The following is an 890,592-nucleotide window of genomic DNA, read 5'->3' as shown; positions in this document are numbered from 1 at the left end:
TAACCCTAACCCTTGACCCCGACAGCGCTTGACCCCGACAGCGCTTGACCCCCCGCCCTTCACCTCGACCCAAACCTCAGCCGTTAGCCTTTACTACTCCTCCCTACCCTACTTCCTGCTTCCCCTTCAATAAAGCTTTGCCTTACCCTAGCCCCTACCCTTAACCCCGACAGCGCTTACCTCCCGCCCTGTTTAGCCCCTGACCTCAGTAGCGCTTACTCTTGTCTTACTTACCTAACTAACCACTTATACTAGCGGTTTACCTCCGCCTGCTTTATACCACCCCTTACGTCAGTGGTTAGCCCCTTCCCTCTCTTATAACACTTTTGTCTTTACTCCTTAACTCCTTTTTTACCCTATACCTTGCCTTACTTCTCTCTTACCTATTAGCGGTTAGTTTTACCTTCTTACCTCTTACCTTATACCCTCTATCCTTTTCTCTCCTCACCTACTTAACTAGAACTTACTAGCACTTAGCTTTACTTCTCTAACTCTTCTCTCCTAGATAATAGCGATTACCTTTACTTTCCTAACTCTCTTCTCTTAGACCGTAGTAGTTACCTTTACTTTTCTAACTCTTCTCCCCCGGGTACCAGTAGTTAGCTTTACTTTCTAACTCTTCTCCCCCGGATACTAGTGGTTAGCTTTACTTTTCTAATTCTTCCCTCCCGGATACTAGCGGTTAGCTTTACCCTTTTCTAACTCCTAACCCTAGAGGCTATTGCTCCCTAACTGCCCCTATCCTTATTCCCCCTTCTTCTTTACCTTTATAAACTAATAAGCCTTACTCTCTAGTAACCTTTATAACCTCCCGCTTACCTCTTAACTTTCTGGGTTAAACGAAAACCTAGGGTTAAGGTTAGGGTTATAGGTAAATACCACTACCTCTACCCCCCTCTACAACCTCTTATAAATACCCGTTTCTCTCTCTACCCCTTTCCGCTCTTAACCCTTTACTTAAACATAACCCTAACCCGATATTAGGTTAGGCTTAGGCTTAGGCTTAGGGTTAGACTTAGGGTAAGACTTAGGGTTAGGGTTAGGCTCTAACTTACTCTTTGGTTCATACTTATACTTACGCCCTGCCCTTACTCCCCGCCTCCCCACCAACCCTAATACTTATACTCACTACTACTAGCTACCCTCTTAACTTTCCTAATTAATCCAAAAATTTACCTTTTAGCTTAGGGTTAGGGTTAGGGTTATAAGTAAACTCTACTTCCTTTATACCTCTCTTGCCTTAATCTAGTTGATCTAGGGCTAATAGTAAGTAGAGGAATAATCTAGCTAAAAGTAATAGCTATTACTAAAAAAAAAAAAAAAAAAAAAAAAAAAATATTAACTACTTAGCTAGCTATCTCTAGAGCCTAACTCTTATTAAGAACCCTAGAGTTAAGCTTATTTTTTCTTTATTTAGCTAAGTTAACTATAGTTAAAGCTTTTTAATTATTATTATTATTATTATTAATTAATTAAGTTTTTTTTTTATAATAAAATATATTATATTTATCCTATATTCTATTACTTAAATCTTTTTTTTGTCTTTATTTTTTTCTTCTTATTTATATTTATATTTTACTAATATAGATATATTCTTATACCTTATCTACTTTATCTTTGCCTTCCCTAGGTAAGCTTCTAGTTCCCTGCCTTTTATATCTTACCTAGACGCCCCGTTGTGGTCTTCTAGATAGCCTTATCTTCCAGTGCGATCTTAAGCTTAATAACTTTAAAAGCCAAAGGCGCTTTAGCTTAGTGGCTAGAGTGATCCCTCTAACTAAGGGATAAACCTGGCTTTGAGTCTCGGAAGCGTCTAGCCAGCCTCAATAAGCTTCTTTTTTGCCTATTATAATATTAATGCTTTTGCCTACCCTAGACCACTATATCCTTCTCCTTTTCTTCTTTCTTTTATTTCTTTTATATTTATTTCCTCTTTATCCTATTTATGCTATCTCCTATAAGCCTTCTAATTATATAGTTAAAGCTAGTAATTATTATTAAGTCTTATTTATATCTATAGTTAGGTACCCTTGGTTGACTATTGCGTGGGTAATATGCCCGCTATAAGAGCCAGCTCCCATAGGCTAATAATGCCCTCTTCTTATTTATCTGCTGCCCTCTCTCTCTCGTACCTTTTTTTTCTTTTTTTCTTTTTCTTTTTTTTTTTTTTCTTTTTTTTTTTTTTCCTTTTCTATTACTATCATAATATTATATATTAATCATATATAGCCAGTCAAACATATTATACTATGCTAGCATAAAACCTTATATATGCTTAGGCGAGAACATATTATGCGGGGAACATAATAGTTAAGTAAGTCCTTAGGTTTATCTCCACTTGAGCACTAGATTGAAGACGGCTATAGCATTAGTTATCTCTCGCCTGCATACTAGCTTGCTATGCTTATGGCCTAGCTAGTCCGCATAGTTATCCCTACCCTTAAAATCGCGATTAGTAGTATCCCGGACTTATGATCATATATCTGCCTTCGTTATAGCGGCTAACGCCATAGGGATCATAGTATGCTTCTACTGATATGATGCTCCTTTGGTCTCATAACTGTCTCGATAGAGCTCCTATGATACATAATAATAGAAGTAGCTTAAGAAGCATACCTGTGGATCCTTCTTATAGTTAACTAGGCCCTAAAAGTCCATATAGCTAGAGAAGGATAGATCCTTCTCTATCGTAGTACTATAGGTACCCTACTAATGCCTAGCTTCCTTGACGCCATCGAATATCTAGTAAATGCGGTAGCCTATCTTACTAAGCTTCTCTATCTCCCCTAGGGCGGCCTTAAATCTTTCTAGAGCAAGGGCATTATGCCTCCCATAGGCATATAATACTATGATACCCTACGAGGGTAGCTTACTCTTTCATAATAGCTCATCGCGACGGTAGTTATTGCATCGGACAGTATCGAGATCTTTATAGTCCCATAGGTCATTATCTAAGCATTAGCCTAGGAGGCGGCGGCGGTAACCTTATGTCTAGATTAGCCTATATACCTTACGCGTGCTTAAGTCTAGGTAGCTATCACGGAAGTAATCCTCAACCAGCTAGTCCTTCTCCTCGATAATTATCTCTATGGTAATAGGCTCCCTGGCTCGCCTGCCTTGCCCTGCCTCCTAAGCGTAGTTAATAATGCTAAATAGGGCCTCAAGATGGATGACATAGATAATGCCTATAATATCAATGCCTGTGCCTAGAGCCGCGGTAGCCATGATATAGGGGGTTTCGCTGTTGACCTATGCCTAGAAGCCCTGCTCGCGCCGGGCAATAAACTGCGTATAACTATTATCGCGCTGAGCGTGATAGTAATAGCAGCCAAGCTGCCAGGTAAGCGCCCTATATTTCACGTGGCTGGTATAGTATATGACCCCCTTCTCCCCCGGTGATAGACGCGGGAGCCAGGTATCTACTAGCTTCTTCACCTCTATAATGCCCCGTCCGTTATGGACGCGAAGGACGGAGTACTATACGTTTAGCTGATGGCTCGAAGCCTATATATAGAGTGGAGCCTAGAGCTGTATGGCGTCTTTGAAGTTGCGTTGATGGAGCGGCGGCAGGGTCCCGGTGAGGAATATAAAGGGATACCCTAAGCTCCGCAAGAGAATAAGGCATTGGAGCTTCGTATGGTAGGTTTTGGTAGCTATGAATGATAGATAGCACTCGTTAATGACCACTCGGTCTAGCCTTCCCCTGACACTTAGATCAGCGGCCCACTGCAAGAAGTCATCAATAATAGCCGCCTCGGCCGAGACTAGCGTAACCCTAGGCTAAGATTTACGCGCCTTAGGCCAGGACTTGTAGTCTAGACCGGCGTCGACGTAGCGTATAACTAGCTGCCTCTTCAACTCGGCGAACAAAGCCACTATAATAGTTATGCCTATACCTGCCAGCATAGCCGGGATCATAAAGACTAAGCTCTTCTCGCTACCCATTGGCAGCATAGCAACCAGCGGGCTTTGCTTTGCCGCGGCTAGCCTAATGGCCTCTTCTTACTAGGGCGACCGGAACTAGGCAGCGTTATCACGTAAGATAGCTTAGAGTGCCCATAAGATTATATTATCCTTCTCCTTATCCTCTACTGCTATTATGCCTGCCCTTAGCTTCTTGAGCGAGGCGATCTTAGCCCGCTTTCGGGGAGGGTAGTACTTCTCTTCTCTGCTAGGCTTAACCGTACCCTTCCGCTTCGAGGATAAAGCTAGTAGTAGCGGCTCTAAGGCCGATAGCTACTGCGCGTTATAGCTGAGAAACTTATGCCAATAATAACTTACTTGCCTGAATATCTCCAGAGACTTAGCCATTAAACGCTTTAGCATATTAATCATAACGCCATAGTTGGTGGCTATCTGGCCGGTGTGATAGGCAGCTAGATTGTCTGGCGCCTCGTACTGCTCTGACTTGTTATTATTATCGCCGTCATTAAAGTCTACCCGCGTGGCCCCCTGGTTATAGGCGTGTTTCTTATTAATAGCAATAGTGATATAGCGCTAATCTTAGAGCATAATCCTATGGCCAATATAGTAAGAGGTCTACTTCTTTATAGCCCCGGATATATGATTACTCTCTTATGGCCCCGTCTCGTTATATTAGATAAAGTCGCTTAGTGGTGCTATCTTACTATATAGCTCCTATCTATCTGCCTCCCAGCGATCTATTAGCGGTCGGATATAGACTATATATATCACGAGTAGCTGCCTAATCCTCTCTGGTAGGAAGCGGGGGATTACCTTCGGCGAGTTAAAGTGGGCTAGAGATTTATAGTACTAAGTGATAAGCATAATATCGCTATTAATAATAAAGATATTGCGGTCCCTATTAATACTGTTGACTAGGCATAGGCCTATGATCTCTTCCCCTCGGCTAGGCTAGCTGCTAGTGATATAAGAGAGGAGTAGTAGAAACTCCTTAAACTTTTTCACTAGCTTCAAGTACTTCCTAATACCTGCCTATTTCTACTTGCCCGCTTGGTCTAAGAACTCTGCCTTCTATGAGCCCATAATGAGGTCCTTAAGCATCTCGACCTCCTTGCCTATGAGGTCGTTAATATAGATAAAGGACTAGCCTCGTCTTATCTAGGTGAGATTATCCTTAATGCTAGCTAGAGAAATAATAAAGCGCTTATTATTGCCCTCCTTAAATATTAACTAACCCCATAGTAGGTCCTCGGCGTCTTTTATCATCCTAGCCACTATATAATAAATCTTCTCTATTAGGATCGGCTTACCTATAAAGTACATTATCTCGCCGTGCTTACTCTAGGATACTATTAGCCGGCTACTAGTCTCCTACGTGATCTTCCTTCTATATAACAGCAAGCTAAGCATATAGCCCATAGGAGAGTATATCGCCTTGCAAAGCTAGGCGTCTTAAACCTAGGCGAACTATTACGCGAGGTCTATCATCCCGGCCCGCTCCCGGGTGGGTATAGCCCACTCTCCTAGCAGCGCCCGCCCCGTGAAAACGAGACCTATAAGTATATAGGTAAATAGATAGGTAGGTCAGAGCTGCCCTATCTCGCCGTTGATTCCCAACACGCCGATGAAATGCCATAGTGGGCTCGCAAAAGGGTCCCTGTCGAGCCGCTACATCTAGAAGTCCGCCAGAATCTACAATATCTCTTCCTATAGCCCCTCGCCTGACTATTCCTCATCCTGCAGATACGCCTAGAGCAGCTCGAGGCTGGCCCTCTATGCTTGTATGAAGCAAAAGCCATATTCGGCAAATAGCATATCCTCCTCTAGCGATAGCATATTGAGGCAATAGCATAAGAACCGCTTCATATAGACTAGGTAGCGATCTATACTGGTCTTCTCCTATAGCGGCCCAAACGGTCGGCTATAGGCATCGTGAGGGTAGGGGCTAGCTAGGAGCAGGCGGGTTATTAGGGGCATACTCTTTAACCCGCCGATGCAGCGGTCAAAGAATAGACGATCTAGAGCCGTGGCTATCCGTCGCAGCTCGTCGTCATCATAGCCGGGCATCCTACTATAGGCTTAGATATCCACCAGATTCCTCCCGGCGAAGTGGGCTAACTAGCCGGTCCTCTTCAGCCAGTTTATCGTCTCGTGCCTAAGGATCCCTTCCTCCATGACCTTCTGCATCTTCTCCTACTCCTCCTGCTACAGTGACCACCCTTAGGTGATATCGGCGATCATTATCTGATCTTCCGGGTGCGTCTACTGCCTATCGGCCATCATCGCTCTTCTCCCCCTGCCCACTAGCGTCAGAGGATCTCCTACTGCCGAGATAGCATTATTATTACCACTAGTTGAGATGCTAACGCAGAAGTAGTAAATTGCCCTTTTTGGTCCTATAAAGAAGGTCTATAGATAGACGCTAGTCTAGAGGCCCGCCTGCGCCTTAGCTCCCTTTATGTTGTGCTCCTTATTGAGGTAAACCTATAGGCACTTCCAGCTCAGCGTGAGGTGCCTATAACCTAGCTAGGTGTAAGCGAAGCCCCGGTGAATAATAAGACCCTTGACGGCCTGGGTCGGGTTTAACGCACCGTGCTAGACGAGCTGCTCTAATGCTAGTCCTTATAGCTGTAGACCCTTATGGCGGTGGATAATATCGCTGCGGGCCCGATAGTCGATATCTAGGTGATGGTCCCTCAAGTGACCCTCGAGGCTACAGACCGCATAGCCATAAAAGGCGTAGATCAACGACCGGTATTCGCCATTATATATAAGCCACCCTTCTCCCGGTTTAGTGGCTTCTACATAAACATAGCTAGCGGACTCTCCTGTATCTCCTTGCCGCTCCGGTCTGTTGCCGCCGGGCGAGTCTATAGGACGCCCTCGGGCCATTAGCTGCGATCTAGACTATATCGAGCCCTTCCCTACCTCTCCCTCTGGTTCCTCCTCCTAGGATACTATACATACTATCTTTGTTTCCCTTCTTTCCCTCTTTTCCTAATAGTCTCTCTCTCGAATAATTGCCGCTAGCTGGGAAACTACTTGGTCGTCCTTAGTTACGCTCATTTTATGGACTCATCATAGTCTATGTGAAAAGAATATCGCTTGTTTACCCGGTCGGTCGCGAAAAGGCTGGCCTTAGAGACGCATTCCGTTATATTTCCCTCCTTTGCTTGCTTTTTCCTTAACCCTGAAGTTGCCCTTCCCTTATCCTAATTGGCTGCAGCATGAAATGGTAGTTTAGGACTGGTAGTTTGGCCCCCCTGTCCGCGTCCCAGACCTACCCCCGCGTGCATCCCTGCATGGCCATTGGTCCGTGCCCCTGACCCCGAAATGGTAGTTTGGCCCAAACTACCACTGGCCTCCCGGTTAGGCTTAATTTAATTATTTTAGTATTTCTTAGAGCTTTATCTTAAATTTAATTTTTATTATATTAAGAAAAATATTAATAGCTAAGATATAGCTTTATCTTTTTTTATTATTAAATAGCCTTTATTATTATATTAATATATTACCTCTAAGGAATTTCTAGGTATTTTCCTTAATAGATATAACTTATTAAATATTACTTTTTTTTATATAAAACTAAACTAAGTTAATTTATAGATAAGTATTAATAAAAATAATAATAGTCTTATTATAAAAGATTTTTACTAAGGGGTTTTTAAATTTATTTTTTAAAAGTATATTTAGCTAAAATAGGCTAATATTTATTAGCTTAAAGCTAATATTATTATTTCTTTTATTTACCTAAGTTTCTTACTTTAATTATATAATTTTTAATAGATTTAGTTTAATTATAAATAAAGTAAATTATTTTTAGGGTAATTTTATTATTTAGTATTATCTTATTAGGTTTAGCTATAATAAAAGATAATTCTTTTATAGTAGTATTTAATAAGAGGGTATAATAGCTATTATAATATATAAAAGGTATTATTACTTAGTAAGATATATTATTAGGAAGGCTAAATATAATATTTATAGATATAATCTATTTTACCTTTAGTATTACCCTCTTATATAAGATTATAATAATATTCTTAATAGGGGTATTAAAAATTATTTTTTTTTAATAAGTTTAATTACTATAATTAGGGCTATAGGCCTTATATTAGTTAGAGAGGTACTAGTTTTAATAGTCTTAGAGCTATATTTACCTATACCCTAATAAGTTCTAAGTCCTTAAGCTTAAATCTATACCCCTTTTTAATAAGTTCTAATATCTATTAAGCAATTAGGAAGTATTAATATATATCCTTTATTTCTTATTTTATTTTATTTAAAATTAGTATTTACCTTATTATATTATAAGACCTTTATAACCTTATTCTAGCTTAATTAATTACCCCTAGCTAAGATTAAAGTATATAACTACTAATAGCTAAATTTAATAGGTTTATAGCTAAATCTTAATATTATTATATCTCTAGTTACTTATATAGTTAATAGATTATAAGATAGTTTTATTTTCTTAGCGTTAGGTTAGGCGAAAGCTAATAAATAATAATACCCTTAGTAATAAGGTATTTAATATTAGGAATATTAGGATTAAAGCTTTATATAGGGTTTAATAGCACTAGTTATTTTAGGGTCTTTTATTTCCTTAATATTAATATTAATAATATTAATTCCCTAAGTTTTTTTAGTTATTAGAAAAGAGCTACCTTTAGCGATTTAGCTATTATATTTATTAACTTAAGGGTTATATTTATTAATAAGTTATAAATTAAGAGTTTATTATCTAATAATAATACTCCCTCTTATCTAGCCCTCTTAATAATCTTTTTAATAATTCCTTAGGCTTTTTTAATAAAATAGAAATCTATTATATTTTAGTAATATAATAATAATTTTATAATTAAGGCTATTTCTCTATAAAAGGTATTAGATTTATTAGTTTTTTAATAAGAAAGCTCTATAAGGTCTCTAAGTATTATTAATTTAGCGAGAATATATTTTTTATATTAGAAAATTAAGTTTTATAAGAAAAAAATCTAAATTTATTATAAGTAATTAAAATTTACCTCTATAAGCTTTACTTTTATTAATAATCTTATAATTATTTTATATAATAATTACTTAAATAAGTCTTATCTTAATAAGCTTAGGGTTATTATAAGGCTAATTAGTTTTATTTAGCCTAATACTAGGGATATATATATAATAGGTATTATTAAAAGAAAGGATTAAGGCTTTCTTTTAATGCTTTACTTATTTTTAACTTTAGGTCTATTAAATATAGTATAAATTAAGTTAAAAGAAGTATTAACTATTATTAATTATTATAGATCCCTTAGCTCTAATAAGAGGTTAAAGTACTACTAAAAGCAGAGGGTAGATAGCTAACTCTAGTAGCTATTTTATTAAAAGAAATATAAGTTATATTATAAAAGAGGTATATAAAGGTAATTTAAAGTCTAAGTTACTAATTCTATCTAATAGCTATTAGATCTAATTATTTAAGAGCTAGACTTATTACATAGGGTACCCTTATAGCTAGATTATATAATAATAATATTAGAAATAAGAATTATAAAAAAAACATAGGAGGTTAGATTTATAAGATAATATAATATAAGTATTATTATAAGACTTTTTATTATAGATATACTTATTATAATAAATAAAATCTATAAATATTAGGTATTTTTTACCTAAATAAAAGTAATAAATATAAGGTATATTAGCCTCTTTATTAGTAAACTTAATAGAAAGAATAAATATATTAATTTCTTTATTCTTATAGAAAGACTATTTAAAAATATAATTAGATATTATATAATATAATAATAAAAAGTCTAAGTTAAGATATACTAAGAATAAAACTAAGAAAATAAAGGTATATAGGTCTTAAAGATAAGACTTAATAGAAGGGAGATATTATATTATAACCCTCGCGGTTATATTATATATTCCTTATAAGTCCTAAGTTCTAAACCGCTAATTATAATAAGACTAATATACTAAGGATTAATATTATTCCTAGACCGCATTAGTCTTAGAATAATATCGCGCCTACTCGCGATTAGCTTTACCTAAGAAAGCCTAAGTATATAAAATATATTTATTATATTTTCTTATATATTAGCTACCTTAGCTATTAATATAACTTAGTTATACTTAATACCTTTAAGCATATTACTAGATATAATACCCTTATTATTTAAGTATAGCGCGATTAGTCTTTCTACTAATATAAACCTAGCACGACTGGTTTATCCCTTAGGAATACATATAATTGTTATACTTAGAAACTTAGCCTAATATTATATTAATAAGAAATAAAATTTTTATAAATTAAAGTTATTTATTAATAATACTTAGTTATTAGAATTAGTCTTAAAGATAAGATTAATAAAGAGGAGACCTTATATTATAGCTATAATATAGGCTAGGCAAGGAAGCCTAGTTAAATAATCTAACTAAGTAAAGAGTAAAGGGATTAAACTTTATTCTTAATAGTCTTAGGACTAAGTAATAGAAATATTAATTTTATCTTAGATTAAACCTTAGGATAATTAATCTAAATAAACTATATAAATATATAAAATATATTTATTATATTTTCTTATATAAACATTACCGTAGCTATTAATATAACTTAGTTATACTTAATATTATTAAGTATATTACTAGACATAACTTATACCCTTATTACTTAAACTACGCCTAATACTCTCTACGTATATAAACCCAGCATGACCGGTTTATCCCTTGGGAAAACACGACCGTCACAACAGGTATCTTTTAATTGACGCATTTTAATTAGCTATACCTCCTTGCCGCGACCTAGCGGGAGGTTCAACACAACTCAAGGGATAATAATACTCTTATTTAAATAACGTGACTAACCTCTCTATTAATATAAACCTACCAACGATTCAGCAACGACTCTGCCGTGCAAAGTCGTAGAAAACACCATACAAATTGAAATCGCGCTATTGAAGCCCAGGGGACAAAGTCGTTGGGTAAGGAGGAGGGGCAAGGTCAAAGGAATATCAGGGGGTAAAATAGGTTAATTTAACATGCATCAAAAAGTCAACTTAGGGAGAGTATTTGCCAATAGTTTCAATTGAATTAAACCCGAGTTACGGCATTGCGACGGTTTGAAGTTTGGTTGATTTTTTTGATGTGGTGAAACTGGCCAGGGGGCAGTAAAAACGAGACCGATGATTGGTGAGTTTTGATGGTTAGAATTAGTCGGTACATCCATCCTGTATTTCTCCCCGACTGCCCTGACGTAGCGCGTGTTTGCGACCTTTGGGGCTATCCTCCACTGTCTCTCCATCGGATTGATCTTCATTGCTCATCACTAGTAACGCCACTACATGTCAACTTCACCAAATGTCGGTTCATCCTTGGTCTCACCCCACGCTGAAGTTGTGCAATATGTCTCATGCTTATCAATGGCTGGCGTGTATCATGTGTACCGGTATGGGCCCTAACGGCGGTTTCATGTGCGGCTTGTGCTTGAAACCGCATCCCTATCGCATCGTGTTTTCGCATGAATCGACAAATGTCGAATGCGACGTCTCTCACCGTTTCCAATCTCCGTCCCTGAACCCTTCACCCATATTCACCTAACCCCAGAGATTCCGCATCATCTCCCGTTCAACTTCACCATCACTCCAGAGGTCGCGTCATCGCTGACCGCTCTCATCCTCGTCGCCTTTACTGTCACGCGACCATATCTTTTCTAACATCCTCCTCTCCATCTCGTAGAAACCAGTTAATTCACCACTTAATACAACAAGGGATCCATGCGCAAGCGGTTTCTCTCCTCAAATTTTTCTGGGTCTAAGTCACATTCTGTTCAGCTTACGTGTTTTAACTTATCTACCTAGCACCTCCCTCTCGCCTACAATTCCTTGTTGACCCATTCCCATAATGCCGGTAGATTCTGGGATCTCCATCCGTCGGTCCATGCGGGGGATTTCATCCATCAATTTTCTACCCTCTCCTCTCGGCATCAAGATACTTCCTCTGCCTAAGCTGTTTCGCCGTGAGGTTCCGTCTTTCAGACTCTCCTCCAGTTCCGCAGCCACGGAAAAACACCCGTGTCAAAGACGTTTTTCCCAGGACACTTCCTCAAGAGGCTCTCTTTTCCTGGCCAACCTCCTCGTCCTGGCTGGCGCTGGACATTTCGTAGTAGTGTCCAAAGACGCGTGTCTCAAGGTCGACCACGCCACCAGTCGCCTTGCGAGCCTGGCGACGGAAGTAGAAGCGCTTCATCCACTTCCAGGTCTCGATGCCCAGGAAGAAGATGATAGCCTCAACAAAGACAATACCCCACTCCCAAGATATAGGAGCGTGCTTGAAGACGACAGTGTTCAGGGTAGGGATGTAGATCAACGGGAACATAGTAATAAAGCCTGCCACGATGGCCCAGAAGAGGAACTGGTTGCCCTAGACGTCGTGCATCCACTGAGTGAAGTACTTCTTGCTCTTAGGCTGCATTCGGAATAGGGAGCGGCGCATATTAACCATTTCCCAAGCTAGGAAGAGCGCAAACCAGGTCAGGCAAGCAAACGTCGTCGCGCGAGCACGGAAGATGACCTTGCAATCCTCGCTATACTCGTTGTTGCAGTTCTCACCAATATCAGCCTTACCGTTGCCAAATCCATAAAGGACAAGGACGAACGAAGCCAGACAAAGAGCAGACATCCAGAGGCCATAAACAACCATATCGATAAGCAGCTCCGGAGTGAAGACACCTTGTTTCAACTATAGATAGGTTATGACAAGGTTTCAGCAGCATGAGAAAGGGTAAGCTTACGTTTTGGGGAGGTCGCTGCATAATATCGGGCGCGGCAATCTCAAAGCCCAGTCCCATATCAGGCATACCCGAGGTAATCATAATTATCCAGAGAATCTCAACGGGAGCAAGAGGGAATATAGATAATCCATTCTTATCCTTAAAGGCAAGGCCAATGAGCAAGGTGCAAGCCTGAGCAATGTTCTCGGCCAAGACGTGGAGGATGAACTTCTGGATGTTATCAAACATACGTCGGCCCTCCTCAACGGCGTTGAGGATAGATGCAAAGTTATCGTCTGTCAGGACAATATCAGAAGCCTCCTTAGCGACATCAGAACCGGCGAGACCCATAGCAATACCAACATCAGACTGCTTCAAGCTGGGGGAGTCATTGACGCCGTCACCAGTCATGGCAACGAAGCACTTGCGGCGATGGAGGGCGTTGATCATGCGGACCTTGGTCTGGGGAGCACACCGGGCCACGACGAGGGGAAGCAGAGGGAGCTGATCGATTTCATCATCTGAGAGCTTGTCAAAGTCCGAGGCAGCCATTACAATTGTGTTGGCAACATCGGCAGGGATCTGGGACATCTTAGTAGGCAGGATGCCCACCTCAAGAGCGATAGCACGGGCAGTCTCAGGGTGGTCACCAGTGAGCATGTGAACGCTGACGCCGGCCTCATGGCACTGGCGGACAGAAGGCGCAGACTCGGGGCGAGGGGGATCGTACAGACCGATAAGACCACGGAAGACAAGGTCAGTCTCGAAAAGGCCTCGGTCCAGTTCAGCTTCGTTGTCGACAACGTGGCGAATATCAGTTCGGCTGGCGAGGGCGAGAACTCGGAGTCCAAGTCGGGCAAAAGCTTCCATGTTTCTGAGAATATCTTGCTCAACATCGGGAGTGAGCTGCTTGATCTCATCACTGACAGCATAGCGGAGGCAAGAGGAAATAACTCGCTCAACAGCGCCCTTGGTGAAAACCCATTGCTTCTGCGACTGGTTATTTTCGAAAATGACAGACATCTTCTTCACGTCAGAGTCGAACGGAAACTCGGCAACCTCGTGCCATTGAGGCGTCTCTCCAATAGCGAGGCGGAGACGGTTCCAGTTAAATCGCGAGGCAAAGACCTGAATGGCAATCTCAGTCGGGTCACCACGGCCTTGCCATTCGCCTTCAACCTGATGGACAGTGGCGAGGTTAGCCAGAGAAGCAACATTCAAGTATTCCTGGAGTGTGGGATCCCTGGCGACGACCTCCTCAGGGTTGATGGGGGTGCCTTCGGCGCCACTATGCTGGAAGTCGATGTCCTTAGGCTGAGCACCCTGGAGGCCGAGTTGCCCCTGGGTCGGGTTGAATGGCTCACTAGTAGCGCCGACTGAATATGTGCCACGGCCAGGAATCCATGCCTTCTTGACGATCATGGTGCCCTGGGTAAGGGTACCGGTCTTGTCCGAGCAGATGTCTAATACAGGTGTTAGTAACAGGTTCGACTCGGGATGGAGGAACTTGACGGGACATACTAGTGACTCCACCAAGGGCCTCGAGACTCTTGAGGTTGCGGACAATGACGTTCCTCTGGACCATGCGTTTCGTGCCAGCGGCCATGGTAATAGTAAGAACGACAATCAGAGAAGCCGGGATCATGGACAAGCCAGTGGCTACAGCGTAGATGATGACCTCCTGCTTAGTGTTGAACTCGTTGGCACCGAGGACAAGAATGGCACAGACAATAGCAGTTCCCAAAAGAAGAAGGGCCAGCTTCGACAGTTTGCGCTGGAGGGGGGTTCCAACGTTGACGCCGAGGAAACGGCCAACAGCATCAGAAAAGGTCAAGGTCCAAGCCTGCGCCCAGCGACCAGTCGAGGCAGTTCCATCTTCGCGGCGCTTGGGCTCACGACGATGAGAGGACTTGCCACGGAGAGCAACAGCGATCTGGCCGATTTCAGTGTAGATACCAGTAGCGAAGACGATACCACGAGCACGACCCTTGGTGACAGTCGACGAGCTGTAGGCGACGTTGAGGCGGTCACCAGGGCCGGTATCATCGGGAAAGATGGACGCCGTCTCCTTTCGGACAGGGAGAGACTCTCCAGTGAGGAGAGCTTCGTTGGTCTCGAAGTTGACAGCTTCAATAAGGCGGATATCCGCAGGGACGGTATCGCCCGTCTTGAGCTCGACCAAGTCACCAGGAACAATCTCAGCAGTCACGATAACCTGATTATTCCCGTCGCGCACGGCATGAGCTGTGGGGGAGCTTAGCGAGCGGAGGGAGTCCATGGTCTTGGCAGCTTGGAACTCCTGGAAGAAGCCCACGACGATGTTGAGCATGATGACTGCAGCAACGACGCCGCCTTCAATCCAAGACTGGATTCCAAAGGAAGCCGCCATGGCGAGGATGAGCACCTACAAATCAGCGAATCAGTATATCTCCCTCCGAGGCTCACAACCAAGGACAACGACGGCAAAGTCGCTCTGAGATTCCTTGAAGGTCCATGAAATGGTGGATATCTCACTAGAGTTAAGGCATTGGCAATCTGGCCGATGAGGATCTTGATGGGCTGGACACCCTGCTGCTCGCCGAACTCGTTGCGGCCGCACTCCTTAAGACGCCTCTCGGCTTCGGCCGTCCTCAAGCCGTCGACGGTATGACCCTGAAGCTGCTCGGCGACCTGTTCGAAGGTGAGGGTGTGGGCGGGCGCCGTCATGGGCGTGTTGGATTGCCCGGAGACATGAGGCGCCTCCTTGATCAACTGCTGGCTCATGGCGACGGGAATATTTCATCCGGTGCGGGACGAGGACCATTAGGTGGGACAAGACCTTGTCTTTTTGAGGGCTCAAGTTCTGTGCTGTTCTTGCTTGGGTGGGTGGCAAGATAGCCAAGAGGAAATACATGGACAGAAGAGTAGGCTGAGAAAGTGACTGCGCCGAAGGTTTTTTGACTAGTGAAGCAATTTGAAGGAGCTGGAAGGACGACAGACGATCATGTCCCTTTTATCATGGACCCAGCACAAGGACACACAGCGGAGTTAGTCCCGTACCCGTAACTCTCCCTTCCAACCTATCCTGAAGTGCGTGCCCTTCGCCTCCCGATCCAACCCCACACACCCCACTCCGCCAAGGAGGTAGCGCACATGAAAAAATAGCGTCTAGGGAATCAGGATGGAGAATTGGGTGGGGAAAGGGTGACCATCCAAAACTGTGTAGCAAACCGGTCAGTCAGAGCAAAAGGGAGGAGAGAAGATAACCGAGTCGGTGGAACTCGATCAACTAGGGCTGTTTTGGACACAATGGCGCGACCGTGATGGTATTGGCAGTCGTAGATCAGTGGTTTTAGCTATATATATATATTGTCTCGTCGATGGCATGAGGCTGGGAATGTTGAAAATGTAAGGACTTGGGGAGTACATGTAGTGTAACAGGGATCAACACTGGGTCGCCACCGATATTCGACCATGTTTGGTTCCATGCAAAACCCTCGTTTCCATTGTCCCGTCTCCATTAATGATCGCTCCTCCAGGTTTGGACTTGTTTTTTTTATGGAGTTTTCCTCCCTGTCTTTTTTGCATCTAATGTCTGACGTGGCACATGGTGCACTTCTCCTTCCCCAACCGTCACATCTAAAATTGGCTCTTCTCTTTGAGGTTCCCAAAATTCGTTGGCTTTCTCCATTGCTTTTCCCCCTTTCCTTTGCACAAGATAATGATGCTACCATCAATAGTCGCTATACAGTCACCGCCTGCTGAGCAACCAGTCCGAAAGCCCAGCTGGGTTGCACTGGTTATACAGTGCATCTGCGCTCCAAACTGTACACTCGCCAAGTCTCAAACTTCTGGTAGTGGCAATCCACGATGGTGGTAAGCCGATTACGGCCAGCCGTATCCATGCCAGGGTTGCGTCAAGGCGTTGAGTTAGTCTCGGCCAGTGGTTATTTCTTGACAGACTTCGCATTCCTTGGCGACTCGATGTTTTTGGACAACCTTGCCAATCGATCAAATCCTGCACAACTTTGTTAAGTCCGCCGTTTACGGGCTCGTCATCCTGACTCATTCGATCGCGAGAAAACTCGCATAGAGTAATCTTGCGTCAGAGTCGATCTCGGTCCAATACTGATGGGCTTGATCTGTATCGAGCGGAAGAGTCCCAACCCGGAGGGGCACGCTGTTTGAAGGCGAGATGAAGCAATGAAACGAAAGAACCTCCCCGCCTTCCCCCCCGGATGGAGGAACGCTTTTTACCCACATTTATATTTAGGAGTTTTTGAGGCTCCTTGTGCGGTGCCCCCGCAATGGAAGAAGAAGTGCAGATCTGCCGGGCTCTATCGTTTTCACGCAACCCCTGTGTTTGACATGAGTTGCAGCCCCGACGTCAAAGCGCGGTGATATTCTGCTGACGTATCATGTTTCAGATCTGGGCGAGCCCGGGGATATTCCCTCGCCAGGGAAGTAGCGCGGAGACAGTAAAAACAATGGCCGCCGGAGAAGTCTTTTTTTCTTAATCCTGCGGTAATTATTATGCTTAAAAAATATTATAGATTCCGGATCTGAGACTTGGAGTGATCCGGTTGGTCCTCAAAGTCCCGGCCTCCACACAACTTGACCCTGGACAAGTCGACAAAGATCTGTGTTTCTCTTGTCCATTCAAGCGTCTGAATGCAGCCTCGGCCCTACAACTCGAGACATGGACGGAATCTGTCTCGGGGCTATTCGCAGCCGCGGCAACACGCGCCAAAACAGACGGCCCAAGATTGGCCATGTGTGTCTTAGCGGGCCAGACTCAACGCCGCTTTATTGTTTGCAGGGCCCAACAGATAACCTTTGATCACGCCGCGCGTCTTGGGGCGGATCGGCGGCTCCTTAACGTCCATCCCGTCCATGATTCATAACGCTGTTCTTTCTGATACCATGGCTAGTAAGTGATATGGTTGCGAGATTGAGAGGCTATGAAAGCACCATGCGGCACGCCTTTTTATGCTTATTTTAAACGCCCGAAAACGGCCAATTGTGTACTCCAAACGAGGCTCCCACCGGATAGATACGCGACCAATTTCCATTTCCATAACCCTCCAGCAGAATTCCAAATAGCGTCTCCCTGCCTCGAGAGTCTCCACCTCCAATTGTGATCGCCAAGATAACTCCTCGCCAACCCCCGACGCCAAGATAACCGCCGCCAGCGATAGCGCCCTTGCCAAGAGTTTCACCCACCTCGACCAGCCACCGACTCTGCTCTACATCCCCCTTATCGAGGACCAAGAGACTCGACAGGAGTGCGAGCGAGACGTATTGTCATCGCCTGAATCGCCAGCAGAATCACCGAGCGTGTCATAGACGTGAATCTTTTTCTAGCCTCTCCCTCTTTTTGTTCTATATCCTTTTTTTAGGCCTTGCCTTCTAGACTAACATTGCTTGCCGTTTCAGAGCCATTAGCTTTTCCCCGATTCGTCTAGCGCTGGCTAAAATATTCCTCATCTCGGTTGATCCAGATATCTTAAAAGGTGAATAGATAGCCTCCGGAGAGTGACTTGACTCCATCAGAAATTTCCTTTCCATCTCTTTTTGTTTTCATAGGCGGGACCTCTATTATATTTCTTTCTCTTTTCTTTTCCTTTTTCCTTTTCTATTTTTTCCCCTTTTCTCCCTTTTCCTTTGTCCATCTTGTTGTTTTCACGCACTCCGTGACATCGCCAAGATGCCCGTCCTGAACCTTAGCGAGCTCAACATCGTGCTCAGCGTCTTAGGTCCGTACCTTGGCACCCATCCATCTCTTGGCTCTTACCACTCAGGCCTCTGCTTACATATTTGTATCTAGGCGCCTTCACGGTTCTCTATGGCATCATCTCGGTTAAGATCAAGCAGGCTTGGTATCTTGGTGAAGCCCGTCAGTACTCCTCATACCCGCAGCCTCAAAAACACCATCTAACTTTCGCAAGTCCCTGCCGTCTTCTTTGGAATCATCCTCGGGCCTCTGGTGGCCAAGTTCATCGAGAGCGAGAAATGGGGCTCCGCCACCCCAGGCCAGACCAACGCCATCACTCTGGTTTGTCCCTCTTCCCCTCCAGGCGTCGACTGAGGCTACTGATGCTGATATTGAAGGGTTAGGGCGTCGCCCGGGTCATGATCGGCGTCCAGCTCGTCATCGCAGGCTACCAGCTCCCGGCCAAGTACAACCTTACGCGGTGGAAGGAGATGGCCCTCTGCCTCCTCCCCATCATGACCGTCATGTGGCTCTGCACGACGGCCTGCATCATGCTCACTATCCCTAAGGTGACCTTACTCGCCGCCCTCGTCATCGGCTCCTGCGTGACCTGCACCGATCCTATCCTCTCGCAGGCCATCGCCAAGGGCCCCTTTGCCGATAAGTACGTCGCTCGTCCGCTGCGCGAGATCATCTCCTCCGAGGCCGGCGCCAACGACGGGTTCGGCTTCCCGTTCCTGATGCTCGCCACGTACCTCATCCAACATGCCGATATCGCTGGCGCTGGCGCTGGCGCCGGCGCCGGAGCCGAGGCTGGTCACTCTACTGCCCATGCTCTGATGGCTCGGGCCGGTGAGGTCGGACGCCTCGGCGGTGGGCCTATGGAGGCCCTCAAGCAGTGGCTCGTCGAAACCTGGCTGTACACGATCGTCTTGTCCATCGCCTACGGGGCCATTGTTGGATATGGATCCTGCAAGGGGATTCGCCTTGCTCTCAAATGGTGAGTGCGCTCTGCAACGACATCACATCAAACTTGCCAGCACTCGACACCTGGAGGATCCAGTGCTCCCTGCTTTCAGCGGCCAGATCTAATCTCCATCTAGGAAGTGGATCGACAACGAGTCCTACGTCCTCTTCCCGACCGCCCTGGGCCTTTTCATCGTCGGAACCTGCGGAGCCCTCGGCACCGACGACCTCCTGGCCTGCTTCGTCGCCGGCAGCGCCCTGAACTGGGACGGCCACTACCTCCGCGAGACCGAGATCCGCCACGACGAAGTCAACTCGTGCGTCGACGTCCTGCTCAACTTTGGCGGATTCATGTACATCGGCGCTATCCTACCCTGGTCCGACTTCAACGACCCCACCGGCACCGGCATCACCTGGAGCCGCCTCCTAGCGCTGGGCCTCCTGGTCCTTATCTTCCGCCGGCTGCCCGCCATCTTTGCCTTTTATAAGCTCATGCCGGACGTCTGTGCTAGCTGGAAGGAAGCCCTCTTCATGGGTTACTTCGGCCCCATCGGCGCCGGTGCCGTCTTCTATGTTGAGCACGCCCGACATCTGTTCCCGCACGACGGCGAAGGCGATGAGGAGGAGACGAACCTCGTCCGGGCCATGGGTCCGACCGTCTACTGGCTCGTGCTATTCTCCATTATCGTCCACGGGCTGTCGATCCCGGCCCTCAACATCTTCTACCACTACACCGGCAAGACGCCCATCAAGGACGATGCTGTCGAGCTGCGGCGCATTTCTATGCGCATCACGCCGCCTGCCAACGCGGTCGCGGGCGACCAGGATACCTTTATCGCGTACAACCGCTTTAGCCGTCACCTGGGCGGCAATGTCGCCAACTTGCCGATTGCTAGGTCCGCTACTGAGGACCAGGGGTTCTCGGACGACGAGGACCTTGGCAAGGGACGGCCATCTCAGGGAAAGAAGGGCGGTTTGGCATGGGTTTAAAGATGGGACGGTGTTGGCGATCACTTTATTCAATCCTTTTTTTTTTTTTTTTTCCTCCTCCTGTCCTCTCTTTTTTTGGTTCCAAGGTGGTGCTTTTCCCGTCGTTTTGTATATCATGTCACTCGTTTATGAAGTATGTCTTTATTCATTTACTCGTGATGAAAAGTTCCAGTTGAAATGAGAGAATAGATGATACATTTGGCGTTGGGGATAAAACCCGTTGCAAAAGAGCCGATACACCCTCGCTGATCAAAATTATTCAGCTCCGAATAGCTAGTGTCGACAAACCCTGAAGCAGCAGGATCCATTTCCAGCCCCCCATAACGGCAGATCACTAGGGCAGTGTGTTTCTGCTGTAGACGGCTTTTTGATCGTTGATCTCGCTATAAAAGTCAGCTCTAGCAAACAGTAACGCTCAAATGGTCCGGGAACCGAACATCGACGGCTACCCCGTACCTGCATCTCATCAGAATGTCATGCTTGTCTGGAAGCCGGTCATAACGTGTTGTGTGAAAAGGCCTTCACTGTCAACACAGAGCAGACTAGAAAGCGGATTGCCAAGGTAGGAGAGAAGGTGAGAATGCTAGCTGTCGTAAGTCGCTGGTTTTCGACTGACGATGTTGGAACTCGTTCCTGATGGAAGCCGTGTGGACTCGGTATTTTCCTCTTTCCAAGTACTTGAAGAGCGTCATATTGGCGAAAAGATTGGCGTTGTCAAACGGTATGCTCCACGATACGGGTTCAATTGGTCACTGTTGACTTATGTAGCGTCATTGCTGACCTGTCGGTGCTACTTGACCCCAAGGTAGCCGCCTCGGAGAGCCTCTCTCGGACTCTCGCATGTAATATTCCAAGACATCTGGGGCGCATTGCTGGAGCTTGGCATATACCCTAACCGGGAGGCCAGTAGTAGTTTAGGCAAAATTACTATTCGGGGTTAGGGGCATGGACTAATGGCTAGGTAAGGGATACACGCGGGGGTAGGCCCTAGACGCGGATAGGGGGGCTAAACTACTAGTCGTAAATTACTATTTTATATTATAGCTAATTAAGATAAAAGAAGGGTAATTTAAAGGTTAAGGAAAAAGTAAATAAAGGAGAAATATAATAAAATATATCTCTAAGGCTAGCTTTTTTATGATTAACTAGGTAAATAAGTAATATTCTTTTTATATAAATTTAAGTCTATAATAATAAGTGTAATTAAGGATAATTAAGTTGTTTCTTAGTAAGTAGTAATTATTTAAGAGAGAGAGATTATTAAGAAAAGAGGGTAAAAAGGGAAATAAAGATAGTATATATAATATCCTAGGAGGAGGAACTAGAGGGAAGTAAAGAAGGGCTTAATATAGTCTAGATTATAGCTATAACCCGAGGGTGTTTTATAGACTCGCCTAGTAATAATAAACTAAAGTAGTAAGAAGATATAAGAGAGTCTATTAGCTATATTTATATAGTAAGTTAGGGGAAATAGGTGCAAAGCCGTTTTGGGCTATTAGGTAATTTCTTATATATAGAAAAGGAGTTAAAGGCTATAGACCTTTAATTATTCTTATTTTTAGAGGCTAATTTAGGAATAAGAGAGCTTTAGGCTTTTTTCCTAGTAATAACCTTTATTACTATTAATTAATTAATTACTCTTATTATTTTATATAATATTTAATTTATAAAGAAATTTATAAAATTCCTTTTTTAAAAACTATATAAAAAAAGTATATTCTAAGTTTATGCTATAGATTATATATTATACTTCTCTAATAAATCTAATACCCTAGCTACTATAGCAGGTGACTTTTTTAGTAAAAATGCTAGCCTTTTTATTAATAAGAGTATTATATTTTAGGAAGTTAGGGTTAATAAAGAGAAAATAAATTTAATAAATAAAAGAGAGAGAGAAAAAAAGAGGAAAAAAAGAGAAAAATTAAAGAGTAAAATAAGATTAATAAAATTAATTTTAAGGGTAGCTATTATAATAATAATAAGGTAAGCTAGCTAGAATAGCTACATAGAGTAATACTAAGGGGAAGAAATAAGATAAGAAATATATTTTAATAAGGGGGGTTTTTCTTAGTAATATATATATAATAATAATAAAGAGGTAAGTAAAATAAATAATAATAAAAAAAAATAAAAATAAAAAGAGAGGAAAAAAATAAAGTAATATAAAATTTAAATAATAGGTTAATACTTTCTTATTTTCTTTCCCTTTTTATTTTAATTTTAATTTATTCCCTTATATTAGATTTATAATTTATTAAGGTATTATTTAATTTATCTTTTATTGCTTTTTGTTTTTATTATTACTTAAGAGCTTTAATTAAGTAAAATAACCTTAAATATATAATAACTAAAAATAGGGATTTATATATTATTTTATTATAACCTAGACTACTAAATTATTACTTACTTATTATATAAGACTTACCTAATATTAAAGATAAAGAGCTAATAGAGGTATTTATAGTCTAAGCTATATTAATTAATTAGAAATATATTAAAGTTAACTATATAGCTTTTTATAATATATAAACTATAGCTAGTTAATAAACTAAAAAAAAAATATTAGAAATTATAATATTAACTCCTTATATAAGCTAATTAATAGTTTAGTTATCTTAAATAGCTATAAATATATTACTAATAATAGATATAACTTTTATATAAGATAGCTAAATAAGATAAAAGATTATATATTAATATATAAGAAAAAGTTATTAAATTATCTATAGAGAGCCTATAAGCTATAGATATATTTTATAATAAAGGGGCTTATTAATTATTTTATAATATAAGGTCTACCCTTATTATTATTAAAAATAATTATAATAAAATAAAAAATAATAAAGAGGGTATTATTATTCTTTAGGCTAATATTATTAAAGGATAAAAAAAAGTTATTTATTAATATATAAGTAAATTATATCTAGGCATTATAGGATATAAAAGAGAAGGGTAATATTATAGATAGGGGTTTAATTATATAAGTAAAATAAGTATTATAGCTTATTTATATAGGTTTCTTAAATTATTTATAAGGTCTTTAAGACCTAGAGATATAATTATCTTATATATTATTACTGCTGCTAAGGAAATTTACCGCTAGGAGCTTAGATAGTAATAATAAATATAAGAGAAAAAATAATAAAGAAGGGGCTACCTTATAAGGTTTAGAGGTTAATCTTTATTATATTATAGCTGCCGCTAAGGCTTATCTCTAAGATATTTATATTCTTATTAATACTAAATTAAGTAAATAAAAGTAAATAAAGTAGCGGGCTAAGAGATTAAGCTAGTTTAATAAAGCTATAATCTTAAGGATTAAAAGCCCTTTAATTAACTTTTATAGCTATAAGAACTAATTAATATAAATATAAACCTTTAAAAGAATAAAATAGCTCTTAGTCTTTTATTATTATAGTATTTTATATAAAGATAATTATTTTATTAAAGAAGGTAATAATTAAATACTTATAATAAATATTATTAAGTTAATAAATTACTAAGTTAGCGCTATAGAGGAGATTATTATTTATTTATAAGCATAAGATAAAAAGAGGGTATAAAAGAGGTAAAAAAATAAAAAAAAGGATAATAAAGGTAAAAAAAAGAAAAAAGAAAAATAACCCTATTTTAAAATATAATATCTATAAGTTTTATATCGCCTTAGTCTATTAAATACTCTTTAATTAGCTATTTAAGTCTCTTATTCTAAGCTTTTATATTATGCTTAGCTAAAAAAATATATACCTAATTAGCTAATATATTAATAAGAAGTAATTCTTAGTAATAATAAGGACTATGCTATAATATATCTAATAAGAGCTAGGTAACTTTAATAATAACTTATTTACTCTTACCTAAATAGCCTAGCTCCTCTTATTTAAGTTTATTTAATTTATAAAATAAGGTAAAGAGACTAAGATTATAAACTTATTAAATAAGTTATATAAGTAATACTTTTATTAAATAGCTAAGATATCTTTTAATTATATCTTATAGTAATATATTTATCTCTTTAAGGCTACTTATAATACCTAGGTAAAAGAATAAATTTATTAATTACTTAATAATAAGATAATTATATATTAAAAAACTTTATTATAAATAAACTAAATCTTATAATTAGCTATATCTGAGTTTTATAAGGTATATAAGCTCTTATATAATAAGCTACTTTTTAGCTATTAGGATATTAGCGTAATTAAGGCCTAAATAGTATAAAATAACTTAAATAGCAATAAGTATAGTGACTTATAAGTTAGGTACCTAAGGAATATAAAGATACTTAAGTTAATAAAGGATATATTATTACTATAAATTAAGATTAAGGAGGCACTATAATAGGCCTTTATATAAAATAAGAGGGGTCTTCTTATCTCTAGATATAATAGCATTAGCGCTAAGTCTTAATTCTATCTTAAAGCTATAGCCCTATATAAATCCTAGGTATAAGAGTTCTTAAGATATATAATTATACTTATTTATATATTAATAGCCCCTCCTTTATTAGTACTAAAGCTACTTTTTATTATATATATTAATATTAATACCTAGTATTAATCTATATTAATATAAGAGAAAATAATTATAATTTATTTATAATATTATAAGAGCTAAAAGAAAATAAAAGCTTAAATAAATAATATTTATTTCTTCCCTAAGGTAATTAAGGAGTTATTCCTAATATACCTAGCTATTATATAGCTACTATAATAGGCCTTCCTTAGGTAGGCTAAGCTTAATATTTTATTATTACTATACCTATAATTAATACTTAATAATAAGGTATAAAGGGACTTAGTAATATTATATTACCTTAGAGTAGCCTATTTATAGGCTAAGGTATTAATATTCTAGGTTACTTAATAATAATAAGTAAATTAATTTATTATTAAAAAGAAATTTAATTTAATTAAAAGGGCTAATTTTAATATATTTAATTAGGTATTTATTAAAAAGATTAAAAATAGAAAAGAGATTATTAACTATATTAGGATAAATAATTATATCTTTATAACCTTTAATAATATTTATACTAGTAATATAACCCTTGCCCTATTATTTATAAAAAACATTAGCTAAGCTATTAATATTTTTTTTATATAAGGGAAATTTTTTATACTAATAGACTATAGGGTAGTTAATTTTTTTTTCTTAATTAGTTAATATTTTCTAAAAAATAGGGTTTTAATATAATTAGGGTTTAAAAAACGAGATATATATAACTTTATACTATAAGGACTTTAGAAATAAAGTCCTTTTTCTTATATTTATTTTTTTATTTTTTTTTAAAATTCTTTAAAAATAAAAAAAAAAAGAATTTTAATAAGGTACTTAATATAATTAGTATTATATTAAAAATCCCTAATTATTACTATAACCTAATTACTTAGTTATATTAATTACTATATTTACTATAATTAAGGTAATTTCTTAGCTACTAAGCTTTAGCTTTTATTTTTTTTATTTTTTTTTTATAAAGACTTTATTTTTTCTTAGCTATATATTTTTAACTTTTATTTCTACCTCTATTTTAATTACTTATAAGCCTTATAATTATAAATTTTTTTACTTATATTTTTATTTTTTGCCTTTTTATTTATAAGATTTATAAAATTATAATTCTTTTTAATTATATTTAATAATACCTTTATTAATAGCCTTATTAGCTTTCCCTTAAAGAGATTAAGCCTGCCTTAAAGTAAACTATTAAGCTTAATTTTCTTTAAGGCTAAAAAGACCTTATAAAATTACTTAAGCTTATTCCCCTAGGCTTTCTTATCTTATAATTTAAAAAGCCTATTATTATAGCGCTAACCCAGGTTATATGCGCCTCTATAAAAAACAGCTAATTAGGATTAGTAACTTATAGTATATACTATAAGTCTAACCTAGGCTTATAAAAGGACTTATAACTTATTATAAGCTATGACTTATAATTATAAGTTATACCTTAGTATATAAGATATACTTATTAGTACTTTCTAATATAATAGCTACCTTAGCTATTAATATAACTTAGTTATACTTAATACCCTTAAGTATATTATTAGATATAATTTATATCTCTTATTTAAAATAATACTAATAACCCCTTGCTAATATAAACTTAGTATAACTAGTTTATCCCTTAAGAAGAAATATAATTATTATACCTATATAATAGGGTTTTTATTATACTTTTAAGCCTAATTATTTTTATATTAATTCTTAGCTATATTAAATTAATATATACCTATAAGTCTTTTCTAAGGTTTAATAAAAAGGTTAAAAAAGCTAGCTTTCTAAGGTAATAATTTTATAGCTTTTTATAGCTACTAAAAGCTATTAATAAGCTAATATAGCTTACTAATAATTCTTTAAGTAAAGGCCTTATAATAAATATTTTAAGGTCTTATTAAAAGGTAATAATTTTAAAGCTTTTTTTTAAAAGAAATTAAAGCTATCTTTAAGGCCTATGCCTTAATTATTAAAAATAAAGAGGCTAAGATTATAAAGTAATTAAATAATTTTATTATTTTTAATTCTTAGCTTTAAAAGCTAAGATTAATAAGATATTTAATTAATTTTAATAAAAAAAAATTTCTTAAAAGATTTATTTTTTTTTAATCTTATCTTAATTAAAGAATTATTAAAAAAAACCTTTAAGTTAGCTTACTTTTCTTTCTTATAGGTCTATGTATTATTTATAAACAATTTTAGTATAATTAGCTATATAAATTATATTTTAATATCTATGTATTTCTATAATATTACCTATTACTAAAATAAGTTATTAATTAGTTAAAGCTTAAGGTTAGGGTAACTTAGGGTTAGGGTTATAAGGGTTAGAAGAAAAAGAAGTAAGGTTTATATATAAGAAGGAAGAATAATAGTATTAATTATTTAATTTTATTTTATTATTATTATTTTAACTTAATATTTAAGTATTATAAGTATATATTATAAATAAGTATATATAACTAGATAAGAAGTATTATATACTTATTTACTATAAATATAAAACTAGACTATAGCTAAATACTTTTAAGAAGCATTTCTAATAGGTATATTAATTAATAGGCAATATATTAAGAGAGATTAATAATTATTATATTAGCATAGATTTAGCTAACTTAGAAAAGAATCTACTCTTAGAAGATAATAATATAGCTATTAAATTACTCCCTATGCAGAAGGGATATAAGTATACTATGTATTAATATTTAATAGTAATATAAGATAATATTATTTATTACTAAAAAGAAACATAGTATATTAAATTAGAGGTTTAATAAATAAAGGCCTAACTATAGATATAAATAAGGGGAAAATATATATAGTATTAAATAATTTAAGTAAGTAATAGTAATTATAATAATAATAATAATAATAATAATAATAATATAATTATATTTAATAGTAATAGTATTAGTGCTATAAAAAAGATAATTATTAATAATAAAGCTTAGCTAAGGGTAAAGAATATTATAAGACTTTAATTAAATAACTTAGAAGAGAATATTAATTATAATTTATTATAAATTAAGAGGCTTAGTATAAAAGAATAATAATAATAATACTTATTTATCCCTTACTAGGCCTCTTAGAAGTCATAGGTCCTTAGAGAAGGCATAGATTTCCAAAAGGGATAATAATAAGGTAAGAATTTAATAGCAAATTATCTAGTCTACTTAGGGGTTTTTATAGGAGATTTCCCTAGGAATTCCCGGGGATTTCTCTAGGAAATCTCTAGGAAAATAGGTCTAAATTCCGGGGAATTCCTAGGGATTTCCTAGGGATTTCTTAGTTATATAGCTCCTAGGGATTTCCCTAATAAGTCCCCTTAACTAAGATAAGCGCTATCCTTAGTATTTACCCTCTGCCTAGCTATATCTTATATAGCGGTTTTATTATTATAATACTAAGGGAATATTAATAAAATTTAAAATAAATAAAAGAAATTATTATATTAATATAATAATTATATCTTATAAATATATATTTTTTTTATTTTTATATTTCTTATAATTATTAATATTATATATATAATTCTTTTTTTATTATATATTATAGTTTTTCTAAGTATTATTTTATTTTATTAATATATCTTTTTAAGTATTATTACTTTTATTATTTATTATATTTTTATTATTATTATTTTTATTATTATTTTAAATAAGCTTAATATTATAAATATCTTAGTTATATTAGTCTTAATAATTAATCTCTAAGGTCTATATAAACTTATTATTATTTATATTATAGTAAGGGTATTAAAACTAGTTATTATAGCTAGCTGCGATTAATATAGGTCTTCTTAAGGTAAATATATTATTATTTTTAATTAATCCTTATAGGATTAAATTACTTATAATAATAGGGATATAATAATTAGTAATTTAAGTATTTTTTATAACTTAAAAGAAATAAATAAGCTTATTATTAAGGTTATTAAAGATAGATTAATCTAAGATATTAGGGATTAATTTATTTATACTTAGGTAAATAAGCTATAGCTTATATAATAAGAGGTCTATTATTAGCATGAAATAATTATTAATCTTAAGGCAGTATATAGCCTTAAAAAGAAAAAAATTCTTCTTAGCTTTATTTTATATTATCTTAAGGGCAATATTAAAGCCCTTAATATATATATTATTAAAAAAAAGGATAACCTAATTAATAGAAATAACCTAAAAATAAGCTATTAATTAGTTATTTATATTATACTAGTCTTTAATAATAATATATCCCGCGGGGAACTTTCTTTTATTACTTATAGCTATGCCTTAGTTCTACTTAGCCTAATACTTAATAAATCACGCTAAGGTATTATTATTATTATTCTCTATCTTATTAAGGTAGCCTCTCTTAGATAATTTTACTTATAAATAGCTAATACTAAAGGAAATAAATATATTATTATAGTTTCTAGAGATATAATTAGTTTACTTAGTTAATTAGAGGTAAAACTTAAAGATAAGGGTAAAAGGCTAGGTATTATTAATATTATATTACTTTTAGACCTAGTTATAAAAATTAGTAATACCCTTAGCCCCTCTAAGCTCTTTTAATTAGTCTTTTATAGCTATAATAAGGTTATTAGAAACTTAAGGCTAAGTAAGCTAATTAATAGCCTTAAAAAGAATATAAGTTATTTTAGCTAACCTTAATATATTACTAATAATATTCCCTTTCTTAGGCTTATAATTACCTTAGAGCTAATTATTTTTCTTTTTAAATTATTTATTTAAGCTATAAGGCTATTTTTATATTATTATAAATATAGAGGTAGGGATAATATTTAGCTTATTATTATTATTATTTATCTTAGAGAAATCCCTAAAAAACTATATACTTAAGATATATATAATAATCTTTTATTTATATAGAGTAAATAAAATTAATATAGAGGGCTAATTATAGGTAATAAGGTTATTTTCTTTTACTTCTAGGTACTTAAGGTAATTATAATAAAGGTTTTTAAATAAAAAATAAAGTCCTTATTATAGGTCTAAGGTACTTATAATAAGGTTATAGCTATCTTAGATAATTTAAGCTTAAAATAAAGTATAAATAATAAGATTATAATTAATCTAATAGCTAAAATAATTAGCCTTTTAAGTATTAATAATATAAGCTTCTTAACTATAAATCTAGATAGCTTAGATATACCTATTATATAATAGATTACTTATTAATTTAGTAATAATATAAGAGAATAAGGCATAATAAGTTAAGTCTTTAACTAAGTAGGCTTAAGTATTATAAGGGGAAAAGCACTTAATAGGCTATGGTTTATTTATTATAATTTAGCTATATTAATAAAAAAGAAAAAAAGGTAGGTTTAAAAGAGCTAAGAAAGAAAAAAAAATAAAAGTTTAAGGACTAAGTATATTAGTTTATTATTATTATAAAAATATATTATTAGTACCTAGGTAATACTTAATTATTAGATTAATAATATTAATTATATATTAGCGGGGAAATTATAAAGAAATCCCTTAGATTTCCCTAGGAATTTCCCTATATATATTTATATAACTAATCTAGCCTTTTTTTTATTAGTTTTTTTATTCCTAATATAATTAATTCCTTTATTATATATTCTTATAATAAGCGCTTTTAATTTAATATAAAAGGTATTTTTTTATTCTTAGCTTATATTTCTTATATATATACCTTAGATTTATTAATAAGTATTTAATTTTAATTTTTTTAATTTTAATTTTTTTTTATTTAAATTTAATTATTACCTTTAGTATATTAATAATATTCTTATTAATCTAGTTATTAAAGTTATTTAAGTACCTCTTTTAGACTATAAGGTATTTTATCTTAGGCTTATTATATTTAAATTTTCTTTGCCTTATATTAATAATTTATTCTACTTTAAAGTATTAATAATTATCTCTTTATTTTCTTATATCTTTCTTAATTATTATAAGGCCTAATTATTCCCTTAGATCCCTAATAAATAAGAAATAAATAATAGAAATTATTAGGTAAATAAAAAGGTTATTTTTTATATTAAGGTAATATATTAGCTTTTTTACTTACTTAATAATATAATAAAAACTAATTTATTTTTTTTTAAGCTTTTTTATTTTATTATTTATTACCTTATAATTTTTTCTTAGTTATAATAATACCTAGTCTCTTAGTTTAAATTAAAAAAAGTAATACTTTTTATTATAAGTATACTTTATAGTAGCTTAAATAAAAGTAATTAATAGCTATATATATTCCTAGAGTATAGCCCTATTAAGCTAATTTATTATATCTCTTATATACTAGAGGTTATTATTTATCTTTTACTTAATAATAAGTTTATTAAGAGAGGTCTAAATTATATTAATATAAGTATTATTTATAATAAATTATAATAATATAACTATTATTATTTATAAGGCTATTAAGTTATTACTTATCTAGTATTATAAGGTAATCTTAATAGCCTAATTATATTATTTTATAGCCTTATTAAACTATAGGTATTATATTATAGATATATATAGCTTAGTTTTTATAGTAGCCTAGAGTATTTACTAAAAGGCACTAAGAAACTTTAAATCTTAGTCTAATATAATTACTTATAATAAGCCTTAGTTATACCTCCTTAGCTTATTTATTAGGGATAAGGCTTATTATTTTATTATAAATTCTATATAGCTTAGAATAGCTAAGGATATATAACTAAACTTATATATAACTATAAAGAAGGTATTAAATATATTAAAGCTATAATTTATTTATAATTACCCTTTACTAAGGATATTTAATAACCTTATAATAAAATCTATTATAATAATATAAAATAAGATTAATAAAGTTTAAATAGGTATTAGTTTACTAAATAATATATCTTTATTAGTCTTTTTTTATTTATAGATATTATATTATTTTTATATATCTTTAACTTTATAATTAAGGTAATTAATTATAAAGGATTTTTAAAAGTTTTTTTTTATTATCTTAGGGCCTAGATAAAACTTCTAGTTATATATATCTTATATTAGGTTTATTATAATTTAATTAAAAATATAAAGTTAATAATAGTTATTATATTTAACTAGGTATAATAAGCTATATTAATAAATAAAAGCAAGGCTATCCTACTTATCTTAGTCTTTTAATTATTTAAAAATACTTTTTTATTATATATTAGTTTTATATTACTATAAAATAATATTTTTAATAATAAGGCTTATTAATACTTTTAAATAATAATAAATAATATTATATAATCCCCTAGTATTTTATTCTTAGTTAAGCTCTTTCTTATTATTATTTAGTAATAATTAAGCCCTTAGTAGCTATAAGAAGGTATTCTTAATTAAGTTAATAATCCCTAGTATATATTAAATTATAATAAGGTATTAACTAAGGTATTAAGATACTTAGATTAATTAGTTATTTACTTATAAGCTTAATAAAAATACTATAAGCTAGTTTATAATATTATAAATAATAATATAATTAGTAAGGATTTATATTTTACTAAATTAACTAGAAAAGAATATTATATATAACTTCTTATATATTTATATTAAGTATATAATCTCTAGTTTTATAGGCTAATATTATATCTTAGCGCTCCTTAGGGCATAACTTAGGTATAATACTAGCTTAATTATTATACCTAGGATATAATTTATCTTATTTTAAATATAAGAGGGATCTAAATAGAAGATTATAGCTCCTAGCCCTTATTTAGATATATCTAATATAGCTAAAAGCTCTTCGTCTAGGTTAAAGTATTATATAGCGCTAACATTAGCTAGCCTATTAATTATATTAATAAAGGCCTTTTTTTCCTCTTTAATACTCTCTTATATTATTAAGAAAATATATCTTTTATATTATTAATTAGACTTTAATTCTATTAAATTATATCCCTTAGAAAATAGCTTTACTTTTTATCTTTATAATAATTTAATCTAATTAAAAAACTAGGCAATAAGGCTTTAAAGCTATTTAATTATATTAATCTAAGTTTCTAGATTAGCTAGGGTTTTAAGAAATTCTAGGTTATATAAGGCTTAGACTTATTTATTAATATTTAATAGTCTTAGATTATTTACCTTAAACCTAAGTAGCTATATTAATAAGTATATTATAAAAGATTTATTTATTATTAAAGTTATATTTTAATCCCTAAAGAAGGTAAAAAAGGCATAAAAGTATTAAAGGTATTTTTTTATAATCCCTAAGAAAATTATAATATTATTAATAAAAGCTATAATATATTCTTAATATAATCTTAGGATATTATTTATAAACTTTTATATATATACTAGTAAGTTTTTAAAACCTATAAGAGTAACCTTAGATTATTCTAACCCTTAGTAACTAATAATTATAAAATAGTCTTAATATTTTATATAAATAAAAAACTAATAAAATAAGGATTTAATATTTATTAGATTAATATATTATTTCCCCTTAAGTTTATTTATTACTTTGCTTTATAGGGGTATTAAGTATATATTAATAAATATAACCTTATTTAATACTTAGAGGTTTATTATAAGTCTTTTTTTTATTAATTACCTATTAGACTATAAATATAGGGCTTATAAATAGTATAAGTTCTTATTAAAACTCTATTTAGTCTTAATTATAAAAGGCTTTAAAGGTTTTATCTAAGAATTCCTTAGCCTTTAGGCTAAGTAAATATAGTTAAGACCTAAGCTTTTATTAATATTAGTTATTAATAAATAAGATTTTTATATATTTATTCTTATTAATAATAATTAGTCTTATATTCTCTTATAAGGTTAAGAATTTTATAAGTAATATAAAGATTATATTAATAATTAATTTACCCTAATTATAAATTTATATTCTTAGGTTAATAATAATCTCTAAGAGGTTTTTTAATTAAGTAATTCTTAGCTTAAATCTTAGATCTAACTTAGATTATTAAAGCTAGTTATTATATAAGGGGCTATTTAGTCCCTAGGGAACTATAGTTTTATAAGCTAGCTTATACTTAACTATATATCTAATAGAGCCTTCTACAAAGAGCATAATAAGTCCCTTGCTAGGTTTAGGTATTATTACTTATAAGAATATCTACTTATCTAGTATAATATCTTTATATACTACTAAAAGTTATACTTAGTATTTTTCTTTAAAGCGCTTATTAATATTAGCTAGCCTTAGGATACCTATCTTTTAGCCTTAATAAATAATCTAGGCTTTTAAGGACTTATTATAAAAGAAGATATTATTAGTTTTTTATATTATTATTAATATATTACCTTTAATATATAGTTTAAAAACAATAACTATTTCTTTTTGCCTTATATATTTTTATAGGGATATATATTTTACTATAAGCTAATATATTAATAACTACTTAGGCTTTAATTTATTAGGCATAGAATTATTTAGATTAGCCCGGGGTTATTAGGATTAAAATCCCTCTAGTTAATTTAATATAAATATAATTCTTATTATTAAGGATATTTAATTTATATAGGGTATTAAATTCTTATCCTAGGAGTAATCTTATACTAAGTTTATTATATAATCTAGCCACAAGGGTACCTTATATAATAAGTCTAGCTCTTAAATAGTTAGATCTAGTAGCTATTAGATAAAATTAGTAATTTAGACTTTAGATTATCTTTATATGCCTTTTTTATATTATAACTTATGTTTCTTTTAATAAGATAGCTATTAGAGTTAGCTATTTACTCTCTGCTTTTAGTAATACTTTAACCCCTTACTAGAGCTAAGAGATCTATAATAATTAGTAGTAATTAATACTTTTTTTAACTTAATTTATACTTTATTTAATAAACCTAAAATTAAAAATAAATAAAATACTAAAAGAAAGCCTTAACTCTTTCTTTTAATAATACTTATTATATATATATCCCTAGTATTAGGCTAAATAAAACTAACTAGCCTTATAATAACCCTAAGTTTATTAAGGTAAGACTTATTTAAGTAATTATTATATAAAATAATTATAAGATTATTAGTAAAAGTAAAGCTTATAGAAGTAGATTTTAATTATTTATAATAAATTTAAACTTTTTTTTTATAAAACCTGATTTTTTAATATAAAAAATATACTTTTATTAAATTAATAATACTTAAAGACCTTATAGAGCTTTTTTATTAAAAAACTAATAAATCTAATACCTTTTATAAAGAAATAGCCCTAATTATAGAATTATTATTATATTATTAAAATATAATAGATTTTTATTTTATTAAAGAAGCCTAGGGAATTATTAAAAAGATTATTAAGAGGGCTAAATAAGAGGGAATATTATTATTAGATAATAAACTCTTAATTTATAACTTATTAGTAAATATAACCCTTAAGTTAATAGATATAATAGCTAGATCGCTAAAAGTAGCCTTTTTCTAATAATTAAAAAAACCTAGGGAACTAATACTATTAGTATTAGCACTAGGGAAGCAAAAGACCCTAAAATAACTAGTGCTATTAGACCCTATATAAAGCTTTAGCCTTAATATTCTTAATACTAAATACTTTACTACTAAGGGTATTATTATTTATTAGCTTTTACTTAACCTAATACTAAGAAGATAAAACTATCTTATAATCTATTAACTATATAAATAACTAGAGATATAATAGCGCTAAGATTTAGCTATAAACTTATTAGATTTAGCTACTAATAGTTATATATTTTAACCTTAGCTAGGGGTAATTAATTAAGCTATAATAAGGTTATAAGGGTCTTATAATATAATAAGGTAAATGCCGATTTTAAATAAAATAAGATAAGAAATAAAAGATATATACTAATACTCCTTAATTACCTAATAGATATTAGAACTTATTAAAAAGGGATATAGACTTAAGCTTAAGGACTTAGAACCTACTAGGTTATAGGTAAATATAGCTCTAAGACTATTAAAACTAGTACCTCCCTAACTAATATAAGGCCTATAGCCCTAATTATAGTAATTAAACTTACTAGAAAGAGGATAATTCTTAATACCCCCGCTAAGAATATTATTATAATTTTATATAAGAGGGTAATACTAAAGGTAAAATAGATTATATCTATATATACTATATTTAGCCTTCCTAATAATATATCTTACTAAGTAATAATACTTTTTATATATTATAATAATTATAATACCCCTTTATTAAATATTACTATAAGAGAGTTATCCTTTATTATAGTTAAACCTAATAAGATAATATTAAATAATAAAATTACTATAAGAATAGCTTACTTTATTTATAATTAGATTAAATCTATTAGAAACTATATAATTAAAGTAAGAAATTTAGGTAAATAAAAGAAATAATAATATTAGCTTTAAGTTAATAGATATTAACTTATTCTAACTAGATATGCCCTTAAAAAGTAAATCTAGAAACCTCTTAGTAAAAGTCTTTTATAATAAGACTACTATTATTTTTATTAATACCTATCTATAAGTTAACTTAGTTTAGTCTTATATAAAAGGAAATAATACTTAGTAAGTTATATTTATTAAAAAGAATACTTAGAGACTTCTTAAAAGTAATATATTAATATAATAATAAAGGCTACTTAATAATAAGGAAAAATAAGGTTATATCTTAGCTATTAATACTTTCCTTAATATAATAAAAAATATATTTAGGATAAAGCTTTAAGAAGTATTAAAATAATTAGACTAGGCTTATTTTAACCTTAATAATATTAAAAGTAATAAGCTATTATAAGACTTCTCTATAAGGATATTTAATATATCTAAAGTAGTAAGAAAAGTAATTAATTTTAAGATATTTATTTATTTTTATATTAAGTTATATCTTAAATTATATTAATTTTATAAGGTATTAATAATAATTAATAAATAATTAAAATATATTAATATAATAAATAAAAAAAAAAAACTTTATATAAAAGACTAAAGGTATTATATATTAATAAAAGTAAAACTAAGGGAAAAAAGCTTTAAAGTAATAAAAGATATACCTATATTATTAAAGAAAAAATAAAAAAAAAATTAAATTAAAAAGACTTAGCGCTATAAGGTAATAACTACCTATAGAATTAGAGCTATAAGGACTAAAATTACTTATTATATAGCTAGAGGCTATATAAAATTAGTAATAATATTTATAATAATTAACTCTACTCTTAATAGCTAAATAATATAACTTAGTAACTAAGAGTATAGAATTAATAAAAAGATAAAAGGCAAAGAGATAATTAAGGATTCCTAAGGAAATATAATAAAGAATTTATTAAGATAAAGTTAAAATAATAAAAAGAAACTTTATTATAAGAGAGGTAAAACTAAGAGTAAAAAGAAACTAATAAAAGGGAATACCCTATAAACTACTAATAGCCCTAAAGCATTAGCTGAGATAAGTAATATTAAAACCGCGAAGTATAGAATTAAAATAGGCCTAAGAGGGTATATTATATAGAGAAAAATACCTTAAGTAAGAAAGAATTTAGAAAAAGTAATAAAAGTATAATATATTATATTACCTATTAGCTTATATAGGTCTAGTAACCTAGGCAAGCCAACCTAGTAAGCTAGGCTAGCTATAAAATTATAAAATAGCTATAAAATTATAAAATAAGACTTATACTTAATAATATCCTTATTTTTATATAATTACTACCTATTTAGCTATATTTTATAGTAATATATAATAAAAACTACCTCTCTTTTATTTATCTTTATTATACTAAGTAAAGTAAATCTTAGGGCCACCTAGGAAGTCATAGCATTATATACCTAGTATACCTAGGGCCTCTATTAAACCTCTTCCTCTAGCATAACTTAACCTCTCTTACTTCGTGCTACTAGCTTATGCTACCCTAGGTCCTTTATTGCCTTTATTTAGAGGATTATAATAAGGCTAGAGACCAGATTTATGCCTTAGTAAGTTAATAGACCGCGGGTCTTAATAAATAAAGAAAATAAAGCTATTATAGCCTTTATTATCTAGATAGAGAGGTCTAGATTTCTTACCTTTAAGCCTAAAATAAAAAATACTATTATAACCTTTTATTAGTATAAGAACCTTAATGCTAATCCTATTAGTAAGATATAATATACTTGCTTTTATAATAATTATTCTAAGCTTAAATAGGTATTCTTTAAAGCTATAGAATAATCTTATAAGTCCTAAGAAGCTAGTAGTCTTAATAATCTTAAATAGTAATTTAAGAACCTTACTAAGATTATTTAGAGTTATAATATTAGTACTTCTAAGTATTAGAATATTAATTAGGCTAGTATTAAGATTAATATCCTTAGGGAAAGTATTAAAGTTTTTATTATATAAATAAGGCAAAGAATAAAAAAATAAGTTTTTTTCCTTTTTAACTAGGAGATTTATACCCTTATTAGTAGAAATAGCGCGGTAGGTAATATATTACTATTATAGCTTATTTTTAAGACTTAGCTTATATTAAATTAGGTATATATAAATATTAATCCTAATATTTACTTTGCCTAATTTAATATAGCTTTCTTTAACAATAAAATTACTTTTAAATAAATAATATATTTTAATTAATATTCTTAGGCTAAGTTTACTAAGGCATAGTATATAGGATAAATATTTAAGGAGTAATTTAGGTATAATAAGTTCCTTAGAGATCCTATATAAAAGTATATTTAATATAATATTCCCCCTATCTCTTAGGCTATTAATATAACTATCTAGAGATTTATTATCTTTAATAGCTTTATAAGATATAAAATCTTTATTATTAAAGAGTATTATATAAAGTTTTATATTATTATAGCTCTCTTGCCTTCTTACTCTATATATATATTATAGCTAATAGATATTAGGGTTTTTTAGCTATTAAAAAATACCTATTAAAAGCTTCTTAGTAAGTAGCTTTAAAAGGGCAATATCTCCTTCTCCTGCGCTAACTTTATTTATAGCTTTTAGGTAAATTATACTTCTTTTTTTATATTAATAAACTTACTAAGTTAAAATAAGAAGTCTTTAAGGAAGGATTTATAGTATATAATATTATCTTAGGCTTTAAGAAGTTAGGCATTTATCTATTAAATCCTAAGCTAGTAATAATATATCTAGCTAAGAAGTAACTTTAGGCAAAGTAAGCTATTAACCTGGCCTTTGCTTCCCTTTTTCCTTAGGAATCTTACTTCTAGGCCGCTATAGATACTACTAAATAACTCTTAGACTACTATAGTAATACCTTTAGCTCCCCTATGTATACTAGACTTTATTAGATATATAATATTATCACGGAAGTTATAGTTCTTAAATCTATAATTATTACTTATATTAATAACTACTAGGCTTAGATTAAAAAGAGATATAATGCTATAAAAAGAGGGAAAAAAGTAAAGCTAATAAGAGATTTTAGTTATAATATTAGTCTATAAGAGATTTAAGACTAATAAGAAGAGGTTATTACTAAAGCCTAATAGAAAGAAGAGAAGGCATAGATCTAGACTACTTATAGCCTTATTATTTAAGAGATAAAAAAGATTAAGGACTAATAGTAATAAGAAAAAGAGATTATTATTAATAATATAAAGAAAAAAATATTATAGGCTTAATAATTAAAGTATATAAAAAAGGATATTAAGTATTATTTTATAAAGATATAATACTTAATTATATATAAGATATTTACCTAAAAGCTTAACCTTTTTATAATAGATATATAACTACTATAAGAAATCTATAAAGCTATTTATAATACTAGTTTTACCCTAAAACCCCTTAGCGCGATAGACTAGACTACTCTCGCAAGAAATAATTATAATATTACTTTCTAGCTTAAATTAGCTCCTACTAAGGAAAAAAAAGAAAAAAAAAAAAATAAAAATAATAAGAAACTCTCTCTATTTAAGCCTCTACTACGGATGCCCTTATCGCCGCTGGTTATACCCTTACCGCCGCGGCTACTATCTTTACTACCTAGACCCCCCTCTATGCTATGCCTAATATGGCCTTAATACTATATATCAGGGATATAAAGGATCATAGTTATTATTACATAAGTAAGGGCCGCATAAAAAGCTAGCCTAGAGGGCTAAAAAGACGCTCTTATAGCTAAATTTATATAAAGAATCATCTAAGAAGGCAGCGGCCTTAGAGGCTTAGGCGGCGGCTTTTATTATAGCTATTATTAATATCATTAATATTATTATATTAGGCATCGCTAATAGCTTTAACTTACTCTTTTATATTTTTATAAATTACTCTAGATGGCTTCTAAAACTAAGAGACTAAAAAAAGAGGCTTTTTAAGGGGGAAAATAAAGCCCCATAGTATCTCATAATTTTATAGCTATCTTATAATTTTATAGCTAACCTAGCTTGCTAGGTTAGCTCGCCTGGGTCGCTAGACCCATATGAGCCAATGGGTAAGATTATTAACTATAAAGAGAAATCCTATATTATAATAAATATAAAATAAATAAGTTATATTAATCTTATAATTAATAATAATTAAGTTATTAATATAATAAGTAAATCTAATATTAATTATTAATTTAAATAAAAGGTATTAACTTATCTTTAGATCTCTTTTATTTTTAAAGAAATTAAAAATACTAAAATCTACTAGATATATTATAATATTAAAATATTAATAACTATAATTAATAAAAAATAGCTCGCAAAGTATAAGAAAAAAGTAATCTAAAAAGATTAAGAGCTAAAAATACTTAGTAGGATAAATAAGGTTATAAATATTATAAAATTAGCTACTTTTAACTTTTATTTCCCTAGGATTATATAAGAGATAGAGGCTAAAGCCTATTTTATAGTTATAGCTAATATAATTAATTAATTTTATCCCTCTATATTACTAAGAATAAAGTTCTTATATAAGTATAGGGCAAAAATTAATTTTATTAACCCTAGTATTACTTTTAGAGCTACTTATAGTATTATTATCTAAGGCGAGATTTTAAAAAAAAGGACCTTATTATTTAATAAGGTAATAAAAAGTGCCTATATAGTAATAATAAAGAAAGGTAAAACTGCCTTTATCTTAGTTACTTATAAAAACTTATTAGATATATATAGCCCTAGAGAGAGAAATAAAGCCTTTTACTTTAAAAAAAAAAATAAAGGCTTTTTTAATATAATAATTAATAAAAATACCCTTAGGATAATTATTTTTTATAACTTTAGTAAAAAGGATATCTAGATCCCCCAGAGGAAATATATTAGTTATATCTATAATTATAAGGGTAATAAGACTATAAATTTTATTACTAATTACTTTAAATTAATAGACTTTCTTAATATAATTAGCTAAGATCTCTAGCTAAGACTAGAGGTAGAAAACCTACTAGTAATTAAAATATTATTAAGGAAATTAATTAAAGAACTAGGGGAAGCTAATAGAGATAACCCTATATAGGTTAATATTAGACTCTTAAACTATAATATTAGTCGCCTTAAAGGTATATTCTTAGTAAAAAATAAATTTAATATTAAAGTAATTAACCTTAATAATAAGTAAATAATAAAGCTTTTTAAGTTAATAAATAAATATAATATTTATAAAAATAAAAGTATTATTTTTATACCTAAAGAAAAAAAGATAAGAATTAACTTAATAAATAGCTAATAAAACTAAAAAAGAATTATTAAAGCTTACCTAATAGGGATTAAAGACTAATAATTTCTAAATAAAGTCTATAAAAAACTATATACCGCTAGAAAGATATATTACCTAGATAAGCTAATATTAATTATATGCCTTATATTTATTATTTAGAGGACTATAGATAATAAGAAAAAGGGTAGAGTTATAATTAACTTATAACCCTTAAATAATATTATAATCCCTAATATATATCTTTTATTAAATTAAGAGGATATTATAATAAATATAAGAGGAAAAAAGTATTTTTTAATATTTAATAATATAAGGTTTTTTTATTAACTACTTATTTATAATATATATTATAATTAAATAGTAGTTATATTTCATTATAGCCTAGAAGTCTCTAATATAGCCTTAATAAGATTTAAGAATTTCTTTGCCTTTAGTTAGTAATTTATAGATAATATATTCTTAGAATATTCTATATTTATATATATTTATATTAATAATATAATTATCTTTTTTAATATCTTTAAGAAATATCTTAAGTACCTAGAGGTAATATTAAAGCTATTTAATAAAAACTAATTAAAGATTACTACTAATAAATCCTTTATAAGGTATAATATAATAAAGCTACTTAGATATATAGTTAATAGTAATAGTCTCTATAAGATATAAGATTAATTTAATATTTTTACTAAAATAATATACCTAATTAACCTTATTGCCCTTAAAACTTATATTAAAATAGCTAGATACCTATAAAAAGGGATACTATAGTATAATCTATAAATATATTCTCTCCTTAAATATAAAATATAGCTTTTATAAGATATTAAAGCTACTTTTAAATTATTAATTAAAGTATTAAAACTAATTAAGAGCCTAAAGGCCTTAGTAATAGCTTTTATACTTATAAAAAAAGAAAGAAATACCTTTAGTGAGATATAATAATTTCTTATTAAATAATTTATATTATAATATTATAACCCTAAGAAGCTATTATTTTTTAAAATTAATACTTATAAGAATAGATTTAGGCTTTTTATCTTTTAAATTAAAAGAAAATAAAATAAAAAAATAATCCCTAGGAAAAATATATTAAATAAAAAATTAAAGCTTATTAGCTTTTTTTCTTACTTAACCTTAGGGGTAGAAGCTAGATATAGATCTATAAAAGCTAAAGTTACTATATTAGCCTAGGCGATTTAGAAGATAAGAAAGCTAATATAATCTAGCTAATACTTAGTTAATATTATTATAGATTATATAGTAATTAAGGGTATTATTACTTATACCTTACTAAAAATAATAAACTTGAATAAAGCTAACCTAAAACTAGTTAAAGCTATTAATTACTTATCTTAGTTTAACTTATAAATCTTTTATATATTAGGTATATTTAATATTATCTTAGATATACTTTTTATGACGATTATATGTTTCCCTAGGGATAAACTAGTTATGCTAGGTTTATATTAGCAAGGAGTACTAGGCGTAATCTAAGTAATAATAAGTATAAGTTATATCTAGTAATATACTTAAAGATATTAAGTATAACTAAGTTATATTAAAAGCTAAGGTAGCTATTATATAAGAGAATATAATAAGTATATCTTATATACTTTATATAGTAAGGCGGATTATAATAAATTATAGCCTATAGGGCCTAAGCTATTATAATCCTACTTACTAGATTAGAGGGGATTATAGACTATAGGGCATAATCTATTCTAATCTATTCTTAATTAGTATAATAATATAGGTCCCTTTGGTTATATAGCTAGGAGGTTTCTTAGGCTATAATATAATATCTCCCCTCTATTAGTCTTATCCTTAAGGCTATATCTATGACCTTAGTTATTTCGCATATATATATTAATCTTTAACCTATAAAAATCTTTTACTAATATATTTAGTTATTTTATTTTTTCTAAGAAATAATTAGCTACTATTAAACTAAGTAATATTATTAATTATTTTAGATTTAAGATTATATCTTACTTATTTTATTATTTCTATAGCCTTTATTATATAGCCTTACCTAAGAAGTTAGATTACTATAGAGAATATACTTATTATAGCCTTTTATATAATATATTAGTAAATATCTCTAATGCCTATTTATATATTTTTACTTTATGGGGTTTTTATTATTAATAATTTTCTAAGTAAATTATATCTACTAGGAGTCTAATTATCTAGATTTTAAAAAAAAGTATACTAAAGAGGACTTTCTATATTTATAGTAAGAGACATAGGAGGCTTAAGTAAGAGTAAATAAAGTTTTAGCTCATTTAACCTAGCTTTATTACTAAAAATGCTAATTATATACTAAGGGTATTAAGATAGCTATCTAAGGACTTTACTCCTTAGATAAGTTAGAGGTAACTAAGAAGGCAGAGTTAGAGGCTATTATTACTATATAGTCTATAGGTGCTATAGATATTATTAACTAGAGTGCTATTAGCCTTAAGTTTATTTCTCTTTTTAATATTATTAATAGAAGTCCTTTAAAAGGCATTATATATTAATAAGGTATTCTAGGGGTTTTTATATATTTTTAAAATTAGGGTAATCTTTTTATTTAATAAAATATATTATTTTATTATTAATTTTATTTATATTAAGAATAGCTTTTATAATATATTCTTTTAGTTTATTAACTTTAGTTTTTAATTTATTTTTAGTTTTAACTTAAATAGTTTTTTTTATTAATTTAAGTAATAAAATATAAAAGATTAAGTAGAGCTTAACCTTAGGTAATAAGTTTAATTTATAATTATATTTTAAGATTTTTTACTTAATTTTATAAGGCCTAATATACTTATAGTTAAGTTTTTTATTTTATTATTTTATTTTAATATTTTTTATTATAAGGTAAACTATATCTCTCTCTAAGAAGATTAATCCCTTAATTCTTTTCTTATTAATATATTTTATTATTTTATTTTTAATAAATTTAAGTTTTATTTATATTTCTTTATATAGGTTCTTTAGTTAATTACTAATAAGGATTACTTTAAGGTTAATAATTATATCTCTTATTTATTAATAGGTATCTAGTATAAACCTAAAGTTAGTATAAGCTAGTATAATCTTTATGCTTTTATTTATTACTATATTATAGGCTAATTATATAGCTAATAGCTTCTTAACCTAGTTAGTTTATTTATAGTTAATATAATATTAAAAGTATTATTCTAGTATTTAATTTATATATTTAGTCTACTTATTTATCTCCTTATAGTAAGCTATAAAGAGTTTATAATTAATTCCTAAGTATCCTATAAGGCTTTATTAGAATTTAGAAGTAAATAATAATCCTTAATTTATAATAATTTTAAGTAATATATTATATATTTTAATAATATAAAAATAAAAAAAATATATAAATTCTTTAGCTATTATTAATTCTTTATAAAATATAAAGTAAGAAAATTTTATAAGTCTATTTATAATAATAAGAATATTATTATAAAAGTTTCTAATAATTAGTTCTTTTAATAGGGGTAGTTTAATAATAAAATCTATAGTAATTAAGTCCTATAGTTATTATATAACTAGAAGTAATTATAGTTTTCTATAAGGTTTATAGCATTATGCCTTGGTTTTTACGCAGAGGTTATATTATTTAATAACTATTATAATTATTTTCTTTATATTAAGGAAGATAAATATTATCTTAACTTATTCTAGGGTTTTATTAATTCCTTAATATCTATATAATAGGTAATTATATATTTCATATATAAGTTTATAATATAGTTTATTTAAGACTTATTATTTATTAGTTTTTTTATTATCTAGGAATTATATATTATATTCTTAGATTTATTTTAAGAGTTAATTTCCTTATTTTATTATATAAGTACTTCTAATAATAATATAAGATATCCTTATAACTTAGTTATATTTATATAATTTTAGTAAGTCCTTATCTCCTAGCTATATATTATTATAATATATTTTATAATTAAAGTAGCTTTTAGGTTTTATATTAAGGTTTTTTTAATAAAAATATTAATATATTATTTCCTAGAAATCTCTATTATTAAGTTTTTTATTATATTTTATTATTTAATAATAATATTTAATAAATTTTTTTATATATTTCTAAGGTATAAAGATATATTTTTAATATATAATTATTCCTTATTAGCTTCCTACTTAGTCTACTTATCTAATTATAAGTCTCTTAAGTTCTCTAGAAGTATTATTAGTAATAATCTTATCTTTTTATTTATCTATTAAGTAATATAATAGTATTTATTACTTAATATAAGTAATTATTTATTACTTTAGGTATCTTTCTTATATAAACTATAAGAGCTATTTTTTTATTTTAATCTTTTTAATATCTAGGTTAGGTTATTAATTAATAATATTTACCTTATTATTTTTTATTTATTTAATATAAATAATAATATAATTAAATTCTAAAAAATATTTAATATATTATAATTATTATTTACTAAGTTCTTAGGTTTTTATAAAATAAGTAATATTTTTATAATTTATATATACCTTAATCTAATATTTACTTCTAAAGAAATAATATTAAAATTCCTTAAAGGTATTAATTATTATAAAGAATTCCTTATTATAGATAAAATAATTAAGTTTTACTCTATATAACTTATAAGAGTAGAATATAATAAGGTATAAAAGTCCTTTATTATCTTATTATTTAATCTAGGCGCCTAATATAAAGTCTAAGGTATCTATTTTAAGTTTAATCTATTAAGATAGATTAAATATCCTAAGTATTAATTTACTTAGGATAAGTTCTTTAATTATATTAAAGGCTTTTCTTACTTTATCCTTAAATATAAATATTTTATCTTTTTTTATAAGGTTAATTAATAATATAATAATCTTCTTAAATTATTAAAGGAATCTATAATAATAATTAATAAAGCTAAGAAAGGCTTATACTTTCTTAATATTTATTAATTTCTTTTAATCCCTAATTACTAAGACCTTCTTAGGGTTTATATATATCTTATTATATAAGATAATATATCTAAGGAATTTTACTTCTAAGGCATAGAATTTACTTTTCTTAGGTTTTATTAATAACTTAATATCTTATAATATTTATAATATCTTATAGATATATTTTATATATTTTTCTTTTATTTTAAAGAAAATAAAGATATTATTTAAGTAATATATAATAAATATATCTAGATATTTTTATAGTATATTATTAATTATTTATTAAAATATAATAGGTATATTAATAAGTCTAAAAGGTATAACTAGGTATTTAAATAGTCTATACTTAGTATAAAAAGTAGTTTTTTATTTATATCTTTTTTTAATTTAGATAAAATTATAAGCTCCTTTAAGGTTAAGTATTATAAAATACTTTATCCTAAAAAGTTAATCCTTTAACTTATTAATAAGGGGTAATAATATATAATCTCTAATTATAATAATATTAAGTATTTTAAAATTAATATAAAATTAAAGCTTTTTATTCTTTTTTAGGATAAATATAATAAGGTATTTAATAAATAATTTACTTTCCCTAATATATCCTTTTTATAATATATCTTTAATATATTCTTTTAATACTAATAGTTATATTTTATTAAGTAAGTAAAGTTTATTAAAACTAAGTTACTTTTTATTAATAAACTTAATTTTAAGGTTATAATATATATATTTAAGTAGATTTATTTTAAGTTCTTTTATAAAGAGTTTTTTATAGATATAATATTATAATAAAATATTTTTAAATTATTTTTTTTTTAATATCTTCTTAGCTTATTTAAGGTTTTCTTTTAACCTATAGAATTATTATATAATATATATAATTATTTATTAGTTTTATTATTTCTATTTATTATAATATTTATATTATATCCCTTTAGGTAAAAAGGTATTTTATATTTATTTCTACTTAACTTCTCTAGTATCTCTAATAAAAGTTTAAGATCTTATATCTAAGTTATTATTTAATATAAAGGGTATCTTATTAGTAAAAGAGAGTACTTAGCTAATTTTTTAATTAAAACATAGGTTAAATTAATATAACTATAAGTACCTAAGTATAAGATTATATTACCTATTTAGTATAATATTAAATAATATCTCTTAGTTTTTTCTTTTAATAAAAACTTTAACGTAATTAATTTTATTATTTATAATATTATTATTATAATTAAAAGGGGTTCCTTCTAGGTTAATAACTAAGTAAGGCATTTATTTATACCTTTATAATAGCTTAAGCCTATTTACTATTATTAGGTTAAAGTAATTCTACTTAGCTCTATTATTTACTAAAGTATTTAATTATTCTCTCTTAACTTATACTTTTAATTCTAAGTAATATTACTTATATACCTTATTTATAAAATAAAGGGCCTTCTAAGGTAATTCCTATTCTTATTTATTTATTTATTACCTTATATTAAATAGGCTATTTAGTTTTTTAATATTATATAATTAAAATAATTAAACTTATATTTATTATTTATATAAGCTTTATAATTATAGTTATCTACTTAGCTATTAATCTATTCCTAATAACTTTATTTTATAGTCTTATTATTATTATAGTTATAATTTAGTTATTAGGTTTCTAAGTAAACCTTATTAGGGTCTTTATATTAGATATATTTAGTATATTCTTATAAGACCTTATTTATAAGTCTATAATCTTTTCTAAGGTATAATTAAATACTTTTATATTATTCCTTATTAATAATATTTCCTTAGTAGGTTAAGAAATTAAATTCTTTTTTTATTATATATTTTAGCTAATTATATATAGCTAGTACTTATTATTTATATTATAGGTATATTTCTTTATAGTAAAAAATTACTTCTATATTAAGATAACTCTTATTTAATACTTCTTTTTATTTTATTATAGTTTGCTATATAGTAATAATAATTTATTACTCTAGGCTAATAGCTCCTTCCTTTAAGAAGTAAAAGCATAGCATAGTAATACTAAGTCCTTTATATTATTCCTTTACCTTATACTAAAAGGTTTTATAGGCTAAGTAAGGTTTAATATTAGGTTAAGGTAGTTAGACTAGAAAATAATTATTTTATTACTTATTTATAATATATATACTATAATAGTAGTTTTTATATAATACCTAAGAGATTTTTTTATATTATAAGTATATAAATATTATATATAGGTTATCTTATAGGTTATAATAGGGTTTAGGCTATCTTAGGTTTAGTATTATTTCCTCGTGATATACTTATATATAGATATCTTTTATATTATTTATATTTTATTATTCTCTAGCTAATTAGATATATTAGGTAGCTATACTAAGCTAATAGTATTTACTAGTCTCTTTATAAATTAATACCTTATAATTATTTTCTTAAAGCGCTATATATTAGCTATGCTATTATTTATAGATTTATATAGTATTTTATTCCCGCTATATTTATACTCCCGCGAAATATTAATTATAATTAATAGGTTTATAATATCTATTTAGCTAAATAATAGTAATTATTTATTATTTATTAATAGGGTTTTCTTTTTTATTATCTAATTCTAATAGAGGGTTTTATATATCTAGGTTAATAAGGTATAACTAATAAACCTTTAGGGGCTTAATTAATTTATAGAGTTATTTTTTTATAATATTATTAACTATATAGTTATTAATAGCTTATTTCTTTATTAGGTAGATAACTTAGTAAGGCATAGTAACTTCTCTAAGTTAAAGTCTTATTTTATTATATCCTTTCTGCGCTATTCCTAGTATTTTAGCGATATAAATAGCTATCTAGGGGTTATTATCTTAGTTAATTATATTTAAGTATTTCTTACCTTCTAAGAGGTTTTATTATAGCTTTAATTAATAATATCCTTCTTTAATATCTTATTATTTTTTTTAATATTTATTAGCCTTATAGCCCTTCTTATAGTAATAATAATATTTAATATCTTTATTATCCTTTTAGGCTACTCTAAGTTCTATAGGTCCTATATAAGTCCTATAAGATATATTACCCTTAGCTTATTTCCTTTTTTAGGATTAATTAATATTATTCTTATTATCTTAGATTTATTTCTTATTAGATTTCTCTATATATTATTTAAATTATTAATTATTAATCTTAATAGCTATATTAATATAATCCTAAAGGTTATTAGGTTTTTCTATTTTATAGAGTTTATTCTTAATCTTATCCTTAAATCCTTTATAGAATATAATCTAAAGGGCGCTTATTCCCTAGTTAAGGAATAAAGTAATTTATATAAACTTAACTATATAGGTTAAAGTAGCCTTTATTTATTATAAGTTCTTAAGTTTCTATATAGCTTATTATTCTTTATTAATAATCCTAAAGTTATACCTAATTATATTTTTAAAGTTCTTATATTTAGTAAAAAAAAGTTATATTTCTTTAATAGGTTTATTTCTAAGAAAATCAGATAGCTTAGGCTTAAACTAAGTAAATATATTACCTATAAGGCATTTATTAGTATATAAGACCTTATTTTCTATATTAGCTATCTTAATAAAGAAATACTATTAATATGCCCTAAGGGATATAAAAAATATCCTAATATAAATAGCTTATCTATTAAATAGCTTTAGGTCCTTAGGCTTAATAATCTCGCTAATATCTTTATAGGTAATACTAGTAGTATTATATTTAAATATTAGGTTACTAAGATTATAAACCTGCTATTATACTAGGTTATTTTACTAGGCTTAGAGCATAATAAGTTAATTAATCTAGTTTTATTACTTATTAATTATTTACTAATATTATTACTATTATTATTCTATAGCTTAGTAAAAGCATTTTTATATATTATTTATAGATACTTTTATACTTATAAGTTACTCTTAAGTAATTCTAGTATTATTTTATATATTATCTAAGAGGTTATTATACTAAGTAGTTAAGTAGTTATACTTATTCCTAAGTTTATAGACTTTATCCTTATATAAGGCTAGGATAATATATTTCTTATCATTATTATTTATATCTATTAGAATATTAGGTTCCTCTAGCTTAATTACGGGCTATCTTTATTAAGGGGTAATAAGTAGCTTACTATAAGAGGTAAAAGGGGATCTAGTATTAAGCGCTATAGTAATAATATTACTTAGAGTATATAATATATTACTAAATAAGAGCTATTAATATATAATAATTATATATTTCCCTAGGGATAAATTAGTCGTGCTAGGTTTATATTAGCAGGGAGTACTAGGCATAATCTAAGTAATAGTAGGTATAAGTTATATCTAGTAATATACTTAAAGGTATTAAGTATAACTAAGTTATATTAATAACTAAGGTAGCTATTATATAAGAGAATATAATAAATATATCCTATATACTTTATATAATAAGGCAGATCATAATAGATCATGGCCTATAGGGCCTAAGCCGTTATAATCCTACTTGCTAGATTAAAGGGGATTATAGACTATAAGGCGTAATCCATTCTAATCCATTCCTAATTAGTATAATGATATAGGTCCCTCTAGTTATATAGCCGGGAGGTTTCCTAGGCTATAATACTTTTAAGATTACTAGTTAAAGACCGCCTAGTATAAAAAGTAATTAAAAGTAGTTTTAATAAATTAGACTTTATAGTAATATTAATAAAAGTAAGGTTAATATAAATTAGATTTACCCCTAAGTTCTGCTAATAGATTATAAAAGGGTATAATAAGGATATAAAGCTAGGCTATATATAGGACTATATTAGGGATATCTAGAGCCTAGGGTATTAAAACTAATAACTAAAGATAATCCCTTTCTAACCATAGGAGCTCTTAGGAGATCTATTATATTATATAGGATATAAAGGGAAATAAAGGCTATATATCTTATAGCTACTTATTAAACCTATCCTTAAGCTAATCTATAATAATAAGTATTATTTTAGAATTAATTATATAATATAAGAATTAAATCTTATTTATTTTTATTAAATATTAAAAATAATTTATAGCTATATTACTTATTATTTAATATATTATAAGAATTTAATAAATAAAAAACTAACCTAGGGGGAACTATAATTAATTATAGTAATATTATAGCCTTTTTATATAATTACTCTTAATTTTATTATAAATTTACTAAAAGTAGCTATAGCTAAGATAATTTAGGCTATTATTAGTTATAATAAGCTTAACTACTTAGCCCCTATTAATTATATATTTTTAAAAAAGATAATATTATTAATAAGGCATATATTATATATAATAAAAAACTAGGTAATTATATTTATTTAAATGCTATTATTATTAGATTAAGGTATCTTAATATAAATTATTAATAACTAAGATTTAAAATTTATATCTTAGATCTAAAGAGCTATTTTTAATTTTCTAAGAATTAATTTCTTTATATTAGTAATATATTATTTATAAACTAATAAGATTTTAAAAAAAAAAAAACTAAATAATTAAAATAATAATTAGATATTATATAGTAATAAATCTAGATATATTATAGCTAATATTATTACTATTATTATAATATAACCTTAATAATATAATATTAAATATAATTAAGAAAATATTAAATAACTTAATTTATAGCTTTTATCCTTAAGGACTTATTAACCTCGCGGCTAGCTTTAAAATTAAGGAAAAAAAGATTAATATATAAGCACTAAAAGCATTATATAAGATCTACTATAAAGAGATAGAATTTTTTATTAATATTTTAATATTACTTATTAAAATCTAATATAATATAAAATATAAGAAAATTAATATTAACGAAGGTAATATTATTTATTTATAATTATATAAGGGATATTACTTACCTAGGAAGCTAAAGAAAAAATAGTCTCTTATAAGAGCTAAACCCTATAAGGTTATATATAAAATTAAATAATAAGCCTTTAAACTTAATTTCTTAGAATATTAAAAGGCTTATCTAGTTATTTTAATTGCCTATTTATAAAAACTAGCTTAAAAAGATAACCCTTATTAATATATTATTTCCCTATTAGCTCTTATTATAATTAATAATAATAAGGTTATAGATTACTAGGAGGTAAAAAGGATTATATAATAATAAATTTAATAGAGGAATAAAAAGTGTTTTTAAGATTTATTAATTAAATAAATAGGCTTTATTATAAAAGATAATAATTAGATTATTAAACTTAAATTATAAAATATTATAAGAAGCTTAATTAAAGTATAAAATAAGGTAAATCTAATAAACTAAGAAAATAAATTTAAGAGAAAAAAGAAAAGTATACTTAAATCTTTTAATCTAGAGGGAAAATAATAAGTAAATTATATTATATATAATAATAAAAGAGATAATATAAAACTATAAACCTTAGATACTTTTTCTTTATTTATAACTTTTTTACTTCTAATTATATTTTTTTTATACTAATTTTAATAATTAATATTACTTTATAAAAATAAAATTAAGGTAAAACTTTTATTAGAAGTAAATATATAAGATCTAGCGCTTATATAAGAAGAATAAACCTTAAATATATAATATAATAGGTAAGTAAACTTAGCATTAAAAATAAATAAAAATAAAATAAAAATAACTAATAAATATAATTAAATTTATTATAATAAAATAAATATATAAAACTTATTAGCCCTATATAAGTTTTTTTAATTTTCTACCTTATATTATATTAATAAAACCTTAATTATATTAATAAGGTTAAATTTAATTAATTATTAATAAACCTATATATTTATTACTAAAATTAATAATATTAATAATTAGCTTTTATAAAATTAATTAGCTACTATTAGATCTAATATAAGTTATAATAATAACTCTAATACCTAATATTAAAATTACTTACCCTAAGGGTAAAATTAATAACCCTATAACTAATATAAGTAAAAGTAATACTAAATAAAATAAAATTATATAAGATAATATTAATTAAAGTAGCGCTATTATTATAACTAAATATAATATAATTAATTTTAGTAATATTTTTAGTAATTATAATAATAATCTTAATTAAGAAAACCTTAATATTATTATAAGTAACTCTAAGTTTAACTATAAGTCTAACCTTAAAGAAATTAAGGCCCCTTGCCTTATTAAAAAGGGTAGCTAATATATATTTCTTAATATGCCCTAAGATAATATTAAAGATATATCTTATTAATAATATTAATAGCAAATTAATAAGCTAATAAATAGCTATATTATTAATAATAATAATAAAGAGGATAAATTTAGCTAGATAAGAAGTTATATTAATTTTAGAATTAATAGGCCTATTAAAGGATCTAATATAAAAAAGGTTTAGACTAAGTAAAATACTTTTTAATACCTTAATATTAAATTCTAGTTAAATTACTTAAACTACTAGGCAAAAAAGAAGCCTAGTTTTAATTACCCTAAGGCTAATAATATTTACTTATATTATAAATAATACTTTTATCTTAAGAACTTTATTTATAAATATTATAATAATAATAAGCCTAATAATAAAAATAAGCTTATTAGAGCTAAGTATAAAAGAACTAAGAGAGAATTTAACTTAATATATAAAACTAAGAACTATATATAAGATATTATAAAGGCCTACCTTATAAGTAAATATAACTTTAGCTAAAGTAATAAGAAATAATATATTAAATTCCTTTTTAATTAAGCTAACCTTATATTTATTTATTTTATTAATCCCTATAATATAACTAATAAAATTATCTTAAGATATCTCTAAATTATATATTATTCCTAGATAGCTAAGATTAAAGGATATCTTAAAATTAGAATTAATAGTAATTAGACTAAAATTAATAATAATATATTTATACTTATTATTAATATTATTACTAAGTTAATTATTATATTAAAAGAAATTAATAAGTTAAAAAAAATATAATTAATTTCTATAATTAATTAATTAAAAAAATATATTAAATAAATAATAAATAAAAATAAATAATAAAAAAGATTAATAAGTTAAGTAATAAATTTATTTATTATTATTAAGAAATTAATAACTAAGTAGCTTAAATTATTATATATAAAGGTATAAAAAAAGTAATTAATAACTTTAATAAGACTATTAATAGATTTAAGGCTAAGCTTTAAAAGATTATTATTATTAAAATTAAAAAATAACTTATAGCTAAGTAATAAGTAATACCTATTTATAAGCTAAAGCTAACCTTAGTTCTAGAGGATCTAATTAATAAGCATAAAACTCTAGCGCTATAATACCTAGCTACTTATAGTAATATTAGGGCCTATAGAGGTATTATTAAGGCCTTTTTTTTTAATTAATTACTTATTAAAATTAATAAAAAGCATATTATTAGACCTATTAAGCTAGCTAATAAAACTAAGGGACCTAAGGATAATAAGATTAATTAAGATTAGGATTTTTTTAATAAGAAATAAAATAAATATTAAATTAGCCTTAGAGATTAAGAGAAAAAAATAAAAGGGTTAAGAAATTAGGTATTTATAAAAAAGGGATAAAAGGAATTATAGAGTTTAAGGAATACTTAGAATATTATTATAAAATATATCGCTATTAGATCTAAGAGAGAAAAATAAAGAGAATAAGGACTTAGAGTCTATTAGGATAATAGAGCTTTTAGGGCCCCTAGTAATTATTATATAATCTAGCTATAAGGGTACCCTATATAATAAGTCTAGCTCTTAAATAGTTAGATCTAATAGCTATTAGATAGAATTAGTAACTTAGACTTTAGATTACTTTTATATGCCTCTTTTATAGTATAACTTATGTTTTTTTTAATAAGATAGCTACTAGAGTTAGCTATTTACCCTCTGCTTTTAGTAATACTTTAACCCCTTGCTAGAGCTAAGGGATCTATAATAATTATCTTATAATTACTAGCTTAATAAAATAAGAAAAGAAATTAGAGATTAATAAGGGTAAGGCTAGTAATAATTTATTAAAGCTTTATAAGAAAATAGCTATGCTATAGTCTCGCTTAGTAGCTACTATAGGCTATTTATTGCGTATTTATAAGATCTAGGCCTAAGTAAAAGAAAAGTATTTAGAGGCTATTTATTAGGGTCTCTAAGAGGTAAAATAATAAGATAGTATTTTATTTATATTAGATATATATAAAGATATTATTATTTATAATCTCTAAGTTAATTATATCCTTAATAATATTAACTAGGCGTCTCTTAGCCTAGGTAATAACTTTTTTAATACTTTACTTTTATTTAATCCTAGTATTATTAATAAAAGTTTTTTAAAAAGTATTATATATTAATAAGATATTTTAGTAATTCTTATATAATTTTAGAGTCTAAGTAATCTTTTTATTTAATAAAATATATTATTTTATTATTAATTTTATTTATATTAAGGATAGCTTTTATAATATATTCTTCTAATCTATTAACTTTAGCTTTTAATTTATTGTTAGTTTTAATAATAATAATATCTATAGATTTAAGTAAAGAAATATAAAAGATTAAATAAAGCTTAACCTTTAGTAATAAGTCTAATTTATAATTATATTTTAAGATTTTTTACTTAATTTTATTAGGTTTAATATATTTATAATTAAGTGTTTTATTTTATTATTTTATTTTAATATTTTTTATTATAAATAAGACTATATTTCCCTCTAAGATTAATCTCTTAATTCCTTTTTTATTAATATAATTTATTATCTTATTTTTAATAAATTTAAGTTTTTTTTTAATTTCTTTATATAGGTTTTATTGCTAATTATTAATAAAAATTACTTTAAGGTTAATAATTATATCTTTAGTTATTAATAAATATCTAAAATAAATTTAAAGTTAATATAAACTAATATAGTTTTTATATTTTTATTTATTATTATATTATATACTAGTTATATAATTAATAGCTTCTTAATTAATTTATTTATTTATAATTAATATAGTATAAAAGGTATTATTTTAGTATTTAATTTATATATTTTATTTATTTATTTATCTCTTTATAATATATAATAAAGAATTTATAATTAATTCTTAAGTATCTTATAAGGCTTTATTAGAATTTTAAAGTAAATAATAATACTTAATTTATAATAATTTTAAGTAATATATTATATATTTTAATAATATAAAAATTAAAAAATATATTAATTCTTTAGCTATTATTAACTCTTAATAAGGTATAAAATAAGAAAATTTTATAAGTCTATTTATAATAATAAAAATATTAATATAGAAGTTTTTAATAGCTAATTCTTTTAATAAAAGTAGCTTAGTAATAAAATCTATAATAATTAAGTCCTATAGTTATTATATAATTAGAAATAGTTATAGTTTCCTATAGGGTTTATAGTATTATACCTTAGTTTTTATATAAAGGTTATATTAATTAATAACTATTAAGAAAGTCTTTTTTATTCTAGGAAATATAAATATTATCTTAACTTATTCTAAGATTTTATTAATTCCTTAGTATCTATATAGCTAGTAATTAAATATTTTATATACTAAGTTATATTATAGTTTATCTAAGACTTATTATTTATTTATTTTTTTATTATTTAGAAGTTATATATTATACTCTTAGATTTTCCTTAGGACTAGATATTTTATTTTATTTTATATATAATTATATTAATTTAATAAGATATTCTTATAATTTTATTTTATTTATAGATTAATAGTTTCTCTTATTTTTAGATATACTTATAAATAATATCATTCTAGGCTTATCTATAATATTCTTCTAAGAAATCTCCCTAGAAGTACTTATTAATATATCTTATTAGTTTTTCTAAGTATTTATAACTTATATTATAAAATTATTTAATAATTTATTCCTTATATTCTTTTTCTAAGAGGTAAATCTATTTCTAGGCTATTTATTTAATTACTTTATAATATTTCTTATATTAAAATATTCTTTCTTATACCTTATATAAGAGTTTATAGTTAATATAATACTATTATATAGCTTAGGTTATTTCTTCTAGGTTTTAATAATATATTACTTAGTAATAATAATAATTAAAAATACTTTAAAATACTATATTAAGAATAAAAAGTTTTTTTTATAGGTCTATAATTTATTTTTCTTTTATTAATATCCTTATCTATAATTAATAAAATCTATAACTTATTACTTATATTTCTTAATAAATATAAGGTACTTTAATAAGGTTATTAGCTTTTATATTTACTTAATAAACTTTTATTTAAGATATCCTTTTAGGGTAAAATATAATAATTATTTTTTAGCCTTAATCTTTTTAATATCTAGGTTAAGTTATTAGCTAATAATATTAGCTTAATTATTTTTTATTTCTTTAACATATATAATAATATAATTAAATTCTAAGAGATATTTAATATATTATAATTATTATTTATTAAGTTTTTAAGTTTTTATAAAATAAGTAATATTCTTATAATTTATATATATCTTAATTTAATTAATATTTTTAAGAAAATAATATTAAAATTCTTTAAAAGTATTAATAATTATATAAAATCTCTTATTATAAATAAAGTAATTAAGTTTTATTATATATAGCTTATAAGAGTAAAATATAATAAGGTATAAAAGTTTTTTATTATTTTATTATTTAATCTAAGGTCTTAATATAGAATCTAAGGTATTTATTTTAAATTCTATTAATTAAGATAAATTAAATATCTTAAGTATTAATTTACTTAAAATAAGTTTTTTAATTATATAAAAGGATTTTTATGCTTTATTTTTAAATATAAATATCTTATCTTTTTTTATAAAATTAATTAATACTATTATGATTTTTTTAAATTATTTAAGAAATTTATAATAATAATTAATAAAACTAAAAAAGGCTTATATTTCTTTAATATTAATAAGTTCTTTTTAGTCCTTAATTACTAAGACTTTCTTAGGGTTTATATATATCTTATTATAAGAGATAATATATTTAAGAAATTCTACCTTTAAGGCATAAAATTTATTCTTCTTAGGTTATATTAATAAATTAATATCTTATAGTATTTATAATATCTTATAGATATATTTTATATATTTCTTTTTTATTTTAAAGGAAATTAAGATATTATATAAGTAATATATAATAAATATATTTAGATATTCTTATAATATATTATTAATTATTTATTAAAATATAATAAATATATTTATAAGTCTAAAAGGCATAATAAGGTATTTAAATAGTTTATACTTAATATAAAAAGCGGTTTTTTATTTATATCTTTTTTTAATCTAAATAAGATTATAAGCTCCTTTAAGGTTAAATATTATAAAATACTTTATTTTAAAAAGTTAATCTTTTAACTTATTAATAAGAGATAATAATATATAATTCTTAATTATAATAATATTAAATATTTTAAAATTAAGATAAAAGTAAAGTTTTTTATTTTTATTAAAATAAATATAATAAAATATTTAATAAATAACTTATTTTTCTTAATATATTTTTTTTATAATATTTTTTTACTATATTCCTTTAATATTAATAATTATATTATATTAAGTAAATAAAGTTTATTAAAGCTAAGCTATTTTATATTAATAAATTTAATTTCTAGGTTATAGTATATATATTTAAATAAATTTATTTTAAGTTTTTTTATAAAAAGCTTCTTATAAATATAATATTATAATATAATATTCTTAAATTATTTTTCTTTTAATATCTTCTTAACCTATATAAGGTTTTCTTTTAATTAATAAAACTATTATATAATATATATAATTATTTATTAATTTTATTATCATATTTATTATAATATTTATATTATATCTCTTTAAGTAAAGAGATATCTTATATTTACCTCTTTTTAATTTCTTTAATATCTTTAATAAAACTTTAATATTATATATTATATCTTTAATATGTATTTATTATAAAGAGTACCTTATTATTTAAAAAAAGTATTTAATTAATTTTATAATTAAAATATAAATTAAATTACGATAATTATAAATACCTAAGTATAAAATTATATTACTTATGTAATATAATATTACAAAATATTACTTTCTTTTATTTTTTAATAAAAACTTTAAGATAATTAATCTTATTATTAATAATACTATTATTATAATTAAAAGGGGTTCTTTTTAGGTTAATAACTAAATAAGGTATATATTTATATTTTTATAATAACTTAAGCTTATTTATTATTATTAAATTAAAGTAATTCTACTTAGCTTTATTATTTATTAAAGTATTTAATTATTCTCTCTTAACTTATATATTTAGTTCTAAGTAATATTACTTATATATTCTATTTATAAATATAAGCCTTTTTATAATAATTATTGATATTCTTTTACTTACAGCCTTATAATATATAAGTTTCTTAGTTTTTTAATAAGGTATAAGTAATATAATTATATCTGTATTTACTATTATTTTATACCTTATAGTTATATATAGTATCTTAGCTATATAATGAATTTTAAAACTATTATTCTTTTAGCTTTAAGGTTATCTTACTTGTATTAATTTATTACCTTATATTAATCTTTACTTTTATATATAACCCTCTTTTATTCTTAGATTATATAATATAATTTATTATAATATTATATATAAATAATACTAATAAAGTTATATTAATAAAAAACCTTATATATTTTTATTTTATGCTATAAGTAAGGTCTATTATTTAGCTAATATAATAATATAATAAAAAAGTAATCTTATTTTTCTTCTTCTTTTTAATATTTCTTATATTAATAATCTTAATATAATATCTAAGAGATACTTAGGTATTCTTAATATATAAGGTATATTAATATATTATTATATAAGTTAAATAATACCTCTAAGTATAAGGGTTTTTAGTTATTTATTTATAATAAGCTTAAATATAGACTTTCTATTTATTTATAGTATTTATATATTTATATATAATCTAGATATACCTTTTTCTAAGGTTATTTTAGTATTAATTATTATTTTTATTATATAATTTAAGGTAATTTTCTTCTTTTTATAGTTCTTTCTTACTCTTTTTATTCTTGTCTTATTAATAAGAGTATTCTTTATATAATTCTTTTTATAATTTCTAAGTATCCTACTTAAACTTAGTTTAGTTTATATTATTACTACTTCTCTTAGTATTTAAATTATTATATAATAGTCTATTATATTAGTTTACTTTTCGCTATTTATAGATCTTATTGTATTCTTTTAATGCCTTAACTTAATATTAGGGGCATAAAATATAATTATATTATATAAGGTTATCTTATTTATAATCCCTATAATAAATCATAATAAGTATTAAAAATTACTTATATTTATTTTATTTTATAATCTATTTCTTATAATTATAGCCTCTTATAATAGCTTCTTAGCAATTAATTTATTTTTTTATTATTAATAAGACCTATTAGGCTAAGACCTTAAGTACCTCTCTATTAAGTCTTACCTTTCTAAATATAATAAGGGTTTAGTATCTATATTAATTATATTTTTTATTATTTTAGTTAGGTTCTAGGAGTAATTTCTAGGTTACTTATTTTATAATATATAATTAAGTAGCCTTTAGGGGCCTTATTGCCTTATAAAGCTAGCCTTAGTAGCTTTTTCTTATATTAATATTATATATAGCTTCTTTCTTAGTAATGTATACCTATTAATATAATATAATAATTTCTCTATATTAGGTATTAATCTTATTATATCTGTTTTATCTTAATATATATAATAAGCGAGTAAGCTAATTAACTAAATAAGCTACTTTTCTTAATCTCTCTTTTAGAAATTATAATAAAAATATTATAACTTATTTAATTAATTAAAACTACTTATTATATTCTTTCTTAGATATCTTAATTATTACTTAATAAATCCTTATATTATAGCTAACCTTACTATAAATATTATAATATTAAATCCCTAGTCGCGCTAGCTCTTTTACCTTTTTATATATTTATTTTTTTATTATTATTTTTATATTTTTTTCTCTTTTTAGCTTACCTTTATATCCCTAAATAAAATCTCTAAGTCTTTTTATTATAATATAATCTTAATCTTATTTAAGTAAGATTATAGCCTTAAAATTTCAATTAGGCCTAATTTATATTATATTATATAAAGTTAGCCTTACTTTATATATAGCCCTTAAGGCTATTAAAATTATTTAATTTATTAAAATTATTTATTATATTTTTCTTTAGATATCTTAATTAATAACTAATAGGTCCTTATATTATAGCTAATCTTATTATAAATATTATACTATTAAATCCTTAGTTATTATTAGGGAAATCCCCGGGAACCACGTGACCGGGAAATCCCTGGGAAATCCCCGGGAATTCCCCGGAATTTGGACCCACTTTCCCAGAGACTTCCCAGAGAAATCCCCGGGAATTCCTAGGGAAATCTCTTATAAGAACCCCTAAGTAGACTAGATAATTTGCCATCGAATTCTTACCTCATCATTATCCCTTTTAGAAATCCGTGCTTTCTCTAAGGACCCGTGACTTCTAAGAGGCCTAGTGAGGGATAAATAAGTATTACTAATATTATTCCCTTATAGTTATATTAACCCCCCTTAATTATTATTTCTTAATACTTTAGCTCTTACTTATATATTAATATTTATTTAATTAATTACTTATTTTTTTTATTATTATTACCTCTTTATTTTATAGCTAAGTCTTTTTTACCTTTTAATATTAATTAAATATTTTATTTATTTCTTAAAAGTCTTTATTTTTAAGAATTAATTAAATAGCCTAATATATAATTATTTTTATCTTTTCCTTAAGAGACCTTAAGGCTTTAAAAAATAACTCTAAGTAGCTATTTTAATACTTTTTAATTTATCTCTTAAGGTATTTAAATTAAGATTAGGCCTTAAATATAATCTTTAAGGTCCTTAATACCTAAGAGGTTAATTAATTAAATACCTCTTTAATTAATATTAATACTTATAGCTCTATATTAAGCTTTAAGACTATATGTTTTAAATTAAAAAAAATAAGCCTAGCCCCTTTAAATAATACCTTAATATTTTTATTTATTATAATAGCTTTATATATTATAAAAAAGATTAAAAAGAATTTAGTTTTTAAAATATAAGTTATAAAATATTTAGTTAAATATTTTATTTCTTAATTATAAGCCTTTTTAAATAACTTAAAATACTTAATATTAAGAAGCTAAAATAAATAAAGTAATATATAAAGCTAAATAATCTTATTATTATTATATTATCTCTTAAATTTAATAAAATAATAACTTTTATAGCTATTAAGGATTAAAAGGTAATATAATTTAATTAATTAATTATTTATTAATTAAAGTATTTAAGCTACTTAAGATTAATCTTATTATTAATTTAATTATTTTAAGTTATTATAATAGCTTAATTACTTTAGAGCTTATTTTCTTAATATTAATTAATAAAATAATATTAGCTTATATTAATAATAAATAATAAGATTAATTAGTCTTTTATATTAATTACTTAGATTATTATAATTTATTCTTAGTTTTTAAGCTATATTAATTTTAGCTTTATATATTTTTTTAAGATTATATTAATTCTTTTACCTATAATTATACCTATAAAAACGCTAATCTTATTAAAATTATAAATATCTTTTATATTAATATTATGCTTTATAATTATATTTATTATAAATTAAAAATAATTTTAAATAATAATTAGATTTTTATATTTAGCTCTTTAGTAATTATATTTTTAAAAAAAATATATCTTAAGCTCTAAGTATTACTTAATTAAATTATAAGCTTAATATATATTAATTAATAATATATTATAATTTATAAGTAACTAATTAGTTATTTCTTTAATATTATAAAGCTAAGAGAAAAATCCTTATAAATCTAAGTAAAAAATAAAATAAATAAAAATCTATTTCTTTAGATTAAATAAGTAATTTAATTTCCTAAGTATATTATATTAAGATTAAATATTTGCTTATTAGTAATATAAAGTATAATAAGTAATTATATAAACTTCTATAGCGCGCTAAATATTTAGTCTTAGGTTATTTTAAAAGGCCTAAAAGGTAAGAAGTATTTTAGCCTTATAATTAAATTACAATATACTAGGTAATTAAGAATTAATTAATTAAATAGAAATAATATAGGTTAAGGGATTTTTAGCTTTCTTAGCTAACTAGCTTACTCGCTTAGTATATATTATATTAAAATATAAAATAAGTATTACTATTTATAAAACTTAAAATTATATAATATATATAATAAGTAAGATTTATAGTTATATAAGTATTATAAAAATCTCTTAACTCATATCTTTGTTATTTAATTAATTATTTCTTAATTATTTAATATCTTATTATAAAAGACTTTATTATATAAAGGTCTTTTATAAATAAAATTTTATAAATATAAGCTTATTAGATATAAGCCTAGGAACCTATTACTATTACGGCCTAAGAAACCTCTAGGCTATGTAACTAGAAGGACCTATATTATTATACTAATTAGAAATGGATTAAAATAAATTATGCCCTATAGGCTATAATCCCCTCTGATCTAGTAAGTAAGATTATAATAGCTTAGGCCCTATGAGTTATAATCTATTATAATCCGCCTTATTATATAAGGTATATAAAATATATTTATTATACTTTCTTATATAATAACTACCTTAGCTATTAATATAACTTAGTTATACTTAATACCCTTAAGTATATTACTAGATATAATACCCTTATTATTTAAGTATAATATAATTACTTTATTTATTAATATAAACCTAATATAATTAGTTTATCCCTTAGGAATATATATAATTATTATATATTAATAGCTCTTATTTAGTAGATTACTTATATTACCTTAAATAATATTAAATATAATAATTACCTAAGTAACCCCCGCAAATAATTAATAATAAGTTCTACTTACTAACTATTTACTTATACCTATTTAGGCTACCTTAACTAATAAGGAAATATAAAATAATAATAATAATAATAAAGATATTAAATAACTCTATATATAGATTATTACTATAAGTATTAAAATAAATAAGCTCTATAATCTTATTAAGAGAATAGGCGAGATATAATAAGTATAAAATACCTAATATATAAATAATATCTAGGAAATTAATAATATAATAATTATTACTATAAGGGGTAAAAATATAAGAAAAATCTTAAAGCTAGACCCCCTAGAGAAATTTAATAAGACTACTTATAAACTACTTATATTTCTTATATAGCTATATGCTTTTATAACCTATTACTTAACGCAATTTAACCTAATATCTACTAAGGTCTAATATACTATAAAATAACTTACTAAGTATATTATAGCTTAGTTTAAACTTATTATAAAAAAATATCTTATTACCTTATTTACTAAACTTTTACCTAAAACTATTAATCTTTATTTTAGCTTTAAGACCTTTAAGGCTATACTTTAATAAATATTTAAAATAATTAATAAAAAGGTATAAGCTAAAAGAGAGATTAAGGTACTTAGATAAACTTATTTAGCCTTAGAATATAAAATAAAGTATTTTTAATTTACCTTAAAGCTTAATTAAAACTAAAAACCCCTAATATTATTTTTCTTTAATAAACTTAAAAAAAAAGTCTAAGGAAAACTTTATAAAGAAAATTAATTTAATAACCTTATTAATTATATTAATAAGGTAATTAGGATTAATAATTAATAGTTTTTATAAAAGAAATTATAAAACCCTAAGTTTAATAATAATAAGGCTAATAACCCTTAGTTTAATATTAATTAAAGTAAAAAAAAAAATAATAATACCTCTTATAGTATTAAAGCTAGCCTTATAATACTTAGAGCTATATAAAAAGGCAAATACGATTACTATAGCTTAAAATATTAATATTATTATAAAATAAATTATATTAAAAAGGTCTATTATAAGAAATAATAAGATATTAAGAAAAGATATTATTAGCTAAATTAATAATAATTTCTTTTAAAAGGTAAGAAATATATAAATATAATATAATAAGTTTAATAAAAAGGTAAGGAACCTTAAACTATGATTTAGATAATTAAACTTATTAAAATATTGCGAAGTAGATATAATATATTAATAAGAAAAAATAAAAATAAATATAAATAAAAACTAGATATTAAAGTAGCTTATAGTTAAGTAAAATAAATAAAAAAATAACTAAAAGAAACCTAAGATATATAATAATAATTACTCTTAGAATTAATAAAATAAAAAAACCCTATACTAGATATAATAAATAGTAAAAAGGTTATTATTATAATAATTAAGAAACTTAAATAAAAAAAAAATAATATTAATAAGGTAAAAGTAATAAATACCCCTAATAATAAATAAATAAGCTAATTTCTAAGAAGTTATTATAAAAGGCTTCCCCTATAAGAAATAAATTATAAGATATAAAAGAAAAAAATAAGTTTTAATACCTATTATAATCTACTAAAGAGACTATAAATAAAATAATTCTATATAATATAATTATACCTTATGCCCCTAATACTAAGTTAAGGTATCCTAAGAGTATAATAAGATCTATAAATAATAAAAAATAGATTAATAAAGTAAATTATTAAATAATAATTAGATTATTAAAATAAATAGTAATAATATTAATTAAACTAAGTTTAAATATAATATTAAGAAATTATAAAAAGAACTATATAAGAAATACTCTTAATAATAAAAATACTAAAAAAGTAATAAAGAGCTATAAATAAAAGAAAACTACCTATAGTTATATAATAAAAATAATAACTAATATTAAAATAGCTTATAAGAAAGGTATATCTAAATAGCATAAGAATATATAAATACTATATATAAATAAGAAATCTATATTAAAGCCTACTATAAGGAATTAGCTAAAACCTATAATACTAAGAAGCACCCTTTAACCTATAAGATAATATATAGATATACTTAATATATAGAAAATATCTTAGTATTTTATAGATATCCTATTAATATTATTAGTATATAAAATATTAAAAAGAAAAATAGGAATAAAAGTATTTTCTTATTATCTTATTAGCTTAACTAAATAATAAACCTTATATATAATATAAGATAAAAGGCTACTAAGTATTTTATTAATATAATATTATTAGTATTATATATATATAATATTATAAGGAACTATACTAAGCTATCTAGAAGTATAAATAGATTATTTATAAAATTAAAGACTAATAGAAATAAGTTAGCTAGGAAAAATAAGAAAAACTAAAAGACTAATAACTAGTAACCTAGTTAAATAATAAGAAAGACCTAAGATAAGAATAAAAATAATAATACTAAGATTAGCTATATAGCTAGGATAATATATATAATTATAAAGTATATAATAATAATAAATATAAATATAATTATATTAGCTATATATTATTAAAAAACTAAGAAACTTACCTATAAAAGGGCTATAGGTAGAAGAATAGTAAATAATACTATAAAAGGCCTTATATATTATAAAAAAACGTATTAACTTAAGATATTTTAAAATACTAGTATAAGTTAAGAAAGAATAGCTATGCGCTTTAATAGATAATAGAGCTAAATAAAATCTTTTTAACCTAAAGATAATAAATAAGCTTAAGCTATTATAAAGGTATAAGGCAAAGTCTTATATAATAATTAACCTTAAAGGGAAATAATTTAATTATAATAATAGAGTTATTAATAGCGAGATTAATTACCTTAAAGTTTTTATTAAAAGAAAAAACTAAAGAATCTTATTTAATATTATACCTATAAAAGGCTATAACTATCACGGCCTAGTACTTATTAAACCGAAGCTATTATATATATATGAGTATATATAGAGGGTTCTACACTGCGTCTTAGCAGAATAAACTGCGGAATTAGTTAAGGTAAGGTCACATAATATAGTACCTTCTAAATAAGAATAATATAAGGCATTAACCTAAGAGAGGGGCAAGAGTTATATAAATAGGTTTAATTAAGTAATTTAACTTAATATAGGCTTAATAATTAAGAGTCTTAGAGTTACTTTTCTTTAAGGTAATTATAATTATTAAAATAAATATTAAATTAATAAAATTAACCTTAATATTAATATTTTAACCGTAATATTATATCTTTTATTATAAATATAAAGACCTACCTTTTAAATAGACTAAATAACTAGGATTTCTTTAAATAATCTTATATTATAAAGATAACTATAAAATAAATATATAAGCTAGGTTAACTTAATAACTTAAGCTAATTTAATATTTTTTATAAAAAGAAACTAAAGAGACCTAAAATAAGTAATTACTTAATAAAAGAAAATAATATAATTAAGATATATAATATAAGACTTATTTAAAGTAATTACTTTATAACCTTATTTATTAAAATAATTTTAAAGGATTAAGAGGTATATAAGATAAAGTTAACTCTTTATTAAAGTAATCTTAAGTAATATAATAAATAAGTAAATAATATTTATAATATATTTAACTAGATAATTAAAAAGATTAATTTATATTATATTAAGATATACTTATTAGCTATAAATAAGATAACTAGGTATAATAATATTATAAGCTTTTTTTTTAATATAAAAATAACTTATAGTATTAATAATAGCTTATAAAGAAAATAAGCTTAGAAAGGGTATTTTAAGGTACTAAAGGTAACCTTAAATAATAAAGTAAATTAAGAAAAATAGATTATTAATTAAGAGAAGTTAATATAAATTATAAAGCTTAGATAAATAGCTAAAATATAATACCCTAATACCTAGTTTAATAACCTAAAAGAAGCTCTAAAATATTACTTTAAGATATTTTTTTAAATTAAATAAGGTTAAAATAAGAAAAAAATTAAAAATAAAACCTATTTATTATTAACCTTTTTTATATAATTTTAATAAGAGATTTAAGATAAAAAAAGGAAAATTAATAAGCCTATAATTAATTAAGTAGTAAAAAAGAGCTTTAGATTAGTATTTTAAGCCTTATCCTCTTAGGATAAAAAGCAAAGCTAATCTTTAATATAGGAATTAAAAGAGGACTCTTTAAATTACTTATTTATATAAGAGTTAAAGAAAAACTCTATTAAGCGCCTATATTAATCTCTAAAAATACTAAAGTAATATATATTATATAAAAAAAAATATAAGCGCCTAAATATATCTTTATACTAGGTAATATTTCTAGAGAATACCTTAAAGAAATTCTAATTATTAAAGAGATAACTAAATTTATAAGAGTAATATCTTAAGTAAAGTAAAGAGATTTAAGAACTTTATAAGAGGTTATAAAATAAAAGTAAGAACTTATTAAAGAAATTAAATTAATTACTAGGCTTAAGATATTATATCTTAAAGGAAGTAATTATTTTCTTAGCTTTAAGCAATAAATACTTATTCTATAACTTATTAATCCTAGACTTAGGGATTATTATTTATATCTTTAATAATACTAAGAGATTTATTTTATTAAGAAATACTTAATATAAAAAAGGTATATTTATATTTATATACTAAGGTATAAGCTATATAATAAACTTTAATTATTATTACTTTTATTATATTTATTTTAAGAGATTAATCTTAACTTTATAACTAGCTTATTAAAAAATATATATAATAATAATAAAAGGTATAATATTATACTAATTATTATATATTATATAATAAAATATATAATATTTATTTTAATTATAAAAAAGCTTAAGGCTATAGGCCTAGCGGTATTACTATATAAGTATATAGAAAGCTACTTTAGTATACCTAAAGGTATTATAAGTAATAAAAATAAACTTATTATTAGTAAATTCTAAGTAGACTTAATAGAAAAAAAAGTAATACTTTATTAATTATTAATTACTTATTACCTATAGATAAATAAGTAAATAAAGTAAATATATTAAACCTTAAAGAAATACCTAAGAGTATATATAAAAGATAAGCCTACCTATTAGGCAATATAACTCTTAGAGGCTGCCTTTATATATACTAATAGCTAATATTTAATAATTAGGGTCTCTCTTAATAAGGTATTATATAGGTATTACTTAAGGTATATTAAGTATATCCCCTTAGAGGCAAAGATAAATATCTAGGGTATTACTAAGCGCTTAGAAATACTTAGCTAAATATATAAGCTAGTAAGGGACTATTAGTATTATACTTTAAAATCTTAATCTAAATACTATAATATAAGGTATAAGCTATAGGTATATTATTAGGGATAATATATTAAAGTATCTATAAAAAACTAAAAGTTTAAATACCTTAAATTAGCCCTAAGATTTATTAAAGTAAAAATCCTTATAAGGCATAGTAAGTAAGCTTATATTATAGAGCTATTAGAAATTTATTAATATATATATAATATATTTTATATATTACTCCTTAAACTATAAAATAATTAGCTAAATAATATTATAATATTAAAAGCTTTATTAAAGCTTAAGGCTAAGCCTAATAAGTAAGAAATAAAAAAAGTAATAAATTATAAGCTTATTAATAAAGTATTATTTTACCTTATTAAATAAAAGGGCTAGCTAATAAAGTATAATACTTAGGAGCTTAATTATTATTTAGAAAATATAAAAGTAATAATTAAGAAGTATTATAAGGTTATAAAGAAAAGTTATAAGAAATAAGATAATAATTAATTAATACCTAGCTAAAATATCTATAAGAAAATAAAAATATTAATTATAAAAAAGACTTAAATAAGAAAAATAAATAATAAAAATTATAACTTAATAAGACTATAAGAAGATAATTATTATTAAGCTATTATTAAGTATAAGCTAAAACCTATAAAGTATAAATTATAAAAAATAAAAACTATAACTATAAATAACTATTTAAGGGTTAAAAGAACTAATATTAGACTTATTATTATTAATAGGCCTAGGGTTTATTAGGCTCTTACTCTTAGTCTTAGCCTTATTATAAGTAGAAATATAAGTAATATAAGCTCTCTTAGGAATAAGGAGAATAAGTAATAAGTTACCGCTAGAGCTATTATTATTATTATTACTATTATTATTACTATTACTACTATTATTATTACTAATATTACTATTATTAATAAAGCGCTTTATATTATAGGGAATAAAAAAAGTACTAATATATACTATAGTATAAGTAATAATAAAAATACTAGCTAAAGTACTAGCGAGAATATATATAATAAATAGCTAGGGTAGATCGCAATAGAAAAAATAAGCTTTACCTTTATTAGGAATATACTAGGGAAATCCCTGGGAACTATATGACTAAGAAATCCCTAAGAAATCCCTAGGAATTCCCTAGAATTTAGACTTACTTTCCTAGAGACTTCTTAGAGAAATCCCTAGGAATTCCCTAGGAATTCCCTAAAGAATCCTTAGGGGAAACCTAAGGGAATTCCTAGGGAAATCTCCTATAAAAACCCCTAAGTAAATTAGATAATTTATTATTAAATTCTTACCTTATTATTATTTCTTTTAAAAATCTATATTTTCTCTAAGGACTTATAATTTCTAAGAGGCTTAGTAAAAGATAAATAAGTATTATTATTATTATTCTTTTATAAATAATAATAATTAATAATATTATTACTTATTATTAAATTTTTATTTTTTTTTATTTATACTTAGAGAAATTACTTAAAAGGTATTTTTACTTAATATATAAAATTAATAAATATTAATAAAGCTTTTTAAATCTTATTATTAAAAAGCTTAAGAAATATAAAAACCTATAAGTAATAAATTCTATTTATCTTAAAAATTAATTTTCTTAAGGTATTTCTTTATTTATAATTAAATAATAATACCTTAAGGCTATAAAATAAATAATCTTATTTATTTCTTAAGAAAAATAGCCTATAGTTATAACTAAGAATATAAAATAATAATAAATATATTATTAATATATATATATTTAAGAAGACTTATAGAAGTAAATAAATAAAAATATAACTTATTAATTAAAATAATTACTTATATTTCTTAGGTATTTCTTATTATTAAGACTAGCCTTTTTAAAAATAAGATCTTATTATAAGTCTTAAAAAACTAATAATTCCCTTATTAATTAATTTATATAACTCTCTTTAAATTAAAATTACTTAGCTTTAATTTAATTTAATTAATTTATTAAACTTTATTTACCTTTATAGATACTTAGACTTAAAACTTAATTTAAATAAATTAATAAGCGCGAAAACTTATTAATATTCTTATTACTTTTAAAAGGTATTTCTTAGATTATTTCTTAGTATTAATTTTAAAACTAATTATTATAGATTAAATTAAAAGAGCTAAACTCCTTAGGCTTACTTATAATAATTACTTAAGTTATAACCTTTAAAATAATAAAAAATCTAAAAATAAGATTTTTTAATAATTATAATAAAATAATAATTACCTAATTATAAAGGTAAAATATAGCTTCTTAGTAAGCTTTAATTATTAATAAAAGTAATTAAAATAATATAAAAATATAATTATTATTATAACTAAGGAATATATTAATAAATAATAATAATAATTAGCTACTTATTAATTTTATTTTCTTAGATTAAATCTATTAAAGCCTAAGCCTAAATAATAATAATAATAATAATAGCTAGCTATAGCCCTTATTAGTATTATATACCCTTAGTTTAAATTAAATAAAATAATTAGTAAGTATTATATAAAAATCCTATTAACCCTAAGTTTATTTTTATATTAAAAATATAAGAAAATTTTAATTAATTAATAATTATAATTAAACTTATAATAAGTTAATTATTTAAGGTATTTATATAATTTTTTAAAATATAATATAATTTATTAATACCTTTAATTAATATTATATTTAAAGTTCAAAATATATTAAGGCCTTTATACTTAATATTTTATTTTTATTTCTTAAAATAATATTAAAATAATATATTAATAATATTAATATAAATAAAAGATATATATTATAAGATATATAAAGCTTTTAGAGATAAAAAAACCTTTTTTATAAATAATTTTACTTATAATTAAATATAATATTTTAGGCCTTATTTAAAAAAAGATTTATTATTAATAATATCTATAAGAAATAAGACTTTTATAGCTAAGTGATTTCCTTAAAGTATATAAAAATAAAGGCTAAGTAGCTTAACTTATAATTAATTATATAAACTTATATCTAGCTTAATAATTACTTAAAAGAAAGCTTTTCTTAATTATAACTAATAAACTCTTTTAATAATTAAATAAAAAATTATAAATAAAAAATTCTAAATATCTATATCTAAGTAATAATAAGAAATTAAGCTAATTAAAAAAGCGCCTTAACTTATTAACTTATAGCCCTAGTAATTATATAAATTCCTTGCTTTCCTAATTTAAAAAGAGCTAATAGGGATACTAAGTAGGTCTATATATCTAAGGCCTAAATAGGCCTAGGTAATTACTATAACCTAGTAAGCCTAGCTAGGGGCTATTAACTCCTAGATTATATAGGGAATATATATAATATTATACCTTTTTAAAATAATACTTAGTAAAATATTTCTTAAGCCCTTATATTAATAACTTAAGTATTTATTATTATTAAAAAAATATAAGAGAATATAAAAAATAAATATTTCTTTATTAAGAAATAATAAATTACCCTATAAGCTATTATTAAGAGTAAAGAAACTTATATATATTTTACCTAGGTAATATATAATTATAATATTATTAATAAACTAAATAAAAAAATAATTAACCTAGTAATAAAAGCCCTATTAATAGCTAAGATCTTAGAAATTATAAATTTTATATTTAATAAATAATAAATAAAATTTATAATAAAAGTATATAATAAGCTAATCTCTATTATTATAGTAAAATATAAGCCTATATATATTATATTAGGACTTAGCTAATTAACTATTTATATATTTATATAGATATAAATTATAAACTCCCTAGGTAATAAAACCTAGAGAGAAATCTATATTAATAATATTTAATTATTAAATAGGATTTTTTCCCTTTTTTAATAAATATATAATAAGACCTTACTTAAATTATTACTCTTTATAAAATAAGGTAATTTTATATTATTAAATAGGCTAAGTTTACCTTATATATTTTTAAAATAAAGTATAAATAGCCTATTATAGCTAAAGCTAGAATAAATACCTAGATTATAGACTAACTTAATATAAGATTACTCTTAAGATAAGAATTTAATACCTTATATAAATTAAATATCCTTAATAATAAAAATTATATCTATATTAAATTAGCTAAAAAGATTTTAATCCTAATAACCTTAGGCTAATTTAAATAATTCTATATTTAATAAATTAAAGCCTAGGTAGTTATTAATATATTAGCTTATAGCAGGGCATATATCTCTATACAAGTATATAAAGTAAAAAAAAGTAATAACTTTTTCTTTAAATTATATATTAAAGGTAATATATTAATAATAATATAAAAAACTAATAATATCTTTTTTTATAATAAGTCCTTAAAAGCCTAGATTATTTATTAAGGCTAAAAAATAAATATCCTAAGGCTAGCTAATATTAATAAGTACTTTAAAAAAAAATACTAGGTATAACTTCTAGTAATATATAGAGATATTATATTAAATAAGTAAATATTCTTATAAGTAATAATACCTAAACTTAGCGAGAGATTTATTATATTCCTCGTAAAAGGCTTTATTAAATATATAATTAAATATAAGTTAGCTTATAAAACTATAATTCCCTAGGGACTAAATAGCCCTCTATATAATAATTAGCTTTAATAATTTAAGCTAGATCTAAGACTTAAGCTAAGAATTACTTAATTAAAAAACCTCTTAGAGATTATTATTAACCTAGGAATATAAATTTATAACTAAGATAAACTAATTATTAATATAATTTTTATATTACTTATAAAATTCTTACCTTTATAAAAAGATATAAAATTAATTATTATTAATAAGAATAAATAAATAAAAATCTTATTTATTAATAATTAGTATTAATAAAAGCTTAAGTCTTAATTATATTTACTTAGCCTAAAGGCTAAGAAATTATTAAATAAAACCTTTAGAGCCCTTTATAACTAAGACTAAATAAAGTTTTAATAAGAACTTATATTATTTGCGAGCCTTATATTTATAGTTTAATAAGTAATTAATAAAAAGGAAAAAAAAAAAAGTTATAATAAACCTCTAAGTATTAAATAAGGCTATACTTATTAATATATATTTAATACCCCTATAAAATAAAATAATAAATAAACTTAAGGGGAAATAATATATTAATATAATAAATATTAGATTTTCTTTTATTAATTTCTTATTTATATAAAATATTAAGACTATTTTATAATTATTAGCTACTAAGAGCTAAAATAATCTAAGGTTATTTTTATAGGTTTTAAAAACTTATTAATATATATATAAAGGTTTATAAATAATATCCTAAGATTATACTAAGAGTATATTATTACTTTTATTAATAATATTATAATTTTTTTAGATATTATAAAAAAAATATTTTTAATACTTTTATACCTTTTTTATTTTTTTTAAAAATTAGAATATAATTTTATTAATAAATAAATCTTTTATAATATATCTATTAATATAATTACTTAGGTTTAAGGTAAATAATCTAAGACTATTAAATACTAATAAATAAGTCTAGGCTCTATATAACTTAGAATTCCCTAAAACCCTAGCTAATTTAAAAACCTAGATTAATATAATTAGATAGCTTTAAAGCCTTATTTCTTAGTTCTCTAATTAAATTAAATTATTATAAAAATAAAAAGTAAAGCTATTCTCTAAGAGATATAATTTAAGGGAATTAAAATCTAGTTAATAGCGCAAGGGGTATATTTCCTTAATAATATAAAAAGATATTAAAAAAAAAAAAGGCCTTTATTAATATAACTAGTAGGCTAACTAATATTAGCGCTATATAGCACTTTAACCTAAATTAAGAGCTTCTAGCTATATTAAATATATTTAAATAAAGGCTAGGAGCTATAATTTTTTATTTAGATCCCTCTTATATTTAAAATAAAATAAATTATATCTTAGGCATAATAATTAGGCTAATATTATATCTAAGCTATGCCCTAAGGAGCGCTAAGATATAATATTAGCTTATAGAACTAAAGACTATATGCCTAATATAGGTATATATAAAATTATATATAATATTTTTTTTTAATTAATTTAATAAAATATAAATCCTTATTAATTATATTATTATTTATAATATTATAAACTAGCTTATAATATTTTTATTAAGCCTATAAGTAAATAACTAATTAATCTAAGTATTTTAATACCTTAGTTAATACCTTATTATAATCTAATATATACTAAGAATTACTAACCTAATTAGGGATACCTTCTTATAGCTACTAGGGGCCTAATTATTACTAAATAATAATAAGAAAAAACTTAATTAAGAATAAAATATTAAGGGATTATATAATATTATTTATTATTACTTAGAAGTATTAATAAGCCTTATTATTAAAAATGCTATTTTATAATAATATAAGATTAATATATAATAAAAAAGTATTCTTAAATAACTAGACTAGGATAAGTAAAATAGCTTTACTTTTATTTATTAATATAGCTTATTATACCTAGTTAAATATAATAACTACTATTAACTTTATATTCCTAATTAAACTATAATAAACCTAATATAAAATATATATAACTAAAAGTTTTACTTAAGCCCTAAGATAATAAGAGAAAAACTTTAAAAATCTTTTATAATTAATTACCTTAACTATAAAGTTAAAGATATATAAAAATAATATAATATTTATAAATAAAATAAAACTAATAAAGGTATATTATTTAATAAATTAATACCTATTTAAACCTTATTAGTTTTATTTTATATTATTATAATAGATTTTATTATAAGGTTATTAAATATCCCTAGTAAAAAATAATTATAAATAAATCATAGCTTTAATATATTTAATACCTTCTTTATAGTTATATATAAGTTTAGCTATATATCCTTAATTATTTTAAGCTATATAGAGTTTATAATAAAATAATAAGCCCTATCCTTAATAAATAAGCTAAGAAAGTATAATTAAGGCTTATTATAAGTAATTATATTAAATTAAGATTTAAAATTCCTTAGTGCTTTCTAGTAAATACTCTAGGCTATTATAAGAACTAAGCTATATATATCTATAGCATAGTACCTATAATCTAATAAGGCTATAAAATAATATAACTAGGTTATTAAGATTACCTTATAATACTAAATAAATAATAACTTAATAGCCCTATAAATAATAATAATTATATTATTATAATTTATTATAAATAATACTTATATTAATATAATTTAAACCTCTCTTAGTAAACTTATTATTAGGTAAAAAATAAATAATAACCTCTAATATATAAGGGATATAATAAATTAGCTTAATAGAGCTATACTCTAGGAATATATATAGCTATTAATTGCTTTTGCCTAAGCTATTATAAAGTATATTTATAATAAAAAGTATTACTTTTTTTAATTTAAATTAAAGGACTAAGTATTATTATAACTAAGAAAAGGTTATAAGGTAATAAATAATAAGGTAAAAAAGCTTAAGGAAAAATAAACTAGCCCTTATTATATTATTAAGTAAATAAAAAAACTAATATATTACCTTAATATAAAAAATAAGTTTTTTATTTACTTAGTAATCTTTATTATTTATCTCTTATTTATTAAGGATCTAAGAGAATAACTTAGCCTTATAATAATTAAAAAAAATATAAGAAAATAAAAAAATAATTATTAATACTTTAAAATAAAAAAATTTATTAATATAAAATAAAAAAAATTTAAATATAATAAGCTTAGAATAAAATACCTTATAGTCTAAAAGGGATACCTAAGTAACTTTAATAATTAGATTAATAAGGATATTATTAATATATTAAAGGTAATAGCTAAATTTAAATAAAAAAAAAATAAAAATTAAGCGCTTATTAATAAATCTAAGGTATATATATAAGAAATATAAGCTAAAAATAAAAAAATACCTTTTATATTAAATTAAAGGTACTTATTATAAGGATATATAATAAAGGAATTAATTATATTAAAAATATAAAAATTAATAAAAAAAGAGCTAGGTTAATTATATATATATATATAGGGGAATTCCTAGGGAAATCTAAGGGATTTCTTTATAATTTCCCTACTAATATATAAGTAATATTATTAATTTAATAATTAGGTATTACCTAGGTATTAATAATATATTTTTATAATAATAATAAACTAATATACTTAATCCTTAAACTTTTATTTTTCTTTTTTCTTTAGCTCTTTTAAACTTATTTTTTCTTCTTTTTTATTAATATAATTAGATTATAATAAATAAACTATAGCCTATTAAGCGCTTTTCCCCCTATAATACCTAAGCCTACCTAGCTAAAGACTTAACTTATTATATCTTATTTTCTTATATTATTATTAAACTAATAAGTAATTTATTATATAATAAGTATATCTAAGCTATTTAGATCTATAGTTAAGAAGCTTATATTATTAATACCTAGAAGGCTAATTATTTTAGCTATTAAATTAGCTATAACCCTATTATTTATACTTTATTTTAAGCTTAGGCTATCTAAGATAGCTATAACCTAGTTATAGGCGCCTTAGACCTATAGTAAGGACTTTATTTCTTATCTAGAAACCTTTATTATAATTACCTTAAGTACTTAGAAGTAAAAGAAAATAACCTTATTACCTATAATTAGCCCTCTATATTAATCTTATCTATTTTATATAAATAGAGGATTATTATATATATTCTAAGTATATGGTTTTTTAGGGATTTCCCTAAGATAAATAATAATAATAATAAGCTAAAAGTTATCCCTACCTCTATATTTATAATAATATAAAAATAGCCTTATAGCCTAGGTAAATAATTTAAAAAGAAAAATAACTAGCTCTAAGGTAACTATAAGCTTAAAGAAAGGGAATATTATTAGTAATATATTAAGGTTAGCTAAGATAGCTTATATTTTTTCTAAGGCTATTAATTAGCTTATTTAGCCCTAGGTCTTTAATAACCTTATTATAGCCGCAAAGGACTAACTAAAGGAGCTTAGAGGGGCTAAGGGTATTACTAATTTTTATAATTAGGTCTAGAAGTAATATAATATTAATAATACCTAGCTTTTTACCCTTATCTTTAGGTCTTACCTCTAATTAACTAAGTAAACTAATTATACCTCTAGAAATTATAATAATATACTTATTCCTTTTAATATTAGCTATTTATAAGTAAAATTATCTAAGAGAGGCTACCCTAATAAGATAAAAAATAATAATAATAATACCTTAGCGCGATTTATTAAGTATTAGGCTAAGTAAAATTAAGGCATAGCTATAAGTAATAAAAAAAAATTCTCTGCGGGGTATATTATTATTAAAAACTAGTATAGCATAAATAACTAACTAATAGCCTACTTCTAGGTTATTTTTATTAATTAGGTTATTTTTTTTTTAATAATATATATACTAAGGGCTTTAATATTATCCTTAAGATAATATAAGATAAAACTAAAAAGAACTTTTCTTTTTCTAAGGCTATATACCTCCTTAAGATTAATAATTATTTTATATTAATAATAAACCTCTTATTATATAAGCTATAGCTTATTTACCTAAGTATAAATAAATTAATCCCTAATATCTTAGACTAATTTATTTTTAATAACCTTAATAATAAACTTATTTATTTCTTTTAAGTTATATAAAATACCTAGATTATTAATTATTATATCTTTATTATTATAAGTAGTTTAATCTTATAGTAATTAATTAAAAATAATAATATATTTACCCTAAGAAGACTTATATTAATTATAGCTAGCTATAATAACTAGTTTTAATATACTTATTATATTATAAATAATAATAAGTTTATATAAACCCTAGAGATTAATTATTAGGACTAATATAACTAAGATACTTATAGTATTAAGCCTACTTAAAATAATAATAAAAATAATAATAATAAAAATATAATAAGTAATAAAGGCAATAATACCTAAAAAAGTATATTAATAAGATAAAATAATACCTAGAGAAGCTATAATATATAATAAGAGAAAAACTATATATATAATACTAATAATTATAAGGAATATAAGGATAAAAGAAAAATATATTTATGGGATATAATTATTATATTAAGATAGTAATTTCTTTTATTTATTTTAGCTCTTATTAATATTTCCTTAGTATTATAATAATAAAACTACCGCATAAGATATAACTAGGCAGAGAATAAATACTAGGGATAGCGCCTATCTTAGTTAGGGGGACTTATTAGGGAAATCCCTAGGAACTATATAACTAGGAAATCCCTAGGAATTCCCTAGAATTTAAACCTATTTTCCTAAAGACTTCCTAGAGAAATCCCTAGGAATTTCCTAGGAATTCCCTAAAGGATCCTTAAGGGAAACCTAAGGGAATTCCTAGGGAAATCTCCTATAAGAACCCCTAAGTAAACTAGATAATTGATTATTAAATTCTTACCTTATTATTATCCCTTTTAGAAATCTATGCCTTCTCTAAGGACCTATAACTTCTAAGAGGCCTAATAAGGGATAAATAAGTATTACTATTATTATTTCCTTATAGAATAGCTATAATCTTAGTAAACTAAAAGTAAACTAATATATAATAAAGAGAATAAGACTTAGTATTATTATAGGCATAGATAGGCTAGGTAATATTAATAAGACCATAGATCTTAGTCTTATTTATATAAACCTAGGCCTATATGCTAAGTTAGTAAGAAATATAAGGTAAAAAGAAAAATAACCTATAGTTATAAGAATATAAATAAACTAAAGCTTATAAGAAAAAGTAAGCTTAGTAAGCTAATAGCTAATTATTATTTAATTATTTATATTCTTAGCGGGATTAATATATTAATCCTTAATATTATTCTAAGTAATATTATAGTTATTAAGGGTAATAATATAATATTAGATAATAATATAAGAAGTTATTAAGTTAATATTTATTAAAGGATTAATAATAATTAGGTAGCGCTCTTAGAGGGTAATATAAAAGTTCTAATATTACTAGGTAGTACTAAGGAGTTTATTAGGAATCTAGGCTAAAGGTTAATAATATAAAGCTAATAAATTAACTAAGAGAACTTATAATATTATATCTCTAGGTATAATAATTATAATAAATATAAATAATATTATTAGTATTAATAATATATATTAAGTAAATATCTTTATAAATATAAGTAAAATAATTAAAATATAAGTAATTATTAGCTTATTAATTAATAAAACTAATATTATTATTAAAGATATAATAAGGCCTAAGGATATAAGTAATAATATTAAAAATAAATATTATAAAAAAGAAGCTAATATATTATTAAAGGGAAATAAGATATATAAAGAAACCTTAATTAAAAAATAAGATATTATTATAATAAAGGAAATTAAATTAAAATATATTAGGTAATAAATATTATTTATTTAATAAGTATTAATAAGCTAAAGCGAGGATAAGGCTTTAATAAAATTAGTAATATTAAAGGACTAATAAAGTATTTTAATTATTTATATTATAATAAAAAGGAAATAAAAATTAATTTTAAATATTTAAAATAATATAATAAAAAGCTTTTATTAAGGCTTTATCTATAAATTAAGAAACTTAAAGAAATTATTTAAAGCTTTTTTATTTACTTAAAGATCTTAGGGACTAAGATCTCTAGAGGAGAAGTAATTATAAGAATATAGGGTAGCTATTAAATCTGCTAATTAATTAGGGTAACCCCGGCTAGTTATTATATACGCAGAGACCTCCTAAAAGCTCTATAGCTAAGCCACTATAGAAGGCTTAGTAAATTAAAATCTTATATATAATAAAGACCTACCTTTAATCTATGATTTTACCCTAATCAAGCCATTAAGGCCTACTATCTTATATTTAAGTATAGCGCAACTATTCTATCTACTAATATAAACCCAGCATGACTAGTTTATCCCTTGGGAATATATATAATTATTACAATTACCCTATAATATATCTTAGGCGCTTTTCTATAGCTTACTTACCTAAGCTATATATGCTTAGATAAGTAAGATATTAAGGAGTTATAATATTACCCTTTTAGGCTTTATTTCCCTTTTAATAAGCATTACATAACTTTGGACTTAGGGCTTTTTTAAAAGCCTAATAAAGCTATTAAAGTTATCTCTTTCTATAAAGTATTTTCTATCTAGTTTTATATATCCTAGTTTTAAACCCTTAGGGTTTTAAGTTTTCTATGCTATATCTCGGCTTGTAGTTATTTATTTTTAGCAAAGCTAATAGGGATTTAAAGCCCGGAATTAGGGCTATCTAACTGTATAACCTTTATCCGAATTAGGGTAATAGATTCCGATTTATTAGCTATATAAGCTATAAACCCTTTCTTAGAAATAGCTCTTTAGATCTTTAACTAATTTAGGCAATAAAAACATAAATCAGAAGCTAGTCTTCTTTATTTTAACCTTATCTATTTATTTCCCTACTTTTATTACTCTATAATATCTTATTTAGCTAATCAGCTTTTTATAAGGACTAATTCTACTATTTATTTACCTCCTATCTTAATTACCTACCCTGTAGTCTTTAAAGACTATATATTCTCTATTCTTTAGTCTTTTATAATAAGCATACTCTATTTAAGGCTAGTTATCCTTAAGGCAGGCACTATCGAGGGGCATAAATATTAGTACTACTTTTACCGCCTAATTAAGCATTTATTACAAGGACTTGCTTCTAGCTATCTCAACGATCCAACCATCCTTGCTTCATTGCTCCTGAGCCCAGCAAACCCGGAGATTGGCGCACCATGGATACCATCACTGCTCCCTCCGACATTCTCTCCACTCCGATTTCACAGCCTATACCCTCGTCCTCTCTTCGTGCTCACCTGTCCGCGTTTCCATGGCATCAGGTATCTGGCACGTTCAATTTTCGCAACACTTCTTGCCCACCTCTTGTGAAGGAGCATTTGATATATAGGTCTGGAATGTTGACCTCGTTTTCCGATCAAGGCAAGCTGAAGTGCGCGAGCTTCTTTCGACATGGGCGGGTGCATCTGATCTAGCATGGCCGGCTCCGGAGACGCTTGTGGCGACGAATAGTGAGGCGGAGCATCGGATGAGGCAGGAATTCGACCGTCTGTTGTCCCTCGAGCCATGAAATTGATAGAGGCGAAAGGCGGTAGAAAGCATTGAAAGTCGAGGTAGTTGGCATCGTCGACGGCGGCGGGATTCGTGGGCCAGGGTTACTAAGGGAGATAGCAAGATCGACGATACCGTGACGCTTAACCACGCCTTTAAGGCAGCGGCTAACATATCGGCCATCGTGTATATCCCGTACGGCGTTTATGTGATTAAGGATTCCATCACTATTCCCATTGGATCCCGTGTTATTAGCTAGGCCTAGCCTCAGCTGATAGGGACCGGTACTAAGTTTAAAGATATATCCAAGCCTCGACCTATTATCCGCGTGGGAGTCCCCGGAAATCAAGGTGTGGCCGAGATTTAGTCCGTCATGTTTATAGTCCGAGGTCCAATAGCGGGTACTATTCTAATCGAGTGGAACGTCCACGAGTCATTCCAAGGCTCTGCTGGTCTATGGGGTGCGTCAAACTTTTCCAGCTGCCATTTACTTCTTTGCTAACATCAAGTGTTCTCCAGATTCTCACTTCAGAGTTGGGGGTGCTGAGGGCAGCCAGCTTCAGGCTGCCGACTGCCCCAAGCTTCCAGACGAGACCAGCCCTGCTTGCATTGCGGCATCCCTTATGCTTCACATCACACCCAAGGCTTCGGCGTACCTTAAGAACATCTGGGTGTGGGCAGCGGACAATGATATCGACGACAAGAAGCAGGCCAGTATCAACATATACGCAGCACGGGGTATTCTCATTGAGAGCACAGGCCCTACCTGGCTGTGGGGGACTTCGGTTCAGCACTGCGCTATCTACCGGTACCAGCTTTCAGGTGCTGAGAACGTCTTTCTGGGTCTTATCCAGACCGAATCTCCCTACTACCAGCCTCATCCTGCTAGCCCAGGGCCGTTTAGTGAGCAGCTGGGCGCCTTTGCCGATGATCCGATATTTGGCGACTGCCGACAAGATTCCCGCTCTTGCCGGCTTTCGTGGGCGGCCCGCGTGATAGATTCCAAGACCATCTACATTCTGGGTACCGGCATGTACTCCTGGTTCCAGGAGTATGACGGCAAGTGCATCGACAATGGCAAAGGCGACTGCCAGGACAAGGTCTTTTACACGGAACAGACGTCGGACATCTGGATCTACAGCCTCGTCACCGCCGGTGCGGTTGAGATGATCAGTCCTTTCAACGGTCAGCCGGTCAACGCGACAGACAACCGCAACGGCTTCGCATCCTCTCTACTCGCCTGGCGAGGGGGCATCAACGGCACAACGGGCTGGCGAGACTTTGACGGCTACACTCTGTACAATCCCGATGCGGCTGGCATCGAGAACTTTACAAGGGCTTGCCAGAAGGCGCTGACGGCCAAGATCAAGTGCCATCCGCTAACCCGGGACTTTACCGACGCCCGAGTCCACGGTCCGTTAGGCGGAGCACCTTCCCGGATGACCTGGGCTTGTGCAGACGGATGCAAGAAGTCGATTGAGTATTGGGTCGAGTCAGTCGAGAAGCTTTGCAAGGGCCAGACTTGGTCCAACGGCACGGTGGCCGAGTACCAGGGAGGTTACATTCAGTATGGGCTGATGGAGCAGTGTCAGAAGGACGACCAGTCGGGCAGATGGTGCAGCGGTAAGACCATCCCATGCTTCCACAAAAGTTACAGACTAACCCCTTCTTCGCAGATGTCATGGCTGAGTTCAAGGATTTCGGAACTTCTGTCAGTTGGGATGATATGCACAAAGAGGAGCTATGCTCGGACTGCTACGTCGGACGGCTGCGGATGATGCAGGCCAGTCCCTACTCAGTCTACGGATTGGTTTCCGAGTATCAAGACGCCCTGCAACACGTAACGGCGCGATGCGGTCTCAAGGGCCAGGATCTCAAGCCTCAGCCGTCGGTATTCCCCACCAAACCCAAGGCCGAGACGTGGTGCCTCTCTGAGAAGACATATGACACCCGCAAGGGAGACACCTGTGATTCGGTTGCACAGAACTTCAGGATCTCTTCGGCATCTATTGTTATCGGTAACTCGAACATAGGTAGGTGCTCTAATCTTGACGCCGGTACCAAGCACTGCCTATCGCTGGAGTGCAAGACGTATACTCGTCAGAAGGATGAGAGCTGCGTCGACATCTACATCAAGACAGGCGTCAGCCTCTCCTCCATCAAGCAGTACAATCCCTGGCTCACGAGGGGCTGCAGCAACATTGAGTCGGCGAGCAAGAAATACGGCAACATTCTTTGTATTTCCCCCGTCGGCGGCGAGTTTGAGAGCAATGTGAACAAGCCGAGGGGAGCCGGCGGCTTCGGCTCTACCTCCCAGTACACGGACAAGGCGACCGCTCCTCCAGGAAATTCGAATCTGGCCGAGGGCACCACGGACAAGTGCGGTCGTTGGCACGTTGTTAAGCAGGGAGAAAGCTGTGCGAGCGTCACGCAAAGCTTCATCACAGCCTCGGTCTTCCGGATGGTTAACCCTTCTCTCCTAGGCAGAGATTGTAGTGAGAAGCTGATACCTGGCCGAGCGTACTGCACAGGGCCAGTCCGTGGCTGGGCTAAGACTGGGAAGAAGAACTAAGGGCGTTATTTATAGTTAAGTTCTGCTATTCATGGTTATATAGTCCACTGGGTTACTAGTACGCTTACAATTGCTTATCTTATTTAATAACATATGCGTGCTAATCCGAGCCCGAACTGGACGACTAATCTTATCTGTCTAAGCTACAGGCTCGCCTTGGTGGCATGGGGGGACATCAGCTCGTTCTTAACTTCAAACGCAGCCCTGGTTCCCTCCTCAATGGCACCGTCGATAAACCCACGCCAACCCAATGCCCAATCTGCACTGGCAAACAGAACGTTGCCGGCTCTCCTCCTCAATGCGTCCTGATATCGGAAGGCAAAGTCAGGACGATACATGCACCAACCGCCTTTGGCCAATTCGTCACGGCTCCAATCGTGCCAGAGCTAATCCCACCTGTTAGCCCATATCTTATGCAGCGACGGGTGAAGATGCTAGAGGTTTGCTCACCACTTTTTCAACTGGCATATCGGGGTAGACCTCGCGTGCGTCGTCATAGAATGACTTGGCATCGTCTTCTGTGCTCAACGAAGCATCGTTTCTCCCAAATGCAACCATGTGACGGCTGCCGTTACTTTTGGTGCGACCGTCACCCAGTGTGGTCACCATTCTAGCCTTTGGATAGCGCAAGACAGACAAGGGACGAGTCTCTAAGGCGCCAATCTTGAAGTGAATCTTAGCTCCGTTGTGAACCTGGCCAATGCGTGCTACTTCATCTCTAGTAGCGCTCAGGGGAGGGTCAAACTTGACTTCTCGGAGAACGTTGAGGGGGACTATCGATATGAGGAGGCGGCCGCGGAATTAGCGTCCATCCCTCAATGTCACCGTCACGGAACCGTTCTTATCAGATACTAACTCGACGCGTGTCTTAAAGATATAAGAGAGTCTCCGTGACAGGACAGCCTCCTTAAAGAACTGCAGGGCGAAGTGCATCTAGCCCTCTTTGATCTTATATACTTCTGTGAACTCGTACAGGCCTAAGGTTAAGTAGCCGCTCAGAGCCCACCATCGAAGCACATCAAAGAAGCCTACATTATCGAAGTCCTCATTGCCGACGATTCCCTCAATCAAACCCTTAAGAATGCAGATCTAGGTTTTAGTGAGTAACCCGCGTACTTAGTTCAATCTATCGTTGACGGACAAAGACTCATAAGCTCTTACGTCAAGGTTACGCAGGGAATCATAGGGGAACGGGATTACCATTTTGCCTTCTTCACCATCGACATTGCAATATATTTTAAAAGCATAATCGGCCAGTTTGTCCTTTTGATTTTTTTCTCAGTTGAAGCTCTTAGATACCGGTCATGGTATACTTACAAATGTCTCCAGTGACAGGTATTGCTTCTCGCCATCATCATCCACCAAGACGGAGCGTGGCTAATTGGGCACATCACCGGTAACAACAAAGTCCCAGTAAAGGTTATAGCGAGCCATTTCACGGTAAACATGAGGTTACTCCCAGTAAATCCAGGTTCCTCCCATCTCGTAGAGATAGCCATCAACATTTAATATCCATGTCCTGCCTCCGATACGATCACGTCCCTCGAGTAGCAGAACATAATGGCCTATTCTCGGAGATTAATATAGGCCTAATAAGGGATAGACTCTATGACAGAGCTTGCCTAATAAAGTGAGGTCGCGGGCAGCTATCAAACCAGCGAATCCAGCACCAATAATAATGGTATCAAACGTCTTGGATATATCCTACGCCGAGTTGCTCGCTAGTGTAATAGCTCCGTTACATGGCAAGCCATTGGAGATACCACTACCAACCTTATACTCATGGCCCTCGGCAGTCTTCTTCTCAGACATTATGATATACTCTGGTGCACGGCTCTTTGTGTACTCAAGATGGTTCGGATAAGTGATGGCTGGAGTAAGTGGTAGAAGAGCGAGGTCAGAGAGAGGTGTGCCAATGGTCGTAGGTGATTCTCAGTGATCGGGACTGTTCTTTATCAATCCGTAGGGCAAAGGGCCAAATGTTATCAAGGTTGACGACAATGGCGGTGCAAGGGTATCACCTGATTGAGAGGTTGAATTCACGACGACGAGCGACCGGGTTGCGAGCGTTCAACCTGATTTGGAAAATGAGAGACAGGATCACTGGCCCCGTCACGCAACACCGTTGAACCCCATAATCACAGGAGTCGCATCATGTCCCAGCCGGATTGCCTCCTGTTCTCCAGGATGCGGGGAAGCAAACGCTTGAAGTGCAAGTCATGAATGCAGCTGGACTCCCGCTGGCCGCTGCTGGTCTCATTCGAGTCGCCCGTTTAGGGTAAGCGCGATATGCATTACAATTCTCGAATCTCACCGACCTGAGTGGAAAGGTTATACGTGTATGTTACTGGTTCCTGGTCTCATTTTAGCTGTCTTCTCCGGATACATGTTGAGCACGGTCTCCTCCACATTGAGTGTCCAGCCACTGCTGGTCTCATTCAAGTCGCCTGTTCGGGACAAGCGCGACATGGCTGGCCTCTGCCTCGACTAGGCGAGGGTTGCCCTTCGTTTCCCCATCTCAATGAACTCCAAGATAGTGGGTCGGAAGTTTCCCTCGCCTCACGAGATCGATCGTTGGGTCCGGGCCAGCCTTAAAGACTCTTTGGGTCGAGCTGGCTTTATGAGAACTTGTCGGTCTTTCACGATAATAAGATTGAATGTCAGCCAGCCATTCATCACGGCTTCTCAAAGTTGCATGACTAGAGACTCCTTCGAATCATATACTTCTCTTCTCATCCTATCGTTGCTCCCTCACGGCCCTCCAAAGTCACTTTATCAGTAAGGCAGTGCAATGTCTGGTGCTTTGGAAGGTATCTATGAGCCCGGCGTGGTCGACCCCGGCTATCCCTCAACTAAGGGAACTACCCCTTTCTGGCATTCTCAACCACATCCTCGCGCAAACCATCAATCAGAATGGCCCCAGGGTGTTATCGACGTTGTTATTATTAGTGCCGGCCTTACCGGGATAAGCCTAGTACGAAACTTGCTAAAGAAGAAGCCAGGAATTCGCATCGTCCTAGTTAATACTCGATCACTCTATTCCGGCGCTACAGGCCATAACGGTAGTCACTGCAAGACTATGACATTTGCTATATGGGAGGAGCGAAAGCACTCATTTAGTATTAAAGAGGCCGTGCGTATTTCGGCATTTAAGCATACACATCTAGAAGCCATAGCCACTGCAATCCGTGAGGATAGCATTAATTGCGATCTAGTCCTCACGCAGGGCATCGAGGCCTATTACGACCAAAGGGACTTTGAGAAGGCTATTGCCGGCCTCAAAGACATACGTGCCCACGCACCTCACCTAGCAGAGAAGCACCAAGTCCACACAGATCACTCATACCTCCGAGACGTTCTCAAGTTATCATCCCGTGCTATAGGCGCCATCTCGATTCCAGCAGCCTCTATATGGCCTTATAAATAGGTCACGGGCGTCCTTGGGCCTTTAATTGACGAGGGCAAGATCAATATCCAGACACACACGCCCGTCACAAGTATCGTTAACGCTAAGGAGGACGGGTATGCGACTATCAAGACCAATCGGGGCGAAATTCGCGCAAAGAATATCGTCCACGCCACAAACGCCTAGCTTGGCCACCTGCTCCCGGAGCTTCGACCATTTATCTCTCCCATCAGGGGCAATATCGTGGCATACGCTCCAACAGCAGATAGAAAGTCGCCATTAGGTCTCGGAAGCGACTATTCGCTCTAGTTGCGATACGGTATCAAGGACTACGACTACCTTATTCAGCGCAAGGATAGCCGTGCCATTGTCGGACAGGCCAACACTAGCCGCAAGGCAATGGGCGATAATAGCGAGATAGATCTGAGCCCAATAGCACATCTACGAGGTTTTGCTCATAAAGCACTCGCCAGTCCTGACCGAGACGCTGCCACCAAAATTTCTCACAAGTAGGCTAGCATCTTAGCTTTCTCTCAAGACGCGGTTCCTTTTGCTAGTCGTTTGCCTTTCCCTAGACGCACGCATCAATAGGTCTATGGAGGATATCATGCCACGGGTATAATCAAGGCATTCCTTACTTCCCGGATGGTCGCTGGCCTTATCCTTAGAGAGAAGCCAGACGGTGACTTTCCCAGGTCTATCTTTACTACCAATAACCGAATTCGACAGTTAAGGATTTCTTTAGAGAGGGGAGTGCCAGTAGAGATCAAGGCACGGCTCTAGATTAGCAACTGAAGCTTAGTAATATTTATTTCTTAGTGACTCAAATGTCAAAGTGCGACTTGAGCGAACATCCCCAAGTTTCTCATCTTTGTAGGTGTGCTTGACAACGTATTATTTAATATTGTTGAAGCCCGGCCCTTGTGGGATAACTGGGCCAGATGACCGAATATAAGCCTCGACCTTGTCGGCTACCCGAGTGTGCAGCGAGGGGCCATGTGTGACATCCCTATGACAAGCCAAGCCGACCTTGAACTTCACAGTATTCACGGAACTTGGCAGCGGCTGCTCCAGCCACTTTTCCAGACATTGACAACCCCCAAAGAAGATGAATGGGGAGTTACAACCTAGCTCCATTGACAGCTTCCTGAAACTGAGTGCAGCAGACTGTTTCGCCAAAGCACTGCCATCCACAGTTTTTGTAGTGAATAAAATTTTCTTGACACACGCGTCTATACTTATTAGCGTACCGATGATACGGTACTGGCCATGGCACAACGTTTGATGACGCGTGGAGGGATTTCTGCCCTTCGGTACAGCTCTGTAACAGTCTTTTCCGGCCCGCACGCTATCAAACCCTAGACTCAACGAGTGTGGCAAAGCTGGCCGAAAAGCCGTCCGACCCGTTAGCCTGGCACGTGCCTGGTTCTAGTACTACTATAAAGTACCGTACAGGGGTGTCTCATTCCACATTCCCCTTTTGAACAGTTTGCCTCCACCCGCACTCCAATCTCAACCACGTATGCTATCATCGCGTCACATCATCTCTTAAGTCTCGGATCGGCCGTGGATATAGATATATATAAAAAAAAAAAAAAAAAAAAAAAAAAAAAAAAGTACACTGCAGTGAGACCATCTTGCCATACACAGGCAAAGCCAGTGTACCCCCAAGTCTCTGAGGGCATGACGCGACCTTATCGTGCAAAGGCCAAAGGTGAGCCAAGCAGAAACAACACCTAGGTCGAGGCTTAACGTCCATCATCAAGGGTGCTATGAGTGCTCTCAGCGTCGGATCAACTGCGATAGAGGTAGTCCCGAGTGTCGTAAATGCATCGCAAAGGGCTTGAAGTGCAGCGGCCTCGGCGTTCGACACCGCTTCAGCAATGGCGTCGCTACTAGAGGTCATTGCATCGGCAAGACTATGGATACTGCTTATCCTTAGTAAGCTCTCTCCATGACTCTTTGGCGTTGAGGGCAGGGCATGATTGTGCTGACATGGAACCCAAGCATGAGACGAAAGGCGAAGCCCAACGTGGCCAAAACTACCACACTACCTGAGCCATCACACAGCCCTACCCCTGAGCAGGATGTGACCGCTACCACACAAGAATCACCTTCACTTCACTTCACCCACGAGAGTATTGATACCGACATAATACCAAGCGACGCGGTAGATGTTGCGCAAATTTCTGACAAAGCGCTCGAGCTTTATTATGAGCTGCCAATCTCGTGGGAGCTCTTGCTAGGAGGAAATGACGTACTTCCTCTGATCAACATCGAGAATCAAGACGACAACGGTGACAACGACGACAACGACGACTGGCCAAAAGCTGCCAAGAGTGGTCCTCCCTGGGAGGCAGAACTATTCACGTCCAACGATGAATTGATCATTCCTCCATCTAACCCCGATCATGTTCCAGCATGGAAGAGGTGCCTGTTGCTCAACTGTGAGACACGCCTTTGTATTTCTACAAGTGTTCACAGCTAACCTGGTGATAGACTCAGATAACATCGCTAATGAAATAATCGCCGTGGATGGCCCTCACAATGGATGGCGCCACCTCATGCTACCAATAGCAGAGACCGACGAACTTGTCATGGACGCAGTCCTTGCAGTCTCACTCTTTCATAGCTCCCGAATTCTACAAAACGACCGCGCCATCGACCAAGTCAAGCACGACCACTATGGCCGAGCCATTCAAGGGCTGCAAAGGCGCAGTCAGCTGAGAGACTGCGATCGACCAAACCAGCAGTCTATTCTTATCACGATATTGTTGCTTCTGACTGCTGTTATGGTTAATGGATCATCCGACTTTCCAATCCTCTTTGGCATGCTGCAGTCTGCAATCGATGTCCTCGGTGGAGAGGCGGAACTTGGGTCGGGGGACATTGCCGAGTTCGTAGTCCGCCAGGTTCGCAAGTAAGACTACACTACCCTGATGAATGTTATGACCACACCGCTAGTGTCGAGGCTAACAAACGGCTGAATCAAGGTTTAAAGTATATGCGGCACCGCTGCTTAGTGAAGACGCTGGTATCAACATCATTTCCTCCGAAACCGAGATTACCCCGATGTTCGACTGCCTGAATCATTGTCTGCAAAACAACCCACGACATGCCGGCTCTCTCGCCCTCGTACCCAACCTGGTACATCAAGCATGCGAGATATACATGAATCAAGCTGTGCTTGACACTCAAACTCGAGCGACACCACAGATAAGGGCGAGGCATGTGATAGAGTCTATTGGCCGCGTGCAGCGCTTTATTGATACCTTGGAGGAATTCCCTGATGATGCTCCGGGCAAGCAAGTCCTTACGTGGGCTTGCTTTGTCGCAGCCTCTGATTGTCGGCTTGCAGAGCACAAGGAGTTCTTTTCCAACTTCTTCTTGAACAGATATGCGAGAAGTGGATTTATGAATTTGACCATGGGGCTGGATGCTTTGGGGAAGATATGGACGCGAAAGCCTGATGAGCGATGGACTGTGCTACTGCCTCATTCAAAGCTCTTCATGATGTGATAGAATACCTAGTGTTTACGCCGCATGTATGTGTGTGATTTGATACCAATCGCTGCGTAAATACGCTTAGAAACAGTGTGGGCCTGGTGACGCTTCCCACAGAAGCCATCCAAGACAATAAAAAAGATCTCAGTTATTAACGTATGCCGATCTAAAAACTAATGCCCAAAAACACGATAACAGCTGAAATCATGCCATTTGTCATATGGAAAAGTCGGCATGAGTAAAACAGCATTGAGCGCGAACTGAACGAAGTTAATTAGTACTGTAAGTCGTATCAACTTACAGGCGAATCTCACTTAAAGCAATTACTTGACAAGAGGCTTTATTAGATCAAACCTTGAAACTCATCATATATTGCATTACCAGTCATGCGTCTGTAACGACGTTTACCTCTAAACACCCAATCAAGGATGATAATTACTACCAATCCCGTAAAAAGAACCACAGCCCAATTCATATAAACTACAATATATGATTAGTATCATCCCTGAACTTCAGGGAATTATTGGACTTACGAAGGTTATTGGCAGTTATGGGCACGTAAAGAGGGAAGCTTATTGAGGTAGACGTTAGAAGTAACCCTTTCTACCAACGCTATAGAATAAGAACTTACAATAAGATGATGATAACGAGTGATGACCAACAGACAGCCGCAATACTAACGGCAAGGCCGAACGGGATTTTAAATTTTCGGTCAGCAGGGAGCACACTGCGGCCCCGAACAAGAAGCTTCAAACACGTGAGCGCAGGCCTCGACATCTCGGGGGTATAGATCAGAACACTCACCATCAAGATTGGGATCAGGTATCCAAACTGAATTGCAACTCCACCTAGACTGACGACAATCTGGAAAGCATAATCGCTTCCGAAAAGGACAAGGCCTAGCACCAGTCAATAGTGATTCCCAATACGACATTGATGAACTGTGTCGTACCATTAACCAACTCTGTAACAACGAGAAGAAGAAGTGTGTTGAGCGGTGTCTGGACTGTTTGGTTGACTTTTTGAAAAGTACTGGAAAAGGGCAAAGCATGATCATGTGCCATACTCCATGCTAGCCGCGACCCAGCAGTGTTAATGCCAACGGCGATAAGGAAGCTATAGTTGGGTTAGCCAAGACTGAACAGTTGAAGTTGCTTAAGAGGGACGAACTTGAGCAAAACGATAACCACGATCACCAGCGCGCTGCCACCTGCAGAGCTGTCAAGGATATCAACGAACCAGTCTACAAATGGAAAGCTGAGGAACTACGTCAGCTTTGTTCAACCGATTCAATTGGGCTGGGTCATACTCTGACTCCATATATGTCTCCCAATCTCCAGCACAAAAAGCCATGACAAGGGCGCCCATGACAGAAGTGATGCCACTGAAGACCATGGAGTATACCATGGCTCGCTGTGTCACAGATGTTGTCAGAGGTCAGTAACTTCAGTGTGGACATTGCACTTACCGGTGCGCTCTTTGGGGCATCTCGCATCTCCTCGGCAATATGTAGGACGCCATCCGTTCCGTACAGCGCGTAAATTGGCGTGTAGAAGCTCATGATGCCCACCCATGCGCTGCTGGTATATCCGGAGTTGTTGATAAAATGGGTAAAGACGAAGCTGGTCGTGTGCTTGGGTGCGAGGGCGAGGAATGAGATGGCCCATGCAAGACCGCCACCAAGAGTGATGATACCGCCGAGAACGGCAATGGCGGGGAGATGCTTCTGGGAGAAACAGAAGAGGAGTGACAGGAGCGTCATGGTCACGAAGATGAGATAGGTACTCCAGGTCTAGCCATCAATATCCAGTCAGCAGATGAAGGATGCAGTCGCTCCCGAGATTCAACTTACCTCGGCCACGAAGGTGGGGTGGTGGATAGAAACAACAGACGCAATGATTTGTGCGCTGTTCATGGAACATCCGCAAACAGTGGCAATTTCTCCCAGGAGAACGACCCAGCCAACAAGATATGATAGGAACCGTCGAATTCTGTGTTCATAGAGTCAGAAAAGCCTTGTGGCGAAAAGGGGCTCGGTTCGTGGGATGGTCGTACCTCTGAGGGGCAAGATATTTCGTGAATGCTCTGTTCAAGAGGCAAACATTAGTTGGGTGTTATCTAGCTGACAAGGGAATATTTACTTACTGCTGACCACCTGCATATGGCCACACGGAACATAGCTCAGCCAGCGAACTCATTATTAAGCACTGTCCGGCCGTAACGATGATTCTAAGATAGAAATTAGATCAGCTCAGCACACACTGCCAGACAGGTCCAAAGAATGTTACGTTGAGTATATCAGCATCATGGGACCGCCAACGTCGAACACGGTCGAATATAGTACAACATTACAAGTCCAGCTTGCCATCATCAGAACCTGGTAGGCACTGGCTGTAGAGGTGAAGCCAAAGTGGGTCAGCACGAATGTGTCGAAAGCCACCACCAAACGTACCTGTCCATGTGTTGTACACACGATGGAGCGTCTCGTGGGATTGGCCAACATGGAAGTTCTTGGCGTCTTCGCCCTCGTGATGTGAGTCGCCCATCTCTTTGGGTATGGTTTTCGAGTTGAATTAGAATAGAGGAGAGAACGCTCGATGGGTGAGTGTAAAGAATCGTAATGAAAAGCAAATCTAGGCGACCTTTTATTAGATTCCAGGCCCAGGGGTTTGCCGGGAATCCGGGTTGGTAAAGTATGCGGGGGTGGGTCTGAGTCGCACGGGGTAAAACAATGTGGGAGAAACGGATGGGCGGGGAGAGATTAGCGGAGAGCTGGGGCCTCAACGCCCATCAAGAATAGCCTGCTTGGGCAAGTGTTATCTGGGGTGCAGGGCTTCAACTCTGACTTGCGATATCACGATCTCGCAGAGGTACTCATTGGAACTTCCCTATCAGGTAAGGTGTGCGTACTGTGGGTCTTCCCCCACTTGGTTCTCAAAAAGACCATAGCCCATTACTCGGAGGGAGACCAGTAGATAGATAACATTCGAAAACAGGCCAACTGAGCTCCCGAGAGGTTGACGCAGGTAAAAAGTACACATGCGTATCGTACTCTTACCTTGTTCTTGGAAAGTGCAGGCCGCAAGATCCGGGTGCCGTGACTCTGTCCGACGCGAACGTCAGGTCCTAGACTAGGCCGTCCCCGAGCTAGCCACCAAGCTGCCAACTATGCCAAGCGTGAGCAATTCCCGAGAGAAGAGTCATATTCGATGCTTGTGGTAATATCAAGATACAAATCACATGTTCAGAAGCGGGCAGCAGTAGAGCTGTATCTAAGGAGCTTGAGGTTAAGAGGCACCTATGGATTCTTAACTCATGTCCTGTCTCTTGTAATTAAACTTGATGTTAATTGACTTTAGAATAGCATAGGCACTATTCCATCTTTTAGAAGACCAACGATCTCATGTTTAATAAAAGCGCACTTGAGCTACCCTCTAGATATAAAAGGTTTTTAAGAGGGGTCCAGGGACCCCGATCCCGGGCCAGGTCTTTGCGCTCCGTGCAAAGCAGCCACCTACCCTATAGACTGACATATAGGTTGCACTATTTCGTTCTTGATGGCTACCGCCGTTGAGCACAGATGATGCCTACATTTTCTGGGTAGCTATGATACTCCATAGCCTTGGATTTAAATTGAGTTATGTAGTCTTTATTGTGGTCACTCAACAGTTGTGTCTTTTGGAGTTATGGCTGATGGCCTTTTTTGGAGTCGTCATTGATAAATACGATTTGTTGTTAAATCACTACGGCAAAAGTGAAAGACCCTGGTCAACAAGTATCGCGACTATTATACTTCGTATCCCTTGCCAAAATATTGAAGTAAGTTTCTCACCGCGATCCCAAGTTGTTTGCTTATTTATCAGCTGCGCTGGAGCTGCGCTGAGACATTGGGATCCACTCTACGGCTCGGGGAAAGGGGTGTCGCAACGTGTAGGCCAGCAAACAAAAGCCAGGGTCCAGACCGTGACTATTGGTGTGGCCAGACGCCATGGCTTGCGAACTCGTTCAATAGCTCAGCGCTATTTTGCTGATTGTCAAGATTTAGCTGCGATCCTTAATTTCCCGTCATCTGCTTGTCGTTGAAAAGAAGTCTCACCTCCCGTTTCCACCTTCTCGGTAGCCTGAATCTTTATCTAAACTAACCTCAGTCGTTCTTTTTGCTCTGTCGTGTTGAGATCATGCATGCAAAGTCTCTCTTGTCTTTGGCCCTTGGGCTTCTTGCGGCTGATGCTGTGGTCGCCGGTCTGTGTCGGCCGCAATCCTCAGGTACGTTAATATGGCGTTGTAGTTTCTGCGGTACTCTGACTGACGCCCTTTCTGCTCAGACACGTCGTCAGCTGTCTCGTCGACAGCGTCATCTATTTCGGCTTCTTCAACGATCTAGTCCCTCTCCTCAACCATGTCCCATTCGACCACAGAGACTACCTCTACTACGGAGCCCCTCACTTTGACGACGTCTTCCTCTTCTGATCTATCCTCTACGTCAACAACTTTCTTCACCACAATTATGTCCTCCGACTCCACAGCGGTCGAGACCTCAACATCCGCACCTACGACCACGAGTTCAACAGCCCCGTACGATCCCATTCCCACCTTCAAAATTATGGCTGTTGGTGGCCCCGTGCCCGGCGCAGTACTCAGGTCAACCGGCCAGCAGGGGAGTATTCTCACTTTTAACCCCACCTATAGCGGTACCCGTGTCCTCTCCTTCTCCTTTGAGCATAGCACCAGCCATGTTCGCGAGAGTAATGGCATGTACATGTGCCTCGACTTTGGCGGTGGCCTGTCCACCGTCACTGTGTGTGGCTCTGAGTCGGACAGCATCAAGTATCTTACCTGCACAGTCATGCCTGATCTCACCCTTTTGTGCAGTGGACCAGATGGACACCGGTACTTTGACGACGAAGGCGAGCAACACTCTTATGAGACTGGCGCCACAGTTGATCACTTATATGTCAGATGGGAAGGCCAGGGATATTACACCTACATTGGAGGCGCCAATGTTGTTGGTGGGGGTTTGGTCGCGGTCAAATATGGGTTGGAACAGGTGAATTAGCCTTGATGTAGGCGAGACACTGCTCTGATCGGACTTCGAGATAAGGTCATGTTGCCTAGAATTCTGCCTAGTACATCTATCTCTCTTTCTCTGAAGTCTGAGCTTCTAGTAATGGTATCTAAAGTGCGCGTTTTTCTCATGGAGGGTTAGTTATGAAAGTCAATTCATTTCAGGCCGCAGGACTTACATTGTCGGCGATATCCTCGAAAGCATGAGCAAAGTCAACATCGTCAACAACCTCGCCGCTGGCGACCATAGCGTCTCGTTTCTTGTTCATAAAGACATAGTATGTTCGAAGGGTAATCAAGACCAACTCAAGGAACACAAAGCATCCGAGAATGATGGCCAGAGCAAGGAAATAACGTGGCGCATCCTTGTCTCTAAAACACTGAGGGCCAATGGCATTACCCAAAGCCCAAAAGACGAAGTTGCTGGCAATGACAACTGACTTCTTGGTCTGGCCCGCAACATTTCGGGATACAAGAGATAGTGCTAGGCCAGAGCAGGTCCAAAATGAGTAAATGATGTAGTATGCAATCAGGAGCCCGACTCTTTTGTCGTGGTGGAACGGCTGGGAGATGAGCACCACAACGCCAGCAATGGTGGGCAAAAGACCAAGCATCATAATGAGAATGGTCTGCCTGAACTTCCGGTCAGCCCATGCCGAGGTCAGCATGACAGTGAGCATAACGATGCCGATTGGCATTTGCAGAAGCTGAGTCTCCCAGGTAGAAAAGCCGAAAGACTTGACGAGGATGTTGGCGTAGGCCCCAATACCACCGGCAGGCAGAGTTGTGCAGATCTGAATCAAAGCGAACGCATAAACTTTCGAAATATTAGTACGTGAGTTAAAATCTTCGGGGGAGCACTCACCTTGAGGATCCGAGATAGCGTGGAAGATCTGTTCCTTGCGAAACACACGATTCTGAACTCCAGTTCTGTTTTCTCGCACCCGCTCAACCATGAGCTTCTTGTCTTCTTCTGACCAGCACTTCGCCTTCATGGGCGAGTCGGGCATCCAAAAGAGAACAAAGACGCCCCAGAACACAGTCGCTATTCCATATGTCATAAAAAGGGCCTGCCATGACTTGATCGGGGAGGTCGAGGGAACGAAGGAGAAGGCAAATGCAAGAAGCCCGCCTAGAATCTGTTGGATACCGTTCATCATGTACCTAGAGAGCAGAGATATTAGTATCCAGAGAAGCATGAGGTAAACGGCTGACTTACCAATACACAATAGTGCTCGCCTGTTCCTCCTTCTTGTACCTATGAGATCCAAGATTAGTGGGAAATTCTGGCAAGATAAAACTGCACTCACCATGTAGAGGAAAGAAGCACAAAAGCAGGCTGACAGACTGCCTCAAAGCCACCAAGGAAAGCACGGAGGACAACGAGTCCGACAAAGTTGGGAGCAGCAGCATGCAAAGCCAATGTGGTCCCCCAGAGAATGATGTTAATCGACAGCCACTTTGCAATGGGTAGGCGTTGGAGGAGGTAATTTTCCTAAATCACATTAGCACGATCAAATCCACTGTTGTTGTCGAGGTTGATGGATGGCCTACAGGATACTCAACCACAAGAACGACGAGATACATGATGGTTGTGAACCACGAATACTACAACCAGTCAGATGTGCTTGCTTGAACCAAATCTCGACGTTTGTTTGACGAACCTGGTTCGGGGCAAGGTTCGCGTCCTGGATGATGCCCATGATCGAGGCAAACGACATGGTGCCTCTATCAAGTGACTGGGTAAAGTAGGTGACGACCATGATAACCAAAATGCGCTTGTCTATCATCCTCTTGAGTCGCTTGTTCGTGTCCTCGTCGATCCGGACTCGTGACTCGGCGACATATTGTGCAACTTCGTTATCGACGAGATCGAGTTTCGCTTGGTTCTTGCCGACCTCGCCATCTTCAGCGTGGATCGGCGTGTTGACTTCGTGGTCTGGCTTCATGATGATTGAGAGGAATGGCGAAAGAAGATGATAACTTAATCAGGTTGGCCGATACAATGGGCACAGTAATGGACGGGGGGTTGACCTTATATGAGTCGATGAGTCTCGATACCAGCTCGAACGACACCCTCTTCTTTCCCCAGAAGGAGCCCCACGGGGAAGAACAAGGTCAGAGTCATTGGGAAGAGGGTCGTGGGGAATTGGAGCAGGGTCAAACAAAGTCGTCCTCAACCAGGGGCAACAATCATGACTACGCCAGGAGAGGAATGGCCCAACAACCCGCCCGACACCATCAGTCACCCATCGGTTCTCATTGGCTGTCGTCCACAGGGATAAACCCCTCAGTCCTCGGAGCCCGCACGAATGTCACCACGCCAATTGCCCGAACCCGAGTCAACTCCATCTTTTGCCGTGGACGGACACTTGAGCAAAAGCCCTCGAGTCGGCTTCTGCGTTGCAATTGGCCGGCTCCTTATCCGCATCATGATGCAACAGCTACTCCATCTCAATGATCATCCGAGATGCCATCAACTCCACCCACGGTGGGATACGAGTGGAGAAACATGACTGGAGCTGTATCCCCGATGATATAAGACTTCTGCGAGGGGTCGAGCAAGGGCCCGAGGTACTGTCTTCAGCTCGAATCATCTCAAACACAACGTCTTACCATGCTTGAAGAACAATTCATCCAGTTCAGCCCCGGTGGCACCGATCTCGTTGACGCTACCATTCTTGTGGACGAGTCCGACTTTGCTGGTGTGAAGATAGCTGCTCGCAGCTTGTCCCAGGATTTTGCCAGGGTAACAAAGAAAGATCCTCCCCCCGTCGACATAGTCGAAAACTCGAAAGACATCACAACAGGAGGCTCGAGAGTAGCCATTATTGTCGGTTCCGTTGAGTCGAGTCCGTTATTGCAACGTCTTGAAAGGGAGAATGGCGTTCAGTATAGCGCCATCAGAGGGAAGTGGGAGTCTTTCCTCACAGCCTTGGTCGATAAGCCCCTCGGAGGCTGGTTTGATAAGGCACTTGTGATTGCTGGTAGCGACAAGAGGGGCGCCATTTTTGGTATCTACACACTGTCTGAGCAGATCGGAGTATCCCCGTAAGTGAGCCGGCTAAGAATATCATAGCCAAGTGAGGACTGACACGGACTAGGTGGTACTGGTGGGCCGATGTACCATCAAAATATCACCCGACCATCTGTGCAAGCCCCAAGTCAACGACACATGGCGAGCCCTCGATCAAGTATCGAGGGATCTTCCTCAATGATGAGGCTCCAGCTATGACAGGTTGGGTCCTGGAGAAATTTGGCAAGTACAATTCGGAGTTCTACAAGAAGGTCTTCGAACTTCTACTTCGTCTCAAGGTGAGCAAGCATTCTTTTGGATCCATTCGGGAAACTAATGAGTGCCGCCAGGCAAACTTCATGTGGCCTGCCATGTGGCCTGGATACCCGAACCCGGGGGCAAACTTCTTTCTGGATGACCCAGACAACCAGCGAGTAGCTGATGAATATGGCATTGTCATGTCAACATCTCACCATGAGCCAATGCAACGTCTCACAAACGAATGGGTTCTAGAGAACGGAGAAGGAACTTGGGACTGGGACAACAACAAGGAGAAGATGACGCAGTTTTTTGAGCATGGAGCCCAAAGAGCCAAAGGTTACGAGTCATACTTCACCATTGGCATGAGAGGAGAATATGACCGCAGGATCAAGGCGTGTGACCCAGCTGCAGCCATCTCGGATGCCATCAAGACTCAGCGCGAGGTAATCAGTCATGTTTATGGCAGCAGCGACAAAGTTCCACGTAAGTGTTTGACCCTGGGTGAAACTGAGGCGATCTGACATCTTGCAGAACTCCTTCCTCTATACAGAGACATTGAGCAGCTCTATGACACTGGCCGGATCCATGTTCCCGACGACGTGACATTGCTGTTCCAAGATGACAATAATGGCACCATCCGCCGTCTCCCCACCAAGATAGAACGTGCTCGAAAGGGTGGTTCTGGTGTGCGTCTCCAGCTTGCTCCCTTGAGGATACCGCTGCTAACAGCGTCCAGCTCTACTACCATTTCGAGTACGTCGGTCTGCCACGGAGCTACAAGTGGATAAACAGTGTCTCGCTGGTAGGTTTAGCTATTACATGAAATAATTCACTGCTAAGAAACCTCTAGGGAAAAGCATGGCACCAGCTTCGACATGCGTACAACCGCAATGTTCGAGAGATCTGGATCTTCAATGTGGGCGATCTGAAGCCACTGGAGACTCCAATCACATGGGCTATGAGTCTAGCATGGGATATCAACCGGATTACATCAGAAAACCTGGGTCACTTCCTCCAAGAGACGGCAGAAAATACCTTTGGCTCTGAGCTGAGCTGCGAGATTGGCCGTGTCTATCATGAATACGATCGTCTGGTCTCTTTGCGCAAGCATGAGCTTATCGAGCCCACTACCTTTTCCCTACTGCACTACAATGAAGCCGAGACTGTTCTTGGCCGATGGGAGAAGCTATTAGAGGATGCCAAATTGGTATATGACCGCCTCACGGAGGAGCAGAAACCCGCCGGATACCAGCTTATCCTTCACCCTGTCAAGTCGAGTCACATTTTTGTCGCCCTACGCGTAATGCAGGCACGCAACCAACTCTACGCACGACAGAGGCGCAACACCGCCAATACCACGGCCCAGAGTACTCTTGACCTATTCGATGCGGACTTTGATGTGCAGCTCGAGTACCACTCGCTGCTCGGCGGCAAATGGAACCAGATGCTGAGGCAGACACATCTTGGATATGAAGACACCTGGCACGCGCCCTCTCGAGATATGATCACGGGTTTGGGATATGTGCAACGGCGTCAAGACTCCAATCCTATAGTCGGACAGATGGGCGTCTGTGTTGAGGGTCATCTGGGCGTCCGTCCAGGTCTCATTAACGAGGAGTCTGAACGGACGCATCCCAGTCGCCGTGACCTTGTACCGGGCTTGACACTGGGAACCATGAGCCAATACGGCCCTATTTCTAGGTGGTTCGAGATCTGGACCCGTGGCACTCCGACGATTAACTGGACGGCATCGACATCCTACGCTTGGCTACAACTGTCCAGCTCCTCGGGGTTCTTGGTGCCTGGCAGGGATGATGTGAGAGTCCATGTCACTGTCGACTGGAACCAAGTCCCTGATAACTTTGATCAAGAAGTTTTGATCGATGTTAAATCCGGTATCGGCGATTTTGAGCAGATCCATGTGCCAATTGTGGGACGGCGTGCCCCTGATACCTTTCAGCAAGGCTTCATTGAGGGTCCTGGTTATGTCTCTATGCCTGCTACGAGGGGCATCTTCGGCCACGACTATATAGTCATGCCAGACTGTGGTAGGTCTGAAGATGGATCTGTTGGACTGGACCTTACACGCAATGTGAACGGCACAGCCGGCTTCCTAGCATATCACCTGTACCAGTTCTCAGACACCCGCACAGCAAAAGTTCTCCTTGAATTCGGCATCACACTCACCACATCGGCTGAAGACGTCCTATCGTACGACTTGCAGTTGAATGAAGGGCCTGTCACACACCACAACATTGAACAATATACTGAGGCCAGCAACCGCTTTGGCTTGAAGTTGGGAGTTCCGCGTGCTGAGGGTTGGATGAAGGCGGCAAGCGATCTAGTCTGGAATGTGTCGCATGAAGTGGATAGTCTCAAGCCCGGGCCCCAGGTTGTCAAGATTAGGCTTTGTCATCAGAATGTATTGCTCGAGAAGGTGGTAGTGGACTTTGGGGGTGTTCGAGAGAGTTATTTGGGGCCACCACCGAGTTACAAAATCGAGGATGCTTGCAGGTGTTGAAGTTATTCGGGAGACATAGACGCGAAGGAATCTTCTGTGCCATCTCTTAGGTATTATTAGCAAAAACAGACAATGCGGCAGAAGCTATGGCGAGTTCATGACTCAAGAACCGAGAACCCCTGGCCACGCACAGTATGGGATCAACCAGGCCAACTTTACCTACTTCAAAGCCCCGCAATTTCTTGTTTACCCCGCGGGGACTATTTAAAGGCCCTCGGAGCCCGCATTAATTCCACATGTTCTTTTCTCCGCTCCCCGAATCTCCACCATCCGCATTACATGCAACGACATGACTCCTTCTCCAGCCAACACAACGGAATCGGAAATACCTTCATGTCACGGGTGTCGCCGTCGAAAGCTCAAATGCTCCAGAGAGCAGCCATCCTGCGCCAATTGCCAACGGTCAAGTGAGCCTAGTCACGACCTCTTTCATGATGCTTGCGCTAAGTTGACAGATGAGCCCTGTGTGTACGATGCAAAGAAAAATAAACCAGGCGTCAAAGTTGGAGCTGTTGAAGGTCTGAGTAGACGTTTGGGTATGTTTTCGGAAACAAGGTCTCACTGCAGGATATATTTGCTCAGTCATTCCAGAGACGCTTGAGCAAGCTTTTCACGATCAAGCAATACAACAGAACATCACAGCGAGCTTCGACTCAAGCAACGTTACCTCAAGTATTGCTCATCTCACAGGGGCTATCACGTCGTTGGCCTCAGAGATTCAGAAACTTTCTTCAAGACCCTCCCCTTCACATGCATCAGCTCTCAACGGCGACAGGGATGATCCCGATGAAGGGATCCGCTCTCACAAGAGGAGACGGGTTCAGGGTCACAAATCGGGATCTCGCACCCAAGAGACGCCATCGCCAAACGAAACAATCCAGTCCCTGCCACTAGGTCTCGTCGAAGAGCTCGTGCAACTTTACTTTGACAGAGTCTTTTACTGGATTCCCGTCATACACTACCCTCGTTTTAGGGAAGAGATCAAACAGGTATCTGGCCGGCAAAGGCTACGTGTGGTGCTTGATGCAATGTTAGTTGCAACATTGCGGTTTGTTGACGGAAGAAGATATGGTTTATCGGATGATGATATCCAGCGCCTTGTCGAAGAAAGACGCAATTCGGTACTGATATCTGTCATGAGGTCATTGTCTATCGAGAACCTACAGTCACTAGTTATCTTGGCCTTTACGACTGTAAGTTGTTTCAGCCCGTCACTCAAGACTCGGCCCCGGTACTGTTCCCTCTTCATTAGTTGACATCATTTTCCTAGATTAGAAACGGAGAGCCATCCGAGACATGGTCCATTATCGCTTCGATGACTAGGACTGTTGATTTCTTGCAGTTAACGACGGAAGGAGAACACGCCAAGACTCGGCACTTAGTCCCTGCAATGCCCTTGTCAACTCCGATAGATTGGGTTCAAGAAGAGGAAAGACGACGAGTATTCTGGAACGTCTTCAACCTTGACAGGTAAGCTACCTACTCAAAGTGTGTAGTAATATGCTAACACTCAAAGAAAGATATTGCTCCATCACAACAGGGCAAGCTATCTCATACCCAAGTTGTACGATAAGAATACTGATTGAGTTGAGACAGATGGAGCACCGGCATCGCCAGTGACAAGATAAACCGTAGGTTACCAGCGAATGGGTCGTATTGGTATGCAGAAACGCCCGTGGTGTGCCCATACTTTACAATATCTGTTCCACCAGACGCTGCAATCGGCAGCCCGTACGCACTCGCTCACACACAGTGTTCAACTTGCGGGCAGGTCTCGACAGCGGAGACTTGCAATTCGAATATTACAGTTGCAACCGGTGCCGGAAATCCAAGCCTCGCAGATGAACCCTCAAGTGCCTCGTCGATGGGTGGGTTCTCATATGCTGTTCAGGCAACTGAGTACTTGAATCGAATTGCCACCTGCTTTCTGTATCCCGAGATCGATTTCGATGATCAACAGCAGGTCATAGCTTGGTTGACCCGGTTCAAAGAACTGGACCTTCAACTCGTCCAGTAAGTCTCAATTTTCCCTGGTATCTCTTCACCTCGCTGACTCGCTAATCTAGCTGGAAGATGTTTCTACCAAAGAAATGGAGAGATCCGAACCGAGCTCCAGATACGTCCACAGGCCCTCATGACCTGGACCATAGTATGACTCTTGCACATGTTACGCACAATACCTCTATGATCCTTCTACATCATCGCATCGCCTATCCTCCAAGTAGACAGCGCCAGGTCGTTCCGCTGCCGAGTTCATGCAGTGCCGAGACCTGTCGACTAGCGGCCACCAAAACAAGCAACATTGCCGAGACATGGCTCAGAGTGTGCCCTGAGAAGATTGTCGTCGCACCACAGATAGCGTTCTGTACGTTCATTAGCGCTAGGCTCTTACTGGGTGAGTCCTGATACAGCACAAGCCGTCATAATGATTGCTGATGGGGATTTAGTTCACTCTCGTCATTATAGCGAAGCTCTGATGCCCGAATTCTGGGTGCTTGTCCGTAGCCTTGAGAACATGTCCAGACGCTGGGCGGGTGTGACTCGTGGTGACTCGGGCCCTTTTCCCAACCTGGCTGGGAAATACGCATTGCATCTCAGAAAAGCATACGAGATATGTCAACAAGATGTGACATATAATCCCACAGTACTCGACTACGCTGAGAACATAGAACAGGCGATGAGTTATCACGACCGCGATCAGTCTCGGTCTCAACATCCACGGACAGGAGATGACAACGATGACCCAAGAGCTAAGTCAACTTCTATTTCCGGTCAAAAGCTCGGATCGATGCCTTCTCATCCTATGGCCCCCCAAGAATACGTCCCACCCGCGCGGCCACAGAACATCTCAACGGGAACCAGCCCACCAGTTAGGGTAACAGGTACGATTGATCAGCCAGAACACGTGGACAGTATGTCGTTCACCGCGGCAAATCCAGAGGTTCAGGAGCTACCTGAAGATTTGCTAGCCATATCGCAAGCTCTGATGGATCAGAGGTTCGCCGAGATGGATCGCATCATTACTTTGGATGACTCCTGGTTTGAAGCCACCGCGCAGGTGGCAGATGTGTCTTCACTACATGTTCCTGGGTGGAGCACTGCGGAAATGAGGTTCACGGACTTGCAGGGCGATAGAAGTAGTGATACAGGCAGAGACTGGCAAGGAATGCAGTAGATCCACAACCGCTGAACGGCAATCATGGCTGTCGCTTTGCGAGAGAACAACAAGCTAATCCAATAACAATATCAACCAGACTTCTCAATTGAGACTGGCTAATGTGGCTACTTGAGAGAAACATGATGGAGGAAATATCTCTGAGCTCAATCAGCCAAAGGCGGCTTCCGACCCCATACTACCCTCTGCCTATAGTAGGGATGATACTTGCCGGAGTTGATCTCCTTACGGAAATGGGCAATGTAGACTTGGACTTCGGCCTCAGTCCAGCCCAACGTGTTGGCCATAAACAACACGACACCCTCAGTATCTGATAGCGCAACATGTCGGCCAAAGTGACCCAACTCTTTCAAGTGAGTGTCCTTGGGCCAGCCTCCTACTGGTGTCTGGGCGTTTCGCTCAGGTTAGATTCTAAACTCGTCAAGAAGAGGAGATTCTTACCTTGTACTCAAACGTCTGGATGTCCACAAAGCCCGCCGCTTCCATGGCTTTCACCTGGACGTCATCTTCGACAATAGTAAAGTTCATCCCGAACTTTTTACCACCCTCAATGAAGAACTTGCCCCACTGACCAAGTGCAGATTCCTCTTTGACAGTTCCACCATCGCTAGTGAAGAAGGGTGATGGCTCAAAGCTCTCAACCCAACCGTCCGGTCGGCAGCATCGATAGGCTTGAGAGAAAAGTTTGTCCCAGTCAGGAATGCTGCCGACAAGCCAGCGCATGTGGATGTAATCGGCGTGATCGGCAGGGAACGTCCATTCCTGAGTGCAGTCTTCAATTTCACTGAGACGGAAAACACAAGTTAGCAGACATCGCCAGCGGTTCCCAGTGTTGGCACGGTTTCAGTTCTTTTGGAACGCACAATTTCAGGTTCGGTGGAACCCATGAAGGCTGGATTGGCGAGATATCTGTCCCGATGACCTCTGAGCCGGGGTACTCATCGGCAAAATCCCTACCTTCAGTGTCAGTTATCAACAAGCTGGGTGTGGTATATTTGGGGGTTTACATGGCCCAAATGCCTTTTCGATGCGGACAGTGTCAGTCAACTCCAAGTCAAATAGGAAAACATTTCAGTCCTTTGGTCCTTTACTTACCAGTGCCGGTTCCAATGTCAATCACTTTCTGAGCAAGGGATGAATGTTAGCCCCCACAAGATTGTCTGTGGGCGTGGCAAATATGCTTACTTGGACCTTCTCCTTCTCCAGTGGTGCAAGATGAAGCTTGCCGTTAATGCCAAGAGTCAAAGCATGATGGCTAGGGCTAGATCAGTGACTGAACGATGCCATATTTCCAGCAAGAAATGGCCATGACCCACTTGATGTCTAGAAACTCGCTCTGCTTTTCGTCGTTGGCTCCCCTTCCTGGGTCAGCATTTGTTGATAAGAAAAGACATCGGAAAATCATTACCAGTACTGCGCATTTCCCATCTCACGGTGATATGTTCGGCCATGGACCTTTCGATACTCAAAAATGCTTGATGAAATCGAGCTTGTTGAAGATGCCGTACTCAAGCCGGTTGTGGAATCGGCATCCGAATTGTCGCCCACATCGTCGTCCTATAGCTCCGTCAGCGTCCATTTCGCGCTTGGACAGAGTGGATAGTCTTCGGTCGCCATGAACTCAAATCCACGCACCTGAGAAGCTTGTTGCCAGTGAGAAGCTGGGAGAATACCAACGCCGGTGGAACCCTCGGCAGCGTTGGATCCGGTGCTCTTGGGGCTCTCTGGGTCCTTGGAGCTCCTCGGACTCTTGCCGGTTTCTGGAGGCGATGACATGGCTTTGTCCGGGAGAGATTAGGCGTGTGGGCACTGAGCACTAGGAGGACTGGAGAAGTCAAAAGGATAGATAGAAGTCAAAGAAATCTCTCATTGCGGGGTTCCCCCGGTCACCTAAAAAGGCCATGACGAAGAGAGTAGCCAACCACAGTCACATCAGTATCCTTGTTGTATGGATGGTAATTGGTGGATTGAGACATGCATTCGGGCAATACGAGATAAGGTTACAAAGCAGCCAATCTCATGGTTAGTGTCCAATCGGAAGGAATACGCCTATTTGTCATGAACCTAAGCGAGTGGTAGTCTAGCCAGGTCTTGAAATGTTGTGGCTGCTTCAAACAGCTTGGTCTACCATTAACGACCCGCACTACACAAGACGATGTGGGTAACTATAGAAGGCTATGAATAACCATAAAGGCTAAATCGCAAATCTAATCTGATAAAAATTTTCAAATGGTACAGCGGGGCTAAGGAGCATGGCAGGATCAGATAACTACCTATTTAAACCTCCCAAGATCCGATAAACTTGTGCATGGCCAAGTGTCTACCTTTTCCCCTCTCACACGTCCCAGGGATTTAACGACTTGATATTCTCTTATTCCACCTACATTCGCGTGGAAGGCTGTTCAAGATGGACACTGTTGCGAAGAACGAGTCAATCGGGTCCAGAGTTAGGAGTAAGATCGTCACATATCACGCCGCTGCAGCCCCATCTTTCCACAACCACTGATCCTAATAGCATTCTTCCTTGGCGCTGCGGCCAGCACGAAAGAAGAGAGGAGGCTGGTCAGGAAGCTTGGTAAGAAAAACGCTGCAATTAGAATTTCCGTTCCAGATGACTTACTACCTACTGTTGATAGACTTCTTCATCATGGTGAGAGGATCGATCTCAGCTTGCTTGAGCTCAAGTTCACATCTAATAGGTTTACTGCTGCCTCAGTTACTTTTTCAACTTTCTCGGTATGGATGACTTTACGGAAATGGATTGACAGAGTCAAGAAGATGAGCTTACATCGAATTAGATCGCGCAGCATTCGCCAATGCCTACGTATGATGATTCTGTACAGCAAAATGCCCCAAAGCTAACCCTCTTCTTTAGGTTGCAGGCCTCCGTGAAGATTTGAACATGACTGGTGGAGATTACAGCAACGTCCTTGCAGTCACGACTGCCGGGTATGATTATCGCAGACCCCTGATACCCCAGTTCAATGTTCTGATAGACGTAACAGTATGGCCATTGGTCAGCTCCCCCACGGCATTGTCATTCAAAAAGTTGCCCCAAGGATTTGGTTCCCATCCATGGTTGTCATTTGGGCCGGATTGACCGTATTGAGCTGCCCCTCCCACCACGATATACCCTCGCTAACTGCTTCAGATGGTGAGCGCGGCTGCCAAGACTGTGACACAGTTATGTGTCATTCGCTTCTTTCTGGGCCTGGCTGAAGCCAGTACTTATGCTGGCGCAATCTACATCATCAGCTCATGGTACAAGCCGGACGAAATCTCCAAACGCACCGCACTCTTCACTGCATCCGGCCAAGTCGGAACCATGTTTGCTGGTGTCATGATGGCCGCCATCCACAAGGGCATGAACGGCATGAGCGGTTTGCAAGGCTGGCAATGGGTTTTCCTCATTGGTAAATGATTGAAAATCGCTTAACATGACCTGCGCTAACTAGGGTCACTTTAGATGGCATCATCACGCTCCCCATCGCGGTTTTCGGGTTCCTCTATTTTCCTGATACACCAGATCGTACCCAGGCCGAGTATCTCTCCGCTGATGAGAAAAAGCTGGCACGTTCTCGGCTTCCTCCCATTTGTGAAGATGGACATAACATCATGCCACTCTCCCTTGTCAAGCGAGTCTTGATGGCACCGATCTTGTAGGTTTGGCCATCTAGTTTATGGACTTTGTCATGCAACTAACATTGAGACTAGTTGGGTTCTTTTCTTCTGGTCCCCAGTCTGCGCCGCCATTGAAGCCTTCCCCTTCCAGAACAACTTTCTTCTCTGGCTCAAGTATCATTCCGACCATTTCACTCAGAGCCAGATCAATACCTATCCTCTCGGTATCCAGGCCGTCGGCATTGTAGCAAATATGCTCGCAGCTTGGCATATGGACGCCACTGGCCAACGGATTCCGGCGGCCATTGTAGCCATCCTCTTCCAAGTTGTGGCTGGGTCTATGCTTCTCGTCCGTGATATTCCTTTCGCAGGGACATTCTTCGCATTTTATCTCAGTGGAACAGCGTATGCTGTGAACCCTTTGATCTTCGGATGGGCAGGCCTCATTCTGCAGCGTAGTGGTGATGATGCTGTGCGGAGCGTCACCCTATACTCCATGAACATTGGTTCAATGGTGCTGTGGACATTCTGGGGCATCCTATTCTACTCGGGAGCTGACACACCATACTGGAAAAAGGGCTGCATTGTTCTCCTCGTTTGCTGTTTCGTCATGTTCTGTTACATGTGGCTGGTGTACAAGGTATGAACTATGCCTGCTCTCCTACTTCTACATACTTACTGACATTTGCAGGTCGACAAGCACACTGCAAAGAAATATCGCGACCGCATGCCTGGAGCCATTGATCCAGAAATCAAGCTTTCAGAGCCCGTTGAGCTGGCAGAGCAAGAGGTGCCTACTGTTGCGGGGAAGGATGACAAGACCACCGCCCAGAAGGAAGTAAATAGCCCGCAATAACTCTAGAGGCATCCTTTGTATCTCAATCTGTCGGGCTTCCTTTCATAGATATTGAATAAATAGTCTTGTGAAGATAATGAAGATATCTCTTGCTCAGCGTTCTCTCGTTTGCGCTTTAAGCGGACTATAGTGTTGTTGCCAACAATGTGCCCCAACAAAGCCATTAGCCACAGTAATAAAGAATTTACTAAGTAAGACACCAATACTACCTAGGATTGAGTAGTAGTTGCTTCCTCTGGTTTCCTTCCGTAAACCAAAGTCCTGTGTCTGGTTAGTAAAACATTTCAATACTCTGGAGTCTAGATTACTTACACCTCATAATAAGGGTTCAGCTTCTTATTCCTCAAAGCCTGCCTCATCTCGGCAATAAACACCTGACATTTATCATACTGCCATCCCATAACCTGCGTCAACAGGTATAGCCCAAAGCCCTCCAACCCCCCGTCAACGAACATCTGCACAAATGACCCAATCTCTTTCAACTTTGGATCAGACGCCCACGCACTCATCGGAAGCCTAAACTTGCGCTCCGAGACGTCCACGAAGCCGGCCTCGTCCATGAGATCTCTCATTCGTGAGCCGATGGCAATCTTGAACGTTTTGCCCATCTTTTCACCTGCCTCTTGGAAGACGGCATTCCAGCGGTGATAAATGTGCTGAGGGTCTGTCACTACATCCGAATGGGCACGGATGTCGAGTTCAAGGTCCTCAAACCAGCCTCCTGGCTTGAGGTGGCGGAAAGCTTTGGCATAGAGAGCGGACCAGTCATCGATGCTACCGTAGAGGTCGCGGATGTGGATGTAGTCAAAGTGATCGGTTGGCCAAGTCCAATCAAGCTGGGCATCGTCGATGTGGAACTCGCAGTTTGGGGGGATCCAAGAGGGTTGAATAGGGGAGATGTCGGTGCCGATCACTTGGGCTGAGGGGAACTGGTCGGCAAAGTCACTGTAGAAATGTTAACCAAGGTTGGTCAATGAAGACCTGTGGGAGCCTAACATAGCCCATATACCGGTACCGGTCCCTACATCCAACACGCGCTAAGAAACTATTATTCTAGGTTCTAAATGCCAAAGATAGTAGTCACGTGCCTGTGGATGGCTGCCAATTGGCGCTTGGTGAAGCTTATTGTCGAAATAGAGAAGTATATAGTGGTGTCTGTAAGACCGTTGAGCGAAAATGGCACACTGAGGCATCGTACAGAGCATGCTGCCAGGACATTCGTTGACTCACGTAATGTCTAGACCTTCATTTTGCCGCTCGTCGTTGGGTGCCCTGCCGATTCATGTCAGCTCCGCTCGCGATATCATGCCAGCCGTCGCATTTTGCGATTACGGATATCTCACCAGTACTCAGTTGTCTTGGAGTTCCCGTAGGTGCGACCGTGGATATTTCGGAAGTCTCGGATGCTGTCTGTTAGAGAAGCTGTCGACTCAATTTCCTGACTAGAACACGTCAACGCGCACGGTCACTGTTCAGATGAGAGAGGTTGCTACCTCAACACCGAAGGTGCATCGTCGTGGTCGCCTCCCTCGAACTCCGGGTCCTGCAATCGCGCAAAGGTTAGTGGGAATGCAACCGAGGGGGCATAAAACGTACTGCTACAATTGGAGCTGACGTGGCAGCCCCCGTTGCAGACTTGGGGCTGGAGGCTGGAGAGGCGGGAGAGGCTGTCTTGGACTTGGGGCTAGACATGGTGCCGTACAAGACTCAAACTTGAGCTGAAACTTTTGAATGATGGGAAAGAGTTGTCGAAAAGAGACAATGAGTTCTGGAAAGAAGAGAGATACCCCTCAGACTTCAAGACAGGTGATCGGCCAAGGTAACCAGGCCCCCACGCTTGACCCTTGCTCTCCATGCGGGGAGAAATGACCTCCTTCATGACAGCCAGTGAGAGGAGCATAAAGATGCAATGTGTGGACCTTGTGTCGGTTCAAGGATCAAATTGCAACCATACCTCCCGCGTTTCAAAACAACAAATTCACTGCCATGAGGGGGCGGCCACAATTCGCTCATTGCTGGGGTGGAAGGGTTTGGATTATTATGGCTGTGTTCACCTGCGCACTAGTACCTTAATAAGAGATATTGAATTTCTAATCAGGAATAAGGATCCGATATTAGAAGACTATCCGATTTAGACGATGGTGGTGGAGTGTGCGCGCCAGAGATGTGTACATACCTGTAAGTGTCTGCACTATTCATTGTTGCTACGAAATTAGCTACCTACGTGATCTTCAAGGCATGCAATCATGGCCCAAGGAGGGGTTAAGAGGGGGGGGTTGTCTAAGTTCTTTCTCCTAAAGACGGGGTAGGTTTTCGAATTAATATCTCAACCTCCTCTAGGGTATGGTCTTCTAGACTTCAGGTAAGCCAGCAAGAGCACGAGTTTTGGCTCATGGTACATTAGAAATATGATTATCAATCTCATCTAGGTTTGATGCTTCGATGTATCGCCATGTGTTATCGAGTACTAGATAGGAACTGTATTTCTTTTGCTGGGGTTGTCTTAATCTGCTCTCTAGGTATGTGGTGAGGTTCAACCACGTTGATAAGATCCTTGGTGAAATTAAAACGAATAACGTGCTTCCTGACCTGTTCAAATGATGGCGGGATCAAAAAGATCAGCCAATTCTTTTACCACCGTAGCACACGTGGGGTACAGTGATAGCATGTAGTAACGGCAGGTTAGGCATGTATCTTGGGAATAAATTAGCCGATTTAAGAACGAATAGAGATTGAATAGCGTGAGATTAATCCTTAGACCAAAAATTGGAAACCCCATCCTCTTCAGTCTCTTCAGGTCCACCCAAACGCCTGCCCTCAAGATGCTCCTGGACAGTCTGGTAAATGGCATCAATAACTCTCTTCTCTTCGTCGCTCCAATAACTCAGCCCAGGTACTTCCCGTGTTCCTTCGTTCCTCCAACTGGACACCACATCCGCTACCTCCAGAAAGATGCGCTCTACCCGCCCCCATAAACGAACCCGGACCTCTCTATCCCCCTCGCGCAGTGCAACGTCCTCCATTGACCAGGCCTGTAAGTCCAAGGCGTACATTTCACGCAGTAGGGCCATGCAACGTTCTATCTGCCGACCCTTCTGCCGCGTTTCTTCGGCCCAGTGCCGTTGGCCGTCGCGTGAGGAAGACCCTGACCTCCTGTACGGCTTTGCTGCTAACTCCCAGCTAATTTCGACGGGTCGCTGGGTCGGTTGCCGCTCCGGCGTCTTGTAGTACTTGTTGATGGAGCTGTCGTTCTTGAGGGCTGAGGGCCGGGGATGTCGCAGCGGCTGGCGTGGCAGTCGTGACTCCAACCCGATGGCCTCTTCGGCTGGTCGGGGGCGGTCATCCTCAGTGTTATGCCGGTGAGCATTACGGCTAGACGGTCGGCTGGGGACCGAGTGATGGCAGCCCATGACCAGATACGTGGTGATGAGAAGAATGAATAAGACAATGAGACCGTGGGTGAGGCCGACGATGTTTGAGTGTGCTGGCCCAACTTTGGTGGCACCGATACCTTCAATGGTGCTGGCACATGAGAAGTTTTCGCAGGGCTGGGTCCATTCACAGAGAGAGCCACCACAGGGGTAGACTATCGTGTCATTAGGCCAGTCTTTGGTAGCGTTCCCGCGGTCCCAGGATCCCTTGATGCCTACGAGATTGGCCGGGAATGGCTGTAGCCGCCACCTCTTAGTCGTGACGTTGAGCGCTGCGACGGGGTATGCGAGGAGGTCGTCAGGCGTTGACTTCAAGTGCCAGGCTTCCATGAGTATCGAGAAAGGAAAGCTTGAAGGAACAGATACGGGTTTCCCGCCATGAATGGGGCTCAAGCAGGCAGTAGAAACTGGCTCTGCTGTTCTGAGATGGGTAGTCCAGCCTGCATACTCGCCGGGACGTTATCAGACCGAATGATGGTGTGGCTTGCATACAAGGCTGCAAACATGCAGGACTTGCCAACGTTGCCAGGATACTTTGAAGTCATGTACTTAATTTTCTATTTACTAAAGCGATATGCGCTTGTAGTTACAAGAGGGATGGCCTGGTTTGGCGAGGCATCAGTCATGCCGGGGGCCTCAGGCAAGATGGACATGCAGCTGGAGGCTTGAAAGCGGGATTTATTGGCAATCATGAAAGGTTTCACACTATCAAACCAGGCGATATCATCCGTCTTCCCTCGGAGCCCCATTGTCTCATAGGTTGGTCCGGTACTCCGCCTTTTCCCGGCCATCGCAGAGCACCCTGACTTGTACCCCCTTGCCGTTGTTGTATCCAACGCGAATCTCTATGTCCATCAATGCCTTGGTGTAGCCTGACCTTTTCTACAAACATGATGAGGGCAAATCATCCAGTTTCACTTCTAGCACGGGAAGCTCATTGCTGGCTAAACAGTTGTCAGCCGCCTTCGTTCGGAGTATGGACTCATGAGGTTGCGGTTTACCTTCTGGAAGCTGGTGCAGTGTAGTCGGAGCCTCAGTCATTGTAGTCGCACAGAATGTGATTCTTGCGGCGCTGCTGCTCCCAGAATAATCATCCTTGAAGGCGCAAGTGACGGGCTGTGTCATCTTGATGGATTTGTCTGGGAGGATCACGTCTCCCTTTCGTATCAGCCAGGTGATCTGGCCGACGGCCATTCTGTGGCCATGGACTTGATCCTTTACGGGACTCTTCTGACCTTTACCCCCGTGCCGCCACTGACTCCACACCTCAGATGCTGCGATGCCGTAGTGTCGTGGACACTCTTTGACTGCCGTTGGCTGGCTTGCCCCGAGGCCCATTACACGAAGAACAGAGCCTTTCGTTACAGCCGTCCAACTGTGTCTGCCTGTCAGCTTGTTCAGGGATCAATTTGAACAGCTAAATGGACATACCACTCCTCAGGTCGCGTCACTTCCATTTCGTTGGGGTTATTTCGTGCCCACTCTTGTACCCTCCTGAAGAGATATTCACTTTGCGACAGACCGCCAGACATGAAGACTTTCTGCAGAAACATGGTTGTCAGCGTTATCCTCCACGTGTTCACTCAAGAATTCCTAACCGTGACAATCTCCCCCTTCACTGTGGCTCCCTCAACTTGCTTTGCGATGAGTCTGAGAGTTCCGTTTAAGGACTCGTCAAAGAATCCTTTCATTCTATCACTGCTCTAATAAGTCTCAGCGCGTTGAGTCAACGAATAAGCCATGGCCTACGGATCAATGGTAAGGAGGCCATTCTTGAAGCCCGGCGTTTCAGGCTTCACTTGGATCCCACTTGCCAGTGTGAGGATATTGGTTTCGCTCCCAGTGAACTGGTGTTTGAAGGGATCGAATCTGTTGAGAAGTGTCTTTCTCTCAGGAGTGAGTAGAAAGTGGCCCCCGGTGCCAATCTCGTCATCAAGAATGTCGAGGTTTGTTGTGATGGACTTGAGCCAACGGATAAAAGCTCTGTCGATGAGAGTAGCTCCGCAGTATGCTCCTGTAACAAGAAACGGGGTTTCAACTTTTGAAGTATGATATGGATTGGAATGGGACTGAGGCAGCTGACGTACCTGTGCCAGGAGCAACTCTTGATATCTCAAGGGGGTTGATCTTGTCGATTCGGTATGTGGCTAGATCCACGGTGCCACCTCCGGCGTCGCAGATCACGAAGCACTCCCCCTAGAAGGGGACGTTAGCCGTAGAGTGCCGCTTGGAAACAGATCAACTTACAGGAATGAGGCTGTCCTCTTTATTGCGGATGAGCTGTTGCACCGTAAATAAGGCACAAGCCTCTGGTTCTGGAACAAAGTAAACGTTTCCAAGAGTCGGGTACATCTGCTTGTGAAAGGCGCCCATTGCAGCACGATACAGCTTGTTCAGTGGCTCGTAGCCCCATTCCTGTAAAAGTTCACGGATTAGTTGAGTCCGGCAGCATAGACATGGGACAATGTAGATATGTCTGGAGTGGAAAGGAGGTGACTGACAGCGGGATGGGTTAGAGCAACGTCGAGTGGAATTTGGCCCCCAATCAAAGCAGATGAATGTCCCTTCATGTGAAGGTAGTACTGTCGGGCAATCTTGAGCAAGAAATCCTTGACAATATCCGACGGACTCTTAGTCAAGTGTGTCGGCGCTTCATGGTTGATATCGGCATCTGCGACCTCGCGCAGGCGCTTGACGAGACTCAGACCCTGCACAGCCTCCAGAAGTGCCTCCAACTCAGTGGCGGGACGTCGAGTCTCGAGCTCCAGCTTGGTCCAGTGGAGCACGAGTTTATGCCGCTCGGCGTCTTTGCCTTGCTGGTGGCTCCGGTTCGTCGCCTTGGAGTAGGATATTTCAGAAGGGACCTTAGGATTACCGCTTCCGCCGCTCCATCCCGTGAAGACCTCGAGGTCGTTGAAGTCAAGCTCACTTATAGTCTTCTGTTGCATGTATGACAGGCCTTTGTAGTGCTCAGCGACTGAACAAATGAAGGCGCAGGATAGCCTAGTTTACCGGTGCTTGTAGTACCATAATCGAGCCCAAGCACGACGCGATTCTCTAGTCCATTGTCCTGCTTTGAACTAGACACGAACTCATGGGGATTGCTTCTGGGGGCCGCCATGAATATTTCATCTTCGTAGTCGATCATACGCTCCCCAGCTTCTTGCTGGAATGACGGCGAGACGGGTAATTGCCATCGATTGGCCATTCTGTATGCGAAGCGGTCCACAAGGTGAACCCCAAAGAATGGCAGGCTGTGTACTCTCAACCGTGATCTGGAAGCAGTGGTCTATTGTTGCGTTGGCGCAGGTATTGGCGGGCTTAAATCCATGTGGCAGAAGGCCCAAAGGGTGTGTGGTTATGCACACGGCTCTCGCGCGCTTACCTTCACGCCACACTTCATCAGGGCCAAAGATCTGCTTCATCAGAGCCTGAGAGCATGAGGGGAGCCGACAGCGTGCTCACCCATGTCCGCCCTGTGTTGCCTGGTTTTCTCTCCAATACAACGTTAAAAGTGAAGCCCGATACATCATCTGTTTCTACCTTGTTCTCATCGTACTCACATCCGTTACAGTCATTGTGCCAACTCCTTCACGACCCGACCTTTCGTCCCAAAATGAACTGGCTGCAATCGCTCGCGGGACACAGCTCAAACAAGACCGAGGAGACTGCTAAGTCGGTCAAGAAAGCGTACCGCGGTCGCATTCGGCATTTCCTGGATTTAGCAGCCCGTGACGAATTACTAAGGTCCAAACTTCAAAGATCGGGCATCGTTGGTGAGGATGAACTTGGAGAGCTGTTCGAATGGGGGAAACAGGCCGCCACTGAAATCGCCCACCTCAGGGACTCGCTGAACGAGACGATTAATGAGAGGAACTATCGTGTTGGCGAGCTTGAGAAAGAGAAAGCGACTCTCTACCAGCAGATTACAGGTCTCTCGGATCAACTTGACAGAAGGAATGCGGAGTTGGAGCAGACTACAAGAAGGCTAGAGGCCAAACAGGCAGAGATGGATCAAGCTGTGCGGAAGCATTACGAACAAATCGATAAACTCGTTCTCGACCACTCTCGCGACCTTGGGATTCTCGAGACCAGGCTGAACAATGAGAAGCGGCATCTGCAGGCACAGCTGCTGGTCTCGGGCGACAAGAGCCAGGCCTGGCCCGACGAGAAGCTGCGAATGCAGTTCCGCGAGCTTTGTCGCATTGTTGACAATGCCACGGCGACTATTGCGACAACAATCGATATCTCCTCGCAAGTGCTGAGCCATCATCTTGACCCGGACGACTCGCTGAGCCTGGTGAAGGGGAGGCCGCATTTCTGGCTCAGGTGGCGAGTCTGGTCAGTCCTCCAAGCGGGATTCTTTTCTCTTCCATTCGGATTTGGCGCTTTTGGGCCCGACAGAGGGGCAGCTGAGATTACAGCGTTATACCGCGCATGGAGGAGCAGACTTGATGAATCGAAAGACCCTGGTGAGAAGCCTTTGATGCGTGCATCTCTGGCAAAGTGAGCTAACTACTGCTTAGACCTAGATATCTTCCACAGCAACGAGGTGGCGAATCGCTGGCGCTCCATTACCTTTCAGACGCTGGCTGTTGCTGCTACCGATGGAGGCTCTGGAAGTCTCATCCAGCTGGGCCACAACAACGTTACCCATGTGACGGAGCAGGTCATATCTCTGCTCGCGGTCATCGCAGGCACTCAGCTACAGGGCGGACTGCAGGGCGAAATGCGGACAGCAGCAGGCCTGGCCTATGAGCTGGCGCTGCAGTTTGGCGTCAACCCTGCTAGACTGGTGCTACTGACTGCGCAACGCAGCCAGGCGGTGGTGATCGGCGGGAGCAATGGCTTCATCGACTGCGAGGACGGAGAGGAGAGGAGGGGTCAGAAAGTACAGGTGGTAATGGTGGCGTCTCCAGGGCTACAGCGGATTGGTGATGGGCGGTCAGAGACAACGCAGAAGCACACAGTTGTGCCGTGTGAGGTATTTACTGGGATGTAATGCGTAGTGACAGTGTATTTTCAACACTCTTGATTGCACTTTTCAACCTAGTTACCCCTCCGTGGCACCTCTGAGTGAGATTGAGGCTTTCTATTTCATGGCCGAGACACAATGTGCACTTTGCGGCTGAGCTGCAACGAGGCTATGTTGCATAATCTGCGCGGGGATTCCAAGGCTAAGCAGCCGGTCAGGATAGAGCCTAGCAGAAAAAGCAAAGACCACCTGGCAAAGTAGTCGGAAGTACTGAGAAATGTACTTGGGCAGGCGGTACCGCTGGATGTGTGCTGATTCAAAGCAGATGCAGTAATCGAGGGACTCAGAGAGAAGGCAGACAGTCTCCTTGCTCTGTCTGAGAGGTGTAGGAGCGTTGGTCCTCAGAATCCCGCCATCTTTACAGCACGTTCAAGAGACATGAAAGGTCTCTGGTATGTCCCCACTCGAGGCATCAAGCCGGGTATTGGGGTCGTTGTCTGGCTCTGGCTGGCTACGACTGTGATTACTATTGTCACTGCCTGCTCCATTGGGAGTGTACCCTCTTCTTGGAGAATTACGCGGTTGCTTCACGCAGGAATGGCGTTGCTTTGCCTGTAAGTCTGCCAGTGAATATGAACGTTGGACGCATGTGTGATATGTCATTAGACAATGGCTGACCCCCCTCAAGATACTTGCTCCTCCACTGCCTTGACCTCACCGTACAGCAAGCAGGGACTGCGGTGACATATAACTACATCGTCTTTCAGAGTTTGAACACTGTCTGGAGAACACTATCTGATGTTTTCATGTTGTGCGGTTGCTGGTTGAACCTCCTACGACATCAAACACCCAAGGTCGCCGTTTGGAGGAGTGACTTAGTCATTGCTGGCATGCTCTGGGCTTTGGGCCTGTACAAGCTGGGTCTTCAGTTCGCCCTAGTCTTCGCATGGCTCGACTTCGTCGACATCAAAATAATAGATTCCATAGCGGCAGCCCGAAGCGGGTTTGATGTTGCTTTTGCAGCTCTCTCCTTTGCCACCATGCTCCTTATCATGGTGGAATTGGTGCCAGAGCAGGGCAAGAAATTTCTCTCGCCTCAAGAACCTTTCAAACACGGGGATAACGCAGACATGCAACGGTGCTTGGAACAATTCAGAGAGGTATTTTATTTGCCTGTTTTCCCTGGCGGATCTAGATCACCAGCTAACTCCAGCTATCCAGGAAACTCATATGGCTGGCTGGGCCACTTACTGCCTTTTGGTACGAGCATTCTGCGAAGTCGTTATTGTCGGTCAACTTGATCGGGCGCCAAAAGGAATTCTAAACATCTACAGAGCTCAAGACGTTTGCTATAGTCTGTTCAGTCTTCTTCTTGTGATTTTCATTGCGTGCTCTATCCCGAGTGGCTCCGCAAATGATCCGGATCCATGGGAGTTGGAAAGAAAGATTTCTGCGCACTTGGCAGAGGAGCAGAGAAGATTGGATGAAGCCCTCCAAATCACTCTGCAGAGCTCTCTAGATGGCTGGCCTGAAGAAGCAGACAGACTGTTCAAAGAGAGACTCGCAACTGTGACCGAGTCTGGGACGAGATCAGCCCCTGTGGTCACAGCTGTTCTTGACGCTCTCCGTGACCAGGTTCGACAAGAAGGGTCGGACGAGAGGCTGCTACAGGGAAAGCTGGACCACTTGACAAGAATGGGACAAGATCTCGAGGATTGGGTTCCTGTGTACAAATGGGACGGGCACTCCAGCGACGATCACGTTGCTGGAGAAGAAAAGACTTGAGTCGTGCACAAGATTGCGATGGAGCTGCTTTCAAGAGAATGCGATGTAATACTCGAAGATAACAGGTACAGGCTTGAGTTTAATGTCATTTCATCCCTCGTAGACTCTCAAGCGGCCCTTTGACCCTCTGGACGGCTATGGGGTTATCTAATTACCACGGCATCTAGGTTGCCCTCCCCGACCTAAGCATAGCGAACGCAGTGCTCATAGCGGGGACAACGTGCCGGCGGGGCGGAGTGTGATAGTTTGCCGGGAGCAGAAACACATACCGCACCAGAACTCTTGTCTCATCCTGGACGACATGCGTTGGCGTATTTGCTGTCGGATACTTGGCGAGCTCACAGCCCAGCATCACACGCATCTGCTGGTCGATGGCGCTGTTGCTCCAGCTGTTCCCTATGGCCTGAGAATACCCCAAAGAGGTGGCCTGTTCGTCCCCGCAGTATATCCCCGGGCCAGAAGCCGCACCGTGACGCATCAGCGGCGTGTTGCTCACGTTCTTCAGGCCCGCTGATAGAATGAGGTACAGCCGGCTAATACTCGTGCCGTGGAAGACAGGTCCACTGCCAGCAGAGGCGGTGGCACCCAGATGGGTTTCAAATGCTTTCTCTCGCTCGTGGTGTGAGTTCATGAGGAGGAACTGCTGCGTCTGCGGCATGCTCGGGATCGCAAACCCGCTCGGAACACTCCGTAGAAAGCCTCTGAAGCCCAGGCATAGCCACGAGAGTAGTCTCTCCTGATCCACCGCATAACGGCTATTCTGTAGGGATCGTGAAAGGCTGGGGGCTTTCGCAAGGGTTTCCATCGAGGGCAGAGAGTTGATGACAGTAGGCAACGAGGCTTTGGCTACAGGGCAGCCTGGAATCAAGTCCAAAGCGGATCCGTCCAGAGCGGCAGCATACACACTTGAGATCAGGAGGTCTATCGACAGAGGGTCAACCAGCAGGTTGTGAAGACGAACTTCCAAGGGCGCCAGGCGAAACCGTATCGAACAGGGCTGCGAGCACGCGGCGGTTTTCCACAGTTTTACGCTGATGAGAGCGCCACAGACACCGCACGTTGTCGGCGACGCAGTAACCCATTTTTCGATGCTGCTGTGTATTGCTGAAACAGTCTGGGGGCTCATCAGCAGTCGATGAAGATTTCTAGAAAGACAGTACGTGAACAGTGATGGCTTCGCTCCACAGATGGGCCGGTCAGGATCGTTGGAACTCTTCTTCCAATACCGATGCCGATTTGCCGTAGCTTCATCGTTCGGGGCGTAGTGAACACAGAATCCGGTAGGGGATGTCAGACAAACTCGAACGACGAGCAGTCGAGCACCATCTGGAACGCCTCGCGCCTGGCGTTGAAGCTCATTGAGTCCCGTCCGTGGGAATGACAGCTCGTACTCGTTTGGTGCGACCTCCTCGACTGCGTCAGCCAGCTCACCAGGAACACCTTGCCCCACAGCTCGGGCAGGCGTATCACGGATGCCTGCCTCGCGTAACAGCTTTGAATGCCCTCTTGCATTTGTTCTCTTGAGATTCCACCGCGACGTCTCCAGCTGAGCCGCACGTTCGACAAGGGAGTCGTGCTGGCCTACCAACTGACCCAGCAGAGACAATGCGGCCTTGCGAGTGAAGGGTGGAATTGGTTTGAGGTTCTCCCTCATCATTCTGAAGACTGTTTTGTCGAAATTTGTCGGGAGCGGGCTGTTCAGCCAGGCTTTGCACACCGCCGTCAGTGATAGGTTTGTCCAATGTGGCTGTTCCACCGCTCTCGTCAACATCATTTGCAAGATGGCCGCACCGTGTTGAGAGAGTTCTGTCAGTGAGTGCAGCATATTTGAAACAAGCTCGAGATTGCTTCCATCTGATTTGAGTTGGCAGATGACTAGCCGACTGATATTGGGCATGCCTTGTCCGTTCTGAGCATGCTTGATCAAGGTGAGAAGTGCTGCCTCCTCGCCAGTAAGAAAGATCCATTCGACATCGTCAAATCCTTTGACTAAGGTTTCGATTGACTTCAGTGCCTTAGCATGCCCAGAAAGAGTCTGCCACCAGGTGAGTCGCCGCCGGGTGATGCCATCTCCAGAATCTCGTAGCTGCGCTTGCGCAGCCGGCACAGTCAATTTGATGAAGTCCTGGATAAAACTGAGCCATTGATCCATGGTTTTCATGTGCGCTTTCCCCTGACTTGAGAAGTAGCCATGCTCTTCAACGAATGCAAAAACTAGCATCGTCCAGCAGTCGGCCGAGAACTGGCCAAGGCTTCGGCGAAGAGAGACGTAGGATATGAGTTTGGCGCATGCTCCCCAATGTTTTTCCATGAGCGTCACACGCAGCTCCTTGACGAACTGATCTTTCTCAAGCATCACAGACGCAAGACAGGTCACATATGTCTTGTAGTCTAGACGCTTGACACTGGCCAGAATCGTCGCCAAGTCCCGCCTGTGGGAATCTGGACAGCTCTTCCAGAACTTGACTTCGAGCTGTATGTCGGAGAGATCAACATCAGCCGCAGCAAACTCGGTGCAACCGCCGAGGCTAGACACCAGATATGATTTTAGCGCCGAACGATCCCCAGACTTGCTCAGGGCAGTATCCTCAAGCCGCTCGAATATGGACTCCGCCACATCACGTTCAGGGAACCTGCGCACCATTGCCAGAAGATCCGGTGGCAAGTTTGGATGCACCGCTTCCGCAGCCAAAATTGCCTTGCCAAAGGCCAGAATGCTCATGCCGACATAGTCGCCCGGGCCATTGTCGAGCTGAGCCACGAATTCGCGCTGGGCTGCCGGCATGACTTGTGCGATCCTAGTAGCTGGGTTCCCGATACTATCAGGAAGCATTGTTGAGGTGAGCAGGGGAAGAAGGCTCGAAAGTCCAATCATCTGAGTGCAAATGTCTAGGCTGTCATTATGCTGTGACCGCAGGAAGTTGAGGACAGTCCGGTGAGACTCGTCAGAGCCGCCTTGATCGAGGGCATGTTTAAGGAAATCGAATGAAGACTGAGTTGCTGGGTTCTCAATCAAGAGATAAATGAACAGGTCAACAGTGTTGGTCCCAATACGTTCTGAGCCTGACAGAAGAGCCAACATCTGTTCAAGACGGGTAGTCGTCTGCGGCCCAACCTGTATTCGTGAGAAGCAGGCGGGGTCTGATAGCCGCAAGCATGATTCTCGACACGTTGCAGTGTCGGGTCCATCAAGGTTGATGAGTGTTGATAGCTGACGTTTTTGTGCGTCTGAGAGACAACCTGACTCCCACTGGAGGAGTCGCTCTGTGTTTGGAGCCCAGCATAGGCAAGCCTGCCAGAAGGATCCGTTCCAGCCGTTGCGTAGGTCTGGGCCACAGGGCAAGCTACAGATGATTGCTATGCATTGTACAAGTCGGAAAGCGCTGTGTAGTCTTTGTTGTTCCCAGTGGGCGACGGCTTGGGAGTTCAGGCGGTCTATGATGCCGTTCTTGCTTAGCCAGTCTAGAACCAGTTCATCCGGGAGGAATATGGACGGACGACAAGTGCTGAAGGCACTCAGGAAGCTTTCGATATGCTCAATGTCGAGGCCAGACTGGGGTTGCAACCGCCGGATTTGTTGAATGGCCTTCCCTTCATCTTCGCAGATGAGGCCTGCCCTCAATTTACCAGCAACAGCGAGACACCGTAAATACATCACAGGATCAAGATGGATGAGAGATACCAACTGGTTTGGAGCTTCTGATGCAGACAAGAAGCCAATACAAGCCAGCGTTGCCATGGCGTTGTCCGAATCTCGGCCCCAGTCAGCCATGAGATCCAACAGAAGACTATCTCGGTCGCTGCCTTGTCCGGCATGGTAGCTCTCCCAGCTGGTCAGATATCCCCTTGTCGCACTGGAAAGCTGATCAACGTCACGCTGCCGCAGGAGCCCCTGCTCCTTGGTGACGAAGCTGGTCAGCGGCGAGGCGATGATTTGGTCCCGCCAGCATCGTCGATCAGCAGTAGGTGTGAGCGGTCTGAGCGGTACTTCGGGGACGTCGCAAGGGGTTCGAGCTCGTGGCAGCTCTGGCTCTACAATTTGCGGTGCTTCAGGGAGTTCGTGATAGAGTGGTATTCGCGGCAGCTCTGGCTCTCCGGTCCCGGTTAGCGGTGCCGCAGAAAGCTCGCAATAGGCTTGAATTGGCGGTGCTTCAATGGCAGAGTCAAGTTCGAGCTGTTGCTGAGGGCTTGGTGCACGTTTGGACCTGCGAAGAGACTTGATCATCCGTCGCATCTTGGGTATCATGTATAGACAGATCTCGGTCGATTGAAGAGGTCGGAGCCAGGCGAGCCATAGCAGAACGATAAGAATGAATGCAAGGCCTCGACGGCCACTAGAGCCAAGCTCAGCGGGACCTAGTAATGCGCTGCTAATGATCGGATTGTAATTTTCATTCCCTGTTCGCCCATACTTCTCGTTTAATCGTTATTCCTATATCCCGCAGCAGTGCAGTGTAGATCGAGGCTCCAGGCCTAGGTACTGGTACTCGCCAGTGACCGCCACACATGCAAGTCCTACACCCCTCAATCAGCCCAGCAAAGCCGGGCGTATGGCGTTCTGCATTAGTCCAGAGAGAAGAAAGAGGCAGTGCCTGCACTTCCAGGTGTTCCTCTTTCCTTGGCCTTATCAGTCGCCACCGCAGTCGTCGAAATGTCCACCGAGTCAAGCATCATTGACCTCCTGTATGACATGCTGGATCAACAACCTGGGAATGTCTATATTCTCGAAAGAATTATCGAAGCATGGGAGTCCAAGAATGAAAGAGGTATGATAAACTGAACATCAGGGGGGAACGAGATTAACTCGTCTCTGCCCGCCTTGGTACATCCATATTAAGTCGTGGGCCAACGCAGGTCCTGCCCGTGAAACAGCTAGCCAGCTCCTCCAACTAGATCCTGGCAATGCCGTGGCCCGCCTCTGCCTTCAAGAGAGACGAGATACAATCAGAGCCGCATCCAGCAGTAGCAGTAGTAATGGCGTTAAAGGACGCAAACAAGCACAGCCTCGAAAAACATCGACACCAGCCAGTACTAGCAGAAGCACGGATCTTCTAGGCGACTATAAGCAGCTGATGCTTGAGGCGGAACATCTCAAGCACGAACTCTCTGGCATCATGCAACTTTCTGGGCTGCAGGGCATCGAGGAATGCCAAGAGGCCATGGCCAATCTCGGGTATATAAGCCGTGGTGAGTTCAGCAAGGCCATCCATTCTCTGCAACCTGTTTCAGTGAGAGAGTCAGCAAGAAATGTTGCGGCAAATCGAGACAAGGCCCAGGAACTTTTGGTCCAAGATTTTGAGGCCGTGATTGCATGGGCCTCCTCACAGGAGACACCAGTCAGCCTTGAATCCATTCGGGACAGACTGGTAAAGCGCAGAACTCTCTTGGATGCAGCTCTACCCAAAAACATGGCAAGATACACCACCGATGCCCTCGCCTTGGTGGAGCGGAAGCACCTGAAGAAGAAGTACGTCAACTCGGAAACTATGCTTGGGGACAAGGTTGAAGAAATTCCCACCAAGAACTTCTTCGTATCCGAGGACAATTACGCCTGGGACATGGAAGAACTGGTGCAAGCGCTAGCAGTCAACGATGGGGTCATGAGGAACCCGCTGAGTAAGGAAATGTTTACTGAAGCCGACATTCGCAACATTCTCTCGCATCCGCTCGGAGTTCGACTCAAGCCCATACAGCTGGCCCAAAATCAACTGAAGCAGGGAGTACGAGCTGAAACGATCCGTCGAGTCGAAGCTCTTGGGAGCATACTCTTGGCTGATCAGACCGAGAACGCTGCGCCGAGTCGGTCGGCAACAGATGAGTTCTTGGTCTACATGGCCACGCTCCCAGACAATGAGCAAAACACCATCAATTCCCTCAAGATCCCAGCGAAGGATAAGCTCAATGGCCAGCCATATGACTACACCATAGGACAGTCAGTTAAGGATGCCAAGTCCAACCTTACCTGTTTTCATAAGGTATTCTGCTCGTTAACAATTGTGGCATCTTGCGCTAATACCCTGGTTTAGGTCGGAGACTTTCTTTCCCAAGCGGCACAGGCTTTGAAGGATTAGCAGTGATAGATACTTGGAAGATTACTAGTCTGTGTACTGTCTACCTATTTCTATCTGCTTGCTAGTACAATCTCAGTATTTCCGGCTGAATACATCCCGAACTAACCTTCTTCCCATCCATAATACCTGATATAAAACACTCTCCGACAAGCTGATACATACGGTGAAATTCTGCAAGATGTCCTGGGGATCAGTAGCTGGTGTGACTCCGGCCGCCTTCTGCACCAGCTCAGCGAGGGTGAGGCCGCCAGTAACCAAGAGACATTGAAAGAGACTGCTGCTTCGAGGATACTGAGCTGCAAGGTCGATCTTTAACCTCCTACATGTTTCAATGTTCACCCAGCGACGGCGATTCGAGTCGCTCTCCGGGGACTTTGACTCGACATATATGTAGTTACTCTCGCCGAAGTGGCGCCTAGAAAGATATCTCATGACTAATGCTTTGGAAGTCAAGGAGTGGAGGTACCGACTCTACAATCTCTTCATTCTCGTCATAGCGAGACTGTATCTGCTCGTAAATGTAGGCGACCGTCTTAGTGTCCGGGGAAGATTGCCGTCTTAGGTAGGTCAAGCATCCAAGGTAGAAGCAGATTGTGTCGGCGGTGATTACCTCAAACAAACCTAACCTCTGAACGGCGGCGCAGCAAACGCCACATCGGTGGGGTTCTAGGGGGCATAATAATTCTAGACATAAGGCTACCTTATTAAAAAGAAAAAGAATAATAATAATAATAACTTGAAAGCTAAGGAACTTTCTATGTTAAACTAGTCCAGGGAATTCATTACCCAAACTAGAAGACTTGTCAGCAGAGACGCCGTTGAGCTCAGGTCTTGGACCGTGGTTGATAACCGCGGGTATGTCAACATCATCAAGATACTGAGTCGTCTTCTCACTCTTCTCCTGTGCAACAGTGAGGCCATTTCCAAACCAATTGAACCTGTTCTGCTCCACCTCTGGCATACGGACATAACGGAAGTCCTCAAAGCGTGGGTTCTCCATTGCCTGTTGGGCGTGGACAGACGATCCCGGCCAGATGCCAACAATTCGCCCGGTTTCGCTGTTTCTCTTGAACCAAGACTTGCACTGCTCAAAAACCCTTGTTAGCAAGAGTCAATCTTGACGTGTGAACTCAAATGGCCAGACTTGCCGGGTAGGTGAAAATGGTTTTCTCAAAGTACTTGTCGGCTTGCTTGCAAAAGTCGACATGGGCTTCCATACTGCCGGGATTAGCAACAAGCTTAAAGGGTCGATTCTTGGACTCACGTAGGCTCGAGTGACGATATGTACTCTCTCTGCAGCTTCTTGATACATTTGATGATGTATTCAACCACAAACTCAAGCATGGTGATGAAGCTTCCAGAGCCGGGTGCACCAGCTGGCCCAAGATAGATAAAGAAGTTGGGGATGTTGGGCACCGTCACTCCCATGTATGCTTCGGGGCATGGATCCCACATATTCTCAAGGGTGATTCCGCCACGACCTGTGATGGGTGTGTCTTCGGTGCTCCAGGAACTGCTCACGGTCAGTTACTGCAAGACATGTCACGCACACAAACTCACTAATCGAAACCAGTCGCGCAGATGATAGCGTTGACCTCGTGGAATCCACCGTTGGTATCGAAAAGACCATTCTCTGTCACTTTCTCAATACCGGCTCCTATAAAAGTGACGTTGTCTTCGACCAAAGCCTCCAGATATCCGGGGCCTGGAGTCAATCTGCGGCATCCTGGAGGGAAATTGGGGATGAGGGACTTGTAGATCTCGGGCTTCTTCTCCAGCTTTCGTCGCATAAAGGCGTCTGATTCCTCCCAGAACTGTTTTTGGACGTCAGAGCCGAGAAATGTAGACAGTTGGCCCTTGTTCATGACACCCTCAACCATATGTCGATACTCCATGTATGTCTGCGGGTTGTTGGCAAAGTCCATTCGTTCCGCAGCGGTGTAATCTGTTTCGCGTCGGATTAGACGACACATTCCCGCAGGGAAATGTCATAGACATACCTCTGTTGACGCCTCCGCCGACTTCCGCCGCGTACCCAACCGGGCTGATCCAGGTCTTGCCTCGCATGTAGTGAAATATGTGCTTCGCCTTGGACTGAATGTGAGGTAGCACTTGGATTCCGCTCGACCCAGCACCAATCAATGCCACTCTCTTGTCGGTCCAGTCAAACTTAGGGTCCCAACCTGCTGTGTGCATGAGGGACCCTTTGAAGGATTGCAAGCCCTTGATCTCAGGCCACTTCCATTTATTGAGGATACCAGTTCCTTTGATAAGGATATCTGCGGTGTCTGTCACAGTCTGCTAGTTCGTTAGATAAATTGATCAGTTCGATGGTGGGATGGCACTCTGACGGTGTTGTTCCTGAGATCCTTGACCGTGACAGTCCACTTCTGTGTCGTTTCATCCCAATCGGCCTTCTCGAAGTGGTGCTGCAGACGTACATACTTCTCAATATCGTAACGCCAGGCAACATCTTTCAGATACTGTTGAATCTCTGCACCACCGGCATAGAACTTTGACCAGTTTGGGTTGCCGGCAAATGAGTACTGGTAGACATGAGATGGAACATCTGGATCACGAGGTCAGCAGAGAACTGCGGTCATCCATCGCGCGATTTCGTACCGCAACCAACACCGGCATATCTTCAAACAGTTAGTTGGTTAAACAAATGGCGATGAAACGGGATACGCACGTGTTCTCATACCAGGTCCCCCCGATATCGTCGTTCTTTTCGTAAAGGGTTAACTGGAGGTTAGGAATTCGTTGCGGGAACCTGATTGCTGTCAAAATTCCCGAGAAGCCAGCACCAATACATATGACTTTGATTGGTCGTGGCTGATCAATGGCCTGATCCTGTAGGGGGTTGCGATGGGACATGGTTGCCGTCGTGATGAAGATGAGCTTGTATTGACCGAGTTGAATGCAAGATGGTCTCCATCCTCAAGTCCAGCTTTTATAAAATTTTTGAGGCTCTCAGCATGTCATATTAGCCTTGGTCTGGTCCTCGCCTGTGATAGTCCCATCTTGGGCCGTTACCAAAATGGAACACTTCGCGGTACCATAAGGCAAGAGTGCGCCGGCAAGACGGAAAGGAGGACGCACCGAATCACATCAGGACCTGGCAAAAGGAACATTCTAGGCCAATACATGTGGGGTTCGTCTCCGATTGACCAAGAAAGGCAAGTCTCGCTGCCTTATCTTACTACGCGGCAACCGTTCAGCGTAGAAATGGGAGTCACATGCACGCGCCATCTTAGGTCAAGAATCCCTTTCCCTTCCCGGCTCATTCGAGGCGATCCTACTCATTTATCATGGTTCAGCGCAGTAATGTTTACGAGCTGATTGGCTGGTACCGTGCAGTTGGTTGAAAACACTGCCACAATACACAGGACTAGCAGTCACTGGAATCGAACCCCAGGTTAGAAAGAACTAAGAGAAACCCGAGTTTGATCTACTGGCGCATTCGTAATTATTGTGACAAATTCTTCGCTAGAACTCAACCAATACGCAGTTTCATATTATCCTGAATCAGAAGTTCCGGCCAAGTTACACTACCCCCGTCCATCCTGAGTTGCCAAAGCCTATCCAACAAATTCGCAGCTACTAGATTTGCCGGGATCCTGCTGCAGCTATACAGAGCGAGCAGCCTAGACTTGCTCTCGCTTCGGAGATGACTGTCCTCTACCGTCAACTCTGCTCCGGCCGTCAACAGGGGTATGGGTTGAAGAGCCAGGTACGTTGAGGTGAGAGGTATGGCAGAAAGGGAAGCCATGATGTCAACTGCGTATTGTTGGGTCAATTGGTCGATCTTTCGATCTACACATTGTTCTTCGGTATTGGTCCAGGCTTCCCATGGGGCCAAGCCTTGCGGATAGCAGAAGTGGCAAAGCATGATCAAGCCATGTTTACGAAAAGCTTCAGCTGTTTGAACCCACATAGTGGGAGGGTCAGGGTCGGGAAATTCCCAGGCTAGGAGCTTCACCTCGAGGATGACCTCCAGGTCAGAATCTCGAATACCACCCGATATGACATGGCGAATGTATCTCCCCAACGTGCAGAGAATATAGAACAGTCCAGTGCAGGGCCCGGTGGTGGGGTGTAAGAACCCAGCCATCTCCTCGGCAATGAAGGTGTAGAGAGGCCCCTCAAAATTGTGTATAGGATTGCTGGAGGTCTGGCTCAAGAACGCGCAAGACATATCCCAGTACACAAAGGTGCCGACGACTAGACGCGTCAATGGATGCTTGCGAGACGCTTCCTCGGCCAGTATGAGATTTATGACTGTTCTTGCCGCCTCTAAGTGTTCATGACCAAAGTCTTGCAACTTATGGTCGAGGAAGGATGACGATATGCCGAGTAGGTAGATGGAGAGGAAAAGAGTGTGAAGTTGTTGAGAGCCCATGCTCAGCTCTCCTCGGAGAGCCTCGATGGCCTTTATCCTTTGCTCGAGACTATCGTGGACCTGTCCTGGATGGAAAAAGTGCTGGTGCGCCGAGCTGATGCTCTTGATGATGTGCAACATGGACTGGCTGGTGGACAGATGCTCGACGATGGGATAAGCAAACGGGTTCTCATCATCGCAGGCCACCAATATTCGGCTCGTCTTTTCCAGCCAGTACTGCAACAATTGATTGTCGCTTTGGCTGTGCAAGAGGGATGAGACATGGCGGCCGGAAGTGAGAGTAAGAGCAGGGAGATGGATCTGCCACTGCTGTTCCCTCGCGGCAGCGTGACACACGATGCCTTTGCGCGAGCAACGGAGACAGACTGGGTACGTCTCGTCGCATCTCGAACGACTCTGCCTACACTCGCGGCATGGGTACCGACATCTGTAGAACCGTCGCGATGGTGCCTGTTTCCTCGGCTTGAGTGCCTCCTGGGGAAGTTGTTTGGGAGTGAATCTGTCAGGGGCAAAGCGGACCCGGAACCTAGCCATTGTCGTTCGATGACTTCTAATTCTGGGAAGAGATGGTCTGAGGGCGTAGAAACAGAGCAATGTCGCAATAAGGCTTGGTCATCGATGCCTGTAAAATGCCATGGATGAACCCCTCCATGCTGAACCCCGATGCCGGCCGGGGTCAATCAGCGCTATCCACGACCCCGCATCTGCACGACTCAAAGAAGCGGACACTTGCCTATTCAGGCCTCTACGCGACGGCTTCTTATCAGTCTAGCCAGGTGATTCATGTGTATGACCAACCTTGCGGTCCATCAATACCCCGCATTTGAAGCTGTTGCTGCACGTCATAGTATATCAGATAAAAGGGGCTAGCTGCGAAGGAACCCTTTCAGGCAGCTTTCTCAAAGACACGATATCCAGAGAATGGCAATACGGTCTCACATGGACGTTGAACGGGAGTATTTCAAGGGTTGAGGCACCTGTAGAGCATCATGATAATCGCAAGCCGTGATTGAGAACGGATAGACAAGCCATCACAGTCCGCCATGACCTCTACAGGAATATCCGCCATTGCTCCACCAGAGCAGTACGTCTTACCAGCTACCAAGTACTGTCCTAACAACGAGATGCCGGTGCTGATTTACAGGAACGTGCTTCCCAGCCCGCGGACGGAGAAATCCGTGCAGGAATGGATTGAGAAGAACGGCTGGCTGAGAGCTGTAAGTGTAGATTGACTGGCAGTTTGGGTGACAGACTGTTTCTAATCCTCCCTTCAGGGCATTGTGTGGCCAGCCGTGTACAGACGTCACTTCCACCCCAACGTACATGAGTGCTACGGTATGTAACCACCCAAGGGGAGGTGTGTGTTGGCCGCGACTTGATGTCTTCTCATAGCTGTCCTATCTGGGTCATCTGAAGTGCTCATGGGGGTCGGAAAGCTCGATGAGGCGGCGACGCCTGAGTCAGAGGCGTCGAGTCAATTGGGGCTCCTCTTGACGCTCAGAGAAGGCGATGTTATCGTTCACCCCGCCGGGACGGGTCATTCCAACGTCTCCGACCAGGGTCGCTACAGATACTTGTCCTTCTTTCCCGAGGTTTGTGCTCTATCATTCATGCCCGTAGCTGAAGCTGACGGCGAGAAAGGGCTCACCAAAGTGGATATCCGAGAACGGAGATAAGCCTCTGGGGGATAATGAAGACATGTGGCAGCTGATCAAAAACGTCCCCATGCCCCAAGACCCAGTAACTGGAGGCGAAGGACACCTGACACGGGCATGGAAGGCTGGTTCGGTTAAGAACGCCGTAGTTTAGTTGCTTGCGTCAGGATGCATACAATCTGGGGTAGCCAGACAACCTGGAACTAATAGGTTCATCAAATCCTTCAAGCAAAGCAAGGTATGGCACGAATGAGAGAGAACGGCAAGTGCCATTCCTAACCCAGCAATGTACTCGCAAAGATGGGCTGTGCTGGATCGAGATCACCAGTGGCTTGCAGCCCCCGGCCAAGCAGAACCAAGTCTAATCTGTCGCGTGATGATGTTTCTTCTCCAAATATTCTTAGTATCCAATATGGCCTGTCGTTTATGTGTGCTTCGCGATCTGATTCGCGCTTTGGTGTCCCCCCTCAGTGACCCGATTCAGCGCCGAAACGAGGGGCCGGTCGGCCGTGACCACGCATCGACTTTGACAAGGCAGAGCTCGGTATTGCATGGACAAGAATTGGTGTCCCAGCCAGTACGTGCATAACCCCCCACCCTCGGCTCGCAAGACAGCCAGAATTGAATAAACGTAGTGTATGACATGCGTGTTTCTCCATTTGTACAGCACGCGAGGTGCCAGGCGTACAACCTCGTCGGGTCAGATAATTCGGCAAAGGCGTTTCTCTTCACCAGCCTCAGTCAAACTTAGCAACATCATGATCGGTCGGTTTCCATTCTATCCCTTTCGTTCGCCTTGGCCGAACCAGCGAAAGGATCAGCCCTTGAGCAAACCGGTCGATACATCCTCCAAACTTGCCGCCGAAACCATGAGTTCAATGTCTGGGGTCCTTCAAGTCGATGCGCTTATGGTAGGTGTGGGCGTGGCCAACATTTATTCAATCTACCAACTCTCTCGCCTCGGTCTTCAAGTCCAATGCACTGATATCACCAGCGACGTCGGCGAGACGTGGTACTAGATCACCTACCCGGGCGCCAGAAGCGATCTGGAGGTTGAGGCCGAACAGAAGTGGAGCAACCTTTGTGATCAGCTCATCGAAGGTTCTCTATCCAAAGGAGCAGCGAGTTAGATTTTGGGATCCAAAGTAGACGATCGAAAGTCAAGCACCAGGTTCTACTTGGGAGGTCTCAGAGTCATGCTTTCACAGCTCCTACCACGTGTATGGTCACATGAGATTAGATAGGCTCTCTAAAGGCAATTATAAGCATCCTAACCTCCGCACTCTCAAGCTCGCACAGCTGAAAGACCATCTCGTGATAGCCTCATTAACGCGCGCCACTTCCGGCACCAATTATAGCGCCAATCGCGGTGCAAACCAAGCCTAAGCTACGCAATAATAAATGCCTATTTCAGAGAAAATAAGACATATTATCATGGCATTAATAAGTGCCTTTAATACGCCGCACTTAGCGCTATAATTGGCAACTCAATTGATGCTGTGATGAGGCCGGCCTCCGTGTGATAGAAAAGGGAGAAAGTCAATGGCAGGCTATTTTTAGAATTGTGAGATGGCTGGCACGTGACCTTCACGTGATGAGCTGTGCGTGTAGCAACAAAACACCATCCAAAATGGCTTGCTTCTAAGTCAACATTTGGAGTAGGCGCAACACGAGTTAGAAACAGGGTTCCCTGGCTTTGAGGCTGCTTAGGAATACAAGATCCAAACTCGTCTCTACTTAGCCAATACCCCATAAAAGATAAACGGAGGAAGAATTATATCATTGTGGCATGTGGCATCACTATTTCGGCTTACTTAACTTGAAATCGGGCCTTGCTGCTGGAACTCTAGGGTAGTGCTTGCACTGTGTGAGACCCAGACGAGCTGACGAGGCACTGGACAGCTGCGTGAGCAAAATGTGGGTCTGATGCGATCAACCCCACCGCTTGAAACCGATTGGCTGATCTCGGGGAAACAGGACAACGAATCAATTCCTCCGATTGAATCCTAGTAGTTGAGATTAGACCCATTTTGTGGGTCTTCCATTGTTGACAAATTTGGGGTATTCTGACCCGGGCTCTTTCAATCCCATTTCCGACTCTTGCTACTATGAGACGCGCTCTGTTTAACGATATCGCGGGACCACAGAAAATATGAAGTGAGTCATGGCAGTTTAGATTCAACAAGGTGACATAGTCTTTCAGCCGATGTGACAAGGCATCGTGATTGGGCCCAGGCGGATCTAGAGACCGAGCCGAGTTGCATTAGCGCTGGTTGCCGAATGCGGAGGATACGCGAAACCAAAGCCTACCTAACGCGAGGGAGCTTCCAACCCTGCACACCGGCAAACTTGAATTGGGGAAAAGATGGCAGTCTTCAGCTGCAGCAGACACTTTGCCGAATTCAGCTTATTGGCGAAGTCATGAAAGACCGCTCCCGAGCTCGCTGTTTATGCCCTCATGCTGTTCCTGTACCTTTATCTAGCCTTGAGTGAAGCTGTCTTCATATGAACCCTCGACAACAACCTCAGTCCGTCCATTGAACCCAAAGATCTTTCCTTTTTGTCGCAAAACTCGCATTACATTTCAGCAAACATCGCCATCTATTGCCATGCCTCCCTCTGTACCCAACAACCAAGGCTCCGATTCTCCAGCGGATGTCCCCTACGGCACATGGAACTCATTCCCCTGGGAGCCCTTCCCCGAATATGCCGGTTCCAAGTCAGTTCTGTATCGTTCAGCAGACGGCAAGATTGTCGCGGGCGCTGCCAAAGAAACAGGGACAGCAACGCTCACCTACCCGTGTGACGAATTCTTCTACGTAACCGAGGGGTGGATCAAGCTGGCAATCCACGGGGGGGAGACATTCACCTTGACCAAAGGGCAATTTATATATCTGAAGAAGGGAACTACGGTTGACTTTGAGTTTGGACCGGATTTCGCAAATGTGGCTGTCTTTATTGATAGCAACCCGGTGACGCTTATCTGAGGGCGCACTCATTGTGACGGGAGGATGGTCTGGGCAGGACGAGCGCTCTATCGTATATAGGAGCCAGTGGAAGATGAATCAACGCGCCTTATTATGATTTGATCATTCCGGTGTTTTACAGTATTGGGTTCTGATGTCGTCATGTATTGATAACTGTGTCTTTTGCTATTGTGGCTGACGGTCTCCTGCGGACTCGTCATTGAAGACAAGAATTGTGGCTAACGGTCTCGTCATTAGAAGCAATAATTGAGTTGGCCGTATTGAACCTATTCGAACAAGCCGCAGTGAAGATGGGAGTGCCATGTAGAGTTCTGTCTCACTGTTGTGCGCCCCATTCAGCTCAGCCAAGATACGTTTGCTATTTGTTCAGCGTTGTAGCACCAAGATGCAGCAGTCAAGAACCGAAACTTTCCATTCAACTGGTAGTTCTATTTACAATACAGCCTTAATATGCCTTCATTTCGCATACTTGATAAAGAATTCCTCTATGGTCATGGGTCGAGCCTTCACCCCATCGGATCGACGAGCTTTGGAGGCATTCTCCTTGAGAACGCGAGCATCCTCTGGCTTTGTCGGGATGCCATTGAAGAAGTTTCCCTTGATTTCTTGCATCAAGTCAAAAAGTCCATTCACTTCAGTCGTCTTGGAAGCCGTTGTCGCAGTCAACCCTCCTTTGGGAATCTCCACATGTCGGGCTGGCTTGCCAGTCACTGTTGAAGGAAACAATTAGCAACTCACGGCCATCAACTTTGTATGCAGGTAATGGCAGATACTCACGCTTTTGGAACTTGGCCGTCAGCTCGGCGAAAGACGCAGACTCCGAAACTCCGTGAATGTATTGACGGTTCCATCTCTCGGGATCTAGAAATACGCCATGGACAAAGTCGCCGTAGTCGTCGGCTACTGCCAGCCACGGAACAGACTCAGGGTCGTTGCCCATTGCAGGCACGCGATATGTCAGAAATCTTTCGGCATCTGGTATCGTTGCAAACCCTCCAAATGCGGCCGTGTACTTGGGGTCAAAGGCATTCTCCAAAAACCAGCCTGCGCTGAGTATCGAGGCGGTCTGAAACCTGCCTGGTTCAAGAAGGTACTCTGAGATGGCTGCTTTATCTATTGGAAATGTTTTGTTAACTGGACACGTCGATGCATTTAAAACAGTCACTTACCATCAAAGGCGAGAACAGGAACCTTGCCGTTTGTCAGCTTAGACGCCGCTGGGAGCGACGCGTGCACTGCATGCTTGACACCAGACTTGACCGCCGCATCTATGATGATCTTTCCCATTTCAAACTCGGAGGGGCCGATCCTGTTCTTGAAGTTCTATTCTCATGTTGGCAGTCTCGTTCAACATTGGCATGGGCTGCTTGGGGACTATACCGGAGCATCCGAATCGATGTTGATGAAGACCCCCCAGCAGCCAGTAAAGGCTCGCTGCAAGTCACCTGCCTTCCAATTGTCGCACTTGACGACTTCAATGCCGTTCTTGGCCAGAACCTGTGCCTTTGCAGCGGTGGGATCACGAGACAAGACTCTGACATGGAAGTCGGGGTTATCGTGAAGCGATCGCGCCACCGAGCTTCCTAGGTTACCTGTCCCGCCCGCGATGGCGATGATTTTGCGAGTGCTAGTAGCCATGACTGTTCTGCCCGAAATGGCGACTGTCGTTGTTTTCCTTTTTAGGAGCGTTGGCGATGAGTGCAATAGGTGTGCCCTGGAGGGAGCTGGTGAGGCGTGTTTTATGTCTGGATGGGGCGCGTGGGAGGATGCTTTCTTCTGTCAGTGAAACCGGGACTAAGTCGCCTACTTCTAGAATTTCCTGACAAGGAAAAAGAAGCCGATTTTCCCTTCCAGACTCGAACCGACTTACTTGAAATAATGCTATGGATGTAGGTAACCTGTCCGAGCAAGAAGGAATTCTTGCGAAGCCAGCATCAATATCTTCTCCGCACACCCCACTTGCCCCTTTGGGCTCTTAGGCGAAGACTGCAGCTCATCTACTCATTGGGAGTTAAAGAGCTTGGGAGTTGCTATACAGATGTCGTCCTCGATTATTACTCTCTCAGCCTCCTTTACATCTCGGTACTTGACCTTGGCTTCATCCCAAACAACGTTGGAACGAGTCTGGGCGCTTCAACGACTCGAGACTGGCACCACCGATGACTTCACTCAACATACCGGCCGTGGCCGCAGCCTTGGTCCTGCTGGTCATTGTGTACGAAAGAATCATCAAGCCCGCGTTTCTGTCACCACTTGCCAAGATACCAGCACCGCATTGGAGTTGTCATGTTGCGCCCTTCTGGCTCTGGTGGGCGAAGCTCACCCATCGGGAAAACGGACTCGTCTACAAGAACCATATGGCCAAGGGCAAGGCCCTGCGACTTTCACCAGGCCTGGTCAGTCTCAATTGCTTCGAGGGCGGCTTGAAGCAGATTTACCTAGGAGGATTCCCCAAGACTGAGTTCTACTGGCGGGGCTTCGCCAACTACGGGTATGATCCCTCTTGACTACGCTCAAGTTCCTGCGCTAACCTTGATCCTTCTCAGTACTCACAATATCTTTACCTTTGAAGACAATGCCACGCACTCGGCCCGCAAACGAATCATTTCCGGTACCTTTTCCAAGTCCTTCATCCTTGCCGATGCCACAAGCCAAGCTTCGATGAAGAAGATCCTGTTCGGCAGGCTGTTGCCCAAAATCGACGCTGCGGCAAAGCGAAACGAGGCTCTTGAAGTGCTCGAGCTCTTCTACTCGTACTCGATGGACTCATTTGTCACTTGGCAGTTTGGAAGCAAGCTGAGCAGTAACTTGATTGAGGACGAAAAGGAAAGACGGTTATACCTGGACGGATTCTTCGCTGCAGCTCCATACACCTTCTGGCAGTACGAGTTCCCACGACTCAACAGTTGGCTGAAGTTGCTTGGCATCATCCCCAAAAAGGTCGACAGTGGCTTTCACGACATCGAACAATGGAATCTTGAAAAGTGTGACAAGGCGCAAGAGCTCTTGGCTCAAGGAGAAGACAAGCTGAAGGATGAGGACAAGCCCGTCGTCATGTCCCTCGCCCTTAAAGCCATGAGCAACACCCATGCCGAATCTCGCCAATACCCACAGCGACTGGACATTGCCAGCGACATGTTTGCGCACAACTCGGCAGCACATGAGACCAGTGGAAACACTTTGACATACTGTTTCTACGAGCTGTCCCAGCGGCCCCAACTACAAGCGAAACTTCGGCAAGAGCTCCTCACGCTTGACCCTCCGCTGTATTTCCCTCCTCCCGATGGCAAGGAACTGGTGCTCCCTGAGCCCAAAGCCCTCGACAAGTTACCGCTGCTTGAAGCCGTAATTCTGGAATCTCTGCGTCTGTACCCGTCTGTCCCAGGCGGCCAGCCCCGTCGTGTACCAAAACCTTGCTCCCTTGGGGGCTACGATGGTATCCCGGTCGGCACTACAGTCCAATGCTACGCGTACTCGCTTCACCGCACACCCGAGATCTTCCCAGAGCCCGACAAGTGGAAGCCTGAGAGGTGGATTGACTCGTCTCCTGAGCAGCTGAGCCAAATGCGTCGTTGGTTTTGGGCGTTTGGGAGTGGCGGCAGAATGTGCATCGGAAGCAATTTCGCATACTTTTGTGAGTGAATCATCAGAGGCCCGGCCCTCATGAACCCTTTGCGGATGCTAACGTCGAGTCAAAGCTATGAAAAATGTTGTTGGAAGTGTATACACCAACTATACGACCTCGCTGCATGACCATGGAAGCATGGAGCTTGAAGACGCGTACCTCGCGGGTCCCGTCGGCCACCGCCTGGAGATCAAGTTCACTCATGTTAAGGGATAAACGGAAGGGCATAAAACTGAAAGGCTGCTTGGGGTTTTCATGCACACATATGCTGGTTCGTATCGGCAACGGAAGCAGGATCGACAAACGGCTGTTTGATACGGTGCAACTCCAGGCATAGTGTCATTTTGGATAGATATGTAAAACTTTTTTTTTTCATCTATTTTATACTCGACACACATGCGTGTTTCGTCTTTCAGGCCATGGTGTCTGGCTGCTGTAGGTTGAACAACGGGCATCTCCAACCGAGACAGTCCAATCTATCAGGGCACTTTTCCCAACCCACACTGTACATCAATCCATCATGCTATGCGATAGGTAATAGGCAATGGCCACACCCTAGCTCTGTTCACGCATAAAGTTCTAGGCCCATCACTTGACTTCCAACAACCTGAATATCCAAACGACCGAGCATGTTGCGTATCTCCGACGAAATCTGGGGCGCAAAGAGTGGAATGGGATGTACCGAGCTTGAATCAAGTCTACGAGGGGCGACTTGGGCAAATAGTCTATCTCGGACCCGGAATCATGCCTGCCTTGGCCTTACGTAGTTAACGTGCCCAGACCTGGTAGCTCACGGGGTGTTTCGGGCTATTGTCCCGATTAGGAAATTTTGTGACATTCAGCTAATCGAGGCGAGACGGTGGAGCGTAGACCGACCCAGTGTTTACGTATCGCACTCTCGCCACTCACTCAAGATAAGAGCACGGTTCAGGTAACAGGGGAACTGAGCGTGGTTGCTGATAAAGAACATGTACGGTCAGTACCAGGCAGTGTATACAGCACTGGTGCAGCGTCAGAGCACAGGGTTGATATTTCATGGTCCTATTTTTTTTTCCTTTCCTTTTTTTTTGGGGCGGGGGACAGTGTTTTGTATCCCCGGTAGGCGGTCTTCCAAGTTGTTAAGCCAAGATGCTCCGCGAGCTCAGCCTCCGGTCATGGTGCGTCACATCCTGGGGGACAGGGCTTCCCCAGCATCTTTACTTTGTCGTGCATGAGCCAATTCAACAAATCCTGGGGTAACCTGCATATTCCTTGAGGCTGGGACGAGTCTCGGCCGCACACTAGTCCACAAATCATGCTTTAAGGGCTGGTTGCCATCATCCAGGCTAACGGAGCTCTCATGATGCCTAACCAGCTCACCATCATCAAAGGTGGGGCTACCACAGCAAGGGACCGTGATTTAGGAGACCGTTTTTTCCTTTTTGAGACGAGAGGCGAGTATCTCGAACACGCGGGCGTGGATAAGCTTGATTTAGTAGCACTACTTTACAACAGAAGGCTATTTGCTACCACTGGCGATATCCCTCAATGATATCTTGGCGAGCTTGCAAACAAGATATATATGATCTTACTTAGTCAATGGCTCTTCATGTAGCTCATCGCTCTCTCCCACCACCTCTTACCCTTCTCGATTCCTCCACCCAGACATGTCATCATGAGTACCTCGGATCCCGAGAAGAAGGTCACCATCGTCGACAATGAAGATGTCCAGTCCGGTCAGGTGCAAGAAGACAACGCTGGCTTGCACCGCCGCGTCGGAAACCGCCAGATCCAACTGTTTGCCATCGGTGGTTCTATCGGCACTGGCCTCTTCGTCAGTATTGGTGGAGCTTTGTTCAAAGCCGGTCCAGTTGGCCTCCTTCTCGCCTTTACCTTTTATTCTTGCATCATAGGCCTCGTCAACAATTCCATGGCCGAGATGTGTACCCTTATGCCCGTCAGCGGTGGCTTCGTCCGTATGGCCGGCAAATGGGTGGACGACGCCCTCGGCTTCTCGGCTGGTTTCAACTTTTTCTGCTATCAGGCCATATCCATCCCGTTCGAGGTTACTGCCGTCAACGTTGTGCTGGGGTACTGGAGGGATGATATTCCGGTCGCAGCGGTTTGTGCTGCTTGCATTGCCGCTTATGCGTAAGTATTATTGGCACACCCACTGAAAAGACGCGGCTGAAGATACTGACCCTCGAGCAGTATCATCAACGTTACTGCAGTCCGCTACTATGGAGAGGCAGAATTTTGGCTCTCTAGCGGAAAGGTCCTCCTCATTGCGATTCTATACTGCTTCACCTTCGTTACCATGGTCGGAGGAAATCCCCAGCACGATGCTTACGGGTTCCGATATTGGAGCAAGCCCGGCCCTTTTGCCGAATGGATCATGACTGGCGACCTTGGCCGCTTCGAAGGATTCCTAGCTGCCATCTGGCTGGGCATGCTGGTGATTGTTGGCCCCGAGTATATTTCTATGATCGCCGCCGAGGCTGAGCGACCCCGGGTCTACATCAAGAACGCTTTCAAAACGGTCTACTGGCGGTTCGCCGCCTTTTTCATCGGCGGAGCTCTCTGTGTCGGCATCATTCTCCCTTCCAATGATCCCCAGTTGACTGCCTTTGTCGAAGGAACCGCCTCGGGCGCCGGGACCGCATCGGGCGCCGGGACCGCATCGGCTTCGCCCTATGTCATCGCTATGACCAACCTGAATATCGACGTTCTGCCTCATATCATCAACGCCCTGCTACTTACGAGCATCTTTTCCGCCGGAAATACCTACGTATTCTGTGCGACCCGAAACCTCTATAGCATGGCACTGGAGGGTCAAGCCCCAAAGTTCCTCACCCGCTGTGACAGCCGCGGTGTTCCTTATTATTGCCTTGGCGTCACGCTTCTCTTTTCGCTGCTCTCGTTCCTTCAAGTCTCAAACTCGGGCTCCAAGGTTCTCGATTGGCTTATCAATTTGCTGAGCAGCGGCGGACTCATCAACTTCATCATCATTTCCATCACGTACATCCGCTTTCACAGCGCTTGCAAGGCACAGGGCATTGAGCGCAAGACTCTTCCTTACTGTGGCTGGTTCCAACCATATTCCGCCTGGATTGCATTGATCGCACTCGTTATCATTGCTCTTTGTCAGGGCTACACGGTCTTTCTTCCTGGAAATTTTGCGGCAGATTCGTTCTTGACCAAGTACACCATGATCATTCTTGCACCCATCATGTATCTTGGGTGGAAGGCCTGTTTTCGATCAAAGGTTATCAAGGCGAACGAGGTGGATCTGGTATGGCTACGCCCTGGGATCGACGCCTATGAGGCGAGTCTCCCTGACCTTCCAAAGTCGCTTTTTGTGGAGTTGCGCGAGAAGATGGGACGGATTAGAAATAGGGAGGTTGAGTCACAGTAGTTGGACGGGCTGACAGATATCCAGCACTGTACAATTGGTACAGTCTCTCAAAGGTGGTTGATTGTCAAATGAGAAGAATGTGGCCAGCCTATCCTACCAGCTGAGGCCCAGGAGTCCGAACTGTGGACATATTTCAGTAGGTAGATAGAGCGTGCTATCCCATAAGCTATCATGACTTCTCAGATTTTATTCTGTCTGAATATTATAATAAGTGATTGAATCAAGGTAGACTTTGATCTAGCACAACTTGCCTCGTTCTAATTGCAGCCTTCTAGAGCAAGGCTGCCTAATTACATTAACCTAAGCCTGACCTTCCATCCTTCTTTAGCAGCTTCTAGAGCAAGTCGCTAACCTTCCTTCCTTTCTTCCTTCTAGACCGATGCCTTTATCTTTAGTAGCCCAGAAGATAGGTACGGCATAGCCGGCTACGGTCCCGACGAGCCTCCACGAGGAGCTTCAAGCAGCCCAAGCCTACAAAAGAGGCTGCCAAGTTCGGATGTGTGGCATTTGCGAGACCCTCTTTCCCTCGCGGAATCGTCTCTTTAAGCATCTTTAAAGACCCTATATTGGCAGGGAAATATAGCTTGAAAAGGGGAAGCTTCAGAAGATCCTTCGTCTCCAAGAGGCCTAAATTCAAGCCTCTGTAGCCCCTCGAGACCTTCCGTCAGAGCCCGAAGAGCCCAAAGAGCCCCTTTACGAGCCCCGTCAAGAGCCGTGGCAAGCCTTTCCATACGAGACCTTCGAGACCCGACGCAAAGACCTACAAGTTCAGCAGCCATTGCGTCGAGACCTTCCGAACGAGCTTAGCTGGCTGTGTCGCGAGCTTCGATATCCACAAGGCCGTCAACTGGCTGCCCAATTCAGCAGCCAAAGCACCTACGGCTCATGACCAATTGGGCATTCTTCGGCTAGTCACGTGACCTTGACCTTTGGTCGGCAGTTTACGACTAGGTAGCCTTGCAATAGAGATAACTTCAACCTGACATAACCTTCCGCTGATACCTTCCTATCACGGAAATACCGTAACACCTTTGGACAGACTCTCAATAGCTAACCAATTGATCTACCGTTGGAACCCCCCTCGGACAAACTCTCAAAAAGCGTTTAGTTCCATGAGCTGTAGCCTGGGACATGATTCATGACTCTGCGCAGCCAAGCAATCCCCCACATCAATTAAACTTTATTCTTCGTCAGGAACATCTGCCGAACCGCGCTAACATTACGCATACTCGGGTGTTATACTGTATTAAGCCAGAGCTGCTGCAGTGATTAGACTTTTCGCCTGGTTCCTGGCATAAGAACCTTTTACTCTCCTCGTTTCAAGTCCACTCTTAAGCTTTATCCTTCTATACCCGGGCTCACATATGCCATGGTCAATAAATCCTGCATCTAGTTGGGCATCATAGCTTGAAGATTTCGCAAGACCGTAAATCTAGGTTCCTCCCTAACGACTCATTTATCGGCAGCGAAACTTTATTCAGATGACGCCGTCTGCTGCCTTATCCTGCCGGCTATCTTGCCGGTCGGAAGTGAAAACCTCAACCCTGACGCCTTGGCACTATGCATGGTGCGACGCCAGTAGCCTGTTATCCAACTAACAAGGATTTGGGAATGTCATCCAGCCTGCGATAATGTCGATCATCCAGGGTTTTCCCAGTGATCGGCACGATCACTCAGGGTTCTCCAGACGCGGACTGTGCGATCTGCATTTTGAATACGACAATCTTCTGTATTTGGTCTATCCTGCTATCACGGGCCTCAATTAGTAGAGGCCTAAGCTTTTTTCACGAGTCATACCCCTTTTCTCATTTTGTCTTCCACGTCTTTAGGGAATTAAAGACCCTGTATCTTCCCTTCTCTCCCATTCGAGGCAGGGTCTTATCTGCTTCTCAAATACTATCAACAGATATATTACCCCGCAGTGATTCTTGCTCTGTTATTGCCTTTCACTTTGCTTCAGGGACCAGCTGCTTCCAAGCCTTATTTATGGGCTTCGCTCTCACAACCGCCTCTCATCCGCCCATCTCGTTCTCGACCATCTTCGATACGACACCAATCGCCGATAATACCTGCCGCCATGGGTTACACACCGGACGCTGGCGTAATGAGCTCTTCGCTCATTACGTTTTCTATCGCTACAACGCTTGTAATCTGTCGCCTTGTATCTCGAAAGATCACTAATGTATCATTGTGGTGGGACGATTATTTTTGTTTGACTTCTTGGGTGAGTTACATGGTCCTACAAATTCACGACCACGCTTTTCTCGCCTCCCTCTTTCTCTCTTGCTCTTATTTAGCCCGCTAATCATCATAATAAGCTCGCCGCTGCTCTCTACTTCGGTTTCACAATATACTGTAAGTATACCATCACTTGGGGACTCAAAAGTCCCTCTCGGGGCGGCTGGTTATTAATATACTGACCACTTCTCTGCAGGGGCTACTGTGATGGGTTTAGGCCATCTGAAGAAGGATGTTCCTAAGCCAGCCGAGAGGGTTGAGGAGTATGCTCGGTTCGGGCTTTTTATGGCCGAGTTCCTATACGCAATGTCGCTGGGATTCTCCAAGCTGGCTATCCTCGGCTTCTATTGGCGCCTGTTCAGTGTCTCCAACATCCGACTAGGAATCTACATCCTCCAGGGAAGCACTGTGATCTGGCTCACCATCCGAACCTTCATGACCATCTTCCACTGTATTCCAGTCCAGGCGTACTGGAATCACAACATCAAGGACGCTGTGTGCAACATCGACCCCGCCAAATTTATGTTTGGCACAACACTTGTCCATCTATTCCTTGAGATAGCTGTCTTATCGCTGCCTGTGTTTCAGGTCAAGGCCCTCAATCTTCGCCTGGGTCAGAAGATTGCTGTCGTCGCCATGTTTATGTTCGGTATCTTGTAAGTCTTGGTTCACTTATATCCCTGTTGCTTTTTCCTTGTGATGCTGGGTGAGTGGATGACTGACTGAGTCTTGTAGTGTTTGTGCCGCTTCAATTATCGTACTTGTCGAGGCAATCACACTGAATCCCAAGACGACGGAGATGGCAAAGGATATCAAAGGAGTTATTATCTGGGCAGGCACAGAAGCTTACCTGGCTATCATCTCTTGTGAGTAATTCCTGACACTGGTCTAAGCAGCATATTGGTTTTGACGCTAATTTCCCCCGACAAAGCCTGTCTCCCTATCATCAGGCCTGTCTTCCGCAGGCTCATATCCAACTCGATACTCAGCTCCAAGTCTAACTCAACTGGTCCCAACGCCATCAGCGGCTTGACCAGCAGCAAGGGCATCAAACTTAGCAACATTGTACGGACAAAGGAAATGAACGATAACAGTTCACAGCGACAGCTGGCCGACCTTGAGGACGGGTCATCTGGCGACATGGACTTCCATTCCTATCCGGAGCGTGGTGGCCATAACAATACTATTGTTACAACCTGCGCTGATGAGGGGCCCAACAACAACAACATAAATAGGGCATATGGCATCCAAGTCAAGAATGAGACCAAAGTATATTATGAATCGTCTTAGAAGAAAGAGATGGAAGGGAGACCATTAGTGCATTTAGGTATTAGCTATATGACTTCAATTATTTATTCCTTGTTATATGGAACGGGCTAGTTGAGCTTGTCTCACATTCCATTAGCTGTATTAAGGGTTAATCTTGAACCAATTCACCAACTACTTGCTGACTTTATACGTGCTGACGAAACCGCCTTTTCCCGCTTCACTGTTCCCTGCTTGTGATTCTAGTGGTATCGTGTGTTGGCCTGACCCGAGTTTACTGTGATGACGTTTGACCATGCATGCTGCAACTGATCCGTGGATAGCGTCTTGGCTACCTTGATTCTTCGCCCATTTGGACGAGTAATTCTTGAAACGGCAGCATATATCTATTCTTCGTGTCATTAACGACGTCTCTCAAAGAGCACATCAACCGCAACAGCAAAAGACATAGTTAACCGGATATGCATACTACCCGGAGCTTGCACCAAACTACCGAAAGGTAATAAAACATCTGCTTCAAATCCTTCTCATGTACAAAATGTTGTCAGGCTTTTAACTACAAATGACTAGAAACAGGAAGCTCGTACGCGTACTGCGCAACGAGTTCACTGGCAGCCCTTGCCATACCGAAGCTATATGTGAACCCTCCCGCCTCCTGGCCGTATGCATGCACAACCTTTTGGCCATTGATCACTTCTCTCTCGACCCTCGCACCTCCATGCTCCTGCCGTCTTAACATATATGATGTGGCAATGTCGTATAGGATCTTGTAGTCTTCAGGTCGATCTGATTTCATGACATCTGGCAATACAGTGTGGCCACGAGTTAAAATCTAAAACAGAGAAATCAGCGGTGGTATTCATTGTAATTAGTAGTCGATGTCCTACCGTTTGTCTCTGTTCGTCGTAGACGGTTCGATCGTCAACCCCAAAATCCTTGAAGCCACCGACGTAGCAGGTACCGTCTGGTCGACCAAAGATGTTGAAGTAGTATCCATCACGGCCACGGTAGATGAATCCTTTATCCCAATCCTTTTCCATCACAATTGATTGAAGTCGGCACGGAATAAGGGTTTTATCGGCAACGCCCGGCAATTGCTTTGAGCTTGCACCAGAAGCATTGATGAGAATATCGTGACCCAAGCTCCTGAGCTCATCCAAATTCTCGATCGACATGCGTTTGAACTCGACGCCTCTGGCCTCAAGCCGTGCTCTCAGCCATTTCAGAAAAACCGGCGGAGAAATAATGATGGATTTGTAGGTCATACCCCAAGTCGCGCGGGTAGGCAACTCGTCGGGCTTCAAGAATCGGAATCCGCGGATCTTGTCATGGAACCAGATGGTATCGGGGGAGCTGGTCTCCATGATCTCTGTGACTTGAGAGATCCGGAGGCCGGAGTCAGGGTGCTCGGAAGCGATCTTCCAGAGCCCGGCGTATGAGTCCAGTTGTAGCTTCCGGTCTCGAGGGCTCGAATCGGGCACGCCAACCCAACATGCGCCCGCCCAGTTACTGGCGAAGTTGAAATCCTCTGGGTCCCCTGGGAGGTGCTTGCCAATAATGGTGATCTTGTAATCGATTGGCAGCTGGCTGGCAATTGTCATGCCGGTGACACTGAGATGTGTTGTTAGTTCTGCTGCGCACACAAGGCCATGGCTTGGTTGGAGACATACCCAGCACCCAGGATGGTGATTTTGACCATGATTCGTACTTTGGAGGATGTAAACTACAGCCCTTCAAACTCACTTTGACATCCTGTGTTCTGCCCATCTTCTACCTATTAATAATGACGGCAGCGCCCTCAACCGGGGCCCAAGCCGATGTCACAACTCCAATTTCCCCGCAAAAATGGAGAACTTTGTAAACTTTCCTATTTCGGACATTAAGCGAAGTTGGAGATGACACCCAAGCTAATGCAAGGCCTGGAGCTTGGATCTTGATCATGTGGACAGGGTGGATCAGTCTCATCCTTTGAGTCCATTGGCTTCTCTAACTACCTAGTCAGGGTCTCTCGCGGTGGCTCAAGGCTTTGCGTCCGTAATCGGCGCGAATCATGACCCAAGCCGGACCATGATGAGAAAGAAGCAGACGTCGCTAAGGTTTCCAATGAGGTAACTGGGGCTTGAACCTGATTCGCCTACTCATGATGAATACAAGCGAGAAAATGAAGGGCATGGTGGATGGCCCATTTCCGGTGTTGAGGCCGGCCTGATGCCCGATACTCTCAGAGTTCTCTTCACCACATAAGGGGGCCTGGGACTGTTTCGCGTCTTCGCTCTTCTCCTTCAATGGTGGTTTACTTGCATCTTTGACTGTTCATTCTCCATCTTCCCACACGACTCATCATGACGGCCAATGTTACAATCTTGGGTGCCGGGTAAGTCCACTCTCCAATTCACAATCTCAACGTTTCTCTGACAGAGTTGGCTTGATGACAGCGTCACTGGAATGGTGATAGCAGCCAGCCTCCCCAAAGAGTACGATGTCACGATTGTTGCCGAACATATGCCGGGCGACTACGATACCAAAGACTGGGCCAGCCCTTGGGCTGGAGCGATTTGGGTCGGTGTTCACGACTCTCGACCCCTCGAACAGAAGATGCAACTAGAGGGTTTCGCGGGTCTGTGGAAACTAGCCGAGAAGCATCCCGAATCAAGTGCCCGTCAAATTGAAATGACCGAGATCATGGACAGGGGATCCAAGAGCGACGTCTGGTATGCCGATAAACTCCCTGGCTTCCGGTTTCTCTCCAAAGACGAACTTCCCGCCGGCGCGATATACGGCATGAAGTACTGGACCGTGGTTCTGACGCCCCAGAAATTCCTCCTGTGGCTGTATCAGAGACTTCAAGCCAGAGGAGTCAAATTCCTCCGAACAAAGGTCATGTCGCTCTCAGACCTCAAGGGCCTTGGCCACGACATCCTAATCAACGCTTCTGGGTTCGGGGCCCAAACTCTGTCCGACGTGCGTGAACAAAACATGAAGTCGTGGAGGTTGCAGTGTGTAGTAGCCAAAAACGAGACATACGACCGGCTTTTCATCCGCCGCGGCCTGAACGGCTACTACTCGACTGCTTTTTCGCGCATGGATGGCACCGTTTACGTTGGCGGAGTGCTCACTGAGGGCTCGCAAGACGTGAACATCTCGGAAGAGCACAGAGCGACGGTAAGATAACGGCCCGATCTTGATAATCAGCAAGTCTAACAGATTTAGATCTGCCGAAGAGCGCACGAAAACAACCCCGACTTGTTCCCGTCCCCTGACCCTCAAGATTGGCCAATTTTATACGATCACGTTGGAATTTACCCGACCATGGATAACGAAATTGCTGGTGTAAGGTGTGAGAGGGAAAAAGTTGGAAGACAAAATGTCATCCATGCCTATGGCCAGAACGCTGGTGGTTATGTGTATAGCTTCGGTCTCGCAAGATCGGTTGTCAACCTCGTGAACGAGACGATCCTGGAAGTTCCTAGCGGCTCCAAGCTGTAAGCTATCACTTCTAGCAAGAGCCTTTCTGCAGTATCCAATACCCATGAAATCTTGCTGCTGTCCTTTTGGTGCGCATTCGTGGTCTGGGCGACAGCACTGACTTCTCCCCTGCCTGCATAGAGGCCCATCAGTGGAGGAAACACAGGTTATAACTGCCTGAGCAGATGAGAATCCTGTGCTCGTTCCTCGTCAAGAATGCGGAGCAGGGTAGGGCATCCCCAGATACCCAGGTTAACTCATAATGCGATCAGTGGGGCCAAGAACAGGCGCAAAGCATGTGTGCATGACTTGCCATGGAGTTTTTCATCAGCTGGTGTAGGATAATACGATAAGAAACAGTCCAAGGGGCGGCCAAGGCTCTCTTGACTGCTTTACCCCGGAATCCTGAAGCACAGATCCTCGCCTAAAGGCTGGATTGGGAAATGCTTGGCATCCGGTCATGATGTCCTTGGTATATCAGTCATGGCAGGGTTTGTTCTTGCCATGAGGGCCTCATTTGACATGAACCAAACTTATTTTCTCTCTTCGATTACCGTCTCCCTTGTTCCTTTCCCAATGACTTTGGACAATCGCTCAGGCATCGACAAGAATCCCATTTTCGACGTCCGTCTTCATCATCGCGGTTCGTATTTCAGCGATTTACCTCATATCTGTCACCTTTTATCGCCCTGCTGGTGTCATCTGACGGCAACCGCCTGTTCAACGGAGCCGGTGTTGCCGCATCATCATTTTTCATCAACACCAAGGATTCGGGTATCAGGGGTCTTCGTGAATTTTTGAGAACTGCCATCATTCTTGCGATGGCATCCATCGTGACCGACAGTGTCTTTATTGCGCCTCGTATTCTCCGATGCCTGTTTTGAGATCATACCGTGAGTCGCTGAGACTCCCGAACAGGCTCGTGATTCCCGCCATGAGCCCCGACTTATGGCAGCAAGTTATAAAATGTATATAAAACACGTTTATTTTACTTTCTCAATGTGTCTCTTACTTGCTTGTCTTGATCTAGACTTCCAAGTCTCTACACATCGGCACACATAGGCCAATCGGTGAGTCGGAGACGGAGTTGACCCTAGAGTATTCGGGGTAGATAACGCTAGACGTAAAAGAGGCAAAGACGCGGGGAACCCTGGTTCAATGTGGCGCTCGAGTCATGGATAAGCCGGCATCCCCAACTGATAACTGAAGGGGTGGGTGGGTGTTCTGGGATCTCAGGTGTCCATTGTCTTCTCCTCAATCAGTCGCAAACATTCACAAACTTTCATCAACACTCACCCAACAAGTATTACCGACTCTCTAGAGGAAAGCTATAAATCGAAATGAAGACCAGACAGATCAGGTTCCGCCTTTGGAACCAGCCTCGACCGACTCCCCATGATGAGTTAGCCAACCCAGCCGACCGCGACACACATCCCAAAGGCCGAGAAGCACGAAGAAGTCGATCGGGCTGCACAGAATGCCGACGTAGGCGCGTCAAATGCGACGAGACATTTCCCGTGTGCGTCCGCTGCCAGAAACGCGGCTCCTTCTGCCAATCTCCCCCCAGGTTGACAAAGTGGCAGCACGAGGCGCCCTGGATCAAGCTTGGCTCCTCCCCAGCTCCCACCGAGCAGCTCGTTATCAAGTCAAAGCCCGATGACAAGGCTCTGCTACGATATTGGCTTGAGAGAGCCAGCCAAATCATGGTCATCGACCCTGACGAGAATCCGCTCTCGTTCCCCATCCTTGAATATGTCGAGCAATGTCCCAGCCTCAAGCATGCCCTGCAGAGCGTTGGTGCCGGGCACAGGCATTACTTTGATCCTGACAAGCTCTCTAAATGCCTGGAGGAGCGAAGTTCAGCCCTTCGTTTGATCATACAGGATCTATCTTGCCCTGGCGATAACCTGTTCCCTCTCTTCTTGAGTGTGCTGCTGGTCGGCCTCTCCACGGCCTGGACCAACGCCCCCACGGCCGAGTTTGGCCAGCAGCATCTCCGTGGAGCGCGAGCTCTCACCGACATTCTGTTATCCGACGCATCGAATCGAGAAACGCGACCGCCGTACTTCAACTTCGTCGTCGGGGCTTATCTGTACTGGGATATGGCCACGGCCTTCCTCATCCCAGCCGACGAGCAGGTGTGTCTCAACACTGATGAGATGTACACTGCTCTGCTGGATGTCGGCCAAGAATACCATCCTTTCGGGGGCTACTCGACCGAGATTTTCTACTTATTGGGCAATGTAGGGCGCTATTGTCGGTCGGTCGTCGAGAAGGGTGTTCGCGATGAACCGGTCGAGGTTGCGCTGCAGGAGGAGATGGAGAAATGGGAGCCGAACCGAGATAATCCCCAGCTCGGTCTCATAAGCGATGCCTTCAGGTCTCATGGGTTGATCAACCTAGAAGCCATCTGCTATCGGCGTCGTCGGGATGACAGTGTAGACGACTCTCTGATGGCCGAACTCCTCAACCTGACATGCGAAGAGGATGCGGAACTGTGGCACAGCCTATCATCAAGCTCAATCGATGAAGATCTCGAGGTTAGAATCAGGAATCGGGCGCTGGAGGTGGTGCGCAACCTTATCTCGATCCCCTCTAGCCACGGTTGTACCAACCTTCAGGCCATCCCGCTCTTTACGGCAGGCTCTGAACTGACCAAGGAGGATACACGGGAGAGAGAATTGGTGTTGCAGAGGTTCAGGGAGGTGTACTCGCTGAATCATCTGCGGGCGAATTTGACAGCGCTGGAGATGCTCCCAGAGATTTGGAAACGCAAGGATGCGGGCGAAACCATCACCTGGTTGGAAGTTATGATTGAGAAGGGTTGGAACATCATGTTGGGGTAAGGTTGTTGCTCTCAAGCCATCACTGCTTGTCTTTCTCAGGCTATAAGAATGTTGTCAATTATTTGTATAACAAGTACACCTTCTATCCCGACCAGGGTATCTATATTGCACAATGTGACGCTCGTAGCAGGGGCCTGTCGGGCATGGGATGCTCAGGCACGTGTGTAGCAATCTCACGACTTCTTATTGAAATGGCATGAGCTGTCAAAAGGAGTTCCCCGCGACCGAGGCCTCGCTGAGAGAACAGTTCCCATATCTGGACTTCATGCGAGGGAGTGGGGGCAATGGCTGGTGGGCCCTGGAAAGATCCGGTACGCATATCCTTGCATATCTAGGCAGGTTAATTACGTAGTAGTGTCCGAATTCGGACGGTAAGCGAGTGGCGGTTATCACCGCTCAATCGGCTGTGTCATTCGGGACAGGGACAGTAAGAGGGATCTAAATACTTCGACCCAAGGCCTTGCTTGCATCCCCCACTCAGGTCAGACTTAGCTCTCCTAAGCTGATGATTCAACACAAACCGACGTCAACATGTCTTCTTCCGCCTTCCCTCCGCCCAATGGTATGAGTTCCTTCTGGAGGAGCCAGACTGGGGATCTCGACAATCATCAATCAACGAGCGCGCTCCCGGGCGAATGCGATATTGTTGTGGTCGGAGCTGGGTACTCAGGAGCAGCGCTCGTTACGCACATTCTATCAAAATGTGTTGACCGAGTACCGTCAATCCTAGTTTTGGAGGCAAGGCAGCTGTGCTCTGGAGCGACTGGGCGAAATGGTATGGCTCTATTAGATGCTGATGCTAAATGGCTACGACTAACGTGTTGTTAGGCGGCCACCTCAAGCCAGATTCTTACTACGCCATCTCGAGATTGGCGAACGAGTATGGCATTGAGGCTGCTGCTGAAGTCGCCAACTTCGAAAGCGCCAACGTCGAGGCGGTTGCAGACTTTATACGAGAGGAAGAGGTCGAGTGCGATTTCGTAATGACGCGAGCCATCGATGTTCAATTCTCGATGCAGCATCAAAACAGCCTTGAAGCAGGCTACAAGTCGTTGCTGGTCAAGGGAGTTGAGGCAACGAAACATACATATTGTGCGCCGCAAGAATTTGCTGAGAAAGTAAGTTGGCGACCTTTAATCACTGAGACTTAGCTGACAAGAGTAAAGCTCTCGGGTGTCAAGGGAGCAAAGGGATGTTTCAGCTACACTGCTGGTCACTTGTGGCCCTACAAGCTCATTCATCACATGTTTCGCAAGGCCATCGCCAACGGCGTCAACCTACAAACGAACACATCAGTGCGAACGATATCTCCGACCCGAGACGAGAATGGCTTCTGGACCATCACAACAGAACGCGGTGTAGTCAAGACAAGGAAACTTGTCATGGCAACCAATGCGTATACGGCAGCTCTACTGCCAGAGTACGAAGGCAAGATTGTCCCTTACCGAGCCATTTGTAGTCGAATTACCGCCCCTGGGACAGCGCCCTTGTTGACAAACTCGTATGCACTGCGATTTAACAACTGGGACTTTGACTACTTGATTCCGCGACCCGACGGGAGTATTGTTGTTGGAGGCGCCCGGCAGGCCTATATCAGACACTTGGAGGACTGGTATGGTAACGCAGACGACACCAAGGTAATCGAGAGGGCTCGCCGTTACTTTGATGGTTACATGCAACGACATTTCAGTGGATGGGAGAACAGTGGCGCTCAGGTCAGTGATGTATGGACAGGAAGTGAGTAGCTCCCGATCATCTCTCTCGTAATCCTTTGCTAACCCGCTTATTGTTATGGGATACTCCTCTGATAGGCTCCCGCGCGTCGGTGAGATTCCAGGCCGCCCCGGTATGTTCATTATGGGCGGGTTTACCGGTCATGGTATGCCCCAGGTATTTCTGTGCGCCAGTGGGATGGCAGACGTTGTTCTCGGCAACAAAGGGTTCAACGAAACTGGAATACCGCGATTGTTCCAGGAGTCCAAAGAGAGGCTCGATGACAGTACAAACAGGATATTAGAGTTGTACCAAGAGCCACTGAAGGAGTTCCAGTCAAAGCTCTGAATGTAGCAATCAGATAGCCCCCGCCATATTAGCAAGAGCGATGTTTCCTTACTTTCTCTATATGCTGGTTTCATGTCACATAGGAAAATAACGTTTCAGTAAACCTTTGAATGACTTGGTATCTTTGCTTCCCCTCGTTGATGGTTTCTGAACCCATGGGATGCGATATATCTACAAGTTTCTTTGATCAAACCGTTGGCAGCAAACCATTGGGACAAGATGGGGCGTGGAGGCTGAAGATGACGCAGTGTGAGGCTCTCGATTGCCGTACAAGTGTCTATCGCCGTCCACACAAATGCCACCCTAGAATTTCGTCGCGAAACGCGGTCGAGGCCCCCAGGCAGAAATTGTCTTCTGGCTCAGTTATTCCATCAAGGGCCTGGCTTCAACTATAACAAAGAACACGATATCAAGACTTCATAGCATCAGATACCAATGATAACACAGCGGCTGCTTGTTCTTCTTGTTGATCAGATAGCCATTAAAATGTGTGCCTCAACTGTGCCTTGGTAATTTCCCAAGTCATCATAGCAAAAAGTAAAATTAATGCACAACGGCACTGGAATCCGTGGCCGTGAAACATGTGGCCGAAGGTAGATATCATCCACATTCTGCATGGAGCACAGAGATACAAAGCTTCAATCAAGTGCATGCTGCACACGAAATAACTAAATTTTATCAACTATAAAGTAGGTTTCATCCTCTCCAACTGGTGAGTCAAGACATGATGCTGCTATCGAGTAGAACACCACAGGCGTGTATCAAGGCCTGACGGGGTAGCCTCCAGGGGAGTAATGTCTTTGACCCGCAAACTAAATGAACTGGTGCGAGCTGTCAAAGATCTAGTGGCATCGGTTCACCCAAGCAACCATCCTCCCAAAAACTTTCTATACCCCGAGGGTGGCTCTAGGGAAATTTCATTCAACATGAAATCACTAGTCTTCCAGCAGACAGAGTGGTATAGGTTCCGCTCATTGTCCACTTTTCCCGGTTGAGGTCACCGCCCCGACCATCCGACCATCCGATAACCCGGCCCCGAGAAGCGCGATGCTCCGGTCCCGAAGGTGACAATGGCCCGACGCTTCGGCCTTCCGCTCTCCCAAGCAGGTGTCATAGAAACTCAAATCACAGACCGCCATTTACGAGTTAAGAAGGCCAGTTCGGCTTACTATGCAGATTCATCGCTTCATACGGATGCAAGAAGCTCCCGAGTCCTCAGTCAGAAATTTCAACATTTTACATACAAGACGACCCCCTCCGCTCGCGATGCCAACCTCAACGAGGGAGCTTTATCTCGACTATGTAAAGCTATTCAGGACGGCATCGACAATGGGCGAATTTTTGGTGCTTCCATCATCGTGGCGAGAGGAGGCAAAATTGGCCTACAAAAGGTGTTCGGTACGGTGACCCTGATGGCCGAGCTGCTCGCGACGATGACATCTACCTCGTAATGTCGGTTTCAAAGTCTTTTACTGCGGCGCTCGTTCTCCGAGCCATTGACCAAGGCCGCTTCACCCTGGACACAAAGGTCGCCGAGATTCTTTCCGACTTTGGCGTTGGTGGCAAGCAGAATGTCACTATTCGCCAACTTCTCAACCATACGGCTGGCACATTCCGTGGTTTTCTACCACCAGGAATCTCAGCGGAAAACCTAGGCAATCTATATCAATATTATGCCTCTGTTGCTAGTATCCCGATTGAGTACGTCCCGGGTACTTAATGTGTCTACAATCCGTTTGCTAGCTACGCCGTCTTGGGAAAGATTCTTGTGGTCACAGATCCAAAGGAACGCGACTTCCGCACTATTTCCAAGGAAGAACTGTTTGACCCGCTGGGGATGGAACATCCATGCTTTGGCCTGGCTGAGGATCACGCAAACAGGGTACCAGTATGCCATACCTCTAAACAGACCAATACTTCCACGCCTTCGACCCAGCATATGCTCACTAAAGGGTGTACCAATGGAAACGAGATGCCTGCTGCGTCCGCTTTCTGCACCATTCACGATCTCTTCCGGTTTGTCGAGACAATGAGACAAAGGGGCACCAATGGAGATTACCGACTCATGTCCAAGGCGTTATTCGATTACGCTTGCAAGAACCATACGGGGTCACTGTCAAACGGTACACTTGTCCCTGAGAAGGAGGCCAGGAACATACCTGACTCTCTGGCCCTGTACTCACTGCTTAGCGGCTACGTTCGAGGTGAGGGCCATTATCTGGCCGGCGCTGGATATACACCTTCTCCTCGAGCCTTCTATGGTGTTGGTGGAGGCTCGACCATGTGGATGGTCGATCCAGACCGCGATCTCAGCGTGTGTTTCCTCAGTGCTGGCTTCATCGAGGGACTTCACCACCTTGAGCGCCTGTCCAAGATCAATGACCTTGCCCTAGCGTCTTGTGATTAGTAGAGTAGCATATGCATACAGATATATCTCATGGTTTGATGTGTTAGTATGCTCAAAATTAGAATCTCCACTTGTTTAAGGGTTTCTTATACAGTCCTCGTCTGGAGACATTGTTGCGTGAATCTCAAGTGTTCTTATATATCGTTTGAGCATATGCACTCTACAGAATTTACAGCAGACTCGTTGTTTCTTGTCTCGTCCACATTTAATGATATGGCCAAATTCATCAGCCCTATACCCTCTACCGACCTGCCTTGTATTTTCACTGCATGATTCCGTACAGTAAGATTGCTAATCTCGTAGAGGCCATCGTACGACATGGCGCTATTGGGCACCCAGTTCCCACTCTTCGCTCCATATGGCACTAAAAATTTGCATGATGATTCTCGCGCTTCGCGTTTAGAACTCTCGATTACCCCGAATCCTGGAGGCGCACTGTTGATGAGCCCGACCCTCCGCGGCGGGTCTTGGCTAGGCTCTGCCAATTGCGGAATTTCAGTAATAAGGGGCTTCACTTGACTGGAGCCCAATAGACTCTTAAAGCTCTTAGGCTGCTGGCCCTGGGGTCACCAAATCATTACAGCCGTATATCTAGAGCTTCCCTAGCCTCTTTCAACACAAAAGAGAAGGCAAAGAATTAGCCAGTCGTCACGGCTACGCGCCTGCCACCGTCTTCGCCGCATAGCTCGCTCAGCAACTCCCACCATGTCTTCGACTGGTCAGAACCAGGCCAACGTGCCACAAGCTCAGATAAATGTAGGCTCTTCTCAGCCGAGTCTTGTTTTGCTGAAGATCTCACACTAATATTCGTCATTCAGGGACGGCCTTATCTAGTTACAACAGTTGCAACCCTCGGCGGCTATCCAACTCCCTCCGTCGATGATCCAATTTGCGGCGTCTTTATTGCCTTCTTCCTCGCCAGCGCCATCTTCAACATGACCATCTACATACGGAATCGACGACGTGGCCACAAGTTCCTGTTCTCAGCTGTCCTATTCGGCTTTTCTATCGCCCGTATCGTTGCCTGTTCACTACGCATCGTCGTCGGCTCCAAGCCACATCAAGTCAACACCGTCATCGCTTCCCAGGTCTTCAACAGTGCAGGTGTTGTAATGATCTTTGTCATCAACCTCTTCTTCGCCCAACGCATCCTCCGAGCCTACCACCCGCGGCTGGGTTGGGGAAAACCTGCAACATTGGTAGCGCGGTTTCTACTATTCAGCCTTATTGGGACACTCATCATGACCATAATCGCCGTTGTGTATTCATTCTATACCCTCGACGTTGGGGTGCGGAAGACGATTCGCCATATCCAGCTCTTTTCTGCTACCTATATCGCAGTATTGGCTTTCTTGCCATTACCCATCACCATCGTCAGCGTCTTGCTTTCTAGCCCGGAGAAAGTTGAACCCTTCGGCCGAGGAAGGATGGAAACGAAAGTCTACCTTCTCACCGGGACATCGACGCTCTTAGCTTTCGGTGCAGGTTTCAGAGCTGGCACTAGCTATGTGACACGTCCCATCACCGATCCGGCGTGGTTCCACCATAAAGCCTGCTTTTACATCGTCAACTTTGCCATCGAGATCATCGTGGTCTACTCATACGCCTTATCTCGCTTCGACCGTCGCTTCTTCATCCCAAATGGCAGCAGTGGCCCAGGCGACTACTCTCGGATAGAGGTTCCAATTCCGTTGGGTGATCAAAGTGCTGATTTCAGTCTTGGGTCACAGGACAGACTTAGCATTAGAGACGTGCAGCTGCAGAAAGTGAGGAATGTTGGGGCATAAAGGATGGAGGAGGTGTGCGTTTCAAGATTTACGTTCCCTGCCTACCCAGTTAAAACATAGAAGTATGTTTCTTAGATTAGACAAAAGTCGTAATTCTCTAGTTTCTTCCTACCTACATAGCACGCGAGCTTCTTTTCCTTTAGCCCTCTGCTTATGAATACAACTCTGCACTGCTTGCTATGTAGAGCCGCAACTTCTATGTACCTGGGTAACGAGATACTTAGCAGCTCAGCGTTGAACTACAGGATGTCGAGTACAACCACAGTCGTGCTTAATTGCCCAACTCGCAACTCAGAATGAGACCAAATCTGCCGTGCCAAGTTGCTTTGACTTGGGAAAATCTTTTATTCGCAGAACCCACGGCGTAGCGTACAAAAAGCGCTAGCTATTGAGCTTGGTAAACGCAAGTAACAAGGAGATCAGATCCTACAGGGGGTGTTGAAAACCTTGAGGCATTGCATGCCAACTTCCAGTGCGCACCATAATTCCTCTTCCGCACGACACCCTCCCAAGAGTCCAGAATGACACTCTTGATCGGGGAAAGGCCTTCGAGCAGGCCCGCTCCTCCTGCCGAGGTCATGATATGGACCTAAGATTGATGTCTTAGAGGACCCAGAATGTCGGCAGGGGTCCAGAACGGGAACCATTGTGCGCTGAAACAACATTGAAGCTATTGAGAATGGGCCAGGGAAGGCCGTAATGTGGCCAATAATTCCCCAAGCTGTATCAAGACGCCCCAGTTGAGGCGCGCTTGATACGAGGACTCTTCTTTTAAATGGGAGTCTATGGCACGTCTTGGATTGGGGCTTTTAATCCCTCAGAGAAAAAGAAGCATCCGACGCTTCAAAATCAGCAGCGATGACTTCCAACAGAGCCCAGGAAATGAAAGAGCGAGCCCGCGAATTGGGTCTCGTTCAAACCTCTCAACACGATCAAGACCTTTCCTCCATCAAAGTTGAGAACTTTGTAGGCTTTACCAAAGTGACCCTCGGTCTAGCCGGCCCTTTACGGATTGTCGGCCTCGGCGTTGACAGAAAGTTGTACGCACCGCTCGGAACGTACGAAGTGACGCTCGTTGTCAATTTCTCCCGCGGCAGAAAAGCCTTTGATGCCTCTGGCGGAGTGCTGTTTAAGTGTTTAGAGACGGCATGCCCTAAGGTCCCGTCTTCATCTTCAAAGATCCTAGCGCTACGATAGGCTTTTACAGGGCGGTTCCGACATTGCAACACGAGTTTACGGAGTGGGCAAAGTCGACGGGCCGTTTCGTCAACTTGAAGGAGTTAAAATCATCAGGCATCGGGTTCATGTTCATCTTTTTTGCAGTTATTCTTGCGGGGACGCTGCCGGACAGAACATGACAACCAAGGCCACCTCTTATGCATGTGGCATGCTCCGAAAGAAGTATGCAGACAAGTACGCGATCAAGGACTTCTTTATCGAGGGCCAGATGGAATCAGACAAGAAACCATCCTGCGGAAAAGTCTCAGGCACCCAGGTCGTCGAGGCCATCGCCTAGGGAACGCTAACAGCAGCCTCCTATGAGAAGATACTAGGCCTTGACACTGAAAGATTGCACAATGTCTTGAAAATTGGTGAAGAAGGAGAAGGCCGTAACGGGCAGTTCGGATCCAATATTAACACGGCAAACATCCTCGCCGCAATGTTCATAGCCCTGGGTCAGGATACCGCCAGTGTCGCAAAGACCTCATGGAGCCAACTGGTGTCAGGACTGGAGAAATTTACCTGACAATATCTCTCTACTTTCCGTCCCTTCCCGTCGGCAATTTTGGTGGTAGGGCGGGGTACTCAGTCCAAAGGGAGGCTTTGGATATGATCGGATGCCTTGGACCGGGCAAGAAATACGCCCCTGTAGGAATTATTGCGTCTTTTGCCCTTGTGTTGGATGTCAGTATACTTACCGCCGTTTCAAACAATATGTTTACCGGTACCCATGTGTGATTCGCTCGCGGTGAGACTGAAGAAAAGCTGTGACAAGCACAGGCTGCCAAACAGCAAACTGGTAATTAACATTGAGGACTTGATCGTTTTGTTTGACTAGTTTTAACAAATTCGATTCATGGGAACACAAGTTGCCCAACTATAACGGTGCATCATATTTGCGATTGGAAATTAGAGACCCTCAGTACCTAAGAATATAGGTCTTAAGGAGGGTAGAGTCTTTCCAAGCTTTGCAATAAACGAGAACACAACTTGTCCATCCGAGACATCCAGCTACATAGGGTTGGGCATGTGCCTCGATATGAGTTGACCCATCGAGTTTTAGCGCTTAATATCCGCACTCACTGGCCACAGCTAAATCACGCTCGTAATATGTAGCTCTATTCATAGTAGAGGTATGCTTGAAATCGTTGACCATCTAGGATCGGGCTTGTTAAGAGGCCTTGCCGACAACAGCAGAGACTAGAGGAATAAAAAAGGCTAATTAACAAGGTCCTTCCAGTCCGGATAGACATACTGGGAGGGATGCCCTTCTGGAAGATAAGGAGTAACGAGGTCGTATAAAAGTTTATACGCTACTGCGCTCAAGTGCAGCCCATCAGTAAAAAGGCCGTCAAAGTTGGCAGCGGGCAATTCTGCTGCCAGATTTGACGTGATGTCCTGGGCTGTCGTATGTGTCGCCTTTTCCACCACAGCTTGCCATAGGTCAATAAGAATTATGTCCGAATTTTCTTTGGCGACTTCCCGAACTGCCTCAGCATATAATCTCGTGTGAGCCAAAGTTCGAGGTTCATGACCCAGGCTATTAAGCTTGTCCTCATCCACCGGGGTTGGTGTGACCAGAAGAATTTTCGGTCTATGAGATGTAATGTGGGCATGGTTGATAAGGCGGATCAAGTTGAGCTTATAATCATCGAGCGACACATCCCTCGTTGAAGCGGGATGAGGGACAATGGCATCATTCGCACCAAACAAGACAATCTATCTCCATTAGTTCAAGGTATCTGGCTTGGAGTTTTCGTCTGGCTTACAAGATAATCCAGTTTCGGTGACTGATCGTTGAGTGCTGGAAATATCTTGGGAAGATATTCGAGGGCGTTCTTGGAATTCCAGCCTGCGAACCCGCGATTCACAACATCAAGACGTCGTATCAAACCTGCGGCAATACTTAGTCAAGTACAAAAAGGTTAAAGGCATACATACGGGTTTGAAGTGCGGCTTGGAAGGAAAAGCCGTCTTGAATATCTATGGACCCTTGCAACAAAGAGTCGCCGAACAATACGAGTTGAGGATAAGTTGTCTACAATTGGTCAACACCACATCGTACAACACCACGATGAATAAACTTACAGCCATGGCTGAGAAATATCGAGATGCCTCATCATGTAGCGCATTTCGTGGTTTCTCGCGTTTAATTTATATGCCACTTGTAACAAATATATGGGGAACATGATGAATGGTGTTATTTGAAACTTGGATGAGGCGATGCTCCTAATGCACATTCCATGAGTCATAGGGCAACTGGACTCTAGAGCCAAGTGTGGCTATGCCATAGACCCGCATATCAAGAGTCATAGGGCGGTATTATTCCGCACCTGGACTGAGACAAGATAACGACGACGGCCCATGACTCCCAATCCTCACTTGCTGTTGGTTTGACAATTCATCCCCTCACTACATGGAATAGCTCTTCCTTCGAGACGATTGCGCCTTACCTCTCGCACATCGGCCAGAGACCGAAAAGCCAATCGTATCTGGGAGCTGTTCTTGGCTGAGAACGCTCTACTCCATGGTCGTTCGATCCCAAACGGAGAGCAACGTTACGTGAGTATCAGCCCTGGCCTTGCGAAGAATGTGCCCAGGTTTGGCGATGTATCAGGGATGGATGATGTTGAACACAAGTTTACCAGGTATCTGAAGCGAAATAGAGAAGCAGATCCCAGTCGAATCAAGGAGAACAGAAGCGGATTTTGGCGCCAGGGTTTGTTGTCCCCGTCCAAAAAAACGTTCTGTTGCTTGCATATGACTACAAGCCGCCTTCTTTGCAGGTTTGTCAACCATTCTGATGACTTGAAGGCTCTCGAGAGTTTCCTTCGACGTTTCGTCAGTGGGGACTTTGCTTCCTACTTCATCGTTTAGGAACATGGCTATCTCTCTGAAGAAATCACAGTTTTGCTTTCAGAAAACATCTTCAACATGACGTGTGTGAGGGGAACCTTTGAACTGGGGGTCATCGAGTTTCACATACACAAGGAAAACTCTCTCATCCACATCTCCCCTTGTCTCCAGGATAATTCCTCATTCAGTTCAAATAATCAATTCTTCCCGATCAGTGGCTTTCCGCGGGAGCTGGTGGTGGAATACAAACAGCCAGGTACGTGTTGCTAGTCAAAGAAGTTAACAAAGCTGATACACGATGCACCACGACGCGACAACCGATTGTTCTGCGTGTGTGTTCGAGTTACCGGGGACTCATTCTGCAGCGATTTGATGAACTCTTGTCACTAACAGAATCCATCGTGATTTCAGCCCCAGGAGAAGGTTTTGAAACGCTGGAGGGGGCTACTCGAAAGGTGACTTTAATGAACAACACGCCTTGAACTCCCTCCGCGACTTGACACTAAGCTCTACCGCTTCAAGGATTGCTGATGTGAAGAAGGCAGCGACATGTTTAACACGAGTTTATTCGAGGCGGATTTGGTTTATGAGCTTAAAGACTGAAATATTGGGAAGTGGTTTGTGCTAGATTTATATGTAATTTGTCTTCTTCTCCTCATAGTACCTCGCTTATGCTGCAATAAGCTTGAAATTGGTTGCGAAGAAGTTCTGAATGTCTCTCCGTGGGGCAGTCCTTTATCGTCTAGGGTAGAGCAACGACAGAACCAGGGATGAGTTGTGTATTGACCACGTCTAATGCTCTATGGACTCTCAGTGAAAAGATATACTCTATTGGCCCGGTAAGTGCCTCTCATAAGCTCAATGTGTTGTCCGCTCGGAAGTTAAAGACTCCGATCAGTTGTGTACATAAGGGATCGGCATGTTGTACAGACAAGGATCCAATGGAGCCCTTGCTTTAAGTAACACGGAGTTGATTGTGCACTGAGAACAACCAATCAGTCTGTAATCACGCCTTAAATACTATCATTTTATATACCGCTCGATACGTCGTAGTTATCCCAGAAAGAGGAAGTATCCCCGCTAGCATATATGAAAAGCGTCAAAATATTTATCCTCGGAGTTGCAGCAACTCTGACAACTCAGCGCCAAGGCTAGGCAACAACTTTTGTCAGACATCAACAGCGCCGATCTTTCCTTAGTCATGCAACTAGCTTCTTTCACGTTGCGTTCCAGGCCGTCTTGCTAATTTAGCGCTCCCCAAGATACGAGAACAATCTCATTAGCGAGATGGAATCGCTTATCTAAGCGAGCCTTATCATCCCGAGCTTTTCACAAGATCCACCCTTCTAAGGGATTATTAATCCGACCCCGTCACTTGCGCTCTGCATCCGCCGCATGGTGCTGCACACTCACGGCACTGCCAACGCCTTCTAAGCCCCTCTTGACGCTCAAGTTCGACATACTTGAGCTGGTGACAGTCACTTGAACCGCCAAGACTGCCACCATCGCCGAGTGTGGACGGAACACGCTGGACGTGATGTACGGCGGAAAAATCGCGCGTCGAGATACCACCTTGGAGAAGCGCCACGTCTAGGATCAGTGAGTAACGGATTGGTTGGCATACGTCATGCTTACCGGCCAACGGCTGACAGGACGCTGACTGACAAGAGGGAGCAGACTACTGTACCCAAAGCGAGCAATGCGATGCGATGCGCTCGCGGGACAAGACTTTCGTTACTATACCCTTTCCCAACGATGTACCCCCTCACGTTGTGCTGGATTATATCCAGACATATGAGCCTGTCTTGCAGCATAACCCAGGCGTAGTCTCATATGACCCTGTCGATATTGATCCTGCTCAGTTTGCAACCGATCCTTGGTTGGATCTCTGCGAGTTTGATCCATCCCTGCGTCTCTTTCAAGCCCACGAGGTCGTCTGGCTTGCCCCAGGCATTCAAAAGAACTTGAGCTGGCTCATCCTTTTTCAGCGCGTCCCCGACGGCATTGTGTGCCGCTGCAAGGCGGGCGTTGGTGTTGTCAGCTGGACTGAATGGTCTGTACGACCACGTCAACGGGAGGAAAGCTCCAGTGGCTCGCCAAGCACTCCCAGCACAGCAACTCCCTCTAGCCAAGATGGGGACGACGGCTGGGAGCTGCAAGGGATTGTGACGGTTGAGGCTAACCGGTTGATTTTGCCTTCTTGCATGTGGATCGCCAAATGGTTACAGAGGCAAATTGGACAGTCGATGGTCAACGAAGCATGTGTAAAGCATGTTACGGCAATCAAATCATGACATGAATACGAGGGTCATAACAAAGATATTAATGCAATTTCAAACAAGTCAATTCTCCCATCCATTATTTACACTGCACCACGAGGCAATGTTGTGCCATCCTTCGTGAATGGAGACCAGGTCTCGAGATCCACTGAGAAGGATGTCACCAGCCTCAGAAGGATTTTAGTTCCTACTGTCCGCATCGTGGCTGCATTCGAACACGCAGAGACCCACTGGTCACTCCCCGGAAGAGCTAGGAAGTTTACCAACCATGCCAGCGTAGGATTGAGGGATTCAGGGAGCGGGAACCTTGTGGGCGGAAACGTGCCGCTGTTGTAGGTTCCACGCAGTGTGCCCGTTCCCGTCTTTACCGGAAAGCTATTAGTATGTCTATAGCAAACTCCTCTATTGGCTTCAGAGTCTGGGGAACCGGTTAGACGGCACAACAGCAGTGTAACCACATGGTACGGAGACGCGGAAGCCAAGGCGTGTCACAAACATCCGCTGCATTCACCCGCTGACCAAGCGGGGCAAGGCACCCCTTAGTTCGTCAAATATGAAAACAATGCATAGTTATTTGTTGAATTGGAAATTGACAGCCATAACCCAGGTCTTTGGGTCTTTTCTTTATGACCTCAGTTGACAGCCGAAACAAGAACGCAGGGAAGGTGAAAATCCAGCGTGCCATAGGGCCTATGAAGTGTAAACTACTAATTCAACATTACTGAGCTAAAATATTACATAAAGGTCTAAACTTGTGACTAATTCTCCTTCCACAGCCCTCTCACTGCTTGCGGCTAGTACTAGGCTTAGCTGGCGGCAACAGTTACACCTACGAAATTAACAGATAGACAATATGTTATTTTACAAGCTTAAAAAACATGACGACAAGGTCACTCTGAGTTTCAAGCAGGAGCAAAGAAAACGCGGCGGATCTTCTGAATTGGGGCGCTCTCATCATCACTTTGGGGCATTTAGGGCTTGATACACATGGACACTGGCTGAATGAATTAAAGCTCAAATTGGGCGAGACATGAGTCATGCTATTTCTAAAGTGAATCAACATCGAGTTCGATTGCGAGAGACACATTAGTTAATAATTTATGGATTCCAACGTTAAGAGTGCTGCGGCCGACATCCCCCGAAGTCTTTGTACAGGAAGCATTTGACGACCAGCTTACTTGGCCTTGCACATCTTTCCATCAGAAGCAACAGACCACTGCTCACTTCCAACCGCATTCAAAGCATAGAAGAATCCGTTCTTATCCCACTTCTTCTTGATAGAGAGCAACTTGGCATAGTTGCTTCCAAAGAACTCTTGTTGGAACCGGGGCTGACGGAAGTCGGCCTCGTTCATGTAGGCACCGCTGCCAGGTGTCACGGCTTCGATCTCAGGCATGATCTTTTCCGTCATGAGGTTCTGCAGGCTGAGCATGTCAGACCAAGGAGCAGTAAAGCTCCAGGGAGTGGTCAGAGTGGCATGCACCAGAGTGTTCTTCCAGGCAGGGAGGACGGCCTGAGTGCCGGGGTTGCTGAAGGGGGCAACGTTGGTACCAACGCCAATCCAGGTAACACCCTGCTCAACTATGCTCTTGGCAGTCTCCATAAGGGCAGAGTTGTTGTTCACAATGGTGTCGCGGGGAATGAGGCGGCCACCGTACTGGGCAATGCCGACTTGAATGTTGCCGACAGGCAGGGGGCCAAAGTACTTGTCGTAGTGGTCATAGTAAGAGTCGGCTTGGTCGTAACCCACGGTATAGTTGATTCCGAGATCGTTCAGCGCCAGAACAAACGGCTTCATGATGGCCTGAACCTCCTCCTTGGTCTTGTTGTAGGCTGTCAAGGGAGCGATCTGGAAGAAGGTGTTGGTGAAGTAGTAGACAACCATAGAACCAGCATCGACCATAGCAGGGAGCTTAGAGTGGAAAGCCTCAATACCCTCGTAAAAGGTCGCCTGATCGTTGTTGGTGGTGAAGAAACCCAGGGTTCCACCACCGATCTTGGTATCGGGGAAGGCCTTGACGGTCATGGAGACGACGACACCCCAATTGCCGCCACCACCACCGTTCAGAGCCCAGAAGAGATCCGAGTTCTGCTCTCGTGAAGCAGTGACAAGTCCAGAGTCAGCAGTGACGACTTGGTATTCGAGCGTGTTCTGAGCCGAGAGACCGAAGCTCGAGCTGAGAGCAGAGTGGCCACCGCCCTGGGTATATCCACCAGCAAGACCAACTGTAGGGCACTCGCCTCCGACGACAACGTATCCGGCCTTGTGGCCAGCAGCGAGGATGTCAAAGCCCTGGACGCCGGCACCGATGGTGACAGCCTTGCCCTTGTAACCGTTGGCATCGTAATCCTTGAACGTGATGTCCTTCAGATGGTGAGTCCAGATGGAGAGGGCACCAGCACCGGTCGAGCGGCCGTTGTAGTCATGTCCAGTGTTGCGGATAACGAGGCGGATGTTGTTGTTACGAGCAAAGTTGATGGTGTTGACGATGTCACTTGTGGTTCGGACATCGACAGCGTAACGAACGTAGTTGCCAAGAGTGCAAGGACGGGACTGAGGCTGAAAAGGATCGCATGATTGGTTGGCGAACCATGGGGCCATGATGGACGAGGAGGAGTCCATGCTAGAAACCGTATTAGATTGATGCACCATCAGGACGGATCAGGTAGGGGATTTGCATGGTGGTGCCACAAGTGGCTACACACCCACACATGCAGGTGCTGCAGGTAGCGTGCATCAGAACATGCAAGATATCACTTACTGGATTCCAGGTGACTGCCACTGGCTCTGCAGGTACTGACACTCCTCTCCATCGTAAGTGGGATCGTGGCAGGGCGATCCCAGGGGCACAGTCTTGATGAGCCGGCCATTCACAGAAGAGTTGAGGCTCTTCCACTCATTGTCAGAGGGCCAGCACTTGTCGCCGGGGAAGCACTTGCAGCTAGAGCTTCCCACAGCTGCTCCGAGGACCGTGGCCGCAAAAGACCCGATCAAGAGAGTTTCGATGCGCATCTTTAGTGTCTCAGGACCTTGCAGAGGTTGTAACAAGGGAGGGGGGATAAGAGCAGGGACGGGACAAGACTAGGGAGTGGGCAGAAAGCAAAGGAGGAAGGCCAAAAGAAATAGGCCCTTTTTGAAGTGATGCCTCCTGCGATATTAATTTCAATCTGCATGAACGGGTCGGCCGGGTCATTCTTGACTGACGGGTATTATGGTCAGTTCGAACAGGGAGCCGTAGTCTAGGCTCACCCGTATCTCCGTCTGCAAGAGAGCGCATTAGGAAATTCCATGTGTTAGCGTCGCTCTATTGTGTTGACGCGGAAGTTAGAGATGTCACTAACACGACGGGGTCCAGTTTCTTGGCTAACGATATTCGGGCCTGTCACCGACCCGAGACTAGAAAAGACCCCTGGCCAAGAACCTTGGGACCCATCGTCATTGGCCTCTTTTGACGTCTGGAATAGGGATTCCTACCCGGTCTGTCGGGTCTCCCTTTTCACATGCAGCAACTACCGGAGATTGGATCTTTCTTGGGGGCCACGAGGAGGGGACCATGCCTAGAACCACACGACGTTTGCTTTGTGATAGACTCGGGTGGCTTATCAAATGCCGAGTAGTGGCGAACAGTTCTAGAATGGTTTCATTCACCGAGGGGTACTTTGCAGTCTGGATGGAACTCTTGCGGCAGCTGCCCTGAATTGCGTTACTTTGTGGCTTCTCGCCGCACCATTGATGCACCCCTTTGGTGAGTGACAGGAACACGAAGACGCCCTTCTGCGCTCGTTTATTTCCCTCGGCGTAACCCATTCCTTCCAGACCTTTTTTCATTTTCTTCATTCTTTTCGTCGAGTGCCTCTTTCTTTCACACGGCAGCCATGGCTGGGTGGACATACAATGCGCCAGAGGATGCTCCCACCTCTGGCCCCCAGATCTCATCCTTGGCCATTGTGTTTACGGCCGTTGCACTTCTTGTGGTTCTTATGCGCGTTTACGTCAGAGGCTTCATGGTAAAAGCTTTCGGATCAGGTATGCAGCAAATCCCGTCTTACACGTGGGAGAGACCCTGGGCTGACGCTGATCCTTCGGGGAACCAGATGACTGGATCATTATTGCAACATGGGTAAGAACCGTGATCTTGGGTCGTTGGAATCCCTGCTGACTGAGGCTCTTTGTCGATCAGTTTGCCAGCTGTGGGTTCGCGGTTGTGACGATTATCCGTAAGATGCCCGCATTTGATGGTTTACCAAGAGCAGCATGGCTAAAGAGAAACAGAAACGAAGTACGGTCTCGGACTCAAGAACCTTGAAGACATGCCTCAGGAAAACTACTACAACTTTCTTCTGGTAAGTCGCTTGTCTCTATCACGGTGTTACGGGACAGATACTCACCACTCGCGCAGTTACAATTCATCGGTGCACCTTTGTAAGATGCCACGTCTCGTCGTCGATCGAAATACTCATCCCGCGATAGCTACATTTCGAGCATTCTTGGATTCAAGCTCAGCCTTCTCTTGAGCTACCTGCGCTTCATGGCTGCAGGCTTTTGGTACAAGGTAACTGTGATTGTCGCAGTCGCCTGTACCATGTTTCATTTTTCCTTCTTGATGGCCCAGGTCAATCTGTGCACGCCCGTGAGTGCATTTTGTTGCTGACAGGTCTGTTCACATTGCTAAAGACGATGCCCATTTAGGTCCGCAAGCAGTGGGATGCCAGCGTTACCGGAGGATCTTGTATCGACGGAGTGCCCATGTATACCGCGATGGCCTCCATCACCATGGTCTTTGACGTGGTAGTGTAAGATTTCTCGACCTCTGCCTTGAGCTCCCGTGCTTACAATATCTTAGCATGCTCGTTCCCTTCCCAACGCTTATGAAGCTACAAATTCCGAATCGAAAGAAGACAGTCCTCCTCGGTCTTTTCGCTATGGGTACATTCATCTCCGTCATCCAGATCGTCCGTATACAAACCATCAAATCTCTCTCCAACCTCATCGACTCAGGGCCCCTCATCATGTGGTCTACGGTAGAAAACAACCTCGGCATCATCGTGGCCTCGGTCCCCACACTCGCTCCGCTAGTGAGGTACTTCAATGAGCAATCCAGAGTGGGAAGTCGAAGCCGGAGCAGGTCCAAGGGAGGAGATTCGGGGTACGCTCTGCAATCGAACTGGCGCAAGAATCTGTCGCGTCGCAGTGGTATTCAGGCCCTGGGGAGTGGTGTTGACCAGAGAGATGGAGACAGTTCTGATGGTGTGTTGGGCTCGGCAGAGGATGTGCCGGGCATTATGCGTAAAACTGATATTCACGTCACGAGTAGCAAGCATGAGACATCTGATGATGGGAATTCTGCTCATGCCGTGTTCAGCGCCTCACAGCGCAACATGATGCGGTAGCCACACAAATAATTCTTCTTCGCTTTTGTCAATCTCGTCTGTGCATCAAAATTCTCCTCCTTTTTCCTTTCCTTTCTCCGCTGGTTCTGCTCTGCCGAAGGAACCGATCGATTCCACCGCGTCCCGTTGTCCAAGCTCTCGGTCCGTACATACGGTGGGTTTCAGTACTACGCCGCATGTAGAAGGTGTCCGTGGTCAGGTGGGGAATCCATGGAACAATTGCCGATTCGAGAGACCGTCGCGAAGGCGGAACCAAGAGCTTCCCGACTCCCCGCGAGTCGAGGCCTCGGCTATTGTCTCAACTCCCTGTCTTTGCAGTTGTGGCTGACCGGGAGCTACACGTAGCCTGGATTAAGACACTCGGGGGGGAAAACAAGAGTTGAGAGACTATTGAACTCTAAGGTCATGGGCCAGTGTTATATGCGTATTTCACCGGCTCCGCAGAATGATAACGGTAATTATTTTCTCCATGGCGGATAAATACGCCACACCCGTTGAATGTGCCGTGCCGTGCTGGAGGCTGAATCATGAGCCGGGCGTTTCTCCATTCGCCTATTGGTTGGGTCTCAGTCACGTCCCACATTCCGAAGGTTCCGTCTGTGCAATAGGGTAGTTCGGCGTATCGTTCAACATTTGTATTCCCTTCTGCTTTGCCGAACATAGTTATTGTCGCTTACGCATATGAATAACCGTATGATACTGAATGGATTAGTAGGGCTCTATAATAATGACTAGATATATTACAAGTGCCGCTACGCGATGAGTATTGTCGGCGGTAGACCGATTGCGTTTGGTGGCTGTACCGTCACAGTGAACATGCAAAATGTTGGGGGAGGAAACCGTTCAGCTCACGACATGCTCTATCATACAAGTGAAATACGCTTCCCCCAGGTGATCTGGTCATCATTACGTAGAATCAACCTCTACGTGGAGGAGGAATTTTTATCGAGGCGGGTCATGGTGTCGGCAGTTATGAGGCTGAGATTAAGTCAACGCCATTGAGCGGGCCGTAATTGCTAAGACTGACGCCTCCATCTGGGAACATGCTTATCGCGGTAGAAAGTGTGGAGCTTGAGATAAGGATGGGCTTGAGTGTATCATATTGTTATAGCAAGTGATGATCTACTCGAAGGCTACCTAATGCGTCCTTGATTTCCACTAGGCCACTCGGACTCAACCTACACGTCTCAAGGTTCATCAATACCAGTTGCGGGAAACTCTATTGATTAGCTGGCCAATACGAGCGGCGATTTCGTTGTTCAGGTTCGACGACGAGTGAACACATGTAGCCAATCGAAGGTAAAAAGTCGCCATGTCAACATCTAATGGCAAACTATACATCTCATTCCAAAACGGCATGTACATACATGTCTTGGTGGCTTTGCGGGCATAGACTATTGGATTTTGTTTGAACAACTGCATCTTTCCATCCACAATGCATGATTCCGAAAAAGAGCGAACGAGTTCGAAAGCAAGAGATCACAGCCCAAGTCACAGTTCCGGTCACTTTTGTCTCGGATACTTATGCTCATATAGCATGAATTCTCTTAGATTCGACGCGTTCAAACCATGGCTCGAGGAACCTTGGCGACCCATTTCCCTCAGACAAAGAGCCGTCACTAGGGCTAACAAGCTCAATAAATTCCTTCTCCGACTTGGAAAACTTTATCTGAAAAATTTTTACAACTCTAAAACCAGTCTTTTATATCTAGCCAAGACACAGATCCCTTCTGGTTGGTCGCTGGAGCTGACGACGTCAAGGACTTTGGTGGCCCCCGCTTCATCCCCACAGCGGTGAGACCTTGACTCGTAGTCTATCTCGCAAACGGAACACCAGTTCAAGGGGAAAAACATGCCATTCTTTTCAGCTATTGGCTCGGAACGTGTCAGATTATTCCCGGTTGCGGCTTGGAAGTAAGAACTGTATGCCCCGTAACACACATGGTTACACCCGAGTCCGCAATGTCAGGTTGACAGCTTGCAAAGAAAAAGGGAGAGGTTCCATTCTTTGCGGAGCTTTCGGTGGAACCCTTTGCCAAAACAGTTGGCTTGCAGAGCTTGGACTGGGTCATACGGACGACCGGCTCGCATTCCAACTGGTCTTGGTAAAAGACGTGCAGAGAGTTGAGCCCATTAAACGCGTGACGCGCAGAGCGGGGAAAAAGATGCAACGTATAAGAACATTCCAGTCATCTGGACGATAAATATTGTTCCTATTCCCGCATACTGGAAATTGCTTCAGACGACGCGAATTACGTGAATCATGGCTAGTCAACAAACTCAAGAGCCGGCGGTCGCTTCAGCCGCCCAGGAGGAGCCACAGCATGAGGCCCATTTGGAAGTAGATGTGAGTTATATGGATGATACCTCGAAAATGTCTCTAACACACTAGCAGGATACTTTAGAAGAGGCCGACTCCGTTATTGATGGCTCGTGAGTTTCATGAGCTTCATTTTTCTCAACTTTTTGACTTATCTCTCCAATAGAGAGGGATCCTCTAGCTATCTCTCCTCCCTGAAATCGAGCATTTACAACTACAGGTGAGTATTCTATCAGCATTCACCTGTGAACAATCGGATTTCTGACTTGGAATGGTATTACTTAGATACGAGGTATGGATAATGAAAAGGACTGTCTGCTGCATGCTGACCACGCCATAGAATGGACGCCGCTATCATGCGTTCCGTGAAGGCACTTATATCTTGGTAAATCTTCTAGTAATTATTTGAGGACCAAAGCTGACATTTTGCAACAGCCAAACGATGAGGAGGAACAGGACCGAATGGACCTGGTTCACCACATTTACAGTCTCCTTCTTGACGGGAAGCTCTACCTTGCTCCCATTAGCAAGAGCCCTCAGCGCATTCTCGATTTGGGAACCGGCACAGGTATCTGGGCCATGGATGCCGCAGAGTAAGCTCTGGATATTGGATTAGTTAAGGGGTATCCAGCTAACCCGTGTCACTCAGTGAACACCAATCAGCAGAAGTGATTGGAACCGATCTCAGCCCCATCCAGCCCCAATGGTACGTGCTGTACCCATAAATATCCACTGGTCTGTATCCTACTAATACCTTGGCTAGGACACCCCCAAACTGTGTCTTTGAAGTTGACGACTTTGAAGATGACTGGGTTTACAAGAAGCAATTCGACTTCATCCATGGTCGCGAGCTGGAGGGATGCATATCTGACGACCTCCTCCTTTTCCAAAGGGTCTTCAAATCTCTAGTACCCAACGGATACATCGAATTCCAGGGCGTCGAGGCTCGCTTTGTGTCTGACGACGGCACGCTTGAGAAGGCCACCAACGCACAGCAATGGATGCAGACCCTGAGGGACGCCAGTGTGAAGTTTGGCAAGCCATTGAACAGTGCACCTAGCTGGAAGGACAAGGTGATTGAGGCTGGATTTGTCGACGTCAAGCACGAAGTGCGCAAGGTACGTGTTAACTCCTCAGGAAATGCATTGATTCAAGTTACCTTGCTAACCTACCTAGCTGCCTATTGGCGCGTGGCCCAAGGACCCGAAGCTCAAGGAGATCGGAAGATACCAGTCGATTCAAGAGCTGCAAGTTGTCGACTCATACACACCCCAGCTCTTCAGCCAGGTCCTCGGCTGGAACATCGAAGAGATTCGAGTGTTTATGGCCAAGGTCAAGAAGGAGCTTCAAGACCCATCTATTCACCTCTACCTCCCGGTGCACTTTGTTTGGGGCAGGAAGCCCGAGTAGTAGAGTGTGCAAAGTTTTTCATGTCTAGAAAAAGCAATATGATTCAGTTGCGATGAATTTGCTACCTAGATACCATCGGCGAGGCAACCCATATCCACCACAGCGCTCAAGCATTGACTTGCTTCTTGGGGTGCTCCTTGGGCGCATCAAGTGGTGCGTCGACATTCATATTGAAATCGTGCTTGGGATCAATAATGAAGAAAGATGCTATTCAGTCGGTTAGTCTTGCCACGTCGTTTCAGGTACATAATATTGTCAGGTGCTTACCGATGACAGCGATTGCAGATAATGCCAGGCCGAAGCCATGGAGAGGACGAAGTGATGTGATGTAGGCCTGTTGGAGACCATGAGCTCCGGCTTGGATGATTTGCGGGGTGACACCCTCAATGGTAGCAAAGGCGCTGTCGTTGTGATCAGCCAAGGCTTGAATGAACGGCCCGAGAGACTGAGGAGGAAGGCCAAGAGGAAGAACAGCTTTGGCAATGTCCTTGGGGAGGTTCTTTGTGATCTGTGAGTTGAAGATGGCGTTGCAGATAGCAAAGCAGATTGAGGCACCGGCGGACCTGGCAGTGATAAGAGCACCGCTGCTGATGGAGAGGAGCTCGGGCGGAGCACTGAACTGCGCTGCGACGACGATACAAGTCAAGCAGCCGCCGAAACCGAGACCGAGGAAGATGTTGAAGCCCCAGATATTCTTTCCATCGCCAAATCCGACAGACATCATTGTTGCTGTATGTCCTTAGTATGTGGATATCTGGTACCAGGGAGCTCTCTTACCGTAGAAGATGACGAATCCAATGTAGGAGACAACCAAGGGCCACCTCAACTGCCTGCTCCATGAGCAATAGATAGAAGCAATGATGCTACCAACAACAGCTCCGATGAAGACGATGGAGAAGTTGAGGCAGACCAAGACCGGATTTGTCTCAAACAGAACCGACATTTCCAGGGGCACATAGGAGTTGGCCACGAAGAACGCCATTCCCTCAACAAAGATCAAGAACAATGCGATGGAAGCATTTCGGTCGTGGTTGAAGAGTTTATGGTGGAAGAGCCCATCCTTCTTCACGAAGACTTCGTACAGAGCAAGGATAATGACGAGAACAATGCCAATGGCGAAGGGGGCGACGACGTGAGCGTTGCTCCACGGGAAGGGGTTCTCAGACCAGGTAAGCCCAATGCAAAGGACAGTAACGGCGACAGGAAGCATGATGATGCCGACCCAATCGAGTTTCCTGAGCTTCTCCCTCAGTGTAAAGTTGACCTGCTCTGGTCGTGGAGGCGGATTATACAGAAACATGACGACGAGGGCCGTGAAGAGAAACAGGCCAGTGTTGAAGTACCATACGATACGCCACCCGGAGGGATTGTCCTTTGTCACGGCGCTACCCATCATGAGAGCGACGATGGCAGCAACGGCAAAGATACCAGTGATACCGCCTTGAGCAGCGGGACGATATCGTCGAGGCAGGATCTCGGAGGCGACGGCGAAGAGGAGGGGCTGAGCGGACGTGGAGATGCTGGCAAGAGCGTTGCCGGCCAATGCCATGTCGATGTTGGTGGCTCGAGAGACGATGACGCTGCCAACAACGGCAAAGGCGCAGGAAATGACGAGGAACCATTTTCGGCCCCTGTGATTTGACAAGTCAGCTTGTTGTCAAGGACTAAGCCAAGATATCTCCTACCAGTAATCAGCGGCTTGGGCAACTGGAGCACCCAAGGCGAGGTTGACGATAGGAACAGACTGTGATATCCACTGTGTTTTATCGCTGCCGCCAATATCGGCAACCATGCTTCGTGCGAGCTATGCCACTGAATGTTAGTAAACATCTATAGAAGTGTTCGTTCTGGGTGTCGTACGTTGCCTGAAGAAACAATGACCATCATCTCGGCAAAACCAACCGCAAGAATGGCCTGTTGTGTCAGTACTCTACAAGCTGCCGTGATTGAGGTGACTTACAAGATAGACAATGACACATGTTGCCGTGAGTCCCTCATAGTTGTCTCCATCTTCTGATGGGACTCTGTCGAGATGCATGGTCTGTCCCTCGCTGTCGGGCTTCTCGCTCGCCACAGGGTTCTTTTCGGAATTTATTCCGTCGGGAGCCATGTTGTAGACCAAGGACAGACGTTGATGCACAAGATAAATTGGAATGATCAGACCTCCTTAGTGGCTGGATGCTGGCCGTATTGATGAAAAGAAGCTTGCAGATCTCATCTCAAGGATGGGGACTGACAAGGCTTCATATAGCCAGGCAGTCAGGGAGCTGAGAGCTTGGAGCCTCGCCTGAACTGCCGGTGGGGTATCAGATAAGTCAATGCGGGGGATGCCTTCCAAGGCTTCCCATTAGACAATGGACTCGCTCTATTGAGCTCTGCCGAGCCAGCCATCACAGGGTCCCTTGTAAAGTGTCAAATGTCAGCCGTCCAGTCATCAGATGAGATGGAATGGGGGCCGATGACATGTCCTGTAGCGACATTTGAACAGACTTGAAAGACCCAGAAGAGCCAACAGCCAAGAGAAAATGCCAGTTTTTGACCCGAGTGGGCGAGTCCCTTCATTTGTTCTCGACCTTTGTCAGTCCAGCCCTTTCGGGACCACAGTTGAAAGGGAGCTTGGCCCCGCATTTTAGCCAAAGAGTTACCCATAAAAAGTGCAGTTGGCTATTCTTGTTCAAGAAAGGACGAATATCAAGACTCTCACTAGCCAATTGTGGCTGGGTCTAGGCCTGAGACTGCTGGCGCAGGCCACATTAAGCTGAGAACCTCTCAGCTCGGCCAGGACATGATAAAGCCTCAGACCCCTTTTGCCAGTGCCATTGTCATTGTACTCAAATTAACTGAACTGGTTCGCTTGCTATACTCCAAATCCTTGTTAGGGGTCCTCTTCCACTGACTTGAGTGAGGGAGCTGGGCCAACCTAGAGCTTCGGAGACCACGTCACCACATTGGCAACACTTGGCACCAACATCGACCTCCCGCCCAGCTGCATCTTGTCAATACTTGCCAAATTCCGCAGCTTCATATTGCAGGGACCAGCTGTTTTGTCTTTTTTGGCACGAAGTCATGCAAGACTCCAATAGTTGTAGGTAGACTTCACCTCCACCACAGACAGGGTCCGATCAGGTCCTGCTTCGTCCAGCAGGGTGGTCACAGCAACATGGCAAGGTGGCGATGATGAGAGTGATGTCTCTAGATCCATCAGACTCCAAGATTTAGATATAGATTCAAATCACCTCATCTCGGTTAAAGCAAAGGGCAACGACGCAGGCCCGGCTCCACAATCTCCGGATCTGGGGCCGACCGGAGGCCATGAACCGAAACGCGGGGTTGGAGCTTGGAGCACTAACTCAAGATGAGCATCCTTGTATTCTGTCCAGTTCTGAAGATGGATCATCTTGACGGTCCAGGTCACCGGATATTAGATTCATTTAGCCTTCAGGCCGTTCTTTGAGTCATGGAGGCTGAGTGGATGATGAATGACGACTATTGACCCTAAAGTAGATTTAGGACGCAAAAATCATCAAGGAGTTAAAAACAGGAGAGCACAGGAGAGAGTGTCTAAGTCTTGATATTCTGGATAGGGAAAGGACGTGCTTGAAATAGAGAATCTCGTTGTGAGTGACCAGTGTGGTACCCGAAAGTGATGGCATTCGGCTGCAACGTTGAGACACCGAATAGGATGATTGCCACAAAAGAACGAGGGAGGTATCCCATTTATTGCTCTACGACCCTAGAAAATCTCGCTCTTGAAGTTAAATCAATTTGATACTGAGAAGAACTTTTTCCAATGCCTCTTGGTTCCAACGCCATGCCGTCCGTCGTCGAGGTCGTCACCCAACTCGGCAAGGAGGCAACCCTGTACACCATTTCTACACTGATCATCTCCGCCTTACTAGTAATCGCGGTGCTTAAAGTACGATGCAATTACAACTCTGGGCTTAGATGCCTTGAAGCCATAGGCTCGACTGACTATTTCTCAAGTGCACCTACCGAGTCTTGCTTCATCCTCTTCGTGGTGTCCCCGGTCCCTTTCTCGCCAGGATTACTTCCTTGTATTTCCTCCCATCCACCTTCAAAAGCGACCGAGTCTACGTGAGTCATAGGTGCGCAGTACATTTCGCGTTACTAATAGCCGATGCCTTGTAGGTCTTGCGACAACTGCACGAGAAATATGGTCCTATCGTTCGTGTTGGGCCCAACGAGGTCTCATTATCCGACTGGAGAATGTATCGACGAATATACACAAACAAGCAAGCCCTAAAGGATCCCAAGTTCTACTCGCCCTTTTCTTTCCTTGGGCATGGGAATGTCTTTTCCGTTACGTATGTACATTGTCCACATCGGCTCGTCACCTCTGCTAACTAGTTCAAGCAACGCTGCAGACCATTCATCACGCCGAAAGCTTCAAGCAAAGACCTATTCTCAACAAGAAATCGCTTCACACGCTTCCAGCATCTTGCAGAGGACGGATGTTCTCATCAATCGCCTCCTCAAGTCTGCCTCAGACTCCCCAACAAATACCGCCAATGTCTACGACCTGTTTGGAGCATGGGGCCTCGAGATTATATGCAAGCTTCTTGTAGATGCTGATATCCCCGATGATCCGAGCCAGACAATACACATGCTTGAAGCGCTCGAGTCAAGCCCTCCTACGTTCTTTGCCAACATCCTCTTCCCTTGGCTTCCGACATTGGGGTTCAAGACCAAGCTACCTGGTATTCTTGGACATGCATATCGGGCATTTGATGAATGGGAGAGGCTTACTATTGGAATGTTGAAGGACTACCAGAACCAAGAACGAGACTCTAGCGACAGAAGGCAGTTTGGTGTGGCTCCTCTTCTTGAATCAAACAATAAACACCTCGGGCGAAGTTACCACTTCCGCGAAGCGCTGGAAGAAGCCATGGGTATCGTTCTGGCAGGCAGCGGGGTCAGTGGGCACACCTTTATCTACTTGACCTACGCTCTGGCGCTTCCTCAGGGAAGACGAGTTCAAGAGACACTACGGGCAGAGCTCAGGGGAGCGGGAGACTCCCTGTCAGAGCTCATGGGCTTGCCTTACCTTTCAGCGGTTATCAAGGAGACGTACCGGGTGTATCCAGCCATCATGTCAACTCTCCCACGAATTCTGGGCGAGCCACTTGAGGTTGCCGACACCGACCTCACGCTTCCTCCTGGAACCATCGTCGGCATGCAGAACTATGTTCACCACCGCGATCCAGTACTCTTCCCCAGGGAGGATGAATTCATCCCAGAGCGTTGGCTTGAGGGCCATGAAATGAGCCGGGGCATCAATCTTGATGATGCCAACGCCGCCTTGACACCCTACAGCGTAGGGTCGAGGAACTGTATGGGGCAGACACTTGCAAAGACGGAGCTTTACCTTGCGGTTCCTCGCTTGGTGAGGCGGCTCGATTTCAGGTTGAGTAGTGAAATGAAGCCGGATGACATGCACATGAAGGATTTATGGGCAGTTCAGCCCAAGGGACGACGCCTTTTCTTGGACATCAAGCCTGTGGATGAGTAAGAAGCTGTTGTGGGTATTCTGTGAAGCGACACGCTACCTTGAAATAAGTACTGCTTTGACTCGCAGCCCAATCAGACCAATGGCGAGCATTCCTCCCCGTATCGTGAAAGTGCATGGTGGTCAGAATCAGCAAGATGCGACTGAAACGCAAGTAGGCAGTGCAATGCAACTTAACTGTAAATGCCTTGGTAAATACCACATCGCTTCAAAAAAGCGCCTTGCATTGCCTCCCGGCTTGCTCGGCACTTCTGACACAGCTGTGATCCCCTGACTCGGGGACTTCAACTGACGCGATAAGCCGGCGACGTGAGATCTTCTTGTACGTAGACGACGCCAAGCCAGATTTCTTGGCTGCATCTTCATCTTGGTAACTCGAGACCGCTTACAAAGGAGTTGATACCTGAAACAGGTAGAAACTGTGAGGCTGAAACATGACCGAGGCCGGTTCACGACCATCCCGCCTTAAGAGGTCGTGATCACGGTCGGGTCGGCCTTTTGCCGACCCCTGCCAAGCCAACTTGAAACAACCCATCAAGTTTCCACTCACAAGCCCCATATTGACTTAAGCTTGATTGAAGCTTAATAACAACGCCCTACCGGACGAAAGGGTTACATTTTACGGGATCAGACAATGGGGCTGCCAGGTTACGAGAGCCAAGAGGCACAACCGAGTTGAGAATCAGATCTGCCAAACACTACCATTGTCTCAGTGCGTTGCGGCACAGCTAGTTCCGAGCTAAGAGTCACTGCGATGGATCAGGACGAAGAAAAAACATGGCGCGGATCGCCTTTACCGAGCTAAGAGGCGTCTCATCATTGTTCTAGCATCAGGAAGAGCCGCTCCTCGTGTCGTCTGGCACATGTCACTTGGAGAGTAAAACCTGGCACTTCCCGCCAGTTCCAAGTCTGATCTTCATCCCCTCTCTCATCAAGTTGTGTGTCTCATTCCTTTCTACCGCAGTAATCTTTTTTTTCTTAATCCTTCGTTCTTTTCTCTGGCGATCTGGTATCGCCCATTATTTCCTAATCTACATCGCGATCCAACCGCATTCCCTTTACGATCCTTCCCATTGACGACCTAGTCGCCAGCTAGACATGATCTTCTCGAAAGTCGGCAGCCTGGTGCTCTTTGCTGGCCTTGCCACAGCCTCTCCTTCATTCTTCACGCCAAATACAACAGAAGGCCACGAAGCTCCTGCTCACGAACCCGCACAGCCAGTTCATGAACCTGCTCAACCAGTCCATGAACCAGTGCAACCAGAGCATGAGCCAGCGCCACCGGCCCATGAACCAGCTGCTGGCTGTGAGCCAATACAGGTCACTGTTCACGAGATCGTGACTGTTCACGTCACACTCCCTCCTGAGATCCAGCACGTGACAGAGACGGTCCACGTCACATTACACCCAGAGACCATCCACGTGACAGAAACCGAGGTCAAGCACCAGATTGAGACCAAGGTGGAAGAGGTGGTCGTCGAGAAGCCTATCGAGAAGTTGGTCACCATCATCCACACTTCCGTTGTCAACAATGAAGTGGAAAAGCCCGTCACTGTCATCCACACGTCAGTGGTGAACCACGAAGTCGAGAAGCTTGTGACAGTCATTCACACTTCTGTGGTTGAGAAAGAGAAGGAGGTCAAGGTCACTGAAACTTCAATCGTCCACAAAGAAGTCGAAAAACCCGTCACTGTGGTTGAGACGTCGATTGTTCACCAAGAGGTCGAGAAGCCAGTCACTGTGATCCACACATCCGTGGTGGAAGTCGAGAAGCCTGTTCAGGTCGTCCACACAGTCGAAGTTGAAAAGCCTGTCGAGGTGCCAGTGACAGTTATCCACACCTCTGTCGTGGAGAAGCCTGTACAGGTTGTTCATACAGTCGAAGTCGAGAAGCCGGTTGAAGTGGAAAAGCCAGTGACCGTCATCCACACGTCCGTGGTCGAGGTCGAGAAACCTGTCCAAGTCGTCCACACTGTCGAGGTTGAGAAGCCTGTCGAGGTACCAGTGACAGTTATCCACACATCTGTCGTGGAGAAGCCTGTACAGGTTGTTCATACTGTCGAAGTAGAGAAGCCAGTCGAGGTGGTTCATACTGTCGAGGTTGAAAAGCCCGTTCATGTTACCGTGGTTCACACCGTCACGGAGCACGGAGCCGCAGAGACGGTACACGTCACGGCTATTCACACAGAGACAGTCCCTGCTGCTGAACATGAAATGCCGGCTGAGGAGGAACCGGTCCATGAACCGGTGGTCGAGCATCCTGGCCAGGCTGAACCTGCTCCTGAACATGTCCCTGAGGCTATGCCCGAACATGAGCCCGAACCTATGCCTGAGCACGAGCCTGAGCCCATGCCTGAGCATGAACCCCAACCCATGCCCGAGCATGAACCTGAGCCTGAAGCTATGCCTGAGCATGAACCCGCTCCTGTGCCGGAGCATAAGATGCAGCAGGAGGAGAGTCATGAAAAGGCTGAACCTGAGCCCATCCCAATCGTGATTGTCCCAGGGGGAGGATGGAAGGCCAACGAGACCCTAGCACACATCCCAGGTCGTCGTGCCGTTTTTAAGAGGTGGTGAGGACTGATCGATGCTTCGATTCTTTTAATTTGTCAACATTTAGATAATGATATCCCAACAAGAATGTATTTCAATTATATCTACCCTTGAATCCTATTATCTCTGTGCTCATTGGTTCCTATCGATAGACACAATCTGATGCTTTGGCTCTGTGAATGACATGACCTCAGGCTTTGTAAATTAATTGACCATCAGCTATCACTCCCTCAAGGTGTAGGATAATCAAATCATGGAACCCATCTTGCCTCTTGTCACACTGTAACTGACCTGGTCTGGCCTAATATTATCCATTGGTCTGTCTACCACCGTCATTATTCTATTCTTTTTTATAATATGCCTCGATGAATCAGTAGCCGGCTGTAACAAACTTCTTACTCTCCCTGTCCACTTCATGGCGTTCCGACTCCTGATGCTCGACATTCCACTGCGTTGTCACTACAATTTCCTCGCCACCCTTACCATCATTCTTTCGATATGACTCCGAGTCTGGGTTTGTCGCGCTTTTCGGATTCTGACCTCCTTCGACAATCTCTTCCTCAGAGCCATATCGTTCGTAAAAAGTTTCCCCGGGCAACGACAGAGGATGCTTAAAGGCGGCCTTCTTTCTTCCCTTGCCACCTATAGTCGTAAGCTGGAAACGACTACTGCCCTTACTGACGCCTGGAGTCCCAGCCGATCCAGATCCGTTATACCCCGAATATCCTATGCGTGCACGTCTCACACCACGCTGGATCAAAGGAGTGAGAACAGGCAGGTTAGTCACAACCATAGCCACGAAAGACTCTCGGCAGGACCACTCTCCAGCTCGTTGGGGACCTTCTACGCCACCCTGGAGAACGTAACCGCATCGAAGGCCTCCAAAGACTGCTGTGATGAGACCACCACAGAAGATGACGATGAGAGCAATCTTCTTTGCTCTGGGAATGTTGGCGTTCCAGACCATCTACAGAAAGAGCTGCATTAGCACTGGGAGGTACTTATCCAGAGAGACGGGTCAAAGGCTTTTACCGGTAGAGGGATAGACATGATGTACAGGTCAGTGCTCAAGTTTGTCCAGATCAAGGTCCAAGCCTGGACGTGCGAGACGGCAGGATAGCAAGTATCTAACATGGTGTATATGTCAGCAAAAGTCTTATCGGTGCCCCAAGGCTCTGAATGCACGCACTTCCAGGATCAGGGTAGATCTGCCACTTCTTGTAAATGGGCCAGCATGAACACAGAATGGTGAAAAAAGTTCCAAAGAACGTCACCCCGACAATTGCAAAGCCAATGTTGATCTTGAGCGTCATGTTGTCGACGCCATCTCCGAGGCGCTTGAAGAAGAACAGCCAGCATAGCTTGAGGCACCAGAGCAGCACGGTATACACCAGCCAACCGAATAGCTGCGTCTGCGATCCATGGACTCGTCGGTAATATTCGTCGCTGTCGGGGTCGAGGCCTGCACGTTGCTCGTCCGTCATGCTGTCTCCAGTCAAGATGAGTCAGCCTCCCAATATGTTTATGTCCTCCGCTGAGGGTGTCGCGAATCGAATGCTGCTTTGGGGCAAGGGCTTACGCATTGTTGGCCAGTCCTTGCCAGTAAGCTCCAACGAAATGTGCCGTTGCAGTTTCTGCCGTAAACAGAAGCTGGCCAAGGCCGTTAGTGCTGAGAATATCACCCACGTGGTCGAAGGTTAACGACTCACTCCAGCTAAAACCATGAGGTAGTCATCGGGAGCCAAGCCTCCAAGGCCCATCCAACGCCATCGAGCACCGAAGCGAATGGCCACGACAATGAGGCTAAGCCCCAAATACGTCCAAGCCTCGACCGTAAAGGCTGTCAAAGGGTCCAGGGCCATGCTGACCGTCGAGCGGCTGCACCTTACGAAACAAAGGAAAGGACAGAATGACAGGAAATGACGGCGTTGTCAGTCATCACAAACTTTGTCTACGAGACTGGCCGGGCGTGGGACATGGCATCCTTCTTTAAAGTTGCCTGGGCAGCAACGACAAGATTTCCGGGGACAAGGATTAAATCCGGTAGATGAACTCGCCTACCATTGACAGTGGAGAGACTGCACTGCCGCTACCCGCGCCGCATTGATATCCCCCCAACTGCCATCACTAAGTAACTCAAGGTCCATGACCTGTCACAGATGAAACTAAGGGCAAAGTTACCTGAGCGGGAGCATCCACGTCTGGGTGGGTGACTAGAACAGCTTGACAAACGAGCTAACGAGGTGACCGTTATCTGCCTGCGCTATTCCTGTCCCCCTAATCCTTCAACACTCGCACCAGACCCGTTTTGAGAAGCAAAGCGGAAAACAGCATCCAAATAGAGTAGCAGAAGAAGAAGATCAAGACAATCGCCTCCATCAGCATGTCGACGGCGGAATTAGAGTTTAGGTGGTGAAAACGGGGAACAGGGGTGCAGTGGTGATCGACAACCAACACATGTCTTGGGCTGTTTTTTTTTTTTTTTTTTTTTTTTGCAAGGTTAGGGGAAAATGTTCATGGCCTTTGAATCGTCCTACAAAGGGCAAGTGGTATTCGCCTTTCCCCGCTTCAAGAAATCAGGAGAGATTGGAAAAGTGACGTCGTCATGTCGACCGAGGCTTGAAGATTTCCCCTCTTCAGCCATGCTCCATCTGTGGATCTGTCGGGTCGTATCGTTGATGATGGTGCGACGTCACCCTGGCTTCACTCCAACGCGGGTGTCACTCCGCAGTTGAGCACCAACAGTTCCAGAGCTCCGCATCCCGCCAAGCTGTCCCGATCCAGGTTCCGCGGGGGCTGTCTTCACGGTCCAGGAGTCTTTGGATTGGATGCGATTGGGCCGTACGTTCGGAGAATGCAAGGACCAATTGACCCCCCATGTCAGCGAGCTGCAGGAGCATAGCCCATAAGATCAGCTCATGAGGTCCCCTCGACGGAGCTCCCGAGACGTAAATACAGTGCCTGGTAGCTTGTGCAGCCGACGATCCGTTTGCTCAACAAAGTTTGCGCAGATTAAGCAAAGAGACAACATGGCCGTCAAAATCGACATTTGCGTCTGTCATACCCTTGTCCACTGTACTAAACCCTGCTAACTCTTTTAGACCTACCCTGGTAACATCGTTAATGGCGAGTTCGTCGCCACCCCAGAGACCCGGCACTCGATCGATCCGTCCACAGAGCAGGCTCTGTACGAGGTCCCTGTCGCTACCGAGGAGCAGCTAGATCTCGCAGTCAAGCATGCCCGTGCCGCATTTAACAAGTGGTCCAAGACCACGCACGAGGAGCGAAGCAAGCTAATGCTCGCTTTTGCCGATGCCGTTGAGGCCAACCGCCATGAACTCGAGAAGCTGCAGTCCATGGAGCAAGGCAAGCCTTTGGGCTTGGCTGGACAGGAGATGGACATGACCTTGACTTGGCTACGGGCCTTTGCTACCATGGAGGTCAAGGATGAGATTATTGAAGACACAGAGGAGAGAAGAATTACCTCGACATTTCCCCCACTGGGCGTTTGCGGCGCCATCGTCCCTTGGAACTGGCCTATGCTCCTGGGAATGGGCAAAGTCGGTCCCGCGATCATGACCGGCAATGCCGTCATCATGAAGCCCTCTCCCTTTACTCCGTACTGCGACCTCAAGTTCGGTGAGATTGGAATGTCAATCTTCCCCCCAGGCGTGTTCCAGGTCCTCAGCGGCGACGACAACCTGGGTCCTTGGATGACGGCCCACCCTGGCATCGACATGATCAGTTTCACAGGATCAATTGCCACCGGTAAGAAGATTGCTGCAAGCTGCTCTAAGACGTTGAAGCGAGTCGTTCTCGAGCTGGGCGGAAACGATGCTGCCATTGTCTGCGAGGACGTTGATATCGAAAAGTGTCTCCCCAAAATTACAATGCTGTCATTCTTGAACTCGGGTCAGATTTGCATGTTGACCAAGCGAGTCTACGTGCACGAGAAGATTTATGACCAGTTCAGAGATGCCATGGTTGAATTTACAAAGAATCACGTCAAGACCGGCGGTGCCTTTGAGGAGGGTGTGGTTGTCGGGCCAGTGCAGAACAGCATGCAGTAAGTTGTCTCCAATTGCTCTTGGCCAAATATGCTAACACACAAACCAGATATGAGCTTGTCAAGAACATGTACTCAGAGATTGAGAAGCAAGGATGGAACGTCGCCCTTGAAGGCAAGATCCGAGAGACATCCAAGGGCTACCTCATCGAACCCGCCATCATCGACAACCCTCCCGAAGACTCCCGCATCGTCGTGGAAGAGCCCTTTGGCCCCATTGTTCCGCTCCTCAAGTGGTCCGACGAGCAAGACGTCATCGACCGCGCCAACGCCCTCGAGACAGGTCTCGGCGCCTCAGTCTGGAGCAAGGATCTGGACCGGGCCGAGAGAATGGGTCGCCAGTTGAGCGCGGGAAGCGTGTGGATCAACTCTCACTTTGATGTCGCGCCCAACGTGCCGTTCGGTGGACACAAGGAGAGTGGCATCGGCATGGAGTGGGGCATTGAGGGATTCAAGCATTATACCAATAGCAGGAGTCTTTGGGTGTGGAAGAAGATCTTTGCCTGAAGTTGTTAGCAGGCGGTTATCGCTCAGGAATACGAGGTGAAGCTAGGGTTTGGGCAAGGATTGGATGAAACCGAAACAGTCAAAGAGCCGAGAAGTTGTAAAGCTATAAGTTCTTGCCCGTAGATTGTTCCTTCTGTCGGATAGGCCCCTTTCAAATCCTAGTCCAACTCGCAAGATTTTAATGTCTTGTCGTATCATGGCTCTTTGTGCCCCCAGCCATGGGCTAGCCCATCAGCCACAGCGGGATGATACCTAGCAAATAGGGCGTTGAGTGGCCGCACAGCTCATCCAAATCAAGGAGGCTTGGAGTAAAATACCCGTTGGCTCATGTGGGCCAAGGCCCAGGCGAGCTAACCTAGCAAGCTAGGTTGGCCACAAAATTGTGATATAGCTACAAAATTGTAATATAGACCCCGCACTTGGTAATATCCTCATTTTTATGTAATTACTACCTATTTTAGCTGTATTTTATGATACTAACTAGTAAAAAATACCTCTCTTATGTCTATCTTTATTATGCCGAGTAAGGCGAATCTTAAGGCCGCCCGGGAAGTTATGGTATTACGTGCGCGGTATGCCCGGGGCCTCTATCGCAGCACCTCCGCCGGCATAACTTAACCTCTCTTACTTTGTGCCGCCAATGCATGCCACCCCGGGTTCTCTTTTGCCTCTATTTAGAGGATTATAAGAAGGCTAGAGACTAGATTTATCCCTGCCTAAGTCAATAGACTGCGAGTCCTTATAGATAAAGAAGATAAAGCTATTATTATTTTTGTTATATAAATAAAAAGGTCTAGATTTTTTACCTCTAAAGCTAAAATTAAAAATACTGCTATAACCCTTTATTAATATAAGAATCCTAATATTAATCTAGTTAATAAAATATAATATTCTTATTTTTATATTAATTATTCTAAGCTTAAGTAAGTATTTCTTAAGGCTATAAAATAATCTTATAAGTCCTAGGAAGCTAGTAGTCTTTATAACCTTTAATAGTAGTTTAAAAGCCTAACTAAGATTATTTAGAGTTATAAAATTAGCGCCTCTAAGTATTAAAATATTAATTAGGCTAATATTAAGATTAAGATTTTTAAGGAAAATATTAAAGTCTTTATTATATAAATAAAATAAAAAATATGTAAAAGTCCTTATTATAAAGGTCTTTTATAAATATAATTCTAGAAAAATAGGCTTATAAGATATAAGCCTAGCATTCTATTACCCTATAGTATAGCTTTTGCGCTATCTTACAGCTTGCTTACCTAAGCTTTATATGCTTAGATAAGCAAGATATTAAGGAGTTACAATAATGCCCCTTTTAGGCAATATTACCCTTTTAGGAAGGGTCACGTGACTTCGGACTTAGGGCTCTTATAGAGCCCGATAAAGCCGGTAAAACCGTGCTTTTCTATAGGGTATTTCCTATCTGGTTTTAAATCTCTTAGTTTAAAACCTTTAAGGGTTTCAGCTTCTTCTAACTATAGCTCGGCTTCTAGTTATCCGTTTCTAGCAAAACTAATAGGGTTTTAAAGCCCGGAATTAGAGCTATCCGACGGTATAACTTTTATCCGAATCGGGCTAATAGATTCCGATCAATTAGCTATATAAGCTATAAACCCTCTCTTAGAAATAGCTTCTTTAATCTTCAACCAATTCAACCAATGAGACTACCTATAAGAAGCTGGCCTTCTCCTTTATAACCTTATCTATTATTTTCCCCACTCTTATTACTCTATGATACCTTATCTAGCCAATCAGCTATTTATAAGGACTGATTCCACTGCCTATTCTCCTCCTATTTTAGTTACCTACCCTATACTATTTTCAGACTTTATAGTCTCTATTTTTCAGTCTTTTACAAAATAAGAAAGTAAGTTTTTTCTCTTTCTAACTATAAGACTTATATCCTTATTAATATAAATAGTACTATAGGTAATATAATACTACTATAGCTTATTTTTAAGATATTTCTAACCTTAGATTAAGTATATATAAAGGCTAATCCTAATATTTACTTTGCCTAGTCTAATATAGCTTTTTCTAATAGCTAGATAATTCTTAAGTAAATAATATATTTTAATTAATATTCTTAGGTAAAATCCTCTATAATAAGAAATTATAAAGTAACTTTTAAGGAATAATTTAATTATAATAAGTTCCTTAGAGATCTTATATATAAGTATATTTAATATAATATTTCTCTTATCTCTTATGCCCCTAATATAATAATTTAATACCTTATTATCTTTAATAGGTTTATAAGATATAAAGTCTTTAATATTAGAAAATATTATATAAAATTCTATATTATTATAGCTCTTTTATTATTTTATTTTATATATATATTATAGCTAATAGATATTAAAGTCTTTTAGTTATTAAAGAATATATATTAAAAGTATTTTATTAAGTAGTTTTAAAAAAGAAATATTTTTTTCTCTTATACTAACTTTATTTATAGCTTTTAAGTAAATTATAAGTCTCTTTTAATATTAATATAATTATTAAGTTAAACTATAAAATAATAAGTCTTTAAGAAAGAATTTACTATATATAATATTATCTTAGGCTTTAAAAAATTAAATATCTATCTACTAAATCCTAAGTTAATAATAATATATCTTACTAAAAAGTAGCTTTAGGCAAAGTAAGCTATTAACCTAGCCTTTTTTTTATTCTTTTTTTATAACTCTTACTTCTAGACTATTATAAATATTATAAAATACCTCTTAGAGCGCTATAATAATACCTTTAGCTCTCTAATATATATTAGACTTTATTAGATATATAAGGTCATTATAGAGGCTATAATCCTTAAATCTATAATTATTACTTATATTAATAATTACTAGGCTTAAATTAAGAAGAAATATAATATTAAAAAAAGAGAGAAAAAAGTAAAGCTAATTAGTAATTTTAGTTATAATATTAATCTATAAGAGATTTAAGAGTAATAAAAAGAGATTATTACTAAAACCTAGTAAAAAGAGGAAAAAATATAAATCTAATTTATTTATAGTCTTATTATATAAAAGATAAAAAAAATAAAAGATCTTTAATAATAAGATAAAGAGATTATAATTAATAATATAAAAAGGAAGATATTATAGGCTTAGTAGCTAAAGTATATAAAGAAAGATATTAAGTATTATTTTATAAAAATATAATACTTAATTATATATTAAATCCTCTCTTAAAAGCCTAATAGTTTTATAATAAATATATAATTACTATAAGAAATTAATAAAGCTATTTATAATACTAGTTTTACCTTAAAACCCCTTAGCGCAATAAACTAGACCGCTCTTATAAGAAGTAATAATAATATTACTTTTTACCTTAATCTAGCTCTTACTAATAAAGAAAAAAAAAAAGAAAAAAAGGAAAATAATAAAGAACTCTCTCTATTTAAACCTCCTCTATATCTACTTAAGATACCCTTATTACCACTAGTTATAGCCTTATCGCCGCGGCTACTATCTTTACCATCTAAACCCCCCTCTACGCTATGCCTAATATAGCCTCAACGCTATATATTAGGAATATAAAGAATTAAGAGTATTATTATAAAAGTAAGAGCCATACGAGAAGCTAGCCCAGGGGGCTAAAGAGATAATCTTATAGCCAAATTTATATAGCAAAGCATCCAGAAAGGCGGCGGCCTTAGAGGCTTAGGCAGTGGCTTCTATTATAGATATTATCAATATCATTAATATCATCACATTAGGCATCGCTAATTACTTCAATTTGCTCCTTTTTACCTTCAAAAATCACTCTCGATAGCTTCTAAAACTCAGAGGATAAAAAAGGCGGCTTTTCAAGGGGGAAATCAGGGCCCCACAATGTATCACAATTTTGTGGCTGTATTACAATTTTGTGGCCAACCTAGCTTGCTAGGTTGGCTCGCCTGGGCCTTGGCCCACATGAGCCAACGGGTAGATAGCTGTGATGTCATTTTTTAACCGAACGGAGCAAAGATTGTATGCATGGAATATATATTCAATCCAACCATAGCTCCCGACTTTCTAATCGGCAGCTCGTAGGCTAAGGAAGACTCCCTAGTGTTCATCCAAAACTTGCATTTTCCCGTCGCTCAATTGCAATTGGCCGTTCAGAAAGGACTGGAAATGAAGAAATAACTATGTGGCGGACAACGAACAATGACCCATGGTCACATACTTCAAAGGCAGTGAATTATCGGCTTCATTAAGAAGGCCGAACATGAAGCATTATCCATCAATTCGCAAAAGGTTTTGGATTGACATCAGGTCTAATGTCGGAGAGAGTACCAAGTGCTGCCTTGCGCTGTCGAAGGGATCATGGCACCCAGTCGGGTCATAGTCACCATCCATGGATAACAAATGACTTTTGCCTAGTTCGGAACCTAGGTTTATATAAAGATGTTGAATATTTATCTAGAGAGCATCCTGGCTGGCTTCCAATGCCACCAACCCAGTCATCAACCCTAGGTGGGTAGATGAGGTTCCCTGTGCTCGATGCTAGAGACTTTAGGGCGCCGTCTTTATTACTGGCAATATACTACATGGCTACCGTTACGTGACCGATAACGGGGATGGAACCCACGACACCAAGGATACCCTTCCAGAAGCCCATGGTGGAGGTTGTTAGAGGAGGTTTTGGGAGAAGGGAGAAGGGCACTTCTGCGTAGCGCCAATGGTCCAAGAACCGGTAGGAAGAACAAAGGGCGAGGCAAGGCGTCTGAATTGAGGGCCCAAGTAGATTATGTACCTCTGGACGGACAGGGTCAGTCCACGCCTGTGTCTCCATCAAGGCGTTTCCGAGACATAACTAGGTACTATACAAGGCCAAATAGGAATTCAATCGTCTCGAATCCCTTGCTTACATAGCTCAGTTAGGGCCCAGATTGGTCTGGACCCGGGAACAGCCCGCCACTTATCCAAGACATGCATCAAATGGGAACTCAATGATTTTTCATGGTTGATCACGATGCAGTCTAATGGCTGTAATTACAGATAGTTCTAAATGGGTTATATAGTTAGAATCTAGCTCACCACAGTTATTTGCATCTTGTCACAGCTAAGCTAGCAACGCGATCTAGGAATTAATATCCAATGGCCGCGTGCGCTCATATATTAGAGTGGCGAGCTGCCCTGAGACATCTGTCTCAAGTCTCCGGACCGAGAGGTTTGCCATTCCAGTGTTTATAGCCACCTGGAGAGACTGACCATCAGGATCGTATCTTGGAGGGATTTCGACAGTGGCAGCATGAAAGCATATCCGAAGGGCTGTGAATCAAGGTATATAGTTGGCATTACCGCTAACAGTATGAAGTAGTGGAATGAACTAAAAGTAATAAATAAAAGGAAACAGGGCCCATCCTCAGTTCCAACCACGAAGCTTGGGTAACACAACGCACCTCCATCCAGTCAGTTGCGATCTACCAAAGCTCTCGTATCTCTCCTCTCAGCCTTGTCCGTCTCCCATCAGCTCAAGAAAGTTCAATATTCCTGTGATCTCTAGAGGGTTCCCTGCTCCGGTTGCCAGCTTGGTCAAAACTCCTGCCTTCCGGGCTCCCAGCAAGGGCTTGTTGATCCCTCCGATACTCTTTGCAACCGTCATGCCATCACCAAAGATTTTGTAGTTCTCCAGGACAAGCGACTGCAACCGCTTGACCTCGGCAGGCTCCAACGCCAAACGAGTCTTGTCGATCATGGAGATGAATTCAGGGATGCCCCAGACAACAAATTGGAATGTTTCAGTGGACGTGGTTACGTCGATCCTCTTGGTCAAGAATTTGGACGTGTCCTCGACAGCGCTGATTGTAGGAAGCGCAATACTGAATTTTCCAGTGACTCGGTTGATAGAGTGTGACTTGAACAGCATTCGGTGGTTGGTGAGATACAGCTTTCCGCCGATCGCCTCGAGATTCTCCTTGCCAAAGAGGCGGGCAAGGCCGTCGGCGAAGAATCTACTCAGTTTATAATCATCGATGCTGATCATGGCATTGGCCGCGTTTTTCATGAAGACTTTTTCGCCTGGCAGGAGATCATCGCTTTGTAGATCCATGGCTTGTGACGGATGGGAGTGAGATGGCCACAACACGTTCGAGGAGAGACGACCGTCAGCCTTATCAGGCAAGCCATGGGTTCAGGCAGGTGATTAGTATGACTCACTAAAAAGTCGACTCGTTGGTCCTACAATGGAACACTACTAGTCCTCTGAACAATGGTCTGACTAAGTCAGTTGTGGTGGCACCATGTCAACGCCTCCAGCGCCATGATAGCCTGATAGCCCAATAATTGTCACAATCCGCCTCAGCTGGAAACAGACTATTATTAATCCGATTATCCACGCCCCGTTTGACCACTCTGGTGGTCTCATGCTATCCCTTCTACCCCACTTTTCGACATAAGATAGGGCTTGAAGCTTTACGTGGGATTGAAAAGAAGAACGCAGAGTCCAAGGAGAAGACAGTTGTAGAAGTGAAAGAGCATTACAAGTCTCGTCTCACGGAGAGCCGTCTTGTCTCATCTTGGCTGCCATTTTATCCTCCTTTAGTGTCCATGGCCGGCTGCCTTTTGTCGTTCTTGTGGAAATAGATACTGGCTACGACGCGCTCTGGTGAACAACCAAAGTTTGACCCGAGGACTTCGAGATTTCAAGAATTGTGTGCATAGGTGGTTGAGCTTGCGTGACCCATGATATATGGGAGTCTCCCTTTAACATGCTTACTCCGCAGCCCTACTTCTAAGTCTAAGTAGCCCTTCAAGACCAAACGTTAATCTTAGATCATCTCATATGAGCTACTCGTATCCTCATACTCACATACGCATCAGGGCCACCTCTTCCCCTCTGCTCAACGCCGTCGTCACTCGTCCATCTCACGGAACCCCTTCCCTCCCTCGTAATGCCGCTCCAATCCTACAGGCTCATCTTAGCGAGCGCTCCGTCAGCTCGTCAAATCGCACGGGCAATCTGTGTGATTTGAAATTCGTTTTAGGCAATGGCGAGAAGCAGTGGTCACCTGTGATTTACCACAACCCCCGGACATGAGTGTCGAGGTGTTACCAGTTCTGTCATGACCGTAGCCTACACAAGAGTCAGCTCCGTTTTTTCCAGACCGTCAAAGGCTTCTTTCTTTGCCACCCAGAAGACACCAAGCCTTTGATATGCTTCATCTCTGTCTTCGGTTCTCGTTCGCACCAATATCAACCCATCCACGCGCTCACTAGTAATGATGAACATTGACGGTTTACCACTGCTGTCGATCACGGGCAAGCAGAACACTAAGACCGGGTCGCGAGGTCCTTTCTCGTCGTCAAGGCCGACGAGTTTATGTCTTGCCGTCCTTCCGCGACGAGCCATTGCTTCCTGTATGCTTGCCACCGGTGTGAAGTACTCGCAGTCGTGTCGGGCAATTGCCTCATCCAGACCACAAGTCCCTACGCCGTCTTCGCTCTTCCCACCTGGTTCGCCCCCCTTTTTTCCGTGAGCCGAAGCAGAGACGGGAAGAAAGAAGACCCTGCAAGGGCAGTCCGACTCGCCGAACCACGCCATTCTCACCACACCGCGCAGCCTTAGTTGTGCGAAGCGCGGCTCTCCAAAGGGATTCGACGTCGACATCGGCGCAGCCAGATAGCCCGCGACCTCGACGTGCACTTGGACCGCTGTAGGTGCGACGCCCCTCAGTTCACACCAAAACTGGACCCATCTGCCATCCACGCTCGCCCACGACCAGGAGGTCGCGCCAAAGTCCCCGTCTCTGTATCGCAGATGGTTCACATCGAAGCCGGACGGGATGTTGCTAGTCGATCGGTACCACGTGAGCTGGCGTGCAAGGTTATACTCCCAGAGTCCGGCGTAGTAGGTTTCCAGCGCGGAGCGGAAGGAGGCAAGAGATGCGAGGTTCGCTATGGCGTTTAGCGTATCGCGCTTGACTGTACATGTGCGAAGGCTATAAGAGCCGACCAGTTCAAGCCAGAAGTTGAGGATATCGTCTCTCTTGCGAGGAGGGCCGTTGTCGATTTCGTGCTGAGAGGAAGCAGGGGTAGGGAGGAGAGAGTAGAGGTACGGAGCGTCCTTGCTAAAGTCGACAGTGCACCTGTTATGACGAGTATGGGGGAAGTAGAGCGAGTCTCTGGCATTTCGCGCTCTGTTGTTGCATCGCTAGATGATGGTGTGTGTGGCGAAGGTGAGGGTGCAACGCGCTAGTTGCTGTTCCTGCATAGTCCACGCTCGTTTCGCCAGCGGCTCAAGACGCTCCTCGTATATCCTCTCCTCTACGTGGCCAAGAGACATTATGCCAAAATCACCCTCTCCGAGTCATACCGGAATCTTGAGGTGAGTGGTCTTAGAGCGAAGAGTAGTAGGGTGCAGGAGACCCTCGAAAGCTGTCGTCGCGCGTGCGACGACGATGGTGACGGCCGACGAGGCGTATATATCCCCCATTCGCCCGATCTGATCCATTTTATCCTCTTGGCTGTCTTGCTCGATGCAAAGGGCATCGGCCCAGAGGTAAGGAATCGACAGGCTGCGAGTGACAATGATGGCATCTCGGATCGTGGAAGGGAGCGTGTCCATGTCCATTTGCTGAAAGGTTTTGTGAGTGGACGTGCTCAGTGTGACGAAGGGTTGGGTTCCCCGGCAGTACGATAGTGTCGCGTAGGTTCCTAACTTTCCGCGAGATTCGAGCAAGCAGGAATGTGCAGCCCCCTGAGGGCTGAACTCAATAACCCGTTTCGGTAGGGGAGCAGGTTTCCAAGCATCGCCACAGCTCTGGTGTCCCTTGCACTCTTTGGCCCAGGTCTCTATCTGCTGCTTGGAACTTGGGCCGTGGACATCGGCACGCAAGGAACGCACCGTCACGCACCCCGCCGCCTTGTCGTCCGGCCCCGTGAAGGCATGGAGGTAGAGTTTGCGCGTACAGCCGGAGTCTTGGCAGCCTCTTTGCTTTACCCAAAACCTGAATACGTTCTTGCCAACAGGTGTACATGGCTTGAGTGGAAAATAGCAGGGGGTGAGATTGATAGAAACACGTATTGTTTCGGAATCTGACGGTACTAGGTCCCCATAAAGGAACGAGCAGAGACTACGCCCTGCCAGAGCGCTCTCCGCAACCTCGGCGGCGCTGCCAACCTCAAGCTCGTTTTGTGGTGGTGAATCGGCCTCTAAACCTGCTGCTTCGGTAATGAGGAATTCACGGCCCGTGAGAATTCTCTCGTAGACTTCCGTGTCGAAGACGTTCTGCCAGCATCTGGCGCAAACCGAATGGCGGGAGCTTCATCCGTATCACTGCCATGGGCGTTCAGATATCGAGCCGCGAGGTCTCCCATGTCGCTAGCAGTAGTGCCACGCGTCTGGATAGGTTGCTATAGTGTAATTTTGGTCGAGATTATTCTGGGGTGGAGGCTTCTAGGCTCTTGCAAGACGCTGCTCGTGAGGCTCACGGCTGGGCATCCACGCATTGCGACCTCACGCTAAACCCGACCTAGAGTCCGAAACCCTCCGCTAAACATCAATGGCTGGACTGTGTTGACAACGGGTCTTCTGCTGCAGGCCGCAGAAAGACTAAAGAAAAAAACAAGGCCACTGTGTTAGCATTGCGTTATGATGCTATGAAGTGTTGATAATCTGTTCTTTGTTATAGTTGAAGCCCGGCCCATGATGGGATAACTGCGCCACAAGATAGTTGTTGACAACGGCCTACAAGCCAACAACCCCGTTGGCTGGTGCGTACTCTTTTATTCCTCCTCCTTTCAAGCTTGGAACAACGCCCATCAACTCTTTGGCCCAGTCCGCACCACGCATTGTTTCCCAAGTAGAGGCGCCGGCATCCCCTTAAGCAAGACCCTGTTGGCCCCCACCTCCATAAAGGCTCCGTTAGACATCGCAGCCAACAGCGACGCCATCAACATCTTGTTCCACCCGCTCATTAACGTGTTTGCTCCTCGCAGCATGGCCTCATCCTCGTACCCAAGCCATTCGCACTTTTTTGTAAAGTCATCTTAAAATGCGAGTCCACTGCCATCTTCCTTCTCATTCGCCAAGGTCAAAACTTGTCATCTCGTCCCCGCACTTGTTTCCCCAACTCACAGCTTATCACGGTAATCTCACGCGTGAACAACTTGCAGCAAAGGTCACGTTCTACTCTGCCTTTTGGGATTAGCTTCGGGAACGTGGTGTTACTTTTTGGCTGGTGAACCTCGTCGCGGTGCAACGACATTGACCAATGGCCGCCGAGGCAGTGCTACGTTGCAAATTGAATGTCTGTTTCATTTAGATGGCAGGGTTACACCCAGGGCTGACGGTGACTGGGGAATTGATCCTGTCTGACAGTAAGTCGGGTGCCCTACGGCAACTAAATGGGATCGGCGCTGCGTTAACCCACTCTTGATTGACTTATTAGACCTGTACAGAGCCGAGCAAAACGTTTCCCCAGACTGTCAAGTCAAAGCCATCATCATGCGTTCTCTGGCTATTGTTGCACTCACCACCATCGCCAGTCTGGCCAACGCCGTCAGGGTCCCCTCTGTCAACGTTCCAGCATGCCCCAGGGTCGGCACCATCAGCTACTCCAAGTCTGTCCCTGACCAGGCCGACTTCCCCCTCACCAAGGTCGATCTCTGCTACACGCGAACCTCGCTCTCGTTGACCTTTACCGCCCACAACGAGACCAACTTCTACTTCGATCCCAAGCAGGGCACCAACGATGACATCTGGGAGTACGAGGTCATGGAAGCCTTCATCTACAAGGGCACCGATGACCCGAAGACCTACCTAGAGTTCGAAGTCAACCCCAACAATGTGACGTATCAAGCGTTCGTTTACAACCCGTCCAAGGATAGGGCCGAGGGCGCGCCGTTCGATCACTTTTTCGTCTCCAACCCAGCAGCTGATGGCTTCTCTGCCACGACGAAGCTTGACAAGGCTGCCGAGTGCTGGGTCAGCAAGGTCAAGATCCCCTTGGGTCTTTTCAACGTCGACGATGGTGCTGCCAAGGGTACCAGGTGGAGGATGAACTTTTTCCGCACAGTCACCAGTCCATCCACATTCCCTGACCAGGAGCTTGGTGCTTGGAGCTCACCAAACAAGGCCAGCTTCCACATCACCAAGTACTTTGGAAATGTCAAGTTTGTCTGAGTCAAGGTTGGAGCAAGAGTGTGTGTAGGATGGTTGTGAATGTGTGGTAACTTTCACTGTTCGCTCGGCTACCTACTTGAAGCGTTGAAGAATGCTCAACTCACAAGATCAGTCTGAAACGAGTTCTCATAGTCAATCCAAGCAACTCAATTTATTATACCGAAACATGCTTATCCTGTGATCTCTCCCTTCAATAACAGCAAACCCATCATCACATGACGCCTCGCCATGAACTAACAATCGCTCACCAGAACTCATGCCTCGACTCTCTTCTCAGGGTGGCCCGCAGGCAAAACATCCGCAAGGGTCTCGTCTGTTCCCTTCAGGTCATCCTCCGTGTCAACATGGTCGCGGATCTTGAGAAGAATGACAGGAGCAGCCACCACAAGAGAAACGGAGAGCAGAACCCAGTTGCTGATGAACTCTGTCCTGAAGGGGGTCTTGCGCGCGTCAAGATGGTTCATGATTGCCGAGCCAGCAGACTGAATGCCTTTGTAGAAACCAACGTAGTTGGCAGATCGACGACCAGAGTTGGAGAGGGCGCCGATGAACCTGAACTGCCTGTTAGTATCAAGATGATAAGGAACACAACAAGACCAACATACCAATAAACACTGGCTTGCCAGCAAGCATCGTAGAAGCCATAAAACATGTACAAGAACATGGGCCCAACATAGCCCGAGTCCTCCCAGTCGGCGCCAGTGTAGCCCGCCTTTGGATCAACGCTGGCACGAGTGTACGTCTTTTCAAAGGCATATCCGCCTCCCCAGATGGCAAAGGTAAGAACAAAGAGGACAACAAGAGCAGCCTTTGCACGAATAGTACGCCTCACGCTCTCGATATCGAGGAGATAGCCCCAGATACCGGCGGCGATAATCTGGAACAACCAGTACAACAGACTGTTGAGGGCCTTGGTTCGGGTGTTGAAGTAGGCACCGTTCACCGCGTTCTGCTGGTAGACGTAGAACCAGTTGGAAGAGAAGAACATGGGGAAGAGGAGAATGACAAAAGGCTCAAACTTGAGTGTCTCGTAGAGACCAAGGAGTTCACTTTGCCAGGTCGGATTCTTCATCAGGATGACGCGGGAGCCATCCTTGCGGACAATGTCACCGGCGTTGCAAAGAGTGAGAGCCAGGCAAGCGCCAAAGAACATGAGAACGATGAAGCCGATATAAGTGCCGTCGCTGACTGTCTTGTTCACCTTGACGTTGATGTTCTCACCGAGAGGGATCTAGGAGGGGGTTAGTTGGATCTGGCACATGGAGCTGCAGAATTCAATGCAGCCCAGATCCCAGGTTGGAGTGACTTACCAAGCTGCCAATGACAGCGCCCATGTTAAAGATTCCCCAGAACCAGGCAAAGTACTGTCCCTTCTGGCTCTCGTGCGGGTACGAGATCATGATGGTGCCCTGCGCCGTCCACAGAAGAGCAGCACAGATACCCAGCCAGACTCCAGCAAAGATGTTGAAGCCCGGGACATGTTTATGCTCCGAGACAAGCAGACTGATGGCGTAGAGACCATAGCCAACACCTCCAAAAGCCAGCGTCCACCTTACTCCGAGCTTATTGACAAAGGTGCCTCCGAAGAAGCCAAAGACGGCGAATGTCGCGTACAGGGCCGTGTTCTGTCGCGAACATGAGCATTTACCAATGAACCATCAATCTCAATTACTAACCATGTTATCGGCCAGCGTCGCGTCCGTCTTTCCACCTCCTCCCATGCCGCCCAAGGCATTGAACATGCCAGGACACATGAAGCACACAAAGGCAACCATGCCCAGCTGGATCCGAGGAGACGCATACCAGGGGAGGATCTTTCCAAAGAGGTGAATTCGTCGATACTTCCATCCACGAGGCAGGTCGACCGTGTCTGCCGTGTCGTTCGGCATGTGTGGCGTGGTGTCGACGTCGGCAGTCGGAGACGCGTCGGTACCAGCTGGGTTCTTGGACGACATGGTTGCAGAAGCTATCAATGCCTCGAATTGAGATGAATAAATCGTCTCTGGGCGGACCGAGCCGTTGAATGTGGAGCTGCGTGAAACTTTATACCCAGTGTTGAAGGATCGCGGTTCAAACCCCGTCGCAACACCATCGCGAGGCTGCCAGAAACACGAGCTCCCTCATGCGACGTTACATATCAGCTGGCCTTCCATGGAACGTGCTGATAGGGCAGAGTGGTGCGGGGTGAGAAATACGCCGAAGGATCAACTGCTCAGATTGGGTAGTCCAAAGTGCCGATCAAGCGCGTTATCCTTAGCGTCAGACAGGGGACAGCATTTCTTATCGGCCTCGTGAGGGCAGTATCTTGTGAAACATGGATGGCATGTAACCATGAGATAGGTACTGTATCTGGTCGGTAAGAATAGCAAGGCAATTCGGCTTGGTCTTTATCGAGCATTCGACTGGTTGCAACAGTTGCAGTTTCTATAAACAGCCGACGCAAGATTGTCGATCAGTAAGCATGATAGGCATGTCAGATTCCGCTCAGAGGCTTCAGAGGCCGGTAACTGGCCACGTACGATGGATTGGTTACGTACATGGGTGAGATTTGTGCCGCTCCAGCTGCTTGAATGGGGGCCATGTGACCTTTTCAACCCTAGTTTCCTATTAAGATCAACTCATACGTGTCTTGGGATACGAGGATCTCCTCAACATCAGATACTTTGTTAGAAACACATGCCGGAACCCGAGCTGAAGGTGCGCAAAAGACTCAAGTCCCCGAGGCTTCTCTGGACCAAGACATGGCTATCTAATAAGCCCTATGCCCCGCATCACTGAATAGAAGCTTTGCTGCGATTTCTTTTGACAACGGTGAGTGCAGTCTCTGGAGAGTGCTGGACTGGGGGTCGCGTGACCACACGGGAACCGAGCTAGGGGAGCAGTACTCAAGCTGCAATAGCAGAGAAAGGATGAATTTTCCCTTGGTAGATACCTCCAACTCTAACTCTCTAATTTCAACCAACTGGGTCTCTTACCAGACTCGCACAACCCATGCTTTGGCTCAACCAGCAAAAACATAGAGGCCCACAGTGGAACCGCACAACTCTCAACGCCCACAAGCAAAAAGGAAGCTGATCATGATGGGGATCGAACCCACAATCTTCTGATTCGTAGTCAGACGCCTTGCTGGAGGAATTGTTAGTGCCATTAGATTAAGGAGGAACTGTTTTTGAGGTTTCGTACCCATTGGGCCACACGACCGTGGTTGCTTGCTGTGGTTTTCGAGCCGCAGAAACACGCGTCAAGAGAACAGCCACAAACCATGCCAAGCACGTAACTCTCGTTTCTGGGAGGGTCGCCCCGAAATGGAAGCTCCTTTCAAGGACAGTTCGAGACTTGTATCACTCCGGAGCCATGCTGAATTTGATCACAGAGAAGGCATAGATTGGCGCCTTGTCCGTCATCAAGATGGAGAATGCCCCTCAACCTGTCTTGTTTAGGGATAAACGAAGCTTTCTGTCCATGTTACTGGCTACTCACGCCGGGAGTGTCCAGACATTCGGGACAAGATATACGCCATGCTTAGCGAACCAACTCAAGAAGGGCATCGACAGCTTCGGGCCCGACTATCTCCTAAGTCCCAAGGAGGCGATCATGATATTTACGGGGTGCAGAATTGCGAGAGGATTTGCGCATCCTCTCTTACACAACCAGTGCAGACTCTCCGACCATTCAAGGTCTTGATGGGCTTCCACCCTGCGTAAAGGAGTAGGCGAGAATCGACAACGACACGCCATTTGCTCGGTACCAGGACACCATTCCCTTCGACGCGGGCTCCCGCTTACGCGCACTGGTTGGCGATAGTCCCAGGGTCACCGATGATGGTTCAGATCATAGCTTGTGAAGAAGGGACGATGCCATGTCTTGGACATTGTGGATGAGAACTTACCTGAAACACATAGTGGCAAGCACTTGACCAACTTGAATACGGAAGCCGCTAGCCTTGTTACTGAGGAAGCAAGCTTCAACAACCATTAATGACTTTCTGTCATTGTTCGGGTTGCAAGATAGATAGTGCCTGCATTAGGTCACACGAAGTGGTAACATCGCCGTACTCATGACTCACTGTATGTGATCTTTTATTGTAGGCAAGGGTCCTCCTGGTGGCTAGATTGTCCTTGAAGGTGAATAAATCTCCATCTTGTAATACAGCCTCCCGATACCTGTCGTATCACCAACCTAGCCCCGAAATATCACCCAAGGACAACCCCCCTTGTAGATTTTTGTTTGCATAAACGCTAGAAGAGAACTACCCGACGAAAGTCACCCGCATAGGACAAGCTTACATAGAAAGCAATGCCACAGCTGGTTCGCAATAATGTTGTAATCAGAAATATCATCATTCCTGGCATGGAGAATTGAATGCCGAGCCCATGAGTTGAGTTGATAAGATGACGAATTACTGCCACTATTGTTTATAACCATGGCGATGTGCATGTTTAAACCCGTAGCATCTGAATCTCGGTTCATGGAACGGAAGGATGCACGGTAACATGATGCTCTGGTTTGAGTGGCAGAATCGGCTGCAAAAAGAAGCTGAGGTCGATGGTTCAAGGAATCTGCCGTCTCAAGATCCAATACTGTAAGTGTTTTGCCTTGACATCGAATGGCTCAAGTCGAATGTTCAAGTCATGATTGGCTCTAGAAACTAGCCGCCACCATTACCCCGTAGCGCGGCCTACAAAAGGCCACTTCACTCAACCACAGACAGTTCACTTGGAGCATCCATCGACCAGTCTTGATTGATCCTGTTTCTTTTCTTGAAACCAAGCTACGTCCCTTCCCGCTCACGGGGTATCAAACCAGGACTCAATGTCCTGCCGTCACCATGTCTTCCGATGCCAACCTCCTCGCCCTCCCTTACGAGGTACGCGAGCAAATCTTCCAACAGTACTTCAAACTCGACCGCGGCTACTTCTATGATGGAGATTCTGAGAAGCTTGTCACTGCTGACGGCCAACCCATTGACCTCTCGCTGATGTATACCTGCCACTCGATCGCAGACGATACGAAGCATATCCCCCTGAGCGTAAATATCATCACCTTCTCGACGGTATACCGGGAGGACTGGAGAGAACGCGCTGGTGGCCTTGGGTATATCTTGGAATTTCACCGCCGACTCCAGTTCGACATGATACTCCACTTGGTCAGATTCGTGACTCCTGAGATGTATTCTCAGATTGGCCTCAAGTTCCCACAGAGCATGCCAAACATCAGGAAGTACTTGACGCCTCATTTACGGTTTCTTGAGGAAAACAATTGGCAATATTCGAGATGGTTCGACAAGTCCAGAGCGATCAGCGGCAGTCTGATTGGTTGGTATGGGGGCATTCTGGGCTACACCAGATTTGAGATATTTCAGTGGAAATGGGGGGCAACCAGGTCTTCAATCTCGGGCGCAATTGCCTACACTTTACGGCTCCTCGCGGAAAAGCACCCTGCTGAGTTCGCCGAACGAATCGATAAAGCACTTCCAGGCTGGTCCGATTCGCATTCGCCTGATGAGTTCTTGGATCTTCCTTTTGACCCGTGGGCAATTCCCTCTCTATCCGAGGTCGTCGCAGCAGCGGACCAGCTACAGGCCCACCAGCTTTGGGAGTATTTGGAATCGTGGCACCATGTTGAAGAGGATAAAACTGTCGGAAACCGCTATCGACAAAAGCTCTACTTTTCAGCGGCAGCTGTCGCTATACGATTCCTTAACCAGTTGCCCAAGCCCCGACGCCTCCAAATACGGAACATCATAATCAACGAGGATCGGCTTGCCGTTGGAAGCTCTGAGGGCCATGTCCTTGGGCTGATACCATTTTGCAAAGAAAACTCAAAACTTCATGTTGAACAGCGCGTCAATCTCTGGCGTAATCTCCTATTAAGGATGGAAATACCTCACATCGAGGGAGCTATTAAGCTAGCTGAACTTGGGCGTGATGACGAGTACGACCATAAACTCAGCCTCTACAGGGCTAGTTCTGCTTTGGCTTCCTGGGGATTTCATGCCATGGAGGTCATGGGCGAGGGCATGCCTGCTGGGACCTTTTCCTTCGTTTTAGATGGAGATCCTGACCTGAATCTCTCGTCCGACCTATTCGACACGCTAGTTCATCCAACCGTTGCCTGGCTGAAGGCATACAACGAATGCTCTTCTCGAGGCCTTTTTCCGCAGCCATGCCAAGATATCTTTTATTTCACGACGGCGACCTATCTGCAAGGCATCAAGCCCTTGCTTGGTGGAACCTCCTTCCTCCAGACCAACTTCAATGTTGGTCAACCCTGGGATTATAAGAAGCTGGCTGAGACGCGCCAAGACTTGCCGTTCTCTGCATGGAAAGGAAAATACTATCAAACAGGCCCCATGCTCGACGTTTCTAGTCCTGCCCTGGATTTGGTCAAAGTCAAGCTCGAGTTTGTTGAGCAGAAGAGGGAATCCGACTATCTTCACTCATCACTCAACCTTTGCAAGCGTGAGAAGAAGCGCTTGAGAAGGGTGCGACGCAGGTGGGCGTGCATCGAGACCGAGGCCGAGGATGACACTGAGGAGGGACAGAGGATGCGGACCCTCTTTGGGGATGTGCACAAGGTGCCGCCCTGTATGACCAGATTTGAGAAAAGGAGGTATCGGAAGGAGAGGCGTGCGCAAAAGGCGGCTGCGGGTGCATCGCATCAGACACAAGAGGACCTGACAGACATTGAAGACATGGAAACATCGATTTTTGGGGACTTCTTTGAGCCACGGACGGGCCTGTGGTGGTGGTAGGGACATATGATCTGTGAGAGTCTGGTAATGATGAGAAAGATTGCTTTTGAAACTTGGTGGGTGGGTTTCAGGAAAAGTTGAACTTTTACAAATTGATCATTGTTTTGACTGTTTTCGTGGTCCAGCTGGCCTAGGTATTCTCCAAAGCTCATGTCTCCTTTTGTGCGTGTATCGGGCAATTTGTTTCGCTTCGTTGTCGTTAGACCCGGTCCTCTCGGCTCTCAGTCTCCGCTGGCCGCTTTGGTCCGCCGGTGTTCGATATGCCCGCTGCAGTGGTTGCAACGGCTTGCTCGTTTAAAGTCCTTGTTCTAAGAAACTCTGACTGTGCAAACAGGGTCTCCAAACAGGCCGCACCAGTTGGCCGCGGTCTCCTCTGCGCACCAACCTTTGAGCTCGAGAAGCGAAAAGAGCAGGTCAAGAAATCACACACAGGGTCTAGTCTGGAGTCAGTCCGTGTACTACAGATGTCGAACTTCTTACCTCTCTGGGTCCCGGCACGCTCTGATATCCGATACAGCGCGGACCTGTATTTGGAGTGAAAGTGGGCTCGCGATTGTTCTTGATCAGGAGCATCATTTCTCCACGGGTTCCCTTGCTTCCCATAAGACCATGGTAGTCTGCCAAAGAGGACCCTGAAGAAACTGACGCCCAACGCCCAAATGTCGGTCCTGCCGTCGTACTCTGAGCTTTCATGTTCTGGTGAGTGAAACCCCACTGTACCGTTCGTTCCTGGGCGGGAAACAATAGTAGTTCTACCTTGCGGAATGCTCTCTATAGAGTCGATATCGAGGATGACGGCGTGGAGATGGCGGGGAGAGAACGGTGGAGAAGACGGAGCCTCTTTGTGGCATTTGTTCAGTTGAAGGTTCCGGAGGCCAATATTGGTGGGCTTGATATCCGTGTGTACAAAGCGGTGTGCGTGGAGAAACGCAAGGCCCTGAAGACAGTCACGTAGAATTATTTCGAGCTTGGTACGACTAGCAAATACACGTCAACACTAGGTAGAGGCACTGCAAAGGGTCTTCTTACTGAGTTCCCTGCGGCATCTTCTCGAAGGTGATTTCGACAAATGGCTCTAATATCACGTGGAACTCATCGATTCGAGTCCCCGGCACATGAATGGTCTCGATGACCCTCAGGATGTTTGTTTGCTTCTCTGCATTGGCGAGCCTCGAGAGATTGTCCATCAGGTCAAGTTTACGACGAATAGCCTGGGCATTGTTGGCCCTGACCTCAATCGTCTTGATAGCCACCAATCGGTCACTTTGTGGATCGGTCGCAGGGCGGACACGACCAAACGAACCCATGCCAATCAAGCCCGTGACAGAATACCTTCCTATCGTTTGAGAGTTAAGCGTCGGTGTAGGAGTTGCAAGGAGAGCTTCCTTAGTCGGCTGGTCATCGCCGTGAAGAGCGTTGACATATTCTTCAAGGCCAGCTTGGCCTTCGGGTCGATAGCAGTGTGGCGTGTACTCGAGAGTGTACCGGAGATCCTCAAACGACACCGAGTTCTGTGCGTTGACGCAGCTTACATTGCTGCCGCGGGACGTCAAGGAATGGTTATTGACCGTGGTCGAACTCCCAGACTCTAGAGAAACTCGGGCTAGACGTGTTTCAGTAGAGAAAGAAATAAAAGCGTGTCTACGAGCAACTTGGCTGCTCCGGCTGGTAGTGAGCAGCAAGTCGACATTTGCTCTTCCCAAGGCCAAATTCTTCTGACTAAGACGTCCTACAGACCAGCCCAAGCGTTGAAGGAGGGGTGGGATGTTTGGATCGAGAAAGAAGAAGCCAGTCCAGATCCTGACGTCCTGCGAGAAGTGGTCGCTTGAGGCACCAGAGGACGGCGACGACGAGCCATCGAGCGACAATTTGAGCTGATGGTTCACGAGCCGATTAACTGCAGGGTCATAGACTTGTTCGTCGGAAAACCACACGTATCGAGAGAAGCGAGACCGGAGACCGTGCCCATCATCATCATCATTGTCATCATCGTCTTGCTCCTTGATAAAGTCAACAACGTCGGAAAAGGCCAGTTTTGCAGCTGCATTTTCGGGGCGTAACACAACAAGAGCGTTTCCTGCAGGGGCATTCGGGCCAAGAGGATCCCATTCTGTTGCATCGCTAGCTGGAGTGGCCATAGAAGTAGACTTGTGAGGCCTGAAGGGCTCTTAAAGTGAAGAGTGTTGAGATGTTTTCACGGTTGGCGTTGAGACGCGTGGTGGGGCTTGCAGCCTAAACCCACCAAAGGGTTGTGTACACTAATGTAGAGATGGAGATGAGGTTTGAAAAGGATAAGTGGAGTTTATAAAATTTAGAAGAAAACTCTTTAGAGCCTAGGGTTTAATTAGAGTCCTTTTCTTCTAATTTTATACCATCTTGAGGTGTTAATATGATGTGATATTTCCATGATGCTCTCAGCATTAAGGGTAGCACGGGCCGTACGGGACTACCGGGACGGAACAAGTTAAGCGCCGACTGACTCACGTGACTTCGCGATGTTCTTCCCCATTCCCGTGGCAGGCACTCGGGAAGATACTCACATCAAATGATTCACCAGTCGCGCATATAACCACCTTCATAGCCCCTAGCAGCAACCATCCTCCATGTTTCGAAGTATAGCATCATATTCCGACATTCCAGCCATCTTGCTGCCAGGGACTTGATCGTCGCCATCGCGACGGGCGTCGCCGACAATGGCGACACCGCCAACGTTATCGACACCCCGTCTCAGCTACCCATGGATATTCTCATTAGCCAAGGCTCTTGAGAATAGCGTCGGCGTATGTCATCCCCACCATCGCCCCGACGCATTCTGCTGACGGTCTCAACAGCCGCTCCCGTGCCCTGTAGCGACCCAAGGGGCTGAGCTTGTTCCGCCACCGGAAACTCCAGCCCTGCGATACCCTCCCCCAGATCCCGCCTTCGTCGAAACCCTCACCGAGCGACTCGAAAAACTCGCCTGGCGACAAAGAATACGCATCAACATATATGGTGTGGACTTTGCAGAGGAATGGCCCATCTCAAGGACACCCCGGCTCCTGGCAAAGGAGGCTGCGGCTCGACGGATCGCATTCTTGGAAAAGGATTTGCATCTCGACTCGAGCTCCACCTCCGAGTCTGAGGGCGAGAATGAGAGAAGGATACTGCGATTGAAGAAGATGCTGCGGCGATCCAGGAAACAAACCCGGCCACATGATGCTCAACTCCCTTCGCCCCAGTCGACGACGGAAGAAGAGGCAGGAGAGCAGGCTTCTGCGACGAAGCCGTCTCTGAAGCGCAAACGGTCTGAAGCACCGTTCGCACCGAAGAAAGCCGCGAGGACATGGATGGAATTGCCTGCCGTTTCCAAGATCAATCTTCCATCGACAGAACGGGGCGGAGGCTCCGACGCCGTAGTACGAGGATGGACGGACTGAACGTCGTAAGAGACGTAATGCCGATTTGACAGAATTGTTGCCGACCCTGTGATCGCATCGAATTTCGCTTGGATGGATTGGACTTGGGCAGACAGGAGGGTCGGGTAATTAGCTACATCTGGAATAGACTTGTGTGTATTTCGTTGCTATCAAAAGCTCATGCCTCATGCACGACATGGCCTCTAAATACCAGTTGCGGGAGCGCCGCTGTCGTAATGCAGTTAGCAGCCTGAGGGTTTTGAATTGGCCCCGTCTTATGTTTGCAGGACATTGGGATATATAGGGATGCACCAGGTGAGTAAAGCAATCGGTCACCAGCATTTGAATGGCACTTGATTCCTCTATCGACGCATACTCTAACCGACCAACAACTCTGTAGGCTCTGATGAACTCACCCAACCCTTAATATTGTGCTGCCTCTGAACAGAACTCCTTCGACTCTGCCTCACACCAAGCCCAGAACTTGGCTGACACGCCATTCTCGCATCCCTTCTCGATGTCATCTCGTAGGTGGCCTAAGCGACCCCATGGAATGACCCAAGCTCCAGTCTTCTCCAAGGTGATATCCTTGGACCAGCCTGCGTAGAGCTCGGTATAGGCTCCGTAGACTGCCGGATGGCTCATGATATGCTACCCGGACTCTGTTAGGAGGACTATAGATGAATTGTGAATGTAGACAGGCTTACCACGAGTACCTTGCGCATCGTACTTCCATGTCGCTGCATTTCTGATCTGAGATTGCCAGGGTTGAAGGCCTATTCTGTTAGCTCCATTGCCCCCACTGCCTTGAGTCAACTTAGGAGGACAAACCACGCTGACAACGCCATCATCCTTGAGTCTCTTGGAGAATTCTCGCGCGAGATAAAAGTTTCCAGCCTTGGATTGTCCGTAATTGACACCTTGACTGGTCTGGTTTCTCGGCGAGCCATCGCCGTCAAACTGGATGCCGTCTGGCGGTGACTGCAAGTGAGCTCCAAGGGAGCCAGCCCATGTAACGCGCACTCCTGTAGGCGCAGTGGAGGCCGTCTTTTGGAGAATGGGAAGCAACAGTTTTGTGAAGAGGAACGGCCCCAGACAGTTGGTCCCCATCTGCAGTTCATGGCCCTATAGTCTGTGAGAAGAGTGAACTGGTGGGAGGCGAGAAAGGTTCAGCACTTGGCTCAACTTACTTGACATGTTCTGGAACCCACAGGTGGCTCGCATACACCGGCATTGTTAGTCAAGACATCGAGACGATCCTCGCGGGACATGAAATCACTGGCAGCCTTTGCGACGCTTGCCAGGTCGGCCAAGTCGAGCTCAAGAAACTCAAGACAGGCCTGAGACGATGGATTTTCCTTCTTGATTGCTGAAATGGCCGCATCAGCTTTCTGCTTGCTTCTGCCAGCGATGTACACGGTGCCGTGTCTCTGATGGAGTATGCGACTGAGTTGGTAGCCGACGCCAACGTAGCCCCCAGTGGCAATGAAGACCTGGACTGAAATTAACCCTCATTCAATGGAATCCTGAAAATATTTGCACCTTTCCCTTTTGATCATCGAGATTCTTCTCGGTCAAGGTTGGAGCTGGGATCCAGAAGGACTGGTCAAAAGCGGGAGACGGCATGACAGAGAACAGGAATCTAGAGAAGAGACTTGGAGATGATCTGAGTAACGATAAACGGCTTGGATTAGTATGTTAGAATCTGGGTTCCAACTTTCCACTATTTATAGACCTGTGCCATTACGACGATGGGCCACATTGACGGTATTCACAGCGAGCGTGCCGAGGCTTGGATCATCTTGACCCTCATAGTCCAACCTCTCCTTTCCAAATTAAGAAGTAAAATTCATCACCTTGCCATCATAACCTGATCTGCTCAAGACCCAGCGTTATCTCCGATTCAAGATCTCCACGAAGCTGGTGATTGTGAGTCTGCGACGCTTATGCAGAGTGGACATAGCGTCGAGAATTATCTCCGCAATGCCGGCAAACATGCATTAGTGCGACGCGTGTCATTAACGGGCCAGCTCCTTGCTGAACAGAGCTGTAAGCACAGATAAAGGACTCGGATTAGATACACCCGGCATACGCGCCTTCATCGCCCATTCCCTTGATTCCCTTGAGAACCCTTCTCTTGATGACATGGCCATGGCCTGTTGGCACTGTACCACCTGACCTGTAATAACCTGGTTCACCAAGCCAAGCTGACCTAGCATTCAAGTAAGTGGCTGCCATGACGCGCGTTGATTGACTGATGGATTGGACAAGGTTAGCTGAAAGCCTCTTCACCCCCCACACTTCCTGCTCAGCTCGGACACTAGGTCTACAATGCAACACTATCACAGTACAATTACTCTTCTTGCCCCTCCGAAAGAACCTGTCTTTCACCTTTTCTTTTCTTGGCATGCTGGTCATGTTGATACGATTGCTCAACTGTCGCCCACCCATCAACCATGTCGGGCTTCGAAATATTCGGCGCCATCACCGGCGCTATAGCCCTGACCGAAACTCTCCTCAAACTCTACAACGCCATTGAAACCCGCAACGACCTGCCCGAGGCTTTCCTCGAAGTGGGAAAACGTCTTCCACTGGCCAAGGAGACATTGGAACTGGCCAAGGGGCTGACCGATGGCCTCGAAGACGAGAATCAGGAGACGCAGGCTCTCAAACAAAATCTCGACGACTGTCGTTCGAAATTGTCTCAGCTACAGGAGATTTTCCAGCAAATATCCAAAGGGGACACCAAAGAAAATTCCCTCGTCGACGTCTACCAGAAGGTGATCCGCAGGCTCAAACTCGATAACAAGTCTGGTCGAGTTGAGGCATTGATGAAGGGTGCCTTGGACTCTCTGCAACTCCTCACCATGCACAGAGCCTTCAAAGATGCGATGAAGACACAAGCAGCGGATGTTTCCCAGGCGAAGGAGGAACTGGAGAAGGTGGCCACAGAGACGCCCTCGCTCCCAGACTTGCCGGAGGGGACTCGGGGGGACAATGTCAACTATGGAGAAATCAACCGACAGTTTGCCAACTGGGGGGAACAGACTAATATCGAAGGAGGACAGTGGACTATAGCGGGATCCTATATCCATGGTGATCAGGTCCTTGGTAGGACTCCCCGGGAAAGGAGGGGAAATGGCCCTTGAAGAGTTCCTAGAGCGCAGAATGACAGGACGATGTCGTCGATCATGGCTAACTACTACGCGCCAGGTGACATGAACATCAACACATACAATCAGTCAAGTTAGTTTCAGAATATCCAATTGAGCTTCCGTATTTAACATGCCCTTAATAGCCTACGTCTACTCAGAACGACAGTCCTACTATGGACTTCCCCATATCTCCGTTTCGCATGTGGTGGAAAGAGTCCAAGTTCAAACAACCATCGAGGCCAAGTTTAACAGGGCCGTACCAGACTCAAACAAGCCCGCCGTCCTAGTGCTACATGGAATAGGAGGTCTGGGAAAGAGCCTGATCGCTCTGAATTACTGCCGATCCAAGCATGCCCTGATGAATTATCAAGATGTTTTCTGGGTCGACGCTTCATCAAAGAAGACAACGGTGCAGGGTTTCAAGAAGATGGCGTCGATGTTGTCAGGCACAGACAAGGTGGCTCATATGGGGCACATCACGCACGAAATGATCACTTCGGTGATTGGTGAGTGGAGTTCTCGATGGCTTCTGGTCTTTGACAACTATAACCCCGATGGTTTTGACAACGGCAATCTCAATGGCTCTGGAATTGAGTCTTTCTTCCCTGAGAGTATGGACGCGCCCGGGATGCTGCTCAAGAGACTCAGGCTTACTATGCTACAGGTAAAGAGGGACGCATCTTGATCACAACTAGGGATAGTCAGCTCGGGTGTTTCGGGTGGGACTCCATTGAAATTCCATCCATGACAGAAGAAGAAGCCCTGGACCTGTTCCTTCACTGGCGGCGTCGGACCATGGACAATTTCTCCCCAAAAGCCTCGTCGGCGTGTTCGAACCTATTCAAGATGCTAGGAAATCTTCCTCTCGCAATTGATCACGTCGCTCAAGCCCTTCCGGGCCAAGACTTGGCGTCAGAGATCGATGAGTATATGAAAATGTTCAATGAACGCAAGGGCATGGTGAGGGAGACAATGAATATTAAGGAGGGGCTGATGCTTAACTGGTATACAACTTACGAATGCTCCATCCTTGAGCTCCCTCGAGCCATAGCCAAAGCTTCTGTTCAGATCCTTACCTTGTCTGCGTTCTTGGGGGGAACCACCATCCATGGCAACTTCTTCCAACGGTACGCCTCAGTTATAGACGACAACTCGTGGCTATGGATTCGGCTCCTTCGTACCACTGAAGGGGCCAAGAGATTTCGAGAAATGGTCCTCGCTCTCAGCAAGAAAACCCTGCTTTTGTTACACACAGGAGGCCAGGGCTTACCGGGAGGCATGTCTTTTTCGCTTCACCCAGCCATCCGCGAATGGCTTCAAAGGAGGACGGATGCGAATAGAACAGTGTACCTGGATCAAGCTACCAAAATGATGTCGGCATTCTGCCGTGAAATTTCAGACACTATGATCCCTTTTACGACCCAACTCGATATTCTGGTCCATCTCGATACTTGTCTGTCGAGTAAACTGAGCTCGGACAAAACAATGGAAGATTCCCTGGTGCTTGAAGGTCGAAAGCTAGGTATGGACAGACCGATCATTCTCGACTTTGCATCTTTCTACAGGAGATGCAGCCGCCTGGAGGATGCGAAAAGAATTCAATGGAACCTGCTCTTAGAGGGGCGCAAGGCAGGCATCCGGGATGATGACCCAGCTATCATCAACTTACAATTGGAGCTAGGACAGTCGCTGCGAGACAATTCAGAGATTCAAGCGGCGATAGAGTGTTATGAGGCGTTGCGGGAAAACGAGGACAAATTTGACTCGGTTCAGTACTGCCAGATGCTAATCGGACTCGCGGATGCCAACGACTTACTCATGCGTCACAAAGAAGCCAGGAGGCAGCTGGCCATGGCTATAAGACTTTTCGAAGAGGGAGAGCTGCCCTTGGTGAGGCTAGAGCCCGGACACATAGTTGCGGAAAAGCAACGGAACCTGGTGAGAATGATGTTAAAATGGACAGATTCCGGTGCAACAAGCCAACGGGACAGCTTTCCACCACTCTCTGCGTCGCAAAAGCAATGCCATTGGCGACTCCTGGTGAAGGCACTGATCATCAGGGGCAGGGTTGAGAGTAACACGGGCCATCCACTCCTGGCGCATGAATTCTTGGTAGCAGCAAGAGAAATAGGGGAAAGGTTCTGCGAGAACGACAACCTGACTTTGGAAGCAACAATGTCACTGGCAAGCAGCATATTAATGTACCAGCGGCAACCGAGCAAGGCCATGGAATTGGCAATGGAGGTGATGGGGAAGACCGAGGAATGGAATGGCCCAGACCATCGCATAACGTTGGGCGCTCTGACGTATATCGGAATGATCTGGGGTAAAACAGGCCACTATTCTCTAGCGAGGAGCTGTTTCCAGACAGTCAAGGAGCATGCAAAGAACCTATTTGGCGAGACAGCCGGAGACGTGATGAACGAACTAGTCATCGGGGACACATACGCAGCGGAAGAAGACTACATCTCGGCCGAGAAGCAGTATCTCTTTGCAAAGAAGAAGAGCGATAAGCTGTCGGAGCCGATTATGGAACGGGCAGTTTGTATAAGCCTGTTCCGGGTCTACATGGCGCAACGCAGGTTTGACGATGCTTGGCCGTTGACTTTCAAAGTTCTTGGGACATTTCCTCTTGTGGCTGTGTTGAGAGTGAACAAGGTGTTTGTGACCCTGGCGGTGTTGGTGTTGCTGAATATGACCTTGTCTAGCATGAGTAGCGGGTTTTATATTGCGATTGGAGTCTCTGGTGCTATTGTGTTGGTTGCACGGTGGTTGTAAGACTTTCATCTCATGTCAGTATTATTTGGTCTTTTCATGTCTATCACGATCATTACATCAGTAGTTAATGATACTATGTTTTGTCCAAGTTGGTAATAGCGTGGGTTGGTGTTCGGTGCGCTGACGGGATTGGGTGTGAGAGAGGCAATTAGACCAACTAAAGCAAACTCGGCAATGATCTGTATACAAGGAGAATATTGGCTTCAATGAAAATAATGCCTAAATAAACTACAAGGATGAGAATGAGTCACTGTCGATTGCTTGTGAGCGTCTGAATTGGCAGTCCGTGCTTAGTGCTGACGGCGGACTTTGAATCGGGCTAATTCATCACGGACTTTAATAAATATGCCGACCAAGGAAGGATTGGTGGCTTACTACCAAGTATTTAAATCATGAGCGACCCTCGCAGTATGAGGATAAACCATCAAGCTTCTACTTTGTATTCAAATCTCATCTCAAGAATTCCAAAGCTTGCCTCCAAAAACAATTACTTCACCCAACGCCAAAATGCCTACAGCAACCATCCCCCCCTTCTACAACTTCTTCTTCAAATATGTCGACCCTCTCATCGCCCTTGGAGGAGCATACCTCAACTTCTTCGACCCAGTCAGCGCTGTAACCGGCATGGCTCCCAACTCGAAATACGACCCAGACCAAGTCTTTCTCTTCCATCAGAGTGGTGGCCTCGCATTGGCCGTTGCCTTTATCTCAGCCGTCCTCCCTCGACACACGACGAATGTCACGACTTGGAGAATCATTCAGTTTGGCTTGTTCCTCTCTGACCTGGCTGGTCTGAGTGGAATTGGATGTGCTCTATGGCGCCAGGGGAGGTTTGCGCCAGCGAATTGGACATCTGATGATATTGGTTGTGGAGGAGGCTATGTCTTTTTGACCCTGGTGCGGCTGCACTTTCTTTTGTATGCGAGCGGAGGTGTCCAAGAAGGAGTCAAGCAAAATTAAGCTAGTGAAATGCCTGGGGGAATGTTGTCTCGGACAAGGGACGGATGGGCCATGCCAGGGTTCTTATCTCAACTGATAGCAATCCGGTTCCTGGCAATAAGTGTACCATGCCTCGAGACCAAGTTGATGATCTATGAAACAAGTAAAAACTATACGTCCTCATACACTCAAATCGCATAATGGCCACTTATAGGCGCAACTATAAAACACTAGGAAATCCTTAGACTCGACGTGAACGACCGCTCCTAAACACAAAACCCGAACATCATAGCCCCCGAACTTGCCGTGCTATTGAACACGATAAGAAAAGAAAAGGAGACAAGAATAAGAAAAAAGAGAAAAGATCAAAAAAATTCTCTCATCCAGCTAGTGAGACACTTTGGTCCGCCAGCTCCTCAACCAAAGGCTTGAGAACCGTCTTCTCCAAGTCATCAAGAACCTTTCCAATACCCGTAAGAGCGGTAATGTCCGAAGTCGAGACATTGATGACATCACGCTTCTTGACAACGGCCAAAAACTCCTTGACTACAAACTGAATCGCCTCCTCGTCACTTGTCCCGGTATATTCAGGAAAAGAGTCAACCAAGGGATGAATAGTCAACTGCGCCTTGAAAGCCGTGATATTCGACAGAACCAGATGTAAAGGCTTTTTCGACAACCGTTCCGAGTTTGCTATGCTTTCAAAAGTGAGAATGGTGCCCTTCAAGAGATCGTAGTTCTCGTAGTCCATGACGTCCTCGACGCGTATCCAATAGCGGGAAATATCGGCGACAAAGAGCATGCAGGCACAGTCATCGTAGAGATGCAGCCATCTGCTTCTTCGACAGGAATTCATCAAGACGTCCGTGATTGCTAGTGAGTAGTCGGTCATGTTGACTTGAGTCTCGCGGACCATGGATGGGAACCGATGGTCAAAGTGAAACCAGTCATGCTCGGTGGCTTGGTAGTTGGGAGAAAAGACCCTTTGCAACTGGCTGAGAGTGAAGCTGTCTGCGCCGCAGGTGCAAGTCGAAATCTTGGGTTGTTCGATACCTAGTAATTCTCCGTCTTTCTCCTCTAGAATGTTTCTTTCCTGCTGAAAGGCCTCTTGGAAGTCTGAGTCCTGGCACATGGATATCAATCTTTCAGCTTGAGCTGTATCGCTTTCTCCATCCTGGGTCTCCAAAGTTTGTTGCAGAATCTCCAGCAAGTTACTTGTTGGCTCATCAGCTTCCGAATTTTGCCGCTTCTTTTCAAGCCGGTCGATTCGCTCAGTGAGATGGTTCCAGAACTGTTCCAGAAAGACTCGTCTGACCTCACTCCGAAGCGATTGTTGCTCCTCCTCCGATAGCGGTTCAGACAAAAGGCGTGATTGTTTCCAAAAGGTTTGCGTCTGATCCCTGTCACCCAGCAAGATAGCCCTGAAGCATCTTTGCGACCGGATACCTTCTGCCTCGAGCCACCTGTCAATGTCATCGGATCGCTGCTTTCCTTCGGTAGAATACCACGAGGTCAAACTTGACGCCTTTGGAATCGGAATGTATGATGAGACAGTCTCAAGAGCTGGGAAGAGCCAACCCCTGTTGTTGCCTGAGTCATTGTTGGGTAAAGTGTCTGACGGTCCCTTGCCGCTGCTCCCGGCGGTCCCATCCGTGGGCGTCCGATCGAGGCCTTTTTCATCAACGAGTGCAACCGTGCTCGCCATGGCATATGATGGAAACCCAAAGATTGCGGTAGTGATTGTGTCAACGCATTGAAAGAGGTTGCTGATGTGAAGTGAGGTTGCTCCCAACAGTCCTACGTTCCTAGTTAGTCTGCGGGGAAAAGGAACATGTGAAGGATTACGTAAGAACTCTATTTCTTATCTTCTCTTGTCTTTGGAATGATGGAAAAGATTCTGGCCGGAATCGTAAATAGTCTCGCTAGGTATTTGGCATTTGTCGTAACTTTTATTTCTCAGGGACTGTTCTCTCTCTGTGCTCGATCCAAGTATCAAATACCACCGACGATAGCTAAACAAAGGCCTCAGTTTGGCCTGCTCGCTATGCCACTATCCAATTTAGCGTGCGCTCATGGATGGGGTTGGCAACTTGTTGGTGTTGAAGGGAAGCGAGCTTGCTCTAACCGCTAAGCGCTGGCCGCCACTGTTTAGGCCTGTTGTGCCCCAGCTCATCTTCAGCTTGGTTGTCCACCAACCCCTTCACCCTGTAGCTGGATATCAGGCCAGCATCATTTCTTTTTTCTGTTTCTACCTTTTAAAGAACTGAATTCCTATTGGAAGTTGCGCCGTCGACTCTCGCAGCCTGTCAAACACACATAGCTTAGTCAGAAGGGTACGGATCCTCAAGTGCAAGGGGAAATGGCAAATGCAGATGACGAGGGCTTCAAAAATGGCACTTGACCACCGAGTTTGAGATAAAAGTATGATGATATTCCTAGTGACTCGACATTATCGGCGGCGGTCTGGAATATGCATGCACTGAGGCGCATGGTCCTCGACACGAGACAAGTTGCCGTTGCTATCAAAACTGAGTGCAAGTGGGAACACGCCGTGTAAGGAATGTCGTTGGTAGAAGAAGATGTCTTGTTGATTGTGAAAGTAGGTCCAGTTGCTAGCTTTGACATGTGTGTAATAAATCTGCGCAGCCTAAAACTTCGTACCCAGAGAAAGGTTGCGATGAGTGTGACATATCTAGATAATAAGATGCATTAGAACAGTGCTTGACTAATAGATTCTTCTAATGAGCTAGCGCTCGTGTCTAGCAACTGAGCCTAACTCCCACAGTTGGGCTGACTTGGAAGTCCCTCGCCAGCTCAACCAACTCACCACCTCCTGGCTTGCTCCTGTGGCTTCCCCCTGCAGGTGGCAAAGAACACTTGTTTTAGCTGCACTGTGTGTGCCCAGTCATTACCTGTATGCGTTACTTGCCATCCTTGCCCTGATTACTGGCATCAAGAGTCACCAAGTTGAAGATAACGTTGAGACTATTAAGAAGGAATTCAAGGAGTCTCATGAGAGATTCAGATTTATTCAAGAAGGCTAATGAAGACATTAAGTATCCATTATCATTGTCTCATTTCCTAGTTTTAAAGCTGCCGAGTATGCACCCAACCCCCTTAACCGTCGAATCTTGATCCCAGCCCTTCATTCAACAACCACTTAATAAGGGACGGGAGTGATAGGAGCAGCAGTGCAGTCCAGCTGGTAGTGCATATACGGGCTGTCAGACCTGGCCTTGACTTTGCCAGCCAGCGAGACATCGTACAGCTGGCAGTTGCCACCGCTCTTGAAGCCGAAGCCCTTGCAGGTAGGCTCAGAAATGCAAAGAGCACGGCAGTCCTTGTAGTTGCCCTTGGTCTTGCTAGTATCAGCCTTGTAGTGCTGGGCCACGTTCTCGGGAACCCAGCCGACTATGCCATCGGGGAGGTTGTAGTAGTAGGTGTTGGATGTCTCGGTGCCCTCGGGGGCGCGGAACGGCAGGGTGTAGTCCCAGAGGTAGCAGGCTCCGTTGCTTCCGGATGACTTCCTCACGGCAAAGGCCTTGCAGCTTGGGAATGCGGAGCTGTAGCATCGGGCTCGACAGACCTCGGGGTCGCTGGCGCCGGTGCCGGTGAAGACGTCGATCCTGTTGCCCGAGTGGGCCGAAGACAGCATGCCGAGGGAGCCGGGGATCGTGCAGCCTCCAGGGGCGGTGGAACACCCAGCCGGAGCGGCGATGGGAGATGCGGCGGCGAGACCGACGAGGGCAGAGAGGGAGAGGAACTTCATTTTGGAGATGTGGATGATAGGTATCTGGACACTACCGCGTACGAAAAAGGACATCTACATGAGCGACTTCCGGGATTCTTATACCTCTGTCGATCTTTTCAGCTGGCGGTCGAGATGCCATCCGCCAAGCTGCCAAGCATGCAAAGGTGATGCCAAGATACATTCAAATGGTGATCTGATGCCAGCATCCTGGACCACCCACGCACATGGACAACAAATTCTCCCTCGAAAGCATCAAAGAGAAGTGCACGGAGCCCTCGGAGCCTCTGGTGAGGCTTTCCTTCAGCTGCCAAGAAACCCCCTTAAAGCTATTGACAGATAGCGCCTGTGCAGCCCCAATAGTGTCTTCCACCACCCAATCGAGACACACGTGCCCAGAATTTAAACGTGATTGTCGTGGTGTGGCGTCCCCCAGGCCGTTGGGCTGGAAGGCCTCGCTTATGCATAATCGTTAGACCAGATAATGGGGACAGACGCGATTGGAGGGTGGGAAGCGAGAGGTCGCCGATTGCATGGGATCGAAGGTGGTTACTCCGGGAAATCGAGAGTGCAACCCTGGGATGGTGAAGTGTGGCATTGGCAGACAAGCACGTTGCTTTTTTCATTTCTTTTCTTTTCTTCCCCTTGGTTTGCCACTGACTGACCCATACCTCCCAGATGAACTCTGCTCATCACCAGTCTTTATCGTGAACCTTTCATCTAGATTATGGGTTTTCCGGCGTTGAATTTTACACGCCAAAACGTGTTATTAATTGTATTATTTATGAAAACGACCAATGGATCCTTCTGAGAGCGTCACCAAGTTCGCACAGTGAGCCTTCAACTCTGACTTTCAGTGGTGAGTTAATCGCCGTCTACTTGATCTCAATGACCTCAATCTTTCCCCGCCCTTGCTCGACCATATCAATAACCTCCCCATTCATCAAACCCAACATAAAACAACAACCCACAAACTAGTAGTGATCGCTTTCCGGTCGAATAATAGCGGTTTGGTTCAAGTGCACAATCACACACACAACATCTCCTTCCTGTACATCTGCTCCAGCCAGGCCGATGTATCCCTCCTCGGTACAAATGAACTTCTGTCCATCAAAAATCCCCCTTTTGCAGCCCATTCTACAAAGTGTCTCTCGATAGCCTCATAGGGCAAGCGTTTGAGACCATTCTGTATCATCCATCTGCTTAGATAACCTCGGTGTTACCAGGTTGTGCATCAGCAATATATGGTAAAGCATTTCGAGGCTACTTTCGGTGTCCTCTTGGCCAAACAAGGTAGAGCTGAGAACCGTCAAGAGGGGTTGGCCACTGACATAGGTCGGTCCGTGGGTCGCTAGAAAGGACTCGAACTGAGTTGCAACTGTACTGGCAAAGACGTCGAAGGGATCGAGATTCAGCGGTTCCTTCTCACAAGTTGAAACTGTCTGCACTTTGACTGCGGTAACCCACAGGCTGTTGTCTACAACGCGAGGATCTGGGCAACTCTGTAATTCCAGAAGCCCCATGTATACTTTGCTGCTGCCTTTGCAGATCGGAAATCTGTGTTGTCTCCTTCGAAGGGGAGTCAACACAGGCGCCCAGGTAGGAAGATTCTGATCCCGCCTAAGGCCCGCACCGCAAATTTGGATAAAGTGTAGGATTCCGTGTGGCCCAAGAAACTCTCTGGCGGGACACATGCCATTTGGTTCGGGCCTCTCGGCCTGGAATATCTCGAGATACTTGGTCGCCAGCTCTAGCCAGACATCTGGCGCGGCCCTGGAGTAGTCTGGGACCATGTCAAGGCCACTAAGACTAAGCAGCCCGTAAACATAGTCGACCGGACGCGTGGCCTCCAACTCTCCACCAAAGGTATCAATTAGAACCTTTAGTCTTGCAAGGACTTTGGAGTGCTGAGGCGGCATATGCGCTATGAACTGGATCAAAAGGCGGCCATAGACACGGTTCAATGCGCTGGCCAGATTATGGACTATTGGTTCAAGAAGCGATGCCTCCTTGACATAACGTCGCTCTGTCAACATGACATAAATTGAGTCGATTGTAAAGTCGAGCTTTCCGTGTGAAATAGCCTTTGTTGGACAAACGTAGTATACGTTGGGAGCAAGGGTAATCTCCTGCTAGGAGTCCAGAACGGACACTGCGCAAACGTCTCGAGCCTATTGGTTATAAAGGTGTGATCTCCTTGATTGAAATGAGAAGCATCGTGGGGAGTTGTCAAGACCTTTTTCATCTCAATAACATCGCCAGCCCATTCTGGCCCGTCGAGATCGGGAACATGGTGGCCACTGATAGTTTCGTAGCCAGTTCCCAGAGCGTCAAACAGACGGTGAAACGTGGAAAGGGCGTCAGCAATCCCTTCGTCTGTTGACGAGAGCCAACCAAGTGCAAATTCTGCCGATGAATATAGATTCGTCATCAGCTGAACTTGTGCCGTCATCTCCAAGAGGTCATCCTGGTTGATGCAGATTGCATCGGCCCGGATCCGGAAGTCTAATGAGCTGAAGGAATTTCCGGTCTCCCTTTTTATGTTGATCCAGTGTTTCTTTGCATGCTTGAGGGCAGTCGCAAGGTTGACTATGACTTGAGTTGGGATGCCATCGATGATAACCTCTTCTGCGACTGAGGGGTCACCCCAGACGTAAGAGAGACAGATATAGTAGGGCTTTGCATCGAGAGATACGGTATGTAGTTTGCAGCTGACCTTTTCGTCAGAGGATTGTCAAGGAATTTCGATTAGTCGAATTTGGCTGCTGGGATTATCCAATGGTTGATAGAGTCTTTGCCGTGTTGTGGCCATGGTTGTCTCAACGGGAGTGAAAACGGCGAGACTGTTCAGATTCAATTACAGGTGGGGCAAGGCATCATTTATGGGTTCTGAATCCGATACAGACACATGTGATGCTAAGTTCCAGTGAGCGCTGCTGCACTGCCTGGCCTCTCTGTCTCTGTTAGCTTCATGCACCCTCTGTGGTTGTGCAAGAGTGCCTCGCGCCAGAGCCACCAACAGGCACTCCGTTCCTGCAGACCAAACGTCCATGGATTTTACAAGGCAGACGACTTGACAATTCCTCCATTGCCGAGTAAACGTAGCGCTCAATGGTAATGGGATCATCAAAAAGAGAACACCCGGGACGAAGTCACCAAGTGGTGAGAGACTGGCAACAAACAGCAAGGTTGCAGGGACTGCAAGATAAGGGATTAGAAATGATGCTAAAGAATTCTTTTATCATACTGAGGTTATTGTGATATTATTTCTTGCTACCTGGTCTAGTCTGTCTGTGCCGACGCGATGATTCCGTCTATGCCCACCTTGCGGTCTCCTAGCTGAAACCCTTCCCTCTCTGCTTCCTTCCACTCTCTCACAATGGTCTCTGCAACCTGGGCATTTCTAGGACTAAAGATGCACCGATAAGGCTTCGCCACAGTGACTGCCCCCAAGACGAATGCATCATCCGAGAGATCAACTGGCAATAGTTTGCCCCCATCGTCTTTAGGCGCACTAATTGTGTACGCCCACAGTATCTTGGCAAAGACAATGTGCAAGCTGTTCTCGGCCACGTGCATCCCAGAGCAGATTCTTCGTCCTGTTCCATATGTCCAGTGATCTCTCTTGTAAGGATCCGCTATTCCTACATAGTCTCCTGCTTTGAGTGGATGGTCGAGGAAGCGGTCTGGATTGAACTTTTCAGGCTCCGGATAAAGTTCTGGGTCCATTTGGATACCGTTTTGATGAAGCATAAGACCGGTTCCCTTGGGGATAATGTACCCGTTGTACTCAATGTCTTGGTCAGCTGCATGAGGCCCGCCCATGGTCGTAGCTGGTCGGATCCGAAGCGTTTCTTTAACGATTGCCCGAACGTATGGGAGGTCATCGTCAAAGGTCGGAGACCGACTACTACCCACCACACGCTTAATCTCTTCATGAGCTCTGGCAACCACGTCTGGATAAGCGCTGAGGTATAGAAGTCCATTGTTTACCGACGCAGCGGTGGTATCTGATCCGGCCTCGATCATTGCTTTGAAAAATCAGTTACGTAGTTCAACAAGATGGGATAAGCAACTTACTTCCGCAGACATACGCAGCTTGCAACTCACTGATGCCTTTCTGTCGATAGCCTGCCTCCACGAACTGACGACCAAAGCAATCAGGAGCTTCGCCCTTGTTGATCTTGTCCTTCATCTGATTCCAATAGTGGAGCCAGGCCTCACTCTGGCGTTCTTCAATTCTTTTGAGGTCACTGTTCCACCAATGCATCCACTTTGGCAAGTTCAAGAGCCAGGGGAAGATATCTATGGCACCGTACACTAGACATGTTGAGTTAGAGTACTTTCTTCGAGGAGAGAAACTGCGTGATCTTACTAGGATTGGCGACCCTACCAAAGTCATTCATAACCTTGTAGATCTGGGTGATGGCGTTAGACTCCTATCCAGGTGTTACACCGTCAGTTGTGATTCTGTTAGACCATTTCTAGATGTGAACTTACCCATGTTGGTGCCCTCAACCCGTAAACCATGAGCAGGATGACTGATGCTGAGTATCTCTGAACATGGGTATAAAATCCCATCTCCCGATCGTCTTTGGCTTCCTGGGTCTGGCCAGTATTGTTAATGCTGTTGAAAATATCCCAGACCAACTGCTTTCCCTCAAAGTTCTGAGCAGGCTGCAATACATTGGCTGCCTTTGGAGTCAAAGAAGCATGAATAATCGACCGAAGGGTCCGCCAGTGATTCCCATACGGCATGAGGACCATCCGTCTCCCACCCGAGACCATGTTTGCCGACAAAAAGCTCGGACGAGTAGATGTAGCAGCCGACTTTTTCTCAAGAAGCTCCTTGACAATTTTGGGGCTGTTCAAAAATACCCAGTTTTGAGCGGGGCCAAGGCGTACTTGGTAGATCTCACCATACTGACGCGCCCATGTCTTGAGAATGCTGGGAGACTTGAACTGAAGAAGATTTCCGACAAGAGGAAGTGCGGGAGGCCCAGGAATAGGTTTGGTTGCCTGTTTGGAAAAGCCAACAAACTTGACTAAGAGAAACACTAGGCCAAGAATAACGGGCAAGAGGATTTCTTGTGACATTTTGGCTTGAGCGGTACAAAGAGATAATATCTCGACATTTGAAGGTTAGTAGATAAAGGACCTAAGAAACCTCCAAACAGTCGTCTTGTCTTTGTCTGTCTTATATTCCCCATCTAAGATCCAGGATCGTGTGGGGCCGAAGTGCCGGACCGATACCCCACGATCCAGCCCCGTAAGCGGAGATTAGCATGGGGCAAAATGCGAGGGAAATAACCGAACTAAAAATGGGTGGATAGTATTGTGCTCAGTAGAAGGTGTTCGAGTTATGGGTAGTTAGACACCACCATGTCGAGGTGCTCGATAGCATGTTTGGTAGGTTTACAGGGAGCAGTCACACCCAGAAACATTGACAGCTCAGCGGAGTGACTTGATCGCTGATCACAGGTTCGCTTGCTCCAGACCCTCCAGTTGTTTGACACCGACGATCACTCTCGGGTGCCTCAAGATGATGCAACCTTCTCGTAGAGATAGCGGATCCTGCACATCGTGGAGCCGACACTGGAGTATCCGTGAGAGTTATATAATAGAACAATTACGCTAAATAGCAGACGACCTTTGTACCAATACTTTCATCTTTATTGAAGCTTTTTGAAAGCTCAGTATCAGTCGATATGGTTGCAGCAGTTGATAGTCTGAGAGAGGCCGGCTTCAAAGGCGACATCATTGATGTCAACTCTTCAGAGTTCACCACCGCCTCGAAGCGCTTCTCTGCCATTTTCAATTCCCCAGCTAAGCTAATCGCGTTTCCCGGAACTCCTGAGGACGTCTCTATTGCAGTGCTTTTCACCAGCCGGTAGGTGCCTAAAAAGCCCAGTCAAAGAGCTCTAGCTAACGCGACCATGTAGCACCAATCTTCCGCTTGCAGTCAAGTGTGGTGGTCACCATGCAGGCGGCGCCAGTACAGTAAATGATGGTCTAGTAATCGACCTTTCCCACTTGAAAGGTGTCAAGATCAACAAAGAGCAGTCCGAAGTGACGGTTTCTGGGGGGTGTCTTTGGGGAGAGGTATATACCGCTCTTCGCGATGAGGGTTTAGCCTGTGTTGGGGGAGGAGTACACAACGTTGGCATTGGCGGTCACTTGCTGGGTGGTAAGTAAACCCTTTCGGCTCAGATGGATCCCCTGCTAACTACGGGTTTCCTAGGTGGTTATGGTCCGTTGACTCAAAGATACGGCATGGGCAAGTTCTCCATGGATAGTGTGGCGACAAACCTGCTGATCTTCCTTTTTGTAGCTTGTGACAACATTGTCTCTGCTACCGTCGTTTTGGCCAACGGCAAAATTGTCCAAGCAAGCGATGAGCAGAACCCAGATCTCTTCTGGGGCATCAAAGGTTAGAATTAAACCGTTAAGCATTCAGATGGTAGGCATAGAGTTGAGCTCACATGTCCCAGGTGCCTCGTCAAACTTTGGTATCGCCGTGGAACTTGTCCTCAAGACCTTCCCAGACCCTGTGAGTAAAAGTTGACAGAAAGCTGCACAAATTCATAGGTTTCTACCCTAGATACTAACACTGTTTTATCTAGGGACAATGGGTATTTCGATCACTCGCATTCTCTTCCGACGACATGCAGACCTTGGTCCCTCGATTTGTGGTAGGTGAAGGGTTGGTTAAATTGAGCAGTTCCCTGACAGTTTTCAGCAACATGTCAATGCCTATCAATTGAACGGCGATGTCATTATTGTGTTCCTCAACTTTGTCCGAGGGCCTGGAAACAAGGTCCGTGGCTATATTTGAAAGTTCTGAAACTGCTCTAACGCACTCCATCCTAGCCACTCGTACTTCTCAACTTTACACTACAGGGAACTGTCGACCAGTTCTCAAATGTCTTCAAGTTCTTCCTAGACGGGATGAAGCCGCTTAATGACTCTTTAACAACTTTCCCCTCTTTGGTAGAGCTCAGCCACTGCCTCGATGACCTGTTGCTTGATGGGCCGCCCAGAATAGCGACTGGGGCACTCCCTGTGATGAACATCACACCCACGCTTGTGTACAAACTATGGGGGCGATGGTTGGAGTACACGGACAGAAACCCAGATGCTGCCTCCACCAAGGTCGTGTTCGAGATGCACAAAGCAAAGCGTGTTCGCCCGGTATGTTCATCTCACCTGTTGAAATTTTCTATCCGCCGGTGATTTTTTCTAATTCTAGCTGTTCTCAGGGAGCTAGTTGCATCCGTGCCACAGAGCAAGGCCATAGCATGATTCTCATTAGCGAAGAGTAAATAACCCAGCAGGCCAACTCAAGTGTTGGAATACTGACACATTTGTTAGACACAATGACCCAAGTCACGATGCGACCGCACTCGAGTGGGTCCATGAGGGCAACCAGCTCGTTCGACAACAGCAGATCCAAGACTGGGGCAAAGACCTTGGCGTGTGGGCCAATGGGTCCATGCCCAACGAAACTGCCGAGGATTGCTGGGGGCAGAATTATCCTCGCCTTCAGAAGCTCAAGGTACTGTGGTCTTCCTATTTAATGGGGGGCCATCACTGATGAATAATATCAACAGGCAAAGTACGATCCCAGATGCCTTTTCGATAAGTACTGGCACATTGAGCCAAGCTATGTACACATTTAGGGGTTTCGGATGACTAGAGCATCTAGAGATAGTACAAATAGCCTAGGGTTATGAAATCTTTCTTGAAGACTGTTCTTCATCGATCAGTATTTTTTAGAATTATTCTGAACAAAAACTATGGTCTGATATGGTGACAATAGTGGGAGGTTCGAGACGTAGCCGGTGGAGAACATGAGAACCTATAGCCCCGCCGAGACAATGATACGAGCCAAGTTCGGACTTAATAGTCAGCATAGCCGGAGTTAAGACGATTCGTGACAGGAAAGGAACCCTCACTTTGGCTCATTGGAACTCATATAAGGCGTGGGAGAGGACTAGCACATCTTTGCCTTTGCACCTGCTCCCTAAGCTCCCAGTTTTCATTTTGCTCTTCGAATCCTCTGCATCAACCTTTAAGGGAGACCATCATGGTGAATATCGCTGTAGCTGGAGGAACGGGCAAGGTGGGCAGAACCATTCTAGAGGTTTTGAAATCCCAGACCCGCCACAAGCCATTCCTTCTCACCAGAAAGGTCAGCTTCGCCTTTCAAATCAGCTCATCTCATTTCGGGCCAAGCTTGCTAACCGCGCTAAACATCAGAATGCGCCAAGCAACGATGATAGTGTCACGTCTGTGACGGTCGACTATTCCGATGCTGCCTCCCTGACGGAGGCTCTTGAGCGCCATGAGATTCATACTGTCATTTGCTGCTTGCCGTATGAAGGCAATGCTCTCGAGGTTGGACAAGGTAATTTGATCATGGCTTCCGACGCATCTGTCCATACCAAGCGGTTTGTGCCTAGTGCATTTGGGATCAACTATCCCAAGGAGTGAGTGGAACCCTGAGCATCCATGTTGGAGTTTCGGTAATATGCTGATGATTCGCAGAGCCGTTGAAGAGCTTCCAGTCCTAAAGCATTACTTCCAAGCCATTGAAACTCTGCGACAGTCTTCCCTCGAGTGGACAATCTTCCAGAACGGGTGTTTTCTAGACTACTGGGGCCACCCGCATATCAAGTCTTACCTCCGCCCGTCTCCTTTCGGCATTGATATCGCGGGCAAGGTAGCAGCCATCCCAGGCGATGGAGATACTCGCTTCACGGTGACATACTCGTTTGACGTTGCCAAATACGTGGTGGCAGCTCTGGACCTTGATGAATGGCCCGAAACCACGAGAATTGCGGGCGACATCATAACCTGGAAGGAATTTGTCGACTTGGCTGAAAATATAACGGGTAAGGGGTGTGTACCATACGTTCCAACTTTGTCTGATTTCAAATTATAGGGTCTAAGTTCGAGGTTTTCTACGATCCTATCGAGAAACTCGAGAGGGGCGAATTAACCGAATTGCCTTCGCAGGTTCCGTGTTACGCTACATTCCCCAAGCCTCGGTTTCAGTGGTTCATGGCTATTTTCTCCAGGTGGACGGCTGATGAAGAAATCTGTTACATTCCAGCAGAGCTCAACGCCAAGTTTCCTGACATACAGCCAATGACTGTCAAGGCCATGTTGGAGACATACTGGAGGGCGTGACAGGTAGACTTGAGCGCCCTCTGGGGTGGGCAAATTGTGTGCACATATATTTGGTCAAGAGCTTGAGCAATACTGAGGATTTCAAATTTGGTAACTAGGAGTTACGCTTTATGATTCAACCTGAAAAATCAAAGAATCATCAACTGCAGAGATCAAGGCAGAATACATCTCCTCGGCCTCCTTGTCCCCAGATTTTGGTCCCGGGGAGAACACAATGTCTCGCAACCTATAAGCCAGGCCCTCTAGAGCCCGAAACTGGGGCGTAAACTCGGCCACTATACCAGGAAAATTCCCATCCTCCATATCCTCCGTCTTCTTTTGGGCCAATTCACTCCAGTCTCCGACCAGCCAGCGTTGAAGCCGACTATCAGCGGGCAACTTCCGATCACCGCCGCAGATAGCAATCCACAGAAACACGTAGAGGAAGGATTCTAGATCCTGGCGGTATGTGCGTGGTACACGCCTGAGCACATCGATGGCCATGAATGCCTTGGTTCCGATGATCTCATTTGGTCGAGCTGGACCCACGGCAAGTTCCATGCTCAGATCGAGGTCGATAAGAAATCCCCATGGTTCCCCTTCCTTCTTGTCCTCAGCAAGCATGATGTTACCCGGTGATATATCTCGATGAAGAATCTTGCCATCCAGGTGCAACGACTGATACCCAGCGATGGCATCACGGAAACCTCGAAGGAACTCTTCGACCGTTCGAAAACGGGCAATGGGACGACCGAGCGGATAAACGACCATACATTCCAAATTTGAGTCCCGGACTGTGAATGTATTGTCGTCGAGTAACCCTTTCGATGCTGGAACCTTCATTCCTCCCCCGCGAAGACCCCACCTGTCGTCGACCTTTTGGTGGCTAAACATTTGCATCACGCCGCTGACTTTGCGCTTCTTGACAAGTCGCAGCATTAATTCCTCGGAACGACGAGCTCCTGTTCCCCAGTTTTCTGATTCCCAATCTCCTAGCATCCAGGCTGCTACTCTCCAAATGAACTTGACGACGAATTCGGGTCTTGTCGAAGTCGATAACCTCGCTCGGTAACACGTGGGTCTGGTGCTCACAATGTCTTTAGGAGATGAGATAGGTTCGCCTTCTAGATAAAACTGAGAAAGCCCCGCTTCGGATTGATTCTCGCCCTTGGCCAAGATGTATGTCCCTGTCGTGTCGGAGTGGAGGATCGGATTGATGCCAAGGTCAAGATCATCCAAGCGTAAGTAGCTTGAAAGTATGGCTGCAACTCCCTCTGGATGGTCTCGCAGGCTCAAAGGGGGGGAATGATATATCCCAGCTCGGTCAAACACCCAGAGTTCCGCCACTAGCCCGAGAATGTATATTCCGTGCAGAAAGCGACGGGCTGGCTGGCTTCTGAAGACCTTTCGGGCATACTTGTAGAGCTTCACCAAGCCAGAGTCGTGGTCATAATACTCATCATCAAGTTTAAGCCCGATAACTTGGACCTTGGCCCAGGTATACTCTGTAGTACTTGAAAAGAGGAAGTGATACGAGGTGCCGGGAAGGTCGAGCTCCTCCTCCGATTCTGGTAGGCGAGAGATGAAAGGGCGTCGTAGGGGGTCGATGGCTTTTTTGCCTGAGTTGTCCAAAGGCGATCTTCCGAAGAACCTTTCGAAAAAGCCCTCGGCTACCCCATCGTTATGGCGACTGATTTCATCGAGCATTTCCTGGTCGATTATGGCTTGGGGGTCTTGTTCGAGCTTGGGGGCGCCATTGGCGATGGGGTGAGTCGCAGTCATGGTTTCAGCGTGTCTGAAACTGCTATTTGGTTTGGGGGAGATTGTTTCGACACTGTCTTTTTAGCCAGCGTGAGAAGTGTTGTCGAGAATGAGTTGTAGACAAGGTCAGACGGTGGAAGGAGAAGTTTTAGTCTTTAGGCAGCCCGAGGACAGAAGATTTTTTATAGCTTGGTTATTGGGTTTGTTGAACAGCAACGTTTTGTTGTGTGGAACTTTGTTATGCATAACAACGTGACTTTTAGGCTGCTACATGAGGTTCTTCCCTCAAGGCATGGTGTTCTTCGTGCATACAGGAACGCTGGTATGACTGCCGTACTAATCATACCGACTTTGAAGAGCATTAGCCATGGATACTAGAGTGATCCTCTCTATCCCAGTGCACTTAGCTATTGTGTCGTTTGCACCATGAGTTGAATATCTCTAACCACGAGGAACTCAAAATTGAGCACATCTAGCATCGATAGGCCAACAAGACCGGGGCTCGATACAGCCAAAGACATGCTCAATGCTTAGCGAGTTGGGAATCGCGGAATAGCATCCACGTCTATCAAGGTGCAACAGATCCCTTCCCTACAATGCATGCGCATCCAGGTTAATAGTTCCTTACAAGACCGGGGATGATCCTTCCGGAGTCTTTATGTCTTGGCGCGTGAATTCTCTCAATTAGATGATCGCTTCCTTCGGAAACTTTTTTGCGGCAAGTTTTCGGACACTTCTGCTCTTGCTGGCGAACCGTGTGTATATAAAGCGATGGTGTGTTTTAAAACTCAAGCAGAACAATTAAGCAATCGTGGCAAAGATGAAGTCGATCACGGCTCTTCTCGTTTTCCTGGCCATCCCCTGCATTGGTGGTCAAGCACCATGGGGTCAGCTTCCTCCTGGCGTCACCCTCCCCGTCCAACCAACACAACTCAGCATTCCCCACAACGTGGTTAAAAGCTTCGAGAAGGAAATTTCTCAGCGCAAAGGCTTTCAAGTCACTTGGGAAAACTCCCAGACCGACCGTCGATTTGGGGTGGACCACGACTGGATGAGCACAGCTCTTCAGCATTGGCGTGACCAGTTTTCATGGAGAGACGTTGAAGCGGGCATCAACCGGCACCCTCATTTCATGACGAATCTCACTGTCGACACTACAGAACTACGAGTTCACTTCATGGCTCTCTTCTCCAAAAAGACCGACGCCATCCCGATCGCCTTCTTCCACGGCTGGCCAGGCAGCTTCCTTGAGTTCATGGACATATTCGACATTGTCAGGTCACGGTACGATCCAGAGTCGAGTCCCTATCACTTGATAGTCCCATCACTCCCAGGATTCACCTTTTCAAGTGGTCCGCCCATCTACTCAAACTGGGGCATCGCCAATACATCTGCTGTGATGGACAGCTTGCTACAAGGCCTGGGGTTCGGCAATGGTTATGTAGCGCAGGGAGGTGACATTGGATCCTTTGTTGCTCAAACACTCGCGCTATCATCATCTAGTTGCAAGGGTAAGCAAGACATTCTAGTATACGAGTATGTTGACTGACAACCCCAGCCGTGCATTTAAACTTTATCCCCAGCGTTCAACCTCCAGGTGTGCCAGACCCTCAGAATGACACCTCGCTCACACCCCAAGATCTTAAAGTCCTAGCTCGGTCACAAGAATTCGTCAACACAAAGCAAGCTTACGCCCTAGAGCAAGGCACTAGGCCAGCAACACTTGGCTTCGTGCTGAGTCACAGCCCGGTCGGCCTCTTGGCTTGGATCGGAGAGAAATTCCTCGCATGGACTGACCCATCAAGAACCCTGTCACTGGACCAGATCCTCACGCACATTTCTACTTATCATCTCACTCAAACCATCTCACGAAGCTTCTACGCCTACCGCGAGACTTCTTACTCGCTCTATCCTGAACCGGCCACAGCTCCTCGAATTGAGAAACCGATGGGATACAGCCGGTTCCCCTATGACAACTCTGGAGTGCCAGAGTCTTGGGCCAAGGAGGTTGGAAACCTGGTCTTTTACAAGGCGCATGAGCGCGGTGGACACTTTCCGGCTTTGGAGTACCCCGGGGTTCTCTGGGAGGATGTTGAATCGTTTGTCCAGCAGACGTTCCTAGACTCGACTATGTAACTAGTAACCGTTTTTTGTACAGGCTTAGGATATTCTTTGGCTTCTTAAAGATATGTTGACTTTAACCACAAAAGTATCAACGTCCATGTCTTCTGCAAGTTCGGACCCATCCCAAGCTGCCACCTGCTCTGCTGCAGACAGCACACTTTGAACTGTCGTGAAAGAACGCCAAGATCCATAGATGCCTTCAAGTGGCGTCTGTCCTTGGTAATGTCCACAGTAACAATAGCTACCGGTGTGGCAAATCTCTAATAGGCGAGCACTCAGAACAGAATCAGATATGACTTCACTGACAATTGGTACAGGGGTAATTTAACATATATCCACATTCGCCACGTCATCTCGAGTTATTATAATTCGATCTAGCAATTAATATCATTTTGTTTGAAAGCTGAGCGGCCATAGTTCAAAACTGCTGTGGGACCTGACTTTGGAACAACCCCTCTTTGGGGAACCTTCAGAAACCAAGCCATGGGGATACATGTTCTTTGGGCACAATCTCTATCCCAGTGTATTCGTTTTCAAACTAATAGATCATCAATACAAGTGTAGACAAAGACATTTAGGTCTTTGAAGCGAAAGAACAACTTGGGCTATAGGGTATGCTCCATCATATCACAACAACGACAGGAGGCTCAAACATGTTTTACAATACGGGACCCAGCAATGCCTGAGAGCCGCTGGGACACAGTTGATGAAGTAAGCACAGGTATGTCTTGCGGTATTCTCCTTGGCTAACATTGACGCTGTTCCAGAGCTCATCGGCGAAGTGTCGCTCGCATACGTAATACCTGATAGTGATATACTCATTTCGCGGTCGAGCCCCGTCAGCTTTCTCCAACCATCTTGCACCCCTTCTTACTTGCACCACCCCCAGGTTGAGATCAGTGGAGTTGCCGATCCTTTTCTCACCTCAGATTGGCCTGTCCAGAATTAGAGATCGAATCATATTCCTCTTGGCCCTGGCACCCGCCACTGATCGTGATCCATATTAAACGATCCGCCAACTAGGCAAAGCCACCGAGGCCTTAATCTCATTCCCTGTCAGATCGGCAAGGATCCCCAAATTTTGGCGCATGATCAAACCTGTTTAAGCGTGCGCTATGTCAATGCTCCCCTCATGAAACGCTGGCCCGTGAGATGACATGATGGGATCCACGGCTCAGCCCTGTCAATCGCAACGTTGATCGTGCCTTGCCCAATCAGATTCTCTCCGCGCTTCATGCCCCCGAATAGAGGTCTCGCTTGTTTGCTGACTGCATCGGCTTGGTTCCTGGGCGCTAAGCCACGTAGGATTGCAGATGGATGAGGCTATGGGAGAACGTCATGGTATATAATCCTGAGGGTCGTAGACTATGTGGGACATTTTGTTTCATTCTTGTCAAGAGCTCGTTTCCATCAAACACAAAAATGGCGTCTCGAGCGATTTTTTGGACCTTTCTTGGTGTTGCCGTGAATTCGGCACTTGGAGCAGCATGCCTCCCTCGAACACCCTTCAAGTTGATCGTCGAGCACGAAGGAAATCTTGCGCCTAGCGTCAACCTCGATTTTCCCGATCCATCCATTATTCAGATTGAAGATGGCTCTTGGGTCGCCGTTGCCACCGAGGGTAACGGTAGACATCTTCAGGTCGCAACAACCAGCGATCTCCTAGACGGAGAGTGGTCAGTAAAGGACTACGATCTTCTGCCAGAAAACGGCTGGACAAATGGCGAGAACTTTTGGGCACCCGATATTCGACGCCTCAACGACAAAGAATACATAGTTTACTTCTCTGGCAGACGCCAGAGCGATGGCCAGTTTTGCATTGGCGTTGCCCGCTCGGAAGACCCCGTCGGCCCATATAAGCACGATGAAAAGCCATTGATCTGCGCTCCCGAAGGATACCACGGCGTCATTGATGCATCCGGCTTCAAGGACCCCGACTCTGGCAAGAACTATGTCATCTTCAAGTACGAGGGAGATGCGAGCGGCCCCAAGGGCGGTACACCCATTCTTATTCAGGAGATTCAAGACGACGCCAAGACGCTCATCGGCGAACCCACACAAATCCTCGATCGCATCGGAGAATTGGATGGTCCTCTCGTCGAGGCGCCCAACATTGTCAAGCTCAAGAACGGCGTCTACGTCCTCTTCTTCAGCACACACCTGTTCACAGATCCCGAGTACGATGTCAACTATGCCTTCTCCAAGAGCCTGACCGGCCCGTACACGCGAGCAGAGGAGTCTCTGATTGAGGCACCCGACTTTGGTCTCAAGGCTCCTGGAGGCATGACGAGCAACGAGGCTGGAGATATTCTCGTCTTCCATGGATGGTGCAGAGAAAGGGCACGGTGCACGTATGCTGTTCCTTACAAGTTTGAGGGAAGCGTTTGAGTGGGGGGTATCGACTAGAATAAATTGGCTAGAGAATTTTGTTTCTCACAAGGCTATTAGAAGAGGATATATGAAGGCCTGACCAGCCCATCAGTTGTCAAGTTTTCGATCTATTGCTCAATTGAAAAGAACTTCGTCGGTCAACTCATGTTCACTCTGTATTAGCCCGTCCAGCTCAGTGCCAAGATCACCGGTGGCGCCCTCATTCTCAGCTGAACTAATTCGGCAGACCACTTGACTACATTTCAACCCGCCTTTATTCGTCATTGGCCACACCTACACCGTGCTTGATCGGGGACCCATCGGATCGAACCACGCGCCTAGTCCTAGCGACCGAGGTCAGGGGCGGTGTATCGGAGGCAGCAACGGATCTGGTGCCAGGAGGATTGATCCCAATGAGTCTTTGTACCTGTGGCGTTTACTAGAAGGGTCCTAGAAGCTAGTCTCTCAAACTATCTTAAATAGAACGGAATCCAGGCTCTTCTGCCGATCACTTCCATTCCCTTTTCACCGAAATGAGGCCAGGAAACCCCCAGTACGGTTCTCAGCATAGTGCTATATCGGAGCTTGACTATTCCGGTTCCAGTGATGTTGACCTCGCTAATATCCTCTACATCCACAACATCCCCATCGTACCGGCCAAAATGAAGCCTGAGCTCGATGCCCGCATCAAGAGCATCAACTCCTGGCTGGCTTGGGAGCTGGCCAGAGTTGAAGACAAGGTCCAGAACAAGATCAACGACGGGGAGTTGCCAAAGGATGATTCTATGGTCTCAAAGCTCAAGAGAAGGCCGGATGTACCTTAAGAAGTACTTGAATTGTCGGAAATAGGGCCTGACCTTAATGGTCACTTTCAATATGTGTATTATCTCCGCTCTTCAGCAGTGTTTTATAGGTAAGCAGAATACGAATATAGCGCATGGGAAGAAAGATACGGATTAGGCCTCTATGACGTGGTAGGCAACGACTGCTCCTCCCCGAGCGTGCTGGCTCGACTCATCAACGAGCTCTTCAACACAAAGGCCAAAGACTGAGTGTAAATCGTTGCATCTGGGCCTTGCAATAGCTATAATTCACCTAGGCACGGATTGCTGATCCCCGTTACTTTTCTCTAATCACCACCACCTTGTTGAGAGGAATAGCAAAAAAAAACAAAAAACAAGAATAATGTCTGGTCTTGCACGGCTTGGTCCCATTGAAATCAATTCTGTTGTAGGTACATGGCCCGCAGTTTGCCCATCAGGCTAAAATCTCAAGTCTGTCTCAGCTGCTGTCTTTGAACCAGTCGAGTACGAGCTCTCTAGCTTCCTCAGCCCGTGATGGGCTTCATGAGAATGTCAAACAGCTGGGAGTAACAGTGGTTAGCTTCTGGGTCTTGCAGACACGGCCAGGTTTGCCGTCTTACCCATCTTTCGAGAAGCGCCTCGTTGTTCCGTAGATCTGCATACTTCTCATGCAAACGCTCTGTTTAAACAGGCCAGTCAGTTTTAGCCCTTCAGGTATGAGCACGGATAAAACGGACCTGAAGTACGATAGAGAACGCGATCGATGGCCGCATCACCGCTGAGCGAGTCGAGGAACTTGTCAGCCGCGTGGTCGTCGCCAACTTGGCTGATGAGGAACATGACAGCTGGGCGTTGCCGTGATATTAGCATCTCTGGTAACAGGGACGAACTATGCATCGCTTCACTCACACTCCTGGGGATAATCGTGGTTGTCCAGCCGCCTACCACACCCTTCGATGGTCTTCTTGAACGTGTCTATGGCCTCAGGGTTCGGTTCTCCATCTGTGACTGTAAGAATCAAGTGCGGCCTCTCAAGGATACCATTCTTGTCCAGCTGATTGTAGACCAAAGGCTGCAAGACCTTATGATCCAGGTTGGTGCCGAGATTTGTGCCGCCGGATGGCTCAAATTGAATCTGTGCGTCGATCTGGTCAGCTTTGAGGTCGTTGCCATGGTAATCGCGGTTGATGAAGCGCAGGTGAGCGCCTTTGCCGTCTGGAACGAGGCGGGTTGCGATGCTGGACATGCGTTGGACCAATTGCCTCATGGCCTGCATTCTTGTTCCAACCACGTTGCCTTGGTTGTCGTGGATTTCATCGCCCATGGAACCGCTGTCGTCTGCAGCAGGCTCAGTCATTGTCAGCTGACTGGTATCATGGGAGAACGTACCGCAGTAGAAGACGGGCTGATACAGGGCCATCCTGACGAGTCCTTTGATCTGTTCTGGCTCCTTTAAGTGGTTTCTTGGGTCGTCTTTGAGCTCGACGGCCTTTTCGGCCACCTTTTGCAGATAGTCACTACCAGGGGGGAAGAACTGGCCGAGGTCGCTGTCTCTAACGTAGTCCTCGACTCCTTTTTTAAAGTCATCGACTGTCTGGGGGTTGCCAATCTCCTAGTCTCGCGTGTCAGTCGAGTCGTCACAGCGGTGGAAGCCAGACACTTACTTGAGCGAGCTGCTGATCTGGCTGAGCCGAGCCGATGTGGTACAGGTTGGACACGACGCCTTTGACGACGCCCTCGATGAGGCCGCTGTTCACGTATGCCAGGACAAACAGGACAAAGTTCACCAGCAAGTTGATGAGTTCGGGGAGGCCTGGCTGCTGCTGACCGGGTGGCAGAGCATACTTCTGGATGGCTGGGACTCCGGACATCTGGGCCAGCGACTTGGCCGTCTCTCCTCTGCTGTTCTTAGCCTGCAGAGAGGCCCCGGCGTCTATGAGCATGCCAACAACAGCAGGGTCCCGGGCTTGGGTGATGGCCACCATGAGAGGGGTCATGTTGTCCACCTCAGGGTTGGTTGCATCCACCTTGGCGCCATTGTCGAGCAGCAAGCGCACAATCCCGACTCTGTTATTGTTCGCATTAGCAGCGACATAGAGCGGGGTGGTGCCGTTACTGCTCTTGAGGTTGGGAGCGGCGCCTCTTCTAAGTAGAAGCTCAACGACGGCCTGTTGGCCGGTCTTGGCTGCGAGAATGAGAGGTGTGAAGCCTCCAGGGCCTTCGTCATCGATCTTAACACTGGCCAGATACTTGTCTAGCTTGTCCGAGGTGAGCAAGCCCTTGCGAGCATCAGTGTAGATGGGGTTGACCATGTCAGCTGTTTAAGAGGAGGGCTTTATGAACAGTGATGAGGAGTAATGAGGGTAGCGAGGAACAATGAGAAGGAGCTGGTGAGTAGGTCTATCGTTACCAGCAGCATTGGTATATATATACATACATCCAAACAGAAATAGGAAACTTGATAAACCCAGACTTCGCGTCCATCTCAGGCCGTTGGGTCGGTGTATGCGTAACAGGTCGGAACGGTCTGTAGCGAGAGCCTATACGAGGCAGCTCTTGGTATCTGCGGCCGAGGTCTCATCACATCATGCGTCTTGTTGTTGTCAGAGTTTGTGTGTCACTTTCGCTCTCAGAAAGTCAGCCAGCCACTATCACATAAAACGTATTTTCCAAGACAATATTGGAACGCAACGCCGTATGATACCCCTCATGCATTTCAAAAGGGCTGGCCGAGGTGTTTTGCAGGTGTGGCAGGCTCGCCGTGGGCTGAAATGCAACCTGGTCTTGGGTTGCATCCGCTCAGCTGCTTACATGCTGCTTAACATTTCCACATCCGTACAGCCTGAATGCAAGTCAGAGACTCATAAGGTTGTTTTCTAAATGCAGGTGATATGTGAGGAACGGCTTCGGCTGTACAGTCGTTACGCGTCACTTGTCCCATTTGCTCCCCAGGCTCCTCCTTGGATAGCCGTTCATCACATGGTTGATTTCCGAGGCATCACCAGGAAGTACCTGATGGTCAGGAGCTATGGCCATCGTATCAGTGCGTGTGATGGGTGTAGCCTCGCTTCATACCTCTCATTGCCGGACAATCCAGCATGGCCTGGTGGAACGCTCCCTGGCGGACGATCGACCAACCCTCCAATTTATGCGACATTGAATTCATTTACATACAAATTGAGTTAAGGATTGTCTTCTTTGAGATTATGAGGAGCTCTCTGGAAAGAAAAGTCATTATTGTTGTGATCAATAACGTCTCCGTCGACCACAAGATCAAGGAACACAATAATAAACGTATGACAGCATTTAAATGTAATGCTAAGAAGCACCGTGAAGAAAAGTCATCACGCAGATACCCAGAGTCATTATTAAGTAGCTATATCACCACCTTTAGCCACGAACTATTTGCAAGTAGGACACGACTATGTATAAACAAAGCATGCGTGTATTGAGTAGAAAACTATAGACTATTGACGTAACTGCACTAAACAATCACTTCAAGTATACGGCTACCGCACTTCGCCCTCGCCAGCAAAGCTGGACCCAGGCTACAAAACTGAAACTCTCCAGCCATGTAGATCTATCAGCACCAGCGGGGTCGGCAACCCCCGTAGACGGGAGGAGACATGTATACATAGTTTCCGCCACCGTAGCCGCCGCCGTAGTTCCAGTAGTTCTGGATGATGCCGTAGTTATTACCATATACATCCCCCGCCTCGGCCTTGGTGGCAGGGACAAAATCACCATTCTGGATGGAACCCAGGGCGGCGCGAGTGCCGTCCTTTTTGACGTGGTCGACGGTGGTGCCTACCAGGGCAAAGGCTTCAAAGGTACCGGTCTCCACATCCTGGGAGACGATGATGCTAGTCACGGAGTCGTCCCAAGTGCCCGGCAGGGTAGATTCTAGTTAAGAATCTATCAGTTTCGTCTCGGCGTGCCGTATCTGGGGTTCACTTACCACTCCACTCTCCGGACTCAAAGTCCCGGCTGTGGACATGCACGCTCTTGTCTTGGTCGATAAAGCTCACAGCCAGAGCCTTGTCAGTCGAATAGGCCGAGATGGGCGTGCCGGCAGCGGCGGAACCGGGAACTGGGAAACCCTCAGTCCACTGGTTACCCTCTTGGTCGTGGTTGATGCTCTTGATGACACCGTCAGCTCCCTGATAGAAGACCAGACTGGCACCGTGGATGTGTGCGATGGCGAGATGACTGTCGGGGTGCACAGTCACGGCGAGGTCACCGAGATCGGCATCATCCCACTCCTCAGAGTCGGAGTCGAACTCGCAGGCCTTGATCTTGTTGTCCTGGTCTACGTACAGAACGAAAACCTGCTGCGAGTTAGGGCGAATCACTTATGCACCATGAATACGCTACTCACGTTCTTCTCCGATGCGGCATACACAGCCGAGGAACCGTCTTTGACGCTATCGGCAATCAAGCGCTGGTCCTTAAGGTCATCTCCATCGTAGATCTTCTCGACAAGACGGCCTGCCTCGATGCTCAGGAGGACGAGGTTGCCGTTGCCGAGGGTGATGGAGCCTGCGGAACGCAGGACACGGACGATGGTCTTGACTTGGCTGCTCATGGTGACTGACGTTGATGCTGAGATTGATGAAAGTTCTGTTGAAAGTGTGGTAGAGGGTTTTAGTGGTTGCCCAGCTTTGAAGTGACTTCTTGTTCCTTTAAATCAATGGAAGATACCCCTCTGATATCCCCAGATACATTCCCTCCACTTCCACATGCTTCGGGAGGACTGCGAAAAGGATAATGTGTATCTATGTGGCGTGGCAAACCCAGCTTTACCAGTAGGGAGTTGCGCTGACCACCTGTGATTCCATACCCATGTGCTTCAGCCGCCGAGAATGGAGGGAGGACTTCTCAGCCAAGCCTCGTAAATGATGATGCCATTTCTTTCTCGCCCTGGAGTACATGCCGCTCGCAGGACGAGGTTACAACCCGAGGGTGCTCCTGGCAAGAGTATGGCTGGCTGAACTGCTGGGTTGACGAACTACTTAGGCTGCAGTTGTCAGAAGATGTCCTTATTGGCTCACAAGAGACTATAGTCTGTGAGCAAAAGGCAACATGCCTTCCGATAGTATTGATACGTATCATATCGGAAGCTCACCGGTTGCCATGGGGTCCGGTAGCCCATTGCCAAGCCTGTACACTGCTGGATCGGGGCTGTCTGCATTGCCAAAACCGGCATGGGACCGGCCTAGAAATGTGACATCCATGTGTGTCTGAGCGGGATGGATGGTGCCTCTCAGCTCGTTGCCAAGCTGCCGGCTGACGTGGAAACAAGGTGGTGTCTGGCGATGGTTGGTGGACCGGCCCGTGCCTAGGGTCGCATTTCGTTCCGCATGTTTCCTGCTGCATTCCAATAACGGCATATTAACCATCATATGATCGACCTACAGCACCTGTCAGCTCCCCTCGTGCGGTAGATCTTTTCCAGTACCGAGTCTAAGAGGAGAGTTGCAACAAGACATGCATGCATATTATTGATCTCAAACTCCTACCTCTCTTCTCAATATGGGTCTCTCAGCCCACTTCACACCCTGACCCTGAACTTCCGTGTCGTATTCAACCGCCAAGGCCATCATATTGCAATATTTGGTGAGGCCGGCGCGGGGTTCACCGTTTTCCTACAGCTCAATGACACCTTGATCATACAATGATACAGAATCTGGAAGTTGGCGGCAGACCCAAGGCAGCTGAATAGGCCCGTGACCGATTCATGTCGCAGTGAGCTTTTGGGGTTGCATTGTCGACTACCTAGGGGTTGCAGCCCAAATGCCAAAGACGAAGAAAAGCGAGCTTGCAATCCGCAAAGACAGGAAGTGGTCTTTATCTGCCTCAAGATTCTTGTCACACTAAATCAAGACGAGCTTCATCTTTGAATTCCCACCACTGCCATACCGCACAACTCGCCATGGTCGGATCGCTTGTCCCCAAGAATCTATGGCACCCGGATCGCCAGGGAGGAGGAAGTCCTGGGCGAGAGCGGGACAAAGATCCTGTTCGGTATGGCCTCAACTCGTTGGACGACTCTGTCATTGGACAGGCTGTCGTGATGCTGAGGTTCATCAAGACCGGAGCAGGTATGCCACCAGCTTGATCACCGTGGACCATGTACGTGCTAACACCAGACCTCTGAAGAAAAGGGCGGTAATGGCTTCTTCGTCAATATTCCAGGCCAGGATAAAGCCGTCATCTTCACGGCTGGCCATAACCTGATAGACGAAAACGGCCATCGAACCACACAGCTTAGAGCCTGGTGGAAGGGCGTCGGGACCGGTTGGGTTGACATAGCCGAGAAGGACACACATATCAGCAAAGTCTTCTCGAGCAAACCCACCGAGGCGTCCGCAATAGACGACTTTGGCATCATCCTGATCCCCAAGAATAGCAACCCTCCCCCACCCAAGACTGCCTTTGGCTTTGCCCTCCGCCTTGCTGAGGAGGAGAGGATTGAGGGTGTTTGCAACATCTCAAGCTACTTGACGACGGCCAGGAAGGACGATCCCGCAACCCGCAGTACAGGACAGTTTGTGAATCCCATCCTGAAGCAGCACCAGCTTGAGTACCTGACAACGACTGAGGCGGGCGTGAGTGGCTCAGTCGTCTGGACGGGCTACAACGGCAAGCCAGTAGCTGTGGCCATACAGTAAGAACCCCTGAAGCTTGCTGTCTTCCCCTCTCATAGCTGACCGTTAACTCCGCACACAGTAACTACGGGCCGAAGCGCAAGAGCCCCAAATATGGGAGCCGTGGCTCTCGCATCGATATGAAGATGATGCGGGAGATCATGGAGTGGACTGGTGTGTACAAGCGAGCCGTCGCAATCCTGGCTCAGCCAACGAAGAAGAGTCAGCCTAGTCCCACGTACCCGCTCTGCTTGAGCTGGTCCGAGACTGACAAGATTCTCCGTGTCCACGTGCAAGACGACACTGAGCCCATCCCGACCGAGGCCGTCTTCGAGGCTCTGCCGGTCTATTCTTCGGCCATGCTACTCGGCGATGACCCCAAGGTAGAGTACGGGTTCGCACAGCCAGACAAGAGGCCCAGTGCTAGCAAGGATGCCCTCCGATGGATCTCGTGGAACGTGGAAAGGGACTCGGCCAGCTTCGCCAGCTCCCTCGGCAGAGCACGCCTCGCGCGGTGGGAGGTCAAGGGTAAGACGGCACTTATTGCGCTCAACTGGCAGGACTCCATCGCTGAGGTTGTCGTCCGCACCGACGACGGCATCGTCAAGCCGTGGGAGCTTGAGTTCCCTGACAGCGATTACTCGGGTGTCGCGTACCAGAAGCGTGCGTTTGGTACCTTCAAGGTATGCAGTCCTTGACATAGCTATTCCATATCTCGATCCGTTGGCTGATCTGAGCCGTTGACTCGGTTGTTTGCAGAATTCTTACAACAGGTTCATCCTGCAGGGTGTGTGATTTGTGAAACGCATTAGAGTGATGGGATAGTTTGGATAGTACTTGAGCACACGCGGACAGTCTGAATGAGGCCGTTCAATTTAGAATTACAGCCATTGAAGTGGTAAACTTGCAACGTCTTCCGCGCAGGTCCGACTGAGGTCAAATTCGATGTTTTATTTACAGGGGTTATTTGCTCTTGATGCCATGGCACCATTGGCTGTCAATTTCACCGTGACAAGATGGCTCTCACAACTAAAAACTAACACCGTCCTTGTATTTCAAACCAAGACTATATCTTAGTCTATATCTAATACTGTCAAATCCTCTAGCTGTAGATAACAGAGCCTAAAAGATAGAGAAGTTAGAGAAGTTGAGAAGAATAACTACAAGGATAATAACTCCAGCAACATACCAGTTACTGGGTCCTAGCACCCGATCGTGAGCGAGGCACGCAATTGGTCTCTCAGACTCAACTGATTGCTGAATGGGAGTTACAGCGTGGGACATCTGGCTGGTGCATTCCGTAGATTCACCCGCGGTTTCCGCCCTGCAATCTCCCTGTTGTCGGCGATTGGCGCGTCTCAAGCGTCGAGCACGCAGCTGCTCATCAGCTGGAGTCAAGAGGCGTCGAGGCATTCTCGCGCTTAAGAGTGACTAATTTGCAATGGAGAAAATACTGATGTTGCTCAGGCTTGAGGGAGAGTATGAGTAGACCGATGTCTGAAAGCGAGAGCCAAAACCATGTCTTGGCCCGGCTTACTGTATTTATAAGTCAAGAAGGTCCACTGGTGCCTCTGGATGTTGACTGAACGAGGCGGGCGGGACAAAGAGTTATCAATAGATCAGCGGGATCAGAACAGCTCACTTTCATGGTCACTTAATACAGGGAGAACAGGTGCCTTGAACAGAAATCAAAGTATAACTTGCACGGAATTGCATTTGAACAACTGCTATAAGCATGCATTACTACTGTACAATTAAGCGCAGGAAAATGGATAAATGCCAAGAGCATGGCAGTGGTTGACCTTCGGCCGCTCCTAGCCTACTTTCTTACTTGTTGAAGAATACGCTGTGGGTGGATGATCTCTGCACCTAGTGAACCTGCTGTTCAACTCTCTGATGACGTGCAGGCAGCCACCACATGCTGGACGGTGATTTAAGCCACTCAATGGGTGCTCTGTGTTTGCCATAAGAGACAGACAGACTTCTGCTAACTTCTCAACGAGCTGAGATAGTGACCTAGTACTGGGTCGACTGCTGACATCATTCAGATCGCAGGCAGGACATACCATTCAAAAATTCTATTGGCCGAGCTGGAAGTAGCAGGGATACCGAATTTTGTAGATTACGACTCGGCCGCCGCTGAAAAGAACGAAGGGGTGGTCACGTGTTCTCGTTCTCTTGGTCTTTGGTCTTGCATGAAACACTGCGAGGCTCTCTCTACGAGAGGAGGGTTAAATAAGATGAACAGGCCAGTGAGGATGTATATAGGTATTAGGGAGTGATCAACATACATGATAGATGTATGTGCTTCAACAAGCGTGCTGTTTAGTTTTCGCGCCTTTGCAATTCTCCGCCCCTGAGGAGTCAACTGCAGTTCTCTAAATCCAGTTACTTTACAATTCCATTTTTCCTCTTATCACTAATGCTTATCTCCGTCTCGACTGAATCCACATTTATTGGGCCTCGAGTTTGTCACGCATCTCGCCTCAATTAAGCAAACTTCAGGCAAACTGGATCGATAGACTCCTACTATCTATCTACCTAGCCACCGGCGCTTCCTACCATTGAGGGGTTTTAAGGCGTCCATTCTCATGAAGACTTTTGCTTTTTTTCTCTTGGTACACAGTTTTCTTTTTAATCTCGCTGTTTCTGATGATCATCAGATCAGCGGATGACAACAGGAGGTGGAGTTACCCTGCAGGGGGGGTTAAAGAGAAGGCCTGAGGTATTGGGCAGATCAAAGTCCCTTTTGACCAGGTGATATCGTAGCAGATAAATTCGAAAAATAGGGACCTATATGGATATGTAAAAACTATTTCCATATCGTCATTGGTGGAAAACTTGATACATTGGGCCTATAAGTAAGCATTTGGTGGGATTCTTCAGTCGTGAAGACTGAAAGGATTCGATGGAGCCGGCCACTTCCTTAAATGGACGCTTACGGCCACTATCACAGATTAAACTGTTGCAACCGAGTGCACGGAGGCTGCGCAAGGGCTCTTTTGTGGCGTTTCTTTACGCCTGCTGACGTCAGATGTCAATGCGAGATATCAGCCCTCCGCTATGATTCGGAGAACTTTGGTGTTGTGATACAGTGTAGGACGTGTGTCAAAGACAATATCCCCGTCTGGTGACGGCGGGATGGGTGATTCTTAGTAGCACTCAGTGTTCATACACTCCGATGCTGCTGAATCCTCCCAGCACATGATATGGTCGTCTCATGTCCCTCGGTTCTCGCTTGTCGTGTGATCATCCTTGTAGATAACGACATGGGAGTTTATAAATCAGTCAATTCTCCGTGCTTATCCCCTCCTTATTTTCGCCACCACGACCCCGTAATCAAAGCCAAGCGTTGATCCTTGCGTCCGGAAACGAGGTAGGGCTGACTCTTGGCAGCTGAGGTTGCAATCGGTTAGTCCTTGTAACAAGAGAAGTCCAAGGGAGGAGTCCGAGGCCTGTGATGGTGAAGTTCAACACAACCACAACAGTAACCTTTTTGTTTTTATCTTTTTTGTTATTGAGTTGAGCTGTCTTACACCTGAACTCTCATCATGATAAGATCCTCCTTTCCCAAAGAGACCGTTTTCATCGCTATTGTTAGGGCCATCGCCAGCTCGCTGGATCATGGGATCCCAGGGTCCGTCTCCGCGCTAATGCAGGGGGCCCGGGATCCAAGTCAAGCGAGCCCCAGCCGTTGGTTCATCAAAGTACAAAACTGGGGGTCACAAGGATCTCTGGTGGCTCTACGCCTTCCGCTACTGCCAATAGTCGACTGTTTGAACCAAAGTCCCATGGCATGTAGATCAAGCGTTGGAAGGACATGCTTGCTAGCTGTGGCGTTTAAATGCCAATAAGCAACTGTGAATGCCTCAAAGCCAGGAAGCATGCTTAATTGCTTAATTGGCCCGTCGTGTTCCCATGAACCATGGATGACCGTTCTCAGTTAGAGCGCCCGGCCTCCTTTCGATCCATTGGATCAAGCGCCATGCTAGCCGCCCCCCTTAAAATGCCTCAGCCTGCCACTCGGAAGAGTTTATCTTGAGAATGGTTTGACCCTCTCTTCTTTCTCCCTTGCACGATCTTTTCGTCAGTCGCTCTTTTGTCTCAGTAATTACCTAGTCATTCTTTTGTTGTTTGTTCAAGATGTTGGCCATGTCCAAAATGTCCAACCCTGCTCTGCGGATGTCCGTCCTTGCAGCAGCAGCGGTTACTCTTCTCGTCATTCTTTTCACCTGTTTCCAAGAGCCCTTGAAGGCCCCTCTAGACTATGCTCACCAAAAGGCGCAACAATACTGCGACCAGTCCTTCAAGTACGCGCCCGCATCTGAGACTTGACATTCCAATATTAACTTTTAACTAAAGAGATCATTCCGCTCCGGGTACCAAAGCCGAAGAATTAGCTTCGGATGACCCTGTCCCAGCAGAGGCCCGCAACTGTGTCGATCCCTACCGTCGCCCCGGCTATCTCTACATCCCGCAAGACGCAAAGCAGTACCACGAGACGAGATACATTCCATACACCGAAGAATATCTCAACGCCGATGCCCCCGAGTACGCGCAATATCCTGCCGCCGAGGGTGAGCTCATCTTCAACGCGACCGAAGTCGAAACCGAGTTTCTCGAGTCCCCCGCCAACCCGCAGCCATGGATGCAAAAGGCCGTGGCCGAACACCGACGCCGAACCGAGGCCGCTCAACAGTCCAAGGAAGGAAATCTTACGGTCGAAGACTTTGTTAGCATGAAGAACGATGCCGAGCTTGGTTGGCTATGGGGACGTCGCGTCGTCATGTTCAGTGACTCTGTCGATCGCTACATGACCCAGTTCTTCTGCGAAGAGTTTGACGGCGAGATCACTTTCCCCGTGCAAGACGAGTCCGGACGATTCTCCAAGGGAATCTGCGATGTGCCCGCCTTCAACCTCACCCTCGTATACCTCCACTCGACCGGATCCTTCACCTACAAGCCCAAGTGGTGGTGGAAGCCCAAGATCAAGTATGTCGCCTGGGAGGAGCGCTGGGAGAAGCTGTGGAAGCCTCACGAGTCGCCCATCCAGGGAGAAAAGGGCCGACCGGATCTTATCCTTTGGCAGAACGGCCTCTGGGACCAGCGTGCTTTCTGGGAGGGTGGTTCCGCTATGCATAACCCTGAAGAGCTGCGCATCGCTGAAAAGGGCAGACAGATGGTGTGGCAGGAGGTGCGGTTTGTGACGGCGCGCATCAGAAAGATTGCGCAGCGTCTGAACGACGAGTTTGGCGCAGATGCTCCCATTATGTTCAGGTCCCTGACTCTTCACCGAGAGACTGGCATGGGAGATGCCATCATGTTTGATCTCGACCGTCTCGGAAGAGCCGTGGCCGAGCAAGCAGGACACGAGGTATTCGAATGGGGTCGTCTCATCACCCTCCTCGGAACCTTGTATAGAGACCAAATGCACCCGGGCAAGGGACCTGGAAGCTGGCTCTGGGGCAACATGCTCCTCGAGTACCTCGCTCGATCCGTTGGATCCAAGGTCGGCGGTGAGACAAGGTCACCGTACTTTGACGGATGGGATGCCTGCCACAAGGACCTGTCAGGCTGGGGAGGACGGTGATATATCCATATCGGATTTTCATGTTTGTGTTTATACCTTGAGTTCTAATTGGCCTTCCAGAGCGGTCGCATCCGCCGGACGGGCGAACTGAATTGAATGTACGACCTTTGCTATGACAATGTCAGTGGACTGTTCATGATATTTTCGTGAGGGGTGTCGCTGAACTCATGTTATTCTTGTGAGAGACTGAATCTGGCTATGAGCTGAAAGACGCATCTCCACGGATGCCCCTCCCGCTCTCGATCTTGACGCGTGAAGTTAAGCTGAGATGTAGCGGGGAGCCGACTGGGGCCGAGCACAGTAGGTGCCGCGAGGGCTGATGCATAGCGTGCAGAAAAAGCTGGTTGGGGGCCGCTAGCTTAGGTGCACAGCTTGAGTTGGTGAGCTCGAGTTAGTGAGAATCCATGGCCAGAGGCCTCTGGGGAGGTGTTGAGCTTTGGGACTCAGAGTCGGTGCCTGGGGTGGCTATGGAATTTCTGACGCTGCTTGCCCTTATCGCTGCAAGGGACACTCCCAGAAGGCTGATGTTGGTCAGCAAAGACTAAGGTCTAAAGATGTAGAGTAGGACTGTCGATCTTGGGATGCCGAGGCTCTTAAACTTGGCTGAACTGTGGATGTCGTTGCTCATATCGGTTCCTCCAATACCCCGGCAAGGCTACACACGAATAGCCCTACCAGGGTAGACAAAATCGTACCAGTTCTCGGCCGAGCGGCACTTGAAGGGTAAAAGCCTTTTGTAAACGGTCGCCAAAGGTCGAGACCATCCGGGTAACCTGACCGGGGGATACGTATACATATTTCTCCAAACTCTGCATTGCGCACGGTCATTGTCAATGCGCAGAAGCGTATGATTGGCGATGTGTTTTCTTCAACACCACGCTATTTGTCCGGCCTGCCCCGCATTGCGATTGGCGATGGCTTCATGCGATGCAGCGCCTTGCGGACACGAGCAACGCCACACATAATTGTTTCGTCCCAATTTCCACTGAAAATGAGGCGCTTTAGAAGAAGATTTCGCCGCATTCTGTGCTATCGGAGGTGAACGGGATGAATTATCGCAGAGCCGGACTGTACCTTCTTGTGGAGGGAAGAGGATCGCATGTGACTGCTTCGCTTAGCAAGTGAAAGATTAGAAAACACGGAAGTGTAGAAGAATATTTCCGGTCGCTGTTCACTAATTACCTAGCTGATAAGAATAGTTTGAGGCTTGCCGGTGGAGGTGAACAAAACAAGTGCCGATATGCCGTCCCAACCAAGGTTCACAAGCGTTGAATTATGCCACGGAACCCCATCTTCCGGGCTGAATTATACGCATTGCATAATTCCAGGAGATGAACATCCGCCTCGTGATTAAACATTTCAGCTTAGGGCTGCAGATTTCTCCAAAGCCACAGGGGGGCTTGCCCACCACCGATTCCCATGAGGCCTTGGCGTTCCTCGGTGAGGAAAGCCTTTGTTTCAGTGTCAGAAATACCGCAGCTAAGAAGAATTCTGGAAGGATTGACACGTTTGGAGGCGACTTTTGAATTCAGCCTTTCACGGCAGTGGATGAGAAGTATGGGATGGATCAATATCTACAACTGTCTCTCTGTCTCTGATCGTAATGGCAACAAGGGGCTCACAAGACACTCAGAACGCATTCCAACTTCCAGTGACCGAGACGACCAACTTCATCGCCGCTATCATGGTCAGGCCGCTGCACGTCGATCGGGTATTCAGATCGGCACAGTCGGCACACTTCCCCGGTGCCTAGCACCTATACACTTGACCGACGCCAATCTCTATCAGCAACACATAATCCCGAGAGCCAGATAATGGCCTGTGATCCTCTCCCACTCGTTCATCGTCAAACGTCAGCTTCTCTCGCTCTTCGGGCTAATCTCCCCCGTGCGAGGTTACTTCGCCCTCACTCGACAACCAGAACCGCCGAGCGGCGGATATTAGCGCTCTTGAATCCCCCGACTATCCCTCTCAAGTACTTGCTGCCGACGAGGCTTGAAGACGGTGTATCCCCCACAATTGGGTAGGAATCGACCGGACCTGCCACTCCTTCGTTGCTCCTGTAGATCGACAAGCTCCGATGACGCGATGAGACGGGGCCCCGAGACGCCTCTTTTCCCCACAGTTGAAGTGCCATGTGGAATGTCTGTGATCTGAATGGCTGGACCTGAAGGCGTCAGGGAAGACCCTTGAAATGGAATCTTGATGTTGGCTCTTAGCGTGTGCTGACTCGCCTTCTCCGGCCGTGTGCTTTGACCTTCTCTCTGAGCCCGGTGTGCTACCTCGGCGTTTCCAATGTCCAACACGAGTATCAATCTGCCAGTCTCGGCAGGGCCTGGACATTGCAGTCTAAAGCCACATCAGGAGACAGGGCTGGGCTAAAGGCTTAACCGACGCGGGGCTAAAACGAGGCCCTCCTCTCCTCCCACCTCCCGTAAGCCATGACTCGTACAAGCGCGGCAGTTGATGTTTGCCCTCTGTTTGACACGTCCCTTGACATCCACCTACGTACATGACGAGGCTAGGTTACCTTTCTGAGATGGAGAGATCGCCATTGAGCGCACCTCTGTCGCCCAGAAAGGCAAGTTGAACCTGACTAGAAGAGAGCTGAAATGGACCTTCATCTTCACCCACCTCTCCTTAGCCGCTACTGCAGGACAACAAAGACGATCATCCAGGGCATAAAGTGATAATCAAACAATAGCCGTATCGGCCGATCGCCAGCTCTAGACCTGGTCCCTGGAAGATGGCGCCTCTCACCGGGCGAAACACGATAGCGTCAAGCTGAACAAAGTTTACCGCCCTTCCATCGCGCAACCCCATTAGCTGGTGCAAGACAGAAGCACCCCTGGACGCAGGTACGTGTGCCCCTGGTTACTGCAGAATCTCGGCAGGTGTGAAACCGTTGATCGGCTGTGCATCTGAGGAGTTCATAATTTATGACAGTCACATATCAACATGCCGAGTCCCCACGATCCCATCCGTCTGGGTTCGCTAATCTATTCTTTTCTTTTTCTTGTTTCTTTTTCCTGACAATAGTTCAGCCCTGTAGCTTCGAGTGTCAAGATGCAGTCGAGGCAACCTGACCTATTATGCGCCGAGTTCATCACCTTTCCGGCGGCCACTGTGTTTCTACTGCTCCGTGTCATCAGTCGTAGGATCACCCGAGTTGGATTTTGGTGGGATGATTGGTTTGCTATCCTCTGCTATGTATGCTATGTTTGTATTTTTGAAGAACTGTTTTTGCTGACTCTGATATCAGATAACTGCCGTGGCATGGGCTATCATGATCCCTTTGTGTACGCCTTGAAACATCAGAGCTCAATTTCAAAGCTGACTGAGCATCAGGGGTGGAGAGAGGATTCGGCTTACACGCAACCGACGTCAAGGGCATGTCTTTTGAAGATGCAAACGCGACAACTAAGAAATTCCTCTTCTTCATCGAGCACATCTACGCCTTCACCCTCTTTTTCGCCAAGATCTCCATCTTGACATTTTACTGGCGCATGTTTCGAGTTACCAACATCAAGATTGCCATCAAAATTTTGCTTGGGTGCTCTGTTATCTGGATCCTGGCTCGAGTATGTGATTTCGGTTGACAAAAGGAGATCAAGGCTAACTCGGTGTTGCAGACATTCTTGACAACCTTTCACTGTCTTCCTGTTGAGGCCTTTTGGGATTACACAATCAAGAATAAGACATGTGCTATTGAAAGTTCCAAGTTCTTCTTTGGAACCGTTCTGGCCCACGTTATTATCGACGTCGCTATCTTGGTCTTGCCTGTCGTCCAGATTCAGAAACTTCAGCTGCCTGGCATGCAGAAGTTGGGAATCATTCTCATGTTCATGTTTGGTATTCTGTACGTGTTTCTATCTTTTCAAGTTTCTTGTGCTAACAGCCTCAGGGTCTGCATCGCTGGCCTTGTCATTGTCGGCGTGTCCACAACCTTTGACAACACATCGCCTGACATGACTTGGAACTTAGCCCCTATCATTATCTGGGCCACGGTGGAGGTCAACTTGGTTACAATATCTAGTAGGTTTCCTCCATTGTACTTTGAGAGTACTTCTCTTACAACGTTTAGCCTGCCTCCCCACGATCCGACCAGCTTGCATTTACATCTTCACCTGCACCAACCCTACCTCATCTCTCGGTTCTGCCTCCAACAGCTACGGACAATCCTACGGTCGAAGTCAAGCCAAGAAATCGATCCGACTTTCCACCCTTCCCAAGGACGAATCAAGCTCCACGCACCAGCTTGCCGGTGACGAAGAAGGCGGAAGCGGTTCCATCTCATCCGATTTCGAGAGCCATGCCCTCGATAGACACCATGGCAACGTTGCTACTGTCACTGTTCCGAATAATAATCGCACTTCGGGGGATCATCATAACTCTGGCTCATTTGGAGGAGGAATCATGGTCAAGAACGAGACGGTGGTTCGCGTGTCGACGGCGAAGCCACGTTGATCAAAGTTACCATGAGGTTAATGTACGATTAGTTATGGATACCCTGTTACATAGTTCGGAGTCAGAGTCGATAGTATGCTACGCAATAATTAATATTATATCCATCTGACTCATCCTTGAGATGCTGTTCTCGAGTATGTGATCCCTTAACTTGGCTATCGACTCGTCGACAGCTGGCCACATTGAAATACGAGCACTTGGAACCTCAAATCAAGACCCAATGATGCTATCAATGCCTCCCTATTCTGCGATATGGCAGGCAAGGCCGTGCATAGGGTCAGTTCGGCCGTGGAGGGTTGCCAAGGGGCTTCTCGATGTGGTTGGACGGAGTAGCCTCCACTCTGCCATCCTTGTTCGCAATTTGCACACCAACCGAACAATAACCGGGCGAATGGTTTAGTGGTATAATACTCCCTTAGCATAATTCGTCCGAATCATCTGGGAGTGGTCCAGGGTTCGATTCCCTGTTCGTCCATCATCGGTGGTTTAAATCCACCAAAAATCCGTTTTTTTTGGCAATTATTTTTTGCGACTTCCTACTTCCTTCCATGATGTTATCAGATTTCATGCCGTCTGTCAGCTCCTGCTTGTTTTTGATGTTTTGTACTTCTCTCCTCTTTTTGGGTTCCGAATGTCGGCTCCGCGAGTAATATCCCAACTTACCTTTAGACGAATGTTCTGCTGTACCTTATCTCGCAGATTGAGTGTGCATCGTCAAAAGCCGTCAGCGAGAGATAAGAACAATCTGCCTGACCAGGCGAACCACTTCAGCCTTTGTACACTTTTCCCCGGGCCGGCTCCGGTCAGTCTTGGCAACTCGATTCTATCCTATCAAACATCCTCTTTCAAATTGGATGATGGCTGCAGGGTGATGACCAGTCAACGTGGCTGATTTTCGGCGTGCCGATGTCGTGGTGGCTGATCAGCGACTGGCTGAGTTGTGTACAGCCTGCTCAGCGCCTTGTTTTACTTGCAGACCCCTCCTTTGAGTCACCTTGGCAGCCTGATTCTCTTCAGCCCCAGCCCGTCTCACTTCGACCTGATTAACCCTTGGCTCTTGAAGCGTGATCCTTCGGCGTTTCCCCATCTCTGAGAGGACGACAACATGACAGCCATGACTCTTGGCTACACAGCGACGAATGCTTTTCGAAAGGTATGGTTTAATGCCGCTGCTCCTCAATGCCCCGGTCTTGGCGATTGTCTGGCTGGGCTCTTCCCTCCGCACAGGGCTGACTGCAAGCTGTAGATTGAGTGACAAGGCACTTCTCGACACGCTTCGCAACAATGGAGTACTATCTACGCTATATCGAAGCTTCTGATGACGGAAATTGCACCTGTCGGTCCCCTCAGCCCCCCTGCGCAACACGCTGTGAGAGTCGAAAACATATCCTGCCTCTCCTCGAATGTGCCTTACCTGTCCTTGCTGAAAATTCCGACACTCCCTTCGCAGACCATGAGGCAAGACGAGACAAGATGTTCTTCTCCAGAAAGAAGATTCAAACGTACTTTGGAAAGCCTGCCGTCATCAACAACCTTCTGAGCTGCCAATGCCACCCCTGCAAACAAGCCCGAGAAACGACGTCAAAGCTTGATGAAAGGGAACGACTTAGGATCATCGAGAGCTCCAAAGATGGCCGAATTCTCTTTGCTCTTATGGTTTATCTTAGAAAGCTACACTTTGTTTACGCCTGGTTTGACTCGAGCGAAAGAGAAAGGGATCTCGACCACGCGATATCTCATCTCCATCGCCATGGTACTTTTAACTCACTCATGAAGAACGATATGGAGAAACGACTCTTCAAAGAGGCCTGTGACCAGGCTTTGGAGATGCTCAACCCAGTCCGACTTTCCTTCTCCGTTTCCGAACCGCCCAAGAAATATGCTCACTCTCAGAGGTTTCCATTCCGCGCCGTGAAACCAATCCAGGGGGGAAACTTTGGGACTATCTCAAAGTTTGAGATTTTTGAAGAGTACTGTGACCCCCCAGTAGAGGCACGCATGAAAGAGTATGGCAGATCCGTAATTGGCCATGGCAATGAGAGAACGGTAAGCACACGATTAGACAAGTCTCGTCGCTCGCTGATATGTTTTTTTTTTTTCTAATGTAGCTTCTATTCGCCATGAAGTCTGTCAAGATCCCAGACAGAGATCATCTCGTCCTCGCCGAACAGGAGGTGCTACGTATGGTGTCGAACATCGAAAGCTCCGCTGCCGAGAACATCATCACCTTGCTCACCTGCTATACCTGGCACAATGAGATGCACTTTGTGTTTCCTTACATTGAGACTGATCTTTTCAAGCTACTCAGGCAGGAACCGATCAATGATGTGTCTCCATGGCTTAATGATCAGGCTCTGCCTGAGAATGAGCTTTGGAAGGAAATGGTTGGCGTCGCCTCCGCCCTGAGCGTCATCCATACGGGCTTGATAAATCCGTTCGAAGGAGTACACGGTAGAGTCTTTGCATGCCACTTCGACTTGAAGCCCGCCAACATTCTCGTCACCGCGGATGGGAAGCTCAAGATTGGGGACTTTGGACATTCTAACATCCAGATTGTTGCCCCGCAAGGCAAGCCTAAAGTCATGTATAGAGGAGGCGACCCGAAGTATGCTGCTCCGGAATCACGGCTGCCGTTGGAGCAGACTGAGACGTGGTTTCAGCCGCATGGGGACGAGACTGCCCCAGCTCTCAAGTATGATGTTTGGTCACTGGCCTGCATCATGACCGAGGTGCTGATTTATCTTCTGAACCGCCAAACCCCCGGGGAAGTCCCCACAGAGAACCCCTTGGTCAGATTTGACAGGAGCCTTGACCAGCGCACCCAAAGTGAATTCAATGGCAGATTCTTCGACCAGAGAGGTGTCAAAGAGTGTGTCACGACAACCATCGAGGCATTTAGAGACAGGTTCTCTCCTGAATCTCCTGCCAGCCGGTACATGTCAACAATCATCGACCTTCTCTCCGGCATGTTTCAGTACCATAATCACGAGAGGATCTCTTCTCAGGATGTTGTGGACAAGCTATATGAAGCTGAAACCACATATCAAGATAGTCGGGACACGGATAATCTCGCCTTTGAGATAAGGCAACATAGCGCCCCAGCCGATGATGACTTTAAGGAGATTGGGTGGGTGCCGGCCCTGCCAGGGAACCGTAGCGAGGAGCCCGTTTCTTTTGATAAGATGTGAGTCTGAAGAGTACCCGCTTACTTTTTGCCCTTGATGTATGCTTACAGGGCCTTCGAATGAATAGGAACGGCATCACAGTTGAAGTAGTTTGTCAACACAAGCAGAAACGGTACTGCCGGGACGAGCCTTGCCGCATCAGACTGTTTCGCAAACGACTGAGGGGGGAATCAATGCCTACGTTTATCATGTACTGGGCCGTGAAAGAAAAGGGGGCCCCGGAAGTAAAGAAGAAAACAAGTATGTACGAAGGCGCGCGATGTGAGGTCCTTGACCAACTGACATGTATCAATATAGTCAGCTTTCCAGAGTGGGCATTCAAGCCCACCTACCTATTTCAGGAACAGTCTGGAGATGAGCAACAGTTCGAATGCATCTTGTTTCCTGTGAAGGAAAAGATCAGAGACCGTGCATTTATATTCCTATTTCAAAGCATCACTGGCAAGTACACTCCCAGCATCTCAGCACTGCCACTAATGCTTGCTCAATTAGACGTACGTGCCTTTCAAGGAGCACTATTGCAGAAGAGAGTATCAAGTTTCGAGTAAGAGTGTCGAACAAATGCTGGTATTTTCTTCTTTTGACAAGCCTCTAGGTTCTCTGGAGCAAAGGTCGAAGTCAAAGCGTGTCGTTCAAAGGTTTCTGAGCCGTTCAACTCAGCCTCTGTGCAGTTCTGGACGGGCGAAAATCCCATACTTCTACCCGATAACAGAGACAGAAGAGCAAGCGGATCTATTCATAGTCTTCCAAGGACTCCAGAGCCCTCGAGGGAAACCATGGTCATCCTCTCGCCTGGAAAGGCGCTCCTGCAACTTGATTGTAAACCAGATCCTCCAGCTAGGCGACAGCAGATAACTAATCATATTATAGTGAGCGACAGATCGAGGAAATTTGATGTTGATGAGAACGAAAATGTAATCATCTTGCCCAGAGATCGTAGGCACTTTGTGGCCGTCAAGTCAGAGCCCTGCCACCCCTGGCAGCCTGGACAGCAAAATGCTACGTGGCGGATGTTTACCACACCAGCAATACGAATGGATGAAGAAAACAAGGTGAAGATTGAAAAGATTTCAGTGATCATGAGGCCCGAAGAAGGTAAGAAAACCGAAAATATTGCAAATTTCCCCATGTTCACGAACCATCCGCTCACGTCATGATAGCTCAAGATCAACTCAACAAGCTTTGGAGCGCAACAAGCTCAACGCCGGGGAACTGGGATGATCTAGAAGAGTGATATTGAGACGAAAGAAGGGGGAATTATAATAAAGCCTCTTGACAGACTGAGGCTTCATCCTTTTGCTGATGTTCGTTGCATCATCTCCACGCATCCATAGATAAGCATAGTAACCCCGATCAACGGAAGAGCCAAGATGGCGTAGATCTTCAAGTCGGCAGCAGCACTCCATCTCATAGGACTCTCCTCTGTTATTGTGATAAACCCCATCTGTAGGAAATCCTTGGTACGGTTAGTATCCCGCTAGCGACGTGGGGCACTGGTTACTTACTGCGACAAAAGAAGCGGGTACGAAGATTAGCGCAAGAACTGTGAGGGTCTTGACGATGTGAGTCTCGCGGCTAGACTGCTCTGCCAACCTGGCAATTGCCAGAGTGTTTAGGTTCGCCATTTCCGAGCTCATCTTGCTGATTTCACTGTTCCTCAAAGAGGCAGTGTCTCGGAGCTGTACAAATTAGTGGTTGTTAGGTTAGTTGAAGCTTCAAGACCCCTTACCTGCTCCGATGTAGCTCTCGCACGATCCAGCACAGCTGATGCGTTCTTGAGGCTGAACCTGTGCTCCTGCTGCGTCTTCTCCAAAAGGTTAAAGAGCATTTCGACTGGAGCGCAATGCGGCGAGTCGAGTGAGAGCACTCTCAAGCCATTTATCTCTTTCAGCATGCATTTGATGGTTTCGATGTTTAGATCAATGGTGTTCATAAGCCTTCTTGCCTGATCAGAGAGGCTCTGAAGTGTCTTCAGGTCTTTGCTCGTTTGTTGAACGGAGTCAAACTCGTTGAGTTTGGTAGGCTCCATGTTAGACATGATAACTCGATCGAACTGAAAACAAGCGTGAGAACCATTGTGAATGGATTAAAAGGCATTTTAACTTACAACTTTTGTGATTTCTTGGTCTAGGTAGTTGATGAACTGGCGCAAATCATTGTCCACGCTGCTGAAGCAAGCTGCATGAAGCCAGGTCCAATCTCGAGCGAACTCAGCCATGCCGTTGTCTTTGACTATAGTGCTCAATTGTTCCTTGACCTTCTCAGGAAGCCTCACTAGGATGTTTGAGACACGGTTTGACGCGAGGTCGATCTTCTGATGAATGAGAGCATGACGTATGGACCACGGATTCGCCTTTGAGGAGGCATTCTCTCGTCGAGATACGTACTTGAGAAGGTAGCAGAACTCTAATAAAAGGATGTTAAACACGACAGTTCGGAATGCAGGTGTTGAGCACGGGGGCTTACCAAGCGATGCTAACCCCCCTGACGGCTCTGAGGTGACTTCCAAGTCGAAGCCAGCAAAACCCTCATCTATGGGGGAAGATTTCCTTCCAAAAGCGGTGAGGTATCGATAGATACTCGGGGAAACGTCCAGCGCGGATAGAAGGCTTAGCATTCCATCGCGAGTAATTTTCAGATTGCCCCAGCCATACGTTGGCTTTATGAGACTGAGGGCAGATGAGTATTGATTTCCAAGGTATGGAAAGGTGCGAAGACCTACAATATGGAAGCCTTGATTTCTTCGTTCTGAATATCATAGCCGCCGTCGCTTGGGGAATCCACATCCGCATGATGGTGGTAAATGTAGAGATGCTCCCGAAGAGCGCCTTCGCTCTCTAGAGAAAAGGGTTCCGTCCCTATCAACGATGAATATTTTAGCGACAGTGAAATGAACGACTATTTAGTATTCTCTAACCTCGTGAAGACAGCTCTGCTCCTTGGATTTCCACTTGGATTTCCAGCGGGCCGTACGGAGGTGCAAAGAGGCCCCGATTATTCGCAGCCAGGTCTTGGGCGATTTCAGCCGCACGAACGCCCTGCCCCGCGGTTTTCCGCGGCCAGGGAAGGTCTTTCAGCATCTGGGGGGTTGGAAAGTAGGGAGAAAGAAGTGACTGCCGAAACAATCAGAGACATGCATTGTATTATGTTGTATTATGTTGAATAGGCGCGTGATGACAGCTGAAGAGAGACGGCTCGCAGCTTCTTGAATGAGTCTAGTGGGTCTCTTTGCATTTGAGTTTGTGTTCAAAGTACAATTGTCTGCACAAAACCCGTACAACCAAGGCAGATCAGGCTCTCGTTCCACCGCCCTTGCCACACACCACAACCGGCCTCCGAAAGACAGCACCGGCGCCCGTTGTTTTAGCCATTCCACCTTACCGTCCAAACGAGGATGTGCTCTTTGGCTGAGAGCGTTCTATCAATACGTGTTGTTCATCCTGGCATGTGATCAGTGATTAGCCCGACAGCCTAAGCCCACTCTACCTCGCAAGGCACACATACGCTGGTGATTTCCCTTGGCGCCGAGACCTGCCAAATGTTGCTATGGCCCTCACCGATGAGCTGAGAGAGGCAGTGTTTATTAGTCTCGGGTCTGCCTAGGCAGTGCTGTTTCATACCGTGCAAGACCAGATGGGGCCGGATCGGCCCTGGCTGGGGCCGAATTGTTCCAGTAACCAGGCTCTCAGGACGTGCTCCAGCACATCGTACTTAACGGCTGTTGTGTAAAGCATTGCACCTTTTGAGCTGTCAAGTTGTGGTATTTGTTATCCTTTGCTTCATGCCTCCTGGAAGAAATTGAACTGACGCTGATATATGTAGCGCGAACCTCCTGAACTCACGAGGCTCTCGAGTTCGGCCCGTATGAATAATGAAATTACAAATCCAAGCCGCAAAAAGTGACTGATCAGTAATTATTCATTTCAGGCTGGCGCTTGTACTCAAAATGCAAGTGATTGCCTTGCCACACCATTACAACTCGGGTGACCCGAGCTTCCCCTCAACAAGCCACAACCAGGTTTGCCAGGCTGTGGGAGCAGCCATGTCTTAATCCTCACAGCTCGGTTGGATACACATTTTCAGAGTCTTTTACGCGAGCCCTTGGCATAAGCATATCAATATTGCCTGGCAAGGCAGCGGCATATGATGGCATGACGTGGCAGAACCTTGCGCGGTAAAAGGGCAGGCGATACGCCCGGTTTTGCTCGAGTTCCCAAGACATGGCTTGAAAATTGGAGGTGAAGGCAATCAGGCTGTGAAACCAGGCTTGAGGCTGTCCGCATTGGTTGCGTAACACCAGCTTTTCAAGACAAGAGTGATACAGCCCTCAATGGCCACCTTTTGTTTTCTTGTGACATCCCGCATCTGTAACTCGTCAAGCTCTGCATATCGATACTCCAAAAACCACAACCAACAGGAACAAGACAAGTATGAGTGGCGATCGCCCATCCCGATTGCCCCAGGGGTTCATCGTCCGACAGAAGCAGCCTTACAAGCGTCAAGCCGGGTTGGATGAGCCCAGGCACGACGTTAGCGGACACGGTCCTTTGCGGACTTTTGATGTCTTTGCACTCATCGTCAACAAGATGGTTGGAACAGGCATCTATACTGCGCCCGCTTCCGTCTTTCTGATGACGGGCAACAAGAGTCTGACGCTGGGTCTATTTGGCATCGGTTTCCTGTACTCCCTAGTCAGGTATGTGTCCTTGCGTGCTCGCAGAAACCATTTGGATCCTCACCTGACGGTCAAAAGCATGATTATATATCTCGACTTCGCTAAAGTGCTACCATTCAATGGCGGTGAACTCATCTATGTTGGTTGCACACCATCTTGAGTTTGCTTTCCCGCTAACACCAATTACAGATTGACGAGATGACCTCACATGTGTCCAAGCCAACGACCACGCCGATACTTCGTGCCTCAACGACCGGATCCTTCCAGAGGCCAGAGCTAAACGGAGGAACGAATACCGAGCTGCGGACCCTCGATTCGCGAGGCACTGAGCTTCCCGTACAATCATCCACATCCCCAGCGACCGAGCCGAACACCCCCAAAGCGAATACACCTCCAGCAATAACAAGATTTCTAGGTGATGGACTCTTTGCGTACATCACTTATTCCATTGCCTTCATCGCCTTCTTCAACTCTGGGACCAACAGCATGCAAATTGGACGCTTCCTACTTCTCTGTATCCAAGACGACAAAGATATAACCTCGAGCAGTACAGAGCAAGAAAACAAAGTCCAGCAGGAAGTCTCGAATGACATCAACCAGGACCTCATGCGGTTCATTGGCGTCGTCGCTCTCTCCATCATCTGTCTTCTGCAATACTTCAGCCCAGGGTTTGGCCGCGGCATGAACAAGACGCTTGCAGTTATAAAACTTGCGTTTATGGTGGCCCTGTTCATCGTTGGTATCGCCGCCACGGGCCGCAAAATCGAGGACAGGTCCGGCGACTGGTTTGTCTGGCATCCCACCAAAGACGAACAAGAGAATGATTCAGACATTGGCGAGCGGAGTGACTTGATATTTGCAAAGGCCTTGTTGTTGGTTCTCTTCAGCTTCCAAGGTTGGGAAAACGCGACATTTGTTAGTCCCTTGCTGCTCCCTCCGCGCGATGTTGTATCACTGACATGCTCTACCCCTAGGTCGCCGGTGAGATTCCTGCCACTAGACACCATGTCTTGCGCCAAGGCTTTATTGCCGCCGTTTGCACTGTTGGCTGCTTATATCTCCTCATTGTAGCTGTCTTTGTAAGCGCTGTCGTTGAGCTTGAGCTAGGCGTGTGCTGATATAGCAAGCTTCACTCTATTACGTGGAATAACCTCACAAAAGGGAGCACAAATATTAATTACCCTCCCATGGTATGTCAAGTCGTACACAACCTTTCATGAAGATCCAAAGCTGACATGCGCTTCTAGCTCACTGGCGACAGCATGGGCGCTAGACGGACCTGGGCCATAATAGCTGCCATTTCTTCCTTTGGAAGCCTCAATGCTATCATTTACACGTTTTCGAGAGGTAATTCAAGATCTCAGTATCGGTCATCGATGATACTGACATGGTTGCCAGTTAAACAGGCCATTGGCCAAGCCGAGATCCTTCCATGGTCTCGATACTTGAAGCAGGATGATATGCTTCAACGAAGCCGTTCCGGGCCTGAAGAGGACGCGTTTCTTAATAAATCACCACAGGGCGGACTAATTGCCCATTGGATAATGAGCGTCGTCGTCATATCGGCGACGGCTGGCACTCATGGCGTAATGGAGGCAGTTTTTATCCCAGGCTATATCCATACATACATTCAGTGTTTCTTTCTAAGTTTGTTGAATTCTTCTTCATTTTTCTTAGTCTTGACCAAGTCGACAACTGACGCCTACTAGGTGTCCTCGGTCTGGGTTTCTTCAACCTCAAGTCTCGCGAGGAAGCGCTCTGGCCAAAGGGCGCTCCTACTCGGCGTAAGAGAAGGGGCTTCGTCGCCCAAGCCTTGCTAGTCCCAACTATTCTCTTGTATGCCGCTGTCAACATGGCCATCCTTGTCATCAACGCCATCCCTCCGTACTTGGCGAGTGATGGCGAAGATAGTGACTTCGCCGGTTACATATTTCCTGCGTTACTAGGTGGGTTGCTATTTGTCAGCTCGGCCTACTATTTACTCTTCTTTGGGGCTGCTCCTCGAAGTTACGAGCTGGTACAGAACGACGTGGATTCATCAAACCCCAACCCGCCCGAGCCCGTAAGACAGGGTGGCATTATAAACGCCCAAAGCCGATGGAATCTCATGAGATGGGCCAATGTTCAGTGTGAGATTAGAAAAGACTATACTTACGACAGGGAGCTTGAGCGGGTCTACAGGTTTGGGAGGCGATGGAGGATTATCTATTCTGTCCCTGGCGACCCTGTCTACCAGGTAAGCGCATCACTGGATACAAGTGTGAAAACCTAATGGCTAACCGCCCATGTAGTCTCCAGCTGGTGAAGATGGTCCCCCCACTACCCCAAAGACCGTGACGTTCCCCATGTTCTTATATTGGGTTTTTGGTGGTACCCGCCTCAACCCGAAATGGAATCCCTACAATATCACGAGCAATTGGTGGAAAGGAGTCAAGAAGAGATTCCACGATTTGACAGGGAAGTTGAAGCCAAGGCCATCCGATGGCTCGGAGAGGTCAGAGAGTCGGGGGTGATGACGGAGACATAGAGTGACCACGCGCAGACCTAGTTAGGCTCCCTGTACGAGGGCAACATAGGAGTATAATAAATTACAATATAAGACATTGTAGACAAAGTTGTAAATAACGTATATATTTATAAGCACATTCTAGAAAACATCAAGTTTAGGGTTGAAGCCACATGTCTCACATCCGCCGCGTCTTGACTCCAAAACCTTAATGTCTGAATAGCATACCATGTAACCCTTGTCTCTAGTTGCTTACCATATTGATCTCTGTTTCTCCAACTCATGGTACTGGCGGACGAGCTGGGAAGGGTTGCTTAACCAAGCCTCCTCTCCACCTTCGGCGAGGTGCTGCAATGTATCATCAATAGTTCGTCTCAAGGAGATCTCGGCCAGGTAATAACGCCAGCCTCTCTCTTCCAACTGCGAGTCATAGTTGGTAGGTGGTAAGTCCCTTGTCTCGATGTCGGCACGAAAGGTCGTAAACGTCAGTGGAGGTTCTGGGAGGGGATTAGGATATGACAATCTCCCAAGCCACTGGGTGTGGTTGGTGTTGAAACTGATGTGTAATGAGAGCAACAGCCGTTCCCTGCAATTTCAACTAGAGTCGAATAATACTAGATCTTGACAATTAAAACTTAAGGTAGTTCAAGTCATGAGATTTAAACTCAGACAAAACTCGAGCTTGAGATGGGTATAGGTTGTGGGGTTGGGACAGCATGTTCTCCAAGTGCGCCCACGATGAAGCAAAAACGTAGACGAGTGACATGTAATAGTGTGATTTTCAGGGTATCACCAGCTCGGTCGTCATCTTGGGGTTTCTTGCCTCATCGCTACCTTGAAAGCTGGGGATGTCACGAGGACTCATCCTCTCTTGCCGAGGTGGGTATCCGCATTTCCCCATGCAATATGACTAGCCGTCGAAACGGGGAACAATAACCTTCCTCGTCCTCATTTCTCCTGAGAAGCTCTCCCTCGATGTCTTCAATTCTTCTTCCCTGACCCGAGGTCCAACCTGACATGATCCAACTTGTTCACACACTCAACCCGACCCATGCTTTTCTCTGGCACGGATAATCTCATTGCCGAACTCGGCTGCATGTGGGAGCATATGCAGATGCGCAAGGACTACTTCAAGGGTCAACCTGGCTACGAAGGATATCTAAACCACCGTGTTGCAGCCTTGCCCGAGATCCTGTCCGATGGTGGATACTTCACCGTTCTATCGGGCAAGTGGCACCTTGGATTAACCAAAGAGTTCGCCCCTTGTTCTCGTGGCTTTAAGAAGAATTTTACCTTCTTACCAGGCTCGGGTAATCACCATGCCTATGAACCGCAGCTAGATGATGCTGATAATTGGTTCTGTGCTTTGTGTACTGATGGGCATTGGATGGAGGGTGACGAGTTGCTCAATCGCAGGACAGACTTGCCTGAGAGTTTCTTTTCCACCGCCAGTTTCACAGACAAACTGTTGGACTTTTTCGCCAATCGATCAGAAGAAGAAAGGGAACAGACCTTCTTCACTTGCTTGCCCTTTACAGCCCCTCATTGGCCGCTTCAAGCCTCCAAAGAGAGGATCGCCAAGTATGGTACGTCGACTCCGTGGATCCCTAGCTTTATAGGAAAATGCTGAAAGTTTTGTGTGACAGCTGGCATGTACGATGACGGCCCCGATGCGCTCACCCAGAGACGTCTTACCCGACTAAAAGATCTCGGACTTGCTCACAAAGACGCCAAGGCACCTCCTCCTGTTGCGAGCGCCATGACTCCAGAGGGGAATGATCTCTCGCCTGATGACAAGAAACGATCTGCCAAGACTATGGAGATTTACGCCGCCATGGTTGAACAGATCGACGAGAATATTGGGCGAGTGGTGGAGTACCTCAAGGAGAGCCAAGAGTTGGATAACACTTTTATCCTCTTCGTGTCGGATAACGGCGCTAAGGATGCAGCCATGGAGGCTCTGCCGGTGAGTTCTGATACCCAATCTAAGCTTATTTGCCAGTCTGATGATTGTGTAGCAGATCATGGGCGGCCCGAGCACGATGGCAACTATCATCGAACAGTACTACAACAACAGCACAGAGAACCTCGGTAACAAAGATTCGTTCATCTGGTATGGCCCTAGCTGGGCAAATACTGGAACTGCTCCGAGCAGGGGCGTCAAAGGTACGACTGTCGAGGGCGGAATCAAATGTCCCTGTATTGTGCGTTATCCTCCCTTGCAACCACAACCAGGGAGCATCAGTAACTCGTTTGTCACCGTCATGTATATTTTACGCACAATCCTCGAGCTAGCGGGACTTGAGCATCCTGGCAAGACATATCGTGGCCGTGAAGTTGCGCACCCTCGTGGCAAGTCCTGGGTACCACGCCTCGCTTCAAAGAAGTCAGATGATGAATCCATACACGGAGATGACACGCGCATCCATGGCTGGGAACTCTTTGGGCACAGAGCAATTCGCCAAGGGAACTGGAAGGCTGTGTGGGATCCAAAGTTGGAAAACGAGAGATGGCAGTTGTTCAATCTGGCAAAAGACCCAAGTGAGCAGAGTGACATGGCCGACAAAAACGCGGAGGTTTTGGACAAGTTGGTGTTGTTCCGGGATCAATATGTGGCCGATACGGGCATGATTCCATCACCAGCCTTTTAAAATAGGTAGGTCGAAATGCGGTATCAAATACAACTGCTTGTGACCTCGGCCACCGACGTCGAACTGAATAGCCATCTCAGCTGCCCTCCAGACTAAGAATAGAATTACATCTTGCATCAGGTTCCAAAAATATTGATGCCCGCTTGACGTTCATAATGTTTTATAGTCGCACCAAGTGGCTACAAGGGCCTGTAACCTGGGTCCCAAGTCCTGCGCACGCACTCGATAACAAATCTTGTTACAGCACAAGAGGCCGCCAAGAATTGCCTCCGCTTCAATCTTCTGTTGGCTATAAGTAGAACAGCATTATCAATCAGGCCGTTTATAACTTCCGCTTAGTCATTCTTCATCACGACAATGGGGCAGGATACGATGAAGCGAATGGTTTGAGGTGTTGTCCAATTTAAGTGACGCACTTACAAAGAATTCACGCTCACCTCTATTTCAGTCCCTGAGTAAGCATCTATTCTTCCCTTCCATCTAAAAACAAGACGAACCGTGTACTCTTTATACAAACACCCATGCTATCAGCCTCTTGATTTTCAGGGGAAATGGTTCCACCCAACACGCGTCAACTCCACTATCTTCTCCAGTTGAATGACGCAACCATCCACGTACTCTCGCCGATTTGCCGTTATCAGGTCCCATTTTATTCAGATCGACGCGAGGGAGGATGAAAAAGTTTACTTTCAGCTTGGATCCGTTTTGTCTCCCACTTTCCGGTCACTTTTCTCTCTTTAATCTCGTCGTGGAAGTGGTTTCCCTGCTAATACACTCCTTTGTTAATTTCTTAAAACACTCTTTAGCACAATTATTACTATCTATACTTCTTTCAGTTGCTTTTCCGTTCACTAACCATGCATTTGGGGCGATCTGCAGTTGCCCTCGCAGCGGGCCTCATCGCCTCGGCCACTGCTCAGACTTACAGCGATTGCAATCCCATGAAGAAGAGTATTTATTTTCACGGGTCAACCCCGAAAAACACTTTACTAATTGTTTCCAGGCTCGTGTTCCGCGGACGAAGCCCTCTCTTCCTCAACCTACTCTGTCGACTTCACCAAGGGCGCCGACGATGACAACTGGGAATCCATTGGCTCCGGAGACGTCGAATACACCTCGAAAGGTGCCGAGTTTACCATCAACAAAAAGGGCGATGCTCCTACCATCCAGACCAATTGGTACATATTCTTTGGTCGTCTTGAGGTTCACTTGAAGGCGGCTTCTGGCACTGGCATTGTTTCATCTGCTGTTCTCCTCTCGGATGTTCTTGATGAAGTGTAAGTGTTATCTCTGAAGCACTTATCTTCTTGTATTAACAGGACAAAAAGCGACTGGGAATGGCTTGGTGGCAGCTCCGAAGAAGTTCAAACCAACTACTACGGCAAAGGCAACAGCACCTCCGACACCCGCAGTGAAACCTTCGCAGCCGCTGGCTCCCAATCTGCTTCTCACAACTACACCATCTACTGGACGAAAGAAACCTGCGTCTGGTACATCGATGGCACCGCAGTCCGAACTCTCAACTACGCCGATGCCCTCGGCGGCGAAAACTATCCCCAGACGCCCATGCGCATCAAGCTCGGCATCTGGGCTGGCGGTGACTCTGACAATGCTGAGGGAACTATTACTTGGGCTGGTGGAGAGACGGATTATAGTGATGCGCCTTTCACCATGACTGTTGAGAGCGTCAAGATTGAGAACTTTAACCCGGCTGGGAGTTATACTTATGGAGATCAGACGGGAGATTACGGCAGTATTGAACTTGACGAGACGGACAAGTCTGAGACCAAGTCAAAGACTTCGATCAAGACGACGACTTCAACTGACACATCGACTGGCACATCAACTGGCACATCAACTGGAACGACCTCTTCGACTGAAACTGCTGGTTTCCAGAACAAACAGCAGGTCGACTCAACAGCTTCCTCTGATGTCTCTTCAGCCACCACCCCAACAGCAAGCATCACCACGGTAGAAGGATTCGCCGCAATCAACCGACCAGATATTTGGGTTCTTCTAGGAGCGCTGGCAGCTGTATATATCTAGCTCACACAAACACCTCCAAGCGAGATGTCCCCACGAGGCCTCACCTCTTGTTAAGCTTATTCATCTCCTTGGCATGCTTGTACACCAGCTGCTTCGCTTCCTTGTCTTCAAGATAAATCGTGAATCCATCGTTGTGGTTCTTTCCGTATGAAAAGCCACCATAGCCGAATTGCCAGTACATATCCGGCATCTTCGTTTCCACTTGGATCTTTTGCCACTTTCCGATAACTTCTAATCTCGTCTCTGGTCGTGTAGTATTGAGATACTCCTTGCGGGCCTCGGGTGTCAACCAGCCGTATTCTTCGTGGACGACGGGCTTGCCAACTTTGGCGCCGGATTTGGCGTGGTCGATGATCCATTGGTTAGACCAGCTGACAGTCTTTGACCACCAGTCAGGATAAGTGTGGAACACGCCAAAGTCGATATTGGGAAGAGCGATTTCGTGATCAAAGTCACCGCCGTCACTACCGTTATAAGCCCAATCATCTGACTCGCGGTTAAAGCCACCTTCACCACCCCAAGTGACGAGATGATCTGGGTCGAGACTCTTGACGTAGGCGCTCATCTCGTCGACCCAGTCGGAAAGAAGCTTGGGTGTGCAGTTGTCGCTCCGTGGAAGGTTGCGGACTCCATCAGCGCCGCAGCGAGGTTCGTTGGCCAATTCCCAGGCCATGATTGCAGGCGAGTTCTTGTATCGGTTCACCATGGCCTTGACGTAGCGCTTGTAAGCGTTCTTGATCTTGGGCACTCGGTAGAACTATAACCTCATTAGCATGGCTTCAATGTTAAAACAGCAGTACTCACATCATCATGATACTTTCCCCCAAGGTTAACAGTATAAACATCCATACCACCATAATCAGCCCAATTATTCGTCAAAGCCACAATAAGCTTGACTCCAGCCTTGGACGCAGCATTGACCACCCTGTCAAACCGCTCGATATTGATCTTGGACTTGCCATTCTCCCAAGTCTGAAAGTAGACGCTTGTGTCGCCTGCGCCCTCTCCTCCGTACTTGGGAAGACCGTTTGGATCAGTCGTGGCATTTCTGTCGTTGAAGCCCCAGGTACGCATGACGTTGAGGCCTGCCTTTTTGGCAGCTGTAAGACCGCGCAACGCATCCTTTTCGTCCTATGGCTTGTTAGAAAGATGCATCAATTGGAGTAGTCAACTTACATCCTGGAAGGGGAGGTAGTAAGCGTTGCTCCCAGCAAAGTAAAAGTCCTTGCCATTCAGCTGAAACTTGCCACCCTTGACAGTAACAAAGTCCTTCTTAGGACCCTTCGGACGGGCCTCAGCGCCTAAAAGGCCCGCTGAAAGGGTAAGAAACAAGGCAATATTCAGTTTCATTTCTGCGACTGTACAGATCCAGCGACTTGGTTCCTGCAGTAAATGCTTCCCTGAGGCATTTATACCCCATCTTGTTATAGCAAGGATTGGAGTCTCGTCCCTAGTTCCGTTTAGACCTTGCCTAGCTCGGGGTGCATTTCCCTGATCGACATGGAGAAGCACGTTCCGCAACAAATTGGGATTTGCCGGTCTCTGCTTAATTAAAGTTGCATCGGGTGTTCGGGCCGCCAAGGGAGGGGTATCGTGACGGGATATATCAGCCGATGATGCTTAAAACGACGGAACCTGTTCATCCATGGCTTCATTGGGTCGATCCGTCATGATATATCGTCAGTTGAATAACGGCGGAAAAACTAGATTGAGCAGCTGTCGGTCTTGGGATCTGTTTTTGACCTTTACCCCATTTCTTGGCGCATCAACATTGAGTTTATGTTTATCCGGACTCTGGGAAACATCCCCGCCCAGAACGTTTTAGTCAAAAGATGGTCACAGCTCGGGACAACATTGGTGGATAGATTTGCATCGTTGCAATGGCCTTGTCTGAGTGTCTCGGCAGTTTTAAATAGAGGCCTGTAGCTATTATATATCTCATCGGTCAGGCTCATAGTGGAATCGATCAACCAGGTTCATTCTATCGGTTCATTCTATCCCACAAAATGGCTACCAAAGTGTTCCTCGCCGCTTCGGCTCTTATCCTAGCCAGCCCTGCCTTGGCTGCCTCACCTAAATATCTGATCACCTTGTCCGTCTCCAAAAGCCATATTTCTTCAGTAGACTGACTATTTCCAGCGGTGATTCATATTCTCAAACCGGCTTTGACATCAGCGGTGAAAAGCCATCATCTTCAAACCCCCTAGGCAACCCTCCCTTCCCAGGATGGACAGCATCAGGCGGCGTCAACTGGGTCGGCAGCATGGCAGCTGAAGTAAACAGCTCCCTCGTCCTGGCATACAACTTTGCATATGGCGGAGCGACTGTTGATGCTGACATCGTCACGCCTTATCAGCCGACGGTCCACAGCATGGAGGATCAGGTAGATCTGTTCGTTAACAACTTGGCTAAGCGACCAGACTATGCGCCTTGGAAGGCTTCGAATACCCTCGCCGGCGTGTGGATGGGAGTCAATGACGTAGGAAACAGCCATTGGGCACCCAACGTGACTGATATCATGGAAGCTTCAGTGACGAGGTACTTTGAGCTGCTTCAAGTGCTCTACGACTCTGGATTACGCAGATTCGTCTTGCTGAGCGTTCCACGTAAGTCATCAACTTGGAGTAAAGTCTGCTCGTCTAACCCCCTGATAAGCAACCAACTTGACGCCGACCATGTTTAACCAAGGAGAGGAAAACACCTCTCGTCTCATCTCTGCCATCGGGCTCTTTAACGGGCACATAACTTCCAAGCTTCGCGCGTTCAAGAAGACCAACCGTCAAGCAAAAATCACACTTGTCGACACATCACGCGCATTCAACAAGGCAGTCAAGAACCCTACGGCCTATGGTGCGCCTGATGCACTCTGCATTAACCCAGACGGAGTGTCTTGTGTAAGTCACAGCAATCACATTAAGCGAGAGAATGCTGACGATGAACTAGCTGTGGATGGATGGTTACCATCCCGGTGTCGCCATTGAGAGGCTTGTGGCCAAGGACGTGGTCAAGGACCTCAAAGCAGATGGGTTCAACTGGTAATGGCGAGACACGACAAGGTACTTGGCAATGAGTGCCAGTTGACGAGGCAACAAACCACACTCCGTTGACATTGACGAGGGAACAAGACATATCTTGAGAGGTTGGTAGATACCTCTGGAACATATTCATTACTGCATACTAGTCCGTTCCATTCACTCCGTTTCCTCTATGTGGAATACAAAATGTCATGTAGATGGTCGTGCCGTATCCCGGTCCGTATTCTAGATCGACGGTCGGTCAGTGGTGCCACAGCGTAGCTCCGCTTCGGGCCACATACTTTATAGCGTAGTTGGTGAAAAGAAGTCAGACTCTGCTGACAATGATGCTTCTCTCAAACCTGCTTGAGAGGCTTCGACGGGCTCTCCGATCGCATGGAAGAAGTCGAAGGTATGTCATCAGCGGGGAATCGAGGAGGTGTCAAGTCCTCTGACGAACGCATGGGCACCCTATCAAGGCGAGCCGTGGCAGCGAGGGCATCCAGCTCGGTAAGAGTGTCAACCTGAGTCTGAGACTTCATGAACGATGCTCGGTCATCAGCCATGAAGGGGAATCGGGAGTCTGGGTTCTTCTGCCAGAAGACGACGGCACTCGAGATGATGGTTATGAGCAGCAGGATCAACGAGAAAGCAGCATTGAACAAGACCAGAATAACACCAGTGACAGAGGGGCCCATAGCCGGCATTCCAAAAACGTTGGTGAGGAGGACGAGACAGATGGCGTTGAGGAAGTTGAGGACGTAGATGGCAATGTTAAGCGAGTTGGTGCTCTTGTCCATGTAGGGCAGCATAACAGTGCTCGTGATCATAGGAGCCGCCTCAATGACGACGAGGGCGATGGCCTGCAGATCGCCATTGTGCTGGCCGAGAGCGATGAAGAAGCCCTTGACCAAGATGTAGGCGATGAGAGGGACGATGAAGTAGTAGCCCGAGGCACGGAACTGAATGTAGAGGAATCCCCACTTGTTCAAGACACTGGAGTCGGCAAAGAGGCTATAGGTTGGGTTCTTGAACGCAGCGAGACGGATGATGGTGAAGGCAGCCGTGACAAGGATGAGAAGCATGCCGAGGAAGTAGAACACGGCGAGGAGAACAAGGGCAGGAGAATCAGCCTGAGTAAACTCCCAGACAGAAAGGATAGTAATTCCAGGGAAGCCCATGTAAATGAGACGGAGAAGGATGCCCTTGAGGATGGTTCGCCATTCGGTTCGGAACTCGAGGAAGCGATCGCGCTTGACCCAGGCCTGCTTGACACATAAGTCAAGCGCAAACTTGCAGAGGACGACAATGATGGTCGCAAAGATAAGAGTCAAAATGAAGAAGACGAGGCTGGTCAGGAAGAGATTGGTCGTCTCAATCTTGGAGCGGAAAGCAACGCGCTGCATGCCATACACAATGTAGGATCCGCTGGCGAGTTCAATGTTGCCCCTCTTGACAAGACCATCGATACCGCGAGCCGCATGGTGCATGACGCTTCGAGGCACGACGGCGTCAAGAGAACGCTTTGCAACCTGGACAGAGGCCGATCCAAGGAAGTGAAAGATGCTGGCGGGGGCACCTCCAGTGGCTCGCTGATACCACGTAAAAATATCTTGCATCCAGCTCATTTTGATGATGCCCATGGTCCACTGGAAGTTCTGCGTCCAAGCCTCCACGATCGGAGGCATATGGATGCCGGTCAAGCCCACAATGGCCTGCGCCTGGAAGTAGCTAAACAGAGAGAGCGTGTTGGCAGCCAAATGCGCGGCCGCATTGCCATAGCCGAGGAGAGAGGTGACGGCAGACGAAACAAGGCCAAGTCCAATGATGATGGCAGTAACCCACTTGACCGAGATCTGCTCAACCGTCTTGCCCGTACCGAAGTCAGCCTCTACACAAGCAACACTCTCGCCAGTATCAGTCAAGTTGATAAAGGCGCGAATGGTAGCGTCCAGGTCAGGAATCCCATAGGCGATTCCTGGGATACGGTCCAGGGCGCTGCCAAGATCAAAATTGAACTTCGAGTCGATGTTTCCCGGCGTCATGGGGCACATCTGGGACAGCTTGAGTTCGCCGTTGCAAGGATCGAACTTGTCGTGGAAGAATCGGTAACCGTAAACATCGAGAGAAACGTCAAAGATGACATATCCTTCTACGGAGGCGGAGGCGGAAAGGTCGACGGTGGCCATAGAGTTGTTGGGTGTAATGGTGACTTTGAAGAGACTCGCGGTAAAGAGTGATTGGCGCTGACAGCTGTTCAACGAATTGGAGGACAGGATCCTCTCGGCTGTCACCTCTGTAACGGCCGAGAGGAGCAGGGCCAGCAATGTCATAAACGGTTTCATCTTGGCGGTCGTTCGTCTTGAAGGAAGGGAGTTGCTCGATAGTCGGTCGCAAGCGAGTGTCGGGAGCAGGATCGTGATCGGCGTCGGCGTTGTTTGCTCGAGTTGGTGATGCTCGCTCTAAGCGCGCGCTTCAGCAACGGGGCTCATCAGCTCGAATCGATGGTCGGATACAGCGGAACGAGCGTGGGCGTGTCGAACCTTGTGCCTATCGATGAAGCGCAAGGCGAAAACGACAAGAAGAGTCTTGGGCCCTCCAACGTTCGATTGATGGTGATAAGATCGAGAGCGAGGGGAATGTAAAGTCAGGATGAATACGAGAGCGGATGAATAGATTAACCGGAACCGTGACAGCTCATTTCCCGTATTGTCTCCACATTTAGCTCGGTTAGCCCCGATCTACGTCACCAACTAAGCCATAAGCGGAAATAAGGCTCGTATCCGTCAGCTGAAGTCGGAATTAGCAAGCAAGCGAGAGAGTCGTGTTGTTGCAGGGTAGGGGACGTTTGCGTCCATGGAAGCTGGAGAATGAGATTAATGAGATAAAGAAAAAAGACTCTCTGCTAACGAAGTTGAATAGGAATGTAGATACTAATAATTAATAATCTAGGAAGCTTTACCTTTCTCTCTTCTCTGACAGCCCGGCTATGTTTAAGGCTCTGGTCTAGACACGGGAGCTAAACAAGACTTTTTTAATCCCCGAAGGCGAAAAACATGGCACCAGCTTGAAAGAGAACACAGTGCAAAACCAAGAGGTCACTGGATTATAAAAAAAAAGGAGACCATGTTCTATTTTTTTCTTCTTAGTTTCTTCTTCTATTTTACAGTGGTTAGAATGATTTGCCTACTAACCACCCTCTTTCTCCTTATCACGTCCCCTTTATCCCCGACCTACCTAGGTAGCTTTACTCAATGACATCCTCCTCATCGACTCAATGATAGCCTCCTCATCCGCCTCCTCTTTGGCCTTGAGCAGAACCCCATAAATGGCATAGATGAGTTTTTGGACGTGCTGTTTCTCCTTCGTAAGCTTCTCTGTCAGCTCCACCGCAGACTTGCTCTCAGTTGAAAAGGTAGCATTTTCCTGGGCCAAATGATCGAGCAATGCGTTGATATTTCGGCGATACTTCTCCAGCTTATTGACTGCTATCTCGTACTTCTCAATGAGATAATCGTACGAGATTGGACCTTCCAGTTTAGCCGGCCAGGTGATGTCCTCGAGGTTCATGGACATCTCGGCTTCTGGGAAGTCTATGTAGAAGGACGCTAGCTCTACGACTCCGGAGCCAATGTTGTCTTCGGGCTCGGGGCCCATAATGGAGTTGATGGCATTCATGAGGTTGATGTAGTCTTGTTCATTCATGATGATGGAAGGGTCTGCTGATGAATGTTCGACATGAGGTGAGGATAATTGGGCTTTCGTGTAGATGAAGACAAGTCTTATATACTTGAATTAGTGAGAGAAATTAGGCGGAATTTAATCGTTAATTTATGTCAAGTTAACACTGTGCGTTACTATTCAACATGAACATGCCCTTCGTTCTCAATTAGGAGAGCTTGTCGGGTGATATGTTCCCTCAGAACAAAGAGATTTAGCCATGAATTTTAGTGGACAGGCTCTGGAGAAAGAGGGCATAGCTAGGTGTTTCGCAGGTACCACACGAAAAAAATACAGAATTGGGCCGTCGAGAGGTCTGTGATATAGTCCTGCCACGGAACGGGTTTATTCTCTCCTGGTACGAAGGATCAACCCTGACGATTTCTTGCGCAATTAAGTTCTCTACCACAACTTGTTTACATCAACACAGCCCTCTTTGGTCAAACGAGTGGTACTTCTAAACTTGATCTTGTCGCGAAAGCGGTACTTGAGCTCCTTCGTGGGAGCCGTGGCCTTTGGAGAAGGGGCGGGTGTTTGTGGAAATAAACCTTTGCAGTAAAATGGCTCTTTGACACTCACTGTGGCAACGTCGAGACCAGCATGTTGAACGAGTTGATAGATCTTGCAGGCGGGCAACATTTGATGGATCAAGAAGCGGCCACCCTGCGCATGGTTGTTAATTGCCATTGCTCAAGGAGGGGCATCAAAGGGCCAACAAGCGGCCTCACTGACCAAAGCTTCAAAGAAAAAGTTGCTTTCATGTAGCGAGGAGTCTGATACCAGCGCTTTCGAGATGTGGGTGCGTCCTGTGATCCTGGCGATTTGGTCGGACTGTGCGGGAGGCAACCATAGGTCAACATCGTCGCAGACTAGCTCTGCAGGGCCGATGGATTCGAGATAACGGGCTGAAACATCTTTACGTTGTCGGCCCTCAGCTGGTCTCGAAATATAAAGAGCTGGGCGACGACTAGGATGTTTTGATCCTTGGGCGTCTGTCTCTTGAGGCTTCTCTTGTTAGCACTTGAAAGAAAAAGAAAGTCGGTATGCACACATGGTAACCATTGAAATGGCAATGCCGACAAGATCAGCAACGCGTTGCAGTCTAGGCCGACGGTTATGCAGGTTCTCCGTCTTGTCCGAGTCCCAGCTTCCAGCGCTGCCCTCATTCAGCTCTTTGATGTACTCCTTCATCTTGCCCAAAGCCTGCGAGTTTGTCGACTTCCCAGGCCAGTTCAATACCATAATTAGCGATTGCGACCTCCATGATGAACAAAGGCGAGCTAAAAGAGGAAGATCGAAGATGAGGATGACACTCTACGTCAACTCAGGCGCAGCATGAATTAATACATCAACTGAAATGGAAGATATACCCTGTTGGCGCTAAATCTGCCTTGCGACTCACTCCAAGCTTCAACTGAGCTCTTCTGCAGCATTTCATCTCGCATGCAGCCTGGGCGAGCTTGGTAGCTGACGTTAGTGGCTATAGCGGCGATCCGAAATAAAAGTATAGCACGTGGCTCCTGCTGGTTTCCAATTCTTGCTCTGTTGGACATGAGGAACTATGATGAGGCTATCTACTTGGCGATGACAGTGCGCAAGGTTGACAATTGCCCTCTTTTGTCTAAGAGTGAGCCTCTGATTCTGTCACAGATGGCCATAAGAGCATTTAGAGGCAAAGATATAAAAGACCAGCCACAAAAGACGGCCGAAGTTTTTCGTTTTGTATCATTGTCCGAACTCGAAACACTCTTCAAGCTGATATTAATTGACTGCGACTATAAGATGGGTTGAAAGAACGAGGAGACATGCACACAGCATTAGCAGCAAGGACGTAAAAGAAAAACGAAGGATTCATCAAAATTGTGAGGGCACATATAAAGCTTTAGTATTTTTTCTAGAGAAGTTCTTCATGGTTAGGAAATGGCGGGTTTACGAGTCTGACGCTTTGTGGGCACCTCTGATGAACAGCATGATGAGTCCAAAATAGGCGCTGTTTGTACTCTCAGTAGGAGACGAAGGCCGCATGCGAAAATGATTGCATTGTTTTTTTGTTCTCCCTTTGAAAAAATGGATGAAATGCTCATCGCTGAATCTGGATGAGATGCCTGTGCTGCGTTGGGCGTTGTGGTAAGCCAGTTCTGGTCCCTCTCTCGCGCTCATCCCTTGCGTTTCGTATACCGCTGAGGCCATTTAATTATTGGATCATATACGAGATGATTATTCACAAGATCCAGAATGGTAAATAATGTGGATTGGCGCGCACAGGCTTGAACGATCACGGTGACAGGTGCGCAGTCTACGACATTCCCTCTTGACACATTCCAGCCTCATAGGGTAGACGGTACACACAAAAAAGACGTCATTAGTGGCTGTGCTCACCTACCGTAATAAACTGACTAGAAGTAACTAGCCCGTGTCTAGCACTGTCAGTATCTGGGGAAGAGAAACGACTCATCTGACTCGACAAGTACTGAGACCCTGCATAACGGGAGAGAACCCGATCGGAGATGGCAATCCTCAAGCGAGAAGGGAACCAATCTTGGCCCTCCCTGGCAAGGCTTAAGCCACAATAATCTACTCCAAGCGATCCTAATTCTCGAACTCAGCCCTGAATATCTCCCGTCAAGCCACCGGCCCCCACGTTGTTGCATCTGAGACAAGAGCCGGAAAGACACAAGGTAGACCGCCAGACGCAGAATTTCACGTGGATATGTTCCGTGACGTTCTAGGCCGATGCTACTGCTTCCATGAGCCCGGATGGTGAAACAGGGTTTGCTTGTTGGTCTGCGCATATCCTCGGTAGTAGATGCAAGAAGGGTCGGCGAAGACATTTGGCTGCATTGTAGATTTTACGGATGTGGTTAATAATCGAACAGGTATTTTGAGTCACTGGATGGTTGCCACCGGGAAAGACTTTCTGCATCTGGGGCGTCATTCTCCCTGCTTTCCTTTTTGATGGTGCAATATCTTACCTCGTATTTTCTATGGCAATATCTAAGATGACCTTTTCGGATACAACCGGTCTAGGAGAGAAGAGAGAGCGCCAAGTTACATTGCTCCAATCACATACCTTGGAATCAGCGATCTCGATACGCATTGGGAGGTGTTTTAGATGACGTGGAGTTCAAGGGAGAAGCTATTCCAACCTCATTGTCAATTATATGATGTCAAAATGCTGACTCATAAAGTATCGCACGTACATGTTCCATTGGTGTCTTTGAACTATGCATGCCAATTTGTGCCTTCTTACAACGCTGAACCCGTGCTACCTGAACTATCGACAAGAATACCCCCTAAGAAACTTCTACACTCCTTCGCACAGTAACAAGAAGACTCCCTGCTAGGGAAAATGACCAGGAATATGCCAAGTTATGCATATCCCTGGCATGAATCGAACCACCTCGGTTATTCATACCGCGTAGAAAGACAAAGAAAATCAAATGATTACAGTCCAACCACCAAGCCGACGAATTAGTGTGCCTCAAGAATGACCCTGAATATGCCGAGGAACATATAGTTCCTCTAGATACCTCTCCTCATCCTCACTAAGCTCCTTACCCACAGCGGCTAAAGCTTCCTCTATGCGCTGAACAGTGCTGAAGCCAATAATAGGAGCCGTGACCCTCTTGTTCAGCCAAGCGAGGGCGACATGGCTCATTGGCCAGTTTCGCTTGACGGCAATCTCTTCCACCCTTGAAACGATCTTGTCTGTGTTGCAGTCATCCGCTTCGTAGATGGAGCCGTTTCTACTGTTGGATGCACGTATTGACACAGACTGTTGGCTTGGTCTGCGTGCCAGTCTTCCAGATGCAAGAGGGGCCCACTGACCCATTAGAATGATTATCATGAAGGAGGTGGGAGGTGACTCACGGGAATAAGACCAACACCTATATCGTTGCAATACCGAATCATCTCTCGCTCTTCTTCACGGTAGATGAGGTTATAGTGGTTTTGCATCGAGACAAACTTGGTCCACCCTTTGGCATGGGCTAGATTCTGCATGGCTGCGAATTGATACGTCCACATGGAGCTTGCACCGAGATACCGCACCATGCCCGCTTTGACCAGATCGTTCAGAGCACTCATGGTCTCAGCTATGGGCACAGTGGGATCAAAGCGGTGGATCTGAAAGATGTCGATGTAATGTGTCCCAAGACGCTCAAGTGAGGCTTCCACAGCGTTGAAGATGGCTGCCCGTGATAAACCTGAAGCTGGTCAGTGAACAAGTCCAAAGTTCGTCGCGAGTCACGTACCCCACTGGTTAACGTAGTCTTTGCTCTTGTCCGCGAGCTCATGATGCATCGTGACTCCCGAGCCAGGGTCAAAGTTCTCCGAGTCACACACAACCCGATAGCACTTGGTCATGAGGGTGACCTTGCTGCGTGGGATGTTGTATTTCCTCAGAGCCTTGGCAATGACCTTTTCAGACTCTCCATTGGAGTAGACATTGGCCGTATCCCACTATCACCAGTCAGCAAACACCCAACAAGCAAAAGTCCCAACTTACCGTGTTTATCCCACGGTCGTACGCTGCCTTGAGTATCGGCATAGCCTATCATGCACCCCTCCATCAGCCACACGCATCCTTTCCAACACCACGGACCCGGGTAAAACTCACCTCTTCCTCGTTGAGCACCCACGGAAGCCAACGAGAGTTTCCAATGTGCAACCCTCCCAGGATGGGATTGGACACCCTGAGCCCACAGTTACCGAGATGACGATAGTCCACCCTGGTGCGCGAGATGGAGTCTCGCAGAGACTGGGGGATCCTCAGGAGCTTGTCGACGGATGTTTTGGACATGGTTGCATTGACCGACTGAACTGAGGCAAGGAGAAGGATGGACTGAATCTCTCTCTGACAGATGGAGAGGTAATACGCTCGAGTTGAATGGCTGGGCGAGGCAGACAAACTCGGCTGCTCACCCTTTAAAAGTGCCGATCGTCTTTGCCGCGGCAATTGCTTCCAAGGTATCCGTCTGTCTTGCCGCTCCCAGTTCCCGCATCACAGAGTTTTTTCTCTCTCATCACTGTTGGGTCCCTCACGATTGGCTTGCGGAGTATTTCCTCATTGTGATAGTTTCCTCCTTTCTCTCAAGAATAAACACGCTCTCAACGACGTTGTCCCATTGGCCCTCTCTTGAGCTGGCTGCGTGTCTCAAACTGGCTGCTTACGGCAGTTCGTTGTATGTTCTATGGAGGGTCTCGGGCCAAGTCGCAGTCTGACCAATCGAAAGACACGCTTCCTCGTATAGTTGCCAGATTGGGACAGTATTCGAAGTTTCCAGCCTTTTCTTGGCAAAATCAGCCATTTACGCAAAGGGGGCGTCAGGTAGTTACACCAGAATCATCAACAGCCACCACATTCCAGCGCGGTCTAGAATAGAGTTTGCACAAGGAGAGAGCCAAGGTCATGATATTACCTATTATTGATGCATCCCTGATGATCATCAGGGCGGTTATGCATATCTTGTAGTCTCCTTGTTTAGCTGTGCTAAGCAAGACCAGTGGAGAGAAGTAAAAGCAGGTTTGAGAAAGGAACTGAAGGGACTGCATTGTAAATAAGCCCTGCTCAGCTCGCCATGGTTCGTCGTACCACAACAACGCAACCTCTACACCATCGTACGCTTTGCCCTCTTTCAGCGGTCAACACGTCGTCAACGCTGCAGGCTAAGCCACTAGCTACGGATAGACGGGACGGGGCGACGGGAGGGCTTGAACGTACGATGTCTTAGCTAAATAGCGCGGCATCTGTTGCTTCGTGGCCACTTAAACAACTCTCCGAAGGTGCCATTTGTCCTTCCCCAAGGGTCCCGCTGTAGGGAGGACAACCTGCCGTCAAGTTGTCTCTGAGCGTTGACTCGGGAAATAAGCGCAAGTGTGGGGAGGATCGCCGCAAGGGGGTCATGTCACAGTCTAGCCACATCTGGGCTGCCGATCACCTTCTATACATAGACGTTTCTACAGCTCAACAGATGTGGATGCTGATGTTTGGCTGGACTTTTGAGAGATTGGGCCCCATACAGAGGCTTGCGGACCCAATGAAGCTCTCGTGGGGGTTTGTGTTACAATACCCGGATCGAGGCTCTGATGTCGGTCTTACCTGTCATGTTGTTGACCTGTCACCTGTCACGATCTCGTATGCATTCTAGAAGTAGAAAAACCGGAGGATTTCGGTAACTGGGATCTAGTAATCTCAGTCAAAGCACGCCCAGTTTGGTCAAGCTATCAGCCATATTTCGTCACACGGTCCACTGCATGCATTCCCGCCTGGGCAGGGTGATCTAGAACACGCGGTATTTGATGCAGCCGTCTGTATACGGCGTTTCAATTCCCGAGATGCCTTCAGCTGGAAGCAGGGCAGCCATGAGGGTGATGACGGACTCCGTAGAGTCCGCTGCATAATCAAAGAGTGAGATCAGGGCACCATTCAGAGGTCTGATCTGCACACGCCTTGCTGGATTTGTCGAGTCTTTCAGCTGGTGATGCTGCAGGTCTTCATGTAGGCAGTCGGAAGCAGGTTTGACAGTGATCTGGTGCGTATAAGTATTCCAATACTACCCTACTGGGTAGATCCCTACTTCTACAAGATCAACAGCATCTGCCTTGGTTACAGTCAAGGTGGAGTAATTCGATCTGAGAGAAAACGACCTTATACGACGAGTTCGTGCCATTATATATTCTTTTCTGCCTTATACCGGGTCCAGACCAGACGACACATTTCCGTCTCTGTTCTTCAAGGTATGTTCTAGTCCATCGAGGCTGTGGCTATGGCAACCAACAAACTGACCCGTCAACCAGATGCATCAATTCCAAGAGAATGATGCCGTGAAGGCGTATTCCGGTGGGGGGATTGAGAAACTCGCAGACATCCGCACAACCATACAGCCTGTCTCGAGCGGTTCCAGTGACACCTCGTGCTCTGATGACTCCCAGCAACTGCAACAAGCAGTCGCGTACTGGAAGGACATTTTGGCCGATGGTCAATATGTCTCTTACCCTTCACCACCGACTTCGACCCAGCAGCAAACCTCGTTGTTTGGGTTGGCACCTCATGGAGTTGGTGCCACGCAGCACTTACAGCTACCTGTCCCCAAACACTCCAATATCCCCTCTACCACTCTCATGCGAGCGGCATGGGCGCTCGTCGCTGGCCGAATGACAGACTCGGAGTCTGTGGTGTTCGGTACCAACATCCTCGATGAGCCTATCATCTCAGTCGTGCCCTTTCGCGCACGCATTCACGGCCACACTGTCTCGACCTTGATCGAGTCGGTACAGAAGCAGGAAGAAGAGGTGATAGCCTCACCTCATCAAATGACTCTTCTGTTTTCCGGCATGGAACAGGCTTCTTCTCTGTTCCAAACTCTCCTATTGACACCGATGGGTGACGACGAGTACTCCAGCAGTCCTCATGACAGCGGCTGTCGAACCCCAGAACCTTGCGGATTTGGCCTTGTTCTTGAGATTGCACACACTCAAGACAGGGCAGCTCTTAAAGCGACGGCTCGTTACAGCTCTGATACTCTTCGAGCTTTTGAGGTCAAGAGGTTACTTCACAGGTTTGCATCTGTCATGACACAACTCGACATCGCAAAGCCCAACCAAAGTGTCGACGGCATCAACTTCATGACAGAGCAAGACCTTCTAGACATCTGGACCTGGAACTCCAAGGCCCCCACTGCCATTGATGGCTTCATTCACGACATTGTCAAGGAAATGGCCTTGATCCAGCCGTCTTCTACTGCCGTCTATGCTTGGGACGGCGAGTTCACCTACGCCGAGATCGACAAGCTTTCTAACCGCTTGGCTGTGACTCTTATCACTGGCTACGGTGTTCAGCCAGGGACACCCATTGCGCTGTGCTTTGAAAAGTCCAAGTGGATGGCTGTTTCGATGCTGGGAGTTCTCAAAGCTGGAGCGTACTTTGTCATGCTCGATGCTGCGTCTGCACCTGAACAGCGGTTACGGACCATGGTGAAACAGGTACAGGCGAAGCTGGTTATCAGCTCTTCTCTGAACCAAACCCTGAGCTCTCGACTCTGTGCCGCTGTGGTTACTCTTGATTCCCAAACCCTTCGAGGATTCAAATACAATGATGATGAGATCGACCAACTTTTGCATCAGCAACTTCTTACATCTTCTTCCAACGCGCTTGCTCATGTGATATTCACCTCCGGCAGCACAGGCACCCCAAAGGCCATCCCAACTACCCACCAGAGCATCCGTTCAGCCCTCCACCACCAAGTGGCAGCCATCCATCTCAACACCAAATCACGAGTATACGACTTTTCCTCGTACAGTTTCGACGCTGCCATATTCAACATATGGACCACCTTCTACGCTGGAGGATGTCTCTGCGTTCCAAGCGAGGCAGACCGCAAGGATGACCTTGTTGGCAGCTTTCAGAGACTGGGTGCCAACTACGTGACCATGACACCTTCTGCTGCCCAGCTGCTTGCGTCGGCACCAAATAAGATTCCTCAGTTGGAGACCATCATGCTAGTTGGAGAGCGTCTTACAATTCAAGATGTGTTGCCTTGGTGGGATCGTGTTCGCCTCATCAACTCGTATGGTCCTTGCGAGTGTACTCCTCTGGGCACTTCCAACTTGAACCCATCAAGTCCTGCCGATCTTCTCGATATTGGAGTGGGATTGGGTCAAGTCACCTGGATTGTCGATCCTGATGATCATAACCGCCTTGTCCCTCCTGGCTTGGTTGGTGAGCTTGTTCTCGAGGGTCCGTCCGTGAGCCAGGGTTATCTCAACGACCCAGAGAGAACAGCAGCTGTTTTCGTCAAGGACCCTGCCTGGCTGGTTGAGAGAGGCCGTCATGGAAGAGTCTACAAGACAGGAGACTTGGTCCAATACTCCGACGAAGAAGGCCGCTTGAAGTACATCGGCCGAAAGGACGCTCAAGTCAAGATCCGCGGACAGCGTGTCGAGCTTGGCGAAGTCGAGCATCGAGTACAGCAGTGTATGCCAGACATGAGTCAGGCAGTCGTCGAGATGATCACACCCAAGGGCGCGAACAAATATTCGAGTGCCATGCTTGCGGCGTTTCTGGTTCACTCTCGTGGTAGCGGAAAGGAGGTTTTTGAACCTCGCGTGGCCCAGTCCATGCCCCAGATTTACGCTGTCTCCGAGGAGGTACAAGCTGCCTTGAGCAAGGCTCTTCCAAGTTACATGGTGCCTAGTGTCTTCTTCTCTGTGCGGGAACTTCCAAAGGCTGCTTCGTCAGCAAAGCTAGACCGAAAGGAGATACGAAAGATGGGTTCCTCGTTTTCTGTCAAGCAACTTGCTGACCTGAGAACGAGCTCCCAAGGGCCCAAGAGACAGCCCAAGCCGTATTCAGTCGAGTACAACTTGCAAGGCATCTGGGCCGGCGTGCTGAACATGTCAAGATCCGATATTGGCTTGGACGATAGCTTCTTCCAACTGGGAGGTGACTCCATCTCTGCCATGAAAGTCGTGCGGGATGCTCGTGAGCAGCTAGAGGTGGAGTTGAGCGTCACAGAAATCTTGCAGCATCCTCGATTGAGCGAGGCTGCTGGTATTGTTGCTCAGGGTAACACGGCCTTCAAGACCGACACAGAAGCTCCTGAAGCTTTTTCTTTGCTTCCAGGAAATAGCAAGCGTGAAGCCATCGCCTCAGCTTTGAGGGCCCACGGCGTCCAGCCCTCCTCTGTGGAAGATGCTTTCCCCTGCACGTCGCTCCAAGAGGGCCTCGTCTTCCTATCCCTCAAGAGCCCCGGAGACTACATCATGCAGACAACTCTGGATCTCTCCGCTTCCCCTTACTCAAACGTCCACAAGTTCCGTCAGGCTTGGGAGCATGTGGTGGCGGAGCATCCTGCCTTGCGAACTCGCTTCGTACACAACGACGGCGACACTGGACTTGCTCAGGTTGTCCTTCGACCCGAGGCTTTTACCTGGAACGAGGTCGTCGACTCGTCTGTGAACGAATATCTTGAGGCAGACCGACGGCAGCCAATGAACTTGGGACAGGCCTTCGCCCGCTTTGCTCTTGTTCACGACAAGGGCTATCCTCGATGGTTCGTCTGGACGATGCACCACGCTCTCTACGATGGTTGGAGCATTCGGCTTATTATGGACGCATTCCAACGGGCCTACCGGACTCTGGAAGCGGGAAGCAGTTTGGTGAGAAGAACGACAAAGGCGTCGTATCCCGCCTTCATCAAGTATATCCTCGACCAAAGCGTCTCTGTAGATGGTGCCATGGCCAAGTACTGGCAAAAGACGCTCTCCGATTGTGAAACTGCCCAGTTCCCGGCAGTTCCTCTTCATGTCCAGAACCAAGCGGCCGACCATTCCAAGATCAACACGCTCTTTCAGGATCTGCCATCCATGACGGGAAACCAAGACTTGAGAAACGCAACTCCTTCCACCCTCATCCGCGCTGCTTGGGCCCTTGTAGTAGGGAGCATGACCAACTCGGACGATGTGGTCTTTGGAGTCACTGTCTCAGGCAGAAATGCTCCTGTTGCCGCCATCGATGAGGCCCCTGGTCCTACCATGGCTACTGTTCCTTTCAGATCGAGGCTGGGAAAGAACATGCTGGTCGGAGACTATCTACGGTTTGTTCAGCAGCAAGCTATAGACATGATACCCTTCGAGCAGATGGGCTTACCGCGTATTGCCAAGCTGTCTACCGACTGTGAACACGCCTGTCGCTTCCAGACACTACTGGTAGTTCAGCCAGAGGAGACAGCCGGCATTCTCTCCGAATTTGACGACGAGCACGGAGGTCCTGAGAGATGGTTCAACAGCACCTACGCCCTCCTCCTCGAAGTTCAACTTGGCAATAAAAAGGCAAACACCAGCGGCACCGTCAAGGCTCGCTTCGACTCGAGGATCATCCAGGCAAACACCGTCAAGAGCCTCCTGGAGCGCCTTGTCTTTGTCATCCATCAGCTCAGCAGCGCTGATAACATGGCTAGCGTCCTCTCCGACATCGACGTTGTGACGCCAGCCGACCTTGAGCAGATCTGGCAGTGGAACAAGAGCGTCCCTGCGGCCATTGATCGAAACGTGCACGACATGGTCCTTGAGCGTGCTCTGTCTCAGCCAAACAGACCAGCCGTGCATGCTTGGGATGGCGAGTTTACATACAGAGAGCTTACTCGCCTCTCGTCGACCCTGGCTAGACGGCTCATCAACCAGTACGGAGTCTCACCTGGCGACATTGTTGGCCTTTGCTTCGAAAAGTCAAAGTGGACGTCTGCCGCTATTCTGGCCGTGCTTCAAACTGGAGCCGGATTCGCCATGTTGGATCCTTTCCTCCCCGAGACGCGTCTCCAGGCCATCGTTGACCAGGTCAATGCTCGCGTGGTGGTGTCTTCGCAGAAGCAGAGAGACTTGAGTCTTCAGCTAGGCTGTGATAAAGTCCTTCATCTCACTCCCGATCTGTTCAGCAAGCCTGAGAAGACCTTGGTAAATGTCAAGACCGATCCTTCATCACCCGTCTATATCATCTTTACGTCCGGCAGCACAGGAACCCCCAAGGGTTCGGTCATCAGCCACCGCAGCCTTGCCTCGTCGCTTGTCCACCAACGCGAAGGTTGTGGCTTCAACAAAACGTCAAGAGTTTACGACTTCTCCTCTTATGGCTTCGACGCTCCGCTATTCTTGGCATTTCAGACATTCTCTGCGGGTGGCTGCCTCTGTGTACCCAGTGACGAGGACCGCAAGAGCCGTCTTGCCGAAAGCTTGCGAGAACTCAAGGCCACTTTTGCGCTCATCCCGCCGTCGGCTTCTCAGCTCGTGTCTCCGGAGCAGGTACCGGATCTGAAGACACTCATGGTGGGAGGAGAGGCTTCAACGGTCAAGGACCTTGAGCGATGGTCATCGAGCAATGTCTTGCTCATCAACGCCTACGGACCGTGTGAGTGTACGGCGGTCAGCATGATCAACCCTACCCATACGTCCAAAATGAACGTCAGAAAGGCCCTTGGCATTGGAAAGGGGTTTGGTCAGGTGACGTGGGTGGTTGATCCTCAAGATCACAACCGTCTTGCCTCCCCCGGTGCTGTGGGAGAGCTCTTGCTTGAGGGTCCTTACATCAGTCAAGGGTACTTGAACAACGAGCAAAAGACCAGGGAAGCCTATATTGAAGACCCTACCTGGCTGCTGCAGGGCACAATTGCGGTACCTGGTCGACGTGGCAGGCTCTACAAGACAGGTGATCTGGTCCAGTACTCTGAAGATGGAGACGGCAGCTTGATGTTTGTTGGTCGAAAGGCTGATGACGCTCAAGTCAAGATCCGAGGTCAGAGAGCTGAACTTGGAGAGATCGAACTGCGTGTTCAGCAAGCGCTCAAGCATGACAAGACTGTTCAAGAAGTCGTTGTCGATGTCATTGTTCCTCATGGCGAAGGTTCGCGCCCCATGCTTGTCGCGTTTCTCAAGACGACAGATGCGGAGGACTCTTCTGCACCGGGCCTCTATCGTGTCTCTCCTTCTTTTGAAGATGAGCTTGCACAATCTCTGCCAAGCTACATGATCCCCGAGGCCTTCTTCAAACTCGACCAGATTCCCCAAACCGCCACCGGAAAGTTGCACAGAATGAGACTGCGCGCCATGGGAGCGTCCTACTCCCTTCGACAGTTGGCCGATCTCAGAACCGAGGCCACGCAAGGCCCCAAGCCGCAGCCGACTTCTGAGCTTGAGGCTGAGATGCAGCAGATCTGGGCTCGCGTTCTTTCTTTTGAGCCGCAGCACATTGGACTTGACGATAGCTTCTTCCGATTGGGAGGCGACTCTATCGCGGCTATGAAGGCTGTAGGAGAAGCGACCAAGGCGTCCATTAGAGTCACTGTTGCCGACTTCTTCGAGCATCGCACGCTTCGAAACATTTGCAGTCGCAGCTATTACTGCTCTGAGATGGCTGCTGAGTCTCTGTCTACTGCTGCCGAGCCGTTCTTTCTTCTCGCCCAGAACAGCACCGACACTCGTGAGATGCTCGTTCACGGTCTGGCTGCCCAGCTCGGAACAACCGCATCCAGGATCCAGGACGCCTATCCTTGCACCCCGCTACAAGAAGGACTTGTCTCCCTGGCTTCCAAGAGAACAGGGGACTACATCATGCAGCAGGTGTTGAGACTATCGCCTGACATGCTCAACAACATCGATACCTTCAAGGACGCCTGGTATAAGGCTGTTCGCGCTGTGCCCGTCCTCCGCACGCGAATTGTCCAGCACGAAAAGCTTGGTCTTCTTCAAGTCCTTCTCGACGATGGAGAGGAACGGATTGAGTGGATAGAGGCCATGGGTCTCGACTGGTACCTCAAGTCCGACAGGCAAAAGCCCATGGGTCTTGGTCAGCCTCTTGCTCGATATGCTCTTGTTAGAGATAGGACTGGAAGACCCAAGTGGTTTGTCTGGACCGTTCATCACGCTCTCTACGATGGCCTGTCGCTTCCCATGTTTCTCGAAGAAGTCGATCGCGCCATTCAGGGCCTGTCGGTGGGAGAGACACGTCCTCAGGCTCAGAGCTTCATTAAGTACATCCAACAGCATGACTCGACTGAAATGAAATCATACTGGCAAGCCGCGCTCAAGGACAGCGAGGAGTGTGTCTCCTATCCCAGCCTTCCTTCAGGTCTCGAGCAGCCAATCGTGTCCAACAACCTCATCGAGCACCAAATCTCACGCGCTTGGGGATCTTCTTCGAGCAACGAGACAACCGTATCGACGATGCTTCGTGCGGCATGGGGTCTTGTGACAAGCCAGATGACGGGCTCAGATGATGTTGTATTCGGTGCCACTGTATCTGGACGAAACGCTCCTGTGGTCGGTATTGACTCAATGGCCTTCCCGACGATTGCAACTGTGCCATTGAGGCTGAAGCTCAATCGCAAGGATCAACGTGTCGTTGATTATCTCGACCAAGTTCAACGACAAGCCACGGAGATGATTCCGTACGAGCAAGCTGGGCTGCAGCGAATCGCGCAGCTTGTATCTCCCGATGCCCGACAAGCATGCGCCTTCCAGACTCTCCTCGTTGTCCAGCCCAAGTCCAAGATCGAGAGCACCAAGACGTCTCAACTTGGAGAGTGGACGACTCCCGACCAGACTGTGTGGTTTACTACATATCCTCTGACGATCGAGGCTACCGTGTCACCCAGTCAGATTGGCATTGACGCCCGGTTTGACTCTCGTGTCGTTGAGCCTTGGGTGGCCAAGGGCCTGCTTGAGAGACTGGACTTTGTCATGCAGCAGCTTGGTCAGGCAGGACCAGATACTGGCATGTCGGATATCGGAATCATGACACCCGGGGACCTGCAACAGATCTGGCAATGGAATAAGAAGGTTCCCGACTCTGTTGAGAGGTCAATCCACTCTGTCATCGAGGAACAGGCACGGCTCCGACCAGAAGCTGCTGCCATCTGCGCCTGGGATGGAAATCTCACTTATGCTGAGCTCGACAGGCTTTCCAACCTTCTTGCCTCCCGCCTGCTCTCTCTGACTGGAGGCAAGAGTCTGAAGGAGATGTTTGTGCCCCTGTGCTTCGACAAGTCCATGTGGACTCCTGTTGCCATGCTGGGAGTACTCAAGACAGGCGCAGGCTTTGTCCTGCTCGACTCAGCACTTCCAGAGCAGCGCCTAAAGCACATTGTCGAAAAGATCGGCGCAGGCCAGCTGATGCTTTCATCTGACTCTTGTTCTTCCTTGAGCGGTCGCATATCCCAGGGAGTTATCACCATAAACTCGGACTTCTTCAAGTCGGCAACCCAAACCATCGCACGGATCCCTGTTGTTTCTGATGATTCAGCTGCCTATGTCATCTTTACTTCTGGCAGCACGGGAACACCCAAGGGCGTCGTCATCACTCATCGAAACCTTGCCTCGGCTCTGCCCTGCCACGTCAAGCGTCTAGGATACACTCCTGACTCTCGGGTCTACGAGTTTGCATCCTACAGTTTCGGAGCATCGCTCAACAATACGTTTGCAGCTCTGACGACGGGTTCTTGTCTGTGTATCCCCAGCGATCATGAGAGGAGGAGTCAGTTGGACCGTAGCTTGGTCTCGATGAAGGCTACGCACGTCCTTCTCACTCCTTCGGTAGCCGAGTCTCTTTCTCCTCGCAGCGTCTCTGGTATCAAGTCCATCATTTTTGGCGGCGAAGCCGTTAGGGGTCAGGATGTCGGACCTTGGTGGGAGGCTGGCGTCAAGGTGTGCACTGCCTATGGCTCTAGCGAGTGCACAACCATCAGCACCATCAACGACACTGCTTCGACTCCGGATGAAGCTACTCGCATTGGTTGGGGCGTGGGACTTGTTCCTTGGGTCGTGGATCCTTCTGATCATGAGAAGCTTCTCCCGCCGGGATGCATTGGAGAACTTTTGCTGGAGGGCCCTGCCGTCGGGCGCGGATACCTCGCAGACCCTGAGAAGACGGCCGACGCCTTTATCCAGAGTCCTTCCTGGTTGATCCAGGGTACCTCTACTGCTAAAAATGACAGCCACTTGGAGAAAGGTAGGTCTGGTCGCCTCTACAAGACAGGCGATCTCGTCCGCTACAACGAGGATGGAAGTCTCTCATTCTTCGGTCGCAAGGACTCCCAAGTCAAGATCCGCGGGCAGAGAGTCGAACTCGGAGAGGTTGAGCACAGAGTCAGGGAGTGTGTCTCTGAAGCCGCTCAAGTCGTCGTCGAGGCCATCATCCCGACTGAAAGTGACAGCACGCATCAAACACTGGCTGCGTTCCTTGTGATGAAGGAAGAGAACCAGAAGCCAGAGAACTACGATGACAAGCCGATGATTATCCCAGTCTCCGCCAAGGTTGAAGACATGTTGAGCCAGAATCTTCCCGTTTACATGGTCCCCACCGTCTTCTTCTCCATGAAGAAACTTCCCATGACAGCGACCGGCAAGATGAACCGCAGGATCCTCCGTCAGATTGGCAGTTCCTTTTCGGCGAAGCAACTTGCCGCAGCACGAAAGGCTCGAGAACAAGGGACATCGTCACAAGAGCAGCCGTCGACAAACGCTCAACGCGAGCTTCAACAAATTTGGTCCAGGATCCTCGACTTGCCGATTGATCTCATTGGCCCTGATGACGGCTTCTTTAGCCTTGGCGGTGACTCTGTTTCTGCGATGAAGGTGGTCGGCGAGGCTCGAAAGGCTGGTATTGAGCTGGCCGTTGCCGACATTTTTACTCATCGCACGCTGAGATTGATCACCGACAACTCCAAGTCAATCAAGCGTGAGGGAGAGGAGACAATTGACAACATAATCCCTCCTTTCTCTCTTGTTGGCAACGAAATCGACATTGAGGCTCTCCGCCAGAATATCTCAATCCAATGTAAGATTGACACCTCAAAGGTCCAAGACGCCTACCCTTGCACGCCACTTCAAGAAGGTCTCATTTCTCTCGCCTCGAAGCGACCCGGAGACTACGTCATGCAAGCTGTTCTTGAGCTGTCTTCCGAGGTGTCCATCGCCAAGTTCCAAGCAGCTTGGGAGGAGACCGTCAAGACTATTGGCGTGCTGCGTACACGGATTGTTCACTGCCAAGGCTACGAGACGCTTGGACTCTTGCAAGTCATTTTGGACAGCTCAATCAACTGGGTCAAGGCAACCGGACTCGAGTCATACCTTCAGGCCGATCGCAAACAGGTCATGGGCCTGAACGACCCTCTCGCCAGGTATGCTGTTGTACACAATGGCCAGACAGACAGGCCCAGGTGGTTTGTTTGGACCGTTCATCACGCCCTCTACGATGGATGGTCGCTGCCTCTAGTCCTGGACACAGTCGCAAAGGCCTACAAGGGCAAGACAGGCGCCGACTCCCAACCTTTGACTGCGGCGCCTGGCTTTCAGCCGTTCATCAAGTACCTTGAAGAGCAACAGCGAAATTCGGAAGGAGTCAAGAAGACCGAAGACTATTGGAAGCGATACTTTGACTCTTGCGAAGCCACTCAATTCCCTACCCTTCCTTCGCCCAGCTACGAGCCGACCTCCAACAAGACAACTCTTTACCGAATGAAGATCAACCCTCCTTCGCCCTCGATATCCCTGGATCTCACCCCATCAACGCTCATCCGAGCAGCTTGGGCCTTGGTCGTCGGACAAATGACAAATACGTCCGACGTCATCTTTGGCATGACTGTCTCCGGACGAAACGCGCCTGTTCAAAACATTGAGGCTATGCCGGCTCCGACTATGGCTACGATTCCACTGCGAGTCAAGTGGACTTCTGGCCAGACAGTCTCGGGTTACTTGGAGACGGTGCAGCGTGAGGCCACCGAGATGATCGCCTTTGAACAGACGGGTCTGCACCGCATCGCCAAGATGTCGTCCGATGCTCGACAGGCTTGCCAGTTCCAGACCCTTCTCGTCATTCAGTCCCAGAGTCACGATGAAGATAGTACCGAAAGCCTCGTGCAGAGCGAGCTCGGTCCCTCTCCGTTTGGCGAGTGGGTGAACCAGGACCAGAACGAATGGTTTAACCCCTATGCTCTCATGATTGAGGTTCAGCCAGGAGCTCAAGGCGACAGCTTCACACTCACTGCCAACTATGATGAAAAGATGATCCAAGAGTGGATTATCGTGAAGCTTCTTAAGCGACTTGAGTTGGTGATCCAGGCCTTCATGGCCGAGTCTGCCAGACAGGGTCAGATGGTGTCCAAGACCATTGATGAACTCAGAAGCTCCATCATGACTGAGGACGACCTGGAGCAGATTTGGACCTGGAATCAATCCACCCCAGAAGCAGTCGACAAGTACGTCCACGAAATCGTCGAAGAACGAGTCCGCGAGCAACCCAACGCTCCTGCCGTCCACGCCTGGGACGGTCAGCTCACCTACAAGGAGCTCGATGAACTCGCAGAGAAGATGGCCGTGCAGCTTCTCAGCAGTATCAACTTGGGAGCTCAACAGTCAAGCCCCAAGGTGATCCCACTCTGCTTCACCAAGTCCATGTGGACTTCGGTTGCCATGTATGGTGTTCTGAAAGCCGGAGGTGCCTTTGTTCTCCTTGATCCGATGGTTCCCGAGCAGAGACTCAAGACCATCGTCAAACAAGTTGGAGCTGACGTCGTTCTCTCATCCGAGTCTGAAGCAGAGTTAGCCAAGAGACTCTGCCCTCGCGTCATCCAAGTTGGGCCCAGCCTGCCTACTCGCCCATCTCCCACTACCCAACGACTCAAGGGATGCCAGCGACACCCCTCCCCTCACACCCCCATGTTCGCCGTCTTCACCTCCGGAAGTACCGGTGTTCCCAAGGGCGTATTGCTCTCACACAGGAACTTCGCCTCAGAGATCCAGCACCACTCTCACCTTCTCGGCTTCCAAAAGAACTCGCGAGTCTTTGACTTTGCCTCTCACGCTTTTGACGCCGCTGTTCACAACGTTTTTGCCACCTTTGCCAATGGAGCTTGTCTCTGTGTCCCATCTGAGCAGGATCGCAAGAACAACATTGGTGGAATCATGGCGTCTATGAGAGTCACAGTCGCTGACTTGACGCCTACGGTCGCGCGTCTGTTGGACCCAACTACTCTGCCTGACATTGAGACCATGATTCTGGCTGGAGAGGCTGTGTCGGCTGAAGACGCTGCAAGATGGTGGAGAGACTCGACTAGAGTCGTCAACGGATACGGCCCGTCTGAATGCACAGTCATGAGCACCATCAACGCCTACCCGACAAGCCCAGAGGATGCCTCTAGCATTGGTCCAGGCGCCGGCCACACCACTTGGGTCGTCGACCCCAACAACCACAACATCCTCGTGGCACCTGGGTGCATCGGCGAACTTCTCCTCGAAGGCCCTCTCGTTGGTCAAGGCTACCTCAATGACCCCGCCAAGACTGCTGCTTCCTTCATCGAAGATCCCACTTGGCTACTAAAGGGATGCTCCACCCGCCCTGGACGCCGAGGAAGACTGTACAAGTCTGGTGATCTGGTCAAGTACAGAGAAGACGGCAGCTTCTGGTTCATGGGCCGAAAAGACTCACAGGTCAAGATCCGTGGTCAACGAATCGAGCTGGAAGAAGTTGAGCGCCAGGTTCAGGCTTCGTGGCCCGGTGGCGACATTTCGCAGATTGCGGCCGAAGTCATCAAGCCTCAAGGACAAGGATCGAAGCCGATGTTGGCTGCATTCATCGTATCCAAGGATCATCAGGCAAGTGATGGCAGTCCGCCTGAGAAGGCCGTCAAACCTGTTCCTGTTGCTCCAGAGATTGAAGCGAGACTGGCTGAGCGTCTACCTGCGGCCATGGTGCCAACCGTCTTTTTCTTCTACATGCGCAGTCATCTCCCTCAGACGGCGACTGGGAAGACTCATCGCAAGCTTTTGAGAGAGATCGGATCTTCTTTCTCCTTCCAGCATCTCGCTGAGGTTGCCAACCAAGTCCAAGACGATGAGAGCGAGACCAAGGCCCGACGTCCACCAACAACACCACTTGAGTGCCAGATGCAAGCAATCTGGGCTCGAATTCTGGGCATCAACCCTGACCGCGTGGGTCTTGATGACAGCTTCATACGTCTTGGAGGTGATTCGATCGCTGCTATGAAGGTTGTGGGAGAGGCGCGAAAGCACAGTGGTCTCGATCTCAGCGTGGCTGATCTCCTCCGTCGCCCGAAGCTTTGCGACGTCATTGCAACCATCACCAAAAACAAGACTACCGGAGCCGGCGGAAAGCTTCCTCGCGACGACGACGAACCGATCCCTCACACCAAGTACGCAGGACCTGTCGACCAGTCCTACGCCCAAGGCCGTCTCTGGTTCCTCGATCGCTTGTACCCAGGTCTTACCTGGTACCTGATGCCTTTCACTGCTCGACTCAGAGGTGTTCTTCGTCTAGACGCCCTACACATTGCACTCCAGGCCATTGAGAACCGACATGAAGCTCTTCGCACGACGTTCATGTCTCGAGACAATGTTGATCTGCAAGAGGTCCATCCTTTCGTTCCTCAAGACCTCAAATTGGTTGAGCTGCCAAGGGGGGCCCAGGGTAAAGAGAGTCTTGAGCGCGCTCTACTCAAGGAACGCACCACGCCTCTTGATCTATCCACAGAGACCGGCTGGAGAGTCACGGTCTATCGCCTAGGCCCAGAAGAGGACAACCACCACGTCCTGTCAATCCTCATGCACCACATCATCTCCGATGGTTGGTCTCTTAACGTTCTCCGTCGAGAACTGGCCATCTTCTACGCCGCCGCTGTCAATGGTCTCGATCCACTGAGCCAGGTCGACCCCCTCCCCATTCAGTACCGTGACTACGCCTCTTGGCAGAAGCAGCGCTTCCATCAAGATGAGTACCAGCACCAACTTGACTACTGGGTCTCTCAGCTTCAGACCAGCCGTCCCGCGGAGTTCCTCTGTGACAAGCCCAGACCTTCTACTCTGTCTGGAGGTGCCGGTATCCACGAGTTCACAATCGCGAATACCATGTACGATCGCCTGCAGAAGTTTTGCACTCAAGCTGAAGTTACACCCTTTGTAGTTTTGTTGGCAGCTTTTAGAGCGACGCATTTCCGCCTCACGGGAGTGGACGACGCAACCATCGGCACAGCAAACGCCAACAGAGACCGATGGGAGCTTAAGGAACTCATCGGTTTCTTTGTCAACCTTCAATGTCTTCGGATCAAGATGGAACAAGGTAGCTCCTTTGAAGATCTCGTGCAGCAAGTTCAAGAAACTGCAGCCGCGTCATTCGACAACCAGCACGTACCCTTCGAGAAGATTGTCTCTCAGCTCAACACCCCTAGAGACTTGTCTCGCCACCCACTCGTGCAAGTCATCTTTGCGCTTCACTCTCGAGGAACTTCGGGGCCGCTCAAGCTGGGTGATGGTCTTGAGTCGGAGATGCTGGATCCCATCCCGACCTCGCGATTCGACCTAGAGTTCCACATCTTTGACGATGGAGACTGCTTGACCGCCAACGTCGTCTATTCCCAAGATCTCTTCGAGACAGAGACCATCAACTCTATAGTGTCTGTCTTTAACAACCTCCTTGACCGGGCACTCAGCGAGCCTGAGACAGCCATCGCGTCCTTGCCGTTGCTCACGGAAATAGATCGTCTCAAGCTGGAGTCCTGGGGTCTCACCAAGATTGACAAGACCAAGTACCCTCGTGACTCAAGCATCGTCGATCTTTTCAAGGACCAAGTCGCTCGTCACCCCAACCGCGTGGCCGTCAAAGGCAACTCGTCTTCCCAGCTCACCTACACCGAGCTCGATCGCAAATCCGACACCCTTGCCCGCTGGCTCTTCAAACAACAACCCGCATTTGCCCCAGAGTCAATGATTGGAGTCATGGCTCATCGATCTTGCGAGGAGATCATCGCTCTCTTTGGCATTCTCAAAGCCAACATGGCCCATCTTCCTCTCAACCATAACACACCAACCGGTCGTGTCGAGACAATCCTCTCAGCCATTCAGGGTCCAAAGCGACTCCTTCTTCTCGGACAAGAGGTGATACCCCCCGCCGTCAACTTGTACAACATCGAAATGGTTCGCATCGCAGACACTCTTGAGGAAGAAGCACCGCGCTCTTGGTGGAAGCGAGCAGTCGTTCCAGCACTACCGAAGCCAACTCCAACAAGTCTCGCATACGTCCTTTTTACCTCTGGCTCTACCGGCAAGCCCAAGGGCGTCATGGTTGAGCATCGCGGTGTATCGCGACTCTGCAGGGACAACAATATCATCCGTCACCTGCCATCTTCTGGAGGATTTGGTCACTTCCTCAATATTTCCTTCGACGGTTCCTCATTGGAGGTCTACTTTGCCATTCTCAACGGTCTCACCTTGGTCTGTGTCGACGAAATCACCATCCTCGATGCGGTTGCGCTGCAAAATGTTTTTGAGCGAGAGAACGTCAGAGCCGTCTTGTTCACCCCTGCCCTTCTGAAGCAGATCCTCCGCGTGAAGCCTACGACACTCAGAACGCTGGACCTGCTATGTGTCGGAGGAGATCGTCTTGACCCTGCCGACTGTATCAAGGCATATAAGCACGCTGCTCAAGGTGCCAAGGTTCTAAATCTCTACGGCCCAACTGAGAACTCGGTTGTCAGTACCATGTTCTGCTACGAGGGACAGGACGAGGGCTTTGCTACTGGAACTGCCCCCATTGGTGAGCCTATCAGCAACTCGGGCGCTCTGGTCATGGACTCTCAGCAGCGCTTAGTGCCACTCGGAGTCATGGGAGAGATTGTTGTCACGGGAGACGGAGTGGCGAGAGGATATACTGATCCCTCGAGAGATGTCGATCGCTTCATCAGGTTGGATGGAGGCAAGGGAGAGAGAGCGTACAGAACTGGAGACTATGCCCGCTGGAGGCCAGTGGATGGAAAGATCGAGTTCATGGGACGCATGGATGTACAAGTCAAGATCCGAGGTCATCGCGTGGAGCTCGGGGAGATTGAACACGCAATTCGTGGACATGAAGCTGTCAACGATGTCGTGGTTCTGGCCCACAGGGACGAGAAGAATGGTGGTGAGCCTCGACTGGTGGGCTTCGTCACTCTTCATGACGAGGTCCCTCCTTCGAAGGAGGATGGAGAAGTGAAAGAGGTTGAGCACAAGGGCGGAGAAGAAGGAGAGACAAAGCAGCACGTGGATGAGTGGAAAGAGTTCTTTGACGGAGACAAGTACTTGGCTATGGAGAACGTGGATCCAGCCAAGATTGGACGAGACTTTATCTCATGGACTTCGATGTACGACGGCACCGACATCGACCAGGTCGAGATGAACGAGTGGCTAGACGACACCATCGCCACTATCCGCAACGGAAACCCTCTCGGCCACGTGCTCGAGGTGGGAACTGGATCTGGCATGATCTTCTTCAACATTCTTGACGGACTCGAAAGTTACGTCGGGCTTGATCCCTCGAGTCGAGCTGTTGAATACGTCACCAAGGCAGCCAAGTCGATCCCGTCGCTGGCCAACACCAATGTCCGCATCCACCAGGGCACAGCAGCTGATGTCAAGAAGCTACCTCGACCTCTCCAACCTGATATGGTAGTCATCAACTCTGTGGCACAGTACTTCCCCAGCGAAGAGTACCTCAAAGAGCTAGTCGAAGACCTCCTCGACATCGAAACAGTCGAGACCATTTACTTTGGAGACATGCGATCGTGGGCGTTGTACCAGCAATTCGGCGTCAGCAAGGCACTTCATCAACGCCGGGGCAAGATCACCAAGGATGATCTCAGACGAAGCCTGCGTGACATGGAAGATGGAGAAATGGAGTTCCTCGTCGATCCTGGTTTCTTCACCGGACTGCAAGATCGACTGCCTCATCTCGTCGAGCACGTTGAGATTGTACCAAAGAGGATGAAGGCCACCAACGAGCTGAGCTGTTACCGATACGCAGCAGTGATCCACACCAAAAAGGCGCGACAAGTTGGTCAGCCTCAGACGATTCACATGATTGAGGAGAACAAGTGGGTCGACTTTAAGGAACATGGTCTCGACTCTTCTTCACTCCGTCAGCTGCTTCATGACGCTTCCTCTTCGCGGGACCCGGTTGTAGCTGTCACCAGCATCCCCTACGACAAGGTCTACTTGGAGAGTCTTGCAGTGCAGTCGCTCTCCAACGACGAAAACGATGACAGCGACGACGTTGGCATCAAATGGCTCGAGCCGTTGCGTCGTGAGGCTCAGGCCTGTCCCTCACTGTCGCCCCTCGAACTGGCCCAACTCGCCGAGGCTGCTGGCTACAGAGTCGAAGTCAGCTGGGCCCGACAATTCTCTCAACATGGCGGCTTAGATGCTGTATTCCACCGACGAGACCAGCATGACAAGCGTAGGGTTCTTTTCAGATTCCCGACCGACCACCAAGGCCGACTTCCTCACAACCCACTCACGAGCAAACCTCTGCTCCAACAGGCAAAGCAGAACGTCCATCAAGAGCTCGAGGCGAGACTACGAGCCAACCTTCCCACATACATGATCCCCCAGACCATCACCATTCTTGAACGGATGCCTCTCAACGCAAGCGGCAAAGTCGATCGGGCTGCCTTGTCACTCAGCATCACCTCCAAGACAAAGGCCCGCGCAGCCGGGGCAGCCCTTCGAAAGCCAACCACCGAGATGGAGGTAACCATGCGAAAGATCTGGGCCCAAGTTCTGGACCTTGATCCGGAGACGATCGGCCTGGATGACAATTTCTTTGACATTGGGGGTCACTCCATCCTGGCTATGAGAGCAGTCAGTGAGGCGAGAAAGGTCGACATCGAGTTGACTGTGGCGGATATCTTCCGTAGCAGGTGTCTTGAAGACCTTGCTCGACGACAGGAGGAACTTGCTGATGGACCGAAGACAGAGAAGGAGGAGGAGGAAGTCGAGCTTGTCGACGCAAACAACAAGTCCGCTCTTTTGAAGGAACTTGACTCTCTCAAAGCAAACCTCCACTCTACTGAAGTGGAGGAGATCCTGCCTCTCACGAGCATGCAAGAGCACTACGTCACAACCGGAGTCGCCTCTGGAGAATACGCTCACTACTTCTACCTCGATCTCGGAACAAACCCCGACGTCGCTCGCATTGAGAAGGCTTGTCGTCTGACGCTTGAGAAGATCCCCATCCTTCGAGCCAGCTTCATGCAGCTTCTTGGACAGCATTGGCAGGTCATCCCTCACGATGTGCCATCTCATCTACAGACTGTCAATGTCATCCATGTCAATGGAGACTTGGATCGAACCGCTGATGATTTCTGTCTGCGCAACTGGGACAGCATCTCGGCAGCCGAGCCTCCTGCTCTATTTACCCTCCTCAAACACCGAACTCAAGGCACGCGACTCGTTATCCGTCTCTCTCACGCTCAGTACGATGGTGTCTGCTTCCCTCCAATTGTTCGGGCCCTCATCGAGGGCTACACCACTGGAGACGTGACGCCTCCTCCCAGCTTCACCAAGTTCCTCTCCGGTGCAGCTCGTCAACGACCTCAGTCTTTGGAGTACTGGAGCCATCTCCTCCGAGGATCATCTCTCACCACCATTCTGCCGAGGCTGAAGCTCTCCAACTCGAGCCGTGCTCTTACGCCACCTCGACCCATCGCAGCTGAGCTTGACGTTGCCTTGCCCAAGCGTCTCCCAAGCTCCGTCACTCCCGCCATCGTGGCGAGTGCGGCTTGGTCAATCCTTCTGTCTCAAATCTCAGGCAAGCAGGACGTTGTCTTCGGCCACGTCGTCGCCGGTCGCAACTCAAGCATCTCTCGAATCGACGAGATTGTCGGACCCTGTCTCAACCTTGTGCCGATCCGAGCCACTCTCTCCAAGTCCCTCACAGCCATCGAACTCCTCCAGTCCCTCCAAACTCAATTCTTCTCTATGGGAAGCGCGGACTCCGTGGGCTTCAAAGACATCATGCACGAGTCAACCAACTGGCCAGCAAACTCGGATTTCGAATCAGTGCTACATCACGCCAACGTCGACGAGCATCCCGAGTTTGACTTTGACGGAACAAAGACGAAGCTTCACTTCTTTACCAACCCGTGTCTGAACGTGTCGCGATTGGCGTTGGCTTCATACCCGACCAAGGGCGGCGAGTGTCTGCAGTTCCGACTTACAGGTAGCACGGACAAATTGAGCGATGTTCAGGCCAAGATTTTGCTTGATGCTCTTTGCAAGATTATTCGTGGATTTGGGGAGAATGCAAATGTTCCTGTTTTGTCGTGGATTGGCCAAGTCGGCCTCAAGTTCTAATCACCATGAGATTAGCACCAAGAAATCGGCGTGGGCTTGATGGTTGGCGTTTCTTCTTCGCTTGATTACTCATTTGACTAGTTTTACTATTTAGACACTTGGATCTCTCATTTTACCATTCTTATTGCTAGATATACAGTTTATTTAGTTCCATGGGCTATCCTTCTTTTCCACTCCAACGAGTGTGGTATCGCAATCGTGAAACGGTTGTGTTTGATCGTTCACCTACCTACCCTGTAGCAAACTGCTGATTAATCTCAACGCCAACTGCCAGATCGCGCCAGCTTACCTCTCATCATCAATCAAGAAGCGCCATCTTCATCCGAAAGCTCATCGGCTTTCTTTTTCATGTATCATCAGTGATTTTTCTCTATGTGGTCGCCATGACTGCCCACAGCAGCATCGATGTCAGGGCGACGGCCGCCCGCGATGCGACTTCCGCCGGCCAGCGTGGCGACACAAATGACGGTGATACGACAAGTCAAGTCGTCGGAACATCCCTGAACGACGCGCATCGGGCAGGCAAGGAAGCCTCGCCCAGATTGCAATCTTCAAGATTGGAGGCTCTCCCTCCTGAGCTGAGATTAAGACTCCTCTTGTCCATGCCAGATCTACAAACTCTCCGATCCCTCGTCCACGCTTCTCCAACGCTACATGCTCAGTACTGGCATAGCCGAGATAGGATTCTGCGAGCTTTTATAGGCCGTGAACTCGATGGATTTCTTATCGACGCGTACGTCACTCAAATGTCTCGGTCACATGAGCTAGGTTCACCACGGACCAACGAGAAGATTGCTGAGTTTACCGACACCTATGGCGATTGGCTATCTGCCCCAGAGTCATCTCCAGACTTGAACTCGATAGAACCCGAAAGACTCCGTTCCATGTCGACGTTCTACTTGTCGGTCGCCCAGCCCTTGGCTCATCAATACTGTGAATGGGCACTTGGAAACTTCATACCGGCTATCTTGGACTTTGTAGCCCTGACAAACCCTAAACCAACAGCAGAAGCCCTTGGTATTAATGACCTGAACCCCCAACGAAGCGAACTGATTCGCGTTTTCCGTGCCATCTATCGATACGAGACGTATTACAACCTCTTTGGATGCAACGAGGGCAAACGTGAAGGTGCGCCGTTCACCATGGACTGGACGAACCACCTATTGTTGTATCGTTTCGAGCCTTGGGAGGCCGAGGCCGTGGCATGCATTCACACTTTCATCTATGATAAATATGAGGAAATTTTAGAGCGGTTTGAGGATAATTTGCGCCCTCCGAATGTCAGGTTTACGTTGGAGAATGGAGTTTACTGCTACGACGAACCCTTTCGTCTCCTAGCCGAGGTCAACGGTAGGCACTGACTCAAACACTCAGGTTTAATCTCGAGGTGAGCATCTACTAATTCGAGACATTAGACTATTTGGAGGGCATGCTCTCGCGCGGACTACGTACAGCAGTACAGCTATTGGAGACCCATGACGACGAGGAGCTTGTTGTCAAGGTGCGGCAATGTCTTCGTCGCAGTAGAAACCAAGACAGCACTCTAGAAGGTGCCCTGAGCGAAGCCGCCCAGAGTAGCAGAAGATACGAACTGGATGTCCCCCCGGACCCCAGAGACGAGATCGCGAGGGATAGGCGTTTTATGGATTTTACTGGTGATGCCGTGCCACCGACCGGGCCGCCGTTTGGGTGGGTGCAGCTCTGGGGTGAGGGATATGCCAATATCTACGGAGAATATGTTCCAAAATCTGTACAGCGATGGGGCTATGTCATGTGGAACAAGGAGCGCTGGGACTTTCCGATAGGACATAGGCTTCTAGAGCGGTGGTGTCGATGGCCCTCCGATGATATTCAGGTGGGCTCCATGCACTACTCCTGGAGACCATGATAAAGAAAAAAAAAAACAATAGCACCTATTACAGGTCATTCAAAGCACTTGGCTAGGTGACGACTAATAGCACAGCTGTTGCACCAGGTGTCAAGTAGTGGAGAAAGACAAATACCATCTGTTAGCAACATTCCTACCGACAGACAAAGCTTACATCCAAGTTCAAGTCTGCCTTGTTGCCAATGCTCCATCACAACCTTCCGCCAGGCGTTGCCGTGTGGAGTCGGTTGAAGCTGTGGGAATGCCCTCGGGAACCACTCTGTGGAGTGCCGATGAAGTTGGACTTCAAGCTGGCGTTGGCCTCAGTGATTTAAAAATTAGGCACCAGACATTTTTAGAGATCTATATCTGCTACAATTATTGCCATGTCTTCTCAAAGTCTAGTCAACAGGGTTGCTATAGTCACGGGTGCCTCTCGGGGCATCGGTGCGGCCATCGCCCGTGAGCTCTCTAGCAGAGGTGCTCGTGTAATCATCAATTACCCTACCCCAGCCGAAAAAGAGGAGGCCGAAACCGTGAGACAGGGCCTCGCCTCACCTGAGAATGCCACTATCGCCGAGGCAGACCTGTCAACCCTTGAGGGACCAGCATTGCTCGCTGCAGCTGCTGCCAAAGCACATGGAAATCGTATCGATATCCTCGTCAACAACGCAGCAATTGGCCCTATGATTCCATTCGACTCCCCCGATGATTCTGCCTTGAATGCAGCGTGGGACAAGACAATCAACCTCAACTGCCGCGGAACCTATTTCCTCACCCGCGCCGTCCTGCCGTATCTCACCGAGACAAATTCACGCATCATCAACATCACATCCGATAATGCCCGAGATCCCCAGCACAACTCAAGTATTTACGCCGGCACAAAAGGGATGATCGAAACCTTCACGCGCTCCTGGGCTCGAGACCTGCCACGCAAGTATGGATGTACCGTCAACAGCGTCGCTCCGGGGCCAACGTCTACAGAGGCAATGAAGAGCTTTCCAAGAGAGTTTCATGAGAAGCTGCAGCCGGTTCTTGATAGGATGCCAATCGCTTCGCGGATGGGCACACCTGAAGAAGTGGCTTGGGTGGTTGCCATGCTGGCCGAGGAGGGCGCATCATGGGTGAATGGGCAGATTGTGTCTGTTAGTGGGGGCTCTGTTTTATCATGAGCGGTGATGACAGATGATTTTCAACTTTGATAAGGGCACTGATGTTATCAAAGACCGAATCACTTTATCCAATCACGAGATGGTTCCCAGCAGCTCCATGGACGATGCCACACGGAGGTTGACGCGTGAATGGAAGACGGAATTGTTCCATAAGGCTTCTTTTTGGCTCGGAAGGATTAAGCGATCTAGATTGAGCTTCACAGGGATCGAATGCCACACCCATCCGTCCGATTTGTTCAAGAGGTGTACCTTGACGTGTCAAGTCTCACGCTGCATAGCAGTCCATCGCCTATACAGATCGGGCAGCTGCTCAATTCACCAGCAGCGTGGAATGCCTAGAATCTTTCCACCATGGCAACACAAAAGATCCTTCTCTTCTTCCTCCAATAGACATTGCAGATTCCAAAGTCATCATATCTCGTCCAATGACGTGCCAGCCTAACCGCTGGATCATCAGATGTTGATAGTGCATGAAATACTAGTGGACGCTTATCTGCAGTGCCAAGTCTACCAAGACACCACTCGTGTTCATGCGGGGTAATATCAAGACACTCTATTCCAGTTAAGAATGGCACCATGAACCCTGCAAGCTTAGAACCAAGATATGTATCAACGGACGACTCGGAGACGACTAACTAAACTTGACCAAGGACCGACGCGCCGTGTCTCAAACGGGAAGGTCAGCCCGTTTCACATATACGCCGACACGGGGCAAACTCACCTTCTGAAAGCAGTCCGTACTTTTGTTACATAGGCTCGCTGATCGGCGACGGATGTCACCTAACTAGTCGGGCAGGTGTTTCCAGCAACGCGAGGCTGTAGCATGTGCCGAGAGACTGTTCTGGAATGCCAAGATGGTAATGCCGTGGTGGGACAGAATCGTGAGGTGTACTATATAAGAGGCAACACCCGCCTATGTCTGCAATACTCGAGCACTCGTTGTCCTCTCGAGCATCATGAAGTTCCTTTATACCCTCGGGCTCTTGGCGCCCCTGGCCGCCGCCAAGGTTTCGTACGATGGCTACAAGGCTTTCAGTATTGATGCTGGAAAAGACCACGATGCTGTGGACACTATCCTGAAGGATCTCAAGTTTGTCTCTCTGAGCTGTGAGAGCAACCACAAGACTCTCGAGGTGGCTATTGCTCCTGAGAGTCTTAACGCCTTTGAGGCTCTTGACCTCAATGTCACTGTGATCAGCGAAGATCTGGGTGCTGAGTTTGCTGTTGAGGGAGAGTTTGAGGAATACGATCGTGAGTCACAGCGGAAGAATAAACACACACTTAACTAATGACACTCGCAGCCCCCATGAGGCTCTCGGCCGCCCTTGCCGCGCTGCCTGACATTTCATACTTCAACTCGTATCACACGTTTGATCAGCATCTCCAGTTCCTCACTGATCTGCGAGCTTCCTTCCCCAGCAACTCTGAGGTCTTTACTGCGGGAACCTCTGTTGAGAACAGAGCTATCCGGGGTATTCACCTCTGGGGTTCTAGCGGCAAGGGAAAGAAGCCTGCCATTGTCTGGCACGGAACTGTTCATGCTCGCGAGTGGATTAGTGCTCCTGTAAGTAGTCTTGTCTTTGGAAGGGGTTTATTGCTGACCTTTTAGACTGTTGAATACTTGACCTACAAGATCATCGATGGTTACCAGAAGAACGATGCCACTATCCGCAAGACGCTTGACAACTACGATATCTATGTCCTCCCCATCGTGAACCCCGACGGTAAGAAACCCTAAACACACCGAAGAGCTTCGCTAACTTCCCCAGGCTTCGTCTACACCACCACCAACGACCGTCTCTGGCGCAAGAACCGTCAGAGACGTTCCGGCCAATCCTGTGTCGGCACCGACGTCAACCGCAACTGGCCCTACCAGTGGAACGTCCCCGGCGGTTCATCCACCAACCCCTGTGACGAGACCTACCGCGGTCTCGCAGCGGGCGACACCCCCGAGAACCGAGTGCTCGTCAACCACACCAGGACCATCGCCGAGAGCACGGGTATCAAGTTCTTTGTTGACTGGCACTCATACAGCCAGCTTATTCTTCTGCCGTATGGATACAGCTGTTCCGCTAGTGCTAGCAACTTGAACAAGCAGATGAGCCTCGCTGGTGGCGTTGCCAGCGCCATCCGGGGCGTCAACGGTCTCTCATTCCGATACGGCCCTACCTGCTCGACCATCTACCAGACCGCAGGAGGCAGCAATGACTGGGCGCAAGACGTTGCCAAGGCAGAGCTTGCCTGGGCTTTTGAGCTGCGACCGGCGAGTGCCAGCGCCGGTGGCTTCACTGTTCCGCCTAGCAACATTGTGCCTTCTGGTGAGGAGATTTGGGCGGGCATGAAATATCTGTTTGCGAATTTCTAGGTGGAATGTTTGATGAAGTAACTTTACATGTCTTTCTTTTGTACTTCACAAGGCTCTCGCGGCCACAACATAGTTTCCTAGATATAATCTGAATAAACGACCTTAAGACCTCAGCCTCAACAAGTGCTTCCAGGTCATTCCGGTTGAGTAAAGCTTTATGTTGTGTAAAGAGACAGTCTTTGAGTGGATGTGACTGGTTATTAAGAACCCGTAGTGCTGCATCCTGCTGAGATCTCTATTAAAACCTCAAAGCCATCAACTGCGCGACGGACCGACAGCTGTCGCATAGACCTTTGAACCTGCATCCTTGCCAGAGTCTGTATCGTCCGAAGCCTCTTCATTCTGCACTGGGGTGTTCTCTCTAGTTTCCTCCTCGTCTCTGGTTCCAATCTTATTCTTTGCCCTACTAAGATTGGCATTAGCATCGAAACTCTGGAAGAGTAGGAGGGATACACATACTCTTTGCGTTTGATATACTGGTTCAAAACATGAGTTGAGGCAATAAGTGCCAACGCACAGCCAAGACAGAACGAAAAGCCCTTTGGATATGAAGGTGCTTCGACAGTCGGAAAGGTGAGCAATGGAGTCCACGCTGTCGAAGACTGCGCAATAATAGTGATCAAAACGAGAGTAAAGGACCGTTCTTCTGGAGAGTCGCGCAGCAAGGTATTCACCCATCCATGGAAAACGCTGGATAAAGCGTTAGACCAGTACATGGTTGAAAAGGCAAACCACTTGGCTGCCTCGGGGATGTTCCAAACGACCAACATGATCAATCCGATGGCGTTGATTGTCGAGGCCACGGTCATTGCCCAGGCTGGTCCGAGGATGAGATCGGAGGCGAAGCAGGCGACTAGGTTATACAGAATACCCAAGGCTGGCGCGATGGTACCTAGCTCGTTAACCTTGGCTGGGCTGTACTTGTTAAGACTCTTAATCCAGAGGAGAAAGCTTCCTGTACTCTTGTGGATTCCAGCATTCCAAAAGAGAACATCAACGAGAATGACAGTCCAGAACTGAGGACTCAAAAAGATCTTTTTAAGATGTCCAACCTTGAAAGTGCCGTGCGTAACATGGCCGCTACTCTCAAGTCGTCGCTTCGCAATCTCAATATCCTTGTCGTTGAGAATCCAACGGTTCGGCTGGTCGATGGTGCCAGGAAGGAGAAAGTAGCCAAGTATTCCAACGGGAAAGGTAATTAGGGCACAGATGATGTACATCCATCGCCAGCCGGCTAAGCCGTTGACGCCCTCGAGTCGGTGGGAGGCTCCGGATGCGACTAGACCGGCGGTTAGAGTACCGAGGTTGAGGCCGACATAGAAGATGCCGCCACGTCGTGCGATTTCGTGGCCGCGATACCAAGAACCTAGGGAAAGGGTCAGTATGTACAACATTATGGCCATTTCAGCGAAGCTGCATACCGAAAACGTAGTGCATGGCCGGGAAGAAGGCAGCCTGTAGCGTGTCTTGTTAGCATCAGAAGCAAGACCTCAATGGTGAAAGGCGTACCTCGAAGAAGCCAACCATGAATCTATACGCAGCAGCCTCGGCAAATGAGTGTGTGCGATACTGCAGAAGCGTGAAAACTCCCCACATGATATCCATGAAGGGAATGGTCCAATACATGGGGATGTATGTGAAGAGGAACATAAACGGCAGCATGCCAACGACTGCTCCCACGGTGTACATGGTCTGCAGCTGGACCAGCTCGTTACCGTAAAAGTCCAGGTCCTCCTTCATACCGGCGACGTAGGCATTGTCTATAAAGGTCAGCAGCAGTTCAATAGTAATGTCGGTAGTAGTGGAATGCATACTCAGGTTTGCCTGGTCAATGTACTTGACCCAGTAGGCGAGAACAGCATAGGGCACCACGATAAGGTCAAGTTTGATGATGAACTTTCGCTCCTCAGGCGTGTCATCGTCAGCATACCACTGAATCTTCCACCACTGCTTCCTAGGCACCGTAGAGTCCAACATCTTGACAAAAGCACAGTCCTGGTTGGGTCAAAATCCCAAGACAGATGAAGCCCACTCAACAGAGGACAGCCAGCCCGTATAATAGTGCCTCGAAACAGCCGATATCGCTTTATATCTCGACCCTCCCATATCCAGAGCACGTCAAAACACTTGGGCCTCCCGCCATCTCTAACCAGAGTTTTTCCGCGGCGATGAAACGGTAGACAAGGTATTTGACTCTTCCCCGGCGAGATAGTGGAACTAGAGGCATCGGCGTCGTGCCGACAGCGGGGAAAAGATCGAAACGGGAGATTTTCACAAGCACGTAATTAATCCCAGTAATGGTGGATCGCCGTTACTGGGCAGGTAGAAGGTCGAAGATTCGACACATCCTCTTTTTTCGGTGAATAGAATCGGACCCTGAAGATAGAAAGAGACGGATAATAACGCTTTGGTATCAAAATGGCCCTATCCGTGACAAAGCCCGTCCGGCTGGTGGTGTCGGCATTCAGTTTTGCTGCCGTAGTTGTTCGCACGACAGGTATGGGGCATCTCGCGTCATCTAGATATAGCCCGAGTTTGACTATTGGGGTAATTTTCATCCAAGGGTCCCATCTCTCCCTGTAATAATCGGTGACTTATCATCTTTATACTCGGATGTTTGTTTCCAGAAGGAAACCACAGGATCCTTCTAAGGGTCTTGTGGAATGGAAAGCACAGTTTTTACGACCCTTCAGGCACTCGTGATGTCAAGTGGAGTTTCTAGGTGTCATTGATGAACACCAAACTGCTACCAAACGGCAAACGGGCAAGGATCGACTGAGCCTGGGACAGATTACAGTATTCCTGAGGATTTAAGCATAGTTAATAAGGATTCACGCTAAAATTTCGCCTGGAATCTATTAGTCAAGCTTAAAATCACGTTTGCATGAGTCGTTGTCTGAACCTAGATGATGCCATGCAGGCTGCAGGGTATGTTGTTGTAGCACTGTTCTGAAAGTCGTGGACCACGTTCTGAACCTAGACTCAGATGAAAAGGTCGTCGGTAAAGTTTAAGATAGTATAAAGCATCTTATCTAGATATTAAAAGGATTCAATGCACAATCGCAACATTTACAGCGTGAGGTAGGAGAAGAGAGTTGCAAAGGGCGAGAAAAGCTGACAGGACACATGTGGAAAATGAACATGTTCACCATGAATAGCTCTATTGAGTTTCCATATGCATAACTAAAAGAAAAAATCACAGAAAATTAAACTAAGCATATACAATCAATAGATAGTCAGTCTTCATGCTCCAACAAGTCCTGGTCGACTACAACACTGGCCCTGTGCCAAGAGAATAGCCCCAAGCTTGAGGCGCAGTGAGACAGGGCGTCAGTTCATCAACCAATCACTCAGTTTCGCCAAGTTGGACGCTCCTAGAGCCCAATAGGCCCTTCAGAATGTACAAGGTAAGGGTTGAGATATTCTCATCTTTTACCACACATTCAATACGGTCTCGATCCATCAGGTGTGACTGGAATGCTCATGTGAGATTAGTCATCGGTCAGAACCCTCCTGCCCGCATCATGAGCCAATGAAACACGTGCACCCCGCGCAAACATTATTCCAGGGTTCTGCTCGATGGATCACGGTTCCATCGCTTGACACTAATATCTGACCTGTTCAACTTCCGAAGCCGCTTCTTCCGAAGAATTGAATCTTTTACCCCTCAAGCATCGCCTCTCCTCGCGTCTAGAACAATGGCAACTCCCGAACTCACCCCCGAGCTATCGGAGCTCTTCTCCAAGATCGAGAACAACTTCAAGACAACCAACCTCGGAGAGCATCGCTGGTATCTCCTCGTCATCGCTTGCCTCTCTGCAAGCCCGGATCCGGAAGCGTCAGCAGCTCTGTACCTCTACCTCACGCGTCAAGAAGCCTACCAGACGAGCGAATCCAGACAAGCCCTTGTGAGACGACTTCGCGAGGCTCTGGTCAAGACCATCTGCCTCGTAGGCGTGTGCAAGCCCATCGAGGCCATTCTCGCAGTCGCAAAGGTCGAGAAGCCCGAGGATCGAGATTTCAGTCGAACTCGACAAGACTGGCAAGCTGATGACGCGAACCATGAGCGGGCCGTGAATTGGTTCAAGCAGTTGTACGCGCGTAATGCCACCGACACGATCGGTCTGTTTGACGCGCACAAGGATTTCTCGTGGATTTCCACCGAGATTACGTACGGGCTGTATCTTTCGGATCGCCAGATTCTCGATGATACGGACACGCAGATGGTTGTTTTGCCCGCCATCATGAGTCAGAACCTCCGCCTTGAGACGCATTGGCATATCCGGGGGACGCGACGGATTGGCGTGAGCAAGGAGGATGCTGAGATTGTTTGCGACAGTGTGAAGGCTGTGTCGGAGTTTTTTGGGATCAAGTTGAACAGGGTGCCTACGGTGGATGAGGTTGAGCCTGATGTCTAAAAGTTGCATCTGAACTTGGTCGGGCGAAGGACATGAGGACCAGATAGTGAGGTCTATCGTGACGTATTGGTAAAAGGGAGTGAAACTAGACTTGTCAAGGCCAAATAAAGTCATCCATTGACCGCCACAAGCAGCTAGAGCACTTGGTAGATCCCCCCCCCGCCACAATATGATGAGAAGCGTATTCACATTCAAGAGGTGAACTCGACCGCACAGCAGTGTGATCAGAGAGGTGAATGAACACAATCAGCTTTTATTGTTCAATCTAGATTAACCCAATAGCCAAGGTCCAATTTCCCATAAATGCTCCAATCTTCAGTCTACCAATTATCCTTGCCATCTTACCCTTGCACCGCCAACGCCCAGAGGATACATGATTACTCCACTTCCAACGCCATTAGCTTTGGTTCTGAGGTGAGGGTGTCATTGTTTGGCTTTCGAAACTCGCAGTGGTGAAACTCTCGTCAAAGCATCCTTGCTCAGATGCCTGGGTCTGAGGCTGGAAACGAGTCGATCGAAGCACGGGCTGAGCCTGTAACTGAGGATATTGGGCAAGACCGGAATTTAGATACTGAAGGTTGCCAAACCCCATGCCTCTAGGCATACCGTACGAGTGAAGGCCTGATACCGAGGTTGCCATGGGTTGAGATGCAGAGGCTTGATAATTGGCATGCCAAAAGTTCTGTTGTTGAGGCTGAGTCGGTAGCATTGAGTATGGCACCAACATCTGTATTCCGTACTGATCCTGGAACAAATATCCCAATCCTGGAACAGGGGCCATTCTTGCTGCAGTCAAGAGAATGGGGGTTCCCGACTGCTGCAAAGGTGAAAAGTTGAAGCCTTGGCCGCTAGCCCCAGCAATGGGTTCAGGGCCGGAAGAAAATTGGGTTTCTTGTTGCTGGGACGACTTGCGCTTGGACTTGGTGGCCTTTGTGGCTCGTCCTCTCTTGCCGGGGATGTTTTGCGCCATTTCTGGGTTGGCCATGTCAGTGATGGGGTTTGCCATAACCCTTTTGGGGGCAGGACCAACATCGGCATCGCCGTGTTGAGCGTCGTCCTGCTCGCTTTCACCCTAAGCAGGTTAGCATGTCGTAGATGGCTAACACAGGGCAGGTTCTTACCTCATGATCCTGGCTTGGTCGGGCAGCCAATGGAGCCATGATTGCGACTGGGATCCTGCGCGGTGTCACGCCTGGCGAAGAACGTCGATGACGCTTGATGGTAACAACACCGCGACGAATATCAGCCATTCTGATTAATCGTCCTATGTCGCTTCAAAGAAACATGACAGACTAAAGTCAAGGGACGACAAGAATAGGGGCAACGTCGAGTAATAGACAACTCCAATTGTGCAAACGAAACTCAACCATTGTTTGGTTCGAATCTAGCGGTCAAGATTTTGGTCATTTTCTCCGGCTTTCAAACGCTGCGTTTGATGCTTCGACGGTCGAGGATGCGTTTGGACTTGACTCCACCGCGGGAGGCTGCGCTGGTTAAGATGGGGCACGGATGTAAGCTTCAGGGATGCCAAGACGTCGAGGCGGCTGACCGAGGGAAACGCAAGGCTTGAAAGGCATTCTTGTTTCCTTTCATGTCAGAATAGCCAACCTACTGTTTAATACTCTTGGTGCTGCATGATGAGTGTTTATGTAGACCATCTAGTCTCAACAGGACGGGTAATGCTTGTAGGGTATATCTTCCAAGTCTACCACTCATTTATTACTTTCATCTATTATATTGTGACAATGAATGCGTATTATCTATATCTGGGCATAATCTTTCCTCTCTTATTTTGCATTACCCGCAACCTTTCCGCAGCACCTTGTCCCCGGGATTGGGTACGACAAGGGTTGGGTTGACCCGGCTCAGCGCCACATGTCGCAAGCCCATGTGCGTCTATCCGTTCAATAGTAACGTGGCCTTATCTCAGTACTTGGATCTCAGCCAAATGTCATCTGCCAGATGCAAAGAGGCGCCGTGGCAGCCGGACGCTAGCGGATGCGTGGGGCCGAGCCCGGTTTCGCCAGCTCCACCTCCGGATGCCGTGGTCTCGGGCCGTGGCATCGGCTTGTCCAAGTTTCAGGAGATTACAAAGTGTTTGATTGAGTGTCAGCTGCAAGGCCTGGAACGAGGCCCCAGCCACATATGGTGAGATTAGCGGTTGATGAGTGGAAATGAATACCCCTAATCCCATATGAGCCAGCGTGCGGTGTCCAATGAACAATCCTGGCAGTGGTCGAGCAAAACCAAGACCCTATGTGACCAACACTTTAATCCATTGCGATCAAGGCCTTTGATCACAGTCGCGACTAAATTGCGGGCAATGGACCTCACTAAGGGAATGGTTTGAAAAGGGATGCTGCTTTGTCGCGTTGTCTACCGCTGCTTGACTAGCCCTCACCGTGAAGATGGACGCGACGGTATTGGGACGTTTTCTCTATGCTTCCACACCGACAGCCTGCCAGCAAACACTCTCGACTGCGATGCCGTATACGTACCTAAGGAGATGCAGGTACCTCAACAACTCGCTTAACATTGCCATTCTTGAATGCCCCCTGCAGCAACCCGTGCGACCGAGGACGCCACAGCGCAGCTATGCCTCAGTGTACGGAAGTCATTTGACATAGCAAACAATTTGGTCTTCGGTAGTCAAGGGCATTTACTAGTTATTCTAGCCTAGTTTTCCTCTCCTTCGCTCTAGAATAATATTATATTTAAGGCTTTAAATATAATACAATTATTATAATTATAATTATCAGGATTTTTAAATTATAATTTAATTAAGGATTAAGCTTTTTAAAACATTAATTAGATTTTTATTTTTCAAAACTTAATTTTGTAAGGATTATTAGTCTTAGCGATCCACTCTAGCACTAATATATACCTGGAACCCTACTGGTTTAACAAACCAGTAATTTTTAGTAACCCATGGTTTATTCCCTCGAAGCTTGAAGTCGAACTCATGCAGCAACCGTGGAACCATCTTGGAGATCTCTAACGTGGAGATGTGTCTTCCGATACATGTTCGGGACCCCAAGCCAAACTGGAAACTGGTCAGAAGCCGCAGCAACTTTCAATCAATCTTTGATACTCACGGGCATCCAGTGTCGGCTCATTTTCGATAGCTGATCCGCATCCGCAGTCAGCCAGCGTTCTGGTCTGAACGAGTTGGCGTCTTTGCCAAAGATTGCTGGGTTGTAATGCTCAACCCAACTGTTGATACCTACGATGGTCTGTTTCGGTGATTAGCGTCATGCCTTAGCGGAAAGCAGATACTTTCTCACCCCGTCTGGGAAGAATTTCCCGCTGATTATAGCTCCTCCCTCAGGCACAACTCTCTCGATCGGTAAGCCGGTTGCCGGATGCATCCTGAGGGCTTCTTTAATAACTGCCTGAAGGTACGGAAGGCCAAGACTGTCTTGGAAGTTGATACTCGTCGCAGGACCAGTCTTCTTGGAAAAGAATCCGTCAATCTCCTCTCGGAGAATTCGCAACTTGTCTGGGTTGCGGAGAAGGTGATAGAGAATGGCGCTAAGGCTTATCGCCGTAGTATCCGAGCCTGCGACCATGTTCGCCACGCAGCCGGCAAGGACGTGATACTGCGTAAATGAGGAGTTGTCCGCTGTGTTCTTGGCAATGAACTTGGAAAGAAAATCCATGGTACCATGATGTTCAGAGGCACTATCGAGGTCATCAGTGACTATCGCCTTTGGATTAGACTGATGATCTGCCAGACACTGCTTGGTGAACTCGACGATATATTGCCGACCTGTGCCGCGTTTCCCGAGCCGGTTCCTGATGGGTGCGAGGTACTGATGCAGAGACGAGTATACACCGACCTCGGTCGCGTAGTACAGATGATTTTCAAGGTTTTTGATGATATCTCCGACATCTTGACCGTGATCAAGGAAGCCAAGTCTCTTTGAGTAAGTGATCATTCCAATCACGTCAAAGGCGTAGCATTGGAACCAATGTCCCATGTCAACAGGTTCAGCAGTGCCCTGCCGACTACTCATCTCCGACATTCTCTGCAGAAACAGACTTGTGCACTCGTCGACATAGTGCTCGTAGTTGACTAGTGAAGACATGCTATACATGTTCTGGTAGAGCCGCCTGTTGGCGCTGTGACGTTTCTCATCGCGGTCCGAGAAGATGGACCATTTGTGCGGATTCGGATCGCCCCAGGAATCATACCAGGACGACTTGAGGAAAGCGCAGCCATGTCCGTAGATGACCTTGGCAGCGAGGGGATCGCAAATGCTATATCTCTTTGCACCATAACGGACGATTGGGCCTGTTGCTCGGCGTCAGTTGTGAAACATCCAACCCAGCAAAGCGGCTTACCGTGTTTCTGGTGGAGAGCGATGTTGTCACGCTCGAATTGACCTCTGTCGATTCGCCAAGCGTACCAAAGATCCGTGAATCGTGCTAGCCAAGGCCCAGGGACTGACGCCAATGGGGATGCCCAGATTTGATAAAGCCTGATCAGCAGCTGGACTGCGAGAAGAAGGGCAGGGGCCAAGAGGAGAAGATAAGGATGCATTGCAATCTCTATCAATGGCCTAGATACGGCCCGCGATTGTGAAGTATCTCGAGATATCTGGGTATCCAATGCTTATCTGGGTGGGATGATATGAAGAATTCCTGAATCAGCCTAAGACGCTAGCAAGAGGTCAGAATTTGCTATGACAGATTTCGGCTGGTTAGCGGATCCAGAATCGGAACTGCGTCATCTCTACAGATACTGGAGTTTAAGATTATGTAGCTGGAATCCGAGGCATTCGCCGCTTCACCCCGCATCTCAAAAGCTCACGGACGACCTCGGCCGCGAAGCCGAACCAATAGTATGAACCCCTGCAATCCTTATCCGAGATGCTACGAAGCCAGCTCAGGGCATGACGGATCATGTGTCTCATGGCCGGTCCTGGTTATAGCAGTATCCGGAAGTCTGTTGTTGCTTGCAGCCGCCGACGGGCGTTTTTTCCATCTTCAGCCTTCACGGAGTTCTCGGCCGGTACCATCCAAAGTGTCGAGGCGGGAGCTAAAACTTAAACACGCAATATTCATGCAATTGTCTTACCACGCAATGCTATCATCGCTTCAGCCTAGAATTGCAGAGAACAGCAAACCAAACCATCATGCAGAGCACTCTCCCAGCATCATGGTACCGCGAGCCAGGCTTCTACGAGCTTGAGCGACGGGCCATATTCAGCAAATCATGGATACTGATCTCCCATTCCTGCCAGTTCAACGAGCCTGGAAAGTACGCTCGTTATGAAATGGCCGGCTACCCCTTCTTCATCATCCGGGACCGAACCGGCAGCATCAACGCGTTTCTCAACGTGTGTCGCCATAGGGCGTTCCCGATTGTGCATGAAGACGCGGGGAAGGTCATGGTGCTGTCATGCAAATACCACGGTATGAGTGGGCCTGAAGTTTCTGGAGCCTCAACTGACTTTGGCAGGATGGTCATACAGTATGAACGGAAACCTGGCCAAGGCCCCCCGGTTTGACCAGGTTGAAGGCTTCAAGAAGGATGACTACAAACTGTACAAGGTGCACACCCACATCGATGATCTTGGGTTCCTCTGGGTCAATCTAGATGCTGCTGAGAAGCCAACTCTGAGCTGGGAAGAGCAGTTCGGCGGCGTGGACAAGCAGCCAAGGCTGAGCAACTTTGACATGAGCAACTACGAGTACGATCACACTTGGTCGATGGAGGGCAAGTTTAACTGGAAGACTCTGATTGAGAACTACAACGAGGCTTGTGCACCGGTTGGACCTTCAGTCGTTCAATCTACTAATAGGAATCAATAGTGCTACCATTGCCCTACCGCTCATCCCGGCCTTGCACCATTCTTTCGGGGTAACAGGCAGATGGTGTACGGTTGCCACAAGTACTGGGTTGAGCACCTCGGCGGAAAGGGCGAAGAGCGTTCAAGTTCAGTTAGCCCTACCTACATGTTCCCAAATGCCTCAGTCACATTGACGTAAGACTCTGAGCTCCCTGACAATATTCCAACTAACACTCTTCAGACCCATCTTCTTCTACATGATGTCCATTGTACCAACCTCAGCTACAACCAGCTTGATGCGCTACGAGGTCTACCGTGCCAAGAACGCAACGCAGGAGCAGCTGCAGGAAAAGCTCGACTTCTTCGCCCAGGTCGAGGGAGAGGACAAGTGGCTTGCTAACGGATCCCAGGCCAACCTGAACAGCGACACGTACACCACCGGGCCGTTCCATCCTGATGTCGAGCAGGGGGTCACGTATGTCACGGGGCTGGTGAAGAAGATGTTGCATGATCATTTTGACGAGGAGAAGAAGCGCGGTCAGGAGTGGTGGCCTGCTCGCAGGGCTCTTGTTCAGTCATCTTCTGAGGAGGATGAGGCGTTTTGCCGTGGTGTTTGTGGGCACTCTGTCCTGAACGGAAATAATGCTCCGGAAGGGTTATCGTGGTGATTGATTCATTCCATGATGAAGTTTTTCTCGAGTCGCTTTAAATTTCATTGCTTGACATAAGAGCTTTGTTATTCTTTCTTTCTCTATCATGCTATAATACAAGCATTCTAGATCTGTACGATAATGCCCCTAAGGGCATTCAACCGCACCAGTGTCGTCACGAGTTGCTCTCTGTGTTCGAGATACTCAATCTGCTTCAAAACTTAGTGAGATATGTCATGCAGTCAATTATTTAGTGGTGTTCTCAGCAATACTCAGGAGGTCTTGAAGGTCGACCCCATTACATTTTTTCCTCATGCGGTTTTGGAGTAACCTTACTACCCTTCAGACCAAGCCAAGACACCTCTCAATGTAAAGAAGCAGCCTAGGTTTATACCAGTTGAGAATTGAATTCAGTGCTAAGTGTTTCATCCTCATTTACCAAATATCAGACAAGCCTTGCTTGTTTCAAACCAGCGATACCTCCTTACCCTTACCGCGCTATCCGCCTTGTTCTTGCCATCACGAAAAACCCGTCCTTCCATCACACGAATTCCCAATGGTCTAACTCTTTGAGTGTGAGATGGGCATGTCAAGAGACACCGACTGAGCGCTCTCAAAAGTGACCTTGGTCTCGGCGTCGAACGCTCGAAGCTCCGAGCGCGCATTCTCAGCCCCTTCTTTGACAAGGCTGGCAATCTTCTCGGATCTTGGCAAAAAGCGCACTTTGAAAGGCACCGGGCGATTGACTTGCGAGACGGTGTACGCGTCTGGATCGAGAGTGACCTCCACTCCCTGTTCATTTGTTAGCCGGTAATCCGCGGATTATTACAATATGCTCACATTTTCATCCAGCCCGGGGCGGATGTGGAACGCCCACAGCAAAGAGACAATGGTAAAGTATAGACTCTGCTGCGCCAATGCCTCTCCGCTGCACACTCGCCTGCCCCAGCCAAACGCGTTATGCCCTCTCTTGTTCGGGTAAGCTGGCCGGTCGAATCCATCAAGAAACCTTTCCGGCCAGAACTTCTGAGGCTGGGGATACTCGCGTGGGTTGCGTGAGATGGCGTAGAGATTGCCGATGACAGCTGTTCCCTTTGGAATGAGGAATCCGTTGTAGACATCATCCTCAGTCGGGGCGTGGGGAGGACCGCCGAGGGCAAAGGCAGGCCGCCACCGCAGTGTTTCGTTGATGATGGCCGCCAGATAGGGGAGATTCTCCTGATCGGACCAATCTGGATAGCGGTCGTGGCCAATCACGCCATCTATCTCCTCCTGTGCCTTGCGTTGAACGTCCGGGTTGAGACACATGGCCAGGACAAACGTCAACATTGTACTCGTCGTGGTATCAACTCCAGCACCAATGAAGTTGCCAGTCAGATTTGAAATCTCGACCTTGCTGAGACCATGTTCTTCTTTCTCCCTCAGCAGCCTCTTTGCAAAGTTATCCTGTGCAGCCTCAGCGCCCTCGACGGACAAGGCGTAGAAGTATTTGTTGGAGGTATCGGCAAGCTTCCTCAGCTGGTTCGGAAGCGCGTTGAGCCATGGAGGCATCAAGGCAAGGATGGGAATGGCCTCGGTGTAAGTCTTTCCCGGGAAGCCAAGATTGGCACTTCCGACAAATGCCTGGGCCACTTTGAGGACAGTGTCAGATTCACTGCTGATCCGACGGCCCCAGGCGATGACGGATACGATGGACACGGTGAACCGCAGGGCACCCTCGACGAATCTTCCGGGATCGTTGAGACATTCGTTGATGAGAAGCTTGGACTCGTTTGCTTGAACAGATCGGTATGTTTGGACGATCTGGGCATTCGCAGCGGAGTGCTAATGGTCGGATTAGTATCACCTTGCTAGCTAGTGCTGATAAGGACCGCAGCTCACAGTGAGCCTCCGGTGCAGTCGCCACTGCTCCCCGTAGGCCAGGCCAGCTTGATTGAACTTGTTCAACCCAAAGATCTTGCCAGTGAGTGTCTTGACTGCTCGTGATGAGTAAATGTTTGCCAGCTTGTCGCACAGATTCGACATGGACCAAGCATCGTTGCAAATGGTGACAGGGGTATGTCCATCCCAGATAGTGATGATGGGACTCTGGTACTTGAACGACCACTCTTCGAACTTCTTCCACTGTCTGCTGCTGGGGATGTGAAAGATGTTGCCAAACAAGGGCAGCGGGAATGGGCCTGGTGCCATGCGCCGTCTGAGCCGGAGGACGCGTACGTAGTCGACGAGAACCCAGATCACACCGTAGGCAATGACGGCCGCAGCCACTACAACAAGGAAGATAAATATCAACATGATTGCCTCTTTGGTCAGTGCAGTAAGCTAATTAAAGGTGTGATAGCTCTGAGGGTGGAAGCAACAAAGCGAAGCGTCCCACTATATGTTGAGCTTCGTTTACGACTAAGGAGCGAATGTCACCAGAGGCATCAATTGACTACTACTGTAACTAATCGGCCAGAGTAAGCCTATCTCCAGCCGGCCGGATTGGTCAGGCCTACTGATACGGAGGCAGCAATGAGGGGGGGGTTGCCCTCGGGAAATCGGACGGGGTGGGACTCTCTCGGGTTTTGGGGTTTGTCGGCAACCTACCCCGCCGGCCGAGGATCCGACCCCGGGTTCGTCTTGAGATAAGGAAGATATGGGAGATTTCTAAGGAGATGATACCCTTCCAATATAGAATTTTGGGATGATCCAAGGTCACATTTGACAAGACAGTTTGGCGAAAGGAGGACAGATATTTTCCAGGAACAAATATTAGCAACTCTTCAGTCTTTCGGATTGATGAAATCTAGCTAGGCCTATTCCATAACTAATATCACGCATTCCATCTATCCGTGAGAGCGGCTAACTACTTGTCCTTCTTCTCGAGATACTTCTTCGGCACTCGAAGCGTGGCATAGTTCGACATGGCATCCAAGTGCTCCTTGTCCGAAATGGGCCTGCCCTCCTGCACATACGTGCCCAAAAGCTTGAAGTAGTTGATGTAGTACGCCGGAGTATACGTGTTGAAGAACTTGACCTCCTGGTCCGTTGGGTTGCTGAAGGTGTGGGGAGCCCGGGTTGGGACAGTCACGTAGTCCCCCTCGTGGGCGTCTATGATGTCCTCGGTGCCGTCCGCCTTGGGAAGATGGTAGCGAATTGTGCCCTTGGTTGTCAGAAAGGTCTCATCGTGCATCTCGTGCCAGTGGGCCGGTGGGCCCTTGAGTCTGGGGGGGAGAGTGAACTCGGCCGCTCCGATGCGGTTGTCTTTACCCGACGAGTCACGGATCAGCTTCTTCCTGTTGAGGGCTGGCCGCACTCACCTGTGCGAGACCCATCTTCCAGCACACGGCAGGTGATGAGCCCCAGCTTGATGATGTCGCCGGCTTTGGCTGGCACGAAGTTTACCGGGGTGTTATCGGTGGGGATCTCGCGGCCGGGGCCAAGTTCGACATCATCATCAATGGGCTCAATGGTAGAAGTCTGTGGCGACATGATAAGATGTCTGGGTAGCTAGCAAGAAATAAGTTTGTATTTACAAGATACAGAATTACAGGTGCATCAAGGTTACCATAAAAGAGGCCTTCTTTTCAATCCTAGTATCGCTTTCAGTCAGCAGCAGGGTGGAGACTCGACCCCGGACTCGTCCCCCGAGTTTTGCGGGAGAACGTGGCTTCACGATCCTCGGCCGCGTCTTCCACTGAATGCGGAATGTCCGAGGCTCTCCGTTGAACATGAGCCGCGGGCCACGCTCGTACTTTCGTGTCAAGGCGCTAGACAGCTCCGGGACAACAGATGACAACACGTCGTGCTCCTTATGAACCCCTGTGTCTATGAGATCCATGATTGACAATCTTGAATAAGATCCGCAATTTGAAGTCTTAGAATTCCTTTCAGTTCTCAAGAAATACTCTCACAGAACCGTACAATGTATTACGAACCTGGAAACATCCCCCACGGCCTCCCCCGTGACCCCTTCAAGGCATGCGTCGTCCCCCGCCCCATCGGCTGGATCTCCACCATCTCCGGCACAGACCCGGACACGCACAACATCGCGCCCTACTCGCAGTTCAACAACCTCACCTTCGACCCGCCATACGTCATGTTCGCGGCCAACCAGAAGCCCGACTCGCAGCGCAAGGACACGGTCCGCAACGCCGAGCTCACGGGCAAGTTCTGCTGGAACCTGGCCACCTGGGACCTCCGTGAGGCCGTCAACATCTCAGCGCAGCAGGTCGACTACGGCGTGGACGAGTTTGAGCGCGCGGGGCTCGAGAAGGAGTACAGCCGCGCGCTGCCGGGTGATCCTGTGCCGATGGTCAAGAACAGTCCCGTCAAGTTTGAGTGTGTCTACCACACAACTCTGCGGCTGCCTGCTAGGCCGCCGATGGGGACGGTTGACGTCGTCATTGGTAGGGTGATTGCGGTGCATATCCGGGACGATGTCTTGACCGATGGCAAGTTGGATGTTTCCAAGACGCACCCTATTGCTCGGTGCGGGTATTTTCAGTATGCGGTGATTCGGGAGACGTTTGAGATGATTATTCCGGGTATGGATGAGGCAACGCACGCGGGGTTGGAGGGGAGCAGTAAGATACATCAGAAGATTCAAGATGTTCACCTATGAGAGAGTCATTAGTTAAGAGAATTAGACATCATTTGAATGTTTAAATGATTCTTTGCTTGATTTTGGTGTGATTGGCAAGCTCTCCAGTACATGAATAAGCCCCCTGAACCCCTTCAACCCTATTTACTACTACATGGCTATTCACTTATCTGCAGTCTTGAGAAGGTGGAAAGGGATAATTCTCTTGTTTCTCGTACGGAGGTTAGAGCAGTTAAATACCCCATGAGAGGTTTCACCTTTCATGACGATGCAGCTAGGTATGAGTCTTCTGCTGCAGGCGGCAGAAGGTTAAAAAGAATAAGAAAAAGGCCACTATGTTAGCATTGGGATATAATACTATGATGTGTTGACAATTTGTTCTTTATTAGAGTTGAAGCCCGGTCCTTGATGCGTTAACTGAGCCACAAGATCGGCTATTCATTTACAGTTATTCGGTGATCCCAGTAGTGCACCAAGATGCAGAAAACCACTTGATACATGATCAATTTCAACCACCCTCCGCCATTCATCAGAAAACATCGTCGAGGAACGAAAAGTCCTGCACGCCTCCAAAGTCATCAACAGAGAACTGGCCATCTATCATCATCTGATCCGGGTCTGGGAGTGGATCTGGTATACCACCCATGGAGAAATCCGGCATCGTGTGAGTATACGCCTGACGCCATGGACTCTGTACCATATCAGAGAGTTGCAGAGCCAATGACGAGACATCTGTGGTAGCCGGTGGAGGGATAGCCGCATTTGGTTCAACTGATCTGATAGGGGGCTGCTGTGGTTTTGTTTCCTGCCTGGGATAACTTGCGGTAGCCGATGAAGTTTGTATCACTGGCACAGCCGATGAGGATGATGCCACGGAGCCTCTGAAGGATGCCCGCCTCAAGTCATTCGCATTCCGCGAGCCTCGTCTAGCCCGCTTGCTCAAAGCCTCCCGCCGTGCCGAGCGTGCCTTTTCCAGCAACCTAATGATGGACCGCCACTGCTGGGGTTTCCTGCCATTCAGCAGCGAAGCGGGATGCTCCCACCGCAGCACGATGGCCTTTTCAACCGCTTCCCACGCTCGACGCGAGTGTCTGCAGAACGGATCCATCTGCAGCCAGACGAGGACGAGCGAGAATGCATGCCATTGCGTGTAGGAGCTGAAAAGCCAGAGCCACGGGCGCGTACGCGGATCGGTCCTCAGTTTGTAGTTGAGTTCCATGACCTCGACTGCGACGAGGAAGAGCCTCTCACGGGTGGCTTCTGGCATGGTTCTCACATCGTGTAGCGGGTTGCATCCGTGCAGTCTGACTTTGTGGAAGAGCATTCTGGTAAGGATGACAGTAGTCTGAACCTCGCATCTCAGCACGTTTCGTTTACAGTACCGCGACCTAAGAACTCACCCAGTGAAATGCGTTTGTCGGAGAACATTCTCGAAGAAAGCGCTCTGAGAAATTCGACTCGCAAGCCTCGATCCAATCAGCCCGCTCCTGCGGTGTAAGTTCCGCATACGCTTTCCCTGTAGCTCCGCACAGTCTTCTCGAATCAGCCATACAGCGATACATGCTGGTGATCTGGCAGCGTGCTAGCGTGAAGGTCATCTCTGTGATGCGTCTTGCTTCAGGCGGGTACTCTGCCATCGCGGGATATATCTGTGCGTCGTCTAGGTTTCGGGGTGGGTTGGTGTCAGAGCTGCTCATCTCAAGCCTGTGCCAACAAGTTAGAATGAGGCACCGGAAAACTCAACCTGGGACGTGCCGTGCTTACAGGTTGTATTCTCCAGAGTAAGCCTCCGCAGACGGTGCATCCAAAATAGCAATCTGCCACCAAAGCCTGCGTCGCATCTCCACCTCATAGATCGACAGCCCAACGAAACTATCCTCTCTGTGCAGCCCAAAGGTCTGGGCCAGCCGAACAGCCAGGCCTGACAGCTTCCAAGACAATCGGGGTTCGTGATGCTGGAGGAACACGAGGTACAGAGCCAGGGCCTGCAGCGGGCGGATGTCGCCAGTGTGGATGAGCAAGGCGCTGGCAAATAGTCCCTCAAGTTCCTCCCTCAAGCGGGATAGGACCTGTGCCTGCCCGTTGCCAAAGATCACGACGCATTCTTCCTCGCTAAGGCTAGTCACCGCTCCGTAGTAGGCCGCCAAAAGGTTGCACTGCATACCGTCGGCCGAGCTCGGTGAATGCCATCCCAGAACAGCCTGCTCCAGCGACGGAAGATGCAACAACTTGGTCAACGGCTCCACCCTTTCTTTGTATATGCCCCAAAGATGCATTTTCTGGGCAACCAAAATCTGCATAACTCGTTCTTTGGAGTTGGCCAGTGTCCCTGGACAGCGACCTGTCGACGTTCTCTGCATGTCGCTCTGGTCTTGATGGGCGTTGTTGTCGTCTGTATCTGACTGGGAGCCACTACTGATCTGTAGACCATTAGACATGTTTCAAGAAGGGGTTTTGCGAGCTCTTACCTCGGTGCTTCCGTCGTCCCAGAACCACCGCCTCACGTATATGTCTTTGCCGTGGTCGCGGACAATCTTGCCCGGGCTCTCGCTGTGGCTCGACACTGCACTAGGGGTTTTACCAGTTGCTTCCTGTGCCTCGCCCTGATTCTCAGCTCCAGCTGAGCTCTCTTGGATGTAAGGCTCAGGCTGAATCTCAGTCGCTGCTCCTTCCTGAGCAGCAGTGGGAACCACAGACTGCAGAGGTTCCGTTTGGTCGTCCCCATCAGAGAACTGATTGGAAGGCAAAGAAGCCTCAGCCGTCTCGGACTCCTTGGGCTCCAGTGTCTGCACAGCCTTCTCAAGTCTCTGCAGCATCTCAAAAAGCTCCGGTGCCATCCCGGCCTGAGCCCGGTTCGCGATGCTGACGGGGAACACGCACTCGTTTCCAGCCTTGACGCAACTGGTGCATGGCTTCTGCTTGTCGCACTTGACCTTTCGCTTGCTACACATCAAGCATGAGCGCCGTTTTCTGCCGGCATTGCTTGTGTGTGTTGGAGCTATGTTGGTGACAGGGGCGCTCGCTGTCGAGGGCATCTGCTTGTCCGCCATGTTGCTTTGATTCGTGTCGTGACCTAGCCCTGGTTCCACGAGACTGAGGATGGTAGTGTATGAAGCCCGATCTAGGCAGTCGCACTACTGATTAGACTTCCGGGACCCCGGCCGAGGGGTTTACAGGCGCTATTCGAGATCGAGGAGACCAAATTTACAGGGATTGGCCCGTCGGCCGAGGCCGCCGAGCAGCATTGTGGTGATCGAGACTAGACTCCACTATCTATCACATCACCAAGAAGGTGAACAGCTGGGAAAATAATCGGAAATAAATATGACGTCGTGCTATATCATGTCTCATGATGGCAGTAATTCCAATACGCCCTCTGCTAATTGCTAATTCCTGACTAGGAGCACGTTATCATCTCGATTACCTGTACGAGCTTGCCATCATGAAACTCAAATGCGAAGAAACACTCGATTCTCTGACACAGGGCCTCTCATCTGGGCTTCCGGGAGTAGTGCTTGCTGCTTTCAGTAAAGACGGTACGGCCACCGTAAACTACGATTAAGCCTCAACTCACATATCTATCTAGAGACTTTCTACACCGTAGCTAAGGGCCAGCTCAAAGAAGAAAAGGGTCAGCAAATCACCCTCGACAGCACCTTCTGGGGCTTCTCCTGCACGAAGCTGCTCACCACGATCGCCGTGCTACAATGCGTTGAGAAGGGCTTGATTGGTCTGGACGACCCGGTTGGCAGCGTGCTGCCAGAACTCGAGAATCCGGATGTCATCAAGGCCAAGCCCGACGGACTTTTTGAGCTCGTGCCGGCCAAAAACAAAATCACCCTGCGCCATCTGGTAACTCACACAAGCGGCCTCTCCTACGACGCCATGCACCCGATACTGGTAGCATGGAGAAAGTCCAGAGGGGAATGTCCTTTGGTGATGAGCGGCAAGATGGTCGAGGCCTTTACCCTGCCTCTTCTCTTCGAGCCTGGGAGCAGCTGGGTTTACGGTTCAGGTCTCGACTGGGTTGGGGTGCTGGTGGAGAGACTCAACGGTAACACGAAACTGGCCGCCTACATGCAAGACAACCTATTCAAGTCTCTTGGATTACGAAGCTCGACCTTCCATCCATCCACGAGACCAGACATCCTGACAAGGCCCAGATGTGGCATCGGGCCGATACGGGAGAGCTGTCACCGATTCCGTCCCCGTATCCGCTAGATGCACAAGATGATAGCGGCGGTATGGGGCTCATAACGTCAACTTCGGATTTCATCGCCATTCTGCAAGATCTTTTGAAAGAGAAGCCCGTCCTCCTCAAGCCGGACTCTGTGGCGGCCATGTTTACCACTCAGTTTGAGACCGGAACACGCCAATACGAGGGACTTGTGGGACAAGAGGTACGCTCCGTATCCACCTGTGATGGTCCGCTTCGCTAACGACTGCCGACAGTCCCTGCACAAGCAATTAACTGGAGACGACACGGGTCATCCCGAGGTGGCATTTGGCCTGGGTGGTTTGGTTGTTCAGGGGAATGTGCCCAATCTCCCGTCCAAGACGCTCACCTGGAATGGAATGCCCAATATTGGCTGGTTTGTGAACCGGGATAGAGATCTGGGCGCCGTTTACGTGAGCCAAGTGCTTCCTACGGGTGATGCAAAGAGCGTGGGGCTTCTAGGGGAGTTCTGGAGAGAGATCTGGAGCAAACATGGGCAGTCTTGAGTATGCGACTGCAGTGAAACCGGCATGTATTGATATCAAATCAAGATATATGTTTAGATGGCACTGATAGCACACACATTTGACTTCTATCCTCTTGGCCCCATATCCGGGAAATCCATCAAATAGCACTTCGCTTAGGTCGGAAGAAAGGATGGATCTGCGCATTCTCGAGGTCCCAAACCCGCTCCTTAACCAGGGGATCATCCTTGAGGCGGGCCACGACGTCGTCCCGTGTGGGGGCAAAGACCAGCATGGCGCTGCCGGTTATGTGTGGGGGCTGTCCCGGGCTCGCACGGTCCTTCAAAGTGGCTCCTTCAGGGCATTGCATTAGAGAGAGTCATTGTGCAGCGAAACAGTCTCACCTCCAAACACCCAAAAGTCCTGAGGGTCCGATTTCATCCTTTGGATGTGCTGACTGATGGAGGTCAGTCGTCATGCAAATGTTATTTGACACATGGAATGTGTTTTGTGGCGATGATCTGAAATACTCACGGAAACACGGCGGCTCTCCTTTCTTTGGCATCGGGGAGGTCTGGGATGTGGATGAGCCACTCCGACTTTTCCACTGCAGAGGTTGCCGAGGTCATGCTGGATAAAACTTTTGATGCAAATATGAGGCTCTTTAATTTACTTCCAACAGTCATCAGCGTGGTGTCGACCCAAGTCTTTTAAGTCCTTCATGCCAACTTCGCTATATGGAGGACCGGACGGGTCTCCGGATGTCGGACGCCCGGGGGCCCCGGCCGCTGTCTGCCGAGCATGGGTGCCGGTCCCATCCAGATTACCAGATTACCAAGGTCCAGGCTGCTTATCTCTTCCCTTCCTGGTCACCTTACCCGGCCCTCGCGTACCCAGCCGAGACAGCAGACATGCCATGCTTGCGTGGTACTTGGTAGTGAGTGTTCTTTTCTTAGATTCTAAACTCCTCAGGATTGATAATGGACCAGGCTCCCCGCTGAAATCTGGCTGAGCAAATACCCTTCCCCTGATTCGTGCTTCCCCGCACTTTTGCAACCCGCTTGATACCGTCTTGCGCTAAGGAATCTGGTGGCGTACCCTACCCTCCAGCGTGGGTGTCTGGTGATAATGGATGGAAATGCGATGCCCGTTCTATCTCACCCCCTCCTTGTGCTCGCCTACCGTGGACGACGACTTCCCCTCTTCACAATCATTCAGTGTCACACGTAATGCCCAAGCTCTGGCTCGTTACTATTGCACACATTGGACGGCAATCGCTTCCACCGGCGACGTAGGCGACCTTTCCTTGGCGCGGCCTTGACAATTGGGGCACAAGCCTTGGTACACGGACAATCCGCCATCGGATCCGGAACATCGCCATTGCCAACACCAGCACGAGATGGAGTCCCGGGACAAACCGCAGTCTCAAGTTCCGCCGGGCGACCAAGCCATGTCTGAAGGCGACACCATCATCTCAGCATGGAATCCCACTGGAGACGGCCAGGAGCAGCAAGAACAGCAACAGACACAGCAACAGACACAGCAGCAGACACAGCCTCGCATGCCCCGGAGAGTCTGCGCAGCATGCCGCCGCCGCAAGGTCGGCTGCGACAAGAAGCAGCCGTGCCAGCACTGCAGCAAGTCCGGCACCGAGTGCGTCTACCCGCCGGACAACAACCCGGACGCGCAGCAGATGCTCCGGGACACGCGACTGCTGGAGCAGCTCCACCGCCTCGAGCCCATGTTCAAGACGCTGGTCAGCTGCATGGAGCAGGGCACGCTGCCGCCCTCCGTGTTGAGCTCCATCCTGCCGCAGAGCCTGGCGGACCCCAAGAATGCGCCGCCGTCGCCGACGCCGCCGATGCCTCCTCACTCGGCCGGGTCCGGCGGCACGGGCAATCAGGCGGGGTACCGTCTCGTCGGCAATGAATCGCATGCGACGCAGCAGACTCCGAGTCCTCTCCAGCAGTCGCACTCGCCGTTGCAGGACACAGACTCGACTGCTGGCTTGCAGTCCAACCCTACCAATACTGCAAGTGCAGCTGGCGAAAGCTCTCGAGAAGCCTCAGGCTCGGCTTGGTCACCGTACGGGACATCGATGGGGAAGCTGGTAAGGGATAACGGTCGGCAGAGATACGTGAGCGGTTCATTCTGGGAGGCTCTGCATACTGAGGTGGGCAAACTTCCAGTAGGCCACTTCCATGTTGCTGATACCCCTTCTCTCTAGCACGACATGGACGAAGCTGTAGTGAGCGACGAAGACGACTCTGAATGCGACGAGAGTCCCCCTCCATCCGGCCTCGAGTCACTACAATACGCCCTGATCTTCAACACCTGCGCCCAGAAAACCGGCCCCGACTCTCCCCACCCGCCCCAGCACCAAAGACTCAAAGCATGGGAACTGTTCAAGGCGAATGTCCACCCGGTTGCGACCATCCTGCACATACCCTCAGTCGAGCCAATGGTTCTCGAAGCAATGCAGAACCCGCGGGACCTCCAGCCACCACTCGAGGCTCTCCTGTTCGTGATATACTTTGGCGCCGTCAACAGCCTCTCCTCGGACGACTGCGAGCTGCAATTCGGCGCGCAGCAGTCTGCCCTGCTAGCCAAGTTGCGCCGAGGCGCAGACAGCGCTCTTTCGCGCTCGAGGCTGATGGAGACGGACGACATGCTCACGCTGCAAACTTTTGTGGTGTATCTGGTGCTTCTGCGCTCTCGCGATCCTACCTACTCCTGGAACATGACCGGGCTAGCTGTTCGGCTTGCACAGTCTCTCGGGATGCACCGCGACGGAAGCGCACTCAACCTCAGTCCCTTTGATGCCGAGATGCGTCGCCGACTGTGGTGGGGTATATGTATCCTCGACACGCCTGCCTCCGAGGACTACTCGTGCTCTCCAGGCCTGTAAGTCATCCGCGTCTCTGTGCAATGAGCCGAACTAACCCATGTCCAGCATGGAGCTAAGCAGCTTCGACTCCAGACCGCCCCTCAACGTGAACGACGCAGATCTGCACCCGGACATGACCGAGTATCCGAGCGAGTCTCGCGGCATGACCGACATGTCCTTTACGGCCGCCCGTTGCTGGGCCTCCAGCATCTGGCGGACCATGATTGACACGCGCAGGATTGACCCGGATACCGGGAGGAGCTTCAAGCCCATGACGATAGCGGAGAAGCAGGCGTGGGTCGACAAGCAGCGGGAGAAGATTGTCGGCCGATTCTCCGGGGACAAGACATCCCGGGAGTCGCTCCGCTGTGTAAGCCTCCGTCTGTCTGCAAATGCGTGTTGTTCTAACATCCTGTAGTTGATCAGCGCTTTTATCGGCACCATCATCTCCAACCTCCATCTCATGGCCCTCAACCCGCTCGGTTCAGAGACCTCGCTGAACGAAGACCAGCGAAGACGCGTCTTCCAGGACGCGATAGAATGCATGACGCACTCATACCGCCTGCGCACCGACCCCCTGGTAGCACACTGGTCATGGCTGACAAAATGCTACAACGAGTGGCACGCCTTCGCCGTCATCCTGTACGAGCTCTCCAGTCGGCCCCTGGTGCGGGACGCCGACAAGGCCTGGCGGGTGGTGGAGCAGAGCGCCGTGCTGCGCTGGGACTCGCCGACGCGGCACCGGAGGGTGCACCAGTGGCGGTCGGTCATGCGGAGCATCGACAAGGCGAGGAGGCGGAGGAAGAAGGAGCTGGGGCGGCGCAAGTCTGCCCTGTCGGCAAGGTCTTCGTCTATCGCGCCGCAGAACACGAGTCCGGCTGCCCAGCAGCTATGGTCAACGGTAGACAATTCACAGGGCGGTCAAATTGACCTCGCACGTGCGTATCAAGGGGATGACAAGATGGGGCCTCTACTGGGGGAGGACATGTGTACTTTTGCTGGTGATGATGGTCAACTGTACTTTGTCTGTGAATACTAAACCAAGTTCAACTAGTCTAAATTTCTATTGCATTCGTGTACATGCTGTCAAGTATCACACCAGCCGCTCCTTCAATAAGCCCTCAAATTCATCCCTGGTCATCTCTGTGAGGCCCAATCGATCCATGTCAGCATCATAAGTGCTCGCAAACCCAGGCGCAAAGGTCGCCCTCGTTGCAAAGGCGGCAAAGGCCCTTGGACTGAATATTCCGGAAGCCAAGTCGTCCTCTGCCTTCTTGACCAGGACCTCGGTGTCGACGGCAACGGGTGTCCAGTCGTGTCCCGCGTCGAGCCTCTGAAGCGTCTGGAGCAAGTCGCGTGGCGTGGTTGACAAGTCTTGGATGCGGATAGCTCTGTTCCTCGTCGCTTCAAAGTTGCTCAAGACAGCCACTACTGCTCGCGCAACGGTACTGATGCTTGTGGTAGAAAATGCAGTATCTCCGCCGTCGTAAATATTGACTGTCCAGGCGGTAAAGTCCGCGAACACGTTCAAATCAAGTCCATCGTCGAGCAGCAGACTGTTGTATATGTACGTATAAGTAAGCTCGTTCTCTTTGGCTAGTTTCTCCAGGTACTCCTCGGCCTGGACCTTGGTGCGGTACGTGGGAAACGCCCGAATCTTGGGATTCTGCAGATCAGCCCCGAACTCGGAGGGTATGAAACGCTTCACCCCGGCAGCTACCGCAGCGTCGATGAGTTTAAGCTGGCATTCCAGGCCGGTCTTTTTGCCGAGGGCAGACACGACGGCGCCGACCCCCCGGAGTGCGTCTCGGAGTGACTCGGGCGATTCGTAGTCCACCAGCGCGACTCTGGCCCCTGAAGGATAGTCGATTGGCTTGCGTCCGCGACTTGCCAGGACGGTAACGTCGAAAGACTGTTCTTTGAGGAGTGCTTCGAGCACCTGCCGGCCGAGGTGTCCTCCGGCCTGGAAACTGATCAGCGAGTAGTTCTTTAACGAAGGAAGATGCTATTGCACCCACCCCGGCCAAGGCGACGGACTTGACCACTGCACTGTCAGCGGAAGGCATTGTCGATAGGTGTTTGTAAAGTGTCACTGAAAGTTCTGCGAGGCACCAAGCTTGATTCGAGAGTGAGATGGAGAAGAAGGTAAACATAGATATCCATCATACAGCAACACTAGCACGTACGTAACTAAACCAGGGGAATATCCATACATGCATCAGTCCTCGGGCCCCTTCCCCGGACTCCCCGCCTTGACCCGCAGCAGCCTCTCCGCATTCCGGTAGGCAATCATCTCAAGCTCCTCCGGGGTAACCAGCCCACTGTCCTGAAGCTCCCGGATCCACCTCAGGCCATTCTCGTTCTTCTCAAACGGGTAGTCCACGCTGTAGAGGATGTGATCGACCCGCGTGTTCCTCAGGATGCACGCCATCGGGGCCACACTCCACACCCCGCTCGTCGTGATCCAGATGTTCTCGTCCCACACCTGGCGCCAGGGTCTCTGCCGTTCTCCCCACCGCACCGAGAGCTTCTCTACCCGCTCTAGCATAAAGGGGAGCATCTCGCCAAAGTGGCCGACCACGATCTTGAGCGTCGGTAATTCGTCAAACAGCCCGGCTGCGAACAGCTTCAGCACCCCGAGCCCAGTGTCCTGATGCCAGCCAAACCCGCTAGACCCGAGGCTCCGAGCCGCACCGGCTACATAGTTACCCTCGTAAGCCGAGCGCTGGGTTTCCGCCGGGTACGTGGGATGTAGATAGATGGGTACATCAAGCTCAGCCGCTGCGACAAACACGGGCCAGAAGCGCCGGTCGTCGTAGTGAGCCCCGTCCACATGGGCGTCCACCAGCGCCCCGACGAACCCGAGCTCCCGGACACAGCGCCGGAGCTCGGCTGCTGCCGCCTCGGGCTCGGCCATGGGCAGCACTGCGAGGCCGGCAAGGCGGTGCGGGTTAGCTCGCACCTCTTGGGCCAGCTCGTCGTTTGCCAGGCTGCTGAGGCGTAGGGGTCTGGGACCCAAGCCCGGCGCGTGCGACACGACCTGGAGAGATATGCGGTTGGTGTCCATGTCCTGTATCCGCAAGGTTGCGAGGTCTGTGAGGCTGGCTGACACGTCTGGCAGGTGCTTGAGCTGCTCCTCGTAGATGTCGGAGAGCTCGGGGAGTAGCTTGGCCGAGACGAAGTGCTCTTCAAGCGTGATGAGGGGAGGCAGTGGCTTGGGCATTTTGTCGACTTGTCCTGGGCTAAGAATTATGCTGGTGACCAAGATCAAGTTTGCCAACTTTACTGTTGAGCTGTGTTATATCTTTTATCTTGATCCAATCGTCATTGATGCCCCCGCGTCGGCCAAGCGCCCGCATCATTTATCCGAGGTGCAGGTTCACAGCTGTGTAGGCTATCTGATGCCCGAGTCAATATCCTCGGGTCTGTTGGCGTCAATCCAAGGCAAAGTATGATAGGTATCTAATCTCAATCCCGTGGCTTTTCAATCAGCTTGCTCTTGTCAATGTAAAACATGGCAACAAGCGCCTCCTTCGCCATGTCCAGGTTCAGACCCTTCTGCCTCTCCTGGATATCGCGCTGGCTCTTGAGCAGCTCATCCCTAATCTGCGACCACTCCAGCGTGTCTCCTGTCTCCTTGACAGTCACCGGGCGGATCTTGCCGTTCTTCTTCCTCCATACTCCGTCGACAATGACGCCCTCGACATCTCGCACGTCGCTGTGTCGTACGACAGCTGACAATGGGTCTGACTCGGAGACGCAGCTCATTGCCAGGCTACTAGGCGCATCGAATATGACTAAATCTGCTAGTTTGCCCTCCTTGATTGAGCCAATCTGGTCTCCTAGAAGAACTGCGCGTGCTCCGTTGATCGTGGCCGCGTTAAACGCCTCCTGGGTGCTGCCCCTCGGGTTAAGATGCATCCGGCGAGGAGCGCCAGTGCCATTTTCCGTCTCCGCCACAGCATCCTGCTGGCGTGCCATGTGCGACGCAGACCTGGCGAGAGCGAGAATGGAGCTTGTGCTGCTGGTATGGCAGTCTACGCCAAACGTGGTGCTGATGCCCGACGTGAAAGCAACTGGCCAGCCAAATCCCATCTGGGCTTCCGTATCCGGAGTGCTCGATACTGGAACCTTAGTCTCGACCAACTTGGCCACCTCTCTAGCGTCGAGGCCAGTCGCGTGCGACAAGAGAATATCGCTGGGCGACTTTATGAGGCCGTATGACTCGAGGGTAGAGATCAACGGGTTGTTCCCTTTTTCTTGTCAGAAACGTCACGTAAAATGATTCGAGGCCGAACTTACCCAGAGCCGGGTTCTTAGCATAGTGAGACGTAAACAGCTTGATTCCCGCCTGGCGCAGCCCGGAAAAGATGCCCACGACAGCCTCTTTGGGCAGAAACCAGTAGTCAAACCCGAAACCGATGTGGACCCTGCCGTTCCCGTACGGCTGGGACCTAGCGAGCTCGAAGATGTGCGCCATGCTGGAATCTGGCATGATGTCGCGCGACGGCTCACATGTTTTTGAGTCCCATTTGGTAAAGTAGGGAGCGTGAGAGTAAGCAAAGATTGACCGGATGCCGGATGCTATGGTCGCGGATAGAGCTTGGGTTGCTATTCATGCATTAGCATTGTCCTCGACAGAATTGGTCATGAGACTTACCGTGTTCATTGGTCTGGTTGCCGTGGGCATGGTCCAGTACAAACGTAGTCCCAGCATCAATCGCCTCCAAAGCTCCTCCAAGCTGTCCCCAGAACATATCCCGCGGCTTGTACGCATAACTCTGCCAGAAGCCCGTCACCAGGTAGTCGAAAACAGACTGCTCGGCATGACACCCCTTGAGCTGCGTCTGCCACAGGTGATGATGCGTGTCGACAAAGCCAGGGCTGATGATCTTGCCGCTGCAGTTGACGAGCTCGGTGCCGGCCGGCGCGACGAGACCCTTGCCGATCTTGGCGATGCGGTTGGCCTGGATCAGGATGTCTGTGTTGCGGAGGGGTTTCACGTGATCCTTGTCGTCGTGGAAGAGGAGGGTGCCGCCTCGGAGGAGGATGGAGGATGATGCCGCTACTGACGCCATGTCTGCTGGTCTGAGACTGTGATATGTTGTGGCTGTGTCAAAGGTTGTCTCCGACACTGTCTTTATCAACGTGGGCTTGTTGGATGTCACCAATCACAACCCTGATATCAGTCGGGTTTCTCGGCCGAGAATTCCGCAGTGAGACAGGGAAGAGGTTGTGCTCGGAACAACGTCCGCCTGGCTCCTCTTGACTTACCCTACACAGGTCAATTTTGTTCTCAAGGCAAGTCTGGACAGCTGTATTACGACTCGTTTGGCGGCTGTGGGAAGATATGGTGATTTTTCGATTTTGTATGACTTTTCTTCCTTGGGAAAAATGATGTGGAAGATTTGCGTCAAGGTGCGGAAACAAACGTCAACGTGAACAAACTCATTGGCTCTTTATAAAATCTCCGTCAATCAACTTAGAGGGCCTATTTTCAGATTTTGGGAAGTCACTTACGACTAAGGCAGCTTGTTGAATGATGTCAGGCATAAACTCCCTCTATCAGTATGAAAACAAACAACCCTTGACAGTATAGAAACGCGACGCAAATAGAAACAAAATCTCTAAAATCGATCTTCTAGGTAGGAACAACTTCCATGTATGAGACTCAAGCACCTCCATGGAATACCATCTTGTTCCTAATGAAACCAAGCCCTCCAATGCTGACCTCAACCACATCCCCATCCTTGAGACACCCATTCGTATGCCATCCAACGCCCTCCGGGGTTCCCGTCATGATCACTGTCCCACGGCGCAAGGTCCGGCCTCGAGAGGCAAACGCGATGAGCTGCCGACACGACCATATCATCTGCGCCGTGCTCGTCGTCTGTCGCACGTCGCCGTTGACCGTTGTCTTCAGGTCCAGAGCCTGCGGGTTCGGCACCAGCTTCGGCGAGACCAGGTAAGGTCCCGTCGGGCCAAAGTCGTCAAAGGACTTGGCGTAGCCCATCTGGTACCCGGATACGTCGATGGCGTGAAGGTTGCGCGCCGAGACGTCGTTGCTGATTGTGTAGCCGAGCACGTAGTCCAGTGCGTCGTCCTCACTGATGTCGTATCCATCCTTGCCAATCACGATGCTCAACTCTCCCTCGTAATCCAGCAGCTCCTGCGCGTCTGGGTGGATCTTGATGTCGTCCAGTGGTCCAGCCAGACGATCGGGAGGAGTAGCAAAGATGACGGGCTTCTTAGGCGGCGGAAACTATCATGCCTGTCAGCATTGCCTTCTGGCAGTCTGGAGGGTGTGCTTACCTTTGTCTCCTTGGCATGAGACTTGTAATTGACTCCCGCGCAGATGATGATGGGTGTGCTGGGTAATGGACACAGTAGCTGAACAGAAGTAAGTAACGTGTAGGGCATGGTAACTGGGCGGTAACTCACCTTGACTAGCTCGGCCTTTTCGTCCAAGACCTTGAATCCAGATTCAAGGCTGCCAGTAACGAGCTGCACTGTCTTGCCCTCTAGTTCCGAGGCTGGAATCTCGCCTTCAACATTACCATATCTCTCGATGCCTTCCTTATCTAGGAATCGGATAAGCCGATCAAACGACATCTTGAGATGAAAGGCGAAAGTGGTGAGCTCTCGGGTTTGTTGGCGGCGTTCAAGGATAGCTATAGCTGGAGAACAAATTTGCAGAAACCTCAAGACTTTGCAACCTCCAGTTGAGGGTATCAATCAGTTCAGAGAATTTTCCAATACTCTAATATCTTTACTCAACACAGCCAAGTAAGCCGACCCGAGAATAGCTTCGGAGTTAGCATGGCATCATCGCAACCGCAATAGCCCGTTGCAATAACCCGAGTGAAACCCACCGGGCAAAGTCCCGGTTTCTCGGCTTCCGGCCTGGGGTTATGGGCTTCTTGCCGCATTCCCACACTCCCTAACCCGCAGCTCGGATCCGGGGCCCCGGCTGTACCGAGTAAGCATATAATGGTAGCAACTGGGGATAAGCCACCGTGAAATCGCCATGCTATCAGACATTCTCCTTGAAACCACATCCAATCTTTACAATGTCTCAATCATCTACTGACAGTCGCATCCTCCTCGATCGGCTTTCATATTGCCGCTACGGACATCCAGACCTGGAAAAGGCAAAAGAGTTCTTCACAGACTTCGGCCTGATCCCGGTCCTGGAGAAAGATGACAAGGTCTACTTCCGCGGCTTCGGCATAGACCAGTTCTGCTACGTGGCGGAGAAGACAAACGACGGCAAGCGAAAGTTCAGGGGCGGCGCTTGGATCGTGCAGTCCATGGCCGAGCTGGAGAAGGCAGCCAAGTTGCCGGGCTCAACGCCGATCCATGACTTTGACGCGCCGGGCGGAGGAAAGGTAGTCATTATCAAAGACCTGCTGGGGGAGGAGGTGACTCTGATCTACGGGCAGGAAGATCGAGTTCCAGAGCCCAGGGAGGTTCCTAAGCCGGTCATGTGGAACACCTGGGAGGACAAGAAGCGGCTGGGCGAGTTCCAGCGCCCAGACAGAGATTTGCCGTCCAAGGTTCACAAGCTGGGTCACTACGGATTTGAGGTCAATGTGGACAAGATCCACGAGGTCTTTGACTGGTACAGCGAGACGTTCAACATGAAGAAGACGGATACCTTGTTCCAGCCGCAGAGCAACAAGACGGTCATGATCTTCATTCACCTGGACAAGGGCAAGGAATACGTCGACCACCATGTAAGTTGCGCCAGGCTGTTTCTAGCATATGGTTTACTGATAATCGGGCAGAACATCTTCATCGCCGGCTCACCCGAACTCAAAGAGGGCATCAAAGCGCACCACACCAGCTTTGAAGTCGACGACGTGGACAGCCAGGTCGTCGGCCATCATTACCTGCGCCGCAAGGGCTACATCAACGTCTTCGGAGTGGGAAGACACGTGCTCGGCAGCCAGATCTTTGACTACTGGTAAGCAAATGAAATGACGTCCGAGAAAGAGCTCCCATTCTAATGGTGATGGAGGTTTGACTCGTCCGGATTCATCGTCGAGCACTACGTTGACGGCGATCTGGTCAACGAAGACTCGCCGCATGCGGATGAACCTGCCGTCGCTGCTACGGTGTCAAGCTGGGGTCCGGAAATTCCGCGTGCCTTCTTTACCAAGAAATTTGAAGACTTACCTGGCATTACAGATATTCCGGTTGTTCCTATCGAGGCTTGAGATGTACGCAAGAAAGAGCTCAGGAGTGGAGTGTAACTGAATATTTCTGGCATTATCTTTGCAAAGCAATACTAAGAAAGCAACATCTTGAGAGCGCTGCATGTGAACAATTGGCTTCATCAAAATCCATTATGAGCGTCATTTCTCCCAATCCAAACCCTCATGAGGGAGCTCGGTAGCATCGGCCTGTATTCCCCGAGCTCGGATCTGCCAAGTGACTTTAAATCGATACGCTGCCGGCGCTTGATGGGATGGCGTCGCCAACAAATGATAACATGCCGGTCGAGCTGAATCAAAGAGCCCTCACAGGTTATTGAAGCTCTATCCATCCATGGTATTGCACTCCAACCCTCAATCATGATCATGTCTTCCTCAACGCAACACCAAAAGACCATGGCTGGCAGAACAGCCGTCATCTCGGGCTCCTCCAAAGGCATCGGCGCCGGCATCGCCCTGGAACTGTCAAATCGCGGTGCAAACATTGTTCTCAATTACCCCTTCCCGTCCTTGGAAGCCGAGTGCCAGACCGTGGGAAAAACCCTGAAAACAGACTGGATCGCCGTGTGCGCAGACCTGGCATCCGTCGACGGCCCATCAGAGCTCGTCCGACAGGCCGTAGCCAGGTTCGGCCATATCGACATCCTCGTCAGCAACGCCGGCTACGTTCCCATCGCGCCTCTCTGGGACGCCAGCCTGAGCATGTGGGACCGGGCGATGAACCTGAATGCCCGTGGCGCTTTTGCACTGGTGAAGGCGTCGCTGCCGCACCTGACGCCGTACAAGCCAGCCGATCCCCCGAGCATGTCTGGCGCGGTTGGCGGGTCGCGCATCATCATAGTCGGCTCGGCTGCTTCGCGAGTGCCCAAGGCGAACCAAGGCGTTTATGCGGCCACAAAAGGCGCTCTCGATTCCATCTTGCGGGTTTGGGCCAAGGAGCTGCCGCCAAAGTACGGCTGTACGGTCAACCTGGTGGCTCCGGGGCCGGTGTTGACCGAGACCTTTCTTGAACACTTTACTCCTGAAGAGTGGGAGAAGATCAAAGGAATGCTGATTGCTGAGACACCGGTGGAGGGTGGAGCTGCGTCTGTGGAGGATGTGGCTTGGGCGGTCGCCTTTCTTGCGGAAGAGCGGTCTCGTTTTATCAACGGCGAGTTTATGCTATTGTCCGGAGGAGTCTCAATGAAATAGTTGCAGAATACACTACATACTTTCTTTGGAAACTTGGATCATTCGAGCATGTTATGTATTTAATCACATGGTTCTATCAATCCCTCTCTCCTTGTTCAACACGGTTGCCAACCTAGCGCCTATCCGATCTCCCTCGTATGCTCACTCACCCCACTGAGTTTAAGCAAGGATCCTCTGATTCTGGGCAACATCATCGACTCTTCATCGTCAATTCCCACTCGGGATCTGGGATAATCTGACCAAGTTAGTACACCGAGCAACTCATGGTCAAGGATAAAAGCAGCATACCAAGCCCTCAAACTCAATATTCTTCGGCCTCTCCTTCACATTCTCCGGCAGCCGAATGTCATAGCGCATGAGAAACTCAATCACGAGCAGCTTCATGGTCACCTCGGCGATGTACCGACCGGGGCAGGCATGTTTGCCATAGCCCCACGTCAAGTCCTTCTTGCCGACAGTGACCATCTGGTTTGTGTTCCGGGCCTCCCCATTTGCAGTTCGGATCCTGTAGTATCGGAAGCCATCAAAGGTCTGGGGGTCTTCGAAAAACTCCCGGTCCATGTTGATCGCTCCCGTTGGAAGGACAATGCGGGCGCCTTTAGGGATGCGGAGGCCGTTGGACAAGGTCATGTCTGAGAGAGCCTTTCGCTGAAAGCTAGCTGCAGGATTTTAGTTACCGTTTCTTTCTGTGTGGTCGTGCTTGGAAGGTAACTCACTCAGGTCGGGAGGGTTCAACCGTTGAGTCTCCTTGATGAAGCTGTCCAGCTTCCACACCTCAGTCAGTACCCGCTTATCCACCACACCATTGTTCTTCTCAATCACTGTCTTTATCTCCTCAATGAGCTCTGGCGCATACTCGGGATGCGTAGCAAGATCCATGAGACACTGAGTCACCGTCGCAGCCATGGACTGAATGGCAGCCACGCACAGGTTAATCTGGGCAATGGTATGCGCCTCGACATTATCAGGGCCCAGCTCGCTCTCGTAGAGATAATCTAGAAGCGACTGAGGGTCACTCAGAGGCTTGCCCCCATTTGCCTTCTTGTTTTCCAGCGTCTGAGCCACCAAGGCCTTGCCTTCTTCGAAGCGCTGCATCATGTACCCTCTACCCTTGACGAATCGGTAAACTAGGGGACGGAGTATGGCGGGCCACTTCTTCAGGTTCTCGGTCCATACGACGGCGGAGTGTACATGTTCACTGGCGATGTCTAGCCAGTGGTCGTTGTCGGCCGAGGCGGCGCTGTGGAAGACTCGGGCCGAGATGCGGGAGACGAGGCGCATGACGTGCGGCCAGGGCTTTGTGACGGTAGGTTCTGTACGTGGGATGATTAGTGGTAGTTCAAGTGGCCAAGACAGGGAGATTGGTAAAGCGATGGATGTTTCGGACGGCACACTTACTGTCAAAACTCTCCAGTGGCCAGTGTCTGCGGATCAACTCTTGAATGACAGGGACATATTGCGCTAGAAGTATTAGAACAAACATTCAATGTGAAGGATATGGGCCTGCACTTACGAAGGGTTGGATTCAGCTTTCTGTTCACAATGTTGATCTGCTTTTCGTCTAGATTGCCCACTTTGGTGTACTTTTTCATACTAAACTGCCATTTAGAGAGAGAAACTATTAGTAATGCTTTAGAGCTTATGACTGCATGGGATATATACCTCCTCTTCCAAGAATGCTGAGAAACTTAACGACTTTTGACTGCCAAGGCCATGGAGAAGGTCGAGAGGGATAATGATATTAGTTCCTGGACAGGAATGAGTCAATGACCTTGAACATTTTTGTAACTTGGAACAGGGTCTTGAGTATCCTCACCTTCTGTGGTCGTGATTCCAAAGACTTGATCTTGAAACTGGAAGATGCCAAGTCAGCACCCAACAGCTCGGAGAAACAGCACCATACCTTATTGTAGCTATCAATGAGCAGTCTCCGAGTATCTTTGATGAAAATGTCAATTCGCTTCTTCTTGTTTGGCACCTCTTCCTGCATGGCAATAGGCAGCTTCGGCATCCTGGCGTCAACCGCAAAGGACCAGACAAACAAGGCTCCGAAGAGCACAGCGCCGAGCATTCCCCATCCCGCCACCGCAAGAGCATTCTGCTCGAGCTTGGATGCTAGCATGGGATAGTAAATTTCGAATTTGGCCGACATGGTGATTCAGCAAGAGTGTGTATGGTGATGGTGGACTTAGGTGAGAGAACGGGCGAGACGAGGAATAAAGAATAACTCCGCCAGCTGGGCGATATCCCTCCCACGCAATCTAGACGTTGGCTGCAGCCATATCGCATTGAGTCAAGCATTCGGAGCCACACCCGGGTGTATGTGCATAAGTGACGGTCCTCACGGAGTCCTCGGCCGACCAGCTGAGACCCCGATGGTCCTCTGGTATGCCGTCGGGTCAGGACTCGGAGCTTTACTTGGGCCGAAACAAGACTTGCTGTCGCCTGACGGAGTCGAAATCTCAAATTCCTCTTGGCGAAATGACCGTCCGTGATGGGATCCGTTGGCTCACTTCTACTAGAAAAGTGACACTCTTACGTATGTCTCAGAAATAGCTTCAAGAAATAGAACATCTATATCTTCACTTCATGGGATCCAATAGATCAACATATCTATCCTACCTCGCAACCCGCCTATCAACATTCCCCCCCAAGCCCCCAAGTATGACTGCACCAGACTTCAACCTCGCCATCGTCGGCGGCGGCATCGGCGGCCTCTGCCTCGCCGTATCCATCACAAAGTACACCTCCATTCCCGTAATGGTGTACGAGAACGCGCCAAAGTTTGGCGAGATTGGCGCAGGCGTCGCGTTTGGACCCAATGTCATCAAGGCCATGAATAACATCTCAGAGCCTCTTGCGGCTGCCGTGGGTGATCGTGCGAATGGAAACACGTTCCCGGAGAAGAAGGGCACGTGGTTTGATTTTCGAGTTGGCATGGACGGTGTCAACGAGGCTGCGAGGGCAAGAGGTGTCGTCGCCGGGGCGTTTCTTGGCGCCGTCAACCACCCTGAGCCTGGGAGCTGGATGGTGAATCGCACGTATCTCATTGACGAGCTGGTCAAGCATCTTCCATCGGGCATTGCTCGCTTTGGCAAGAATCTTGTCGACATCCAGGATCTTGGCGCCGAAGGCGTGGTGTTGTCATTCGAGGATGGATCAACGGCACGCCATAGCGCAGTCATTGGCTGCGATGGCATCAAGAGCCGCACACGACGTGTCATGCTAGGTGAAGGCAACCCCGCCGCCAACCCAGTATACACTGGCAAATACTGCTATCGTGGTTTGGTCCCCATGGACAAGGCGGTCGAGCTGCTCGGCGAGGAAAAGGCCATGAACTGCCAGGCCTACCTCGGCTACCACGGCCACATGCTCACATTCCCTGTGGCTGGAGGCCGGATGATGAACGTGGTGGCATTCCAGTCAGCCAAGGACTGGCCGCACGAGAGGATGGTCATCCCAGCCACGAAGGAGCAGATGGTCGACAGCTTCAAGGGCTGGGGCTCCGATGTGCGCCACATCGTCCAGCTGATGGGCCAGTCCGACATCTGGGCCCTTTTTGACTCCCCGCCGACAGACGCCTTCCACAAGGGAAATCTGTGCCTGCTGGGAGATTCGGCGCACGGCTCAACGCCCTTCCAGGGAGCTGGCGCCGGCATGGCCGTGGAGGATGCATACGTGCTTGGGCGACTTCTGCAGCATGCTAAGAAGGCAACCGATCTGCCTTCTGTCTTTGAAGCGTTTAGCAGGGCTCGGGTCGAGCGCACGAATAAGCTTGTCAAGACGAGCAGGGAGGCGGGACATGTTTGGCACTTTGAGACGGAGGGAGATGATATTGATAAGATTCGAGAGAACTTGAAGGATAGGATGAGGTGGATTTGGGAGAACGACATTGAGAAGGACATCAAGGAGGCTGAGGCATGGTTGAAGGGCAGGAAGTGAAATGGACTTGGAACTCTGGAAATGAATGTGGAAGAAAACCGCCTTGTTATCATACCAAGCTCATTTAGAATGTCAACAGTGTTCAAAGAAGGCACTCGTGCTTTCGAAAGGCCAGTTATGGCAAGTTGAATTGCAGGTATTGGCTGGGCTTTTTCAATCAAGTTTGATGTCCAGAGCATGCTCATTGGCAATATTGACCAAGTTTGACGACAAGCCTTTATTCTAGATGCTTATTTCCCACCTGGCACAGCCGGGCTCACGCACATGCTCTGCTCAATATCATGTATGATATCCTTGATGTGCTCAATACCAATAGAGACCCTCACCATCTCTGGTGCAACACCGAGGTCGATCTTCTCCTGCGGCAACATTACCTTGTGCGTGGTAGACCAGGGATGGATAGCAGTTGTCTTAGCATCGCCATATCTGAAGTTGTTAGCTAAAAGGTCAGACTCAGTTCAGGAGTGTCTTACCCAGGGTTGTTCGAGATCATCTTGAAGTTGTCAACCAACTGCTCGCCCGCATCAGCCCCGCCCTTGATGCCAAACATGAGCACCGCTCCGGCGCCCCGAGGGAGATACTTGAGCGCGAGCTCGTAATGCGGGTGGCTTGGAAGGCCCGGGTACGAAACCCACTCGACGTTCTCATGCTTCTGCAGCCACGTGGCAAGGGCAATCGTATTCTGAGCGTGCCTCTCGCACCGCAAGCTTAGCGTTTCAATCCCGAGGATGAACTGCTGGCTGTTGAACGGAGACAGACACGAGCCAACGTCGCGTAGTATCTGGCCTCGGATGCGCATGATGAAGGCTTCCCGTCCAAACTTGTCACTGAAGTTGAGGCCGTGGAAGCCGGGGCAGGGCTTGTTGAACTGCGGGAACCGCGTTGAGTCCTTCCAGTTGAAGTTGCCCGAGTCTACGATGATGCCACCTGTGGCGCTGCCGTGGCCGCCGATCCACTTGCTCATGCTCTCCACGACGATGTCGGCGCCGTGCTTGATGGGCTGGCAGAAGTACGCGCAGCCCACCGTGTTCTCAACCACGAGCGGAACGCCAGCTTCGTGCGCGACCTCGGCGATGGCTTTAATGTCGGGCACGTTGAAGTTGGGATGCCCGACCGTCTCGATGTAGACAGCTTTGGTGCGCTCATCGATGGCCTTCCGCACCGCCTCGGCAGACTCCTCCACCACGCGGCACTCGACGCCAAACTCGGGCAGCAGGAAGGAGAACTGGTTGTACGCCCCGTGGTAATAGTGCTTGCTGGCGACGATGTTCTCGCCGTGCCCAGCCAGGGCGACCATGGTCATGAAGACGGCAGCCTGGCCGGAAGCCACTGCCACGGCCGCCACGCCGCCTTCAAGCGCTGCGATGCGGCGCTCGACGACCGTCGTGGTCGGGTTGCCCGTGCGGGTGGCAATCTCGCCCTCCTCCTCGAGGTTGAAGAGGCGGGCGGCGTGGGCCGAGCTGCGGAAGTTGAAGACGTAGGTCTGGTAGATTGGCACGCCGCGGGCCAGGGTCGCTGAGTCGGGCGTCTGGCCTGCGTGGACCTGCAGGGTCTCGAACTCTGGGACGCGCTCTGGCTCTGCGGTTGTCGTCATGGTGATTGTTTGGTTGACTTGAGGTTGAGTGTTGCAGAGTTGTGACAAGGAGGCAATACAAGTATTGTGATTGGTGGTGGAAAGCCGCCAGCGAGGGAGGAGTAGCCAAGGTTTGTGAACCGAGAGTGGCAATGCTAAGGGATTCCTGGAACGAACAGTCACTTTCCTGTGCTTTTCACACTAAAGATAGGCCGATGGATGGATGTCTTGAGCTCGGTTCCGACAAGCCTCGCCAATGCAATGTTGCGTGGCACGGATCCTCGGGCGTGTCGGGATTTTCGGACGGGATCCCGAGGCGAGGCTGGTCGAGATAGCTTCGTTCGGGATTATCTAGGCTCGGCTTGGGTCAGTAATAGGTCCATCCACATGATGGATGATACTTTTATATCCGTATGTTGAGACGTGGGATGTGTTGGAGTATCTCTCGAATCACAGCAGCATTGCCATCATCCTAAACATCTAGAACTACATGAAAGATGACGGTCAAGAAGCTCAAGGTCATCATCGTCGGTGCCGGCTTCGGCGGCTTGGGGGCAGCTATTGAATGCGCTGACCGTGGCATGGATGTGACTGTCATTGAAAAGCACACCGACTCAAACAACCAAGGTGGTAAGTCATAATCTCCCAAGTGTCCATCACCTCTGTCTTCCGGAACAAGCTAACTCATCCATGTGTCTTTACAGACATTCTTGACTTCTTCCCCAACGCTGGCCGTATCATCCATCGATGGGACAATGGCAAGGTCGGCCAGCAGATTCACGACACCGGGTGCAGCCGCATCCGGACGATGGAGCTCTGCAAGTACGATGGAAAGTTCCTCACCAACGTGCCCTGGGCGAGAGACGGCAAAGAACACAACATTACGTACGCCGGCCACCGAGGTCAAGTCCACTCCATTTTCCTCGCCCAAGCAAAGAAACTGGTCAAGGACATTAGGATTGGAATAGCTGTTACCGAGTACCTCGAAGAAGATGGCGGAGCGGGCGTCTTGCTCTCCTCCGGCGAAACTCTCTGGGGTGACTGTGTCATTGCCGCAGATGGACCGCGGTCCATCGCTCGCGAGAAGGTCCTCGGCCTTGATAATGATAGCAAGGACGGGAAGAACAGCGGCTGGGCAGTGTTCAGAAGCTTCTTCAAGACCGACGAAGAAATGTTGAAGCATCCTGGGCTGAAGGATCTGTATCATACCGACAGGGACACTGTCAGGTTTTGGATGTACGACAACTTGAGCCTCATGGCTTTTGTCTGGAACCAAGGCAAGGACATTGCTTGGGTTTTGATTCATCCGGTAAGCTAGCAAGCCTTGACACAACAAACGGGCGCCTGATACTCGACATCATAGGACGACAAAGAATCCAGCGAGTCTTGGTCAAATATCGCGGAGCGAGAGCACCTGGCCAAGTGGATGAAGTACTTCACCGCCGAGGACGCCCAGGCACTGTACGAAGTAACCCCCGTGGGCAAGACCATCGACTTCAAGCTCGTCTACCGCCCCACGATAGACAACTGGGTGAGCAAGGGCGGCCGCACCATCCTAATCGGCGACGCAGCCCACGCAAACCTGCCAACCGCCGGCCAGGGCGCGTCCCAGGCGCTGGAGGACGCCGTCACGGTGGCCCAGTGCCTGACCATGTCCGAGGGAGACGTCAAGCTTGCTCTGGAGGCCGCGCAGCGGATCCGCTACCACCGGTCCAACGCCGTGCACAAGAGCGGGCAGACGAATCGGGATGCGTTCTACAAGATTCCCTGGGACGACATCGAGGCGGCGCCTGAGGAGTGGGCGAAGAAGAGGTTTCCGAAGCTGAAGCCGTGGGACTCGCTGCAGTTTGCCACGGAGCAGTTTCCCAAGGTGGCTGAGGATATTAAGAAGGGAGTCGTGGGTCATCTTGACGATGTGGCTGTTCCTCCGCCTGAGGGTGGATATTGGTAAAGGGTGCTTTGCTACATGGTCCCATGGATGCTTGTTTGTCCTTGCCAAGTTTATTCCTTACATGTTTGTAACAGGTAGATATTTGCACAATAGAAATATTTGCGTCAGGTCTTGCAGTGTATCATTGTAACACTTGGGTGTACCCTGTGCCCAGGTCCATCCTGGCTACTCAAATTCTTACTTCACGGCCCCCTTGCTAGCTTTGTCGTTAATGGCGGCTGATATGATGGTCTGAGTCTTGAAAGCACTCGGTGGCAAAGGTAGGTATTGCATTCTGGAGGTACCCGTCCAGATAGCCAAGACACGGTAGTTTGAAATACGAGCGTGATTTAGTGGTACACGTAACTATGCAACATGATGTGATGTCAAAACGACATGTCGACTCTAGAAAAATTAACCTAGGTGCTCGCTTCGACGACTGATGGCCAACTCGGCTCCATGAGGGTAATGGGCACGAGAGTAGCTTAGAATTGCCCGACATGCGACTGGTCGACTGCCAATATCCTCCGTCCATCTGACCTGACCATTGCCTTCTTCCTTGACTTGGCTCAAAAGTCCGGCAAATGATACCAATTTGCGATCGGGTTAACAGTGAATTTTCCGACATCAACATGCCCGTATCTCGTAGTTGTTTACCGACACAGCACACCACAACCTATCAGCGCCCCCCCCCGTCTCTGTTGTTGACAAGGAAATGCCAGCTATCGATAATTGGCAGCTGTTCGAGAGCGGGAAGCGGGGTTATTGAGCGCCACGCGTAGACGGTGATGCTCGGCCGAAGTTTTACTGGTCTCGGGATACTCGGGGAAATACACCGGCGGGCTGGGATGGACTGGCTGGTCATTTTCTCTTCGGCAGAGGCTGGGCCTGGATTTTATCTCTGGCTGAAGGGGGGCTGACGCAGACAGAGTTTGGCAGAGGAGGGGTCACTCTGTAGTAGACCAGGGTAAAGATACGTTATCTCACAGGTAGAGGTTAGGAGAGATAGAGTAAGAGGAGGCTGTTTTTGATGAGCCTGGAGAACATGGATGAAGTAATGATCAGTAGCAGTATTTTGCAGTGAAAAATCACCAAAAATAGATAAAACACGCAATAAAGCAACACGAATAACCAACAGTTGGATGATATTCCAATGTGCCCAGGTACAAGCTAGATACCATGTGAGCCGGCATTCAAGCCATGATAGCTTCATCGGGCTAGCTCGACCCCAGGTTTCTCTGCATGAACCAAGACCAAGCCGGGCCCTGGCTTGCGTCTGCTCTGGCCCACAATTGAAACGGGGATTCAGATCGACTCCCGGGTTTCAATTCTTTCCATACTTGGACAGCCTCGGGGGAGGGGGCTCGAGACACATCCATCCCTGTGCTGTGTGTTATCGACGCCGCCTCGAGCTTGGAGGTACGGGCTACGCGGTATGTCTACAAATACACGTCGGCCCTTCCAAGTTATGGCATTGAGGCTACCAACACGTTGTCGGATCACATCGACATCAATCAGAACCTAAAACCATCTTGCTCCAATATTCTTCTCACCATGGCTTTGTTGTCTCTGGGGCCAGTCGTTTCTCATGTGCTCATCTTAGTGGTGGCCATGTCCAACATCTGCATCCTGTCCTACGACGCCGGCATGATCAACAACCTGAACGCGGTCCAGCCGTACTTTGAACGTTGGTCAACCACGCTCAGCCAAGGCTTTCCGCTAACAGCTCGGCAGACTTCAACCTCGACAGTGATCTCATCGGTCTCAACGTCGCCATCATCAGCGCCGGATGCATCTTTGGCTCTCCGGTAGTTGGCCCCGTTGTGGATCGCTGGGGACGCAAGACCGGCCTTGGCATGGGCTCAGTCTGCATCATCCTCGGAGTGGTGCTGCAGGCGTCGGCGGGCAAGGGTAAGTGATCACTACCAACATGTAATCCAGACTCACGCTCACACATGGTTTGCAGTCGCCCAGCTCATCGCCGGTCGCTTCATCATCGGCTTCGCCACCATCATAAACGGCTCCATCGCCCCCATGTGGGTAATGGAGCTAGCCTCGCCCAAGTACAGGTCCATGCTCTCGAGCTCAGTCCTCGTCTCGGTGCCGTTTACCTCGTTTTTGGTCACTTGCATCATTCTGGGGATATATGACAAGCAGTCAGACTGGGCATGGAGGGGGATCATGCTGGTGAGTGCCCAAGAATCGGTTCTTGCAATTTCTGACACACATCAAGGGAGAGGCAGTGCCCTCTATTCTCTCACTCTGTCTCTTGCCGTTTGTCGAGGAAAGCCCAAGATGGCTCTTCTACAAGGGACGCGGCGAAGAAGTAAGAGGTTTTGCTTCACTCTTGGTCCAACCCCTGCTGAAATTAGTCTAGGCTACTAATATCCTCGCTCGCTTGCACGCAGACGGTGATATCGAGCATCCAATGATCGTCGCTGAAAGCCAGGAGATTCTTGGCGCCCTGGAGCATGAGAAGGAGAACAACGGAGGCTGGAAGGACCTTGTATCCCCTGGTATGATTGACTTTTCCCTTGCAGCTCGACGACATCTGATGAAGAGTGCAGCCCCCAACCTGAAGCGGTTCAGTATTGCTGTCCTTATGAACATCTTCTACCAAATCCTGGGAGGAAACATGATTCTGTAAGTTCATGGTTCTCCAATGATTAACCCTTGTCCCTGACGCGTTCATCGCAGCTACTTCTCATCCTTCCTCATTGCCAAGCTCGGAATCGAAAGCAGGAGAACTGTAATCCTTATCAACATTGGTCTGCTACTCTGGAAGGCCTTTTGCAGTGTTGGAGGCGTCTTCCTCATCGACAGAATTGGCGCTCGCAAGCCTCTTAGTAAGTCTGACCGCTCCGACCCATCATCTTGGTTGAAATTGACACCTCCCTCAGTCGCCGGAACCTCTGCCACTGTGGCTCTGTTCGGCATGCTTTCTGGTCTTTCGTACCTTTCGGATGAACGTCCCAACGAAACAGGATATGCTATTGGTGCCGTCGTTGTCGTTGGTCTGTTCCTCCTTGCGGTATCCACCAGCTGGTATGTCGTCCCACCCTTTCTTTCAATCCAGACTCCACTGACAACGACAAAGGATGATTCTTGCCTATACATACCCCCCCGAAGTCCTCCGCTACTCCCAGCGAGCCAAGGGCGTGGTAGTCGCCCAAGCCATCGGCTACGCCTTCAGCTTCCTGAACCTCTACACCGCCCCGCTCGCCCTCGAGAAGATCGGCTGGAAGTACTACGCCATCAACGGCAGCTGGAACTTTGGCATCCTGATCGTCGTGTACTGCCTTTTTGTGGAGACCAAGGGCAGGACGCTCGAGGAGATAGACGAGCTCTTTGACGGCATGGTCTACACGGGCGGCGTCATCATCGGGCACCGTGCTGCGCGGGCGCTAGAGGAGGAGGAGACGGGGGATGCGGGAAGCATTGCGAAGAGACGGCTTACAGCGACCTCGGCGAATAAGGAGTAATAGGATGATATAATATTAAGAAAAGAATATAAGTTTAAGTTTAAGTTTAAGTTTAAGTTTATTTTAATTATCAAAATTATATTAAAATTATTATTAAACGTATTATTTATATTCAGAAGGGTCTTTGACACCCGCTGCGCCTCACCTTGGTGAGCGTCGCAAAGGTGGAAATGTCTAGGCCAAGGCATCAGGGTCCATTTGCTAGGTCCCAATTCCGCCGATCCACGATGATTAGTTGCAAGACTCCACGAATTGCAGAAAGCAGGGTTTGCCTCTGGGCTGCCGTGTCTACTATGAAGGATGCACTCACAGGTAGCTTTGTGTGGTTTGGTTTCAGTGTTCACGTTTGCCTTCCCCTAGTAACCCAGAAACAAAGGCCCTAGGTGATCTAGCTTGTTATCGTCGCGTCAAGATGAGTATCTCCGGTAATGCCACACATGCTGCATATAGGTTTCCAAAGGCCTCTAATCTGGTTCCCGACACGTTCGACCGGATGTCGGGCCAGTCAAGGCAGCAAAGCAGACTTTTGAGAAGACGAGATGATCTTATCCCAAAGAGAAACCTCAAGAATGCCTTGACTAAATGAGAGGGGAAAGATAGCGCCAAGGCTCGCGATGCACAGCCCCCTGCGAACAATGACCCCTGTCCATTGGTTCAGCCCGTTGAGGGCTTTCTCACAGCGCTTAAACCGCCTCACATAGCCACTGCGGCTGAGATTACGAAGCAGCATGGCATGATTGTACTCTTTCAACCTCTGCATCAAATGCCGACGCTCACCATATCAAGTATCAACATCTTGAACTGACACATTCGACTCAATGCGCACTTTTGCCCCCGTGTAACCATGGAAGCCATCGGCGCAGGCGCCAGCACTCTGGCATTTGTGCTGCTGGCCCTCAAATCGGCCAAGGTCATCCACGAATCGCTCTCCGCAATCAAGGATGCACCGAGGATAGTGCGTGAACTGTCACTAGACATTCAACTTCTACAGTCAGTCCTCGGACGCTTGACGCACTGCCCTTTGAGCCATGCTCCGAGCAGCACAGTCACTTCTTTCCAGGACATGCTCCAGGTCTGTACGGCTGAACTTTCCAGCATTGAGAATCGGTTGGGGCAGTTTAAGAAGAAGCCAGACAGTAGCCACTCCAGCCGGGTGTACAAGGATATTCTTGGGTATGTGAATAAAGAGGAGCTCGAGGAGGCACGAAGCAGGGTGAGAGATAAGACGACACAGGCCAATCTGTATCTTGGCTTGCTTCAGGCGCAGGCGATTTCGGACACAACCTCCAAGATTGACAACCAAGCGACGACAACAACTGGAATCCTGGAACAAATCCTGGGCGAAGTCGCAAGACTACATTCTCGCCTCGATAATAGTGACGCAGCCTCCGCAACCCAACACGATGATGCCTCCGAAGACGTTTCAGCTTCCATCACCCAGAACTTGGAGACAATGACTCTATGCTCAGAACTCGAAGAGAGCATCTCGCGTCTTTCGAGTCTCGTTGATCACGATGGGTTGACCTTGGATGCCGACGATGCAGAGCAAATCATCGACGACCTGAGAAAGTTCATTCTGATAGCCAGAGACAAAGTGTCGATCAAGCAGACAGGAAAGGGCAAGGCAACTACGAATCCATATGCAGTAGAAGATGTTGGCGGCCAAGTACGACGAGACTTGAAACTGATTGAGGGCTTGATGTTATCGGCTCCGATTGTTGCCATAAACCAACCAGGTACCATCTTGTGCTTCGTATTCACTATCGATGAGAACCAGGCTAACGTGTCAGTTCCCAACTTTGCTCATCTCCGTGCTCATCTCCCGACTGGCGCCATAATCAAGCAGAAACGAGCCAGAGAAGAAATCGATGTCGAACACGGTTTCCTCACAGTATCCGTAAACAAACGAAGAAGAGTCTCCCGGGGATCCAACTCCCCCGAGAACGCAAGTACTCACCGGGACGTCGTCGCAAACATCATGTTCCGTCCCTCAGCCTCGCCGTGGATGTTTTCCGTCTCAGTCTCTCAAGGACAGTTGTTCGATCGTAGTATCCAGAGCATACCGCGCATTTCAGTTTGTCCGATTATTCCCAATGGATCATCTGTGTTTCGGTTAGTGCAAGAGGGTAAACTCAGAGAGTTTCGCATTTTGCTAGATGAGGGCAAAGCAAGCCTCAGAGATCATGATGAGCAAGGCATGCCTCTATTACACGTGAGAGCAAGGGAACTCCCCCTCCATAGTCCTTGAAGCTGATCTTTCTCTAGTATGCAGCTGCAGGAAGCGTCGACATGTGCAAGTTCCTTATTGAGTCGGGTGCAGATGTCGACGAGATGGGAGAGAATAGTGGAACTGCTCTCAGTCACATCACAGGGTTTAGTCGTCACGATACTACACTAGTGTTGCTTGAGAATATGGCAGACCCAACACTATCTTACCCAGGATGGGACAATCCCCTGTCTGCTGCCTGCAGCTCAGACATTGTAAGTAGCCCACCTCTTGCCACAACTTGATGCTCATGTTGCACAGCCATCCGTGGAGCTCTTTCTGAAGCATGGCGGTCACTTTGCCCTACACGACTTTGAGAGCTCAGATATGAACGGCAGAACAAGATTGCATCAGATTTGTATGGCCGACTCGAGATCAACGAGCAAACGAAAAGCAGTTGGTATGCTTGTTGCTGCTGGGGCCGACATGAATGCTCGGATAGCCCAATCCTGGTCTCCGGACGATCATCAAACGCTCGGTTTCACGTGCCTGCATAGTCTCGTATACACCGCTCATCGAACAGAAGATAGGGATGAACTTGAGACTCTTGTCTACTTGATTCGGCAGGGCGCAGACCCCTCTGCAGTCGACCATCACGACAACACAGTTGCAATGAGAGCATATCTACCCAATGAGAACGACAACCGGTATTCATCCAAGGGCTCATACAGGGGCGATCTCTGGGACGCGGCTGTCGCCATCTGTGGCTACGACCTTGAACAGTTCCGAGCCTCTTACCCAAGAGTTCCAAGGTACAACAAAAGTTACAGCAGACAAGACTTTGAGAGACTATGGCTTGGACACGAATCCCTCTGTCCGTATTGGGATGACAAGAGATATCCAGAGGCCGGCGGGGATGAAGGCTATTGGAAACAGCCGTCGCAGCGCTGCAGGCATACCTCATGTTCAGAATGCGATCAAGACAGCAAGAACCTCGCCGAAGCAGAGCCAGATCCCGTCAGCGATGACGCCCCAATGTACGACTTGTACTACTACAACAGGTATCCACGGAGTCCTTCAGTGGATCATCTGGGGTACATTCACCGAGAGTCTGAATTCTTGAGACGAAGGCATTATTCCCCAGAGCAGTACCCGACCAGTGACATGGATCCAGTTGAGAACTACATGGACGACATGGATTTGGATGACGTTGATGAGGTGGATTTGGAGGCCCAATACCTGTTGGAAAACTCGCTCGAGGCATACCAAGACCCCCAGATCGACGAAGAAGACAACTTGCTTCATGCTCTCGAGCCCGAAGATGGTCCTGGACCTCCATTTGAAGAAGATAGCGAGGATGGTGAAGAAGCATTCCGGAGGTTAACATGCCCGGCGGAGAATGAGGCAGATAACTTTATTGACTACTGGATTGATAACGACTCTCCTCATCAAGAAGAGCCAGAGGGGTCCCATGAGGATTGCGATGGCATCTCGCCTCCGTCGAGTGAGGATGGTGAGGGTGTATATGAAAGACTGACGGGAAGATTCACGGGACGAGGCCAAGGCATGAATGAAAGGATCTGGGTGACACCGAGAATGGGTCCCGGGGACATTAGGACGGGCAGTAATGAACGTCCAACAGATAGAACTTGACAATTTATTCAGTTGGATAAGTATAGAGTCTTTGATCCTGCCGTGCCATTTCATGTTCATACCCGCATCAGTCGTCTTCTTCTGATTCCCACTTATGCTGCAAATACATCTAATAGTCGCCAAGGGGGAATTCGGAATCCAAATCGATGCGATGAATCTCTTGCCACGTCATCCCTGGAGCGTTCCTACGGATGTCATTCTCCAGGAGCGGCGATCCCTCCTTCTCCTCGTAGTCAACACCAAAGCCTCTCTTGAAAACCACCATCGTCTCTTTCCCGCGCTCGCCTTCCTTAGTTAGGGCTTCATCTTCTTCAGTACCAGGGGGAAGTCCATCTATCCAGTCGTCAGGCATGTCCTGTTCGAACATAACCCGGGTGTTATGGTCCAGGACTGAGCCAGGCACGTCGCATAGAGTGGAACGATAGATGGTGACAGAGGGTTTGGTGTCAACACCATCCCTGGCATTCATAGCGCGCTGCTAGTGCGCTGGTTGTGAATGGCGTACAACCTTCAAGATCGGAAATCCAAGGAGTGCCGATTCGGAGCTGATATAGTTAAGTTCCTTCCACCCACAGCTTTTCGAGATATGCTTGTCCGGAATTTCGTAGTTTTCTTGCATGAACATGGCGGCGGTGTCCTGTACCGCAAGTGTATCAAGGCGGAGACCTGGGAGTAGTTTGAACATGGCATCTATAGAATAGAAGCTAACCCCCACCCCTCCAGGTAGAGGCACGGTCATGAGATCCTCCGTGGTGACCCGTACATGCCGGAATTTTGAGAGAGTCGTGACGGGCAATGCCGTCAACACGTCGAACATAGCCTCGGGTGTCTTGAAGGTGAAGTGAATCTGGCCAATCTAGCTATCACCAATCCCGTCTCTGACTCGGTGGTAAGTTCGGACGAGAGCGAGAGTCTGCCGAGGCCTTGTTCTTGGATAGGAAGCCTTGTTGCACCTTCTGACGCCCCATTGAAGTCTTTTCGAGAAGAAGAGATGTGCGTAGATCTTGAGACGAAGCTCCTGGGGAAGAAGTCGGAACAGCATGCTCTCCTTCTGCTGATAGAGACTGGTCTTGTTGGATAGGCGGAAGGGGTTCCAGCGTTGCCCGCTGTCTCTTGTTTTCACTTTCCATGGTAGAAGACGGTTCGTGGTCGATCAAGGTGAAAGGTGAAAGAGAACAAAGGATGAGATTTGAACTGCTGCGAGTGAGGGCGAGCAAATGGTCCATATAGAGACATTCACTGTCATCGAAATGGGTCTCAGACACTGTGCCAAATAATGCAGTTCCTGACACAAGATTGGCGTGAAACTTGATGCTGCATGACGCCGCAGAGGCGAGGCGAGGACTGCCTGGAGGGGATGTTTGCGTGATGATGATGAATCTTGGAGATTCTCGAGCTGGGTGGGCCGTACCGTGTGTCCAGAGATGAGGCCGTAAACAGCGATGATGTTGATGGTGCGTACATTTGAGAGGAGTGTTAGGTGATGACTTGCGGCATCGTGCTGCCTGCCGAGACGTGTCGCGCGACGACAAAAAGGCAAGTGTAGGCCATTTTAGAAACGCGAAGCAAAAAAAGAAAACCTGCTTGAAGCCAGATTCGAACTGACGATCCCTCACGGGAGTGGTGCTTAAGACCACCGCCTTAACCACTCGGCCATTCAAGCTTGAGGTTTATTTTTTCCGCGTTTCTGTCACTATGTACACTCCGATTGACCTGCTCCTCTGACGACAACCAGTAAACTGCGTAGGCCTCAGGGGCAAACAAGACGTTTCTGTAGTGAATTTCTATCGATTGCTCGCTGGCTCGAATTCTTTGGTCGCTGCTTGTGCTTCGTGATAAGTGCTCGGACATCAGCTGTTCCTCCTCCATCGAGGTCCACTTTATTATGACATTAAGATTCCATTGCTGATAAGCATGTTGCTCGAGAGTCTCAGTCCCAGTTATGACCAGTTGGATGGTTTGGCTTCGAGGTTCTGGGTCTTGTTCTTCTGTCGACTGACCTCATTCAGAATCTCGCGAGTGCCACAGAGCCACAAGATAGCCCACGGTCTGATTCTAGAGGCTCTTCAACATCCCATTAAACTACTCACACTCAACTGTGTAATCCCATCCTTCACCTGGCCATCTTTTGGCCTAACAACATACCCGAGTCTGGAAGCAAGTTTTAAGTGGCTGAAAGTTTAAACTCGGATCTGTGACTCAACAAAACAGCCAAAATTTTGCTCTTGCTAGGTTAGATGAGATGCAATATGAATAAGTTGCCTCCCCAGACGCCTCGACGACTCATCTTTTTCTTGTTACCAACAATCCACCACTCTGTCCCAGCGTTGCACAATATCTATCAAATACCTCAAGAGAAGTGCCAAATCACAGAAAAATGCTCTCACTGCCCTGGGAAATCATTTTTATGATACTAGAGCATCTCCTTCCCCGCTCTTGCGTCGCTCTCACTCTTACAACAAGTCCCTTTTTACTGTTCTCTTCCCAACCGGCAGAGTCCCGGGCCTTGGATTCTATCCCGGCCAGAGCCCCTCCGACCCTTCAAGAGAGTTCGAGCTTTCAGAAAGGGATGAACTCCTTTTACTGCTTGAGAAGGATGATCCCACAGTGGCCTTCTGCTTTGACTCCCGCAAACTTTGCGCCATCGATTCGGGCCGGGGCCACTTGAGTTGCGCCAAACCTGCTGTCTACCGATGGGTTTCCTTTTTTGATAGCAGGCCGCTCTGGTCAAGTCCGTTCTTCTCTGAAGGTGCGTTTGTGTGGTCGTGTGTCGTGCCTGGGCGGCCGCCTCTGGACTCGGTAAATTACCACCCGTTGGCTTGGATCCCGAAAATGCAATGGCCCGCGGTTAACTTTGCCGAGGCGCACTTGACCATGAATCGACAGGTGTATGGCGAGCCATATGGATTGCCACTTGAGTGCCTCGAGTACAGGTACGAATTCGAACGGTTCATCAACCTCAGCACCGACTTCATCGACTCTCACTTCCCTCTGAGCCGACACCCCCAAGGCCGCCAATACCTCACAAGGCATCTCCAAAGCCCAGTCTTGACCTCCCGCGCACCCGGTTCGGATGTTTTCACACAACCCTGGACCTTCAAACACATCTCTGAAGCACAAATTATTGACAATGGGCTCTATATTGCACGGTTTCACTCCATTAAAGGCCCCCCCGGTGGAGATGGGCTTCTTCTTCGACCTGATGCAGAATCCCGATGTGCCGATATGCCAACACCAAGGTTGTCATATTTCCACCTTCTTGCCGATTTCATGGTGGTCATGTGATGAATGCTTTAGAGATTTCTTGATATCTCTTTGGAAGGACGACCTTACGGGATGGAATTGCGAAGTGGCGACCTGTCATCGTCTCGGGAGCTGTCGAAGCCCATCCGACCCCATCTGGCGGCTAGCCAACGACAAGAGAACTGATCTCAGGCATCGGAAATGGCGCTTGCAAACTCCACCAGATGAGGTGGAGAGGCTGGACCGGATAGTTCGTATATCGTCCTTCAGAGGGGAAAACCCTACGGATGAAGAGTTGGAATTGGCCCAGAAAGCGGATAGGGATAGACCGGGTGGGATTGAAGGCTGTTGGGCCCATTTGCGGGAGCGCCAGCGTGACTGGAAGAAATGGGAAGTGCGTGACAACATTCTGAGACCCGTCGAGTGGGATACAAGAAGTCGAAATTCACCAAGATCAGTGTGGAATATGCTTAGACGTAGGAGGGGCATCAACAGCTCATAAGAGTCAGCTTGGGATGACATCTGCAACATCTTGTAAAGGGCGGATTCGGGTTGCATGCTAAGAGCAGCTTATCCGCGGCTCAATTGCCTGCCGTGGCGGAGCAGAGCTACCACGTGTTCTTTTTAGCGGTGATCACGACATATTCCTGCAATCTTACGGCTGCCTATACTCTTCATTTCTCACCTCCCAGATACCACATACTCAAAATGACGGTTGAAGATGCTCGTTTCTCTCTTCCTGAAACCCTCTGGGATCAAGCACTCACACGTTTCGATGACCTCCAGTCAACCGGCAAACTCTTCCACGGTCCATATGAAACCACATTGTACCAGAAAGATGACTTGAAAGTCGCTTTTCAACTGGCACCACAGCTCGACAAGAAACCGATTCTCCCGGCCGACGCTCCAGAGCGCAAGTCAAACCATGTCAAGCGTAACCCGTTTGCCAATCCCGATCCAGAGTTTACGCTATGTCACGTTGGATCTTCGCATACACTTATGCTCAATATGTACTGCGTCTACCGTCCAAGTCTCATTCTTGTTACTCGTCAATACGCACCTCAGTCTGACTTGCTTGACGCTTCTGATCTTGGAGCATCGTGGGCCGTACTGCAACATCTTTCGAGAACCGAGGCGGAATCGCGCTTGATGATGTTTTACAACTGCGGCGCCGAATCAGGTTCCAGTCAAGGACACAAGCATATGCAGATTATGCCATATCCACAGCCTGAGGAGATAGGGTTTCAGATCTTCCCAGCGCGGGCAGAGTTAACGGACCAGGTAACGAGTGGTCTGTCAGGTGTGCCATACGCACACTTTATGTTGAAGTTGCCCGACAACAGCACCATCGATGATGTTGCCAAAGCCCACGGAATCTTACAATCGGCTTATCAAGAGTTTTTAAAGGGTCGAGGGCACGAAGTCTCGCCTTCGCCGCCGCACAATCTCTTGCTGACATCTTCTTGGATCTGCCTTGTCCCTCGTCGACACTCTGGGGCTGAGCAAGATGCTCTCACGAATGCCATGGGCATGGTTGGAATAGTCTGGGTGGCCAATGAAAGCGAGATAGCCGAATGGTCTAATGCCTCGGGATCTGTCGAGGGTCACTTTGAGTATCTGGGGTATCCTGTCCCGGGCTAAGAAATAATTCTCTGAGGCTGGTTAGGGGAACGACATGATGATCTCATATGGTTCAGAGAATCCTGATCTGTTAAGACCCAATCCGGGGGGCTTGAATTCGATTAAGATTTGAATTGGGTTCGAATTACAGCCAAATTAGACTCGAATTTGATAGAATTTTAGTTCGTCTTTGATCCAATTAAGAAGAGGGTCTTCTGAGCTTAAGACCAAGAGCGTAGAAAGGGTGTCAAATCTCAGACTTCAACTCAGTTTATCAACTCCGAAGAGAACGGGTTCCATTCATCTCGTTATTCTTGAGCTTTAGTTTTGTCTTAATTCAACTCTCTTATCCACCGTGATCGGCGGTATGCAAACAAGAAACAGTAGAGCTAACCAATAAAAGGCCCTCATCCTACTGCGCCTCATGCGGCTGACCTGTATGTCCAGCTGGAGCCTAGAACCCATCTCCTCTGTTCCCCGCCTTGATCAGCCATTCTGGATCCTCAACCTCCCTCGCCAACATGACGAACAAGGAAGAGCCCGTCCATACTGTTGAGTGGAGGTGTCACAAGTGTCGTGACATCTGGTGGGAGTGTAACAAGTCGAACCCAAACGAACAAAAAGGAATCCTCACATTCAACCATCATGAGTCTTTTGCCGCCCTCGAAAAGTCGGCCGCTACAGGCTGTTCTCTCTGCGCCAGCTTCCGAGCCTCAACTATCTACCACGACTCATACCCAAAAGATCGAAATTCGGGCCCAATCGTACTTGAGGTGTTGAAATCAACTTTAAGCCCGCACGTCACTTTCAAGATTGGCAAATCTGAACATTATGAAAGCTTCGAGTTTGCAAAGCTTCAAGATGGACTCCTCGGTGGGATCAAAGGGAGAAGGCTCCCTGCCAAACGTAATTCTCTACACATGTATGTCATAATACCTCGAGGCTGATGATACGCAGGGCTTGCTCCAGGCTCTCTCGATCATGATCTCGATCACCTCGTTGAAAAGCTAATAAAGCCATGGATCCATAACTGCACGACCGGCAAGGGCCTTCATAAGGATTGCGATCGCCGAAAGAGAGAACAGGGCGACACCCAGTCCGTTCCAACGCGGCTGATCGATGTTGGCCATGACCAGTCCAGTACTGTCCGACTAGTTGTCCCTGCAGAAGAATTCCCGACCGAAAAGCCCAGTTATTTGGCCCTCAGTTACTGCTGGGGCCTTGGGAATGACCCTGCTAAGACGACCCGCGACAACATCAAGAACCGACGACAAGCCATCGACACGACCCAGCTCCCAAAGACGATTCAAGATGCAATCAAGTTAAGCCAACTTGTGGGTGTTCGTTATCTATGGGTAGATGCCCTCTGCATCATTCAATCTCACGAGAAGGATAAATATTTTGAAGACTGGAAAGCCGAGGCTCCAAAGATGGGCTCCTACTATTCCAACGCCTACTGTCTCATCGCAGCATCCGGAGCATCAGACAGCAGCGAAGGACTCTTCACCGAGCGGGTCGCCCAAAAGTATCCAGCAAAGGCCTGTGTTATCTCTTTTGATCCCGAAAGCAGCGAGTACATGTACTTCCCATGTCCATCCCCAAACATCCTGGACTGGCTCCCACGAGAGCCTCTGATGACACGAGGCTGGTGCCTCCAGGAAACGGCACTGTCCGTTCGGACTCTCCACTGGTCAAGTCTCGGTTTGTTCTGGGAGTGTCCGGGCGTGTCTTCAGCCTCAGAATTCCAACCCGAGGGCTGGGAGGTGTGGAAGACTGGTCCTGAAGACATGTATCGCATCTTTCATTTGAAAGCAGAGAAGGCCCTGGGACCGGTATGGACTCAGCTTGCTGGAAACTACCTTTCCAGAGGTTTCACCTTTAAGACGGACCGTCTCATTGCCGTTCAGGGCCTGGGGAGACGGCTTGCTGCTATGCACGACACGGAATACTTTGCAGGCATCTTTACCTCCAATCTCGCGGATGGATTACTATGGGCTGCCTATGACGAGATCAAAAATCGCGAGAAACTCGAGTACTTTCCAACGTGGTCTTGGGCTTCCTGCGGCTCCAGGGCCTATTTCACCGGACCCTTGGCTTACAAATACGCCAAACCCTCCAAGTCCGACATCTTTCCCGCGGTACGAGATGGGATGGACTTTAGCGACGGTTCAAAGAGGATGCTGCGTTTGGAAGCCCCGCTAATGACGATCGACTTTGGAGACGAGACCAATCAGGATGGCATGAAGGTCACACTTAAACAGGGACAGTACGCAGTTGACCTACAGTTCGATACACTGGATCTTACGCCTTCGCCTCTAGGAAAGATTCTCATTCTTCTATTAGGATGTCCGGAAAGCCGCGACCTTCCGTACAAGGGCTTAATTCTTCGACCTAAGGGTAATATGTATGAACGGATTGGACTGGGTACTTTGAATGTCTGTGGAAATGCAGAACCACTGGATAACTGTCTTGGCGCCTGGGAAAGGGAAGTTGCTTTAATCTAGATGAGGATAGCATCAATTGATTTGAATTAAAGGAACTTCCAGACATACTGGGAATCTGCTTGTCGCCGTGCTTTCGCCCATGTTGAAATCCGACGGCCTGTGCCTTTCCTCAAAAATTGTGATAATCAGCACTGGATTACTGTAGAGCCATGTGGTCAAGTCGTTAGCCATTAAGATTGTTCATGAACAATACCAGGTTGTCTATAGGTAGTGGCAGTGCCATTGACTCGGAAGCGTTTGGGTAGGCACACAATGAAATAGACGAATACCTGTCACCAGCACAACTAAAAGGTCAGAGGCTGATGCAGCTTGCGGCTGAAAGTATCTGGATGCTCTCAGGTGTCGTCTGTAAGTCGTGTCGCCGTCATAGTGACTTATTTCGTCCACCGCCGCCATCAGATATCCGGCTTGGTGGTCTAGTGGTATGATTCTCGCTTTGGGTAGTCAACAACGACTTAAGCTTGCGAGAGGTCCCGGGTTCAATCCCCGGCCAAGCCCTCACTTTTGCCTAATGCTTCGGCGACTGTGTGTGTCCAATTTGTTATTTCACTTTTTGGTACTCGTGTTTTATTTTTCTCATGAAATGCGAAGGGGGTTGCTCTGAATGCTGAGCTAGTTTGCTTGGTGAGATGGGTATCTTTGAGCCCTGTAAAGGAAGTGTCCTGGGTGGAGCTTTGAGAGCATGGTGTTCGGCACTTACTTACACTATCGCCGTCCCTAATTCTACGAGCGAAGCCCAAGCATCTCTTGTTGTCGAGATACCAGAATCTCACTCAGAAGCATAACGCCATGTTAGAGTCACGTGTAACCAGCTGAAAAGGTACCCCGCTGAATAGCGCAGCCTCACCGCATCAACTACATCCCACGCATACCACTCTATACATGCATCTTCAACAATGGATCCCTTTGATACCTTCACATTCGCTTTTTCTGTCATCACACTGGGAGTCGTGTTTGGTCGCTCTTTACATAGGGCAGGACCTCTCGACTACGCCGAGTGGAAGAAGTGCGTTCGTCTCGGCAAGGACAAGACATTCCATGGCGTCTGGGATATTCCACTCACCCGAGATGGAGAGTGGGATTCTCATACGTATGAACTCATCGGGGGACGCAATGACAATCCTCCTGTCCTACCTCCACAAGATGCAGACAGCATTCGCCTCACGATACACGAGGGACGTGAGGATGGCCTAGTCGCCTCTGACATCGAGGATGCTTCAGGCTTTACGGCACTCTCATTTCAGTGGAGAAAAGACGGTCATAATCCGTGGTATCACATCAAGACGTACGAAACATCTTCATCCGCACGTGTACATAGGTACATCCGTGTCTTTGAGGGCCAGAACCAGAGACGCCAAGGTAGGAAGTACCTCACCCGGTTTGAAACGTTTCTGACCCATCTTGTCCTACAGTCGAAATAGAATGCCGCACTTTTGTGATTCCTAGACTTGCTGAGGAACTTGGCCGTAAACCCTCCGCCCACCAGTTCCTTCTGACAACGAGGCTATCCACGGGACTCAAAGCACTTGACGCACATTATCGCCCCATCAGAGCAGATGAGAACTGGAAGCAAGCCTTTCTCTTACAATTCCACCACGCATGCCTACGTTCCTTTGCCAGTTTCCTCGCAAATCTAGTCCTTCAAGATAGGAGAGGAAGAGATGGCGATATTGATCCGGCGTGGGCCGAGTTGCGACGCTGGAATCTCAGAGAGATCACCAAATATTCGTACGAGTGCCGAAGGTTGCGAGAGATAAGCCAGGAACTTATCTCAACCACCGAATCGTTGATCGACGTCGTCAAAGGCTCACCCACCGTGGCTGGAGCACTCCAAACGGCGATCAAATTCATGGCCATTGAGGCAGAGTTACGTGGCTATTGTCGAGAAGTCAAGGAGCGGCTACAGAAGCTCTCAGACGGTCTTGAGCACGACCTCAAGTTCCTCGAGCTAGCCAGAAACGTAAACCAGACTCGGGGCGTTCAGCAACTTACCCTTCTCGCCACCATCTTTCTGCCACTATCACTCGCCGCTGGGGTCCTCAGCATGCAGACCCGATTCAAGGATCTGGGCAGTCTACTCTACGACTTCTTTGGTGTTGTGATGTTGCTTGGGGCCATTGTCGTCATCATTTTCATAATCATGACAGCCATTACCGTCATCAAGGAAGCAGAGAGCAGGCTCACGCAGTATTCCTTCTACAGGGAAGATGTTCGACACAAAGTTATCAAGTCGCTGCTACTAGGCCTCTTCTCATACGGCAGCCTGGTTCTCTCCTCATTTCTCGTCGGCATGTTCAAAGATGTTGCTCTCGGCGCCAAGGTTCTAGGCTATGGGAGCGCAGCAGCAGTTGGGCTGGTACTACTACTTATTCTTCCCGCTCTTCTTGTGCTTTTATTCTTCTGGATTTCTTCTCGTGATTCACCCAGGCTGAGGAACAAAAAGGGAAATAAGACGAGCGTGGATGCCCCAGAAGGTACAGTCGAAGACATTCAGCTAGAGGTGATGGCTCCTCCAGGACACCAGAGCTTGGAAGGCATTGCCATAGTAGGTAGCGAGACGAGATGAAGGCGAAGTTGTGGCATTTGTTTTACTGGCCAACGCAGTAACGAGGCTGCAACAATGTCAAAAAGGCATTGGCGACGATGAAGTATGGTCACCAGGCATAGGTAGTAAACAATCAAGGTCATATTAAACATATTCCAAGCCTTCCATCAACACCATAAATATCCATGTATGCATCCCAAATCCAACTGCGCCTTATTACACATAGAAAACATCAAAAAGTAATAAATCAGTAAAAGTCTCGACAAATACTTCCGCTCAGCAGCGTGGTGCAAAGTGGTAGTTGATAGCCATGCTCAGCGCCGCAAAGTCCCTGTTGCTAGGATACGCATCAACATTGATGATGTTGGGATAAGTCGACGACGACATGGCAGGCCAGAGCTTCTCGATGAGGACGCGATTGGCTCCTTTACCGTTCGCAATGACGTCGAGACCAGACTGGGTCAAGGTCCATGACAGAAGAAACATGGGGGATGCTGGGGATGTGCGCTCGTTTCTCATCTTGTCCAGTTGGTCTGCAATCATCTTGTCCTGGTTGTTCTCGTTGGCATATTTGTCGAACAGAGGGAGCTGGTTTCGTCGGAAGAAGCCCTTGTCTGCAAAGGCAGAAAGATCAACTCTGTCCTGGGTCTTGTAGAGTTGGGCATCCACAATGATGATGACGGCAGCACGGTCTTGGATAAAGTCTGAGACACGAAGATGAGAGAGATCCTCTTCACCGCTTCGGTTCTCAACACGATGGTCGATCCTCTCCAGCTTCCTCATGACGTCTTCCCATTCTTCTTGGCTGATTCTCGCATCTTTATCGCCCTTGAAGTTGTCCGAGTTGAGACCCTGTGCAACATTCAAAATGATGAACTCCTTGTTATTCTCGGTAAACCTGTTGATGCCATCGATGATGTCGTCGAGATACTCGCCATTTCCGCCGTGCCAGTTGCCAGCCGCAAACGAGTAGTGACTGGTTGCCCACTTGCCACCAGTCTTGGAAGGGCGGATGTCAAACCAGCGAGCACCATATTCCAGCTGGCCCGCCACGCTGAGCTCTTGGGTCTTGGAGTTTAGAGGCGCGCCGAAGCCTGATCCTCCATTAAACTGGGACATTCCTGAATCGTGCGTTCCCGGAATGGCGAGTTCTCGGAGCTTGAGACACGAGATTCTTGGGTAGGTAGCATGCATCCAATCTTGAGGCGGGTTGGTCGACACAAGCCAAGGGTGAATGGAGGGGTTCGCGGGGTCCTCCTCAGAGCTAGCGATGATGAAGGGCATGTTGTTGTCCTTGCGCCACTCCAACTTGTGGAACGCGCCGGGCTTGTTGTTGACCGTCTCAAGTGAACCGAATCCGATGCCAGCACCAGGGACTCTGTTTTCTCCCAGCTTGCCCGAGTATCGGAACTCAAAGTCAGGGTGACCGAGGAGGTCTTGGAAGCGGTAGCTCACTTCGCCACCATCATCGATATGGCCCTTGCCCTCGATGTAGATCCTGTTGGAGGTGCCTTGATGCCTTGTTAGTTTACATGAAACATTATTTGGTCTAGGAAATTTTTCACCAGGTTCAATAGTCTCAGGAAACTCCCAGACGTTCATCTGGTAGCTCGAGCGACCAGACAAAGTCATCTTCCAAGGCGTCGCATTGACAAGAAGGAAGTAAGATCCCTTCTTGCCACGGCGCTCAAGTCCTCCCGATTCATCCTCTTCCCAAACTTCAACACCAGAACCCTCGCTGTCGGAACGAATCTCGACAGCGTGAGTGACTGGTTCGATGGCTGGGGCAGCGGTGACGAAACTAGCCAGAGCAACGGCACCAAAAAGAAGACGAGACAGCATTGTGAAGCGAATGCGTGAGGAACAAATGAAAAGTGTCGAAGTCAAAGACGAAGGAAAGGTAATCAGGAACTATGAGTTAAGACAGAAGTGGTTTGTTTGTTGAATGTTAAAAACATCACCGGCCATCATCGCGACTTTATGTTACTACAAAAACTGCACCTTTCTCTCAGCTGGGCCAAAAACACGGCCTCAATGTCGCACCAAAACCACCACTGCATTCAAAAAGGCACAGATCCAGAGCCTGTTTGGAGGATTCGAGGCTTGGACCGTGTTTTTAGGGCCTGACAGTCGGAATTCTGCAAGCGACGAAAGTTCTTGACGCTGAATGCTGTTGGTAGGGGCAGAGCTAAGCGAGTGAGGCGCTTCGTAAGCGCCGTAAATATCTCAAGGGATGCTGATTTGGTGGAAGAGGCTGCAATCGGAATGAGGCGGAGTAAACGCCAAGACTCAGCCGCTGGTTCCTCGGAACAGCAGTCAGCATGTTGAAGTTTGATGGGAATGAAGACTTGATGCTTTGAGTTTAAAAAATCTGTTTACAACAGCTTAGATTAGATATTAACAACTCATGCGAGGATTGGAATCTCAATGATCTTCATTAAGCGCGCATGAACATGAAGGCAAACTCACCTCGATAGAGATGGGCAACCAGGCTCTGAGTGCCGAGCCTCTAATGCAAGCTGACGTGAGAACCTACCACCCCAAGGCCGTCTTTTAGACCTTTCAAGCTGTCAGTTCTCCCCTGCAATCTTAACTGCCCGTCTTTGCCGTGGCATGTCGTGAGTGGTAACCAGAAAGAAGCAACTCTATTGCAGGAGTTGCCAAGAGGTTACATGTTCAGCTAAAACGCCACAACGGAAGTTTAAGGCTGAGAAGGCCGCAGCCTGCATAGGAGTGAGGGGAAACTAAACAAAATGCAAGGGTCAACTCTCATTCGGCCTGATGGATTGTGACCCTAGGCGTTTGGTGGCAGTCATACCAGCGGCGTTCCGCCCTGCTTGCTTGAGAGGTAACACGATGACAAGACAACTACAGGCCACGCGAACACTCGATCAAACGCTCTGCAGCAACCGCTGAGCCGTTCTATCCGATAACGCGTATGTCCTGGGTCCATGGGGTACTTTTGGCTTGTACTTGGAGCCTGCCGGTGTTAGTGTCGGCCATGAAGACTTCATTCAGCCTGGTTGAGTCTTGTACCCTCAAGTGCTGGACTGCGGAATCACCACACAGCCTGCCTCTTGTCTAATAGACTAATCATTGCAATCTCACTCATTTGACTACTTTCTAGGTTTGCGGTTTCCGAGAACTAACTGCCACCCAGCCTCGTCGAACATGGGCTGCAAACCTCGGTCACTCAAACACATACGACCATACCTACTGGAAAATACGGGATCCCGTCCGCTCTCCCATAGTCAAGCCAGTAAGGGGCGGATTAGTAGTTGGGTCGGTGACGACCAGCGAATCCCCGCTGTTGTATGTTTTTTGCTGTATCTTTTTGCTTCTGGCCTTCCGGTGATATCGCCGGATGTTGGTGGCAGTCCTCCACACCTATGCTGCTTTGACCTTATTTTTGGTCTCCGATATATCTGTTGGCAACTTGAAAAGCTCGACGACGTAGAAACAGCTCTCGTTGCCTCAATTTGTTATCATATCGGTTAATATCCCCAAAAGTTAGCCGACAAATAGAACCCTCCTTTATCGTGAGTAGGACTCAGGCAAGACAACAAACCTTGGTGCAAGGTCTTTTGGAAAAGTCAGGTTTCAGGTAAAAACTGGCATGCAATCAAGTTTTGACACAAAAAGCAGAGACACAATGCGGTCTCTCAGAGTGTTTGACAGATGGAACTAAAAGTCCATTGGCTGACGGTTGAGCCCACACACTGAGGGTTCCAATTGCCCTGTGGACCACGCCAAGCCTGTCTCCACACAAAATGGAGACGAAGCTAACAAAAATATGGCGACCAAGGTCAAAAAGAAAACTTTGCGGTTTGTGTGGATCGAACACACGACCTTCAGATATCGGATGATTGAAGTTTGACTTCAGTCTGACGCTCTCCCAACTGAGCTAAACCCGCTTGTTGAGAGACGACTTTCAAAATGGCTACAGGATGTTTGCGTCGGCGATGCGACGGGAAGAGCAAGGCAGACCGTAGAGGAGAGGGGAGATGATGCAACCGGATGGGAGAAACGGATATTGAGAGGAGAGTTTTCTTGAGGGTCCTACCCTTCACTCTGTCAAAGAAGTATTTCAAGTGGTGATGCCACAATGGTGCTTGGCGGGTGAAACTGGTGCAATGGTTGTAGTTTGGACTTGGCTGTGCATTCTCTTCTATCGCATAAAATATAACTCCTTCATGAGCTAGGTCAGATTTATCCTCGATTGTGACCCTTTTTTATATTCCTCTCATTTCATTGATTGACAAAGTGAAGGAATCGTAAACAACATCTACTTGATGACTTGATTCTCTTGATCGTTTTGCTGTCCCACGATTCTTGCTGCGTTTGGCCATTGAAGTGAGTGCAGACCAGCTTTCATGAACCACAGTTCCGCCAAACAATACCTTACCCTCTTCCATCCACACGCTGTCCCCCTATCTATCAAATCAATATCGTCGAAAATATTACCAGACAAATATTTCCAATGCTAAGAGTCATTAAATGCTAGCTCTGTCGCGCTTATCACAAAATTTTCTTATCCCTTGTTCAAGCTCTAGGGTAAGTAGTTCGTCGGCACGTGAAACCCTGCATCGAGACCCAGATAATAAAGTTAGACTCGAGACACTATCCGTAATTGGTATCCATTGTCTTGGTTTAGAGCCATCAACAATTGATGATCAAATTGGATATATGACATAAAAGACGTTAAGGCCGACATCCTCAGTATTGTTGTCTCCATTGTTATCGCCCTCACACCATGCTAAGCCCATGTCACCATCAATCTCTGCGTTCTCGACTGAATCCTTCGACATGTCTTAGCTCTCATTCGTCAGCATAGAGTTTTCTGTCTCTCGCTTGTTAGATGAGCCCGGCTTATCTTTATTCCATCCATTCAGCCCCTTGCTGACGACCATCTCGCCGGATCCAGTCACTCAACTCAGGGGCTCGGATGAACTCTCTTCCGGCTTTTGGGTCCCACTTCATGTGCGACATTGGACTATCTAATTGTCTCTATCCCGTGTTTGCGCATTCCCCGTCGCATTTTTTGCCGTCGTCACCGTTCAGTCATTGATGAGAGAAAGCTCACAATCCTCACGCGCGCGTACTCGCTGACACGAAAAACGCCTTCTATGCTGTTCTCCCGAGGCTGGTGCTCAGAATGGACCCGCTATGGCCCGACTATGGTGCCCCCACTGAGTACTTCTTGAGTCAAGATAACCCGCTCTTGGTCTCTGCCGCTCCGAATTCGCAGCTGCCTCCTGGTTTTGAGGGCCCTGCGCCTGTTACGCTGCCGTCTACGGGGCCTAGGATGGCGGTTGCTACTCGCGAGATTGCTACTCGCGCCAACCTACCTTCGGTCCCTTCTGCCTGTCTTGCTTGCGTGAGTTCCTTTATTTCTCTAGACCTGTTTTCTCTTTTTGACAGTGTTTCTGTGACAATAGTGTGTTAAATGTTTGAAAGTAGTTGCATGCTAACTTGATTCTCGCTCCTAGCGCAGCAAGCACCTCAAATGTGATGGCAAGCGTCCTTGTTCCCGCTGCAGCACATCCAGCCTAGACTGCGTCTATGTCGCGTCACGTCGCGGGTACAAAGGCCGTAAACGCACAGCTACACAAGTTGCCAGCCGTCTTGCAGCGACTGCTAATCCCGTACCTATTGCTGCTCTCACAAAACCCATAATCGGACCTGCTCCCCCAGCACCGTCACTGGAATTCCCTGCCATTTTCGATCCCTCCATGTTCTCGGGGATTGACCCAATTTATCCAGGTATCAACACAAGCTTTCCAACTACGACCTTTGCTCAAACTACTGCGTCAGCTGGTTTGCCTGCTTTCGCATTTCAGAGTCCTTTTGGTGGTGTAGACGAACTGGACGTGGGCTTTGGCTTTGAAGTACCACGGATGCTCCCTCTGAGAGAGAGGTACCTCGACTCGTTCTATCAGAATTTCCATGCAGCTCATCCATTTGTACCGCCTAAGGAGCCTCTTCTCGTCTTGGTACAGGATAATTCACTGGAACCTCTTCTCGCAGCTATGCGCTGGGTTGGCTCTCTATATATCGAGCAAGACACCTCTCACAGCCTCTTCAAGGACGCGTTCCGCCTAGTAGACGGCAACCCCCTCAAAGATGGCTTCTTGGTGCAGGCCAGGTTACTTCTCGTCATCGGACTTGACGGCAACCGGCAAAGAAAAAAGGTCAGAAAGCTCATGGCAGAGGCGCGGGATATTTCTGTCCAAATCGGCATGAACACGCATCTATTTGCGACTGCCAACGGACGAGGAATGCCGATTCTAGAAGAAAGCTGGCGGAGGACATGGTGGGAGCTCTACGTGGTGGATGCTCTCATGTCGGGTGTACATCAGACAAACAGCTTTGCTCTGTATGATGTCCCTACGGATGTTGCTCTGCCTTGCGAAGAGTACCAATATCTCACAGGAGTAAGTCGCTTCATAAAGCCCTGCCTTGACCGTATGCTCACAAAATCTAGCAAATACCCCCTCCAATGCATCCACAAGACATGGAAAACATTGGCTTGTTTGATGGCACGCCGTTCTCATCGTACACCTACCGCATCCAATGTGCCTGCTTCTTGGGCACGCTCCAGAGAATGCCAACACAAGTTGACCACATCGACAAGCTCCTCGCTAACTGGAAGCTTCGTCTGCCAGCTTCGAAGCACGATGCTCACTTTAATGGTGAACTGGATGAGATGATGTTCCAGGCTCTCATGATGTGGCACGCCATCAATATTCTTCTGCACCAGCCTCACTCGCAACTGGATCCGTCCTCGACATATTACATCAAGGCATGCCAACCCAACACGCCGGCTCTGTCTAGCGATGTTTTCAACCTACACACAATACGCACGATTCGAGCTGCGAGGGAGCTCAGCAAGTTGATCACCTACCGTGTTTCTCTGCTTACACACACCCACTTTTTTGCCTACATGGTGACGCTCTCCTCAACAATCCATCTTAGCAAATGGTCACTGGCCTTTGTAGCCCAAGACGACGAGGATCTACGTCAAAACATCCGTCTCAACATTGGAGCCCTTGTCAAGTACGCCGAAATGTGGTCCGTGGCGCAACATTTGGGATCTCAAGTAAAACACATTGCAAAGGAAGTCTACATGATGAAGAAGCGACAACAACAGCCTCCAGAATGGGCAGGCTTACTCCCACAGGAACAAATGACTGCCAATCTTGGCTTTTAGGTGCGAAAGGATGACTTGATAATTCACCTAGCTCTACCAAAGCGATAATTGAATAGGTATTTCCCTGACCAGCCTCGAGCTCACTTCACGGGTTGCTTTTTCTTGTGTAGTTTTGCTTCGCATTTGTGACATTGCTGTGGGTCGACGCTCTTTTGCTTGATTTTGATGGCCAGTTTGCACTCCTGTGGAGTTTTGCTGTTGACATATTCGCACTCTTCTTCGTCTTGTTCGAATGAGACGAGATAGCTGCATACGATGCAGTAGAATCTTGTGATTGTTGTGGTGCACATGTTGTCGATTCGTCGCGTCTGAAGGTGGGAGGTGCAGTGCCGTAGCAGTGGTTGATCGTCCTTTGGGCAGAGGAGGATAGCATGGACCTGCGAGAGTTGAAGATGAAGAGGCTGCGGTGTCAGCGAGAATATATGCTCGAATTTGTCCGTTACTCACGGTGATAGATTCAACGCACAATCATGCACCTTGACCGCAAGAAGGGTTCTCCACGAATAATGAGACTTGATAAATGAGCAGAGAATAAGTAAAGACGCTGTCTCACAGGAAAATGTGTGATGTTTTGATGATGATCATGTGCTCCTGCCCACATTCTGTGGTTGTACAAGCCGACTTGACTCGTGATACCGCAATGAGAAGGATCGACCTATCATTTGTCTGCCGATGATTTGACGAGAGGCATCGTTTCACATCTTTTTACTTTGGACGACATGATTACGTGTCAAATGTCCACTAACTCAAGGCTGACATCCATCCGTTTGTCAAATTGATTGTGACAAGGACTGAGTCCCTTGGCAGCAAGGAGGATAGTCCTAGGCCCTTGACAATCAGTAGGACCAGAGCCGAAAGATACCTTGGCACGATGGACTTACAGCACCTTGATTACCTCCCCAGATGAACGACTGTCGGGAGGTCTGCCAACGTCCCGACTCACGGACTTGGCGAGCTGCCTTTTGTTAGTGTAGGCGGATCTGCAAAGAGGCAAGACTGAAGCTCTTCCGTTCTATAAAATGAGATACCATTTCACTGCTAGCGGATTAATAGAATCAAAGCAAATGTTAAATGTCTTATAGATGGCTGAGTGAATGCTGGAATACGTACTCCGAGACAACACTCAAGCATATGGAAATCTATTCCTATTCCTACAGTTACCTAAGCCCTTGCCGGTTTAAGCTGAGTTAGTGCCAAGCTCAGGCTGAGAAGTTCTGAGTCCAGGCTGGGGTGGGCTGAGCTCGAGCTAAGCTTTGGCTGAGGTGTCCGCGCGAGCCATTTTTGGGATCGCTGCCTGGCTCAAGGCCATGAACCTCCTCGGTCCGAGCCCGATTTGATGCCAGTTCCAAGACGTGTAAAAGGCAATTTCTCCCATTGGATGTGCCGCATTGACCCTAAATAACCCTAAAGGTCACGCACTTGGTTTGAGCAACTAAATCTCGCACTTCATGCTGTCTCTACGTCATGCATGCATTTCTGCGACATTTTGTCAAAGCCATCTGATAGCCTTTTATCATCATAAACCGTCTCCATGAACCAAAATGAAGGTGGGATGACAGGGAGCACTCTTTATCGCTTGCTGATTGCCAAGGTTTAGGGCACGGAGCTCTGGGGGTTCGCTTGTCATTGGCACAAACAGACCGGGAGCCCCGGGTTATTCAGATCGCCCGTTGTCGTGCCACATGGTGATATTACCTTCGCGTGTCATGCAGATTGTTGACATTTCTACAACAAGATGTCCTAAACTTGAGTGAGAAGGCCGATATGTGAACCAGAGCAGGGCGTCGGTGCGGTTCACGACGAAATTAATAATACGGTCCGCTCCCGATATGTTCGCCAACAACATCCTGATTTGGTATGGTCAAGTCTGGCTTTGCATCCTGAGATTGACATTCTTTGGCTTCATTTCGCTGCCTCAGACCACGCCGACGAGCTAAGAGAAGATTATGGCCGGCAGCTTGACCATTTTAAAAACATCATTGTTGAAGAGATGGGGATTTGGACTGACTTGGATGAAGCTCTAGAGATCATGGAACCTTTCCGGAACATTCAGATTATCCATATATGGCTCGAAACTAATCGGTACAACGAGGGTGATTTCCGACTGCGCACAAGGGAAGAATTAGAAGAACGAGCAAGAGAAGTTCAAGAGAGGGATCAACCAGCACTCTCAGGACGAAACTGGGTTGTTAATTAGATAGATGACGAGGGGAACATCTGTAGTGGATTTCGAGCAAAGACTGACCTGCCCTAGAGGTATAGATCACAAGGGAAGCGAAAGAGGTAATATAAGAGTTTTGACATTAGGAATGCTTGAGGTTGATGACGCAGTTAAGCAGTGGCGGACGAAAGCTGAGGGCCAAGTCAGTATGAAGTTACCTAGAGCAAGGGAAGCAGAACACAGTGCTACGGAGGGTGTAGTTATGTATAGACTCGTCGTTCTAGCTCTGCCCTTATGTCTCGGCTTTTCCTATCAAAAGCCACCATCAGTCCTGCCGGTAACAGTAAGACCCCCATTTGCCTTCATGTTGAATGGTCGTGCAGGGCGGAAGCGCGGAAACGTGGGTCTCATCGTTTCCAACCCTTCGTGACAACTAGCCAGTCTGGGCCTTCTTGTGGGATAACTGAGCCAAGTGATAGATGGTGGACACTGGCCATCTCATATCTTTTCGATTAGCCGATGGCGCTTGATGACTCCTGGTTGATTGCCTAGTTAAGAAGGGAGCGACGGATTCTATGATATCATCACCTGCATTAGGCTTGAAGTGGTCCTTACGTTCACAAAACGCACTATTTTATACTGGATCGGTTGCGTTGGAGAACCTTGACCTCAACTTTTAGTCGACGCGGATTGATATGTGATACACAAAGAAGAGAGAATCCTCGGCAAGACTATGGAAGCAAAGGTGTTGGGCGGTTAGTATCGGAAAAACACACCACTCATATTGCCACCATAACTTTACAAACGGCTGCATTGGGATCCACCTATTACGTCGACATCTGGGGTAACATGACTCGGAAACAAAGCCCAAGCCATTGCTTGGTTTGAGAAATATTGTCTTTATTGTGAAGTTATAAGGTATGGTTGAGAGGGTGTATTGTCACACTGCTATAGCGGACCTTACAATGCTGGTGGAAGATAAGTGCTGAAACGGGGAGAAATGCCTCCTGAAGAAAAAAGCTTTGCTGATGGGAAGGCAGTCGAGCTTAACTGTTGAGGGGTAAGGGAAGTGGCCACAAAGGTGAATTGTAGGCTGATACCAGTTTGATGCTTGTTGTCACTTCTGGTAAAAGGTTCTAAGAGCCAGCGCATTCGACGCTGTTGAGTAACCTTCGCAAGGAATTAAGCAAGTGGCCGACCTGTAGATAAAGGCGGCATTATTGTGCCTTGTGACTCCTCTTGGAGACGTCATTGATGTCAATAATAAAGGCGGCATTTCTGAGGTGCCCAACTCTTGTAAACGTGCGGAGTAAACCACGAACTTTGCGTATGCTGCCCTTTGTTGCAGTTACCAAACAAACCATTGGTAGATGGAGTTGGGGAACCCGCTGCCTCTTCAATACAGCTCTCTATGTACCTGCGCGTCACTCACCAAAAGTCGTGAACTGCGTCGGTGCCTGGGGCGATGGTGTCTCTAACTGAAGATGCAGCTGATTACTGGTTAGTGATTACTTGGCTTCTGACGAACCCGTGGCAAGAGGTGATTGCTCAATATTTATTCAGAGTCATCAAAGTGAGCGCGCGGTCAATCCTTGCAAGGTTAAACTTGACTACTCCGAGCCCAGCCGGCTGTTCCGAGGCTTCATGGCTGGCGATACCCCATTCAGCCGAGCTGATAAGATCTCCAACAGTGAGTCTGGATGCTATTCCTCCACGGTTGAGCGGGGAATCAGTCTTCTGGAGAGATATATAGTAATTTCCGGAATCTGAGAAATCACAAATGACGACGCTGTAATACCTGTGACCGCGTCTCAATGACCTGCAGTGGCGCACGGCTGATTGCAGGAGGGGGCGCAAGGCGTATCAAAGCATTCCCGTAGTGAAGCTGAGAGAGATTAGACAAGAGATTTGGCGGCCGGGTTCTCAAGCCAAGTTTCGCTAAAGCAGACTAGTGAGAGAGCATGGCGAAGAAGCCGAGACAATAACCAAGGGAGAGTTGGGATGTTCCATTTCGCAAGATGAAAGGCGTCAAGGTGAGATTATTTGTAGCAGAGAGCACCGAGAGTATTCGCCGGTCGCACTGCTCGGAACTGGTCAGCAAATACGAGCATCGTGGCTGGTTCTCGTCCTTTCGCTTTGACGCTTGGCAGACCTACCTTGCAGGGGCTGCGCTGGCCCCTCTTTCGGGGCGTGGCATGTCTACTCTCTGAGCTGAATTGTCACATCACATCATTCACCGTCAATCTTGGGGCTAGTCATGTGGAAGTCCTAGTTGAGAAGGTGGTTTGTTTTCTGGGCCAAGGTTGAGTGTGAGTGTGTGTACAGCGCCTGTGATTGAGAATACGTTCTTGATCTCTCTCAATAGAATAGTCTACACAATAGACAAGGACAGTAAATTACAGCTTATGTGATATAATGACTAACGCGCAATATACGACTCTTTTTTTCCTTGGTTGCATCCGTCCGCCGAGAGCCGGCTAATATCGTCTCGTCTCGCCGCGGGCATCTACGGAATAATTATGATCCACTTTTTGGCAGCACCTGGGGCTTGCCTTGGGTCTTTCTTGTGCTTCCCTCCCCAAAGGCAGCTCAAAGTCAAGAAATTGAGGCTTGAAGTTTTTGACTGACGTTATCTTTCCTTGCCCTTTTGTCTGCCGTAGACGCAGTCGCCTCTTCTTTCTCCTAGAGTATCAGTGAGTCTTCTTCTCTGTCGGTATGTATGTGTTGTCTTCCCCCTTGACTCGTCCCCTGATGCGTTCTGTCGTTCGTTGCTGGGACATGAACGTTTGAGTGACGACGCGTTGATGAAGCCAAATGTTCCCCTCTCAAGGCAGCGACTGCGCATTGCAAACACTTTGTCTGTTTTGTTTGACGCTGCCTCAGGCATGATAGCAATCTCTTCTGATGCTTTTCATCATATGCCGGGCTTCCGACCGTCTTGTCATCATCACACACATGGCAGAGGCAATTGATCACGCATCAGACGCTGCTTTGAGGATGCAACTTGCATGATCTTTACTGACTCTCATCCAGATCAACTTGACTCTAGTCATTAATCACACTCGCAAAATGCGTCTGACGAGATCTCGCAAGTGTCGTATAGACACCTCGCTGGCAAAAACCAGTCAAGAAGCATCCACGCCAGACCCAAGCGATAGCACCGACGCCTCATCACCCGTCATCGTCGTGCTGCCCAAGTCCCAAGAAGAATCTCCCACTCATGGTCCCGCGGATTCCGCGCTTGCCAAGCAGCCCATCATCAACGGCAATCCCAAGCTCCGGCGGCGTACCCGCGGCAGCGGCGGAACAAAGTCTGACAAAGATTCTTCCTCACTCAGCAGAGACCCCCTCTCCAAGAGACCACGTTCCATTCCCGCCAAGAGACGAGTTCCTGGACTTTTGCAGCGCATCAAGGATCGCGCTGATATTGAGATTTCCCGTGCAGAGGATGCGCAGGAGCGCGCTGATTTGCAGATCAAATGGAAGAGGACCACGCCTACGCCCACGCCCAGTATAGGCGGCGAGGCGCACGACAAGATGGCTCAAGACACGCAGACCTGGCCTGATCAGGTTGCCCTGCAGATAAGACCGAGGGAGGATGCGGCGTACAACGGAGACGTGGTGTATCAGCGGAAATCACATGGCCCGCTGCTCGGAAAGCTGGCATCACAGGGTTCAGTCATAACGATTGACGGAGAGGATTACGTCGAGTATCGGGTCCTGGCGAAGCTGCGAGCTGTTTAAGAAGAGTGAAGAGGGGAGTCGGGGTGTTTATGTCTACGATCGCTTTTGCCAGCAGCACTGCTTTTACATCTGTTTTAGAGGCTAGCAAGAATATTACCTAGTCAAAAGATTGATTTCATTCTTCTACAGTGTAGAGTCTGGATGTGACACCATGAGCTATTACTAGCAAAGTTATTCTCTCAAGCGCTGATTTCTCAACCATTGTGGTCGCTAGGTTTCAAGCCCCGTTCACCGCCACTCTGGAGCGCCCGAGGACATGTGCTTAGGCAGACTCGGCTTTAGTTTTCAAAGACGGCTGACTTTGACTTGGGAGGGCTATCTATCATACTAGTTCATTCTTCTATTATCTTTGTACTGTCAACGGTGCAAAGTCTTGTATTAGACGCTAATAAGTTGTCCTTTGTCAAGATACAAGATGTCTGGGTTCGCATGAATGCATTTCAGTAGGTAGGTGGCAGAGGCGACATGGTATCTTGAACTGTTGCCTGTAACTCAGTTAATATCGGCGGCCACTCCATAAATTGTTATGTTTTCTTTGTCTCGTTAACCTTGACCCCCACACTCTCCGTGGTTGCCTGGCTTTGTGGCTCAGCTCAGGTTTGTTACCCATTTCATAGTCACCAGGGCAACAATAACTGTGACAATATTGCTGCCTGTCTATTCCGCGTGGAAGCACACTCTCTCAAAGCCGGATGAATTGACTTGAGCTATTTGCAGACCTGTCCAGAAAACATTGTTGTTGCCTTGATTCGATGCGTAGAATATCCCTCAAAGACACGCAACTCATCCGCCTCGATTCTGGCACCAGAGAAACTGCCATGCCATCCTTTCTCCGGGAAACATCTGATCAACCGACAACGCCGGCCCCACATCTGAGTTTAACCTCACTAGTTCAAGTCGGTGATTTCCAACTACAACTGCGAAGTGGTACGCGTGGACCATATTCATCGTCGCTGTCATAAGCATACCCTCGAGAGCACTGACAAATCAAAAAAGGCCAGTCGTCATCCCAGAGCGGCATGAAAGCACGCCTGCCGTGCCATGCCTCGAAAACTGCTCTTGGTCCTGCGTAGCTGACTCCCCTCTGCTTCTCTTCTCTTGCCACCTGCAGGCATCCAGCCACTCAAGCACAATCCCCCTTTTAGGAAGCGGAGCTCCGATATTTGACCACTTAATGTAGTTGTTTTCATTTTGTTGAATCCGTTTTGGACCGAGATGCGTGTGAACAAGGGCTCGGAGCCGAGGCTCCAGTGGTGGTGCCAGGCCAAGACCGAGGGCTTTTCTTGTCCCTCCAGGGTGTGTTGGAACCGGGTAATGGATCTCAAGTCGCCGAAATCGGGGACCTCAATCTTCGATTCGCATTAAGTCCACGGTCCTAACCAGTTGCTCGCGTCTCTGACAAACCCGTCATCGTATCCTCCATCGGCGTGTCGAACCTTGGGCAAGCTCTCTTCGCTGTTTGCGTCGATGAAGAAAGCAACGGACTGGAGGCGGTGAATTGTGTAGATGCTTCACATCTCATATACGATCAAAGTTTGTTTCTCATCCGTGCCACGAATCTCATTGTTGATGGTCGTATCCGCCATGAAGTGGAAGGGATCGGTGTACCTATGCCGTACGTCGGGCGGCGGGTAAAGTCTAGACATGGTGAGAAATGCTTTGCGTCTTGGCTTTGGTTGAGCCTCGATGATGATCAAGGAGTGCCATGGGGGGCCTTCAAAGAAAGAGTGAGGGTGACGATGGCAAAGTTGAGTGAGTCCTGGAACATGCACACGATTAGGTGGAAATAGAAACATGAATGCAAACATGAATTATTTAAACAATACTCTACTGTATTGTTAGTGGGCCAGCGGTGGCAAAGAATGGGTGTTTTCATACCGGCTTGAGAACAAGACTAAACACTCAATGAGCAGGGAGATATACTCATTAAAAATAGCATCAGCGGTCAAACTGGGTCAACAAGAGAACCTTCCTGAAATATAGCAGCCTCACATCCCCGCTTGGCCAAGAGGGTGTGCTTCCTGCTAGCGACCAACAGATTAAACAACTTGTTTGCCTTCGAGTTGAAAACCTTCCAATACCTGAACACTAGTAATGATATCCTGGAAAGCCTTCTCCCCTATGATAAACGTAGACAGCGCCGGCACAGCACCAGGCTGAACAGGGAAAGTAGATCCATCCACAACTCGCAGATTGCGAACACCCCTGACTCGGAACTTGGAGTCCAAAACAGCCATGGGATCGTCGTCTGCTCCAATCGCGCAGCTTCCAACGGCATGATGAGAGTGAGCCTGACTGCGGAGGTAATTCTTTTGCCAATCATTAGTACATTCGATGCCAGCAGCGCAAGGTCGAAGTTCAGTAAAGGTGTTGTCGGTCAGGTTGTTGAACAAGGGTCTGACAAAGTTTATACCCTCAACCATTGACTCCAAATCAAAGTCATTTCCTTCTTGGAAGAAACCGAGGTGGACTTCAGGAACGTCTCTGGGGTTTGCGGATCGAAGCTTGACGGTGCCGTTGACGTTGCGTGGGTGAAGCTGCATCAGGCCACACTCGAATTCGTTCTTGTTCCAACCTGGCATGCCAGGCCAGAAGCCGATAAAGTTCATGCTTCCACAGTAGAATTGGAGATCACGGCCGCGAAGTGCCAGGGCTGTTTTGTAGAAGAAGTCAAAAAAGCCAGTAACGGGTTTGGCAAAGGTTCCATACAGAACGGCCTCGTAGTTGTCTTTGATGTTGGTGCCAACGCCCGGAAGATGCTTCACGACGGGGATGCCAAACTTTTTCAACTCGGCTGACGGCCCAATACCGCTCAGCTTGAGGATTTGAGGTGAGTTAAAGACACCTCCAGCGATGATGACTTCCCGAGTAGCAAAGACTTGACCTTTTACGCCCTTGGACTGTGGCTTTTGGCGTGGGTCGGCTGCGTAGAGACTCTGGCCTTGAAGATACTCGACGCCAATGGCCTTTGGCTCCTTGTTCTTGGAATTCGCGTCCGAGAAGAGGACTTTGGTAACGAGGGTGTGTGTCTGAACGGTGAGGGGATATCGCCTAGCATCTGCCAGGGTGTCACGGATGTAGTTCAGTGGGCTAGACCGCACGCCGTTTCTGGAATGAGTATGTGGTGTAATGACACCCACAAACTCATCTCTGTTGGGATCGTTGGCATTTATATCTCGACCAAGCAGCTCGTACAGTGGCTTTCCCGTCTCAAGCCCTCCAAGGGAGTTGGAAAAGTAGGAAGCAAGAGTTGTGAGGTCCGATCGGTTGAGGGCCCAGTCGTGATGTGCTTGAGAAGTGTCGAGATACCCAGTGAATCCGTGAGATGGGTCGCTTCCATTTTGGATATAGTTGCATCGTTCAAGACGGATGAAGTGCTTCCGCATATTTTCGACAGACCAGTCTGCATCGCCAGTAATAGCAACAATATCTCTCCAATCTGCATCAGCGGGCAGTGCAAGAGAGGCGGCATTGTGCATGGCGCAACCACCAATGGTTCCAGCGCGAGGGTAGTAGACGCCCAGACGCTTTGCACCTCGAGGGGGATCCAAGCCCACGTAAAATTCGCCGTTAGTCTGTCGCCAGGTTGTGAATTCGTACCCAGCGTCGATCTCGGGTGTGTCGCGGGAAACAAAAAAGTCCCACCTGGTGAGGGGGTCGTTGATGGCGGGCGTATTGTTGTACACCATGTGAGAATTCTCATTGCCAAATTGGTCGTCGCCAGCATCGATGAGAAGGACAGAATGACCGCTGCGTGCGAGGTTGGCGGCAAGAGGACCGCCACCAGGCCCAGATCCTACGACAATGTATTCGTACGACTTTGGCTTGTCCTGGGAGGCTTGGGCCAGAGCAGTGAGGCCCAGAAAAGCAGTGAAAAGGCGCATGTTGTGAGTTTTGTAACTCGAGGACGTGGTAGATGTTGCCTTGTAAATGAGCATGTAAGAACAGACTTTGGCAGGACTCACAGAACTGGCTGCTGGTCGCAGCATATATACTGCTCCTCCCTTCCCCTGACACGGAACTTTCGGAGTTAAATCTTCTACTGCGTATATAAAAAGACCGAGGATCGAGTATTGACATGCTTTTAGACGCGTTTGCTGGCGTCATCTGTCCGCGCAAGTCGTTCTCGATACTTGATCTTGACCATACAAGGATTGACTCCTCAGTCTCTCGTAGTACTACGTCACCCTGGTAATTACCATAGGGTGCATTGCCAAAGTTTTAAACCCTGAGCAAGGCCTTGGTCCTCGTTGGTTAGGTTCGACTCGAGCGGCGGATGACAATATCCCGCATCCCACATTCCACATCCCACATCGCTCGGCCAAGTATAATTAGGTACGGTTGGGAGCACATTCGACTGGATGATCGCATGAATGATATTAATGTAACTAACCGGATAAAGGCAATGATCTATTCCGGACTTAGAGGGGCCCTAACTCCATCACCAGCATCTAGTCTATCTAGCTTTTCCGCAGTTCGAGTGTTCGCACCATTGTTCCCCTTCCTCAATGACGTCTTCAAAAGAGGCCATCAGCAACAACAGGAAAAGACATAGCTCGACTGATCCCACCATGCACGATGCCTTAGCTCATTAGTACAAGGCATCAGGCCTCAAATCTCCGACGTGCTCTTCCAGGCCAAGAGCTAACTTGGGTCTCTCTCCGCCCTGGGACTGCAACTCATATCCACCCTCTGACCCGATCAACTGCATCCCTTCCTGCGAGCTGAAATATCCATATTTCTGCTGGGTTACATCATTTATATCCGCCTGAACCTGGCCTGCCGCAGATTTGATCTCGCCATAACGGAGCCTGTGGTTGCGTAACGGCGACAGCGCCTTGTGAATGTGGCTATTCGAGCTGCCGCCCTGGAGCAAGGGTGCTCCGAGGGCTCTCGCGACTTCGAACGCGTCTAGCGATACTTCTCGACCGAGATGACGCCACCCAAGCAGCAGAAAAGCAATGATTAGTGCTTGTAGAACCATGCAGGCCAGAGTGATTGCCAAGTATATGTAGTCGCTCTTGTAGGCACTCAATACCTCCGTCCTCTGTACCGTGAGCTCCTGCGGCATCACAGCCGTGCGGTTGAAGTCCGAGTAGGCGATGGCGCTGCGAAGCATCAGCTCACGGGCCGTGTTGACAATGTCGGCGGTGGGATCCTCCCACGTCATGGTCCAGTTGGTGTAGGTCGATCTATCCGAGTTTAGGTAGTTGCTGGCTGCTTGTCCAGTCGCATTGAGGATATAAGGTACGTTCGTGTTCCCCCCTTGACGGAGCACGGCGTATGAAGTGTAGAGGGAATTCAAGATATAGAAGAAACCTCCGAGCATGGTCTGCAAATTGTCGGAACTTCCAGTCTGGTAGAGAGAGTCCTGGCGGCCGGATGAAGGTTGTGCAAGTTCGAGAGTCTCATTCTGGTTCAATTGCCAGCTCTTCAACGAAACAACACCATCCCTGACGGTGATGGGATATGCGACTGTAGCTAGACGCAGCACACATTCTCGATGGGTCACATTTCCGTCTTTTGACGCCTCTGGCTTGTACATGACAGTTGTATTTATCGTGTCGCTGTCTTCCCCCAACCTGACTGAGACATTGAAAAGGGTGATCTGGTTATTGATACCAGAACGGGAGGGGTTGCTGACTTCATTGCCAGAACCAGCAGAAGCGAGTTTGGAAAAGTTGTAGGGCCGAAGGATTTCGATGCAGCTCACGTCGAAGCCAGGGGCTGGCAAGGTAAACGCGCATGTAGAGTTCGTCTTGCACCCGTCGATGGGTATACAATGTCGTCTCGGTTGGAATAAGCACGGCTGATGTTGCTAAAGAGCGGCGTGAGGATCTGAGGTCCGGTGGTTATAAGGCCAACGGAGCTAAAGTCGGATGGGAACGAGGCATTTGAGACGTCGACCTTGGCAGGAATAGATGAGGGCCCGAATTCCTTCATCGTAGCAGAAGAGGCTCTCTGGATCAGTGGTCCATCGAGGATGCTGACTGCAAGCGAAACAATGGCAGCAATGGCGAATTTATCGAAGTAGGGGTTCGGCCAAAAGATGGCAGAGATGCGGCGCTGGACATCCAAATCGAACTGAAGTTTCCGGAGCTCAGCCCCTTTTAGAGCTTGATTCCACCATGAGATCTCGTAGCCAGTGTGAAGTGCAACAGCGAGGCAAAGGTTGGCGAGGCTGACTGCAAGCGAGAGGAGGACGGACACGGGGATCGTTCGAGATGGATAGGGCCAGGCTGTGATGTCTTCTCCGTCGGACTTGAAGAGGATGGCGGCCAGTCCTACGCAGCATACTGCGAAACCGAGTATGCTGGCAAATGCAAGCCAGGGGGTATGTTTCCAAGAGCCTGGCTTCCACGCAACGCCGCGATGTTTGGCCTGGGGCTGCATTGCAGGAGGGCAAGAATAATAGACAAAGATGATGTGAGGTTAGGGAGAAGGATAGAATCGCTTGAGGAGTACTGGCAAAACATTATATTGCCAGCCTTATTTCTCATGAGCCGCACCAACGCATCAAACGTTGACATGCCAAGTATGTTTAAACCCGAAAGAGAAATTAGTCCCGATGCACTTTTCAGCTTCCTCCAAGCCACCATCCTCAACTAACCAATAATGGATAAAGCGAGCAGGCAGCGACTCCAACGATACATAACCGAGGTGAGAATCCTTCGACTCACAGCCTTATCACCGTTAGGTTTCCGAATAAGTTAGCTGAAGCGTTCTAGAGCATCTTGGCGGGCTCGTCGGGCTTATTTATGGATTTAGCGAGCTGTCACGCCTCTTAATGGCCAAGTTTATTGCTTTGTTGTTGAGAATCAGGCTGAGCATCTATGTGTTGTGATTGGTCAGTAAAATGTTTAAATGCATGTCCACGTCAAGGCCCCTGGACCCTGATTTCACCGCCAAGTCAATGCGAGTGAGGCTTTATTGTTGGAAACCAGGCTGAGGAGTTATGTCCTGTAATTGGCTAGGGAAATCTTTTGAGATCAGTCCACTCCGGTCCCTTCAGCCTAATTACGGACTCTTGAGTCCGCGCCGCAAGCCCACTTAGACTGAGCCTCAAACAAAAGGATTTTTGGGCATTGGACACATTCCTCGCGTCAAAAACAGCGGCTACAAGTTCATAGCTCAGGTTCAGAGACGCGGAACTACTCATCAAGTTCCATGACTCGATGGCAGACAAATCTGCTGTAGCACGCTGTGTTTCGATTCGGTAGTACGGGACTGACTGTACCTGGCTACTGCTATATCTTGATGATATTGTTGATAGTAGAATTAGGCATCGTTAGGCTTCCTAGGGACTAAGATCTAAGGTTTAGCATAGGAGGTAGTAAGATCTACGACTCCTATTGGAGACGTCATTAATACCAACAACCAACGATAGCAAGACAAGTCAGCTTTATAGGTATTAAAAACGTCACTTTCGTCCGATTATCGAGGACGAAGATGGCGTTTCGAGTAAGAAGTACCTTGAAGCTGGTATACTCTATCAAGCTAAAGAATAAGCTCTCAATGACGGAATCGGAAACTTGATAGCCAAAACATATTCCATACCATCAGATCTTAGGACAGAGTTACTTATGAGTGAATGATAGACTAAAGCAATTTTACCTCATAGCATATCCAAAGGGCAGATCAAGGCAACCCAGCCAGAGAAACACGGTTTTACACATAATCAAGCCACTATGCCCAATGCCTTAGTGAATGATATATGTCACAATACATATAATATAACTACCTTCCAAGATCGTGCCGGGGTCCAATCGCCTGCCCTTTCACTTCAACAGGTAACCACCCTCAACATGGACAACCTGCCCAGTGATGTAATCGCTCTTCATAATCCCCAAAAACATTTCAGCAACATCCTCCGGGCTACCAATCCGATCAAGCAACGTCTTCTTCGCAAAGATATCCTCGCCCTCCGCACCCCATGCGCTTCGGACCATATTCTGCAATAGCTCTGTCCGTATCGCTCCGGGAGACATCATGTTCACTCTGATGGGCTTCAGATCCACAGCAAGCCCCAGGGCCATGGTGCCCATGCCCCCTGCGGTAGCTGCTGTTACGCTGTGCCCTTCCATGGGCCGGTAGTAGGCTACGCCGCCGGTAAACGTGATGGATGAGGTGTGAGCCTTGTTCATGTAGCCTTGTGCTATCTTGCAAAGCAACAATGTCCCGGCGATCCTCATCTTGCCGGCATCAATTACGTTTCCCTCGGTCGCGTTTTCCAACGTAATACTAACTGTTCCTTCACCGGCAGTGCTCACAATGTGATCAAGCTTTTCCTGACCGCCCACCGTCGCAAATTCGAAAAGCTTGGTGACACTGGCCTCGATGTCGTTTTTCAGATCAACAACATGTCCGCGGACACTATCCTTGGCTTCTGGGTATGTCGATACAAGGCGGCCGAGAGCATCTTCAAGCTTGGACTGGCTTCGGCCGGCGATTACAACTTTAGCACCGTATTCAAGACAAGCCTCGGCGACGGCGAAACCAATGCCGGATGTACCGCCGACGATGAGGATTGACTTGTTTTGCAGTTTGGATAGGTACTTGGAGACTGATACCATTGTGAAGGATAATCCGGAGTTTTCAAGTGGTATGAGAGAATGGTTATGAGGGGGAAAACGGAGAATCGAACCCAAATATTGAACAGTACTCAACTTGGGTGTAGTGAGAAGATGAATGAGCACAAGGGATCTGGTTTATCTGACATTTATACTGAAACCATTTGGAGCAAGTCCACCTCGAGACCCCCAAGGGCCTTCCCAAAGTCCGCGTTAAGTCCGCTCTAGGTCTGTCATGGCCTGATGAAATGGCAATTGCTTGGAACAATTTGCCAGCATGAAGAGCCATCCCCAGAGTTGTAGAACATCAAGTTTCGCTACAGACTAATCATCGAGCCATCGGGTTCTTGTACGTTTCCTCGAGGGTTTCCTGATCACCGAGTGTACGTTTGTTGTCGTGGAACTTGTGATGCCGTCCTTTTTGGAGTTGATGTTAGGGTCGGGTTCCTCTAAACCCCCGAAGGACCGAGACCCAAGCACAAGCTTGGACGGAGATAACGAGTCTTAATGCCGGAATGTGTCGAGAGCCGTCTTCTTTGTTATTGTGGCTGATGACTTCTTTTAGAAGCATAATCAAGTTCAAAATTGGACGGAGATAAGGAAGGGCAGTTTCGCTGAGGTTGACACAATCCCACTGACGGGTATTTACACTCTGGAGTAGAGATTCTGTGATGCTGGACACAGGATGAGCTGTAGATGGATGGTATATGCCCCTCATTTTCTCATTATAAGAGCCTCCATTTCTGCTTTCACCAACCTCGTATCTGACAGATGCCGTTCAGAAGATTCCATTTTGTGTTAGCTAAATCTCGATTATTCATGGTAGAGGAATTTCGATCGCTCCGATCTGCACCATCAACCCAAACATATCAGGCAAGCCGTGTTCCTCAATAATTTTCCCATCAATAATCTTATACAGATTCATTGCCGTCATCTGAATCGCCTTTCCAGAAGGAGGCGTGCCCAGGAAAGGGCCAGTATGTGTCTCACGCGTTACAAATTGAGCACACAGTAGGGTGTGCAGATGCTGATCTCACAGGGCGCTATTCCCCCTTACTCCATCTTCAAATACCCAGGAATTGTGGCAATCGAGTTAGTGCGTAGGGTGTAACGCGTAAACTTTCTACATGCTATGGTTGATGTCGTCCTTCGCCTCTAGGCTGCCTGGCAGCCAGCTGACAGTGTGTGGTCTCAGTCATTCCATCCTTCGTTTTCACTGTATTTGTAACACTAGCTGAGATACTATAGGTGAATCCCGCACACTGATGTTTCTGCGCCAATATCTGTTTCTAATGGTGTCTTGATTTGCAACATGTACTCCGCTGTAGGTCGGAGTGGCGGTCAGTGTACGACCGTAGAGTGGAGAGTAATTTCACTGCAATTTTAACCCAAGCTGGGACGCTGAAATATAAACGCACACGGATCCCATTCGCTGATGTTTCTGCGCCAAGACTTGCGTCCAACCATATCCTGGACAATCATCGGGCCCCACCGAGTTGAGATGCAAGGGTCTAGCTCACCCAAACACGGTTTCTATGGCAAAGGATATAGGCAGCTAAGCTGCGGTACCTGTTGAAAGGTATCTTTCACTTTTGCCACAGTTGGCTGTCGACAGTTTCCTATTTCACCTATCACTGCAGTTTTAACCCAACACGAGTCATCAGTCTCACTGACGGGTCGGCCCATTACTCGAGGGCTGTGCAGGGCAAGGTCTTACCACAGCTTCTGGTGTGAGGACCACAATCATTGACAGTGGACGGCAACATCATTTCACTGGACCAAAAGAATATAAACAAATGTGTAATTTTTGAAAGAATGTTTTATTCTCTACGTCACCTCCATTCTGGATTCATGTGGAAGAACTCCGTGACCCAGTGTCTAGTTCTCCTTGTCAATCAACAATCACCAATACTAAACCCTCTTAATGCATCTCACCCTTCTCAACGAGCCCGTTGGTCATGGCCGCTAGAATGTCACAAAATACCCAGTGCTGGGCGCGTCGCTCAATCTCTAGCAGTCGCTCAGCCTCCAACAGCTGTTTCTCAAGTCTGAACCAGGCATGCCAGCCGCAGTCAGTGTTGACATCTGGGATCTTCTGAAAGGGGTCATTGATCACAAAGACATTGTCCCCAATGTTTTCAGCCCAGAGCTCAAACTCCTTTGAAACGGCGTTGTGCTGGCGGGTCATGCCCACCTCAAGCTCCCTGATGCGCGTCTCGGCGAGCTTAATCCCGTCGCGAGTCTTCTTTTCGCACTCAAGGAACCACTTGTAGCGATCTTCAGTAATCAACCTTGTCAGCTCCTGAAGCTCACTAGCTGCAATTGATACATGATCCTGCTGGGCCTTAGGACCGAGGACGGCGCCAGGTGCTACTTGATGATGAAAGCTGAAGTTGGGAGGATAGGGGGCAAAGGTACCGATGTGCAAGAACGCCCATCTTTTCCCAAGCCTTTCAGCGAGTCCCAGCTGACAGGGGGCACGGCAGCTCAAGTCGAGCTTCTCAGTCTCGTTCAAGTACTTGAGCTCATCTTTGATCATATAGATAGTCTCAGTCAGCTCATCGTCATGTGCTTGCTTCGGATGCTTTGGCGGGCGGCCCCGTTGCGGGAGCAGGACCATGGGGAGGTGCTTGCCTGCTTGCGCTTGTACAAACTGCCACCTAAGGGATAACTCTCGGTCGAAGTCTTGCTCAAACACATCCGTGTTTTGTGCTCGATCGAAAACGAACTCGCCGTTGTGGGTTGCCATGATGGTTGAGTGTTAACAATCTTGGTTTAAGAAAAAAAGGTAGGTGCGGCAACAACAGATCAAAAAACGACTGATGGTTGGTTCTTCCAAATGTAGAGTGATGTGTGGAAAAGTTAACATGGTGTCAAGAATCTGGCCTTTTATAGATGAGAAGGTTGTCAGAGATTGGTTGGCAGCGCGGCTACTCTCATCGATTAACAGTGATCGTTCGTATGTTCAGTGATGTAGTATTCAACCACTCACCATTCGAACATTCCTCTTACTTTTGGATTAGAATTGATCAACTTGAGAAAAGTGTGACAAGATGTGGGTTCGTGAGCGTGCAGCTTTTGCACACGGCCGAACAAAGGAACAATGACGTGGCGCCTAACAACCCATGGTCACTCATTTCAAAGCCAGCCAAGTGCTTTGTTCGTGAATAAGGTCGAACGTGATGCACAATAGTTCAATTCACCAAATATCCTAAATGAATCAGAACATCACATCTTTCCTTAAAGGGGAACCTCATTATCGGTGAAGCATCCAGGATACTCGCGCGCCGCTACAAGTTCCTTGTCGTCCATGGCGGGTAATTCACACCTCATCCAGTAAGTTTGGATGGTTTTGAGATGAGGACTCGTTGCGACGTGAAAGTTGGATGCCCCCGAAAGGGATTTTCAACTATGGATGCCCAATTTCAATCCTGTCAGCACAGGGCTCAAACACATGATGTGATTGGAACCGTTCAGTGGGTTGGCGTTCTGCATATCGGCAACCAGCCGAGATGTTCCGATGGGGGATTTATTCGTAGAACAGCGAAAGCATAAGCCAGATCCCGGGTAACCCAATCAACCCGTTTATCCTAGTGCGGGATAATAAGGGGCTGTCAATTCTTAACATAGAGTACGGGCATATGATCAGTGCCTAGGCCAGAGGAAATGCTATCGCTTGATCCTGGAATGAGTCGATCCAAAAGTAGCATCACCTCGAAGATTCCGATGGACGCCGCCGACGCAAAGGTTTGAATCGCAATGGCCGTCGGAGAGTTTAAGAGGCCGAGAACGGTCAATTAATCTGAGCCTTATCAAGTGTTTGTTCTCAATACAGGGAAGTGAGACATGGACAGATACTCTGAACTTGGGGCTCATTTCTACAACCTGGTTCCTCAACCCCAGCCTCAAGACAGGAAGGTATAGATGATTCATCCAACCAGGAGATAAGTTGAGAAGATAACACTTGTATCACCCTCAAACAGACACGTGCATTTAATCTATCGAAGTAGAGAGTAAGAAAAAAGTTGTGACGCAACAAAGCAAGGAGCGAAATCTAGGGTAGGTCATTAAAGGATGCTGACTTTACAGCATTGGCAAAAGTTTAAGCGGCCTGAAACCTCTCGTCATCCCCAAGTCACTTTGGGTGACATGAGGCCGCGGAATCGTGATTAAAGCCAAAAAGAAATGATGAGACTGGGACTCGAACCCAGGAGGATTGCTCCATCAGGAATCTTAGGTTGTTAAGGTGACCTTAACCTGACGCCATAACCAACTCGGCCATCTCACCTGTGGTCCTTGGAAGGGGACCCGCTTGTTGATATCCGGCGGTGGAGATTTTTGTCTAGATGAAGGCCGTAGCGTTGGATCCAGTGGATTACCCAAAAAATGAATGACGGTATCCTGTGATGAGGTCTTGTGGCCTTGAGCTGAAGTTGAAAGCAATATGTGGCTCAAGTTGCGAGGCTTAGAGAACAATTATATTTGAGCGGTGTTTTGTACTTTTACTCTCTTAGCCACAGATCTTGAAGCAATTCCTTCGCCGTTGGTCTCTCCTCGGGAACCCACGTCAATACCCTCTGAAGAAGTGCAATGAAACGTGAGGGATCTTTGAGTTGTGTTTCGAGCTCCTCCAACGTCCGACCCGGGGGAATAGGTGCCAGGCCCAGCCATACCCCTAAATATATCCAATCAGCTCGACTCAAAGACCAGTTATTAAATACCGAAATATACCATTCTCATTCCAGAAATCAGCTGCTCTCTCGGGGTTACGTCGTAGAAATTCCAAGGGAGGCGGTCCCAGGGCTGCAATTAGTTGAGCTAGGTGTGCAGCATCATACATATCGCCATCCTCGTCTTGCGCAGTAAAAAGCCGCTTTGGCCCAAGCAAATCCCAAGCCTAGTTGAATAGTTAAAGCAAGGGGCATTAATAAAAGAACGATACTAAGATGAAGGGTATTTGCCGCAAGTTCAACACTCCAGAGAGGGGTTGCGTACATCAACTACCTAACCCCCTGGGTATAGCCTCCCTTTGCACTCTACTCATTCAACAAACAAAGACAAGCCGTCATCGTATAGGGGTTAGTACATCAGTTTGTGGTCTACAGAGACACTGAAAACGCAAGTTCGAGTCTTGCTGACGGCAAACCTCTTTTTTTGCCAGTTGAATTGTTCCAGCTTGAGATCATTTTTTGGTGTTTTCAGACACATCAGCTGAGCAGATACAACGCACCCTTTCTTCATGCACCAGAAAAATTGAAAATCGTTTAAGGCTACTAAGTAATCTGTTAATGTCAGGACGGTGCAGCTATGTCTTGAGTTTGTGGTGTGCGTAATGCTGAAGGCGTGGCGTCTCATTCGTGGCTATTTGAGGAGCAGCCTACAGGCCGAAGAGGACCACCATAATTAGAGAGTCATCACCATGCAGGCTTCTAGCCACAGTGTAATTGGTTGGTCTACAGCCTGTGAGAGTGTTCGTACTGGGTCTGAACTAAGGCTTTGAAATGGTAGAGCCATCAGAGCCTTTGCATGTCGCTATCAGAAACACGATTCCAACTGCTCGGTTCTGAGCCTTAAGGGTTGATATCTCTCTTACGAATGACTATAAATGGCTTATAATGGATTGAGATGTATATCACGCCTCGCGATTTTGGCTATAGTAAAGAAGTTGAGCCAGCTGTTGGTCTAAAATGCAAGAGTTTACAAACACCAACCATACACTAAAACGGGTTTGCTTGAACAAGAAATATATACGTGTGAAGGTCTTACAACTTTGCCCCCTTAGCAACTCGTTCTTGTTTCTCCTTCTCCCTCAGCTTTCTCCTCAAAATCTTCCCAGTTGGGCTCTTTGGAATGGCGTCGATGAACTCGACTCCTCCCTTAAGCCACTTGTACCTGGCTTTGTGCTCCTCGACATGTCTATGGATGTCTTTTGTGACATTATCTTCAGACTTCTGCTTTGCACCAGATGACTTGACAACGTAAGCCTTGGGGGCCTCTCCAGCTCGTGGATCGGGGACTTGAATGACTGCACAGTCGTCGACGTGAGGGTGGGTGAGGAGGTGTGCTTCCAGCTCTGCAGGTGCAACTTGATGACCCTATCGTCAAGTTAGAGGCAGCAAAATTTTTGAGCTGGGGCTTCCGTACTTTGACTTTGATGAGCTCCTTGACTCTATCGACAACAACAAAGTGCTCGTTCCCAGAAGGTGCCTTTCGTATGAGCACCTCATCGCCAGTCCGAATCCAGCGGCCATCTTTGTCGGTGAAAAACGTTTCTGAGGTTGCCTTTGGATTATTGAAGTAGCCCAAGGAAACAGAGTGGCTTTGGATCAGGAGTTCCCCGGGAGTTTCATAGTCGGTGATTTCATTGCCGTCGACATCGACGATCCTGGCTTTGGCGCCTGGGACTAATGAGCCAGTCGATCCCACAAAAGTATCATGCTCACTAGACTGGATGAAGACAGTGGCAGTCTCGGTCATACCTTGTGATGATTAGTGGTGCATCGCGTTTGGGGCCGTTCTTCTCACCGAATCCTTGACCGAGCCGCCATTTGGGATAGATCCTCAACAAGTCGTCAACTGTCTCTTTTCCAAGTGGTGCTGCGCCGGTGTATAGAAACTCGACACTTTCCAGGTCATACTGTCGACATACATCCTGCTTGCTTAGCATTTCGATGACAATCGGCGGCACGATGCTCAGCTGACGAATCCTGTACTGGCTTACTGCCTTCAGGAATGTCAAGAACGTGTACCGTGGTAGTACAATGATCTCGTCGCCGCGAAATGTGCCTAAGTGGGTAATGAGCATGAGGCCAAACACATGGCTGAAAGGCAACAAGCCAAGCATGGCTTGATTCTCAACGCCGAAGGCCTTGCGTGAAACAGAGTCAAAGGTGTGAGTTTGAAGAACACCGGCAATGATGTTGTAATGCGAGATCATGACTGGTTTCTAGTCCCTGTCAGCGCTATTTCAGCGACGGCGTGGGAGTTAACTTACTGGGAGGCCAGAAGTGCCACTGGAATAGCACAGATACGCAGCTTGTCGAGCACCCTGTCCTTGAGCCCAATTCACAGATAGTAGCTCCGGTAGTTTTCTACCCTCCTCAATTAGGTCTTCGACTGTCCGAAAAGGTGAGTTCGTCTCCAAGTCCGGCATTGGAAGAAGGAAGACGTGGTCGTTTGGGATCCCGACAGAAGCCGTTGCCTTGAGAGCCGCCTCTAATAAGGGCTGGCAAGTAAAGATGGCTTTGGCTTTTGATAATCGGAGTTGATCTTCAAGCTCTGAGGAGGACAATGCAGCACTGGAGAGGCTGACCACACCATTGAGCCGATGGATCGAGTGGGTGAGAGGGATATAGTCAATCTGAAGGAAAACGTCAGTGAGACAATACATCGATTTTGAGATAATTGCACCGACCGTATTGAATGAATACACGCCAACTACTTTGTCCCATTCCGACCCGCGTTGAGGATCGAACTTGAGTGCTTGACCGATGCCTCGAGCGAGGTAATCTTCACGCGCGATTACTTCAGAGGCATCGCGTGTTTTACCGGTAAGCCCACAAGTATACGGGTTTCGTGACTTTGCAATGGCGCAGCGTCCATACTCTTCCGTGCTCATGAACTCGGCGACGGAGATGGAGTCTGGCGGGTCTGGCTTTTGGTTAGTAAAGTGCTTGCAATGAGGGCATAGGAATAAATACGTATGGGTAACTCCGGAACCCATGGCGGTGGTGTAAAGACCATCGTGAAGTGCCTAGACGAACGATTGACACAGACTGACTATAGGGCAAAGATAAGATCAAAGTGGGTGTGGAGGTTTCAGGATGCAGACTTCGTTATCAATCTATGATCTTGCGGCCTTTTCTCGTCCCGAGCCGACCCCGCAATTCAACCGATGCAATGAGACAGCTGAGACGATGCAATGAGACAGCTGAGACTTGGCGATCCGTGGGGGTCATGGTTAATAGCGTGCACAATTTCTATCTCACCGTTTCCTAGGCATCGATTGCGGGGTTTCTAGCCTCCGTTTGGCCTCCGACTGGTTCGCGTCGATGCATAAGTGCTGATCGAATAGAGATTTGGTCACGAGATCATGAATATGCATTATTGTTACCTTGGATTGATGGAATGGAGATTCGTCATTGAATAGGCGCTGCTACCCTAGAGATGAGAGACTCAAAGGATCGTGAGGAATATCTCTCTTGCCTAAGGTGGATGGAATTAGTCGAAATTTCTCACGGGGCTCACCACTACTAAATGTTGCAACGTCATCTCATAATTAATCGAAGAATTTCTAATATAATACAATCACGTCTTTTAGGGCTATCGATATTTATTTGTTCAGATTCTCCCGTTGTGCACGCAGACAGCGGGTATTATCACGTAATTTCGCCAAATTGCATACACATGACTCTTATGATTCGTGGAAAATAGTCAACGCTGATAGCAGCGATGAACAAACATCAAGCATTACTATTCTATGAGCTTGCAGCAACAATCTTGCTGACCAGACCCAAAATACCAGCCGCAGTGACGGGCTCCTCCGACCTCTTGAACCCTTCCTCAAAAGGCAAACGCTCTTGTTCTAAGTCATGTTAGTGGGTGCTTCACAGAGGAATTATATGACTTACCGAACAACACCTTGACCCAATCAGTGACGGCATTTCCCTCCTTGATGTCCCCGAAAATGGACAAGTAGAGGGCAGTCTCGATGAAGCTGAACTGGGTGCCATCGGCGGTGAGAGTAAACTCAGGGTTGGCTGCGGCGGCGGCTTGAAGACGCTGCTTCCTGGCAGTCGCGGCTGTTTGAATGGAGATGGTGGACTCAGTGAAGTGAGATGCCACAGAGTCCCATATGGTCTGGTTGAAGCTGTGGTTATCGCCAAAGAAAATGTCGTTGCGGCTCAGGCTGCCGTCGTGCTCGATGACTGGTATGATCAGCGTCGCAATTGATGGACAATATCGCATTCCACTCACCGCCATGCTTGTTCAGGTTGTCCAAGTCAAAAGTGACGTTGTCTCCGGTGGTCAGTGCCTTCTGTCCCACCAGTGTAGTTGCAGCAGGGTCCAGGTTGACGGCATCGGTGAAGGCGACAATCAAGTCGGCCAAAGAGATGTTCAATCCGTCGTGAGGAAGATATCCATGGTTTGCCACCGCGTTGACCATAGGGCAAGGGCTTCTACCTGTTTCGGTGTTAGTAGACATCTCCATCTCTTAGAGGTGGACACGTACGGTCATAAGGGCCGGGGGCCTTCCACTCATTGCTGGCGCTCACAGCAGCAGCAGCTGACAAGAGAAGTGGGACGTGATACAACATGATGACTTGGCTGAAGAACATAGACTGTGACGAACGCATTCATTCAGCACTAGGGACTGTGGACTGACTTTATCTATTTCTCACGACACACAAGCCTCGGCATGACAAACTCCTTATTGCCTAATAATAGCAAAACCGTTACAACTTCCGCATAAGGCGAACGTCCGTACCATGAACTCACATATTCTCCCACAAAATATGGTTTTTTTTAGCGTGAAATGCCGAGGCACACGGACGAGTTCCAGAAAAGTCGGCCGAGCCGTAGATCGTCGGAGATTATTGCTCCTAAGAGACTCGACCGGCCGTTGCCGACACGGATACAGGGGTAGCCCAGGGGCCTCGGACAAATGATGAGGCAGGTGATTACGACTTTCTAATGCTGACAAGAGCCAGGCATGATGAGTGCGACTCTGCCGGACTTTTGTACGCCGGGGTGTGTTTCAAGGGCAAAGTGCAGTGAGATTCTCCCCTTTTCGCCCACAGAAACTGGAATTTGCTAAGCGGTGACTTGGCCAGCTAGGCCAGACCTGTATTTTTCTCCGTGACATCATAGGAAGCGTTAACAACCAGGTCAATTGGGTTTGTCGGCAGTGTCTAGATTTCACAAGTCTAGTCAGAACAATAGTGGAAAGTAGCATTTAAAAATCCACTTTGACTATCGACATGAATCTCGAAATATCAACACAAAGTCAAGAAAAAGGTTTCATAGTCCGAAAAGTCTAGGCATCTACCTTGACAGTCGGGACGTTCGGATAAATATCAGGAATTTGCTGAATCTCAACAGGCTCCGTCTCGGGGATCCGCTCAGCATCGACCCAATTCCCATGAACAGCAGACCGGAGTCCTACGTTGGCTTAGTACAGATAATAAATTTTATCTCGATGATTCACTTACGAAATGGCAGGACAATCTTTGCAACGACCGACTGAAAGTCCTTCGTGTCTTGGATGATCTGCAACAGACGAGGAGTGAATAAGATGGAACACACAAGGAAGTTTGTTAGCACAACGTACCACCTCATTTCGGTTCAGCCGCTGATTATCAATCATAGTGATAAGAAAGCCATCGCCCTCCTCGGCGTCGGGATGACGCGGGCTGAAGCAAGGTTCTTGGACGAGGCAGCTCGGCCCTGGAGAGAAGTACTCGACGTTTCCAGTCTTGTAGTCGAGACGCGCCAAGGTGTTGAGGCCTTGATACAACTGTGCTGTGTTGTCACCGTCGGGCTTGAAGCAGTCCATGTAGGTGTATCGAGCTGTGGTTGGTGCCATTTTAGTTGAAGAAATGGACCAAGTGGGAGCATAGAAACTTACTCTTCTGGCCGAGGAATCTCTCGTCAATTCTGGGAAACTCACACGGATCGCTTAGAAGAACCTCTATGGGAATCATTAGTCTGCATTGGAGGGCGTGGGAGACTGCACCCAGTTCTCACCTGGGTCCGGCATGATATCGGATTCACTCAAAGGATCGATGCACCATTTGATATAATTGACGGCCACATCGCTCGGCTTCGGGTTCTCTCCATGGCGCGAAGCTGCGCCTTGTTAGCACGATGCCAAACAGTTGGGGGATTCTAGTCTCACGAAGGAACGAAAAGGCATTGTGAGAAGCCACAGAGGAATCAAAGTAGCTAGACGCAGATACGGGGTCAACATCGGCGCACGACGGGAGTTGGGGGCTGGTATATACATCTTCCCATCTTCCTCCCAGCTGGCGCCCGTGTGGATAGACATGCAGTTCTTGTACTTGAACCATCGAACGGGGGCGCTCTCGTCGCGTGGAATGACACCAAACCACGCCGGGCACTCTTCGTCGTAGTACCTTGTGGAACGTTAGCATAGAAATATCGTGCGTGATGGCCCACAAACCACTGATGTTTCCCAGGCTTCTCGTGGTCCTTGTAGTCAACCATGAACGGCATGCGCATGAGAACGACATGGTTTTCAGTCTAAATAGTACGTCCTCAGTGAAACCTGTATATGTGAAGCACGATAGAACACTTACCACGGCGCAGTCGTGAATGATGCCGCCACCTGGAAACTCAAAGTCACGCTTCAGGGTTGTCTTGCCGTGTTTGTTGATAACATAGACGGAAATCTGGGCCACGGAGAGATCAGAAATATTCAAACAATACGAAGGTTCGTCTGATTCTCACCTGAGGACTGCCAAGGCCATTCAGCTGGTAGCCAAACGCAACGAGATCGCCAGTCTTGGGATCAACCTGCCTCGAGTCAGTTTGGAACCATCTATGGTCGACTCTCAGTATCACTCACATGCGGATGGGCAGTGAACGGCTTCCTGGGGTCCACACCCTCAAAAGCATCGTGGCCAACAGTGCGAAGAGAGTCTAACGTGGTCAGCAGCGCAAGATGAGGGACAACTGGGACACTCACTAGGGTCAAGCTCGTAAGCAGGCCCGAACTCGGAAAGCGCCAGAAGCTTGTTGGCATGCAGGATAACGTTTGTGTTGGCGGTAGAGTCCAGGACTGCGCGGACGCAAGGATGATGCGAGAAGGGACTGGAGAACATGCCGAAGAGAGCTCGTCCAGCCTTTCGCTCGGCCACAAGACGTTCCGTCATGACGTACTTTTGCTGGAACGAGACTTTTCCGTCCTTGATTCGAAAGGCACTGATGTTGCCGTCTCCATCAAAAGCAACGGTCTTGGAGCCGCCCAGGTAGTAATCCCTCTCGTAGTAGGGGTCCTGCATAACCTGGTCATTCAAGTCAGAAAGTGACGTCTTGGGCAAGGGGAGATTGGACAAACACGATAGAAGGTGCCGTTGAGCTCCTTCGGTATGGTGCCCTCGACCTCGACATCCTCGATACCTACCTCAGCTCTGAATGGGCGAGAGGCGGCGGCAAAGTCGTTGTAGATGGCGTGGGCCTTGACCATTGTGGCGATTGGTGACTCGACTGACAGGAGAGGAGGTAAGGATCGATGGATGATGGTGGTGATTCTACTCTCCGTCTTCGAGGACACATGCCGATTTATATAGCTATCTACACGGACATTCAAGGTTTCTTTGCGTCATGTTTAACGTCCCGAGCGAAGTACCTTTGGGAGTGTATGTGGGTTAAGTGCCTGCCATGTGGGGTAGCGGCGATGGGATCGGATCCTTTATGTGGGGGAGGTGTCAAAGGAGGCTAAGCTCAAGGGGCGAGGAAGGGACATTGTGTTTCTATTGCTTGTGATATTTGTATATAAGTATTGTAACTTGAGCATTTTTATCGGCAGTTCTTACGCCGTCTAATCGTCGTTATCCTTCTTCTTATTCTCACCTATTTAATGCTTGATATTTACATCAAATCTTCTTTCATCTGCCGATGCACACCTTGGAACTCCTCTTTCTCCCCCGCATTTTAGTCAATGCTATTCCCTTAAGCCCGATTGGCCAATTTCTCCAGTCAAACATGTCAAGATACAACCCACATCCCCTTTCATCTTCCAGCTCGCCATTGTCCTCCGCATTCTCGATCATCCGATGCCAATGCCTCTCCCACATGCACAATCCGACGAGGGCCCGCATCTGCATGCTGTTGGCCCTCGCTCATCTATGAAGCGGTACCAATGCGCCGTCCAGGGCTGCCGCCGAGCGTACCGTCGCAATGAGCATCTTCTGCGCCATATGCGATCTCACGATTCTCAGAAGCCCTACGAATGTCCCAAATGCCACAAACGCTACAGCCGACAGTGAGTCTCTTGGTGCGCCTTGTGCATGAGATGGTAGCTGACGACTTGCAACACCAGAGACGTCCTGAAACGCCATGTCGCCCAACAACATAAGACCCTCCAGCGGCAAGCAGACTCTTCTAGACAAAAAGGTAGTTTTTCTTTCAGAATAACTGCTAGTTGCTTGCAATTAACGTCCTGGCCCCTCGCCTAGGAAACCCGGACCGTCCCCAGCCTTACCTTGTGGCGTTGTCCCCGTCCACAACCCAAAACGAGGCATCTATTGGCTGGCAACGGGATGAGGATGAGACCCGGGACGTACGAGAGAGCTCATCATTACACAGCAGCATTAGGGATCTGAGAAGCCAATCGCAAGCGTCCACCAGCCAAGGCATCTCTGACGCCGCACACGAACCTGGGCCACATCCCGCAATGTTGAGCCCGGGTACGGCTCTGCAGTTGGTGTTGGACTCGTGTGATCCTTGGATAGCGCAACCGGCCACTCCGGACTCATCTCTGATGACCGGATATCACACCACACATCCAGGCGCTCCAGAAACCATAGAAAGTGATTCTTCCCGGCTACCCTCAATAGCCAGATCGTCGGGGCCCGTCGAGCTGCAAGCCCCACAAACCAACATCCTGAGAAACGGAATCTTGGAGGAACTAGATGCTTTGGAAGCACCCGACTTCAGTGTCCGCCATCCTCTTGGTAATTCGGGCTACCGCGGCAAGCAACCATTTGAGGCCGATCAACCACAACCAATCCCTATGCCCTTCGCAGAAGACTTCGCCGCTCGGCCGTGGCTGGACTATTACTTTGAGAGATTCCACCCGCGGTGGCCCATTATCCACCAGAGCACATTTGACCCAGCTGCCGCAATTCCCGATCTAGTCTCCATGATGTCAATGATAGGGGCATGGGAGTATGGCGTTACTCCCTCACTGGAAGTCTCCGAGCGCTGGAGTGAATCTCTTGTCCTTAGACTGAGCAACGTTCTGGTGCGTATATACTTCCTAGTTGACTGCATGCGGCTAACGCGATCTAGTCTCAAGTCTCGACATGGCCTGCAACTGTGTCCGAGAGCGCGATACAAGCATACCAAGCGTTGCTCCTCAATGTGATCTTTACGCTTGAATATCTAGTAAGACTATACCACATAAGTCTAATGCTAGGTAATGCTGACAGGGACAGGATGATATGAGATTTAAGAAGGCATACCCTCGTTACTGCATGATGATTGCCATCTTTCGTGGTGCAAACCTGTTCCAAGAGCAACAAATCCTCGTCCAGGATGAAACTCAAGACATGATTCCGACAAGTTGGTTAATCAGAGAAAAGTTTAAGAGGTAGGGATGTCTATTGCGCAGAACGGTTTGGCTGGCTAATGACCTCTTTTCAGGTTGGCCTTTTACACCTTCCGACTGGATAATTACTTTTATTTCCTACAAGGACATTATCCCGTCTTGAGGTATGAAGAGTTGTGCCTGGCGACACCCTGTTCTGAGAGGCTCTGGGAAGCCACAGCGGTCGAAGAGTGGCACGAGATCAAAGAGATTGAGTCCAAAAAGCGAGCAGCCATGCTCTTCATGACGCTGATGGATACCGCCATGGACTGTGAAGGGCGGGACACGCTGCCTCCTCTCCTCGAGGACGACTTTGTCTACGGTATCTGCGCTATGCAGACATGGCTCTGGAGAGACATCAAGAGGCACAGGCCTCGTCTGCAAGTATTGCAATCTTCTGAGGGGCCCGGTATCATTTCTGCCCCAGCATCATCACGGCCTATAGAGTATTGGTCGGCCATGTTGACAACCTGGAGCGAATGTCTGAGAGACCGTTCAATTGGATCACCCCTATCATCTCAGAAGCATAGGGAGTTGTTGGAAAACTGTACCCCGGCACTATATCACTTTTCCCAGATGTCTCTTCGAGCAAACCTTGAAGCTATACAAGACCTCGCTATGGATCGATACCACAAGCAGTACTCAGGTCCCTACAGGAGACAACTCGAATCTCGCATCTTGGAGTGGGTGAGAACTTCGGATGGCCGGTTAGCCCTGTGGCATGCAGCACAAGTCCTCAAGCTACTCCAAGAGACATCGGACAGCATGGAGACGAGAGGAAGTTCTCTGACCTCTTGGCGCATCGACTTCATCGCCCCTCTGGCGCTGTACAAAGCCGGGCTCATAGTCTGGGCGTACGCGCGCTCCGTCCAGGTCTGCGACTCGTGTTCTATGGGATCAATCATGCAACCGGTGGTATCGACACGTACCGAGCCGTTGGACCTATTTAAACCTCAGCGAGGAGAGGAGTGTCGTGAGTGGTTGCATTATGGAGGAAGGGGAATGATACAGGGGACTATGGTGTGTGCGTGTAGGTTGGATGAGCTCCTCAGCGCCTATGAAGCGTGGCTACTCAGGTATTATTACAAAAGTCGTAGTGTGTTGGAAATGGCAGGATTACTGTTACTCCTGAAGGACAAAGATTGATCATTACATCGAATCAAGATAGGACAACTTGGAGAGACTATTGCCTGCACATCTTTACGCGATGGTAGATTCTCAAGTACCGGTTAGCTGGGCTAACTGCGCCTCTATACTCTGGGTGTCAAGTAGACGTTCACTGGCCCCTTCTGCCAAAGAAAATACGATTCGCACCGACTTTCCCAGTCAAAGCTGTCAGCTGCAAGCCGAATGTCAAAGTTCCACGCCAACCGGGCTAGGATGAGCCGCATCTCAGCGTGCGCGAGACTATTAGCAAAGTTAGAGAGTCTATGAAGCCAGCAGAAAGAGGATACATACTTCTTTCCGATGCAATCTCGCGGGCCGATGGAGAAAGGCTGCAATGCTTGCTTGGCATCATTATTGAAGCGAGTATCCCCGAGCCAACGCTCTGGGATAAAGTCGTTTGGTTGTGCAAAGTGATCGGGGTTACGATAGACAGCCCAGTGCCAGATGTCCACCGTTGTCTGGGATTTAACGTCAGCGCAAGATGAAAACTTTCAATCCCCGATGGAAGCAGTATTACCCCCTCGTGAATGTATTGACCGATGATTGTGTCTCCTCCTGGGCCAATGAGGCGCGGGACACCGTTGACGACGGGCGGGAACATCCGAAGGCTCTCGTTGAGAATCGCCAACATATACGGTAGCTTTGAAACACTTATCATATCGATTTCATCCTCGGTCGTAAATGCAGATCGGACCTCGTCATTGAGCTTGGTCAAGATGTCAGGGTGTGTAGTCAGGTAATACGTTGCGGCTGATAGCAACGTAGCTGTTGTCTCTGAGCCGGCGAGAACGATGAGTTGAGCATTTGAAGCCAACTCGTCAAATGTGATGTCCTGGTGAAGTTCCATTAGCATCCCTCAACCCGTTCGCCTCTGGGGGCTTGAGCTCACCGCGCCAGCTGACTTGGTCTTCTTGACCATGGAGTCAACGAAATCAGGTCGATTATACTCCATGGCCAATCTCTTGCGAACCTTTTCCGAAGATATCTCCCTGTGTTCAGCCCACTTGTTGGACACGCTCTTTGGGGTGAAGAGCTTAAGGATCCTTGCGAGCCATGGGATACGGCCAAAATTGGTCATGTAAGCGATGTCCTTGATACCCTTGAAAATGTGGCGGACCCAAGGGTTATACTTCTTCTCTACGAGACAACCAAATGACTCGCCAAAGGCCAGGTCACCAACAATGTCGAATGTGAGGAAGTTGAGCCACTGCTCGACATTGACAGGCTCTTTACCATCTGCGCACTCCTCGTGCAGCACCTGGATGAAAGAGTCGACATAACTCTTTATTATGGGTTCCTGCTCTTGCATGGTTCGGGCAGAGAAGCCGTTCGCCAAAGCACGACGAAAACGCTGATGATCAGGGCGATTGGCGCCGATGATGTTGTCCGCATTTGGTGTTGCGGCGAGTGGCTCCTTCGAATTCTCGCCAGTGCCCGTCTTGCGGTGACCGCGTATTTCTTTCATTGCATCTGGGTGGTTAAAAGATAGAAAATTGGGTCCAATTCTTACGATGGGACCGTATTTCTGGTGAAGCTTCAGAATCCTTTGGTGGCTTTGACCCTGGAGATGCATTCGAACGTAGGGGATGATCGACACGGCCCAGAGTTTGGGACCGGGGAACTTGCGCAGCGGGTTGAAGAAGAGCTGATAGAGGACCGTGTAGAGAAAGTGCACGGAGACCTTCAGATAAAAGTAAGTTATTCCTGTCAGCCAAGACAACATAACATAAGGTGGACTCACCAGGCCTACGATGCATGCCGGCAGAAGAACAGCGAGAGAAATTGTCGCGGCCTTGTCGAATATGAACTTGGTAAGTATCGCCATGATCACTGGAACCTTGAACTGTTGTCAGTTGAAGCAAACCTGCGTGCCTAGACAGCCGTGGTGAAGCAGGAATTGAGGAGACCATCCACTCCCATATAGGAGGAGTAATTCGAATAAGTGAGGGGAAGAGCATCATCGCCGAGCGTTAATTAAGCCCAGTTGCGCAAGCGTTTTGTCCGAATTTCCATTGGCCAGGATATCTTGCGCTGATGGCGGGAAGAGGCCTTTAAGCAGGAATGTCTCAGATGCACAGTGTTTGACTGAAGCTCAAGCAATAAGACTGCTCACAACTGCCGAAAATCACAGTAGTCGGGAGGGGTCATGCATTCTTAGATAGGGCGCGGGAAAGATTAAACGGCATGGCATGCAATAGGGTGGAGCATTCAGCGCAGAATTATCCCTTTCCAGCCACTCTTTTATGCTCGTGTGTGAGATTGGCCGCGGTGAATGTGATTAAGACTGCACGCATCTGCACTTATCACTGGATTTCGGGGGAGGGGAAAGATCTGACGCAACTGGCGCGGTTAAGGGGATTCTCCTGTGCCGCAACATGGAGCATGTGCCAAGATAACCCAAGCAATATCACAGTGGTACAGGCAAAAGATCGTCACTTAAAGTCTAGGTCCAGCAAGATATAGGCTGGGCATCCTTGGCATGCGGCAACCAATCTATCTAGACTGAAGGTGGGCTTGTACATCTCTAGTGATAAGCCCTGATAGCATCGCTGAGAGGTCGCATGAATGAGACGATTTTATGACGGAGTATAGCATGCAGGCCACAGCTCATAGGCCCATTTCCTGGCCACCATAAGTACATACGGCCATACCTACTGGAAAATACGGGATCCCGTCCGCTCTCCCAGAGTCAAGCCGGTAAGGGGCGGATTAGTAGTTGGGTTCGGTGACGACCAGCGAATACCCGCTGTTGTATGTTTTTTGATCTCTTGAGGATTTTTTTTACCGCTTTGCAGCCTGCTTCTACATTCGTCTTTGTATACTGGGGTCGCAGGAAAGACAGTCAACCTTGTCATTGATGTTGAGCTTATGGAGCTGTGATCAAAATATGCAGGACTTGAGCAGCTGACACGAGTGAGATGGTGGAGATATACATAACGCTACTTCCTGCCCTCATTACAAAACCCCAATACAAGGAGAAAAAAGACTAGCATTAATCCAAACAGCCGTTAGCCGACCATTTCTACCCCTTCAGCGCGATGAGCTAGTCAATAACCGCCGAGACGAGGATCCCAGTTATTTGACACTATGTACTCAAAGTAAGTACCTTCCGTTTAACAAGGTCTATCTATCAGTAGTGGCACCAACTAGCCGGAGCATCCACAATAACATTTTCCTGAGGTACAGCTATTGCAGTAGCAATCCGTACACCCACAAACACTGCACCCCATAGTGTATAATCTTTGCACGTAGTAAAGAGGAGGGGTGAGTGGATGGGCTTGAATATCGAGAAAGAGGAATAATCCCACAGTATAAGTTTGGAGTTTGGACTTGGACGGAAAGAGAAGCGGAGGTTTACATAGAAATTGGTGTACTCGTGAAAGCTCATAGCCCGCTTGTCTTCGGCCTATTAGTCTTGCATCTGCTCAGCTGGATGTTGGTTTGCTGCATCTTCATCCCATTACCACCCAAGGTGCATGCACGCTCTTTGCACATTGGCCTCAACATTTACTCGCATTTGCTGCAGGGAATGCCAAGCGCCTTGGAATGACATGATATGTGCCGAGAATATCCGTAACACACTCTCATTAGAGCAGCGCGGATTGGCACATTCGAGTTAAGGGTGTTTAGCTCGACACTAGGTGTGGGTGGCTCTATTCAGCTGAAATTCAAGGCGCAAAAAAGCCTTAGCCGTCATGCCTACCTGTGAAACCCACAACATATGAGGCAGAGCCGTCTCTATTTGGAAGCTGACTGCACCCAGCCCAACCGCTCGAGAATATCCCTCGCCTTCTGTCTTTGATGCGGGCACGGGCTGTACCAAGAGACCATCTCCAGTGGGAAAACCAACTGAACACAGGAGCCAGTATTAAGTTGGTCATGGAGCTTACGCATGAAAAGGGTATCTGCAAAGGCTAAGAGCGACGCGCATCTCGCGATGGACTCGGCCATCATATCAGTGCTGGGTCTTCTCTTCGATATCAAATAATAGATTATGATTCGGACAGCATGAAATGCTGCTGGCAGTGTCGTTGAACAGAAGTCTCCTCCGCTGAGCCAGAGTTCATCTTGCATGAGTTCCCCGTGGTCGAGCTGGAACGGAAAGTAATGCCAAGACGCCATTCGCGATTCTTCTGCGTATAACTGCTCGCTATAGGCCACGGCGTTGAGGAGTGCCTCGAGGCTCGGTATTAAACGTTCCGTTTCCGCATCCTGGGCAGAAGAGGTGGCCTCAAGATTGGATATGTCGTAAATAACGTCGACTAACATGTCCTTTGCCGCCTTTGTCGACCTTGCGAACGGCACAGTGTACCAGTCTTTGGTGTTGAAACATGCGTTAGAAGCAGTCCTGGTCAACACTTGAGCCTGCAGCAAATGTTAATCTCTATCATCGCAAACCAATCCGGAAAACTCACCATCATCAACCTCAATGATCGAAATATGACATGGCATGGTCCATCTTGGCAATTCTCTGGCCCTCTCAAAACCAACAGTTGACAGCACGCTTTGAAATGCATCATCCAACTTCCGATGAAGCTCGGACTCAAGAGCTCGTAGTACATCAGCATTAATGATGCACTGATATCCTGCTCCGATGGCAGTTCCGTAGGCGTGTCCTCAGTTTCTGTGGACCTCTTAATGTGTCGTCTGATGCGCCCTCGTTGGATTTCAAGTGCGCGAGCGTAACATTTATCTGCTTCTTGACAAAGCCTCTCCTGCTTTGCCTTTTGACCATAAAATAGCAAGGTGACTGCACGGACAGACCAAGCAGTACTCGAGCGGTTGATCCAAGAGGACAAGTACTGTGTCCATGACTGAGTATTCACACGCCCCGGTTTTAATGATGCTGAGAAGCTAGTGATAAAGGTGGCAATTATTGACTGCTCAAACAACGGCTGCTCAGATGGATTAGTTGGAAGTTTTCCCTCTTTATTGTTGTATGTAATTTCTGTGTGGTTCGCGACGTGGTTGGATCCTCGAGTAGCATGCACAAAGAACATCCCCTTGTGCACGCCTGGACACGACTTCTTAAGCCTGCCGCATGGGGAGCACACCGGCTGCCGTTCATCGCACTTGGATCGTCAATGATATGATTCCAGAAAAAGATCCACGGTAAGTAGTTCACCTTCACTTTACGCTGTAGACATCTACTGCACCCCCGGCTTCGACTGACAGATCGCACCATGGCAAATGTCTGCTGGGTTAATGGTACTGACACTGGTAGATTGTAGACCAAAGATGAGGTGAGATGCCTCGAAATCAAAGATGAGAATATCGGAGCATCGTTGATCCGATTGTACTTGTCGAGTTCACCCTGTGGTCACCGACACCCGCCGCCATTTTGGATACATCAGCATTCGGCGAAGGGGTAGACACCGAGGTCTATTTTTAGAAAGTTCGCCGAACCATATTGAAGTGACAAATTCCAAATTCAAATAATCGAGTAAGCAATCTCCTGCTTAATAGCTAGCCTAAAAGTCTTTCCTCTGGGCCGCATTCTCAATGGGTGCTAGGAAGGATGCCCTCTCTGGAGCATAAAGTTCCGCATCGATCGTGGTATCTAACTTCTTGGCATCATTCAGTGTTCCCGCCTGAACCAGTTTCACCCCCTTGAACTGCTCAGCGGTCGCCTCCTTCCACAAAGTATTTCCGCAATCCGGGCAGAAGAATATGGTCAGAGTCATTCCATACTCGTGCTCTGATGGATAAGACTTGGTCTGGCCCTTTGTGACGGTGAAGTTGCCGCTGGGAACGACAAAGTTGACCGTGTTGGTGCCTCCGGAAACTCTGCGGCAAGGACCGCAGTAGCAGAGAGCCTTGTGAGGATTAGCAACCTTTGGGGGTTGTAAACGGGAATCTGGGTCAAGTTTTACTTTCATGGCTGGCTCGCCAGTGTAGGAGTAAGTGCAGGCGCCGCAAAGGCAGGAACCAGTAGTTTCAGATGCCATCGTGAGAGCGGTCGAAAGTGATGAAGTGATCAAAGGTTGGTGTCTGAGGCGAGATTGCAGTGATAGGATTGGAACTGATGGTCTCCCAGGGAGATTATATATATTGTTTCGTCAAACACGTTATAGCAGGTCACATTCACTCTTCAAAAACAGATATGCGCTCAAGCGCACAACCGGAATCACCGGTTGGGTAAGCATCATAAGCTTTCCAATTCTCGACTAGTTCCTCCGTCTTCCGGCGGAGTTATATAAAAACCCCGCGTGCTCGAATGGCCGGCACTGCCATATTACGTGATACACCCGAGTTCACCGTCTGAGAACCTGTTCCCCGTGTCTAGAATCTTTATTGCGATGTTGTCTTTGATGGAAGAAGGAATTGCGGGGTGACATGACTTGCAGCGGATGTCAGCACGACTGATGCTATCTCTTTGAGTGCGCGAAGGCTCCCAACGCGTACCGGACCCACTTTTTCTCACGTAATGACGAGGGTATGGGCGGGGTACGGGAAGGTCTCTCAGAAAGGAATTACAGCTAAAACACTATAGAAATCATTTTGAAGAGACCTATGACTTCTTAATTAATTCCCGGCGAGGCACTTAACGCCTCTGATTTAAGTAGCTATATCACAGAGGAAAATAGCCGCCGCGAGTAGCCTAATGATATTACATGCCGGCCGGTCTTCAGCCCGGCCATAACCTGCGGGGCTTACTTTCTTTTAATAGAGATGCCTTTACGTGACTTTAAGGTTAAGCTATTGCCCTATATGCCCCTATAGCTCTTTTAGCTCTTCCTACCTTATTCCTTAGTTAAAAGATAGGTCTAATATACTAATAGCTAGGTTATAAGCCTACTCCGAGATTATTAGTTACGTCCGGTAGCCCGGCTTAGAGGCTAGTATAACACCTCTATCGCCGAGGTATACATATAGCTTATTATCCTAATTTATATAGGAATTCATAAGGAACTAAGGCTCCGCGCCTATTAGGAGACTTCTTATTAGGGGCATTAAGGCCCTAACTACTTAATTATTTGATATATAACGTTCGATAGGTTCTAGCTTCTTTAATAGCACCTATAAGTCTTTAACCTATTTAACCTCGCTGATATAGGCCTTCTAAAGGTCTTTAAGGCTATAGATAATTAGTCTAAGCACCTATAAGCGGCGTCTCTTAAGCTATAGAGCCCGGGTATGAATATCGCTGTGGATAAGTATATGACCTGCTTTATAGGGAGGTTATATAAGATAACGAAGGTCCTAAATAAACCTATGCCCCTTGGCTTTAAGACCTGGGTTGTGGCCTAGAAGGGCTTTTTCTTACGGTAGATTTAGCATTAGCCGAAGAAGAGATATAGACCTATTGGTCTCCCTAAGAAGCCGCGCTGGTAGCTAAGGAAAAAGAGTTAGTTTTCTCGTTAACTATATATTTAAAGACAAAAGGACCTATATATACCTCTTAATCTGACTTAAAGTATGGTCGTTGCCCTAGTTAATAAGCTACTAAAAGCTAGATATTATATCTTTATTAATAACCTCTTTTTATTAGCGAATCTCTTTATATATCTTTAACGGCTAGGTTATAAGGCCATAAGTATAGCCCGCTATAACTATAATATCTTTAAGCCCTTTATATAGCTTAAAGTTAATAATACTACCGGCTATAACCTTCTTTAGTTTAGTAAGCTTTAAATAGCCCTAATAGTTAATTATAAGGTAAGGAATTTAGATAGATTTAGTTATATTTCCTTTATTAATTTATCCCTTGGCCTAGTAGGTTAATTAAATCGCATAGAAGAATAATGCCCTTATGCTCTTCCTAACTTCTATATTTAAGGGCAATAAATATATTAACTAGAAGAGGAAGAAATTAAATATAATAAAAGCCTAGGCATAGCTAATATAGGGTTTTTTTAATAAGGAAGCTATAAAGCAATTTAAGATTCCTTCTATTACTACTACTTATAATAACGAAATGAATTATATAGACTAAGGAGATTAACTAAGGGCATCGCTAGGCTATGATCACCGCGTTTATTAGGGCCCTTAGTAGGCTCTAGCCTAGACCTTCTTATTTAATATTGCCCTCATTAATAGCTATCTTCTTTAACTTCACGGCAGCCTAAGTTAGAAGAGATATAAGTCGCAAGAGGCATAGCGAGGCTGCCTTATAGATGCCCTCATCGCGACCTTTAGTCCCGATTTTTATAGAAGGAAGAGATACAGGGCCGGCAACGAAGACCTTAATCACCCGGGCCATAAGCTCAGCTATCGAGGCCGCACCAAGCGCTCTGCCTATCACGCCTATCAGGGCCATCGCTATAGTATTGTGAGGTCACAAGCAAAAGAGAAGGCATTGGGGGAGATTGATGGGAACAGGGGGAAAAGGAAGGTACCTAAATCAAGGTATGGCTATGAGCTTTATAATATTGCACTATATAACTCATCGTACTGCTTTGACTTATATCACTATAGAATTTAGGTGGGAAAAGAAGTACCTCTCGTAAGCTCCATTTTGATTGGATCAAACCCCTGTCCGGTACGCGTTGGGAGCCTTCGCGCACTCAAAGAGATTGTGGGGGCTGCGGCTCGGTAAACTAACTCGATACAGACTAGCTGCCCTGATACAGATGTCTCTTGTCATGTCAAGTCTCTTGCCGACACGGCCTTGTTCCTACATAAGATAAATGGTACCTATAACAGGGAATATTGCCCTTCTCAAAGCTAAATTCTTACCACCTTTGCATTTCACCCACAGCTTGACGCATCATGGCGCCACCCGTTGTTAACAATGTGCTCGACGCTATCGGCAATACCCTTTGTGTACGTCTCAAGAATGTCATCCCCGAAGGATGCGCAGAAGTATATCTCAAGCTCGAGTACTTCAACCCAACCGGGTCATATAAAGATCGAATGGCCAAGTCCATCATCGAAGAAGCTGAGAAGAGGGGCGGGCTCAGACCAGGCATGACAGTGGTTGAAGCGAGCGGCGGTAGCACAGGTTCTTCACTGGCTCTTGTCTGTGCAGCTAAGGGATACAACTGCCACATTGTTACCTCAAATGTCTTTGCTGTCGAGAAGCTTCGGACTATGGGTGCTTTTGGGACACATGTGGAAATCATACTTAGTCCGTCCGGCAAAATCCACGCCGATCTCATTCCCTCTATGATCCGCCGGGTCATCGAGCATTCGCAAGATCCTCAGATGTATTGGACTGATCAGTTCAACAACCGAGACGCTTTCGAGGGATACAAGGTCCTCGGTTCAGAGCTGGTTGACCAATTCCCGAATGGAGTGGATGCTTTTTGCAGTGCTGTTGGAACTGCTGGTATGGCAATTGGAGTCTCTTCTGTACTGAAGGGTCAGTGGCCGGAATGCCGAGTGGCCGTTCTCGAACCTGCATCCTCTCCATGCATTTCCAGGGGAGAGGCCGGGACTCACCATATCGAGGGCATTGGGATCGGCATTATTCCGCCATTGTTGGATGAGAAACTGTATGACCATGCCTGGGCTATTGAAGAGGAAGAAGCTAGGGCTATGTGTCGACGACTTGCTAAGGAGGAAGGTCTATTGCTGGGAACTTCGACGGGACTGAATGTTGTTGGAGCTATTCGGCTTGCGCAAGACCTGGGACCTGGCAAGATTGTGGTTACAGTTGCATGTGACACTGGGCTCAAGTACATGAATGGCCACTTGTTTACGGCTTCATGATGCCCACTCGGTTTCTAAGCCCAAGGCATTGGAGGGAGAACCAATCCATCAAACAAAAAGACTTAGCCCATAGTCCATAGAAAACCCCATCGAGGAAAAATGGATCGAGGTGGAGCGGAAGCTGAATCGTTTGCTGCCCCCTGACTTTATCTTAGCCGTTCTATATAGCCGCCTTACTTACAAGCCCCATCCTTCTTAGATCTTCTTCTTTTTCAATAAAGTCTTAGTCATACACAAGATCAAAGAACGCACTTATAAACACATGACGGCATCAAGGCCCAATGCTGTTAAACACCGGAGTTCTTAGATCTTGACAGTCTAGGTTGATAGGGATGTAAGGTAGCACATAACTGTGTATTTTCCGTCGTCGCTGGTGGACTTTTTTGGAGACGCGATCGAGTAAAATAGAAAGAAGGAAGGCAACAATTATAATGTGGTGTTTAGAGTAAAACTGTTTGAAAGCATTCTTTCTATTTTCAACCTCACTCGAGCAAGCGCACTGAGTGTGATCCGGGTGCCCTTCCGTTTGTCTAGAGGGTGGTGCTCTTCAGAGACCTCGGATAAACGTTTGGCCCAGACCTTGGTGGCTCAGCTGAAATGATTAATATGTGGCCGATATTCTCTTTTAAAGACGTCACAATGATCAACAACGAGCCCTGTGGCTTTTGGGCGTCTTTTCTAACCATTTTGGTGTGTGGCGGTTCTCATATGCACTCGTCTACCTAAAACTCCGTCTTCAGACGGATTGATGTAACATTTCTCCCCTCACGCAACTCTTTTTCAGGAACTGCCTCATTCAACATGAAACGAGTTTGCGCACTGGGTTTTATCTTCCTGGATGTCGTTGGCCAAGGGGCAGGAGCCGCCATGCCAGGATGTGTGGTAAGCATCTCAATAGGACAGAACTACGCTCTTGACAACCCAGCTCATACTCCGCTTAGGTTGACTGCCCTAGAAGCATGGCGTTGGGATGCGGTTCTGAAGATATTTATTGTTTATGCTCAGCTTCCAAGCGCAAAGAGCTTATCGCTGAACTCTCATCCTGCATCAAGAAAGGATGTAAACCGGACGAAGTCGTTTCAGCTGAAGATTCATATGGTCCTCTGTATGTTAGAGCCGAGGGACCTAAGATCGGTCCGGAAGGGCCGAGTTCTACAACCGCGGGTGCCAATGCACCTGCCAACGCCGCTGGCCAAGGAGCGCCGGCAGTAGAATCATCAGCCACGGCAAAAGAAGTGATGGAGGCTTCGTCAATCGAGGCGTTTATATCGACCGCGGAGGTTATGTCGACCAAGGAGGTTATATCAACCGAGGAGGTTATATCGACCGAGGTTATATCGACCGAGGAGGTTATGTCGACCGAGGAGGTTATACCGACCGAGGAGGTTGTTTCGACCGAGGAGGTTAAAACGACCAAGGAGGTTAAAACGACCAAGGAGGTTGTAACGACCGAGGAGGTTATGTCTACGGAGGAGGTTATGCCGACCGAAGTGTATTCGCAGGACGTAGGAACTACGTCGACTGACGACACCGCCACATCGACCTCAACCGACCCTGTGAAAGCTGGGGTAGTGGCTTCAGCATCAACGGCGAGAGCTGTGTCAGAAACGACTGCTTCAACGAGCACCGAAAGCTCAACAGCCTCAAGTACATCAACGGAGGGAGAACAAGCCACTGACACGGTACTACCTGCTAGTGATAAATACTACCCCAGAGGAGGATTAAGTGCTGGGGCCAAGGCAGGTATTGGAGTGGGTGTAGCCTTGGGTGTTATAGGGCTCGGCTGTCTTGTCGCGGCGATCTGGCTTAATAGACGGAAGAGGGCCGCTACCGGTGCATCAGGAATGGGTGCGACACATGCCCAATCAGTGAAGTCGCCAAATCCTTTCAGTTGGCAGGTCGAGGTGGCAGAGATTGACGGACGACCAGCTCCCCAAGAGATGCCTGCTTGATCCCTTGGCGTGGCAAGTTTGAGAGTTGAGTGGGATTGAAATGCATAACGAGTGGTAATAGGGCTCATGAATATGTATTGACGGCTGTTATAAAATCAGGATCGATGTTATCTTGAGACTTGGTCCAGAGTGAACTGGTGATGTTAGTTGTCTTGAACCCCGGCCGGCTTGCTTTTCACAGTCTTAAGATGACCCCTCTCCTGCTGGCATCTAGAATAACTTTTTATTATTGAATTTTTATTGAAGTTTGTGGATAATTATTATGAATGCAGGCTATAGCAAACTAGTATTCGCATGTCGAAGTCACCTCTTCCACTGAACCAAAGCCAACCAACACACAATATGATCTGAGGACTCTATTTCCAGAACATGCAATCAGTCAATTCCATGAACCCTGTACCGTATTGTTGCATGATGTAACACGACCAACAGCTCATTCTCATTGCTCTGCATGCTTGCTGCGACATTAACAGGGGGTTCATTGTGGAACCCCGCCTCTCCTCGGATATGCAAAAAGAGGCGTAAAGAGGTCTGTGTTGTCATTTTTCTTTTCCCCTCCGTTCTCCGCTTTGTTCCTCTCAATCTGCCAGATTCTTGATCCAGGGAAAGATCCTTCAACTCTACCCAAAGAGACCTTGAGAAGCCATGTCGTCCCCAAAGTCTCGCCAATCCCAGTCGCCAACGGGGCGTTCTCCCACCACGAGCGAGCCCCTTGGAGACGCGTTGGTTCAGGGAACCGAAGGCCAGCCGAATAATGGCGCTATCGAAGTCGTACGGTTTCTCCATCACGCCGACCCCTTCCTATGTCTTGACTGCTCACTGCGGGAATGTCATATCTAGGATAACGATTCCGACTCTTCGTACTCGCTGGCGTAAGTTGAGGCTATCTGATATAAAACGCGGTGGCCGGAAAATGCTGAAATTTCGCAGGACTACAGTCACTGATACCCAGTCCCTAAGATCCTCCATCTTGAACTACAAGTGGGAAAATGGACGGCGTTATCACGCTTACCAAGAAGGATCTTACTGGTGAGCGTCTGAAGCCCGCAAATTTGAGTGCTAGGACACTGATGTGAGGCGCAGGGCTCCCAACGATGATCGCCAGCAAGAAGCTGAAGACCTTATGTAAGATTCACTCACAAACAGTTACCCTTGAGTGCTAGGTAGCTGATGGCGTTGCTTAGGCATGAGGTGTACCGGATCATCATGAACGACAAGCTATATGAGGCCCCTATCGGAGAGCAGCCACAGGTTCGTCGTCTAAGCGTTGAACAGGGCTGTCGATGGATATTCGCTTACAAGAGCTTAGAATGTTTTGGACCTTGGCTGCGGGACTGGAATCTGGGCCATGTGGGTTGCTAAAGTTCGCCTACATCTCGAAGTGCTAATTGGAGCCAGTGAATTCGCCGACATGCACCCTTCCGCAGATGTTCTTGGTGTTGACCTTTCCCCAATTCAGCCCAATTTCGTACCTCCCAACTGCAGGTTCGAAGTCGATGATATCAACCAGGACTGGACTTATCCCGAGAACAAGTTCGATTTCGTTCATCTCCGCGGCCTGACGGGCTGTATTCCCGACTGGACCAAATTCTACGAGGGAGCTATCAAGTTCGTGCTTCTTCATCAGTCATCTAATTTTCTAACCTTGAACAGGCACGTCAAGCCCGGTGGCTGGATTGAACACGTCGAACTATGGGGTACAGCAAAGTCAGATGACGACACCCTCAGAGCTGACTCACCACTGAAGACATGGGTCGAGATCTTCACGAAATTGGGCGAGATGACCGGTAAGACCTTCTTCTGGGACCACAAAGCAGCCGAGTCAGTCAGAGAAGGCGGCTTCATCAACGTCACAGAGCGTCGAATCAAGGTCCCGATCGGAACGTGGCCCAAAGACAAGCAGCTCAAACAATGGGGAGCCTGGAACCGTCAATTCTTGCTACAAGCTCTTGAAGGGTTTTCGATCCGCGGTCTTACCGAGATGCTAGGGGTAGGTTTGCTTTCTGCCACTCGGTGAAGAGGAGATCTAACAGGTGAAACTTTAGTGGAAGTACGAAGATGCTCAGTTGTATCTGTCGGATATGCGCAAGGAGTTGACTAATCCGAAACTTCACTCCTATCTTGAAGTGTAGGTTTGCAAACTCCTTTGGTTCCTAGTCAGCTAGTCCAGTCGCTAACGTAGACTGTTGTGAAGTACCGTCGTTTATGGCCAAAGGCCCGAGGCTACAGATGAAGAGGTCTAGATGTTCCGCGTCGCCATCCGCAAGGGAGTACGAGGTAAATAAAAACCAGTGTGTTTATTGATAACCTCTAACTAGTCAGCCTTCCGAGAGTGAACCTGCGTATTTCTAATTGAACAAGGAGTTGTTGTGTTACTGATGTGAGGGCCCTTGTGGAAGCCCCGGGTTCTTGTCTAGGAACTCTTCAACGTGGCGGAGCGTAAACATTAATATGGATAGAAAGAATCAAACTATATTATTCTGTGGCACAGATAAGGTTACTCCAAGCAAGTAGGACACCCCTCCCTAATGGTCCTAGTCCACCATTTAATTCCGATGTCTTGTTCTTTGGATTCTATCGGAATATCAGTACTCTCACATCTTTATTCGATTTTCTCCAATGAAGCCTGTGTTTGCAAGCGCTTTAGGGGCGTTGAACGTAAAGGGAACTAAAATACTCACATGTGGCCCCAAAAACACTGTTGCGTCATCTCCGCTGGAATCTCTCGTTTTACAGTGGTCGAGGGGACGGCCAAGACCCGAACGGCCAAGACTCATCTTCAAGATCATCGTCATCACCCCGCACGGAGTTAAACGGTGCGTCTGTCCTGGGAGTGTGGTGAGAAGAGGAGCCGTCGTACTCGGTAGGAGATGGAAGGCGCGTGACGTCAATGGGATATTCCGATGTGCCCAAGATGGGTCCATTAGGAAAGAGGTTATCCATGGCAAAAGCGCCCAAAGAGTCTTGGTTGGCGCAGGGAGAAGATGGCGTGCGCTCCCTAGTGTGAGAGGTTGTCCTGAGTCCAGGAGCAGCTGGAAGACTCGGTGGCTCGGTTGATAAGGATCTGTGATCACTTTGCTGCCATTGATCCGAATCATCTGCCCGCTGACTACTCCCTGCAGGCAGTTTCTGTCTCACCTGTGTCTCATGCTCACGGGGGGCCGACTCTTGGGGGGCTGTAGGAAAGTCATGCCCTCGCGGATGGGAAGTGTCATGATCGGATTCATAGGATATTTCCCGGTCAACATCCGGGTCTCGATTCCGATCACGAGCACTTCCGAGCGACCTTTGCGCGGGGGAAGTAGGTATGTCATTCAAGAGGCCATCTTTGGAGGTGCCTGATTGATCGGAACCTTGGCCATCGGCTGCACCCGCACGCCTCTCAAGGTCCTCCAGGCGTCTCTTCAGCTTCTCGCCTACGTAACATTACGTCAGTGACATCCAAAATGTGAATCTTTACAACGACTTACGATAGGCACGCTGAGCCATTCGGTTCGCCCTCCTTCTCTGCTCGGCTAGGTCTGTGATCAGAGACCAATCCCTGTCAGCGTCACGAAAGCCATCCACTAGGCCAGTATCCTCGTTGAGGCTTGGTATTGTAGTATGAATGCCTTTGGCATTGCCTAGCTGAATAGGAGGAAGCACTGGAGGATCGTTGGAGTCGAGACCGGATAAGGGATGATTGGCTGCAGTATTCAAACGAATGGGGTTTAGCTTTTTCTTCCATACGGCAGTGTGGTTATCAATCCCAATGTGAGGTTCCATCAAGTCCAGTTCACGCGGAATATACCCAGGGTAGTTATGTTTTTCGATATAGTTGAAGCCTGGCCCTGGATGGGATAACTGAGGTAGAAAGTCGCTACTATGCTCAGGGCCGTTGATGGGTGCGTTTCTGTCGTTATTGGTGGTTGTGTCTGGTATGCTCTGGCCTGCATGTTTGGAGCTGTATTGATGCGCGGCTTGTGGCGCTCTCTCCAGAGATGTGAAAGTGGGCTGATGTTTCGGTGAACCTTGATGCTGCTTTTGAAATTGCTCCTCCGTCACGACCTCATCTTCCCGAGGTTGGCGTTGTTCAGGCACAGAGGCTTCAAACCCATCACCATCACCAACAAGGTACGAGCAATTGCTGCAGACTGGTCCCTTTCGGCGATCCTGGTCTTCTGAACCACAGGAAGGGCAAATCCAACGCCAATGTCGCGTCTGCCAATCCTCGAGACGTTGGTCATGTTCAACACCAGCGTTTCTGTCTGAGACCTCTTGTCTAGGGCTGTCGGAGACCACTTTATCCTCGACATGTTCTCGGGCTCGTTCCTCGCTGGTGGCCATAACCGTGTCGTCGAGCTTGAGCCAGGCCTCTACTTCAACCTTATCGCGACCCTCCTTCTCGGCCTGAGTAGCTACTGCCTCGCGTTGTTGCTCAGAAATCCTAGCAGCACGCGCGAGTAAATTTTGCGGGGCCTGCTGTTTTGGGCTCTGAGCGCTCAGGTTAAACTCTTCACCAGGAAACAGGAACTCCTCCTCGCCTTCCAACAACGACATATCTGTTGTTCTCTCAGCGTAGTATTTCTTTTGAGCCTCCTTGGATTGAGTGATGGCCTCAGCTTCAGCCTCGCGGTGATCCTTACCAGCCTTGACAGCAGCTTCCAACTTGAGCATAGCCTCCTCGTCAGCCCTATCACGAGCCTCGGCTTCAACCTGTTGACGGGATTCAGCAGCCTTGAGCTCAGCTTCAAACCTAAGCCTCGCGTTCTCCTCAACAGCTGCCATGGCCTCGGCGTATTTTCGACTTCGCTCCTCCTCGGCCTTTCTTTCAGCCACCAATCTCTCGCGGGCAGCCTTTTCAGCCTCGACTTTGGCCTTTTCGATCTCTCTTTTAGCCTCTGCTTGGGCAGCTTTCATGTCCTTCATTTGACGACGGTGGGCCTCCTCGATTTCGAGCATCTTAGCCCTCGCCTCTGTTTCAACCCTGTCCCGAATCTCGGCCTCGGATTGTCGGCGAGCTTCCATGACCTTCAGCTCAGCCCTGAGTCGATCTTCTTCAGCGCGTTCAGCCTTGATTCTCTTATAGGCAGCTTCCTCGGCTGCCGCTATAGCTTGAGCGTAGAGTCGAGCTCGCTCCTCCTCCTCAGCTTTCTGTTCGGCCTTCAACCTCTGATAGGCAGCCTCTTCCGCCTCGATCCTGGACTTTTCGATCTCCCTCTTTGCCTCTTCCTGAGCAGTCTTCATCTCCCCCATTCGGCGATGGAAGGCTGCTTCCTTAACATTGTGGATCTGAACCTCAGGCTCATGAGATAGTTCAACTGTCTCCTTTCGCTTCTCCTGCTGCATGGCAATGTCTCTCTGCAACTGCCTTTCCAACGGCCGAGCTTGCAGATATTTCACAAGCGCTTCGTCACCGGCTGCAGGCCTGACAGAGGGCGAAGCGAGATAGTCCGACAATATAGGAGGTTGATCTCCAGTAGCACCTCCAGCAGCTTCTCTATTAGTAGCGTCAATGAGATCTTCCCATGACTTCCAAGACTGTACAGAAAGGATGTTGCTGGTCTGATCAGATAGTTCTCCTTCACTTCCAAATACGGCTAACCCGAGATCTTGGGGTTCCTCCTCGTCGTCTTGATTCACCCGGTAGCTGTTGTCTATATCTGACTCCGAGGCTTCGGAGTTCGTCTCGGAGTCCGGAGCTACAGGCAATGCCGAAAGGGATATTTCTTCGAGATGCCGACCCAGATGTGTGGTTATTGTAATCTTCCCAGGTCCGGCTTCGTCTCCGCACAGAGGGCACTCGATCTGTTCCCAACTCGGTTCCATGCCATGGTCGAGAGCCAGGTGTTGCAGCCAGTTGGCGCGGTTGGAGAAGGTAGAATCGCTGCGTTGGCATGATGTGTCGAGACACACATACGGCTGCAGATCAATGTAGAGATGGCGTCTATCGATGTTAGCGGTGGCTTCCGACTGTTGGCTCCGTTGACTTACTTCCATTGGGAATTAGTAGTTATGATGACCGAACGTCCACATGCAACACACGGGAACGCCTCTCCTCTTTTCGCTTCCTCTGGCAATGGGGGAATCCGGATGGATCGATTGCCATCCCTGTAGCTCATAATAGTCTCTGCATATGAGCTTTCCGGATTTAGAGATGAGCCAAGGCCAGAGTCGTGGAATTTTGAGCCCGCGGTGACTTCAACAATTTGTTCAGGCTGTTCAGCATGGACTTGGTTGCGGTCTCGTTCGATCTGACACCTTAGGTAACGTTGATAATTGACCATACCAAGCGAAGAAAACAACTTAGCATCAGCTGCCGGGAACCGATGCTCAACCTTGTTGGCAAAAACTTGATGAGGTGCCCAAGAAGACAGAGAGACGTTAGCTTCGGTCATCTCCGGCTCTGGGTCCGTGGCTGGGTCTCGAATCATCTGGTCTAGTTCGATGAGACAATCGACATCGGTCTTGAGATCCTCTGCGAGTTCATGAACGTCCGCAGTGCTGTATTCAGATGTTGAGTCGCTAGACGAGTCGTCGGCCACGTGGGAAAAGTTGACTTCTTCCAAAATGTTGCTCACTTGGTCGCACAGCCCTTTGGTCTTGGGATTTGAGATGTGTGCCGCAGGGACAAGACCTGAAAATAGTTAGAGACTGTTAGTGGGCAAGAGATCATATCACTCACGATCGATAAGGGTAGATGAAAGATGGGAAAGCGTCTTCATCGTGGCTTGTCTCAACTTCCGAGATCGCTGGAACTTGTCGTCCAGGCTCCCGCTGGCCACTCCATGGCCGTCGGACCAAAGCGAGAAGCAGCTGCGACTTCGATCGAGGCTAATGAAGATATCCCTGGGAAACTTTCCCTTGTCGGAGAGTATCACCACAATCTCGCGAAATAGGGTATCGAGGGCTGCAGTGAGGCGCGCCGCAGCGCTCTTCTCATCAGGCTCCTGGGCTAGGCCGCCATGCTGGTGTTCGTTCTGTCGGGACTGCCACTCGCGAATAGCAGTCTCTAGGTCGAGAGCATCCTGTGATCGTAGTAACGCCGCCATTGAGTCTCAAACTGGGATCTCAACAGCTTGAACGCGAGAGTGAACAAGTCGAAAAGAATGAGCCGTGAGAGTGCTGCTTTCGCTGACCACCCACTGCAGCTGAAGCTGCACAGCCCTCACAGCCTGCATACAAATCACAACGCATCGCCCCAGCCGCACCCAAGCAGCCAATCTCATGGCTTGAAACAGCACAACCTCCACCTCGCCAAGCGGTTGTACGTCGCATATATGCCTCGTGCAGTCTGCCTCGGCCTCCCAGCTGCGCCTCTGTCTGCTTTTCGACGTGGGTTGAAACTGGAACAACTGTCCAAGAGGCAAACTTGCTTCTCTGGCTTCTTTCGCGAGAGCTCTCTGCCTTCTCCGAATGAATTGACCCGACACTTTGACCTGACATCTCGGCCTTTTTCCTTAATCGGCGACATGGAGCCCGTCTCACTGGCGTTGGGCATCCTCCCGGTAATCGGCGGCTCAATTGGCGCCTACAAAGCGACCGTCTCAAAACTCAAGATCTTTTGCCATTACTCCCGGGAGGTGAAACGACTGCGACAACGCTTCGATCTCCAGCGGGTTGTTTTTCTCAACGAGGCCGAACTGCTTCTTTCCGATGTCTTGAGAGACAAGGCACTCGCAAAGAGTATGGTCGATGGAGAAGGTCAATCACGATGGGATGACTCCAGCCTTGAGGCCAGCGTTCGAGATCACATGGGCCGGAGCTTGGACTCGTTTAAGGATGTCATGGAAGAAATCGACACCACCATGACAGAATTCCAAGAGGGGTTAGATTGTTTCAAGCAGTTAGAGGCCGAGAAACAAGAGGTATGGTTAAGTGCGGTCTGACTGTGATAGCCCTACTAACAATAACAGGACGAAAATGTCAAAGACGCCGTCAAGAGACTACGCAAGAGGGTCAAAATCACCTTCAGCAAAGACAAGTTCGACGACCTGACAAGCAAGCTCAAGCGATCCAACAAAGACCTCGAACGCATCCGCAAACAAGCTCACGACATCAACGCCAAAGACAGTACCAAGTGCGTGACCAAAACTTGCTGCAAGGTGGAAAAGCAGCCTCCCCGCCACTTTCCGTCGTTTGGTTCCATACGAAGAGCTTCTCGGGCTCTTCACGAGGCTTTGCTAACCGCTTGGTCCAATGCCTCGGAAAGACAACTTCGGCACTCCCTCAGGCTGTTTCTGGATGCTGAGGGAGCGGAGGAGGTGCGAATGAACTTGGCCATTCTATGCTACGGGCATCAGATGACACATGAGTAAGAAATCCCCGGTGGACTTCTCTTCAGACCATTAACTCAGTTACAGCGTGGCCACCACCGAAGCCAACTTGATCCGCCTCCACGTACAGTCACGCACCCTCGAATCGTTATCATGGGCTCGTCCAACTGGCCTGTTGACGCCAGCCGACTCGACAACTTCAATCGAATCCCAACACTCCGAGGAAGGTAGTAGGCGGAAGCGACAAAAGGTACGATTTGCACCATCTCCATCCGACACCGCCAGGGACGCCCAAAACGATTTCCCTGATCACTCCTCCCTATTGCCCAAATGCCCAGTGTCCGACTGTCGGGTTACTCCAGACTCGGATGTGCTTGAGCTCTCGGGCGATATCTGCATGGAAATCAAGCGCCGGGTTACTCAGCACTTGATCTCACAGACCGAGAGCTATGTCCCTCCATGCCTGGGCCACATTGACTGCTCGGTGGAAGAGAGCTTTCGGCATTCTTTTTATCCATCACTGGGTGATGAATCGGATCACACAGAGTGTCAGGCCAGCCTAAGTCCAGAAGATGTCATGAGGATGGACGCCATCCTCGCGAAACCAGTTGACAAGAGACTAACCATTGTCCACCAACTCCGCCTGGCCCTCCAAATCGCGTCGGCTGTTCTCAAGTTCAGCTCGACGCCGTGGTTAAGAGAGTACTGGAGTGTCCGTGATCTGTACCTCTTCCACGGAAGCCAAGCCGATGAGTTATCTGCATCTATTCAGACGATGCACTTTAAAGTCGACGTTGTCAATTCGCAGAATCTAGACTATGAGTCCTTCATGGATGTGGACATGTCCTTGCCCAATACTCCCATGTCAGCCCTCATGGACCAGGCAACACGAAAGTACGGTATCCGAAACATGACGCTATACAGTCTCGGTGTCGTGCTGTTGGCTATCGGGCAATGGGCGCCAGTCGATCTCAACGACGTGGAGGAAGTGCGTCGGCTGGCTGCTGAGCCGTGTCGTTTGGGGCCGAGGTATCAGGAGCTCACACAAAAGGTGTTAGACTGCGATTTTGGCTATGGAAAAGATTTGACTAAGCCGAGGCTTCAGGAGGCTGTGTACGAGAATGTGCTGCTGGAATTGGAAACGATGATTGAGCGGTTAAACCTGAGCAAGTAGTCGCCTAGTTTTCAAGTTGACCAGGAGGTGAGAGTGTCATTGTCATATAGCGCCCTGGTACATAATCAGTAATCATTCCAGTTCCATGTCTACAAGTCTGGCCCAAACCATGCCGTTCTCCCTCAAGATCTGGTCGCGTCGTACAATGCCTCATATTGAGTGCCAAGTCGGGGAACTCACTCAGGATGAGTCAACAGTTCAGTCACGTGTTATGAATACCCAGCCTTATTTAAAACAGCAGGCCCCCCATTTCGACTTAGGCATCTCTCAAGTCAGCTTGAGCTGCATGAATTTCAGCCGGTTTTAACAAGCTCGCCTACTTCACCTACCATATCCAAATCGACACCAGAAAAATCGCTGTCACATCCCATTTTTCACTCAATGTCACGATGAATCTCCTTCAACTCCCTACGGAGATCCTGCTGCTAATTCTTCGCCTGCTGGGACCCGCGTTCTTCCGCCGTGATACTCGACGACTTATGGTGTCCAAATGGTGGTATGAGCTCGCCAGGCTGGTCCTCCTTCGAGACCTCCAGTTCTCTGCCAAGTCACTTCCAATGTTTTTCAGGGCGGACATGAGTTCTTTGGTTCATCAACACACAAGAACCGTCAACATCGCCTTCGATGGGGTCCAGGATCGCAAGGCAGTGCTCTCAGCATCGCCGGATGTCAGGGAAAGAATGGTTTCAGACTGGACAACAAATGTGGCCAATGACTTGACCTCACTTGCCGCCATTTTACAAGATTGCAGAAATCTGCGCAGTCTCAAATTGAAACCGAGACCAAAGTGGCGTTCCCGGAGCGTGTTCTTGCGGACTTATTTCTCGTCAGACGCGCTGGTCCCTCTCCTATCTGTCGGCCACCTAACCTGCCTCGAAGTCGACACTGTTTGCACAGGGATCGGTGGTGCATTTAGCCGCCCCGGGTCTCACATTTGCGAAGACATCAGCGCGCTGCTCCCCACGCTTCGACGATTGCGGTGTCGAATGAGAACGATCTGCCCCAGGATCCTGAATCCTCCTGGAGAGGGCACAATTTCCAGCCTCGAGGAGGTCATCATCAACTTGAATTTAGGGGATCTTTCCCACCATGCCCCGCTTCAGCACTCTTACCTGTGCGGAATCTTCGTACCCGGCTTATCTTCAACGTGGAAAGCAGACATGGAGTTAGGAGCAAAGGAGTTGGTGAATAGAATGGCAACGCCGCGGGTTGTAAGGGTCTTGTCACGCGCTGTTCCTGGCCCCCAAATGGAATGTTTTGATGCCATTGCACAGCGTCGGATGATGCTCGCGCCTGGTGCGGCATGGGAGGCAGACGCCGAGGAGGTGGTGGAGACGACGGCAGATGAAGGGTCCTGATCAATTCTACATCTAAACGGTTTTGGCTTACACACTCAAGTGAAGTGTATATATTTGTGATTGCTTTATAGGAACCCGGAAAAGGAAGATATCATTGCACCAACTTGGCAGCAGGACGAATACGATTATATCATTGAAAGCGAGAAACTGATTACTTGGAATTGATACGACGGGGGAAATTATGACGCCTCTATAGCAGCCACATTGTCTCGTCCATTAGGTTAGGACATGATACATACCATCCCGAGGGCTTGTCTATCCGTTCAATGCCCGACACGGTGCCTTGGTCCCCGGCCCGACCAAAGCCGGAGATGAGAAGGAGCGCCAAATTGTCCCACATTTCCGTGCCCGCATCTCCCAGTGGGGCCGATATCCACGGATCCCAGTTGTCATGATTCAAGCCGGCAACAAAACAGCACTTTGATGCGAGAAACACTCTGTCTCAGCGAAAAGAGTTAATAGATGCTTTGATGGTGGATGATAGGCATCACAGCTTTCAGAATGACACACGACTTGATATGGTAAGAGATGCTAAATGAAGTACTATCATTATCAACGATGGGGATCAAGCTTGCCTAGGTAGTGTGCGTTTGAATATCACGGGCAAACACCACCATTCACATTTTCGCCGAGTTGGTCGAGTTCAAAGCTTCAATTGCGGCAATCGAGGTGTAGAATACATGACAACAGAGCCCGTTCCTCACCCCGAGGACCCCAGTCCTATGCCGACTAAGCTAGCATCGAGATTGACTATTCGTCGATATCCTGGAGGACCTCAACGCTGGCTCCATTTCCAAGCTTCTCACGGAGCTTCGTTGCGAGCTCCTCAGGGCCCCTATAAAACTATTCACAACGACAACCATAAACAACTGGACCATTAACTTACTTGAGCATGTAGATGGGAGGGAAGATGAGAGGGGAAGGTAGGAAGGAGTATTCGGAGTTGCTGTCGATAATCCTGGCTCGGTGTTAATATGGGCAGGATCCGATCTGTCTTTGCTAATGAACTCACTCTCGGATGGTTCTCTCGTCGATGATGTCGCCACCATTGGATCGGACTTGGATCAACTTCTGGAAAGGGGACTTTTGTTAGTCCTGGTGGGGTTTGTCGCGTAGCTCTTGAACTTACAGCCATGGCGGAGGTTGGGTGGTTTGGATGCCTTGTGTTTGATGTAGGTGTTTGTTGTTAGAGAAATGGTTATGCTGGCGGAGATTATGCTCTTGGACGACGGAAGAGCTCGATATTTATAGACAGAAGGATAGCGGCTAGTGTGACTGCAGACACCGAGAAAACTCTCAGTTTGGCTACTCCCAATGTCGAAGACTACGTCATCAGTATACTCGCCAGGCAAGTCTCATCGTGGAGTGCGAGCTCCAGGACCTCCACTTTGCCAACGAATGCAGAATTACGAATGAGGCAAACACGGCACGGCCCGTGGCGGAGCATCACCAATGGGCTCAGCATGAGGCTGAAACCTTTCACGCAAAGGGTGCACGGAAAGATCTAGCGATGAAGATCATCTACACTGATGGAATGCTACATGTTAAAGGTTGGCCCAGACGACGCTACCAAGTTCCTCTGCCAGGAATTTCGCGCATGTGTGTTCCAGATGAGTGACACAAGAGATGCGCCCATGAGTCGATATCTTGGCCAATGTGTGGTTGAGGAGATTCACCGGTGGAGCGCATGTCTCACTCGATCTGGCGCCAAGAGGGCCCTGATATCGTGGCGAGCGGGGAGCTGATTCAATCCGAAATGACTGGTCGCCTCTTGTCTGCCGACAGCCAGATCTACACTCGACAGAGCAATCACAAGGAAATGAGTGAGCACAGTTTGCCCTGATGCATGCCCAGGTGTGGCCTCTTGCTTGTGGCCAAGACATGGGAGAAAGAGACATTGTTGACGCGACATCGGGAAGGCTCAATTGATCCCGTTACGGGTCAACGATCATCAACATTGTCTTTCAACTTCGTCATCAAGTAGTAATCTGAGACTGACTCTCCGTGCCAAAATAGAGTCTTTTCCCGATTTTCTCCGTAGCTAGTCAACAATACAGCGCCCCCAGAGGGGAGGAGAACAAGGTACTTGATGGTTCCGTTTTCGTTGTCACTCCCGGGGAGGACCATGAATCTGCCCAAAGTACAGAATGTAGTTGACGTGAATCAACTCCCGCCACTGGAAGTCAACAGCTGTCACATCACCACAGAGTAACCCGAACGGGAACACGCGAGGCGGAGTTCTCTAAAAGGGAAGTTTCACTTGTGCCATAACTAGTGAATCCTTGGTGAGGCACAAAACTGACTAAGTTCAGGAGTTTCGTTCTGGATCCAAGAGCTTTAAACACCACCTGCTCCCCTGTGAATTCTCCATCAGCAACCAATGATACATCAAACCTCCAATCCTGTCACTTAATTTGCTATCCCTCTTGAGTAAATCCGAGAAGGTGATCTAGAGGAAAAGTTGACCATAGCCGTTGCCGTCCCCAGCCTGAACATCTACAGGTTCAGGGTCCCGAAGTCTAGCGCCTGTCGAGAAGAGTTCCTCCCTCTCCGGATAGGGGATCTTTCGCCAATCATCCTGTGCCCGCTTGGCAGCCTTCAGGAAACGCGCCTTGGTCTTTTCCAAGTTTCCAGCAACAATCTTGTTATGACGCTTAACAAACTTGCCGTCGACTAGGGCGTGTTCGACATCGCCGGCACTGGAATGCAGCATAACTGCAGCCACAGGGTCGACCCAGCCGAGCATGCCGAGGCCGGTGCCGTCCCAGACGACAACATCAGCCTTGGCACCAACACTCAACACGCCCAGGTCCGGGCGGCGCAGAGCAAGACCGCCGTTTCGCGTGGCGAGGAGGAAGGATTGGGCAACGCTCATAGGGGACGTTGCCGGGATCTGCCAGTTCTGTAGAATCTTGTCATTGATCTTCTCGCGTGTGCTTTGCAGCCACAGGCGAGCTTGAATCATCAAGTCGGTCGAACCGTACGCATGAGTGTCAACACCCAGAGCAGCTTGGTCCATGATTAGCGCACTGTACGAGTGTCCAATTCCCATTCCCATTTCAGTCTCTGGGGTAATTGCTATGTGCTGATTGGTGCTACGCAACAGCATGGCGCTTTCGTGGGTGAGGGCTGTAACGTGAGAGAAGACAACAGGGATGCTTATGTTCAGCATATCGAGAGCGTTCAGGTTCACTGGGGAGTTATCGGCTGCGGATGATTAGTTGCACAAGTTAAGCACAAAAATTGGACAACACTTACCCCCATATGGACCGCCGCTGCTATGCGTAGTGATGACAGCAACGTCAAGCTCTCTGGAAGGCGATACTGTTAAACACACTTCTTTCTTCCCGGACACGGATGTGAACTTACCTGGCAAGGCTGAAGACCTCATCTACCGATTTGGAGTTGGCAGTAGCAGGGGTGAAGCCGTCAAAAGCCACGCCAATGCTAACAGGCGTATCCTTCACCGAAGCCGATTCTACAATGTCGCGAAAGTTGACGAGCTGCTGCGAGATGGTGTAGTTGGCAACCTCATGGAAAGCGTATGACCAAAACACTCGCGCTCCACTGTCGATGCTGGCATTCAAACCTGCCCAAGCTGTATCGTCTGACCAGGTATGATGAGCGTGGTCCAGCGATGTGGTGGTGCCCGCATTGAGCGCCTCATAGAGGCCAGAAAGCTGACTGATGTAAACTTGTTCAGCGTCGAGGCGACCGGCAGCGGCATACTCGGAAAAGCGGCCAAAGTACTCGACGAGAGTGATGTTTGACATCATGGTCTTAAAGAGAGTCTGCCAGCCGTGTCTGTGGGTGTCGATGAATCCCGGCGTGAGGATTCTGCCAGAAATGTCTATAACCTCTGTGTCTGATGGCACAGAAACAGGGGCCTCCTTGTCGGCCGACCATATAGCGGTGATACGGTCGCGTTCAACTAGAAGATTGCCATTTCTAATAACATTGAGATCGTTGACCTCATTGTCATAGGCAATGATAGTGCCAGAAGAGAATAAGATAGACGATGCATAGACCGGGCATGTTGCCTTTACCAATGCAAAAATGGCGATCGAGAAACCAGTCGAGACCATTATAATGTCGAATATGGTATCAAAAAGATGTTGTGCTGTACACGACATACGTTCTTTTTTTCAAGTCCACGGGGCTGGCCAAGCTTTTAAAGAATTAGGAAGTCCTATCGCAACTTGTAGGCTCCCCAGCATTTCGAATTAACAGAATTGCCTTGGAAACAACAAGTTCCAATAAGGGAGCAACACCGAGATTCTTGTTAGGTCATGCTTTGCAACTCACCAACCGGCATGGCCAAAAGTGCGGAGCCTGTACAGATCTCGGGGTTTCCGGATTGCCGAACCTCTGATGCTTGAAGATCGCGGACTAGCGTCGGACTAGCGTCTAAACCCTGCGAGCGGAGTAGCGTCGGGTTGGCGTCTTCTGATCAACTTCTACACTCCCTCCGGATGGATTTGTCTGGACGTACCATTTGGTAAACATTCTGCCTGGTCTGATCCTCATGAGGCAACTCGCCCCCAACGCATGCCTCTCCTGTTTCACTCAGAAGCGCGGGTGCGACCGCTTCGTGCCTGCTTGCGGTCGATGCGCAAGGTATCAAGGATCTTTGAACCACGCGTGATGCTGTAAACTCACTACTTGACCTTCTAGAAATAACACGCCTTGTCGCTATGAACAGCCTCTGGAGCCTCCACGGCAATTGGATGGATTCGCCTTGGATCAGGACGGGGGCCTCGACCAATTGCTGACATCACGCCTCTTCGACACCCTGGGCATTCTTAACACCAACTTGGAGCAACTCGCCGATGTCTATCTCCTATCTGTTCACCAATGGGTACCCTTGATACAACCTTCGACTTTCAGAGACAAGCTGGCAACGCTGAGAAGCGCTCCACTTGCCGAGCTTGCAACCTTCATGCTCCAGGTGGTACTCGTTGTTCCGCCTGCCTCGTTCTCGCGCTCTCGGGTCCCCATCTTCGATCCCCACCTGTCACGTCTTTTATACAGGAGGTGTAGAGACTCCTTTTCATTGCTTCAAGCAAACCGTCGAGACCGTCTGCTCACGATTCAATCTGGCATCTTGCTCAGCATTCACGAGCAAAGCCAAAGGCTTTATTCCGATGCTTACATTTCCTTGTCGGCCTGTGCTAGCCTCGGCTATGTAATGGGCCTAGACACTAACGCTGACTTTAGTGACCCTTTTTCTCTTGAGAAAAAGCTTGCCTGGCACGCCATCTATTTCGGCGACGTTGTAAACAAGCTATCGTTGGAGCGATGCAGCCGACCTATGCTGGTCCCAGCTTATGCCACATTTACAAAACGCAGTACCCTCTGGAATCCTTCTCCCGAACTTCTTGATTCGCCGGCCACATTTGAATCGTCTTGGTCAAGCAATTTCGTCAAGTTTGATCATATCGACCGGCAAGCTGAGGCAGTGAAAGTTCTACATCATGTACTGCAGTTAACCAGGCACCAAGCTGTCTGCCTGGAGATGCTTATGGACCAGGAGGTCTGGAAGCTTGATTTCATGATTCAAGAGGGGATTCGTAATGCAATCAGCACACCTGCGAATCGCCTGGAGCACCAATACAGTCTTGTGGTAATCTTCTTGTTGTGAGTACCTAAGCTATTAGCTCATAGCATATGAACCATTGCTCACCACTTTTAGGTCTACCTTCGAGCTACACAAGAAAAGGTTGGCGTGCATCAGAGACCAGCGAGGCTCGGTTGAGATCAGAAAGATATCAGTTGCAGCGTTAGAATCATCCCTGAAGGTGGCCTATGACCTGTTCCATATGGACGAAGAGGCCAGAGCCATTGATGCCAGAATCTTTGACGAGTGGATGATGCCAATCACTGTCATTATTCTCATGCAGGCAGTAGCATCTACAGCCACTCTCCTGGAGTAAGAACATCATCTTGACACCGGCCCCATATTTCAGCTGGCTATACGGTCGTTAAAGGCTGCAAGCCATCGATGGATGATATCAGGTTTGAATATAATCGCAAAGTTACATGCCACTGCTAATATCAAATAGATATAATTGCCACAGAGCTAGGGAATTCCCGAGCTTTAATCTGTTAGATTAGATCCTATATTTACCTAGCTTCAAAGGTATTTATATACAACTACCCAGTAGGTCTATGAGGCCCTAAAATCCAGCAAAGTTTCTCGAAAAGGTAGAAATAAAGAAATGCAAGCAACTCAGAGATGAGGCAGCTCGTCTAGAACAAGGCATGCGTTCTGCCACCAAGGAATGAACAGCAGCGATCAAGGTGACGATTCCTCAGATAGAACTGTGGCTTACGACAGAGTCCAGAATGCGCTTACCGGCCTCCAAATGCTTATGAAGGAGATGGTCACATAACAAAAAGGCTCTCTGACCAGTCTGGGGACCAACAGCAATACTGTTGACCCTAGCTTGGAGGATCCTAAGCCCGCGCCCCCCGTTCCTCATCCTAAGACAGTCTGCGCACCTAGGGCCCGGACCGTAGACAGAGGCGTCGGCATCGACACAGCCCGTGAAGGCACTGTCAGTAAGAATCAGAGCCATAACAACCGCCCGGTAACCCATGCCACCACGGCACATACGCAAACAAAAGATTCTCCTAGTTTAGATGGCGAGCAGCAACAAGACTCGAGTGACGGCGTGCAGTTCCGGGAAGACGGCGTGTCGGATGCTGTCTAGCGCGGACTCCGCCAGGTACAAAAGGAGGAAAGCGCCAGACGTAAACAGCTCAAGTCAGAGGAACAGCTTCTACAGAGAAACTTGCGTTCTGCCGAGGCAGTGACGGAAAGCTGTAGTGATCGATACGACGAGTACTCTAACAAGATGGCGGCATGCGACGCGATCCGGGAACAGCTATCGGGCATCCAGAGACGCTTGGAGGGTCAGGAAAGAACTCATCAGACCCTTCGGAAGATGAATCATTGTGTGAATGGGTTCTTCTGGACCAGAGAGGACGGGGGGTACCGGTGCGAAGGGGGGATGCACTTTGTAGCTGATGTGGAGGTCCAGACAAGGTTGACATAGTCGTGGCTAGGGAGCATGCTTCGTCTATGCCGTCCACTTTCGAGGGGCACTTTAGATAAAATCTGGTGCCTTGTTTGATTGGTTGCGAAGAGACCGAATTTGATTCTAAAGTATGGCAAAGTAGGCTTGGTTTGTGATAGGTTGGCGGTTTCCCTTGGAAGAACAAAGAGAAATGATAGCAGCCTCATAGCGAAAACTTCCCGTGATTTGACCCATATTTTACTCCAACATGTCCGACTAGTCAGCATACAATAAATTTATTACGATCACATAATAGGCGATAGCGATGAGACACTTAGTTACGGGCTTAGATCAAAGTGCGGTTGTTTTTAGCTTTTACATACCAGTCAAATCTTGTCGTGGAAATGAAATATACGGACTGACACACGTACGTATGCAAGGCCCACTCATCAATGGAATCTTTAAGGCTTGGTGACACCTCGGAGGCTTGAACTGTCGACGTCAGATGAGGCATTTTCTGGCTGATTCTCTGAGACATTTCCCAATCTTCGTCAGCCATGCATCATCAGTTTTGCCCGGACACCGAATCACACAGCTCTCCTGGTATGGTGTCTTACTGAGCTTGCAAGTCGAGGTCCTGGTCGCTTGTTTGCTTACTTTTAAGTTAAATCACAGCCCGGGGTTGACAGGACCGGAAGCACCGGAGTCAATCAATACCCTGGTAGATACAACATGCACTTGGCCCGTTCCACGCGTCTTTTATAGACTCGAAAGCATGCCAAGATTACTTGGAAAGTCTAAGACACATTGTTCTCCTTCGACGGCAGTTGCCGTTGTTCCGAGATGGCATCATGCAGCCATTTCGCCCATATACGAACACACTAACGTTAGTAAACTCTCAAGCCAAATTATGTCAATCCCTCTATGCCCAGTCAACACTAGCTTGTTATGCAATGGATGTAGATTTACCTTGAAGGAATACAAACTCGATGCCGGCGCTGTAATCCCGGTCGCCTTTCTCAGTAGTGTGCGTTTCTGGGAGTGTCAGATTGCTCACTTAACTCTTCTTCGGCCTGAGCAGAGGATGTCTCCAATTTCAATCCCACCGCCTGAACACCCTCCCGCTCTGCCAAGATGTTAGTCTTCCCCGCAAGTCCAGCATTCGTCATGACCTCGGCAGTTGGTGCCAACTAATCAGACCCTTGCCATCACGAAACGGCGGCCTTGACCAACTCGGAAATGGCCCCGCAGGTCGAAAGCTTGCTTCACAACAAAAACCCTTGCTGGAATGATGGCTAAGAACACTAATAAATAGAGGCAAACTCAATCATTCCGACACTTCCAAATTACCCAGGCTACCGTCCGCAAACCTGTAATATGCGGCCTGACTTGGGAAATGAGTAAGGTTACTTGCCGTGTGATGTCTTATTGCCCAAGATGAGAGAACCCGACTCCGCCCCGCGACATCCTTGAGCACCTTGAGGTACCTATATCATGCGTCCCTCGCAGCGGTTTTGGTGACACAGCTCCCTTGGCAAGCTATCTTCCCTTTACACATTTGACGTTCAAGCTGCTGTGCACTGCTGTCAGATCGCCATGCGTCTGTCCAACGCCCGTCTAGCCGTCTGGGTCTCATTGGTCCCTCACGTCATATCTTTCGCCTACAAGCCTCCCTCCAGCACATATGATTATGATGTGGCCATCATCGGTGGAGGCTCCGGCGGTATCCATGCAGCAATTCAGCTGAAGGACGCCGGCGCCAAGGTCGTCGTTATTGAGAAGAAGGACCAGATTGGAGGTCACGCTGAGACATACACCGACCCTTCCTCAGGCATACCCGCAAACATTGGCGTCATCATATTCGAGGATACGGAAGTCGTGAACAGTTACCTTGATCGCCTCAAGGTTGAAAAGGTCAAGGGAAACCCGGCTGCTGAAGCTGGAACGCCTAAGCTTTACGACTTTTCGCTAGGCATTCCCATCCCGCCGCAGACTCCAGAGGAACAGGCTACTTCACAAAAGGCCATTGCGGACGCACTCAAGGTCTACTCCGAGCAGGTCATTCCAAAGTATCCCTGGATTGATCAGGGATTTCTTCTCCCTAATCCCATTCCAAAAGAGCTTTCTCAGCCTTTTGGAGAATTCGCCCAACAGCACGGCTTTAGTGCTTTTCTGCCCAGCATCGTCCAGTTCAACTGGTACCCGGGAAACATCACCACCATCCCGACTCTGTACGGCCTCAAGAGCCTCGGCCCTGGCCTGCTGAAGAGTCTTGCTGGTGGATTTGTTTTTCCCGCGTCCGGCGACACACGAACCATTTACAAAGCCGCCGCTGCCGAGCTTGGTAGCAGTGTCCTGCTCAACTCAACAGTTGTTCATGTTCAACGTAACAAGAAGGATGGTGTCATCCTCATCGTGCAACAACCCAATCACGCTCCCAGGACTATCCGAGCCCGCAAGCTCGTCGTTGCAGCACCCCCAACTCTCGAAAACCTTGACCCTTTCGACCTTGACAAGAATGAGTACAAGCTCTTCTCCAAGTTCTCCGGCCTTGGCTATTTCGCTGGCATTGCCGATATCCCTGGCATCAATGGGAGTATCCAAAACGTCGGGATTCAGACACCTTTCAACACTCCTGTCATTCCTGGCAGCATCGGCTACTTCCCTTCAGGCACACCCAATCAGGTCACTCTTGGTGTGGCTTTCGACACCACCGAGTATACCGACAGTGAGGCTGAGGACATTGTACGCAAGGAACTCGCCACACTTGCGGCTGCAGGTGCACTGCCGGCCGACGCCGCGGAGAAGGTCACGTTCCCCTACGTCTCGAACCACGCCCCTTACAACCTCCGTGTTTCTGGCAAGGAGATTCGTAATGGCTACTACCGTAAGCTTCTCAAGCTTCAAGGTTCGCGCAACACTTACTGGACTGGGGCTGCCTTTGCAGGACACAACAGTGGTTTGATTTGGACCTGGAATGAGGGTACCGTGCTGCCTGCCCTGAAGAAGGATCTTGGTCTGTGAGATCCTGGTTCAAGGCGATTCTTAGTTAACGAGCAGCGGCCGTTTTTGCGTACTGTTCTTCTATTCTTCTATACACATAGCGATGCGTTGTGTGCCTTTCCACATTAGTCTTCATAATGTATATTAGCTAGCTGCATATTGCAATCTGAGTACTCGATCATCGGTAAAAGTGATCTCGCTTAATACCGGGAGTTGTCTAGGTATAATGATATCCAGGAGATAGATGGCATTTGAGACTACTCGCCCAAATTTCTATGAACTGATCACCTTCGCCTCCGGCATCCTCTGGCCTAAATGCCTTCTCATCCCACGTTAATTCCTCTAAAGACATAGATTGCTATCATATAACAAGTCGCACTGACAAAGTACGGCATCCCAAATGCCATGCCACCGATTCCAATTCCACGAACCCAGAGTGCAGCCATCAAAGGTGCTCCGAGAAGAGAGCCAACTGTCTTGACGAGCATGACGATGGAGAATATGTGACTCTCTGGGTTGGAGGGGTCTGTCGCATCACCAGTGTATGGAGGACATATAGCAGGTGACTTGAGCAGTGAAAGAGTAAAGATGGGCAACGCAGACCCGAGGGCATAAACAAATAAGGAGGGAATCAGTATCCAAATCTCAGCAGCCACAGCAATGCCGAGCGCTCCAAGAACAGACACTATGAGACATACGCTAGCGTATCGAACATTTGTCTTGTCAACACTTGAAGATGTTTCTTGTCCAGGCTCAGCGCGTGAACGCAGAAACTTGGGAATGATCCAGGTGAGTAGTGTAAAGTTCACAACCGCCTTTCCGGAGAGTAGATATCCGGCGGCAGCAAAAGTCCAATGGTAGCGTCCTGAGATGTACTGCACCAGAAGCTTTGTGTCGGAGCTGGCCAGTGATGTGAGCATGAAGCTGATCAGTAAAAGCGTAAAGTTCCATGGATGGCTGGTGACGATGACGTAAATAGTCTGTAGGCGGTCTGTCGTAGAGTGGAAGAGTGATTTCCGGTCGTCTTGAGCCTTGAGTAGTGGTGATGAAAGGAGCGGTTCCCTCTGCTCTTCATCAGGGGATTGCCTACCCTCAGCGGAATCGCCGTGAGAGGGAAGGAGATATATGGTAGGAATAGCCAGCAACAGGAGAAAGATGCCCAGCCAAAACGGCAGCCATAGAGACAAGGTCATGGTGGAAGAGGCTAGTGCTGGGCCCAGGAGGGCCACCACATAAGATACAGAGCTCATGTATCCAAAGTAGATGGCCCGCTTGACATGGTCATCAGTAAGGTTCGAAGCAAGGGCATACGTGAGAGAGTTGAAGACGCAATCTCCCCCGAAAACTGATAGTGTCGGGCCGACGATGATTGCTCTCGTGGGAAGTAGGTGCTCGAAGTGGCCCACTATAACAGCCCATAACAACATCAAGACTCTTGGGACGAGGTTGAGTCCCAAGATAGCTCGGCGACCCCATGTCTCGGCCAAGAAACTCAGGGGAATCGTCATGATGAAGTCTGTAGGCCGTCAGCCAAGGGAGCGATTTTAGTTCGGAATCGTGATTTTCTCACCTCCAGATACCCAAAGGGTCTCCATTATTCCCTGTATCCGGCCTAGGCTCTTTCCAATCTCATCGACCTTGCACAGTTTCTCATCTATGCTTCCATCTGGTTGGATAAGGGATGGATCTGTACTCCAGTAGTAGTCACTGCAGAGTCTTCCCTCGATGAGTCTGTTCAGTGGAAGCTGGTATAGACTCATGGACAGGTTGACAAGCAGAACTAGGGCCAAAACTGGAGCGATAGGTCGAGCGTGTCGACGGTCCTGAAGACGCCGGTTGACGTCTTCATCCGGCGAGGCTGGCGCATCGGCCATCTTATCACGGGCAATGACTGGTAGACTAGTATTAAAGAACCATCGGAAGTAGTTGCTTCGCTACACGCTCTTGAGACTAGTTTCAAGTATCGCACTTCTCAGTGAGACTTTGTAGTCGACGCGTGATGTTGTTGAATTAAAGTGAAGCTTATCAGCACGAGGCTTATCTCGCGTTGAGCACGTGAAAATGGCACGTGTTGGTCCGTGGCTTGGCGAGGCCAAAAGCGGTTGGTCAATAATATAAGCGAGCTCATAGATGGAGCGAAAAGAATCAGATGTGGAGTACTTTGTGCTGCATGGTGCTTACACTTCCTTTAAGGTACTTCTTAGCAGATGCCATTGAGGTCTGTGCCACCCAGTGCCACCCAGCGGAACACCAGAAGAATGAATCCCCGACAAACCGGTTGAGTTCCCATAGAAACATTCCAGAATTACCGTATTTATAAGGCATGTAGTGTAACACGCCCTATGCTACTTATGTTTATCCTTATTCCATTTTTTAAGTAGTTTAACTAGCGCATATCTCGTCTTTCTATCTGCTTCAGCTCTTTTTTTCGTTCGTCTATCTTATTGTCTAGGGTAGGCTACCCTTAGTACCGGATGAAGCATTCAGGTATGTTTTCGCCTGTGGAGAGGTTAGTGCCTGAGGCATCACCCACCATAACATCATCCGCCGGACCCACACACGTAGCTAGGTTCAACACCATCATTCCTCACCCTGAGAGGCGCAGCATCAGCCATGAATTTGAGTGAAGAACAGAGATGATTTATCGTCGCTTCGTATTCAACTGATTCAATGGCAATAGCCTTTTCCAAACGGTTGAAGATAATTCCAAAAGGGTTTCACTTGAATGTAAAATCCTGGAGCACAAACTCACCCTCCTCTTGCTTCTTGACCATCTCACCGCGCATCATACCCTCGAAGCAGCAGTACCCTACGAGGAGATATTCGCCCTCATCAGGACGAATAACCAGAGGCGAAGGACAGCCGTAGAGAATGCACACCCTGTCGCCCACACGCGTCCCCGGCCGTACAAACCCCATGTACCCTCCCTCGATGATCGCAAAGGCCCTTGAAGCCCAGAGGTAATGCGTGTGATCCAGGAATGTTTTTGCCAATGTCAACGCGTAGCTGCTGTCGGCAGTTTCGTGGAAGGGAATTAAGTAGGCCTCGCCAGTATCGCTGCCCTCTTCGTGTTCTCTATTTGAAGTAGCCTGATTTCCTGGGATGGGTTGTCTAGAGGTCGGTAGATGGATGGATTGAGGGCGTGGCTGCTCATCTTGGATAGAAGCGGGCCGCTTGAGGATCGCACATGGGAGGAAGGGGAAGTAGATGTCTATGGTCCTTTGCAGAGTTCAAATGGGGAAAGTTCGTGGCGGTATGTCGACTTGCTTTGTTCTCAAGAGAAGCATCACCGGTATCAACAATGTCGTAGTTGGAAGAGGCGGGGCTCAAAGACGGCAAGTTATCTGGAGTGAGGCTGAACTGAGCCAGTGCCTGTCACGTGTGCTAAGGCTATTTCAACCTAACAAATTGGAAGAATGAGGCTGTGCATGAGTGAATTCCACATAGCGAGACTTGGCATGATAGGCTAGCAAGCACAATACGTTGTGACCTTGGTTCAAAGTACCTATCCATATAAGCTAAGGTGAAGTGAAGGATAACCAGCCCAATTCACTACAACACTCTAAAGACAGATTCCTCCACAGTCAGATCCGCCGTTTTCAGGATCACAGTCATCAGTCGGGTCGTCATAGCACCAGAGCCCATCCGGACACTCCAATCCGGCGATGCCCCCGCACTGGTGTAGCTTCTTGGGCGCGCAGATGCCCGTCATATCGCAGGCCATCCCGCACGAGTTCGGGATACGCGAGTCGTCGATGCAGCTTGTGCCCTTCTTGCACGGCGGCGGGGGCTTGGGCGTGAAACCGCCGCAGGTCTGGTATTGATTCTTGAAGTAGCACCTTCCAGGGCAGCGGTTCAGGTCCTTGCAGTCAGGAGAGTTGGGAATGCATTCCGTGTCTTCGGGGCAGGGGGCAATCTTGAGGCCACATGGGCGGTCAATGCCCTGCTTTGCAGCTACGAAGCTGGTGAGGCCGAGGGCGGCGGCGACGAGGAGGTTCTTGACAAGCATTGTATTTTTGTTGAGTATGTTGGAAGAGACAGGGTGGAGTGAGTTGTAAAGAGGATTGAGTGGATGCCTCTACTGACGGGACGATCAGCCTATCTTATACATGCTCTAAAGTAGTAAGCTTAATCAATTCCAGCCGTGATTCATTTCTCTGAAACACGCAGGTAAGATAAAGGTCTTTTGATCTGCAGTCAGCTGCCGTAAGGCCTCCGACTGTCCAAGACTGTGATTCCACGATGGGCAAATGAAAGGGTCAGCCACTTCGTATCACCGCGCCATATGCCTTTATTCGCATGGAATGATGACGCTCGATCTCAACGTTGCACGGAGCTGACAGGGAAACAGTTGTAGCTGTCAGAAGTCGGCATAATTTACCCCGGCGGCGATCATCCGTGCTGATGGAGCCACAATTTTAGAGGCTGGGCCCATTCCAGATGCTGCAATCGGCCGGTAGATCATCCCAGGCCCATTGTTACTCGTTGCGATGGGCCGAAAAGGGGGGAAGGAATGCAACGTTCAGGTGTTGTGAAACTCTGAAATCGGCCATATCCTAGGTATGGTAATGGGTCAAGCATAGTGACAAAGGGATTGCAAAGAAAGCTATTGGCTGCCTAGAGAATGAATCCCAATCACCCACACTAGATCCGCCCATTCTCAGTATGGACAGCCTGCCACGGCCCATTGTAATCAACCTCTCCGTACGTGGGGGGCAACACCCGAACCATCCTACCCGTGGACCAGTCGACAAACCATCTCTTACCATTAGAAATGACATAAGGGCTCCTCCGGGGGCTCTTGAATAGGAGGTTGGAGTAGCATAGCTTGGCGTATAGCATGTCGTGTGCACTCCCCCATTCGTGCCGTGGTAACCATTTCTCATCCACTGGATCAATCGAGTCTTGTGGGAATGAGTCAGCTGACAATCGGGGGTCAGAAGAGTCCCAGCGCCGTGATAAGTCACCCTCAACGCTAGGTGAGTTCGGACCAGAGCCAACAGGTACGTCGTCGTTTGTATCGGCTGTGCTTGATCGCGGCAAATTGGGTCTACTCGACAGGTCAAGACCCAGGTCTGGTGTTGTCGCTTGACCACGAAAACGCTGTATACGCTCTATCCGTGGAACACTATAGTCGAAAGGAAAGTCCCTGTCTTCGAGGGGTGCCGCAACTTTGATTGCCGCATTTAACCAGTCGAGCCACCTGACAAAGGTGGAGAGTTCAACACAAGAGATCAAGAACTGGTCTGACTCTACTCGTAGTCGGATCACATAACGTCGCCTAGATGAACGCGTCAGTCGAGTTTTGAGATCGCCGTGAAGCGGTGTGGCTTCTTGTAATCGGCTGCGATTCCAGCCTCAGCATGCTGTAAGCCATAGCTCTTCACCAGCTTCCCCTGATCTATCCATGGCGGATTGTCAGGGTCAACGCTGGGACCATCGTCCCTGGTGCGCCCCCACTGCCAACTTTTCTTGACACCGTAGATGTTCAGGGCTGTACCGTGGAGGGTGATGTAGACCATTCGCCACTGTCGGTCCTCGGCACGCTGAATCGTGTTCGTGATTTCCATCTTACGCATGAAGACACCTTCCACATCGATGTCACAACAGTACCCTGGTAGCGTTTCAGGTGGAAAGGTGACTGTTTCCTCGTAACTAGGCGGCTGGCGTGGTCGTGATGTCATGAGGTGTTGATAAACCAGATCGTCTTCGATGGACAGCCGTTGCCAAGCAGGATAAGCATGGCCGGACCGTATTCTTTGTTGTGATGATCCGCTGGGATCCTCAACGATGCCTGCATCCTCATCGAAGCGGTCCACCCGGTGATATCCATCTGGAGAGCGCAGGTCGTCTGCGAATTGGACAGAGCGTTGGCCACTAAGTTTTTCGTTTGCCCTACTCTGTTCACTGTCAAATCCATGGTGTGAGACTCCAGGTGTGGCGCTTGAATCACGGCCATCCCCATCAATGCTATTTCTCGGCGTACGCTCAGGCTCCTTCGGGGTGAGGGCGCCATCAAACTCGTAATCGGAATCATCTGTATCCTCCATGAAGATGGTCGATGTTCCGGTCTTTATTGTCGTTGATAAGGCGGTCGATTCCGCCACGAACATCAAGTCCAAACCCAAGATTTTCTCTGAATGATCGGGCGAGAACTTTTGTAATATCCGAACCTTTCCAGAAGACCAGTCAGTGGAAGAGTCCTCGCTACCTTTTGTCGTCGCCCTTACCTTTTCCAGATCTTTCGCCACCCGTAAGATATCCCTTACAGTCTCCAAGAGCTCAAGTCGCTGATAGCACAAAGCCCATGATTCTAGTGACGACCAATCTGATGTCTGCTGGCTTGTTTGTATGAGGCCATCCAGGCAGTTCAAAAGCTCAAAAGCATAATCATCCCCTTTCCGGAGGTTACAAATGGCGAGGCCACTCAATAGTGGGAGTGGCTCTGGAAGAGAGACATGTGTCGTCTCCAACAATCCCATGATTTGATTCATAGTGGCTTCGAGCGGACTTACATAGACTTCGCCGACAGGGTTTGATCCCACCACGTGCCCAAAGACAAAATTTGGACTGTCGGCCCCTATGACAACAGAGCCAGAGTCCCCTGTGTACAACGCTATGTCTCGCATTAGTTCGATTCAGCGCCAAAAGCAACTGCCGTAACTCACCTCCTCCCTTTGACAAGACGACTGTCCAGTACTCAGCCTGCCCCTTGCGCGTGATGCCTCCCAAAAAAGAAGGCACCGGCTGCAGCATCCCACACAGTACTCTTTGCTTTGAAGCAACAATGAGCACAGGGGTTTCCTCCTCAGGCAAGCTGCCCGGCGTGCTTGAGAAAAACGTTGGCTTGCACGTCTGACTGGCGTCGAAAAAGGCGTTGGGTAGCTGAGGTTCTGCTACGCTCATGGCGACCAAGGCCCAATCATTGTCCGGAATTCTGCTGTATTCGCAGAATTCAGAGCAACTGGAAGGAGCAAAGGTTGCGGGATGGAGTGTCTGGAAGGTCTCAAACGGAAGGGGTTGTGACTCAGGGCCTTCAGCTACCCTTGGTGCTTCTTGATCATTTTCTTCTAGGTCCTGGTACTCGACATCATCCACGAAATCATCATCGTCATCGCTGATCTGATTATACAAGACCGAGTCAGGAATGGAAGTGTGTGCGGTGTAAGTCGATTCGACCATGCCATAAACTGAAGTCGTGCTAGATCCATCGTCCGATGGGCTGGCCATTGATTGCGTGGCAAATGAGATTGAATCTGGTTCTTGTGCCTTCAGACAACGCAAGTGGCGATGGGGAGGGCTTCTCAGTTTGTGCCGCCGTGAGATCTCCATTTCTCGATCAAGCAGGTGTGCGGCTGTTAGTCCGTAGAATCTTGAATCAACTTGAAGAATGCAACCAATTGTCGAAGTAACGATCCCTCCTCCTGATAGGTGCGGGACGGCGACGACGCGGCCTGACGCGGTGAGCCTGGCATGCGGACTGTTTGGTGGCTCAATGGAAACTGAGATAGACTCCATAGGGTGCTGGTGCGAATACAGCTTACAGTCGTTTCGAAGATTCTCACCTTGCTGTGAGATTCTTGAACTTCTTTGGGACGTGTAGCAACCTCCTTGATTCGAGCAAGGAGATATTCTCATTCACCGTCATATCGGCATTAAAAGCACGAAAAAAAAAAAGGGCGGAATATGAGTTAGCCAGGCATCAATTTCGAGGACGGCACCGTTGTTGATAGAGCGGGGGAAAGACGTTGATGGAGGGAAAATCAGCCAAGGCTCGATACAGAACTGAGCGGCAGGTTGAAAATCAGTAGCTGGTCTTATCAGGAAAGGTGAGGCCGCCGTGTCAACCTATCGCATCGCATCTTCCTGCATACTGCCACACTATTCACGCGGCTGATCAGGTTGGCGGTGGCTGTGCTTCCCAAGGCTGATTTTTGGTCCGCGTCCCTGTCCCTCTTCACGTACTTCTTTCAACAGTAGCCTTGAAGACAATTGCTGAATCTGGCCTGAAAATACATTTCGAAATGCGCTCCTGCAACGAGGCAGAAGCACATATGCTGGCAGGCGAGCTTCTCGGTGCTCCCTCCTACAGTAACTCGACGAACCCGCATTTCAGCGCGTTCTTCAAGCACTACAATGGAGTTCTCAGCCCTTCAACATTCGGCGACGCCATCACCGAGATTGAAAGCCCCGTGTTGAAGTCCCACAAAGACGTTATATCGTGTGTGCAAATACTCAGTGGCAACCCGACGTTAACCTTCGACAAGTTTCTAGATTTGGCCTTTCTGGACGAGACGCTAGGCCCGCCGAGAAGGAGTATGCAGCCAGAGCAGTCGTCAGCGCCGCGTTCATGGTTAACTGCGCATCCAAGGACTACTACTCCGAAGGATTTCAGTCCAGTACCGCCATGCGAGTAAAATGGGAACCAAATCAAGGGTTTGCCGACTTCTTGGAGAAAGCCTTCACCCCGAACCTGGTCTCAACCCTTGCCCATGATTCCAAGACAGCAGTGCCATACAGAGGCTCTTTGAAGGCATGGAAGCTTGTCAAGAGGAACAAAATAAAAATCCGGCCCACCAACAACTTGATAGACCACCTGCGCTACGATGCAAAGGACCGGGTACTCCATGTGTTCCACCAGACCATGTTCCTCCAAAGCCAAATCAAACGCTGCAAAACCGTTGATTTCAATATGGATTTTGAGGAAAGTTTGAAGCTGTAAGACATCCCGAACACGACATGAGACGAGACTGATTGAAGATAGGGGAATTTTACCACCGCGGCTACTGTTCGAAACACTCGTTACCATCCATTGCATCCTTTTCCCTGTAGCGAGCATCGGAAACAAAAGATCTATGAGGCTATTGAAGAAGTTGATCAAAAAAGAAGGGTTTGACCCCGAGGCAACGTGGGTGGAGTTCGTGAGACCGATTCCAGATGACCTTTCCTTCACATACTGGGGCCCGCGGTTGGCTGAGCTTTATGACGTGGTGAAGCGACCGAGACCTACAAACTCTCTTGTTTCATGGTTTGAGAGGCACACCTCAGAGAGAAATGCGTTGACTGTGGCTATTATAGGGCTATTCCTGTCGGTTTTGCTGGGTCTCCTGTCACTGGTGGTTGGTATCTTGCAACTAATTGTGGCCTGGTTGGCTTGGAAAGATGATCAGAAAAGGAACGACTAGTGATAAATCAAAAGGGGTATACACGGAGCGGCGTTTAATCGTTTACGCCTTGAATAGAAGTTGGAAGCTCGCCATAGGTAGTCTTTGGTTTGGTAAACAATACTAAGCAACCAATCTCTTGAGAATAGATTTGGCCCGTGACTTTTTTACCCTAGCGTCTTGCTTGCGGACCGAGTGTAAAAGAAATAACAGTGAGGATGTAATAGTAATGTCTAAGACAGGGTCTTCTGCACCCTGAAGTAATACAACCCCTTCACTAAAGGTTACGTGTAGGCCTTTCTCGAATCCGCAGTGATGGTATATTGCCACTGTAGAGCCATTCTCACCATTCGGAGATTTCCGGCTCTGGTCTATCAAGTCGTAACGCAACGATCCAGGGTTGTTCATGTGCAGTTGCCATTCGAAGGAACGAGGTGGCGTGGCATTCTTAGAGCCTGGGGCACTTAGTTTGAGTTCCAAACTTGGACACCTGGTTAATCCGTCCGTAGTTGGTTCAACGGGTGCGGCATATGCCAATCTTGCTCCAATGCAGGGCCGAGGCGTAGCTGACTGGATGGCCAGTGAGAACTCCTTTGCTCCCTGGGAAGATCTAGGACAATCAGCAATTTTTGTCTCGCATTCTATAGTTTGAACTTGCATTGCAACTTCCAAAGCGTCCCGTCCAATGCATCGCTCTCGAATAGTCGCAGGCAAACCGCTTGAATCCATGTCCACAAGATATCTGACGTCGTCTTCAGGATGGTCACCACAGGGTTTAAGGAGAAGACAAAACTCTATTTTGTACTTCCTTTCACCAAGTGGAAAGGGTCCAAGTGTTTCGAAGTACCGCTCGGAGATGTCGTATATAGGCAGATGGGACGTATTATGGGTGTGCATTGGAAGATAGAGGGCTCGTGTGAGATATGTGGGAGCACCTGCCTGCACTTGAGTCTGCTGCACCTTTTTTTTATGTTCAAATTCGTGGGGTGAGGACAGAGAGGCTTGGCACCCGCTCGTTGAGAAACAATGTGAGATTGCCATTGTTGATTTGCGCAACTGATGGAATGAGAGAACTAACGAACTTGGATTGAAGGATTATTTGCCTCGGCTTACATTCTAGGTTGATTATATGCTCTTCTTCCTCTCAATTATATATCGTATCAGCACTTTATGCAGAGAGTGGCACCAGAGTTCTAATGAAGCAGGGCCTCGGAGATGGCTATTTGCAATGCAGGGATTATCTTGCCTCTTTTGAATGTCGACTAAAAGATTTCCACAAATTGGCGAGGTTGTTGGCCGCGTCGAGTGCCTCGGATAGGGTCATCTCCGAAGATCTGTCAACTCCGATCAGCACACATCTCCGACAATTGCCATGTCATGTCCGAGAGCGCTTTTCTCCGAATGCGGGCAGCTACGGACAAGTTCCGAGCCTCAATTTCCTAGTAATACCGTAGGCGAGCACTTCAACGAGGCTCAAAGGGCCAAAAACATCTCGTATACAGTACCAAGGCTTGGTAATTCCTCAGACACGCCACAGCAGCTTTCAATATCTGAGACACGGCGTGTCGGCTGCAGAACAGTACGGCCTCAAAGGATGCTTAATGTAGCAATTTAAGCTTAAATCTAATCTAGCGCAAGGGTTGTCGTACTGGCTTTGTCACTAGCGAAAGTCGTGGGTCCCTTGAAGTTTATTGTCTGCTCCTCTTGAGTGTGACAATGTTCGCAGGCCAAAATCTGTTTTTGGTATATCATACAAACTATCTAGCTAGCTACGCAATCCGCAACATTTATCATTACTCGGGATCCCCCACCAACAGACCATCATGATGGCCAACAGCGTCAGGATGACTGGGTGTAACACCGTCGTCCCGACAAGTTGAGCAAGGAGGCCTATAATAAAAGAGGCAATGGCGCCTCCCAAGCTTCCAATCGCGGTGATGGTGATCATCTCCTTGGATGACTCCCTCCCCGTCATAGGGCGCATGAAGATTGCTGCCACATGCAGAGAGATAGTGCCGAGCATGGCACCAACAGCAACGGCCGCAATAGTGATGTTGTTGGCATGAGGCATGAACCAGACTAACAGTTGAAAGGCAGATGTGAGAATAATGAATCCGTAGACCAAAGACCTTTGGCCGGACCTTTTTTCGACGTCGGATGAGTCAAACCTGCCAACGGCGATGCCAGCCCAGAAACCAGCCAAGACGTACCCGAGCAATTGAGGATTCCCCATGCGGGTGTCGATGAGGAAAGCAATGGTCCAGCCTGATATGGAAGCCTCCACGCCCCTAAGGGCTAATATGAATATGGCTGTAAGGAGAACTGTCCGTGTGCAAAGTGACTGGGGGATCTCTCCTGCGGTCATGCCTGGTGCCGACACCTCTAGGTCTCGGGAATATGTGTTCGGGTCCTTTTTGCAACGTTGAAACGACCATGAAGACATCGCAAGAACTGAAACAGCTAGACCAATGTTGATGATATAGAATCGACTCCATGGCATCTCTCCAGCTGTCACCATGGCTGTTGCAACAAGAGGGCTGGCTATCGCACCAATACCATAGCACCCGTAGATAATTTCGGGCAGAATAGACTCGCTTGGAGAGTAGGAGCAAAGAATCTTCCCCACAATCTTGTTGATCGCTTTGCCGAAACCAACGAAGGAAAACGCGATAGGGATCAGGGGAAATGGTGCTGCTGCCACCATCAGGATATAGCCCAGAAGAACAGCCATATTTGCTGTCCTGAAAACGTTGGCTGGGCCGAGGCTCGGGTAAAGGTCGTCAAGGAATATCGCTGCGAATAGGCATCCGATGCCTTGTCCGATAAAGATGAGTGAAACAACGGCATACCCGACGCTGTAGTCTCTTGAGGAATATTAGCTCCCGTAAAGCTGTAGCAAAAAAGCGAAGAGAAGACACCTTTCCATGTATGGGAGTATTGCGCCCAAACTCCCGTCGTTGAAGCCATTTAGCAGGCTTGCAAGGCAAAGGGTCGCCAGCTGAAGCCTATTCATCGGGTCCTGAACACTCGTAACCTCCTCCACAGGCTTCATGATTCTCGTCTCAGGAGTTTGTAAGGCCTTGTATCGATCGGCTCGGTCGTGGGGACATGGCGTGGGTCAGCTCGAAATTCGTGTTCACCCACGGCTTGGGTGTGTTTAAGCAGTTGGCGTAGATATCGTGGGAGAGGTTGAGTACTTAGTAATAGAGCACGACAAATAGTGGATTGATGAGATGGTGGGTAAAGTAACACCAGTGGTCTTTTCCGCGACCACCCCGTGACCAGACAACGCACCGTGTCAGCTTGCAATGGATGTCCGATAGGATCACATCTCCGATCCGAGCGAGCCCCACACATCTCCGACTCCGACAGTTTTGTCACGGCCCCACCCCAATCGGAGACTCACGGAGATCATCAGACGGTGAAGAATTGAGCCACGACGAGTTGAGTTGACCGTTATCCACTCTTCGGTGAAGAGACTCAAATAAATAGTTTAGGCCGCAAGATGTTTTTTAAATACTGGAATCAACACATCAAACTTTCACCTGACCGAGAACACAAGTCAACCACCTGAGTAGATGCTACGCTTGAGGACACTGAGCACCAGACCAAGCACGTTTCCGATTACAGCGTCACGTCAGAGCTCATTACGGTTTCATTCTCTGCCAGACATCGTACCTACGTCACATTTCTCGTATAAAGTCCTTTCATGCGCTCTCTTTTGGCTCGGATAACTGGGACACCCCCAGTCCGCGTCAAAATAAGGTAGCACCCAAGCTTGAAATGTCGGACCAAGTGCTAAACCTTTCAAGGCCAGAATGCGACTATGTTTTTCTCCGTGGGTACGGTGAAGAAGCTGTTGGGCAGTATCTCCGAGGCAAAGTCACTCTTTCTGTCCGCGAAGGTGAAAGTGTCAAGGGAGTTCAACTAAGACTGTCTCGCCAAATTTCGCTTTGGTATGTTCCGACAAAATATGTTACCCTGTGGGTAAAAGCTAACATGCTGTAGGGATCATAAAACAGGGCTAGGTAATGAAAAGAAAGTGGAAGCATCAGTCGTGCACGAATGGGATTCTTTCCTAATTGAAGGCCAACCCAGCGAAATATCCAGGACTGGAAGGGTCTACGAATGGCCCTTCGAGGTGTTCATCCAAGGTCACCAGGACGAGTCCTTCAGAGGCTGCATCCGCTGCTCCAACACGTATCGACTCGAGGCTTCCACCATATACGAAGACGCTTCACAAACGCTAAACGATATCCTTCCTATTCGCATCATTCGTTTGCCTTCGCTCTCTGCCTACGAGTTGATGGATCCTGTCACGGAACAGGGAAAGTGGCTCGGAAAAATCCAGCACAGCGTCTCCTTGGGTCACAAGGCTATTGCTCTGGGGGGTCTCATCCCCATCCATGCAGAGCTGGCGAAAATTGAGGATGGGGTCCAAGTGATAAAGGCAAAGTTTTGTCTCTACGAACACCACAAGACACTGGATGATGGGGTGCTATCCTATGAAGGACGAAGGCTCGTGCAGGAATGGCTGCTCGATTTGAACAACACCAGCGAGCGGATTCAGACCTGGGAACAGTGCCTGAAGCTTCCAAAGGTGGTCAGGAGGTGCTCCCCAGACCTAGATGTCTGCGGCGTCACCATCAGCCACACACTGCACTTTGCTGTGACCCTGAAGGAGGGCGACAATGAAGCAGAGGTACGTCATTACACCATTCTCTAAGGCTCTTAGCTGACAGAAGTTACAGTACGAAACTTCACTGCCCATAACGCTGTTTGTCTCCCCAGAGCTACCAATCAACGGCTGGGGCGCTTTCGTACAGGAGGGTGATCAGGCCACTAAGGGTGCTCTTGAGGCCCTGTCGGAAGGCATTCAAGCCCCGCCGAGGTATTGCAAGATTGACGAGGGTGAACGACAGTTCGAGATTTTTGTGGATGCCCCTCCAGCTTACAGCAGGCTATGAGCACGAACTTGAGTTTGGGGTGGCTGGATTAGACGGCGAATGGATCATAGACATTTGGATACCAAAATGGCCAAAAGGCCAATGCATTCTTGGAAATAGACTAAAAGGGCAGATAATAGCATATCAATTGTTTCTTCAAACACGGTTATGAGACGTGTGAGTGAGGACCAACTCCGGGCTTATTCTAAGTGGTGGCTGTGAGATCATCATCGGCTTGGGGAGTAGAAAAGTCTCCATCCCAAAAGTCCTATCTGAGTCAGCGTCCAGGTTTGAAGAGAAGAGATGACCATGTACGTACCCAATCTATTGCATCTGGTCTGAACCAATCAACGTTGCTAACCCAATCTTCAAATCTGCTTTCGGCCAGCTCCCTGGCCGGAGATGGTGGTGAGGCTCGTGACAAGCGCAATCTAGAATCATCAGCTCCTGCTAGCCAATGCGGGTTGTGTGTGACTTACTGTAGGCAGCGCAAGATGGGGTAAATATGTGAACAAGCTGGACTCTTTCTTTTCAGACATTCCAAGCGAACCACTGCAGCATCAATCACCGCCAAGTGCTCGGTAAAGTCGGCGTCATTGGGCATGTCCACTAGACATGATGTGAGAGCGACAGCTCCGTGAAGGGCATTACAGCTGATTGTTCCATTGACGAGCCAGCGATAGCACTTCAACCTCGGCAGCTGGAAGAACTGGCGATGGATGTCTAGCAACGCCAAACCGGATTGAGCGCATCTGTCTCTAGACTCAGGTCGGAACCGGCTTGATCGAGAGTGATGAAATGGTCGATGGAGAAGCAGGTAGAGCTGATGTGCATAGGTCTGCAGAATGCACCAATGCGCATAACCCGCAGTATCCAGGATACTTCTCGCGCCATTGACAAGATACAGAGAGTCCCACTGCTGTTGCTGCGCTGATATTTCGGCGTCAAACGGACCTAGTGCCGCTTCGTTCAGCTGATTAGGGCCAGACACATGACTATGAACTCGCGTTGAGAGTTGAAAAAGCTGAAAGTGGAACCTGATCAGCGACATGTGCGTAACTCGACGGGATGAAGCCTGAGCCGGTGGTGTCAAAATGGCATGCTCTTGTATCTCATCGTCATTGGCGTCGGCTGGCATCGTGGCTTTCATGTTGGCGAGAGATGATAAGTCGATGTCTCGATAGAGAAGTGTCTGGTCGGTGTGAAGAATCAGGATGCCTGCCCAGCAGCGCCGACGACGCTCTCTTTCAATGAAGTTAGACGCATCACCATTGCTATGGCAGCGGAGAGCGATGGCGATGTGTAACGCGTTTCCAAGCAGAACCCAGCCATACTCAGCACCTTCGGTATTCGCAATGGTGTGAATCAGGATCAACAGTGCTTCAAGAGTGTTGAGATTGTGCCGGACTAGGAATTGATCTTGCGAAAGACACATCATGGCTGCCTCTCGACACCGAAGTGATAGGCCGGAAAGATCCCGGGGTGTAGATGAGTCTTCCCATAGCTCTGAGAGACCGGGGTCGGTAGGGGGAACAGTTTTTAGAGTCAATCCACAAATGGCATACAGTAATGCTAGCCATGAGAGATCCGCTTGTTGAGGAGTTTGTAAGAACGCCCAGTACTGCTTCTGGAATGTCGGACCATGCAGGATGTGGAACAGTGGGGATAGTGTCGCAAAGTAACGAGTGACAAGATACTCGCACACGGGGTCGGGCGGTAGCGCTGCAAGGAGTTCGGTGACTGGCTTGCTCGGGCCAAAGGACAAGGTGAAGGGGACATCCGTGGGAGCTGGGGGAGTCGGCTCAGCCGGTGGCCGACATAACACGGCATCCCATCGGCTTTGGATCGCCTCCGGACTTTGACTTCGGGGCAAGACCGACTCCGGCTCCGGCTCCGATATCTCGGAAGGCTGATGTAAAGGTTGAGATGAAGGCCGATCAACGGCAGGTAGATTCCGGCGCCGTTGAGTGGCGCGCCGACAGCTCGTAGTGGCGTATGAGCAAGAAAGTTGCCAGCCCCTTCGCAAACACGTCGAGCATGGCAACTGACGGTCGCATCGGAGTTTGGAGTGTCTGCAGGACTCACAGCTTAGTGGCTTCCTCGGACGGCGCTTCAGCTGTCGATCTTCTGTATGAGAACTAGGAGTTCTTAGGGTTGAATCGTGCGTCATGGCGACCGGAGTTGATAGATAGTGCGAGGTAGTCGGAGCAAGAGTTTGATGTGGTGAAGCGAGGGTCTCGGACATTTGTGTGGATCGGATCGGACATGTGACTCGGAGTTGAGTGGAGAGTTTGCTCCGAGTCGTCGTTACGTCATCTCCGACTGGCGTGATCACGTGAGTTAATTCCATATCGACTTCATGGTCACTCAGCCAGAAAAAAAATATCGGTGAAATGAAACGATTTAGTTCTATCTTCATAAGGACTTTCGGAGTTGTTCAATAGGTAACTCAGGCCATTAACTCCAGCAGATATCGCCGAGCCATCTCAGCAAATGTCTCCACAGGAGGTCAAAGAGATCCATCCACAGTTCTCCGACCATCACCCCAATGATCAAGATAATCTATCAAGATATTTTCTGTCAAGTTGATTTATCATAGATCTTAGGCATTTACACTTGAGATCGATCTTTAGCTAATGACAAATGTGTGTTTAATCCCTGTAGAACCCCTCTGCACAACCCCCCCTCGCTTCAGCACAACCCGATAAAAGCCCCCCGACTTGTCGATTAGGCATCGCCGAGGCAGCGGACGCGGAAGTTACCCGTAGAAGTCTCAGAGTCGAGGGGAACCCAGATGGATCCAGAGTCACCGCTGGGCTGGAACTTGCCCGCGTAATAGTCGAACAGGGGGAACCAAATGACAACACCAGACTGATTGCCTTCGCACTCGATGGGGATCTCGATGCTTGTGCCGCTGGTAACAGAGTAGCTGGAAGAAACTTCGAGACCAATTTCAGCCGTCATGACATCAAAGAGCGAGCCTCCGAGGCTGACAGAGGCGGTGATGCCAACAGTTTCAGTCTTGCTCTTGGAGGCGACCCATTTGCCGCCGTTGGGGAGACGGTCGGTCATCTCAATCTGAGCTCCAGGTCTCTCGACACTCTTTCGGCGGTTTGTGATTTCGAAGCTGTCGTCATCCTGTAGGCGTATTAGTTTAATTCGGGTATAGGCCAGCGTACTGACTTACTCGAGCGTGCAAAGCATGTTTAGCTTTCTGCTCCTCCTCAATCTGCTTAACCTCTGCCTCATTCTCCTCAAGAGTCATGACCTCCTCAGCCACACCTGCAGGTTCACTCGCAGCCGCCTTCATGGCAGCCTTCCAATCTGTGTTAGCCCGAATGGCAACCTCGGTCCAGGGCTTAGGCTCAGCGGGAGACTCGTAACCACCGCCATCGTCGGGCTCGCAGTAGGAGATGATGGCTTTGGTGCGTCGTCCCCATTCCTTGCTGGAGTCGCAAACTTCCTTGTCTTCGTTGTTGCAAAACGAGATGCGGCAGTTACCTTCGCGGAAGATGCGACAGGCGCGTTGATTGACGCAGACGTCACGTTCGTCACCGTTGCCAAAGTAGACATTGCCGTCAATGATGCTTCGGCCTTTGGGCGAGTCAGTAATCACGCTCCATACTTTGAGGACAAGGTGTCCTACAGTCTTTGTAGGACGGCTGAATCAGTCCGTCGCATTCGATGCCGGGCTTTGGGCGAGTTCCATCAAACTCGCCGTCAGATTGGGGCATTGGAGTTCCTGCGACAAGACCATGGGTCATGGCGAGGAAGGCGAGAGAGGTCTTGGAAAGAAACATGATGAATAATCTGTGTTTCTCTTGGGCAAAGAAAGGGGTAAAAGGTGATGGTGTGCCGCTGTTGTTTCGCTCAAGTGGTTCTGTATACTGGAGATGTCCTGCTGCTTGTTGAATCAAACTCTTCTCACGGAGAGCGAGTCATCTTTATCCTCAATAAAGGTCGCCCCCGAATGCCATCGATCGCATCGTTTCTCCCAAAGCAGCCCATGCTTCGACTTCGACTGTTTCAAACGTCATCCGCCACAGACGTCAAAGAGGCATCCCGAGATTAACGATGCCTTGGTTGCTGAAGGATGAAGATGCATTCACGAGTATAGCCCACTATGACGATCTTGTTGGTCGTTGTTCGGACGGTCGGGGACTCGGGCAAGCCGGATGCCAAGGGGTGAGATATTCCTTCAGAATCCATTATAGACAGAATCTCGAGAATCTTTTGCGAGGATTCCTCTTGGCGAGTGTCTGCATAAGATGTGATAGGACAGTGACATTGAAAGTCTCCGCAAGTTACAACGATACTGCCTCGTTAAACTGAGACATGCAACTCGGCTGTGAAGGGGAGAAGCTATGCGAGAGAAGAGGGATTTGAGGCAGCCAAGACCTTGTGCTGACTTGTTTCGAGTAAAAACTTGTTGTTTTCTGGGTATTGTCAAAAGTTCTCGGACAGTTTCGAAAAGGGCTTCCCGAAAATGAAAAGAATCCCGATGGTCCGATGATTTCGATGGCCTGCATCGACACTCAGGCCAACACGACACCACGTGGGCTAGCTGGAACGTGAGAAGCTGACAGTGAAGATCCTTTGTTGTACCTTTCCCTTAATCTCTCACTTCTACTATGATGTCACATGCTACTGAATTTGAATGATCATATGGGGTGAAGAGTTCTAAACGGGAATATTCATCGCCGATTGTTCTTGTTTGAGAAGTAAGCCGCAGGCAGCTGAGACAGGAGAGGGTATAAGCACGACACTTGTCAAGAACCCTTGTCAATGATATTGACGGGGAATTAAGTGATCGGCACGGGCAGTCTTGGAGGCTTATCAACACTGGCTAGATTTCCAGAAGGATGCTAATCTAGCGCCTCAAACAGGGCCTAGATGATAGCTTCTACCAGACTTATTTAGGCTCACTATGAAAGAAGAGACTATGAAACACACAATTAAGCTCTTTGTTTTAAGTTCCGACATTCCTACTCAGTCACAAACAGCCTCCATGTCGTCAGCCAAGATAACCCAGCCCCAGATGATCAGTCTTTGAGAACCTTGATGGCCATTTCCAAGACATCACAGTGGGACGATCACCAACACGCATTTCATGCGAGGATTTGTCTCTTCCATAGAAATGACGGCAATAGCTGTGCCAAGAGCAAACAGGAGCTGTGTTGGTAGGATCATCGCTGCTGTGACAAGTTGGGAGAAAAGTGTTGGTCGCAGGGGAGGCTGGGGCCCTACATAAGCTGAACCAGAAGGGAGAGACTGCACCTTCATCCTTCAACGCAATTCCATCTTCTCTCTTGACACTTCTGCATTCATGATTCCCTCACCACGCTCCCTTCTCGCCGGAGCGGCATCTGTCTACGTGGTGTTGCCTGCGGCAGCTCAATGCCCTGCTTCAGTTAGGAAAATCAACGATGGCAATGTCACATTCAACGCAACCAGAGACACCTCAGTCACGTTTGTCGAGAAGGATCCTTGGCATCTTTCATTGACCATCGAAGACTCTCGTCGAGAAAACACGCGTTACGGCTCAGAATGGAACACGCTGCAAGACTTGGGTGTTTTTCTTAGCGTCCCAGAGTCATTCATCGGCACAAGGGATGGCAATCGGACCCAAGTCTGCACGTATCGAATGGAAGGCCAGAATGCGACTTCTGATGCCGAAGACAACAGTGCAAAGCTGTCTTGCAACGGCATACTGAGTGAAGATTGCCAAAAGGTGTTGCGAAGTGTTTCAGCCCCAAAAGATGGAGAATGCCCATCAGCACCATCAAACGTGGCTGGGGCCTGTGGAGAATCGATCAACATCTGGACCTGTAAGTTGTCTCCTCTTCATTGCTGTCAGCTGAGTAGATGCTAATAATCACTTACTAGCCGTTCCTCTGAATTTTTCAAGTTCCAACTGCTCAGTTGATGAGCTTCCAGGTGTTAGTCTGCCTGATGACTACGAAACCTTTCAACTTTCCAGAGGTGGCCTTGTCCCTCCTGATGCAGAGAGGGACTCATTCGAGGTTTATGACTTGCGCGTTCAACAACCCATCCCGATCCTCCTGTCAGTCCGGCTCCCTGACGGCAAGGCTACTGCTGAAGTCATATGCCTGGCTCCAAGCAACATTACCCAGAGCAGTCGTAAGCCAGAGGCAGAGTTTCCACCTAATGCTGCCGGTAGCTTGGACCCAAGGGGGGCTTTCGTGTTTGCGGTGGCGGCTGTGTGTGTTGTGAGAATGGTTCTAGCGCCTTGATAGAGACCCAGACAATAATGCTGTGTTCTTGTATAGCTCTTCAGTCTTGCCTGTTCCTGATGGACTTTTCGGGTTCTTATTATGTCTTTCTGAGCCTTTCCACGCCATACCTTTCTCGTCAAGTCCAGAACTTGATTTGCCAATGAGGCCTGGAGTGAGATCAGAAAATGGATTCGCACCAATCTTGCCAAGCCATTATAGGAAGGTCAATCTGCTAGAACTTAGCCCCAGCCGCTGTCAACATGGATATACGAGAGCCTCAATGGCCCGAAATCGATGCCAACGTTACACGACGAAGATCATCTCCATATAAAGACAGGATCCTTTGCAACGTTGGCTCCGAAATTAACGTGCAACCAAGAATTGTGGTTCGTATTGCAAATCGATTCCCAACCGGCTGGTTCCTTTGTATTAAAATCCCCGTCAAATTGCCGTCGTTGCCGGGTATCGGGCTACTATGTCAAACCGCATTTTAGCCTATTGGACCGGGTCGGAACTTCTGTAGACTTCGACATGCCCCAGTTATATTGCGCCATTTGCCTCTTTAACCAGCGTCGCACTTGAGGCTCGATGTCGCATGTTGGTTCGCTCCTACGCAGAAGTTCCTGTTGATATTAATCAGGAAAGTTGTGATCAGGTCAAGATCCTCTAAAGCACGTTGTTCCTGGCTGCACATCCTTTGGAGCATGCGCCGTTCGATTGGTTCGTGGATCACGCCATTTCGATCACGAACTCAACGGTTGTACAAGTTCGGTCCTTTTGATGGGTCCGATGTTTGCCATGTTGGAAGGAAATTTAGATTTGTCGATCGTATTTATAGAGTTACCATGTACCATTCGCGTCCTTTCGCTTTTCTAGATCTACAACTGTAACCAACACAGACCACTGAATCCCATGCCTTTCTGAACGCCTATCTATTTACCTTGACAAACAGGTAACATCATGTCGAACAACGTCAGCCCTGATGGGGGCATAAAGCCCGCTGCAATTGCAACTACGAAGGGCGCCTATGCGCCCGAGGAGCCGTCCTCGCCGGACCTTTCCTCCAAGAGCAAGGATGACCAGGACCACGAGGTCCATCAACTCCACGACGAACACGATGAAGATACAGTTTATGTCAAAGGACATCCTGTCATTCGGAATGGTGCTTATCTGTGTAATCTTCCATTAATCCTGCTGCTGACATGCATGAACAGGCATGGATGTATCCAAGTACTTGATTTCGGACCGTGATGATGGGGATCCCTCCTTGACCTTTCGCGCTATCGTCCTGGGTTCCCTGTTCACGGCCCTTTCCAGCGTCATTACGATGCTCTACGTTTTTAAACCAACTCAAATGCAGGTCTCTGCAGTTTTTCTACAGCGTGCGTTATCTATCATCATATGCCCTCGCAGTCTAACACGGATATCCCTATAGTTCTCGTTTATATCTTTGGCCAAGCCTGGGCCCTTGGAACTCCTCGCCCCGATCGATTCAAATCTCCATGGGTCCAGCGTATCCTCCGATTCCTCAACTTTGGTCAACCCTTCAAAATCAAGGAACATGTCGTCGCTGCGCTTATCGCCTCATCTGGAAACAACGGTCTATCCGGAGTCGAGGTCTATGGTGTTGAACGACTCTTCTATAATCGCAGCGTTACTGCTCTTACCGCAGTTCTAGCAACATTCTCCATTTCCCTCTGCGGCTTCGTCCTAGCTGGAGTTTTACGGCCATTGATCGTCTACCCCGCCGAAATGGTATACTGGTCTACCCTTCCGCAGGTGGTTCTCTATCAGAACCTCCACTTCGATCAAAAGGCCAACCGAGACCGCCTCATCAAGTTCGGCTGGGCTCTCGGTATCGCTGCTGTTTGGGAAATCTTCCCAGCCTACGTCATGCCCTGGCTTGGCGGCATCTCCGTCTTTTGCCTTGCATCGATGAATGCACCCGAACACACACGCACCATCTTCACCACCATCTTTGGAGGCGCCTCTGGCAACGAGGGCATGGGTCTTTTCAACATCTCTCTGGATTGGCAGTACATCCAGAGTCAGTTCCTCTCGCTCCCTCTGAAGCAGCAGCTCAATACTTGGATCGGATATTTCTTCTGGTACATTGCAATGCTTGCTCTGTACTATGGAAATGCCTGGAGCGCAAAGAAATTCCCCTTCATGTCGACATCTCTCTTCCACGAAAACGGAACCAGATTCGATAGTACCACTATTCTCAATAATCACGGCACCATCGACTTTGACAAGCTTGAGCAGATCGGCCTGCCCTATATGACGTCAAGCACGGTCTGGGGATACTTCACAATGAACCTGGCCATTGGTGCACTGATTACTCATGTCATTCTCTTTTACGGCAAGGACATGCTTCTGGCATGGAAGCAGGCTCGCAGCAGGACTCAGCCTGATCCTCATTATCAAGGCATGCTCAAGTACAAGGAAGTTCCCATGTGGTGGTACATCGCACTCTTCGTTCTTTGCTTCATCGCTGGAATCGTGGTCACAACTAAAGGCGAGACAACTCTTCCGGTTTGGGGGTTCATTGTTGCTCTTCTTCTGGGAGGCTTCATTGCCCCCTTCTCCTGTATCCTATATGGACTCTACGGAACGGGAGTTGGAACCAACGCATTATCAAAGATGATAGGCGGTGTTGTCCATCCTGGTCGGCCTCTGGCAAACTTGTACTTTGCCAGTTGGTCCCACCAAGTCATTCTGTTGGCCGTCAACCTTTCGAATTGGCTCAAGGTCGGACAGTACACCAAAGTTCCGCATAGAGTCATGTTTGCCACGCAGATCTACGGAACTCTTCTGGGCGCAGCGCTCAACTATGTCGTCATGACCACGATTGTCAGCAACCAGAAGGAGATTCTCCTAGACCCGGTTGGCAACAACGTTTGGAGCGGTTCAACGATGCAGAGTCTCAACTCACAGGCTGTTACATGGGCAATGGCGAAGCAGATCTATGGCGAGAATGGGCGTTATCTGATTGTTCCTCTTGGCCTGGTAATTGGTCTCGCATTGCCCTTTGCGCATTGGGGTATCATCAAGGTGTTCCCACGCGCCAAAGACTGGCCCATCAACACGGCCATTATTGCTTCATACTCCGGCGCCACAACCTACTTTGGTATCACCTCCTGGATCTGGTCGTCGATTGCGGTGGGTATCTTCTCGCAGGTTTATCTCCGACGACGGCTTCCCAACATTTACAATAAGTATAACTACCTCATCGGTGCTGCGTTGGATGGTGGATCTCAGATCATCATCTTTATTCTGTCTTTTGCAGTCTTTGGTGCAAGCGGAAAGGAGAGGCCGTTTCCTACTTGGTGGGGAAGACCAGATGGAAACCCAGACCACTGTCTGTAGATTAGCAATCTTCTGGCTGGGAATCTGAATAGATGTAGTGGATGTTGATCCCATGGACCTCAACAATCATGGATGATGGACTTGTCGATATCTGAGCTGGGCAAATTATCGTTTATGACTTATTGGGGTATCTATGAGGCAATGGCTCCTAAGCAAAATCGACTTCTATGCTAAGTTTACCATATGGATTCCGGAACGGAGCATAACTTCCTCAAGCTGAAAAGAGTGATATAATACATACTGTGGCACAAGTGGACAGATGCTCGCAGTCTTGGCAGCCAGGGTCTGACTGGCCAGGCTAGAAGACGCCACACAGTCGAGTAACTCGCCGAGTTATACCTGCCGGTTTATATAAGATGATTGGCTACTATTTACTCGGTATGCAGTAGGTTACGCATAGTTAAAGCACATATTCATACAGTGCTCCTATAACTGTTTCTTTTATCTAGACTGCCAATTGGAACTCGAGACAGGTAATCAGAAATGGTCTGGGCCATTTACTCCCTCTACACGACATCTTTTTACCATCCTAGGCTTTCTTAGCAGACTTTGTCGGCCCGGTAACAAGCCTGGCTGCGAAAGGGATAGGCCATGCAAAGCTATCTATAGGGTCCTCCGTTACCTCGCCTGAAGTTATCAGATCAACTATCGCAACGCCGATGTAACCCCCAATAGCTGTAAGAACATGCCACCTACTTCCCGTTAGCCACCAATAGCAAAACACAAGAGCAGGAGACTAGAATATACCATCCGTGCAGCTCCAGGAGAAACGCAACGGGTATGCCGACTGAGCGTCTCGCGTCGATCAGGTGATGACAGGCCCAATCATCTATCAGCCACACAATGTATCCAAGGAGGAAGAATCCTATACTGACGTCAGTTGTATTCGCGGATTTTTTTTACGAGACAAGATAGCTTACCGCCTCCAAGTAAGGCAACATTCCGAACTGCCCTCCTGACTTCTGGGTTTGGTACTTGCTGAGGAATCAACTTCAGGTTTTGAGACGCAATGATGTAGACTCCCAGGCCAAATGTCGTGGCATGTAGTAGGAATTCATCCATAACCATGTGAGTGACCATGACGATGGTAAAAAGCGAGCCAAGAATTATTCCTATCCACTTGGTCTTCTGTGGGCTTGCCTTGAAGGTGAGGAGACGGTATATAAGCGGCGTCGTGAGGAGGTGCATCGACAGCTCATCGGCTATTGGAGAGTCAGAAAAGTCAAGGATGAGCAGGCAATGTGAACCTACACATCTGAGTATGGTACTTCATGGTCATATGATATCCGGCTGAGCATATGCCCACGCCGATTAGACCACAGTACGAAATCCATCGTGGTACCGTAGGGGAATTTGAGGATCGAGACAAGCCATAAATGCCGTAGGCGACTACACGGTGTGAGCGAGTTGTCTACGGATTTCGGATGGGGCCGACAGACCGAAGGTGAGACTGCTCAGGGTATTTACGAATTCAGCGATATACCGAGTCACGACATAATCCTGGGAGCGTGGGAAGACACGTTAGAGCTCTATCTTGATGATGAACCGGGTAATGCCTGAATAAAGTACCTCCTCGCAGAAGCTGCGTGTTGCAGTTAGCAAAGCCACAATCAGAGTGGAGACAAATACCTACTTCAGATATGAAGTCTGAGGTCCCCAAAATGGTGTCGCCATGGCCGTCTCAGCTCCCGATGAACCGTCGCGATGGGTTGTTTTTGCCACTTTTCCCCAAGGGCTACGTAAACCGTTTTATACGCGCCCCCCCGGACCAGCCGGCACCTACGACACAGTTATGACGTTGGGCGGTGGCTTGCAGCAGAAAACCTACAAGACCTCGGGAGGAATGGACCAATGGGAGACTAGGGAATTAGACACATATCTCAGGCTACGAGAAAAAGTGCCGAGTGTTCCGGTGCAAAGCTTGTCTGCGGTATTTTGGCCGTGGTCTTGTCTACGACGTGTCCTTTGCTGGATTACACAATTCTTAGAGATGGAGTTATCTTGACGAGTCAACATACCGTTTTCAAGTTGCCTACCATCGTTGACCTCTCATAAAGGTCATCGTTATCTCCCCCGGAAAACTATTACCTCGCTTCGTCCAATTGAGATAAGTGCCAAGAGTCTAGACGAGTCACATCCTTGCACATTCACGTGAAGCCGAGCTGAGGATGCATTAGTAATGCTATGCACTCTGTGCAAGGGTAGATAAGGTTGCATAAACTTAAATGGGTTCTCCAGGGTAAGTGCCAACCTCAACAACACCAACCTACAGATGCTATTAAGGCGTGCTCCAAAGAGTAACTTTATGTCCCTGTGTCCCTATAGTTGCTTAAACGATCGTTTTCGCCCATTACTATGGATAGACTTATTGTTGATTGCAGGAAGGGAGGAAAGCAAAAGAATTCCTCCACCTTCTAGATTTACTACAAGTTTCATCTTAGTGACCTTTCTCTTCACCCATAATAATTTTTGCACTGAGCTCTCTGGTGATTGATCAAATCATTCATGTAATTGAAAACTCGTCATTGGTGAGCCAATTGCGTACATAAAAGACTTGTTCAAGTGTAGAACTGTGTCGCTGAATGAGCTGCAAAATGTCCTGGACAAAACGACATATGATCACATAATCTCTATATCAACCTGGAACCCATCCCAGAAGCTTAGTTCCTTGAAACCCTTTAGTCCGCCCATATAAAAAAGTGACGTATAGCCGACACGCCCATACATACTCCCTTTGGCGCGAAGCAAAATGCCCTTCTGAACCCTCCCGAGGAGATCAAAAAAGAACATGGCAAGGTGTCACCCTGTCCATTCAAGATGGCATAGCCGGGGACGTTGAGAGTCAAGTCCTCTCGACGCTCAGAGATGAAAATGGGGCTCTTAGCCAGTGGGACCCAGATCAGCTCGATATGATTGCCAAGTCACTCGTTGAGGACTGTCGTGCTGACTGTAGGCAGCTTTCCATGGGTTGCCTGCCAACTGCAAGCGTTGGAGGAATGCCACACTGCTCTGGAGCTTGATGAGGCACTGGAATCACTTCCGGCAACTTTGGAAGAGACCTACGAGCGGCCTCTACTGGCTATCGAGGAAAAGAGAAGAGAAGGATTCCGCCACATCCTGCGATGGCTTTCGTTCTCTGCTCGGCCAATGCATCTTGACGAGATCACGGAAGTGCTAGCCATTGACTTCTCCACGAAGCCCCGGCCCCAATACGACCCTCGAAAGCAACTCGTTAACTCGGCAAAATTGTTTCACAAGCATAGCAACTTGGTTTCGGTATCGACCGTCAAGGACAGTACCGGGCAACATCAGGAGCTGCGCCTCGACCATCTATCCGTGCAGGATTATCTTCTGTCAAACAAGATTGTGGGATCGCCAGCTTCCTACTTTACCATCAACATCCTATCTGCACACCGCAGCATTGCCGAGGCGTGCATAGTATCCCTCCAGCAGTTCATTTCATCCGACGGAGAGCTTGAGAAGTTACCCAAGACCCACTCCCTGGCTCCCTATGCCGCTCGCTTCTGGCCCTGTTATGTACAAGCAGCGATTACTGCGGCCGGTAAAGAGCGCTCGTCGACATCCAGAGCACTTCTTGAGACTTCCAATCCAGAGGCTGTACCATTGATAATCCTGATAATCGAGCTTCTTGCCCAGATACTCAGGGTATTTGGATATTTGGATTCCCCGTTCCAACTACTGAGAGGAAGCTGCAAACATATTTGAACAGTCTCTGTGTAGAGCTTCTTAGTGCTCAGCTCGAGGGCCAGATCAGATTCTTTGACCCAGACACGCCGTGGATTGACAAGCCCGACGTTTCTAGGCGAATAAACGCTCTGCCCTCTGGCCTCTATTACGCGGCTCACTCTGGCCTCACTGACTCTGTCAGGCTATTGCTAGCAAAAGGAATGGATGTCAACACTATCGGTGGTCGATATGGCACGGCTCTGCAGGCTGCGTCCTGCAGAGGATACAAGGACATAGTGCAACTGCTTCTTGAAAGTTGTACAGAAGTAAATCAGCTTGCGGGAGATTATGGTTATGCCTTGCAAGGTGCTGCCTGCTATGGTCATGAGGAGTGTGTGATGCTGCTTCTCGACTGGAAAGCGGATGTGAACGCAAAAGGCGGAGAACATCACACAGCCTTACGCGCCGCAGCGTTCAACGGCCATGAAAAGGTCGTCGAGATCTCAGTTGAGCGAAGTGCAGCTATCGATGACACAGGGTCAGAAGACCGAGGCCAGAGCCCTCTGATAGAGGCGGCCGCTGAGGGACACACGGCTACCGTGAAACTTCTCCTCAAGCTTGGTGCAAATAGCTTGCTGAGAGACCAAGGAGGGTGGACCGCCCTGGGCGAGTCTGCTCCGCCTGAATATGACACCGTGGTCCGATTCTTATTAACCATGATCCTGCCATTCTCCAGTCCAGGGACAAGCGTGGCAAGTCGGCACTGCACCACACAGTAGGACTGGGACACGTTTCAACCGTCTCCTTGCCTTTAGAGCGAGGCGCGGATGTGAACGCAACAGATATCGACGGACGCAGCGCCCTATTTGGGGCCGTGAGGTCAGGGAACAAGGCTATCGTCGAGATTCTACTCAAACACAAGGCAGACGTATCGATTCAAGACGAAGAACGCTGGTCTGTCCTCCACATAGCTGCTTTCCACGGGCACGTGGAAGTGGGTGAAGCGTTGATCGAGGCTGGGACACCGATCAGCGAAGGCCCGGAAGGGATATTGTCGCTTCACATAGCCGCATTGAGGAGGCACATCCGTTTCATTGAGTTCCTTCTTGACCATGGGGCCAATGCCCTTGCCGAGACCGAGTCTGGTGCAAATGCCTTGCACTTCCTGGAACTCAATGAGACATACCAGGCTGAGGCACTTGCTCACAGACTCAACATTGACATAAATAATCTGACGGTTACGGGGTTGCGGAACGTCGCCTCCAAAGGCCGCGATGCTCGCATCCGAGAGCTCTTGGAGCGTGGCGCCAATATCAATGCGAGAGACGAGGGTGGTCATATAGCTCTGACGTGGGCAGCCATGAAGGGCCATACATCGACCATGCGTTTTTTGATCGAAAACGGGGGCGATGTGAACTCTTGCACCGATAATGGTAGGATAGTGATGGATTGCTTTAACGGAATGGATGAGGATATTGTCAACTTGCTGTGGGAACATGGGTATAAAGACGAGAAGCAATCTCTTGATCCTGACGGAGGAGCGCCCCTGGACATCGCGGAATGAGATGTTTTGAACGATAACAGACAGCTTTTGTCACGCTAGTTAGTCTTTACCATGTCATTTTGCATTGTTCACCTTGTAATTCTGACACAATGAGCAAGATAGTGAAGATGAAACGCCGTCTACAGGAGGATGGAGCATAGGAACTCACGCTAATTACACCGGTAGAGACTAAATACCACCTCTAAAGCCGGGTTGACTCTCCTACTACTCTGGCTTTCGACCGACAACAATGTTTTGCCGATAGTACGGATGAAACTTGGTCGAAGCCAGCTCACGCCTGAGATGAGCAGCGTACAACAAAATCTCTTCCTTCTTCCAGCCCAGCAAGTCGGCCATAAAGATGACGGCGCCCTCAATGTCCTGACCAAGGGCCAGCTTCATGTACCTGCCCACCTCCTTGAGTTTCTCGTCCTTCGGCCATCCGCCGATGGGACACTCGATGTGCGTGAGTTATGGTGAGGCTTCCTGGAGAAGGGAGTGCTTACCTTGAGTGTCGTAACCTTGATGTCAATAAAGCCTGCGGCCTCCATTGCCTTCTTCTGTAAATCGTCCTCGACAACTGTAAAAGGTCTCCCGATCTTACGACCGCCTTCGATAAAAATCTTACCCCATTGCCCCAGCGCTGAGTCGTCATGGACAGACCCATCATCGCTTAGAACCCTCGCCGAAGCCTCGTGACTCTCGAGATAGGCGCCGGGCTTGAGACAGCGATAGGCCTGCTTGAACAGAGCTGTCCAGTCCGGGATACTACCAACTAGCCAGCGCACATGCACAAAGTCGGCCGAGTTCTCCTTGAATGTCCATTCCTGGGTACAGTCATCGATCTGGCTGTTGGACATGTCAGTTGATTGTCCAGAAGACGGAGAGTTGCCTGACAATTGCAAATTAGGCGGTACCCAACTGGGTTGGATTGGTGAGACGTCGGTGCCGATGACGCTTGCGTTTGGGTATTCGTCTGCAAAATCACTTGTTCCTGGTCAGCAAATGTGATGGGTGGAGCTGGAATCTTACAGAGCCCAGATGCCTGTTCAAGTGGCTAGCCGTTAGTAACTGTGTAAATCTACTGATATTAAATTAAGGCTCGTACCTGTTCCCGTGCCGATATCAATGACTGTCTGCACATACTGTTAGGGCCGCCTGTTTCCATTAACAGAGGAGTGACAAACGTTAATGTCCTTTGATAGAGGAGCCAGATGAAGCTTTCCATCTAGTAGAAGGTATTGTACGTGATGACTGTCGATGGGTTGAGCCTGGTCCCGTTGTGCGTTCCATGTGTTGATCCTCACTTGATATCCATCGCATTATTCTGTTCCTCGTCATTTGACCCCCTGTCACCCGTCAGCTTTCGTTTTACCATCAACGGGAGGCTTGCCTTACCAATATTGAGCGTTTCCACGTTCACTATGAAACGACCTGCCGAGTATTGTCCTGTATTCAAGAATGGAGGATGTCAAGCTGGCGGTGGAGGTTTGGTTGTCGCTGTAAGTCGAGTCTTGATCGCTCGTATCGGGATCCTGTTTCATTAGTGTCCAACTTGTGGAATGCACTTTGGTAAGGAATCGTACTTCTTCTAATTCTACCCAGTGCTCTGCCGGGAGTAGATTGCCACTCGCCGTCTCGGGAGCTGCTTGGCTCGGAGACGAGGTCGGTTGTCCCTGGGAAGGGTTCTCCTGCGGAGGCGACGTACGATCATTCATGTTGTGAATAAAGACCAGAGGAGCCAACGTCTGTGGGAACCAAGACTTGCTGGATAGACAACGGGACACCGCTCCTTAAGTACGGCCCAGTCCTACTACAACCTAAATGGCGTGGTCCGACCAACACGACTCCGAATGTTCTGACGACCCCGCACGCAGTTTAACCATTTGAGTCAATTTACGAGATTTGCGATGCAGGGCCGCGGGGGTTAATCCCGTAATTCCCCCTTGGCAGATCATCGTTGCTTGACTGGCCGTTGGCTATTGGTTGAATGTGCCTGTTGTTGGTTGCCCCTGGCCTCAGAGGCATCTGGATGGGTCAACTGCTTGCTGCGACCTATCAACAGGCCCCGGCTTACCGTTGCTCGTTTCCGTTGCAGCGGCCTTGTCAAGCGAATGGAACCCTTCCTGGGTTTAGTAAAGCTGTGATGGGCAATCTTTGAGAGGGCATCAATAGCAACGTATAAGAATACCACTCGCCGCCTAATGATATGTGCTATCACTTACACCATTGAAAGCACAGAGTAAGCGGGAAAGCATCCCCGAGTGATCGCCCAAGGGCATCCAAGGTCAGAACCCGATTATAAATCATCAACCGTTCTCGCTTACAAATTATAGTAAAATGTTACGCCAAAAGTCTGACAACACCAGACCCACATCACCACCCCCCCGTCTTCACACATTATCTTCATCCTTTAATTACGCAATAATAAGAAGTCCAATGAAGCCAAAAAGTATATCAATTTAAAGCCCTTGATCCATAGATTAATATTTTGTATACCAACCCCCTGCCCGACGCACGGCTTGAAGCCGGCGCCCCATTAACTGCGTCAGCTTCTCGACGAGGCCTAGATCTAATACATCCCACGCTTCCTTGATCCACGACACCATTTTTGCTGTATCAGCCTGACTTTTGCCTAGTCTAGTAAATTCAGGGTATAATCTTCGTAATTTGGACTTCAAAGCTTTCCAAAGGTGCTCTATGGGGTTGAGATCAGGCGAGTGAGTCGGCCAATGTATGGGCCTAATCCCATGGAGCAGTAGCCAGTCTTTGGACTTCTCTGAAGTATGAATCCGGGCGTTATCGTGCTGAAAAAGCTCAAATTCGTCGATGAAAGGAAGAAGACCTTCTGATAGTGCCTTGATATAGCTCCAGCTTGTGTAACCGTTCCTCTTGGCCTCAGGATCCCTCGTCATGACGATGAGAATAGTCTTCTTCTTTCCAGCTATGCCAGCCCACACCATAATAGACTGACGAGCTTTTCCGTGTTGTTGAACATTGACTAAGTCCTTACGAAGCTTCTCATCAGGCCGGCGAAAGACCCAGCCGTCTGGGTTATTCGGAGCGTTTTGAACTGTGCACTCGTCTGTGAAGCAGGCCTGCGGGAAAGTCAGTGGTAGAACCCTCTGTCTTTCAGGGCCAATTTACTAGCAAAAGCTCGTCAATCCGAGGGATCCAATACTCGGCAAATTCAAGCCGCTCTTTTGCACCGTCTTCTGATAGTGCGATACGTCTTTTAGACCGCCATTTGCGGCGCCAATGGCTCTGAAGCCGTCGCTGGAGGGTCCTCTTGCTTATATTCAGATCGAGCTCTAGAATCAGGTCGTTCCACGTCAGGTGCCGATGCCGGTTAATAAAAGAATTCATCCTCATAATCTGTATAGCCGTGAGTTTCTTTGGCCGCCCTCCACGAGGTCTCGAGTGGTTATAATGGTGTTGTTCCCAGCGCCGCTTTGTGCGATAGACGGTACCCGGATCCGTGCCGTAGTCATCCGCGACATCCCGATATGATTTGCCGGCATATATCTCAGCCACCATCGCAGATCTTTGCTCGGGAGTAAATTCATGATTTCTTTGGCGATTTCCGCTTATTTCAGTGCCAAAGTTGCGTGTCTCAGGTGCCATTTTGGGTGGTTATTCTCGTGTTGAAATTGAAGCCTGTGTCGCGAAAGTCGCATCGTGAAGCGGGGTCGGGGCGGGGTGTTGTCAGACTTTTGGCACGTGATTTTTAGTAGTTAATGATCTGCAACTCGGGTTTTGTTACCTCTTTCGTTTATCAACCACTGTATAAAATTTCATATTTTCTCACGACTTCGTCTGATCTCTCTTAGTATAACTCCCCGCCTCGCATTACAGGTATCTCTGTCAATATCAACACCTTTCAGAGCTTCCATTATCTCACATAATTTCTTTTTTTACTTCTCGCACATATATCATGGCGGACAATCTGTCTTACTGGGTTGAGTCTGAGGACTGGCATACAGCTGGAGAACCATTTCGCATCATCCAGCACCTGCCATCAGGCTTCCTACCCGATGTTCAGACTGTTTCGGAGCGTTATCTCCAGATCGCCAAGACCAAAGACCATCCGCTAGATCGGCTCCGCATATTCCTTAGCCACGAACCTCGAGGACACGCCGATATGTACGGTGGCTTTATTTCCCCGCCGAACGACTCCGGGAGTTCCTTCGGTGTCCTGTTCTGGCATAAAGATGGCTTTGCGACGGCCTGTGGTCATGGAACTATCGCCTTAGGCTATTGGGCCGTCCACAAGGGTCTTGTTAAAGCCCCTGAGAATGGAGTAGTGGATGTCGTCATTGATGTCCCGTCAGGCCGCGTGGTGGCGTCGGTCACGAGAAAGGATGGCAAGTCCATACATGCCGACTTTGTCAACGTCTCTACCTATCAGATAGCAAAGGGGTTATCCGTGACAATTCCTTCTCGCGATTCCGATGTCCTCGTTGACCTGGCGTTTGCTGGCGCTGTGATAGCATCGGTAGACACTGCCCAGCTGGGCCTCGAGGTTAAGCCAAGCAATGTAAACGAATTCATCAGACTTCAACGAGAGATCAAGGCATCTCTTGGAGATAGGGCAAAGTATGGCGCCAACGAGCTGTATGCGATGATATTTTTCGAACAAGAGGAAAACACCAAGGGCCCGGGGTGGATCGTCCAGAAGAGCGTCAACATCTACGGCGACGGGCAGGTCGACCGGTCTCCCTGTGGATCTGGAACTTGCGGAAGGATGGCTATTCTCCTTTCTCAAGGTCTACTTGAAGAGAACTCAAGGCTCTTGCACCACTCTATCATTGGGACAGAGTTTGAGGCCGAGGTAGTGTCCAAGGGTCAGAGTCCAGTCGAGGGGTTTCCTGCCTGCGTTGTGCGCGTGAGGGGAGAGGCGTATCTGGTTGCGGAAACGCGGTTCTTTATCAACGACGAAGATCCAGTGTCTCCAGGCTTTGTCTTGCGTTAGGATTCACGCTGATTCCAATAAGGAAAGAACGAAAAATGCTACATTTTGTCACTTTATCAGTCTTTACGGAATGCCTATTTAGTGCAACTTCTTTCTCAGCCCTTGACACTCATATCTGAACTAAGTCAGTCAATCCACCCTAACGGAACCCCGTTACTCTAGCGTATTTCCTATCCTATGCGACATATCTTATTACTCTCCATATAGGCGTTTTTATAGTACTAAATGTAGACATGTAGAGGCCTATTCTCTGCTCCGAGTAACTAACGACCGTGGACCTTGGCGCGGTCATCCGGCTCAGCTATCCCATTGAGGGCCTCAACTATAACAAACAACACATTATCAACACATCATAACATCATATCATAATGCTAACACAGTGGGCTGGACCTTGACGCGACGACCTCTGAGTCTGAGGGCTAGGGAGAAGAAGCCCCCGAGTTGCAACCACACGACGTGAGATGCCAACCCAGTGCCCTTTCAACATTCCTCAGCTTCGGTGGCAATTCCTTCCCTTCTTCCCTATTCATCATTACCAACAGCGGCAACGCAAGCTGAGAACTCGGATCAAACTTCAACAACATCTCTTGGATCTCTTGCCGTATAGAGGCATCGCGGCATTTAAACATGACAAAGATGAGTGGCCGAGCGACCGCGTTGTCCAAGACCGCGATGCCTCGTGCCTGGTTCCAGTTTTGCTGCATCTCCCGTGCCGCTCGGACGATTTCGAGATAAACTGATCGGTTGTCGGGGAAAACATTCGAGTCGGGGCGGAATTTTAGATGCAGATTTGTCAGGGCTTCAAGATATAGCGCTTCCAGAATGCAAGTACTCATATAAGTGTAAAGGTCCTGGGTTTTGTTTTGTCGGGCGTATTGAAGAAGTGGTAAAAAGCCGTTGTGCCATTGCTGAAGAATGTCGAAAGATTGCTCCCATGGCGTCCTCTTATCAGGAGTCTGATGTCCTTGGTGCTTGGCAAAGTCGTGTTGATACAGGTAATGCTGGACCACATCCCACCACGTCAATGCATGTGGTAGATCACGAAACCAGGCCGGTAAGTCCTCCAGGCGATATCTGTGGTCGCTTCTCTCACAATACATGTGAGCTTTGTGATCCGTCCTAGAACTGGTGAAGCCCAATTCGAGAGCCCAAGGGTAGGTGGTAAGTCGCTGCACCATCTCATAGAGGGCTGCCTCAAGTGTAGACATCGGCAAGGAGTCTAGTGTGACGCCTCGCTCTTTGCATCGTCTGTCAAAGTAGCTGTCGGCCACTCTCCGGCCGTGATTAAAATGAACAAACGCACTCGATGTGTTACCGCGCAACATGTCGTACGTAACAAAGAGTATGGACGCCACAGCCACCGTGAGAAGAGTGTCGCTCGTAGTTTTGGCTTCAGTGATGGTGCTGACTGCGCGGTTATAATGCACGAGCGAGGTTCTTGACAGTTTTTCATCAGCCGAGGCATCAGAGTTCGGGTCCGTGAATGCGCCCGCGGCGGCCCCGATTGCGACGCAAATCTCACGTATGACAGTGTCACCATGGGCAATCTGTGGGGTGAGAGCTGCCAACGTATTGATGGGAACAGTTCCAGTTTGTTGGCTAGTAAAGACGAATGTGGAGAAGAAGTTCCACTGTTGCTGGTTCCCAAATATGGACAGTATGTGGTTGGGCTTAGTTAGAATGCGATAGTCGGATATTTCTGCATTTTCATTCGTCGTGGTAGAAGAGGCGCTGGACATGTGACTATTCTCTCGGGGCCTAATGGCTCGGTTTCTCGTTGGAACCTGTGTAAAAGAAATGTCGCAGGTCAGGCCAGCTATTACACATCTTCTACAAGCCGGTTTGCCTTCGTCACATTTAATGTGACGTCGTCTGTCCGTCGGCGTTAACTAGGCCAGCGTGCATAAGACAGGGGGCGACATACTTGCACTCCTTGCATCCAGTCCGAGTGTTTGGGCCTCTCTTTTTGGTGAGCTTGGGCCTATTGGGGAGGTCCAGGACCAACACATTGGTGCCAGGGAGCTTAGCCTAAACTCGCCGATTTGGGTCAGTTACGAGCTCAAACTCCATCGGAAAGGATCCTAGATAGCATGGGCACATACCATTGGTTTCGCAGGGGGTGGCAGTTGATCCTTTGGGGCGGTCAAATCGTGGCTGAGCTCTTAGAAGATCTGTCTCTTCTCCGGATGGTCCGGCAGCCGGGAGGTTGGTTGACGTATTAGAAGACAGGCCTGAAGTACCGCTTGTCTGGGATAAAAAGCATGCACTGCAAGGTGCTATGTTCTGCCGGTCGTTGATTCGACAGTGTCAGACAAGGAGTGAGGTTGGGTCGTTGGGCTTGCGAGCTCGGAATTTGCCGTTCCACCCAAAATTTGGCCAATTAGACGATGAGAAGTCCGAATTACCTGTTGCAGTTAGAACCATTGGGGCTGAGATGAGCGCTATTCCAGTTATCGTCAAGTGGAGGATCGTGTCTAAGCGAGTGGTGTAGGGTTGCAACGGGCTAAGGACGATTATAAAGCCAAAGGATTGTCTTTTGGTTATGATGGGAATTCATTTCGTTGTTATGCTCCTGTAGAAGTTATCATCATTTCTTTTACTTCTTGGCTTTGTAAACAGGTTTCAGAAAGCCCAGTCGATTTGTGTCAGCGATAACTCGACTAATATGGAATCATCATACTACACAGTGGTCCGGCCGACACGTGAGAACAAGAGAAATCATCTAACGTACCAACTGCTAATTACTTCAAGATTGCCTGGACCGCATGTTCTATATCCAACACCGGATAGGTGCCCAGTCCAATGTTCTACTTTCGGCACACTATGCTCCAACAACTACCCCGAACGGTCGTCTCTCTAAGGAATCTGTCTACTCTGCTCTCCGTTCCGTCATTGAGGCATATCCAGAGCTTTCCCTAATCGGAGTTCCAAAAGCATCCGACAATGGGAAGAAGCATCTACTTCTTCTCGCGGCACTGCATGAAATTGACTTGGAGACCTGTGTCGAGTTCCTCGATGATCAGGAGCCGACTTCTGGACCAGAAATCCTTGAAAGGCTTCACAATGAGTGGCTTTGGACCGACGAGACTTTCAATCCTCGAAACCCTTGGTGGAAGATAGTTGTCCTTGGACGACAGGAGGTGGTATTTGTGTTTCATCACATTGTTTGTGACGGTCGTTTCGGTCACTTCTTCCACCGCAAATTCCTTGAGGCGATCAACTCTTTTGATCAAGACCAGAAATCAGTTGACCGTGTCGTCAAGATCGACCCTGATCGAGTGAGATTGAGTAAAGAGACGGAAAAATTTTGGGTCAGCAGTCTATCTGCCCTCCGCATGGCTCACATATTTCTCATGTTCCTGTTGATTCGTCTCTTCTTTGGCAGCAGACTTTTCTTCAGCGACCTGCCAAAGGCAAAACCGTACGCCAATTCCTTCCTGATCGAGGCTGATCCTCACCAACGGACAAAGACCCGCGTCGCTAGCGTTCGCATCCCCGCTGCCAAGATGCGGCAGATCATCGCGGCCTGTCGAGAGCAGAAAGCGAGCTTCACGCCACTCCTCCTCGTTATGATCTGTTGCACCCTTGCCATCGACCACTATCCCGAAGCCAAGATTGGGATCAGCAACTGCGCACTTGATGTGCGATCTCTCTATCCAGAGAACACTGATTCTTCTGGAAAGCTTCTTCAATGTGCAGCCGGCGTCAGGAAGGTCACATGGTTGAGCAAATACCGCCGCGTATTTGGCCCGAGACCGTTGAAGCCAGGCAAGACGCATGTGGACGTGGAAGGGGCTTGGGATCTCGTTCGAGAATATCGAGAATCCTTACAAAAGCCATTCCAGGGAGCTCAACCACAGCTTCTCACGGTATTCAAAGCATCTAACGGTGTATCTGATGACCTGGAGGGGCTACTGAAGTCGACTCTCCCGGCCGTGGGCCTTCACCTCAACAATGCCTTCCAAATCTCCAATCTTGGGAGCTTTTCGACGAGCGGGGAAAAAGAAGGGCCATGGAAGATTGATGGTATGAACTTTTCGGCTTCTACGGTGAATGGGACCATTAGCTACAACATCAGCATCAACGTTGCCGGCGTGGAAGGGGGAGACACTGTTATTAATGCGTCGTATGAGGATGGAATAATTGCGGAGGACATGGTTTATGACATTTTAGAAGGGGCGCTGGAGAGGATGGAGGCTATCATGTAAACTGGGAGTCACAGGTGCGTTCCTAAGAGGGTAATCCAGGGTTGGGATGGGAGCGTAGGATAGCCAAGCTAGTGGTCTAGGAAAAAAATTGGCATACTTCGCAAGTACTCTGCCTATTCAAATCATTAAGCCACAGAATAAAAGGCTTATGAATATAAATCTAAGAATATATATAGACTTTAGAGTATAGTTTATTTTATATTTTCATTTATTTATTTTCCTCTAAGTTGCATCTCTATATCCCAGCAAAGGTCTCATTGCTGACCTACAGCATGCCATTTTCTTCTTGGTCCGGGTGCCATGACAGAGTCGGTAGATGAATGGACATTACTGGATGCAAGATTTAAACAGAAAGGAATAAGCTAAAAGGGTGAGGATCGATTGATGCCGAATATCCAGCTACGTCATCAGCGCATCATAGATTCCATCGCTACACTAGACCACATCGGCTCAAAGGGCCAAATGCGTATCTATAAAATAGAAACAGCTACAGTTGGCACGGTTTTGTCTTTAATCATAAAATACCAAGCCTCTTTGAAAACGCCCTGTACCGCAATAGCAACAATGACGAGCCAACAATCTACGCGGAGTCAAGACAAAGTCTTGAACCAAAACGACAACGTCGAAGCCGAACAGCTAGCTACACTTTCGGAGGGAAAGGTTGCCGATGCTGTGAAAAAAACAAGTGGTAGAGACAAGCCGCGGAAGGATGACATCCAGATCGAAGACTACACCTTGGACCTTGAAAGGTTAGGTCGCTACACCGCGACATGAGAACGCGAGCTGACCTGCGATATTAGAAAGAAGGCCGAGCAGGCTGAAGCCCGGGAACAGATCAAGGCACAGAGAAGAGCTGGAGTTGATGTTAATGGAAGCCTTGGACAGGGACGCCTGCACAACGAAGACAACAGCGATGTTTGATGTCCTTAGGCTAGGCTTTATGGACATAGTATTTCATGTGTGGCCCGAAAGCTATGTCTTTTGAAATTAGATTCGTGACTCAACAACTTTGACTTTGATGGGACGGATCGGATTCTACGCATAAATAACTTACCTCCCCCAGATGCTTCGGCGATCCATCTTTTCCTGGTCGCCAATACTCCGCCACCACCCTCCAGCATGACACGGTATACCTCAAGAGAAATAACTTGCAGCAAAATGTTATCTCTACCGTGGGAGATCATGTCGATGATCCTAGACCAGCTCCCCTCCTACTCACGCGTCGCCCTCGCTCTTACGGCAAAACCTCTTTTCATTGGCCTTTACCCAACTGGTAGAGTGCCAATACTCGGATACTACCCCGGCCGAACCGTCTTCCCTCTTCCAACACAGTCCGAGCCCTCGGAAAGGGATAAATTGCTCCTGCTTCTCGAGAGGGACAATCCTGACCTGGGCGTCTGCTTTGACTGCCGTCTTCTTTGTACCCTCGAGTCAGGCCGAGGCCACTTGAGCTGCGCACAACCAACTATGATCAAGTGGCGTTGGCGGGGAGGAGACAACCGCCCGCCTCTTCTCGAGGGGGCAATTTGATGGGCTTTTGAGAGAGAAATGCCTGTCCACCCTTTAGCATGGATGCCCGAGATCAAATGGCCTGTTATCAACTTTGCAGAGGCCCGCCTCGTCATGAATCGGCATCTCTACGGCGAGCCGTATGGTTTGCCACTGAGCTCCCTTGAGTACAGGTACGAGTTTCAAAGGTTGATAAATTTCAAAGAGGCTTTGGGTTCCCATTTCCCCCTGGATCGGAACCCTCAAGGCCGTCAATATCTTACAAGAGAACGTCGAAAGACAGTTTGGGGCTCTCACACACCACACGAACCAGATACCTCTACAAGCCCCTGGAGTTTCAAACACACCTCTGAAGCAAAGATCATGAATAATGAGCTCTATATCGCTCGTTTTCACAGTATCGATGGTCCGCGCGTTGGACGGCGCGATTTCTCAAAGCTTCTCCAGAGCCTTGACCTTCCGATATGTCGCCACGCAGGTTTCTATCAACCTGCCAATGCTTGTCCGTATAGGAGCATGTACCGACCATCCGCTGAGTTGACGTGTCTTCTTGGGTGCAAGAACTCGGCCATAAGGCGATCATGGTCCTGTATTGATTGCTTTACGGATTATTCGGTAGCTATCTGGGGAGACGAGCTGATGGGCTGGAATTGCAAACTGGCAACTTATCATTGACTCGGGAACTGTCGAAGCCCTTTTGACCCCATCTGGAAACTGATTGTCTGGCCCACCTGTGACGAGCCTTTGAGGATGCGATTGCGTGGGCCACAACCCAGGTTCATCGAGACCAACTACCAAGAGATGTTGCAACTACCTCCAGAGGAAAGACTTGATGGGTACTTCTCTAACTATACCTTCCCTATCTTTACGCTTGTACCAGAGGATGGGGATCGGAAATTGGGTCGGGTTATGCATCAATGGAAACTGAGCCATGGAGAGGACGCTGAGGACCAGGAATCGACATGGATTAGTAACCGTGGCAAGAGTTGTGGGATCAGAGGCTGTGAAGACCGTCTCCACCTGACCCGTCTGATTTGGTCGAGATGGAGAGGTAGGCGACCATGAATGTGCAAATGTCAGGACAAGCCCAGAGGAATTGAAATTAGGGCAATTACAAGCGATGGATAATGCGAGTTTACGCATTGAAACGTTTGATGGAAGCGGGTGGATTCGTTAAAGTGTTGCGGTGGAGGGCGGCTCGGTTGTGGCTCCATGTGAAGCATTTATTATGCGATACGACGCAACAGCCAACATGCCATTGCTGATGTCTACATTTACTATTTTACTTATTGAGGCTACCGAATGCAGTTGCTAGCAGCTTTTTATAGCCGGACTTGGAACAATGGGATTTGACAATAAAGGCCCTCCCTGCCAGTGCCTGCCAGATGTCCCTCAACAATGCGCTTTCTCTGTTTTGATATGAGCCTCCGCCCCTGGGCTGAAAGTTGCGTCATCTTCAGTTATTCCCTATTTTGTCTAGAAGGCAGATGAAGGTGGCCGTCTCATGGCAACTGAAATCAGCTCCAAGTATGTCGAAAAGTTCATTGAGTGCAGTAAGGCTTCCCAGACCCATCTTGGCAAGTAGGATGCTGACACTGGACACATAGTTCACCGATTCCACTCTCGGATTACTCCCGATGAACCGCAAGTACCTGAAGAAGAGCAGCGTGGCGAAGAAGGAACTGGAGAGCCAAGACATGATGGCACTCAGAGCTCCGGCGGAGTAGAGGAAGCGATGGTTTCTTGGTTGTGTGCTTACCTACCATAGAGAGTGACGCATTATGCGCCTATAAACTTGGACTGGATGAGGGCATTCGCACGATGAACACCTGGCACTTAGCCATGCCTTGAATATGTTGATGTGAACAGATTGTGATACCCCTCATCTCATCCTACTGAACTAGGGTTGAGCATGTCGAACCCAACTCCAAGTATGATCGCTCTTTTGTGCTTGTTTTTGCTTCGCGGCTGTAGAGTGGCCTCACGTATTTGCTCTTGTTTAGATGTTCAGTGTTGATCATCTCCAAGTGGATGTCATTCCGTATGATGTGTTGACAATGTATTCTTTATTATAGTTGAAGCCCGTCCTTCGATAGGTTAAGTGAGCTAGAAGATCGTAGCTTAACTACCATGTCGAAAGTTTCACAGGCATAATATAGAGCCAAGTTGGCTGGTTCTGGTTTTGAGTCGACAACATGGGCTGTGTGTCTATTATAAGAAAGGGTTTTTTTTCTGGATGTAGAGTGTTGAAGTTTGGAAAATAGATAGGATGGTCGAGATGTTGATTTATGATAATAAGAGGACACTCAGAAAGTTAAGCCACTGAAACCTTTCATCATTGCGTCTACTGATATACATCATGATGTCACAACATGCCGAACTGTGGTCGTGGGAAGCTGAGAGAGCTTGACAAACCATCTTAAATGCATCTTCGTTAATTTTCAACGACGTTGTAAGAGTTGTATGAGCTAGATAGACACAAGAAAATACCTAAAGCTGGAAACAATGGCCGTCCATGGACTAGCATGTTGTGGAAACGAAAAGACTAGTATTTGAGCTGCGCTATCATCTCAGGCGAGTTGATAAAAGCACACCTCTTCCTCAACCACTGACTCTTCACAGCCAGATGCGCCTTGTCTCCTCCAAAGTCCGAAAGCCCTTCATTAGGACCACCAATGACAAACACATACATCTCCTTGTCAACAGGGTTTGTATCGTTGACCTTTTTCCTCCATGCGCTTTTTAACCCCTCATATACATGCGTCTCGTTTTCTTTGGACTGCTGTTCAAGGAATTTTGGGAGCAGAACTCGTCGTGCGCCTTTGCCTCCCGTGGAGAGAATGACGTATTCTTCATCGTCAGGATCGACCTCGTACGGTATGGGAGCAATTGGATATGAGACGTTGAAGCCTTGAAACGTTTTGCGTCCGGGTGCGCCTGGCTTTCCTGTGGAGGCAAATGTCGACCATGACCTCGATCCACGTTGTCTCAGGGAGTAGTCTGATGATGTTGGATGGAAAGGATAGCCGCTGACGTTGTAGTGAGACAGGTTTCCGAAGATGTATGCAAACTCGGACGTGTGTATCGTGCCAAATCCCGTTTTTCCCTTGACCTCGGCTATGATAGGCTCCAGTATCGTCTGGTTCCAGTCGTAGAGGAACACCTCGTTTCTCTTGGAAGCAAGACGTTCGCCGTACCAGGCTGGTTGACAAACCATGAGGATATCTCGAAAGATGCGCGCTGAACGGTAAAACTCTGCTGATAATCCTTGCTCTTCGTTGTCCAAAAATTCGAAGGATGGGTAGAGAAGAAGGAGTTTGTCGATGTTGGACTCAGTGACATCGGGGACGTATGACGATATGAACTTGCGGGTATCTTCGGGTGTCTTGATGGCCGTGTCTGTAAAGAAAGTCACATCATCTTCACACCAACCGATCATGGTTGTCACGTTGGAAAATCTGCCCTCAGCTAAGAGCTGCGAGGGGGGAGCAGGTAAGAAGTCGCCGTCAACGACTGGAAGCCAGATGTCACCGATATTGTGTGCGATGTCGCTCTCGTAGGTTGCCAAGGAGGCGTTTAAGAGTGTGTCCATGTCCAAGTTCCTCAGGCATTCGACGGTCTGATTCGTGTGTAAATCAGCAAGATTGCACCCAACATGGTCGACCACAGCCTTCATCGCGTTGATGGTAAAGTTGCCAGTAATGCCCGGCTCGAGCGCTTGGCTCTGGCAGATACCTTGGTTGAAGGGAGCAGGTTTGGTGCCACCATATGCCAGCGTTTGCATTCCAACTGCAAGGCCTGGTCGTTGTGAGCCAAGATCTAGTACTTCAGAGCAGTACTTACCTCCAGATGACTGCCCGAAGATGGTAATATTATTGGGATTCCCCCCAAAATAGATGATCTTGTTGCGAACCCACTCAATGGCGAGTCTCTGGTCCCGAAGGCCGGCATTCGTTGAGCCTTCTGCCATGAGCCCTTCCGACTGTGCAAAGCCAAAGACTGCCTCATGTTAGGAACCGATCATCTATTGGGGATCAGCCACCTACCACCCAGGCGATAGTTCATGGCAACATGAATAATGGGCATCCCATTGTAAACAGATTCGAGGACCATGCTGTCTGGTTGAATCGTCGCCTCCTGGTTTTGGCCCGTCCAAAAGCTGCCACCATGGATATAAACCATGACAGGAAGCGTGTCTAGTTCGCACGTTCCTATAGGTCGCGCAACGTTGAGATTCAGGCAATCTTCCGAGATATTCGTGACATTACTGAGGGCGATGGGTATGTTCGGTGCTCCGAGTTGCTGTGGACAAGCTGGTCCATATTCTTGCGTCAGAATAGTACTTCCAGCCTCTGGGAAAAAGCGACGAGGCGGCTTGAACCGATTTTCTCCCCCAGTGTCTTCCCCATAGCGAATATTGAGAAACACTTCGATGCCATTGCGTTCGGATCCTTGAAAGGTGACCCTTTGTTCCCCGTCAACCACAATCGGGTCTACAGCGACACAGTAGGCGACAAGCCACGACAGGAGCCCAAGGCGGATCACGTAGAAGGCCATGACGCCAATGAAGGGAAATTTAGTCGTGATCAATCTGTTCAGCAAAGAGCCTGGGTCGTTCTCTCGCGAGTGACACTCTGGCTTTAGGTAGATGTAGACATAAAGAAAAAATTGATGGCGGCACCTCGGTCTTTTGAGAGATTAATCTTGTTTAGTAATCTGATGCATCTTGCGGGGTGGTGAGACATGATCGACCACCGCGATGCGGGCCTTTTGGGTTTGAGCGGCCTTTATCAATGCAACGCAACATAAGCAAATCTCTTTCATTGACCGATCCCTGTCCGAGCCTTGCTCATGGCAAATCAGACATGATTGATCACATTAATTAGACATACGGACCGTCCCTCGCGGTAAAGCAAGCTTCTCCCATCCAATTAAATCCTCACTAATACTCACAAATTTCACCCAGGCCGATTACGTTGCTCAATGCCGACTTGCCTACTCCTTCAATGCCTTTCTCAAGTTGGAAAACAAACTCGGCCATTTCCGCTTTAGCAGCAGCTCCAAGTACTCTCTCTCATCCGGTTCAGACACTTCCCTCAAGACTCAATATCCTTGTACACAGGATACTCGATGCCCCTTGCCCTGCCTACGGTAGGCCTTGCGTCCGTAAACCTAATCACACACTCAATCTTGGGGTCGGCATCATGCTCTAGGAACATTCGAATGATAGAGATGTGTGTCTGAGCTTTGCGTTGTCCCTCAGCTCCACCTGGGCTCCGTAGATCCTTGTCATGTATTGGCTCCAGAGCGTCGCCTTCCTGTCTTTTGAGAGCTCTGGGAGGTAGTTGTCTCTTTTGGTAGTGTAAACGGCTCTGTGGGCCATTCAAGCATTCTATTAACATTTCTTTGCTAAAATTAAGCGCATCGAAGCCAACGAGTATCTTTCCCCGAAGGAAACGTTGACAATGCTTGACTCTACACTAGGCTTACCCTTTACTAAGTCATGTAGCCACCAAAAATCATAGATCCAACAATAACTAACTCCTCTCATTAGAAGAGAGCTCCAGTGTCTCAAATGCGACCGATCGGCCATGCCACCATTTCGCCTTGATTGATGGAAACGAGCTCTCGGGGCCTTGGAGAACCATGCCGGGGTGCACCACGTTGAGTATAACCACTGCAATGAGCATCGGCAGCGCATCCAGGTATAACTGGAACTCTTCGTGGCGCAATATGACATTGGAAGATGAGGCACCCTGGCTGAACTCGACGAGACGGAAAATGATGCGGACCTGAAGCCTTATTAGTTTCTGGGACATGAGCATTGGATAACTGGGGGGGACACTAACCACAATGAGAGCAAGAACCACGTAGATAACCCACAGCAGCCACATGGTCCATAGGCTTCGAACTCTGGGCTTCCCAGCGTGCCGGTTCCGAGAAATCTCTCGATAGAAAAGAGTGTGAATGGTCAGGAAGATAAGAACACAGCCCAGTTGAACACCAACGCCGGCCATGTACACCTTTCTCCCCAGATCTGCAGTGTCTGAATTGTTCTGATCTGCGAGCATCGCGCCGCCTGCCGCTCGGATAATGAAGCATAGAACATCGACGGTAACGAAGCATTTTGCCAGCCACTGCGCAGAAAGGCCAGCCAGACGGCGACGTGGATGGAGGAAGTGAACGAGACGAGCGACGGTCATGTAGGCGAAGGCGTTGATCCCTAGATGTTTCATTAATAAGAATTGTAGTAAACACTGTATTTGGACATACAGAGTGGTGCCAACAAGAACAAAAGGGTTGACACGATCATGTACGATGATTCTTGCTGGTCCCTTGCACCCAAGGCCCGCAGGACGAAGCAGACGCACTCCCACAAGGCGCCCATGACAATGACCCAGCAGAAGGACTGCATTCAAATATTAGCTAAGCTCATGCTAGTAACAGGGGAAACAGACCTTTTTGAGAATGATGGCTTGAACGAGGTGAGCTACGGTGGACAAGCCGAACGCAACTGCAAAGGCGGTGTTGTCCTCCCACTGAGGGTAGAACCCGTAGTTGGCATTGCACGAGTCGGGTGGGACATATCCGTACTTGTCTGGGATTGCGGTCGTGCAGGTTGGGCTCGCCGATGAGGAGGTTGTGGTCGCTTGGAAGACAGTTTGGGTCGGCATGGTGGCGGATTCGTAGTTGAACTTGATAGCTTTGGGGAGGATGTCAAAAATGAAGACGATGATGATAATGGGCAACAGAATGAAGACCGTTGTTTACAATATATATAGATGTAGGTCTGGTGGGCGTCGTCATCAGTCTTTTGAGGACATCTAAAATTGACCCTTTCTGAACACTCTCAGCCCAGCCAGGCTCGTTTTCGTCGCAAGTGACGCGTCTCAACTGATGAGAACAGCTCGTAAATTATAACGAGCGACTTTTCCAAGCCATCAAATAACGAGCCACGCAAGTAATGTTGACAGTCGTGAAAGTGTCCTCTCATTGGTCGGTTCGTCGCTTTCATCGTTTTTTGAGATGCTTACCCTGGGCCTGGACGCCAAAAGCCCCCACTCAATTTTTGGCATGCAGCCTCTTTGCCCCTGGCAACTTGAGGCTGAGGGTACCGTGCTCAGGCGGTTGGAACAATCCCCAAAAATTTTATCCGCTTACTGTGGATTTCCTGAGAATCGCAGGAAATGCGATGGTTTTCGAAGCACGGGGTTCTATGACCATTTGTAAATAGGCATCTAAACTAGCATGGAGACTCTCCAAAACCCCTTGCCAAACCTAACGGCCACATCATGTACTTCTGGAAGCTCTTGGGAAGAGCACTTGCAATATTGTTGATCCAAGCCTGCGTAATGCCCTTGCTGAAAGCGAAATGACGTGTGGTGGTCTCGGAGAAACAAGTCTCCAAGATGTGGTCTAGCATGAGGAAATGGGCGAGGAGCACTTGGGCCACGTGATTAGAAGCGTCTGTGAAGCCGGTGTACTCGTCGTCCGTCATCTTGTTTGTCAAGGCATAGCAAGGCACCATCTCAAGAAATGCTGCCAACTACATTAATGTCAAAGCCGATGATAGGGTGGGATAACTGACCGTTACGTGGAGATACGGTGCTCAGGTGCGCGAGCCTCTCCAACATAGACCAATAGCGTCGTTCTGCATTACCTCGACATAGAGGTTCAACAGTCTTCAGTGAAGCAAGGCAGTCTTGGATGAGTGTATCATTGCCAGCATCTTCATGTTGTTCAATATGTCTCTCCATACTTCCCACGAAAGATTCACGAGTGAAAGTGCAGAACATGGACTTTGTATGATCTGCAACCAGAGTGGTCTGGATGAGCATCCAGCCACGCATCATGGCCAGAAAGTCCATCATTCCATCCGGCATGTACGACGACTGAAACGTGAGGGCAATCACGGCAGCGTACCGAGCGTCGGCTTCAGCTGCCGTGCGACAGGGCCGTGATAGAGCGTGGTTCAGGCCATTAATGGCAGAGACTCTGAGGTCGAGAGCCTGCACTGAGTAGTCGGCTTGGTTGAAGAGGGTCAGGTGCTGAGCAGCGAGAGCTAGCAGAGACGATGCCAGGAAGTCATACTACGGGGCTTTGCTTAGCATACACAGTGAAACGGGGCCTTTCAGGAGAACGTACCTCGTGCGACAGTGCAGCGACGTCCTGCCATACAGCTGACGAAGCATGCGGATGTGGTGGGTATGCTTCGATAAGAAAATGATGGAAGAACCTCAGATGGTCAAGAGATAGATTGACTCTTGACGTTGTAGATGTTATCGAGTGGCGAACTTGAGGCAGGGTGGTTGCTGGATAGACACAGTGCATGCCCAGCCGTCGACAACCCTGACACTCGGGGCGACACTCGGAACATTTTACTCGGCGCCGCTTGCAGTTAAAACAGCCTCTTCTCGTCTTCGCGAATCCCTTACCAGGGACCGGTTTGCGTTTCGGCGCCTTTTGTGGTTGGTGTTGCCCACAAAGCGCTGCCTCGGCCATGGCCACAGTTGACTTGGGTGCATCGGTTCCCATTTTGGAGAGACACAATAAATTATTGAATCAAGATATGGCCCCTACCGAAAAGCGTTTTATTGAGGTTAATGGTTGCCTTGGAGGTTAGCTGATCTCGAGATGCTTACGTGTTCCGTGGCTTGCCAAGCAAATGGGTTCGGGTCAACTTTTACACCGATAATCACAGCATGTTGAAAAGAGAAATTTCTACCCTTGGGTTAGATAGAGGTATAAGTCGTGACAGAAAAGGTAGGATATCAGGCTCAAGGTCACGCAACGGGACTGGCATGGGAAGTTGTACATTTCCAATTGTTCCGTCGAGATGGGGACTCATCAAGTAGGATCCAGATGCTTTGATTGGCCTCTGGAACCCGCGCTCAAAAATTGGGTCAAAAGCTCCTACGGTTTGTACGAGCGGTCATTCATTCCACTGCCCTCCTGCTGGGGTCACCCTGATGCATGTGGTGGCACGGCATGGTTTGATGGCGGCATTGCAGATGCTGTTAAGTCGACAAGAGCAAGTCGATATCAATCCAAGCGATTGCTATGGCCGAAAACCATTGCTATATGCCGCCGAGAGAGGCCAGGAAGGCGTAGTGCAAGCTCTTCTCATAGCAGGGGCGAAGGCCGACTTGCAGGACTTGTCTGGAGCAGCACCGCTACACTGGGCCGCATTTAGAGGTCAGAATACGATCACCAAAATGCTCCTGGAGAAAGGAGCCAATGCCGACCTGAAAGACAAGGGAGGCAGCACACCACTGGTCTGGGCAATAGAAGGGGGAAACAAGGCAAGCATTGAGATGATACTTAAGAAAGCCCCAAACACCAACTGCAACTATGCACTCCCGAAGGTCAGGTTTGGAGTCTCCTCCGACGGCATAGATTACGATGAATTTGAGCGCATTTTTGGGGTGGATAGCGGGTGGAGGCTTCGCACCGATCAAGCTCCAGACCTAGAGCATTATCCAACTATTCCCTGGATGCCCCGAGAAGGGCGCGAGGAATGGAAGCACACCCAAAGACAGGACACCATTGTTGCGTGCAGTGGAGTGTGGGGATCTGTCTATTGTCAAGATCCTGCTTGCCAATGGAGCAGATCCATATTTTAAATGCAGGAATGGATGGTCACCTAGTTTGCTAGCGGAGCGTAGGGGAAGTAGCTCGGACAAAGCACTTGTCAAGTTCCTAGAGGCACATCGTCATGGTGGTACGACTTGATTCAGTGGGAGGAGCAATCGTGGACGGTGACAAGTAATGAGCAAGGACGCGTGTAGATACCGATAGTCAGCTGAACTTCTGTTCCTGTACGAGCAGTAACATGACCAAGAAGAATCCATGAATGTAGGCTCAAACGACTGGAACAGAGCGAAACAAGGATGATAAAAGCTAAGAATACGACCGGGTTATTTGTGAAGGAGAGACAACATGTGACGCGTGGCCCAAATTCGCATTCGATTCACGTCCTGTCGCTTCCTGGATTACGAAGGTAATATCTACAATCAACCGCTATTCACGGTACTATTTGACTATAAATCCTAGCGATCGCCGCGCTCTCTCCTGGATACAGCTTCAACCACAACAACCTTCGCACCTCCCAACAAAGAAACCTCTCAAACCAAAGCAACGTCTTCTGCTAAAAGTTCACCATGAAGTCTAGTCTCCCGGTCACCATCCAGTTCCGGCAGGATTCCATTCTCAACGAGGGGAAGCTCAAAGAGACCCTCTCCGCGATCTTTGGATCAACCTACTGGACCTTGAGCGAAGGTCCTGACACCTTCTATGTCGAAGCGGCCCACGAAACGAGTGTTTGCGTAGTGTCGGCGCTCGAAGCAGCTGGAGCAATCAAGAGGGGCAGCGTGGATGAGCCGTCGGCCGTCAGAGACGAGGCCAGAACAAAGTCGAAGCAGACTAACACGGACGTGGAGGAGAAGCCTGCCACAAAGGCAAAGAAGAAGAAGAGGGCTGATGTCAAGTCGAGGGAAAAGTCTGTAAGAAAGCCGTACGATGTGGCTAACGAAAAGAGCATGGAAGAGCCTGTAAGAGCGATTTGTAACGTAACCAAGCCACGAAGGCCGGATGAAGGAGATGGAATGGGAATGACGATGCCTCCTAACTAGGGTTCGTGAGGATGGCACTTAAACAGGGCGGTCCGTAGCTATTAAGCTAGAGCAACGCAGTGTTTGATTTCATCATATCATGTCTACCGTAGGATTAACACCTAGTATCGCCATCTGACAAAAGCAGGCACCTCGTAGCGGAACATCATTCCTGTCGATGCTTTATTGAGGCGCTGAACGATGGAAGAGATATTTAGTTTCAAGACATCAAACTCCGAGCGAAATTGGAAGATTTAAAACAGTCATTATTTTTGCTTGGCCAGAGGTTCTACCCCTTCCAAGTGCCCATGGTTCTCACTTCTGGCAGACCGCAACAATAGCCGTCATGGGAAGACCCACGCCCTGACTCCCATCATTCATAGTATAGGAACACGATGCCTCGTCGATCTTCTCACGAGCCACTTGACGAAATTTGTTCTGGTCCTCTTCCGACCAGTCCTTCCAAAGCATCTTGAACGAGTTCAGGATCAGGCCCAGCAAGTCCTCCTCAGATGGTGCGCCGTAGTGAACAATACTTTCAGAAACGGTGATATTTTCAAACCCGCCGTCTTTCAGGCACTTTTCAACAAAAGCCGAATCAAACCATGTCTCTGGAATGGGTAGCTTGAATGGTGGATTGCCTGGCCGCACAGCACTCTGGGCTGGGCGAATGACCTCTAGATAGCCGAGAACAGCCCAAGAAGTAACCACAGCAACACCACCAGGCCTCAGAGTGCAATATATCTCCTTGGCCCCAGCGTCTCCATCTGTGAAGAAGAGGATGCCCAGGTTTGTGATGCTGTGGGTAAACGTCTCATCCTGGAACTCCAGCTTTTCGCTGGGCATCACAGCGGCGCTTGAAGCTGCAGATACTCCAAGGGCATCAAGCTTCTTGCGAGAGATATCGACCATATTGGGAGCAGGATCGACGGCGTAAATCTTGGGCACATTTGCGTTTGATCGGCGAGCACGCAGCATGATTTCCTCAGCCACGATGCCGGTTCCACATGCATTGTCAAGCACGATTGCGCTTGGCTGGTAGATACTCCCCAGCTGCGGAATGTCGAGAAGCGACCGAGCTAGTTCTCAAGTGCATCCCCCAGTAGAGGCGTCATACTGAGCGGCTGCTGAGTCGAAGTGTCCAATAGGGGTAGGCGCGGGCTTTTGCGACATGGTGCACAGAGTCAAGGAAGAAAGGTTATCAACAAGTCAAACTCAACGAAAATTCAGAAAATGAAGACAACCTGCCAGGGATACCTCGAGGTTAACTAAATGCCTCACGTTGAGAACCTTGATGAGTCATGTCGCCAAGACAAAAGCAAGCCGCCGTCAGCTACGGCACGTCCAAGCACATGGCTGTACACAGATATCGAAGGAAGATCAATGCGGTACAGTAGCCATTGAAGTATTAGACAAAATCCCCAAAACTCTGCCCTTCAGCTACATCCGTCGACCAGGCTGGCCATACTCTCGACCCTGATCGTGGAATTCCCCCCGAGACATGGGCCGATCTCCTCCTAGACCTACAGGATACGCTCCAGGAGACAAGAATGGCTCTTGTCTCTGTGGCGTCGGAGAATCAGGGTCTTGTCTCGCGTACTCAGCATCTCGGCCAGCAAATGCCCTGGCACTTGAGGGGGAGGCCGGATAGGATGGGCGCTGATGGTGGAACGCCCGAGGCCTCGAATAGTCTGAGTATATAGGCCCGTGACGTGGACTCTCTCGTCGCCCGGCGCTGTCACCACCGACTCGTAGGTAGCGTTCCTCACGGTCTGCAGCCAGGTCGTCGTCTGTCTTGTGCAACAGGTCCTGGCGATACTGAGTGTATTCCTCCATGGCCTGGAGGACCTGCTCAAAATGCTCTCGTCCAAGATACTTCTTCTCATCATCCTTTTGGTCTCTCGCGTCGGCATACGCAAGCGACGTGGCGATCTGGAAGGCATTGCGGATCTGACGTCCATTCCACCACGTACCCAGCCCGCCCGGTGCTTCGGCGTTTTTGTAAAAGTTTTCGAGAGCGAACTCTTTGATGTCCTCTGCCATGATACGCAGCGGGGGCTCCTTGGTACTCGTAGCCCTCTGTTCTGCAATCATCTCTGAGCGCTTTAGGTTCATCTTGAACAGGGCCATGGTCTGTTGGCGGTCGAGGTGACGGAAGTAGATGCTCACGTGCACACGTGAATTGAGGGCTTCATCTAGTACGCGACCCGATTTGTGGTGAGAAATAATATTCCTGGATAGTACTCAAGGGTCCTGAGGAAGACTGCGGTATGTAGTTAGTGGGCATGAAAGCATCATGAGGTTCTGCTGGATACTTACTCGAGACAAGGGCGTTTCTCTGAAGGTTATCATCCTTCTTCTCCCTACGGGATAGAAAGATCTCAGCTTCATCAAGAAAAAGAATGCAATCCCACAGATTCGCCAGGCGGAATATTTCCGACAGGGTGGACTCAACTTGCCGAGGATCAACACCTAGATCACCACAAGTGATGGGAAACAGAGGCTTCCGGTGCGCCGAGGCGACTGCTTCCGCTGTAGCAGTCTTTCCCACCCCAGGGGCACCATGGAGTAAGATCACAAGCCCCTTACCCTTGCCACGGATAAAGTCCTGCTCTAGTGGCTCAATGTCCCGTGCTCGCAGCTGCCGCTGCATCAACTTCTTGTCAAAGTGGTCCTGTACGACGGATCTGATCAATCGCTTATGAGACTCCTCGATCTTGAGGTCGCTGAAAGGATCTGACATGACTTCGCTGGGCTTCAGGTTCTGAATATCGGCATTGATAAACTTGCGGTTCCTCAACGAGTAGACAAACATTCTCGAGGGCAAGAGTGCGAGGTCTTCACCAGTCAACTGATGCTTGGCGTCACGACTCTCTGGGGGCTTGATATCGGGGTCAACGATGAAATTGTCGGAGTCGGCAAATTTGTTCCATCTCAATGAGCCCGCATCATCGAATGAGACGACAACTTCTGTAAGCTTTGAGGATATTCTGGAACGGTCTGGCCCAGACCACCGTATGATTGCGAATTCATCATAAGTCGTATCTGGATCAAACGGGGATTTGGAATAGGATATAAATGCCGGCTTCCACATCGGATTCTTTTGGTAGGTTTCCTGGAAGTCGATGATGACATCGCTCTCAATGTATTCGGCCGTCAACGGGCGACCGAGAAGGTTGGCCAATCGCGTGCCGGCGGGGTCGTGCGTAAGTGTCCAACCCTCGTGTTGAATAGACGGTTCTTTCGAGAGCAATAGCTTTTGGAACCTCTCTCCTGATTCCACTAGCTTGGACAAAGTGTTTTCAAAGTCCTTCTCAAACCTCACCGGGAAAAGGTCAAGCTTGGTGACTTCTTTTTCACCATCGAAGCGTAAGATGTTCCATTGGCGCGAAACGGCCGCGTACGAGACGCCGTCATAGTCCAGGTAGTAGGCTCTGAGTATGAGTTGATCATCCTTTTGTAGCGTGTTACGGCGAAAGTCCCCGTTCTCGGCGTCGAGGTTACCGACAGTCCAGTCCACCGTGTCTGTATCAACAAAGTGTAGTCTCCCCAACCTCCGGCCCTTCTGCCGCCCGGGGGGTGAACGATGCTTCTCGGCATCAGTGGTGGAGGAGTTGGTTTTGGAGTCTTCGCGTGTAAAGACGAGGTCTCCTGGGCGGAACAGCGACCAGAGATCATCGAAGCGTACTCTGACACGCTGGCTGTGATCCTTTCCCTCGAACTTGCGATAGTTTGGGAGAATCCTGGACCTGGCGAACTCCATATAGCACTTGATCTCCTTGTACCCAGATTCAGTCACCTCCTCCACAGGGAGGGGAGCTGGTTTGCTCTGCAAGCTACCACGTTCCATCAGTGGCTCCCCTGTAGTTGACTCGGCAGGAAGTTTCGGAAACTTGGCCGAAACAGCTAGCCCTTCGCTTGACAAGTCGTCCTTTTCCAAACCTGGGCGCAATTCTTTTCGGAGTGATGTCGATGGGACCTCTGCTGGCCTTGTTTGAGCCGCTTCAACGCCACCTTCTGTCGGCTCTAGTTCAGGCTGACCAACGACTTCGAATTTTACCTTGAGCTTGTCAAACTCATCTTCAAGTCGGTCATGAAAGTGAATCAAGATCTTGAAAGGTCTCAAGAATGTGTGAGGCTTTTCAGCCCAAGAGGTCTCCCCAGTTACCCCACCGAGAAAAGACAAGATGGCTGGTGAGTTAATGCGAACACGCTCCAGGCGTTGACTATCGGGTCTCTTATCTGCTTGAAGCCTTCTGGCTGGCTTCTTTCGATTCGATTCAATGATCTTCTTCCTCTTTTCCGTTGGCAACCGTCTCAGCTGCTCTTCCTCCATTTCGCCATCCAGGTCAACTCCAGCAAGGAGAACCTCAATGGCATAGGTACATTCCTCGGAAGAGTAGCGATTCTTGAACTGTTCCCAGTTACAATCTCTCACCTTGGGCTCGGTTTTCATCAATTCGGTCATTTCCATCTCGTCTTTCGTATGTTCTATCTTGCGCTCATCTTTTGGCTGACTGTGCTCCAGTGTGGTCAACCGAGACGTCACATCTTTCAACCATTCGTAGGTGACGCCTCCCGTCAGATCGGTCGACGACACACGATGATGCCATGGGGCTTCTTGTGGTGACTCTGAGTTGGGTTGTTAAGAAGTCATTTCTTTCTCAGAATTGATGGGCGGTACTCACCGATCACAACATGTTGACCATGGGATTGCTCGTTGGACAACACAGTATCTTCCAATACGCCTCCAAGGGTTCCAGCGAGTACCTTGATATTGCCAGGGATCTCAGACATAGGATCTGGCTGTCTTTCTGAAGGCGGAGTTTCCAATGGTAGGAGATTGGCAGTTTCGGATGGGGCTTTTGAGGGCTCTGCCCCATGATTGCTGTAGCCCTCCATAACAAAGGAACACCTTCTGGGGTACAATTACGAGTTGGGAGCCCGCGATAAAAGATGACGATACAGAGAAATTGATAATCGAGATGAACAATTGAATTGATAGTGGCCTGTGCGTGGACATTAAAAGGTCCAAGAGGCGGCAAAATGCACAGCAACTCAAAGCCCCTCGACCGTCCCGCCTTTGCTGGCTCTACTGGAAGTAACATTCTGGGATCAGACCACACACTCATATTCCTAGTTGCATCCTCAGCTTGCAAGGGCTGCCACCAATACCGTGCGAGATGAGTAGAGGGTTGCAGCCACTATCTCACTCATGTGATAGAGCCAAGGTCCTGTACGTTTCAGCTAGACGCACCTTGGTGCAGAGCGCTTCAGCCTGCTTGGTGGATGGGAGGCTGAGCCTGCAGTCAGAGTCAACGCCCCAATCAACAAGCGTGTATGTCTCCAAGAGGCTGTAGATATGGCCCCCATCCTACACATCCGCCCGGCAATTTCCCCGAGCCTGATCGACCAGGTATACAGTGGCGGTTGCTGGCTTGACAATGCAGCCATCTTGGCGCAAGAAATGCCTCACAAAAGGTCTCCGCATCCTGCATTCACCAACCTAATCTTTCTGGAGCCATCAACAGAGGATCTTTAGACCAACTATGACACGGCTTTCAGGCCCTGCTGCTAATGGTCGGAGCTCACATTGCTCCCTGTATTCATCGGCCAGGTTGGTCGAGAACCTCAACCACAAGGTGCCACCCTCCCCTTCTATGTTTTCTTTCTTTTCTCCCCTGTCTCTTTTTACCCCACATTTCTCATCTACTTCCTGGTTTCTCACCCTACATCATCAAGATTCTACAGACGCGTGTGTGCAACAGGCTTCATTCCAACTGTCGTGATAGGATATGGCGGAACGAAACTTGCCTATCACTTTACGGGAGCGAATGAATGATGACGAGGAAATTTTCATCTTCCATGAGTGGTTTCGGGACTACTCGAGTAAAATGGGAACCACTTCAGTCGCGCTCCGACTCTATGATAAGAGCACTTCTCGTTTTGTACCAACCCTCGAAAACCCGTGAGTCACCCATAAAACCCAACTCTCACACTTTCACCTATGTACTCATTTGTCCAGCGCCTTAAGGGCCGCAATCCAGAGGTACCTCGAGGCCGATCCTGTAGGAGACTTTTGGGACACTTTTAACCCCGATTCCTGTTCATGGGATCAAGTTTTTGCCGAGCTCGAAGATACAAAAAAGGTTTATTGGAGCAAAGGAGACGGAAACCCTATCAGGCGCTGTTTTCGTCATGGTCAAGGGTTCTCAAGAAATATGATACCTCTCTTGGAAAGCATCCCCCAGGACGATGGCCTGGGACTGCTTAAGGGAGGGTTGCAGATCATATTCAACGTGAGTATCCCTTTTTGACTGTGATGAATGGTGATTCATGTGTCTCATGTGTCATTTAGGCCGTCAAGAGAAGGACAGACACCTGCGAAAGAATTTTTGCAAGCTTCGAACATATACCCAGCTGCATCGTTAACGCCGAGAAACTGCGTCAAAGCCATCCCCAAGACCAACCTTTGTTCTCAGCGATTAATAATCTCCATGATCAACTAGTCAAGTCCATCCCTCTGCTCATCGAAGTTCTGCTCCGCAGAAGCAACAGTTCCAGTAAGTAATCGCGGCCCACTTTCACAAAACTTGCCGCTGACCTAGGAAAAGCAATCAAGAAGTTTGGCAAGTCTGTCTTCGGGGACTCTGTGGCTGAAGTGGACGGGATCTTGAAGCCAGTAAAGAGCGCCGAGAACAGGCTGGAGCAATGCCGCTTGGATCTGAACACAAGGGGTATTGCCGAGAACTCTCAATACCTACGGACGATAGATGTCAAGCTTGATTCCCTCAACGAAAAGGTTGTCGCTAGGGACGAAAGATTTGAGACCTGGAAAACTGAGAATGAAGAGAGGCATCGAGCCCTCATCGACGAGAACCGCCAATTAGTAGAAATGTTGATGAATTCGATGTACCAAACAAATCAGGATAAACTACGAGTCGAATGGTTGTCCCAAGGTTCGTCTACTCTTCCTATCACATACGTTGCCGTGTCTAACTGTGAATGATTAGAAGTATTGAATCGAGCAGTTGTTCCGTTACGACGACTGTCAAGAGGAAACGTGATGGGAGCCATCTGCACCGAAGCAGAGAGGTTCGTCCCTCTCCAAGACCTTGCACTAGTCCTACGAAAGCACCATGAGTTCAGCTCCAGGGCACTTTCTCGGGCCAATTATCTCATGGCGACTCCCAAGTTCCAGTTATGGCTAACCGGCCCCGAGTCCGGAATGCTACTCGTTGATGGTCACTGTGGGGATCAAAGTATCGGCAAGATAGCTCCCACCTCCGTCTTTTGCTCGGGTCTTGTAGAGGCTCTTGCAGGGCCGCTTCACGATCCGTCACTCTTCTCTTTGCCTCAACAGCCCCGAGTTGTCTTGCATTTCATTGCCGGGCAGCATACCAATCCCAGTGCCGGACTATGCGGGCCCCATGGCCTGATGCGCAGTCTTATCGATCAACTCTTACTGCAGTGGCCAGATCACGAACCTCTTGATCTCAGGTTTCTGGAGCAAGAGTTGTTAGGAAGGACGACTCCGGACGATTTTGAGACACGCTTTCTCTGTTTCATCTTCGAACAACTCATTTGCCAGTTGGGCCGAGAATCACCACTTTGTTGCGTTATCGATGGCCTATCACACTTTGAGACCAGCTTATGGGGTTGGGCTGACGACTTGATGATGATCATTGACAGCTTCTTCGCTTGTATGCGTGATGGCGCAGGCACGGTCAAATTCTTACTTGTCAGTCCAGAGAGGAGTACAATAGCGCGACACAGAATCCCTGAAGAGTTCCACGTCGACTTGAGGGCAGGGAATTTTCATGCACGGTCACCTGGGCAGAGCTTGGTGGTTGACATCACAGAGATGGAATCTTCTTGGCGTACTAGTTGATGGATCTCAATGGCATGTTTTATGTGTAACTGATAGCGACTCTAAAACTTTCTATCGTCAAAGGGCTCAAACTTGTCACTAATGACCTTTCTTGTCAGCTCCATCAGATCCTCTGCCAATTTCACCTCTTGAGAGAGGTTGGTTCCATGCTCGGGCACGGCAGGACAGCAGAGGTATTGTCCTGTAAGGTGTGTCACCGTGGCAGCGTAAGCGGCACTTGTAGCACCCTCGAACTGGTCCTTCTTGAAAGGTTCCATGACTGTGGACATCATGTATCCGGCTAGAGGGTAGCTATCGGGATGTCAGATGACTCAAGGCAAGGGAGGAGGATATACATACGGTTCATGGATGTGTTCCGTGCTTTGTCTCGTACTCACGAACCCCGGATGAGTAGCATTGACGATCAGGTCAGGAAATCCCTTCCTTGTGACATTTCGATCAAAGTACCGAGTGTACAGAAGATTTGCAAGTTTGCTTCTGCCGTACTGAGCGTTGGGACCGAGATCCTGGTTGAGGTCATCTAAACTGTCAAATTTGGTGTCTTTCGGTGCCGCCTGGTGAGTGTTTGAAGACTGGTTCACAATCCGGGTTAAACCGTGCTTCTTGGAGGTCTCTTTAAGAAGTGGGAGAAGGTAGGTGGTGAGGATGACATGGCCAAAGTGGTTCACCGCCATGTGGCGATCGACACCGTAGTCTGTGAGCTGATAGGTCATGATGCCCCGGCCGGCGTTGTTGACGAGGATATCCAGACGATCGGTCGAGTTCTTGATCTGCTCGGCAGACTTCTTCGTCTCAGGCCAGTCACTCAAGTCACACTTAATCCAGACAATGCGATCGGCTTTTTCCTGGCCAAGTTCCTGAGCGAAAGACTTCTTGGCGTCGCTGACGATGTCCTCGGACAAGGAGAGGATGTACAGCTTCTCGATGTCGTGACTGAGTAGAATGTGGGTGATGCCGTAACCGATACCCTCGCTGCCACCAGTCACAACCCCGACCTTGCCTTCCAGGCTTGGGACATCTTCAAGCGTGAACCCTCTTGTACTGAGCTTTTCGGCTGGGCCACCGAAGTTTTCGGCAATGGTGTTCTGCTCAAGGGTAAGCCACTGTGGAGGGCCAAAGGTGAAATGTCAATATCTTACCTTGACATTATCGACGATTGAAGACATGTTGATGCCGTGCGTCCCTATGACAGGGGGTTTGTTGCCTAGGATGTGGAGAGGCCGGTTCAGTGTACGTGGCGAGCTTATGTGTGTGGCTGCTGCAAGTCGGCGAGGAATCCCAAAACGGACAATACGTTTGCTTCCTTGAACCGTAGAAGCCCTCATCAAGCTTCTTCAAGGGGAAAAGGTGCAGCTTGATGATTCTAGGGGCCCTGTCCGTTTTGTTGTATTTATCTCCATCGGCGAGCGATGCCAAGTCATCGCATCACCACTGGCGCCACCTACATCCATCGACATCAATGACATCAATGACGCGTAGAATATGTTGGTAGAAACGATCTTGTCTCTCATTTCCGTCCTGTCTCATATCATGATCTTCGATTCACATAAGAATCTAGTCGTCATAGTATTTAGTCATGACACTGTTATGGCCGTTCCTGTCCAAAGCTGCAGACGGGCAGACCGAGCTAAGATTGATCTTCCTATCTCGAAGCCATTTCTCTCACCTTTGGAATAGTTCATATGGACAGCCGTAAAAATTGAGTTTTTATATACATAAGAAGGCAAATACGAGGTCTAAATTTTGGACATTAAATAAGGTTAAATGATTATAAGGCTGAAGCTCTTTATTGGTTATCCACTTCCATCCCAGGCTTTACCAACCTATGGCTCCAATGCGGGCATAGTCTTAAGCTCATCGAGTTGATAGAAGTATTTACGCTTGCCAGTAAACAAATGATATCCTATTAACTATTAATGAAAGCTTGCCAAGTCTAGGATCCATATCAGACTGCATCCCATGTGGTCTTCCTCTCCCTCCCATCATCAACCCCATCCTCAACCTTGACTATCACATCAGTCGTCATCCGGATACCCCTACCAACATTATCGATATTCCCCATCGGCATAATCTCCGTCGTCGAATCACCAGCACCTGACACGGTGCCCCTCCTACCCGCGCCGTCACTTTCCTGCTCTTGATCGATAGCACTCTGTTGCTTGATATACCCGCTTGAACGCCAGTTGTGACTACTTGGAGCGCCTGTCCCCATGTTCCGTGTTGTTCTTTTGTAGGTGCTCTCCAGATGGCTTCGGAGGCCGAGTTTGAAGGAGATGATGCGAAGGAGGGGCTGAAGAGCTGGGAAGCACCCGCACCAGAGGCCTACATGGACTTCAAGAACGGTCCAAGGGGCCACTCGATACATCTTGTAGGTCCTATGTCGATGTTAGCAAGAGCTCTGAGCAGGATGAGACAATCATGTGACGAACGTGTTGACGCTAAAGTCAGTGGTGACGATAAAACTGAGTCGAATGATTCCCGTCATGATAGCGAACAAGCCGACACAAAAGACGAGAATGACTTTGACGGCTTTCGCGCCAGCGGCCATCTTATTTCGAATTACCCAGATCGGAAGAGCGAATAGAGCGGCGTCGATGAAGATGCCAACAATGGCATGTGCCCACATCATGTAAGCCTCTTTTTGTTTACTGATGCACTTTTTGTTGGGTTTTGCAGCGTGGAAAAGGTCACTGAGAGAGTTAGAAAGCAACACTCTTGTACTCAGGCCATCAACATACACGATAGGATCGCACTCTGTGAGAACAAAGAAGAATGCCGTCAGAGTGATAGTGACAATGACAGCTCCAGTTGCCCAGATGTATCTCATGAAAATACCTGATCACGAAATTAATTCCTGATTATTAGCATGAGCCAAGTCACTTACGGTCTCTGCTCAGGCGAGGAAGAAAGGCCAAGATGGAAAGGCGGACGAAGCCGCAAGCCAGGAAGAAGATTAGTTGATTAATTGGCAGTTGCTTGAACAAGTCTAAGTTAGCATCACTCTCACCAACTCAATCAGATCTTGACTTACGGAGAAAAAGGCATTGATCTGCTCTGGGGAGAGGGTGCTCATCGGGGCTCCGGCACCCTTCCCAACCGCCGTGATCTCAAGGATGGACAAAGTAATAGCGAGACACTAGTCAAATAAGAGTGAGTCGACATGACAGAACACAGTCAGTTGGGTGCTCTTACGAATGCAAATATCGCTATCACATCATCCAATCCAAGGGCCTTAGTCACGATGCCGCGCGCGTACAACCGTGTTGCCATGACAGTCGTCGTCAAAACAATCAGGGCGATGTTCAGATCTAGGAGGATAGGACCCTTGGATTCGGTCTCCCCAACCCCGTCTGGTGGTGGTCCATTGGCCATATTGAAATGTCGTGGTGGTCGTGAATGAAGTCTAAGAAGAAACAACCGAGGTGACTTGGAAAACGCGTAATTGTTGGCAAATCTCTTGATCGACAGATGTCATCATCCTCCCAAGAGGAATGATCAAAACGTTCAACATCCAGCAAAAGAAACAAGAATCTTTCCAGAACTTTGGGGGGCACACACAACTATTAAGAAGACACGGAATGGCATTCCGACCCTTCCCCGCTACAAGAGGTCTCGGGCCTCGACACCAACAGCCACGTTCTGGTCAAGACAACTGTCTCTGGCTAGACGGTGCAGGGGCTGATAGCCACGCTTAGCGCTGTGGAAATCCGTCGTCGAACTTGGCACTCGCCTTGGTTTGCATCTGATCCCCTGAATGCCGAGTCCATGGACCCTGGAATTGGAGCTATAACCAGGTTCCCATCAGTACCCATCTTGAAGATCACTTTGAGCAGTGGCCGCCACCTTGTCAAGATAATTAAGCGAGACGCTCAATTGCGAGATGACATCGGGTACTGAAAAGCTGATCGCCGACATCGCGTCCTGGCTGGAATGGCGTTTGACCTTTTGGCGCCGAATGCGGTGTTTGGACCAAAGCTAATCGTCAACATCCTTTTCCGGCTGAAACTTGGTGATGGGCCAACTGAGACAATATCAGCGCGAAATTCGCAGTAGGCAATTTGATTCTACGCGCGCGGTGTCTGTGATGCAGTTGGATTATGGTGGCTTGGAGGATGCAGTGACCTGACTCGTAGTCAGGAATCCCCTGCATTAAGACGGAACACGGAATTTTCGCAACCATAAGAGCCCAGAGTCTCACCACTTAATGAACAAAGAGCAAAGCTTATAAACATCGAGACCGCGTGGCATTCAAACCGGCCAAACGGATGACCTAGATATCAGTCGATATCAGAGTTCAAATATCGATCGATCCCGGGAATGGAAGCCTTCCGCCCAGGCTCGACCCGCAGCAGCCTGTCAGCCCAAGCGCTATGGCAATGCACAGCCCGAGCGGATCCGTAGGACCATGTTTAGCGCACGCCATGTCAAGTTGTCGGGCAGAACTTTAAGCTTGCCAAGTCCAGGGGTCTACGTCTTTGTTCACCTCGTGAGGCTTGGCGAGGCTTGGGACGGTGGCAGCTTGGCAGGCCTCGAGTGAACCATGGGGGAAGTTGGTTGGCTCGCGGATCAAGACCACCATCTCCGTTCCTGGCTAGGAAGCTTGGCCTTTGATTGACGCCTGTGAACTATCAACTTGGCATAAACTTGGTCAAATGGGGGCTGTGCAATGGATATGAGCGAGTCACGTTGGTCTTCTGCCCCTGCCTGTGCCGATAAAGGTCATTCCAGGGCAGACTCGGAGAGATGTGCAAGCTTCCGCGATAGAGAGATTCTAACAGCCTTTATTCACCATCCGATAACGGCTGCAAAACGAATGAGGGTACATAACTCAACACACTTCAGTTGGATGATCTACAAAAGGCTACATGACACCTTGTACTAATCATTACAGAAGGTTAGATAACCTCGCGAAGCACTGGTGCCTGACAGGTGGCCCCATACCCAACTCTACTCAGAAGATGCCCTTGCCACTGTTGAAAGCCAAAAGACACAAATCCATGACACGAACGAGACATGTCGTTCGATCAAAGGGCGCCGAAATGCTTTGGCCTCGCGTTCAAAAAAATCAGTCCTTCTCATCGGCATCAAACCCGAGCTTGGAGATCCAAGCATCTTCTAAAACGAACACATTAGCTTTCCATCCAAGCAACGGCAAGGCAAAGTTGCACTTACCCCCGATGCCCCATCTCGAGCCTCTCGCCACAGTCTTCTGCACCTGCGGCATCGCACTGACAAACTTGTTCAGTATGACACAGGCCTCATCAGGGCTGAGTGAAGAGAAAAGGGGCTCTTCATCAGGTGTTGTCACGATGGTTCGTGCACGCGTAGCCTGCACAAGAGTATCTTCGAGGTTGGAAACGTGGTAGGCAAGTTTGCTCGTGTCGGCTTCAGGTGTAGTCTTGTGAAGGAATTCCTTCATGTCCACCACTTCGAGCTCGGCAGGCTGGATATCAGAACCCCTCCAGTGCTTCTGATCGACCTGGATGGTCGCATTGGAGCGGACGAACGCGTACTTGAACCGCATGCGAGTGGTGCTAGGGCTGTCGACACCCGCGAACTCAGTGTCGCTCTTCTTAGATACAACAGCCATCCAGCCATCGCGGGTGAGATCCCGCAGCTTAGACTGTACGCCTTTGTAGGCACTGGAGTGGTACGATCCCTTTGCGATGGCATATGCCTCAGCCGGGAGTGCTGTAATCTCTGAAGATTTGTCTTCTCCAAGGGCCGAAGGTCCGCACGAGAAGCAGTGTGCACACTGGAGGCCAGTTCCGTTGTAGCTGAGCAAACACAGCACCTGGGATGCGATATATTGGAAAAGGCCGTTGATGAATCTGGTCGGGGGCAGGGGGGCATCGCCAAGGTAGAACGACTCGAGTTGTAATTCAGAAGAGGCGACAAAGCCGCTATCCTTTCCCTCATGGCTGACAAGCAGTTGCACCACTGGGAACGCCGGCAGTGTCTTGGGATGGTCTCGGTAGGGGCGCCAGATGTTCTGACGGATTCCGTTTGCATACAGGCCAGTGAGCGTCAGCTTCTTGAGGGCCAGATGATGGTCTGACTCGGCGAGAGCATCAAACAGTCGGTTGCTGGCGCCTTCATCTTCGCGGTCTGGCCGATCCAAGGCCTGCAGGGTATGGAGGCGGTCGAGAGAGGACAGGGCTGCCAAGAGCTCTGCAGGCTCACTGTTCTGCAAGGCCGTAAGGCTGATCCCTGTGGCACCCTTCAACGCGTCGGATGTGAGGGCGGCTTTGATCGTCTTGGGGTCGAGTTTCGTGAAGAGATTCCACTCCAGACATTCCTCACCAGCGTAGGCTAGCTGAAGAAGATGGGCCGAGGCCTGCGTTGGGCCAACCTTTTCAGGGTGGCAGATAAGGTATTCCTTGACCATCCGCTGAAAGCCGGGGAAATTTCGGACTTCATCCAGAAGGGAAGGGTCGAAATCATCATTTATCGAGGTGAGAAGACGGTCGAACAGTTTGGCAGCAGCCATATCTCGGAGTGACTTGGTCGTGTTCACATCCTGGGCGTTGTGCAGCGGCTCGGCAGCCTTGAGTTTAGCTTCATCTTTCCAGCCACCCCACGGCCAGGCTCCTGCAAAGGTTAGTATAGTGCCGTAACAGCTTTGAACGCAGAGATCGTCCGTACTTGCAAGTGCCACCTCCTCGACAAGAGGCGTATTATCGAGCGCCTCGATAACCTCCGTGTTCCTTTGCACCATCTCATCTGACTCGCTGTAGTAGCCTCTCAGGTATTCTCGTCCGGTCAAGGGGGTTTCGGTAGCGGGGTTGTCGGAATGGGGAGCGTCTATTCACTTGTTAGACAATCCGACTTAGCTTAGCTAGATACGAGGGACATGTGCGAACTGGAAGTCTTGTTAGCAAGGTGAATTCGAAAGAGGAAAGACATAGTGACGACAACGACGCAAAATGGCCCTTGCCCATTCAGATGCGTGTTCAAGAGTCGGTTGCGTCAGCTGGTCTCTCTATTTATACCTACCTCACTCTGAGGGTCCGCATCATCTTCATCTGCCGCATAGATATCACCGCCTAAAATACAGCTGTCAGTCAAGGCCACTCGACGTCAACACAAGAGACGACTCACTGCCAAAGTTCACAAAGCAATAGCGCACATGGTCCAGGTCAGTAACGTCAATCACGGTTATACCGTCATTGTTGTCGCCTTGGTCATAACCCATGTCGTATCGAAGCTCGTGAATGGCCTGGACTTGGCCCGTCTTGGAGTCATAGCTAGCACCGATGGCCAGACAAGTCGTGATGAAGGGGAAAGGGCAGGTGGTGCTTTCGGCATCTTGGTATTCTTCTGGCTCAGAGGGAGGAGGCTTGTCCTTGAAGAAAGAAACAGCGAGGTCCAGCTCGTGTTTGAGGGCCAAACGGTTGCCCGGGTCTGAAAAGATGCGGAGGAGTCGAAGGCATGAACGTAGGGCCGATACGCCGTAGAGCCATTGGTGATGGACGGCAGCGAGGGAGCGATAGTGCTTACCCACGCGGGCGATGACGAACAGCTGGTGTCGCTGGCCCATAATGAAGATGGCGACGAGAAGAATCAAATCGCTCTGCTCTTCAAATGAAGCCTGAAAGAGCGTGAATGTGAAGTGCCCGTGGAGCAACACAAGGTGAAGCTCAAAGGCGGCTAGCCCCACTTGGGCGAGCTAGGCATCCAAGCTGTGAAGCCACAAGTAAAGCCACAGGCCCACAGGTGAAGAAAGCCACATATTTACCTCCGTGCACAGCCGCCAAACTGCCTGCCATCCTCAGAAGTGAGCCTTCTAGAACGCCCAGCACTACGAGACTGACTGCGCCATAACCGTACCTTCGGATGTCTCAGATCTAGGCTAACAACATTGCCTATACTGCCTATGGAGACTATGACAACAAGGTCTCGTGTGGCGTCTCGAGAAATCAGGGGGGGCTGTGCTACGACAACAACTCGAATCAGCTGCCAAGGCGAGGCCGCCAAAGACAAGACATCATGATTCAATATTAAATTGGTACCAATCATCTATTTTCCTGGCGACGGAAACTCAAACTAACACGCAAACATAAACAAAACTCTCGCGCATTTCTATATCATTCATCATCAGCCAGCATTCAGCATTCTGTCACATCAACTACCTACCCTATACAACACAATGGACGACACCGGGTCGTCAGGATTTCCCTACGACAACAACATGTTCCCGGCGCCTTTTCTTTCCACGTCTTACTCCGACTTTGATACATCTCCTGGTCAAAGCCGCCAGTCGCAATTCTCGTTCAACACTCTGACCTTGCCGGACCCAAGCACCGACCCTTTGCTAGCCGCCATGCAGCCTGCGACTCCTAGGCCCGCTCCCGAAATAGACATGGCGTCCATGTACGCCATGGGCACCAGGTATGCTCATGGCAGGTCTTTCACCGACCCCGACGGTCGGAACAACAACTGCGTCGCAACCGCTCTCGCTCGTATGGAGGGCTACGAGAACGCCGACCATAGAGGACTTACAACGGAGTAACTTTGGTGACCGGATGGAGCAGCATGTGCAGCATGCGACCAAGATCGACATTTGGTCTCCGCTGCCTGAAACGACGGTAGAGGAGCTGGAGTTGGCGAGAGAGAGAAGGATTATAAAGGATCAACTGTGTCGTGAGGGCAAAGAGAGTGTTAGCGAATGGAGTGCTGAAAAGGGCGATGCTTTGCCGGGGTTTGAGCCGCTTTATCATCCTGTACACAGTGGGCGGCGATGGTAGGAGGTGAAGAGGATTCGAGGTGTTTAGATATTTGATTAGACGACACTATTACGGTGACCATGGGTTGTGTTCTACCATGCCTTGTATGGTAAAAACTATCTTTGTTACTCTTGCAAGTCATCAAAAGACATTACACCGGATATTCTCCTTTGCCCTCAAATCGATACTAGCCCGTAGTCGTTCGATATCCTATCACAAAAAAGAGCTACGTCAGTTGCAACTGTTGATCCCTTCCCTAAACAGACGAGCACGAGTCAGGGTTGTCCATGCTCCCGCAACAACAGTGGAGCATACCAGGATCATCAACCCGCTATGATCAGCGGATAACGATGGTCATAGCTGGGGAAACATATTGATTGCGGGGAACCATGAAGTCTTTATCCGACACCTACGATCATAGGACCATCTCGGACCTACATCTGGTCCCTCCTCCGCTCAGATTGCCTCGGAAGTGTTTGCGGGGTATGCGTGATGTTGCATTCCATGCCGATCCCAGCGTCTACTGAAGTTGGTGGTTGGTCTATCACTTGAGTTCTCCTCTGCCGATGGTATGTTTCCGTCAAGCGAGCGGATACGCTCTGAAGATCTTGTGGTCGGACAGTTATATCTAGGTAGCACAGCCCCTCATTAACGTGAGCTGGCGTATTCTCAATCCTGTTCGTCTCAACTGTTTACATCTTGTCACATTATGGACGCCAAAGCATCTATTGAGCTGGAAGAAGCCAAGAGTGCTGGTGCCATCAAATCCCCTGCCAACCACGAGACAAGCATCGAAGTGTGGACGGAGTGGTTTAATAACCAGAGCACAGAGTGGCAGAATGAACTTGACAAAAGAACGCTTCGAAAAGTCGACATGCGGCTCATGCCCACGCTCGTCATCATGTACTTGCTCAACTTCCTGGACCGCTCGAATCTTGCCCAAGCCCGGCAGGGTACCCTTGAGGTGGATCTGGAAATGTCTGGCACCGACTTTAACTTGGCCACATCGATCTTCTTCGTCGGCTATCTGCTGATGCAGCTGCCGTCCAACTTGCTTCTCACTCGCGTACGACCCTCTTTGTACCTCAGTGCCTCTTGTTGCCTATGGGGAGTTGTGTCGACGTGTAATGCCGCTGCGCACTCCTTCACGCACCTTGTGGTCATTCGATTCTTCCTTGGTTTTGTTGAGGCCCCCTTCTTCCCCGGCGCCATCTTTCTCATGAGTTCCTGGTACACTCGTGCTGAGCTTATTCGCCGCGTGGCCTGGCTTTATGCTGGAAATGCCCTGGCGAACATGTTTGGTGGCCTGCTAGGCGCGGCCATTCTTGGTGGGCTTGAAGGGTCTAAGGGAATCGAAGGATGGAGATGGTTGTTCATCATCGTAAGCCTTCCTCCTCTATAGAAACGACACCTCTACTCACACAGCTTGAATCCATCAGGAGGGCGTGGCAGCCATCGCTTTCGCCATGCTTGCCGCCTTCATTCTTCCCGACTACCCCCATACCACCAAATGGTTGACCCAAGAGGAACGTGCCTTTGCTGCCTGGAGACTCGCCCAGGACATCAGCGAGGCCGATACATACGGGGAACAAACCGTATGGGATGGAGTCAAGATGGCCGTCCGTGACTACCGGGTATACGTCTTCGTCCTCATCCAACATGTTAGCTTGCTGTCGCAGACTTTCCAATACTTCTTCCCCACAATCGTTGGAACGCTCGGTTATGGCCGTATTGTTACCCTATGGCTTACGGCTCCAGCTTGGGTATGTGTTTGATCTGTTTCCTTTATGGGTCGCCTGTTTTCGTGTTTGTTTGCTAACAGCCGAATAGTTTACCACTTTCCTTCTCTCCATCTGTGTAACCTTGAGCTCCGCAAAGACAAACGACAGATCCTTGCACATTGTTTGTCTCATGCTGCTGGCAGCCGTCGGAAACGCGATTGCCGCCGGGACCACTGTTGTTGGAGCTCGCTTCTTTGCCATGTTTCTCATGCCGATGGGCGCTGTGTCCTCCTGTAGGTTCGCTTGTGCAACCTCGCCTCGACCATTCACTAATTTCCCCCCAGACCAAATCATTGTATCGTGGGTAGCAAATTCCTTCCCCCGTCCGCTTGTCAAACGTTCAGCCGCAATTGCCATCTGCAACATGATTGGCAATACCGCAACCATCTACGGATCGTATCTTTACCCCAGCAGCGATAGCCCTCAATATCGACCCGGAGGTAGTGCCAACGCTGCCATTTGTGTTGTCGTCGCTCTGCTCGCCCTTTTGCTACGCTACATCCACAAGTGGGAAAATAAGAAGCTTGAGCGAGCTGAAGGTGGGCAGGATAAGGAGACTGGGACCGGCGGCAAAACCAACGCCGGGTCAAACCGTCAGCTTCCCCAACCGGGGTTTCGATACATCTATTAAGCTATGCGGGAGGGCCAATATACATCCACCACGGTTATTACCTTTCAAACAAACTCCGTGTTTTGTTATTAGCTCTCCTATTGGAAAATGGCAGTGGGAACGCAGTGAATAACAGGACCAAACAGACAACGGCCTCTCCCGCCAATGTAGTCATGGTGACGCGGAGTCGCGGTCGGCCTCCCTGTGTCACCTAAGAGTTTTTAAAGGCAGTCCACATCTCCAATCCCTCCGTGCTTTTCTCACATTATCCTCTTTCTTCTCCCAATGCCCAAGAGGTGCGGCAAGAATGACAATGGCACCCAGTATTCCCACCTCGCGCCCGAGGGCACCTCTCACCCTTCTATCCATGCCACTGGAGATCCGTCTGCACATCTTTCACTTCTGCATCCCCCAGAACCTCTGCTTCGACTGCTCCTGGCCTCTTCGCCCGCAAAACCGCCCTAGCGATTGGCGTGATGTGGTCGCGTTTGACGACGAGGATATAATCGAATCGTGGGACTCCTCCTCCTCCGCATCTTTGGACCCCGAAGAGGATACCGACGACGAACCGCCCTATGAACCGTGTGGGCTCGATGATTATTGCCGCCAGTCTCGCCGTCATCGTCCACAAAACCTCACATCTGGCCCCAGCGCTTTTCCTGGGCTACTTCTCGTTTGCCGCCAGATTACTGATGAGGTGACGCCATTGCTGTACGGAGGTAACACTTTCATATTTAGCGATCAACATGATGCTCGGTTCAATATTTTGTTCGAATTCAACTCGGGTGCAGAGAAGCTTATCCGCAAAATGATTCTGATCCTGCGGCCCAGCGGAAGTGCCCAAGGTTTTCCACTGGACACGAGTATCTGGGATAGCGTCCTCAGCAACATTCTCATACTGGGCGTCATTATCCCGAAGTGGGGGCCTGACTATTGTGATGAGTTTGGCGGAATATACCCACGCGAAGGCATGGGTAAATGGACGGCCTGGTTGACATCGATCCTCCAATACTTGGACCGGGCTCTTCCGAAGACGACCAAAGTCGTGATGGATACGAACGAGGAAGAAACCACGGATCAGGTGGTGAACAAGGAGATGTCTGGGCGCTGTGTCTTCCAGCGACTGCACGCTGGCGATGGCATCTTCAGACGGGGGGAGTTCGCCATCAGGACAAAGCAATTAGATGAGTCGGACTATGACGACTATGACTACGACGACTATCCGACTAGTTGTAGGGACATCATTGGTGATCGTGACTACTACCTGTACTATTCCGACTGAAGGTGGAAAGGTTGATGATTCAGGGTAGACTGACGGCGGGCTCTTCAAGGATTGTGGTGGAGGAGATGAAATAACAGTCGATAGTGAGCCGACCAGGGTAATGAGAAAGTCTACCCTAGCGGGCGACTGATGGGGGACAGATTGAAGGGGGAAAGGCGTGCTGATTTCGGCTTGATCTTCACAGTTGTTCATTTCTGAGGAGGCTTGATTAAATATAAATCACTTGAAGACCAACGTATCTTACACATCCTTGCCATCCGTCAACTCTGCCTATTTTGTAAGTTCTGAACATGCAAGACCGACTATCATGATTGTTATCTCAAGTCTCTGATACACTTTTTCTCCAACAAGGTTTTGTTTTGCAGGCGTTCATCTTTCAGCCCTGACGTTTCTCCCAGGTGCAAGTTATATTCCTCACGGCCGTCCCATATCATCTCAGTATCACCAGCAGATGCAAAAGTTCAGTATAAAGATTTGTAGAAAGGGTACAGCGGGTCCCGTTGTTTAGGATTCTAGCGAAGGATCCATCAGATTCTCAAGGATCACCTAACCACGCCGCCCTGGCCACTCTGTTTAAGCTCAATATACTTCCCCAGCATAGACCCAACCCCGAGCCGCGTAAATACCTTTTGACTCGAAGACACAATCTCCGGCGTGCCGCTGACCAGGAGGACGTAATATCTCTTCTCTTCGACCGGCTTCTTCCCCTTCTCTTTGGCCACCACAACGCACATAGGTCGCTGGCCGTCTGAGCTCGCCTTGCGCTCCGGTGTGTCATAGACGAGATCGACCTCACCGGGTTGGCGTCTTGCAACATTGAAGCGTCGTGCTACCACTCTAAGATGACGCGGGTTGCGAGAGTTGTCGCTACCCCCTGGTGTTACTGACCATGGCGGCTCAACTTCACTCTTTTCCCACTCAACCTGTTGGAATGGAGGATTAATGTAATCAATGGCCCCTTTGAAGGCCATCCATGACCATGTGGGCGGTGCGCGCTCGAGGTGCTCGGAGAAGTCGATAGGCTCCATGCTATCTTCCATAGTCTCCTCGTCTGTGCTCCTCTGCCAAAGAAGACTCCGATGCAGCAGTCCATGGCCAGGCCCATCATCAAAGATGCCGAAACCTCCCTGCTTGCAATACGCCCGGCGCAGTCGGCTTTCTAGTCCAGCAATGGCAACTGGACGGTCTTGAATATGGCTGAATTCGAGCCGCGAGTATCTCCGATACAAGTCTTGAAAGTAACGGATCTTGAGACCCCTAGAAGTCGTCCTCAACGCCTTGTCAGGAAATCTGGCGTCACCGAGGAGATCTTCCATGTTGCTGAGGACGCAGAGTTAGTGGCCAGGTCCAAGATGAAGTGAGGTGAGGGTAGTAACTACAAAAAGACAACATACTTTTGGGTTCTTGCCAGAGTCTCGCATCTTACCCCCTGTCCACATTCGAAGTACGTCTGCGTATCGGCAAAGTAGACGGTCCGTCGTGCCAAAGCACGCTCCTGGAGTACCCAGCCGCGACGATTCAGGGCACCGTCCAGCACCTGGCGGCCGAAGTCGTCGATAGCCTCGCAAAAGTAGATGGTATCTCCATGTCCTCCAGCCAAGCCAGTCTGGTGGACGGCCAGAAACCTCCGTTGCGGACGTTCCCTGAGGAACCCTTCGCGTTGATTGGAAGCCCGGCTGGCTGCGATGACGCAGTATGCGCAGCTAAAGACATCCTCCATCCGCTTAGCTTCGGTGCCAAAGTCGCCATCGTCGCCCTGAATGATGCAGAGCGAGTCGATCCAGAGATATCGGACCCCCAGTCGGCGGGTGGTTTGGATGGCGTCTCTGAATGTCTGAGGCACTTGATCGAAGGGAATAGACGTCTTGAAAGATTCTAGATCGTGTTCCATGCCGCTCGCATCCGTCATCCGGGTACAGAATGGGCGATGTTTGTTTGTGTCGCCCCAGCGGTGGGAGAGAGCAATATATTTGCTGTTGTGTGCTACCTCGCCATCGCGTGTCTCAATTAAGCGCAAGATTGGGTACTCCAGACTTCCAATATCGATTAGTCTTGTTGGAAGTTTGGGATCATGTGCCAGTTGGCAGTGTCCATGGTCCTTGTCGCAGTCTTGAAGCCACTGTCGAATGATCTGAAAGAACTTATCGGAACCAGGCTGGGGCAGTTCTGGGAGCCCAATCTGGAATCCTGAGGCCGCATTTAGGTCACCTGAGAGATCAAAGTGTTCAGTATATTCCTCATCCCACAGTATTGCCAAGAAGAGCGCGCTTAAGCAACTTACGTGGGAGCGTGAGAATCGAAAGAATAGGCACAGCTCGAGGCCCAATTGCCTTAATAACCGAGTCAGTCCGCTCAAGTCGGACGATAGTTCCGCGCTTTTCGGCCTCAAAAGCACGATACCAAGTATCATAGAACAGCTCGCAGAGTTCACATGACTTTGAACTGTCTTTCAGCTTGTCTAAGCTCTCCTCGAGATAGAAGCTGGGATTGGCGAAGTCAAGGTCCCTGCATCCATTGCAGAGCTTGGCCGAGGTTGAAGAACGGGGTATCAGGTTATCAAGACCGACTGAACGCACAAGCCGCTGTGCAAATGTGTTGTCGACGGGAAATTCCCAACCTTCGAGCTATTTATGGCAAATAGTGAGCAAATTCCCTTCTCTCAACCACTAGGTAGGGAAGGGGCGCTAACCGGCTAACGAAAACGATATCAGTATTGCTTTACTGATATTGACAATGCTGGGAAGGGCTTACAGGCTAGTAGCCAGGTATGTCAACATCACAGTCCGTCTGCTGAACCTTCAATTGATACGTACCAGCTACAACTCGTCATCCAAGATTAGCTAGCGGAACGGAATAGGGTAGCAACATACTTGGAGACTTACCGACTGCTGAAGTCAATAAACCATCCAAACCAACGCACTGGGCGGTCTAGTATCTTACGTACTATAGAGAAGTCAGCAAGTTAACAGAAGATCGGACAAGGCAGGGATTGACAGACGTCCTATGTACATCGCTGAGTTACTTGAGCTGTTCAGAGTGCAGTTCTATTTCCCTGCCATGGTATTTGAGAACCTACATTCTGTGTTGCTGTCAGAACCATCACTGCTGGGTCTGGAATCTATCCCCTTGACTTACTCTCGCGCTTGACATTGGGGGTACCAGATCTCCCTGCTGACCTCTCGTTGCCCCGTGATGCAGCGCGCCAGGTTGAAGACCAGGCTTGAAGTCTGGTACATTGGGAGTCGGTTCGAGGTCTCTATTCGTCAGCAAATACTCACCAGCCCTATGTACCTTGTTCAAGATGTTCTGGATGGCCTTCTCCAAATCCCTGGAGGTAGCTCTGTATGCAACTGCCCCATCCGGCCTCATGCTCGGCAGATCAGACTGGATCCCCCGAGCTCTGTGGCTTTGCAGAGTCGTTGGTCGATGAGGTGGTAGGTGAACCACAAGGAGCCTCTCTTTCACCAGCTTGAGCAGGTCGTTGATGGCCGAGTCGCGCTGGCATATCGGATGCGTGTCCCGGATGAATGTTATCCAATGGTCAACAGCTTGGTGAAGTGTAGGACCCTGGCCAGAATCACTCAAGGTGTAGTAAGGGCCATAGTCACGGCCGCTCCCCTTCAGATTCTCGTAGAATCTCTTCAGCTCTTCATTTCCGTAGAGGATCCAAATAATCCATTCCAAGGCTATGCATCCCATAGACCAGATGTCGTATTGACGCGAGCGAGGCTGGTTTCCTAGCGCTGTCTGTGCTTCCGGGGCCTCGTAGAGAATGGTTCCATACCTTGTCGAGGTAGCTTTGGATCGGTCTTGGGTGGCGATGACATGACGCTTTGCAAGACCTAGGTCGGCGATTTTGAGGCATCCACTTCCTTTGTCGTCCAAGAACCACAGCAAGTTCTCGGGTTTGAGATCACCGTGCCTTATGGAACCATCCTGAGTCATGTGGCCGTACTCGCTCATGATGCCGTTCATGTCCGAGTCGGAGGAATCCACCATTATCGAGTCGAAGGGATCGTCTCCATCACGAGCGTGACTGAAATAATGCAACTGACAGAGAGCACCAGCAAGACCTTTCAGCTGGATGAGAGCATCCATGATATTGGCTCTTTCAAGGCCTTCACGGGGTTTCTTTTCCCAGTGCTCCTTGAGATTTCCCCCTTGGGCCCAAGGGAAAAGAAGATAACGGCTCTTATCTCTCTCGATGGCAGCGATGCAGTGGATAAGGTGCGCATTCTGACGCTCTTTGATGATTTTCAAGGCTCGTACCTCATTGGGCCATGCGTCTTTGATCGCCTTCTGCGCCTCTTTACTCCCATCAATGGTGATCTCCTTGACAGCGATCTAAGACGAGCATTCAGAAGTCAGCAAAGGGTGTCATGACAAACCGCCGCAGCAGTGATTTTGAAAACGGCTCTTACCTCTCCAATGTCATGGTCGATATGTGAGGGATGTATCTTGACTCGGTAAACACGGCCGAATGCACCTCCTTTGACGACATCATCAACCACAGTGAAGGGAAGAATCTGCCCCGGTTGAAGACTGTACGTGAACTTGGTTGAAGAAATGACGGGAACCACAAATTTCCATTGGGATGGCTTGAAGTAGAATTCCATCCCTTCGTTCCAGATGTTTCGGCAGTTTCTCTCTTCATCATCCGTCGACGGGGTACACAGGAAGTCGACTGTATGAGTCAGAGGGAGGCGGTCATCGCTGAGGTCATGCTTCCGAAACAACTTCATGGACATGCATTTTCGGGAGCAGGAATCTATGTCAGGTGTTCGACTGTAGATCATGGTGAGAAAGAGTTGGGGAGCATCATTCTGGATCCACTGCACTAGATTCTTGTCGTCGTCTGTCAGGTCCTTGCCGGGTTCCCACAGCTCCCGGATGATGGCATCTCGGTCGACAAGTTCCGAAATGGCGCTTTGGGGTAGAAACTCGTCTGGGCGGGTGTCGAATTTGGTGCTCTTGAAGCTTTTGGAGATCCGTGTCAGCAGAGACATGGCTGGGTTGCAGTTCTGTCTATGTCTTAGGCTCTATCCTCTCGTCTTGCCTGTGGGTCGGCTATAAAAGTGATAGAACTTGTGCAGAACTGAAGATCTGGGGCAAGGGAGGCGTGTCACACTTCGGCAGGGAAGAGACGAGGACAGTTACTGAATAGCTTCTTGAGAAACTGGACGCGGCCCAGTGAGACTTCTTGTACAATTTAAACCTCTTATAACCCAAAAACATTACCCCGCATCTCAATATGACAGGCGATGCCGGCCCGGTGTGATGTGATGGTGGCTTGCCAGCTCCTCCAATCGTCAGTAAGTGTTCAACGACCAGCCTCAGCCCTCCAGGCTGCAATCCCCGCAATTAAGGCAATGATATCAGGCTCTGGCTAGATAAGGCAAAGATTAGATGCGAAGGTAGTCAGCTGAAAGCAAAGTGCAACCACACAGCATGCCGCTGATGTCTCGGTTAGGGCCCGGAGCCGGGCATCTGCTACGATGTTCGACGGCATTGGGCAATTTCGCTCTGTCACTTGAGTCAGTGGAACTTGTTTGGTAAAGACTGAGTGTACCAACAAAAGAGAGTCGTCTTGGCGCCTGGATCGAGTAGGAGTTGTGCATCATCTAACAAGCCTTATCAGTATTCGTTCAACCTCAATCAAGGAGGTGGCCAAGATGGTCCATTACCTGCACTTGGTATTCGCTGGCGAACTTGACCCGAAGCATAGTGATGAGCTTGATGTGATCCATGTTTCTCCCCTCGATGTTTTGCCTGGCAGGCATGGGGGGTGCCGAGAAGCAGAGCTCCTCAGAGCCATCCTTGAGGCCTTCAACCATCTGCAGACTCATAATGTCACAAGTGTTTGGATAGAACGACGACTTTTGTGATTTATCGCTGCGGCTCCGTTTAGCCCGCTGGGATCGTCCACGTTGAGGGGTTGATGGAAGATGATGAGTTTGCTGGTGTCACTCCAGAGCGATGGAGGCGGCAGCCCTTTATAAAACCTATGCGATACTACACGAGGCAAGATAGGACTTTACTTAGTCGAGGCAATCGGAATTCAAAACACAAGGACCTTTTTCGTTCTGGCCACTACGCCGTCAGATCGCCTCGTTTGTTTTCGTCAAGTTCAGAGCCTGATTTGCCAAGATGATGGCTGTTTTTCCAGTTTCCAACCGACATGAGACAATGGCTTGAAACCAGCTGCCTAACTGGTGGATGAGCATTAACCGAGGCGGCCACCGGGGTCAGCAGAGCCTGATCTGCCTCGAGGCTCGGAGACACGGAGGCGGTCAGATGGTCCGGCCTGTGGCAGGCGGCCAGCGGCCTGGTGACAGCCCGGATACCTTGGCAGTGTTGGCAGGCATTCAGTGGGCTGTGTTCATTGCACTTCTTGCACTTTCAGTGCTGCGCCAGGAGCTGAAAACTTCAATGTGCAAGCGGTTAGCAAACGATGGGTTCCCTCCGGCCCGCACTCACACCAACACGAACATTGCAAGTTGATGGCGCTCAGAAGGCTAGGGGCTTTGCACTGGTTTGATTTTGACTTCCTGGCTATATAGGTGCCCATAATTCTTCATTCCTTGGTCTGCCTTTTCTATCTTAACTGCAGCAGTAACTGACCAGCATTCGATCACATCCACTTCGTATTTGTTTTCCCACATTTCTTCGCCTCACTCTTTCTCTGTCGAGTCATGCACTAGCAATGAAGTCGACTAGGTCAGCGTCGAGGCCTCAATCCTCAAGAAGGGGCCTCAGAGAGCCAAAAACAGAACATGCCACCTCGCCAAGCTATGCGTTGACTCCTCCTTCGACGCACCGAAGCCAATCTCCTTATCCAACTCCGGAACAGGCCCCTCAGTCTCTTGGCCTCCCTTCTCCGCAAACATGGCCAATGGACTACCGGACTCCGCCTTCCGAGACGCGTAAACGACGGATCGAGGAGCCCAATGACTCTTTGAAGACAGAGGTAAGTTGAGATGAACCAGCCCCGTGGTTACGTGCACCAACTAATTTTCTCTTTCATAGACGGAGTGTGTTGGTGAGGACTCACACTCTTGTAAGGAATCTGTTTTTCTGAGCGTGAGGACCGCCAGCATCGCCAATGACTTTTCCCAGCCGGGCGAGCCTCCTCGTCTACCGTCGACCCCAACTCTGAGTGTGATCTCGGATGCAGGATATCAGCAGCAAAAAGACCTAAAGGTCAATCAAGAGCAGGAAAGTCCCTCAAAGTATGCGGAGGACATTATCATCACCCCTTCGACGCCCACTAGTCCACCGCCAGGCCGAACCAGTCCACATCAAGAATTATCTCACACCCAGGTTAAGCTCCAAGTCCAGCTTATGAGGTCATCTCAAAAGATCAAGAATCCTATGCATGTGGGGCACCAAGGTGACTTCCTGCCGAAAACAAAGCTGGACGAGCTTATCAATGAACCATCGGTATTCCGCGAGTTGGCTGCCCGATCACCCAGCGAGAGTCCTAGTGAGCTAAAGAGCGATGCAGAGGCCGTATGCGCTGAAGAAAAGGTGATCCTTGGCAATGGCAAAGTCAAGACCCGATCCTTTCGCCAGATTTTTTCCATCTTGGTCTTGATCGGCGAGTCTAGAAGCATTCGACTATTCATGAAGGAGGCCGTCAGCGACCTTGACCTGCCGCTGATAGAGCATTCCGACGACGTCGACCCTAACTATAACAAGTTGTTTCGGGGTGACTGGGATGGCAATACCCAAAAAGAGCCACTGCAGTGCACTCAAGACTGGGAACCAGGGAAGAGGAGGCAGTTTTGCGACTGTCAGTGGAGGGTTCTGGCCCCTTTCTTCTCTCTTGGGGTCTACAATCACGTCATGCACTACAGCCTAAAGGACCAGCATCTTCTGCCTTTTATCGGCGGAAAGCAGGTTCACAGCCCAGGGTCGATGAGGAGCCAGTCTACCGAGATTGTCAGCGGGTTCTCGCAAGTCTTCCGAGTTTGGATTCACCCCAATCATCACGGTTTCCACAAATGCGGCCCAGACGCCCAGCGCGGCTTCGCAATCAAGCTACTGCAAAATATGGACGAACACGTTTTCAGGAAGGAGGTCAACATGCTCAAGAAATTCAGTGGTGAGGGGTCCCATCCCCATGTCGTCTCTGTCCTTGCGACCTACGAGCAATCGGGCAGATATCACTTGATATTTCACTGGGCCGATGGAGACTTACTCCGTTACTGGAGAAAGATATGTCCAAACCCCACCTTCAACTATGGCACGGTGCTCTGGGTGGCCAAGCAGCTCTCGGGCTTGGCTTGTGGCCTGTCCCGCTTCCATAGGCACTACACAAACGACGACCATGATGCCAGCAACCGAATGGAGGATGGGGATCACGATGGAAAAGAGCGACCCCAGAAGCGCACTCGATTGAACGACACACATCCTCCTCCCGTGCAAGTTGCTAGAAGCTCTGAGTCAAGTCCCAAAAACAAGAAGGAGCAGTTTGGCCGTCATGGGGACCTCAAACCACAAAACATCCTCTTTTTCCCATCTTCAGAGGACAAGCGAGGAATTCTCAAAATCTCTGATCTGAGCCAGGCGGAACTTCATTCGGCGTGCAGTAAGACACGCCGGAACACCAAGGACATCTACACGCTGACCTACCGCCCTCCAGAGACTGATGTCGAGCCCCTAGTCATCCGCCAGTCTGGGGATATATGGTCCTTGGGCTGTATCTTTCTCGAGTTCGTGTCGTGGATGCTGGGCGGCATGGTGCTGGTGGAGGAGTTTCAGAAGCGACGCATGTCTTGGGACGAGAGACTGCAAATGGATTCTGACACATTCTACGAACGCGAGAAAGTTGAGCCCCTTCAACATGTTGGCGCAAGATTGAAGGGCTCTGTGACCGAGGTAGATTCTAGACTCTCAGGCGGCTTACCTGGCATCAAAGCTAACACCAACCTACTTCTCAGCACATCAAACTATTGCGTTCGCTCCCGAATTGCACCGACTACTTCAAAGACGTTCTCGATCTGATCAGTGAAGGTATGCTTGTTATTGACGACTCCTCTTACAGCCGAAGAGATGAATGTGGAAAGATACGCAGTCGTCTCCAAGAGGCCTATAAGAAGTGTCAACATCAGAGGTTATACGCCGTCGGGGCTCAAAGAGTGATGGATATCGGATAGATAGAGTTGTTGTTTGCTATGGTCGCCAACCACCTCTTTTTGGGCCACTATTGAGACCAGCAATGGGATCGTTGTACAATACCTAGTTATTAGTTGCATTCATTATCCAGACAGTGGATTCCGCGGAATGCTGCCGACAGCCCTCGTCATGTGAGAATTGAATCCTTTGGCCCCAAAGCAAGCTCGTTTGAATTGATCGGTGCTCTGTATCATTTGTAGATAGAAGCTTTTACACGAAACTGTCTCTCATGTGTTCCAGAGATCAGTTATAGCTGGCCGAAATTTCCGCTTCGAAGAAGCATGATCTATTAGGAATTCCCATATTTCTCTTAGAATATCTACCTCATTCGCCAATGTATCAAGTTAGGTTTAAGGTTATTTGATCTGCTTCTGAAGTAACAAAATCCGCCTATAGGATTATAATCCGTCTCTGGGGTTGCAATATCCGCTCCGGATGGAGGCTCATAAAAGTGCAGATCCCCTCACATTCACCGGACCTGGCCAAATGGTTCAAGACCAGTAAATTCTCCCATTTACCTCATGAAACTCTTTAAGAAAATTGAACTATGGAAGGCCGTGGTCTACCTTTCATATCTTCCCAAGGCACTAGGACAGAACGACAAGAGTGACTTTTCGTCATGGTTCAACATCACTGAGTTCCCCAACCCCCAGCTCGCCAACGTCGCACGTCTTCAGGCAGAGGCCCAAGATCTCGCCGAGGGGAGACTCTGGTATGACTACGTACATCGGTGCATCAACGCCCAGAAGTACCCGACAATCTCCAACAACGCCCAGACTCCTGGCTGGGTCACCCCTGCGCAGGCTTTCGACTCCCTCTTTTTTGTTGGGTACTCATTTGTGTCATCCTGGGCTATCGACACGGGCGATGGAATTATCTTGATTGACGCGCTCAACAACGCTGAGGAGGCCGAAAAGGTCATCATCCCGGGACTAATGGCCTTTGGGTATACTACCCGTGACATCAAAGCTCTGGTCATCACTCACGAGCATTTCGACCACTACGGCGGAGCTGCTTGGTTCCAGGATGCGTTCAATACTTCTATCTACGCGTCCAGCGCGGCATGGATTGGCATGAAGAAACTTGAAGGCACCCCAAGCGTTGACAAGACTCTTGACGAGGGTGACGTCTTGGAGATCGGCAACACCACGGTGCGCGTCTTTTCGACTCCAGGTCACACACCTGGCACCATCTCTCTGATATTCCCCGTCTATGACCGCGGCCAAAAGCACATTGCAGGATTGTACGGCGGCGGAGGCATCCCCAGCAAGGCGGAGGACAAGTCCACCCAGGTCGAGTCGTTTCAGAGGTTCAGCCGCCTGGCTAAGGAAGCGGGTGTGGATGTCCTGCTAAGCAATCACCAGACGCAGGACCACACTCTACAAAATCTGGATGTTCTGGCAAACCGACAGTGCTTGGGCAAGAAATGCAGCTTGCCAAACCCGTTTGTTGTTGGGAATAAGCAATATGTGCGGTACTTGGAGTTGATGGCCAAGTGTGTCGAGTTGCAGGCGGCGAGACAGGGCCAGAGTCTCGATCTTTGATCGGCAAACTGGCTCATGTTCGCGGTCAGGCAGCAGTTGATGCATGATTGCTGGCCACCACTGTCATGAGAGGGATAGGGTTCTTCAAGCTAACACTTTTACACCTTTCGAGTGAGAGACATCTGATGTAATGAGTGTACAACGATCAGGCATCCAGCTCAATCACGATTCCGACTCTGATAGGATTTCACCCATTAACTATCTCTTCCATTCTGAGCGCTTTTTTAAATCAAACTTGCCTTTTCCCTCTCACAGTCATATCTAAAGCTTTCCCCACCAATTTTAGTGTCGCTAGCAAATAGCCATGCCTCACAACCCTACATGCCATCGTAAGAAGGGTATGGTGGATGCTCATCCCAGTTACCTTCGTCCCCTCCAGATGAATCAAAGGTTGTTTTCAATGCCATCCTCCCATTGTCAGTGTACTTTGGAACCCCGACGATTATCGCACAGAGTGAGTAGGCAAGATCCGTGCTGGGCTCGTTTCCGTACTGCCTTGAGTTAGAAATACTACTTGCAGTGCAGGTGGTCACCAAACTCTTGAGTCTAGGTGTGGAATTAAACTCACAGTCATGTAAGTAAACGCTGCTTGCGCAGTGCGTTTGTCGGCTTCGTTCAGCCAGACTACATCTTCCATAGAAAGATTCTCAAGGCCCCAGCGTCCATTGAGAAGGTCTTTCCAATCCTTCTCCCGGTCGATAGTCCAGTCGTAATTTTCTAGGGGAAACTTGGTGCCAATATGACTGGGCTTGCCATGTCTTTCGAAAGGATGGGTGATCAAGACTGGCCGCAGGCATACACCACACCCGAGGCGTTGAAAGGCTTGCCAAACGTTCATGTCAACACCTTTCAAGGTGTCGGTCAAACAGGCCTTTGAAAAGGTGTGAGGATAGGTGTGGGTGGTGTAGAAGCCAAGATAGCCGCCTGGAAAGAGTCAGAACGCATAGCTACGATGTGAAGACGGCGGCAAGGGTAGATATTTACCATCTGGCAAGAACTCCCTATCGCTTATAAGTTCTTCAAGGTGCCCGAAGAGAGGTGTGTGGCCAATATCAAGGGCATTGGGGTGGTTTGACAGCTGGCCATCGCCTCGAGTAACGTACAGGTTGTACGTGAGGGTGATGCGGTGACCAGAGGATACCTCACACACCTCATGCTCGCAGTCGCTGTAGAAAGCAGCCCATTGAATCCGAGGTCCTTCGAAATCCATATTGTCCCAGTCAAAGTGCATGAGTTGATCTTCCTGACGGACTTTCAAGGCACCTCCCTTGTGTTGGGCAGGCAAACAAACCACCAGCGATCCGATTTGAGAACGGGAGCGAGGAGTGTCGACATGGGAGCTGAAGTGACCAGATGGCCCAGTATACACCTTGGCTAAAGTTAGCTGAGTTATCGCAGAAGTTAGCTAGCGGAGACAGACATTGAGCTTGTATAATTCAGCCTTGAGGGTCCTCTGTTTCTCCGAAAGCGGGTTTGGGAGGAGGAGCTGAGACACGACACTGATTATGCCTGAGGTATAGGGACAGAAGTTGGTGGTGAAGCGAGAAGGGTCCATCTTGGAAGCTTTGCGGTAGCTCTCGTCGTACACATGTTCTCCTCCGCGGCCAAAGGATGCGGGCTCCATATCAGCAAGCAGGCGATCGAGATTGTCCGCACTAGACTCCTCGATAGGAAAATCCAGCTTGCAATGAGCGGCGGGAGTCTTAGGATCTCGAGGGTCCCATCGCAGAGTGACGGGTGGGTGAGGGGATGCCGACGGAGCAGTGCTTAAGCTTGAGCTTGAGCTTGAGCTTGAGCTTGAGGCACGGTCGGAGGCTGAACTCGATGGGGGGTTTTCGTCTACGGATGGCTCTCCCTTTGGTGCATTGACCTCGATAGTGTCAGTAATGATTGGTATTGCTCCGCCACAGGCGAAGAGAGCGTCTTTGCAGTGTGACTTGAGCCACTGCTGAAGCTGACCGAGGGAATCGCCATCTTCATGGTCGCTGCTAGTCCCGTCGTGGGAGGCACTCTGGCTATAATCTTGACTCCCGCTCCCGCTCTCGCTCTCGTATTCTTCATCGTTAAGAGACCATCCGACAGGATACTTGCGTTGTCGGCGGATTGGCGAGCGGGGTGCGCTTTCACGGTCTTGGTCCGGTCCTGGAGATTGTGAAGCTGCGTCAGGCACATCCGCCTCGGGAGTCTGCTGCTCAAGGCCAATTAGGTTAGAGGGAGAATCAGACGCCATGATAGAACGATCTCTCCGGGGTCTCAACGGATGAAGAAGGGGTAGAAAGAAAGGGTAGAGTGGAAGGGAGCAAGATGCAGTAATCTGATCGTGAAGTTGTTGATGCAAGTACCTCAGGCAGAGAGGCACCTCATGCTGTGCGACGACACAGATGCCATCAATTGGACGTTCGGTGGAGCCAGTCCAGGCACCAGTCCAGGCTGTCGGTCACCCCTGCCCGCAATTCGCTTGCTTTGGCGCTCTAGGCGGTTATCACTGGGCATTAAGTCCGTGAAAACAGCATTCACCAACAACACCTGTGTTCGCGATAGCCATGGTATTTTTTAGATAATTCAAGGTTTATATACATTCTGCTACAATATTAAAGGCGTTGTTTGTTTTCTTGGGCGAAATGTTGACCGGGTCATCTTTAACATCTTCATCCAGGGCGAGTTTCACCAAATATGAGACTTACGGCCGTTAGAGGCAAGTACCGATTCCATAGAACCGGGATAGAGAAAATCAAACTACTAACGGTCTGCGTTAGCCTCAAGCTATCTACGCCATAGTTCGCGGCTCTCTATCGGATAGTGGAAGGGGTCTCTGTGTCCACTCCGATCCACTAACGATTACAAGCCAGGTTGGGAAGACGACGACCGGTAACATTGTAAGGTGGCTGTCGGACGTGTTGAAATCGCCGTCGATGCCACATTGATGAGGTAACTGTCACCAGAACTCCGGCACATACGACCATAGCTCGTAGAGAATACGGGGTCCCGTCCGCTCCCCCAAAGTCAAGCTGCGAAGCGCCGGATTAGTAGTTGGGTCGGTGACGACCAGCGAATCCCTGGTGTTGTATGTAATTTTTGATGTCTAATATTTTTGGCATTGATAGCTTTTGCCCTTTGTTTTGGTGTTGATGTTGAAATACAAGTCTTGGTGACTTTGTATGACACTTATCAGAATCGCTTCAACAAGATATTTTTCCGCATTGATATAGGCCTCTTAACTTCTCGTTCTCAGTAAAAATCCTGGTACCAATATGAGGAGACCCATCAGTTGTAAAGTGGCTGTCTTCAAGGGCGCGGAGTTCCTTAGCGACTATCCCTGGGGAAGGAAAAGGTTTGCCTGATCGAACGCCTGGACCGTCTGTGCAAGCCCTTATCTCCCAGTAGATCCCCCAATTCAACCCTTTTCGCCCCTCAGTTCTTCGGCACGCCCAACCAGCAGAACGTTTTCAAGCCCCAAGTGATTAAGGGATGTAGTAACACGTGCCGCTTTCGCAGATACAAGAGCCCGTCCAGCAAGTATTATAATCCCAGCAATCGTTGTCTGTAGTGCAAGGCATTTCCTGACCAGGGTCCGTGACCGAGGAAGTAGAAGAGATGGCAGAGGTTTTAGAAGGCTGAGAAGTTGTTGTGGTGAACAAGGCCGTAGACACGAAAGCAGAGAGTGATGTCTCGGTGGAGACCGAGGTGATCAAGGTGGTGGATGAGGTGGGTGGGTTTGGGTAACAGTCTTTGACATTGGCATGGACAGTGCCAATGGCGACAAAGGCAAGGACGCCTTGGAGCAGCTTGGAGGTAACCATTTTAACGAGCGACAGTGAGTGGTGGTGAGTGTATATAACGCTGGGAAGTGTGGAGAGCCATCCGTCGAGATCTGCGGTCTCTTTAAGAATCTCTCCTCCCCCCTGACCTTTCTTTTTTGGCCGTATTAGCGGTGGACCAACACGAGCCCATGCAAGATTCAGTCCATTACACACATGAAAAGAGCCAACAAGATGTCTTGGCTCAACATGTTGGCTTCGCCTTGGCACTACGCTGACCAGTCCTGGCTACGTGCGGATATCACATCCTGAATACCCCTGGTCCTGTCAGGGCAAGCGAGTGGAAAGACGCTCATTCAGAGGCCTGCCTCCTCATGCCACGACACCCGACGCACGCTATCTTTCAATAGTCTCAACTGAAATTCTCAGTTGGGCCCGTAAAGTGGCGAGAAGCCGGAGTCCCTGGCCTGATGTTCAATGCTAAGTCTGTTGGTGGGGAAACTTTGATGCCCCCAGGGTCAATGGCCAGCCGGGTGTTAGACCTGGACCAGGCCCGTCATATCCAGATCACACATGCTGAGAGCACGCAATTTTCATAGGCTGCAAGAGAATAGTTTAAAGCAGGAGGTGTGTTCTGTGTGCTCCGTAAAGCTCGTTAGACAAGAACAATTGTCTTCGCGCTCTGGGCCGCAAAATGGCCACCGACTTCTTGACCATTGTCAACCACCCCCATGCCTACTCGAGAATACTCATTCTTCTTGGCGGTTTGGCACAAGACAAGAAAGTAGTCCTTGGATTCACTCACCACCGCGGAATTCCAGGTCCGTCGGACACGGTGGCTGACTTGACCGACAGCGAGGAGAAACAGGTTTTCATCGGGCCGGCTTGGCGAGTCCCACCAGATATCCTCGACGGTTGTTGAAGCTGGGTTGAATGGAATCAATCTCCCAGAGACTCTGAGGTATGTTTGCGTGACCTCTGAAGTTAGCTCTTCACCTTTCCATCTAACGAACGCCTCGTCGACTTTCATCTCCGTTGTGAATATCCATGAACTCAGAACAGATCTCCGGCGCCCAGTGTTGAACCTAACAGGTCCATCAAGTATCATCCAAGACCAAGAGGGGATCGACTTGAGCTCAACAGCTTTGACACGGCCCCTAGGCTCGGTAGCTCTCCAGAGCAACCCGGCGGGAAGATCCCCCCTCCATAATCCCACTAGGGGTTCATCACGGAGAAGATGAATGAATTGTGTCGTCGCACCAGCCAGGGCAAGCGTTTTGTCCCTGGCCTTGGACAGCAGCCTGCCGGAGTAGCCTTGGACGACAGCAGCCCATTCTTCATAGCGACTTTCCAGAGGCACCCATAGTGTTGGTAGCGCGAATGGCCGTCTGATCTTATCTTTCTTCAGGTCTACTAGGCCGTCCTCACTGGCGACCTTTGTCTTGCATTCCCAGATCAACTGCTTCTTGGAAAAGTGGACCATCCTTCGAGACAAGATGCCTTCCTGAAGTGCCCACCCTCGTTGATTCAGCGGCGCCGAGTTGATCTCGCTTTCAAGATCAGTCTGTATAGAATCCAGAAATGCGTAAGCTGCCTTATCCCGGTGTCTGAACCGACTGGTGTTGAACTTCTGACGAAGATTACTTGGATAGAGCATGCCCCCTTCGCAGTCGATCGAGTCTGTTGCTGCAAGAGTAAGCTCGGCATTTTTATAGTAAGCGGCCATCTTTCCAGCTTCGGATTCAAACTCGCCGCCGTCACCTTGCACGATGCAGAGGGCGTCGATCCATAAGTAGGGTATCCCAAGTCCCCTTGTGATGGCGATCGCATCTGCGAATGTCTTGTGCATGGTTTCCCCCTGGAGACAGAGAGATTTCTTTCGATCCTCAAGGGTATTTTTAGTTGTTTTGGCGGTTAGAATGTCCTTGCCTGAAGAATCTTTTCCCCAACAATAGCTCAGGGCAGCATAACGTCCTGTTTCGTTCTCACTTGATTCATCCAGAGCCATTGAACACACATCGATAACTCTTTTGGGCAAGTCCGATCCAATGCGCTTACAATCTTCGTGTTTATTGCATTCCTTTAACCAACCTCGGATGATGTCGAGACTTTCATCGAGTGGACAGTCACGCTGTGACCAGATGCTCCGAGTCTGCATTTTTCGGAAGTCTGTAGGAACCATGTCAGAGTTCCTCGTAAAGCCAACTACCATATTTGTTCCAATACTCACGAGACGCGTTTTCATAAAGAATTCCCACAGCTCTTCCCTGTCGGCGATTTCTAATGCCACCGGTGCTTGGTCGCAGAAACCGGAAGGGCACTTGATCTGAGAAATGAGGGTGAAGGAACACGGGCTCGATGGTGATGGCGCTTCCACTCTGCGCTTCCAAAAAATCCTGGATCCAGTCCATACGACTCGAGTTTGGTCGAGGATTCTGAATCAGTGATATAGCTCCTTCCATGGCGCTGCAAAACAGTCGACATAGCGGGCATCTGGTGGAGTTTGTGAGCTCTTCGATCGATTTATGATGAGCCCGCTTCTCCAAGCCTTCATTCAACAACAAGTCGTTGCACCATTTGCATAGGTCTCCACCAACTGGGTCGCCCATAACGTTGTCGACCATGGGACCTGATCGCTAATGGTGCTTGTGCCTGGGGGAATGAAGGTTTGATGTGCTTGGCGAATAAACCCTAAGGTACCGAGGTAGAAGAAACGCAAGGAGCATCTAATAATGCCCGACAAGTGCAGAAAGGAGAAAGACTAACGTTGGAAGCAGCCAAATGAATGATGTGGGGATTTTATCTCTGTAAAAATTCCTTATGTCAGAAGTCTAACAAATAGAAGCTGGCCACATCCTCAAGCCCACACAGATCACCAATGATCTGACCAATTCTTGGCGCGAAACCCAGCTCAACGGTGATTCGATAACGCATAAGATTACATCAAACAGCAGGTACTGTTTAATTTTGAATCCATTTATCAGTATATTTGATCATGGAAAACAAAGAGTCGTGGGTGATGCCATCGTCGCCCCTTGCCGCAGCGCAGAAGCAGGGCCCGGGAACAGGGTCTGTTCTTACACACGCCAACACCATGTGCTGGGCACACAAATACGGTATTGCCCAGTCTCCAAGAGTCTAAGGTTGCAGTGAAGGTTTTATCATCCAATTGCATGGGAGAATTCATGCGCTTTGTCAAGTCTGCCTCATCGGTGGCGAACCACTCTTCAACTCCACAATAGGCAACTCGTGACGAGAGAGAGCTGAAAAGTCTTGGAAAATCATGACTCACGGCATAAGCTGCAGTTGGCTGCACTTTTTTGTGATACGTGGTGATATTCAGTGCACGCATGGGTATGGCTCTTCGGCCTGATTTAGCGACGCTTAGAAGGGCATCCAGCACAAATGCCAACCAGGCTAAAGGCCGAGAATACAGGTCCGAAGCTGAGAGAAATGACACGCGAATGGAAAATTAACTGTTTCTTCAATGTCTCAAACTAATATTAAAAGAAAGGAAACAGGATGGGGTGGAAGATTCTTATGTCAGAACTCCAACACAGTTCACTGATGATCGAGTCATTCTTGCCATCAAACCAATCTCAATAGCGGGTGGATAGCACACAAAATGAACTGATTCAAGCACTATATCAACCAGGCACTATTCAATTTTGCATCCAACTATTTGCACATGTAATCATCGAAAAGCAAACCAAGCGTCCAATCTTCAGTTGACCACAAGATAATGGTTTCCTTGCACCGAATCCTTGGGCATCGTCCACTCCTTGTACACCTTGTCAAGTCGGCTCTTGAACATCTCTTCAACTTGCTTCCTCCTGATATTGCCCTTCGTTGCCGTTCGTGGCAGTGTTCCTCGAGGAACGATCAAGATAAATCGTGCGTCATCGATGCGCTCATGCATGTACCTCCGTTTGTGAAAGGGATTGATCCTGAACAGAATCTCGTTCTTGATCCTCCAGAGTCCTATTTCCTCGTCGTGCTCTTCAGGTCCGATCGATGCACCTTCTCGAAGTTCCACGATCATCGAGGGAGAGGGTCGTCCAGCACCGACAACGACGACAGCATCAATGAGGTCATGTCCACATGTTTCCATGGCGTTCGCCTCGATTAAGCCTGTATCGCATCGAAGAGCCATGGCCATCTTGATCCAGTCATCGTTGCGTCCTTTGGCCACGAACTGACCAGGCTTCACCTCCACAAAGAAATCACCCGTATGGAACTTCCCGTCCTCGGAGCTCCGCAAGGAGACGTCTGGACAATCAGCCGATTCAGGAACTACTACGAGTTCAAGCAGCTGCTCATCCATATGTGTGTCCTCCTCCAACGGCACATACTCATAGGTGGAGCCGGGGAGAGTCGTCAGATAAGATGGGTTTGTAGTGTCCTCAGAAATCATCATGACGCCTACTTCAGTGGAACCAAAGACGTTGACCAGATGGAGGCCTTGACTGCAGGCCCATGCTTCATCTGTGGGGTCCAGAGCTGAACCACCGTACATGATGTACTCCAATCCCTGAAGAGCTTTGAGCAAGGAGGCGTCTCGGCGGGCTTCGTGAAGGACGTTGGACAAGAAGGCGGGAAACATGTTCAATCTAGTCAGTCCACATTGGTTGATTATCTGTCGGAGCTCGTCATTCGAGTATGGTATCTCGGTCGGGAGGACATAGCAGCCTCCACGGCAAATAGCGTCGATGAGGAGCATGGTGCTTCCAATGTGGCTGAAGCTTCCACTACAGACATGTTAAAAAAGTGAATTCTTTGGACCTTGACTTGGACTTACATGGAAACCTGAACCCTCTGTGGCCTTGTCGAAGGAAGTATCTCGTCGAAGCATGCCGTCTTGCTGGTGACACAGTCGAACCATTTCGCTGTCAACGGCACAAGCTTCGGGATACCGGACGTCGAACCCGATGTATGATAGATCATGATGATGTCCTTGGCTTCCGGTGACATCTTCAAGTGAGGCAGTGGCAAGTGGTCATGCTTGGAGGTGAGAATGTCCTCAGCAGGGTAGGCCTTCACAGGGCTGTCGGCGACAACTGATTGGAAGCTGGCATCATGGATCAGAACTGCGGCCTGTGACTTCTTGAGGAGATTGTAGACGACAGATGGATCCGTCATCTTTAGAGAGACGAGCTGTGGGATGAAGCCAGCTCGGTAGATGCCCCATATGTGTACGAGATCCGTGTAAGACGAGCCTTTCAGCCTGATACAACAAACAGTTAGACAGCCTAAAGCGGTGGTCTGCTGTTCTTACCATAGTCCAATGACAGATCGCTCCTTGATACCTCTCTCCAGAAACTCATTGGCCCAGTACCTGGCACAAGCCTCAATGTCCTTGGTGAAGTTAGTGAAGGTGATATCCTTCCAAGACAGTTCTGCCACCCCTTCTTTAGGGATTCTCAGTGCTGTCACGGATGGATAGTCCCTTGTGCTAGTGTAGAGAGCAGCAAGAGGTGTTTGATAGGTAGTCATTTTGGTATAGTCAATTGAGAAGAAGATGCTTGCTTTCACAGTTCAGATCAGAGAAGAACATCGATGTGCAACGTCGTGACGAGCAAGAGTTTATATGTTTATGCAACCCGTAGCGCCAGGATGGGACCTACAGGTCGCCCCAGTTCTCCATACCTATACAACGGCCATACTGGAGGGCCACTCACTTTCTCGTGTCTGACGTGTCTGGCCTAGGAAATTGGTCGAGGTCCAGACTCCATCGAATACTGGTGATGGCTGTGTAAGCTCACGCAACCCTCCATCTTGAGGAAATAACACGGCCTCAAACTCGATAATCCCTGAAAAACTCAAATATCTACCGAATCATCCGCATCAAGAACGGACTAAACAAGGTTTACTCGGGATAACGGATAAAACGGCGTCCGTGGGGAACAGGGCTGACGGCGGTTTAAACCTTGCTCACGTAATTGTGTGGAAGGAAACTCTCGCGCTTGTCATCGAAGGAGGTGATGATAGGGCAGCAGGCTAGGGAGTCTCGGGAGGGGTTGCTAAGCTTAGAAGAGGGGATTTGTTTAGTTCCGTTGAGGAGCGGTGAGTTTCATATGTATTTGTGTTGATCGACGAGTTATTCACGTGGGTGGTATTACGTATGGTTTCATGAGTCAGAGACCCTTGCAATAGCCTCGACAAAAGTCCTGGGAGATCATATGAAATAAGGCACCTTGCACTGTGTTAACCACTGGATTGAGATCACGCAGCCGTCTTATCCATGTCCATCATCGGTTTGGAATCATTTGTTCGAAGAAGTTCGATCTGTTCCGTCACTCCCACGTAAAGATACACTGGTGAGAGTCTTGGTGTAAGTATCAGGAGGGTGGCGGGCTAGAACTCCAACAAACGCGTGAACACGATTACACCACATTGCTTACTTACACGACAGAATAAATTAAGCCAACTCCTAGTGGTAGAATAGACGTTCACGTGCAGACTCATGTTACCGATATTATTGGCGGGAGAGGGATGATGTATGTGTGGCTGACGTGAACACGAGTGAACCCGTAACACACAGCTGCTCCGCCTCAACTGGACATCAAATGAAGGCCCTCTAAGAGTTTAATGGGAGCCAATATCAGTACTGCGTGGTCTAATAATACCACAACGGGCGCAGACATACCACCGCAACCCCAGTCACCAGAGTTCGCTCGGAAGGGCTTCGAACGACAGTTCCACGATTCATAAGGCCGGCTGGGGCACATCAAACTCAACAATACTCAAGAATCGCTATAAGCAAGGGTGAGGATTAATGTTTCATCGCTTTCATTTCGACTCTGGGTCGGGAAATCAACAATCTACCCAGCAGTGTACAATATCCATTTTATCAACCCCGGCTCATCGGACTTCTTGGGTTTCTTATGCTTGTGTCTTCCAGACTTCTTCTTCACTGGCTTATACTCCATTTCCCACTCTGGAATCCACCTTGGGCTCTCGCGCAGCATGGGCATATATGGATCGGGGTATAGTGACATGAGGAACCTTCTGTCGCCCTCAGATAATACCCAGGCGTGGGGGACAAACATCATGCCGTCTCGGGTGTCTTCAGGGGCGATAGGGTAATGCATGATGGACTCTGGGTCATAAGGGAGGGGCTTGGTACCTCGAACAAAGCTTCGGTCGTAGTTCTTGTAGATCTGCGCACACTTCCACCCCGTCTTTCTTTGGATTTCGCGGTAGTTCCAGACAGCTGGACAATCAGGATGTTGATGTTCATGCACCATGCCCAATGAGTGTCCAACTTCGTGCAAGATATCAGCTTGCCTCAGGCGGCGTCGCGTAGGGCCCGGTAGACCGGCAATGTGTCGGTACATGTTGAGCCACAAGGTTGGCCCATTTGGATTCTTCTCGGCTTCCGTCCCAAGACAAGAGCTTGACTGGGTGCCGAATGATATTCGAATATCAGAAGGCCCAAGGTCGTCCGGCTTGAGAAACTCGAATTTTATCCGCATCGGAATAGTATTGTAGTGTGTATTCACCAGATTTGTGACGATTTCCCGGTCGGAAGCGCTCCCATTGAGAAAGCGTACCCTCAGGCGACGTTTCTCGGCAGGCCAGACGAAAGAGCTCGGTGTTACCCCATTCAATATGTCGTTGGACACTGCGCCTTGTAACGTGTCGGTAAATTCGCTATCGTTGCCGGAAGCACCCTGTGTACAGCCCCAGCCGACGCCGTAGTGGTTGCTAGTTGAACCCGCCCCCTCAACTTGGAGGTGTGCGGGATCGTTGTGCTGTGCCGCCCCATGTTCAAACCCGTCGACTAGGTAATCCATAACATTCGCATTGTGTTGATAATGTTTATGGTTCCGCGGGGCATGGTACATGGCGATCAGGGTTGCTGGTGGCAATGTAATGTGGCGGGTTGAAATTGTGCTATCGTACTGTATGCGATGGAGCAGAGTTTGAAGGGAACAGGGAACAAGCAGCTGTCGGATAACACCCTCTCTTGTCATTTACGGATCGATTACGGGGCGAAAACTCCCTTGGCTCAAGATGCATCTCACATCTCGAGAGCCTTATTCACAGGTGTGGTAGTATTGCATTCTTGACAGCCAATAAGTGCCCTCAGTCTAAAACCAGGCTTCAAAAGACACCAAACAGGCGTCGGCACAGCCTCCGACCAAGCTCCTTTTGTCCGCACACGTCGACCTGCATAAGCAAATGATAATCACGAGTGCTGCTGGTCAGCCCACCAGTCGTTCGTCCCGTGCCGCCGGCTTCCGCTTCCGCCCAGTTACAGTGGTCGGTTGGAGTTGTCAGCAACTCATTACCTATCATTTTCCTAGCCTTGATGTGACAAAGAGTGCATGCTTATTCTCCATGTGCGCCTGGGTCTGAGCGTCTTACCTCTGGTGATGAAATGTCTCAACTGTGGCCGCCCGCGTACAGTGAAAAGGTCTCAATTTTCGCCCGGCAGATTAATATGCAGATGACCACCCACATTATTCCAGCGGTCGCCTCGGGCGCGTACCTCGCCAAGTCTATGACCGTCATGGACTGAATTACGGTCCGTATCTTCGTAGCCATCATTTTGATGAGGCTCCCGCAAGCGCCAGCCTAATCCAGGCACCAGAATATTCACGAACCAACAGCCTTTCCAAACAGTTGATTTCTCACTGACAAGCGAGCACAGCCCTGCCAACACCCCAAAAGCTCAGCCTCGGCGTCTTGTCTTATAACTTGGTGAATGATTTTGTTGAAAAGGTGACAAACAGGGCTTGTTGAGCTCACACTGCTCAATGAGATGACCGCATATAACGGCCAGTCCCCCAGCTTCATCGACTACTGCCAATACGCGACGACTAACAGACAATACGAGCCTGGTCAGTGAGCTCAGAGGCAATAGTAAGAGTAGAAGTCTGTGTGTGCTTAATATTAAATGATAATTTTGCAGGCGACCATTGAAGAGCAGCTACCAGATAGCTATGCCAGAATCAAGAGTAAGGCAGGGATGGTCCTCCTGTTTGATAAAAACCCCAGCTCTGACAGACGTGATTGGTCATTTTGTTAATAATTCAAATTCTCCTACCTTTCGGAGAGTAGTAAGTCATCCAGCCTGGGGAACTCGACTGTTGGTTCCGTACTTCGGGCGACGCAGCCCAGCGAAGACCAAGGTCCACAGAGATTCCGCACCCCACGAACATATTTAACCTTCTCGATATCTCGTATTCGTCTCGGTAAAAGTTGTCGACTCTAACCAGCTTGGGCCAAGTTTTCATTCCCACTCACCGGGGGGGAGACATACCAAGCCAGCGCCAGGTATTGTGGAGATGAGCTCATGCCATCGTTTGCCGGGAAAAGCGGAAGCTCTCTTGGCATCTGATTCGATAGTGAATCGTTTTATATTCGGTTCTCAAGTCTGTCCGTCTGGACAGTGTCTCTGATTTTGGCCTGAGCAGAAAATGCTCCTCGATGTCGTGGGAGTTGGTCGTGTCACAGGAAGGCGGGCATGGGCGAATGACCAGCCATCAGTCACCTGGTTATCCAGGACAGCAGAATAGTATGTATGAATGACGAATTCGGATAGGAATCATTGAAATTCACATAATCCGCTTATTCTGCCATGCTGCACAGGAGAGAAAATGACAGGTCTGTGAGAGAGGTGTGCTTGATGCGATGATATGAACTGAGCCCACACCCTTCGCCACCAAGTATCTCGTGGGCCAAGAGTGTCTATACATTATCAAAGTGGCCCATCGAACCTTGTCCATGATTAAGATGATGATAATTTTGATGGAGACCCCATTGCGAGCCATCCGTGTCCCATTTGTTGCGGTCTAGGCCGCAGATCTTGGCACCCCAGCTCTCCACGTTTCCCGTCCTGCTGTCTATGTATCAGCACGGGCCAATGTCTCCCGTGGCATCTTCATCTCAAATATTCAACCAGTGTTGATAGAGAGTGTCATATCGGCATCAGTGGGCCGAGTTGATGTGATGGATTACAGACACATTCTCAACTTAGAGGAGGTATACGTGTCTCTTGACCCGAGGCCTCGTGATCTTGTCATCTTAAACAGTCTCTTCATGACTAGGAAAGCCCTCCAAGTGGACTGGATATATTTCCGTTCAATTCTTTTCGAGGCTTGGACCAGGTTCAAGCCTCCGAGGTCCGGTGAAAATCAACTTCTACCCAAGCTCACTACCCGCTCCACACTGGCAATTATTGCACTCTCGACAAGAATTAAGAAATTATATCACTAGAAAAAGAGCATTTCTTTTCCCATTCTGCTCGCTATGTCGGTCTACATGCACCCTACTTGGCGATCAGAGGTGACCTCCCGGGAGTCCAGGGTAACACAGACATGCAGCCAAGAAGAGCCTCATCTGCCACACTAGTCAATAATATGGCGCCTACAGCTCTAAGACGCCCCCTTTCATTGTTCTCCGTGCAAAGAACTGCTCTCTTGAATCGCGTGGGGCCATCTTTCTCGTCACCTCGTGAATGTGCCCGAATACTAGAGCTCAACTTCTGGATGGAGGCGGCTGGAGCACCTGATGAATCCTGCTGCTGAGCACATCTCCTGCGACAAGATGTGATCATCAAACCGTTGGACCAAAGGGTTGGTGCCGGCTGCGTCTAGTATTGCCAGCCTTCAAAGGAATGGGACAAGACATCAATACTGGGCAACTCACTGAGACTTGACGGTGTGCAAATATAATCAAAACTCACTATCCCAGAAAGCATGGCATGATTCTATCGTTCTAACAAATGCTCAACAAACTGTTTTACAATCCCAAGATGCAAAAACTCCAGGTTCCTGTCTCCCAAGCGGTATTCAGACAACCATTTCAACTCCGGCGACCCGTATGAGCTTATTTTGCGGCCTTGGCCTTCTCCCTCAACATGACCGCCGAGTAACTGCTTTGTTAGCGATGGGATTGATCGGGAGGATGGAAAGATACTCACGCAAAGATTCCAACAAGGGCCATGATCAGGCCAATGACACACTTGTCGGCCACGGTTCGGCCCGAGGACATCCAGCCGAGGGCAACAATGATGCATGTCTTGCTGTGGGCGACAACTGTGCTAGTGACAGGTCCCATCTCAGCAACGATGAAGAATTGAGAAACGTTGATCAAGACGGCAAAGAAGCCAGACTGGGGTGTAATGTTAGCAGTACTCCTTCACCCGGTAGACTCTGTGCACTCACCAGAAGAATCAGAACCCAGCGGTTCAGTGAAACATCACCCCAGACGGGGAAGGTGTCGACAAAGGGAATGACGTAGAGGAGCATGAAAGCAGAGATGGGGGCTTGGTTGAAGAGCAGCTGCATGCTGGTCATGTTCAGGCGTCGTCGGAAGGCCGAGATCCAGACGGTGTAAAGAGACGAGAAGAAGACGCCGAGGAAGGCAAACATGACGCCCAGCTGGGAAGTCGTCTTGATGGTGGTGTTGCTGGTAGGCCTCGAGTCATAGTAAGAGACCATACCGACACCGATACAGGCGGGGATCAAGGTCAGGCAGGCCTTGAGAGGCAGAGTGACCTTGTACATGACGTAGTCCATGGCGGCGACTGAGGGTGTCATGAGGATACGCGCAATCTGGTAGAATGCGACGGATGAGTAGGCAAGAGAGAGGTTAGGGAAGACGACGTTGAGGGCCATGGCGATGGACAGGGGCGCCGTGTGGCCAAAAGAAGCCTTCTGAGGCGTGAAGAAGCCGAAGCGCTCTCGTGAGAGGACATAGAGGGCCAGCCAGGTGATGGTGAAGTGAAATGTGGCGAAGGAGAGCTGCACATGCTTAAGTGATTTATCTGAGAAGATGGCTTTGTTTGTGAAGACCTGGCTGAGGTTAGCATGGTGATGTTGAGATGGGAGGTGAAGTGACGTACGATCAGGACGGTAGCCAAGACGTTGACCAATGTCCATACTACCGACTTGAGTGTTTTGGACTTCTTGACGGGCTCTGGCTCTGGCTTCTCTGGCTTATCGGCCTTTTCTTGGTCACCAGCAAGGAGGGCATCATCCTCCTCATCATGGTAGAGCTCATCGAGCTCAAACTCACTGGGCGACCTCGTCATGTCGCGGTCATGTTCACTGTGATCAAACAGCGTCGTCTCCCTGGGCGAGGTAGACGAGGATGACGACGACGAGGACGATGAGTCCGCGTACGGCTTGTGGTCGGCTTCCTTGGACATGGTGAATTAGATGCGCGCTGATGAAGACAAGGAACGACTGTAGTTAGGGAACAGCAGATTTCAAGCAGCCAGATGAAAGAACAGTGAAACAGACACAGCAAGCAAGCGTTCTGTCTGGTAAGGCAGAGAGAGAGAGGGGATGCTGGAAGGACCGGAGAAGTGGGATGAAGCAGCCTGACTGGGGGGAGAGAAAGACGCCAGCTGGTCAAGCACCCCTGCCCCTGGAGAAGCAGGTATTCGTATTGCGTACTGGTTCCGCACAAGGAATGGGCGTGGAGTATCGACGACAATCCCAGAGATGAAAGTACCGGTACATGGGCGCAAGAGAATCTTTGTAGCGGCGCCAGGAATGCCTCTCTTTACGCCGCCACCAACAAACCACCCCTGCAGTAGCAACCAACTCTGCTCGTTCCCCTTTTTTCTTCTTCCTTCTCCGTCTTTTTTCCTTCCTTCTGGCGCAGCCGACAGTTAGTCTCATACGTGCGGGCTGTAAATAGCCAGTCCAGCCCCAAGCCATGGTGGGCCAAGGGAGAGCCGACCTCCGAGACTATCGAAGGGGCCATTTGCAGATCTATTTGACGCTAGGCTATCAGCCGGGCATGCGATAGACGAGCTGAAATACGAATGGAGACTAACCCGATGCAAGGGCAAAAAAGTTTGTGTTTCTCTGCCCCTCTTGAGGTCACTGTCTTTAAAGGGGTTGATAGTTCAGGGCTGAGACGAGGTTGGTAGTTGAGGCTCCGGAGAGTTTGACCTTGTCATCATCCTGTCAGCGGGACAAGGAAGGAATGGGACATGCGTGGCTGCGTGTACAGTACAGTACGCGCGTGTGCGTGGGTGGCCAATGGGCCCAATGGGACCATTGCGCATCGTGATCAACCAATGCAATCGTGCCGATCGGCCGGGAGGGACAGGGCGGTAAAAGGACTGAGTGTTTGAGGGGTCGGGAGGATGAAGTAAACAGCGCAAATCCTTCGGGATGTGGTGGTGTTTGTTTCATCAAGACGAGGCAGACACAGCCTCGTAACAAAAAGGATTCATGTCATTATTTTTTTGACTGGGGATATCTAGGTAATACACAGTCTATCCGTACCGGTTACACTTGCTGCTGCTGCTCAAAATAAAACTTACACGAGGGCTGCAGAATGGCTCTACCCCTGCTCACATTCCATGCCCCTCACCCGCATCACCAAAGCTTGTCTCTGTTGACAGCGACAGGGCCCAATCAACCCTGCGTGTCAGGGGGACACCTCTCCTTCTCGAGCTTCATGTCGAGAATCATGTGCATCTCGGGACAGTACTCGAGTGCCGCCTTTCGTGTCTCGACGTTGCCCCAGACTTCCTTATCGAGACCCCTGCCACGGCCAAGGGCGTGGTAGCCCATGGGCTTTTCTGTGACGTTGTTCTGCACCGAAAAGACCTCGTTGGTCAGGTTGGCGAGCTTGGCGTCGGGGAGGATGTAGAGACGCTTTCCGAACCAAATGTCTTCTTGATCCGTGTTGTTGTAGCGCTTCTGGAAGCCGAGGACTTGCTGGATGGCAGAGACGCGTCGCAGCGAGAGCTTTCCGTAGCCAGCAAAGGCCTTGACGTCGGCTCTTTGAGATTGTTAGCAGGGGTGTCGCTGAAGCGATGGGATTCATCTTACCTGGCAGCACCAGCCCATGTGTAGTCCAACCAGTCGTTCAAGCTTGACTGCGCATTGGCGCAAAGAATGCTCTCCGAGTCAAAGGTCAAGAGCCACTCGACTCCGGGCAAAAACTCGTTGTAGAATCGCGAATCCGTGTACAGACGGTTCAGGTCCTCTTCAGTCTTGATGGACCAAGGGCTAGGCAGCCTCATGAGGTCAATCTTGCCCAGACCCTGCTGCAGCTGGATGCCATACTCGCGACCGACGGTGTAGACGCTCTTCTTGGAACCGATAAAGACGAATCGCCAATCCGGAGGCACGACGGCGATCATGTGCAAGATCAAGGGGACCAGCAGAGGGAGAGGCTCGGGCTCGATGATGAGAGCGACCTTGGATGTGTTGTAGTTCTTGCGAGGGTCGTCATTCGGCGCCCAGTCGATACTGACTGAGGGCAGTCTTTGTCGGGCTTCATCGATCTGTGATGTGATGGTAGGCTTGACCTGAGGGACGAGCACGGTCGCAAAGATCCATCTGGAGACTGTTAGTTGGTTCTCGCGATGCCTTCATTTGAGGATCTACTCACGTTGAGATGAGGGAAACCACAATGAGAATGGTAGATCTCGAAATCGTCGTGGGGAGCCTCGACTTGAGGCTCTTGGTTGCCATGACTGGCAAATCGGCCCATTGCGACAAGTCAACCTGCGGCGCCATGATTGCTTGCTTCACTTGACTTGTTCTGAAGATGGAGGAAGTTTGGGATGGAGTTTACAGGTCGCAAAGACCCAAGTTACGCTCCCATCAACCACAATTGAGACCCCCTGCGCCTGGGGTGTGTTATCGGCTCTATATGATGCGATGCCTCAGTGAGCGACAGCCCCCCTCAGGTACAGTACCTAGGCCCGTTCCGTTGGGTCCTCCCTCTGTCGACGTGTAAAAGGGCCCGTAATTTTGCGTTCCAGGCTCTTGTCTCTCCCTCGTCTTCAGGCGGCTAGAGGGCGGCGCCACTCCACTCCCCCCAGGCTCTCAAAACGATAGCGCCCACCCCTAGCATGCCATGTGGAGAGGCGGCCTAGAGCTACTGCGGCAGAGGCAAAACCCTCCGGTTCAGCCGAGCACACAGAGGGAGTGCAAGGATGAACGGGATAGTGGGTTGTCTAGAAGCAGGCTATCAAAAGATGTCAATGTACCGTACAATCTACATGATGGAAGAGAAGCCCCCCTTATGTTGGACAGGAGCCCCTGTCGTTTGGAGTGTCCCCCTCTCTCGTCGTCTCCTCTTGGCCGGGTTCTCTCTCTTTGCCGCTTACACCCCAGCTTCGACGAGGGAAGCTGGGCGACGATTCTGAACTGACCTGACTCTTTTACTTCTTTCAAGCTGAAGACCGAATTAATTGACAGACGGCAGCTTCTTCTTTTTTGTCTCGTTTTTGTTGTATTGCTCTTCCCGTCACTCCTTCACCACTGCTAGCAGCCATGAACTTCCTCTCAAATCAGCGACTGATGTCGCCCAAATTTATGCGCATCTCGATCGGATTGGGGGTTACTTTTGCGTGAGTCTCTTCCCAAAGAATTGAAGGCATCTAGACTGACCCAATCGCCTCAGAATCATCATCTTTCTCTCAGTCATGGCGGCCGTCGTCCCTCATCCGGCGCTCCCCAAAATCACCCTCACATACGCTAACCAGTCTATCTACAACGAATCCAAGGTCGCTCTCCTCATTGAGAACCGACCACAGCCCATCATCGTGCCTCTGATGCTCAAGTTCATGTATCAGATGCCTCCCGACTGGCGATTCCGCTTCATGGGCTCCCCCGAGTCGGTGGCCTTTGTCAACCAGTCTGCCGCCATGCGCGAGCACGTCAAGTCTGGCAAGGTCGACTTGACCTATATCCCCGCCAACATGAGCACCGCTGGTCAGGAGATGATCAGTCGTTTCTTGACGACGCTGTGGCTATACGATACTGTGCTGCAGCCTGCCGAGATCCTCCTCGTATTCCAGACCGACTCGATGGTCTGCGCCAATAACAAGCGCTCCATGGATGACTTTATTGGCTACGACTGGGTCGGTGCGCCTTGGAGTGTCGGAGGACGTTATGGTGGAAATGGAGGACTCTCGATCCGTCGCGTGAGCCGTATCATCGATATCCTGCGCAACCAGCGTCGCATTGAGGGCAGCCAGCCTGAAGACGTCTGGCTGTCTGAGCGTCTTGGACATCACAATGCCGGCAGCGTCGCCAACGGATCTATATCATCAACCTTCTCTGGAGAGATGAATGGAGGCCCGGTCGAGATTGTGCCTGAGCCTGAATGCGACGCCGACCTCGATGATGATCAGGAGGAGTGCGAGTGGGAGAACCTGCGAAACAAGTTGAGCGAACAAGGTCGGCCAGGTGATTGGGTCAAGGGCCTTGACGACTGGAGGAACGGATTCTACGAGCCCATGGGCTATCACATTGGCGGTGCCGGCCAGCTTCACGGCGCAGTCTGGGGACGAAAGGAGAAGCGCGATCACATCTACTCGTACTGCCCCGAGGCAAAGATGGTGTTGAAGATGGACTGGGCAGAGTATATACCAGGCAACTGCGGAGAGTCCTGGTAAAAAGATGCGATTATAGTATGTAATATAGATGGTTTATGCGATTCATTTCAAGCTGAGCGACGTTGGTTATTGAGAAGACGGCTGGCACAAAATGGAGGCTCTTAGAATGGGTCTTAAAGCGGTGGCTTGGATGGATTGATCTATGACGAAACGGCGTTGGCACTAAATTAATTCACATTATTTTATCTAGACTTGACAGCTGTTCTTTTATAGCCAGTGATGAAGAAAAACACAAAGAGGCCACGTCCTCACAGAGCGCTGATGCTCTATTGAACGCCAGCAGCCTTCATACGCTCAAAGCACTGCCTGTAGGCATCATGGACCTCGGGAATCTCGTAGTTGTACTCCTTGAGCTTGCTGACCAGCTTGTCTGTGTCGAGCTTGCAGTTGCTGCGACCAGCCTTGATGACCTTGGACTGCTCCTCGAGGCTAAAGTTCTTCCAGGTGTAGTTGGGGCGGACAATCTCCTTGAACAGGGCGAGCACCTCGTTGTGGGAGATGGCGCCGGGGTTGGTGAAGTTGTAGACTCCGGTGTTGTTATGCTCAGCGAGGAGAATGGAGCCGGGGAGGAGGTCGTGGAGGATGGTGTTGCTGTTGGGAATGTCGACGACGCGGTCGTACTTGGAGATCTTGGTGACAAAATTCCGGGGGTGAAGATCGTCGCTCACAGGCATGCGAAGACGGAGAATGAGGACATTGTTGTAGCTGGCCAGGATCTGTTGCACGTCAGAGGCGCATTCACGTATGCTTCAGTAGAGATACTCACAGGCTCAACGTGGCCCTTGGTCATGGAGTAAAAGCTACCGACAAAGTTGGGAGCATCCTCCTCCTTGAAGCCAGCACCGCCCATGGGGTGCTTCTCGTCATACTGGTAGATGCATCCGGTCGCAAAGATGGTGCAGTGAATACCTCGCTGGGCGCACTGATCGGCCAACGTCAGAGTACCAATGACGTTGGAGCGAACCGTCTGCTCCTTGTTGTCCTCGCACCAGTCAACGTTGGGTCGGCCAGTGCAGCCAGCGGCATTGAGGACGTGTGTGGGCTTGATCTCGTCGAGCACCTTGGCGACACCGGCGACATCTTCCATGCGGACAGTGGTGCTGGAAACCTCCTTGCCCTGCTTCTCGAGGAGCTCCTTGAGGTGGCCAGCCACCCAGCCCTTGCCGCCCCAGATGAGGAAGCGGTTGGCAGACGTACCGTTGGAAGCAGACATGGCGATGGTGTTGGTGTTTGGGTATGAGGTTTGTAACGATTAGCTATGAAGAGCAAGCAACTGCCGATCGAGATGAGGCCAGGAAGAAATACAGACGAGGAGGAAGCTCCAGGAGCTCCGAGACAGCTGCATGTACGTACTACGTTGCAGACTACCGGCCTGCAAGCCTCCCTCCCTCCGTCCCTCCTTGTCCGTCATGTCACCTCTGTTTGGGAAGTCAGGGGTCTGTCACTGTTAGCCACATCGAGACACAGGACGAAGAAACGAAAGAAGGGCCTGGCACGCCGTTCCTTGCACCCATCGCATCGACACGCCCCCAGCCTCAACTTCTCCACGCTTCCAATAGTACATCCAGTAGCTCGGTTTTACGAGCGGCTGGTCTGTGTTGGCTAATGCAGGGGCGAATCAAATTGATCGCCTGTTTTACGTTGCAATGCCGATCTGTTTAGTTAGATCGAGCCTTTCGCGTGGCAAAAAAGGGTGAGACGCCGGTCGAGTTCTGGCTTCTTTTTTTTTTTTTTTTCTTTTCTTGCCCCCTTTCTTGAGAGTGACAGAGAATCAGAGCCTGATCATCTGCAAGAGTGAATGTGCACTCAATACGAAAATGCAGTTGGTTCGTAACGTGCTGACGAAAAATGATCCTGTTTGTTTCGTACCCTTGTTATCTCCGTCGATCTCAGCCGCTGGAAAGTGACCGCATTAGCACACAATCACCCCTGTTTATACGGGTCCCTGTCACCTCACCGGGCAGCAAGCTTCGTGAATGTACTGTACCACTGCAGCACTCCCCCCTGGCCCTGTCAGAAGCCAAGTGCGGGACTATCGGACCCTCCTTTGCTTGGCACACGTACTATCGAACGCCTCGGCCCAAAGCCTCAATTGACAAAAGATTGCCATGATTAATGAGCTGAACTTTCCCTTGACGGCAGAATCGTGCGGCAAAGCAAGGAAGCGATCAGTTCAAGGAACACGACACATGCAGCAAGGGGTTTGTACTGTTACAAGACGGAAATGGGCTGAGGTATTTGGTCTCGCCCTTGGGAATGTCTAATCTCACACCCCATTCCGACCATGATGGCCCCCCTGATTCTTCACGCTCTCATCACTTTTTTTTCTCTCACTCTTCACTCTGGTGTGGGTAGACCGTGTAGACAGACTGGCCGTTAGCCGTTGAAATGGGTCGTTTGGCGTGATGTTGGGTACAGTAATAGGGGAGAATGCCACTCGGTTGCTCACGTAAAAAAGATGTCTCTCTCTTCGGGGCTTTCTCTCCAGTTTTTAAGTACTCGCTAGACTGAGACTGCCTGTTCACTACCCGTCTGGTCTTGAAGATTGCATTGCATTACTCTGTCCACTTTGTCTTTTCTGTCTCAATTCTCCGGTAAACGGTGTCTTTCTTGTTGCCACTACTCCATCCAGCTTTAATAACCTCCAGCCAAGGTCCTCTCTGGTCGCATCGTCAGTGACAAACATGGCTCCTCACTTCGACTACTCTGCTAACATGGGCTCCAGCAACAACAACACCAACAACAACATGCACTACAACTTCCTCCAGGACGCCGATGTCTGGCAGGGTGCGCCCATCTTGACGGGCAGCACCAAGTTTGAGCCTCACCCCGATGTCAAGAACATCATGATCACCGGTGGCGCCGGCTTCATGTGAGCACAAGACCACACCTCAACCCCCATGCGCCAATGCTAACACCAAGCTTCACAGCGCTTCTTGGCTTGTGCGACACCTCACCCTCACGTATCCCCACGCCTACAACATCGTCTCTTTCGACAAGCTCGACTACTGCGCCTCGCTCAACAACACGCGCGCCCTCAACGAGAAGCGCAACTTTAGCTTCTACCAGGGCGACATCACCAACCCCGTCGAGGTGGTCGACTGCCTCGAGCGCTACAACATCGACACCATCTTCCACTTTGCCGCCCAGTCGCACGTCGACCTGAGCTTTGGCAACTCGTATGGCTTTACCCACACCAACGTCTACGGCACCCACGTGCTGCTCGAGAGTGCTAAGAAGGTTGGCATCAAGCGCCTCATTCACATCTCGACCGACGAGGTCTATGGAGAGGTCAAGGACGACGACGATGATCTCCTCGAGGCAAGCATTCTTGCTCCTACCAACCCTTATGCCGCGAGCAAGGCTGCCGCTGAGATGCTTGTGAATTCTTATATGCGAAGCTTCAAGCTCCCCGTCATTATCGTCCGGAGTAACAACGTCTACGGACCTCACCAATTCCCAGAGAGTAAGCATTTCCAGCTCGACAGAACACCAGACACAATCACTGACGCTCGCCCTACACAGAGATCATCCCCAAGTTCTCCTCCTTGCTACACCGCGGCCAGCCCGTGGTCCTCCACGGAGATGGCAGCCCAACACGTCGCTATCTCTATGCCGGAGACGCCGCCGACGCCTTCGACACCATCCTCCACAAGGGCGAGATGGGTCAGATCTACAACGTCGGCTCGTACGACGAAATCTCCAACATCACACTCTGTCACAAGCTCCTCGCCGAGATGGGCATCGACGACCAGAACACGACCGAGTTCAAGAAGTGGGTCAAGTACACCCACGACCGCCCCTTCAACGACCACAGATACGCCGTCGATGCTACCAAGCTCAAGCAGCTCGGCTGGACACAGAAGACACCCTTCGAGAAGGGTCTCAAGATCACCATGGACTGGTACCAGCGCTACGGTGACAGGTGGTGGGGCGACATCTCTGCCGTCCTCAGCCCGTTCCCCCTGGTTGTCAACAAGAATGTGAAACCGGATAACGAACCTATCATGGACTCTCCATGAGTGAAGGAAGCTGCTGCGGGGCGTAGGGAGGAGGGGTTTGTATGTAATACTAGACGAGCATTGATATCCGTTGGTTGTATGTATGTTTAATATGAGACAGCGTGCCGCGTGGCCCTTGCAACTGGTTCCTCTCGACTCGAAGGTTTCGGTACTTGAAGCTCCCCTCTAGCACAGGGATCGCGCCCGCATTCCCGAAAACCGCGCAAGCCAGTGACGTTGGTGGGCTGATTGATCACCAAGTGCTCAGTGCGTTCTGGAGGATCTTGGTACACTGACGGGCAAGGGTTGATGGAGGGGCTACCCTTGAACGGCGTCTGACATGCTCTGGTGCGTTTTGGGTTTATTGCCTGAGCTGGATAGGATCACGAAGGCTGAATTATACGGACGCTGCAGTGCAGTTGTCTCTTTTCAGTGCTCTTTGCGAGTCCTGGGTTGTCAGGCCCATCTTGTCGACCCATCTTACCCCTTTGAAGCAACCAATCTGGAGAGGGGTGTAACGCGCTTCCATGGTTGTCAGATGTTTCATCAGATGGCAAATACGGGTTTAGAGAAAATGGCGTTCTTGGCTCAGCTCGCTACGGCAATACGAGAATGGAATCGATTTTTTCAGGACAATTTATTCGCATGTCCCTCCCTAATATAGACACGAGCCATATTGGCAGTGAGTTTGTCGTGGCACCGTAACATTGTCTTCTCGCGCATTGGAGCGTCAGCAACCAGACGAGGGCGTCACGACGCAGGAGTCTGTTCCTTGCCTCGTTTACGCGCTTACTCGTATACCTAAAAATCATCAGAGCCATGATCAGTTCTCGTATCCGAATCAAGCTAAACAAATGTGGTGGTACAGAATTAATATCGTTGACGGATCAGTGAACATGCCGGCACCGTACATGGAGAGGACTTGTAAACTAGCAACAAATTTGAAGGGAAAAGAGAGAAAGAAAGAAAACTCCAAAACAACATCAGTAGAGAATTAGATTCAAGTTATCTTGGCTATGATATATGTAGTGCGGTACTTAGCCTTGTCTCTTTGGTGGATAAACACCATGGTCTTGCTCTGTGGAGGCCATTCAAGCAGCAGTCTGGGAATCTCAAGTCGTTTTGATGCGCAAGGTCCTCTCCTTAAAGCTTTCCAATGCCGTCATGCTGCTCAATTTTCGTATCTGAATCAAACCAAACAAATGCGGCGGTGTCGAATTTCTGTCTCTGAGCGAACAGTCAACGTGATGCCACATGGAGGGAGGGCTTGCAGACCAAGAACGAAAGTGAAATACCAACAAGGCAGCACAATAGGGAATGAGATTCGGGTTACCTTCATCGTTGCCTGTGTAGTGCGGGAATTGCATTGGTATGTCTTGTTGATAAACACCATTACCTTGCTTCGTGGAGGGCATTTATGTGATCTCCGCGAGTCTTAAATCGTTTTGATGTGCAACCCCCCTCCTAAAAGCTTTTTGATGCTGTAATGCTGTTTGCCAAGCTGTTTCTTTTACAGCATCATGATACCAAGAGGTCGACAAATCATACCAGTATTCGCCGATTATAACAGTGGATTGCTCTTACATCGTTTTCTGGCCATCCAATTCCCTTATCATGACCCTAATCAAAAATTTGAAATCTTTACGAGCCTGCAGATACAACTTAACCTTTTGGCAATCGGCTTGACATGTAGCCGAATGCTTGATATCAAGTTTGATGCATGAGAGAGGATCATTTGAGTGTGATGTTCTGACAGGTGGCGTCAACTCTTAACCTGGAAGCAAGGTTCAGGCCAAATTCACTCTACGTCTTACCCATAATCAGTTATCGTCCTTCTCGGAATAAAGATATGCTGGAATTGGCCAAGAGTCCTTTGTATCGGGCAGCAGAGACAGATTAGGGTCACTACTGCATGAGAGCCATAAAGAGAGAGAGGGGAATTCGCAGTCCTTAGATTTCTCGGATACGCCATTCCATGTAGCTTTCTTATTTAATTGAAATAGCTGAAAGATGTTGAACTTGCAAGGCTATCTGGTATGCCAGAATGACTACAAGCCTTTACCATCCCCAGTTTGAAGAAGAAAAATCCCTGAAATTTGACAACTATAATGATCTTGAATCCAGGCTTCCAGATGGCTCGCGACTCTCCGCTAGCTAAGACTGACTTTATCATAGACACACCAGCTACCCTTTAGCCATGCATGGAATGTAGCGGGTATCAAGCAGCGATCAGAATTCAACACTCGACCTGCTCCTAGCAAGCTAAGCAGCATCAACACCCGCTTTCCTTTGAATCCGGAAGACAAAAGCCAGCCCACTGACGGCCTTTTATATGTTGGAAGCCGAGAAGCGACTTAGCTGCTCCAAGTGCATGGGTGGATAGCAAGCTGCTGTGATACGGCATCCACTGGGCCATCAGACCCTGGGAACTCAGTTGCTTGGTGATGGAACTCGTAACATGCATGACTAAAACTAAAAGAGAGTTAAAATCTTTCATTAAAAGGAGCATGTACCAGGGAGAAGTTTGGGCTGATCTGATGGCAGGGTTTATCAGCCTGAAAGTCTGGGCTTCGACGACAGGTTAGACAAGTGAGGCGAATTTAGAGAATTGAGATGGAATTATTACTCTACCTATACGGGCTAAGATATTTTTGTTATATTCCAGCGTTTCTCATGGAGCCTAGGCAAAAGAGCCGTCCACAGGTCGCGAGCATATGCTCAGAGCTCACCCTTCCCTCCCGGCGGATGGCCCATTTCTCTGCCATGAACCAACAACCTTTTCAAAATTCACAGCATCTGAACTTATCATGGCTGATGCGAGGCCAATGCCACCATCTTGTGGCAACGATTTTGCAACCAGGGCCATGCCTCAGCTTTGCATAGAGAAAGGATGCTCCAGTTACTCTCCTGGAACGGTTATATTAGCATTAGGCAAGGGAATTACCTACACGATGCTCAAAAGCTGCAGTACTACTGTGAACTACATGTATATACTCGGTGGGGGTCTGCAGCCCATGTATGACCTCGCTTGAGATACCCCAACTGATCCAAAACCGTGGAAATGGAGTGCCAGCTAAGGTTCAAACCCGGGAAGACAAGTCGCTTTCCTGAACAATACGGCCACTCACATGCATGTACTGAGCTCAGATACCCCAAATACCACATTGAATGTCGACCATGTCCTAAAATCACGATATATAACCCATGATATTGTGACTATGCCTCTACGCACAGTTTCAACGGAAGATACTCTCCCAGAACGTGTCTGGTCCGCGGAGGGTTCGCTTAGATGATCAGGCACCAACCGTAGTACATTACATCTAGTGAGATTCTCTGCTTTTATCATGTGTTTATACGCTATTAAATTTGGAAAATGATTATGGGGGGATTCGCGTCGATGTCAGCGTGGCGCCAAGTTGACAAGACTGACCGTCCATGAAGGTAGATTCCAGAAAATTGACAAATAATTGGAATCTTTGCGCTAATATATTATTTCCTTGGTTCCTTCTTCTTCTTCTTCTTTTGCTTCTTCAGTGACTCAAGAACAGAGATACTGCGGTTGCCAGATTTCTAGTGCAACCAGGCCTGAGACAACTTGCGGATTTCTCCGGACTAGATTCCTCACGATTGCCCTTACAAGCTTTCTGGAGCAATTTCGTGCCTTTCTATGAACTCGTAAAACATGCAGAGCACTGAATACCCTGTTTTCTGTTTCCTTACATTCTCCAAGGCAGCCAGATGTTGCAGTCAGAGAGCACGGACAACGGGAATGTGCACAAAGCCGGCCTGCCAGAATGTTTCGGTCGACAGATGGCTTAGTGCCTCGCTTTCAAAGTTATACCTACTATATATACATACGAGTAAAGTGATATAATTTTGTTTCTGCCTTTTACGGCCTCGGTGTAGCTCTGATAAGGACGTGTAGGTGGCACGCGTTTTAAGATTTACTGTCAAGTCTACGGTTTCAGAGCGAGGAATCTACTGAGATCAATACTAACCTTTAGACCCAACTCGTAATAATTCGAATCCAATGCTGGGATTTTACTGTGACTTGTCTGCGTTAGGTACAAGTCTCAAAATGGGCCATCGAGGGCCAGATGAAGGAGTAGTTCTCGAACTTTCGAGTTTGAGGGAGGGTTAGATTGAATCGTGAAAGCCACCTTGATTGAGACATTGGCATATAATTAGGCATTTGGACGCACCGAGGCCACTGGGGTTGATACCTATCTCTTGCTATCATGCTTGCTAGGGGTGTTAGTTCATCGATCTTCTAGCTCAGTTAACGCATCAAGGGCCGGGCTTCAACTATAACAAAGAATACATTGTCAACACATCATAGCATCATATCCCAATGCTAACACAGTGGCCTCTTTTTTTTTTTTTTTTTTTTAACTTTCTGCTGCCTGCAGTAGAAGAGTCAGTGTTAGTTCATCGAGCATGACCAGCACAGCTAAGATGCGTATTCATCTGCTTTGTTCTAGACCAAATCCCAATGATTTTAACATTTTTTCACATTCGGAGACTTCCCTCTCGTGTCTTGTAGACAATGCTTCCTGTTTGTCAAATCATGTCCACGTATTCAACATGAACGGGATGCTGGTCATATTTTGATAGCTTTCAACCGGGCGTGAGTACCATGTTCAATCCAAGGCTATATCTACTTGACGTCGCATTATATTTCTCCACGAATGATGAAAAATTTTGACGGCATTGTTTTAGTGTCTCCTGTCAGCGGGGAAGTCTTGATGTCAGACAACCAGGGCCATCAGCACCGACCGGCCACCCTACGATGTTCAGTTTAGCTCTTGTCTGATAGCAGAAGCGGGAGACTGTCAGCTTACGGTGTGAGGGGCTCTATACTACTACATATGGTCTATCTTCCGCTGTGATCCTGACATTGAGATTGGGATTGGTTATGTAGTGACTCGCCAAGTTGGTAGGATTCACGCGCTCGGGACACTCGGGTTTGATGTCAAAGAGAACTCTAGAAGCTGACAACTGATTTATCATAATTTTATTCCCTTCTCCATGTTCTACAATGGCTGTAACCAGTGCCAAGACCTTTAATGTCCTTTTGCCAACCGCCCAATTTTCTTCAACTTGAGCCAGCCTTGCCCTCAAAGTCGACCAGCGGGATCTATGCAGCCACCGTCTACTCTCATTGGAAAGACAACAAGCCATGAAACACGCATAGTTTCCGTGAAGCGCCTCTCGGATAGTCGCCTTGGCACTCTGTTGATCGACGGAAAGATCAACAATGCATCTTCTCGCAGGATGCACCAAACATCATTCAATCCGTCTCTCAGTGGTTGCCACAACTGCATCAACCCGCCACGTTGCGTTGGTTGTGACACCGCCATTCTCACACCGACCCGTCGGCATAATTAGGTAAATCATGCATTCCTAATTTCTGCCTCGTCTGTCACCAACCAACACATGTTATGGGCTTTGCTATTACCTTTTGTTAGCGAGTCTTGGCTTTGTAGGGTTGTTCTGAACGTGCACGTCGGTCATTGGCTGGCAGGGTTGCAGATTCTTCCCACAGCCACCATTTTGTTGCCCGGCTGCATGCATCTTTCTGTCGCAGAGTGCAACCTGTAACAGAAAGTTGTATAATCTCGCTTGATGCGCAGTCTTGAGGGGGGATGGGGCTGTTTGGGGCGCGTGCCTCGGCTTATTCTATTCGCCTCTGACCACCTGAAGTGTTGGTCATGAAAATGTCTCGCCATTCGGGCTTATTATGCGTTAAATATGTTGTAGCGAGTGGGTGTTGGTTGCTGGATGACCAGGGTGCAAAGACCCTTGCAGGCATTTCCACTCCAGATCCCAAACATGGCCAATTATGTCGGATGGCAGTAATTTAGCCCACCTTTAAGCTTTGAGATCAGGCAGGTGATAATTTATCGCTGTTTGAGATAGAGTGCGAATACGAGATTGTTATTTCTCAGTCTGAGACCAACATCTCCAGCCTTGATTGGCAGCTTAATCATACTATCTAGTTGTAAATGTAATGTCTCGACACAAGTTATTCTCAGAATCATATGGCAGGCAGAGAGAAAGGCAGGTGGACCCTCAGATGGTCCCAATGATTCATGTATTCTATGATGAAATATGGCTTCTATGCTAGAAAAGACAAGTGGTATTATCAACTGTATCAGGCCACGTCAAGTTACCAAACACCAAACTCCAACAGTAAGAGAGATTACCCATGCTTGACACACGGGAATATTCAAGACGTGGCCTAAAGAGTTAAAACCTGCTTGTCTGCGTTGAGACGCGCCGTGAGCTTGGCACGGTCGACGTCTTGGATGCTGACGCCCTGCTCGATAGCGAGGACGGCGGCTGTAGCTGCGCTCTGGCCCATCACCATGTAGCAGGGCTCCATGCGGATGGCCGAGTAGGCAATGTGCGTGGCACTCATGGTGACGGGGTTAAGGAAGTTTGTGGCGATGCTCGAGTTGGTAATGATAGAGTTTAAGGGGATAGGGAAAGGTCTGCTGGTTGTAATGTGAACCCAGCCCTCGTCGTAGATCTTGCCGTCGACGAGGACACGCTCGACCGTGTGCACGTCGAGGAAGTAGGAGCCCATGCCGATGATGGAATCCTTCTCAAAGGCAACGGGCTTCTGAACGTTGGATTGGGCCATTGTGTAGGCGCCGAACATGCGTCGAGCCTCGCGGATATACATCTCGTAAGGCCAGTTGCCATTCTTGACAAACTCGTCCTTGGCCAAGCCCCAGGCACTATAATCGTTGCGGACGCTCTCGGGAATGCGAGGGTGGTTCGCCAGGGTCCAGAGGAAACCCTGGGTCCAGAGCTTGTGCTTCTTGACGGTGGCGGCTCGCTGCGCGTAAGAGTCCAGCGCGTAGTTGGAATCGTCGTCGAAGTTGCCGCCGATCAAATCCGTGCTGACCTGACCCTGGGCGTTGGAGTCGGTCTTGAGGTTGGGCATGAGCTGGCTGGTAAAGAAGGGGCCCCTGTAGCCTCCCTCAACGTAGCGGAAGAGGATTTCGTAGTCGGTCTCATTGTATCCAGCGGGCTTGACAAAGGGCACCTTGTTGTCGGGCATCTTGGTGAGGGCTAGACGGTAGTTGTAGGACTGCAGGCGATAAGGGTCGCCCTGGCCGCTGACGGCAACGGGGTCCTTGATGACTCGCTGGATACCCCCGATCAAACCACTGCTAGGGTCACCCTTCTTGTTGTAGGGGTCAATGTTGGTAAGTCTGTTCTTGGAGTTGACGTAGACACCAGCAGCGCCCTCATTGTAGTCGGTTCGGCTCTCGCGTCCAGTACGGAAGGGAATACCAGCAGACTCCATCAGATCGCCCTCGTAGCCGGCGTCGATGAACATCTTGCCAGCAAAGGTGGTGCCGTCAAGGGTCTTGAAGGACTGGATATTGGTGCCGCTGTACTTGACGCTGTTGGGAGAACGATCAATCTGCTGGTTGCGGTAGATGAGAATCTTTCCATCCTTGACCCATTGCTCCCAGACGTACTCCGCGACCTTGGGCTCAAAGGTCCACTGAACCTTCTTGCCGACATCAATCGCAGGTCCGGGCTGGGCTCCGATCCTTCGTCCAATGTAGTTATCTCTTGTCTCGTACTTCCAGGCGCCTGTCTTGAGGTAGTGGTTGTAGACCTTGCTGTAGAACTCGCGAGCAATGCCACCAATGGATCGGCCATCCTTGGCATCCGTCCAGCCAAGACCAGAAGCTGTGAGACCACCAATGGTGCTTCCAGGGCAGACAATGGCTACCGTCTTCTTCATACGCAGGGTCTGGATGGCGGCAGCCAATGCGGCGACTGTGTTGCCATAGATGACGACATCGTAAGAATAAGTCTTGGGGGTGTTGGCGGCAGGCTTGGCGGCAGGCTTGGGAGCGGGTTCGGGGGCAGGCTCAGGCTCGGGCGAGGGTTCCGGCTCGGGAGCAGCCTCCGGAGATGGAATGGGCTCCGGGGCTGGAATGGGGTTCGGAACAGGCTCTGGGGCAGCCTCTGGAGCGGCCTCTGGAGCCGGTACCGGGGCCGGAGCAGGCGCTCTTCGCTCAGCAGGAGCAGAAGAGACGATGATGATGAATGAAGAGACCACGCAGAGGGTGAAGAGGAAGTTGAATATCGTGTTCCGCGACGAGGTCCACATGGCTGCGGCTGCTGTGTGAGAGAGAAACGCTCTCTGCTTCACCCAAGACAAGAAGCGAGAGTGGCGTCAATGGACCGATAACATGGACGGGACGGGTTCTTGCAGAAACGTCGCAGAAGACAAGAGACAAGAAGACGCAAGAATGGACGGACAAGACCAAAAAAAGTGGTGATGGAGGCTTGGAGGTATATGGCTTAATTAAACGTGCCGACAGCATTCGGCCATTGCCTAGAACGGGACCTGCAGAGGCGAGCACACACACACAGATGCACAGTGAGCTTAGCCTCTCGCCCATGGAGAAAGGAAGAATGAGTGATGAGTGACATGGCATGATGATCTGACAGATTGGTCTAGCCTATAAAGTGGACATTGTGTTGGTTGTGGTCTCCCCCGGCCCCTCCGCCCCCTGCCCCTGGTCGCTCTCGCACACCCTCTCCAGGGCCCCGTGGGTCTCGATGGCGCCTTGGTCAGGGATCTATACGAGCCGTGCCGAGCTCCGTTTGGCAGACCAGAGAGCTCTCTCCCAGAGGGGTCAGTCGAGGCGCTTAAGCGAAGGGGACTATTGACCCACGCCCTGGAACTCCGTTCTGTTCTGGCCCTGAGTGCTATCGAACTCAGCGAGCATCTGGGCCCTGTGCCTGGTCTTGGCATTGTTGGGTCCACGTGGTAGGGCTGCCAGAACTGGGTTCCTGCGCAAAGGGCCGTTTGTAAATTGTGCGCTGGGTTGCTCTGTTTTGAGAGTTTGCAAGCCTCTTTTTGCTCTCATCTTCTCCACTAGGGTCTCGATTACCCCTCCAGACCAGGATCTTGCAGAGCGGAGCAAGGAAACGCTGTAACAGATTGTCTAGAGCCCTCACTCTCACTCTCACTCAGCCCGGTGCACCCGTGAGCTGCAGAGCCTGCAGGTCGCTATGGTACACAGCCTCGCAGGGCCATCAATCCCTCAGCCAACACAACACTGCCATTAGTGGGATGATGTTCCTCAGCTGCGCCGTCGTTGCATTGTCCAGAGGCTTACGCCAAGCCTGCAAAACAACCCGTCACCAACACACGTCTGGATTAATAGCTCAAGCCTCATCCGGTCAGATCCCCGTCCCCCGTTTTAGAAGGTGTTCTCACGGAGCAAAAAGAAGGCAAGACACAAATTTAAGCTTAGTATCTGCTGTGTGTGTGTGGGTGTCGTATCCGATCCTGGGGTTCTTGTTCAACGTTTTGAATGGCTTCATGCTGCGATTAAAGTTATCCTGGCTTTTTTGTGGCTACAGCCATGATGCGCAATATTTCAAGATGCCGCATTCCAAGTTTTTTTTTGCAACGGGCATGTCATGATGCATTGGAATTCTGCAATGTTGATCATTTGTCATTCAACTCCAATAGTCTTTATTTCGCACAGCTATCCTCATGTTGATCCTTCCGCATCGAAATCCTCTGTGCTGATCCTGACGTATCTCTCATTGTGGCATCGCATCATCGCATCGCATCGCATCGCATCGCATCGCATCTTCCGCCTTATCATCTCGCAATGGCATCTCTTCTCACGTCGCACTGGTGTCCTCAATATGGGCTAGCTGGACCTGCTATCGTCGCTAAAAATACTGACCCCTGCTCTGCTAGAGTCGGTCGGTGCTTGTCCTGTTTAAAGCCGAAGCCCCAAAGCTTGCCAAAGCTTGGTGCTGGTGCTGGTGCTGGTGCCCGAGGACTTTACCTAATGCGATGTGACCCTTGGAGCTTCAAAAAAGCATGTGTCTGCCTGCTCTGTCCCCTCGCTGAGGAGCAGTGACAAAAGGGTTCCAGTGCATGAGGCAACAGGCAGAGTTTGCTTGGCTCTTACTTGAGATCCAAGGCAATTGGCACAGCAATTCCTTATCCAGCATTGATCGACAGAGCAAGATGGTGGAGTCTCTTGATTGTCTCTCCAGGCTCTGGATTGGTCGGGTCGTAGGTCGCAGATCTCGCCCTGGCTGCCAGTGCCAGGGGTGCTGATTGTTAAGCCGTACCTCCGTCCCCAGCTTCGATCGAGGCTTTCACGGGTCCACCGGCAGTGCGGCAGTGGGAAATCCACCGAGACAAACTCTACTCAATAGTCAGGGGAAGAGACGCTGCACGAAATGCATCCTGTCGGACATTTACCCTTCTTAATAGGGGGCGGAACACGGCACTTGAAAGGGGCTGGCTGAGACAGCCGCTGCAACAACCATAACCATCCATGCCCACAAAAACAGGTCGACGACCGGCTCACGGCATTATCGATTTCCTCTGGGCGCTATCGAATGCTGGTGTCTTTGGCTGCTGGTTTCGATAGCCAAAGCCAACATCGATAGCGTCGTCGCGGACGTGCCGCATCCGTGACTCCTCGGACGTGGCGTTCAGCTGTTGGATGTTCTGGCTTGTTTTTTTCTTCTTAACCAAGACGCCACCAACTCATCGAGCATTTCCCATTGGTTGTCCTGATCTAGTGGCTCATGACACGGTTCGAGATGGCAGCTGTGACGTGAAAAGTCGGTAATTGGGTACCTGCTGAGGAAGAGCCCCTTACAGCGGCGTCATCCCTCCTTGGTTTGATTAGTGGCAGCTTCAGGTGAGGACTCACAGTTGAGGCCCGTGAGAGAGTCCAGGGATTGAAATATTCACCGTTGTCCGTTGATTGCGAATTTGCGGACCCTTTGCTGTGGCTCTCTGCCACATTGTCACATGTGAGGAGCACGTCTTGCTACCCTGTAGCTAGCTAAACAACTTCTCCGGCATCGCCGGCAACAGGTGATAACAGAGACTGGATCGATGAAGCTTTATAGATGAATCAAATGTCAAGTGCTGTGCAACGTATCCTTTGTTTCTCAAATCACCTTCATAGTTTACTACGAGATGCACCGTGATTCTTTGACGACACGCACACAAGTTTGCTCATCCAGACTTGAACCTGGTGCCTATCCCTCCTCTTGGGTTTTCAAACGCATGCAACTGTTAACGCACACATCTACAATGTTTCAGACTCTATCAAGTTATCAAGTTATCAAGTGACAATATCTCTTATCTGTTGAAAATGTATCTAAACTACCGTGAATAGCATACTCACCACCCCTATATGTACGGAGCTTTCCGGCCTCCCATCCTTCAACACCCTCAGCAAGACCATTGCACCCCTCAGAACCTTGGGAGCCTTCAGCTGAACATCACTCAACTAACAGTAGTATTGCAACCATGCCCAAGTATGCACCCACTACAACGATCCGTGATGACCACAAGTACTGGAAGTGCAAACAATCCTTCATCTGCGGCACTACCTGCAACACAATGAACAGGCTGTCGGACAAGCAATGCCCCGCGTGCGGGAGCAAGCGAGATGCCCTAGATGAGGCGCTTGATGCCTATCTGAGGAAAATCGGAACTCTTTTCAGGACAGATTCCGATGGAAAAGAGTGGTGGGAGTATAACTCGTGATGTATCTGATATGGTCTATCTGTTCCCATAAACTGGCATCTCAAGCTGGTCTTGTACATCTATGGGCACACTCTGGCAGTCATGGCCCAAATCCCCTGAAAGACTTCTCGGTCATATAATAGTAATTGAGTTTCGATACCACCTGAAGATTACCAGCCACAACTGAGATGGCGCTGTCACATTGAAAATTGGGAAAGGTTTCGCCGGGTTATTTTGAGTTCCCAAGCTCAATGGAGGTGCGAAAACTCGTATTGTGTGGTGCTGTCCTCGGAGCTGTTGTCAGTCGCCTTTGGACTATTATAATGGGTGCCTCAACATGATGTCGCTCGCTTCTAATGATACATATTGGGGTCTAAAAATGATGACCTGATGAAACTATTGTCAAGATCTGCACACTCTTTGGGTTTGTTTGGCTGTTTCATTTGGTACGGTAGTCATTCGCTCGCAGGAGCAGCTCACCGAACCCAGATCGACACTGGGCTGCCTAAGATGCTAGAAATAGTAACCCTAAGGAGCCACGGAAGGTAGGGTGCGGAGTAGATTGTAGCAACTTTTGGGACAAGGCGGCAGTTGAATCGAGCCAAGTAAGTGACGAATCAAGAGGAACGATATACAGTTCGATGATGGTTTCTGGCAATCCGGTATTTGGTACAAGCGCAACGCACAAGACCGGGTAAAGGGATATTTGGCGGAACTTGGATGCATATTAATTCTCCTATGAAAGTATAGCTCCAGAACAAAAGCGATTTGGCGGCTGGAAGGGATTCTTTAATGCGCAACCGCAAGCGGATAATGGTCAATATTCAGCACTAAGAACTGCGAAAAACTGCGTCAAGATACGATAATTCGTCATGAAGGTACAATTTCACTCAGGAAATAGTGTTGCAGCTAAAACACAATTCGTTTCAATGATACCCAATGATACCCAATGATACCCAATGATACATCTTGCGATAGCATGTGTAAACTTTGACCGTGGTGACACGTGCAACCCTTCCGTAGTGCTGACATCGATTGAGACCGTCTCGCCAGTCAGCAGTTATAAGTCGCCACATATTGCTTGAAACGTTGAAGGGCGTGTTTTAGTGCACGCAACAAGTGCGCCCTCCAGAGTGGAAGCCCAAACAGCCGAGCCAAGTCAAGGCTGTGGCCCGCCTACCTAGAGTACAGTATGTGCAAGCGCTTCATAATGATGGGAAACTGGAAATGCCAAGACTCGATACCCGTCGGGAGATCTTCATGTTTCATTCATTTTATAGGAAGGCAACATCGTGGTCTTGAAACGGTATGGATGATCGGTCCTGGCAAGGGTTCTAGTGTCAGACATGGGGGTTCTCCACTTCAGCCGCATCTCGGGAGCAACCGATCTCGGGGAGATCTACGCTCGGAATGTAAGCATTAATCAAGGCGAAACTAGATATGTTTGGCGAGATTGAAGCTCTATAGTTCTTGATGATACTGATGCTAAGGCTCTGGGGTGTCCTTTGATAGACCCTTTTGATGAAGGATCGACATGCTTTCCTTGCTTGTTTATCTGGGTAGATATCATTGTATCGAGGACGTCGTGTCAAGGTTTCTTTAGCTCATAGGAATAGTTGAAAAACCCTTTTCTTTGATAAAGCGTTTTATATCAGTCAATGTTTTGGGCTGCTTAGAGGTTGCTGTGTATGTAATCTGATCAACTCCGTCCAGGAGCAATGGCGCCCGGTACCCAATGAGCACCCAACAAGAGACTAGCACATGCAAAAAGCGTGCGTAGGTTTCAAATGAGGCCATATTTGCCATCGCAACATCGAGGCTGGAGCCTTATAGATCGCTGTAGGCTCGAGCCAAGGACCAAAAAGACAACTGCCCGTCTACAGGAACAGCAAAAACATACAACAGCGGGGATTCGCTGGTCGTCACCGACCCAACTACTAATCCGCCCCTCACTGGCTTATCTATGGGAGAGCGGACGGGATCCCGAGTTCTCCAGTGGGTATGGTCGTATGTGGTGGTGAAGCGAGGAAAATTCGGTTATCAGGAACCCGCTTGGCCCACCTTCACCATGCCACCCTCATCAAACTCCCTTACAATATTTGTCACGTAGGTAGAGTACCTTGTAGATCCATGACTATGGGAAGAAATTTCTGTATTTAGTAGGCTGTTGAAGAGCTGGGTGGGTTGATAAACCCCATTTGCTCATGCCGTGGTAAGCGGGCAGCCTCAAGTCCAATACCTCAAACGTGCCTCACAATACAATCACAGTTAGGTACTATAAGTCAATCACAATATGCATTGAGGCATAGACCGTCACAATAGATACCGAGGCCGAGGCTTGGCGTAGTCAAAAGTACTGCAAGTCACGGAGGCCGCACCCCTTAGCCTCACGTTCTTTGTCCAGCTATATGGGCTGTGATATATAGCTTGCTACTGACAATGAAGCAATTAAACAAAGGATGATAGGTCTCAAAAGCTGTTTCGTGTGAAGTTTACTGAACAAAGGGCAAATCAAGTACCTAGCTAACTTCGAACATAATATTTCTAGAGCCGCTGAGGAGAACAGAGCCTGAACACGCGGCTCAGCCATGTCTATAAAACCATTTAAGACTTGAATGGACACCATCAATAGTGAAGTGATATCTAAATCTACTCAAAAGGCTTCTTGATACCACAAATAGCACTACTCCGAGCCCCTGTAACAAGCGACCCCGGACCGCCATGGATTCTGACAAGAACCAGACCCAGCTCAACCAGACTGTCAGTGAACAGACTGGCAACACGACGGACAATGACAAGCCGAATGCCAGGAATGAGGCCGACGGTAAGCGTAATGACCACCAGATTCCTGGAAATTACGCTCAAGTCATGTCAGTGGCAAAACTCGGCTTGAAGAACCGGCGATCTGGGGCTGAGCTTCAAAGGCGCCGAGCTACCATTTCGAGAGAACTCGAAGAGACCAGGAAGCTTCTTGTTGAGCTTCGAAGCAGGCTGGAAGTAGCCCCAGAGTTTGACGAAGACGACCTGTCTGAATATAGACAGATCTTGGAAGCTAGGGAGAGGGATTTGGAGGCGAAATCGACCCTGTCTGAGGCAGAGGAAGATAAAGATCAGGGATATGAAGAGCTTATCTACGAGGATTTCGATGGTGAAGACTCTGGAGATGATGAAGACGAAGGAGTACCACTCGGACTGGAGGTGCCTTCCGAGAGCCTGCACGAAGATCGCTGCAGTAGTGTCAATGACATCGGGGCAAGCGAGGAAACCAACTCAAACTTGAATGCTAACTCGGATGAGGGCAGTGACTCGGACACTGGGGCTAACCTGGTCAAGGGAAAGGGTGTCGAAGTTGGCCTTTCTCTGAACGGGGAATGTTTCTAAAGCGAGTCGGGCTGTCGAGCACGAGGCGTTGAGTGGAGTCTTAGACAGGAGGTGAAGGATAATGGTAGTATTAGTAGTCTAGCCTCAAATTAAACTGTCATTGAGTTTACGTAGCTTTGATAATCTGATTCCCGATAACTGCTTCCCTCGTGAATCATTGTGAACATGGGAATCCATAGAGACAGGGTGTCACTGGCCAGGCATGGTGGTGAAAAGCACATTGTAATACATAATATTGGCACAGAAACACAACTAGCGGAGCGTTTTGAGACTGATGAAAGGCTGCTTACTTTTGTAGCTCAAATCCGCATCACCTGCGCCGCCCTACCTTTCTTAATCCCTGAATGCTCTGATCAAGTAGCCACAAGCTATGGTCTGAATGATCTACTTGCCCGCGACACCAACTCATCCATGTAGTCACGTTCAAGCCTCCCCGAAGACTGATTAGTATCTCGATACAACCGCGGGCACACCAAAAGCTCGTAGAAAGCGTCAAAATAAGCAGGGCTTTCTCGACCAGGTTGACGCAGATCCTGTCGCGCAACTACACGGCCTGACTGACGCTAGTGTCCTCTGGGAAGTGGTCCAAGAGTTAGGTCTCTTCCTAATTCGGCATTGGGGCTTTGTTCAATCATAAACGAGCCACGTCACGGTTCATAGATGCTTTGTAGCTATGTCATGTTCAAAGAACTCTACCGAGTTTCTTACTTTTGTTCACGAACAAGGAGCCACCCAGAAAAGAACAAGAGGAGAACATCACGGCCAAAGACTATCCCATGCAGATTCACGAGGAGCGGATGATAAAGCTGAGGTCCTCTCTCTTTCTGTTCCGCCCTCTCTCTGTGCTAAAAATTGTATTCATCTGTTTTACCCGTTGCAGCGACACACGAGGCACTTCGCCAACACGAACCACTGAGAAACTAACAAAAAGGTGGCCATGGAACAGGAGCATATCCAAACCAGTCACGTGGACGAGCATGGGGAAGCAGGTGATGGACACAGTGGCAAGCAACAGGAGGTCTTTGCAAAGGAGGAGCTGATCCCTCCCACCATACGCTACAAGCAATCCTTTGATTCTTCTGGAAACTGTTCAACCATTGCAGTGTATTCTCCCAAGTTGGCATCTGCCACTTCGTCAGTTGAGTCCTTCCACAGCGCATTCACTTCGTCTCCGAAAGAGGACGAGGATGAGGATGGGAGATCCGAGGATTCGTCGATATGTGAAGGCCAATATGCGAACCAACCTATGGAGGATACCCATGATGCCAGCCAGATCGTCGAGGATGATCCCCTGCCACGCCCAGGCCTAGACCTGCCGCCCACTCGGGCACAGGCTCTAGAAACCTGCACTAAGTCTCCCATGTCCGACCCGGACAAGGAAGCAGAGCCTTTGGACCGCATCCGTCGAATTCACAAGCGCATCGCCAAAAACATCTCTAGGAAGCTTACAAAGCGCAAGGAGCACTAGCGCGCTGCCTCCAGGCCAACACTGGCCCCAAACTGACAGACTTCTTTGTGCTCAGATAGACTTGGTCTTGAAGATTTTATCTCGTCAAAGTAGCCCTAACAGCCAATTTATACCCTTTCAATTATCCCTCTGTGTCATGATTTTGCTTTGTTGCGTGATGTCCGGATTTGTCAGACGCTGGTCAACGGCACCGGCATTCCGATCCCCGATGATTATCCCCACTTTAACGATCCTCCGCGCCGATGCTCCGATCTTCCGACCATCCTGTTGACCATCCGATGAATTTTTTTTCAATGGTTGATAATCCTCCACAATTAAATAACAGTCCAATAAGATGTAGTAGGTATTCCGTGATTTCTAACAATATGCCGGACCCTTCTCTCCCGACTGAAGAGTCTCATGCAGCATCTAGCTTATCACGGTATTTGATGTCGGAGACGGCTTTCCTTCCCAGTTAATGTTTGTCAGATCTTTGCGATAGAGGCAAGGCGTATAGAGTAAGACAGGTAGGGATGCCGTTGAGACACCATGCATGCTCGTTGGTACCGGAGATGCGGCCACAAACGGTAGCCACACATGCACCGACGGACGGTTAAAGAACGTCAACATCGGGAGTATCGGCTTATAAGATCGTGACATAGCTACTGCTCATTCATTCAACAAGAACACCACGTACTTTGCCACCGAGGCTGATAAGAACGCTCTGGTGAGCGATGCTGCTTCTCGACTTGGAGGCGTCGGAGGATCGGATGGTCGGACTCGCGCACGCCCGGTACCCCTGCTATAAGACTGACACACCACCCTGGCTTCAAGGGGAATTACGCATCCCAATTCCAGCACCCAGTTGCATTTAAATCTAGATCTCCCATTTATCTTTTCGTTCCTTCTTGGCATCTGTGCTCTGATCTGACAAGCAAGCACCACCTACCGAGCCACACCAAGCTGCTTCCCTCCCATCACAGACCGACCACCATGGTGAGACCAGGCTTTCCATCCTCAGATGGGGAAGATGCTGGAAGCATAAGGTCTCAGTCTACTTTAACACGAACCGACGTCGAGGGGGCTGCAAATTACTCGGCAAATGCAGAAGCGGAAAAGGTGTCGGATGAACCAGACGCAAACCCCAACATTGTTGACTGGGACGGCCTAGATGATCCCCATAATCCCCTTAACTGGCCTAGCAGGAGTAAGGTTGTTCAAGTGGTGATTGTGAGTCTGTTCACGCTCAATGCGTAAGTGTTTCTCCCTTCTTTTTCCACTGACAGCATCACTGACTGGTGATGGCTCTAGAAACCTCGCCGCTACCATGTACGCACCTGGTGCACACGAACTGGCCGCCGAATTCAACATTACAAACTCCACAGTCGTCGCACTGACCGTTAGTCTCTACGTACTGGGTTTCGCCATCGGCCCTCTCTTCCTCGCGCCTCTCTCCGAATTATACGGCCGTCTCATCATTTACTATGTCTGCCATGTCTTGTTCATCGGTTTCACCTTTGGATGCGCTTTCAGCAAAAATACTGGCATGTTTCTTGCCTTCCGCTTGCTTGGAGGCTGCGCCGCCTCTGGTCCCATGAGTGTTGGAGGCGGTTCCATCGCTGATATGTATCCTGTCCACGAGCGCGGGAAGGCTATGGCTCTGTTCAGCATGGGACCTCTTATTGGGCCCGTATGTGCTCCTTGAATGAATTGAAGTTGAACCCAATGCTAACCATGTCGCAGGTCATTGGCCCCATCATCGGCGGATTCGTTTCTCAGAATATTGGCTGGCGGTGGACCTTTCGACTCATCCTGATTGTGGTAAGTTATTACTGAGTTCCATCCTTCAGCATGGCCGCGCTAACGTGATGCCCCAGGCCGGTGTCATTCTTGTTGCCACAGTTGTCTTTGTCGGCGAGACCAACGCTGCCGTTCTCATACGCCGCAAGACTGAACGCCTTCGCAAGGAAACAGGAAATGACAAGCTTGTTCCCAAGTTTGATAGGGCCGAGACACCAAAGCAGATGCTCCTCCGCGCCATCGTCCGCCCCCTCAAGATGCTCATCTTTTCGCCCATTGTCTTGCTCATGTCGCTCTACACGGGTATCATCTTTGGCATGATCTTTTTGCTCTTCACGACTTTTACGTCAGTTTTTTCTGGCACCTATGGGTTCAGTGTCGGCATTTCGGGACTGGTCTACCTTGGCCTTGGTATTGGAATGATGCTTGGCTTATTTACCTTTTCCAAGACCAGCGACAAGCTGATGAAGATGAAGGCAGACCAAGGAGGCTCGAAGCCAGAGGATAGACTCATTCTCATGAAATGGCTTGGAATCACCACCCCAGGGGGCTTCTTCTGGTATGGCTGGTCCGCCTACTACCACACCCACTGGATCGTTCCCATTCTCGGCACGCTCTTTATCGGTGTCGGAGCTCTCTTTGTCATTGTCCCCGGACAGCTCTACCTAGTGGACTGCTTCGGAGCCGAAGCAGCTGCTTCAGCCCTTGCGGCCAACTTGCTCATTCGTTGTCCCTTTGGTGCTTTCTTGGATCTGGCTGCCCCATCATTGTACGACAAGCTCGATCTTGGATGGGGCAACACGGTGCTGGGATTCATCGTCTTGGCATTTACGCCTGTCCCTTTTCTTTTCCATGCCTACGGAGAGACTCTGAGGAAGAAGTTTCCGGTTGATCTGTAGCGTGGAAGCACTGCAATTGTCTTTCGGCCCATCTAATATTTGACACAATCTGCAACATCTGCTGGGTGAGCAGGATCCTTCTACAAGACCATCATCGATTGTTTCATTCATCCCTTTAAATCTCTCTTCTCCGTCTTATACAAATTTTCTCTTTCCTTTTTCTTGTCAGTTATATCAGATCTGCGGTATGTCGGCCGCACCACACAGGATCTCGAGGATATACAACACGGCTCGCAATTGCAGGCGTTTCACAATGACCATGTGCCAGAGAAAGTCTGCTTTCACACTGGTTCACGAGGAGTATAATAGACCCATAGAATAGGTAGCGACTCTCGACTTCTTGACCTCACAAGTGGTTGAAGCTAGTGAGGTCATAACCGTCTTCTACAAGCGATTGATGATGGATGGGTGCAGGTCGAGCTGGAACAACCTGGAAGCTCTTGGCTATAAATAGAAATAGAGATTGACCTTGAAATTGCCGATATCGAAAACATTGAGAATCTGGAGGTAACTTTAACCAATAATAACCCTTATCCATTGGCCAAGGGCGCGTCAAAGGGGGTCTAGGGTCGGGTTGACAAGACATTCAGCTGGGTCGTCGGATTTGCCGCGATGGCCGCATTCGAAAGGAATGCTTGGTTAGTCAATCTGATCCAAGACTCAATAACTCGTTCTTTTTGGCAGGCGGTGAAGATGACAAGGGCGATAATGGGTCTCGGGTATGCGAATGCTCCAAAAAAAAGGACATTTGAGTCGTGAGCCACATTCAACGAGTGGAGAAGTCCGGTTGCAGAAGTCTCGGAGATGCAAACGGTGGAATGGCCTTTGATTGACGTCACATTTGGCAGGCAGTAAGCGAGAGACAGTTAATGCAATGCAATTGAGCTGAAAAATCCCCTTGATATGGCCTATTGCTGTGGCTTGTGGACAACCAACAATGGCTTCAAGTCTCATCTACCTAGTGCTTATGTTCAGCTCCTCATGTAGGGCGAACTATTGATCCGTGCAGATCGATCAAGGATAGGGATATCGAGAGGCTAGACCGCAGGAAAAAACAAAAAACTTCCATCTATCGATGTGTGGCTTCAATACAGGCTGAGACAAAGAAACTGGACCATGCCATGGACGGATCCGAGCATTCCAGATGACTGAGATGGATCATGGGGCAAAAAAGAAGGGGCCCCTTTTAGGAGCAACAAGGGCGAAGATGGCAAACTTGAACCTCTGGTGAATCAAATCTCTGATCATCAAGAATTGCACTTCCTTTCGATTACCCTTCCTTTCAATCGCCCAGCTGGACACGATACTCTCACTCATGACGACAGAGCCAGAGGCAGAGCAGCCGCCTCAATCGGTCGCAACACCACCATGCGCCAAGCCCGTTCAAAAAGACAAGGTGGCTACATGGAGCGAGGCATCAGCGCCCTGATTGTCGACTCGGCCACTCTATCCAGGCTGGAGGGGGAGCCTCCAAAGACGCCAGAGCTGAGGGTGGAATCCGACTCTACCGAGACTGACGACGATTCATTTGTGACGACGTCTCATCCCTGGACGGGTAAATGACCCTCTTTCAGCGCTAATCGCGACGCTAAGATTGATCTGCAGAAACGTGGAATGGCCAGGATCTCAACATCAGGTTCGGCCATGGTACCAAGGTGCCATTTGAGAGGCCTTTTGTGGCGACAGGCGATGAAGACCATGAACTCATCGCCGACAAAGATGATGAGAATTTATTCCGGGACTCGATCAGCAAAAGTCGCCTTTTCTTGGACCCCAATCGGTCCATCTCACAGCGTTCACTTGGTCGCATTGAAGAAAACACCAAGCCCCCACCACTGGAACCGACCGTAAACAATGACCTCTTCCACTCTTCTCTCCCGGACCGCGGCAAGATCATGACGGCAGCTCAGTTTGAAAGTTACCGAGAGGTCAAGGGACGCCAAGACTCGAGTCAGGCTGATGAGGAATCTCATGGTGATGGTCGTGATGATGACAGCGACAACGAGGATGAAGCCGCGATCTCAAAGCGACACCGGAATGAGAGGAGGAAACAAGAAGCTCACATCATCAACTACCGAAAGAACATGATCAAGACCACCGGCGACCCGAATTTACTTCTAACCAGGTCAGCGCTGTCAACACCACCATCACCGCCTCAAGACGACGACGTTCCTCTTGCCTTGCTTCAGGTCCGCAGACGTCCAAGTGGGAGTAGCCGTCCCCCAACTCGTCTGGACAATCCCAAGCCCAACCCCAGCTTGCGAAGTACTATTCAACAGCCCGTGAGGAGACCAAGCACAGCGCGAAGTATTGCGTCTCAGCAACCTACCAGACGACCCAGTACGGCGCGGAGTGTTGCATCCCAGCATGGACCATCTAGAGGGCCTAGTACAGGGCAGAGCAAGGCATCTCAGAACCCGAACTCTCCATTACCAGTCTTTGCACGTGGACTCCCTCACGATCCCTTTGGCGCCAACAACAGAAACGTCCCTTCTGGAGCCGTGTATCCTCCGCAAGCTCAGCAGTCTCTCTACCCCGGTGGCTTGGTCAGTGTCATTGCCATCGAGCAACGTGATCGAGCCATGCGTCGACGAGCTCAATCTCGTGCTCCAAAGATGAACCCACAGCAGAATCATATGCACTGGGGAGGAGGAGCTCCAGCTTATCCATACGGCCAGGCATCATCTATGTACGGAGCGCCTGGTATGCAACAGCCCCAAATGCGAATGTCTCACGCTCAACCAGCTCCGAGCCTACGATCCGACATGCAATCTCAGATTATGCAACAGACGGCGCAAAACTTGAACTCGCAGTTGTGGCTCATGCAGATGATGAACTGTATGAATCAGCAGGGAAACCCCAGCTTTGCCCCGATGCCTCAACAGCCCTGGCAAGGCTACAATCCGATGCCGCAAGTCAATGGCTTCCCTGTACCTCCGCCAGCTCCGGTCGAGTCTTTTTCGACCTTGCCGGGGTATGCGAATGCTGGCATGGGTCCTGCGGGAATGGATTATGCTGCGTTTCAAGCAGCGCAGCAGTTCAGGGTCAACATGTCAACCCACCGACCTGGAACCATGTACACGCCTTCGATCGCGCCATCAGAACGAAGCAATGTTGGACTCCCAAGTCGATATCGACCTGGCACCGTGTACACTCCCTCTATAGCTCCGTCGGAACGAAGCACAGTCGGTCTTCCGAGCCGATATCGACCAGTATCGAAAGCTGCCAGTCAGAGAGGAATCGACACAAACACACCAACCAAGGAGACAAGCAGTATTAACAGTTACCTGGGCGCAACTGGGGGTGATACTACGTCTGTTACCCAGAGTGGTAGCAGTGGCTTTGGCTCAGGGCAATCAGAGCAAGGGACGAGAGTGAAGAAGGAGAAGAAGGACAAGAGAAGAGCTATGTGGATGGGTAAGAGGGAGACAAGTGATACGAGTTGCGCCACGTTGGGATGTTTCTCCTCACAATCTCCCTCTCAGTCTCCCGAGGAAAGTCGATACCATAATAGGCAATGGGGTCGATGAGGCCCTGGAGGAGAACGGAGCATTCCTTGACTTTTCTTTTGTTGTTGCGTCATTCTGTTCCATTGTACGGATTTAAACGATATCCCTATAGTAATATTAGACTTGACGCATAGACTAGAGGCATTTTCATCAAGTGGTAGAGCAGGTTGCATTTGGTAGTTTAGACACTCGACGCGACGTAATCAACCTAATAGCAGTACTGCTGAGTATCTTGTTGATTATCAATCTGCGTGATTATAAGCACAAGTGAGCTTGACCGAGACGCATTAATTAGTTTCTTTACCTTGTTCCGTTCACATGCGTGCCCAACATGGGATTGTTGGTATCAATGACGTCTTCAACAGGAGGTAACGGATTTAACATGGGATGGATCAGCCAAACACGGAGACTCACCTCAACCTCCAAGACTCGATGACTCTTACGCCGTGTTGCCAACTAGTCTCATGGCTGCCACATATGCCTCATTGATGCCTACTCCTCCTTTTGCCGTCATAAACCCAGATATTTGCCGGAGCAAGGATCCGAATACGGCCAAGGTCAGTTACCGCCTTTCTAGACTATTCCACCTTTGTGTTGCCGGAGTCGTTTATCCACATCGACCCACAAACAACATTAATAATGCAAAAGCCTCCAATAATTGCCTCGCCCAGTCCGGACTTAACACCGCTTCTTAGAGCCGATTGGACAGGCTCTGAAAGTCTATCACGGTCAGTCGAGGTATCACGTCGTGTTGAAACCAGCTGTCGTCATACCCCTCACTTGAAGGATCTCCACCTCGGATCAGGGCGGTCTGCTGGAGTTGTATATAAACAGCTCAGCCCGGTACCTCTGTTTGTTTCTCGTTTAGCAAATAAACGAAAATCTCCATTATCCTTCAAAATGTCGGTTGTCAAGTCCTCGTACGACCCCAAGGACATGCAGTTCCGCCACCTGGGCCCCACTGGCCTCAAGGTGAGCGTGCTCTCCTTGGGAGGATGGTTGACCTACGGAGGCACCCAGAAGGGCAACATCGTCAAGGAATGCCTGCAAACCGCCTGGGACCACGGCATCAACACCTTTGACACCGCCGAGGTCTACTCCAACGGAGCTTGCGAGGTTGAGATGGGACAGGCCCTGAAGGAGCTCGACTGGCCCAGAGACGAGTATGTCCTCACCACAAAGGTCTTCTTTGGCACTGGTCGCAAGGAGCCCAACACCCGAGGTCTGAGCCGCAAGCACATCGTCGAGGGTCTCAAGAGCTCTCTGGAGCGTCTCCAGCAGCCTTATGTCGACATCGTCTTCGCCCACCGACCTGACTACGCCACCCCTCTCAAGGAGATTGTTGAGGGTTTCACTCAGGTCATCCGAAACCTCAACCTTGCCTACTACTGGGGAACTTCTGAGTGGAGCGCCCAACAAATCGCCGAGGCCACTCAGATCGCCGAGCGATACAACCTCATCGCTCCTGTTGTCGAGCAGCCCCAGTACAACGCCTTCCACCGTGAGCGCTTCGAGGTCGAGTATGAACCCCTCTTCAAGCAGTTCAACTACGGAACCACCATCTGGTCTCCCCTGGCCTCCGGTCTCCTGACTGGAAAGTACAACGACGGCATCCCCGAGGGCTCCCGCTTCGCCACAAACAAGGAGTTCTTCAGCAAGACCATCGAGGCCCTGCAGACCGAGGAAGGAAAGGCCAAGATTGAAAAGGTCAAGAAGCTCACTGCCATTGCTGAGCGCCTGGGTGGAAACACATCTCAGCTCGCCCTGGCCTGGTGCCTCAAGAACCCCAACGTCAGCACTGTGATCCTGGGAGCCACCAAGGTTGAGCAGATTGAGGACAATGTCAAGTCTGTGAAGCTTTCCGAGAAGATCACAGATGAGATTTACCAGGAGATTGAGGCGATTCTCGATAACGCGCCTACCAAGCCCTTTACCTATGGACGGGACAGGTAGATGATTATAGACAACAAAGAGTAAATATTTAATAAAATACACGTCCTGGACTATCATGAGAGGGACTTGCATCAATGTTTAATCTCATTCAACGGGATTCATCGTAATATCTTCAGCGGACAAAGTGACGGAAGAGAAAGGCCATTAAGATGACCCCAACTGGAGAAGACTGAGGCCAAAGTGTCTAATAATAGGACTGGATATCCAACATACTAGCCTTACTATTTCGTATAGTATCACAAGGCAAGACTCGAAGACATGGCCCCGTGAGTCGGGACAAATACTGCCGCTGCTGTTCACCAAGTTGACTAACAGCATCCAGCCATCGAAGGTCGTTGTATATACACGACCCATAAACCACTTCGGGTTTGCCCCACAACAGGAAATCTAGCATGAGCGTGAGTGCATTGTAGACGAGTTCACGGCTGGCGAGTTGATCTCCTAGTCGAAACCGGGGTGGGTGACACTACGTCGGGGGTTGAAAAGCCGCTACCGTGGATCTTGCCCCTGGCCATGACGATGAAACTAGTAATGTATGCTACTAGAGTTTGTTATAGTCTCCCTCGCTGTTCGCGCTTACTATTGGCCTTCACCAGTGGCTCTAGTTACCGCGTTGGAGGAATGGGAGTCTACCATACAGCCCATACTGGAAGCGCTTGTGTCGACTCTTGGGCTACTATTGACAACAGCGACAATTCCTTCCCATGCCTCGTAGGTAGCATAGGTGGTTGAGTGGAATACTGGCTTGTGTTGATGCGCCAATTATGAATCGCCATGAGGCTTGTATGAGTAGATATGTATTACCCTACTCGGGTGTACTCCACTCTTACTTTGGGTTTGCCTCACAAGTGAAAGCTCTCTTCACTCTAAGCCAAATATACTCCAGCAGGCTCATGAAGACCCCAATAGTTCCTAGGTAGCAAAGAAGGAAAATAGGCGAATTATTCGAGTCTTGCAAGAGCATGGGTGTTCTCGGGCCGTTCCCGAAAACACTGACCCCTGATCACGACTCGGTCCATCAGAGAGCCAGCTTTCCGAGGAAGCGAAGAGATACAGACTTGCACCGTCTCCGAGTCTTGGTTGCCAGACTGTGTACCAGACTGAACAAGATTGACCCCTGTAGAAGAAACGCGGCAAACGCGAGAAGGGGGCATCAATCCCCGGGTATCTTCACCCACCCAGCCCCCGAGGATGTTTCACCCGGTGTGGGGCGTTTGTGTAACCTCGCCTGCAACCCTCTGCCTACCACAGCGCGAGTTTGCAATTCGTTATGCTGGAGCCTGCCTCTGTGCATCGGCAATGCCTGGTCTTGCCAGCTGAAAAGCATGTCGGAAGCCACTCGTGGTCACCGGTCAAAGTGATGAGTCCTTTCAGTGTGTTGAAGCACAGCTGGGCAAGCCGACATTTGTCTCACCGAAGGCGGGCGCGGGATGTGCACATGCAGCCGGGTCACATCACATCCCAACAGTGGCTTCCGGCTCGTACTCCGCTAGGTCGGGGTAGAGGCCACCTCGGAAACCGGGGCAGAGCCGTGAGGGAGGGGATGGGGGATCACCCGTTGTGAACGATCACGGCGGGTGATGGAGATAGGATGGCACACAGGTCAAATGCAGCGTAAGCAGCCCAGGTCTTCAAGCGACATTATTGTACAGGGATCTTGTGTAATTTGGTTCTCGGCATCAGTAGTTACTGTACACGCTGGAGTTCCAGGTGATTGAACCTGGCACCAGGGCCTGAATGCTAGGCTTATCTACCTAGGTACCTACTGAACTTGTGACGCGTCGCTGAAGCCTACTGGTCGGCCTTTGCAACATCTCCCTTGACCGGTTGATCCCCATACTTACCCAAGGGTATCTAACTCAAAGCCGGCTTCCATGGCCAAGCTTATCTGCCCCAAGCCGGAGGCATCTGAGCCTCTGAGGCACTGTGTGGTAGAATGCCAACCTACCCACTCACCTTGACTCCCCGCGGTTCCCGGTTTTTTTTGCAATCTCAAGTGTAATCAGGCTCCAGAAAGACGAGGAACACGGCCAGCTTATGCTGGAATTGTTATCTGGGGCATCTATGCACGCTCAAACGCAGCGCCTGCAACATCCATTTGTCCAAAAGTCAAGAGTCAAGAGTCAGTGACCACCACAAAGAAACAATCTGCATCATCCCCCTCGTCAGCCAACTCTCGGGCCTCAATACTCCGGGGACGGCCAATACGACATGAGAGTCCTGGGCTGCTTCTGCGTCGTCTGCTTGTACCGCCTCTCCCACGTTTCAGAGTCCGTCAGAAGGGAATAGTGAAGCCAGTCAAAAACCTTGGACAGCGGCAGCCGAATCTCCCCGGAAAACCCCTCCAGATCCTGCACCGTGATTGAGGTCTCTTGAGCGTCGTAGCTGGCCTCCATAGTGCCAAGGGGCGCCTCTGGGTCGAAGTCGGGGTTCACCGCGCGAACCGTCAGCCACTCCGTCTCAGCCAGGAGCTTGTCCTGAACCAGAAAACAGTCCCGTCGTATCCCCTCCGGAAGACCCTCTCGCATGCTCTTGAATCTTTCCCTGAGCGCATCTGCCGATGCCCCGTCCAAGGCAGCGTCAGATACGAAGACAGTCTCAAGTGTCAACCAAAGTTCGGCCTTTGGCGGGCGACCACTCCAGCTCTGCATGATCAGTTTGCCCACAGTGTCATAGCGCTCCTGGAACTTTTTCCAGGCTTCATCACTGCGGGGATCACTGTATTCAGTACGCATCACAACAAAGCCCCATCGCGGCAGATCCCTGTCCACCATAGCTTGCACCCACGCAGCACGATGGCCCTGCCGGGCAATCTTGAGTTGATCACTCTTTCGACGTGCCTCTGCGGCCCTTAATTTAGTGTACTGCTTTCGCTTTTCGGCGGCTCGCAAGATTGCTGGTCCTTTGATGGCCTCGCGGCCCTTGAGAACAAGCTCGCGGTCCTCTCCCGACAGTTTCATGATCCTCTCGAGGTCGGTTGCCTTGTTTGAGATATTTCTCCAGTCATAGTCGCAGCCACGGATGATCATGTCGCACTCCAACATGCTCAAGTCTTCGACTTGGGTCAGAGCCTTTTCGTAGAGTTGCTCCTTTGTACAACCAAGGCGTTCCTGGCAAAGTCGTTCCTCATCTTCGGGTGGGATTCTGCCAAAAACGCGGTTTTTCTCGGCCGGCGAGAGAGACCCGGGGTCATCGTTGGCCCGTCGATAGAGATCTCTCATCTCATCATCAAGCATGAAGGGAATGATACGACCATTGACGTGATTGTTCAAGGTCTCATGGGTCAGGCCAAGCTCTTGAAGCGATAGCTTGAAGCCGTCCAAATAGACAACCCCCTGCTCAGGCATGACGGGCTGGGCAAGTCGATGGATGATGACACTGACAAAAGGATAAAGAAGAAGTAAATGTTTGTTTATCAGAAGAAACGATTGCGAGAATCTCGCGGGGTTGTTCTTCTTTTGTAGGCCACAACCGGGCACATATGGGTGAGACATTGTGGCCTGAGGCATACACAGTCCCACGTTGTGCAACATCCGCACTAGCGGCTCCGTTTTGAGACGAATAGCCGGCCCACAGTGAGGGCTAGGCTGTTTCAGGAAGCTTTCTAGCCCCATGGGGAAGCACTTAATTAAAAGCTTAAACTCGGGGAGAATCCATGAGCTTGGTCGAGAGCTTGATCATGAGAACTTGACATTACTATTAGAGATGTTCCCTATAAGAGTGAGGCGAGTTTGCGGTGTAGTCCCAAGTCTTGAATCATTCTATGAGCGACTGTCTAGCAACAGCTAGAGGGATATTTATGCTCAAGTAATGATCATTCACTTGATGTTATGTGGGTTCACCTGAGTGGGCTCACCCTAGGCCATCCTCGCGTCTTGTCAGGCAGTGAAATCACAGATAGTACGCATTTCTCACCATTATCTTTTCATAAGTAGACAATATCTACTGGAGCTCAAAGCTTTAGGTTACATCTATTTACATTTTGAGTTGGCTTCAATTCTGGCTGCCTCTGTCATTGCCACCAGGCCATCCATGGCTCGTCACCCACTCAAAGCCGAGCCCTTTTGAAGCATCAATGGGTGGTCAATGAATCTCACTATGCCAAAGTTCTTCTTGAAATCTCGCGAGTTTAGGCAGTAAAATGTAGGGAGAGATCACCAGCTCCGTGGTTGGCAGTGTTCCTGCCTTGACCGAAGCCTTGGTGGGCACTCCACCGAATTACACCAAGGTTGATACAACTATCGGTTGGTGCTGAGGCGTGGCTTTCGTATATCGTGGAGAAGTCTGACGGCGACTCATGAGTACTGGCATTAGTTTACGGTTTCTGAAGAATACCAGGGCACCTTGATGGTCGAGATTCCAAGCATCGTCAAGGATGATGATAGCACTATCCATGGACTCTCTCATGTGCAAGTCAATAAGCGCCTCCAGTCACAATTACTATGGAACCATGTAACAACTGCTGTATTGAAAGAATTATTTCAGCTTGTCCCGAAGTGGAATGGTCCAACTGCGCCGTATTTCATTGGCGAATGGTCTGGCTTGGTGAACCCGGGAACCAGCTTGGTGAAGTCTGATATCCTTGAGGTTGGATCGAAGAACCTCCAAGAGGTTTGAGCCTAGGTAAACTCGCCGAATCTAGATTCCTTTGTTAGTAAAAGGTTTGGCCCCCTAAATCCGGGATTAATGATTAATTGAGGAGAGAATCCTTGTAGGCGGCTGGAGCGTGTTCTGGTCTCGAGGTAAAAGGTTTTGAGTCAAGATGAGCTTGACCTATCTCTCAATTAGGACCAGAGTCGCAATTTCCGTCAAAATGAAAGTCGATATCTGTTTCTGTTTAGATGTCTATTAGGACGCGCTGTTCTTAGTCTGGCACCACTTCCAGCAGCGGACATGAGTATAGCTCGTCGTTATTTGCATTTCTGTTAAAATGGCGTTGGCTCTTATGTATCGCGCCGGCGCCGACGCCGGCTTCGCTCTCGCCCCTTTAGGTATAGTTGGCACTTTAATCTCATAATCTTGAGGTTAAAATAGAAAGCTACGTAAAGGAGGTTTTAATTGATGTCTTTCTCTATGCGCATAACGAGGTTTCGGTATGGGACGGCGGCAAAGCTTGTTTTATGCGCCAGCAAGTCTTTCTTTTGAAAGAGATGCATTTTGACGGAAATTGCGACTCTGGACCTTATAAGTTAATTGATCCGATGATAGAAACACTCTAGTATATACTATGATTGATGAGCCCAAAAACCTGTATATAAACTTCAGTTCTCATCCATGGAGGGCAACCATGTCTCGGCATAATCGACTGAGAGCCATGTTCACATGAGGCTTTAACAAAGCCAAGTGCCTGGTGTCCAATCATAACATCGAGAGTAACGACCTTTTAATAATTAAGGCTCACGCACATGTACGTTCGGCAACCAGGGGCCAGGGGCTGCCACATGGAAAAGTACCGAACGCCCCATCCGAGAAAAGCGTGGTGACCTGTCCGCTGGTCCGGGACTCACACATTAGAACCAATGATCTCCTACATGTTCCCATGTGTAGATATGCCGAGGGATTACTTCGGAGCTGTTTGAAGCTCGGATAGCTTCGCGACCCAACGAGCATCCACGATTAAGAGAAGAGAGCACAATCATCTCTGCCCCAGCTTTCGAAGAATTATACTTACGATGAAAAGCGTCAAGAGCTATTGAGTATTTCCCCTACAAGCTATCACCGACTTCTTCTCGCCTGATATCTCCTGCCAAGCACACAAGGCAGTGTCAACGTCCACGGAGTCAGATCATCCAAGGATACATACAATTACGATTTGATCCGTCTGAAACTTGTTCAGAAACACTACTAGAATTATAATCACTTTTCTAACTATCCCAAATTCGTGTTCTTGGCTTTGGACATACTGGATTCAAAACCTGCGGGCTTCCTACTAGCTGTTGAACAACAAGACATCTGGATTATTACCATACATGAAAAGGAGACTTGCATTATAACCCAACCAGTAGATTAAGCGTTCTGTCCTCCTGGCCTTTTTGATCATTATTAGTTCAACAGAACCAGCATCATCGAAAGTCCGACCGAGAGTAAAACCGCATTCGAGACCTGGACAATTCCGGCACCAGCAGTTGGAAGGGGGGCCGTGGGCGTGGCAGGAGTGGCAGGCACTTCCGCGGGCTTGGACTCGGTAGGAACCTATAGACATTCGCATCAGCTATTGACTTGAGTTGAGAGGATGGTCGACATACAACAGGTGGGACCTTCTCAGAGGGCTTCGGGGGATGAGGCGGAGCGGGAGCGGATGGTGCAGTCGGCGCTTCAGGAGTAGACGGGGCAGTGGGAGCAGAAGGAGCCGAAGGGGCTTCAGTCGGAGTCGAGGGCGCCACAGGCGCTTCACTCGAAACTGCAGGAGCTTCAGTGGCCGGAGCCTCGCCGCTAACGCTCACGCCGGCAGAGCCGCACAGTTGAACGCCGTATTGCTCGGCCTCTAGGGACGATCAAAGTCAGAGAGCCCACATTGGTGCAGAAGAGAATCATACTGGCGGCATCTTCGGCGCTGCAAGACGTGGCCACACAGGAAGTGTAGCCTTCGACAAAGGCCGTGGACTTGCAGACGCAGGCAACGTCAGTGGAACCACAGCCGCTGGAGGAGAGAGCGTTCAAGGCGCAAGTTTGCTGCAAGTGGTAAGTACACCTTTGTATTCGAGGGCAGGGTCAAAGTTACAGCGCACGAGGGCAGAGGACTCTGCGCCAGGGTACCTGCCGAAGCGAGGACGGCGGCGATGAGGACGGACTTCATTTCGAGTGAATGCTTTGATTCAGAGTAAATTAACGATCGACAGAGGTTGTTTAATCGTGGATATAGATACTACTCTGAGGCCTGAACCGAGCTGACCTTAAATAAGAACTTGGTCCTACGTGCTTACGTATGATGCCTCACAATAAGCCTTCGGGACGCGAACAAGTTGGCTTAAAGTTTAACGCCAAGGCGTTTCAGGCCCAGCTCGTATTCCAACATGTGCTCGTCAGACCATGGCAAGCCCTATGAGCTGTGATCCGGGCCGTCGGTGCTGCCGCCGGGACGCTTTCAGAGGCTCAGAAGAGGCAGCTTGAGACGGTTTCTGGACCCAATTGACTTCGTGTGTATCTCGAGACAGCCCATCAAAGCACAGACGATGGAAAATACGATCGAGAGATGCCGTGAAACCCGAGTGTTTTTGAGTCGTTTCGCAGCAGAGTCAGGAATCATCACGATGACTTCACCACAGGAGGGGTAGCAAGCTCAGCTACAGAGAAACAACAAACATGTGCAAAAACCTGCCCTGAGATGCGACTAACTTTATTAATGCTTATATAAAGGCTAAACCTCGTATCCGGTCCGTTTCTCCAGACCTTTGTAAGGCTGCGAGCATGCAATTGCAAGCAGAGACGCACTTGACATGGCCCTTGATTCGCAGGAGAATGCGTCAGAGTCATCGATTTTACTTGGCCTGTCCAAGATAATCAGAAACTTTGGACCTTTAGTCCTCTATCTCTTTCTTGCAGCGTAATGCTGATCAGGGCCGGCATAAATGCCATGCAGCTGGCCTAGTGTCCGGCCATGACGGCCACGAAGGAGTCTTGCTTCGTCGTCGTACGCCGCCGGCATGCAGCATGTACGATGGGCAAAGGGTGATGAAGCTATGCATAGCTCCATGCCTTGAGTAAGGCCAGCCCGACCCCCGAGCAAGGCGTTAGAGAGGTCCCCTGTGAGACACTAGCTGTCTGGCATAGCCGACATCCGAACAAGCGATGCATTCGGGTCTTCATGTCGTCGTGACGCATGTTACCATGGTGTTGATACGTCCAGCGATGCGGAACATCCGATGAATCGCTTCAGGCATAGCAAGCTCTGGAAAGCTTTATGTGACCTTGAGAAATCAGCGATTTATCATCAGCATCCTCGACTCGTCTGAGGCAGCCATTCTGAATCACTAGCACTCAATACTTCTACTATCCATCGTAAGACGGCAAGTAAATGAGGCTATCGGGCTAATGACAAGTGTATTTGCTATCTAAGCCATGCAACCACCATAGAGCGTTTTCGATCAAGCCTTGTGCTAGGAACTATCTGATAGCATGCAATCTGACCCCTGAGGACTTAAGCCGAAACCGGCTGGAAGAGCCCACACAACCTTTTGCCAATACCAGCCATGCTTCTTTCCTGAGCGAATCTCTCGACGCAGGTGAGTTATGTAAACCTGGATTTCCTCCCTACTCCAGCCACCAAGAACGTTTGTCATAAATAGGATGAGTCCCTCAAAGTCTTGCTCCATGGATAGTTGAGCATACTGTCCAATCTCTCTGAGTTTTTCATCCTTGGGCCAGCTGCCTATTAGAGACTATGAAGAAAGGGATGGTTAGCAACATGTGCATGATTTGATGCATCCGTAGCCTAAGGACTTTCGGGGCGTCACTGACCTTGTGCTTCTTCTCCTGGATATCAACAAAGCCTGCTTTCTCTAGGGCCTTGTTCTGAAGTTCATCCTCAACCACTGTAAAGGGCCGTCCCATCTTACTGCCACCCTCGACAAATATCTTGCCCCATTGACCCATGGCACTATCTGGTTCAATAGTGTTGTCATCGCTCTGGATGTAGGCCGACGGCTCCATACTTTCGATATAGCCACCGGGCTTGAGGCATCGATAAGCAACCTTCATGAGAGCTTCCCAGTCAGCAATGCATCCGGTCAAGAAACGGATATGAACATAGTCGAGAGAAGCTTCAGGAAAGGTCCACTCCTTGGTGCAATCGTCGATCTGGCTGGGAAAGCAAGTAGTCAGCCATAGTTCCATACCTATGTTGTGTTGAGCTAATACTTACAATTGAAGATTTGGAGGGGTCCAGCTTGGTTGGATAGGCGAAATATCGGTTCCGATGACCTCGCAACCAGGAAACTGATCGGCAAAATCACTGCATCGGGATGAGCTTTCCTGTCTCTCGAACTTGAAAAGTAGTCTTACATGGCCCAGATACCTAAGGAAGAAGCTCAACTTAGTCTTGTGAAACCAACCTGGAGAGTGAAGGAGTTAAAGCCAATGTGCCTATACCTGTTCCGGTTCCAATGTCGACAGCTTTCTAGACGTTGAATGAGCATCGAGCGCGATACTAGAACAAAAGAAGTGCTTGCCTTGATATCATTTCTCAGTGGAGCAAGAAACAACTTTCCATCAAGACGGAGAGTCTGGCAGTGGTGGCTAAGAAAGCGTTAGATGATGCGATAGCCTTAGTGTATACTCTGGACAGGCCTCACTTGATATCCATGGCTTCATTTTGCCGCTCATCGTTGGCACCCCTTGAAGCTCAGTCAGTGAGTGTGCCAAATGTTGATTGACTGACCGACCAGTAATGTGCATCGCCTTGTTCACTATGGAATGTCCTTCCAAGGATAGTGCGGTACTTCAGGATACTAGACGCGATGGATGCCGTCGAACTAATATTGCCCTCTGACGCAGAGTCGGCATTTGCAGCGTCATCTGCGTCCTGAGAGTCACTTAGCTATGAAGTAAAAGGATAGTGGTGATTTGTACTGATCATGGCGGCCTGCTGCCAGTGCTGGGGAGGAAGAATTCCCGAGCCGTGTGACGCTTCAGTTGATACGGCCTGAGCAGCTGATGGAAGGCTTTGGTGGTTGGCTGAGGCTTCAGCTGCCTCTTGAGCCGTATTGCCTGGCGTCTTGGCCTCGTTCTTGTCCGACATGGTAGGTATCCGGTATTGTAAGTACCTTGGAGGCTGGTAAAAGAGCTGTAACTTCAGAGTGGGAGAGTCAAAGACATGTGCGGGGTCTGGAACTCGCGGAATTTCGCAGCCTGCTTTGTTCTCTCTTCCCTAGTTGTATTGCAGGGATCAGCTCAAAAACTGCATGCTCAGGTTGAAGCCACAAGCAAACCCCGCACTCTTGAAGCCAGCACTTGGGACGCAGATCCATCCCGACTTCAGGTTGTGAGGGACCAACCATGGCCTTGTGTTTATCGACAGAGTAGGAACTCAACAGATCTGTAACAAAATGAAAACACAAAGAATGAATGACGAGAGGCCTTCGGTTAGAGACACAGTGTGCCTGGTAGGTGACAAAAGGAGGCCCGTCACCCACACCGGGTATTTACCCCGTTGCATCACAGGCGCCACGCGCGGGATTGACACAATCCCTGGCCATGTCTGAGCGACACGACAGCTAAAAGAAATGTGCAGGGCCTCGACCCTGGGTTGGTTGCGAGGGGTGCGTCATTGACTCCCAGGAGCCGGGGTGTTTGTTGGTAGCCTTGACCGGCAGTGGAAGCCACGGGAAAGACCCGTGAAGCCAAATACGACCTTGCCCTTGGCGTAAGATTAAATGAGAAAGGGTATTGTATTTTCCAAAAAGGGACATATAATCTGTTTCTGGAAAAGGACAAGCCACCTTGGCTTGGGTGGATTTACGACATTCCCGTGACAGCCACCTGTGACCGCCATGTTAAGGACTCAGAACGAAGCCTACCAAACCGCTACTATTCTTAAGATTATAGAGAATAAACATCAAAAATAGGGTAGATATCTGATTCTGACACTTGCAGTAGGAATACTATAATAAAAACCATTTCGCTAATTCAACTTATCTAAGCCTCGTCATCTCACCCGCTAGGCAACCTCTTGCTATGGCGCTTCGTATACTTGGCTCGTTGAAGTGGTTGTAGAATGAGTGGGAAACTCGGCTTTCACCTGAGGGCTCTGTAGCTGCGCCAGGCCTGGCGGGTACTGCGTTTGCGGATGATACTGCTGTGGGTAATATTGAGGCGGTCCTGAACACTGGTGTTCCTTTCTCTTTTTCAAGTGCCTCCAAACGAAGAAACCAATGCCGGCCAGTATCGCGATCCCACCGACTGATGCACCGACTCCAATGCCAGCCGCAGCTCCAGCTGAAAGATCCGGCTCTTTGTCTTCTTGCTTGTCCGCAGCATCCGAGCCAGCTGATTCTGCCGGACTGGAAGTCGCCGTTGTGCTTATACTCGTGATCTCAGATTCAGTCTCGGTCTCGGTCGCGGGAGATGAAGTGGTGGCCTCTTCGGTTGTCGTCGTCACCGAAGCTGGTTTGTAATCGGGAACGGTCACGTTGAAAGAAGCAGAGTTGACCAAGCTCTTTGACCCATCCGCAGATCGGTCTATGATGTCTTCGGGGTCGTAAAGGGCGAACCAGAACCTGGCATGTTCTGCTCCAATGTCTGTGTCGAAGCGACCATTGCCAAAGTCAACCCTCCATGTTGTAGACCGCTCGGTTAGGTTTTCTACACATCATGTAAGAAGGTGGATGAGGGTGTCAGAAGAGAAAGCCTTCTTACGATCGACCCAGGCCCAGAGGAAAGGTCCTGATCCGCCACTTTCCCACACCGCAACACTTATTCTGTCTCGATCTGTCGTCCACCTGATAGGTATCCTATCTCCCACTTCGTATACCTGGTAGTTGGATCGGTCATCGTCCTCGGCGTTCCACGTCGCTGGGTTGGTGAACTGGGTCTCGGGGCGTACCCTGGCTACCAAGCCAAGTATCGAGAGGGCGGTAAACATTAAAGAATGCATCTTGAGGCGTCTATGAGATAGGGTAGGCCTAACAAGATTAAATAGATGTCGATCTTGGTTGCCCTTAGGCGCGAGAATCACGGTAACGACTGACCATGGTCAGACCAAGTGGCGGCGAGCAGGTAGGCGATGCCTGGCATTTTGATGCGGGAGGGTCAGAAACCCGTGATTCCGGCACTTAAAATGACAACAATCCTCGTCAGGTCATATCAAACTCCTGTTGGCTTGCAGTTGCAACAAGCTGGGTCCTGAGACCCCTGGTGCGTATCATCATCGCCGTACAATTCCTTTTTGGGTGTGTTCTACGGTAAAGGCCCTGTCTACCCAGCCTCCAAAGAGGGCCCTTGCAATCCTGTTTTAATAGCACGCCATGCAGCCAAGACCGTGCTATGGTCCTGTCGGAGAGACGAGTTGCGGGATTTTAGCACCCGAGAGTTCGTCTTGTTTCTCGAGGATGCGACCCCTTGACTCGGAGCACGAAATCAAGCTCTAGTGGAAGTGGCCAGACGGAAGCGAAGCCAAAGGCCCTGTTTTGGCGCCAGGATTCGGATCCAGCAAATGAGATGCCAGGGTATGGAAAATGCCCCCAGTATCCAAGTCACGGATGTTGATAAGAAGAACCAGCAGCTTCACTCTGAGAGAGATACACAGTTCCCGCAATGCGCGGCAGTTTCAGCCTGCTGTGATCAGGTTTCTTTAGCGGGGCTCGCTGGCCGAGAAAGATGGTCGATGCTACCAGGGACAGCGCGGCAAAGTCGGTGGTGAAACACTCCCTGGGCATTTTTATTGGCTTTGTTGTTCCAAGCTCCAGCTATGGCGAGCTAGCCTATCACGTTGAACATCTTGACTGCATCCAGGCTTGCTCAAACATATTCAGTGGCCACTCAAATGAGAGAAGTATGACACTCTTCGTCAAACAGCCGCGTTGGCTCTGCATGTGCCGAACCAGCCGACTCTCGGTGTGATATCAGATCATCGAAAAGCGGCGTGCAGCGACGGGAAGGTCTTGCAACCATGAGCAGCCTAAAGCTTCCATGATTCACAAGCTCGAAGACCAAACTGTTGATGCCTCAGACATTTAGGCAGCTGCTTTGTTGGTTACAGCCCAGTTGTTGAAGTTGTGATAAGTGATTTTTGAGAGTCATTAGCGTCCAACAGGGCCTTGTCGCGCAAGGGTTTGGAAGGACACGCGACCCTGGTCAGATCCAAGGACTTGATTTGTTCTTTGTTATCGTTTATGACACGCTGAGATGTGATTAATAAGCTAAAGAGGCATTGCGCCTCAGGTTTGGCCAAGCCTTGTTGAAGGATGAGAATGAAGATGGAAATATCTTGGGTGGGACTCACCAGGGTTCCAGTGCTGATTTGTCACAAGTCTAGATGAAAATAGTTGCCAGTTACTGCCTAACGAGAAAAGAATAGGATCTCGGTGATAGGTCGATCACAATTCTGTCCATATTGAAGCAACCACTGACCACCACCCTTGGCCTTTGGCTCCAAGTTTCCTTTGACGAAGGCTTTGTAAATAGTTCGAACGAAACTATATTTTGCATTGAAATGTTGACTCATGTTCACTTGATTCACTTGATGCTTGTTTTCTTGATTTCTTTGTCACGTTGTTTCAGTAGCCCCTGATTCCATTGTTCACCATTCCCTGCTACGCGCTCACACTGCCATAACCATTGTTATATCTCTTTGTTGATGCGTATTCATCGTGGCTAATTTCCTGTCAGATGAACAGAACACCACCGTAACCTCGAATTGGGCACTTCAAGTGTCAGGTACAATATCCAAGTATAAAAGCTCCTTCATTAACATTGACAAGACGCCCTCTATTCTCTTCAGCCTAACTGTCCAGCCTCAGTTCGAACATACACGCGATTCCCACCCTTACAGAACTATCTTAAACACAGAAACAGGATCTCTGTCAGCCTCAGGCGTTCATCATGTCTAACACCTGCACTCATACCAGCTCCAAGGCTTCCAGCAAGGCGGCCAAGAATGCAGTTTATAGCGCAACTTCCCACCCAACCAGCCTGAGTGGGCAATCGAGTTCTAGTGTGAGAAGGAGCCTGTACAGCGGTTGTGTGGAAACTCGGTCTGTGTGTTTGGAGGCCAACTACGAGGGCCCTTCTGACCGCTCGCATGCCATCTTCCATCAGCCAGATCAAGGTATTCAGCCTTTGGTCTCAGACGGAAACATGGGTCGTATCGAGGAGCCTAGGATGCTCCGCGTTGAACCCGAACTTCGTACGTTGGCTCTCCTCCAGATGCAGCAGAAGACAAACAACACGTTCAACAGCGGCGGCCGTTATTAGACTGAGATAACTGACGAGGGCCTAACTCGTACAACTAGGGAACCACGGCAAGATCAGATTTTACAATGCCGGTGGGAACTGTCCTTTTTTGACGGGGCAAGCTCAGCGGGCCTCAGTATAAGTATAGATAGACCACACAGTGCATATAATAATAGAGTCATTTATACGCATTTCTCGAATAGAATTTGTGACCACGCTTAATCTCAATGTCTAAAATGTGAACATACGCTATCGTATGTAGAGACTTGAAGTAGTTATTGCACGAAAGACGGTGAGCAAGCTCATGCTCGCTTGGTCCACTCCATTCGCCCCATAATGACCCAGAATTCCTAGAAATTACACAACCCTATCGAGGGCTCGCGGTGTATAGCAAGACCGATTTTCCATGGACTTAGAACACGTTTGCTGGAACCTCGAGGTGAACGGTTGCCCCCAACGCACAATCTCGACAGCCTCAACACAACACCACAAAGAATAAGGCAATAAAATAAACAAAAATTTCAAAAAGACATACAACAGCGGGAATTCGCTGGTCGTCACCGACCCAACTACTAATCCACCCCTCATTGACTTGACTATGGGAGAGCGAACGGGATCCCGTATTTTCCAATGGGTATGGTCGTATGTGCCAGAGATCACCGTTGCAGCGGCTCAAACAGCGCCTTCGAGGCCGGCTTCGAAAGGATACACAGGGACTAGATGACTGCTTGAAGGCTGCAAGTCCTCTGAGAGGGTGTTAGTCCTCACCGTTTTGTGTAGAAAGCTTTCATGAAATGAGTATTGTCTGCAGACAATTTGGTAACAGAACACAAGTCCATTGAACCCCTCTCTCCCAGCCTCGAAATGATCCAGGTCTCTCGCTCACCGTCAATCCGTTCAAGCACCTAGGCCCCATTTATAGCCTTGACAGCGAACGGGTTCGCAGTAAAGGTGCCGTTGGGATCAGCCTTGCCCCTAGCCTTGCCCAACCTCTGATACTTTGGCTCATCCTCATAGTAACACTTCCAAATCTCGGGCTTTCCAAGATCCCAGTCTCCATAAGACCCCCAGAGCACACGCTTGCCCTGCTTGCTGAACGGACTAGAACGGCCAACCATGATGGCGTCGTTCTCCTTCTGCCAGTTGAGAGCGTACTGCTTGTACTTGTCGCCAGGATCGTGGAAGCAGTCGAGTGTCTGGACAACACTGGAGTCTCTCCAGCTGTAAGAGGTTCCGTTGTTCCTGTCGGTACAAAAACGCGAGTTGTCACCTCCAAAGCACTGGATCTGAACTGAGAGCTTGCAATGGGTGTAGACTTCATACTCATCCTCACCCTTGTTGTGGCCGAGCTTCTGGCGTGGGTTGTAGATCAAGTCGAGACGCCTAACTACAGAATCGACCCAGCCATCCTTCTCAAGAGTTCTCGAGTTAGTGGCGTATGTGCGCTTGACGTAAGGAAGGTCAAACTCCCGCTGCTTGGGGAAGATCCATCGCCCGGTCATCTTGGACATGTCCTCGTCGGCTTCCGACTCCTCAATCCGCAGAGTGTGCAACTTGAAGGAATCTTTGAGGTCTCGGAACTTTTGGAACCAAGCATCAACACTCTTATCGTACTTGTCGGTCTTGCTGACAGGGCACCACTGAGCGTAGACAACAATGATAGCTGGGAAAGCTCCGTTAAGGAGGTCCAGGACATCGTCGGCAAGGGCTTGCTTGATCTTGTTCTGGATCTTCTCCCACAGGCTGGCATCCTTCAAAGATGGGAACAGAACTGTGACGGGAAAGTCGGTACTGAGAACACTCACACAGAGGTCAAAACCTTGCGGAAACTTGGCGTCATCCCCCATCTTTGCCACCTCAGTGAGAAGCTTCTTGAGGACGTCGGGGTTGTAGAGATAGAGGGCCTTCATCCCATGAGGACCCTTGATTCCGTTGGGGCCAGCAACAGTCCCCATGTAACTCTTGCCCTGGAACACCTCGACGATGTAGTGGGTGATGATGCCAAAGTTGCCGGGACTGCCGCCAAGAATGGCGTGGAAGAGCTCAGCATCGCTGTCCTTGGTGATCTCTCGAATGACACCGTCGTGGCAAACCATGCGAATGGTCCTGATATGATCACCAAACAGGCCGAAGCTGCGGCCAAGCTGGCCATAGCCACCTGTTTGTCCATGGCCACCCACACAGACATAAGCGCACTGTCCGTGTGGAACAAAGAGCCCATTATGTCTGAGATAGGCGTTGAAGTCCTTGAGCTGATTGCTGACACCAACAAAGACGAGCGCCCTGTCCTCGGCAACAGGGACCTTGGGGTTGAGGACCTTCATGTCCTTGTACGTGTTGGAGAGGTCGATCTGAATGTTCTTGCCACCGGTCGAGCAGGCTCCGCTGTACTAGTGACCACCACTCTTGACAGCGATGGCAACCTTGTTCTGCCTGGCCCAGTTGACAGCCCCGATGACATCTTGGTCTCCCTTTGGCTGAATGACCATGGCAGGGTTCAGGTCGCGTTCCTGTTGGTAGGGTGAGGAGGCATACTGCTGGTTGAAGTAGCCATAGTCAAGCTTTTCGGATGAGGGGCCATCGCGGGAATATTGCATCCCCTGAAAATCCTGAATTTGAGCCATGGTTGTTGTGTGAACATGTCTGCTCGAAGGCGTGGGAGATCTCAAGTTCTATGCAGGTGACTGTCCTTCTTATACTCCAAATACAGGCTGAGAGCGTAGCAACCAACTTCTCAAGTTATCATCACATGTTCCCTCCAAGTTCAATATTTCTCCGACCTGAGACACGGCTGCAGGCCGGTCCTGCAAATGAAGCTCGAAACTCTCAGCTTACCGCGCCACCATTGTCTCAGCCAGCCTCACCGTACCAACCCCTGGGGTGAAAGATACCGTGTCCCACTGTGCAGAGGATCGGTGGAACATGGTTGGACTGTTGGACCGTCGATCACGGCTTGATCTGGGAGACCGTGCCACCTCAGGACAGGGCTGCAGCGAGTGCCGAGAGATATTCTTACTCTTGGGCTAGGATTCGTAAGCTCTCAACGCAGGTAAGATGTCCACTTGTGTCATTAAGCATATTCAGGAACCATCTGTCAGACTTGAAGTGGAGTTGTCTCGGAACTCCACGGCAGTCATTGCGGGGAACATTCCTGACCTCTGGAATGTGATGATGCATGGAGAAAACTTGCTACACGTTGCATGTGCCTAGGCCATGGTGGGGTGCTACTCGCATTGTTAAGAGCCATGGTTCTTGAAAATTCTGTTGGACTAATTTTGGGTTAAGGACTGAGCTCAAATGACCATACCGTCTTTAAACTGTTAGATTCTCGTGAAGTTATCTAAACATGTACCAAGTAGATATTCAGAAACCCAAACACAACGGAAATGCCCCATATATTGTTTTGTGGCGGATTGTGCTGGTGTACCTAGCTTGGCAATGTCCAGGTGAAGTGGCTCTTTAGGGTGAACTATGGGCGGATTCTTCGCCTCCTAGGAAGGAGAACCTCTATGATAGGAGATTCCACGTTCAAGTAGCTAGCCAGATATTCAGGCTGGGTATTGTATTCGAGAAGAACTGTAAGTTTGAGGGGTTTCTGATAGCAGGCTACGTGACAAGTACGTAGGCGGCAAACGAAAGAAGGCCAATAACTAGAAGGCGAGGAAGTATCTGGGTTTATGCGGCGAGAAGTCACAAGATCATGCATAAGTCCTCAGATTTTGTGGAATGTTCTCGAATAAGACGAAGAAAGCAATGTTAAAGAACTTTGTTGGAGGTTGCCTACGAATTTGTGTTATGGGTCCTAGGCCCGGTATTCTGACAACTTCGTGTGGACTAGCAAGGCAGTGGGTAGATGGGAATTTACATGGTAGTTTTTGAGTCTATGAAGGATTTCAAGAGAACGTCGGGCATAAATGAAAGAGCCTAGTTCAAGAAATCCATAGACACTAATGAACGACCGAACTCTCCGAAAGCTGGGCTAGATGTGCTGAGCACCTATTCATGAGGACACCGAGAAACTCGAGGTACTTTCAAGTCAAGACGACTTTGTGACATGTCCAGCAAAGACAGTTCTATCCTAGTTTGGATAGGGGGAAAATCAATTCCATCCGCATGACCAGACAAACAGATGGACAGAAGGATAGCTGTTCTTGTGGGATGAGGTAAGCTGACTGGCGACGTAATGGATAATAGAACAACAATTGAGTTTACTAGTCTTCCTCTGGAACTCATAGTTTGATTATCGAGTTCTTGACAGCTTTCCAGGCATCGTGGGGGAGAATTCACGACCGATAAATCCAAGCTGACCACCCTAGAAACAGGGCTGACCACCCCAATACACCCCCTCCCCATCTATCATTGCCTATCCGAAAACCCAGCCTCATTTTTGGCACCATTGCCCGCCCGGAACAACAGACTCCGACAATTGGGAAAAGAGACCATAAGCCGGCCCTCGCGAGACGGCGCTCGGCGGCTCTCGGTGGATATGCTTGCCCGGCAACTCTTGACATCAGTGGCTCGGACACCTTGATGAGTCGACGCTGTCTCAGATTGACTCGGAGCTTGGTGGAGTGGAGTCATATTGGACTATTATTTACCTCATTGATGCTGATCATGACAAAAGTACCCCCTGGGGCTGGCGCGTCTAGATGTTGGCAGAGGGAGCACATGTCCTAAGCACTAAGCCCTACGGTCCAACAGGGAAAGCCTTAAGGTTTTCAGTTCGGTGCGGAAATAACCAGAATTGCCAGTAGAAAGTGAGCATGCAGAGAAACGAATGGGTTTTCCCCGAGAGGCGGTAGTGTCTCGAACCTCGTTGCGCGGAGAGGGGCAGCAAGGGCTTGACGTCGATCACCCGCTTCCTACCGGAATATTCGCAAATGCCGGACTTGTTTAATTATTAAGCGGATGTCCGAGAAGTCCGTTGCATAGGCCATGTTACATCTCGCTGAATTTAACAAGTCCCACATGTGGTTCCATGCAGCGATGCATGCAGTTGCGAGGGGCCGAAGCGAAGGCCCGGCGCGAGTCCCAGGCCGAGGGGCCGAGATATGACGGCGATTATTATCCGACTAAGCGCGAGTGAGTTGAAAGGGTGTGTAGAGGTTTAGCAGAACGAGTATAAATATCCCTGGGGGTTGTCGTGGGGAGCAGGGCTATTACTATCCTGTTTCCACTATCCTCACTTCATCATTATACCCTCAACCCATCCTACAAAGATTTTCAATACCAAGGCGTGTTCACTCATACACCATGACTCAAGGCTCAGCATCAGAGGAGCGCCGTCGCTATTGGCTGCTCACCTCTCCTCGCACAGCGTCCAACTTGTTGGTCAAGGTGCTGAACCTCGACGAGCAGGGCGTCCGTCCCGCTCGCGAAGGCGGATATTTCTTCCTGCCTTCAATCGGAACACGATTAAACCTACTCCAAAAGCCCATAGAAGACTGGACTGAGGAAGAGTGTAAGGACCTGGAAGATCGACAGAAAGAATGCCTCAGCCGGCTCGAGGAATACATCGCTGCTGCCGACCAGGAAGGGCAACTCGTGTATGTCAAGGAGCACGCAATCATGTTGACGAGTGCTTTCTATGATTCTCAGTACACGTACGGAACCATCAATGTCCCTGGGGAGCCCAAAACCTTTGCCACTACAAACACGCCAAACCCAACTCGTTCGTCGCTCAACCTCACGTTTTTGCCTGACGAGTTCCTCAAGATTTGGAGCCCAACATTTCTAATTCGCCATCCCGCCATGCAACTACCATCTTTATTTCGAACCTGCCTCACCAGGATGGAGATGGACGGCTTTTCTCGCTGGCAGAAGGAGCCCCTTGATATCGAGGTGACTATGAAGTGGTTCCGAGCCATGTACGACTTTTATGTCAAGCATTTCGGAGAAGAAAGCCAGTGGCCGATCGTGCTCGATGCCGACGATATTATGACCTCCCCTAACTTGGTTTCCAAGTATGCTGCACTGGCAGGTCTCGATCAGGACAAGCTACGATTCTCCTGGGACAAGGCAAACAAGGAGAAGCTGGATAGCCTGTCGAGCATGGAGCAGAGGATGTTGAGCACCATCAATTCAAGCTCCAAGATCGATTCATCAAAGGTAGCTGGCAATATCAACATTGATGATGAGGCTGCCAAGTGGAGGAGTGAGTTTGGCGAGGAAGGGGGACGGAAGTTGGAGCAGTGGGTTAAGGATGCGATGCCGGATTATACCTTTTTGCATTCGAAGAGGCTGAGGGCAGACTAGTAACAGAATGCTTGCTTTGGGTGGTTTGTTTAGCGTAAAAAACTCTTCTCAATAAAATGTTAGCATGAAGTTCAACTCTGCACAACACCGTAACTTTATTACGGGTTTCACTCCCAACTAGGAGACGCAAAGGTAGGCTTCGTAAGGGTGGTGCTATATATAAAGAGATTCCCACATCTTTATGACCACCCCAGTACTCCATTTGGACTTCCTTTTCAATCAATCCACATCATTGCACTAACATGGCATCATGGAATGTCTTACCGCCAGAAATCCAGCTCAACATCCTAAAGCGGCTAATAGAACCACATAACAACACCGAAGGCATTAAATTTCTTCTCTTCACATGTGCCTGCATCTATGAATGCTGATATCGAGTTTTCAAGAAGAGAACATTCTACCACGTCGTACTCTGCCTGATAAATATTGAGGAGTTCACGCGGCTTGCCCGGCCGTGCTGTAGGGGCAGCATCAAGCACACTCTTTGGGAGATTTCCGTCGAAGATACCAACGATAGAAAGCATTTTGACCCTATTCATACCTTCAAAGACGATACACAAATTTTTGCGCTCGCAGTTTGGCGTCTGTGGGAAGCTCTCTCTTGTCCGTTGGGGATGTTTTTGCAATGTCGGTCCAACAACTCTTTCGCTACCAATGCTCGGGGCTTCTTGTACCTACCTACCCTACGGCTAGACTAGGAGCGGCTGCAAATTTGGTGTGCTCAAGTTAAGCAATTGCTCGAGAGCAGCGGAATTGACAAGGTACTGTTCATCTTTGGGATAGATCGTGTGGGCCTGAGGGTAAAAGACAGTCAAACGAGACCACACAATGTTGGCACAGCCTTCACTCTTGTTTAAGTCTTGTTCTACCTAACTAGCATTAATTTTGACTAGTTCATGATTCAATTTCTCCCCTTTCTCGCTGCATTAGCCCTTCAGGGCTTCCTCTAGGTCATCTGCTCGACGCACTTCTCCTTCAAGTCCCCAGAAGCTCGCCAAGTCGCACATGGACTGGAGGTTGCGCTGCCGGCCACTAAGAATTGCCGGGTTTGGTGGGGTGGGTTAGGCCCGGGCCGCCCTGTCCACAGCCTGGGACAAGGCGGGTAGCGGGTAGTTCGTCTGTCCGTAGGTGCCGCTGTCAGTTGATGCGTTGCAAGAGCAAACTCCACTTACGATTGTCTGCGAGCCTCTTTATTAGGATATAGGATAGGGCCTGCATGCAACTGGACCCAAAGAATGCAAGTGTTAATTCATTGAGCTTCGAAGAATGTGTGCTTGTATCGGGCCGGCGCCCGTTTGGAGCCGGTTCCTTGTCCATTGCAGCCAAGCAACATGTTGCTTCTCGCCCATCTTCCTGAACATGGTGGTTGGTTAATCTGAGGTGCTTCCTCCTTACTACTCTCTTTGGTCTGGTCCTCTCACGACTGCATTGCCCATTGCCATCTCCTGGCCGACAAGATCAAATCATCAACAATGTCTCTGACCATCATCACCGACAGTTGCAAGGCATACTTTCGATAAAATGTATCTACTCGACATAGCCTGATTTTCAAGCCGGGGCTCAATGCATCACGCCACCGTTATTTCATATCATTTTGCCAGACCTTCTGTGCCTACCGTGATGGTCGTCAGACTTTTTGCCCACAGAGACGCTATGGCGAAGTTAATCGCAAGGGTGGTAACGCGAAGAATGTGGTTTGCCCGACGGCTTGCCAGCTTGTCGATGCAGATGTCGGTTTAAACTGCGGTGCGACCTCCGCCTGGTGGCATGCTACGCTCTCGTTCTGCCGCAATGCCTCATGCCAAAGATTTGGTCGCCAGTGGGATTTGCGCCCTGCAAGATGGACGTGAAAGTATGGATGGTCTGGTGCTTCTTCTCTTGAGCACAGAAAATCTGCATCTTGAGGCTGTGCTTCATCTTGGTGCATGCCCATCTTCGGCGTCTTGAGTCGTTTAACCGCTGTGGCGCCAGGCTCTGTCCTGTCCTGTTACGAATAATTCTGCAGGCTTGAAAGCCGCCTGAATCCCTGCGTCCACTTCTCAGAGCTGGTGGTGTGCCCGAGGTGCACTTCTAGGCTGACCAGCCCAGCTCTCGACACGACAAGGATCACACCGAGCTCCCACCGGACCCTTGACCGCACAGCCGCACTAGCCTACAAAAACATGACACCATCCCTGCCACCATTTTTTGAGGCTTTTCTGCATTCTTCTTCATCTTGCGCAGGCTCTTTCCCCGCACGCCGCGTCAACATGGCGGCGCGACGCTCGCTTGGATATTACAAGCGGTCAAACTGGCAGTATTTTCGCAAGGACCTGGGCACGAACACGTATTTCTTTGGGGATGCGTATCAGGGTGAGAAGAGGGAAGATGTGATCCGGATACTGAGGGAGGAGGGTAGGTATTGGGGCGAGTAAGTGGCTGGCTACCAATCTCACATAATAACGTTGCTAATTGACAACTACAGCACAGACAGGGCAGAGGGAGAGTACCTCACATACGTCAAGAGTCTGGCTGGAACATGGCCTCAACTTCAGCTTCTCGTCGACTTCATGGAAGTCGGCACGATTCCGACGCGATGGTGCACGTTCCCAGGCGAAGTGCCTGTGAAGAATCAGAAGCCGCGCTACGTCTATGGAGATACTATTCCAGGTGAGCTAAGCCCCGTGTTTCAGTCTTCTAGCCATGTCTAATAGAGCCTAGAAATAAAAAGGGAGCAATTTCTACGAGCAAAAAGGATGAACGTAGCTCTATTAGAGTACAAATCAGAAGGCAAGCCATCCGTCGAAAGGTACCAGTTCGACGAATTGCACCCACATTCTGCACTTGCTGGACTGGAAGAAGCCGTTTCCCGAGTCAAAGACAACTCGATCTCACGCAAGGAAATAAAGCTTAGCCTCTTTGTTGTCGAGGACCTTTCCCGAGACATCATCGAAACGCTGGGAGCTGGACTTGATATCGACCCTCGTTTTTTCCGCACTCAACTCATTGACTACGTTTGGAACAACGTTCGAGACCCATGGCGTGAGCCTCCGATGCTCGATGTCATGTCTCGGCAACAGAACTGGTTCCAGATGCGGCTCGTCCGATCCCGATACTTTCCAAACCATCAGGAACTCAGCGACGCTCAAGATGCCGTTGACCGATTCAACGTGATGCGGCGAATGGACGGAGACGACAACCAAGCATTTTGGGATAAAGACCCAGCTATGGGCAAGGATGGGACAAAAAATAAAGCCTCCAAGACCGCCAATGGATCCTCATCTCAACTAGGAGAGGCGCCCGTGGATGCCAAGGTTGGACACATTCGCAGTCGAGCAACCTTTTGGCTCCGCAATGATATTGACAACGACACGGCTGTTGGTAAGGTCAACTTCAGTTGGGTTCCAAGCATCAGTTCCCCCCGCTAACGTGTCTCTTCAAGCTGTTCTTCTCCTCGAGCCAACCCCTCAGCAGGGATATCCTCTTTGGCGTGGATATGCCAACTGGGAGGAGCTTCCTCTGTTTAGCTCGCCACCAGACGACATCCCCCTAGCTCCGCCTTCAATGCGAAGTGATCAGGATGAGACGCCAAAATCTTGGCTGGAAGACTTTGTGTTCTGGGCCCAGAAAGAGACATGCTTTCCACGATTGCCATCACCTTCTTCCCCAACTTCTCCCCTCGTGATTCCTGTTCAAGCCCTGCTGCACCTTGTGTGTACAGACTGGCTCACCTTCACCGACTATCTCAACGCTCGTCTTAATCAGATCGATTGGGAGATATCTCGGCCCGCCTTCCTACCAGTCAACGATGATCGAGAACCCATCCTGAACAAGCTTAACATCTGGCGTCGATGGGTACCTGTTTGCCGAGATATGCTTTCCGCAACTCTGCGCCAAGCTTCAGATCTGGAACTGCGACAAAAGCGTTATGAAGGGGAAGCTTACCGGATCGACACAGAGGCAATCTTTGACCCCTACAGACGAGACTACGAGCGCATACAGGACCGTCTCAACGACTACGAGGTGCGTATCGATCGCCTCAGCACAGTGGTCAACAATGCGATCAGCCTCGAAGACGCGAGAAACACGGCGAAGAATAGCGAGAGTGTGGGAAATCTTACTGTCCTTGCGTCACTCTTTGTGCCCCCTAGCTTGGTTGCAAGTTTGCTTGCCATGAACACGGAACCTTTGAAGGATCTTGACGAAGCCCTTAAGTGGTGGGTGGTCGCATCCTTTGGGGCCATCCTCTTGCTATTTGCCCTCTATCACACCATGAGAAGCGAGCTCACATGGAAGGTTGTGTGGAAGACCATCACCAAGACGACGGAGAAGTATGCCAAGATGGTAACCTTTACGTCCAAGGTTCGGAAGAGAGCTGAGAGGGACAAGGACGAAAGCGATGATGATCAAAGTGGGACACATGAGAGGCAAATTGACAGCGAGGAACGCAAGAATGGGGTCCTGGGAGATCGATATGTATAGATATCACCGAAGGGCTTATCTCAAGCTCTTTCTTGTCACGAAGTTATGAGGAAGGCACACGAAGATAGTTGTGCCATGAATGAAACGCCTTTGGATAAAAGATTAAAATGATCTTTCAGTATGGAAACATTTGTTCAGCTGTGATTCGATGAGAGGATCGATTGCTACCACTTCCTGCAACTGATGTTTACCGGGCTGCAAATCCACCCCATCTATCCACCCTCCCATTGCGTTCATGAGTGGTCGACTACCTAACCCCGGAGCAAGTTTGGCACTGTTTCTTAATGTGAAGATAAGTTTGAAGATAAAATGCTGGAAAAGCCCTGACTGAGCCAGGTCTTTTAGACTACCGGCAAACTCTTCATGTGGGCCGCGGACTTGTCGGTCTGTTCTTGATAACCAACTGGCATTTTAAACTACAATAGATTCCCTCTTTGTATTTAATCTCGCCGTAAACTTCTTGTTGGAGACTGAGACTATTCTTAATCTAGGTCTTACCTATTCTACAGGCATTGGCCGGGCAGTCATCCGCAGCAGCGGGATAAGCAATGCTCGCCGAGGCCATCTCCTCGCTCGAACTGCCCGAAAGGGTTTCGGAGTAACTTGGACCATTCGACCACGAATCGCTTAGGGATACCCGAACGGTTGCTGCATGTACTTGAAAGACGATCCCATAAGGCTTGTCTCGGACTCTTCTGCCGTACATGGTTGAGGGCTATGTCCGGAGTAGAGCCCTGAGCCAGAGGTTGAACGGCTCGAGCTGGAAGAGGTCCCATTCGTCCATCCCATCCCCACGATCGGGAAAATGTGCCGGTGCTGACAAGACGACCCCACGACACTCGGACATATCTGCCGGACATTTGTCTGATATTAAGTTAATAAATAATCCTCACGGTTTCATAGCGAGCGTGGACAAATACACCAAATCCATATCCTTGTACGAAGACCAAGACCTTTCTTGCAAGCTTTCACCATGGTGGAAATAAAGCAGTATTTCCTCGCCCCTACGGATCTCATTCCGAACTCTCCACGACCCCTGCTGCACTACAAGAATGTGCTGCCACGAACCACTGAGAACCACGACCATTGCAGTGCAGCTAGGGTTTATGATCTATTCGAAAACAATGGTTGGAAAGTGGAGTGGCTCGTCCGTTATGGGCAGACCCAGCTCTCCCACTTTCACTCCAAGGCCCATGAGGTTATGGCTGTGCTATCAGGCCACGCGACGATCCGATTTGGCGTCGCTGACACCTCTGAGAATATGCATGATAACACGTACGGCTCGGCCAGGGAGGAGGGCGGCATCGAGCTCAAAGCTGAGGCAGGAGACATCTTTCTCATTCCGGCTGGTGTAGCACACAAGACCTATGACACAAAGCCAGAGAATGAACTGAAGCTCTTGACACCAGGGTCTGGTCATGGAATCGAGGCTGAGAACCCCAGGGAGGCCCTATCAAACATCAAGCTATCGGGATTTACAATGATGGGGGCATATAACGGAGGCGAATGGGATTTCATCAAAGGTGGAGGAGAGTATGAGAAGATTTGGTCCATCCCCAAGCCTAAATATGACCCTGTGCTGGGAGATTCTGAAGAGGGACTGAATAGGTTCTGGCGTGGGAGTAACATGGCCCTTCGAGTTCATCTGTAATGTGTATAATGTGTTAGTAGGAGTAGGTCAGCTCATAATTCCAAGACTTCAGCAGTTCAACAGGCTTTGTTACAGAAACAACGGCAGCTCCGGCAGAGGTCACGTAGAAGTGATCTCGTTCCACGAGATGCTGGTACGCAATAGAATGAACAGGCGCCAGGATACAGATACAGGCTCTGGGAACCTCCTCGTGGGGTGAGGGGCATGGGCGACGTCGTTTGGAAATAGCGGCCGCCTCCATCTGGGGAGAGCGGTGCCTAGAGGAGTAGATGATAACAGGTGAAGATTCTCGGGCCCATTGTCGAGGCTGTTGAGCTGAGAAGAGATTTTTGGTGGTGACACAAGACTGTACTAGTAGCATGTCCATGAAGGCCTTTTTGCTCCTTTCACTTATCGTCCTCCATGTACGATCTATTGCGGAAAGACTCTAATGTTGGGTTTTTGTTTTCTCAATATCGCCTAGTTTTCAAGTAAACTTCTCTTCGTTCGCATTCTTCGAAACTCGAAGCATCTTACCTCCAACACAATCGTCCACTGGGGAACCTGGCCTGGTTGCACCGCAGGCCTGACGGCCGTGGCCTATCTCATCGCCAGCGGTATTCCCGTGTTTGGCGGCTTGTTCTCTATCATCGGGGATCTACTCGAAACTTTAATGCCATTTCAACCTTACGGCTGCATGTGGCTATATGATGACTGGTCCAAAGCCGGTACCGTCCAACGCCGATGTGGTGTTTTATGGTTGTCTGGAGCGTCTTTGTTATCGTTTCCGGGAAGTTTCTTTTGGTCGCTAGCACTTATGGGTCTACTTCCGGCATCATTGAGATCAACTGGGAATCGGGATGTTCCAAGACATGGTCTTGTGCTGATAACTCAAACTCCTCTTAGACATGGTTTCTGCGATCCTGACCCAAGATCTTCCAGGGGAAGCGGATATTCAGGAAGCTAGGTTGCCTACCCAGAATACTGACTACTAATAATACATGTTCAAGTTTGCCTTGCACTGCCTAGAGGTTAATCTGTTGGTGAATGCCCATTTGAGTTGATGTACATGCATTGCCACAAGCTCAGATGCACACATGGGCCCATACGCCTTGCATCGTACTCAGCTCTGGTTTTAACCAAATTGGTTAGCACCAATGCTTTGTGTTGCATGATTCTTCATCTCTCATCTCTGCATACCATTTCATTTGAAACATCTCGGCAGCATTCACCGTGTCCCAAACGCCAAACAATCTACAACCTCTAGCTCTTATGCGCTCAAAGCTATGCTCTGTCTGCGATAGCATGTTCAAAGAGACACATCCAGGATATCAGCAGCCCAGACTGCATCTAACCTACGGTCGCCTTCTAGCTGCCGCAGAACTTGGCTGTTATATCTGCCGAACCATCGTCAACAGTAACAGTTGGGTATCTACTTACGCTTCACAACACAATGCATGCTTTGAGTACAAGGTGTGCTTTGATACAAAGTTTCGCCGCCGAAGATTCAAGTCGCTTCTCAGTGAAGAAAATGCAGAAGCCTCTGATGTCATTTGGGAATATCGTGCTTTTTATGAGCTGGGTATGTCATACTGAGGACGGAGAGCCCATCTTGTAACTGACAACTTCAGACTACAATGACTTGGTTGCCTCTTATACACCCCCACCCAACCCCCTTGACTCTGCCTTACTCAGGCTGGCGACGGCGTCGATCAAAGAGTGCGACGAGAGTCATCCGCTCTGCAAACCGCCGGATTCAACTTTCCGCCCGACAAGATTGATCCAGATTATCGACTCCAAGTTAGTCAAGCTTGTAGATCCCACCGAGACACCCATTGGTCAATATGTTGCCTTCTCTTATTGTTGGGGAAAAAAGAAAACGTCGAAGCTATATCACGACAACCTAGACCGGCTCTGCAGAGGAATCCAGGTGCAAAGTCTCCCCAAGAGCTACCAAGAAGCGATTTCCATATGTTTGGGTCTAAACCTTCACTTTGTGTGGATAGATTCCCTCTGCATCATCCAGGACTCTTCAGAGGATTGGCAGCATGAAGCTCTGCGGATGAACTTGGTGTACGGAAATTCTGTTCTCAACCTCTGCTCAGCTGCAGCGGTCGACAATTCAGAAGAGAGCTTATCCGCAAGGGATGCGACTCTCATTAGGCCTCTGCAAGTCAAAATTTGTTGGGACGGGGAAGATGAAGAAACTCTGCCTTTGATCTACGGCGATATATTCCACGACAACATCCTGCATTGTTCTCTCAGGACGCGCCCTTGGGTTTTTCAAGAGTGTATCTCTCGCCTCGCTCCCTCGTTCTCGCCCGCCGTCAACTCTGGTGGCATTACCGGCAAAACGTTGCCTGCAAGGCTCTTCCAAACGGATATAAAGATGAAGAGAGGGTGCGAATTCATCATCCGGACCTCCAACTGGACTGGATGAAAGATGACATGGGCTAGACGGGCATTGAGAAAGACTGGGCTAGCGCTTGGAGGAACCGAGTTGAGCACTACGTTGAAACTGAACTGACGGAAGAGTCAGACAGGCTCAATGCCTTTTCTGGGATTGCCCAAGCCTTTGATAACTCGTACGGCGTTACTCATGATTATCTTGCTGGTCTCTGGCGGTGCCACTTACCAACTACCCTTTCCTGGTATGTGGCCCATTCGAGAACGTCCCGATCATCTGCGTACAAAGCCCCTTCGTGGACATGGGCTTCAGTAGTTGTTCCATTTGAATTGTGTGTTGGCGCACAGAATAATGAGGAGAAGATGTTTGGTTAATCTACGCCAATGATCGACATACCACTGGCCTTGTGAAGGGCGGTGCCATCAAGTTACGCGGTCATCTCCTTGGACCTGAGACAGACTGAGCCCTTGAAGGATGCCCGAGGCTCGATCTTCTTCCTGCCCATCCAAAACCAGAAATATTTCGTTGGTGTCCAAGCCATAATATTATATCAACCTGCCCACCAGACGGGGTTTTTTCATCGCAGTGGTTACTTTTGGTCATACAAACTTCCCAACGGCTCTCGTACGCATCAACTCGGATCGGAATATCCTGAGCAAACAATTCTCGTTCTTTAGGATTGATCTATGAGAGCCTGGGGGTAACTGTGTCTTTTGCTGCTGTAGCCGATGACCTCTTTGGAGTCATCATTAATGATAACGAAACAAAACCCTGGTATTGAAGGCTTTGTTTTAAGTAGATCAATGTACCTATGTGGGCTAGAAATTCGTTAGCCTACTTTGTTAAAATTGCGGTTCCCTTTTGTCGGGAAATTATCTTCAAGTCGAGAGCGGACAGGAGTCAAGTCGGCGAGTGGCTGGTGTCAGATAAATTGAGGCGAACCAACAGCGTCATGTTAGTGATCTGATTGGGCGAATAAACTTGCATGCTCGGGCCAAAGATTTTCCACGGGCAAATACTTCGCGTGCTCAGGCCTCTTCCAGAGATAGAACTTGGCTTCCTCCGCCTTCGTGCCACTCCGATGGACAATCAACATGTATCGTTGTCCTTGCACAGCGAGCTCCCCCCTGAGATACTGGCACACATCTTTTCGTACTTCGAATACTCTCTGCCCAGATGGTCGCATGCATTCACTGCGGATCCAATCCCTGGACACGCCGAAACGTTGAGCAGCATTTGTCAAGCCTCCAGGCACTTCAAAGCACTCGCCCAGCCCTTGCTTTTTCGTTCCGTCATAATCCACGGAAAGTCTAAATCGCTTGAAATCCTCATCGACGTGCTGAGCCGGTCTCCTCACCTGGGGAAACTGGTCAAGGAGCTGGATTGTACCATCAGGTCCAACAATCTTCCCTCCACGCCGGAAACGCACTCCCAGTTTGCCAGAGTGCGTTCACACCTCGAGATACCAGATGAGATTGCGGATGGAATATCTCTGGGCTTGTCCTCTGAGGACGAAGACACCATCCACGATGCAATAGTGGCATTCTGGCTTGCGCTAATGCCAAATTTGGCTATGTTGGAAATTGCCCTCCCCGGATGCCCTCATCTGGTGCTTTCTTTGGTCGAGAATACTCTGGCAGTGACAGATACGTCCCTAACGGGTAATCAAAGCGCATGCCTATCTTTGCTAGCACATCTCGAAGCGATTCCAGGGTGGTCCCATGATGGGACCAGTCCGGACAGCAACTTGCTACGATTTGGCACCTTTGAGAGCTTTCTCAAGCTCCCCTGTCTAAAGACTTTCTTCATTCAAACTGCCATCTGGAAGCAAAGAGAGTCTGACCAAGACTACTTGATGCAGGATTGCAGGCTTGAACGACTATGCACGGCCCAGCTGGAGATTCGGCCCAGTAGCATTCAAAATCTGCTTTCAACATGCAGCAATCTGCGGTCTCTAAGCCTGGGCATCGATCCGATTCCAGACCTTGATTCTCGCGATTACAACATGGGAGACATGCTCCGTGCGTACGGAAAAGACCTTGAATTCCTCGAGCTCCGCATTCACGGGCGATGGCCTGGAGAATCATTGACAGAGGAGGCATACGTCGCCCGTAGGATCGGAAACCTCCAAACCTTGTCAAGGTTGAAACACCTGGAGCTCATCTTCTGGTTCACAGATGATGATGAGAAGAAGGATACTCGTTATCCAACACGACTAAACCTTGCTGAGAATTTACCGAGCTCGATTGAGGTGTTCCGCGCATATCTCCCGTTCATAGAGGAAAACAAGGAAGGTCTGGGGGAAGAGCTGTGCGTTTTGGCTGAGACAGAGAGGTTTTCTGGTTTGCGAGAAGTCTACGTGGCAACGGCCCCAAAGTTTCCGAGAGCTATTCGACGGACTGGGTGGACGTATTGTGATAAAGAAGATAGATGTAAGATCCGTCCAATGTGGACGACAACTGAGTGATTGTAGGTGTGGATTAAACGCTACAACGAGGAGAGCCGGGATGTTCTCACATGAGCTTCCCAATATAGGTTCAATTTCTGAGTTATCTGCATTATTAGTCACAATGGCTGCTGCCAGAGTCATATCTTCCGTCCCTTGTCCTTGTCTCTCGCCCTGACTGACCTCGCGCCACCATCCCCAGTTCTCAAACCTCCCAACGAATCCGACATGTTCATAATTCTCAAGCGTTCAAAGGTGCAATATGTTTCGTCGCGTCGCGCATCTGAACCGCTTGGCTTCCGCTTGGAACCACTTTGTCCCACCTCATTCTCGGATTGCACGGAAAATGTCTGCTCATGCCAGAGTATTTCCAAGCACGGGCTTCAAGACAATTCCATTCGATAAGAAGGTTGAAGAAGAGACCCTTCCAGGGTATGATGCCCAAAAATACTACCTCGTGCGGCTTGGGGAGGTGCTTCGGTCTCGATGCCAGCGGTAGCGAGGCTTGGGTATGGTGGAAGATCAACCGTCTGGCTTTGCCGTGATCTCAAGCACGTTGACGACCCATAGTATTTATCCCCTCTCCGAAATTAGGCATTTTAACGCGAGATAATACTGATCCAAAGCCATCTTCTACACAGTCAAGATTTTCTTTTGACCCTCAGGGGTTGTGTTACTGGAGAAGATGCCAGTAAGTCGATCATGCGGAACATCCCGGTAAGGAAAGGCTGCGTATCGTGCGAGATAGGTTCAAAATTCAGGGTCCTTCCGGAGAGTCCTTCCGGAGATCATCAATGCCTCTTATTCACACCTCTGGGCCTGACCTACACCGATTTCCGGAGCCTCTTTCCAGAGAAAGGCCTCAGCGCGGATCTCTTACGTCAAAGTCTGCTCATGATCCCAACACCATCTATACTGTTGAGCAAACAAGTTTCAATGAGAATTTCCGCCGAGTGCGTGCCTAATGATAGCCCGATACCCCCGGACTGCCTCCTCAAGATCCGAGACGGTCAAGAACTCATGAGCTGAATGAGCGTTGAGAATGGTTCCAGGTCCATAAAGATACCGCTTGTGACTTCCCTTCAGATTTGGAATGTCAGTTCCGTAATTGAGTACTATTGTCTCAAAGCCTGATGATTCGTTAGTCCAATTTCCGTTCTGAGTGATTCAGAGTACACGTACCATCAATATCGTAATCGATTGGCACGGGCCCAATGCCGTACGTAGAAAACTCGACTTCAAGGTTCGAGTCGCTCTCCAAGACAGCACGACGAATCAAGTCTCGCACCTCGTCCGGGGTTCCGGCTGCTACTCTTACTCCGCCTATCGCAGATGCACTGGCGGGAATCACGTTCCCGGCAACACCACCCTCAATCTTCCCAATGTTAAGGGTGCTGTTGCCAAACTCCTCGCTCCAAGGGAGCTCGAGACGTTGAAGGGCACCAAGCCCACGAACAAGGCTATCGATGGCATTTGAACCGGTTTCAGGGTATCCCGAGTGACCGGCCTTGCCGTTCGCCTTCACAGTGAACCCCAATCCTCCCTTGTGCCCACGAGCAAGCTTGAGTTCTGTGGGCTCTCCAAAGATGACTGTCTCCCAAGAGAGGCCGAGATCGTTTGCATTCCGCATTCCAGGGCCTCCCTTTTCCTCTCCCACCACGAAGAGCAAGGCCACATCACCCTCAGTGATTCGGTTACCGTCAAGGAGCGATTCAACGGCAATGACTTGGGCTGCCACGCTGCCTTTGGCATCAACTGTTCCTCGCCCTCGTATCACATCACCATGTCTCTCATAGGGCCAGTATGGGGGGACGGTATCCAAATGCGAGGTGACGAGGACTCGGGTTTGCCTTGAGCTGTTAAAGTAGGCCAAGATATTTTCTTGGTTGTTTTCGAGAGGTTGAGTTTCAACTGTGAAACCAGCATCCTGGAGATAGGCTGTCAAGAACTCAGTCACATTCTTTTCGGAGCCTGTGATAGAGGGTCTTTCGACGAGTGATTTATGTAGGTCGATCAATCGTGATGAGTAGTCTGGCGTAGAATGTAGACTCTGCAGGGGATGTTGCAAGCCCCCTATGGCGGCAGATGCCTGCGCGAGGGTAGCGACAAGAAAGATAAGTCTCATATTAGGAACTCGATGATAGAAAGGGGACGAGGGTTCTGGCACAACTTGATTGGTATCAAGGACAGGTCTCAACGAAACAAAACAGATTTTTATCAATGTATGAGATTTGATGCCGTTACTGGTCGTTTGATTGTTAAGCAACAAGACCCAGAGGCCAATGAACAAGAGCAACCCCTCGTTTTTGCATGTCATCATTGATGTGCATTATTTCGAAATACACTAACACGCGGGTGGGAGCCGTAGATAAAGACGCATTCTCCACCACCCCGGGAATAGCAGCCCATCGACACTGCCAAGCGCCCCTTATCTATGGAGGACTCGGGTTAGATTGGGTTTCCGAACATGCTGGTATAGTCTGATTCGGGCGATGATGGTTGCAGTCTGGCCTTACGAGTAACCGAGGAGTGGTTCATCACACAAAACCCCTCTTTTTCGCAATAGGCCCCCTACAATGACGATCCGGATAAGTGATGCCGATTGTCCGACAAGTGGGAGGATCATCGTATCTTTATATGTCTCGGTGATCCCGCACAATGTCTTTGAACTTGGCAGTCCTGGTTCCCTTGCCCAACACCAAGTAACCATGGCCTCTCCACGAACTCCTCCTTCCGGACTCGAGCCGGAAGTCGATTTTGACCGTCAAGGATCGAATGAGAAGTCCTCAGTGGCTGCACCCATATACTCGTCCACAGAGGAGCCATCCCGAGAGCAGCACTTCAAAGTCGTCGCACGAGGTGATCCGCTCTCCAGTTCTGATGACGTACGGGGTGAAATCACCGGCTACGATGATTCTCTCATGAGGGCCAGGGCCACTTTGAGTAGCGTTGAAGAAAAGAAGCTGCTAAGAAGGATTGACTGGCATCTTATCCCTCTGCTGGCTATCATGTACATGGTGAAAACCATCGATGCTTCCAACGTGTGTGGCGATACCCCCAAAAACATGCGCTTTCTTGCTTACAATTTCCCCAGGTTTCTAATGCTAGAATTATGGATCGAGGAACTCCTCGAAACATCATGATTGAGCTTCGTGTCACTCCCGATCAGTACAATTTTGTGACTGCAGCATATTATGTACGTCGACCCCTACACTGCTGCATCCGAGACACGCTGACGATTGTCAAAGATTCCATACATCCTCGCAGAGACGCCTTCCAATCTCCTCGTCAAGTACTTGAAGCCCTCGGTATGGCAAGCCCGGATCATGGTGAGTGTCTACTAAAGCTTTGGTTGACGAGAGCTAGCTGACAAAGGCAGATATCCTGGGGCATCGTTCTTTGCTGTCATGCTGCTGTCACGAATGCTGGCGGACTATACACTGTTCGTGCGTTTCTGGGCCTTTTCGAGGCCGGTCTCTGGCCCGGCATCCTCTTGCAACTGTGCTACTGGTATAGACCAGATGAGATGGCGTCCCGAATAGTCCTGGTGACATTGCTTGGCAACTTTAGCGCCGTCATCAGTGGAGTTCTCTCCTTTGCCTTTGATGGCGTTCATGCTCGAGGTTTATCCGGGTGGAAGTGGTGAGTGACGACCTGGCTTTGGGTAAACACGTCGACTGACCATGGCGGTGTGCGAAAGGCTCATTCTAACTGAGGGTGTCTTCACGATCATGCTTGGTATTATTGTCTACCTTGTTCTCCCAGATTGTGTGTACAATCCATCCTCCCAGTCCCCAACCAAGCCAGGCATTATGCACATGCTAACAATTCTAGTTCCAAACACCGCCCGTTGGATGTCTCAAGCAGAGAAAGACTTTATCCAAGCTAGGCTCCCTATCAATGCTCCCCGAGCAGCCGAGAAGGACTTTGACTGGACGGAGTTTTGGCAAACCCTCAAAGACCCCAAGCTCTGGCTCTTCCTGCTCTGTTGGGCCTTTTACACCATTGGAACAACTGGTTTGCAATTTTACCAGCCCACGGTCATTGCAAATTTAGGTTTCACGTAAGTTTCTCTTAAGATCACTTCACTATACCTCAGCTAACCTTATGCTCTCAGAACGATTGCTCAGGCTCAGCTCCTTAACATCCCTCCCGCCATCTTTGCTTGCATCTTGACCATTGTTTTCGGATGGGTAGCGAATACCGGATATATCCCCCTACCTGCCATCCCTTTGACTTTTATGATCATCATTGAGGCATGCTATGTTGTTTTGTACACATTCCCTAATACTGGGGGTGTGTATGCTGCTACTGTCATTGCTGGAGGTTTCTCCATAGCCTGGTAAGCAAGCACTCTCTCATCACCTACCTGGACCATACTGACATTTGTAGGTACACAATGATGTGGCCTTGGCGAGTTCAGACTACAGATGGGGCTACGGGATCGGCATTTGCCATCGCCTTTGCCAACAGCTACGGACAGATCGGTGGGGCTGTAGGATCTCAGCTGTTCAACTCTAGGTTCGCACCCCGCTACACGACGTCATTTGGTATTGCTATGGGCTTCATAGGAGCGGCGATTATCATGAATATCGTCACGTGGTCGGCTACTTGGAGAGTCGACGTGGCTACTCGACGGCTGAAAAGGGCGCGAGTGGCCGCTGGCAAGCGAAATGAGGCTATTCTGGACGACGTGGATATTTATGTGGGGAAGAGAAGAGTATAAGCTCTCGTGGAGAAGTGATGTAAAGCCACGAGATATGACGGTCAAATACATAGGGACATGGGGATTCTTTTGCAGGAGGCTTCAAAGTAACGATGAACAGTGCAAGAGGACTTCCCAACCAAGAGAGTCAAGCCAAGCCCCCATCTCTAGCGGCCCACAGGGTGTCAGTGTGGGTGGGTCAAGTTGCTCCCTTCAGTGACAAGGTGGCTCAGTTTCGTTTTTGCCCTTGAATGACAGGACCCCTCTCAACATCTCCAACAAAGATTCGACACCGTTCACTTTGCATACCTACATGTGTCTCGTTTTCAGTTGCCGGTAAATACAAAATTCACATACTGAAGAGGGTTGCGATCCAGATGGTCCAGAAAACGCCCCAGCCCATTGTCGGAATCCCGTCTGGGCGCGATACGGAAGAGCTTCCCTCCGCTGCCGAGTTCGCCCAGGATCTGGACTTTGACCTCAGCTGCCAGGAAGACGATTTCTTTACCTGGATGCAAGAGCAAGTCGAGGATACTGACGATACCTGGACCACTACAGACCTGTTTCTCTCCATATGTCCCTCAGAAACCCTGGGTCTCCCGGCCTCAGCTACCGTTACAGTGGGTGAGCCTTCTGCGAGCGCCACACCGTTACGACCTCCGGGAGCCCATATACCGCCAAAATCTGGTCGCCGCTTTTCCACTCGGGTGGCAAAGATACTGAGGAACTGGTTCGCAGCCCACCACCAACACCCCTATGCCACCGCTGAAGATCTCGAGAGGCTCCAGGGCCAAACGGGTCTCAGCCGGCAGCAAGTAACCAACTGGCTCGTAAACGCCAGACGGCGCTCTAAGCCTCCTTCTTCCCAGTTACAACCTTCATATATCCGCGATGCCACTCAATCAACATCGGGCAGCCCTGGTACCATCAATATCCCCCGGCGACCTCCAACGCCTATGCCTTGTGAACAAATGAGCCCCCTTCAACGTTGGCAAAACTCGCCACCTGAATGCGAACCCGCTACTGTCGCCAGCATCTCTCGCGCCGTCGCGGCCTCGCCTAAACTTGGGCCCTTCTCACCAATATCCGGCAGATCTTCAGATAATGCCTCATCGGTCAGTAGCGCAGGCAACTCCCACTCAAGTCGCGGATCTGGATCTCGCGCCTCTGCCCATTCCTACAGCTCCGGAGGCTCTCTCAGAATCCTGGCGCGACATGCTGGTCGGAGGAGACGGCGAAGGGCGCCCAAGCGACAAGGCCCCCTCCAGCCAAGTCTGTTCCACACCTACCACAAGTATCAGTGCACGTTTTGTCCAGAGACGTTCAAAACAAAGCATAACTGGACTCGACATGAGAAGTCACTGCATATCTCGCTCGAGAGATGGGTTTGCTCTCCAAACGGGGCCACTGCCATGCACCCCGAGCAAGGCATATCTTGTATCTACTGTGGACAAACCGCCCCGGACGAGTCGCACTTGAATGCACATAGTTATGCTTCATGCATAGAACGCTCGCTTGAGGAGCGCACTTTCTATCGAAAGGACCACCTACAACAGCACTTGAAGTTGGTACATGGTACTAAGTATATGGAGTGGCCTATGGATTCATGGAAAACCGACAACGCCGAGATCAGATCTCGATGTGGCTTCTGCGGAGAGGCTCTATCGTCATGGGCCATACGAGTTGATCATCTCGCCGACCACTTTAAAAGTGGAAGCACAATGGCAGATTGGAAGGGCGATTGGGGATTTGACCATGACGTGAATGAAATGATCGAGAATGCTATACCACCTTGTGAGTAATTGTTTCTGGCATGGCAATTCCCACCACTAACCGACAGACCTCATTCATTGCGAGCAAACCTCGCCACTTCCATTCTCTGTCACCCAAGGACCGGCTAGTACACCTACCAGTGCATATGAACTCATCAAACTAGAGCTCGAATATTATATGTACGACTACCTAGATGCACACGGCCGTTTGCCTTCGGATCACGAACTCCAGTGTGAGGGATGTACTATTATTCTTGGTGCAGAAAGCACTTCTCACCATCACGTCCCCCCGGCACCGTCATGGCTTCGAGACATCTTCACCAGTTCAACCGAGATTGTTCAACAGGCCCGCTTACGCCCCATCGATCAGATCAACAAGTCACGCATGAGCCAACTGAAAATCAATGGCAAAAGTGACATCTTTGAGGGTTGTGGGCTAGAGGCTCAACTATGCCGACTGGTTGCAATTCATAACATGATAGGCCTCCCGATGACAGACTATGAATTACAGAAGGAGGCCGCCAATGTTCTTGATCGTATCGAATCTGGCTCGCACAACTCTTCTCAACTTTTCACCGGATTTTTGACGAGGCTCGTTTGGATGTCAAACAAGTGGCTTACCCTCTTGCGTGATCGAGGACGACAATTCCCAGCCGAGAGCATGACGGATGAGAATAATCCCCGGCCAAACTTGGCCAACGATCATTCACCCAACAAGCCGGTCAATTCTGAGCCCAACTCTGGGCACCTTCAAGACGGTATGACTAGTCGGTTACAACTTTTGGATAGTGCCAGAACCCCTATCTCATCGACAATGGCATCTCGTGTATCTCCCTTGGCGCTGCAGAGTCCAAAACAAAGCAATGGCATTGTCAGCCCCTCAACTATCCATCATGCGAGGCCGCCCTCTACAGCCCAAAACCCTTTCGAGGGTAATGGCCCATTCAATGGGACACCCTTCAACAACGACAGCAACAGCTACAGACGCCTTGCGAGAGATCTCTCCCGATTCGTGATGACCACCATGTCGTCCAACAACCCCAGCAGTCACATACCAACTGATGAAGAGTTGAAATATCAGGCACGTTGGATTTGGTATGACGAGTGCGTACACCATGTTCTTGGATCATTACAAATGCGGCCAGTGCCGTTCATATTCCCATCTCAGCCGTATCACAATCGCTAACAGTGTCTACGTTTGTGTAGTGACGACCCATGGAACCAAACTCCTGCTGACAATGCCGAATGGCTCCATGACTTTAAACGAGATTGTGGCCTCCTCACTGACGATAGGCGGGACGTTGAGAGGTAGACAATTAAACTCATTACGTGACAGCAATCAGACAATGCTTCATACTTTCATGTTATCTGAAACCTGATCAACCGTGGGTACTAGCTAGTCAACTAAACTACTTGAGTTCCAGCCTCAAAGCATCGTACTGAACGTATAGCGAGTCAGGCAACACGGCTGTCTCAACGCTCGAAGCATTGAAAGGCAGGCTCAAAACAAACTCGTTCTTCCCTGCTCGAAGGTTTGAGGACGGGAACACAAACTTGTGTTCCACGTTCTGGCATGCAACAGCGCTTCGGACAGCGCAAGAACCACTTCGCCAGTAAGGAATCAGCCAGGTCGATTCGTAAGCCCCGTTGACGTTCACGGTCCACGGCAAGTCGTTGATTCCGCCCTTCACAGGTGTCCACTTTGCGTTTCCATTGGCGCTTCTCATACCGGCTACCTGCACCGTGAATGTAGCAGTTCTGGCTCGTAGTTGGTTCTTGTTAAGGTCAAACGTGATGGTCCAGTTGTTCACGTTGTCGTAATACGGTTCCGAAAGTAGATGGTTGCCTTTGGACGGGAAAAATGACCAATGAACATAATTGAGATCCTTTGCTTCGTCGCTTTTGCCCACGTGAAAGTTGACTCCCTTGGGAAACTCCTTTTGGTACTCATACTTGCCCCAGTAGATCCGATATTGTTCCGGCTGAAGAGGCTTGGATGTATCCGGTGCGTACCCATGAAGATATTCGCCGGATGATTTGTCTGGTACGCCGATCCGCCAAATCTCCTTACCTGCGTTTTCCTCACGCCAGGTAAAGCCTTTACTGTTGTGTGATCGTGAGATCTTGACGTCGTCTTGGATGAACCAACCGAAAACTCCGTCGGCGTAGATGGTCACTCGGTAGGTTCCCTCCACCACTTGGGGGATGCTGTAACGCCCAGATTTGTCAACCTCAGCCCAGTACTGGAGTGACTTGGTGTTGAAAACATTGAGTTGAAAGTCTTGCTTGTTCTCAGAGAGCACAATGATCGGCCTTTCAGCACCCTTCGGGAGCTTGATATTTCCCTTGAAGGTGACCCTCTTTGACGAAGGGGCGTAATTAGGGACGTGGTGTGCGATGCTGTCATAAAAGTCCACGTTCCACTCCGAGCTGGCATATTGCGCAGCGTCAGCCCTCAACTCAGCAAGAGTTGTATCCTTGTCACCCTTGTTGAAGTAGTAAAACTGCGGCCCCCATGTGCGATCAAAGCCATGGGTAATATTGGGCATGGGAGCGCCGTGGTGGCCCGAGACCATGTAGTTGTAGACGATACCATCAACAACAAGATCGGAATGCAATGGGCCGCCGTAGTATGTCTCCCGCGTATTGTGAACAAGCCAGGCTCCGAAAGTGCTCCCATCATCGCTTGTCGAGCCATCGCTGAATTGGCCATGAACATCGTGATTTCGCCAGCTCTCAGACAGGCTGTACTTGGTAAAGTAATCCGAGTACTCTTTTGCATACGCGTCATCCTTGTCATCCCCCACGTACCAAGTCGCATCTTGAACCGAGACGGAATTGACCATTGAAGGGAGGGGTCCGTAGTTGCCATCACTGGTCGAGAAATGCGTCCATAGCTTGGTGTTGGGCCTAAAGAGGGTGCGGAGCTCGCCCAGATCCCGAAGGAACGGAGTTGCTGGATTGAAGTAGGTGAGACGAGAAAAGGCGTGCAGTCCAGTCTCTCCGTCTCGGAGGAAGAAGTATTGCGACAGTGTCTGGTTTGTTGACTTATAAGTGTCGCTCATAACAATCCCGGCGTACTCGGTTCCAGTTGAGTCTTTGCCTTTGAGAAGCTGAAGCTGTGCGGTGCTCCCTGGTGTCCAGAAACCTGTGGGAATACAAGAGCAGTCCAGGTAAGGTCCTTTGCCTCTGTTACCGTCTTGTGGTCCCAGAAGATCTTGGCCATCAAGTGTGACATCGGTGATATGTCCAGTAGATTTGGTCAAGACCACATCGAGCCGATCATTGGAGAGGGATATGTGTGTCGAGTTCTCCTTGGCATTCAGTTTTGCCTGAGAGAACCCCACGAACCCTGAAATGAGGGCAAGCGATTTGAGGGTTGGAGTCCACATGGCCGTAAAGACATGCCAAACGAGATACGCGGCTGGAAAGGGAGGGATTCAGAAAGTCTGTGGTGCAGAAGAAGATCATTTAAGCAACATCAGGATATAATACTCGGTGCCATTCACTCCGAAAGACCTCGGCAATGATCAACCCGAGAGATCGACACCGACTATTCTGGTGGATGGAAACAATGCCCCCGCCCCCATCGAGGACATGATCCCGGGAATGTATAGGCGGGGAAGACAAAAAGACCACATGTTGATGGATCGACTTTGGGGGAGATGGCATGCTGTGACATGATTGGTGGAACGTTGTTGGTGATGACTTCTGGCTAATTTGGCAATGCAACCTATTTACATCAGTATGCGGGGAATCGCTCAACCTGGTTAGCTATACGACTTGAGTTAATTCTAGCGTTTTTCAATATTTACGACCAATTCTAGAGAGAATCATGCAAGGTCATTTCCTATTCCATCTGTTCGTATCTATTTACTATTCCTCTGTCTTAAGTATACTCCTGTCTAATTGCCTACTACTATTAAAGCTACCCAATTAGGGTATTTAAGACCTTATTTATATCCAATACGTAGACCATCATTTGAGGCCTCATTGTCAACGCCTTTAGGTGAATCATTGTCGGGTGATGGCCATTCTTTGTTTTAAACTTAAGGACACATTCGAAAAGAACGAGAACAGGCACTGACTATAATACCCTAGTAATAGAATTGCTGACATGGCCAGTTAATGTACAAACCCCTTCATTCATCCATAGTCGAAATATTTGTCCTAACGCAAGAGTGACATGAAAGGCAGAGTGAGGTTCTACAGCTGCCCTCTAAATTCACATCTCTATACCCAGGCTAGTTTATCTTCCCCTCGTTTCACAACAACATTCATGTTTCACTTTCTATACAGGTCCTTCGTCATAGAGATGCGAGATGTTATAACTGGAGACACCTTGATCAATCTGCAGGCCGCCGATATGGGGCAAAACACCATGTCTCTGGGGAGTCAGGGAAACACTCTTCCCTCTCATCCGGGGCAGCTAGCCTCTAGAACGCTCATACAGTATTCTTCATTTTCCCAGTCTCATTGGTTCCATTCTTCGGAACAGATGACTTGGTGTGTCGTCACTGTTTTTGACCCAATATGCGGGAGGCCGACCAACCCCGATTAACTTCCTTATGCACAAGGAAACTATTTCCGCCATTTTCTTCTCTCTCCTTTTCACTACAGTGGGTACTCAATGTCAAGAGAGACTTATCGTTCTGTTCTGAGATTCCAGTGCCATTAATCATGGCATCCGAACCGTTCGACAGTTTTCGATCCTCATTGAAAGGGTATGAGACGCTGTAAAGATCCCCTTTGCATCGACTCACCTCCTTAATAGTTATTTCAACCAAGACACTCTCTCGGATCTTTCTGTCACCTGCGATGGGCAGACCTTCAAGGTCCATCGACTGATTCTATGCGCCCACTCGAAGTATTTCGCCAAACAATTGAACGGCCCATGGAAGGTAGTGATCTGGGGTATTAATGAATGATTCTCTATTCACACTAACTCATTTGTTAGGAAAGCTCCGAACAGGTGGTCAGCATCGAGGACTTCGATGTTGGCGTCGTTGAGGCCATGTTGCACTTCATGTACAACTTTGACTACAGCAACGTCAACGGGACTTCATCCATGGTCTTTGAAGCCCAAGTCTATCAGATCGCAGATAAATACGACATAGGTTCCCTCAAAGAACACGCCAAAAAGAAGTTTGGCGCGGCTATTGAGATCTGTTGGCCCATGGACGACTTCCCTCTCGCCATTACTGTTGCCTACACTACCTCGCCCTTGGAAGACGGGGGACTCCGAGACCTTATTATTGAGACCTGCCACGACAACATCAATGATCTTCTGAGCAAGGGCTATTTTTGCGAGGTGTTGAGGAGCACAAATGATTTTGCAGCTGACTTGGTGCCATTCTTGTGCGCCAAACCAGTCCCCAGTATCAAACATCACAAGTGCCCTTCGTGCGAAGTCACTTTCCCCGGCGATTTGTCTCCCGGGTATCGGTACTGCCCCTTGTGCAGCTTCAGGAGCGACGATTGGCATAATCGCCAACGGTAGGCTACCGTGGTCCGGCATTTGGGTTGTGCATTGCGGAGACAAGGCTATTGCGAGGAGAGATTTGCATCCCTATCCACCTACCATTCCTCTGTTTCTAGTACCACTGAGTGGTTATCCAAGGTCGTATCATGTTTCATAGATCTAACACGATGAAAATTAAACTTAACTCCATATTAAACAGCGTAATGGGGGTGAAGAAACACCTCTCCCAGTCATTTATTCTTGAGGATGCTCCAAGTTCATGGTGGTGATCAGAGGTGAGACATAGGATAAGACAGGATGGGGAACGCTGATATCCTGGGTTTTCATCTCGAATGAGCGTCTGCTGGCTATCAACCCTATCAGCGGCATGAGAAGGGCTCGTGGCAACAAGCACTAGGAGGCTCCTCTCATGCCAAGCTGAAACAAGCCACGTCCACAATGGCCCAAACGCCCGGCATACAATCAATACTACTAGTGGTTGATATGACTGCCACTGCTCTCACTCCTTTCATACAAAAAGGCAGTACAAAAAGATAAAACATACAACAGCGGGTATTCGCTAGTCGTCACCGACCTAACTACTAATCCGCCCCTTACTAGCTTGACTCTGGGAGAGCAGACGGGATCCCGTATTTTCTAGTAGGTATGGTCGTATGTGACAGATTGTCGGGGCGGCAAGCTCATGAGCTTCCCCGAGGCCCTGATGCCCGAGTAGCCGGGAACACAGTGAAGGAATATTGCTTCAGATCCATTACAAAACTGTACCAGACCCCAGGAGAAGTCTCAAGCAACGGAACTTTCAGCAGCTCAAGTTGGCAGAAAGTGTTTCTAAACGTAGTACCCTGTAGCATGGTGCGTGGGCAAACTATCACCAGAGCAGCAGCTACTTACAGATACCTTGGCCCAATGTGAGGAGGAAGCTGAAAACTCCCCTTGAGTCATGTTACATCATAGAGTTTCCAGCCGGGGCAGAGTTAATCCACAAGGTCCTCAGCTATCACCAAGGTTGTTGCAGAGGCAGCAAGATAGTGTCTACAGGTAGGCAGAGGTTTAACCTCTCTGGGGGACGCCAATCAATGCCCCCAGTCCCGAGATTGGGTATTACTCGATGAAAGTTCCCAGAAATAAATACTGCTGACCAACTATCACATTCAGGAGCAGGTATTCTACTGCGTCAACGCGATTCAACACGATTTCAGGTGATGACAGAAACTCCATCTCCCACCTTAGAGGAAAAATTGTCGTAGCACTGTTGTCCCCTGAAAGTCCCCTGAAACTTCAGGGGGTTGAAAAGCTGTCTTAGCCAATCATGGAGTAGCGCTTGATAAGCCAATGAACGCGTATCAATGAGTGGGTCATCACGCTCAAGTCGCACGGTGTGGGTCCCAGGAAAAGTCGCAAGTTGCTCAAACACTTTATTACGCGCCTTGGGATGAATACGCCAGACACCTTCTCGAATCCTTCTAGCGCTCGATTGTGCATCGCCTTTGCTTCCTTCAGCTTGCCCTGTTCTGAAAGCAAAATCCCTAAAAGACCCGACGAATGGGGCCCGTGAACGTCTCGGGACTTGTGATCTTCTCGTAAGTTCAAGACAGTCTAGCGTCCACGGATTGGATGGATCCCGACGATGTCCAGGTGCCGTAAGTGCCGTTCGTTCCGGGGCCCTTGCAGAGACTCTTTGACCTTCAGCCTATCAAGTTGCCTCTTGTGGTGCGCCGTGTCAACGCCATCTGTTAGGGCTTGTTACCTGTAAGCTGCGGTGGAAACCATATCGTCACCCTGTACGGAGTACTTATTACTAGGCATCGGCGACAAAGCTGACAATAAGATCACATCAGTCACGAGCATAATACAAAAGGAATGCTTACCCAGCACACCCGTCTCTATAAATGGGTGCATGCCGTCCACCATCACTGGTTGTCAGACGGCGTGCCTGAGCTCAATGAGCAGTGCACGGTTCTAGATGGTCCATATACTAAGCCCCTGTAAAAGAAGCTTCGTCTTCGGGAAAGCTCGCGTCAACGGATCATTGTGCGGGGACGTTGTACGAGCGACATGGAACATGCCGACCCCGGAATGGCGTATCCGGCTACCCTTCTTATTACCGTTGATAAAGCGGCGTGTCCCACGCGACACAGCACAGCGGTTTCTGTTCAAACAGCTTCAATCGTCGACCAAAAGTGACTGACGCCATGAATAAGACATCTCACACTGATGAGCCCCTCAAGGGTGATAACGGCTACAACCAGAGCCCCAATCCAAACTCCAGTGACCTCACCACGAACGAGGACTTCAATGGGCTCGTCAACACTCGGACCGTGCTACAAGATGACTCTCAGGCACTGCCAGACGCGGCCTCCAATGTCCCAGGACAGATAGCCGGCGACGCTCCTATCGAGAACGCCGGCCGTGCCAAGGCCACGTATCGGCTGGCCTATCGGTCAATCGACCGTGGCCAGCCACCCGACGGCGGTCTGCGGATGCCCGCACCCGCCCACCCCCCACCGGCTCCGGCTGGTGATGACGCCGACCGCGGTACGCCGCTGCAGCGCCTTAAGAAGATGCTCATTACCGTTGGCTCATTCGTTGGGCCAGGTTTTATGATTTCGGTTGCCTACAGTATGTTGGATATTGCCATCCTGTAGGCATTTTCCCTTCACCTCACTTACATGTGCGCGTCCAGTTGATCCTGGCAATTACTCTACGGACATCGCCGCGGGAGCCTCGTATCGCTTCCGCCTCTTGTTCATCGTCCTCCTCTCCAATCTGTTTGCTATTTTCTTGCAGAGCCTGGCCATCAAGCTCGGTACCGTCAGCGGCCTCAATCTCGCCGAGGCCTGCCGTGCGTTTCTCCCTCGATGGCTCAACTACATCCTGTACGTCTTTGCCGAGGCTGCAATCATTGCCACAGACATAGCAGAGGTAGGCCCTTGTTTGATCCCCTGTTTCTATCTTTGCGTCGACGGGTGCTGACCAACTAGGTGATTGGATTTGCCATTGCATTGAACCTTCTCATCCCTCAAGTCCCACTGGTGGTGGGATGTGCCATTTCCATCATCGATGTTATGGTCATCCTCTTCTTCTATCGTCCACATGAGTCCATGAAAGGCCTACGATATTTTGAAATGTTCATCGTTTGTCTGGTTCTGGGCGTCGTCGTTTGCTTTTGCATCCAGCTCTCTCTGATCCGTGACACCTCCCCGAGAGAAGTCTTCAGGGGTTATCTGCCATCAAGCTCACTCATTGAGTCTGAAGCGTAGGTTCCAGATCCTTAATCCCTCGCCTTTACCCTCCCTCTAACGTTCAGTCAGTATTTATCAGGCTTGCGGAATTCTTGGCGCGACAGTCATGCCTCACAGCCTATATCTAGGATCCGGCATTGTTCAACCTCGCCTGCGCGAATACGATGAGCGAAGCGGTCTGTTGCCTCGTCAACTTACCTCGGGATCCTCTGTTCTTGATGAAGGCATCGACAAAGGCTACTACGTCCCCTCTGAGAGCGCAATCAAGCACTCGCTCAAGATTTCCATCATTGACCTGGCTACCTCTCTCTTCACGTTCGCGCTCTTTGTCAACTCTGCGATCCTCATTGTTGCTGGTGCCTCGCTCTACAACAATCCAGATGCTCTCGAAGCAGACATCTTCGGCATTCACGATCTACTTTCCAAGTCTATCTCTCCCGCAGCAGGCACCATATTCGCCCTGGCACTACTGCTCTCGGGAGTCTCGGCTGGAATTGTTTGCACCATTGCCGGTCAAATGGTCAGTGAGGGTGCCCTGAACTGGAAGATCAAGCCTTGGTTGCGCCGCCTTGTGACCCGCAGCATCAGCATCACCCCAAGCATCATTATCGCGGGAGCAGTGGGCCGCTCCGGGCTCAACGCAGCGCTTAATGGTTCGCAGGTGGCTCTGAGCATCATCCTGCCGTTCGTTACTGCGCCGCTCATTTATTTCACCTGCCGTGATAAATACATGACGGTTCACACCGGCAGGGCGCGCTGGCGTACGGCGGACAGGGATGATGAGACAGCGTTGGACCGGGTAGTTGGCGAGGGAGCCGAGCTCGAACAAGAGGGCACCAAGATGACGAACTCGTGGTACACGGCGATTCTCGCCGTCTTGATCTGGCTATTCATGGCCATCATGAATGTGGCTAATTTGGTGTTCCTAGGCAAGTAGGCGGCGTCATAGTGTTGCAGTTGCTCGGTGAGGAGTAACTGCGTTGTCACTGGACCTGGGAGAATGAGCATTCAACCTGCTTTCACGTGAATATGTACGAGCAAGCTCGGGTTGCATGCGCCTGATCGTCATTAGTACGGATCCTAAGTCTGCCTCGCATGTACCATTTCAGGGCAAGGAAATATCAGCGGCACATGAGAGGCACAATTGCCCTGTGTGTCAAACTCGTCGCCCATTAGCGGGCTAAGGGACAGTACGTCGACATTTTTCCACCGATCAGAATTATCTCATGCAGCACCACATTTCCTGGTACACTCGTCAATCTTTAGTGACCGAGTTGCAATTCGTAGTCGAATGTCATAGCTTCAAAGGAACCCTCAGGAAAGGATCAAAGACTGCCCCCAAAGTCCACCCTGCAAACCAACGCACATGAACAGAATCAACGGCTCGGTATGGTGTTTTTTTCGTGGGCACAGCCCTCGAACATTCTCATTCAAACATATTGACTGACGGTCAAACTATTTTTTACACATATTGGTACAGTATCATCTTTCCATATCGCCATCAACATAGCCCATCGCCGTAACCCCCTTTCTAGGCTTGGACGAACCCACAGCCGGTCTTTCCATTCTCATTCGCCACTGCAATAGCTGAGCATGCACCGTTCGAGCTTCCAGCCTTTCCTGCGCAGCATTTAGATGCACAGTCAGCGTCAGAGAGGCACTGGCCTGTGATAAACTGCTGGCCGTTTCCTTTGCCCACATTCTCAGCGCCTGGGGCATCGCTGTTGACCCCAGTGTTGGCAGGTGCTTGGGTTCCTGCAGTTGACGTAGCCTGGCCAGCAGGTTCTGTAGAGACGACGGCTTCCTGCTCGCCGTTGCCGCCGAATCCGCACCCCTGCTTGCCCTGCTCGTTGGCTGCCGCCTTTGCTGAGCAGACGCCGCTTCCGTTGAGGGTCGCACAACATTCACTTGCGCAATCGGCATCGCTGAGGCACGCTCCCGTGATGAACTGAAGGCCTTGACCATTCCCGACGTTCTTATCCCCCGCGGGGTCTGCCGGGAGGGCAAGTGGGTTGGGAAGTGCCAGGACGCTGGCGAAAACTAGGTTTCTGTCAGAGCGGAGGCAACAATGGGAGGGAGTCTTTCCATACGGGCGAAGGTGAGTGAAATAGCGAGTTGAACCATTGTGTACGGTTTTGAACTTGATGTTGAAAGTGGTTGTGTTGAGAGTAGTCTTGTTGTGAGGTGAGGTCTTTGTGCGTTGATGTGTTGATGTGTCTAAGAGATGTGAGGTAGACTGGCCACTCGATCCCTTAAATAGTTCATTAGATAATCGCATTTGTTGTCGGAAGCCCTCGAGTCTCATACTCGTCGGCCGACTCAAGGCCGCAGATGAGCGCTAATCGATACACCCTCACACATGTTCGAAGGCATTCATGTTACGGATGTCGGCCTTCCGGTTACACCACATGTCATTCACAACTGCTTGCAAAAGGGGTTCTGCTTCATGATCTTCGAGCCTGTTTCGTTCTATTTTAGCCCAAACCCCGACCAAACCACGTTTCATGATCGTCTAACGTTGGATGAGCGCCAACTAGCGCTAACGTTTGAGGATCGTCGCAGGGTTGCACATTCAAACAAACTGAAGCAAAGATCCCGATTGGGGGCTAAGGATTAGTTGTTCTCCCGACGAGCCGGTTCTCGGGAACATGTGACAGGTTGTCAAGCTGCATAGGTGGCAAGCCCCGTGAACGATTCAGCGGCGTGCCCGAAACATGCCCCTATTATGCTAGTCAGAAACCCGCCAGACGGAACTGTTCCATTTTTTGCAGCCACATCGGTGTTTACACGCTCTGTTAAATGCATACCAGCTTATTACCCAGGGTCTTCTTGGTTTTCGTTCTGATGGTCCTCTGATAGTTATACGGTATTGGGTTTTGATACCGTCATGTATTGATGGCTGTTTTTTGCTGTTGCGGATGATGGCTTCTTGTCACCATTGCGGACAATAATAAATAATGGTCCTCTGTTGACTCTCGCCTCGATAAAGCTTTCATGCCCTTATATCCCAGTCCATAATCACATTCATAACCCTCAGTAGGCTCGTGCAATCTGCGACTAAAGAAATTCAGCACTACTCACATAAGAACTATCATCGTGCCCTACTTACTTGCTGGTAATAATGGCCCTCACCATCCCTCTCTGGAAACGGAGCAGCATACTGATCCCCTCCTCTTCTGCCAGCTCCCCAACGTTTTCCGCCCATGACATAGACCGTGAAACTCCCTATCCTCTTGTTTCTCGGGTTTGTCGTAGGATCTAGCCGCCAAATGTACCGGAACCATGCCACGACTGCAAGCAAGCCCCCCAGTACGCCCACGGCGAGGTAGATGACACCAAACGCTTTATGCTGTAGCTGGCAATACGGAAAATATGCTGCCTTTGATATCGCACCAACACCAACACCGCCAACACGGCCCGCAAGTCCAATGGCCACAATGGGAAATGCAGTAAGCGCAGAACTTCGACTCGCCAGAAGAGGGAGACCCACGAGAACGTAAGCGATAATGGCTGCGCCCCAGATTTTGTTCTTCTTCCCGGCAGGGGACAGCACAGCAACGGGGGTGATGAGCGCAGCGCCGACCGCGATGACAACCAGCATACCGAGCCATATGGTCCATCTGCGGCTCCAGCGAATCCATGTACCACAAACAAGCAGCCAGAGACCAATCACTGCGACTGGAAGGGAGGGATACACCCAAGTTGATACGGCAACGCCCGACGTGTTGCCGACGGGAAGATGCACCGCAGTGTTGACGGTAAGACCTGTGGCCACGATCGAGAGCGAGTCAATCAAGATGGACTTGATGAGCTGAAACTTGCTTAAGCCGCGAGTGGCTGGAGGTTGCACCTCTCGAGACTCCGGTTCGTTGTCTCCTCTCGCCGTCATGTCGTGACTCTGACTCTGACTCGGGGTCTGGTCCTGGTTCGAAGCGTTCAATACATCGTAAAACGGGCCAATATAGTATATATATGGCTCTTCTTGTGTTGTCCTGGCGTAACTGAGGGCGTATATGGCGGCGCAGCATGGCATATAGGTACGAAAGCACTGCCACATGACAGAGTTCAAGTACATCTGTGCGCCATGGGTCCACAGTAGCGGAAGTTCAAGCAACCACCAGGTCACGTTGATGGCGATGATGGTGATGATGATCATAGCCCATTCCAACGCCGAGTCGGTGCAGTTAGAGTTGGCGAGATCGCTATCGGTGCTGTCGCTCTTGTCCATGATGCTGATGATTCTACGCCGAGGGATGCCAAGTTCCGAATGCGAAAAATGTTTAGCCCAGGCAACCGTTAATTAATAAGGGCCAACGGTTTTCAGCTGGTCTTGGCATTGGCAGCTGCTCGATGTGCCTTGGATGTGATCATCACCCGATGAGCTTGCGAATGACCATGGCCCAACGATGCTGGTTGGCTAATGCCTTGGCAAATCTCTTAGCGACGTTACATCTCCCAGGGATCAAGAAAATGCACGTATCAAACCCCAGAAATCCCTAACCACCCCAGCCTGGTAGGGCTCCCCTTATCTGAAACGTTTGCATATGAGAAAACGCCTTGCGACTGCGGCGCAGTTATCAAGGCTTGCAGAAAGCATCTAACTCTGTTCGAAATGGAGTGCTGCTTGTTCATGCGCTTTGCAACGTTGTGGGAGGACGTGGGACGTGGCGATATTAACTCGCGGTCAATTGAACGCCAGCTGATCGGCCTAGGAGACTGCCGCTTAGCTATCCATGCAGTATTTCACTCAGGACGTTCCAACAATAGGTCTTCATGAAGTTCGAAAGCGACTGTATTCAGCATCTATTGTCTAATCAAATCATGAACCCCAACAAGCGCCTTTTTAGCCGATCTTCTGCACGGCAAGGTTGTTTAACGATGTAAGTGCCCACTGAGGAGTAGCAATCCATCTCACTGTTATTTGGCTATATCCAGCCGCACTTTCAGGGATGTCAACCGTGTTCTGGATGCTCGTCACAAGCCTCCCGTTAAGGACTTTCTTGGGTGAGATCGGGGGAAAGGTGGCGGTGATGTTGGTGCCCTTAGTGGGATTGACAATGTCAAAGGCAAAATACTGGCCCCAAGGCCCTGTTGGTGCAGGAAACGACAATAGATAACTGGTAAACCCAGCCTGGTAGCGACCAGCCTCCATGTAAACCAGCGGGAGGTACCGCAGCGTAGCAAGGCTGTTGTCCATGGGGGAAAAGTTGAAGGACCACTCTGTCCCTCCATTAATAGTATTCTTCCTCATCTCTCCTGGCCAGGTCTCGGGAAGCAGCTCCCAGCCGTTCATGGTGCCGTTCTGGAAAGAAAGGCGGTTTATTGTGCCCGTGGGAGCGACTGTGACAGTCTGGATCCCAGCGGCAGCTGTAGAGACTGTCGTCCACGTCGTGATCGTGGCTGGTGAAGGAGTTGTGAAGACGGTGTTGATCTATATATTATCGTAAGCCCGGTCCTCATAGCACATACAATCATTTCTGAAAGCGACGCACCTCTGTAACTGTTTCGGTGCCTGCAACGTATGTCACGCTAACAGTTGACGCAGGGACATCAATGCAAGAGCAAGCTGATGTGATGCGGCTGGCAGGATATGTGACTCCATTAGTCATGCACTTCGGGGGGTTCACTGAAGCATCACGCTTGGCCAGGATATCCGGATCAAAGGTCACGGTAGTGGTTGCCGTCGCAATAGTTTCAGTGAATACAGTCGTAGTCAAGATCTCGGTACTGGTGGCGGCGTCGGCAGTGAGTTCGGTCTGAACTGTTGTGGTCCTAGGGAGAGAGTCAGTTTGTGAATCACTCTGGGCTCACAAGTATATGGCAGAGTCTCACTCAGTGGCAGTTATAGTGGCAACTGTTACAGTAGAAGGCGAAAGGTTGGCGCAGAACTCGCTGGCTTGCACGGAATATCTCTGATCGATAAAGCATCGAAACAGGTTATCGCGGTTGCATGCCGCACGCTCAACCAGTGGAGGTGATAGGGCAGCAGCATCGCTTCCGACGGCGGCCAGCGCCACAGCAAGTAGTACGTTGTTTCTCATCCCGTTTCAGACAAGGACAAATTTCCGGGTGGTTTAAGAGAAGCGAACAAAAGCCACTTGACTTGGGAGGAAAATTACATATATACCAATTGACAGTGGAACAAAAAGATGAGGCCTCATGGATGGTGCCACATTATTCAGTGGACACCATCAGTCGTGATTGGGCAGGCCACGGTCGAGACCGAGGCAAGGAGGAGCACCCTAACCACAAAGGCCGAGCTGCTTCAATAGTCATGGCAATAGTCTGCTCGTTTAAATTCAGCTCGCTCTTTCACGAATCAGCCCGCCACATGCCTACCTAGAAAAGACATGAATCCGACATCAGCTTGCAAAAGCTCAATTCCGCGCTCATGTACCCGCTGAAGGCTTCGTTCATGCTGCTGAATTGCCTGTTCGCAGCTGCTATAGGCTCTACCCAGCAGCACTATTCTCGGTACCCTGTAGCCAAGCAATGGCAGACAATGGAATAAATGACCGCTATGGGCTACCACGGGCGTTGCTAGCTCTGTTTCGATGTAGAGGCTCCCTTGGTTGACGAAAGGTACCCGGTTCAGAGGGTATTTATCCCAACACCGATAGTGTAGGCGTGTTTAACCTTGAAGGCCTTCTCCTGGCACTGAGTCAAGCGACGCTTATTGATATCATGCTTGGAGGAATGCTCTCAGCTTTTTGCTCTTTGACTGGGTTGCGTCCGATAAAGGGCTGTTCTGGCAGCAACTTACATAAAACCAGGACCCAGACTTGATTCTATCGCGACTATTTGCTTTGTCTGGAGACGGAGATTCGCATCAATCGAGATCGAATTGTCGGCAGGAAGGCTTCGGCTTTCAGTTCAACTCCGCGTTCTGTTTCCAGTCGGCTGACTATGCGGTCGAGGTTAGAGCGAGAAAATAACGAAATAGGCTTTTTAGGTGTCAAACATATCTCTGCAATAGATCTTCCGTTGCCGAGAAGGAGAACGAGGCTTCCTAAGGCTGTGCAATACAGTTCGATCAATCCAGGCACCTAAGCTGACTTCCAGCCCATCCGTCTTACTGGTTAGGCTCTATCTCTCCAGTGGTTACGAACTTGAGCATGAATTGTCTAACACATGGACTCAAGTACTTACAGCTACCCTCCAGTTATCAAGGTCCCTGAGCAATGGCAAGCTTGAGAGTGGACTAGCCTGTCATCCCACCGTCGAAGATTGGCAAATATCTAGGAAGTAATAGTAGACATGTTGCGAGAATTAGTCTAGAATATGGCAAAATAATACAATAATCTTTGAGATGCAGGAAATCACAGCACCGTGACCATTCTACCGTTGGTGTCCAGGCGAAAGTCAACATTTGGGACAAGATTAGCAAATAGTTCCACAGTCCTCTTGGATAACAACCCCAAGTACCAGCACTATATAAAGAGAGAGACCATGTGATGTCCAGATGTAGCAACTGCTTCGTAGACAGGGAATTGAACGGTTGCAGATGCGGTAATCGGAGATTGCGAAGTATGGCGGCGACGGCGAGAGACGTTGCAAGAAATCTCCTTTTGTGAATTGCGTGCATCCTTTGTCCCAGTTTTGCTACATCTTGCATCGTCACTTCACACGATATCACTCTGTCAAAATTAAACCCCTCCTGGCTTCATGCGAGGCATCAGCTTTCACCAACACGTGCTACTCCATCTGCACTCACTAGGTCGTGACGCCACGAGCATTAGCCTGGTAAAGCCAACGCGTGGCAGGGGAATGACCGGGATTGTGCAGATGCTGTAACTGAGCTATAACCTAGCTGATACAACTATTGCGCATCGCAATCACGACAACGAACGTCGAGTCGCATCGAGTCCAAGCACAGATAATAATCGCAGTTCGTCTTTCTGCCGTGCTGCCTCACTGCTCCCCATGCGTAAACAGACCAGCCCCTCAGTGTTTCTCAGAACCCATGGTAGGATTACGCGCCAGATACAGCGGAGCCAATCTATCGAGGTACTTTACCATGTGTGTGATAGGTCACCTCGATCACGACTGGTTCGGTGGAGCTGTCCAAAGCTTCTCGGCATGGGAACGATACCAATCATTCCAGTCTCGTCTCGTATTACCCCGACTATGGAGTAGTCAGATCCTCTTCGGACCCCTGATGTCCATCATCTCCACACCGGTATGCAGCCGGGGCGCCCGCTCGCATCAGTCACGTTGTACGGTTGCATCGGAATCTATATTAGCTCCCGCGTCCCTCCCGCTTCATGAATCACATCTCGCACTCATGCTACGCAGCAGAGTTAGGTTGGACCCTGTATCGGCTTTTCATGTGGTATCGGAACGGCGATCTCGTCTCACTAGTGGCTCCTTTGCTGGCCGTGGTTGTTGGACCGAAGCAATCATCCCAGCTGCACTGCCCACGTCTTACGCGCAGTTTGATCACCCCCTTACACATGCAGACTATACGCGTGGCTGATCCTGGCCGATCCGAGAAATCTCTTTGTGCTTCTTGACTCAGTGCGCCGCAGATAACGCTGAATTCTTGACGTTTTGTTGCTGGATCTTGTCAATGCCCCCACCAAAGTGTCCTCCTCGATGCTACAGCAGCCAGTAGGACCAACGCGAAATACGTGGCGTGTCTCAGCCAAGTGCTGATATGGGTCTTGCAGCTCACTGCGTCGTATTTTACCCTGTCTATCCCGGCATGTGGAGTGGGGTGGTCTGCATCAGAACACACGGGCCGTGAGTCTGAGGGATCTTTGGAATGGACACTTCAGCCGAGGTTCACATCTTGCACACCTGCCGAGGAGGTGATGCACAAAACGGGCGTGGTGAGTGTCAGTCCTTCCACAGCTGCTCTACCAGCTACAATGCCAGCAAATGCCACCCCCGATGGCCTCCCGGTGGATAATGAGTCAAGGTTCTTTCAAGACCAGTTCCATCCCAAAAGCAAAACGCTGAAATAAAGTTCTCATTTGACCTAAAATATATTGCCAAGAAATGCAGTCGAAAGTCTATCAAAAGCGGGACAACAAGGGCATATCTGACGTTCACATGCTCCGTGCTGCACCCACAGTTCTTTGAGACACTCTGCACAAGAATTGAGGCATTTTGTGGAGTTGCTATCATCAGTGCACCTGTAGCTATTCGGTGACACCTGCGGTAAAGGTGGGCCAGGACGAATACAGCAGCTCGATCATGCCCATTCTGCTACGGCATTGCCCAGCGTCTTCCCCGGAGGGCCTCAATGAGCATGAGTCAAGCTCAATAGCCTGTCCTAGCAAAAACATTACGGGTGTTGGCTTCTCCTTGTCCTATTTGGCATCCTCCGTGGCCATGAATCAGTTTCAACTGCAATCATAGCTCTCTTTCTGCAGGCTTCGCTGCAGGCCGCACCCTTGTCTCGGAACAACGGGAAGCCTACGGCAGAAGCTCTGACTAGCAATGGCCTTGTACTCGCAGGGTTGTAAGACATGTCTACACCCTGCCGTGCAACCCCGCAAAATTGCCGGGCGTCGATCTTCGATATGGCATGGGTCAAGACCGCCTCAACTGGGGATCCCATAGGTCAGCTTGAAACTTGCCTATTGGGTAGTGGCGCAGTAGAGGTGCTAGCATGGTATATATCACGACCAACCAACATGGACTTTATGGAAAGTTCAGTCTTCTGAGAGATTCTTCTTGCCATAAATTCCCCTATCTCCTCAGGGGTCGGAAGTCAAGTTGCCACCAGACATTCACAACCATCACCTTTCATCATGTTTCTTGCTTTGCTACAGGTCTTCATTGTTGTTTTAGGCGTCATTCTCTGGCGCCTCTCCGTTCGATGGAAGGCCCCGCGCGATCTACCTCCTGGCCCAAAACCTTTGCCCCTCGTTGGCAACATCTTTGATCTCCCTCCCCCAAGCGTGCCGGAGTATCAGCACTGGATCAAGTTCAAGGACACTTACGGACCTCTCAGCTCTGTCACGGTACTCGGAACAAACATGATCCTAGTCCATTCCCACGACGTATTGCAGGATCTTATGGTGAAGAGGTCAACAAAGACGTCTTCACGGCCGAAGCAACACTTTGCCGGGGAGCTATGTGGCTTCGACGTACTTACACCAAGTCTTCCCTACAACGCGACTCACCGACTTCACCGCAAGCTCATGCACCAGCAGATGGGCACCAGACTCATCTGCGAGAGATTCTGGCATGTTCAAGATGTCGAGTCACGACGCTTCCTACTTCGAGTTCTGGACGACCCTTCCAACATCATCAGTCATATCAAGACGTAAGTTATCCATTGCCTCAGACAATGCCACAAAATTCTACCAAGCCTTACACGTGAGCCGACTTACTGACTTATCTTCATAGTGAGGCGAGTGCCATCATTCTAAGAATCACGTATGGCTACTCCATTGAACCTCATAAGGTTGACCCTCTGGTCACACTGATTGAACACATGATGGGCAACTTTTCCGATGCTCTGGTCCCCTTGACCTGGTCGGTCGATCTTTTTCCATTTCTCAAGCACCTCCCCACCGGCTTCCCTGGCGCCTCTTTCAAGAAGATTGCACAAGAGTGGAAGGAAAGGGTCCGCATGGCCGCAGATATTCCCTACTCTTTTGTGTTGCGACAGATGGCGAATGGGAATCCTACATCTTCATATGTGTCTTCACTCGTCACCGAATACAGCAAGAACCCCGAAAACGACTGGAAGCCTACCGAGAGCGAGGTGGAGATGATCAAGAACAGTGCTGCCATCATCTACGGAGGAGGTGCTGATACAACCGTTTCCACCCTAAGCAGCCTTGTACTCGCCATGCTTCTGTTCCCTGATGTTCAACAAAAGGCCCAGGAGGAACTTGACCGTGTTGTTGGTTCTGACAGGTTGCCTGAATTCGAGGACAGGGAAAACCTGCCATATGTCAACGCCTTGGTCAAAGAGACACTTCGATGGCTTCCCGTTGTTCCGGTGGGCACGACTCATGTTACAGAGGAAGAGATGTTCCACTCTGGCTACCGGATTCCGAAGGGCAGCTTCCTTCTACCATCAATCTGGTGGTTCTTGCACGACCCAGCTGTTTACCCCAAACCTGAGACCTTTGATCCCGAGCGATTCTTGGAGCCGCGAAACGAACCAGACCCCGCAAACCATGCTTTTGGCTACGGCCGCAGGATCTGTCCTGGAAGGTACCTCGCAGATGACAACCTTTTCCTCACAATCTCTCGACTGCTGGCTACTTTCGAAATCAGCAAAGCGCTGGACGAGAAGGGCTGTGAAATCGATGTTGAGGTAGAGGTGACAGCCGGCCTGATTAGCCATCCAAAGACCTTTCCTTATGGCATTAAGCCTAGGAGTCCCCGTCATGTCGAAATCATTCGGTCTACTGAGAGCAAATATCCGTGGGAAGAGCCCGATGTCCGTCATCTGGAGCAAGACCATCTGCAATATCTGAACATTAACTAGTGGCAAGACAATATGGGCTTTTTGTTGACTACATTGCATTCGAATGAGAGAGTCAAGAAATGGATTGGAGTATCACACTTTGTTGGGACGGAAGGGTGTAAATATGGATAGAAGTGTATACAGCTGGGAAGTCATATCATTGGCACTTGCGCTGTTTGTGTCGTATGTTGACCGCTTGATACAAATGCCACCCAATTTCTCACTTTATCAGTCATATGGGGTATACTGCATAGGATCTAGGTGTCCAAGATAAGGACTAAAGGTCTATGGGTGAAGCTAAAAAGGCCCTTGTGCTCGTTCAGAGATGCAACGGTGAGCATGCGCTTGACGGAAATGCCAGCTGCGGGACATATGCTCTGTCAAGAACATCGAATCCCCAACAACTGGCAGCGGGTTTAGCTCAGTTGGGAGAGCGTCAGACTGAAGTCAAACTTCAATCATCCGATATCTGAAGGTCGTGTGTTCGATCCACACAAACCGCAACTTATTTTTTTTGCCTCTACAGTAGGCTACCTACCCTAAACCTACCTTATTTTTGCCCTTCATCCTTCTTTTAATCTCGTCGCGCTATTTAATATCCTACCGTATGTTATAGAGAGGATGTCTTTAATTTTATATATTAAATTTATCTTTTATTTCGTTTATTTTTTTTTTATAGGAATATATTGCTTTGTTATTATTATTTAGCCCGTGTCAATGGCTAAGATGCTGCCCATGAGTCCTCGCCACGAGAGGATGACAAGAATTGCCAAGCGGTCTTATTCCTATCCTCACGAGCATATTGAATAGGTCAAGAGACTCACAGTGGCAGAGTAGACCTCCTAAGCAGCACTTCTTCTATCACAGTAAGCTCTCTCTTCTGCAACTATCCCTCCCACTTGTTACGGCTTGGTTCCCCGTAATAGCGCTATAAGCCTCTATAGGCAGCTGAAGCACCACTATGATTGCTACAATAGCGATTATAGCCCAATCTTTTGCCCTGTGGCGTGACGGCTAAGGTGCACCGTTACACCACTCCCAAATTTGAATGATGTTTTCTTCCTCGGTCACCAACCAATCACAAGGCGTGGTGGCAGAGTGGTCTAATGCGATAGACTAGAAATCTATTCTCTTCGGAGGCGTCTGTTCGAATCAGGCCCACGTCGATTGACTTTCTTTTTGCCTATTTTGATGCTTGTGTCTTGGCGTTTCCCCTCTTTTTCGTTCTTCGGTCTTTCGGTCTTTCGGTCTTGCCCCTCGGGCCGAATTTACGCGTCTGTTGAGACGATGCGGAAGTCAAGATGGCCCGGATAGCGCACAATGCAATGCCCCGAATACCCCGGATTCGTAAGACGTTGAAGACCCCATTCTAGGAGCTAACGCAACAGACCGTCGAGAAGGAATCTTGCCCTGGTAATCAAAAGATCTTTCCTTACTGGCTTCATGTATGTGAGACCATGCATGTAAGAATGGTCGACATGCCTACTCACAACGGACCCGGACGCGAGAATCCCTGAGCAGAGGCTTCATTGAGCACCTCAACGAGGCTTCCGAGAATTCCTGCCATGCATAGTTTTCACGTTGTTAGTCTCACAAGCATCTCGTGCTTGGCGCGTCTTCGGTAAATACGAGAGCTCCAATACGATGCATATTTTGTCCGCTAGAGCGACCTCGGCAAGAAGAGATCTCCGACTGCCGACACACCTTTGGCTAGTCACGACTCCATGGCCAATGAAGACCAATGAAAGCTTGATGATGACTCCATTCGAAGTTCTTGAGATGCGCATTTATAAGTTTAGATTTGTCTTTGCTGACAAGCTTGCCCAACCTTGGCTCGCTCTCCGAGCTGTGACGTAACAGAAAATACCGTTGTTCTCTTACGAGCACGCACCTTCATGCCGCCTTTTGAGTCTGTATATGCGGGACCCTGGGTCTCTTTGACCCACAGACGGTGGTAAGAGTCCCTATAATGAAAGTAGGCGAGTCAGTATATCCGAAGAACCGTGATCGTCTGACTATTTACTCCGTATGACTACAAGAAACTCCGACATATCCGTGAATCCGGATTCCCATGGACTTATAAGACTGGCAGTGCTCTGGATAGAGATGATCGTACTATTGTCTGCATCGGTCTATCAAGTACCGAGACAACCGACCAATCATGAGACAGATTTCAATCTTGTCCGCTTTCGCGGCTGTGCTCACTGGAGCTGTTGCCAAGTCCTCTTCCAAGCTCTTCAGTGGCGCAACCATCATTGGGTGGGATGATTCTACAAACCTCCCTCGAATAACCCGCGATGGCTACCTCCTGGTAAACGGCGATCGAATTGCCAGCATCACAGAGTCAAAGCCTTCGTCTTTGCCTGACGATACCGAGATCATCGATGTCACTGGCCAGATCATCAGCCCCGGTTTCATCGACACACATCGACACGGCTGGCAGACGGCCTTCAAAACTTTGGGATCAAACACTAGCCTCGCTCAGTACTTTGGAAGATATGGGGAGTACGCCGCCTCCACCCACTTCACTGCGGATGACGTTTATTGGGGCCAACTCGCTGGGCTCCTAGAGGCTCTGAACGCTGGTGTCACAACTTCTCTTGACCATGCTCATCATACATGGTCCAATGCAACGGCGTACGCTGGGATGAATGCCTCGATTGAGAGCGGTGCCCGTGTGTTTTGGGCGTATGCATTCCATGATATTGCACCCCTGAACTATACCGTGGAAGACCAAATCCCCAACTTTGTAGAGATCGCAAATGGAGACCTTCTCAAAGACACCAACGTCGAGCTGGGAATTGCCTATGATGTCTTTGGCTCAAACCCTCCTGTCGCCAAGGAGATTGCACGTCTCACTCAAGAGTACAATATCTCGGTACTGACAACTCATGCCCTATCGGGTCCTTTCGGCATCACCAATATGCCGGAGGATGTCCACGCCTTGGGCATTCTCAATACTTCCGTCCCGGTGGTCTTCTCTCATGGTAGCTTCCTAACAGCAGGTGGCGCAAATCTCCTTCGAAAGACGAACCAGTACCTGTCAATCACGCCCGAATCTGAGATGCACTATGGCCACACACATCCCTGGTCCTACTTCATCCAGGATCAAGCTGCCCTTGGTGTCGACACTCACTTCACCTTCTCGACGGATATCTTGACACAAGCGAGGATCTGGCTACAGAGTGCTCGTTATTATTTCTTCGACAAGGTTCTCAACAACTTGGAAGTTCCCAGGAACAATCCCATGAGTGTTGTCCAAGCCTTTTCTCTTGCGACACGTGCTGGTGGGCTCGCACTTCGGCGACCGGATCTTGGCGTCATCAAGAAGGGCGCAAAGGCGGATCTGATCGTGTGGAACGCGGCTGAGTCTCCGGCTCTCCTGGGATGGACTGACCCGGTGGCAGCCGTGATGCTGCACGCCAGCGTTGGGGATATTCTGCATGTCACTGTAAATGGAGATTTTGTCAAGCGGGACGGTAAACTGACGGCGAGCAACTACAAAGAAACCAAAAAGCAGTTTCTACGCAGCGCCAAGAAGATCAAGGATGCATACCGGAAGTTTGAGTATCCAGTTCTTGAAGGCGAGTTCAACAACGGTGGTTACTTCTACGCGTCGGTGCAGACGGCAGATACTGAGAGGGGCGAGGGAGATGGATATGGAGAACTGTACTTGTAAGGACAAATGGCTGAAGTTTAGCTAGACATTTTTTTTTTTTACAATAAAATGTCATTTTTATCGTATCTTTAGACCTAATGTACTTTATAATATCTCCAATAGCTTTGCTCTATGTACAGTATATTCCACGCCTTCCCTTTCCAATGTCGGCACAGGTTGCAAGCATCCATCAAGTAATAGTAACCTCTTAATCTACACTTGAGAGCTCGACTTTTTCTAAGCCGGTACATCTTGGCTTATGTAACTTGACGGTACGTACCCAGGTAGGTACAGATTGAACATGCAACTGCCAGACTAAGGGACCACGAGTTCATCAAGCACGTTTATACCAATGGGTGTTTGCAGCCCAGTTGGGCTAGCATAACTGGAACGCATTGAGGGAGGATGACGCCGCATAGCCTCAAGTCAAAAGGCTGCAAGTTATCTGCAGAGAAGAACTATAACTAGGGCTATTGGGTATGGCCTGTATTGTGTCCACTGGTATTCCGATGTCTTACACGAGTAGGCAAGAACCCCAACTGCGTTTCTCAGTTTCTTAGAAGAACCATGCTTATCAGGGCACTATGCTAATATTAGACCGTCGATACGAACGAACTGTAATCGAGCGTGCCGTACTTCCGTCGATAAACACCCCTGTCTCAGAATTATGTAGGTGACCAGCATAGAGTTACCATGTCACAAGCCCCTGGACCCTTCTGTCTTCTTCAGCTGCCGATATAGACCGTTCTAGATCGACGGGATCTCCCGCAGGCGGCCGCCGGTTAAAGTCTCCGTCCTCACCAAGAAAACTGGGGAAAGAAGTCATCGAGAGGATTGTATTTGTCGATATGCCGGCATGTGGAGCCTTTCGCAGCAGCAGAGTCAAGGGTCGTCCGGCTCTCGGCAAGATATATCTCTCAACTGAGCCCTCATCTAAGCAGAAGACGCTCTCGATTATTCTGAGCATGGAAAAAGGTGGCTCGTAAGAATACTACTTTCCTATCAAGGACAATTACGAGATCAATGTCAACCGTTATGTAAGGTAGCATGTGAGACACCTTTCGGGGAACTCTGCTTCCACCTACCGAGGTATACTTGTAGTTATGTGAGTTTCGTCTACATCTCAATTATATCGCAGTTTATGAACTATAAAAAGGCCTATGAGTCCCCTTGAAGATTCGACTCTTATCCTGAATCATCATCACTCTCTCAACCCAGCAGTAGAAGCTACTCGTTCACCCTTCTTCCAAACTTGTCTTAACCATCGCCTGTCAACATGAAGACGCGCTTCACTCGAATGGCTACCTCTGCAGCTGCCATTGCCATTGGCATGGCTCTGTATGAGGTGTTCCCTGTGGCTCATGCCTTGCCCACGACCAGCACAGACCTGCACGCTCGGAATGCCGCCTCGGCTGACTTTGAGGACATTTACCTGTCCAAGGTCACGGCCAAGATATTTGAACAGGATGCCACGCACTACGACTTCAGTGTCATTAACTCCGAGAAGGCCCTCGCCATTGCAGCTGTGCACGATTATGCCGCTGCTTATGCTGAAGGAAACGAGAACAAGATTCTGGTCACCTTTGTCAACGCAACCATGGCCGGCCACTTGAAAGTTGGGCAGGCCGAGGACACTGCATGGCTTTGTGGAGAACTGGATGAGGTCATGCTCCCTCATGTAAGCCAGTGCGCTCACATCGAGAAGCGTGACATTCTCGAGGCACGTTCTCGGTGGAACTGGACCAAATCAACGTCGCACGTTGCTAGCACTTTTGGAGCCCAAGTCCTCGCCGGTTACCTTGGAAACCTAGCCTGGTCAGTCTTTCCCATCAGCCCCAGAAGCGTCTGCTCTAGCGGGGCTTGCCTTTCGTGGGCTCAACCAATTGCTGGCTTCACTGGATACTTCGCCCAACAACTGGTCCAAGATGCCCTGAGCGCTGCCGATCTCAACCATTACAGCGTGGAGGCCTATCGTGGAGTCAACAACATTGACATCTGCATCAGCAACCGAGCCTCAGGTTGCACTTGAAGATGCTACTGTTGAGCTGCACTTCAAAGGCGTCACAAATTGGACATCCATAGCTGAGAACTGTTTGCGATTGGGTATCAATCTTTTAGTCAATTGGAGTGCTAGGTAGAGGAATAGAGGGCACGACTTTCAACAAAATGATAGCATCAATATAGTTCAACCTTAGCACAATCATAATTATGTGCAGTCATGTTTAATAAGCACTCACATCCTGCCATGTGAACGGATCCGTCGCCGCTTCGAGAGTCTGGAGCTTGATCAGCTGTGATGTGGCGCCCGTCTAACCTGTCTCGGAAGCAGGTTTTTGGAGTGAGTTTAATAGCTTTAATCATGTCTACTTCAATGCATGGTTGTAGGCCAGTTCATACTCTCTACTACTCTTCCATAGAGTGTGTCACCCTGCAAGGCTTGCTTCCTCGACTTGTCCTCAGACATGATGGCAAACAATCGAGCCTGGATCTCAACCCCCTCAGGCGTCCAAAGCCTGTTCGGTCTGGTGGTCTAGTGGTATGATTCTCGCTTAGGGCAAACCCTACAGCACAGCTTGCGAGAGGTCCCGGGTTCAATCCCCGGCCAGACCCTTGAGTGTTCTCTTTTTGGCGTCTGTGGGACTTTGTGGAACTTTCTTTTTATCCAGGGGCCCATGGTGAATTATCATGGGTATTCAGAGTGTCCGTGCACGGCAAGGTCAGTGTAGATCGATAAGATAAAGTCTGATCTCTTTGAGTGCGCGAAGGCTCCCAACGCATACCGGATAGGGGTTTGATCTAATTAAAATGGAGCTTACGAGAGGTACTTCTTTTCCTACCTAAATTCTATGGTAATATAAGTCAAAGCAGTATAATGAGTTATATAATGCAATATTACAAAGCTTATAGCTATACCTTAATTTGGGTACCTTCTTTTCCCCCCTATTCCTATTAATCTCCCCTAATGCCTTCTTTTTTACTTATGACCTTATAATATTATAGTAATGGCCCTGATAGGCGTGATAGGTAGAGCGCTTAGTATGGCCTTAATAGTTAAGCTTATGGCCTGGGTGATTAAGGTCTTTATTACTGGCCTTATATCTCTTCCTTTTATAAAAATCGGGACTAAAGGTCGCGATAAGGGCATCTATAAGGTAGCCTCGCTATGCCTCTTGCGATTTATATCTCTTTTAACTTAGGCTATTGTAAAGTTAAAGAAGATAACTATTGATGAGGGTAATATTAAATAAGAAGGTCTAGGCTAGAGCCTACTAAGGGCTTTAATAAATGCGATAATTATAGCCTAGTAATACCCTTAGTTAGTCTCTTTAGTCTATATAATTTATTTTATTATTATAAGTAATAGTAATAAAAAAAATCTTAAATTACTTTATAGCTTCTTTATTAAAAAAATACTATATTAGCTATACCTAGGCTTTTATTATATTTAGCCTCTTTCTCTTTTAATTAATATATTTATTGCCTTTAAATATAAAAGTTAAAAAGAGCATAAGAGTATTATTTTTTTATATAATTTAATTAACCTATTAAGCTAAGGGATAAATTAGTAAGAGAAATATAGCTAAATCTATTTAAATTCTTTGCCTTATAATTAATTATTAGGGCTATTTAAAGCTCGCTAAACTAAAGAAGGTTATAGCTAGTAGTGTTATTAACTTTAAGCTATATAAAGGGCTTAAAGATACTATAGTTATAGCGGGCTATGCCTATAGCCCTGTGACCTAGCTATTAAAGATATATAAAGAGATTTACTAATAAGAAGAGGTTATTAATAAAGATATAATATCTAGCTTTTAGTAGCTTATTGATTAAGGTAATAACTACGCTTTGAGTTAGATTGAGAGGCATATATAGGTCTTTTTATCTCTGAATATATAGTTGATAAGAAAACTAACTCTTCTTCCTTAGCTGCCGGCGCGGCTTCTTAGGGAGACTAATAGGTTTATATCTTTTCTTCGGCTAGTGCTAAATCTATTATAAGAAGAAGCCCTTCTGGGCTATAACCTAGGTCTTAAAGCCAAGGGGCATGGGTTTATTTGGGACCTTTGTTATCTTATATGACCTCCCTGTGACGATCGTGTATATTCCCAAGGGATAAACCGGTCGTGCTGGGTTTATATTGGCAGATAGACTAGTCGCGCTGTGCTTAAACAAGGGGGGTATCACATCTGGTAATATACTCAAAGGTATTAAGTATAACCAAGTTATATTAATAGCTAAGGTAGCTACTACATAAGGAAGTGCAAATAAGTATATTCTATATACTCATTATAGTTTATCTAGACCGATTATTCTAATATTCGGTCCAGGGTAAGACCATCATCTTTATCTTTCAGTCCTAGGACCGATAAGAATAAAGTTCGGTCCCTACAGTCCCTTACTTAGTCAGGGTATTCTACCAGGCTTTACCGCCTAGCCCATATCATAGCCATAACACGAGGTCTCCCCTCTATTGGTCTTATCCTTAAGACTAATTTCGGCGACCAGGTATTATCAGTAAGTAACTTTAACTTATAAAAATCTTTATCTCCTACTAACGCGATATTAGGCCAAGTTTCTAAATATACTTCTCTTCATAAACTTTCTAAAGCGCAAAGCCTTTCTTCCTATATTAAGGCTTTTAGTTCTAAAATTATGCCTTATACTCGCTATTTCTATCGGGGTCTAACCTATAGGGTAGTTTCTAGCTATTCCAACTATTATTCTAATTATATCGACGCAAAGGTTATATGCAATAGGGCTAGAGTAGCTTCTTTCCATAGGTATACATTAGTTTCTTACAGTGGCCTTACTAATCCTAGTAGTAGCTAAAAATATCCAGGAGCATAAGCATCTAGAGGACAAGGAGGCCAAGGCAGAGGCTACTCTTGAGGAGGCAATGGCTAAACTCGCTCATATCTAGAAGCAGAAAAGACTACTTAAAGCGCGAGGTAACGAGGCTTTTAAGCATAGTTTACGCGCTTTAGAGGATTCAAGCGAGCTCCAAGAGGAGTCATCCGCGATTATAGAGGCGCATTCTCTCAGGGCTATTAATTTAATTAACTAGAATACCATTAGTCTCAACGAGCCTATACTCGGCGTTATTAATAGAAGTTCTTTAGAAGGCATTATATACTAGTGAGGTATTCTAGGGGTTCCTAGGTATTTTCTGAGTCTAGGTAGTCTTTCTATTTAACGAAATATATTATTTTGCTATTAATTTTATTTATATTAAAGATAGCTTCCACAATATATTCTTCTAGTCCGTTGACTTTAGTTTCTAGTTCATTTCTAGTTTTAACTTAGATAATGTTTTCTACTAATTCAAGTAATAAAATATAAACAATTAGATAGAGCTTAACTTTCAGTAATAAGTCCAGTTTATAATTATTTTTTGAGATTTTTTATTTAATTTTATATAGTCTAATATATTTATAGTTAAGTTTTTTATTTTATTATTTTATTTCGATGTTTTTTATTACAAAGTAGACCATATTTCCCTCCGAGAAGATTAATCCCTCAATTCTTTTCTTATTAGCATAATTTATTATCCTATTTCTAATAAATTCGAGTTCTATTTTTATTTCTTCGTATAGGTTTTTTAGTTAATCACTAGTGAGGATTACTTTAGGGTTAATAATCATGTCTCTTATTTATTAGTAAGCATCTAAGGTAAATCTAAAATTAATATAAGCTAGTATAATCTTTGTGCTTTTGTTTATTGCCGTATTATAGGCTAGCTATATAGCTAATAACTTCTTAACCTAGTTAGTTTATTTATAATTAATATAGCATCAGAGATATTATTCTAGTATTTAGTTTATGCGTTCTATTTACCTATCTATCTCCTTATGGTATATAGTAGAGAGTTTATAGTTAATTCCTAAATATCCTATAAGGCTTTACTAGAATTTTAAAGCGAATAGTAGTCCTTAATCTATAATAATTTCGAGTAGTATATTATATATTTTAGCGATATAAAAGTAAAAAAGGTAGGCAAATTCTTTAGCTATTATTGATTTTCTATAAGGTATAAAATAAGAAAATTTCATAAGTCTATCCATAATAATAAAAATACTATCATAGAAGTTTCTAGTAGCTAGTTCTTCTAATAGGGGTAGTTTAGTAATAAAATCTATAGTAATAGAATCCTATAGTTATTATGCGACTAGGAGTAGTTATAGCTTCCTATAAGGTTTATAGCATCATGCCTTAGTTTTTACATAAAGGTTATATTATTTGATAACTACTATGACTATTTTCTTTATATTAGAAAAGGTAAATATCATCTTAACTCATTCTAGGGTTTTATTAATTCCTTAGTATCTATATAGCGGGTAGCTATATATTTCGCGTATGAGTTCATAGCATAGTTTATCTAAGACTTATTACTTATTAGTCCTTTTATCGTCTAGGAGTTATTTATTATACTACTAGATCTATTCTAGGAGTAAATTACCTTATTCCACTATATAGGTAGCTACATTAATCTAATAGGATATCCCTATGATTTTACTCTGTTTATAGGTTAGTATTTTTCCTTATTTCCAGATATATTCGCAGATAATATAATTCTAGGCTTATCTATAGCATTCTTCTAAGAAGTCTCCTTAGAAGTACTTATTAATATGTTTTACTAGTCTTTCTAGGTATCTATAATTCATATCATAGAATTATTTAATAATTTATTCCTTATGTTCTTTTTCTAAGAGGTAGGTCCATTTCTGGCTTACTTATTTAGCTACCTCGTAATATTTTTCGCATTAAAATATTCTTCTTTATACTTTGGCCTAGAGCTCATAGTCGTCATAGTATTATTGCATGGCCCGGGTTATTTCTTCTAGGTTCCCATAACATATAACTTAGTAGTAGTAATAGTCGAAGATAGTCTAAAATGCTTTATCGGGGATAAAGAGTTTTCCTTCATAGGTCTATAATCCGTCTTTTCTTTATCAATATCCCCGCATATAATTAATAAAGTCCATAACCCATCGTCCATATTTCTTAATAAGTATAAGGTGCTCTAGTAAGGGTGCTAGCTTTTATATTCGCCTAATAAACTTCTATTCAAGGTATCCCTCTAGTATAAAATATAAAAGTTATTCTTTAGCTTTAATCTTTCCAGTATCTAGATTAGGTTATTGGCTAATAGCATCTACTTTGCTATTCTCTATTCCTTTAACATAGATAATAATATAGTTAAATTCCGAAAGGTATTTAATATATTATAGTTATTATCTGCTAAGTTCTTATATTTTCGCGAAATAGGTAATATTCTTATAATCCATATATACCTTAATCTAGTATTTACTTCTAAGGAGATAATATCAGAATTCCTTAAAAGCATTAACGATTATAAGGAATTCTTTATCATAGATAGGGTAATTAAGTTCTACTCTATATAGCTTATAGGAGTAAAATGCGATTAAGTGCAAGAGTCCTTTATCGTCTTATTATCTAATCTAAGCTCTTAGCGCGAAGTCTAAGGCATCCATTTCAAGTTCTATCGGTCTAGATAGGTTAAACATCTTAAGTACTAGTTCGCTTAGGATAAGTTCCTTAATTATGTAGAAGGCTTTTTATGCTTTATTCCTAAATACAAATATCTTATCCTTCTTTGTGAGGTTAGTTAGTAGTGCTATGATCTTCCTAAATCATTTAAGGAATCTACGATAGTAATTAGCAAAACCAAGGAAGGCTTATATTTCCTTAACATTGGTTAGTTCCTTTTAGTCCTTAACTACTAAGACCTTCTTAGGGTCTATATATATCTTATTATAAGAGATAATATATCCAAGAAATTCCACCTCTAAGGCATAGAACTTACTCTTCTCGGGCTCTACTAGCAACTTAGCGTCTTATAGTATTTATAGTACCTTATAGATATATTCCATATATTCTTCTTCTATTTCAGAGAAAATAAGGATATTATCTAGGTAACATATAATAAATATATCTAGATATTCTTATAGCATATTATTAATCATTTATTAAAATATAGCGGGTGCATTTATAAGTCCAAAAGGCATAACAAGGTACTCAAATAGTCTATACTTAGTACAAAAAGCGGTTTTCTATTCATATCCTTCTTTAATCTAAATAAGGTTATAGGCTCCTTTAAGGTCAAGTGCGGTAAAATACTTTATACCAAAAAGTCAATCCTTTAATTCATTAATAAGGGGCAACGATATATAATCTTTAACTATAATAGCATTAAGCATTCTAAAATCAACGCAAAGTCAGAGCTTTCTATTCTTCTTCAGGACAAACATAATAGGGTATCCAATAGATAACTTACTTTCCCTAATATATCCTTTCCGTAGCATATCTTCGATATATTCCTTCAACACTAGCAGTTATGCTTCGTTAAGTGGGTAGAGTTTACTAAAGCCGGGTTACTTCCTATCAATAAACTCGATTTCTAGGTCATAATATATATACTCTAGTAGACCTATCTCGAGTTCTTCCGCAAAGAGTTTTTCATAGATATAATACTATAATAAAATATTCTTAAGTTATTCTTCCTCTAATATCTTCTTAACATACTTAAGGTCTTCTTCTAACCTATGGAATTATTATATAATGCGTGCGATTATTCGCTGATTCTGTCGTTTCTATCTATTATAGTATTTATATTATATCCCTTTAGGTAGAGAGGTATCTCGTATTTGCCTCTACCTAACTTCTCCGGCGTCTTTAGTAGAAATTTAAGATCTTATATCATTCTCTAAGTCATCATTCATTATGGAGAGTACTTCCTTATTAAAGGAGAGTACTTAGCTAGTCCTCTAGTTAAAATATAGGTTAAATCAGCATAACTATAGGTACCCGAGTATTAGGTCATAGCCTTCCATAGATATAACGTCGAATAAGATTCCTTAGTTTTTTCCCTTAATAAAAACTTTAAGATAATTAATCTCGCTATTAATAACTCCATTATTATAGTTAAACTATTTTCCTTCGAGGTTAATCATTATATAGGGCTTCGCCTTATACCTCTATAATAGCTTAAGCCTATTCGCCGTCCTCGGGTCAAATAAATTCTACTTAGCTCTACTATCCACTAAAGCGCATAGCTATTCTCCCTTGACTTATACTAGTATTTCAAAATGTCTTAGGTTTACACCTCCCTTTGTGGTGCATAGGGCCCTTCGTAGCATCGTTAGCTATTCTTCCGCCTATAGCCCTTTCATAGGTAGGTTTCCTAGTTTTTTAATAGTACATAGCCGCTATGGTCATGCTCGCAGTTATCATTATCATACGCTTCGTAGTCATATGTATCGTCCTGGCTATATAGCTAGTCTTAATATCAGCGTTCCTATTCCTATCCTAGGTCCTCTTCGCCTTCTAACTAGGTCATTAATTACTAGTCTTCTAGTTCTTCTTATTCCTCCTAGCTAACTTATTTCTGCCAGTCTTTGACCTTATGAATAGTCTACTTACGCTTCTAAATAGCTCTATATAGTTCTTCCTTATACCTAGCGCATACGACGCCGATAGCATTATACCAATAGAATACCTAATAGCCTTCCATTTCATACCATATATAGGGGTTATTATTAGGTTAAGCTAGTAGGGCAACAGAGAAACAATCTTACTCCTATTTCTCCTCTCGGTATTCTTTATACTAATAGTATTAATAAGACATCCATAAGATACTAGGGTATTCCTTATGCGTAGGGTATATCCGCATATCATCTTAGGGGTTAAACAGTGCCTCTCAGTATCACGGGTTTTCAGCTAATTCCCTATGGTAGGCTCTAATATAGATTTCTTATTTATATGCTATATCCACATATTCTCATGCGGTCTAGATATACCTTTCTCATAGGTCGTTCCAATGCCTATTATCATTCTCATCATAGAGCCATAAGTAGTTCTTTTCTTCCCATAGTTCTTCGTCGCTTTTCTAGCGCCTCTGCCATTAAGAGCATTCCTTGCGTAGTTCCTTTTATAATTTCTAGGCATCCTATTCAAACTTAGTTTAGTTTATACCGCTACTACTCGCTTTAGTAATCTAGTCACTGCGTAGTAGCTTACCGCATCGGTCCGCTTTCTGCTTTTCATAAATCTTATTATATTCCCGTGATGCCTTAACCTAATATCAAAGGCATAGGGTATAATTATATTATATAGGGTCATCTTATCCGCAGTCCCTTCAGTAGACTATAGCGGGTACTAAAACTTATTCCTTTCTTTTATATCCCACGACCTATTTCTTATAGGGGAAGCCTTCTACAGCGGCTTCCTAGAAGTCAGCTTATTCGCTTATCATTAGGGGTACTTATTACTTCCGCCCTATTAGCGCCACTTCTTCCTTTTATTTAAGTTTCCTAGTAACCGCGATAGTAACTCTTCTGCTATTTATTATATCCAGCAGGGGGTTTCCTTACTCTATTAGTTCTAAGAGTAATTACCATTACGCGTCTTAGGTATTCTTTAGCTATTCCCTTATTCGTCCTACCCAACTATAGGCCACTCTAGTATCTAGTTTTTATTCATACTTATCTTCGTCCCTTCTTACTAGCATATCATATCCGCTTCGCGACATCGCGACGAGCTTAGTTATTCATTTCGCAGTTTAGGGTTCCTCGTCTTCCCATTAGACTTATCATGCTACGTTCATATGCTTCTTACCTTCCAGGAGGGATTATCATTAGTTTAGCTAGTAGCGTCCCTCCTTAATATCTCGCTATTTCTTATAACAAACCTTCTCAATATAGTTCATTTTATAGCAATATCAGCATTCCAGGCCATAATAATCCCATTTGCCCTTTTATGCAGCTCCAAGTACCATAGGGCCAGCTTCAGTGCCATAGGAGGTATTACTACTCCTCTTCTTCCCTTAATTAGCATTAAACCGGGGGTTATTAGCCTTATTACTACTAAACTTAGAGTTCTACAGTTTCTTCCATAAGAACTACTAGTCATCAATCCTAACTGCCCTGCCGATATAGTCAATAAGGTTATTAGGTCAATTTTCCTTATAGAGTTCCGCTTAGACTTCTTTTTTAAGTCCATTAAAGAAAAATAACATCAGAGGTTCCTAATCCCAGTTAAGCTTTAAGGCGAGTTAGAGATACTTTATTCCATATTCCGAGGCTAAGCGGGTTTATCTAAGTGCCTTAATTTCTCTTTTGGCTTATGCCTTTTCGTCGACTATCCCAAATACTTACTAGAGCGCGGCCTTAAAGGTCTCAAAGCTAGAATAGAGATTAGTAATCCTAGGTAAGAGTTCAACAAACGGGGTAATAAGATATTCTTTTATAATAGGTTTAAACTAGGCCGCAGCGTACTTAGTAAGTCGCCCGGCGGCATATTAGACCTTACTAGACGCCAGGTTAAACTACGTTAGATAGTAGGTTATAAAGGCGCATAGCTACGTAAGGAATATAGGCAGCTTATACGCGGTTCCATCGAACTTCTCCGGGGGATCTAGCTTTAGGATTTCTCCTATATCCTTGCCCCTCATAGCGGCGGTTACTATATTATTGACTTCCTAGATATTATTTATATATTAGGCATTCTATATTCGCTATGTTTCGCCTATTCTCTCGATTAGGTCGCGCATGCCATCTATTTTGGCGCTTATGGCGGTGATCTAAGCCTGAAGTTATTTAACTTCGTCGTCGTCGGAGCTATCCGCGTCGTTTATATCTTCGTCCTAGTTAGCCGGGGCCAGTGCGGTAGGTAGGTGGTTAGCAGGTGGGACCTACTGGTGATTATTTGCGGGAGTTACCTAGGTAGCCATTGCGTTCGATATTATCCAAGGTAACGCGAGTAATCCACTAAATAAGAGCTATTAATATATGACGATCATATATATTCCCAAGGGATAAACCAGTCGTGCTAGGTTTATATTAGCAAATAGACTAGTCGCGCTATGCTTAAACAAGGGGGGTATCACGTCTAGTAATATGCTCAAAGGTATTAAGTATAACCAAGTTATATTGATAGCTAAGGTAGCTACTACATAAGGAAGTGCAAATAAGTATGTTCTATATACTCGTTATAGTTTATCTAGACCAATCATTCTGATATTCGGTCTAGGGTAGGACCATTGTCTTTATCTTTCGGTCCTAGGACCGACAGGAACGAAGTTCGGTCCCTACGGTCCCTTGCTTAGTCAGGGTGTTCTGCCAGGCTTCACCGCCTGGCCCATGTCATGGCCGTGACACTCCCTGTGAAGCAGGTTATATATTTATCTATAGCGATATTTGTGCCTGGGCTCTATAGCTCAAGAGATGCTGCTTATAGGTGCTTAGACTAGTTATCTATGGCCTTGAAGACCTTCGGAAGGCCTATATCGGCGAGGTTGAATGGGTTGAAGACTCGTAGGTGCCGTTGAAGAAGCTGGAACCTGTTGAATGTCATATATTGAATAATCGAGTGGTTAGGGCCTTGATGCCCCTGATGAGAAGTCTCCTAATGGGCGCGGAGCCTTGGTTCCTTGTGAATTCCTATGTAAATCAGGATAGTAAGCTATATGTATACCTCGGCGACGGAGGTATTATGCTAGCCTCTAAGCCGGGCTGCCGGGCGTAACTGATGGTCTTGGAGTAGGCTTATAACCTAGCTATTGGTATATTGGACCTATCTTTTAACTAAGGAATAAGGTAGGAAGAGCTAGAAGAGCTATAGGGGCGTATGGGGCAGTGGCTTGACCTTAAAGTCGCGTGAAGGTATCTCTATTGGAAGGAAGTAAGCCCCGCAGGTTGTGGCCGGGCTAAAGACCGGCCGGCACGTGATATCGTTGGGCTGCTCGCGGCGGCTATTTTCCTCTATGATATAGCTACTTGAATTAGAGGCGTTAAGTGCCTCGCTAGGAATTGATTGAGAAGTCATAGGTCTCTTCAAAATGATTTCTATGGTGTTTTAGCTGTAATTCCTTTCTGAGAGACCTTCCCGTACCCCGCCCGTACCCTCGTCATTACGTGAGAAAAAGTGGGTCCGGTACGCGTTGGGAGCCTTCGCGCACTCAAAGAGATAACGTGTGGATAATGAAAGGGAATGGCGGATGGTTGTCACCTCTTATCAATCTGGACTTGTCAAAGGCGAGAGTTGTCCTACTGCATATTGCAACTAAGCCTCGCAGATTATCACAATCTTGTTGAGCCCAACATCAGTCGATCAACAGGGGCCGGATAGTCCGATTCCGGCCGGCATTTGTCTACCCCACCTCGTACGATGCAAGGAGGCTGGGTTATTTAACCTCTCCTCCTCTCCACCGCCTTTACAACGTCACACACGTGCACGACGACGACGACATAATTCCTCTCAGAATGGCCAATTCAGGGCTATACATTGCCGTGGCGAGCGCCCTCGTCGTGGTCGGCTTGACCTTTGGCATCCCATTGTTCCTGGCCGAGTACTTCCCTTGGCAGAGCTTGTACAAGCAGCGTCACGGCAGACCTACCGTACGCACTGAGTCGTACAAGGGAAGGACTGCGCTCATCACTGGTGCCAATGGAGCATTTGGTTTGAGAGCTGCCAAGCTCTTTGCCCATCGCGATGTCCAGACCCTTGTTCTTGTCGACGTCAAGAATTGCGGAGAGGTCAAGCAGCAAATTGAGAAGGAGCTGAGTGATGCTGGAAAGCCCGTTCCCAACATTCTGGTCTGGGAAGCCGATCTCATGTCCTTTTCTGGCTGCCAGGAGCTTGGAAAGAAGGCACAAGAGCTGGAGCACCTTGACCATGTCCTGATGACTGCGGGCATTCTCGCCTTCAACCGCCGCGAGTCTCCTGAGGGCTGGGAAACCTGTAAGTCTCACCCTTGCATCTTGCAGAATGATGCTGATCACCCGCAACTCGACAGCTATCCAAGTCAACTTCCTTTCTGGTGCCCTTGTCTCTCTTCTTTTGCTGCCACTACTCAAGTCCTCCCCATCCAACCCAAACCCTCCTGTTCTGACCTTTGTCACCACCTTTGGCATCTATCCCTCCTCCTTCACCATGGGTGTGCCCAAGAAGGGCTCTTACCTGAAGAAGCTCAGCAACAACAAGGAGGGTATGGAGCAAGCCCATCAGTATGGTCGTTCCAAGGGCCTTCTTCTCTACTTTGCCCGTGAACTCGCCGCCCGCGTTGCGACCCCCGCGGCCAAGGAGAAGGGTGTTTCCAAGGTCACCATCAACAGCGCTGATCCTGGTTCAGCCTGGACCCCTCTCACAAACCCCAACCAGGCCAAGCTGATTCCGAGATTGATCATGAACTTTGGAGCAAGAGAGCCGGAGATTTGTGCTACTGCCCTTGTCAATGGTGTGTCGGTTTCTGAGAAGGACCATGGAAATATTATGCAAGATTTTGATACCGCCCCGTAAGTCCACCGTCCCAAGAGATCGAGCCGAGTACTAACCCTGGATGATAGGTACCCTCCCTTCATGAACAGAAAGAGTGGCCGTATCGCCCAGCAGCGCGTTTGGGACGAGACCAGAGCTGAGCTTGAGGGCAAGGTCCCCGAGGTCAAGGCTATCTACGAGATGTTGGATAAGCAGTCGTAGGCAACTAATTGGGCTTGGGTTAATAGCTTGAGAGGCATAGCGCACAGCTATCTGGCGGTTTTCGGGCAAACGAATCAGGTCTGCCGGCCCCGGAGATAACGACAGGGTGGAATCTTTGCGAGTGAATATGGCCCGGGGCACGATGAGCGAGCTGTACCAAGGCCAGCTGGTGGTTGTGACAAGCATTGGGCAGCTTGGCGCGCTTGGAACCACACGAGTAGCCTTTAGTGTGGAACATTTGCATTCCACTAATTCTAATACGTGGTGAGAAAAAAAGAAAGATTTGTTTATTTGTGCAAGCTCGCTATTCTACACAATTGAGCAAGCCTTGACATCTACATGAGCCTGCCCTACAGGGAAAACCTTGGCGCAGAAAGGCTAGGGTGAAAAACCCTGCAGGCATATTCCATTCTACCACTCTCGGAGTTATCGTTCATCGGCCGTAGATACGATTACCATCGGCCTCCCTTACGAGACTGTGTCTTAGCCAGCAGTGCCTTGAGCTCGTCCTTCCAAAGGTTTGCCTGGATGTACGAACTATGCCCCCTTGTCTCCTTGCTAGCAGGAAGTGTGATTGCCTTGCCCAAGCCGCGCTTCATCTTGTTCTTGACGCTGCGTTCCAAGATTCCAAGCTCGGGGGGGTTCATCCAGTCGTCAGCCGTGTTCACAGCAGTCAGGGGAGCCTTGATTCGGCCGAGATCAGCCTCGGGGTCGTAGGTGTAGGATGCGTTCCAAGCAAAGAGTTGGTCGTTGGCGTCAAACTCGGCAATGTGGGGGACAAGCTGATCAACGTAGGCATCTACTGCAGCTCGAGTAGGGAACCCCCTTTGCCAGTAAGCAGGTGAGGACAGCATGACTTGTTGGATCATCAGTGCACCTCCGAGTCCCACGGTCGGCTGTTCCTCGTAATTGCCTTCGTTCCATGCAGGGTCTCCAGTGATCATCTCGGTCACAAACTTCCTCCACAGTCGGTTATGACCAGCAATCTGAGTTGGCAGAGAGGAGATGGGCATCAGCGCATCCATGAAGTCTGGGTACATCTCTCCCCACATCCAAGTGTGCATGCCGCCCATAGACACGCCCATGATGAGCCGCATGTGTTCGATGCCGAAATGCTCAGTCAGGAGAATGTGATCAGCACGAATCATGTCGGAATACTGGTAGCTTGGGAAGCGGGCACGAAGGGCATGGGTGCTGGGCTTGCTTGAGTTTCCGTGGCCGATACCGTCACGCAGAATGAGGAAGTACTTCTTGGCGTCAAGAGGCTGGCCAGGGTTGAACAAGACGCTTGCAAAGTCGTCGTTGAGGAACTGCTCGGTCTGGCCTGTGGTTCCGTGCATGATGAGCACGGCGTTGGTGGTTCCGTCAGGATAAACCTTGAGCTTTCCCAAGGTTCGGTAGTGAAGATCGAGTTCATCTAGAGTCTCTCCAGAGTCGAAAGCGAAGTTTGAGATGGAGAAATGGCCGCTTTGAGTCTTAGGCCATGCTTGCTTTGGTTGCTCGTTGGCGACTGCTGTAGTGACGAGTGCACCAAGTGCAAAAGAAAAGAGGTTTGAAAGTCTCATCTTGTCAACAGCCAAGAATTTCCAGTTGATTGGCTAGAAATCCGTTGACAAGCTGTTTGAAGAGTGCTGGAGAGAGTGAATTGGTGTGAGTGCTGTTTGATGTGTTAATTAATTCATCTTGACGAAAAGACCTTCTCTTAAATATCCCAACAAGACGGAATTTTTAACACATTCTTCCATCAAAGAAACTCACAGCCGTGTCCGTGTGCATCATCAAGACGATGCCGCTGTCAGCTCAATCCGAGTGCGAGCTTGAGATCAGGCTGAGCCGACGCCAGAGCCTGCTTCTGTCTCTGTGCGACAGTCGACTCTGAGCAAAAGTCCGTACGAAAGTCCGTCTTACTGGAAGTCAGAGGGCTGTACACCAAAGGAACTGACGCGTTGCGATTATTAAACAGTTCTGCTGACGACCCAGTCAACGCAAGTTGGTTCCCGCTTTTGGTCCGCAGCAACTGTCCAAGACATCGGCCCAAAGAAGTGGGCAGGTCACATAGAAGGTCAAACCGAACAAGTGACCTTTTGTGTTGGTTGCAAGCTGGGCTGTCCCGGGCACTTTTGTTGTCTCATCTCTCAGCCTGATTCTCAGCAGAGCCAAGACATGGACAGGCTGTACGGAGTACTCGGGAGTGCCTCGTCAATGACAGGTCGACGGAGAGTTACCATCCAAATTGAAGAGATAATTTCGGCCTGTAGTCGGATATCGCATCGTAGCTGGTGAAAGGACGTGGGTGATAGCGCTCTTATTTCAACTGGCCTGACCATGAATGAGATATAGCTCAGCCACTGTTTTAAGGCTGTATAGGGGTCAAAAGAAGACTCCGAAAACAAGAAAATGAAAGCCAGTCTATCAAATTAAACTCTTAGAGTAATTAGATAGCTTCTCAAACCTGTCCCAGCACTCCCACTCAACACGAGTCGCTTCCAAGCCGCAGTCAAAGGAAGGACTATGTCAGAGAGGGTGTTCAATGATGATAAATTCTTTTCTTGCGCTTTTCGAATTTAACTAACACGTGCCTTAAAAATGAATTAGCCAAGAGGATCCAGACCTTCCTTTGCCCGGTCCAGATGAGTTGAGATGGCGCCTATTCTCAGCTCATATCGCTGTCTTCATCAAGCACAGCACACATGGCCCAACTCAAGAATAGTGCCTCAAGTACCTACCTAAAAAAGAATCTCCTGCATTTAAAGCTAGTTATGTGAGGCACTGCATAGATGTGATTGGTAATCGGGACAAATACTCCTTGTGGTGCATTCCTCACAGTGTTCTTGACGCAGCTTCTCGACTGATGTTGGCACAAGCCAATAGGGATAACTCTACAATCATCTAAAAGACTCTTTCATTCATAGCCACGATTTGTAGAACAGCTCTTATTAGTCTGAGCGGTTGGCAAGTATTCCATCCTCATGTACTCACTCTTCAACCACACAAAGACTGACAGCTACATAGAGTACTTCAACTATTCGAGAATATCTCCAACACACAAAACATGTGAGAGAAAGCTTGGACTGGCACAGCAGAAGCCTGCAGGCTGCAAGTGCGATTCATGTTCCTGCAGCTAGCAAAGTCAATCATGGAATCACCAACTCAAGTTAATGGCCTCACATGTCAACCATTGCCATAGGTGACAGGCAGAACATACGATGGTGTCAATGTGCACAAGTCAGCAAGGACAAGACATGAACCAGAACTGCCGAGGACGCATCTCTACGTCGAGGTGCGTCAATTAATCACGTTGTAACAGACAAATGAACCGCCGCGCACAAGTAAACAAATAAAGCCTCGCCCCCACTGCATAAATTTCACAATGTTTTCCCCGCCACTCGGTTGCCCAGCCACCAACTGCTTGGCGCCTTGATTCGCCCACGGGTTCCCGTTGTAAGATGCCAAGACTGACTAAGACTGCGTCAGATCACCGGTACATGCATGGCACAGATACGAGGCCAACCATACAAGGATGGAGCGTCATTCAGGCTTGGCTCGCTGATCAGAGGAGCTGCGCGCATCATTGTTGTGACGAGGTTGGGGAGACTCCATATATAGTTCGGCTCTCCCTCAGAATTGTGTCTATCACTCTCCACCAACTAAGCATTTACTCAAGTCAAGAATTGCTTTGATCATCATTCACAATGCCTTCTCTCACCAACATCTTCACTTCGCTGGCATGCCTCATGGCAGTGGCCAATGGCATACCCACCATCAACATTGCTCGACAGACAGCAGACGACTGTTCCATCTCGAAAACTGCCCGTCACGGGCCTGCAGCCAACTACAACGTCTTTCCCAAGCATCCCGATCTTGCCAAGAATGCATTGGGCTTCCACCTTGAAACCTACAACAACGCCTCCCAAGTTGAGCAGGTTGTCGTCTTCAAGGGCATCCCTTCCAACGCTAAGGACTGCACCGTTGGCTGGGACCAGGGCGAGAGGATCTCAAGAACCTTTATCGTCAAGGGCGGCGATGCCCTAGCCGGCGTGAGACAACTCTCCGGCTTTCCCGAGGGAGCTGTGACATACAACTCTGTCAAGACTTTTGACAACGCAGAGAAGGATGTCGGAGGCGCAGACTTTACCAACTGGGACGACCTCGCCCCCCAGGGTCACATCACTGGTGGTATTGACTGTGCCGAGACCTTGTACTTGAAGGTCGCCCTTCGAAACCCTGACGGCAACACCAAGGTTTTCCTCGGACAAGATGATACCAATGGCCTACATATCACCTACTCTTGTTAGACGATAGGACTTGGGAAAGATGTTTGTTTTCACTTCTTCGGTAGGATCTTTAGGGAACATTTATTGATAATGGGAGTCCTGGTTTGGACACAATGGAAATTCATGTAGATAGCTATAGCTTTTAACGAACAAAAAATGACGAAATGATAATGATTATGAATCTGGACTCACTTTTTTCTGCTGCCTGCAACTGTGCTGTTGGCCACACTCTTGTACTCCAATATACAGGTCCTCCCTCCCTTGGCATGGGAGCAATCCAGTTCAGGCTGGGTAGACTCGCAGCTTCAAATCTGAAAACCTAGTTAACTCGCTACCCCTGCGCCGTTTTATCATAGGTAGAAACCTCATCTATGCCAAGAGGCAAGGGCCTGATCCGGTTTCTCGGAGATGACAAACGATCCCAAATAGTGATAGGTGACTGCAAGAAGATGAAGGGTCACATCCATGCATGCACGTTAAACCATGCCAAGCTTGATCCGCACCTCAAAATGGAACGCTAGTATCGTGAAACCTCGTATTAGAGTCCATGATGGACGTTCCGAAGATTACCAGATGAATTTCATCGTGATGGTCATGTATGAGACCCACCAGAAGGAGGGACAACGCAGCGCGTGATATCGGCACCTAAGCAGCGCTGTCATGGACTGATGCGTGTAGACGGTGTTGTCTGTGAAGCGTTTCGTGTCCTCGAACTGAGTTGTCGGGTATGACAGCCTAGAGCTCCATGGTTGACAACCAGCTCAGTATCGAAAGACCATGGGTACACTGGGCGGTAACATTACTAGAGAGGATGCCAACATCAAGGCCTCGTGATATTTCTAGTCATATGAAGAGATTCACGTGGTACAACTCAGCTCTCGGTCCCTCTGTTTTTAGCACTGGGCATCTAGTAATCTTCAAATACCCTCGGCTATCCATCAACCATGAGCCAAGCTCACCTTTGACAAGGATCCGCAATAGAAGTGACAAAGCTTGACGTAACATCGGTAATTGACAGACCAGCTTACTCTATCCTTACAAAACCGACAAAAGGGCAAACTCAGTAATCTGTGTCAACAACAAACAGGTTTGTCAGAGCTTCACAACTAACCAGCTACGACGGTTGAGAGGTCTCGGCGCAATATCGCTATAGACGAACCGTTAGGGGTTCACGGGTGGCTGGCGACTGAATCAGGGGGCGCCAAGGACGCTGCGTTCTGATAAGTGCACATTATCCAAGTCACTTGAGCGAGATCGACGTCTCTTCTGACTCCTAGTCTCTTTTTAGGATTCTTTTCAACTGGGCAGGCAAATGAGCGTGCTCCGACAAGCTTTCCTGACAAAGGAAAAAAAGTCTCACTCAAACGTAACTCGAACACGGGATTCAGGTATGGTATTTAGAGGAATGCGGCGTTTTGATCGGACGGGGAATGGAACTTGAAAGTTTAAGAGGCAAGGGAGGGGATCCAAGACACGGCATATTTTCCCTTGCAGAGACGGTCGGTGGCGGAAGTTAGTTGCTGTTAGGGGTGCGGGATTCTAATACTAGAGGACAGGTGTAGCAAATGCTGACCCTTTAACAATTATCATCATCACTTCTTCTCACCTCAGCTGAGCCCCTACCCTTGCCATTAAATGCATTTAACCCCTATATCGTTATTCTCAACTTTATTTGCGACACACATGCATCATCAAAGCCCTGGTCTGATGCTACCCTGAAGCAGGATAATCTGATGTGAGTTTATTCGTGGAGAAGGATGAAACAGGAGTGAAATCTTGATGAAACGATAGATCGTAAGAAGGACATACAGTGAGTATACGTTCTTGATACCGTTCTTCAGTTCAGTACCATCATGCAAGACGGTTGAATGCTTTGGAGAAGCAAGCCGCTGTCAATCCAACGGCGACTGTGGCACTCGGCCATTGGCGGGTTTCGTCAAGGTTACTCTCAACGACTGGAATTGTGTGGACTTGCAATCCTACCAAAACTGTGAGACGAGAAATGTACCCTTGAATGCGACACGCGTTAATTGGCCAGATAAGCCGGGCTAGACCCTTGTCATCACAGCCCTACTGCACTGCTGACGCTTACGCTGACGCATTCAGAATCTGGCTCAACAGGAGGAACTCTACCGGCACCACCAGCTCAGCCGTTGAGATAGGGGCAGCTGGCAGTTGAACTACGGCAGCACGGATGTCAGTGGCGTCTAGACATAGAGAAGTCATCTACACATCTCTCACAACCCCTGAATGATTCAACAATCGTGGAGATGACGGCGGGTCTGTGGCCGTCGACTTGGGACCGGTGTCAGCTCGCGACAGGGCCCGGCCGCTTCCAAACGGGGAACCGGTCAGGGATCACTCAGCCACTATCGACGCTAGAACTCAATAAATCAATGATAACTCAGGGGCTTATCGTACTAGTTTGCAACTACCGTCTGTCGGGGCGTGAGGCTGATCCTCCTCCCCCTTAATCGTACAGTGCTAGCCCAAGGCCCTAACCTGCTGGAGCATGACGGGGTGGGCCGCTAGCCGAGACTGTTTGCCCGCTGAGCTCCAGGAGGGGTTCCCCTATTCGCCTACAACGTTAGCGTTTCAGTTTTTGTCTTTAAAGAATATTGTTCCATCCCGTCTCGTCTCTCCCCTGTCGTTCCAGCTAATCTTGATCTGCCCAACTCTCGCCATTCGCTTCGCTTCCTTCGTGGACTCGACATCTCTCGCGCTCTCCAAGTCATACCGACATTCCTTTTTTTCCCTTCTATGACTTTGGATTACTGAGTGCAACCATGATGGGCGCTGTTCGCTCCAACCGGGTGGCGCTGCTTGTCGCGGCCGTTTTCTTCACATTCTTCATGGGCTTGGCCCATTTCCATCTTAATGCCACTCCATCCCGCCCGGCCACTGCCATGTGAGTACTTCCATCTGAATGGCTTCGCGATCGAGTATCTGACTTACCCTACTAGCTCCGACTCCGACGAGTACATCCCCGACGTCGACCACGCCGCTGCCAGCCCCGACAACGCGCCCAAGGTCGCTACCAAGGCCTCGCAGCCTGCGAAGGCCTCTGTCTTCCCCTCTGCCAAGGCTGAAGAAGACCCCGGGACCGTCCCAGCCATCCCCACGCCTGCATCCGAGGAGCCCGAGATCGAGGTCGTCGAGGAGGTTGTCGAAGTCGAAGTCGAGGAAACCCCTACTCCCACTCCTACACCCACCGCCGCCGAGTCCCATGTCCTGCGCCCTCAGGACTTTGTGATCCCCTCGGTCAAGCCCACTACCCCCCAATTTGCTGACTATGGCGCTTGGGGATGGAAGCTTCCTCACCCCGACCCCATCTGGAAGGAGTCTCTGGGAGAGCGCCTTTGCATCGTCGACCTCGAAAGCCGTCCTTTCGATAAGCCTGGACAGATTTGGGATCCTCAGGGAATGAGCTGGAGCCGTGCCAAGGATGTCCATGGTCCTTCTGGCGGTACCCTGAACCACTGGGTCTATTGTACGTTGTCTCTACTTCTGTCTTTCATGGTTTGAGGAGCGTTCCTAATATCTCGCACAGCCCAGATCCACGGTTACAAGTACTACTACGTCAAGATCAACACCTACAAGGATCGACGTGATTCTTGGAAGAAGCCATCTGTTCTGTCCAAGATCCTCAAGAACCACGACGTCTGCATCTTTATTGATTCGGACGCCCTCTTCAACCATCTCGACCTCCCTCTCGAATGGCTCATGAACTACTGGAGCATCTCGCCTCACAACAACTCGCTCGCCCTCGCCGTCGACCCCGATGTACAGCACAACCACGATCGATTTGGTAAGCTGTTCCTCAACACTGGCTTCATGATCATGCAGAACAACAACAAGACATACGACATCTTCAGAGACTGGGACGACTGCCCTAACGAGGGTAGCAAGTACCCTGGCTGCACCGAGTTCCGACACCGCAAGGGCTGGCAGCCCACCGACCAGGGCGGCTTCGGCACCTTTGTGCGCTATGACTACCCCAACGATATCAAAGAGCTGCCCTGCACAGAGGCCAATGGTTTCCCCGAGGCCAACCAGGGTTGCATGGGCAAGTTCATTAAGCACGTTTGGCTGGGCAAGGAAGATAGGCTCAAGATTGTCGTCGGCAACGTGTTCCCCGGCACTCTTCTCGAGACCTTCCACAAGCAGTTCCTCGCAGCGAAGAACACCTTTTTTACAACAGAGGACGCTCTTATGTCTAATGAGTAAATAGATATCTTGTATTATAATTAATGAATAAATTCTTGGAGTCTGGGTTGGGGATTTGCAACTTGTTCTTTGGCTTCTCGTCCTCTACAACGTCATACACGCCTGCGACTTGCTAAAGTGATGTCAACCCCTCGCGAGTTCTGGTGATGTCTTTCTCGACAATTGCTGTTGAAGTTTATGTATTCGCTCAGTTATCCCAAACGCATAGCTACTCTTACAAGAGTCGTTGCAGTTTGCGGTGCCCTCCAGCCAAGATGCTCTTGTCCCTTCTATACTCGACATACCGCCCGATCAACAGGCCTGCAAACTATTGTAGTTATACACTCATTGTTTAGACTTCAGCCTCCTTGGTCGGTGTGCTCAGCCTCTCCCGAACCCGTGCCAAGGAACCTAGAGCGGGCCGAACCGCACGAGGTCGAACAAACACCGTGCGCTACATCGTGAGGGCAGTTGAGGAGTGTTGTGAGATTCATGGGCGTAATGTCCACCTATCAAGGTTGCAAGAGGCGCCAATTTGGCAACGATGAACCTGCAGCGTGGTGATCGGCCGGAGATCCTCCAATGCGCATGTATGTTCACCGGACCCCTCGATTATAATAGGCCTTGAGCCGTCGGCGTTCATGCACATCTGTTGCGAGTCGATGCATTGCTAGATAGGGCCAACCGAGTTGAAACCACACCCTGCTTGGGAACCGAAACCTATAGCTTCGTGGTGATGCAAGCGATTTATATAGGCCGAGAACCTCGCCACGGCTGGTAAGTGTACTTGAGCTTGGCGTCTGACACGGAATCACTTGACGTGCTGTGCCGAGGGCAGCATAAATTACCAGCCACGACGCTTGGATTGGATGCACATTGACGCCGAATGATTGCGGCTCTTGTCGTATAAAGCCCAAGAGGCTGGGGCCTCTACACCAAGGTCACCAAGGCACGACGGCCAGGTGATACCCTCGTGACACGTCACACAAGAACACGTATCATGTTTGTCTCCTCGAGCGAATTGCCTCCCTTCTCCAAGTTGCATGAGCGGACTCAAGGCTTACCTGCATACGCCGGCAAGGGCGGGTGATTCGAGCCATGCATCGTTCACAAGCAGGCTGTGAACCTCGATGGTCCCATTCGGCCGCCCACATTCACCTATAACTCTTGACACAGCATCTGTGGGAAATTACAATAGCTGGGATACCCCTCAGGCACGAATGTGGGAGAGGAATATGTATGATTCGTCCCCCTGAGGCAATGCTTGTCTTCATGCAGCTGCCTTTCAGCAGCACGATTCCGCTTGGGGCTGTGTGTATGCCTTGTCTCATTGAGGCGCTCCAGCATCAGCACTGATTGGATCTTGATGCATGGTTATCCGACGTGGCATGTATTATGCCTTAGTTGAATGACGCCTGAAAATACTAATCATGTCGATTGGAGGAGTCGGGACCTTTGGTACGCGGACCATTTACACTTTTGACAAAGGCATCCTGAGGTATTTCTTCCCCGTTAGTCGTGTTACTTTCTGTTCCGTCACAACTTTACAGTTCCTTCTCCCTGTTAACCCAAAAGAGACAAACTCGTGCTGCCTGCGTCCTTGCCATGAGCGGATACATTGAGTGGATTGACGACGATCTGCTATGCTTCTGTGACGAAGACGACATTTGCTGCTGTTTCGAGTCGGATAGCTACGACTCTGAAAGCTCCGAGTCCGAGCCTGAGTCTGAAGACTCTGATTCTTACGATTTCGATATGGATCAACTCCGACATCTCAGTCAACGACATGCAAGCTCAAGCCGATCAAACACTGCCTCTAGATCCCAACACAAGTCAATCCCTCAACTCCGACAAAAATCTTCCTCGGATGGCGCAAAACTCGGACTTGCAAAGAGCAATGTCCTGTGGCCTAATGAGAGGTGCAACTTGAGAGTGCGTTTCCTAAATGGCGACAAATTCGACCAAGACACGGTCAAGAAGTGCGTGACAGAGCACTACAACTCGATCCCGATGCGCCTACGGTTCAAGTTTCTTGAGCCGGGCGATCCCGAACACTCCGATATCCGCATTACCTTTACCAACGAGTCAAAATGTCTTATAGGCCGTTCTGCTGAGAACCATCGCAGAGAGCCAACCATGTGGCTCAACATGCATCGGGACTCTAGTATGGGAGCAGAAGCGAGACGAGCCAAGAGACAGTACGACATCTTGCATGAGTTCGGCCATGCCCTGGGCATGCAGCATGAGCATCAACATCCTGAATGCAAAGTCAACTGGAACATGCAGGTCATCCAAGCAAAGTATGGTTGGAGCGCTGAGAAGGTTCACGACAACTTTGACAGGTTGACCCAGGGGGTGAAGCCTGCTGCATATGACCCAGAGTCCATAATGCACTATCCAGTTGATCAAGGAGATACTCACAGCCTCGTCACATATGTGCCCCTAGCGACTAAGTTGTCTGAAGGCGACAAGAAGTTCCTCATGGCCATCTATCCAAAGTCGACCACAGTTGTCAAGCCTCCACAGAAACCACCGAGGATTGCAACAAAGAAGCCGACGCATGATGACTACATGGTACAGCGTCTGACTGCTCAGTTGGTGATGCAGTACTGGATGCAGAATGCAATGCTGGAAGCAATCAAGTCCGAAGAGAGACGTTTGAGAAGAGCCCAGAAGGAGATGGAGATGATGCAGTATTTCTTTGCCCCATTCGTGGTTAACCAAGTTGTCCTGGTTCCCTGTTACTACTGGTATTAACCTAGAAGATCGAGCTATGAGAGGATTTGTAAGTGTTATAGTTGGGTTTTCTAAGATTTGCTGACGGTAGTGTTTGGCTAGGCCCTTTTGTTGTTCCTTACTCTTGAGATCGACTTATCTCACGCTCCTTTTTTCCTAACTATCTGGGACTTACGTAGTGATTTCAGATGATGCTTCTTGGCTTCTTGCTATTTCTCCCCTCTCGCCAGGTTTGTGACCTGAGGAGTAGGAACTGCCGTCAATATATATGTTCGGCCTTGACTGAGATGGTATCAGCCGGTTTCAGGAGTAACATGAAGTCAGTCTTCTAATTGTGCTAATAGGGCTTTCATGGCCGTGATAAAACCATGATGTGCATAATTACCATTCGGAGTTTTAGCGGCGCGGGTGCAACTTAAAGTCTAGCCCGGCTCTGTGGAGATGCCCCCGAGTCAGTCCACAGCCGTTCGAACGGACGCACTCTGCTTATGCCCTTGTCTTTTTCAAGTTTTTATGGAGACAGCCAAATTTCTAGCGTCGGCTGCACTTTGCTTACGCCCTTGTCCACGCAATGGCCACACCGAGACTGTCTCGCCTCGTTCGGGGCCATATACACTCCGATAATGGCCACATCCGTTGTATATCAATGGCCTGGGCTTTCGATTGCATTCATTCCTTCGCATCTTTGTTTAATTTTGTCTGTTATTTTCAGTTCAAGTTTACAACGCACATCTACACCCCTTCGCATTCCTACAGAACCTCTCAATGGCGCCTTTCTCCTCGAGTGATATCCCAGACCTCAGCAACCAGGTCATCATTGTCACTGGAGGCAATGTTGGTCTTGGCCTTGAAACAGTTCGGCAGCTCAGTCAACACAACCCAGCTCGAATCTACCTGGCTGCTCGGTCTCAGGAAAAGGCCGACAAAGCGATCCAGGAGCTTAGACATGCCAACCTCACGGCGAGCGACATTGTCTTCTTGAAACTCGATTTGGCTTCGTTTGACAGCGTCAAAGCTGCTGCGGCAGAGTTCCTCAGTCGAGAAACCCGCTTGGATATTCTCGTCAACAATGCCGGCATCATGATGACACCCGAGGGACTCACAAAAGACGGGTACGAAATCCAATTCGGAACCAATGTTCTCGGCCCTGCTCTTTTCACACAGCTTTTGCTTCCAATCTTGCGCAGTACTGCCAAGGTCAACAAGCAAACTCGTGTAGTCATGCTCTCTTCGGCTGCTCACGCCCGAGCCCCTACGGACATTTACAAGTTTGACGAGTTCCGAACAACCATGTCCGACCGAGCGACGACTCAGAGATACACCATCTCAAAGCTCGCCGATCTTCATTATTCCAAGGCACTGGCCGAGCGAGAAAAAGAGGTCAAGATCATCCCCGTCCACCCAGGAATGGTGGCCACCAATCTTCATCACGCTTCGACCGGATTTTTCCTCAAGCCGTTCCTTAACGTTGCCATAATGTTTGCAACTCCTGTAGAGAAGGGTGCTCTTTCTCAGATCTACACAGCTGTGAGCCCCGATGCGAAGAGCGGACAGTACTATGGTCCTATTGGCAAAGCTGAAACCGGCTCCAAACTTGCTCAGAATCATGACCTTCAGGAGGGGATGTTTGAGTTTATCCAAAAGCAGCTCGAGGGGCATGTTGAAACGATTGTGTGAAGATCAGCTGGTCGTGATTAGACGGAGAATGAGGGATGGGGCACCCATGTGTACTTATTATGTCGGTAATCTTGGTCATTTGTAGATCTTCTAGTTACTATGCACCTACGGAACATCAGCCAGCAACACGGTTTCCTAAAAGATCACGACTTGCTAAGCTACATTTCCATAATCCACGTATGAGGGGTAATTAATGCATCAAATTGGAGAATATTGTAGAAGTCTCACATGTTCTTACACGGTAATGTAACAGCAGCCAGATGAAATGGAGGTGACTGGTGGACCTGGGCAAGATTCTTCTGACTATACCTCTCAAGGCGACGTACGCCCTCCATCTTCAGCTCTTTGACCGTGAATGGGATCAGGCGGTATGCCATGTGACATCTGTTAGAAAGCTAACGCCCATTAGGGGGTGAAGGTTCAACTCAGGCACTTGGCTGATCTGGCGCAGGTCCACCTTCAACCGTGCCGTCCTGCATTTTGCTTACACCCCTGCTGCTCTGACCTGATTCTTGGCTCTTTTGAGGTTGAGAATCAGTCCAAGGCCCGTACGTGATACTGCGGAAGCACGAAAACTATTCCAGGCGCGGGTTTGGGAGAGTCTTCTGTCCCGAGCCTCGGAGGCCTACGCGCTCTTTTTTATGCCAGGAGCAGTCGAATGACGTGTAAACATTGCCTCTTGACTCTTATAAAGTCTTGTGTTGTGTTGCCTTTGCATTCTTCCAGATTTCATTAGCACCAAAAGCCCAACAACCACTCATCCAAAGCCATAAATCTCTCTGACGAACCAACCCATCATGTCTGATTTCCTTAAAGGTTGCCCTGAGCCTCCCACCGAGCTGGGTCGCTATCGAATCCTTTCCTCTACTGCTGGAGCCCGCGTGTCTCCCCTCTGCCTGGGTACCGGAACCTTTGGCACTGCCTGGGCTGATATATCCACAAGCGTTGACGAGGAGCAAAGCTTCAAGATCCTTGACGCGTTTGCCGAAGCTGGCGGCAACTTCATCGACTGTGCCAACGTTTACCAGAATGGGCAGTCAGAGGCTATCCTCGGGAAGTGGATGGCTTCACGAGACAACCGTGACATGATGGTCGTGGCCACCAAGTACACGGGTGACTACCGCCTCTTCGATCTTGGTCCTGGAAGGACTGTCAATTACTCTGGAAACCACAAGAAGTCCATGTTCCTGTCGCTCCAGGCCTCCCTCGAAAAGCTACAGACCACCTATGTCGATCTGCTTTTTGTCCATATGTGGGATTTCTCTACCTCGGTGGAGGAGGTCATGGACGCCCTTCACGTCCTTGTTCAGCAATCCAAGGTTCTCTACCTTGGTATCTCAGATACGCCTGCTTGGGTTGTCGCGGCTGCCAATACGTACGCCAGGGCCCATGGAAAGACCCCCTTCAGCGTGTATCAGGGTCGCTGGAACATCATGCGACGTGATTTTGAACGGGACATCATCCCCATGGCCCAGCATTTCGGCATGGCGCTTTGTGCCTGGGATGCTCTCGGGGGAGGTAGACTTCAGACCAAAAAGCAACTTGAGGCTCGTAAGCAGGCTGGTGAGGGTCTCAGGGCGATTCATGGTCCAGAGCAGACCGAGGATGAACGCAAGATCAGCGAGGCCCTGGAAAAGGTGGCAGCTGAGCACGGCACCGAAAGCATCCAGCAGATTGCATTGGCGTACATCTCACAGAAGACAAGGAACGTGATTCCGCTGGTTGGCGTTCGCAAGGTTGAGCAGTTGCAAGATAACATCAAGTCACTGAGCATTCATCTGACTGATGAGCAAATCCAGTACCTTGAGGGTGTCAAGGAATTCGACCCTGGCTTCCCCGCCACCATGATTGGGGAGGATCCAAAGGAGACGGGCGTGTCTGGACCCATGGTTGCCTCATTCGCTCACATTGCGTGGCAAAAGGCTTCCCGGCCTATTGGGAGGGGCTGAACTGCTGGCCGTTTATGTACAATAGAGAGGTACTATTCCATACGACCTGAAAGGTCCAAATCGATCGCTTGATAATTATCCATATCTGAAGTATGGGGCCCTGACTAGTCGATGCAGCTTGCTTACCCCCCTGACCTTGATACCAATGGTGGGCCAACTAGTCCATGTAGAGCCATCCCTGAATCGTAGCCTTGAGCGTTGCCCGTCACTCCTCGCGCCATGTCATGGTTCTTATTTAAACTTACCATCCGGCTTTGTCCTTTCTGATACTTAGACTGCTTCTTGTCATGCTTTCGAACCCATCCCTGAAATCATGCATCTAATCCTTACTGGGGCGACGGGCCTCGTTGGCTCCGGCGTCCTCGATGCCATGCTCAAATCGAAAGAAATCACCAAAATCTCCATCTTGAGCCGCAGACCAGTTCCTCTAGCGGCGAACGACCCAAGAGCCAACGTTATTATCCACAAAGATTTCGAAAACTATGAGCCCGAGCTTCTTAATAAGCTACAGGGCGCCAATGGAGTCGTTTGGGCTTTGGGCATAAGCCAGCTCAAGGTCACGAAGGAGTTTGTTTACCTCATCTGTCTCGAGTTAAACCGCATTTCGCAGGCTGACGACTTGTAACTAGCGAATACATCACCATTACCAAAGACTTCCCTCTTGCTGCGGTCAGAGCCTTCTCCAACCTCTCGCCTGACGACGAACCCTTCCGCTTCATCTACGTTTCGGGTGGCGGCGCAACCTTGAACCCGGGCCTCTCTACTCCTTTTTACGGGCGTGTCAAGGGAGAAGCCGAGAGAGCATTATCCGAACTACGTACCCCCCGATTGCACATTGAGTCTGTCCGACCTGCTGGTGTAGACGCCTCGAATCACGATGCCATTAAGCCACATATTCCCGACCCCGGTGTGGCCTACCACGCGATGAGCTTCGTTTTAGGACCGCTGATGCGAACTGTGTTGCACCCATTGCATAGTCCAACAGAGAAACTGGGACCCTTTCTTGCCGAATTGGCAATGGGCAAGTATGACAAGCAACTGAATGCAGGGGGCAAAGGCATCACGAATCTCAACGGTTCAAGGATACTCGACAACTGGGCTTTTCGAAGGCTATATGGACTATAAGGCATTCGTGTTGTCGTCATGGAAGTAGTGCAAATTAATTCATGACGTAGTTAATCTTCATCTCACCTCGCTTCTGGCGCCAGTAATTTGTCGCCTCCAGCACCTCAGGACACCCTCGTAATAACATGCCCCACCTTCTGAAGAATTCGGGACTGAATTCCCACGCCCCTGCGTCCCAGGCCTCGCCCCATACCACAAGTGATGCTTTCGTATTGACATCGAAATCCAGTAGATCGCAGCAAAGCGTATCACAGAGCAAGTCCTCATCGTACTCCCCGGCTTCAATACCGAGGAGGATATTATCTCGCATCCCAGGAATTGGAAATAGATCCACCCAGGAATGGTGTGGGACTGACTTCTGCAACTGTGTTGGAGCAAGATGAGCCGGAAAGGCGGGTTGGTCCCCGGAAGATTGAGGCCCCAGCCTGTTAAATATGGAACTGTAGTCATCTGTCTCCAGATACTCGAGAGGAATTTGAAGCGTCAGGGCGTTTCTGGCCAGAGCGTCGAAGGTGTTGAGTCGTGTGAGACCAGGGAGATCACAAACAGATGGAAAGTTAAGCCCCCAGTTTGTGTACGCTCTCTGCATAAAGTCCCTGATGTTGTTGTGCAGCTCGGGGCATCTGATAATGACCAGGATGGGCAGCTTATGGAGCAGGGCAATAAAAAGCTGAGACTGATTCCGCCGAGTGTTTGCAAGCTGTTCGGGAGAAGTATTCATCACCTGGCTGTTTCGGGGTTCAGGGCTATTGGTAGAAAAGGCTTTCTGGTGTTTCCTCTTGCCTTGAATCGGTGCCACAGGTCAGCATGGGACGGATAATTCCGTTCGACACGGGTTGGGACTCACGATACGCCCTCTGGTGGAGGCGATTCTGGCGTTTTCTCCGCTCTTTAGCGCTCGTCACCCCTGTCCAGTCATCCACCGGCTCCCAAACTTCTGATAGCTGCGGAGGCATGGCTGCTTATGCTGGTCCCTTTGGTTCTCGTGCTGTGGGTGAGATGCAGGAATGAAAAGAAGAACGATGTTTCGAGAGAGTTGTCGAGGTGTTGATGCCATCTGCTGACACCCTTGCTAGCGACGCCATGATCCAGAGTTTATTGTGGGTCCAGTGCGGGTTCATGCAGCCTGCTTACGCCCCTGCAGCCAATCAGCAGACGCCCAGACGGACTTGGCCTGAACCTGAACTGAGTCATGTCACCCGTGCGAGGCATGGCAATCCCGAGGGGACACGGGTGTCCCAAGAGTCGTCTACAGAAGCTAAGGATTAACAATTGGGCAATACGTAAGTAATCACGGGTTTTAGTGGTATGTGATATTTGAACTTCATTAAGCTTGCATGTTCAAGTAGATGCATGGTCAAGAGCACTGAACCCGCCTTGTCTTTCCAGCAACTTTTCCAGTGTATGCATCCTCGACCTCGTTGAGGGGTTCAACCACAACCATATCAGATTTCGAGACTCGCTTACGATTTAGAAAGTCCTAAATAAGCCTCCGCATGACATGGTGGGAAATACCTCCAGGATATTTCAACCCGGACTCCAGGCGCTAGGCCGTTGATATTTGACACTGGCGAGACGAGACCATGGTGAAGTACCCCGGGAGACGCCGAAATCAAGTTGGAAGCTACTCGGCAACCGAGAAACCGATCTATGATAAATATAATAGAGAGCCTTCTTACGCATGCAGCTGCTCCTTTCCAGAGACTTGGGTAGGATAGACGGCCTACCGGTTTCTTTCAATATCATCTCCGTTCTACTTCTTCATGAGAATGAATTGTACTTTTATCCTAAACCCGTATTGTAACCCAAATATCTTGCCAGCCATCTACTCTTGGCTACCCTCTTCACCAGCCATCCCATCGTTTTCCACAGTTTTTTCTTCCCAACTCGCGTGAATACCTTCATTCAGATCATGGAGCGTGCGAGCCAACGGTAAAAGGTCCTTGTCTGTCTCTGCTATAATGCTCATGCTGTGGGCAACCTGCTCCAGCAGCTTCATATCCTTCGCTGCAAGCTTCGTGGGGTTGCTGCTTGAGAGATGATTGACCATGCAGCCGTAGGCGACGTAGCAACGGAATGCACCAAACTCATAGGATGCGGTTGCTGGGCTCGGATACCTCTCCAGAGTTAATCGTGCGAGGTCCAATATGCGGCGGGCGGTATTGACCGATAAAGGGGTGACAGGTACGTCATCGGCTGTGCAGAGTGTTCCAGATCTATCGGACTTGAGGGTTGCAATTTTGTATATCATAACCATCACGGAGGAGTATCCTGTAATCATCAGGTCGTATAGCATCCACCAGTAGGCGCTGTTATCCTCTTGTTTTGTGAGAGCATCTCTCTGTTCGGGTACGGCCGGTCAGAGAACCTGCTTCTTGCTCGACTTCACCGGAAATATACGAAGCAAGGACAAGGATATAAAACTCACCAGGGACCATTCTTCAAACAAATCTTCAATCTCTCCACAGAGTCCCTCAACGCTGTCGACCACGCTGTTCTTATCTTGGGTATCCTCGCTGAATATGTCAAAGAACCGCAGGAGGAGGAACGTCAACCGCGACTTGACAAGGAATGTCAATGTAGGTACCACGTGCTCCGTCAGTCCAGGGTCTGAATTCAGCCAGGGAAGATTAACGCGCCATTCAGTCAAGTTGGCCGTCATTGTGGCAGGCTTGTCGTGCAGGAGCCGAAAGAAGAGCTCCACGAGCACCAACCCCCAAAGGCCCTTTCTGTGATGGTCTGCGCCGTCTGAAAGAAGTTCTGGGCTCATCAAAATGCCAGGAAAGCTCTGGTCCATCTTGTGCATGTTGAGGGTTTGCACGCACTGGCACACAAGCTTGTACATTCTCCAACTAAACTCAAAGTCACACTGTTGTAATGCGGCTCGCGTCTGGAAATCAACCGTGAGTCCCATGATACACCAAGATGGGGAAGGGTTCCATGAGTTCTTGGCCTACGTACGAGAAGAATGGCAGCGATTAGATCCGTCTTGGTCTTCACAGCTTGTCCCTCCCAAGCCGGTATGGCACGGAGGCAGCAAATGTATATTTTTTGTTCCAAGGTCCCTTCTTGCCGTCTTGTTTCATCAGAAATCATTAAAGAGCCGTGATAGAGCACGCTGTAATAGAGAACAAGGGATGCTGGGTCGACGCTGATCTCGGGCATGTCGACGATGTCCGGCATTAGGTACATGAGCTTTGTGTTGATGAAGTCCGGGAATGTGTCGATCTGGTAGTGCTCACAAAAGTCTGAAAAGGCTGTTAATAGAGGAACCATGGGGCTTGGCGTCAAGGTGAAAGAAGAAACGTCTTACTATGGACGCAGGCTCTGGCAAGTTCTGGCCGAACGTGGTCGTCTAGATGTGCAATCTTGTCGTCTAAGCCCTGCCGCTTGACACTTAAAACGTTGTCAAGAACTTGTTTCAGGAGCGCACTTGGACTGGTGGGTATATTTAGACAATTTGTCCAGCTGGCTTCCGACACTTCTCCAATAGCATCGGCTTCGGTTCTCGATGGTGCCGAAGAGACCGTGGATTTCACGCTGGGAGACTGCCCAGACGACGCTGGAAAAGGGCCATGATACCTTCTCAAGCCATCACAAGCGAGGCCGATGGATTCTCTGTCAGTGGCTACTTGCGGTGATATACCGGCAGCCGCTAGCTGCGAGCATTTTTCCTCAACCTGTTGAATCCTCTCAAGGATGGTCGTTAAGTCACGATCTCTGACGCGGCTCAGGCAGGTCAGTCAAGGTCAGCTAGGAGGGACCATCAAGAGTATAACATACATCGGCTGGGGCCTTGTCTTCGGGACATTAGATCTTTTTTTCCTCTTGTTGGGATATGTGCATGTTAAATGCCGAGCAAAGCATCCATCGCAGGTGGGTTTAGCCCGGTTACAGCGAGTCTAGTGATGCTGTAAGCCTACGATTAAATGAAAATGGAACCACATGCGTGAAAGACACAAGAACTCGAGTTCAAGCAATGGCCAACGTGGAAGGGGCGGGAGGAAGTAGTGCCGTCTCATTACCTTTCGGGCCTTGCAACCAAGGCACTGTTTTGTATCCGCATCAGAATGACATATAATTGTTTTCAGAGAGAGTGTTGGCCCAGGAGCCTGGGTCTAGTCATGCTTACCGCCAGCTCATTGTGGCCCTGACTTGATTGCGCAGCGGGATCCATACAGGGGGACACGAATATCGAAGTTCCGGGGATAGCGTGGGCGCTTGCCGATACTGGGCATCAGGGATGACAAGACGGATGATGAATGAACTGCCAAATCCGATCCAGAGAATTCTGACATTTTTTGAGGTAGGTAGGGCAAAGGAGATAGACCGGAGTCCGAGAAGCCCGGCACGGCAGTTGCACGGTTGATAAGTCAGATGACCGGGAACCCGCCACCCCGGGAACCCGCCAGCCCCACTTTAAGCCACAACACCAAGGACCACGATCATAACGATCACTCATATCATAACAAAGAAAGCCAATAATTAGCTAATTTGAGTAAATTAGTAATATAAATAGATCAGATGATAAGAAAATAAGCTCCTTAGCAAGCCTCCTTTTCCTCCTCTTGCCGCATTAGGCTCCTTATTGCATATAGCTCCTTTATCTCACGCACAACCTAATCAGGCGGTTTATTAACCTTCCGTCTCTTTACAATACGTAATTAGCTCATACGAGCTTCTAATTGGTCGGCTCGACCTGATTCTATTACCCTTTTAAGGGTCTCTTTCTCTAGCCCCTTGCCAACCGTGCGGCAAAAGAGCCTCCTCATTAGGGTCAATTCCTCAACGTAGAAGGCAGCCCTTATAAGGTCAGCCATATCTTCGGTCCGCTTAGGCGTATGAAAGAGGGATAATTTAGGCTCCTGATTTGCTACTTATGGGGTTAAATTACCTTCTTCGGCAGCTTAAGCCTCTTCTTCATCCGGTATTATATATGGGCTCGAGAGAGGCTTTTGAACGTCAATTGGCCACAGGCCTGATCCTCGCTAGCCACTCTTGATATTAGCTTCCGTAAGTGTAGCGGCCTAGGCCTTATAATAACACCGAAGGAAGGTTACCTTTGCCGTTAGGCCTTCTTTAACTAATAAGGCCATAAGAGAGAGCTCATTTCAGTAATTCCTCTTAAGAATACTAAAGCATAATAGGTCAAGGGGCTAAAGGATATATGATATATATGCCGGCAAGTGACAGGGGTATATATTTGCTCTAAAGCAACCAAAGATAAAAGCCTCAGATAGGTAGCTATCATGCCCATCTAGGAAAAGGAGCCTCTTCTTATTAGTCTCTTCTGGCTCTGTAAACGAGATAAAGACCTTCTCGAGCCACTTGTGGCTAATAATGTTATTAGTCTAGCCCTTTAGAGATGCCATAAAGAACCAATTACTCAAAAGGGAAGGATCCTTTGGAAACTACTATTATTAAGGCTCTTTACCTTTGAAGATAACCAAAGGGGGAAGGTGCCGGCTATCTGCACTTATATACTCAGTAATAGTAACCTAATTACGTAACTTAGGGTCCTTTTTGATAGCTTTTCTTCTCTCTAATTAGCCAACCACTAGGCCGTTAAGACCGACTCCTTAGAAGATGCCAATTTCATCCATATTCTAACGATGCTAATGCCAGATGACGATGACCTCTAGGTCCTTCAATTGGTCAAACCAAGCCCAGATAATAACTGCTTTCGAGCCCCTGATTTGCTTAGCTTCAATTCGAACCGCACGGAGCATTTTAATTCGTTGGTTGCGGGCTATAAACCGGTCAATCTAATGCTTGCCAAGCGGCCTTAAGTCTCCTTAGACCATCAACACACGCTGCACTAATTGCCTAATTTGGAAGTGTATTAACGGGGTTCCAAGGGCATCTTGAACCCTCAGCCAATCACAGAGCTCCTTTTCAAGGGCATGAGAAAGCCGCTATTGACCCTCATGAGCCCTTCCTTTGGGCTCCTTTCTGGCAAGCCGGTCCCGGAGGGAAGATCGAGGAACTGAGTGCTGATTGGCTACTTTGATAACCAAGCTTCCGTTTTTAACCTTCTGAATTGCCTCATTGAGGTCTTCATCCGTATATTCAGGCATTTTGATTAGCTAGAATAGCTTCAATTTGATATAAAGATCGTTATATAAGTGATCAATTTGATCAAGGTCTTGGTGTTGAAGGAAAAAGCGGGGGTGGCGGGTTCCCGGGGTGGTGGGTTCCCGGTCATCTGACTTACTGGAAATTCAGGGGCTTGGCAAAGTGGGCGTCTGGGTAACGAGAGTCAGCCAATGGCTGCTCTGTGTTGACATGCCATGTGCACGCTCCCTGGCTCGCGAGGATGAGGCCGGAGATGCGGGCTGACGGAGATTTCTAAAGTCCGATACTCTTCCCGGCGTACGGACTTGCCAAGACAGCGAGGCGGCGGAGGACCAGCCTTGATCATTTCGGGGCCCAAGCATGTCCGAAGCACGAGGTACTGTATCAAGGTTGGTGGAACGAATTGATTCATCGGCTGTTACTCAACCACGGCGCAGGCAGCCTAGACCAAGGCATTTGCTTAGAAACGGTATGTCTCGGCCTCACCACCTCATTATAGTGGTTGGCGGTACCAGCAAAGGAGAAGGAGAAGGAGAAATTTATTAAAATGCTGCGGTTTCTAAATACAATCTTTTTACAACCCAGTGATGTAGAACGATCCAAGGAAAAGCCCATGTCTATAAGTTCCTCCCCTTTTAGTCCTGAGAGAGGAGATGAAACACCACCACCCAACGACTCTTACTCTTTCTTTGGCTTCTTGTTCTTCGGAACTCTTGCCAACCAGTAAAAAACAAAGGCCATGGCGATATTAAAGATACAATACACCCACATGAACCCAAAGTCCCTCCACCTATGTCCAAAGCTGACGTTGACGCTGGCCAAGAATGTGTTGGTCTCAGACATGGCGCAGTATTGGCAGTCGGTCGTATTTGAGTCGGCGAGATAGCCTCCCGCTTGGGCCAAAAAGTCGGAAGCGTACTCTCCGCATGTCGTACCGTCTGGAGCTGTGAAGTGCACAAACTCGTTGGACTCGCAGTACATGGGAGCGTTGCCTAGAGAGGTGCCCAGGAAGCTCTCGATGATGTAAGTGAAGGGATTGATGCGGTACATGAAAATCCAGAAACCAGGAAGGGCATCGGGCCCCGCAAGAACACTGCACATCAAGTAAGTTTCCATCCGTGGTATTCTTTGTCTGTGATGTCTACAAGAGGAACTTACCCGCAGAATGTAAACATCATGATCAGCAATAGATTCATGGCACCTCCAGCCATGTCAGGGGTTGGAATTCCAGCAATCATCATGTTTGCAAACGTGCTGGAAAACATGAAAAAGATCCAGAGGTGCAGGAACATGGTGATGCCTCGTGAGTGCACGGAATCGGTCCACTCGGCGTTCTTGTACAGGCCGATAGGATAGTACCAGCAGACATAGCAGAAAACTGACATGAGCTGTCACCGAGATTAGTTCTATGCTGAGGGTTTTGAAGGCGTTCAGTTCGACTTACCGAGTTCCAGGTGAGTTCAACGACAATGTTTGCAGACATGAATGCCTTCCAAGAGTACGCCTTGGAGGGGCGCTCGCGGGCCTCGTACATCGTACGCTGGGCAGCAAAGACAGGCATGATCTGATTGACCAGTTGCGGGAAAACGCTGAGGAAAATGAATACGCCAAACATCTGGTTGAGCAGCCCGCGTTGCGTGTTGTCTCCATCCAAGAAGGAGAGGCCAATGAATAATGACTGTGTCGGTTAGCACATCTGTCCCAACAGGTCCCTGGCTTGTATCCTTACCGAGCCCAGTGCCAGAAGCAGTTTCGAGTAGATGTACGTGGGGCTTCTCCAATACTGTTGAAAGACACGCTTCGTGACCTGGGTGTGCTGCTCCACGGCAGACGCTGCAAACTCCTTGTACATGGAAGCATCCTCACGCGGTTGCCCAGACGTTGCTGAAGACGCAAGCCTTCCAAGCTCCTCCTGGACCAACTGATACTCAGGACTGCTCCGCCAAACCGTAGGCCAATCGATCTCGGTTGTCGCGCCGGGGGCTGCGCCAATGACTTCAAGCATGTACTCGGCTGGGTTTGATCTGTCGGGAAGGTCGTGAGCTCCGTTACGCGTGAAATAGTCGACGAGTATGTTTGCGTCCTTGCCGATATCTCCGAAATAAATGGTTTGTCCCTTGGATAAAAGGAGAAGCCTATCAAACCTCTGAAAGAGCATAGCAGAAGGCTGATGGATAGTGCAGAGGATAGCTTGACCGCTTTTTGTTAGCTTCTCCATCAGGTTACAGATAGACCATGATGTCTGACTGTCTAAGCCCGAGGTAGGCTCATCAAAGAAGAGAAGGAGCTGAGGGCGAGCAGCGAGCTCAACACCAATCGTAAGTCGCTTACGCTGCTCGACATTGAGGCCTTCGCCGGGCACGCCGATGACAGCATCGGCATATTCTTCCATGCTAAGCAACCCAATGACTACTTCCACATAATCGAGCTTCTCTTGCCGACTGTAGTGCGATGGTTGTCGGAGCAAGGCACTAAAGGCCAGGGCCTCGCGAACGGTCGAGGTATGTAGATGGAGGTCTTGTTGCTGAACGTAGCCGGTTTTCCGCTGAAAGGACTCGTCCCGGAGCTTGCCATTGACAAGCATTTCGCCTGTGACAATACCCATCGTCACACGGCTGGCGAGCACGTCGAGAAGCGTAGTCTTTCCAGCTCCGGAAGAACCCTGTGTACTCGTTAGTTATGGGATACTCGATCACCAGAACATGCAGGCCCTTACCATTAGCGCTGTGAGGGTGCCCGGCTTGACCCAACCGTCAACCCGATCAAGAATCCGTCGAGGTTCCCCCTTGATCTTGATGTCATAGCAAATATCATTCCAATGAAACACAGAAGTTTGTTTCTCAACCTCGGTCCCTGAGGTAAGCCCATCGTGCGTCTGCTGGTGTGAGGAAGTCACTTGGCCGCTTTCGATGTCTTCAACTGGCTTCTTGAGGTGCTTCATGGCTTTGCGGACATAAACGAGCACCTCTCCTTTGGACCGCTCAGATGCAACGTACTCAGCGGCGATGAGGTGAAGTGCCATGTAGAGGATCATGAAGGCGATCATGACACCGAAGTTGCGCCATTTATGGGCGGTATCATATCCGTAGGCAATCTTGACGAAAGCAGTGCCGCTCACTGTGTCCTGCCCAGGAATAGATCCCTGCGCGGAACATGCTCTGCCTCCTGACGACACGTCGTCGTACGCTGGGCCAAAGGGGATATAGGCAGAGCACGGGAAGTCTCTGCCCGTAAACTCGTTGAGCATGATGGACTCAAGGCCGTAGAAGAGTGGGTTGGCCCAACGACTCCAGCTAATCCAGCTTCGCATATACTGAATGGGGATGGTAAAACCGGTATATAGGATCAAGCCGAGCAGGATGATTGCAGACGGTGCCATGGCCTGATCAATGGATTTGGTGACGGAACCGATTAGCCGGAAGAGCATAGACATGGTTAGGGTGGTCGTGAAGATGAGCAATAAGAAGAAGAAGAAGGCTCCTGGTTCGCGGCGTAGATTCCCCATGAAGTATAGGGCGATATTCGTGAATATGCAATTGACGACCTTGTAGGGCAAATCCACGACGATTGAAGATAAAGCTTCGGCGCTTGGGTGATATAAGGCGTATCGGGCATGCTTCTCAATGATCTTGCGTTTAGCATAGAGGTTGATGATCTCTAGGATACTAGCGAAGGCGTTCATGAGGATGAGGAAGAATAGTAGAACGCCGCGCTGCTGGAAGGAGTCGGTCGTGTCGGGCAGGTTGTAGAAAATACTGCTGACAATGATGGCCTGCAGGAAGTTGGTGACCAGCATGGTGATGAGCAGGCTAGGATCAGTCCTGAGCAGGACAAAGCTCCGCCGCATGGTCAGCCTTATCTGTTGGAGATAGGATAAGGTGAATGGAGATTTTGCGCGTTGAGCGGATGACTGGTCCATGCGTCTCGATTCGAGGAACTTGTCGTAGTGTTCGCTGTGGAAGGGATGTCGTTCGACATAGTCTTCGATCTCCTCTAGCAGCAGGGCGCGGTCTCGGCTCTGTTTCCAGGCCTGGGAGAACTCCTCGGGGCTTCGGGGAGTCTTGTCCTCCCAGCCTGGGCGGACGATGCGTTCCGAGGGACTCGTCATGGACGTCAGGAAGTCAGCTGTGGTTTGTTGTTCTGAACAGACAAACCCGAGCTCCTCGAAATACCCCTTTGCCCTGTCTGCTTTGCCAAAGAAGATTTGCCGACCCTTGTAGAGGACCAGAACCTTTTCAAAGACCTTTCAAGATGTCAGTGCGGTTCCCAGATTTCGGAAGGATTTTATAGAGACTCACGTCATAAGCATCCTGAGGAGCCTGATAGATGGCGACACACGAGGTGCAACCCATAACGTCAGCCTGGGTCCTCAAGGTTCGGCAGAATTCTACCGCGTTTGCGCTGTCGAGGCCACGTGTGCTATTGTCCCAGCATTGCAAAGGGGAGTAACTGAGGGATGCCTCGGCGATCGTGACTCTTTTCCTCTCGCCGCCGCTCACACCTCGAATAAAATCATTACCCACGCGGGTATTCTTGGTATGTGATATACCAAACATCGCCATCGTCACATCGCGGAGATGCTCGATATACTCGCTGCGCGTGACTCCAGAAGGGATAGTCTTTGGGCAGCGGGCAGCAGCAGCAAAAGACAGGGTTTCACCCACTGAGAGTTGTGGAAAGTGGTGGTCAACCTCTGCCGTGTATATAGCTTCGCCACGGAATGCAGTTTTGATCTGGTCGGGGTGTATGCCTTGGTAATTGAGGCAGGACGATTCTTCGATGTGGAAGCCATGGGTGTCGCCGGCGATGGTCTTAAGGAACGTCGAGCAGCCGGATCCGGGGGGGCCTAGGACGCAGAGCATCTCCCCGCTGTGGACAACACCCTCCAGGTCGTGTAGGATGTCAACCCGTTGCTGCTTCCCGCGGAGAAGCTTACTGCGGAACAGCTTCTTCACCATCGTGCCAGCCTCCAGCACGATGTTCCCAACCGTCTTCTGGAAATCGGTGTCGGAGCCGAACCCGTAAACGCTGAGGTTCTTGAAGGCGACTCCTGTTGTCTTGGGTGGGTTCCCCTCGAGCGACTCGGTCCTGGCTTTGAAGAAGGCCTTGGCCCATTGCTTTGCATTAAACTGCGGGCTGTTGGGGTCGAGAGGCCCTTCCTGGGGAAGGGGGAAGAGGGAGGGTAAAGCGCCGCCGTGTTGAGACTGGGTCGTCAACCTCCTGGCGAGCTGGAGCACTTCATCATGGACGTGCTCTTCTCCCTCGTCGTAGTTGTTGCTGTTCGCAACATCGGTGATTGAAGTGTTGAACGAAGATGGTCTCTTGTCCGTCGTGGGAAGTGATGTGTCGGTCTCGGGGCCGAGAGGTTTGTCGGGAAGCATGGTGCCGCTCAAAGAGATGAGTTTAAAAAGACAAGTTCAAAAAAGATGAAACGCAAGAAAATGTGAATAGGAATTAATCAAGGTTGAAGAATAGGTAAGGAAAGAGCGTGGAATATCACATCAAGTTGGCTTTGAAGGTGGTCAGTGAATTTGTACAGAATTTGGTCGCATTGGTGACTGCAATAAAGCGAACCAAACTTAATTAAAATATTTACATCTCGACGCCCCTGGCATATTGATGTTGATATCTACAGAATATCAGCTCGGCACTCCGTCAACTCCCCCCTGGAGCTTTGACAGCCCTTGGCGCAACAACTATGTGGGACGGGCTTAAAGTTGTGGGACGGACTTTCAAGAGTGGGACGGGCTTTCGGGCTTGATGGGTTCCCGCCCAAAGTCAGCCGTCACTATCAAACATGTCGTTCAAAACACATGCAATCTCCCCCGGAAGCGGCTCCCCAGCAGAACTCGGTAGCTCACTGAGGCACATGCGTTCAACCCTGTCATCGCAGGTCCAGGACCTAGTAAGGATCCGCGGCATTAGTGAGATCCGCCGTTGTGATTCCAGTCTCAACCCCTGCACGTCAAATGTCAAGCTCGCCTCGGCCTTGGATGGCTTGTCTTGTCCGAGGCCAAAAACCCTTGCAGCCAAAGCCAAAGCCAAAGCCAAAGCCAAAAAACTCAGATTTCTCATCGCTATTTCAACCGTTAAAGTAAGCTAGCTATCCAAAAATCCTAAAAAGCCATCTCGCGATGCTCTGAACGCATTGTGCCGTTTCACCCTGGTCCTGTTAGTCTCTATAAAGTAATGTTAAAGAGGAGATTGATCTTATAACAGGTGCTTAGTAGATATGTAAGTCACTCAACCAACTTCTTTAGACCTCCAGGCCCCGTTGCCTGCTCATAAGATGCCCACCCAACCTCAGTTGTGAAACATGTCGTCAAACAATTAAGAGTTATCATTCAAGGAGGCGACGTTACTTTCCGCAACCTCTGGGGATGAGGCATCCGACGCCATTGCCAAATTCGTATGGCAATCAAATTGAAACGCCTAGAGCCTGAATGAATGAATTCTTTTGCGTCTGGGAGGACCATGTCTCATGGGACACGGCCCAAGGGCGAGGCGAAATGTTTCCGAAACTGGCAAAACCAACTACCGGACAAAAGTTTGGTGGTTTTCTCCGAGGACTCCAAGCTCTAAACAGGCGGCAGCGCTGGACGATTTTACATGATCTAACCAGCGAGGTAGAGGGATAGACAGAGGAGGGAGACTTAGACACAATGGCCATGGAAGTACATTTCTCATCTCTTTCCTCCTACCCAGCTCCAACAGCATTGAAGTGGCCGGCCGATTGGCCTTTGAACAGTCTTTGGTAAACTGGCCCGTGACTGGAAGTCTTGGTAGAATCCGAATATCGGTATCTTTGAGGCCTTGATTGCGCCGTTGGCCCAGCTTTTCATCAGGGCATGTCGGATCGAAAATGAATTGCCCGTACCGCTTGATCGCCCCATGGGATGAAATTTCGGTTATTGGCTTCCTCAATTCTTGACGTTGATGAGTTTCCCCTGATGGGCTCCTGCAGATGGGAATGTCTTTGACATATGGGGGTATAGATGAAGCCCTTGGTAGCTATTCCACATCTGTGCGGGTGTCGGTCATCGAGATTTCCAACCATCACTTTGCCAACCCAAGTTGAAAACCACTGTTTCTCCTTCATCACGTTAAAATTAGCCTTTTCGGAGTTTTGGCCGAAGCGAATCTGAGACATGGCCGAACATAACTCGCAATACTTGGGCGGAAAGCGAAGGTTGATCATGCCATCAGCTTCCACAACTCTCCAGGATGTCGATCCAGGTCCTTCAGAACTCCAAAAACACCGTTTTAACATAAATACTGTGCTAGGCTTCCCATTTAGTTCTTTCTTTAGCCACCATACAGCCAGTTTGAGTATTTCCCCAGTTCTCATCCCGTCAACTACAGGGTAGGTTAGATGCTTGGTCATCACATCCGGAACGCACGGATAAACTATAAGCCGGGCACCAAGGCACCCGAGGTTGACATCACCCTCATCAAATCGAGGGACTTGCGCATTCTCTCCTGGCCAATTCCTCAATTCATTGAAAATCATGGCGAGCCCGGAGGTGGGATTGAAGGTAATCTTCTACCTCTACCCATGTCTCCTCTTTGTGACTTTGCTGGGTTCCCAATGCCTCCAATTCTACCTCAGTCGCGGTCGGGAACCGCGTCGCATCGCGCTAGATAATGAGCAGAAGCAAAAGGCCGAGAGTATCCGACGAGTCTACGCGAGAGTCATCTGGTTTCTGCAACTTGTCTTGTCTCTCCTATTTGTGGCTAGTATAGCTATTACTGCGCGAGAGGCAGTTAGTGGCCACCATGACTCAGACGGCACTGTCGACTTCTCCTTCAGCGCGTATCTGGTTCGTTCTTCATCCCTTGCCACCAATGCTCTTGTGCTTACTAAGATTGAATGTAGGCATCTCATGTCGGTGTTTTGCTTTACTTCTTCGCAGGGTTGCTGCCAGATCCGGAAGGGCCGTGGTCTCCGATCAGTGCGCATTGCTATGCATGGCTCGCCGGTGCCCTTCTAGAGACTGTCATTGCTGGCATCTTTTACTCCGAGAAGTCGTTGCTGCGATCTTCTTCTACCTTTCTTGACATTCTCATCATTCTAGGATTGTCTAGAATCGCTGTCTTTATACTCATGATAGGCAGTCTTGTCTTGAGAGAGTTTAAGCTGAGGCCTCCCCAACCCAAGTCGGCACCAGAAGAACGCCAGTCCCTTCTGGAGAATGGCAATGGCTCGCCCAGCAACTACGGAAGCGTGCCCGCGCCCGCAACACCAGCCAAGAGAACCCAAGTTTCAGGAACCGGCTGGCTCGACTACTTTGCTGGATTCCGGGTCTTGTTCCCTTATCTATGGTGCGTAGACATAGGCGCACATTGATCCTCTAAGCTGACCCTATCCAGGCCCAAAGACTCGCCTATGTATCAGGCCATCGTCGTCGTTTGCCTTGTTCTCCTGATTTGTCAGCGTACCGTCAACGTCTTGGCCCCTGTGCAGCTTGGAGTGTTGGTCGACAACTTGGGCAAGGGCCGTCTACCGTACAAGGAAATTGCCCTCTACGTCGTGTACCGCGCCCTCCAGGGCAACCAAGGAGCTCTCGGTGCCGCAAGATCCGTTCTTTGGATTCCCGTCTCACAATCACTCTTCCGAAGACTCTCCTCGGCGGCATTCGAACATGTGTTGGGGCTCTCTCTCGAGTTCCATCTCAACAAGAAGATTGGCGAAGTCACCAGTGCGCTGAGTCGAGGTGCATCCATGAACACATTCCTGGAGAACTTTTGCTTCCAAGTGTTCCCTATGGTTTTTGACATCTTCGTCGCCGGTGTCTTCTTCTTCGCCAAGTACGACCCCTTCTACACCATCATTGTGTTCTTCATCATGTGGTCTTACATCTTCCTCACCATCTACGTCGCCAAGTACCGTGGTAAGCAGCGGAGAGACATGACGACCAAGGCACGCGAGATGGAGGCCATCAAGACGGATGCTCTCCTCGCATACGAGACAGTGCAGCACAACTGTGCCGTCTCCCGTGAAACCCAGCGCTTCAAGGATCATGTGGTTGTCTACCAATATGCGGAACGCCTGGTGCAGTGGTCGCTCAATGGCCTCAACCTCACCCAGAGCTCGATTTTCACCCTCGGAACCGCTCTCCTTGTGGCTGTTTCCGCCTACAAGATCTCCATCGGCGAACAAACGGTTGGCGAGTTTGTCAGCTTGATCAACTACTTTGTCCAGCTTCAGGGTCCTCTCAACTTCTTTGGAACCTACTACACCATGCTGCAGAATAACCTCATTGAGGCTGAACGTCTGCTCGATATTGTATGCGATCGATGACTGTGGATGGTGATCACAATTGCTAACTAGAACTAGTTCAAGGAGACGTCTGGCGTCGTCGAAAAGGAGGATGCTATCAAGATGCCCTCGCCACGAGGCGAGGTTGCCTTCAACAACGTCAAGTTCTCTTACCAGAGCAACAAGGGAGAGCCCGTGATCAACGACATTAGCTTCACCGTCGCTCCTGGCACCAAGACGGCCATCGTGGGAGAGTCTGGTAGCGGCAAGTCGACTTGTCTCAAGCTTCTCTTCCGCTTCTATGATGTTTCTGACGGTTCCATCACCATTGACGGCCATGATCTGAGAGACGTGACGCTTGATAGCCTCCGCAAGAACATTGGTGTTGTGCCGCAAGACACGGTCTTGTTCAATGCGACTATCATGTACAACTTGCTTTACGCCAGTCCTCATGCCTCGGAGACTGATGTCTTCGCGGCTTGCAAGGCTGCCAACATCCATGACCGTATTCTCGGCTTCCCTGATGGATACGAAACCAAGGTCGGAGAACGAGGTCTGAAGTTGTCTGGAGGTGAACGACAGCGTGTAGGTGGCCTATCTTGTCCCGTTTACCCTATCTATGCTGTATCAGTTGACTGACCATGGTTCACTCACAGATCGCCATTGCCCGAGCCATCCTCAAAGATGCTCGTATCTTGCTCCTGGATGAGGCCACTGCATCTCTTGATTCCCACACCGAGAGGCAGATTCAAGACGCCCTTGAGCGTGTTACTGCGGGACGAACTACAATTACCATCGCGTACGTCAATGACTCACAATGTTTTCGCAATTTCTTTTTATGAGGCATTTTCTGATAATCTCTGTAGACATCGTCTGTCCACCATCACCACCTCTGACCAGATTGTGGTGCTTCACAAGGGCGTCATCGTTGAGCGCGGCACTCACAACGAATTGCTTGCCCTTCAAGGTCGGTACCACGCCATGTGGGAGAAGCAAACGACCATTGAGAAGAGAGAAAAGGAGAAGCTGGACCGTGAAAACGAGTCGGAGACTACAGAGTGAAGTCTCTAGTTCCTCGGCATATAGCCATGATCTAGGGAGGGGGTAATTGGTCTTGTCGACTGTGTAGTAACATGCGTGGATGACATGTACTTTGTGATAAATGTATTCATATCTGGCTTTGGCCTTGAAATTGGTTCCATCTTTGCACGTACTATCGCTGGGGACTAGACGGGGATGAGGCCATTAGGGAACTAGGTACGCTCGCCTCTGGAGAAACTCATTACGGGAACGGTTGAAAGGACTTAGACATTGTCTTCTCGACCTCAAATGTCCTGTCTCCCGGGTTTGGCGGCCCAGCTCAAGAGACGAGTTTGGAAGTGTTGAAGCCACGCAACAACATATCCCCTGTGGCTTAGTTGGCTAAAGCGTCCGACTGTTACTTGCAGACAATCGGGAGATCGGAAGTTCGAGCCTTCCCGGGGGAGCACCCAATTCTTTTTGCCTTACTTTCCTTTTTGCCTACCTTCTTTGTCTTTATTCTTGAGCCGTATTCGTGTCTTCGAGACACAATTCTTTGTTATGAATACGAGTCAGGTGTTGCGTCATTGATCAATGCACGCTTCGCTATTCCGGAACGGGCCCAAGCCCCGGACTTTACTCAGCCGGGCCCGGATGGCTTGTTTACTCCGCCTTTGAACTACCGAGACCCATCTCCTCAAGGTCAACCTCTCTACATCGATCCTGCCCATACTCTATCATGGAATCTCAAGATACGGCCCCCAAGCAAAGAGTGATTCCAAGAGCTGTCAGTCACCAACACACGCCACACGTTGACGCGACACAGTGATGCTAACGACGCGTTCCTAGTGCCACAACTGCCGAGCACGCAAGGTAAGATCTACCTGCAGCCAATGGATCGACCGATAGATGGATGACCAACAGACTCATACTTCTTCTGTGATAGGTTCGATGTAATCGTCTCGTGCCTTGCTCCAACTGCACCATCTCAGGGCTCGACTGTCCAAGGGGTGGCAATCCTCGTAGTGCCCGACCGGCTGTGGATACACAGGCCAGGTATGCCACACAGGCCACGTATCAGTACCTAGTTAGTTCGGAGTTGATCATCTTGAAGCAGCCTACCAAGTCAGGATACGCTTTCCTACTTTGCGCGCTTTGAAGCCAAACTCGCAGACCTTCAGCTTGAAGTCGATGGTCTGAAGGAACGGCTGCAAAATCGGGACTCTGCAGACACGGTGCCTTCACCGCACTGCTCGAACAGTAGCAACCCAGTAGTTCGACAGCATGATGTCTTTGGAGATCACACCCAAGAAGAGGGTGACTCCTCATTTGGGCGACAGGCTTTGAATGCCATACAAGTCGCAGAGTTGACGTCATCCGAATCTTCACACTCACCTGCTGTTGCCCAACAACTGGCGAACCTTCGTGATATGGCCCGGCAGCATGAAGCCTCAGGTGTGAATAGGGATGACTACATCTCAGCCCCAGTACCGGCGACTGATGATCTCAAGATGCGCTTGCCACCATCAACGTTTGTGTTGGCGATCCTGAGGGTGCTTAGAGAACGAAAAGGTTTGCTCCAGCTCAGCTTGTTAGTGCCGGAAACTAAACATCCAAGGTGTCCAACCCATTCTTTATTACTTCCATGGCGTCTATGATCGTCTCCAGATTGAAAAGTTATGCCGGCGTATCTACTTTCCTCTGGATTCAGTCTCAGCTGCCGATGTGACTCTCCTCAACGGCATGCTCAGTGTTGTCTTGCGAGAACTTGACAACATTGAAGATTCCGAGATCACCTCTGAGGAAATAACACGTTACCAACGTATTTGTGAGAGCCAGTTCCAAACGGGACTCGAGGTATACGAGGTGATGGCCATGCCGACGAGAGAAAACGTCATGATACTGGTTATAGGGGTAAAAACCTTGGTCTAAAGCGATAACAAAAACTGATTTAGCAGTAGATGGCGCATGCTCAGATCAGGGCTAAGTTGCCTCTACAATGGAGCCTGACATCTACCGCAGCTAGACACTGCCTTGCCCTTGGCTACCATCGCGAACACCGCGTCTCACGACTCCCATCAGCTGAGGCGTCATCAGTAAGACGGTTGTTCTGGCACATCTATATAGCCGATAAAAACCTCTCTTCTCGCCTCGGACGAACTTCAATCATCCAAGACCTGGATGTCGACACTGGTCTGAATGCTGTTTCTGATGAGCCCGGAAGGACACCTTGGGACCAGGCCTTTGCCTCGTTTGTCGAATTTGCCAGGATTCAGGGGAAGATATACGACTCGCTGTATTCTCCGGCTGCCAAAAAGCAGCAGCCCGAACACCGTGTTGCCGTTGCTATTGATCTTGAGTCACAGTTAAGTACGTGGCATGCCAACTGGACCAACATCGACTTCTCTGAAGCCTTTGATTATGAGTCGTTTGCAGCTACATTCGGGCCTGCGGATATCATATACTACTCTTCTCTTACCCTTATTCACCGTGGTACGGCTTCGTCAGGGTCTGCTCAAGATATTTCCCCGGCGTGCTATGAGGCTGCGCATCAGGGGCTCCAAGCTCACCTCAACTACTATCCTCGCCTGAGCTGTTCGGCAGACCACGTCTTATCCAATTACGCATTCTGGTGAGAAGATCTACCTTCCCGAAGAATTGTTTGACTGACTGGATGAATAGGATATTCTATTACACTTCCTTTACGCCCTTCGTTGTCACTTTCCTCCACTGCATCGCCCACTCCGACCACGGTGATCTAACCCTTCTTCAGGAAGTCCTTAGTAGTCTGGAGCAGGTTGGGAGTGCCCTCGATTATGCCGAGAAGCAACTCTTTCTCTGCAAAGCTCTCTTTCGAATCGCCGAGGCTTTCTTGAACAGCCACACAACCACGCAAAACAACCATACTGTCGCCGGGAGCACTGCTACCTTTTGCATACCATTACAAAACCCCTTTTCTGACGAGTGGGCTGGGTTGGATAGGTTCTTGGAGGGGACTGAGGATTGGGATATGACTACCATTGATCCGGCATCATTTCTTCTCGATGATGCGATGTAAGGGCAAGAAGCATTATCCCTAGAGTTCACAGGACTACCTATGGGTTAGGCTTAGAGACGATGAAGAAATAGACACTCTTGTTAGCATAAATGCTCATTTCTACATTGTGTACAATACAAATGACCATTAGCATGGCGAAGGGCTCAAACTAATCTCGCTCCACGTTACGGCCCCTCTCCTATTCCTGCTTCTTTCTCTTTAATGATCGCCCGGATGGCTTTGCCGATGGGTGTCCAGATCGGCTCTGGGTCAATAGAAACACCAGCATCCATATTGTTATGACAAATGCTAACCGCGATCCTGTCACGAATATCTGCCCACGCAATAGAACCGCCTGCTCCAGGACTATAAATAATATCGCGATGATCTCCAACCAGAGGGTCCGAGGCACCTATTTCTCCTCCAAGCCAGAAGCCAGCTGCACCAAACCACACAGGAATTGGAAGCACCTTGTCCTGATCATAGGGGTTTTGGCGGAACCGTGTCATCCCCCTGACATAGTTCTCAGAAAGAAGCCTGGCACCATCAAGCTCACCCCCTTCAGCTACCATGGCGAATACTCGAGCTATGGCTGGAGCATTACCAATGGCTCCTGCGCCAGGGTCGCAGGCTTGTCGAACGAACTTGAGGTTGTGTACGTCCGAGCCAGGGAAGACGGCGGTCGGACTGGTGTTGTAGGTGTCTTCCAGGAACATTTCATTGCCGCCGGACAATGTGGCTACTCTGGAGAGCTCAGAGTCAGGAACACCAAAGTATAGGTCCTTGACGCCTAGAGGCTCGCATATCTCCTCGGTGACAAACTGGCCGAAGGGTCGGCTCTTGGGGTCAGTCCGGCGGACCACCTCTCCAACAATCCAGCCCCATACTAGAACGTGGTAGGCATTTGCAGTACCTGGTGTAAACTTTGGTGTGAAGGCGGCAACTTGTCGAATCATCCAATTCCAGTCTGCCATCAGTTCAGGGGTGACACCATCTGGCATCTGTGGGATACCGGCTCTGTGAGATAAGGCGTCCTCAATCGTGATATTCTCCTTTCCATTAACCGCAAACTCAGGCCAGTACTTGGAAATTGGATCTTGAAGGTTGAGAAGGCCACGGTCTGCTTGTATGTGAGCTGCCAAAGCGGTGATGCCCTTGGTGACAGAGAAGACGGGAAACAGCGTCTTCTCATCAACGGGACGTTTCTCAGAAACATCGGCGTATCCTGCGGTGCCATGCGCAATGAGCTTGCCACGATAGTAGGCGGTGATAGAAACACCAGTTTCTCCGCGGTCGAGCACAGCCTGCAAGGCTGCTTCGAGATGAGGGCTTGTAGCGTTGATGTTTGATGGCATGATGAGAGGAGAGTTGAGGTGTAGTGAAGTCAAGTTAATAAAATATAAGACTTATTGCAAGAGTCTCAACATGATACCGGCAATGGCCATTTAAATAAATATACTATCCTCTCGGCCGCTACTGTGCCCCGCGTATTCCGTGGAATTCGGACTCGGTGAATATCAAGCCCCCGAGCTAGTCTTTATTAACCCGGCATCACGAGGACATATAATGACTAGCTCCGGCATCACGCGAACGACCGTATCAAATCGGCCAAGTTCCTCTCCTGAGACGTTTCTTGAGATTATTCAAGCGCTTCCTCATTTCCGGAATCTATCTTTCCTTACGACTTGCCACCCTACACATCGAAACATCTTATCATATCAGAATCTTCACTATGACTTACACGGTCATAATGCTCGTCTATCGCAACCCTCAGATGACACCTGATCAATTCAAAGACCACTACGAAAACAAACACATCCCCCTCATGAAGAAGCTTCTTGGGGCCAGTTTCCCCCTCTCGCATTCTCGACGATATATCCTCCGCTCTGACGCGGATGGAAAACATGCGGCAACCATTATCGCTGGAACTCAAGCTGACTTTGAGTTTGACTGCGTGTCCGAACTCAAGTTCAAGAGTGAAGCCGACTTCCAGAGCATGTCGGCCTTGCTTTCTAGCGCTGAAAACTCCGCAGCTGCAGGAGAGGATTGCATGGCATTCATGGACCCCGGAAAGACGAAGATGGTTGTGCTTGGGGAGGTGAACATTACTTCCAACTGATTTGGGTCTGATGCTGGGCCGAAGGGCGGGAGAGCTGGGGGAGAGAGACGATTGAGGCTGTTCAGAATCATAAGAAACTTAGAATAGACGTGCTATACAGGTTGCCCTCACTAGCACGAAGGTGATAATAGCAGTGTGAAGCGACATTTGAGCATAGAAAAGGTTTGTCGACAGTGTATCTTGGCTAGACTCTTGGAAGTACACAGATATAACCCTTAGAAGCACCCCCTTCACATAACTCGACTCTTATCCTGAATGAATCACTCCTCAGCGATGCCTACATCCAGATCAATCTCTGCCTCTCTCCTCCTGACCATGACCTGGACGGTGGGATCTGTGAGGAACCCAGCGTCCACCTGAATATTCTTGGGCCTCTCGGTCTGGCCATCACACAACTTCCAGTCGTACTTGAGAATGAGATGGCACAGGGCAATCTTCATCTCGTTACTGGCAAAGAATCGTCCAGGGCAGGCATGAGTACCATGGCCGAACAGCATATGCTGAGGAGATGTGGTGACAAATTGATGGGTGTTCTCCTGGCCAGGCTGTGATCTTAGATTTAGGAAGCGGTAAACGTCGTACTTCTCAGGCTCGGGATAGACCTTGGGGTCGATGAATGGATCGGCAGTGACACACATTCTGCTTCCCTTCTTGATAACGTGGCCGTCGGACAACTTGACATCCTCGTCCGCATGGCGATGGATAGAGGCTATTACAGTTAGCGCCGTGTCATGTTGCGAATTATGTCTGATTGAGACTTACTCATGCCCATGTAGTGACGACGTTGGCTCTCCTTCATGAAGCTGTCCATAAGCTTCAGCTTGTAAAGAGACGTCTTGGCCCAGCCGTGTTCACCAATGACACTGATAATCTCCTCACGCAGCGGTTGCGCAATCTCGGGATACGAGCTGATATCCAGGACACAGCCGGTGATGGTCTCTGTGGTGGTATGAATGGCTGCAAAGCTCAAAAACAGCTGACCATAGACATAGTTCACGTCGCGACCGCGAGAGATCTCAAACATCCAGCCAATAGTATCTGAAGTTCGGGGCGGCTTCTCACCAGATGCTTGAGCCTTCAGGACGGCCTCCTTGCGTCTGTTCACCTCGGGCATGATCAAAGCATCGGCATCCTTGACTTCCTGGCGTAGCTTGCGGCACAGGGGCAGGAACCAGTAGACAAAAGGTCGAAGGAAGAAAGGCCACTGGCGGAGCTCAGCAGCCGCAGAGTAAGAGTCGTGTGTGTAATGCATAGCGATATGCAACCAGCGGTCGTTTCGGGCGAGGTTTTTGCCCAAGAAGACACGGGATGAAAGTCTTGCTACCATTAGAGAGATGACTTCCTTGAGTGTGACTGTCTTGAACTCCTTGTATTCTCCGATGAGATCGTGGGCAGAGGCGGTCATTTCACCAACGAGATCGTTGGTGACCAAACCCAATGATTGGGTGAGTTTGGTTCGGACAACTTCCTGGATAAAGGTGCCATCCTGATATCCAGTTTTGTAGGCCTCAAACCCTGGATAATTCACAAAGAAGTCCTTGTCAAAGAAGCGATTGAAGCTCAGGTGGGGGTTGTTGCGGACCTCGTTAGCGTAGTTGTTAGGCAAGACGAGGATAGGACCAGTGCCGGTCATGACCTGGAAGGGACCAGAGACAGTCTTGAGTCCTCTCAAGACCATCTGATATCCTTCAAGAAACCATCTTGTTGCTGGAGTCCCCTTGGCTTCAGAGGAGACGATGGGAAATCCCGAGTAGTACTTGGGCTTGGAGAAGTAGAAGAAGGCAAGCCAAAAAACAACGCCGAGTAGCAGAGTCTGAAGGTACAAGGAAAGAGTGTTTGTCTCCCCAGAGGGGGAACGTTGGAAAAAGTCGAATATGGTTGATAGCAACATGATGCTTGTTGTTAATAATGGGATCTGCGTGGTTGGTTGCTTCTCATCCCGGGCTCTTTCTCTATTTATTGAGGATATCTACAACCACATCGGCCCCGAATTCTCCACGGTTTGACTAGCCATGCAAGTACCAACCGAAGCGGGCCGAGATCTACCCCATTCCTACTGTACTAGGTAAAAGCCCATGTCTGTGACGTTCACTGAGGCTTCGGGTGTTCTAGACTTTGCGTGGAGACCGTGTAGACCGCGGAATCCGCGGAGACCTCGCAAGGTGGCTCTACAACCGAGGACCCGTCGTGGACCTCGATTACGTTGGAATAACTATGAGAAGTGCTATTGGCTCGGAATTCGGGTTGTTTACAGTTCACCGGTTGTGTTGAATGGTTCTATATAAAGTAATTGCGAGATTATTCGTTGGTGTCCCTCAACCACACCCACCTCTTGCATACACACATCTCCCTCCACTTCTGTCTACCTACTTTCGGACTGATCTTCGTATCCTGAATTTTGTTCAAAAAACCATTCATCTATTTCCCTATACTATCACGATGGCTTACTCATCAACTCTTCTCACCAACAAGGTCGGCATCGTCACCGGTGCTGGATCGCCTTTTGGCATCGGGCGATCGCTTGTCATGTCTCTTGCCCTCGCAGGAGCCAAGGCTGTGTATGCCACCGATCTGACACTGGTCAATATTCCTTCTCTGCAACAGGAAGTTAAGGATGCTGGCTCCTCGTGTCAGGTTCACGGAGCCATCCTTGATGTCACATCTGAGGACCAGACCCTCTCTGTGCTGAAGGAGATCATTGCCACTTATGGACGACTGGACTTTTACTTTGCCAACGCTGGATTCGGTAATTACAAGTACGGGCTTGGACATGCTACATCCAGAGTTTACGCTGCTAACTAAAACATAGGACACTGGAGGATACAGATGCCAAGTACTACGATTTTGCCATCAATGTGATGCAACGATCCTTCTTCCTGGCCCTTAAGTACGGTGGAAATGCCATGTGCAACACTTCTGATGAGAAGCCCCGTCCCTCCGGTTCCATTATCGTCACAAGCTTCATGGCTGGAGTTTCTGGCGCTATCTCAGATATCTCATACTGTAAGCTTGGGCCTGATATTTTTGGGTCTCGATACTGACCAAACTACACCAGCTACTGCCAAGGCGGCTGTTGCTGGCATGCTCAAATCCGCCTCAGTTCAGCTCTCAGCCTCGCACATCCGTGTCAACTCGATCGCTCCTGGCTTCGTCAAGTCGAGCATCGCTGTGACATCTGCCAACACAGTCTCTGGCGCTGCATTTGATGAGAACCTGAATAAGGAAAATGCCAAAGAGGTGTTTGATAGTGTTCTGGGACGCCATGCAGATGAGAAGTACTACTACAACCGTATTCCCGAGCCCATCGAGATCGCCAACATTGGTGTCTTCCTTGCGTCGGACTTGTCAGCCTCTGTCAACGCCCAAAATATCGTGGCTGATAGTGGAAAGACCGCTGCGGCCTTTGGAGAGACCATCATCGCTCCTGTCAAGCCTATGAAGCCTCTGGAGCCTTGAGCTGGTTAAAGTCGTAGCTGGGATGGCTTGATATGAAGGAATCGCTCAATACTCGTGCGATTTGAGCCCATGTATCTTTGGTGCATTCAACCAAGTAGTCCGCGATTGAATAGCAGATTTCAGGTGTTTCAAGTATCTGTGTGACTTGGCTGAAGTAGAGATCACATTTTACGGAAATCATTCTCAAGCATGGGTGAACAATTACACTAGTATTGTAACCGCGTGGTAGCGCGTTTGAGAAGATAGTTGACCTTGATGAATGGACCGCCCCGGTCAACTTCAATTGTTTGTAAATGTCCCCATCCGCAGTTGAAGCATGCAACTCCGCCTAACCCTTCAGCCCCATCTGACTAACGTCGTAACCATTCTCCTCCAAGTATGCTCGGAAGCGAGCATCCTCCTCCTCCAGTGTCTTGGGGTGCTTTGATGATGTTAGCTAGGATACCGCCTATTTGACAGAGCATACTCACATTGGGAATCAAGAACCACACACACAAAGTTCCAACGACGGAAATACCGCTGCCGATGAGAAACACTACCTGCTGACCCTTGAGCCTATCGTCAAAGCTATTAAGTGCCTTGCTCAACGCTTCTGTGCCAACGGCAGCACCGGCCTTGCCCACAGCCGCAGCGAAGCCAAGGAAATGTCCTCTAAGCGGTGTGGGGAAACTCTCGCTGCTCACTAGGAAGTTGCAGTCGCCAGGGCCAACGGAGAGGAACGTCTGGAACAGACCGTAAAGAGTCACGAAAGCAGGGAATGCTGATGAGCTGCTCAAAGGGAACATTGTGCCTCCAATGACAAATCCGAAGACGCAGACAATGGCCCAACCTAGAGCATAAGTCTGGCGTCGACCGATGCGATCCATGAGCATGGCGCCGATAAAGGCACCTGGAAGGGCAAAGAAGTTGATGAGAGCTGACCAACCGATCGACTCCTGCATAGTCTGGTTTTCCGAGAAGCCGGCGACGAGAGTGGGAGCCAGGAGGTTGAATGGGTAGACAACAGCGTCGAAGAGGAACCAAGCAGAGCAGCACCCGAGCAGAGGCTTCCAGTAGAACTTGATGGCGAGCATATATGGCACCTTGCGCTTGATAGCGTGCTTGTTGTACTGAGTGGAATCGACAAGTCGGAGACGGAAGAGGAAGATGGCAAGAGGGAGCTTCACTGGTCAACTTAATGCTTACCAGGGATTGGAAGTCAACTCACAATAATACCAATACCAAAGCAGATACGCCAGATGCCGTCACTTGGCTCACCCTTGTAGGCGGCGATGACAATCAGCGATACGATACTCGAGCCCACAAAGCCCGAGATGATGGCAGCGTTGGTCGCAACAGCAACGAGCATGCCGCGGCGCTTCTGCATGGCCTCAGTACTATCGGCACACTCCACAGCCTGTGCGGTGCAGACGGCGTACTCTCCGCCTAGATGGTGTGAGTTTATCTGTTGTCAAGTTGATAATAGGGGGACAGACCTGCTCCGACACCAGCAACACCTCGACCAATCACCATCATCCAAAACATGCCCTCAACGGTCACACCATGAGAAGCAGTGGCAATAATGATACCCTAAAGTAGTGTTAGGGAGCTCTAGTCTGGTGAAGTTGGGATGGCAACGTACCAGAACCAAGAAAAAGGTCGTGAGGAAGATACCAATCCGTCTTCCGAAACGATCGATGCAGAGACCAAAGAAAAGCATACCAAAAATGTCACCGATAAGAATCGAATTGGACAGCCTGGTCTTGACCTCGGGTGTCATCTCCTTTGGGTACCTGCTCGCGTGAGTGTGGCTTCCAACAACTGGCGCGATCAACGTACAGCTTTGCAAGAACAGTGTTCATGTATCCAATGATCTGGATATTGTATCCGTCAGAGAAGAGAGCAACACCTTGTACGAGGACATCTAGGATGCCAGGTGCACGCTGAGTTTGCTCCTTTGGCTCAGGTTCTGCAGAGACGCTCTCGTCCGAAGCGACCACGAGGATCTTTTCGGGAGGGACTTCGTTCTTGTTGGCTTGTTCCATCGTGTATCAAAGAGATGATAAGGTCTATTGCGAGAGTGATGAGGAACTGAGTTTGTTGAACACCTTCATAAAGAGCATCTCGACTGTCATTTATATATTCCCCCCCACGCAAGACATACGATTCGGACGAACGATCCCGACAGCTTGGAACGTAACCAAAGTTTGTCCGTGATAAGCTACAAGGTCGCTATGAAACCCTGCCCTTGCTAAAGGATTGTTGAGCCTGACGTCTTTTTCTCAATGTCACCTTTTGAATGTCCACCAAGCGGCCGAACATGAACACGACCGAGCGACTCAGGGACTATCGCGACGCACGTGGCGCCGGCGATTGTGGAGGAACGGCATTTCCATGCCGGTTGACGTTACCCCTAACGGCGTATCAACATCTCCTCGGCGCCGGTTCACGCTCTTGGCCCGGCTGTAGAGACCGGTGTATTGCGGGCGTGGGATCCCACGTGGGCTTATCTATAAGACAGGAGAAACGTTCGGCTAAACGAGAAGCACGATGGAAGAGAGCGATGGATTCAGGGTCCACAGCGCTACAACAACCCTACCAACAAACATCCCTGAACTCCACGTGTGAGAAATTTGTGGCTTCGGCCGCTAGATTGACAGGTAAAGAGAACGGCAGTTTTTCTGGGAAGCGAGACATTTCTGAACTCGAGACATGAGCAAAGTTGACAAGCTCCAAAGACAATCATGAACGAGAAGACAGTGGTTGTAAGCGTTCTTGACGCCCTCATTGCGGTTTCGTCCCTCACTCTGCGCTACACGTCAATTCTTTTTGTAAGATTTGTAAGTTACGTGGGCTCTTTCTTGTCGTGTCATACTGACCGTCTATTTCAAGCACCCGCTGGGTAGACGATACCTCGATCGAATCTACTGGAGCTTTGGTATCTTTCTCTTCGCTTTCATCACCCAACTTTTCCTTGTCAGACGTCTCAGTTTGAGACTGAAGAGGAATCGAGGCCTTGCTCTCCTTTTGACAATCTTCGATGACGCAAGGCCAATCTCTACGGCTGTGAGCTTCCTGGTCAACATATGCTGTCTTGCGGCGGTTCTTGACTTTCTCTTTCGCGGCCACATGCTTCATCAGAGCAACAATCTTTCATTCTCCCGGATTGGCTTCGTTGACTCTTCAACCGCCCGAGTAGTGATTCGGGCGCCCAACTCTGACTATGTGGACATAACCATTACTTCCGACTCGGGCGCTTCAGGCGCAAAAGTTGATCCAATCTTGATCAACCATGAATCCGACTACACCGGAACGTTTCTGGTTGAGGGACTGGCCCCCAACACTTCATACACGTATTCAACCAATGCTAGCCATACCGGATCCTTTCGCACCTCGGTCTTGCCCCAGGACCTGAAACGCTGGAGTCTCATCTCATCGAGTTGCATCAAGCCATTTTATCCGTATAGTCCCATTGATCATGGCCTGCGCATCAAGGGGCTAGAACACCTCAGCAATTATGTCTCCACCAAACCTGTCGAGATGATGCTCTTTCTCGGAGACTTCATTTACATCGACCTTCCTATACCTTTGGGCTGGGATGCCAAGGCCTACTACACGGCCTACCGACAGGCTTATGCTTCCCCATCTTGGTCTTCCCAATTGCGAGCTATCCCATGGCTTCATGTGTATGATGACCATGAGATCATCAATGACTGGGCTGCCAACGAGACTGGCCTCTACGGAACTGCCATGCAGCCTTTCTGGAGCTACCAAGGACATGCGAACCCACCGTCCGAATTTGGTGCCAGAAACACCTACTACTTGTTTCGGCGCGGAGGTGTGTCGTTTTTCGTCTTGGATACCAGGCGATATCGATCAGACAACGCCATGGCTGATGGGCCAGAGAAAACCATGTTAGGTGAACAGCAGCGCACGGCTCTTGTGCAGTGGCTGGAATCGGAGACGGATTACAAGGTTGTCGTGAGTAGTGTGCCGTTCACCAGAAACTGGAGAGGCCCGGATTCAGCAGATAGCTGGTCTGGATATCTCTGGGAGCGAGAACAAATTCTCGACGCGATGAAGCGGAATGGTGGAGCTATTATCTTGAGTGGCGTAAGTGATCAAACCCTCGCTCTGTGATAGGAGATTCCAGAAAGAGCCCACCTTCTTGTACGAAACTCTAACCACATTTCCAGGATCGTCACGAACATGCCACAACAAAGTTCCCACCAAACAACGAGGGCGAGATGCCAGTGATTGAGTTCTCAACCTCACCATTGAACCAGTTCTATGAGCCCTTTGACCGATTCCACAAAGAAATCGAGGACACCGACATCTCCATTCACTCCCACCCGTGGGGGACATCAAAGTTTGGGGTTGTCTCATTTGATACGAGCAACAAGGATCGGCTTGCTCTTCACTACGATCTCATTGTTGATGGAAGCAGACTATGGCAGTACGATTGGGAGGTCCGGCGTAAAGAAGGGGAATAAAGGCAAATGTGAGCAGAAATGTCCTGATCGGATTGCAGAGAGCACCAAGGATATATTTCCGCTGGGGTGTACAAAGGGGCTGCTTCGAAAGGGCATCAAAAGTTAGTGTTGATAGCTGGGCACTTTAACAGGAGTAACGATATGAAGGTGCCGTTGGTGCACATATCAAAAAGGATGGAACTCAGGAGGAGATATCATTGCACAGTCATGCCGTCGTTTCCGCCGTTGACACCCATTGCCTCTGTAGACGGGATACCCTGTTCCGTGTATGGATTCCCAGACGACGTTCGATGTCCTCGAGAAGCGCCCAAATCCTGGCCTCGAGCGATAGAGACGCACAGTGTTTCGCGGCTGTTCGTAGTTAATGCCGGCGTATCGTGCGCAGGAATGAGGACCAAACTCACCATAGAACAACGGATTTACTGCGACAGCTAAGACGCCGTCAGACACATCTGGGGATAGGCAGATCGACGCAATTTCCAGAGCGTGGCCGCGGAGGGCGGCGTCCGAAACATCATCTGGGACAGGTCCAGCAGGACGTGAGCGCCAGAATTCAAGGCACAGAATGTTGGCCAGTTGATAGTATAAATAACCCGCCGCTGAGATATTTTGTCAAGGTTCAATTTTCAATGTCAAGGTGTCATCTCTCACCTGCCGAAGGAACGAAGAACCATGTTCGCTTCAGGTCATCGGCCAGATCATCTTCGACTTCTACTCCATTGGCGTGTCCAGGAATGCTCATCTCCCAGCCGGTAATTTCTGATGTTAAATCAAGGATACGGTTCTCTAGTTCTTTGCCATTGCCGTCGCTACGCCCGTCAAATCTGACCTCGATCACCCTGGCCAGCAGCCAGAGCATCCGCTTTGCGAACGCGTCTTCCTGCGTCTCCTGTGGTGACGGAACAGCCGGCCATTCGTTCGGCGGAATGAGAGTTGGCCGTTCATTGTCGAGCGCTAGAGACACATCATGCCGTACGTAGATCCAGAAGCTGGCGCGGCTGAGATCGTTTGCATCTATCGCGTTGAAGTCTGCTTCGATGAGGATTCGGCCACCATAAAGAAGACGCTGATAATCTGCGTCAGGAAAAGCGAGTGAATTATGGCTACAAAGAAGGATAGTTGCCGAGAGTATGATGTCTTTGTTTGTTCCCTCAGCCCAGAGATCTTCACTGAGCAATCTGAGACTCTGGCCGTAGTGAAGCATAGAGATGGGTTCCCATAGATCCTTGTCCTTGGTAAGGCTCATCTGCTGAGCTGAGAGCGCACATATCGAATGTAACAAGAGAGGCGAGGAAATTGCACATGGAAGGACTCGCCGTTGGAAAGTGAGTGAGTGATCCAGAATATCCATCCAAGTCCCAATGCCTTCTTGGAAAATTCGGAATAGCGTTGCGGTCTGGCTCGTCAGAGTTTCATTACTCGCAACAATTGGACTTGAATCGCGGGTCATCCGGTTGTGTAGGGGCGAATAGATTTGTTGAAACACATCGAATGTCGTTGCTGGGTCATCATCTCTTGGGCTCGCAGTCGCGGTAGCGGATGCTGACCACCCGTGAGGGACAATGGAATCAGGCTGGGTGCACTCAAGCGCTCGTCGATTACATAAGGCGCATGGGTTCTTTCCATCGCATTTAATTCGACGGTTACGGCAGTTCAGACTGAAGGGTTAGCCTATGGAAAATGGTCAAGTCGAGTACTTGACGTACCAGCCTAGGTCTATCAATCAGCACTCGGTAGGGAAACTAGTATGATTACTGCATTACCGATTCTACGCCGTCCCCTCGCCCTATGACGCGAAGGATTTGAGCCAGGCATTGTACGTGTTGTATTTCTCGTGGAGATAATCGGGGAAGTGCTGGGAAACAAACCAGAAGCTTTCGATCGGCAATAATGACGTTCAACCCCTCCGGCATGTGACTCGGGCATTACTCAGCTCAGCTACCCTGGTGAGCCTGGTGTGGCTTTTGTTCCAAGAAGGCCTGTAGGCTGTAAGACCTTTGTATCAGGTTTTGTAGAATGAGTTACTACTGTTACATAGGTAGTCTCAAGCTGCCTCGTGTTTTCTTGTACGATAGTAATTCCACTTTCTTATAGCCGCGGTACCTAAGACGATCAAATTATGAATATGACTACAAATGACAAGGTGAAGCAAACTCGCCGAGCCAAATGCCTAGCTAAATGTCAGAACACGGGCAAACGTAACCTCAACGCTCATGTGGGCTTTTCACTGGCTGTTTCTCTTTCCCCCGGGTAGTTGCAGCCTCACTTCCCGGACGCAAGGGAGTCTGCTTGATCACCTGGTTAATCGTGTGACGAAAGTACGAGATTGGTTGGTTGCTCAGCAGCCACAGCGCCAAAGTCTTCCCCCCTGCATGGGAAATGAGTTTCACTTGCACAGCCCATGGCCGCTCCACTTGAGTGAGTTGTTTGTGGAACCAACACCCAGGTTACGCGCTCCCAGAAGTCAAAGGAGTTTCGCACCCTGATCCAATCTCCCCACTTCACCTTCACCTCTCTTCAACACCAACCACCCAAGATGGACGTCTCGGTAGACTCGGATATCCTCAAGCAACTCAACACGGCTGAAGCCAAGGACCTGCACGACATCAGCGACAGCTTGAGTGCGTGTGGTGTCGGCAAAATCGTCAATCTCCCTCAAATCATCGTCGTCGGGGAGCAGTCGGCAGGCAAGTCGTCGGTACTAGAGGCCATCTCCCATGTCCGCTTTCCTGTTCAAGGCGGTCTCTGTACTCGCTTTGCGACAGAGCTGGTCCTCCGTCAAGCACCCGAGACCCGTGTCGACGTCAGTGTGAGGTTTGCCGACGAAACAAAGAAGCCTCAAGCCTTTCAGAGAACCGGCTTCCGCGAGGATGATCTTCCAGATATCATCAAAGAAGCCCAAGAATGCATGGGTTTTACTCGGGCTGGGAGGGACTTCTCCAAGGATGTCCTACGCCTTGAAATCCAAGGACCTGGCATGTATCCCTTGACGTTGGTCGATCTTCCAGGCCTCTTCCACGCAGAAACTGAGACACAATCTCTTGCTGGGAAGGAGACCGTTGATCAGCTTGTTGAATCCTACATGAAACAGAAGAACAGCATCATTCTAGTGGTGGTCTCGGCAAACTCTCAGCTCGCTAGTCACGTGGCCCTCCGCAGAGTCAAAGAGATGGACCCAAAGCGACAGCGCACCATTGGCGTTATTACCAAGCCGGACCTCACTCACCCTGGGCTCGACGATGAGAAGACGTATATCAGGGTTGCCAGGAACCAGGAGAGCGCAAACAAACTTCAACTTGGCTGGCACGTCCTTCGCAACAGATCGGAAAAGGAGGTCAGTTTGGAGGCCCGGGATGAGGTCGAGGAGGAGTTCTTCAAGTCTGGTGCCTGGGCAACGATTCCTGAGAACGACCGCGGCATTGCAAACCTACGAAGGAAACTGAGTAAGGTCTTGTATGACCACATTCGCAACAGCCTTCCAAGTGTCGTCGAGGATATTGAGAACAGTCTCAGAGAACGACAGGAACAGCTCGACAGGCTTGGCAAGCCGAGGGCCGATGACGCCGAAAAGAGGCTGTTCTTGGTCTCGATCGCCGGCGAGTTCCAACGACTAGCAAGAGATGGGATCCACGGCCGTTACAACGAGCATCGTTTCTTTGGAGATTTGGAGGCCGAAGACCGTAAACTCCGTGCACAGCTGCGGAGCTTCAACCGCGCGTTTGATTACATCCTCAAGACCAAGGGATCCAAACAGTTGATCGTGGCGGATGACCAGGAGACTCAACAGGAGGCCGAGTACCCTGACTATCTCGAGGCCTTTTTGGGGCAATATGACTTTCCGGACCCAGAGATGATTACCGCGACAGAGCTAAACGCGCAGCTTGAGAAGCATGCCGCAGCAAACCAGGGCCGAGAACTTCCAGGATCATCAAACCCGGATCTTGCAATTCAGCTCTTTAAGAGGCAGGCGACGCCATGGAAAGAGATTGCCGAGTGCCACATCAGACAGGTCATCGACATTGCCAAGGCTTTTGTGGACGACCTATTCAGCCATGTCGCCGGACCACCAGGCATCAACCGAACGACGGAGGCTATCCTGACGACATGCGTGGATCCCTTCTTTGAAGAGAAGGAGAAGCTACTACAGGACAAACTGGAAGAACTCCTTCGACCCTATGTTGAAGGCTATGCCCTTCCTCCGGACGTGGATTTCTATGGCTCCCTGTCCCAAAGAGCCATGAGCCGCTTTGCAAGTCAGCTTTGCGGTGCATTGCAGGACCAACATCCCGAGTTGTTCAACAAGGGTGCCCAGTTAGAGTTGAAGCCATGGATGATCACTCGGGCCATGGAACAAGAGGCTGAACAAGGTGAATTTGGCACAGAAAAGGTCATTGACATGATGCAGGCTTACTACGAGGTATGCTCTTCATGGCTGTTTCTCTCTTGTTTTTGCTGACCCGTATAGATGTCTCGACGTACCTTTACCGACAATGTCATCAACCTGGCCATCGAGAGCTGCCTCGTGTGTGACATCCCCAATATTCTCACTCCAACAGAGGTCAACTGCATGAGTGATGAAAGGCTATCTGAGTTGGCCGATGAGTCAGAAAACACCGTTTCCCAGAGGGAAACACTCCGGGAAGAGGTCAAGATCTTGAGCCAAGGTCTTGCGCTGTGTCGACGCTATAGACCCAGGCCATCCACGGGTGAGCAGATTTCATCCATCTCAAGAGAATCTAGAGTAATAAGATGAACAGTACGTCCTACACCTAAGGTGAAACTCTCAGCATCGGCTCAGGGAAAGGTTCCTGCAGCAAGTAAGTGTATGAAATTTGCTACTCATGTGCTGTCTAACTAATGATAGAACCAGCGACCAAACCCGTGGCGGCTATTGAACCGGCACCCATCAGCACTTTGGTCTATAACACAGGCCTGGATGCTCTAAAGAAAGAGATAGGTGCGGCATTGGCGACAGACGCAAACCACACGAATGAGCCCGCTCCCGCTGCCAAGTCCAACAATATTCTAGCCACCACGGCTGTTGCGCAAGCTCAGAAGCTTGGGAATCCAGTCTCTTCGCTTTTCAGCCAGAGCACTAGCGCAGCTACAAATGGATCGGCTTCCAAACCTGTGACCTCGTCGCTTTTCAGCCAAAGCACCGGCTCAACTTCTGCAAGCCCGGCCACCAAGCCAACTGCTTCAGGTGGTGGACTTTTTGGTGGAAGTGCTAGCTCGTCGACCAAACCCGCAGTTCCGTTTTCTTCTGGTTTCGGCTCAGGTGGGCTCTTCGGCGGAGGTAGCAGCTCGGCGTCCATACCTGCAACTTCATCCCCTTCGGGTTTCGGCTCAGGCGGGCTTTTCGGCGGAGGTGCGGCCAAGCCAACAACTCCAGCCGCTTCGCCAAGTCGGCCTTTGGGGATTGCCAAACCAATCGAACGTACGCAGACCAGTCAAGATATATCCCGTACGTCTTGAACATGAAGAAACTGAGTCTGGCACTGGGCTGACGTCGTGATTCCATGCTGGGTGAATCAGAGACAGGCAGTTCTACCACAAATTGGGAGTGGCAGACATTCAGGACAAACTACCCATTCATGGATGAGGAAACTCCCCATCCGTTTTTAAGTGATCGGTTTGTCACTACGCGCATGCAACACATTTGCACCCTGAAAGCTCATTCTTCCTTGTCTCCAGAGGAGCTCAGGCTTCATCACGAGTTCCTTGGCCAGTGAAAGGCAGACACGATGGTTATCGCGGCGTAGTTAGTCAAGAATAATAATTTGCACATAAGCTCGGTACAAACAGTGACGATTTATTCTCTGTGTGGCCATGGCTGCTAATTAAAGGCATTCCTTCTCTTCTCGCCCTCTCACAGAGAGTACTTTCTTTCCTCCTTCATTTCCACTACGTAGTCCTAACCACACCTTGCGAGACCATTACATATGTCACAGAGGCTGGCAGTATCACTGCTAGCTCAGTATAAATGACCAAAATACTCCTCTTCCAGAACACTGACTGCATCGAGGGCACTCGGAATCGTCTCGCGAAACCTAGACACGGATGAGACATGGTGAGCAGCACCATCAGGTCGTGCTATGAGATGGTTTCTCGGGCCCCTCTTTACTGATGATAACTCCGCCGCCCGATGTCTTCGCGATGAAATTCGCCAGAATGATCACGAAAGTGGTCGCGATCATGGGATAAGCGAGAGTTGGTGTGAACTGGGTGGGCGCATGGAACAGTGTTCTTATTGCGGTTCTTGATCGAACAGGAAATCATCTTTGAGGCTCTTGGGGAGGAAGTGAGTAGTTCAGGGATTTAATGCTGTCTAACCGAAGTGTTGGAAAATGAAGGAGAAACGGAAGCTCATTTGGAAGCTCTGTACCACATGTTTATGCCCAGCCCAGTCGGGAGAAGGCTCTGCGAAATGCTTCTCCCCGCACTCCGTACTTGACCGTTTTATCGTATGATACTTTCGCTATGGACATTCATTGGCTTCGAGAAACACAAATCTGCAGGTTTCAGTGTATATCAAGGAAACTGCATGTGCACCTGACCTCAAAATAGCCAATCTCTCAGCCGTATCCAAAATATGACATGCAGTCATCAACACCACCACAAAGTACAGTCAATGTGAAGCATTTTCTCTCCCCCCTCACATCTTGAAGCTTGCTACCCTAGAGCGGAGAGGAAGGCCCGAGCGTTATGACGTGCGTGAAGGAGAACGAACAATCACTTTATTTCCCGACTGCCGAGGATGCAGTGATGCACGCCTCTGGTCAGGATGCAAACTATAGGATAACTCGTCGACTTTAGCAAGTGAAGTTTTCGATCGTGTTGTCATGACAGCTGAAACGGCATGGGTGGCGGCACCTCGACAGGTTCCCCTGGTCAGAATATCAGGTGGCTGTGTGGTCGGATTTAGAATCGATACGTGTAAACTACGCAGGGATCATGCCGCCATGTTTGTGAAACCAGTGATGAGCTGGCTGTCGTATCTATTTCCCAGAAGCCTTACTTACTGCTCTTGCCTTTGTTTTCTTTCGGTTACTTCACGTCGCCTGGCACAACTTCTCCAGCCAGGGAGCTATGCCTTGACGCCCCGCATATAGCTGCATGACTCTGCTAATCAGCCCACCGGCATTGGCTCACCATAGCATTCACATTCTCGAAGAGAAGAATTATATGCTATAGCCTTTGATCTATAGCCGCGCCTAAGCAGCTCCGCTTTACAGCTGGACCTCAGGTGAGTTGATGTAAACTATTTACAAAAATAAGTGTTGCTTTCTTCTGCCGTGCCGACTTTTACTGGGTTATCCATCCTCTTTGTTTCGGAACATTTATGCGCGACAGGGATGGAGTCTACTCACAGAATTGCTCCACAGCATCAGGAGCAAACATATTGAGCCTTAACCGAATTCCCGGTGTTGGCTCAAGGCCAAGATCCCGGCAACGCAAGGACTATCGGCCCGCTTGACAGGCTGGCCCAACCCGCTCAGCTGTTGACGCTGGACGGCGGGGAAAAGCTGCACATGCACTGACCAACCGACCAAGCAGAGGCAGTTTGCATGACTTGTTATGTCCGTGTGCAGTTGGGCAAAGCCTCCACCAGTGTACACGTCGAGTCCCGTGGAACATCGTTGGCACAAAAGTATTGGACGTAAATAGGTTTTTATTTTTGGATTTTGACAAAGAGGTGATAATCTTGAGCATATAGCTGTTTAATGATCAATGACGTGTTATGAGCTGAACGTACAAGCTGACGAAGTATAAGAACACTCGGCAACCTCTCCTTGAGCTCAAATCATCAAATCATCAACACAACAATCACAACTCACCAAACATCAGCCTGTCAACTCAAAACCACAAGCCGCTACTTCAACCCACTATTATCTTCTTCTCACAATGAAGTTCACAACCTTTGCTCTTTTCGCCTACCACGCTGCCTGCGTCTTCTCCATGCCCACAAGTGCCGAGAACGAATGCGGAGCCCTCGGCGTCATGGATTGGAGCACCGTAGAGCTCCCCGACTATGTCGACCGCACTCAGCTCCGAAAGTGCAAGGAGCACCCGGAAAGAATCGTCAGCCCCAACAAGCGAGAGACCAACATCCTCGAAGAAAGAGCGTGCTCACCACCCGGTGAGCACGGAAAGAGATGGGGCTGCTCCAAGAAGGGATACTGCTGGATCAACTGCGGCAGTCTTCTCAGGGGAGAGTGGTGCTGGGAGGCCATGAACCACGGAACCGGAGAGTGGTCAAAGTGCAAGGAGGATGATGACTGTTATCGAAACATGGAGAAGGGCGCACGATGTTCTGTGGGCGACTGCAAGGCTTGCGGATGCGGCTGTTAAATGCTCTGTGCTATTTGGGTTATACCTGGAGTTTGGGTGACTTTCAATCGTAGCCGCCTAAGGGGCTTATCTACCTAGGCTGATGGATCAAGGATGGATGTTCTGATCCGAAATTTGGACGGTTACTTGGGTGTTAACGGGTGATGTATTACATGGCAACTGGATGGGTCTAGAATGTTTTATATACTTAATAACAGTTGCAATACGTCATATCATTGAGAATAATTTGGCCTTTAAAAAAACGTGGTGCTAATGTGAATGCCAAGACAAGTAGGATCGTGAAGCTATACCGGTGTTGGGGATAACTGTACGTTTTCTACACCGAGGAGGCATTTAAACAGATGATGTTGAAAAAAGACTCTAGAACCTGGACAACACGTGCCTCCGCTTATCTCTATTATTCGCGACTCAAGCGAGTTGCGTGACGATCCTTCCTTAGTCGGACGACTAGCAAATTAGCCGACTCTCCACGTGTGGATGGCCCTGGTGTTCCTTGGAGAGTAACACAACCATTGTCTTGGCAGTGAGAGGGGGTTGTTCTTAAATACATTCAATGTGCGACGGTGTACAGAGAAGAAAACAGGCTATCGTTCTCTTTGTTACTGTGGCTGATGTCCTGTTTCTTTTAAAAGAACAGTGAACAACGACAAAGAGAAAAGGTTCCCAGCTTTTCATGTCCAGGCAACCCATTCACTGAGCCATTAGACCTGAAAAGCCCTTGCAGCGACCATGCATTGGTTTGCACTTGCAGCTGTTGCATTCGGGACTATTGCCTCTGCAGGTGTCTCTAATCGTGCCAACCAAGCTTTGACTTTTGGACGCGATGGAACCTTTCAGATCTCCATCTTTGAAGATCTTCACTACGGAGAGGGTAGGTTCATGCGTGTCTCATGGCCGCCTGCTAACTTGTCTAGCTCCCAGTACCTACGGGCCTACCCAAGATGGCCTTACTTCAAAGGTCGTGTCCAAGATTCTCCGAGATGAGCGTGGCATAGATCTTGCGGTTATTAATGGCGACATTATCTCTCGAGATAATCTAATGCCCAACAGTACCGGTTACCTCGACCAAGCCCTGAAGCCTCTTGTTGAACGAGGAATGACATGGGCTTCAGTATACGGAAATCACGAAAACAACAACATGCGAAATGTCAAAGATGTCTTCCGTCGTGAGAAGCGATTCCGAGGATCTCGCACTCTCTCCATGGTTCCAGGCAAGGATGTTGGTATTACAAACTATTACCTTCCTGTTTATGATTCAAAGTGCACCCGCGGTCATCGTTGTGTTCCCAAGCTCATCCTGTGGTTCTTTGATAGCCGCAGTGGCTTCAACTACAACGACTTGGATGAACAAGGAAAGCAAGTGCAGCGTGTGAACTGGGTTGACAAGAAGGTTGTCAAGTGGTTCATCAAAGAGCGCAAAAACATCGAGAGAAAGTACAGGACGACCATCCCGTCTTTGGCCTTTGTTCACATCCCGCCCAACGTCTTCTACGCTGTACAGAAGGATGTAGGCATTGACCCGACCCGCAGCCCTGGAATCAACGACATGTTCCAGCTGGGCCAGGGTGAGAAGTTTTGCGCGAACGGTACGAGAAGCGATGGTTGCACTTGGGGTGGCCAGGACATTCCTTTCATGGATGCTCTCGGATCGACTCGCGGTCTCATGGGTGTTTTCGTGGCTCATCACCACGGAAACTCTTGGTGCTATCCATGGACCGACAAGAGCTTGCCTGACTATCCCGTGCAACCCTCAGCTGGAGGCTTGAAGATTTGTTACGGCCAGCATACAGGATACGGAGGCAATGGGGACTGGGAGCGTGGCTCTCGACAGCTACTTCTGCGTCAAGACCGCATCAAGAAGGGCGAGCTCGAGACTTGGATCCGTCTTGAAACCGGAGAGGTTGTTGGAGCTGTGACTCTCAACAGGACCTTTGGCCAGGACGAGTATCCTCAATCGCCCAACAGAAAGACTTTCTGCGAAGAGTGTAAGCTTTTCTCCAAACTACCCTGAAAACCTTACTGATTCTGTTCAAAGGCCGGATGTGGGATGACTACAAGCCCGAGCCTTGACGATGGTGAACTTTATTAGATTAATCCTTTGGGATTCTGCCGCGTGTTGGCTCATCTTAGGTCAATATGAAGTAGTAACTTAGGAGATGACAATCTTTTTCGTGAACCTGGTGACGCCTTCAAAAGGCCATCAGCAGTGATAGAAAATATGACAGTTTTCGCCACATGCCAGCATTAGAACCCAATGTCGAAAAACACCAAAATCTAAACTCACGATGACACGTTGAAGCAAATCGCCCGACTCCTTAACAAGTAATCTATAGTCACATCTTCTTTTCATCAATCATCATCGTTGAAGTCATTTCAATCATACTCGCCACCCTTATGCACCGTCATCAAGTGCTGATAGCAAGCATCCCCGTCGCCAAACGTTGCCATGCATACCCAGCAAATATGAGTCCTGCATGCTTGGCAAGTGATGTGATCGCAACCTGCAATCTTTTCCAAAGACGTTTCACATCTCGGGCAATCTTGAACGCCTAACTCTTTCTTGAGGTTGTTCAGGGCTTGGAGGCCGCCGGAAGTGTGGTCCTGGTGTTCGGCGCAGGTGAGTGAAGGGTGTGCAACGTGACAAGCTGTGCAGATGAAACCAAGACACCTGTTGCAGGTGAATGTTGTGGGCTGTTCCTCCGTCTGTGAGGCAGCACGGTAAACCTGAGAGCAGTCAGGAGTAGGGCAGTATCGAAATTGCTGTTGATGACTCTGGACAAAAGAAGTGAAAGATTTTTCGAGGATATTGTCGAATGTCTTGGATGGGAGGAGACTGCAGATTTCAGAAAGTTCAAGAACCCTTCTGCAATTCCCAGAGTCTCCTTCGCAGACGATACAAAACTCGCTAGCATTCCTCGCTATTGCTTCACACATTTCGATCAAGCAATTACCACAGTAGACATGGTTGCAGGAAGTCATGACTGGTTCCTCGGCTTCCCAAAAACAAATCTGGCAATATTGTTTTCGCTTCAACGGATCCCTTGAAGTTCCAGCCTGTCCGCGAGCCATGATGAGTTTGGCCTTAGCAAAGTCATTCTCAGATCCTTGGATGAGAATAGACCTCGATGACTCATCAAAAACAGCCTTGTCTTGTCCAAGCTGTGACTTTATTTCTTCGAGGCCTCCTTCCACTGCCCAGCGAAGCTCACTCTCCTGGTTGAGTCGAATGAGATAAGGTGAGACCATGCCTTTGATAACCCGATTCAAGGCTTTTTCTGCCAATGTTTGCCGTCCTTCAGCACCAAAAACTCGAAACTGCGAGAGCCATCCATCGCGGATAATGACAACACCCAACTCCTCCTCAATTGTCTTGAGCGATTCGTAGGCGTCTCCGCCATTATTGAAGCTTGGGTGCCAGATGTTCTTCCCACCCTGTCTCATCACCTCCCCAGAAAGGATAAGCTCGAGCTCATGTTTGGCCTTGGCCATCGATTCGCGATCGTTTCCTTTAAGCTGGAGGGTTAAATAAGAACCCCGTGGAGGAAAGGTGGCGAAGTCAACATTCTGGTCCCCCCAAGATCTTTTGTAGGCATTAATATGGCCTTGGACAACGTTGTACACTCGGGATAGTACGTCGAATCTCACCACGGTAACCACCGCGGTGGACAATCTTCTTGACTTGGAGAATGGCAATCGCTTCCCATCGAGGGCTGTGGCTGCATTGCGGGCGTGGGACTCCTCGAAAAAGACAGCCTGGCCTTTTATTTGCCCTCCTTCAGATATTTCCGGGACCTCCCATTGCTCCAAGGGCCCAAACTCATCCAACATCGACCGAACAAAAGTAGACTCGGTTTCCTTATCATCGGTATAGACCAGATATTGGATTTGGATTTGAAAAGGCCGGTATCGCTTTGGAATGATCTGGATGACATCCTGGTCCCTGACACTCTCAGGCAAGCCTGTCAACTTAATGACCCAAGTCCCTGGGTTGTCTCCAGGAGCGGGAGGGTGAACTGTGACTTGCCATCCGTGCACTGTGAGCCCTGCAGGAAACCCCTGATGAAGCCTCAAAGCAGCTTGTCTAGTACCGAACATGAGATTTACTTCTCGAGTCGGTCGGTACCATGTGAACTGAACCTGTCTGCAGTCCACCCGACGAAAGTTGGATCCCACTGGCAACGGGACGGGTATCGGGACAACTTCAAACCCGGGGGTGCAAGCGCGCAATTTCCTCCAAGCTTCCTTTGGAAAAGAAGAACTCCAGATTCTGACCATTGCGGTACTTTTTGTCGTGTTATTGAAGTATATGTCACATCTAGATATGTTCAAACCCGCACGCCAGAGCATATCTTGGATGAGCCGAATTGAACAACCGGTTGGGAGATTGCTGATGCGGATGGCGGAAAAGTCAGAGGGCAAGGTGATTTGAGTGGCAGTCGCTCCTGGGCCGAACTCAACCCATGCTCCCCTAAGTTCTCGTATGAAATCGTAGCTCTTCTTGCTATCCTGTGGTAATTATCTGTTAGCTGTTGTGGACATGAGCTATAGGCTATATGAATAGTACTTTTGATCTTTCTTCTCCGTCGGCTTCCTTCGGGCTCCCATGCAAGAAAGTGGAGGCCTCCCCATGTTTGCAATACCCCTTGGAATAGAACTGACATTGTTTCCGTGGCCTTTGAGTGGAGGATAGTGTCGTCAGATCGTGGTGTATATGTCGATTGGTATTGGCCTCCAATGGGACGCCAAAATTCTCATGTCGGGGTGCTTCTGGGGCAGCGTCTGTATCCGGCACTGACTGCACCCGCACGGGTGCCTCCTGAGGTCGGGCAACTCGTGGTGCAAGCTCAATTTCGTCTTGAGACTGATGAGACTCGCCATTACAGACGTTTCCCATATTTATGGATAATTACAGGTAGGGGGCGCCTGTGGAGTATGGATCTTGGAGGGGAGACTTCGTTCAAGTCAGACTCCTGGCATCAGAGAGCATTCGAGGGTTCGGTCACTTATGTAGCCCACAGTGCCACAGGGAAAGGGCTGCTGCCCTCGTCCCCTTTGTCACAAAACCGCCGAAAAAACTATCGAGGTCAATCAGCCTTGCTGTCAAAAAGTACAGTACATCAGCCGCAGTAACGAACAGGACGGTTATGAACACGTCACCGTGTTGCTAAAAGTTAATGTTGTAAAGCTCCGTAACGTGGACATGACTGATCTTCCACTGCGGCAGCCACGAGAGGCTAAACAATGGAAATGATCCCAACAGATGTCGCGTGAGCAGATTCATGTCAAATTACTTCTGGCACCCGAGCTCGTACCAATTCACTCAACTCGTGGCCTAGCCAGACTGTTCTTATTGAGCATGAACATCGAGGGGGCCCGAGGAGTTCCTCGATGGAGTCCATGATGAGGCATTGTGGTTAGATCGGTCAGACACTAATTGCAGCCTGTCGTTGGAATGAAGAAATTCGTATGTTTTTTGGGCGTGCGTCGAGCGGAGTGGCGACCGAGACGGCTCCCGGCCAGATTGAAGTCCCTCTAACGGCCCGGGGCTCAAGCTTGGAAAGATCTAGTCGAAAACTCCGTTAGATCTTTAGAGAGCCTCCTATGAAACAGCCTGGGAGCCTTCGAATCACGAACGAGCAAAACAATCTGTAATGATCACTTATGAACATCCTTCGTTCAATACTTGGGAATTTGCCGAAAGCGCTTCCCGTTTGTTCCTCAAAATATCCACGGTAACATTGCCAATAGACCAAATAACTTACCAACTGATCGTCGCGGCAGTTGACGATTGCAACTACACTAGCGACGCCGAGTTCCATCCCACATCCCGACGCTGACGCAAGTCAATCTGCCGCGCGTCTCCAGCTACACGCCGAATGCTGTCTTCGCTCTTGTTAAACGACTATAAGTCAGGCCTGCCAAGACTTTCTAAATCTCTATGTTCTTCATCGCCCTCGCTTTCGGCCTCGTACTTGTTTCGTATCCGCTCCCCACTTGTCCAAGGATGATTCTTCTAAGGGTGTTGATCCCTCTGGGCACCATCTCGGTTGCTTTCGCCGAGACCCATCATCTCTTTTCCGGCTTCTTTTCCGGTTCTACGATTGCAGGGATCGAGTTTGACGACATAGCTTCGTCCCTGACCCTAGTGAAAAACATTTCATCCGAAGCATCTGGGTCTAAGTGGATAACCATTGATGTACGACAGATCGCTTCTGCATGCATTGATGGATGGGCCTGTTTGCTAATCGCTGGCCCCTGGTCTCTCTAGACGCGTAAAGAAAACTTGTATGTTGCTACGACAGGCGCTTTCCAGAGCTATAAGCTCATGGAAGATTTGGACCTTGCCTACCAGAGCAGCGTCAACTTGTCTTCTTCCTGTAAGGCCCTCCTTGATACCATCGGGTATTGCGTTGCTTGTAGCTAAACTAATCCTTGGCATAGGCAACAACGCGAACTTTGTCACCGCCCTGTCAAAGGCCCCATACATGGTCTTTGGCACTCCATACGGAAGCGGCTGCCCGACATTGGCCATCTCCACCGACTCTTCTGGTACCCTTGAGGCAACTGTCGCCAATGCCAGCTATCTTGATTCGAGCGGTGTTCATGGGACAGCTTTGAGCCCTAAGAATGACTTCCTCTACTCAGCTGATGATATGGGGAATGCGGTTTGGGTTCACTCCTACGACAAGACGACGGGGGTCATTCGTGAAGTGCAGTATCTTGCTGCTGCCGCCGGTTCGAACCCTAGACACGCGGTCGTACATCCTAACGGCAAGTGGGTTTACGTGGTGTACGAAGAGGCAAATGCTATTGCTGCGTATGAACGAGAAACAACTACGGGCAAACTGGAATTCCACAATGAGACTTATAGTCTGCTGCCTTCAGGTGATAATACACTGTACCAAAAGAAATCTTCTTGATGTATGACTAATCGTTGGATGCATAGGATTCACCAACTCCTCTTCGTATTGGGCTGATGAGGTGCTCCTCTCAATCCCAGGTGACAATGACTCCCCCAAATATCTTCTCGCCGCGACCCGATCACGTACGACTGGGACGCCTGGATATGTATCAGCTTTCAGCTTAGATCCAAAGTCCGGTGGCATCAAGGAACAGCTATTCCTGCAACCCACGACTGGCAGCGGAGGGTCTGCTAATGCCGTTTCGCCAGCCCCGTTCAGCGAGAATTACTTTGCAATCACAGACAGCGGAGAAAATTTCGTTGAAGTTTGGAGGATCGAGGAGAAGAAGGCTTCAGTGATTGCTCATCTGGATCTCGAAAATGGGCCGGCTAACGTCGTGTGGTATGACTAAATGGGAGGTTTCAAGTGTCGCCCCAGCAAGCCCAATGACGCTTTGGCGTTCATAGTACAGTAAATACTTTCAAAGGGTGCTTAACTCATATTACAATGGGGAATGTTAAAGGATGCATGAACGGCGGGAGAATCTAGTGTTGACTCAGAATATACGGCAATTCAAGAGAGAGGTAGTAATGACCGAAATGCTGGCTAGAACTAGAACATCTAGTAATAACTGAAACATGTATTTAAAGAGGAAAGAAAACAATTATGCAGTTGAAGCATAATCTAAGAAGAGGACCGAAAACGACCATCAAAACCATCAAGCTCTTCAACAACAAAGAAAAAAACCCCTTGCGTCACTTCTTTCCCCACATATCCATCCCGGCTCACATCCACATAAGCCTTGTTCTGGAATCGGTTCGTATGTTCAGTTACTTCTCCAGGCAGACCTGAGAGTAGTAAGTGGCAAAGGTAGTGGCAGCAGCAGCGCAGCAGAAGATGCTCTCCTGATTAGCCTTGGCGGCGCAAGCGACGCAGGCGGCCACAAAGTTGATACCCGAGAAGTTGGCACAAGAGCGGCAGGCGCTGGGGTGGGGAGCACTGTCACAGCTGAAAGAGTTGGCCTTCTTCAAAGCGGCATCCTTGATCTGGGGGCAGTTTCGGGCGCGTTTGTGGATTGAGTGCTCGCCACCAACAAACTCGAGGACCGAGTCAAGGTTGGCGAGGAGGTCCTCCTTCTTGGCCATTTCAACAATAGGCTCAAAGTAGAGATCGTAGAGGGACTCGGGGATGCACTCAGAGGGAGCATTGACGAACTGCTCAGGAACAGCGGGAAGAGAAGCATCGCTGGTGCTGTTGGCGTTGAGCCAGTCGAAGGTCTGGCCAAGGGCCTGGATGTGGGAAAGGCTGATGCAGCCAGTTGCGCCGCCAGAAGTGAACGAGACGTTCTTGGCGAGGGCCATGCCGGCCAAAGTGGAAAGGAGGAAGAGGAGACGAGCCATTGCTTCGATGGAGGATTCGTTGTAAGATTGAAAGATTGTAGTGAGTTGTAGGGAGTAGCTGAGGGCTGATGCTTGATGCCTCCACTTCGATGCGGTGCAGAGCCCCTCTTTATAGATTTCGGTCTTTTACAGTAAGGAAGAAGTCTTTATAAGAGGTTGTAGATACACAGCTCTCCACCAGGGTCTGCGGATCCTCGGCTCTAAGTCTATCCCGAATGCCCGTCACATTTGTCTGATCACCTACGGACCTTTGGACATTTGGGGGGATGCTTTGTGATTCCGTCTCGCCAACGCCCTCGACTCGAATGCTCGGCATGACATTGTGTATACTACTCGACAAGTTCTCCCCTTTCTTGGTGTTTGTGAAAACTCTCGTCGCCCGGTTCGTATCATGCTGAGATGATTTCCTCACGCCCGTCCACCAGGAAGTCATCCCCTTGCTCGTTCCATGCCTGCAAAGCTAAAATACGAAATAATTTTTTTTGGTGTTTTTGAGGCAGATCGTGAGGGATTTCGTCGCACGTTGTTCACCAAGCGACGGTATTGGCGTTGAGCCGTTGTTGACTCTCAGTTTTGACTTTAATTGGAGGAATATATCGACTGACAGAAAGCTGCTCACGTGGAGCTAGTAGAGCATCTTTGCCGCGTTATCCGGGCCTCGACTGAGTCTTTGTTCACTTAATGATTCTCTCCATGGTGCCTTAATTCACGCAACCAGCGGATCCTCGTTAAGTCTACTATGAACTTTAACTGCACAAGTTAGACGCGTTATGCGGTCCCCTGGCTGCCGGATGACATTTGTAACAACCCCGGGCTAGTCTACCCGTCCCTGTGAGCCCTATATTACGAACAGGGATAGCCTGTGTACCTCTTTTCCTGCTTTTGGAAACCGTTTGTTCATTTCCAGCTTCCTGGGCCCCCCACACCCCACGTGGGCAGTATCGTACGCTTGTCCAATGTTTTGCTACGCCCGGATGCCTCGTATACAAACTCTAATACTTCTGCCAAAGCTTAGTTTCGGGTAGTCGGCAGTTCTCCCTGTCACTTTAGCCTCATTTTCCACTGACATCTGCCGGTCAGAAGTGAGGGAGAAATCTTACGACCGTGGCACGTTTCTCTTCTCTTTTCGATGATAGGTAGATATAACCTCTGCGAAACAGCTCATAATTGTAATTGGCTTTTTCGTTTCGACTATTCCTGGCAACATACCTTTCACGGATAGCATAGGATAAATTCCTTTCTAGGCATAGTGATGACAGACCCTGGGGTTGGTTTGAGTTTCACCTGGAGCAAGGATCGAACTTGTCGTCAGCGTAGGACTGTTGAGGCATCAGCTCTGATCAAGACAAGTCGAATGACAAATTCTCCCGGCCTCTGAATCTGTCTGAAGAGGTCTTCGCGTGAATAATCTCCTCAACACAATCCATCAAGTATAAAGACCAGCCTTCTCGTCTCTGTTCATGTTCGTTTTCCACAAGCACTCAACAGCTCATCAATCTTACACAATCATCTCTTCTCACTCTTCATATCAGCAACATCTTGGCTCCCCATCAACCGACAAAATGAAGGTCACTGCTCTCGTTCTTCTTGCTCTTGGCGGCAGGTAAATCTCATCTCATGTCCCCCGGCGATTCCTAAGCTGACTTGGCCAAGCGCCATGGCTGGCAAGCACCACAACTGCGGCTGCAACGTTCGCGGACAGTACAATGTCGCCCTGAGCCAGGCTACCTGCGCTCTTTGGGGCTCGACCCAGATCCACACCCACTTTGGTAAGTGACAATACCCTGGCTTCGTATGGGACCTCAAGGCTAACCAAAATTAGATGGCTACTCTGTAAGTTTTTTGATGAGACAAATGGTAGATTGCATTACGGACACTAACCAACTATCTTTCAGTGCATTGACAAGGGCACCGGCCGTGGCATTGATGGACAGCCCTGGGAGAACACCTGCAAGCAGGCTTGGGATGTCAACTTTGGTGGAAACCCCAATGATGTCCTCGGCAACTGCTGGCACTAGATGCCTGCCTGGGAGCTCCTCCTGCTAAGCCCAGTGTCGAATGCCTCTACTGTCCTTCCAGCTCTGAGAGGATCCGCAACTAGGCTAGCGCCCCCAGAGAGTGTATGTTTCTGTGCGAGTTTTACTTGACTTCTGGATTGTGTTTCAACAGCACAGTCATGATTCTTTTGGTGCTCTGATTGTTATATACTGCTCAGAATGAATATTTAAATTGCATTAGGCACGTCTATTGCATCGAGTGAATTGTAGAAGACCGGTTCATGAAATAAGCTGGTCAGATCTGATTTTAAAGCTCAATTAAATGACTCAGTATGGTTACGAACCTCCTCGACACCCGGAATCCCGTTTTGCATCAGCATATCTCCAAATTTATTCGAATGAATCATATGTCAACTCGCTACGAAATAATTATGTGCTCAGCGCGTTTTCTTCTCTTCTCTGCTTCTTGGTCTCTTGTCATGGCTCACCCTATACCCGGCATACACCTCATCAGGGCCACGTAAGGATACCGGTCAACCTGGCCCAGCTCATCCGAGCCCAATAATGATTGACGTTCAGGTTTAGGGTAGTACAGCTATGATGTTTTATCTACCTGAACCTCGCCGTCGAGTACGCCATGTCTTGACAAGTTCTGGGTAAAGTGGGTAAACCCTTCCAGCCTCTACCCAGTTGTTAGGGTCATTGCGGTATCCAACCAAATGCACCTGGTACGACTTGCGGCGTGATTTTGCATCCATCCTCTCGTCATGGATCGTTAGGAAATGTGTCATGCTGGTGCCAAAGTCACAGCACGCGTTCCGACCTCCTTTGTCCTCCCAGTACTGCAGGACCAGCGTTTGATTCAGCCTCTGCAAGTCTTTCTCGCGGAACCAGCCTTCGGACAGTTCACCTTCCCATGAAAGACCATTCGTCCATTTGACTTTAAGGTCCATGGTAAACTCGATCTCGTCACCGAATTCGTCTCTTTCCTTCTTCTCTCCCTTCTTAGCTGGGCTTTTGCCATGGCTCTTGTGATCCACGATTCGAAAATCAGTCGCGGTCGCCAAGACTGTGTGGTGTCAGACACAACCAATCACTGGAAGATGTTGCTGATGGAGCTTGACTTGCCTGTGATATCTCGTTTTTCTTTCGGAGTCTCTGTCTCCTTGGCTGGGATGTCTTGCCCCTCTTTCCGAATCGTCTTCTCTCTCCTTCTCCAACCCTTCTTTTTCGGTGCCATGGGGCTCTGAAGGGATGGAGGTTCAAAAGATTACGCGTGGTGGAAAGGAACAGACAATACTTAACTGGCCATATTACCGTTACAAAGACTTCTGTGCGGTAAAAGTAGGCCTATGAGGTATCACAGGTGTCGGTTTCCGAAGCAAGGCCTTTGAAAATGCAACTAAGCGGAAGTTTAGTAATTCATTGGCTCTTTGGGAGCCTTTGATGTCTTGTGCGACTCCAGCATGCCACAAAGTGCATCATGGTCAAAGAGTATCGGGAAGCGGCTGATGCCACTCCAAAAAGGGCTGCAGACAAACCCGTAACTATCCTTGTTTACTATGGCTACAGCATGTCGGTAATGCGCTTGGGAGAAGCGATAGTAACACTCAAGCTCACTTCAATGACGCACAGTTAAGTCCCTATGTAGATTTGTCCAGTTTGAAGCGCCCGGTTACACACCCGTTGTCATCATCTGTAGACCACTCTCAATCTCCAAAACCCGCCTTCATTGCGGCTTGACATTCTTCATCTCGCACCTCCTTGCCGAACAACCAGCTGAAACCCTGAAGAACGTCCACTTGATGTTTTTTAGAGCTGTTCAAGGTTGGAAAAAGGTTGGCGGCGCCATGGGACACCCCGGGATACGTGTCTAGTCGAGTTTTCACACCATGTTCCCTTAGTACTCTTTCGTAGACCAAGCCATCGTCTCGTAGGGGGTCCTGGCCGCAGACCTGGATATAAACTGGGGGAAGGCCCGTATGAGGATTAGGGGAGTTGAAAGGCGAGAAGTCGGGCGATCTGATGTCAGGCCTGTAGACCCTGTAGACATATTCCCGAGACTTGGCGTTGATGACCATGGCGTCGGCGTTTTGTTTCCTGGAAAACCAAAGAGCCTTGTGCTCTTCGGGCACAATGGCAGCGTCAAAGATCATGGGAATATTGAGCCAAACTCCGAGGATTGGTGGTGACAGTTTTTGGGTAACCCATTGCTGAACCGCAACCGCGGCGAGGTTTGCGCCAGCAGACGTCCCACCAATGAAGAATCCTCTGGATAAGTCCAGGCCCAGCTCATCGGCCATGTTTGAGCTCGTCAAGGCTGCAAGGGAATCCCAAACATCTTGTGGCGCGGTAGGGAAGGGAAACTCCGGGGCCAAACGATACGCGATATTGACCACGGTCACACCGTACAGGGCAGCAAGCGCCCTAGAATAGAAGCTAATGTGAGAGTAATGTCCAAGGCAAAAGCCTCCTCCATGGATCAGAACGACAAGAGGCCCCGTGGCCAAGCTTTGTGGTTTGTAAACTCCAACTTCATGGACATGACCGTCGTGCATCGCTAACTTCTTTGTATACTCGGTCCGAGAGGGAGGCGGTGATTGAGTGGGATAAAGGCGCGACATCTGGGCAAGACTTTCCAGTGACATGGTCGCGATTGGGTGGGCAGCGCCATTGGCAATCAGCTGTTTCCGTTAGTGTGGGACAAGGGAGTCTGGGGCTTTTATGTCTTGCCTCCGCCAGCTCCGGACTATGAAACTTCTAGTCAGCACGCGAAGGGGAGCCTGAGATGTTTGCGCTTACTCGGTCGTACTCCCCAGGGCTTCTACAGCCTCAACTGTATCATATTTCTTGGGTGGCGAATCCATCGCATATGCTTGCTTGCAAGCCTGTTAAAAAACAAGACCTAGGGCGATAGTGATGGCCAAGAACACTTTAGTTGGAGATTCTTGATCAGTTTGATGGCTAGTAATGGCTTGCGCTCACTAGATGCAGCTTGAAAGGAGTGGAGGGATACGATTCTACGGTTGCGGGCTGCTGTTAAAGCGAGCTTGTGGTCAGCGGCTATGATAGATAGACCTACGTACCCAATTCAAGCAGAAATAAAGAGGCTTGAAAGAGTCTTGCTTTTCTACAATGCGGGCACGGGGCCAACGAGCTATTTACAGGAATCTGGGCGCCCCGCACAAGGGTCACATTCAAACTGAGCAGAAGACAACCCCTGCATGGGTTGTTGGTGCTGTCGGTGTGTCGTCCGATCAATGATGGTCGGTTCCTATTCAATGGAAGTAAGGCCCTAGCACTATACAGGACTGATACTTCCCAAAAACTGCCATCCGATATTTCGCGAACCATACTACTCCGAGCACGTAGTGAATGATCCAACTGCTGACGCCGTAAGAGAGGTGACCAACAGCGACGGGGTTGTTAGAAGGCTTGGGGTTCGTGATGCCAGGGGTACCCTGCACAGCTCATCCGTGCTTCTGGCGCCTTGGCAGAGCTCGTGGTTGGAATCGGGCCTCAAGCCTAGGTAGGCACGACAATCGAGACTTGAATCACTGTTTTTTTTTAAAGGATTGATAGAGGGATCTATGCCATGATCTCGGAACTGCTATCCCTTATTGTTATGATGCGATAGCTATGGCTCTTCCACGATAAGTCAAGATGGAAAATCCTAGAATACATCCAAGCCTCGCAAATCTTGCGCGAGGACAATCCACCCAGATAACCGAGCCACTAGTAGCATACAACCGGGTCTTTCAGACTTGAACAGATGCACCAAGACAAAGAGTTATCGTCAATGACTTCAAAAAGCCCATTTGCCTTCGACTAAATCGTGTAAATGAAATCGGGGCGCTTGTCACCGGCAACCCATCTCTGCTCCTCGGTCATGGCATCCCATTTCTCGTTCATCCTGCCCTCCCTTCGGATCTTGTTCTGCCTTGCCAAAGCAAAGTGCATAAAAACAGAGCCACCTAGAAGGAATACTGCCTGGTATCCAAGAACGACACCGTGGCCGGACCAGAACCGAGGAGCTTCCTGAACCAAGTAGATGTTGGAGGATACCACGCCGTTCAGGTTGCCCCATCCAACCACCATACCAAGAACGACGGCACGCTTCAGCGATCCTTCGGTGTTGTTGATGAGCCAAGATAGGGTGTTGGGGATGGTGGGGTAGATGCCGATGGCTCCGAGGAAAGTTCCAGCATATTGGATTTTTGGATTCGAGGTGGCGATGAGCATGAGGAAGCCGCCGATGCCTATAACAACTGTGACCATATTGAGGTATCCGCGCCAGCGGGTCTTGTCAGCAAGGAGGCCGATGGAAATGGTCATCGTCGCAGCGGCTGCGTACGGGGGAACGCTCAGGAGCTGGGCTCGAGTTCCTGTGTATCCCATGCCTCGGAGGATCGTAGGGAGGAAGAGAGAGAAGGCGTAGAGAGGAACGAGACAGCCCATATAGATAGCCATGTATCCATATGTCTTCCAGTCCTTGAGAGCCTCGTAGATGTGTCGCTTATCGAAATCTTCGGCCGTCTTGCCCTGCCTGTCGGCGATGATGCGTCGCTGGACCCGAACTTGGTCGTCTGGTGAAAGAAAGCGAGCATTCTCAGGCCAATCAAAGACCATCCACCAGCAGAAGAAACCGACGAAAGTTGTGGCGAGACCTTCAATGATGAAAATCCATGCCCAGCCAGGCTTGCCGCCGATGCCATCCATCTTGGCGATAGCAGCAGCGAGAAGACCGCCGAAAGAACCTGCAAGGGCAGCTGCGGAAAAGAACACGGCAGATCTGGCACCTATTTCTGATCCCTTGTACCAGCAAGAGAGGTAGTAGTTCACGCCTGGCGGACAACGGTCAGTCAACCATCACCCTGAGTGTCGGGCTCAGTGCTCCTTACCTGGGAATAGACCAGCCTCCGCAACGCCGAGAAACCAACGTGCGGCGAGAAGGCCTTTGAAGTTGGTAACAAGACCCATGAGCGTCATAATGACGCCCCAGACGACAATAATGATGGTAAAGAAGATTCGAGGTGTAAGTCGCTTCAGAAGCGCGTTCGTAAGGGGCTCGAAGACAGCATAGCTGATGAAAAAGATTGTCAAGGACAAGTTGTAGTCGGTTCCTGACATATTAAGATCAGGTTCCATGCCAGCGAGACGGGCGTTGCCGATATTGGTTCGATCGAGGAACGAGAGAAGGTAGAGGAGAGACAGCCAGGGGATAAGCCAAAGGTCGACTTTCCACATGAGCTTTCGGTCCTACACATCGAAGTTAGCCTAAACAAGAGATAAGATCTAAGAGGAGAGGGAATCTGTACAATCTCAGCGCGTTCCTCGTCGCTTTTGCCAGCATCAGGGTCAGGCAAGTTGGCGAGCAATTGGATGCGCTCATGGTGAACGCCAGTGGGCTTCTCGTCTCCAAGCCCACCAAGCTCGATGTTGGAGTCGGTTCCTTTAGTCATTGTGAGGGTTTCTCACAATATCCCTTGTGGTGGTAGCTTATGGATGTGATAAACTGTAAGGCTTCAAAAGAGAGATGTGCGAGAGATGGTGAGCCAAAGTTCAAAGTTCATTTAGGTTACTAGGATCCTTTTATACTCCATCTTAAAAGAATCTCATCTGAAACTGTAGGATCCCGGGATCATCTAGAATCCGGGGATTCTGGGGAATGTTGGGGTCGCGAGGTCTGTGGGAGATGGAAACTGCCCGAGCCCCGGAATGGACGGAACATCTAGCCAGAAGCAGAAGGTCTAGATGCTCAACTACGGGACACCACGTTGATGCTCTACTCCAACCTGCAGTGAAACAAGCCTCCACAATACAACTGAGCTTATTTTGTCAGAGTGCCCGCACGCCGGACAATGACCCCCGGTCTGTCTAATCAAAGCGTCAGCGTGAGACACGCTGCCAGGGACCCTAGTCATGATATGGTCAAGGGTGAAGGCGGTATGTTCTGGAGGTGTTCTACAGACAGGCTCGGCTTGTGCCCCGACACCTCGCCGTAGAACACCGACCCAATAAGCGTGAGCCTTATACCACCCGCCATTTCCCCGCATCGCAGAGGCTGTGAACGGTGTGGGCGAATGGGGTGACATTCAACCCCTCAAGGTTGGATTGGGGCTTGTCTGATAGGCGGCCAAGGCGAGTCATGAACGGGACGAACTGAGGGGCGCAAGAACGGGGCCTCCGCATGACGCTATCGCAACTTTAAGCAGTCTTCCATCTCCCGTGGGCCGTGGATAATGCAAGGATCAAGTCCCATGTTCGGCGGTTCTTGGATCTCGACTGCGATCTATCGACAGATGGCGCGTCAGCGGCAACGTCCGGGTAAGAGAAATCTCATGGCAAGATTGGGGTCACGTTCATTGGCTGCATGGTTTGGAGTCGAGCCAGTAGGTACAAGCCAACTGAAGGTCAAGCCGTTTTCCAAGTCAACCATGATGGTAGGATTGCAGACTGCTCCTCACACGCCCAAGTAGGTGCTGCATACGTAACTGACTAGTTGCCTTGATAAACCGAATTCAACATTGCCAATAAGCTTGAAAATTAAAGAAAAACACTACGTCAGGTCACAGACTCCAAGTCTCCCTTGCTCCGGTGCGCTACTCCAGGCCCCCAGTCCCATCCCCAGCCCCATCCTCATCCTCCGAGGCACAATTGCCTCACGTTGGCGCTGAAATGCGCCATGCTCACTACGGTATGGTGCATCCAACACTGACCATGCCCTCCCCTGCCAAGGACTCACCAGGCCGTCCAAATTGCTAACGTGCCTCCACAAACAGCATCGATTGTCAAATTTCTATCCCCCCATCCTGTTACATCTCTCCCCCTCATACGATCTTGATTATTTTACTGCTCCGCTCCCATTCCGTGTCCCGGGGAACATTGCGAACTCGGTTGGGTGGCAAACTCAGGATTCAACCATGCCCCAGGTGAAGACCAGACTCATATTGTTATTGCGCTTGGTATAATAGACCTCACGATGTATTTGGTCGCTATCACAACTATTCCGTTTACTTATCGGCTCTGCAGACCTCTCAAAACCATCTGAGGTCCTTGTTGATTAGTGTGAGTTGATCACCAACGTTAGTCCCAGCATTACCAGCCCGATCAGACGGGAGGGAAGTTTTAAAGGAAAGCAACGAGCGACCTTGAGCTAGCGACAAGTCTCCCTTTCAAAATGGAAGAGTTTACCATTCACCCCGACCTCTTGCTTATTTATTGCATCTCATCTTGCGATATCCTCGTCCAACCTAACATCGCTAACTTGCCTCAGTTCACGTGTCGTTTCCTGAACTCGATTCCGAGCGGCGGCGATCTTCTGGCTCAGTTATCCCATCAAGGGCCAGGGTTCAACTATATAAAAGAAAAAACAAGAAGAAAAAACATGAAAATGTCATAGCATCATATCCTAATGCTAACACAGTGGCCTACGGTTCCACAACAATCAAGAATTTGTGTGCCAACTAAGCAACAATGCTAAGCAACAATGCCCTAGTAAAAATGATTCCTCATAGGATACATATCCATCATACTCCCCGAGTCCCCATCTCCAGTCAAGTAATAAGCACTCTCAAGGCCATAGAGGGGGCATTCGTCGACCCCTGGGTAGCTGCCTCGTCCACTTCCAGGGCGCTTCCATGCGCGGTCGATGATATTGATCGTCACCTGCTCAAAAGCTTCGTAGTCATCCTTTGGATCTTCTGGCAGAGAAGTCGAGGCCAGCTCAAGGATTGTGGCTCCATCAAAGACGAGACACACGAAACGGCGAGCAGGCATGAGAGGGCCAGAGCTTCCGCAGCCTGCAGGCCAAAGGCCGTGGCCCTTAAACATGGCGTTGAACTCCTCGCGGATACGGTCGTCGGACGCATCCTGGAGGGCCTCGGAGTCTTGGATCAAGTCCAACTTGAACCGTTTGATGGCCTCGGCGCCGAGGGCCGGATTGGACTCATCCTGCGGATGAGACTTGGTCAAGCTGCGGCGCACCACTTCGACAACTTTCTCTGTAGCTGGCCCAAGATTCTCCATGGCTGCCTCCGAGTATGAAGCGACAAAAACAAAATAGCCCCAGGTTGGGTCCCGGACAAGAAGGCCGTCAGCATCCAGCCTGTTGGTCCCATCGTCAAGACTGTCAAGCAGATACATAGAATTGTCGCATCGGTCGTAGCTAGAGAAGGGACCAGCTCTCTGCTTCAATTTCTCAAACGGTTCGGCTGTTCTCCGGATATCAGAGGCAGCTCCAGGGCCAATAGATCGAACCCCAAAATGGTGCTCTGGGGGTACTGGTCGGGTCTTGAGGGTGGGATCCCGTGGAGGGAGGCGAGGAGGAGCGGGGGTGCCGGCTTTTCCACGTCCAGTCATGGTGAAGAAATGTTGCGTTTCAGAGGATTATGGGAGTGCAAAAGAGAAGAATAAGGATGGAGAGATAGAGCGGTGAACTCAACCAGTACGTTGGCAACTTGTTATATGGGCACTGACTGAAGCAGGGCCCCGCAACAACATGTTTCAGCTTAGTAGCCAACACCAAGGAGAGCATGGCAACCAACAACCGACAGCAGTGAAACATGCCACTTCATGTCTGGTGTTGGTGTATGCTCCATAGCAGAGTCAATGCTTAATGACCCTTGCAGTGATCATGCAATATCTCGGCGAGTTGAGTAACCAACTCGCCAACTCCCGCTCAAGCCCAGGAGTCGGGTTCGATTGTTGGCCGGCTCTCGGGGATGAACGGTTCCACTTAGTGAGTTCAAGGCAATTTTATAGAGCGATGATTATAATTAAGCGATATGTGAATAATTACAGCCCATACTGTCATTCATGTGGTGATACTCGCTGGTAAACACCAGACGCTGTCTGTGTATTCCCAGCCGACTCACTTGACACAGGCTCAAAGCAGTAGCCACTGGAGTTTGCAACAGCCGAGATCCTCCAACGCACAGCCATATGACTTCTGTGCGGGCCATCAACAGCACTCCCCACCATCTTCTCGGTTGGAGGGCTATTGATGGCAAGCGCGAAGTGATTCTCTGGCTCAGTGAAGTCGGCGACCAACCCGAAATGAAAGACAAAGTAGAGAAGACACATCAGGTTCGTGACAAAGACAAAGGCTAGAACGGCATAGAAGGCCTTTTGCCAGTCATCAATGTGACCGGATGTATACTGCTGACTCGAGATTGACGCATGAAATACCTCCACCCTGCCGTAGTCGTGGAACAAGTCCTTGTTCGCTCGAGGATCGAAGGCGCCGTAGTCCCACTTGTGTTGAAAGGTTGTTCCCAAAGCCGAGCTGCTTAATGATGCAAGAGTAAACACGCAGAAAGCTTCGGCCATTGAAGGAAAGTCGGCTGGGAGCTCTGGTTTTTTGAGAGCAAGGCGTGTCACAAGGCTTGGGTTGCTGGATAAACCCAGGGTGTCGACGTTGAATAGCTTGAGAGCTTCAGCTAGAATAGGTCCCATGACCTGAATATGATGTTAGCATTCAACGGATTGGTCGTTCGCCAGATATTGACACTTGTCTGAGATGAATGAATGAGAATACTCACGGAAAACCCAATACTCTCATCAATCAGTGCTGCCGTTTCGGTTGTGTCTGCACAATGCGCCTCCAATGCTGGTTGCGGTGTGCCTCCAATTGAAAGGTGAGTGGAGCAGTTGGCAGACAGCCAAGTACGTAACTGACAGAGGGTGTAGTTTCCAAAGTTAGGCGCTTTTGTCAGAATGTACTGAGTAGCACCATCTGATCTAACCATTTCAGGGAACAGCATGCCATAGTCTTCGGGGTACTGTGATGCAAATCGTCAGTATGGATAGGTTCAAGTAGGAGCTACAGGTTCACTTGCCTTTGCAAATAGCGGACGGTCTCTCCCGCCTAGATCAGTCCATCCAAAGACATCATCAACTACAGTGATGCCGGGCTTGGCTTCTTGGTCCTGCCTCCGTTCCGTAGTGTTCTTGTCCTCGCCATCTGACCAAGTTTCGGAGATTATTGGCTGGAGTTCATTGCCGTCCATGTTGACGCAGAGCACATTGAGTGTAGGTGAAGAAACACGGGCTTTGATGTTGATACCCCCAAGTCCCCCGAGATCCTCTGGCTGCAGAATACCATTAACCGGCGACCGGAACGCTTCCCAGACTCGAGGGTGGGGGAGAGCAATGGTGGCGTTGTCAATGATTCTTCCCCATTTCTTGTAAAGCTCTGGAACGTCCTTGTACTTGGCATCAACCCAGGAGGCTTGCATGGTGACGTTGTTGTCGACCATGGTACTTCCAGCAGGGCGGTCGGCAAGCTCAATGTCAGTAGCATCCGTGTTGTTCCAATCAATGAGATAAGAGTACAAATCATGGGACGACTGGGAGCTGAACTGAAGGATCAGACAGTTGAAAAACTCATAGTACGACTCCATGTCCCAGAGGTCAGTGTCTGAGCCGGGGTTCTGCTTGAGAAGAGGCTGGCATTGCCTGGCTGCATATACGGGGTTACCGTACCACGTATGCACAGTAGCCTGCAGATTCGCATCTTTCCAGGGGCTGTACTTGAGCTTTGGGGCCACAAGGGCTTCCGAGGCCGTTGTGTAGAGAAAGGTGGCGATCAAGACGGCAAACGACATGACACCAAGAAAGGTAAAGCCAGCCAGCGAGACGGCACCGAGGTGAGTGAATACCGAGCCAGGCTGGACTACCCATTTCTTCATGGTCATGTCCGCAAGCGTGATCCCCTTTGTCTTCGAAGCCATGGCGCGTCGGCTAAGGACTTGTCCGAGGTAACCGATAAAGATAGTGGCGAAAGAAATCTCGACCGTCTTGCTCAGAAGTTGAGAGATCAAAGCCGCATTCGAGGGCGACAGACGTCCCTTCTTGGCAGAGATCATGTCACCCCATCGCGGTTGGACAATGGCCGTCGCGAGCCAGAGACCGCTCATAACGGTCGAGTACAGGGCGAGGAAGAAGAAGCCGGCAGTGACAAAGCCGCATCGTGAGCTTGTGAGCTTCTTGTCGGGCGGTGTCGTACGCGGAGGGTATTGCTCTTGAGTCGACACGGTGACGGGCGCGAGGGCGGGATCGTTGGGAATGCCAGACTTTTCGGAGAAGGGCGTCTGTTGTGGGTAGTCATAGTTTACAGGCTGTGGGCCGTAGGGGTTATTTTGTTGGTACATGATCACTCAAGCACCAAGAACCCTCCGTCGAGAGACAGGATTGAGAAGCCGATGTCAAAGGGTATCGAGAGGTTAGGGCGGTGTTGAGTGGTGGTCTTGTCTGTGGATGTCAACCAGTCCGCGAGCCAACTGGATTGAAAGCCAGAAGAGAAAACACGACCTGGCTTTAAACCCCAAAAAGGAGTCAAGGGGCCAGGTTGAGTTTTTGTAATGCCATTCTGGATCAAAGTGGCTGAACGCTCTCCAAAGCTGAGAACTGCAGTGGCGGACGAGCTGAACATCGATTGCCCAGACAAGCGACCACAAACGCAGGTCAAGAAGCACTATCCATTCCCTACAGTGTCTCGGCCTTACCAGGCGAGAGCTGCCAAGACGTTGGCTGAGCCGTGTGACTAAGAAGTGCTTACATCCGACGGTCTAGCCCTCAAGCCTCAAGTCAGCAATTGACCAGTCCCGTGAGTTGTAATGAGAGAAAAGTCTCAGCGTTCAGCCAGCCACGGCTTTGTGGCTTGTTTTGGGCCAGAAGCGATCTGCGCTAGTTATTACTTTAACCTTACTAGGTATGCATATTTTTACCTCCGAGAGCCTATCGCGTGAGCCTCGATTTTTCCCTTTATCCATGGTTGTTGACAGAGCGATACCGCCCATGTGGCGTTTAACTCAGCATTATTCCGGTACAGCCATGGTTTTTATTTGTCCTTTTTATGTTCTAGCCCTTCACATCTCGCTTGAACACCACTACAGCTGGGCTCTGTGCTACTGTTGTCTTTGGCTATGATTATCACCCACAGGGTCAAGTAGCACTGACTCTACAGCTCCCTCCCCCTCACTCACTCACAAAATATCACTCGCGATACGAAACATCAAGTTATGGCCAGCACCTATTATTTAGTGGTTATGTACTTTTGTCTAGGTATATATAGCACTGAAAGAAAGCTTCGTTGTCACTTCACCCTGGGTGGGTAGAAGCTTGTGAATACCAACCCGTTCACTCCTTCGTCAAGGCTTCAAAAGCCAAAAGGGTGAGAACGATTAGTTGTTGTTGTTGAACCAGGAGCCCCAGTTCCAGCCACCAGTCTGCTGGTTGTCGCCGGTCTGCTCCTGGTTCTCGACCTCCTCGTCCTTGTCATCGGAAGACTCCTCCTCGTTGTTGCTGTCGTCGGACTCCTGGTTGTCATCAGACTCGTTGTTGTTGCTGTCATCGCCAGACTCCTCGTTGTTGTTGTCGTCGCTGGACTCGTCATCACCGGTGGTCTCGGTGGGCTGAGCGGGCTCAGCGGACTCGACAGGGGCAGACTCAACGGGAGCAGCCTCCTCGTCGCCGCTTCCAGAGGTAGGGGTGGCGTCAGAAGGGGCAGAGGTAGCAGGAGCATCACCGGAGCCGGTCTCGGAGCCAGAGTCGGAGCCAGATCCAGCACCAGCCTCGGCGTCGCAGCTGCCAACCTTCTCGGGCTCGCTGCCGTCAGTGACACCCTTGAAGGCAACGCACTGCTCCTTAACGTTGGTCACGCTAACACCAGAGATGCTGGCAGTGTCGCCCATGTTGGGGTTGATGCCGACAAGGACCTTGCCGTCGCTGGCAGTACCACCAGAGACCTTGACGTGGCGAGCGGGCATCTCCTTGCAGTTACCGCAGCTGCGGTAGAGCTTGCCAAAGTCGGAGACGGTGAAGTCGTTGATGACGACGGTACCGCCACCGTTGTGCTGGATGACCTTGTCCTCAGCGCCCTTGGCACCACCACCGTTGATGGTGGTGGTCTCGCCATCAGCCTGCTTCTTGATGCTGAAGGCATCCTCGCAGACAGCGTCCCACCAGACGTTGGTGAGAGTGCAGCCACCGTTGCAGTGGACACCCTCAATCTGGTTGGGGCCAATGATGACATTAGACAGCGAAGCGCCGGCCTCGAGGATGAAGACGGCGTCGGAGTCACCGCCCTCCTCCTGGCCAGTGCAGGAAACACCACGGTCGAACATGACGTTTTTACCATCGAAGGTCTCGCCGGCGGCGATAGTCATGGGGGCATCGAGGACGCTGGTGCCGTCAGCCTGGGGCTGCTGGCGCTTGGAGAGATCGGCCTTGGGGGCCTTGGTGATCTGGGGAGGAGCGGGCATGGCGTTGGCAAAGTTGCCAAGGGCCAGAGTGGCCGCCATGATCATTCGGTACTGCATGTTGATGGTGGAAAGAGTGTTGTTTTTTGTTGATGTAGAAAAGAGAGAAGGATTGGTATCAGACCGGTCTGAAACTTTGTGCTGTAAGAGTGAAAAACGAAAGAATGATCAAGCACAGCTTGTCAAAAAAGAGAGAAGAAGGTGGAATGAACAATGAAAGTACTGGTGAAGACGAGGAGCAAAAAGAACGAGATGGACGAGATGTCACCACACCTTTATACATCAGATCTCGGTCTGTAAATCAGGTCACTCCTCAGCCGTCATTCGCGGACATAACTTGGCCTTGAGAGGTTACATCAAGAGCCTCCTCGCGTAAACACACTCGCTTCGCCTACCTAGCTATGGAACAACCGTGCCTGAAACGTCTCCACTGTTTGAAACGGCAAAATTCCTAATTGATACATGCCGTGAAGCTTGTTTCAGCTCATCGGAAATGCCACCTATCACGCCAAGTTGACCCCTGCCAAGCGAGAGCGGCTAACACGACGGTCAGGACGAATTTTCCCGCGCTGAAACGTGCCCCTATCAAGGGTCGACGGTGACAGTCGCGGATCGCGTTAGTGGACTGTCAGTGATTATTTCCGAGAATCTCTCCATCGCCTCATCTGCGGGATCTGAAAGCCAAGCTCTGAACCCGCTGCCAAGCAGGATAATAGTTCAAGTTTAAGCCTTCGCTTGCGATCAAGCCAAGACAGCCCCGTCAACAGCTATCTTTATCAGATTGAAGCATCTTGAAGCATCTTGAAGCATCTCACGCATCACGACAGCCCAAGGCATCAGCAGGAGGTGGACCCATTGTCCAAACTCCCCACTGTAGGAGACAAATGAGCACACTGACAGCCCTGACGGGGAATCGGAAGGGACCCACGAGGAATAATAGTATCCTGACTCGACCTTAAGATCGTCGTCGGCCAACTTGACTGTCACCGTCGACGTTCTGTGAGCTTATCCCCATATAGTAATTGGAAGCGCGCGGGAAATTCCATGGCGTATTCAGTCAACAATGGCCGCCAATCAAGTGCAATCAACGGCAACCAGGTCGGCAAGTGGGAGACATCAAGCTTGGAATCACACTCTGCCTGACGTGGTTGGAGGAACTGTTGGTCCATGACCTGAATTAGAGTCTTAACTGATGCACCGATGTCACAACATCGCACCCTACCCTATTGTTTGGCATGAAGTGCATGATGCTGAATAAACTATACTCATTGCGTTTCTCAAGACGTTAGAGGTAGTTCGTTTAAGTTTTAAGGGTAAATACTAAGCATGGGATTAAGGTTATGCTTCTCGTGTTTATTTTTATTTCCGTTCTTGGTTAGGTTGCAAGTAGCCTGGCGTCTCACGAAAGAAGAAAATTCAGGACAAGAAAGACCGCTACCCTGCGGCATTTCATTACTCCTCCGTAAACATTTAAAGATTCTATCTATATGCGCAACAGAGATAGGCAATGTATCATTGAAAATGTCAGCTTCCTTAATTTTACCAGTATGGTACCTCATTTCTACGACGTAGGTACCAGGGAGAAATCCCAAGCGCATACTTAGAATAGTCGATATTTCGATCTGAGGGAGTGTCAAGATAATTGCTGACGCATCTCAAAGTCACGAGGAACTGGAGAGTTGCGTTTGTGGGAGATTGAAAGGGGTGGGGTGACGAGTCTGCCATGTTTCAAAATAGCACGGAGTGTTTAGTCGAGACACCTCCTTGATCGGCATTGCTATTTCTCCCCACAACCCGACGATCAGGGTCATATTTATATCTTATACGAAGTAAATAGGCTTTTCATGACACAAAGGTGGATCTTGGCATTGGGATTCGTCTCCCAACTGGATGGAAGGCTGCCAGAGCATTGAGTCAGGTTGAACGGCCTGAGCCCTCACTATACAACGCTGGGTTTTTCAAAACGCAGATTGGACTCTGGCAGTCAAAGAGTAGAGCATGATAGTCTCCTCAAGTAAAGCAACTTCTTCCGGGCGATCCGGACGCACTCACGAGCCCTTCTCATCGGTCTTGGGTTTACTCTTGGCTATGAGCCGGTGAACCGACTCCGCATCACAAAACTCGACCACCTTGGTAACCTTGGATCCATCCTCATTGAAGCTTAAGAACCAAGAGTGCTCCATGACAATCGTCTCGCCATCCTTGCACACCATGTCCGTGACGGTCGTTGCAGCCGCTTTCCTTGCTTCAACATCGATTGTCAGGTTTGAAATGTCGCTTCTCTGAACACCGCCGATTTCGAGGTCTTGGGCAAAAAGCCTTTCGTATTCGGCATTGTCAATGACAAAATCTGGTGGAGCGCCGAGGGCTTTGAGCAGAGAAGCCGGGAGCAGGTGACGGGTGCAGCCATCAGCGACGTTTCGGTTGATGATTGCGGGATTGTTTTCTTCCGCGCCGTCCTTGTACGCCGCGATAAATCCTCGCGTAGTCGTTTCAATGGCCTTTCTCATATCCGCAGAGGCCATGATTATGTTGACACGTGTAATAGCTCTTGAGTTGTATAACGAAGGAGGTGTAATTGAGGGGGGGAATGTTTTAGCCCCATTGCGGGGTATCACCATCTATAAGGTCTTTGTGGGCGACCAGTTTAACGTTGATTACTGTTCTTATCTCACGTCAGCTTAGTTATCTTCTCGAGTTTGCTTTTCATAGTAGAACTATATCTTAACCCTATTTTGAGGTTGATCGTCACTTTGGTGGCAAGTCTCCACACGCCAAGACTCGTGATGTGAAACCTTGGGTTGACGACAGCACCACTATTCAGCACAGTTGCTAAGACGAGAAGATATGCCAATTTGTTGGAATATCCTCTCGAAAAAGGGCAGAACGCCCAGCCGAAGACATTTATCTGACTGGCATTCGATGGTGGCTGTTACTCCGCCTCCAATTTAGGCAGCAGTGATCACGTGCACCAAGTCATGAGGGTAAGCAGACGCGTTGTTCAACTGTCTCACTTGAATCATTCATTTCTTACCTGCACCGTCATCTCACACCATCTCAAGCATGGCCTCTTCTCAAGACACAGAACTTTCTCCTCGAGAGTCCCGAGTCATTGGTGCTCTACTGGGCGTCCATTGCGGCGACTCGCTAGGCGCCCCCCTCGAATTCATGTCCCACGCCCAAATTGCCCGTAAATATCCTCGTGGCCTCCGAGAAATCATCGGCGGAGGACACTTTGCGTGGCCGGCCGGTTCAGCTACCGATGATACCGACATGACTCGTGGAGTACTTCTCGCCTACGCGGACGCAAAGCCTGGCGACGATGTGGCTCGTCTCGCTGGCGAATACTTCCTCAAGTGGTTGAACGGCGACTGGCCGGGCCGGAAGCCGGGAAGCTATCCGAAAGACATTGGAGGTGCTACTTCTGATGGCTTGGAAAAATATGAACACACGCGAGACCCTGATCGCGCCGGAGCCGGTGAAGGACGTGCTGGAAACGGTAGCTTGATGCGATGCGTGCCGACTGGCTTGTTCCAAACAGACCCTCAAAAGCTGATCACCGAGAGTGAACGCATCAGCAAGATTACTCACGACGACAAGAGATGTACCATCGCTTGCGCAGCTTACAACACCATGATATCTAAGCTGATCGACCAAGAGAGCCCGGCCGATGCTGTCGCCGCCGGCCAGGAAGTTGCCAAGACCCTCGAAGGGTCAACATCTGGCCAAGTCTATCAGGCCATTGAATTGGCCAAGACGCTCGAAGTTGCCGCCATGGCTGAGAAAGGACCATCGCCTAAATTGCGTGGAGGCTGCAGTGGCTATGTGCTCGCATCTCTGAGCCTTGCCGTCGCTGCTGTTCTGGACAAACGAGATCTTGAAGATAATTTGGTGGATGTTGTTCGCATTGGCAAGGACACGGACACTAATGGGGCTATTGCTGGTGGACTTTTGGGTGCCAGGGATGGAGAGGGGGCTATTCCTGAGTCTTGGAAGGAAATATTGCAGTTCGGGCCCGAGTTCCGGAGGGTTGCATTGAGCCTGTTGCGGGCGGGAAGCTCATGATCAGAGCGGACGGGGTCAGCACCTCCGTATACGAAATTGATCCGATGTAAATAACATAGTAAATGAATAAAAGGCACTGGTTAAATCTACCCTCATCTCTCATCACGCATGTCCATCATTCTATATGATCCGCCTTCCACAGAAGCTCTCGGAGCTTTTGCATCCCGAGGCATCGTGTAGATAGCCCATGTCACAATACCAAGGATAGCTGTCTCCATCAACAGTGACATGAAAAGGTACATGAAAGGACTTCCAACCACAGCACTAAACTTTTTATCGCCCGTTGCAGTGAAAGCCACACTGTAAGTAGTCCGAACAATCATGAATGGAACACAAGCCCCAAAGCTCCACATCCCTCGGCGTTCATCTTCGGGGATTGACGACCACCTTTGAACTAGATAAAAGGCGAGTAAAAGTGACCAGGCGTATAGGGCCACAAAGAGCCCCATGCTGGCTTGGGCGAGACCCCCAGGCTTCGCTGCGTCTTCTCGTTGGCTTGCGGTGGCGTAGTCGGCTATTGAGAGGCCCATGCCTGCCCAGCAGATGAGCTCAGGGACGCGGAAATGCCACGGCGTGAGGACCTGGACGAATGTGTTCCTAAGAGAAAAATGTCAGTCATTTCCGAAAAGAAGGGTAGGGGGAAACATGAACTTACGCTCGCTGTAACATATTGAGCAGCAAGAAAGTCAAGAGGACCAGACCAAGTGACTCGCATACATAAACAGCAGCCCACACCCCGTACGAACCATTGGTCAGAGTCGCCAACATGCAACTCGCTCCGATAAGACGAATGATGGAAAACAAGGCAATACTGAACCAACCATTCTTCTTTTGGAAGTAAAAGAGGGTACCAAAGAATAAGAAGACGGAGAAGATTGGGATTTGTGTGGCTGCTATGCCATGTCGGAACTTGAATTCCCCCGCCATGATTTCCAATGCAGAGGAAGTTGGGATGTGAAGAGTAAGCTTGAAAAAACAGTGCATGAATTTACAAGAGAGCCTATTCTTCTATCATTTCGTCCCAGAGTCCGATCGGATCCTGTCGCCAAGCCTCATCTTGGACGGTTACACGTGTGTCCCTAAAAGGAAATCCATTCGAGATTCAGCCCACTTGATCCCTGTCCCGACAATCATGGAGGCCGGGGAAAGGAAGTTGATTTGAGGCAGAGTCGTTAATGACTGAGAGACTGGCATTTTATAAATATTGCTTATGTTTCCCAAGAAATGCACCGCCACGCATGAATCTTGGCTTCGAATCAAGATCCCTTTCAAGTTAGACTTGTCCGGCAGTTTGGCGCACATCATTTCAAAAACCGATCGGATTCATCACAAAAATGGGTACGTAGAGGGCAGGATGCCTTGTAAAACGTCAAAGAGCCCTGTATGCCATGACTTCATCAGCCTTAAAAAGCGATCGGTTTGCCTCTTGGCGGGCGATGGCCGTTTTCGATGGACGCAAGGGCAACCGAATCAGATGATTTAAAGATAGAAATGGCATGCCTTTTTACGCCAACTCTTTAATTCTTACTCTCTTTCATTGATCTTATCGTGTTCTTTTCGACTCTTCTACTCGACTGTTATCTCCCTCGCCCGGCTCCACCATGCGTCACGAATATGTGTTGGGAGGCAATTTATTCTTCTTGGTCGCCTTTTCCATCGTGATCCCTTTCCAAATCTACCTTGGGATACGTCACAAAACTTGGGGTTTCCTCTTTGGCATGTTCTGCGCCCTCGTGCTGGAAATATTGGGCTACGCATCACGAGTCGGGTTGCACTATGGAAAAGATCTCTTTCTCATGTCCGTATTGCCATTAAATGTTTTGGATGACAACTAATCACCTGTATCAGGTACATTGTCACTCTCACAATAGGTCCCGCATTCCTCAGCGCTGCCCTTTACCTTTGCCTAGCCCGCATCATCACCGTGTACGGAGCCCACCTAGCACGTTTCCGACCGATGGTGTACACAACTGTCTTCATGTTACTCGACTTTTTTGCCCTCTTGCTCCAATCTGGGGGAGGCGCTCTTGTCGGCGGAAATGATCCGAGCATGTGGGACATGGGGCTTAAGATTCTACAAGCCGGGCTTTCGATTCATCTTATTGGCATCGCTATATACGGGGCGCTGTGTCTTGAGTTTGGTGTGGCGGTTCGTCGAGCCAGGGGTGAATGGAGTGGCGATTTCAAGATGCTCCAACTCTCAACCAAGTTCAAAATGTTCTGCCTTGGTGCGTGCCGACTACGGAACAACAAGAACAGCGAGGATTGCTAACAAACAAACAGTCCTCGGTGTCTCAACTCTGGCAGTATTGATACGAACAGCTTTCCGGGTGGCAGAGCTAAGCCAAGGATTCGACAGCAAGATTGCCAAAAGCGAGACAGCATTCCTGCTCCTCGAAGGAACCATGATTCTTGTCGCCTGTTTGTGTCTCACCATTTGTCATCCTGGTATCGCTTTCCAAGGCCGTTGGGTGGACGCAGATTTCAGCATGAAAAGAAGAAAGGACAAGGGCGATAGCGAAGAAGTCGTTGAAGGCAGGCATATATCCTTACACTCGATGTGATTTGAGGGTTATTATCGACAAAGCGCACAGGGACCACATGGCAAAATGGTTAACGGCCTTGGGGTTACTATAGATACCAACATTACACTTGCTATTTCTCCTACTTTCATCTAGATCTAAGAATGCCGGAAAGTAGGTTTCCTCTTTTCCAGGAATGAGTTTATCCCCTCCTGAAAGTCATCGAGGCTAAAGGTTGAATAATACAACGCCTTCTCGTGCACCATCCCAGCATCTAGTGTTGTAGTTTCAGCTTGAAATAGTTAGCACGCTCCTTCGAGCCCTGGGGTGAATACCACTTACCAGTAAGGACAGCTTGTTTCGCGATACGCAAAACGGGACCAGACAGATTGGAGAGTTTTTCTGCAAGCTTGATGGCCGCAGGTAAGACCTCTGATGAGGGAAATACTTTGGTCACGACACCTAGACGCTCAAATTCTGAGCCGCTCGCAGGATCACCGGTTAGAATGAACTCCATAGCCTGGGACAGTCAGTTAATCTTCATTCATCGTTCATGGAAACAGAGTGGCTGATAATGACGCCCAAAACTGACCTTGTGCTTCCCCAATGCCCGGGCCAGCCGTTGTGTACCACCAGCGCCAGGAATCGTCCCAATCTTGACTTCTGGGAGACCAAACATGGCATCTTCAGCCGCATAAATGATATCGCACTAATGAAAATGATGAGTTGAGAGCATTTGAACGAAGAAGGGACCTCTACTCACAGCTAGTGAAATCTCAAATCCACCCCCCAGCTGGATTCTCATGTTAGATGTGACGAAGCGGAGGCTGGGGACTAGACTTACGGCAAATCCCACGACTGCGGCGATAACGGGTTTTGAAAAACTTGCAAAGGCATCTGTGAGGTCCTTGAGAAAGGCCCGTTGGTGACCTTTGGCTGTGGATATTTGGACAAGCTCGTTGAGATCCATTCCGGCTGAAACAGGAAACATTAGCCAAAGGACACAGCATAGATTGCTGAGATCGAGAATACAACATACCACAGAAATGACCACCCGGTTGACCAGTAATGACAACTGCACGAACCGTCTCGAGGCGATCAAGATGGGCAAGAACCGCCACGAGTTCGTTGATAGTGTTTTGAGAAAACGCATTTCGTTTTGCTGGTCGGTTGAACTGGATCACCGCAATGTTCTTGTCATCGTCGACGGTGAGTATGAGATCTTGAAGGCTGTCCATTGGGTCTTGCGTGTGGGAATTATGTGTTGGGTGGTTGTGGTAAGAGATGATCGGTTTCTTGGCCGGATTCTAAATGCTAGATCAACTAAGAAGAGCTATATTTATCGTTAGAGTCTTTAGGCATGAAGCAATGTGTTCCGTGGTAAGCAATTACTAAACAACGAGATGACCAGGACTGTCACACGCTCGTTTGACGTTTGATGCAACACCTGCTTCAAAAACATCGTTTGTAACTCCCGTTTCGAAAAGTTCCGCCCCCGTGCACGAGCATATTTTCTCCTTCAGCTCGCCTAATTCTTCCAAGAGATGCCAAGTAAATCCACAATCAAGATGTGAGATCCCTGAGTTGAAACCAGCCCCACCACGTAAAGTTTGAGAATATCGACAGGCACAACAATAACGTTTCAAAAGAAAGATCCACTCCGAAGGGTGGCCTGTTTCGCCTAATCTGCTACTTTCTAGATTAGATGTTCTTCTCCGATCTCCGTTTCGGTGTCACTGCTCCGAACGTTCTAGCTTGGAAGCTGACGTGGGTCTGGGACCCGGTTATACGACAGAGCCAAGCGGAACAACTTTCTCCTTGGAGATATTTCCGCCCCGGACTTTTTGATGACAGAGATTACCGATGAGACTATAGACGCTGGGGCTCAGGGGGCAAGGAGTTGAGCGTTAACTGTTACAGCTATGTGCAAGGGTTTTGGTAGTCGTCATCAGTGACAGAAGAGAAGCAGAACAAACAACTTCGGGTTGCCACTTAACACATTCTGTAAGAGTCTTGATTGCTGTGTGAAGAATTACTTAAACATGTCTCAACTGCTGTCATTTTCTGTCCTGTGTCGTGACGGAAACTCGCGGCCAAACGCCCACCATGTCTGCTTCTTCTTCTTTCCATTCTATTGACAACCTCTCCCTGGCGGATCGAGTGCTCTTTAATAAGTTCAGCAAAGGCCCTAGTCAATCCATTCCCTACAATGTTGTTCATCATGCCTTTGAGGCCGCTGCGCTGGCGCATCCCGAGGTTACTGCCGTTCGACACTACGATGGCACCACCATCACATACCGCGAGCTCAATCGCCGAGCAAACATGCTGGCCAACGAGCTACGAGATACTTTTGGTCTAAAAGTTGGCGACCGTGTCGTTCTTGTGTACTCGCGTTGTATCGAGATGGTTGTCTTTATCCTTGCCGTTCTCAAGGCTGGTGGACAATACATTCCCTTGGACGGCGGCATTGTCACTGATGACACACTTGGCTTCGACATTGTGGACTCAAACGCCCCCATGATCATTTGTCTCCCCAAGTTCCGCGAAAAGGTGGTGCGCAGTATCCCTCGCCAACGCCAGGGACTGGTCGATGTCATTGATCTCGACCAAAACTCAAGACTTTGGAGACATGGCAACTCGGCACACCCCATGGTCGATGTTGGCCCGGACCATGGAGCCTATGTCATCTACACTTCAGGCACTACTGGACGACCTAAGGGTGTTGATGTCCGTCATGGGGGTGTTACCAATACACTTCTTGCTGAGCCTTCTCGCCTGGGTATCAGCGTCGGCAGCAATGTTGCACAACAATTGAACGTCGCTTTCGACATGTGTAAGTCAACTGACGCGTACAAGAGACTCAATCTAACAAATAATAGGCGCATGGGAGATTTTAGGCACCATGATGAACGGTGGCACCCTCCACATCCGAGGTAGCGGCCTCGAGCCATGGACAGACTGCCTCCGACGAGTCGACACAGTCATCGCAACCCCCTCCGTTGTCCTCAAGTACATGTCCCGAGTCGAAGATTTCCCAAATGTCAAGACAATCGCCGTCGGGGGAGAGCCTTGCCCATTGGCTCTGGCTGAGAAGTGGGCGCCATATGTAAAGTTCTGGAACGTCTGTGGCCCTACCGAGATCAGCATCCTCAATACTGCCCACCTGCATAGACCGGGTAGGATGCTCTCGATCGGCAAGCCCAATCCGAACACGAATGTTTATATCTTGGATGACGACGAAAATCCCGTCAAGATTGGAGAGCCAGGCATTATGTGGGCTGGTGGTGATGGAGTCTCGCGAGGATACCTTGGTCTGCCGGACCTGACCAAGACTCGATACAAGCCTGACAAGTTCACCAAGGACGGGTAAGCACTCACCCAAATAAGGTAGTTTTGAACCTAACTAACATGACACAGCCGCATGATGTTCAACACTGGTGATCTCGCTCGATGGCTTGAAGATGGCAGTCTCCTACCCCTCGGCCGAAAGGACGACCAGGTCAAAATCCAGGGCTTCCGAGTCGAGCTCGACGGCGTCTCTCGCTCCATCGAAACAACTCCTTCCGTCATCAAGGGCTGTGCCCTCAAGATTGAAGACAAGCTTTGGGGTTTCTACTCCGCCCACAAAAGGATCGATGAGAGTGAGCTGAAAAGGGCGGTGAGCATCAGCCAGCCGTTCTACGCTGTGCCGACCGTGTGGAAGCACTTGCCGACATTGGAGCTCACACCAAATGGCAAAGTCGACAAGAGAGCTCTGTACAAATTCGCCACAGAGAGTGGAGATATACCGCCCGAAGTCCCAGCCAAGAAGCCCCGTCCAGAGACAATGTGGCCATCACCACCACGCAGCTCAATGGGGAGCTCAAGCGACGGAACTCTCGTGGAAGCCGACCACTTTGGGTCCTTCCGAGACCTGGAGAAGGACGGAAAAGACATCATCATCGACGTCACCGAAGTCGGGCCCGAAGAAGACGAGTTGCCAGCCAAGAATGGCTTCCATGGATGGCGCTGGGTACGCCATCGTGCTCTTTCAGCTTATCGCAAGCTTTTCGGTTTCATCTTTATCGCAAACCTCGTCGTACTCATTTTTCTTTTGTATGAAAGCCGCAACAGCAACTTCTCGCCACAGGCTTCTCATTTGGCTACAGCCGTGGCCGCCAACCTTCTCATCGCCGTCCTTGTTCGTCAGGACTACGTCGTCAACGCCATCTTCTTCCTCTGCTCTCGAGTCCCGACATCCTTGCCGCTGAGCATCAGACGGCATTTCGCGCGTGTCTATCACAATGGCGGAGTTCACTCAGGCTGTGCTGTATCTGCGACGGCGTGGTGGGCCATGTTTACTGTCACTTCAAGTCGCGACTATGTTGCCCTGGAGAACCCACCACCCATCAAAGCATTCGTCCTCGCGTTGACGTATGTCATCATGGCTACACTTTCCTTCATCTTGGCTATGGCGTATCCTTCTGTACGTGTCAAGATGCACGACCAGTTTGAATGGGCACATCGCTTCGTTGGGTGGTTCACCGTGGCCCTTGTCTGGACTCATGTTGTTGCATCGACAATATCAACCACACCAGGGCCCGTGGGACCAGAACTTGCCAAGTCCCCTACTATCTACCTGGTAGCGTTGGCAACTCTCAGCATTGCATTGCCGTGGGTAAGGCTCCGTCGCGTCAAGGTTGTCCCTGAGCCCCTGTCGAAGCACGCTGTTCGTCTCCATTTCGACTTTTGCACACCCGGACCCTGCACTTCACGAGGTGTTCGCATCACCGACCGACCTCTGATTGAATGGCATGCATTCGCCGCTATCCCTGAGCCTCATGGAAAGGGCTTCTCCATCGTCGTGTCAAAGGCCGGTGACTGGACAAAACGCATCATCGAAAACCCTCCCACCTCCATCTGGACACGCGGCACCCCAGCTTCTGGCGTACTCGCAGTCGCGCCATTGTTCAAGAAGGTGGTCCTTGTTGCCACAGGCTCTGGAATCGGTCCTTGTTTGCCAGTCATCATGGAACGTCGCGTGCCTTGCCGTGTAGTCTGGTCGACGAAGAACCCACTCGCAACATACGGGCAAGGGATTCTCGACACGATTCTGTCTTGTGACCCGGAGGCTCTTATCTGGAATACTGATGAAAGAGGACGGCCGGACATGACCAAGCTTGCGTATCAGGTCTACAAGGAGAGTGGAGCTGAGTGTGTGTGCATCATCTCCAACAGGAGCACAACAGCCAAGGTGGTGTATCAGCTGGAGAGCCGCGGCATCGCTGCCTATGGTCCGATCTTGGACTCGTAACGTTGGACACGCTTGTATTCCTTTTTAGTTGCTAAACGCCAAGAATCTTCTTATTTGAATCCCATTGAAGACACTCTGAGCTCCTCTTGGCGCATTGTTCTCCTGTAGTTGACACACCTTTGTACCATCAACAAAAGGTTGATATCCCATTGCAACTCCCCAACCTGCCTGTATAGCCACATATATACATTTCCCATAATTTGCTCTAGATCGTAATTTAATTTGACTCCAACCAAGTAAGACGTACTTGGAGTGTAGATTTAGCCCTTGAGCACTCCATACTTGCCCCGACGTTTGGACCTAAGGCGGGAAAGGATAAAGATGATGAGCCCAATAACCTCCATTGGTACAGCCACCAGACAGGCAATGAAACAATAGTTCTATAATTAAAAGTGAGATTTAGCCAGAGGTGACTGTATCGGTAGGCCAGGGTTCGCATACCATCTCAGTACATAGCGAATTCCAAGGAATCTCGCCTTGCTCGTCACGGACATTGCAAGTCCACGACCAGAGGTCCCAATGGCGTGTCTTCTTGGCATTTTCGTTGGACATCTTGAAGTAGGCGAGGGCAGCAGACCAAGCAGCCGTGATGAATGTCGATCTGGCGTAGACGGCTCGCGTACGCCACGCGCCTTCGCGCATAGAACGAAACTGGGCAAATCTTAGCCACATTAATAGTAAGCTCTGGGACCCTCAAGCATACCTTCCTACACTGGGTGATGAGAGATACCACATGGGCCAAAGTAGTTCCCACCGCGACGCCCATCATGGTCCATGTCGGCCTCATATCCGTGTGAGGCCATTGTACAACTCTCCAACCAGACCCATGGTCGACAATCTTGTTGCGCGTTGTCCACCACACGATAGCAGCATGGAGCATCAATGCCAATGTGCTCAAGTCGAGAAGCAGTTCAAGAACTCTCAAAACGAGTCGAAGGCCCTCGATAGTTCGTTGGGTTCCCTTGTCGGCCTTCTTTCGTTTAAGAAGTAGCTGTTGATCTGAGATGGCGGCAAACAACTTGTCACCAGAACCATGCTCTGCTTCATTGAAGCGTCCTTGGTGAGAGTAAGGCTCATAAGCAGATTCCACGTTGAGATCCATTGCGGCAGATGAGAAGATCGCAGTATGGTTTGATGGGCAACAAATGGCAAGCGACAGAGTGCTTATGGGGTGATACGCTTCTCTCTTTATCTCGCGCCTGTTGGGGGCGGCAACTGCGCTTACAGTCACGAGGGACTTTTAAGCTACATCCTCAATAGCTAAGTTTGGAATCATTGTAATCGGTTAATGCAACATCCGGCACTTGTCCATTGCCAAAAAGTAAGCGGGCGGCCGCCCCGACCTTCGCAGAAAATGCCACAAACGGCTTGGTCAGCATCAAGGATCCAATAACCCGCCCCAACCCGTGAAACAAACAATCTAATTGATGCCTTTTGACAGGGGTCGCGGCAGTTGGTGAGACGGCTAAAAGGCTCAGCTCCATCAGCACTAGGCTAGCCTCCAGGTCAGACGTGATCGAATAAGCGCGATGCTGCATTGAAGCGCCTCAGTCATATCTCCGCTGTCTTGCTGCTACGTTTATTGACCATGTTATGCATAAGCTCTTGGCGTTCTCGGCCGCTGTTCCGCCGTGATATTGCTTTGTCGTTGTGAGGATGTATTTGTAATAGACTTAAACCAACCTTCAAATATCTTGATAGGAGACAGGAGCATCAACTTAGTTCAGTTCCTTCTCGATATCCCCATTTCCAGAATGAATTCAGTCATAACAGCACTTCTCTTGCCACTTGTATTGGCGTCGCCTTTGAAGCCTCGACAAGAAGATGAAAGGCCGACTCTGAACACCGGGTGCGAGCCAGGCGACCTCACCCCCGAGAACTGGAGGACAAACGCTATCGATGCCACGATATCTGGCACCCTTGGCTTTGGCCAAGTCCGTAAGTTCAAGCCCTCAGTAAGGCCTTGTGGCCAAGTCTAATTAGTCTCGCCAGCCGAGTACCCCAGACTCTTCCTTCAAGACGACAACCCAAGACTCGACTTTCAGTGCTCCGACTTGAACAACCCGGACAAGTGCACGATCCCCACAAACTTCATCTTTGTGGGTGAATCAAATGACTTTAGCGGAACTGTCTGCGGCGCCTTTCACAACCCCCAACTTGGTTTCATCGGTCAGGCATGGGTCAACCTCTACACGCATCTTCGCAACATCAACAATGCTGTACAGCCAGCTGTTGACAGCATCCTCAACTCCAACTTTATCGATGACTTGGTCACCAAGTCAACGGCTGAGCCTTTGCCCATCCCCAAGGAGGTCCTATTCAAGCTTGCAGAGCTCTCCCTCGTCTTTGTCCCAGCCCCCATCGGGCCTGAGCTAGCGGCCTTCCGTACAATTGTTCCACGATTCAAGAAGCTGGCTGGCAAGCTGCTCAAGAACGCACGCAACGAACAGGCCGAGCAAGATGAAAACATAGCCAACCAGCCTCAGATCCTCAAGGGCCTATTGGGCTCTGTCCCCGCCTGGGTGCAAGAGAATATGAAGGAGCAGAACGATGACATTTTCCTCAACACACATTCAGATAACACCATTGGTGATATGCTCAAAGATGGCGCTGGTCTCAGCACGCCGACTTCCCAAGAAGACTATGAAAAGGCCATCTCACGGAACCTCAAGATCTTTGCCCTCGCCCAGCTGTGGACAAAGATCAGCATGAACCTCCTCCTCTCCGACCCCGACAAGTTTGGTCAGTGTATCTCTGAACCATCCACCCGCGTCCGAGACAAGTGCATGCAATTCAAGTACCGCGATGGCACAACGCCTGTTACTCTTGCAACTGGCGAGCACCCTCGTGATGCGGCTGGGGCTATCGCAAGCACCGGTTTGAACTTTGACACGGTGGCAAATAATGCTATTGACTGTCAGAATGCGGGCAAGACATTCAGTGATGTCGACTTTGATGGCTTTTTGACTTCGGACAACGACAATGATCAAGCTATTCCTGCGTGTCTTTTTGGGGTGCCAGTCGTTGGCTCTCTAGAATGAGCATCAGTTGGTAGGGTCAAGGACTAGTCTAAAAGTAACTGTATCGCATTTCATATGTAAATATCATCCCGATCTATCTACCGTCGAGTTGTATTATCTATCTAAGACAGCGCCGCTTTTGCAGGGCCGCTCTGGCCAAGTCCAGCTCTTGCTCACTTCTACTCATTTCGGCTCCTCTCTCAGTTCGTCAGTGACCAAACGACGCAACCAATGGCCTCAGGTCAGGGGTGGTGATATCGTCCAAGGTAGAATTCAAAGGAGACTGCGTTCCTTTCTGGGGGGAGAGCTGTCAGTGCGATGAACTTCCCCTTTTTTGAGTATTTCCAGCCGCTCCGTAAAAAACCACTTTGTGAGGTCACAACAATTCAAAGTCCCCTCAGTTTCTCTCGTCTTCCTCTCAAGTGCGGCCAGATCTCCAAGAACTTCCGGTGTGATCTCCACCTGCACCGAGTCCTTGGGAATGAACTCGAAACCAGCATTGAACTTTCGCTCTGCAATGTTGGAGTAACAAAGAGCAACGCGTTCCAGTACAGGACGGAGAAGGCTTTCTGAGTCTGACATGAAAACCAAAGAAACTTTCTCTGCCCTTGTCACATTATCCAGTCCTTCCCTTAAACCTCCAATGAAGGGTAAACATACGTACTCGTCATGTGTGAGATCGCGGCATTGTGAGCACTCCACAACTCTTACACGATAGGTTCGAGTCTCCCCCCAATCAAAGTATGCAGCCACCCTTAAGCTTATCCACATTTGGGGACCCGTAGTCCCTTCTGGTGGATCAAGGCCTCTCTTGGATATAAGATTTGCTCTTTGTCGTAGCCTTTCTGCCGCGTCGAAAAGCCCCCCGTCGATAGCTCTGCCAGGGATGTCGTAGGTCATCACATCCCAAATGTCATGGACACCCCTAGGATGCCTAATCAGCCAAGTTTCTTGAGGCGACACCAAAGGACTTACGACTCGTCGAGAATGCAATTCAACGGGTCGGCTCCTTGTTGAAGCAGAAATTCGACCGCTTCAGAATTGAGAGAGAGTGCTGCGACCTAGGAGAACGAATCGTCAGCTACATCTGTATGTATACGCCTCAAATGATGGAAAGCATACAGCAAGCAAGGAAGTCCCGTCCTGTGTGTAGTCAAACGGTGATGCTTCCCGTTTACTAAATATCTCACACATTTTTTCAATATCGTTTTCGACTGTGTATTGATAGATCGGCGAGTCTTCAGGTATAATAGTCAGCTCACGCAAGGTTCGAGTGATCTGAGGACTTCTTGTCATCATAACATCTTGCATCCTGCGGAAGGTTGCCAAAAGGCCAGATGGCTTGCAGTCTGCTAGATGCGTTATGCAGGCAAGACGATAATCCTGGAACTTATTTGCTTGTTGAGACTCTCTCGGTCCATCATAGGCCACGGAGCTGTCAGTGATAAGAAGACCTCCAGCAGTTCTATCAGCGAATTTGTGGCGAAACTGATTGTTCTTTGGCCGAGACTGGAACCTGTATGTCTGGGGTCCCCAAGACTGCAAATCCTTCTCACTCGCGGTTGAATTTGCAAGTAGGAAAGCAGCTGAACGCTGCAGTAGTTCAAATTCCGACTGCACCCATGAGATTTCGGACTGTGAAAGATGCATTCCGCCTGCGTTGGCCATCTGCTGGATACAAGACAGCAGCCTCGGGCGGATAAGCAGCAATGACAGCAAAACTTGATGAGGATTTCGTATACCAAATATGGTATTGGGATGACTCGAATGCTCAAGCGCAGGTGCCGGCCGTACTAAATTTGCCTCAATCATCTGAGCGGCGGCGACAATTGAAGTAAGGCCGCTCATCGCCAAAGCAGGAGGCCTCCTGGCGTCTTCAAGTGCCGACAAAAGGGACTTCTGGAGGTCTGCCTGACGAACAAGGGCGTTGTCCAAATTTGAATAGTGAAGATGCTGATCATCTCGGAGATTCTTAAGCTGTTCGCTTGACTCGCCAATCTTCTGGGATAAAAGTTGCAGCTCTGAAGTAGATGGTGTACTCCTGATCTGCACCTGGACCTGGTCTCTGAGAGCGCAAAGGCCTTGGCGAACAGTGGAGTCTGAGCTGAGCAAGACATTTCGAAGTTCTTGAAAGCTTGAGCTCACGTTTTGCATTTCTCTACTCAGACCAATTCCATTCTTCCTGTTGTCTGATAAGCCCCAGCTCAAAGATAATCCTCAGTGGCCGTCAGGGTTTGACTCACAATGAGCAAAGTTGGAGCAAAATAGATAGGCAGTTGTTGTTCTTCTCCAAGAGATCGAAAGTATCTTGGAATGACGCCTCGTTCCGAGCAAAGCCGGCCACTGATCGCCATCGACCGAGCCAGGTTGGGGATGTATATGGGCTAAGAGAGTTTCTTAATTGCCGTATCTGATCTTCGGAAGCCTTGAGGATAGTCGATAGCCCTTGCAGCTCATGTTGGCTTTCTCTCGCAGCGGACGTGGACGTCTGATAAGTCTCAACCCAAAGTCGTACTTGAGTAGCAGTGAGCGTAAGGTCTCTTAGAATACCCAGATATCGCTGCTGTCTTGCTGGAGCGTTTCGCAGTCCCTGTATCAAGGGTCGAGAATTTTATCTGTCAACAAGCGGTCAGCTATCTGGTCCAGAAAATACGAATGACAGTGCAGGACTGGGCACAATGCAGAAAAAGCCTGAAGGCGAACTATAAGGCAACCTTTGTGCTGGCCTCCTCCTCCAATCCCAGCTCAGCATTATAGCCACTTAGTTTTCCAAGGATATATAACTATAGAGACTTGAATAAAAAGTGCATGTCCCATTCAGTTTAATTGCGGAAGTTTTGGCTATCACACAGGGTATTGCATCTCGGGGGAATGTCGACGTAAATAGCCGACTTCTAGTTCTATCTTGCTCCCGCCTCTTAACAATACCTCCTTACACAAATTATGCTTCAACGTAGAAACCCCCAACTGATGCGTTAGATCCATACCATCATCCTTAGATCTTAGCCGCCTCCTCTCCAACCAGATTCACAAGCCATTCTCTGTGAGAATCAATCAACCACGGGCTGTGTCCCGATTCGATCTCAAGAGCCTTGGCTCCCCAGTTATCCGCCACGTAGGCCTGGATATCCTTTAGGAAGATCTTGTCGTTTAGGCACACGACATAGGTCTTGGGGATGTCAAGGTCCTTTGGCGTGCAGACAACGGGAACCTCGAAGGGTCCGCGGCTCTGATGGCAAACATGCGCCATCGCCTCATCCCTGATGGACTTCTCAACATCGAAGTAGAAGGCATCCGGCGCGATGTCAGGTTTGAGCGGGAGACGTTTTTCCTAAAATTTCATCTCAGTAAATGTTCAGGTTGGGCAGTGGGATGTAGAGTGCATACAGAAACCTCGTGGAGCCAGTCTGTAGTATACTTGTTTCCCACAGACTCATACATGGAAATGTCTTTGGCGATAACCGGCGTCGCTGAAATGTAGATGGCTGATGCAACTCCTCCCTTGAGGCCCTTTGCTGCCCGCTCGGCGATAGTGTGACCTTGGATGGCTACGGTGAGAGGCACCCCGCCGTAGCTATGGCCGATACCAATAGCAATTCTTCCTTCATCCAGGAAGGGCAGCAGCACATCATGAACACGCTTCACGTCGTCATGGTACGTCTTGCCGTCGACTGAGTCGTCATATCCAGAGCTTGCCAGGGGAGGTGCCAGAACGGTGAAGCCCTTGGCTTGGAGAGCATGGATGAGAGGGCGATAATGCAGGGGACGATGCCACGCACCGTGGACGAGGAAGATAATCGGCTTTTGCTTGTCGTCCGCCATAATGGTATTCTTGATGATTCAGAAATATCTTGGCAACTGAACAACAGGGAACTGTCGGGTTTAAATTCGCTCAACTGTCTGTCCCCGCGCTTACGGGCAAGTTGCGCTTACGAGAGAAAGGTGGTTCCATGTCAGACGTCACCTTTAACCGAGAAGGGAAAAAAGAGCATCAACGCAGACGTAGCGTATGGCGAATGGTCCAACCGTAAGCCGAGCCGAGAAGCAATTCGGCTTGGCAAAGCTGGTTGGGCTGGCAGGGCTGTCGGCCTTGCTAAACTTGGCCTTTCTGTCAGATAAAGAGGCTCTGGATTGGTGGAAGGATCTCACTTTTGCGTATCAAGCGTATTATTAACCATGGTGGTTGGGGATGGGGTCCGGCGTTTTCCGTTCTTTCGGCCGAATTGGATCTCGGCCCCACTCCGACGCCGGAGGCCGAGCACCGAACTCTTCAACCCGGGTCGATCGGCCGAGAGTCACCACAACACGCAGGTACTTGGGCTGACTATCTATTTGTGTCGGTTTCCGGGCCTTTCGCATATCCCGGAGTCCGGCAGACGGCCCCCAAAGTTGCACTTATTGCAGATTCCATTCTGGTATAGGGTAATCCCAACATGCATTAACGCTGGGTTAACAGTACAACTTTGTAGATCACTTGATGAGTTTGGAAGTACGTGTATAATTGGTTAGGTTTTTGTGTTAGTGTTTGTATATAGTGATGTCTAATTCCAGTGAGCGATTGGCAGAGAAAGGCTATTTAATGGTTTTGGTTGTTTCACAGGTACCTACCAAAGCGCAAGCGTGGACGTTTGTGAAGCAACAATGCTATGCCGCTTCGTACAAACTCGCCACATCGAAGGCAACTGGGAGATTACATCTTATCGCTTGGTAAGATAGCAACCAGAAGATAACCCAACAAGGAACCATCTGACTTCCTCAAGAGGTTCGGAGCAAGATTGCGTGCTGAACATGGGTGTCTTGATCCTCGTTCCTGATGCCCCACACCGGCTTGTGTTCTAACCGAGGAAGGACGTGGCGTGGTTGCTTCGCCCCAATCTTATGGAGTCCGTAATTAGTAATTCAGGAACAAGTTTTGGATCCTCCATGTTCTTACGCGCACCACCAGGGATACCGCGCCTTGACGCGATCCAGAGACGGGTCATCATGCGGATGTTTCGGATAGCTGTTTCAGCATTTTTAGCTGGCGAGACACTATTCGCCAACGCCCAGGAACAGAAGCCACTAACCGGAGTTGATGAACTGCCAGGCTCAAACTTTGAGGTCCGCGAACAGTCTCCTGACCTCTGTGATGCTGGGTCTCGGCAATGGACGGGCACAGTCAACGTTACGGCCGACAAGTCTATGTTTTTCTGTGCGTATTCTAAGTCACGAAGACAATTGGCTCGAGACTCATGTTGTTAGGGTACTTTGAGAGCCGACGCAACCCAGAAACAGACCCATTGTTACTATGGATGAGTGGGTGAGTCAAAACCAAGCTTCTAACAACTTCGAGTTAATGCTAATCAACCTCTTTTGGCCACAATTAGTGGTCCAGGTGCAGCGGGAGAGATGGGACTGTTCATGGGTAGTGGCCCTTGCTCCGTAAACCGTGACGGAAACTCGACTAAGCGTCTCGAATATTCTTGGATCGATCAAGCAAACGTCGTCTACATCGAGTAAGCTCACTCGTGTCTTGGTAGATAAAATGTGAGAATCAAATTGGCTAACCTTGTTCAGCCAACCAGTGGGCGTCGGCTTCTCACAGATAACAGATCGAGATCAGATCGCCGTGACCCTGAAACAGGGAGCCCAAGATGTGTACTCATTCTTGTCGACACTATCACATGATGTCTTCCCGGAACTTGCCGGACGGCCGTGGCATATAACGGGAGAGTCGATGGGAGGTCACTACGTCACTGCTTACACACAATACATAGCATCTCTCGAGCGAGAGAATGCCAACAAGGGCCTCGAACCTCGTATCAACATCTCATCAGCCGTCATCTTGGATGGGTACATCGACGCGACTCGCCAATTTGTCGGCTACTACGACTTCTTTTGCACAGACTGGGCGTCTGATGGCCGTAAGGCACCTCTGATGAACGCTACCGCCTGCGCTGCAATGGAAGCCGCGATACCCACCTGCGAGGTGATGGCAGCTCGTTGCAGAGAGTCCTACGATATCGACATTTGCCGTGCGGCAAACGAGGTTTGCGAGGAGGCACTTGGCAAGTATTTCCTTGACGGAGTACGCCCTGGAGGATGGGATCCCTATGACAGTCAGTTGCCTTGCCTCCAACGCCCAATCTTCCTCGAGGAGGATGAACTTTGTTTCAGTTCTAACATGGCATAATTAGGCCGACATCCGTGTGAGATTCCTCCTATATGCTCGAACCTTGCATATGGGCCTACTTGGAAGTATTTCAATCGCAATTGGGTCCAGAAAAAACTCGGATTTCACAATTTCCCATTTAATCTGATTGACTTTGACATGGGCGAGCGCTGGGAGAATGATGGACATATACATCTCCCCGTGACTCGGGAGCTAACCTGGATTCTTGACGAGACAGACATCAAAGTTCTGTTCATCAACGGAAATAATGACATTATTATGTGAGCCATCTAGTGCAAGAGTTGGATTCCACGAAACTGACGAGGTCCACAGAAACACGCCAGGCCAAATGCGAATGTTGGATGAGCAACCTTGGAAGGGTCAGGCACAGTATCAGAGCCTCGGCTACACGGACTGGCACTTTAGTGACGGTGAAGTCACAACAGATGTAGAAGGCTGGGGCGTAAGGAGAGGGGGCTTCTGGAAAGGGACGGATCGGTTGAGGTTCTACTCGGTTGACGAAGCTGGGCATCTTTCCGCTTACCATCAGCCAGAAGCCATCGGTGCCATTTTGCGATCGTGGCTTGATGAATACTAGGCTAGTCGGTTTATTGATTGGATTCAAGACTAATATTGCGTCAGCTTGGACCTCGGCGGTGAGATATCTCGCTGAGACAGTTCTAATGTCCCCTGTCGGCTGTGTTCGGCACGCTATCTTCCTTGTTCGCTAACGAAATACGTTAGAATGACCATGATTCACATGGATCTTCAAGAAGGCGGTGAGATCTTTGAAAGCCTCATGTCCCAGAACCATAATGAGAAGCATGTTGATGCATAAGGTGAATATCCGAGTGCATAGTTTTATGCCTGGAGCAGAGTTGGCGAAATGAAATGAGATTAATATTAACTACCTAAATGTAATGAAAATGCCTCCAAAATGACCATTTTCGCTATCTACCTGAATTCTCCCGTCCAAATTAGTTGTATCCCGTTCGCCTCCCTTACGATATAAGAAAGCTGCAGTCTCTTGGTTCTGTATGTGTTCCCAACTGTTGATTTCCGTCGCTTAAAATCAGACCATGTCCTCGCTAAATCCATTACGCGTCGCGTGATTCCACTTTCGGAAGAATCTACATGACGGTGCATAGACCCGGCAGGTTTGGCGGTGATGAACCTCGGCGTGGTCGGCTCTTTTGTTGCTGCCCTCCGTGTTTTGTTGACTTCCGCGTCTCTTCTCGGGGCACTTTGAGCCATCGACGAAGCTCCCGCTCGATGCCGGAAAGGATGATGCGCAGTTTCTCCCTGTATGGGGTAAAGGAAAATGGCCGCCCGTAGGTGGTGGCTCTTCTCGGATCGGATTTTCGCAGTGGGTTCAACAGTTGACCGCAAATCTCGTTGCGATATCTCGGCAGGTTCTTGGCTGGTTTGTTGCAATTAGCTTCTAGTAGGTATCTCGCAACAGGAACACATACGGGCCAGATCGGTATACTTGCTCTCCGCTTTCACCGAGTCGAATATGGCTGTCAAGTCATTGGCCCCCTTGATCACAGAGTCACACATCTTTCGTCTTTCGATCCTCAGTCTGGCCCGGTCCTCAGGCCTCGAAGGTAGACGAAGATCCTCGACAGCATCGACGACGTCGGCAAGATCATTGATGATGCAGATCAACACAGCTCGTCCCATAACATCGTTGTATCCACTCATGCCATCGGTGCGACGGGAAACGCGATATGAATAACGGGGGAAACGGATGTGGTCGCTTACTCGCTCGTCCTTCATTTTGGCGGCGGTAACGGCGATGCTTGGGGTGGGGGATGGGTCCTTTGGGAGGTGTTGTCAAGTTCACAACGGCGGCAATGCTTGGAATTCATCGAAATGTAAACAGTCTAGACTTGTCTGGTACTGAGAGTCAGACGATCTAACAGCGGCTGCTGCTTTTATATACACCAGATTCCCCGTCAGGCATGAACAACTGGACTTGATGTGGCTGCCTGTAGAAATTCAGGGCGTACACATCAGAGAAGTCAATTTTCACAACCCCCGTCAAGTGACAGCAGCGCGAATCGTATGACCTACAAGGTGTCCTTTTGACCAAAATAGAGGTTTGCAGGCAAATGCCGGCCCAACAGGTCGCATCCGGTGCACACAGCATACGATATTACACCGGGTCTAGTCGACCAAAGTAAAATTCTGCAGGCAGATGCCTGTCTAGCATGTCCAATTCGGGACGACATATGCCGGATCCTATTTACCAAAGCAGAGGTTTGCAGCGGACCCAAGTCAGATTCGGGACGACAGCATGCGACTTCATGCCTGATTGATGTAACCTACCCCTCAAAGCTTGGTTACTGCACGGCGCTTACCGGGATGTCATTATCGAGGAACCAAGACCAGCCAGCCACAGACTTTCGGATGGAGTTTTGGACGTTGGAATCCATAAGTGCCGAATTACTCAACAAGGGCCAGAGCCGCCAATGGTGGAGTAGAAGGCCTCAATTTCTAATGGTCTCGAGGTTACTGGCCCTCGGTAGTCCAATTGGGTCATGTTGAGTCAGAAGAGCCTCCCTTCGCTGGCAAGTTTGCCACTGGAAAAGTTTTACAACAACGTTACACAAACATTTTACGCTGTGTAACCAGCTTGTAATTTGTGTGAACCGCTGATCAATCTAGAACGCGACCGTTGTGCTGCATTGTGAACTTAGCGATGCATAAGAAGCCCATTCCGGTTCACTTTACAGTTGAGTATGCCTTCTGATACCAACACAAAGAGATTCAGCAAGACAATAGTGATATGTCGCCTTCGTGGTGGAGGTGGATAACCAACTGTCCGCTTTGCCCAGACGCTTGTGTGAGTCAGTTCGGCCCGCTGCATCACCAAAAGCTCCACAAGGCCCACCGTGAGGCCTTCACAACTGTGGTCCTGTAGACGTGGACAACAAAGAGTCAAGGTTTGACTGTGGTAAGCAGAATGACTGAATAGCATAGTTCCCATGCTGTCATGGGCGGGAAAGATAACACGAGTCAATGGTCATATTAAGAGTAAACAGCTTATACTTGCACCTAACAAGCTTCATGATCCTTCGTGGGTAGGATACATAGTGGAACCGACGACTTGGCATGGCTGCAACCTCCATCCAACTCGCTTCTCTGCATCGTCAACCCCTCAGCGGGCAGTCTGCTGCATATGCCCGCCATTATGAAGATCATTCTCGGCGGGGCGACCGGATATCGTGAAGCGGATTCAACCAAGCCCAACAAGGAAGGCAGAGAGCGAACGTCTTCAGACCAGCGTGATAACCTCCCGAGGCATCTCCAACAACACATCCAACAGTCTCTTGGTGAACGGCTCTTTGTCCGGTATCTCGTTTCCTATTCCATGCTCGTAAGGCCACCCATATTTGGTCACCAATCTCCGATTAGAATGCTTGAAATATTCTCCATGCTCCATGCCGAACCAACCGAGCCGCTCGTAGTTGCAACACCCACACCTCTTCCCAACGTGGAGGCCAACAATGTCCAGATGCCACTCCGACTCAGGGTGAGCTATCGGGATGAAGAGCATATCGGTGTATACTTCGCTGGGGATGGTGTCGGGGGCTCGATCGGGCACGTAGCGGCTCACTGCGAACTGGCCGATTGTGGATTGTTGGCCCTGTTGACTAGCACAGTTGTCTTGGTAACTCGCAAGACTTATAATGTGACGCAATGCGATGGAAGCACCGTTCATTTGCTCAACCCTCACAACTGGGCTTTCAATCTCGATTCTAGCCATGGAGCAGCCTCCAAGGTATCTTGGCTCAACGACCTCGTAGTGCACATGCTTGACAGCAAAGGAGGCCATCACGGTATAGCCAGCATCCCATGTCACGGTACAAGACGTCGAGGCCCAGGACCAGGTCGGTACGCCGCTAGGTTGTGGCTGGCAAAACGGCTCGCAGCGACATGCGGAGTAATCGCGGTCTACTTTGTAGTCGTCCTTGACAAGGCGTCTCCAGAGAAGATCTTGGGAAATGGTGTTGCGCCAGAGCCCAGCTAGATACGTGTCATGGCCCGCTCTCATCTCAGCCATGCGTTCCGCGAGGGCAGCCATGGCAGGTAGCTTTTCAGTCTGGAAAGTGATGTTGAGCCGTGAGAACTCTCTGACCGTCTGCCGCCAGAGGCCGGCGCAGTCGAGATGGGTGTACTCTCCAACCTCGATCTTGCCTGTCCCCGGGTAGAAATGTGGTTCTTCAGAGTCTCTATACTCGTTACTGATGCCGCTCTCGGATCTTTTGGCAGAGCGACACTCCCACATGATCTCAGCCGAGCAAAAGTGTAAGACGCGTCGAGAGAGCCGCATCTCCTGGTACACCCATGCCCGGCTTAGGAGTGGAAATCCGGAAGACTCGTTATCTAGATCGAACCACGTGGCAGGAAACTTAGTCGGTTGTTCTCTCACCAGCCAGCCGGGGTGTCCGGGCACCGGGGATCCAATGAACGCCGGGCCAGCCTTGGAGAAGCAACCTCCGGAACTATCGCTGGCCTTTGTTGCGGCGATAGTCAAGAAGGCGGATTCGTAGATGCTCCCCATGGGAGCGGCCTCGCGTTTCCAGTCCTCATCGCAGTCTTGGATGATACATAGAGAATCGATCCAGAGAAAAAATATACCCAAGCGACGACAGATGGTTATGGCGTCTTGGAAGGTTTGTGTGAGGCAGTCCCAATCGATGGCGACAAGGTGGTCTTTGAATGTCTTCTTTGTCGTCAAGGCCGTGTGGGCGGTTTTACCCCAGCAGTGGCTCAAACAGATGTATCGGTCTGGACGGATGCCCTCACGAAGCACCACTTTCCCGTTGGTTAGGTCAAGGAGTCGGGCTGGAAACTTTCCCTTCTCACGGGTGATTTGTTCAGACTTTGCGCAGTCTGGGTGCATCTGTAAGCACTCATCTATCCAGGAGGAAATCATGGCAAAGGAATTTTTTGAGGCTGTGTCTCCGATGAGAGTCTTCCGCACCGTTGAGATCTGCAAGATGTCAAGCGCATTGCCTTCTATCCATCAATCAGATCTTGTCCGTTCAACAACCCATGTTGACGTACCTTGAGGTGAAAAAAGCTCCAAATCAATGCTGCGCAATCCAGTCTCGGACCCTTCGTCCTTAACAAGAACAAAAATGAGGTTGTGCATCTTCCAAGCCTTGGCTCGCTCAATCAAAGAATAATCGATGCTTGCCGTTGTTGGACAGACCTTTAAGCAGTCGACGGTGAAGATGCATCTCAGGCAGCCGAGTGCCAAGGCTTCGTCGATTCTTTGAAATGTCGTAACCCAGTTCCAGTCGTCTTTCCAGTCGATAGGCCCAAGCTTACGACCACAGGAGGGACATAAGGCGGCTCTAAGGCCAGTAAGCCATCCCGAGAGCCATTCCATCGTGGGGTTCTTGTGGATTGAAGTTCGAGTTCAGCTGAGCCGGGAGAATTGGGCTCTTTGCTGAATAAGATGCTTGGCAGTGCCAAGCTGCACGACCTGAGCCTTGAGCTGGAATGGACGCCACCTGGGTCGAGGCTGAGAGATAAGGCAGACTCTGCCATCTGTCATCTGTGTCTGCTCACGTGTCGTTATCTTAGCCATTGGGTACAGTGTCGTTGCCTGAATGGGGTACCAGGAAGGACACAATTGAACAGGAAGGTATTGAAAGATGAAGATAACTGTCCATAGGACGTTTCAATAAAGAGTCATTCTTTCGATACAGGCCCCTTTATGAGCGGAATAAAGGTGTGGGTAGATTTGCAAGACCCTTTCGACCAACAAAGACGCCGATCACCAGAACATCTCCCAAGCGGAATGAATGAAGAGAACAAGTACACCAGAAATTGAACGCAGGGACCAAACAAGTCAACAACTAATAAACCGGCTATGATCCCCAGATCAAGAGAATCCATCATCAGCAACACAGACAGTCAACAGACATTCAGAAACAGTCTTCTCTCACCAACAACTGAACCCACCTTACGCCATAACCAAGTAAGAAAGCTAACCAAAATGTCTTTTGATCAGGCTACTATCTCCGTCGCAAAGCGATTCAACGAGGCCATGCAAGAGTCCAAGAGACTCAAGGAGCAGAAGGACATCCAGAAGCTGGTCCTCTACGGATCCGACGGAGTCGCGCCTGCGAAGTTGACTCCCCAAGAGAGGGAGAAGGTGACACGGGCTCTGGTCAAGACCAACACTGAAATCAAGGCTCGTGACAAGGAGATGGTGGAGCTTGTGGAAAAAATGGCCAACAACTAGACCTCGCAAAGATGGAGTAGCTGAGTTCTGATGAGTGTTAAAAACAATACCCTGCTCGAGCTAGTAAGTAACAATAAGCTTCTGGAGAATGAGTAGATTGAAGTATGGCTAGAGTAAGAAATTGATCAATTACACGCTGTTTGAAAAGAAATTTCCATTCTCATGTGCCTATGCGAATAAAGCTTCATCAATAACTAGAGAGGAAGTTGGAAGTAGCCCTGAATAACTATTTAGTACATGCGAAAAGGAGACCTTTTTCATGACATTGCTCTTGAACTTTCAACCAAGAGGCCTTTGCCGAATAGTACAATAAACACACTTGTAAACCTGGAAATACCTGGCTTCATCTCCGTCTTCCATCACATCCAGATCAGCTTCTTCACGACCGTCTTGAAAAGACTGAACGCTATGAAACAAAAGCACGTTTCAAAAATTCCTTCACCAGGTGAACCCGATGAGGAGCAATGGTCGAGAGTAGATCTCCCACCAGCATGTGCCTCCCTCAGTGTCAACCTCATAGGGTAAGTTAATGCCCCTGAATTCGATGAAGAAGAAAGAAGAAGAAGAAATGTGAAAATGAGGGAGGATTGTGGTCTTTTATAGCCATTTTTACAAGATGAGCAGACAACAAGAAGCCAGATTGTTGCCTTGAGGCTGAGCCGGCTGACGCGTATGTGAAAGTGCTGTAAAGCCGATTTGTGTGTTGACTGCGGTGTTGCCTGATGCAAAGCATTTTTGTTGGGGTGCTGTTTTGCCTTTTTCACTTCGGCGTTGAATATCATTGAGTTCAATGCTGAGATTGCTCATACTTTGTGCTTTTGCTCCTGTAAATGGGTTCTTGTCGTGAATGACAGACATCTGGACCCAAAGCCACCAGCCACAGTAGCAAAAGACACAACCCTGCAAATGAGCTCTTTGAGAAAAAAAAAAAAAAAAGGAACTCCGAATAGCGTCCTAATCCAAATCTCGGCCCGTTAGTAAAAATCATATCTTACTACGGCGTAAAATATAATAATACTCGCAGTCTCGTTTAACTCATTCCACCAAGCACGTCCTATCATTTGCAATTGGTTGTCTCTTCATGTTCATGTGATATTTATTCATCACATTCAGTACTATAAGAGTTTAATGCGAAAAAGAAGGTAGCAGAAGGGTTCAGCAGTCTTTTAACATGTCCTTCACGGCCAACACCGGATGGGAGCCCCTGTATGGATAAATCAAGCCATGTTGCAATACAGATCCCACAACCCAGAGGCCCCCAACCAGTCTAGAAACATCTCATTGAGCCCTTGACGGAGCAGCTCATCACCCATAAAGTACTCCCTTTTGTAGTCCCAAGTCAAACTGCCCATCGTGCTCTTCAGAGACTTGCCCAAACGAAAGGCTTCAATGGAGCTCTGAAGATCCGTCCAGTAGACGCTCTGCGGCATCCAGACGCGATCCCTGTCTGCAGAGGAAGCTATTTTCTCAAAGTCTGGAAGAGATTGCACTCGCTTCCATATCCTGGGCGCATCATAGTACGCCGCCATGCCGTACTTCTTCAGCATCCGCTTCTGGTCCTCGGGCGCAATCATCTGCCGCGAGGTGCGTCGAAGATAGCCTACTTGCTCGTTGATGAAGCTTTCCAGCCCTACCCTGTCTAGAGTCAACTCTGGTTCCTTCTCAATTTGGTCAAGGTAGTTGTTAATCTCATCTCTCATTTTCCGCAACCGGTACTGGGTCCACTGGGGATAGAGGCTGTTCAGGTTTGCGTAGGGCCGGATGTTGGTCATGTAGCTGGAGTCGTAGACTGTAGGCACGCTTGACCGGTAGGAAGTGATGGTGGATATGCGTTCCTTGACGCCTCTGGCTCGAGCAGCCAGGTGCTGGACCTTGCCACCTTGGAGCATGACGACGTGACCGATCCGGGGTCCTTCAACCTTGGGGCTCGTTAGACATGTGTAATGGAACGGAGCTCAACCTACCTTTTGCGACGTCCCATCGCCCTTTTTTATATACGTTTCTCCCCCGATCATGCCATCAGTCTCGCTCAACATCAGGACACACACGTAGGGATACGAATCGTAGCTTGGCCACGTCAGTCTTGACATCAACGTAGTGAGGTACACTCACTGCCACGGGATGATGGCGCTGGAATCCTTCAGGGGGTCATAGGCGCGCTCCTCTGCACTCAGCTCGACCTTTTCCGCCGAGGGCTCAACCTTGAGCTTCTTGGTCATTTCTGAAACCGTGGCCCCCTCGACTTGGATGTTGGTGTGCCCAATCTCTGTGGGCATGACCACTTCCAGCGGAACACCCATGGCTTCGGACACGATGCGGACTGTCTGCGGGTGCGTCCAGAAGTCCTTTATGAATTTGGACTGCTTCTCGATGTCACGCAGAACCAAAGTCCCTGGAAAGGGCGAGCTCGCGCAGTTGTCGAGCACGTTTTGCTGAAACAAGCCCCTCCTGTAGGCCCTTACGCCCTCGCGTGACAACAGTGGAAATGGTGTCGTTCCTGCAATGGAGGAGGCAGACAGCCCTTGGTCCAGGAGCAAGTCTTTCATTGTAAACTGTTTCTCGGGTGGCGAGTAGTCGAGATGGATCTATCACGAGTGAGCCCCTTGGCCATGCTCGATTATTTTTTTTTGTGAGACAACATATTGCACATACGGCGGGGTCAAAGACGTCTTCCTGATAGACCTTCTTAGCAGACCCCCGGGACGATTTCTTTACCGAGTGAAATGAGGTCATGGCGATGACGATGTGGCAGTTGAGCAGTGCAGGGTCAACGGAGGCTTCTTGCGGCTTCTAGCAAGGATGCTCGGCCATTGAATGGAATGGGGCAAGATATACTTCGACTGCCAGTTCGCCATGAACCCAACATCGTCATTCCCTGCGTATAAGTTATTCCTTAAGCCATGCCGATATGCAATGTGCATCCGGACCGCCGGGTGCGTTATCCTTTATTGGCTTCTGTGTGGATCGTTATTCCTCATTAGGCATATCGTTGCGGCCGTGAAACCCGGTAGCGCAGTTTATCGTCGAGTGATCAGGATCGTCCTTCCTCATTAGGCATATCTTTGCGGTCATGAAACCCGGTAGCGCAGCCGTATCGTCGAGTGATTAAGACTGGGCGTCAAAGCAGCTGGTTGGTCAGCTGCCTATCATCAGAGCGCAACGTTACATTAGGAGCAGCTGCGCCGTCTTTTCGTTCCGTGGAGAGACCGAGCGTGAGATAAGTACTACAGGGTGTAGGGGTCTATAATGTTATTTCCCACTAACTAATACATACCTATACTTCTCATTCTTCTTATTTTCCTAGATATCGTTAGATGTAATAAGTACTGGCACAAGAAGGCTATCAAGTGGTAACTTCCTAACTTATATCTCTTTGAATCGTCTTATACGGAAGAGAGCTCTTAACTTATTGGACCATAGGTGGCAAAAGAAACCCACCTTTTAACCAAACAGACCCGTGCACCCTGTAACCAGCCTCTCCCTATCTTTGCCAGGATGGGGTCGTGCACTATATGCACACGTGACTGTGGAGCATTCATGCAAAATACAAAAGAGAAATAGCAAGGTACGAATGAGAGATTTCCTATTTACAAGCTTTAAGAGACTTTGGTTTTCGTCTCTACGTTAGCATAGCACTGTGAGAGTCTATCATCATGTCTAACAACGACCCAGCCCCCAGCATCGATAAACCACACGCCTTGCCCAGCGAGGTGCTGGACGACAATCCAATTGTGGCTCCAGATCAAGTCGACGAGAAATACCGCACTACCAAATACGAAGTCTGGGCATACTATGCGTGCGTGATGAATAAGCCTGCTATGGAGATGCCACTGACTGTGACTATGTTGTAGCTATTACGTTGGAAATAATGGCTTGTCTCTGTTCAGTAAGCCACCTCCACACCCGCCAAGCCCTCAGCGACCCCTTCTCTGACAGGCACCAGATTTCGCCCCAACAGCCTTCCAGAATCTTCTCTACCAAGCTTCCGGCGATAGCGAGAAGCTTCCTTTCATCGGCAAGCAGCGCTCCGTCAACAGTGTCGTTCTCCTGAGCAACGGCATCTCCTTTGCCATCCAAATTGTCGTCTTCCTCGTGCTTGGCAGCTTCGCCGACTTTGGCACCTGGAGACCAAACATCCTCATCGCCCTCTCCATCATCGCCTATGCCGTCGGCTTCGGCTGGTTGGGCGTGCACACGCCAGACAAATGGCACGTGGGTGTCGGCCTCTACATGGTCGGACTGATCGCCTACCAGACTACCCTGACCTTCTGGACGGCTGCGTTCCCAGCCATTGCGCGCAACACGGCCGAGATGAAGGCCCATGCCGACGACCTTGTTGCGGGAAAGATTTCGAGGGCCGAGTATGATCATGAGGACTCGATGAAGAGGAGTCAGCTGGCCAACGTTGCCTTCTACGTCCAGTCAGTGGCCGAGATTGTCATTCTGGCTGTCATCGTCGGCATCATGTTTGGGCTGGATGTCAATGCGAGCGAGTCGAACAACAACTGGGGGTTGAGTGTGCTGATTGCCTTTGCGAGCGGCGTCTGGTTGCTTGTCTCGCTGCCCTGGTTCTTTCTGGAGAAGAGGAGGCCTGGTCAGGACCCTGGGGACAGGAACATTGTTCTCGCTGGCTTGTCGCAGCTTTTCTATGCCATGCGTCAGATCTGGAGGCTAAAGCAGAGCTTGCTTTATCTTGTCGGTAAGCACAAGATGATCCGTCTGGTTATTTGAATTGTCTGCTAACGCGCGTCGAAGGTTACTTCTTGCTAGGCGATTCTCTCAACACCACAGTCACGGTGATTTCAACACTGCAAAACAGCATTGTGGCGTACAATACGCTGCAGTTGACCTATCTTCTCATCGTGGGCATTGCAGCTCAGGTACGTGCCGTTCCGTTCGAAGCACCCATATACTAGCCTAACTGTTGATCTAGGCTGTTGGTATTCTCGCCTTCTGGACCATCCAAAAACGATACAAATTCGACACAAAGACCATGTTCAATGCAATTGCATTCTGCATTGTCCTCTTGGACGGTTGGGGTATGATTGGCATTTGGACCAACAGATTCGGGTTCCATAACCTGTGGGAAGTTTGGGTAAGTTACCCGTTTCCCCTCTCACTACACAGACTAAGGTCTCCATTTTGGTCCATAGACTGATATTCCCTCAGGTCTATCAAGCTTTCTACGGTCTCTTCGTCTGCCCTTGGTACAGTTACTCTCAGATCATGATCTCCGAAGTCACGCCCCGAGGCCACGAATTCCTCTTCTTCAGCTTGTTCAGTATTGTCGGCAAAACATCCTCGTTCATTGGACCAATTGTGTCCAGCGCCATCATCGACGCCTCGCCTTCTGGAAACGCATCGACACCCTTTTACTTCCTTTTCGCTTTGAGTCTTGTGAGCTTTGCCATTCTGGTTGTTGGCGTGGATCTGCAGAAGAGTCGGTTGGAGCAGGAACAATTCTTGCAAGAGAAAAAGGAAAAGTTGGAGGGCGAAACTATGCTTGCATTATGAGACAGTGTTCTAGAAATCGTCGTTCGTCCCGTCCATGTTTCAAATTATCCTATCAGTTTCTCTCATCACAAACCACGACCTGGTGTGCGTTGTGAGTGAAGACCATGGGCTTATTGAGAAGTGTTTTAGCATGGCCGCGACGCATCCGCCGTCTCCTTTCTCGAGGCTTGCGCTACCAGCACGATTTGTTTTCTTGTTGTGAAATTTACACCAAGACTGATCGGCCCAATTGACCGAAAATGCGAAGAGATCGTCGACAAAAAAGGTGTCGTTTCCGATGGCACCCTACAAGACTGGGCTGTAGACATCCGCAGAGAATTTGAGAACGAGACTGCGTTTCTCAATTGGCAATCGGTTGACGAGCGACAAGGACAAGGACGGCAACATCTCTAGCTATAGATAAATAGCGCAGTATTGGAAGAGTACACATCTCAACATGTTTCCTTACGTTGACGCAACTGAGCTGCCATTCCACCCTCAGAACGAACCAAACTATATCAGTTCGCTCCAATTCCATCAGTTCCTCAACAAAAGCCTTTTGGGACTAAACTACTCTTTCTACAAGTGATTTTTGCGATAGAAACGGATTCAAGCAAAAGTTAATCGGCTTGCAGAGCATCTTAGATGGACTGACGGACTGGAACACAACCTTCGTTCCGCTTCGCACTGGCCGTCCATGACGGTTGGTGGTTCTGTCATGGCTGGCGCCAAGGGCCTTATAGCCTTGTCAGGTCTTATCTCTAAGCTGCGATCTATCGGTATAGGTCATGTCCAGAAAGAACGAGATCAAGTGCAAGGGCAATGTTTCCAATGTCACTATAAGTAGATGGGCATGGAAGACGAACGTCCCTTGCGGGACCAAAGTACTTCTCTTATATCCATCAATCCGCTGCGACAGAAGATTAGGACCAGGAAGCAACACGCGAATAAGACGATGGTATTGTTCTTGCCCGTCTTTAGCCTCGAGGAGCTGAGAAGAAGCGTGTGTCGGTCGGGGAGACGTGGGATTTACAAAACGGGCGGCAGGCTGGGCCAGTACCGAAGAGCAAGCAAAGAGGTACATCAACAATGAGCTGTCATGGCCAAAAATAGCTCGGGTGAGCTGAATCGAAGCAAGGGTGAGCAAGTGAGTGGATGGCTTTGTTGAACTGATGGAGAGTGATGGAGTGGACTCGAACGAAGTCATGCCCGCTCGCATTTCATTTCCTAGGTCGACCTCTACATCTAGCACAGGTACTCAAAATTAGGGATCTCCTTATCCGTTATGTCCGTAAAGGCTGTAGCATTCAATATATCGGCGAGGGTGTCGCTGCCCGCCGTGCGCAAAGCACCATTCCGCACCTTTCTCGCCCATCACATCATGGCGCCCACCAATGCACTCTTTAACCTTGAGGCCATCAATTAACAGGCGCAATATTCACTCGCTTGAAGCCATAAAATCCCAGATATCGGCCCTTTTAATCCCATTCACGCGGGGCCCCGGATCCCCAAAGACGCTACCCTAGTTAACCTCGTTGAGTGGATGCAGGAATGGAAGCAGAAAAGCATAACCGAGCCCACCAAGATTTATCTCCTTGCTGAGTATCAAACCATGGAACCGGGCCTATTTCTACATCTTGAGCTGCGCCAAGAACTCTACCGAGTGTGACGCATAGGTGGCGGCGGCAGACACCAAATACTAGACTACTTACTCCCTCTTGCATATCTGCTCACTCATGTCAGATGCTTCCTCCCATCAGCCTCGGCCTGCTCGGATCTAGAACCTGCCCCAACCCTGGCTGCCACCATCAAAAAAAAGTCTAGTTTGACAACTGGTGTGGGTTGACGAGACGCAGGGGCTGAGGAAAGGGCCGATAATCAAGATCCCTGCCCGGGCTGTGATTGAACAACCTTACCGCGCAGGTCTCCAAATCGAGCTCAAGTTCTCCAACTATTTGCGGTCGCTAGGCCTTCTCTCGGCGAAACTTGACACACGACAACGTCTTCTAGCGCCCGTTTGCCTCCGCGCCGGTAACGCCTCTCATTGGTGACCTGCCTCGTGCGGACCGCGGGCCATGATCACCCGCCATCTTCGAGACTCGCGCGATGAATAATAGGGGGGCTACACGCTAGAGAACCTTTCTCCATGGGGAATTCTTGTGGGGGGGATTAGCTTCAGGAGAAGGTGGATAATCGGGGAACGGTTAAAGTCGGGAGCGGAAAGTCAAGATGGTTTGATGCTGTGATAAAAATTCTTCGTCGCCTCCTGACCTTTATTTCGACGACGCTCTGGCTTCTTTTGAGTAATAGTTACTTGATCTATTGAGGTGGCTGACTCGGTCGTCGTCCGAAACAGTAAGGTAGTCAAGAACTCGAAACACAGCAAACGACCTGCTGTCATGTGAACGAGAATACGTATTCAGGAAACTTGATGCTCAGTGAGTATGAACGTGGTTGCATCGTCACGAAAAAGGTCGCTATTGGTGGTGTAGTAAATGTCTTGAACGTGTTGGCTCATATCCGACTCGAGAGAGAGCACGCACCAAGTCTCGTGCTTTTAAAATCGTGATATTTTCGACTGCCATCTTTGCGGCACTCATCTGATATCCATCGTATGATGGCTCAATCTCGATCAATAGTTCACCACCCATGTCCCGTTCCAGTAACTCAGAAAGCCACAACTTGGAACAACCACAGGTCCCCTCGTAAACGGAATAGAACACACACAAGACCCCAAACCAAACAAGGCAATAGCCCGACATGGCTCCTCGCATGACGCCCAAAGATGTCCCCGTATCCACCTTGGCCATCAAAACGCGTGCCGCCGAGATACGGCCGGAAAGCTGAACCTGGGGTGCATGGCTAATTACCCCAGTCTAGAAGAGAATACCCAGCCGAGGCAGACAGACATGCCACTGCAAAGGGTCGAACTGTATATATCATTATGTCTGGTGCAGCGTTAACCTGGTCTAGTTGACGCTGGGACTGTCGATCTCACGAACCGCCGAAAGGCATTCCGCTCCTTATTTTTTCATTTTAATTCACAATGTTTTCCAAAACGAATGACACCTCGGGGAACAGCAGCAAAGACGACATCGGCCTGCTTCCCGTAAACTCCAAGTCGGTGATCATCCAGACAGACATCCATGTCTCACATGTCCAAGAACCCGAACCTGCCTTTACCTTTCCGGAGGAACAGCCAGGCAATGCCAGGGATGTACTATGGATCCCTCGTGCATCTCACAGCTCCGACGATACGGGGAGGAAGATCCAACGGGGTTTGAATGCCGAGAAGGAAATGACCTTGATCAATTGCTGCAAAGAGTACCCAAAAGCCATCGGGTGGTCATTACTACTCTTCCTCACGGTGGTCATGGAAGGCTATGACAAGTCACTGATTGCAGGCTTCATAGCCTTTCCTTCCTTCCGACGTCGCTATGGAGAACTATCTGAGACACCGAAGGGCCCTCTTTACGAGATCTCACCTCTTTGGCAGATGGGTTTGCAGAATGCCGCCGTCGGCTGCGAGGTCATTGGCTTGTTTGTGCATGGATGGGTCACCTACAGGATTGGTTACAAGAAGATGATGATCATCAGTCTTCTGTGGCTGCTCGTGGCCGTGTTTCCAGCATTCTTTGCTCACAACATTATCGTCTTGCTTGTCTCTCAGGCACTTTGTGGTATGTAGAAGTTTCTTTTTCTTTTTTTCCCCTTCTCTTTTTCTTTGGCCCCTATCTCTCTCGGCTTCTCCCCTCCTCTCACTCACATACATCGCAAGGGCGCAGTCACAGCTAACAATTAAACTCGCAGGTATCTCATGGGGAGTTATCCAAACCTTGGCAGCTACATACGCCGCCGAGGTCGTCCCCTCCATCATCCGCGCCTGTCTTCTAAGTAACGTCAACATGTGTTGGGTCATCGGCCAACTCCTTGGCACTGGCATCCTCCGTGCCTTGATCCACAACAACTCCGAGTGGTCCTATCGTATCCCCTTTGCTCTTCAATGGGCTTGGGCCATCCCACTACTCGTCGGAATTTGCTTTGCGCCTGAAAGTCCATGTAAGGCATCCTCCATCCCGAGTCTCAATAGCACTAACATGTCTCCTAGGGTGGTTGATCCGACGTGAGAGAAAGGTTGAGGCGCGGCATGCTCTCCAACGTCTGACCAAGCGTTCCAACCTCGACATCGATGATACGATCGCCGTGATGGAGCACACTAACAAAGTCGAGCGTAAGCTCAACTACGGAGGCGCAAGTTACGCCGATTTGTTCAAAGGTGCCAACCTTCGTCGAACCGAGATCTGCTGCATGGTGTGGTCATGCCAAGCACTCTGTGGATGGACCTTGACAGGCTATGCACCCTACTTCCTCGAGGCGGCTGGCTTCGACTCATCAAAGTCTTTCAGTCTTGCCACTGGAATGTATGGCATGGCTCTGGTTGGAGGTATCATCTCTTGGTTCCTTCTGTCTCACATCGGCCGCCGCAAGCTATACATTACAGGTCTTGCAGTTTCAGCCAGTCTTCTTACTCTGGGCGGTATCCTAGCCGTGGTTTTGGAGGGCCACAAGTCGTTGAACTGGTCTCTTGGCTCCATCCTCATCGCAACCACATTTGCATACAATCTCACCATTGGCCCAACCTGTTACGTCATTGTCGCCGAACTCCCATCTACCCGCCTGCGAGTCAAAACCATCGCCCTCGCAAGAATCATCTACAACCTCTTCACCATCATCAACAACGTAATAGCGCCGCAGATGCTGAACCCTACAGCCTGGGACGTGGAGGGGAAATCATGCTTTGTGTATGCGGGAACAGCTTTTCTTTGTCTTGTTTACTGTTGGTTCCGATTACCGGAAACAAAGGGTCTTTCCTATCTCGAGTTGGACATGTTGTTCGAAAAGGGCGCGTCGACGGCCAAGTTTAAGCAGCTGCAGGTGAGACTGGCCAACTCGGCCTATCTCACCGTGGATAGGGCGGAGAGGATGAGGAATGCCTGGCACGGCTGGCTTACATACTCTTAATAAGAGTAGATATTTAATCTTCCAACTATCTTTTCAAGGAATATTCACTATCCAGTAATCTATAATTCAGATTGAATACTTCCCTATCTGCACTCTCATATCTGAAGAGCCAAGTGGTGGTGCATCCTCACACAGCACAGGGCATGTGCTACTCTCTGTTCGACCCCAACATCCGAGCATAGCCGAACCTGAGAGCCTACCGAGATTCAAAGTATTGTATGCAGTACCATTGTCGAAACAGAGCCCAGCACAAGTCCCATGTGGCGTAATGGTTAGGCCTGTCCCGGGCTTCACAGAGTATTACAAGAGTATTACAAAGGAGGCGTCCTGCGATGCACAACAGTCTCACGGACCCCTCATACGCCTCATTCTTACCCGCGCTAAGCGTGCATGCTCCTATTGCAAAGCTATTATTCCCGTTGGCCAAGAGAGGGAAGCGCGTTGACCCCTCTTCCCCGCCTTGTCTCTGATACTGCATGGAGTCCGTTCATGTTTAGGATATACGGTTCCGAATGGGGAGCGTTACCCGAGCTGAATGCAGGTCCCCGGCCCGGTTTTCGTAGAACGCACGAAGTAAGGTAAGGCATACATGGTCCCTCCGGCTCAATGGAAGCGATATAGGGCTGTGAACAGAGACTACCCAAACTTATATCCATCCCCGTGTCTCGTAGTGCCGCTGAACACTTTTCTTCTTCCGCTACCCCGGTTTCACATTCCGTTATTGCAATTTTCCAGCTCCAAAACACCACTCCAACAGCCATGTCTCATGTCTCAACTCCACCGCAGACCCCAACCCAGGCAACTCACACTGTTCTGAACGGCCTTACAACTCCTCAAAGCTCCTCAGGGTCTGATGTCGCTCTCAAACCCCGAGTTGTCGAGAACTTCCGCCCTATCAGCGTCATCATCATTGGCGCTGGCTTCTCTGGAATCTACTGCGGCATTCGAATACCTGAACGGCTACGCAATGTCAAGTTGACGATATACGAGAAGAACTCTGGGATTGGAGGGACGTGGTATGAGAATCGGTACCCGGGCTGCGCTTGTGATATTCCATGTAAGAAACCTTAGAGCAGGTGGTCGTCCATTCTAACAGTCGTAGCACACTCATATCAGTACACATTCGCGCCCAATCCTAATTGGAGCCAGTCGCATGCTCCAGCGCCAGAGATCCTCCAATATCTGGAGTCTGTCACGAAACGATACTCTGTGGACCGCTTCATCAAAACCTCGCACAAGGTGCTTGACGCAATATGGGATGAGAAGGCATCGCAGTGGTAAGACAGACAAAGCAGTCACTCTTGCATCATCATGGCTAACGAGGCCTTAGGCATGTTACTGTCAAGAACCTACAGACTGGAGAGACTTTGGAGGATAGGGCAGATGTTGTCATCAGCGCCCGGGGCACTCTAAACGAGAGGTCCTGGCCTGATATCCTCGGACTTCAGGACATGAAGATTCCAGTCATGCATTCTGCATCTTGGGATGAGAGGTATGCTCGGATAAGTGCGCTCCATCCAAAATATCCTAATTCTTTCTTTCTAGTGTCAACTTTGAGAACAAGAGAATTGGCATCATCGGTGGTGGAAGTAGTGCAATTCAGATCATTCCGAAGTTGCAGAAATTACCTGGGACTAAGCTCAGCTGCTTTGTTCGAAGCAAGACATGGATCGCCAAGCCAATTGGCGAGTCCGTGATGAAGAGTCTTGGAATAGATCACGAAGTCTGCAAGTCATCACATATCGCAAATCTTGAGCGAAGAGTACGCTGACACTTTACAGTCTCCCCGGAGCAAAGAAAAAAGTTTGCAACAGACCCCGAGTATTACCTCAATTTCCGAACTGCTATTGAGAGAGATGGCAATTCGGCTCACTCTCTCACCATGAAGGACTCCCAGATGCAGAAGCTTGCACGAGAGGACCTAATTGCACTCATGCGAAAGAAACTGGAGAGTAAACCGCACATCTTTGAGTCGCTGCTTCCAGACTTTGGCGTGACCTGTCGACGGCTGACACCCGGCCCGGGATATCTCGAAGCTCTCACAGAAGACAATGTTGAGTTCATCAATACGCCTATCACCAGAGCGACAGAAACAGGGTTAGTTCTGCAGAGCTCAGAGGAGAAGAAGCTGGACATTCTGGTTTGTGCCACTGGGTTTCAAACCTCCGCTCCTCCACCATTCCCAGTGATCGGAAAGAATGGCCAGGCGATGCAGCAAAGATTCGAGCCCTACGCAGAGACGTACCTATCCCTCGCCACAGATGGTTTCCCCAACTACTTCATGATGCTCGGTCCAAACGCTGCGATCGGCACCGGTCCTCTCACAACCATGATCGAGAGGACCGGGGACTACATCGTCAAGTGTATTCGAAAACTTCAAAAGGAAGGCATCTCAAGCATGGAGCCAAAAGCAGCACGAGTCAAAGACTTCTCCAAGATTATCGATGAGTACTTCAAAGGAACAGTCTATCTCGACAGGTGCAGCAGCTGGTACAAGAACAAGGGCGGCAGAGGCGATAGAATCACTGGTGTGTGGCCGGGAAGTGCGCTGCACGCCATGGAGACTCTGCGTTCACCCCGCTGGGAGGATTTCGACTACGTGTACCGTGAGGACAGTGCTGGGAACGAGGGGAACAGGTTGGCTTGGCTTGGAGATGGATGGTCCGCGGCACAGGTTGACCCTGGAGAAGGCGAGCTGGCGCATTTCTTGCAGCCGGAGCTGATTGACATTCCATCCGAGCCTTTTCCAGAGGACACTCCTGTGTTCAGGATGCTCCCTTTCTCTCACTAGATATTCCGTGCATCTCACAGCTGGCATAGCTCGTTTTAGGGTCAATGTATCATTAAACAGCCTTCCTCTTGACCCCTCACAAGATCCCAGGAGATCATTCATGAGTCCCTCAAGGCGACAATGATGTGAGAGATGCCCAAGTGACACAACCAGCATCGGCCCCATCCATCCGAATACTACTTCGGCACTTGACTCGGATGCCTCGTCGGATCGACTTCAAGGCTATCATTGCTCATTCCAGCTAGTTTACCCCGCCATCGCTAACGCATCTGGGCGGTAAGGCTATTTCCCCGTATTTCCAAGCCGTATATCCGATGGACCTGCATTACCCCGGATGATGATACCCAGGCGCCGGCTGGCACCCGCGCCTTGCCAGCAGGATCACCACCCATGCGCTCCAATTAGCTTACATGTCAAGCCCATCACCACTTGCTTCATTCCATCTTCGACGGCTGTCGTCTTAAGTTAGTCTCTAGAACATTGAGCAATCTCAACCGATGGGCCGTCACGGATGTCACTAGAGGCTACACGCACATGTCAACAATAACAGTTGCGATTATATGCAAGTATATAACGCTATCAAGTTAGGAGACAATAATCGATGCAAACTGAGGAAGACTCCAACATCTTGATCCGTCTTTTATCAAGAGAGCAGCGAAAAACACTCGCCAACTCATTCTCCACAGGATCGACAAAGAGATAGGACGTTAAACGCAAGGTCTAGAAAAATGACAAAGTACAGCATTGCTGAAAGTCATTTTTGCTTATGAAATCATGCCTCATGCTGCCTGTCCGTGATCGGGCTTGCGTCCGTATATGTAACGCGCAACCAGGTAGCTGTGAACCTTCGGGTTGCGCACTGCCTTGCGCAAACCCATAAGGAACAGCTGGTACTCATCCTTGGGCCATTTGAGAACATCGTGCCACATCATAGTGGTATAACCTATATCGGCTGTCAGAAGCCTATTAGGCTCGGAAAGGAAGGTATTCGTACCGTCAACGTCATTCTCGAATGTGAGCTGGACAAATCGTCCAACCTCAGCAAGCTTTGGATCTTTTGGCCATCCTCCGCAAGGGAACTAAAATGCATCATGTCAGTCAGCTCCATCAAACCTGCGAGAAACCAACCTTGATGTCAACAATCTTGACGTCCTCAAAGCCGGCCTCTTGAAACCCCTTCGTCTGCTCTTCATGCACAAAGAAGGAGCTCCCCAGGGCCTTGCCGCCCTCTCTAAAAAGCCTGTGATAGGTGTCGAAAGCCGGTTCCAGCTTGATCGTATCGTCGTCACTACGGAACTCGATATCGGCCTCGACGGTTTGCACCCAGCCTCCAGGGGTAGCGCAGCGGTATGCCTCCTTGAACAAAGCGCCCCAGTCTTTTATGGCGCCGAAAAGGTATCGAAGATGAATGAAGTCAAAGTGATTCTCGTTCCAGGTCCAGGGCTGGGTGGCATCGTCAATCTCGAAACGAACGTTGGGGGGAACCCAGGTCGGCTGACAAGGCGAGAGGTCAGTGCCGGTGACTTCGGCGTTGGGATAGCGATCAGCGAATTCGCTAAATTCAGTTAGTAGATGGCGTTGTAGCTTTACTTGGCCGCCTTACATTGCCCAGATACCTAGGGGTGATGGTTAGCAGACATTCATGTGAGGGCCAGTTAGTAACTCACCAGTTCCTGTTCCAACATCAAGGACGTTCTGTAAAATTGATGATGGTTAGCTAAAACTTTTTGGCCAATGTGAGTTTCATGGTATTTGGAGTACCTGAAGTTTATCCGCCTTTAGGGGTGCAAGGAATAAGTCGTCATTCAGGAGAAGAGTCAAGTAATGGTGGCTATCTTTCAGGTCAGTCTCACTTCACCAAGATGGATACATCTGGATCCGCACGTCATGTCCATAGACTCAAGCTGTTTATCGTCGTTTGGGAAGAAATAACTCGATGCAAACTTGTCACTGTGATAGGTACGTCCTTGACTTTGGCGGTACTCGAGGAGACTGGCAGAAACAGAGGCGGTTGAACTCTCTCTACATAGCTCATTAGTACCAATCACATATAGCGATTTATACTTTTCCTTACGCATCAGAGCCTAGAGACGAATCAAGATCACCATCAGGGTCATCCTACAAGCTGTCAGTCGCACTCTTGGGCCGAAAACAGGATAGAGCTCACATCCACATCATCAGCAGGAATCAGCTCATTCTGTCGCGGCGGAGAAGCTGATGGCGACTTGGTCGGCGACTTGACCCGCGAACCAGTGCTTCTCGGCCCCTCGGGAGGGGTCGTCACCCCTTGAGGCGGGCTGGACATGTTCAAGGCTGTATCAAACGGGAAGAGGGTTGCAGAATGGAAGATCCGACGAACGGAAAGCGGGGTTAGGCATTGGGGGAATAACCAACCCCTGGCTGATTTTAGTCATCATGCATCACTATTTGTCTGTTGGTGGTGAAAGCGCCACGGTTAGTCTTGTTGTCTTGACTGTTTTGGGGTGTGCACATTCCAGCCTTGTCTCAAGCCACGTGTGTGCTTTACCAGTTCGTTATTGAGTTTTGTTATTCCTCGCAAGTTTGTTTTGGTAGAGGGCTCTAGCTTTGATGAGGAAGACAGGCCCATTCGTCGAGTGGCCTGACCGGGTATTTGCGCATAGACGTAGGTACTTGGGTTGTGCCTAGCGCATATCATGGGCTTAGAGACCCGACAAACATATAGCTGAGGGTGACATGAAGTTAAAGTACGAAAATTCCAAGTCAAAGGCCTTGTCCAGCAGAAGTTCGTGTTGTCGCATTTCAGACCATGTGGCTCTCAGACATGTATTTGCTTTTGGCGGCACCGAAACCAGCGCCACACCCTATTAGTCTTTGGTTGAGACAGGCGGCAAAGGCGCGAGAAGGAAAACCAAGACGGACCAGGTACTCTACTGAAGCTTCTGTCGTCAAGAGAACATGCCCAAAGTCAAACCATGTGGTTCGATTTAGCTTGGGATGCTGGTGATACAGTGGAGCTTAGAGAACCCGACGAATCACCTAGCATCCTGGCCCCTTGTAACACGAGCCCTGCAAGAAGGAAAGCAGAAGCTACCACAAGATATAAATATCTATGCACGCTTTTATGTCCTTGTCCGCCAATAGGCGAGCTTGGTAACCGTGTGGATCATGGTTGAACTGCTATCACTGTGGGATCCTGGCAGTTAATTGATAGGAGAAAGACCAGGGTGAGGATTGCCCAAAAAATATCGGGCCAATCAGGTTTATATCGTTACAAGAGAAGCTGGATTGCTCAGGAAGCAATGTGGACACGGAGCAAAAAGCGAATGTCCCACTTGGGGACTACTTGACTGCCTCCACCAGGGATCGAACCTGGGACCTTGTCATTACTAGTGACACGCTCTACCACTGAGCCATAGAGGCTGGCTTCTGATTGGTTGCTTTCGGAGGGTGGTAGGAAGCCTCATGTCGAGCCTGTCGGGGGATGGCCAGGCAGCAAGATCACAGAGACAAATCGTTAAGGGTCAACAGAATCTCAAGATGACTCAGGCTCCCCATATTTCAAGAAAATATGTACAGTTCGAAGTCATTGGTACGGTCTTATTGCCGTATCGCTCAGGGCGAATTTGTTCCTCTTGCCGACGGCGTGTGAGGAGAAGGATGTCACGTGCCGCAGATCCGAATCTGGACAATGGTTCTATCAGGAGTTTCACTCTCAGAGCAGGGAAAATGTATTCAAATTAATATATACAGACTCAATATTTTCATGAAAGGGTGCAGCGATACTAGAAGAGCTTTTGTCCGAAGATGCTCCACTGTCATGTCGGTTTCTGGTGTGCTGTTCGTAGTATGCCATAAAGATCTCAAAACAGATGGATCACAATAAGCCACACAAGAGAGATCTCACAAAGAAACTTCTAATGTCTTTCTATGACGACAGGTGCCAGTCTTCAACGAGATATATTTAACTAACATTCGAATTCTAGGCATTAAACATGGTGGAAGCAAAAAAAGCACTCGGTGTAGGGTACTTGGTGCATCGCCGTTTTGGTGTGTCAGGTGACAACTCCCCACACACGCGACCACGCGCCATCACATGGAAAATGCCGCAGACAAAACCCTCCCTTTGCATGCTTGGTTGACGCGTCAAAACCCGCTCCTCCCTCTGTGTTCACAGGCCACTTCTCCTACTCAGACATCCCTGCGATGGAACCGCACGTATAGCTCTGGCTTCTCCCAGAGTGTCCACAACCTCACCTCCTTGAACCACTCTAGGTCCTTGTTGACCAATTCCCAATCATACGCGTAGACCATGTGGGCAAGAACAATTCTAGCCTCAAGGTATGCAAGATTGATGCCCAGGCAAGCACGTGGGCCGAAAGAAAATGGACGGCTCGCATCCTTTTCGTTGCCAGTGTCATCGCCAATCCAACGCTCAGGTCGGAACTCATCTGGTTCGGGAAAGTAGCGATCATCGTGTCCCAGAACGTACGCGTCAACTGACACGTCGGTGCCTGCTGGGACAAAGTGTCCATCTATTGTCGCTCCGGGACAGACGCGCGGGAGGCCAATCGGAGATGGTGGTAGCATTCGAAGACCCTCCTCAATAACTGCCTGTAGATAGCTGAGGTTGTTGGTAGAGTCTCCAGTGATCTCAGCCGCAGACGAGAAGGCTGACCGTATCTCATGCTGGAGTTTTTTCATCGACATGGGGTTCTTGAGCAACAGGTAAGTCACCATGGCCAGAAACGTGGCTGTTGTCTCGGAGCCAGCCAACATCAAGAGCTTGGCCTGCTCCCGAAGGTGAACCGGGTCAAAGTTGCTCTTGCGGAGGATAAATGCAAAGAAATCCTCACGGTCGTTGGATTTGATCAGCCCGATCCGTCTGCTGATCTTCTCCTCGGTGAGCTTGTCATAATAGGCAGCATTCTTGCTGACCTCGCTGGGCATGACCGCGCCTAGAGCAAAGGGTGGGATAGACAATCTCTCTGCCGCAGGGAGAAACGTTATATGCTTTGCCATGTTCAAGAGGAGCGTAACCCAAACACTGGATTGCCAGCTGGACACGGATTCGAAAGACTCCCCAAACGTAAGAACACCTGTTTTTGTGAGTCGAGTGCACAGGACTCGAGCTATCACTGCAACTCACCGATGACGTCAAACGTGAGCCAGTTGTAGACCGCCGTCACGTCGGCACCCTTGGTTCCAGGGCCGGCATGCTTGCCAATCTGTTCCACGAAGAGCTTGGTATGCTCTTGAATCGTTTCCTCGGCATCCCGCAGACCTTTCGAGTTAAACGCATGGGAGAGCGCTTTCCGCTGCACGCGATGGTCCTCGGGGTCTCTTGTGAAGACAATGTCGGGATGAGTGATGGAGGGGCCTACATTATAAAAGACTTTGCTCTTCAGAAATGGGGCTTTTCCCTTGGGGGCCTGGCTGTAGATGTCCTTGTGTGCTGCCAAAGATCTGAAGCTGAGCTCGTTTGGTGCGACTCTTACTACATCGCCATACTTGTCGTGCACTTGTCTCATGACAAAAGGGTGGTATCCTCCCATCCATGATCGAACGAACCAGAGCTAGGTAATGGTTAAAATTGGCATTGTCGGTGCGCCTGTTGCTTAACTAGACGTACCTCGGTGCATGCTGCCAGTTTTGGACCCGGATACTTGGCCAAGGGGTGGAAGAAGAGACGATAGACAACTAGTGCCAAGAACCAAAAGACCCCCTAATAGTCACACTTTTGTTAGAGCTGCGATGAGACGAGACTGATAACTTCCAACTCACAACTGCGGAACCAGCAATGCTAAGGAGGAGCGCTGCATGCAAGATTGTCATGGCGAGATGCGTGACTCGAGCGTAGCACTCAAACTCGGTGAAGACGAATACAAACGAGCCGGAAGCTGCAACTGACCACGCAGCTTTATAGGCAAGCGAGGCCGACGCATGCGCTCTGGTATTGGAGCTGAGCTGTCGACGTAGGCGCTCGGATGGAGAGACACGACATGGTCAAAAACGGTCAACCCGCGGTCCAGCAGGCGCGCATGAAGCATCCACCACCACTGCCAAGTCTGCATGTCCAGCTATATTGATGAATCGTGGGAGGCCAGTTGATAAAAGGCTGGCTGAGCGATGTCACTCGCAACGCAGACATGTGTCAGGTAAGACATTTTTTAACCCTGTCCGCCTGCCATCGGCTGCATTGCCGTTATTCACCTCCTGCTTTTATCCTATCGTGCGCTATTGGTCCACCCCCTGCTATCGCAAACCTCCAAGGCCTTTTAGACAAAGAGCCGGAAGTGGTGGGAATTGTCTGCATGGAGAACGAGTAACACTTTAGTGTCTGCTCAAGAAACTGATAGGGGGGACGTGTCTCAGACGCACTGCAACGCCGGTGAACCCGAAATAGCGCAGTTCTGCATCAAATTTCGATCGAGATCTTGCAAGGGTCTATCCTATTTAGAGACCCTTTATAGGCGCGGCTGGCCCTGCGCAACTTCTCCTGACATGCCAAGATCTAGCCTTCAGTCTTAAAGGATTATATGATTTATCGCGTCCATTATAGGCAGGTAGGGATTGTTGATGGTTACAGCTCACGAAACCGCCTGAAATATGTCACTTGCATGGATGGGTAGGATGCAAGACGTCGTGGTGGGTGGTCAGATTGGCAGTTGCAGCGAGTACACAATGGTGGACTCTCTCTTGACCACGAGCATTCAGTTGTGATGTCGCAAGGCCGGGGTACAGCTAACGGCTGCCAACGCAGAGCACAGATAACGGCCATATAAATCGTCAGGATGCATCATGCAATACGGTGATCAGTCTGGGGGGGAATTCTCACCGGGAATAGGGAGAATGGAGAGGTCGCAAGGTAACATGTTCAGTGCCCGGCTTGCGGTCTCTCAAATACGGCACCACGGACGACTGGTAAACAGCGCTGCCTGTTTGATCTGTATTCTCATGACCCGACTCAAGATATGCAGCCAATCATTCGGGACGTCATTCACGGCCAACAGGGACGGCGAGTCAAAGACAACACCTGCAGTCCCCTGTCAGCCCCATCTCTAAGCTTTTCCTTCCGCAAGCTCCCTCTGTGAAATCCCACCTCAGGAACAGCGGCCTCTGAGTAGCCACGAGTCAGGAAGCATGACTCGTGTCGCAGGCCTTGCATCCAATTGACTGGCAGCGACAACCTGCTTCTAAGGCCCCTTTCCAGCATGTATGTATAGAGCCGGTTCAACATGCACCCAAAAGAAGCACATCTACTGTATTGGGGCGGAACGGCGATCTCAGACTCATGAATGACTGTGGGGGAACGTTTGAGCTGACAACGGCATTGTGACGATTGGCTTGCATATGGGAGAATGTGGTCGGCCATTGGATGGAAAAGCTATCGAAGTGGGCATAAAAACATGGCCTTCACATCATGGAGATGCGGACCGACTTGGGCACCCCCACTCCTCTTGCTTAGCAAGGCTCATAGAGATGCAGAACTCGTGGAATCAGTGGAATAGAACAGAAACGAGTCACTCATGCTCATACATGATCCTTGTGATAACAGCCTTGTTAGTCGACTTCCCCGCCCATGCATGATGCATTCTCGGATGAGCAGATTCCAGCATGGTCTCTGCCGGCAAGATTTGCCGGAGGATCAGACATGCTGAACCAACAACCAATCAAGAACAACTCAACGTCTCTTATTTCGCGGGGGATCCTCTGCAAGCGGGCGTTTGGTCATCGTCATCTCGATCCTCAATTGATATCTGGACGAACAAAGTCCAGAGATTTTGACGCGTTGATGGCCTCATATTGATCACATGAAGCCATTTCATGGCTAAGTTTCACCGGCATACCGAAGATGATGTCTGAAAGCGATGGCATTAAGTGGTACCTGGGAACGGTGCTGAAATACGGATGCCTTAAGGCTGATAAGCTGCAGACGCATGCCCTCATTGTGAACGGCCCGCGAATTGTTGTGGGGACCTATTATCGAGAGACTGATAGGCATCAGGAAGATCAAAACATTACGTGCAGTAGAATAGTCTGTCTATTCTACATTAGTCGCCGAACTCGAGTTACTATTCCCCTGGAGTAGTAAGTAGGTACGGGGGTAAAGGTACACGCTAGAGCGCACTAATACTTCAATCAGGCAGGCAAGTAGAATGTGATGTGCAATGAAGCTCGGAAGGCCGGAGAGAAGAGAAAACTATCTTGGCAGTGTGGCTGCAGATGACTGGGGGGGGGGGTTTACCTTTGCGGAGTCCCCAGCCTCCTTGAGACCGGCCCGGGCCGCCTGCGGGTGACTGGGTCAGAATTTGAGCCAATTGAGAGATGTAAGAATCGAGCGTGAGGTCGAGTTGACAGGTGGCTAGCCGAAGGTGTAGTGAGACAACCATCTTTGAGTTGGAGCTCTGGAGTGGCTGCTGAGTGGCAACAAGCATCGCCGGGGTAAGACGAAGAGAACATGCTTTGTTCTGAATGGGCAAGTCATAATAGGATTGATATCATAGAATGTGGTAGTTGAGAGGGGAATGTACATGCTTTCCCGTGAACAACAAGTTCATCAACCCCACAAGGTAGAAAGACAACAAAGAGCACTTTTCACCCAGCTTCATAGCTTAGCACTCGCCAGCTTTGGAGCCAGGGCCATCGTAAAGCTGGCAAGGCGTCTTGGCGTCTGTGCAGACGTTGACAAGCTCAGCAGTGTCTCCAGTCTCGACGTTGATACCCACAACCTCTCCGCCACCGTAAGCAGACACGCCCTCGACGCGAACATCGCGCTTGCATGCGTCGCACTATGGATTGGTCAGAATACTGTTCGCAATTTGGAGAGTTGGGGATACTTACGGTTCCACAGGCACGGTAGACCTTGCCGTAGTCCTCGGCGTAGAACTGGGTTGGTTAGCTTGAGAAGAATCAGGGAGTTTACTTTTGACTCACGTCCTTGATGCTGACAGCTCCGCAACCGTTGTGCTGGATGACCTTGTCCGCAGCGTGGAAAGCACCTCCTCCAATGATGTTGGTGGTTGTGCCGGCAGCATCCTCCTTCTACACTTTGAGTTAGTCCTACTCCATTGTCAAGCAGTTTGTGTGGGACGTACGATGGAGATGGCATCTTCACAGACGTCCTCGAACCACACGTTCTCGATGGTGCAGCCTCCGCCAATGCAGTAGACACCCTCGTGCTGATCGGGGCCGATGATGACGTTGCGGAGAGTAGCACCCTCTCGAAGAATGAAGACGGTATCAGCCTGGCCTGCATTCGAATCTATTAGCCTTGCGTATATCTGAGGAGTCAAGCGACTTGCCTCCTTCTTCCTGGTTCTTGCAGGCACCAGCTCCACGGTCGTAGCGCGCTCCCTTGCCGTCAAAGACCTCTCCAGCGGCAACCTCAATGGGCTCGTTGTTGGAAATGGTCTCGGTGGCCTCGGGGATAGAGTTCTTGGCGACACATGCCAGGGCGATGGGCATGGCCAAGGCCAAAGTGACAAGAGATTGACGAAGGGAGGACATTTTGGTGGACTTAAGAAATACTGCTGCGAGTTTGTGCTGTGGTACTTTCTAGCTGTGGGCGCATGTTCTCTTGGATATTTATATCCAGTCGGTCTCTCAATATGTCACCCCTATTGTGTTCCCACAGGCTCCTTACGGGGTTCCGATCCTTCACCTCCATTCTGTCGCCGATCACGGTGTTTGTCCAGGAAACGCCAAAAACTCCGATCCACATCGATCTGAACGAAACACAGAGCTTACGCAGCTTCTAATGCTATTGGAGATCTCTCTTGAGTTCCTCCAATGACGGGCCTTGCTGGTTTGAAGTTGATGAACTGAAACACGGAGTCCAAGCTTGGTGCGACGTCTGACAGGGTCTTTGTCTGGATGTTTATTCCGATGCTTAATTTAAGCATAACTGGATCATATATGCCGAACAGAAGTGGCGGCACACCGCAGTGACCGAGGAGACCTTTCGAGAAGGAGTTACAACGCTCGTGTTGCATCCAAACGACGGGGATTATTCTTCCGCGCCGGCAATAAAGCCCTCGACGACGATCTGTTTTCGCAGATCGCTGCGTCAAAATTGGTCCACCAATAATAACCTCTGAGCGTTTTTCAACATGTCATCCTTCCCTGTCTCTGTGGAATTACCCCTGATTACTACGTGGTAGATGGGACGGATGTCGGTTAACCTGTTCACCGATGGTCCTGGTGGATGCACATAACCCTCCTGCATCCTGACGTAGAACGGACTGAGGAAAACCCGGAATACCGGAAAGGTATAGACAGCAAGGTTCCGTGAGATGGGTGGCTATTGAGCTGGAGGCACCTTGCGAACGTGCCATTCGTCGATATTGGCCACGAGAAAAGAGAGCAGAAAGCGAGTATCCATACGCAGACGTTTGCAATTTCAGCAGTCTGATTACCTACATAGGATCGAGCCGGGCCTTTATTATCCTCCCAATTATTAAAACCCAAAGAACGAGACTTTTAACCATCCGTTATTGCAGACGATGATATACCAGCGATCGTCATATGGCAAGCGTCATTGCCACCATTCGTCTCATTCACGTCCCCTCACTCCCGGTCCACGACCACTCCGGTTATGGACCTTTATTTGGCTGGCGGCTGCATGCCAATCTCGGTGGAATTGGCAGCCTTGACATCTCTAGACTCGGTCTTCTTTGGTGGAGAGGACATGTACGACAAGCCGATCGCAATGATTAGAGCGGCACCTCCGAGACGAACCCTGGGTGATCAGTCAGTACATGGCATTTCCATTGGAAGCAAGACAGTACCAGTTCTGCTTGATAAAGTCCCGGCCACCGCGGCCGGGTGGTGGCGCCTGCTGGCCTCCAAGGCCACCGATGTCGCCGTCGCTGCTAACGGTGGATTGCTGCCGGACCTGGAATCGGCGAAGTGGGGCCGTTCCGAGGCCGGGCCGGATGCAGGTGCGGACCACGCTGAGGGATGCTCGGTGCATAGACATGTTGTTGATTAATAGTTCAACTTTCCTGTAAAGAGCCAGGGAAATGCTGTTGAGATTTCAAGGAACAGAAGAAAGAGAAGGGTCTGCCTTTCGTGAGGAGGTGCTTCTTTCGACGTCAACGGAAGAGGGTTTACGACGTGATGTCGAGATGACGTTGAGACGTGAGGGGAGCTAGCCCCGCTCCCCGGGATGATGGCATCGTCGCCATCGGGTGGCTTGTCTCTCGGTTTCCGTTCCTGGATCCTCGTGTCTGGTCCCGGCTGGCGATTTCCAGTCTTTCGTGGTTCCTGCTCGTGCATGTCTGTGTATGAAGACGTAGCTCAGGACAGGGCCGGCTTCTTCCAGGGACGTTTCAAAAGTTCAAGACAATCGGTGCAAGGTCTATATATTACTGAAAGTCTCTGCTATGACTGCCTTGGACGACATGCGCATTCGCGTGGAGTGTGTTTCGACATCTTGATCCTCCTGTATTAATTAAAACAGACATGATGCTAATAATCCATAATGTGGAGCTCCGCCGCCCGAGTCTCACGCATTACTATCATCTTTGTTGCCAGGGCGGTCGATGCGTCCACTATCATCTCTAAAACTAAAACCTGGTCTTACTGTAGACCGTGATCCACGTCGAGGCTGAAAAGGCCTCCCCCCATCGCTCTGCCTTCGACTGCTGTACATTCCACCGCTGCATTCCGTGCTCTGGAGGCATGAACTGCACTTGCGACCTTGGGTGACGACTATCAACCGGTTGAGGATGCTGAACTCGATCTTTAGTTTGACGCTGTAGGCAAGAGCTTTGTAACTTGTTTGTAGGTAGTAGAGGTTGGCGTATTCGAAAGCGAGGATGGTGATGTCCAGAATGACGACGATAATGCTCACTGCGATGAGATGCCGCATCACATCGCGAGATTCATTCCTCCCTGTGACGGCATCGATGCGTAATATTTTCGTCGTCGAATAGATGTAAAGTCCAGATAAAATCATCTCCTGGATGAAGAAGATGGTGACCTGAATCTTCTCGTATATGGAGTATGGCGTGATGAAAGGATCCGGGTTTGAAGAATTGGCGCCGTAGACCATGACGGTTGTTGGAACGTAGCAAATGACTGCATTGACAATGATCATAATCAGGACCGCTTTCAACCAGGCTGGCTTCCGCAAAACGAGATGTAACCGCGAGTACAGCACCATGGACTGCCCCGTCACCAAAGGCCACCACCCCACCACGATCAGCGTGACGTAAATGTAGCTGTTGGTGTCGGGCAGAAAATTCTTGAGAAGAAACCCGATAGAATAAGGCGGTATGCCCCATGTTGCCACGACGAAACTCCAAAAGTAGAGACCGCTTTTTCGCTTGAACGTCGCGAGGATGATAAAGTTGAGCTCGACGAAGTTGTAGAGGGCGATGCCGAGGAATACGGCGACGACGATGGCGTCTGTGCCGGTCACCGAATCCACCTCGGTCATGTCTCTCACGGCCCTCGCTACCACGGCCTCGTCGATTGCCCTGGGTGATGCACCAGGTAAAGTCTGCGAGAAGATGGGAGCCATGAAGCGAAGGCCCGTGTGAACAACCACCTTGTTGGGGAGCTGATGATTCTCATGAAATGCACTGAGAGATGTGAGCAAAGCGCATCTTGGTACCGTATCGGAGAGTGAGACAGGGCGTATACCGACCATGTGTAATAATGAGATGTTTACCCAAGATATTCCCTCGTAGAGTTGCAAACAGTCTGTCATATGGCCAACAGACGACCCGACTAGCGGCGGGGCATAACAGCTCTCTCTTCCGGGGTAAGCGACGAGATTCACAAGCAAAACCCCAAAGCGAATTGCTTCCTTTTAGCCACTTGATAATGCCAAGCATCAGCAGAGCCAAGACACACGAAGCACTGCAACCTTTCTCTGGACAGCCCAATAAAGACCTGCCCAGTGACAGCAGCCACAACTCTCTCAAGTCTTGGTTTGGGCAGGTCATGGAAAGTTTCGTGCGCGAGGACAGGAACTCGGCAAATCACGTTGGTGCTCCCGCTGTAGATCATTGCGTCTAGCTTTCTGCCCCCGGACCAGTCTGGCCTGACACGGATTCTAGACCTTGAGCGCCGTTGAGAAACAAATGCGGTGACAAGTTGTTGCATCCTATCACGACACCCGGATCGACAAGGACCCGGGTTCCGGGCTGTTGAGATGGTGTGAAGGAGGCATCCTCGCATCGCGCGGGGTCATGAGGCTGATTGCCGCGACACTACCCTCGCTTTGGAATCGCCGTGACCCACGGACGTTTGCCCTTCGATTCGAAGCCACAGATCAAACATTCTCTCAAGACTGACGGCATCAGTAGCCGGCTGGGCACGAAGTGTCATCCAGGGCCGGCTTCTTCGAAAGAACGGAGCCACGTGTCCAACCTCCCATATCACGTCTCTCTCGCGACTGAAGACGAAGGCCCAAATAGTGGCTTTCTAGCGTTCGCGCCACTGCAACTGTCGCAGCGGAGACGCGGACAGTTGGAGCTTTGACCTCGACATTGCATTTGAGGCTGAGCCACGTCTGCCTCTTCCATCATCACCGAGGATCCAGCCGATGGTGCATATGCATTGAGGTTTTGGCTATCGTACCCGCCGTCCCCGCCAGCCATCACTGCTCGACCATCGTGATGCATTTTCTTGCGAGAGGCCCTGCCCTCTCATCGCGCTTGTCTAATCTATGGTGTCTGGCTTGGCTCTGCCCTAATACTGTCATGTGAGATGAAGGGCGCCTAGGGCTGATCGCTCGATCGCCATTACTACCCTCTCGTGCCTGTTACATAATAACGCTCAACAAGTTGAAGTCAAAGGTAGATTTCTAACTTGACTGGTATATCCTTAGACCCGAGAAAATTGGCAATTGCTTGGCTTCTCTTGGCTTCTGACGTCGAGGGTTGTTACAAACATAGGCTGCTCCCAGGACGCCAGCGCAGGTCATCGAGGAGGATACTAGCGTTAAAGTAGGAAGGTAAGGCGCTCTTCTGTAAAGCTGCATAATAGGTTTGATCTAGGCAGCATTTCGGGGATGAATATTGAGAAACCGCCCGAATAGACTGCAACCTTCTCGCCCAGGCGGCGTGCTAGCCCATAAGGTGTGCTTCCAGATGCTTCCACCTCACACTCGTATTGCGACCCATCAAGACGATATCGCGCCAAGCGTGACTTATCATAAATAAAATGCTTTATTGTGCTCGATTCTGTCTTGGTATGGCAGCTATGTCTTGTTTGACAGTCTGTAGCAAGATGTTGTCCTTGCGTGGCCTCTCTCATCAGATCTCGTCCCCCCGGCCCCCTTCAAAACCCAGCCACGCCTCTTGACACCTGTGCTGAACTTCCCAAAGACTCCTGTAGCTCAATCAGTGATTTTATTAAACTCTCCGTGATTCGTGCCCTCCGCAGTCTCTTCCACGAACGCTCGCTCCAAATAAGACTACTAACAGTGATGACTCTGTCCCCCCCAAGCTTGAACGAGCTGCCCGCACGATAATGATGGTGAAGAGAACCACTGCTAATAGAATTTGGGTGTCAAGAAGTAGTAGCTATGGCTACTTGACTTTGACGAACGTGACAAAGCCAAGGTTCTCGCCTTCGACTCTACAACCAATGTCTATAACCCTACATGACAAGAGTGGATTGAAAATTGCACAAAAGGGTTCGTATCAGCTGCACTTACTCTCTGTTCTAGTTGTTCATAGTAATTCTATGTCAAAAGTATGTTAACTGAATGGCGACATCCCCTCCTTGAGATTCACTCACCCCTTGGAAAGACTAACCGCAATGCATGACCGGGTCTTCCACCCCGTTTGGTAGTCCAACCCGCTTCTATGACACCTTGCTAGGATTGAGGCTTGATCAAGGGGTGATGGCAGGGGTGGATTAACAATGATCCCTTTATCAGGCTTCCCCGCGTCAGGCAGTAACATCTGAGGAACATCAAAGGCGGGAAACTGATCACCGGCACATTCGTTGGTTTGCGCGGCTCAAAGACACTCGATCCTACCAACGTCGGATTTCTTCAGAGCGACATCGCTATCGACCCCATTTCCTCCAAAATGCGGCTTCTCAACGTACACAGCCTCCGGATAGAGTCGAGGGACCCGTCGGCACAGATATACGCCATTCTCTCGCACACCTGGGGAGACGAGGAAGTTACGTTCCAAGAATTCCAAGGCCCCGATAAACATTCCAAGAAAGGATACAAGAAGATTTTGGACTATTGCAACCAGGCCAGGGAAGACGGTATCGACTGGGTCTGGATCGACACTTGCTGCATCGACAAGACGAGCAGTGCGGAACTTTCAGAGGCCATCAACTCTATGTACGCGTGGTATCGAGATGCCGCCGTATGTTACGTATTTCTCGAGGATGTGCCTCCCTTGACTCCCCATTTTCCAGAGGCCGAGTTTTGAAAAGCTCGCTGGTTTACTCGAGGATGGTGCCTTTAGGAGCTGATTGCTCCACGCAAAGTTGACTTCTTTGCTAAGGATTAGACCGATATTGGCTCGAGGTAGAGCTTGGAGAAAACCATCACAGAAGTAACAGGCATTCCAAGCACTGCATTTGATGAAGATCCCAATTTGCCCAGGTTTTCGATCGCACAAAAGATGTCGTGGGCTTCGCAAAGGAAAACATCAAGGAAGGAAGACGAGGCGTATTGTCTCATGGGAATTTTCAATATCAATATGCCTTTGATTTATAGAGAAGGGGTGAATGCTTTCCGATGGCTCCTAAGCGAAATTTTGAAAAACCATAGCGACTACACCTTTCTACTCTGGACGACTGCAACATCTTACCTTGATCTTGATGACAGCCTCGCACCAGCAGCGATCAAGCCTGAATTGTTTCCAAGACACGGCTTCTCAACGTGGAACGGCGAAACGTGCGAATACGGAGAAATTGAATTCGCTGTCGACTTGCCGGGCCGTTTGTCTGAGCAACTGGCTTGGAGGAACCCCCCTCAACTGACAAGCCGCGGACTGCAGGTGGAGATGCTTGTTCACCAGAACCCTGACGCATTCCTGAAGGACGAGGACGATGAACCCGTGCTCGATAGCAACATGTTGCTCGTCTTCACTGAACGTATGTACCGAGACAAGCTCGTGTGCATCGCACTGCAAAGGGACCACTGGAACGACCGTTTCACGACGTTCTAGAGGTCATTTAGTAATCAAGTATTCCTAGTTAACGCAGAGTCGATAGAAAAGTCATACGAACTATAGAAACTTTACTTGGCATCATATCATCATTATAAATGGTCTAAAGTCGAGCCACTCCGTAAGCCACCGGGCCTCCGATTACATCTATCATCAAGCTATAGTAGCGCCACAATCAGCTTAATGCGATCTATACCGCAGATCCAATTCTCCATTCCAGGCCAACCTCCGACCTACAATCCACCTCCTGGGCCCAGGCTCGAATATCTCATGCCTAATGAATCAGAGAGCATATGGGACTCTCTTCTATTACAATTAAAACTATGTAAAGATAAGTGTAGATCCTCGACGGAAACCAGATTAGCGTTATCTATATGGTTCATTGCTAAGGCTCCTCGTTGCTACCTCAGACCTTATGCTGACCTAGAAAAGGTAGCTAAGAAGTCCAAGGATTTCCCCCCAAAGACAGCAACTAACAGGGCAAGCTGCGATTTATTTAACGGGCGGATTAAAGTCGTAGTTATGGCGAAGGGCTATAAGCATCTGATAAACATGGGAGTTAATGATACTCGGATACACACTTACTATGCAGTCTATGTTCAAGTTCTTGAGGATACTAGTGCGCGTTAGCTTCTCTTCTACAAAATATCAGATGGCTTAGATATAAGGAATAGAAAACTAGTATCACGCCAGCAGCCAGAAGACATAGAGTCATATTTAACGGTGACGACCATTCGAGGGAGGGACTAGGCTGGGAGATTCAGCTCCTCGTCCGACTGGAAATATTAAAGAAGGGGTGTTGACTGTGGACTGAACTTCTGGCTGCGTATCAGCTCTTCAAGTCCTGGCAAAGTGCAATGTACCGAGATCGAACCTCTGTTTCCTAGGTGATATGGCAAGGCATGTTAACGCTGAGTAAGTATTGGGTCACGCGCCACACTGCGACCACTCCTGGCTCGCCTTATACTCTTAGACATGGCTCATTCATAGAATGTACCCTTCAGCCTTAATCCTCCTCACTCTGCTAGGTCAAGAGAGGCCTGGCCCCGTGTTGGTGTTACCTCAGAGAGGCCATCATGTATTGATAACTATCTCTTTTGGGGCTGTGGTTGATGGCATGTCTTAGGCACGTCATTGAAGATAACACAATTGTGTGCCTTAGAGCACAACAGAGAGCTAACGGCCCGTCTTTCATAAAGTGCGTTACTGACCATTCGAGATAGGATTCCTTGAGTGACTTCAAGGTTCCGGCTGACTTCTCCAAAACTCACCATTCGACTATTTTAGTTGACAGCCGGGGTAACGCGTTTCAGACCAACACTCTATTTTGGCGTTTTCAATCAACTTAGTAATGCTAACATTCCAGTTCTCACCATGTGAGGTACTCAATCGGCGATGCCTCGGTGAATTCCCACATAGCTATATAAGCCAAAAGCATAACCAGCTATTACTTAGATGCTAAAACTTGCCTGAAGCTTATTAGAGCCAGGGATATTAATATCCAGTCCTATCCGCCCATGTTGACCTGATCTTGATCATTCACACTTTCGTCCATACCCCTTGTCATGGCAACCACAGTCGATCGGTTCTCGGATCTCCCAAGAGAACTAAGAGACGAGATCTGGAGGTTCGCCATCCGGACGACTCGCCTGGGCGTACACATTTTTCGGCTCTACGACGATATCAAGGACGACCACGCTGGGGCCCGCGATAGTTTATCTTCGGCAAGGTTTTTTACGGGACAATGCTTCGCTGAGCGTTCACAGGATCGATACTTCCACAGTACCAACACCGACTGTGGTGACAGGAATGTATCAACGTACCTGATTGATGGCGGACTGTAGACAGCTTACAAAGAGTCAAGGCTCCTAATGGAAAAGCGTTCCCGAAACTCAGAATGGGGCTATTTGCGCGGGCAGGAGAGCGCAGGGCGACCTCTCGAGAGGATTTGGAAGCTATGGCTTTTGCCGGCAACTGGCTACTTTACCTCCTCGAGCGGCGCTCCCCTTTACTTTACTGTTATCCCCTGCCGGGACCTTTTCGTGCTACAGCCAGACTTCCTGGGCAACACTGATGGGGATTGGGTCCACCTGAAACTGCCCGAGGGGTTAACAGAAAGGATCAGGCACATCGTGATAGAATACAATCCCGAATGAGGTATCTAACTGCGCAAGGCAAGCCCACACGAAGGAATCCACCCAATCATCCAAGCACTGATTTCATTCACCCTCCATGCCCATGGAGACTTGAGACTATGGCTCATAGATCACAGCCTAAAACGAAAAAAGGACGCTCCTGTCTTCAAAGAAGTCCCGATCGGCTATTCCACAAACGCATTCTATGCCAGCGATAGAAAATTCCTCGAGGTTGAATGCGGATCTGAAGCCCCGAATTTGGACCACTGGCAGCGCACCCGACAGGTGGGAGAGAGATTTTATGAAGAGTCTTCACTGTTTTTTCTCTCTTCATTACGGAAAGAGGTCAACGAGTTAGACGATTGCTTTGGACTTCTGGGTTGGGATGAACTTTAAACTCTCACAAGGACCACACTCAAAAGCTGGATATGATGAGAAAGCAGTAACGGTAGAAACCTCAGCGTAATATCGCTGATAGATTTGACCTTGACCTGAAGGCTCAAGTCCTTAGGAACCCGTCTTCCAAATGCCTTTTCTGCCGACTTCTGTTCTGAACGTCTCACAACAAAGTCGTCGGTTCTGGTATCCTGTATCTGTTAGAAAATGGTTAGAAACTTGATGGAGCCGTGCCCAAAATTTAGCAATACTTTATGATAAATGAGGCATCACACTGCTCCCGGGTTATGATTAGCCCTACGCGCAGTGAGACGTCTTTTATCCCCGGTTGTCCAGTCCCCGCGAGCCACATATGGATCTCGCAGTAGGATATGGCTAAATGGGTCAGCAGACCCCAAACCCAGGGGCTTGTCTGACCGAAGGTTGCCAGCGATGCATGAGGGTTAGTTGGATCGGAGTTTGGAAGAAACTCCGAGATATGACCAAGTAAGCCTGAGGTGGTACTCCGTGGAACTCCGTGCGACTCCGTGCAATCCTTCAGTTCCGCCAAGTCCGGCCACCTTGTTTTGACGTGGCTGGCTGTCAGCCGAGTCCGTCAACAGGCAGATGGCTTCTTATTATTAGGTTCATCACTAGTGCAATCTTAAAATGTTTAGCCAATAACTAGTGAAGAATATTGACGGGAGGTTTCCGTGAAGGAATGGTGGCTTTGACTCTCACGCTTAATAATGGGACCCGATTATCAAGCACCATCGCGTTAACCGAAAAGACTTGCATGTGCTTGGGGGCTGATTGATTTCTCAAGTATTTGAGAGACTGTCTGTCCCCCTTATTCCTAGTACTTGTCAACAAACTCTCTCAATCTCTTCACCATGGCATCCAACCATGGTATCAGCCTTCACGTCACCGTCTACGTCGACCCCGAGAACGTGTCCAAGTTCTTGGAGCACTTCAAGCCAGTCTACGACAAGGTAGTCGCAGAGCCTGAATGCACCTTTTTTGAAGTTTACCAATCGTCTGAAGATCCAGGTACCCTTCACTGGGTTGAGAACTGGTGAGTACCTGTTTTTTATCATACATCGTATCACTAACACATTTTCAGGAACCAGACAACTGATTGGCTGTTAAATGTTTGACACGAGTCTTGTCTCTATTACCTGTTGCTCGCTAACAACTCCTCAGGTCCAGATCCTCAAAGATTATTACAAGGAGTACTTTGCTGCCACGGAACCCATGTTTGTCAAGCCACGGGAGTTCAAGGTCTACAACCGTCTTGGATCTCCGTACTATACAGCTAAGGAGAGATGATTGTCGGCAGACCAAATGTTAGATCGATGAGGGACAGAGAATAGAGAGGACAGAATAGAAATGCTTGCTTATCTAAAAAGAATGGTCGCTGTAGATATTATGCCTAATTATCCTATATAGAAGGAAAATTGGGCAGATAGTTAGTAAGATTATTTGCATAGCTCCCCCAGGTACTACTATAGCACAGCGTTAAGTGCTATCAGCTCGTCCCAGATTCAACCTCGTACACTTTCCCTTCCTTCTTAGTTCTCCCGTAACGTACCAAATCGTCTCAGCATGTGCATTTAACAGACACACAAGTTCCTCTGGGGGTGTGAGCCCGTGATCGACGAGGATAAGTGCGTTGACATGAAGAAGTGCCCGGGCGTGGTGAGGAAGCAAAAGTACTTCTCGTCAGGCAACCGCTACGAGTGCGCCACCCAGCATGTGAGCTTGCCCATACTCTGTTGGGGCCAATGAGCTAAACTGCTTAGAAATCTCTGCGCGTTTGAATCGGTTGAGGGACAGTCGGACCATGGCTGTGGTTTTTTCCCCGTGAGGTTTTCCCATTGCCCTAGTGCGAATGCAGTTGTCTGTGTTGGCTCATCTGAAGACTGGCGTAGTCGGATTCTCTAAACGTGACGAAATTTATTATGGTTAACAATTACTTAACAGCACCATGTTGCAAGGTCATACCGCTGCAAATCTTTGAGGACTTCAAGATCATACGAAGCGAGATACTTTTGGTGGTTGTCTCGGGTCGACTTCCTCCGCTTGTGAAGCGGGATATCTGCTTCAGATAACCCTGCGTGACCAAAGTCTATCAACGTGACTTGACCATCTTGATCCAGCATGATGTTTGTCCATGAAAGATCGTAGTGAACAACACCTGCGTCGAGGACATGACGAAGCACCTCCAAGATGTCATGGTAGTATCCCGACACCTCGTCATGGGTTATGGGCGTTAGCTTCATCATTCTGAAGCCGAAAATGCCATCCTCGTCCTGAAGTGGCTCAGCTAAGGTCCGTACAACTCGTGCTTTTGGCCGTCTCGTCGCTAGATGTCAGAGAAGAGAGAATTCGTCCGCAATCATTTGTCGCTGTCGGTTATCGATGGCGACTTTGCAGATGGGGAAGTCGTCCAAGCGATCAGCAAGTAATCTGATGTGCGAGTTTGCGCCGTGAGCGATTGCTCGAGAGCGAGACCATATGGCATCGACCGCTGAACTATGCAAGATTTGCTCAATAGTCGCCCCAGCCTGCTCCGTCAAGCTCGGGAACTCATCGAGGCTTGGTGGCTTGAGCCAGCTTCCGGTCCAACAAACCCGGAATTCCTTGTGCTGAAAGTCGACGTTGAATGCGCACCTCCCTTGGAAGGGATAGACGTCGGTGATGCGTTGTGCGTCCATTCTGTGAGGATGGGGTTTTGCCTGGGATGAGTTTCGTAAAAGCAGCTCGGGGCGGTGATGCCTGAGGCAGCAATTTATCCTCTCTTCCATCAACTCAGAGTTGGTAGAATTCATCAAGAGTAATCAAGGGTAAGGATAAAAAGCACAAAATAGGAGCATAAACCCCAGTCAATACCAGGCTTGATTGTCTCAAATAGAAATAATATTAGGCAACAGGATCGCTGCTTCCAAAGAGTCACGTGGGTTTAGATCCATACCTATGTTGATTGATTGTCTGCTTTGACATTCCAACCTGGATCGATCATTTCAATTTCTGACCAACAACCTGGAAACTCGATGTCTCTTGAAACCCTCCCGATCAAACTCATCGAATCCATTGCCGACAATGTTGACTCTGGCGCTGACCTAAGTGCCCTCAGCCGCACAAGCCGTCTCCTGTATCAGATTCTCGATCGGCGTCTCTACACGCTTGATGTGAGAGGGGGCAGCGACAAAGCGCTCTTTTTTAGCATCGGTAAAGGATGCTGCTCAGTCTTGGAAAAGACAATACAGGGCGGAGCCGATCTGAACAGTTTAAACGAATGGCTCCCTGGTGCCCGTTTCACCACATCACTCGCCTTCGCCGCCGGAACAGGTCATGTCGAGATTGTCAAACTGCTTTTGAAACATGGCGCCCACCCAAACCCGGCCAGGTGGAAAGAAATACGACAAACACCATTGAGTGCAGCCGCTGGGAAAGGGGATTACGCGATTGCCAAGATTCTCATCGAGGCTGGAGCTGATGTACATGTCACATTCGGTGAGTAGTGTGGATCGCTAGCACTTTACGCGGCAGCGGACTATTACGACCAAGATGACGACCTTGTACGACTACTCCTCGAGAACGGAGTACTTGACGGCTACCCCCAGGAGTACAGAGGAACATATGCACTAGAAAAAGCGACATTATACGGAAGCCCTTCTACAGGAAAGCTTCTCCTCCGGGTGGGCGCTGATCCAGTCTTCAGAGCCTCTGACGGTTAGACTCCAGTGATGTTAGCGATGGAAACGGGATTTGAAGACCTTGCCTTTTTGTTTCTGGAAATGGGAGCCGACCTGGAGCAAACATGCAACGGAAAGGGTCTGGTATGGTATGTAGTGTGGCATAGCTGCGCAAATATCCTCAAATATCTCTTGGAAAGAGGTTGCAGTGCAAATGATGATGCCCCTCTCCTAACTGCAGTATCTGGTGTACTTGCGGGGCGTGTGATGGCACACCTTCTACTCGACGCAGGTGCCCGCATAGAGCAGCAGGATGAGCAGGGGCGGACCCCTCTCAGAATTGCGTATGAGGATGAGGATAAAGATAAGGTGGAGCTGCTATTGGAGAGAGGAGCTTCGATGGAGGGAGCTAAAATTTGATAAGGACTTGCTGGATAACCCTGATAATCCCTTCGACATTTTGCTTTGAGATAGGGGCTCTTGCATCTATAGCTTAGATCGAACGAGTCTTCTACTGCAGGAAATAGAAAGACCAAAAAGATGCCGCTGTGTTAGAATTGGGATATGATGCTATGATGTGTTGATATTGTGTGTCTTGATATAGTTGAAGCCCGGCCCTTGATAGGATAACTAATCCAGAAGACAGCTACATGGTCCATTCCTTCATCCAACTCTTTGGTGCCGAATCTGACTTCCTCCCAAAACTTCTCAAAATGCCAGCATAGCGCCAAAAATCAGAGCGAAGAGCGATACGCAGACGATTGGGCCAGTCAGCTGTGGAGCGGCCGCCGGGACACTGCTTGGGGAGACTGCAGCTGGGCTCGAGGTAGTCGAGGTCCCGGTGCTTGGCGACTCAGAGGCGGTGGTCGTCGTGATAGATGCGGACACGGTGCTTGACGACTCAGAGGCGGTGGTCGTCGTGGTAGATGTGGACTCGGTGATGGATTTGCTGCTGACGGTGCCACCAAACGCAGCCTTTGGGCTGGTGCTCTTGTCAGTGTTTGCTGCAGCGCTCTGATACTCTTTGAGCGTGTCGGAGCCCTGGTTGATAACACCAGCCATTCCGGCCTGGCAATGGCCTTCAATGACGCAGTAGAAGAAGATGGGATCAGTGTTGTTGACAGTGATTGAGAAAAATGACTTGAGAGGGAAAGATTAGCCGTGGACCGAATAATGCTGGAGTCGACGCAGTTGTGAAAGAATGGAGGCTTACGTTTCCACTCGCAGGAAGATCACCAGAATAGAATCCTCCACTGGTAGCTGGAGTACATGGCTTGTTGAAGTCGCCGGCAACAACCGTGTGCATGGAGTCAAAATGAAACTCGATGATGTCTCCCTTGGCAGCATTAATGGTATCGGGGGTGTATTTGAGTCCACCCTTGCCAACCTCAACCCTGTGAGTTGCGGCAGATGCCCCTACAGCAAGCAGGGCGAAGAGAGCGACGCTGAGGTTCGTGAATTGCATGTTGACGATCTAAGAATACGTTCGTTGACTATGATAGTAGTCTTGGCAAAGCTTCATCGGCACCGATGCACAGGCGCCAATTAATATATACAGGTGTTTCTAACCTTGAGGATGCCGTGTCGTGGCGCTCGCTCGCATGCCTGATGATCGTGGCTGGCTGCCGTCGTGTGGTCAAACACGCCGCGGCTTGCGGGCACCAATCATTGCCTTGACGGTTCATCAACGCTAGAGGCTCTGCCATAGCGCCTCTCGTCATCCTCCATTGCTCCGCCCCTTTTGCCTCGTATTTTGCTGTCAAGGTTCTGACATTTGTGGTGGGCTATGACATTTGGGCGTCGTTGAGATGCCGACAGGCCGGTTTGGGTTGTACTGGGCCGTTTCCAGCGAGCCTGTGGTTGCGGGCGGCCGCCGAGCAGCGCAGCCCTATTGATAGGAATGCCTATTTTGATCTCATCATTGCCGCTAGCGCCGGATAAAGAGCTGCCGAGCCTTTGCAGTTCCTGGAGTCGGGCTGATCCTCTATCCGCCGCAAATTCGGTCGGAGGTATTAGACGGATCGGTCGGCTTCTCTGACAGTGTAGGAGGTAAGAAATTGACAAGATTATGTTGATCCTTATAATTACGCGCTCGTACACTTGATCATTGGTTGTATAGGTATTGAACGGTAGAAGTTGACGAGAGGCCTATGCACGTAAACGGATGTGATTGAGCAAGTTCAGGGTCTGCCCACAGCAGCAATTTCCAGGTTATGTTGAAATAGATGACTGGATAGCCATCCAGCAAAAACCCAAGTCCACCCATGGCTATCGCGTGCAGTACCCAGCCGTGGCAAGCCCTAGAACGATAGTTCGTTTTCAATGTCTAGGAACTCGACATGATTGATGGGACAAAACAGCTGTAGATCCTCTCCAAAGCTGTCTCGGCACCAGACCATCTCCCTCGGCTTGTTGTCTGGACTGAACAGGCTGTTCTCGGCTTTGATGGTCTTACCATCACGCTTGGCTGGCCATATCAATTAAGCGACGCGAGCTCCTTCACACTGTCGGCCATCCCACGTGTCAATGTGAATGGTCATTCCCTGTGCGGTAATATCAGTGGCATAAGTCTTGGAGACTACGACGACCGCGCGACTGTGAGAACTCGGTGAACCAAACAGAGGATTCTTGAAGCGTTTCGCAGAGGCGACGGATATTTTTGCGTTCTGGGTTCCCGCTGGCGTCATGCGAAGCCGTGTTGGAACGGAATCTTGCCGTTTGGAAGCACAATAACACTTCCATTGATATAACGCGTGCCGTGAAAGAAAGACTTGATCCAAAATTAGATTACTGACCCAGAAACAGACGCAAGGCCAAGGGCCACATGGGGGTTATTGTTGGGTGTGGCTTGGAAGCGCTTCAATCCGTAGATGAGGGTGGGCACAAGTCAAGGAAGCTGCGAGAAAGCCTTCTCAGCCGTGCCACAGAAGTATAATAGGACATAGTCGATAATAACTGATAGGCTCGGGAGTGGCATTCGTCCTTAGTCGCTCCGTCGTCATCGCGTTCGTGATCTCCGTTCTACTTCGGAAGCGAAACCAAAGGCGAAACCGAAGATATTAGTGGTAGCCATATATGGGGGTCTAGTGAAAGGCACATTGGGTTCACGGGAGGTTCTAAGGTATGTTCTCCAGTTTATCGACGATAAATTGGGGCTCAAGTGTCAAGCACTTCCAAAGAGTATCGATAGATTTGAAGGGCAGACTTCTTGTACGAGAAAGACTCTCTTTTTATAAGCTTACCTAGCTTCACTCAGTACGGACTTGTAGTATCAAATTGGCATGGTGATTAGCACAAGTCAGCCGAGTCCTTCAACTTGATCAAGCCTTAATGGCGCTTACCACTGCGGCCGCTTCTGGTTTCATGAGCCCCTCTCTATGGGTTGGCATTAAGAACTCTAGCCTAAACAGAAGCCAGGGACGAAAGATATATGCCGATACGGCGCTTCATTCGGTCACGTCGATAATCAAGTGTATTGCTGAATCAGGTTATGGGGGCCGAGCCATACTACGTCAAGCCTATCCTAGTAAGTCGCCTATAAAACTCGAACACACCCCAATGCAGTTCTATTTCGACGACCGGGCTCTTATCACCGTAGCCCGATCTGCCGCCAAATGCGAGCGAAGGATTCCGGAGCTCGAGGTGAGGTGGACTGGGTGAGAGATTAAGGAGAAGAGTGCCAACTTTGAGAACCAGCCACCCCGTTTCGAGGCCACCCACGATGCGCCACTTGATCTTGGCATAATAAATTGGGCAGCGGTTCGGGGAAACTTTGTCTTCGAGGTGAATCATCCTGGCCTGCACTTGTGTGGTAATTCCGTGAGCCTGGAGCCTACGTTGTTATAGGACACAACATTATAAATAGCTAACCAACTTCATATCAAAACTTACGAGAATATCAGAGCCTGATTTCCAAGTCAATCCGGTCGCATTAGAGACAGGGTTGTGCTCACCGCAGAAACGCCTCTGAGGCTTCTCTCCAGCCAACCATTTATGCCAACATCCCAGCCTGCTTCGCTGAACTGCAAGCACGCCGAAAATGAGACCTTTACTTGTTATGCCAGCCATCTGGCACCAATCACACCATGAAGGCGGACAGGAGCTGGACAGCCAGTGTTCATTGCGTAAGCTGAGGGAGTCGCACAGCAGCTCAGCTTCTCGCCAAAATCTACGTCAACATTTGGACTCACAGCCTGCTTTGATTCTGGTTGTAAAATTGGCTCTTCCCTCAGCTTCCAGAGCTTTGGCAAAAAGCAACTACATTTTCAAGCGTCATCAGCCTCTTATTATAATTCAAGCGTACCCTTCCATGAAAATAAACGCGGTGGGCACAGTTGGATACTCGCCTTTTACGACGCTTTGTTACTTAGGGCCAGGTTGTCGTTAGCCAAGGAGTAAAATGAACCAATATGGCTTTAACACAGTACCAATAGTAGGCCAGAAAGATGCAGCCTCGTGTTGTAATCCCCATATTCCATGTCAGCTGAACCTGTGCGCTTACCACAGGACGGCCTTGGGCGGCCGTATTGACTCACGCTGGCTAATCATAGCCGCCTTGGTCGTAGTTGCGGCCTCTCGTAGTTACATCGAACGCCACATTGCTTTCAGCTCGCACTTTTATCACAACCACATTGCTAGTCATTGGTGACAGATGACAGCTCGCCACAGGGAGCCTCCTCTTGGCATATGGGCTTGGTAGATCCCTTACTTTATTTAATGAGGGGCGCAGCCAGGCGCCTAAACCGGCCCCTATATCTCGAGGTCCTGCTCCCCGTGAAGAAGCTCAGTATTCAAAGCCACGGCACATCGTTGTGTCTCTCATCGAATCTTTGGTGGCCCAGAAAAGCGGTAGCCCTGTGGAGGGCTCAGTTTTCGATGAGCAACCGGGAGGGACTTCTCGCTCTGAACGATTCTTGTCCCCTAAAGAATCGACTGAGGCCTCTACCAGCGCTCAAGACTCTCCCAAAGCTACACTACCGGCTGGGAAGAAGCGTTTGTTTGTCTGTTGCGACGGAACCTGGAATGATGGAATCAACAGCAGTCAGCCATTGACAAACGTATCGAGACTTGCTAGATGCGTTGATCATTACGACGCCCTGGGATGCCTTCAGCTTGTCTACTACGACAACGGGGTAGGCAATGGGACTGACAGGCTCAGTAACTCGCTTGACAGCGCCACCGGTCGAGGTATCTAATCTCTCCCCATCTATATTTGCGACTTCTGACCATTCATGTTCCAGGCATCTCAGCCAAGATACGGGCAGCATACAGCTTCCTCTGTCACAACTACAACGCCGATACCGAGGACGAAATCATGCTCGTTGGCTTCTCGAGAGGTTCTTTCACTGTTCAGTGCGTTGCCTCAATGATCCATCACATAGGATTATTGAAGAAAGAAGGTCTCGAGGTCCTGCCGGAGCTCTTCGAACTATGGGCAACCCAGACTTCGGAGCATGGCATGTTGGACGAGAGCGCACAACCGGGAAGTTGTTTCGGGGTCCCTTTGGGCGACCTGAGCGCCGGGCTTGAAAGAAGGGGCTTCCTCGCCAGGAATGTGAGGATCAAGGCATGTGCTGTATGGGACACAGTGAGTGCGCTGGGATCACCCCTGCCACAGCTGTGGACACGCCCACTGCACTTTGTAGGAAAATGCGCACCACTAAGAGCGGATCACGCATTTCAGGCACTGGCTCTCAACGAACGTCGAAGAAACTTCAAACCGGTTCCATGGGCCTCAAGAAACAAGAAGACGCAGGTTCATCAGTGCTGGTTCATTGGGTCCCAATCCGATGTGGGAGGGGGCAGCGGCAAGACCGAGCTGGCAACTCTTGCTCTGGTCTGGATGATTGCGAGGCTCGAAGACACGACCAGCACACAGATGTTCAACCACGATGTCCTCTTCAATTTCATGAATGACCATTACTTTGGAAATTTCTGGAACCACCTCAATGAACTCTTTGGGCGTCGCTGGCGCAGGCCAAAGTATAAAGGCGGCAGCGAGCCAGGTGAGTGAACCTCCGATGATATTACGGGTCTCTTTCGAGAGTTTTTGAGGCTTTCTTCCCATTCTAACAGTCATAATAGGCACTATGGCGACCAAGTTGTCAGCAGCTTGGTGGTGTGCTGGTGTACAATTCCGGACTCGATATATCAAGGACCGTCGTCGTGATCTCTTGAAGAAGAGAGCCAATGATCGTGTGCGGGCCATATCCGGGTACTGCAAACAGAAGCAGAAGTCTGTGAAGAAGTCTGTGGGCAACATCTTTCCGACGAAAAGGAGAGAGAGAAAGGGAAAAGACCTTGAACGAACCCCAGCCCCAGATCGAGACCCGACCGCAGGTGTTGTCGAAGGGGCCAAGGACAAGGGTAAAGGTCTCACCCGCTCAGTGAGCCTGCATGAGCATCAGGTGGTCGCCCTAGAACGTTCATCACAATGTGTCCACTTCAGTGTGCGTTTGATCATGGCAACGGGCAAGTCAAAGTGCCATCTGCTCAAGAAGTGGGCTACGGAGCCTTCAGTCAATGGGACACGCGATATTTGCTGGAAGTATTCCAGTGGAGACAACAAGTATGTGATGGACGAGGACAAACTCTACGGGAGAGAAAATCAAATTCTCTCAAACTGGTTGCTTACTTCCCATAAGCTGGGCGAGCGAATCGGTACGATTGAGAGGCTTGGTAGCGGCGAGAAGAGCAAGATTGAGGGAGAGAATGGAAATGAGGCTGAAAAAAGTGAGCCAAGGAAGAATGGCCAAGCGGTGAAGGTTGTCGAGCTTGAAACTCAGGGTAGTGATCTGGAAAGGGAAGAGGCTTTGCAGACCTCCGAGGCCGATGGGGGTACAGAGAAGAGCATTCCCACACGTCCTCACTCAGACGGAAAGCTGGCGGAAGGAAAGGAAGTGGAAACGGTAAATGGTGAGACGAAAGATCAGGTGAATGAGGGCTTGAAGGGCGAGGAAGGTGTTTCTCCAGAGAGGCAAGGCACGGGCGACAAGCCGTTCTGGAAGTTTATTCGAGGACACTTTCATCCAAAGGAAGACTCGGCTGGGGGAGACGGTACGAGCAGTCCTTTGAAGTTGGATCTGAAGCTCATGTATCTTGGCAAGAAGACTGGTTCTCTGGAGAAGAAGGGTGAAAGAAGGTTCGCTGAGGCAGAGTGTTGAGCGCGGAAGCATCTGCAGAGCTTATTTTATATTGACTCTTGCGTTGAAAGGCATTGGGCATGATGGCTTCATTGTGTGTAAAACTGTATTTCTCTTGCTGGGTTGCCTTGATCTACCTTTGGGTATCCTATGAGGTTAAATTACTTTTCAAGGGTGGGAGTAATAAGCTATTCAGGAAGTTGATTGGAAAGTAGGTCACTAGGTATATATAACACATTGTCAGAAAGCAAGGATAACAGTCAATTTCACTAGAAGCTGACTGTTCTAGGGTGTGGTTTGCCTTTTTGGAGGCCCCAGAACCGGTTCTGGGGGTTTCAAGAAGTGATATCATGTCTTCAAGTGCCAAAAAGGCTTTGAAGAAGATGCGTCTTGCAGCAAGTGAGAACGCATGATCAAAATAAGGATCCAAGCACAGCCTCAGGAGGTTGGTCCATAAAGTCACGTGCGACCCTGGCTGTAGTTGGAAAGTCAGTCAATAACCTACCCAGCGGAGTTTTCTCCCCGCGGATCTGACATTGAAACACAAGCATCTTCCCAGGCTATTGAGTCCTAGGGGTCCACCATTAGATGTAAGTGAAGGTAGTGTTAGAGCTAGGAAGCCAGAGTATGTACAAGTAGCAAGCCTCCTGGACAAATCGATGCTCGCTGGAAGAAAAGAAGGAGGAGATATACACGGACAGTTATGAACATGATCCAGATGGACTGTAGTTAGATAGGGGGACACTTACGGTCTTTGATGGTTAATAGGGAATACAGGGGATAAAGAATTCGCGCGTGTGCTATCCGTGTTTAGTTTGTTTTGAACTTCGTAAAATTACTTCTTCGAGCCGCGTAAATGACACTTTTTTTTTGGCAACAAAATCGCAATTATGGTATTACATGCAATCAACTTTAGATAGGTATTTCGCATGGCGTCTTTTCGATGCAAGGTCTAGCTAAGCGCGTTACGGCGTTAATGACACCTGTACTCAAGTCTCGCCATCCTTCTCGAGGGACCTCATGATGACCATAGTGTACCACTCAACGTCTCTTTTGGCCGACCGATAGTTAAAGTCCAATTGTAGTGCCTCGTCCAGCTTTTTGTTCCTCTCTGCCTTGAACGTTTCCATGTCAGCATACATATGATTCAGATCATCAAGGGACCGTCCAACTGCCGACTTTAACCCTTCTGGGGATGCGATGTCATTGCAAGGCGTCATGCAAGCGCCGCCGAATTGGCTCGGGTCCAACGGAGCCTCCATCAGCCAATTTATCCATTCGTCCTTCTTGCGCGTATCCCGGCATTCGTCCTTGAGCCATTGTTTGATCACCTCTGGCATAGTTCCCGTGGCACAAGGGCATCCACTCTTATCCCAATACTGCAACTCGCCATTGGTCACTGGCAGACACCGGTCGGTGAGGTCAGTATTCTCTTCAGTGCCGGTAGCGTTCTTCATGACGGCAGCGTTGTCAATGACAGCGGCGTTGTCTACGACAGCAGATGTATCCATGTGAACCCATGTCTCATCGAAATCGATGTCATTGGCGTCGTTTTTGGTGTTGGTGTTGGTGTTGGTGTTGGCGTTCGGATGAGGTGTTCGACGAGATGTATTCCATCTTTCATCGAAGTCAATCATCTCGATCGGGAAAATGCGCGAGGAGGTTGATGCGTGGTGTTCAAGGTTGTCAGAGAAGAATTGAGTGGTTGATAAGACAGTGTTGGAAAGTAAGTGCGTAGTAGGTCAAGATGTGCAATAAGTATATACTAAGCCCGGGCCTAGGTAGGGAGTTAGTAACGGTTTCTGTTCACTGACGTGTTTTAGAACAGTAGCATTTTCGCTGATGAGACAAAGAGAGTGTTCGGATTGTGTTGGTGCTCATGCATGGTCGAATATTCCACCGCACAAAGAGGAAGGCCAAGCTAAAATCAGTGAACAAACGCGTAATTTGTTCCCTCAAATAGCTCACAATGTCAAGAAGAACCAGCCTGCAACGTCTTGGCACTGTAACTGGACAGGGACTAGCCAGTCCTACAACAATTCAACCTCACCTAGGCATGTTCATCTGAATGGGGTCTACAACAAGGAACGCAACTCAACTTTCCAATAGCCATCAGCGAAAGGAAGTGGCACGTTCTAAACCCACAATTCCGATCAAGGTCGCCCACTTCACAAAGGACTAGCGCCCACAAACCAGCAAAAAGAAACAGCAAAACACATACAACAGCAGGGATTCGCTGGTCGTTACCGACCCAACTACTAATCTGCCCCTTACTGGCTTGTCTATGGGAGAGCGGACGGGATCCCGAATTCTCCAGTAGGTATGGTCGTATGTGGTAGGGCGTTGGCCAAGTTGCAGTCAAAAGTTGACCTGTGGATTCCAGGGCATGAGAGGACATGCGTAAGTGAGAAAGTCCTTGATTGCTTGGAAGGAGGAATCAATTGCGTCTCTTACATCGCCTCAAGTGTCTCATTACAAAGGCTAGGTCCACGGGTGGCGCCACAAGGAGGTTGCAATAGCCCACTTCGCGGCCCATATTCAGCTCGTTGGCAACTTTGCTCGCTCACCCAAATCAGGAAGCAACTTGACAATGTTGAGGCCAGGGTAGTTGCTCTAGCGGTGGTCTTGGCCTCCCGTTATGTAGGGTAACGCTCCCTTTGACGGTTCCACAAACCCGAGCACAGTGCCCAGCTAACCTGTAGTTGTCAGAACCCATGTCGGCCTTCTGCCATCGCTTGTCGACTGCATGTAGTGACACTTTCGATCATTGTAGTACATTTAGCTTGAGGGAATGGTATGCTCTGAAAAAGGAGATGATTCAAACGATGCGTCGTGATCGAGTCGTCCGTCACTTGCCACTTTGTTGGATGCTTGGCAGCGTGAGAAAGCAGGTCACAAGTCAAACCACCCAGCAAAAGACTCATTAAGAACATATAAATCTGCCCCGAGAGGTCCAAATGTCATCTGGAGGAGCTTTTGTGGAGTGTGGCTTCCTTCCTTCCCACGCTGATGACCTGTCTGGCTTGCTCGAGGAAGGTCACGTGGGCTTGCGAACTGAATCATGTAAGCAAGATGCACCCGGCAATTCACCAAAAAAAACCCCACGACACCAAGAGCATTATTCAGGACCAAAACAACATTAAAAAAATCGCAAAAAATGCAAAAGTAAAGCTGATGGGCGTATGAGAGCAATGCTCCCGCCAGGGCTTGAACCTGAGACCTTCGCATCACGTGACACTCGGATGAAGTATTAGTACGACGCTCTAACCAACTGAGCTACGGAAGCCAATCAGCTGTTGAGAGCCGGACTTGTTGACAGGGACTGAGAGCTCTGAGGGCACGCCATCGACACGACATCGCCCTTAGACCTGAGCTCTATTTCATCCAGATTGTTCACAGGGATTTCTGACTCTGAGGCGGAGTCGGGGTTTGCCTCGATGATGACGGTCGAGTGAGTGTTTGTGACTTATCGTGACACTGTCTTGCATTGACAAGCTCAGATCGAAACTCCGATGGCACATTTAGTTGAGTATCTAGTCGACTTCGACCACACGACGCTCCTTAGTGACAAATTTCTAATTCTCAGCTTTTACACATATCAATGAATACCGGTGCTCGTTAATGACTGAGACGTAAGCAAGTCTGACAGCTTCATAGGGTCAGGCACCGAGGTCAACCACCTTACTCACTGTGCGAATCTCGTACAACAGATATCATGCAGAATTAACATGCAACCCCGTTAACTTCATTCATTCTAATCTTTCTATCCCCAAACATCGTCCTTACTCCGTTGCTTCCCTGGACAAGCAAGCATCTTGATGTGACCCTTCGTCCAACCCCCAGAGCGAATCCATGATGGATCCCCTGAAGTTTCTGCAAATGAATCATCACCAAGACTATAGAGGAGGTCAAGAAAGTACGCGGCCGTATTTTCGTACCCAGGGAACTCCACCTGTCCCGGCCTAACCTCCACAAAATCCTGTTCGTAATCGTAAAAGAACGGATTACAGTCTCTGCCCTTTTCTGAGGACCAGACAGCGTCATGATCAATAAGCCAGACCTCGAGGTACATGGATTTAAAAGCCCGATGATCATGGGCCAAAGTAAACATGGCATATGCGATATAGCCTCTGGCCGAAGGTTCCTCGGCCAAGTTCGATATGTTTTGAGGAAAATCGAGGTTCCAACTCGGGCCAAACTCGAGGGCCATGTTCCTAAACGGTACGTGGCCAAATAAGAATGTCGTAAATGGCATGTCGACAAAGAATTCCGACCACTGTAGCCAACTTCGAGCAAATTGCCAGTCTTTGCTCTTGAAACAAAACATGTCCATGATTGGCTGGACCACAAGTTGCCAGTCCTCATGCCCTCGTCGAGCCGTCGTCTTGGCTGGGTAGTCGAAGTCTCTTCCTTGGCTTAGCTCACACTTCAATTGAGCAGGGTCAACGACAGGTATCGGTTCGCCCTGACGCCGTCTCATATCCCACTGGTGCATTTTGAAGTGCTTCATCGTGACGTCTCTCGACTCCACGCACGCCGTCCAAAGTCCCGCATCCCAAAGGTAGACGGATTTGTTGTTGTTGGTGGGGACGATGGCTGTGTACTGAGGTCGCCATGCTGAGTAAGGGTGTTGCAGTTGAAAGCTTTCCTGACTGTCGTTTTCTTGCTTTATGATGATAAAGTGGTGTAAGCCATGTTTCCCGTTGGTCGGACGGATTGCCAGCTCCCAAATATCCAGTCGAAGTTCAGGTGGGAGCATCGGGAATGGGTGGAACGTGGACATTGCCATGTTGATAATGTAGTTTACAAGACTGCTGGCACTGTTTTCCTGACGCTGAAGCAAGATTTTGTATGCGAAATAATGGAAGTGATGGGTTTGTAAAAGGTTGTGTTCAGATGGGGAGAGGGCATCTGCTTTTATGAGTAACAATTCGTGTTGAAGTTCTCACATAACAAGGTATCTAGCTTTTCCCATCATGCAAGAGCAAACCTACCCGGCATTGAAGGCGTCACATGTGGCAATAATACAGCCCGTAATGGCAGGGCTCCCCAATTGGGCTGAAGTCAGAGATGTAGGGAGTGAAGCAGAGGAGATGAAATCCTGAACATGGCAATGAAATCGAGGACAAGGCAGAACGTGATCAGAAAGTTCTAATTGTTTTTAATTATTACGAAAATATAACTAGACCTTAGCAAGGCTCTGTCTAGATGGTTTAAAGATTCATCAACGCCACGTGCCGTTTTTGCACATGAGTTTGTCATGAGGTTCGCTCCGGTAAGAGGGCTAACGGGACTATGGAGCTCAGTCTTTTCCCTCCTCCTGCTTTTTTGCCCATGGTGCCGGCTCTGGGAAGGACATTAGCTGTGGTAACAAGAATTCAGCTGTCAACACATACTGGACGTAAAGTCGTAATAAAGTCTGTTCGGGTCATATTGAGGCTTCTGCTTCCATGTCAGCTTTTATTCTTTTCCCATCACCATTCGTCGGCAAGATAAAATCCACAACTCGTTGCCATCTCTCATGTTGAAAGAATGCAGGGTCGCTCACCGGACAATCATTCAACCGTCCAAAGTCCTGGAACCAAAGCGACATGGGGTCGGTGATGCACACGCATTCACCCTTCTTGTTCAGGTCCTTCTGACGACTGCGACATTTGCACGTCGACATGCCCTTGATCCATTCGGTGTCAGGATTGATGCAGTCACACCGCTTCTTCCTTGCGTTCCAGATGGCGCCCTTTCCTTTGCAGTGGCATTCGAGCTTCTCAGAGTCCCACCAGGCATCTTCGCCACAGTCTCCGGGGAGACTGAATGGTTCAAGCTTGTCCTTTCTGTCCTTCTTGTGGCATGGGCTGGCGAGGGTCATGGTTACACTTGTCAGGGCAAGCATTGCCGGAAGAAGAGTTCGGAAATGCATAATGTGTGATTTGTCGAGTTCTGAGTCGTAAGTATCTGAAAACGAGGTGAGAGGGCGTGGAGGTGAGGTGTCTCGATGGCACGTTAGGGATGGGTCGGTCAAGCAAAATTTGAGGAGGCTCTGGGGAGCATTCACATTAAATGTTGCAGGAAACTCCCTCTCTCGTGATTTTCGACGCTGTATCTAGATGAGAGGTAATGTCTAGATTCACTGTCGAAAGGTTCCTCTGTTGGCCATGTACAACGACAAAGAAGTATTCCTCTGTGTGCTGCGAAGTACTTAGCGGTACTCGACACTTCTAGAAGCTCTAGGTCGGCTTAATACCTGTAGAAGGTTGGTTGGGGTCAACTTGTGGCGGCAGAGAAGGGTTTTACCTTTAGTGAACTTTACATTGAGTTGACAATATCTGCAAATGGCGGAACTCTATCCACACCCCCAAAACAGCGTGAAACGTCACTCTTTGTGTTCTGGACTACGTGTAATATCACCGACACCGTATTCTTGATGGATTATGTGTTCAAAGAGTGTTATTCAAGCTCAGCGACACCTTACTTCGCCTCAGGCTTGGCTACAACTCAAACATTGTTTCACCGACTTTCAACGACGAAGTGCGCCGCTATGATTTGGAATGAGCCATCTATCGGCAATTCCATGTTGGATCAACTCGATGGACGTCCAATTTAGCTCAGGCTTGCCCTTACCGCTGACAGGGCAGTCCTAGCCAACGGCCTCCACTGATATCACCTTGTGTCTTGGCTATTCGTGTCAAGAGCAGGGTCCACGCTTCCCTTCACCAGCTGGGAAGCATCAAGCACCTTGTCTTTGGAAATTTGTTGCAAGTGTCATTTACACATGATGCAAAATCATTAGCCTTGTTCTCTCCTTCTCGGCGATTACCATAATCAGTATAAATCAGGTGTCGAGATGCTCGTCGGCAGCCTTTTCCAAGCACCGCCTCCTTTCCCCTCAATCAGGCAAGATATTGTCCAGCGCGTCAGCAAGTCAGGAGATACATGGGTCCTTATCAATCGAATCATCGTGAGGTGTCGGGTCTCTTTTCAACCGAGAATGGGGCTTAGCAATGCACGTCAAGATTGCTGCGCCTCCACGCCAAGGGTCTACTGGGTACACAATGAAAGAGCCTTGACCTGTTAGGAAATATTGGTAACATTATCACAATGCTGGGCGCATGATTTTGCCCGATTGACGAGTCTTTGTCCTGACGGTGATATTGAACACGAGGCCTCCGCCTTGACTCTACACGATACCAAGTGATGATTGAGGGGCAATGAGGGCCCAGCGTTAGATAAAACCCGAGACATTTGTCCATTGAAGATATCGTCAAACTCATAGTCTATCTCACTTGTGCAAACCCACCATGTACATCACTCAAATCTTGCTGATCATTGCCAATGGCCTCTTGCAGGCCGCTGCACAAACTCCAACCGCCTCGGAGCGCCCCTCTGGCCCCATATCGCCCTACCAAACCCCATGCCAACGGGTTTTGTCGTCTGTCATGGCCAAGATGACGGGCGCACCCGCGCCAAGCGAGGCCATCTCTGAAATCGCTGTCTCCTTTGCTATTGGGGAGTATCACAACACTCAAGACCCCTGTCAACTCCCTGTCGTCACTGGCTCTACAGCCGAGCTCTTCTCAGAGTGGGCGTCGAGTTGGACGAGCTGGCAGAGTGAGAATATTCCAGGGTTTAGGGAGATTTGGACTGCGTGCAGTAAGGAGAACCTGGTGGGAGATATTGTGCCTGTTGGAACAAATGTGTGCAGCAAGCTTGCTGCAGCAATCACGGAAGATGATGACAAAGACAAGGATAAGACTGGAACTACGAGTAAGAGTACTCAAGGGGGCCGAAGTGCAACTGAGAGCGAAGAAACCAGCACACAGGCCGAGGAAACAAGCACACGAACCGGCGCACAGAGCGAGGCAACCACTACAGATGGCGATTCTCCAGGCTCTCGACAGACAGGCTCTCTTGGTATGGTTGGCGTGGTGGCCGGCGTGGTCGTTGCGGGGCTGTATTAGAGGTTTCGGTCTCTATCACACATCGCCTTTCTATCTCGAGTGTTAAGGTTGACGTGCTGCTTCATAGTAGGGAATAGTACGGACGTCAAGAGAGCGCGCTAAATCTTCCGTGATAAGTGTTGATATTGATCAAATCGATTCTCCCCTTGCTCATTCAGTGGAGATCCTCTCCCAAATCTCGTAGTAGATCACCCGTGAATTCCATTCAAAGGTGCCCTATTAATACCACTTACAGGCAGTCTCGTCTGCGCCTCTTCAAGTTCTTGATCCCATTCCAGGTTCAACACGGCAAAGTCGGCGTCTTTACCCACCTCCAAGCTTCTAACGCGATCTTCCGCAAACACACTCTAAGCACTCTTCTTTTCTCGCAGGTAGATAACCGACGGCTTTCCCTCTCCGGGGATACGGCGATCAATCTCAAACATGTCTGTGGCATCGATGAGTTCACCGAGTTTAGCAAACCCATATGTGCGATGGTCAAAGCTGGGGTGCCGCTTTGTGACAAGGTTGCCGACATGGGCGAGTCCGGCCCATCCTTCGTCATCCGATATCGCCTCTGCGGCCTGTCGTAGTATCATCTTGACTTGTTCGTCGACATCGGCTCGCATTGCTTCTTTCGGTGCCTCTGTCGTTGTTGTTGGTGTGATGTTCTCGATGTAGATGAACTTGTCGCAAGCCCTGACAAGTGAGATGGGAGTCTTGCTTTCGCCACAGCCGTACACGACCAGGCCAGACTCGCGGATTCGGGAGGCCAGCCGAGTAAAGTCGCTGTCGCTCGAGACAAGGCAGAAACCATCAAACTTGTTGGAATACAACAGATCCATGGCGTCGATGATCATGGCTGAGTCGGTTGAATTCTTGCCCTTGGTGTAGGAAAACTGCTGTATCGGCTGGATTGAGTTGTCAAGCAGATGTTCCTTCCAGCTTTTGAGGCCTGGGCCGGTCCAATCGCCATAGGCTCTCTTGCAAAAGGCAATGCCATACTTGGCGATCTCTGCGAGCACCTGGCTAGCCACTCTGGGCGTCACGTTGTCTGCGTCTATGAGGACAGCAAGCTTTGCCGTTTCGTCGGTAGCCATGCTGATGATGGGATGTGGGGTAACTGTTGAGGTGATAGCTTAGTTTCTGAGAGGGAGGCTAGTCGCAGTCAACAAATTGTGTATGTTGAAAGCAGCAAGGTGTGTACTTTACAACTGTCTCATGCCTGAGGAGCGGGGTAACTAAACGTATGGGTGCCTAAGGTAGTCCTAGAACCTCAGTGTCCAGACTCAACCTATGAATTGGAGCTTTCAAACCCCCTGTCAAAGCTGACACTTTCTCGTTGGCTACATACCAGCCACAATCGGGCAGAGAAGCCCGAAGCGAAATTGAGCTCAAGCTCGGCTGTAGGGAGGGGGCACGTGTGCCAAGCCTAGTCTTTAGGCGCTGGACGAAGACGCCGTTTAGTCCAGATCGTTTCCAAGAACGTCTCTTTGGGCGATCAGCTTTGGTATGGGGACCAGAAAAGTACTAATCCAGTTGGATATCTGCGCCAGCATGGCCATCCCCGAACTTGTGGAGAAATAAACTCTACATTGAACCAAACCAGGTTAAAAGTGACATGGTTGAGAACTTCCTTAGAGATAAAGAGTGTCAATCGACAGCCGTGTATCCATGATGGGAACTTGAAATAGGCCGTGTCTGGCTTTGTATTCACTTGAAAAGCAGTGGGGCATGGTCTTAGGGTCATAGATAGGTTACAGGGTTATTTGATCAGATTATAACCACCAGTCAGCAGTTAGCCAGCGTGGACAAGTTCGTGCTTCAGACCGGCCCTGCCACAGCGTTAGCCTGGCCTGCCCATGCAAGGCACTCCGACAACAGGTGCTCTGGCGAAGTGGACTGGATAAACGAACTGGGGTCTGGGGAAAAGCGGAGAGGGTTATGGAGGACGAAGCGGCTGTGTTTTGTGATCCGGCTGAGAAACATGCTTAGCGTCCGGGAACATAGTCGGCAAATGCGATGGCTCAAGGGTCAAGAACTAACAAAAATCCTCTGCCAAAGATAGAGAATCACGGAATAGTCTTATCGACTACTCTGACGTCAAAACTCGCCGGTTAACCCTCCGGCCGGCCCCGCTTCGTCAGACATGCAGACCGGCGGTTTTTATGCGATGCTTGGAAATGGGACTAGGTATAATCAGGTAAGTCGAGCCGCGGCTCTCGTGCAGGACTCTAAGGCGACCGGGCCCGTCTTGTGGTCCCGATGAAAGGTCAGGAACAGGAGAAAAGCCCACCCAAACGAGATACGCTAGATAAATGGCATGCACAGTTCATAACATCGGTAAGTGGGTTCTTATGGCTATTCCAGTCGCCCAGCTTTGTGAGAGCATCTTGTCCTTCCCGGTTCCCCTTAACAATTTTCCACAACAATAGAAGACATCTGTTAAAATGTCCGAATCAAGTCTGCAACTGGATCTCACAGCGCCCAATGGTCGCCAGATATCGCTTCATCGAGGACTGTTTATTGATAACAGGTTTGTCTCGTCGACGGGAGGCGAGAGCTTGAGCCCTATCGATCCTACGTGAGTAACCTAGCGAGGATGGGGAGTCAGGTACCATCGCCTTCATCCACTCACGCAAGATAGCACTGAAGCAGAAATCTGTCAAGTCGATGCGGCAAATGCGGACGATATCGATTGCGCTGTCAAAGCAGCCCAGCGAGCTCTTAATAACCCGTCATGGCGCGACATCTCGGGCACCGAAAGAGGGGCGATGATGACCAGGCTCGCAGATTTGATGGAACAGAACCAAGAGGTTTTAGCAACCCTGGAATCTTGGAACGCCGGCAAACCGTACACTTCGGTCCTCAACCTCGAGCTTCCCGCTGCCATTGGTTGCATCCGCTACTATGCCGGCTGGGCAGACAAGATTCACGGTCAAACGATTCCGACGCATTCCAAGAAGTTTGCATATACGGTCAAGCAACCTCTTGGAGTCTGTGGTCAAATAATTCCCTGGAACTATCCTGTGTTGATGGCGGCGTGGAAGCTGGGTCCGGCTCTTGCGACGGGAAACACGATTGTGTTGAAACCCGCTGAGCAGACGCCTCTTTCTATGCTATATGTGGCAGACCTGGTTGTTCGTGCAAGGTTTCCGCCTGGTGTTATCAATATTGTCAACGGATATGGAAGGGCTGCTGGCCATGCGCTCGTGTTGCATCCTAATGTTGCTAAGATCGCGTTCACTGGGTCGACCATCACAGGTCGACTCATCCAGCAGGCAGCAGGAGCCACATTGAAAAAGGTCACCCTTGAAACAGGGGGCAAGTCACCTCTTCTCGTGTTCAACGACGCCGACATTGAGCAAGCAGCGAAGTGGGCGCACTGCGGAATCATGAGCAACCAAGGACAGATCTGCACAGCTAATTCTAGACTGTTGGTTCAGTCAGGAGTGTACAAGCAGTTTATCAAGAGATTTGTTGAGCTTGTAGAGGCTCATAAGCTGGGAAATCCCTTTGACGAAGACACTTTCCAGGGACCTCAGATCACCAAGGCACACCTGGAAAAGATCCTGTCCTACACCAAAGGCGCAGTCGAGGAGGGGGCGACATTGGAGACTGGAGGAGGAACTTGGGGAGAGAGGGGGTTTTTCATGCAGCCCACCGTCTTTTCCAATGTCTCCTCAAGCATGAAGATCTATCGCGAGGAGATTTTCGGGCCCGTAGTGGCCATTTCGTCGTTTGACGAGGAAGAAGAAGCCATCAACATGGCCAATGACAGCGAGTTTGGCCTGGCGGCGTCTATCTTTACGCGAGACATGCAGCGGTCGCATAGGGTCTCGACTCGACTCGATGCCGGTATGGTGTGGGTGAATTCGTCGACGGACTCGGACTTTCGGGTTCCGTTTGGGGGAATGAAGCAGAGCGGAGTTGGGAGAGAGCTTGGCGAAGCTGGCTTAGAGGGGTACATGCAGGTCAAGTCGGTTCATGTCAATGTGGGATTAGAATTGTGAGGATGCATAAATATCAAGACATGGAGGGATTGTTGGTTGATAGAGAGCGACTTTCTCCTTAAAGTATTGACCAAGATACTGTAAAGACAAGAAAAGAGATTGTAAAAACAGCTTCACCCACCATTTATGATGAATCAACTGTTCATGTCCCAAGATCTGGGGTAACCTAACTCAACACGCACCGCCGGAACACTGGGCCGTGTCCACATGCCGAGTCCCCCGGACCGAAAGATAAGCGTGCCAAAAGCAGCAAAGCGGCTGGCGCTTGGTTTGCGGGGAAACAAGCATCCTTGTCATTCCCTTATCTCGACAAACTCGAGAAAACGAGCAACTGACAGAAAGCTCGTTATCATCTCTCCAACACACACTTACAATGCCTCCCGTCGGATCTCGCCGCGCTTGTGACCGCTGTCATTCGCTCAAGGAGCGATGTCACTGGCGGCAGGACCAGGGCGCATGTGCTCGTTGCCAGCGTCTTGGCTTTGAGTGTCTGGTTGATCGTCCTGCCCGCAAACCTGGCCGCCCACGTCGTTATGCCGCAGCAGTAACCAGGACACCGCCTACAGACAATGCAATGAGCCCGGGGAAAGGTCTTGGACTTGTCTATTCCGCCTTGGGCCCCATGGTCCCTCGGTGTCTGCCACTGTTCAACGACCTCACATGCTCGGACCAGCGCCTCATTCAGGACAGTCTGTTTGGCGATGCCGCATTGAATGTCTTCCTAATAGGCCCTACTTTTAAAGAGCATCACCGTGGACTTCTTATTTCTCACTTTGTCGTCTCGCGACACATGCTGAAGGAGGCCTTCCTTGCCTTGGCTCTCGCCTTCGAACGCGACTCGGCACTGGCTCAACGCAACACCGAAGTACAATACAAACACGCATCCTCGGCCATAAGAAAACTACGTGAATACAAAGTTCGCAGCAGCCATGGCGTCTCTGAGTGTCTAGCACTGGGCGCCCTTATCATATCCTTTACACACTACCGCTCGTCATCACCGGACTCGGCACCAATCTGCAGGCAGACCCTCAGCTTGGTCAAGGACATGTACGAGTCAGACGAAGACCTGGAACCGGATGATCTCGTCTTTGTTCCATGCCTCATATTGCCCGAGATAATCGACTGTCTGATGCAAGGGTCGGTGCCCACGTTGAGGTTCCGCTGCAGGCCCGGAGCCGAAGACTACGTCGACCGATATACCGGTCTCTTCTGTCCGATGCTTCCGAGCTTGTACGACATTTGTGAGCTCAACAATGCTCTGTCACATGCAGACCATCAAGATTTGCATGACATATTGGAAGCTATTGATCGCATCGAGCTGACGGTGACGGCCTGGCAACCACACATCCCAGAAGGCTTTGCCACCCGCTTCACGACAAATGAGGTCTCTCACATGCTCTGTCAGGCCCAGGTGGTCAGACTAGGAGCCCTTCTTCTCATTCATCGCCTACGATATCCTTTTGGCACAAACAACGGCCCAGCACTAGCCCTAGCGACCGCCATTCTCACGCAACTTGACTTGACGCGAGCCGCAACCAACCACAGCATATTATCCATCACATTACCATTACTGGCGGCATGTTTCGAGATCAAGGAGGAGGCAGACAGGAATATGTGGCTCTTGAGGATACCGAGCCTGGTGGGCTATTCTGTCGACTTTTCACGGCATCTGCAGAACCATATGACAAGGTTCTGGGAGCTACTCGATGATGTGGAGGTTGTATCTTGGTATAATATTAGGGAGATGGTTCAGCTTTATAATTGAGACATGAAACCCTTCCAGCCGGTAACGTCGTTTAGCAATTCAGGATGTTGTCGATGATGGACGATACGGCAATACATTCTTCGTCCCGCATTGAACTTGTGAAGACTTGAACGGAGCAAGGCGCTCCCTCAGTCAGTTCAGCATCATCTGCATGCATTAGCACCATATATATGTCATGGAAAGAGGAACGCACAAGGAGGGCCAGCTTGATCAGGTCTCAGTGTAAAGTCTTCGCCAGGGACCGGCTTTGCGCTACCAAACGGAATCACGCATGCTGGATACTACAAAAGCGTCAGTATAGGAAATAGCTTCGAAAAGGCAGGCATGACTCACGTTCAACACGTTGAGGAAACAGGTATATGGCGGAACCCCGTATAGGTCATGCTGCACCGCCGTATTCTGGGCAGACGGTCCAATAACAGCGTCGAGACGGTGGCTTTGCCAGATTCTCCGCCAGCCTTCAACGGCCGCAGCCTTCTTAATATTGAGTGTCGCGAGCTTGTCCAAGTCGCTAAGCCCAGTCAGATCTGGTAGGTAATCCGACTTCAATCTCTTCAATTCGTCAGCGATTCGCTGTCTCGATGGGATGTCCGGCTCCCCTGCATCGGTGACGATACGGCTGGCTGTTTTGTCAAGTGCAAATATGCCCCAGGCGACATCGTTGATGCCGTCAATGAGGCACTCTTGAGTATCCAAGTCGACGAGGATATGCCCTTCAGCTCGTAACTTGGCAACAGCTTGCGAGATGGCATTCCTGACAGGTGGGTGTAGAGGATAGGTTGGATCCTCGGGGAGAACACCCAGCCTTAGCTTCTTTCCCTCAAAAGCAGCAATGTTTCTCCAGGGAACATCGATTGCCGTCGAGTCAAGATCTGCTGGTCGAGAGTTAATTACAGCCTTGGTGAAGATATTGAGACTCTGCATGTCGTTGGCCAAGGGACCAGCGCAGGCGAGGATGAACTTGAGACCGGGATTGCTGCAGCCCCTTTGACCACCATATGGGATACGTCCCGCTGTTGGTTTGAAGCCGTAAGTTCCGCAGCAGAGGGAGGGTATTCTGATGGAGCCTATGTCATGTGTAAGTCCCCAGGTGCACTTGAGAATGGGAATGGCGAAAAAGCACACCTGCAATGTCTGTCCCAACTCCGATGGGCGCCCCTCGAAATGCAATCAACGCGCCCTCGCCACCAGATGAGCCGCCTGCTCCAAGAGCTGTGTTTCTCGGATTCAAAGTACGGCCAAACACATTATTATGCGAATCCGCTGTCTGGAGATTGTCAGAAATGCTTGGATTTGGCTCTACACCTTGTCATCACTCACCATCATGGTCTGTGGGACATTGGTCTTGACGAACGGGACTGCCCCCAGGGAGAGCAGAATCTCAACAAGAGGAGAATTGGTCTTGGAAAACTCATCGAGATAGGCAACCAGACCAATAGTGGCTTGGGTGCCAGCGACATGGAAGGTGTCTTTGAGACTGACGGGCAGACCGTGAAGAGGGCCGGCAAGCTTGCCGTCTTGTCGCAGCTTGTCTAGCTGCTGAGCGCGTGATTCAGCTTGATCGAAAAACGTTTCGGTGAGGCAATTGGTCTATTCAAGTAAGCACATTACACAGGACTGAGTCTGTTGAATAAACGGGCGCACCAATTGCTGAGCAATGGCTGCTCTCTTGGAAAACGCAGTGACTACCTGCACAGCCGTAAAGGACCCATCAGCCAGCTTCGCTAGCAAGTCGCTGACATCGTAGTGTTCGGTGATATCAAGCTCCAAATCGGTAAGGATACCTGAGCGACGGGGGATATCGAGCGAGATGAGGTCATTTTTGCTCGTCTCTAGCGGTGTCTTTAGAGTATCTCGGACGCTAGAGGGGAGGCGCCAAGGCTTTGGGATGGCATCGGCACAGCGGGCACGCTTCTCTGCGGCTCGAGCCTCCCAGGGTGCAGATGGAAGCTGTGGAGGGTTGATAGTCATGGCTATGGTCGGGTCGAGATGCTGAGTTGATGGAGTCGCAGTGTTTTTATCGAGGGAAGTTTTCAATGACCGAGAATGGACAGGATAGCCTCATAGTATTTATTCATGGTGATGCTGCCAAGTATTGGCCTCCTCAACCCGAGAAATTGCGCCGGCGGCAGACAACGGTAGATGAACCGGCCCATTCTCTCGTAGCGTCAAGAGGGCCGGCCAATTTCTCTAGTGGATGGCTAAGTCGACCTGAAATCGGCCGGCTCTGCGGGGTCAGGGTTGCATTTAGGATGAGCCAAGATCTCTCCATATCCGATTAGCTAGCGTCACTTGCTTTCGAGGCGGGGAAGAGGTGAAGGGTGGTTGATCTGATCCACTTGCCTCGGCCATTAGAGACGATTGCATATCTGTAGCATCGGGTGCTAGGTATTGACAGCAATTCAAGGGCAATCTGTATGCACTTCTACTCCAGGGGCTAAGCTTTTCATAGCTCGCCGTCTCTTATTAAGATAAGGTAGAGTGGCCTGTTCTCTTGAATTGGTGTAGTTGCTGAAGTGGCCTTGAACATCTAAGCTCGTCAAGCTGCTAGTACTACTTCTTCGCGTCCATTCCTTTAAGAGTAGAGATATATCGTTAATCATGTCATTATAGAAAATGGCACAAAGGAACAGAACAGTAATAGCCAGGGCTACTTAGTACACCCAACAAGCCTCTTACGACTTCGACGACTCCTCAGTGAACAGGCTCATCATTCCCTCAGCAGCAGCATCCAATGTGCACGCCTTCAATCTCTCCTCACTGACGAGGAACGATTCCGGCAACCAAGACGGCACGTCCTCACCGAGCGCCATCCTTGCCGCCGCTTGCCCACTGAGCCAACACTTATCCATACCATGACCGTTGAAGCCTGCCGCAATCCACTCGTCGCTGCCTGTCCGCCCTGTTGTTGTACGGCTCAGGTTTCCGATCATGGGTAGATTATCTGCAGTAAACCCCATAATTCCAGACCAGACCTTTTTAGTCTTGGCATCATCTGCGTCGAGGAAGATCTTCGGAACGATCGAGGAAATGTGGTTTCGGGCTGAATCTGCGATTTGAGAGTCGTCGCTTGTCAGGAGGTTTTCAATCTCCTGGCTCTCCCCTCTAATGACAATCTCTCCAGTCTTTGCATTTTGCTGGGCGTAATAAAGTCCTGTGGTAAGGCATCTAGTTTCCAGATTGTACCCGCCAGTGTGAATCTTGGTCCACGAATATTTATCACCGAGTTTGGGGAACGATTGTCCGGGGTCTTGGACCGAAACCGTTCCTCTAAGGGGATAAAGGCTTCCCGTCAGGCTCGGCAACAAGTGCGAAGAATATCCGTTGGTGCAATGGATGAGCTTGCGTGCTTGAATGGTGCCTCTTGGCGTCTGTAGCACATACCCAGGCTCATTTTGAGATACATTCTCGTCATGTGATATCGAAACAACGGGAGTGTTAGTCTCCAGGCTGAAGCGACCCGCATGAGTATCCAGTAGATGTTTCTGGAGAATTGTGATGAGCCGGTAGGGCCATAGAGCACCAGCTCCCTCTTGCTCGAAAACAGCAAGCCCGTCGCGGTACTTGTATTTACTCTGGGTACAGATTGTATTAGTTTCTATTTCCACTGCCAGGCATATTTCCAGCCAGATCACTTACACGGATGGTCTCTCCATCTTCCACAATCCTATACGCAAGTGTTGTCTTATTTACTGCCTCTTGCAATAGGCTCAGAGAACGTCTGAGGCTGTCCACGATCGGCTTGTCGGTGATGGTACTGCTGGAGATGACTTCGCGGAATTCCACAGCTTCCCTTTTCTGGCTCACTCAGCTGATCAACCAAAGCCTTGAGCTCTTTAATGTTGGCCTCGGAAAATCGTAGAATTTTGACGGCTTCTTCAGTGCCCAAAGAAGCAACTAGGTGCTCGAAATGGCCGCAAGTGTCCGAGATGAGATGGCCGCCATTTCGGCCCGTAGCCCCGCTGCAAGCATTGCGAGCCTCTAGGATGGTCACTCGAAAGTTGGAAGCTTGTCGATGGTTGAGCAAAGTGTGGGCAACGCTGGTACCGGTGATGCCGGAGCCGATGATGGCGATGTCCGTTACTGGAGGAAGCGTCTCGGATTGGATGGTGGCGATTGGGGCAGGTGGTTCCTGCCAGGCGGATAAGGTCGGCTGAGCAGAAGGTAAGCCAGCCGTGAGACACAGTCGGTCTTTTATCTGCTGCTTGAGCGCTATGAACCAAGAGCTTAGTGTTGGCACTGAAACAAGAGGGCCGGCTGGGTTACGGAGACATACATGTGGGTGCCATGATACACACAAGTCTAAAGCGAAAAGGCGGATAGTATCAATTGTAAGATGCTAGGTCTAAGACGGGCGTATGAACAAGTGAAATGAATGTGATATAGCTGTCGTCTACTACCCCTGGCCGATATTGTGAAGGCAACCACCTCCACAAAGAAAACCCCCCACCGGCTGGTTCGTTGAGTAAGCCCCTGGGGTCAAACATGAGCAATCCGCATCAATGATTCGATCGGGCGGCGATCCAACTAGACCATTTGCGGGCATAAATTTGCATGTCTGCGCAGCCATAATGGCCCCTCGATGCTCCCTTGGCAGTGGTCTCGGCTAGGATGAGAATCCACATGCAACCAACCAAGGTACAGTATCCCGATTGTGCTACCCAAGGGTAATGCAAAGAAGCATCGACATCCCTGACCAATCAGTGACTAAAGAAGTGGCCGGTCCCACAACATGGGGCAACGGAGAGACAGGCCGGACTCGCTTCATGTTCCTCATGGGTCGCCAAAAGAGAGCATTAGCTTCAGTGGCAGAAAACTCACTCATCAGCACATGGCCTCACCTAATCAAGTCGAGAATGGCGATATTTGCCGACCAGGTGGTCCTGTAGTGGATGTTTTACCCCTCCGGTATGCTGGGATGTACGCCGAGGACCGGTCCCACTTCTGCCGACCTGCTGTCGGTTCGTCGAGAGCGTAGAGCGTCGTGATACTTTCAACAAGGCTGATGGAATCACTTGGTGATTGTGATACTCGACTAAGCCAAAGCATAGCGATAAGGAGCTAGAGAACGTGTTTTTCAATGGCTGTTTCCTTAATCTAAACTCTTCATATTGGAAATAATCCACTTCCGCTGTGTGATCTCTTTGCCCTTCTTTGACTGAACACCATACTACCAGCTCGCATGAAGAAAATGTCATAGCTACTACACTCAGACATCATCAACAGGACTGTAGCACGATATATGGCCTAGAATGTTGATTATAGGTGTGACGGGATGTAGACCTATTGCGCTTGTTTGCTGACGAAGGCTAGTATATCTTTCAGCAGCCTTTCAGCGTGCGACAGCACAAGCACTGGGTGTGTGAGCAATTGAACTATCCCTTCAAAGCAGAGCCAAGATACTCACCATGTCCCCCATCTTCATAGACAGTCAATGTTGCATCCGGGATGAGTTTCTGGATCCGATGAGCGCTCACGGCCAGGGGTACTCCACCGTCGGCACCTCCATGAATCAGCAGCAGCTCTCCAGACTTTGCCTTGCCGAACTCAGCAAGGACCGGAGTTAAATCCTCGGAGGTGAATATCTGAGCCGCTCGTTCGATAGCTAAAGCGTCTGCGGCGTCAAAGATACGCTCAAACATCTCAATGTCCTTGTCTGATACCTCGCCGGCCGCTCCGACTCCTAGTGGGCCGCGGAAATTGCTCGAAACGAATTGTGATCGGTGACTCCTAAGTGAGCCAAGGACATGGTCCCATAGCGCTCTAGGTGGGCCATCTGGGAAGTTCGGTGAGGTGACAGGTAGAGGGAGAGAAGTGCTGATCCAGATGTAGCCCTGCACCTGTCATTAAACGAATGCTAACGTGAGGCCAAGTGCTGAGGAGTCCAACATACCTTGCAGTTAGATCTGACATATTCACTGAGACCGTGTGCAAGCACAGTCTCTCCAGTGCCCATACTTGCAGCGATGAAAACGAAAGGCCCTGGCTTCATCTTTTCCAGAAGCCCGACCACGTCTCGTGCTAGCACACTGTAGTCAATGTCCCCCTTGGGCTCTGGCCCAGACCAGTCACTCTGACCAAAGCCTCGCCTGTCGACTGCGATGCATCGGAATCGATGACTCTCGCAAAGACTGACCAGTAGAGGGTCGTACATTCGAGATGACAGCGGCCATTGATGGAGGAAGACTAGAGCCGGCTTCCCGCCCACATCTGCGCCGTCAGAAACATTGAAGGGAGGAGGGTTCTTTGCTGGAACAAAATCGCGATAGAAGAGCTGGGCTTCATCAAATGGGCTGGTATACCGTGGCATGTTGATTATCTTCGGAGTTCTTGATAGTAGCAATTCTTTGATGAAACTTGACGACCAATGGGTTCATCAAGGAGCATAAGATGCTGCCTTATATCAACGTCCCCAAGGTCTCCGCGTCGGACGATGGACCGAGTGATCGTCAACACCACCTCCCCCGCATCTCAAAAACTCCGACGGACTTTGAAATGTAGCTCTCTGCGTTCTATCAATGAGGATAGTCGTCGCTCAGTGGCAGTAATGTCAATATGTCAAGGAGGGTGGGCACAGTAGCCGGTGAAGAATAGTTACTGTCGTTCTCCCAGCAACCTCGGCATGACGCAAATGTCAGAGCTTGTTGTGGTTTCTATACGACAGATCATCAAGCTTATAAGATGTTTAATGAGGTATGGGGAGGATCTGCCCTACAAAGCCCGCGATGTTGGCCATGCCTTACTGTCGACACAACTGTGTTATATGTCCGTCCCGTGATCTATTAATCAATCCAGTTGTAGACTAGGGAAATAGAGGTTTACTTACATAGAGCGGGATACCTAGCTCATCAATGTATTTTTGTGGCCTCACTTTACGCAATTATTCACACCAAGCCCCCGATCCATGACGTGCAAGCCGGCAACTCGGTAGAGGTTAACCGCCCAGTTGGATGCCAGAGCTAACTCACATGCCGTACGACACCAGCTCGGTATTATCTTATGATATGCCTGGCGATATTCTGAATACACCGAATGTTACTGTTGAACTGTCCGTATTAGAGGCGACTACAAGGCTCGGTCTTCCGGCAACAAGTGGGGCCGCCGAGGTTCGGGAGAAACCCCGTCCTCAACTTCCCCGTATTCCCCGGATCTATCTGCACTGTGCTTCTTCCCCACGGGGTTGCAATGAGATTATTCATGTTCGTATGGCCTCTATAAAACACGTCTGTAGCGACTTGGAATGTGTCTTCTCACCCATCAGTCATCGCTTCCATCATCAAACATCAAACCACACACTTCAGAATCTCAAAGACCATTGACAGCATGTCGACTCAAACCCATCAATACCAAGTCCTCATCACCTCCGAGGAGACAAAGGAGGTGGCTGAAAAGCGCCGTACCCTCTACATCCGCCCATTCTTCCTCTTCTGGCTCAACTCTTTCATATTTGAGGTGACGATGCTCATAATCAGCATCTTTGTCTTCTCGGGCTTCAAAGATATGTTTCCCAGGCTAATGTGGACCATTTTCTTCTGCCCTCTCGGAATGGGAGGAGCCATGGGCGGACTTGTCAACGCGTTCATCGTCGACAAGCATTACGGAAGCAAGGCCGTCCACTTTTGCGCCATCATGAGCTTGCTCGTATTAGGCGCCTGCAATGACCTCTGCTATAATCTGGATCTTGTATTTGGCTGGTTTGGAGCGCATGAACACTTTTGGTGGTGGCATTGCCGGTACCCTTTGATTTACGGTGTTGGATTCATGACCGGCAAGCTGTTGTTTACGGATAAGGGACAGGAGAAACTTGCTGCCTGGGGTGTCTAAACGCAAAGCGTATGGATCAGAACTTGAAATGGGATATCTACCTTTGTCATGCGGGAGATAGCCAAGAGAGTGGAATGCTTCGTACAGGGTTGATTGGAACAGTGTGTGTTACCGTCAATTAGCTATGGCCTCTGCTCCATGTTCTTCCTGATCTGAGTATGTAGCGACAGCAACCTTGATCTGGCACACAATGTCCCAGTAATGAGTCAATTTATAGCCAATCTCGACCAGTCATCGTGGTGACGTGAACTAGATCATTGGTCACCACCATTGGCGACGCGGCCGCAAGGTCCGTTGCTGATAACATAATTCAAGCCACCATCCTGGGATGTCTCAAACGAAGTTCCCATGGCATCCTGCTGGTTGCACGTCTGCCCAACAACGACCTCGCAACCACCGGCGTTGTCGTAGTATGAAAAAACACAGTTGGTGGTTTGCAGGCAGCTCACGCAGCAGTCGTAAGCTGAGTTGGCAGTCCTGCTGAAGACCTGGTTTTGAGAACCACCAGAGTTGACGTTGATCGCCGAAAACTGATGGCCGCCGTTGGCGGATGAGACTTGGTTGCTTGCGCCGCACGCAGCGTAGACAGTCTGGGCTGGGGCGGTCTCAGTTACCGTGGCTAGAGTAAGAATGGTCAGCTAGTTGTTCCAGTGTTAAGAATAGAGATAAGATGACATACTAGTAGCAGTGGTAGTAGTGGTGGCCGTCGAGGTTACGGTAGTTTGGGCTGTGACGGTGGGGGTGACGGTGACAGTAACACCAGTAGCAGTTGGAACCGTAACCGTGGTAGTGACAAACGCAGTGGCGGTCGTGACATCAGTCGAGGTGCTGGCGGCAAGCGTGACGGTGGTAGACCTGGTCCGAACGCAGGTCGAGGGCACGACGGTGCTGACTCTCACTGTCTTGACAATCTTGATGCAACTAACAGACTGGGCATACCATCTCTGGGAGATTCGGATGGGGTTGAGAGTCGAGTTGGAGCTGGAGTCGGGGCTGGAGCCGGAGCTGGACTTTCTCTTTGTGCATGGAGCTCGCTTCAGGAGTGGGATCCGTCCTGCGAGGGAACGCTTCTTCTTCTTTTTGGCAACGTAATCTGGCTCCTCGGAGAGAGGAGTGAAGCCTGCCGGTGCTGGCTGCGTCACTGTCGGAGTGGTGGTCTCAGTGATAGTTGAGGTACTACCGGCCGTGGCGGTGCTCGTCACGGCAACGGTGTTGAAGACGGTAACTAATATGGTTAGCAAGATGGTGAATGATGCGAGCCATGAGAAGCTTACCGGGGTTCCCGGTTACAAAGCTCGTGGAAGTACCAGCAACCTGAACGGTAGTAACGGTACTGAACGCCGTGACGCTCACCGTAGACGTGGCAGTGACAAAAGGTGGTGTAACAGTTCTGATAGTAGTGCGAGGCGGCGGGCAGACAGTGGTCCGAAAGGTCAAGCCAGTAGTCTGGGTGATGGTGGTACGACGGATTGGGCTAACAGAGACTCGCCCAGACGAGGTCACGCAGAGCTGTGAGCTGAAGACGGTGCTCTGCGAAGCGGCGAAGCCTTGTAGGGCGGCCAGGACCAGGAGTTTGAGCTGCATGTTTGCCTCTCAAAGATGTGAAGACGAGGATTTGATCAAGTGAAGTGATGCTCTCATGCGGTGGCAGCGATGCCGTCAGGATGAGATGTCGCTTCAGCTTGGGGGATGACAAGGACACCGTGGTAAGAGGGGATTTATATCTGTCGACGGTATATCGCGAAATCTCCAGTCGTCGATTGCGAGTGAAAGTCGACGGACTTGACCGACCAGATTTATTCGATTCCTGTGTATCTGCATAGTTCTTCATGCGAGGGCTTGCCCTTGTTCTGGCGAGATTGAGTTGTGCCTTGAAAACCAATGAAAGCAACTGCTATCCCTCTCACTCCTTTGTATGTCTGTCTCCGTAGGCCGTCTTGACGTCTTCTGCGGCATGTCAACATCACGGCCCGCTACAACAGATAAGGCAGCGTCAGTTGGGCAACGGAGAGTATCTTGGCGCTGCTTGATCTGATGATGACGCTATTCCCACATATTGGGGCGGCCGCCATGGTGAGAGGGGCTGGTTGGGCTTGCAACTCTTCACGCACAAACACCGAGTTAACCGAGTCGGGTCCAGTCATTGCCTTAACTCCAAATAGCCATAGGTCATCATGCTGTATGCCAGGCATTAGTTTCGCAGTATGCAGCAACAAAAGAGCGGTCAATGGGAAACTGGTGGGAAGTGTGGTTGACATCAAGCCGAGATGCTACACGACGATGTAAACGCCATTATCTCTTACGTTCTATGTCTCTTATTGTTTCAAAATGTAATAAGTTAGTGCAATAGCTCCTACAATAGGTCCCACCTCCAGGCCTTTCCCAAGAGCTTACGGTTAAACTGTGACAATAGAGTACGGGCTAACCGCGATAATGCAGGGTTGGACTTGAATCCCTGTCTATGCTAGAGCCACGTAACCTCTGGGAAACACTCTCGACGACTTTAACCTCACGAACACAGCCTCCCTGGATCGGAAACTCAAACAACGCTGAACAAGTTTCAGCACCATCCCAACCGCTCTCTAAACGGCAATTCAAGACGTCCCAACAAGCTCCCCGCTGACAGAAGCTTTTCTCCCTGCATCCAAAGCCATAAAACAGGTCATCAACTTGTATGGTTTCGGCCGAATCTCAGATGAGGCTGTTGTTGCATCCTTCCTCGGCGCCGAATACTGAAGTATGCTCTTGGGGCGTTGGTGGCGGTGCTGGGCCGAGAAGGGTATGCAAGAGAATGGAACCTGTACGGTTCAGCTCTATATCACGATGCACAATAATTTAACCCAGAGGATCAGATCCTCACCTTTCGCGCGAACGCAGTCACAAGCCAGGACTCAAACAACCTGTATGTTCAGGTATCGAATACCATCACTCAATCAGCAAAATAATAGCAGTGGACATATCGAGGTTGAGCCAAGCCGCCGGTTTGAACCCAGGGCCGAAAGAAGCTTTTTCAGGGGCTCCACATCCTGAAAAGGTTAAGCAAACGGGAAGACTGGTATCGGGTCCGTGGGCGCATGAGGCTTGTCACGCATAAGCTCGTGTTACGAAGTGCCCAGGTGATGAGCTCATGTCGTTGATGACAGGTGTACCAGCCCTTCCTGATCAGGGGAAAATGGTTTGCGGATTCATGCGTAGTTTCACAATACGGTAGCCCTAGTGTGATTCCCATGTCTCTGTCCGAGAGATAAAATTGTCCAAGTTGGATGGATTGTTTCCCCCTTCGAGCAAGGCTGAACCCACCGTTTGTTCTGTCTTTGTCTCGCTGTAGAACTACAAGTATGCGGTTTGCCATATTGTCCAAGGTGTCTCAGACTGGATGGGCTCTTTGTTCTAGCTAGTCACTACGTGCATGATGTTCACGTTTGATCAAGAAAAGCTGCTCGTCTGAAGCCTAGCCTTTGTTCTTCCGTGTTCTTTGTTATTACTAAGAACTGTGGCCCAAAGCTGGGGATCATGAGGAAGTGCCTGTGTTCAACCTATACTCACCTGTATTAGCAACTTGTTTGCGGCTTTGTCCCACATACATGATCAGAACTGCATTTCAGTAAACGATAAATGTGAAAGATAAATACAGCCGTGGAGAATGGGTTCTTATCGTCCAATCTCCTCCGTCACAGCCGTTCTACTGGGTAGCCTATCCAGAGGATAGTCTTGAGAATTCTCTACACTTTTCACCATGGGTTCGCTGTTCACGGTTATCCCCCACGTTGATGGCGGAGAAGGAGTACCTGTCACAGTGGAAGATTTCGCAGAACGTTCCGCTGCAGTCAGCCGCAGGTATTTCCACCAGATGTACTATCAACTCCATATTGAGTTGCTACAGCGCTTCGGTGGAACGAGCTGTCATCCCTCAGAGTTTGTCTCAGCACGAAACCGTTCTCGTCGTGCTCAGCGGGTGCTCCTTCACTTCCGAGAGCACGGCGACCGATTCCATCTTTTGGACACGGTTGAGGATGGCTGGTACAGACTTCGGGCGCTTGCTCAGCTGATGCCCCCAGATGAGGAGGTCGGCGATTGGCCCCAGAAGTCTTTCAAGTCCAGACGATTCAGATCATGGTTCAAGAACGAACTTCGCCACTGGCTCCAAGCCCTACCTCCGTTCCTTGTCCAGGAGGCAGGCGCCCTCCGAGTCATTGATAATCGCCAGGACTTATTCCTTTATCGCCTTGGTTTCTTGAGTCGTGAGAATAGCATGGCCACTACCGAAGACGATGACGATGCATCGTCTGTGTTTTCCTGTTCGTCCGTCGGTGAGCTGAGACTGCTCCAAAGATGAGGAGCCTGGGATGGAAACATCTTCCAGGACATCTCGTCACTCCTTTTTCTTTATTTCCTTTGTACTCCACCTGTTTATTCCCATGGGTATCTAGGACAATTCATGGGATCACGCCCTCGCGCCGGTATGTTCTCACTTCCAGGTAACAAAGGCGGCCTGTAGTCTAGTGGATCGTTGTGCTAGATATAATTCGATTAGAGCGTTCAATATGAACAATTCACCAACTCAAGTCTTTTCTTTCAACTGTTATTGGTGGTTGGTTAGTAGACATGGCCTCATCCACCCGGTGGCAATACGTGATCGCATCGTCTTGCAGAAAAGTGACTACCCCCTTTAAACTTGCTGATGTCTCGAAATCTTGAAAACCTCAATTACGTTTCCGTATGTGATCAGCAATTTGGTGGGGGACACAAGACGGACAAATGATCGGAGCGCTGCAACTGTCAAGGGTGTGCATGAAAGCTGTCATGCCATCTCAACCCCTCCTTTCTTCCCCTCGCAAGGACGAAATAATCTCTTTAACTTCTGTTACTGCTATTTTACCTTGAATCATGTCTAGTATTGCCGCTGCCGCCTCTATACTAGCCGAAACTGAAGCTGCCGGCGTCACTGAGCCGGCTACTGCCGTTACCGGCCAGCGTCCGGTTTGTACCGCGAAACCCCTGAGTTCATGCAGGGCTCATGTTCTAACCCCTCACAGGCTGTGAACACCGAAGATCGAGACTCTGGTCAGGATGATGACGAGTTGGCTGAGTCAACCACATCGATAAGTGATAGTGTTCTCCAGTACCGAACCATCCACGGCCGGACGTACCACAGCGAACGAGGGAATGCCCAGTACTGGTATGATCACTTAAAGTATGTCGTTTTTAGGGTGTAACTGATATAATTGAAGGGGTTCGAACGATGAGCAGCAGAATGAGTCTATGGATATCAAGTGAGTCGAGGTTCTTTCCACATTGAAACAAGTGACGCTGACACAGCAAGCCATCATCTTCTCACTCTAGCTATTGGCGACAAGCTGCATCTAGCACCGCTGAAAAAGGACATAGAAGTTAGCTTAGCCAGCCTTTAACTCCTGCTGCTCCATTGCTAACCGGTTCAACCTAGAGGGCAGTTGACATCGGCACTGGGACAGGTATCTGGGCCATGTGAGTGCTCCTCCACCCGTGAGGCTGCAAGTTAACGTCTTTTTTTCACAGTGACTTTGCGGATGAGCATCCTGGATGCAAGGTGATTGGTACTGACATATCACCTATCCAGCCCGGCTGGGTGCCGCCAAACTTGGAGTTGTACACACAGCCCAGAGCGTCTCGTGTTTGCAATCACTCACATTCGCTAGTCACATCGATGATTGTACGCAAGAATGGACCTTTACGTCAGATTCCCTCGACTACGTGCACATGCGATATCTTACCGGCAGTATTGTCGACTGGGGGGCCTTGTTCCGTGAAGCTTTCAAATGTTGCAAGCCGGGAGGATACATCGAAAGCTTAGAATCGGCACCATGGCTAGAAAGCGACGACGGAACCGTTACTGATAAGACGGCTATGTCTCAATGGGGTAAGCTCTTTGTCCAGGGTGGTCTCAAGATCGGTCGGTCATTCACTCTGGTGGATGATGAGGAGCAACGGAAGGGGATGGAGGCCGCTGGGTTCGTAGACATTCAAGAGTTCAACGTCAAGGTAGGCTTCTTATATATTCCGATACTGCAAAGTCTTGCTAACTCCGTGGTGTAGGTCCCTCTTGGAGACTGGCCAAAGGACCCAAAGTTGAAAGAGATGGGTCGATTCTCACGGGCCACTCTGGAGCAGGATACCGAAGGTTATGTCCTTTATATGGCTACTTCGGAGGGTTGGTCGAGAGAGGAGGTATCCGTCTACGCTGCCAGGCTGCGGCGTGAAATGCGAAACAGCAAGATTCACGCCTATTTCCGCATGAAGGTGGTCTGGGGTAAAAAGCCCGAATAACCTCGAAGGTTAGCCTAACCGTCTTTGGTGATGACGTCTCACCATGGTTAAAATAAGCTTGTCAACATGAAACAACAAAATTGACAAACCCCGGACGATCCGGACATGAGCTGATTCGTTGCCACTGCTACCAGAGAGCCTGACATTCACACACCTGCTCCTGAAGTCTCAATCACGTTGTCTAAGACGATGTCAAGACTAAAAGCAGACCAGATTCTGCACCCCGAGCTTGGCCAAGCCGGCATAACCCAGCGGCAGTAACATCGCCAACGCTTCCACCTCCCGCATTCAGCGTCCGCGGCATTTTAAGTCTAACAACGACTCTATTGCCGATAGGTGGAAACGGGTAGTTTGGGGGCACCACTCGGAGAAGGTCATTCCGTCACCCTCTTGTGGGCCGCAAATCCTCCCACACCGCCGGTCCTTGACCATTTGAGAGGCGGTTCTCTCGGCTCCGGTTGGAGGATTCTAGGAGGACCCCTGTTGCGACAGGGACTAGTAGGAAGCTTATAATGACACCTTAAAACACAATACCATGGGGGCATAAAAGGGACGGATGTCGCTCGTATTATCGTGGTAGAGGGAATTGCTCAGTGTCTTTGCTCTCAACTCTATCTTTGAGTATCAGCTCGGTCAAGGCAACATCATGGTTCATCTGTCTTCCATCGCGACGGCGGTGCTGGCTTTTGCCAGCGCTGTCAACGCTGCTTGTGGTGACGGCAGCCCCCAGGCTACCGTCACTGGCTCTGGCACCTATACCGCCAAGGTCGGCGGATCCAACGTCTACTCTGGATCCGACTATCGTCTTGCCATTCAGACGGCCCTTGACCGCATCAGCAGCGGCCAGCGTGTTGTCGTTTCTGCCTCGGGCAGCATCGGCGCCTCTACTCTCACCATCACTAGTGGCAAGACGTTTGAGGTCTGCGGCACTATCAACGTCTCCAACAGGTCGGGCCGCGGTGCCATCGAGGTTACCAACCAGAATGACGTCAAGATCCCTTACCTCAAGATGACCGGAAACCCCTACTTCGGTCTTCGCTTCTCGGGCACCAAGAACCTGAACCTGGGCCAGATCACCATGAACCTCAGCGGTGGTATCGGCATCCGTTTCGACCGCGATCTCGCTGCCAACTCCAACGTCAAGATGGACACCATCACCGTTACCGGCGCCGGCAGCCACGCCGTTGAAACCTGGAACATTGACGGCCTGAACATCAACTCCGTCATTGCCCGCGATTGCGGCGAGTGCGGTCTGCTCCTTCAGAAGACCACCAACGCCTGGGTCGGCTACGTCGAGGGCAACAACGTCGGCACGGGAACCGGCTATGCTACTCTTCGCTTTGCCAACAACAACGGACAGCTCCCCGACGGCCAGTACACCAAGACCAACGTCTTCATCGACAAGGTTTACTCTCGAGGCGGCGGCCGCGGCATCTTCTGTGTCTCCATGTCCGGTGCTGCCGAGATCAAGCAGATTGATCTCGCCAACAATGGAAACAATGCTGTCCTGATTGAGAACTGCTATAACTTTGCTATCCGGGACGGTACCATCAACGGCGGAGGAGAGGTGCGCGTTGCTGCTCGCAGCGAGTTCCCCAACAACAGCGGTATCTATGTCAAGGCCAAGATTGACAACACCTCTGTTCGGGAGTCTCCTTGTGCTGAGAACATTTTCTGGGGCATCACTGGCAATGCAGCCAAGAACGTCTGCAATGCTTAAGCGGACTTGTGGGGGATTCACCTCTGCGGCAGGCAAAGGACATCAGGCTTGTACATAGTGTCATTTCTAGATGCCGAGCTAGTATATATCGAGATGTCTCGTCAACGAGTGCCCCCAAAATAGGAAATATTGTGATCGTCGTCCGGGACTCTCATGACCTCGGTGGTCTTTACCCCGACATACCGACCTCCCACTCTGGCATCTTGGCTCGGCCCGTCACTCGTATATAGCGTGGCTAAAACTAGGACAGGCATCTGCTTGGTGGATATTATGAAACGCAGCTTACTAGGTATGCAGGTGGGTTACAGTTACTGATGGTGTGGGCAACCTGGCTATTGGTGCGCCTTGCAACCCTGGTCTGTCACAAAAACACCCTGAGAACAAGTGATCGGACAACAACTTGAATGGGCGATAGTCCATAGCAAACGGGATGTCGCAATTCGCACTTGAATTTCTCTATGCCTCCACAGACGGTACGCAGTGGCGGTGTACCACGTGGGAATGAATGAGTTCGCACTTCCTTGTGCTGGCCACGTGTGCTAAGCGTCCGTGGGTTGTGGCAGCTATTCAACTTAACACAAAGTGGTTTTCCCAGTCTAGGATAGTCCATTCCCTATCTTCGGGGAACAGACAGCATGTCTGAGAAATATCAATCGTAAAATGAGATCTCTAGGCGATCAAACGCCGGGCGAGAGGACATCTCACAAGTCGACTCGGGCAAGCCACAAGCAAACAGATGCATCCTCTAAAATCATTAATCTCTAACAAGACCTAACACCTAGACATTTTCTTTGGAAGTTAGCTAGAGACTTTGCGTTCTTCGCAAGTAAATTTGGTGGCGTGGCACTGGGGCTGTCATTTTAGACAACAAACCTCCTAGGTCGCGATGCCCTCACTCAACAACCACTCCACCTCCGTGGCATCTATCGGGCCGATGGTCGGGTGCATCGTTCCTCCTCTTCGCAACATAACTTAACGGCTCATCACATGACACAATTGCATTGCCATTCCGGCGTAGTATTTCTACTCTTTGCACCCATGCGCAACAACAAAAACACGCCACCAGATTGCATTCTTCCCGGCCGCCAAGTATTTCATCAATAGTACCTTGGTTCTCAATATCTTCTTTTCTTCATTTTGCCTTTAACATGGCCGAGGCTGACGACAGCCCTCAGCGGCCCGAGTCCAACACGAACAACCAGACCACCCAGTGCCCAACGGCCGAGCGTCCTGTGACAGAAAAGACGGAAGCTACGGTCCAGGAAGAAACCAAGACCCAGGATGCAGCGGACGGGAAAGCCAGAGACTCTTCCGAAGATTCGACCAAAGACGAAGAACACATCGAATTCGACAAGTGGGTTAAGTCGTTCGCGGTTGACCCCGACTCTGCTTGGAAGCAAATGCAGGTTAAATTTGAAGCCTTGATGGCCACCGACAGTGATGGTTACATGACACAAGACATTCAAGAAGATGAGGAGGACGCCGGTAAACTATCTCCCTTTCTCCCGAACCTTCTCCATGCTGATCACGCGCTTCAGAGGTTGCAGATGAAACTCCCACGGATTCAAGAGCCACCGAATGCGAGTCGCCAGACGCCCAACAAGGCATCCCAGATCACGAAGAAAACTGCGAGTGCTGCGAATGCGAGTCGCCAGGTTTGCCAGAAGACTACCCAAAAGACCTCCTTGAGCAAGCGAAGAAACTATGTCAAGGCGAGTCGTAAGGTCTCTGATTTGGGTTTAAGACAGGCAAAAACACATGCAGCTGGGATTCTCGCTTTTTTGGTCAAACTACGTTATCGCCAGTTGGGCAGAACAAGTCTCTTGCCGCCCATACAATACTATCATTGATGGGCATCGCACACAACAGGTTCCAGCCCAGCTCAAAGGGACAGATAATGCGAAACGAACAAGACCGGTCTCCGAAGGCCTCCCATAGGGACACCAAGTACTTCACTCCCTACAAGGAAGCTAGAGGCGAGAAGGAAACGGGTGACGAATAAAAATCGCGGCGGGACTGGACTTGTATACAATGCAGGTTGTCAATTAAACAATTAACTTGCGTACTTTCGCATACATGGTCATGTTGCTGGTTGAACTGGTAAGGCCGTAATCGCTGGCGTATGACAGCATCTTCTCTCACAACAGGGACAGGTCTATCAGGGCCTGGGGAAACAACGTGCGGCCGTTGGCCTTTGTTGCACTGAATGGAGAGCAACCTATCTTGTCTAGCTGCCTAGGTAGAACGGGAAGTAAACTACAAAGGATACATGACAATGAAGCCAGAGTATCTCAGGGAGTGACACGCATATCGAGCTTTGTCAAGTCCATTGGAGAGCTACTGGGTAGTGTCAGAGCTCTAGGTTAACTTCAAGACGTGACAGGGATGAAGACAAAGGAAGCAAAATCAGGCAGAAACAGTGCGCAAGAATAGAAATAATTCCATGGTCAAGATTAGTCAAGCCGGCCGTGCGAGGGTTGTGACTTGAAAGAATGTCTTTGAGCAGTAGCAGTCCAAATCTCGATGTTCCAGACCAAGGTCTTGTACTTCCTTTGTTTCCCGGGTATAACATGAACAAAGCCACGCTTCTTGACCACTTGCTAAATACCTGGTTCCCTCCGTGAGTTGTTCTCCCACTCTTAGTCTTCATTATTCTCATCTTCTCACTGCCTTCAAGGAACCGCGCATCTTCAACACATTCCAAACTTCACTACCCAACCATCTACAAAAGTATGGCCGGTTTTGGGCAAGTCACAGAGACCCAACCCAGAAACGCGGCCAAGGCCATAATGGAAGACGTGCCAAAGCCATGGAGCTCTACTCTCAAGCATCTATGTAGAGGGACTGAAACGCTTTCAAGGACAGACATCTTCTCGTGTCTGTGCTTCTACGAGAGGCCCGACAGCTGGATTTTTTTCATTGTCGGCGAGGGAGGTTCCATGCCCCCTGTCGTGAATCTGCAGTTGCATCGGCACGTTGTCTTTATCATCATGCTAGAGCACTGGGTCGTTGTCCATGTAGACCTCGTCGATATGGAGGCGGCTTATCTGGACCCCAAGAGCTCCGACACATCAAGTCATCCCATCCGTATCAGACACCTTTTGGTGCGCTGGCTGGAAGCGCATCTCGACCATGGTAATATTGACGAAAAGCTCAATTTGTTTGAAAAGGTTTGTCCTAAACAACGATGATATGTCCCACCTCCACTAACGTGAACTATGTAGGAATGCCAACAGCACGATGATACCGGCATTATCGCCATTTCCAATATCACCGCGCTTGTCAGAGGCTACTCTTGTTGCGCGGACATTGATCCCGCCCAACGTCGCGTCGAGTTCATTCAGAAAATGAAAACCCTCACGCGCTCGAAGCGGCCAAATAATCGCCTCAGCCAATGGACCAGCCCCAGCGGTTTGCGAAATGCTAAATCATTGTTCAAGAGTCCACCACCAATGCCTCAGAACGCTGATGCTGCATCCTTGGCTAACACGCACAAACCTAGCCAGCCCAGACATCCCTTGGCTTCGTACATGTTACCTCCTGCTACCGCTATTTCCCCCGCTACTACCTCGAACAAGCGCAACCTCGAGGCCTCTGGGGCCATTCCCGATGTCCCAGCTAAGCGGAGGCAAGTTACAGACTCAACTGAGAAGCAGAATTCTTCTTGGCTGTTCTCCACGTGGTGGGGAAAGAAGGCGGATGCTTGGGCCGTGCAAAAGTCGACGGAACAGCTCCGCAAGGAACTAGAAAAGGCTGAGACCGACATTCAGGCTATCAAGTCCAAGATGGACAAGGTCGAACAGAGAAGCAAGCGCCTGTGAGAGGGTGCTTATTATTCCACTCACGAGACGGGCGTATCGTCAACTTGGCTGCGCATAGCTTTGGGATCGGAATGGCAAAAGGTGTAGTTTGGACATGGAGGAGGGGAAGTTTGCTGGAGTTCTTGCTTGTTGCGACTGGTTTGCTGCTTCGCGGGTGTGATAATGGTTGGGACAGTCCCCCATGGCTTTAGGAGACCTCCGATGTTCAATACTATATTATTTGTTTCTTTTTAGTTTCATTAGCAAAGCTCCCTTTTTATACTTGGAAGAAATACGAGTACGACATTAAACCCATCCCTGACTGCGTGCAGACTCTCATCTCGAGTTGCCTACCGCAAGCACATGCACCATTCATGCTGAGCACGTTTATCAAACACAGGACACCTTCAGTTCAATTTTACAATACATGCATGCCAATCTTTCGCCAAATTCCTTCATCCACGACCCATCACTCATGAAGATACTTGATCTCCTTACCGGGGTTAGGCTGTGCAACAAGTCCAAGCTGCTGCAGCGCAGTCAAAGTGCCTTCCTCAGCCGTCTCATCAACAATCTTGCCGTCCCTCAGAGTGAAGATAGTAATCCCGGAAAAGTAAATCTTCTTGCCGGTGTTGGCGCGGTCCAGGGAACCAACCGCCAAATCGCTAATGGCGATACCGGTGTGTGTCCCACCACCAATCCATCGCCCAACAACGTAGGGCCCGCTTGCGATGAGAGGATGCTGGTAGACATGGAACGAAATGTCTGGAAAAGCCTGTGATATTCAGCAGAGAAATCTTGGTTACAGCGACAGTAGTGAAAACGGCTCACCTCCTTCAATCCTCGCATCATCTCTTTGGCAGCCTTCTTGCCATAGCGAGGACCATGCATGGGATAGTTAATGACAAATTCGTCTACACACAACTTGTCGACAATCTCGGGATTGGCTTTGTTCCAGTACTCGTCAAAGTACTCGGTGACGACGGCAAGGTTCTGTTGTTCTTCCTGAGTAGGCATCGTGATAGACTGTCTTTGGGATCTAGTTCTCAAGAGATGGAGCATTGAGCACAGGTGAGCTTCAGGCATATTTATAATATTTCCATCTTACCATTACGCAGTTCTACTGCAGGTTCGTTGCTATATAATTCACCAATGAGTGAACTGGAGATAGACTTTCCGACTATCCGAATGAATTCAACCAGGTTGGCGATTGCGGGCAAATTGATCAATGCGCTTTCAACAGACTGTCGGAGTATTCAAGGGCACGATAGCTCATTTATCACTTTAAAGACAACACTCACAACTGCTCTTTAGTTTTGTGGTCTATGACGCCTCCAAAAGACGCCATCAGTTACGACAACAAAGCGCACAGTTATCAGCACATCACAGCATCAAACTTCTGCCCCAAAATATTGCAATAATATTTCTTTGACCGATTTTTTCTTGTCCACAGATGTTAACCCTGGCCTGTGGTAGCATGTTGCATGTACACCGACGCGAGCCCCCATCTCCAAACCACCCAACGTATCATCTCGCAAGATGGCTCTCCTCGCACCTTACCACGATGGAATGACCCTTGACGCTGGTGAGTCTCAACCACTCCATCTCAGCCAGGGATCAACTCACAGCAGTCAGGTTTCAACTCCTTCACGCAGGAGCTATGTCTCGCAGGAGTGGTCGTGCGAGAACCATGATAGGCTTCCAAGAGGGTGGTGAATTCACAGCCATCATCTCCATACGTGCCAAGGATCGGTCTCAGGCGAACACACTCAAAATAGAGTATTTAACCCAAAAAGCTAGGCACCCGCGACAAACTAACCACATTACACCAGTGCCTCTGTAAGCCTAACTCTTGAGAAGGCAAGTGGAAGTCTCGATGTTGCTGTCGACAAGATCAAGCGCGACATCTTGATGGAGAATGAGACCACCATTTCCGTCACTTGGACCGGAAGTGGACAAGATCTCAAGAAGGGTGAGTATCGCCACCCAATATGTGACGGAATGCCTACTAATCGATTGCATGGCAGATGAGGAGGACTGGACTTTCGATACCATGAGGGCTGTGGCTTTAAAGTTCCCTGACAGGGTTGCAAAGTGCCCCATGAGAACTCACGCTGTGTTGACAAATTATAGCTCCCTCAAGAGCTTCCACAGCTCCAGCACTCACTTCAACCTGCTGTCCGATGAGAACACACGTGTTTACACGTCTGCACTCCGAGACGCGTTTTTGGACTACCAGAACATCGCTAAGGGACTTGCTGTTCTTGCACTTGATGTGAATGCAGGTACTCAACGACTTGTTACCCAGAAGGAGAAATTGGACAAAGGTATGTTGACACCAATTGCGGTATGAATGATGATATCACGAACTCGAGTTGACTCTTTTATACAGACTTTGCACAGAAGACTCTGAAGGCCTCGACACCTAGTTTGCTAGAGAATGTTATGAGTGAGACCCAGATGGACTCTCTTGAGAAGAAATTGGAAGCGAAGTCCAATAAGCTCTCCAAAGAGAGCGATACACCAGCCAAGACACCACCGGTAACAACTTCGGACGCTGCCTCAGAGGAAGCTGAGGATGCTAGCGATGACCAAGGTGACGAATCGAAAAGCATCGTGAATCCAAGCATCGCACCGACCACCAATCCTCTGGTTATCGACAAGCCGTACCCTCCCACCATGTGCGGTGTTGAGTCAGCCAGGAGGCAGTGCCGTTTCATGATGAACAGAATTGTGGCCGAAGTAGGCCTTTCATTAGATACCCACTCAGGGCAGTTTATACTGATAACGATGCTCTCAAGGTCGATAAGGTTGCCAATCACCCGGAGATTGCGACTGATGAGTCTCGACCTTTGCCTTACATGAGTTCGTTCCTTTTCAATATGCTCCTGCCGGTAAGTAGAGCCACCTTCGCATTATTGAAACAAAAGATTTGCTCAACATTGATATAGGTTGGTGTTCCGACAAGTCCGTGATTCCCATCTTTAGACAAGCATCGAACTCAAGGGTGGAGGGGATGAAGTTGGAGTGAAGGTGATAAGAAGTACCTGCAGAAGCGCGAAACTTCGCCTGAGACATAAGTATTTCTTAGCAAGGCCGGCCTTACGTGCTGGTCTCCACTAAGGGAGCAATGTTTTACCTGATTGGCCGAATGGCCCGGATAAACCTTCCGAGAAGATCCGGTTGGTTTTCTGAATTCCCTTGCTGTGCTTCCGATGCATTCTCCACCCGAGCCAGCTGCTCAAGAAACCCCCAAAAATGGCCGCCTTCCATGGCATTTCTACCGTTGACTCCACTTGGGGCGTTAATGGCCTAGTGGCCAGCCACGTCCCGACCTCCCCGAATCAGAGCTCAGGTTGCTCTTCTCATCTCCGTCATATACTCATATTATCCAATGAGCTTTCGTCGCTTGTGCAAGATCCACTTTATTAAGCCCCATCTCGAGTTTCTGCGACAGAAGAGAATCGTCCCCCTGTAGCAAGACACTGACACTTCTCATATTGCGTGTGGTTACTGAAAGGGAAGTCTTATTTCTGCTGGGTCTTCATGACAGCATGTAATGATTTATTATCAGGTTTTAGTCTAAGGGACATGGAAGTAGTTAATCAGAGGGAAGAGGCATGAAAGGAAGCAAGTGACCGACGCCCCACGATGACGAGACTTGGAGAGGAGTAATCGTCGAGAAAAGAGTATGAATTACGATGGAAAATACACGAACTGACTCAGAGCAGAAGAAAGCCCAGAAATGCGTCCGTGTCGATCAAGCCACCAAGAGCAAGATTCGAGTTGCTCCCAAGATTCTGAGATACGTTCAAGTGAGATAGCGAAACTTGGGGTGCTTGTCTCCCATGAGGGTCACGTCTAGCTGCTCATGATCCTCGACCGGCCCAAACTCGCGGTCCCTCTTGCGATTCTCGTGGTCGAGCTTGAAGTGCAAGCCCAGAGATAGAATCGTAATCATGAATGTGAGGGCGCATCCGATGGCGCAACCACGGACAAAGAAAGGACTAGATATGTTAGTACCTCTATTAAGCAGTCGAGAAAAAGCCCTTACGCGTCTTTCTTGGGATACATGGCGCTGCTGAGAAACGAACTGCACTGTCCCAGAATGGCGATGACTGCAATTCCGATGCCGCGCTTCGTCTCACCACCTTGGTTGTTAAGAAGCCAAGTAATATTAAGAGTGAGCGAAGGAAAGACACCCATGACGGCGAACCAGATTCCGAGGTAGCGGATGTTCATTTTGTTAGTGTCTTCGACGATGGCAAGGAGCAAGTACCCGACACCGGCCATAGCTGAGCAACCGGCAATCACGAAGCCGCGATGTCCAAACTTGTCGGAGAAGAAGGCCGCTGCGATACAGAGGATAAAGGCGGCTGCATATGGAGGGGCAGTTAAACCTTGAGCCTTGATGCTGCTATATCCGAGGGCCTGGACAATAGTTGGGAGAAAGTTGGCGAGGCCAGCGAATGAGTAGTTGCAGCAGAAGTGAATGAGAGCATGCACGTAGGGCTGGTAGTCGCTGAGACCGGCTGTGACCTGCTTCCAGTTGAGCTTTGTCTTTTCGGTGGTGTCTCTTGTGCCGAGTCGAGCGGTTGCTGCCTCCTTTTCGTCTTCGGTCAAGAATTTGGCCTTCTGGGCAGAGTCGGCGAGGAAGAAGTAGACGAATGGCGCAACGATGATGGCGGGAACACCCTCTATATCAAGTATCAGCACCATAAAGAGTTATAATAGCCTTCAAACTCACCGAGAAGAAGAATGAGCCTCCATGGCTCGAGAGATGCGTTAATCTGAGCGATGCCGTACGCGAGGGAGGCTGCAAAGCAGTTTGCCAGTGGCGACATTCCGATCAGGATAGAGACCCGAAGTCCTAATTCGCGACGCTGGTAGAAGAGCGATAGATAGTATGGAGCGCCGGCACCAAAGGCGGCTTCGAGAATGCCAAGTGCAGCTCGGCAGGCGCAGAGACCGGCCATGTTCTTGACGGTACCGGTGCAGGTGGCGACGACTCCCCAGCTAATCACAGTCAGCTCATGTATTGAAGAACAAAGTCAAAGACTCACAGAAGACAAAGAGTCGAGATGTATAGATGTGCCGGGAGAAGCTTCCACAGCAGAGTCGTCCACTCGAAGAGCGTGTAGCAGATGTAGAACGAGTTCAGAACCCAAGCCCACTGCAAAGGTTAGCCTTTCCCAAGCCATGGTAGCGTCTGATTTTTCCTGTACCTGGGAGTCGCTGAGTCCCAAATCGTCTTGAGCACCGGCTGTTTTGGCATTGCCTATGTTTCCACGATCGAGGTAGGATAAGACGTAGAGGACGCAGACGAGAGGCAAGACATGCCGATCAAACTGTGGCGTTCATCAGCACAAGATCTTTTCAATATGACAAGGCTGCTTACCTTTCGCCTGATATGTGTTGATAGCTTCTCTGGCACAAGGATCGCAGTGTCACCAGCGCCTTTGGAGTCTCTCCTCTCGCTGTGTGAGACGGCCATCTTGAGTTCGGCGTCGGCCATGATTGATACTAGGTACTGTTTACTGATCGAGATGAAACGCGTTGTGAGTGTGGATGGCAAAAGCAACGAGGAGACAAGCTCTCTTTATCTTACTCTGACATGGGCCACGTATCTCCTAGGGTGATTTGGAATCTCCTTCAAACCGAGGGCCTGGACCCTTCCCCAGATTCTACCCCGTACGATACCCCGGATCTAAGCCTAGTCGAGTGGGTTCGGGTGCGTAGATCGTGGGGAATTCGGTGAAGTCTGAGGAGAGGGGCTGGGTCCGTTGGCGCCACCGGCATTGTCGGGAAATTCGCAGTTCGGGACAAATATCTGAGGGCTGTCTGGCATGATTCTAACATACCGAGGGTGTTATCATTCTTTCCGGTGACAAGCCGAGTACATCAAAGTTCTGTCGGGGAAGAAGAAGAGTTAGGCCAAGATGCCCCCGGCCGTTGGGAGCGAGGCGAACGTTGCATGCCATTGGGCCGATAATGCAGTGCAATGGGTGCACTTTGTAGGAGAAGTGGCGCTCGATCACTCAAGAGATTTAATTCGACACATGTACTCGGACAATGCAAACTCAGAGGGGCTGAGATTAGTTACAGCAGTTTAATTCTAGTGACTACAAGGACAGGAGCGCAATCATGACAGGCTAACTAGCTATTGAACCTTCGTGAGCTTTTCCGCCAAGTCCCAGTACTCCTGAAAGCCCACCGCAGAGCACACGTCCTCAAACCTCATGATCATGTCTGGCGACTCGGTCTTCCTCTGAAGTCCCTGCAACGCCCCTCTCATGGCCTTGATGCCTGCAGCCAACAGCGTCAAAGGATACGCGACACTGCAGTAGCCCATCGCCGCGAGGTCATCGTAGGACATGGAAGGAGTCTTTCCACCTTCAATAATGTTGATGAAGGATGGGATGTTAGGTCCCAAGTCTTGTCGAGAGCGCTTCATCTCATCGACTGACGTGATAGCCTCGATGGCGACAGCATCAGCGCCCTCATCGAAGAATGCCTTGGCCCGTCGAATGGCTTCTTCGTAAGAAATGATGTGGGCATCTGTTCTGGCCAAGATGAAGATGTCGACACCCTCATTGCGAGCTGCCACTGCAGCGCGAATTCTGGAGATGGCATCATCAAAGCTGATGACCTTTTTGTCCTTGGTGTGACCACAGCCTTCTAATAGTTAGCACAACTGCAAAGATTTGTGCGTCGAAGAAGTGGAAATCTTACGCTTTGGGCTGACTTGGTCTTCAATCATGATGCCCGCTGCACCGGCCTTTGCGTAACCTTGCACGGTCCTTCTGACGTTGACTTCATTACCATAACCAGTATCTCCGTCAACCATCACAGGAACGTCAACGACTCTGCAGACCTCAAGGGTGCGGTGGACCATCTCGGCAAATCCAAGGTAACCGGCGTCGGCTAGACCGTGAGAGGCACTCACGGCGTAACCACCGAGAAAGACCATGGGGAATCCAGCTTCCTCGACAAGACGGGCAGTCAAGCCATCCCAGGCAATAGGGTGCTGAACGATCTTGGTTGGATCGATGTGAGCTTCAACCATCATCTTGCGAAGACGAGTAGCTGCTTCGTTGCGTTGGGTTCCCCGTTCAAGAGGATATGGGTACTCCGAGCCATTGGACTGGCTGTTCTTGGTAACTTGAGCGGGAGACATGATGAATTGGATCAGTGGTAGTATTTGGAAAGAATTTGTGAAGGAAATTGGGAGTTGAGATGAGGTCGTGAGTGAATGATAGACTCTGACAGCAGCCAAATCTCCTGGGTCTATACACAAGTATAGATCTCTGAGTGAATACCATCGGAATTTCGGAATGAGATGGCCTAGATATATCTTTTAATCCATCTTAATCGGGAGGAAAGTTCGGAAATTTCGGGTTACACTGCATCATATCCCGGTGTTTTCGGGAATTTCAACCAGAACCGAAATATCCGCGTATATCCGGCCTGGCAACGATGATGAACTCCCGGATACTATAAATTATCATTAGTTGGGGAGGCCAATCACCCTGGTTCATGACTCAACTATGATATAAGGCATTTCAATCTCTGATATTTCCTCGAGTTTCTATCAATTGAGCTTTTTCGTCGACGCACAGTTCCTAGAAGATGCCTGCAGCTACAGAGCCCCAGATCCCCCTCGTTCAGTACCTATGGACACGGTACGGCTAAATATCTCGTCCTTGCTATAGGAACTGGACTGATGCACTGATAGAATTCGGCAATTGGGCGTGGGGAGTGTCATGGGTGTTCCAGGTGACATGAACCTAGAGCTACTCGATTACATCGACCAAGTTGATGGCCTGTCCTGGGGTATGTATATCTCTGATGAAAAGCGACCCTGAAAGGCTGACCGAGACTTTAGTGGGAAATGCCAATGAGTTAAACGCTGCATATGCCGCTGATGGCTATGCAAGAGTTAAAGGTTGCCCCGGCGTTGGTAAGCATTCATCAACACAGTCAGCCCACCTTAGCTAAGGTGACTAGTCGTGACGACAATGGGAGTCGGAGAGCTTAGTGCCCTCAATGGTGTTGCCGGTGCATATACCGAGCAGGTCAAGCTTATTCATATCGTCGGCACGACTGCAACCCATGTCCAGGCCAAGCGCCTCATGATCCACCACAGCCTTGGACCAAACCCAGACCACAAGGTATGTGGCTAAGCCGACTCTCGTGAGCCTCTACTGACGACCGAGGCAGGTCTTTGAGAAGATCTCAGCTCATGTACGATATGCTCATGCATGGCTAGAAGATGGGGCAACAGCGGGTGCCGAGATCGATGTGAGTTTGCGCTGAGCACGTAACTTGATGAGCAAGACTGATTAAAACGACAGAGAGTCATTAGAGAGTGCCTGCTGCGTTCACTCCCGGTCTACCTGTTTGTTCCTATGGACTTTGTTCATGTACCCATCGATGCCTCACCCCTTCGATCCCACATTGAGCTCAATCCTCCCGTTGACATCGCCAACGAAACAGAGGCGCTATCCGTCTTCCTCAAAGCCTTGCAGATAGCAAAGAACCCCATCTTGTTGGTCGATTGCCTCACAGATCGTCATGGATCTGTACAAGAAGCTAGAAAACTAGCCGACCTGCTCGACTTTCCTATTTTCTCGACGTCCATGGGAAAGACCATCATTGACGAGACTCATCCGAGATATTGTGGAGTATACAATGGTGAAGTCTCTTACCCCGGTGTCAAAGCCGCTGTGGAGAGAAGTGACTGCATTTTGAACCTCGGACCTCTTCTCGCCGATAGCAACACTGGGGGACACACAAGAGAGATTCGGCCTGAACAGGTGATTCTTGTGGAGCCTGATAGTTGTACAGTAAGTAAATGCTATTCAGGCCAGGCCGGTGAGGACACTGACATTTGAAGGTCTTTGGCACAACATACAACCAAGTGTACATGAAGCCATGTAAGTCATGTGCCATGATAATTCTGTTATGAGGTTCTAACATGTTGTAGTTCTGAAAAAGTTATTGAAAGCGTTGGAAACTGTCAAGCTCCCATCTCCAACACCGCCGGTGCTCCCGAGTCAACCAATACCAGAAGACGCCGATTCCAAAAACATTGTTCAGTCATGGATTTGGAAGCGACTGGGGGAGCTTACTCGACCTGGAGACATTCTGATCGCAGAGTCAGGCACAGCCCAGTTCGGATTCCCCGATGCCACGTTTCCTGCTGGTGTCAAGTATGTGACACAGGTATATTACGGCAGCATTGGGTATTCGGTTGGGTCCTGTCTGGGTGTTGCGATTGCTCAGAGAGAGTTACAAGCTGAGACCGGCGTGAATGATGGACGAACCATTCTTGTCGTTGGAGACGGTAGCTTACAGTTGACTGTGCAAGAGGTTGGCACAATGATTCGCCTGGGGCTGAACCCTCTACTGTGCGTATATCACTGGAACCCTTTAGGTATGAAGCTAACCAGTGACCAGCATCGTCATCAATAACAAGGGCTACACGATCGAACGTGTCATTCACGGCCCCCAGGCTGGTTACAACGACATCGCATCTTGGCGCCACCAATCTCTGCTGACTTTCTTTGGTGCCGCCAACGCTGAGGAGTCGAGCAGAGAGGTCCGCACAAAGGATGAGTTAGACAAGGTATTCTCACTGCCAGAGTATCAATCTCCCAAGAACATTCAACTCCTTGAGGTGCATATGGATGTTATGGATATTCCATGGCGGCTACGGAACCAAATTACCATTGTCAACGCGCGAGCAAAGGCGAGAAAGGCTAGTCTGGAGGCAAGCACCAATGGTGTTAATGGAGCATAGACTAGATGTAGGAGATGCTCATACAATGCAGACGATGTTTGAATTACCTAGTTACAGTGATAAACCTACATCGTGGGAAAGATATCAACTCCCATGAGCGACTGAAGGAAGGTATCAGTATCTAACTGCGCCATAGAGTCCTCCCACTCGATAATCGAACTGTCAAATCCGCTCCACTGGCTCCCTTCCGCGTACCCCATTGAAGATGGCCACTGAGAAGCTCCTGCGCTCGGTAGAGGAACGCTGTTGGTGAAATCTGTCTGAAGTTGACTACGGATCTAGTTAGTGGGCTCGGCTGTGGATAAGAGAGGAATCCGTACGTTTGGGCTGAGAATGTATTCGCTTCATTTGCGAGCAGATATGGACCGCTCCAGTTTGTTTCGTCTGATGTTATTCTCTGGGACTGCCTCGGGCCAATTGTAAGAGGGACCAAAGAAGATGCTTCAGATGAGCGCGATGGCTCCAGATCTTTCATGAGACCTCGGAGTAAAATAGAATATCGGAGTGCTGGATGCGCGGCATCTATGCTACACCTCTCGAGCACAGTGACAGTATCCTTGAGTGTAGCAATCAAAACTGTTTGATAGGATATACTAGGAATATCAGAACGAAGGGACTGGATCGTGTTATTCCGAGAGTTCATTTCATCCACAAGACGGTCTCTTACCTGGATCAAGAACACAGAAGCGAACACAATCTTCATATAATGCCTCGAACTGGCATATCGCAGCGTGTTCTTGCCTGTCGGTGAGTGAAAATGCAGCATTAAATGCAGGAGAATCTGTGCCGCATCGATGGCTTGCTCTATGTAGTAGGCAAGTGAAGTTGGCGGGAATTCCCAGTCGTTTTCTTGCTGCTCAACGGAGCTCCGACCAGAAAGGGATGCCGTATCTTTTCCAGTTTCTGCTAGTTTAAGATATGTGCCTAGGCTCATAGAGAACTCGTAGAGCCGAAGGTACTCAAAGTCGATTCTTAGCATAGTCCTTGAAAACTCGGACATACCAGGAGCGCTGACTAGGACTAGTGAGCTTGTGGAAAGAGGGAGCTGTGATAGAAGGCTTCTTACGCTCCCATAGATTCTCATACTGCGTCTTCCAATTTTGGTTCATCATGTCAAAATGTTGCAATAGCGCCAACAAGCGTTGGTTCGTCTGGGACGCATCCACTTTGGGTTCAACAAAGCCATCCCCTGTCGGCGGGTGCAGGACATCCTGGCTGTGGGCTAGAAGTTTCATCAGTTCAACAAAGGCGCTGTGAAACTGATCTGAGACACCGAGACTCAGGTTGGGTATGGCTTCGTTATTGTCTTGTGATTCGTGAAGCCTGATGTTGCGGTCATGGAAAGCCTGGCTGACCTGAGCAAGGTCCACGTCCTCGAAGCTCATCAAAGCCGGGCGGCCTAAGCGACGAGCAAGAGATTGGGACATAATAAGGCACCCAAACAAGGTAGTCAGGTATCTACTGGAGGTTTTGAGGACTGGACATATCCTGCGACTGGGTGGCAGAGATCGTAGCAGGAGGAATGCATTACCGACGTAGGACCTAAGTGGTAGCGGTGTCAGTTAACATGCACGCCATAGCGGAAGCTTAGAACTCACCAAGAGACCTGGTCTGTACGAAATGCAGGCTGGAGGAGCAGCTCACCAGCTCGTTGACTAGACGATGCCGCTCTGCCCGGGGTGTTGTTTTCAACAAAGGCGTGTATAGGCTTGGGGAGTCACTCAGCAAGCATCAATAGAGTCTCGACAACCGACAGAGGTGACTTTGGTCTGGCTCCTTCGAAGACAACCCTAGCCACCTGGCGTCTTGTCCATAGCCAACAGCTACTGTGAATCTCACGGCTTCTCTCGTACCCGCCGATAGTATGCCTGGGGAGGTGGTAGTAGCGGCTGGAAACCGTGATAAGGCATCCCAGGAGTATATCCTCCTCCTCGAATAGACAGCGCAGTACTTGCAGATCGGGGTTAGGCCCAGTAAGGCATACGTAGTAGACGTCTGGTACAAAGGGAAAGAAGGGATAGAGATCTCTGAAGAAGAAGCAGACATAAGCCAAAGCTTCGCTGGGTGTAATGATGTTGTCCCAGAAAAGGCGGCAGCGGAAGGTCGCTATTATCTCTTGTGTATCGGCATTCTCGCACGGAGAGACCGGTGATTCACGCCTGACCTGTTCTTCCTCGACGTCTGATAACCCTGGAAGCGCGCTCTCACGTCTGTTGTCCGAGACCGCTGAGGAAACTGGGTGTTGGGCGGGCTCGACGCGGCCTCTGGGTGGTTCAGCGTCACTTGCATGCCTTGCAGCTGCATCGGACAAGAATAGAAGTGCATCTGCAGAACTTCGAACGTTGAAATGCTCATGAGACTTAGGCATTGAAAGGTCAGCATCTAAGGTAGAGAGACTAGATCAAAGTAGAGGGCGGGGTGGCACAAACTAGATTCTCAGCTGTCGTGTCTGGCGTTGATGCCCCCAGCCGAGCTCGCTTCTGCTGGGCTTTCCTCGTTCGAGTGCTCGTATCGTATGAACGTTTCTTGGCCTCAAAGACGCATTCCTGGCCATCTCTGAACTTGAAATCAGCAAGAAAAATGCAGAAGCCGCCTGGGATCCTACTTTCGGCACTGGACACAGCTCCCCCCAGCTGCCCTATCCTCAACAATGCACCGTACTTTTCGCGCCCGGCACGCAGTGCAGGCCTTGTACGCCCGTACAGCAAGACCAGTACCCGGAATTTTCGGGTCTTCCAGATCACCAGCGCTTGAGCTGCGGTCGAGCAGAGACATGGCGGAGTCGAGATGAAAGGGAGAAGTCTTCGGAAATTTCGGAATATTCGCGGCGGGGCTTCCCCAGCTTTATACGTGGGAGCGGCGCTATGGAAGGGGGCTCGTTTGCGGGGAAGAAGCCGTGAGAGCCGAGAGGCAAGATTGGCTACCTAGATAACGAAATTAGATTTGTTTGGATTTCTTTTCAACTTGCATAGTCAGATAATTCAAGGTGCCTTGATCTCACTGGTCTAGCCCATTTGAACGCTTTGTCATTTCCTGTGCTTTCTCATATCGGGGTTTTCAACGGATCACGTCTGCACGACTGAGGAGGCTGAACTTTATTACTGGTCTCTGCCTGTAAGTAAAAATCATTCCTTCCCGTGCCGCCGTCCCGTCAAGCACTAACGGGAAAACAAGGAGCGCAACTCGCTGAATTCGGCTGATTGATCAGCTAGGCTTTTTAAACCATAGCAAGATTTACGTCCTCTTATACCAAGAGCCCGAAACAAAAGACTTATAGGAGAAGCTATATAATTTTCACGTAACTCAAGTCAACGATGATACAGGCCCCACTGTCGCAGAAATACCCTTCTCGAGCATTCTCAAAACTTGACCTGGGTCTGGTTTGATGCTCAGGTTTTCTTCGATCCTCCTCCACTAATCTGAGTGACATTGGCCCCTTAAGATGTGAGTCGGAGACTACCTGTTTCAGTATTGGACTAAACGAACTGGCTTAACGCTATCAGAAAGCATCAATGCCTTTCCTTCAGTCTCTATGATGGACACTAGGCATTGGCGATAGGCCTTCAACCAAGCGACCATCTCAGAGTTTCCTGTGGCTAGGGTTTCTTTGAAGAAACACTTAGGAAAGGGACTCAACGGGAATTGACTTAGGTTTCCGTTCATGTAATAGTGAAAACAAAGGTCTCGTGACCCACTCATGAGCCGGCAAATTGCAGGAGGGATAGCTCGGTATTGAGGTATGGTGAAAGCCCCAATGACATCCGATATAACACTGAAAGAGCATCGCTCCAGTATCAGATGAGGGATAAAAAAGAAGGTCGTTGCCTTGTGTATCATGCTGCATTTTGAAAACCCCCGTTGTGGCGCACACGCGTCAAGAGTCGCCGAGCAAACGCGCAGAATGCTGGCTTCCACTGAAAGAATGTCGGCATACAGCCATAAGAAACAGCGAAGACGGATGACAGGGAATCGGAATGGCTTTTCGGATGCACCCTCTATGTTAAATCGCTCTCGCAATGTAAATGTGCTTTCAGGGCTCGGTTGGCGGTTACTGTATAGGCGAGTGGCCCATCTCAGGAGATCCTGGTCGCCTTTCACGGGGTCTATATGCTTGATCCCAATCCACGTACCGAAGCGTAGGAAGGGCCAGTCCGGTCCCATATCGATTACCTTGACCCAGTGGTTCAAAGTATCCACTGTATCTGATATCGATTGTTCGGCTCCCTCGATGTTGGACCAGGTTGCATCTTCTGGCCATTGCGAGCTGCAAACTACCACTCTCCGAAAGACCCAGGGGTTGGGAGGTCCGTGGTTCCTCACAGGATGGAGAGGTTGCTCAAAACAGGGCCGAGTTTCAATGACCTTTGATTCCAGCCAGCGTTCCATTTCGACTGCCGTAGCTGTTTTGTGGACAGGGGCTGATTGGGATTCGAAGAACTGTTTGATGCCATTGGCCCGAATGTCATCGAGGGCAACCTTGGTCAATGGGTCAGGCCCAGTAGAGTTTGAACCCAGAAATCGGATGCAAAGGCCGCACTTTGAGCTGGATGTGATGTGTCATTAGTATAGGTTACTCCTTCGGTGGTCGTGATTGATAAGCTGCACGCACCAAGTCACCTCCATAGAACGACGATACCACCTCTTTCCTCTAGTCTTGCATTTTGGACATATGCCTCTTCTTTTGGGTAGATTCTCGTATGAGACGACGATGCTCATCTCAACCCGATGATTTGCTGAGATGATATCGCGAAAAGGTCTGGCACAAGGGCTGCTTGGGAGTATGTCTTTGTTGGTGTTGGTGTTTCTTAGAACATAAGACATGTCTTGTATAAACTTCCGGCCGGCGTGACCTTGATCAAAAACGCGGAGGAGCCATTGGTGCAAGTCCTGGGATCATATTAGAACGGCTCCCAGTGGATTTCCAGCAATTGATCACAACTCACCTCGAAGCTTGATATCTCGTAAAACAAAATCCTGTACGGCTTTCTACAGGCAGTTTCAAACATGAAGTGACCACCTAAATCAGGCTCCTGAGGAATAGAAGCTGAACCGGTCGAGCTTGCGTTGATGCGAACAAAGATTTGGTCCGTGGACCTGAAATGTCAAGCTGGAGCTTAGCGTCGTTCATTCTCCCAGGTCTTGACGATAAAAGCTATGATGGCTGCAAGGCATTCCTTAAACTCACCTGAGTTCCCCCGTCGTCAGAACGCGCAGTCGCATGAAGTGTTCAAGGTGTTGTTTGAGATCACTCTGCAGTCCCTCGAGCTGCCTTGACCGGGCGGCCCATTTCACTTTGGCCATAGCAGTTGCGAGACGTGATCTCCAGTCGCGCTTTCTAGATTCGCCCAAGTGCGGTGAGAACTCTTCGATGCTGTGAAAGAAGTCGTGAAGGAGCTTCTGTGTGGCCAATAGCCTTCCCTGAATATACCAGTCGTCCTTTGCGTATTGCTCTAGCACCTTCGCCTCTGTAAAAAAGTCTTCGTAAGTTTGGACGAATTGCGCGAATCCCGCAACCGCGCCCTCCTTGAGCAATTGAATCAACATCCACAGCAACTGGAGGTACTTGGCAATTTCTAGAGGAGATGTGCCGACACCGAACATATTGAATGTGTGGAGAAAGAGTGCGGAAGTGTGCTTTATGGTACTCGAAACGGAATGAATTATAGCTCTTGGAAGGAAAGTCTTTTGTGTCCTCAGCTCCATAGGGCTTCTTAAAGCATATAATGAGCGGTGCAGAATATGCCTTTGGGGATAGGAAGGGAGGAGAGGGGTAGCCACGTCACTTGCATGTCAATTGTAATTTGATTTTACAAGGCAGACTAGGCTTTCCTGTGCAGGAGATCGTCTACGGACTAGTGGAGGGGGAAAATCGAGACTGATTCGGCTGTCCTCTCTTCTCTACCCTCCAATGGACACGTCACGAGGTGGCAGGGTGCTGCAGAGATCCTGCGGGTGAGACGGACACGCCATAGTTGGCAGTAAACGTGGACTATTTGAAAAAGTTGGATGGTATCGGTATCGCTGTATTCTCGTCGCTGTCTTCCACTCCTCCTCCATTGCATGTCTTCTCCTTCGCCAGGGACTTTGGGATTTTCGTGGTTCGATAGCAAACAGAACAGAGCTACACTGTGTGTTTTAGCGACAATTATTACACTTCCCTGTCGAGACGGAACTACGAGTGCATGGACTCACCACAGTCGGTTACCATCGTTTTGCCTACGGCCAACATCTCCATACAGCGGAATGAAGCGACAGGTCGGCGACGGCAACGGTGCTAGCAGCACCACTGAGCGCTTCCGTGGTCGGAGGCCAGAGTGCCCTTGTTGGCTGCTTAGGTTGGTGTTATCAGTGAAGCTTGAAGCAGTGGCTATGTCTGCAAAAGCCTCCAGGCTGAATCATGAGAGCGCGGGGCCGGGCAAGGTTGCAGTTGGACGCAGGTCACGCTTCCCTCCTTCTTGATGTCAACCTGGAAAACGCCGCCTATCATGTCAATAGCCACAGGTTTGCCTCCTGTGCGCCTCGGTTGCCTTATCACTAAAACCTGGCTCTGATTCGCCGAGGTCATGAGAGTGGCAGCAGAGGACAGGGAACGCTCTGCACAATGGAGTCCGACATCTTACATCGTAGTTAATTTGAATAGGTTAATCCTGGCAATCCACTACCAAGCCTCAGGTTACGCCAGGCGTGGAAAGAGACTGGTAAGTGTATGTCCAGGGAGAACGGTACCTCTCAGCCCAGGAGGGCCTTCTGGCTCAGTTATCCCGTCAATGGCCGGGCTTCAACTATAATAAAGAACGCATTATCTTCAACAATGCTAGACGCTCCTACGCCAAGTTAGTCATGATAGGAATCGGAGTTAGGTTTGTCATTGTCAAGTCATTCGCCTTCATCTACAATCATAGCTAGCTCTCATCGGAACTATGAGGCCTCAGAATGGTGGGTACGATCTCTTTTTCGAAAAGGCACAGACTGGGAAGACCATCAGCAATGATCTTAAGCTCAATGAATTGACCATCAGGGCCGAGCAGTTTCAATTTCAGTTGACTGACGTAGCAAATACGCTTACGAGGCGTGGGGGCATTATAAAAGCTCCAACAAGCACGGAACAAAAATCTACAATGTAATTACGAGGGAAAAGGGTGTCGACAACAAGAAAGTAACAGAGGTAGAGGTGCAGCAAGCAAATAAGTTAGCGTTACAAGCAACGATCAACAGCCTCGTTTGCGAACTAGCAAATATCGTCACACCTATGCACAGGCGTCAAAGCGTCATCTTATCACTCTATTATATCTTCCGACATGATCTGCAAAGTTTAAAGTTTAAAATAGTGAGATAAGACTCCGTCTTGACGTTATCGGAGCAGTCTACCGACTCGGGAAGGCTGTTTCGGCACCCTTGTCGCAACTCCATCCGGAATACGACTGAACCCCCTTGTAAACTGGCGACATAGAGCTTTTGGCAGGCATATTTCAACACCTTCCTGCTTTGGATACGATGGGTAGGCTACTTGGATAGGCTTCTTGGCGTAGTGACTATTTATTGACCGCATGCCCGCCCATTATGGGTGTTCATCACACTCGCCTAAACTCTTGAAGAATGGCTCGTCTTGCATCTCTGGCCCTCATCTTTCAAGCCATCGGGCTGGCTGTTGCCCTACCCGCTTCTCAAGGATCCACTACCCCGGCTGCCGAACAATGGATCGTGGCACTGAAACCCGAGGTGTCCTCCGACTCCGACTTGAAGCTTCATGCTCGGTGGGTCTCGGAGCTACACGCCAAGAACGTGCAGAAGCGCGATGATGCTCCGGCTGGACTTGAAAAGACTTTCCAATTTCCTGGTTTCTTGGCGTATGTCGGGTCTTTTGACGAGGACACGCTGGATGCTATTAAGCATAACCCCAATGTGAGTGGCCTCTCGGAGGTGGAACTTTTGACAGAGGAATACTAAGTATGGTATATAGGTTACCGCTGTTGAGAGGAACCCAGAGGTCTTCTTGGCCTCTCCAGTCACGCAGGAGAACCCTCCCTGGGGTCTGTCTGCCATCTCTCACGCCAACCCCCCCTCTTCCTCCTCCAACTACAGATACGACTCCAGTGCCGGTGCCGGAACATTTTCCTACGTTCTGGACTCCGGACTTCTGGCCAGTCATAGGGAGTTTGAGGGAAGAGCTGCCCTTGCTTACGATGCGACAAACGGAGCGGCGACTGACCACGGTCATGGTACTCACGTCGCGGGCATTGTTGGTGGAGTTACCTACGGAGTCGCGAAGAAGACTTCTATCATTGGTGTCCAAGTTACTGGCACCTCTTCTGGCTCTGGTGCATGGATCTTGGACGGTCTAGACTGGACCGTTCGCGACGTCATTTCCAAGAACCGCGTCGGCAAGGCTGTCATCAACATGTCTCTTCTCACTGCTAGCTCGACTGTCGTCAACAATGCCGTCCAGGCAGCCATCAATAATGGCATCCCAGTCGTCGCGGCCGCAGGCAACTCCAATATTGACTCAGCTGACTGGTCCCCTGCCAACCTTCCCGCCGCCATCACGGTTGCCGCAAGCAACAATAACTATCAGCGATGGAGGAACTCCAACTGGGGCTCTGTAGTTGACCTCTTTGCCCCCGGAGAGAGTGTCACCTCTGCTTGGTACACATCATCTACATCAACTTATACCACTTCTGGTACGTCCCAGGCGGCACCGCATGTTGCTGGAGTGGTGGCGTATCTTCTGGCACTGGAGGGTCCACGAACCCCTGCACAGATCAAGGCGAGGATTTTGGCACTAGCGACTAAAAACCTTATCTCGGATCGACGGGAGGTCCCGAATCTGCTGCTGTATAACGGCAATGGCGCCTAACTTGGAAGGGCTGCACCAGGCTACAAGGTGGAACCAAGAATGGGGAAGCTATGGGTTTGGTCGACGGCATGTTGAGTAGAATTAGAGTGACAGGAATGATAACGGATTCAATCTGAATCAAAATATTGTTCATTTCGCATTAAAGCTTAGCACTACGCAGCATCGAACGTTCTGGTGTAGGCAACATTATAGATTGCTATATAGAGTTCCAAGGTCGAGACACTATCGCCACTGCCCAATGGCCATGGTGACAGAACTCAGACCATAAGAAAGTAGATTATCAAGTATTCATGTCCAAATCCATCGTTTACTTTGCCTCCTTGTCAATAGTCACAGTCTTGGTAGTCAAGTCGACCTTGGCCTTTCGGAAGTCCCTAGCCGAGACCTTCTGCTCAAACAGAATGTCAATCTCAGCAAAAGTGCGGTCCTTAGTCTCGGGAAGACGGAAGAAGACCCAGGTGAGACCAATGCACATGATTCCACCGTAGAAGAAACCAGACTTGGCTCCCCAGTTCCAGGTGGCACGTTGGACCATGCGGGGAACGAGCTGGCCGTAGATGAGCACGTTAACGTTGTAGGCCGCTCGGGCGATGGCGACACTCTTGATTCGGAGGTAGCTCGAGGGGATCTCGGTGACGACGGTGTAGATGACAGGACCGCAAGTGATGAAGAAGACAAAGTACTCGATCAGGAGGATACTGCCGATAGCGTAGGCAAACTTGGTCTGCTTAAGCGTGTCTGGGATACCCAAGAAACCGATGAGGATGGACGTAGAGGCCATGAAGGATGTACCGCACAGAATCAGGGTTCTTCGGCCAACTTTGGGAATAACGAGAAAGGCGATGAAGACACCGACGATGGCCATGGCGTACTGTCCAATGCCGAAATTGAACGAGGCAGAGGTGGGAACACCAGCTTGCTGTAGGAAGTAGACGACGTATGAGACAAGCGGGACGCAGAGTTCCTGGACGACATATGTGAGAACGGTGATCTCTGTGCGTCGGAGGTTCTTCTTGCGGAAGAGATCCTTGTATGTGCTGGAGGATCGGTGCTCGTTCTCGATCTGGATGGTGTACTTGATCAGGGACATGGAGTTGGCAATCTCCTCCTCGGTACCGCCCCGGGATTGAAGCCTTCGCAGGGACTTCTCGGCATCCTCGTGTCGGCCCTTTCGAACGAGCCACCATGGGGATTCGGGCGCAAAGTAGATACCGATCGCCAGAGGGATGGGGAGGATCCACTGCATGGCAAAGGGAATTCTGTAAGCCCACTGACCCTCCATGGAGAGGAAGCCTCGGAGAGTTCCAGTGCCGATGAGGTAGCCGATACTCCAGCACATGGACACCAACATGGTGAGGTAAGGTCGCAGGACGTTGGGGGTGACCTCGGCGGCATATGTCGTGGTGATGGTCTGGAAGACACCCCATGGGACACCGAGGAGGAGACCAGCGCCGAGGTACATGTAGATGCTGGTGGCAAAGAACTGAAGGAAGATGAAGCACATCATCAAGAAGAGACAGCCAAACATGACGACTCGGTAACCGAACCAATCAGCCAGAAGACCGTTGAGCAAAAGACCAATGATCTGACCGACGCTGACACAGTTTCCGACGGCGGCCTGGAGGCTGGCAGGCACCTGGTAATCGCCCGTGGGTTGAAGCTCGCCATAGCGCTTCTGGAAGGCGGGGAAGGCGAAGAAGGCGGTGATGAAGGCCTTGTCGAAACCCTCCATGATCAGGGCAGATGAGAAGAGGAAGGAGAAGGCGCAGGCCTTGGGGTATTTCTTGAGACCCTGAAGGAGACTCAGCTTGTGCTCAGCCTCGTTGGCCTGCTCGGCACCCTTGAGGAGGTCATCGCCGCTGAGGTTCTTTTCCTCGTCCCTGTCGGGGAGGACGTCGACGGTGCCGGGGTCCTTGCGGTCTTCCTGGTGTTCAACCATGTTGGCGAGGTTGTCTGTGGTGTCTTGAAGAAGTGTGTGATCTCGAGATGAAAGTTCACCGAGTCTGACCTTGTTTACTCCGCACGGAGAAGAGGGGGGTATATATGGCCCTCGAGTCAGTGACTACTGCGCCGTAATCCAGGCTCGGTCATGTCGGTCGAATGGATACCGTCTCATGCTGGCACTTAACCCGCGTCTCGGGGCAAGATCCGCCGGGGTGTTAGCCTGGATTGGTGGAATTACCCAATACCAAGACTCGAAGGGGATGATTTTATCCACGTCTTCCCCGCCCTTTTCCCCGCGTTTACCCCAGGAAAGGTTAAACTTGATTTCCTGCCCAACCCCCGAGGTTATTGTCAAGCTTGGCTTTATTACGGCCAGTCAGTTAATTACGAGGGGCCTGTTCCCATCACACGGCTTGTCAAGCCTACAATTAGCGGCAACACCCCCAACCCCATTGTGTTCTCTTTCCCCCAAACCTGACCCCTTCTCCGACCCTTGTCACCCCTTTGACTCTTTCTGTTGGTCACGTTCTGTACTCGCCACTCGGGACAATGTCGACCGCCAGTGTGCGTTGGCTGGTGGCCGACAGGAGCTCGGCTAGCGGTGTCTCGTTCGGCATGCCCTGGCCCAAGGGGTATCTTCGCCCGGGCCAAGCCTTTACCATTGGGGGAGATGATCAGACGTACCCGCTCGACTGTCGCGAGATTGCCTACTGGCCCGATGGTTCGCTCAAGTGGACGGCTCACTCTGTTAGTGGTAACCTCGGTCATCACGAGGTCTATCGAGTCAAGCCTGTCGATACGAGCGCTGAGCAGACCGGTGGCATTTCCATCAAGGATGAGTCTGGAATTATCTCGGTGTCTACCCGAGCTGGACTGAGGATTGAGTTTTCGCTCTCAACTGGGTCTTCTTTGTTCAATAGCCTCACGCTGAGCGGTCGCTCTCTTTGCTCGGGCGCAACCCTTGTCGCGTCTATCAACAAAAAAGAATACGCGACATCTGTCAAGAACATCGTCATCGAAAACGCGACCGACAATCGTGTTGTTGTCAAAGTTTCCGGAAATGTCGTCGCCGACAGTCAAGAACATCTCCCCTTCGATGTTAGAGTCTATGTCTACTCGCACACGCCCACAATTCGAATCGTCCATTCCTTCATTCACGATCTCAATGGCGACGAACCTTTGACCTCTTTGGGTGTCCAGTTTAAGGTCCCTCTCCGAGATACCGAGTTCTACAATAGACACGTTCGTCTTGGTGGTGCAGCCGGAGGTGTCTTGAAGGAGGAAGTTCAAGGCCTCTCGGGCTTGAGATTCGGGCCCACCATTCAGAACAGGATTGACCAGACATCTGGAAAACCTGTCACGCTTCGAGAGGATGGGTGGGAGAAGACCAAGCTCCCTGCCGGTCTGGCCTCGGTCCCGACCTGGGATGCATACTCCCTCTCCCAGCTATCATCGGATGGCTTCACCGTGAAGAAACGAACGAAACCAGGCTTCTCCTGGGTCAGGTCGACCGGCGGTGGGAGATCCGATGGAACTGTATATGTCGGGTCTGCCAACCATGGTGGAATTGCTGTTGGCATGAACGAGTTCTGGGAACGGCACCCTACGCAGATCGACCTGTCGAACCTTACAAAGGATGAAGGAACAATTACCATGTGGCTGTACTCCCCATTGGCTGAGCCTCTCGAGACGATGCCTTACCACGACGGCCTTGGACTAGACACGTACCCCAAGCAGTTGGATGCACTTAATGTCACATACGAGGATTACGAGCCAGGCTTTGCTACTGCAAATGGCATCGCACGATCCAACCAAATCTTTCTCAGACCCTTCTTGGCCACGCCATCCAACGAAGACTTCAGTCTCTTTTCATCTCTTGTTCGCGATCCCCCTTGCCTGGCCCCGACACCAGAGTATATGCACTCGACACGAGTCTTTCATGGATGCTGGTCTCCCGATGCTCGAATTCTGGGTGACACCCCATCTGAGAAAGAGTCCAACATCGAGAAGAACCTCGACCTGCTGTTCAAGTACTACCAAGGACAGGTTGAACAACATCGTTGGTACGGCTTCCTCGACTATGGCGACGTCCAACATACATACGATCCATACCGCCATGCATGGAGATACGATGTCGGCGGCTATGCTTGGGACAACTCGGAGCTGTCGACAGACTTGTGGCTCTGGTTGTACTTCCTCCACACAGGTCGTGCCGACGTGTTCAAGATGGCTCGCGCCATGACTGCACACACCGCCGAGGTCGACGTTTATCACTCGGGCAAGTTCAAGGGCTTTGGAACTCGTCACGGCGTGCAGCATTTTAGCGACAGCTCAAAGCAGCTTCGCATATCCAATGTGCTGTACAGGCGCATCTACTACTACTTGACGGGCGACGAGCGCATGGGAGATTTAATCTCAGAGCTTGGCCAATGCCAGAATGCTCTTCTTGGCCTTGACTCGCACCGCAAGGTTCAAGAGCATGCAGGCATTCCTGATGATTTCGCGATGGCAAACATTGGACTTGACTGTGGTCCTCTTGCTGCTTCGTGGTTGACTACCTGGGAGAGACGAACAGAGGGTTGGGAACAGTCCAGAGATCTCCTGTTGAAGATGCTCGAGGGTCTTTCCAAGCTTTCGCATGGTATTGGGAACAATGCAATCCTCCTGAATCCCACGACTGGCGATATCCTGGAATGCCCTCCTCCTACTCCTGCATGGGCGATTTCGCATTTGTCCATGCTGTTTGGCTTCCCCGAGATCTTCACTGAGCTGTTGGACTACGCCAAGGACGAATACCCTACGACAGTTGAAGCTTTCACAGAAGTCTGGCTTCGCTACTGCAGAGCCTACAATGGAACCCGCGAGGTTCAGCTTAAAGAGTTTGGCTTCGAGTTCCCAGAACCCACAGTCATGTGGCGTCAAAGTCATTCCACATTGACAGCGATAGCATCGGTTGAGCAAAATAGTGAAGAGCTGGGAAGAGCCGCTTGGAATCAGTTCTTCAACATCGATGGATACCTAGAAAATCAGGATTGGCAGGTCAATAAGGCGTCCCCACCTGAGTTCTTCAATGAAGGAGAGGAGGCACCTTGGGTTTTTACCAACGAGACTGCGCGGTATGGTGTCAGTGCCATCTTCAACTTGGCAAACATTCGACAGTATCTCTGATCTGTCTATATAGAGAATGAAGGCGATAGGGTACGGGCATAGACGTGATGGTTATAGATAGAATGAAATAGACGCGTGTTATTTAACGCTTGTATCACCCCCAACCGATCGACTAACAACCAGAATTATGACAAAGCTCTACCAATTCCTATCCCGGCACTTATTTCTCAGTAATAATGTCTTCTATCAGTCCCCATCCTTCATCTTTCTCTCCGACCTCTGTAAGGTCCCGTTGTTGGCTCGCGTTTCTACACAGAGGAGCGTCGCGATCTGACCCACCCTAGAGTCGCAACCTCACATGCCGCCGCTCATAACTCTCTCACGACAGTCGCTTATTTAGTGATGATAGGCAGCTCGGTGATGTCGGTCCATGTTCCTGACAAGTCCTCTGAGATCCATTAGCCTGTAATATTGGTACGGTCAGGCTTTCGTACTCGACTTCATTTGCGGACCAAGCATTGCCGGAAAGAGAAGGCCAGGATGCAAGACGGTCTGAGCCAATGTCGCAATGAGCATCATACTATGCCATCTAGTTAGAAAGACATCAAATGCTGTCAATGTTGTGTCAAGCTGGACTTACAATCCTTCCAGAATGATAAAGGCAATCTCATCCTTCATGAGGTCGTTACCCCAGCCCCCTCTCATTTCGGCAATTCGGTAGATACAACGGATATAAATAGCAGTGAATGCGGTGATAAGACCGAACAAGAAGAGTCGAAAACGCATGCTGCGCCATGCCTCCAATGCGGTGCCGGAGAGAGGATCTACAGGACGTGCCGCGATTCGCCTGGCGAGGAACAAGACCGACAAGATGGCGAATATGGATAGGGTAACGACCTGGAACGCAATTCCTGCCATCATGATATTATTTCCTAACTCAAGCATATCCTTGTCGGAGCCGGCAGTTGCTGCGATGCCACCGCCAGTTGCCTGTAAAACCAGGGAAATGATGTCGGCGGTAACGAACACGATGGTGTACTGCTTCGGTTTGAGAATAGAGCACTCGGGACCAAACAGTTCGACAAGGTATTTGAGCATGAGATAAACAGCCGCGCTGTTGAAAGCCGGGGCAATGATGAGGCAGCAGACCTGAGCCTGGAAGGGGATCGCGTCAAAGGGTCGGAAGTATAGGCCGAGACGACCGAGATACCCTAAGACCATGGCCAAGCAGCCAAGAGCTAGTGCAATGGCATAGCCTTTGATGCGGCAGCGAATGCCCAGCCAAATGTTTGCACCGAAGCAAACGGCGAAGAAGGCGACAAAGAAGGCGTTGACACCCAGGTTGGGCCGGTATCCGTAGATGGTGTATTTCAGGCACTCAGTGGTGATGTCTGTGCAGAACTGTGGTTCTGGCGCCATTTTGAGATCGAGATTTGGGTGTTTTAGCGCAAGGTGTTAGAAGGCCGCCGATGGTGGGTGTAACGAAGAAAGGACTGAGTAGAAGGGAAATGAGGGAGACAAGACGAGCGGCTGGAAGGCAGTTGAAGAATCAGGTCGACCAGCAGAACAGCTAGAGGCATGGCGAATAAATAACTGAATATCTGCAAGTCTCCTTCAACGTGTTGACTCAAATTGTCTTCTTATTGCAATTGTTCCCTCCCCAAAAATAGTTGCATCAAAGACCGAGCTGCCTGTGGAGGAGCGGTTCCCCTGCATGAAACCACGAAATCCTCAGATCTCCAGGGATCCTCGGTCTTTGACAGAGCTTGCCTATTGGCCACTTTCCGCCAGGCTCCAGTATTTTCTCGGTCTTTGAGTTTACGCTAGGATTCTTTTGGCATGGACGCGATTAATGATTGGAACCGAGATCCACCAGGTTGATGATGAACTCATTCTTTTAAATACTCTTGATGGAGCACTCCCTTTAAATGCTCGGTCTTTCCCTCCTGCATTTCCTCCCTCGGTCTTTAGATGTCGTCGTCAGCCTTATCAGGCTCACTGACCAGTGCGGAGCATGCTTACACCTGTAGCCAATAAGGCCAAGCCCAAGCGAACCAGGACCAACGTCAAGCAATCAAAATTCGGGTGTTTCACTTGCAAGTGAGTCTCTTGCGGGAATCTGGGCGCCACAACGACGCTGACGACTTCTTTGAAGATCCCGGCGAATCAAATGCGACGAGTCAAAGCCAATCTGCCGGCGGTGCTTGACATCCAAGCGACCATGTGCCTATCCACATGGGGCACTTCCTGCACCAACAACGATATCCCTTCCGCCCAACCCAACCCTCCTGCAGAATCGCTTCGTCAATCTCATATGCAGAGTCTTGGTGCAAGGACCCCGAAGGTCAAAGAACGACCTTGAAGTAGCATTCTGGTCTCACACTATTCCCCAGCTGACGCAATCCATCCCCTCTGTGCAGGCTGCAGCCGCAGCCTTTGGCGCGTCATATGATGCACACGTACTCAGAGGCAACCAGTCATCTGAGGCTATAGAGCACTACACTAGAGCATTGCGCCTTGTGCAAGTTGATCTCTCTTCCCTCCAGTATGGGATAGTTCCCTGCATTGTGGCGTGTCTCTTTCTTTCATGTGCTGAGGCTTTGCAACAACGGCTCGATAAGGGTCTCTTACATCTTCAAGGAGCCTTTGCATTGCTGAGATCTAACCCAAAACTGACAGAGAAGGCCATTATGAATATGAAGCAAGTATCGTTGCTATTGCGGAAACTGGATCTCCATTCTTCAACGTTTGCAGTTGGCCGCGCACCGGATCTGCCCCCATTGCCCATTCCGACGCCAAAGGCTCTGCTTGCATGCACGCCTGACCAAGCGCTCTTTCCCATCTTACACCTGTGTTATCACTTCATCGCCACCGCATCGAAATACAGATACGTCAGCCGTCGAATACTACCACCTGGGCTTCTCATCGAACAAGGTCGCCATCTTGCTGATCTGAAGCAATGGCTTTCACGTCACAATGTTACAGAGACTACCCTGGGCAATGAGCAATTGCTCGTTCTCCGGACACAATGTCTCGCCGCTTTCGTCCATGCCGCCAACGCCCTTGAGCCCCATGAATCGGCATTCGATGACTATGCCCCCGAATTCCAAGAAATTGTGACTTCTGTTGAGACACTTTTGCATCACGCCGACGATTCAAATGGCAACAATAGCCTGCCGTTCTTTGCTCCAGAGATGGGAATTATTCACCCGCTTTATTTTACGGCGCTCAAATACCGACATCCTACCTGGCGACGCAGAGCCATCACTTTGTTGCGGAAAAGTGGGAGGGAGGGTCCCTGGGTTGGTGAAATTGAGGCTGCCGTGGCCTCAACTGTTGTCGAGAGGGAAGAACAGTTGACAAAGCCAAGTGAAATAGTCTTAGAAAAACCGAGAGAAGTTTCGGAGTCCTCGAGAATCAACGCTTGTTGGGTTGTCGAGTATATGAGAGATGAAGGGGATAACAGCAGCGGCGCTAGGACAAGGACATGGAAAGTCAGGGCAATACTGATCAGATGCTACGATATCAAGGAGATGCTACGGGGTTCAGCAGAGGGCCCTAACGAGTATCCGTGGCGGGACCGGACACACTGGGCTGGGTGGGAGGAAACGATATCAGTTTTCCATAGCTCAGAACTGGGCTCCTGTTTTTCACTATAGGGCCAAGAAGCCATTTTTTGTTGACCAGTGGACAGATAGCACAGCCCGCTCTCTAAATACTCGTCTGCAGGCTTTTATTGCCAATCACGTTTGGGAACGTGTCTCTCCCACTCATCTAAGCCCCCCGAACAGGACTAACTTGTGGTTGCAGACCTTGGCGAGAGGCTGCAGGTTAACCAATCACAATTATTAATGCATGCTATTCTCGGGGCATTTGTAGGTCCAGGCCCCACAACTCCAAGCCGTGTAACGCTCAGCCATGTTTCGTACTTCAGCCGTGGCTTGCCAATTTGCAAATCAAACAAATGCCAGGCCGGGAACAAGACAATTATTTCTCACATAAGAAACGCCTTTACCCCGCATGGCAGAGCCTTTTGGGTCTGCCTTTCTCACATCCTTTCCGCACTTCTCATCATTTCTGTTCATTACGGAGTCAAGCACGAAATGGAGAGCCCCCAAGCACACTCACATCCCGACCAGATGAATACCCACAACCAACAGGATGAGTCGATCCTGGCTGGAAATGACACACGGTCTGTGTCTCCATTAGAAAGTGACACGAACTTGCCCATTTTAGGTGCTGTGTCGCCGGAAACCACACCTGACCCAGACAATCCGCGCCCCGAGAGTGCCAACGAGAGGACATGCACCCGATTCTACAACTCCTGGGAAGCCTTCTTACTTAGGCCCTGGAAAATGTTTTTACTCCTTCTCATCGGCACCATCTTTTCCATTGGCCACCATTTATTCTACCTTCATCTCGACGGCAAGGAAGGCGATGCGCAATCTCTTATGTTCCGGTACGGCACCATCATCGCCTTCTGCGCTAAAGCCAGCTTCGGAACTGCTGTGACCATGGCATTTCAGCAACGAGCTTGGCTCGTCGTGCGACGGAGGACGGCTCGGCTTCACACAGTCGATTCCATCTTTACCGCCAACACCGAGTTCACGTCCCTGGCTGACTGGAGGGCGATAAAAAGGGCCAAGATATCGACTTGCCTCGCTCTTTATTGTTGGCTTACGCCCCTGGTTGTGGTATTGACTTCAGAAACTCTCTCTACCGTCGCGACAGAGTGGTCAGAGCTCGCGTCCTGTCCATCCGTACGCACTCTCAACTTCACCAACGAAGCAATCACCGATTGGCGTGATCCTATTAAAATCAACAACCGCCTAGAGCTATCAGTATCACTATGGAACACCACGATGCCAGAGAATGGAAGCCCGGATATCACAAAGGGCGAGTTTGATTACTGGGCCCGACCCTCCATGCAGTACTCGAGACAGCTTCTTCCTCCGGTTATATCCCAAGGCCAACCCACAACCCGAAGGAGGGCGGGTGTGGAGATATGTTCCGATAGCTGGGACTGCTCTTATGTCATCGATTTTATCGGCCCAGGCTATAAATGCCAGGAGCTCGCGTCTGGAGTGGGCTCCAAGGTGAAGAAACTTGGAGACTCTGAAGCACCGTTCGACACCAGCGCGATTGCGCCAGAGGGCGACTTTACCTACCTCGCTAATACTGAGAGGGGTCAGTACGGTGTGGAGCAAATAACTAATTCCAGTCTCGGCGGGATGCCTCGTTTCGACCCGCCATATCCGAAGAATATGGGGGCTTTTCGAACCGAACCCATCATCTGGATTGGATATGCTACCGTCAATGATACATCGGTCCCGCAGCCGTTGTCGAGAGAATCCCCAGGCTGGTATGATGCTTACACCCCGGTCATTTTTGGCTGTGAACATTACGAGATCAACTACACCGTCAAGTTTGAGTACATTCGAGGGGAACAATCTCACGAAATCATCAGTCGCAACTACCTGAGGAAGGTGGTCGACACCACGTATCTCCCCGACGAAAAAGACCCGGACAAAAGGCTCAGAGATCGCACTGTAGCTACGCCAGAGGAGAATTACGTGTTTCCACATGATGTGTGGAACTACCAACGAACAGCGGCATTCCATTCACTCGGCTATGGTTTGAGGACCTATCTGAATGGAACAATGAAGATGCCATATTTTATTGCAGAAACAGAAATGATGCTGACATCTCTTATGACCTTCATAAACTACCTTCCCGTCGATAATCTTCCACAAGCCATAGAGAAGCTGTACGAGGACATCATAGTGTCACTATTGTCCGAACCGTCCTTCCTTGCTGTCTCCTGGGCATCCAATGGGAAACCCTCAGGAAACGCTCGCGGCGGCCCCGAGACATCCTATCCGTGTGTTCGTACACGGCCGAGTACTGTTTTTCGTTATGATATGCTCCAGCTTTTAGCGGTGTATCTGGCCAGCTTTGTTTTGGCTTTGGTCGGGGTGCTCCTGGGCTTTCAAGCGGCTCGTGAAGAAGGGTTGATGCGCGATATGAAGCCATCCTCTATCATGGAAGCCACTAGAGCGCCGAGTCTCAACGGGCTGGGACCTGGAGGCGAGCTGGACAAGAACAAGGTGAAGGTCGGGTACGGATTGGTACAGCAGCATGCTGGTGAAAGTGTGAGGAGCTTCGGGTTGGAGGGCGGTGTGATACAGCAGCCTGGACGATCTTGACGAGTTTTGGCTTAAGATAGACATCTACTCTGGAATCGGGACATGGAACCAGGAGACGCTTGATGGAAAGTGGTCTATGGTTTATGATGTGTGTGCAAGATGAAGGATTTGCCTATGTTGAGTGAAATTTAATAGACTGTTAAAATGCGATGCTTTATAGTATTCGCTGACAATGGCTCCAAGTGTTGGAATTGTCTTTGTGAACGCAAGGTGATTCAGAGTTAACAATAACCCCTAATCTATCTTATTAACTTTCTCCGAACTGCACGAATGGAATCATCGCCTTAGCAGCTTTAGAAGCCATCTCCCGAGCTTCTACAGGCAAGCTCTCATTGTGCCATTCTGCCTCGAACCGCCTTCGCACAAACTCCCTCCGAGCTGTTTCCCAACGGGCTCGGCCCTTGTACTTCTTTCTTGATCGGGTCCAAGGTAGTTTATCATCTCTCAAGTCCAGAATTCTATCAACAACTTCTATATCCCTCTTGTCGCGGATCTTGGGGTAGTACTCGGCGAAAACCTGTTCGCCAGCGATCGTCACCCACAATGATGCCAGTATCATTCTGTGGGAGAGAATTTCGTTGTCCGATGGCGGACAAGTTCGCCTGTACCCTGCGCTGAGAGATCTCTCTGTGGCATCGGTTAGAGCCCAAAGGCCGAGACTTTGGAAGGTCATGAGATGCCTCGCTGTCAGTCTCGCCAGGAAAGCATTGACATTCTCCCATGCTCGAAGCTCTGGCCACAACCAACCGGCTCCGCAGCCAGGGGAATCGTTCGATACTTCGGCCACTGATATGCCCAAGACGGTCAGGTCTGTCCAGAGCTTTCCGGATTCCCAGATCCATTCCCTTTTGAGGGGAATCGTCATTGGAACAGGTGGAGGCGGATCAGGCCGGGCCTTGAAAGCCCTTACCAACTCAACGAGCTTGTCATGTCGGGAATCGTCGGTGTATGGGATGCGTTTCGCGGCGTGTAGGATGGAGTACCAAAGGTCCCACAAGAGCATCTCAGTGCTCTGTGAAGCGTCCCATTCCACCTCAGGCTCTGGCCAGTCCTCCTCTGGCCCCCACATCTCCAATGCTTTCTCGGGGCTGTGATACTTGCGCTGGCCGCGAGCAATCATTTCCTGCCTATGCCATTGTCGGCCAAAGTCTGCCGACGAGTATGCCTCATCAACTGGCTTAGCCAGCATCTCAACGGTCTCAGCAGTTGACAACTCGCCTGACATGTATTTGTCGATCATTGTCGTGTCGGCGGTGAACCACCCTCGCACCTTGGCTAGGTGGTCGATTTTGGCCGGGAAATCGAGGCATTCGTCGTCGACCACTTGCTTTGCAGCTTCATATTCCCTCTTTTCCCTTTGCTGATGGAGCCTGCCATACTTTTTTGCATCTCGTTTGGCTTTGGATGGTCTGTTTTTAGGCATGATTGAGAGGTGATTGTATTTAGGAGCCAAGTGCCACTTTCACATAATTGCAACTTAGCAAGTTATTTTATACTGCTCGAAGCTGCTTATGCGCGTGCTGAGGGGCGCCGAAGAGTCACTCCCCGTTAACTGTGGCGCAGTCAAGCTCGCAACGTTCGCTGATTTGACAAGAGTTTACGAGCCACGCAATGACCTCATTTTGTCAGACCACAAGAAACACCAGCCATCGACTCAGCCACACAAGATGCTCGCGCATGGAAGAAGGCATGCATGTCTTTTTGTCGCGTATACCTGGGCGAAGTCGGACAATGAACGTATATTCAGTAGAAATAAAGATCAATTAACCTTATTACGTTCGAGAGGACACCGTCCAAGCTCCACATTGTGAGAAGACACCGCACGTCCAATAGGATGTTTTGTAAACATTGCGAAATTTACAACTTGACCCCCCTTGATCGCCTGGAAATGAAGGACTGCGGGTCTAGATAATCTCTTGAGCTATGCTTTTTGTCGTTCACATTGAGACGATGCTGACAAAACCCGTCTTTGCTCCTCGGGACTCGCTCCTCCACACCACAGGCCTCATCCACTACCAACCACACCGGCAAGGTCCGAACACTGTTCAAGCTTACACGCTCAATCTTGCAAGGGCCCAGGTCTCTGCCCAATAGGCATTAATCAATTACCAGTTACTACTCTTTGCACAATGATAGCAATTCCTTGATTTGGTCAAACAAAAGTTCCCAACTACCTATTTAGCGGGCGCCGGAACAAACGGCTGCAGGGGTTGACAACGTCCCCATGCACGTGGGAGAAACTCTTCACCAATCTTGGGTGATAGCGGATATTCGGCAACCAATTGTCCGTAGATCGAATCTAACAACACGGAAATACCAATATTGGGGATAGATCCGATGCATAAGAATCAGAGTCTCGGTGTTCGTCTTTGGTAAGTCGGAAATTGAGTTCTTTTAAAGATAGGTGCGTTAGTGCCGTTTATGAGTATATAATTGACGCTCCGAATTCTTGTCTTGGGCTTGTGCATGTCTGCAAGCCTCTGATCAAGCATCGCCATTCGTTGTCACCATGAACCGTCTCGCTATTGCGGCCATCCTCTCATGCGGCGCCATTGCAGCACCGTCCATCGAAGGCCGTGATGTGGATGAAACATATCCATACACGGGGCCTGAGGTGCCTGTTGGTGACTGGGTCGATCCCAGTGTAAACGGAAATGGCAAGGGTTTTCCGCGTCTCGTTGAACCGCCGGCAGTGAAGCCAAAGAGGGAGAATCCCACCAACAACGTCAATGTCATTTCTCTTTCGTACTGGCCCAAGGGCATCAACGTCCACTTCCAGACTCCCTTCGGTCTGGGAGAGTCTCCCTCTGTTCGTTGGGGCAAGTCTCCTGATAGTTTAACCAACACTGCCAATGGCTCTTCCAAGACGTAAGTCAAAACAGGCGAAACGACAAATACGCCAAAAGCTTACCTAATACAGATATGACCGGACGCCGCCTTGCTCCATGATCAAGGCAGTCACCCAGTGCAGCCAGTTTTTCCACAACGTCGAAATCAACGGCCTTGAGCCTGATACTACCTACTACTATCAGATTCCTGCAGCCAACGGCACCACTGAGTCTGATGTGCTCAGCTTCAAGACTGCTCGCCCAGCTGGAGACTCGAAGGGCTTCACTGCTCTGGTGATCAACGACATGGGTTACACCAACGCTCAAGGAACCCACAAGTACCTTGAGAAAGCCGTTGACGACGGTGCCTCTTTTGCTTGGCATGGTGGTGATATTTCCTATGCTGACGACTGGTACTCTGGCATTCTTCCCTGCACTGACGATTGGCCCCTCTGCTATAATGGCACCGATACCGAGCTTCCTGGAGGTGGTCCAATCCCCGAGGAGTACAAGACTTCTCTTCCCGAGGGCGAGATACCGAACCAGGGCAGCCCTCAGGGTGGAGACATGAACGTCATCTACGAATCCAACTGGGATCTCTGGCAGCAGTGGATGGGTGCTATTACTACCAAGATCCCATACATGGTCCTCCCCGGCAACCACGAGGCAACTTGCTCCGAGTTTGACGGCCCTAACAACGAATTGACTGCCTATCTCAACGAGGATAAGGCCAACGGCACCTCCAAGACTTCCAACCTTACCTACTACAGCTGCCCGCCGTCCCAGCGCAACTTTACCGCCTATCAATATCGTTTCCATATGCCGGGTGATGTTTCCGGCGGCGTCGGCAACTTTTGGTATTCCTTCGACTATGGCCTCGCCCACTTTGTCTCGCTCAACGGTGAGACGGATTACCCCAACAGCCCAGAGTCATCTTTTGCGCGTGACAAGGCCAAGAAGCACAACGACACTCTTGTTCCCGGAGACACCTATGTGACCGACTCTGGTCCGTTTGGAAAGGTTGACGGAGACATCAACGACAAGAAGGCTTATCAACAGTATCAATGGCTTCAGAAGGACCTTGCCAGCGTTGACCGATGCAAGACTCCCTGGGTCATCGTCATGTCTCACCGTCCACTTTACAGCTCCGAGGTCTCTACGTACCAGGTCAACATGCGTGCTGCTTGGGAAGAGTTGATGCTCAAGCATGGTGTGGATGTTTACATCGCCGGACACATCCACTGGTATGAGCGACTTCTGCCGATGGGTTTCAACGGAACCATCGACATAGGCTCCGTCATTGATAACAGCACCTACCGCATTAACAACGGCAAGTCAATTACCCATATCACCAACGGTGCTGCTGGAAATATCGAGAGTCACAGCTTCTTGGCTAAAGATGAGCCGATCAAGAACTTTACTCAGGTTCTTGACCAGACTCACTTTGGATTTGGAAAGATGTCGATTATTGATGAGAGCGAGCTGCGTTGGCAGTTTATTCGAGGCGACACTGGTGCTGTGGGTGATGAGCTGAAGCTACTCAAGCAGACAGCCACTTGTGGAGGGAATGGAACAAGATCTGGAGCTACCCCTGTGTCTTCCTCTGGGACTGTGGCTCACACTCCAGCTGTCGGTGGTGGTAGCAGAGTTGCTGCCTCTGTTGGGTTGATGGGCGTTGTGTTGATGGCTCTCTTTGCGATTTAGATGGCGCCTCCAAGCACTCCCAGGTTCTTTGGTGGCTCAAGTGTAAAGCTGGTGAAAGCTATGTTCATTGTTGATTCTCAGTATTGTTGTTCAACAAAGAGTACTCTAGCCATTTCATTAAGGAAGCCATTGTATGAATTTTGCTTCAGCAATCTGACGCCCATTCTATGCTCCTAAAGGGCCGACCAATTAAGAAAATCTTGAACAAAAACAGTCGTCGCCTTCAAGGTTTTCCCTGCGTTGTGGAAGCATCACGTGAACGTAGTGAAGCCTCAAAAAGAAGTCTTCAGCCAAGATAACAAAGAACACATTGTGCACGACCATGCACCATACCTTGACCATTCTTCATATAGAACAATCGTGAACACTGGGCTCATTAGTGGTAAGTTTTCAGCTTGGCTCAAAGACTGGACTTGCTGAGGGCAACATGAAAAATGATCTTCAATGGTATTCTTGTAACGCATTGGCTCAGCTTGAGGCAAGGCCCTTTGTTGAACAAGAGTGTTCGAGGGCTTGGTCGCGGCCATACCACAAGCTCATCCATCGGACAGGAAGCAGTATTGACATAAACGCCTTTCCGATGATCCATAAAAATACAGCGCCTCCCAACTTAAGCCAGACATTCCTCTCATCATCAACACTCACACACAACTGCAACAAGAACCAACAGTCAACTCTCAACAACACACTTTGCTATCCAGCAGCTTGTTTACCACAAACCACACAACACACTACACCACAATCACCATGTGCTCTCACGCTAACATCACTAAGACCGGCACCACTGCTAAGACTGCCATCACCGCGGCCCCCCTCGACATGGCTAACCCTGTCTGCACCTGCACCAAGTGCGAGTGCCGCAACATCGTCACCTTCCCCGGTGGCAACCTCTGCGAGTACTGCAATGAGCACCACAACCTGTAGATACGGGCCTCGCAGGCAAAGTGTAAGATAGAGAGTAGATTGATCGCAGAGGCGTTTTGCCCCTACTGCGCAACGTTGGGATAGAAAAAGTAACCGAATATACTCAGGTTCTGAAAAAACAACCAACAAGTTCCCATTCAAGTAAGCAAAGCTTAATTAGTAGGCTGCTTGGGACTGATCTTATGATAAGAGACCACCCCTACTATGATTTCCTTGATTACTCACACCAAGTTACAATAACGAGCTTTTCCAACCACTTTAGGTACGTAGGATGAAGCTTAGATGCAAGTATTGCACTATGAATGCCCCCCAAAAGCTAGGTCGGGGTCCGTCAGGCGAATGTACTTCCTTGGAGGTACTTCCTTGGAGGTTCTCTGCTTCCTCTAAATCGGACCAAATTAATGAATGTCACAGCTCCTACCCTTTCTCCACGAATTGAAAGTACGATGCATCCGCTCTTCTTGCCCGGGAGTAAACTCAGTTTGGCTAAGGTCTTGTCAGCCATAGATTCAAGAGAAGATGTAATATACAAATTGCGACATCGCACAAATCCTCACCGCCATGTCATTCAGTCAAATTTGACTAGCGGACTAGGATCTGCAAGCTTAAAAACGCTTTCTTCATGACGAGCACAAGGATGAAGCACTCTCTCACTGGTTACCTCGGTTGTGATCTTGTCCAGCCGGCGGCGGTGGAAAAGATGTGGAGTGCTGTGAGCCAGTCTCCTTCAAGCTGGCTGGTGAATCGCGGCCGCCAAATTGGCTTGGTTTTCCAAGACTGGCTAGCCATGCTGACGTGTAGTTAACGGACCCGTCCAGCTAAACTTCTAGGATCAATTGTGATCGACCATCAGCAAGGATGGTCAGGGAGCTAATGTGTCTTAGGCGGCGGCCTAGGCGGTTAATGAGTACATATGACAGCTGTCGGCAGTGGCCGTCACCCCAACCTCCTGTAAGAAGGGACCTGATTCGTGTGTGAATAAGACAAGGAATGTGAAAACGCAGCGTAGTCCACACTCTACAGGATTGAGCGCCGATCAAAACAAACCTGGGTCATGCCCACCTTCTGGATGCAAAGTTACGGCTCATCCCGCATCATCATTGTTTGTCTTGATTCGCGTAGAACCATATCAATCTACACTTCCAGAGATGCGGCCCTTCATCGACAAATCTGCAATCCGGGGCCTACGGAAGGTGTCGCGAATATGCTGTAGCCACTGCATCACTCACCCATAAGACCTCTGGCGCTGCTCCCTGGCAAGCTACTGGGTTGTGCCGCTGATGCTTATGTCGATCCTTGCCCATGGTGGATGCGCCGACTTGAAGCTCGCAATAGCTTCTGAGACATGGTCTGACTAGTGCGGATCGAGGCGAGCTGAGCTGAATCTCTGTCGCGATGAATTCTGATTTAAAGGCCCCTTTCGCCTCGACGAAAAAAAAGATGGTTGACTCTCTCATCGATCTCCGGGATCTGACCTCTTTTTCCGCACTCTCTCGCCAACCAGAAGTGCACGCGACTAGACGAGAGCCATGAGACTGTTTGTTGTCGCCGCTCTTCTTCTCGGCAGCTCTGTGGCAGTCGAGCCCGAAGCCGTTTATAGCGGCGGCTTTGACTTTGCCAAGAACGACTCCATCAAGCTACGCATCGCCAATGGAGGTGCCGGTCAAAGTGGCCTAATCAAAGGTAAGCTCACAGTGTGGCAGGCCAACCTTCCCGCTAACACACCACAGAGCTCGCCAATGCATACATCAAAGATCGAGTCACGAATGGCGAGAAGCCCTTCCAAGTAGCTTGGATCAAGAGCGACACGTATTACAGCATCCAGTATCTCAAGACGGGAGACGCCGACGTAGGCATCACGTACAATGAGGCAGCTGAGAACATCTCCATCAAGCAGGGCATTGCAAAGTCACCCAGCTACTACGCCTTCCGGGACCACTTCTTGCTCGTCGGTCCAGAACTTAACCCTGCCAACCTCTCGAAGTCGGATGACATCCTTACCATGTTTGCCACCCTCCACGAGGCGGCCGAAGGGAAGGCTACCAATCCGCCTGTTCGCTTCCTCAGTCGCTACGACAAGTCTGCAACCAACATCAAAGAGACCCTTCTCTGGGCAGGTATTGGACAAGTATGTATGGGCTCATCCCGTTTTCTATCGCCCTATTAATCCCCAAACAGGTCCCGTGGGCCACCGCGTACTCGACGTGGTATCACCAATACATCGCGTTCCCAATCCAGGCTCTCACCGCCGCCATTCTCCTAAATGAGTACACCATCACAGACCGAGGCACCATTTTATCTCTTGACGCCGAACTAAGGAACCAGACTAAAATCTACAAAGCTGGTTCCGACGACGCCGATGATCTCCTTCTTAATCCTGCCCGGGCCTTAATCGGCGCAAAGGCACCCAACGCTGACGAGGCTGCTGCATTTGTCAAGTGGCTGGTGAGCGACAAGGGACAGGATATTATTGCTGACTTTGAGAAGGATGGACAGAAGCTATACTCGAGGGCTCCCAAAAGGTAACAAACTAGCCTGCCCATGGCGAGAAGAGCGCTTATCTGATCAAAACAAGGCCTCTTCGACCTCCATTGAAGACTTGAAGTAGATAATAGTACGTCTTGGGATACATGAATACTCCAAGCAGTATATGAGCGACAAATGAATAGTATGATTGATATGATGTGACTTCTGAGATCATAATACGTGACCAAGTTCCAAGGTTTTCTTTTTTCTTCTCTACAAATTGCCAGGATTACGAAGGAACGTATACGGAAACTTTGGGAGCTTCATGTATACACGAACAAGAATCTCGATGCAGACATATTCCAGAAGAGGCTCCATTATCCTGCAGACCGGTTCAACAGTGACTGAGCGATAGCCATGCTATCACAGGTGAAAGCTCACGAAACACAGACAACGTGTACTGGTCTACCCTGGAGTCTGATATATTTTACTCTCTACTCGGTAGTTATCTGACTGGCCAGCGCTTCCCCATGTGCCGTACGTTGGCAATCGATGGGCAGGGATCTAGTGCGAGCCGCACACAATGGGGCAGGACTTTTTCAGACCACGGCCACGGGTCTCCAAACGTCTACACATCCCCAGAGCCTGTACAAACTGGGATCTGGGATTGAGGCCAAGGAGAAACAGGTTGGCAAAGTTGGCCTTGACAAGGTTGGCGAAAACAAACATCACGCGTTTCTGTCTCACTGGGCTACCATCACCAATACCACACACCATAGACACAGATTACGTAGAATAACACCGTGAAGATTCCTTTCAGTTTGCACTACGGCACCTGTTGAAGCCATTGCGGGGAGTTTCATCCATCTCCGGGCCACGAACCAGCAGAAAAGTCAAGACCACGACCCGTTAGTTGAGGCGGAATCAAATACAGGGCACAAGAAACTTAAAGATCTCTCTGCACAGAAGGATGTTGCCGATAGCCCGTCGCTTTCTTTTGTAGAGATCGTCTGTATGATTCGGAAATGAGGTCAGGAGAGGATAGTGGATGAGCGTAGTTGGTACTGGCAGCTTTCTGATTGATGCACGTATGTTAAGGTCTTGTGTACTCGGGAAGATAGACCGAGAGGCAGTTGCCATTGCCATCCAGGTGTCCCTTCCGCCTGAGCACTATCTCTATCTAGCAGTGATCTTCGTTGAGTGAGTTTGGACGTGCAGGGACGCGACAAATACCAACATTCGCGTCAATTAGTATTGGAGACGGAAGTCGACAATACTACGATAAAGAGACCTACCTGTCGATCACTGCAGCCTTAACACAACAAATCTAATTATCTATATCTCGCAGGCTTCAATCGGTATGACTTAGCTTCTCGTGGCGATTTGTCTACAGACCGGAGTCTGGCTATGCATCTAATGCTGGGTAGCATGTAGCCGGCATGGACGTATCGGTATGTTTGAGGTTGTCAAACAGATAAATTGTACTAGAATGAATGACAATATGGAGATGTAGCCAGCTGTCACGGGGATTCACGGCTCTTCTCCTGAAATAATGTGGCTTAAAGGAAAAAGGTTTCTGCCAACGGTGTGGCTTACAAACGGCCCTTTTATAGCTCCAACCCAGAACACGAACACCAAATTTGGCCAACAGCCTTTGATTCCCCTCAGAAATTAGCTTAAGGTTCTGATAGTACCTGGCATCCTACCGCCGCTTACCACACAACTGGGGAAGGGAAGCAGAATGACGACGTTGCTGTGTCCAATTGTTGCAAGCCAGGCCGTCCGTCATTACCTATTTCGGCTGAGCATCTGCAGTATGATGCTACTGTTATCCAAAACTTCAATCTCCCATTACGGGATTTCCCCTGGCTGCATAACACTGCAAATCCCATGGGAAACTCCGTGCTCTGGCAGTTTACCATAGTTCCCATTAACGCCACATAGCGCAAGCACCATCCGGCCGAGAGACGACCGAATATTTGCAGAGGACGGGTGGCCGCTGCAAAAGTTCCTGGGCTTCTCATTCGGCAGTCAGGCTTTGAACTGCCGACCGGATCTCGGGGCGATCTTCAGCCGTGTGACGGCTACTGGGCCTGAGCGGAAGATCGACATCGGCACTAGCTGATCTCCCGGCAGTTGGTTCCCGAGACAAACCGTGACCGAATCGAGTCTCTGCGTGAGGGCCATGAGAATCCAGAGGAGTGTTGCATCCTCTGGGCGATGGAGTCAAAGGGGGGGAATAGAGGAGAGCTTCTCTTGATCTCTTTCTTGAAGGTGAGAACTCACGATCACGCTTCTCAACTATAAAGCCAGACTCTTCCGCCCCTCGAATGCATTCAATTCCTCATCAGCTTCAGCATCTTCAGAAATCATCACCGACTCGCTACAAACTCCACAACTCACTCATCTTATCCAATCTTTACCACCCACCTTCAAAATGCAGTTCACTCTCGCTTCCATCCTCGCCCTCGCCACTGTTGTGGCCGCAGCTCCGGCTCCCGGTCTCGGTCTGCCCATCCTCGGTGGTGGAGAAGACGACGGCCGTGGTGCTGGTCCCCCCAAGGGCGGCGACACCACCACCACCACCACCGAGACCACCAACAGCAACAACAGGATCTGCTCCGTTGAGAACAAGCAGGTCTGCTGCAACGGCCTTCTCAACTGCGCTGTTCAGATTCTTGGAGACAGTTGCAAGGGCGGAAACGCTTACTGCTGCAACACTGGAGCTGCTCCCGTAAGTTACTGTTCACCACCCCTCAGGTGGCTCTTATCTAACATTATCAGGGCACTTGGATCAACATCGCCCTTGCCAACTGTGTTGATATCCTTTAAGGGATGATATCGGACGATACCGGAATTTACTGGCGACTTGAGGGATGGATATGGGTGGAGGATAGGTTCGGAGGAAAGTGAGGGGTCGGATTGTGGCATTGAGGTTTATTTGTAGCAACGAGCCGTGACTCGTCATCAGGTAGTGGCTACTAATAATATCTGCATGCCCTTACTCTGCTAGGTGCTGATCGAACGTTCAACAGCGAGCCCTGTGATGCTACTTCACGGTTCGTTACAAGACAAGGGCCAAGATGCTTGGCTTTGGAGGTGCTGCAAATTCGGGGTCAAGAGAGGTCTTCTGGCTCAGTTATCCCTCAAGGTCAGGGCTTCAACTATAATAAAGAACACGTTATGGGGTCAAGAGAGAAAGAATGGAGGCAAGTGTGGGTTTAGGTTAGAGGCGCCCTGAGATGTTTTCGCTAGTCGATCATTTTCTCTTGCACTTCAGATACTCCGGTCTGCCATTCCTCGTCGCCTCCAACATACAGCCATCCTTCCGGGCCTAAATGGTGCATCTACACCCTTCCTACGCCAAACTGCTGACTTGAACACGCTTCTCGTTCTTATCGGATCCAGCTGAGTCATTCTCATACTCTACGGTCTGGATGGGCTCGGAAGTGGCGATCCGCTTTGGTCTGTGTGGCGATTTATTAGGCATCGTTGTCAACCGGTCAGTGATCGGGGAAATACGAACGTGACATATCGTTTGTCGATCAAGTGTAGAGTGACGATGAGGATGATGCCTGCTGTCCACATAGAGAGCATGACAACCCAACCCGTTTTGTCTAGTGAGAGGGGCTGTTAGCAGTTTTTCATGAACCAGAACTGCCATGAGCAGTACTCGATAATACGTACAGTAAGGGGCTTGGGTTGCTGGCCAGACGGAAACTTGGCTACCAGCGTCAACGGCGTAGATAGCGACGACCGAGATTCCAACGATCAGGGCTCGAGCTTCAGGCTCTCCTGGGAACCTGTTGCTCACAGAGATTAGAAACATGATCGACTTCAAAAACGCGTATAAAGGACTCACATGTCGGTAAACCAAGCTAGTAGGATAAGACCCGAGGCTTGGACCATGTAAGTCATGAAGTAACTCGCGTAAGCTGCACTCAGAGGTACACTGCCGGGGTTCCGTGTCCAAATCGTCATGATGATGGCTGGGATAAGGCCGATGGCACCTAACTGTGTTAGTGTATCCCAGTTGGAAGCATTGAAGGCGATCACTTACTCTGGGTGACAATGAGCTGCCATCGAACCTGCAGCAGATCTGACAGAATACACCAAAACCAAACTTGATCACGAGTCAGAAGAGGCTCCTTGTGTGAGGGAATTCACATACTGCAGACTACTTGGATGGCACCTCCGCCAATGGGAATTGCATTGACCTGTGTCTTTGTCCAGACGGGTTGGCCCTGGCTGTCCATCAGTGATCGGAGGAAGACATTGAAGTATCCCAGTGCTCCGGCACTCATTCCGCTGACCACCCAGTAGGCGGGGATGTAGTACGTGATCCACATGCGCGCGGCTCGCCTACAATCTGTTAGCTGAATACGGAGTGCATGTAAGGGACAATACTTACTTGGACGCTGCCCATGTAATCTTTTTGGATTCAGACCGGCCATGTCGCTCAAGTCTCTTCATAGCGATTTGCGCGTGAGTGTCATTGAACCACCACTTGGCCCAGGGGTTTGGCTTGTTGGGGGTGTCGGGAAGCATGACGTAGCCGAAGAAGCCAAGCACGATGGTCATGATGGCGTTGATGATGAATAGCCATCTATAGCACCGCCATTAGTTGTTGTCCAATCTTTGCAGGAAATCATTCTTACCGCCAACCAGGGAGGCCACTGTGTCCATCAAGAGTGTTCAAGATGGCAACTTGCAGGGCTCCAGACATCATACCACCGACAGCTCGCGCAGAGTGGTAGAAACCCATTCTTTTTGCCAGTTCAGAGGGAGTATACCACAACACTGAGGGTTAGAAGTCAGTTCATGTTACGAATCAATTCAGATAAAGGCAACTGACTCAGCAAGGTGATCATGCCTGGCCATGCACTGCTCTCCAGCAGACCAAGGACAAAGCGGAGTGCGTAAATCTGCCTCTCATTGTGTACAATAGCAATGAGGCCAGTGATAACACCCCAAGCAATCTCGAGCGTAGAAAGCCAAATGCTTGGTCGCACATAGGTCAAGATGATTTGAGAGGGAATGAGCATGATACAGTAGCCGATATTGAAATAGGTCGTGAAGCTGGTTGTGGTCAGCAAGAATTCCAGTCTCACGCTTGTATCACTCACAAGTTCAGCTCATTTCCAAACAGCTCAAGATCTTCCTTCATGCCGCTCACATATGCGGATGTGATGTTTGTTTGATCCAAAAACTTGATGACTACACGAGAACCATTGGTTAGAACTTGAATCACACGGTTGAACACGCTCGCTTACCTTGGGAGATGCATCCAAATGTCATGAGGAACAGGTCCAGCCTGCGAACAAAGGCGCGCTCCTCTGGAGTTCTGTCATGCTTCTTCGCAAAGGCCAAACGGCCGAAAGCTTCTGACCACGCCATGTTGACTATTCGAATAATCTGGCAAGAATTGGGTGAGGATTTACCATGAACAGCGCGGTATGCAAAGTCTTAAATCCTACATGTATCCCGCAGTCCAAACTCCCACATCTCGGTCTCCCACTTTACTCTCTTACCCCATCCAATAGCAAATCCGGGGCATGAAGCGAGCGAACATCACAATGCTCCAACGGCCGCATCGCGAAGCCTTATCATCAGCCGCGCTGCCATAGTCGGCTCACTAGGTGGAACCATGTATGCCGCCGACAGCGGAACCAACGTTGTCTTGGCAGTGTTTCTGCTGAAAACGTCTTCTGGAGATGTAATTGTGTGACAGGAGGGAGGGCCGAGGTGTTGGTCCAGGCCCTTTTATTCCCGATGATGCAATTCACTATCAATTCGCGTCAGCTGAAGTGCAAGGCTCTGTGGTGGGCCCGGATGTACGGCACACCAGGGAGGACGGTGAATCTCCACGTCTGTCAAATAAGAGATAAGGTTAAGAAATAGTCTACTTTCTTTAGATCTAGACTCTTATCATGCCTTGGGGTGAGTGATGTGTTGGGTATTTGTCAGCTCAGCTGTAAGTCGAGTAGTAGACTGTTTGAGCAGCCATCAGCTTTTACGAGGAACGAGTTGATTCGGTTCAAGGGATTTCGGATATTCTGCGGTTATGCAAGAGTGGAATATGGGTCTGTCTGCAGAAAGATCAGTTCATGCGCGGAGGCCATGGATCAACCTCGTAAACCTTCGTAACATTGACATGTCTGGGATGATGATATCATCTTCGGGCCCCCCGTGTACAATCTAGGTGAATAGAGATTCGTGGACTAACTAAAATTTGACTTTTATACTCCGGAGAAGGGTGGAGATCATGGGGAATGGGCCTGTGGGCTTCTGGCCGGGCCAGCGTCCTGGTCAGTAGCCGATAGTCAGTATATCCACCAGGTCAGCTCGCCCTTCAAGCTGGCCACAAAAGTGTGAATGGACTGAGGAAAGAAATTCATCATGTAGAAACTTGTTCCAGAATAGTATCAAGAAATGGATGGACTCCTCCGTAGCAGTGCTTCTGAACGAGCCCCCAAGACAATCCCTCTCTCGTCAAAATCAGCCAGTGGTGGAACTCACTGGCTGCTTTCTTTTCACGATGTGTATGCCGGCCATTTCTCAAGTGCAACTTATGATATATCACAAAAAAAAACTACTTTCGTCATGGGATAGTGAAGAGAGTGGATGTAGGCCAGCTGCTGCAAGGCGGCGATGTGGACAGCTGGGAAGGCTAAACAGTTACCCAGAATCGTGTGCTAGCCACGCTCAAGACCAAGTGTTGGAGATCAAGCGCTGAAGTGTACCCGAAAATCTCAATACGGTATTCCGTAACCCTACCCGTCAGAATACCTGCACCAGCGTCCAATCATTTCACAGGTAAGTAGGCCCCTAGCTATATTTGACCTCCAAATCGTGACTAACCCAGATTTCCGGCCGGGGCGGTTACGTGATCAGCCACCGGTGCAGCCACTTAATGATCCTTGGACCGTTATCTCCATTTCCCCATTCCAGGCCTGGGGAAGTCATTGGGTAATGCGATGAGCACATGGAACCTGCATGATAACTTGACCGACTCGTCTCAAGACCAAGCTCGGCCAGAGCACGACCCCTAAACCCTTTTCCGGCTCGCCTCAGTCGTAACCATTACATTTAACAGCTACTCTAACTGCAAGGCCTACTATCGAGGCAATTATGTACATGAACGGAAATACAGACGTGTTTCACAGGTTAGATTTCTCCTTCGTCTACTCGTCCTCAAACTCCCACTCCCAGTCAGCGTCGCTCGTCTCACTAAGGGTTTCCCAATCGTCGCCCTCGGCATACTCTCCCATCATCAGCGGCATTGCATAGCAGTCTGTTACCTTCCCTCCGGTCACAGTGAAAATCAGATCTGGGCTCTTGAGCATCTCAGCACCCTCGTCAGGGTTTTCGGCAAGAAACAGCTTCGACCCAGCGTCGTTCTCAAACTCGCACACAATCGGGTAGAAGATGTTCTCGTTGGGGTCCACGGCCACGAAGAAGTACTCATCCGAATCTGGGTTGGGGAAGTACGGGGCAAAGGCAACCACGACACCGCCGCTGGGGATGTCGGTCTCGTCCTCTAGACGCAGTCGAGAGACGCCTGTCGCAGCCATCGAATTGTTGTAGTAGTGCATGAGACGTTCAGCACCATCGAACACGACGACGTCCTCCTTTGATGCCCACATCTCGGAGCAGTTGGGGTTGTCCTCCCCGTCAACTCTGAAGACGTAAGCGTTGCCGTTGGCGCAGGAGACGACCATGTTTCTGGCATCTGGATCGACAATGAGAGCCACTTCAAAGCCGCCTGTCAGGTTGTAAGGTTTGTTTCCAAAACTCTTGAGGTCGTAGGAAAGGTCTGAGGTTCCATTCTCAACCCTCGAGGTCAAGTCAAAGCCTATGTCGGAGGAGTCCATTTCGGAGGAGTCTGTGCCAGGTTCGGGGGAGCCAGTGCTAGAGGGTTCAGTTGAATCAGCTTGGCGGGCACGAATGCGGCGAGCTGGAGTGTCCTCGCTTGGTCCAGTTTGTTCATTTCCACCAGCCCGGTCATCTCCGCTCTGTCCGACGCCGCCTGGCTGAGAAGAGTCACTCGGCTCTGTTTCCATGGAGCCTCCAGGGACTGTGGGATCAGCAGTCGCAACAGGATCTCCGGCACCACTAGGTTCAGCCGTAGCGACAGGTTCAGCCGTACCCGAAGGATTGCCAGCTGTGTTTCCGGTAGGTTCAACGCTGGCTGTGGCATCACCCGTGTTGGTAGGCTCAGTAGTGCCCGTGGGGTTGGAGCTACCAGTTGTAGCCTCGATGGAGCCCGTACCAGTGCCTGTAGCTGAAGGACGACCAGGGAGTCTGGATCAAATAGTCAGCTTGAGAGTTCTCTTGGAACATGCCATTACTAGATAGGGACACCCACGAGATGCAACCACGGGCAAGAGGCCTATCCTGGGTATCGTGAAGGGGAATCGCCTTCAAACCAGCGAGATCGATGTACAACTGGTTGCGCCAAGTGATTTGTGTGCTGATGCCAGTGCAGCCGTTGATTTCGCTGAAACCAGCTGAGAACTTATTGTCATTGCCTAGACCAATAGACGCCGCGACCTGAGCCACACCTCTGATTGAAGGCTCGTCGATGAGACCAACATCGCGACTCCATTTGCTGACCCTGATACCGCATTTGATACCCAGTGGAAGGCCCAAAGTCGCAGCAAGCATGAGTTCACCCTCAGCCTCAAAAATAGGCTTGAAGTAAGGGTCCCAGTTCTGCTTGGAACTCTGGGACGGGTTAACGAAGTCGATCTTAGCCTGTGCGTTCTGGAGACCCATCTCGGCACCTGCGAGCAACTTGCCCTTTGCTTGGGCCTCGAGCTTCACGCGGGAGTCGACGCTGATTGTGGGTCCGATTCTGACAATACCGGAAGAGAGGCCTGGGAGAGGGACTTCTAGAAGATTGTTGTTCCACTCCTTGGTGTAGCTCATCTGGGCGTCGATGCCGATTTGTAACACGAAACGGACATCCGTGTTGATGGTCACCTCTCCCTTCGTAAAACCAGTAAGACCCCAAGAGGCCTTTCCGCCAACTCTAGCGCTTCCAGAAACACCACAACCAACGCAGAAGACGTTCATGTAGCCGGCAAGTTTCCCGTCCTTGCCAGGTTCCTGTGTGCCAAACGCCTTGAGAAGAATGGAATCACCCCACGGAGACTCAATCTGTTTGGTACTAGAGTCCTTGAGCTTGTTGGCCTTGGGGTTCTTGTTCTCTCGATCAGGAAGCTTCCAAGAGAACTCGTGGTTGAAGCTGCCAGGGATGGCAGATCCCTCATTTAGGGACTTGATGGAGTTCTTGACGAAATTTATGGCCTTGCCTGCGATAAAGCCCAAGTTGAAACCGCGCTTCACTCTGCGCAAGGTTTCTTGCTCTTCTTCGACTTGAAGGCCTGGGGCGAGATCTCTGGCAAAGGTGAGGTACTGCTGGCTGACCGGGTCATAGCCAAGGTCATTGTCGAGATCGAGATCAAAGAACTCTCCGAGACAAGCAGTTGGGAGGCCGAACCGAGTATCAACGGGGGGCTTGCAAGCGTTTCGGCTGGCCGCGAAGTCTGTGGAGCCACTATCCGCATCACCGTCGGCAGATGTAGCAGACGAGGGAGGAGATGAGGCTGTGCCAGCTGGGTTCCATGTGAAAGATCCGCCGCCCTGGCCCCCAGATCCCCCGCCTGTCGGGGAGGAGCCTCCTCCGTAGACGGGTGGAGATACAGAGGACCCAGGAGAGTGGCCTCCGGGGTTGCGAGGCTCCCAGTATCCCCACTCAGTATCACCACCGACTGTGATATCGTCCGGGTGACTAGGTACTCCGATGGCAATAATACACAGCTCGCCCTTCTTGTACACAAGTCCGGTGACCTTAAAGTAGCATCGCTCACCCTGAGCCCAGTCACCGCAGCCCTCAGTATAGGTGATAAGGATGAGGTCTTCATCGTCGCTCCAGCTGTCATAGGCATGGCTGTAGGCTTCCATGCTACTGAAAGTGATGGTGAGGCCGTCCTTTCCGTACTCGATGCTGGAGACGTGACCGCAATGGTCAAGGTTGACCGAAGGAGTGTCGAAGTAATAGGTTAGGAAGGCATATTGTCCACCCCTGTGAGGGTCTACGTTGTGTTAGTAGGCTTTTGTGAAGGGGAGAGACCCATCTTACTGTCAACACCGTAGTACATCTCAGACTTCCCATGGGCAGGAATGGGAATGAGGTTGGTGGCAGGCCTTGTATCACAGTCCCAGTGGACAGCAGGGGTGAGGGTACTGATCGACTCCTCATGCTCAAAGATGGTTGACCCAGGATAGCCATCCTGGTGAGAGCCATAACCTTCGGAATGGCTATGGTGCGAAGAAGAGGAGGGATCATGAGAATGAGGCTCCCCCAGAGTTTTGCTGCACTTGGTTCCCTTGTCGGGGCATTTCTTTGATGGATCGCAAACAACAACCACCTCGACGTCTGGCCCTTGGTCATGTCCATGTCCTTGACCAGAGTTGACAGTGCCGTCGTGTGCCTGGATTGTCTTGTTGAAAGCCGGCAAGGCCCTCGCAACAGCGGCAGACCCAAGTAGGGTCGTCAAAGGGTTAAAGAGCATGAAAAGAAGGAAACTGGCGGGGATTCCGCCGTAAAAATTGACTGAAACAAAAGGCAAAGTAAAGAGTGTAGTGCCCAACGAGCGGACTAGCTTAACGAGTGACAATGAGCGACTGAATGTTCAATTCAAACGGGGCAAGCAGAGGCCATTGTGAGATATTTATCTCAGCAAGCGTGATTCTGCTTCAGGGCGGCCGAGATGGCTCTAGAGATTACCGAGAAGGAATTTCCCACAAGCCCATATTCTACAGGTCCTTGCATGCAATTTCCGGAAACCTTAGATTCTCCCGTAAGGTCATGGGCATCAGCCTCACAATTCCAAGCACGCAACAGAGAGAAGCGACGGTGTCAAAACGAAACAGAACGACATGAAGAGTTCGATTTCAGCAGGATAAAGGCAGCCACAGCGCCTAAAGGGCCTTCGCGGCAAACTTGTCCACCAGTAATTGATGCAATGATCGTGTAGGGCTGAAGCCATTCTCTCCAACGGGTTCCCTTGCATTAAGAATGGACCGTTTACTCCATTGAGGATTGTGCTCACCATGGAGGGCACCATATTAGCATGAGACATCTGGGGCTCAGCTACCTTGTTGGACGCCATGTTTCTAGTGCCTTACAGTTGGGTTTGATCATACGATGTGTTCCCTGTGGAATAAGAGTGTCTTGGCCTGGGGTTTCAAGCGCAAACTCAATATGAGTAATGAGACTTTCTTGTTCGAGTGTCTTTTGAGAGCCCCGCCAAAGCTATTGACCCATCTCCCGTCTATGGCTCGTTTGCCACAAGAGCTATCATCTTCAGCGTCTAGGTGGCTTGGGACTTGCTTCATCATTGTAGCACTTATTTCCACTTCTATTTCCACAATTCCATCATCACACAGTACCTCTAAGACCTGACTCAGCAGGACTCCCACCAACCCAAAAACTTGTCAAGGGTGGCATGCGATACTTTCCCAGGCCACGTTCCACCACAGCCCAGGCCTATTCTATGTTAGCCATTCTAAAGCCCTTGCATTCTACTCGGACGTGTCATTACTTTCTAATGGGAGCTTATGTCTCTCTTTAAGGGCTCACGTTTCGCAGCAAGCGTTTCGTTGCTTAATTTCCGGTTCTAACTGATAGTGCTTACCCTATATCTGGAGCCTTCGTCAACTTGGTTTAGATATGTCTGTCAGGGGTCAAAGGGATCAACCAAGAAGAGTGACAAAGGCAGCGGCTTAGTAGCTGATAGCTAGCTAGGGTCTGATCAATGAGCCTGTTGATTCTCATCCTTCTACGTTCCCGGATCCTCTAGGGCTTCTTATACTTCTCTTGAGGCCTCCTTTTTACTTCCAGTAGCTTCGATATCCCTCTTCCTCTCGGCGTTACTATTGCTAACTCGCTGCGAGTGACCCTTATAACTCTGCCTTTGAGATGCAAATAGCACGCGGTCCGATTGTGCGGCCCGATTTGAGGCATGCGGTCTTCATACCCCGTTTTTGCTCATGACAATATCCTTTCATACCTCTTCCACTATTATACTATCCATAACTATACTATTAGAAAGAGCATAAGTTTCTGGTTAGACCCTTTGAGCTTTGAGTCTTGCATCTCAAAGCCGGATGACATTGGAAATGCGACCAGACCCTGGGATGCCGAGCTGCGCAATTCAACATATCGTCAAGCATTGGATATCTGCAACAGCGAGCCGCTAGCTCGACCAGCAAGCTGCATTGCCACCTTTCTCGCTGTGTATCTGACTGATGCGTTGTCACTGCTGCATACAGCCACCTACAGTGGCATCTTCCCCGGTGACGACGCAACTACCATTGAACAAACGATTTACAGCCGTCGATATGCATACAGCTCTCAGAACAGCGAAACTATTATCCTAGCACCTACTGTGCTGTTACTTCATGTGGCTATCGCCATTCTTCATGGAGCGATTGTCTTGCTCTCGCCAAGGCCGTGGATGAGCTCAGGCTGGAGAGGGTTTGGGCAGTTGCTCGCTCTCGCATTAGGGTCAAGGGCTATAGAGAGAATGGGAAACGTGGGGCATGGGACTTCTGGTCCTAAACCTTGGAATAAGGCGCTGGTTGTAAAAGAGAGCGCGGATGAACGACGGCTGGAAATTGTAGTTAGTGCTCGGCCATGAAGAACATTTGATGCAGTGAAGTAGACGGACCAAGATACTCAAAGACGAAATCCAAGCACACTGGGATTCATTACGATCACAAGAGCTGAGCGGGAGATGTGTAGTAAGAGAAGATAAATAAGTATACTGAGTATGAACTGGTTCCCATCCAAAGCAAATACCACAACTCGATCCAAACTGCCCAATCCATCTTGCAGAGTTATGGTGAATGTACAGCTCTATGTGCGGCGCACCTCAATGGTGATCGACCCGAGTGCATTACCGTTGTAATCAGCACCCCACTGGTCAACCTTCCAGCCAGAGGCAGTATCGGAGATACTGAACTTGTTGGAACCGGTCCAAGGACAGGAATAATAAATGCGGGCGATCTTCTGTTCCTTGGTGCCCGCGGTTGCCTTGGTATAGATATCAACCGTTCCTTCCATGCCAGCCCATTCATTCTGCTTTCCAGTTTGACCGTAGGCATAGGTGGTCTGAGGCTCAATATCCTTCTCTTCAATGGTGCTGTACTCGATCTTGTTGCGGGTACTGGTGTCTTGGGTGTCTTCAAACGGCCATCCCCAGTGGTCACCCTTGTTGGGGAATTTGAGCTTCAGCGTATCATCATAGGTCTTGTTGGCGAAGCGGAGGAGAGCCCACTGGTTCCAACCCATGATGGCTTTATTGTCGGGGAAGACAGGAGATTGGTTGTTTGTTTGGGGGAGAATAAAAAGGATGAGAGAGTTGGGCGCGCTGATGGCGTGGGATGTGAGATGGGAGTTGAATATTGCTGTAACAAGAAGCTGATAGAGCTGGGATAGCTTGCTTGGATTTCTCAGATGTTGCGGAGCATGGGAGAGCTATTTATGCCAGACGATGTTGATACTCATCCACCACTTGGCGTCTGGTGTGACAGACAGTTTCCCACAAAGAGTAACTCCGATGGCAATATTCTCTCATCGGATGGTGAAGCCAGGCTGGAGGCCTGCAGCAATCCGATGAGAGACTATTGCGGGGTTGGATCGCGGCCCCAGGTCTAAAGCAATGGTGGCGAGCTGAAGCAAGACGCTATCGGTAGCCTGCCTCTGCCTAGATGTTCTGGGCGCGTGTGGAGCTACCTTGTATCGACAGCCAAGTGGATACAAACCAATAATCCTGCACCCAAGTGGAGCTGCGGACGAACTCTCAGACGGCACACAGACGACACATAGATGGCACGCATGGGTGATGCTTCAGCACTGGGAAAACTATTGATGAGATATACACCATTATTGAAGTCCAGAGCGCAGTCGACCCAGCTGAATGGAGATAATTACTCTTATGGAAAGACTAATGATTTTGGATGAGCTGGAACTAGGTACGCTACCATCGAGGGAATACGAACAGGTCTGCGATGTTGCCATCGTAGGTCTTGGCAAACGGGATCACCGTGTTCCGGGCTGAGGCCTCACAATCGAGAGAGGTTTGTCACCGAAGGTTTCACTCTACAGCTCATCTACAGTTTCGTAGGACATACCCTGATAAATGTTATAAGAGGTACTTCAAGTCCTGCCTCTTTTCTAAAAACTTTATTAGCAGACTACCCTCAAGCAACAGCTCTTCATTCCATCACCCTTGCCAAACGCTAGCCCCAAGATGCCTTCCGGTGGGTGACTGCCTGCGCAGCCTCTCAATCATGGTTATTAACTCACAGCAGACGATCTCCCCGAGATCGCCAAAAAGGCCCTCGAGAAAGGCTTCCACGTTCAAGTCTTGTTCATCAACAAGACCAGCGCCAGCCAAGAGCCTAAAGCAACAATCAACTACAAGCAGCTGGCTTTGAAGAAGACCATTGACCAGGTGACACTGGAAGATGTACGAACGTACCTGGGCAAGAAGATTGACTCCAAGTGGTCATTCTGTCTTGAGAACTGTGCTGTTGTTGACGAGACGAACGCGTTGCTTTACTACCTGACACTCAGCAGTGTCAATGCAACCCAGCTGCAGGCTTTTGTGCCCAAGAAAGATGAAGGGCCGGTTGGAACGGCTACTCTTCCCGTCCTGACGGCTTACATGTGCGTTGAGGATGCCATGGCCCCAGTTCCAAGGTCGGCTCTAGGATGGGGAGCAACCTGGGCGGAGAATAACAAAGCGGATACAACGCTCACGGACCGAAGCAAGTCCCAGATCGCAGCTCCAGCCCTTTCGGCGAGTCATCAAGCAAACTACGCTGCTGAAAGTGTCGGGTGGGCGGGTGCCCGGAGTGAAAACACTTTGCCAAGTGCTGCCGGTATGCTTGACTGTGTTGTCGACTTTGCCAACAAGGACTGGGACAAGATCATGATGCTCAACAAACTCCTCTACGCCTTCGACGTCCGTGGCAAGCAGCTTCAGATCACCAGCGCTCGACTTCCAGCGTTTGAGCTGGTGTATAGCAAGAAAGGATCATCTACAGCACATTTGCAGCCCTTTGTCGAGATCCAGGACACGCCACACATTGACATTACCGAAGTCAGCACGGAGTTCCAAAGCTCGTTGGCCGACAACGCCTTCTCCTCCAAGGCCGTCGAGACAATGGTAAGTGGAGGAACGCCACTGGTCTCCGTCAGCGTCTCAGCGGGCATGAAGTCAGAATCATCTCGCGGAACTGCTTCCACCGAAGGCGGCCAGAAGAAAGAGTACCGTGCGACCTACAATTTCCCCCGTGTGAGGTTGTTCCTGGATGAGAATACGCTTCAGGTTTCTGAGTACTGCGACAAGGCTCTGGCGGCGCTGCAAGAGGAGCCTACTCTAGCAAAGCTGGTAGACTTCCAGCGAAGATTTGGAACCATCTTTGCTCAGGAAGTTTTGCTGGGCGGTAGACTAGAGAGTACCAAGGCGGCTGACTCTTTCGCAAGTGCATCCAGCAGTACCGCGAAGGAAGACTTCAAGGCATCCGTGGGTGCAGCAGTTTCTTACGGTCTGGGCGCTGCATCAGTGAAAGGCTCTACCGAAACCCAGACGGGCCACGACCAGACCTCAAACAACCAGCGAGGTAACTCGGCAATTTCGTTCACAGCCCGTGGTGGTGATACTCTTCTTTGCGCCGAGTAAGTATCCTACACTTTTTGATCCATGGTACAACTACCTAGCTAACACGATTGGTACAGTCCTGCTGCTTGGGCGGCTACTGTTGCTGTATGGCGGAACTGGAGGGTTATTCAGGTATGTATTGTGAGATGAAGCAGCGTGGCGTTGGCTAACAGCATGGTCACAGCAAGATGAACCGGTATCTCTGCAAGCTTTGCTTGGTCGCTTCAAGAAATATGCTTTCGTTCCAAACCTCTTCGCACAGATTCTGAAGGACGCGCCGAAGCAACCAGACCCTGTTCCTGCTCCTATCGAGCTGCCAAAATTCGACGCAAACAAGCCGTGGACAGAGGGCAGCAAGATCCGTCTCTGGATTGGGTCAAACACGGTCTTGTGGCCCCTGTCAGTCAGGGACGGTGACCCCAACAATGAGGCTGCTGGCCGCAAGCGTAACGTGAGACAACCCCCAAAAGTCATAAAACAGTGCATTTACAGAAGGTTAACTGTTGATATAGCTCTCTGAAGACTACCCCCTGTTTCTCTTCAAGGGCGACGCACGCCAGGCCCCTGGCAGAGATGCGAGCACGATTTTCGTCAACAAGACCAACGGCGAACTCGTTCCACAGCAGGAGAACCGGGGCCCTAATCGGTTCTCTTTCCGCAAGTTGGAATCAAGTGGTAGATGGAAGCCATTGAATGGATCCACCATCAAGAACGGTGACAAGGTGACCCTTTGGTGCCATTCGCTCGGCCAAGGCGGCTGGAAGAGCCTGGACGACGCCCCGGAGTCAGCTGTTCAGGCCATGTACAACAAGGATGTTAGGTTCAACGTTCCGAGCCAGACATTCACGGCTGTCAACGGCTACGCACCCGCCATTTTCACCGTCGAGTATATTGATGCCGAGGTGTGATGCGGTTAAGGAGGGAAGATAGGAGAGAAGAGGGACAGCGACTTTACTTAGTAGTAGATGCCATATAACTGAGAGGCAAAACTGAAGCATGCTAGAATCTTTTTCCATTTCTAAAGCCGAGCTGGTGCTAAGCCCGGGCGGAGGAACCTGAAACCCAGGTTGAGGGTGGCTGAGCATGGCCGCTTCTTCGAGGCCGTTCAACAGACCTAGGTTTCCCGAATCAGAAGGCTGCCCCCACGGCAAGGCAGTATTGCTCACTCGATTCCTCAAGTAGGTAATTTGAATTGCCGTAGTTGGAAATTTCCCCCACTGTGAGGCAGCATTGCGTCAGTTAAATATTTACTCAAGTAGGGAATTTTAATTGCCATGATTGAAAATCTCCCCCATACTCAGGCAGAGCCGGTCACTGAAACGGCCTAGGCCTACTTTACTGTGGCTAGGCAGAAGCAGTCCAGGAGCGAAATAAAAGACAGCGTTTTAGCCCGCCATCCGTAGAACCCATGTATTTAGCTCTATACTCTGATTTATTCCCTGCCCTCTGCTGCCCATAACCACGCCCAGGCACCCCAGTCAACAATGGCACAAGAAATCAGCTCTAGTGCTCTTCCAACCGACCTGACCATCAGGCTTCACCACACCAAGTCATCGTTTACAGCAACGTTCAAGACAAGATTGTCCCCGGGCAACATCCACAAGACGAAATGTAGCTGTTCCCGTCTTAGCAAAGACTGGATCGGCTCAGATCGTCTCGAGGGCGCCTCGTATCGCAACTTTCTTCTGCCGGAAACCCCTCACAAAACCACGGTTTTAAGATTCATCTTTCGATCGGCACGCACACCGAGAAAGCAACGGACATATGCTCCAGCTCGCAAAGCTCATGCGACTCTGAAGACTCCAGAAGTCACATGATTAAAATGCTGAAAGAATTAGCTGCTATCTGCGAAGCAGAGCACCTTTCCGGACAAAGCAAACGCCGACTAACTCTCAAGTCCCTCCTTCGCCCCTTCAGAACCAGCAATCTAGACAGAAAGGCTGTCAGCGAGGAAGTCAGGGCCAAGATGCTGAGCCCGTTGACTCCCAGCGCACTGCAAGGACAAGGTCTCGGCTACATCTACATTCTCCGGTCACAAATGGACCTGAGTACAGCGTCGGTGTTGAAGATTGGTTTCTCCAACTATCATCCTGAACACCGTGCGAATGAGCTCGCGAGCTGCATTCCGGTAACTGAGGTAGTGGCTCACACCCCGTTGCTTCCTCATGCGATGCGTGTCGAGGCCATGATCCATGCCGAACTCGCGGCCAAACGAAAGGTCTTGGCATGCGGCCAGTGCGGACAGGATTACAGAGAGTGGTTTGAGATCTCGCATGCCGAATCTCGGGAGGTCATCATCAAATGGAGCAAATGGATGCTGGGCCAGCCCTATCTCGAAGGCATCCTTTCTGACGAGTGGCGGGCCTACTTGCGAGAGCAAGATTTCAGCACTGCCGACCCTGAAACGGCCATTTCCAGGCAGTGGATGGAGATCCTGAACGATTTCCCCCGTAATGTCGCCGATATGTCGCAGCAAAAACAGTTGGCGACGTACGTCAACACCTGTTACTTTGAAGATGTCAGCCATAGAGCTCTGGGCCTGAAAACAGGACACGGAGCCAGCATTCGTGAGGCATTTCAACGTGGCACGGATGGCGGGCCTCTTGAAATCAATGATTTCATGATGGCACCAGCCGACTTTGATTCTTTTTCTTCAAAGTTTCCAGCGGTTTTCGACGTCGGAACTACAGCCGACTGTGAGCAGGAGTTCCTTGATGCACGAGAAGCACAACTATTCGAAGAGATGGAACGCCTCAGAAACCTGCAGACCGGCAGCATATCGGTTAGTGACCCAGTTCTTGGGAAAACCGAGTCGCCCATGGGTGACGCAACCCTGTTGCCGGTTGTGTCTCTGGAGGCCGTGAGGCAGATGGATGCACCAGCGAGAAGCTGGTTTGGGTACACACCGACACACGAAGGTTTCCAGCTCCTTCAAGAGGCATATCAGAGAGGTGAATGGATCGGGAACTGTCCGTAGTTCAAGCTACCAAAGGCTTTTTGCAAGGCCAACAAGTCCAAGCTATCAGGGGGATTCGTTGCTAAGATGAAAGAGGGCCATCATTCAAGCTCGACGAAGTTGCCCCAGGGACAGAATCAGCCCCAAAAGACCGGAAGGCCCCAGAAAAGCACCGGCGACACGCCTAACGGGTCGCGCCGCGATACAGTCCGGTTTCTGCGATTTAAAGACTCCGATACGTGGGAATTCAGCTCTGTACTCGATGACGACTTCATAAAAAGAACGAAAGAGGTGATGGAAGTCATGAAGACACCGCTTGGTAGAGCCTTAGTGGAGAAGGAAGCACAACGGACTTTTCGACATTATGGACTCAACTTTTCTGGCACATACGAGGCCGAGACATCGTCAAATAGCAGTGACAGTGACCCTGATGAGATGGACATTGACCAAATGGACATCGACGAGCTAGAAGTCCAACCAGGGGCTAAAGGACCGACCAGTGGAGAGCCACTCAAGGATCCAACTTCACAACAGAAAGAATGGCCCAAGATCAAACTCAATTTCTCGAAAGGTCAGGCAAAGCGGTGGCTGGATTTGTTCTGATAGATGGGCGTTCTCTCGACTGAGGTAGCCTCACCATTTGTATTTCAGTCAATTCTACAGCATGAAACAGGTACTTGATCGATGTACCTTCCGCCTCTAAATATGATTGGTTGATCTGATGCAGCCCCAGTATTTTAGAGTACGTACCTCGAAAACGTTCCTACCGCCGACAGCGATGATTGGTGAGATAAAGCCACAACATTATGATAGGCGAGAAGAGGGGCCACAGCCTGGATTCAGTCAGGCCCTTCATCAAGTATAAGAAGGCATGGCTCTGCCTGCTTCGCCGATAATAGGACATAGGCACTCATCAGTCGAGCATCATGCCTCATTCCAAAGATGCAGGTGCAGTTCCTCCCCTTTCCGACCCGGACGCCCCAGTCACCAATCCTGAAACTACCCAAACCATCACTGAAGACGCCCCTGGCCCTGTCTCGTTTCTAGATAACCTCGATATCTCGACTTTTGACGTTTCTAGCATTGATTTCTCAGAGATGCCTGATGCAGTTTGGCCCAGTGAACATGCGTCAGTGGGCGACACAGGTTGGTGATGATCTTACTCCTTACGTGTAAGCGTTGAAACATCCTTACACTTTTTTCCAGCTCCCAAAGCCGACAACTTCCCGTGGCTCGGTGGTATCCATGCAGGCCAGGCCTCTCAGCCTGACCCAAATGTTGAAAGCAATCTCCCTCAAGAAGAGGTTTCTTCAATCTGGCCAGCGTTTCCTTTCCCTGACGAAGGAGATTTTCCGACATTCGAAGTACCTAACCCTGAGCCGATGGACCTTGATCTCGCAAGCAACGCTCCTTTTCCTCCCACTGAACCTCCCCTAGGTCAAGTTCAACTTAGGTTCGATCAACCCGATGTCCTGCAAGGCTTTGAACCAATGTTTGATCAACACCTTGGCCTCCATCTTTCTGGTAAACGGATAAGGCCCCGCTTTGACTAGCCTCGAGTTCATGATGAATCTAACCATTTGATGTCCATTAGGCGACACGGAAATGCTCGACGCAAGGACCGACCTTCGCGAGCCTCGACATCATGGCACTTCCTCTGGCCTATCTTCATTCCGACAACTTGGCCACAATACCGACAATACCCATGCAACGAGCGCAGTGGCAACCGGCGGACCCTCGATGGAAGCGCTAGGCGTTTTGGAATCGGGTCCTAGTACCTACAACTTAGGTTGGCCACCGATCTTCCCGCAGCAGCGGCCTTTGGTGCCTCGTAAAAGAGGTGGGAGACATGGGCGACTCGACGAGGAACAACTCAAGCGACAACGGGCAGCGCGATTAACAGGTGTCTGTATCCGCTGCAAGTTCCTGAACAAATCGGTATGTGTTATGTCCCTTTACAACCGAAGATCTCTGACATAGGGGAATAGTGCTCTGGGGGGTTTCCCTGCCAGGCTTGTCAAGCTTTACGCAAGCCAAGGCTTTTCAGGGGTCCATGCACGAAGGCGCAGTTTCTGGAAATCATCCAAGCAGGCTCCTTCTTTCTAAGTGAGTTGCATACCAAACTGATTTGTATTTCCTGGCAAACGGCCATTCCTGTTTCTCATACAAAATTCTCTTGCTTTTTGTTGCTAACTTTTGCTTTAGGGACATCCTTGTATGAAGCCATGGTCCTTGAATGTCTCGATGGGCCGCGAGCCGACAAATTGCACCTCCAATTCCTCATCTTTCAAAGCCTTGGGAGACCATTGGTCATCAAAGTACTAGGGCAAGAATGTAAAGTGCCTTACATGCTGGGTTCCGTCTTGCTCAAACTCCTTTTCTTCGCAAACCCCGGAGAACGCTTCCGGAAACCCAGCAGCTCCAGAGTCGCAGAACTGTGGGGTCTTTTGGTCAAACACGTACCTCAAGGCGATCAAATTGAGTTTCCCTATGACTTCAGGGGGTCGCAGAGGGTTCATTGGACAGTAAGTTGTTAATAATTCCATCACAGTTCATCCCGTTAACTCAAGGCAGCTTCTTTCCTCCTCGTTCTGCAGTGGCAAGTATCTCTTCCTCCCTGAGAATGACGAAGCGGGTGGCGAAGAGAATTTCACTCCATCTTGCTTGGATGAATTCCCAACTGACACCCTCCTGGAATGCGACAAGGCTCTCATCTGGCTCTCATGCCGCTATAGAGAACTCTGTCTATTTCATCACATCCAAGAGGCTGCTAACCAGCTTACTCAAAAGCCTACACCCGATGTCAACCTGGTTTATTGTATTTTGATCATCTTGAGAATCAGCATGGCAAACGACAAACTTGAAAACGCCCTTCAGGTAAGTACTTCAGTATTATTGCGCCAGGCTCAATACGCTAATCCAATATAGACGTGCGACGATTCCCGCAAAAAGAACGTCATCAAGGATCATGTTGATCGGAGAAGGCGAGGCCGTGTGGCCCTCTGGGTCTACGCATCTATCATTATCTCCAAAATCCCGTCCTGGACAAACTTCTGGGAAAACCTGCCCTGGTCAATCGATATCTTCAGGGATTCAGGTTTCTTGAAACGATTTTCCGATAGCTTGGACACGTTTGACGTCGAGGGATGCAAGGCGTCAACATCCGCCTTCAACAGCAAGAAGGCCATCTTCCAACGCCTATCATTTTTGGATCAACTTCCTCCACATGAAAACGACCCCGAAGATCAGGATTTCATCGAGAAGCTATGGGCACGAATTTTGACCAATACACCAGAGGGTGTTGAGCAGCTCAGACGTGTGCTCTCCGACAACTCGAGCGGCTCAACTGATGGGGTAGTAGCCCAGTATGAATTGGACGAAGCTGGGAGAGTCTTCCTTCCCGAGACCGATGAAGACCAGAAAGCGGCGATACATAAAGTCTTCGGTATCCTCATGTCCCTCAGGATGATGCCGATTGACAGGGATGAGTTTGTTCAACACGAGGAGTTTGAATGGCTCGCCCGCGTTATTGAACTCTTCCAACTCCGCCTTGGACTCGGAGATCATGAGAACTCTGCCACAGTTCGGCATCACGCGCATACGCCCATTCCTTCTCGTGCCGAGTTACGTGAGTACATGCGTACACCGAAATGCATCAAAGCCTCGAAACGCTGGAAGGAACTCGCTCACGTCCTCGGCGACGGCATCCTTCTCACTGGGAAAGGAGATAACGATACCCATTGCTTTCTTGATATTGCGACTGTGGTTGAGTATGGACAAGACGCAGAGTTTTCTCGTCTTAAGCGGCTCCTGCAGGTGAAAGGGTCGTGGCTGAAGGCGATATGTGCCAAACTCAGCGGTCTCGTTCAAGCCCTCAGAGAACTCCCATATCCCACACAGGACTTGGAGAGAACTATAGACTTCTATAGGCAAGCCCACATCGTGACTTCTGATATCATTGGGGAGCCTGTCTTGCCCGACATCGGCGAGTCTTCTCATAGGCACCTTGTAAGTATGTATCTATTGTTGCTAAGATATGGCTTCATGCTCTCTCGCTCCAAGGTCAACGAGCGTTATCGGATTATCTGGGACATCTTGGAGGAGAGCATTGATCAGGCCAGGACCGACATACTCGAGGGAAAAGTCATCCTTGAAGACACCTGTTTGCACCCGGCCGATGGCTTATCCCGGGCTTTTGAGGAGGTTGTGGAAAGGTTTATGGCTCGGTACGTGGATACGTTGGGAGAAGATACCAGGGACCGAGATGATGCTGTAGCCGATATGGAAACACGCATCCTTTGGGTACTAGCAGATGGTTTTATTATTTTGCAAGGGGGCCTGCGTGAGGACTTGACGAGCACGAGTTTGTTTGAGTCAGTTTTTGCAGATTGATTTAGTACCGTCTGTCTTTTTGTCTGGATAGTTCATAAATTGATTAATAAGTCGGCCTTGCAAATTTCTCAGTCCCACGGTTGCGTCGCTTATTTGAACTATGCTGTCGACATTTCGCGAATGCTCCTGGACCAGCATTATTTGTTAGATTTCCCACCACTGTCTAGCTGCTTCTGTGTAACTATAGGTTGATCTCACTTTGATGGCCTTGCCAGCTTCTATAGTCTTTGTAGGCGGTCATTCGGGAGTGCTACAGCGACACCGAGTACATGACGATATATTAGGTGGCCGCAGAATTATGCGTCATCTTATCTTGCGTCGCATCATACTTTCATGCATACAAATATAACCTGTTCCATTTCTTGACTCTAGGATATGGGATTGCCTTTGTAAAGCCCATGGAGAGACGATTTTAATATGGGAAGTTGGCGTAAATTCATGATAAGAAGCAAAGGTTTTCTACCAACACTTTCATCAGAAGCCCCATCTAGACGAGATTATCGCCGATCCAGAGTTTAGATCGTGGTTTAGCTCCCACGGCAAGAAATCTTTTCTCTTCTCAATTTTATATATTTTGTCTCATGGTATGGAGTAGGCCAGATTAGATGTGCCGGGGTTTATGTACCAAGATATCCTCCGTACTTGAGGCCTCGTCCGTATTCCTCGACGGTGAGAACTCGACTTGGAACTCGTCAACAACAACCACATTATTACCCGTGCCAGCAGCAGCCGACTCCTGCGAACGGCCGACACTGTGTAGCTGATACCCATGGCTTGCCTTGTCGCCCCTCCACCGCTTGAAGCTGTGACTGTTGTCGACCTCATCGGGATACGACTTTTGTTGACTCGTTCCGGAGACAAACTTTGCAAGCGAGGGAATATGTCGTCGAACAAAAGGCTTCAGGTGGGCGAGGCAATTGCAGATTATCCCGGTGTTCATCTCGATGCAGCTCCAGAGGGAAGCCGAAGCTTGGGTCCAGGTGACGTCGGGATTTTTCTGCATCTTTTGCACATAGCCGAAGCGGATACAAGAAACAATAACAACACTAGTCGGCCAGGTTAGACTACTGCAAATTGAAATGATGGATTGTGAGGCCAAGGTAGGTACTCACGCAGAGCCGAGGGCAAGGAGAAGGCCAACAGTTACCCTCTGCTTCAGACGCATGTTCAAGCGATGAATCAAGGGGATTGGAAGGACGATAACAATTACGTCACTGACGATGTTGAGGACCGCCTGCGATATGGTCAGGTTGACGACGCAAGTGTTGGTGCCGGGCTTTTGAGGATGACATGGCCCAGCTAGCAAGATCGTAAAGACGAGAGTGTATACGACGAGGCCGGCTGCGACAGCGTATAGAGCGATTCGGAAACGCGAATTGGGGATAAGGCGGTAGTATAGCACTAGAATGGCCAGCTTCGCGAGCGTAGGAGGCCAGACATAGGTGAGGCCGAGCACGAGGAGGAGCTGTTCAGGGCAAGCGCCCGTAGTCAGTGCGTGATCAACCGAGGTAGGTATACGGGTAAGCAACTTTACATTCAGATATCCTTGGAGGTCTGTCGCTCGAACATCCCATAGATGTTTCCCGAAGCCAGACGGAATCGCTACATTTACGTTAGCTATATTCCTCTCGCGAACCAAGTCATCGCCTACCTAGAAGCACCCCTATGAAGAAGGCCAAAGATCCTCCCCACGACAAAAGGATCAGAGCTATCACCCACGTTAGCAATACGGGCGGCATCTCAACCGATGGCGAAACTTGCGTATATCCCAATCCAGTTTCCGGACGATGGCAGAGGCGCTGTAGAGCCGCAGCACGAGGGTGACGGTGGCGACGGCGAAGGTACATGAGTAAACGACGACGACGGAGTGCTGGAGAGTGGTGCTCCCGTCAAAATCGGGCGTCACGCCTTTAGGCGGAGGCATTGCGCCCTCGTCCTGCGACATGTCTGCGCTGTTGAGACACCTTCTAGATCAGTAGCTCTGCTGCGGACCGTGCTGCGGGATGTAGGAGAAAACAATGTCAGCCAAAAAGAAGTAGATTGAGCATGTATGACGACGGTGTGGAGAACCCTCGAAACCAGGAGGCCAAGAGTGGTCGACTACCCAATCAAGATTTGTACCAACAAAGGAAGTAGACAAGAGCGAAAGGAATTGAACCAAAGGGTTCATTGCCCTTGGAGCTAGAACAAATCTGACATAAGAGCACTCAAAGGCAGACTGGAAACCTAGCTGCCACCGTATTCCATCTCCATTCGAGGGGGAAATAAAAACAGCGTAGCACCGCAAGCTGGCGACTGTGGTGGCCAGTGGTATGACCAACAATGAAGAACTCGCCGATGAAGGGAGTTCCTCCGCAATGGCCAGGGACCATGAATTGCATGCATGACACCTTGACAAAGTGGTACTGTACCGGAACGAGATACGAACCTGAAGCCACCTTGACTCTCACTGGGTGGACCGAGTGGCTTTATCAGTGATCTACGCGGCACGACTACGCACGGGTTTCAATCGACGAGCTAACAGGGCAATGGAACTACTAGTTTCAACGCTTGGGATGCCCCCCCCCGGTGGGGTAATTGATCATCCAGGGACCCTAGAGACCGGCCCAGTTCCCCGTGCTTATTTTCTGTTGCATTTGGAAGATACTTCCGAGCATGAGGGGTCCAACAGTAGTAGATTGCTAGCCAGGTGCAACAAGGCTGGGAAATCAAGCACGGGAATAACTAGGCTGGACTGTAGGCGCCGTTAAGTATCCCCAAATGATCCCAAATGCCAGAGTTTATGACAATCCTGGGCGTCCAATCGGAAGTCCAAGGAGCCTGCCCCAGAAACGCCTCCCTACGGGCCGGAAACTCCGTACTGTAAGCCGGCTTCGAGTGCGAAACTTTAAAGAGTGGTCCCCAGCCTTGTCCCCTGGAACAATGTTACACAACAATTTTGTTAGGGTCTTGGCTTTTCAGACAGATCAGCTCAGCACTCTCGTTGTCTGGGGCATGTACATCTTGCAAGCCAATAATATCAGCCCGGCAGCTTTGCTCAAGGATTAACAGACGTTTTGCCCCATGAGAGACAGAAAATCAGCCGACACCAGTTCGTAGCTTTCAGGCATTTCACTGTTCTTAACGCAGGTACCTCTTGGGAAGGTAGTATTGTCTGAGATAGTGGTTCCATCTGCACCAATGTATTCGTTCTGTGCATCTCCTGCCAGGTACCATACATACAGACTTCGAAGCGAGTTGTTATTATTAGATCGGACCCTTGAGACTACGCCCCCTCTTCGTATCTTATACGACAACTTACGGCTAAAGAACGGCACGGTGGCGTTCCCCGAAAGACTGGGGGATCCCCCATCCTCATGACCCCCTGATTTTGTCAGCATCACTAATGGCCTTTGCAAGGGGCATCTTAAAGACCGATGATGTCTGCCAGTTTCATCCAGCCTGACTCGGCCTGCATTCATGTTCGGATTTGTATGAACTTGGGAGGTCCATTCATCAGTGTATATATGTAAAGGTCATCCTTTATTTGGCGCATCTGGGAGCATCCATCTACTCCTCAGTCGCCTCCAGCAGCTTTATGCTCCCATGATCTACGATGGCCGTGCAGTGGCGTTCCGTCATCGCGTGAACAATCTCACGGCTCTGCATCATCGGCGTAGCAAGCGCCCACGCGAATCCATGGAAAGTATGCTTCCGATATTCGTCCCAAACCTCTCCTGATTGCAACTGGGGCCCTCCTTCGCGGGATAAAGCGCCCAGATAAGACTGGAGGAGCTGTTTCTCGTGTTTCCGCCGGTCCTCAATCGATAGCGCGCCGATGATAAAGTAAGAAACATCGTGCATGACTGACCCGGTATGTATAACTTGCCAGTCCAGGAATCCAGGTTCCCCAGTAGGCGAAATGAATGTATTCCCGATATGCGCATCGCCGTGGACTAGGCAGTTGAGCGTCGAGTTTGACGGCTTCCAGAGGGCCTGAAACGCCGCTGTCATCCGCTCACGGTCCATCATGTGGTCTGGCACTGGAGGTCTGACCTCCCCAGCAAATTGCTTCTCCCATGCCTCCGGAGCTGCCAGGCCCAAGATTGCATCCCTGAGCGAAACCGTTTGGCTGGCCCATGGAATGTCCTCGGGCTTGCTACCCCATGTGCTCGCGTGGAGAGTGGCTAGCTGCTCAACGCTCGTTTGCACCCGATCGACAGGCCAGGTCTCGAGGGGGTTTCCGAATGTATACCCCCGAGACTTAAGATCGGCCATCACAACGATTCCCTGCCCATTGACGGTATCGGTACCACTATAAAGCGTTGGAGGGAGAGGCATCTTGATGGTCGGGGCGACATGGTAATAGAACTCGGCTTCCAGTCTGTAGACGGCCAGCATGTAGGGAATGCCGGTCAGAGCTGGATTGAAGCCACCCTTAACGCAAACCCTGATCGGAACATCGGCAGAGTTCTCAAATGTCAGCTCAAGAAGGATCTTGGATGCTGTGCCATGAATAGCTTCGACGACCCTCATGTCGTGGACCGGCTTGCTCAGAATCTTGGTGAACCAGGAGGCAGTGAGCTCTTCAACGGTAAGAGGAAGAGGGTCGCTTGATTTCATGGCACCTCTCACTTGATGAGAAATACGATTCGCTGAGGCCGCCATGATGGTTGCTGTGGGTTGTGTTTATGGTGACCGGAGGCTCTCGTAGTGCGTGATTTTAAGCAAAATAGAGAACAAGGGCTACGGAGGATGAGAGGCTGGAATTCAACAGCATATTCAAGCTTTTATAATACAACATAGCGGGGACTCGGAGTGCAGGGAGAATCCGGGCCTAGGTTGCCAAATCACCCTAAAATGCGACCCTACGTAGGCGTAACCCTGTTCCAGTCTGTGCTTAAAGCGTGCCACGACGGTATGAAGCCTTCCCCAAGATACAGGGTGCAGGGAGGGGTCTGCAATAATATTTCTCGCTAACTGATACGTACCTAGGCCTAGAAGCTATTTATCAATCTCCGACCCTAGCAAGTACATTCTAATCAAGTCCTGAATGCCCCCAGGGCGGTTTAGCTTGCTTGCAGTGTCAGTGCCAAAGCCATACCTAGCCCTTATTAAAAGCTTTGTTTGATTGACCTTTGACCCTTTAGGGTAACTGCTTGGAGATTTTTGGGACTTATGGGAAAGGCATAAATGGGAATTCAGCAAATGGTATACGCTTAGATTGATGCGCCTGGTGAACATACTTTTTTGCCGGAGTCGATTAAGGCGATAGTAGAACTTGATGTATATAGATCTTGGCTATAGGGTATCCAGTTCAATGATAAAGTCCAAGAACCTTCAGTTTTGAACTGTGCCACTCGACGACTAGACAGTCACCTTTCTTTTGCTAGCTTTGACTCGTTGATTGGCAGCCATGGGTTCCTAGTTACCCGTCTTCACAATCACCATCGCGGCCCGACCTATCAGAGGCTACAGATGAAAACAGTGCTTGAAACATGACGCACTGCCACAACGCCACAAGCAGATAAAACTCCCCCGCCTCTTATGTCTCAACATCCTGACGTCTTGATCATCCCCTTTTCTTTGACGTTGCATCTGTTGCTAGAGGGGTTTCTCAGAGAATGCCCTAATCATGCTGTCAAAACTTCCGCTGGTGCCATTCGAAATGGTGGTTGCATTGGTGTGTCAACCAGACGCTGTCTCAGATGACGCTACCAATGAGTGTGATAGCTGACTCAAATTCCTTATAGTTGGGCAAAGATGACATAAAATCATTGTCGCTGGTGTCCACGGAAATCCGAAAGTCTCTTCTCAAGATGCTCTGGGCCTCCATCGCCGTTACCTTGACCGATGACTTTCACATGGATGATGCTACTCGCTCGACTTTCCCACAAGAGGCATCTATGAAGACGTCTCAGCTTCATTTCATCCCCGAGTCTGGGCAAGAACGGCATCTGTTTTGTCCTCACTTGTACACCATGCGCCGATATCTGGGATGGCGTCTTGACATGGATGAGGGAGAGGAACGTTTCGAGAATCTCGAACACAAGGGCGTGTCAATCATCAAGCTCTTTATGCCTCGAAATCTGAAGAGTTTTAGGTAAAGAAGCAACTCAGGCATCATTGAAGAACTCTTGTTTAACATCTTTGCTAGCTGGGGTATGGGAACTTGCGTCCCTGAAGAGATTCTGGCCGAGAAGGGCATTCTCGGTAGAATGCACCCTACGATCCAGTCTCTACGTCTCATCACAGACCCTGAATGCCCTCGCGGTGCCTGCGAACCCATGCGCCTCCCCAATTTTCGCCAACTCAAGAGTCTTTCTTGGAAGGGACCCAACGCTGCGTACCTTCTCGAGCTCGGCCGCCTCATCATCAAAAGTTCCCAACATCTGCAGGAAGTCGAGATTGATCTACTGGACTGGAAGAGGGTCGAGTCAATAAACGGCTACTACGATGTCAGTGACAGTGATGGTTGGGAGACCGACAGCGATGAATACTGGATGGACAGCTCAAGAAATGGGGATAAAACGGCCGGCTTCTTTGCTTGCATTTGGAACCGACACATGCATACTACCACCCCGAGGCCTATCTTCAATGCCTTGACCAAACTGTCGCTTTCACATGTACGCGTTGGGCCAGGTTTAATCGACGAGATGAACATTGGATTACTTCGATCGCTAACACTCCGATCATGTCCAAAGTGGACAAGCTTTCTCGAGTATGCTCCAAAACTCAACGTCGCTCTCAAGTTGAAGGAGTTGGAAATAGAGGACCACGGCGATTGGCCTAATCCCCCACGACTGAGCACTCTTTGGGGTTTTCTCGACTCTTTTTCAGGTCTTCAAAAGCTATATCTGAGCTTTGAGGAATTGATCGGGATTTTGCCGCCATGTGGGCACATTTCTCGACACAGAGACACCTTGCAGAGACTCGCGCAGTACGACGGGATAATCGATAATACCCTTATCTGGAATTCTGAAGACAGTCAAGAGGAATCCGACCGGGACGGTGATGGGAAAGCCCCGATCCAGGATCCGTCTTCAAACCTTCATCTCGAATGCCTTGGTTTAGGCTGCGAGCCAGAAACAGTGGTAAGATGATCTGCACCTTGTTGACGCCCAAGATGCTTACAGAGTTTCACCGGTAGCCTGAAGTGTTGAATAATTTCGGACCCATTTCGTCGCTCAAGGTCCTCCACATGCGCCCGGAAACAACCGACGAGCGAAGGTTTACCAGGCCGGTGGACGAAGATGGTCGGTCTCCCTCGGATGATAGAGCTGTTGATGCATTTAAAGACCCAGAATCTGATGTTTTGGCAGACCCTACCGCCGAAGACCCTACAGGCAATACGCCGCAGGTGGCCATGCAGTCTACACGATCTGCTCGGCTTCTAGAACCATTCACTACACTCGCCAAGTGGGCGTTTGGACCTGAAGGACCGCCTTCACTCAAGTATATCACCTGTGGAGATTTTGCCCACTACGGCCACAGCGACAAAGAGTGTTTCATTGTTGGCCGCGGGTCAGAAGGTGATGATGAGTTTCGATTGATAGCCTCGCGTAGCAGTGAGTGGAAAGAGGTTCTTCGGCATTATGGGGATCTTCTGGAATCGTGTCCGGATCAACCACTCTACGAGTGGCCTGATCATCCCCGCCCAGATTGGTAATGATTTGTGCCTCATTGTACAATTCGAGATGAATCCCGTATGAAAAGCCAGTCATAAACTTTAAGGTGCACAGCCAGGTCCACGAGAGCATTCGTTTCGCCTCGAGCCCCGATAGATCAACGTCTTCCGGCAGTTTTAGTTAGAGCATTCGTAGTGCAAGTCAATGGTTAGAGGATGGTCCGTGGATTTCACCTCAGCTGTGACAATGCTGTGTGTTTTGCACAAACAGTTTCATGGAGTCGTCACTCGTTCGTTACGGACATTCGCGATCCTGGCACGAAGCCAGCAACAAGTCGTCTGAAACCTCAACAAAGGCCGCGTGGCCTAATGGCTAAGGCGCTAGATTTCGGTCTACAACTCGCAAATTCTCTAGAGATTCCAGGTTAGTTCCACTCAACATTGTCCAAGTTCGAACACAAGTCTAACAAAGCAAAAAAGGTTCGAATCCTGGCGTGGTCGCACAATTTTCTTTTTGCCTTTCTACCCTTTCACATAGCACATCGGTGCATGAGACGGCGAAGAGATTGAATTAAAGTGACGATGCTTGGGTTGAGTTGTGCGGCTGTGGGTCTTCATTGGTGCAGCAGCCAAGTCCAGTGCACGTGGTGGAACACGTGATACCTCTCAGCATCACTTGTTGTCCGTTTCTCTTGGTCGGCCTTTCGCTTTTGTGAGTTAGCCAAATTCGAGAGTCCTTATTTTAATATTAATCACCCGATTACTCTTTTGTTTTCAACAATCATGACTGCGCGCCTGCTCCTTGATCTCCTATTGGATAATCTCTTGGATATGCAGACCGCAGTGCTTTGGCAGGCCGCAGCCCGAGGGAGACCTGCCTCAAGCTGATTTACCATCACCTTAAGTCACAGTGCCACCGTTTGGAGAGAATAAAAAAGCCCCATTTTGGTACCTAAACTGATCAGTTCATGTTTCGCTCTAGCCGATTCACATGCATCCCCAGACAGACTTTCGGTCAGATGTCCCCGAGGCTCAAAAAGCTCTAGCGGTTGCTATCATCAATGACGGCTCTAAAAGAAGCCATCAGCCACCACAGAAAAAGACACAGTAGCAGTTTTACTATATCTTCCTGCCCCCTTTCCCCCATCCAAGCACCTTCGCTTGCGTCCCTCCCACACTTTTCAACATCTTCAATGCCCATCATCTCGTTCTGGAGTTCAGTATGTCGCCTCCATCTCCGACACCATCAACCATGCTCTCAGATTATGTCGAAGTGAGCGGGGCAGAGGTTCCCAGCCAAACTTCTGTTGAGTCAGCTGGAGAACCGGAGTCAAGCGAAAAAGGCGTCCATGAGGAGGTAATGGGATTCGGGAAACATTCAGCCCTAGGAGCTAACGACGTCTCATATTAGCGGATTACATAAAAGAACACACTGATATACACATTACAGCATCACCCAATGCTATAAAATACCGTAAACAAGGCCGTTATATGAGTTCTCACGATAGAAGAAGCATGTGGCCATCAGATAATTTGCTCGAGACCTGCCGTATCCCTCCGTTCAAAATCCCTTTGACCTACACTCCCAATCTGACCACACAACGCTACCCGGGTAGAAAAAACAGTGTCACACTTGGAAAACACGCCAAGGCAAACCCTGGTACTGGCCTCAGAGGGTCAAACACAAATGTGTTCTTTATTATAGTTGAAGCCCGGCCCTCGATGCGTTAACTGAGCCAGAAGATCGAGGGTCAAACACATCGCGGGCTTGGCTTGTGTCTCCGTTCAACCGCCTTCCCTCAGCTGCAACTCAAGTCGTCGTGTTCAGCGCACCATCGATAACCTTCCACGTATGGTCCTCTACATCCTTGATCTGCTGCTCTGTCCAGCTTGCCTTGTTCGAGATCAGATGGCCCTTCTCATCAATAAAACTCCAGAGCTTATCGCCGTCCGCCGCTCGCTCGCGTATCCCGCTGATGAGCCTCTCGGCGCACGTGTCAGGCTGCACACCCAACAAAGGGCCGATGACCTTCGCCGGGGTCCGCAGATACCACGGCAGGTTCTTGAAGATCTCGGTCCGCACGAAGCCAGGATAGGCGTGCACAAAGTGTCTCTTGCTGCCCGCCTGCTGCGTCGCGAAGGCTTGCACCATGGCGTCCGTCATGGAGATACAGTGGGCGGCCGCGTTGGCGAGGCTGAAGTTGGACTTGAGATCTAGGTCGTCCCAGATGAGACTGGACGGGTTACCGCGTTTTCCGTCAAGCACGATGAGGATCTTGGCGTCGTCCTTGAGAACCGGCAGCAGCTCGCGGATTAGCAGCTGCTTGCCGTAGTAGTGAAGCGCCATCTTGTTGTCGATGCCCTCTGCTGTCTCGGTGCGGCCAGCCATGGTTCCGATGCCCTGGCTGAGGACGAGGTAGTCTAGGGCTGGCGGCTTAGTGGCCTTGTACGCAGTCGTGTAGTCCTTGATTGCGCGCATCGACGACGCGTCCAGCGGCCGGAACTCCATGTTCGCGTGTGGGATGTCCTGCGGCTTGTTGCGCCCGCTAATGATCACGGTGGAGGATGTGGACTCGGCGGCGAGGCGCGAGGCTATCGCGTAGCCGATGCCACCGGTTCCCCCGACGACCAGAGTTCTTGTGGCCATGTCTCGAGGCGATCAAGTAGGGCTTGTTTGTCGATACTGGGTTAAAGGGTAGAGGGCCATTGGAATGCGATGTCAGTGGTGTTCAGCGACTTTATTAATAAATAACGTTAGGTAGCTGCCGCGTGACGCCACTCCAGCCCTGGGAGCGCTCAGGTCGGGTAGATAGATCGCCCCGAGTCCGGACTCAAATAAGGTACTTATCCCCGGTAAAGTCCGGGCATCCGCATCAGCGATGTGGAGGGTAATTTCATGATCGGTATGATCAGTGTTATCGAGATTCTCACTAGAACATTCTATGAATCTATATAGCTGGTTGTTAGTTGTAAACCTTTGTAAGTCAGTATACTAGGAGCATATGGAGTATTACTACTTGTACCAATCGATGTACTTTTCTTTAGCTCAGTAGAAACTATGCAATAATGGAGTGTTTGATCCAAAATCGAAGAACTTATCATGTCATTATGTGAAGAACCTTAAGATATTCTAGTGCGTTGGGATCAGATGGTTCTGTTTTGATGGTGGAGTGCTCACCGTGTAAGTCATGTCATCAGGATCAAATATGATATTCAAGTGTCAAGTTTTTTTACTACCACGTGCTAGCTTCAGCCAAAGGCTGACGAGAGCAAACCTGCGACTACTCTTACTCTCCTCAAGCCACAGAGCTCGATGCCATGCCGGACTTTATCATTTGACGAGTACAACTTGCTTTGGCGAGTTTCACGCGCAGTGAAGGCTGGTTGGCTTCTCTGGGTCGACCTGATCAACACGAGTTTCTTCCTTCGACGATGATAAAAAAGACATCGACCGCGAAAGGGGCATTCATCGACGTCGAGTCTTCCATGACTTCAGTGAAATGGTTGTGAAGCATTCATTTTGCTGCTGTTGCTCGCGACACACTCGACTTCGAATGCACACCGATTGCGTTCTCGGATAACACCCCAGACTAGCTTTCGTGACTGGTTGCTGGCTCAATGGGCAACGCCGATAGGAGAGCTTTGGAATCTTGAGGGCTTGTCGGAGGAATGCGCGCGCCAAGGAAGGTGGTCAATCTTCTTGACCAGTGCACTTCTCCACGTTCATGGCAGTGTCGGCACACCCCAAATGTCATTGCGATTTTGTAGGCAGATTAGTCGACTATTTCGAGATTTATTGGCGGCCTTTGTTCACAATTTCGTGTTTAAACTACCTCAGTATCACTTGGAGATACCAGTGGCGTGGCATGGTTCCTTAATAGTAACCACGAATCCAATGCATGCGAATCACTATCAACCGCATGCTGACTTGAAGTTCATTGAACAGGCTCCTCAGCGGATAGGTACAGAATGTTCATGAACTTCAGGCATGTTCAGGCAGCTAGAGTATTTCG

The 890,592-nt window shown here is 48.1% G+C and overlaps 278 protein-coding genes and 12 pseudogenes across 290 annotated transcripts, besides 12 other annotated features; 147 read left to right on the top strand and 143 right to left on the bottom strand.

Annotated features, from left to right (window-relative positions):
• Nucleotides 1-12,015: 12,015 nt before the first annotated feature.
• Nucleotides 12,016-15,445, bottom strand: NCS54_00985900 (Hypothetical protein; the record flags this gene model as incomplete). Its single annotated transcript, XM_053155189.1, has 5 exons — nucleotides 12,016-12,333; nucleotides 12,412-12,651; nucleotides 12,704-14,145; nucleotides 14,204-15,086; nucleotides 15,197-15,445. 5 exons carry the CDS (start codon nucleotides 15,443-15,445, stop codon nucleotides 12,016-12,018), a joined length of 3,132 nt encoding a protein of 1,043 aa, XP_053011164.1.
• Nucleotides 15,446-18,245: 2,800 nt separating this feature from the next.
• Nucleotides 18,246-20,330, top strand: NCS54_00985800 (Na-H-Exchanger domain-containing protein; the record flags this gene model as incomplete). The annotated part of the gene is made up of 5 exons (XM_053155188.1): nucleotides 18,246-18,417; nucleotides 18,489-18,557; nucleotides 18,610-18,716; nucleotides 18,779-19,374; nucleotides 19,478-20,330. Exons 1-5 carry the CDS (start codon nucleotides 18,369-18,371, stop codon nucleotides 20,328-20,330), a joined length of 1,674 nt encoding a protein of 557 aa, XP_053011163.1. The 5' UTR covers nucleotides 18,246-18,368.
• A 62,556-nt stretch (nucleotides 20,331-82,886) lies between these two features.
• Nucleotides 82,887-85,085, top strand: NCS54_00985700 (Glucan 1,3-beta-glucosidase; the record flags this gene model as incomplete). The annotated part of the gene is made up of 3 exons (XM_053155187.1): nucleotides 82,887-82,974; nucleotides 83,033-84,136; nucleotides 84,190-85,085. The coding sequence occupies 3 exons, from the start codon at nucleotides 82,887-82,889 to the stop codon at nucleotides 85,083-85,085; spliced, it is 2,088 nt and encodes a 695-aa protein (XP_053011162.1).
• A 143-nt stretch (nucleotides 85,086-85,228) lies between these two features.
• NCS54_00985600 (Amine oxidase) lies at nucleotides 85,229-86,897 on the bottom strand (the record flags this gene model as incomplete). The annotated part of the gene is made up of 3 exons (XM_053155186.1): nucleotides 85,229-85,471; nucleotides 85,536-85,858; nucleotides 86,828-86,897. 3 exons carry the CDS (start codon nucleotides 86,895-86,897, stop codon nucleotides 85,229-85,231), a joined length of 636 nt encoding a protein of 211 aa, XP_053011161.1.
• Nucleotides 86,898-87,876: 979 nt separating this feature from the next.
• On the top strand, nucleotides 87,877-88,512 carry NCS54_00985500 (DAO domain-containing protein; the record flags this gene model as incomplete). Its single annotated transcript, XM_053155185.1, has 1 exon — nucleotides 87,877-88,512. The coding sequence occupies one exon, from the start codon at nucleotides 87,877-87,879 to the stop codon at nucleotides 88,510-88,512; it is 636 nt and encodes a 211-aa protein (XP_053011160.1).
• A 1,900-nt stretch (nucleotides 88,513-90,412) lies between these two features.
• On the top strand, nucleotides 90,413-92,010 carry NCS54_00985400 (Zn(2)-C6 fungal-type domain-containing protein; the record flags this gene model as incomplete). The annotated part of the gene is made up of 4 exons (XM_053155184.1): nucleotides 90,413-90,432; nucleotides 90,499-90,938; nucleotides 90,991-91,411; nucleotides 91,485-92,010. 4 exons carry the CDS (start codon nucleotides 90,413-90,415, stop codon nucleotides 92,008-92,010), a joined length of 1,407 nt encoding a protein of 468 aa, XP_053011159.1.
• A 465-nt stretch (nucleotides 92,011-92,475) lies between these two features.
• Nucleotides 92,476-94,541, bottom strand: NCS54_00985300 (Hypothetical protein; the record flags this gene model as incomplete). The annotated part of the gene is made up of 12 exons (XM_053155183.1): nucleotides 92,476-92,566; nucleotides 92,627-92,742; nucleotides 92,800-92,894; nucleotides 92,948-93,111; nucleotides 93,166-93,252; nucleotides 93,305-93,408; nucleotides 93,464-93,787; nucleotides 93,848-93,986; nucleotides 94,051-94,080; nucleotides 94,141-94,224; nucleotides 94,284-94,386; nucleotides 94,448-94,541. The coding sequence occupies 12 exons, from the start codon at nucleotides 94,539-94,541 to the stop codon at nucleotides 92,476-92,478; spliced, it is 1,431 nt and encodes a 476-aa protein (XP_053011158.1).
• Nucleotides 94,542-97,127: 2,586 nt separating this feature from the next.
• On the bottom strand, nucleotides 97,128-99,008 carry NCS54_00985200 (MFS domain-containing protein; the record flags this gene model as incomplete). Its single annotated transcript, XM_053155182.1, has 7 exons — nucleotides 97,128-97,169; nucleotides 97,239-97,876; nucleotides 97,925-98,223; nucleotides 98,279-98,317; nucleotides 98,370-98,554; nucleotides 98,614-98,667; nucleotides 98,724-99,008. 7 exons carry the CDS (start codon nucleotides 99,006-99,008, stop codon nucleotides 97,128-97,130), a joined length of 1,542 nt encoding a protein of 513 aa, XP_053011157.1.
• Nucleotides 99,009-99,676: 668 nt separating this feature from the next.
• On the top strand, nucleotides 99,677-102,857 carry NCS54_00985100 (Hypothetical protein; the record flags this gene model as incomplete). The annotated part of the gene is made up of 6 exons (XM_053155181.1): nucleotides 99,677-100,110; nucleotides 100,164-100,374; nucleotides 100,426-100,819; nucleotides 100,868-101,022; nucleotides 101,073-101,138; nucleotides 101,187-102,857. The coding sequence occupies 6 exons, from the start codon at nucleotides 99,677-99,679 to the stop codon at nucleotides 102,855-102,857; spliced, it is 2,931 nt and encodes a 976-aa protein (XP_053011156.1).
• Nucleotides 102,858-104,721: 1,864 nt separating this feature from the next.
• NCS54_00985000 (Fungal-trans domain-containing protein) lies at nucleotides 104,722-106,032 on the top strand (the record flags this gene model as incomplete). Its single annotated transcript, XM_053155180.1, has 3 exons — nucleotides 104,722-104,870; nucleotides 104,924-105,252; nucleotides 105,305-106,032. The coding sequence occupies 3 exons, from the start codon at nucleotides 104,722-104,724 to the stop codon at nucleotides 106,030-106,032; spliced, it is 1,206 nt and encodes a 401-aa protein (XP_053011155.1).
• A 146-nt stretch (nucleotides 106,033-106,178) lies between these two features.
• Nucleotides 106,179-107,808, bottom strand: NCS54_00984900 (Hypothetical protein; the record flags this gene model as incomplete). The annotated part of the gene is made up of 9 exons (XM_053155179.1): nucleotides 106,179-106,418; nucleotides 106,474-106,816; nucleotides 106,896-106,985; nucleotides 107,040-107,052; nucleotides 107,128-107,155; nucleotides 107,218-107,287; nucleotides 107,349-107,390; nucleotides 107,441-107,589; nucleotides 107,668-107,808. 9 exons carry the CDS (start codon nucleotides 107,806-107,808, stop codon nucleotides 106,179-106,181), a joined length of 1,116 nt encoding a protein of 371 aa, XP_053011154.1.
• Nucleotides 107,809-108,439: 631 nt separating this feature from the next.
• Nucleotides 108,440-110,509, top strand: NCS54_00984800 (MFS domain-containing protein; the record flags this gene model as incomplete). The annotated part of the gene is made up of 11 exons (XM_053155178.1): nucleotides 108,440-108,485; nucleotides 108,548-108,607; nucleotides 108,669-108,682; nucleotides 108,732-108,768; nucleotides 108,831-108,856; nucleotides 108,908-108,981; nucleotides 109,038-109,134; nucleotides 109,184-109,445; nucleotides 109,499-109,691; nucleotides 109,747-110,293; nucleotides 110,345-110,509. 11 exons carry the CDS (start codon nucleotides 108,440-108,442, stop codon nucleotides 110,507-110,509), a joined length of 1,521 nt encoding a protein of 506 aa, XP_053011153.1.
• Nucleotides 110,510-110,718: 209 nt separating this feature from the next.
• NCS54_00984700 (Hypothetical protein) lies at nucleotides 110,719-112,201 on the bottom strand (the record flags this gene model as incomplete). The annotated part of the gene is made up of 8 exons (XM_053155177.1): nucleotides 110,719-110,770; nucleotides 110,822-111,454; nucleotides 111,506-111,546; nucleotides 111,598-111,664; nucleotides 111,740-111,781; nucleotides 111,853-111,951; nucleotides 112,003-112,052; nucleotides 112,106-112,201. 8 exons carry the CDS (start codon nucleotides 112,199-112,201, stop codon nucleotides 110,719-110,721), a joined length of 1,080 nt encoding a protein of 359 aa, XP_053011152.1.
• Nucleotides 112,202-113,256: 1,055 nt separating this feature from the next.
• Nucleotides 113,257-114,270, bottom strand: NCS54_00984600 (Hypothetical protein; the record flags this gene model as incomplete). Its single annotated transcript, XM_053155176.1, has 1 exon — nucleotides 113,257-114,270. One exon carries the CDS (start codon nucleotides 114,268-114,270, stop codon nucleotides 113,257-113,259), a length of 1,014 nt encoding a protein of 337 aa, XP_053011151.1.
• Nucleotides 114,271-114,822: 552 nt separating this feature from the next.
• On the bottom strand, nucleotides 114,823-117,148 carry NCS54_00984500 (Hypothetical protein; the record flags this gene model as incomplete). The annotated part of the gene is made up of 8 exons (XM_053155175.1): nucleotides 114,823-115,315; nucleotides 115,372-115,481; nucleotides 115,539-115,638; nucleotides 115,690-115,954; nucleotides 116,028-116,136; nucleotides 116,188-116,355; nucleotides 116,442-116,917; nucleotides 116,968-117,148. The coding sequence occupies 8 exons, from the start codon at nucleotides 117,146-117,148 to the stop codon at nucleotides 114,823-114,825; spliced, it is 1,902 nt and encodes a 633-aa protein (XP_053011150.1).
• A 408-nt stretch (nucleotides 117,149-117,556) lies between these two features.
• Nucleotides 117,557-120,700, top strand: NCS54_00984400 (Hypothetical protein; the record flags this gene model as incomplete). Its single annotated transcript, XM_053155174.1, has 5 exons — nucleotides 117,557-118,412; nucleotides 118,467-118,823; nucleotides 119,241-119,529; nucleotides 119,604-120,075; nucleotides 120,137-120,700. 5 exons carry the CDS (start codon nucleotides 117,557-117,559, stop codon nucleotides 120,698-120,700), a joined length of 2,538 nt encoding a protein of 845 aa, XP_053011149.1.
• A 163-nt stretch (nucleotides 120,701-120,863) lies between these two features.
• NCS54_00984300 (Hypothetical protein) lies at nucleotides 120,864-124,934 on the bottom strand (the record flags this gene model as incomplete). Its single annotated transcript, XM_053155173.1, has 1 exon — nucleotides 120,864-124,934. One exon carries the CDS (start codon nucleotides 124,932-124,934, stop codon nucleotides 120,864-120,866), a length of 4,071 nt encoding a protein of 1,356 aa, XP_053011148.1.
• Nucleotides 124,935-125,351: 417 nt separating this feature from the next.
• NCS54_00984200 (Hypothetical protein) lies at nucleotides 125,352-126,771 on the top strand (the record flags this gene model as incomplete). Its single annotated transcript, XM_053155172.1, has 3 exons — nucleotides 125,352-125,466; nucleotides 125,573-126,675; nucleotides 126,727-126,771. The coding sequence occupies 3 exons, from the start codon at nucleotides 125,352-125,354 to the stop codon at nucleotides 126,769-126,771; spliced, it is 1,263 nt and encodes a 420-aa protein (XP_053011147.1).
• A 760-nt stretch (nucleotides 126,772-127,531) lies between these two features.
• Nucleotides 127,532-131,707, bottom strand: NCS54_00984100 (Hypothetical protein; the record flags this gene model as incomplete). Its single annotated transcript, XM_053155171.1, has 9 exons — nucleotides 127,532-127,855; nucleotides 127,920-127,989; nucleotides 128,036-128,284; nucleotides 128,332-128,716; nucleotides 128,772-129,069; nucleotides 129,123-129,340; nucleotides 129,394-129,413; nucleotides 129,464-129,544; nucleotides 130,707-131,707. The coding sequence occupies 9 exons, from the start codon at nucleotides 131,705-131,707 to the stop codon at nucleotides 127,532-127,534; spliced, it is 2,646 nt and encodes an 881-aa protein (XP_053011146.1).
• A 509-nt stretch (nucleotides 131,708-132,216) lies between these two features.
• Nucleotides 132,217-132,982, top strand: NCS54_00984000 (Hypothetical protein; the record flags this gene model as incomplete). The annotated part of the gene is made up of 4 exons (XM_053155170.1): nucleotides 132,217-132,390; nucleotides 132,448-132,508; nucleotides 132,566-132,765; nucleotides 132,815-132,982. The coding sequence occupies 4 exons, from the start codon at nucleotides 132,217-132,219 to the stop codon at nucleotides 132,980-132,982; spliced, it is 603 nt and encodes a 200-aa protein (XP_053011145.1).
• A 2,455-nt stretch (nucleotides 132,983-135,437) lies between these two features.
• On the top strand, nucleotides 135,438-135,815 carry NCS54_00983900 (Hypothetical protein; the record flags this gene model as incomplete). The annotated part of the gene is made up of 1 exon (XM_053155169.1): nucleotides 135,438-135,815. The coding sequence occupies one exon, from the start codon at nucleotides 135,438-135,440 to the stop codon at nucleotides 135,813-135,815; it is 378 nt and encodes a 125-aa protein (XP_053011144.1).
• A 456-nt stretch (nucleotides 135,816-136,271) lies between these two features.
• Nucleotides 136,272-137,453, bottom strand: NCS54_00983800 (NmrA domain-containing protein; the record flags this gene model as incomplete). Its single annotated transcript, XM_053155168.1, has 4 exons — nucleotides 136,272-136,525; nucleotides 136,593-136,928; nucleotides 136,985-137,138; nucleotides 137,196-137,453. 4 exons carry the CDS (start codon nucleotides 137,451-137,453, stop codon nucleotides 136,272-136,274), a joined length of 1,002 nt encoding a protein of 333 aa, XP_053011143.1.
• Nucleotides 137,454-137,974: 521 nt separating this feature from the next.
• On the top strand, nucleotides 137,975-139,656 carry NCS54_00983700 (Hypothetical protein; the record flags this gene model as incomplete). The annotated part of the gene is made up of 3 exons (XM_053155167.1): nucleotides 137,975-138,306; nucleotides 138,362-139,449; nucleotides 139,514-139,656. 3 exons carry the CDS (start codon nucleotides 137,975-137,977, stop codon nucleotides 139,654-139,656), a joined length of 1,563 nt encoding a protein of 520 aa, XP_053011142.1.
• Nucleotides 139,657-141,034: 1,378 nt separating this feature from the next.
• On the top strand, nucleotides 141,035-142,834 carry NCS54_00983600 (annotated as a pseudogene). Its single transcript has 2 exons — nucleotides 141,035-141,570; nucleotides 141,631-142,834.
• Nucleotides 141,035-142,834: a sequence feature.
• A 2,077-nt stretch (nucleotides 142,835-144,911) lies between these two features.
• NCS54_00983500 (Hypothetical protein) lies at nucleotides 144,912-146,362 on the top strand (the record flags this gene model as incomplete). The annotated part of the gene is made up of 5 exons (XM_053155166.1): nucleotides 144,912-145,016; nucleotides 145,153-145,189; nucleotides 145,269-145,728; nucleotides 145,808-145,938; nucleotides 146,004-146,362. The coding sequence occupies 5 exons, from the start codon at nucleotides 144,912-144,914 to the stop codon at nucleotides 146,360-146,362; spliced, it is 1,092 nt and encodes a 363-aa protein (XP_053011141.1).
• A 532-nt stretch (nucleotides 146,363-146,894) lies between these two features.
• NCS54_00983400 (DAO domain-containing protein) lies at nucleotides 146,895-148,037 on the bottom strand (the record flags this gene model as incomplete). Its single annotated transcript, XM_053155165.1, has 3 exons — nucleotides 146,895-147,170; nucleotides 147,226-147,949; nucleotides 148,009-148,037. 3 exons carry the CDS (start codon nucleotides 148,035-148,037, stop codon nucleotides 146,895-146,897), a joined length of 1,029 nt encoding a protein of 342 aa, XP_053011140.1.
• Nucleotides 148,038-148,680: 643 nt separating this feature from the next.
• NCS54_00983300 (DAO domain-containing protein) lies at nucleotides 148,681-149,824 on the top strand (the record flags this gene model as incomplete). Its single annotated transcript, XM_053155164.1, has 3 exons — nucleotides 148,681-148,712; nucleotides 148,774-149,500; nucleotides 149,549-149,824. The coding sequence occupies 3 exons, from the start codon at nucleotides 148,681-148,683 to the stop codon at nucleotides 149,822-149,824; spliced, it is 1,035 nt and encodes a 344-aa protein (XP_053011139.1).
• Nucleotides 149,825-151,143: 1,319 nt separating this feature from the next.
• NCS54_00983200 (Zn(2)-C6 fungal-type domain-containing protein) lies at nucleotides 151,144-152,649 on the top strand (the record flags this gene model as incomplete). Its single annotated transcript, XM_053155163.1, has 1 exon — nucleotides 151,144-152,649. The coding sequence occupies one exon, from the start codon at nucleotides 151,144-151,146 to the stop codon at nucleotides 152,647-152,649; it is 1,506 nt and encodes a 501-aa protein (XP_053011138.1).
• A 531-nt stretch (nucleotides 152,650-153,180) lies between these two features.
• NCS54_00983100 (DAO domain-containing protein) lies at nucleotides 153,181-154,710 on the top strand (the record flags this gene model as incomplete). Its single annotated transcript, XM_053155162.1, has 4 exons — nucleotides 153,181-153,424; nucleotides 153,478-153,767; nucleotides 153,816-154,390; nucleotides 154,461-154,710. 4 exons carry the CDS (start codon nucleotides 153,181-153,183, stop codon nucleotides 154,708-154,710), a joined length of 1,359 nt encoding a protein of 452 aa, XP_053011137.1.
• Nucleotides 154,711-156,160: 1,450 nt separating this feature from the next.
• Nucleotides 156,161-157,117, top strand: NCS54_00983000 (Beta-lactamase domain-containing protein; the record flags this gene model as incomplete). The annotated part of the gene is made up of 2 exons (XM_053155161.1): nucleotides 156,161-156,411; nucleotides 156,454-157,117. The coding sequence occupies 2 exons, from the start codon at nucleotides 156,161-156,163 to the stop codon at nucleotides 157,115-157,117; spliced, it is 915 nt and encodes a 304-aa protein (XP_053011136.1).
• A 705-nt stretch (nucleotides 157,118-157,822) lies between these two features.
• Nucleotides 157,823-158,904, top strand: NCS54_00982900 (Hypothetical protein; the record flags this gene model as incomplete). Its single annotated transcript, XM_053155160.1, has 2 exons — nucleotides 157,823-157,873; nucleotides 157,936-158,904. 2 exons carry the CDS (start codon nucleotides 157,823-157,825, stop codon nucleotides 158,902-158,904), a joined length of 1,020 nt encoding a protein of 339 aa, XP_053011135.1.
• Nucleotides 158,905-159,762: 858 nt separating this feature from the next.
• Nucleotides 159,763-160,420, top strand: NCS54_00982800 (Hydroxymethylglutaryl-CoA reductase; the record flags this gene model as incomplete). The annotated part of the gene is made up of 2 exons (XM_053155159.1): nucleotides 159,763-159,962; nucleotides 160,228-160,420. 2 exons carry the CDS (start codon nucleotides 159,763-159,765, stop codon nucleotides 160,418-160,420), a joined length of 393 nt encoding a protein of 130 aa, XP_053011134.1.
• Nucleotides 160,421-161,343: 923 nt separating this feature from the next.
• NCS54_00982700 (SGNH-hydro domain-containing protein) lies at nucleotides 161,344-162,219 on the bottom strand (the record flags this gene model as incomplete). Its single annotated transcript, XM_053155158.1, has 4 exons — nucleotides 161,344-161,844; nucleotides 161,895-162,019; nucleotides 162,067-162,163; nucleotides 162,214-162,219. 4 exons carry the CDS (start codon nucleotides 162,217-162,219, stop codon nucleotides 161,344-161,346), a joined length of 729 nt encoding a protein of 242 aa, XP_053011133.1.
• A 4,215-nt stretch (nucleotides 162,220-166,434) lies between these two features.
• NCS54_00982600 (FAD-binding PCMH-type domain-containing protein) lies at nucleotides 166,435-168,273 on the bottom strand (the record flags this gene model as incomplete). Its single annotated transcript, XM_053155157.1, has 2 exons — nucleotides 166,435-167,884; nucleotides 168,023-168,273. 2 exons carry the CDS (start codon nucleotides 168,271-168,273, stop codon nucleotides 166,435-166,437), a joined length of 1,701 nt encoding a protein of 566 aa, XP_053011132.1.
• Nucleotides 168,274-169,136: 863 nt separating this feature from the next.
• On the top strand, nucleotides 169,137-170,651 carry NCS54_00982500 (Hypothetical protein; the record flags this gene model as incomplete). The annotated part of the gene is made up of 8 exons (XM_053155156.1): nucleotides 169,137-169,287; nucleotides 169,356-169,381; nucleotides 169,442-169,478; nucleotides 169,534-169,604; nucleotides 169,661-169,683; nucleotides 169,732-169,891; nucleotides 169,951-170,054; nucleotides 170,105-170,651. The coding sequence occupies 8 exons, from the start codon at nucleotides 169,137-169,139 to the stop codon at nucleotides 170,649-170,651; spliced, it is 1,119 nt and encodes a 372-aa protein (XP_053011131.1).
• Nucleotides 170,652-172,914: 2,263 nt separating this feature from the next.
• Nucleotides 172,915-174,381, top strand: NCS54_00982400 (Hypothetical protein; the record flags this gene model as incomplete). Its single annotated transcript, XM_053155155.1, has 9 exons — nucleotides 172,915-172,998; nucleotides 173,047-173,084; nucleotides 173,138-173,191; nucleotides 173,257-173,263; nucleotides 173,312-173,356; nucleotides 173,407-173,564; nucleotides 173,621-173,677; nucleotides 173,735-174,089; nucleotides 174,148-174,381. 9 exons carry the CDS (start codon nucleotides 172,915-172,917, stop codon nucleotides 174,379-174,381), a joined length of 1,032 nt encoding a protein of 343 aa, XP_053011130.1.
• Nucleotides 174,382-174,487: 106 nt separating this feature from the next.
• Nucleotides 174,488-176,491, bottom strand: NCS54_00982300 (MFS domain-containing protein; the record flags this gene model as incomplete). The annotated part of the gene is made up of 6 exons (XM_053155154.1): nucleotides 174,488-174,588; nucleotides 174,649-175,110; nucleotides 175,159-176,012; nucleotides 176,067-176,185; nucleotides 176,242-176,295; nucleotides 176,342-176,491. The coding sequence occupies 6 exons, from the start codon at nucleotides 176,489-176,491 to the stop codon at nucleotides 174,488-174,490; spliced, it is 1,740 nt and encodes a 579-aa protein (XP_053011129.1).
• Nucleotides 176,492-178,171: 1,680 nt separating this feature from the next.
• On the top strand, nucleotides 178,172-179,911 carry NCS54_00982200 (Hypothetical protein; the record flags this gene model as incomplete). The annotated part of the gene is made up of 4 exons (XM_053155153.1): nucleotides 178,172-178,297; nucleotides 178,366-178,476; nucleotides 178,531-178,706; nucleotides 178,756-179,911. 4 exons carry the CDS (start codon nucleotides 178,172-178,174, stop codon nucleotides 179,909-179,911), a joined length of 1,569 nt encoding a protein of 522 aa, XP_053011128.1.
• A 1,095-nt stretch (nucleotides 179,912-181,006) lies between these two features.
• NCS54_00982100 (Hypothetical protein) lies at nucleotides 181,007-182,485 on the top strand (the record flags this gene model as incomplete). The annotated part of the gene is made up of 1 exon (XM_053155152.1): nucleotides 181,007-182,485. One exon carries the CDS (start codon nucleotides 181,007-181,009, stop codon nucleotides 182,483-182,485), a length of 1,479 nt encoding a protein of 492 aa, XP_053011127.1.
• A 346-nt stretch (nucleotides 182,486-182,831) lies between these two features.
• NCS54_00982000 (Hypothetical protein) lies at nucleotides 182,832-184,323 on the bottom strand (the record flags this gene model as incomplete). Its single annotated transcript, XM_053155151.1, has 5 exons — nucleotides 182,832-183,428; nucleotides 183,494-183,588; nucleotides 183,651-183,946; nucleotides 184,041-184,111; nucleotides 184,171-184,323. 5 exons carry the CDS (start codon nucleotides 184,321-184,323, stop codon nucleotides 182,832-182,834), a joined length of 1,212 nt encoding a protein of 403 aa, XP_053011126.1.
• Nucleotides 184,324-185,490: 1,167 nt separating this feature from the next.
• On the top strand, nucleotides 185,491-187,034 carry NCS54_00981900 (Aldedh domain-containing protein; the record flags this gene model as incomplete). Its single annotated transcript, XM_053155150.1, has 3 exons — nucleotides 185,491-185,514; nucleotides 185,563-186,527; nucleotides 186,578-187,034. The coding sequence occupies 3 exons, from the start codon at nucleotides 185,491-185,493 to the stop codon at nucleotides 187,032-187,034; spliced, it is 1,446 nt and encodes a 481-aa protein (XP_053011125.1).
• Nucleotides 187,035-192,479: 5,445 nt separating this feature from the next.
• NCS54_00981800 (GRAM domain-containing protein) lies at nucleotides 192,480-193,082 on the bottom strand (the record flags this gene model as incomplete). The annotated part of the gene is made up of 1 exon (XM_053155149.1): nucleotides 192,480-193,082. The coding sequence occupies one exon, from the start codon at nucleotides 193,080-193,082 to the stop codon at nucleotides 192,480-192,482; it is 603 nt and encodes a 200-aa protein (XP_053011124.1).
• Nucleotides 193,083-194,105: 1,023 nt separating this feature from the next.
• NCS54_00981700 (HET domain-containing protein) lies at nucleotides 194,106-195,602 on the bottom strand (the record flags this gene model as incomplete). Its single annotated transcript, XM_053155148.1, has 2 exons — nucleotides 194,106-195,182; nucleotides 195,345-195,602. 2 exons carry the CDS (start codon nucleotides 195,600-195,602, stop codon nucleotides 194,106-194,108), a joined length of 1,335 nt encoding a protein of 444 aa, XP_053011123.1.
• Nucleotides 195,603-197,477: 1,875 nt separating this feature from the next.
• NCS54_00981600 (Hypothetical protein) lies at nucleotides 197,478-198,155 on the top strand (the record flags this gene model as incomplete). The annotated part of the gene is made up of 1 exon (XM_053155147.1): nucleotides 197,478-198,155. The coding sequence occupies one exon, from the start codon at nucleotides 197,478-197,480 to the stop codon at nucleotides 198,153-198,155; it is 678 nt and encodes a 225-aa protein (XP_053011122.1).
• Nucleotides 198,156-198,409: 254 nt separating this feature from the next.
• NCS54_00981500 (Hypothetical protein) lies at nucleotides 198,410-200,110 on the bottom strand (the record flags this gene model as incomplete). The annotated part of the gene is made up of 4 exons (XM_053155146.1): nucleotides 198,410-198,707; nucleotides 198,761-199,386; nucleotides 199,466-199,780; nucleotides 199,832-200,110. The coding sequence occupies 4 exons, from the start codon at nucleotides 200,108-200,110 to the stop codon at nucleotides 198,410-198,412; spliced, it is 1,518 nt and encodes a 505-aa protein (XP_053011121.1).
• A 2,873-nt stretch (nucleotides 200,111-202,983) lies between these two features.
• NCS54_00981400 (Hypothetical protein) lies at nucleotides 202,984-204,909 on the top strand (the record flags this gene model as incomplete). Its single annotated transcript, XM_053155145.1, has 1 exon — nucleotides 202,984-204,909. The coding sequence occupies one exon, from the start codon at nucleotides 202,984-202,986 to the stop codon at nucleotides 204,907-204,909; it is 1,926 nt and encodes a 641-aa protein (XP_053011120.1).
• Nucleotides 204,910-205,108: 199 nt separating this feature from the next.
• NCS54_00981300 lies at nucleotides 205,109-207,074 on the bottom strand (annotated as a pseudogene). The gene is made up of 3 exons: nucleotides 205,939-207,074; nucleotides 205,390-205,886; nucleotides 205,109-205,344 (listed from the first exon to the last, which is right to left on the bottom strand).
• Nucleotides 205,109-207,074: a sequence feature.
• Nucleotides 207,075-207,602: 528 nt separating this feature from the next.
• NCS54_00981200 (Hypothetical protein) lies at nucleotides 207,603-208,325 on the top strand (the record flags this gene model as incomplete). Its single annotated transcript, XM_053155144.1, has 2 exons — nucleotides 207,603-207,689; nucleotides 207,741-208,325. 2 exons carry the CDS (start codon nucleotides 207,603-207,605, stop codon nucleotides 208,323-208,325), a joined length of 672 nt encoding a protein of 223 aa, XP_053011119.1.
• Nucleotides 208,326-208,727: 402 nt separating this feature from the next.
• Nucleotides 208,728-209,930, bottom strand: NCS54_00981100 (Hypothetical protein; the record flags this gene model as incomplete). Its single annotated transcript, XM_053155143.1, has 5 exons — nucleotides 208,728-208,955; nucleotides 209,012-209,080; nucleotides 209,136-209,429; nucleotides 209,495-209,797; nucleotides 209,847-209,930. The coding sequence occupies 5 exons, from the start codon at nucleotides 209,928-209,930 to the stop codon at nucleotides 208,728-208,730; spliced, it is 978 nt and encodes a 325-aa protein (XP_053011118.1).
• An 830-nt stretch (nucleotides 209,931-210,760) lies between these two features.
• Nucleotides 210,761-212,144, top strand: NCS54_00981000 (Hypothetical protein; the record flags this gene model as incomplete). Its single annotated transcript, XM_053155142.1, has 3 exons — nucleotides 210,761-211,415; nucleotides 211,518-211,550; nucleotides 211,603-212,144. The coding sequence occupies 3 exons, from the start codon at nucleotides 210,761-210,763 to the stop codon at nucleotides 212,142-212,144; spliced, it is 1,230 nt and encodes a 409-aa protein (XP_053011117.1).
• Nucleotides 212,145-214,744: 2,600 nt separating this feature from the next.
• NCS54_00980900 (Hypothetical protein) lies at nucleotides 214,745-215,197 on the top strand (the record flags this gene model as incomplete). The annotated part of the gene is made up of 1 exon (XM_053155141.1): nucleotides 214,745-215,197. The coding sequence occupies one exon, from the start codon at nucleotides 214,745-214,747 to the stop codon at nucleotides 215,195-215,197; it is 453 nt and encodes a 150-aa protein (XP_053011116.1).
• Nucleotides 215,198-215,555: 358 nt separating this feature from the next.
• NCS54_00980800 (Hypothetical protein) lies at nucleotides 215,556-216,944 on the bottom strand (the record flags this gene model as incomplete). The annotated part of the gene is made up of 1 exon (XM_053155140.1): nucleotides 215,556-216,944. The coding sequence occupies exon 1, from the start codon at nucleotides 216,879-216,881 to the stop codon at nucleotides 215,556-215,558; it is 1,326 nt and encodes a 441-aa protein (XP_053011115.1). The 5' UTR covers nucleotides 216,882-216,944.
• Nucleotides 216,945-218,336: 1,392 nt separating this feature from the next.
• On the bottom strand, nucleotides 218,337-218,945 carry NCS54_00980700 (Hypothetical protein; the record flags this gene model as incomplete). The annotated part of the gene is made up of 1 exon (XM_053155139.1): nucleotides 218,337-218,945. One exon carries the CDS (start codon nucleotides 218,943-218,945, stop codon nucleotides 218,337-218,339), a length of 609 nt encoding a protein of 202 aa, XP_053011114.1.
• Nucleotides 218,946-222,206: 3,261 nt separating this feature from the next.
• NCS54_00980600 (Hypothetical protein) lies at nucleotides 222,207-224,021 on the bottom strand (the record flags this gene model as incomplete). The annotated part of the gene is made up of 4 exons (XM_053155138.1): nucleotides 222,207-222,955; nucleotides 223,005-223,244; nucleotides 223,300-223,363; nucleotides 223,425-224,021. The coding sequence occupies 4 exons, from the start codon at nucleotides 224,019-224,021 to the stop codon at nucleotides 222,207-222,209; spliced, it is 1,650 nt and encodes a 549-aa protein (XP_053011113.1).
• A 611-nt stretch (nucleotides 224,022-224,632) lies between these two features.
• NCS54_00980500 lies at nucleotides 224,633-226,479 on the top strand (annotated as a pseudogene). Its single transcript has 9 exons — nucleotides 224,633-224,814; nucleotides 224,867-225,111; nucleotides 225,166-225,354; nucleotides 225,416-225,474; nucleotides 225,548-225,616; nucleotides 225,664-225,741; nucleotides 225,795-226,115; nucleotides 226,184-226,242; nucleotides 226,296-226,479.
• Nucleotides 224,633-226,479: a sequence feature.
• Nucleotides 226,480-227,010: 531 nt separating this feature from the next.
• On the top strand, nucleotides 227,011-228,116 carry NCS54_00980400 (NmrA domain-containing protein; the record flags this gene model as incomplete). Its single annotated transcript, XM_053155137.1, has 4 exons — nucleotides 227,011-227,115; nucleotides 227,184-227,413; nucleotides 227,472-227,818; nucleotides 227,869-228,116. The coding sequence occupies 4 exons, from the start codon at nucleotides 227,011-227,013 to the stop codon at nucleotides 228,114-228,116; spliced, it is 930 nt and encodes a 309-aa protein (XP_053011112.1).
• A 108-nt stretch (nucleotides 228,117-228,224) lies between these two features.
• On the bottom strand, nucleotides 228,225-229,877 carry NCS54_00980300 (Non-specific serine/threonine protein kinase; the record flags this gene model as incomplete). The annotated part of the gene is made up of 1 exon (XM_053155136.1): nucleotides 228,225-229,877. One exon carries the CDS (start codon nucleotides 229,875-229,877, stop codon nucleotides 228,225-228,227), a length of 1,653 nt encoding a protein of 550 aa, XP_053011111.1.
• A 799-nt stretch (nucleotides 229,878-230,676) lies between these two features.
• NCS54_00980200 (EHN domain-containing protein) lies at nucleotides 230,677-231,992 on the top strand (the record flags this gene model as incomplete). The annotated part of the gene is made up of 2 exons (XM_053155135.1): nucleotides 230,677-231,367; nucleotides 231,415-231,992. 2 exons carry the CDS (start codon nucleotides 230,677-230,679, stop codon nucleotides 231,990-231,992), a joined length of 1,269 nt encoding a protein of 422 aa, XP_053011110.1.
• Nucleotides 231,993-233,402: 1,410 nt separating this feature from the next.
• On the top strand, nucleotides 233,403-234,368 carry NCS54_00980100 (Hypothetical protein; the record flags this gene model as incomplete). Its single annotated transcript, XM_053155134.1, has 1 exon — nucleotides 233,403-234,368. One exon carries the CDS (start codon nucleotides 233,403-233,405, stop codon nucleotides 234,366-234,368), a length of 966 nt encoding a protein of 321 aa, XP_053011109.1.
• Nucleotides 234,369-235,677: 1,309 nt separating this feature from the next.
• Nucleotides 235,678-237,465, bottom strand: NCS54_00980000 (Hypothetical protein; the record flags this gene model as incomplete). The annotated part of the gene is made up of 6 exons (XM_053155133.1): nucleotides 235,678-235,713; nucleotides 235,774-235,832; nucleotides 235,891-235,998; nucleotides 236,063-236,491; nucleotides 236,543-236,765; nucleotides 236,818-237,465. The coding sequence occupies 6 exons, from the start codon at nucleotides 237,463-237,465 to the stop codon at nucleotides 235,678-235,680; spliced, it is 1,503 nt and encodes a 500-aa protein (XP_053011108.1).
• A 1,271-nt stretch (nucleotides 237,466-238,736) lies between these two features.
• Nucleotides 238,737-239,738, bottom strand: NCS54_00979900 (Hypothetical protein; the record flags this gene model as incomplete). Its single annotated transcript, XM_053155132.1, has 3 exons — nucleotides 238,737-239,056; nucleotides 239,112-239,481; nucleotides 239,532-239,738. The coding sequence occupies 3 exons, from the start codon at nucleotides 239,736-239,738 to the stop codon at nucleotides 238,737-238,739; spliced, it is 897 nt and encodes a 298-aa protein (XP_053011107.1).
• A 1,347-nt stretch (nucleotides 239,739-241,085) lies between these two features.
• Nucleotides 241,086-242,595, top strand: NCS54_00979800 (Hypothetical protein; the record flags this gene model as incomplete). The annotated part of the gene is made up of 4 exons (XM_053155131.1): nucleotides 241,086-241,254; nucleotides 241,313-241,820; nucleotides 241,883-242,483; nucleotides 242,560-242,595. The coding sequence occupies 4 exons, from the start codon at nucleotides 241,086-241,088 to the stop codon at nucleotides 242,593-242,595; spliced, it is 1,314 nt and encodes a 437-aa protein (XP_053011106.1).
• Nucleotides 242,596-245,943: 3,348 nt separating this feature from the next.
• Nucleotides 245,944-247,390, top strand: NCS54_00979700 (Hypothetical protein; the record flags this gene model as incomplete). Its single annotated transcript, XM_053155130.1, has 2 exons — nucleotides 245,944-246,110; nucleotides 246,163-247,390. The coding sequence occupies 2 exons, from the start codon at nucleotides 245,944-245,946 to the stop codon at nucleotides 247,388-247,390; spliced, it is 1,395 nt and encodes a 464-aa protein (XP_053011105.1).
• A 3,066-nt stretch (nucleotides 247,391-250,456) lies between these two features.
• NCS54_00979600 (Hypothetical protein) lies at nucleotides 250,457-251,857 on the top strand (the record flags this gene model as incomplete). The annotated part of the gene is made up of 6 exons (XM_053155129.1): nucleotides 250,457-250,600; nucleotides 250,653-250,689; nucleotides 250,739-250,971; nucleotides 251,023-251,249; nucleotides 251,295-251,425; nucleotides 251,475-251,857. 6 exons carry the CDS (start codon nucleotides 250,457-250,459, stop codon nucleotides 251,855-251,857), a joined length of 1,155 nt encoding a protein of 384 aa, XP_053011104.1.
• Nucleotides 251,858-253,330: 1,473 nt separating this feature from the next.
• On the top strand, nucleotides 253,331-256,276 carry NCS54_00979500 (Protein kinase domain-containing protein; the record flags this gene model as incomplete). The annotated part of the gene is made up of 8 exons (XM_053155128.1): nucleotides 253,331-253,903; nucleotides 253,966-255,041; nucleotides 255,110-255,282; nucleotides 255,340-255,483; nucleotides 255,535-255,586; nucleotides 255,638-255,861; nucleotides 255,913-256,137; nucleotides 256,203-256,276. The coding sequence occupies 8 exons, from the start codon at nucleotides 253,331-253,333 to the stop codon at nucleotides 256,274-256,276; spliced, it is 2,541 nt and encodes an 846-aa protein (XP_053011103.1).
• Nucleotides 256,277-256,330: 54 nt separating this feature from the next.
• NCS54_00979400 (Hypothetical protein) lies at nucleotides 256,331-258,122 on the bottom strand (the record flags this gene model as incomplete). The annotated part of the gene is made up of 7 exons (XM_053155127.1): nucleotides 256,331-256,498; nucleotides 256,548-256,721; nucleotides 256,772-257,095; nucleotides 257,150-257,448; nucleotides 257,509-257,711; nucleotides 257,765-257,900; nucleotides 257,960-258,122. The coding sequence occupies 7 exons, from the start codon at nucleotides 258,120-258,122 to the stop codon at nucleotides 256,331-256,333; spliced, it is 1,467 nt and encodes a 488-aa protein (XP_053011102.1).
• A 1,287-nt stretch (nucleotides 258,123-259,409) lies between these two features.
• Nucleotides 259,410-262,230, top strand: NCS54_00979300 (Hypothetical protein; the record flags this gene model as incomplete). The annotated part of the gene is made up of 9 exons (XM_053155126.1): nucleotides 259,410-259,738; nucleotides 259,796-259,856; nucleotides 259,907-260,632; nucleotides 260,692-260,796; nucleotides 260,845-260,907; nucleotides 260,965-261,064; nucleotides 261,116-261,364; nucleotides 261,427-261,953; nucleotides 262,009-262,230. The coding sequence occupies exons 1-9, from the start codon at nucleotides 259,473-259,475 to the stop codon at nucleotides 262,228-262,230; spliced, it is 2,319 nt and encodes a 772-aa protein (XP_053011101.1). The 5' UTR covers nucleotides 259,410-259,472.
• Nucleotides 262,231-263,274: 1,044 nt separating this feature from the next.
• NCS54_00979200 (Sulfatase domain-containing protein) lies at nucleotides 263,275-264,874 on the top strand (the record flags this gene model as incomplete). The annotated part of the gene is made up of 3 exons (XM_053155125.1): nucleotides 263,275-263,809; nucleotides 263,870-264,189; nucleotides 264,242-264,874. The coding sequence occupies 3 exons, from the start codon at nucleotides 263,275-263,277 to the stop codon at nucleotides 264,872-264,874; spliced, it is 1,488 nt and encodes a 495-aa protein (XP_053011100.1).
• Nucleotides 264,875-265,731: 857 nt separating this feature from the next.
• On the top strand, nucleotides 265,732-266,920 carry NCS54_00979100 (Glycosidase; the record flags this gene model as incomplete). Its single annotated transcript, XM_053155124.1, has 3 exons — nucleotides 265,732-265,825; nucleotides 265,878-266,151; nucleotides 266,203-266,920. The coding sequence occupies 3 exons, from the start codon at nucleotides 265,732-265,734 to the stop codon at nucleotides 266,918-266,920; spliced, it is 1,086 nt and encodes a 361-aa protein (XP_053011099.1).
• Nucleotides 266,921-266,960: 40 nt separating this feature from the next.
• On the bottom strand, nucleotides 266,961-268,270 carry NCS54_00979000 (Mannan endo-1,4-beta-mannosidase; the record flags this gene model as incomplete). Its single annotated transcript, XM_053155123.1, has 3 exons — nucleotides 266,961-267,677; nucleotides 267,725-268,051; nucleotides 268,097-268,270. The coding sequence occupies 3 exons, from the start codon at nucleotides 268,268-268,270 to the stop codon at nucleotides 266,961-266,963; spliced, it is 1,218 nt and encodes a 405-aa protein (XP_053011098.1).
• A 656-nt stretch (nucleotides 268,271-268,926) lies between these two features.
• NCS54_00978900 (Hypothetical protein) lies at nucleotides 268,927-269,959 on the top strand (the record flags this gene model as incomplete). Its single annotated transcript, XM_053155122.1, has 4 exons — nucleotides 268,927-269,012; nucleotides 269,060-269,526; nucleotides 269,576-269,814; nucleotides 269,864-269,959. 4 exons carry the CDS (start codon nucleotides 268,927-268,929, stop codon nucleotides 269,957-269,959), a joined length of 888 nt encoding a protein of 295 aa, XP_053011097.1.
• A 331-nt stretch (nucleotides 269,960-270,290) lies between these two features.
• Nucleotides 270,291-272,279, bottom strand: NCS54_00978800 (TRP-N domain-containing protein; the record flags this gene model as incomplete). The annotated part of the gene is made up of 1 exon (XM_053155121.1): nucleotides 270,291-272,279. The coding sequence occupies one exon, from the start codon at nucleotides 272,277-272,279 to the stop codon at nucleotides 270,291-270,293; it is 1,989 nt and encodes a 662-aa protein (XP_053011096.1).
• Nucleotides 272,280-273,171: 892 nt separating this feature from the next.
• On the bottom strand, nucleotides 273,172-273,639 carry NCS54_00978700 (Hypothetical protein; the record flags this gene model as incomplete). The annotated part of the gene is made up of 1 exon (XM_053155120.1): nucleotides 273,172-273,639. The coding sequence occupies one exon, from the start codon at nucleotides 273,637-273,639 to the stop codon at nucleotides 273,172-273,174; it is 468 nt and encodes a 155-aa protein (XP_053011095.1).
• Nucleotides 273,640-277,135: 3,496 nt separating this feature from the next.
• NCS54_00978600 (Hypothetical protein) lies at nucleotides 277,136-278,455 on the bottom strand (the record flags this gene model as incomplete). Its single annotated transcript, XM_053155119.1, has 5 exons — nucleotides 277,136-277,477; nucleotides 277,525-277,859; nucleotides 277,908-278,115; nucleotides 278,162-278,206; nucleotides 278,273-278,455. 5 exons carry the CDS (start codon nucleotides 278,453-278,455, stop codon nucleotides 277,136-277,138), a joined length of 1,113 nt encoding a protein of 370 aa, XP_053011094.1.
• A 1,997-nt stretch (nucleotides 278,456-280,452) lies between these two features.
• NCS54_00978500 (Hypothetical protein) lies at nucleotides 280,453-299,319 on the top strand (the record flags this gene model as incomplete). Its single annotated transcript, XM_053155118.1, has 2 exons — nucleotides 280,453-290,321; nucleotides 290,361-299,319. The coding sequence occupies 2 exons, from the start codon at nucleotides 280,453-280,455 to the stop codon at nucleotides 299,317-299,319; spliced, it is 18,828 nt and encodes a 6,275-aa protein (XP_053011093.1).
• A 383-nt stretch (nucleotides 299,320-299,702) lies between these two features.
• NCS54_00978400 (Hypothetical protein) lies at nucleotides 299,703-301,207 on the top strand (the record flags this gene model as incomplete). The annotated part of the gene is made up of 2 exons (XM_053155117.1): nucleotides 299,703-300,669; nucleotides 300,735-301,207. The coding sequence occupies 2 exons, from the start codon at nucleotides 299,703-299,705 to the stop codon at nucleotides 301,205-301,207; spliced, it is 1,440 nt and encodes a 479-aa protein (XP_053011092.1).
• A 365-nt stretch (nucleotides 301,208-301,572) lies between these two features.
• NCS54_00978300 (Hypothetical protein) lies at nucleotides 301,573-302,358 on the top strand (the record flags this gene model as incomplete). The annotated part of the gene is made up of 1 exon (XM_053155116.1): nucleotides 301,573-302,358. The coding sequence occupies one exon, from the start codon at nucleotides 301,573-301,575 to the stop codon at nucleotides 302,356-302,358; it is 786 nt and encodes a 261-aa protein (XP_053011091.1).
• Nucleotides 302,359-303,181: 823 nt separating this feature from the next.
• NCS54_00978200 (Peptidase-M14 domain-containing protein) lies at nucleotides 303,182-304,723 on the top strand (the record flags this gene model as incomplete). Its single annotated transcript, XM_053155115.1, has 5 exons — nucleotides 303,182-303,215; nucleotides 303,259-303,609; nucleotides 303,660-303,922; nucleotides 303,968-304,082; nucleotides 304,128-304,723. The coding sequence occupies 5 exons, from the start codon at nucleotides 303,182-303,184 to the stop codon at nucleotides 304,721-304,723; spliced, it is 1,359 nt and encodes a 452-aa protein (XP_053011090.1).
• Nucleotides 304,724-304,978: 255 nt separating this feature from the next.
• On the bottom strand, nucleotides 304,979-306,700 carry NCS54_00978100 (Hypothetical protein; the record flags this gene model as incomplete). Its single annotated transcript, XM_053155114.1, has 5 exons — nucleotides 304,979-305,129; nucleotides 305,183-306,089; nucleotides 306,145-306,178; nucleotides 306,233-306,483; nucleotides 306,538-306,700. 5 exons carry the CDS (start codon nucleotides 306,698-306,700, stop codon nucleotides 304,979-304,981), a joined length of 1,506 nt encoding a protein of 501 aa, XP_053011089.1.
• Nucleotides 306,701-308,421: 1,721 nt separating this feature from the next.
• On the top strand, nucleotides 308,422-309,141 carry NCS54_00978000 (Hypothetical protein; the record flags this gene model as incomplete). The annotated part of the gene is made up of 1 exon (XM_053155113.1): nucleotides 308,422-309,141. The coding sequence occupies one exon, from the start codon at nucleotides 308,422-308,424 to the stop codon at nucleotides 309,139-309,141; it is 720 nt and encodes a 239-aa protein (XP_053011088.1).
• A 397-nt stretch (nucleotides 309,142-309,538) lies between these two features.
• On the bottom strand, nucleotides 309,539-310,391 carry NCS54_00977900 (Hypothetical protein; the record flags this gene model as incomplete). Its single annotated transcript, XM_053155112.1, has 2 exons — nucleotides 309,539-310,213; nucleotides 310,263-310,391. The coding sequence occupies 2 exons, from the start codon at nucleotides 310,389-310,391 to the stop codon at nucleotides 309,539-309,541; spliced, it is 804 nt and encodes a 267-aa protein (XP_053011087.1).
• Nucleotides 310,392-312,218: 1,827 nt separating this feature from the next.
• On the bottom strand, nucleotides 312,219-313,684 carry NCS54_00977800 (Hypothetical protein; the record flags this gene model as incomplete). The annotated part of the gene is made up of 3 exons (XM_053155111.1): nucleotides 312,219-312,374; nucleotides 312,426-313,435; nucleotides 313,486-313,684. The coding sequence occupies 3 exons, from the start codon at nucleotides 313,682-313,684 to the stop codon at nucleotides 312,219-312,221; spliced, it is 1,365 nt and encodes a 454-aa protein (XP_053011086.1).
• Nucleotides 313,685-314,279: 595 nt separating this feature from the next.
• Nucleotides 314,280-315,604, top strand: NCS54_00977700 (oxygenase subunit alpha; the record flags this gene model as incomplete). The annotated part of the gene is made up of 4 exons (XM_053155110.1): nucleotides 314,280-314,559; nucleotides 314,606-314,916; nucleotides 314,959-315,131; nucleotides 315,178-315,604. 4 exons carry the CDS (start codon nucleotides 314,280-314,282, stop codon nucleotides 315,602-315,604), a joined length of 1,191 nt encoding a protein of 396 aa, XP_053011085.1.
• Nucleotides 315,605-316,147: 543 nt separating this feature from the next.
• On the bottom strand, nucleotides 316,148-317,881 carry NCS54_00977600 (Hypothetical protein; the record flags this gene model as incomplete). The annotated part of the gene is made up of 3 exons (XM_053155109.1): nucleotides 316,148-316,378; nucleotides 316,427-317,410; nucleotides 317,468-317,881. The coding sequence occupies 3 exons, from the start codon at nucleotides 317,879-317,881 to the stop codon at nucleotides 316,148-316,150; spliced, it is 1,629 nt and encodes a 542-aa protein (XP_053011084.1).
• Nucleotides 317,882-318,434: 553 nt separating this feature from the next.
• Nucleotides 318,435-319,060, bottom strand: NCS54_00977500 (Cupin-2 domain-containing protein; the record flags this gene model as incomplete). Its single annotated transcript, XM_053155108.1, has 2 exons — nucleotides 318,435-318,832; nucleotides 318,889-319,060. The coding sequence occupies 2 exons, from the start codon at nucleotides 319,058-319,060 to the stop codon at nucleotides 318,435-318,437; spliced, it is 570 nt and encodes a 189-aa protein (XP_053011083.1).
• Nucleotides 319,061-319,493: 433 nt separating this feature from the next.
• NCS54_00977400 (Flavin-Reduct domain-containing protein) lies at nucleotides 319,494-320,192 on the top strand (the record flags this gene model as incomplete). The annotated part of the gene is made up of 1 exon (XM_053155107.1): nucleotides 319,494-320,192. One exon carries the CDS (start codon nucleotides 319,494-319,496, stop codon nucleotides 320,190-320,192), a length of 699 nt encoding a protein of 232 aa, XP_053011082.1.
• Nucleotides 320,193-320,700: 508 nt separating this feature from the next.
• NCS54_00977300 (Zn(2)-C6 fungal-type domain-containing protein) lies at nucleotides 320,701-323,221 on the bottom strand (the record flags this gene model as incomplete). Its single annotated transcript, XM_053155106.1, has 4 exons — nucleotides 320,701-321,516; nucleotides 321,572-321,875; nucleotides 321,936-322,591; nucleotides 322,640-323,221. 4 exons carry the CDS (start codon nucleotides 323,219-323,221, stop codon nucleotides 320,701-320,703), a joined length of 2,358 nt encoding a protein of 785 aa, XP_053011081.1.
• Nucleotides 323,222-323,613: 392 nt separating this feature from the next.
• On the top strand, nucleotides 323,614-324,893 carry NCS54_00977200 (Beta-lactamase domain-containing protein; the record flags this gene model as incomplete). The annotated part of the gene is made up of 4 exons (XM_053155105.1): nucleotides 323,614-323,707; nucleotides 323,758-324,225; nucleotides 324,270-324,571; nucleotides 324,624-324,893. The coding sequence occupies 4 exons, from the start codon at nucleotides 323,614-323,616 to the stop codon at nucleotides 324,891-324,893; spliced, it is 1,134 nt and encodes a 377-aa protein (XP_053011080.1).
• A 118-nt stretch (nucleotides 324,894-325,011) lies between these two features.
• NCS54_00977100 (YCII domain-containing protein) lies at nucleotides 325,012-325,492 on the bottom strand (the record flags this gene model as incomplete). The annotated part of the gene is made up of 3 exons (XM_053155104.1): nucleotides 325,386-325,492; nucleotides 325,256-325,308; nucleotides 325,012-325,205 (listed from the first exon to the last, which is right to left on the bottom strand). The coding sequence occupies exons 1-3, from the start codon at nucleotides 325,478-325,480 to the stop codon at nucleotides 325,012-325,014; spliced, it is 342 nt and encodes a 113-aa protein (XP_053011079.1). The 5' UTR covers nucleotides 325,481-325,492.
• Nucleotides 325,493-326,250: 758 nt separating this feature from the next.
• NCS54_00977000 (Zn(2)-C6 fungal-type domain-containing protein) lies at nucleotides 326,251-328,777 on the top strand (the record flags this gene model as incomplete). Its single annotated transcript, XM_053155103.1, has 4 exons — nucleotides 326,251-327,024; nucleotides 327,079-327,755; nucleotides 327,805-328,108; nucleotides 328,157-328,777. 4 exons carry the CDS (start codon nucleotides 326,251-326,253, stop codon nucleotides 328,775-328,777), a joined length of 2,376 nt encoding a protein of 791 aa, XP_053011078.1.
• Nucleotides 328,778-328,831: 54 nt separating this feature from the next.
• Nucleotides 328,832-329,804, bottom strand: NCS54_00976900 (NAD(P)-bd-dom domain-containing protein; the record flags this gene model as incomplete). Its single annotated transcript, XM_053155102.1, has 2 exons — nucleotides 328,832-329,701; nucleotides 329,757-329,804. The coding sequence occupies 2 exons, from the start codon at nucleotides 329,802-329,804 to the stop codon at nucleotides 328,832-328,834; spliced, it is 918 nt and encodes a 305-aa protein (XP_053011077.1).
• A 152-nt stretch (nucleotides 329,805-329,956) lies between these two features.
• On the bottom strand, nucleotides 329,957-330,961 carry NCS54_00976800 (Amidohydro-rel domain-containing protein; the record flags this gene model as incomplete). Its single annotated transcript, XM_053155101.1, has 1 exon — nucleotides 329,957-330,961. One exon carries the CDS (start codon nucleotides 330,959-330,961, stop codon nucleotides 329,957-329,959), a length of 1,005 nt encoding a protein of 334 aa, XP_053011076.1.
• A 245-nt stretch (nucleotides 330,962-331,206) lies between these two features.
• NCS54_00976700 (Hypothetical protein) lies at nucleotides 331,207-332,822 on the bottom strand (the record flags this gene model as incomplete). The annotated part of the gene is made up of 3 exons (XM_053155100.1): nucleotides 332,399-332,822; nucleotides 332,041-332,349; nucleotides 331,207-331,991 (listed from the first exon to the last, which is right to left on the bottom strand). The coding sequence occupies exons 1-3, from the start codon at nucleotides 332,814-332,816 to the stop codon at nucleotides 331,207-331,209; spliced, it is 1,512 nt and encodes a 503-aa protein (XP_053011075.1). The 5' UTR covers nucleotides 332,817-332,822.
• Nucleotides 332,823-333,409: 587 nt separating this feature from the next.
• NCS54_00976600 (FAA-hydrolase domain-containing protein) lies at nucleotides 333,410-334,350 on the bottom strand (the record flags this gene model as incomplete). Its single annotated transcript, XM_053155099.1, has 3 exons — nucleotides 333,410-334,000; nucleotides 334,051-334,128; nucleotides 334,180-334,350. The coding sequence occupies 3 exons, from the start codon at nucleotides 334,348-334,350 to the stop codon at nucleotides 333,410-333,412; spliced, it is 840 nt and encodes a 279-aa protein (XP_053011074.1).
• A 458-nt stretch (nucleotides 334,351-334,808) lies between these two features.
• Nucleotides 334,809-335,957, top strand: NCS54_00976500 (VOC domain-containing protein; the record flags this gene model as incomplete). Its single annotated transcript, XM_053155098.1, has 3 exons — nucleotides 334,809-335,474; nucleotides 335,526-335,704; nucleotides 335,759-335,957. 3 exons carry the CDS (start codon nucleotides 334,809-334,811, stop codon nucleotides 335,955-335,957), a joined length of 1,044 nt encoding a protein of 347 aa, XP_053011073.1.
• Nucleotides 335,958-336,314: 357 nt separating this feature from the next.
• On the top strand, nucleotides 336,315-337,145 carry NCS54_00976400 (Hypothetical protein; the record flags this gene model as incomplete). The annotated part of the gene is made up of 1 exon (XM_053155097.1): nucleotides 336,315-337,145. The coding sequence occupies one exon, from the start codon at nucleotides 336,315-336,317 to the stop codon at nucleotides 337,143-337,145; it is 831 nt and encodes a 276-aa protein (XP_053011072.1).
• Nucleotides 337,146-337,335: 190 nt separating this feature from the next.
• Nucleotides 337,336-339,297, bottom strand: NCS54_00976300 (Hypothetical protein; the record flags this gene model as incomplete). Its single annotated transcript, XM_053155096.1, has 7 exons — nucleotides 337,336-337,380; nucleotides 337,434-337,804; nucleotides 337,862-338,458; nucleotides 338,544-338,606; nucleotides 338,659-338,763; nucleotides 338,962-338,998; nucleotides 339,049-339,297. 7 exons carry the CDS (start codon nucleotides 339,295-339,297, stop codon nucleotides 337,336-337,338), a joined length of 1,467 nt encoding a protein of 488 aa, XP_053011071.1.
• A 512-nt stretch (nucleotides 339,298-339,809) lies between these two features.
• NCS54_00976200 (FAD-binding-3 domain-containing protein) lies at nucleotides 339,810-341,087 on the top strand (the record flags this gene model as incomplete). The annotated part of the gene is made up of 1 exon (XM_053155095.1): nucleotides 339,810-341,087. The coding sequence occupies one exon, from the start codon at nucleotides 339,810-339,812 to the stop codon at nucleotides 341,085-341,087; it is 1,278 nt and encodes a 425-aa protein (XP_053011070.1).
• A 230-nt stretch (nucleotides 341,088-341,317) lies between these two features.
• Nucleotides 341,318-342,681, bottom strand: NCS54_00976100 (Hypothetical protein; the record flags this gene model as incomplete). Its single annotated transcript, XM_053155094.1, has 2 exons — nucleotides 341,318-341,513; nucleotides 341,561-342,681. 2 exons carry the CDS (start codon nucleotides 342,679-342,681, stop codon nucleotides 341,318-341,320), a joined length of 1,317 nt encoding a protein of 438 aa, XP_053011069.1.
• A 476-nt stretch (nucleotides 342,682-343,157) lies between these two features.
• Nucleotides 343,158-344,611, top strand: NCS54_00976000 (FAD-binding-3 domain-containing protein; the record flags this gene model as incomplete). Its single annotated transcript, XM_053155093.1, has 3 exons — nucleotides 343,158-343,290; nucleotides 343,365-343,969; nucleotides 344,024-344,611. 3 exons carry the CDS (start codon nucleotides 343,158-343,160, stop codon nucleotides 344,609-344,611), a joined length of 1,326 nt encoding a protein of 441 aa, XP_053011068.1.
• A 1,533-nt stretch (nucleotides 344,612-346,144) lies between these two features.
• Nucleotides 346,145-348,072, top strand: NCS54_00975900 (MFS domain-containing protein; the record flags this gene model as incomplete). Its single annotated transcript, XM_053155092.1, has 8 exons — nucleotides 346,145-346,277; nucleotides 346,325-346,501; nucleotides 346,557-346,777; nucleotides 346,824-346,916; nucleotides 346,968-347,233; nucleotides 347,288-347,436; nucleotides 347,491-347,635; nucleotides 347,688-348,072. 8 exons carry the CDS (start codon nucleotides 346,145-346,147, stop codon nucleotides 348,070-348,072), a joined length of 1,569 nt encoding a protein of 522 aa, XP_053011067.1.
• Nucleotides 348,073-348,916: 844 nt separating this feature from the next.
• Nucleotides 348,917-351,931, top strand: NCS54_00975800 (Hypothetical protein; the record flags this gene model as incomplete). The annotated part of the gene is made up of 3 exons (XM_053155091.1): nucleotides 348,917-350,284; nucleotides 350,338-350,553; nucleotides 350,600-351,931. 3 exons carry the CDS (start codon nucleotides 348,917-348,919, stop codon nucleotides 351,929-351,931), a joined length of 2,916 nt encoding a protein of 971 aa, XP_053011066.1.
• A 109-nt stretch (nucleotides 351,932-352,040) lies between these two features.
• NCS54_00975700 (Hypothetical protein) lies at nucleotides 352,041-352,400 on the bottom strand (the record flags this gene model as incomplete). Its single annotated transcript, XM_053155090.1, has 1 exon — nucleotides 352,041-352,400. One exon carries the CDS (start codon nucleotides 352,398-352,400, stop codon nucleotides 352,041-352,043), a length of 360 nt encoding a protein of 119 aa, XP_053011065.1.
• Nucleotides 352,401-355,882: 3,482 nt separating this feature from the next.
• On the top strand, nucleotides 355,883-356,815 carry NCS54_00975600 (Hypothetical protein; the record flags this gene model as incomplete). The annotated part of the gene is made up of 1 exon (XM_053155089.1): nucleotides 355,883-356,815. One exon carries the CDS (start codon nucleotides 355,883-355,885, stop codon nucleotides 356,813-356,815), a length of 933 nt encoding a protein of 310 aa, XP_053011064.1.
• Nucleotides 356,816-357,315: 500 nt separating this feature from the next.
• On the top strand, nucleotides 357,316-359,298 carry NCS54_00975500 (HET domain-containing protein; the record flags this gene model as incomplete). Its single annotated transcript, XM_053155088.1, has 2 exons — nucleotides 357,316-357,700; nucleotides 357,752-359,298. The coding sequence occupies 2 exons, from the start codon at nucleotides 357,316-357,318 to the stop codon at nucleotides 359,296-359,298; spliced, it is 1,932 nt and encodes a 643-aa protein (XP_053011063.1).
• Nucleotides 359,299-360,194: 896 nt separating this feature from the next.
• On the top strand, nucleotides 360,195-361,654 carry NCS54_00975400 (annotated as a pseudogene). Its single transcript has 2 exons — nucleotides 360,195-360,657; nucleotides 360,711-361,654.
• Nucleotides 360,195-361,654: a sequence feature.
• Nucleotides 361,655-362,119: 465 nt separating this feature from the next.
• NCS54_00975300 (Hypothetical protein) lies at nucleotides 362,120-363,685 on the bottom strand (the record flags this gene model as incomplete). Its single annotated transcript, XM_053155087.1, has 2 exons — nucleotides 362,120-363,354; nucleotides 363,409-363,685. 2 exons carry the CDS (start codon nucleotides 363,683-363,685, stop codon nucleotides 362,120-362,122), a joined length of 1,512 nt encoding a protein of 503 aa, XP_053011062.1.
• A 3,313-nt stretch (nucleotides 363,686-366,998) lies between these two features.
• NCS54_00975200 (Zn(2)-C6 fungal-type domain-containing protein) lies at nucleotides 366,999-369,053 on the top strand (the record flags this gene model as incomplete). The annotated part of the gene is made up of 3 exons (XM_053155086.1): nucleotides 366,999-367,220; nucleotides 367,333-368,277; nucleotides 368,328-369,053. 3 exons carry the CDS (start codon nucleotides 366,999-367,001, stop codon nucleotides 369,051-369,053), a joined length of 1,893 nt encoding a protein of 630 aa, XP_053011061.1.
• Nucleotides 369,054-369,133: 80 nt separating this feature from the next.
• On the bottom strand, nucleotides 369,134-369,525 carry NCS54_00975100 (Hypothetical protein; the record flags this gene model as incomplete). The annotated part of the gene is made up of 2 exons (XM_053155085.1): nucleotides 369,134-369,454; nucleotides 369,520-369,525. The coding sequence occupies 2 exons, from the start codon at nucleotides 369,523-369,525 to the stop codon at nucleotides 369,134-369,136; spliced, it is 327 nt and encodes a 108-aa protein (XP_053011060.1).
• A 4,758-nt stretch (nucleotides 369,526-374,283) lies between these two features.
• Nucleotides 374,284-374,958, top strand: NCS54_00975000 (Hypothetical protein; the record flags this gene model as incomplete). The annotated part of the gene is made up of 1 exon (XM_053155084.1): nucleotides 374,284-374,958. One exon carries the CDS (start codon nucleotides 374,284-374,286, stop codon nucleotides 374,956-374,958), a length of 675 nt encoding a protein of 224 aa, XP_053011059.1.
• Nucleotides 374,959-376,997: 2,039 nt separating this feature from the next.
• On the bottom strand, nucleotides 376,998-378,842 carry NCS54_00974900 (Hypothetical protein; the record flags this gene model as incomplete). Its single annotated transcript, XM_053155083.1, has 1 exon — nucleotides 376,998-378,842. One exon carries the CDS (start codon nucleotides 378,840-378,842, stop codon nucleotides 376,998-377,000), a length of 1,845 nt encoding a protein of 614 aa, XP_053011058.1.
• A 3,894-nt stretch (nucleotides 378,843-382,736) lies between these two features.
• On the bottom strand, nucleotides 382,737-383,531 carry NCS54_00974800 (Hypothetical protein; the record flags this gene model as incomplete). Its single annotated transcript, XM_053155082.1, has 1 exon — nucleotides 382,737-383,531. One exon carries the CDS (start codon nucleotides 383,529-383,531, stop codon nucleotides 382,737-382,739), a length of 795 nt encoding a protein of 264 aa, XP_053011057.1.
• Nucleotides 383,532-385,449: 1,918 nt separating this feature from the next.
• Nucleotides 385,450-386,277, bottom strand: NCS54_00974700 (Hypothetical protein; the record flags this gene model as incomplete). Its single annotated transcript, XM_053155081.1, has 1 exon — nucleotides 385,450-386,277. One exon carries the CDS (start codon nucleotides 386,275-386,277, stop codon nucleotides 385,450-385,452), a length of 828 nt encoding a protein of 275 aa, XP_053011056.1.
• Nucleotides 386,278-388,004: 1,727 nt separating this feature from the next.
• NCS54_00974600 lies at nucleotides 388,005-388,425 on the bottom strand (annotated as a pseudogene). Its single transcript has 2 exons — nucleotides 388,250-388,425; nucleotides 388,005-388,203 (listed from the first exon to the last, which is right to left on the bottom strand).
• Nucleotides 388,005-388,425: a sequence feature.
• Nucleotides 388,426-389,290: 865 nt separating this feature from the next.
• NCS54_00974500 lies at nucleotides 389,291-391,280 on the bottom strand (annotated as a pseudogene). The gene is made up of 6 exons: nucleotides 391,229-391,280; nucleotides 390,943-391,178; nucleotides 390,523-390,888; nucleotides 390,054-390,474; nucleotides 389,673-390,007; nucleotides 389,291-389,623 (listed from the first exon to the last, which is right to left on the bottom strand).
• Nucleotides 389,291-391,280: a sequence feature.
• Nucleotides 391,281-392,005: 725 nt separating this feature from the next.
• NCS54_00974400 (HEME-HALOPEROXIDASE domain-containing protein) lies at nucleotides 392,006-392,845 on the bottom strand (the record flags this gene model as incomplete). Its single annotated transcript, XM_053155080.1, has 4 exons — nucleotides 392,006-392,112; nucleotides 392,159-392,455; nucleotides 392,505-392,711; nucleotides 392,761-392,845. The coding sequence occupies 4 exons, from the start codon at nucleotides 392,843-392,845 to the stop codon at nucleotides 392,006-392,008; spliced, it is 696 nt and encodes a 231-aa protein (XP_053011055.1).
• Nucleotides 392,846-393,564: 719 nt separating this feature from the next.
• Nucleotides 393,565-395,736, bottom strand: NCS54_00974300 (Hypothetical protein; the record flags this gene model as incomplete). Its single annotated transcript, XM_053155079.1, has 13 exons — nucleotides 393,565-393,689; nucleotides 393,740-393,797; nucleotides 393,859-394,097; nucleotides 394,156-394,218; nucleotides 394,275-394,376; nucleotides 394,426-394,472; nucleotides 394,532-394,663; nucleotides 394,711-394,790; nucleotides 394,847-394,939; nucleotides 394,998-395,063; nucleotides 395,116-395,189; nucleotides 395,236-395,554; nucleotides 395,608-395,736. 13 exons carry the CDS (start codon nucleotides 395,734-395,736, stop codon nucleotides 393,565-393,567), a joined length of 1,527 nt encoding a protein of 508 aa, XP_053011054.1.
• A 661-nt stretch (nucleotides 395,737-396,397) lies between these two features.
• Nucleotides 396,398-399,006, top strand: NCS54_00974200 (Hypothetical protein; the record flags this gene model as incomplete). The annotated part of the gene is made up of 6 exons (XM_053155078.1): nucleotides 396,398-396,534; nucleotides 396,592-396,665; nucleotides 397,109-397,515; nucleotides 397,563-397,658; nucleotides 397,703-397,863; nucleotides 397,917-399,006. The coding sequence occupies 6 exons, from the start codon at nucleotides 396,398-396,400 to the stop codon at nucleotides 399,004-399,006; spliced, it is 1,965 nt and encodes a 654-aa protein (XP_053011053.1).
• A 104-nt stretch (nucleotides 399,007-399,110) lies between these two features.
• On the bottom strand, nucleotides 399,111-400,852 carry NCS54_00974100 (Hypothetical protein; the record flags this gene model as incomplete). The annotated part of the gene is made up of 5 exons (XM_053155077.1): nucleotides 399,111-399,267; nucleotides 399,319-399,485; nucleotides 399,545-399,859; nucleotides 399,917-400,708; nucleotides 400,769-400,852. 5 exons carry the CDS (start codon nucleotides 400,850-400,852, stop codon nucleotides 399,111-399,113), a joined length of 1,515 nt encoding a protein of 504 aa, XP_053011052.1.
• Nucleotides 400,853-404,498: 3,646 nt separating this feature from the next.
• On the bottom strand, nucleotides 404,499-405,083 carry NCS54_00974000 (CENP-V/GFA domain-containing protein; the record flags this gene model as incomplete). The annotated part of the gene is made up of 2 exons (XM_053155076.1): nucleotides 404,901-405,083; nucleotides 404,499-404,843 (listed from the first exon to the last, which is right to left on the bottom strand). Exons 1-2 carry the CDS (start codon nucleotides 404,973-404,975, stop codon nucleotides 404,499-404,501), a joined length of 420 nt encoding a protein of 139 aa, XP_053011051.1. The 5' UTR covers nucleotides 404,976-405,083.
• Nucleotides 405,084-407,739: 2,656 nt separating this feature from the next.
• Nucleotides 407,740-408,681, top strand: NCS54_00973900 (PALP domain-containing protein; the record flags this gene model as incomplete). Its single annotated transcript, XM_053155075.1, has 1 exon — nucleotides 407,740-408,681. One exon carries the CDS (start codon nucleotides 407,740-407,742, stop codon nucleotides 408,679-408,681), a length of 942 nt encoding a protein of 313 aa, XP_053011050.1.
• Nucleotides 408,682-409,482: 801 nt separating this feature from the next.
• NCS54_00973800 (CFEM domain-containing protein) lies at nucleotides 409,483-410,633 on the top strand (the record flags this gene model as incomplete). Its single annotated transcript, XM_053155074.1, has 2 exons — nucleotides 409,483-409,563; nucleotides 409,623-410,633. 2 exons carry the CDS (start codon nucleotides 409,483-409,485, stop codon nucleotides 410,631-410,633), a joined length of 1,092 nt encoding a protein of 363 aa, XP_053011049.1.
• A 645-nt stretch (nucleotides 410,634-411,278) lies between these two features.
• Nucleotides 411,279-412,876, top strand: NCS54_00973700 (Hypothetical protein; the record flags this gene model as incomplete). The annotated part of the gene is made up of 9 exons (XM_053155073.1): nucleotides 411,279-411,404; nucleotides 411,474-411,505; nucleotides 411,564-411,662; nucleotides 411,717-411,758; nucleotides 411,818-411,884; nucleotides 411,943-412,241; nucleotides 412,287-412,623; nucleotides 412,679-412,761; nucleotides 412,828-412,876. 9 exons carry the CDS (start codon nucleotides 411,279-411,281, stop codon nucleotides 412,874-412,876), a joined length of 1,134 nt encoding a protein of 377 aa, XP_053011048.1.
• Nucleotides 412,877-413,363: 487 nt separating this feature from the next.
• NCS54_00973600 (Hypothetical protein) lies at nucleotides 413,364-417,664 on the bottom strand (the record flags this gene model as incomplete). Its single annotated transcript, XM_053155072.1, has 4 exons — nucleotides 413,364-414,049; nucleotides 414,104-416,559; nucleotides 416,607-417,249; nucleotides 417,298-417,664. 4 exons carry the CDS (start codon nucleotides 417,662-417,664, stop codon nucleotides 413,364-413,366), a joined length of 4,152 nt encoding a protein of 1,383 aa, XP_053011047.1.
• Nucleotides 417,665-417,964: 300 nt separating this feature from the next.
• NCS54_00973500 (Hypothetical protein) lies at nucleotides 417,965-420,062 on the top strand (the record flags this gene model as incomplete). Its single annotated transcript, XM_053155071.1, has 3 exons — nucleotides 417,965-418,480; nucleotides 418,529-418,926; nucleotides 418,976-420,062. The coding sequence occupies exons 1-3, from the start codon at nucleotides 418,085-418,087 to the stop codon at nucleotides 420,060-420,062; spliced, it is 1,881 nt and encodes a 626-aa protein (XP_053011046.1). The 5' UTR covers nucleotides 417,965-418,084.
• Nucleotides 420,063-422,170: 2,108 nt separating this feature from the next.
• On the bottom strand, nucleotides 422,171-422,555 carry NCS54_00973400 (Hypothetical protein; the record flags this gene model as incomplete). Its single annotated transcript, XM_053155070.1, has 4 exons — nucleotides 422,171-422,255; nucleotides 422,307-422,378; nucleotides 422,433-422,491; nucleotides 422,550-422,555. The coding sequence occupies 4 exons, from the start codon at nucleotides 422,553-422,555 to the stop codon at nucleotides 422,171-422,173; spliced, it is 222 nt and encodes a 73-aa protein (XP_053011045.1).
• Nucleotides 422,556-423,869: 1,314 nt separating this feature from the next.
• On the bottom strand, nucleotides 423,870-425,505 carry NCS54_00973300 (Amidohydro-rel domain-containing protein; the record flags this gene model as incomplete). The annotated part of the gene is made up of 3 exons (XM_053155069.1): nucleotides 423,870-424,627; nucleotides 424,679-424,731; nucleotides 424,790-425,505. The coding sequence occupies 3 exons, from the start codon at nucleotides 425,503-425,505 to the stop codon at nucleotides 423,870-423,872; spliced, it is 1,527 nt and encodes a 508-aa protein (XP_053011044.1).
• A 4,530-nt stretch (nucleotides 425,506-430,035) lies between these two features.
• Nucleotides 430,036-431,463, top strand: NCS54_00973200 (Hypothetical protein; the record flags this gene model as incomplete). Its single annotated transcript, XM_053155068.1, has 1 exon — nucleotides 430,036-431,463. One exon carries the CDS (start codon nucleotides 430,036-430,038, stop codon nucleotides 431,461-431,463), a length of 1,428 nt encoding a protein of 475 aa, XP_053011043.1.
• Nucleotides 431,464-431,765: 302 nt separating this feature from the next.
• Nucleotides 431,766-433,316, bottom strand: NCS54_00973100 (Hypothetical protein; the record flags this gene model as incomplete). Its single annotated transcript, XM_053155067.1, has 2 exons — nucleotides 431,766-432,958; nucleotides 433,013-433,316. The coding sequence occupies 2 exons, from the start codon at nucleotides 433,314-433,316 to the stop codon at nucleotides 431,766-431,768; spliced, it is 1,497 nt and encodes a 498-aa protein (XP_053011042.1).
• Nucleotides 433,317-435,004: 1,688 nt separating this feature from the next.
• Nucleotides 435,005-435,451, bottom strand: NCS54_00973000 (Hypothetical protein; the record flags this gene model as incomplete). The annotated part of the gene is made up of 1 exon (XM_053155066.1): nucleotides 435,005-435,451. One exon carries the CDS (start codon nucleotides 435,449-435,451, stop codon nucleotides 435,005-435,007), a length of 447 nt encoding a protein of 148 aa, XP_053011041.1.
• Nucleotides 435,452-436,736: 1,285 nt separating this feature from the next.
• On the bottom strand, nucleotides 436,737-438,663 carry NCS54_00972900 (annotated as a pseudogene). Its single transcript has 2 exons — nucleotides 438,111-438,663; nucleotides 436,737-438,058 (listed from the first exon to the last, which is right to left on the bottom strand).
• Nucleotides 436,737-438,663: a sequence feature.
• Nucleotides 438,664-439,466: 803 nt separating this feature from the next.
• NCS54_00972800 (Hypothetical protein) lies at nucleotides 439,467-440,164 on the top strand (the record flags this gene model as incomplete). The annotated part of the gene is made up of 2 exons (XM_053155065.1): nucleotides 439,467-439,663; nucleotides 439,717-440,164. The coding sequence occupies 2 exons, from the start codon at nucleotides 439,467-439,469 to the stop codon at nucleotides 440,162-440,164; spliced, it is 645 nt and encodes a 214-aa protein (XP_053011040.1).
• Nucleotides 440,165-441,868: 1,704 nt separating this feature from the next.
• Nucleotides 441,869-443,337, bottom strand: NCS54_00972700 (MFS domain-containing protein; the record flags this gene model as incomplete). The annotated part of the gene is made up of 2 exons (XM_053155064.1): nucleotides 441,869-441,940; nucleotides 442,426-443,337. The coding sequence occupies 2 exons, from the start codon at nucleotides 443,335-443,337 to the stop codon at nucleotides 441,869-441,871; spliced, it is 984 nt and encodes a 327-aa protein (XP_053011039.1).
• Nucleotides 443,338-444,236: 899 nt separating this feature from the next.
• On the top strand, nucleotides 444,237-445,573 carry NCS54_00972600 (annotated as a pseudogene). The gene is made up of 3 exons: nucleotides 444,237-444,562; nucleotides 444,615-445,308; nucleotides 445,358-445,573.
• Nucleotides 444,237-445,573: a sequence feature.
• A 184-nt stretch (nucleotides 445,574-445,757) lies between these two features.
• NCS54_00972500 (Zn(2)-C6 fungal-type domain-containing protein) lies at nucleotides 445,758-447,722 on the bottom strand (the record flags this gene model as incomplete). The annotated part of the gene is made up of 4 exons (XM_053155063.1): nucleotides 445,758-445,820; nucleotides 445,872-445,983; nucleotides 446,032-447,340; nucleotides 447,638-447,722. 4 exons carry the CDS (start codon nucleotides 447,720-447,722, stop codon nucleotides 445,758-445,760), a joined length of 1,569 nt encoding a protein of 522 aa, XP_053011038.1.
• A 557-nt stretch (nucleotides 447,723-448,279) lies between these two features.
• On the bottom strand, nucleotides 448,280-449,352 carry NCS54_00972400 (Hypothetical protein; the record flags this gene model as incomplete). Its single annotated transcript, XM_053155062.1, has 3 exons — nucleotides 448,280-448,690; nucleotides 448,740-449,146; nucleotides 449,199-449,352. 3 exons carry the CDS (start codon nucleotides 449,350-449,352, stop codon nucleotides 448,280-448,282), a joined length of 972 nt encoding a protein of 323 aa, XP_053011037.1.
• A 1,526-nt stretch (nucleotides 449,353-450,878) lies between these two features.
• NCS54_00972300 (Hypothetical protein) lies at nucleotides 450,879-451,806 on the top strand (the record flags this gene model as incomplete). The annotated part of the gene is made up of 2 exons (XM_053155061.1): nucleotides 450,879-451,380; nucleotides 451,439-451,806. 2 exons carry the CDS (start codon nucleotides 450,879-450,881, stop codon nucleotides 451,804-451,806), a joined length of 870 nt encoding a protein of 289 aa, XP_053011036.1.
• Nucleotides 451,807-452,748: 942 nt separating this feature from the next.
• NCS54_00972200 (Hypothetical protein) lies at nucleotides 452,749-455,157 on the top strand (the record flags this gene model as incomplete). The annotated part of the gene is made up of 3 exons (XM_053155060.1): nucleotides 452,749-452,950; nucleotides 453,003-453,170; nucleotides 453,224-455,157. The coding sequence occupies 3 exons, from the start codon at nucleotides 452,749-452,751 to the stop codon at nucleotides 455,155-455,157; spliced, it is 2,304 nt and encodes a 767-aa protein (XP_053011035.1).
• Nucleotides 455,158-455,686: 529 nt separating this feature from the next.
• Nucleotides 455,687-456,831, bottom strand: NCS54_00972100 (Hypothetical protein; the record flags this gene model as incomplete). Its single annotated transcript, XM_053155059.1, has 7 exons — nucleotides 455,687-455,849; nucleotides 455,905-456,022; nucleotides 456,078-456,359; nucleotides 456,409-456,546; nucleotides 456,597-456,657; nucleotides 456,727-456,739; nucleotides 456,791-456,831. 7 exons carry the CDS (start codon nucleotides 456,829-456,831, stop codon nucleotides 455,687-455,689), a joined length of 816 nt encoding a protein of 271 aa, XP_053011034.1.
• Nucleotides 456,832-460,612: 3,781 nt separating this feature from the next.
• Nucleotides 460,613-462,105, bottom strand: NCS54_00972000 (Hypothetical protein; the record flags this gene model as incomplete). The annotated part of the gene is made up of 8 exons (XM_053155058.1): nucleotides 460,613-460,843; nucleotides 460,894-461,374; nucleotides 461,420-461,432; nucleotides 461,496-461,523; nucleotides 461,575-461,641; nucleotides 461,695-461,736; nucleotides 461,786-461,922; nucleotides 461,974-462,105. 8 exons carry the CDS (start codon nucleotides 462,103-462,105, stop codon nucleotides 460,613-460,615), a joined length of 1,131 nt encoding a protein of 376 aa, XP_053011033.1.
• A 2,216-nt stretch (nucleotides 462,106-464,321) lies between these two features.
• Nucleotides 464,322-465,359, top strand: NCS54_00971900 (Hypothetical protein; the record flags this gene model as incomplete). Its single annotated transcript, XM_053155057.1, has 1 exon — nucleotides 464,322-465,359. The coding sequence occupies one exon, from the start codon at nucleotides 464,322-464,324 to the stop codon at nucleotides 465,357-465,359; it is 1,038 nt and encodes a 345-aa protein (XP_053011032.1).
• Nucleotides 465,360-465,722: 363 nt separating this feature from the next.
• On the bottom strand, nucleotides 465,723-467,098 carry NCS54_00971800 (Hypothetical protein; the record flags this gene model as incomplete). Its single annotated transcript, XM_053155056.1, has 2 exons — nucleotides 465,723-465,836; nucleotides 465,896-467,098. 2 exons carry the CDS (start codon nucleotides 467,096-467,098, stop codon nucleotides 465,723-465,725), a joined length of 1,317 nt encoding a protein of 438 aa, XP_053011031.1.
• A 118-nt stretch (nucleotides 467,099-467,216) lies between these two features.
• On the bottom strand, nucleotides 467,217-467,512 carry NCS54_00971700 (annotated as a pseudogene). Its single transcript has 2 exons — nucleotides 467,462-467,512; nucleotides 467,217-467,387 (listed from the first exon to the last, which is right to left on the bottom strand).
• Nucleotides 467,217-467,512: a sequence feature.
• A 612-nt stretch (nucleotides 467,513-468,124) lies between these two features.
• On the top strand, nucleotides 468,125-469,567 carry NCS54_00971600 (Hypothetical protein; the record flags this gene model as incomplete). The annotated part of the gene is made up of 1 exon (XM_053155055.1): nucleotides 468,125-469,567. The coding sequence occupies one exon, from the start codon at nucleotides 468,125-468,127 to the stop codon at nucleotides 469,565-469,567; it is 1,443 nt and encodes a 480-aa protein (XP_053011030.1).
• Nucleotides 469,568-470,119: 552 nt separating this feature from the next.
• NCS54_00971500 (Hypothetical protein) lies at nucleotides 470,120-470,488 on the top strand (the record flags this gene model as incomplete). Its single annotated transcript, XM_053155054.1, has 2 exons — nucleotides 470,120-470,316; nucleotides 470,368-470,488. The coding sequence occupies exons 1-2, from the start codon at nucleotides 470,132-470,134 to the stop codon at nucleotides 470,486-470,488; spliced, it is 306 nt and encodes a 101-aa protein (XP_053011029.1). The 5' UTR covers nucleotides 470,120-470,131.
• Nucleotides 470,489-473,621: 3,133 nt separating this feature from the next.
• Nucleotides 473,622-475,714, bottom strand: NCS54_00971400 (COesterase domain-containing protein; the record flags this gene model as incomplete). The annotated part of the gene is made up of 3 exons (XM_053155053.1): nucleotides 475,123-475,714; nucleotides 474,920-475,075; nucleotides 473,622-474,874 (listed from the first exon to the last, which is right to left on the bottom strand). Exons 1-3 carry the CDS (start codon nucleotides 475,631-475,633, stop codon nucleotides 473,622-473,624), a joined length of 1,920 nt encoding a protein of 639 aa, XP_053011028.1. The 5' UTR covers nucleotides 475,634-475,714.
• Nucleotides 475,715-476,613: 899 nt separating this feature from the next.
• Nucleotides 476,614-477,750, bottom strand: NCS54_00971300 (Hypothetical protein; the record flags this gene model as incomplete). The annotated part of the gene is made up of 4 exons (XM_053155052.1): nucleotides 476,614-476,868; nucleotides 476,926-477,299; nucleotides 477,350-477,485; nucleotides 477,535-477,750. 4 exons carry the CDS (start codon nucleotides 477,748-477,750, stop codon nucleotides 476,614-476,616), a joined length of 981 nt encoding a protein of 326 aa, XP_053011027.1.
• Nucleotides 477,751-478,319: 569 nt separating this feature from the next.
• Nucleotides 478,320-479,611, bottom strand: NCS54_00971200 (Hypothetical protein; the record flags this gene model as incomplete). The annotated part of the gene is made up of 4 exons (XM_053155051.1): nucleotides 478,320-478,615; nucleotides 478,665-479,166; nucleotides 479,222-479,256; nucleotides 479,512-479,611. 4 exons carry the CDS (start codon nucleotides 479,609-479,611, stop codon nucleotides 478,320-478,322), a joined length of 933 nt encoding a protein of 310 aa, XP_053011026.1.
• A 1,625-nt stretch (nucleotides 479,612-481,236) lies between these two features.
• Nucleotides 481,237-481,707, top strand: NCS54_00971100 (Hypothetical protein; the record flags this gene model as incomplete). The annotated part of the gene is made up of 1 exon (XM_053155050.1): nucleotides 481,237-481,707. One exon carries the CDS (start codon nucleotides 481,237-481,239, stop codon nucleotides 481,705-481,707), a length of 471 nt encoding a protein of 156 aa, XP_053011025.1.
• Nucleotides 481,708-482,001: 294 nt separating this feature from the next.
• NCS54_00971000 (AAA domain-containing protein) lies at nucleotides 482,002-486,483 on the bottom strand (the record flags this gene model as incomplete). Its single annotated transcript, XM_053155049.1, has 4 exons — nucleotides 482,002-482,721; nucleotides 483,214-483,881; nucleotides 484,006-486,318; nucleotides 486,375-486,483. The coding sequence occupies 4 exons, from the start codon at nucleotides 486,481-486,483 to the stop codon at nucleotides 482,002-482,004; spliced, it is 3,810 nt and encodes a 1,269-aa protein (XP_053011024.1).
• Nucleotides 486,484-487,481: 998 nt separating this feature from the next.
• Nucleotides 487,482-488,695, top strand: NCS54_00970900 (Hypothetical protein; the record flags this gene model as incomplete). The annotated part of the gene is made up of 4 exons (XM_053155048.1): nucleotides 487,482-487,654; nucleotides 487,712-487,985; nucleotides 488,045-488,249; nucleotides 488,301-488,695. 4 exons carry the CDS (start codon nucleotides 487,482-487,484, stop codon nucleotides 488,693-488,695), a joined length of 1,047 nt encoding a protein of 348 aa, XP_053011023.1.
• A 923-nt stretch (nucleotides 488,696-489,618) lies between these two features.
• Nucleotides 489,619-490,743, bottom strand: NCS54_00970800 (Hypothetical protein; the record flags this gene model as incomplete). The annotated part of the gene is made up of 3 exons (XM_053155047.1): nucleotides 489,619-489,868; nucleotides 489,917-490,662; nucleotides 490,717-490,743. 3 exons carry the CDS (start codon nucleotides 490,741-490,743, stop codon nucleotides 489,619-489,621), a joined length of 1,023 nt encoding a protein of 340 aa, XP_053011022.1.
• A 779-nt stretch (nucleotides 490,744-491,522) lies between these two features.
• On the bottom strand, nucleotides 491,523-492,949 carry NCS54_00970700 (Hypothetical protein; the record flags this gene model as incomplete). The annotated part of the gene is made up of 6 exons (XM_053155046.1): nucleotides 491,523-491,952; nucleotides 492,007-492,267; nucleotides 492,316-492,412; nucleotides 492,462-492,552; nucleotides 492,609-492,713; nucleotides 492,770-492,949. 6 exons carry the CDS (start codon nucleotides 492,947-492,949, stop codon nucleotides 491,523-491,525), a joined length of 1,164 nt encoding a protein of 387 aa, XP_053011021.1.
• Nucleotides 492,950-494,642: 1,693 nt separating this feature from the next.
• On the bottom strand, nucleotides 494,643-497,117 carry NCS54_00970600 (uncharacterized protein; the record flags this gene model as incomplete). The annotated part of the gene is made up of 6 exons (XM_053155045.1): nucleotides 494,643-494,692; nucleotides 494,750-496,168; nucleotides 496,223-496,381; nucleotides 496,424-496,439; nucleotides 496,574-496,623; nucleotides 496,679-497,117. The coding sequence occupies 6 exons, from the start codon at nucleotides 497,115-497,117 to the stop codon at nucleotides 494,643-494,645; spliced, it is 2,133 nt and encodes a 710-aa protein (XP_053011020.1).
• A 609-nt stretch (nucleotides 497,118-497,726) lies between these two features.
• On the top strand, nucleotides 497,727-498,089 carry NCS54_00970500 (Hypothetical protein; the record flags this gene model as incomplete). The annotated part of the gene is made up of 1 exon (XM_053155044.1): nucleotides 497,727-498,089. The coding sequence occupies one exon, from the start codon at nucleotides 497,727-497,729 to the stop codon at nucleotides 498,087-498,089; it is 363 nt and encodes a 120-aa protein (XP_053011019.1).
• A 923-nt stretch (nucleotides 498,090-499,012) lies between these two features.
• Nucleotides 499,013-500,715, top strand: NCS54_00970400 (MFS domain-containing protein; the record flags this gene model as incomplete). Its single annotated transcript, XM_053155043.1, has 4 exons — nucleotides 499,013-499,684; nucleotides 499,743-500,066; nucleotides 500,134-500,317; nucleotides 500,369-500,715. The coding sequence occupies 4 exons, from the start codon at nucleotides 499,013-499,015 to the stop codon at nucleotides 500,713-500,715; spliced, it is 1,527 nt and encodes a 508-aa protein (XP_053011018.1).
• A 292-nt stretch (nucleotides 500,716-501,007) lies between these two features.
• On the top strand, nucleotides 501,008-501,976 carry NCS54_00970300 (uncharacterized protein; the record flags this gene model as incomplete). Its single annotated transcript, XM_053155042.1, has 1 exon — nucleotides 501,008-501,976. One exon carries the CDS (start codon nucleotides 501,008-501,010, stop codon nucleotides 501,974-501,976), a length of 969 nt encoding a protein of 322 aa, XP_053011017.1.
• A 542-nt stretch (nucleotides 501,977-502,518) lies between these two features.
• On the bottom strand, nucleotides 502,519-506,982 carry NCS54_00970200 (Protein kinase domain-containing protein; the record flags this gene model as incomplete). Its single annotated transcript, XM_053155041.1, has 6 exons — nucleotides 502,519-503,296; nucleotides 503,371-504,184; nucleotides 504,258-504,600; nucleotides 504,917-504,919; nucleotides 505,112-506,320; nucleotides 506,398-506,982. 6 exons carry the CDS (start codon nucleotides 506,980-506,982, stop codon nucleotides 502,519-502,521), a joined length of 3,732 nt encoding a protein of 1,243 aa, XP_053011016.1.
• A 484-nt stretch (nucleotides 506,983-507,466) lies between these two features.
• NCS54_00970100 (Hypothetical protein) lies at nucleotides 507,467-507,921 on the bottom strand (the record flags this gene model as incomplete). Its single annotated transcript, XM_053155040.1, has 3 exons — nucleotides 507,661-507,921; nucleotides 507,550-507,597; nucleotides 507,467-507,499 (listed from the first exon to the last, which is right to left on the bottom strand). Exons 1-3 carry the CDS (start codon nucleotides 507,820-507,822, stop codon nucleotides 507,467-507,469), a joined length of 243 nt encoding a protein of 80 aa, XP_053011015.1. The 5' UTR covers nucleotides 507,823-507,921.
• A 758-nt stretch (nucleotides 507,922-508,679) lies between these two features.
• NCS54_00970000 (Protein kinase domain-containing protein) lies at nucleotides 508,680-511,134 on the top strand (the record flags this gene model as incomplete). The annotated part of the gene is made up of 3 exons (XM_053155039.1): nucleotides 508,680-508,943; nucleotides 509,003-510,856; nucleotides 510,919-511,134. 3 exons carry the CDS (start codon nucleotides 508,680-508,682, stop codon nucleotides 511,132-511,134), a joined length of 2,334 nt encoding a protein of 777 aa, XP_053011014.1.
• A 540-nt stretch (nucleotides 511,135-511,674) lies between these two features.
• Nucleotides 511,675-512,697, top strand: NCS54_00969900 (Lactamase-B domain-containing protein; the record flags this gene model as incomplete). The annotated part of the gene is made up of 1 exon (XM_053155038.1): nucleotides 511,675-512,697. The coding sequence occupies one exon, from the start codon at nucleotides 511,675-511,677 to the stop codon at nucleotides 512,695-512,697; it is 1,023 nt and encodes a 340-aa protein (XP_053011013.1).
• A 317-nt stretch (nucleotides 512,698-513,014) lies between these two features.
• NCS54_00969800 (Fe2OG dioxygenase domain-containing protein) lies at nucleotides 513,015-514,927 on the bottom strand (the record flags this gene model as incomplete). The annotated part of the gene is made up of 4 exons (XM_053155037.1): nucleotides 513,015-513,188; nucleotides 513,266-513,621; nucleotides 513,682-514,066; nucleotides 514,118-514,927. 4 exons carry the CDS (start codon nucleotides 514,925-514,927, stop codon nucleotides 513,015-513,017), a joined length of 1,725 nt encoding a protein of 574 aa, XP_053011012.1.
• Nucleotides 514,928-517,110: 2,183 nt separating this feature from the next.
• On the bottom strand, nucleotides 517,111-518,304 carry NCS54_00969700 (HET domain-containing protein; the record flags this gene model as incomplete). The annotated part of the gene is made up of 1 exon (XM_053155036.1): nucleotides 517,111-518,304. One exon carries the CDS (start codon nucleotides 518,302-518,304, stop codon nucleotides 517,111-517,113), a length of 1,194 nt encoding a protein of 397 aa, XP_053011011.1.
• Nucleotides 518,305-520,179: 1,875 nt separating this feature from the next.
• NCS54_00969600 (AMP-binding domain-containing protein) lies at nucleotides 520,180-521,948 on the bottom strand (the record flags this gene model as incomplete). The annotated part of the gene is made up of 3 exons (XM_053155035.1): nucleotides 520,180-521,203; nucleotides 521,254-521,679; nucleotides 521,731-521,948. The coding sequence occupies 3 exons, from the start codon at nucleotides 521,946-521,948 to the stop codon at nucleotides 520,180-520,182; spliced, it is 1,668 nt and encodes a 555-aa protein (XP_053011010.1).
• Nucleotides 521,949-523,276: 1,328 nt separating this feature from the next.
• Nucleotides 523,277-524,302, bottom strand: NCS54_00969500 (Peptidase M12A domain-containing protein; the record flags this gene model as incomplete). The annotated part of the gene is made up of 1 exon (XM_053155034.1): nucleotides 523,277-524,302. The coding sequence occupies one exon, from the start codon at nucleotides 524,300-524,302 to the stop codon at nucleotides 523,277-523,279; it is 1,026 nt and encodes a 341-aa protein (XP_053011009.1).
• A 2,989-nt stretch (nucleotides 524,303-527,291) lies between these two features.
• Nucleotides 527,292-528,615, bottom strand: NCS54_00969400 (EamA domain-containing protein; the record flags this gene model as incomplete). Its single annotated transcript, XM_053155033.1, has 4 exons — nucleotides 527,292-527,337; nucleotides 527,386-527,576; nucleotides 527,630-528,259; nucleotides 528,310-528,615. 4 exons carry the CDS (start codon nucleotides 528,613-528,615, stop codon nucleotides 527,292-527,294), a joined length of 1,173 nt encoding a protein of 390 aa, XP_053011008.1.
• Nucleotides 528,616-529,840: 1,225 nt separating this feature from the next.
• NCS54_00969300 (DUF5672 domain-containing protein) lies at nucleotides 529,841-530,953 on the bottom strand (the record flags this gene model as incomplete). Its single annotated transcript, XM_053155032.1, has 3 exons — nucleotides 529,841-530,210; nucleotides 530,261-530,773; nucleotides 530,826-530,953. 3 exons carry the CDS (start codon nucleotides 530,951-530,953, stop codon nucleotides 529,841-529,843), a joined length of 1,011 nt encoding a protein of 336 aa, XP_053011007.1.
• Nucleotides 530,954-531,715: 762 nt separating this feature from the next.
• NCS54_00969200 (DUF5672 domain-containing protein) lies at nucleotides 531,716-532,842 on the top strand (the record flags this gene model as incomplete). Its single annotated transcript, XM_053155031.1, has 2 exons — nucleotides 531,716-531,792; nucleotides 531,846-532,842. 2 exons carry the CDS (start codon nucleotides 531,716-531,718, stop codon nucleotides 532,840-532,842), a joined length of 1,074 nt encoding a protein of 357 aa, XP_053011006.1.
• Nucleotides 532,843-533,108: 266 nt separating this feature from the next.
• Nucleotides 533,109-534,055, bottom strand: NCS54_00969100 (RmlD-sub-bind domain-containing protein; the record flags this gene model as incomplete). Its single annotated transcript, XM_053155030.1, has 2 exons — nucleotides 533,109-533,558; nucleotides 533,609-534,055. The coding sequence occupies 2 exons, from the start codon at nucleotides 534,053-534,055 to the stop codon at nucleotides 533,109-533,111; spliced, it is 897 nt and encodes a 298-aa protein (XP_053011005.1).
• Nucleotides 534,056-535,526: 1,471 nt separating this feature from the next.
• On the top strand, nucleotides 535,527-536,864 carry NCS54_00969000 (NAD(P)-bd-dom domain-containing protein; the record flags this gene model as incomplete). The annotated part of the gene is made up of 3 exons (XM_053155029.1): nucleotides 535,527-535,714; nucleotides 535,773-536,308; nucleotides 536,368-536,864. 3 exons carry the CDS (start codon nucleotides 535,527-535,529, stop codon nucleotides 536,862-536,864), a joined length of 1,221 nt encoding a protein of 406 aa, XP_053011004.1.
• A 6,220-nt stretch (nucleotides 536,865-543,084) lies between these two features.
• On the bottom strand, nucleotides 543,085-544,983 carry NCS54_00968900 (Hypothetical protein; the record flags this gene model as incomplete). The annotated part of the gene is made up of 1 exon (XM_053155028.1): nucleotides 543,085-544,983. The coding sequence occupies one exon, from the start codon at nucleotides 544,981-544,983 to the stop codon at nucleotides 543,085-543,087; it is 1,899 nt and encodes a 632-aa protein (XP_053011003.1).
• Nucleotides 544,984-551,121: 6,138 nt separating this feature from the next.
• Nucleotides 551,122-551,781, top strand: NCS54_00968800 (Hypothetical protein; the record flags this gene model as incomplete). Its single annotated transcript, XM_053155027.1, has 1 exon — nucleotides 551,122-551,781. The coding sequence occupies one exon, from the start codon at nucleotides 551,122-551,124 to the stop codon at nucleotides 551,779-551,781; it is 660 nt and encodes a 219-aa protein (XP_053011002.1).
• A 937-nt stretch (nucleotides 551,782-552,718) lies between these two features.
• Nucleotides 552,719-553,249, top strand: NCS54_00968700 (Hypothetical protein; the record flags this gene model as incomplete). The annotated part of the gene is made up of 1 exon (XM_053155026.1): nucleotides 552,719-553,249. The coding sequence occupies one exon, from the start codon at nucleotides 552,719-552,721 to the stop codon at nucleotides 553,247-553,249; it is 531 nt and encodes a 176-aa protein (XP_053011001.1).
• Nucleotides 553,250-554,221: 972 nt separating this feature from the next.
• On the top strand, nucleotides 554,222-555,927 carry NCS54_00968600 (MFS domain-containing protein; the record flags this gene model as incomplete). The annotated part of the gene is made up of 4 exons (XM_053155025.1): nucleotides 554,222-554,481; nucleotides 554,540-554,918; nucleotides 554,972-555,049; nucleotides 555,106-555,927. 4 exons carry the CDS (start codon nucleotides 554,222-554,224, stop codon nucleotides 555,925-555,927), a joined length of 1,539 nt encoding a protein of 512 aa, XP_053011000.1.
• A 1,368-nt stretch (nucleotides 555,928-557,295) lies between these two features.
• On the top strand, nucleotides 557,296-559,457 carry NCS54_00968500 (Hypothetical protein; the record flags this gene model as incomplete). The annotated part of the gene is made up of 2 exons (XM_053155024.1): nucleotides 557,296-557,482; nucleotides 557,533-559,457. The coding sequence occupies 2 exons, from the start codon at nucleotides 557,296-557,298 to the stop codon at nucleotides 559,455-559,457; spliced, it is 2,112 nt and encodes a 703-aa protein (XP_053010999.1).
• An 879-nt stretch (nucleotides 559,458-560,336) lies between these two features.
• Nucleotides 560,337-561,389, top strand: NCS54_00968400 (Hypothetical protein; the record flags this gene model as incomplete). Its single annotated transcript, XM_053155023.1, has 1 exon — nucleotides 560,337-561,389. One exon carries the CDS (start codon nucleotides 560,337-560,339, stop codon nucleotides 561,387-561,389), a length of 1,053 nt encoding a protein of 350 aa, XP_053010998.1.
• Nucleotides 561,390-563,572: 2,183 nt separating this feature from the next.
• NCS54_00968300 (Hypothetical protein) lies at nucleotides 563,573-564,736 on the bottom strand (the record flags this gene model as incomplete). Its single annotated transcript, XM_053155022.1, has 1 exon — nucleotides 563,573-564,736. The coding sequence occupies one exon, from the start codon at nucleotides 564,734-564,736 to the stop codon at nucleotides 563,573-563,575; it is 1,164 nt and encodes a 387-aa protein (XP_053010997.1).
• A 2,695-nt stretch (nucleotides 564,737-567,431) lies between these two features.
• NCS54_00968200 (CFEM domain-containing protein) lies at nucleotides 567,432-568,251 on the bottom strand (the record flags this gene model as incomplete). Its single annotated transcript, XM_053155021.1, has 4 exons — nucleotides 568,111-568,251; nucleotides 567,926-568,061; nucleotides 567,635-567,873; nucleotides 567,432-567,581 (listed from the first exon to the last, which is right to left on the bottom strand). The coding sequence occupies exons 1-4, from the start codon at nucleotides 568,183-568,185 to the stop codon at nucleotides 567,432-567,434; spliced, it is 600 nt and encodes a 199-aa protein (XP_053010996.1). The 5' UTR covers nucleotides 568,186-568,251.
• A 1,234-nt stretch (nucleotides 568,252-569,485) lies between these two features.
• NCS54_00968100 (Hypothetical protein) lies at nucleotides 569,486-571,125 on the bottom strand (the record flags this gene model as incomplete). Its single annotated transcript, XM_053155020.1, has 9 exons — nucleotides 569,486-569,767; nucleotides 569,847-570,189; nucleotides 570,250-570,339; nucleotides 570,390-570,402; nucleotides 570,477-570,504; nucleotides 570,557-570,623; nucleotides 570,680-570,721; nucleotides 570,770-570,902; nucleotides 570,957-571,125. 9 exons carry the CDS (start codon nucleotides 571,123-571,125, stop codon nucleotides 569,486-569,488), a joined length of 1,167 nt encoding a protein of 388 aa, XP_053010995.1.
• Nucleotides 571,126-572,058: 933 nt separating this feature from the next.
• NCS54_00968000 (Hypothetical protein) lies at nucleotides 572,059-572,979 on the bottom strand (the record flags this gene model as incomplete). Its single annotated transcript, XM_053155019.1, has 2 exons — nucleotides 572,059-572,687; nucleotides 572,742-572,979. 2 exons carry the CDS (start codon nucleotides 572,977-572,979, stop codon nucleotides 572,059-572,061), a joined length of 867 nt encoding a protein of 288 aa, XP_053010994.1.
• A 1,946-nt stretch (nucleotides 572,980-574,925) lies between these two features.
• On the top strand, nucleotides 574,926-575,297 carry NCS54_00967900 (Hypothetical protein; the record flags this gene model as incomplete). Its single annotated transcript, XM_053155018.1, has 1 exon — nucleotides 574,926-575,297. One exon carries the CDS (start codon nucleotides 574,926-574,928, stop codon nucleotides 575,295-575,297), a length of 372 nt encoding a protein of 123 aa, XP_053010993.1.
• Nucleotides 575,298-576,181: 884 nt separating this feature from the next.
• Nucleotides 576,182-577,900, bottom strand: NCS54_00967800 (FAD-binding PCMH-type domain-containing protein; the record flags this gene model as incomplete). The annotated part of the gene is made up of 2 exons (XM_053155017.1): nucleotides 576,182-577,636; nucleotides 577,688-577,900. The coding sequence occupies 2 exons, from the start codon at nucleotides 577,898-577,900 to the stop codon at nucleotides 576,182-576,184; spliced, it is 1,668 nt and encodes a 555-aa protein (XP_053010992.1).
• Nucleotides 577,901-580,529: 2,629 nt separating this feature from the next.
• Nucleotides 580,530-581,531, top strand: NCS54_00967700 (Hypothetical protein; the record flags this gene model as incomplete). Its single annotated transcript, XM_053155016.1, has 1 exon — nucleotides 580,530-581,531. The coding sequence occupies one exon, from the start codon at nucleotides 580,530-580,532 to the stop codon at nucleotides 581,529-581,531; it is 1,002 nt and encodes a 333-aa protein (XP_053010991.1).
• A 2,249-nt stretch (nucleotides 581,532-583,780) lies between these two features.
• Nucleotides 583,781-585,992, top strand: NCS54_00967600 (Hypothetical protein; the record flags this gene model as incomplete). The annotated part of the gene is made up of 4 exons (XM_053155015.1): nucleotides 583,781-583,941; nucleotides 583,996-584,180; nucleotides 584,232-584,891; nucleotides 584,953-585,992. 4 exons carry the CDS (start codon nucleotides 583,781-583,783, stop codon nucleotides 585,990-585,992), a joined length of 2,046 nt encoding a protein of 681 aa, XP_053010990.1.
• Nucleotides 585,993-586,965: 973 nt separating this feature from the next.
• NCS54_00967500 (Cupin type-1 domain-containing protein) lies at nucleotides 586,966-587,643 on the top strand (the record flags this gene model as incomplete). The annotated part of the gene is made up of 1 exon (XM_053155014.1): nucleotides 586,966-587,643. One exon carries the CDS (start codon nucleotides 586,966-586,968, stop codon nucleotides 587,641-587,643), a length of 678 nt encoding a protein of 225 aa, XP_053010989.1.
• Nucleotides 587,644-593,408: 5,765 nt separating this feature from the next.
• NCS54_00967400 (M20-dimer domain-containing protein) lies at nucleotides 593,409-594,600 on the bottom strand (the record flags this gene model as incomplete). The annotated part of the gene is made up of 2 exons (XM_053155013.1): nucleotides 593,409-593,605; nucleotides 593,658-594,600. The coding sequence occupies 2 exons, from the start codon at nucleotides 594,598-594,600 to the stop codon at nucleotides 593,409-593,411; spliced, it is 1,140 nt and encodes a 379-aa protein (XP_053010988.1).
• Nucleotides 594,601-595,183: 583 nt separating this feature from the next.
• On the top strand, nucleotides 595,184-597,201 carry NCS54_00967300 (Hypothetical protein; the record flags this gene model as incomplete). The annotated part of the gene is made up of 8 exons (XM_053155012.1): nucleotides 595,184-595,516; nucleotides 595,570-595,671; nucleotides 595,724-595,804; nucleotides 595,855-596,117; nucleotides 596,176-596,243; nucleotides 596,310-596,538; nucleotides 596,593-596,817; nucleotides 596,868-597,201. 8 exons carry the CDS (start codon nucleotides 595,184-595,186, stop codon nucleotides 597,199-597,201), a joined length of 1,635 nt encoding a protein of 544 aa, XP_053010987.1.
• A 356-nt stretch (nucleotides 597,202-597,557) lies between these two features.
• Nucleotides 597,558-600,264, top strand: NCS54_00967200 (Hypothetical protein; the record flags this gene model as incomplete). The annotated part of the gene is made up of 3 exons (XM_053155011.1): nucleotides 597,558-598,974; nucleotides 599,021-600,056; nucleotides 600,159-600,264. 3 exons carry the CDS (start codon nucleotides 597,558-597,560, stop codon nucleotides 600,262-600,264), a joined length of 2,559 nt encoding a protein of 852 aa, XP_053010986.1.
• A 97-nt stretch (nucleotides 600,265-600,361) lies between these two features.
• NCS54_00967100 (Rhamnogalacturonan endolyase) lies at nucleotides 600,362-602,344 on the bottom strand (the record flags this gene model as incomplete). Its single annotated transcript, XM_053155010.1, has 1 exon — nucleotides 600,362-602,344. One exon carries the CDS (start codon nucleotides 602,342-602,344, stop codon nucleotides 600,362-600,364), a length of 1,983 nt encoding a protein of 660 aa, XP_053010985.1.
• A 989-nt stretch (nucleotides 602,345-603,333) lies between these two features.
• NCS54_00967000 lies at nucleotides 603,334-604,446 on the top strand (annotated as a pseudogene). Its single transcript has 3 exons — nucleotides 603,334-603,458; nucleotides 603,622-603,676; nucleotides 603,910-604,446.
• Nucleotides 603,334-604,446: a sequence feature.
• A 2,180-nt stretch (nucleotides 604,447-606,626) lies between these two features.
• Nucleotides 606,627-608,613, top strand: NCS54_00966900 (Hypothetical protein; the record flags this gene model as incomplete). The annotated part of the gene is made up of 4 exons (XM_053155009.1): nucleotides 606,627-607,053; nucleotides 607,118-607,356; nucleotides 607,416-607,690; nucleotides 607,746-608,613. The coding sequence occupies 4 exons, from the start codon at nucleotides 606,627-606,629 to the stop codon at nucleotides 608,611-608,613; spliced, it is 1,809 nt and encodes a 602-aa protein (XP_053010984.1).
• A 594-nt stretch (nucleotides 608,614-609,207) lies between these two features.
• On the bottom strand, nucleotides 609,208-609,800 carry NCS54_00966800 (Hypothetical protein; the record flags this gene model as incomplete). The annotated part of the gene is made up of 2 exons (XM_053155008.1): nucleotides 609,208-609,716; nucleotides 609,767-609,800. The coding sequence occupies 2 exons, from the start codon at nucleotides 609,798-609,800 to the stop codon at nucleotides 609,208-609,210; spliced, it is 543 nt and encodes a 180-aa protein (XP_053010983.1).
• A 909-nt stretch (nucleotides 609,801-610,709) lies between these two features.
• NCS54_00966700 (Hypothetical protein) lies at nucleotides 610,710-611,904 on the bottom strand (the record flags this gene model as incomplete). The annotated part of the gene is made up of 2 exons (XM_053155007.1): nucleotides 610,710-610,733; nucleotides 610,786-611,904. The coding sequence occupies 2 exons, from the start codon at nucleotides 611,902-611,904 to the stop codon at nucleotides 610,710-610,712; spliced, it is 1,143 nt and encodes a 380-aa protein (XP_053010982.1).
• A 615-nt stretch (nucleotides 611,905-612,519) lies between these two features.
• Nucleotides 612,520-613,717, bottom strand: NCS54_00966600 (Hypothetical protein; the record flags this gene model as incomplete). Its single annotated transcript, XM_053155006.1, has 3 exons — nucleotides 612,520-613,107; nucleotides 613,169-613,448; nucleotides 613,509-613,717. The coding sequence occupies 3 exons, from the start codon at nucleotides 613,715-613,717 to the stop codon at nucleotides 612,520-612,522; spliced, it is 1,077 nt and encodes a 358-aa protein (XP_053010981.1).
• A 3,717-nt stretch (nucleotides 613,718-617,434) lies between these two features.
• On the top strand, nucleotides 617,435-619,131 carry NCS54_00966500 (Hypothetical protein; the record flags this gene model as incomplete). Its single annotated transcript, XM_053155005.1, has 2 exons — nucleotides 617,435-617,952; nucleotides 618,036-619,131. 2 exons carry the CDS (start codon nucleotides 617,435-617,437, stop codon nucleotides 619,129-619,131), a joined length of 1,614 nt encoding a protein of 537 aa, XP_053010980.1.
• Nucleotides 619,132-621,271: 2,140 nt separating this feature from the next.
• NCS54_00966400 (Amidohydro-rel domain-containing protein) lies at nucleotides 621,272-622,789 on the top strand (the record flags this gene model as incomplete). The annotated part of the gene is made up of 1 exon (XM_053155004.1): nucleotides 621,272-622,789. One exon carries the CDS (start codon nucleotides 621,272-621,274, stop codon nucleotides 622,787-622,789), a length of 1,518 nt encoding a protein of 505 aa, XP_053010979.1.
• A 1,255-nt stretch (nucleotides 622,790-624,044) lies between these two features.
• NCS54_00966300 (Hypothetical protein) lies at nucleotides 624,045-624,797 on the top strand (the record flags this gene model as incomplete). The annotated part of the gene is made up of 1 exon (XM_053155003.1): nucleotides 624,045-624,797. One exon carries the CDS (start codon nucleotides 624,045-624,047, stop codon nucleotides 624,795-624,797), a length of 753 nt encoding a protein of 250 aa, XP_053010978.1.
• An 11,251-nt stretch (nucleotides 624,798-636,048) lies between these two features.
• NCS54_00966200 (Hypothetical protein) lies at nucleotides 636,049-637,264 on the top strand (the record flags this gene model as incomplete). The annotated part of the gene is made up of 3 exons (XM_053155002.1): nucleotides 636,049-636,526; nucleotides 636,582-637,080; nucleotides 637,132-637,264. The coding sequence occupies 3 exons, from the start codon at nucleotides 636,049-636,051 to the stop codon at nucleotides 637,262-637,264; spliced, it is 1,110 nt and encodes a 369-aa protein (XP_053010977.1).
• Nucleotides 637,265-637,716: 452 nt separating this feature from the next.
• On the bottom strand, nucleotides 637,717-638,829 carry NCS54_00966100 (AB hydrolase-1 domain-containing protein; the record flags this gene model as incomplete). The annotated part of the gene is made up of 1 exon (XM_053155001.1): nucleotides 637,717-638,829. The coding sequence occupies one exon, from the start codon at nucleotides 638,827-638,829 to the stop codon at nucleotides 637,717-637,719; it is 1,113 nt and encodes a 370-aa protein (XP_053010976.1).
• Nucleotides 638,830-640,956: 2,127 nt separating this feature from the next.
• On the top strand, nucleotides 640,957-641,559 carry NCS54_00966000 (Hypothetical protein; the record flags this gene model as incomplete). Its single annotated transcript, XM_053155000.1, has 1 exon — nucleotides 640,957-641,559. One exon carries the CDS (start codon nucleotides 640,957-640,959, stop codon nucleotides 641,557-641,559), a length of 603 nt encoding a protein of 200 aa, XP_053010975.1.
• Nucleotides 641,560-644,324: 2,765 nt separating this feature from the next.
• NCS54_00965900 (Nucleotid-trans domain-containing protein) lies at nucleotides 644,325-645,765 on the top strand (the record flags this gene model as incomplete). Its single annotated transcript, XM_053154999.1, has 3 exons — nucleotides 644,325-644,446; nucleotides 644,502-645,028; nucleotides 645,089-645,765. The coding sequence occupies 3 exons, from the start codon at nucleotides 644,325-644,327 to the stop codon at nucleotides 645,763-645,765; spliced, it is 1,326 nt and encodes a 441-aa protein (XP_053010974.1).
• A 1,584-nt stretch (nucleotides 645,766-647,349) lies between these two features.
• On the top strand, nucleotides 647,350-648,501 carry NCS54_00965800 (Peptidase M12A domain-containing protein; the record flags this gene model as incomplete). The annotated part of the gene is made up of 1 exon (XM_053154998.1): nucleotides 647,350-648,501. The coding sequence occupies one exon, from the start codon at nucleotides 647,350-647,352 to the stop codon at nucleotides 648,499-648,501; it is 1,152 nt and encodes a 383-aa protein (XP_053010973.1).
• A 744-nt stretch (nucleotides 648,502-649,245) lies between these two features.
• On the top strand, nucleotides 649,246-650,157 carry NCS54_00965700 (Hypothetical protein; the record flags this gene model as incomplete). The annotated part of the gene is made up of 1 exon (XM_053154997.1): nucleotides 649,246-650,157. One exon carries the CDS (start codon nucleotides 649,246-649,248, stop codon nucleotides 650,155-650,157), a length of 912 nt encoding a protein of 303 aa, XP_053010972.1.
• Nucleotides 650,158-650,954: 797 nt separating this feature from the next.
• Nucleotides 650,955-652,106, top strand: NCS54_00965600 (Putative aryl-alcohol dehydrogenase AAD14; the record flags this gene model as incomplete). Its single annotated transcript, XM_053154996.1, has 1 exon — nucleotides 650,955-652,106. The coding sequence occupies one exon, from the start codon at nucleotides 650,955-650,957 to the stop codon at nucleotides 652,104-652,106; it is 1,152 nt and encodes a 383-aa protein (XP_053010971.1).
• Nucleotides 652,107-652,419: 313 nt separating this feature from the next.
• Nucleotides 652,420-653,231, top strand: NCS54_00965500 (Hypothetical protein; the record flags this gene model as incomplete). The annotated part of the gene is made up of 2 exons (XM_053154995.1): nucleotides 652,420-652,673; nucleotides 652,736-653,231. 2 exons carry the CDS (start codon nucleotides 652,420-652,422, stop codon nucleotides 653,229-653,231), a joined length of 750 nt encoding a protein of 249 aa, XP_053010970.1.
• A 34-nt stretch (nucleotides 653,232-653,265) lies between these two features.
• Nucleotides 653,266-654,187, bottom strand: NCS54_00965400 (Hypothetical protein; the record flags this gene model as incomplete). Its single annotated transcript, XM_053154994.1, has 2 exons — nucleotides 653,266-654,014; nucleotides 654,079-654,187. 2 exons carry the CDS (start codon nucleotides 654,185-654,187, stop codon nucleotides 653,266-653,268), a joined length of 858 nt encoding a protein of 285 aa, XP_053010969.1.
• An 869-nt stretch (nucleotides 654,188-655,056) lies between these two features.
• Nucleotides 655,057-656,507, bottom strand: NCS54_00965300 (Hypothetical protein; the record flags this gene model as incomplete). Its single annotated transcript, XM_053154993.1, has 3 exons — nucleotides 655,057-655,572; nucleotides 655,660-656,121; nucleotides 656,193-656,507. The coding sequence occupies 3 exons, from the start codon at nucleotides 656,505-656,507 to the stop codon at nucleotides 655,057-655,059; spliced, it is 1,293 nt and encodes a 430-aa protein (XP_053010968.1).
• A 3,477-nt stretch (nucleotides 656,508-659,984) lies between these two features.
• On the bottom strand, nucleotides 659,985-664,687 carry NCS54_00965200 (Hypothetical protein; the record flags this gene model as incomplete). The annotated part of the gene is made up of 6 exons (XM_053154992.1): nucleotides 659,985-660,399; nucleotides 660,465-660,694; nucleotides 660,751-660,984; nucleotides 661,036-661,968; nucleotides 662,023-663,549; nucleotides 663,605-664,687. The coding sequence occupies 6 exons, from the start codon at nucleotides 664,685-664,687 to the stop codon at nucleotides 659,985-659,987; spliced, it is 4,422 nt and encodes a 1,473-aa protein (XP_053010967.1).
• Nucleotides 664,688-666,796: 2,109 nt separating this feature from the next.
• Nucleotides 666,797-669,627, top strand: NCS54_00965100 (Hypothetical protein; the record flags this gene model as incomplete). The annotated part of the gene is made up of 6 exons (XM_053154991.1): nucleotides 666,797-667,126; nucleotides 667,183-667,628; nucleotides 667,677-668,592; nucleotides 668,644-669,150; nucleotides 669,222-669,364; nucleotides 669,432-669,627. The coding sequence occupies exons 1-6, from the start codon at nucleotides 666,815-666,817 to the stop codon at nucleotides 669,625-669,627; spliced, it is 2,520 nt and encodes an 839-aa protein (XP_053010966.1). The 5' UTR covers nucleotides 666,797-666,814.
• Nucleotides 669,628-670,288: 661 nt separating this feature from the next.
• On the top strand, nucleotides 670,289-672,643 carry NCS54_00965000 (annotated as a pseudogene). Its single transcript has 7 exons — nucleotides 670,289-670,372; nucleotides 670,435-670,458; nucleotides 670,532-670,641; nucleotides 670,703-671,157; nucleotides 671,204-671,499; nucleotides 671,547-672,217; nucleotides 672,268-672,643.
• Nucleotides 670,289-672,643: a sequence feature.
• A 164-nt stretch (nucleotides 672,644-672,807) lies between these two features.
• On the bottom strand, nucleotides 672,808-673,977 carry NCS54_00964900 (Beta-lactamase domain-containing protein; the record flags this gene model as incomplete). The annotated part of the gene is made up of 1 exon (XM_053154990.1): nucleotides 672,808-673,977. One exon carries the CDS (start codon nucleotides 673,975-673,977, stop codon nucleotides 672,808-672,810), a length of 1,170 nt encoding a protein of 389 aa, XP_053010965.1.
• Nucleotides 673,978-674,354: 377 nt separating this feature from the next.
• Nucleotides 674,355-674,741, top strand: NCS54_00964800 (EthD domain-containing protein; the record flags this gene model as incomplete). Its single annotated transcript, XM_053154989.1, has 1 exon — nucleotides 674,355-674,741. The coding sequence occupies one exon, from the start codon at nucleotides 674,355-674,357 to the stop codon at nucleotides 674,739-674,741; it is 387 nt and encodes a 128-aa protein (XP_053010964.1).
• A 260-nt stretch (nucleotides 674,742-675,001) lies between these two features.
• NCS54_00964700 (Hypothetical protein) lies at nucleotides 675,002-676,632 on the bottom strand (the record flags this gene model as incomplete). Its single annotated transcript, XM_053154988.1, has 2 exons — nucleotides 675,002-675,450; nucleotides 675,504-676,632. 2 exons carry the CDS (start codon nucleotides 676,630-676,632, stop codon nucleotides 675,002-675,004), a joined length of 1,578 nt encoding a protein of 525 aa, XP_053010963.1.
• A 548-nt stretch (nucleotides 676,633-677,180) lies between these two features.
• On the top strand, nucleotides 677,181-678,197 carry NCS54_00964600 (Hypothetical protein; the record flags this gene model as incomplete). Its single annotated transcript, XM_053154987.1, has 3 exons — nucleotides 677,181-677,497; nucleotides 677,551-677,744; nucleotides 677,797-678,197. 3 exons carry the CDS (start codon nucleotides 677,181-677,183, stop codon nucleotides 678,195-678,197), a joined length of 912 nt encoding a protein of 303 aa, XP_053010962.1.
• Nucleotides 678,198-678,525: 328 nt separating this feature from the next.
• Nucleotides 678,526-680,221, bottom strand: NCS54_00964500 (MFS domain-containing protein; the record flags this gene model as incomplete). Its single annotated transcript, XM_053154986.1, has 6 exons — nucleotides 678,526-678,618; nucleotides 678,668-679,357; nucleotides 679,405-679,622; nucleotides 679,673-679,766; nucleotides 679,819-679,969; nucleotides 680,016-680,221. The coding sequence occupies 6 exons, from the start codon at nucleotides 680,219-680,221 to the stop codon at nucleotides 678,526-678,528; spliced, it is 1,452 nt and encodes a 483-aa protein (XP_053010961.1).
• A 699-nt stretch (nucleotides 680,222-680,920) lies between these two features.
• Nucleotides 680,921-682,669, top strand: NCS54_00964400 (PhoD domain-containing protein; the record flags this gene model as incomplete). Its single annotated transcript, XM_053154985.1, has 3 exons — nucleotides 680,921-681,016; nucleotides 681,069-682,289; nucleotides 682,373-682,669. The coding sequence occupies 3 exons, from the start codon at nucleotides 680,921-680,923 to the stop codon at nucleotides 682,667-682,669; spliced, it is 1,614 nt and encodes a 537-aa protein (XP_053010960.1).
• A 205-nt stretch (nucleotides 682,670-682,874) lies between these two features.
• On the bottom strand, nucleotides 682,875-684,119 carry NCS54_00964300 (Hypothetical protein; the record flags this gene model as incomplete). The annotated part of the gene is made up of 3 exons (XM_053154984.1): nucleotides 682,875-683,020; nucleotides 683,074-683,268; nucleotides 683,321-684,119. 3 exons carry the CDS (start codon nucleotides 684,117-684,119, stop codon nucleotides 682,875-682,877), a joined length of 1,140 nt encoding a protein of 379 aa, XP_053010959.1.
• A 1,086-nt stretch (nucleotides 684,120-685,205) lies between these two features.
• NCS54_00964200 (Hypothetical protein) lies at nucleotides 685,206-688,144 on the top strand (the record flags this gene model as incomplete). The annotated part of the gene is made up of 4 exons (XM_053154983.1): nucleotides 685,206-687,086; nucleotides 687,135-687,375; nucleotides 687,427-687,486; nucleotides 687,534-688,144. 4 exons carry the CDS (start codon nucleotides 685,206-685,208, stop codon nucleotides 688,142-688,144), a joined length of 2,793 nt encoding a protein of 930 aa, XP_053010958.1.
• Nucleotides 688,145-690,574: 2,430 nt separating this feature from the next.
• Nucleotides 690,575-691,021, top strand: NCS54_00964100 (Hypothetical protein; the record flags this gene model as incomplete). The annotated part of the gene is made up of 1 exon (XM_053154982.1): nucleotides 690,575-691,021. The coding sequence occupies one exon, from the start codon at nucleotides 690,575-690,577 to the stop codon at nucleotides 691,019-691,021; it is 447 nt and encodes a 148-aa protein (XP_053010957.1).
• A 729-nt stretch (nucleotides 691,022-691,750) lies between these two features.
• NCS54_00964000 (Metallophos domain-containing protein) lies at nucleotides 691,751-693,032 on the top strand (the record flags this gene model as incomplete). Its single annotated transcript, XM_053154981.1, has 2 exons — nucleotides 691,751-691,892; nucleotides 691,936-693,032. The coding sequence occupies 2 exons, from the start codon at nucleotides 691,751-691,753 to the stop codon at nucleotides 693,030-693,032; spliced, it is 1,239 nt and encodes a 412-aa protein (XP_053010956.1).
• A 362-nt stretch (nucleotides 693,033-693,394) lies between these two features.
• Nucleotides 693,395-695,116, bottom strand: NCS54_00963900 (Hypothetical protein; the record flags this gene model as incomplete). The annotated part of the gene is made up of 1 exon (XM_053154980.1): nucleotides 693,395-695,116. The coding sequence occupies one exon, from the start codon at nucleotides 695,114-695,116 to the stop codon at nucleotides 693,395-693,397; it is 1,722 nt and encodes a 573-aa protein (XP_053010955.1).
• A 1,909-nt stretch (nucleotides 695,117-697,025) lies between these two features.
• Nucleotides 697,026-698,335, top strand: NCS54_00963800 (Hypothetical protein; the record flags this gene model as incomplete). The annotated part of the gene is made up of 4 exons (XM_053154979.1): nucleotides 697,026-697,217; nucleotides 697,290-697,398; nucleotides 697,463-697,906; nucleotides 697,968-698,335. 4 exons carry the CDS (start codon nucleotides 697,026-697,028, stop codon nucleotides 698,333-698,335), a joined length of 1,113 nt encoding a protein of 370 aa, XP_053010954.1.
• Nucleotides 698,336-698,753: 418 nt separating this feature from the next.
• Nucleotides 698,754-699,323, bottom strand: NCS54_00963700 (Hypothetical protein; the record flags this gene model as incomplete). The annotated part of the gene is made up of 1 exon (XM_053154978.1): nucleotides 698,754-699,323. The coding sequence occupies one exon, from the start codon at nucleotides 699,321-699,323 to the stop codon at nucleotides 698,754-698,756; it is 570 nt and encodes a 189-aa protein (XP_053010953.1).
• Nucleotides 699,324-703,029: 3,706 nt separating this feature from the next.
• NCS54_00963600 (Abhydrolase-3 domain-containing protein) lies at nucleotides 703,030-703,968 on the bottom strand (the record flags this gene model as incomplete). Its single annotated transcript, XM_053154977.1, has 1 exon — nucleotides 703,030-703,968. The coding sequence occupies one exon, from the start codon at nucleotides 703,966-703,968 to the stop codon at nucleotides 703,030-703,032; it is 939 nt and encodes a 312-aa protein (XP_053010952.1).
• A 1,180-nt stretch (nucleotides 703,969-705,148) lies between these two features.
• Nucleotides 705,149-706,782, bottom strand: NCS54_00963500 (MFS domain-containing protein; the record flags this gene model as incomplete). The annotated part of the gene is made up of 3 exons (XM_053154976.1): nucleotides 705,149-706,164; nucleotides 706,222-706,579; nucleotides 706,639-706,782. 3 exons carry the CDS (start codon nucleotides 706,780-706,782, stop codon nucleotides 705,149-705,151), a joined length of 1,518 nt encoding a protein of 505 aa, XP_053010951.1.
• A 3,349-nt stretch (nucleotides 706,783-710,131) lies between these two features.
• On the bottom strand, nucleotides 710,132-712,473 carry NCS54_00963400 (Hypothetical protein; the record flags this gene model as incomplete). The annotated part of the gene is made up of 4 exons (XM_053154975.1): nucleotides 710,132-710,779; nucleotides 710,863-710,945; nucleotides 711,000-711,102; nucleotides 711,160-712,473. 4 exons carry the CDS (start codon nucleotides 712,471-712,473, stop codon nucleotides 710,132-710,134), a joined length of 2,148 nt encoding a protein of 715 aa, XP_053010950.1.
• Nucleotides 712,474-713,505: 1,032 nt separating this feature from the next.
• NCS54_00963300 (Pectate lyase) lies at nucleotides 713,506-714,642 on the bottom strand (the record flags this gene model as incomplete). Its single annotated transcript, XM_053154974.1, has 1 exon — nucleotides 713,506-714,642. The coding sequence occupies one exon, from the start codon at nucleotides 714,640-714,642 to the stop codon at nucleotides 713,506-713,508; it is 1,137 nt and encodes a 378-aa protein (XP_053010949.1).
• Nucleotides 714,643-716,630: 1,988 nt separating this feature from the next.
• NCS54_00963200 (Hypothetical protein) lies at nucleotides 716,631-717,107 on the bottom strand (the record flags this gene model as incomplete). The annotated part of the gene is made up of 1 exon (XM_053154973.1): nucleotides 716,631-717,107. The coding sequence occupies one exon, from the start codon at nucleotides 717,105-717,107 to the stop codon at nucleotides 716,631-716,633; it is 477 nt and encodes a 158-aa protein (XP_053010948.1).
• Nucleotides 717,108-717,630: 523 nt separating this feature from the next.
• On the top strand, nucleotides 717,631-718,647 carry NCS54_00963100 (Hypothetical protein; the record flags this gene model as incomplete). The annotated part of the gene is made up of 1 exon (XM_053154972.1): nucleotides 717,631-718,647. Exon 1 carries the CDS (start codon nucleotides 717,646-717,648, stop codon nucleotides 718,645-718,647), a length of 1,002 nt encoding a protein of 333 aa, XP_053010947.1. The 5' UTR covers nucleotides 717,631-717,645.
• A 92-nt stretch (nucleotides 718,648-718,739) lies between these two features.
• Nucleotides 718,740-719,574, bottom strand: NCS54_00963000 (Hypothetical protein; the record flags this gene model as incomplete). Its single annotated transcript, XM_053154971.1, has 2 exons — nucleotides 718,740-719,244; nucleotides 719,303-719,574. The coding sequence occupies 2 exons, from the start codon at nucleotides 719,572-719,574 to the stop codon at nucleotides 718,740-718,742; spliced, it is 777 nt and encodes a 258-aa protein (XP_053010946.1).
• Nucleotides 719,575-720,248: 674 nt separating this feature from the next.
• On the top strand, nucleotides 720,249-721,211 carry NCS54_00962900 (Hypothetical protein; the record flags this gene model as incomplete). The annotated part of the gene is made up of 3 exons (XM_053154970.1): nucleotides 720,249-720,445; nucleotides 720,496-720,875; nucleotides 720,931-721,211. The coding sequence occupies 3 exons, from the start codon at nucleotides 720,249-720,251 to the stop codon at nucleotides 721,209-721,211; spliced, it is 858 nt and encodes a 285-aa protein (XP_053010945.1).
• A 116-nt stretch (nucleotides 721,212-721,327) lies between these two features.
• Nucleotides 721,328-722,407, bottom strand: NCS54_00962800 (Hypothetical protein; the record flags this gene model as incomplete). Its single annotated transcript, XM_053154969.1, has 6 exons — nucleotides 721,328-721,461; nucleotides 721,512-721,689; nucleotides 721,762-721,878; nucleotides 721,933-721,962; nucleotides 722,014-722,144; nucleotides 722,209-722,407. The coding sequence occupies 6 exons, from the start codon at nucleotides 722,405-722,407 to the stop codon at nucleotides 721,328-721,330; spliced, it is 789 nt and encodes a 262-aa protein (XP_053010944.1).
• An 868-nt stretch (nucleotides 722,408-723,275) lies between these two features.
• On the top strand, nucleotides 723,276-726,462 carry NCS54_00962700 (AMP-binding domain-containing protein; the record flags this gene model as incomplete). Its single annotated transcript, XM_053154968.1, has 3 exons — nucleotides 723,276-724,002; nucleotides 724,049-724,535; nucleotides 724,587-726,462. 3 exons carry the CDS (start codon nucleotides 723,276-723,278, stop codon nucleotides 726,460-726,462), a joined length of 3,090 nt encoding a protein of 1,029 aa, XP_053010943.1.
• A 260-nt stretch (nucleotides 726,463-726,722) lies between these two features.
• On the bottom strand, nucleotides 726,723-727,564 carry NCS54_00962600 (Hypothetical protein; the record flags this gene model as incomplete). The annotated part of the gene is made up of 3 exons (XM_053154967.1): nucleotides 726,723-726,842; nucleotides 726,904-727,113; nucleotides 727,166-727,564. The coding sequence occupies 3 exons, from the start codon at nucleotides 727,562-727,564 to the stop codon at nucleotides 726,723-726,725; spliced, it is 729 nt and encodes a 242-aa protein (XP_053010942.1).
• A 652-nt stretch (nucleotides 727,565-728,216) lies between these two features.
• Nucleotides 728,217-729,503, top strand: NCS54_00962500 (Hypothetical protein; the record flags this gene model as incomplete). The annotated part of the gene is made up of 2 exons (XM_053154966.1): nucleotides 728,217-728,400; nucleotides 728,455-729,503. 2 exons carry the CDS (start codon nucleotides 728,217-728,219, stop codon nucleotides 729,501-729,503), a joined length of 1,233 nt encoding a protein of 410 aa, XP_053010941.1.
• A 2,974-nt stretch (nucleotides 729,504-732,477) lies between these two features.
• NCS54_00962400 (AB hydrolase-1 domain-containing protein) lies at nucleotides 732,478-733,316 on the bottom strand (the record flags this gene model as incomplete). The annotated part of the gene is made up of 2 exons (XM_053154965.1): nucleotides 732,870-733,316; nucleotides 732,478-732,813 (listed from the first exon to the last, which is right to left on the bottom strand). Exons 1-2 carry the CDS (start codon nucleotides 733,302-733,304, stop codon nucleotides 732,478-732,480), a joined length of 771 nt encoding a protein of 256 aa, XP_053010940.1. The 5' UTR covers nucleotides 733,305-733,316.
• Nucleotides 733,317-734,465: 1,149 nt separating this feature from the next.
• NCS54_00962300 (Hypothetical protein) lies at nucleotides 734,466-736,231 on the top strand (the record flags this gene model as incomplete). Its single annotated transcript, XM_053154964.1, has 6 exons — nucleotides 734,466-734,673; nucleotides 734,724-734,781; nucleotides 734,849-734,977; nucleotides 735,039-735,580; nucleotides 735,659-735,914; nucleotides 735,967-736,231. The coding sequence occupies 6 exons, from the start codon at nucleotides 734,466-734,468 to the stop codon at nucleotides 736,229-736,231; spliced, it is 1,458 nt and encodes a 485-aa protein (XP_053010939.1).
• A 532-nt stretch (nucleotides 736,232-736,763) lies between these two features.
• NCS54_00962200 (Hypothetical protein) lies at nucleotides 736,764-737,412 on the bottom strand (the record flags this gene model as incomplete). Its single annotated transcript, XM_053154963.1, has 2 exons — nucleotides 736,764-737,053; nucleotides 737,106-737,412. The coding sequence occupies 2 exons, from the start codon at nucleotides 737,410-737,412 to the stop codon at nucleotides 736,764-736,766; spliced, it is 597 nt and encodes a 198-aa protein (XP_053010938.1).
• A 1,501-nt stretch (nucleotides 737,413-738,913) lies between these two features.
• Nucleotides 738,914-741,037, bottom strand: NCS54_00962100 (HET domain-containing protein; the record flags this gene model as incomplete). Its single annotated transcript, XM_053154962.1, has 2 exons — nucleotides 738,914-740,661; nucleotides 740,710-741,037. The coding sequence occupies 2 exons, from the start codon at nucleotides 741,035-741,037 to the stop codon at nucleotides 738,914-738,916; spliced, it is 2,076 nt and encodes a 691-aa protein (XP_053010937.1).
• Nucleotides 741,038-743,115: 2,078 nt separating this feature from the next.
• Nucleotides 743,116-744,631, bottom strand: NCS54_00962000 (Hypothetical protein; the record flags this gene model as incomplete). Its single annotated transcript, XM_053154961.1, has 4 exons — nucleotides 743,116-743,817; nucleotides 743,863-743,965; nucleotides 744,011-744,483; nucleotides 744,551-744,631. 4 exons carry the CDS (start codon nucleotides 744,629-744,631, stop codon nucleotides 743,116-743,118), a joined length of 1,359 nt encoding a protein of 452 aa, XP_053010936.1.
• A 920-nt stretch (nucleotides 744,632-745,551) lies between these two features.
• NCS54_00961900 (Autophagy-related protein) lies at nucleotides 745,552-747,412 on the top strand (the record flags this gene model as incomplete). The annotated part of the gene is made up of 6 exons (XM_053154960.1): nucleotides 745,552-745,694; nucleotides 745,750-745,784; nucleotides 745,842-746,597; nucleotides 746,654-746,778; nucleotides 746,832-746,993; nucleotides 747,068-747,412. The coding sequence occupies 6 exons, from the start codon at nucleotides 745,552-745,554 to the stop codon at nucleotides 747,410-747,412; spliced, it is 1,566 nt and encodes a 521-aa protein (XP_053010935.1).
• A 3,025-nt stretch (nucleotides 747,413-750,437) lies between these two features.
• Nucleotides 750,438-752,413, top strand: NCS54_00961800 (Hypothetical protein; the record flags this gene model as incomplete). Its single annotated transcript, XM_053154959.1, has 3 exons — nucleotides 750,438-751,071; nucleotides 751,202-751,450; nucleotides 751,500-752,413. The coding sequence occupies 3 exons, from the start codon at nucleotides 750,438-750,440 to the stop codon at nucleotides 752,411-752,413; spliced, it is 1,797 nt and encodes a 598-aa protein (XP_053010934.1).
• A 759-nt stretch (nucleotides 752,414-753,172) lies between these two features.
• NCS54_00961700 (Hypothetical protein) lies at nucleotides 753,173-755,204 on the top strand (the record flags this gene model as incomplete). Its single annotated transcript, XM_053154958.1, has 5 exons — nucleotides 753,173-753,470; nucleotides 753,516-753,690; nucleotides 753,744-753,905; nucleotides 753,959-754,140; nucleotides 754,195-755,204. 5 exons carry the CDS (start codon nucleotides 753,173-753,175, stop codon nucleotides 755,202-755,204), a joined length of 1,827 nt encoding a protein of 608 aa, XP_053010933.1.
• A 779-nt stretch (nucleotides 755,205-755,983) lies between these two features.
• Nucleotides 755,984-757,527, bottom strand: NCS54_00961600 (Hypothetical protein; the record flags this gene model as incomplete). The annotated part of the gene is made up of 9 exons (XM_053154957.1): nucleotides 757,372-757,527; nucleotides 757,279-757,322; nucleotides 757,089-757,226; nucleotides 756,966-757,035; nucleotides 756,872-756,899; nucleotides 756,808-756,820; nucleotides 756,333-756,759; nucleotides 756,199-756,283; nucleotides 755,984-756,147 (listed from the first exon to the last, which is right to left on the bottom strand). Exons 1-9 carry the CDS (start codon nucleotides 757,507-757,509, stop codon nucleotides 755,984-755,986), a joined length of 1,107 nt encoding a protein of 368 aa, XP_053010932.1. The 5' UTR covers nucleotides 757,510-757,527.
• Nucleotides 757,528-759,374: 1,847 nt separating this feature from the next.
• NCS54_00961500 (Hypothetical protein) lies at nucleotides 759,375-761,018 on the bottom strand (the record flags this gene model as incomplete). Its single annotated transcript, XM_053154956.1, has 4 exons — nucleotides 759,375-760,282; nucleotides 760,333-760,759; nucleotides 760,816-760,908; nucleotides 760,968-761,018. The coding sequence occupies 4 exons, from the start codon at nucleotides 761,016-761,018 to the stop codon at nucleotides 759,375-759,377; spliced, it is 1,479 nt and encodes a 492-aa protein (XP_053010931.1).
• A 2,780-nt stretch (nucleotides 761,019-763,798) lies between these two features.
• On the bottom strand, nucleotides 763,799-764,693 carry NCS54_00961400 (Pectate lyase; the record flags this gene model as incomplete). The annotated part of the gene is made up of 5 exons (XM_053154955.1): nucleotides 763,799-763,975; nucleotides 764,028-764,072; nucleotides 764,121-764,228; nucleotides 764,282-764,436; nucleotides 764,489-764,693. The coding sequence occupies 5 exons, from the start codon at nucleotides 764,691-764,693 to the stop codon at nucleotides 763,799-763,801; spliced, it is 690 nt and encodes a 229-aa protein (XP_053010930.1).
• A 1,095-nt stretch (nucleotides 764,694-765,788) lies between these two features.
• Nucleotides 765,789-766,164, bottom strand: NCS54_00961300 (Hypothetical protein; the record flags this gene model as incomplete). The annotated part of the gene is made up of 2 exons (XM_053154954.1): nucleotides 765,789-765,924; nucleotides 765,974-766,164. The coding sequence occupies 2 exons, from the start codon at nucleotides 766,162-766,164 to the stop codon at nucleotides 765,789-765,791; spliced, it is 327 nt and encodes a 108-aa protein (XP_053010929.1).
• A 528-nt stretch (nucleotides 766,165-766,692) lies between these two features.
• On the bottom strand, nucleotides 766,693-767,712 carry NCS54_00961200 (Hypothetical protein; the record flags this gene model as incomplete). The annotated part of the gene is made up of 1 exon (XM_053154953.1): nucleotides 766,693-767,712. The coding sequence occupies one exon, from the start codon at nucleotides 767,710-767,712 to the stop codon at nucleotides 766,693-766,695; it is 1,020 nt and encodes a 339-aa protein (XP_053010928.1).
• A 2,524-nt stretch (nucleotides 767,713-770,236) lies between these two features.
• Nucleotides 770,237-770,593, top strand: NCS54_00961100 (HET-domain-containing protein; the record flags this gene model as incomplete). The annotated part of the gene is made up of 1 exon (XM_053154952.1): nucleotides 770,237-770,593. The coding sequence occupies one exon, from the start codon at nucleotides 770,237-770,239 to the stop codon at nucleotides 770,591-770,593; it is 357 nt and encodes a 118-aa protein (XP_053010927.1).
• A 273-nt stretch (nucleotides 770,594-770,866) lies between these two features.
• On the top strand, nucleotides 770,867-771,337 carry NCS54_00961000 (HET domain-containing protein; the record flags this gene model as incomplete). Its single annotated transcript, XM_053154951.1, has 1 exon — nucleotides 770,867-771,337. The coding sequence occupies one exon, from the start codon at nucleotides 770,867-770,869 to the stop codon at nucleotides 771,335-771,337; it is 471 nt and encodes a 156-aa protein (XP_053010926.1).
• A 3,403-nt stretch (nucleotides 771,338-774,740) lies between these two features.
• Nucleotides 774,741-775,176, top strand: NCS54_00960900 (ABM domain-containing protein; the record flags this gene model as incomplete). The annotated part of the gene is made up of 3 exons (XM_053154950.1): nucleotides 774,741-774,922; nucleotides 774,971-774,998; nucleotides 775,051-775,176. The coding sequence occupies 3 exons, from the start codon at nucleotides 774,741-774,743 to the stop codon at nucleotides 775,174-775,176; spliced, it is 336 nt and encodes a 111-aa protein (XP_053010925.1).
• Nucleotides 775,177-776,900: 1,724 nt separating this feature from the next.
• NCS54_00960800 (Hypothetical protein) lies at nucleotides 776,901-777,587 on the top strand (the record flags this gene model as incomplete). Its single annotated transcript, XM_053154949.1, has 2 exons — nucleotides 776,901-777,363; nucleotides 777,400-777,587. 2 exons carry the CDS (start codon nucleotides 776,901-776,903, stop codon nucleotides 777,585-777,587), a joined length of 651 nt encoding a protein of 216 aa, XP_053010924.1.
• A 666-nt stretch (nucleotides 777,588-778,253) lies between these two features.
• NCS54_00960700 (Hypothetical protein) lies at nucleotides 778,254-779,010 on the bottom strand (the record flags this gene model as incomplete). Its single annotated transcript, XM_053154948.1, has 2 exons — nucleotides 778,254-778,685; nucleotides 778,759-779,010. 2 exons carry the CDS (start codon nucleotides 779,008-779,010, stop codon nucleotides 778,254-778,256), a joined length of 684 nt encoding a protein of 227 aa, XP_053010923.1.
• A 6,666-nt stretch (nucleotides 779,011-785,676) lies between these two features.
• On the bottom strand, nucleotides 785,677-786,324 carry NCS54_00960600 (Hypothetical protein; the record flags this gene model as incomplete). The annotated part of the gene is made up of 1 exon (XM_053154947.1): nucleotides 785,677-786,324. One exon carries the CDS (start codon nucleotides 786,322-786,324, stop codon nucleotides 785,677-785,679), a length of 648 nt encoding a protein of 215 aa, XP_053010922.1.
• A 5,658-nt stretch (nucleotides 786,325-791,982) lies between these two features.
• On the top strand, nucleotides 791,983-792,642 carry NCS54_00960500 (Hypothetical protein; the record flags this gene model as incomplete). Its single annotated transcript, XM_053154946.1, has 1 exon — nucleotides 791,983-792,642. The coding sequence occupies one exon, from the start codon at nucleotides 791,983-791,985 to the stop codon at nucleotides 792,640-792,642; it is 660 nt and encodes a 219-aa protein (XP_053010921.1).
• Nucleotides 792,643-792,989: 347 nt separating this feature from the next.
• NCS54_00960400 (HTH OST-type domain-containing protein) lies at nucleotides 792,990-793,739 on the bottom strand (the record flags this gene model as incomplete). The annotated part of the gene is made up of 1 exon (XM_053154945.1): nucleotides 792,990-793,739. Exon 1 carries the CDS (start codon nucleotides 793,719-793,721, stop codon nucleotides 792,990-792,992), a length of 732 nt encoding a protein of 243 aa, XP_053010920.1. The 5' UTR covers nucleotides 793,722-793,739.
• Nucleotides 793,740-794,886: 1,147 nt separating this feature from the next.
• On the top strand, nucleotides 794,887-796,634 carry NCS54_00960300 (Aldedh domain-containing protein; the record flags this gene model as incomplete). The annotated part of the gene is made up of 3 exons (XM_053154944.1): nucleotides 794,887-794,964; nucleotides 795,057-795,205; nucleotides 795,269-796,634. The coding sequence occupies 3 exons, from the start codon at nucleotides 794,887-794,889 to the stop codon at nucleotides 796,632-796,634; spliced, it is 1,593 nt and encodes a 530-aa protein (XP_053010919.1).
• A 373-nt stretch (nucleotides 796,635-797,007) lies between these two features.
• Nucleotides 797,008-798,399, top strand: NCS54_00960200 (Zn(2)-C6 fungal-type domain-containing protein; the record flags this gene model as incomplete). Its single annotated transcript, XM_053154943.1, has 1 exon — nucleotides 797,008-798,399. The coding sequence occupies one exon, from the start codon at nucleotides 797,008-797,010 to the stop codon at nucleotides 798,397-798,399; it is 1,392 nt and encodes a 463-aa protein (XP_053010918.1).
• A 31-nt stretch (nucleotides 798,400-798,430) lies between these two features.
• On the bottom strand, nucleotides 798,431-800,370 carry NCS54_00960100 (Amidase; the record flags this gene model as incomplete). The annotated part of the gene is made up of 6 exons (XM_053154942.1): nucleotides 798,431-798,546; nucleotides 798,593-798,680; nucleotides 798,733-799,466; nucleotides 799,525-799,666; nucleotides 799,720-799,989; nucleotides 800,044-800,370. The coding sequence occupies 6 exons, from the start codon at nucleotides 800,368-800,370 to the stop codon at nucleotides 798,431-798,433; spliced, it is 1,677 nt and encodes a 558-aa protein (XP_053010917.1).
• A 704-nt stretch (nucleotides 800,371-801,074) lies between these two features.
• NCS54_00960000 (DAO domain-containing protein) lies at nucleotides 801,075-802,688 on the bottom strand (the record flags this gene model as incomplete). Its single annotated transcript, XM_053154941.1, has 4 exons — nucleotides 801,075-801,974; nucleotides 802,039-802,169; nucleotides 802,207-802,611; nucleotides 802,676-802,688. The coding sequence occupies 4 exons, from the start codon at nucleotides 802,686-802,688 to the stop codon at nucleotides 801,075-801,077; spliced, it is 1,449 nt and encodes a 482-aa protein (XP_053010916.1).
• Nucleotides 802,689-803,774: 1,086 nt separating this feature from the next.
• On the bottom strand, nucleotides 803,775-804,709 carry NCS54_00959900 (Hypothetical protein; the record flags this gene model as incomplete). Its single annotated transcript, XM_053154940.1, has 2 exons — nucleotides 803,775-804,233; nucleotides 804,293-804,709. The coding sequence occupies 2 exons, from the start codon at nucleotides 804,707-804,709 to the stop codon at nucleotides 803,775-803,777; spliced, it is 876 nt and encodes a 291-aa protein (XP_053010915.1).
• Nucleotides 804,710-805,722: 1,013 nt separating this feature from the next.
• NCS54_00959800 (Hypothetical protein) lies at nucleotides 805,723-806,223 on the top strand (the record flags this gene model as incomplete). The annotated part of the gene is made up of 1 exon (XM_053154939.1): nucleotides 805,723-806,223. One exon carries the CDS (start codon nucleotides 805,723-805,725, stop codon nucleotides 806,221-806,223), a length of 501 nt encoding a protein of 166 aa, XP_053010914.1.
• A 254-nt stretch (nucleotides 806,224-806,477) lies between these two features.
• On the bottom strand, nucleotides 806,478-807,807 carry NCS54_00959700 (Hypothetical protein; the record flags this gene model as incomplete). Its single annotated transcript, XM_053154938.1, has 3 exons — nucleotides 806,478-806,842; nucleotides 806,903-807,448; nucleotides 807,498-807,807. 3 exons carry the CDS (start codon nucleotides 807,805-807,807, stop codon nucleotides 806,478-806,480), a joined length of 1,221 nt encoding a protein of 406 aa, XP_053010913.1.
• Nucleotides 807,808-809,959: 2,152 nt separating this feature from the next.
• Nucleotides 809,960-810,559, top strand: NCS54_00959600 (Hypothetical protein; the record flags this gene model as incomplete). The annotated part of the gene is made up of 1 exon (XM_053154937.1): nucleotides 809,960-810,559. The coding sequence occupies one exon, from the start codon at nucleotides 809,960-809,962 to the stop codon at nucleotides 810,557-810,559; it is 600 nt and encodes a 199-aa protein (XP_053010912.1).
• Nucleotides 810,560-811,110: 551 nt separating this feature from the next.
• Nucleotides 811,111-812,529, top strand: NCS54_00959500 (Hypothetical protein; the record flags this gene model as incomplete). The annotated part of the gene is made up of 8 exons (XM_053154936.1): nucleotides 811,111-811,203; nucleotides 811,260-811,402; nucleotides 811,455-811,496; nucleotides 811,547-811,613; nucleotides 811,670-811,710; nucleotides 811,762-811,851; nucleotides 811,902-812,244; nucleotides 812,299-812,529. 8 exons carry the CDS (start codon nucleotides 811,111-811,113, stop codon nucleotides 812,527-812,529), a joined length of 1,050 nt encoding a protein of 349 aa, XP_053010911.1.
• Nucleotides 812,530-813,175: 646 nt separating this feature from the next.
• Nucleotides 813,176-814,249, top strand: NCS54_00959400 (Hypothetical protein; the record flags this gene model as incomplete). Its single annotated transcript, XM_053154935.1, has 1 exon — nucleotides 813,176-814,249. The coding sequence occupies one exon, from the start codon at nucleotides 813,176-813,178 to the stop codon at nucleotides 814,247-814,249; it is 1,074 nt and encodes a 357-aa protein (XP_053010910.1).
• A 1,148-nt stretch (nucleotides 814,250-815,397) lies between these two features.
• NCS54_00959300 (Hypothetical protein) lies at nucleotides 815,398-815,972 on the top strand (the record flags this gene model as incomplete). Its single annotated transcript, XM_053154934.1, has 2 exons — nucleotides 815,398-815,734; nucleotides 815,788-815,972. 2 exons carry the CDS (start codon nucleotides 815,398-815,400, stop codon nucleotides 815,970-815,972), a joined length of 522 nt encoding a protein of 173 aa, XP_053010909.1.
• A 1,267-nt stretch (nucleotides 815,973-817,239) lies between these two features.
• NCS54_00959200 (Hypothetical protein) lies at nucleotides 817,240-818,070 on the top strand (the record flags this gene model as incomplete). Its single annotated transcript, XM_053154933.1, has 2 exons — nucleotides 817,240-817,419; nucleotides 817,474-818,070. 2 exons carry the CDS (start codon nucleotides 817,240-817,242, stop codon nucleotides 818,068-818,070), a joined length of 777 nt encoding a protein of 258 aa, XP_053010908.1.
• Nucleotides 818,071-818,518: 448 nt separating this feature from the next.
• Nucleotides 818,519-819,066, bottom strand: NCS54_00959100 (Hypothetical protein; the record flags this gene model as incomplete). The annotated part of the gene is made up of 2 exons (XM_053154932.1): nucleotides 818,519-818,824; nucleotides 818,881-819,066. 2 exons carry the CDS (start codon nucleotides 819,064-819,066, stop codon nucleotides 818,519-818,521), a joined length of 492 nt encoding a protein of 163 aa, XP_053010907.1.
• A 522-nt stretch (nucleotides 819,067-819,588) lies between these two features.
• Nucleotides 819,589-821,024, top strand: NCS54_00959000 (Hypothetical protein; the record flags this gene model as incomplete). The annotated part of the gene is made up of 7 exons (XM_053154931.1): nucleotides 819,589-819,634; nucleotides 819,681-819,828; nucleotides 819,882-820,021; nucleotides 820,077-820,376; nucleotides 820,442-820,791; nucleotides 820,851-820,943; nucleotides 821,001-821,024. The coding sequence occupies 7 exons, from the start codon at nucleotides 819,589-819,591 to the stop codon at nucleotides 821,022-821,024; spliced, it is 1,101 nt and encodes a 366-aa protein (XP_053010906.1).
• An 836-nt stretch (nucleotides 821,025-821,860) lies between these two features.
• Nucleotides 821,861-823,564, bottom strand: NCS54_00958900 (Hypothetical protein; the record flags this gene model as incomplete). Its single annotated transcript, XM_053154930.1, has 6 exons — nucleotides 821,861-822,056; nucleotides 822,104-822,746; nucleotides 822,797-823,065; nucleotides 823,113-823,222; nucleotides 823,275-823,397; nucleotides 823,448-823,564. The coding sequence occupies 6 exons, from the start codon at nucleotides 823,562-823,564 to the stop codon at nucleotides 821,861-821,863; spliced, it is 1,458 nt and encodes a 485-aa protein (XP_053010905.1).
• A 645-nt stretch (nucleotides 823,565-824,209) lies between these two features.
• Nucleotides 824,210-825,226, bottom strand: NCS54_00958800 (Hypothetical protein; the record flags this gene model as incomplete). The annotated part of the gene is made up of 2 exons (XM_053154929.1): nucleotides 824,210-824,724; nucleotides 824,782-825,226. The coding sequence occupies 2 exons, from the start codon at nucleotides 825,224-825,226 to the stop codon at nucleotides 824,210-824,212; spliced, it is 960 nt and encodes a 319-aa protein (XP_053010904.1).
• A 452-nt stretch (nucleotides 825,227-825,678) lies between these two features.
• On the top strand, nucleotides 825,679-827,851 carry NCS54_00958700 (Pyruvate decarboxylase; the record flags this gene model as incomplete). The annotated part of the gene is made up of 9 exons (XM_053154928.1): nucleotides 825,679-825,731; nucleotides 825,785-825,882; nucleotides 825,935-826,009; nucleotides 826,057-826,220; nucleotides 826,270-826,350; nucleotides 826,404-826,895; nucleotides 826,946-826,985; nucleotides 827,036-827,459; nucleotides 827,509-827,851. The coding sequence occupies 9 exons, from the start codon at nucleotides 825,679-825,681 to the stop codon at nucleotides 827,849-827,851; spliced, it is 1,770 nt and encodes a 589-aa protein (XP_053010903.1).
• A 65-nt stretch (nucleotides 827,852-827,916) lies between these two features.
• On the bottom strand, nucleotides 827,917-830,626 carry NCS54_00958600 (Zn(2)-C6 fungal-type domain-containing protein; the record flags this gene model as incomplete). The annotated part of the gene is made up of 8 exons (XM_053154927.1): nucleotides 827,917-828,121; nucleotides 828,172-828,467; nucleotides 828,519-828,865; nucleotides 828,918-829,393; nucleotides 829,450-829,521; nucleotides 829,705-830,210; nucleotides 830,281-830,407; nucleotides 830,457-830,626. The coding sequence occupies 8 exons, from the start codon at nucleotides 830,624-830,626 to the stop codon at nucleotides 827,917-827,919; spliced, it is 2,199 nt and encodes a 732-aa protein (XP_053010902.1).
• A 4,821-nt stretch (nucleotides 830,627-835,447) lies between these two features.
• On the top strand, nucleotides 835,448-836,705 carry NCS54_00958500 (Hypothetical protein; the record flags this gene model as incomplete). Its single annotated transcript, XM_053154926.1, has 2 exons — nucleotides 835,448-835,753; nucleotides 835,812-836,705. 2 exons carry the CDS (start codon nucleotides 835,448-835,450, stop codon nucleotides 836,703-836,705), a joined length of 1,200 nt encoding a protein of 399 aa, XP_053010901.1.
• Nucleotides 836,706-837,012: 307 nt separating this feature from the next.
• Nucleotides 837,013-838,644, bottom strand: NCS54_00958400 (MFS domain-containing protein; the record flags this gene model as incomplete). Its single annotated transcript, XM_053154925.1, has 1 exon — nucleotides 837,013-838,644. One exon carries the CDS (start codon nucleotides 838,642-838,644, stop codon nucleotides 837,013-837,015), a length of 1,632 nt encoding a protein of 543 aa, XP_053010900.1.
• Nucleotides 838,645-839,198: 554 nt separating this feature from the next.
• Nucleotides 839,199-841,817, top strand: NCS54_00958300 (Hypothetical protein; the record flags this gene model as incomplete). The annotated part of the gene is made up of 1 exon (XM_053154924.1): nucleotides 839,199-841,817. One exon carries the CDS (start codon nucleotides 839,199-839,201, stop codon nucleotides 841,815-841,817), a length of 2,619 nt encoding a protein of 872 aa, XP_053010899.1.
• A 332-nt stretch (nucleotides 841,818-842,149) lies between these two features.
• On the bottom strand, nucleotides 842,150-843,176 carry NCS54_00958200 (Hypothetical protein; the record flags this gene model as incomplete). Its single annotated transcript, XM_053154923.1, has 3 exons — nucleotides 842,150-842,205; nucleotides 842,252-842,337; nucleotides 842,398-843,176. 3 exons carry the CDS (start codon nucleotides 843,174-843,176, stop codon nucleotides 842,150-842,152), a joined length of 921 nt encoding a protein of 306 aa, XP_053010898.1.
• Nucleotides 843,177-845,860: 2,684 nt separating this feature from the next.
• NCS54_00958100 (Hypothetical protein) lies at nucleotides 845,861-847,963 on the top strand (the record flags this gene model as incomplete). The annotated part of the gene is made up of 1 exon (XM_053154922.1): nucleotides 845,861-847,963. The coding sequence occupies one exon, from the start codon at nucleotides 845,861-845,863 to the stop codon at nucleotides 847,961-847,963; it is 2,103 nt and encodes a 700-aa protein (XP_053010897.1).
• A 247-nt stretch (nucleotides 847,964-848,210) lies between these two features.
• Nucleotides 848,211-849,401, bottom strand: NCS54_00958000 (Hypothetical protein; the record flags this gene model as incomplete). Its single annotated transcript, XM_053154921.1, has 1 exon — nucleotides 848,211-849,401. Exon 1 carries the CDS (start codon nucleotides 849,384-849,386, stop codon nucleotides 848,211-848,213), a length of 1,176 nt encoding a protein of 391 aa, XP_053010896.1. The 5' UTR covers nucleotides 849,387-849,401.
• A 1,059-nt stretch (nucleotides 849,402-850,460) lies between these two features.
• On the top strand, nucleotides 850,461-852,495 carry NCS54_00957900 (Purple acid phosphatase; the record flags this gene model as incomplete). Its single annotated transcript, XM_053154920.1, has 2 exons — nucleotides 850,461-850,831; nucleotides 850,884-852,495. The coding sequence occupies exons 1-2, from the start codon at nucleotides 850,473-850,475 to the stop codon at nucleotides 852,493-852,495; spliced, it is 1,971 nt and encodes a 656-aa protein (XP_053010895.1). The 5' UTR covers nucleotides 850,461-850,472.
• A 2,453-nt stretch (nucleotides 852,496-854,948) lies between these two features.
• On the top strand, nucleotides 854,949-856,022 carry NCS54_00957800 (uncharacterized protein; the record flags this gene model as incomplete). Its single annotated transcript, XM_053154919.1, has 4 exons — nucleotides 854,949-855,102; nucleotides 855,150-855,547; nucleotides 855,598-855,941; nucleotides 855,995-856,022. 4 exons carry the CDS (start codon nucleotides 854,949-854,951, stop codon nucleotides 856,020-856,022), a joined length of 924 nt encoding a protein of 307 aa, XP_053010894.1.
• A 2,210-nt stretch (nucleotides 856,023-858,232) lies between these two features.
• NCS54_00957700 (Hypothetical protein) lies at nucleotides 858,233-858,717 on the top strand (the record flags this gene model as incomplete). Its single annotated transcript, XM_053154918.1, has 2 exons — nucleotides 858,233-858,619; nucleotides 858,670-858,717. Exons 1-2 carry the CDS (start codon nucleotides 858,323-858,325, stop codon nucleotides 858,715-858,717), a joined length of 345 nt encoding a protein of 114 aa, XP_053010893.1. The 5' UTR covers nucleotides 858,233-858,322.
• Nucleotides 858,718-859,243: 526 nt separating this feature from the next.
• Nucleotides 859,244-861,282, bottom strand: NCS54_00957600 (MFS domain-containing protein; the record flags this gene model as incomplete). The annotated part of the gene is made up of 11 exons (XM_053154917.1): nucleotides 859,244-859,352; nucleotides 859,412-859,502; nucleotides 859,573-859,694; nucleotides 859,748-859,895; nucleotides 859,946-860,008; nucleotides 860,057-860,247; nucleotides 860,297-860,491; nucleotides 860,544-860,685; nucleotides 860,741-860,964; nucleotides 861,012-861,102; nucleotides 861,159-861,282. 11 exons carry the CDS (start codon nucleotides 861,280-861,282, stop codon nucleotides 859,244-859,246), a joined length of 1,500 nt encoding a protein of 499 aa, XP_053010892.1.
• Nucleotides 861,283-868,813: 7,531 nt separating this feature from the next.
• NCS54_00957500 (Hypothetical protein) lies at nucleotides 868,814-869,248 on the bottom strand (the record flags this gene model as incomplete). Its single annotated transcript, XM_053154916.1, has 1 exon — nucleotides 868,814-869,248. One exon carries the CDS (start codon nucleotides 869,246-869,248, stop codon nucleotides 868,814-868,816), a length of 435 nt encoding a protein of 144 aa, XP_053010891.1.
• A 961-nt stretch (nucleotides 869,249-870,209) lies between these two features.
• NCS54_00957400 (MACPF domain-containing protein) lies at nucleotides 870,210-878,973 on the top strand (the record flags this gene model as incomplete). The annotated part of the gene is made up of 10 exons (XM_053154915.1): nucleotides 870,210-870,219; nucleotides 870,271-871,642; nucleotides 871,703-871,757; nucleotides 871,810-872,076; nucleotides 872,138-872,527; nucleotides 873,523-874,485; nucleotides 874,603-875,152; nucleotides 876,787-877,106; nucleotides 877,156-877,458; nucleotides 877,510-878,973. The coding sequence occupies 10 exons, from the start codon at nucleotides 870,210-870,212 to the stop codon at nucleotides 878,971-878,973; spliced, it is 5,694 nt and encodes a 1,897-aa protein (XP_053010890.1).
• A 601-nt stretch (nucleotides 878,974-879,574) lies between these two features.
• NCS54_00957300 (Hypothetical protein) lies at nucleotides 879,575-880,918 on the bottom strand (the record flags this gene model as incomplete). Its single annotated transcript, XM_053154914.1, has 4 exons — nucleotides 879,575-880,019; nucleotides 880,086-880,575; nucleotides 880,635-880,681; nucleotides 880,731-880,918. 4 exons carry the CDS (start codon nucleotides 880,916-880,918, stop codon nucleotides 879,575-879,577), a joined length of 1,170 nt encoding a protein of 389 aa, XP_053010889.1.
• Nucleotides 880,919-882,522: 1,604 nt separating this feature from the next.
• NCS54_00957200 (CHK domain-containing protein) lies at nucleotides 882,523-883,620 on the bottom strand (the record flags this gene model as incomplete). Its single annotated transcript, XM_053154913.1, has 1 exon — nucleotides 882,523-883,620. One exon carries the CDS (start codon nucleotides 883,618-883,620, stop codon nucleotides 882,523-882,525), a length of 1,098 nt encoding a protein of 365 aa, XP_053010888.1.
• A 967-nt stretch (nucleotides 883,621-884,587) lies between these two features.
• Nucleotides 884,588-886,519, top strand: NCS54_00957100 (annotated as a pseudogene). The gene is made up of 4 exons: nucleotides 884,588-884,635; nucleotides 884,706-885,055; nucleotides 885,110-886,046; nucleotides 886,103-886,519.
• Nucleotides 884,588-886,519: a sequence feature.
• Nucleotides 886,520-888,389: 1,870 nt separating this feature from the next.
• NCS54_00957000 (Hypothetical protein) lies at nucleotides 888,390-889,226 on the bottom strand (the record flags this gene model as incomplete). The annotated part of the gene is made up of 1 exon (XM_053154912.1): nucleotides 888,390-889,226. One exon carries the CDS (start codon nucleotides 889,224-889,226, stop codon nucleotides 888,390-888,392), a length of 837 nt encoding a protein of 278 aa, XP_053010887.1.
• Nucleotides 889,227-890,592: the final 1,366 nt, after the last annotated feature.

Source organism: Fusarium falciforme, chromosome 7 (genome assembly GCF_026873545.1).
Source record: "Fusarium falciforme chromosome 7, complete sequence".
Classification (NCBI taxonomy): domain Eukaryota; kingdom Fungi; phylum Ascomycota; class Sordariomycetes; order Hypocreales; family Nectriaceae; genus Fusarium; species Fusarium falciforme.
Note: the sequence above shows the minus strand (reverse complement) of the source record. Positions and strands in the feature narration are given on the sequence as shown.